The 1,100,944-nt window shown below is 49.0% G+C and overlaps 43 protein-coding genes and 2 long non-coding RNA genes across 117 annotated transcripts; 17 read left to right on the forward strand and 28 right to left on the reverse strand.

Moving 5' to 3' along the window:
* Positions 1 to 14,284: 14,284 nt before the first annotated feature.
* PLPP7 (phospholipid phosphatase 7 (inactive)) lies at positions 14,285 to 29,239 on the reverse strand. Its single transcript, XM_079324312.1, has 2 exons — positions 28,529 to 29,239; positions 14,285 to 15,144 (listed from the first exon to the last, which is right to left on the reverse strand). Exons 1-2 carry the CDS (start codon positions 28,977 to 28,979, stop codon positions 14,780 to 14,782), a joined length of 816 nt encoding a protein of 271 aa, XP_079180438.1. The 5' UTR covers positions 28,980 to 29,239; the 3' UTR covers positions 14,285 to 14,779.
* A 4,851-nt stretch (positions 29,240 to 34,090) lies between these two features.
* Positions 34,091 to 43,129, forward strand: FAM78A (family with sequence similarity 78 member A; the record flags this gene model as incomplete). The annotated part of the gene is made up of 2 exons (XM_079324212.1): positions 34,091 to 35,239; positions 42,601 to 43,129. The coding sequence occupies exons 1-2, from the start codon at positions 34,977 to 34,979 to the stop codon at positions 43,127 to 43,129; spliced, it is 792 nt and encodes a 263-aa protein (XP_079180338.1). The 5' UTR covers positions 34,091 to 34,976.
* A 9,712-nt stretch (positions 43,130 to 52,841) lies between these two features.
* NUP214 (nucleoporin 214) lies at positions 52,842 to 90,955 on the reverse strand. 2 transcript variants are annotated; one of them, XM_079324111.1, is made up of 36 exons: positions 90,851 to 90,955; positions 89,299 to 89,494; positions 88,474 to 88,625; positions 88,013 to 88,217; positions 87,471 to 87,541; positions 87,050 to 87,113; positions 86,695 to 86,798; positions 86,317 to 86,423; positions 86,108 to 86,174; positions 85,491 to 85,614; positions 83,509 to 83,670; positions 81,978 to 82,434; positions 80,523 to 80,698; positions 79,922 to 80,010; positions 79,525 to 79,614; positions 79,035 to 79,184; positions 78,649 to 78,807; positions 76,468 to 76,571; positions 75,816 to 75,995; positions 75,311 to 75,396; positions 75,126 to 75,209; positions 74,557 to 74,802; positions 73,739 to 73,903; positions 73,141 to 73,249; positions 69,841 to 69,916; positions 69,077 to 69,185; positions 68,021 to 68,123; positions 66,425 to 66,498; positions 62,955 to 64,703; positions 61,476 to 61,546; positions 60,820 to 60,973; positions 59,355 to 59,504; positions 57,940 to 58,111; positions 54,538 to 54,680; positions 53,695 to 53,719; positions 52,842 to 53,053 (listed from the first exon to the last, which is right to left on the reverse strand). In XM_079324111.1, the coding sequence occupies exons 1-36, from the start codon at positions 90,890 to 90,892 to the stop codon at positions 53,020 to 53,022; spliced, it is 6,249 nt and encodes a 2,082-aa protein (XP_079180237.1). In that variant the 5' UTR covers positions 90,893 to 90,955; the 3' UTR covers positions 52,842 to 53,019. The 2 variants fall into 2 exon arrangements, with proteins under 2 accessions (XP_079180237.1, XP_079180236.1); XM_079324110.1 differs by having other exon boundaries at positions 60,820 to 60,976.
* Positions 90,956 to 93,169: 2,214 nt separating this feature from the next.
* AIF1L (allograft inflammatory factor 1 like) lies at positions 93,170 to 105,134 on the reverse strand. The gene is made up of 5 exons (XM_079324026.1): positions 104,978 to 105,134; positions 100,488 to 100,554; positions 97,453 to 97,494; positions 96,184 to 96,346; positions 93,170 to 94,615 (listed from the first exon to the last, which is right to left on the reverse strand). Exons 1-5 carry the CDS (start codon positions 105,053 to 105,055, stop codon positions 94,528 to 94,530), a joined length of 438 nt encoding a protein of 145 aa, XP_079180152.1. The 5' UTR covers positions 105,056 to 105,134; the 3' UTR covers positions 93,170 to 94,527.
* Positions 105,135 to 105,685: 551 nt separating this feature from the next.
* Positions 105,686 to 124,556, reverse strand: LAMC3 (laminin subunit gamma 3). 5 transcript variants are annotated; one of them, XM_079324180.1, is made up of 28 exons: positions 123,793 to 124,556; positions 119,909 to 120,213; positions 119,607 to 119,737; positions 119,032 to 119,198; positions 118,036 to 118,224; positions 117,775 to 117,892; positions 117,596 to 117,694; positions 117,251 to 117,387; positions 115,750 to 115,866; positions 115,244 to 115,439; positions 114,920 to 115,032; positions 114,464 to 114,682; positions 112,898 to 113,086; positions 112,570 to 112,815; positions 112,089 to 112,242; positions 111,850 to 111,992; positions 111,590 to 111,768; positions 111,362 to 111,500; positions 110,771 to 110,976; positions 110,431 to 110,507; positions 110,182 to 110,316; positions 109,760 to 109,904; positions 109,483 to 109,641; positions 109,134 to 109,236; positions 108,834 to 109,033; positions 108,557 to 108,703; positions 108,260 to 108,359; positions 105,686 to 107,662 (listed from the first exon to the last, which is right to left on the reverse strand). In XM_079324180.1, the coding sequence occupies exons 1-28, from the start codon at positions 124,169 to 124,171 to the stop codon at positions 107,418 to 107,420; spliced, it is 4,737 nt and encodes a 1,578-aa protein (XP_079180306.1). In that variant the 5' UTR covers positions 124,172 to 124,556; the 3' UTR covers positions 105,686 to 107,417. The 5 variants fall into 5 exon arrangements, with proteins under 5 accessions (XP_079180306.1, XP_079180305.1, XP_079180304.1 ...); XM_079324179.1 differs by having other exon boundaries at positions 107,286 to 107,662; positions 109,483 to 109,644; positions 110,431 to 110,504; positions 123,793 to 124,555; XM_079324178.1 differs by having other exon boundaries at positions 107,286 to 107,662; positions 109,483 to 109,644; positions 123,793 to 124,555.
* Positions 124,557 to 136,503: 11,947 nt separating this feature from the next.
* On the forward strand, positions 136,504 to 152,341 carry FIBCD1 (fibrinogen C domain containing 1). 2 transcript variants are annotated; one of them, XM_079324157.1, is made up of 7 exons: positions 136,504 to 136,688; positions 141,451 to 141,927; positions 142,783 to 142,942; positions 143,638 to 143,774; positions 148,456 to 148,552; positions 148,738 to 148,917; positions 149,749 to 152,341. In XM_079324157.1, exons 1-7 carry the CDS (start codon positions 136,617 to 136,619, stop codon positions 150,006 to 150,008), a joined length of 1,383 nt encoding a protein of 460 aa, XP_079180283.1. In that variant the 5' UTR covers positions 136,504 to 136,616; the 3' UTR covers positions 150,009 to 152,341. The 2 variants fall into 2 exon arrangements, with proteins under 2 accessions (XP_079180283.1, XP_079180284.1); XM_079324158.1 differs by lacking the exon at positions 136,504 to 136,688 and adding an exon at positions 136,717 to 137,262.
* A 1,152-nt stretch (positions 152,342 to 153,493) lies between these two features.
* FNBP1 (formin binding protein 1) lies at positions 153,494 to 539,332 on the forward strand. Of its 25 annotated transcripts, none has more exons than XM_079323982.1 (19): positions 153,494 to 153,498; positions 472,265 to 472,367; positions 478,310 to 478,425; positions 483,064 to 483,120; positions 485,308 to 485,352; positions 485,704 to 485,851; positions 498,364 to 498,426; positions 499,210 to 499,314; positions 511,297 to 511,425; positions 513,061 to 513,207; positions 516,562 to 516,759; positions 518,135 to 518,317; positions 526,179 to 526,193; positions 530,089 to 530,198; positions 531,877 to 532,009; positions 532,981 to 533,102; positions 533,237 to 533,376; positions 533,700 to 533,858; positions 536,083 to 536,241. In XM_079323982.1, exons 2-19 carry the CDS (start codon positions 472,293 to 472,295, stop codon positions 536,115 to 536,117), a joined length of 1,980 nt encoding a protein of 659 aa, XP_079180108.1. In that variant the 5' UTR covers positions 153,494 to 153,498; positions 472,265 to 472,292; the 3' UTR covers positions 536,118 to 536,241. The 25 variants fall into 25 exon arrangements, with proteins under 25 accessions (XP_079180108.1, XP_079180118.1, XP_079180116.1 ...); XM_079323993.1 differs by lacking the exons at positions 153,494 to 153,498; positions 472,265 to 472,367; positions 485,308 to 485,352 and adding exons at positions 449,244 to 449,482; positions 517,719 to 517,745; positions 523,009 to 523,095 and having other exon boundaries at positions 518,222 to 518,317; XM_079323971.1 differs by lacking the exon at positions 153,494 to 153,498 and adding an exon at positions 523,009 to 523,095 and having other exon boundaries at positions 472,278 to 472,367.
* QRFP (pyroglutamylated RFamide peptide) lies at positions 154,304 to 154,669 on the forward strand (the record flags this gene model as incomplete). Its single annotated transcript, XM_079324283.1, has 1 exon — positions 154,304 to 154,669. One exon carries the CDS (start codon positions 154,304 to 154,306, stop codon positions 154,667 to 154,669), a length of 366 nt encoding a protein of 121 aa, XP_079180409.1.
* On the reverse strand, positions 159,445 to 234,220 carry ABL1 (ABL proto-oncogene 1, non-receptor tyrosine kinase). 2 transcript variants are annotated; one of them, XM_079323959.1, is made up of 11 exons: positions 233,776 to 234,220; positions 181,877 to 182,050; positions 180,848 to 181,143; positions 175,575 to 175,847; positions 171,719 to 171,803; positions 171,178 to 171,355; positions 168,830 to 169,014; positions 166,622 to 166,774; positions 165,903 to 165,992; positions 165,404 to 165,568; positions 159,445 to 163,081 (listed from the first exon to the last, which is right to left on the reverse strand). In XM_079323959.1, the coding sequence occupies exons 1-11, from the start codon at positions 233,909 to 233,911 to the stop codon at positions 161,382 to 161,384; spliced, it is 3,435 nt and encodes a 1,144-aa protein (XP_079180085.1). In that variant the 5' UTR covers positions 233,912 to 234,220; the 3' UTR covers positions 159,445 to 161,381. The 2 variants fall into 2 exon arrangements, with proteins under 2 accessions (XP_079180085.1, XP_079180086.1); XM_079323960.1 differs by lacking the exon at positions 233,776 to 234,220 and adding an exon at positions 190,731 to 191,323.
* Positions 240,011 to 244,240, reverse strand: EXOSC2 (exosome component 2). The gene is made up of 9 exons (XM_079324008.1): positions 243,983 to 244,240; positions 243,797 to 243,898; positions 243,658 to 243,703; positions 243,304 to 243,393; positions 243,127 to 243,192; positions 242,912 to 242,980; positions 241,918 to 242,094; positions 241,618 to 241,746; positions 240,011 to 240,808 (listed from the first exon to the last, which is right to left on the reverse strand). Exons 1-9 carry the CDS (start codon positions 244,222 to 244,224, stop codon positions 240,728 to 240,730), a joined length of 1,002 nt encoding a protein of 333 aa, XP_079180134.1. The 5' UTR covers positions 244,225 to 244,240; the 3' UTR covers positions 240,011 to 240,727.
* PRDM12 (PR/SET domain 12) lies at positions 245,037 to 253,598 on the reverse strand. Its single transcript, XM_079324005.1, has 5 exons — positions 253,208 to 253,598; positions 252,225 to 252,415; positions 251,050 to 251,205; positions 247,418 to 247,529; positions 245,037 to 246,553 (listed from the first exon to the last, which is right to left on the reverse strand). Exons 1-5 carry the CDS (start codon positions 253,419 to 253,421, stop codon positions 246,171 to 246,173), a joined length of 1,056 nt encoding a protein of 351 aa, XP_079180131.1. The 5' UTR covers positions 253,422 to 253,598; the 3' UTR covers positions 245,037 to 246,170.
* Positions 263,423 to 301,523, reverse strand: FUBP3 (far upstream element binding protein 3). Of its 3 annotated transcripts, none has more exons than XM_079324409.1 (19): positions 301,348 to 301,505; positions 294,442 to 294,547; positions 288,343 to 288,387; positions 287,844 to 287,874; positions 286,167 to 286,216; positions 284,574 to 284,645; positions 283,797 to 283,854; positions 281,047 to 281,209; positions 280,095 to 280,193; positions 278,075 to 278,179; positions 277,601 to 277,703; positions 276,861 to 276,961; positions 275,515 to 275,656; positions 270,919 to 271,079; positions 270,166 to 270,239; positions 269,583 to 269,659; positions 265,956 to 266,027; positions 265,139 to 265,266; positions 263,423 to 264,180 (listed from the first exon to the last, which is right to left on the reverse strand). In XM_079324409.1, exons 1-19 carry the CDS (start codon positions 301,438 to 301,440, stop codon positions 264,172 to 264,174), a joined length of 1,689 nt encoding a protein of 562 aa, XP_079180535.1. In that variant the 5' UTR covers positions 301,441 to 301,505; the 3' UTR covers positions 263,423 to 264,171. The 3 variants fall into 3 exon arrangements, with proteins under 3 accessions (XP_079180535.1, XP_079180534.1, XP_079180536.1); XM_079324408.1 differs by having other exon boundaries at positions 287,844 to 287,877; XM_079324410.1 differs by lacking the exon at positions 265,956 to 266,027 and having other exon boundaries at positions 287,844 to 287,877; positions 301,348 to 301,523.
* Positions 314,099 to 340,380, reverse strand: ASS1 (argininosuccinate synthase 1). 3 transcript variants are annotated; one of them, XM_079324545.1, is made up of 15 exons: positions 340,250 to 340,380; positions 337,828 to 337,939; positions 337,292 to 337,360; positions 336,864 to 337,052; positions 334,349 to 334,405; positions 333,878 to 333,952; positions 330,894 to 330,964; positions 330,482 to 330,512; positions 326,878 to 326,968; positions 324,903 to 324,987; positions 323,843 to 323,907; positions 320,015 to 320,146; positions 316,398 to 316,554; positions 314,758 to 314,823; positions 314,099 to 314,311 (listed from the first exon to the last, which is right to left on the reverse strand). In XM_079324545.1, the coding sequence occupies exons 2-15, from the start codon at positions 337,933 to 337,935 to the stop codon at positions 314,257 to 314,259; spliced, it is 1,251 nt and encodes a 416-aa protein (XP_079180671.1). In that variant the 5' UTR covers positions 337,936 to 337,939; positions 340,250 to 340,380; the 3' UTR covers positions 314,099 to 314,256. The 3 variants fall into 3 exon arrangements, with proteins under 3 accessions (XP_079180671.1, XP_079180670.1, XP_079180669.1); XM_079324544.1 differs by having other exon boundaries at positions 340,254 to 340,278; XM_079324543.1 differs by lacking the exon at positions 340,250 to 340,380 and adding an exon at positions 338,552 to 338,652.
* HMCN2 (hemicentin 2) lies at positions 341,233 to 373,501 on the reverse strand. Its single transcript, XM_079324319.1, has 79 exons — positions 373,171 to 373,501; positions 372,220 to 372,290; positions 371,193 to 371,351; positions 370,936 to 371,058; positions 370,674 to 370,845; positions 370,241 to 370,347; positions 369,932 to 370,052; positions 369,574 to 369,837; positions 369,328 to 369,472; positions 368,935 to 369,056; positions 368,573 to 368,845; positions 368,340 to 368,481; positions 367,682 to 367,809; positions 367,237 to 367,350; positions 367,018 to 367,167; positions 366,225 to 366,419; positions 365,939 to 366,034; positions 365,470 to 365,594; positions 365,065 to 365,209; positions 364,843 to 364,955; positions 364,457 to 364,613; positions 364,145 to 364,307; positions 362,759 to 362,886; positions 362,556 to 362,664; positions 362,131 to 362,300; positions 361,509 to 361,604; positions 361,224 to 361,400; positions 360,090 to 360,209; positions 359,766 to 359,927; positions 359,294 to 359,566; positions 358,575 to 358,742; positions 358,328 to 358,441; positions 358,066 to 358,152; positions 357,407 to 357,592; positions 356,862 to 357,029; positions 356,401 to 356,514; positions 356,157 to 356,299; positions 355,854 to 356,004; positions 355,414 to 355,632; positions 355,069 to 355,182; positions 354,817 to 355,004; positions 354,566 to 354,662; positions 354,144 to 354,308; positions 353,660 to 353,773; positions 353,423 to 353,554; positions 352,825 to 352,968; positions 352,566 to 352,725; positions 352,145 to 352,269; positions 351,877 to 352,060; positions 351,637 to 351,734; positions 351,116 to 351,388; positions 350,827 to 351,017; positions 350,669 to 350,750; positions 350,426 to 350,562; positions 350,172 to 350,313; positions 349,821 to 349,968; positions 349,477 to 349,604; positions 349,208 to 349,364; positions 348,969 to 349,090; positions 348,573 to 348,737; positions 348,379 to 348,486; positions 348,167 to 348,301; positions 347,736 to 347,870; positions 347,433 to 347,617; positions 346,939 to 347,152; positions 346,649 to 346,783; positions 346,388 to 346,578; positions 346,221 to 346,302; positions 345,828 to 346,097; positions 344,979 to 345,128; positions 344,645 to 344,782; positions 343,963 to 344,084; positions 343,630 to 343,867; positions 343,460 to 343,522; positions 343,238 to 343,366; positions 342,834 to 343,145; positions 342,509 to 342,628; positions 342,154 to 342,280; positions 341,233 to 342,034 (listed from the first exon to the last, which is right to left on the reverse strand). Exons 1-79 carry the CDS (start codon positions 373,397 to 373,399, stop codon positions 341,692 to 341,694), a joined length of 12,162 nt encoding a protein of 4,053 aa, XP_079180445.1. The 5' UTR covers positions 373,400 to 373,501; the 3' UTR covers positions 341,233 to 341,691.
* On the reverse strand, positions 375,521 to 396,703 carry NCS1 (neuronal calcium sensor 1). The gene is made up of 8 exons (XM_079324183.1): positions 396,373 to 396,703; positions 383,369 to 383,393; positions 381,838 to 381,976; positions 381,279 to 381,357; positions 381,091 to 381,179; positions 380,708 to 380,785; positions 380,275 to 380,391; positions 375,521 to 379,646 (listed from the first exon to the last, which is right to left on the reverse strand). The coding sequence occupies exons 1-7, from the start codon at positions 396,434 to 396,436 to the stop codon at positions 380,293 to 380,295; spliced, it is 573 nt and encodes a 190-aa protein (XP_079180309.1). The 5' UTR covers positions 396,437 to 396,703; the 3' UTR covers positions 375,521 to 379,646; positions 380,275 to 380,292.
* Positions 407,629 to 443,054, reverse strand: GPR107 (G protein-coupled receptor 107; the record flags this gene model as incomplete). Of its 3 annotated transcripts, XM_079324540.1 has the most annotated exons (19): positions 442,965 to 443,054; positions 442,034 to 442,230; positions 437,405 to 437,530; positions 436,614 to 436,664; positions 436,299 to 436,387; positions 435,514 to 435,680; positions 433,797 to 433,831; positions 433,535 to 433,591; positions 432,595 to 432,705; positions 431,118 to 431,251; positions 430,398 to 430,473; positions 429,357 to 429,430; positions 428,671 to 428,788; positions 427,616 to 427,746; positions 425,809 to 425,852; positions 418,750 to 418,799; positions 417,934 to 418,017; positions 417,027 to 417,151; positions 407,629 to 411,083 (listed from the first exon to the last, which is right to left on the reverse strand). In XM_079324540.1, exons 2-19 carry the CDS (start codon positions 442,127 to 442,129, stop codon positions 410,987 to 410,989), a joined length of 1,665 nt encoding a protein of 554 aa, XP_079180666.1. In that variant the 5' UTR covers positions 442,130 to 442,230; positions 442,965 to 443,054. The 3 variants fall into 3 exon arrangements, with proteins under 3 accessions (XP_079180666.1, XP_079180668.1, XP_079180667.1); XM_079324542.1 differs by lacking the exon at positions 442,965 to 443,054 and having other exon boundaries at positions 442,029 to 442,155; XM_079324541.1 differs by lacking the exons at positions 407,629 to 411,083; positions 442,965 to 443,054 and having other exon boundaries at positions 417,023 to 417,151; positions 442,034 to 442,180.
* Positions 539,333 to 540,737: 1,405 nt separating the features above from the next.
* Positions 540,738 to 562,569, reverse strand: USP20 (ubiquitin specific peptidase 20). The gene is made up of 25 exons (XM_079323963.1): positions 562,408 to 562,569; positions 559,413 to 559,523; positions 558,992 to 559,045; positions 558,276 to 558,338; positions 558,019 to 558,132; positions 557,300 to 557,396; positions 557,039 to 557,108; positions 556,297 to 556,410; positions 555,198 to 555,276; positions 553,442 to 553,883; positions 552,430 to 552,567; positions 551,141 to 551,253; positions 550,550 to 550,722; positions 549,975 to 550,069; positions 549,500 to 549,533; positions 549,246 to 549,291; positions 548,795 to 548,975; positions 548,244 to 548,370; positions 547,990 to 548,159; positions 547,316 to 547,397; positions 546,928 to 547,036; positions 546,547 to 546,649; positions 546,262 to 546,333; positions 545,429 to 545,623; positions 540,738 to 541,650 (listed from the first exon to the last, which is right to left on the reverse strand). Exons 2-24 carry the CDS (start codon positions 559,491 to 559,493, stop codon positions 545,463 to 545,465), a joined length of 2,718 nt encoding a protein of 905 aa, XP_079180089.1. The 5' UTR covers positions 559,494 to 559,523; positions 562,408 to 562,569; the 3' UTR covers positions 540,738 to 541,650; positions 545,429 to 545,462.
* Position 562,570: 1 nt separating this feature from the next.
* On the forward strand, positions 562,571 to 567,125 carry LOC306810917 (splicing factor C9orf78). Its single transcript, XM_079324013.1, has 9 exons — positions 562,571 to 563,126; positions 563,818 to 563,877; positions 564,134 to 564,185; positions 564,368 to 564,438; positions 564,669 to 564,746; positions 565,164 to 565,361; positions 565,801 to 565,937; positions 566,138 to 566,236; positions 566,593 to 567,125. The coding sequence occupies exons 1-9, from the start codon at positions 563,044 to 563,046 to the stop codon at positions 566,682 to 566,684; spliced, it is 870 nt and encodes a 289-aa protein (XP_079180139.1). The 5' UTR covers positions 562,571 to 563,043; the 3' UTR covers positions 566,685 to 567,125.
* Positions 567,126 to 567,775: 650 nt separating this feature from the next.
* On the forward strand, positions 567,776 to 572,506 carry LOC306810923 (torsin-1A-like). Its single transcript, XM_079324025.1, has 5 exons — positions 567,776 to 568,072; positions 568,227 to 568,492; positions 570,031 to 570,206; positions 570,316 to 570,443; positions 571,138 to 572,506. Exons 1-5 carry the CDS (start codon positions 567,862 to 567,864, stop codon positions 571,386 to 571,388), a joined length of 1,032 nt encoding a protein of 343 aa, XP_079180151.1. The 5' UTR covers positions 567,776 to 567,861; the 3' UTR covers positions 571,389 to 572,506.
* A 1,576-nt stretch (positions 572,507 to 574,082) lies between these two features.
* LOC306810912 (torsin-1B-like) lies at positions 574,083 to 580,508 on the reverse strand. Of its 2 annotated transcripts, none has more exons than XM_079324006.1 (5): positions 579,768 to 580,508; positions 578,388 to 578,653; positions 577,291 to 577,466; positions 576,287 to 576,414; positions 574,083 to 576,128 (listed from the first exon to the last, which is right to left on the reverse strand). In XM_079324006.1, the coding sequence occupies exons 1-5, from the start codon at positions 579,952 to 579,954 to the stop codon at positions 575,851 to 575,853; spliced, it is 1,035 nt and encodes a 344-aa protein (XP_079180132.1). In that variant the 5' UTR covers positions 579,955 to 580,508; the 3' UTR covers positions 574,083 to 575,850. The 2 variants fall into 2 exon arrangements, with proteins under 2 accessions (XP_079180132.1, XP_079180133.1); XM_079324007.1 differs by lacking the exon at positions 579,768 to 580,508 and adding an exon at positions 578,753 to 578,970.
* Positions 580,509 to 580,941: 433 nt separating this feature from the next.
* On the forward strand, positions 580,942 to 607,410 carry PTGES (prostaglandin E synthase). 7 transcript variants are annotated; one of them, XM_079324019.1, is made up of 5 exons: positions 580,942 to 581,418; positions 595,890 to 596,090; positions 597,450 to 597,532; positions 599,875 to 600,120; positions 600,823 to 601,332. In XM_079324019.1, exons 2-5 carry the CDS (start codon positions 595,983 to 595,985, stop codon positions 601,019 to 601,021), a joined length of 636 nt encoding a protein of 211 aa, XP_079180145.1. In that variant the 5' UTR covers positions 580,942 to 581,418; positions 595,890 to 595,982; the 3' UTR covers positions 601,022 to 601,332. The 7 variants fall into 7 exon arrangements, with proteins under 7 accessions (XP_079180145.1, XP_079180143.1, XP_079180144.1 ...); XM_079324017.1 differs by lacking the exon at positions 580,942 to 581,418 and adding an exon at positions 582,384 to 582,873; XM_079324018.1 differs by lacking the exon at positions 580,942 to 581,418 and adding an exon at positions 593,492 to 593,601.
* An 827-nt stretch (positions 607,411 to 608,237) lies between these two features.
* On the reverse strand, positions 608,238 to 629,866 carry PRRX2 (paired related homeobox 2). The gene is made up of 4 exons (XM_079324015.1): positions 629,580 to 629,866; positions 610,463 to 610,647; positions 610,111 to 610,289; positions 608,238 to 609,550 (listed from the first exon to the last, which is right to left on the reverse strand). The coding sequence occupies exons 1-4, from the start codon at positions 629,821 to 629,823 to the stop codon at positions 609,415 to 609,417; spliced, it is 744 nt and encodes a 247-aa protein (XP_079180141.1). The 5' UTR covers positions 629,824 to 629,866; the 3' UTR covers positions 608,238 to 609,414.
* A 7,274-nt stretch (positions 629,867 to 637,140) lies between these two features.
* On the forward strand, positions 637,141 to 641,432 carry ASB6 (ankyrin repeat and SOCS box containing 6). Its single transcript, XM_079324411.1, has 7 exons — positions 637,141 to 637,349; positions 637,387 to 637,520; positions 637,835 to 638,016; positions 638,336 to 638,442; positions 638,751 to 638,859; positions 639,300 to 639,386; positions 639,565 to 641,432. The coding sequence occupies exons 2-7, from the start codon at positions 637,408 to 637,410 to the stop codon at positions 640,242 to 640,244; spliced, it is 1,278 nt and encodes a 425-aa protein (XP_079180537.1). The 5' UTR covers positions 637,141 to 637,349; positions 637,387 to 637,407; the 3' UTR covers positions 640,245 to 641,432.
* Positions 641,433 to 642,063: 631 nt separating this feature from the next.
* On the reverse strand, positions 642,064 to 645,353 carry NTMT1 (N-terminal Xaa-Pro-Lys N-methyltransferase 1). 2 transcript variants are annotated; one of them, XM_079324412.1, is made up of 5 exons: positions 645,261 to 645,353; positions 644,289 to 644,348; positions 643,322 to 643,524; positions 642,851 to 643,103; positions 642,064 to 642,454 (listed from the first exon to the last, which is right to left on the reverse strand). In XM_079324412.1, the coding sequence occupies exons 3-5, from the start codon at positions 643,481 to 643,483 to the stop codon at positions 642,198 to 642,200; spliced, it is 672 nt and encodes a 223-aa protein (XP_079180538.1). In that variant the 5' UTR covers positions 643,484 to 643,524; positions 644,289 to 644,348; positions 645,261 to 645,353; the 3' UTR covers positions 642,064 to 642,197. The 2 variants fall into 2 exon arrangements, with proteins under 2 accessions (XP_079180538.1, XP_079180539.1); XM_079324413.1 differs by lacking the exon at positions 645,261 to 645,353 and adding an exon at positions 645,108 to 645,178.
* A 90,411-nt stretch (positions 645,354 to 735,764) lies between these two features.
* Positions 735,765 to 770,146, reverse strand: LOC306810925. 2 transcript variants are annotated; one of them, XR_013776570.1, is made up of 4 exons: positions 769,833 to 770,146; positions 764,809 to 764,882; positions 738,429 to 738,526; positions 735,765 to 737,836 (listed from the first exon to the last, which is right to left on the reverse strand). It is a non-coding gene; the product is annotated as an uncharacterized lncRNA (long non-coding RNA). The 2 variants fall into 2 exon arrangements; XR_013776571.1 differs by having other exon boundaries at positions 735,765 to 738,526.
* A 113-nt stretch (positions 770,147 to 770,259) lies between these two features.
* IER5L (immediate early response 5 like) lies at positions 770,260 to 772,857 on the forward strand. The gene has a single exon (XM_079323947.1). The coding sequence runs from the start codon at positions 770,565 to 770,567 to the stop codon at positions 771,552 to 771,554; it is 990 nt and encodes a 329-aa protein (XP_079180073.1). The 5' UTR covers positions 770,260 to 770,564; the 3' UTR covers positions 771,555 to 772,857.
* A 10,058-nt stretch (positions 772,858 to 782,915) lies between these two features.
* On the reverse strand, positions 782,916 to 807,187 carry PTPA (protein phosphatase 2 phosphatase activator). Its single transcript, XM_079324009.1, has 10 exons — positions 806,999 to 807,187; positions 804,943 to 805,043; positions 803,718 to 803,804; positions 798,913 to 799,038; positions 798,067 to 798,184; positions 796,505 to 796,604; positions 795,542 to 795,666; positions 794,971 to 795,071; positions 790,437 to 790,544; positions 782,916 to 785,528 (listed from the first exon to the last, which is right to left on the reverse strand). The coding sequence occupies exons 1-10, from the start codon at positions 807,021 to 807,023 to the stop codon at positions 785,454 to 785,456; spliced, it is 966 nt and encodes a 321-aa protein (XP_079180135.1). The 5' UTR covers positions 807,024 to 807,187; the 3' UTR covers positions 782,916 to 785,453.
* Positions 807,188 to 807,390: 203 nt separating this feature from the next.
* On the forward strand, positions 807,391 to 820,714 carry CRAT (carnitine O-acetyltransferase). Of its 3 annotated transcripts, none has more exons than XM_079323968.1 (15): positions 807,391 to 807,548; positions 809,340 to 809,442; positions 810,573 to 810,836; positions 811,269 to 811,387; positions 813,453 to 813,506; positions 814,379 to 814,544; positions 815,104 to 815,278; positions 815,722 to 815,900; positions 816,874 to 816,974; positions 817,162 to 817,281; positions 817,773 to 817,895; positions 818,025 to 818,160; positions 818,601 to 818,663; positions 819,148 to 819,285; positions 819,827 to 820,714. In XM_079323968.1, exons 1-15 carry the CDS (start codon positions 807,406 to 807,408, stop codon positions 820,040 to 820,042), a joined length of 2,100 nt encoding a protein of 699 aa, XP_079180094.1. In that variant the 5' UTR covers positions 807,391 to 807,405; the 3' UTR covers positions 820,043 to 820,714. The 3 variants fall into 3 exon arrangements, with proteins under 3 accessions (XP_079180094.1, XP_079180095.1, XP_079180096.1); XM_079323970.1 differs by having other exon boundaries at positions 807,420 to 807,548; positions 809,351 to 809,442; XM_079323969.1 differs by lacking the exon at positions 809,340 to 809,442 and having other exon boundaries at positions 807,414 to 807,548.
* Positions 820,715 to 820,737: 23 nt separating this feature from the next.
* Positions 820,738 to 839,656, reverse strand: DOLPP1 (dolichyldiphosphatase 1). The gene is made up of 8 exons (XM_079324016.1): positions 839,500 to 839,656; positions 831,424 to 831,524; positions 829,746 to 829,830; positions 829,408 to 829,507; positions 828,521 to 828,619; positions 827,099 to 827,227; positions 826,501 to 826,590; positions 820,738 to 826,050 (listed from the first exon to the last, which is right to left on the reverse strand). The coding sequence occupies exons 1-8, from the start codon at positions 839,573 to 839,575 to the stop codon at positions 826,014 to 826,016; spliced, it is 717 nt and encodes a 238-aa protein (XP_079180142.1). The 5' UTR covers positions 839,576 to 839,656; the 3' UTR covers positions 820,738 to 826,013.
* A 2,683-nt stretch (positions 839,657 to 842,339) lies between these two features.
* On the reverse strand, positions 842,340 to 858,671 carry MIGA2 (mitoguardin 2). 2 transcript variants are annotated; one of them, XM_079324415.1, is made up of 16 exons: positions 858,551 to 858,671; positions 857,249 to 857,491; positions 856,459 to 856,654; positions 855,534 to 855,646; positions 853,065 to 853,176; positions 852,450 to 852,589; positions 850,926 to 851,043; positions 850,687 to 850,787; positions 850,115 to 850,230; positions 849,622 to 849,694; positions 849,314 to 849,400; positions 849,027 to 849,125; positions 848,527 to 848,661; positions 847,755 to 847,808; positions 846,690 to 846,806; positions 842,340 to 846,559 (listed from the first exon to the last, which is right to left on the reverse strand). In XM_079324415.1, the coding sequence occupies exons 2-16, from the start codon at positions 857,342 to 857,344 to the stop codon at positions 846,356 to 846,358; spliced, it is 1,761 nt and encodes a 586-aa protein (XP_079180541.1). In that variant the 5' UTR covers positions 857,345 to 857,491; positions 858,551 to 858,671; the 3' UTR covers positions 842,340 to 846,355. The 2 variants fall into 2 exon arrangements, with proteins under 2 accessions (XP_079180541.1, XP_079180540.1); XM_079324414.1 differs by having other exon boundaries at positions 856,459 to 856,669.
* Positions 858,672 to 858,885: 214 nt separating this feature from the next.
* Positions 858,886 to 882,785, forward strand: SH3GLB2 (SH3 domain containing GRB2 like, endophilin B2). Of its 6 annotated transcripts, XM_079324421.1 has the most exons (12): positions 858,886 to 859,113; positions 866,832 to 866,973; positions 867,257 to 867,385; positions 868,047 to 868,180; positions 868,642 to 868,734; positions 872,413 to 872,475; positions 876,550 to 876,573; positions 878,993 to 879,082; positions 879,279 to 879,379; positions 879,864 to 879,878; positions 880,458 to 880,719; positions 881,367 to 882,785. In XM_079324421.1, exons 1-12 carry the CDS (start codon positions 859,051 to 859,053, stop codon positions 881,472 to 881,474), a joined length of 1,224 nt encoding a protein of 407 aa, XP_079180547.1. In that variant the 5' UTR covers positions 858,886 to 859,050; the 3' UTR covers positions 881,475 to 882,785. The 6 variants fall into 6 exon arrangements, with proteins under 6 accessions (XP_079180547.1, XP_079180542.1, XP_079180543.1 ...); XM_079324416.1 differs by lacking the exon at positions 879,864 to 879,878 and having other exon boundaries at positions 858,895 to 859,113; XM_079324417.1 differs by lacking the exon at positions 872,413 to 872,475 and having other exon boundaries at positions 858,895 to 859,113.
* A 2,046-nt stretch (positions 882,786 to 884,831) lies between these two features.
* On the reverse strand, positions 884,832 to 909,841 carry NUP188 (nucleoporin 188). Of its 3 annotated transcripts, none has more exons than XM_079323956.1 (44): positions 909,775 to 909,841; positions 907,924 to 907,978; positions 907,273 to 907,346; positions 906,965 to 907,049; positions 906,282 to 906,362; positions 905,838 to 905,882; positions 905,185 to 905,277; positions 904,969 to 905,088; positions 904,366 to 904,577; positions 903,790 to 903,904; positions 903,364 to 903,564; positions 902,582 to 902,671; positions 901,974 to 902,039; positions 901,309 to 901,428; positions 900,713 to 900,839; positions 900,450 to 900,605; positions 899,957 to 900,083; positions 899,271 to 899,358; positions 899,115 to 899,191; positions 898,846 to 898,960; positions 898,371 to 898,491; positions 898,112 to 898,178; positions 897,580 to 897,708; positions 897,295 to 897,428; positions 896,813 to 896,919; positions 895,800 to 896,006; positions 895,264 to 895,433; positions 894,891 to 894,960; positions 894,198 to 894,265; positions 893,398 to 893,593; positions 892,830 to 892,907; positions 892,419 to 892,504; positions 891,773 to 891,918; positions 890,472 to 890,653; positions 889,917 to 890,117; positions 889,184 to 889,276; positions 888,898 to 889,056; positions 888,569 to 888,706; positions 888,096 to 888,170; positions 887,204 to 887,413; positions 886,422 to 886,553; positions 886,215 to 886,285; positions 885,893 to 886,022; positions 884,832 to 885,718 (listed from the first exon to the last, which is right to left on the reverse strand). In XM_079323956.1, exons 1-44 carry the CDS (start codon positions 909,798 to 909,800, stop codon positions 885,548 to 885,550), a joined length of 5,214 nt encoding a protein of 1,737 aa, XP_079180082.1. In that variant the 5' UTR covers positions 909,801 to 909,841; the 3' UTR covers positions 884,832 to 885,547. The 3 variants fall into 3 exon arrangements, with proteins under 3 accessions (XP_079180082.1, XP_079180081.1, XP_079180083.1); XM_079323955.1 differs by having other exon boundaries at positions 897,295 to 897,431; XM_079323957.1 differs by having other exon boundaries at positions 891,773 to 891,875; positions 892,419 to 892,517; positions 897,295 to 897,431.
* A 61-nt stretch (positions 909,842 to 909,902) lies between these two features.
* Positions 909,903 to 1,023,290, forward strand: DOLK (dolichol kinase). 4 transcript variants are annotated; one of them, XR_013776568.1, is made up of 3 exons: positions 909,907 to 909,944; positions 911,237 to 911,382; positions 1,023,279 to 1,023,290. XR_013776568.1 is itself a non-coding variant. In XM_079324001.1 (3 exons), the coding sequence occupies exon 3, from the start codon at positions 911,836 to 911,838 to the stop codon at positions 913,402 to 913,404; it is 1,569 nt and encodes a 522-aa protein (XP_079180127.1). In that variant the 5' UTR covers positions 909,907 to 909,944; positions 911,237 to 911,366; positions 911,739 to 911,835; the 3' UTR covers positions 913,405 to 914,661. The 4 variants fall into 4 exon arrangements, 3 of the variants coding, with proteins under 3 accessions (XP_079180129.1, XP_079180127.1, XP_079180128.1); XM_079324001.1 differs by lacking the exon at positions 1,023,279 to 1,023,290 and adding an exon at positions 911,739 to 914,661 and having other exon boundaries at positions 911,237 to 911,366; XM_079324003.1 differs by lacking the exons at positions 911,237 to 911,382; positions 1,023,279 to 1,023,290 and adding an exon at positions 911,739 to 914,661 and having other exon boundaries at positions 909,903 to 909,944.
* Positions 915,586 to 921,381, reverse strand: PHYHD1 (phytanoyl-CoA dioxygenase domain containing 1). 2 transcript variants are annotated; one of them, XM_079324011.1, is made up of 11 exons: positions 921,284 to 921,381; positions 920,329 to 920,487; positions 919,783 to 919,858; positions 919,604 to 919,651; positions 918,211 to 918,266; positions 917,966 to 918,028; positions 917,847 to 917,868; positions 917,359 to 917,487; positions 916,721 to 916,837; positions 916,456 to 916,582; positions 915,586 to 916,275 (listed from the first exon to the last, which is right to left on the reverse strand). In XM_079324011.1, exons 1-11 carry the CDS (start codon positions 921,314 to 921,316, stop codon positions 916,230 to 916,232), a joined length of 876 nt encoding a protein of 291 aa, XP_079180137.1. In that variant the 5' UTR covers positions 921,317 to 921,381; the 3' UTR covers positions 915,586 to 916,229. The 2 variants fall into 2 exon arrangements, with proteins under 2 accessions (XP_079180137.1, XP_079180138.1); XM_079324012.1 differs by lacking the exon at positions 919,604 to 919,651.
* LRRC8A (leucine rich repeat containing 8 VRAC subunit A) lies at positions 924,384 to 944,886 on the reverse strand. Of its 3 annotated transcripts, XR_013776567.1 has the most exons (5): positions 944,785 to 944,874; positions 943,375 to 943,500; positions 932,602 to 934,765; positions 926,392 to 929,876; positions 924,384 to 926,147 (listed from the first exon to the last, which is right to left on the reverse strand). XR_013776567.1 is itself a non-coding variant. In XM_079323965.1 (4 exons), exons 3-4 carry the CDS (start codon positions 934,756 to 934,758, stop codon positions 929,601 to 929,603), a joined length of 2,433 nt encoding a protein of 810 aa, XP_079180091.1. In that variant the 5' UTR covers positions 934,759 to 934,765; positions 943,375 to 943,500; positions 944,824 to 944,886; the 3' UTR covers positions 924,384 to 929,600. The 3 variants fall into 3 exon arrangements, 2 of the variants coding, with proteins under 2 accessions (XP_079180091.1, XP_079180090.1); XM_079323965.1 differs by having other exon boundaries at positions 924,384 to 929,876; positions 944,824 to 944,886; XM_079323964.1 differs by having other exon boundaries at positions 924,384 to 929,876.
* Positions 946,672 to 962,218, forward strand: SPOUT1 (SPOUT domain containing methyltransferase 1). 2 transcript variants are annotated; one of them, XM_079323966.1, is made up of 24 exons: positions 946,672 to 946,815; positions 948,234 to 948,355; positions 950,908 to 950,966; positions 951,809 to 951,959; positions 952,309 to 952,458; positions 952,812 to 952,898; positions 953,004 to 953,132; positions 953,432 to 953,552; positions 954,158 to 954,234; positions 954,445 to 954,534; positions 954,838 to 955,024; positions 955,218 to 955,294; positions 955,455 to 955,541; positions 957,800 to 957,842; positions 957,931 to 958,050; positions 958,350 to 958,509; positions 959,353 to 959,442; positions 959,546 to 959,595; positions 959,754 to 959,884; positions 960,153 to 960,225; positions 960,464 to 960,562; positions 961,159 to 961,261; positions 961,531 to 961,678; positions 961,782 to 962,197. In XM_079323966.1, the coding sequence occupies exons 2-24, from the start codon at positions 948,272 to 948,274 to the stop codon at positions 961,854 to 961,856; spliced, it is 2,391 nt and encodes a 796-aa protein (XP_079180092.1). In that variant the 5' UTR covers positions 946,672 to 946,815; positions 948,234 to 948,271; the 3' UTR covers positions 961,857 to 962,197. The 2 variants fall into 2 exon arrangements, with proteins under 2 accessions (XP_079180092.1, XP_079180093.1); XM_079323967.1 differs by lacking the exons at positions 946,672 to 946,815; positions 948,234 to 948,355; positions 950,908 to 950,966; ... (8 more) ...; positions 955,218 to 955,294; positions 955,455 to 955,541 and adding an exon at positions 957,584 to 957,691 and having other exon boundaries at positions 961,782 to 962,218.
* Positions 962,475 to 965,001, reverse strand: ENDOG (endonuclease G). Its single transcript, XM_079324010.1, has 3 exons — positions 964,365 to 965,001; positions 963,797 to 963,906; positions 962,475 to 963,166 (listed from the first exon to the last, which is right to left on the reverse strand). The coding sequence occupies exons 1-3, from the start codon at positions 964,857 to 964,859 to the stop codon at positions 962,884 to 962,886; spliced, it is 888 nt and encodes a 295-aa protein (XP_079180136.1). The 5' UTR covers positions 964,860 to 965,001; the 3' UTR covers positions 962,475 to 962,883.
* Positions 966,192 to 975,985, reverse strand: TBC1D13 (TBC1 domain family member 13). 2 transcript variants are annotated; one of them, XR_013776569.1, is made up of 13 exons: positions 975,830 to 975,985; positions 975,589 to 975,662; positions 975,340 to 975,380; positions 974,863 to 974,924; positions 974,500 to 974,599; positions 973,347 to 973,429; positions 973,036 to 973,195; positions 972,059 to 972,266; positions 971,429 to 971,592; positions 969,809 to 969,969; positions 969,609 to 969,666; positions 966,469 to 968,884; positions 966,192 to 966,388 (listed from the first exon to the last, which is right to left on the reverse strand). XR_013776569.1 is itself a non-coding variant. In XM_079324004.1 (12 exons), exons 1-12 carry the CDS (start codon positions 975,850 to 975,852, stop codon positions 968,819 to 968,821), a joined length of 1,200 nt encoding a protein of 399 aa, XP_079180130.1. In that variant the 5' UTR covers positions 975,853 to 975,985; the 3' UTR covers positions 966,192 to 968,818. The 2 variants fall into 2 exon arrangements, 1 of the variants encoding a protein (XP_079180130.1); XM_079324004.1 differs by having other exon boundaries at positions 966,192 to 968,884.
* On the forward strand, positions 976,622 to 992,897 carry ZER1 (zyg-11 related cell cycle regulator). The gene is made up of 16 exons (XM_079323913.1): positions 976,622 to 976,763; positions 980,491 to 980,754; positions 981,595 to 981,745; positions 982,040 to 982,476; positions 983,373 to 983,549; positions 984,625 to 984,739; positions 985,233 to 985,379; positions 985,600 to 985,773; positions 986,331 to 986,546; positions 987,197 to 987,238; positions 987,567 to 987,686; positions 988,088 to 988,203; positions 988,317 to 988,505; positions 989,466 to 989,563; positions 989,843 to 989,945; positions 990,898 to 992,897. The coding sequence occupies exons 2-16, from the start codon at positions 980,597 to 980,599 to the stop codon at positions 990,953 to 990,955; spliced, it is 2,301 nt and encodes a 766-aa protein (XP_079180039.1). The 5' UTR covers positions 976,622 to 976,763; positions 980,491 to 980,596; the 3' UTR covers positions 990,956 to 992,897.
* On the forward strand, positions 997,824 to 1,001,872 carry ZDHHC12 (zDHHC palmitoyltransferase 12). The gene is made up of 5 exons (XM_079324014.1): positions 997,824 to 997,951; positions 998,249 to 998,385; positions 999,308 to 999,391; positions 1,000,516 to 1,000,682; positions 1,001,142 to 1,001,872. Exons 1-5 carry the CDS (start codon positions 997,867 to 997,869, stop codon positions 1,001,449 to 1,001,451), a joined length of 783 nt encoding a protein of 260 aa, XP_079180140.1. The 5' UTR covers positions 997,824 to 997,866; the 3' UTR covers positions 1,001,452 to 1,001,872.
* Positions 1,002,625 to 1,022,877, reverse strand: PKN3 (protein kinase N3). 3 transcript variants are annotated; one of them, XR_013776566.1, is made up of 23 exons: positions 1,022,476 to 1,022,877; positions 1,018,814 to 1,019,096; positions 1,018,123 to 1,018,271; positions 1,017,223 to 1,017,352; positions 1,016,968 to 1,017,119; positions 1,016,398 to 1,016,593; positions 1,015,917 to 1,016,105; positions 1,015,564 to 1,015,673; positions 1,014,949 to 1,015,092; positions 1,013,916 to 1,013,991; positions 1,012,318 to 1,012,504; positions 1,011,510 to 1,011,621; positions 1,010,609 to 1,010,685; positions 1,009,276 to 1,009,342; positions 1,008,628 to 1,008,719; positions 1,008,093 to 1,008,269; positions 1,007,943 to 1,008,005; positions 1,007,303 to 1,007,379; positions 1,006,670 to 1,006,812; positions 1,006,344 to 1,006,451; positions 1,005,710 to 1,005,790; positions 1,003,812 to 1,004,877; positions 1,002,625 to 1,003,588 (listed from the first exon to the last, which is right to left on the reverse strand). XR_013776566.1 is itself a non-coding variant. In XM_079323962.1 (22 exons), the coding sequence occupies exons 1-22, from the start codon at positions 1,022,497 to 1,022,499 to the stop codon at positions 1,004,665 to 1,004,667; spliced, it is 2,832 nt and encodes a 943-aa protein (XP_079180088.1). In that variant the 5' UTR covers positions 1,022,500 to 1,022,877; the 3' UTR covers positions 1,002,625 to 1,004,664. The 3 variants fall into 3 exon arrangements, 2 of the variants coding, with proteins under 2 accessions (XP_079180088.1, XP_079180087.1); XM_079323962.1 differs by having other exon boundaries at positions 1,002,625 to 1,004,877; positions 1,018,814 to 1,019,078; XM_079323961.1 differs by having other exon boundaries at positions 1,002,625 to 1,004,877.
* A 3,792-nt stretch (positions 1,023,291 to 1,027,082) lies between the features above and the next one.
* On the reverse strand, positions 1,027,083 to 1,034,289 carry SET (SET nuclear proto-oncogene). 2 transcript variants are annotated; one of them, XM_079324120.1, is made up of 8 exons: positions 1,033,931 to 1,034,289; positions 1,032,728 to 1,032,785; positions 1,031,600 to 1,031,742; positions 1,030,899 to 1,031,002; positions 1,030,618 to 1,030,731; positions 1,029,188 to 1,029,358; positions 1,028,936 to 1,029,082; positions 1,027,083 to 1,028,038 (listed from the first exon to the last, which is right to left on the reverse strand). In XM_079324120.1, the coding sequence occupies exons 1-8, from the start codon at positions 1,034,001 to 1,034,003 to the stop codon at positions 1,028,015 to 1,028,017; spliced, it is 834 nt and encodes a 277-aa protein (XP_079180246.1). In that variant the 5' UTR covers positions 1,034,004 to 1,034,289; the 3' UTR covers positions 1,027,083 to 1,028,014. The 2 variants fall into 2 exon arrangements, with proteins under 2 accessions (XP_079180246.1, XP_079180245.1); XM_079324119.1 differs by lacking the exon at positions 1,033,931 to 1,034,289 and adding an exon at positions 1,033,339 to 1,033,610 and having other exon boundaries at positions 1,027,819 to 1,028,038.
* Positions 1,034,290 to 1,034,693: 404 nt separating this feature from the next.
* On the forward strand, positions 1,034,694 to 1,035,628 carry LOC306811048. Its single transcript, XR_013776592.1, has 2 exons — positions 1,034,694 to 1,034,815; positions 1,034,854 to 1,035,628. It is a non-coding gene; the product is annotated as an uncharacterized lncRNA (long non-coding RNA).
* A 7,918-nt stretch (positions 1,035,629 to 1,043,546) lies between these two features.
* Positions 1,043,547 to 1,052,848, forward strand: DYNC2I2 (dynein 2 intermediate chain 2). 3 transcript variants are annotated; one of them, XM_079324309.1, is made up of 9 exons: positions 1,043,549 to 1,046,089; positions 1,046,672 to 1,046,926; positions 1,047,622 to 1,047,731; positions 1,048,758 to 1,048,915; positions 1,049,344 to 1,049,453; positions 1,050,342 to 1,050,509; positions 1,050,882 to 1,051,114; positions 1,051,920 to 1,051,995; positions 1,052,574 to 1,052,767. In XM_079324309.1, exons 1-9 carry the CDS (start codon positions 1,046,012 to 1,046,014, stop codon positions 1,052,628 to 1,052,630), a joined length of 1,245 nt encoding a protein of 414 aa, XP_079180435.1. In that variant the 5' UTR covers positions 1,043,549 to 1,046,011; the 3' UTR covers positions 1,052,631 to 1,052,767. The 3 variants fall into 3 exon arrangements, with proteins under 3 accessions (XP_079180434.1, XP_079180435.1, XP_079180433.1); XM_079324307.1 differs by having other exon boundaries at positions 1,043,554 to 1,046,089; positions 1,051,838 to 1,051,995; positions 1,052,574 to 1,052,848; XM_079324308.1 differs by lacking the exon at positions 1,052,574 to 1,052,767 and having other exon boundaries at positions 1,043,547 to 1,046,089; positions 1,051,920 to 1,052,557.
* Positions 1,052,849 to 1,052,985: 137 nt separating this feature from the next.
* SPTAN1 (spectrin alpha, non-erythrocytic 1) lies at positions 1,052,986 to 1,098,788 on the reverse strand. 4 transcript variants are annotated; one of them, XM_079324305.1, is made up of 58 exons: positions 1,098,637 to 1,098,788; positions 1,090,395 to 1,090,634; positions 1,089,639 to 1,089,764; positions 1,089,265 to 1,089,333; positions 1,088,205 to 1,088,345; positions 1,087,084 to 1,087,230; positions 1,086,365 to 1,086,498; positions 1,085,530 to 1,085,674; positions 1,085,282 to 1,085,436; positions 1,083,893 to 1,084,028; positions 1,083,369 to 1,083,470; positions 1,083,002 to 1,083,139; positions 1,082,465 to 1,082,575; positions 1,081,943 to 1,082,020; positions 1,081,614 to 1,081,769; positions 1,081,036 to 1,081,240; positions 1,080,726 to 1,080,907; positions 1,080,202 to 1,080,445; positions 1,079,750 to 1,079,872; positions 1,078,834 to 1,079,051; positions 1,078,011 to 1,078,103; positions 1,077,551 to 1,077,685; positions 1,076,985 to 1,077,133; positions 1,075,581 to 1,075,640; positions 1,073,313 to 1,073,511; positions 1,072,664 to 1,072,768; positions 1,072,106 to 1,072,129; positions 1,071,726 to 1,071,761; positions 1,070,699 to 1,070,746; positions 1,070,274 to 1,070,365; positions 1,069,973 to 1,070,117; positions 1,069,677 to 1,069,858; positions 1,069,417 to 1,069,516; positions 1,069,091 to 1,069,288; positions 1,068,827 to 1,068,973; positions 1,068,178 to 1,068,281; positions 1,067,888 to 1,068,050; positions 1,067,381 to 1,067,395; positions 1,065,595 to 1,065,726; positions 1,065,123 to 1,065,260; positions 1,064,654 to 1,064,758; positions 1,064,241 to 1,064,449; positions 1,063,498 to 1,063,618; positions 1,063,230 to 1,063,351; positions 1,062,626 to 1,062,758; positions 1,062,136 to 1,062,234; positions 1,061,706 to 1,061,865; positions 1,061,394 to 1,061,470; positions 1,061,043 to 1,061,252; positions 1,060,522 to 1,060,818; positions 1,059,939 to 1,060,051; positions 1,059,144 to 1,059,161; positions 1,056,073 to 1,056,127; positions 1,055,366 to 1,055,562; positions 1,054,936 to 1,054,989; positions 1,054,412 to 1,054,558; positions 1,053,988 to 1,054,135; positions 1,052,986 to 1,053,309 (listed from the first exon to the last, which is right to left on the reverse strand). In XM_079324305.1, the coding sequence occupies exons 2-58, from the start codon at positions 1,090,629 to 1,090,631 to the stop codon at positions 1,053,184 to 1,053,186; spliced, it is 7,503 nt and encodes a 2,500-aa protein (XP_079180431.1). In that variant the 5' UTR covers positions 1,090,632 to 1,090,634; positions 1,098,637 to 1,098,788; the 3' UTR covers positions 1,052,986 to 1,053,183. The 4 variants fall into 4 exon arrangements, with proteins under 4 accessions (XP_079180431.1, XP_079180429.1, XP_079180430.1 ...); XM_079324303.1 differs by lacking the exons at positions 1,089,265 to 1,089,333; positions 1,098,637 to 1,098,788 and adding exons at positions 1,057,374 to 1,057,436; positions 1,095,675 to 1,095,722; XM_079324304.1 differs by lacking the exons at positions 1,089,265 to 1,089,333; positions 1,098,637 to 1,098,788 and adding an exon at positions 1,095,675 to 1,095,722.
* Positions 1,098,789 to 1,100,944: the final 2,156 nt, after the last annotated feature.

Genomic DNA, 1,100,944 nt, shown 5'->3' on the forward strand with positions numbered 1-1,100,944 from the left:
GGGATCTCAGCAATCCGTGTAAATGTCTCCAAGGTGTCAGGTCAGTGCCAGACTCTCTTCGGTGGTGCCCAGTGACAGGATGAGGAGCAATGGCCATAAGCTAAATCTCAAAAAGTTTCCCCTCAATGTGAGGAAGAACTTCTTTACCCTGAGGGTGGCTGGAACAGGTGCCCAGGGAGGGTGTGCAGTCTCCCACTCTGGAGACATTCCAAACCCACCTGGGCACATTCCTGTGTCACCTGTCCCAGGTGACCTTACCTTGATCTTCAGTGGTCCCTTCCAACCTCAATCCATGATTTCTCTGAGCTCCCCTCTGAGCTGCTGGAGTGGGTCCAGGAGGAAGGAAACAAGGATTGGGAAACTGGAGCATCTCTTTTGAGGCAAGGGTTGTCACTGCGGGGTTCATTGCTACAGCCACCCCAGTTTCACCACCCTGTGCCAGGGATGATGTCTTGAGGGGGTACTGGAGATTTTCCCTGACATTTTTACCACCCCACAGCCATAGGGCAATGACAGGCCCGTGAGGATTCCTGTCCAGCCTGAGAGGGAGCAGAAAACACCACTGAAGGCTGCCTGCTGCTCCCCCATGGTTTCATGGACAGCTGGTTCAAAGGCAACCTGGAGGAGCTGCCCCTTGGAAGGACTTCAGTCCAGAAATATCTTTTCATTTGTTCTGTCATTAAGGATGAATGGAAATGAATGCAGTAGAGCAAGGCAGTCACTCCTCTTCTGAAAAAAAAACTACAGAGCCATAAAATACCAATAGCCTCACTGGCAAACACAGTCCCTGCTTCAGAGAAAAAGAACTTCAGGTCGACACAACCTGAGCAGCAGCACTGGCAAGAAATTGGCACTAAAGATAATGTTGTAAAAATTACTGCAAATTGCAGTTCCTCTGCCCAGTGGATCTTTTATAGCTTTGGAGGTGTGGTCTCCTTGCACCCAAGGACAGAGCAGCCTTTCTTTAACTCTCCTTCCCTGTCCTGTAAGACACACAGGTGTCTGTCAGTGTGACATTTGGTGACAGAAGGCCAGACTGCAGGTACACACATGCATTTATTTCTTAGAGACTGTTCAGCAGTTCAGAAAAACTGTGCACACACACACACACACACATATATATATATATTTATATATGGGTCAAGCACCTGGGCAATTGCTGGTCTCATGCAAACACACTCTTTAGCTTATTCATGGGTCACCAGTCACATGCTGCCACCCACACCCTGTGCCCATGAAGGGAAGGTGGCTTTAGAGGAATTTCCAGCACATTTCCCCAGTGCAGGCAATGCCTCAGGAGGAACAGTTCCCACCTTTCTCCACATTACAGGAACAGTGTAAGGCCAGGCACATAGATCACTGCTAATGAGGGATGTGCCTGGTCTCAAACAGTCATCAAGAGTAATGCAGAGGGAAGAAATGCATGAACAGCTTTCTGGACCATATGGGATGTTCCTACAGTTGATCTGCACTGCTATTGAAGTTGCCAGGCACTGAGCTACCAAGAGATGCACCAGCACTGCTGAAAACCATCATCTGGTTGTCAGATGTCTTTTTCTGCATATCAAAGTATTACACCACTCCTGCTCCTTTGGTGTCTCATCTCATCTTTCTAGAAGTGTTTTGCCTGTCCAGAGACAGGAGGCCAATGCCCTTCACTTCCCTCCTACTCCAGCCCACTCTCCTTCCTGACATTCCCAAACTTCTGCTCTCACCAACTCACTGGCAGCTGGAGCATTAGTCTGTTCCACTTAATACTTTCTTTCTCTGTTGGTCAGACAAGTACACACACAAGCAGCTCTTCTAACCTGCTTCCTGCCCATGCAAACCTCCACAGGAGCAGCTGCAGGTGCACAGTCACAGGGAGCCACCCAATGGAATTCACATTTCCCTTTGGGAGATCAGGAATGTGGGATCCCCTCACTTTCAGTGACTCATGCAGACACCTACAACCCCCACCATCTGCAGGTGACTCACACAGGTTTGTCCAGGTCAACACTATCAACACCTGCTGCTGTAATAAGCAGTTCTCTGAAGGTCTCCTGTGCATCTCCAAGGCAACGATCCAAGGCCAAGGGAATAGATGCAGCAATTAAAGGAAAAATTAATGCAAACTGTTGTGGTGATCAAAAGGCCAAAGTAAACAAATGAAAGACAATTGTACATTCATTACCAGCTGTGTACACTGCAGTGCCCACGAGCTCCTGGCTTTTCCACCTGTGGCCAGCAGTGTGCCAGAAGCAGCTCTGGAAACCTGCAAGTCTGCTTCAGGACTGCATTAGGGCTGGATTTTCCACCCCCTCACTGTTCAAAGCTGGGCACAATCTGGATAGTCAGAGGACACAGCTTGTCTCTACCACCACAGGGGAGTGTGTGGTCAACTGCAAGTGGTCCATGGGGACACCCACAGATCAGACCTTGGCATAAGGTGAGGAATTTCTTCTGGTGCTCTTTAAAATGCCTCCATCACCTCTCACCAGCCTGTGTATAAATCAAAATACTGGTGTAAAGTGAGAGCTGGTAGGATCAGACCCACAACAGACTGTGAGGGAGGAGTGTCAACAATGAAAAGTGGTTTGGGCAGACTGAAGAACAGGTTTCATCTGGATGAAATTCATTGCATAGCTCTATGCAGGATCTATTCTGGAAAAACAGCTCACCCACTCTGATTTTTCACCTGTTCCAGAGTCCTTACCAAATTATCCCCTGGACAAGAGAGCCAAGCTCAGGAGTGTTCTTCTTCTTTGCTGGACTAATTACTAGTGAGAGAAGAAATCCTGCTGTGTGCTTCATCCTTCCACTAGTGAGAAATCTGCCAAACACAAAATATCCATTACAAAGCACTTACAGCCCTAGTATAGGATATACATCTACAGAAATGCCTTCTGGTATAAGGCCTCCTGGAAACAATAGAATTTCTATTATATTCTACAGCTTCTACAAAAATTTGCTCTGAATCCATCAATCCCTGCCCCTGCCTTGCACCAAGCAGGGTGATTTACAGGCTCAGTGCTCTTGTGCCATTTTGCTATCACTTTGTTCAGCTGTAAATGGCAGTCTGCACCACAGGACAGGGCCTTACTGCCCTCACAGTCATTCACAAAACTCCACAACACACTTGGAAAAAGCAAAGTGATCCCTCTCTGTTCCTCATCCAGAGGTCATTTGGCACCACAGAGTACACATTTACCTTAGTGGGTCATGTCATGGTCCTTCCAGTTTTCCATCTGTCTCAGACAGCAGCCAACATCAGCTGCTGCAGGAGAAACACTCAATGGTCAGTTGTGCAATAACCTGTCCACGGGAGAATTTGCTTTATAATTCCATGAGGTAGGAGCTGTGCATGCCCTGAAGCGTGAAAATCATTTCAAATTCAGTTGCATCTAAATCAAGAATGCCTCATGCCTGCACTGACTTCATTAGCTCATCTGAGACAGCTACAGGGAAATTCAAGCCTGCAACTAAGTGAGCAGGGCCTTAGGACCCAAAACCCAGTCAGCAAGAACATCAATAGAGTTGAGCTGTCATATTTGAGAGGTGGGAGAGAAGACATGAGTAGCTCTGGCAGCTCTCTGTAATCCCACGTATGAGGCTGTGTAATCCAAATATAAGGAAATGTTTTGAAAGCCAGACCTCAAGTAGAACAAAGGGACATTAGGTCTCAGATATAAAAGATTTCTTCCCCCTCTTATTTAAGACCTAATATCAATAGAAATGCTTTTTAAGAAGAAAAAGATGTTCTGATAAGAGAGGAAGCTGGAGTGTCTTACCTGTCTAAGCTGAAATAGAGTTTGAAATACTGGGAATAGGAAAAGAGCATGAAAACCCAGGAATCTTGGCCTTTATTCCAAACTGAGTTACTTGTAATAATTGTGTTAATTATAAGCTGCTGGATCAGGTAGGGGCTGTTGATTTTTATTCCTTTGTAGCCCATGGGAGCTGCAGGCTCTGTATGAAAACAAGATGCCATGGAAGTATTTGTTTGCCAGGCTATTGTTTGTCCTTTTAAAGGCTGCAGACCCACTCCATTCTTCATGAGAAAATGCTGGCTGCCTGAAGGACAAACCAAAATGACTATTTAAGGCACTAAAAATGGAAATCATTTAAAACAGAGCTGATTAAAGGAAGAAACTATTCTTCCAATGAGAAGTGAATTGCTTTCAGCTGGCCTGAGCACGGAGTTTTGCTTGCAACAAAAACCAAATACCAGTTGTCTGATAGTGCAAGTATTTTGGAGGCACTTCATTGGCCATGACTTCAGATTTTCCTGGTGCATAACTGCAAAACAAGTCAACTACTTCTGCTCATCCCAGCTCAGTGATTTTTCCTTTGGCTGGGCTGTTCAAAAGACAGCAAGGCTGTTCTTTAGGCAGATTTTAAAGCCCAACCTTTCTTGCTACATCCACTTGGAAGTCCTCACAAAACCTTGGCTGCTTAAATAGCAAGAGGTTCAAGGAAAAAAAAAATCAAGAAACATCACACACCTTTCTTACAACATGACAACTTGTGTTCTTCAAAAGACTCCAAAGATTGTTGGTGACATGCTGAGTTTTCAGCACATTCAGAAAAGAGGGGGAAACAGGGAGATGGAGGTGCAAGTGCTAAAGTTTTGTCAGGCAAAGACTTGGGTGTTTTTTCAACACAACACTCACTTCCAAAACACACAAACACTTACAGAAGCACCTGGGGTTTTTCCAGTTAGCACCTCTGTTTCCTCTGCCAAAGTCCCCTTCTTCAAAGAGGCTGGGATAAAAAAATCCAAGACAAATAAGGGGATCCAGTTATTTAACATAGAGTCCTAAGAGGTGTATCTCAAAAGAGAAGGAATACTTTTCAGGAAAGCAAAACATTCCTGTGTTAGATCAACCTAACTCTTATGACAATTCATAATATAAATATATCAAACTTCTTTCACTCTAACTCTGAAGGTCAGTCCAGATTTAAACTACTAAATAACTTTCCTTCCTACCTTGAAACTCTCATAATGACTACAGTTGTGGTCAGGATGTGAGTTCAAGGACACATTTGAGTTCATGGTCCCAACCTTCCATCACAACAATCTGATTCCTCCCCTCCTTGTGTGGCGAGACAGCTGCTGTTTCTCAGTTCAAAAATATCTTGCTTCACCCTAACAAAGGGAACTATCAGCTGCTTCTGAATGTGCTGGAGCTGATGAGAATGGGTGGATTTTGGTAGAGCTTCAGCCCCTGCTGTAAACAAGCCAGCTCTCGCTGTCCCTGCCGAGCGTGGCTGTGATCAGCGAGGGGATGATCACAGCCCAGCCAGCGTGTGAATCCTGCACGCGTGCAGAGACACAAATGGTAGCTGCAATTGCCAGGCTGCAGGATGCACTTCCACAGCCCCGAAGCCAGTGCCGTTGTTTGGAACACCTCTGGAGCTGCAGCTTTTCCTTTTTCTTGTGGAATTCACAAAATAACTTTCTAGTGAGTGATTTATTTTCATGACTAGATTTGTCCATTCTGTCTCAGGAGATCACACGTGGTCAGCTTTGAGTGGTCAGTTTTGAGTTCAGCTTCTCCAATTTTTAACACAAATCCTAAATATTTCAGAGTGCTAACTACCTCTGCTCAGGGAAAATACAGCATCAGCCCTAAAAGCTCCATCCACCCCCTGCCTCTGTGTCGCCCTGCTTCCTTCGGGAACAGCCACATGGCTCGGGATGGAACTTCCCACTTTGGCTGCCGATGGGGGCACAAAGCGCAGCTCCCGGGACGCGGGGGGGTCTCGGGGCATCCCGGGGGCTGCGGTGACATCCCGCCGCGTCCCCGCTAGATGGAGCGACAAACCCAGCCTGGAGCCGCCGGCAGGCCGGCCCCGCTGTCCCCAGCGCCCCCAGTGTCCCCAGCCCCGGTGGCCGGGGGGCTCGGAGCGTGGCCAGCCCCGTTCCCGCACCTCCACGCTCTGTGTCGGGGGGACAGCCCCGGGTCCGGCGGTATGCTGGGCTCACACCCCCCGCTGGTGCTCTAAGAGGTGTCGAGTAGATGTTTTGCCACGTGGGAGTGGGTTTGTCTTGGTGCTGCGGGCACCTCCACTTTGCTATTTAGAACGCAGGGAGTGCTAATGAACCTGGCTAGTGAGCAGCAGCCCTGGCGAGCACAGCCGGACTCACTCTCACACCAAATCACCCCGCAGCTTTGCTGAGCCCCTGGGGCCAGGGCTGTTTGTGCTCTGTGGTGGGGATGGGGGTGTGCTACAGCCCACCCTGGGCACGAGGAAACCCGGGCAGCTGTGGTGTGTTCTGGCCAGGGACCACCAGGAGGGTGCCTGCAGCCCGGGCACTCCCCCTGGAACAGAGCAGAGTCCCATTGCATCATCACCACAGCTTGGGTGAAGGTGCCATTCTCATCTCCAAGGGGTCTGTGGCTCATCTGCTTTGCTCTCACAAGCCTGGGAAAAGGAGCATAGGCAAAGGCTGTGACCACAGGAAAGGTTCAGCAGAGACAGATGGAAACTCAGTGGCTGGCAGACTCTGTCCTGTCCAAATAGACACAGGGGACAAGTGCCAGCAGGGTTTGCAGCAGCCTGGGGGCACCCAGTGTGTCCCAGCCTGGGGAGGGGATGGGTGGCACTGCTGATGCCACACTCCAGGAGGCCAAACTCACCTGTCCTGCAGTCTGGGACTGATTTTAGACATAAAAACCAGAGGACGTGTGACAAGGATGCAGCGAGGCTGACTTCAGCAGGAGCCTGTCCTGTGCTGCAGGAGCTGCAGAGGCCTTGGGTCTCTCCAGACCCCTCCATGAAGCTCACACCATTCCTGGCCAGCCCTGTGGCTGAGTGTGGGGTGCAGGGGCTGGCAGGAAGGAGCTCCTGCCCTTGCCTGGGATGTGCAGGAGGAGAGGCAGGCGGTGCCAGGGCTGGCAGGCGCTTGGGCGGGAGCACAGCCAGGGGGTTATTAATAACCTGCTGAGTCAGGGGGGGCTCTTGGGTTTCAGGATCACAAGACAGGCGCCGAGCAGCTCAGATGGATCTCCCTCATTCCTACTTTTTACATTGACAGGGACAACTGCTGAGATGGCCTCGTTCTATCTGCAGGACAGCTCAGCCCCATCCTGACTGTCACTGCACCCAGCAGGGATGCAGGATGAGGACTGGAGCTGCAATGACCCCAAAAATACAAGTCCTGTCCTAAAGGAATGAAACAAAGAGGCCAGGGGCCGAGACACACAGGTTTGATCAGCTGTGTCAGGACATAGCAGCATAACAGCCCCATTCCTCATCAGTGTAATCAAATCACATCATGGAGAGAAAATGAGCCCTGCTTCCCTGCAGAATCCTCTCTGCACCCCCCAAAAAGGCTGTGATGGAGGCTGGCATCCTGCTCCTACCCAACAGGATGGAGCCAAGGACCTCATAAGATGCAAAAAGAATTTGGAGGATCTTGCAGACATGCACATTGCAGTGTCTAATTTCAAGAGTTTTGCAGGGGACGAAAATCCTCAGGGGATAGGGCAGCTCTAGCAAGCTTGGGATGGGATCAGACCTCCCAGAAAGCACATTCTCCCAGCCTGGCTGCCACAGGATCACCTGAGCTTCTACTGAAGCTCTTGGCTGAGACAGGCTGAGCTCTGCTCTGGGGTGATTCCTTATGCATTGCTATGGAAAAGTAGTCGGTGATGTGGAACAGATTAACTTTCAGATGCAGCAGCCCATGGTAGCATTGCAGCTGAGCAGTTTCTCTCACAAACAGTCCAGGAGCAGATGGAGTGGCAAGGAACCATCCCCAGGTCAGAGCCTGGCCCTCAGGGGTGCTGTCAGGGGGGGTGCAGGGCCCCCTTGCACACACACGAGCTCCCATCCCTCCTGCTCTGTGTGTGAGCTCTGGGCACTCCCAGAGCTCCTCAGGGCCACACAAACCACTGCTGTGAGGAACTGCTCCCCTTTCTCCATCCTACCCCATAGCTCTGCTGGAGCACAGTTGCCTATTAGGAAGGAGAGCACTCTGGCTCTTGCTGGCAGAGTGTTTCAGGCTGGCAACATCTCCAACAGCTATTTTTTCACCCAGATCAGGACCAAAATAAGCCTGTCTCACCCATCCCCAGCAGCTGTTACAGACATCACCCCAGCCATGCTGGTGTTCCCTGGCCCCTCTCCTGTCACAGCACTCAAATCCCAGCACCTGCAATTGCTGTTGCTGTAGCTGCCACTTGCAGTGGCTGAAATAAGTGAAGTGCTGAAGCCGTGCTTGACTCCTGTGTCCCTGGAGAGGTCTCATTTCATTGTACCAGCCTGTCTGAGCTGCTGAGCCCCGTTCATTTCAATTAGCCCGATAGCTCTCCAATCCTATTTACCTTTATGAATGTGTGAGCATCTTACTGCTTCCCACAGCAGCCAGATTAAAGGGTGAGTGAGGAATCACACGCTGCATCCCTTGCAGGGCAGACCCACAGCAGTGTGTTTCCTGCAGTGAGTAAACTGAGACACAGATAAAAACATATCCAAGGGACACAGCAAACCTCACTGAGAAGGGAGCAGCCTGCAGTGGTAACCTCCAGATCAGCCAGAAATCCAGTCTATACCTTTTAGTTTTAAATGAGAATTTTACATTTTAGATGATGCATCTTTTGGCAGATAAAAGATAGAAGAACCTGGAATGCCTCCTTTTTGACTAAGTGCTCCCTCCCAGCAGGACCTGTCCTTAGGTCCATGTTCCTCACTTGGATTTTAACAATCATTAACCATCTCAACACATTCCAGCACTTAAATAGGCTCCTTGAGAGGCAGAGATAAGGTATCAGCTTTCCGGTTCATCTTGCCAGCCTGTCTGCAGCAGATAAGCATGTTGGGCAGCAGGAAAAAGGTTATCTAGAAAGGAAGCTGAGCAACGGTTGCTGTTATTGCAGGAGGCTTTGAAAAAAAAAAGTCACCCCACCAGGAATCCCACAGGCCATACAAGCCCTTCCCGGAGGAAGGTGATTGATGGTTGGAGTCCAGCTGTGCCTTCCTCCCGGGGTGGGAGGCATCTTCCTGGGGAGGGCAGAGCTGCCGAGGTCATGCTCTCCCAGGGAAGGTCACATCACAGACAGGTGCCCAAAAACCTGTTGCTTTCCCTCTCTCCTGCCCTGCCCCTGCTCTGAGGAACACACAGGAGGGGATTGGATCAGGGTCCCTGCTGCTCCTCCAGCACGTCTTGAATGTTTCTGGGCTGAGGAGTCTGTAAGAGAGACCTTTTCTGCCCAAAACTGAGGAACTGCTGTTCTGGGCTGTGTATGAGGTCCCTGGAAACCAGCACTGATTTTTACTCATCACTGTAAGGGCAGAAAAGAGTTTCTGAGGATTCCCAGCCTTTCTTAACTCAAGATTCACCTTGCTTTTTGAGATGGGAGGGGAGAAACGAGCCATGATGTGAATGGAGGCTCGTTTACCCCACGTGAAAGATGTGCCTCTCCTCTGAGAGGCTTGTTCATTCATCTTCCTGCCTGTACTATGTTTGCTTTTTTTGCAGTTGCAGAAATGATGCATATCAGCTATGAAAAAAACAAAAAGGCAAAAAGCAGCTATTTCCACTCAAATTCCCCCATTCTGCCTTCTTGTTATCACCCAGGGACAAAAGACCCCTGATCACAGATGTGCTGGTTCAGGAAATGGCCTGAACTGGGGGCTGTAGAACAATTACTGGAGCAAATCCTGCCAGGAAGTGCTCTGAACCCACTCAGCCACCTTCTCTACCCTCTGGACCTGCTACCTCCCTCCTGCCTCCCCTTCCAAGGCATCCTCATGGCATCCCTCCACATGCTCCTGCATTTTGCTGATTCCCATTAATCTGTGTTTTATAAAACCCCTGGCTTTTGCTGGACACAAAAGCGACGCATTACTGTGCTATTAATACACAACTCAAGGTTTAGGATTTAAAGCAAATAAACCCCTCCACAACCAGGAGAAGCAATCCATGACAAACCAGTGCTGGCAGCTCCAAGGTGCAAATCCCAATGGAGAGAGGGCACCACACCCAGATACCAGAGGCTGATTCCTTAATCACCACTGCATTGAGTGTGTTTAGCTATTGCACAGCTCCTTGGCTGGAAGCAAACATCACCGAATGCCCAGAGCACTTTGGGCATCCATCACTTCAGCTCTCAGCTTCTGTTCCCATTGCTTTTCATTTAATTAATTTCTGCAGGTCTGGCTTACTAGCACTGATGGTCTTGCACAAAACTGCTGGTCCTGGGAGAAGAGAGGAAGTCAGAGAGAGTCCCAAGGGCTTGGGGATATTGGGGGTACTCAGGGCAGTTTCTGGGGGATGGAAACCAGCTGCACCTGTTTGAAATTTTTAGAAAAACTAGGATGGATCCCTGTGCAAAGCCCAAGTCCCATGCTCCAGAGAAGCTCAGAGGAACCACAGGACAAAGGGAAGAGCACTGGCATTTCCAATGTCCCTGAGCCCACAGCAGCATCTGCTGCAGGGTTCCCACATGTGGTCCTGCTCCCCCGAGCTCTGCAGCCTCCTGGGAGCTTCAGCCAATTTGTTCCAACACTGCAATTAGCACTTCATCATGTCCAGGCTGTGAACAAAGGCTGTAATACCACCCAGCCTGCTAAGAACCAGGTATTTTCCAGGGAAAGCTCTTCTTTGGCAGGGTTGGGCCCCCCCAGACTATTCAGCATCTCCTTCCTGCAGCAGGGCTTTGGCACGGATCAGCCTCGCTCAGGCTGTGTGAGGTTAATGGATTTCAAGCGACTCCTGTGATTAACTTTTCCTAAATCTCCAATTCTTTCGTGCCTTCTATTTTTATAAAAAGAAAAGGGAGGGAGGCGGTATTTACAAGGGATTTCACTCAAATAATGAAATAAATGTGATCAGCCGAGGGACCTTTAATCCGCTTTGACTCCCGTGTCCTGGGGAGTGAACGAGCACAGAGATCTTTGCTGCTCCGAGTCGCAGCGAGGCACGGAATGGAACAACTCCACCCCTGCCTGGCTGGGGGGCAGAGCCCCAGCATCAGCCCTGAATCAACACTGCATGCACACACAGGCACACCAGCCAGGCACTTGGGTCAGCATCAGAAAAACACCTTTTTGGTCACCTGCTCCACCCTGGAGCCTCCATGTCCATGTCTCTGCCTGAAGTCCAGTGTGCTGAGAAAAGAACTGGCCACATCTCTAATTCAGATGACCAAAAGCACATAAAAGGGACATCTGTGTTCATGTATCTTTTGCAGCAGCCTCTGGAATATATGTATGTGAAGTGGAGACACCATTCTGCTTCCTTAGGCTTTGCCCAATATATAAAACTTTTAGCCTGGAAATTACATGGTTAATTATCACTTTAATTAAAAATCTTAACTGAAACCCATGCAGGTGATTGCCCCTAATTGGAATGAAACCTTGGAGCTTCAAAAGTGACTTTGTGGCTGCCAGGGATGTACTGTGTGGCTTGGTGCTGAAGGGAGCAGTGTCAGGGCTGTGACACGAGCTGGGGCTGCTGCACTGAGCTCCTGGGAGCCAAATAAACCCATGTGTCTGTTCACCCCCTCAGAAACATCCTGAGTGAAGAAAAGGAGTGTGTGCCCAAGGAAACCCAGTCTGGGGTGAACACAGCCACACCTGTGCTACTGCTGGGAGACCTCATGTGACAGCCTTCCTAATTTTCAGTCCTCAAATCTGCCAACACACCCTCCAGCACCTCCTGCAGGTCCCTCCTTGCCAGCTGCCTCATCCTGGGAAGGACATGGACAAGGAGTGACCCCTTCCTGGGGGACAGAGGGGACCCTACCATGGCAGGGAGGGCAGCACAGCACTGATGTGGGAAAGGATTTATCCTGCCTTCATTTCAGCACAGCCCCAGCCACAAATGTACAAAACAGCTTGTCAGGGAAAAAAAACACCAGCTTAGGCTGAGGAGAGGAGAACTGAACACCCCAGGCGTGATTGCCACATATGCCCAAAGATATAATCCAGATTTGTTACTTGCCCTGGCCATGGCACCCTGGTTTTTGGTTTTTTTTTCCTTTTTTTTCCTTTTTTTTTAATAAATTAAAATCTCTTTTTGCTGCTGAGCATAATCAGCATTAGGGTGAGGGGAGGAGGGGCCTTTCACTGTCCCCTGCAGGATCAGACACGAAATCATCATTACAGCAGCCTGGGACTCTCCCAGTGGCACCATGGAGTGCTGATGGCAGCAGTCCCCAACCCACACACTGCACTTGTCTCCTGCTGGCCATTTTCTTAATTAATGAGTTAGATGAACTGAAAGGCAGAAGATGCCATGGTCAGGACTTCTTCATTCCTTCTGGTTGGACAGCTCTGGGCTTGGAAGGACCACTCCTCCTCCCAAGCCCTGTGTGGCTGAATTTGGGAGTCTGAAGGTTCAGGCAATCCTGAAGGAGCTCACACCATTTGGCCTTTGTGTCTCCACACTGCCACAGTGAGCATCTGCACAGAGCAGCCCCAGTGTCCTGCTCCAGGGACAGGGGACACTGCACCCACCATCCCCTGCTGTTGCTATAGAGACAGAAGCTGCTTTTCTCACAGCGATGCTGCTGTTTCTGAGTGGTACCCTCAGTGTGGCAGGCAGGGAGAGAGGCATCAGGGATGTCTTGGCTTGCTGAGAGGGCAGCCATGGCTGAGAAAAGGCTCTGCCAGGTCTTTCCTGGTGCCTTTGTGCCCAAATCCACACTCCTCTGGTGGGGGCTCCCAAAACCTTCCCTTCTGTTGCTTAGAGCACTGAAGTACTGTGGCAGAGAAGGGGCACAGGCTGCAGGGGGACTGAGGAGCAAGACTCCCTGGAGAAACTCCGTGTGGGAGAAAGCCCCAGCCTGTGAATCCAAATTTACCCCTGGGAATTGCCCCAGCTCACCTTCCCCTCCTCTCCTGCCTTGCTTTGCAACCATGTGCTGGGATGAGACCAGCTCAGCTGATCTAACTCACCCTGGCAGCTTCTCCAGGCCATGCTCTCCTGATTACACCAGCAAAGATCAGGAGCAACTCCTACAAAGCCATTCTGCCACCCTGGATATACCAAGAGGAGACAGCCCAAGTGCAAGGAAACCTGGAGCTGGTGACACAGCTGTGGAATCATCCCATCTATTTGCAAAGGTTCAGTAAATGCTGGAGCTACAAAGTGAGAGTTTCCCACAAAGCCAGGGGAGAAAAGGCATCCCCTGCTCACTGTCCCTTCAGGAACCTGTCACCTCCAGCTACACACTGGTGCATCACCCACAGTCAGAGCTCACAATGTGCTGCCATCCTTGCTAGGGATGAGGATAAACTCTGCCACGTGTAATAATGCCTGGAAGGAAGAAAAAGCACCACAGCTCACTTCTTCACAGAAATCCTTGCAGGAGAAGGAGGCTGGCAAAGGAAAACCCTGATGGGAGGGTAGCACATCCCTGCTCCCACACACAGCAGCAGGAGGGAAGCAGGACAGCACCCACCACCCCTGCTGCTGCTCCAGCCTCCAGGACAGCCCTGAGCCTGCCCTTCCCCAACAGGCTCAGTGACAGCCCTTCCCAGGGCACAGCTCCTAGCTGAGCTCCATGGGAGGCTGCTGTTGGAAGGACAGGGATGCCCTCCCCAGCAGGGCAGCTCCCAGGGCTCTGTGCTGACATCCCAGCTGTAGATGCACGCCAGGGATAGATTTTCTGTTCAGCTTCTTTTCATATTAATCATCAAAGAGCAACAAATGTCAGCAGCTTGCAAAAGTCATTAGCTGAATGTCTTCTTCTCACCAGCCCCTGTAGGAAGAGGCTTTCCAATGTGCAGGGAGAGATGACAGCACAGGATCCAGCTGACTCCTCCCTGAACCTGCAAGCCAGGTGTATTTTTCTCACTTGGGATCCAGAGGAGGACAGGGATGACAGGATCCTTCCATTCTGCAGGACTCATTCAGTCAGCTATAGTATCCATCACCTGCCAAACATCAAACTGTCTTCTAGAGACAACTGAATCACAGAGAACTGGCAAATTCTGTTCAAAACATGGGATTTTCTTATGGCAGTTGTGAGGGGAGATCCATTTCAGAGACAGCACGTTGAGCAAAGGATCCACCAGGATTCAAGGAGGTCACTTGTCAATAATGGGAAGAAACAGCACCATGTCTGGGCATTTTGTGTCCCTTACCAGACCAAAAACTCCTCACACACCTTCACAGAACAGATTTTCCTCCACTGTCCTGAGCACCCATCTAGGCCCAACCCACCCAAAACAAAAGTTTGCATCCCCTTGGGCAGCAAGGCTGCAGGACCTGCTCCATGCTGAATGTGCATCTCAATGCCACACTGGGCTCGTTTTCTCCCCTCCCTCATGATAAGAACCAAACAGGGCAGGATTTTTATGATTATTTATTATCTGTAAAGCACCAGCAGCATCCTGACTATGTACAAGACACAACTGCTGGGCTTACAAAAAGAAAAAAAAAAAAAAAAAAAGCACTGTGGCCAAAATAATTTATCCTCTAAAAAGTTCACGAATGTGTTCTCAGGAAGCTCTCAGGCACTGCCCATCCTGAGGACATATCAAGGTGAACCACCTAAAGAAGGCAGACATGGAGCTCATTTCTCTCTCCTGTAAAGCTTAATTAGGCTGCTGTCCAAACACAGCTTGAGAATACGGCCAAAACACAGGTATGGCCCTTGATTGCTAAAACCCAATCCATTACAAGAAACTTTTTTTTTTTTTTTTTTTTAAAAGGTGAGGAAGCGACATTAAAAACCACCACAACTCATGGAAGTTACAACAGCTTCCAACAACCAACACGTAGAAAACACCGCGAGAGGGAGAGCTGACTCAAAGTATCTCCTAGTTCCCAAATCCTCCACGCTCACCAGATGGATATCAACATCTGGCACGTGTTGGAAGACATCCATATCAACTCCACCAGCCTGAACTGCAGGTAGCCGAAGGCGAAGCCCGAGAGCACGTCGGTGATGTGGTGCCGGCCGATCATGACGCGCGAGAGCCCCACGCAGAGCGCCCAGAGCACCAGCAGCACGCGCAGGGGGATGGCCAGCACCAGGTGGTTGAGGAAGAACTTGGAGAGCATGGCCACCCTGCTGGCGTGGCCGGCGGGGAAGGCGTACGTGTCCATGGTCAGGTAGTCCAACAGGCCGGGGGTGATGTCGTAGGGACCCTTCCTCTTGGCCAGCTTCTGCAGCCCGGCCACAATCATGATGTCCAGGAGCAAGGCTGCAGAGAGGGAACAGTGACAGACAGAAGAGCTGAGGGCAATTTTCAAGGTGTAACATTGTCATTGTCTTTAAATATAAATTGGGGGTTGGTTCTGGACTGATGTCCACGGTGCGGCTGCACGCAAGTTTCCCATCCTCAGGTCTCCACCCAAATGTTGATTAATCCTCCCAGTTTGCCCACAGAGGAGGCAGATACCACTTTTGATTAGTACTTTTGTCACCATGTGACAGAGGAGAACCCCAAACCGCAGAGGCGAGGGACCCACCTGGGGAGGAAGAGAGCAACTGGCAAAGCTAAAATTGAAACTTTTGGCCCTCAAACCACCACTGTGGGTGTTCCTGTTGCTGCCTCCACCCTGTGCTTTAAAAACTTCACACAGCAATGTCCCTGCCTGGTGTCTGGGCCAGGGTGACCATGCTGCTGGAGGAAAGGTGCTCCTCAGCACTTTCTAGTGTTGTCCCTTGTTCTCTCCCAAGCCCACCACCTCCTCCTGCCCACAGCAGCCAGGGGATCACACACCATGCTGACAGATTTCACACCACGCTGACCAATTTCACTAAGAAAGGAGCATTAGGACCCAGTGAGCCAAGGGGAATGCCACACAAGAAAGAAAAATGTGCTCCTGTGTTAGAAACAGCACCATGGTGTGTTGGAGGGTGGGCAACATCCTTCTAGATATCCCCCACCCACCCTTCTTCCTTTGCCAAAGCATCAAACACCCACGAGCCATTTGTTCCTGCTCACCTCCTGCTCCCTGCCAGTCACCCCACACAGCCCCTTCCCTGTGCAATTGGGGGTGCCACACCTCCCAGCCCCAGCAATCCCAGCCTTGTGATGGCACAGGCACCTGCAGCTCTCACACCAAACCACCTTTCCTCCTTTACAGCTCCAGCAGTGAAACCCATCAGCACTCACCCACATCAGCCTCCTCTTCAGCCCACCAGCTTCGTCCCAGCCGACAGGTACTGTCATTTCTATTTCCTAGCATCAATTTTATTTCTCTCTAATCCCCTCATCTGCTTTTCCCCAACCCTCCTAATTAGTCAGAGTGCTGATTTCAGCTCCCTGCAGCAATGACAAGGACATATCTGCCATCACGAGCACAGCCTGCTCCCTTGGCAGGAATGCCAGGGGCCAGCTGTTTGGTTCCCAGGCCTGGTGCAGACCATTCCTTGAGAGCTGACAAGGCTTCAGGAGCATGGATGGGAGTGTGGTGGTGGTGGGGATGGGAAATGAGACAGCACACGGGAGGCAGCTCCACCTGCCTGCTCAGCACCTGCAGGAGCTGGGAAGTGAGGAGCTGTCACAGCAGCTCTGCTCGCCCACCTTCCCTGTGTGCCACCCCCAGCCCCCAGCACTGCTTTGGGAAAGGGCTGGGATTTATCCTGGACAAACCCTCTCCTTACAGGAGACTGCTTTTCTCCCACATCTACACAGCATCTTGCATGGGGAAGTGGGACAGCAGGACCTCCCTGGACCTTCTGCCCAAAGGTCTCAGAGCTGTGGAGGGCAGATGGAGCAGAGGAAAAGATCTGGGTACCAGCTCCTCCCTGGCATGGACAGAAGCAGGAATCCAGGGTAGACACAAAAAGCAGGAGATTGACACAGAGCAGAGGCTCATGAGTGGCACCTGAACAAAGGTGCAGGTGGCAAGGGGCTGCAAGGAGGCTGCTCACACCACTGGGTCTGGAGCAGTAGCAATGGGTTTAGGAGAACAAGGACAACCAGGGACTGCCCAGCTCCTGCTGGATGTGACTGGCAGCAGGGAGAGAACAGGGGGAGGTCTGCAGCCCACCAGGACGCCCACACTCAGCAGAATGGTTGTCTGGAATTTGCTGATTTTTTTTTTCTTCTTTTTTTTTTTTTTTTTTTTTTTTTTTTTTTTTTTTTTTTTTTTTGATGGGCCAGCCAGGGGGAGAAAGGGAGGGAGGGATTTCAGACACAGGCTGGGGAGCCCTGGAGCAGCCACTCACCCTGGCTCCAGTTAAGGTCAAATGCTGGCAGCCCAGGCCTGGCTGACCATTACAGGGCTGCCCTGCTATGCAGAGCTCTGCTCATCTGGGCTTCCTAAATCACCCCCAGCCCAATTCCTTACCCCACTTAGTGACCCCCCCCCCAGCAGCACTGATCCAGCAAAGTGCAGGAGATGATTTTCAGACTCATCAGCTGCATTTCCCACCAGCCCCATCTCACCCTGGATGAGAACTGTGTGAAACTCAAGCTCCACGATGCTCCCTCAGGAACCCAGACTCATCAAATTCTCGGGAACCCAGAGGCATCAGAGAGATGATGCACCAGAGCTGCCAAGAGAAAACTCTGGCCCAAGCTGCTCTGCTGAAGTCAGCACCTATTGCATTGCTGAGAAGCACAGCCAGAGCTCTGGAATGAGTCTGAGCACCCCAACTGATCCCAGTGTCTCCTCCACGGTGTTAAATAAATTCCCTAGAGATCATTCCCCCCAAACCTGCCCATAGATCAGTAGCACCAGTGCCATGTGCTTTAGCAATGAGTGGTGTTCACCATTGCTCATCAGGATTTGGCATTGGCAATATTTGTTTATGGTCAAAGGTGATGTCAGGGCAACTTGAGGGATGCAGGCATGTGTGCATGGAGGGCATGGAGAACAAGCCAAAGAGCAGTTTTAATAATCCTTTCATTCAGAAGATGAATAAAATGGGCCTTCAGTACTGCTAGCTTTGATTTTCATCAAATGATGCACAGAAAGCAAAAAGCCTCGTTTGCCCACATTTCAAGATCAGAAGGCATGACAGCATTAAAACCAGGGCTTAATTTACCGTTAAAAGGAAAAAACCACCAAAGATCCCCTGTCTGGTGCTTCTTCTTCCACTTTCCCTTGCACTTTCCCTTCCCTTCATGGAGATTTCTTCATGAAACAGCCCCAGCAGCCAGCCAAGGGGCGTGGGGGGGGTCCCACTGCCCTCTCCCATCTCTGGGTCTCTGCTGCTCCCCTTCCCTCTGCTGCTGCTGCTGGCTCTGGCAGGGTGAATCAGCAGCCAGCACTGCTGCTGGTGCTGCCACTGTCCATCCTCCAGGAACAGGCACAGACAGTGCCACAGGCCATCCTCAGTGCCACAGCCCATCCCTCAGTGCCACAGCCCATCCTCAGTGCCACAGCCCATCCCTCAGTGCCACAGCCCATCCTCAGTGCCATAACCCATCCCTCAGTGCCACAGCCCATCCCTCAGTGCCACAGCCCATCCTCAGTGCCATAACCCATCCCTCAGTGCCACAACCCATCCCTCAGTGCCACAGCCCATCCCTCAGTGCCATAACACATCCCTCAGTGCCATAACCCATCCCTCAGTGCCATAACCCATCCTCAGTGCCACAGCCCATCCCTCAGTGCCATAACCCATCCTCCAGTGCCACAGCCCATCCTCAGTGCCATAACCCATCCCTCAGTGCCACAGGCCATCCTCAGTGCCACAGCCCATCCCTCAGTGCCATAACACATCCCTCAGTGCCACAGCCCATCCTCAGTGCCACAGCCCATCCCTCAGTGCCATAACCCATCCCTCAGTGCCACAGCCCATCCCTCAGTGCCACAGCCCATCCCTCAGTGCCATAACCCATCCCTCAGTGCCACAGCCCATCCCTCAGTGCCACAGCCCATCCTGCAGTGCCACAGCCCATCCCTCAGTGCCATAACACATCCCTCAGTGCCACAGCCCATCCCTCAGTGCCATAACACATCCCTCAGTGCCATAACCCATCCTCCAGTGCCACAGCCCATCCCTCAGTGCCACAGCCCATCCTCAGTGCCACAGCCCATCCTCCAGTGTCACAGCCCATCCCTCAGTGCCACAGCCCATCCTCAGTGTCACAGCCCATCCCTCAGTGCCACAGCCCATCCTCCAGTGCCACAGCCCATCCCTCAGTGCCACAGCCCATCCTCAGTGCCACAGCCCATCCTCAGTGCCACAACCCATCCCTCAGTGCCACAACCCATCCCTCAGTGCCACAGCCCATCCTCAGTGCCACAACCCATCCCTCAGTGCCACAGCCCATCCTCAGTGCCACAGCCCATCCTCAGTGCCACAGCCCATCCTCCAGTGTCACAGCCCATCCCTCAGTGCCACAACCCATCCCTCAGTGCCACAGCCCATCCCTCAGTGCCACAGCCCATCCTCCAGTGTCACAGCCCATCCCTCAGTGCCACAGCCCATCCTCAGTGCCACAACCCATCCCTCAGTGCCATAACCCATCCTCCAGTGCCACAGCCCATCCCTCAGTGCCACAACCCATCCCTCAGTGCCACAGCCCATCCCTCAGTGCCATAACACATCCCTCAGTGTCACAGCCCATCCTCAGTGCCACAACCCATCCCTCAGTGCCACAGCCCATCCTCAGTGCCACAGCCTATCCTCAGTGCCACAGCCCATCCTCAGTGCCACAGCCCATCCTTCAGTGCCACCACAGCCCATCCTCAGTGCCACAGCCCATCCTCAGTGCCACAGCCCATCCCTCAGTGCCACAACCCATCCCTCAGTGCCACAGCCCACCCCTCAGTGCCACAGCCCATCCCTCAGTGCCACAGCCCATCCCTCAGTGCCATTGCCCATCCTCCAGGAACACATACAGAGAGTGCCACAGGCCATCCTTCAGGAACAGATACAGACAGTGCCACAGGCCATCCTTCAGGTACTGCCCAGCAGCCCCATCCCCAGCCCTATTCCTTTCAATGCCATGACTACATACCAGCTTGGACCTTGGCTCCCTTCCTTCCTGCCCCTAATGCACACCAATCCCTCCCTCCTTGCATGAGCACAGCACCAGGCAGGTAAGGGGTTAATTTTATCACAGTGTCCCAGCTGCAGGTGGGTGTCTGTGCACTGGGGACTGTCCCTGCTGTTGAACCCAAGCCCCTGAGCCTTGCACCTGCAATCCAGCAGCACCACCTTGGCTCTGACCTTCCCTGGTACAGAGCCCTGCAGATCCTGCAGGCTGACCTGGCTGGAGGCTGGAGCAAACAGCCCCAGGAGAGCCCAAGGAAAGGAGCCTGCAGCTGATGCACCAGCCTGCATCTCTGGGGACCCTCGGGGCTGTCAAAAGCACAGCAGGGATGGCAGAGTGCCATCTGACTGAGGCTGAGATGAGAGGATCAAGAAATTTTAATATGAAGCGTTTTTTCCATCATGCTTTTCCCCACAGAGCCAGACAGCACTGGGTTTAAAGCAGAGGCATCACTGGATGTAAAATCCAGGTAGTGTTGAGTTTAAGAGCAAAAGTAGGATTATCTCTTGCCCATTCTTCCTTCTTTCACATTTTTGTGAAAAATATCAGAATTTCCCTGTTGATCTGGTGTTAAGGGAAAAAAATCCTTCAGATTTCCAATGCAAAACCATCCAATCCCCAAATCCTACATTAACATCTAAAACTTCCTTAAAACACAAAACCAAAGAGCAAGTCTTGTCTTGCCTGTGACAATTTTAGCATCAGAGATCACCTTGGTATTGTAAAAAGCCAACATCTGGCATCAGATGCACAGTAAATGAGCTGAAAGTGAGCCCCCTGGGCAGGCATTTTTTATCTATTAATAAGGAAAGGAAAACAATTATCTGCCTTGCTCCTACCACCAAAATTTAGGAGCCCATTAGGAGCAGAGAGGTGAGCAGAGAGGAGCCCTGTGCAGGCAAGGCACAAGGATAAACCTGAACTGAATTGTCAGCAGAACCAAACCAAACCCCAAAGCTTGGATTTAAGATAATCAACACATTTGGATGTCCCCTGCCACCATAAGATCCTTCCTGTCCCCAGGGTGGTCCCTTATGGCTGGAAGAGGCAGAGGATGGTGAGAGCACCCTTGGGGACACGGTCTGCTCCAGGTTGGAGCCAGGCAGTGTCTCCAGGGATGGCAGCAGATTCCAGCTGGGATGTTTATATAAACATGATATCAAAACCAGCTGAAAAACAACCTGGGTGCAGTTCTAGAGGCAGGGGGGGGGAGGAAAAGAGGAGAAAGCCAAAAAAGCCCTTGGCCTGATCTGCTCCTGCAGATCCACGTGCCTTCACACACATGGGGCTGCTTGGATGAGACAAGGCTGCTCTCCAGAGCCCAGCCTGGAGCTTGGGACCTGAAACAGTCACAGGCTGCACTCAGCCCCCAGAACCACAGCTGAGCACACAGGGAGAGGAAAATGCCCAGGAATGAGGAGTGAGCCCATTCCATGAGCTCAGGAGGGTCCCAATGTTCCTCAGACAAGCTGTGCACAGAGCAGAGCCAAACTGGTGACACCTCACTGCCTGAGCTTCAAACCCACCTTGCTGGAGGTGCATGTGCTCCCCACTGCAGCTGTGAGGCTTTCAAGGTCTGTATTGCCCAGATTTCCTCACCCAGTAGTGAACTCTGGACAAACCAGTCCCAGGAAACAGCTTCTTTAGCTCTATAATTAGAATTCATAATTTTTTCCCCCATTTTTCTTTTTACTTGCGTGCCCCCTCCTGCTCCTTCTGAACTTCCCAAATCTCCTGCAGGCATTGGGCTCCCTGACCTGGAAAATGAGCTGTTTGCAGCCTTATCTCGTTGACATTAATGAAAGATGCAGGTTTCAAAAGAATCTTCACCCTCTCTCCAGTAGAGCCAGCAGCAGCTGGAAGAGGTCCACTCTGGAAATTAACCCCTCCATTCCATTCTGCTCCCCAAATGTGGCACTATTGGGTGGAAGAGCTGACAAAAAGCACAGATGGCATGACACATTGAAGAGCCAATGAATCAGGCACTCTGGTGTTTGGAGGGGGTGTATTTTTTGGCTGAACAAGCATCAGCATGGGGTAAGCGGTCATGGGGAGGTGATAAAATGGTGGAAAGAGGAATTGTGCAATTAATTAAAATAAAAACCCACAACAACTAAAAATAGCTTTGCTATATTCTAGATGATTAGAAGCAGCCCTGAGTGCAAACACAGGCTGCCTGGAGCTCTCCCCTTGGAAACACTGTGCCCTGGCAGCTGGGAAATTTGTACTCAGCATCAAATACTGAGCAGGGCTGCTTCACTGGGGGAGATGCAGGCAAGAGGGGGAGCAGAGTGAAAAGGGCTCGTGCTGCTGGGGAAAAGGGGCTGAGCAGCCCCAAGGATGGCTCATCTGCCTCCCAGATGGGTTCTGACAGCTTGAAATGCTCCTGTACCCCATGGCAGCAGCACAGGTACCATCAGCACACCCCAGAACCACACCAGCAGCACCAGCAGCACCAGCAGCACTGTATGGGATGAGCTGGAGGAAAACACGTGCCTTGGGCTGAGCACCAGCAGGTCCCCACAAAGGCTGGGCTCCTTGCTGCTTGGAGTTACACCCCACTGCTTTCAGAGAGGCAAACTGGAAAAGAACAAAAATAAAATTTTAAAAAGGGTCTGGTTCTGTGATACTCAGAGGGTCTCCAACCATCACACCTCACAGTGTGGACCCACATCACACCTGCCACATCCCTGTACAGATGGAAATGGTTCTGATGGTTCCCTGCTCCAGGTTAAATCATGGAGGTTTCCTCAAAGTGGAGGAAAAAAGGAGAATTCATCTGATCGCCCTTTCCCACCCCACCCTCCACCAATCCAGACCCGGAGCAGGAGCCCCTGTGGGTTCCCCCTGCCTGCTGCTCCTCCCAAAATCTCACCTCAGTCCGCACCTTCCTCCTCCAGCCACTGCTGCTGTCAGGGCGTGTTAGAGCCCAACAGTGTCCCGGGCTGTCCCTCCGGGCAGAGCCTGCCTGTCAAACACTCCTGTCCCCTCTCAGCTGCAGGCAGGGGCAATGGGAAGTTGTTCCCGGAGTGACAGACACACGGATGACTCATTTCCCATGTTTATTCCCCCTCTTCCCATTCAGCAGCCCTCGCACTTTTCTCTTTCGCTCTGCATTCAGGGGAACGTTCCGCTGTTTGCTGTGCGAGGGCTGGATTCCAGCTCGCTGCACATTCCCCAGGGGTTGCACGCTGATGGGCTCTCAGTATCCCCAGCACCCCCAGCACCCCCAGCATCCCCAGCACCCCCAGCATCCTGATCATCCTGATCATCCCGAGCACTCCCAGCACCCCCAGCACCCCCAGCATCCCGATCATCCTGATCATCCCCAGCATCCCCAGCACCCCCAGCATCCCGATCATCCTGATCATCCCCAGCACCTCCAGCACCCCCAGCATCCCCAGCATCCCCAGCACCCCCAGCACCCCCAGCACCCCCAGCATTCCCAGCACCCCCAGCACCCCCAGCACCCCCAGCATTCCCAGCACCCCCAGCATCCCCAGGAGCTGAGATTGGAGGGCACCGAGGGGCTGATCACACCAGGGGTCCCTGGAAATGCCCCGTGCCTGCCCCAGATGATCCCAGCCTGTCACCCCCTGCCCTTTATCCTTATCTGTGTCCTTTATCCGAGCAGGACACGCTCCTGTGCAGGAAGGGGGCAGGGAAGCAGGGGGAGCTGGGCAGTGCTGGCTGCTCAGAGATGCCTGAGCTCATCAGCTGTGAAGGGATGAAGGCTGAGCACGGCACCCACCAAAGCACCACGGACTTGAGCGGCTGTATCTGGGCAGAACAGAGGCAGATTAGCAGCCTGGAGTGATGAAGAGGAACGTTTAATGCCAGGCTGGACCAGGCTCCCCAAATGCTGGATGCAGGGGGTGGGCATCTGCATTGTTCCCTCTGCCTGGCACCTTCCATGGGTCACTCATGTTGGGTTATTTGGCATTTAAATGTTTCCACCTCACTGGGCAGATGTGCTGCTGGCTCAGTGAGACCTTGGTGGGCACTGGCAGGGCTGGGAGGAGGGTGGGACAGAGGCTGAGCCCCCTCCATGTGCCAGGCTGTCCAAGGAGGGATGGTTCCACAGGGCACCAGCTCCCAAACTGCTCTACCCATCCCTGATGGAATGTCCTCTGCCCTGCCTGGCCCAGAAAATCACAGCTCTCACAGTGGAAGAATGAAAGGGGAAAACACAGACACATCTGGCCCCAAACCATCTCTGGGGCTCTGTGCTGAGCAAGCTGTGCTGCATACAGACTGATCCATCTGCCATGCAGCTCCCCAGCCTCTGCTGGGTCTGGGCTGCCCTGAGGCTGACAGGATCACTGTCTGCACTGCCTGGGCATTTCATCTACCCCCTGACCTTTACCAGCAATGGGCTGTGCTGTCTGGATTTTCATCACACATCCTCCAAAGAGCAGCACGACAATACCTGAAGCACGTCTGTGTTGTTAGAACAGGGTCACTGAGGTCTCCAGGGGCTTGGTGAAGACATTTCTTCCTCTCTTTCCTTCCTAATCCACCAATTTCTTGCAAATCTGGTCTTGCTTAGAAGCTGCCAGGATGGGACCTGAGAGCTCTGACCATATATATGTATTTGTAATTTTCTTTCTTAAGGGCACTGCAGGGACTGTACTTCAGAATATCAAGGCTTGGTTCCTGGTCAGAGTGTCAGTATTCAGCAAGAAGGCTGGACAGAGCAAGAACTTCCTCCTTGCTGTCCTCCAGGAGTGGAGAAGCAGCCCTGGGCTCCCTCCTTCCCTCCTGTGGCAGTCACCCATCCCCAGCCTGACACTGCTGGATGATACATCCATGCCCTCAGGCAGTGCTGTACTTAATGGGATAAATGCTTAGTGACAGCACCACAGAGCCATCCTGCCCCTCCAAGGGATGCAGAGCCAGCTGGAGATGGCACTGGGAGCAGAGTCACAGCCAGCAAAGAGCACAGGGGCTTTCTCTCCTACCTGTTCCAGAGAGCCATGACCACAGCAGAACCAGTTACTGGCACTCCAAACTAAGCACAAACACAATTTGATGTGCAAGGATGACCCAAGCAGGCACCTCCCAAAGAAAATAACCAAACAGAGCCGTGGTTTGGCTGTAAACACAAAAGAGGGGCCTCACTTTGGGTGGGCAACCATATCCCATCCCCAGTGACCAAATTCCATCTCCACTGCAGTGAGAAGGTGCCTGGATCTGCAAAGACCATCAGTTTAACGAGATCAATCTGTTTAACTTAATAAATAGGAGGTGAGGAAATTACTTGAGCACTATCCAAAATACTGAATGGCTGAAAGAGCTGGAGAGAGAAGGGTATGGAGATGCAATGAAGGGAAGAGTCCAGCTAAAAGCACTTGTGAGAATCCCTACCACTGCAGTAATACAGAAATGGCTCTGACAAGTTCACCCTCACTTGTAACTGTACATCAGATTGAGTGTTTGGGTTTTTTCCCTCAACAAATTGAACAGGAATAAATTAAGGGATGTGCTACAGCCTGTATTTTGCCGTGGGTTAGATCAATGATCCAAATGTTCTTTGCTGGCTTTACAGTCAATGAATCACTAAATTTGGATCCACGTCCTCACCAGATGGATCAGAACCAGGAACTGAGGTGCTGCTGCCCCCAGGGTTTAATGGAATTTGTGTCTGGTTCTGAAGCAGATCTGGGTATTTTACTGAAAGTTTTATAACTGCTTTCTCCCTGAAAGCCCAATTGCAAAGTTTAAATTATTTTCTAAGCACCTCAGTTATCATGAAACCCTTGTGATTGCAGAGAAAAGCTTGCATGGTCCTAAAAGTCCCAACACTGGCAGACAAATAAAATCAACTTTATAATTGGGGGATTTCCTGAGCTATGATTTTCTCAATTTAGCCAAGGGGTTGTGGACCTTCTCCCTGACTTACTCAACCAGGGCTGGTGATGCTGAGACAATCTTCCTGAAAGCATGTCCTGGCAGAGGGATTTTTACAGTGGGCACAGATATCTGGTTTCTACAATCTTTTCAGTAAGAGCCTGTGTGTGCTTCTCTGGCTGTTTGGCATTTGCTGGGAAAGATTACTGTGAGAAGGGGAATCAATAAATTCCATCACAGATGACAAACACGGAGGGAAAACATTGCTTGGGGTTGCTAATCAGCATCTGCAGTGGGGATGGATGGAGCATCCCAGGGTCAGACCCCCTGACCCTAAATGCTCCCACATGTGTTGGCAAAGCCCCTGGAGCTCCTCCTGCATCTGCAGTGGTGCTCCTGCCAGGTTCCCAGTCCCATTTCAGCAGTCTCCTCGCCTTGGAAGCCTGATTGCAAATCCTAAACAAGTGCTCTGTGATGGGCTGGCTCCCTGCCCAGAGACTGCATCAGAAATTCTGCTTGATGTACCAAACCCTCAGCAAGCCAGGGGAAGGGAGCAGAGCCTGGGGAGGTATGGAAGGGGAGCCACACACACCCCAACTTCCCAACTTCCCTCTTCCAGCAGGGAAGTACCTGGAGATTCCCCTCTCATTGACCTGTGCCTATCCAGGAGGGTTTTTCACCACATCCTGGTGGATTTGACACACAGGAAAGCAGCAGCAAGAGGGATGCCCGATGCAGCAGTGCTGCCATGACCTTCCTGCCTACACAAGACCCCACTTTTCTTGGGACTTGTTGAGGTCCAGCAGCCCCAGGCTCCCTGCAGGCCCCTTCCCCACCAGCAGAGCAGATATCATGGCAGCAGCTGCCCAGATACTCACAGTTTCTGACTGCAATCTTAAATATCAGCCCAAGGCCACTCACAGCAGAGATCTGCTCTGTGGGGTGGCACAAGTCCTGCTGCAGAAGCTCTGAGGGCACCTTGGCCAGTGTCACCAGTCAGTGCTGCCTTTTCAGAGGCTGCCAGACCTATGGAACTGGTCCTTCACACCAATCAACCATTTCCTTTCTGGGCAGGGGGACAGGAGGGGTGGCAGTGTCTGTCTGGGCAGGGATGTAAGACCCCAGAGCCCACAGCTTGTCCCTGGGCACCACGTTGGAGCTCAGGAGACCTGGAGATGAGAGGAGTGAGGCAGGGATGAACTCTCCCCACCACCACTCCACAGAGTTAGAACATGACCCTGAGGTGGCTCTGCATTTGGCCTCCTCATATGGCAACAGAAGGGTGAGAATACCTTCCCTGTTTTTAAGCCAAAAGGGTAATTATCTCTTTGCAAGGACCTCAAATATTTCACAATCAAAGCGGTCGGTTTTCAAACTCCAACCCCAACAGAGGCTCTTGGCTCAAGAGACATCTGGAAACTCACTGTTGGTCACCTCCTATTTCATCCTCGTGCCCTTTTAAAGGGATCCTCTCTTCCCAGGAGGGGCTGACCCCCAGGAGCCCCTCAGGAACTCTGAGCTCTGCATCACGCTGCTGCTATTCTGGCTCCTTCCCCGTGAGATGGCACAGCACGAGGACAGTCTCCTCCAAAGGCACAGGGCAGAAAAGGCAGCTACCACTGTGCTTTTCAAACCAGTCCAGCTCAGTCTTCACCTTCTCTGAAGGATGGACTTGTGAAAAAAAAAAAAAATTCAACAAAACTGGGGCCACGTTGCTGAGCTGTATCACGTCACAGTCAGCCCATGCAGACAGGACGTCCCTTTCCTGTGGTGCCTGTGAAAAAAAGTGTCCCTACAGCCTTTCAAAATGCTCTCTGAGAAGAAAGTGTCTAAATCCAATGTTTTCAATTTCTCCTACCAATCAAAAGTGGAATTGTTGAGTTTTTAGGGAGGGTGAAACACCAGAGTGGGTCACAGCCAGAGGAGAGGGTAATTAGTCACAAGGAAAAATAGGATAACTGGCCCCTGTGCCAAAGGGAGAAGAGCAAGAAGAGCAAGGTCCTCAGGTATGCATGGCCTGGGCAAGCTGGGGCCAAGATCTAAGGCAAGTCACAGCTAGAGCTCATCCTGGCCCTGGTGGGACATCAGTGGAGAAGCCAAACCCTTCAACACATCCCAGTCTCCAGAAACAGGGACACTGACCACCACCATGCAAGGGAGGACTAGCAGAGAGCCAGAGGCATCCCAGCCTGTCTGCACAGCCTCTGGGTCAAATTAGCACATGGAAACGGGGACAGCAGCGAGGAAGGCACCCTAGGGAAGGAGGATGTGAGAGCAAACTGCAGCAGGGAAGGTGACAGGACTCCATCACATGGAGCCAGGGTCTGGTCAAGAGGGTGGCAAGGGGATACATCCTCAGGATGTAGCCAGTTATTAAAGACTAATACTTTTATGTTTTCCCCACCTATCAGACTCCAAAGCAGATGACCACAGGTTAAATAAAAGACATCAGTGCTGGCATCCACCCTCCCACCACAGACACTCCCCTGGTCTGACTGCCCCATGCAGGACCAGGGCCTGCCCCTGCTCCATGGCTGCCCCCAGCTCCATCCCTCTTAGACACCTTCTTGTGACCCCATCACCCACAGCATCTGGGACTAAGAGGGGGACTAAGAGGACCAACAAGTGCAGCATCCACCCTAAAGTGACCTAAAGGTCACTCCCTGCTTCCCAACCACTTCTGATGCTGGGAGCAGCCAGAGGAGGAGTCCCAGCTCTGCTGTCCCTTGTGACCAGGGCTGGGCTTTCCCAGCAGGGAGGGAGGTTTGGCACTCACCTAGCAGCAGGTTCATGAGGACCTCCTGTCCTGCCAGCGTGCTGCTCTTCACCAGGCAGATGAGCGTGCCCGCGATCCAGGGGATGCCGTGCCCCGTTATCCCCAGCAGGTTGATCATGGAGCGGGCGCCTCCCCAGGAGGAGGCTCTGCTGGCACACACCCCCAGCCTCTTGGACATGCAGATGTCGATGGCCAGCAGCGAGTTGAAGGCGATTCCCTTGAAGGAGGGGTTGAGCTGCATGCAATCCTCCTCGGGCAGCTGCTGCGACTGCCGCCGCTCCTTGGGGCCGCTGCCCTGGCCACCAGCTGCCCCAGCCTGGCCACTCTGCTTCCTGCTGGAGCTCCTGCCCTCCTGGCTCCCCTTCAGGGGCTGATTCAGGGAGAGGAACTCAGCCCTGTTGAGGACATTGTTCCTGTCTCTGGCCCTGGACCGTGGCTGGGATGCTGGCATTGCAGTCTCTCTTTAACGCAACCTGCTTTGCAAATACCGGCAAGGAGAGAAATCCCTCTTCTCCCTGCAGGAAGCTTCCCCCACTCCCACCCTCACAAGCTGTGAATTTGGGAAGCTACAAAGGTTCCCCTCTGTTGCAGTTGCCCCCAGCACAGACTGCAGCTGTTAAATATAGAGTAAGGAATGCACATGGCTGTTTACTTCATGGGCCTAGCAAGCTAGGAAGGAAAATTAATGCCAGGCTTGGCAGCCAGTCCAGTGCCAGGGAAAAAGGTTGGGCAGCCAATAGATACAAAGAAGAGGAGGGAAAAACATTGTGCCAAAGGTTGGTTGCTTCTGGCCTGGTCTATTTAAATCTTCCAATTGCTTATTCCTCTGGGCTGCAAGGGAGACTGGGAAGTGTAGTTCTTTTTCTGCTGCAATTCACATTTCAGTACTGGAGTCAGAGCTGGAGATGAGGCATCCCCCTGCTCAGGGCACCCCACGGGGGGCTGTGCTGCCTGGCTGTGCAGCACCAAGACCAGGTGTTGCTCAGGCACTTTCCCTCAAGGGGCTCTCCCCCAAATCTTCCTGACTAACCTGTTCTTCAACTTCTCTCCCCCTTTCTGGGCATCCCTTCCTCCCCTGGCACAGCTACCTTTCAATTCCCACTAACCCCATCCTCCCTGCCCACTCAGGATGTGCCCCTGGAGCTGCTTCCATCACTCACCCCATTCCTGGATGAAGGAGAAGCATCCCCAGCCTGCTGCTCACCCAGGCAGGATCTGCTGGTGAATCCCCATCCTGCTGCCCAGCGTGGCCTCCATAGCACACGTGCCACTGCTGCAGGGACAGCCACTGCCACGTCCCCCAGAAGCAGCACAGCCACTGCCCACAGCAGCATGGGCAGGAGGAAGCTGTGCCAGCCCTGAGGACAGGGAATTCCTGCTGTCCCTCCTGCCACACACCTGTGCTCCATCGCTGTCACCTCCCAGCTCCCCACCTGAGACATCTCCCTGGGAGCATCCATCAGAGCCTGCAGCTCCAGCTCCTTCTGAGGGATCATCACTGTCCCTGAGCAGCAGCTGGGTGGATCTGAGCCTCCAGCCCCTCTGGGAGACACCATCCATCTCAGCTGGTCCTGCTGCAGGGTGACAGCCCAGCTGCAGCACCCTGAGCCAGCTCACCTGCACTGCCATCCCTTCCCCACACACTGGGCTCTCCACACCACCCAGAGGCTCCAGGAACAGGGTTATTGTGCTTGGACAGGAAAATATCTGAGGTTCTGAGGAGCCCTCACTCCTGGGCTTTGTTCATATTTTCCTCCCTCAAGGGAAAATAATATACATCAATTTATTTCTGATTCATATCTCCCAGAACTTATCCCTGGTCAAGGGAGGTGGTTCTGCCCCTCTGCTCTGCTGTGCTCTGGTGAGATTCCATCTGGAGCACTGCATGCAGCTCTGTGCCCATCACAGGAAGGACATGGACCTTGGAGTGAGAACACAGAGGCCATGGAGATGCTCCAGGGGTGCAGAACTCTCTGCTCTGGGGCCAGGCTGGGAGAGCTGGGGGTGCTCACCTGGAGAAGCTCCAGAGACAGCTCAGAGCCCCTTCCAGTGCCTGAAGGGGCTCCAGGAGAGCTGGAAATGGAGTGACAGGACTGGCTTCACACTGACAGAGAGCAGGCTTAGATGGGATATTGGGAAGACATTTTGTACAGTGAGGGTGGGGAGGCCCTGACACAGGTTCCCAGAGAAGCTGTGGCTGCCCCATCCCTGGAATTTTTCAAGGACAAGGCTGGACAGGGCTTGGAGAAGCCTGGAATAGTGGAAGGTGTCCCTGCCAGTGGCTGGAGGGGGTTGGACAAAATGACCTTTAAAGGTCCCTTCCAACCCAAACCATGTGATTCTATGATCCCAGCTGGAGGAAGAGCTTGTTCCCTTCTCAGACACTCTTACCCAGCCCACAAACACAACCTCTCCTGGCTCAGGTACCACATGGGGCTGTGGCAGCCCTTAAATGGCACAGGAGCTGCCACACCACCAAGACCCACCAGCTCCTGCCTGATCCCTGGCTGTGCTGCCACTACCAGGGCAGTCAGCTCCCCATCCCTGCCTGCCTGCCCTCATCCCACTGCCCAGAGTGTGGAAAATCCCAGCCTAGCTGACACTGGCCAGGCAGAGAACCATCAGCACTGCTTCCACTTGGCTGGATTCTCCCACTCTGTGCAAGGCTGCTGCTCTGTGGGCTTCTGAAAATATCAGTGGGCAGAGGGATAAAGGGAGACTCCTGCCCAGTCTGGTGCTGGGCATGCTGAGCTACAACTTAACATGTTCCTGGGGAGCTGTCAGGGGTTAAAAAATACCTTGCAAGTCCTGGGAGTGAATTTAATCTGTTGCCTGTCTCTTCTGCTGACACTGATATGAGGGAGTTTCTCTGCCCCAGCCTCCCTGATCTGCTCCTCTGTCCTGAGCAGGAAGGGGTTGGAGGAGGAAGGGCAGCAGGGATGGATGCAGTGCCAGAAAACCCCTGTCAGTGGTGGAGTGGGAAAGAAAACTGCCTGATCTCTCCTGCAGCCAGGTGGGCTGTCACTGACAGTCCCAGCTGGAGAAACTGAGCTGAGGAAGGAAAAATCCCTGATCCCACTGAGGCCATGACAAGCCCCATCCTGCAAAACAGCCACTAACCCAGGGGTTTATAAATATCCCTGCAGACAGGCTCCCTGCTCCAGGGGCTATTCCAGTCCTGACACATGATCCACAGGGGTCATCCAGCACCTGGGAGAACACAGGCAGACAAATCCAGCATGCTCCCTGTGCCCTGTCTGCCCAGACCTGGCCTGGCCACCCCCCTGCAGGGCTGCTGGCCCCGGGGCTGTGCCACAATTCCCTGCAGCACACGTGGTGCCAGTGGCCAGCATGGCCAGGCAAACCACGCTGGAATGGGGGTGGGACAGGAGTGAGAGCCCCATCCCCTTTCTCTGCAATTCTCCTGGCAGTGTTGGTGCATCCCAATCTCTGGCCAAAGTGAGACCATCAAAATTCTTCTAGGGACAAACAAGAAAGCTGAGTGGGATGTGCCTTAATCACTCACAGCAGCGTGATGGAGACAGGCACGACCAAAACCCAAGGAAAACTCCAGCTGAAGATGAAAAGCTGATTTCATTAGAATGAGATAATGCAATTTTCTAGCTGACCAGAGCACCAGAAACAGCCAAGTTGAAGCAAGACCTGGCTGAAGCTCCAGTGAAGCTGGAGTCCCAGAATATGCAGTTTCACCAGACTCATGGTGCTCTGGGAAACTGTGACAAGCTTGTTTGAAAAGTGTGAAAGAGTCTTGGAAATGTCAAAGGATTTCAGCACCTTCTGGAGGCTGCTGGATATTTCATTCGGAAGATGCTAATTTCATTCTTCCTTGTACTATGTGATAGTAAGTGGCTTGTAACTCGAGTGAGTTCTTAGTGTTTCTGTCACAGGACTAGTGACTAAACTGTGCCTTTCACAGCAGCTGGAAAGTTTAAAATAAATACTTCTCAATGCTTCAAGAAACACGTGAGGAGGAAAAACATGACAATAAACTGTTTTTTCCACTTGCTGTGGGTGGAAAGGAGCAAATCTAGCTCCCCTCATCCAGTGACATTCACTTGTTAGGATCACCTGGTAGTGCTGGTCTCTCCTACCTGCTAGGGGCTAACCCAGCCTGCTGAGAGTGTGGGATGGGAAGGACTAGAACATTTACAGCAGCTCTGCACTGCTGTGCCACACCACAAGCAGCACCAGCAGAGACTTTTACCTCTCATTCCTCCGGGTTTCTTGTTTAGAAACGAGTGAGAGGACACACTCACCCAATGCCTGATGTCCATCAACTTTTGCTGAGAAGCCAGAGAATTTCACCTCCCCTGGCACTGAGATTCTCAGCCAGTGATGCCCAGCAGGACCAGCTGGCAGCATTACTCCCAGAACTGCCTGTAAATAGAAGTTTACAACTTTCCCACAGGCCACTGCTGCCTCAGACACTCCTCACACCCCGTTTCAGCTGCTCCCCAGTCCCACTGCTGCTATGGAGAGCTGTACATTATTCCTTGCTGGAATCACAGCCCATCCAACCTAGGGCTATGGCTTCTGCAAATAAGGAGACCATCCCCTCTGCTGCCCTTTGGTTGGCACCAAATCTACCCAGCAGGCTCCAGCCGGGAGAGGAAAATCTTAATCCGAGAAAAGAACATAACAGTGAAATTAAAAGATAATAATAATAAAGAGGTAAAAAAAATAGGCTTTTCTAAAATTAACAAAACCAAAAAACTACATTACCCACAATTCACGGACATGTGGGAGGAAATGCTGGGCTTTTTTTTTTTTTTTTGCAAAGGAGGTTTAGCCTCAACAGCTGCAGTTTAAAAGCGAAATACAGGGGGAGGGATGGGACTGGGCGAAGGAGGGCGGACAGGGCTGCGGGGGGAGCCCGGACCCGCAGCCGGTGCCGCCGGGGGCTGCGGGAAGCACGGGCATGCGGCGCTGCGTGCCCGGGCAGCGGCGGCAGCAGCGGGGAGCGCCCGGGGGCACCGAGGGGCTGCCAGCGAGTTTCGGCAAAGTTTGACCCCGTCGCCTTTCTGATGCTGCGGCGGCGAGCGCAGCCCGAGCCCCCCCGCGCCCCCGCGCTCCCCCGGCGGGGCTCCGCGCCGGCCGCGGGTGCGTGAATGTATTGCGGGAGAGGAAGCCTGCGGCAGCCGGGAGGCGGAGGCACCGATCCTGCTCCGCTCACCTCCCCGGGCAGCCAGCAGAGAGGCGAAGGGGATAAAAAAACCCAAAAAAAACCCAACAACAACAGAAAAAAAGAGAGAGAAAGAGAGCGAGCAGGAGGCTCCCCCCGCCCCGCGCCGCTCGCCCCCGCAGCGCGGAGCGGGGCTCGGCGGCGCGGCCGGGGCTCGGCGCGGCTCCCCGCGATGCTGTGACGCCCCGCGGGGCCCACGCGTGTGCGGGGCAGCCCCGCCGAGCCCGCCCATGAGCCCCGCGGGCTGAGCACAGCCGGCTCGCCCGGCAGCGGGAGGAGGAGGAGGAGGAAGGTCGGACACCCCTGCGGAGAGCCGCTCGCCGAGGAGCAGCAGCAGCAGCAGCAGCAGCAGCAGCAGCAGCAGCAGCAGCAGCAGGAAGGGGAGCGGCGCGGCCGGCGCCCCCCGGGCCGGTGCGTGGCCGGGGATGTCACGGGCGGCTCGGCGGCGCTGAGCGGGCGCGGAGCGCGGAGGCTCCATCGCCCCGCTGCGCTCCCGGAGCCGCCGGCACCGCGCTCGCTTCCCTCTGCGCCCGGCTATTTCTAAGGCAAAGAGAAGAAGAAGAAAAAAAAAAAAAAAAATTAATCCCCAAAGCGCAGACATCGCTGGCGGAGGAGCCTCCAGAATCGGAGATTTGGCGACTTTTTGCATTTTCCAGCCGTCGCTTCTTTCTGTTATTATTGTAATTTTGTGCGAAAGGAAGTTATGAACAACTGCAAGTCAGGAAGTGGAAATCCACACCGGTTGTGACAAGCTGGGGCTAAAAACTATTTCATTATTTATATAGATGTGTCTATCAACATTCTGCTTTTCATCCAAAGAATAAAGGGAAATACCGGCTAGTCCTATGTTTGATGGTGAATGACAGACTGCATCTGAGCAAAGGAAGGACTAAATATATCAACTAAGAACACCATCTTTATTTATTGAACTCAAGAGACTTTTTTTTAACCCAAAGACTGTTTGAGCAAGAGATTTAATGGGTCATTAAAAGGGGAAAAAAATTTTTTTAAGGCCCTTTTGCTTCTGAAACGCAGCTAACCTCAAAAATAGAAGCAGTACTTGTAAGAGAGATATTCGAATTAAGGCTTTACACGATGAATTTTCTATCCTATGGATATCAGTTTTGAAATTACAAACCAAGAAGATCTGTAATTGATCTAGCACCCGATAATTTCAATGCCTAATATTCCCCAGGATTGCTGGAGTACCCCAGGAGCTGCGTCGGACTGTACTCGGGGTATGCCATGGGCTGTATTCAGAGTATTAGCTGCAAATCCAAAGTTTTCCGGGAGAGTATTTCAGTGATTGAAGTCAAAGCCTCCATTGATCCCGTTCCCACCAGCATTGACGAGTCCTCCAGCGTGGTGCTGCGCTACCGCACCCCTCACTTCCGAGCCTCTGCCCAGGTCCTGGTGCCCCCTCTTCCCAAGAAGGAGACCTGGATCGTGGGCTGGATCCAGGCTTGCAGCCACATGGAATTTTACAATCACTACGGGGAACAGGGAATGTGAGTATTTCCAGGAGTGCATGCGGGTGCCGAATGGGAAATGGGAGCGGGAGGGCCGTGGCCTGGTTGGGAAATAGTGGATTGGACCAAAAATTATGATCCTTGTTTAAAAACCCAGCCACTCTGGAACTTAACATGGACTTTCCCATGTGTTTAAAATACAGGAGAGCTTGTCCCTGCCCTTTTAAAGCAGGGGGTGTTCTTATCTTTGAATGGGAATTTGGCCAAGCCCCAACCAAACCCTACTTGTTCTGGTAGGAACCCAAAAGCAGCATTATTTCACCACAGCTTTTGGGCTTCACAGGAGATCCTGAAACCTTGGGAGCAGCTGTGCCAGGACAGGCAGCCTTGCTCTGATCCACATTTGACACGGGTGGATCTCCTGACCTCCAGCTCCTCTTGCCTGCCTCCCTCCCCATCCCAAAACTGCGCATTGAGGAGCTCCAGGGAGGGCTGAGGGCTGACACTTGTGGCACAGAGCTGTCCCTGGTGTGCTCTGCTGCTGCTGCTGCTGCTGCAGTGAGCTGTGGCTCAGAGCTCAGTAGCCCACCAGCTTTGGGAGCACATTGAACGTCACAGGAGGAATCCTGCTTGCTTTGCCCACAGTAGCAGGCAGCCCACGGGAAAGCACAAGCTGGGTTTAACCCATTGGTAGTTAAACCATCTGCATCACCTTGGAGCAGGGTGAAAATTTCACGTTACACTCCTTTATGGTAATGTGAAAGAGAATATATAGGTATATATGTGAGGTGGGAGGAATCCAGGGGCTGTTTGCACACCAAGAATTCCTGTTACTGGTCAGACAATCATAGTGAGACAGGAATGAGTCAAATCAGAATGTCACTTCCCTGCTGAGAAAAGTCATCTCTCCCTAGTCCTCCACCAGCTTGTTCTCCAAACGTTGCAGGCTTTGGCCCACAGCTAAATCAGCCCCAGCACCTGATCCCCAAATGCCAGAACAGCAATTCTGCAACTCACGGTGCTGGGCAGCACCAGGTGCAGCCTCCTGGTGCAGCAGCAATGTGTCTGTGCAGCCACGGGGACAGAGCCAGGGCTGGCAGATGGGTCAGTGCCTGCAGGTGCTGGTGCTGCCCAGTCCCTGGGGGTGAGGAGGAAGGAGGGGAAGGTCAGGTCCCAGCAATCCTCTCCCTGCTCATCCCCCAGTGCCCAGAGTCAGGGAGATGCTGGATCAGCCCCTGAGGGTCAGTCTGGGCAGCTTAAGAAAAACCCTGAATGAGGAGTGAGGAGGGAGGAGGGGGACAGGGCTGGAGAGCAGGGCTGGCTTTATGCAGCCCTTGCTGCACATCTGCATGCACAGCCTCTCCTTCCCCCTGCTCCCCCCAGCCCTCTCCTTCCCCCCAGCCCTCTCCTTCCCCCCTGCTCCCCCCAGCCCTCTCCTTCCCCCCTGCTCCCCCCAGCCCTCTCCTTCCCCCTGCCCTCTCCTTCCCCCTGCTCCCCCCAGCCCTCTCCTTCCCCCTGCCCTCTCCTTCCCCCTGCTCCCCCCAGCCCTCTCCTTCCCCCCTGCCCTCTCCTTCCCCCTGCCCTCTCCTTCCCCCTGCTCTCCCCAGCCCGGGTTCAGCATCCCAGCTGGGCTGCAGGATGCCAAGGGCATGGCAGGAGCAGCCCGAGGCCACTCTGCCTGTCCCCTGTCCCCTTCCTGCTCAAGCACAAAGTTTCTTGAGCAGCAAACCCGCACCTGGCAGTGGAGACAGGCTGGTCTTGGTTTTTAAAGTGTTTACAGCAGGCCCGAAATCTGTAGGGTTTTTGGCTCCAACAGCATCTTTAGCAAGGACAATTTGTTGCTCAGATGTTCCTGATTCCAGGCCTTTGGGATTTGCATGTGTAATTCTCAGGCTTGTTTAGGAATCCTGTCTTTAGCTGCAAAGGAAAATAGGAAAGTCCACTTTATATAAATACAGCTCAGATGCACTGAAATAGAGAGGACTGGGCAGAGTGATGCTGCTGGTGCTGCAAACCTCAGAGTGGCCTTTTATTTCCCTGCACCTGAGTTGCCCTGTGTTTAAAATGAGGATTTGGTTCAGCCTGCCCTTGCTGGAATATTTTGGGACTAAAAAAAAAAAAAAAAAAAAAGAGTGAAAAGAGTAGTAGCTGCTGCTGTAAACAGGTAGAATTAAACACTGCAGCTGTGTATGAGAGCTTTTAGCTAGGAAATCATGGAAACAAAGATTTTTCCCTAGGAGGTTCATTGACATTTAACTGATAACAAAAAAAAAAAAAAAAAAGTTACCCGAACACGAACAGGAATTGCTGTGTTCCTGCACTCTCTTTCTATAGACTCATTGCCATCTGAAGGCTATAAATAAAAGCATTTAGGAGGAAAGGCCTCTTCAATGCCATTGAAATGTGAGTTTGGAAGACCTTAGCAGAGAGGGAGACACAGGACAGAAACCTAAGGGAAAGGATGGGCCAAAGCTTTAGCTGGTGTAACTCAGTGCAATCCCACTGACCTCCACAGAGCTGCATCCACTGATGCCAACAGAGACTCCCCACTTTCCATGATAGGGAGAGGATCCATGTTTTTAACTCCTGTGGCAAACAAAAAGCCCCAAACAGTCAAAAATCAGTCATCCAACTGAAGCACCAACACTTACAGCAGGCTTTGGATTAATTTTTCACTTCTCTGCTGGGAAGTTGTTAACTGTGCATAAGCTGGCCATTACATTGAGGATGGAAACAGCTGAGAAATACTGGAGCAGATGGAGCTGTGCATAATGCTGCTGTAGGGATGGCAGCTACAGAGGGGATAATTTAGACACGCACGTTTAAAGTGGCACTGACAATCTAGGGGCTAAATGCAGCATTTTTAAATTTAAAGGAAGAGAATTAAAGCTCAGCTAACACATGAGTGCTGGCATTACTTTACATGTGAGTCAGTAGATGCTGCAGGGAACATGAAAAGCCCCAGCATGAGGATGTGGATGTGCTCTCTGACCCCTCTCTGTGTGCAGGACTGGGGGCAAGCTCCTTGTTCTCCCCATGGCTGGTATTGCTGCTCTCCCATGCAGGATTTTACCCTTGTCCTTAGGGAAGGATGCTGCTGTGCAGAGTAGGCATCAGGGTCAGGCCAGAGCTGTGACCTGTGCAGGAGCAGCTGGACCAGGTCCCTGCTGGCATCTGCTGGGGTGGGTGATGGTTTCTGCACCTGGTAGAACCTGTGTCAGAGGCTGGGCCATGCTGGAATGGCATTATCCAGCCTCCTCCATCTCCATGGAGATATGCAAGAAGCTGTGCAGATGGAGATATGCAAAAGAGAGCGATAAATAAATTGGAGTTGGGATATGATCAGCCAAGAATCTGGATAAGTTTCATATGGATGTTTCTCCCCCTGGAAGACCCACTGGGGCTCTTGCATCCTTACATCATCACTTCATCTTCCAGGCGTCTCTCCCTGGTGAGATTAAATCTTCCATGCCCTGCAGCAGGGACATAATGAACTCAGCTTGTCAAGAGAATAAACCCCCAGTCTCCAGGAGGGAGGATACAATCAAAAAAACCACAAGGGTATCTTTTCCAAACAAGGTGAAGGGAGGTCAGTTCACTGTGGGAATTTACCCCTTCAGGGATTTAGAGGAAAAGGATTTGCTGCCCTGCAGTGGTCCCTGGATCCCACCTTAGCCCAGTTACATAGGTTGTCCAGCTGGACTTGAGTCTGCTCCCCCAAACCAGCAGAAATTGTTCCTGTTTTCCTAATGCCAGTTTTGTGCTGGTTTCACTGCCTGAGCCAGCCATCAAACTGCTGCTGGAGGCAGGAGCACACAGCTGGAGGGTGGGAGGAAGAGGGACCACAGCAGCACAGCTCTGTCAGCCAGGGAACAACATCTTAAATTTCCTTCCTGTTCTTCACTCTAACCCTGCCTTGACTTGCCTGACATGCTGGAGTAGGTGAGAGAGGCACTGTAAAGGAGAATTTAAAATTAAGCAGCTCTGGCTATCAGGTTTTCTTTCTCTCAGCAAGTCCCAAGTGCAGGCCAGTGGTGGAGGGAGGCAGGAGCAGGGATGTGAAATGCCAGAATTTCACTACACCCACACGTGGCTCTGGTCCCTGCACCAAGCAGGGGCTGTGCCCCAGAGGGGCTGCTTTTATTTAGGGAGCTTGGAGAGGAAGGTGTTGGAAAGCACAAGGTTGTGCAAGTCCATCTGGCCTGTGACTAATTAGGAGCTGGCTTTAAGCAATTAGAGCTGAGGATGCAATAGTGCCTGTCTGGAAAGGTTACCTGGATGTATCCACACTGGATGCCCAGGGCTGGAGGCTGCTGGGTTTGCTGTCACTGCCCTGGTGCCCTGGGACAGAGATCTGGGAGCTCAGGATGAGCTGGGGGATTCGTTCCCTGAGACAGAACAGGAAAAAAAGTGTCTGAATGATGACTGGGAAGATAAAACCTACATAAAGCTGCTTGGCTGTCAGCAGCAGAGCTCTGGTTGTACCACAAGAAATAGCTCCAAGTTCCTTCTGGTAGCAAGAAGACATTTGCTCAGAGAGGTTTCTTGGCAGCTCTGGTCTCTGGCGATGCCCACACTGACTCTGAAGGTTTCAGAAGAGGCAGAAACAGGCTTGTCAGTGATACAAGGCAGAACCCACTGATCTTGGAGCTGATCAGTGAGCCCACGAAACCAGATAGCTTCATTTCTTTTCATGCCTCCTTCCTGCTATTGTCAGCAAAGTGTTTACTGGGCACTTTCTGGTCTCTCCTTGGCTCGACACTACCAGAGAAAGATGCTGATGCAGCCAAAGATCATTCCACAGCATTCTTTCCAAAATCATCCAGTTGTTGGCATATTATTTGCCATGGACACGCTCTGCAAGCAGGGGCTGCCAGCCTGGCTGGCACAGAGGCTTTGCTGTAGCATCAGGCAAGGGGCAACCCCCAGCAGCAGCCACTGTGCAGCCTCTGCTCTGCTCCAGTCATGGGATCATCATGAGGCCTCGTTTTTCTGCTCATTCCAAGCTGTGCAGATGAAGCATGATGGTTTTGAAACCCTGGGGTTAACCACAGTGGCTAGAATTAGGCACAGCATGCTCTGTGAAGAAACACAGGCTGGTTTCTCCTTCCCCATTCCTGCCCACGCCTTTCCTCAAGCTGGGTGCCCTCCTGGGCCACCCTGAGCTCAGCTTTGTCCTGGGGTGCTGCAGGCTCTGCAGGCTCCATCCTGCTCAGTCCCTGACACAGCTCCACCTTTGTGCTCTTTTTCAAATCCTGGGCACATCCTGAGAAGCTGCTGCAATTCCATACTGATCTGGGGATGAAGATGGGGACAAGCAGATCTTGGAGGACCTGCATTTACTGAGCATACTCTGCCAGGTTCTCCTGCTATTCACCCAGTCTGAGCAGGCTGGAGCATCCCTAGGGGGCCATCACCCTCTGTGGCAGCTCAGCTCCTGGTTTGGCACCTCTGTACCTGCAGAGATGCTGTGGCTGCACCACGCCTGTCACCTCAGAGTCAGCCTCCAGGACTGTCACATCTCACCCTGGGTGACAGCCAAGCTGAGTAGCAGCCAGTCTGGATGGAAAGTAATCCTAAACCAGTGGCTGAAAGGGAGAAAAGAGCCCGCAGATGGGGTTTCAGAGCTGGGCTGTGCAGCAGGGAGGGGAGGGGGCTGCAGAGCACGACCTCCACTCATCCATCTGCAAGGGCTGGGTCACCCAGCATCCCTGGAGCCTTCCTAGAGCCTTCCCAGAGCCAATCCAGAGCCCTCCCAGAGCCATCCCAGAGCCTTCCCAGAGCCCTCCCAGAACCTTCCCCTGCTCAGCTCTGCTGAAGGGCGTGAGGGATGGTGAGCCAGGATGACTCTGGTTTGCAGGGCAGAGCATATAAACATCTCTGCAGTGCACAAGGGTCCTGGCAGGACTGCTCAGGGATCTCCTTTTGGCTGCTTTCAGTACAGATTTTCTTCCAGGGAAAGGACTCCCTCTGCCTGCTGGCGACGGGCTCAGGAGGAAGGGATTGCTGCAGCCGCGGTGCCGAGGCTGACAGCAGCCAGCAAATCTGTGCAGGGAGATGTTGTGCTTGCATAACCCCTGCAGCTCAGAGCATCCCTGCATGCCAGCCTGGTGCTCAGAGCATCCCCTGCCCTGCTGCTCCTGGCATCCCTGCAGCCCTGGGGCACACCACGTCCTGTCTTGCACTTTGTCTCCTGCTGGGGAGGTGTTTGCCAGGACCCCCTGCTTGCATGGAAAAAAAGATAAATGAGACCTTTAAATCCCCCGTGGTATCCTCTAGCCAGAGCCAGACACAGCTAAGTGCTGAACGATCCAGTGAGTGCAAACATGGAGGCACTTCACGGTCATTAACTAATTAACAGTCAAAACAGCCTTATGAGAAGGTCACATCAGGCCTGGCCAGAGCAGCTCATCCCAAAGCTGTGAAAGAGCCAGCCAGGCCCACGAGCACCCCCAGCCACAGCCTCCTCTGCAATCAAGGGGCTATTTAAAGCTGCAGCACCAGACTCATGAAAGGCTTGGACAGTCACCCTGACCCTGAGGAGCCTCAGGGCGTCCCCTCTGTGTCTCTCCAAGATAAATCATTTCTCATGTCCCAGCCTGCAGCAGGGAGCCACAAGGCTTGGGGGACTGGAGCACAGCCAGCCCTGTGGCAGGGTCAGGTACAAACCCCAGTGCTGCTGCCACCCAGTCCCTTCTGCCACCTCGATGGCTGGGACATCATCCCTGGGTGCTGGGGAGTGCTGATTCATAAGCAAGAGGGAGAGCAGCCTGGTTTTTAAAAGGCTGTCCTTAAAACAGCTGGTGTGCACTGAGCAAGTGATCTGTGGTTGTGCAGCCTCAGAGCAAACATCCAACCCTCCTTCTGAGACATTTACAGCTGTTTGCTTCTACTGGCAAATCTAATCTGAAAAATTAAATTGCAAGCTAATGAAAAAACCCACTCCAAGTTGTGAATCAGCAGTACAAGGTGACAGGGGACTGTTTTCACTAGAAACACTGACCTCTCTGTCCCTCTCACAGGTGAGCAGCACGGGCAGTTTTACAAGCAGCTCGACCTCTCTGATTACTGTAACACCATCCCCAGCCCAGAGCCTGGTGTGCAGCTGGGTCCTTCAAGGGCTGCAGGAGGATGGGTTACACTTCCAGCACCAGGCAGACAGCGGGGAGGGACAGTGGCTCATCCAGAGAGAAATTTAGGGGATGGACGGATTGAGAGCAAACCTGATGAGAAGGATGCTTTTAATGGCAGGGATGAGCTCTTTGAGCAAGATGGTACAAAGGGCAAAAATTCCAGTGAAAGCTGGAGAGGGAATGCATCCACAGCTCTTCCCTCTGCTTTCTAAAATCCAGTGTGTTTTTAAACTAATTAATTAATGCATTATCCATAATTTGCTATAGGTCAAGTTGGGAGCTTCCAGATCTACTGGACGGTAAAATCCAGGCCATCAGTGACTCAGACGGGGTGAACTACCCCTGGTATGGGAACACCACAGAAACCTGCACCATCGTGGGTCCCACCAAGAAGGAGTCCAAGTTCAACATCAGCATGAACGACAACTTCTACCCGAGCGTGACGTGGGCGGTGCCCGTCAGCGACAGCAACGTGGCCAAGCTGACCAGCATCCACCGGGATCAGAGCTTCACCACCTGGCTGGTGGCCACCAACACGGCCACCAACGAGATGGTGACCCTGCAGACCATCAAGTGGCGCATGAGGCTGGGCATCGAGGTGAACCCCAGCCGGCCCCTGGGCCAGCGTGCCAAGCTGCAGGAGCCCTCTGCTCAAGAGCAGCCCCAGGTCCTCAGCAAGAATGAGCCAATACCACCCAGTGCCCTTGTCAAACCCAATGCCAATGATGCTCAGGTACTCATGTGGAGGCCAAAGGATGGACCCCCGCTGGTGGTGATACCCCCAAAGCATCGGTAATGCACCGGGAGGGAGAGCGGAACCCGCAGCAGAACAATCACTTAGGTATTAGGATACACACCTATAATCTGAGCAAAATCAAAATGCACTTTTTATTCATTCAACAAATGCAACCATTCTACCTTCTCCCATTGGGACGGATTTCACTGTGCTAAAGCTAAAGAGGAGACCTTGGACTGGGTCTGTCTCATCACTGGATTCCTAAGGGAAGAAACTCACACTGATGTCTACCCTATAACTTTTTTTTTTCTTCCCTACTTTAGTTCCCGTTTGAACTTCAGCCTCATTAGCTTGCCCAGAACTGCCCAGAACAATAAGAACATTTTATTTGGGATTTTAAGAATTATTTTTTTTCTTTTTGGTTGAGAATGAAACAAGTTCCTGGAGCAAAAAGTTGATTATTTAAGATAAGGTATTTTTTTTTAAAGCTGTAAGGTTCTGAGTTGCAAATCCAAGTCATGCGGCCTTATGTAGACTTTGCTTTGCATTGCCAAACTTTTGCCTTAAAGCTATGTTTGAAAAAAAACAAAAAACCAACAAAAAACACCACCAGGCAGAATGTCCTTTCTACAGAATTCTGGAGAAAAAGTTTTGGAACAAGGAATAGATTGTCAGCGTGGCATGGGCTGATGGATAAAAAGGGCATGAAATTGGAAGAAGGAAGAAAATCTTCCTCTTTTTCAAACCTGGAACAAGGAAGCACGGAAATAATCTCAGTTTCAAAGCAATGCAAATAACAAACCTGCTGTTGGATGGCTCTGGAGGGGGAGCTCCCAGGCCACCTCCCTGCTTTGCAGGAGGGGTTGGAAGCTCCTTGTGCTGCTCACCCGTGGTGATCCCAGCCTCCTGTTAGCAGTTTAATATGGAATAACCTCACAGCTGGAATTGTGGCCCTGGGAGTCAACACCAATCAGGGGGGATAGTCCCACTGGGTTTGTCTTTAGGACACACAGATGTTTTCCCAGCTAGCCCATAGCCTCACCTTCCTGTGGATAAGAGCCAAGGGTTCCTGCGCCTGCTGTTGTTGGTGAAGCTCTGTTTGCCCCTGAAATCCCCGTGACAGTGCTGCACAAAGAGTGGGATATCAAAAGGATCCTGCTGAAGTCACTGGAGACCCACAAGTGTCAGCAAGGGCAGATCTGACCCACTCAGCCTACCCAGCCAGATCTGTAGTGCAGGAGCAGCCACGTCTGAAAATAACAGGGATCCACTCCTGGCAAACACAGCTGAGGAAAACTCTCCCTTCTGAAATGAATCACATTGGGATTAACAGATCATTTCCTTCCCAGTGACCTCATGATCTACCTGACTGTCAGCAACGAGGTGCAGACAGGACCATGACACTGTCCCTGTCTGCCATGGCAGGAACATCCACTGCAGCAAGGGGTAACACACGGGAAGGGGGAGGCAGGGCAACACCTGAGCCTGGGGTGTGGATCCTCAGGGAGGAAGGAGCATTTGGAGAAGGAGGTGAAACCTGTCAGTTTTAATAAGAACCAGATGGCTGCTGAGATAACCCAGCTCTTCTGCAGAGGAGGATGAGGCAGAGGAGCCTTTTGAATGGGAGGGATGGGTTTGAAGGCAGAGGAGGTTCTGTAGTACAGGTGGCATCTGGAGGCCAGGGCACAGGTTGGGGAGTGGAGGATCTGCCCTGCTCCAGCACATGGCCTGAGGCAGATCACATCCCTCTGCAGCTCCTTCCCCCTGAAAATATTTCTTCCTCCTATTAACAACTTGCCTCAAGAGCTGGGACTAAGGAGAGTTCTGCGTGCCAGGTACAAGCCTGGCCCTGCTGAGCTGGTCTGAACAGGTCTCACAACCCCACACATGCTGCTCAAAAGGCTCTCCCTCAGAGAGGCACCAGTTAGCTGCTATTCCTATCCTCATCTTCCACACAGGACGTTACCAGCAAGAAATTCTCCTTCCTCACTTCTGCACAGCCACACCACCTCCTTCAGCAGCAGGTTCAACATCACCCCCTGCCTGGGGAGTGCCCAGCAGTTGTGTCCCCCACCAAGACAGCCTCAAACCAGCAAACAAGGATCCTGGGGCCCTGCAGCCATTCCCCTGTCCCCAGGGGAGCCCACTCTCCTCCATCCACTGGATTTCAGAGATGCTCAGCCACGGAGCTGCTCCTTCCCACGGGCAGAGCTCTGCCGTGGGCAGTCTGGCTTGCAAACGACTGGACTGGATCAAACCCAAATCCACAAGCCAAAGGGTGCCTAAATCTCGGCTTTGGGACTATAAAGGATGAAGCTAGGGAGACTTGGACTTGCACAGTCATTCTCTGTATTAAACTCAGTTTTCTTACCTGGATTCAGATCCAACTATAGCTCCACTGGCACAGCCCTTTGGGACTTGTCTGTATTTTCTCCGAGGCAATACATGCAGAAGAGGACAAACTGTGGGCTGTGGGTGAATAGCTGATCGTGCTGTCACGCATCCTGGCTGCTGCTGAGTCCCATGGGTGGGAGCAGAAGGGGGATTTGTGTCTGGTATTCACTTTGTCTCCAGGTGCTGAGTACTTACAGTTCTCACTGATGTCAGCCTGGGTCAAAGGAATCGGACCCAGTTGTCTTAATTAGCTGCACGAAGGAATTCCAAGGAAAGATTTCTTCTCAGTCACCAAAAACCACATTCAGGGAACACCTACGTCCTTTTCCACTTAGCTTTGTGTTGGACTTAGTCTCCCAAGTAAATCTGGTTCCTCCTATTCCCTCTACCTGGTGGACTGGATACATCCATGCAATTTGATAGTAACCTCCTGGCTAATTTGTCCCGTTGCACTGAACGGACCCAGCTAAGCAGTAAACACAAAATTCAAATTTCATGTTGGGGTCGGCTTTGCATGGACTTCTCCCTTCCCAAAGAATGCCTTTATCCCGTGCCTAGGTCGAAATGTGCCCCTTCACCTCCATCTGCATCACAGACATGGCACAGAGAGTGATGCTGCCTCTTCTGAGATCTCATGCGTTGTGATTAAAAGTGATGTTTTTCCAATGCTGCTTCATTACCAAACTGATGGGGACAGAATGTCTATAACAGGAAGGATGGCTGGGAGTAACAGGGGCTCTAAGACACCACTGTTGCTATGGCTGGTTAATGGCCATGTGTTAGAACAGGGATTGATACAGGGTCCCAGTGGGGACTTAAATATCTGGGGAGTGGTAAATGAGCAGAGGTGAATCAAGCTCCTTCTCTGGCAGCTTTTTGCAGAACCAGGAATACACAAGGGACACACTGGGAAGGTGTTGGGGCACCGGCACGGGATGCACGGATGAACGTGAGCGTGTCTCTGCCTCACCCTTCCCACCAGTGATGCTCCCAGCTCTTTATAGACCCAAATCCCCGCAGGGGCCCAGGGTGCAGCTTGGCCATCCCTGTCCCAGCCCTGTCGTGGTCCAGGGTGGGGAGCAGCCCTGGCCCAGGGCTCACTGCACCCGGGCTGGGCAGGGGCTGCCGGGCACGGCCAAGGCACCGAGTGCGGCACGGAGCTCGTGGTTCTCCTTCCCTACCCTGGACACCGAGATGAGCGTGGGAAGAGAGGGGCAGCCCCTCGGGGAGTCAGAACAGACCCTCACAGCCTTGGGGAGGGCACAGACCGGCTGGGTCCGGCCGGGGGAAGGCGAAGGCACCGCTGTCCCTCCTGCCCCGGCTCCCGGCGCAGCAATAAGAATCGTCCTTGGTCTTGCAGAGATACTGTGAAAACAAAACCAAGATGTATCGAGTCTGGACACTTACAAAGATGTTAAAAAAAAAAAAAAAAAAAAAAAAAAAAAAAGCCCAAAAAAAAAACCAAAACCCTGCTTTTATAACAGACAGAGAAATAAAGTGAAGTTTTCAAACGCGTCTGCCTGGAGTCGTTTGGGCGGTGGCTGTTTTTAAACGAGTGGCTCTGCGCTCACGTTTCGAGGCAGCGATAAGCACCCAATTTACCAGCAGTTCTCTCTCCGTGTCAGCTCTTGGGCTGCAGCAGAGAGAGCCAGGAGGTTTCTGGTGAAAGCAGCAGCCAACATCCTGCATTTTTCATCACCAGGCTGCTGCGCATCGCGGGGCGGCCGGAGCCGGGCTGGGCGCTGAACTTCCGCACGCTTTGGTTTCCTGACACCGTTTGCTTGTTTAGCAAAAGCCGGGTCAGATGTTCGCTGAAAATACCACATCTGGAGAGAGGCAGCAGCGCAGAGCCCTGGGCAGTGCAGAGGGGCAAGGCTGCTGCAGTCCGTGTCTGGTTTTCAAACACCACCTGTATGCATTCCCTGCCCGCTCCCCAAAATTTTCACGTTCAGGTTTTGTTTGCTTTCCAGTAAAGGGAAGTGCTGAGATGAGTTCTGCAGAGCAGGGGGTGCCTGGGCAAGCACAGCTGATCCCTTAAATCCACAGGACCCCACTGCAGCTCCCATCCCACCGGCTCTGCCCGAGTGAGACACAGGTCTCTCTCTCTCTCTTTTTTACGTTTTTTTTGTCTTTGAGAAGTTTTGCTGGTTGTGATCCAGCCGGCAAAGCAGCACCAAAGCTTCTCCAAAAAAAGCACCAGAGCAAGGACCTGCTTTGTCTGCTGTGGTATCAGAGCTGTGGCAGTGACACAAACAAGTGCAGAGGGGAAGAGGAGGAAGGAAACTCCCAGCTCGAGAAGAGGAATGTGCAGGGATGGAGCTGGAGCAGGGGAGAGCACAGATTCTGAGTGGGATTCCTTTCCACAGTGGAAACACTCCAGCCTCATCTGTTGATAGCAGGTTAAATTTAGATGTCCCAGTTTTGGAGGGAGGGAGGGGTGGGGAGGGGACACCAGCCAACTCACAGCTGCTTTGGTGAGATACTGGAAAAGCCAAAAGCACCCGGGCACTTCTCCCAGCCCAGGGACACTGGAAAAGCCCCTGAGAGGGAAGAGGAGGCCAGAGGGAAGGTCATGAGTGCTGAACCCTGTTCTGCTGCTTCAGGTAACACCAATCCTTGACTGCAGCACATCTCAAACTTCACCTTTCTGCAAGTTTTGTCCCTTGGCTTTGTGATTTTCTAACTGATTTTTAAGCAGACAGAGGCAACACTTCCTTCACTTGAAGAAACTCTCTGACCTCTTGAAAGAGTTCCTTCTTGAAACTCTGCAGGGACTTTCCTCTGCTGATGCAAATCAGATTTTGTTCCCTATTTCTTGTCTCTCACATCTCCTGAAACTGTTCACGTGCAGCACCTGCAAATACCCCTTTCATTCCCTCATGTTTTTAGGCAAAACATTTTTACCAATGCCTTGAAGAACCTTGAAGCACCTATTAAAAATAATATAAAAATACAGTGCTGTGACTTTACACGTGGTTTTAACAGCTCCTGAAACAACCTGCACTGAGATTCTCAGTGGTAACTTTCATTAATTGGTCCCCACAAAGCTTTTGGTTGTAGAATCCTGGAAAAAAGGAGTTCTTGGTGAGGGTGGTGAGGCTCTGGCTCAGGTGCCCAGAGAAGCTGTGGCTGCCCCATCCCTGGAAGAGTCCAAGGCCAGGTTGGACAGGGATTGGAGCAACCTGGGATAGTGGGAGGTGTGGAAGGGGGTGGAAGGAGATGGGCTTTAGGGTCCCTTCCCCCCTAAACCATTCTGTGACTCTGTGAAGAACCCAAACATGGGAGAGCAGCACTGGAGAGTCAGATCTGACTCAACCTCAATTTATAACTTTGGGGTTGCCCCAAATACAGGAGAGCAGCACTGGAGAGTCAGGTGTGACTGAGCCATGATTCATGACTCGGGGGTTTGCCCACATTTCCCTTTCAGCTCTGCACCTGCAGAGAGGCTCTGTCTGTGAGGAGCCCTGAGTGGCAGTGACTGCTGCTCCCTGCTCTGAGAGGGGCTCACAGCTTCTGTCTGTGCTGGGATGGGGCTGAGGAGGCAGAACTGCAGCCCAGGCTGGAGCAGCAGCAGAGCCCCAGCACTGGAGCTTATCTGCTGTGCAGGGAACACACAAGTGCTGATAGAGGCACTGGCAGCACAGAGCCTGCATGAGATAAGGGCAGGCAGGAGAAGCCCTGGCTCTGCAGCAGGGCACAGACAGTGGCAGAGGAGGAGCTTTGTCACCTACTGGGAGCTGCAGGAAAGGAGGTGGGGATGGGGTGAGGAATATGCTGAGTGTGACCACAGAGCCCCTGCAGCATTGAGCCCATGGACACACACAGCTGGAGGATGTATTGACACATCCAAGCTCATCCCTGGGAGAGTCATGGAGTCCCAAAGGTTGGAAAACACCTCCAAGGGACAGTCATGGAGTCCTACATACAGCCAAACACCCCCATGTCATTCTAACCAGAGCACTGAGTGCCTGCTCTCCATGGCTGCAGGACCCCAGAGCCTCATGGCTGTGAGGGGGGCACAGGGATGGACTCACTGCTGACCCTGCTGCTCATCCCTGCCAGCCACAGCCCCTCTTCCCAGCCCCTGGGGCTCCACGTGACATTTATCTAGGAATAAAACCTTCCCTGGCACTCCCAGACTCACCCATGCCAAAGCCTCATGCAGGATTATTTTTCCTTGGATGCAATGCTGGAAGCAATGCAAGAGGGACAGATGAAAACTAAGAAGGGATAAATAAAATGTCCTTTCAGTCTCCCAGCCTGGACATGTACATGGCTGAGGGGAGAAGGGAGCTCTGCTCCAGAATTCTGGCAGGGACAGACCAGTGTCCTGATTCCTGGGCAAAGAGGTGGCAGGAGGGGCAGTGCCAGCACCTGCCTTCACCTTTCCCAAACTCACTCCCTGCTCCCAGCATCTGCAGCAAGGGAATGCTCTGCAGCACTTTCCCAGCCTCCAGCATCTCTCTGTGGGACTCACCCCAGGCCAGAGCAGTCCCTGCTGGGGCTGGGCAGGATCATGGTCTGGGGTCTCCCACAGAGCATTGCCAGGATTTTGGACAGGGACACATCAGCCCTGCCCTGGGCAGGAGGGTGGCTGGGAGGGACAGGCAAGCCAAGGGATAGAACCCAGCAGCACAGGATGAGCTCCAGCCCTGCCATCCCTTCCCAGCTGGGTGCCACTGGCACTTGTCCTCTGGTCACCTCCTCACTGTGGCACAGAAAGGAATGATGTCCTTCCCTTCCCAGGAGATAGAATCAGCCATTTTGAAATATCAAGAATTATGCAGCAAAAGCCTTTCAAACATGAGATTTAAGTGATTATTTTTCTACCTCTGTGACAAAGCTATGATTTCGCCTTATTTTTCCAGAAAAAAAAAAAAAAAAAAAAAAAGTCTTTGTTGCTCTTTTAGCCTTCAAGGAAGCAGAATCCCTGTTTTGGTCTCCCAAAGGGTTTGGGGAGACCTTTTTTGAGGTTCCCCTCTGCCCACCACAGTGACACTATCCCTGTGCTCTGTCACAGCAGAGCATTTCCAGCACTTGGCCTCCCCCTGCCTTGAGGCCACAGCATGGTCTCAGGGGAGGGGAAAATAAGTGTGTGCTTTCATTAGCAATAATTAAGACTTTGCCCTGGAAGATTTCTGCTCATACTGAGAGAGCAGGAAAAGGAGGCACAGAAGGCAAAGCTCCTCCAGAACAGAGGAGTGAGAGCTGCTGTTTAACCAGCATGGACAAACCACTGAATGAGACTCCAAGCCTGCTTAGCCCTTGAATTCTTCCCCCAAAACTACCAAGACTGGGATTTTCTGCATTAACAGCTTTACTCTGGTGGATGTCCACCCACAGAGCACTGGACAGAGGCCACTCAGCACAGGTGACACAGCCCCTGGCAGCCACTGCCACACACACTCCCCACTCCTTGAGTCATCTAATGAAAATGCAGATTTTCCAGAGCAGCCTCTGCTGGGTTTTGTGCATATTCCTGTGGGCTTGTGGTCACGATCAGCCTGAGCTGCTCAGCTCCTCCAGCAGCTACTATGGAAACAGGGAGCAGCACCTGTTTCTCAAGGGCAGATAGTTCAGGGGGTTGGGCTGTTCCAGATTTGGGAACAACTGCAAGAAAATGTATGTTCAGTCAGGGTCTGGGGTAATTCTAAATAATTCTAAATCTAAAGGCACTTCACTTGCCAGCAGTTAAAACAGGTAGCAAGCAGCAGAGCAGGGACACCCCCAACTGCTCCCATCCTTCCAAAAGACAAACTTTAAATGGCTCAGTGTGCCAACACCACATTCTTACCAAGCCAATCTTCTCCACAAGTATCTGGGGGAGCACAGCTGATATCCCCCCGAGGAGGTGTCACATGCCACACTGAGGGGAGATTAATGCAAAGAATTTAAGGTCAGTGGTTTGGGCCAGCTGCTATTTATAAAGAGGAAGGAAAGCACAACAGCAGTGTCACCTCTAGGCATCAAATGTTGTCTTGTCAAGGAGAACACAAGGAGGGGGATGTTTCAATCCAGCTGCAGCTTTTCTTCACCTCCAGACCAGCCAGTTTGGGAGCATTCTCTCTGTCCCAGTGCTGTGGTCACTGCATCAGCAGAACTCTCCCTCTTCCCCTGAAGGGACTGTGAGGTTGCACCCAAATCCCAAAAGTGCTAACGTGACCCATGGCCCAGCAGGGTGCAGAAAAACTCCTCCTTGTACACTGAATTTCTCCTGTCTAACATTGTTCCCAGGTGCACAGACACTTGGGTCTGCAAGGATAACAATTAGAAAAACATTTTTAGGCTGATTGGAAAAAACCAATTTCTTCAGGAACTGTTGACAAATATAAGTAGTTTATAAAAGATATGAAAACAAGAAGTTATAAATTATTTACAATTCCCAAAAATGATCACATGCCCACCAAATCAGAAAATGTTACCTGTCATATCTGACACATGTGATAGTAAAAAATAAAATTAAAAAAAAATAGAATGTTTCTGCTGAAAACAGAAAATGCAGAAGTTCTCAAAGCATCCTAATAGGAGCAAAAAGAAAATCCCACTCAATCTGCAAGTACTCAGCTAACACAGGAGCTGATAATCCAAATGTGTTATCCACAGAGCAACAAAACCTGATTGCATCATTTGGAGGTTTCCTGGAGGTCAGATGCATCAAACAGAAAAAAATGTTTGGCCAGAAGCCTTCAGGGCATTCTTTAAAACATTTGTTTAGTACGTTCAAGCAAAAACACATGAGAATTTCACAAATGATATTGACTAAAGTCAAAATCTAAGGGAAAAAAAGCAATCCCTGTTAGACAAAAAAAAAAAAAAAAAAAAAAGTATCCAACAGTAGAATCCAACAGCCAAAGCCAAAAAAAGCAAAATCACTAATGCCTCTGGATGGAGGTCACATGTCTGCTTCCAGGGCCAGAAGTTTTCCCCAGAACCTGAGCTCAATTTTTTTGAGTTCTGTAAGATTTACAGAAAGGTAAAAATAGGAGAGCTTTTACTTCCCACCTCTTTGCTGAATGTTACTGCCATGGGAACGTGCTCTGCACGCTGCCAGCTTCTTCCCAGATAATTTCCTATTTCTCCACTAAGCCTCTGGCTCACACATGACTCAGTTTCAGCACTTCACTGAGATAAGCATGTGCCCCATCCTAGACTTAAAATTAGCAGGGCAATCTCAGCCCCTTCTTCAGAGCCTGGGATAATCAGGCATGCTATTAATGAAAAATGTGCTGGTTTATGTCAGGAACCAACTGGAGCTACTCCCTTGTGAAGGCAAGGGATGGACAAGAGAAAGCTGAGCCCAGCACAGGGCTGGTAAACCCAGCACACATACATCTCCTCTTGATGCAGGGAGATCATAAACCCTTCCACCACCAAAACATCAAGCCAGATAAAATAGTTTAATATAGAGCGAGAACAAGTATTGCATAAAAATAAGCAAAATCTTTTTCTTAAAAAAAAAAGGTCTGAGAACTGGTATTTAGAAGAAAAGCTGGTTGGGTATTGATCATGTGGGTGACTCATGAATGCAGGAGCTACAGGAAGAGTTCAGGATGTTCCTAGCTTCTCCATCCACTAAATCCAGAGGAAGATCTGTGGAGCAAGATAAAAAGAAAACCACAGAAGTGAGTGCTAGAGCCTCCCTCAGGCAGCATTAATTCAGCAGATCTCTCAATCAAACCTCCAGTCTCCCTAGTACCAGGAGCTTTTTATGAGAACACAAGAGTATTTCCATCCTCTTTTACCTGAGCCTGCAGCAGCACACACTGACTAGATGTAATTTGGCTTATTCTAGAGCCTGCCATCTGCAGAGAACCCTGTTCTCTCTGACAGGGAAACAAAGTTTAAGGAACTTGCTGGAAAGGATCCAGCCAGGCAGAGGCAGAGCAGATGACAAAGCTACTCTTTAACTGTAAATCATCATCTCACTTCAGCCACAAAGGTACCAATTTATTTCATTCCTTTTTTCAACCTGATAAATGGAGCAGATTCCTGATTCACACACACAGCCTGAGCACACACATCATGTCCTTGAGAGGTGGAAAAGGAGCAGGATCCAAGTGGAAACTTTCTCTTAAGAGCCTGGACTTTGAGCTCTGCAGCACCACCAAAATGGAAATCAGAACTAGTATTTAAATGCTATTTTCAGAGTTTGCTCTTGTAAAGCATTCCACTCTTTATTCTGATTGGATTGGTACTTTTAAGGAAGAGTTAAGACACAAAATGGTACTTACGTGTTAGGTGATCCAAAACCAAAGCCTGAAAGAAAAGCAAGATAAGAAAAATAGTTGGTAAAAGGGAAAATGAATGTGTGGGATTTGTAGTAAATGTCCCCTCCCACACACAGATTGAAAAATATTTCTTTCCTGCCTTAGGCCAGGGAAAAAGGATGGGCAAACAATGAAAGTCAAATCTCCATCTACAAGAGAAGTGACTTGCCTGCTCCTAAGAGAGCTTGGCTTTCACTGCTCATCAGGCAGGTCATTCATTAGCAGCCCTGCAGACAATGTGCCTGGTTTGCTCCTCTCTCTCTCTCTGAGCTGTTTCTGGAGGTGGTTTGTGCTTAATGCAGGTCCCTGGTGTCAGGCAGCCACCAGAGAACGTGGCCTTGCACGGGCTCTGCTCTGAGCCCTGCCTAAATCACTGTGGCTTCACTGAACTGCAGCACTGAAACACTTGGCTGTTGGTGTTCCAGCTCAATTTTTCAGTGCATATTCCTCTGACACTAAGTACTTACAGCACAGATATACCCAAGCACGTGGTACTGAAGAAATATTCCTTATTTCTCAGTATTTTCCTTAGAGGAGGAAGAGCATCTCCACAAAAAGGGGTGCAAAGCAATGATCACCTGAGGTGTGCAGGGAAGTAATGATGTGCTGACATTGCACACAGCAGATCAGTGATGGAATCAGGAGCTGGAAGCTGCACCCCACCCTGCACCTCAGTTCTGGACATGGTGCCTTCCCTACAGCACCACCAGGACTAGGCAGAAATTTGGCAGGGAGCTGGATTCCCACCCAATTTCCAGGGACAACCAGACAGATGGGGGCTGTTAGGGTGATTTTAGCCTCTCCTACCTCCTCCACCTGTCCCAAAAGCTGAGAATCCACTGCTCTGTGTGCCAAAGCCTGTGCCCTGTTGGGACAGGGAGCCAAAGGTGGGAGTGTTTTGGTTTGCCAAGGTGCCAAACGATGCTGTGTTGTTACTGGTGCCACCAAACCTGCAGGTTTTAAAGAGAAAATCTGAGTTTGCAAACATCTTCTCACACTGGAAGTTTGTCCCATACCCATGATAACAGTGCATTCCTTAAATGAGGATACATCAAAAGGTGAGACAATTTATATCAATGAATAATTGTTCATTTTGGAAAGATTTCCTGGTTTGGGAGGGACTGTTGTACATAAAAAGGTCTGTTCAGCTCCCATTCTTGAAGGCAAATATGTTCATGCTTACACAGGGTATATTTTCAAGTGCTTGGAAATACCAACTCCAGCCATCAAATGGAATATTTTAGTTCATACTGTGTGTGATTTTCACCAGAAGTACAGCATTGTTTTGCTTCACAAACAGGGCAGCAAATGCAGACTTGAGAGCTGCTCAAAGCCAGAGCACAAACCAGATACAGAACCCAGATTCCCAAATTTCAGAGGGTACTTTCCCCATTGCCCAGAGAAATCTGCAGATCTCTGAATTCCTTTCTCTCTCCAGGTCACTTTGAACCACAGTGCTTCCCTGAAGATCTGTACCAACCTGGCATTTCTCCCCACCACCTCTAACTAATCATTTCCCTAATTGCTTTTAGGGACTGAAATGAGAAACACTTTTATATATGGAAATGTGTCTTTCTCCACCCACTCTGTCCAAGCAGGCAGCACAAAGCTCTCAGTATGACACACTAATGAGCCCATGACATGCAGCATGGTTCTCTGCCCTTCCTTCCATTCTGAATGTAAGAAACATTCTCAAAGAACAACCTGCAAGTTTAACTTAAACTGGGCAAAATGCAGACAAGAAGATTTCCAAATGACAAGCTCTGCAAGTGCACAACAATCCTAAATCCCAGCAGCAGCCTGAGCAGAGCTGGACATGTCACATTGTGCCAGCTCTGCAAGGCTGTGCCTCCACAAGCTCCTGTCACTTCTCACTTAGAACTCGACCTGACAGCATGTTAACCCACCTCTCCAGCCATCCACATCTAGGCTTGAAAACAGCCAAAACACAGAGTCACATCCAGAGCTATCTCTGCAGATAAAGGACAGCCCTTGCAGCAATGTGACAAGCAATTCACCTGGCAAAGGGCATCACCTCTCCTCTCCAGACACTGCCAAGTGTGCACACTGCTTCCAGACAGCAGCAGGCACCAGGGGCAGCTCAGACACTTTGCATCTCTGGCCCTGCTTTGGCTCCTCACCTCTGCACCTGCAGGCAGCACTCTGGAACACAGTGTGCTTTTCTCAGGAAAAGCAGAACAGATTTGTTTTTATTTTTTTTTTAAAAAAAAAGCAAGATTGGGTGATGTGTTTAGAACAAGAGGTTTTAGAGTGCTCCATCTACAACACACAAATTCTGTCTACTTGTGGAAGGAAGATGAGGTGAAAATAGTGACCAGAAAACTTGTGGTTCAAACTTCTACAGCCAGAAGAGGCCTGTTGGAAAGGATGCACACTGTATAAGTAAGAAATAGCTTAATATGGACAGATTTTTTTTCCAGACACATAAAAGACATAAAATGCAGTCATTGCCTGGTAATAATCCAACCTATCTTGCCCAGATTTTCAGATCTTTTGTAAAGCTGCTATGCAAAACACAACTTGAGGTTAGTTTATAAAAGCAAAGCATTATTTGCCCACCAACAGCCTCTGAAGAAGTGTAGTGGTTTCTATTTCTGACACCCCCATCGTTTATTGAGTGATGCAGTTTTCAGAATTGAAGCAGTATGAATCACATGTATTTAAGTCAGCAGAGTATTCTCAGGAACTTGGAGCTAATACAACACCATGTACTTGCAAGTAACTTCTTCAGAACTGGGATTTTTAAAGTTTCACTTCAAGAGAAAGCAAGTCCTGGACAGATGCTACATTATACTGCAGAATTAAACTATTGCTCAACATTTTGTGGTGAGATTTGGATTTTTGTAAAGCTGCCTGGGAATTTTGCACACTCTTTAAAAAAGTTTTAAAAAACAACATCCTCAGGGAACTCTGAAAATATCAGACTGAGTCTGTACCTTTCTAGTAGAGAAAAAATTGTCAAAACTTCCCACAAGTTAAGAATTATCTTTCTTGAGTCTGCAGACTGCTTATGCAAGACCTCTTTTTTTTTCCCATCAACATGCTGCTTATTCTGAATCCTATTTTATCTTTATCTTTAAGCTCTCCATGTTGTCACTGAGCACATCCAGTCTCAGCACAAAATCCTGCAGCACAATGGCTGATGTTGGAACTGAACAAACTACCAGTTGATTTAAGCTAAGTCATCCCTACAAACACATTCTTTGTGGAGATTCAAGTAAGCTGCCTGTATTTTCACCCTTTCCAAAGGGACTCCTCAATCTGCTGTACATTTTGGACAGCAGGAGCACCTGAAATCTTGAGGTTTCCTTCAGGAAACCTCCCCCAGCTCAGGGGTACCTGCCCACACCTCACAGGGAATCAACAAGCCACACTTCTGGATGTCCCCCTGTGCCTCATGTAAAGGCAGTTCCTCCTGAAACCAGACAAAGAGACAAACACTTGTGAAATATATAAACACTAAGACTGGGGAGACATCCTGTTTCCTCTCCTCACTGGAAGTTTTTCTCTTTTTAATTGGCTCTGTTCAGTCTGTAAATGCAGGACATGAAGGAGTGCTGCTGGCTGGTGGCACAATGCTGAAGAACTGCATTTGCTGCCTCCTGCAGCAGCTCCTTGACAAGGTTTGGAATTTTGTATTTGCTGAACAAAGCAAGGAATGATGTGCTGTCTGCTCTGGTGCCAAGCACAGGCTTAGGGGGTACAGGAACAGGTAAAAACAATCAGTGAGGGATAAATATAAAGCACTCTGGGAGCACAGACTGTTACAAGTGCTTCATCCCACAGGTGAGAGAACAGCCTGAATTCTCATTAGCATCTCTAGCCCAAATCTAACCAGAGGATAAAGTGTCTGGACAGAGTAACAGATAACAATAATTGTTATTTTCCTTGCTAAGCATAGTTTGTTGTCCTAGATTTGCACTCATTAAATGCCCACAGAGAAAATACCCTGACACAGCTGAAGTTTCAACACAGAACTTATCCCCACTAAAATAATCACACACACTCTTTCCTTTGGGCTGCGAGTTTAGTTTAGTTTTACACCTCAACTGATTTTTGTCTTTTAAACCAACAAACCAAAGACACTTTGAGCTTACCAATCAATGACAGAACATCTTCATGTAAAAGCAGAGGTAAACAAGCACAATCTTGTCATGCAAGAAGGTTTTTTTTCCCCCCCTGGCTTACCCAAATCCTCCAGCGCTGGCTGCTGCCGTCCCCTCGCCGAACACTTTGCCTCCCGTTGAGCCCAGAGGGCTTGAAAAGGTTGGGGCTGAACCGAATGCTGGCACCCCTCCAAACCCAGGGGATCCCCCAAAAGTGGGAGGGCTGCCAAACACTGGAGCAGCACCGAAGCCACCTGAGCAAAACAGAGGCAAAAAAAAAGGGCAAAAAAGAGTATCACGTAAAGGGTAATGAAGAGAGAAAACAAAGAGCAGCTTGCAGAGTAGATATGGGGGGGGTTTGTGCTGTCATGGGGACACCAAAGCTTTTACAGAACTCATTCCAGTCTGCAGGGTGTTTTGTTGTAAAAGATATGGGTAAAAAGTGCCTAAATGCATGAAAGAAAGCTGCAACTGGCAAGTTTCCCCCATCTCTTAAGATCAGAGAATAAATGCAAACTTGGGTTTTAGGGGCTTCAGTGGTGCTAAGATTCTGGAGGCAGGCTATGATCTAAGCCTGGTTTAAGTGGTGGAAACTAAAATGGAAGGATTAAATGCCAGGTCAGTGGAACTGCCTGCAGAGAATCAAGAACTTATCTCTGCTCTTGGCAATTTTTGTTCAGGGTTTAACTGCCTCCTGCAGCTCTGAATGGATTTTTACCCAGATTATTTCATTCTATGTTCATCTGCTGATATTACTGGCCTGTTTCACATGGAACATGAAGGACACCTGCTCTTTTATTTGACCAGGGATGAGGATGGGATGCACTGCACATTTTAATACCCAGGGTGAAATTCCAGTCCATGCCAAGGTAATGGATACTGTTTGGCTGTAAACACAAAAGGTCTGGAAAAAAAATAAATGCTAGGCCTGAATTATTTAAACACAGATCAGGTATTTTGTTACCTCTATCTCTAGAAAGTTAAGAGCATTTATCCCAGGGGCTGAAGCTTTGGTCAGCAAACACTCTCTTTAGCAATGCATATTAACATATTTCACTTTCCTTTTCCCAATATTTTAAGTAGTGAAACAGGGATAAAAGAGGTTACAAAACCCAGAGCAAAGTTTTTAGGATAATATTCCAAGGAAGTATCTAAAATGGGAAATATTTATTCAGTTCCATGTTCTGTACTCTTGACTATACAGAACATAAGACCAGAACTAAATTACACAGCCCTCAGCTCTTAAATTGCAACAGGAATTTTTGGAATGAACACCTGAGGATGTGGCTTAGTGGATGCTGCATAAGAGAGAGTAAAATTCTACCTTGGACCCACCAGTTAAAGCTCCACTCACTCAGCCATTAGTTATTTTTTTATTTTTGTTCAGAGACAATTCCTGTCCATGCACAGAGTCCAGGCTGTGGACAGCCAAGTGGCAGAACAGTAAATATCTCCCAGACAGTGAGGATTGTCCCAGTGGGTGCATTCCCAAAGTACCTGCTTTGTTAGGACTGGAGAACCCAAAGCCTTGGGAGGCCACACTTCCACCACCAGAGCTGAAAGTGCCTGTAGGCTTCTGCTCTCCAAAGGAGGAGCTGCCAAAGCCAAAAGTCTTTGCTCCACTGTTTCCAAATAAGCTCGAAGAATCTGGGGAGATGAAGAATATTTATAAACAGCCAATACTCACAGCAGACAATATTCTACACTGCACTTCATTAGCTGAAGCAGGAGAGAGGAAAATGACTTGTCTTTCCCCAACCCCAAGCACACAATGAACATCCCACTGAAAACAACACTGAAAACAAGTTTTTCTTATTCTTACAGGGCTCTGTAGCTGCACCAAGATCCATTGTGGATCTGATGGACCATTAACAACCCTTTATTGCTGAATCTAGTAAACCACCAGGAGGGATGATTTGTTTAGATGCATCCTGTGCCTCAGTCAGTAAATGACAATTACTCAAGTGAGAAATCCCAACAGCTACCATCAGTCTCTCCACACAACACAAATATCAGCAAACCACAAATTAAAGGTTCTCAGCTGCTTTGGCAATGCTCAGTATTTCTCCACAAGATTATCTAACAGGACCTTGAAGTAGGAGCCAAACTTTTCCAGCCTTACTGAGAAATTACTCATTTTTTATCCTTCATAACCCTACAGGGATTTTTTGCATCTAGAGGCAGGACACAGAATAAGCAAAGCTCTTCTCTGCTGAACCATCTGTTTTGTTTCATCACAAAACCCAGAACTGCATTAAATGATTAAATTAGCAAGGTTAGGAAACTGACCTCAACCATTAATCCCAATGGATCATTAAAGATGTAATAAAATAAATGGATTTTCTCTCTTAATGCTTGAAGTGCTACTTGTAACCACTTGCAGCACTAATTTTACAGTTTTCCTTTGTTTCCTAAATTTCATGTTCAGCCACTGCTTCCCCTTCTTTGTGTTTTCTACCTGCCTATCCATATGTCACAGCAAATTTTGATAAAGTACCTTGCATGTGCTGCATAAAAATATTAATTTTTAGGCAGAGGTTAATCAAAATTCTGTTCCTTCAGAACATTCATTTGATTCTTCACAATTTTTACAGTCTTAGGGCAATGAGAGATGATCAAAGCTTTCTAACTTCTACCCAAGTTGGAGGCAGAAATTTAGTGACAAGAATTTAGAGTATTTAATTTTAGGAAGGATTTGGCCAAGAATTCTTTACAGAATACAGATATTATTCACACTTCTTGCATCTGCTTGTTTGTTTCAATGGCTTCCCTACTTGTTTTCCGTAAACCTAGAAGAAAAATTCTGGATTACACATCACACATACTCCAGCTACTCCCTCAAAGCCTTTCATATTCACACAAAATTTACTCAAAAACAATTAGCAGCAGCAGAAGAGCAGATGGGATCACAAAAGCAGATGGAAATCACAGCACATTTTGCATTCTTGTTTTGTTCACTTACTCTGGGAAGCTGCAGATCCAAATCCTCCACTGGAGGAACTGAAGGGATTCTTATTGGCTGCATCCTGGCTTGGCTTTCCTCCCAAACCACTGAAGAAGCCTCCACCTCTCCCACCACTTCCAGCTCCAAACAAGCTTCCAGTGGAAGAAGATGGCTGCTAGAACACAAAGAGGACAAAAAGGGGATTTAAACAAAGTCAAAGCAGTGTCCCCCCCACAAGGCTGCTCTGCTGGGCCTTTTCTCTGGATGTCTGAAGGGGCTGACAAATCAACCAGCAATCAACTAACAAAATGGAATGCCATGAAATTTTATTTAAGTCTGTCTTAAATCTTGTCTTCAGCACAGAATAATGCCTTTGAGACTTGCCCTACACTTGCCCTACTTTCCACTTAGCACGGAAAAAAGGCAGGAGACTTACTGCACCTATCTTATCTTGCACATGATAAAATGTTTGTGTCTCCATACCCCCTGGAGTATTCATGCAGATGCTGCTTTGGTGCTTACTACAACAGCAAATATCTCCAGTACAGACTGGGACACATTGTATTAAACACATCAAACTGTATTTTTTAAAAATATATCAGAAATAGGGAGCCCTGACCAAGTCCCCCACATGTTACAGCCCTTTGTTTCTACAAAAAGCCATAAATACTTGCCTGGCCAAAAACAGTGCTTCCAGTATTTGCTGCTTGCCCAAACACAGAACCTGTGTTACTAGAACCAAAACCTAAGAGAAAAAAGAAAAATTAACCACCAGAACTATGACCAGAGTGTAAGACATTGAGGGGGGTGACACTGGACCAGGACAGGTCTTCTATGCCAAAACACAGGGACACAAATGATGTTACCAAACAAATACAAAGCATGTGCCAACACACAATAAATTACACTGGAAGTTTATATGAAATTCATTCTCATTCTCTCTCCCTGGCCAACTTAATAACAGACAACAGAAGGTCTTTTCACTTGTGGGATTGTTGCTAACACCAAGAGAATTGGATTTCTGTTAACATGGCTACAATAATGCTGCAAGTCGTGCACAAGCACTGGAGCATTCTGATTGCCCTTGTGTAAAGAGGATCTGAGCTTTGTTACTTGAAGACTCCTGTTAAAGATAATGAAATGTTTTGATTAAAAAAAGAACTCCCCTTTCCATTTCCCAGTTCACTTAAATGTGCCTTTTGTAATAAACCTTGCATTTCTATAATTAGGAACACCTTTCTTGAGCAGAGTTCACTTCCCACAATTTAACTATTCTCTGCTACTGTAGTTAAAATGAACAAGCAGTTGCCTGCAGTGCCATCATTTTTAATTAAATGAACCTAATTAGTTTTTCTTCCTTGCAAATACATGCTCTCTATTATTACTATGCACTTGCCCTTTTTTCCTGGGAGCTCTCTGAAGATTGTACAGGCAAACCTTTGGAAAAGCCCCAGCAATACACTGAGCATGTGAAGAAATAAAAGGGACTGACCAGGAACTTTGGTCTGTGCAAGAATCCCATTTAACTGTGTGGACAGGTAGCTGATGCTCATGTTACTGCTGTATTTAATTTTGAGATGAAAAGATTTAATAGATTTTTCCCTGCAAACCCATCACATTGAGGGCTTAAATTTCTTTTGGCCATCCTAGCTGATGACACAATATTACAGCTGGCTGTAAATCCACTGTTGCATGTGTTCAGTGCAGGCCACTGAAGGAAGTGCTGCATCTGTATTTATTCATTGCCTTGGTTATGGTCTCACAGCTGCTCTGCCCCTTTGGTGCAGCCATTTACAACACTGCCAGTTATTGTGCAACAAGCAGCACAGTATGTAATCCAAAATTAAATCAAGGTAGACTTGTAAGTATAAAATGAAGGCAGGATTGGATGACAAGGCTACCCTCAGAGGCCTGCTGATGAATAGTGAAGCACAGCAAAAGCTTCTTTTGTCTCCAGCATTAGTCTGCTTCTCACATACACTGCAGCTCCTGTTCTTACTAATCAAAACCAAACCAAAACAGAACAAAACCAAACCAAAAAAATGAAACCCATCAAGTGCCATAGGGGGAGAAAAGGCATGAATGCCATCCTGCTTTCCCCAGTGATACACTCCAAGGCAGACAGTGGCACTGGGACAAGGATCTGCTCTTACCTGAGGCCTGGCAAAAGCTGAAGCCAGCAGAGGACGTGGTGGTGGTGACAGCAGCAGTGCTACCAAACACAGATCCCCCTTGCACAAAGCCAGTGCTCTGCCCAAACACAGGAGGGCTGCTCTGCCCAAAGAGCACCCCACCCGTGCTGGCAGGCTGGCCAAAGGAGAAGGAGCTGCCACTGTTGGTGCTGGCTGGGGCTCCAAACACATTCCCACTGCTCGAGGCTGCTGTGGAAGCTGCTGGCTGGCCAAAGGCTGGCATTGTCCCAAACCCAGACTGGCTGAAGGTGAAGCCACTTGAAGAGCTGCTTGCAGGTTGTCCAAAGACTGGTGCTTGCCCAAAGGCTGGCTGGCCAAAGCCCCCCGTGGTGGTGGTGCCAAAAGCAGAAGTACCAAAGCCTGAGGTGGCAGCCTGGGTGGTGGCAGTGGCTGTGGACAGAGTGCTGGTGGTCAGCTGCCCAAATGGAGAGGATGCTGTGGTACCTGCTGGGAGCTGTCCAAAAACAGGTGGTGTGGAAGGAGTGGCAGCTGCTTCCCCAGCAGGCTGGGTGAATGCTGAGCCAGAAGAGCTGGAACTGGGTGGCTGAGAGAACACAGAGGAGCCTGCAGAGGTGGGGGCAAACACAGAGGCACCAACAGCTGGACTCTGCACACCTGTACTAACATCAGAGGTAGCAGCCAGAGCACCTGTGGCTTCTGCAGGAGAGGCAACACTTGCAGTGGAGGTTGTTGCTGAGACATTCTGATCTGGTGGGGCAGCTGCAGAGACAGCAGGAGGCACTGGGGCCTTCAGATCACTGGTGGAGGTGGCAGCAGCCACGGGGTCAGGGGGAGGTGGTGCCACCCCAGAGCCCTCAGGGACAGTGTCCCCAGCTGTGGCCTGGGGTAAGGTGGGTTCTTTCAGTGCCTCTGAGAGCTGTGCCTGGGGCTGTGGCACTGGAGGTGAAGACCCAGCTGCTACAGCTTCATTTTCAGATGGTTTCTCTGAGCCAGGTGGTGATTTGGCTTCCCCTGCAGACTTGCTGGGAGTTGCAGCAGGGACAGCAGTTTGTGATGAACTTGAGAAGCCTCCAAACGGGAGGGATGTTGGAGCAGGGAGAGTAGAAGGGGTGGAGGTGGATGTGCTCACACTGTTTGTCTGCTGAATACCAAATGAAAAGGTGGGTTTGCTGCCACCAGAGCCTCCAAGATTAAACACCCCAGAAGAACCTGTGCTGGTTAACTGAACATTGCCAAAGAGACTGCCTGTGGCACTAGTGCTGATGGACAGGGATGCTGTGCCAGCTGACGTGACTGATGTTGAAGCAGCTTCTCCAGCTTTTCCAAGTGCCAGGGGAGCAGCAAAATTAAACCCAGAAGGAATTGTAGACACTTTAGCTGACTGTGTTCCTGCAGCACTGGTAGTTGGTGCTTTACTGGTGGTCTTGGCATTATCATCTACTTGACCAACCCGTAGTCCTGAGAAGCTTCCAAGAGTTTCCCCAGCTAGATTGCCCTGAAACAAGTGATCTCCTGGTTTGGATGGAGCAATATCCAACTTGCCAGAGGTTGTGGGGGGAGCAGAAGATGATGTTGCAGCAGCTTTGTTTGACTGGGTGCCATCTGCTGAGGAGCTACCTCCCACCACACCTCCTGGAGCACTTGCTGGTTTGTGGGACCCAAAAGCAAAGGAGGCCTCAGGAATTGCTCCAAGTTTGGAACTGCCAGCAAACAAAAATGAATCTGGCTGGGCAGATTCTTTTGCAGGGGCTGTCAGGGAGAGAGACAGAGGCAACAAACTGAGTTAGGGTATGCAAAGCTCATTTATCATTCTTGCAATAATGGTTCATTTTAGTGATTGAGACTGTCAGTGCTCCTGCCTCAAAACCATAAAGCCTCTGTCCATCAGGTAACTGCAACCTTTATACTCATACAGGACACAGCAGTGACACCTGAAGCCTTTATGGCCAAGGTGACAGTAACAAACACTGTTACTGTCACATCATGGCCTCCACTTAACCATCCTTCTCTTTAAGTACAGACAACTCCAGCCTTTGGCTCCTATTTCTTTTTCAGCAGTTTGATAAAAACCATAAAAGACCTGGTTACTACAGATAATTTTCTACTGACACCACTGTCACCCCTTCTTACTTGGTTCAGGTAAAAAATTCCTGATATTTACTACAGCACTTTCTTTTTAAGCCAATGGCTCAGAAGAGTTAAGGTCATAAAAATACTTTCTGACACTTGAAGAGTCTCCTACAAAACTTTACAAATTCAGCTATTTATAGACCAACCAATTTCTATACAGCCTGTTTTCAGCTTTGAAAAACTAGTGACAAACTCTCAAATGTAACATAAACTGCTGTCCAACAGTGTGAAACTGTTGAAGTTGTTTAAGGGAGACTGGGCTAGTTTTATTTAATGTACTATCATTTCATTTCTGAGCACCAAACAAATTCTGACCTGAAAACACTGCATTGGTGTTTGGACAAAGTACAGGAAATCTGCATGGAGATCAAACAACAAAGAGCAAAAGCTTCTTAGCTGATCTGGTATTATCCTCGTGTTTTCCCCTCTATTAAGTGTATTTAAGTAACTGACACTCCATAATGTAGCTTTTTTTTTTTTCCTCCTGAGGCCCTGAAATTACATTCTGTAGTTCTTCCATTACCAATTACAGAGACAAAGGTGCTCCTAGCAGTTCACAGAACAAAGTACCTGTCCTCACACAATGCTGTGGCTTACAAGTCTGTCTCCTGCACCTCCCACTCCTGCCTTATCTCTGTTATTTACCTAAGCTTTTATGTTAATCTTCCAATTTTAAACCCAGTTCATTCTCTCTGCTTAACATCAAGAGTATCAGTAGCATTACTGCAGCTGTGATAATCTCAGGGTAGAAACAAGCCAAGATTTTTAAGAAGAGGTGATATATTTTCTCAGAGATGCCAATAACATTGGATGCAAATTTTTGAATGTGTGATCTCATCTGCAAGACTGAAATTAAAAGCAGAAAGCTTCAAAAAATATTACAAAACAGATTTTATCAGCTCCCTTTTATGAGACTGGGCAAGTAGGGTCTACCTACATGGAAAAGCAGCCTGTGTATTGTCACTTCAATTTTAGAAGCACCACAAAGCCATTCTAAGCACTTCCTTCTGATTATTAAATGCTCACTGGGTAACAGCTCTATGTCAGTTCACCTCAGCAACTTTAAATCTACATATCAAAGACAGCATAGGAAATGACCACAGGTGTTACCCTTTTCACCAACTAGTGCCTCTTAAATATTCTTGGCAACAAATATTTTGTTTAATAGATCTGGGTGGCCCAGATTTCTGTGTATTACAGGAAGAAACCAGAGCATGTATGAAATATTATTGCAATTTTAATAATAGAACTGCAACATAGAACAAGAACCACATGAATTAGGAAGAGGAAACACTCTGTTAAATGGAAGAGATGCTGTTTGCACACTCTCCCAAACCAACCTTGTGAGGGAGTGAGGCTGGGTGGTGTCTGTGATGAAGCAGCTGATGTGACACCACTGAAATTAAATACAGACCTAGGAGGAGAGAAGGAGAGAATGACTTAGCTCCAAGTGCTGATATTTCCAACCATATGATGAGCACAACTCTGAGACTCAGATTTCCAGTACAGACTTGCACAAAGCCAAGCACACAGGAGCAGTTTGTCCAAGGACTAAACAGGGAGAGAGAAGCACACACACACACACACACTCCATTTGCTTCCTCTCTAAAAGGCTTCTAGAGGGTTAAAGAGAGTCAGGGTTCAAAGCTCTTTTGACCACTTCTCATCTTCCCATGTTCTTCCCTTTCTGCTGTGTATTTCTTCCCCATGCACCAAAACCTGATGGATTTGGGGAGACTGGTGAGAGGAGAAACCACAAGGGCAACTAGAGTTTAGAAGAGTTAAAAGGGAAGAGTCAGTGCATGTGCAGAAGGGAATAACTGGATACAACCATCCATCAGAAAGCAGATCACTCATAGCAAGACAGAAATGAAAAGTTATCATGACTATTTTACACTGAAAATGTTTTGTCTTGCAAAAATACTGTGATCATTCATAATGAGTCTTGCAGAGATCTTCATTCCCTGAGGCTTTTTAAGCTTTCTCTGATTCTCAAAGACCAGCTGCTGATAGAGAAGTCAGGCCATGGGACTAAGACATCACTGACAACAGCACTGTATTTAGCACATGGTTTACACACTGAGGCACTGCACATGGGACAAAGGCAGGGCTGTTTGCTTTTTGAATCTGAATTTCCATCACTCAAAAGGACTCTTTTTGCCCTCTGAAGAGCCCAGCAAGACATTAGCATCCACTTAAAAAACATGCAGAGAGAAATGGGTAAGACTGAAAGAAACCAGCCATTTGAATTTGTGTTATTCTGAAATACTTAATGTTGTACCCTTAATAGAGAAATTCACTTGAGTGTTAGATGAGCAAACATGCAGAATTTCAAACAATCATTCCTAAGGAATTAGCCCTCTCTCCTAAATACAAGATATAACCAAATAAAGATTTTTGCCATCCCTGAAATAACATTCCATAAGAGATTTCAGAGTAACTGTATGTTCATAACATGTGCCTTGCTTTTTGTTGTTGTTATGTAACAGATATCACCAGATGGCTTGGGGCCCCTCTTGTCACCTTCATGAACTGATTGCTTTTCAAGCCAAAACACAAAATTTGTTCTGCTTTGTAAAGATAAATAAGCAATTCAGAGTGTGACCATCAGGACTGATTTCAAGTCCTAACTGGGAACTTGTTCAACAGTCCACTGTAGATAAACCCCAAAAAACAAGCCAGTCATCCTTTACTCTTGATCAGTTATACACTGAAAAATCCCAAAGCAACATGATATTGTGTCTCACAGACCTTCAGACCTCACTCAGCTTTCCACAAACAAGCTCTTCAAAGGACTCTGGTACAACCCCTGCCCTCCCAGTGTCACATTTGCAGGTGCCATTTTACAGCACTGCACAGCTTGTAGGTAACACCTGCTGTAACAGCCAATATTCTTATTTAATGTCACAACAAAGAAATGTAATGTTCATACAGACCCTGCAGAAGTAAAGGAGAAGGTTTTGTTAAGCTGTGAAGTTGCTGCTTGTACTGATGTCACAGTAGAAGAAACAGCTGTAACTGTTTTTACTGTCCCTTGTCCTGTAAGTTACAAGAACAACAAATAAATATATTTTTAAAATATATTTACAAATAAAAAAATAAACAAAGCACCCTGTCATCCATCTATCAGAAAAGGAGGGATTAGCTTGCACACATAGTCTTTAATTTAATAAATTTCAAATAAAAAAGAAGTACTATCATATTCAAGAGCTGACATTTTCAATAAACCAAAATTTAAGAAGCATATGATTCCAGCTATTTTTACTGCTTCTTACCCCTGGCAAAGAGGCAACCTACATCCACGGATTAAAGGCAAAAGACCAACAGAGATGGATTTCAGACATTTATGCAAGAGGCTTATAAAACCATGTCCAATGCAAGCATTATTGTCTAGCTCACATTAAAAATCAATTGCTTTCTTTCCCCTAATGTTTCCTCTTTCCCTGTTATGTTGTAAAGTGAGCATTCCTTTCTTTAGAAGCTTCCCAACTTTATGAGACTGATCCCTGTGTCTGAACTGGCTCTGAAGTTGGTCCTATAACTCAAAGCCCAATAGATCCTTCACTGGATTTAGAGCAAGCTTGTTCAGGTCCTTCTATAATGCTGTGTGTCTAAAAATCAAATCAGCACATTTAAAATGTTTAAAATCAGCAGGACTTTAATGTTTTAAGAACAAAAGATCTGCTTCCACAGTAGCCTTGTGTGCTTTCAGCATTTCCTGATAAGAGTTACAAGTCCTGGGTGCACTCTGAACAAGAAATTGTGTCACTGAATTCTAGATGCAGGAACAGACAAAACACAGGGAGTAGAGAAAACAACTCTCCTGCACTTCTGAACCTTTGCTTTACATTCTCCCCCTCAAGTTTGTCACAGCAACCTCTCAGTGGAGGCAAATCTTTTCTCCTCAGTGTCCTCATTCTCTGGACTGTGTACCCTGACATGCTGCAAGAGACATCCAGGCCTTATTTCCACTTCCACTAAAGACAACTTACCTGAGATCTTGTTGCCAGATGATGCTGGAGCAGCTGTGGATGCCATAGGAGAGGGGGCACACACAGAGGCAGGTGGAGTCTGGCCCTTCATTGAGCTTGCCAAAGGTGTCTGAAAACACAGCACCACTTCAGGTCAGTGCAGTCTGTCCATTAAAAAAGCTCCTTCTGACATTGGTTTGGCATTATCAAGTGTCATGCAGGGACTTAAGGATAAAATAGAGGTGGGTGGTTGAAGCACTTAGAAGAGCTCTGCAATCTTGGGCCTATTATGTCTTGACACTTAAACACAGGGTCAGTCCTCAACCTTTTCAACAATTCAGCAAGCCTCCATGGGCAACAGCTCAATGACTCCAGAGGACAAAGACTGCTGCACTGGGTTCTTTTGATGCATAGATATAAAACCCAGCAGCTTGTCAATCATTAAGCAATATTTTCAGTAGAATAACAGGGTAATAAAGACTCTGTCCCTTGATTGCATGTAACTTTCTTTTTTTGGGGTGAAATTTTGTTGTATCTACCTAACATAGCTTCCTTTGCTGTTAGCTGCAACCCTTACTGCAGCAAGGGTAGGGCCATTAGAAAGCTGCACATCTCCAGAAGAAAAGAGAAAAGGCAAGACATAACATAGATATGCACTGCTGAGGTCACAGATACAGAAATGGTTTGTCAAGAATGCAGAGCCAGCTATGAAAATTAAACCTCCTAACTCTGCTGAGCATGCCCAGGTAAGAATTCCACAGGGAAAGGGTTCTATATCAAAATACCTGTTTAGCTTGATTTGTAGCAACAGTTGCCAAAACTTGATGGACTGCCTGGGCTGCAGAGTGAGGTACAGATGATCTTAAAAAGAAAAATTAAACAATTATATGAATAACTGGTCTGAAAGAGGATTTCTTCTCCTCTCAAAAAGCACAGCTCCCAGAAGCCTTGAACAACAGCTGCTATTAAAGATTCCACACACAACTCCAAATGAACAAATCTGATTAGAGAATAAACCTCTTAAATGAATCAGCCACATTTAACAAAGGAAGTCTGTAAATGTGTTTAAACCTCAAGACTTAAATGATCAGGTCTTCTCCAGACACTCTTGTCTCTGAAGAGAGTCAGGGCTTTCTATTTCACAGGGAGTTGATGAAAAATCAGCAGGTAAGGGGATTACAATTTTATGCCTAGTGGATAACAAATTTAAGCAGCTTCCTTCACAATGTGGAGTCCAGACACGTACATGCAATGCTTAGAAATGCTGAGTAAGGAGACAAAGTTGGGAGGGGGTAGAGGGAGCATTTCCTGCCTTTGAAATGTATTATAAACATTGACAAAGACATGGCAAGCACTATGATAAAATTAACCTGTATTGTACATTGCAGATTTGGTGGTGTTGACTGTGAAATAAAAACCCCCAGGCAATTGCAGCATCTCATGGGGTGCAGGATTTTACCTTGGTCCTTGGGGGCACAAACATATCAAATCACTGTGACCTGGGAACAGCCAACCAGTTTTAGCACCTCAAGTCTGTGGCCCACCAGGTTCAGAAGTTTCACTGGCCAATACCAGAAGATTTCAGAAGCTTAAATTCAACCATGACTGCACTCTCCTGGTGGCAAAGCCCAGCTTTCTTACCAGACAGGTTCTCCCCATCTTGACTTCTTGACCAGAAGCTCCCTAAGGCAAAAACCAATCTCTGGCTGAGGCTGCAAATCCCAAATAGTGAGCAAATTTGGGCTTCCACATCATGAGGATTCCCAAACTGCATTTACTGTTTGGTCAGCAGCAGGCCAATCCACAGGAATTTTCTACCATATTCCAAAGGAAGAGGACATATACATACATACATTTGGTCTTGGATATGGTTTTGTGCCTTAAACAGCTTTGTTTTACTAGGAAGACTTTTCTTCCTTCTTTTCAGCAATGACTACTCCTTCTCTACATTGCATGGCCTGGATTTGCCCTCTGCCCAAAGCAGAAGTCCAGCAAACAATGAAAACTTCAAGATTAACACTGGAAAAAGTTGGTGTTGGGATGGTGCAGCTGTAGATTTCAAGCTTAATGCTGAACAAAGAAGAAAACAACATAAAGTCTGTGAAATTCAAGAGAGGGTGGGACTTGATCTCAAGATTTGACAATGCTGTGAAAATTCTGGGATTGATTTCAGTTGTGGAGAATGGATTTTTTTGTACTGAAAACTATGCATTAGTAACTGGACTGGGAGCACCAATACACTGAGTCACAGGCCACTGAACAACTGATAACAACTGAAAAATCATTTCTGCTTAACAACCAAAGAGTGTGTTGTGGCAGCAAAAGGAAGCCAGGATGTCTGAAGTAGCAAAAACTGGTAAATTAACTTTGCTGGGTGAATGCTCTTCATTTTAGTGCTGAATCTGACTGGCAAGCACAGTTCATTTGGGGAGAATTTTTAGAAAGTACATTTTTATGAGGTCAGCTATAAAGTAAGACTGTAGAAAGCCTCCAAGATACCAAGCTAGCTGGTGTTTTATAAATTAGAGAGATCAATCAATACTGCCAGTCTAAAACTACTTGAAAGTAAGACAGGTCTTTAACTACAGTTCAAGTGAAAACCAATCTCATTACAAATTGCTCACTCACAGCCTTTTCTATGCACAGCCAGTACTTTCTACCTTCTACATCACAGTTCTGATGAAACAGAGGTGGAAAACTTTTCATGGTCACAATACCTCTTTTAGCCAAAAAATTCCCAAGCAGAGCTGCCTGCAAATCTGACTTTCAAAAGATGTAGCAATTCCCTTCCTCATTCCAGTTTATCACTTTTAGGAAGAAATAAAATAGCAAAAAATGTGCCCAAGCTGTTTCTCAATTTAAATACAAAAGAAACCATGAAGTAAATGTCAAGGTCAGCAGTTGAGAACCAACCACTGTGAGACTGTTCCCTTTTTAAAAAGCTGAACCAAAGGAATTTCACCTTTTTTCTTTGACAGTGAAGAGTACACACAAATGTGTGAAAGCCAGTGGTGATGCAACAACAGCAATTGTTCCAGGAGCTGCACATGCAGCTCACAATTATAGGGATACAGCATTTGCAACTCCCTATGTGGTGAATTTATCTCTCCTCATGCAGTAAGCCAAACTTTGCACAGATTTTTCAGTAGTGCTCTTGCCTCCCCAGCTCAGAACTGGCCATGCACAGCCCTGGTCTTTAGCAACAGCAGGAACTTCAAAAAAAAGACAGTTTCAAGGTTATTACAATGACAGAGAAAAAGCCTAGTCCTAGGCTGGTGACAGAGCCTAGATAAGGCAGAAATCTCTGGAATGAGCTAAGCTGGCTGCTGTCTGCAGGAAGCAGGGTAGGGAAGCCAAGTGTTACAGCTAATTCACAAGAAATGGTAACAAATTCAAGGTTAAATACCAGAAGTCAAAGTTCATAGTTTAGTCAGGAGGAACAGCCTTGCAGCTTGGTGGTGTCCCAAAGTGACTGACCCCCAGTGACACCCAACCCTTCAGTCAAAATTCTGATGTCAAAACATTTGAAACAAGTTTCCAGAAAAACCAGAGCACAGTTCTGCTTCCCTTCAGGGGGTGAATCTGGGAATAGACAGAAGAGTAACTCCAGAGAAGGTTTTCTCTGCAAAGGATGACAAAGCAGAAGGAAAACATGGACAGCCTGCAGTCACAGACCACACTCAGTGACAGAGGGCTGCAATCCCCTCACTGAAAGGTACAACAGAGGTAGTGATTGGAGAGATACCAGGGCCAAATTTCATATTAGCAGTAAAACCACTGACTCCCAAAAGGAGAGGATGCACATAAAATGCATTTCACAGACAAATGGAGAAGGAGGTTAATACTGATCTTGTCATTTGTTCAGGACAAGCCATTAGCAAATCCTTGAATGACCTGGAAAGATCTGTCTTTCTTTCTTAATTCTTTCTTTCAATCCACAAACCCAATACTCCTGTCTAAACATATCCACTTTAGGTCTTACACAGCCAGACTCACTAGAACACTGCTACTGCTCCCCACTGGCAGATGTGCTCCAGTGCAAATGCTACCAAAGGCCACCAGAAAGAAGGGCAGCACTCACTCACCCTATTACTGCAGAGACTGCTGGAGTCAGTGCACCAGGCTTGAGCTCTCGAACATTCACCACCTGAGGAACATTCTTCAGAGTAGATTCAGTCAAGGAGGTGCTCACAGCTTTAAGGAACAGCAAAAAAAGGAGGGGGGAAAAAAATGTAAAGATAAACTCCATATTAAGCATTTAATTTCATTCAATATGGCATGAATAATTCCAGAAAGATCCATCCAAGATTCTGGAACATATATACTGTACCTGGCCTGAAACATTTGGAACTTCAGAATTCATTGAGGACAAGGACAAAAGAAGCTGCAGCAATCTGTATAGTTGGTACATTTTTTGTTGTTTGCAAATCTAATTATTATGAACTCTCTCTTACCAACATTGTAACACCTTCTATTAACTGAAATGGGAGTTTCTCAGCTATTTTACACTAGCAGCTTACAGGAAAAAGGAAGACAAAGGAACACTGGGTAGCTCAGAGGTGCAACAACCACAGATGTGCACCATATTTTGTTTGATGATCTCTTCCTCTGAGAGCACTAAATCCCTGTGAAAGCCCCATTCAGCTGCTCAGAGGTCACTTGTGCAATTAGCCATTCTTTTACCTGGGGACTGGTTAGCAGCCATCTGCCTCTGCAGAGCTGCAGCAGCAGCTGCTTGTGGTGCTGGAACAGTGACAGTGGGAGCAGGGGCCCCGTGTTTCACTGTCTTTGTTGCAAGCATTGTACTGTCTGCCCCTTGTGGGATGATTCTGTTTGAGGTTGTAGGCACTGAAAAAAAACAGATTAACAAAAGTATTAGTTAAATGTTTCTCTGTAATCAAGGAGTCTTTGAAAGTCTTTGCTGAACTGCAGTTCCTCTAAGTACACAGCTTCCTTCTGACAGGAGTGGTGTGCAGGCTATTCAAACAATCAACACAATCTGTCCCTGGCAGATTCTGGTGTTTCCCAGGGAATTTACTAAGTCTCAGTAGATTTTATTTCAGAGAATTAGAGGACTTTCAGTCTGCTGTAACAGACACTTCTGCTGACACCTTATTTTCCTCTCTGGCTGCAGAGATTAAAGAAACCTCTCTTGCAAAAGGAAAACTGAGTGCAAGACTTGCTAGGCTCAGAACTCCTAACCTTGGTCACATCAACCAAATGCAGTAGTACTCCAGTTTCTTAGTCTTTGGGTCACTGCAATCTGAAAGAACCAAGCTATCACAAAACCACAAATCAGTGAGTCAAAGTGCTTTAGTGCTTTTAGCTCAGGTTCATGAGGTTACAAAGCCACTCTGTTACTCCTCCTGGGAACCTGGCAATGTAAATCTGTACCCTGCAATCTCATTTCTCCAGGGCCTGAAGGACTGGCAGTGGATAAAACAGTAGTTAAAGCTACCCACAAGACCTCACTGAGAAGAGACAATGCAAACATAACTCACACAAAGTACCCAGAGAGAGGGGCTGCTTCCCAAAGGACGGAGACTGAGCCATCAAACCAGGCTGGATTGAGGGAGTTCGGACCACAGGAGCATGACGAGGGACTTGGACTGGGGCAGCCTCTTCTTCCTGGTCCACTGCTTGAGAATCATCATTCTCCAGTGACTGGGAAACTGAGGATGTTGAGCTGACTTCATCCAAATCTTCGTAATATCTCGTGGACAAGAAAGCAGATCGGGACAAACTTGCTGCAACATCAAAAACAAAATTCAGTATTAAGCTGAGGGAGCCATCCACTGTAACAGCCATGACAAATACACTCTATTTTAGGATGGTCTCCTATTGGCTTATTTTACTCTTGGATTGATAGGATTTGACTTCTGAACTGCCTGGAAAGGCAGCCTTCAACCAGACAGCAACTGTAAGCAAATTCTCCTGAGAGCACATGGGAGAACAGGACAAGAAAAATAGGGGTTAAGAAATCAAAAGTTAATTTCAGGTTTCAGTCCCACAGCAGGTAAGTCATCCTCCTGGAAAGCATTTCAGAATTCTATGGTAACTAAAGGTTTACCTGGAGCTGTAGACCTAATTGGTGGAGTTTTCCTCTTGGCTAGAAAATTCCTCAGCTGTGCCTGCTTCACTGGGGATAACTTAGCTGGAAAATGGAAGACAGTCATTAGTCTACAGTCAAACTGCAAGTCAAAAAGAAGCAATTCACATTTATGGTGTGAATGCCAGGAAGAAAGGATAAATTACCAGGTGCTTTGGGCAGAGGTTTGGCATGTGATTTCAAAGTAGTTTTCATCAAATCGTTGCGCAGGCTTTCAAGGTCACTGTCAAAACTGGGACAAGGCAGAGCAGTGAAAAAACAGCAGCAGCAAAAAGAAACCAACCAAAGCAGGAACAAAATCGGGCCAAAGTAGCCTCTAGAACCACTAGCATATCTGGAAGATACTCTGTGATGCATCTTTAACTATTTCAGAAACTTCAAGAGCCATTCACTCCTTCCCCTGAAGTCAGACACACAACCAGCAGTATCTCAGCCTGGAGGCTCTATAATCTAAAACTCCTTAAACTTTTAGGGGAAATTTCTGCTAAGCATTAAACAATACAATACAACCAATGAGTTTCTGTAATACCTGGGCATGGTTAACTATAATCTTTAGGAGATCCTGTCCTGCCATACCATGCCCACAAAACATCATTCTCTGGAGGATGCACCTGGGGGCAAGAGAGGAGGAGGAATTCACATTCCACCTACCTCTGAGCACTGTTTAGAGAGGTATCACTGGGAACACTCCACTGAGATGTCTGGTTGTAGAGGCGGAGCTGCTGCAGGCTGTTCACCAGGTGGTTCAGCCTCTTCCTCTGCTGGTTGATGATTTCCCGGTTGTTGGCCAGGGTGTTGAACAGAGTCTCTCGCTCAGGGACTATCAGACGCCTGCAGAGATCAGATCAAGAGCAGGGATAAGGACCATTCTGTGCATCTGGGTCACAGGCAGGCAAGCAACACCAATGGTTTAGTGCTTCTGGCTACTGAAGCTCAAGAAGGTCAATCACCAAAGCAGTTCAGTTCATCTCAAATACAGATTTCTCCTTGCATATGCTGCCAGTTTATTTATTTAGCTCATTTGCTTCAAGATGTTTTATCTATTAGAAAGGGTTTCATTAGCTGCTATCAATGAATTTCTACAAAGCTTTCAGTTTTCCATAAGCACTATTTGCACTGTACACACAGACACAAGCTTGAAGCCAGAGAGTCTGAACCTATGGCTCCCATTAGGTGTCTGAGTCAAGCTTTACACTCAAACTTAAAAAAAAATCAAACTGTTAAACAGAACAAGGTCTTTGTTGATTATAGACTACTTCCCAATTCACTGCTGCAGTTCTGTACTCCAGTTTCAATTACTTACTTCTGCTTTCTCTTCTGCTCCAGGTGCCAATCCCACTCCAAATCCAGAACGTCGTTCACATCCTGAACAGCAAATTTCACGTACTGGTGCAAGCGCCGGATTTCCTGCCAGGCAAAACAAAGTGAGCTGTAAATTCACTGCAGAAATCTCAGTTTCAGCTGAAGGAGATGAAGACTCTGGGCTCATTCAGTCTAAGCCATAGAGTACTTGGCCATATTTCTGTCTGGAACGTTTTAACAGCACAATAGAACACAAAAAATTGGTGAAAATTTACATAACAATCAATGGGGTACACACAGGGTTTGGCCTGGACATTTCACCTAAGCTCTCAACTAAGAGAAATACTGTCCATAATATTGCCAAAACACTGCCAGGTCTTTACCTGAAAAAAAAGATTTTACAAACACCAGGCATTATACAAAACAATCCTCATTTCAAATGCCACTTCTAGAACATGAGTCACTTGCTCCCATCTTATAATTGTTAAAAGTTTCAATGTTGTAAGTGATCAAAGCTTTGCAGGCTACTCACACAGCTCCAGAATATTAAATTCACAGACTATGATTCATAAAAGCACTCACAAATGCTCACACCCCCACATTAAGGCAAGGAACTAATTTAACTTCTATAGGTAAGAAAATAAAAATAAATAAAAAGCAAGGAGAGAGAGTAAAGTGACTTATCCATGGCTTGAATGAGCCGTAGCTTGACCTCCAACCTTGCAAAATGGAAATGGGAACTGCAGTTGGTTTCAGCTCATCTCAACAGAATATTCACCTTAATATAATGAAGCAGCCAAAGAACACAGCTTGGGAAGAATTCCACTGCAAATGCTTTCAAGATATAGCATGAAATTCTAATGGGACATCTCCAACCTGAAAGCAAATCCAGTCCTGCTGTGGGCTTAGTTTTAAATGCTGCCAAACCCAGGTTTCCTTTCTCCAGCATCTACATGGCAGCAACTCTCTGGACATCAAATTGACACACTGGACATATCAGAGAAGTCTCAGGGTATTGAAAACCTCATTGAAAACTAAGACACAATGCTGCCTAAGGGAGCTTTTCTCACCCAGGAGAATGGGGATGATGCAGACTGAGCAAAATTTCAGAGTCAGCACAGAGCTTCCTCAAAGCCAACTTCCACAAAGTTCACCCAAAAGCTCTCTCCTTCCATTCCAATCCACTTCCACTTCTCTCCCACTGTTATTCTTTCCTCATGGTCCTTCCTCTACACAGTGAAACACATATTTCAAGATTATCATCTCTCTGAAGTCACAAGCATAAGCTTTAAATGTCACAGAGATGTGCTAGACATCAAAGCAGGCATGCAATTAAGACTGTGAATCAATCAACAGAATGCAGGTGAAGATCAGAGATCAGATCTAAAAGAAATTACTTTGTGTCAGCTGATTTCTAATAACTGCATGCATGATCTTGATACCTACTGCCACAAAGATGACATTCAATTATACCTTCAACCTGCCAGTCAAACCTTTTGAGGGAACTTATCAGTGTATAAAAGACCAAGTATTATTTGTAGGGCACATTCACTCTATTTTGCTTAGGGTTAAATAGCCTTCATCACTAGAGCTGTAACAAAAAGTGCTTCACCCCTACTTTGTTCTTGTCTTTGAAAGCCTCTTTATGTACTGCTGGTTATTTTCCTTTGTGCCCCAGCTTTTAGAATATCATTAAGCTTTATGCTCCACCATCCATGAAATTAACCACACAATTCTGTAAGTCATAATAAATCATCAAATTGTTCCATAAGGCACTTGCTGAAGATAAAAATAATTCCAAGAACTCTTCTATAAAGTGTAGGAAAAAACCCAACATTCTTTTAACTGAAATCCTTGAGCAAACACTACAGGCTGAGAGGGAACAGGATGTCAAGAGTCACATTCTAAGATTAGAACAGACTTGGATCTCAGGTGAACTACATCCCTTCAGAAGGAGTTTTGAATCATCACTGCAAATGGCAACAACAGAGAGGAGCTTTAGGAGAGGATTTCCAGCATCTCTTGCAAACTCATGGAAACCAAAGCTCACCACACACTTACTAAACCATTTACTGAAACAGCAAATACTTTGGGCAGAACAACAACGTTGGGCACTTCAACACACACTAAGTTTTACTTTATTTAAAGCTCTCTATCAGAAGTTGGCTGACATGATTCATACCTGAAGCTGTGCTTCACTCTTGGGATCCAAAGGTTTCTTATAGAGCAAGTGTAAATACCCCGAGCTACGATTCTGTTCGTTCTGTTCTTTAGCCTCTTCTACCCCTGCAAATCCCTCCAGCAGGGTTGTCTTCAGAATACTGATATCCCCATGAAGTGACTGAAATAGAACAGATGGGACAAGGTTCAAAATAACATTTTCTATTGCCATTTCTAGCACAAGGGGTTCTGCAAGCATCTGGCTGAAAGCACAAGGCCAAATGCCACCCCCTCATTAACAGAGCAGAGTCAGATTTTCCATCTACAGCTCAGCTGTAGCAGGTTAAGGAGGAACATCAGGTGAGGAAGAGTCACTGCTGGTTCACAGCTTGAAGATACTCTGCTCACCTCAGTTGTCTCTTTAATTTCCAAGAGGAAGGTGTGAAGATCATCTGACTCAGTTCGCAACACTTTCATTTCCTCTGGAGTTCCAACTTGGAAACAGGCTTTGGATGTCCGAGCCTTCAGCTCCTCCATCTCCTTCTGAAAATGTGCAATCTGCAAAGCCAAGCAGAACAAATGGCAGCCACTGAAAACACAGCAGGGACTGGAACAAATGTCTCAGCTCTTGGATCATGCCTCAACTGCATCATAAACACTGGTCACTTTGCAGCCAAAGCAGGAAATTCTTCTTGAACATTAACAGGAAAGAATACTCCATCTTCTCAACACAGTGACTGAAGATGATTGAACAGGACACACAAATAACTACAAACCAGACTGATCATCTTATGAAAAATTTCCATTCTGATTCCTAAACTACTTACAGACACCATCAGAACACAGCTGAACTGAAGTGTTTGTGTCATTATGAAGAAAACTGCTTGAAAAATCTCACCTCCTCCCTGATTCCTGCTATAACAGGGTCTGACTCCTTCCATTGGTGGGTCTGTTTCTCTAAAGCTGTGCTGGGGAGTGCTGATTTGCCCTGGGGAAAAGAAAAAAAGATAAAACCAAAACCAGTATTAAGGATATATCCATTGCAGTGGGGAGCTTAGAATATCAAAGGCCTGGTGTGAGAAACTCCATTCAGACACCAGACACAGATCATAACATAGGTCAAAATACAGTTCTCTGAAGACATGCAGAGAACATTGTTTAGAAACACAGATTTGCTACTATTTCAAAATCAGAAGTTAGCTAATTCTTTGACCTAAGAACACTAGTTCAGTCCAAGGAATTCTAAGCCATGAAAAACATTCACCCTCCAAAGAACCCAGTCAAGTTGCTGTTACCTGAGCAGGGCTTGGCTTTGCTGCTGATGGGGTGATTTTGGGTGTTTTCTGCACCAAGGAAGCTGAAGTATTCTGAGCAGGACGTGCCACTGAAATTTAGTAGTAACAACAGTAATTGATGAACATATACAAAGGGCTGTGATCAGAAACAATCACCACTATCAAATCCAAAAGCAGTAGTGCTATGCCCCAGTGTAAGAACACACCTTCCTCAGGTGCCTTTTCACTTCTACCCAACTTCTCTGTGACTAATTTGAACTCTAGTCAATGCAGGTAGAAAGTAAAGCACTGGTTAGTGCATCTGCCCAGAAACATTCATAATCAGAACACTGAAAAGGCCAGAACTTCTGGGCAAACTTAAGCAGCTGAATATAATTATTTCACATATGGCACTCTGAGAAATAGAGCACAAATGGAAAAACCACTCAGTTTCAAGACAAAGTGATTCACATCATGATGATGTGCCAATCAGGAGAGCCTCTGGAGCAGGAAAAGCAGCAGGGAAAATAAGAAAGAAGCCAAATGAAGCTCCCTGTGTCCTAAAATTTTTAGAACTCTTTTTACCATGCATTATTCCCAACAAGAGGGATCAGACTCCTACCTGTGGCAGGCACAGGGGATGAAGTTTTCAGTGGTGTGGCAGGAGGGGCTGCAATGGGTGTGGACTGGCTCAGAGAACCTCCAGGAGCAGTTTTGGAGCTGGTTGAGAATGAAAACATTGTGGAAGTGCATTGACCACTGCTGCTTGTGGGAGAAGAGGTATCTACAGCACCAAACCTGCAACAGAAATGAATGAGTGAATGAATAAATGAAAAATGAATGAGCATCCCCTGGGATCAGTAACAACTCAAGCTCCTGATAGAAAATCATTACTGTAGCTTCTGGAGATAGCAGGAAGAAACCATTCAGGATAATTTCTGAATACATGGAACAAAAAAGACTTCTATCTTATATCCTCCCATCAGCAAAAGCTAAATCCCAGCAAAAGGTACTACCCTGCTCCAAATGCACCCCATCATTTTGTTCCAACTATTGGAAATCTGAGCTGCCCTTCAGTGTCATCCTCAGAGTAAGGCTCAAACAAAAAGTCTGCAAGAAAATATGAATTCCTATTAATTTGCAAACTCAGCTCCTGAAGGCAGTCAATTTAAATATTCAGCTAATTCACTGGTGTATCATTTGCTTTATACACAAAATATAAAAAACCCTAAGAGCTCCCATCAGATTCTGGTGTAGTAAAGATTTTTCTAATTCAAAAATAATCATTTGAACCAACAGAAATTTCTTATGATGCATCTACATGAAATTTCAGCTTCAATTAACATAGCTCTGTCTTTTAAACCACTTTTTCTAAAAATAAAGAGCAAGTCTCAGGAGTTGGAGGGAAGAGGGAGTATATGACATCTGAGAACACTCAGAACACTCAATCCATTTTGCATAGTTTCTAATCAATATTAGTTTTTTTTCAGTCAGTGTGAATAAGCTTTGAAGATTGCAGGTTCTGTGTTCAGTGAGCAAGTGTTCATTTAAGAACAGAACCAAAAGGTCTGGCACCTTTTCTGCTGAACAGAGTGGCAAAGCAATTCATCAACTGTGGCTTCCTCTCAGGCTGGGGGTAAGGAACCTTCAACAAACTGTCAGAGAAACTTGTGCTGTCACCACCCCACTAGACAGAAGGGATTTCCCAGCAGCCCTTAGCCATGATTTGCATCAAACCAAAGCATGGAATCACTGTTTGATGCCTATGAAACAAAGATATAAACCCCCCCCCAAGTCTCTGGCAATTTATCAGTTTAAATTTTTGGCATTGTGCCTTGACTAGCACCATGCCCATGAACATAACCTCTGGCATGGGAAGCACTGAAGGTTTCCACAGCCACAACACTCTTGGATAAAGAGGGGCTTCCTCAATGCTTTCTTGGCAATGTGGAGAACTCTTGCCAGGGCAAAAAGCCAAACACCATCTTCAGAACTACCATACACTATATCACATGTACAATGCCTGCAGCAATTTAACAAGCATCCAGCCCCTGCATTCACTGCTGAATCTATTTACTTCTCATTGAGGTTCACTTTGACTGAAGAAGCTGAAGGTGTAAAAGATGACTTCTGAGCAGCAGGGGCTGTGGAGAGTGATGGCCCAGATGAGCTCTCTGCAGCTGGTTTAAAGTTCATGGACCCAAAAGGAAAGGAGGTGGCAGGAGCTGCTGTAGTGCTGCCTACAGAAACAGGAGTTATGGATGCCTTGGAAGAAGGAGAGGAGAAGGAGAATGTTGCTGCTCCAGTCAGAGCAGGAGTCTGGGCTTGCTTGGAGGCATCTGTGGCAAAGGAGTATTGTGGAGGATCACTGCCTGTGGAGCCAGGAGTCTTCACAGCTGAAGGCATGAAGGAAAAAGCAGCTGCTCCACTCCCTGCTGGAGGCTGACCTGAGGTGGGCACAGTGGGAGCAACAGCTGGTGCTGTGTCAGGCTTTAGAGAAGATGGAGGAGTGGTTGGACTCGTGGCAGTACTCCCTGCAGAAAGACAAATGGGGAAACAGGAGGCTCATCTGGCTGCACTGACTAATGGCAGAAGGTATTGCAAGGCCAAATCTACTTGATAGGGACAGCTCAGCACTGCTTCTCTCACTGGACAGTGAGGAAGAGAGATGGCAGAGCTGGGCTTGCAATCCCCAATCCCAGCAAATGATACAGAAACTGTAAAAAGCCACGATCAGTACAACAATCTGTTCAGATTAATGTTGTCTGCAGTTTTCTGTGAAAAAGCTTCACCTTCCTCCATTGATTTTGATGAGGTTCCTGCCATCTCAAATAAAATAAGCAGTCAGCATACAAGTTAGCCAGCACTGCAGGAAGGCAGGCTGCCAAACAATAGCATTCTGGCTGGGGAAGGAGAAGTAAATTTGGGCACAGGGAAGAAAATGGTGCATTTGCAATTACTTCTCCATGAATGCAGACAAGAAAACAATCATCTTACCTGCCTACATCACACTACAGGACAACACATCTATAACTCAAAACAAAACTACTTGTCTTCACCTGCTGACACAATTTTCACAGTGCTGAGGAAAGCTTTAAATAGGATTTAAATAGAATTTTGTTTAAATAGGATTTTGCTGCAGTCAAACATCCTAGTTCATATCACGACCCCCTGTGGCAAAATTATGGAGGAAAATCATCTCCCCTCTGAAGTGTGGAGGCCATGCTCAAAGCTGGGCAAAGAGCCTCTCAAAACTGCTTTGGCCTTGTTCTCCAAAGGCTGATTGCACAGGAAAATCTAAATGCACAGTCTGCAGAGTGCTTGAGATCCCACAAACAAACAGGTTTGAAGGTTGGACTCAATGATCTTAGAGGTCTTTTCCAAACTAAATGACTCAGTGACTTGGTGAACAGAACTAGGTAATTTCACACTGATACACAAAAGACAGAGAACAGTCCTGGGAGCTCCAAACACCCGAGAACTGCTCCCCATTATCATTATAAAAAAAAAATATGCTTTCTGTGACCATATGTGTGTCTGACTACTGAACTGACAGTATGACAAAGATGCACAAATCCAGTGCTCCCCATAGCCCTTGGAGCACTTACCTGCTGACTTTGGAACTCTCTCTCCTGCCAGCTGCAGTGGCTCTGGGGTCACAATAAGTGACCTGACTCCTGGGTTTTGGTTGATCATGTAAAATGGGCAAAGCACACCATCCGTAGAGAGCAGGATCAGAAGTGGAGCTGGAGCAAGGATCTTCTCATCACCTGCCAGAGACCACACATACAAATCCTGCAGTCAAAGCTCCTGTTCTGTTCCTGCTGGAACTGCCACCTTCATGTGACTTTCTCCACACAGTATTTCTCACATTTCTCCCTTCTTGCTTTCATTTGCATCTTTTTTCCCTTGCTTCTCTGTCAGTGCTTAGCTCTCTTTCTTTATTCTTTTGTATTCCTTTCTGTTCCTGACTTCATGTTTCTTAAAAGGGTTATTTTGACAATTGAATGTCATGTCCTGAATGACAAAGCCCAACTTTCACCCATCAATTCCTGTGCCAAGCTTTTTCAGGATTTGAAGAAGTCATTTTTCCTCACTGATACTTTGCTTCCTCCTTCAATTCCTTTCAGCAATCCCCACATTCCATTGGGTCTTGTCATCTCATTAACATTCATATGCATAAACTACAACATGGAATTGCTACATAGGAAGCTTTTTAACTTTAAAGAAAGCCAACATGAAACAAATATCCTTGTGATCTGAACCACTGATATAAAATACTTGTGTTTTATGCAGCTGCTTTGTGAGTCTGCTTCAGTACAAAAATTCTTAGCACAGTTAAAGGCCCCAGAACACACTTTGTATTTCTAAAATTCTGTAATGGTTTAATTGTGCTTAATTAAACACAAAAACCCAAACCCAACACAACTAGAGTGCAGGAAAAATCTGCTATAATAATGATGCTTCATTTGCCAGGCAGTGCAGTGGATGGGCATTTTTCTTTACTATTGGTTCTTCAGGAAAAGCATGCTAGGGAAAAGCAGTTTCCAGTCAGGAACAAGCTCCAGGACAGATAAAGGAACCTAAACTTGCTGTGAACTGCAAAGCCAATTAATGTGCAACCAAACCCTCGTGTCAGAACACAGAGAATATGTCTTCTCCAAAATCCTTTCTAAAAACTCTGAGGCAGCACAACACAGGCTTTAAAAAATCTGTCTTGACAGATTTCTTAATCCAGTAAGTGTACAGATTAACAGAGAAAAGGCTTCAAATTCAATTTGGCATTCAAGTACAACACTTGACCTCAATTCCCTGTGTAGGTTTTCTTTCAGGTAAAGGTCTCAGTTAACTGGCACCCTCCTGTGCTCTTCAGGAGCTCCTGACTGCAGTACCTTCCACTCTGCCTCAAGGCATCTCTATTTCCATCTGTCTCTGGCCTTCCACACAGAATTCTCAGAATTCACTAAGATACAACACAATAGCTCAGATGTAGCTTCAGACTTTGACAAGGTACTTTGAAGTGCCTTCAGGCAGCACAGAAGGTACAGCAATAATGCAGCTGAGATGTAGAGCACAGCAGGGTTTCAGCAGTACAGACCCTGTGCTTTAATGCAGAATTAAAACCTACACATTCACCTCAGCAATCTTTGCTGTTTCTGGCTTTGAAACCAACCCACTTTTCCCTTAGATCTGTGAAAATGTACTTGATACAAAACAGTTCTGCTAAAGGACATAAGTGACAAGAATAAAGAATACCACACGGACAGCCTGAAATCCCTGGTGTTAGAACACAACTCCTTTAAACTCACTAAAATCCCAGTTCTGGGGAACACAGACATAACTCAAGAGCTTTGTTTGCCATGTCTGTTGGTGTTGTATCCCAGGATGCTGAAAGCTCCAGGAAAGAACTGTATTTAACACTTTGCCACTGAAACCTTACATAGAAGTAAAGCCACGTGCTGTGGACTTGGTATAAAAACAGCAGGAGTGTCAGTCTGCCTTTCAGAATGATCTCCCAGAACTCTGAGCACAAATACCAAATATATTGAGATTTTTGGACTACTGCACAAGAAAGAGAAACAAGACTTACTGATCACAATGGGCATGTTACTGGTGTAGTCTACAGCAACACCAACAGGCAGAGTGTCATCACTTTTATCTGTCACAGGAAGTTCTGCTCTGCTCGAGTCCTCCAAAACCCATGACTCCCAGTTCTGCAAAAAGTAAAATTGCTGTTCTATCAGCTACTGCTTTCCTGTGACCAGCCTTCAACAGCTGAAACACCAGCTAGAGAGTATCAGCTAAAATTTGTCAGATTAGCAAATGCCAGAAAGATCAGGGTCCTGCACAGACTTGTGTGTGACTTCTCATGTATCACTAGATGTCAGGGGTCAGACATTTTTAATGCTTAACTTCAACTGATGACCTCACATCAATCACTTTATTATATTATCAAATTTTGAGACTGCCAAGTGAATAATGAAAAACAGACATCTGGTACTTGGCTCACAACACACATCTCTTGTTCATTTAAGAGTTAAGATTCTGTAGAATTTAGATGCTTGTTTACTTTTGGGATGTCTTAAAAAAAAAAACCATCATCTCATTGTATTCCAGGTCTTATATAGGTTATATTTAGAGAAAGAAAATGTTCATTTGCACAGATACAACACAAAATACATTCTGCAAATGGAATAAAAATATTACCTGATCCCCCTGCCTGGCAAGAATGCCAACTTCAGTGGAAGCTGCTGAAGCTGCCAGAACTAGATCCCTGTAAGCATGGACACAAACAGGTTAAAATTAACACTCCACTGCAAAGTCTACAAAAAGGAAGAACACAATCTATGGAGAAGCACTGACCCCTCAGACATGCACACCAAGGGAAGGAGCTTGCCATGATTCCTGCCACTCACCAGTCCTCAACAAAACTGAGGAAGTAATGATGCTGCCTCTCAGTGCAGCTTGTGTAGCAAGGCTCCATGAAATTCACAAACTTCTCTGGTCTCTTCTCTTCCTTTTTCTGTAAGATCAACATGGGTAATTTATCTTTCAATGTACAAACCAAGTAATCTCCCTTAAATCTGACAGTATCAGGGCACACCAAAACCACCAGAATTGCATCTCAGCAGAGAACAGATTACTCATTGATTTTCAGGTGGATTCTACTTCCTCCACTTAATCCCCCCAACCTGAATCTATGATTCACAGCAGTACCAAACTCAAATTCTGTGTGGTGCCAATGTCCTGAACAAGCCACAGACACTTGTGTGGTTGTGACTGCTGGCACTTACAGGCAATATGGCTATGACCACTTGTGGAGACATTTCCAGTGTCCCATCAGCCTCTGCATACACGATGGCAAAGACATATGTACCAATCCAAAGCACGTCCAAAACTGAAAGAGAAAGAAAATTAACCTCAGTCAGTTTTATAACACTTTCTTGTTGATTTTAACTGTGCACAGCACACAAATAGAAATGACAAATGGCAACTAACTCCTAAACTCCCAAGCTTAAGAATCACAGAAAATCACACTGAAATTTCATAAACAGTGCTATACAGCTGCTAAAACTAAAGACAAAGGGGGAAGAATCATTAAAATGCTTTTAAAGAGAAAACAAGTTAAAAAGTAATAAAAATATGTACCTTTAACAGGATTGTCTGAGTCATAAAAGGGAGGACAAGGGATTACTTTCTTCTCCTGTAGATTCTACAAATAAAACAATTCTTAAATACACAGAAAAGGCAACAAACAAATCCAGTTGCAAGTGCAAGTTTTGCAAAAAGCCCAGAGCAACTCATTCATTCTTTAACACTCATCATGGGTCACAATAAAATTCAGTGACCAGTGCAAACCTTAAACTAAACCAAATATTGGCCTAAGACACTTGAATATTACTGAAGCACTTGGATAGCATTACATGGCTCACACCATGTGCCACCTAATCAGATTTTGTAGTTTGTGATACAAAGCCCAACCAACCAAAAAAAACCCAACCCAAGCCAACAAAATATCACATTTCAAACTCCTGAAAAGTCATAAGGCCTTAACAGCACCAATACTTACAGGCAGATATTGCACCACGGTGCCATTTTGCCTCCCTGCAGCCAGTTGTTTTCCCTTTGGGCTCCAACACACTAGGCAAAAAAAAAACAACAGATAATTTCATTAGCACTAAGGAACTGGAGAGCTACAAGGCCTCACAAAAAAAAGGACCAATAAATTAAAACTGTTGTTTTTTCCACTGAAAAAAAACAATAATGAATCTGAGTCAAACAAGGAGTCATCCAGTCACGGAGAAGGTCAAAACCCAACAGGTGATGATGCTTATTTGCATGTTTTCCTGGAAATCAGTCAAGCCTGAGACAGCACAATCCACAGGTGGGCATGTTTGATAAGTCATAAGACTCAGCTGCTGCAATCAACTGGGAAACAGTAATTCCATTGCAACACATTTTCTGAGTCTCACTGAGTTCAAACCCTTCCCTTTTGTGAAGAATTTTAATAAGCCTCCTCCTGAGACAAACAATTTGTGTTTATACACCTCTCAATCAGTGTCTGCTCTTCAGTGCCCAGCATTCTGAGTGCCCTTCAGGGCTGTCACTCACCAGATGTGACAGCAGCAGAGGATGGCAGTGTGGCATAGACCTTCACAGAGTCTGTGACCTGCAGGACAGAGATGCTGCCATCGGACAGACACACGGCCACCATGGTGGGACTGGCAGGGTTCCACTTCAGGTCATTCACCATGGCTGCACTTCCTGAGTCCTTGGCCAGTTTGTGACAAGCAAATGCCTGTTTCTGCTGTTTTGCCTTTTAGGAAAGACAAATACACAAGGCAGTCAAAGTGGAGCACAAACCAAACTTTCCTGAAGTCATAGCTCAAAGAAGTTTTGATCTGCCTATAAATTAATGACTGATAAAAAGCAGATTTTGAGTTTATTGTGCAACTTCTCAACAAGACAACCCTCACAGACAGAAAATCCCACCCCAGCTACACCTTTCCTCTGCTGTATTCTGAAAAAAAAAAGCCCAAACCCAAGCCAAACCCACTTGGCACATGCTGTACCTGATTCAGGAATGTGCGGACATCAAAAAAGCTGATGAAGGACCCGACCTCAGTGGACATCATACAGACAGACAGGGTGAGATTGTCACAGCTCAGAGCCAGGTGCTGCATAGGAAACTTCATGGGAACCACAGTACCTTGAATATTCTCCACTTGAAACACAAAAGGAAAGGAAGATGGAATGAAGGGGACAAAGTTAAATAACAAGAATTGTTGCTCTTGTAAAACAATACAACAGATTTATGCAATAATCCTCAGTCCCAGGAACAGCAGCTATCAAAGGTAGCACATAGAAAAACTGAATGAAAGCAAATCCCTTCTTCTCTATCAATATAATCTTGGGAGTTGCCAAATTTCTAAGAAAAGAAAATTCCACTTTCCTTCCTCAGTACCCCGAGTAATAACAAGTGGAAATGTTTTTGGCTTTATTTATGTATGTGTGCTTTTTTTACACAGAGTGTAATAGTTACTAAGGAGAATAAAAACCATTTTGCACCCAGGTGGTGAAGCAGGGGTTGCTTCCCCTCTCCAGGTCAGTCCTCTAGTCAGAGTGGGTAACTCAGTGTGAAAACTCCCTCAGTGTGTGCCTCCACTCACACACATCCCTGATACATGCACAGGCTCACAGCTCAAAGAATGGCTACCAACCCAGCAAAGAATGGCTACCAACCATTCTTCCTGCCTCCTCACATAAGAAAATGTGGCAATTCAAATGCCTGACAGAGAATGGCAAGAACTGCAATGCACCAGAAGCCAAGAGCTCCACGTTGTAAATCCCATATAAACATGTGTCTGCCAAACCCAAGAGATTTAAGTGTCCCTTACCAATTTTATTGGGATCTTCTCCCAGCTGTTTCTGCATGATAAGATCTCTGGTGTGGAAGATCTGCAGGCTGGTGCCTCCACCAGCAAAGACCAGCCCATATTTGTTGGACACAGCCAGGAGGCTGGAGCGCTCTTTGGGGAGATCATCAGGAGTATCAAAGATGCGAACCTTCTTCAGAGCTCTGAACTGAAAATCCTGTTTGAGAGAATTGGGAAGTAGCTCTTCACATTTTACTTTGGCTCCTCTAAGTGCAGGAGCCTGTCCATGAGAGCTGCAAATCCCTGCCACACACCCAGGCAGCCTCTGGCCACTCCATCACATTTTCTGTCTCATCCATGAAAGACTTGAGATCACACCACTTTTTTTTTTTTTTTTCCCATTGGTTTAATCTCACTTGTACCCAGTGCTTGTGTTCATAAAATCTGCCTGGGACATCTGACCTCCTCAGAAGCACACCAAAACCAGCCAAGTGATACAGAGGAAAAGGAATAAAGAAAAGATGGGACAGGACTGAACAAAACTTGCTGACCTACATGCCAGTAACTCCAGGCAAGCACCTGAGTTATTCCCAAAAACTGCCACTAAATAAGTACATTCTTGCAATCTGAGGAGAAGGTAGGAACTCAGAAACTTCTGCAAAACAATTACCCTGTTTCTGAGGGCAGAAGGCAGCTGTCCAAAGACCCATAACCACTCCAGGAATCAGTTCCCCCATGTCCCTTCTTACCCAGCCTGACAGTAACACTGGGTGGCACAGACAGGCTAGGCTGGCAGAACACAGCAAAACTCCAGCTCACACTGCCCCACAGCCACACATCTCCAAACCAGGAGATTGCCAGCACAAGGCATGCTAGCAGGATAATTTAGAAACATATCATTCTTCTTCCAAAACAAGGTTATTCCAACTCTCTTTCATCCCTGAAACTGCTCGAGACCAGGCTGGATGAGGCTTTGAGCAACCTGGTCTGGTGGAAGGTGTCTCTGCCTGTGGCAGGGGTAGGAACAAGATGAGCTTTATGGTTCTTTCCAACCCAAACCATTGTGTGATTCCCTCTCCAGGCATTAAACACCCCGCTACACCAAGGCCATGCCAGCTTCCCTTTTCCACCCCACAGGCTTGTACCATACTATGCTAGAAAGTCCTCAAGTACTTGAAAGTCCTCAAGATTGCCCAGAAAGGGTGTGGAGTGTCCCTCACTGGAGATTCCAGACCCGTTGGGACGCAATCCTGTGCCGTGTGCTCCGGGGCCAACCAGTCTGAGCAGGGAGGTTTGGCTGGATGATCCACCCTGGGATTCTGTTCCACAAACACTGCAAGGATGTCTCAAAAAGCCCCGCCATATCCCGAGCCGAGCCCCCCGGTTTGTCACCGCCACGGTCCCAACCAAGCCCCCCTCAGAACCCACCGCCTCTGCCAGCCCAGGCCGAGCCTCCTCCAAGCCCCGCTCCCCTCCGGCTCCAAGCCAAGGCCCCCCGGCCCGAGTCAAACAGCCCGTCAAGCCCTTCCCCGTGCCGCACTGCCCCTCACCCCCCGCTCTCCCCGTGCCTCACCTTCATCTCCCGCTCGGGGATCACGTCCATGTCGTCCCCCATGGCGGCCCCGCGGCCGCGGTCCCGCCGCCCGCGCCCCGCCGGGAGAGCCGCGCGCCGCTTCCGCTTCCGGCGGGGCCGCTCTGGCCGCCGCTCTCGCTGCCCCGGGTCCTCCCGCCGCGCCGGGTCCTCCCGCCGGGCCTGCCGCGAGCAGCTGTGCCTAATGAACCCCCTTTGCAGAGTCAGACTGGAAAAATCTCTGAAACCATCGAGCCCAACCTGTGGCTGCGCACCACCTGGTCACCCAGCCCTCAGCGCTGAGTGCCGTTCCTTGAACGCCTCCAGGTGCGGTGACTCCCCCTCCCTCTCCGGCAGCCCCATGTCTAATCACGCTTTCTGTGAAGAAATTGCTCGCAATGTCTAACCCGAATCTCCCCTGGCCATGGTCAAGGCTGTGTGTTCCTGCCCGGATTTTTCCACACGTTGTGAGGCGCTGGGAGCCGCAGAATGCCCGTGCTCTGCCCGAGCCCAGGGATGGACAGAGCCAGGGATGGACAGAGCCAGGGATGGACAGACCCAGGGATGGACAGACAGAGCCAGGGATGGACAGAGCCAGGGATGGACAGACAGACCCCAGGGATGGACAGAGCCAGGGATGGACAGACAGAGCCAGGGATGGACAGAGCCAGGGATGGACAGAGCCAGGGATGGACAGAGCCCAGGGATGGACAGAGCCCAGGGATGGACAGAGCCAGGGATGGACAGACAGAGCCAGGGATGGACAGACAGACCCCAGGAATGGACAGACAGAGCCAGGGATGGACAGAGCCCGGGATGGACAGACAGAGCCAGGGATGGACGGACAGAGCCAGGGATGGACAGACAGACCCCAGGGATGGACAGACAGACCCCAGGGATGGACAGACAGAGCCCAGGGATGGACAGACAGAACCAGGGATGGACAGACAGAGCCCAGGGATGGACAGACAGACCCAGGGATGGACAGAGCCAGGGATGGACAGACAGAGCCAGGGATGGACAGAGCCCAGGGCTGGGCTGACCCCAAGGATGGCTCTGTCCCTGCCAAGCCGTGGTCGATCTGGCAGGCAGCTGCTCCACCTTGGCCATGGCCTTTGCTGCTTTTCCCATGCCAGAGATCCAGTGTTGCTTCAGGTCTCAGGATCCACAGAAACTCCTGGGTTGCAGGGGATGCTAAAGGATCCTTAAATAGAACTCCTGACCCTGCCCAGGACAACCCAACAATCCCACCCTGTCCAAACACTCCTGGAGCTCTGGCAGCCTCGGGGCTGTGCCCATCACCTTCTGGGGAAAGAACCTTTTCCTAATTCCAACCTAAACCTCCCCTGACACAGTTTCATGCCTTTCCCTCAGGTACAATCCTGCTCCCTTGGGAGCACAGGGATGCTCTGGGTCAGCCCCTGTGCAGCTGCAGTGTGGGGTGGCTGAGCTGCAAATATAGAAGCTCTTTGAGCTAGAACAGCCTCATTGTGCTCCAGGATCACACAAAAGCAGAATGTGCAGGCTTGATCACACCAGGACCTCAATTTCTTTACTTGTCCAAGTTTTGAGGGGTTCAGCTCTCACTCAGACAGAATGCCATCACTCAGCCCTTTGGGGACACTTTGAGAAGGGCTGTTTCCATCTCTAGCAGGTCATTCTCTTTTTCCAGGACCAAAAAGGACAAGGATTTCCACAGAGACAAGAAATGATGGCTTTGGGCAGTGACCTGAGCTGTGGCAAACCACATCCAAGTCTCCCTTGTGTAATATGCCTCCTTTATTTTCTAACTGAACAACAGCTCCAACACACAGAAAGAAAAGCAGGTGCATTCCCAGAGGCTACCAGGCAGCAGAGAGCAGGCATGGGACTGTGATCTCAGGGAAATTCTGTCCTTTTGAGAAACACATGGAAAAAGTGCACCCAATCATTCCCCAGGAAACCTGGTCTCTCCTTTTGATAATTCACATCAGACAAGAAACTTGGGCAATTGCTTCAAGAGCAGAGAGAATAATTAAAAAAACCCTCCCTCAAGAGAAGCACTGCAAGTGTCTGCTCCCAATAAACAAGCACCTGCTCTTTTTCAGTAAGTCAGAAAAAAAGCACCAGCTTTCAGGAGGTGGCCTCTGCATTTCATCACACTAACTCCATGGCTTCCAGTCAGTTATTACAGATAAAGATCAGATCAAGACAGTCCAAACCTATCTCCAGGATCTGTTTAAGGGTTTATATTAACAGACTTGGAAACCAGCTTGCTTAATCTGCAACCAATCATACAGACCAAGCTTCAGAGGAGATAACAATAAACACTGATACACTGTGTAGCTTCAAAAGATTTATTTTCAGTCCTTGAAGTAGACTGGTGCTGCTTTTGCTCATAATTTTTGTCCGTTACAGTTTTGGTTTTAACACAAACAGTAGTGAGAATGTTTTTGTTGGTTTTTTTTTATTATTTAAAAGTGCAGCCTTTGGCAGGAACAATCAGCCTAGTAGAGTTAATCATCTGTATTTCCTTTAAAAAATGTACTTGCTAAACCATGATTTAAAAAAAGTTAAAAGCTGTCAAGAACATTTAAGAGAGGAGTAGGGAAAGGGCAAAGAGCAAACACCTGGATTCCAGAAATTGTGTATGGAACAAGAATAACCACAGTACCCAGAGCATGGATAGCACAGTCCCAGCTCATATTCCATACTTAAAGCCCTTGTTATTTTGCAGGTTTGAGAGCTTATCCATCAGGGAAATGGATAGTCCCAGGGGACCAGGCTGAAACACATGTAGAGAGGTCTGCAAAAATCAGAGGGACAGAGCAGCTGCCTGAGGACAGATCCTCATCTGCAACTGCTCTGGCCAGGCTCAGTTTGGTCACTCAGCTTCCTTTCAACTGGAGGTTTCACTTGCCCTGAGCATCCTGTGGGGCTGCAAAGGCATCACAGCTTGTTTCTGGACTCCATGGATGGGACAGACAGTCACCTGTCCTGAGATCACTCTTGGCCAGACCCAAGTTGTGATTTATCAGGAAGGGGGTCCCCAAGGTGGCTTTAACCATCCTGACTTGTGGCTGGTGTTGGACCCCGAGATCTGCCTGCAGCATGAGCCCCCAGAGCAGACAGGAGCTGTGCCCACTCCAATGGACTGTGCAGGCAGATCTGTGTCCAAGCACATTCCCCTCATAATCAGACAGATGTGGGAGTCCGATTTACATTTTGGGGAGGTCAGGAGGGGAAGAACTAAATCTAAAGTAGGAACAGGAGGATGGAGCAGAGAAGGCACTTATTTCTTTGCACCCATGAAGCCTTTCAGGGGCTTTGTCCACATCTGGCTGCAAGGACCATAAGGAACCTGTCGTGACAAGCACAGCTCTGAATCCATATGCTGGGAACAAAGTAGCTCCTCGTCTGAGAAATGCAGGAAGGGCAGAGGAAAGAGTAAAATCATAGGATATTTTTTGTTCTTTTTGGTCTCACATTACACTTGGTGCTGTGACTTCTGTCTAACAGATCAAGTTGGCTAAGGGATGCAGCAGAAAGACACGAGCTGGAGGTCTCCAGCTTCCCTTGCTGTTCCTCTAAGGCAGGTTAGTTGAAAACTAGGACTGTCCACAGTAAAGAGTAACAAAGCACAAATAACCTCTGTTACAGACCAGCAAAGCAAACAGTGCCCATTTTATAGGCTGTTCTCTTCAAGGGAGGCTGGCTATGTCTCTCTCTGGAGGTGGACCAGAAGGTTTTGGGTTGCTTTCATTGGCTTTTCCTTCAAACATCATGACCCTGCAAAACACAACAGATATTGGCAATTTTTAAAAAAGCAAATGCATATTTATCCATCATTGGGGGTGGCATTCTCTGCTGAAAAAGAGCATCTGGCTGCCCTACAAAGAGCACTCGATAATTAACAAAGCAGGGAAAGCCAACAGAGGGCAGTGCTGCCAGGCTGGCTTTTCCAGCAGCTACCAGGAGTGGGTTCCCAAAGTCTCTGCCAGTTTTCCTCTCAGAGCCCAGAGGATTAGCACATTTTATTTAGACAGCCACTTCCGAAATCCCCTGGGCACACACTGCATGCCAAGTGCTCCTGATGCATAAAAGCAAATACCACTCCTGGCCCACCTTTCACACAAGCACATAGCAGAACATTCAGAAGCCAACACCGAACAAGCAACAGCAATTACAGTCAGGGGAGAGAGCAAAAACAAGGAGCAAGGCACTGGCTGTAGGAATCTCAAGCATTTTGCAACCACTAGCACTGTCTTTCTCCCTGAGGGCTGCAGCTACGCTGGGAATGCCAGCTGCCTGGATGGATCAAAGGGCTGTACTGCTCTTAGGACGAGTTTTACATTTCTGCTCCTGCTCTACAGGGTCCAACAGACAAAGGGGTGCCTGTTCACAAGAGAAGGGACCTGTTTGTGAAAGCTGCTGCAGCTGGGAGGAGGGATGGAAGATACAGGACAGGCTGCAGGCTCAGTCTGGGTCTGTAGAGAAAAAGGAGGAGCAGGGATGGCAGAAGTCAGTGTCTGCTCTGAAGAGGAGCATCACAACAGAGACACAGCACACGGTGGGGAGAATCTGCCAGCAAGCATGGCCCAGCTTAGAGAAACCACATGAGAGGTGGGTGCAGGATCCTTCCTCCCAACCTGCCTGAAGCTGGCTGTGTTTCTAAAGCTGCCTTTGAAAAGGGGTAAGTGGGATGGAGAGGATCAGCTCCTATTCATGGTGGCTTCAGATATGAAAGCAGGGCCAGCCTCTGAGCTGTGAAAGGAAATGCCATGCTTCAATGGGATGGAGATGGAGCCAAGCAAGTGTTTAGAAGTCATTTGTTGGAGCAGCACTTTCAGAGGGCAGAGGGGGCCGTGGGAGGCTAGTGCTGGCAGCCTGTACCACAGAAAACCTCTCCCAGCACAAGCCAGCTGTTTAAAGCATGTGTCCCATCTTCATCTACTGCCTGTCCCTCCAAGATCAGGCAGGGATGGAACATCCTGTGGAAAACAGGAGCCAGCAGTACTGGTGCTGGCAGGACTATCCTTCACTCAAGTCCTGCCACCATCCACAGGGGAAGTTTGTGTCCCCAAAGCCAGCAGGATCCTCAGGGAAGAGACAGGAAGAAGTCCTGCAGTGCTGAATGCCTGCACACCCTCGGGAAAGGGAGGGGATGGCTCCCATGGAGCACAGGGGAGGAAGCCTGTGCTAACACACAGCAGGCTCAACATGGGCTTATACACCCTGCAGAGTGCCCTGCACCAGCATCCTCCTCTCCCTCCATGAACACTGGGTGTGCACAGCTCCAGCTCCACCAGACAGAAGAGCAGAGCAGCCTGGGTGCTGCTCCATCCCAGGACACTCACAGTTTCAGCACAGCTGAGCGTTTCCCAAGCATCACATTGACAAAGTCCTGGTACGAGATGGTGTCGCTGACCCCTCCAGTCACCTCAGAGATCATCCTCTTCAGTTCCAGGTGGGTCTTGGGAGCCCCCAGCTTCTCCATCATCCTTTTGACAGACATCAAATCTACAAGAGCAAGGCAATTGCTGCTGTCAAGGGGTGACCCCACTGAGCACAGACCAACCCCAGGGACAGAGCCATGAGTCCTCACCCGAGACCACAGACTCTGACAGCATTAAGCTGTTGCCAAAAGCCACAAGAAACTTTCCACTACAGCTCACTGCCACTCTGCCCTGTACAAAGCATCACTTCTGAGTAGTGCAGCTCAAGATAAAAGTACCACACACTCAGAGAAGAGGAACAAGTCTCCAAGTGCCCCAGAGACACGTGGGGACGGTGCTCTCTAGCTCGGATTGTGGTGCCAAGAATCACAAGGATGGGGAGGAGGGAAGCAAGGCCGGGGTTAAAGCTGGAGACAAACAAGCTGTGGGGAGCAGACACCCCTGCCCATGGCCACAGGCCATTTCCTCCCATTGCACTGCTGCCTGCTGAGAGCTGTGGCCCCTTCCCTCCGGAAGCCCTGAGCCAGGCCTCTTCCAGCTCCCCACAGGCTCCACTCCAGCTGCAGCTCTTATGGAGGAGGGGAAGGAGGCAGCTGCCTCCTGCAAGGGCACAGAGCACGAGTGATTGCACTTTTTACATAACTGCTGCTTTCTGGACCCAAAGCAGGGCTGCTCAGCTGAGGCAGACTCACACCCAAGTCCTCAGCTTCGCTCTGCTCCCCTCCTTGCAAAGAAAAGAGCTTCTCTGCACCACAAGTGCTCATGGGTTTATACAGCTCCTGTCTGAGGCCAGGTAAGCCCTAGGCTTGTCCAAGTCCTGCAGCTTCCCAGCTCTGAATTCCCAGCTTTGTAACAGAGGATTGAGAAGAAGCCCTCAGTGCAGAAAAAGAGAGAAGAGGAAAAAAAGTTTTTAGAGCAGAAAGAAGTGGAAGAGATAACTAGAACTTCAGGAGATCAGCACTGAGAAGAACTTAGATCTTGAAATAGTCAAGGAGATACTGAGAAAGCTGAGAGGTAGGGGCTGGAGAGCCAAGGAAGCCCCTGGCTGGCAATTAAGAACCAAGCAAGGCTGGACATAGGAAAAGCCCAAAAGTTTTATTCCTCAACACCATGAATGCAGAAGGAAACATCAGACAGGCTCTTCCAGCCCAGCATCCCTCAATCACTCACCTATCTCGCCTTGGTTGTTCAGGTCAAACTCCATGTATTTCTCTGGAAAAGACACAGAATTAGGTTAGCAGTGCACAGCACAGGGGTGTGCAGGGCTCTGGAGCACTGCCTGCTCACAGCTCTGAAATAAAAAGCATTTGGGGAAAAGATTGATATAGTGTTGAATGCAAGTTCAGAGGGGGAGACCATCTCAAGGCCTGGTTTTAGCACCCTTATCTCAACTCCAGGGCTCTAGAATTAAGTGCTCTGTAATTGTGGCTGCTTTTCATTTAAGCTGAAGGAAAACACTGGCATGAGAACAAGGTATCAGCTGGCTATGAACAGCGTTAAAAGGTTTCCAGCCAGAAAAACAAAGCTCTGGAACAGCCTCCCAGAAGGAGTAGCAAGGAAAACAAACCCCCAGCACTCCCGAGATGAAGCCTGATCGGATTAGGGGGGATTAAATGATGCAGTTGCCTGCAATAACGAGGGGCAGACTCCACAGTGCTTCCACCCAGCAGCACCTGCCAGGAGAGATGCTCAAGGACCACATCAAGAGGGCAAAGCCAAGAACATGCCTGGGCACAGGGATGCTGGAGCAGGTTGTTTGCCTTCCAGCCTGCTGTCAAACACTGCTGACTTGAGCAACTCCAGCATTGTCAGGGAGAGGCAGAGCCTGCTCCAGAAGATCTGGTTAGCTTTGCAGGACAAAAACCTCACATGCTGTAACAGGCAGAGCATTGATTTGAGTTAGAAAATTCAGGAGTTCAGTCCTGTGCAGTTTCCTGTGCTGCCCTTTGAAGCAGCACACCTGAGCTTCCTACACACCCCCCACCTCTTGCTAGCTGTTCCCCATTTAGACTTTAAGCTCTTCAGGCAAGGATTTGTCTGTCTTACAGACCATACAGCTCCCAGCACTGCAAGGGGCCCCCCATCACCTCAGCTCTACTAAATGGAAAGAGCAAGATGCCTGCTGGCACCATCCCTCCATGCTGAGCTGGAGAAATCACCCTGCAGTGAGCACTCACTCCCCACAACAGCTCTGGAGGACTCAAATTAACCAAACCCTTCCAGGCTGCTCCTTTGCCCCAGGAAGGAAGATGGAAAGGAGCTTTTGCCTCTGCTGCAGGGACACCAGCAAGTGTATGAGTATGAACAGAGAAGTGGCAGGCTAATTTCAGGAGCTGAAGGGAAGAGTGGTTATTTCACACATCAGAGTTTTCCCAGGACCTGTGCTTCCAAAGGAAATTGTTGGGTTAACTGGACTGATGGGCAGGAGGCAAAGGAGTGGCTTGGCATGTCTTCACCTGGGTCTCAGCCCATGGATTATTGCTGCCATGAGCTGACCAGGGCAGACCTGCAGAAACAGCATGTATAAACCCAAGCTGTTCGTGCTTCAGGCAGGAGTAAATGTCTCCCTTCAAGCATCAAGCAACCAATCCTAGAAGAAATCAGGGCTGTAACACACACATGTTTAGGGGCCAGAGTGATGCTTGATGTGGGACTGCCTCTCCCCACACCCTGCCTCACCAGAATGCCCTTGTGCATTTGAACTTACCAGGGTCAGGCACCCCTGCATATGCCTGGGGCACAAACCCTGCTCTGCCATGCCCATGCCCAGCACATGTTTTCTTTACTTCTGAGCTGACACTTAGCCAGCAGTGCAGAGAACAGAGGCAGCTTTACATCAGCCTCAGCTCACACATTCATGTTTTCCTCCCACCCCAGCAAGAGGGATGTAGTGGGGCAAAAACCATCCATGGTCCCTCCCTCCCAAATACATTTACACAAACACTGCATGGGGGCTCCATCTTTGCCTCCCCCAGGCTGGGAGGGGGGTGGGGATGTGGGAAGGACAGCAGAGAAGAAATATTCCCCCCATCATCACACAATGAGCTGATTGTTGGGGGAACTGGAGGAGGCCTTGGAGAGAGGGACAGGCCACGGAGACAAACTCACGAGGCAGCAGGAAGAGATGCCAAAGGCTCTCGTTACAGGGAATTCTGTGCCTGTGACCTACAGTTGCAATGTTTGAAGAGCCCCAATTGTGATGGGAAAAAATAATGTGGGGCTGCAGCCAAAAGCCAAAGCTACACAAAAGGCAACACAAAGAGATCGGAGAGCACAGGAGGCTCCTCTGTGCCCAGCAGTGTAAGGGATCACAAAACACCAGCCAGCTTCTTCCTTGCTGGATTGCAAAGCCAAAATTCAAAGGGAAATAGCAGACAATGTCTGAAATGGAAGCAAGGTCAGGTTCTATTTGGTTAGAGGCAGGCTGAGCACAAGCCTCGGGGCAGCGTGACTCAGGCTTGTTTTCTCAACTGCCTTCAGCCACTGCTTAGAAGGAAAGTGGGTACACCAGAATAACCCTGCCAGATCTTGTCCTGTAACCAGTCTGGGGACAAGCTCCAGAGGACTCCAAGCTTTTGAGCTGTTTCTCTATCCCCTGTCCCTGCAAAAGGCCCAAACCTAAGTCCTGGGTCTGCTGACCCACTGGAGTCAGGCTTTGGCCAGAACTAGATATATCAATGCTGTTCCCTCTGGAGTCAAGGGGCTGGGAAAGGACTAAAGAAACTTTTGGAGACAGAAAGTCCCTAACTCCTCCAGAAAGCAGCTGACACTTCTGCTTTGTGGAATGAAGTCCTCCTACTTATTGGAAAAAAAAAAAAATAAAAGAAAAAATAAAGAGTCCAGCTATTGCACAGTCCATAATGCCAGTTAGCTTGCTGGGTAACTAGTCAGAAACCATCCTCCTTTGCTGCTCCCCAGGGTTTTGCCCACACAGCAGGTTTTGCAGTAACAGCAGCTGCCAGGCAGGATGTCTGCAGGGTGACAAGTGCCTGCCCTGCAAGTGGGAGAAGCACAAAGGCTTGTGTGGAAAACACCTCTCCAGAGAGTTTCACCAAGTCCCACAAGCAAGGAGGAAGGCATCCATCCCAGCTCAGTCACTTGTATTTTGTAGAGACTCAGGCTGTGAGATCCAAGAGCTGAGGAAAATAATCTAGTTCAGAGCAAAGAGTAAGGCTCAAAGGACAGAAAAACCCTCCAGTTCTCACCTTTGAACACTGCCAGCTTCTCCTCCAGGTCTTTTTCATTGCTGAACTTTGGGTCACAGAGAAACTCCTAAAACAGAAAAAAAAAATATCCTCAAGGTTAAAGATGAGAAGGAAAACACCCTAAAGGGCACTTCCAAAGGCAGCATCAGCCAGAAGACTCACACAATTCCCAGAGAGTCACAGCTGAACAACTGCACCAAGAGACTTGAAAATGGGCTGAATCCCTCCACACCTTGTCATTAACATTCCAGTGCAAGGGGAATCCCTCTGATGTCTCAAATTTCCCACTGGCAGCTTGAGGGAGGACTGGACCCCACTTGCCTTTGGAATAACTGCATCAAAGCCCCTGTTCTTGCTCTCTCAAGGTTTCAGCTCCTCACATCTCTGCTTAAGCACACTTAGCATGTGGATTGGGCACTTATTTCCAGCAAGGGCTCCTAGTCCTTGCAAAAAGCACTCTTATCTCAGATTTCAAACTCTTAGATAAACTCAGAGGGCTTGCAAATAGAGCAGGCAAAGTTTGCAGAATGTCATATGCCCAAGAGGACAGGTATTTTGGGCTTGGGAACTCTCTCATACCAAGTATCCATTTTCTCCCTCTACTGCTCAGGCTGGAGAGAAAACCCAGGATCACTTGTGGTCACTTGTCCCTAACCCCATCTCAAAAACCTTCAGATACCCAAAAGATCAGACACAGCTTGCACAGCCAGCTCTTCTGCTGTGCCCTGCCAGCAGCACTCCCCACAGCTGTGAGCAGCAGGGTCCTGCTCCTGTCCCTGCCCTCCCACACCACCCAGCAACAGCCCAGCACAGCTTAATGACTCGAGCTGTGTTCAGCAACAACACCACATTCTTCAGTGTAGAAATCATTAACATCTGCACAGCTTATGCATGGCCTGTCCAGGACAAACCCCTCGAGGGGTTACTGCATGGAGGGCTGAGGCTGTTCCCTACTCTGGGATGTGTTCCTCACCACTGCTCCCCATGCTCATGGGTCACCAAGAGCTTTGTGTGCTGATCCTGCTCCTGTGCTCTGGGTCCCACACACCTGGAGCTGGTCCCTCCTTCCTCTCTGGGACAGTGGAGCTTGGACAGCTCAGGGAGTACTCAAAGTTTCACTGCCAGTTACCCACTGCTCTGGCAAGACTTTTACCTGCAGCTGATTTTAGGGTTTTGTAGGAAGCTCACTAGGACAGAAGTGACTGCTATCCCCCTCCTTCCACCCCAGAAACTCCAGATGGGACACCAGAGACCATGACCACCAAACCAATGTGACAGTGACTTAAGTCATCACCATGGTCACCAACTCAAATTGAAAGCTGTGGTGAAAAGCAACATTCCTAGTTCCTTCTTTTGCTCTCCTTTGCCAACTCGGTTTCATTTAGCTCAGTTTTTTCTACCCAGGGGTATCATTTCCCAGCCCAACACAAAGGGCCCAATTCAGCTTTGAGACCTGGGCTCAGGCAGCAGCAGGAGTCACCAGAGACCAGAGTAGTGTTACCTGCTGCCATCACCCCTGAATAGCCTCTGGAGAAGGCAAACATCACTGAAAACCAAAACAGAGCCAAAACACCTCCTGGCCACCAGGTCACAGCTTCATTCCTGCCCTGCAGGAGCAGAAAGCAGCTTCCACCTCCCAGCAGGGCAGGGGATGTGAGGGCAGGGCACAGCTTCTCTGAGGGAGCAAGAAGCAGCACAGAAATGGTGAAGCCTGAAGGAAATGCATCCATATGTGAAGGCTGAGGGGCACACGCCCAGGAACCCACCAGCCCCTGGCAGTGTGACACAAGAGCAGCACAGGTGACACTGCACACAGGATCAGGACTCAGTTCCCTTGTGTTTCAACTGGAGGGGGGCTGGAGAGCCCACCAGCACCACAGCCCTGCTCCAGGTGCAAGGAAGCAGCAAGGGGCTGCATTTGAAAGGCATTCCACTCTCCACATTGTGTGTGAGCTGGGCTGTGACTTTGATAAGGAAAACACTCACAATGGCACACAGGAATTCAGTCCCCAGGGCCTGTGACTCAAACTCAGAGTGGCTGAAGTTCCTCCTAGAGCCCTTTGCTAAAGTTCCCATTTTAAGGGTCATGTTCTATTAATAAGAACTGCTTTAAAAGCCTCTCCCCCCTCCTGCTCTGAACAGCCTTTCTTGAGCTGTTGAGAGACTTTTCTAAGCCAATAAACTCAGCCAGACAAGTCCCAGCTACCTGCAAGACAACCTGAGCAAAGCCAGACCCATCCTTGCTCCCCAAAAAGATGACTCCAACTGGCAGGCCAAGCTGTCACTGGGGTGTTTAAGTGCTGAATGCCAGCCACCCTGCCTGCAGGGGCTGGGAAGGGCTGAGGGATGCTCCTGCCTGCCCTGGATGGGAGCAGCAGGCACCTGCTCTCTAACAGGCTGAATTCCTTCCCTGCAGCCCAGAGCATTAGAGGGTAAAACAAGGTTGAAACTAATCTGTGCTGGATTAGACCTGCCACCTTGATGCACGAGGCTGGACAATGTGATTGCATTGCCTGGAAAGAGGGGAGCAAACAAGAGGGGAGCCCAGAAGAGTGTTTCAGGCTGGAGCAGAGAAGCCAGCACTAGGAGTCAGCTCTCCTTCAGCAGCACATGTGCACTCAGTGTACTGCCTGCCAGACCCTATCCCAGCAGAGCTCTGGGGTAGAAACCAGCCAGGAAAACAGGGCTGGAGGGAGCTAAGTGTTAGGATGAGACAATGAGATTAAGCCTGATAGGAATTTGGCCTGATAGGTTTTATTAGAAGCACTTGACTCTTTTACAGCCTTAGGGCTCTTAGTGCTGGGGAAACCCCCTCCTTGGCTCTAGCCACAGTATCAGCCCAAGTTTCTGTATCAGCTGCTTGTCAGGGAGGTGTGAGGCTGTTTGCTGCACTCCCCCATTGCCACATAGAGCTGGCAAAGCACAGCAGCGTGGGGGTTGCTGCCCTGAGCACGATGGCTTCTGAGGATCCATGGGCATCTGCCACCCGTGCTATCTGCAGCTCAAGCCCCATCTCCTAGTGCTGAGCCAGCATACAGGGCAGCGAGGATGCAAACAAGCAGCTCTGCCAGTGGGAAGTCACGTAGCTTGTTTCATTTTTGTCATCCAAACCTCAGCCAAAGGAAAGGACAGAAGTGACAGCAGCTTGTGGGAGAAAAAGGAACCTGTCCCCTGTGTGGGAACAGCCTCAAGCCCTGGGACACAGCAGTGGCACAGCAGCAGCATCCCAGAAGCACAGCTTCAGACTCAGTCCTACAGCTCCTACCAGCTTAAGGATCATGCATCCTTACAGGATCGTGCATCCTTAGAGGATTGTGCCTGTGTGATGCTGCAGAAGCAGAAACTACAGCAGTAGGTACAACACAGTCCCTTCATCCTCAGCCTAAGGGCCAGCACCACCTTGCCTAGGGGAGATATATTAGACCCAGCTACACACCTGGGTGCAGGGTATGCTGTATCTGCCTTCCAGCAGCAGCTTACAAAGGCTCCTTTACAACACCTTATGCCATGGCACCTCTTTTTCCACTCTTATTCCACAGCACATCCTAATTTATAGTTAATTAAATAATTTCTAATGACTTAATTCCCTCTCCAGTGACCTAAACTTCACCTCTACTGTCTCACTGGTGGAGCATATTGCCGCTTTTCATAGCTTGGTCATTGTGAGGGCAAGGTGAGCACATCTCCTCCGGGCTTTCATCTTGCACAGCAATTTGATTTCTGCACTTTTAACACCAAGGTGCCACTGACTAAAAGAGCATCTAGAGGTGCTAGAAATCCCAGCACAGTTTGCTTCAAGGTTAAAACCTTCTTTCCACCCTCAGAACCACTCTTAGCTGGGAGGGATGCCAGCAGAACTGCCCCCACAACCATGCCAAGCAAGGGACAGGGTAAGCCTGAAGCTCGGGGGAGAGGACCTTGCCTGACCCTGGCATGAAGGGCACGAAGCCCAGTGCACTTTGCACTAAACCAGGAGGTGCCATTCCCCCTGCCCAAGGCTTGCGGGACGTCCAACCATCCTGGGCAAACCATTTACCCGCTGTAATGAAAAGCTAGGAGGGCTGGAGTCAGCTCTGAGCCGCAGAAAGTTCTCATTCCGGGAAGAAAAAGTTGAAGTGCTCGATACAGCAGAGGGGAGGTTGAAGTGCTCCAGGAGAACAATAGCCCCCATTCTTGCTGGAGCACGTTCCCAAAGGGAATTCCATAGCAGCCAGCCCCCGGGCGCCCACCAGACCCGCTCGGAGCCGCCGATGTGCGATGCACGGGGTGGAAAGAGCCGCCTGAGAGGAGAGTACCAGGAGCGGAGGGCATGGAGAGCGAGCCCCGTACAAACCCCGCTTCCTCCTCCGGCAGGATCCCCTCTCCAAAGGGGTTTGGGCACAGGGGTCGGCAGCTCCTCCTGCACCCACCGCCCTCCTCCTCTCGCCCCGCCCGCTCCCGCCGCAGCCCCCTCCCCACTGGGGTCGGGTGGGAGGCGGCCCCAGCCCCACCTTGTTGATCTCGTCCAGCCGCCCGTCCTGCGGGGCTCTCCGCAGCCCCCCGCCGCTCGGCCGGCGCGGAGCCGCCATCGCACCGAGCCACCCCGCGCCCGCCGCCGCCTTAAATAGGGGCGGGCAGCGCCGGGCCGGGCCCTCCGCCCCCCGCCCTTAACCCATTCCCCGCCCGGCGCCGGCAGCGGGCGGGTGGCGGAGCCCGCATCCCTCCGTGCATCTTCCTCCGAGGGAGAGCAGCGAGTTCCGCGGAGGGTACCCGAGCACCGGGGCGCTTCCCGCAGGACAGAAGGGACCGGCTCCCTCTGCCCGCACCGCCCGCCGGGCGCGGCTCCGGGACAGCGGGGATCGCTCCGGAGCTGCCCCGGTACCGGGGACAGAGGGATGGGGGCGGGATGCTACAGCCACTTCCAGGCTGGATAAACCCTGGAGGGCGAGCAGCGGGAAAAGGGATGGCCCGAGAGACAGCCAGCCGAGGTGATGCGTGTCCCGGCCATTCCTGTCCCGACCAGGGTCACACACCCCCGCGGTGTCCGCCTGACACCTTATGTTAAAATTATGTACTAACGTGAAGTTCAGTGAGAATTTTCAGACATTTGCCCCCCACCACCCCAAATGCAGCCACATTTCAAGCCCTGCTCTTTAAAAGCAGCAAACTTGGGTACAGTGTGGTCTCCTGCTGCCACACAGGATGGACAGCTGTGTGTTATATTAAGAATTTTTAATGGATACAGCTCTAGGCAGGTGGCACCAGCTGAAAACACAGAGTTCCAGGGAGAGCAGGAGACAGCATGAACCACATCTTCAGCAGCAGGCACACAGCAGAGGCTTGACATTTCTGTAAGAGCAGCAAATTTGTGTGCTCACTGGAGAGGTATAATCGTCCTCCCAGAGAGACAGTAAGTGGCCATGGCTCCCTGCCTCTGGCCAAGCCGGATCACGCTGTGCTCTCACTGTTCCATGGTTTTGCTTTCCCAGAGCTGTCCTTGGGCAGCAGCAGGGGAGCTCCTGCCATCACACCCCCACAGCACTACAGCTCTGGCACCCCACTCCTTGGGCAGCTTTTGTGCAGAATTTGAAGGGCGATAGTTTTGTTCTCAGTAGGAAAAATCCCGTGTTCCTTCCAGGCCACTGGACCCACTAGAGATGTTGCTGGGGGAATTCAACATCAATGGCAGCAATTTTACATAAATTACACAAGATTTCAGCAAACCTGCTTTGCAGCACTGTGAGCAGAAAAACATAGATAAAACCAGTTAAAAAATGAAGCAAGCTCCAGCCTGGGGACTCGTTTCTGGTCTTATGGGAATGACTTCAGCTACCTGGAGTCATGACACAGCCAGCACAAGGTGGGCTGAACCAGGACCTGGCTTGTCCTGCAGCCCAGCCCACACGGGAGCACAGAGGAACATAAATGCCTTTCCTTTAAAGGCAATACAGCCACTGGGTTCTGCCACCCCGTGGGAGTGACACAGGCAGGAGCGGGTGTCCAGCTGCTCCCCATCCAGTCCACACTGGCTGCACAGCCTGCTGCCACCAGCCAGCTCCTCTGCAGTGGGGCACAGGGGCTGCTGTGGGGCTGTGGGTGCTGCTGCTCTGACACCTCCCTTGCCTGCATCTCTGGCACCCAGCCCCTGGGATTGGTGGCAATTGGCTGTTTATAGCCATGCCTGGTGTCATTCAGTGAGCCAAGCAGAGCTGGCTGTGGCCTTGTGTTACCCTGGAGTGAAAGAACTGCAAGACTTGAACTCCTCTCATACTGAAGCAGGCTGAGGATGTCCCACCTGCCATCTCGGAGCTGGGTGAGGATCCATCTTTGCCTCTGCTTTGTTTCTGCTCATTAATTTGGCCCTCCCTGCTGTGAGCTCCCTTCCCTTGGGAAGCAGGTGTGCTGTGTGCCCTCTGGCGAGCAGCTCTCTGCCTGGCTTCACCAGGATTCCTCTCTGCACCTCTGTGACCACAGCCCATGAGCATAACACTGCAGGGTTCTGAGCAGCAGGACCAGCTTCCAGCACGTGTGTGAGAGCCTCTCTCTTGTCCTGGGGCAGGAGGGAGTGCCAGGCAGTACAGCTTGGGTACATTACATACTTGGTAAGCTGTCCCTGCCCAGTGCTGCGATGGGAAAGGAGGGATGGAGGAGATCTGTGAGGATTCTTTGTTCACTCTACAGCGAGACCAACCCTGGAATGGCTCCATATCCTGCACAGAAACATCAGTGGTCCCTGTAGGTGGGTGTCCCCATCCCAAGGACAGAGGTGGTGGCTGGAGTCACGCTGCAGAGTGCTCGGGTGTGGAAAAGGACCTGGGGTGTGATACTGTACAGAGGGCAGTGTGAGGAGCAGGGGGAGGGATTTATGCTGGTGAATGCAGAGTGTCCTTCCCTCTGCCATTCCCTGTGCAGGGTGGGCACAGAGGGCATGTGGCAGCAGCCAGCAACCTGTCACTTGGAGCAGCTCTCAGGGAGGCTCCTCAAAATGTCCTCCAGGTTCTGCTTGTCAGCCCGGATCTCAGCCAAGTCGCTCTCAAATGCCTGGATCTTCTCCTGCTGCCGTGCTGCCTCCTGCTGCAGCTGGCTGAGCTGGCCAGCCAGGGCTCCTGGTGTGGCCAGCCTCAGCCACAGCTGATCCAGCTGCAGCCTCCCAGAACTCAGCACTGCGTCCACCTCCGTGTCCTGCTCCAGGTTACCTGGCCAAGGGGAGAGAGGACATGGCTGAGAGCAGAAAGCTGGACAGGAGATGTTCTGGATGTACTTCATGGCACCAGGCAAACTATAGGGAGTGGGTGCAGCAGGGCATGGAGGCTTTGCAGCTTCTCACTGATCACAGATAAGCAAACAGAACTGTGGCTCCAGGCAGGGCCTGGGCACTTCTCTATCTCTTACAAATGGGTCATGGTTTCCACTCTTATGCAAAATTTCTTGGATACAAAAGTCCTGGAATGCTCAGAAATATACCCATGTGATAAAAACGGGAGGAGCTGGAGCAAGACCAACCAGCAACAAAGAGCAACCCCAGTCTAGCACAGTCCTCAGTTCCAAAGGGGTTTTGCCAGCCTTGCTCCCCCTCCAAGGGAGATCAGTGCACCCAGGGCAGACATGAACACACACATTCAGCAATCCCCAATTCATGAGGGTTTTCCTCAAGACACGAGCCTTAAAGAAGCTTTGCTGAGACTGTGGATGATCTCAGCCATCAAGCAGGAGCAGCAGTGAGCAGGAGAGCCCTGGCCCCTGAGAGGCCAGCCCAGCCCTGGGAGCTGCAGCCCATTTCCCCCAGGCCTCACCTAGTCTGTTCAGCAGGTCGTTCAGGGTCTCGATGTCTGACATGAGCCAGCCCCGGGCTTCCTGGAGACTTTGTGCCATCTCACTCACCTCTGACCCCACCTTCCAACAGAGACAGACACCCAGGTCAGGGACACCATTGGCCCTTGGCTGGATGGTAGAGGAGATCCCAGGAGCATCCCAAGGCATTGTTGCTGCAGTGGAGCTCCCAGTTCAGGTTTTTCCCTGTGTTTTGGGCTGTGGGCAAAGCTGTTTCCATGCTCTGGAGGACACAACCTGCCCAAGGAGACCCAACTGACCTGCTGTGCTTCCTCCAGGTCTCCCCTGAGCTTCTCAGCCATGTGCTCCTGCCGGGAGAGCTCCTGCTGGGTCTTATTGGCACGTGTGGCGAGCTGGCTGGCGTGTTTGAGGGTCTGTTTGCTCCCCTGCAGCACAGCCCGAGCCCTCTGCAAAGGGACAGCAATGGGAACACTCACCTGGGGACACTCAGCCCTGCCTGCAGCAGCCTGGGCTCTGCAGGTGATGCTGCCAGCCTGGCCATGCCCAGCAGCTCCCTCCACATCCCTCAGCTCAGACCTTGGCACTCTCCTCAGAGACTTGCTCAGCCTCCCCAGCTCTCCTCTGGGCTGCAGTGGAGATGGACAGGGAGTTTCCCAGTGTCTTCTCTGCCTGTTTAATCTTCCTCTGAGCATCCACCATCACTCTGTCCCTCACAGTGGCCATCCTCCTCCTCAGGGCAGCCTGACTCTTCCGATGCCCCAGCACTTTCTTCATGCCTATGGGAGCAACCTGGTGTGACCACACTGTCCATTTCTCCCCTGATCACCTGGTGAGAGCCAAGTTGTGCCTGGAGATTCTCTGACTGGTGCCTTTTACCTTCCAAGCTGGCCAGGAGGGACTTGGCATTGGAAAGCACAGCTTTTCCTTGGGACACAGCCATGGTGGCCATGTCATGGGCAGAGCCAGCCTGGTCCTGCAGCTGGGAGAGGACAAGAGAGAGAAGGAATGAGGCTGGGGAGTGGGTGAAGGGCTGCACCTAGCTGGGGAATGTGAGATTCAGCCTGCTCCTGTCTGGCAGGCAAGCTCCTAGGGAAGCTCATCTGGGAGCCCAAGGGAAGATATCTCCCAAAACATCCTCTCCCAGCTCCCTGGCTGCAGCCATGACCCCCCTCCAGTTGCTGGGGCAGCAAGGATAGGGCTCCCCATTCACGTGAGCAGCAATTACCTGCTTGAAGGCATGAGACCTTTGCAGCTCCAGGCTCAATCCAGCTGCCAGTGTGTGAGATGCCTCCACAGCCTGCTGAGCCAGCAGCTCCTGGGCTGCTGCTGCCTGCTCCAGCACTGCCACATCCTGTGCCAGGTCTCCAGCCTGCATTGGCAGCACCTGCTGCAGGATCAGGAGTGCCAAAGGCTCCATGAGATCATCTCCCAGCCCAGGAGGCAGCACTGGTAAAGCAGGAGGTGGGGATGCCAGCAGGAGCTGGAGCTTTGGTGCTGCTCACCTGCCCCAGAGCAGCCACCTGCAAAAGTCTCTCAGCCAGGTCAGCATGTGCCTGCTCCACGGCTGTCAAAGCTCTCCTGGACTCCACTGCCACCTCTGCCACACCTGCACCCAGCTCCTCCTGTGCCTGCTGGATTTCCTCATACCTGCATGGACAGGACACTGCTGTCAGCCAGGGTGCTCTGTCCAATGAAGGATGAAGATGACAGCTTGAGACCTGGCCCTGGACATAGCAGGAAATTCTGGGGGCTTTTCCTGAACCTCCCAGCACACAGCAGCCTGCCCCTCTGCTTTACTGTGGTGCAGTGAGTTTGAAGGTGCTCAGCACGTGCCTGTTGGGCAGGTGCCAAATCACAGTGACCAAATCCTGTAACAGGGACCTGGCCAGAGGAAAGGGGCCATGGTGCCCTGCCAGCCCCTCACCCATTCTCCAGCTCTCTCTGCACATCCTGTGTCGTGTTCCCCTGCAGCAGGTTCTGCAGGACCTCAGAGCTGGCCTTGGAAGCACGCAGTGCTCTCCTGACCACTGCCTCCACCTGTGCCATGGACTCCTTGTGGCTGTAGGGACAAGGACACCCAGAGAGAGGACATCAGGATTGGCCTCCTGGCAAAGGACCGTCTCCCTGCATCCCCAGCTGGGCTGACAGCTTCCTCTGCCTGTTCAAATCTTACCTCTTGGACAGAGCCTGAGCCTCCAGTGCCCAGTGGCTCCAGTTTGTGGGCTGCTGTGGGATTTCCTGGGGAATCTCCTTGGAACGCAAACAGCAGCACTGAGACCCTGGCAGGGAGCAGGGACCCCTGGACCCTGCCAGCCCAGCACCACTAAGAACCTCCCAAAGGGAAGGTTTATCCCAAATATCCCCTCTTGACTCAGCTGCAAGTAGGGCTGTACCCACACGGACCCCAGACTTCCCTACTCACCCACTCTGCTGGTCACACCCCACCCCATCCCAGTGCCCCCCAGGACTGGCACCAGCCCCCTCAGGAGCCCAGGGCCACTGGGAGCCCCCACCATGGTAGCCAGGGTGTCTGCAGCGTGCAGCATCTCCTGCTGTGCCGAGCGCAGCACGGCCCCGATCTCCGACAGCAGGGTGCAGGTCTTGGGGGGTCCGTGGTCAGAGCAGCTGGTGGCCTGGCTGGCATTGCTGAGACGCCCTTGTGCAGAGTTCAGTGCCCCTGCCAGCTGCCCCACCTGTACCAAGAGGGTGGCCCAGGCACCTGTGGGCAGCACAAGCAGCTGGTTGCCCATTGGGGTTGCTCAGGGCTCCCTGCTTCCCTGAGGAGCTGCCCCATGTCCCAGCCCCTGCCTGACACCTACTAATGAAAGGGAAATGCAGTCCCTCTGGGTGCTCAGGAATTCAGAACCCAAAAGGTACCCATGTGTTGGTGCTCAGTCCCCAGTAATGCCTATCAGTGCCTGCTCCAAGACCTCAGGGGTGTGAGCATCCCTGCTGTGCTCTATCCTCCCAAAAAGAGATGTCCTCTCCACTGCCCTCCCCCGAGGTCACTGAGCCCAGCACTCACCTGAGACCTCCTTGCACCCACCCAGCACCCTGAGGAGGCAGAGGGTGAAATGGGTGGAAGGAAGGAGAGTGCCCTGTACCTCTCAGGAGGTGTGAGCTGGGCAGCCCATCTCCACGGGGTGCATCTCCCAGCATGGCAGAGTGGGCTGGGTGGGAGTCACAGCCTGGTTTCTGCAGCCATTCCTCCATCTCCTGCAGCCTGGCCTTCAACTGCTCAGCCTGTGGGCAACACACAGGGGGACAGGGGGGACAGTGAGGCAGTGCAGGTGTGGGGTGTTGTGCCTTTCTCAGCAGTGTACAGGCTGTACCTCATCCTTCACCAGCCCATAGCAGGCAGGACACTGCTGGCAGCGGGAGCTCAGGGGCTCAAGGAAGAAGTTGGCCTGGCACTGGTCACACTTGTAGCCCACAAAACCAGGGTGGCAGAGGCAGGTGCTGTTCTCGTGGCACTGGGGGGTGATGGAGCCCAGCGGGGAGCAGTTGCAGGCTGCAGTGGTGGCAGAAAGGCATCACACTGTGGCTGCCAGCCCTGCTTTAGGGACAAAGATGCAGCCCCCACTCCTGTTACCTCGGCAGCCCCTGGCAGAGAAGCCGAAGAAGCCGTGCTGGCACCGATCACATTTCTGCCCTGTGACGCCTGGCTGGCAGGAGCATTGCCCTGTCAGCACGTGGCACCCGCTCTCCCGTGACCCTGTGGGGTGGCACTCACAGCTGGCATGAGAAAAGGAGGGTCATGAGCAGGCAACCAGTGCAGAGAGCAGGGCTGGGAGGATGGAGCCATGGTGACCCTGTGCCTGCCCCACGTACCTCCTGCACCCCACGCTGGGCTCCAGGCCGTAGTAGCCAGGCTGGCACTGCCCACAGGCTCTGCCTGTCACGTGTGGGAGGCAGTGGCACTGGCCTGTGCCAGGATCACAGCCCTCCAGCCTCGGGTCTGAGCCCTTGGGGTTGCAATCACAAGCTATGGGAGACAAAATAACTCTTAAATCCCAGCATGGGGCTGGTGGGTAGGACTGCAGGAATGGGGCACTGCGGCTGAGCTCCTGGCAACATGGAGAGTCACATTCCCCATCAACCAGGGCTCCAAGAGAAAGAGCCCCTGCAGGCCAGAGTATCTCCAGGGAAGGATGGCAGTGGAGCAAGAGGGGAAAGGGCAGTCTGGAACATGTAGGGGTAACCTAGACCGTCCATCAGCCCCTAAACCTGCTGGGCATCCCCTTCCACCCTCTGCCTTCACTGCTGGGAGGATTTTGGCTGCAAGTGAGCCGTGCCCGGGGGCTGTACGTACGTGCACACTTCCCAGCAGGGCTGGGAGCCAGCGCATCCCCGTAGAAGCCCGGCCGGCACCGCTCGCAGTGCTCGCCCATGGTGTTGTACAGGCAGCGCAGGCACCGGCCAGACACGGGGTCGCAGTTCCCCACGGCGTTGAGATCCACGTTCCCATGGCACTGGCAGGGTTTGCAGGGCTGCACGGGACCTCTCTGCCCCAGCGGGTCCCCGAAAAACCCGTCATCACAGAGCTCACAGCGTTTTCCTGGGGAAGGTGGAAAGGTGGGGAGGACCCAGCGGTCCCCACGCTGCTCACAGCCCCTGTGCCCAGCCACCCCCAGGCTCACCTCTCTGCCCCGGGGGGCAGTGGGTGCAGACCACCTCCCCACTGCCGGGCACCTCGGTGCAGGGCGAGCGGCCGGGGCAGGGGCAGGGCTTGCAGTCATCAGGGCGCCCTGCGAAGGGGTTGCCGTAAAAGCCGGGGCTGCAGCGCTCGCAGGAGGGACCCTCGGTATTGTGCAAGCACTGGCAGTGCCCTGCGGGGAGGGAAATGCAGCTGAGGGTCTGCGGAATCCAACCCAGAATAACAAGAGGGGATGTGCGGCTCCAACCGAGGGGCTGCGCATCTCCAACTAGTACTCGGGACATTTCCCCTCCTTGCCCTGGCTTTGGTCAAGGGTGAAGGATTTGGAGAGGACGCGGAGGCCACAGCAGGGACTCAGGGAGGAGGCAGCTCTGGCACAAACAGCACCATCGATGTGTGCGGAGGCTGCCGGCGCCTGCTGTAATCCACAACACATTTCTCAGCGTCGAGGCGCGTCCTTTCCAGCCTGGCTTGGAAAACACAAGCAGCCGGGCCAGCACCCACCGGGGAGCATCTCCTCCAGAGCGAGCCGAGCCGGTGAGTCAGCCTTCCGAAATCGGCTGTGAGGAGGACAGGGAGGAAGAGGAGGAAGAGTGCTCAAGGAACCCCCCACCTCCAGGCAGATGCTGTGCTTCACTGGAGAGAGGAGCTGGGGGAGGATTTCCCCCTTGCTTTGTGAGGTCGGGTCATACCAGGAAGGCTGCGCAGGAGGGGGTGTTATTCCATTTTCCCCACATCCAGGCAGAGTCAGACGATGGAAAAGAAAGAAAAAGCGGGTGGCAGGAAGAAGTGGAAAAATAAACCAGAGGAAGTGCGCGGGCTGGCAGCGCCCAGGCCGGCACATCAAAAGCCTGGGGATTGTGCAGTCGGCGGCGCCAGCCCCGGCTCTGCGGGATGAGGGCGAGTTTGCAGAGATGCTGGCACGCTTTGGTGGGCTTTCCTGGCTGGGAAGGGGCATTCGCCGAGCACTCTGCCTCCTCCAGCCCTCTCCATCCCGGCTGTACATCACTGTGACTCCCCACTGAAGAGAACCTGTCACCGAGGGGTTGAGCTGGCAGAACAAGAACTGGCTCTTCTGGTGTCTTCTCTCAAGCCTGGCACCTCTGTGTTTTTCTGCTTTTTTCCTTATTTCTTTGCTCAGATTAACCTTCAGTTTTCAGATTCCAGAGCTGTGTCCAGTCCTGCTCCTCTCATCGGGCAGTGATGCTGCCTGTGAGACCCAGCCTAGCAAAACCCTCTCTGCTGTCCTGACCCCTGCTACCTCACTCCTCTGAGGATCAGCACCCTTCCCTTTTCCTCCTTAAAGGTCATAACGTATCATGAAAAATGCTCCTCTAATTATAAATTACCACCATTATTACACTTCATTAATTATCTCTATCTTTGCAGCTATAAACTCTGTCCCTAGAACTACCCAAGCAATTCAACTTGCTAATTTTGTCAACCACAACCTCACGGATGGTTTCCAGCTTCCCTCAGAACAAGCAAAGGCATGGATTTGTCACCCACACATGCAGACAGGTGAGTGGAGGAGCTGGGGGGTGCACACCTGTGAGGGGGTGGCAGTCCCCGTGCTGGTTGCAGGTGCAGGGCACACAGCTGACGAAGGGGCTGCCAAATGGGATCTCCCTCTTGAATCCAGGTGCGCAGGACTGGCAGAACTGCCCGGTGTATCCCATGGGACACGTGCACTCCTCCACCCAGCCCGCCCGTCTGCCTGGCCCGGGGCGAGCAGACGTGAGCTGGACCTGGCTCAGGGACAACCTGCCTGTGAGAGGGGAGAGAGAGTGGGGATGGGATCCCCTGCTCTGCTCTGAAATGCTCCAGACAGGCATAGGAGACCCCAAAATACCTCCTTGAGAATCTAGGGGTGCTCACAGAGAGGAGGCAGCCCGTACCCCTAAACACCCCCTACAATTCATCTCACCCTCTAGAGCCTGATGCTGCTGGGTGTCTCCAGTCCCACCCCAGTTTGGTCCCACGGATGTTTCCAGCAGGCACCCACCTCTCCCGGGGCCGGGGCTCACGCGGAGGCGCAGGGCGGTCAGGTTGGAGAGCAGGCGCTGGAAGCTGAAGGCCGACAGCAAAGGCTCTGCACCCTCCTCTGCCTCGTGCAGCCTGTTGGAGAGGGAGTGTGGGAGGCAGGACAGGGCCAGCCTGAGCCAGGTGCTGCAGGACAGCTTGGCTCCTGACTGGGACCCAGGCACAGCACAGTTAAGTCACTGAGGGGAGCAAAGAGTGGGGCTATACCTCCAGGTACAAGGCAGCTCAGACAAATCAAGCACTGAGCAGTAAACTCTACTGAGGCTCCCCAAAATGCCGTGGGTACCTGAAGGTGACAGCTTGCTTTCCATGCTGGGGCTGGCTCTTGCTGCTGGACATGGTGATCTCCATCCCCTCACCCTCCAGCAGCAGCTGGACCTGGAGCAGGGGCACCCTGGTTTCTGTTCTTGTCCCGTTCTCCACTCCCAGCAGCAGGGACAGGAGCTGCCCATAACTGAGGCGCTGGTTCTGCAGAAACTTCTCTGCGAGGGGAAAGAGCAGCAAAGTCTGTAAGACATGGAGGCACCAGCTCTGCCAGGACTGCCAGTGCAGTCCTACTCCCACCACCATCATCAGGAGCCACAGTCACCCTCCCAGAGTGGTGCCAGCTCCAGCCTGCCCTCCCGGGGTCCTGGTGCACTGTTCCAGTACCCCCCACTGTCTCCTGCTACAGAAACATGCTCAGCTCTGGAATGGAGCCCAGTGCCTCCTGCACCAGCATAGCAGTGGGATGAGAGCACCACGGGGTCCTCACAGCTGAGCAGCCCCCCAGGGGCACAGCACACACAATACCTGGTGCAAGAAAATCCACTGGCTGCTCTCCATTCCACTCGGTGATGATCTCCCGGCCAGCCCAGTGCAGAGGCAGGTGTGTGGTGCCTGCAGCTGTGGCAGTCCAGCCCTCCAGCCCTGTGTGACAGGACACAGTGACAGTGCACAGCTTAGGGAGCAGTGAGTCCCTGCCAGCACAGCACCAGTGGGATGCTGCTTTCAGGGGCTCTGTCCCTCCTCCCAACACTCTCTCAAGTCTTGGAAGGGGCCAGCACTTTGTAACACCCTGCTCCACTCTGGCTCTGTGCTCTCATACACTGGAGGGTAGCCTTAACCACCTCTCATCTATTTATTTTCTTAGATTTGGAGGAAATTATTATCTTTAAACTTTTGCCCCCCTGCCTGTGCTGCCATTCTAACATTACTGTGGGCTGGCCGGTACAGGAAGCCTGAGGATAAATGCTGGAGAAGCCCGGAAGAGATGGGGTGTAGTTGCATTAAGTGAGTTTCCTTAATAAACCAGTAAAACTCCCCCCTACTCCACAGGGTTAGTTGTTTCTTCCAGCCCTGTACGACAAACACTTGGAAATCTCTCAAGTGGGCTGTGTTCTGTTATCAAATCATCCCCAGTTTGGACTCTTTCACCCAGTATAAGAAAATTCCATCTGATCTCCCTCTGCTGTGGACTGGGGAGTGTTTTGGGGAGCGGGGCTTTAGGAGGGTGCTGTGGTTGCATCTCAACTCGGAGACTGCCAAACCAGCCCCCAAAGGAGCAGCCCCAAATTGGCTGTGTGAAGGATGGAAAAAAAGACTCGGTTTAAAGCCTGGCTCAGTTTCAAGGCCGCGGAAGACATTCCAGCAGCACAGCAATCGGCAGCGCGGTTTAAAGGCAATTAAGATCCGCCCGTGCCTGGCGCTCTCGCATCCATCTGGGAGCAGGCGAGGCGGAGCGGGGTGCCCGCCGTGGGTGCCCGTCCCCGCGGTGTCCCCGCAGCGGGGCTGCACACGCCGCGATGCGCGGCAGATGGCAGGGTTTCCCCGAGCATCCCGCCCGCATCCAGCCCTGCCAGCACAGCAGCCCTGCCAGCAGCCGGCCCAAAGCACCCCCTCCTGCCCGCCCGGCCGCATTGTATCTTTCCGAGCTGATTTTTAGTTCTCCCGCATTCCCCTGGTGTGGTGGAATGTCCATGCCTGGCCCCACAGCTCTCCCCGAGCCGGGCACAGCTCCAGGAGCAGTTTGGCATGGGGAGATGCCACGGGGAGTCACGGAGAACCTGTCTCCGTGGAGCTGGGGACAGAAACAGAGATTTGACAGTAAAACAGGGGCAAGCCAGAGAAAACCCTCTCCACCCTGATATCACCACCAGCTAGCTCCAAAGGGGGATGCTCAGCTCCAAAGGGGGATGCTCAGCCCCAAAGGGGGATGCTCAGCTCCAAAGAGGAACACTCATTCCCAAGTATTTTTGGCTGAAGCTGGCAGAACAGCGCCCTCCGTTTCACCCGGGGCTGGGAGGGTCGTTACCGTGGCTGAAGTCGGAGTGGATGTGAATCTCCTCGTAGCCATCTGCCGCCCTGCAGGCGCTGGAGTGGCCGTAACAGAAGCAGCTGGTGCAGCCGATGGGGTTGTGGGGCTGCAGGTTAAACCAGCCCGGCTGGCACCTGGACACGGGGAGCAAACGGGAGTGTGTGGCACAGGGCAGGCAGAGCTGCAGGGAAGCACAGCAGTGCCTGTGTGGGACACTGGTGACAGCTCCCTGTGAGTGCAGTCCCAGTGGTCCAGAGGAATGCAGCCCCGCAGCTTTGCCACCAAGTCCAAGACTGGAAAGTGACAATGTTCCTGTCCCCATGCCAAGGCCACGGTGCTTACCTGTTGCACAAGTGCCCCTCCACCCTCTCCTTGCAGGTGCAGTGCCCCGTGTTGGGGTCGCAGGTGCCCACGCTGCCCGCGGGGTCACAGGTGCAGGGTCTGGATGGGATGAGATAAAGGCAGGAGGTGAGCCCCGCTCCCATCCCGCTGCTCCTGCCCGGGGCCGGGTTCCCCCTCACCTGCAGCCCCCTTCGCTGAGGCTGTGGTAGCCGTCCTTGCAGCGCTCACACTTCCAGCCCGTCACGTTGGCTTTGCAGACGCAGGTCCCCGAGTTGTCACATTGGGGCTGCAGGGAGCCTGTGGGGACCCCGAGGCTCAACCCCAGCCGGGGAGATGGGGAAACCTCGAGCAAGAGAGAATCCACCAAAACCGTCCCTCCCAAACTCCAGCTGGGACAGTAACTGTGCAGCCGGAGCCCCGCTGGGCACAGCCGCACGCACCTGCGGGGTGGCAGTGGCAGGGCTGGCAGGCTCCCTGCGGCTCCCAGCGGTAATAGTTCTGCCTGCAGCTCTCGCAGTGCGGCCCCGCCGTGTTGTCGCGGCAGTTGCGGCAGTGTCCCCCGTGCCCGCTGCTCCGGAACAGCTCCCGGTCGTAGAAACACTCCTCGGAGCGGCCGCTGCAGTTACAAGCTGCGGGAGAGAAGGGAGGACGGGTGAGCACCTGGCGGGCACTGGAGGTTACGGCAACCTCCTGTGGGGTGGATGAGCCAGAGGGATCCCTCGGCTCAGCAGCGAGAGCTTTCGGTGGCCCCTCTGCCCTTGGAAACAAAGTGGGTGCAGTGCCATGCACAGAGCAGGTGGCTGAGCTGGCAGGGGAAAGAGAATGGGAATTCTGGGGTGCTGCTGTGAAGGGGAGCCCGGGGTACAAACCCCAAAATGGAGCAGGTGCAGGAGGGGCAGGAGGTGCCAGATGAGCTGGTGCAGCACCAGCCCAGCCCGGGGGATACTCAGAGAGGCACTCATACTCACAGAGACACTCATACTCACAGGGGCACTCATACTCACGGAGACACTCATACTCACAGGGGCACTCATACTCACGGGGGCACTCATACTCAAGGGGACACTCATACTCACAGGGGCACTCATACTCACAGGGGCACTCATACTCACGGGGGCACTCATACTCACAGAGACACTCATACTCACGGGGGCACTCATACTCACTCAAGCACTCATACTCACAGGGGCACTCATACTCACAGGGACACTCATACTCACAGAGACACTCATACTCACGGGGGCACTCATACTCACTCAAGCACTCATACTCACAGAGACACTCATACTCACAGGGGCACTCATACTCACAGAGACACTCATACTCACGGGGGCACTCATACTCACAGAGACACTCGTACTCACAGGGGCACTCATACTCACGGAGACACTAGTACTCACAGGGGCACTCATACTCACGGGGGCACTCATACTCACGGAGACACTCGTTGGCCGCCTCGGCCGTGCCGCGCGCCCAGGGCCGGTCCTGGTAGAAGGGCTGGCAGCGCTCGCAGTCGGGGCCGGCCGTGTGGTGCTGGCACACACACAGCAGCTGCCCGGCCTGGTCTGCAGCACACTCGCTGGCATGGCCATTGCATTTGCACCTGCAGAGAGACCCTGGCATGAGGGAGCCACTCTGAGCACTGGTGTGGGCAGCAGCAGTGGGACAGTGCCCAGTGTGTGACCCTGCTACTGGGATGAGAGCAGCTCAGGCTGTGCTGGCCTTGAGGCCACCCCTTGTGTCCCCGAGGCTCTCCCAGACCTCGGGAGGTCACACACTGAGGGTGGCCTGTGCTAACCACCTCCAGCTGCTGACCCAGAGATGGGACAGCAGCTACAGGTCTGCTGGTCGGCTGGGAGCTGTCCCAGCTCTGCTGCCTGTGCCTGCTCTCAGGGATGGGGAAATTTTCCACTTCTCCCTGCTGGGAAAGGGCATGTGCAGCACAGCAACAAGTGGGTGCCACCTGCACAGCCCCAGAAGGTCCCCATACTTCTGCCTGGCTGCCCCTCACCTGCCACCAACGGAGAAGTCAGATATGGCATAGTAGTACGACTGCAACACCTTGGGGTCCTTGAAGATGTCGTCCCCAAATGTGTTGAGTCGGTTCAAGGAGATGAGCAGGTCAGTGACTGTCACCCACTCCTGCAGGGGACATGGGGAAGGCACCTTGGTGGGGAGGTCTGGGCCACCAGCACCCACCCCAACCAGGACACATCCTGCAGCTTCCCAAGCATGGATGCAGCACATCCCCATCACTTTTACCCCAGGTGGATATAATACTGTACACCACACCCCCTCCCACCCTGGTGGCACCTGCAGCGCGGGGCTTCCATCGAAATTGTAGGCGCTGGGCCGTCCCTCCAGGGTGGAGAAGGCCACGTTGCCCCCGCTGAGCGGGGAGATGTCGCTGAACTCGTCGCTGCAGAAAGCCACCTGCTCGTCCTCGCCCGGCCGCAGGAACTGCCGCGGCCGCTTGCCGTAGGTCTTCTGGCAGGACGCGCTGTAGAACTGGAAGGGCACCCAGGGCCCCCCGGCTCGGCTGCGCTTGTAGATGGCGAAGCTCTCGGGCCGGCTGGTGTGAAACTTGAGCCGCACGTAGGTGATCTCGTAGGCTTTGCCTGGGGACAGAGCCGACGTGCTGCGACCCTCTGCTGGCCGCCCGATGGGCACTGCAGCCGGAGTTATCCCAACAGCGTCCTGCAGCACCCACCACTGCTAAAAACGGACAAATCACCACCCAGCTGCCCTTAAGCAGCTTCTCCTCGGTGCAGCCCAAGCCCTGTCCAGATCCAAGCTGGCTCTTGCCCCAGTGCACTGCCCTTGTGGGTTGTACGGGCAAAGAGCAGCTCCAAATCCAGGCTCTATCCAGGGAAGAGTTAGGCCCACAGCACTGAAAGCATCCCCAGGGCAGTGGAGCTTTAGGGATGGAGAATTGGAAAGGGTCAAGGCCAATCCCTTCCCAGGGAGCTGCATGCCAGGACCCGGCATCGCTTCCGTCTTTGCTGGGATGAAGACAAAGAGAGGCCACCAATCCCTGGGGCATCCGGCGAGCTCTGAAAGAGCTTGAAAGAATTAGCAGAAAGGAAAAGAGAAAACACCAAAGTGAACATCAGACCCACTTAATTGCCAGAGATGAAGGACCAGCTCAAAGCCCGGATTGCTCCACAACAGCACCACTCCTGACAGCACAAAACAATTAGCTGCGAGGTTTTGGCTTTATTTGAAAAGATAATGAGTTGGGAATGTTTGAGAGGTTATTCCGGGACTAGGAAAACAAGCCTTTAATTGGGCCCATATGAATACTGTCGCGTATGTGCAGCGACTTTGCTGCGGGGGAAGCCGAGGCAGCCGGCTACCAGCGCTGGGAAAAGCAGCTGCATCCCATCAGGGATGCGGGAAGCGCCCGGCAGAGCGCCTGGAGAGGGGGACAGACCCGCTCCCAGCCCACCCGGAGGTGATGAGGGCCAAGAAGGGGCTGCAGCTGGGCTGTCCCACCCTCGTTTCGTGCCCCTCCCTCCCTCGGGGACCGCTCCGGGCTGGTGGCAGCGGGGGTGCCGCTGTCCTGGGGGACGCCTGGCAGGCGCCGGTTCCCAGACAGCGCCGTCCCAAGGGGGCTGGCTACCAAAACAGCGAGGTCGGGGCCGTCAACTCCCGGAGCAGTTTCCTCTGGGAGAGGAAGGGAACGCAGTGCTGTGTCAATAAACCATCCCTGCCCCAAGTGGCCCCGTGGGAGGGGAGGGGATGGACACGCTGGGGGAGCCCCATTTCGGTGCCTCCAGCTGGGGTGGAGGAGATTCACTTTTCTGAGGAATTTTCATGAGAGAACATGTGCTTTTCCCAGACAGGCTTCTTAATCAGCCAATTTCTCCTTAAGAAAAAAAAAAAAGATCCAGAAAATAACCCAGGCTGGTTGTTTCCTCTTTGCTGCTCAGGTGTGACATGTCCCAAAGCCAGATGTGCTGCTGGACAATGATGCTGGGAAGGGTACACAGGCAGCACCAGGACCCCTGGGTGCTCTCCTAGCTGTGCTGTCACTTGAACAAAGTGTGCACCTGCCTCCCCCTGAGCACAAACTGCAGCTTGTGCTGCTCTGGGGCTCCAAGAAGAGAATTCTGGAGAGGAGAAAAGGAGTATGTGGGACAGTCATGTCACCTACATATCCTGCCACCTCTAGTCTCTGCCAAACCTCTGCTCTGGGCTCTCATCCCACAGGAAATTCAGAGTCAGAGTCCCAGACACAGATAGTGTCTGATCTAGACACTCCAAAATGAGCCATTGGCATTCAGATTGCTTCCTGAGGAGTCCTGGTGACTGTTGCCTTTGCAATCTGCGGATATTTTGGGTTCCTTCCTGACATCTGACAGGGCAAATGCAAGAGCTGTGCACACTTGGGATGATCGACCAGCTGCAAGTCCAATGCACCAAAACAGCATGGCTGGAACCTCACGGGGAGGAGAGATTTAAGGGAGCATAATCTAATTAATGCCAATCAACAACATGCAGGTAAACACGGGTCTTGTTCAAGTCATCCCATGTCTTGTTTAATAAGGTCCCCAGGTAACCAGGCTGGATAGCATACAAGAGGTGTGACTGAGCTAGACAGGCAGGCTGGGGGACACACTGCATGGGATGAAACACCCAATTACTCCTGGAGCTCAGGACTCAGCCCAGGCTGCATTCCAGGGAACTGCAAGGGCCAGTTGGGCTTTTCCTGCTTAACCCAAGTGAAAGCATTAAAGCAGTGATACAAACATCTATGACTGGGACAAGAGCAGGGCCTGGCAACTGTGGGAAAGGTCAATGATGTACCAAGCACCAATATTACTTTTTAGCATGGCAAGGTAGAGGAGCCATGCAGGAAGAGAGGTACAATTGCAGAGGATGCTCCAGCTCATGAAGAGCTGTAGGGACAGGCTGGAAGATGAGCTAGGTGCAACTATTTAGCCTTGGCTGTGTTAACACAGACAGACACAGCAGGGCAGCCACAGGGACTGCACTCCATAGGAAACCCTAGTGTGGGGTCCAAGAAGAACCACAGAGGAGGCAGGGAAGAGCTGGAAGAAGGACAGAGAACGGGAAGGAAGCCCCGGGGCTCACAGAGCCCGCACATGTTGCTGTGCCGAGCTGGGGCTGGTGGCCACAAAGTCGCCCGGCGGCACTGGCTCAGCCTCACAGGCTGCATTCGGGTGGTCTGTGCCCCGGGTCACCCAGGAAGAGGATGTGGGACAATCTGACAGCCTTCCTTAGGTGGACAAGAGGCTGGCAAATCCCCTCTGTCAGGGCTGGCAGGAGCCGGGGGTGAGGATGGCAGAGTTCTCTTCGTGCCCGGCAGGGAGCCCAGCCCCAGCCCGGGGACAGGACCAGATGTCTGCCCGCTCGCAGGGGGCTGGGAAAGCAGCGACCTCCACCCTGAGAGCTCCCGGACACTGCCGGGGCAGGCACGGACCCTCCACCGCCACCCCGAGCCCGCTGGGTCCCACCAGCACGGCTCAGTGCCACACCGGCACTCGGCTGTCCCCTCGCCATCTCCAGCCGCAGCCCCTCCACTACCCGCCTTCGGCATGCAGATGGCAGGAGACTGCAGAGAATGAAGATTTTACAGCGCTGGCCAACAGCCAGCAGAGTTTAGATGGCAGGAAAATGTTATAAAACCTTTTTAAAATGCCAGGCATGCCCCTTGGGTTTAAGTACCCTCCAAGTGGGCGGCTTGTACGGTATTTAAAACACAGAGGGTCGGATGCCAGCTGGGGAAACCTACTGGGGTTGCACGGTGTGTCTGGAGCTCGGCACCCTGAGACGCACCAGGCACCCTGAGCAACGCACGGGGGTGGAACGGGAGGGGCTTGGCACCCATGGTAGTCACCCTCCCCGGGCAAGGCTCTCCCAGGATAGGAACCATCTGCTGCTCCACAGGCTCCATAATCAGTAAAAAAGCAGCCTGGGGTGAAGGGGAGGGCAGGCTCTGGGAAGCAGCACAGACAGGAACAGCTTCTGGCATCCTGGGGCTGGGCTGATGGACAGGGCAGACCCTCCCGAGCCCTTTCAGCGCTTTGCAGAGGGCAGCTCCCTCCGTGCACCCCCTAAAAAGCCCTGGGGAGGATCCTGTCCTTAACCCAGCACCGCCAGAGTGCAGGAGCATCCACCCTCATTTCTGCACCCTGATGTCGCTGCCCTCCACCGGCACTGCTGGCACTTACCCAGGTGCAGGGTGATGTTGACGGAGTTGGGGTACTGGATGCCGAAGGCCATGGACTGGCTCTGCCACCAGGTGCTCTCCTCCTGGCTGTGGAAGTCGGTGAGCAGGGAGGCGTTGTGGTGGCGCCGGGGGTCGCTGGCGTCGCAGCGGTGGCACAGGGCGCTGGCGTGGTGGGCGCCCATGTGCAGGCAATAATCCTCCGGGGGGGACCCGCACGTGTTGCTGGCCCGCACGGCGCGGCCGAAGGCGGCGTTCTCGAAGTCGGGCATGCAGCGGCGGGGCTGCCCCCGAGGGTCCTGGCAGGCGGAGGAGCCCCCCGTCCCCAGCGCCAGCCCCAGCGCCAGCAGGGCCAGCAGGCAGAGCCCGGGAGGCTGTGCCATGCCGCGGCTCTCCTGCCGAACTCGGAGCCTCCTCTGGATGGCAGGGAGGCAGCAGGAGGGACGGGACGGGACGGGATGGGATGGGACGGGGTGGGATGGGACGGGACGGGTCCCCCTACCCGGCACCTCCTCTCGCTCCGAGGTCCATCTTGTGGAAGCTGCTGGGAATGTCGAAATATTCCTACGTGAGGCAGAGCTGTGGAATTTGGGATCTGCGCTGCACGTCCTCGTCCCCAGGCCGTGGGGATAGGATCATCGCCAAAAATGCTCCGTCCCCAAAACATCACCATTGCTTTGTGGGTTGGGGATTTGAATCTTCAGCTGAGCTCCTCCATTTCTCAGCCCTGGGAATGAGCTTGTGGTGGTACATACCTCACAGGAGGCTTTTTCCTTCACTTGGTGGAGGTCACCGCTTTTCCTGCAGCCCCAAAATCAAGATGGGATTAGGGAAAGGCTTTGAAACAGATTCAGCACCTTTTTCTCCTCACAATGATTTATGGGGGCACTGACTGCCCTCCCACTTACACCAGCCTGCCTGGGTTGTGGGTCTGTGACACCCCAATGCCTTCACACCAGCACCCTCGAGTGGGGGTCCCATTCCTGCCTGTGGCCATGAGCCAGCCCAGACCCCTGGACCCACGCGAGGGCACATTCCTGTGGAGGCATCTCCATGGGGTGGCAAAAACAGATCATCACCAGACCTCATTAGCAGCTCTCAGCTAATGCTAATTATAGTCTGTGCCAGGGGAATCCCTCTGGGGACCATGGCACCCTCCAGATTTAACCCATGGGGGCAGGAGGGGGACAGCAAATGGGGGAGAGGCAGCCTGGCACGGTGCCATGCTCCTGAGCAAACCCTGACCCACACCCCTTGGGGCTGTAATTGCAGAATTGGGATGCACAGGGGAGCTCTGCCTCTGACCCCCACACTGCTTCACTGAACTGCCCACAAAGGCTCTGGAAACTTAGTACTCATTTATAATTTAAGCTCCCTTCCTCCCCTGCCCTTCTACTCTTATTTATTTTATTCTCCCTCCCCGTGCACACTGCGGGAGAAAGCACCAGAGGGGAGCTGTGAATCAGAGTCCTGGGCAGCAGCTCCCGCAGCAGCGCCGTCTCAGAGCCCCATTATCATATATTGACCCAGGCTCTGACAGCCAGAGCCAGCTCCTCTGGGAAGGGTGAATTTCCCAGCACCGAGGAGCTGTGCAGCAGCTGCCTGGGAGTGGGCGGCCAGTGGAAACCCACTGTCAACCTCCAGGGAGAAAGAGAAGGGTTTGCAGCTCAATAATTGTCCCATGCATTTCCATGATCACTTTTAAGGGGATTTGCATCCTGCAGAGATTAGGTTTTCCAGGTGTTTTGCTTTTCCCATGGTACTGGGGCTGTGAGCTCCAGACTGGAGATAGAATCATAAAATACTCAGAGTTGGAAGGGACCCAAAAGGATCATTGAGTCCAACTCTTAAGTGAATGACCCATATGGGTGATTGAACCCATGACCTTGGCACTATTAACACCATGCTGTAACCAAATCTTCTGTGTCATGGATTTGCCTCCTCCTCCTCCTTGGGATGCAGCACACATCCATGAGAGGATTTCCCTGCCCCTGTTACAGAGGGGTCCAGGTTAGAGAGTGATGAGACCACACAGCCAGGGCTCAGGATGCAGAAGGATTTGGGCAAAGCTGGTGAGTATCCCAATCTCACCTCCTGCTCCAGCACAGCCCACTGGGCGTGGGGGATGTCTCACGGGCCAGGGCTTGATGGAAATTGGTGGTGACACTGTTATGCTCAGAGTGGGGATGCTGCAGCTGGAGTGGGAGCTGCACATTCCCAGGTGGTTTCACTGTGCCCCAGACTGGATGAGCCCCTCAGCAGGCTCCTGCTGAGTGGTGGGCACAAGTTTGCCCCTTGCCCAACAGATGGCCCATGCTTGTTGTGGTCCACTGACAACAAAGCCCAACCTCACCTGAAGTCTTCTGTACCTGGAGAGACTTCACCCACTGCTCCAGGACTTTGGTCCAAGCACTTCAGGGATGTGGTGACCAAGGTTGTGATGACACCAACCTGTCCAGGAGTTTTCTTCTGTCCCAACACAGACCTGGAACCCCGCAAGGGTTAAAAGCCGTGGAGGCGGAGAGAAGAAAATGTTCTTCTGATTTGCTTAATGAACGTTAATTAAGAAGACAGAAGATAGCTGATTCCTTCAGGGTAGAGATGAAAGGCCCGTTAATTAAATCTGGAGAGCAGGAACAGGGCCAACTGATCCTCCTCCTGATCAGACCTGACAAGGCAGCAGCGAGGTGTGCGGATCCCACAGCCCCTCATGCCCCACAGCCCAGCTCCAGGCTGGCAGCACTGCCAGGTTTTGACAGGGTGTGTGGCACTGGGTGCCACTTACCTGCCTCCAGCACCCACGAGGCTGAGGGTGGCCCCATCCATCCCCTGGAGCTGGGGTGAGAGCTGGGTCACTGCCCCTGGCTGCACTGCACTCCTGGTGCGGCCCTGAGAGATGGACACCCCTTAGTTTCCAGCAGGACCTTCTCCTGAAAGGATGAGCTGACCTTGCTGGAGGAAAGGGAAGACAGGATGGCCAGCTCCACCCTGAGGGAGAGGAGAAGGTTTGGTCACCCAGCTTGGTTTGCCCCAGGTCCCATCACCCACAGGAGGTGGCCACAGGTTAAATGGCAGAGGGTCAGAAAGGCAGTGACCAGCACCGTGTGCCATTCAGGGACAAGTCTCTGGGACACACACCTGCTGTGTTCCAGCACACACACTGCCTCACCTTCCTGGAACAGGCAGCTCCTACCATCAGTGATTTGCCAAAAATGGCTTTTCTGCCTGTAGCTGAGACCTGGAGGCCGTGGCACAGTAACAGGATTCTGCTGGCAGCCTGCTGCCTCCATGCTCTCCTCCAGCTTTCAGCATAGGCTTATTTCTAAAAGCAGAACAGAGCATCCCAAACCACAGCCCAAAACCACAGAAGCCCTACCTGTCCCTCCCTGACACAGTGTCCAGTTCCCTCTCACTCCATCCCTCGCCCCAGGACTGGAGCAGGGCTGGGGGGCAGGCTGAGCTGCAGGATGCCACGAGCATTTCAATGAGCACAGACAGCACTCTGCTGCTCTCCCAGCACACACAGCCCTGCCAGGGGGGACAGCTGGGGTGGGGGGTGCTCCTTGTCACAAACAGCAGCCCCTTGGGCACACAGCAGGAAAGGATATCTGCCAACACACCCCCTAACTCTGCTGACCCAAGGGGTGAAGACCCATCCTCAGCCTAGTGGGAAACGGAACACGCAGCGTAAATAATGGCTGGAGCATCTCTGGTGTGCACTGGCTTATTTTGTAAACCTGAACTTTGCAAAATGTCACAAAACGGAGAAACGAGAGGCCTGGGACGAGTAAATCTCTATTAGAAATTCCCAGGGATGGCAGCAGTCATGTTCTGGCTGGATGATGGCACACTGCAGCGGGGGGAGCGGGGTCACGCCTGGCGCTGATTGCGGGCAGTGTTTAATTAACGCCGCCGAAAATGCGGCGCTGGAGATGCCAGGCAGAGTGCAGCAGGGCATGCTGCTGCTGGCTGAGGGAAGTTTTGCCAAGGCAGACAGGAGACAGAAGATGAGGGAGGGCAGAGAAAATCCAGTAGATTTTGCTCCCTGCTCTGCCACAGCCTCAAGGGGACAGTGACACTGTCAGGATGTCCCCGGAGTGAAAAGGTGTCACCATCAGGGCCCAGAGCAGTGGGGAAACCCCATAATGGGGACAGGAGCTCTCTCCCAAAGCAGCTGTCAGGACACACATCTTCCCTGATGCACAAATGGTCTAAAGTCACCTTTTCAGAGATAATCATCCCCAAATTCTCTCAATACCTGGCAGACAGTGAAAATAGGAACATCTCAGCTTCACTCGTGCATGACCACAAGCTCATCATCTCACTGATGAGCTGAACTGCTCCAGATATGACCCTACTCAAGGACACAGGGTGACAGCCAAGCCACCACTGTCCCCAGGACACACATTTCACCCATTGCACTGGGCTCAGGAGCTCGGGGGCCACGGCAGGAGGAAGCACCAGGTCAGAGCAGGACCAGCCCGTTCCAGGCACAGCCAAAAAGGACCTTTTCTCGCCTGAGCTCATCAGCAGCTTAATGACACTGGCTAAAAAGCTTCAGAGTCCCTAATCACTCATCATATTACGGCTGCTCACAAGTGAGGCCAACCAGTACAAACCTCCTGAAAGCCTTTCTAATTAACGAGCAGAGGCTTAGGTTCTCCCAGCCCAAAAGCAGCATCTCAGATAAAACCAGCAGCCTCCTGCCAGCCCCAGTCCCCTTGATAAACCCCTTTAATGGGCTTGTCAGCATCACCTGAGGCCACCCCATTGGCTAACAAGACCTATCTGTTCCCCCCTGCTTCTGTGCTGTGGGTGGGGAGATGTCCATGTGCCCATCCATCCATCCATCCATCCATCCATCCATCCATCCATCCATCCATCCATCCATCCATCCATCCCCACCATGGCAGGACCCATGGGATGTTCCTGCCCCCAACCTTCTGCTGGATCCCTGGACATGTCCCCTGCCTACCCCATTCACAAGGTGCCTGGATTTCCCCTTCCCCAGCAGGGTGGGTGACAGCTGAGCAGCAGCAGATGCCACCAGATGGTCACCACAAGGAGAGACCCAGCTAAACCAGTAACTGGGAGGACACTGGAGCCCCTCATTAGCTAAGTGACCCCCTGTACTGGCCCCAAGGGAAGGGAGCTTGGGATGGTGGCACTGAGCTGCTGCCCACAAAGCTTCCAGGACCTCAGCAGCACTGCAACACCTGCACTGGCACTGCCACAAAGGTTTGTGGCCACACTCACAGCCTGAGCTGTCCCCTGAGAGTGGCTGAGCACTCACACTTCATCACAGAGATGGTTTCTCAGGGGGCTTTGGAAAATCTGCCTCGGAAAGCACTTAAGAACTTTCTGAGCCTGTTTTTCCACAGCCCCCCAGAGCCCATCGCTGTGATGAGTGGTGAGTGCTCAGCCCCTCTGCCGGGGGCTGCCTCCCCCTCCCTCCCACTCCCATCAATCACAGATGCCCCAATATGCTCTGTGACAAATATAAGTTGTTGCAATACCTTTGACTTTAAAGTAGGAGAAATAACTCCTCTGTAACGTGATCTACCGTGTCTTTATATTCCCAAGCGTGTCGCCCCGGATCGGGGCTGGGCTCTGATTTAATATTCTCATGGAAACCGGTGCCCTCATCCAATTACCACGGGGATTTCGGTGCAGGCAGCAGCTGAGCCGCCCATAGCCCCCGGCACGGGAATGAGCCCCAGGGGGGACCAGACCCACGGTGACCTGGCTGGGGTCACCCCAAAAGTGCTGCAGGGGGTCCCGAGTTAATTTGGCACTCCCAGATAGCGGCTGTGCAAGGACTGGGTTAGACTGGGATGCACTGGTGGGAACTGGGAGAGCAGAGGAAAGCGAAGCCTCGCTGCAGGCGGCGGCAGAGAGCGCCGTGGGAAACATCCCTGGAGATCTGCACTTGCCGCGGGAATAAAATCCTTCTGTTCCAAACGGGAGTGCCTGCTGCTCCGCACCCCCCTCCAGCCGCGGAGCCTGGATGCTCCCTGGTAATCCTGCACCATTTATTTTCATTGGCTGACAGAAAAAAGTGCCGTCAGAAAAGCGATGCTAGCTATGCTGGCTGGCATAGAAAATGTTGCTTTAATTGTATTTTATTTGGCAATAAGAAGAGAGAAGCAAGAACAAACCCTCGAGATATCCCCTCTCTCCCCCCATATAAAATTTCAATTTGGTAATTTTATGACAGTGTTTCAGATAAAACCCAACAAAGCACATTAAAGTGAGAGAAGTGATTTATCCTTTCCAATGGCACATGATCTTTGGACACATTTCCCAGTCTATACATATTAAGATAGTTTAAAAAACAAACAAACAAACTAACTTGTTTGGGTATTTTTTCCACCTCAGCTGTTATTTTTCAACAATAAAACCCCACTATTTTTTCCAACCCTGGTTTCCTGTTTTCTGATCTCTAAAGGCAAGATCAGGGAAGCATTGGACATCTCATCACGGAGCAGCCCCACTTCCATCATCCCAGGCCTGGCCATCACACCATGTCCTGCTGTGATTTTACACTTTCAAGGCCATTTTCCTTGAAAATTTCCCTTCCATCCTATCCTCAAAGGAACTGTATCATTGATTTACTGTTGAAACTGGAGGAAAGGGCTGCCTGGTGCTCAGCCTTTCCTGATGCCAATGCCAGCGGGGAGCTGCATGGGCTGGCCAAGATTTGGGGGTTCCCTGACCTTCCCCCAGCATCTCCACAATTCAGGAAGATAAAACCTTCAAAACTGATGTGACATTTAGGAACCAAACCACCAATACATAAACCTGAGGTTTTTCCCTGTGCCACCTGGAATCAAACACTCTGAGTCTTGGCTAACCAGCCCAGCTCAGTTCTCCCACCCAGCCGAGCATCCTGAGCTCCCTTCCAGCATCCTGCAGATTTATTTGCTGCACAAATCCCTGCTCCCACCCCGTGTGGGAGCTCCTTCAAAGCACCGGGTGTTCCACACAGCGTGGGGGGGCTTGGGAAGGGGTTAATGGGTGGGCACAGGCAGCACTGGGGAGTTGCTAGGAGACTTGGGGCTTTGGGATGCTGGATGTGATGCTCAGCCAATGGAGGAGTCCTCTGAGGAGTAAATCTGCTAATTTGGGCATGGTTGACTGCAGGGGCTAGGGGTGGATGTGGGTGCTGAGCAGAGCTGACCCTGACCCCCTCCTCCCAGCCCCACACTGCTGCTTTCCCATCCTGCTCCTGTGGTTTCAATTAAACCGCTGAATTAATCTCTCGCAATAAACTCAGCTGCTATTGTAGTTTGCTTTGGGATTCATCATCACTTTTGCAGCAAATACAGCAATTAAACAGAGAGGTCTTGGTAGCTCAGGAGGGAAAGCTGAGCTCCCCCAGGCTGATGTTTGGGATTGGGGTACCCAGGCCCCTCCCAGGGTTAGTTTTCACCAGCCCAAAACCCTTTCTGGAGGCTGCTGAGGGTGAGGGAGCTGGAGGAGGCACCACTGCCCCCCCCTCACCTGCATATGCTCCTCCAGATGGCCCAGGCTGCTGCTCTCCATGTGGGAAAAGGTTTTAAATTAAAATCTTCCCTGTGTTTTTTGGCGATTTTTGGCTGGGTTTCTTTCCCCTCACTTTCCAGCTCTCTGGCCTGTTTGCCATCATGGAGCGTAGATGGAGAGGCAGCACAGCAGAGCTGGGTGGGTGGGTGGGCGCAGGGGGGTCTCCAGCCAGGGCCAGACCCACAGCCAGCCCCTCTCAGGCTGGGGTCAGCCCTATCTCTCCACAGACCTCCTTGGCTGTGGGGAAACGGAATTGTTCCTTTCTGGAAATCCCTGCTGACCCCCCAACCAGCCCCTCTCACCAGCACCCCCTGTCACCATCCCCTGCCCTGCCAGAAGGGCAGAAGGGCTCCTTCAGAAGCCCATCACTCTGGATATCCATCCCAGTGGGATCTGACCTGGTTCTGAGCCAAACCAGAGCCTTTTCACACCCATCAGCTGCTCATGATAACCAAGTGTATATCCCCTGGATTTGCAGAGATGGGACAGGACAGGAGAGAGGGATGGGATGGGATGGGATGGGATGGGATGGGATGGGATGGGATGGGATGGGATGGGATGGGATGGGATGGGATGGGATGGGATGGGATGGGATGGGCATGGATGCAGCTTTCCTTCTATCCACAAGCCTGGCAGAAGAACAAGATTCACATCAGGGCAGGATCTGGCTCCTCCAGGGATTCTGAGATGCCAACTTTTCACAGAAACAGCGGATTACAGCACATCAGCTCCAATCAATACTCTGCCGTGGCAGAAAGCAAAGGGAAAAGAGGAACAAAAAGAGGTTTCTCATTTGCGGGGGATTTGGGGCTTTTATTGTGTTTGGAAAGAGGAGGAAAAAAAAGCTTGAGAAAGGGCTGAGAAGGAAGAGCTGAAGGGGACAGAGCAGCACCCACCCCTGTGGGGCACTGCTGCAGGGTGGGACCCTCTGAAACACTCGGGGTGCCAGGGAGAGCGTGTGGGCATGGGGTGGGGATGGGATGGGTGCAGGGTGGGTGTGGGGTGCTGGCAGAGAGGATTCTATTCTTTCCCCCCCAGGCCTTGGCATGTGCAGCAAATCCCTCCCAGCTCTGGCCCCTCAAGAGGGGCAAAAGTAAAGGAGAAGGTTTGGCAGAGGGGAGAGATGAGAAAAGATGCTCAGCCCCTGGTCTGGTCCTGCTGAGATCCTCACAAAGTACAACCAGGCTTGGGGATGTTCTAGATATGTTAAGGTCTTATAGGAGGGGTTTTGGAAAGCCAAATATCTTGCAGGGAGAAGAGCAGAAGCGATGCCACTGACCCCATGCAGGCTGCAGCCCAAGACCTCTTTGTGAGTGGTTTGTCTCATTGTCTGAGCCATTGATTCCTCCATGGAAGAAAAAGGCCCTGACACAGCGAGAGGTGTCCTGTCGTGTCACTCAGCCATGGGCAGAGCATTCAGCTCCTTCCCTGGCAGCCAAAGCAGCTTTTCCTGCTGACCAAGGGGGACAGGGCAGCCTGCACAGGGCATTGTTGGGGACAGGAGCTGGGGACAGGGCAGCCTGCACAGGGCATTGCTGGGGACAGGAGCTGGGGACAGGGCAGCCTGCACAGGGCATTGTTGGGGACAGGAGCTGGGGACAGGGCAGCCTGCACAGGACACTGCTGGGGACAGGAGATGGGGACAGGGCAGCCTGCACAGGACACTGCTGGGGACAGGAGCTGGGGACAGGGCAGCCTGCACAGGGAACTGCTGGGGACAGGAGATGGGGACAGGACAGCCTGCACAGGACACTGCTGGGGACAGGAGCTGGGGACAGGGCAGCCTGCACAGGACACTGCTGGGGACAGGACAGCCTGCACAGGACACTGCTGGGGACAGGAGATGGGGACAGGACAGCCTGCACAGGGCATTGTTGGGGACAGGAGCTGGGGACACGCTTGCTCTTGTGCAGGGACTCGCACAGCACCAAACTCCCAAGTGGGAGAGCACCCGGCTGGGACCCGGGCGGGCTTTTGTCACCGCGGGTCAGTGGCCTGGTGAAGGACCAGCAAGGACCATCCGGGCACCGCAGCGCTCTCCCCGGGCTGCTTGGGATGAGGCTCACGCAGCTCCTCTGCATTCTGCGCTCTCGCCGGCGCGGGGACGAAGAGCTTTGAAGGAGCTGCCCTTTCATTATTAATATGGTGATGATGTCTGACGCCGTGCGTGTGCAGCGACGGCGCTGCCTCCCGTGGCTCCCTGCCAAGGAAAGCACACGCTGTTCCTGGGGGAGGGCTCGGTGTCCCCCCCCGCCTTTCCCCAGCGTGTCTCGGACGGTCCTTCTGTTCCGCACAGCCCCTCTCTGGGCCGGACCCACGGGGCATCGAGGCTCTCAGCACCCTGAGGATGCACACCAGGCGTGGCTGAACGCACCAAGGAGGGTAAAGTGCCACCGAGTCCTGTCTTGCGGTGTCCCACTCTCTGGAGTGTCCTGTCATCATGGGGGCACAGAGCTGACCCCAGCCCAGCCGCTGCCCGACACCCCCAGTGCAACTCCACTCGCTCTCTTGGACCACAGTGAAGACAGAAGACAGAGTCTAAAATGTTTTTAAAAGACTCTGTTTAGAGCCTGGGTCTGATCCTGTGTTGCTTCCGTCGTTTTCTTCCCCCAGGCCAAGCCGGGACCCCGGGGCAGTGCGGGCAGCGCCGGCTTCGGGAGGGGAAACGCTGCCAGGAGCCGCAATTCCCAGCAGGACCCGCAGCCTCCCGGCATCTTCACATCAAACCTCTCCCCGCTTTTGCCCTCGGGCCACAGCCTGAGACATGAATCATCCTCTCCGATGCCTATCGATCGGGGCTGGGCTGCTGGCAGAGCCCCTCCGCACCCCCTCCCCTGTCAGCCCCAGGGAGGGTCCGTGCCCATCGGTGCCCAGGACAAGGCGCACCCGGAGCCCCCAGTCCCTCCCGGCACCGCCTGTGGGTCCAGGCCTGTGGGGCCGCGGGTCTCAGCTGGCCATGGACGCCCCACACATGTCCTCAATCCCACAGCAACAGCCGGACCCTAGGACAGGTAGCAGGAGGTGACAAGTGATGAGCCAGGCCAGTGTCCCCGCTGGCTCCTGGCAGGGCAGGGCTCACCCTGAGCATCACTCAAGCTCCCAAAAACACCAACCCCTCCGCCAGGGAGGCAACCTCCATCCCGCTCAGTGCATTGCTTGAAGATCAGCACTGGGATCAGCACTGGACCGGGATGAGCCAGACCCTGCACCGTGTGTCGGGGTGCCGTGGGGACACCCCACCCGGGGCAGGGCTGCCAGGGGCCATCCCTGCTGCACAGCCCGGCCAGCAGCCTGCCAGGCATCCCATCCTGCACCACCTCCGCCATTCGGCTGTGGGTTATGTCAAGGTATGTTGGATTGCAAATTAACCGTCAGCTCGCTGCACGGTCCCGGCTCCATCTGCAGAAAATGAGTTGCTGGACTTGGAGAGTGTCCAGTTGTGCAGCTCGGCGTGCCTAACGCCCAGGGCTGACAAGCCACTGAATCACTCCTCCCCGCGCTGCCAGGCCACATGAAGCCAAGATGCATTTCTTTTTAATGATAAGTTTTTATTGTTTAGAGTTCAGCTTAAACAGCTTCCCGGGGGCCAGCGCCTCCTGCTTCCAGCACGGGCGAGTGGAGCGGGGAGCCGAGCCCGGCTGGTGCGGGCACACCGAGCACCAGCGGCACGAGCTGCCCGGTCTCAGCTGTGAAGGGAAGTCCTTGAAAAGCGTCCATGGGGAAGGAGCTGGGCTGCCAGCCACGGGCATCGCCCGGTAAATCCACTCCAAACATCTCTGCAGCCAAAGGCAGGATTTGCACCTGGCTGGGAGACAATGCACACACCCCACACACACAAACACACACAAACACAGACACGGGTAGCCACGGCTTGAGGCAACGCCTGTGCTCCCCCCCCAGCTCCAGAGAGCTCTTTGGGAATATTTGCCAGCCCAGCACGCATCCAGCTCTTCCCGAAATAGAGTGTGTGCCCTGGAGAGAAGCTGCTTGAACCCCTCAACCTGCCACAACCTGCCACCCCTGTGCCACACCTGCCCCGCAGGGAGGCAGCTCCCACCCCAGTGAGGCCACATGGAGCTGCTGCGAGATCCCGACTGGGACCGAGCTCCAGGGACAGAGACCCAGGAGGGTTTGGAGGAGCCAGCATGCCCAGGGGACAGCCCATGCTGCAGGACAAGGGGCTTAAGGGCTGCCCATGAGGTTTCGCAGGGGATTGTCAGCCTGGAGAGGGAACTCAGCCTCCCCCCAGCCGGATTGAAGCAGCGCCGAGCCATCGCTGCTCTCACGATGTTCCTCTGAACCTCTCAGCAACGCTCCTGCCCGCAGGTCAGACAAGTGGCAAATAAAAGATTTACGGGAGGTGCGGCAAAGCTATGGGAAGGAAAACCACATCCACACGGGAGCGGCGGCACATCAGGCCGGGAGGGAGCCCAGGCACGCAGGGCCAGCACCCCGGTTTTGGGCTGGGAACGCTGGGCTTTGGGCATCGCTGTGACCCCGGAGGGGGTGGGGGCGGCTGCTGCCTCGCCCCGCCAGCACCAGCTTCCCACAGTGCGCTGGGATTTGCTCAGAGAGCCTCCCAGCACTTTGGCTACCCTTAGGCACAAAGGTTTTGGGGGGGTGGCGATGACAATGACACCCCCTCCGCCCCCCCCCCGCCCAGCAACCTGCCCATCCCTGCCCACCGGTGGGACTGAGCCCCACCAGCTTGGGGTGTTGCTCTGGAGGATGTAGGGGCGTTTCTTTGGGAAGGGGGTGAGCGGGTTCCGGGGGCATCTCCCTCTCTCCCGCCGCACCTGCAGCACCCCCGATCCCGCTGGTACCAGCCCCCGCCTTACCTGCTGCCGCTCCTGCAGCTGTGCTGCCACATCTGGGCAGCTGCGGAGCCCGGGGCTGGAGCGGGGGTTCGGTTCTGGGTTCGGAATGATTGGGGAGGCCGGGGGACTGCGGGCGGTGCTGGGGGGAGCGGGGACATCCCCCAGGGCATCACCGGGCGGGGTGCCCGGAGCGGGGCCGGGGGAGCCCCGGGGGGGATCGGGGCGGGCGGGGAGGGAAGATCCACCCCCGTGTCCGTGCCCGTGTCCTCCCTCCCTCCTCTTCCTCCCTCCCTCCTCCTCCTCCTCCTCCTCCTCCTCCGCCGCCGCCGCCGCCGCCGCCGCCGCCCGTCCTCCGCCGCGGCCAGCTGGGCAGCGCGGACGGGCCGGGGGCTGCGCCGCCGGGGAGGAGGTTTGGGGGGGTTTGGGGGGGTCCGGGCACTTACTTGGGCTGGAAGTTGGCGGCGCGATGGGGAACGAGCGTTGGAAAACCGTGGGAGGAGCCTCGCAACTTGAGGATGGGCAGCAGGAGAAATCACAGGTACGGGGCGGGGGGCGGCGGGGGGCGGGGGGGGGGGAGGGGGTTAGGCTACCCGGGGGTCCCAGCGAACCTCCAGTATCCCCAGCGAGCTTTTCTCCCGGCGCACCCCAGCGTGGAGAGCTGCCCCCCAGTGCCCCCCGTGCGAAGCCCCGCGGGCTGCACCCCCTCACCCTCCCCAAATCAATGCGTTTATGACCCTGCAGCCAGGGCTTCCACCCAGCCCCGGGGCTGCCCCGGCCGGGCAGCGAGCGGTGCTCGGGGGCTGCCACACGCCTCTGCCGAACGCTACACGCTCCAAACTGCTTAAATAACCCTTTAAAGGAGATTCGGCACCTCAGCTCCGCGCTGCAGCCGGAGTCATCCCTCCCGGTCCGGGGGCTCCCGGCCGCTCCACCCGCTGCGAAGCTCCGGGAGCCCCGCTGGTTTTTGGGGGGAGGCCGGCGCTGCGGCGGGGTGCGGTGGAGCGGCGGCGGAGCCTGCGGTGACACGCGGGGATCCGGCACGTGCCGGAGCCTGTTTGCACATCCCGCTGCACGTGTGCCAGCTCCGCCAGCCACCGAGCGCGGCCCGGCAGGTAGGGAGCCCAGAAACCCAGGGTGGTTCGGCTTGGAAGGGACATTAGAGATTACCCAGCTCCAACACCCCTGCCATGGGCAGGGACACCTTCCACTAGATCAGGTTGCTCAAATCCCCATCCAGCCTGGCCCTGGACACTTCTAGGAACAGGCACAGGCGTGGATGCACGCTGAGTGCAGGCAGGGTGGGAAGAAGGAGTGTGGAGTTATGGGCAAACGTCTCTGGGAAGAGCTGGAGGACACCAAATCTCCAGCGAGCCTGCGAGTGAAGGGAAGGAGCCAAGAGCTGGCAGTGCTGCCCTTCCTCGGCACCGAGGAGCTGGGCAAGGATGGGGGGAGCAGCCGTGAGACACGCTGGACCCCAGGTCCGCCGCTTCCCTGCCCCCTGACACCCGCAGCAAGGCAAGAGAGGGGTTTCTGCCCGACTTCGCCCTCCTGCGCATCCTCCCCCGCGTCCTCTTCTCCCCGGTCAGCCCCTCCATGCTGAGCAGCTTCACCGGAGAGGGGCTGAGCACCCCGGGACCCCCCTGACCCCCCGAGAGAGAAACCAGCCTGCCCTCCCCTCCCCGGCAGAGCTCCCTGTCTGTGCACAGCCCTGCACGCAGGGATTCGGGCAGTGCCACCCGTTTGGAGCTGCCAATTCCCCGCTTTGGTGCCCCCCGCGGCCCCGAGGGCGAGCTGGGCAGGATGGATCAGCCCCACCGCCCGTGGGGGGCTCGCAGCTCAGCGCGGGCTGGGTGGTTCACGGTGGGTTTCAAAGGGCGCACAGAGTTTGCCGTGCAGCCGGTGCTGCGATCCCAGCTCCCGCAAGCTCCGATGAAATCCCAGCCCAGCCCGCCTGCTGCTCACCCAGAGCCGCTCCGGTGCAATCCCATCCTTCCCGTCCTCTCTCCCCGATCCGCAGAGTGTGGCGTGCCGTGGGAGCGGTCGCAGGCAGGCTCTGGGTGGCTGAGGAGAGCAGGAAAACGGGAGAGGGATTCAATTCAGTTGCTGCGTGCCCGCGGGGCGCAGGGCTGGGCTCCGGGAGCGGCTGGAACACAGCCCCGGGCCGGGGCCAGGGCACCGGGAATGCAGCCCTGAGCCAGGCGGAGCAGCGGGGCAGGGTGGCGGAGAGGGACGGAGCAGAGGAGCAGAGCGAGGATGCAAACTGAGCTGCTCAGGCAGCTGTGAATGAGCGATGGGTTCGGGGCTGGGCACTGACCCTCGCTGCCCTGCAGGAAGGTGGGGGCACCTGGGCTAAAGTTTGCACCAGCAGCTGAGCCTGGGCGATGCAAACCACAGTGTCCACTTGTCTTGGAAGCAGAGCTCAGGGTCTGGTTCGTACCTGGCTGAGGGCACAGCCCGGGGGCAGAGCAGCAAGGCTGCAGGATCGCTGCCTGCCATCCCACAGCAGCGCTTGTCTGCTGAGCTGGAGAGGAACAGGGATTTGGGCAGGAGCAAAGGGCACCTCCTCATCTTAGAGCATCTCCCAGGGCAGCCTCTCCTGCCACCACTCTCCAGGGACTGGCCACCTCTGGGTGCCTTGGGGACTAGCTGGGTCGTGTCCTTCCCTTCCCACAGGCTGCAAGTGCTGGAGCTGCTTGTCTCCATCCCCAGCATAGCCAATCTGGCTGGATGAGTGGGCTGGGGGCTGTTTTGAGGGGCCTGTGGGGTTCAGAGCTGCTCGTGAAGTGTGGCTGGGTCACCAAGGACTCTGTCCCCATGGGTGACCAAGTGCAGACTTCCTGCCTGTGCCAGTGCAGGGCACAGAGAGCCCAGCTCAGCTTTGCACCAGGGACACAACCATCCTTTAGATCCTGCCTTGGGCTCCCTCCCAGGCTCCAGAGCACGTTTGCTCAACCCAAGCACCATTCAGTTTCACAGCTTCTGCTCTCCTTAGGAAGGAGTGATTTGAAGACACTGGGACCTCCAACCCAATTGATGTCCCCAAGGGATCATCAATAACTGTTCCCAGGGTAGGGGGATGTCCTACAGCTGTCCAAGAGTCTTGGCAAGCATTCCAGGAGCTTGAGGCCATGGAACAGGCAGCAGGAACCCCAGGGATCCTGAGAGCTGTGGTCATGGTGAGGCAGGAGTGTGTGGCAGGGGGTACCTGCAGGGTCCCATATCAGCAGCTGGGCATGCTACTGCAGTTTTGCTTTGCTGGAGGGGCTTGGGGGGACCCCCACCCATTTTGGAGTGCTGTTGGTGCCACTGGCTGAGTTTCCCTCCTCTCCCCACTGCAGGTTGCCAGGTAACACAACCTGCCAGCAAAATGCCGTGGGACTCGTGAAGCTGCCGCCACTCAGGATCTTGCAGTCACAAACAGAGGGGATCATTTTGGAAGGGGATTGGCCCCCAGTTCCTGTTGCCGGTGGGAGGGCAGTGATTCTGGGGATTGAAGGCTGGGAAACAGCTGGATACAGCTCCTGGTGTGCTGGTACAGCCAGGCAGAACTGTGGGATTTTGGTGTGTTACAGCCCAGTTGGGATTTGTGTGGCCATGGGAAGCAGAGATCATCTGCTCATGGCTCTGTTCTGGGAGCTCTCACTGCTCAGAGGGGATTCTTGGCCTTTGCAGCTCTTGCATGTGCCCCCATGTCAGCATTGTGGGGAGCAGCAGCAGCAGGGTGGGAGGGCACAAAGTCCTGGAGATGAGGGTGCTGTCACAGCCAGGACACCCATAGGGACAGGGGTCCCTGCTCACCCTCTAGATCCCAAAGCACCTGACATTGGCCTTTGGTCAGCAGCCACCCCCCCCATCACTTCTGTGCTTGTGGGGTGCTGAGGGCCCCAGCTGAGCCCAGGTCCTGGGTCCCCACATAAAGATCTGAGCAATGAGCGTCTGCCACCTCTGTCTGCCACCATCCTGCTGCTCCTGGGTGTCCCCTGTGCCCCCAAGCCAGGGCTCTGTGTCTGTACACACCAGGCCAACTCCTCAACACTCTGCTCACCCCTTATTGCCTTTGACATCTCCTTTTAACGTGCACTGAGGGGCTGAGCCTGGGGCTGCCTCCTCACAGAGGTCCCAGCAGGTGGCTTCCCATTCAGTTCAGTGCTGTTTGCACCTGCAGCCTCACTCCACAGAGAGAAACCAGAGCATGCCCTGGGGCTGGTGGGGCATCCTTGGCCCCCCAGCCAGCCCCGCTGCAGCTGGGGTCACCTTAATGCAAATGGTTGCGTGAGCGAGAATGAAATGAAGGGTGCTTGAAGGAAGGTGTCACTCCAGATAGATGCACACGGGAGGGGACAGGGCCTGGGAAATCTTTGCAGATGCAGCAATTTTCCCCTCGTTTCTGGGGAAAGTAGTCTTTGTCTCTCTGAATCTGCAGTTTGCTGCCAGCCCTGCAATTCCTTGTGACAGCCGCGGCCAGGGTCAGGGGAAAATCACAGCCTCTGTCCTGCAGGTGTAACGAGGAGGGGAGGTGGAGGGGGACCGGGAGCTGATGGGATCGGGTGGCAGCTCACTTGCTCTGCACTGCCTGTGCTGGCACTTTGGGCTCCGCAGGGAGAAAAGGCTCTTGGTGGGCACGGAGCAGGTCCCACGGACTGAGCTGATGGGTCTGAACAGCAGCGGAAATGCCAGAGGGGCTGGGGGGGATCAGAGACCATTCCCAGGACATCTCTCCCTTGCCGGGAGGCCCTGGGACTGATCCAAAGGCTTTGGGAGCAGCTCTGCCCCCTCCAGCAGGAAATGAGGTGACAAGGGAGATATGCTGCCACTCAGGGCAACGTGACCCCAGCACTGACCCACAGCTGCCCTTGCTGCTCTCCCTGCGGTCCCGGCTCTGAGGGACACGAGGAGCTCTCCCTTTTTCTCCTCACATTTGTGCCCAGGGCTGCAGGGAGCCCCACCAGCATCTCCAGGGGAGGCAGGGCTGCTCCAGCCGAGGATCACCGCCGTAAATAAAACATGCGGCGGGAGCCGCGGCTGCCGTGCCTTGGCTCTCGTTATTATTTCATACCCCGCTCCCAGGCGGGTTTGGCTGCTCTGCTCACTCCGTGTTCGCCCGTGGCCCTCACACCCCTGGCACAGCCGCAGGGCTCCCTGGGGTCCCCACCCTCCCTCCTGTGCCACCGGCACCCCCTTGGCCAATGTCACCGCCAGACCCCCAAAGCCCGTGCGCTCTGAGCTTACCTCTGGGATGGAGGGGCGGGGATGGGGCAGCCCGAGGGGCGCTGAAGGTGTGTCTGTGTCTGTGCCCGCAGAGGATGAGCTGTGGGTACATCCTGTGCACCGTGCTGCTCTCGGTGGCCGTCCTCCTGGCGGTGACAGTCACGGGCGCCATCCTCTTCATGAACCACTACCACACGCCCGTCACCGAGTCGCCGCCCGTCATCAGCACCAACCCCGAGGAAGCCAACGCGCTGGTGACCATCGAGAAAGCCGACAGCTCCCGCATCAACATCTTCATCGACCCCAACTGCCCCAGCGCCGCCGGCACCCTGGGGCGCGTGGAGGGGCTGCAGACCTCCCTGCTGCGCGCCGTCACCGACCACGACGCCGAGGCCAAGGCCACCAAGAGCCAGCAGAAGGCCCTGCTGGTCACAGTGGCGGACGAGGTGGCCAAGCTGCTGAGCCACGCCGTGCAGCTGCGCGCCGACTGCGACGGCCTCAAGAAGGGGCACAGCGCCATGGGGCAGGAGCTCAGCGCCCTGCAGGGAGAGCAGGGCAGGCTCATCCAGGTCAGCCGGGGCTGGCAGTGCCAGGCAGGGCTCCCTGGGCGTAGAAATCCCTGTCCTAATGTCCCTGTTTGCAGCCCCTGCCCACAGCACCCAGGGGAGTGCTCCAGGAGAAGGAGCTGAGGTTGAAGTGCTTGGGAATTGGGAGTTGGGAAGTGTCTCCCTCCCAAACTGTCCTGGTGCCAGCCTCCCACCTCATGGGTGTCCCAGCTCCAGGTCCAGTTTGGGAGCTCCAGTCAGAGCCAAGCACACACAGAGCCTTCTCAAGGGCAGTTCATGCAACAATCAGCTCCCCCTCCTTTACAATCCCCAAAATTTCCCAGCCACTCAGCTGTGCTGAAATGCTTACCTGGGTATGCCAGGTGTTGTAGCAAGATCCAGGGCATGGCTGGATGCTCCATGCCCGACCCTCCTGGTACCCAACTCCCTCTCCCCAGAGCTGCTTGTTTCCCACTGCTTCACTTCCCTGCCCATCCTGCTCTGTGCCACGGCCCCGTGTCACTGTCCCAGGCTGGGTCACCTCGGGGAACGGTGCAGAGCTGGCGGCTGCCTCAGGACACGGCTATTCCTGCCGCCTCCGTCATCCTGTCCTTGGCCCACAGACGCTCTTTATCCCGTGGGCTGGCAGCACCAAGGCACCCAGGTTTGGGGAATTCTCCTCCCAGTAGGTGCTCGTCTGGACCCTGACCCTGGCCAAAAAGCAACAGAGATGTTTCATGGGGTTTGTGTCCCCAGCAGCCCGTACCCTGCCATTGCAGAGCAGTGGGAGCAGGCAGAGTGTTCAGGGGACTGGGATGTGGGAGGGATTTAACCATTTAACCACAATTCTGTGTCCCTCCGTGTGTCCCCTGCCCGCAGCTGCTCTCGGAGAGCCAGACCAACATGGCTCGGCTGGTGAGCTCAGTCAGCGACGTGCTGGACACGCTGCAGAAGGAGCGCGGCGGGGCGCGGCCCCGGCTCAAGGCTGACCTGCAGCGAGCCCCGGCCAGGGGGGCGCGGCCCCGGGGCTGCTCCAACGGTGAGCCCGCAGCCCTGGGGACGGGGGTGTGCCTGCGGCTGCCCTGGGAGGGAGAAAACCACCCAGCACGGGGCAAACCATCCTGCAGAAGGGGTTTAATGCAGTGAAGGGGCTGGCAAGGAGGTGGAGAAGGAGGGGGATGAAAAAGTGGGTCCTGGAAGGGGGAGTTCTCACTGTGCAGCTCCCAGTTGTTCACAAACCAGCCCAAGAGTTCCTTCACACCCCTGCAAACCTATCTGCTCCCCACATAGCAGGGGCACAGGTAGAGCATTCACCTCCATCAGGTGTGGAGGGTGGCCCTGCAGGGGCACAGCACAGTCACATCCTCAGTGTTGGGTTAGGATGCAGCTGAGCATTCATGTCCTGGAGCTGGGAGCCCGTGCCCACAGCCTCTCTGGGCATCCATCAACTCTCCCTTGTCCCCATCTGGGGCCCAGCTTGCCCTTGCCATCACACAGGGACATGGGGTCAGTCCCTGCCAGCTGCTGGGGAGTTCCCATGGTGGTGGCATCCCCCTTGGCACTGCTTACCCTGAGCATCAGAGGAGAAAGGAGGGAAAGAGCAAAGCAGCACCAAGCTGGCAAGCAGAGCTGGAAGCAAGGTTGGGAGCCTGGAAGAAATGGCAATCCATTAAATTAGATCACTAATTAACCATCTTTCCCCTCGTCCCACCCCATCCCAATGCCACGCTGCAGGCTCCCGGCCCCGAGACTGCTTTGACATCTATGTGAGTGGACAGCAAGAGGATGGGATTTACTCCATCTTCCCCACACACTACCCTGATGGCTTCCAGGTCTACTGTGACATGACAACAGACGGGGGCGGCTGGACGGTGAGCTGCCACCATTCTGGGGACACTGGGTGATGGCACTGCTGGCCATGGGCTGTGCCGGGCTGCTGGGGGTGGGAAATGTCACTTTTGACACTTGCATGTGACATCAGCATGGGCCATAAATGTCAAGGGGGCCTGGCTGTGCACCCAGAGCTCCCCAGTGGTGGAGCTCAGTGCCTGCCCTGCTCTGGGGAGCTTGGCTGGAGCTGGAGGGGGGTTTCAGGCAGGGAATTGGATGCCACCACTGGAATTTGTCCTTCTCAGCAGGGCTGGGGTATTTTTGAGGCACAGTGTGGCTGTGCCATGGGGCATGTGGCTGTGCCTTGCCTCATGGACCCAGTGAGCTGCTGCTGGGGCTCAGGGCAGACCCCAAACCCGGGTGTTTGGCTTCATCCAAGGCAGGGGTGCCTGGGGCCCCTCGGATGCTGTGCTGATTCACTCCCTGTCCGATTCACTCAGCTGCAATGGCCCCGTAATCACAGCAATGGGGGCGGGGAGCAGGGGATGGGGGCACACAGCCCCCTGCCCCAGCCATCAGCTGGGTGTAAGCAGCTCCCCCTGCCCTGGAGGGCATCACCTGGGGTGCCAGTAGGACAGAGAGGGGGTCCCAGGAGGCGGTGGGGTCTGGGGTGAGCAGGCAGCCTCTGCCCTGAGGACACGCTGGGTGAGCCGAGCTGGCCAGCACCCCTCCAGCTGGGCGCTCTAGGAAACAAATCCCCACCATCTGATGATTCGCCTAAGCAGCTTTGAACAGGGTCAGGAGGGAGCTTAGCCCCCCTGCCCTCGGGGGCTGTTGAGCCTTCCACCTCTGAGAGCCCACCCTGGGCAGGAGGAACCCGGGCTGCCCGGTGTACCAGCAGCTCCAGGGGGGAAACTGAGGCACAGCACAGCCCGGAGAGCTCAGCTGTTAGGGGCTTGAGAGGGGAGAGGGGGACCCTTCTGGCTCCTCAGGGCGAGGAGGGTCCTTGCAAACCCCGTGCACAGACTGCACAGCCTCCAGCAGCCCCAGCCAAGCCTGAAGAGCAGCCCAAGGTGATTAGCGAGACACTCAGAGGCTTATTTAAATCTGCTGCAGGAGGGGGGGCTCAGGCTGGGCTGGGGAGGGGGCACAGAGAGTGATTCCAAGCAGCAGCGGGAGGGTCCGGGAGTGGAGTGGCACAGACACCTCGGCTCTGCCCTACCTTGGTGGGGAGAGGAACCAAACCAGGGGCTGGATCCCAGCGGTGCAGAGACAGCCAGAGCTGGGTGCCGTGGTGCAGAGCCTGGGAAATCCCTTCCCTTCCCTTCCCTTCCCTTCCCTTCCCTTCCCTTCCCTTCCCTTCCCTTCCCTTCCCTTCCCTTCCCTTCCCTTCCCTTCCCTTCCCTTCCCTTCCCTTCCCTTCCCTTCCCTTCCCTTCCCTTCCCTTCCCTTCCCTTCCCTTCCCTTCCCTTCCCTTCCCTTCCCTTCCCTCCTCCTCTCTGGATTACTCCTGACATTTGGGTTTATTTGCATGTGGGTGGGTGGGTGGAAGCGATGGCAGCAGCTGAATCAATTTTGACTCGGGAGCTTGGGAGCTGCTGAGCTCAGCTTTAGCCTGGACAGCTCAGAGAGCACGAGAAGAGCTCAGGACACCACTGTCCCCACAGCAGGACCCGCAGGGACAGGGTCCTGCCTGCTCTCTGTCCCTGTTCTGGGGCAGGCTGAGCAAGGCACGGCTGTTTCGTGCCCCTGGGTGCTGCCCAGCGGCAGCAGGGCCATGTTTGCTGCTGGTGGGGATGTGGGTCTGGGTCAGTGCCTGTCGGTGCTGATGGGAGCATCCAAATCCACAGCACTGGCTGTGATTGCAGTGAGTGTCCTGTGACAGCCCAGCCCTGTGACTGCCCCTTGGCATCCACCTCTGGCACTTTCTTAAAGTAATAACGGGTAAAAAAGAGAGGCTCAGCATCCCAGGAAGGTTCCAAAAGTTGCCTTTTCATTTGATGTTGTCTTCAGGATATCTTTGCAAATGCCCCGTGCTCCTTCCACTGCCCCTGAGCCTCCATAGCTCCTCGTCTGGGGCAGAATCCCCTGGGATCAGCATCTCAGCTCCATAAGCAACAGTGCTGTGTGTGCCTCAGCACCATCTCCATGTACAGCATTTATTGGGAAATGGTGGAAAAGACAAAGAATGCAGAAGAAAAGGCTGTGCCAGCAGGATGAGGGCTGTGGTAACATTAAGTGACAGCTTCCAGCTGCAGGGGTGCCTGCTGTGCTGGGACCCTGGTGGGGACAGCTCCAGCAGCCTGGTCATGCCCTGCCAGAGGGGCCCTGGGGAGGGATGGGGGCTGAGCAGACGCTGGTGCATTGACACTGGGCTGGGGTGAACCACAGGCAGGGGGTGAGAGGAGCCTGGAGGAACACGTGCAGTTTCCAAAGGATGTGGTTTATGTGCCACCAGGAACAGGGAGAAGACAATTCTGGTGTCAGGGCCAGCTGTGGTGCTCACAGGCTGTTCCATGGGACTGGCACTTCCTGCAGGCTGGCTCTGCACTGCTCTGAGCTCTCTCCCTGGATGAGCCCTGAGATGGTGTCCCTGCTGTGGCAGGGCTCAGAGGACACCTTGGGGACAGGGCTGTGGGGTCTGGGCCATGACAGCCAAAATAGGACCAGGAACCTGAGCACTGTGGTGCAGAAGGGATGGCTGAGCATGTCCAGACTGGGGAGTCTCAAGCCCACCAGGAGTTTGGTGGAGTTGAGGCAGAGGAAGCTGCCAGTGCCACAGCAGGCACAGGCTGGTGCTCCCACTTTTCTCTGCTTTTAACCCATTTTTCTGGGTTTGTGGCTTTGCAGGAGCCTGTCCCTGCCCCACAAGGGCGACTGGGGGAGGCAGAGAATGAGAGAGATAAATATTTCAACCTTGCCTTTAAAGAAGGGAGGGAATTCCTTTTTGCTTAAGAGGGGGTGATGCATATTTGATGAGGAGGAAAAGAGCAGCGAGGCAGGGCTGGGAGCACGATGAGCCTGCGGGTCACTGGTGCACCCAGCACTGCCACAACTCTCAGAGGGTGATCAGGGTGATCACAGCCCTGCCTGCACGTGGTGGGTGCACAGAAGAGGCACAGAAGGGGCTGTGCATGCGAGATGATGAGGATGGAGCCGGGGATGCAGAAGGCTGAGCCTGGTGGGCAGTGGGGCAATCCTGGGGTGATTCCTGAGCTGTGCCAAGGCTCAGGCAGTGGTGCTCTGTCCCACACGTTTCCCTGGGCAGCACCCAGGCAATTGGCCTATTTACAGCCGTGGCTCAAAGCCGATTAAGAGGCAGCACTGGCGCTGCATCCGCCGCCCTCCCCACACCAGCAACGAGCTGCTGCTGGCTGGGGAAAATCAGCTGCAGGCCCCTGCCCAGCCACGCTGTCCCCCTTTCCCAGCAAGCCTGAAGAAAGCCCCTTTAAGTGGGCTTAACCACAGCTTCTCAAGTGCTCAACGGAGGGATAAAAATTAAGGCTCTAATTCTAGAAGGTAAGTACAGCAGGATCAGGGCTGTGCCATGCCCAGCAGTGTGTGGGAGCCTCAGCCAGCACAGCCCCAAAAACACCCGTCTGGGGAAGGGCAAAGCAGGGAGAGGTTCACAAGGTGGTTCTGCCTCACATGCAGGGTGAAACCCTGTGCAGGAGGGCAGAAGCAGCCAGGGGGAGAAAAGAGTGGTGGCTTCCCAGCTGACTTCAGGCTCATCCACATTCCCCAATCCTGGGGTGCTGGAAGCTCAGCTTGGTAAAACAGCCCAGCTCTGAGGATGGAGTCCTCTGGTCCCTGGGCTGGCACAGCCTGGGAGGGCTCTGCCTAAACCACCAAGTGTCCCAGCTGTCCCCACCATCCCCACCACGGCCTCGGGAGCGTGGAGCTCGGTGGGAGCAGGGCAGGCTTGCTCAGCCAACTTTAATGCAATTAATCCAGGGCTGGAGGCTTAATTAAGTTCAAATGGTCGGGCATGAAGCAGCATTTTCTGGATCGCTGTCAATAAATCAAACCCAAAACTATGGATAAAAGGGGATGAAACACACAGGGCACACACGCCAATGAGCAGATGGGAGAAGAAAAGGGAAAGGCTCTGAGCAGAAAAGCTGCATTGAGCCCTGGGATCTGGCTGGGATCTGCAGAGGTCAGAGCACTCAGTGCCCCATAGTTAATTTCTCTGGGAAACTGATGAGGTTGTCACAGAGATGATGCTTTATGATGGGGTGCCTGCCCAGGAGAGCAAGGGGATCCAGGAGGAAGAAGTCAGCTGCTGGGTTTACACAGCTCTGAGCATCCACTGGTGGCAGGGGAGTCACAGTGGCCTGAGCTGCAGGACAGACCTGGGGTCATGCTGCCTGTGTCTCTGCTCCCACAGGCAGTAGCAGATCAGGCTGTTTGGCATCTGCAGGATTCCACTGCTCCAGGAACACCTGAAGGTTTCCTGAGCTCTGCTCACCTTTCCAGATGGGGGATCCTGTGAAGGGTTTTACCTGAACCCACTCACCCACCAGCAGGAGCCAGCAGCAACGATCCAGCATTTCCCCAGGGGCGTCTCCCCAGCATCCCTGTGTGATCACTGAGCCGACAGGGCTCAATTTGTGCCGGTGCCTAATTAGCAGGGCAGGGAGGGGTGGGCAGCAAGGGGGGAGCAGAGGAGCTCCTCTGCTGGGAGCAGCCCCACAGCTGATGCTCTTGGTGTCTCCCCAGGTGTTCCAGCGGAGGGAGGACGGCTCTGTGAACTTTTTCCGTGGCTGGGAAGCCTACAGGGATGGCTTTGGGAAGCTGACAGGAGAGCACTGGCTAGGTGTGTGGGGCTGGCACTGCTCGAAGCCTGCACTCCCTGGGGAGGTCTGGGGCTCCCTTTGGGATAGAGGGGACACTGAGACCCCCCTGGACAGCACCCATGTCCTGGGAGCGATGGGCTGGGCAGGCAGGGAGGAGCTGGACCCCTGGCCAGCCATCCCCACGCTCCCCACTTTGCCTGGGCAGGGCTGAAGAGGATCCACCTGCTGACGGTGCAGGGCAGCTACGAGCTGCGCATCGACCTGGAGGACTTTGACAACGGCACCGCCTTCGCCCACTACGGCAGCTTCGGGGTGGGGCTGTTCTCCGTGGACCCCGAGGAGGACGGGTACCCCATCAGCATCGCTGACTACTCGGGGACTGCAGGTAGGGCAGCAGGATGGGGGCAGCAGGGGGAGCCCACAGACCCCAGACCCCCTTGCTGGGCTGCTCCAGTGTCCCCGGCAGCAGCAGCTGCATCCCTGCAGCCTCGGGGATGGAGATGGAGTGAGGTTGGGCATCTGCTGGAGGAGCCCCACGGGGCAGGGACCATCAGGATTCCTTTCCCCTAAGACAGGTGTGGGGGAGCCTTGATGGTGGACGGTGGTCAGGACAAACTCAGGTGCTCTCTATATTCTGGTCTTGAAGTTTGCAGTTTATTGCATCGGGCGTGGGTGAGAAGGGCCCTGCTGGGAGCTGCCAGCTGCAGCTCTGGGCAGGACAGAAAGGGAGTGGGGGGTGGTAGGAGTTCTAAGAGACAAGAGAAGGAGGTAAGAGAACAAAGCAAGGGAGTGAAGTAAGAGATTTTCCTGATTTCCAGATTTCCAGATTTTCCTGTTTACAACACAATAAATCTTCTTCTATGTTGAATATTCTAATTTCCACTAACCAATCTAATACAAGATACAAATTCTCTAACATTTACGTACAACCTATAGGAATTGCTACATGACCATGTTTTACTGCTTTCTTACCTCTAAACCTTATTTGGGACCCTTCCTGCCATGCCTGGAGAGGATCTCTGCTGCTCTTTGGTATTTGCAGCAACTGGCATTACCTAAACAAAGGGAGATATTCAAGCATCCTCGTTTCTGCTCTCCAGCCTCTCAGTCAAAAACTGCTTTCATTTCAACCTCTTTTATAGTTTCCATATTCTCAAAACCTTTTGCTAGGCAATCACATTTATCAGGTTTTCCTGACTCACCCTTCCCAACACAGGCGACTCCTTCCTGAAGCACAACGGGATGAAATTCACCACCAAGGACCTGGACAACGACCACTCTGAGAACAACTGCGCGGCGTTCTACCACGGCGCCTGGTGGTACCGCAACTGCCACACGTCCAACCTCAACGGGCAGTACCTCAGGGGCCACCACAGCTCCTACGCCGATGGCATCGAGTGGTCCTCCTGGACCGGCTGGCAGTACTCGCTCAAGTTCTCCGAGATGAAGATCCGGCCCGTCCGGGAGGAGAATTAGCTGATGGCATGAGCCCCACCCACCCACAGCGTGTCCAGCCCCCCGCCCTTCCCCACCGCCCTGCAGACCCCTCCCGCAGCTGCCATCCTCCTCATCCTCTCTGAGGGGTCCCTGGGGAGCACCTGCTGCCAGTGAGGGTGATTTTGGATTATTGGCACCCACAGACTTTGCCAGACGTTTGGTTCCTGCTGTCGTGGCTCCCCAGCCCCCAGAAAAAGTGTCCAGAGTGTGACCCACAGCCTGTGCTCGTGGCTGGGGCAGAGAGGATGCAGGTATTTGGTCAGAGGTGTCCAGCAGGAAGGAAAGGAGCTGCCTGGAGGGAAGGAGGGAGAGATGCAGCAGCCCAGACAGGCTGAGCACCTCTGCTCACCTCTGCTCTGGGCACTGACACCTGGCAGTGGGCTTGCCAAGCTGGCAAGGGACTGGGGACACTTGAGATGAGGAACCCCCAGCGCCCCCCAAACCCCCAGGATTGGGGTGAGGCTGCTGCTCCACAGCTCCAGCTCCCCCCATGGTGCTACTGGTGATGGGGAGGGCTCAGCTGGGTCAGCCTGACCGTGCCAGCAATTCCTTCTCTGGACTGCAGAACACTCTCCTCTGCCTCTGCAAGAGCAACGCAGCTGGGGAGGGACCACCACCAGCTCCTTAGTCCCCATGGTCCCTGTCCTGGCTCCTGGAGCCTCCCAGCAGGTCAGGACAGCCCAAAGTGAGCCAGAGCAGTGCTGCAAGGACACACACCCAGACCCGAGCACGGCATGGAGCTGTTTGGGCAGTGCTGGCAAACAGGGAGCCCAACAAGGAAGAGGAGGAGGTGAGGAAGGCTCACTCCCCAACACAGCTCTGCCTGCATTTCACAGCCCCTCCCTCCCAACCAGACCAGGTGGATTCACATCCAAGAGCTGTGACCTTTCCCCAAACCCTTTGGGCAGCTCTCCCAGCCAGCCCCCCCTGCACCCGCATTCCTTTCACAGCTCAGCTGCGGCACTGGCTCGGCACCTGCAGATATCCAAAGCCTTTCATTTCCTCAAATCCCGTTAAGGTTTTGCAAAAAAGAAGCCCCGAGTGGGGCTTAGCATCTGCAGGGCCCTGATAACCAGGCAGCAGCAGCAGCACTGGCCCAAGCAGGAGCTGCCATGGGCTGTGGGACTGATGTCTCCTGCTGGCTCTCTGGAAGGACTCAAATGGGGGATTTTGTCCAAAAAAAACCAAGAACCAAAATATGAGCAGACTCTGGACCAGGAGGGGAGGGGACAGACAGAACCCTGTCATCCTTTACATCATTTACTGCCTGTGCTATAGCAGAGCCCTGGTCCCAGGAAACACCATCAGACAGACGGACAGACTGAGGAGGAGAGGGAAACTCCAGCAGTCTCCATGTCCAGGGCAGCTTAAAGCACTGGGAGATCAAAGACTCAGCTTCCCTACTGTGCCAGGTTTGTACTTCCCTCTGTGATTCTTCTTATTTTTAAGCCTTCCCCACCTCAGATCTTGTGCTGCTGGACAAGCTTTCTCACCTACTGGGTGAGTCCCTGTCTGTCTGCCCTGACAGACAAATGGACAAATGATGCATTGGGATCACCACAGCTTTTTACTCTGCCAGAGAGATTCTTCAGAGCCCTGAAGTGAGGATGAGCTCTGAGTGAAGGGCACTCATCTCCACACACTCCATCCATGCCCAGAGCTGCTAGCCAGGCTGCTTTCTGGAGCAATGGGAACTGGGGAACTCAGCAGTGGAATTTCTCAGCACAATTGCAGGAGCCCTGACAGCTTCCAAGGACCTCCCTGTATTCCACTGGACCTTTCTGGAAAGGGTGCTGCCTGCACCCATCTTTACTTTTCAGTCAGTTATTTTGGTGCAATAGTTGTAGCTGGGTTTTCTGATGCTTTGGGCAGGACTGCACATGGAACCATGTGCCATGTGGGAAGGCTCATCCCCCCCAGACCCCTCCACTGGCATTCTGCTGTACTGGGGAGGGAACATTGTATGTTGGTTTGTTGGTAGCACACCCTTGTGTCACCCAGGAATCCAGAGACTTTGTTGACTTGCACGAGGGGTATTTAATCCATGCCAAGACACAGGATTTCCCAGGATTATTCCCAAGAGCTCACGCATTGCTCCATGGCCCTGGATTAGGTTAAACCTCTCTGTGGTGACACCTCCCTGGGAGGGGTGGGCAGGGGTGACTGGGGGTCTGGGATGTGCCAGGAACCTTCCCAGAGAAGCCCTGGGCCTGGTGTGTAGCAGTGCTGTGAAGTCTAGGTCATGTGTGAGTGTGTCCAATGCTGTACATGTGGACTTTCTAAACTCCTTAATAAAAGGATCTCATCGTTACCCACCGTGTGACAGCTGTGACAGCTTGGGGACACGGCCAGAGGGACCTTCTGTGTGACAGCCAAGGGAGTGACACTGGATCCTGCAGCTCCTCGCTGTGCTGGGGCTCATGGTTCAGCATCCTTGGGAACTGGCTCACCACACTGAGACCACCCTGCAAAACAAGAGACCCAGGGTCTGAGGAGGATTCCCAGGGCTCCCTGCAGGACCTTGGGGTGGCCCTGGGGCTGGCAGGTGTCCATGCCAGGGGGACCTGCTGCCTGCTCTGGTGGACAGAGCACCGAGTGATGCCCTCAGTCCCTTCTGCTGCCCCCCTCCCATTCCACTGCCACAGCCCAGCACAGACCTGGAGGGGACAGCAGGGTGCCTTGGGGATATGTTCCAGCACTGGTGGCTGCGTGTGTTGACCAGGGAGGGTGGGAGCACCTGGGCATGCCCATGTGGGGCCAGGCTCTGGGTGGGTTTGGGGGTGCAGGGGGCTCCAGTGGTGTCTGTGCACACAAACGTTTGTGTGGGACCCTCAGCTGCACACAAGGACACACCAGCCAGATGAGGGGGACACACCTGGCCCCCAAATGAGACCCTCCATGCCAGCAGCATCCCTGACAACTGCCAGGGACACAAGGCCAGCTCCCAGCTGCTCCTCCAAATGAGGCAGCAAACGAAGGCAATGCATTAATGAGCGGTGTTGCTGTGCTCCCATTGTGGCAGCTCCACCAACCCCTGTCCCCTCCATCCCCCCTTCAGCTCCCTCCCCGAGGATCCCACCCTCTCTTCTCTGTGGCCACACGTCCAAGGGTGACATGGCAATCAGCACCAGTGGCTATTTAATGGCCCAGGACAGGCTGGCAGCTCATCTGGACACAGAGAGGAGCCAGGAGCAGCAGTGCTGGGCAGCACCGAGCTGCAGAGGTAAGTCACTGGTGGCCGTGTGTCTGTCTGTCTGTCTGTCCCTGCTTTACACCCCTGCCTGCATGGGCAGCACAGCCAGGGAGGAGTCAAAGGCTGGTGGGAAGCAGCTGGAGACCCACCAGCACCCTCAGACCCCAGGATGGGAATTTGGCAAACAGCAATTTGGCTCCATGATGGGCAATGGGGTGCAAAAAGAGAGAGAGCAGAACAGAGGCAAGGTGTGAGAAAGGTAGGGGTGAAGCCACAGTGAAGCCTCCGGGGTGTTGGGAAGGGCAGGCAGAGCTTGAGTGCACCTGGATCAGGTGCAGGAGTGAGAAAGAATCCCCTTAGGCAAGCATGGAGCAAACAGCCTGGCCCCAGCACCTGCTGCAGCTTTTAAGGCTATATCCCAGATGATAATACTAATACTAATACTAATACTAATACTAATACTAATACTAATACTAATACTAATACTACAACCCGTTTCCTCTTTCTGAGCCTTTATGGGAGGGGAAAGGGAGGCAGAGCAGCCCTACCCCTGCTGGAGGTCACCCCTGCACGACACTCAGGATTTCACTCCCTTCTCTCTGCTCAGACCCCTCTGCCAGGGCAGCCCCGAGCCCCACAAGGCAGAGGGATGCTCAGCACCTCCCTGTGCCCCTGTGTCACACAGGCATAGCGGCAGAACCCGCTCCTGGGGACGGTCAGGGTGATTGATGCTCCAAGAGGATCGGGCAGCTCCGGAGACCCCCGCCCTGCCCGGCTCTCCCCCCAGCCCAGAGCCCGGCTGTGGAGCAGCTGCAGGGCTGGAATTTGTGAGCCCTGCAAGGCTGGAATCTGTGAGCACAGAGCCGCTGCCGATGAAGGGCAGCAGCTCTCAGGAGGCAGGGAGGGAGCTCGGACCTCAGCTGGCGCTGGGTGCTGGTGTGGGGGCTGCAGAAGGAGCAGCGGGTCCCTGGGGGTTCCAGCAGGGGCGGCAGGGCTGCTTTGGGATGGGGAACTGCCTCAGCCGCTCCGAGGATGCTGGAGCTTCACTGACATTCCTCCCCCTTTCCCGTGCTTGCCCCAGATGAGAGCACCCTACTCGCTGTCCTGCCTCTTCCTGCTGAGCCTGGGAGCCTGCTTCCCTCCGGGCGAGCGCTGGGAGCCGCGCCCCGCGGGGGAAGGGGCTCTGCTCGGTGCCGGCTGGCAGACGGAGGGTCCCGGCTGGAGGGCAGCGGCCAAGCGGAGGAGAAGCGAGGAGCTGGACGCGCTGCTGAGCATCGCCCGGGAGCTGCGGGGACACGGCCCGGGGCAGCGGCCGGGCCGGCGGGGGGACACCGAGCTGCTGCCCAGCGCGGGGGAGAAGCGCAGCGGCGCCCTGGGCAACCTGGCCGAGGAGCTCAATGGCTACAACAGGAGAAAAGGGGGCTTCACCTTCCGCTTTGGGAGATGAGAGCCTGGACTTGATTCTCCACCTCCTGCGGGTCACCCCGTCCCGTCCTTCCCTTCCGTCTCACCTGGGTTTGCTCGGACTAAAGGGTATCGGGGGGTTTTGCTGCTGGGGTTGCCTTGGGGAGGGGGCACGCTGCGTTTACTCCACTCCCAGCTCTGCTCCAGATCTCCCAACCCTGCTCCCGACCAACGAAAGAAGAGGAGGGTGCCTTAAGGAGGAATCACCAAATGCCTTCCCTGATGGCACACAGCTTTTGCTGGGGCACAGGGAAAGGGCCTGGGGCTGGGTGTCCAGGGCTGGCAGAGAGCAGGGGTGGCACAGGGGCAGGGGTGGCACATCGGGCCAGGCAGTGCCAGCAGGGCCAGGCAGCAGGGCTGGAGGGTTACAGCAGGATAGTTCTGGTGCTGATAGCCCCCAGGGACTGCCTGTAGTCCAGGGCCTGCCCTCAGGGAGGAGAGGGTCCCTCCGAGCTCTCCACCGAGTTGCTGCTCTCCTGCCTGTTAAGGAAAAGTCCCTCCGGCAGCAAATTCTGCTTAGTGTCAAGATGCCTCTTACACGAGGCAGCTCCTGCCTGTAAAACCAGGGCAGAGCAGCGGGGTTCGAGAAAATCTTGTCCTTAGCAGCCCCAGGTGTGAGCACGGAAACCTGCCCAGGCAGCAGCATTCCTGCCACAGCCCCAGCGCCTGCTGATGCCCCCAGACTCCTCACCAGGGTGAGAGAGCAATGTCTGACCTTCAATGTCCTTGTCCCACTACCCCAGCTCCTCCCTGACAGCCTGGCCCTTCCAACACCTTCATGGCTTCATCACCACCTAATCCCAGCTGTAGCTACTGCAGGATTTTGGGTGCAGGGCTGAAACAAGAGCTTCTGCACTTTCCAGGACCATTGAGAGGTGCTCAGTGTCACTGGTGCTCCAGTCACTGGTGGTGCAGCTTTGAGACCCATTAGCCCCAAAACCAGCACAGAAAGAACCCCAGTGCCACCACCTGCCCCTCTTTTGGGCAGATTTAGCTCTGCCAGTCCCAGTGTTTTCCCTGTTCCTGCCAGAGGTACCAGCAATCAGAGCTCTAACTACCTGCTGCAGGCACTCACGGCAACTTGCACACTGAGCCACTGCTGATATTTCATTGCAGGCACAAAAATGAGCCGGGAGATGATTTGCAAGCGCTAAATTGCACCCTCAAAAATCAGAGACCGTGGCAGGACTTGGTTGGGGGAGTAAAAAGATTGAAAAAAACCCCTAAATCAGGCTGCAAGAGGTGCATTGTAATATCCATCAAGCAGACAGACCACTTAATGCAGTGCTGTGCGAGTCGTTCTGGCAGCAGCAGCAGTGACTGAGGCTGAAGGGAGGAGCTGGAAACAGTGATGGGGCAGCAGCAGGTGCAGGGAGCGATGGAGGAAAGGACCAGGAGAGACTCCAGGTTTGCAGGGACACAGTGCCAGGATTTGACCCTCAAGTGAGGAAACAATTGCTGTGAAGGTGAGGAAGGGCATTTCCTGGGAAATTTTCCCTGCAGCCCTGGGGATGGCACACCGGGAGCACAGCAGAGACCGGGGGCAGCACTCGGGGGGCTGAGCCCGGGCAGGTCCCCACCCCAGGCACCCCAAACCCCTCTCCAACCCTCCCAATTCCCTCTTTGGATCGGGGCACAGCAGAGACGGAGCTATATTGATGTTTCTATGGCAACGACTTCCCCCCACCCCTTTCTTTTGAGTGTTCAAACCATCAATAAACACGCACTGATCAATTTTACCCTGCGCTGGAGTCGGGGGGAGGGATGGAAGGGGGAAGAGTTTTGGAGTAACTCTGGGTCAGTGAGGGCTGGTAAATCCCTGGCTTTGCTGTGATGGATCATTGCAGGGGAAAGTGGCACTGACTGCTGCAGGAAGGGGAAGGAAACCTGCTGGGCAATGCTGTGACTGCGGGGATGCCTGGGCTCCTGCACTCAAGTCCCAGAGAGGAACAGGCTCAGAACAGCCTCATAAAAGCTCACACATAATGAGGCTTTGATTGATGTGCAATAACCTCTGTAGAACTCACTGAAAATTGGAGCACTTACCTGGCAGGTGGGACAGTTGGGCTCAGCCCCCACACCCCAGGGCTCCTTGATGTGCAGCTTGGTGCCACCAGGGCAATGGCATCACCCCCTCACCCTCTGAGGAAAGGGGCTCCTGCCAGGCTGTGACATGGGGCAGGTGAGGGGCCACAGCATCCCTGGACTCCCCATAGCACACCTGAGGGTGCCTGGGAAGGGGCAGCATTCCAGGCTCTTGATTACTGCTCCTTGATTATTGCTGGGGAGGGGAGGTAAAAGTGAATGGAAAATAACTGCCTGGAGCCTGGGGGTGTGGCTGGGAGGGAGAAAGGGGAACACAAGAACGACCCCTGAGGGGCTGGAAAGCCCAACCCTGAACACTGGACACTTTATCTCCCACCCAGCTCCCACAGGGAGCTACACCCCTTCCCAGTTCCTCTGCTCCTGATGGGGGGAGCAGCTCCCGAGGGGACACCCAGACCCCAAACATCTTGGAGAGGTGGAGAGCTCAGAACCCACCCACACATCAATCCATATGGATCAAACAGGCTCTGGATTCCTCCACACACGGCCAGTGGGGAGCAATGCAGGCATTGCCATCACTGCTGGCACTCTCCATCAAACACCCAATAACCTTCCCTGCCCAGGTACAACCCTTGGCTCTCCCCTGGTCTCTGCTCCACTCCCACAGGCTGCCCCACTCTGTTCCTCCAGCCCAGGCAGAACTGCAGCACGATAAACACTCACAACAGGAACAGCAAACCCCAGAAACCCCAAGGATCCTCTGCAGAGGAAGAGCCTGGTTTAATTGTGTCCCAGGGACCCATGAAGAGGCTCTGTGTATCATAACTGGGTCATGCAGGCTGCAGGAGCACAGGTGGGACCTTTACCAGCAGAATTGATGGCAGGACAAACACAGAACCCTCAACAGGGGGCTGATGGCTGGGAAAACGTCCAGCAAGGGCTGGTTTGCAGGTCAGCTTTCTGCTGAGCTGGATCTACCATGGAGCAGCACTGGCAGGGACAGCTCTGAGCCCAGCCTCACTGAAATGACTGAGGGCTGTCCCTCACCCACAGCTTTAGGGGCATTGGCATTGCCAAGGTGTCAGGAATTGATGCAGGAGCATCACTGTCAGCAGCCCACCCAGGCCTCACCTTGGACAAGGAGGGTCCCACTCTGCTGCCAGCCTGCTTTCAGATGCACAGGGGATGACAGGAACCCTCTCCTCACAGGTGTATTTTCCTCTCTTTTCAATGAATGTCAGCCAAGGCAGAGGCTGTGGGCTGTCCCTGACCATCCTGGCACCTCTGAAAACACCACTGGCCCAGTCAGCCTGACCATAAAAACATGGGGTTTGTAAGAAAAAGAGTGAGCATAAAACACTGACCACATTTTACATCTTGTGACAAGCAACTTCTCAATAAAAAGCAAGATGACATTAAAGGAAAACTTAAAAGAGTGAACATTGTAATTTCAAAGACAGGAAAACCAAAACAAAACCACAAACACAGCTATTTTTCCCCCAGAGCACTCTCACTTTCAAGCTCAATAGCCTTGAAAATTGGAGCAATCAAACTGTTAAATGCATCGATCTGTTAAATCAACTCCTACTGTACTCAGCTAAATTTAGCCTTTAATCCCCTCTCTCTCAGTCCCAACACTGCAGATCTGGGGGAGTTCCCCAGCCAGGTCAGTGCCCTCTGCCTTCCCACGACACCATGGACTGGTCCCTCAGGCCAGCAGAGATGGAAATCACCAGGAGTGATGGCATTTAGGGCCAGGTGAAGCTTCTCCACCTTCCCTCAGCCCACAGCTACTCACCACATTCAGGTTTGGACACTGATTTTGTCACAACTCCCAGAGTGCTGCTCACTGCAGCTCATCCCTTTGCTGTCCTGTGCCTTGCCAAATGCAGGCTTTTAATTTTGTTTATATTCACCAGTGCATCCTCCTGCTTTTCCTTCACCTTCTTCATCTTCACCATCAGCAGCCCAACACAGTTGCTGTCACAGCAAGGTTTCCCAAGAGCCTTGTTTCCCCTGCCCTGGAGTGAGCAGATCCTGGTGCCAGGACCTACAGATTCCACCAGGGACTTACAGAGGGGATCAGAAATGCAGAGAACTGGGTTACAACCCTAAAACATCACTGTGGAACTGTGGGACCTCGGGCACACCACACACTGTCACCTGCCCTTGTTTCTCTCTCATCATTTTTGAGTCTTTAGCATCTTCATTAATCAAAACAGTGGCTCATTTTAGAGGCTGCTCAGTACCTGGAAATGTCCCTCCCTTAAGGTTTACCTAAAAGGCTGAAGGGAAACAGAAAATAAGAATGGGAAACCAAAAGTGAAGGAGGGAACTGTATGAGGAGAGAAAGTCATGGGTCATTTCACAGCAGAGGAGGAAAACACAACAGCAGCTGAATTACAGACTACAAGCCATTAACAGAGGAAAAGTTTAGTCAAATCTCTGAAATAAATCTCCTTGAAGACAACAGCAAAGTCTTTGATTCAGTAGAGGTGATGACATAGTCTTACTCTGTGTATCTCTTTTTTTCTCCTGACTTTCCAGAACCAGATCAAAAGAACAGAGGAAAAGGAAAGGGCTGCTGCCCTGGCTCTGACCATCCCACTGTGCTGAAGGGTCACAGTGAACCCAAACAGGGAACTCCTGCTTTTGGATGAGGAGTCCAAGGGGAGTCAACTGGGTTGGAAAAGCCTCATCAACAGACAAAACCAAGTTTTCCTCACCATTGATTTATTTTTAAATATACTACGCAAGAGAGACTGGAATAAAAAAAAACAAATTAAAAAAAAATGGAAATAGAGAAAGAGAGAAGAATTGGAAGTCATGTACAGAAACAATCTGTACTGGACTAAATTAAAGGGGAAACGACCCCCTTAAGTATCACAGAGATGAAGGACAGAGCTATTTACACACTGTAAAAAAGACAAGTCTACAAAAGTGTGTAATAACGAGATACAAATGTATAATATAGTGGCACAATATGTTATCAAAGTAAAAACAGTACCTCCAGGAAAGAGACAATTCAAGGGTTGGGTTTTTTCTTACATTTTTAAAGGCAGCCTGTGGCAGAAATGTGTATTTTCTTTTGAACATTTGTCATGTGTTAAGTCATGGCTGTTTGTGAGGGTGAGAAGTGGCATGAACACACACGAGTGAACTACTAGAAATCAGATACAAAACAAACAGTTCCAAAGAGAACAGCATAAAATACAATTGAAGGCAATTAGTGTTTAAGATACACAAGAGGGGTCACGAGTTACAGGGGAACAGAAAACGGGAAATGTGTTTTTCTCATGTTTGGAACTGTTAAGAGGAGCTAAATTGCACCGTTAATAGCCCTAAACCTTGTTCTTTCACTATTGTCACGAGTCACAGTTAGTTCCCAGCATTAATTGGGAAGGTCACAGGACCTTGGCAAGGAAGGCCAGGAGTCTTGCTGTCAGCATGTTGTGGCAGTTTCCTGGGGAGATGCACCCCAGAGAAGTGCCTGCAGTCTCCACAGATCCTTGTTTGATGCTGGATGGAACCATGAAGGCAGGAATGTTTTTAACCCCAGGGAACTGGCACTGGAGCTCCTCCCAGGGGGTTCCAGTGGCACAGAAAGGCAGGCACCACAGCCCATCAAAGCACAGGGCTCTGCAGGAGGGCAGGAGCCAGGCTCCAGCTCCCCTCACAAAACAAAAAGCTGGAAATTCCACTGGAGACAGGGCAGCTCTCACCCACTGTGATGTGCAGGCTCAGCCCAGCAGTGCCTCAGAACTCACCCCGAGCTGTCTCTTCCCACTGCCACCCTCCCTGGGACACCCACCCCAAACACCAGCACAGTTAGTGTCAGACATCACCACAGCACATCCTCCCCCAGACCTTTCCAGGCCTGCTCTGCTGCCAGGGAGATCCACAAACAGGCTCCTGGGCTGTGACACCTGCAGGTGCTGCCTCCCACACTGCGAGCCCAAGCAATTCACTGGAGCTCAGCAGCACTAAGAAACTACTGAAAACACAGAAATGAAGAGTGGCAGGTGGGATCAGAGGAAGAGTTTGGGCAATCATCACTTGTAGCATTCTGTCATTAAAGAAAAATTACATTAATAGTTTTCCCCCTTCCCTTCCAAGCACCAAATCTGTTGCATTAGTGTCAGGTAAATGTCAGACTTGGGTCAGGGCCATGTGCTGGGCAAACTCTGCCAAGAAATGCAGGTGGGCATATTGCTATCCAGACACTCATCCTCATGTACAGAGGGGCAGAGGGAGGGACAAAAATGGCACAAACTCCTCCTGAGGAGAATGGCATCTCAGTGTCCACCAGTCTGGCCACAGTCTTACTGGTCTGTCCAGAACAATAAAATATTAATGAAAAGGCATGGTGTGACATCAGCATTTAGACTTGTAGTCCACAAGGCAAGAACTCCACAGATAAGACGATTACAAGAATATGAAACACAGGGAATGTGAGTTCAGAGGGTGGGGAGTGCCTCCTGAACACAGCCCTGCCCTTAGGGCTGGGGCGTCCGTGCACAGTCTGCGTCCTTGGCACGGCGCTGACCCCAACGCTCCCTGCTCAGTCCACACCTTACTCTCTCCACAGCTGGCTTTGGCCCATTGTGACTGATTGATTCACTTGCTTTGTTTCTCAGCCTGGTTTCTTGCTACCTCTGAACGATGTCGCTGATTTCTTTGAGGGAGCTGAGCAGTTTGCTGAAGTCCTGGGTGGCGGCAGGGCCGCTGCCGGCGCTGGCCGGGCAGATCTGCAGCTCCCGCAGGTTGTTCTCCAGCTTATTGATGGCCTCCCGAAAGGCAAACTTGTTCCTCATCTGCTGGATGGAGTCCACGTAGCTCACACAGAAGGTGTAGAGGTTCTTGCCAGCCTCCAGGACGGCGCTGTGGCTGGCCATTTGCTCAGAGTTCTTGCTGATGGCGAGCCGTAGAGCCTCGGTGCTTTCCAGCACCACCCCTTTGGTGATGGTGCCGCTGGCAATCCTCTCCGGGGGCTGCCGGGTCTTCCGCAGCGACACCCTGGTGGATATGAGGGGGATGAAGGCTGTGGATGACGTCTGCTCCCCTCCTGGGGCAGAGGGTACGGATGAGGAAGAGGCAGCTGGGGTTGCTGTGCTCAGCAGCAGCTTTGTAGAGGACTGTGGCTTTGGTACAGAGGGGATCCCCAGCTTTTTCACACCTTCCCCTGACTGGTTTGGCTTGACAGCATCACTGCCTGCAGCCTCTCCAACCTGAGTCAACTGTTTGGATTTCGGCCCAGACACCACATCTGCTGCTGCTTCATGGCTGGGGCTGTGAGAAACCTTCCCAGGCTTGGCAATGGAGGATGAAGACAGTGGGAGTGGAGGGGCTGGTTTCAGCTTTGATAACTTCCCTTTGTCCTTCCCTGCCGACTCTGAGGTCTGCTTGAGCCTCCTCAGGCGTGGCTCCTCAGAGGAAGCTTTGCTGACCCCCACGAACCCAGCAGGGTTGGGTTTGGCAGCAGAACCTTGGTCCATCATCACAGTGGTACCTAAGGCACTGGGTTTGACTCCATCATCCTTGTGGAGCCCGCTGGAGGAAGGAGGGGCAGCAGGTTGCCTACGGCCGAGTTTTGGTGTCAGGGTGGGAGGGCTGGAACCAGGGCTGGACTCTGCATCTTTGAACACATCATCAGCAGTCTCTTCATTCTTCTTAAGCAGCCGTGGAGGAGGGGTCACTGTTCCCCTGACAGACACGTCAGCCTTGGCCTCGTTCGCCCGTTTCCGAGGCAGCGCTGGCTTCTCGCTTTTGTGCCCCCCGAAAGTGGAGGAATCAAACTGGCGCCCCGTGGACTGCAGATCCCGGGGCAGAGTCACAGATTTCCACTCTGTGTCCTTGGCTCCATGGGGCACACAGGAGGCTGAGCAGGACCTCAAGAAACGCTTGCTGGAGTTGGAGCTGCTCTCCTCCTCACCAGCCACCCCTCGGCCGCTGCTCATCGTGCTGGATTTCTTCCGTAAGTGGGGAGACAAGAACCCAGAGTTGCCAGTCACGACCCCGTTGGTGACACCAGCCCCATTGCTTGGGCTCTGGAACTTGGAGGGGTCAGCTGTGTCTGCAGGGGGGGCAATGAAAGGCCCGTTGCCAGCATCCCTGCACTCCTCCTCCCCGCCCACCCTGCGCTCCGCGTGTCCGTCCATCTCCCTGAAGGAGCTGCTCCGTTTCGGAGGGGTAGGGGCAGTTTTCTTCTTCTTCTTGATCAGGGCACTGAAGAGGTTGTGCTTTTTGTCTTTTGGAAGCAGCCGCTCATCTTCATTCAAACTGCTCTCCAGGGCCACCCTCTCCTTCCGTGGGAGCAAGGGAGAAACAGCAGGTTCATGATCCAGGGCGTCTGCAAGGGAAAAGGAAAGTTTTCTGAGTAGTGCTCAGAGTCAGAATAACCCATTTTATTACAGGATCAAACCAGTGCAGCACCTCCAAAAGGTGCAGGTTCTCTAAACAGACACAACTTCAGAGCAGAAATAAAGTAAGTGCAGCCACACTCAAGCCTGGACTGAACGTGGTCCCTGATCCTGCATCCATTTATTCCTGAGGTGGCTGCCAGACTACTTTCCCTGTGGGTTTCTGAGTGGAAGAGTGACATACAAACACTACATGTTTGTGTTCTGATTCCCCTCCTCACATCTGGAGATTTGTCTAAACTTCACAGTGTGAAGAAGATAAATAAGAAGCAGCCTTTGCTTTAGTCCCTGAGCTATTGCTGTCTTTTGAATCGCTGACCCTCTGAATTAATAAGGCACCACTGAAACCCACCTCCATCCCCAGGCTCCTCGTTCATTTTCCTGATGTCATCCTTTGTGGGGAATGGAAGTAACTGTTTCATGAGCAGAAATCCAGATCTATATATGACACTGCAGGTCATATATAGAAGCTCAGTTTTGTACAATAACAGAGAAATGGGGCAGTGCCAGCCTCCTCCAGCAGCTCTACTGCAGAGGGAAGTGATGGGGTGACCCTCTCTCCACTTACAAGCAGCACTTAAAAATGAATAATGGTTTATAATAAATTCATACAGAGTCCTGAAGGTCTCTGTGTTTGACTGACAGAGGGGCTCGTTCCCAGGCCAGGCACTCCAGTGGCATTCTAATCCAAAGGAGGAATGCCTGCAGGGCAGCATATACATTTACAGCTTGACTAGGCAGCAAGAAGGGAGATGAAGCAGAGTCATAAGGAAGGATGCTTCTTAGTCACAAATTGGTGATCATCATGCTATGGGTAGGATTTTGGCTGAGGAATGGATTTTGGTTGAGGAGAGACAATTTGAAAAAAAATAAAAATGGTGTACTTTGAGAGGACAACATGTTTGCACAGGAACACTGCAGTTACACCATTCCCAAGGGACTCAGAGGGACCTGGACAGCCAGAAGAGCCAGACCATGGCCTTAATGACACAGGAGAGGTTTAGAAATCCAGAGAAAACTAGCAGCTAGCACTGAGGATCAGCTTCCAGCTGCTGGACTTGCCATGGAAACACTGACAATTGGAAGGAAAACTGCAATAAAACTTTATTGTGAAAAAATTTCTTCCACAGTAAAGAATGAAATGATTCCCAGCATAATGTTAAAATCATATTATGCCTGCTGTACTTGAATTTCTCAAAGCTCCCAAGTATTTAAATGAAATTATTTTAACTTCAAAAGCTTGTAATAATAGGCAATTATATTTCCTATATATTGTAAATAACCTTCCTTCCTAAGTCACTGATACTTTCTTGTCCTGACATTTTAAATCTCCTTTTTTCCCCCCCCCCTCTCTGCCCAGATGTAGATTGGGTATTGAAACATTACTACTGGGTGAATCTGACACTACACAAAAGAGGTCAGTCACATGAATGGTCAGCCTCCACAGGAGCTGGAAAAAACCCCACTGCATTTCATTTTACATTCTTGTATTTCAAACACAGAACTACATGCAAATCTCCTGTACTCATTCAGCCTTTTACCACTGCTTTTATTACCTCAGAATGGAAGGTAAGTGCCTGAAAAAACTGATTGGAAGTTTAATTTTATGGAAGAGTCTGTAAATACCTTTTTGTCCCTCACTGAAATGATATTTGGTGCCTGCCAAGAGCAATACTCTTCTGTGCTGCAAGCACAAATCTGGTAGGATGGAACAGTGAAGAAACCTCCCTTATGGGGCTTGCTAAACCTGAGCTATCACCCTGCTTTAAATTATGCAGTGTGGTAGTGTAAAGTGGCTTGAACACAGCAGATTACCCAGCACTCAGATGCAGTGGGAGATCCCACTGATAGCTCCTGCCAGGGAATGGGAAGAGGATATGATCAGAGAGCTCTGTGCTCAGGCTCTGGTCTTTAGGGAGCTGCAGGCAACAGCCATTAAGTTAAAAGAACTCCAAGGGCTTCTCTAAGCAACAGCAGGGAGATCACCAGTCCCTCAACCAGTTAAGGATTCACACTCCCAGCTGCTGTGTGTATCTGGCTCCAGAATTAACAACCTACCTTTGCAAAAACTAATAAAAGGAGTTCTGGACCCAGCAGACTCAGCAGCCTGTCACCCAGAAACACAGCGCTGGTACAGAGACATGGCACCTGTTATTAGGCACAGCTCTGCCTACGTGAGGGCCTGGAGCTAGATGTGCATTTTGTTTCCCCCTGTATTTCCTGCAGGAATAATGACTTTAATTAAAACCTACCACATTCCCCCTGGCCTCGAGCATGTGCAGTCTCCAAGCCCTCGTTGGCATCTTTGCTTTCGGCAGCTCTCCTCGATGTTCGCGTTTTGGTTGGCAACTCTGGGGCTTGCAGGAAATTGCTCACTACGCTCCTCATGCCCTTCTTTCCCAATTCCTTCTCCACCTCTGCAGTGCACAGAAGAAAGACAATCACTGCAATCAACTGAAGATAAAAATCTATTGCTCTGTCTGGAATTAGTAGCACAAAAGAAAAGCAAACAACACAAAAAGAGGGAGTTCCTTGGGGTTGTTCAGTCATTTGGCCCTTTAAAATGAGATGCTTACCTAGAAAAAGATACCCACATATAAACAAATAACTGCTTTCTACATCATTTACACCAGGTAGTATAACACAGGACTGAGTTTCACTGCCAAGCAGTCCATAACAGGCAGAGTTAAGGATGCAGTCAGCCCTTTCCTCACCCATGGAACTCCTGGTCTAACAGGGACCCAGACCTACCATCAGAGATGCTGGATTCCTGAAACATCGTTTCAAAGGCCTGATGGATCTCAGCAAAGGAGGGTCTATCAGAAGGACTCCACTGCCAGCCTGAAAAAAAGCACACCACCACTCAGAACTTCCCTCCAGCAGCAGACACTCAGTACTCTGCACCAGGAGGAGCCAGAAATCACAGTTCCCTTCCAATGCACTGAGACAAAATACTGACATGAAAATCTGATTTACGGGGTGCTGAGTGTCTGCAACCACTTTGATTCAGTGACAGCTGCAGACACCCAGCATTCCCTAAATCAGGTTTTGGTGTCAGTGTGTGACAGTAGGTGCTGAGCACTGCTGGGGAAAAGTACAGGGCACTGAGTCACGTTCCAAAAAGCCACAGTGAGAGACACAGTCAGTCCTGCAAGAAACCAAATGAAGCTCCTGCTTCATCCTTGCAGCACAAGCTTTTCTTCAAGTTGTCAGGAAAAAGGAGACAAAGGAAGCATTGAGACCCACAACAAATCTCCTCTCTGGGCCTGTGGGCTCCCAGTAGAGATGACCAGCTGGTTTCATAACATGTTCATCCTCTAGAGAAAGCAGTTTTACCCAAACACTTCCACAGAGCACTGCACCTTCCCTGCAACTGGCAGGGAACTCTCATGCCTTGTGGTACATAGCCAGACTCCTGCACTTTTATTGCACCCTTGCAGAGCTACAAAGCAGGGCTGAGAAACACTTACATGCTCTCATGAGCTCATAAACTTTCTCAGGACAGCCCTCAGGACGCTCCATACGATAGTCCTTCTCCAACAGCTCATAGACTTGAGACAGGTCAATCCCAGGGTAAGGGGACATACCATAGGTTGCAATTTCCCACAGCAGAACACCAAAGGCTGCAGCAGAGAACAAGAAGGACAAAGAAAAAAAATAAAAGGGAGGAAAAAAAATCAATAAGCTTTGTTTTCATCTTGAATTTGAGAGGCTGTTTAGTGGGAGCAGTCACTAAATAGTGCTGCACACTTAGACCAGCCCTGGGTGGCTCAGACCCCATGCTCAGCAGCAGCTGAAATGTTAAAGAAGCGTAACAAGGCTCTCCGTCAGCACAGACAAGTCTCCTGCGATATGACAGGGTAGAATTAGACTAATTTTCAATGTATCAGTTGTCTCAAACCCGAACGCCTTGAGATCCTTCAAGTCCTATTAGAGGCACAATTAAGAGACTTCACAGTGGATTAGCTGAAAATGCTTCACTGCTGCACTGCAGTCGCTCTCTCAGTGTGGCAGCTCCTCTCATTTGCAACCTCTCCCTGGAGGACTTGCACATTTTAATAGCTCAGTGTTTTTGGGGTGCCCTTGTTTAGCTGCAGTGTGGTCTGGAAAGGGAATCTGAGAGGCAGCAGTGAGAGGAAAGTTTCAGCAGTTGCTATCAACGAGATATGGTGAGGGTGAGACATTTTGGTTCCAGGGAAAGCTGAATAGGAAAAGGGAGAGCACAAAAAGGGTCTTGGAACAGGCATTCAAGTGGCAGCAGTCAGTGGGGATGCAGGTCAGCAGAGGGGTCAGGCAGCTAACCCAGGAGTCAGGCACACAGAATAAACCCACCACCAGTTCAACAACCTGCATGTAATTAGTTCAGTCACCCTATTCTGTTCTTAACCTGAAGAGAAAGCGATTACAATTCTGCATAAGTAAGGAAATCACATCACATTACATGGCAACGCCACCAAGGGCAATTTACATTAGACATTTCTGTGCACAATTTTCTTTGATTGCTGTCTTGAGGCAGTGAGGTGAAAACATCTAAACCCTGGCGTGCCCAGCAGCAGCCCTGGCCTGCGGGGACAGCTGATCTCAGCTGGGATCCCAAAGTCCACTGCCCCAACTCTGCTTCCTGAGGTTACATTAACCCTAATAAAGGGACCCCATATTCCTTTGGGATCCTGCACCCACCACAGCAGTACAGCAACATCCTCAGACTGTGGCAGATACTCAGCAGCCAACACCACATGGACACCCAAGGCAGCAGGAACACCTTGGTGAGCAATCACACACTCCTTGGGAGGCTGTTTTGGGTTTTTCTTTCTCCATCTACAAAACATTTTACATCAGCCATCTACCTAAAAGTTTCTGCAGCATAAAACCTTTCTCTGCACATTTTTCTCCCAAATTGCAGAAAACTTCATCTCTGTTCCACTACTGTCTGTTGGTTTATACATAGAAGATGCTCAGGATATCATTTTCCAAGTGCCTTTGGGACCACATTCCACAAACTTCTATCTCATACCACTGGGCACACTTGAGAATTTGACCAACAGCTATGGCAGAGATATAAAACCCAAAGAAAGGCTGATAAAAGTACAATGAGATTTTCTGTGGTCAGATTTGATACAATATAGCTTCATTCAGCTAAGTCTACTCTTATCACTAGCACTTCAGGGCTCTTCAATAACCATTTGTCATCAAATTTTCCCTCTGCTTCTCCTCATCTCATTCCAAAGATTATTCTCTTAAAATGCAGAAAGACAAGCTTGGAGCTATCACTAGACAGATACACACATAATTATTTTTTTAACGTGAAACGAACCAGATTCTTTACTCCTTGAAGTAGTTAGAAAGTTTTGGGCTATAAAATAATGTATCACTTCACAGCCCTGTGCCAGAATTCCATTCAAGGCAGTAGCACTGGTGCCCTTCAGCCCCATTTCATACATTTCTATAAACACCACAGTATCTTTTCATATTTGCCAACAACTCAAATATATAAAATCAGGTGGGCATTCTCTGTGCTCTGCCAAGCAGAGAATAATTCCTGCACTGACAAACTCACAGAACAACATGGCTCAAACCAGAGAACCTGCTGCTCCCTCCTGAAATATTCCACAGCAGCCTCATTTCCCAGCCCTGGAAAAGAAGACTATCATCTGCATTCATTCCATGCAAATTCTTACCCCAGACATCAGATTTAATGGAGAACTTGTTGTAGGCCAGGCTTTCTGGTGCAGTCCACTTGATGGGGAATTTTGCTCCAGCATGGGCTGTGTAGGTGTCACCAGTCATTAACCTGCTCAGGCCAAAGTCTGCCACCTTCACCAAGTGGTTCTCCCCTACAAGGCAGTTCCTGGCAGCAAGGTCCCTAAAAAAGGAGACCAAAAATAGGCAATGAGAAGTCCTTAGCATCTCACTTCTAGCAATAGCAAGGCAGCCTGCTGTTCCTGAAGAAACCTGGGCCTGTGTGATTATTTTGATCCAAATATTACACAGAAATTCTGGATTACACGCACACACACAAGAGGGAAAGTTATTTTCCATTCTGTCTTCGTAAGGCTGTCATCCCAACTCTTTTTTTTTTTTTATTCTAATTTGAAGTGAGAGCTTGAAGAAGCCCCCTCACTTTCAATAAAAGCTGCCACCCTCAGGATAAAAATATTTCAAAGAAATGTCAGCGCTCAAGTTATCAATAGCTGGGGATGAGCACTGAATAAACTGAGTTTCAATTCCTCACTTCTTGCCCACCTCTGTAGCACTTCAGCCACCCCAGCCAACACCAGTCACCCTCCAGAGCTCCTTTTCCAGCCCTTGCTTAAGCACCAGGATGAGCTCCCAGCCCTGCTCTTCCTCCCAGGTGTACCACCTCTTACAGCACAACTTACAGTTCACAACCAGCATTTGGCCTTTGCAAACCTGCTGGAGCCTCTGCTACCAGTGCTGGCATTTTCAAAGGACTGGGAAACAAGCACATTTAACTTTTTCTCTGCATTTTTTCCCACCACTGGCCCTACCCTGGCAGGTGAGAGATGTGCACATTGCATTTGTCACTGCCCTGGCTTGTACATGCTGTTTGCACCCTTGGAAATGCTTCAGGAGGACAAAAATGTAAAGCAGAGAAGTACATTTCTCCTAACATTAGGTTTTGTTAAAAACACTTTTCCAGATTATGTCACATTAAACTAAAAATTGATTGTACCAGGAAGCTCCTGCGAGATCTTTAGATATGAGGCAGACACTGCTGTTTTTGTTGCTTGTTCTGCTCAATCAGAATAAATTAAAAAACAGAAAAAGTACATCTTAGTAGATGCCCATTTAAATTTCACAGTGTTTTTGAATGTACCTTCTTATCAATGTTGATTACTACAATGTGTATCTAAATAAAAGCTCCTCTCCATAATCAAATTCCTCCTCCTTCCTGATTCATTAAATGAGGTCAGAACACTGCATTTGAATCCATGGAAGTGAATTGTGACAACACTCTTCAAATAATTGGGTAGGTGGTTATGGGGGTGGCTGATAAGGAAAAATGCTACTATTTATTTTAGATAAACGGGTCATCAGAAATAAGAGGAAATGAAATGAATGGCAGAGAAGACAAATGAGATTCGCACAAAGGAGTTTTTAAAGTTTACTTCCTGCAGGCTGAAGCGACAAAATCCTTTCAACAGAGCAAATCAAAGGCTGGAAATTTTAATTGGCAGCATCACTGTTCAATTTATTGACTGATAGCAGCATTTAACCAGGCCTTTCAAACAGCACAGGCAACTCATGGCTCAGAAGAGCACCTAGAACTTTACACACCGTCTTCATATTTGTCTCTATGAAAAAAACACGTGCTAATTCCATATTCCAGTTAATTGGGCAGGAAAGGTCACACTACAGCACTGAGAGCATCTTGTACAAAGCTCAGGCACTCTGGAGCCCTGGCAGAGGATGTGTCATTACATTGCCAGGAGCCCAATTCTGCAGACGAGGAATGTACAGCTTCAGCCATAATTGCAGCACACTTTAAAGGTCAGAGTCCCTGAGACTTTTAAGACAGCAGAGATGCTTATTAAAGTGAATACACAATCTGGACAATAGCATGGAACAATCCCTGCAGTGGAAAACAAAGTGAAGCAAACAAGAAAGAACAGGGGGTGAGGCGGCGCTCGGAGGGTGATTCTGCTGTGGGGGCCTGCACACATCCAGCATCACCAAGTGCAGCTGGTTTGAAAGGCTGTTAGAAACAAGGAAGTGCCTTATCTGGTCTGTGAAAAGTCCATTACTTTGAGCTTAAATTCACATTTAAGGCCTTGCCCAAAATATGTAGGTACTGATGTGTCTTTCACTTGCATCTACTTCAAAGTCAAGAGAAAAGGGCTGAGAGAAAAACCCATCCTTTGGACAGGTTAATAGACTGTGCCAGATTTGCACCAGTGTGTTAAATATATGACACCAATCAACGCTGTGATAGCCTGAAAGGGAGGAAAATCCATCACAGATTGTTCTGTGCTTGAGATTCAAGGGTGCTCACTGTCCTTCCTACCTGTGGATAAAGTTTTTCTTCTCCAGGTACTCCATGGCTGAGGAGATCTGAGTTGCCATGTACAGCAGCACCACAGCATTCACCTCCTGCCTGTTACACTCCCGCAGGTAATCCAGCAGGTTCCCATACGTCATGAACTCTGTGATGATGTAGAAAGGAGGTTCCCGTGTGCACACCCCTGGGGAACAACATAAAGTTGACAATGAATGTTGGAGATTATCAGTGAATCTTCAGGTTTCATCTTCAAAGGCAATTTGTACCTCCAGAAGGCAGAAAAATGGGGCTTGTGGAAGGAATGGATTCTGCTTGGAAGTGGTTAATAGAGGGGTTTAATTTTCTGCTTCAGGCTCTGGCAAATTAAACATTAAGGAGACGAGATCATTAAAAATCATGTATTAGTGGTACAAATTGTGAATTTTTCCAGACAATAAGTGTCTGTATTTAAAGCCTTGGTATGGTAAGCAGCTTATCTGCTCCTTAACATCCATATCACTGCACAAGGGTTTAGTTCAAATCCCTCTGCTTGGTATTTATCACTTACCTAATAATTGCACCAAGTTCGGATGCTTGATCTCCTTCATTACTGCAGCTTCTTTCAAGAACTCTTCCACCTCCATAGTATCCTCCTGCAGAACAATGGCAAAGCTTTGGCAAAGGCAGTGTACACAAAGCAGAAACAGATTTTTGTATTAGGACAAAAAAAGAACTGCAAACTGACAACATAAGCCACAGATCTCACACAGTAATTTTTCCCTGTAGCCACAACACAAAGCCAGGGAGTTGCAAACATTAATTTTTTGTATGATTTTAAAAATACATATTTTTGTCATTTTCATACTAGCTGAGCTTTCTGGGGCAAGAAAATCCATATCCCTTTTGTGAAGGGTCTCTCACAAAACGCTCAGGAGCTGAAAAGGAAAAACAATCTTGTTCCTAACACGAAATAAAAAGTACAGAAAAGGAACAAGAACGAACATAAAAGAAAGGATACACCACAATCACATGCTTGAGAGGCTGCTGAAAGGCAGGCCCTTGGGTTCAGTGGGCAGGAATAAGAAATCCCCTCTCCCAGTCAGGGAGGCACGACTGGATGGCAGCCTCTGTGTGACTGAAAGCCTAAGGTTTCAAAATTCATTTCTGCCATTCAGAGCCTGACCCATGACGTATCCATGCTGGGCAGACGTGTCACTACCAATTTGCTGGGTGCCATAAAGTTACTTGGCACAGCACAAAACCAAGGAAGATGCAATCTTGCTCAAAAGACATCTTTTTCTGAAGCAGATACGCCCCAAATGGCCGGAAGGTCATTTCAAAGTGGCACAAAAATAAGGATCCATTCCTAAAGCAATGTTTCTTTCTAGATCCATATTTTTTTTTCAATGATGGATTAATGTTGACAGGCTACATGGACAAAGTGTTTTAGGGAAGGATTGGAAAGGATTTACTGCTGCTGGTGAGAACGATAACAGTGGGCTGCCCCTGTGAGATCCAGCCAGCTCCCTGCTCTGCACTTAGCACTGAGAACATTTTTCCAACACTTCCATTCAATCATTTACTATTCATTGCCAATTAGCTTGATTGACAGCTGTGATTTGCTCAACACACTGTCAAAACTAATAGTGCAAAGGTCCTTGTGAGCAGAACCTTAAACTGTTCTCTTTGGCAAAGGAAACTGGGTTAATAATTCAGGTTGCAAAATTATCCTAAATATGCCTTTGTCTTATTCGTGCTACACAAACCTTGGAAGGTTTGTCCTTTGCATAGCTGCTCCACAGTTGGAAATTTCTTACCTCTCAGTGACCATATTAATAGGAAGGACACATACAGAGAACCACTGTAGCAATGACCTCTCTGAAAACCTGATCTTGTGAGGAAAGAACCAAGCTTTAACTGGCTTCTAGCTCCCACTATGCTAAACTATGGCAGAAATACAACAGTTCTGGCTGTCCAGCATTTTCCCAGCACAGCACAGGGCCATGCCATGGCATTAAGGGACACCAGGGTTACATGTTGCCTAATTTAAAACACAGGCTTCTCTGCTGGGGAAAAAATAAAGAAGAGAGAAAAAAAAAATCTCAAAGAAAAAAGCAAAGGCAGTCCTAGGGACAGCAGAGCCGAGGTGAGCAGTAAGAAATGTGCTGAGCTGACCAGCTCACAGCAGCTCAGCCATTAAATGGCTCTCAGGAGAACCAGATGTGGCCAGAGCAGGACTGGCTGCACTTGGTCCAGTGCAGGGCACAGAGCTCCCTGGCCACACAGCCACTGCCTTGTGCTCCTGTCCAATTTGGGGGTAAAAGCACAAATTCAGGGCGTGCCCTGTTATAACAGCCCTTTATAAATACTGTGTCCTGTGCCACTCAAAAAGAGCAGCCAGGGGTGGATTTTAAAAGGCAACATCTCATAACCAAAACACAGTCTTGCCCTCTTCAGTTAAACACTGAGGAACAGCATGTGCTGCTTCGATCACTTCTTCTCCAGCCATGAGCTATCTTTAGATACTTGATAGAAATCTGAACAACAAATGGGTGTTCATAAGCATCATTATTCAAAAAGATGCTGGAAGGACTTTTCTCCTCCTCTCTCTTTTAGTCTTTGCTCTCCTTTATCTTTCTTATAGAGATATCTGAGGTAGATGGGGAAGGAGCAAAAAGAATCATACAAAGTTTTGAAAAACATTCTCTCAAAGGAAAATAAAATGAGTCATCTGAAGATTTGGGCAGAAGCTGCAAAAGGCTTGTTTTTCCCAGCAGAACTAGGATATAAATGTGATTTTAAAATGTTTCCCAAAACTTTGAAGAAAGCTATAATCCCACCTGTCAGGCAGTAGACTAATGGATTTAAAGAAGGTGGATTATAAATTTGCTTTTAAGGATGGTTTTAGCATGCATAATTGCAGGTTGAAGTGTTTCTCAACTCTCTTCTTGGTTGTTCTTACACTCCCCATGGAACATGCTGCTCCATACCACATTATGAACCACTTTTAGTCGTGTTTCATTAAATATTTATTTATTTGAAACAGCCATGGTCTGTATTAAGGTTTCTCCTTTGCACAAACAGATTTGATGGGACAGCACGCAATTCATCTTTGTTGATGGGTTTCAGGGAGAAGAGAACGAAAGCAACAACTTCAGTTTGGAGCAAGATGGGAAGTCTGAAAGCATCAGGAATGCTGCCACTGCAGCCAGCAGCAGGAAGATGTTACTGCAGGGAAGAGCTGAGCTCTCCTCAGCACGAGCAGGTTCTGCTGAACCTGGGCACATCCCAGCCCTCGGAGCCATCCCGAGCAGGGACAGCACTGGATGTCACAACACTAGATGTCACTCGCTCCCTGTGCAAGCAGCACTTGAACTCCCCCGCTGGGAGCAGCAGCAGGAACCTCCAGAGTACAGAAAAGGCCAAAATGAAAATACTTTCTGCAGCCATGGCAACCCAGAAATACTGAGGCAGCCGCTGCTCCGAGAGCAAGGAAGAAATATTTTCCCCAAACCAAGAAAGGTTCTTCCCCTGACACTGAGGCATCTACACAGTTCTCTCCACTTCAAAATTTCCATTGCAAAAAACCCAAAACGAAACAAACTAAATCCTCGGTTCTGTTTGTTTCTGCAAGACCAAACCACGTCCCCATCTGAGGAGAGAGAACATGGTGTCAAGTTCACATAAACTCCTATTAAGCAATCAAATGCAATGTGTGCAGATGGTGCCAGAAGATCTCAAGACAGTTTTATAAACATAGATGAATTAAGCAATGACCTTATGAACTCACAGAGCACTATTTGCATTTCAAGAGACAAGGAAACCAAGATGCAGAAATCAGGGAGCAGAGCCAGAAACAGAACTGATTATCCAGTTCTTCATTAAAGCCACTTATGAATTTTAATATACCTTAGCTTGCATACCATTTTTCCTCCTCTTGTGTCTTTTGATAAGAAGCAGCTGTGAACAGTTGCTTAAGACTTCCAGGTACACAGGGAGTTTGTCTTTTGAGTAAGACGCCACATAAGACAGAAAATCAAAACAAGTAAAGCCTCCCTGAAGCACAGCCTTTGAATTTTATGTTGACTGACTCACAATCCACAATTTTCCTTAATACACCAGCTTGTGCTGGTGTGCTCATCCGTGAACAGCTCACCTTTACCACACCCTGAACGCGAGACACCGCGGCTCTATTTACTTTTCTAAGGTTTCATCCATTCTCCAGTAAAAACTGTGCTGTTAACATCCTCCTTTGTTTAGATACAAGTGTTACAGGTATCACACAAACCATAAGAGAATCAAGCTCTTTAAAAATACTCTATTTCCAGCCCACAGCACTCCAAGGGAGGGCTGCCATCACCGCGAATACCTAACTAGAACCGAGAGCAGGCAGACAGCTGAAAGGGAAGCGCTCTGAGTCCTACCTTGAGAGTTTTCACAGCCACTGTCAGGTTGTACTTCTTCCAGACTCCTTCATACACCTCTCCATACTGGCCTCCCCCCAGCTTGTGCTTCATGGTGATGTCGGTGCGCTCGATCTCCCACTTGTCATAGTTGGGGGACACGCCGTAGATGGTGGGCTTGTTGCGCTTGGGCGCCGGGTAGTGCAGCGTGGTGATGAGCCCATCTGCCACGGTGGAATGGTGATGCACCAGCTCTGCCAGGGTGTTGAAGCGGCTCTCTGAAGACACATAGAGCTGGGAAGCAAAGGGGAAGGGAAAAGCTCGTTCAGGTGGTGCCCCTCTGAGAGCTCGCACACAGGAATTGCACCATGAAATTGTGAAAGCAAAGGGCGGCGTTGTTTCTGCTCCAGCCGTGGAACTGTGAGCTCCACCAGCTCTGTAACCAGCTCCAGAGCCTGAAACAATCACTGCTTACATGGGAAAGGCATGGATTCAGGAGAAAATACATGCACTTTGCCAAAACAACAGGGCAGAAATGGCTGCAAATAGCACTAGGCTGGCATGCTGTTGCTTGAGATGTCTTTTTTCAAACAGGCTGGTCAGTGGGACATTTCCTGGAGAGTATGGGAGGGGTGTCAGCCTCAGTGTCTCATCCTCACTGCTACTATCTGGGTCATTTCTACCTGCCTGAATTCTCCTTGAAGCATCCCTGGCAAACCAGACTTTTCCCTGCTTTAGGCCTGAGCTTCTGCAGAGGTTTAGCATCATCAGGAGCTGGTCTGCTCCATCCCTGTGATGGGCACTGATCGATAGCACAGAAGGAAAATCATTACCACTGAATGAAAACCTGCTGCGAGGCATGATAACCCATATTTGTTACCTTCTTAACATTTATACAGAAGATCCATTTTAAGCCTAAAATCCTGCTAAAGATAATGGACAACTGCCTCCCTCCCACCAGAGCTGTGTGTTTCCAGTTTTCATCCTCAAGCCCAGTCTTCTGCCAGGCAAGGTGAAAAAAGCTTGAAATTTAATTATTGGAAAAGTGCTGGTTACACCTGAAGGACAGGGAGAAATCTTTCCATCAATGTTCATTTTGCATCACAGTCTAGCCTACAACATAGAAGATGGAAGAGCTCAATTTCTCACAAAGGACCAAGTCTGGCAAGGGATAAGCTTGAAGGAAGAACAGCACCATGTTTGGCCACCCAAATTCCTGTCCAGTCCACACATTAGTCCTACTGCTCACATCACATGCCAACAGCTATGATCAGACTTCCAAAATGCTTCTTAAATGCTGGGTGTACACTCAACAGTTTCTGCATATGCAGTGGCCATCTGTTTGGGATTTCAGGAGGCTGGGAAGTTGATGGAGCTGCCAGGCACCCAAAAATCCCAGATTTAGGGTAAAATTCTGCTTCTTCCACCTAGATAGAATTTTTGGATGGAAAAAGAAAATGTGCCTGTGAAGCTCCAGCAATAAGAGAGTATCATCAACAAAAAAGGATTTGCATGAGAAAAAAAGTGTTTGCAGGAAGGGACAAAACCACCCTCAAACTTCATTGAAGTCTTTTTAAAGAAGACTGAAAAATAATGGCAATCTCCTGGGGAACATGTTCACAACTCTTTACCAAAATGAAACAGATATTCTTTTTGTAAAGTAACTGGGCCAAATCTCATTTCAACACCATGGCTAAAAAAAAATCCTACAAAAACCTACAACACTTTTCATGATCAAACAGGTGAAATCACCTTAAAACCAGATGTTCTCAGAAGAGAAAAGTGACAACAGAAGAGGCTGTTACAACTGCTTGGTGTGGGTGACCAAGCATTAGCCAGTACAACCACAATTTAAAACAAGCCATGCTTGTTTGGGAATGACTTGAAGGACTTGCACTGGTATGAGCAGTTCCCATATTATACTGAGAATTAAAATCTAAAAATATAAATGTAGAAAAAGCTGAACTCCAGGATTACTTGGAAGTATTAGAGAGGCATGGAGAAGCTCCCCCATGGTTTTATGACAACTCATATCTCATGAAAACTAGAGATATCTGTATTTAGTGTGACAGACTGTATGATCCTGTTATAGGAGAAAGAAGCTAAATAAATGGCCAGAGATTTCAGAAGAAACCTGCAGCAGGATGAGGACAGAACAGGACTGCCCTATCCAGGCCACAAAAACAACATTCCATGTTTTAACACTCATGAAGTTTTCCATTTACATTAAGATAAACTTCCAGCAGTAAATATGTTTATTCTGGAGGCAGATTTTTTCTAATCTCTCATTCATGACACCCAACAAGAAAACCATGTGCTGACTTATACTCTCACAGAGGTGACAGACCCAGCACCTGAGTTTTGTAGGGACTCAAGTTTGCTTCCTGGCTATGCTGTTGAGACATTATTTGATCCATTTTTGTGTATCAAGCAAACCACAAACACCAGTCCTGTTCTAAGGGGCTCAGCTTGCACAAATGGGCTGCTCATCTACACTTCTGCCATCAGACTACATCTCTTTTTCCTGGCTGGGGTGTTTTATACAGCTGGTTAAACTGGCCCATGCTAACCTCAGCACATCCTGAATCTAATGGCACTCCCACTCTCCCACTCAGCAGACAAAACTGAATATCCACACCAAAAAAGTCCATGAAGGTTCATGTCTACATCCAATTCAGCCACTGGAGGATCCAAGAGACTCAAGAAGGACCCCAGTCCCACCTCCTTCCTGCTGAGGACAGCAGGATTTGAAGAACTGGCTGGACAAGGCTGTTTATTTAGTGGGTTACTCAATAGGAGGCTTTCCCTCAATTACTATCAAGTCAGGAAAACCAAGTCCTCTGTACCATGGAAGTGGTTTACCAGATGAGAGGCTGCACTGTGCCAGCCAAATCAAGAAAGGTCACTTTTAATACCTTCCTTTAAAAAACACCAACCAACAAAACAAAACATTAGAGGGTGGTCCAGAAAAACATGACCCATTAAAGTGGGAAATAAAGAAAAACTCCCAGAGGAATTTTTTCAAAGCTGTTGAATGCCAACGCATTCAATACAATTTGTACTAAAATTAAGAAGTACAAACCCCTGATCTCTCTGGTCCCTTCAATTTTCCCCCAGGAAAAAGTCTGGGTAAGGCTTTGCAATGGAGGACAGCACTGTGCTGAGCAGCAGCTGCTCCACATGTTCCTCTAATGCCTTCCTCCCGAAGCGTGTTCTGTCAGGCACAGGATATGATCCCACCAAAGCCATTCATCCTTACTGCAGCACTGGGAGATATTAAATTCCCTGGACAGGCTGATTAATGATACAGCAGGCTGGGAGGGCCCCAGGTGCTCATGGCAGTGAAGGTAAGACTCTCCTCCAGCACAGGCAGGATCTGCTGCGAAGCTGGCAATAGACAGAGTGCAACACGAGCAGCACAGAGCAGGACCTGCTCCAGCAGCCTCCATTCCACAGAGGGACAAACAGGGATAGATCCTGGCTGTTTCTCTTCCCAGCTCCCCAGCTGTGACAGCAGGGACAGGGTGCTGGAAGAGCTCAGTGTCCCCAGCCCAGCAGCACATCTGCTGCTAAGATGTTGCAATTCACCGCCCGGCTCGTTAACGCAAATTGAAACCGATGAGGTTCAACAGGCCAGGCTGAGAACTGCAGCACATGATGCATGGCCATGGCAAGATGCCCCTTCTGCAGGGATGCTGGAACCTGGCACAGCATCAGGAGGACTGTGGGTACCTCTTTGCTCGATCCTACAATGCCCAAAAGCCACAGGTCTCGGTCACTGCTGCTGCCGAATTTATTTCCAACTCCATGAGCTGCAGATCTGCTTTAGTGAATTGTTCCAACCTGGGCTTTTTCTCAGAAACACCAATGCAAGCAACTTTGTGGAAAAGAAACAGTTAACCTGGCTAACACAGGCCTGAATGGATTACTGGAGCTCTGCAGAACTGTTTTTCTGGGATAAAAACAGCTCTGCTGGGATGAAAACCTTCATATGCCAAACTCTATTACAGCTCAAATGGAGACCATGTGCTATCTCCTCATGGACACATGCTTATTTACACCAACCCAAGGAGCCTTCGGTTCAAAATGTTCACATGTGAGCACTGCTCATCTGCCAGCATCTATGGGAGTAGAAGGAATATCCACTACAGAGTCAGGAGGTGGAATAATATTCCAGATTGCCATGCAGTCCTTCAAGTATGCTGAATGTCAGCACTTCACAGAGCTGATGCTGACCACAGGGAGCGTCTACATGGGAGGGAGAAGGAAGAATCAAAATGTTTTAAGTTGGAAATATGTTGCCTTAAATAACATGGACAGAATTGTCTCAATTATAACCCCTTTGCTAAAGCAGACAAAAAGTATTTAATCACTGAATAAAATCTGGTTGTCTTACTGGAGGCTTTAGAGTGCTGAGTCTGATAAATAGGAAACACAGTGTACTGGTTCCCAGTATTTTCATACTAAAGATTTTGCTGTCAACATGGCTGTAAGAAGAGTAAAGCTCTCACAGGACAAAGGAAAATTGGGCACAGTGGGCTGCTACTATTCTTGATTACTTTCATTTTTTTCTTTAGAAGAAATTTAATGGCACAGAATCTGTCATCTATTAGATGCTGGCAAGAAGAGCCTCAGCAGCCATGCTCCAGACCCACACTTCAACTTCTGCACAGGATCTAAAGAGACACTGTTTAAAACAGATTTGTTAAAAAACAACATTTTCCGAAATCCAATGCCAGTAGAAATGTTTCCATGAAATTAAAACAATTTTCTGTGGAAAACTACACTTTTATGCTAACATTTATTTGCAGCATCCACAAAGCACAGCATTGCAACACTGCTACAGCACACAACAATCTAGGGAAAAAATGAAGGAACTGGGGACAAAGCCCATATAAAAGTGAAAGTGCCTACCCGTCTCCAATGATCACGCTGAAATACTGTAGAGAAATCAAAACAGTAGTTAAAAATACTGCAGAACACCTCAGAAAGCATCCTGTCCCTAATATTTATAGGATTATTAGCAACAAGCACTGCCTTTTCTGATTTGACAGTCAGAGATTATCTTTTGAACATAAGGGACAAGAATTCTCACAATCTCTTATTACAGATCAACTCCATTCTGCTCTATTTTCTCCCTTACAGCGTTTCACTGCTGATCTGCATTACACAACTTGCTGAAGCAATAAAAGAGTTTTATCCCAGCCAGGCCAGAATCTCATCTGAGATGAGACCTCACCCGAGCCGAGCTCAGAAGCTCTGAGCCCCGGGAGGCGTGCAGGGCCTGAACCCACCTTGCCATCAGAGGCAGTGTTGATCCTGTAGTGGTAGACCCTGCCCTCGTAGCGCAGGGAGATGGATCTCTGCCCGGGGCTGCTCTCGCTCTCGCGCACCAGGAAGCTGCCGTTGATGCCGCTGCTCAGCAGGTACTCGGCGGCGTTGCGCGACACCGGCCCGTGGTACCACGAGTGTTTCTCCAAGCTGTTCACGGGGGTGATGTAATTGCTGGGCACCCAGCCCTGCCCGTTCTTGGTCTGTGCCTCGCACCACTCCCCATTGTGGTTGTAGCCCAGCACACGGAGCTTTTCACCTTGGGGAAAAGAAAATGGGTTTAGAGACGGCGAGCCCGGCAGTTGAGGACAAAGATAAGTTCTTTCTTTATTATTAAATAATCTCTTATAAGAATAGGTATCTGACTCAGCAGGGAGCATGTGTTTCTTTTCAAGCTTGAGTGGACCTCTCCAAGCCAAATAAAGTCACATGCTTCAGATTTTTAGGCTCTCCTGCAGCTCTGCACCAGCTCCAACACTGCTCGAGTTTAAAAAATGAATCCAGCAAATTTTATTTGAACTGAGTTGGCTTGTTGGAGCTAGGAAAGAACTGAAGTGGATAAACAATAAAAAAATAATTTCAATTAGGAAGGAAAGTAGATGTGACTTGGAGTACGTACAGTATTTTCTTACTCAATCCTTCTGGTCCTTATATCTGTATAGTCATTTCTCATACAGGGACTGTGTTTTGAACTGTGAAAATAAGAGGCCAGCCTCCAAAATCAGCTTAGTTTAATTTCTCAGCTCAAATTCTTGCTCCTAATGGAGGCTTTAGTTTCGACAAACAATTTCTTGCCCAATGCAATAAAAAAAAGACAGTTATAACCTTTAGAAAGGTCATGACTTTGAGAAATATTTGTATTTGTTTAAGATGATTTCCCACACTAAAAAAAAATTCCACAGGGTTTGGTGTAAAACTTAATTAACTCAAAGTGACTTTCCTTCCTCCACCTTCTCCCATACTCCCAGTGGAATTCTGGCCAGTGACCTTACCTTTAGTTATGCTGAGAGTGTTGTCCCCACTTGCCACAAAATCATACAGTGCAACAAAGAGATGGGGGTCATTTTCACTGGGGATGGAGAGAAGGTTTTCCTTGGAGTTCCAGCGAGCTGCTTCACTCAGACCCTGCGGCTCAAAGTCTGACACTACCGGTCTCTGAAGGGCTTCTGGAGGAGAAAGAGGGAGAGAAAGGAAAAAACAGGTTCATTTAGGCTGATAAAAGCCATCTGGCCAACCCACACTCTGCCTTTCTAAGCTGCATTGTTTTGTGACACGTGTGCTCCTCGTGCAGAGGACAGATATGGACAGTGCCTCAATGCACATCTCCTGCCACACAGGCAGGACACTGCTGCTCCAGAGCTCTTCCAGAGCCCCCAGCTCCAGCCTCTCAGGAAATGCAGGAAAGGGAAAGCCCCTCTCCAAGCCTCCAATAAATGCAGCTCACGTAGGCTGTTTGCTGCCTGTAAATCCTTTGGCTCATACCTAACTGCTGGAATGGTTAGATTTGAAAACAAACCCAGGACCTTTAAAAGGTAAATCCCTTAATTATCTTGTAAATGAAATGGCCAGAATGTGCAGCAAATGGAGCCAAGCAGGGTGAGATTTATAAGACATGGTATTTAAGGAGTTAGGTCTTTCTGTTCTTCACAGTAGTTTTAATAATTTCTTATTTGAGGACAAGGCAGTGTCTTTTTTGTTCCCCACTTTTCTTCTCATCACTCTCAAACCAGAGCAGTGTTGAGTATACTTCTACATTTTTAGGAACGCTGAGACACCTCTGAAGACAGAGATTCTTGAAAACTGAGATTCACAGGTGAGTGAAAACCAAAATCCAAAGTTTTTTGTACACCACAGCACATTAGGCATATAATATTCAGTAAGTATCAGGCAAGTCCCAGTATATCCAGGAATTTTATTGCAATTTTTCCTGCAAGTCCTTCACTTTGGAGCAGAAATACTCCAGCTAATTGTGCCTCCTCACTCTTTAACATGCTACCCCTGAGTGTACTGGCACAGAGTAAGGACAGTAAGTTGTGAAACTCTCTATTTTGAAGGGTCATTCTCCATCTGGATGAGTTTGTTGAGCGAGGTCACAGCGCTGCACACAAAGCATTGCATCAGTGTGGCCCTGGGGACAGGAAACACAGCACTGTCACAGAGCCCCCTGCACCACGGAGCTGCCCTGCATCACACAGCATCAACCCCAACTCTGGACACACAAATCCCATGCCAAGGGTTTCCCAGACTGTCAGCCCACCTGGGAGCATAGTACTGTTTTTATACCTGCAATACTCAGTAGCATTGTGTTGTTACACAGACACAATTCCATCAAAACATGGTTTTAACAATAACATTTGTTTGGCCTGGAAATTCAGTGTAAGATGTGCCAGTAAACCAGTGAAGAACGGATGCAACTGATACCAGAAAATGGAAATTTAGTGTGGATTGGTATATGTCCAAAATGTTTTCCCAATGGGGAAATGCTAAAACAAAAATCCCCACCAACCCCTCAAAATGCAACCCCACGAATTCTAACAATACACATTATTTTCTAATATTATCTTTGATAGTGAAAGTGTGAGTAGTAGTGATGGCCACTACCCAAAGACAATCTGGCCTCCCTAATGGTAAAGGCTCTCTGGGTGGTTATTTATGTATATGAGTACTACTGTGTACATGAATACTACTGTATTTGTTGGAATATGTATATGATGTATGTGAGCAAAATAGCAAATACAGACACTGCTGGGGCTGCTTTCCTAGCCAAACTGTAACTGCAGGGAGATATATTTTCATAATGAATCAGAGCAGTTAAATAATTCCACTTTCTAAATGATTCCACAGTCAGAAAAAGTGTAGTGTGTTGTGTGGTTATTTTAAAGCACCTTGACATCCTGGCTTCTTCTTCCTGTGTCCTTCAGGAGAATGTATTTTAATAGCCTGGGTTTCCCTCAAGAGTGACAATGACAAAAGAAATAGAAAATCCACTTTCAGAAATTAAGCTAGAACCATTTTACCATGAAAACACTTTGATCCTGTCACACCCATTAAGCTCCCTTATCAGTGATGGGAAATACTCCAAGGAGTTAAACCATCAGTGAACACCTGGGACAGACAGACAGATAGCAGAGCTGCAAGTGGCAGACACACAACCTCAGCAAGCAGCAATGGGACAAACCAGCACTTGCTGCTGCTCCGTGGGATGGACCACAACCTCTGTTAGGAAGGAAAATGCCTCCCACACGGGGCACTGACTGGACAGGAAGGCAGGAAATCCAAGCAGGCTCCCCTCCAGCCCCAGCAGGATCGCAGCCCAGCGGAGGATGGCGCAGGCACAGCCAGGGATGGGATGTGGGAGCAAAGCCAAGTGCTCCACAAGAATCCCTCCCTGCCTCGTGCCCAGGCCGTGGCGAGGCTGGGACTGACTCATCTCACAGGGTGCCAAGGTATGTGCTCCAATTCAGCTGTGAGACAGCACCGTGCCAGCCGCCAGCAACACCCACGAGCTGCGGCACGGCAGGCTCGGTGACAGCCCCACAGACACTGACTCAGTGATAACGCCTGCAAAACCAAGAGCAGCAAGAGCAAGGGCTGCCAAACACACACAGGAGACTTTGCTAAGCTGGAAAACCACACTGGTCTCCCAGTGAAATCAGAGGATGCTCACACCCTCTGTCTCTCCCAGCCTGACGCTCCTGTGCAGCCACAGGCACCCCAATAGAGGTGCAGGCTGTGTGTGAACGTGCTGTGCAGGACAGCACCATGGGGAGATGCCTGACACAACTCTTGGGCTGAGTGGGGCTGGTTTTTCCAGAAGGCAAGAACCCCAAGTTAAGAAGTGGGGTGGGGAAGGTGGTGAATGAAGCTTGAAGAGTGTCCAGAAAGGGAGGATGAGGCCCTGAGTCAACACGGAGAAGAGCGAAAAGGAAAGAGCAGAATTGTGGTGACCCGAGTGTAGCAGAAGCTTGATGGACCGTGACAAAACACACTTTTAAAGGCCTGGGCCCCAAGAGGAGACTGTCAGCAGAGTGAGGGCACAAACCCATGAAGCGAGAGAAGCAGACAGGACATGTCCATCTGGGAGCCAGCAGCGCTCATCCCTCGGAGCGATTCCCAGTCATCCCAGTCATCCCAGTCCTTCAGAGCGGGAATTAGACACTGCTGCTCCTACGTATTGAGGGTCGTTTTCAACACACAGCTTCTCACCTCCTACTGCTGGTTTTAACTACAATTTTACAGCACTGCTGAGATGTTCAGTGGGCCAGACTCCTGCTAATAAATCAGCCTGGCTGCTGTGCCTACAGGAGGCCATCCTGGCACGGTGATGGGGCAGGAAGCGAGCGTAATTCAATCTGTGATGGCTGCGCTGTCGTTCCTTCCACACATCCACTTTGTCTTGTGCTGCATCCCAGCAAGGCTGCAATTTCTTACTCTGATCCATGCTCTGGATAACACCTGGGCTCCTGACAGCAGTCCTAAAGCAGCACTGCATTCAGCTCTCCACTAACATCAACTAAATGGTGACTCTTAATTAAAGTAGTGCAGACTTTGAAACAAGACAACAAGCATTTTGTATTTTGAGGCATCAGCCATAAGAATGTCATCATTTCCTCCCAAATTAAGTTTTTACCAGAAGGTATTTATGCTTGTAAACTAAAAGGTTTCATAAGTGTAACTATCTCCTGCTCATTGCTGCTCATACAAAGCCATGAATCATTGTTAGAGGCTGTGTGAGAACTTTTCAGATATGAGCAATTCTGGTCTAGATCAACGCAAGCAAATTTCCTTCACAGTGTAAGGGAAGGGTTGGAAAACAGGCAGGAGCACAGAATTCCACTTGGCTCCTCCATAGCTGACTGTGAGGCTGTCCCTGGGGAAGGAGGAGACCTCCTGTCTCCCTACAAAACAAACATCCTGTGGGCTTACAAACTGTGCTGGCATTTTTTCCACAAGGTTTGTAGAGCAAGGGAGTGCAGAACACATCTAGTAATTTCCTTGGAGGCACAGCACATGCCACCCAAGCCTTCTCCTTTTTCTACAATCTCTCTACTCTTCTTTTCCTCTGGAAGAAATTATGATAAATGGCAGAATAGCAATGCAGATTTAATACTTCCAAATGTTTCCAAAACTGAGCACACATGATGGAGCAGCTGCCTCTCTGTTTCAGCATTTTTCCTGAGTGCTCCTCACAGATTCTCTATGCCTGATGGAATATGGATTTAAACATAAAATTAGAGAAAGATCTTTCCAAAAAGAAGAAAGGATTCATGTTTTATTTCAGACTCATCCCTCTAGTGAGATCAGGCTCAGCCTCTCCCTCTATCCATTGCACAGCCCAGGCCACAGTGGCAATTGCTGGTTTGGCTGATATTGGGAAAGTTCACCTTCTTAGAGACAGCATGAAGATAAATACCACTTTTTAAACATTTACACACAAAGATGAAGCAGTGCAGAGACTGATCCAGCCCCACTCCCCTGAGCTGGGCAAATTTCCCCAGCTGAAGTATTGGATCTCCACTCCTCCAAAATATGATTCCATAATTTTGGGGCTTTTACTGTTTTGTTTTTTATTACTATTATTATTTGTTGGTTTGCTTGTGGGTTGTTTAGTTGGGTTTTTCTTCAAGTCCACTCTCACACAGACCTGTAGGTGCTACCTGAGCTCATTCAATGAGTTTATTGCATGTACAACCCCTTAGTGACATGACAAACATCATCTTTCTCCAGCCAGCTAATCACAGCTGTAGATGGATGGAGTGGAACAGTGGGTATGGCAGAAATTTGAACTTTACTCTCAAATCTGCCACTAAGTTCTACCTAAACTTAGACAATAACCTCTGGGAGAGGAAGGGGGAAGAATAACTAGATCCAAGTGAAATTCAATGACACTTCAGTATTTCTGACAACTTCACTTTTATAGCTTTTGGTTTTGTTTCCTTACTGAAGGAGCAGAATCAGGGAATCTGCCTGGTTCTGAGCCCTGGCAGGGAAAGCACCAAGCAACAATCATCAAGATTTATTGTTACATTATCCTGTTTTAATAAGTAGCCCCATAGACCTCTCAAGGAAGGACTGACATATCTGTGGATGATCTGTCTTAGTTCTGAACACAGTTACAACTTTTCCTGGGAAATGATAATCCTTTTCCTCACATCCTATGGGAAACTGCAACAAGCACCATCAACCAGATTTTTAAACAAATGGGACAAATGAGAACCACTGAAACAAGCACATAACAAAGAAACCACTACAAAGCCAGAAATGTGGATAACAGCAAGAACTCCACTGAATGGTGGCACATGAGAGGCCATGAGGTGAGGAGCAGAAAATAGCCAAAAAGAGAGGAAACAGAAGGCAGGCAACAACTCCAGGTTAATGCATTTGCTCTCTCTAACAGGGTGACCAAAGCCCTGCCTGCTGATCCCAGTGACACTGAGGCAAGTGAGAATCTGTGCTGCCAATTTAGGTCTGGCTTAATACGTGCCCAAATGCTTTACAAAAATCCTTTTCCAGGAACAGGGCAATGGGTACAGGCTGCCACTCCTCCCCAGGCTTGTCTACTCTAGCTGTAACAAGACACTAAAATAAATAAATTAGAAAAAAAAAGAAAAAAAGTCTGACAGCTGGCAGGGCAGGAGTCTTTTCAGTTAGAAAACAAAAGGACTCTACTAGCATCACCAAAATGTTTTTTTTTTTAAGCTTCACAGAGAACACTGACAGGTTTTAAACAAGGTTTTTGCCTTTCAGTGGTAGAGCCAAGCCCAAAAAGGCAGCAAGACTATTTCAGTCCCTATTTGGGACATGGACACGTTCTGTTTTCCTGATCAGATTGGCAGCAGTACTCACTGTGTCTCTTCCCTTCTACTCTTTACCCTTTCTTGGTGTGAAGTGGGTGAGGAATTACTCACTTTGGCAAAGACAGAAAGAGAAAGCAGATGACAGAAATTCAAATCTGTCACATTTTAAAATAATATTTACTAGTGGGAATAGAAATGAAGGCAAAGAAATGCCCAGCTGAAACATCAATATGAACACTCAGTCATTGTTAGAAGCAGTTTGAACTTATTTTTGATCAAGTTAAGAGAAAATTTTAGCTTTTTCAGGGAGCAGGACAGCAGCACATGGCCATGGGCCACAGCACCTGCCAGCCCTCCACACCACACACAGAGCATCCCCAAACAACCCTCATTCCTGCAAACTAACAGAGCATAAAAGCCTTTCAGAAAGGACCACCATGAAAAGAAAACCACATTTCTGATTACTTGGTCAAAGACACGTACACCTACACATGTACCTGACACCAAATCAGCCTTACACTAAATCCAGACTCAGCACAATATTCTCAAATAGTGTGTTTAAAGCTGCAACAAATAGACTTGATTTTGTTCCATCCCATGCTATTCATCAGGCAAGAACTGAATTACTTCTGTTAACATATGAACACAAAAACAAGGAATTAAGTAAAATTTCAACTATTCTCCTGGCTGCAACTGGTTTTCCAAGCACATAATGGACCTTTCAGCCTTTAAGCAATGATCTATTATGGTAAAGAAACTTTCAGCTTTCCATACAACTAAAATAACAGCAGCAGAGTTAAATATCACCATCATCTCATTAATTCTTTCAGAAGCTTCTCAGAGGCTGAGGGATGTGCATGGAAATGGACTGGTCATCCCAGGCTGTTCACAGGGATCCAGGAGCAATGATCCAGAGTTTCTGACCCTTGACACAACCCTGCTCCCTTCTCATGATCTGTCAAGCTTAAAATAACAAATCCATATGCAAAAACTTGTTACATTCTTAAGGGCAACACAAGCAAATGGATTTCACTTGTGCTTTTTGGAATTCAGGAGTTTGGACAAGCCACCATCATTCTTTTGGAGGAGTCCTCAACAATGATTTTCAACATCATAGCAATGTTTATAAGAGAGCTGCCCAAGAATATATTCAGCTTTAGAAAGGAGTAACAGAAAATCTTGCTTTTTTAAACTTCTTTTTCCTCAGATGAGTATCTCACCCTGCTCTCCAGGAGTTCCCCAATCAATTTAGGGGTTCTGGGCTGTCTATGACCCGAGTGCCACATTTGTACACCTTTAGCATCCACTCTGACACTGGCTTTCACTGCTGAGCTGAGAAGTAAGACTGAGATATCTTCAGAGACAAAGTAAAAGTCCTTTCAACGTGCATTTCCCATTCCACCATAAAAAAACAAATATGCAACCACAGTCTCAGGGAAACAGAAGGTGGAAATACTTCAATATTAATTGTGTCCAACAGTATGTGTTCTTAACTCATACTGCCTACACAGCCAAGTCAAACTATGCTCTAATCCTATTATGAAACTGCATTGCAAATTGGGGAGGGGGGAGTGGTTGTAAAGAACACAAAAGAGAAAACTTGCAAAAAGAGTGAGGGCAACACCCTTGTAACATCATCCTTCAGCATTCATTTCTGCAGAGGGAACGAGGCCCCAGATGCTCTGCCTGTTCTCCCAGGGCTGTGTTGAAAGATCCAGCAGCACAGACAGGAGGCCCAGCACAGCCTGGGGCTCCTTCTGCACACACACCCTGAGCAATACCAGAGGCAGGGGACACAGACAGAGGTTTTGTACACTTAAAAGATCGTAGAAGAATTCAGTCACATAAAAACATCTAAATTATTCATGCATCTGCCCACCATTTGGTTTCTGAAACTTTAAGTAAGCAGAAAAAGTCCTCTGGAAACTATTATTTGATTTTTAGAGAACAGAAAATTCCTCAGAGTCACCGAATGCATCCAATAAACACAGACTCTTGATCCAAAACTTCTTCAAGTGAGTTTGCCACGAGCAGCCATTTGTAAATTTTGAGATTCCTAACCTATGAATTTCCGAGGGCCATTTCTGCACTGAATATTTGAGAGTTGAGCAACAGCGACTTGCGATAGGCCCCTGGAAATCAGCTGCTGCCTTTCGTGCCTCTGATTTGATGAGTTAGCACGGTCCTCCTGGCAGGAGGATTATTTCTACTGAAACAACATCCAGCAACACAAAAGAAGTTGAAGGAGCCTGGACCTGTGGGATGGACACATCCCTGGGAGTGCAGTGAAGAGGCTGAATGGAGGGACCACAATGCTGTTCCAGGGTGTGAAGCCACGTCAGGGGGAAAATCTTGCTTGAGGTGACACCAAGCAAGACCTCAGCCCAAAATCCCCCCTGCCCAGACTGTGTCGCCCAAGCTTTCCATCCAAACCAGTTGAGTCCATATGTTTAACATCCCACTGTCTACAGCTAACCACGGGTGTGACTCAAAAATCATTTTTTAAAAGCAAACATGCAAGAGAATTGAGTTAAACGAATGCCTGTGGAAAGCACACTAAGAAGGGGGATAACCAAAATGTACCAACACATTACGTATTAAAGCACGCTGGAAATATTTTACTGATGGACTCATCTAAGTTTGCTTCTCGAGTATGGAGTTGGGTTTTTTCACATCCAAAATAAGGAAGATTTCCTCCCGCCCCCCCCCCCAAAGAAAAAAAAAAATAAATTAAGCGGAGGCCTGAAGATAGGGATTTGTTTATGGGCTCGGCAGTAAGATCACTTGACATTTTACAACCATAAATGGTAGAGCCGCGCTCCCTCTGTAACCGCATTAATGAAAGGCACCTGGGGCCGCACGCTGCCGGCACCGCTCGCTTCTTCACCCCCGCACGGGACAGCCCAGCCTGAGCCTGGCCGGCTCCGAACACCCCAAACCTGGCCCCAGCTGCAGCCCAGGGATAAACTCCTGTCCGGGATGGTGGCGATGGGATCGGGTTGTTCTCCCCCGGGATCCCATCTCCACCCCGGCCCCTGTGGGTACTCACCTTCCAGGTAGCAGCTGGAGGAGGAAGAAAGCCCCTTCTTCGATTTGCAACCCACCAATTTCAAGCAAATCTCCAACATTTTCATTTGTTAGAGTTTGGCTTCGGCTGTCTGTTTTCCCTTCCCCCCCCCTCCTTCAGCTTCTTCTATGTGGAATTATCCGTTAGAAGTCAAAGAAAAAAAAAGTCTAAAAAGATCCGGTAAAAGTTTTTTAAAAGTCCAGAAGTCTAAAACAACATATCCAGGAGAAGCCTAAACCAAAACATCCAGGAAAATTCGACGAAATCCAGCGCTCCGAAAAGCATTACAAGGGTGAGCCCGAGAGGCGGAAAATCCAGGGGCCCCGCACCTCCTCTCCCGGGGAGTTAACTCCAGCCATCTTCCCTCCTTCCCAACTCTTTTGGCGGGAGAGAGAGGGAGGGAGGAGGGGAGGGGAATAAAATAAAAAAAAAAAATAAAAGTAAGGAGAAGGTGGGGGTAAAAAGCGAAGCCGAGCAAGCGGGGCAGAGTGAGCGGAGCCGGCCGTGCGCGGCAGCCGCCGGGCGCTGCTGGGGCTCGGCTGCCAACAAAGGGCCCCCGGCTCGGCCGCCGTGACATCAGGCGGGAGCAACGCCCTCGCTCCTTAACCTCCTCCTGCCTGCGCCTCTCCTGCACCGCCGAGGGGAAACAACAGCTCGGGGAGAGCGCAGGAAGGCGGGATACAGGAGGAGTGCGGGAGGGATGCGGGCGGGACGATGGGCAGAGGCTGCAAAGCGCGCTCGTCTCACAGCCCATTGAGGGGCTGCTCAAACACCAGAGCAGAGGCAGCCCCAGAGCGATGCCCATTTGTAACCTGGCACCAAATCCTGCCCTGGGATCCTGTCTTAGCATCTCTTTGCAGGCACAGGGATTCAGGTTTTGGATATCTGTTACTGCTGCTCCTCTGGCACAAGGACACAAAAGTTTTCACTCTTCCACTACCCACAATTTTTTTTGCCTGCAAACTGTGAGCCCTTTCCCTGCATGTTTCTCAAGGCTACACACCAATTAACACGCTCTGCTTATGCATTTTTTATAGATTGTTTTCTGGCATTATTGTGTGTGTCCTAAGTAAACAAGCATTTTGTTATATATATATATTATCTATCTACCTACCTCTCTCTCTAAAGGTGATAGTATATTGGGTATGTATACAATTGCATCATTTCCACTCAAAAATCCCCTTTCACATCCCAAAGCTTGAGATGCTTTTGCTGCTTGGAGCAAGAGATGCTCAAGGATGCAGAGTTCATTAGGGGTGCAAAACACAGAGCTTGGGGAAAATGGCCTGGAAAGCTGATCCCAGCACAAACCACACCACAATGTGTGGAGCCCTTGCTGTGTCACACACAGAGTCAACAGAGCAGCAAATCTTCCTTTTTGTCCCTGAAAACTTGCCTGCACATCTGACAGTTTATTTTGGCAAGGTTTCTGACTAGTGCTTGTGCTCTTTTGCCCTTCAACATTTTCAAACATTGAATACTTCAGGGGAAACTGCATGCTTCCAGCATCTGAGGTCTGTGCCTCCGAAACAGCAAACATTGCTCAGACTCTTTAAACATTATTTTACAGCATCAGTCTTCTGATGCATGGGGTTAAAACATGAAAGACAGCTGGAAAAAAAAAAATCCTTGATCTCTCAACCCATACTGAACTGCAATAAGAGCATTTGCTTTTTCTTTTTAAAATACCAGAAGTCACATTTCTAGCAAAGAAATAACAGTAAGGACAGCATGATGTTCAAAGCACTTTCACCTTTTTCTCAGAAAACATTTAGATGGATATTCCCATTTAATACACCAGAAAGCAGGTAGAGAACTTCAACATTTCCTCAAATCAGACAGTTCAGGAAAGAGCTGAAGCTCCCATCCCCACTGCTGGCAGCCTGCATGGACATTAGGAAAACAACATTACAGTTCTCCCCACTCTATCCCATCTTCTCTCCACTTTTGAAGAATTTCTATTTCATGAAAGCACCAGAGTTTTAAGAGAAACCAACACCTATCTATTTGTTCCTTGCCTACCTAACAAGGAACTTGTGTGCAACTGCACTGGGGGAGAGAAATAAAAACAAAAAGACATAAAAGAGGAGTTAAAGAGAGATTTGGAGGAGAAAGGTGACATGAATCACAGGAGGGCTCAGTCCTCACATGTTTCAGCCCAGTGCCACGTTTAGGGAATGGGAAATGAGGTTTTAAGAACAGACCAAGCATCCTGCACACAACTTCTTTTCCATGAGATGAGCATCCCCATCCCTATCCTGCCTCTCCTGCAGCTGTAGGAACACAGAATCCCCAGAGCTTCCCCTGCAGTACAAAGGCTGCCCCCCATGAACACCACCCAGCCATCACAATTAAGGTTAATACAACGAGTGCCAGCAGAATTAATGCGGATTACACTTCTGATGAACTCCTGGGGTTCTTATTCCTGAAGAAGAATGCCTCATCTCAAATTAAATTAACCCACTTGCAGAAGAACCTCACTGGAGGAGAAACACATCCACTCAGGGAGTTAAACACAAAGAGCTACCCAGGATAACTTCCTCTGTAGATAAACAAATTAATTCCCTTTATGCTTCCAGGCAGACATGCTTGTGTGGTCCCTGTGCTACAAACATCATCCTTCAACATTTCCTCTTTTGTGTCATGGCAAACTGGGCTGTAAATACTTTGAGCAAATACCCTCTGCCTTTCATGAATGCCATGAAATTAACTGGTAATACAGAAAAAAAAAAGCCATACTGGTAGTGTCACAGAACCTCTGCTACTTTACTGCTGTGAGCTATTAATCCCTCTCACATTTGTTTGTCATATACACATCTTAGAACAAGATCAGTCATGTAATGTGTGCAGATTTCTGGACTACAGTGACTGATGCAACCTTCAACTCAGGCTGTCTGCTGCAGAATGGCAAAACAATTTGGTTGGGAGCAGGCTCAGATGATCTCCAGCTCCTGCTCAGAGGGAAGCTATCTCCCTACACCAGGATTTTCCAGGCTCTATGCAGCTAAACCTTAACCTTAAACACTTTTTATCTTCTCATACCAACCCAGCTTTGCCTTGTTGCATGTTTTAAGTGTTGCTTCTCCTCTTTTTGCTATGCACCTCTGAGAAGAGTCTTTCCAGCCCCCAGTTGAGTGGTTATGAAAGCTCTGGGACCCCTTCCCTTCCATCCCCTCCCTCCCTCAGCCCTGGGGGCAGTGCTGGCTCCAGCCCCCACCAGGCTCCCTCCAGGGCCTCGGCATCTGCTGCAGGGGAAGGAGCTCCAGATGTGGCTTCACAAGAGCCAAAAAGAGGGAAATAATCACTTCCCTCGACCTGCTGGCTCTGCTCTCATTAATGCAATCCAGTATCCATTAGCCTTTATTGTTCATGCTCCTGCAAGATCATAAAGCTATTTAGCCTTGGTGTTTGTGCTGCTTCTAGCAGATATTTGTTCTTTACGTTCTTAATGCTACTCAGAATTTGAGGACAGATTTTTATCCAAAAGAGAATGATCACACACACACACAGCAGCAGCAAAAGGAGTGGACCCCATGAACAGAAAGTGAGTTTTGGCATGATCTCACATGTTAGCAGCTGGAGTGAATTTTCTTGTGATACCGTTAAAAACAGCTTGAGTGTTTGTCACCCATTTAAAATCTGAGCTTAATTTTGTTTTAAAATCCTCTCCTGAAACATGGAAAGTTAACAGAAATTCAAGTCCCAAAGTCTGAGCATTTTTTGATAGGCACATTCAGCTGATTTGGGATGGAAAAAGTCACTTGAAATAGAGTATCATAAACTAGTGGTTAAAGGAGTAAAGAAATATGCCAGAAAAAGCAAATTCTTGCTTACATTTAAAGTTACCTGTGCCTTATCTTTCTCTTCTATAAATGCAGTTGAGAATTTCCCCACTGGTGATAAAGACTAAGTCAGTGCCAGTTGTAAAACATTTTTTTTGTCTCTGTTAGCAACAAAATGTAGAACCACATAATTTATGGGATGCATTTTTCTTAGTAAGTGGTAAAATAACATGGGATTTAGGGCATTTATAAGTCACTGTCTTTAGGATTAAAAATACATCCATACCACAGAACACTCCCATGCTACACAGCTCTCTTCTGATGGTATTTTTCACATAATGGAATAACACATCCTAACACCATTACCTGATAAAAATGTGTGTATGTGTATATGCAAATAATCAAAGAAGCCAATGTTGAAATCCATGAATGACCACAGCATGTGGTCAAAGTTAAACTTTGATCATACAGCAAATTCAGCATTGCCTATTTTCCTGGGGTTTAGTCCTTCTTTGTTTGACAGGTTCCAGTTTTCCTTTGGATTTTCAGATCCTCCACCTTTAAACAACTTCATCCACTCTTAGCCACAAAGTGCCAAACATTTGGGAAGATAGTGCTATCTATCAGATAGGGACTAGCAGCTTTCAAATCCTGGCTACTCAACTCTATCTTCTTGGCATGTGCAGCACAAAAACTCTGGTGGAGTCTTGTAGAGCTGTTTGCAATGAATGCAACAACTTCAGTGAGTTGAGCACGTTGAGTCAGGAGAGCTTTGTTAGAGTAGAGAAATTCCTTCTGCCAAAGAAAGCACAGCAGAAGGAAGCCCAAGGCTGGCAGGGTTAGAGGTGAGCTAAAAGCCACCTCAGATTTAAATAACTGTCTCATGAGTTGATCACCTCTGAGTCTCAAGTGATTGTTCAGACACCTTGTAGCTGCTCCAAAGGACAAGTGAAAACAAGTTTTCAGGATACTCCAAGGTTCTTCACTTCCTTGGCTATGACAGCACTACACAAAAAGGCAATGACATTTGGGGTTTATTTGTAATATCTGCCATGTAATGAGGAGAGGGTGAGAAAAGGAGAAAGCCCAAGGACACGGAGGGATTTACAATTACCACTTATTTGGTGAGCTCTAAGATTCCACAACACCACTGGCATCAGGAATGCACACCCAGATTAACAGGGCTCAGGTGGTTCTCCCACTCTGCCCAGATGAACCTTTGTGCCAGAGATGTGTGAATGCCAGCCTAACTCAGAACCACTCCACCACCACTGCCAGTGTCTCACCTTTTTATGTAGAAACCTGTTTCTCCTTTTCCAATTCACACACCAAACATTTTTAGAGAGCACTGAGCTCCTGTTTGAGCTCTTCTGAAGATCCAGCTGGTATGTTTACAACAGCTAGTTAAAAGAGCATGTTAAAAATAAAAGCTTCTTCCTACTACTCTGACCATTCTAAAATAGGTATTATTGTAAATAAGATTAAAAAAAAACCACAAACAAAGGGAAGTTAACACCTGAGGGGAAAGAGTGTTTTTCTTCCTTCAGTCACTATCCAGCACAGCTGGAATAGTCTTGCAAGAGCACACAGAGCTATGTGCATATACAGGGAGATATTAAACACTTCTGGTACTTGGACTTACTAATAAGTCCCACTCTCATCAGTAGAAACTTAAAAAAAAAAAAAAAAAAAAAAAAAAAAAGAAAAGCCAGGTTACAAAAACTCCACTGTACACATCAACAAAAAAGCCAAGGATTTTGCAATAAAGCATGTGCATTTGTTGGTTTTTCTCCTTGATTTAACAGATGTTTGTTATTTGCAATTTTCATGAGTGAAGGAGGTAGCTGGGAAGTGGTGGGATTTCAGACATGGAATGTTCAATTATTTGAAATTCCTTTCAAGCAACAGAGCAGAATCCTTATTTTTTTAAGGTAGTAACAAGGCAGAAGATACTACTAAATTCCTTCAATGGTGATATGTATTCACTGCACTCATGTAAAAACAAAGAAGGGTCATGAGCTCTGCAGGGAATTGCTTGGAGTATTAGCATTTGAAGCCTGCAAGGTTAAATTCAAGTCCAAAGGGGCTCATCACCCATCACTGAAAAAGTTTTGGGCCTCTTCCACTGAATGCTTTGTGAAACATCTGCAGGCAAAGAAAAAAAAAAAAAAAAAAGAAACTTCTTGCACTTTTCAGATCTGAAAAAAAAAAATAGCCTTGTACCTTAAAGACACAAAAATCACATAAATTCCTCCTGACTATTAATGACTGAAATTCCATTGTCCAGGCAGTTTATTAAAGTTGTGAAAGAGGGAGCAGGGACTAGAAGTTCCTGTGCATTAGGTAGAATTCCAACAGTTCAGGGATCCTGCTGAAGTTCACTGTTTTCTGCCAGCCCAGGGAAGGGAGGAATCACAGACACCCAGCACGCAACCAGAAAACATACATGCTTGGAAAGGATCAGCACACAAATTTTAGAGAAATATCTTTGCCAAATACTGACTCAGATGGTAGAGTGGGAGCATTTTCCTATTTCTTTTAAATGAAAAGTCAAGGAAATGCAGATGAAAAAGTTAAGGTAAGAGAAGAGGTTAAAACGGGGAGCTCAGAGCTGATGATTTGGGGTTTTTTCTTGTGTAAATCCGAGCAAGAGGCAGAGCAGTGAACGGGGGTTAGTCCTGGCAGTAACTAAATGGTTAATTTCTTCCATTCAAGAGCTGAAAAATCTGCCAAAGCAGAAGAGCAGGCCTCGGAGATCAAATTACACATGAGGAGGGGGTGGAAGGGGAGAAGAAGAAAAGAAAACAAGTATTACTGAAGCAGTGCTGCATGAGCCCCAGCGGGGATTAGCAGGAACACGGAGGAGGAGAGGTTTATCCAGGGCTGGCTGTAAACACACGGCTGATCCCATCCCACTGCGGGAACACCGACCTGTCCTGAGCCCCTGAGCCTTGGACAACGTGGAAAAAACCTCCTGTGCATCAGCTCTGGAATTCCAGCGATGGGACCAGCTGCAACTCCTGGCTCTCCCCACCCAGGCAAAGTGGTTGTGCTGATTTTTCTCTCCCGGATGGAGTTTGGGCTGGGGCACGGATCTATGGATGGGTCCTGCTGCTGCCACAGGTGTGGGAATCACCAAAGGACTTGAAAAGCAAATAATGGTGCACAAATAAACAAATATTCCATCAAACCGAGCAGCAATTCAGCTCCTTTGCCTTGTAGTTGATCACACCAAGGAGGTCTCACAGCAGTATTAACATTTTCACAGCCATTTCAGGGCAGGTGAAGGTTCCCTTCCCAGCCACACATCATTTCTGTACTCACTCACCTAAGCTTTTTCAGCACTGAATTCAGCAAAGATTATTCTAATTTATTGAAAGGTATAAAATTTCAAGTAACATGCACACAGCCACAAAAGAATAGGATAAATTCAACTGCAGAGATCATTTTTCTCTAGGGATCCAATCCTAGACTGTTGGTGCCTTTGAACACTATCAACATCAATGGGCAGAAACCTTTGTAACATACAGATATTTTGACACTGCAATGAGTGTGCTTTTCCCTCTTCTTTAAAATTAAAAAAAAAAACAAAAAAAACAAAAAACCACCAAGGGAAAAACCCCTCAAAAATCCAACCCAAAGCCCCAAACTCCAGTGCCTTCTGCTCAAGAATTCCAGACGTCACTAATTCATCCACAGGGGAATACACATTATTTTGAGAAAGTAGTAGAAGCCCTTTGTGACTATAGAAATAAAAAAGTCACCATATAAGCATAAAATCCCCTATATAAAGCCATCTACAGTCACTTGATTTGAATTACTCTACTTATCGACCCTCAGGATCTACTCTCAGCTTCAGATGTGCAGGTTAGTGCCTGGTGCTCCATAGCACTAATTGCTTATTATTCCCAGTGTAAGAAAGTAAATATATGCTCCCAGAAAAGAAAAGCTTCCCAGTTAATTAGAACTGCCTGCAGCAATGATTCCCTCCAAACAGTTCAGCATTTTATTTTGTTGTCAGGACACAATATAAGAAGTTTTAAGAGTCCTGCTGGGACTAGGATGTAAAGGCAGGATCAGTATTTTTTCCTGTGAAGGCTGGGGCAGACAGGAAGAAACTTCAGACAGACATAAGCTAATTCACCATGAGGAAAGGCAAAAGCAAAATGTATATATACACTTCTGTCCTGGTCCAACTGGAGCAGGGATGCAGGAAAAGAGTTTGTAATTTACTCATGCACTGCTGAGCATAGACGGATGCAGTTCAAGTGCTAAACTCTCACAAAGGTTGACCACTCTTTTCCACTTTCTAAACATAAAAACACATTGAAGGAAGCATTTTAACTTGGATTTTCTTGTTTTTAAAAGCTAGGGAACATTTTCCCTAGACTGCACCATTAAGACAAAGCAAAAGACTGATGCTGAATTCAAAAGGGGCAAAAGTTATGAAGCTAAGCTCTTTCAAGATGAGGTTTTTTTGTATGCTTGTCATATATGAATATAGATTTAGAAAATGGCACAAGACTGTGCAATACCATTGCATGTTTTCTTCCTTTCCAGGCAAAATTGGAAAGACAAAGGAAGGTGTGAAAAAGAAATCAGTGCTACTGATCTCCAGTAACCCAAAAGTTCCTTTCTATTCACTCCCTCTTTACCTGCCCACCATTAATCAGAGCCATTCCCAGAGCAGATATGTTACATGTGGTCTGAGGTTTCCAGCTGATCCTGTCTGCCCACAAACCAGACAGAAAATAGGGAGAAGTACCAAGTATCAAGGAATAATAACCACTGCACCCTCCAAGCCATCCCACCCTGCTCCAAAGGCTGAGCCAGACTCTTCTTTCATGTCAGGCTCAGCTGAGTCACTTCACTGTTCAGGGAGAGGAGAGGATCTTGATGATGTGCACAAATATTTAAACAAACAAACACAAAACTAAAATACCTGTGCCTGCTCTGAAAACTTGCACAATGGAGCAGCAGGGCAGGAAGCAGGAAGGTGCTACAGACAAACACTGAGATGAGCTGGGCAGAAATCCTGCAGACACAGAGTGAGGGTCTTGAGCCAGTTAACCCCCTGTAAGCACAGAGCCTCAGTCCCACCTTGCCATTTGCTCACACAGCCATGTGGTGACCCAGTTCAAGAATGTGAAGTCTCATCAGTGTAAGTTCACCCAAATAACAGTGCTGGCATCATGAGGGGGCCAGCAAAGCTGTTCCTTAATTCAAAATAACTGAGTAAATCATCTGTATTGACAGGTTGTGTAAACAGCTTAATCTTACCAACCTTTCCTACTGAGAGAGCTACAAGCAAATCTCAAAGAAATAAATGAGAATATAGAACTGGACCAGCTATAGAAGGACTCCATCAATCATTCAGAGACCCTCAAACACACCACAGTTATTCAGAGCTGGGAGATGTGCTTCCACCTGAAATGGAAGTACTTCATCCAGTCACTGGCTGCACTCCAGTCTGGACCTAGGGAATGCAAAGCCTCAAATTCCTAGAGAGCTGTCAGATACCCAGATATGCAGCAGTGCTGCAATACAGACAGCAGTCCCAGAAAACACAGCTTGGTGAGAAACCTTCTGGAGTAAGAAATTCCTCTGCAGCCCACTCTAAGCCTCTCCTGATTCTGGGGTTGTTCCATGAAGTTCCAGACAGAAGACACCACAACTCTGTCATTTAACTCACAGCTTTTCCTATTTCTCACTGATTGCCACTTCATACTGAGGTCTCATGCCAGTGATATAAAAGTTATTTTGCCTGCCCAGCCAAGTTAGGGATGTTATATTGAGTTACTACAAGAATAAAAACTAAAAAACAGTGAACTAACAAAAGCAGCCTGGAACACTGGAGAAGGAAAGCTCTGGGTTGAGCTGACATCAGGTGGGAATACCCAGAGCAAAAATCAGCAAACTGGTTTTTGTTAGGCTACACATCCTGATTTTCTCCCTTCCTTGGTTCAGCTCAGTCTCTGCAAGTTCAACGTGACCAGAGGATTTTCAGATGGTGAAAGAGCTGCTGTGTTCTCCTAATCCCTTCCTCCCACACATACAGCAGTCAGGGTGCCAGGAGAACCTATTTTAAAATTAATCTCAAAGTAGAGGAACATTCATAGAAAGAATCAGGACTAGAAATCATGAGCAGCTTTGGAGTCAAGGGGAATGAAGCAAGGGCACTACATGGACAATAGAGGATATTGAGGAGGTGACAAAAAGGATTTTAAGCCATGTAACACACCATTTATTAAATGCAAAAACCCCAGAGACCATGTGATATCTCCTTTTTTAATTCTACTTGAAGTGTTCATAAAGGACATCACAAGGTCACTGGGAGGATTAGCAGGTTATTGTTTTGGAAAGACCTGATGATAATTTGGGTCACTTTTGCTCACACTGTCAACCCCTCAAGAAGGACCTCGATTTTAAGAAAAATTAATTATAGGAAAAATAAAGAAATAAAATAAGGGAAAATTAACTATTCTGCTTCATCATATGAACAGACATGCCATAATTTTATTTCCAACTCTTCTTTAGATTTCTCCAATCACTGTGGATAAACAATTACCTAACTTGTCATCTCCATGGTGGGGTTTTTTTCCCATATATAACTACTACAAACCTTCAAACTACAAATCAGGTCCCAGCCTTGGGACCCACTCCTAGAAGGTCCTACACAAATGTGAAACATCCAGTAACACACCCAACACACCAACTTCCAGCTCAGAAACCACATTTCTCATGCACTCACATTCTTTCCATCAAGAAAGCCTCTCATGGCTGTGGCACAGGGCAGGATTTTAAGACTCTTGAATTTGAGGGAGGCTTTTCACAGCTCACTCAGGGTGTGTTCAGTATCACCAACACACCCTGCACCACCTGCAAAATGTCTGCACATGCAGAAATTCTAACAGACATGAAAAGGAGATAGTTCCAAGCACTACAGGCAATTTTTTCTCCCCTTATACAGGACCACTTTGTTTGCATCCAAGAGAAAGGAGGTTTTCATGTGTTGGAGCACCAAGAAGCCTATCCTGGGAGGAAAATCAGGTATCTCAGATGGAAAGTTGTGCCACAGAAATGTGCTGGGACTCCCTGACATCTCAGCACAGACAGGAATAACAGAAGCACAGGGAGCTCGACAGCCTGAGCACACAAGTGCTCCAAACCACTTCAGTCTTGAAAGCTTGAGGAGTCAACATCATATTAATTGGAAAATACAAAGGCTTCCACAAATGCCTGTGAACACTGATTAGTGCCCTTTTCTGAATCCACTCTCTTCAAGCTTCTTATAATATCATAAGAAAAAGCAAACATGAACAGCAATGAGGAACAGCCTATTCTGAAACCACTTCCAGGAACAGGGATTGTTTAAACAAAATACATTAAGTGAAACCATCTGTATTAAGGGTCAAACGCCATCTGAGGCTGAATGTGCAGAAATAGCCATTTTACAAAATTTGGGCAATTATCCCTTTGTTGTTTTTGTTTTTAACATGAATAATCAGTGTGTTGGAGGTGTTACCAAGGGGGCAAAGCTTGAGGAAGGAATTTAACTCTGCAGCTTCCAAGCTGATGGTGCCAAGAGGATATTCCTGTTAATCTTGGTGCTACCTTCTCCCAGAGGAAGGGAGGAAGGTTTGCTCAATCCCATGGACAGAGCATCCTCTCCCAAGCAGGGAGAGGTCCAGGGGGGGTTGGCCTTGGATTTGTCCCACAGGAGGGTCCTCTGCCAGACAGTCATTTGATCTGAATCACAAGGGATGCTGCTTTCACAAGACTTGCTGGCAAAACAGAGGTGACAGAAGAGACTCACAAAAAGAAAAAAAAAAAAAAAAAAAAAAAAAAAAAAGGCAATTTAAAGCTGCAGAGCTATGAAAGATGTGTTTTAAGTTATTTCAGCACAGAGCACTAGTGCTGGAACTCAGGGGGATTCAAAGACAGTTGACCAGGATAAATCTAAGCTAAAATATTCAGCATTTATGTGGAGTCTGTAAATGGGCATCTTGTATGAGACTCACACATTGTACTGTTTCAAATAGATGCTGATCCTTTCCCACCCTAAATCCATCCAACTTATCTGAAACTTTATTTTAATCAGAGCAGCAAGGGAACCTCAGTGCCTCATAGCAAAGGAAACAGCAGATCTTGGGCACTAAGCTCCTCCAAAATAAAGGGAATGGAGCAAATCTTGGACAGTAAGCTCCTCAAGTATTTATTTAATAGAAAGTGTGAACTGGTATCAGTATTTCCACAGAAGGAAACCTCCCCTTAAAGATCCTGCTCACTGCAACAACTACACCTGAGTATGATCTTAATCATCTGCTGTGGATTTGATACCATCCAATTAACTGCAGAAATATTTCCGTATTCATCACTAGTGAAGTCAGACTGCAATCAAATGTTGCAGCTGCAAAGGCTAAAGCTCATTAATCATTTTTTCTGGAAATCAAGAAGGATGACGATGGAAGGGAAAACTACAATTCATTTATTTTCAACAAAACTGCCAGCAAGAAGCACAAAAGAATACCAATTTCTAAAATTTTTTAAATTAATATTTACATGCTAACACGTTAATGTCTGCCAGCTCTTTAAGTGGACAAGTATTTAATGGATCCAACAAAAAATGTACATGCTAGTTATCAGAAGGCAAATTACACAGCTATGATGTAATGAAATAGCTTTGCTTTACAGGAATGAGGTCACAGGTATGAAATATGACCCTGGGTGTAAAAAATAAATAAAAAAAATTCACAGAAGCCACAAAACTGTAATGCAATTACTCGCCTAAGTCTAAAATTTTATAGAAATTTAAATTCAACTCTAAAGATATAAATGAGTCATCACTTTGCATTAGGATGGCTGGGGGCCATATCACTCTTTAATCAATATGAACTAATGAAGTTTTCCTGGTCTGAATAAAACAGCTAAACTGTAGTGCTGAGGTGCATACACCTCACAGTCACAAAATGCTTTTATGTTCTTACTAATAAAGTGTCAGAACAGCTCTGAGGGAGCCCAGGGACTGAGCTGCCCCTGCTCAAAAAAACCCCAAATGAATGGGGAAAAGCCAGGTTTTCTCATTTTCCTTCGTTCTCAGCTGTCCAGAAACTCATTATTCTATTTACAGAAAAGTCACTCTGGAGGTTCATCTCACCTGTAAAGGTCCAGCTTGCTTTGATATCTCTTACCCTGCCCTGCTCAGATAAACCAACAATGTTCAAGCAGCTCAAGTTACTCTGTCCCAGCAGAGAAAGAGCCTACTTGGAGGGGAATTTTTCAGGACTTTTTGCTGTTCTACAACCTCTCCTGGGAGGAACAGCCTCCTTCTGCTGGTCTGGTAAATGAGGAAAATGGGCTCTTGATTCTCAATTCCAATTTCCTACTGGAAGCAGAACCAATAGGAAATGTATAAGCAAAGTCACTGTTTTTGACTTCACTGCTAGGCCATTTTCCCTTTTTTTCTTTGTACTTTTTCCCTCCAGAAATAGACCATAAAGATGAATTCATCTGTGGGTTTGAGGCACCCAAACACTCCAAGTGCTTCACACCCCTGAAAGCTTTCAAATAAAGCAACCAACACGGACAACAGAATCATGACAGACCTTGGCTATTTCATCTGCAACAAGAACCAAAAGCATTTTAAGGAGAGTACATCTAATCTCTGAAATGTCCTGCTGTGGGTTTGGAGGAAGGAGGGATCCCATACCCACTTTGTGGGTGGACACAAAGAGAAAGAGCAGCGTGCACTGACAGCAAAACCTCCCCGTGGTGGTGACACAGCCCAGCAAGGACCTGGACACGTCCTTACAAACCACACTGGGCTCCTAACAGGACCTGGGGCATCTCCTGTCCAGATGAGCTGGGCCAAGAGCAACCCCAGCACAGCTGCACTGCAGCAACACACAGCTTGTAATGCTGTGGAAACCATCCCAAATCTGAAGGCGGTTGAAAATGTTATGGAAAAGGAGGAGTGGGGGCCAAACCAAGAGGCTGCCCCCACCTTCCTTCCTGTCCATCCCCATAAGTTATTCATTAACATACCAAAATACACATATCAATGAAGAATTCATGGAGATTCCCTGAATACCAAATCACTGAGTATAATGACAAGGAGAACTTGCTTAACACCCTCTTCCAGTTCCACACCCTGTCCCGGGTGGATCACTCATAAAGCTCCACTTGTATTTCACAGCAGCAAAATCCTCCCTGAACCCCTTCCTCACCAATGCCTCCAAGGAGTGCAGACCATCTCTAACCAGAGCAGCAGCCACAAATGCTGTATCTTTAAATCCATCCCCATTTCATTTTCCAAGTTTCTGTTTGAGCCGTTACAGCTCCCCCAGGACTCCACTGACTCACTGCATTTTCTGGATGACGCAAGCACGTTCTTCTGCACAGCTTCAAAACATGCTCCAAACATTTCCAGGCAGAAAGTGGCCACCAAAGAACCATGGAAATTAGGTGTTCTTCCTGAGCAGGCATCACCCCATGAAGAAGGGGGCAAACTTTAGTTCCTATCCTTATTGCAAACAGATTAATCACTGGCACTACTTCTCCTCAGGAATACTTCTAGGAAAGTTTAAGCTTCCACTCTGAATCCTGTGGAAAATATTTTGGTCCTGACAGAATACCTATGAGCACTGCTCTACCACTTCCTCTGACCCATCCAGCTCTGCCCCTACTCCCATGGGAGTGTAGCCCCAGCTCTATTACTGAGTGCAAGCCTCTGCTCTCAACTGCACCCTTTTCAAAGAACTCTGAAAATTCTAAATCACACTAAATTTTCCAAGCTGATTCCCATTTTCTCAGTTCTATCTTCACAGCAGATAAAAGAAGAGAAAATCTATTCCAGGAGGGAATGTTTAGGGACCACTCCAACAGGTTAAACATGTGCTCATGAGTGGACTCAGTAAAAAGACCTGAAACCATCATGAGATGTATGCAAAAAACCACTGGATTGGAAAAAATGTTTTCCATGACTGAAGACTGAACTCTGTTTCTCTTCCTTCTGAATCCCTTCACTCAGCTCTTTGTGTTCTCCCAATTACTGCAAGTCAGCAAACAGCCCTTTTATGTACATTTTTTTCATACAGGAATGGTAACAAAAGCAAAATAAACACTGGGCTTCTGACTGATGTTTGCAGCTTGATAGCAAAGGCAGCTGAAAAATTCTGGTTTCTGCTTGTAGCCTTCAGCTTTTATCCACTCTGAAAGATTTCCCCATGATAAGAGAACTGGAAGTGACATAAAAATGTAAAACTGAATAATGAAGTGGAGAACAAATTGCAAGAGAAAGATGAGTGTCTTGTTTGATCATCTCCACTAACACTGGTAACACACATCTTAGGGAAAAGGCCTCCTTGCTGGAGAGCCTGCCCATTCCATTCAAGGCAAGTTAAGGAAGATAAATGTCTAAGACAAACCTGTTCACACTTCACTCTCTAGAGCAGAAAGGCAAAAGCCTTTTGCTAGCAGAGGGCTCCTGATTCCTACCCCACACCCTAATATTCATTTCCTCACACTGCAGAGTAACACGTTATCACAAATACTGCAATATCTGAGACCAGGAACATGGAGCACATGAGGAGCTTGGAGCCACCAGGAGAAGAGCAGGACTGGAGCATGGAGGTTCTAAGAAGTGCAGGATGGCTTCACATGGGCCAAGAGTTCAGAAATCAGTGCTCTGGTTTCATTCCTACTGCAAAATGAGGAGTTGGAAGATAACTGCAAAACTTGCTTTAATATTTCATTTCAGTCATTCATTAAAAAAAAAGAAAAAAAAAAGAAAAAGGCACACAAAGCTTCACACACTTTGTACAGAATTGGGAGTTCTGTGTTGAACCATATGTGAGAAAGATATCTAGTGTTAATATATGCAAACAACTTTATTTAGATACAGATTTTTTAATTAGTATTTGCACTGTCTAGGAAAGACAGAGGATTGAGAATCTGCCAGTTCTTAACAAAAAGAGCAAATTTTCTAAACAGACAAACACACTCTGTTTTACAATGTGTGAACTGAAAACTGCATACAAGGAATGCTTTGCTCATAATCAAATTACTGGTCATTTATCACATTTCTACAGCTAACTAGATTTCTCTTTCTAATTTTTTTGTGTCTTCTGGATCACTCTTAAAGCAACAGAGAAAGAAATGAGCCATGGAGTCTTGACATGGGATTAATGCGTTGGTGTAAGAAACTGGCAAACTTTTAAACTGCTTGAAAGCTCCTTTCTTCCAATCAGACTGGCCTGGCAGCCCGTGCACCAAGGACGCAGTAAGGACAGCGCTCAGAAACGCGTCAGGAATTATGATTCAGAGAGGTGAATCACCAGCAGCTCCCCTGGGGGGGGTGGATTTGGGATAAGCATCCCCAAACTGCAGCCTTATGCCAGATTACACAACCCTGGGCAGCAAGCACAGGATCATTTTCTTGGAGACAGAGCTGGGGTCCTGGTTCCCAGTCCCTCCCGGCGGAGCAGCGCGAGGCGCCTGCTGCTCTCGCTGGGCTGTTTCCACTTGCAGCCTGAGCTTGCTCTGCCCAAAGCCCACACACCAGCACAGTCCTGCTGCCAAACACGCCATGGAGCCCTGGCATGGAAGTTGGATTTGATCTTCTCAAGAGCTGTTTGTTATTCAACAGATCAGCCAGCTTCACTCTGACTTCACACGGGCAGAGCAGCGGTGGTGCGCTTTAATCCTGGGGTGCTCTGCTCCACTCTTTCCATTCTACACATTACCTTTAGACAGCACAAGATTTGAGCTTGCCCAAATTTTTTACCTCTAGAAAAAGCACAGCCCAGGCTCAGAATTAGGCCAAATAATCCACAATGCTTTCAGAAAGTGAGTTTTGCTCCATGGGAAGCTCAAGATGGGTTTTTTACGAGGGTGCTTTGAATCACGGGTGTGCAAACAAAGAGAGAGATTCTGCAGCCCATATTTGAAGACAGGCAATGGCTTTTTTTGCTCAAGTAGGAGCAGTGGAATTTGGCCTGCAGTGCTTCATCCAAGCAGCCATCTGATCTCATGACTAAGTGCATGCAGAGCAATGGGGGTGGTGGGGAGGAAGAGATGCAGGAAGATGGAGCTCTTCTAGTAAACATCTGAGCTGTCTGGAATCAAGGCTATGCTATTAAAATGAAGCCACTGCTGCTTTTCCAGTATCTTTCCCTCTGTTTATCTCAGTTGCTATGGCTCTCACTTGAATCATCTGCACAAATTGCATACACATGTCCTGGGCCACATTATTTCCACTCACTGCACAGCTCCAGATCAACTTTCACTCACCTGGCAGCCGCTCGTGCCAAGCGGTGTCATCGTGGCCAGAGATGGAGCACTGCTCCACAGACACCCCTGCTGGAAAACCATGGCAGTCATCTCAAAAAGGCTGATTAATATTTCAGGAATTGCAGAAAGAACTCAGAAAAAAATGGCCTCATGCTATTCTTCATCACCTGGGTTCCAAGGGAGTTGAGTCTCCAGGGTTGACACAACCAAGAGCTCTTCTGGGGCAGATGGAACAGCCAGCTCTGAGCTGCTGAAGCTGCTCCCCTGTTCCTCCAGAGTGAGAGTGAAAGGAATGCAGTCAAAATTCAACCCCCTGGCACATCAAGCTATCTAAATAATCCAGTATATTGTCCTCTGGCTATGGTTCTGTGCCATGTATCCCAAACTAATTGCTTGCACAATCCAAAACTAGGTACCAGCCTACTGAAGGAGGGTCAGACCCTTGGTGCTGCTGATCCACAGTTCCCAGAAATACACTGTATTGTGCTGGAAACTCAGAGCTTAACAAGGAAACCCTAAAGCATCTCACACCTACAGTAAGAAAGATGTATTTTCTGAGGGTTTCTTTTTGCATCAGAGAATTTACAGAACAGAACCATCCCCTGCCTTAAACACAGAGCATAAAACCCAAGCTCTACCACTGCTGCCATGTCAAAATTGTTAATACAGAAGATTTCTGCCCCCCTCCTCCCACTTCCCTCCTCTCCAGACCATTAAGAAGCAGAAGGCAAGAGCTGATGCTGTCTGAAAGCAGCAGCTGAGGCAGCACTGCAGACAGGATCCTCTGCCCAGACAGGGATCCACTGCTGCTGGAGACAGAAAGACTGCTTGGAGAAACTGCTGTCCTGTGCCACACCACCCAGACACACTGCTGCAGCTCAGCTTGCACAAAAAACAAGCATCCCTCAGAGTTTGTCCTGGGAATGAATTTTTTTGTCTGCAACTGAGCAAGATGGAAACTTAAGGGGATTGCTGTTGTGGTTCCAAAAATTGGATTTCCCCTGCTCACCTGCCCTCAGCTAAGGGAAATCTCACTGACCCAGGCAGTGCAGCACAAGCACCTGCAGTCAGAAACAGCTCTGTGGTACCATGATGCTGAAAATGGAAAATCATTCTTTGTAACATTAATGTTCCCACCCTGGGATTTTAAGAAACAAGCAAAATACAACAAGAAAATTTCCACTGTAATGTTTTAGTCAAAGTTAGTTTGCCTTAGGTGAGGAGCAGGCCCAATGTCAAAAATCTCTCTGTTGCCTTCAGCAACTCCATTAAGCAGGTTTATTCTAGAAGAAATTGGTGTTTACCAGGTTTTTTTTTTCTGTTTTATAACCCTGGGATATAGCTGCAAATTAATAAAAGAACCACTAAAGGGACATGGTTTAGTTGTGGCCTTGGCAGTACAGCGTTAACAGTTGCACTGGATCTTGGAGGGCTTTTCCAATCTCAATTCCAGAATTCTGTGAAAAGCACTAGTGCTTTGACTTTACTGGGTACCTCCACAGTTCTGCACTGAATTGAACACAACACAAATTCTCACTTTGCAGCACACCAGATTGCAGAAGCCAAGAAAATTGATCCCAAATTCTTTAGATTACTGATTTGCTTCAGGACTGTAGCTACTAGAAATGTTCTCCTGGCACCAGCAGCATGAAATCCACTAAAAAAGCTTAATACTAGATGGGTTCATCAATGTTTCAACAGGCCAAGTGTTGTCACAGAGCAGCACAAAAAGAGCAAAATTAATTATTTTATTCTACTGTTCTGACTTTCTGGGAGAATTTTGCCAGATTTGAATGGAAAGACAAGATAAAGTGGAATGATTAAATTAATTCTGGTGGTTAGTCCATAAATGCTCATCTGACCAGCTTCTGCTGTGCAGGGAGATTGACAGATGAGCTTTCCCTGTTTCTCCCTCTATTTCTGGATTAAATTTGGCTGCAAGGTATTAGGTATGGACCAGCTACCACACAGACACTATGCAGGAAACCTGCCTGAAACATATTTTCTTCACTTGAAAAATGTTCAGCTAAGAGATTCACTGTCTAGAATAAATTAGCAAAAACCTCACCAGCACCAGGATTGTTCCTTTCCATGGAAAGATGAGCAGCATGGCCTGAACAGCCTTTAAGAGGCTGCTCACAAAGTGTGAACATGTGGATGTGTCACCCCTGGTGACAACCTGAGACACACTGCAGTGATGGAGACCTGCCATTTACTGTGTTTGACTGCTCCACAAAAAAGTCCTACCAGCACATGATATTCCAGGGAGTGATTTAATGAGGAGTGATAACCTGGCATTTAGAGCAAGCTGGAATTGAGGAGTTGAATCCCTGCACTCTACTTCACATGCAAATAAATCCCTGTAGCCCAGCCTTCTTTACTCTGAGAAACAACACACTGGTCAGCTGAGCTCAAACCTTGCTTTTAGTGGTGATGATTTTATTTTAAAATGCTGTCACCAAGTGGCAAAGCTCTGAATGGCTGCAGAGGTCAGCAGAGCTGCAAACACACCATCAGCTGGAGCAAGACAACCAAAAATCCACTGTCCCAAAACATCTCAGCACACTGAGGGAAATGTCAGGATAGATCATGCAACTAAACCAAAATAAGGCATGGGAAAAAAAAATTGTCTTGGAAGGAAACTTCAAATACTGCGAGGTTTGTTCTGTCAGTATAAAAAGTGGTAGATTCAGTTTCTGATCCTTTCCTTTGAAGCACAAAAATCACTGACAACAAAGCCTGGTGACAGTGTTTCATGTGAAACAGCCACCTTGGGGGCTGTAAAACAAAAAGAAGGAAAGACACAGCCTCCCACTTTAATCTGCAGTTTGAGTCAAAATGCAATGTTTTATACCTGACATGAAGTGATACAAGTTATTTTTAACTATTACACTTACTGTTTTCCCAATGCACTACAAAAAGGCAATTTTTAAGAGTACATACATCTACGCAAAGCAGGCATTAGAGGATTCATCTATTAATCAAGCTGGAGCCTGGCTGGTGAAGCTGTTAGCAAACTGCATTAGCATTGCACCCACAGGGATGGGAGACTCCTCAGCTGCATCAGGCACACCGTGATCCACAGGGGAAGTACAGCATCCTTTTGTTTCATTCCATATCTGTAAGTAGCCATCTGCACTACAACAGTAGCCAGGCTGTTCTTTTTGTTACTCCTCCAAGCAAAACGCCACAGTTTCTCCTTTAAATTGCTTGTAAGCTTAATTCATTTGGAGATGTTGATTTCTCTACATGTAACTGAAGGTGAATAAAGACAGAGAAGGGCATTGCCAGAAAGCACCAAGATTTACATCAACAACAACCAATATTTGTGGATTACTGCTTATATACAGACTATACCCAGAGAGCACAATGATGGAGCACGTGGTACCCAAGTAGTCTCTTGACAACTGCTGCCAGTGCTTTAGAAAGAGCTTTGATGCACCATCATTAAACCTATGTCAGCTCTCTGGGTCTAAACTGGCAGTAAATCACAGAATCACAGAATATTCTGAATTGGAAGGGACACATAAGGGTCATCAAGCCCTGAAGCTTGGAGATAATTTAGGCTACCTCTACCTGCTTTCCTGCTAGAAGCTTGCCTTCTAGTTTATTTGGTGAGTAAACCAAGTGAGTTTACATGGAATTTTCTTTGCACTCTATATTCATTACCCAGAAACCCAAAACAGTGTTAAAGATTTTCAAGAGTAAATTGGAGGTAGTGACTTTCTTGCAAGAATCCCAGCACACTGCTGATGTTTATTTAGGCCTGCTATAGGTTTTCTCTTCAATCAACAAAGTTTTCTCTCTCTCAGAAGTTAGAGAAGTTTGACAGATTTCCATCTTCTGTTCCAGGCTGCAGGTGGCACTTGTTACAGACAGCACACCTTCATGCCAGGGCTGAAAATAGGTTGATTTAGCTGTTTCCAGCAGCAGAGCTGGCTGGCACAGCCACAGGGAACCCACCAGACCCACACCCCAGGGCACTGACAGACAGGGATATCTGCAGATTCAGGAGGTTGGGAGCACCAAGGAACCTACAAAACAATGATTATGCTTTACTAATTGCTCTACTCTAGATCCCAAAAGTGATGCAAAAAGAAACAGCCGCCAGCCACTCCTTGAAATAACCCATCATTTCCTCCATTCTTCTTGTTCTCTCAAAAAAATAAATCCTTCTGCCATAGCAAACTGATCTGGAAGCTTTACAGCTCCTGGAGGAAATCTTGCCTCATGCCTAGAGACCTTTAGAAAAGCACTAGCAGCAGAATAAATTATTTACAGTACTATTTCTGACAATACCATCTCCATAAATGATACAAGATTGAAAGGTTTAAAAATGTGTGCATGTGGCAAAGGGCCCAAAGATGTGTCTAATAGAAATATTGATTAACTCCATTTCTACAGACTCTGTAAACAGTCTAATGAAAACAGAAACTGCAAGCAGTTTGGTTTTTTCCCCCCTTTACTGTAAAGTAGGACAAAGCAATCACTCCACCCATTCAAACTAAGCCAAATTAAAGTGGTTTTGGACATTTACAAAATTATTTTCTCTTTAAAGCAATCCAATCTACATGTTGTTTACCTGATTCTAATTCACAACTTATTCCATTTCCCCAGAATAACTCAGTCAGTTGAGGCTTCTGGCTTGAAGCAAAGTTCCTGCTGTTTACTTAGCTTTTCCAGCTGGGTTGAATGATATGCAAAGAGGTCTGAGGACTTGCTGGAGGTCACACAGAGAGGAAAGTCAGTTGGCTCTGCTGGCGTAATAGCCCTGCACTTTTACAGCTCCCAGGACTTTGCTCTAAGCACCAGGCTAACCTTCTCATCAAAAGATACTAAATCTGTTCTCAACATTTCAAACATCCCCTGGTTCTTAGGAAAAGGCACTTCCCTCCATAAAGAGTTTGAAGCAACCCTGCTAAAGGGCACAGTGAAAAAGCTGAAGGCACTGAGTGCACATGCTCACAATTAGAAAATTCAGTGGAAACTGCCAATGTGGAGTTTTCCATTTTCAACAGCAGAATTTCAAACTTACTTAAGCAAGCAATATAAAAGAAAGGAAACTGCAGGGGATGTTTAAATAGAGCCTGCCTAAATATTTTGTTTAAAGGAATTATTTTCATTTTGGCTAGAATTTATAGGGTGAAACATCCCAGGCAATCCATAATGATCATCAGCCTTCAATTCATCCCTGTCTGGACTCCCTGCACAGCCAAGGACAATCCAATGCATTCCCTGATGCCTCTGATCTTGCAGAGCCACAAGAAAGGTAAGGACTACACCCTGAGGTTTTCTCACCCTTACAATTCCAGCAGGATAAACTGCTCTGCTAAGCAGAGCTCTGGAGCATTGGATTAGCTGCAGAGCTTTTGATTTGTATTTGCTGGTGGTGTCCCAGAGCAGCACCAGGGCACCAAGCACTGGATGAGCAATTCACCTTTCCTGTGCCACTGCCAATGAGCTTGACACAAACAACCCCCTCTGAAACACTAACAAGACAAAAGCAAGGGCTGGAAACTCCTATTTAACACAGCACTGACACTAAGAGAGATTAACAATGATATTTAGAAGAAAAGGCATTTTGCTAGTAATTCAACACCCACTTTTATCCATTGGGGTAGAACCATTACAATCCATTCTCCAAGAACTGCAGGGCCCTGCAGCCAAAGACCTTCCACTTCATCATTTCACCCCAACAGGCCTCCTGCCCTTCAACATTCATACTTCTACCATCTACAACCCACTTATTTTCACTTCCAAGCTCCTCAAATTCATGCCCTGATGTTCCTCAGCTCCTCTCCTCTTCCATCCCAGAATAATTCAGGCAATTGTACTTCTGAGATCTGCTCTGCCTGCTTAGCTGTTCTAATGCCCTCTGGCTTCAGTGTGGCTTCTCAGCCCTTTCTTTTCTCCTCCATTGCACCAATATTGCATCAGCTCCCATTTCTCAGTTTAGTATTCTTTAAACTTTCTTCTTCTTTTCAACCTTCACAGTTTATTCTCTTTATTTTCTCCCAGTGTTCCTCACTCTATTCTCCTAATGGACATCTCCAATTAAACCTTAATTATATCTCATACCAGCAGCTGTTCTCAGGCTGATGAGCACACTCTAGAAGAAAACCCAAGGCAAAAGGTCTTGCCTGTTAGACACTTTGCTATAATCCAAAGGTGGCACACACAGACACATAACCCAGCAATTTACACTTACTCCAGCATTACAGATTTCTTTTTCTGTTTCAATTACTTTGGAAGAGGTTACCCTACCCTTAACAAGGTTAAGTATCTTTGCATGGTGAAGACTGCACATGTCTTGGCAAGCTGTGCTGCTGGTTTAGCACATGAGGCACAGGATGAGTCCTGTCCAGGTGCCATCCCCTCCTGTCAGCAGTGCTGGGCTCACACCCTGAGCTGCTCTCTGGGCTCCAGGCACACTGTAAAGGAGGCCTCAGGTCTGGCTTTGGGGTTACCAGGGTTCTCCAGCCCCATCATGAACCAGCCAGGACAGGGGGTGGGGATGGAGAAGCCAAGTTATGCCAGGAATGAGGCTGGGGAATGCAGCAGAGGTCACATTGCAGAGCGGGTACCACACACCCTGCTCCTTCCAGCCCTGGCTGGCTCAGACTCCTGGATGGAGCTCCCCAAAGCCTGGGAAACTGGCAGTGGGCGATGACCTGCACCCACTGGATCCTCATCCTGCTTAGCATATGCCAAATACAATAAGATGCATTAAGGCATCTACCCAGTGCATGATGTGATTGGCAGAATAACCTTTTTTCCCCCTCTAATTCTGCTGATAGTATGTAATTCTGTTCATCCCTTTAGCCTTAGCCAAATATTTATGTCAAGCTGGGAAAAAATGCCAGGCACAGAGCAGGGGGCGGAGGGAAAGCAATCTAGAAAAGGCTTATAAACCAATTTCAGTGCATAAAGAACTCACTTCTGCACAGTCATACTTGGATTAACAATCAGGTCCCTGTGCTGGCCATTCCTTTTTTAAATTAACCTTCAACTAGTAAAACAGCCCAAGACAACGCTATTAGATGATCAATAAACTAGGTGCTAATTCCATGCACACAACACAAATGTTTTCCTGGGTTGGGATAAAACCCCAGTTGCTTGTTTCATACAGCAACTCCTGCTAGTGGGGGGCAGATGGACCCTAAAGTACTAATGATCCCCCACACTCATGGATACCCCAGCCTGCCTCAACTGCTTTCAATTCTTCAGTCACACTGCTGCTCCCAGGCAGGGATCTAACACATACATCACTTCTAACACTTACCCCGTTCTGGATGAATGGGAAAATTCATTATTCATTTAATTCTAAGTAACAGCCAAATGGCCCAATCATCAGCAGAGTGCCCCAATGCTGTGCCAACACAGATGAGGAACAGCTTCTCTCTGATGCAAAGGACTCAGTGCTGTAGCTCTTGAGGTAAGAATATGCCATCATTTTCTTAGGAGATTCAAAAGCAAAAGCAAAGCCATAAATTATTTTCTAATTGTTTAGCAGTGAACAAAGGCAAAATGGGCCTGCTGTGTCGCAACTCTTCCAAAGGCACACGTGAATAAACAGGACTGCTGGAAGCCTAACAAAATGACAGCCCATCCCAGGGAACACAAAGAGGAATGTTTGCCTAAACACTGTCTTTCAGCAAGACTGTAATCAAAGGAAAAGAAAAACGTGTATGATAAGAAAGATTCCTGGTGGTTCTGGCACAGTGATTATTCTCTACGTAATTGGAAAAGTTTGGAAACACTTGACTACACTGTTCTGATGGCATGCTTTCAAAAAACACTAAAAACCCCAAATGGAGTTGTTCAAACAGCAAACAAGGCTCCAAACCAGTAACTAAAGCAAAGCAGTACAGATTGACAGGAAAAAATCCCAACACATTTCTTCACATTTTCTGCACTATGAATGAAGAGATAATGGAAGTCTGCACAGATACCTGGTGTTAGCCTGTCCACAGGACACGGGTATAACTATTACAGGTTGAAATAATCAACTTGCTTTTATGGAGGAGTCAAACAAAAGGGCAGAGAGGGGAGCTGCAGCTGCACATCTCAGCAGGGACAGGGCTGGGCAATGTGACACCACCAGGTATTGTGGCCTGAACATTGGCCCTCCTGTGAGGAGCCCCATTTGATGGCTTTGAAACTGATCCACAAGCTCTGCTAGGTTTGCAGGAAATCAAAGAGGCAGAAAGATCATGGAAACAGGAAAAAAAACCAGGAAGAGCAATAATACCAGTCAAAACAAGTGAGTAACAGAGAGAAGAGGATAAACTGGCTTTCTCCTTCCTAGAGAAGCAGGAAGATCTTGGTGAAAAGTTTCTTAGAACTATGGGAGCACCAGTTCAAAATCCTACCACAAGACAGCAGGTCTTGAGAAAATGATGTTCTCCTCCCAAGAAGATGAATCCAATCAAAATTGCTCCTAAAACCCCAGGGATCATGGGGCACTCCTGTGCTCCCCATCAGCTCTCCACAGGGACAGCTGCCTGCAGGGAAAGGATTTGCCTTGGTACAAATCACCTGTGCAAGGGAAAGGCAGCACAGCCTGTGCACACAGGGTTTGGGGTTAAATACAAGTTAATACTGTTTATCTGAACTAGGCCAGAGGCAGCTGTGGGATATAATAAGATTGTGATGGAAAGAAATGCACAGCCTGAACTTCTAAGCCACAAAATTTAGCTAAGCCAACAATTCATTAGTTACTTCTGTAAAACTCAGTGAGGGGGGGGATGAATATCTACTGAAATGTGAACTAGATCACTCAGCAGGTATTTCTCAGATGAATGGGAATAAAACATCCTGCAAGGTATTAATAATGTTTATTATGTAGATTCTGTTACAGCAGCATTTATCCTCAGCTATCTTCAACAGGCTCAACAATCCAGGCTGAATTAGCCTGGAGTTTACCAGAAAAAAAGCCATGTATGCACAGCCTGAAGGGGATCTCCCCAGGCAGGGCTGTGCCACTGCTCCAGCAGTGAACTGTGCAGGCTGGCACTCTGCAGATTGACACCCAAAAAAGACCCCAGAATGCCACCACGTGCAAGAGTACATCACTGAAAGGAAAAGAAATACATAAATCCTATCATCAGTCATGTTGACAAATCAGAAATATCTCAAGATGTCTTAATTAAAAAGCCCAAAATTCACTTTCGTGGCTCTCAGGGGAGTTGCTGGAAGGGAATCAATGCTTCAAGGGAAATAAATGAGCTGGTTTAGGTTCTTAGAGATGGTAAAGGGGCCACAAATGCTGACTTTAAGTAATTAAAAACATTTTAATTAATCACTCCTAAGAATAATTTTTTCTTTCTATGATGTTAAAGATTTTTGCTGTCCTGTAACAGCAAAGAAATAAGGAGATCACCCTGAATTTTCCCACTAGACCCACAAGCCCTCAGGTGGATACCCCAAAACATACACTCTGACTTATTAAACCAAGTCACAGCAATTTAAGAACTCCATGCATAAAAGCCCTGTTGGAGACATAGGAAACCCAGAGCAAAGAGAGATTCCACCAGACACCCAGGAAAGAGCCAATATGAGCTGTAAAACTAATTTCAGCTTCAAGCAGCGAGCGGCTCCTCTCTGTGTCTCTAATTGAGCAGGAGAACAAGCCATGAGGACAGCAGAGGAGAGCTGCTCTTGTCCTCTCACAGAGAAAGGTAATGACATGATGGCAGAGCGTTTCTATCAGATCCCCAGACTGCCAGAGCACCATTCATCAGCAGAATGGACCAGGAGAACAATCACAAATCCATTAGCAAGCTGCTGCTCTGCCTGAGCTCCTGATCAAATGTCACAGCTCTGAATGGCTTCTGTGGCTCCAGAGGATGGAAGGAGCAGGGAATTGTTACAGGGTGATAAAGATATTATTACAATTTTTAGCTTATTTTAGCATGAGGATAACCATTTGCAATCTATGTTGTACCTTTAAGCAAGTTTCTCAAAAGCTTCCAGGGTAATTAAAATGGAAAGAGTTCTCCTCCAGTTCCACCAAGCAGTGGAGCACAAGGAAAAGCTGGGGAGGGCAGGTTGTGATCAGATCTTTTACTGCCCCTATCCAGCAGCCAGGGCTCAGCTAGGAAATACTGCAAATGTGCAAGAAAATAGCAAGAATTACCAACGCTGCTATTTACTAGCAGGGGAGTGACCCCATAAGAATAAATCAGCTTCTCAGCAGCATTTCACCCTGCTCTTCTGCAGGTTCAGTCCTGCTCAAAGTAACTTCATTGTCCACCTATCACAGCACAAAACCAATCTGCTCAAAATCTATCCCACTCAGATGAAGGGTGATGGGGGCATTTAAAAAGCAATGCAAATAACCAGGTTCATAAATACCTTTATCCATTAAGGAGTCTGCACTATGTCTCTGCAATGTTATTTACGTGTCTGAAAGCTGTTATCCAAGCTATTATCCAGCACAGAGACTAGAAAAAGATATTCTGAGTGTATTAGCTGCATATTGAAATGATTTGTACAGATTCCTTCCATTCAGACACTGTTGATGCTTGAAATATAATGAGGGGTCTCAAACAGGATACTTGCATCTGTAGTATAAGCAGGGAAAAAGCAGTAATTAAAAAAAAATTTAGGAATTCTCCAGTGCAAATATTTCCAACTGCAAATTGATTTTCATTATCTTTCATCTGCCAGAAAACCAAATTAAAATATCAATCAAATGTAGTGATCCAGGTAAAAGTCTTAAACTGCATCTCTGGTTCAATAACAGCAATTATTCTGTCACTGTTCTCAACTCGTTGAGCTCCTCAAATGAGATCAGAAATGACTACAGAAAAAAAAACCCCAACAACACAAAACCTCAAAAAAAATCTGTCATCCACAAGACCTGAATTACATTTGAACAATGACATTTTTGTCTCCAAAACAGGTAACAGCAAAATGAAAATAAGGTTGTCAGCACTGCCATTATGAAATGTTAGCCATAAAAACTGCCTACTGTAGAGTTTTCATTTGCTTTATTTACTAGAATTTTTCTTTATTTTCTCAAGAGAGAATCAGTCTGAAGCTTTGAAGTGTGTGAAAACAACGTGTCACTATCTGATCCTGGAGGAGGAAAGGCTGCTGAGCATGGCTGAGAGACACTGTGACAGTGCAAGCCCACTGTGGGTACAGAGTTTGTTTTATATCAGAGTACAAAACTATCATGAGTTATACACAGGAGTACATATTAAAGCTCTGCTTATTTTCCACCAAGACAAGAGAAAATGCATATCCAGATCCACATGAGATCCAGCAACTTTCCTTCATCTGTGTGGATCATACCTTATACACATATAAAAGAAAATACTGTCAAATAATGGAAAGCACTAGAACTAGTGACAAAACTCTTCCTGTAAAGTGCAACTTCAGGTCTATCTGAAGTCCCAGTGCTTTGTAAGTTGACATTTAGTAGGAAATTCCCTACAGCAATGCCTCCAATTTTATTTTTATTCTGGAAAAGCCACTTAGGGGTGTTCAGACTCTGATCTCTCCTACACCAACCATCAGCTGAGTTTGAATCTTCTTTAAAACAATAGTTAAGAACCAATGGAGGAGAGGTAATTGCTTTACTGGTACCAGGTCTGTGTTTTCCCCATAGCCCATCCTGGCAGGGATCACAGGACTGTGGTGTGTCTGCTACCAGATGAGATGAGCCATTAGTTATGGCCCAGCTCCTACAGGACAGATGTCCATAAGCACAGCCATCAGCCTTGCTGACAGCATCAGCAGCTGGGGAAGTGAGCAGGACACACTAAAATCCCCTTTCTCTCCCTAAAATGCCCAGAGACCTTTCCCCAGCCACACTCTCACTGTCACTGCCTGTAAATCTTCAGGGACTCTTCTGCCAGGGGTTTCAAACTGACACCTTTGGAAGTGCTACGTTCATGTAAATAAGTAGTTTTTCTAAGAACAAATTAGTTGAGCATATTCTCTGAAGTTATTTCATTTGTTTTTGCTCCTGTTCATTTATTCCAATCTGCTGCACCTTCCCTTGGAGAGGTTATTAAACGCTCTGCTAATGGGCGCCAGCACTCGTTTAATTCTTCCTAATGAATGTATGAGTGAGTAGCGGAAGCTATTATGGAGGGCTTAATAAAGGGCGGGAAGGAATTTCCTAAAATTTATTGCCACAGGCTGCTGCTTGAAGATAAAATAAATGGTAATTGCTTGGAACAGGAAAGAGGAGGATGATAAAATGTCCCCAGACATGAGGTAAAAAAAATATCAAATGCTCCGAACCAAAATCTCAAAGCCTAAAGGATCATGAAGGCAAGATGGACTCCTCCAGCTTTAGCTTTTTGATAATCCTTAGGACTTTTCTTTTGAATATGGATGCTGAAGGATGAACTTGGTCTCAGCTGGAATGGTTATTTTATGACACAGAAAATGCATATATATATATATAAAAAAGGCATTAATTCAGTGTGCATCTTATGAAAATAATATTTGTAGGAAAGAGACAATGCAGAGGAAATGGAAGGACAATGTTTCTGGACTATTGAGTCCAGCAATACAATCTTCCCTAAAATACAGGCTTTGCAGAATGAAGGAGACACACATAACATTTTTCTACAATTATGTTCCTCCTTTCCCATCGCTGCATCGGTCAGGGTTCATGGAAGAAGAGAAATTGCCAAGACATGAACCTGTGCATTGTTTCTTCAATTTCTGTGACTGTTAAAAGAGATAAAAATCTGCAGGCTGGATAAGGAAAAGTGTCTGAACTGGAAATCCCAAGTGTCTGTCCTGCTCCAAAGTGCTGCAATCACACTGCCAACCTCCCAGCAAGCTCCAGGTCAGTGCTCAACAACTGGTGAGAACAAAGTGGAAATCTATGCCCCATCCCCTGGAACTGTAATGTAGGAAAAAAACCCACAGGTTTTCAAAACAAAGTTTCTTGTTATAACTCACAACAGCCTCCTGTCCACATAATCCTTCAGGCTTCGTTCACACAGCATGATCCAGTCATACAGATGAGTTTGGCTAAAAGCTTTGATCCATCTCATCAAGAAAGCTAAAAAGCAAGTTTCCCAAGAACAAATCTGATTTTCTGGTTCCACTGAGCTGTTGCAGGTGTATTTTGCACCTTAGAGACTGCAAAAGTGTTCTCTCCCATCAGGCTGTTCAGGAGTTACTCCAACATGCATGTTTAATTACAGAAGCAGTGATCAATAGCTCAAGGGTCACAGGCTGTGGTGGGAGAGGAGAAAGGGATGTCAGGGATGTCTGGAGGTCACTTTATCCAAATGCCACCAGCCTTTCATGTCCAGCTGTCCCAAAAAGGACACTGCCAATCTCTAAAGACCATCTTCCCAAAATGCAGCAAGAAGGAACAAGTATAGATAGATGCCAAAATATCAATTTGAGTTGGTAAAGAAGCCATCTCCCTTTACTTAATGGGGCAGAAAGAAATACTATTTTCAATAGCAAGCTAATATATCCAAGAACTTAAAAGGTGACCTGAGAAGAAAAATAAGATTAGGTTGGCCCTTTTTTACTGCTTTGGGCAGACAAAGCCCCTCTCTGAAAACCACCATTTTTCATGCCAGCTTTGACTATCTTAAAACCAGAGAAAAAGAGGATAAAATCCAATTTTTCTTTCTTAAATCCTTGGCAGGTCACCTGCAGGAGCAGGCCAACAGCTTTTCAAGCAGGCAGTAAGAAATTATTACTTCCTTTCTAAACAAGGATTTCAGTTGCTTCAGCTCAGCAGCAGGATTTCCATAGTCTTACACAATACAAAGCAATCACTCAACCTGCAAGAGCATCCAATTTGAAAATGGACAGTTGTTTCTCCAAGAGAAAAAAGCAACAATTTGATAGAGACAAAGAAAGCCAACAACAAATAACCCCAAAATAATCAAAACAAATAAAAATAAACAGCTTTAGCACACTGGAAGACAAAAGATGAGACAAGATGAGAGTGAACTATCAGGGATATACAACACAGATTTTCAAAGGATCAAAAAGGATCAAATTTGGGTGGCTATAAGACAGGCATCACTGGAGGCATCATCCAAGAGGAGTTCAATCTTCCCTCACTCCAATGAATAAATCAAAGTCAAATAAATGTGCATAGCATTCCATGTTGGCATCAACAGCTGTACAAAAGGCACAGCTTCCAATTTAAACCAGCAAACACAAACTATTCCATCTCTGAGGACCTTCAAGCACTTCCACAATTTCACCCTCTTCCCCTCCTATGAAGACATCTTATTACTGATTTATATGGGTTATAGAGCAAGAAGTTGCAGCTTTATGATGATAAAGAACATAAAGATAAAAGATCTGGTTTTGACTTAGGAACAATCCAAGCAGGTACCTGTTAACAATCTGTGATGCTGTTCCCTGCTACAAGGAATAACACAGGACTTCATCTGCCTCAGCACCTGTGCATCCCTGGAATCACTGCATACACAAACCTCAATTACCCAGCCTGAAAATATACATTTTACATATCCAAGGACAGCCTCAGCAAGAAGGAGAAATGATCGAAGAAAAAAAAAAAATCTCAATTATTCTTTGCAACACAACACTGATATCAGGCACAAATAAAAAGCTGCTTTTCTTTCTGTATTATTTGGTCTGCTTTTGGTAGCACATCGCTGCTGTGTGCAAGGGCCTGATGGGGGAGGAAAAGTGGAGGTGGCAGAAGGAAAAGCAGGATCCAGAGCCCTGTTGTGGTTTATCTGTGGTGCCACAGTAAAGGAGCTCTGTCACCCAGGCTGGCTCGCAGCCGCCCCCGCAGCAGGAAGCGGCGGGGAACATTTCCACGGCTCTCCTCCCCCTGTTAAATCATATAAATATAATAAAGCTGTTATCTGCTTTTACTGTGCACCTCATAAAGCACCCCCAGGCCAACCCCTGGCAAGGGCAGCCCCTCCAGCATCGCAGGCAGGGTGCCGGGCTCAGGGCGATCCCCGCAGCCCTCGGGCGCTCGGACTGGCACTGCCCCTGCACCGAGTCAGGGCTCGGTGCTGCAGAGCACTCGGAGGTGTGCACGGCACGGGGAGGTGAATTCAGCACAGGGAGGTGAATTCAGCACCTCTGGCTCCTCTGGGGCTCACAGACCTCCTCCTCCGCCCCCTTTCTGCCTGAAGTATTGCGCTCAGATTGGCTTTTTAAATAACTTTTTTGATCGGGACTCAGGCACAAGGAGAATTGTCCAACACGCTCTGATCCCTTTTGTTGTAGTCTAAAGGAATCCATTTGTTCAGCTCTGCATTCGGCATCCTTGAGATGATAATTTTTTAACAGCACTGCTTATTTGGATCCATTTTAAATAAATCAGAATTTGATTACAAGTCAGGAATACACCCTGCAATTATCTTTTGAGTGAGTCCTCTCAGGTAAGACCTTATTCTCCAGAGGAGGCTGCAGAGCTGCCCTGGACTCATCCCTATGGACACAAACAGAACACACTCAGCAAGATAAAGAGAACTCAAACCCAAGTGTGATGGTGCAAGACTGGAGTAAAGAGGTCTTGGAGTACAAGACAGCACCTTTACTTGCAAAGGGTTAGTTTTACTCCTAAAAGATTTAGGAGTTTGTACATTTTTAAAATTCAGCTGCTAGCAATTCCAATTTGAGAACCATAAAAAGTACCATATTAATAATTGAAATGTAAAATGCCTGTTTGATTCACTCCAGCCCTCAGTCCCCCTCCCCAAAGGGCTTGTTTGCCTTAGGGGAGCATTTCACAAGCAGCACATCAACTTTCTGAAACACATCATCAGCAGATGAGAGCCTCATAACCACAGAAGAGCCACCTTCCTTCTAAACCTGGAATTTAAAAAACTGAGACACCCATGGAGCAATTTAAAGGTAGAATTCTAGCCAACCCTTTGGCTAGCACACGGTGTGGTTATTTCAGACGTGGCTCATTGGTGGTGTCCCCACCTTTATCTCCCAGCAGACAAAGTTCTGTCACTGCTGTGACTCAGGGCACTGGGCTGTATCAATTCAATGGTGATTCAAAACTGTCCAAGGCCATGGAATGTTTCATTCCAAGGGTTCCACAGCATCCCCAGCCCTGCTAAAGCCCCACATTTCCTATTTGGGGAACACTGCAGATGACACAGATGTCTGAGCTGGAAAGCAACTGCTCCGTTGGTGTCTGTGATTTTCACCTCAATGATTTTAATGCCTCTGTAGTTAGGCAGGACTAAATGATGTGACAATGCAATACTCACTTTTCTGGGGAAAAGTAACCCAAGTTAACAAATTAAAGCAAAAACACCTCACTGGATTTGTGCTACTTATTCCTAAGAGTGGAATGCAAATATTTCAAGTTAACATTGCACGGTTCTTTGAATCCCTACCTGATAATAAATGCAGCACTGATCTATTTTCATTTAATGTTTTTCAAATCCTGTGTTTTTTAACCACAATTACAAAGCCAAGCTGCTGCTCAGTGAAGTTCATGATTCCTCTCAGGAGAGGTTGGCTTATCAACACTGCAGCAGGTCTTCAATGAAATGTCATGCACTGCCTTTGCTTTGCAGAGGCAAAACTGCACTCACCAAGATGATTATATTAGCATTTCAAGCAAGCATTTGCCTCCAAAAATCCAACCTTTATTATTTTAATTCTTCCTTTTGCTTGGTTGAAAATATTACCTACTTAAGAGGTAGCTCAGTACATTTTGCTAACCAGCCACAGCCTCCAGGATTTGGCCCTCTCCAGACCCACTGCAGCAGTAAATCCAGAATTAATCCCAGATTATGTCTCCAAGTTGTATTTCACAAGCACAGCAACCCACACCACATCTAGTGGTGTACCTGTGGTCATGAAAAGCTTTTTTTATCCTGCTTTTCAGCAAGAGCAAGGTAAAAACCACCCTCACAGCGAGGGCTAAATTAGACTGAAGTTTCCTCAACTCTTTTTTTTTTTTTTTTTTTCCTTAATCTAATGACATGGAATTTGAAAGGTTGAGCAACACTTACATTTATGTGATCACCTCATAACAATAATTACTACTTAATACCTGAAACATGATAGCACCTTGACATCCAAACCTCTGTGTGGGAGGCACTATTTAGACATAACAGACAATCTGCAGAGCCCAGGGAAATTACAGCTTCTATATGAACATCAACAGTATCAAATGATGGGAAGAGCTTTGTCTTCCCTCCAGCTCATTTCCTGTAAAGGACATCTATTTTCTATTTAATAGCTGCACATTGAGGAAAAAAAAAATAAATGTATATAGCAAACACATTTAGTGCAATCCATCAATAAATCTTGTAAGAAGTAACAGTTTGATTGCAGAGACTTTCAAATGCAGCTTCTTATCCATCCAGCTAAATATATTAAAGAAGAAATAACAGCTTGGCATTTATTCAAAACTTTTCATTTGAGCTTTCCTAAGTTATTTGCAAACATGAGGTGTAGCCAGACAACAATAGCTCTAATAGCTGTTCCAGTTATTCAGGCTAAAATGGGATGCAGTTTTTAAATTAACATTATGTGTTGTCAGACCTGTACCAGGAATGAAAAGAACTTAGAGCCAATAAAAAATAATAACAATAAAACCCCATTCACACATACATATTTATAGCTTAAACTATTTTGCTGGATACACTAAATCTTTCTTATTATAAAATTCTCCCACCCAACAGAGATTTGAGTAAAATAGAGTATTACTATAGATTACAGCTTTGCTTTTGTAAGCAGTGTTATGACTTCATAACAATTTAACTCCACAATTAGCTCTGTGAGAGTAATTTTGACACTCAGATTGTGTAAATAAGTGTCACAGGCTGAATTTGTTTCCAGATACACCCTGAGCATCCTTACCATAAAAACCTCATGTTCACAAATGTTGAACTCAGTGCTACAAGAGGATTTACCAAATCAGTTTCTCTACTGAGAATAATCTAATATTTAATATTAATATTAGGAAAGTATTTATATTTTTAAAAAGTCAGTGCAGCATAAAAAAAGAAGTAGAGGAATTAGAGCAAATGCAAAAGACATCAATAAGTGAAAAGGAATGCAGAACTGAAAACTGTTTCTTTTATTTTTTAAACAAAGAATGGGCTGAAATGGAGCTTGAGGAGATGAGGGAGCAAGATTTTCCCATTAACAGTGAAAGCAAACATCACCTACCAACCTTTTTTTCATCAGCAAGCAAGCACAGCAAGATTACAGGTTCTTATAGTATCTAAAAAGACCTGACAGCCACTATTTCTGAAATTCACAGTTGTCACTTCTGACCCTGGTTCTCACCATTAAACTTTTGCTTATTTCCAAAACTATTCTCACTGCAGGGATTGTTTTAATCAGAGCAAGTTAGTGAAGAGTCACAGAAGACATCTGGTGGCCAGTGCCCCAAATGACAATTTCACTTACTTTACACCTCTGTAATAAAGCTTAAATTTTAATTAAGTAAATAATTTTTAACACTTAAAATTAATTAAATAATTTTATTCCCGAAAACCCAAGTGAAAACAGTTGTGTTTCCTGCATAACAGCACTGTGACAACCCTCTGTGGTCAGGCCAGGAACTGAGAATTTGGGAACAGCCCTTCACCAGGTATGTTAAATGAGGCAGAACCTAAAAAGCAGCCTTGGAATTTGGGCAACTTGAACATGAATGACAGAGCAAACATTTCCTGAAAGCCCAAGGAATTTCCTATTTATAGTTTCCATGTCCTTATCCCACTACCATTCACACATTCAACCTCTGGAAAAAGAACCTTGTTAATTCTGGGACACACACACACAAAAAAGGCCATGAAATAGCCCCAGGTGTGGAGTGGCAGATCAGCTCACTGGGGTCACTACAAAACCTGACAGAGCTCATGTTGAGTGTGTTTTGGGAGATTCTGGATGTGCAGAGCAAGTAAAATTTCCTCCTCTAGAGAAAGACAGGGAGCATGGCCAGGGCACTGTGCAGATGGACATTGGACAGGGCAGAGAACAGGGAATCCTGTCCTCCAGCAAGCCCTGCATCCAAAACCCAGACATTTATCAGAGTATGTAATTCAATATAGCCTTCATCACACATTATTCCCAATTTCTGAGGCCATCACTCCCTCTTTGATGCAAATGTGGAGTGCAAACCACAGCAGAGGAAGGTTCAGCCTTTTATTATTTCATGAGCTCTAAGGAGAGACTGGACTCAACAGCCTTTGCTACTGCTCAGGCAGCATTTCAAAGGAGGAATCTACAGAGAGGCAGACTGGACACAGCTCAGGCCCTGGGAAGACGTGGCAGGAATAAGGCAGGAACTGAAGTCAGCCAAAATGATAAATGCTGCAGAATGCCTTAGAAAAGCAGCACTAATGGATAAGCAGCTTCTCAAGGCAGGCAACATGTAGCAATATTGATTCTTTAATACACACGCTGAAACCAAAGTCTTAATGATTAATAATGTGTTGTGAAACTCTATTCATTAGGTAAAAACAGTGCTCAGAGATGACACAACATAAATCAGGCAGTCTCCTCACTCATGAAAGAATGATGAGCTTGCTTGCATCCATGTAAATTAGCAGCAATCACTCTGCATAAAAGCAAGCTCCTGCTTTTCACAACCCAGCTGGTAACAGCCAGGAAAAAATGCTGGGGAAAAAGAAAACACACACACACAAAAAACCCTAAATCTAATTTCAACACTAATTTCAGAAAGTACTTAAGCAAAAGCTGAAGCAAGCTGGTATTCAAGGACACACTTGCCAAGGAGATGTGTAGAAAGGGACTCCTCCCAAAGCACAACACACCATTTTAGCAGAATTATATCAAATTTTGCCACAAGCATGATGAAACATCCAGCCATCTCACAAAAATTTATGCTTAATATCAAAGCATTAAACACAGAAGTTTAAAGAAAGACCAAATAACTAAGTAAGAACTAATTTAGTAAGAACTAAGGAAAGGCATTGCCTTGGGCAGCTTTACTCACTCAAATTGAATGTTCATTACCTTTTTGCCCAAGAATTCTCCTTAAACCAATTAAATGGACACTCAGGGAAGCAGATTAATAACCTCTACAAATTGTTTAGATTGATCTTCAATCAACATAAAGCAGAGGAAGAGCTGACTGATAAGAGAGTCATGGAAGCAAAGAAGCAAGAGTCCCTCTGGCTTCTGCTGGAACTGCTCTGGATGTTCCTACAAAGGACTTTGGGATTCACAACAGATCTTTTCCAAGGAGACAAGAGTGGCACAGCATGGCTGGACTGACAGAATGCTGCTGGGTGCAGACACTGCTGCTCCTCACACAGCCCTCTGCACACACTGCAGAGAGAAGGCAGCCAAAAGAAAAAGGAAAGCAAAGTCCATCTGCCAAAATACTCCAGAAGGTCACCAGTGTTTCCTTCAGTCTGTTTTATTCTGGAAACACATCCCTGTTGTTCCAAGGCACAACCCTAAAGTGACAGTCAACAGGAGAAGACTTTCCAAGGCCATTTTCACCTCTCTGACTTGCCACATGCCACAGAGCCTGACACTGAGAGCACCAGGGATGAAACTCAGCAACAGGACTGTGTCAGCTCCTCATTTTCAAGCTTAAGATTTAAACTCTCCAATGTAAAATACTGTGAGTTTGGTGGTAAATGTTGAAGTGTGCTGAAAGAGATCATCACCTACAAGGAAAGATTTCTATGCTAATACCCTGAAATTTTCTCATGCCTCCCTGTCCTGATTTCCTACCATAGCCTTCCTATTAAAATTTGTAAATAAGAATGCAGAACTAGCATAATCTGTTAATGAAAGTCTGGCATATGAGCAACCACTACCTATTTGTTGTGAAGCAGATCAACTGCTTAAATATGGCAAGTTATCAAAGATTAGTCAGGGCACAAAACAGAACTGCTTTTGCCCATCATCATCATCATCATCCACCTCAGCCTGTGGAAAAGCAGTTTAGAAAGTCTTAGGTCTCCTTCCAAACATATTCCAACCACAGATTAAGTTTTGTGGAAGAGCTTCTTAGCAAAACCTAGTGGTATTTGATAATTGGAGCAAGAAAAAATACAGCAAGTGATTTTTATGATGAAAAGGGGTAGAGGCAGTAAACAAATCTGCATTCAGCATGCAGCAGATGTCAGCATTAACCAAGCTAATACTGAGGCACAGTGAAGCTGGATACACAAGCAATGATCCCAAAAGCTGGGGATAAGTTTTTTTCCTAATAGAGATGGAAATTGAAATTTGGGAGCTGCCAAATCTCCAGCCTAACAACAAAGAAAATTTTGACAGTTCAGAATGAAAACCTGAAATACTGAAGGCAGAATCTAAAAAATGGCTTCCAATTAGGCCAGTGCTAATGATCCAATTTCAGGTGAATGGTCTAAAGTGGAGTCAAGAGTAGTAAAGCAGTTTCTTTGAAGTCTCAGATTTTGCAGTTGGTGAAGCAGAGACAGAATATAAAGATGCCCTGAGGTACAATGGAAAGAGATAAATGCAGGGGTTTTAAGTGCATGGGTTTGAAGAAACAGTTCTAATATGGAAGGAGTCTCATTTAAATCATTTCCATGTATGGGCAATTGACTGTCTAATAAATGTATATTGCATGTAAGGAAGACATATTGAGCTCACCTGCAGGATAAAGGATAATGAGTACAAAAATCAGACCTTGAAGATAATCTTGTTCCAAAACCCTGCCATGGGCAGGGACACCTCCCACTGTCCCAGGCTGCTCCCAGCCCCATCCAGCCTGGCCTTGGACAATTCCAGGGATCCAGGGGCAGCCACAGCTGCTCTGGGAACCTGTGCCAGGGCCTGCCACCCTCACAGGGAACAACCTCTTCTATATCTGATCTACCCTCAGGCAGTTTGAAGCCTGTGTCCTCTCACTCCACACCCTTGTCCAAATCTCTCCCCAGCTCTCTTGGAGCTCTTTTAGGCACTGAAAGGAGCTCTGAGCTCTCCTGGAGCTTCCCTGAGCTGAACATCCCAACTCTCCCCAGAGCAGAGGGCTCCAGCCTTGGAGCATCTCCATGGCCTTCTCTGGACTCTTTCAACAGCTCCATGTCCTTGCCATGCTGGAGGCAGCACTGCAGGTGGGGTCTCAGCACAGTGGAGGGAGAACCTCCCCCCTTGCCCTGCTGCCCACACTGTGGGATGAGCCCAGGATGTGCTCAGAACTAGATTATAATGCAATTTATTCATTTTCACAATTCAACTGCTTGAAACATGAGACTTAACATTATAAAATGAGATAGATTATTAAACACAAAGAGCCTTACATTTGTTTTTAATCAATAATGTAGGAAATGGTACTTTTAACTGTTGGGATTTTTCCTCACAGAGAACTGTACAGGGCACATCTCCAACTGGCAGCTGTGGCAAGCTGGTGCTATAGATCCATTTTGCACAATTGCTTCCTAATTAAAGCAGTAAAACTTTCAGCACCCTTGTAAGAAAAAGAATTCAGATCTAATATGACAGAGACTGTAGTTGGCTGACTTCAGCTATATTCAGCACTAAATGTATAAGAAATGGATGCAGTTCTGCAGTTTATCTCTCTTTACAGTGAGGTAAACAGCTCATTTAAGCTTCCCTATCACTCACCTGCTGCAAGAGAAACTAAGACCACATTTTATCACTATTAAAGACTATGAAAAGGCCATTTTTGTCTGAGTGCTTTATCCATCTCTTCCTCATCTCAGCATCATGTATACAATGATTAGAGATCATTTTTTCAGCCTTCAAGTGCTGCTTTTGCATGGAGATACTGTTCTATCAACATGCTTCAGGGGATTTGCTCATCATTCAGCACAGCAACACCTCCCTGAGACAGAGAAGGTCTGGTGCTTTCCAATCACTCCAGTCAGCTCCTGCCAACCCTGGGATCAGAGCTGACCCCTCTGAGAACACACCTTTCCTTCCAGAAGTTTGAATTTTGATGAAATTAACGTTCTGGAAATGCACAAGATACAGTACAGTGCAAATTTCAAGGTGCACTGACAGAGTCTTTCCCCTTGTCTACTGACCACATTTTTTGCTCAGCTGGATATCCCCAAAAATCAGTGCCTATAGACTCATTTCTCACCAAGAAAAGCAGAGAGAAAGAAGCAAACTTTGCCTTTATAATTCCTCTCAAGTTCAAGCTTGCAAGCAAACTGTGAGTAAATCTGCATCAGGGTGAAATTTGTAAAATCCCAGCAAGGGCCACTGTGCTGCCCAGGGTAACGACACGAGCATGAACTCCAGCTTGTCCAACACCCTCCGTGGGGAAAGCAGCAGCACAAAGAGAGAAGCCCAAAACTTGCCCATAGATTATTTCTTTCCCCTTAAGGCACTCCTCACTTGTCAGCTCATGACAAAATTTAGAGCCTTTCTGCATTATTCTCACAGAACATTTGAGCACCAGCAGAGCTGATTTCTGGCCAGTTGCCTCCTTGGCTTTTCAGAAGCCTCTTGATGTGTTGTTCTGGGTTCTACAGAGAGTGCAATGACTGAGAAATGGAATTACTTTCCTGAAAGTTATTTTGCCTTACACTGTTAGTATCTGGTAATATCCACTAACCCTTTCAGCCAAAATCTGAAGCAATGCAGATCTTCCATTAAATGCCTGCTGAATGAGCTTCAGCAGAACTTTGCAGGTAATGGTCCCACCAAAACAGGATCATGAATACCTTTATAAAAACACAACCCTAAATGGAGAGCCCTGCTACCAAAAGTTCCACTTCTTTGGTTTATCATATGTTTTAATACACAAGAACTTCAGACAAGTACATTTAAGAATTCACCTGTCTCTAGGGGGTTAAGTGGCCCACCATGGAATTTCTCCTTAAGCATTTCTTGGTTATGAAAAGCCAGAAACATGATTTTCCTGGGACAAACTAGTTCCCACAGTGTGACAGAGAAACCAGATACAGTGTTTGGTATTTAGAAGAAACTATGTAATAACAGTACTGAAAGGGAAACATGCAAATATTTAAGCCCTGAAAAAACACTAATCTTATTTTTATGAACTACAGCCCATGGCACAATAATTGAATAGGACTGAAGGCATTAAATACTGACCTGTTCATTAATTATTAATTATGTCAGTCTATGTATTTCTAAGGCAAATTACTGAAAGGAAGAACTTTCTAAATCGAACTTTGTTCCCTCTTAATTTGTCCAGATTGTTAACATGGCATTTTTCAGGACAGGAGCAGCCCAAACTCAGGAATAAACAATGGGGGTAGTGCCTTCTACTGCCAGGACTTGGAAGAACCTTTTCATCCACTCAAAGGAAGAAACTTTTCCTCATGTGTATAAGCCAGGCTGATCTTTTGCAGTTCTCTTAACAGATGTCCCAGCCCTGATGTCCTCTTTCAAGTTGATTCTTTTCTAAATCAAGGTCTCTTGTGGACATATGGCACAGGAACATTTGAGATGCCATTTTTCCTCGTGAATATGCTGGGATCTGCTGACCTCAGGTCACACTGGCAAGAAGTTACCATCTGCCTATTGCTGTTAGATGATCAAAAAAAGAACGTTTCTGGCTTTTCTGCTACAGCAAAACACCAAAGGGACTAAGAATATTGTATTGCTTGCAGCAAGTGCTCTGCCTGTATCTCATCTGACCTTGAAACTCTGTCCAAAGTAGTAAAAGCAGGAACCAAACTGGAGGTGGAGGAGTGGGTATATCACAGGACTGGAAGCAAGGGAAAAACCCAGCAGCAGGTTTAACATCAGAGGGCCAAGTTAGCCCTGATATTCTCTAAGCTTGCCTTAATTACCTCAGGTTTCTTCAGTGCACAAACATTGTTTGACAAAATAAAACACTGAAGTTACTCAAAACAGTATTTCAGCAGAGCAGTACAAACATGGGATCTCTGTTGAACACTGCAGAGAATTTCTTGGGCCATTCGAGAAACACGGAATGAGAAAAAAGTTGAATGCCCTTAAAAAGTAAGAATAAAACAAAACTTTTCTTCTAATTAGATTGCATTCTCAGACACAGCAAATATTTCAATTTTTAGTTATATGAAGATTACAGATGCAGTTTTGTTTTGTTCACAGATAAACCTCCTCTACAGGACAAAACTGTTGCAGAAGTTTTGTGAAAAATCACATTCTCCAGCCAGAGACAGCAGCCAGCAGCAGTCATCTCAAAGAACACCAGAATTTTAAAAGTGTTATGCAAAAAGCAAGGATTACTCCAAAGAGTTTAAGCAGAATAATGCATTTCTGCAGCTCACTTCTGTCGAGATGCCCTCAGTTAACAGTTTCTTTGGGTTTTTGGGGGTTTTTTGGTTGATTGGTTTTGGTTTTTTTTTGCTGTTTAACGAATAACTTGATGCAAGTCATCAAATCTGCCTCTGAGTTCTACTGAGTTTTTCATCTGGCTTCTTTCCTGAGATTCTGAACTCCACCCATACTTTGCAGAAGGCCAGCAAGGGACAGGGTTGCTCTACCCCAAACTTTTGGTCTCCACCACTTCAATCCATTGCAGCACAGGATGAAGGTTTAACCAGCTATGAGAAACTACTAAGCAAAGATGTTCCAAAGGCACCAAAAAAACTCTTCTCACAACACCAGTAAGTTTACAAACTTTTCAAAATAAGGGTTTTGTTTGCCTTCCAAGTAGCAAAGTCTCTTTGGTAAAGATAATTAAAGAACACCTGTGACTGACCACAGCATCACCACTGGCTGAGGGTGGTCTGCACTTTGACACAGACAACTCAAAAAGGATCAAACACTTTCCCAGACTGCAAACCAAAACATAACCAAGGCAGAAATGAGAAACTTCTACAATATTAAAAAGTTACTTTCTTGCATTAGCTGTGCAATAACCTCTCCCCAGGTTTCAAGCAATCTGACCCAAGTATTTTCTTAACAAACAATCACAGAAGATTTGCATTAAGCAGCGAGGGAAAGAAAACAAAACTTCCATAAAGCACGTGTCTGTATCTGCTCCATGGCCTTGAATAAATCCATATTGTACCAATCTCAGCAAACCAAAATTAAAGCAAATACCAATAGGAACTTCTCACCATGTTCCACGAAGACGTTGCAGTGTGGGCCCGCATGCCTTGATGACTCCTTCTTCCCTGCTCCTTTGATGAAGTGCAGGGCAGGCAGACTTGGCCTCCTTTGGTCCCCAAGAACTTTTCCAGGCTGCTGCCCCATAAAGTAACTATGGGCAGCCTTTCCCAGGACGAGAAGTTTTGGAAGAAGTCTGTGATCCCTGATCTTCCAGGCTGGGAAGGAGTTTTGAAGGAGAAGGTATTTGGGTGGGTGCACTGGGGGCACTCACAGTGGGATAAAGTCACTTGAGGTGAAGAATTAAGACAAATTCCTCCAATGCTCCTGAAAACAGCAACAAGGCTCCTTAGGTGACTTGATGAAGAAAAAAAAAAAAAAATTTAAAAAATCAAACGAGTAAAAGTTCCAACCGCTCAGCAATGACCAAGCATTACCAAAGTTTCAGGTTGCCATATGTAGGACAATTAGTTCATCTCACAAGCAAGAAACCACACATTGGCTCACCCAGGGCAGGAAACAGCCATTCCCACCACAACTAGTGTCAGCGTTTCTTTTTTTTTTCCTCCTTTTCTTTTGCATAGCATTGAGTTAGCAAAGGCCAAAAGAGCCACGGGTTTGGCTTCAAGTGTCGCTGGAGTGCGGCAGGGTCAGGTGCGCTGGAACCATGTCAGCTCTCCGGGCGAAGCAGCAGCAGCAGCAGCAGCAGCAGCAGCTCCGGGCGGGCTCGGCGGGGATGGCACCGGGGGCTCCTCGCACCGCCGCTACCTGGGGGCCGCGGGGCCCGGCGGGGCCATGGCGGAGTCGGAGCAGCGCTGCCGGCGCCCCGTGCCCGCTGCTGCCTCAGGCGGAGCCGGGCGCGGGGCTGCGAGGCCGGGCAGCTCCGGGAGGCCGGCTCCTGCCCGGGACAGGCGGGGGGCACCGCGCCGGCCGCATGCCCGGGAGGGCGGGAGCGGGGCCCGGCGGAGCGGGGCGAGGGGCCGCGGGTAGCCCGGCGCTGCGGGGCTGGCGGGGGGCGGCGGAGGCGGCGAGGGAGATCCCGGAACCCCCGGGCCGGCGGGCGGGCGGTCACATCCCCTTCCGGCCCCTCCTCCTCCGCCGCCCCCGCCTCCGCCCGGCGCTGCCCGATCCCGGCCCCGCTCCGGCTGCGGGTACCGGCCGGGCGGGACCGGGGAAAGGCTCTGAGGAGCGGCGTGAGGGCGAGGGAGGGAATCCTGCCTTTCCTCGGGCCTGGTGAGGCACATCTGGAGTGCTGTGCCCAGTGCTGGGCTCCTCAGGATGGGATGGGCGAGGAGCGGTGGAGAGGGTTCTGCGGAGGGCACCGAGAGATTGGGGGATGGAGAGGGACCTGAGGAGAGCACTGAGGGGATTCGGGGATGGAGAGGGGCATGAGGAAGCACTGAGGGGATTCGGGGATGGAGCATCTCTGTGATGAGGAGACACTGCGGGAGCTGGGCCGGGTTATTCCAGAGAAGGGAAGGCTCAGAGGGATCTCAGCAATCCGTGTAAATGTCTCCAAGGTGTCAGGTCAGTGCCAGACTCTCTTCGGTGGTGCCCAGTGACAGGATGAGGAGCAATGGCCATAAGCTAAATCTCAAAAAGTTTCCCCTCAATGTGAGGAAGAACTTCTTTACCCTGAGAGTGGCTGGAACAGGTGCCCAGGGAGGGTGTGCAGTCTCCCACTCTGGAGACATTCCAAACCCACCTGGGCACATTCCTGTGTCACCTGCCCCAGGTGACCCTGCCCTGACAGGGGGTTGGACAGGATGATCTCTAGAGATCCTTTCCAACACAAATTAATATGTGATTATGTGAAAAAAAAAAAAAAAAAAAAAAAAACCAACCCTGTGAAAAGACCCCAGAAAGCTCATGTGAAATGCTTTACCTCTTTAGAAGGGTCACCCAAGTTGTTTTCCCACAGATCTGACTCTGCAGGGGTCTCAGAGCCTCTGGCCAGCTCTGGACCCTGAATGCTTGTAAGGATGGAGAGGGAAGAAGAGATCTTTACTGGATCAGCTGTGTGCACAGCCAGGGATCTGTCACCCTGCTTGCACAAGGGACTTCACTTCTTTATGAATGCTCTCAGCAGAACTTGATACCCAAACCAGCCACAGAGGCCAGTGACAAGTGAAAAAAATATTTTATTGACCTAGTTTTGTGCACCATTTGGTACAAATTTGGAATTAACCCCCCAAATTCTTCAGCAGGCACTGAGAGTTCCCTGAGCTAAAGAGCAGACCATTGTGCTGAAGGTATTTAGTTTTTCATGCATTCTCCAGTTCACCTTGGGGATAGAAGAGGGTCAAGGCAGCAGCTTGAGGTCAGAGTGCTTTGGTCAAAGGTCTGTGGTTGCTCCCACTCAGCAACAGGAGAACACACAATTGCAATTCTGTGCTGTAGCCTCCTGCTCAGGGCAACCATCTGGACACAGAGCAGCTTGTTTGTACTGACTCCTCCCTTGTGACAAATCCAAACACTCTCCACGTCTCCTACGCCATATTCAAGGTCTCTGGCAGACCTGTATTTTTCATCTTCCAACAATAGAATCCAAAATGTAGCGCTTCATATAGCCCTGCAGGATCCTCCATCTCTGCTGTGCCAGGCTGCTCCTACATCACTAATTCTTAGTCAGGAGACTAAGCTCAAACAATTTCTATTGGATTTCTCCATCAATGGCTCAATTTGCAGGTACTGAGGGCTGGTTGTGCTGTACACACACCCACACAGGAGAGAGAAATTCTGGTACATTGTGCTGAGACAAATCCAGGGTCACATCTCTTGAACTCTGCAGAATTTCTCCAGGTTTATCTCAGTAATGGAGATCAGCTTCTCACTGAGGTGATATAACCCCAGCTTGGCTCCCATGGATTGAAGGAAAGTGAGGAAATGAAGCTGTCAGCACAGGGCAAGCAGCCCAAGAGAAATTTGTTACAAAACCCAGTACCAACCACTCTGCTCTAAAAAAGTTACTCTCTTCCAGGTCTGACTGGAGCATCCTGGATAATCTCTCCTACCATGGCAGGGCTGAAGCAAACTCCAGAAGACAACCATGGGTCCACAATGCTCAGAAAAACCTTCACCACATTAAGCAAAATAATTGCAAGGAGACCTCATAGAATCACTGAATTGTTTGGGTTGGAAAGGACCCTAAAGACCCTCATGTTCCACCCCCTTCCACAGGCAGGGACATCTTCCACCAGACCAGGTTGCTCCAAACCCCCATCCAGCCTGTCCTTCAACACTTCCAAGGATGTGCTGTGAACAGTAGAGGCTGTAAATATTCTCTTCCCTGGCTTACCTGAGATCTGTGCAGATGAATGCACCTACTTTTTATTTAACAGACCAGGTGAGTTTACCATTCAGGCCAGCAGTGATTCCTTCTGATGCTGTGCAAACACAGCAGCAAAGTGGGGCATGTTCTTTGCCAGCAGTTCCCAGCCTTTTTCCACTCAGCAGTTTCTCCAAAAGCATTTCCTGTTTCCCAGAGCACTGCTGTAGTTAATGTGGGACAATACAGAGGCAGATGAGTCAGCTGCTCACTCTGAAAGTCACAGCCAGATACCTGCCTTCTTCCCCTTCCTGAAGGGTATTATATTTTCTGTCCCCAACCCTGCTGCCCCTTTTCACAAACATGACTCTCATGTTAAACCTGGAAGTTACCCAGTAGATTCAGAAACTGTTAGAGAAGACAGAGAGAAAAGTTGTGTGAATACAAAGTTAAAAAAAAAAAAAAAAGCTACAGAGTGTTTTTTCAATCAAGCCCGTGTGCATCCTACCATTTATTTTTTTCCTAAGAGATACTTCAGTACTTTTTCTGTTTACCTCCCATTAAGTGTAGGTTCTCATGCAACAGCTGCAGTGATGTTTTCTCCATAACAATATCTTAAAAGCTTCAACCTCTTCACCAAATAGTAAAACTTAGCATGTTAATTAACAGTCCTCAGGAACCTGAGAGAAACATTTCAAGATGTCTCTAATCTCAGTGGGATTTCAGTCTCTTCTCAGGTCCACACAAAGCTTTTCATTTGTACCACTCTCAGCTGAACAGCAAAAGTAATGCAATAAGCAGCAGTAATTGGATTAATAACCCATTAGCACAAATTTTAAATCTCAGTGGTTATTCCTAGGAGTAAAGGAATTCTTCCTAATAGTACATGAACACTGGCACCAAGTAACAAGAAAATTCTTCCTGCAGATGAATGATGTTGTGTCCTCATTCCTACAGGCAACACACACCAGCAAGGGAACTAGTTGCCAACTGCACTTCTGAGCACAACTGCACCATGAATTAACCCTGGAGTAAGCAGCACAGAAGGTGCTACAGCTGCTTTACAAACAGTGTCAGACACTGGTGAACAAAGAAATCAGGTCAGTTTGAGCTGTTTTAATGCGTGCATGGGCCTTTTAGTTCCCCACATAAAAATGAACACTTACTAGGCTTTTCCCACCCTGCTTTCAACTACTTTTCTCTTTTTTTCTTAAACCATAGAAGCCATAGTTTCTTCCTTTTCACCTTTCCTGCTTAGAAGTTGCCCAGCAAAATCCCACAGACTATTTCAAGAATTTAAGGGGACACTGCTGCTGCTGGCTTGCAGAGCTGTGCTGGATGGGGTTGCAGGAGCTGCCAGCAATGACCTTGCTGAAGCCTTGTTACAGAATTTAGGTCTTGGCACCAACACTGGCTGAATGTGGAAAGATCAGTAATTACCCCTCATGGTCACAGGGGAAAATACTGAGACCTTTGGTTCCCTGCCATCAGGAAATGACCCCTGCACTGGCTGAATGTGGAAAGATCAGTAATTACCCCTCATGGTCATGGGGGAAAAATACTCAGACCTTTGGTTCCCTCCCATCAGGAAAGATCCACAACCAAACTTCACCAGCTGGTGTTCTTCTTGGGTTTAAAAACAAAAGTGCCAGGTATTAAGGAATAAGGGAACTGGATGAGTCACATGCTTCCCCCATTTAACATATCATTAATGCCAAAATATCAGGAATCCTGCAGCAAACAGGAGGAAGCAGATCTGAAGCAGTTCAACTTTTGAGTTGTTTTTTAGCAGAAATCCCTGAATCTCCCCCTGTGGTGATAAGACAAACAGCTGCTAAACTACAGCAGTTGGGTAAGGGGGGGCAAAACCTTTTTCTAAGAAAAGATGCAGACTGCTAAAGCTTTTTTAGCCTTTTTGAACTAGTCTTGTCCATGCAGGTGTGTTATGTGGCTACCAGCAGCCTCATGGAGACCTGAAAGTGTCACCATCAAGCCTTGGTTTTCAGATTTCCCCAGTCACCTTGAGGATGTGATTGTTGCAACACTTATTAAGGAATCCTCTTAAAAACTCAAAAATAACAATTCCCAGGTCTTGTGTGGAGCATTCCAGCAATACCCCCAAGTTCAGTACTATTTTCAGAGGCAGCACAGGCAGTTGTGCAGCAGCAGAATGGATTAGCCATGTCCTTGCTTGTCCTTAGCCCCATTATGCTTTAGGAATTGGGCAGCAGTGCTGCTGGCAGCTGTCCAGGCCCTGCTGTTTGCAGGGCAGCGAGGTGGAGCTGCTGGCCAAGGGAAGTGCCACAAACATGATCCAAAGGTGCCATCTAGTGCCTGCTTGGGACCACAGGGAAAGCAGCCCGAGCTGGAGGGACAGCAAGAAGGGAAGAGTTTTCTAGTTCCCAGGAAAACACTGAGCAAAGAATTTTCCCTTGTGCAAATTTGCCACGTGCAATTGGATTCAGGGACAATTGGGGCAGGTGTTTCATCATCCTTTTTAAGAATGACAGTGCTGTAGTGCAAGGATATGTTTGCAATACAAATCAATAGAATACATATATAATAAAACAGCTCTAATATAGCACCAGGAGCTGAGAGGATTGTCCAGGGAAAGCATCACATTCTGCAACGAGGATGTGACTGACTGCCAACACTTGGCTCAACATTTCCACCTCTATCCACTGGCCTGAGGATCTTCAGCAGTGTCATACTGAGCTCCCTGTCATCCCCTGCTTGATTCACCTCTCTGTGGGATCCTGCAGGGAGGCAATGCTTGGAAAGCCACTGTGAACACCAGGCAATGCTTGCAGAGGAACCCTGTAAGGGCTGAAGAGGAAGGTCAAGTCCTGCTGGGATGAAGGGCAGCAGCTGAAGGGGAGATAAGACAGTGTAACCATTCCAAGTGTCCTGGCACAAGGAACTTGAGCCAACCACAGCTCTCAAGCTACACTAAAGCCAATGCACACACTGCTAAGGACTGATTTGTTCCAAAAAATTTATTGAAATGTAAAATACTTAATACAAAACCATAATGGTGCCTCCTCAGAAGAGGAGCTCACATTTCAGGCATAAAAAAAGACCAGCAGGAGACACACAAGCCAGGACAGTGCTTGTTCACAGCTCCTGGCTCATATGGACAGTGACAGCCACATCCCATCTCATACCCCTGAGACATTCAAACCATGAACAGCCAGACCCAAACTGTGGTTAGCAAGGGTGTGGATACTCCTGTTCTCTAAACACATGTGCCTGGATTTATATTCTTAAAATCAAGGGCTCTCAGTCAGGGGACAAACTGGCAGATCCGTATCACAAGTAAATTCAAATCCAAATAATCTTCTGGGGAGAATAGAAATATCACAAAGCATATCCCTTCCTCTCTGTCATTCTGCACAAAGTTCTGGGGCACTAGACACAGCAACAGGTGCTAGGAGACATGTCCCAGTTGCACCTGCATCTTTATAAAGGTCAGATATCAATTTTTCAGGCCATTGCACTAAAAGGCTATTGCAGTTAAGTATTACTTTGTACTAAAAGGACACAGGAGATATCCTAGGAGTGAGGAATTTTGGTGGTTTCTGAAGGGTGGAATGAATGAATGTTGGGAGAGTAGAACACTGAAAAAAAACCCATATAATACTGAGAATGAAAGCTGCCATGCTGGGATTTCAAATGACTGCTTCTGGCCATGTGCCCTATCCCTCCAAATCCAGCAGCCTCTGTCGAGCTTCCAGAACGATCTCCTCTGTCACCTCAGGTTTGAGAATGTCCTTGATCTGCAGTGGAAAGAAGAGCACCAGCAATCAACTACTGCTTTTGCACTCTGTGGGGAGACAAAGGGCCCTGACACATGGCAGTGACCAGCAAGGGAGTTTAGAGGGTTGTGGTGAAAAAAGACCTGTGGCAGAGGGTCCAAAGCAAAATTAACTTTACCAGTTGGGAATTCTTACAGAGATCAAAGAATAGGCTACTAACCCTCCTCATGTTCCCTGAGGGACACACACTGTATTTGGGCAGGGCAGAGATGACTTAAACACAGTTATATTTCAGAGGAACACATCATTGGGAATGAAAGCAGAAGACAATTCAGATCTCATTTATTTATGGGAAGAGAATTGCCCATGATTGGCACGAATCACAGTGAAAAGCTGTACAGCAAGAGGTCAACTGGAGGCAGCCTTCCAGCAGTACAGGATGTGGATACAGACATGAGACTACTCTCTGTACAATACATGACATTTACTTTTTCATTTCTTCATAAAATGCACTGTACCCTCATACAATGCCAAATTTAACACTGTTTTCACAAGAATTAAAGGGTCCATAATCTCAGCGAGGGATACACAACATCTACCAAAAAAGGGACTGATCTCTCTTTAGTTAGACTTTGCCAGAGGCAGAACCTTTCAAACTATCCCTGAAACTGTGCAAGGCAACTTATGTAATGCAGAAGGGGAGAGTTCATACTGTCACTTCCTACAGGATGCTTTGGTAAGGTGAAAAGAAACTCTGACTTCAGCAGCAACTCATGCAACCTTTCTGTTCCCTCCCCTCAGTGTGGAATAAAGACTACTGGTTCCTGTACCTGATGAGGAAGGGAAGCTTCATAGCAATACAGGATGCTGGTGTCAAAGAGCATCATCTTGTGAGTGACCAGAGCCATGATGCAGTTTCGGAGCCGTGAGATCACCTCCCGGTCAGACAAGGGAACAGGCTGAGCAAGGACAGAGGAAAAGGGCTGAATGCACAGGGAAATAATGCAAGTAAAAAAGCCTTGCTGTGAACCTAGCACAAGATCCAGAAAGTCTCAGGTTACTCACGTGCCTCTGACTGTGTCAGACTAAACCCATCACTGGCAGAAGGCTCACCTTCCCTGAACACTCACCTCCAAGTTGGAGGTGTATCCTCCAGCCTCATCATCCTTCTGCTCTGGAGTTGGGTAGATCCAGATGAAGCCATTGTTGCCAAGGATCACGGATGCACCACAGGGCAGGTCATGGAAATGAGTCTTCTGGCGTTTCACCAGGGAGGGAGAGACCTGAACCAGCACACCCTGGGCAAGCTGGAGAGCAAACCATGAGGCTCAACGTGAGAGACATCATGAGCTACCACAGATAACACCAAGCCACTGACACACACCCCATTCCTGGCCTAGGAACAACTCTGTTCTAACACCTTTTCCTGTGAAACAGTGAATATAAAACCTGCCTGCCTCTGGGAGCACTGGGAGGATTAGCTAATGCCTGTGCAGCCCTTTGAAGATGAAGAATACTCTAAGTGCTTAGCACAAATGTTAATAATATCTTGATGGTAACTACACATCAGCCATCCCTGCAGAAAAATGAGGAGTCAGAGGCCCAATTTAGCAGAACACTTTCCCTCGTAATCCAATCACTGTCCTTCACCCTTTGTGCAATAAGCACACTTCCCTTTCATCTTTTAAGTGCTAATACCCTTGGTCTGGTAATCCCAAACTGCAGCCTACACTCCAAAGGCTCCTTGGCTTATTTCAATGCACAAAACCAGAGATAAATGCCAATTGCATAAAGCCTAAAATAGAGCCCTGGGGAGAGGAACAAGTCATGGGGGCAATGGCCAGCAGAAGAGGAGTGAGGAGATCTCTCCCCAGGATTTAATTCCCAAATGGCTAGTGGGGGGAACAGAACTAGGAGGCTGCAACTGCAGACAGGGAGAGCAGTGGATCAAAGGGCAACTCAAAGACACCTCCTCTGCTTCAGGGAAATTCTGTTTGGTGCTCCCTTGGAGGAGCTGAATCTTGTTGCCCTGCAAACTCTTTTCTTAAAAACCTCTCCAAAAGGCTTTATACAAGTCAGCTGGTGCAGAATTAATCCAGGATCAAGGGCTTTGCAATAACTCACCTTCCCGTACTTCAGGCTCCGGGTGTGCAGCGATACAGCCCCATCAGAAAATATAGATTGCACCTCTGCCTGTTGGTGCCACTTAAGGAAACAGGGTCCCTAAGGCTGCCCAGTGCCACCCCAGCACAGCTCTCACCCCCAGCCAGGCCAGCCAAGCTCTCCCTGTTCTTCCCATGCCCTTGGCTCTTCTGTCAGGGGGAGCAGCAGAAGGATACACTGATGAGATCCCCTTCCTGCAGGTAGTCCCTCATTGCAAGCTCATCTTCTGCTGATTTCCTTCTCTGAAACAAAACAAGAAAAGTTACATATAGCCCAGAATGAGAAAACATTCATCAGTAGCTCGTTGTGGGGGACTTTAAGATGCCATGCAAAACACAGCCAACTACACTCACCAGCTCCCCACCAGGTAAATTTATAGATGACAGCAACAGGACTGAATCCAGCCTGGAATTTGTTTCCACTTTCCATCGCTTCTGCTGAACCTAAGGGAGGAAAAAAGAACACCCAAACTTATGGGTACACACTCAAAAATGGAATGGGAGCTGCAGCTCACCAAGCTGCTGGAGGGGACAGCTCTGCTGGCTTCTTCCAGCCTCATCTCGGTTAAAATCCACATGTTCCCAGTACCCTGCGCAGGGACACTGATGTGTATCAGTGCTTTAGGATCCGGGAAGCGCTTAGAGTCAGACTGAGCCCCGACCACCCTCCTCCTCCTCCTCGGCACCGCGGCAAACACGGGGCTTTACCTCCGTAATCCTGCCGACCACGATGTCGCCGATCTCGCCGTTGTACCTGCACGGAGAGCGGCGGTCACACACCTCAGCTCCCCTCAGCTCCCGGCCGAGCGGGCCCGCCGCCGGCCCGCACCCGCCACGGCCGCCTCACCTGGCCTTCAGCGCCCTCACACACACCAGCTTGTTCACCCTCTCCACCACGCCGGCCACCGAGGCGATCAGCTTGTCGTCCTCCACATAAGTACCGTGGCCCCTGCGGAGACACAGCGGCTACCTAAGCACAGCCCGAAGCCGCGCCACCCTGCGGCCGCCGCCTCGCCTCCGCGGCTGCCCGCACCTCATGTATCCCGTGTCCGTGGTGATCGTGTCCCCCGGTGCCACCAGGTGCTTCTCGCCGCCCCGGCGCCGGCCGGTATCCAGGGGCGCGCGGACCGCCGGCAGCCTCATGGTGACCGCCGCCATCTTGGCCCCGCCACACGCGTCTTCCGCCCGCCATGTTGGCTGCTGGCGAGAGCGCGCCTGAGGGCGCGGGCGGCGCCATCTTGAGTGAGGGCAGGGAGGCGGTGACTGGGCAGCCATGTTTGTTCCTGGCAGCGAAGGGAACAGCGGAGCCCAAGGTGGGGGGGGCCGCGGCCATCTTTAGTGCGGGCAGAGTGCTGCACACTTCGGACAGCCCTCAGCAGTGACCCGCTCCCTCAGAACCCGCCCGGCAAACCGGGGGACGCTACGAGGGGACGCTGCCCCGGGGCTCAGCGGGCCCCACAGCCCGGGGCAGGCTGCAGCGCTGCGGGTCGAGGCGGGGAGCAGCACCCCCAGCTTGGGTGCCCCTCACACACGATGTCCCTCTGAGGGCAGTCCTCTGGTGTCCTCCCCAGCTTGGCTCAAACACCCCCCGGGACTCGGAACTGACCCTTCCCCGCGGCCGAGCTGTGCCCGCAGGAGCTGATCCGGCCCTGGAAAAGTTTCATCCATTCAAGCACCGGTCCGGCTCTCAGAGCTGCGGAGGAAACGCCACGGCAAAAGCAGCTCGGGATGACCCTCAGCAAATATGTGGCTTCCTTCCAGCGGGGTTTGCACCTGTATGCCGTCACAGCCAAAATGCGGGCACTAATTCATGGGATGGATCAAAGGATATCAGTAGCTGTGGCTTTAAAGAGGGACTGTACAAGGTGACAAGGATAGGGACTGGCTGAATCAGTAGATACAACCCGCTCCGGAGTGAGCCAGCACTCACCCCAGACTGAAAAAGGGCTTCTTTAGCCAAAACCTGGGTTTTTCCCCCTCCCAGATCACTTCTTGGTCCAAGAGCTGACACCACATCTCCCCACTCATACATTGTTGTGTTAGTTAATATCTTCACTCATCCTGATACCCACATCTTTCCCCTGACACATAAAATAAAGCTCTCCATGTTATCCCTCTTCTAAATGATAAATGTTCCAAGTACTTTTTATTTAGAATACAAGAGAGGTACAAATGTATTTACACTGTGTACATATACAATCAAATAATATATAATATCAAAGTCTTGTAAATAATGTTTACATAAATATTTACAAAGTTAAAGTGACAGTTGTTTAGGATTTTTTTTCTTTTGTTTTTATTTTCTTCTGGAAGTGAAACACGGTTTGTGAGAACTTTATACATCTTAGACTTATAATTAATATTAGAATACCTTCTTTTAGGATTTATGATACACAGCCCTCCTCCTCAGTGTGGGGACTCCAGAGGGCGCTTAGAGTTGTCCTTGGGGACAGAGCTGGTCCGGGGACAGGTTTTCTCTGTCCCCAGAGGGCAGTAGCAGTTCCAACCAAAATGTTCCTTCACAGGAAAGGGATGGGGAGATGAGCTGCCAGGGCTGGAGCAGGCACAGCGTGTGGATGGCATTCCCAGCTGGCACAGTGTCCCCGTGGCCTGTCCCCTCTGCCCACGGATCGCTTGGAGCAGTGACAAATCCCAGTACAGGGCTGGGGCAGGGCAGGCAGAGGGGGCTCAGGTGTGGGAAATGCAAATATTCACTGACCTGGGGCTCCCAAGGAGGGAAGGATGTCCCTTGGAAGGAGCCACTCCCAGGGGCAAACAGACATGACTGGGCTGTGCCAACCTTTCAATAGGGCAAGTGTCTGCTAGAGCAGAGGAGGATGGATATGGGGAATTTTTCTTTTTACCAAATAATCTGTAAAACCCAGGCATGACTCATCCAGGCCCAGCCTTTTGCCCCCACCCAGTCTTCCCCCAGTGCACTGCCAAACCCACACAGGACATCCCACTGCACCCCTTCTCCCCTGCCAACCCCAGAGGCCACCAGCCCACCCTGTGCCACATCTCTTTGGAGATGACCCCCCACAACTCAGCTGCAGAGCTGGGGGCTCCCCTCCTGTGAACCCCCACAACCAGCAACACCCAAAAACAAGCCAACACTCCTCCGAGACACAAAGCAGCTCAGCCAAGGGCCACCCCCCCAGTTCATGGCATGTCTCAGCACCAGTCTCTGCTGTCCCAGATCTCTCTGCTGCAGCGGGGCTTCACAGCACCATGGTGGGGATGTGATGTGCCAGCGAGGCGGGATGGGGCACGGGCAGGGCGGGCGAGTGAGCCTGCAGGGAGGCGTTGGGGGGCCGGTGGCGAGCGCTTTTCTGGTGCGCCCGCAGCCCCGCGAGCTGGGAATAGGCACTTTGGCAAACCTGGCACTTGTAGGGCCGCTCGCCCGTGTGCAAGCGCACGTGGTTGCGGAGCGTGGAGGACTGGCTGAAGCGGCGGTTGCAGAAGCGGCACACGAAGGGCTTGTCCAGCGTGTGGATGCGCATGTGGGAGCGCAGGTTGCTGCGCGAGTTGAAGCCGCGGTGGCAGATGACGCAGCGCATGCGGCCCGTCGTGCTGGCCCCCGTCTCCACCGCGTGGAAATCCTCTGGGGAGCGCAGCACATGGTCAGGCACTGCCCTCAGCACAGCTGCTCACCCCACCCCGAATCCCTGCGGTGCTGGGTGCCCTGGGAAGGGCCCTGTGCCCTCTGCTGGCATCCAGGCTGCCTCTTAGGATTTTGGGATGCAGACAGTGCTGGGGTGGGCTCAACCAGATTTAGGTAAGGGGAACATTTGAGCTGAGATGAATAAATCCCTTATAGATGGACACTAAACCAATTTTCTCCTCCCTGGGTTGCAGCAGAGCTGGAGGGTGTGGGTGCAGGAACTCTCAGGAACCCCCAATCTTGCTGTTCAGCCCAGATCCCAGCTTCTCCCCTTGCTGTGCTGGGCTCAGACATGGCTCTCTTAGAGTGGGGAGCAGAGTCAGGGAGCAAAGAAGTGGCTGCAAACACAGCCTGATCCCTGCTGTGCCACAGAGCAGCAACTCGGGGTGCCTCTGCTCAGAGAGCAAAAGCTCTAGGAGAGAAAAGCCTCCTGTGTCAGTGATAAAAATTCCTTAAATACAGAGAGGGCATGTAGAAGCATCCACCTGGTGTTTCATGGAGTGTTGGGGTTGCCTTGCACTCACACCCTGCATGGCTCCTCCCTGCCTGGCTGGGCTACCAGACACCCACCAGCAAGAGCCGAGGGCAAACTGTTCTGGAGGCATCACCCTGAATTACTGAGCTTGAATTACTGCTCAAACTCTAGGGATTATTTCACAGTGCCTGTGCTTCTCCACAGAGATCTGGGATATCTCACATACCCCTGGGATGTCCCTGCCTTGTGCCCACCCAATGGACTCAGAGATGGGCACAGGATGAACAGGCAGTGATGTTGCACCCTTGTCTCTTTCTGATGTTACCTACCATGTTTGTTCTTCTTCTGTTCCTCTTCCAGCCCTGGCACACCTGGGATGCCCAGGAAGGTGTTGTGGGAGTTCCCATACCAGACCAGCAGCTCTTGGTCTGGAGGAATCATCTAGAAAGAGGGATAAAGAAGGGGTTGGGAGGAGCAATGTACATCCATTCATGTGCTGTTCAATTCAGACCTGCCCTGGCTGTGCCCCATTTCTGTGAGACCCTGCTGCCACCTGGGACCTGCAGCAGTCCCCAACACCCACAGGCAGGCACAGAACAGCCCAGGATGCAGCACTGGAGGTGATGGCACAGCTCAGCACCACCCCAAACTCACTCCAGGCTCTCCCCCAAGCTGGGACACAAATGGGGTTATGGGCAAATCTGCAGCTACAGAGCACAGGGACAGATCTGGAGTCTCCAGAGTCCAGGACCTAGAGGTCCCAGCTCCCAGCAGGGAGACCAGGACAGAGTGGAAAACAGAGACATGGAGAAATAAACCATTGGTGGAGCCACAACCAGAACGAGTGACAAGAGACCAAAGCAGGGAGCTGGAACACAGAGCCCCAGCTCAGGGCTCCAGCAGAGCATTTTGTCTTTGGACAGAGCCACCAGCACTGTCCAGCTGCAGGGCACAGGCAGCATCTCCCACCCACCCCTTGTGGGGCCGGTTTTTGAAGGTGGAAATGCAGCTCCACCAGCAAAGGGCTCAGCAGCAGAGGAGAGCTCAGAGCTGCTGTCAGAGACCGTGGCTCAGGTGAGAAACGCTGCTTATATCCCCCAAAAAAGCTGCAGTGCCTGCAACAGCCCAAGGACAGCTGCAGGAGCAGGGCAGGGGTTTTGCATCATCCACATTCCCATTTCCCTGAAGCCATGGCACCTCTCCTGTCCCTGCTGTTCCTGTCCTGCTCCTGCACGGCTGGGGAAATGCTGCTCAAGGCTCCCCTGGCTGGGGAGATGGATCCTCTCAGACCAGTTCCAACAACACTAATAACAACATCACTTTATTAAAAAAAATGTATATTTTCCCTAACACTCCCTACTGTTAAAAACCTGGTTTAGAAATAGGAGCATCCTGCGTTTTGGAGGATGGTTTTCTGTTCACTCAGCATGTTAGATTCAAGTAAAGTATCATCCACATAAAACACAGATTCTAAGTTCAATCACCTCAACACTGAAAATATGTTGAATTTTAAGCATCTGAAATCAATAGGAATTTGACTTCATGTCGTTGTCCATCTGCAGAAGGACCTCACTGGGCTGCAGAAGAGGAATTTGGGAGGCAGAGGAAGCCGAAATCCTTTTGCATCCCCAAATTGATGACACTGTTTCTTGGCATTATTTACTCTTAACAGAAAATTAGTAATTTTTAATACAAGCAAATAAAATATTGCTAAAAGGATAAAACAATCTGCATAGATGTCTGTTTTATTCTGATGAAGCTGCTGCAGCCACCCAGCAGTAGATGAGCACCCATGTGCATACACCCCAAAACAAATTCAAATTGCCCCCCACGAATCTTGTGGCCTTTAGATCAAAGGCCAAAACTTTCTGCCCTCACTTTATTTTCCAGCAGCAACTTAGTATTGCTGAGAAAGAAGACAGGAAAAATAAATCAGCAAATAAGACCAGGAATGGGCAAAGTGCATAGGGAAAAAAAGCACAAAATAAATCTGATTTTTTGGCATGTAGGTAAAAAGAAAGGCATCCAAAGAGATGCTTTTGGAGCCCTGGTGCAGCAGAGGTGGGTGCAGAGCAAGAGGAACTGGGCAGATCACCATCCACTGCCACAGGGGCACAGCAGGCATGGGCAGGAGGATGTGCAGGGAAACAGGAGGTGGGGAAGCCACAGGGCTGGAGGGTGACAACAGCTACACATGGACACGTGTGGTGCTGGGCAGGGAGGGCTCAGGTTTGGGTCGGTGTGTGCGTGCCCTGCCAAGCCTGGGGAGCAGTGGGACAGTAGGGACCCTTCATATCCACCCTCTCCCACACAGCACTTGGGGTTCTGCGCTCTCAGCATCTCAAATTCACTGCTTGTGCCAAGGGAATTAAAGTCATCCTGCCCCACTGCTCACTGCTTCAGCCCCAGAAACAAGCCCACAGCTGGATCATGGCTGTACCCAAACATTCACTCACCCACTCCCTCATCTGTGCCTGCACAAGGTGCAAAAACCACAGCTGTGTTCCTAATTACACTACAGCTAGCTGGAATTATTTTACTTATTTGCATAATTTAGGTACAGTAGTTAAAAACATTTAAGATGCTGTCACAACAGGCACAGCTGTCCACAGGAATATCAGATGTTAAAACTAGAAACACCTGAAACCTGTGGAGGGGTGTCCAGCATGAGAACAGCAGGGAAGTACTTGGAGCTCTTGGGAAAGGAGGCAGAGCCCAGGGGCACACGGGACTCTCCTGCAGCACGACAGAATATCTGATCCTCTTCCTGCCCACCCATCCTCCTTTGCCACCCCACGGCAGCAATCCCTAACCCAGCCCTGCTGCTCAGCTCAGGGTTGGGCTGTGCTCCTGTGCCATGGAGCATTTGTGTCTGTGCTCCTCTGTGAGCCAGGAGCCTGGAGAGATCCAGAGAGCTGCCCATGTCCGTGGGACCAGCAGGCACTCGTGGACATTCCCACTGAGACCCTCTCCCAGCTGCAAACACTTATCAGGTGAGACTCTGGACCCAGTACTGGAGGGGGCAATCTGGGATTGGGACATGTCCCCTGTTGTGACTCTTTAAGCCAAAGTGCTGCACGGGGACATCTCCCCAAGCTGCCACCTTTCTCCAGCTGCAATAGCATTGGGTTATGGGGACACTGCCCATGAGTGTCCCCACCACCACCCTGCTCTGGAACTGTGATTTGTATGCACATGTCATCAATAATGTCAGGGAGCCAACACCCACCTCCTTTCCAGGGTGTCCTGTAGGGAGCTGTGGGCACCCTTCAGCCACCACCCCACTGCAGTGCAGCCTGTGCCACTCCTGGGACCCTGCTGCTGTGCCACACCAGCACAGACCAGCACTTCTCACAGGAGCACGGGGATGAGGGGCAGCAAGAGCCCCTTCCCTGCAGTGTAAAGCCCAAGGCACAGCTGCCCCAGCACCACTCCCTGCCCATTCCTGGCTCCCTGCTCCCTGCACAGCCAGAGGGTGATGCCCAGGCAAAGCAGTGCAGAGTGAGGCACAGTGTGCACTCAGCACCTGCATTCACAGAGCACCCAAAACTTTACCCTGCTATAAAAGAGCAGGTTCGCACAAAATCTCATTTTTTCAAAAGAGCATCCAAGCTGTGTCCTTGCCCAAAGCCCCATCTGGGCCAGAATTGCAGCTCTTTACATGTTTTACACCCCAAACAAGGATCTACTCTCCTGCTATTCAACACACATCACTCCATGAGCCCACAGAAAGGGGACAGAGAGGAGAAAGGGACCTTTACTACTCCCTGAAGCTCATACAATGACCCTTCCCTGTGGTTTCTATCTCTGCTGGTGGATCTGAGTGCCAAGGATGGAAAAGCTGCCGTGTCGTTCTACAGACACCCCACCAAGAACAAGGACGGGAGAGTCTGTAGGATGGGGGATCCCACCACTCTGCTCCTCTATTGCAGGTGCCCGATTGCCTTTCAGCCCTATTTACCTCAATGGCCTTGTAGAAGATGCTGTTCCCGATCTGGACCACCTCGAGGTTCTGCTCCTGCTCGTTCCGTGCACATTTGATGTAGGTCATCCAGCTGCGGTGATCCTCCTGGCTGGCGTCGATGAAGTACCGCACTGTGCCGTCCTCGTTAAAGACCTGCGAGGGGAGAGAGCACTTGGTAACAATGCTGCTCACAGTGGGATCAGCCCCTCCACCTCCTGCCTCTGGGATAAAGCACAGGGACAAGCTCAAAGCCACACAGCCTCGGGGCTGAGATCCCGACAAGCTCAAAGCCACACAGCCTCGGGGCTGAGATCCTGACAGCAGCCGGGAGATGCCAGACCCTTCCTGCTCGAACCCTTCCTGCTCGAACCCTTCCTGCTCGTGGTGCTGGACTGAAAAATGTGCCCTGCTCTCACTGGCGTGGCTGGTCCTGCCAGCCCCTATCTCCCTGGATAACCCAGCTCCCTTTCTCAATGTCCCTGCTCATCAAAGCCCCACCAGCAGCTCAGCCCCAGAGGAAGAGGCTGTTCAGCATCCTGCAGCTGTCGTGGGAGTGGGAGAATTCCTGGGTGGAGGGGGAAGGTGCATGCCAGGCCTGGGAAGATGCTTGGCAGGGTGCCAGGAAAGATGAGGCAAGTTTCTGCCAGGCATAAGATTATAATAATAATTAACAATAATTAAAAAGTGCAAGTCTGAGCCAAGCAAATAGAAAAATAGAAAACCCCTCTCTATTGGCTTGGGAAAGGTGGCATTAGTGCACAATGTCCTGGCATCTCAGATCCCCACCAAATTCATTCAGGATTAGCCTCACCAGGGCTGGGGCAAAGCAGGGAGCAGGGGACAGGGCAGAGCTGGTTTTGTCCACGGTGGCCAGTGCAGGCAGCAACCAGTCGGGTGTTCCCCACTGCCCTGGGCAGGGCAGGGTGTGATCCGGCTGCACGGGACACGAGCAACAGTATTTCGGGGCTCCTCTGTATTCTGGCTACACCCCGAGGGCTGAGGAAACCTCATCTTTCTCTTGCAAGGGGTTCCTAAACCCACCTGCCCAGATATTTGCATGAATGGGGAAACTGAGGCACAAGGATGGTGCCCAAGCACGGGACAGAGCCCCGGCACCCCGTCCCTGCTCCTCCCCCGACCAGTCCGGGTTCGGGGTTCAGGGGTGTCGTTACCTCCCACATGAGGTTGTTGTTCTTGCACAGGTCCACATGTTCGGGGGAGATGACCCTGCCCGTGAACGGCCCCATCTCGGTGCCAGCCTTGATCCAAGTCTTGGAGAAGATGCCGAGCCCTTCCCCGGGAATGGAGCTCTGTGCGATTATCACTTCCGACGGCAGCACCAGGCTGGAGAGCTTCTGCACCTCTGCGAGGGGGGAGATGGCTCAGAAAGGGACAGGAGCGGGGGAGAGGGGGGAGATCGGGGGCGGCGGGGACCCCGCCCAACCCCGGCCCCAGCCCAGACCCCGGGGCTGAGCCTTTTAAACGCCCAACCGGGCTCCCACAAAGCGGTACAAGGTTCCCCCGGGGCATTGAGGAGGTACCTGGGAAAAGCATCCCGGGCTGGGCGAGGGAGCGGGGCTGGGAAAGGAGGTTAAATGGTGTCTATTTCGGCCCATCCAGCAATTTGTCATGCTGTTAAAGTGATCTGCATTCATTAAACTCAACTAGAAAGAAATTGCTAATTCTAAATTCATTAGTCCTTTAGGAATGCTGTAGCGGTACATTGTGCCTGAATGGCGCGAGGGCTTGTTTAAAAGGGCCCAGGAATTCCTCTTACAAAATGGGGAGATGAGATGGTTGACATATCGTGAATGGAAATGGAATTAGCCTTCATGGTAAATTAAGAGAGGAACAGAAATCCGAGAGGGGGAAAAGGGAGCTGGGACGCCCCGGCGATGCCGGGGCGAGAGAAAAGATATTGTCCCGGGCGGCTGAATGCGGGACGGCCCCGGCCCCCCCAGCCCGCGGTTTAAGTGGGAACTTTCTCAGGTCAAGCCCAAGTTAACCAAATGAATTTAAAGCCCTTTTTTCCCCAGTCCCACGCCTGCGGAGAGCGGGGCGCCGGGACCGCATCCCGCCGCCGGGCACCGGGAGCCGGCCCGGGGCCGATGGGGGAAACCGGGGGCATCGGGGCCGGTCCGGGGGGGTCACTCACCTCCGGAGAAGGACTGAGCCAGGACTTCGGCCGTGAAGGCGGTCTTGGGGCTGCTCTTCTCCTCGAAGAGCTGCTCGCCCAGGACGTTTCTCCAGCGGCCGTAGAGGAAGCTGTGCAGGATGTCGGAGGTGATCACCTCGGCCAGCGAGAGCCCCTGCGGCTTCAGGCCAGGCTTGAGGACCAGGGCCTCGGCGGGCAGCACCGAGCCCATCATGGGGGCGAGGCGGCGGGGCCGAGCGCGACGGGGCCGGGCGCGGCGGGCGGCGGGCGGCGGGCTGGGCTCCGTTCGGCTCGGCGGCTCCCGCCCGGCTATATATGAGCTTCATTGACCCTCCTAATTGGTTATTAATGACCTCCCTGACGTTGGCGGAGAGACTGGGGCTGCCGGAGCGAGGCGAGCCGTCGGAGCCCCCCCCTCCCATCTCCTCCTTCCCTCCCCTCCCGGGGGTGGGGTGGCTGGAGGGAGGGAGGGACACGGCGAGCACACACACACACACACACACACACAAACACACACACAGGATGCACACACACACATACACACACACGGATACACACACGCGCTCGCTCGGCCCCCCGCACCTTCCGGCCCGGGCAAACCCAAACGCGGGCACCTGTCCCCGGGGCACGGCACAACAGCAGCCAAAAGAGCAGAAATGTCCCCGCCGGTGTCCCACGGACGGCCCGCACCTCGGACATGGTCCCGCTCCCCATCGGGCCCCTGCGCTCGTTTTGGGACTGAAACTCTGCGTTTTGGGGCCATTGAGCATCACAACGAAATCGGCGGCCCCGAGCCCGACAGCTCCCGGTGCTCGTGGCGTTTGGCCCTCGCAGCCCCGGGGGAACGAGCTGAGCTCCCGCAGCTGGCTCCGACCGTACTCTGCTCCCCGCTGTCCCCCGCATCCCCAGCTTCCCCGGCAGCTCCGGCGCTGCTCCCCCAAACGCCGGGAGAGGGTCCCCAAGCACGGGATGGGTGGGACGCGCTCCCGGGGCCGGTCCCCGCTTGACCCCGAGGCAGGGCTCACCCGACTGCCGCACCAGCCCGGCCGATCCCCAACCCCGCATCCCCGTGGGAATTGTGCCAGGTGTGGATCGGGATCCCCCGTCTCCCTGCTATGGTAACCACTCCCTGCCGTGTCCCCCCAGGGCCGGACCCCGACCCGGGGAGGCTGCAGCATCTCCGGGCTCTGCCGCCGCATCGGCCCCGTCCCCGCACTCGAAGGCATTTCCCCGGCAGCCACGGCGCCCATCCCCGCCCTGCCGAGCCCAGCAGCTCCGCAGCCACCTCTGCTCCCCAGCAAGGTGCCATCGGAGCGGTGCCCCCAAACCCAGCGCTCCCCTCCGGGCCCGAGCTTTGCCGGCGCAGCAAAGGGTTAATCTTTCCCGGATTTAAACCCAGTCCTGCTGTGTCGGAGCTTAGAGCCCTCTCCTTAGCCTTGTTCTTTTGATTTTCATGGGGACGAGGGGCTGCAAAGGGCTGCGGGAAGAAGGCTGGGCCCCAAGATCCTCAGGCGCTCAAAGGCCGGTTCCCGCAGCCCGCAGTCCCGGGGAGCCCCGCCGGCTCTCGCCGTGCCCGGAGCAGCCAAGCACATCCCAAACCCCCAGCCTGTCCCTGGGTGGTGTCTCATAGGGTGAAGCTGTGCTGTGTCTTCTGTCCTGGGTGAAATGATGCTGAAACCCATGTGCAATTATTTCTATTAATCCAATCAAGAAGCAACGCAGATGTCAGGAACCCACCCAAACCTGCGCTTACTTTCGGATTTTCGCCCGGCGAGAGGCAGCGCTGTCCTGGAAAGGGGAGGTTAACAACCTGCCAGGGATTGGTTTGGGGTTTAATAAGCGTAAAAATTAAATTTATTTTGTTTTTCTGGACTTTGGCTAGAGCAGAGAAGCCGTCAGAATATTTCAGCCTTGCTAAACATAACGCATCAGGTGGAAAGGTTCCCAACACCGGCTCCCTCCAGCCGCCGATGCAAGCCAGCCATCGGATTGCTTTTTTATTTTTTCCCCCTTTCCCCAGGAAAATCCTTCAGCCTCCAAGTTATCCCGGGACAAAAATATAATAGATGCTCTTGAACCCCCTGCGGCTCCGGTGCGGGCTGCGCTGAACCCCGCTCCCGGCTGCGGGGGCTCGGCGGTGCGGGAGGGAGTGATAGAAGAAGGTGGAAAAAAAAATTCTTCAATTTTCTGCGTGGCTTTAAATATCCCCAGCTGTTTCCCAAAGCTTCTTCCCGATCCTAGGAAGGTGCTTTGCTGTGCGTTCCCCCCCCCGCCCCCCACCATCCCCTACTCATTTCTCTTTTTTAATATCGCAGCTATCCCTCCTTTTTAACATTTAAGAGGAAACAAGTTTAATATTCATGGCTGTTAATAGAGAAGGGCCATTATCGCCGCCCCATTGTTCTGAGCCCCGCACAATGCTGCTTGTATTTTCATGTGTATATTCCCAAAGTTCCTTCTGAGCGTTTAGTGAGCACTTTAATATTCATGGGTGTTAATAGAGAAGCCCTCAGTATATTGGCATATTGTTGGGAGGTGTACATATTGGTCTGACTCTGAATAGCCACAGTCCTCTTTTCTTTTGCTCTGTTTTGCAGGGTTGATGGGCCAGGAGTAAATGGGCATTTTTCCCCCCCGTCTCCCCCTTACAGAGAGAACATCTTTATTCCAGTCCCAGACTTTCTGGTTTCCCATTCAGGACCCTCAGAAATAATGTCAGGCAGAAGAAAAGTGGAGCAAATCAATCTTTCATGGTCTTTTTGAGACCAATTTGACATCCATGGACTCTTCTTTTCTTTCACAGCCTACAAGGGGATGGTCAGGATCTGGACAAGGTTGGGGTCTGATGAGGGGAGACATGGGATCATAATGCAGCAAAGAGAGAAAAGAAAAGCAAAACAAGAAAAGATTGCAGGGATGGGGTGATGGAGGAAAAATGAGGGTGAATGACAGTGCAAGAAAGGAGATTAGAGCCCAGCAGCTGCTTTTTGGGGGGCGGGGGGGAGGGGGGAGCTCTCTCCCCTCTTCCAGCCCTTCGCATGAATAGGATTTGAACAGAGCGGAGATTGATTTATAGTTATTGCAGTTGAACATTTATTGCTCTTAAAGAGTGGCGGGGAGAAAAGAGAGAAAAGGGGTTTGAAAAGCTCCTTTCTGTATTAAAGAGGTATCAAATGAAGACTGCTGAGATAATATACAGTGGCCAATGGGAATTTGATTTGCTTTAAAATTTAACTCTTGTGGGGCCGCCGGGGATGGAGCCGGGATGCGGGGAAGGCGCGGCCGCTGCCCCGGGCCGGTGCAGCCGCGATTCTCTCCTCAAGCCCCGCATTCGCTGCCCGGCTTCACTGCAAAGATCTGCGCGGCTCCTGTGCGGCGGGGAAGGGCTGCAGCGCCCAGGGAGGATTAGTGCTTCGTTAGTACAATTTTGTATTTTTTAAAATTTATTTTTCCGTGGAAGGTGAACGCAGGAGGGATGCAGAGCTACGAAAATAACCGGCGCGGAGAAGAGTCCTTTTCGAAGCCGAGTTTTTCTTGCCCTAAAACCGGAGGTTTCTCCTCTCCGGCAGCAGAAACGCGATCGCAGTCGAGTCCCCTCGGGCGCAGAAAGGAGCCCATTGTTCAATGGGGAGAAATACATTTTTAGCGGTGATTGAAAGCTCCCCTCTCGTTTGAACTTTAGAAGAAAGTCCCTGGCAGGGAAGAGCATCCCCCTCCCTCTGCCCCAACATCTGTTTGGAGCAATCCAGGCTCTAGGGCAGAGCCGGGCTCTGCCCCCTCCCAAAGTCATTAAAAAGATATTAGTTGAGCTGAGAAAAGTCCAGCGCAGCCCCCGATCCGGGGTGGGGTGGGGGTGGTATGTGTCATTAAAAACGATTTTGGATTTGCCGGCGCTAATATGAGGCGAAGGGACCACGGGGTCTGAGTTCAGAAGCCCCTGGCCCCGGCTGCCCCTCGGCACCCTGCCCGGTGCCCTCTGCCCTGTGCTCCGGTACCCGCTGCCCGGTGTCCCCGTGTCCCGGTGCCCGGTGCCGGCGCAGGGCAGCTCTGCCGACCCCATCACCTGCTCCGAGCGCCCCCCGAGCTCCGGGAAAGGGGGACGGAGGGCGGAGAGCCGGGCCGGGAGCAGAGGCGGTCAGCTGCTCCGGCCGCAGCCTCTGCGCCTCCACCGGCTGCAAATGCCCCGGGAGCCGGAGGGAAAGGGGGGCAGGAGGGATCATCGCACCCCTGCGGGAGCCGGGGGAGCCGGGGCAGGAGGGATCATCGCACCCCTGCGGCTGCCGCAGGAGCCAGGCGCCTCCGAAGTTGCTAAATGTGTCATTTATTAAAGCATTCAGGGGGCTTTTCTTTGGCGTTTGCTTGCAAACTCACAAAGGCCGAGCTGCTGTTTGGGGGTCTTTTCTGATGGAAAAAGGGCTCGGAGACCCCCGGCACAAAAGAAATCCTGGCAGTGCTTTCAATGGCCAGGACTCAATGAGGGGGACCCTGCGCAGAGCGGGCGGGGGCGAGGGGCCGCCCGGTGCTGCCTGAAAGGCAGGCCTGAATGTAATGGGGAGATCTGCGTTTATTTGTTGGGATCACATTTAATTAGCTTAGTACAACCCTTGAAAGACAAAGGGACCTCAATCTGGATCCAATCTGAAGCTCGTTTGGAGAGCGAGGGCTCCTGGAAAAGTCAAAAGAGAGAAAGGAGAAAGAAAAGGGAGGCTGGGAGAGAAAGGGGCTGGGGGCCCAGCCAGGTGACTGGCACGCGTGAAACAAGGGGGCCTTTTGGGCACAAGGCAGGGCTCAAAAGGGAGGGAGGAAAATAGCCTCTTCCTCAGGTTTTACCTACTTAAACCCCCTGAAGGGGCTGGAGCTGAAAAGCCTCAATGGGGGCTAAGGAGGCTGCAAAGCAAACAGCAGCACTGGAGAGGGGCTGCGGCCCTGGCGCCGCAGCAGTTGGTGACACTCGGTTATGGGAATGTGCCCAAATGTTACCTGAGCCCGGGAACGCTCCCGCCGGCCGAGCAGGGGGTGCGGGAGGAGAAGGCGATGCCCAGGGCGAGCCTGGGCTGAGGGGGCCGCTGGATCCTCCGCACGTTCCCTCTGTAGGGTGGGACTTCCCACCTGCGCCTTCGCCCACCCCACGCAGCCCCCCTGAACCATCACTCGGGGAGTTCCAGCCAGAGGGGCCGTGGCTGGGCCGGGACACCGAGGAGGGGTCCCCATGAGTGCACCCCTTGCTTCAGAGCAGCCCCCGGCATCCCCCATCCCAGTGCCAGCACACGGCACACGCAGGTGCGCGGGGAGGAGGATGCGCTGTGAAAAGAGAGGTAAAAAGAGAGGTAAAAAGAGTGACCGTCCCCAGGGTGCCACATCCACGGGTGGAACTGCACGGATGACAGCCCGGCCGCTTGTCTCCCTGCAAACCGGGCCCTGCCAGCCTGTCCCTGCTGCCCTCCGAAGGGCTGGGGGCACGGGGGAGGCTCGGGCGCTCCCGGGCCCTGCTGCCCGTGCCCAGCGGCTCCGGACACGGAGGGTTCGGGGCTGTGAAGCCGCAAAAGCTCCGGCACAGGGTACGGCAGCCCCTCGGAGCCGCGGGCTGATTGCGCTGCTCGGGGAAGGAGCTTTAGGGCATTATTTGCCTCCATTTCACTCTGCGGGAGGCCGCGGAGCCGAGCAAAGATGCTGAGTGCTCTCCGCTTTCGCTCGCTTCCTTGCCTTTCTTTCCTCCCCTCCTTTATTTTAAGTATTATTTCCACGATTGTTTCGGCGAGGGTGTCACGGCATGCAAGAGCAAGAGGAAGAAAATCACCTTCAGCTGCGTCCGAGCTCAGGCGGCGTGGGAAGGGAACGCGGTGGTGGCGACTCCTCGGCCACCAGCGGGGCTCGGTGGCACGGAGTGGCCTGAGGGACAGAGCGGGGATGTGGATTGCGAAGTCAGGAAAATTTCTGCGCCTTTTCCTCCCTCTTAGCAGTGATCTGGGGATGGGACAGTCGCATCTCGCCGGTGTCTGTCCCACATCCCATCCCTCCTGCAGCACCAGCTCCAATCCAGCTGTGACCTGCGCTGGGTGACAGGGACGGGGCTCGGTGACAGGGACGGGGCTGGGTGACAGGGACGGGGATGGGTGACACGGACAAGGCTCGGTAACAGGGACGGGGCTGGGTGACAGGGACGGGGATGGGTGACACGGACAAGGCTGGGTGACAGGGACGGGGAGGGGTGACAGGGACGGGGAGGGGTGACAGGGACAGGGCTGCCCGGCAGGCAGGTGACACCGGGTGGGGCTGAGGACTCCTCTGGCAGCTCCTGCCCTTCACCAGCCCAATTTCCCCCCAAACAAACAGAGCAGCAGCTCCAGCCTCCCCGTGTAACCACTCAGGGCAGCAAAGTTTAAATATTCCCTGGCGCACGGTCCGGGCGAGGAGGCTGCGCTGAGTGACGGCTCCACAAAGGGCAGGGAGCATCTAATCCCCGGCACCGCGGCACCTGCACCCCGGCCCGGCCGGGATTAACGGGGAGCAAACCGGGCTCTGCCAAGATCAGAGGCTTCATTAGAGCGGCCTTGAAATAGGATTTCCTCAAATGATAAGGGGAAGGGTGAGAAGATAATCTGGGGGGTGTTGGCACCTGCCCCGCATTGCCCCCAGAGATGCTCCTTTGGGTCACCTGCCTTGAACGTGGTGCCCCAGGCCCGGAGGGATGTGGCAGAGCAGATCTGGGCACCCACTGCCCCAAATCCTTTATCCTCTGCCGTCTCTCTCCATCCCCAGCACCCTCTGAGGAGCTGCCCAGACACGGATGGGACTCGCTGCTCGCTGCCCTCCCACTGCCCTCAGCCCCTCCTGCCACAGACCCAGGAGCTTTGGCTCTTTCAGCTCATCTTCACGTCACATAACACCAATTTCTGCTCATTTGCACCATTAAAATTCTGGAAAGTTTATTTTGTGTCTTTTCCAGCCTTATGAGAGCAGAGAAACACTGCCTGCCATGGGCACCCTGCACTGCTGCTACCCACAGCAAATACAATGAGAAAACCTCCAAACCAAATAAAGCCAAATTGGTTTGGCCAAATAAAGGATAAGCTGCTCCCTGCACGGAGTAAACACCCACGTGCTGCTTTACAGGATGCACTGACACTGCAAAATCCCAATTCCTCACCCTGTGCCACCATCCTGCAAACACCAACAGCCCTGAAAATCCCCCTGAGAGTGGCAGGAACCAGGTGGGTTCAGGGGAGAAGCAGCAGTGCAGGTGGGACCTTGTGAACATCCACATCCTGTGGGGAGTTCCATGTTAAACACCAGGAGCTCTTGCTCTGACCATGCTGCCCATTACTGTAAATACAGCATTCCTTTAATGCAATTAAATATTTAATACTTGGAGAAGGGGGAGAAAAGGTCCCACATCTTGTCTCTTTCAACAGTCATTTCAGTCTAACTTGCAATGGCCTAAATGTTATTTGTTCTCAAATGATGCAAAATTAAATAAAGTATTTCAGACTATCTCAAAGTCTCCCACTCCTAAAAGAGCTGTTCCTGTTCAGGCTCACTGAATATCGAGCACAGGAGAGCATCAGGGTCATTTGGGCTCAGTAAGATGCTTTAGTGATAAGGTTTTTAGGGCTGCTAATAAGAAAGGGATTGCAGAAAGACCAGAATTAGTGTCTGCTCAGAATTTGGGCTTTGCCTGCAGAGTGGGGTGGGAACTGCCAGCTTGGGGGTCCTGGGGGACACAGTTCAGACACCCACACACACCCAGCAAAGCTGTGCTGCTGGGTAGAGTGAGATGGATTAATTCTGGGGGAGCAGAACCTTTGTGTGCCTGAGCCAAGAAAGGGATTGAGGGAAGGAGCATTTTTGTCAAAGGTAGGAAGGAACAGGGCCTGGGCACCTCCTGCCAGGGCCACTGACCCCAGTCCTGCTCTTCCCAAATTCCACACTCTGGAGGCCAAGCCTCCCCCAAACTGAAGGTCTCGTGGGATCACCTCACTGCCCCTCAGGATCCTGTCCTGGTGTGGTTCTGTGCTGGGATCTGGCTCCCAGGGAGGAGGAAAAGGCTGCACCATCCCCATCACCATTTGTGGACCCCAAAGTCCCAAATGTGTCCCATTTGCCATCTTAATCCACATTACTGGGGGTTAAATTTGCCCAGAGCTGAGCAGATTTGGTTCTTCCTGGACACCAAGACTTGGCTTTGAAGGCACCACAGCAACTTCTGGGCTGCACCACACCTGAGCCAGGGGACAGGAGGAGGTGCCTGTGGGACTGACCATCAGACCAGTCCCTGAACTCTGGATGGACAGAGATAGCAAAGCAGCCGGGCTGGGGAGGGCTTGGAGGAGCCCAGAGGCCACCAGCTCCTCATGAAGTGCTGAGGCATCTCTGCCTCAAACCCAGCCCCTCTCCAGCCCATCGTGGACTCACAACAGCTCCACATCCGTGGCAGAGCAGGCAGCAATAATGGAAAACAAATTGGTGAACTTGGGAACGTTTCAAGCACTCCATCCTTCCAGGACACCAGACTGCTGATGAAACCCCAGCTTTGCAGGCACCATCTTAATGACAGGCCAAATTTCAAAGGCTTGCAAACTATTTCTTGTGCTGCTGCCCCACCCCCTCAATAAAAGGTTGCATCAGAAAGAGATATTTCCATAATTTATAGTATGGGCATTTCACTGGGGAGACTCACTCATCTGTACTTACAGATACATTTAAGAAAATGCATCCTCCCACAATCCTGCACCATTTACGACTATTGGCACAATCTGTAATCCTCAGTCTTCAATTAAGGGACACCTTAGGGTTCATTATCACACAATTGCTCCCTGTGAACCATGCCAAATGCTGTTTTGGCACAGAGCTTGGAAGATGAATTAGAAGGAAGTCTTCTCGGTAATGCCCACTCCCAATTCCCATCAGCAGCCTTTATGCCCTCCTCTAGCCATTTTTTCCCCCCTCTCCCCTCTTTCCAAGTGGCTTTTACTATCCCATCTTTCAATGTCTCTCTTGATTCTCTGGAGGTATATTTAGAGATGCTGCATCTCCTTTTCTTCCGGCTCTCAGCGTGCCTGGCTCTGCAGATGGGATCCTTCCCTCCCTTCCCCCGTCACAAAGCTGCTGGGAGCAGGGCATGGAGCTGCCCGAGGCTGCAGCAGCTCAAAACTCACATTTTAAAAAACAGGGATCCCTGAAGGGGCTACAGTTATTGCCAAACTTGAGCTGGGCACAAGTGATGCCCTTAACAGCTGATAATGGCTGGAGCCACGTCCCTCCCATCCCTCTCCCCGGGATGGATCCTGCACCGATTCAGCCTCAAAAATGGGGAACAGCAACAAGTCCAGAGCATTAAAACCAGGGGCTGCCACTTGCTCAGCACTAAAACCCTGACAGGGCTGCAAAGGAAACCTCCTGTTGTTAACACAAACCCTTGTGGGATCCTTCTCACCCAAACAGTCACAAAGTTCCAAAAATCCCGAGTGTCACAGCACCAGGAGATGGGACAGTGACACGGTTTCTCCACAATTAACTCTGACTGCCCTCAGTGACCACCCCAAACTCCCCAGGACCTGCAGAGAGGGAACAACAGAGTCCAACAGACGGGAAATACTTCACCCACAAGACACCTTGTGGAAATTTTATTATATAGAGTGTAAAATGCAACTGTCAGTCAAATAAAAAGAACACTTTTTTTTTTTTTAAACACCATGCTCAACATTATCCAATTGCAGTTCTTTATAGTTAGACATTTCAAGCATAAGGAAAAATAAGGAAAGAACCCAAGAACAGTAAATTCAGTACATTTAAAAACGGAATGTCCCGCAGGGCAATTAAAAATGCAAGAAAAAATAGCTTCAATTCCGTTTTTCCTTTAAAAATACACTGTTATCTGTACAAGAAACACTACAGTAAACATCAGAAATCATATTATCCCTTTTATTAAATCAAAATTATTTAGCGCATACTGTGGTTAATACTAGATTCATTTATTTCTCTAGGTAATTTGACAAATATTAGATAAGAAAATATTTAAAAGAAACAAAAAAGCAGAAAACACCTTGGAATTAAAAAATAGTTACTACCTTTTATATGGTTTTATGTTCCACAGTGTTTGTTAAAGGTACTAATAGCAGATTCATTTTAATATTAAAAATAACAGTATTTATATTTCTGAGAGCATAGAAGAAGTTTTTTTCTTTTCTTTTTTTTTTTGTTTTTTCTTTTTTTTTTAACAAGCTTGGAGGTCTTAGATACATAAATGCAACTAGCAATGGAAACATGAAAACATGTATTGCTAAAAAAATTAACACGTTTTTATATTACCCCTTTAGACTCTAGAAATTATACAAACCCTACAAAATGCCCCCCCCCGAACTTGCAAACAGTAACTGTTTCAAATACAGAAATCATATCATTAATTACAATACATATCATAGCTCAGTTTTTTAAAAATGCAATAAAATCAAAGACAGCCAAGATACAAGAAATTAGAAGTAAAACATTTAATGAATTTACATATTTAAGAATATTTAAATACTGTTTAATTTTTTTTTCTTTTTAAGATTTGTTACATACCACCTAAGACTTCCAAGCCACTCTTTCTGTTCCAACAGAAAAGATCAAAAATTAAACGGAAAAAAAAAAAAAAAAACAACCACACAAAAAAACCCACATGTTGAAATGTCACAGCTCTGGGGTACGTTTTGGTGCCTGCAAATTCTCTGGCTTCTCTCCAAAAAGAATCCCGGAGGTTTGTTTTAATATAAATTTGGAAACAAAATTACCAGCATGTCCATACGTTTAGTACATTACTAATTGTTCCTGATTCTTAGAAAAGTTCAGTATAGATTATCCTACAGCTAGTGTTTCACAAACAGAAAAGTCTTCATCAAAATGTTGCAAATCTAGAAACCTCTGTTACAAAAAGGTTTTCTTCCACAACCATTCCAAGGGAAAAAAATTGCCACGAGGACCTTGTTCTACTGCTCCTGGAAAGAAAGAGAGAGGGGAAAAAAGGAAAAGTTACTGAGCAGCAGCAAATTATCAAAGAGCCGAGCTCTCCTCCCCCACCACAGGTCTGTCCCCGTGAGAACAGAGCTCAAAGGATGCTGCAGCAGAGCCCTCTGCCCCAGAGCTCGGCTGCCCCTCACCAAACAGGAGCTCTCAGTCTGGCAGGCCAGACTGGGCAGGGATGGAGAGCAGCTCTTTTGTCACCACAGCCAGGTCACAGTCGGGCAGCGCCCGCGGCAGCGCCGGCTCCACCTCAGCAGGGAGAGCAGCTGCTGGGACCAGCAGCCACAGCAGCCTCTGCTCCTGCAGCCAGAGCTGAGTGTGGAGCTTTGGGCATGAGTGTCAGACCACAGCAAGGTGCCCCCCGTGCTTTGCACAAACTTTTGCTGCTTTGTTTGCTCTGTGAAGCCCTGGAAAGCACAGAGTGTGATGTGGATAAATCACACACAATTCTCCAGTGGGCTGACAGCTGAGGGGAGATTTTACTTGGAAGCAGGTTAATAGAAATTGTTTTTTAACAGTTTTGGTCTCTTTTGGCACAGGGAGCTGGTGAGCACACAGCTCCTGTCCAGCACGACAAAAGGCAGCGCCTGCACTCAGTTCTGGATGTGTCAGGGCTGTGCTGCCTCACCAGCCTGGCTTCAACATCCTTTTATTTTAATTCCCCAAAGTCAAACAACTGCCTGGGACTATAAGGAAAGGCTCTCAGGAGAAACAAATAACGTTCCAGTCCTCTCCTAAAAAAACCCCTCACCCACCCTACAGGAAAATAAGACTTTTTATGTTGAGGCAACGCTTCTGTGATCACTTCCTCAGCCACAAAACATCACTGCTTCCCCACGTGAATCTGAAGGAGAGTCCCTACACTAGGACAAGCCCAATATACCCAGTTGCCCAAGGGAAAGAGCAGAGGGGTTTGGGAAGGTGAATACAGACCTGGCTGTGGGCCTGAGCCTGCCCTAGTGTCTGCCCATAGTAGGCAGCCTGCTGTCGGTAATACTCTGCCCAAGCCATCGTGTAGTCCGGCTGGGAACTTGCCTGAGAAGCAGCACTGGCAGCATGACCTGGAGAGAAAGAAAAAAAAAAAAAGCAGAGATAAGCAATTGCAGAAGTCCAAGCCCAGGTTTAGGATCTCCTTTTGCCAAGCTTAAAGAAGAGCCAGCCCCCTTCCAGCTGCTGCAGACACCAGACAGAGTGACACCGGCTCCGCTGCGTGGGGTGGCAGGATGGGCTCCAAGCTGGACTGAGAGGGACAAGCCAAGAGCAGGCAGAAAGCACCCAGAGCATTCCTGCAGCTGCAGGGACAGGCTGGCAGCCTGCACACCCTCATCCTCAAAGGCACAAAGCCTCCAGCAGCTCCATGTCAAAGCAAGTCCAGAGGTCGGGATCATGCACTCAGAACACGGTGGAGAGAGCCAGGCCTGTGACTTCCCACAAGCTCTCCTACCCTCTCACAGCTCCAGCTTTCTGGATTTTGTCAGCATCAGTTCCTGTGTGCTCTGTGTTTCTCCAGGCAGGCTGGCTGCAAGCATGGGCACGAGGGGGCCGGGGCTCAGGGGGAGCAGCTCCGAGAGCTTTCCTGGGAGCACTACAGGGGAGCACTACATGCACCATCACCAACAGGACAGCACCACAGGGCAGCTGCAAAGGACTGGAAGCTAAAAATGGCAGGGATGGAGATGCAAGTCATCAGATTAGAGTTAACTCCTTGTAACAAGAGCTGATTCATCTCCAGTAAGCCTGTTTCACTCACTCTGTTTTTTGAAATACTCCTCCCATGCTTTGCTGTAATCGGGATGGCTGTTCTGCTGCTGGCTCTGTTGGCCTGTGCAAAGATGACAACAAGGGGCATGTCAGTATGGAACAGGTGACAGTTTCCAGCCAGTGACATCCACCTCTCCATCAGACAGGCCCTGGGTCTACCTCAGTTGCCCAGACTTGACACTTCAGCTTCCACTTTTCTACAGGGTTGGGCATCTTCAGGGGAAGCTGAGGAAAAGCTTGAGTTCCTGATCTCACCTCATCTGCTGAAGGACATGAAGCCAATTGTCACCTGCTGGGACCTGCTCAAGCCAAAGCACCTGGCTGGGAGCTGCCCAGTCTGCAACCAGCCACCCCAGGCTCCCAGCCTGCTTGCACTCAGTACAGGAGAGCTGAGACACCTGACACAGCTGAGACCTGTCACCTCCACAGAGCTGCCACAGAGCTGGCTGTGTTTTGAGTCACCTCACTTTTTTCTCAGGGGCTGCATCCTTCACCCCTGCTTTTCTCAGTGGAGAAGAGCTGAGGGACCCCTGCACAGGGCACAGGCAGCTCCCCCTGCCCTGCCCTGGGCACAGCCCAGGCATCACTGGAGGTGCAGCCATGACATCCCTGAACAGCCACAGCTGGCTCATGGTGCCATCTCCAGGCTCCTACACTGCTCCAAGTGAACAGCTGCCACTGTTTCCTCACAGATCCCAAACCTTGGGCTCCACCCAGCTCAGACTCCCCATCTTTGAAGCATGAGACACCTTCAGCCCAGCACATCCAAGTGTTACAGCTGGGACCTGTAGGAAGGATACCTGCCCTTGCCACATTTCCCTGGATCCCAGTGGGAGCACAGAGCCCTCAGTGACACAGGGGACAAACAAGCAGCCAACAGGGAGCTGCAGAGAGGCACAGCAGGAGTGGGGAGCACGAGCACTGGGGACAAGGAGAGCAGGCAAGGACAGAGGACACGCGTGGAGCAGAGCTCTTCCCATCCCATCCCAGCTCCATGTGCAGCCCAGCCCTGACACCAGCCCAAGGGGGGCTTTGAAGTGGGGGGAAGGGGGAAAATAATACACTGCAAGTGTGAAGTGGGTGGAGGGAACAGGGCAGCAGTGTCCTGTCCAGGGGCATAAAAGCGGGTTAAAAGACTTGACCAACGCTACAAGTCAGGACCTTTTCTGGCAGAGGTCAAGGCTGCCTCAACTGTCCACCTGCTAATGCCAACAAAGGACCTCCTTCAATGCCTTTTCTTCTCAGAGAATTACAGTCCACAGCAGGCTGAAAGGACACACAGCTAAATGCATTTCACAGCAAAATGTTTCCCCAGCCAGTTAATTTATTTAAGATGGGGGAAGTAATTAAAATCTAAATACATGTGTAGGGGGTGGGGGTCTGCCCCTCCTCCCACAAGGGGGGCACTCGAGGCTGTCCCCAGGCTGTGACAGGGCTGACAGAGCTGTGACACACAGGCTGCAGCACTCAGGCAAGGAAGGGACCCTGCACAAGGCTGCTTGCAAATTAAAAAGTGTAAAAGCAGGTTTTACCTATTTCTTACAACAATTCTCCTATGCCTTGGGGAGCAACACCTGGGCACTGCTGCATCAGAGGAGTGGTGGAGGTTCTTAAAGCATTATGTGTGTGTTTCCTCTCTCCTCACCCAGCCTGCCTTCAGTGTGCCTGGCTACAAACAGGAACAGGGAGCAGCATCCTAAGCACACATGGAACTAGGGAGCCAACATTTTCCATCAGGCTCAACAGCAGAAATAAAACATCTGCCTCCAAAAGACAGCAGTGTGGGACTAAACCCACAGAGGGGAAGAGCAATGGCAAGGCAGGAAGCTGCAGGGGTTTTGGGAGGCACCTGATACCTGACAGGGTAAAACTGTCATCACTGTGATGACAATAATGAACTGCATTTTCAGTCATCAGAGGGCTCAAGGGGGCTGTGCTTTCTACACCAGGCTCCAAAGCCAGGAGGGGTGAGCCTGACACATAATTATCTGCTGCAGGAAGGGAGATTCTTCTTTCCCCAGGGACTGGTGGGCAGCATGGGGGGATGTTTCAGGAAGGTGAGGAAGAAGTTAACAGATCAAGATGAGTTTCTAAAGGCATCTTGCAAGGCAAAGAGCAATGCAGTTTTGTAAGCATTTATTCCAAGGCTCTATGGAAGATGAAAGTTAATTTTTTTTTGTGGAGCTTTCCCTGCTGCACTGACTGCTCTGCTTCCCAAAGCTCAGCAAAGTTCAGAGCCCTTGGGGATGCAAAGCAAAGGAGTAGAATAACAATTTTTCCTGTAAAACAAGTTAGTGAGAAAATACTCTTCTTCAGCACCATACTATTTCATTCCTGTACAGAAGAGAAGTCCACTGCAGCCCACCACTGCATTTTAATGTGCTGAAACCAGAACAACTGCTGACCTCCTCCAAGACCTAGAGCTCAAAGGGAAACTCATCATTTCTAGACTGTAATTGCTAAGAGGGAGACTCATACAGAGTTTAACACACACTTCCCATGCAGTGTTGCCATGTGCCACCACACATTTCAGAAGTGCACCAAGTTAACAAAAGAGCACTGAGATTTCCAAATTTCACATATTCACAATGTCATAAACACCCAAAGGTGATCAGTGTTACAAGGAATCAAAGCACAATTGCAGGCATTGTCCCTCCAATGGTTCCTCTACCTCAGGCACCTCAAAGGGTGGGAATTTATACCAGAATTCATAATCTACTTCATAGCTAAATCAGCCTTACCAGTGACAATCATCTACCATTAAACCCCATTAAAATTATTCCACCCCACACACCTTATAGTGCTTAGCTTTAGTTTAATGAAACCAGACCATTAAAAACTTGTATTTCTTTAAAAATGGTGACTGCAAGGGTCCTTTGGACACTACCACCATCACAGGAGCTCTGAGATTACCAAGCAGACATGAATCTGCTCTGTTCAGGGCAAACCATTCCTCTGGCTGTTGGAGACACAGATGATGCAGCTACAGCATCACCAACAGCATCTACTACTTGAATTATTCTGAAAAGGTGACTCTCCATTCCCAACTGCTCAATTTTGACTCAACAGGCTTTCAGGAAATAATGACCAGTACAGGAGCCCTGCCTGATCTTCCTTCCATTTCCTGCATCCCTCTTCCCTGTCACTCAATCAGTCTGGAATTCAAACAGTGAGAAAATCATATAAGGAATAATTAAATAAGAAAACAGCAAGAAATTTTAAGGTTCAAGAAGAAAGAGATGGGAAGGCTCAGCACCAACAGTGTGCCTGTTAAGAGGGAGTGTAGTTGGCAAGTGCATGCCTGGAGAATCCTGGGGGGAGAAAGCCAGAGGCAGGAATGTTTTTGTTAGAGAGGAACAGAGAGCAAGGACCAAGTTTCCACCCAAAGAGCAGAAAGAGGCAATAAGCAGTTAAGCACACAAAAAGCAAAATTTTCCACAGCCTTCAGCTTGTTCTGAGCTCAACCAGCACCACGTGCCTCCACACACCTCTTCTGCTCAGGAAATCATCCTGCTGTTTGCACACAGGTGGCCTCATGGGTGAACCCTTTGCAGTTTCTTTGTGCCTGCAAAGGCAGGAACACCAACCCTTCTCCAGCCCAGGTCCTGGCACTTACTTGGGACTTGCTGTCCAGGCTGCTGCCACGTCTGGTAGGTACTGCCCCAGCCCTGGGTCATGAACGCCTGAGGACCACTGCAGAGGACAAAAAGCCATGCTCAAGTAGACAATAAAATACTTACCAGGCCACAGACATGAAGCTGCCCACAGAAGAGAAGCTGTCACTTATAGCCAGCAGCTGCTGAACAAATAGGTCAACATGGGAGCAAAAGGAAAGCTGTGCAGGTGTGAACTGTGTCCTGCCTTGGTATCAGTCAGTTCATGAAGCCAAGGTGAAGATACATCACTCTGAACAGCACTCCTTGTGCTCTGTGCAGTTCAGGCTTCTTCCCATGCTCTCACTGCACTAGATAGGAATTTTGGAGATGCCAATACCTACCTGATATATCATTTAAGAGATGAAATCTTTCCTGCAGTCAAGATTAAAAGGATTGAGCTCACTTGCTTCTGCTTCTGAATGCTCAATCTTTAAAAGGCTCCACTCATACCCCACCCCTTCAGGGGGTTCCACCCTTCCCCAAGCACTTTCTAGCTCCCAGCCATTCCCCCCAGCCCATGGGTGAGGAGATGCAGCAGCTTACTTTTGATGAGGTGTAGCAGGTGCTTGGCTGAATGGATTTTGACCAAATCCTCCAGGTCCACCCATGCTGGTACCCTGTCACAGAATCCACAAATATTTAATGCCAGCTGCAAGTACAGGGTGGTACCATGAGTAGTAAGAAAGGAGAGAAGACAGCCAGGGACACATGGATCCTGAGGTTGGTTTCAAACCTTCTCCTCTCAAGCAATTCAGCATGAAGGCAGCTTTTCAGCTTTGCCATGACCCAGTTAAGTATTTTCCATACTTTTCTACCAAAGCCTCCCCATTCAGTAGTACTGCAGCCTGACTTTATTAAGCTTCAATACCACAGCACTGCATTCAACCTAAGAAAAGTCATCCTGAACTTACTGAGCAAGGAGTTGAGTGTTTTATTTTCAGGATGATGCTGCCAGGACTGTGTCATTCTCACACACTGACACTATTGTCTCCCTTTCAAAAATCTCCTTTGACAGCTTTTCGTACCTTATTATTGCTGTTCTTCCCTCTCATATAGCTGCATATACTACCCAGGATTATATTAACAGCCAAATCCTTCTGAGACCATAGCAAAAACTAACCAAATGGATGCTGGAGGGCCATCAGGTTCAAGCCAGCTGCTAAGAGGCAAATGGTTTTGAAGCTGAATAATGCAAGCATGTGCACTCCATGCCATCCTGTGAGTCCAGGCCTGTACCCGAGAGTGACAACAGCAAGTCTGAAAGGGACAGAGCAAGAGAGCAGAGATGGAACTTACACCAACTTTCTCATCTATGAGATGTCTAGCCAGCTCAATCTGCTGGGGGACCCCTCTGATTGTGAATATTCGTACACCAGGGTCTGTGTTTGGGGGAGGGTTTCTCTGCAGCTCCACGTGTGCTCCCGACTGCTGATTTATGCTCTTGATGTTCTCACCACCTGAAGAGAAGAAAGACAAGATGTAAGGAGGGATATTCAGCATCTTTCTCCATAAAATCATATCAAAGTCAGATCCTGGGAATGGATTACAGTTTCAGCCACCTTCTGTGTGATTCAGGAGAGGTGGGGTGAGGATGACAACAGCAAAAGAAACTGCAGTACCTGAGCTCATGCTGCTCCTCACAAACAACCTGAAGCCTTGAGCTACTGTAACAGCTTTTGGGTCATGGATGATGCTGCCTAAAGAACACACAAACCCTGCTAAATGCCCACTGCCAGGCTCCCCACAAGATGCAGCATGACTGGGATACACTTGGACAAAACAGATATAAACCTGCACTGACTGAATTCCATGGTTTTTGCACAGCTGTTCAAATCCTCTAGGAAATGAAGGTCACCTGCAATCTAAACATGCTGGTTTTTCTACTTTTTTTTTCCACCACTAAGCAAAAAAGCCACAAGCCACATAACAAAGCTTAAGCCTTCTCCCAAACATGAGCTGTTTGATAGGTTTTTGCCTTAAAGCAGCCTCTGCTGCTGAGGCTTCCTATTCACCCTGCAGGCACACATCCCTCCACAGCCATGGCAGCACACGATTCCAGGCTGTCTCCTGCTATTTCAGAGTTAGCTGTGCATGCAGTGACCATGTCTGGCTCGTTTGCCATCTGGATGCACAAGAGCACAGAGTGCTTCCAGCAGGATGCAGCAGGGCCAGTCAGAGTGGATCTGATTTCCTCAAGACCTGCTAGGTCCTGGTCTCTTCATGAAATTTGCTTAACAAAAGCCTCAGCCAATGTTACAATGCTTCAATTCTTCTTTTGGAAGCTCACACAACTTACAGACCAGCTCCACTCAACTGGAGAAATTAAAGGGTGTGGGGAAAGAAGGGGTTTTACAACTTTTAAATCACAAACCAAAAAATCACCAGCTCAAACAATAGACAGCAAGCAGAACAAAGAGTAAAGGAAACTAACTAGAGATTTTTGTTTGGTTTGCATTAAAAAGAATTGCCAAAAATGAACGCCTCAATTTTGGTCACATTTCCATCTCTATACATCCAGCACAACTTCAAAACAAACTGTGGATGTTGCAGACACTTGTTCATTTCATTGTAATAGACTCGTGACCTTTTTAACATTTTAAAGCCTTCTTGGGGAAGGGAGGAGGAAAAGTTGCCAAAGGGCAATTAACTCTTTCTAAATGAATTTTTGAAGATGCATTTAACAAAAGATAATCATGTCACATCCCTGGGCAGACAACAGGGATTGTACTGTGCAGCCAAAAGCCAACCCACTTACTTTCAGTCAAGCATGGGAAAGGAGTAAGATGAAGTTTCAAAACCAAGAAGGTTTTTTTTTTTTTCTGTCATGCTTTTGTCTGATGAAGATTTGTTTGAAGCTCTGGTTTTTACATATCGAGGTGAGATCTGAATCAAGAGCCATTTCATCTGCTTAGTGAAAACAGAGGACCCTTTCAGGCAACACAATTTGAAGGAGTGGCACAACTTCTTTACTGGGTGACAGAGGCACAACCAGAAGTTGCTAGTTGCACTGCAGACTAGTTTCTCCTTCCAAAAGGGGATTAAAAATCGAAGCATTCTCAAACTGGAAGCAAGGAGAATACAGATTTCAAATCATTGCCCCATTTAGCATTCAGCACCAAGCCTGTGGCTGCTGGGCCTGTTTCTACAGCAGCTCCCTCCTACACCACCCAGCAGAATTCTGTCAGCTGCCCCTCCAGGTTTGCAGAGAGGGAGCAGAGGGACCCTGTGTCCTTGTCCTCCTCACCCTGCAGTTGGTAGATGTCCAAGTGCTCCCCAGCCAGCAGCCTGCAGAGCGTGCAGGCGCCGTGCCGCAGGCGCCGTGCCGCAAGGGGCTCAGCTCCCCGGGGCGAGGTGACATGGGGGCTGTCCAGAGAGCATTCATCCCCCTCCATTCTTCCACCTGATGGGGATCCAGGAGCGGCCTCCCGGCTGGATGTGAAATCCTAAAGCAATTAATCAAACCTGCTCAAAGGCAGAGCTGACAAGAGCCGGGCCGGGCGCGGTATCTGTCAGCGTGGCCGTATTTATCATGGAAATCCAGGGGGGCCCAGGGAGGCACGGCTGTTTCCAAGCACCACCAAACACAGACAGACTTTGACATGTGTATGGTGCTCGCCTCCACCCTTCCTCAGAGCCTTTGGGAAAGAAAAGCTGCACCTACCCACCCTCCAGGGGAAAAAGCCACGTGTAACCCAGCCAGCTCCTTCAAGTTCACATTCCCAAGCTGAGATGTCCACAGGAAAAAGGCACCTCCTCTTCTGTCATGTGTGCTGCAGAAATTGAGATGAGAAACTTCCCAGGCTCCCTCTTTTTCCTGCTTCTGGAGTGGTCACATGGAGCAGTTAGAGGTCAGATCACACACAGCACACCTGGGTGCCCAGGGTGTGTGGGTGCAGCCTGTGCTTGGGTGCTGATCTCAAGATCAGGCCCAGAGTCCTCAGACAGATTCTACAGAGAAGGCCAACAGCCCCATCCTGTATCACAGCAAGGAAAAACACCAACAGCTGGAAATTGCTCAGAAACTGTCAGGGAGCACAAAGGTTTTGTAATTGGTCACTGTTAAGAAAACCCCACTAAATCCCCTCTGCCCTGTACTGCCCCACAGGGGGAGGAAATAACAAGAATTGCCTGTCTTGCATCAATGTGTGGAGAGTGTAGCACATCCATGCTGGTCCAGACCCCAAAAGGCAACGCCACAGCCATCACTCACTTGACAAAAGTGAAGGCTGCAACAGCCTAAGAGCACAGGCACTGTGAGAACACCGATTACAAGGTGGTATTACAATGCTACCAGCACTCAAATCACCATACAACTAGTAATTAGTCACTCCAGAAAGCTTCTGATCTGGCCAAGCAAGAATCCCTATTTTGCTGTTGTGGAAACAAAGGTAAAAAGCCACCCTTCACCCCCCAGTGAGGCTGTGCCAGGGCTTGCACTTGAATGCTGGGACATTCACTCCACTACCTGCATTTATCTTTTCAGCACACAGTGCTCTCTGTAGTCACAAATGCTCCACTTCAGTGCACTGCTGAACAACAAGTGACCTTTTCTGATCCTTTATTAAAGATGACTAATGGATACAGCAATAAAGTTTCATTATAATTTGATTTTTCTGTACATATAAGTCTCACTCATGGGCTTAAAATTTACTTTGCTTGGTCTTTTGGCCAACTGGACTGTTTAGTGAGGACAAGCATAATCACTGCAATTTCTGCATAATGGGGAAAGCAGGTGGTTTTTCATACTGAAAAAAGTTTTAAAGTTTCCTAACAGGCTCATGGCAAAAAACAACATCTGAAAACAACTGCAGCTACAGGGCTGACCTACCTATGTCCCTGGCCATACAACAGGGCAGGAGCTCAGGGTGCTGTGGGGACAGGCCCATGGCAGGGAACAGCAGGGATGTGCAGGAGGGAAAGAGGCCACAAGTCTCAACACAAGCTCCCTCCTGCCAGGAACACTCAAAGCCACTGAAACTTGGCCCAATGCCCTCAAGTCTCTGCCTCCTTTTCTACTGTAGCTTATCTACTCCTATCCTATTCTATTCTCTGTTGAGGCAGAAAACCAGCTGTGATTACTGAAATACTAGCTCAGGCATATATCATTCTTTCTGAAATAAGCAGACAGAAAAATGAAACACTGCCTTAGGTCAGTGCATGAGCTCAGACTCATTGCAGCAGCTCAGAGCCAGGGAACTTGTCTGCTCCTGGCTCCAAGTCCTGCCACTGCCTCACATGCAGCTCCTGCTCTGCTGTCCTGGTTGAGAGGATGACTCCTCACCCATGTCCTTGGCATGGAGAGATCCACTGGCCAAGCAGCCAAGGGGCCTCCAAGGCAGTGAACAGGCTCAGCCAAGTGGCACAAGTTGCACCAGGCTTCTGTGCCAGGTCAGGCACCACACAGAGGCAGAGAAATCCTCCTACTTCACTTCATTCCTCACACACTTCAGGTAGAGCGTTGGAAGCAGCTACTGTTATTACCACACTCAGAGCCCTTCCATTTCCTCACACAGCACTCACAGACATCCAGCATGATGAAATGACTGCTCTTGTCCCTGATAAACCATCCTTCAAACAAATTCCTTGTAAAAAGAATCCACAAATAAACCTGCCTTTTCTCAGCCAGCTGCTTGTTATATCAAGCTTATTTGACAGCTCTGCATTAAGAGCTTCTCTTACAGCTTGTGAACAAGGGCCTGGAGAACACAATTATGAGAGCACCACAAAGAAAATAACCACAAGTGCTTACAGCTTATTCCTATGCTGCATTCACTGGGCACTAAACACCTACAATCACAGAAACCCCCAAAGCTTCACTGTCAGGCAGCAAGAACACAACCATCCTGAGAGAGAAGGATTGCAAGCTGTGGTATTTGGAGTCACCAAACCCACCTTTGCCTATGACAAGGCCACATTTGTCAGCTGGAACAGTGTAGGTGATTTCCTGCATGCCCCCAGGTGTTCCAACACTCCAGTCCCCACGGCCACGACCTCTTCCTCGGGCAACAGCCAAGGTCCCAAAGCCATCTCGTTCCTTAGGAGGCAAAATATGTGTATCAGTGTTTTCATACTGGCCCCAATGCACATTAAAAACAAAATAAAGCCAGGTAAGTTAAATTGCCTCATAATCAAAGGCATTGAATTGAGATTTTCCTGGACCTCAGTTTCACATTCAAGGTTTGATGCACTCCAGAAAAATGCCAAATAATGTAGGTCACGGTTGCCTTCCTGATTGGGGAAGATATTTTTATTTTCAAATGCATGCCTTTACATCTGCTGAAATAAACCTATAAATAAGCATCAACTATTAAAGGACCTTCAGTTTGTGATGGGGGGGATCTCTTTAGAACAAACAATGGATCTTGGCACTGACACACACAAAAGTTGCTTTCAAACCCTTTCAAGTGTCACCTGCCAGAATTACTCAGCAGAAATACACATTTTCCAAAACTTCCAAAGGAAGCTTTTATGTTCAAAGACACTTAGGAGACATATCTATTATGGGTAAGTGATTTTTTCAAAAGCAAATGCCATGGGCAGTCAGAGGCTATCATGATAGACCTCAACATTTAAATCAACCATTATAGCAAATTATGAAATCGAGTATTCAAACCAGGTGTTGGGGCTAGAAGAGATACCAAGATGGACAAATTATGGACCTTCTTGGACAAATTATGTTCAGGATTCTGAAATTTTCTGTTCCTCATAATACAAAGGGAACACACAACCTCCTTCAAGAGTCTGCCCTAATACTTCACCCACCTTTGTACTTCTTGCTTCTGTGCAATGCAATGTATTGGTGTGTCTTAGAGCACAGTGACAAAGTACCTGAGCCTTCACCAGACCAAAGGGCTGAAGATGAGGCACCACTGGGCACTGGCAAGGCTCTGCTGTCTAAGCACAACCTCCAGTCACTGTCTGATGCTGATGGACTCCATTCCATCAGCTCATTGTTTCCAAACTTAACAACAACTTAACAGGAGATAGATGTGGAGCTATAATGATGCCTCATAGGCCTGGGAATGGAAGGCCTTCCCACAGCTCAGTTAGCCCACATTACATTAGAGGAACTTCCATCATAAACAAACAAACAAACCTCAAATCCAGCAGCTCTGGACAGCAGCACGTGTGGCCTACCAGGGGAAAATTGACCACTGCTGCTTTTCAGAAGATGGCCTGCATGCCTCCATCCAGCTGCCTGCATGCAGCCTACATTCCCAAAACATTGCAGAACCCACCTGTGCTGTGAGGATGAGCTCACTGATGATGTGTGCTGCGTGCTGACACCGATCCGGGAGCCCCATGACCTGCGCGACTCTTTCGGAGCTAATCCCGTCATCTGTGGAGAGAGGTGGCAAAGACTCCATTAAAAAGCAGAAAACATCCACTGGCCAACAAAAGCTTCCTTCCAGCACCACCATTGCTGGGAGCATTTTCACACCACAGAACTATCCCAGGAGCTACTGCTTCCCTCCACCTTCAGCCCCTCTTCCCTGGACTGAAAGAAGATAAAACCCAGCCCATACTGCAGAGGGAACAACACTCAAAAGAAAACACTTTCAAATGTCAAAAAGCCATGAAAGAGACTGATATAATTTTAAGAGGAAAAAGGCAGTTTTGATAGGTGATCAGACAGCCAAGGACCCAGAGAAAGTTACTCAGAATTAATCAACTCCTGATCCCCAAAGGCTTTAATGTCCTGAAGAATTCTTTAGCAGGAAATAAAGGATTTTTGTTATTTTATTTATCTGTATAATTGCCATTCAAGACATGACTGTTGTGATATCTGACGTTTGCAAATGAGCTGTATGCAATCTTACTCTCTGAAAACCAGGAAGTGCATGAGGAGGCAGCACATCATATTTAAATGGGTTTCAGAAAGAGACACAATGCACCTGTAAACGAGGAAAGCCTGGCTGCTGGAACCCAAAAGTGGAACACTGATCAGAAAACAACGGCTCTCCATCCTCACACAAACCTGGTTTAAATTGAATCCTAACTCCAGCATCATTCTGAATCTTTTTGATCATTTCTCCATTTCTTCCTATCACAATTCCAACAGCAAACCTGGGCACAGAGACCTGATGGGAAAGGCAAAGGAGTATGAAAGTGCAGAGAACTAGACTGAATGACTCTGATTTTACAAGGAGATGCTCTTAACTTTGAGGACGGGCCATGTTAGGCAGCTCCAGGCTACAGAAAAATAAACATGTGGCCACTAAATGAACTCTGCACTACAAGAATGCAGCTTAAAAAAAAAAAAAAAAAAAAAAAAAAAGACAATTATAAAGTGCCATCTGGGAGTCCACGAGAACTCCTCAGATTCAATTCTTCTGGCAAAAGAAGACAACACATTTTTAAAAAAAAGCTTACAGGTTACAAGAGCAGTTGGATGAGTCCCCCCATGCCCATCCCCCAGGGAGGTTAGCAGAGCACTGGGAAGCACACGTACCTCTATGCTGCCTCCTCCCATTCTAGCACTGAAATCACTGCGCACGCCTCGGAAGTCTGCCTGATCTTTCTCTCGGATGATCTCCAGTACCATTTCCCTCGCTTGCTACATGGGGAAAGAAGTTACAGTTAGCTTCAAATTATCCTGCTTGCCCTCCTGCTGTTAGGGCCTCAACAGTGGGTAATGGTCAGGCTTCAGGCAGAGGGATCTCCATCCCTGAATGGGAACAGCAGTCTGATTTAGGATTTCTTCTACCACAGTTTGTTCTTGATGGAATCTTCTATGTCTGACAAAACCTGCCAGCTGCACAAGGTGGCAGTTTCTTGGGTGTGATTGCTTCCTTCAGTCTTTCAAAAGGGCTCTTTAACTTTAAAAATAGATTTGATTTTTGTTTTTAAATTAAAGGATGTGAAGGCCTTTCCTACTGATAGGACTGAAACCAGTACAGTAAGGTAGAAGCTGTTGGTAGCATGGCAGAGATCATGCCCACTAAAAGCTACAGAGCACATACCAAGGAGCTGCTGGGCAGCACTGAGCTTACTGACTCTAAGAAGTTCAGGCCAAGTCTGCAGCAATCCAGCAAAACATTTTCTGGGACAAATGAGTATTTTTCCTACCTACTGGCAGCACTTAGGGCCATTCACAAGCCTGCATGTAGCCCAGCTAGTGAAAGTGTATCCTGGAAATTAGCCAACAGTAGTCACCAACAAAATAAAAAAATCCTGTATGTCAAACCCAAGCATTTGCTTCTCTCTACTACCAGTCAAGCTTTTGACATTTTGGTTGTATTTCCCAGCTTGAGGACAGTGGTGAATCTCTCTCCTTTCATTTTTACATATTTTCTATGTCCTCAAGGTATTTTTAACAGAAAGAAAACTCAAAGACATTTCAGAGATGCCATGATAGAAATATGGGTAATGGAGAGATTTCATAGGAATTTGAAGGAGTTAAACACTGCTGCAGCATCCACAGAATCCCACCAAACACAAGAATTCATCACACTTCTTAAACACTTCCTAAGTGTGCCCAGCTTTAAATGCCTCAAAGATCTTCCAGCCTGTGCAGCCTGCATGTTTCCTTGAATGGAAGATGTGACAACAGCAAATCTTGCAAAGGAGAAGCCACCTGGGAATTGGCAGCACTGAGAGCATGATTTGGTTAAAAGTAGCCAGACTGTCCTTAAACCTCTTTTGCACAGCTATATCTCCACAGTAAGAGTTTCAGGAGGAGAAAAAAATTAATTCTAAAACTTGCAATAAGAGCTTTGAAAAATATTACCCAAACACTATGCTTAAGAAACATAACTGTTGCACCAATTTATGATTAGGGAGATTTTATAAAACAGAACTACTTTTATTTGAGACAGGAATGCTAAGCTAGATTTAAATACTTAGCAAGGTATGAAAGGCACTTGCTGAGAAGTGGAACATGCTGTGGCTAAACTTCAATGCTCTAATTCAGGAGCTCCCATCATGCTGCAATCCCCAGTCTCCAGCTGATGGGGGTTTTTCCCTGAAATGCAGGTACATCCACATCTGCAGAACCCTGACACAAGGAGACTGAAGCACCAATATCAAGCAAACCCCTTGGTTTCAGGAGTTGTTGTGGGATTGTTTTTAATTGCCTGCGTCGATTGGCTGTCTGAGGTAGTTTTGAGAAAGGTTCTGTCTCAGGTGTGTGATTCAGTCACTAAGAACCCATTTGCTCAAGTGACACAGAGCTCTCCTTTTTTGTCACACAGACTGGAAAGCATTTAAAAAGTACTTTCTCCAAACCATCCCACTCACATCTACTCCTACCCATGTGCAGTATTCATGTAGAGTGACAGCTCCTAAGTTATGCTGTAAAACAAACTACTCTGGTGTTTTACCTGCTCTACTCAACCTTACAGAACAAACAAAACCAGGAAAGATTATTACATTTACAGCTGGATTTGACTCCATTAGCTGCTCACAAATATACTCAAGGTTTAAATTTCTTCTCAGTTCTCTTGGGCAACCAGTTTGCTTTTGTTACATACCTGCACTTTAAATGCATCTCCAGTAATACGGAGAGGTTTATCTGCTCCAGTTGGCAAAGGACCATCTTGGATCATAATCATTTTCACACCTGTTCGCTCCTGAAGAAAAAGCACAGAGCAATTTTCTAAGCACAGTCCCTAAAATAAGGGACTAGATTTTGGTTACTGAACGTTATGAAGGTGAAACCAGCACTGTTACAGAATGTACAAATACAGGAACAGTCCTAGAAACTGCCAGAAATTGTGCTGCTCCTGTGGTTCTCAAATAGCTGAAATCCTTGCAAGAAGCACCCCCTCTACCTTAACTACTGACTTTCCAGCCCTTTCCAAAACCTGTAGCTGTCTGCATGTAACAGTTATTAAGTGACCAGACTCTAAACTATATAACATAGGTCTAACTAATCAGGGCACTCAAAACCCCTCCATTTTTAACCCTAGGTGTTTTGCTATAACACTCTATTCTTTAAAAACTTGTACCAGATGGAGGAATAAAGAATGTCCAGGAACACAGTTTATACATAACACAACACTTAATTAGAAAGGGGTGGGATGAGAGAAAAAGATGACATATGGCAGCTTTACCACAGATCAGCAACAAAAGAGAAGCAGAGCACTCTACAAGAGCATGGCTGGCATTAAAAATACTGCAGAGCAGAGCAGACATGGCCCTTCCTTGGCTACAGGGATCCCCTCCTGAACAGCACACACCAAGTGTTATCTACAGCACACGGGTTTCTGTCACAGGCCTGGCAAAACTCCACTGTTTGTGTAGTTTGAGTCCACACTGATTTTGTAACACAAGATTGGATTTGGGTCCAATCTCTGAAGGCAGAAGAGTAGTCCCTGCTGGAGAAGGTTAGAGCATTCAAGGCTCTCCATTTCAGCCTGTTCCAGTGGATCTAGAGAAGCTGCAGTAGGGAAGAGAGCCCTAAAGGAAATGCATCTTGCGCACCTGCAACTGTTTTATTGTTTCACCTCCTTTGCCGATGACTAGACCCACTTTGGATGCCGGGATCAAAATCTCCTGAATGGTACTGTTGCCATCAACATCGTTGTGAAAACCAGGTCCGTTCCGACAGCGATCTACAATCTGCCCCAGTAGCCGCTTTGCTTGTCTTTGGAAAAGAATCGAGGGAAACAACCATTAGACAACATTGCTCCACGTGACCAAGAGACCAGGAACCATCGGAATGGAGAGCGATCGGGGAGAGGAGAAGTGGAAAGATGGAGGAAACCATAGTCAGCACAATGTTTGCCTTTTTTTTTTTTTTTTTTTTTTTTAAACTCTTTGATGTCTATCTTCCCCTATCGTGATTATTTATAAGCAGTTTGATTTTTGAAGGGGAAGAGGAAAGGAAGAGCAGCAGCATGCTCTGACCTCTTAGGAAGTTAATAGTTGAACTACACCATCTGGGGTGCTTATTTCAAATGAAGATGCTCCAGGTTTTAACTTTTCTAACACATATACAATAATAAAACTCAAGCTCTGTTCTCCTTCTCGATCAAGACAAAGACACACACTGCTCTGATACTACCACAGGCCATGGATTAACCATCCTCTGATCAGTCACAGGCAACTGCTTTGCTCTTCTCTACCTGCTCTTACCAGCAGCACCAGAACACTGTCCTAACACAGCCTCTGCTCCAAGCAGTAGGTGCTGAAGCTACACCACGAAGCGAGGCAGGGATACTGCAGCAGCCACCAGTGAAAGAATGGGTTCTTCTACTCCTGGTGAGAAGAGACACACAAAGAAGCATTTGGGAGATTAAAGATCCCTTCTCTAACATCTTTAGCATGTCAGAGGTAACTGACAGGGTTTCCCTTCATCTTGAAGACTCCTATACCAGCACATCCCATTCCTGCCCTTGTCCCACAACCCTTCTGAAAGCAGAAGAAATTCACTGGTTTCCTGTACAGCCTAATGCAGCAGCTTCCCCTCTCTGCACTTCACACCAAGCCACATCAGGCACCCTAAGGACGACTGACTTCTCTCTGGAGATTTGAAGAACAGTACAAAGTCATCCCTTCAAGCAGACATTGCCCCAAGGCAGCTCAGGAGGGGGTGCTCTGAGGCTGCACTCAGAGCACAGCACTGCTTGCCCTTGACTTTCTCACAACAAAAAGGAAAAGGTGGAATTTCTGGAAGCCCGTTTCAAATATTCTGGAAAAGTCTTAGGAGGTTTTATTCATCTGCCTTCATATCTTGTGCAAAGTTCTTTTAGTGACAATATAGAGATCACAACAGTTAATACACAATGTACTTCAGATGAGAAGGGGTTACTTGGAAATTAACCCCCTTAGTTTGTCACTGGATATAACTAATGAAAACATTCCTCACAAAACCCTTCTGAGAGAAGTCTGAAACCTAGAATGGTTTCCTTACTTCATTTTCTTTTTCTGCAAGTAACCTGAAAAAAACAGTTCAAACAACCAATTTGACAAGAATTTTACCAGAAAAGTAAATTAAATTTCACTTAATCTCATGTCCATGTTCTGTTTCACAAATTTAATAGTCTTCACTTTTAAAATTCTCATATTTTCTTTAAAGATGGCCTTGGACACAAGTACATTTAACTGCTTATTTCAGAACCATGAAGTCTTAACTACACCTCGTCCCCATTTTCCCCCAACTGCATCTCATGAAGCATCTCAGCTTTTTACTGTTTTGCTCCTGTTCTTAAATATCCTTTGCTAAAAGGGGAAAACCACTTCAATATCAGCAAGAATACACTGCCTGCCCTATAATATGAGTTTGCCAATTACATTTATTCTGGCTCACTGCTTGCAGTATTATGGTAGAATAAGGAGATTTAAGTGCCCTTAGATCTCTTTAGGAATGGAAGAATGATGAGTGTCTTCTCTTTAGAGAGACAGTCTTTGCACCAATGTATTTTCAAACGCAACTTAAAGATTTCCAGATGGATTTTAAAAAACCCACCTACCCAAAGGCTGGGGAGAGAAAGAGCAGCTCCATATGTTAAGTGTGTTCCTGTAAGCCTGAGGATCCTGGATCCAGTTCCAGCAGGAGGTCCTCAACTGGTTTGTGAGAGTCTCAAACTCAGCTCCTGGGAAGGGGGAGGGAGGAAACACTGTCCCTAAAGTTTCTATAGGTCTAAAGATAGAAATCCCTGCTGGCTGGCCACGTGTCTCTACCATGCAAGGAGCAGAATCAAGACTTGGGTTCAGTCCTTTGCTTCTGGTTGGCAGCAATGCAGAGACAAGCACCCAGTGGGCCTCATGCTGCTCTGCAACAACACCAACACCTCCAGGGTATGCTGGAGTGGCACCCACAGGCTCTAGAGGCCTCATGCAGCCCTTCTTCAGCTGGAAGGATGCTCATCTCAACAGGAGTGGGGAAGAGAAGGGGAGAAGAGAAGTGCCCTTCAAGAGCTTAGCTCAGTCTCCTGGAAAGCTGCAGTTACAGAACTGCATCCTAGGTGCCCTAAGAGCAACCTCACCCTGCGGAGGGGAATTCCAAGGAAATTTCTGCAGAGGATTCAAACTGCAAGTGGAAAAAAAAAAGCCTTTGAGGTGCACAGTTTAAAGCATCAGACCAAGAGGTTCTATGCTCCAGAGACCCTCAAGTTTCTCTAGGCCAACATTTGCTGGTGTAGCTAATAACCAAGTAGCACCACTGACAGAGCACAGCATTAGGGAGAAGAGAAAGAAAGAAAGAGGAGAGAAATGAAATCAGAACTCACTCAATGCTCTCTGGTGTCCCAGTGAGTACACAGGGCCTCTCGGGCATCCCACCACTGTCTGCAAAGGAAACAAGGAGAAAACTTGTGATACATGGAATTAAAAATGTGGCAGCTATTTCAGTGACAATGAAGACCCAAAGGAAGCACCACCCACCTGCACACACAGCATGCTAAAGAATTCAAAGGCATCCGGGATGAACATATTTTAAATGATTTACTGGATGTCTGCATTCTTTTAAAGCTTTCCCCACCAATTAAAGGGAGGGGTGAAAACTCAGATAACACTGATCAACAGTTCCCTGTACAGCACTGCAGCACAGTCTTTCCCAAAGCAAACTGGCACCAAATGATCCCATTTGGACAAATTGTCTCATTTCTGTGATGCCAAGCAAGCTGTATGGAGAGCTGCTACCAACCCTCCTCAAATGCCTTCTGCCAGGAGCTGGAGCTGACCAGACCAGTCAGAGGCAAACCACAGAGCTGAGCAAAATAACAAAACTCAACAACTTCAGCTCTAAGCACAACATGGATTGTTCATTTGCTCTGCAACCATCTGCTGGTTAAAGCCAGCTCCCTCCCTCACTGTTCCATTCCCCAAACCACCTGACAAACCTGTTTTCTACCCTGCTTGGGAGGTGTGTCCCACAGCTCTCCCTGGCTGGCTGTATCCATGTCAATGGTGATAAAACACTGTGAGCATGAGAAGTGTGTGATCTAATGGATACAACACCCTTTGACATGAAAACCTCTTCACCCACCACACAAAGAGGGGCTTACCTGGAGCAATTTGAATTTTGCAGCCAGACTCTATCTGAATCCGTGAGATCTGCTCTCCTCCCCTGCCGATTACTGAAATGAGTTCAACAAGCATCAGAACAAACTGTTTTTCCTGGAAAGTGCAGAGCACCTTCCCCCTTTTACACCACTGCAGCTGTCTATAAAGGAACAGTTTGACTCCAGGATTGCAGAAGAGGCATCCACAGCATGACCACATTTATCATAGCAGAAAAACATTAAAATACTGCTGAATGTTATTCTAATTGTTTGGAAAAACAAAACAAAAAGGCCTGTCTTGCACAGGAATGGAAAGAAATAAATATGAAAGAAATAAGGCACTAGTCTGGGTGATGCTAGGAGAGTAATTTAAGTAATTCTTGTTCAGCCTGAACCAATAAGCCAGTTATTTGGGGTACTAAAAAAAGCAAAGACTTGTTTCTTTCTAATTCTTTTTTACTGCCATTTTTGAATGGACATACTATCTGGCTGTCTTCACCCAGAGAGATTCACATCCTGAAATGCTCTATCAACCTCCAGGGAACACAAATATCCATCTCCCTTAACTCTGAGTTGACACATTGCTGTTTCACAATCAGACACCCAGAGCACAGACTGTGCCAATCACCAATCCTACCCTTCCCAGACTGCAAAAAAGCAGCAAAGCTCTCAAGTCAACCAGGTATTCCTGGCTCAGGATGCTCCCAAAGAAGCACCTCAGCTGTGGGGCTGCATCCCCCCATATCTGTCTAGCCCTGAACCAGGGTGAGACACTTTAAGCTCCCCTTTCCCAGGGCCAACATCCTCCACGTGCAGCACCAGGAGTGGTAAATGAAGAGATCTGGCAGGAGAGGAGGGAGCTTTTCCTTTGCAGGAATTTGAGTTACAGTCTTGGAGTGTCTTTAGAGTCGGGACAAAACTTGGCGCGCTATGGGGTAATTACCACGGGCTGTTATTTTCCTCTTTACTTGCCATATATCAAATTGGAAGGGGATACACAGAGAGCCAGCAGTGGAAGAGTCTATGCAATCACTGCAGTAACACATCAGCAGGAGGTGCCATTGAAAGCCAGAGTAATGATCATTAAGAGGAAGAGAGAAATTAGGATCAAGCTTGAAAGAGAACAGTATCAGGAATGCAAATCTAGGAAAAACTCTCATCTGGTTGTGTTTCCCTGCAGCAAATGTGTGAGAAATTTAAAATTCTATTTAACTTGCCATTAGTCAACTCATATTTTAACATTTAAATGTTGTTTTCCTTCCTCAACTCTCACAGTTTTGCATACTCAAAGTAAAATGTTGCAATGAAGGGAAATAAATTTGCTTTTGACTTGTTTATGTACTATGCTAATGGGAATTTAAAAGAGAAAAATCACTAAAATGCCCAATAATATCTACCAAACATTCTTGTTCTTATTACTGGGACACCAAGGTTTTCCATGAAGTTTGCATCTGGACTTAAAACACAAATCCCCTGTTCCCCATGAAGACAGCATTAAACAAGGCTCATCCAAAGCACAAAACCTTGTGTCAGAATCAACAGCATTCCTGCACAGGAAGCACATCAAGAAGCATCAAAAGCATCCAAGGTACTTACTAAATCCAACCATTTTATCAGGCACTTTGAACTCTTCTGTTATTACAGCCCTAAAAAAAAAAAAAAACCCAAAAAAAGGAAGAAAACTCCATCAAAGTCATTACAAGGAACAATTTGGAAGAGCAATTTGGAAGAAACTACAACCCTGCCATGGAGCCAGGGCTCAACACAGGGATTCTGCACACACAAGGAAAAGCACATCACTGTCAAAACCATTTGTTTTGGAAGGGATCTCTCATGGTCACACAATTTCCTCCCATGCTGGATCCATTTCCAGTCTGTCTCTAGTATCTTGAATGGAGCTGATGGAAGAAGCTCTTTTGGTCATTCTTGCTCCAGACAGATTTAATTTAAAAAGTGTAAAGAATCCTTATCATTGAAACTTATCATTAAGCCTGGACCTTCCAAGCAGCAGTGTCTGCCCAGTGCTTCTGGATATTCTCTTCCCAGGAGACACCAAGCAAAGCCAGTCCTGACATGAAATCCCCTTCTGATATTCATAGGTTTGGTGTTTTGGGACTTTTTGTTCACCTGCTTGTCCTTATAATTTTTTTCCTTGGAATTAATAAAAATTGTCTTCAATTATCCTCTGAATTCTTATTATCTCAAGACTTCCATACCTTCTGCTCTTTGGACATTTTCAATGTATTTGCTTCAAAACAAATAATTCAAAGCAGTTTCCTAAGACCTGACTATAGTCAAGTAGAAATGAATTAAAACCTGGATTGGTTTTTTCTTTAGCTGTTTTTGTCTTGCAGGAAGCACAACACTATGAATATGGAATTTGCAAATATGCATTATATACAATTTGTTGAACAATCTCAAAAGCAATAAAACACCTGCACAGTAAATTCAATGCAGGTTTTGTGGGGATGTATATTAAAATCTTCCCATTTTTTAGCTTTAGATCAGTTAGGAAAGGTGTAAAATACACACCAGACTTGATTAGCTAAGTTGCAAATAAAGTACTAACACTGTCTATCCCTTTCTATGATGCCCCAGTAGGAAATTAGCTTTAACTTAACCATTAAAAATTTAAGGTTCTACAGCCCTCATGCACATTGTCTGTCCCTTCTGCTGAGGCCCCAGACAGCTGGTTAGGATGGAAATGCACTACTATTCACCTTCAGGCTAATCCAGCTTTAGAAATGTTCTTCCCTTCAAAACAACACAGAAAACTCCTCAAGAGCAGGATTTGAGAAAAACTGAGACTTTTACATTTTTATTGGATGCTGAGACATGCTGGATGACAACTCATTCTTGCTTCATCAAACCATCTTTGACAAAGGAGTCATCCCAGGTCATATTACACCAAAAAAACCCCTAAATAATAACAACAAGAACAGTAATGTTTGATATTTCCACCTTTTGCCAAAATGTCAGACTTTTTTTCACTTTTTCTTTCCTGCCCCCTTCCAGGGCAGGGGAAGGGAAAGAAGTGAGAATTTATTTTTTTTTTCAGTCCTGCAGATTTGCAGAGACCAAATCCAAGTTTCACATCAACTCCTTTTTTTTTTTTTTTTTTTCCCATCAGAACAAACAACCCAGGCTGGAGAAAACCCAAGCTGACAGTTTTTCCACATTCTCAACCTCTGACTTCCTAACACTACTACAGATGGTGGATCAATAAACAATTAGAATTGATCAATAAATAATAAAACATAACCCACTGCTTACCTTTGATGTACCAGGGCCCCTAACTGGTTACCTACTGTGGCAGAGAGAGAAAAAAGGGAAAAAAATCAAAGCATTAGCACGGATAAACTAACTTCATCCCTATAGAAAAAGAGTTCTTACCGTTTCATCAAAAAAGAAAGAAAAGCAAAACAGTAATTTAGGTTCAGTGGCTGAAATGAATGCGTTATGTGGTACAAAACAGGAGGGGATTTCTTGATCAACACACACCATAGCCCAGTGTCCAGCTGAACACAGGATAGGGAATTGATCTGCATCTCCCCATGCTGAGAGTCATGGGAGAAAATCCTGCCTGCCCAAATCCAAATCCCTGTAACTAACCTCCCCTCTTCCCAAATTAAGCCCAACGTAGTAAAAAAAGAGAAAAAAGGGGGGAGGGAGGAAGAGAATGTGAAGGAGATCAGTGTGTATTAAAAAACAAGAATAAAAGGCAAGCAGCCTCAGAGATTCCCTCAGTCCATCAGGCAGCAGTGGCACATACTTCTCTCTGTGTCTCTGATCTGTGCTCCATGGAGCCCACGGAGACCTGTTAAAGGAATAGGGCTGTTAAGTAACCTCGTGGCACCCAAACACTGTTTCAACTCAGCAAAACACATGTTCTTGAACACATTCCAGGCATTTCTGCCACTTTAGCTGGTGGTCTATCTATGATTAGCAATTATCTCCCTACTGACAACCCCGAGACAGACTTCTCCCCCCAGCCCAAACAGATTAGATCTGTCTTCCAAATGTTAATAGGGAAAATATCATTAGACCAACTCATGCAAAGTGGGAACACCAGCCCTGCTGAGCTTCCTACTGGACTTTGCCTGCAGCAAACCAGCTAAAAACCAGACCATTTGGTGCTAACAACCAGTTGAAAGATTATATTGCATGCCTTGAGGGCACAGAACAAAACAAATGAAACTGGCTAACATGTGAGCTGTGATAATAAAGATGCTGTTTCAAACTACCTTGCAGCAAGCTGCACATTCTTTGACCTGAAATAAATTGGCAATCAGCTGGCAGGGATAGAAAGTGGATGCATCCCACACTCTGTAAATCTGGTAGAAAAATGCATCAAGTTTGTGGCCAAACACTTTACTCAAAGAAAATAGACAAAGAGAGTCAATTTCTTCTGCGTGTCAATACCTCCGTGATAGTTCAGGACCAAAATATCGACAGTGTTTCTATTTTATTACTCTCCCCAGCTCAGCAATAAGACAACTGCTGTGTTAATTGACTCCCTTAGATTTGTCTTTGCATATTCTCACCCTGAATATGAAAAGCTCTAATTTGATAACTATGAATATTGCAGTTGAAAAAGGTGGGTGATGTAATGGGGTATATTTGCTCTGGCTGATAAGCTTCTACCACAGAGCTGAGCAAATACAACTAAACTCAGAATCTTGCTCTGAACTGCACTCAGAATATTTCAACTCCACACAGTAGGTCTGGTGGATTGGTGTAGTGTGGGGTTGCCACTCATTATCAAGATGGCAGGAAGAGTGGTTTTAACTCTGTAAAAGTTGTATTTAAAACTCCACATTTCAATTCACCAGAACAGCTCTCTTAGCAATCTGCTCAGCTGCAGCTGCTGCCCACAAATTATGAGCCAGAGACACATCCTCACTGCCCAAGTTCATGCAAGGAAGGGAAGAGTCTTCATTTTGTAACACAATCCTACACTTGAAAAAGACAACTTCTGAGGAGAAACCTGTAAGAGCACAGGAAGTTAAATCAATCAGGGAATTAAAGCTTGAGATGTAGGTACCAATGTCTGTCCAACCCATTCTGAGCACTACCCAACACAGTAAACCACTCACCCCCACTGGGAGAGATCTGCCTTAATGCATGTGTCTTATACAAATTAGTATGGAAAAATTCTGCCACAATAACTTATGTGAGAGACCATTCCTTCCACAGTTCACAGATAACTTCTCAAAAAGCTGAGATTGAATGCGAATGAAGAGAAATGGAAATTATTTACTCCAAGTCAGTAATGATTTCTCTCTGGTTTTGGAGGGGAGGGGGGAAATGATGTGGCTCCCAGTTCCATCAACCTAAAGGTTCATTCCTGTTCCAACAAGCCCATTTTTCTCTTAAAAATAGGGGCTAATAGAGAGGCAGGGCTGGGGCAGCCTCAATACTGAGAGCTGATGCACCATTCCACTGCCTCCCTTCACACCAAGGAGGGGGCTGAACTCTGACAAGCCACATACACATTTCCCCCTTTTACATCTATTCAGTACAATTTAACTGTAACTGCAGTCATTTTACTGCAAATAAGGAAAAATACTGAATAAAATCAGCACAATTTCCTATTAATGACACCTGCTGGTTGCTAACTCTTCATTCTGCTTTACGCTTCACCTTAACTGAATTCTACCTAACAGACACTCAAAACAAATGTGGATTTTTCTTCCACCCCATAAAACAGAGCAGTGCCTCCCACTAAATTAATGTGCATGATGGGAATATACAATCTCCTCAGGAATATCTTCATGGCTAGAATAACATCAGAGCAACACATCTCTGTGAGAGCAGTGGAACAGGGCTGCTTTTCATACTTTGAGGCAAAATGGGATCATCATAAATTTTAGAAAGCTACAAAGATAGTTATCCTAATTCTCCATCATTAAATATTGATAGGTTTTTCTTAGATTAAATAGTCAAACTCTAATAATTTTTCTGTGTGACTTCACTGCAAATCTTTGGAGGTTTTTTTCCCCTCCCTTAAACTGCCTTATTTTAAAAAAATGCCCATTTGTAAAGTTACAATTTTGAAGAACAGTGGCATTTTGTGCATTAAACTAAATCTTTTGCCAAGAGAGCTGGACTTTTGCCCTGGTTCTACTGCTGCTGCAGATGTGTCAAAGAGCATCAGTACTGACTTTCATCACAGTAAGACAGGGATAAAATTCCCTTCAGCCCACTGCTATTTTCACTAAAAACACACTGGAGGAAAAGAATAAAGTACTCTGTACAGTAGGATCCTGTCACGTTTGAGCCCTTGGTTCTACTACAATCAAGTTTTATTACAGCAGAACAGGTCATCTTCATATCTGGAAGTACCACAGGAGCTTTGGGAGGAGAGAGGAGAGCAGTGGAGAGGGGAGGGGGTGTGAGGCTTCTCCAAGGTCTTTCACCTTTGTTTTCCCAGACTCAAAGGATGCCCCAGCCTTCAGCTGTAATGCTGCTGCTTAATCCTATGGATCTCACAGGACACTCCTTTAAAGCAGGGCAAACAAAGGGTAATGTTCTGTCCATCAGTCTCTCTTTGCAGCAGACTAGATCCCTGCTTCTTTTCAACAAAAGGAGGCTGCTTCTTTAAAGGTTACTTAGCATTAAACAAACTTATTAATCTGTGCTGATAATTAGAGGGACCCTTTAATTAGAATGGAGGGCAGGGGCAGCAGTTGGCCCTTTAGAGGAGGGCTGGGGTCTCTCCTCAGCAGCAGCCACCAGGTCTCTCTGCATTTCAGACTCACCTGTCCCAGTGCTCCCCTTCACTGAGAAACATTAACCCCTGCAAGTGGCCACAGAAATGCCAGCTGTAACTTCTCAGGAGCAGTACAAATAAACCTGATCTCTTCTCTGCACTACAGCTGTTTGCAGGATTACTTTCAAATTATTTCCAGAAAGAAAAAAAGCCAGTGAAAAGATAAATAATCAGTCTCAAGCTCCATCTAACACCAATGAGCCAGGTCACCAGGGTTGATCCTGCTGCTCCTCAGTTCAGATGAGGGTTACGTTAAGGGAAGTGCAAAAACCACTCACACATCCTGGTTTCCAAACTATGACAAATCTGTTTTTCCTGGAAATGCTTTAAAAGCAGCTGAATTTGTTTTGATCAATGTACTGACACCTGTCTTAAGACCACTTCCTCAGCTGGCACCAGCCAGCCACAGCAGCAGCTGTTTACAGAAGCAGATGGGAAGAATGAGATTGAGCCTGAAAGACAGACAGTTCTCCTGTCACCTTAAATACTTCCTCTGGAGAAATTCTTTCAGCAGTATTAGGAACAGTATTATTTCCCAAGAGCTGCATGGGGATAAGGATGCAGTGAGATCTGCATTCAGCTATGCATGTATACATTCAGAATGCAGTATATAGGGGGAAATTTCCCACCAGATTTGTTTCCAACCCATCCAGAGCAGCAGAATGTATCCATATCCACTATAAAATGCCCTGTAACATTTCTGGAGCATGTGTAACAACATAATCACTTCTTGACAACATCTTCAAACTGCAGTTCACAGACAAGCAGAAAACAGAGAAAAGTGTGGGCATGCAATCCCAACACCCTTTGTTTGCAGCTAACAGAGAACTAAAAAATCATCCAAATAGGAAGTGCTCTCCTACTTTAAGTGTCCTATTAAAAGCAACTTCCATCTTCCAGGTGTTTTAAAACTAAAGCTGCATTATAGACAATTAATTACATGGCAGCAAGAGCAGGTAACCCAAGACTAAGATATGGATCACAGCACAAAGAGATAAAGAGCAGGAAGCACCCAGAGGTTCAGGAGTTGATTTGCCAGGCTGCAGGTAAAGGACAGCACAGGAGAATCCCACATGTAGAGGGGAACTCATCACACAGCTGCACCTCAGTACACTAATACCATCAGAAATAAAAACCAACATGACCCAAGCTGAAAGAAGTGCTACAACCCATACCCCTACCCTAACAATTCCTGCTTCTTTGTCACATTTCAGCCCTTTAAAACATTACTTCTATCATTTTTCTTCTCCTCAAAGATGCCACAGACCAGATTTTTGGGATTATATACAGATGTATATGAACAATCCAAGGACAAATACAGCATTGGAGCTGCTTTAAACAGTTCCAGACAAGGTCCAGTTCTGAGGAGAACTGCTGATCCAGGAGTCAGGAACAGCCACTCTGGGTGGCTCTCCCAGGAACAACACCCACTCCATGGAGTTATCCACACAGCACAAGAAATCAGCAGTAATGCACTTTTATAACCCAGACTGCTACTGTATTGACATGGTCTGTGTCAACACAAACAAGGCTCACCAAGTTCTAGGGCTCGTCAGAACGAGTTTAAGTACAAAGTCCAACCTGTCACTGAAGCACTATGACCACTGCACGTGTTACAAGTTCCTAAAACCCATTTTGTCAAGAGGTCAGATCATGAGCACAGGCTGATGAATCAATGAAAAACACAAGCAGAGCAAATGTTGTCAATGACTGGTTCCCAGAAAGCTATTTTTATTCCTTTTCACACACAGCCACGTCCCTAAGCTACTCAGACCAAGCTCAGAGCTGTTCAGCATTCCCCAACACTGCCCAGCCTGTGACAGCCCAGCAGAAACCAGCACACACCAGCAATGCCAGACCTCTGGCTTCTCAACAGAAGGATGGGGGCTCACCCAGATAAATCCATTCTCTCCTGAAACCCCAAACCAAAGGAACAGCAGCAACCTGTTGCTCAAATAGAGCCAAGAGTAGAGAACAGAAGTGGGTGGTGGCATGTGTTCAGAAAACAGTAATGTTAGCAAGCCAGAGGCTCTACATGAAAGAAACTTTTCCCCATGCTCCAGCATGTTTTTTTCACACTGAGGAGCAGACGTGCAGTTATTTTCAGCCTTTGTATCAGACAGAAAAAAATTATTTTCAAAATGAAGTGCTAGGCTGCAGCTTGGCTTATCTCCTCAGTACTCCTGAACATATCCATGGGGGAGAGAATCACCCTGCAGGGCTAGTGTGTCAGGAAATATAGCAGAGAAAACAGAAAAAAGGAAGACATAGCCATGCTTTTTATTTCTTCACAAGAAAAGGTGAGCTCTTTGCATCTATACAGCAGCAGATAACACAGTTTAAACACTTGTAACAATACCTATCATTAGATTTATAAAACCTAAAAAAACCTCTTATTCTAATATTTTTGTTGTTCCCATCAAAGATAAGAAGCTAGTGACTTATTTTAAAATTTTAACAATTCATACAATATTATGACAGCTACCAGTTATGGTCCATGCAATAAACTATCCTTTGGCTGGGGCTAATTTTAACTTCTTCAGATATTTTAGAATTCTCAAATAATAATGGAGAAAGTTATGCTAATACAGGAGGTTTCATTCCAACTTGCACCATCTTACATAAATACCTTTTCTCCTTACAATTCATGTACAAAGCAACCAGCATTTGACAGCAACTCAGCTCCTGGGCTGTGACTATTGCCAGAGATGGAAAGGAACACATGTAATGCTGTCCCCACACATGGCCTCCTCTCAGAAAAGAGGGGCCATCAGGGAAAAACATGCACTGTGTACACCTGGTGCTCTATATGTGGGCTCCAGCACAGGCCCAATATGCAAATCCTCCTCCCTCAACTACCACAGACCAAGATTTCAATTACACAGTTTGTTTGCTAATTCCCAGAGGTCATGAACTAACAAAGAGTTGCAACACATTAATACTAATGCCTAACAATACTGGGCAGTCTAGCACAGTGCATCTTGTATAAAATGTCTAAACACAGAAAACTGCATTTTCCATCTTTCAAGCAGGCAACTGTATCCACAGATGAATTTCAGGAGCTGCATCCACAAGACTGACTAACCACAGCCAGCTTACCTCCATCATCCAGGGGCCGTTTCTGCACTCCATAACCATAGACTGATGGGTCCACAAGTGTTGTAGAATTATTCAAGTGAGGGATATCTCCAATTTTAGCAGCAATCTATAAAAAATGGGATAAAAGTGTTATCAGCACAGCTGAAGCTTCAGCCACCAGAACTAAACACTTCACACTCCCAATAAAGCATTGGCCCCAGGCCAATCTTCTCTCAGGTATTTACTATATAGGTGGATTTGTAACAAGGTGCTTCATTTGGAAAGCAAACAACTATCTGCTTGCTTTTAATATTTGCTTGATTAAGGTCATATTCACCCAGTTCCTCTTCCTGATCATAAGCAGACATTTACTCCCTGGAACATTATACTCAGGATTATTTGCTCAATGGATGGCTGACAGGCTAAATCTTGCTAAGAGGAGGGTCCAAGGTAACCCACCAACTTTGTTCTAGAGAAGCTGCCACCATCAGAGCTGTGTGGGAGGAATGTGCTTCCTCCTGCATCCCTGCAGACCCAGACACACAGAAATGCACACTCACACATCTGTGGGGGAGCAAGGGAGAGAGTGAAAACACAGCACAAGGACAGGTTTGGGAACTCCCTGTCAAAGATAACTCTTGTTTGGATCACTTTTGTTTGCTGTGTGAGGAATAAGCCAGTGAACAAACTATCAGTCCAGAACTAATTTCCATTTCCTGCAGTGGTCAGTACAGCACAAACACAACTAATGCTGCCTATGCCTCTGCTTCCAACCCTTCCAGAGTGGAAACTCCATTCCCTGCTGAGCCAGGACACAAGGAGTTTATTTACAGAAAAGAGAAGACAGTCAGGTATCACAGTAAGGGGACTAAGGTAACCAAATAAACTGAGCCACACACCTGAACATCACTAAAAACAAGTGAAAAGTTAAGCTGATCTCTATGTTTGGGCACAGCTGTACAGGTGGGTGCTGATAACACAAGCTCTTCCAGCTGCTCTCTAAGTTAACTGGTGGAAACCCACCCTAGAATCACCCAGGTGGGTGCTGCAAGCCAGTTAACACCCTCCCAGAGACAGGCAAGCTGCAGCCTCACAGCTGCCCTTGCCTACAGAAAGTATTTTGCTGTCATAAGCAAGCACAGAACAAATATAAAGTGTATGCTACAGCACTGCTGCCTTTTCCAGCAAAAAGAAAATCATTGAATCAAATCTTAACCAAGAGACTGATCTCACTCCATTATAACTGGATTTCACCAGAATAAGCAACAGGAGCAGATGAAAGAGCTTTTTACACAGATGTGTTTTCAATGACCAATATATCTAAAGATTTCTAAAACTTGTGTTTCACTGCAACAGAAAGACATCTACAACTCTGATTGTTGACACAATCTTCTGCTGCAGTGGAACAAACAACTGCCCAAGATGCAGAACCACAGGGTACTGGGAAAAAGCTATTTGAAATCATCTAGAAAGATTGAGGGCACTACTTTTAGAAAGAGAATAGGAAACATTCTGTTCAATGCCTTCCATGAAAAAGGCTCCAAGTTTGGACCATTTTCTTCTTATAGTCTATTCTGTCCTGTCTCCTTTTGGAAAGTCAGTAACTTTGTTGTGTCAGAAATATCTGAGCTGGGGAATAAAAACTTCCTCTGGGACCAGCTGCAATCCTGCAGTGAAGCTTTCATGACAAGCATTTTGTACATCAACATCTCCAATAAGTGCCCAGAAAGCAGGTTCTGAAAGCATTAACACACCTTGTCCTCTCCAGGTACTTTTTTGTTAAATGTTGTTCTGCATCAGCCCTTTGCCCTTTCCCCTCATGTTTGGGATGAAGAGAATTTAAATTAAATACAAAGAGCACAGATGTTTTCTCACTACTTCAATGCTGAAATATAAATTTTAGAGTGTATTGTACAGCAATGTATTAACAGCTTTCATATAGTATCTTACAACTGACCTAAAGGAACAGTGTCAGGTATAACATACCCTGATATATTTTGGGATATTTGATTTTAACACCCCCTTCAAGAACTCTCTTTCTGTCAGTAGTTATTTACCATGCCTTACAAGTTCTGGATGATCCTTTAGAGGTGAAATCACTCACCACAAACTCAAGAAAAAAACCAGTCTGTGGATAACAGAAGGTGGCCTGAAGTACAAAGGTGTTCAGGACCAACTTGCTGGCACCAAAGGGGAGTTTTACAGAATCCTTCAAGTGAAGGGCAAAGCAACAGTGTTAAAGCAATTTTTACATTATCAGCTTTTAGGATATTTTCCTTACCCCCCTTCCTCCTTTATTTAAACTTGTACCCTTATCTCTAAAGCCTCCCAGCTCCCACTGGATTACAGGCAGACTCACCCCAGCAGAAAAATACACCCTGCAAAATTCAGAGCTGAGCTTTTAAAGTACATGTAGAGGTTCAAATACATTTTAACATCTCATGTTCAACTTAAAATGGGAAGCTCAGTGTTTGTGACAGGTTCAGCAGGGAGGTAAGCACAAAAATTTGGGCATGGCAAAAGCAAGCAGACCTAGCCCTTATCTGCCTCAATGACCTTGAGAAATGTACTGCTGTTAGCCACTGCTTTTGTCCTGCTCTATGTCAGCCTTAGGTTTTTTGTCCCTTTCCTCCCCCTTAATCCAATGCATCCATTTTATTAAGCTCTGAAATACACTGGGGAAAAAGCATCACTGTTTCTGCACCTAAATTCCCAAAATGAAGCTCTCCAACAAAGACTTCAAAGGACACAACAGTTTCTTTGCTAGACACACTCAGTATCTGCAGAATTCAGCTTTCAAGAAAACAGGCCCAGCTTCTAGGAAAAACTTCTCCATGGTGCCCTGCAAAGAACAGCAACAGATAAAATCACCAATTCTAGGTATTAGCAGGGTAAAAAAAAAACCCAAAAAAGCACTATCATCTGACCCTTCAGACTATTCTGGTCCTTGTGCTGCTCCTCCCATTCTCTCAGCACAAAACTTGAGTTGGGGTGACAGACAGTTCTCCAGAGCTCTGCAGAAAGCAATGAAACCATCCACAGTCACTTAAGCTTCATGTCACAAGTGGTTTTCCTAAATACCAGAATAATTGGTAAAGCCTAAATTTATTTGAGGATGACCTGAAAAAGGACTCTGCAAGGGGGTAAAGAAAAGTTTGCCCAAGATGCCTCCATCACCACAGAAATTAGAAGTTAGAGCCTGATACAGAGAGGGATTTCAAGCACACAGCCTGCTGACTCAGGCAGTCTCAGGATATTCCCCATTTTTGAGGTACCAGCATGGCACATCACAGGCTCACCAAGCCTCAGCCTTTCCCCTCCAGAGCATTCCCAGAACACCCAGCAAGACACTGTTTGGTCAATAAGAACAAAGCTTAAGGATGGTCTGAGAAAAATTAATTTTAGTCCAAAGTACCAGCAGCTCTGCTTATTTTCTGACCCCACTATTTAAAAGGGGAGCAAACATCCTTTCTTTTTCTCTCTCTCATCCCAAAATGTCATAGAAAAGCCACCCTGCCTGACAGCAATTGGACAGATCAGTCCCCAACTAAGAGCCACCAATCCACTTGAGAAGATGCAGGACAGAGCATCTCAAAGTCCCAGCACTGCCTTGAAAATTTAATTATTCATAAATCCCAAATATTTCAGAGTCCACAAAAAATCCAGGCAAGCCCAGCACAAATTCTGAAAGCAATGTAAAGTAATTTCTTTCAAATATATTCCAGATTTCTATTTTATATTCCTATAACCATCTCACATGCCAGTGGCTCTGAGGAATGTGGCTACTTCCCTTTACTCAGGGAAGTCTTCCTTGTCCTGAAGTTATGTCCTTGTTTAGATACTCAGAACCAAGCACTGTATTCCACAGCCTGATTATAATGTTATGGCTTTCATGAGAACTGAATTTAGTAAATTTGATTACTGGTATTATATGTGACACAAAACCTTCAAAGATTAATATGTCAATCCAGGGATGACCAACCTATAAAGTAAGAATTATGGCAGAATTTTTTTTTTCTCTGCTCCCTCATTCCTTTAGAGCAAAAGGAATATTCCAAAAAGGCCAAAACCAGTACAAAAGCTGTACCAGATCAGCACAGCTCAGGCAAATACAACACCAAACACCCTTAGTGAAAGCTCTGCTATCACCTCTAGAGAAATATTAGGTGTAGCTGCCTTTTCATTTTCCCCTAATTCTCAGCCAGCAAGCTCCACCACAGATTGCTTGGGTGGTGAGGCAAATATCCATCACCTGAGCAATGAAGAGTATTTTCAGTGACATTTGGCAAGTCATTAGTGACAATTTAGTTCTGTGCAAGATAAGACCACCTGCTCTCTTACCTAGCCCCTACAGAACTCAATTAAATCAAGTACTTTCCCAAGGAAAGGGAATATTTTAGCCCTCCAACAGCTCTTTTCATCCCATAAACACCAATGAAAAAAAAAAATCATATTCAACAGGCAGCAACTCACTGCACAAAAATGTAGGACACTGCTCTCCCACAAACACGTGCAGAGCCCACATTTCCCAATGCACTTGTTTCCAGGGTGAGAGACAGCCAGAAGGCTGCTGCTGGAATCTTCCAGCTCAGAATAACTCAAGTTTTAGGCTCACAGAAACCCAGCACATACAGAATAATTGCAGCAAGTATAATGAACTTAAGAACAAGTGACAGCAGCCCAGATTTATGATTTATTTACTATTTATTATTCCATCTCCCTCATGCATGGGCTGGGGCCTCATAGATTCCTCCTCCAAACATGATGACAGCAGTCAGGCAGCTCCAGTTCAGATCCATTTGCAGCCTGTGCTGTGTTTGAGCCCAGGATCCTCTGAGGCATCACACTTTAACCTCTTACTGACCATGAGTGCTACACACAGCTGCACGTTCAACACAGAAGGGTTTGGGGTGGAAGGGACCTCAAAGATCATCCACTTCCACCCCCTCCAACTATCCCAGGTTGCTCCAAGCCTCATCCAACCTGGCCTTGGATACTTCCAGGGATGGGGCAGCCACAGCTTCTCTGAGCAACCTGAGCCAGGGCCTCACCAGCCTCACAGAGAAGAACTTTTTCCTAATATCTAACCTAAATGTCCCTTCTTTCAGTTTGAACCCATTCTGCCTTGTCCTGTTCCTGATGAAGAGTCCAGTCCCTCTCCAGCTTCCTGCAGACCCTTCAAATCCCAGAAGATGCTGTGATTCCATCTCCTCAGGCTGTAGCCCCAGCTCTCTGTCTGGCTCCACAGGGCAGCTGCTCCAGACCCCTGAACAACTTCATGATCTCTTCTGGAGTTGGAACACGCACAAAAAATTTCAACAAGCTGCACCTCAACAGCAAATAATTATTTTATTTTACATAAATGGGTTATTCAACTGCTAACAGGTGGTAGCATTATCAGATATTTAAATAGGATGTTTTTTGCAATGAGAGGCCTTCAGTAAGATACAACCATGTCAAGACAAACACAGCTGCAGCACTTCTCAATTTAACTGCACCAAGCACAGAAGCCTGTCTGGGTGCTCAGACATCACATTTACAAGGACACTGGAAAAGCAAGGCCTGGCTCACCCTGGGGCAGCTCACACCCCACCAACCTGTGCTGAGAAGGAAATCAATGGCTCCAGAGCAGCTCCTGCAGTCCTGGGAGGTGCAGGCTGTGGATCTACACAGGTCACTGCAGCCAGAACATGGACTGGCTGCCACACTGATACCCAGGTGAGAGCACCTCAGTTCCATCACAGAGAGCACCTGAAGGCTCTTAGGGTCCAGCTCAGCTTCCTCAGAAGTTTGTCAGTGAAATGACAAAGTCTGGGCAACAGAAGAGGAATTGTCCCACCTGGCCAGTAAAACTGAGAGAATAAAGTCAGGGTCCCTGAGCACCCTGGGCTCTGGTCCTGGCACTCAGGTGTGTTACAGCTCCTTAATGTGCAGTTACTAAGCACAAGTGCAACCTGTTCAGAGATGAAACACAAACATGGAACAGGAGATGTGAACAACAGCCACAGTGTCTGTGCTGTGAGCAGCAGCTTCTTGTTCTGCAGCCACTTTCCACAAGCTGAGCAGCACACAAACATCCTGCAGTGAAGGTGAGGGTGTTGATTCTGCATGTCTGCACTTTCACTGAAACATCCCATTTTAGCACTCTGTAAGTTCATTGATTCCTCTGGGGAGCACCTCCCTCCCCCTTCCTCTCTCCCTGGAGGGAATGCCAAGCTCTGCTCTGACAGGGCTTGTGCTCACATAATCGATCAGCTCAGAAAAGATCTCTGAGCTCATTGAGTCCAACCTGTGACTGATCACCACCTTGTCAATCAGAGGATGGCACTGAGTGCCACATTCAGTGTTCCCTTAAACACCTCCAGGGATGGAGACTCCACCACGTCCCTGGTCATTCCGATATCTAATCACACCTTCTGTGAAAAAATCACTCGCAATGTCCCACCTAAACCTCCACAGCTTAAGTCTGAGAGCTCTTGTCCTGTCGCGGGTTGCCCGGTAGATGAGTCCACTCTCCACCTCCTTTCAGGTAGCTGTACATTGTGATAAAGTCCCCCTGAGCCTCCCCTTCTCCCGGCTGAGTGCCCCAGCTCCTTCAGCCGCTCTCCACAGGACACACACACCAGACCCTTCCCCAGCTTCGCCGCCGATCTGTGGCCGATCTATCGCTCGGCCCGTCTGAAACACGAATTTGCCCCAGTTCGCACCCACCCAGCGCCCAGGGCCAGACGGCTGCGGGCCGCCCCTCCCGCCCAGCAGCGCTGCTGCCCTGTCAGCAGCCGCGGCCGCGGCTGTCAGAGCCCCGCCGCCCCCTCAGGGCACAGACCCGGGCTCCGCTCTCCGGCCCTGCCCCGCCTCCGCTCCGCGGCCTAGCGGCGCCCCGCCGCCTCCTCCCGCCCGCCCCCGGCCCGCCGGCCGCCCGCTCACCTGCCGGGCCCGGTGCAGAGCGTCCACGAAACCCTCGGGCTTGATTCCCACGGGCGCCGCGTTCTGGCTCTGCCCCTGCGCCAGCTCCGCCATGGCCCGCGCCCGTCCCGCCGCTCCGCCCGGGGCCCGCGCCCGGAAAGGGAAGGAGCCCCCCGCTTCCGCCGGAAGTGCCCCGGGGGGGCGGGGCTGGGGGCTCGCGCCGCGGGGCGGGGCTGCCGCGCGCTATGGGGTGGGGATGGGGGCGAGGGGCGGGGCCAGGACAGGCCACGCCCACAGGGACCCCGCGCCCGCCCCCGGGACGGGTTTGGGGACACGGCGGGGACCGGACCCTGCTCTGCCCCTGCCATCCCATCCTCACCTGTGACATCCCATTCCTGACCGTGCCATCCCATCCTCACCTGTTCCATCCCATTCCTGACCGTGCCATCCCATCCTCACCTGTGACATCCCATTCCTGACCGTGCCAACCCCTCCTCACCTGTTCCATCCCATTCCTGACCGTGCCATCCCATCCTCACCTGTTCCATCCCATTCCTGACCGTGCTATCCCATCCTCACCTGTGACATCCCATTCCTGACCGTGCCAACCCATCCTCACCTGTGACATCCCATTCCTGACCGTGCCATCCCATCCTCACCTGTGACATCCCATTCCTGACCGTGCTTTCCCATCCTCACCTGTTCCATCCCATTCCTGACCGTGCCATCCCATCCTCACCTGTTCCATCCCATTCCTGACCGTGCCAACCCATCCTCACCTGTGACATCCCATTCCTGACCGTGCTTTCCCATCCTCACCTGTTCCATCCCATTCCTGACCGTGCTATCCCATCCTTACCTGTTCCATCCCATTCCTGACCGTGCCATCCCATCCTCACCTGTTCCATCCCATTCCTGACCGTGCCAACCCATCCTCACCTGTGACATCCCATTCCTGACCGTGCTTTCCCATCCTCACCTGTTCCATCCCATTCCTGACCGTGCCATCCCACCTACACCTATTCCATCCCATCCCCTTTCTGCCTGTTCTGTCCCATCCCCACCTATTCCATCCCATTCCTGCCTATTCTGTCCCATCCCTGCCCATGCCATTCCATCCCTACCTGTGGCCATCCTACTCATGCAATCCTGTCCCTGCTATCCCATCCCTGCCTGTCCCATCCCATGCCAAGTTGTGCCATCCCCTCCATCCCCACTGTGATGTCCCTGCTTTTACCCCTCTTGCCTGTTTCCTGCCTGGTTTGCTCCCTGTGTTTGAGGATCATGTTCCTGACTCACGTGGCCATGGTTGGACATTGCCATGGTGTTGGTGACACTTTTCACAAAGCTTCTGGCTTGGAGTGCTCTGGGGAGCTCTGCCAACAACTGGAGCTCTGGAGGTGCCCCCAGGTCTGGTCCAGTTCCCATTCACATCACTCCTGGCCCAGTGGAGCAGCAGGAGCCTCTGGGATGATGCAAGGACCAGTTAGTCAAGGATTAATGCAAAGAATATGCAAACTTGTTCCTTTAGCAGGGCCCTGCACAGCCCTTCCTGCTGCTTTTTGTGAGTGTCATTTCTGGGTGATACCTCCCAAAATGCAGCCTGCATGCAGCTCCTGGCCTGGCTGGGTTTGCACACTGAGCCTGGAGTGGTCCAATGTTCATTGATCCCAAAGCCCTGAGCATGAAATTCAAAACCTGAGTGATGCCCCACGTAGCTCTGTGCTCCTCCTCAGCTGGTTCTTGTTCTTTCCAGTTCTGTGCATCTCATTTGTGCTTACATGAGTAGGCAGGAATTGCAGAGCTGATGGAATTATCCAGTGGCTTTCCAAGAGCAAGGAACACCCTCTTGACTGGGGTGCAGAGTCTGCTGCTGGTGACCAGTGGGCTGACTGATCCACAGCCTTTCCTCTTTTTAGAAGCTGGGATAATTTTCTTAAGCAAGAAGTCTATTTATTTTAGGAAAAGGGACACAGCCCATGGAGGAAGGATTTTAACTACAGAATCACAGACTGGTTTGGTTTGGGGGGACTTTAAGGCTTAGCTGGTTCCACCTCCCTGCCTTGGGCTGGGACACTTTCCATTAGACCAGGTAGTTCAGAGCTCCATCCAGCCTGAAACACCTCATCAGCTGAGATGGCCTGTGTCACCACAGCCATCCCATCATCTTCTGAACATGATGGAGGCAACATCTCCAGCCATGCCCAGGGCTTTGCTTCTCCTTCTCTTGGAAACACCCCAGAGACTTTGGATTCAGGGAATTTTCCCCTCCTAACTGTGGCTGGGAAGACCCAATATGCTCAGCACCGACCTCTCCCAGCTGCCCCTTTCTCCAGGTATATCCTGGGTGGGGGATCCCCCCAGCTGCCCCCCCTGGCTCTCAGGGGTGCCCTGTTCTCAGCAGGATCTGCCCTGTGACCCCCCAGCTAATGCCAATCTCAAAGTGGTTGCAAAGGTGACCAAACCTGAAGCGTAAAGCCACCAGCACTGGGACATGGGCAGGGAGAAGCTGGAACATTTCCTACCAGACCCAGTGCTGTCCTCAGGGCTGGGAGAGCTGAATTTTGGAAGCCTCAAGCCCTGGCAAGAGACAGAAAAGCCTCCTTGGCACTGGGACCAGCTGAGGGATCAACCTGCTGAGGGATCAGGCAGCCTCAGCACTGGAGCTGGCAAGAAGAAGACATCAGGCAGCGATTGAAAAGAGGGAAATTACAGGCCTTAAACACTTCCAGAAACAAATTTCTGATGTAAATCTTCCTTTTGAGGAATAAAAAAAAAAAAAAAAAAGCAAGCAAGGGAGCGATTCTATGCCTCCATCCCCTGGCTCCCCCTCCCGAGGCACACACACACCTTTGCACACACACGAGCTGAAATTAGTTGTGACAGCTGAAATTCTCCACTCATCGGATGCTGTTTGACAGGGTACTTAAAAAAGGAGGAGGGAAGGAGAAAAAAAAAAAAAAAAAAAAAAGGGAGAAGAAGAAGAAAAGGGAAAGTGGTTTGGTGTCGCATGGGGGAGGCAGAGGGGGGTGATGTGGTGGGGGGTTTCAAGTGATACAAGACACATAATTCAGGCTTCTTGGATTGCAAAAGCTCCTCTTACCTAAAGGGCCTGCTGCCTTTATTTTTATCCAAATGGCTCAATTACTGCAAAGCCCCACAGAGAAAATTATGGATGTTTGCCTCTATTTTTCTCCCCTTGTCTCGACAACTGTAGATATTTTGTTTTCCTTCTTTCCATCTCTTTTTTTCTCCCTTTTTTTTTTTTTTTTTTTTCCTCCCTTCTGGTGGTGGTGGTTGTGGGGGGTAGAAGGTGGCTGGGGATGAGGATGGGGAGATGTGGGGGACTCAGGGTGAGAGGTGGGTTGCTGACACATGGTGGCCCTGCCACCATCACACACTTTGGTCCTCTCTCCATCTCACCTGTGTCACCTCCCACCTTTGGCTCCTCGCATCCCCTTCTTCCCCCACAGCCCCCACTCTTCTCCCTTCCCTCTGTCCCTCTCTTCTCCCTCACTTCCCTCCTCTCCTTCCCCCTACTCTCCTCCCCACCACCCCCTCCCTGTGCCTCTCAAAGCCACCATAATAGCAGCTTGTTTGGCACTTCACTTGGTCTCAATGAGAAAATTCCCCTCTCTCCCTCTCTTTGCCTTCGTTATTTCCAAACCCTGCAATAGCTCCTTTGCTCAGGGCTGCGGGAAGTGCCCATTTTTCAACATTTTTCTTTGGCTTATGTTTGTCATCCTCTGAATTACCGCACCGGGGAGTCCAGTCAGCCCGACACCGGGCCCTGCTATTCACGCCTCTCCTGCTCCTTGAGATCATGTAGGGAGAAATTAGTTATTTATTTCGAGCACCACTGCAATGCACTTCCCCACACGAGTGTTTGTTTTGATCCCCTGCTGGAAAAGGAGGCTCCATAGGGAGGGACGGCGCCGCGGCAGAGCGGGTCCGGTGGGAGATGGGGTGAGGGCAGGGCAGGGTGTGGGAAGGGCCAGGGGTTCCCAGGAAAGCTGTGAGCACAGAGACCCCCAGTGTGCTCCCCCACCATGCTCAGCTGCCTCTCTGCAGGTCCTGAGAGTTTCCAGGTGATCTTGTGCCATCAGGAAATGTGTCTGACTGTGGGTTTGTCTCTGGGTCTGACATAGGGAATCATCCCACTCCAAGGTGGCCATGACTCTACCAGGCAGTGTCACCCAGGATTGTCTGTCAAACGCTGGAAGATTGGACAGATTCTGTGGCTGGTAGGAGAAACTCTGTTCTGACTCTGGATAAGGTTCCCAGCCCGCTCACCACCTGCTGTTCTGCCCACCCTGCCCCACTTTGCAGAGCAGGGCCAGCCCTGCATCAGCAGCCAGCCTTTTGCACAAGGGCAGCACAGTCTGGGAAGCATCCTCCAGCTCAGAGACAGCCCCAGATGACAGGATATGGGAAGGACACTGCCCATCCTTGGAGACTGTGACCCACCTCCTCTCCTCCCTGTGCCAAGGTCAGGAGCTGGTGAGTCCCACGGGAGCAGTGCCACTGCAGACCAGGCTGGCATTGCTGTGGCTCCACTCTGAGGGTGCTGCCAGTGCTCCTGAGCCCTTCTCCTTGTGGAGATGCCAGGCACAGGCAGCACTGGCACTGGCACTGGCACTGGCACTGGCACTGGCACTGGCACTGGCACCAGCAGGATGCAGGGAAGGGACCCAGGGAGCTGCAGCTTTAAAGAAAGAGGAGCAGCAGGACGAAGAAAATGCAAAATTGGCCCAGTGGGTAGACCTGCTATTTAAGTGCAGTTGAGAAAGGAACAGGAGGAATTACAGGGGAAATGATAGTGCCCTGACAGCTGCCATTTCCCACCACCAGTCTCCCCTAATGGAGTCCTAATGTAGTGGTGGGCTCTTCTCTGACAGCCCAGCCCGAGACAGGGCTCGTCTTTGTGCTGGTGACAGATGGGACAGTCCGGCAGCAAACCTGTAATCCTCTGATTCCTGCGGCCACTGGCTCCACTTAACCCCTTCCTGCCCCTGCTCCTGTGCTCTGCCAGGTGTGGGGCTGGTGTGGGGTCCAACCAGCCACAGGATCCCCCACGGCCCCGCAGAGCTGTCCGGGTCTGGCAGCAAAGAGAGGGAATGGGAATGGGAATGGGAATGGGAATGGGAATGGGAATGGGAATGGGAATGGGAATGGGAATGGGAATGGGAATGGGAATGGGAAGCAGCTGACTGCATCTCCCTCCTCACCCCTTGGCTGCTGCTAGGGCAGCGTTGCAGAGGCTCAGCCTGGTCACTCCCTGTGGATTGCTCGGACTCTGCCCTGTGCCAATGAACTGTGCGGGTGAACGTGGGCAGGTGAGCCCGGGCAGGTGTGCTCAGTGAGCAGGGAGGGCTCTGGGCTGCCTGCCCAACACTGCCCACAGGGAGCCTTCTGTGGCATCTGGCTCTGTTTCTGAACCTCCCTGCCTGTATCAAATTAGCCCCAAACCAGGGTGTGATTGGGTGGTTTTAAGATAAAAGGTGTGACAGGTTCCCCCGCCCCCAGACCGGGCAGCAGTGAATGCACACGGCTCCTGTCCTGCTCCCCACGATGCTGGGGGTGGCAGCAGGAGAAGCTGTCCAAGTTTTTCTGCAGAAAAATAAATGCAGCTGCTGCACATACTTGTCTCTCTGCTGGGGAGGAAGTCTGGGTCCCCTGGTTGCAGAGGAGATTAACCACCCTCTGATCTCTTTCCCATGTCCCAAAGGGCCCAAAGGATTCCTTGGGAGGGATTTTTGGATGTTTCTCCATTAGGCAGAGGTCCAAGCCTCTCTGTGTCCCTTCCAGCATTGAAGCATCTCTCACTTGCAGCCTGTCTGCATCTCCATCCCCTCCAGTGAACTGGCATCCCTCTAAGCTGGAATAAAGCTCTCTCCCATCAGCATGGGGCAGCCAGCTCTTCCAGCTATCAGCCCAAAACCACTGAGCTAAAAGCCATCAGTCTGGCAGGATGGCATCCATCTCATTCCCCCCAGAGCTCCCATTCTACTGCAGCTACCTGCTTTCGTTCCCAGTAGGGAATTAGCAGGTAGGACAGAGACCTGCTGGTGTCCATCTGCTCCTCCGTCCTGCTGCAGAGCTGAGCAGAGCCCCACTCCTGCCTCCGTGACCATCCTCATCCAGCCGATCCAGACCCATTAAAGGCTGTGGGGAATAGAAACATCCCAATCCCATATCCCTGCCCCACCACACCCTGCAGAGCAGGGCCAATCCTGGTGGGTGCTGAGGGTTCCCATCACCCCTGGGCTGTTGGGGAGCCGTGGCAGCACCGGACCCTGCGTGGCAGGAAAGCGCAATGCGGCGCGCGCGGGTGCTCGGCACAATTAGCCAACAAGTGGCTGTTTTGTGAGGGATTGTTGCTGATGTGTTTTAAGTGGCTTTCTGAGTGGAAAATGTGAGGCGCTGGAGAGGCCAGCAGACAAAGAGGGGGATGCATTAGGTTTTATTGGTCTGCTTCGCACACATCTGACATCACTCCACGGAGCAAGTTCTGCCTGGCTTTAGGGAAAATGAAAAATAAAGCAAGAAAAAGGGGCCGAGGGTACAGGGGAGGGGGGAGCGCCAGTGATTCAAGCAGGCAAGTGGGGGCTTAATAGCAAGAGACACTGGAGCAAACTGTGTCAACCAGATGGGACCCGGGTGCCGCGGGAGGAAAGGGGAATTAGCCAACCCGCGCTTTGTTCCTGCAGAAAGCGCGGCCCTCTCCCCCCAGGAGCTGCCTACATGTGATATAATACAGCCCCTTTCAGCCGCTAAGCTGGCCAAGGACAAAAGTCACCAATAAATAGCGAGAGGGCGAGGCTGAAAGCAAAAGGCAGAGCTGCCAAGAGCCCCCTGCTTTCTGCTCGGGCTGCCCAAGCTGCTGGGCATCTGCCCCGGCTGCGGGCACAGGCACCCGTGGGCATGGCCGTGGAGGTGCTGGGGGTGATTCTGTGGGACAGAAGAGGTTCTGGAGATGTGGTGCCTTCAGTAGGGGTGATGGAGCTTCTGGGGTGGTGTTGGAGTGTTGTCCATGTGATCTTTACCTTGATTCCCCAAGCCAAGCCAGAACAGCAAGAGTCCTCACGCCTTGGGCATCCCACAGTGAGCAGCAAGAAGAGCTGGAGGATGCTGTCCTTACGCTTATTAAGTTGATGTTTGTGCTTTGCATCACTTCCAGGCTCCTATAAAAACACCTCCAGCACCAAATAGAACAGTTCAAAAATCCCTCATCTGGGCCCAAACACCAGGAGCAAGAGGCAGATCCTTTAAAGCAGCCCCACACCTGCTGCTTGGGGGAATTGAAGGCTCAAGCCATCCCAGCTCCTCAGGTTTTGAACACAAAGATATCCCAACCACCATGCCCCAGTGCAGAGCATGAGATCCACAAACTGAAAGGAGGAGACCCCAAACATCTCTGGTCTGAGCTGGCACCCCTGACTTTTTCTCCCTTCCCAATCCCCAGAAATTACCCATCCCAGTTAAGCACTGAACCAGCCATGGGGCTGTGCAAACAAGCAGGATCCTCCCATCCCCTCCTCTCCCTGGAGTGATCTGCCTCGCTCTTGCAGAAATATTGATCCAGATAAACCAGGGAGATGCATGAGGTGCCCTGGGGAGGGTCAGGAGATCAGCAGCTCAGCTGTGCCCCTGCTGCCCACAGGGTCCAGCCATGCAGGGCCAGGATGGGCAAGGGGACAACTGAGGGTCTTGGGAAGCCCCTTACACCATGGAAGGGGCCAGGGCCAAAGTGCTTTAGCTAAGGGGAGGTAAAACAAATCGATGAGGGGCTGCTGTGACATGCTGACCCTGGCGCTGAGCCGTGGTTTTAACACATGACAGAAAATCTGGGTGGGGGGCTCAGAGGCAGATGGCTGCAGGGGGGAGGAGAGAGAGGGCTCTTACTGGTGGGACAAGGCAAGGACAAGAGCTCCCAAACTGAGCAAAGCCCCCAGGGAAGGAAGGGGAGGTGGGAGAGGGGAGCTTGGACCTGGCATGGGGATGGGTGATGCCTGTGCCATGATCAGGGTGCCAAGGATGGCTCCCAGTGGTTCCCTCACAGCCAAGGATGGCTCCCAGTGCTCCCTCACAGTCAGGGATGGCTCCCAGTGATCCCTCACAGCCAGGGATGGCTCCCAGTGATCCCTCACAGCCAAGGATGGCTCCCAGTGATCCCTCACAGTCAGGGATGGCTCCCAGTGATCCCTCACAGCCAGGGATGGCTCCCAGTGATCCCTCACAGCCAGGGATGGCTCCCAGTGATCCCTCACAGCCAAGGATGGCTCCCAGTGATCCCTCACAGTCAGGGATGGCTCCCAGTGCTCCTTCAGAACCAGGGATGACTCCCAGTGATCCCTCACAGCCAAGGATGGCTGCCAGCGCTCCCTCACAGCCAGGGATGGCTGCCAGTGCTCCCTCACAGCCAGGGATGGCTCCCAGTGGTCCCCCACAGCCAGAGATGGCTCCCAGTGATCCCCCACAGCCAGGGATGGCTCCCAGTGATCCCCCACAGCCAGGGATGGCTCCCAGTGATCCCTCACAGTCAGGGATGGCTCCCAGTGATCCCCCACAGCCAGGGATGGCTCCCAGTGATCCCCCACAGCCAGGGATGGCTCCCAGTGATCTCTCAGAGCCAAGGATGGCTCCCAGTGATCCCCCACAGCCAGGGATGGCTCCCAGTGGTCCCTTCCTGCTGCTGCACTGCCTGGTCCAGCCCAGAGAGCTGGGGGGGTGCTGGAGCCAAGACACCTCCAGTCCTGCTCCAAAGCCATTTCCAGCTGAGGGAATCATCCCTGCTGAACGGGGATCTCAGTTTGCAGCCCTCATCCCCTGACTCCCACCCCCACCTCTCACCCAGAGCAGAGGGCACCAAGGCCCCAACAGCTGCGGATCCTGTTACCTGCGGCCAACAAAACCTACCTGTCCCTTCCCAGCCTCTCCCCCTGCCCCCTCCCCGGGGGGACAGAGCAGAAGGACCCCCTGGCCCTCCCCGAGCACCGCTGGGTCACTGCCTGCCCCGATCGAGTGACCAGATGGACGCTGGGCTCACAGCACAGCCTCCTCTGAGGGTCCCTTGTCCCCCCCAGCCGGCTGAGCTTTGTGGCTCTGTCCCCCCGGGGCAGCCTTTGTCAGGGCCGTGCAGAAGGGCCCCTGTGTCCCTCTGATCCCCGTGTCCCCTGCTGCAGCATAAAGCTGGCTTTCAGGGACCCGGCGTTGGGAAACTCCCGGGGAAGGAGCAAGGGAGCTGCTTGTTAAACGGGGAGACAAAGCCACCTTGTTAAGGGCTTTACAAAGGGCAGCATCTCCCCCTGGCCTGGGAACGACTGCCAGCCTCACCGGGGGGATGCCTTTGCCTTGGGAAGATGGGAATGTGTCACACTGTGCTGTGCTGCAGCCCTGTGCCCTGTGTGCAGAGCTCAGGGTGCTTCAGTGCTCCCATGAGCTGCTCAAAACCACATCTCCAAAGGAAAACCAACCACCCATCGTGGGCAATCCCCAGAGTGCAGCCGTGTCCTTGCTGAGGGAATGCCATCTGCACAAAGTGATGTGATACTGGGGAGCACAAGAGGATTTTCTGTCCCTCCTTTGGGAGACCGGGTCCAGGATCCCCTCCTACCCCACAAATGGAGATGGAGCCTCAGGAAGAGATGGGATGTGGACACAGTCACACAGGGCACAACCACACAAGAGCTTCCCTCCTACAAAACACCATGTTTTTTCTTTGCATGTATCCAGCAGTGCATTTCTTTGCCAAAAAACAAAAAAAAAAAGTTTAAGCAAAAACCCAGCAGCCCACAGCTGCTCTATCTCTCCAGGAATTTTCACTTAAAATCCATCTATCTTCACCGTCTTTTGCAGGAAAAATCCCTGCCCCAGCAAAGTTAGTACCTTTGGCATGACTTTTGTAGAATCTGATGGTCACTCAGCCTCTGTTGGACCCCCACCAAGCCCTGGGGCTCCCCATTTTACAGCCCACATCTGGGGGCTCCACACACCATGGCCTTGCCTGAGCCCCTGGGATGTGCTGCCCACACCTGTGCATTGTTCTGAGCTGTTCTTGGCAGTTCATGCTAAAATCCACATGCACATTAAACCTTGCACCTGGTAATTACCTCTGCCTCCAGAGAAATGGGAAAATGGATTGTGCCACCAGAATGCAGCAGGATGTGGTAGCGAGGAATGGCTGGTCAGCTTAAAAAACCAGGATCCCCTGGGCCCGGAGCCCATCTGGGTGTGATGCACAGTGGGAAGGGAAGACCTGGCTCTGCAGCATCCTGAGGGATGGGCAAAACAGGACAAGTTCCAGGTGGGGAGTCCCACCAAGCAGCAAGTGTGATGCCAAAGATAAATTAACAGCAAGAAGCTGTCACCCTTGCTTTTCCCTGCCTCCCTCCCACGTGGGCAGGTTGAAGTTTGGGGGTCCACATCCCTTCTGGCATCATCCCCACATCCTTCTCCTCTTCTGCCTGGGGAAATCCCACCTCTGGAGAACACACCACATTGTCTTTCACCCAGCAAATGTGATCTGCTGTGGCTGCCTGAGCTGTGTGGTGACACCAGGGTGCCAGTTCTTCACTGGGAAGCCCCAGACACAGCTCTGTGCCCCATGGAGCCAGGCTGGAGGCAGCTCTCCCTCCCCAGGACAGCAGTAAATCAGAGTGCTACAGCTTTAAAGAAGTGTGTCTGCTCCTTGGCAGGGCTGGTGGCAGCGGGGAGAGCCTGAGGACACCTGCAGAGATCCTGTGCAGCTGGGGAAGATTAGCCTTTTCCACTAGACAAGACCCATTACCAGGTTCCAATATACCATCACTTCCGCTAGGAGAGCCTGCAGATGAGATATCGATTGCAGTGACCCTGGACAAGCCCTCACCAGAGCCTGGGAGGGTGGCAGAGCAGCCCCTGGTGCAAAGAGGGGGTGCAGCTTCCCAAAGGCATCCCCAGGGGCCTGAGGGTGGCAAGGGGCTGCCTCAGAGCTGGCTGGGATGGAGTGATGGTGTTGCTATGGGGGGATGCACAGAAGGGTTTCAAAGCCCAGCAGTGACCCAGGTCCTGCCCAGAGTCCCTCTGGGCTCTTTCCAGTGCAGCTCTGCCCTGGGAATGGGGAGTCCCCAGTCCATGTTCACTCAGCCAGGTGGGTGTTGCAGAAACAAGCTTTTCACCTTGAAAGGCCAAAATATTTCCCCCTAAACATCTCTGCTGGGAAGTTCCATGTTGACATTTCCCTCCTGGCAGTCCCAGCCTCTGAAATTCCTCCTTGAGACACAACGGGGTGGAAGGACACTGGGAAACCACCAGATCATGGGAACTGGAAGGGCTGATGACAATTAAGGTAGCAAACCAATTAAACACGTGGTGTCTGTCGCATAGCATCCTATCACTGCAGCCCCAACAGGAAGTGCAGGCACTTTGTTGGGTGTTCTCTATCCTTTAAACTCACAATTTCTGAGAGGTTTTTTCCTTCTCCAAGACTCACACTGGGTTTGACTTGGCTTTTTGAGTACACTGCGCTCTGCCTTACCAGCACAATCCACTTGCAGCCCAGTTGGAAGCAGCAGCAGCTGGAAGCTGACATGTGATGCTCCTCCAAGGCAGACGTGTGACACCCATCACTGCCTCTGAGAGCACCCCTGTGCTTCCTGAAGAGCTGGAGCTGCCATGGTAGAGCAACCTCTACCCTGAGCCAAATGCAGGACCCCACTGCAGCATGAACTTGCTGCTGAAAGCAGTGGGATTCAGGCAATGGGGTGGCCCTGCAGAACATCCCCATCTCCCCATAGCCCACAGATGCTGGACAGGCTCTACCAGCCCAGAAAACCATTTCTCTCCCCTCACCTGACAGCCCTTTGCTGCTTTTTCCTCTCAAGATGGTAGCTGCCAGTAATAGCAGGGAAATTCACATCCAAGCTGGGAAAATAACATGTTATTTTCCCAGTTGTGATGTCAGAGCTTGTCACACTTGCTGGCTTGGCAGCAGGGTGGGCAGGGCACTCCAAGCCCAAATGGCTACTTGGCCTGACTGTCCCATAGGGACTGATAAAATGAGCTCCTTTTTGGTGTCAGCTCTGTTTTTGCTCCCCAAACACGTTGGGAGCAGCCCATTCCTGCTGCTGGGATGGGGCTGCCCAGCTCCCTGCCATCACTCTGGGTACCACAGGAAACAGAATGGTTGGTGCAGCCCAGTTCCAGGGAGCATCTCCTCTTCTGTCCTGGGAACATCCCAAACCATGTCCTGCCCCACCTCTGCAGTGCACCAGCACACCATGAGTGTTAGCACAGTCAGGAAATCCAATCCTTTCCCTTTCCTTCCCTCTTCTCCCAGCACAGCTCCAGGTTTCTCTGGCTGAGCCATCCCTGCCTCCCAGCACAGGCACCTGCATCCCTCAGGCACTGCCCAGCACTCCTTTCCCCCTCACCTCCTGCAACACCAGCACAGTTTATTTCCTGCATTTTTGTCTTTCCCGAGCCTGTTCTTTAAAACACTCTAAACCGCAGCAGGAAGGATCAAACCCCGTTAACCCTTAAGCACCCGGCTCATCCCTGGATCCCACGTCCCTCGCTCCCCACCTTCCCCACCAGGTACCACCAACCCCCACGTCCTTCGCAGCCACTTAATCCATCACCAACTTCACAAAGCCGGGCTGGGCCAGAGGAGCGAACAAACGAGGCAGGAATAAAGCCCGGCTCTCAATGCCGGACCCGCGCGTGGCTGGGGGTTTATTTCTTTCCGCACTTCTCTTCCGATGGACAAAACTCTTTTTTTTCTTTGCCCTCCCCCGATTGCATTTCACTTGCAGCCCCGTAACAAAGCCGTCACCTCCGCCGCCACTCCGCTCCAGGGAGACGAGTTACAATTACAAATTGCCACCACAATTAGTGCTACTTCTTAGAGAAATTAGAAAGGGGAGCGGGAGGCTCGCGTGCGATTGATTGCTATTCATCCTGCTTTACGGTGACCTTGCTCTGGAGACGATGATATTCCTTCAGCCTGGAAACAGGGATTTAGAAAAAAAAAAAAAAATTAATTGTAAATTAACAGTAAGAACACACATTTCCTTTCAATTAATTTAAGCAGAATGAGGGGGCGTGAAGAGCAGGCGTTTGTTAAGGCCTGTACAGTTTAATTATTTTTTTTTTCCCCCCACGAGATAATGTAATTAATCTTAGAGGAGTCGGGGGGACATGGAAGATCGGGGAGAACAAAGCAGTTAACAGGCAACGGAAAAATTAAGAGCCCATTATGTAAATGCAGCGTGTTTTCCAGCACTGGAGTTGGGAGTGGTCTGAGAAATAAGTAAAATAACGAGGCTGGCTGTGCTGGGGAAGGCTGCAATTAAACAGGGCTGGTGGCACCCCAGTGTGGAGGGGGAGCTTGGTTCACCCCCAGAGCCCGAGGGAGGGAAGGGCAGAGCCCCGGGCTGTGGCGTTCCAGACCTGAGCGAGTTGATGTTGATGAAGCCGGTGGCGTCGGCGGGCTCGTAGTCCCCTTGCACGTTCATGCTGTGGAGAGAAAGGCACTGTCACTGCCACAGCATTCCCGGGGGATTTGGGGCTGCCCTTTGGGAAGGGAGAGGATGTGGAGCACCCCGTATCTGGCTGCTCTCAGCTGCTGCTGCCCCCTCATCTGCTGGTGGCTGCGGGGGCTCAGCTCAGGGTCCCTGCCCAGGGAAGGGCACATGGCTCAGGAACAGCCATGCCCAGGCCCTGCCACAGGCACAGCACAGATTTCCCTCCTTGGTCCCTCATTTGCATCATTATCACCCTTCCTCTCCATGCTCACCCTGTTCCAGAGCAATCCTACAGGTATGGCTGTCCCACAGCAGGCTCTGGGAAAGGGATGGGATGCTGGGCAGCTGACACTGCCCCTGCATGAACAGGGGGCAGGGACATCCCCACACTGGTGTGGGGGTTTTGGACCTGGCAGCCGATTCCTCGGTGCAACACTGAGCACATCCTCTTTCCCAAGGCAGCAGCCACCCACTGAATCCCAACAGTTTCCTACATCCCCAAAACACACAGCTCATTTCCCAGAAACCACAAACCTTAAAGGAGGAAGTGGAAGGAAATAAAGAAGAACAGAAAAAAAAAAAAAAAAGAGTTTACAACGATTTTACCTCCCCTGACGGGCTACAGAAAAACCTCTGTGCTTTTATTTTTGCTCATTCGAGTGGTTCTGACCTGCTCTATAATTACGTTACTTTCTACCTACTGTGCAGAGGCATTTCCACACAGCTCTGCCTCTCACAGCTTTCTCTCGGGTTCCTGTGACGCCGTCACTCAAAGGCTTTCAAACCAGCGATGTAGAAATCAAAAAGAAAAGGAAAATGGTTGGAGACGCAGGGAGAATAAGTGCTCCTGCTTTTCTCTCCCTCTCTCTTTTTCCTCCGTCCCACCCCCCTCCATCCTCCTTTTTTTTCTTCCCTCTTTTTTTTTTCTTTTTTTTTTTTTTTAATACTTTATTCATTTAATCTCTCCAAGTGAGAGTGCGAAGCATAATGAAGGGTTGGGACGGATTATTAGGAGCTGTTGATTTTGAGGGGGAGGGAAGAGAGGGAAAAAAAGCCAGAAAAGAGAAAGAGAGAAGATAATTTGACTCCGACTGATCTAAACTCATTCGGGTGTATTTATGGCTTATAAAGTGTTTACAGAGATTGAAAGGAGTTGAGGGAGGGCTGAGGGGGGAGCGAGCAAGCGAGAAAACAACACGAAGAAAAAGGGAAAAGTCAGAGGGGAAAAAACCAATATTGACTTGAAAACACAGCTCGTGCTTCAGCCGGGTGCTGGGCTGGGCCCATGGTGTCACTTGTGCCACTGGGGATGGGATGGGATGGGGATGGGGATGGCGATGGGGTGGGGATGGGGTGGGGATGGGGGTGGGGATGGGGATGGGGATGGGTATGGGGATGGGGACGGGGATGGGATGGGGATGGGGATGAGGATGGGGTGGGGATGGGGATGGGGACGGGGATGGGGACGGGGATGGGGATGGGGATGGGGTGGGAATGGGGTGGGGATGGGGATGGCGATGGGATGCTCACCACTCCTGGCCACCCTGGCTCCCAAGGCCCACTCACCTGACCAGCTCCTCGTTGTAGAGTGACCGTGGGGACTCCCTGCCCAGGATGTAGACGTGGCCCTTGAAGACAGAGAGGCGCACGGTGCCCAGCACCGGCTCCTGCGAGCGCCCGATGCACTCCCGCACAAACTCACACTCGGGGCTGTGCCAGAAGCCTGAGGACACGAGGTGGGGTCAGCAAGGGGCTTGGGGAAGGCCAGAGGGGCCTGGGCATCCTAGGGTGATCCTCAGGCTGAGTCTTACAAGGGTAATTTCCAGGAGAAGGGATGCAATTGCAGGACTGGGAGGGGAAGTGAGATGCTGGGACCATGCTGATGATGTGAGATGCTAAGCCATGAGGGCTGGAGATCTCAAGTGTTTCACTTCCCCTTGGTGGCACTCAGAATCCCAACTGGGAGATGAGGATGGAACAAACTAGAAATAGATCATGGGGCCATCCTTGTTCCAGCTCTGCTGGGCACGGGTGATGGTGCAAACAAAAAGATTTGTTAAGTAGGTGTGAAATTGCCACTCAAAACCCAGCATCTTGGGAGGGCCAGGTGGAGACAGATAGATGGACACAGAAATGGGGAGGGATCACCTCCCAGCCCCCCAAGAAGGGGATGAGCCATTCTCCCCTAGGAAAGGCAGAGTAAGGTCTGCCCCAGCCTGTGGACTGTGCTAGGGGGATGCAGCCCCACAGGAATACTTCAACCCAACAGCTCTGGGAGGGGAAACCCCCTCAGCAATGGGGGTCCCAGTGGGGCAGTCACCCCAGGAATTCCCATTCCCCATTTCAGAGGGATGCAGAGCAGAGTGCTCCCCCAGATCACACAGCTGGGCTGACTGGGGCTGCATTAGGCTGTGTTTTGGGGCACAGGTGTCTCAAGCAGCCCCAAGCAGCCCCCTCAGCAGCTCTTTACCTTCCCAGACCCTCCAAAGTCAGTGAGGCTCAGCTTGTCCCTGAGGAGCTGATGGGACATGAGGAACCAGTGCTGGCACCATGGAAATCCCCATCTAAAACTCCAGCCTACTCCTGCCCTGGCCCCAGTGGGGACAGCAGCCCCTGGCAGTCCAAATGCCCTGAGCTGGAGCCCAGGCTGGGTGCTGGGGTGATGTGCAGTCACACCACAGGCCCCCAAAACACATCCAGGGGGAGCAGCTGTTGGCACTGCAGGTGCATGGAGGGGCCATGGCCCTGTCTGCCCCCCCATGTCCCTCCTGTCCCTAAGTATGGTATTAGCCAGGCAGTCCTGGGAGACCTGGGATAAAGCCCAGGAGATGTAGAAGGAGATAGAGGTGGAGAAAGAAAGAGCCCATTCACTGACCTCCGTCATCCCCTGTTTTATCTCTCCCATCTCACACAGGTGCCCTCTCACCTTTCCCTTCCCAGCTGGGCTCTGGGGCCGAAGCCATTAAAGAAACAAACAATTTCTTTTGTTGTTTGGCCTCAGCAGCCCCTGAGCAGGGCCATATCCTGCAGCCTTGTCCCCAGGTTTGTGTGTAGCCCTGCCCCAAGGCACAGCACCATAGCCCTGCAGCCCCTCACACCAAACCCACCTCCACAAACTGACCCCCCTCAGGGGAGTATGGGGACCCCTTCCCTAAAATCAGCACTGCCACACCAGCAGGAACCCAGCTCCAGGCAAATACACTCATTTTTTTGATACCCACCCTCCAAGCACAACTCTTCAAATAGCAGGATTGATGTAAGAAATCCCTGCAAAAATAAACCCCAGCCACATTAAAATAATAACCAGCTGCTTAAATCCTGACTCTGACAGCTCCAGGTGGGAGGAAGCATCTCCCCCTCCCGACCCCCCACTGCAGACACTGGAAGCCATCCCCCTTAATGACCTCCCCACCCTCCTGCCCTAATCAGGGCACAGGCAGGGGGACAATGGCATTTCCGCACCTGGGGAGGAGGGAGCTGCCTTCAAAGCCACCCTCCACAATGGGATCAATAGGAACAGGGGGAAGATAAACACTAATTCTCCTTAAAACTGGACTGGCTGCAATAATGAGGTGTTAAAGGAAGGTGAGCTTGAAAGCCTGGCCTCTGGCACAGCACGGGGACCCACGGGTGCTCACTGCACCCTGTTGGGGTTGTTCCTTGGATTTTGGATTGGATGGCAGGCAAGTCTAGGACTAAGCTGGAAATCCCTGGTGATTCAACATGTGGAGTCAGGGAAACTGCAGCCTCTGCCTGGCAGAAGTGGGGAGGGAGAATTTAAATCATGGTTCCCTGAGTGGCTTTTTAACCTGGTGGCTGCACAACAAGACAGTGGTTAGGAATAAACACACAAACAGGTTTATGCCTGAACTAAAGAAAAAAAATAGTCCAAAGAAAGGCAGCCCAGGTCAAAGTCTAATAAAAATGGCCAGAGGCAAGAGTGGCACCAGAGAATGAATGAGGGCAGGGGCTGTGATCCAAGAGGAAGGTGAAAAAGGGTTCTGCAGCCCCTGTCAAGGCCCTAAAATATTATTTAAGCTGCAAAGGGGCTCAAACATTAAATGCCAGTCGCTGAGGAAGATGTAAGAGGGAATGTCCTTGGAGGGGAAGGTGACAAGCACTGGCACCAGAAACTGCAAGAGAGAAAAGTTGAGCCAGTCCTACTGGATTATAAATATAACCTTGATCAGGTTGTTTCCAGGATATCTTCCATAGGAGACCCCACAGGAATCATCCCAGCCCTTGTGGTCAGAAACACCTGAAAAGTGATGGGAGGAGGGGCTGGGAGCCTGAGAAATCAAGGCCTGTAAATGATAAATGTTTGGCCATGGGGCAGGAATCTCCCTGGTGTGGGGCCTCCAGGGATGACAGCTGTGGGCACTGGGGTTTTGAGCCCACTTAGGACATTTTGGGCTAATCCTACTTCCTTCAGCTTAGCACCAGAGGCTGGGCTGGGGTGGATCCACCCCAGGGCAGTGCTGGTGCTCCTGCCAGGGAGCTGCTCCCTGTGGCACAGGAGGAACACTGAGCTGTGACCCCTCCAACTCAGCCCTGGGTTTGGTGCTGTGGCTGCTCCACAGGGGTAAGGACACAGGGCTCCCCTGCTGTCCTTCCCTACTGGGATGAGTATCCCCTCATTCCTTACAGCTCCCAGCCCTCTCCAGGCAGTGCTGTCCTGTCCCAGACTGGGAGCCCCAACCCGCAGTGCCCCTGTGTGGGCTGTGCACCACATAGCACTGCCAGGACCCTCCATCCCTCAGGAGTGCCACACTGCCAGGGCACAGGGACAACTCTCCAGCTGCAAACGCCATGGCAGGGTATGAACTTTAAAATTTTGGTGCCCCATATCCCAGTGTGCATGAGGCAGAGGTGGAGGGGGATGGAGGGGGGAGCTGGGGAAAGGTGACATGAGAGGGGCAAAAGGATGGTGAATTACATCTGAATGTGCTGGTTGGGGTGAGGTGGTGGCACTGGGATGGGAGAGATGCCATAAGTAAGCCCTCATGGAATATGGCACTGCTCCCAAAGTAGGCAGGAACAGAAAAACAGGCTTAGTGTGGGGTTTTGTCAGCCCAAAATCCACACCTCGATTTTACAGCCAGAGGGACCTTCAGCCTCCAGCAGCAACGAGGGAGGTTGAGGAAGGGGAGGATGCTGCTGTGGCAGGAATGGACTGTACCTACCGTTGTACACCAGCTCTGAGAATTTCAGGGAGAGCCCCTGCTTGATTTTCCGCACTTCCCGGTCCATGGTGAAGGCCTCGATATCTAAATGCGCCTGGTGTAGGATCGTCCCTGCTGGGGTCTCATAGATACCTAGCCATTTTTCCAGGCAGGGGGAAAAGCAGAAAAAGAGAGAGAAACGAATGAGACCAAAACTGTCAGCAAATGACAAAAAATAATGACTTGGCTGACAGAAGGAGCCGTGGTCGAGCGCATTCAGTCTCAGCTCGCTGTAAAATGCATCTGTCATTATATTCATGCTGGGGCCGAGACAGTCCACTCCGCACCTTGCGGAGAAAATTTCTAGATTCCCCTCTTTGAAGAGGCACTCTGACGAGGCTAAATGACAGGGTTTGGGAACCGATCCCCCCACCCATCCGTGCCCAACGGTCTGCTGCTGAAAACCTGTAATTAGCAGAACGAGCGGGGCACAGGCGTGGGGCTGCAAACCCTCCTCTCCCCTCGCTGGTGAGAAAGGGCCCGTGCGTTTGCTGGGAAGCAATGAGGCTACCTGGGGGCTGGCAGGGCCCCCCAGTCCCTTCCTGCTGCCCCCCTCCCCATTGTACAAGGCCTGGGGATGGAGGATGTTTAATTGTTTTGGCAAGCTGCTCCTTTGTTCCAGTCGTTCAGGGCTTGTTTTGTGCGTGATGTGGTTGTTTGGTGTTTAAATACGGGTATGGCCATGCAGTTCTCCCATCCGTGTTGGAAATGCTGAGCTGGTCTGGCTGTGAGTGTGTGATGGGAAAGGCTGTAACCTGCCCACAGTCAGGGCTGCTCCACCAGCATGTCCCTGTCCCCTGCCTGCCTATGGGAATAGTCCCTTCCCAATGCTGGGCATCTGCTATGGTGCAGTCATGGGAATGGCAAAAGGTACAAAGGAGCCCTGTGGGAAATTGTCCCCACTGAAGGACGTGTCCCCAACCAGCCCCAGCCCCAAGAGAGGCTGAGGAGAGCCCACAGGACTTAGAACTTAACCAGGCTCTGCTCTCTCAGTGCCCTGGAGAGTGGCACAGGCTCGGCAGTGTGGCCACAGTCCCACAGGTACAACAGGACCCACGAGTGCAGCAGCCCAAGCCTCTTCCATCAGACCTCATCCCAAGCAGTGCCCATGACTTCAGCATCCTACAGGCACAGATCTGACTGTCCCAAAGGAGAGCCAGCCCCTCCTCTCCAGCCACCCCAGCTCAGGTGTTCACCAAACACCCATTCCCTCAGGACTGTGGGAGCAGACAGCCAGGTTAACACCAAGCCCCAGCTGTCCCCATGGGCACAGCAGTGACACAGGGAGCTGCTCTTTGGCCCCTCCAGCCCCTGACTGTGGAGCTGAGCTCCCCACTAACACAATTAATATTCCCTCTCCTTCCCCTTAGGAGATGTTAAAGCCAGTTTGGGCTAAAGATTTGGGTACATGCCTCAACCCCAGCTCCTGCCCCTCTGTGGGTGCTGGGAGGCAGGACCAGAGTGTGCCAGCTGGGGCAGAGGGGAGGGCAGCTGACAGCCACTCTCCAGCCTCACCACTGCCGAGGAGACAAGAGACACCTTCAAAGTGACACCCGCAGCATCTCCAAGTGTCTATTTTCATCTCCCCATGTTTACAGGAAAAAGACAGAGGTGTCAGCACTGCAGCCCAACGATGCTTCAATCACCCCATAATTACTGCTAAGGAAGGGGGGTCCGGAGCAGGGGGGACATGGAGGGAGGCAGCCGAGGAGACAGCTGCCGCTACTTAAAATTTTCTAATTTGTAACCTCGGCTGTCACTTCACCTCCATCCGAGCAATTTCTCTGTGCTGAGTGCGGGCTGTCACTCCCGACGTCATCCGCGGGACAGGAAGGGATGCGATGCCTTCCCGAGGGGAAGGGCAGGGAAATGGGAAAACGCTCCCAAATTTCTACCCCTGCTTCAGGGCTGAGGCTGAGCCTGGAGGCCGAGTTTGCCTTGGTGCAGGGAAGGATTTTTCCACTTCCCTCCTCCATCAGCTCAGCGCATCCAGAGGAGGAAAGGGAAAAAGGAAAGAGCCAAGGGGAGGAAAAGCCCCAGCCGACAGCGCCGCTCGGCTTTTGGCAGCGGCCGTCCCCCTCCTTCCCTCTTCCTCCCCACTGATTTCATTTACTTCACTTAATTAGCCCCCCTTCGGAGTTAAAAAGATAATTTGATAATGAGGATGTGGGAGGGAGGGAGGGCAGGGCCGTGCCCCGCTGCAGCCCCCGGCCCGGCCGTGCCCCCCGAGCACCCAGCCTGTCATCAGCCACCCTCCTCCCGCTAAAACAAATAAAAAACCGAGTTAATAGCGCTGAAAATGCTGCTGCGAGCGGACCGTGCGCCCCTCGCCCATTAAAGCCTTAACGAAGCCTAATTAGGAGCTTAGTAAAAATCAATGCAAATGAATTTTTCCTCTTCTCTGACTTCCCGGGACTGGGGGATGAGGAAGAAGAGGCACCTTCGCTGTCACCTCCACCACAGGGAATGCTCTGGCCATGCTGCTGCCCGTGCCTCAGTTTCCCCTGCACAACCCCAAATCTGCAGGGCAGCCACACACTGCTGGGGTTTAAAGGATTGTCTCCTCCAAGCCCAGCTCCCATCTCTTGCACCATTGATCCCAAATCAATTTTGGAGTCCAAAATGCTCCAGGCAGGGGTGGGGTCACCCTGAGCTGCTCTGCACCCCAAAACCCTGGGAGAGAACAGCTACCCACAGCACCCTCCTGTTCTTGCCTGCTCCCATCCCAGCTCTCCATCTCTCCCACACCTCACAAAGCAGATTTCTGGGAGGTTTCTCTTCATCCCAAGAAGCCAACCAGGGTCAGAATCCTGCTCAAAGCAAGGGGGGAGCCACCCCAAGGTCCCATCCCCACCCCAAGCTCTGCTCCCCCAGCGCTGTCCCCAGACCCCCCGGCACACAAACACAGCAGTGATTGCTCAGCGGTGTCACACAGGAGACAGACGTGACAGTTAAATGGGGTTTAGAGAAATTATTAAATGCTGGAAGGGTCACTAGAGCGTGTCAGTGCCTCTTAAAAAAATAAAATAGATTTTGACAAATTACTCAGCATCCTGCGTGCAAATGCGCAGGCTGGAGTGTGCGGGTCAGGGTTGGGGGTTTTTTCTTCCTTCTTTTGGTTTTTAATTTGATTATTCAAACAGATCAAATGATTTGGGGTTTTGTTTCCTTGCCTTGTGGTGGGGAGGAACACTGCAGGCTTAGTCTTACCAAAATATTTGCTGCTGTCCTGCGCAGAGGGCAAGTTTATAGAAGGGAAGCATCTAATTAACTATTAATGAGATTTAAAACAGAAGAGTTGGAGCAAGGAGTTGGGAAATGATGCTGAGCCACCTCCTTACTTAGTTTTGCACAGGGCAGCTTGTTGTCTCCAGAGGTTTCCAATGAAATTGATCCCAACAGAAGATCAATATTGGGAGACATGGATTCAAAAATGTGGAGATAAATCAAACATTTGCTTTTAAAAAAAAAATAAGCATAACAGTAACTTGCATCAACTTCCTGCAGTTTGTACAGGTATTGGAGAGTCTGGCACCATCCAGGAGCACAAGCCTGGTGTGTTTCTTGGGGACAGCTCTCACCTGGAGGCACTGGGACCCCTGGGCTGGTGCCAGCAGTGACAGTGGGTGGGCAGCTGCTGTCATGGGGAAATCTCTGCCAAAAGCTGATGGGGAGGGAAAAGCTGAGTGCTGCTGGTGTGACCTGAACCAAAGCACCCCAGGATTACTGAGCACCCATCATATCCCAGCATGGTTTTCCCATATTTTGGTCTTTCCAGGGCAGGCTCACCTCTGGACTTCATGCCAACGAAGCGATTCTCCACGATGTCAATGCGCCCGACCCCGTGCTTGCCCCTGTGGGGAGAAGGGAGGTTGCAGCAATCTCAGCCCCACAGGTGGCTGTGAAAGGTGGGTCAGAGGGGTGGACAATGGGGAAAAACCCTAAATGACAGCAGGCCAGCCTCTGAGCAGCACTGCTGACCATGAGCAGGGACCCCAGATAAAGCAGGTGACAAGAAATGGATTTTTATCTCCACCAGTCTCTCACTTGTCACTGAGGTCACCAGTGCTGCAGGCAGCCATGATACCTGGGCTGGAAAATAAACTGGGCAAGGAAACAGGACATGGAACAGCTGTATTCCCAAAGTAAGTTTAAAGCTACTTATTAACCATTTAATAAGTGAACTAAGTGGGAAAGTTCATTCTCATTCACCACCAGGAGAATAAAGGCAGAGGCACAGAGGAGAATGGCCAGGGACTGGGTGGCACTTGGGAGGAGTGGGTGCCCTCATGGGTGCTGCAGTATTTTTGGGAAAACTGAGAATAGTTCTGTGCCAGCAGCACCAGAAATGGAGCATGGGGTGGCACAGGAAAGAAAACCCCAAAGGAGCTGCTGCTGTGGAGACAGAAATAGAAAAGAGCAATGAACCTGGCCAGCTGGTCTCCATGCACCAAAAAAGTCAACTCTCCACACAAAAAGGACTCTGAGCCCTCTTGGGGAGACAAAGTGAGGCAAGATGTCAGAGCAGGGGGACAATGACACAACTGGGCTGGGACAAGGAGTAAAGGGTGCCCTGCAGTGGGCAGGGCAGCTGGGGCACATGGGCAGCCCAGTTCAGAGGATGTTTTAATCCTCCTCATGCACAGTGAGCAGAACCCTGGGTATTTACACCCTCGTGCTCCTGGCATTTATGGTACAACTGGGACCCAGCTGGGGCCATCCCATCACTGGCCACCATCCCTGGGCCCATCAGGACGTGTCTGCTGTGAGCACCCTGCTTCCACCCCGTGCTGGGTGCCCTGGGGATGCTGCCCTTGTCCCTGTGCCAGCCGGACAGGGTGGCACTCACGCGATGTCGTTGAGGTACACAAAGAGCTCCAGGGCTGAGGAACGAGTGGCTCCATCCCCAATGTTGGTGACCTTCACTGGGACACCTGCAGAGGCGGGGAGAGAGGATGGGCAGGATCAGCCAGTGTCAGGATCCCCCCGGAACATCATCCCGTGGGCGTTAAATAGATGTGACAGATATGAACTCTAAATAACTTCTTAAAAAGGCATATCCAAGCTGGTGCGAGGGGGAGGCGAGGGGAGGGGGACCCACCTCGGGAGAGGAGCGAAATAAATAAATAAAAAAGGCCATAAAAACGTCACCCCCCCCCTTTTCCTCTCTCTCCTCCCTCTCTTTTTTTTTAGGGCCTGTGAAATTGCAACCAGGCCCTTAACTAATTGAATTTCACGCTCCGCAATTGTCTTACAACGCCGCACCTTCTGTCCCACCAGCCCTTGCCGGGGAGGGGGGACAGAGTGACAAATGTGTGCCCCCCCTCCCCTCTCCAGCACGGGGGGTGTCTGGGGGGAGCCCCCACACCGGGGCTCGCCTGCTTGCACACGCACCCCGCGGCGGGGTGCTCCCCGCCATGAATTAATTATTGCACCTTCTCTTTCTTTTCCCCCCTTAATTTTTTTTTTTTTTTTTTTAAGGGCATCGGGCAGGAGCAAAGCAAAGAGGGGTGGTGGTGGTGGTGGTGGGGGGATGCTGAATAGAAAGAGGCATTTTTCTTTAGCGGTGTGAAATGAGCAATAAATGTATTAGGAAGCTGACAAGGGGGCTGCGGGGCCCACAAAGAAAAGCGGTGCGGAGTTGGAGGCTAATCCCCCCTCCATCTGCCCTCCTCATTACCATTTAACGCACTATCAGTTGCCAATCAGCCTCAATGCCTCCCTTTCTAGTCTTTATTATATAGGCGCCCGCAAGAGCCCTGTCTAGTGATGGGGGCTGTCAGCTCCCCCCCACTGCCCCCCCCTTAAACCCCCTATTTTCCAGGGGTTTATAAACTCAGTTGTAAATTGCTATTAAATGTAAACTCGCGGCAATAATGAACCTTAAGCTGCTTCTCGGCGTGGGCCCCCCCACCCCGCGCCCTCCCCTCGCCCCTGCTCTTTCTCTCCTCATCCTCCACCGGGATATTGGCCGGGCTCCTCTCGGCCAAGAGCCGACGTTGTCGGGGCTGTTGTTGCTGAAAGCTGCTTAGCCTTTGAAATAGTTAATAATTAGATTAAAACTTCAAATAAATTAACTAAGGGTTGAATGGGCTGTCGGGAGGGGGGCTGCTCCTTGCAGGGGGATCGTTATAATGGAGCAGGGAGGCTGGCGGTGGGGAGGGGGTGTCCCCTCCCAGCAGGGTCTCTCCACAGCCTGTGCTGGGCTCCTCACTGCTGCCAGGATGGAGGGTGGCACGGGGATGGCTTTGCCTGGCAGGGGTGGAGATGCTGCTCAGTGTCACCTCCTCAGTGCTGGCTCTGGGGCTGGGCCTTGCTGTGTGTCCCCAGGGATGTAAGGGAGCATCCCTGGCTCCTTCATGGTAGCATCACTAACCAAATCCTGCTGAGTGTCCTGTCTCCTTCGTGGTAACATCCCCAGCCAAATCCTGCTGAGTGTCCTGTCTCCCTCGTGGTAACATCCCCAGCCAAATCCTGCTGAGTGTCTCCCCAACTGTTACACTGGCCAGCATCACCTGTGTGTCCCCAGAGCCACCTGCAGGAGAGGGGCCCTTGTGCCCACTGCACCCTGATGGCTCACACTCCTTCACATTCTCATGGGTGTCCCAAAAAACCCCTGAGATCTAACCAGACCCCCTGTACACCTCAAACAGCCCTGGGGTGTTGCAAGCACCATCCTCAGCCCCAATGTCACAAGTCGGGGGTCACCCATCTGCTCCCACCCTGGGGATGATCTCAGCTGCCAGAGAACCCCAGTCTGGCTGGGAACTGGGGCTAGTCTTGGGGGTCCAGGGACAAGGGTCTGGCAGCAAGGAGGCTCTTACCCCGCTCAAACTGGATCTCCAGCACGTCCGGGGTGTCGGGAGATTTGGCTGGATCACAGGTCTTGGTGTAGAGCCCGGGAGGAGCCTGGTTCTGCAGGGAGAGGGAGAGAAGAGGGACAGTCAGTGGCATTGCCATGGCAAACACACAACCCCGGAGTGCATCCCCATCCTAAAACACATCCCCTTGCAAGGAGTGCATCCCTCATCCCAAAACACATCCCCTGCCAGGGGTGCATCCCCCATCCCAAAGTGCAGGACCAGCACAGCACCAACCCTTACCGGGGGCCCTGGGAACAAAGGGGTTGGCAGAATCAGCCAATTTTTCCCCTCAACTTGATCTCATCTTTTCCTCCAACGCCCCCACAGCTGGAGGCGGGATGGCTGCGGAGAAGCAAGTCAGGCAGGGAAAAGCAGGACGCTGGCAGCGAGCGGCGGGGCGGGCGGGTGCCCGCACATCCCGCACCGCGGCCGGGCTGATTCGGCACTGACCGAAAAAACTAATGAGGAAACCTGACCCCAGCAGGTGCTCCCGGCACACCGGCTCTTTCATGGTGTCCCCGGGGTTAATACACACGAGGGAAAATAGAGCAGCAAAGCAAAAACCCATTTCAGAGCACATCAACCTTTATGTATATATATATTTTTTTTTCTCTGAGATTTATAGGGAAGAGGCATCTTATCTCCATCAGAGCCAGGCCAGCAGAGGCTCGGGTGCCGATGGTGAATTGCTGCAATTGAAGTGCGTGCCAGAAGAAGCGGGGAGGGGAGAGAGGGGGGCGGGAAATGTAATATAAAAAAGCTTTCCGTCCCGGAGAGCAAATGCTTTGCAATTTCACATGGCCCCTCAGCACTCACCCATGATGCGACTGCACAGGCTGACCCCAAAATACTTTCGGAGCTGTGTTAGTAAACTCCTGCCTCCAGAGGGACTCCCCACCCAGCCGCAGCTCCAGGAGGTGGAGGGGGAATGGAGGCTCAGAGCACCCGGGGCATGTGCAGCACCGTGGAGAGTCGGGCAGACTTTTAAAAGGTGCCGAACTGGTATTTCCCCACTAAACCCAGCTGGACAGAGCTGGAGCTCTGGGTATCTCCGGGCAGGGGTCCCTGCCTGCACCCACCCACCCAATGCCTAGCACACGCTCTCCCTGTTCCTCTTTTCCCTTTTAAAGCACAGTTCTTCTGCTCACTCAATCAAATTATAGAATAGTTTAGGATGGAAGGGACTTTTAAATGTCCCTTTTCCTCCCTTCTCTTGCTTTCCAGCAAGGAAAACAATTATAAGGTATAAAGGAAGGTGGGGCGGGGGAGCCCTAAAATAATCCAACAAAAACTGAATGCTCTTAAAAAAAAAAAAAAAAAAAAAAAAAAAAAGGAAAATTAATTTCTCTACAGAATAAGTTTTCATCTAAAATTTTCCCAGACAGGCAATAAGAATTTTAGTGAAAACTTCCATTGATTTTTGTCCAAATGTCTGCCAGCACCTGAGGGAACCCCACACAGCTGCAAGCACCTCCATCCCACCCTCCACACTGGGGAGGACCCCTTGCCTCACCCCAAACCTTGGGGTGCACAAAGCCAAGCACAGCCAAATCCTGGGAATACAGACATAGCTTCCCAAGCACTCACTGCAGCAAACCCCTCCTCAATTCCCATTTTATGTCATTTTTGCCCCTTTCCCTCGTTTTAAGGGAGAGGCAGGCACATCTCCCCCGTGCCCCCACGCACGGATTACACGGGCTGTGGATTTCAATTTTACATCATCTGGCCTTTCCTAGCCCTGATCACACTTATTAACTAGATGAACCTGTGAGAGATGATGAAAAACTTTGAGTTCAAAAGGAAAAGGTGGAAGGTGGTGGGAGAAAAAATACCGGAAAGTATTAAAAACTCTTTACTAAACATTGGAAGTCAAAGTCAGGTAGTTTCCAATTTTCCGAGCCAACTATGAAAACCCCTATTAAATAAAATAACTAAATAGAAATAAAAGTGACATTTGGCTTGCATTCCATCATTACGGTGTGAGTCTGTCCTCTTTTTATTCTCTCTCCTAAAAGCACAGTTCAAATGACAAATAGTTTGTTGCAGTGTATCAATGCCTTCTATTTATCTCTCCCCGCAGGGGGGCTAGTCCTGCAATGTCATCTTTAAAGGGGAGAGAGGAAAAAAAAAAGGGGGGGGGGAGAAAAAGGGAAAAAAAAAAGGAAGAGTGTGTGGAAAGTGAGAGAGGGAGGGGGAAAGAAAGAAGCAAGAAAAACGGGGCAAGAAGAGAAGAAATTGGAAGCAAATGGTCCATGAAGTAAACCATGATGCAGAGCTATCGATGCCGCAAATGGTTTATTCATCCGGCTGATATTGTTGTGCCCGGGACTGAATGAACTCTTTCAGAGTGCCATATGAAGTTAAAGCAAGTAAATTTCTATCTTTCTCCACATTAGCTGCCTCATTGCCCTTCAATCGGGCCTCACAGAGGCAGAAAATAGCTCAACCATCTGCTTTCAAATCCCTGCGTTTGGCAGGTCCCGGGGGTTTGGGGAGGGGAGCCCGCCGTGCCTGGCACCCCGGATCCTGCCACGGCCACCTTGTGCCCAGCAGCGCTTCCCGGGCCGGGAGGGGACAGCAGCGACAGCGGGGACACCGCGCTCCGGGACTGTCACAGCGTGAGGTGCCGAGCAGAGGATGCTCGGGAATGGGGTCAGGGCACCGGACAGCCCCAATTTCAGGCTGGGTTTGGGAAGGGAACGGGCTGGCAGAGCCTGGGGTGAGGAGAGGAGAGGAGCTGGGTGGGCAGGCGGGGTCAGGATGGGCGCGGGTCAGTCCCGTGTTACCTGAAGAAATGAACACCCATCCCTGTGCCAACCACTCCCCGAGGGGAAGAGACCCCACGGGAACCCGGCTCTGATCCACAGCCCCCCCTCCGGAGGGCACCAAAGGAGCGGCGGGACCCCCTCTCCACCTTCCCCTTGCTCTCGCCCCGCCGCAGGCACGCGTCAGCCCCGCTGCGGGAGCGCTGCGGGCACGGAGCTCCGGCGGCCGCGCTGCCTCTCCGCCTGCCTTCCCCTCCTCTCCCTGGCTGTCTAATTAGTGCTGATGGATAGTTTGAATAGCGGTGACCCGCTGGAGCACGAACAGCGCAGGCAGGGCCAGCAGGAACGGGAGCACGGCTCGGAGCGGCCGGAGATGTGGCGCTGTCACCGGCAGCGCCCGGCCGCCAGCCCCTGTTGGTAGCCAGGATTGGTGGCCCCATGGGTGCCCACAGGGTCCCCAACACCACCCATCCAAAGCGAGGTTTAACCCCGCACCCCCAGGGATAGCGGGCTGGGAAAGCAAGGAGGGCTGGGGGAGCTGGACACCCCGAACCTCTGCCACCCGCCAGCAGCTCTGACTGTCCCACCAGCACCGCGAATGTCTAATTGCTCCATTATTGCTGCCCCGCGACATTGTCCCCTCCAGTGTCACCCTGGAACCGTCCCTTCCCCTGCTCAATTAACGCGCCGGGGCGGCGGCGGAGCCTCCCCGCACACACGGGCGGCCCCGCCGTGAAATTTCCAATTAGGCTGCAAAGACACGAGACGCCCCCAGCCCCGTGGCTGCCGTGATCGATTACCTTGGGGTTCTCCAGGATCCCGGCTTCGTAGCTGCGGCAGGCAGGGAAGGAGAGAGAAGTCACTGCAGCATCTGCAACTTGCAACCCCAAAACCCGCCGGGATGAGACCCCCGCTCCCACCCACCCCGTGAGGATGGACATAAGGACGTGTTATGGATTTCCAGAGCATTTTAACAGCAGCCCTGAAAGGAGAGCCAGGCTTAGGAGAGTGCAGGAGAGGAATGCTGCCCCTTAGAATGTGGATAGAAAGGGAGGATGGAGGATTTGGTGTCACCCATGATCAGCATGAGGTGGGCAACCTGGGATAATAGATGTCCAAAAGGGTGTTCTGGACATATAGGTTGGAGGGGACTGGGACTCCAGATCGCAGGTCCTCACCTCAAAGGAGCTCCCCACTTGTCCAGCTCCTCACCTGATGTGCATTAGGTTCTCATCCATGCTCCAGGGCGTCTGAGGTGTCACAGGCACTGGGATCCCGTGTTTCTGCCAGGAAAGGGAGTGAGGGTAAGTCTGCAGGGAAAGCCAGCCCTCACTGATGCTGGCTCCCAGCAGGATCAGCCCTAAAAACTCAAAGGCACCACCCATGGCCACCAGCGGGGCAGCTCAGGGCAAGGTGGATTCCCATGGCCCTGACCCTGAGCAGCACCAGCTCCCACCACAAGGGCCACCTCAACAGGGACATCAGGGTCACTGTGCCTGCAGGAAGAATGGCTGTCCCAGCCCTGTCACAGGCTGAGAAGGGGCCCCAGAGCACCCCCTGAACCCCAGAGATGGAGACACCAGCAGAGATGTTGTCTGCTTTTCCTCGGCCCAGGGCCAGGATAGTGCAATGCTCTCAGGTGTGTGATGGGGTTGGTGGGGTGCTCTTTGCAGGGCCAGGAGCTGAACTCGATGACCCTGTGGGTCCCTTCCAACTCAAGATGTCCCACAATTCTATAATTCCCCCAGCCAGGCTTCTGGGCAAGGGGAGGTGACACGAGTCCCCAAATTCACAGGATGCTCTACAACCTCAAGACCACTAATGCTCTGTCATGGGGGCACAGCAACACATCCTCACAGCCTCGTGCAAACACATGGTAAAGCAGATACACCCCAAGCAGGTGGCAGTGTCCCTCTGAGCCTGGGCAGCTCGAGCATGCCATGCCCAGGGATGTGTGGCCCCACACCAGCTGCCTCCCCAGCACAACGTGCAGCACCGAGCCCAGCTCCCTAACAAGGTCACCAGCGTGCTCATTTATCCACTGACATTTCAATGGGGGAAATTGCCTGTGAAGATGAGGTGAATACACTGGGGAATTAGCAGGAGAGGTGATGGCAGCAGGCTGAAAACTGCTGGAGCCAGTGGGGATCTCATCCACCCTGGCAGGACACAGAGCTACAATGTGCCAGCTGTGGGATGGCCATGGCAAGGCAGGGATGGGGACAGGGGCTCCCACTGAGCCTGGGTGTGTCTGTACAGCCCATGCACTGCTGGGCAGCTCTGGCATTTCAGTGTCACCACAGCAGGAGCATCAGTCAAGGGCTCAGCTGAGGACAGAGGAGCAGGGGCTGGGTGCATGTTTCTTGTTTGTCAGGAACAGGGCAAGGAAATGCTTGTGGCTGTTGCACCACAGCCCTCAAACCATTCCCTGAGATGGGAGCCAGGTTCTGAGATCTAATGCTGCAGAGGGACTGACTCAGCCCTGCTCCTGGGGGACATGGCCCCAGGCTCATGGGCTGTGATTTGCTGGCTCCCCACCATAATTCCAGCACAGGGCCTGCTGGGACCCCCATTATCCAGTCTAGACACCCTGGCACAACTTAAGGCCATTTCCTCTTGTCCTATCTTGCATTTGCAAGAGCCCCACCATTGGCACACCCATCTCACCTAGGGTGTACAAGTGCATCTTTCAGACCTGAATACTCAGTGATCTTGAGCTGACCTGTGCCTCAGCCAGCCCTCTCCTGCCTCTGCCTCCTCCTGCAGCTGGGGAAGCCAGTACTCCCCAACCCATCCCCACCCCATTTCAACAGGGATCCTCCAGACCCAATATCTACAGAGCCAGGCAGGATTTCCTGGAGCCAAAGGTGCCAGTGCCAAAGAGGGATTTTGTCCCTAGCTGGCTCTGCCTGTGGCAAGGCTGATCCTGGAGCAGCAGCCAGGAGATCTTGGCCATTCTCATTAAGGTGTGTGAGAAGGAAGCAGCCACTGGCACAGATTTGCTCCCATATTTCAGCCCCTGGGCAGCAAATCCATGGGCAGAGCTGTGCCACAGTGAAACAGATCCTCACTTTCCCTCGCACCAATAGAGTCCCAAACATTCAGGCATTTTCTAATTTCCCCAGCACCAAGGTGAGCACACATATGTGCTCAAGGGAGCTGGCCATGCCTCTCCCTCTCCTAAGGATGAAAAAGAAAGGAAACCATACTTCTTTTTTTTTTTTTTTGTACAGATAACCAAAGACTGAGAAGTACTTAAACCCTCACCCCACAACATTTTGCTCTGGGAATGGGGCCCCAATCCATTCCATTTCCTTTCTCCCCCCTCCCCCTTCCAAACAAACAAAACAATCCCTACAACCAAACAAAACCCCCAAACCCAAAACACATGTTCCATTTTCCATATAATAAAACCACGGTGCTCTTAATAACTCCCCTATTTGACAATTTGTTTGGCAACATATGGAAAGCTCTCATAAACTCTCCCCTTCATAATACAACGGCAGATGGCAAACACAATCCTCAACACGCCGCTCTCTCCCGGCGACCCTAATGGGCTCAGAGGGCTCCTCACCTCATGCCACATCCCTCCAGCTCCACATCTTGCCTTCCCAGAGATTACCCAGGCAGCTTCTGTGGCAGCTATTTAAAAACTGCAGCAATTTTCTGGTTTATGCACAGAGCTGACTTTTCCCTTTTGATTGATTGAGCCGAGTTGTCAAGCATTTCCATGAAGTCGCTAAGAAAGAAAGGTACCCTGGTGGGCACATAAAAACCTGATGCAAAACTTCTAACATGTTTTATTGTAACTTGTACTTCAAAAAGGAAAGGACAACAAAGGTGAATGTATTTTCTTTGTCTGTTACACGAGTCAGGGAGCTGGGACCTGTTTCCTTGGAAAGCGGGTTACAATTAATAGCCAGGTAATTATGGGGCTTTTAGAAAGGAAGGAGAAAAAGAAAAATAGAGGAAGGGGGTGGGGGGAAGCACTGACCAGGAGGCTCCTAAGTGGTGCTGCAGGGATGTTGTGCAGGGTGTGCTGCTGTCACCCACCAAGCCGTGGTAAGCATCCTGTGGTGACTCTGAGCATCCCACGCTCACTCCAAGAATCCCATGGCTACCCTGAGCTTTCACAGCCACTTAGAGCAACTTTTGCTGCCCTGGGCACCTTGTGGCTACCCCACAGCAGCTCCTACCTTGGCATAATCCATCAGCTCAGGGCGTCCAGGGAAGCGCTGGTAAAACTCGGGCAGTCTCCATGGTGCAATAACCTGGCAGGAGGGCAGGAGCAGGAGATGAGAAACCCCTGCCCTCTTGTAGCCCCTGGGAGCCAGGACTCACAGGGAATTGGGCCCCCAGCTGAAATTTAATCTCCCAGCACAAGGTGGGAGTAAACCAAACCCCGAGCCTAACCAGGCACTGGATGCAAAAGGGAAACAGGCAGCATCGATTACCCAGCAGCTGCCTTGGTACTGTCTCCTCTGTGGCCTCGTGGTGTTTGGGGTAAAAAACAGGTCAATTAAGGATCATTACAGTCCCCTGAAATGCCAAAACGTAGCTGTGTGCAGCTGGTGGCTTGTTAAAGTGAGGCAGGGCAGTTAAAACAGAATTCCCAGCAGCTGCAGAGGGCCAGGAGCCTGGCAGTGGGGAGGGTGTGGGTGCCTTACCTTGATCTTGGGACACAGGGCATAGCAGCTGAGCTCGAACCGAACCTGGTCATTGCCCTGAAACACGAATGGGAGGTGCTGAGGGGTCACCCCACCCCTCACCCCATGTGTGACAACACACACATGCAGCCCCTGAGGAGCTGCTTGGCTCCAGTCACAGCTCCCTGGTGATATTGCAAACCTTGGGCACAGAGAGCAAGGATCCTCTGTCCCATGGGATCATTCCTGGTCCCTCTCCATAGCTGATTTAGACCCCAATACACTTTTCTGTGCTCAAAACAGAGTTGGGTGTTTTTTTTCTCCCAAACACATTAAAGGACAAAGAAGGAAGAGAGCAAGGTGGGGGTAAGACCACAGTGAGCAGAGGGATGCAGCAGCTCATAATTAAACAGTTCAGAACCTCCTTTTACTTTAATTGGCCCTTGCTGATTAGGTCCCACTAAAGAGTCCAGGTAGCTGGGAAGGGGCAAGAAGCAGTGGGAAGGATGGGAATTATGAGCACTTCCAAGGGAATAGCACTCACTGAAACCTATTTTCCAACCTCACCAAGGGTCGTTAGGATCCCCACCTCCCTCCCATCGGCCCGGAGGATACATTTACACCCGGGCTGGGAATTCCCGAGGCACTATTACACACAGGCAAGTACATCCAGCAGAGCACTCATTTCCCTCGCAGGCCCGAAACTGCCCATCTGCTCCGGCAGCGGGGACACCCAGATGGTCCCATTAAAACTCCGCAGCCGGGTCGGGTTACCCGGGGCCAGCCCCTGCCTGTGCCCGCGGCGTAATGGCTTGGGGAGCGCAGGCACCGAGGGTGCCCAGCCAGCAGGGAGGGCTGGTGGCACCTGGGAGCACGGGGGACACCATCACATCGGGGCTGTGCGACTCCAGGGCACCCTTGTGCCGGAGCTTTCAAGAAAAGCACGCTGGGCATGGATGGGATGGACAGAAAGGGGTGCAGTGAGCTGAGAGCAGCAGGACAGAGTTATTTCGGTCATGTAGTCCCCTAGATGTCCCTCTGTGCCATCCTCTGGGCGCTGGCATGTCCCTCGGCAGTCTCCTGCTGCATTTAACATCCCCCTTCTAGCAGAGTCCCCGCCGTGGGGACCCCTAAACCCTTTGCCATCCCCCCAAGGAGTCACCTCACCTGAGCCCAAGGCACGGGCTGTGGGAAGAGGAGGAGGAGGAGGCACCCGGCAGGTCCTGGGGTGACCCACTGAGCCCTCACCTGCCCCAGGTGTCCCCGCCCCGGGCTGGAGGTGCCGGGGGTCGCCCACGGTCACGCCTCGCCGGTCCCACCGCGCTCCCCGAGGGAGATTCCCCCTCTCCAGCGAGGGGCTGGCCCCGAGCATCCCTTTTCCACGGTCTCTGGCTGCCTCTAGCGGCAACGTGTCCTCCCTGCGGCCAGCGGGAACGGGACCGGGACCAGGACAACCGGGATGGGGACAGAGACAGCCAGGATAGGGACAGGAATGGGGACAGGGACCAGAAGAGCCGGGATGGGGACAGGTGAGGGCTCAGTACAGGGACAGAGCCTGGGACAGTCGCACCTATTCCAGGACACCCCTAACCATGCTGGGCTGTGCTGGCTCAGTCTCAGCTGGCTCCCAGCTGGGAAACTTCAGGATTTTGAAATTGCTGCCAGTAACAGAGTGTTCAGCTGTGACCCCAGCCTTCCCAACAGCGAGACAGAACCGAAATTGGGCACAGAAATCCCAGAAGTGAGAAGGAAGTGTTGAAACACGGCTGAGTTTTGCACAGTCCCCACAAAGCACCCACAAACCACCCTGTGCACCCCTCCTGGCACCCACAGCTTGGCCTGCACACTGACCTGCTCCCTCACCCAAGCACCTTGAGCCATCCCTGCCCATGTCCCCCCTTGCAGGGGAGGAAGAAATAGGAATGTCCTATAGATATGATTGCCTAGCAAAAGATGCTAAGAATATAGAAACTGTAGGTGAGATTGAAATGAAAGCAGTGTTCAGCTGAGTGGCTGGAGAACAGCAATATGGATGCCTGAAGATCTTCTCCCTGTGTTAAGATAATGACAGTTGCTGCAAATGTACCAAAGAGCAGCAGAGATGCTCTCCTGACAGGAAGGATCCAAGAGAAGGTTTAGAGATAAGAAAGCAGTAAAACATGGTAATGTATAGTGATTCCTATAGGTTGTATGTAAATGTTAGAGAATTTGTATCTTGCATTAGATTGGTTAGTGGAAATTAGAATATTCAACATAGAAGGAGATTTAGGACTTTGTAAAAGGAGACCACGCTCTCTTGCTCTTACACCCTCGGACACCCTCTCACTCCCTTGCTCTTATCCCTGCACCCCTCACCCTTGCTTTACCCCCTTTGTTATCTCACTCCTCTGGTCCTGCTTTGAGCATCATCTGGCAGCTCCCAGCTCAGCCCTTTTCACCCACACCAAATGCAATAACCGCAAACTTCAAGACCAGAATACACACAGCACCTGAGTTTGTCCTGACCACCATCCACCACCAGCTCCTACCCCCTGACCTTGCCCGTGGCCCCGTGGGCGACGTGCTGGGCTCCCTCTCTCTGGGCGATCTCCACCAGCTTGTGGGCGATGCAGGGCCGGGCCAGGGCTGTGCCCAGCAGGTACCGATCCTCGTACAGAGCGTTGGCCTGGACTGCTGGCCAGATGAACCTCTCCACGAACTCCCTGCTCACGTCCTCGATGTAAACCTGCCAGCAGAGGGATGTTCCTGATGGAGGGGTTGCTGTGGGGGAGATGCACTCCTCTGGAGTTTTAAGGATAGGGCAGTGAAAGGTCTTTTTGCTTTCTTTTTCCTGAGTGATGATAAAAGGCTTTGGGGCAAAACCTTTGGAGAAGAGATTTCTCATAGGTACAGTCTCCTCTCTGGGGTGTGTGAGACCCCAGGGCTCATCCCCATGGTGAGGAGCAAGGGGAGTGACATCGTTACCTTCTTGGCCCCCAGTGCCAGAGCTTTCTTTCGTGCTGCCTCAAAATCTTCCTTCTGCCCAATGTTGGCCTAGAAAGCAGTAAAATAAATAAATAAATAAAAGACTCTGTGTGAAACCAGACCACAAAACCCAGTACAAGCCCAGTGTGGCGCAGGGTATCATGCAAGGTATGACAGAGCCTGTGGTGGCTGGGCTTGAGAACACCCAGGATGGGCAGGAGGGGAGTTCCATCCCCTGAGGTGGATATCCCAGAGCTATGCCCCCCTCTGTCAAGCCCCTGGTTCCCTGCCTTCATTAGCAGAGGATCATTATCTGGCAGGGACAGGCTGTGCCACACGGGGCTGGCAGCTCAGCAGAGCAGCAGTGAGTTGGGCCATGGTTAACCAGTGCCAGCATTGTCACCACCACAGCCACACACACACCAGGACCCCCAATGCTCACCCAAGCCCCCCAGACCATTGGCCCAGCACCCCCTCCCCCCCCCCCCAGCCCCTGGGGACGGGGTTCCTGGGACAGGGTTCAATGCAGAGCTCACCAGGTAGGCGACAACGTCGTAGCCCTGCTCCTTCAGCCACACCAGGATGCAGGAGGTGTCCAGCCCCCCGCTGTAGGCAAGGACCACTGTGCCCTTGGACTGAGCCATGGTGCTGCCAAAGCAGAGGAAAAGGGGGTCATGATGCCACCAGCCCCTGCCCTTTCTGCAGCCATCAGCCACAGCATCAGGAAGGGCTGGCTGAAGTAAGAGCCCCTCCGGGCTGCAGGGAGCCAGGCCAGGGCTGGGGAATGAGGAAAAGCCACAGCGCTGTGACCATGGCCAGGCTGTGGCTCTAAGCCAGGGAGGACACCCTGCCTGTCCACCAACCTGCACACCCAGAGATAACTGGACAACAGAGGAGCTAGTTTTGGAGAAAAGGCTGTTTTGTTCTTACCTGTTCTCGGTGCTGGCAGCCCCAGCACAGCCTGCCCCACGCTCTGCATGTGCCCTGCCCTGCTGGGGAGCCGGGGCTCAGGCGCAGGCACCCGGCTGTGCTGGAGGCACAGCTCAGTGCCCTGCTCTGGCACGACCCAGCACGTCCCAGCTGTCTGCAGAGCTGCCACGGGCTCAGCCCCCAGTGCCCAACAGGACAGCAATGGTTGCAGGGCTGGGGGGGCTTGGCAGCATCTCCTAGAGCCCAGCCCAGCCCCAAGTCTAATTAATGCTTGCGGGGCATTTGTTCTAATTGTGCTGCACGTGTTTTCTGCCAGCACACAACACCTACGTGGGGATTCAGCGCCCTCACCCTCCAGTCAAGGATATCCAGGACTTCAGCCAGCAGCAGGAGGAGGTGAAGGACGCAGCAGCCTGGATCTCAGGGGAGGGTTGGGCAGGAAGGGGCTGCGGACTGTCCCTGCTGTCCCTGGGCCAGGCTGTGAATCCCAGGGCCCCACGAGGAGGCGATGCCAGCTGACCCTTGGCCGGGGGAGGCGGATGGCAGAGCCGGCCAAACCCTGTGCTGAGCAGTTTCACACTGCTGCTGCCAAGTCAGCACAGCGCTGCTCCTGCGGGCCGGGAAGGCGCCGAGCCGGGCTGCCCACCCAGCACCCCTCCCAGCGGGATGTGGTTACACCGGGGTGTGCCCCAACATCCCAGCAGAGCCAGTACCCCACGGGGGAAGGATTGGAGCCAGCCAGGGCCAGGCTCTGCCCCCCTTCTGCCAGCTTCTTGCTGAGGAACAAAGGGGTCTGGCAGCCCCATGCCCTTCCCCGCGGCTCCCCGAGCCTGCCACGCAGGCAGCACCCGGTGCCCAGGCTTGTGCAAGCAGCATTTCCCTCGTGGGGCTGTGCCAAGCTGGGTCCCTGCCCAGCGAGGTCCAGCCGTCCCTTCCTCACCGGGGCATTTACAGGAAGGCAGCCGCAGTTCCAAAACGGCCCAGCCCAACCCCGACGCTGCTCCAGCGGCTCCTTTGGAGACAACTTCCCTCCTTTAGTCCCAAACCCATCCCCGCTGTGGCCACCAGCATCGCTGTAGCGGTTGCCAGCCTGAGTAAGCACCTCCGAGACCAGGCATACTCGCCCTGCAAGTGGCCCAGCAGCGCGATAGGGAAATGCCTCCAACTTTTGCCTGCTCAGACATGTCCCAGTGTCGCAATGCCCGAGGGGCCTGGGGGCACCTTGTCCTGGTTCGCATCCTGCATCCCAGCAAGGGGGTGGGGCCGTTCCCAGCTCTGGAACACACGGCTCGTGCCAAACCCGCCTGCTCAGGAAGGGAGAGCCCCGAAGTTTCAACGTTCGGTGGCAATAAATCAGAGCAAACAAAGCTCCGTGAAGGGGAACGCGGCGGGATTTTCTCAGCCCTTATTATTATTCCGTAGCAATTTCCGTGTGAGTTGGGGCAGGGATTTTACTGGAGAGACTGGGGCTGCCAAAGGGAAACGGCACTTTCGGTTTTAAACCTAAGAAATAAATACGAAGAGGGAGGAGAATAAAAAGCCTGAAACTTTGGTAAAGAGAGGAACTGTCTTTGCCAGCCGGGCTGGAAGAACAGCCGGGCTGCTGCCTGTGGGCTGGGATGGAGCAGGCAGGGGCAGGCAGCAGGGATAGATACAGCCTTTCCAGCAGCAGAGGCATGTGCTCACTAGTGATGAGGTTTTCTTCAGCATCACTCCTCCACCTCGTGGAGGTCTCATCCCGCCCCCCAAAAATCCCCAGAGCAGAGCGGAGCACCGGCTGAGATCTCAGTTCCTGTCCCCTCAGGGAAATGGGACTCACTTGGAAACCCCCAGCCCATCCCAAAGTGAGCTAGGAAAGACTTGGCTGCAATCTGCACAGCGCTGGGAGGGGGCTGGCACCCCACTGCCCTGCTTCAGCACCCAGGGGTGGGGGGCACCCGCGGCTGGGTGAGAACGGGACAGACACGATGAGGGGACATCCCCCAAGGTCCCCCTTTCCCCTCCCCCCCGTGCCATGCCCACACTCACCCACTCCCAGTGTCCGGCTGCCCTCGGTGCTCTGGTCCGGTGCCTGGAGCATCCTCCCCCTCCTCCTCCTCCTTTATAAGCCGGCGTGGGCAGGCGGAGCCGCCGCAGGACAGTCCCCCCTTGGGCACCGTCCCCGGGAGAGGCCCTGCGCTGCTCCTGCCCGGCACGACAGGGAGAAAAGCTGCCCCCGGGCCGGGGTGGAACCAGTGCCCAGCCCCATCTCCTGCATGGCCGCTCTCTGTCCCCCCTCAGCAACCTCCAGAGCACCCACTTTGGTGTCATCCCCCTGGGGGACTCCACAGGGGTGGGAAAATGGGGGCAGAGGAGAGATGGTGCTCTGCAGCACCTGACTTTCCTCCCTGGAGCAGCAAGAAGGGGGAGGTTGGATTTATTTGAACCTCCTCCATGCAGGAGCCAGGGTGGGCAGGAGGGGACAGGACAGAGGGCTGCCTTGGGGCCAAACTCACCTTTCCCCTTCACACATGCCCAGGGCACCCCAGACCTGCAGCAGACCTGGCTTGGGAGGACCCAAAAGCTCCATCCCAAAGGACAGAGGCTTTTAGGGGAATCTCAGGTGCAGCCAGAGCCAGCTCCAGTGACAGGATCTGACCACGGAAGGTGCATGGCCACCATCAGCCTCCATGGCCCAGCCCTGGTGACTGTGAGCTCGGGTCTCCTGGGGCCCTCACACCCCATCCCACACCATCAACTAGGACTTAAACTCTTTTGGGAACAGCCTCCATCTTCATCATGTGCAGAGATCACATCCTGCTCTTGCTGCTTGAGAGACTTGACACCTGGACCTGCAGGGCTGGACATTGGCCTTCTGGCATTGCTACATCCAGATAACCTCCCTGTTATGGTCCAAGGCCAGGCAGGGAGGTGACCAAAGCCCTGGGAATTCTCCCACACACTGAAGGAAGCTGCTTTCTTCAGGCACAGCTAATATTTAGCCACAAAACACCTCCATAAATCAGTAAGACTGCACAGAAACCAAGTGGATTTTTAAAAAAACAAACAAAAATACTATTTCAATTTAATACATGGTTAATGCTGGGGTGCCCCACACCCTCCCCAGCCCAGGGAATCCCTCCCTGCACCCTGGTGGGACCCTCCCTGGCCACTGTCACCCAGTTCATCTTCCCACCCCCCACATTTGGGGGCTGACAGTGGCCAAGGCCATCCAGAGCTGTGTTTGTTCTGGGATCTAAGACCTGATTGCAAGAGGTTGGTGGGACACCTTATCCCCCCGGGATCCTGACTCTCCTGCTGAGTCAGGGCCCAGCACTGTGTGAAAGGAACACAGCTGAGAGGCGAGGGGGTGTCTGGGAGGGACAGAAGAGGTACAAACTCAGCACTCCCTGAGCCACGTGCCCCACCGATGGGGTGGGGAGGGACAGGAGGAGAAATGACCCTGCGTCCCCTCCTGTCCCTGGGCTGTGTCAGTACGGGTAGGGGGAGACGGAGATGAGCAGGAGGAAGAGGCTGGGTGCTCGCTGCCCGCCCGGGAGCAGCGCCTGCACCTTGAGCCGGTGCGCGCCGGGCTCCCGCAGCGGCCGCACGGTGGAGACGATGCCCCGGCCCCGCTCGCTGCGCAGGGTGAACGGGCTGCCGGGGTCCTGCTCCAGCAGCCTGAAGACGGCCCGGGGGCGCAGGGAGGTGGCCGCGGTGAGGTGCACCACGTCCCGGCGGGCAGCCACGCCGAGGGGCAGGGGCAGCACCTGGTATTGCAGCGTGGGGGGGCCGGCCGGGCTGCAGAACGGGGGGCAGCGACCCACGCACAGCCTGCACGAGAGATGGGGAATGTGGGGTGTGGTGGGGGCCAGAGAGGGCACAGGACGCTCGGGGTCAGGGTGAGATGAGGAGAGCGGGATGGGCACTCCCAGCCCCACAGCAACACCCACCCTGGGCTGGAGCCTCGCCGGTACCCGGCTGGGCACGGCACATCCATGCACTGGGCACCTCCGCGGGTGTTGAAGCACATCTGGCTCGATCCACACTGCATTGTGCCCTCCACACACTCATCCACATCTGCAGGGAGAGTGGGGACACGTCTGAGGGCGTTGGGGTGAGATGGGGGTTCAATCCCCAGCTCCCCCACGCTTGCACATCTGCCTGGACACTGAGGCAGTGAGACAAGAGCACCCAGACTGGAGTGACGAGTCTGGGAACAACTGTCCCAAGAAAGGAGAAACACTTTCAGCCGCAAAAAGATGACACCATGGGGAGGAAGCACCCCCCAGGCACCCCTGCACTGACCGTGGCAGGTCTTTCCGTTGGACAGCAGCCGGTAGCCAGGGGGGCAGAGGCAGTGGTAGCTGCCCAGGCTGTTCCTGCACTCGTGCTGGCACTGGTTCAGTGTCTGACACTCGTCGAGATCTGTGGGACGAGAGGAGTGAAGGCAAGAGGGGATGGATCAGTCCCCTCTGGTGCCACTGCCTTGGGCCAGCCTGGCTCTCACCTCCCCAGCACTGCAAAGGCCACACAAAGTGGTGCACAGGGCAGCAAGGAGGACACGAGGTACTTTTTGGGGACAAAGTAGTCTTTGAACTCCCTTCAGCACTCTTCCCCAGTGGACACTCACCAGTGCAGGTGCCATTCCTCCTGACGTAGCCCGTGGGGCAGGGGGGGCCCCGGGCACCCACCCCTGCATCCTTGGCCACGCGGCGCAGGGCGAGCTGAGTGTAGAAGGATCGTCCCCGCGGGCGGCTGCTCGGCCCCTGCCAGCGCAGGGGAGTGTCCCGGGGCACGCTGCTCGCTGTGTCCCCTCCCTCCAGCCCACACTGCCCGCCCGGCAGCAGGGTCTTGCCAGCGGGGCACAGGCACTCGTAGGAGCCCCGCAGGTTGCGGCACTCAAAGGCACACGGTGGGGGAAAATGCAGGCACTCGTTGACATCTGGGGGAGGAAAGAGGTAGGGAGCTGCAGCTGGATGGGGGAAAATGAGACTGGAACAGGGCAGGGGGTGACTCTGAGAGCCTAGCTCGTACCCAAGCACGGCCAGCCCGTGCCGAGTGTGCGGTAGCCGTGGGGGCAGGAGCAGCGGTAGGACCCGGCAGCGTTCTGGCAAATCTGATTGTAGCGACAGGCATGGGACCCCTCAGTGCATTCATCAACATCTGGGGAGCAGGGAGAGGACAGGGTTGGGGGCACAGGGAAGTTGCACCAGTTGCCCCTTGCCATCCTCATGCCCCCTCAGGAAGGGTCCGTACCAATGCAGTACAGCTGCCCGGGGTCTGGGATGAATCCCAGTGGGCACTGGTCTCTATCAGCCCCTGTGGATTGAGCAGAGAGAGTAAGATGTGGCATGTCACTGCAGGGACCCTCACAGGCACTCAGAACTTCAGATCTTCATCCCCATCCTGGGAACTCCCCTGGTTACCTGCATCAAGCGAGGCACGGAGCTGGAACTGGAGCTGCTGTTTGGCTGGGTCATAGGAGGCTGTGATGGCTCTGGCCCTGAGATGCTGCACCCGGGGGGGCTGTGGCCCCATGGGGGGGTCAAAGACGATGGTGTGATTGCAGTGGGCACGGATGAGGTGTCCATCCCGCAGGAAACTCTGCACAGAGCTCCCGGAGAGCTGCCCCACGCCCGTCCGCACATAGCGCTCGCTGAAGTCCTGGGAGAAGGCAGGGAGGGGGGTCAGGACATGGAACCCCCATGCTCCCAGCACGGGAGCTGTGGTCCCTCAGGGGTAATGGGCAGTGCCAGCACCTTCAGCAGCACCGTGGCATCGCCAAAGCTCTCTGGCACCGAGCCGCTAATGACACTGTTCATCCGCAGAGCGCCAGCGCCATCCGCGCCCCGGGCGAGGTGCGTCACCCGCAGGAGCTCCCCTGCCAGGGGGAACGGTGAGCAGCACCCCACAGTACCCCCCACAGCCACGGGGGAACGGTGAGCAGCACCCCACAGCACCCTCACAGCTATGGGGGAACAGTGAGCAGCACCCCACAGTACCCCCCACAGCCACGGGGGAACGGTGAGCAGCACCCCACAGCACCCCCACAGCTATGGGGGAACGGTGAGCAGCACCCCACAGCACCCTCACAGCTATGGGGGAACAGTGAGCAGCATCCCACAGCACCCTCACAGCTATGGGGGAACAGTGAGCAGCACCCCACAGCACCCCCACAGCCACGGGGGAACGGTGAGCAGCATCCCACAGCACCCCCAGAGCTATGGGGGAACGGTGAGCAGCACCCCACAGCACCCCCAGAGCTATGGGGGAACGGTGAGCAGCACCCCACAGCACCCCCAGAGCTATGGGGGAACGGTGAGCAGCACCCCACAGCACCCCCACTCACAGCTCCATTCCCAGATCAGGGATGGTGCATGGGGGAGATGGAGCCTGAGCTTCCCCAGGAGCTGACCAGGCTCTCCATCACAGACCCCTCACCTGTGGCAAACTGCAGCAGTGACTCGTGCTGGAAGGTGCCCTGGGTGAGCAGGAAGCCACTCTGGGCTGCCCCGCTGGCGTGTGCCAATGACCAGTAAATGGGGGCGATGATGGTCACCAGCACCCGCATCAGCGGCCCTGGGAACAGGGAAGAAAAGGTGTCACCGTGGAGCCAGCATGGAAGGCACCTAAGGCTGTCCCATCCCTCCTTGCCCACAGTAGAAGGTTGGGGAGAAAAGGCTTGCTTGGGGGGAAAAAAGAAATAAAAGCCCAAGATTTCCATCTGACAGAGATCAAAACTCTCACAAGGGTGAGGGCAGAAATGCCCACCCACCTATGGCAGGTGGAATGCTCCCAATGCTGCTCTGGAGGGCGGCGGTGCTGGACTGGGGGTCACCCAGCACTCTGGCATCCAGCGAGGAGACACCGAGCTCGTGGCCATTGATGACACCGACCAGGCTGCCCCGCACCTGGTGCAGCTCCCCTGGGGCAAGTGGGATGGGGTCAGGCAGCAACACTGGGTCTGCACTCCCATGGGAGAGCAGGGTGCTTGCCTGATTCCCCTCTCACTAATTTGTACATCAAAAAAATCTTGTTTTCTGGAAGGGAAGGCAGGCAGTGTCCCTGCCTGGCTGCAGCACAGTCCCCAGAGACTCCATGGCTCCAGACACAGTGCTGTGTTGACAGGGGATGCTGTGAGTGTGGCCCTGTGCCTCATCACACCAACAGGCACTGACACCCCCAAACCCTGCTCTGTATCAGTCTCAAGGTCCTGGCATAGCCCCAAATTTTTATTTGCTTCTCCAGCATGCCTGGCAGCGAAATGCCACCAGCCACACAAGGGCACACAGGGCACCTGGCACTTCCTCCAGCCTGGCTCTCTGCTCCCGAGGGGCAGCAGGGAAGGATGTGTCTGTGCATTTAGCAGAGCCCCTGGGAGATAGGAATTTAATCATGGGGAGCTAAGGCAGGAAGGCTGAGGAGAGGCAAGTGCAGGCTGGCACGGAGAGGCTGTGTTTGGGTTCGGGCCCTCAGCTGAGCATGTAAGAGAGGACAGGACAAAGCAGGGTGTGAATCACAGGGGTTAGGACAAGCAAGGCAATGTCACTCCAAGCCACCATGCTGGAGGTCTTAGCCCACCCCCGAGGCAGGCAAAGCCCCCAGGGGCAGGGCACACACCCACCTTGGACATCCAGGGAGCTGTGGGCGACAGCAGAGCCCAGGGCGCTGCGGGCGAGGCAGGAGTAGCTGCCGGCGTCACGGTGGGTGACAGAGGGCAGGAACAGGGTGGCATTGGGCAGGACACGAGCGTGGGGACCCTCGGGCAGTGGCTCCCCATCCCGCTGCCACTCCACGGAGGGGGTGGGCTCCCCTGACACGACACAGTGCAGCAGCACCGGCTGCCCAGCAGGGACCCTCACCTCTGCTGGTGTCACTGTCACCACAGGCGCACCTGGGCGGGGAAAGGGATGCAGGGAGTGATGCAGCATTCCCCAGGGTCGGGGTAGTTGGAGGGGCTTACAGGTGATAGATTTGCAGTCCCTTAAAAGAAGGGTGCAGAGGGGCCAGCACTCACTCTGCAGAACCAGGGTGACAACTTTTGCTGCTGTGCCCGCATCGTTCTCTGCCACACACTGGTACTGCCCCACGTCGGTGCTCTAGCAGGACCAACAGCATCAGCACAGTGCTTTGCTCTGCCAGAAAAGCACCCGAAACGTGCCAGCCCCCCCCGGCCCTGCTCACCACCACAGCACGGATGGCCAGGGAGCCATTCTGCAGCTGCTGCAGGCGCCCGTGGGCCACCAGCGGCACCCCGTCCTTGCTCCAGCGGATGAGGGGCTCAGGGTGACCCTGGGCATGGCAGTCGAGAAGGGCATCACCTCCGGAGTGCTCCACCTGGTAGGTGCTGGTGTCCCCCTGTATGACGGGCGCCTCTGGGAAAGGGAAAGCAGTGGCAGAGGAGGGGGGCTGGCCGGGCACCCCGGTTTCTGTGCCAGCACCTACCTGTGACAGAGACCAAGACAGTGGCCCTGACGGCCCCGGCGCTGTTCTCGGCGTGGCACACGTAGGTCCCGCTGTCCGTGGGTGTGGCTGCCTCCCTCCGCAGGATGCTCCGCCCGCTGTGCCCCGACGCACCGTCTGCGGGTGCAAACCCCAAAACAGGGTGGTTGGCGATCAGCTGGGTACAACCCCGCACAGCCAGGCGTGCTGGCACCCCGGGAACCCTGAAAGGTGGGACAAGGGTGCCACAGGATCACATTCTCCCCCAAGTTCAGCATCCCCTGCCCGGGTACCAGTGACGAGCTGCCCGTTGGCCATCCAGGAGACGCGGGGCTGGGGGCTGCCCACCGCGGCACACAGCAGCTCCAGCCTCTCGCCCCGGCTCAGGGTGGTGTCTGGGGGCAGGTGGGTGAAGGTGGGCAGGGTGAGGATGGAGAGGGAGAGTCGGCGGACTGCCCTCCCAGCAGAGTTCACTGCGGTGCAGGAGTAGCTTCCAGCATCCCCTTCCTGTATGAGGATGAGAGATCATCAGTCTGGGCTCCGGCTCGCTGAGCTACAGCTCTGCTGGTTCTTATGCACCTAAAAAGTCACTGTTTGGACAGAACCACTTTTTCCAGCCCGCATTAGCAATCTCACACTGCCCCAACCCTCCAGCCTGCGGCACAGGACTGCACGGGGCTCTCCCTCTGCCAGATATCTTCACAATTAGCCAAAAGTTCTCCAGCAGCAGCAGACGCTTTTTCCTCAGCACTCCAACCTCCCAGCGGCCCTAGGGGACAGTGCTCACCTGCACATCCCGGAGCAGCAGCTCGCCGGAGGGCAGTACTGTGGCCCTCCCGCCGCGCAGCAGGGCTCCCTCCCGGCTCCAGGACACGCGGGGCTCGGGGACACCGCGGGCGGCACAGGGCAGCAGCACCTCCAGCCCCTCCAGCACCACCAGCTCCAGCGGGCCCGCAGCAATGATGGGGGGCACTGCGTGGGGCAGAAGGGCACGGACTTGCTCACAGCTTGGCAGCTGTGTTTTGCTGTGAGATGCTGGGGAGGGGGATGAGCAGAGGGGTGAGCACTGGGGCTCTGATCGCTGCTGTACCTTGCACAATGAGCCTGGTCCTCCCTGCAGCGGTGCCCGAGGGGTTACGAGCCATGCACAGGTAGGTGCCTGCATCCTCTGGGGCTGCTCGGAGGAGACGGAGCTGCCCGTTGGGGAGCACCTTCAGCCCAGACCCTGGCAGAAATGAAGGACAGGGTGGGGCAGCACAGCTGAGCCAAGGCACAAATGGATGATGTGCAAGGGCTGCTTCCCACACAGAATTGCCTCTTCCTGCTCTATGGAGACAAGGAGTCTCCATGGAACAGCTCCAGCAGCCACCACACCCACCCAGTGGGAAGCAGGACCACCCATGCACAGTGACACCCCACACCTGCCAGGATGCCTATAAACCCCTGGCACATAAATCTCCCCCTAGGTAAAGACTGGCAGGTAATGTGGGCTCTGCCAGCCCCCAGCACACTCCTGCTCACCTCCAGTGATGCCAACACCATCCTTTTGCCAGGTGACCTCCGGCCGGGGGACGCCCGTGGCCTCACAGGACAGCACTGCACTGGTGTTCACCATCACCATCACCATGCCAGGCAGGGGCTTCAAGGCAGGGGGCTCTGTGGAGAGCAGGGAAGTGCCACCATGAGAAGAGGGTGCAGGACCCGCAGCAGCAGGAGCCCGGGGCTGAGGGTACCATGCACTGTGAGCCAGGTGTGTTTCCGAGCCGTGCCCGCGGCGCTCCGAGCCGTGCAGGTGTAGCGGCCGCTGTGTGCGGGCAGCGCCTGCCTGATCTCCAGGGCTCCTGCCAACAGCAGGCAGAGGGCAGCTGCAGCAGGGGGGCTGGCAGGGACCCCTGTCCCCGCTGGGGCTGTGCTGCCCTGTCTGTACCTCTGGGCAGGACACGGTAGCCCCCTCCTCGGCTGCCCAGCTGAGCCCCCTCCTTGCTCCACGACACCGCAGGTGGGGGCACGCCCGAGGCGTAGCAGGTGAGGATGGCAGGGGACAGCCGGGTGACAACCACGTCTGTGAGGTCATCAGCGATGGTGGGGGGCACTGGAGAAAGGAGGGAGGGAGGTGAGCAGGGCTGCATAGTCAATGTTGAAGAGGATTCTGTCCCTGTTCATACAGGCATGAATATTTCTCTTCTCTTGTGCACCTCCAAGCCCAGCTCTTGAGTGGGGACCCAACCCTATGTGGGGCTGGAGCACGCCTACATCATACCCAAGATGCTGACAGATCCTGGGAAAGCCACTCTCAGCAAGACCCCCAGCTCCAGGAGCTCACCATGGACAGACACGAGGAAGAGCTTCCGTGCCTCTCCAGCAGCATTGGTGGCGATGCACTCAAACCTCCCCTCGTCCTGGGGCCCAGGGCTGGAGATGAGCAGTGACCCTAAGGACTGCAAACTGTGCAGGCAGAGCACACATCAGGATCACCCCTGTCCCACGGGGGGCAGCAGGAGAGGCAAACCCCACCCTACAGAGGAACCCTTTGGTGTACAAAGTTGTGGGTGCTGCAGGTACCTGTAGGTGCCAGGTGAGAGGTGCAGGTTCAGGGGACGACCATCCTTCTCCCACCTGATGTGGGGCTCAGGGGACCCCCAGGTGTCACAGCCCAGCGTGGCTGGCTGCTGAGCCAGCAGGGTGAGGTTGGAGGGCCCAGGTGTGATGGCAGGAGGGACTGTGGGAGGGTATGGCAGTGATGAGCAAAGGACAGTAGCACACCACTGCACTGGTGAGAGCAGCCCAGCAGTGGTGGGTTGCAGCAGGGATCCATCCAGTCTCCCACTTACCCAGCACATGGAGGTCCAGGCCTCGCCGGTCAGAGCCAGCAGGGCTGGAAGCCATGCAGAGGTAATGGCCCAAATCCTGGGCCTGGACAGGGTCAATCTGCAGGGAGCCTCCAGGCAGGAGCTGCAGCCTGAGGAGGGAGAGCAAGTGAACCCTTTGGGGCTCTGCATAGCCAGGCTGCATCACACAGGGAGCAGGGACACATGCAGCTCTTGCTCACTGAGATGGTGTGAGGACAGAGCACAGCTCTTCACAGGGTGACTGGCACACTAAATCACCTGCTGATGTGAAGGGTGACGTGATCTGAGTGCTACTTTTGGTGCCACCAACCTGCACAGCCTCATACCTGTCGCTCCCAGGCAGGGGCAGGAGCTGGCCATCCTTCCTCCACGTCACCCGGGGCACGGGCCACCCCTCTGCCCGGCACGGCAGCACGGCCGAGGCGTTCAGCAGCACCTCCACCTCCGGGGGGCCCGCCTGGATCTCCGGGGCCACTGCAGCACCCAGAGCCACACCGGGAGTGTGGAATAAAGCTCAGGGATGGAGGACGCCAGGGCAGAGCAGCATTGGGGCTGGGTGTAGTGCAGCCCTGCCATCCCATCACCCGACCAGAAGACACCCTACATATATCCCACACCCTGGAATTAACTGGGAAGGGGGCGGCACTCAGGGCGGGGCAAGGCAGGGCGGCACTCACCGTGAACCCGCACCCGGACGCGCGGGCCGGTGTCCCCGTCGGGGCTGGTGGCCCTGCAGCTGTACTCGCCACCATCCGCCGCTGTCACCGCCCGGAGCTGCAGGAAACGCCCCCGGGCCAGGACCTGCCTGCGGGCATCCTCCTGAAACCCCCGGGAGCCCATCAGCAGCCAGCCAGCACCACCCCCAGCACCGGCAGGATGGTGCTGGTGCATCCCAGCCCCTGAGCATCCCCCCCGGTTCCATCACAGGTACCTGCAGCAGGGAGCCCTCCCGGTACCACTCGACGATGGGGTGCAGCTCAGCAGCCTCTGGGCACTCCAGCAGCAGCTGCCCCCCTGCCACAGCTGTGATGATGGGGATGTCCCCGCTGCTGGCAATGCTGGGGGGAGCTGTGGGACATGGGCCAGGGGATCAGGGGTGTTCTGGCTCTCTGGGTCCCCAAGGCTTGGACCATCCTGCAGCCCCCTCCTTGCTGCACTGCTGAGGTCACTCTACCTTGGATGCTGACATGGAAGCTCCTGCTGTCATCCCCTGCAGGGCTAGTGGCCAGGCAGGTGTACAAGCCAGCATCAGCCACCTGCATAGCCAGGAGAGGGAAAAATTAAGGCACAAAAAGAAAACCCAGGTAGGGGAGAAAAAAGCAGAGCTCCTACCTCAGTGCTCTCAATGTGAAGAGTGCTCTCATTCCCTGACATGAGTGAGGGCCCTGCCAGCAGGTGTCCATCCTTCTCCCAGGTGACAGTGGGCATGGGGACACCCGTCACCACACAGGTCAGCTCCAGAGGGGTGCCCACAGTGATGGATATCTCGGTAGGATGGGATGCAGCCTCAACACTGGGTGGCTCTGCATGGCACACAGCAAAGCAGGAGGGCTCATCCCCTCGTTGCTCCCAAAAAATAGGCTAAGCTGCCCTTCCCAAATCCCAGAGGGATGACACGCACCCATCACCACCAGGTGGAAGGCTTTGCTGACCTCTCCCACCTCATTCACCACCAGGCACGAGTAAATGCCGGCATCAGCCGGCGCCACGGCCACCAGGCTCAGCTGGGGGCCAGCAGGCACCTGGTCACCCTGCTGCCCCAGGGGCTCTCCGTTCTTCAGCCAGGTCACTGACGGCGCTGGGGACCCGGTGGCTTCGCAGGTGAAAGTGACATCGGAGCCCTCGGCCACCATCTGCTCCTCATTGCCCTCGGGGCTCTCCAGGACAGGGGGCACTGGGGACAAAAGTCAGGTCCCCAGACAAGGGGTGGGTTTGGCCACTCGCTGGTGTCCTGTGAGCAGCCAGAGGTGGCTCAGCCCTCCTGCAGGATGCTCTAAGGCTGCTCCTGCTTCACTCCACCCCTTCCAAATCCACCCCAGCAGGCAAGGAACGGCTCAGGAATGGGCTGCAATGCACCGCATGTGCTCTGCCTACAAAACCAGTGTCCGGGTGCCCCCTGCTCTGCCCTCCCCAGCCCCCTACCCTGTATCTGCAGGACAAAGCTGCGGTCGGCCACTCCCGCCCGGCTGGAGACGATGCAGATGTAGCGCCCGGCGTCGGTGAGCTGTGCCTGCGAGATCCTGACCCATGGGATGGGACACGGGGACGGGGAGGAGACGTCAGCTCCGGGTCACACCCCAGGCTCCCCGAGGTGACACTGAGCCACGACAGGGCGCAGCCCCAAAGCCTTCGGCTGACCATCGCTGCAGGGTCGCTTCTCACCGGAGGATGTGCCCAGCCGAGAGCAGGGTGACACGAGGGGACAGGCGGAGGGGCAGCCCGTCCTTCAGCCAGCTGACGTGCAGGGGAGGGGACCCCCGTGCCCAGCACTCCAGTGTCACCAGGGCGGACAGGACACCACGGACCAGCTCCGAGTCACCGGCTCCTCTCTCGATGCTGGGAGGGACTGGGCGAGGGGACAGAGGCGCTGCTGGGGCTGTCGCGGGCGGGGTGGCCCCGGCGCTGCCCCGCGGGTCCCAGCCCTGCTCACCCAGCACGTTCAGCGAGTGCAGCCGCGTGTCCTCGCCCAGGCTGTTCCGGGCCAGGCACGTGTAAGCCCCGGAGTCGGCGGCTCGCAGCCCCTCGAGGAGCAGGGTGCTGCCATCTGGGGACACCCTGCGTGGGGGGCATGGGACAGTGAGCTGGCAGAAGTGCTCTGTGCTCAGGTGACAGCCAAGAATCAGGATTCTGGAGCACATTGCAAGGTCAGGGCATCAACTGGGACCCTGCCAGGGTGACAGTGACCATCCCAGACCCCAAGGTTTAACCCAGGGCGATATTCCCTCAATAAAGAGATGGGATGAGTGCACCCCAAACCAAGCAACAGGCAGAAGCAGCACAGCTCAACCTGTCTTGCCCAGGAATTCAGCTGTGGGGACACTGAGCCCCCGGGGTGTCCCCCTCAGACTCACCGGGCATGGGAGGGGGGCTGCAGCCCCAGGGGCTGCCCATCCTTCAGCCAGGAGATGTGGGGGGTGGGCTGCCCCTCTGCACGGCACTCCAGCCTCACCCTGCTGCCCTCCAGCATGCTGTGCTCACTGGGCTGCCCTGCACTGCTGATCTGGGGGGGCACTGCACCGAGGAGAGAGGGAGGCTGAGGAAGAGGAGGGGGAGGAAGGCTCACCTCTGGGGCAGGGCTCACGGGGACCAGGCTGCTCAGGGAGACCCTACCTCGCACCAGCACCATGAAGTCCCTGCGTGTCTCGGCCCCTGGGCCCTGGGCCAGGCAGGAGTATTGGCCCTGGTGGAAGGGCTGGAGGGGGCTGAGCTGGAGCTGGGCCCCCCCAGACACCAGACCCTGCTCTGGGCTCATCTCTGCAAGAGACAGAAGGGGGTTGAGTAGTGCTCCTCCACTGAGCTCATTGCTGTGCTTCTCCCTACCACCCCCCAGGACCCAGGTTTGGGGGCACTGATAAAGCAAAGTAGAGTTTTTGCAGAGTTCACTGCTGGAGCTTTACAGGAGAAAAAAGCCAATAGTTTGGGCTAGCAAGCACCCTAAGGACTGAACCCAGAGAGCTCACCCCCATATACCCCTCCATCACCTCTTGCACCCACATCCCACTTCTTCAAGCCTCAGGAATGAACCTGAGGTTTCCTAAAAGCACACAGGGGAAAGGCCAGCCCATTCGTGCTCTGTCCCCTCCTTGTGCTGCCCTGTGGGTCTCTTGCAGCAGGATTAGAAGTTGTGAAACTGAGGCAGGAGTGCTTGGAGGGGATCAGCAGCAAGGATGGGGTGGCAGCCTGGCACAGTGCTCCCCTGCACACACACCCAGTGGGAGCCCATCCTTCAGCCAGGTGACAGCAGGCACAGCCACACCAGGAACTGGGCAGGTCAGGACCAGGGCTGTCCCCACGTCAGCTTCAAGCGTCTCCTGCTGTGGGTCCTGGATGCCTGGGGGTTCTGAGGAAGATGAGCAGGGACAGGGGGTGTGAGACAGATTTTCACTGTCAGCTCCTCAGTGTGTGCTTGGCAGACAGAGCTCCAGGCTGAGCCCTCACCCCTCACCATGGACGGTGAGGATGAAGCTCTTCTCATCCTGGCTGGCCACGTTCAGTGCCATGCACGTGTATGTGCCTGAGCTGGAAAGCTGCAGGTGAGGGAGCTGCAGCACCCGAGAGCCTGGGGGGAGTGGAGAGCAGGGAATCAGGACAGCCTGGAGCAGGACCAGGTCTGAGCCACCAGGCCTGCTGACTGATCCCCCAGTACCCAGCCAAACTCCATGCAAAAGGAGTCTGGCCATGGAAGTCTCATCTTTGAGGTCCAAAGCCTTGCTGTGCCTCACAGGAAAGGAGACTGAGCTCCCAGGGAGCAGCAGCAGGGAGTTCTGCAGGATGCAGCCCTTGGTCCTCTCCAGAGGGGATCATTCAGCAGTGAGTCATTAGTGTGTCATACAACACAAAGGCTGAACTCCAGACCCACATGTGGCATCCAAAAAGGAGGATTAGGGGACCCGGGGCACAGGCAATCCTCCTGGCTCATCCCAACATACCTCGGGTGACCATCACCTCCTCACTGGGCCGCAGGACGAGGCCATCCTTGTACCAGGTGATGTCTGCAGCTGGGTGGGACTGGATGTCACACACCAGTGAGATGCTGCCATTGACAATGCCACTGACATTTTCAGGGTCTGTACCCACACTCCAGGGAGCTTCTGCTGTGGTGCACCCAAAAAACAGCACAAAGGGCAGCCATCAGTGTGGAGGTTGATGCCTCCCCAGGAGGAAACACACTGAAGCTGTCACCTGCTTGGAGCATGTGGCACCTCAGCCCCCTCACACAGGGGGACAGAGCTGTGACCAGCACAGGGGACAGAGGCAGCCATGCAGCTCCACAGCCACAGGGAACCTCCAGTTGGTGGAGGAAGAGGAGGAGGGTGGTAAATCAGTGACCAGGGAAGGGGAGATGCCTTACCCTGCACAGCAAGGGCAAAGTGCTTCTCAGCTGAGCCAGCCAGGTTCTCAGCCATGCATGTGTATCTCCCAGTGTCACCCACCTCCACCACTTCCACCTGCAGAGGGGAGCACCACTGAGGGCTGCCCCGAGCTGGGGAGATGCTGGGGCTCCCATGGGGACCTTGGTGAGACCAGGGCAGCCTCCTTTGGAGGGAAATAATGCCCCATCCCCTCCACCCACTGTCTCCTGTGTCTCTCCCCAACACCAACCTGCAGGACTGTGCCACCCTCCAGGATCTGGTGCCGTGGGCCAGCCTCTATGGGGAGATCATTCCAGAGCCAGGACACTGTGGGCTCTGGGTGCCCAGCAGCTTCACACTCAAAGCGGACAGTGCCATTGATGGTGGCCGTCACCTCCTCCACCAGCTCCTCTGTGCCACCACGGATGGCTGGGGCAGCTGGAAGCAGGTGGTTATGGGCTGCCACCATCACTCAGCCCAGTGTCCCTGTGCCTGTACTCACTCAGCACCTCCAGCTCGTAGTGCAGCCGGTCCCGTCCCGCAGCGTTGGCCGCCTCGCAGGTGTACCTGCCCCTGTCCCCCTCCTGCACCGCCTGCAGCTGCAGCACCCGGCCCCCTGTGACACGGGACATGGGGCAGGCCACAGGGACATCTGTGGGATGTCCCCCCAGCCCCGCCCTGCACAGAGCCCCGCACAGCCCCGGTGACTCAGAGGTCCCACAGGTGTTGTGGTGGCAGGAGGAAGGGGACAGCATCCAACCTCCTCCACGCTATGGGTGCTCCCAACAAGGCTGCTGCAGCACCACCCCCAGCCCCACAGTGGGGCTTCACACCCACTGCCCAGTACCTTGCAGCATCAGCACCCCCAGGCCAGGGGAGAGGGGCTCCCCATCCTTGTACCAACTGAGCTGGGGGGGCGGGATGGCACTGGTGTCACAGTAGAGGGCGGTGGGCTGGCCAAGGACAGCCTGTCGGTGCTCTGTCACCTCCCCATCCTGGTCTTCCTCCCTGTAGAAGATCTCAAGGGCTTCCTTGGGGCTTGTTTGCTCCTGGAAGATGGGGGGCACTGCGGGGACAGGCTGTGGTCAGCCATGGGGAGCAGGGACATTGACCCCCCAGCTGCACCCACAGCATCTGCTCTCACTGGAGATGAGGAGATGTTATTTTCCAGCAGGTTTAAACTTTTTTCCTGCTCACCCTTCTCTGCTCCTACAGGTGACCCCTGAGGAGCCCTGCTCTTGCTGAGCCCCCCCTGCTCTGGGTGCTGGCTCTCTGCCCAGGGCTCACCTTGGACATGCACAATGAAGTCCCTGTCATCTTCACCCACAGCATTGGTGGCCACGCAGGTGTAATGCCCTGAGTCTGAGACACCAGCTGGCTGGATCTGCAGCACCTGCCCCTCACTGAGGATCTGGAGGCGTTCAGAGCTTGCCAGAAGCTGAAGGGAAGAAAGAGAAGGGTGGGAGGAGAATTACACACCCAGCAGTGGGGCAAAGCCCAGCCAGCCATATAAAGGGTGTCTTCCCACTCCATCCAGCTGGGACAGCCCCAAACCCAGCAGCTCCTCCCTGGCCACAGCTGGGACCTCACCTGCTTGTCCTTGTACCAGCGGATGGTGGGCTCAGGCACAGCCCAGGTCTCACACTCCAGCACCACTGTGCTGTTGACCTTGGTTTTTACCTCTTTCACAGCAAATTCCCCCAAAGGATCCTCTCTGGCAATCCAAGGAGGAACTAGTGGGGAAAAGACAAAGGGAAGCCAAAGGAAGGAGCACTCCTGGTTACAGTGGTGGGGTCACTGCAGGAATCAGGAGGGGCACGGGGAGCTCCCTCACCCAGGACCTTCACAGCATAGTTCTTCACAGCCTCTCCATCCTCACTGGCCACAACACAGCTGTAAGTGCCCGTGTCCTCCTCCTGGGCATTCAGGATCTGCAGCCCATGGCCACCTGGGCAAAGGGGGTCTCCTGAGAGGGTCTCTGCTCACAGCAGAGCTCTGTCCCCCCATGTAGCACCTGAAGGATCTCAAGGGACCTGCTGAGCACCTGCAAGCCTGGCTGGAGGGTGCCTAATGCTCTTCTAGAGCCCAGTCCCAGGCTTATAAAAACCAGCACTGGGGAGGCTGTAGTTATTATCAGACCATGCAGCTGAGCCCTCAGGTCCTTCAGGATGATGACTTCTCACCATCCCACTGTGCTGCACCTCAGCCAGATCAAGAAAAGGCCCTGTTCCCCTCCCCAGGGCATACACAGCAAGGGGACACCAGAGACATGCAGAGCAGTGGACAGCACAGTACCAGGGAGCAGGAGGACATTCCTGGATGCTTTGAGAGGAACCTCATCCTTGAGCCAGGTGATGTTGGGAGCTGGGTATGGCAGAGCCTCACAGAGCAGGGAGATGGGGTTGTTGATGATCACTGTCACTTCTTCTGCAGCAGCATCATCTCGAGCAAAGGTGGGGCTGGCTGCAGAGACATGGTTTTGTGTTAGTTCAGCAGCAGCACACACTCAGGCTTCACCCCCCACCAGACAGCATGGTCCAAGTTCAGGGAGTTGGACTTGACACAGCATGTGCCAGCTTCAGACTCTGCCCTGTCCTGCTGCCCTCCAAAAACACAGAGATCCAGAAGACACATCCCCCTTCCCACCAGCCACCATCACAGATGGATCCTGCACTAAACAGGTGCTTTCTGCTCCTCCAAGAGGCCTCACAAGGGCTTTGGGACAGTCACTGCCATGCTTTGGCTGCAGGCTATGGGATCCTCCCCACCTACCTGGGGCAGGCCATTAAAACCCACTGAGTCAGCTCACACCTGAGCCTCCATCCAGAGGCATCTCATACCCAAAACATCCAGCAGGTAGTGCTTGGTCTGATTTGCCCCAGAGCTGGAGGCCACACAGGAGTAGCGACCAGCATGGGCCAGGGAGGCTTGGGGGATGTGGAACAAGGAGCCATCAGGGGAGATGGAGAAGGTGCCTGGGAGAGGCTGGTTGTCTTTCAGCCAGGTGATCTTGGGTTGTGGGTTGCCTGTGAGGGATGGAAAGCAGCTTTTAGGCTTTGTGTGAAGTTTTGCCATGTGTGAACACAGCCTGGCTGGGGTCACTGTCAGAGCTTTTCTGGAAAGCAGGGACATCATCCCAAATCAGAATTATCATGGTCTGGATCAGGATTTTAGAAGCTGATGGATGAGCCAGCAAGAAGAAAGAGAACTGTCCTGAGTGGGAGGTGATTAATTGTTCCCATCACTAAAGGAGAAATGAGATTAGTGGAATTTTAGCTCCTTTTGGGAAAGATTGGAGCTTACATAGTGGAACAGGCTCCCCATGTGGGCGTCCCCTCCCCAGCGCTTCCCGGACAGCACAACTGCAGATCCAGGAACCATCCCAAAAGATCTCTGCAGCCCATTTCAGCTGTTTCCATGCCTCTGACTGGAGCCATCCACTTGCTCCATATCCCAAAGTGAGACTCAGACCTGCCCCTGAGCCCCACCTGATGCTCACCTGAAGCCAGGCAGGACCAGGTGACAGGGTGACCCTCGGGCACTCTGAAGGTGTGTTCTTCACCCGCGTTCTCAATGTGGGGAGGAACTGGGAACACAAGCCCCCAGGGACTTCAGCAGCTGGCCAGTTTGGCCTCTGAGCTCACATCCTAAGGACTCCAGCACACCCAGCATGTCCAGTCTTAACTCATGTCTGTTCCTGCAAGGGTGGAGCTCTGAAACCCCACCAGTAATCCTGCAGCAGACAGAAGACCCCTCCTCACCTAGGACCTCCACGTAGAAATGCCTCCTGGCCTCCCCAGCTACATTGCTGGCCAGGCAGGAATAGTGACCACCATCCTGGGCTCGTGCACGGGTGAGCCTCAGCAGCCAGCCCCCTGGAATCACAGAGCAGAGAGGTCTCAGGGCCCTGATCCAGGTACCCCAACTGTGCTCCTGTGGGGCTGGAGCTCCACCATGAGTTTGAACTCAGTGTTGGGGCAAATCACATTCCCAAAGCACTCAGCTGACCTGAAAGTAGGTGTGTGTGCTCGCTAGGGATGACAGGAGAGCCATCCCAGAACCAGGTGATGGTGGGCTGGGGAATGCCAGTGGCCTCACAGGTCAGTGTCAGGGATCCTTGCAGGGAAACGCTGATGTTGGTTGTCAGTCCTGATCCTCGAATGAACTCAGGAGGAACTGGGGAGGCAGAAAAAGATGGACATCCATTTACAAAGCAGTCAAGACCTCAAAGGAGCAAAACAAAGAGGGGAAAACTGGGTGAGCCTGTTTTTTCCTACCTTGCTTTGCACAGCCTTAGGATATGAACCCATAAGGACCATTAGCATCATCTGGAGATGGTGACTTTAAAGGTGTTATGGGACAAGTGACCCCCAGCAAGGATGTGCCACTTACCTGCACACCTGAGGCTCACAGGGATGGCCACACAGCCTGAGCCACCTCAGATCTTTAATAACTCAAGTGACCTTGACCCATGAGGTTTCCCCAAGTCCTTTGGTGGTAGAGGAGTTTATATGAGATGATCTGCTGTGATGGCTCTGGAAAGAAACTCCTGCCTGATGGACACAGTTCTACAGCTATTCCTGAAGCATAACCCTGCTGACCTGAGACCTGCTACATGCTGGCTTATCCAACATCCACTCTATATCAAGTTACTCCACATCACCACCCTCCTCATCCTCCCTGCATCCACCCCACCCCCAGCCACCAGCCCCATCCCACGGCCTTACCATGCACTACAACATCAAACTCCCTCTGCTCCTGCCCCTCTGTGCTGGTAACCAGGCAAGTGTAGTGTCCTGCATGTGCCACCTCTGCCCTGGGGATGTGCAGCTGCCTCCCCTGCTCTGTGAGCAGGAGCCCATCCCCAGCAGCCACGGGCTGCCTGTCCTTCACCCAGGTCACTGCTGTCCCCACAGCCTCGCACTCCAGCACTGTCTGGCCACCCTCGATGACAGAAACCTTCCTCAGGGTGTGGCTGCTGCCCTGGACCCTTGGCAGTGCTGCAGGCAGAGGGACACAGGGGGATGGGATGGGCAGCAACTCCCTCAGCCTTGTGCATGTGGAGGGGCAAAACTGGCTCAGGTGCCAGCATCCCTTCCAAAATGTAAAAGGCACCAGACAATGGTTTTTGGGTACAGCTGGACCTTGCATGGAGAGAAGTCACAGCACCCCCACAGGACTCTGGTCCCCCATGCTCACCATGCACCTCCAGGTGATGCTCCTTGCTGCTGCTGCCAGCAGTGTTCCTGCACTCACACGTGTACGTCCCCTGGTCCAGCAGCTGAACCTTCTCCATGTACACCACGTTCCCTTCTGGGGACACCAGCTTTGGGCTCCCTGCCTGGGTGGAGAGGGGCTCACCTGCCCAGGGAAGGGGACAGCAGCTTTCCCTCAGGCTCTCAGCAGGACAAATTCCCACCCAGAGCTGGATGCTGCTCAACAAAAAGAGCTCCTGGCTCCAAGGAGACCAACAGCTGGGTCAGCCCATGTGGGGAGAGATGAGGCTGAGGAACAGGGCCCTACCATCCTTCCACCAGCTCAGGGAGGGCAGGGGGATCCCATGGCACTGGCAGGTCAGCTGGACAGACTGTCCCTCCAGCACGGACACGGCCTCGGGCTCTGGCGAGGAGAAGGATGGAGGCACTGCAGGGTGAGAGGAGCAGATCACTGAGGGCACTGGACAAGAGAAGGGCAGCTCCTCCATCCTGCTGGATACACTCCCCTGCCACCCTGCTGGGTGCCACAAAAAGCTCAGTGACATTCCCCTGCCCTGGCTTCATGAGGAAACAATAATCTTGTCTCTCCAGCCAAGTGAGGGATGCTTTTAATTGCATGTGGCCAACAACAGAGGATGACCAAGCATCCCACAAGCAGGCCAAGGTCAGCTTGGCCAGACACAGCCTTATTAGGCAGCCCTGCTCACTGAAGGTTACCCAACTCTTTCCATTATCAGATGATATTCTCAGCTGCTCACAAATACAGCTGGCTAGAAAATGGTAACTCCTTCCCATGAGGGATATCAGTTTGGAGAAGAAAAGCTCCAACACCCAGAAACCCTTGAAAAACAAAAACAGCAGAACCCAAACAATCCACCCGAGCCAGGACGGCAGACGTGCAAACATTTCCCTGGGAAGAGGCTGCAGGAACAAGCCCAGAGCAGGAGAACTGGATCTTCTCCACTGCCTGGCCACCTGCCTGCAGGACTTCCACCAACTGGCCTAGAGCATCCTGAGAAAAGCCAGAGGCTGGCTCAGCCCCCGGGGCTGGGGACAGGCTGAGTGGTCTGGGAAGCCGCAGGGATGCTTGGATCAAGTGAGGAAAAGCACCCAGTGCCTGTCTTGGCAGCAGCCCAGGAGTCACCACTGAGTCCAGGGGGACAAATGTCACCAGGACACAAGGTGCAAAAGGGACAGGGTGGGTAGGTGATCCTGTAATGCTGGCAACACCCATGGGGCCAATGCTTTCCAGGACATCATGTGGGATGAACACAGGGCATTGCATGACTTGGAATTGCAAATGAAGCAGGGGACAGGGCTCTGCCAGAGCCATCTTCCAGGGATGTATCCTGGGGGCTGGGGCAACCCCACTCATCCCACACTCACACCAGATATTCCAGGGGGAATCCCCCATCTCTGAGGGAACCAGGGCTGCACTCACCAGTGACCTGCAGGCTGTAGCGGAGCTCGGCCACGCCGGCCCCGTTGGAGGCCAGGCAGCGGTAGGTGCCGGCATCGGAGAGCCGGGCACGGGCGAGCCGCAGGCGCCTCCCATCCCCGGACAGCGCCAGCCCCGCTCCGGGCCAGAGCCGCTCCTGCCCCTTGTACCAGGTGATGGCTGCGGGGAGGCGGAGAGCCGAGCTGGGAGGAGCCATGCTGCTGCCCCCTCAGCCAGGGAAAACCCCGGGGATCCGGGAGGAAGGGCGGAGGGGCAGGATGGACTCACCGGGAGCAGGCAGCCCCGAGGCCAGGCACTCCAGCGATGCCGCGCTGTTCTCGGGGACGGCCAGATCCACCGCGCTGGGCTCGATGCTCGGAGGCACTGCAAGCCAGCATCCCCTGTCATGGGCTCGGTGGGACCCGGGCTGTCTGCAGCACAGGGCCCTGGGCACAGCCAGGCTCAGCCACGGCTCGGGGCACAGCAGCAGGGAGCCACAGCTCGGTCCCCACTCTAGGAGGGGACCACATCACCCCATGGTGCCACCACTGCTCCCCAAGGCACCATGCAGGTTTGGTCCCTGCTCCAATGAGATATTCATGCTTCCCAAGCAGAGATCTCCATTCCCTGCCTGGTTTCTCACCTGGTACCTTCAGAGTCACATCCTGCTGGTGGAGGGGGAATGGGGCTGGGGAGGAACTCCAGCAGGAAACACCAGTCAACAATTTACTGTGGTGCCAGTGGCCATTATCTCTCAGCTTCATTGACCAAGAGCAAGATCCCAAGGGATCAAGCCAGTGACCCTGCACCTACCAAAAATCTGGGCCAAGAGCTCCCACCCCTTTGGGCAGCCACGTTCTCCCTGACACATGGGATGGATAGCAGCTCTCACCCCAGATGCTGTGCTTACCATGCACTGAAACCTGCACCTCTGCCTGGGCCAGCCCTGCCCAGTTGCTGCCCTGGCAGACGTAGAGCCCTTGGTGACCAAGCCCCACTCTGGTGACCAGCAGAGTGCCACCATCCTCGGACAGCACCACGCCCTCCTGCCCATCCAGCGGGCGCCCATCCTTCAGCCACCTGCGAGGAAGGGGACAGGCAGCGAGTCCTTGGCCTGTCCTGCCACCACCCACACCCTGCTCTGCACACCAACAGGGTGAGCAGAGCACTGCTGGCAACAAGGATTGTCCCCTTGTCACCTGCAATGGGGCTGGCAGCTCCAGCAGGGGATTGTTGAGCAGAAGACTCCAGGGACAAGGAGAAGGAATGGATGCCTCCCCCCTAAGGGCCCTACCACCCATCCTGGGAACACAGGGAGCACCCTGCAGCACTCACTGGATCTGGGGTGGGGGGATGCCCATGGCATGGCACTGAATCCTCAGGGAGGTGTTGGCAACAGCTGCCAGGTGTCTTTCCCCATCACCAATCCACAGCTGAGGGGGAGCTGGAGGGAGAGGGGGTCTCAGCATGGGACCAGGCTCAGATCCTGGCACAGGGACAGGGTTTGGAGGGTGCAGAGCCCAGGGAGGTGTGTGAACCTTGGACGTGCAGGCTGTAGCTGAGCGAGGCACTCCCTGCAGCGTTGGTGGCCGTGCAGGTGTAGAGGCCAGTGTCTGTCACCTGGGGCTCAGCCAGGTGGAGGGACCCTGAAGGGAGGACTCTGTACCTTGGGGGAGGAGGGACAGAAAAGCTGGATGGGAGAAACAGCCATGTCATCCATCACCCAGCCCTGGGCAGGAGCTAAGGGCTGAGAGCTCACCATCACCTTGGGACAGACAAGAGAATGTCACCATGGCCACTCCTCATTCAAAGAGGGTGGCACAGCTGCCCATGGGGGCAAATCCCCTTTGCTCAGCCCCTGCACGAGCTCATGAGGCAGCACAGGAGCCCAGGGGGATGAAGGAGGACAAGGGTCCCCCCAGAGCACAGTCCCTGCAGCTGGAGCTGGCCATGCTCTCATTCCCAGCCTCATCTGTGCTCCACAGACATAACCTCATCTCAGCCCACGGCTGCAGATTCCTCCTCGTGTGCTCCTATAAATCACCAGCATGGACAAGCCAGCTGAGATGTGGGGGGCAGCATAGGTCAGCCAGGAACAACCATGGCAAATCAGACACAAACAACAAAGCAATACAACCCCAAGAGGAGCAAAACCAAGATGCCTTCCTGCTTGCCCAGGTCACAGCAATCCTCAGGTATGTGGAAAGAAGGGTTTAACCCCAAAACATGGGCCCATGACTTTAGGGGGTCCCTTCCAACATGGTGCTAACGTATGGAGAAAACATTGGAACACTGGTAACCTGGAGAATGGTTGGATATGTGTTTATCCTCACCCATCAAATCACATTAAATAACTGTCTTATGGCTGTCATCAGCTTCAACACCATCAACAAATTGATTTGTCCCTCCAGAAGTCACTGCACAAAACTGGCCTAAAACCCCACATCCCAGTGCAGACAAAGCTACTGCTGGGCTAAAAACTGTGTTTGTGCCAAACCTCATCCCAAGAGGCATCAAGCCCTGGTCCAACACTTCCCACAGGGATTCACCATCCCCAGGCACATCCTTGACCCTGTGACAGCAGGAGGCAGGAATGTGCAGGAAGGCAGACAGAGAGCAGGGTGAGAGGCTGCACTGGAGTTGCCTTTCCTTCCCTGTGTCCAGGGTAGGCACATGAACAACTGGAAGCAGCTGCTTGGTCCCAGCAGATATTTGGAAGATGGAAAGCAAGCCTGGTGCTGTCCAAGGAGAGCAGAGCTAATGCTCTGAGTACTGCTCAGCTGCCTCAGCTCCTGCATTGAGCATTGGCCACAGGATCCTCACACCTCCCTGCCAAGCAGCTGAGTGCCTTCATGGACCTGGCATCCCTCTGAAGAGACAAAATCCCAGGAGAGCATGGCCCCAGCACCCACAGCCCTCCTTACCTGGTGGTGGTGAGAGGCAGGGGCTGGGGCTCCCGGCTCCACAGCACCAGGGGAGGGGGATATCCCTGGACCTCACAGGGCAGGGTGGTCTCCTGCCCCAGCACAGCCAGGACAGGGACAGGGTCTGATGCCTGTGATCCATTCACGCTGATCCTGGGCTTTGCTGAATGGAGAGGGAGCACAGCTCTCATCACTTCTCTTCCCCTCCTGCAAACCCATCTGGCACCTGGATTGGGGCTCCAAGGAAGCCAGGAGTGTTCCCAGGTTATTGTCTCCCTGCCAGTCCCCTCTGGAGCTGTCCTGAGCACTCACTGCTGATGGAGAGCTGCATCTCCCTGCTGGAGAATCCTGCTGCATTGGTGGCTGTGCAGAAGTAGGTGCCAGCATCCCCAGGGGATGATGAAGGGATCAGGAGGGTCCCATCGGGGTCAAGTTGGTAGTGTGGGCTCAGTGAAATGGGCTCTGTGCCCTACATAGGAAAGGGAAGAGAGGAAAGCAGGGATTCTCTCAAGAGCTGAACATCCCAAAGGCAAGAAGAGAGCCCTGGACACATCAGAACAAGCCATGTCCTGGTCTCAGCTTCCCAGAGCACTTGGTGCCCTCTCCCAGCACTGGAGAGCCATACTCCCTTCAAACACTTGACCCTGAACCTGAGGGGGGCCCCAGCCTGGCAGGGGCACAGCAGCCCCTGTCCCTACCTTTGCCCAGGTGACAGCAGGGAGGGGCACGCCGGTGGCATTGCAGCGCAGGGTGACAGCCGCTCCCTCGGTGGCAGTGACCAGAACGGGGCCAGGCTCGATGCTGGGGGGAACTGGGGAGCAAGAGAAGCCCCTCATGCTGCATGGCCAGGCACGGGCAGAGCACAGACAGCACCTCCCGTGTCCCTGCAGGGCAGGGTCACCCAGCTCCCTGTCACTCACCGTGGATGACCAGGGACACGTCCTGCCTGTGCGAGCCCAGGGCATTGGTCACCTCACAGGTGAATGTCCCTGCATCCCCCTGTGATGCCTGGTCCATGTGCAGGCTCCCATCGGCCTGGATGGAATAGTGGTCACCTGGGACTACCTGGACCCGGGCAGAAAGCAGGACAGATGGCAGGGTCAAACACCAACAAGTCCCTGCAACTTCCAGAAATGAATCCTGGAGCAACATCCTGATGTGGAGATAAACCCACATAGCCTTCCCAACATGAATGCTCCATTGGATTCTTTCACCAGCAGCTTTCACCCCAAAGGTTGGGGCACCCATCTTGCAGGGAAGCCCCACCAGAGGGTAGGAGTCCATCCACCCACCCACCCACCATCCCAGCAGCATGGAAGTCTCACCATCTGCCCATCCTTCAGCCAGCGGCGTGCTGGGAACGGGCTCCCAGCCAGGATGACACAGGGCAGGGACACGGGCTGGCCTGGGAGCACACGGACCACGGGGGATGCAAGAGCTATTTCTGGGGCTGCTTGAAAGAGGGGACAGGCAACCAGTGTTGATCAGTGATAAACTGGCCAGGAACAGTCAGGAGAATGGATCTAGATCACCTTTCCTGCAGGGTCTGGACCCTGGCTCAGCATAAGCCAGCTCCGACTCCACTCCCCCAGGAATTTGAGGATATTTGCTGCAGTTAGGGTTCATGTCAGCATAGGAAGCCAAAGAGGGCTTGGAAGGGCATTGCCCAAATCCTGCCCTGGGGTTGCTGAGCACTCACAGTGGCCAGCTCAGGACCAGAGACTCTGCTCTGCCACTGACTCCCTGCCAGCAGAGCTGGGATCGATTCACCAACAAAAGCAGAGAAAAACAAACCCTGTCCAGTGACTGTGAGCTTGACCTCTGCCTGGATTTTCCCAAACTCATTCTGGGCTTCACAGATGTAGATGGCTTGGTCATCCAGTGAGGCACCTGGAGCAGAGTGGGGAGAAACCTCAGCCTGGTGGGGCTGGAGAGCCCTGGGCAAGCCACAGGGTGGGGATTACCCTCCCCTCACCACCATCTCCAGTGGGGACAGACCCCTCAGAGGTGGAAGCCTGCAGGCTGTTACTGCACTGCTAAGTTAAAAATACAAATAAAAGCGTGCACACTCAGCTCTTACTGTCAATGAGAAGCTGGGCAGCCTCCAGCTGGCTGGAAACACCCCGTGGTCCCTGCCAGCCCAGCACGGGCTTCCCGTCCTGCCGGGACCAGGTCACCTGTGGCAGGGGGGATCCCTCAACACGGCACAGCAGGCTCACACTGTCCCCAACCTTGACCTCCGCGTCATCCAGGGGCTCAGGAAAGTGAGGGGCAGCTGGAGGAGAAAGCAGCAGAGAAAGGGCTCAGGCAGGTCCAGTTTCCCACAGCTGAGCCTGGAGAAAGGGTGGGGCTGTAAAACCAATGAGCCAGGTGCCCTGATGAGCTACAAGACTGACTTAAAGCATTTGGTGATTTTCCAAAGCTGTCAGAGCTGCTGCAATTTCCATCTCTTCCAGTTACTCTCATCACTCCCAGGCTCAGCAAAATAACTTGCACTTTTCCATCTTTAACTGCTTTAGACCCTGCTCCCCTCAACACAGAGCCTTCCCTCCTCCTCATGCTCTTTCATCTCTTCTGCTTCCAGCAAAAGTTTTTCACCTGGATTTTCAGACACACAAAAGTCAGTTCCTACCTCTGCCTGATGCCCTTGAATGCACTTTGAATCCCCAGTTGCATCCCAAGCAACAACAACTGCCTTGTCTTTCCCCACTTGTTGAGCCTCCTGCACCTTCCCAAAGCTTGTAAATCCTGCCAGGCTTCCTCCTGTTTGTACCAAGCACCAACACCTCCCTGCCGGGAAGACTGGGAAAGCAGCAAAGGGGAGCTGAGCAGCAGAGGGTCAGGAAGGAGAGCAGTGGAACAGCAGCACTTACAGCCCACGTGCAGCACGGTGCTGTGGAAGGCAGTGCCAGCCTGGCCCAGGGCCTGGCAGCCGTAGAGCCCCGAGTCCTCGTCCTGTGCCGCCTGCAGCCGCAGCACCGCGCGCTGCGTGCCCGCCGGGAACCTGGCCACCGCCTGCTCCCCTGCACAGACCCCACGTCAGCACCCCACGGCCTCTGGGGGCCCCTGATGGTCCCACAGCCTGGTCTCACCTTTGTACCACACGATGTGGGGCGGGGGTGCCCCCGAAACCCAGCACTCCAGGGTCACATCCTCTCCCGCCAGCACCTTCAGGCTGGGCGTCACCGCCAGGATGGCAGGAGGTTCTGTGCCATGGGAGAGACACCTTTGGTCACTCTCTGCTGTGCTGGGTGTGCTGCCATCCAGCCTGAGAGGACCCAGAGCCCTGGGAGCAGTCCCCCAACCCTTTATCAAGGGGACCCAGAGCTCTGGGAGCTGTGCCCCAGCACTTTATCACACACAGCCCCATTCCCAGTGTGCTGACCCAGCACCCTCCATCACACACAGCCCCATTCCCAGTGTGCTACCCCAGCACCCTCCATCACACACAGCCCCATTCCCAGTGTGCTACCCCAGCACCCTCCATCACACACAGCCCCATTCCCAGTGTGCTGCCAGTGAGCACAGAGCAGGTACCAGTGAACTCCAAGGTGATCCCTTGCTCATCCCAACCCAGAGTGCTGCTGGCATAGCAGCTGTAATTCCCTGCATCCTCTGGGACAGCAGACCTGATGTGCAGGGTACCCTCAGCATCCCTGAAAACCCTGCAAATGGGAGAGAAAGGGAGAAATGAGCCTGCGCAAACAGGGATGATGGAAATGTTTGGATAACAATGAGGAGGTTTCAGGCCATGCTCGGCATGGGGTGGATGTGGGTCAGCACTTAGAGCCAGCTGCTGCAGGGAAGGACTTTACTTTGAACCAGGGAAAAGCAGTGAGAATTGGGCTTTTTCATCTCAAAAGTCAAAAAACATTCCCCAAAGTCAACTCTGGCACTCACAGCCTGACACAGGAAGGAGTTGAAAAGCAAAAAGCAGAAGAAATTAAGGGGAAGTACAAGGAGTATTTTGAGACTTGAGCTCACACCAGGTGTGCAAAGTGGGGATGGTGACCTGGATAAGGTAGGACAGCTTAAAAATAAATATAGGAAATTAAGGCCAGCAGCATGACAAGCACATCAGGAGCATGGGCTGGGATACTGCAATGCTTCCCTCCCTCAACTGGCACATCCCTGCAAGGGGAGCACCATCCCTGTGGGACAGGCAGGATGGAGCTCTGGGGTGCCCAGGGGTTACCTCTCATCCTGCTGCAGTGCCCATCCCCAGCGCCTCCAGGTGCTGTGGGGCTGGGGGTGGCCCCCAGCCGTGCAGTTCAGCATCAGCTCCTGGCCCCTGCTGAAACGCTGGGGACTGGGGTCCACCTTCACCCAGGGCGCCTCTGCACGGGGTTAGAACAGAGCTCAGCCCTTGGGTGCCATTCACCAGGCCAGCAAAACATCCCCCAGGGTCCCACACAGGGCAAAGCCTACCCTGGATGAAGAGCCAGAGGGAGGCAGTGGCAGTGCCGTGGGCGCTCTGTGCCGTGCACTGGTACAGCCCCCCGTCCCCTGGCTGCACGGGGCTGATCTCCAGAGAGTGGTTCTGCAGCAGCCGGGTCCGGCCATCCCCTGGCTGTGCTGCCTTCCCATCCCAGCTCCAGGTCAGGTTGTAGGGCTCATCCCCCAGAACCACGCAGGACATGACCACGTCCTGGCCTGGTGAAGCTGTGATGTTGCCCGGGGCGATGAGACGAGGTGGGGGCTCTACAAACACGGGATGCCAGGGTGAAAGGAGCCCGTGCCCAGCCACAGACATGGAAAGGGCTCTCAGGCTTGGCACGAGCAGCCCCCACCTGAGACAGAGACGTAGGCACGAGCCCGGCTCACTCCGACTTTGCTCGTGGCCGTGCACTCGTAAAACCCTTCGTCACTCTTGGACACTGCAGGGATCAACCAGCTGACATTCCCTGAAATCCTGCAAAAAGGGAGGGATGAAAATATGGATCATTCCCGCCTGGGTCTGCCATGCCACCATTCTAGTCCCATTCCCTGGGATTTTTTTTTTTGTCTGAGTCAGGCAAAGAGGTGCATTCTCAGTTACTGCAGACCTGTCTCTTGGAATTTTCCTCTCGGGATGCTCAGAACCTGAAGGCACCCACCCAGCACACAGCATTCCCTCAGCTGGCACAGCTCAGGGACCCACACAGGTCCCTCCTGGGGCTCACTGAGCCATACCAGAGGCTCACCTGAAGAGCTGCCCTTCCCTGAGCTTCACCCTGCCACGGCTGAGCTGCAGGTGGAAGGGGATCTCACTCCATGCAGAGCAGGAGATGAGCTGTGGCTCACGGTTGTAAGCCTGGATATTGCTGGAGATGTTCACTTTAGGTAGACCTAGAAGGGGTTGGGGACATGCAGGATGACCAAGGAGAAACCAAAGCAGAGGCACTGCTGGAACCTCTGGTTCCTGCTCAGCACCTGCAGGTTGCACTCACCGGGGACCACGCTGGTGTAGGTGACCCCAGAGAGGCGGTGCAGGGAATGGCCCTGGGCATCTTCACCCTTCACCTTCAGCAGAAAGTCACCTGGGGGGACCCAGAGTGGTGAAGCCACCCAGAGCTGAGCAGTGGAGCCGGAGGAGGAGTTGAAGAGGGGCAGTGAGAGGAGGACGTGGCCCGAGGTGTTGAAGAGCTCAATCTCCTGCAGGCGCCCAGGTGGCCTCAGACCAGAGCAGTTCACCAGCACAGAGATGGGCAGACCTGGAAAGCAGAGAGGGAAAAAACCCGCCAACCACTCTCCCAGGTGCAAAACACCCAGATAGAGCATCCAGCCCCTGGGCAGCACCACCCTCACCCTGCAGTGGCCGCTCTCCAGGCTGGCTGGTGTCAAACTCGGGCTGGCTGGAGAAACTGGCTTGGAAATTCACATTGCTGATGCCCGTGATCCTCAGAGAGTGGCGGCCACTGCTGCGGGTCTGGAAGCAGATTGAGAGCCCAGAGCTGAGGGCAGGGGAAGGCAAAGGAGATGGGAAGAGAGAGGTTGCAGCCAGCCCCTTTCAGCCTGCTCAGAGAGGGATAGACAAAATCCACCCCTGGAAAAGCCTGGCAAGCTAAATATCCATGAGGAAAAGGCAGATGATGTGCAGCTCTGCCAGCAGCCTACCGTGACCAGCCATGTCCCTGGCTCATGGGGCTCCAGGGCCACCACCATGGCTGAGTTGGGGATGCTGAGCAGTTCCTTCAGACCTCGGCCTTTCTCCAGGACCTTCCCTGTAACAGTAAGTGAATGTCTCAGATGGGCAGCTCAGGTCTATCCCCTAGCTCCTGCAGCAGCAAGGGGTCATTCCCTCAGGGCAGTGCAGAGCCCATCACAGCTCAGGGCAGGAGGGAAAACCCTCAAAGCCAGAGGTAAAACCAACCTGGGAGGGAAGCAAGGAGATGTGCTGGTGTTTACTGAGGGCTCTGTAGCTCATCACCTTTTTATTCAAGTTTCAGGGCAGGGTTTGGTGAACCCCTTCCTGCTTGTCCTCACCTGAGGTCTTTTTGGGGGGCAAAGTATCACCCTCCCTTATTGTCCCTGTCCCCTGGGGTCCTACCTGCTGGATCCTGGACCTTTATCCCTGGGGCAGGGCCACTCAGGGAGATGGTGACCTCCTTCAGGCTGGGGTCAAAGGGGATCTGCCATGTGTTCTCCCCACCCTCCTCGTGGTCCGTGGACAGCAGGTGGACCTTGGAAGCCTGGATGGCCTCTTCCACCCACTTCAGCACCTGGAGGCAGGCAGGGGAGGATCAAAGGAATCAACCTGGATCTCCCCTCACTGGGGGGCACTGCACAAGGGGCCAGGTGTCCCCACTCACCTCTGTCACCTGCTGCTTGTCCAGGTGGAAGATCTGCCCCGAGCTGGTGGCAGCGATGCGCTCGTACACGCGGTACCCGGGGTGGCTCCTGTCCCCGCAGTCCCCCGTCAGCACAAACACCACCTGCCACAGCACAGAACCCGTGACACCCCACCCAGCCACGGGAGGGGGGAGAACTGCCACCCACCAGCACCCCAGCATATCGAAAAATGTGCGAGAATCCCCCCAGCCCCGGGGTTTTCTCGGGCGCCGCTCACCTGGCTCTGCTTGCGCTGCAGCAGCCGCAGCAGCTCCTCCTGCTGCTCGTAGTCCTTGGCCCGAGCATCCGAGAAGACGTAAATGAAGGAGCCGGGGTTGGAGATCTCCACGGCCGCCCTGATGGCTCCCACGCTCATCTCCGGGCAGTCCCCCCCGCCCTGGGGACACGGCCGGGGAGGTGACACAGGCACCGAGCCGCCCAGGGCAGGATGCCACCCTGGGGATGCTCACGGTGCCTGTTTTTCTGGAGTCAGCGGGATGGAACTGTAGGGACACTCGGGATAGCACAGACCCAGCCCTGTCTCATTAATGATGATAATTAAAGCACCCATTTGGGGATCCATGCTCACAGAAGCCACTGATTTCCCACAGATACATTAGTGGGCAAATCTGTGCCCGCCCCTGTGGCATCCACCCCAGGGAAACCTCCTGGCACAGACAGGACCAGCTCCCACTTTCCCAGGGCTTGGCGCCCCAAAGGGCTGGGAAACCATTTGCATCCTCAGCGTTACACCTCCTGCCAAAACAGCTGCATCCAAAGGGAAACCCCACAGGGATTTAGTAATTCACGGGAGGCAGGGCGAGAGTGGGGATGGATAAAGCAGGATTAAGCTCCCAGGGAACATTTCAGCTGGCAGAGAACAGACAAAATAATTAAAAAAAAAAAAAAAAAAAAAAAAAAAAAGCCAGAAATTAAAAATTTAATTATCAAGCAGTGGTTCTAGAAGAGGAGATTTTTGGTTACATGGAGAGTCTGTGCAAACTCTCCTGGGCATCTCCATTAGGGTCAAGAGCTGTGGACTGGGAATTCTCTGCCCTGATGCAGGATTCTGGGGCACAGCACGAGCATTACCCATCCTCTGCACTCCCACCCCTGTGTGCAGCCCCCAGCCAGTCTGGCTCAGCCTGAGCCCCCATCACACTTGTGGGGAGACAGGGATTGCTCCCAGAACCCACCTCCCTGCAGTGCCAGGGGCCAGGCACCAAGGCAGGCCTGGCAGAGCAGCCTGGGCTGGGGATCCCTACCTGGACATGGAGCTCCCGCAGGCGCTGCTGGAAGAGCTGGGGGTCCGTGGTGAGGGTGACAGGTCCCACCTCTGCAAGCACAGGGACACCACCACCACCTCAGTCCCCTGACCCCAGCACCAGCTCTTTCCAACACCACCCACTCTGTCAGTGCTCCTGACACCTGCCCTGGCTCAAACACCTGTGGCACTCAGGGCTCAGCATCTACCCTGGCTTGGCACCAGGAGAAAAGTGGGTTTGGGCAGAGCAGCCCCTGTGCCCATACTGTGACCACTTCAGCAAACTATTCCCATGCCCAGGAATTTCTCCCAACACGCTGGGTGGTCCCAGCCAGGCTGAGCTGCAAACCCAGTGCCCTTTTCTACTGGGGGAGGCTCCTAGCAAAGCAATGCAGGAATCAATTCACTGCCCCTGCTTCCTTCCCTGTCTGGCTCCAATGGTTTTCACACAACTCAGTGTTTCTGCTGAAAATAAAGCTTGGGTCTCACTCTCCTTGTAGGAGGCCAGGGCTCTTTTGGGGAACAGCTGTTCTTTTATGGGTGTGCACAGAAAGAATACAAAGGGCAGAGATAAGTTATTCTGGTATCACAGCAAGTTACCAAAGCCTCAAAGCAAGTGTTTTTATTGAGGTGCCCTGGAAGCATGTTGCAGACTTGGAGATAAATACCCACCATGATTAGTCTGGGGAGTTTAGAGCAGGATGGATTTAGAGCCACCTATAACAAGTGTCAGCACCCCTGGGATTAACACGGTGGAAACAGCCCACACTGTGCCCCCAGGGTGGCTTGGGGACAGGAGCCCCAGCCCAACTCCCAGCTGTTGAGATGCCATCCCCACCAGGGCATTAAAACCAGGGAGAAGGGACAGTGAAGTGCCAGCTTCAGACCCAGACCCAGGCTCCCCACAGGCGCATCCCCGGCAGGACACACCCTCACCCTGTCCCTGCCATACCTGGGTCATGGAAGGGCACCAGGGCGTAGTTGCTGATGGGCTTGGTGCTCCTGCTGAGCGTCCGCTGCAGGATGCGCGAGGCGCCGTCCATCACCTGCACCAGGTCGTCGTACATGGAGCCGGTGACATCGAAGACAAAGGCAAGAGTGGCCCACCCCGGGGGGCTCTCGGCCAGGCTGAGGGCCAGCAGCATCCAGAGACCCACAAACACCCCTCCGTGGGGTGGCATGGCCGGGGAGACGCTCAGGTGTCAGCAGCACCCCTCGTGTCCTTGTGCTGGTCCCCAGCCGGGAGGGACGCGCTGTGCGAGGGGCCACACGCGGCGGGGACAGGGAAGGGACCCCGGGCGGGGAACGCCCAGCGCTCCGCAGCTGAGGACCTGCTCCTCCAGCGATCAACTTCTGGGAGGGAGGAGGCAGGGCGGGAGGAAAAAGCGGACTTTTGGAGCCAGCGACGCGGCGGGGAGGTGGGTGGGAGCTGGAGGAAATCGGGATGGAGATACTGGGATTGGGAAGCAGATCCTGCAGCCCACGGGATTGTCAGAAACGCTGCCCAGGCCCCCTCGCCAGCCCCGACCCCCTGGCTCGGAGAGACCCTGCTCTGCTGGGGGGAGTGGGGGTTAGGGGAGGACATGGGGGTCACAGCTGAGCACCTGTGAGGAAACCCTGCCAAACCCCAGCGGGGACAGACACAGCTGCGGGAGGAGTCCCAAGGAAGCAAACTCCCCCTCTGCTGGGCAAAGGGGCCTGGAATGGGGGTCTGCAATGGGGCTTGGAGCCCAGGGGGTCGGTGGGCTCAGAGCAGGGGCAAACAGGCGGCAGAGCACAGGCAAAGCCGGGGCCGGACACTGGCGGGGAGCGGCAGCGCTTGGCCGGGACAGGCAGCCCTTGGCCGGCAGCGCTGGCTGCGGCTGCGGAGGTTTCCTGGCTGCCCTCGGAGCCGAGTGCTGAGCTCATGGCTGCTCCACAGGGATGCTCTGCTCTTGCTCAACTCCCCCGCAGTGGGATCCAGGGCAGCGGCGGCCAAAAGCCGGGTCCAGGTGAAGCTGTGCACCTCCTGCACCCCCAGCAGCAGCCCTGCTCCTCCCAGACACAGGAGCTGGGGGCCCTTGGACATCACCCATCTCATGATCCATGCACAGGACAGTGGGACCATCCTGTACATTCCTTTATCCCTGCAAGGGTGGGCTCAGCCTAGCCCAGCCTCAGAGCAGGCAAGGACATCCCCCTGCAGCAGGGCAATGACACTTCTGCCCCTGGGGTTGTGCCAGTGGCCTGTCCCACAACCCACTCCTCCAGGCTTTGCACTCCCAGCCCCAGAGATTTGAGGGGAGTCCCCCACCCCACAGTGCCACAAAACCTACCTTAGAGCATCCCCAGCCACCAACCTGCATCCCATCTCCATCCTGCACCCTGGCAGGGAGCACCAGCACTGCTGGCACAAAGAAACCCCAATAGCTTCACCAAACTAACTCAAATAAGCCCCTCCCGCACTCACCAGTGCTCCCAGTCCCACGAGCACCTGTGCTAGCTGGGATTTAACCCCTTCCCTGCTGGGGGTTAAGGCACAACCTCTGGGTAACCAGAGCCTGTACCTGTCCATGCCCATTCCATGACACAGGGGAGAAATCCCTGGGAGCTCCCACCATGTGCTGGCACAAAGCCTCTCTGGACAAAACCCCCTGCACAAACACAGCCTCCTTGTTTGGACCATTAGGGCATCTCCTCTGGCCTCCTGAAAATAATTAGTCAGCCTCGTTAGGAGAGCAAGCACAAGGGCCATGGCTGGCAGGGAGGTCTCGCAGCATTTCCGGAAGAGTTGGCAGCACAGAATGGCCAAAGCGACCCTGCTGCACGTGAAAAGCTCAATCCAGAGCCCCCTGTGAGCCCTGCCAGGGGCTGGGGGGCTGCCAAGGGGCACCCCTTGTCTGGGCACAATTATGGAATATTCGTATCAAGATTCCTCTGCAGCCACTGTGTGCCAAAAGTGACCCAATGGCTCCCAGGCTGCTGCACTGATGAGGGGGCTCAGAGGGGATAGGGACGGTGCCCGTGGGCACATGGCTGTGTCTTCATTGTGTCAGGTTGGCAGCCAACAGGGGGAAGCTGTCTCTGGGAAAAAGGAGGTGGGGAGAGCAGTGTTAGAGGGTGAAGGGTGCCTGGAGCTGAGACCTGACAGCTCATCACAGGTGTGGGCACAGTACCTGCCTGCCCACAGAGCCCAGAGCACTCAAATTTACTCCTGTGGTTGGGGCACGGGACAGTGACACCCCCCAGCCGTGTGACAGGGCAGCTTTGGGGCCCCCCTGAACCCTAGAGCACATCACAGACCACTGCCACTCCATTTCTATCATTAAGCTTTTATTTCCACTGTCACAAAGTTCCTGGGTTTTGTTTTGTTCTGTTATTAAACTGTTTCATTTGCTTGGTTTGCTCTTGAATTCATCTCAAGACAAGGCAGCGGGGCATGCAAGCCGAGACACCGGCACGGACGCACACACAGGCTTCATCTCCACAAACAAGGCTCTGCTGGAGCTGCTGCTTCTCAGCCCAGAGCTTGGCCACCCCCTGGGACACAGGCCACACCTGTGGACAGGGCAGCCAGCCCGGGGCTGGTGGCCACAGGAGCAGAGAGAGAAGGGAAGGGTGACTTTGCAGCAGCGCTGCTGGAATAGGCAGGGCTGATGTGTGTAACTGAGACCCCACAAGTGCTGCACCCCAAAGTGTGCATTGAGACTGGGGCTTGCTCCTTTGCCCCCAGACCTCACTTCTGCTCCAGTCAGACCCTCCCCTCCAGTGCTCTTGGGAAGGGCAAGTGACAAGTGCCCTCAGTAAATGCCCCAAATCTCCTCCTTGGATGGGGGGCAGTGAGCTGGCTGCAGGTCACTCACCCGTCCCAAATGACCCCCAAACCCTCAATACATGGGAAGAGGGCAGCTCTGACAGTGATTTCAGCTGCCCCCATGCCATGCTTGGCCCTGCTTCAAAGCCAGCCCTGCTCCAAGTGGGGCTCAAACAGATCCCAAGACTCCAAGACAATTCCACCTCTGGGCAGCTGCATCCCTGCCCACTGAGGAGCAGCAACCTGGGCTGGGACTCCCACAACTTCCCATCCAACAGGAATGTGGTGTCCTGATGGCATGGGAAGAACCAACAGGCATCTATGAAGGAGGGTGAGATGCAGCTGGTACCTGGCACAAGCAGGGTCTGGGGTCCCCCATAAGAAAACACCCCCCTCCACCAACCCAATGGAGACAACTCCTGGGACCAGCCTGGTCTCATTACAAATTGCATTAATTAACAGCCTGCTCCAGAGGAAAAACCCTTCACTTCTCTCTCTTGGGTCCTGGTTTGTGCTGTGAGCAGAGGGCAGGGGGGAATCTGCCCCCAGAGCCCTCTCCTACATTCTTGCTCCCAGAGGAAACAGCTCAGCCCAGCCCGGCCCCAGAACTCAAGGAAAGACAGATACAAAGCAGCAACAGTCAGCACACAGACAGAAAAGTGAAAAGAAAGGAAAGTACAGACATGGCATTTAATGGGCAACACTGACAGGGACAAATGAGAGGGGGGCACATGCCACAGTCACTGGGGCTGGACCCTCACCTCTGCCTGGCTGTGCTTTGGGCCCCCTCCCCACAGCCAGGGCTCTATTTTGGACAGGCACCAGCAACCCCAGCATGAACAGAGACAAACCAGGGCCATTTCACCATGAGCAGGTGTAAAACAGAGGCTGGAATTAAGGACTGATGTAAATTCCACCCTGGTGTTTCACACACCATTCCTGGTGTTCTGCACCTGCCTGATGCCTGGTGGGTCCTGCCAAGCCCTGTGCCCACAGCCCTGAGCTGGGCACAGACACCAAACTGCTCTCCAGAGGGGGATGGCTCACCCCAGCCACTGCACTGATGGGGAAACTGAGGCACGAGGAGGTTAAGGCCAACATTTCCAAGCACGAGATGCTTCAAGCCTTATTTCCAATGATAGCAAGATGCTGCAGATCCTGGTGGTGCTCAGCAGAAATCAGGGGCCCTTTGTGCTCCCCAAAAGGGAGACTAGAAGCATCCAAGCCAGGGTCCCAAATCTACAGCCAGGGGGAACACTGGGGCCAAAACACTTTGCTCAGGGACACTCAGTGTGCCAGGAGCCCTGGCAGGGCTGAGTTCCTTGGGGAGACACCTGTGAGCATTGATGGGGCTCAACTCATGACAGGTCCTCCAAAAATTAAAAGCTGTCCAGGGGAAAAGTGTCAGATCAAATGAGGTTTGTCTTTGCCTGGGAACTATGTCAAATGTGGCAGGGCCCATCATTCATCAGCAGAGGTGATTACAGCAGTGTCACATTCATTGGGAACATTGATTGGCACCAGGAGGGGACCAGTCTGGCAGATGTGCATTCAACAAGTGGCAGGCACTGCAAAAACCTACCCCAGAGAGTTGCATTTTGGCCACAGAGCAATAAGGAAAAGGAGTTTTCCATGGGAGTGAGTGAGGGACACCCTCCAGAAGCATCCCCCCAATGAAACATGGGCATCTTCAGGGGCAGGAACTGCAGAAGAGGCAGAAATATTGCACGTGGACGTGAGGTCAGTCTCTTTGGGGATGGGGAAAGGTGGTTTTCATGGGCAACAAGAAGTACCACAAGCACAAAATCCCAAAATTGGGGAGAGGGGCTGCACGGTGAAGAACCAGCATCTCCTGGCTGGGGCATCTGTCACTGCCATGCTGGGAGGATTCAGGGAACACTGGGGCACCACCTTGTCTCCTGCATCATGAGAAACCAGTCAGACTGCCCTCCACATCCAGATGTCACCTCCCACTGCCATTGGGACAGTCCTTAGCCACAGAGACAGCTGGGTGGGATGATGCTGCTACCACCAGCTGGAGCAGAAGGGTGAGGCCCCAGGGTGGCTTTAGGGGTCCCAAAGGCTTCTTGCCCTCTGCTCCTGAGGGATGCACATCTCTCCTTTCCCAGAGCTGAGGCATCACCCAAGCACTGCTCACTCTCCAGCAGAGATGCCAACTGTGCCCCACGCTGTGGGTGCTGGTGGGGCTGAGCTGGGGGCACATCCCAGAGGGGTGCTGGGTGTTGATGGAGCTTGGAGAGGCCATGCAGGCCCTGCTCATGACAGGAGGGCAGCAGCCCAGTGTCCCAGGTGTGCATTCCCAGCCCTTTGCCTCCTCCAAGGTGGGCACAAGCAGCTCTGCACTGGGTTCACAGCAAAACCTCCCATGTCCTGTGGGAGTGGTGGGGTAAGGAGACCCCCTGAGCTGTGCACAGCCCAGCCTGGCACTCCTTGTCACCTTGTCCCAGCATGGATGGGGGGACAGAGCAAGGCAGAGCAAGGTTCCCCTTCAAGGATGATTCACAGCCACCACCAAACACCTTCCCACCACTTGCAAAGCAGAACGTAGCAAAGGAATCTGCTTGAAAGCAAAACCCAGCTCTGGGCTCCATTAATACTTTTTCATGCAGTGAGAAAATGAATAAAAGGAAGGAAATGGAGATGTGCTGGTGCCCAGCAGATTCCTCACTCTGCCAGACTGAGGGATGGAGCTTGGTCTGCTCAGAGTCTGGGCTCTCCACTGAGCTCCCAAAGGGAAGGGTGAACAGAAAAATGCAGGGAGCACGGGAACAGGAAGAGGAAAAGAAGCTACAGCATCCCCTCCAAACAGCAGCCAGCCCACAGAGCTTGGGATTCAGGGGGTGGAAGGAGAGGGGGGAAGGCAGATTTTTGGCTTCATTGTTATTGCAGGCTCCCGGGTCCCCGCAATAGTGTACGAGCATGTAAACCTTACAAATCCTCACCTGGGTGGGCAGACACACACACGAGAGACGAAACACAGCAGCAACATTTACAACAAATAAATAAGGATATCGACCGTCAAGATAGGCATATAAAAAAAAAAAAGCCTCACTTTTTTCCACCGAAGGAGAAAAAAAATATCAACCAAAACAAAACCAAACCAAAGGGCACAATACTGTCTCACAAAAAAAAAAAAAAAAAAAATTATATATGTCCCTAGTGAGCTGAGCCGGGCTGCCAGCGGCACTGTGGGTGACACCAGCACAATGTTCCCAATCGCCGCCGGTGCCTCGGCTCCGCGGCCACCCCGCATGGTGCAGCCCCCGGGACCCTGGGGCTCCGTCTGGGGCTGGCTCCCGCCGGCACATCCGCAGTCCCATCCGAAAACGTGGGGAAAGGGAGCAGAGGGGGCAGGAGGGGGGGTGCCTGCGGCGCTGCTCGGCCGCTGCCCCGCAGCCCCGGGCGCTCGCTGCCGCTCAGACGGGGCCTGGCGCGGGGCGCGGTGCAACAAGCAGAGTTGGCAATGGCAGCGGCTGGTTCAGAGTGCGGGCAGGGGCTGAGCTCGCGCTCCCAGGGCGGCCCTGGCTCCTGGAGCGGGAGGGGAGGCCGGCGGGGACAGGCAAGCTTCAGGCGGCGGTGGTCGGATGGCACGGAGAGCATCTTCCCCCAGGCATCTGCAGGGCACAAGGGAAAAGGGTGAGAGGATGGACAGAAATCCCTGTGGCCATCTCATGTGACACCAGCACGGCTGGGAGGGCAAAGGAAACGGAAGAGATATTGAAAATCTCAAAACTCCATTTGAGTTAAAAAACTCCCCGCCCCCAGGGCACTGCTGGGACTTTGTGATGACCAAAAACACTCCAAGGGACTCTGCACAGCTCCACAGGGCACAGCAAGGACCACGGGGTGCTCAGCCAGCACCTGTATGATGCTGTGAACCAGTGTCCCTGACAGTGCTTTGCCAAGCCCAGCTCCAGGGCATAACATAATAAGATATAAGATAAATAAAACATTTAATATAATCTGTCTCTGGAGCGTCCCCATGTCCCCAGCACGCCAGCTGCCTCCCTGCCTCCTCTGCAGCCACATTTGCTGGTGAGGGTGTGAGCTGTGCCCCAGGCAAACATTTCCATCTCCACGGGTGAGGTCTGAGGGGGCTCTGTGACACTGGGAGAAAACGATCAGAATGGGGGCACATTTGGGGGAGATATCCACGTTTTGGTGCCTCAGCAGAGGAGAATCAGCTGGCTGTGCCAGGGGGAGGTGGGAGATGGGCCCTGCAGCCCCGGGTGCTGCACTCACCGCCGCTCGGCCCCGGGACTATACGAGCCCATCGTAGAGGGAGAGCGCCTGCACAATGGAGGGGTCAGCCTTGGAGCCCTCCTGAAACTCCTGCAGAGTCAGCTTCCCATCAGCATTCTGCAAAAACACTCTGTCACTGCTCTGCTCCACCCCAGCACATCCACACCAGCCCACACACCCTCCCCACTCCACTGCCTCGGTTTCCCCACTGAGCCACCCTGCAGCCATGGAGGGGACAGTGCCACCTTGGGGACCCTGGAATGGATACAGGCATCCTAGAGGGATGTGGGGATCCCACAGCAATCTCAGCAGCAGCAGCTGAGACCTTGTGTTGGTGGGGTAAGGAGGCACCTGCAGGAGCCAAGTGCCAAAGGGAACCACAGCGCCTCCTAAATCCCTTGGCCACATGGAAAAAACCCTCAAGCATCCTCACCTTGTCCATCATGGCAAAAATCCGATCCACCCTCTTCTCTGGTGTGTTCTCCTCCTCAGGAAGCTCCACTGTGTTTCCCTGCAGAGCAGGACAGGACCAGTCACACACCCAACTGTGCCCTGCCTGGAGGTGTCCCCAGGCAAGGGTTGTCCCCCCTCACCCCACATCAGGACAGGGTGCAAGGGGACAGTGCTGGCACTAGACACCCTCAGCAACCAGATCCAGGCACTGTCCTGACCCTGACAGCCATGATGGCCACAACCCCCCACTGAAAAAGGCCAAAGAAGGAACTGGGGGTGTTTCAGCATTCCCACAGAGCTGAGCTCCAGCTCAGCAGGGACCCCCAGGGGCTGCTCTCCCTGAGCTCCCCCTGCCCCTCTTACCACCATCTGATAAATCGCATCCACAATGTCCAGCATCTCGTTCCTCGTGATGTATCCGTCGTTGTCCAAGTCGTAGAGCTTGAACGCCCCTGCAAGACACAGCAGCAGCAGGGGGCTGGGACTGTGATGGACACACCCCAGCACCCTGGTGGGGCTGAGCCCCCCAGCATCCCACAGGGAGCACTTACACCTCAGCTTCTCATCCAGCGTTCCCCGTGAAGTGACCGACAGTGCTTGGATGAACTCCGAAAACTCGATCCTCCCATCCTGGGGAGGAAAGGAGGGGTCAGGCTGCTGCCACCACTCCTGTCCAGCAAAGCCCTCCCTGTCCATGTATCCCCTCTGAGAAGGCACATCCAAAAAGACAGCAGGGAGGGAGGAGTGATGCACGTTTATGTCCAGCACAGTGATCCAGCTGCTGGTGCCCAGCTCAGCAGTGAACATCCCGGCAGGAGCGGCTCAGGAATGCAGGGGCAGCACATGGGCAGATTTGTCAGCTTTTGTCAGTGGCACCAAAGCACAGCAGGCACTCCTCCTTTCCTGCTTTGCCTCTTCATTGCCCTTCCCCACGTGACTCCTCAGCTGAAATAAGTGTGGGGGCTCTCTCCAGCTGCGCTGCTTCAATTTCACGCCCCAGGAAGCGCTGGAATATTTTGTTCCTCCAGTGCCAGGCAGCCACATCCCAAACCCATCCCACCATCACCAGCCCTGACCGCCCTGCACCACACCTCTGGGTCCCAGACTTACTTTGTTCTCATCAAAGACATTGAAAACAAAGGTGGCAAATTTGGTGGGGTCACCGAAGGGGAAGAACTGCTTGTAGATCTTCTGGAAGCCGGCGGCATCGAGCTGCCCGCTGGGACAGTCCTTGATAAAGCCCTTGTACCTGTGAATGGAGGGCAGAGCGTGGGCCCAGGAGGGTCTCCCACTGAGATGGGAGGCTCTCCCCAGTGCTGCAGTGGGCTGGAGCTGGGAAGGTCCCCAGGTGATCCCTGTATCACTCCCATTACCATCCCAGCCCTAAGGATGGGGTCGTCATGGGTGCCACAGTGAGGGTGGCAGTGGGGACAAGCAGCACCAGTGACACCGAGTGGTGCCCACAGGTGGCAACAGGCCCACAGCCAGGCTTGTGTTGAGCACTGTCTGGGAGATGGGAGGTGACAGGGACCCACTGCCCAGCCAGGACTGACAGCTATGCCATGCCCTGGCATAAAACAATGGGACGGTGACCACTGAGTTCTGTGAGGGTGGTTTGGCACTGGAACAGGCTCCCCAGGAAGTGCTGATGGCACCAAATCTGCCAGAGTGTTTGGACAACACTCACAGACACATGGGATTCTTGGGATGTGCAGGACCAGGAGTTGGACTTAAGATGATGCTTGTGGGTCCCTCCCAAGTCAGGATATTCCATGATAACTTTTGCACGATCCCAAATGAAAGCTGCTCAGAGGTGCTGGGGGGCACAGCAGCGTTCCTGTGTCCTCAGCTCATCTCCAAAACCCATCAATGCTTCAACAGCCCAAAAAGCAGCTGCAGGCTGCACCTGGGTGCTGCAAAGCTCAGGGTGCAGGGAAGGGGCTCCGTGGGTGTGGGCACCAGGCAGGGAGCACGAAGGGAGCATGTGGGACACACGGGGACCACGTGGGGTGCGTGGATATTATGCAACACTTCTCCCAAATCTGTCAGGCGCCCGCTGCAGCGGGCCCAGGGCTGGAGGAGGGGAAGGGGGTGGCGAGGTGGGAAACCGAAGTGCCGGTGACATCTTTTCACGATGCTGCAGCTATGACTCATCGGGTGGGGGGGAAGGATGAGAGAAAGAGATAAAGAAAGCAAACCTTGACTGGTGGGATCGGGAGATGAAAGGGGAGCAGTGGCTTTTCTAGGGCGCTGTGCTGGGTGGGGTGGAGGGGATGGAGTGAGAGCGTGCTGCTGGCAAGAAATCATGGATTCTACCCCTGGCAGCCTCTGCAGGCCCTGCTGCCAAAGGGAACGTGCTGGGACAGCAGCAGCCTCTTGGAACACATCACCAGCTGGACAGTCCCCATGTCCCCAAGAGCCACTAGAATCCAGCCCTTGGATAGAGTGTGGAAGGAAAACCTCTTCATTTTCTGGTCTCCCCTCTGTGAGGCAGCACCTGCACCCCAGTACAGGTGCACCTGCCACACCTCCTGCATGTCTCTGCTCTGCCTGGCCAGTGGGGTGGCTGAGTGCCACCAGCTCCTGTCCCCTGCCCACAGCCCCATGCCCCAGCCAGCTCACCACCATGGCAGGCACTCACCACTGCTGCACCTCCTTCTCCGTGACTGCAAGAGAAAACAGGAGAAAAGAGAAAAAAAGAGACAGAAATTTAGTGCTTTTGCAGTGACAGCTATTCCTCTGCACTGCACATCAGTGAATTCCCTAGGGAATACCCTGGGGTTCCCAGCAATGACTTCTCTGGGGGATGCCCCATGGCTCACTGAGCTGCCAAGTGCTCCCCACATGGCAGAAACTGCTTTTGAGGCACAGCCCAGGCCAGCCCAGGTGGTCCCATGGGGCCAGGGCTGCAGGTGCTGGGTACCCCTGAAACCAGGGAGACTCCCAAGATGTTTTGTGTTGTGCAGAACTACAATGGGCCATGAGGTTGGAGGATCTGGCCCTGCTGTCTCATCTTCCCAGAGCTAAAACAACCCTGAAAACATATGCCAGAACATCTGCCTGGAGGTGGCTCAGGGAAGGGACTGGCCCTGACATTGACACACTGAACATGGGCAAGGCACAGCCCCAGGGCTGGCATCCCCCCAGGTACCAACTGCCTTGGCAGAAACATCATCAAACCCTTCCCAGCATCCTGGGGATCCTCACCAGGCTCTGGAAAAACCCCCAAAACACAACAAACTAGAAAACAGACAGCACTGGCAACCCCAAGTGTCCCCAGCCAAGGGACAGCTGCAAGATGAAAAACATCCTCAGCAGAGGAAAGGCTCTGAGGGATGCAGGATGCTGGGCAGGGGGCTGGCACTTGTCACTGCATATCCCACTGCAGGAGCTGTGTCTGTGCCTCCCCACAGTGGGGAGCCAGGTGCCAGCAGGTGGGCACAGGGGGAACGGCCTCATTTGTCATTTCCTTTGCGTCGTGCATCTAAATAATGATAAAAAAGCCACAGGTCTGAAAGGCGCGGGGATAATGAGGCGAGCGGAGATGTCAATGTGCAAACGGCTGATAAAAATAGAGACCCAAGACACACCAACAGATGCCAATTACCAATGGCAAGAAAAAAAGAGAAAGCAGTTTTCCATCAGGAAGATTTGTAACGTGCTTGGCTGAAGGTGCAGAGCTCAGAGGTGAAGGTTGGGGTGGCAGCAGTGGGGCAGCCAGGAGGGGACACAACAGCCCCCACCTCATCACCAGCTGGATTCTGGCTCCAGCACCCCTGGAGCAGGAATTTCTGTGCCCAAGGATGTCCCCATGCATTGGAGGGTCCCTCCATCCCAGCACAGGGGTCACTGGAGAGACACAGCCTTCAATTCCCCCACTTCCCCCGGGATTCAGCAAAAGCAGCACTCACTGTAGCACCACAGGGTGTCCCACAGCAGCTCCCCAGGAAAGGGGATGAGGCACAGGGATGCTCAACATCTGGGATGAAGAACACTGAGGGCTTTGGCAGTATCACAGGAGGGATTTGGAGGGTTGTTTGTTTTGGGCAGGCAGTGGTCTCTTGGCAGAAGGGAGCAGGAAGGGCACACTGCATTTAGCAGCTGAGCTGGGGTGGGCTAAAACAGCAGTCAGAGCAATTCCAGGGGATTTCCCCATCCAAAAAAAAAAAAAAAAAAGTTGCACAGAAGCATCCTTCCAAAAGAGAGATGCTGAGTGACATCCCCATCAGGAACAGGCTCCCCTGCACACACCCGCACTGAGACACCAGCCTGACCTGCACCCCGAGGATGCCCCAGGCTCTGCAGGCCCAAGGAGCACCCAGGAGAGCAGGTGGAAGGAGGAGGATGAGGGGGAGCCCTCGGGGCAGCAAAATGGACGCGGCAGCAGCCGGGGCTGCAGTCAGAGCTCGGCTCAGCCCTCCAGGCAAATCGCCTTCTGCTCTCTCTTCGACTGCTTTTCCCCCAACGTGCTATTTTGGGCCCGGGAGCTGCCTTTCAACTCCAGCAGGAAACAATTAAGAAAATTGTGCTTTTTTTAGTGCGGGAGAAATGCTGGTAATGACACGCTCGGGCTGAGGCGGAGGGCGGGACGGAGCCAGCTCCCCTCGTGCCGCAGGGATGGGTGATGCTCCCAGGAGAGGCTGCTCCGACCGAGGGAACCACTCGGGTGCCAGCCTGGAAATCAGCACAGGGCTCCCAGTGAGGGATTTGTTAATGTGCATCCTGGCGTGGAGCCACACGGAGGGAGCCCCATCCTGCCTCCAGCACACCGGTGCCTGTCCTCCAGCCTTGGGTGCTGGAGAATCTGCAGGGTTTGTCCTGAGGTGGGAGCGTGGCCTCATCTCCCAGCCCTTGGAAAACCACCACCCCTCCACCAAATGTCCCCTCTGGCCAGGGGCAGAGTGTTCCCAGGGCAGAGAACAACCCCAGTGAGCAGTACCTGCCTCCTCTATCTGCTGTTCTGGATCCAGGACAGGTGATGACTTCATGGCTGCACCTTCCCAGCCGCTCCGACCCTGCTGGTTGACACTCCGAGTTCTCCAATTAGGAATGCTAATGTCCGACTTGCAGCCACAGAAGCCTTGGGGACACGCTACTGAGTGCTGAGCCACCTGTCCTGAGGCTGGGGACAGAGGACACAGGGCGGGGACAGGGCTGTCCCTGCTCTCTGCATGTCCCCAGCCGGGCTCACAAGACAGAACCTGTGCAGCGGCAGCTGCTGCATTCCCTCCCGCAGCATCGATTCCGGCGGGATGCTGAGCGGACACAGCGATTTGCAGCGATATAAACCTCGGCCAGGAGCGCCCCCGACACCCCAGAAGAAGGGGATGAGCCACAGCAGCCGCACTGAGCATCCCACCGGAGCAGGGCCGGGTCCCTGAGCATCCCACCGGAGCAGAGCCGGGTCCCTGAGCATCCCACCGGAGCAGGGCCGGGTCCCTGAGCATCCCACCGGAGCAGGGCCGGGTCCTTGAGCATCCCACCGGAGCAGGGCCGGGTCCCCGAGCCAGGCTCAGCTGCCGTGCCGAGCTCCAGGGACCGCCACTCCCGCAGCTATAAATAGTGCACGTAGCAGCTTCTTAGTAGCAGCGTGCCCCGGCTTCCTTGGGGATGAAAGGCGCTAAATAAAGGCAGAGTATTATCATTTGTTACGATCCGCAACGCTGGAAGAGGCACTGCCGAGCCGGGAGCCCCAGCGATGCCCGCAGGCGCCGGCAGCGCGCTCAGCCCGCACCGCGGCATCGTGCGGGGAACGGGGAATCGCCGGGCACGGGACTGCCAGCACGCCAGGACAGGCAGCGGGGACAGGGACAGGCACCCAGAGCACTCAGGTCCTGCCCCTCACGGCCAAACCCCATCCGAGGCCCCTCTCTCTCCGCTGCTCCGTCCCTGCCCGCTCGCACCCCAGCTGGGAGGAAGGTTTTGGCGTCTCTCACAGCGCAGAGGGGCAGAGCCTCCGAGCCCCCGATACCTAACTCCCCCCCAGCCCTCTCCCCCACCGCTCCATCAATCCCGGTGGCACAGGCGAGCACTGACAGCTCCGTCACCACCCGCCCTCCCCGTGCCCCCTCTCCTCCCACCACCCAGCTGCCACTGCAGCAAGAAATCAGCTCTGGTTAATCAGTGCTCAAGCCTGTTCATTTGTGTTTTCCAGGCAGAGAGGAGAGGAGAGGAGAGACCCGGGACTGCAAATCCCGATCGGTCCTGCCGCAGGGAGCTCGCTGGACGGCGGCGAGGTCGGGGGGAGGAAGGAGGGCGGGAGGTGCATTCGGATGGTTGAGGGACCCCTGGCCACGGTGGGATGCATGAGGTGACGTGATGCTTTAGCCCACAGGAGCTCGTTTTGTGCTGACACCCCCTCCCCAGTGTGCAAGGGGATTGGCCGCGGCCGCAGGGCAGGACTGTGCGCGCTCAGCTCAGATGCTGTGCGCCAAAACCAGCACGGCTCTGTCCTTATGCAGGTTTGGGTTCTTAAAGGCTTAGCAAGCGCTGTCCCCACGCAGCAGCAGTGAGGAGTCTCCACCGACCCCCCGCACGTCCCCCCTTGCCCCCGCACCTTGATCCTGTGGGCACCGCAGCCTTATCAGGGAAACCGGTTAATTATTTCCAGGCACAAAGTGGCTTCCCTCACCTCCACAGGCACTCCAGCTATGCCAGCTCATAGCCTGTGCCAACCTACGGGCAACTGGTCCAGCAGCACACACTGGGTCATGGCAGGAGCAGTCCTGCATTTATTTCCCTCAGAATTCTGCTGTGGCCCCTTCACAGGGTCCGTGGGCATCCCAGTTTGGGGGAATCACATCACCCATCGGGTTTGGGGCTGCCGAAACCTGCTGCGGGTTCTCAGAGCAGTGCCCAGACCCGGGGAAATTAGGCAGCCACAGTGGGTGCTCAGGCGTGAAGGAATGAGGCATTTATGCATTCACTAACTGGGCGCCCATACCTGAGCCAGAGGGACACTCATGCAAAAACACCCCGGGAGATCATGCGGGGACTAATCGCACACTCGTGCATAAATTACGTGGGTGCTTCTAGGTGAACTAATTGGGTGCTCATGCATGAGCTGCCCGGGTGCTGCGGCGGGAGTGAAAGGGCCGCTCATGCACGAACCAGCTGGGGGCTCTTGCATCCATTTTTTTTTTTTTTTTTTTTGTTATTCGTGGATTCACGGGGCGCTCATGCACGGATTAATTGAGCAATCACGCGCCCGTTCGCTGGGCACTCCTGCGTGAGCTAATTGGGCACTCATGTGTAAATTAGTGTAATTAGGAGATAACACACTTGTGCACGTACTAATTGGGCACTCAGGTGTGAATGCATCAGGTGCTCATGCATGAATTAATTGGACACTCAGGCATGAGCTAATTGCAGGCACGTGCGCCAATTAATTGGGCACCCATGCATCAACCACCAGGGCACTCATGCAGCAGCGTGCGATCCAGCGGGAATTCACTGGGCAGCCATGCATAAAAAATCCAGCTGGGTGCTCATATGTAAATTAACTGTGCGCTCATGTGTGTGTTAATTGGGTGCTCATGCGTGGACTAAATGGGCGCCGATGTGGAAGAGCCTGGGGTGCTCATGCGTGCTCCGGGGGCTCCTCATGCGTGAAACACGCGGGTGCTGCGGGAGAGCCCCGCACACCCTGCAATTTATGCCAAACACTCCGCCCCTCGCCTCGGCGAAACACATATTTAAGAATTTTCTGAGCGTAAATCCGATACAAACTCCGCTCTCAACATCATCACAATGTTAATATTGACCAATTAGCAGCTCCCCGCTCCCTCCCGCCCGGCTCGGCAGCGTGTGCCTGCTCGCTCCGGCTTCACCGCAGCCCCTGGGATCACAGCGTCAGCATCGCAGCCTGAGCAGCCCCTGCAGAATTCGCCTCTGGTCCCTCAGAGCCACCACCGGGCTCGGTACAGCAGGTACCCGGTGCAGAATTCACAGCTGCGAGCACGGGCACAGCGAGGTCACATCGGTTTGCCCGGGGGTCCCGGTGCCAGCCCTGGCTCTGCAGAGTGAGTTTAACACATCACAGCCTGAGTGGCCATTCCCAATTCCAGGCCTTGTCCTACAAAACACCCAGCCAAGAGCACGGCAGCAGCTGTTGCAGGTGGGTGCAGTAGCTGTGGACTTCATCCAGCCCCCAAAGATGTGCTGGAGCAGAATGGGCACCATCCTGCAGAGAGAGGAAGGTGCCCTGTATGCCAGGGCTAGCTGGGTCACCTCTGACCTCCTGGGCTCTCAGGTGGCTTTGTGCAATTTGGGGGATCTGGGGGAAACACTCCAGGGGCAGCTGGAGCATTGCACCAGGTTCTTCCCAGTGCACTGCCTCAGTTCCAGCACCAGCCCCCAGCACAGAGCCCAGTGCCCACGGGAGCTGCACGGTGATGGAGGGAAGGGCTGAACTCTTGCAGGCTGCCATGGGCTCAGTCTCCCCTGGGACTGTCCATCAGCCCATCCTGGGGCACACAGAGCTCACTCAGGTCCCTGTTTGATGAGGGAAACTTTCAGGACACACCACATGTCAGCACTTTGGAAAATTGGGTAGTTTGGTCCTGATAATGTGGTCTCACTACAATTCAGGTTGAATTTCTTAATGATGTCCCAGTCCCGTGCTCTCTGCCAGATCTGGGGCCACCAGACCATCCCTGGCTGGGCTTTGCTCCTGCTCCCAGGCACCACAGGGACAGCTCTGGGGAAGAGGCAGTAAAACACAGGGTGCCAAACCCTGTGGCACCAGGGTCAGCCCCCTGCAAACAACAGCTTCTGGAATATGACTGATGCCATTTTCTTTTGCTCTCAGCTTGCCCCATCCACTGTTCCCGCAGCTCAGCCCCATGCCCTTCCCTTCTCCCTACCACATCTCCCATACACCAGGGTGTCCCAGTGTGGGAGACCATCCCTGCAACATCCCCAAGGGATTTGAGAGCAGCCCCAGCTGTGCAGGCACCAACACAGCTGGAGCTGCCTGCCTGTCACAGTGGGACATCCCCATCCCAGCTTTCCCAGTTTGGCTGCTCTGCCCATCACACACAGGCATCAGCAGCACCACGGCAGGTCCGGGAGCCTCTGAGAGTTTGGAGCTCGAGCCTGAGAGTGTTGTTGGTGTCATTTGTTACTCTGAGACACGGGGCAATCCTTGGAGCAGTGCTGGGGTGCTTGGCACTCCCCTTGCTGGTTGCCATTAGGGGTCTGCCTTGCTCCCAGACTGGATAAAACAGTCCCTGAGCAGTTCTCATCTCCCCCGGGGCTGGCACCAACAGGAAAGCCAATATGCAGCTGAAATCCTTTTTAGGCTTTATTAAATATTTAAGGGCCCGACATTAGGCTTTGGAAATTGGGTTTAGGGAAAAAGCAGCAGTTGTTCTTTGAAGCAAAGGCAGGAGAGGAAGGGTAAAGGACAATGCCTTCAAATTACTGAATTAGGGTGAAGCATCCCCACAGCAGGAGCTGGTGCCTGCAGCAGCTCTATCCCAGATTGAATCCCAGCTTCTCAACGAGCCAGCACAGCAATGCCTGAAGGGGCAGAGGATTCCCAGTGCTGCTAGGGGCTGTATCCTGCCACATGCTTAAATTGATCCCTTGGCCACAGGGATCTCAGTGTGATCTGGCACTCCAAGGTGCCATCCCCAACCTGAGGAGCAATTCCTGCCCTGGGCAGAGGAGAAAACTCCCCTCTAGACCAGCGTGGGCAGCAGGAAAGGAAGTGCCTCTGTCTCAGCCATCACTCCCTGGAGCCATGGGAAAGTCAGGAGGATGCTCAAAGCCAAGTATTGCTGGCAGCAGGGCCACCTCTGCCACCCTCCCAGTCTCTCCTGCAGGGATCACTGTGCACTGAGGGGTGACACAGAGACCCAGAGCAGCTCCACCAGCTCCAGCCATCAACCAGAACATGCTGGAGAAACAGGTGGATGGAGCACAGGCTGCCCTCCTTCCACAGGAGGTGTGGGAAGGAGCCCTGTGCTTCCCACGGGGCTGGAGAACCCAGGGCAGTGACAGTGATGGAAGTGACACAGACCATGCCCCAGGGCTGAGCACCCATGGCCAGCCCTGCCCAGGGTGCCAACCCTGGCTTCCCTTGGCATCCAGCTCCCTGGAGGATCCAGGAGAACAAGGAGGGGGGAAGGAGGAACAAAGCGACCCCACGAATGTCACCCTGATAACAGAGCGAGCTGCCCCAGGCTCCTCCCTGAAGCAGCCGCTCCCTTTGATGCCTTCAGAGCTTCTTGTTTCACAACCTTAATTAGAGAGGCAGCAGCAAAGGTCAGGAGAGTGGTTAAGCAGATCCATTAACATGTCAGGGGATAAATGAAATGTGATTCTGGTGATGCTGGAGCAGCAGCGGCTCGAGCGTGGCTGGGGGGGGATGGCTGCTCTGCTCTGCCACAGGGGGAACCCTCAGTGTCAGCCATGTGTCCCCCTTCCCACCCTGACACTGCAAGAACCTCCCAGAGACTGCAGGGACTCCTCCAAACTTGCTTCTGAAACCCCAAAACTTGTTTTTGCTTGCATCTACCTATGGAGCCCTAGGTGTGTGGGATGCCCTGGGCTGGATTCACTGGGAGCAGGCTGGTGTGGCCCTGCAGAAGGATGGAGATGCCTCCAGACCACCACAGCACTCCAGAGGCAGCACAGCAGGTCCACACTGACCTTGCAGTGAACCTGCACCACAGCCACCCCCTTCACAGTTCTGGCTGCAGCAAAACAGGCCCCAAACAAACTCCAGCCCCTGGGCATCCCTCTGGCACCTCCTGCCATTGCCCTGCCCCAGAGCCTCAAACCAGCCTGGCCTTGAATACTTCCAGGGATGGGGCAGCCACAGCTCCTCTGGGCAAGCTGTGCCAGGGCCTCACCATCCTCACAGGGAAGAATTTCTTTCTGATATCCAGTATAACCCTGCTCTCTGTCACTTTGAAGCCATTCCCTCTCGTCCTGTCACTCCAAGCCCTGTTAAAAATCACCCACACTGACAATTTCACCCAGCACTTGCCACTGAGGGATAACAGGTCTGCAGCCACCCGGCCAGCTCACCCCAGGTTCTGCTGGATGAGCAACAGGAGGGATTTCAACACAAACCAACCTGGCAGAGAAACCCAGTGCCTGGGGCCAAACACTCTGGAGGCTAAAAATAAACCAGCAGCAGCGGGGGAGCTACCAAAGTCCCTCCTCTGCTCCTGCCCACTGCCCCAGCCAGCACATTGCTTCAGCACTGGGGTGCACGGTGGAGCAAAGCCCCAGCCTGGCTCAGCCAGCAAGGAACCAATCCATTTTCCTGGCTGAAAACTGCTGCAATCGTAGAATTTCCTTCCCTTTCCCACAGAGTTCCACCTGCCACCACGTACCCCTTAACTACAAATCAATATGTTTATAGTTTGCTCTTAAACTAATGCCCATTAATTCCCTGCATTACTGTCTAGCAACGGAGCCAATTTTGCAGCTTATTGTGAAAGAGCAGAAAATGATGATGCTGGAGTGAGTTTAAAATCCACAAAATAGATCACAGTGGGTGGGATGCGGTTCTCGGGAAAAGAGCATCTTCCTCTCACCCACTCTGCAGCCTGGGTGTCATTTTGACACCCTTGCTGTGGCTCCCACAGCTTCACCTGGGCCCCTCTGTGGCCCCAGGAGCAGCAGGACCACCATCCCCAACCCTCCTGACCCCAAGGTGGCCCAGAGCAAAGCTGCTGCACCGATAGAGCTCTGAGTATGCCTGATTGCTCAGCTATTGCAGCCTCAAAAATAACACTGTGCTACTTCTGGACACGGGCAAGCTGAGCAAAGGGAACCCTGAAAGACAATTCTCCCCAAAATCACCAGGAAAAAGTGCTAAAATGTGCTCTTCTGAAACAAGTGCACATTTTTGAAACTACTTCATGGTTTTAAGAGTTACTGGCCTGGGAGTGTTGCTGTGAGCAGGGACATTCAGAGCTGTATTTCTCTCCCAGGAATCCACACCAAGCAATTTCCACCCAGGACATGTGTTGTGCACCCACAATTGCAGGTCACACTCTTCATTCAGGCCACAGTCACATCTCAGGACCTTCATAAACCTACAGCTGAGCAGAACCCTCTGACTGTGGCCCCACAAGGTTCTTAAACACAATCCCAAACCCCACTGTGGCCCTAAGTCGTGAGCACCTGGTCCAAGTTAAGCTCAGGTTTAAATCCCCATGGAAGAGGACTTGATCCAGGGAGGATGGTGGTTCATTCAAGTTTCAGGAGTTACCATCTCCTAGGACACACCACCAAACTGCACCTCTGAGCTACCCCAATGAGGCATCAGAAGGATTAATAAATTAATTATTATAATTCACTTTGAGGGCTTTTCAATGAAAGGATCTATGAAAATACAAAGAATCACATAATTTATTATTCAGTATTAATATCTCCTGCACGTTCCTGTGTGGCACCAGCCAGGTTTCCAAGGAGGGTTAAACAGCCCTGCAGCCTGGTTGGCCCCACCAGCACTATTCCAGCACCTGGCAGACAGCAGAGCTTGGCATTCCTGGGCACTCAGGTGCCCAGAGACACAGAAAGGCACAGGGAGATGGGTCCAGACCAACAGGACTTGGGCAGACAGCACTTCAAAGAAGCCCTTCTGCGCCTTTAGGTGTCCAAGTGCCATTAAAATCTGGCCTCCAGCACTGTCAGTCAGGAGCAGAGTGGGGAGGGGAGCCAAGAGATGAGCTTTGCAGGATCCTGCCTTTCCATGTCCAGTTCCCAGCAGGGCCTGGGACAGTCTGCTCTGAATGCAGGCAGGAAAATATTTCTCACAGCTCAGGGAGAACATTGACAGCAGCCCTGCAGCATCCTCAGCTCACCCTCCCTGCCCACAGCTGCCCTGGCACCTGGGCCTTCCATGCTCCTCTCCTGGCTGCTCCCATCTCCTGCTTGTCCCAGGATTGCTGCAACTGAGGCATGGCCAGAGAAACACTACAAACAGGAGATGGAGAGCTCAGAGAGGACAAGGGACACAAGAAGCCACCAGAACTGAAGAGCACTGAAGGGAAACAGAGGTCCTCTGTCCCATGGAAGAGATAAATTAGCAGAAAAGCTACATGGGGCAAGGAGAGGGGGTGACATTTCCCTCTGATCCTGCAGAACTGAGAGGAGCCTTTTTGGTACTCACTTTGTTTTGTGTGGAAATTCATACAAACACAAAATGATGCAATGGAAGGAAATCCCAGTGTGGGAGAAGCTCTTCATGTACCACAGCCACGGCTCACACTGCCACAGGAACCTCCCTAGGATAAATGCAGGTTCCCATCTGTTTGGGCTGCTGGAGACATCTGTCCAGATGTGCTGTAGCAACAGCAGAAACAGCACCACACACAAGGCAGGGACAACGCTTGCTTGGTAACGTGGCAGCCAGGACATGGGATGGGCAGCACAGGCCAGGGATGCTCTTGTGTCTGCCAGAAACTTGCCTAAATATCAACATGATGTGGAAAAAAAAAACCAAACTTTTCCAAGCAGGCCCCCAGAAATTCTCAATCAGGCCATGGATTTGTGTGTATGACTGTCCCCAGCTGCTCCATCAGCCACAGCACAGGGGTCTGGATCAATTCCTCCCACAGTACTCAGCACAGCCCTGCCCCTCCTCTGCCTGGCTTCCCCAAAATTCAAAAGGAAATTGGTGTCTCTCCAATCTCCCATGGTCTGAAGATAAATCAGAGGCTCTCAGCCGTGCCTGGGAGGGCCCTGAGAAGTGCTTCACCAGACAAGGGAATGCACACTCGCCTTGACAGCTGCAGAAAAGGGGCAGAAGCACTCAGCAAAAGTAATTAATCCCAGAGATGAGAGGTGGAATGAGCAGAGCTCAACAAACAGACCCTGGAATTAGCGACAGCTCTCCCTGACAGGCACCACACCACCAGCCACATGCTGCTGGGGCACGTTGGGATGCTGCACCAGACTCCTGCCACGCAAAGGGCCACGTGCTGCTGGGGGCTGCTGCCTCACCTGCACAGGTCTTTAAAAAGAGGCAGTGAGACATCCAGGGCAAGCAGACAAACCTATAGACAGACTGGAAACTCATTGATGGAGAGATCAGAGGATCACAATCTTTCCTGGAAAGGGTGCGGTGGAAAGGGGAGGGCACCCAGAAGAGAGGAACAGAAAGTTGGGAACGAAGTAATTTTAAAAAGTAATGACCTGCTGGCCTTATCCAGCAAAGAGTGTGCCCAAAGACATTGGTTTCACCAATGCTGTGTTTGAGTGGCTTCAGCTGCAAGTAAGACATGGGGCACCACTGTCTGCGTGCCCCGTGTCGGCCCCACTGGTGTTGGCACCTTCCTGGGCAGAGGAGCCACCCCAGGCGTGCAGAAAGCCCAGCACACAGGAGATCACCAGCAGACAGGGCTGTGCTGGGGCTGGCAGTTCCCAGATTGGTCTCCATCACAGATCAGGTGGGCACAGTGGCTGCAAACCGAGCGGGCGATTGCAGCACAGCACGAACGGTGCCTGGCCCGGCGCGGCTGCACCCGCCGTGGGGACAGCTGCAGTGAGGACACCAAAACCCAGCTCAGCTCCAGCCGGGGCTGTGCCCAGCTGGCACTGCCACATTCTCACTACTTCCTGCCCCTGGGCACTCTGAGGAAGCCCAGCCAGGGTACCACAGGCTCTCCTGCCATCACAGCCGGCTGGTGATGCAGACATGCCCCCAGCACCTGCCCTCCTCCCCCTGCTGTGCCACGGCAGAGAGCAGCCCCGCGTGTAGGGTTGTGCAATGCACCACTATTGCCTCTTCTCCATATGGGAGAACTTGCTGCATCCTAATCTATTGCCTTTTTGGGTAAGCGCTGCCGTGGGACTGCAGCAATGACAGAGGGGAGAGCTCGCAGGTCTGCTGCACGTTTGGGGAATATCTGCGACCTGCAAGCGGGGAGGCAAACTTGAGCCACCAAAGCCTTTGTTTCCTTTGTGCATCCTTCAGGGAAAAAAAAAATGATTTTGCTAAAACTGGATGGCTGAGGCACCAGCCACGTTAATTAGATTATGGTGGAGGTCCAGACGGGAAAGCCACTCGCTCAGAAAATCAGGTTATTAAACCGATACTGAGATACTCAGAAAAATATCGAACTCGCCGGTGTCGGGCTCTTCTCTCCACTTCAGAGCGCAATAACAAAGGGAACCCCTCCAACTAACGCACCCAAACTTTGGAAGCCACCCAGACGCTCGGCACCCTGCTCCGGGAGCTGCTGCCGGGGAGGGCAATGCCCGCGGCGAGCCCTGGGTACCGGGCAGCCCGGGGGAAGGATGCTCGGGGCAGGGGCGGGGGGCGCCGAGGGAGGGCGCGATGCTCCGGTGGGCGCCGCGGGCGGGCAGGATGCGGCCCTGGCCCCGCCGTTCCCGGAGGCTCAGAAATAGGCCACGGAGGATGGTTTTTGTAAAAAACAGCGCGTTCCCCTGGCTCGCTGCCCCTCTCCGTATCTCTGCTGCCTTATGGGTTTTTTCCTCCTCCCAGGCCAATCCCTGAATTCTTCCAACAAAGCCCGGCCGAGCCTGCGCCCTCCCCGGGAGCGGCCCCGCAGGAGCCGCCGCTCGCCGCGGCACCGACCCGGGGGAGCGGCGGGGCCGGGCGGCAGCGCGGACCCCATCGCACCCCGGCATCCCCCCGGCAGCCCCCCGGACACTCACAGTACGTTTTCCTGGTCAGCTCTTCCACAACTTCAGGCTTCAACTTGCTGTTGGATTTGCCCATGGTGGCGGCAGCGCCGCTGAGCCCGCCGCCTCCCGGCCTCGCTGCGGGGCACGGAGCGGCGGGGCCGCTGCCTCGCTGGGGCTCCCGGCCCGGCTACATCCCGCGGGGGGCGGCGGCCAGCGGGGCGGAGGGGTCTTTGTTGGCGGGGTTTGGCCGCAGAGCCGCGCCGCGGGGCCGCGCTGCGTGTCCGTGTGCGTGTCCCCGGCTCCACGCGCCCTCCCCGCCCTGCGCCGCCGGGCGCGGAGCGGAGCGGAGCGGGGGCGCGGAGGGGCGGGGGGGCGGCGCGCCCCGCCCCGCGCTGCGGGATGGGGATGGGATGGGATGGGATGGGGATGGGATGGGGATGGGGATGGGGATGGGGATGGGGATGGGGATGGGGACGGGGACGGGGACGGGGACGGGGATGGGGATGGGGATGGGGACGGGGATGGGGATGGGGACGGGGCTCCGGCACGGCCCCGCCGCTCCCAATGGAGGGAGGACCCGGGAAGGAGGGGGATTCCAGAGCCGCTGGGAACCCCCCGAGCCGCCTCGCAGGGATCAGTGGGAATACTCGGAGGGAAATGTCGGGTATCGGGGTCTTCCTTGGGGAGGCTGATGGGCGGTGGGGGATGAGCAGAAGGGGAGCTGGAGCAAGGCTGGGCTCTGAGTCTGGGGGTGACCTTGGTGCGACATCAGCACCTCCAGTTGTAGAAGCATTTTCCAGCCCTGGGTTCCCCACATGAAGAGGGGTCTGTTCCCCGCGTAGAGGAATCGGATCCATCTGGGTCCCTTTCAACTCAGGATGTTCAGGTTGAGAAATGGGGTTGTTCAGCCTGGAGAAGAGAAGGAGCTGTGAATACTTTAGAAACTCCCCCCCCCCTTCCAGTGCCTCCAGGAGAGCTGGAGAGGGACTTTGGACAAGGTCATGAAGGGCCAGGATGAGGGGGAATGGCTTCACACTGAGAGAGGGCAGGGTTTAGATTAGATACTAGGAAGAAATTCTTCTCTGAGGGTGGTGAGGCCCTCACACAGGTTTCCCAAATAAACTGTTGCTGCCCCATCCCTAGAAGTGTCTAAGGCCAGGATGGATGAGGCTCTGAGCCATCTGGGTTAGTGGAAGGTGTCCCTGCCTGGAAAGAGGGTTGGACTAAATGATCTTTAAGGTCCCTTCCAACCCAAACCCGTCTGTGATTCTACCATTCTCTCACAGTACAGCTTCACTGAGCCTTCACTCACTCTCTGCAATGTTTACATTGAGAGATGAAGTTCAATCACTTCAAAAGCCCCACAGATTCAATCTACAGGTTTGTGATGCTGCCAGGAAACCATACAAGTGTTAGAAGCAGCAGCACCCAGCTTTTCCCCACCTCAAACCTATGCAGGGCTTTGTGCTCCACAACAGCTCGTGTCTGTGCAGTCATTAGCTGTACTGATGCACACGATAAATCCAGTTTTCCTCCCTCCTGTGTTGCAATGTGGGCCCTGCTGGAGCTGCCTAGGCATGCCTGGACTCCCGTGGTAGCAGCCAAAGGGGGGAAAATCTGTGCCTGGATACAGCAAAACCTGTCTGCGAGGCTATGGAGAGCCCAACACAACACACAAGGGGTGTTTGCAGAGGACACAGAGGAGCACAGCTGACACAGCACTGCTCTTTGCACCTTTATTGTTTTTAACCAGCCAAACGTGTCCTGACACTCACTTCTCCAGGGATACATTCCCCAAGTGGATGTTTCTAAAATGCCTCGTCCTCCATTACCCAGCCTCACACGAACAAGCTCATTAAGGCAGAAGAGGATAAAAACACCATCACCATGTCCCAGCAGCAGCACAGCCTGGGGGATGAGCTGGAGGGATGGCACTGAGTGACAGAGGATTGCACAGCACGTGGCAGAGAGAGCCCTGTGAGGCAGTGTCTCCCCTCCAGCATCCCTCCCAGTCACTTCCAGCATTTGCATGGTTTTTAGGGACAAAGGCCTGCCTACAACTCCAACACAGGCCTCAACAGATTCCAGTCTAGTCCCCAAATGTGCTGCAAAAATATCCTGTGCAATACCTTCCTTGCTGCCCATCAGCAAAACTCCAATTTTTGCAGTATTTCCCTTCATCTGTGGCTGTAACCACATTGCAGCAGGGGTGTCCTTTTGTGTGCAGAGCATGACCTGTCAGTGCCCAGCTGGGGGTCCAGCAAGGTCCCAAACCTTCCCTGCACAGCACAGGCATTCTAGCACATGCTCTGCTGCTGCAGAACTGATGTTGAAAGGAATAATTCTATTTAAAACTCTACCCTGCCTCCAGCACGTGAAACGCTGAGAACTCAAAACACACAAACGAGAGAAGAAAAGTAATTGGAAACTATGCAAGCCAGTCACTTTCACTGCCCAATTATTAGCTTTAACCCTATTACTGTTTAAATAACAACCCTAGTGACATTTTCTAGGATGAAGTGACATTTCTACAGGCAGAGAAACACGGCCAAAGCATGGAAAGACTCCTGGGGCCGACAGGATTGAAATCTGAACAGCGACTGGGACACAAAATAATCATGCCCAGCTGAATTTGGTCAGTGTGCCCAGAGAGGAACTGGGTTGTTTGCTCAGAGGAAAATCCACTGCAGGCCTGTCCTTCCTTGAGAGTAGTTTTGCTTTATAAATCAAAGCTTGGCTTTCTGTTCCAAGACAGACCTCAGGCATCGCTCACATCTCCCACCACCAGCAACTGCAGGACAAGCTCAGAGCCCTGACCAGGGCTGGCTTTTTGATTAAGCAGCGTGTGCCGCTTGCAGGGCTTCTGCTGTCTGATCCCCAGAGTGCAGCCATGGAAATGATCATTCCCTGGGCCATATTTGCTGTTGCTGCTGTGGTCACAGCAGGTTCCTGCTCAGAGGGAAGCTGTTACCCCTCCTGCCACGCCAGTGCTGGAGGCTGGGATGGAGCTGATGCTGCACGTTCTGACTGTAAGAGCTGGGAGCTGTGTGGGCTGCACAGCCGAGTGTGTGTCTGCAGAAAGCTTTTCCTTCCTCGGGTTTCTACTTGAAAGTGTTTAATAAAACCACGGAGTTTTTCTTCCCCAGGACACAGCAAGTCTGTCAGGCTCAGCCACGCAGCCTTTTGTTCCACGTGGGCTCACCAGGCTGTGCACATTTAATCAGCATCCTCAGACGCCATCACGGGGGTTTTCCCCAACGCATCCTTCCTGATTTAATTGCCAGGATTGCAGCTGCCTCGTGGGAATAGCACTGCATGCAAGCAGCGAGGTGCAGTCTGTCCCGATCGCGTGTGCTCACTCTGTGCATCATCACAATGATATTTTCTTTTCCCCTTCATCCTCCTCACTGATGTGCTCAGACTTAAAAAAAACCAGTGGTGTCATACAGCCCAAGCACAGCACTGACTGAATCCCACCTTGGGCACGGCTGGAGCTGTTTGTGGGGCGGGAAATTTGGGATGAGGTAGTGTCCAGTGTTGCACACTTAGATGTGCTTTTACGCAGGAGCTGCCCCAGGAAAAGGAGAAGAGAGGCAGGGGATGGACTCTGGTAAGCCCATCCCATCCCCTTCCTCGCTCCTCCCCTTCCCAGGGCTGGACGAGGCACCCCGCGGGGTCCGCTCAGGCTTCAGGCTTCTCCAAACCGCTTTTTCCTACTGCATCACGAAACCCACGCATCCACCCACCCACCATCCATCACAGTTGTCTTTGTGGCCAGTGTCACCCCCAGTTCTGTCAGTTCGTGAACATCCCCCTTCCACATCCACCCACCCAAAAGCAGATCGAGAAGATGCTCCAAAACCAACAGACCACATGAGCGAGGAATCTGTGACTGGAGACATCAGCCTGGCAGTGAACTCACGGAGCAGAGCACACACAGCCTGTAGTTGGTGGTTATTTTGTGGAAAAGCCAAGATTTGGTCAGAGTTTTCTCGTGCCAAAGCAGGAGTGGGTCAGCAGGGGAGTGGTGAAGCATCAGAGCCTGGAATAGGGAAGGAACATACACACAGAGGAGATTAATTATATCAACTACAGAAATAGTTGCTATTTTAAGGTTAATGCTTGACTGATCTGACTCAGTCAGAAAAAGAGCCAAAGGAATTATTGGCATCAGCGCTGGCTGCTCCCCCAGACAAGCCATGGTCACCGCTGGCACAGAGAGCCCCCAAAATAGCTGCTTTTCCAGAGGATTTGAAAAAAATGCCATTAGAGTGAGTTCAACATCCTGATGCAACAACCACAAGCACAGGAATGCATCAGCTCGTCCTGGGGACACCCTCGGCTTCGCAGGCATCACCCGCATCTCAGATTACAACCATTTTAATTCGTATGATCTCCAGACTGGGAGCAGCGTCCAATGGGACTCCACAGCTTCCAGCTCACCAGCCAGGATGTTCCTGAGGCTGTTTTATGCTTGACAAGATGCGAGCGAGCTGCTCTTGCTTCGCCCCCGGTATCACTGCAGGTCACAGCAACCACTCAGTACTGGCATTTACCAACTGCTTTGATAGCTGAGCTATATATGAGTAAATAAGAAAGCCCTCAAAAAAATCAAGATTTATAACCCAAAACACTCCAATACTCGGACTCCAGCAGCTCTAATGGCTATCACTGCCATAAATTAATTTCTATCGCACAGCATTTTAATGCCAATACATCACATGGCTGCAGAGAAGCGCAACAGACAGAAAACACTCCAGGTTTTTGGGGAAAGTGGCAGCAGGAATGGTGCCCTGCGGGCTCTTTCCCCAGGAAATGGAAGTGCAGATATTGAAATGATGGCCAAATGCAGTGGAAGGTCTGAAAATCAAACTGTGCCCAGGCTGCACGTACAGCTGTCGCTCGAGACTGACACGCAGCCGGCGCTCTGAGCGTTACAATTTGCTACGCTATTAATTTCTCTGTTAAATTCTAGTTTATTTTTTAAAGCCTGTATTCTCTTTACAGCCTCTGGGGCTGTAATTGTTATGCTAATGTCGGAACCCGGCAAGGGTGGCTGTGGTGAACTCATCAGCTGTTCGCCCGTTGCCTGCAGTTCGCAGGCAGCCCTGGGCAGAGACAAAGCCAAGCAGGAGGAGGTTTTGTGGATCTTCCTTCGTGGCACATCACAAATCCCGGCTGGCAAGTAGGAAATCACCCTTGTTCTGCTCCTGCTGTCCTCGTCCTGCAAAGCTCAGCCCAGCCACCTTGAGCCAAGGCTTGATTCCAGACAGACTGAAAAGAAAATGCTCCTCCTGAGGACAACCAAGGAGTGCTGTGCACTTTGTCTGGGTGAGATAAGATCACAGTCACAGAGGCAGCAGCAGCATTTTGCAGCAGAGACTCCTGGCAGCATCCACAGGCACGCTCAGGGCTGGAAAATGGGTTGGAGAAGCTGTTCACATTGCTCTCCACCCACTGCAGGTGACTTGAGCACTGCTCACCAGCTCTGCTGCCAAGCTTCAGCAGGGGGTTTCAATAACAAACCCCACATCTGTGAGAGAAGCGTCCTTAAATCTGAAAGACTGAGGTTTTGAGCTGAACAGAGCTTTTAAAAAATATACATATTTATAAGAACCTTCAAAATAAAGGGAAGTCATGTGGCTTCCAGCTCTTCTGTGATCCTGCCCAGATGTTTGCTCCAAAGGCAGCTCAGTGTCTGTTCTGTGCTGAGCTCAGAGCATGCAGAAGGCACAGGAATGGGTGTCATGGTGGGTTTCACACCACAAATCAGACAGAAATCAGCCTTTTGCTTACTCATGAATCCTACATTGGCTCATCAGCCCCTTGGTGCTTGGGGTCTGTCTGCTGAGAACACGTGGAGGCTGGGGCAGCTGGTGCTGACCTGTTCTGCTTTTAAGACAAGACACAAGTCTCTTGAGCAAGCTTTGTAAGCAAGCCATGCAGTCAGCAGTGATGTCTGCCCACCCAAATCCTACCCTGCAATCATTAAAAATCAAACAAAACCATGACAATCCCCAAAAACATTGAAACATACAAAATCGACCTGACTGACCTACACCTATTCTTCAAATTTTGTTGGTGTTTAAGAGTTTGAATTGTTGCCTCCCATAAGGCTGCTCTGATTCATGACAACACTCAGGCATTGTGTGCTTGGAAAATCCCAGCAGATATTTCCACTCAGATTTTGCAGCAACAGTTAAAACCCTGACTGACTCAGAATACAGATTAGGGCACACACCAACCAGCTTCATTTCAACGTGTTCCTCCTATGGAGCAGCCAGGCTCACTCAAGGCATCTGTGAGGTTTAAACTAAAACTAAAATGACCCCCCCCAAACCAGGAATTATGCACGCAATATATTTCCCACTGAGATAAGCAAATGGAAAATGGCTGAGCCAGGCATTTCATCCAGCTCACAGCCAACGAGGGGTCATTCCCTGCAGTGTATTTAGCAATGATTTGTCCAGCCTAGTGCTGATTATCTAAAACAACACAGAACTGCCTCCATTTCTCCAGGGAGATTGTTTGCAGCCAAACTCACTGGCAAAAGGTTTCTCCTAACATCTTGTTTTCTTCTGCTTTCCTTACATCTCACCTCTCCACGGCTCAGCCTTCAGCCACACTAATTCCAAACCCATTTCTGTGGGTTACCCCCATGCAGCCATTTTGTACTGAGCTACATCTTCTTGGCTTTCTTTAATCATCACTTAGTCAGGCTTACAGTTTTAGTTCTTGTAATCTTCTGCCATTGCCCAATTCCTTCATTTCAGTCACTGCAGATGTTCTTTGTAGCCCCTCCAATTTGGCTAATGCCTCCTGGTATGAGATCTCTCCAAAATGAACAAGTTTGGCTTCTCTGGGGAGAGGCAGATCAATACCTTCACAGCTGTGCTGGGTGGAGGATTCCTTCCAGCTTCACAGAGCTCCTGCAGAACAGAGATGCTGAGCAGTTCAGGGAAGAGGCAGCTGGAGCACTGACAGTGACTCTTCACACCCGCAGTAAGCAGTGGGTGCAGTCTCAGGGAGAAGCTGGTGCTGGGATATTGGGGGGATATTGTGACTCCTTACCCAAATGACTCAGGACTGAAGGTGTATAGAAGATCTGCACCCCAGATCAAGGTCCCCAGGGACAGCAATCCCCCAAACCTATTACTACACTTAGAGTGACCCATGCTTTAACTGCTCCTTTCATCAAGTGTGCTCTTGCCAAGCTCAGCACAATCATCCCATGAGGGAGCAGCAAAAGGAATTTCACGCTGCCTCTTCCATTTTAACTCTCACCTATTCCACCTGCCACCCCTGTAACAACTTCACCTCACGTGCCTGTTTATGTTTTTTTCAGGAATACAGGAGCCATCTCACGTATTGTGTCTCAGCCACCCCACAGAAAATATTTTAATGGGGGAGAAGAGCCACAACAAAGCAGTGTCACCCCCAATTACCATTCTCCATGGATGAAAGGGGAGAAAAGGAATGGATGACATGCACTTTTTACTAAAGACAGAAGAAAGCCCTTGTCTCTTAAGGAAGGCCCCCAATATCAGGATCAGCTGTGCCAATAACAAGCTGTGTTATTACCTCTGCTGTACAAAGCAATTTGGTTTTTATTGACCACTCGCTATACAGGGCACTACAACACTCTCCCCTCATTAGAGCCTGTCAGTCAGAAGGCAAAGGAAGGAAAAAGCAGATGTAAGGAGAAGGCAGCTCTTTGCAGTCTTGAAGATAACCTTGCAAAAGCATTGACAGCAGGCAGCCAGGACTGCAATGAGGAGCTGCAAATGATCAGACAGCTGGGAATTTCAGACACTGGAAGAAAAACCTCAGTGCAGGTAGAACAATTTACCTCCCCTGGGCAGGAAAACACCTACAAAATTACATCCAAGCACAGAACAATGAGGAAAGTTTTGTTAGCTGTGGGTTTGTTTCTTCTGCTCCATGTGTAAATCTGCCAGATGACCTCTGCTTGCAGTAGACCTCAAATAGTGGAAGCTCTTCTTTGTGTCTCCTTGGAAAAAATGGTCAGGAAGCAATTTTTCCACTGATAACTTCATTTGGTCTCCTTCTCAAGTGAGCGTTCCCAAAATTTAGTCCCACTTTACCCACTCCACCCTTAACATTTCACCTTTCCTTATGGCTGAGGGATGTTTGGCTCAGTGCAGGAAACTCTTGGGATCAGTCTCAGAGCTGCTGACAGAGAATGTGAAGGGGGAATGTTTTAAGGCCAAATACACAACAGACAATACACAGAGGATGTTCAGTTTGGAGAAACCTGCATTAAAGAGATTTAGGCCACTCCAGTGCAACAGTCAGCAACCACCTGCAGCAGGAAAAGTTTGTTCTAAACTACAGTGAGGTATTAGGAAAGCCAAATTCCAAGTACTTTTTATAGTTCAGGTTCCTGGTAAAACACCACCCACCAGAGGCTTGAGGCAGTGCAGAGCTGGCTGCTTGGGAGGTGCAGGGTAGAGAAGACAGGCTATTTCTGGCATTAGCCCTCAGTGGTAGGATGAGAACCACAGGCTGAACTGTAAGAAACATCTTGAAGACTGGAATTTCGTGCTGAAGGACATATGCTTTTGAGGGATGGGGGATTATCAGGAGGAACACTTCACAGAAATGCTGTGCCCTCCTCGTCCCTGCCAACCCAACCAGCTTGCAGAATTGAAATGCAATGTTAGATCCCAACACCTCAGCAAGAACACAACTACAGACACCCCAAATCACCATCAGTGTAACCCAAAATAGGTCAAGAACTTCCCCCTCTGAGACAGTGTGGCCAGCTCCACACAGAGGTTACTGTAGGAATAAGTTTCTATCCTTATTTGCATCTGGACACCAAGGCCCAGAGCATCAGCTCCTTGTCTACCCAGCTGACACCAGAGAACACACAGACCACAGGGCTGGAAAGCAGCAAAGCCCAGATGTTCCTGCATTCCTGCCTGCCTGAGACTGCAGGAGACACAGGGCTGGGAGAAACACTTTTGTTCAAGACTCAGTCCACAAACCACTGCCTAAATTCAGCTTACAAACCTAAAAGAGCAGCTCCAGTACCTGGAGCTCAGGAAGAGGCACCTCAGTGAACCCCACTGGGTCACTGACAGGAAAGCTTTTCCCTTCAAAAGAAGTTTTCCACACAAGTTTTGTGATTTGGCCCTGTATCCATGATGCAGAAGTTGATGGCTGGAAACAAGTTGAGCAGAGGGAAATGCAGACTTTGGGATCAATGGGTCAGGTTGGCTGCTGGCAGTTCAGAAGGAGAAAATGAGATGCATTAAAAACAACTTTCTGGTCAATCTTTATTTTACACATTTGCATCACAGCAGGGAAACCAAGTTACACAGACTGTCCTGACTTGTCTCTACCTTGCTTTTCTTCAAATACTGTTTGCTGTTCTTTTAATAAAGTTTAAAAAAATACTGAAAAAAATTTCATTTTTACATCTGAACAGGAACTGAGGAATAAGATATTTACAGGTCACCAAAACCCCAGGAACTGGACCCTGCTGTACACAGAAGAGTCTTTTTTAGTTCTTCTAGAGGTCATTTACTAAATGAATTCAAAGCTACATTGTACAAGGTGCCCTAAAGCTGCTTAATGACACAAGAGGATCTAGAATTAATTATTAATAGTTCCTAAAGGGCAAAGGAAGCTATTTAGACCCATACTCTGTTTTAACAGAACAGGTACCAGCTCCACTGGCTACAGGATGAAATGCTTCTGATGATGTGGAGGTCAGACTCTACTTTAGTTCACAGAGAGCAGAACACCGAGTGAAATCCCACAGGGAAATATTTATTAAGAATTGTCCTTTCTAGAGGATTGCTGCAGTCAAAACATAAATGGCTTCTTGAGCCAGTCAGCCTATATGTAGTGAGTCTTTTTCTCAGCCACTTTTTTCCTACACCACTCAAAATCTGAGTATCAGTATTTTCCTACATCCTGTTCCAGCCACTTGGGAGCACAGATCATGTGCAGCTCTCAGTGGATCACTGCTATATCCAGGCAAGAGACTACAAAGGAAAAATGCACAGCTTCCCAATATTGCTAAAGAAAAGTGATTAATTAGCCCAAAAGTGTTGTATCCAGCAGCTTAAAAAAAAAAAAAAGCCAAATTAATGCAATTTAGAACAAACGTTTAACAGCAAATCAACCCCAGGGAACACAAAGAAACATTGCTCAAGTGTATCTGGGCAGCACCACCTCAGCTTTCATGAAACATTGAGGCTACTGACACTACACACAAGGTCACAGTTTCAGTGGGAGTCCCACTATGTTCAAACCTCACTGCACCTCCCACTCCTGCAGACCACAGCTCCTCACTCTTTGCACACAGGTGAAAAATGGGGACATGCTCTATGAGTGAAGTAGAGATCATAATACAGGAGCTCTAAAACATCTTCTTTAAAGTGACAGCAATCTGTTAGCTGGCATGACAGGTCAAATTGAAGGAGACAAACCAAGGAGGCTAAAGGAAGAAAGATTTCCTGCCCTCTCCTTAATAGCTAGGGAACTCCAGTTCCCAGAGCTCAACAGAGCCTACAATACCCAGTATTTGTTTCAAATTGGGTAGTTTTCAAATAAAGAACAAAATCACCTCCCTTCTCATCCATTTGATTGTTACTGGCTCAACTGCTTTTTTCTAAGAGGAACATACAGTAAGGAAAAAAAGGCTTAACACTAAAAATCTTCTACAGGACTTGCACCAGATGTGCACACTGGAGTGATCAGGACATGCCCTTTCATGGCCAGAAGGAATGTTACAGTGCTCAAGGATACATGGTGGATGCACACTCATGCTAGAGTGAGTCCACTTAGCTTAGGAAAAAAAAAAAACCAAAAAAAAAACCCATCTTCCACACTACGAGCTCCAGACAAAATGCTGCAATGCAGCAAATTTTTACAACATGCTCTCCCAGTATGGAAATCCAGGAACAGGGCACTCAGCTGGAGGGAAACACTGAACAATGCACTGCACACAGCACGCCGAGCTCGAGGAGAGCGTGAAAGAGCATCTGAATAGGACAGCATGTGGCTGCAACTCCAACTGCTCCACCCTGAGCAGGCACAGCTCTGCTCCCGGTGACCCCATTATGTCTTGCTTTCTTTTTGTACGTCTCTTGATGAAGCATCAAGGAAAACATTTTCCAGCCCGAAGAACGCAAGGGTCTGGCAGTTGCACTGCAAGGAGGTTTCCTCTGGAAGAGAGCCTGCTGAGCAGCCAGGCAGGAAGGAGGAGTGCAGCAGTGGCATGTGCATTTCAGCATCCACAGGGACTCACTGGGGTACAACCTGCATTACAAGCAAGGGCTGAACCAATCTCGTTTTTGTCTGCAGAGGGGACCGAGTGCTCTGCTGCACAGCAGATGGGAAAGCATTTCAAACCATTTATTGCCATTGCACCAGACCTGCTGTTCCAGGACTGCTGTCACTGCTGCTGGGCACTGCCGGTGATTGCTTCAGCCCCTCAGGGAAGCAAAGCTGCACATCCCCAAACGATCTGTAACCCACAGCAGCTCCTCTAGCTCCCCTCCCCGAGGGGCAGGGCAGAACCCGATCAGCAGCCATCAGCACATGCAAGGCAAGCACTGATGATGCTGCCTGAAGCTCCAAGCTCTGCACTCCACTGGCCCTGGAGCCATGCAGGGCAGCCATGGGGGTTTCCCTGGGAAGGGGGAGGGAGCACTCCCTGTCTGATGCTTTGCAGTGCAGCACTCGCTGTGCTGGAGAGAAGCACAACTGCAGCCATCCCCTCCACCCTCCAACATCCCAGCTGCTACCCCATCCATCAGGACTTTTTGTCCCGATCCAAGGAATTGCAACAGAGAAAATTCATTTTGGAAATGGCCACAGTAAGAACCTTTTGGGTTTTGACTTGTCCATGACTTTGATTTTCCTTGCTAATGCTCAGGTCTGACCATTTCCTGCTGCTTGGCATCCCATGTGGATCACCAGCTGAAGCTGGTTGCAGAGCTGACTGCTGAAGCTCAGGGCTGGACTTGGAAAAAGCTCTTGTAAAAAACGGATTTCCAGAATACTGCTGTGGTGTTCCATGCCAAGACAAAAAGAAATGACCCATTTTTTTGGCCTTTGACTGGTGAGCCAGGGACTTGGCAGATAAACCTACACCATATGCAACTTCAGTAAAAAAAGTGCATATAAAAAAAAAAAAAAAAAAAGAAATCTGAGACTAAGGTAGCAGCACTTGCCAAATTGTCAGCTCCACTGATGCTGAGGTATGGAAAAGGCAGCTGTTTGGAACCAGCTCAGCATTCCCTGGGATCACAGCACAGCCCTCTGGTTCTGGGTGAAATGCCACACCTATGAGAGTTTCACATCTCACTCACAAAAGGACTAACAGGCTCTAGAATAGCATTGTACAGATGCAATTTGTTCCTGACAGCACATCTTTATCCCTTACATACCTCAGTGCCAACACACTTCAAGTCTTCAGTGGGCTTCTCTGAACAAACTTCACAGCCTGTTCAGACACAGAGTAACTGCAGAGGATGAATTGTCCAGATATTGAATTTAAGTGTATGATGAGCTGGGACTGCCTGTGTTTGTTTATGGTCCAATTTCTCATACTTCAGCTAAATATGCAGATTTCTTCCTCCAGAAGGCCTAAAAGGCCCATAGGTCACCAAACAGCCTTTCCAGTGGTACAGGATCTCTTCTCACTAAAACTGTCTCATTGCAAGGCAATGACAGCAAAGTCAAATTATTACAGCTGAGATTACTGTGAAGTTACAGCTCAGGAGGAAAACAGAAGAGAAATCTGTAGCCAGAGACATATGCTCTTCTTCTTGTGCTTTATCTGAAGAGAAAGCAGTTCCAGGTATCAAAGCAGGTAAGATTTGTTTCTACCATCTCCATGGTGCATAGAACCAGCACCTGGGAAAAGAAGTGGCAATGGGGGAAAGTGGTGCTGCTCCTCAAACTGCAAGTCTTGGTACAGACAGCTCACCAAGAGCTCCACAATCCCTGCTCAGGAGTGAGGAAGTGGTCCAAGATTCTTGAGGAAATCCTCTTTCTCAGCTTGAAGAATAAAATACACTGGTGGCTAACAGTCCTCTCATCAGCTGTGCCCCAGAAATGTAGTCCCTCAAAAAAAACCAATTTCTGAATAGGTCTGTAAGCAATGCTGGCACATCCAGAGCTCTGATGATGCCTCTCCCTGACATCCTGGCAGAGGCACCACACGTCAATGTCTCTGCATGAATATTAAGGCTTCAGTGGGTCAGTAACTTATAGCCAATTTATTTTTGTTAAAGCTAATCCTCATTCCACCAGTGAGCCACTTCCATCCTCCCCCAAATGAACACACATTTTCACTACTACAGCTCTGGACACCAACTGCCCTACACCAACCCCAGGGAGAAAACACACATGACATTTTGGAACATGTCTGTAAAGACTCCACTGCAAGTCTGCAGCTAACAGTCAAGGCTTCCATATTCCCCTGCATCAAGGTTCTGGTCATAATCTTCTCTCCTGACAAAAGAAAACCCCAACATTTAGGACTGGGAGTTACAGTTGCCTGTTTTTGGTGGCAATACCACTGTGACCAGTTCAGCTCATCTCAACAAGCAGTGTCATTAATCCTACACAGCCAGAGAGGTACAAGCAGCATCAGAGAGGCCCAGTAACTCAGAGGAACTGTGAACCAGAGATTTATGCTGCAGTAAAATGGCCAGACAGATTTCCACTGGAGAGTCTGGTACTGTGCCAGAAAGGAGTGACTTTTGAAAAACCTTGAAAATATTTTACAAAGCAAACCAAAGTGCTCTGGGTCACAGCTTGAAAGTAAACATTTAGGCAGACCCCTAAAAAGCAAGCATCAGTCTTACACCTCTTGTGTACTTCTTGTCAGGGGGGTGAGTCAAGAGCAACTCCAAGGACACTGGAGAATGTACATAAACGTTTACTGCACTATGGGCTTAGTGCTTTAATGGAGAACAGTCACTCATTTCCTGTATAGCAACACATCTGAAAACCTGACACATTCAGGTGGACACCTGCAGGGATAAGACAAGAAGATACTTATCACCTTTCACACTTGCATGAGCAGTGGCAGAAGTCATCTGATCCAACACCCCTTCAGTCTCTCAAATAACTGCAGTTGTTCCTATCCATTTGTTTTGCAATGTTTCGTCCAAGCCAAAAGGAGAGTTTATAAAAAGAAAAAAAAATACTTACATGTCTTTATCTTCTTTTCCCACCTTCTGACAGGCTTTGCAAGTCCCAGCATTCATGTTACATAGCAAGTGTGTGTGTGTAGATATATGAGCATTATATAAAATATATTCTTTACATACACACTGAAAACCCCTCTTCACATTAGTATTACACATTCTGAGGAACACAACAATTCAGAATAAAGAACCGATCCAGAAAAGGGGAGGAAAAAATAAAATCTACCCAAAATCCCTAGGAAAGCTCCACGCTCCTTGCAGGTACCAGGAGATCCCATTTTCTTATGATCAAAGGAATAGTTATATTTCTGCACTGCTTTGCTCTCCCTAGACACACCCCACTCTGCAGTTTCAGTGGTGGGGAGTGCAAGTTGCTCCCTTTCCACTGAGAGTAATATTAATAAATTAAAAAAGTTTCTCTGAAAGTGCTGCCTTAGTCCAGTCCATCATGCTGTGCTTTCCCATTCGCCCTGGGGCTCTGCTGAACCATTCACCACTTTCTTGACTTTCTTCATGCCCTCCATTACTCCTGAAGTTGTCACCCTAGAAGAGAAGGGAGAAGCATCAGACATCAGACCTTGAACTGTAAAATCCATTTCAGCAACAGCTCACACCCATCAAGCATTTCTCACATCTCTTTACCCAGGCTGCATTCAGAAAAGGTAACAGGGGTGGCAACACAGTTGAACCAAGTGTTTATTTGCTAAATTTCAGGAGGTCACTTAAAAAGCCCCTTTTACTATGCAGCTGACCACCCTAATTTCTGTGACTTTCTTCTGCATTTTAATAGGTACAACACATTTCACAAATACACACAAATACTGGACAGTGCCCCAGATGAACCTTATTAGCTTAATGCACATCAGCACCTTTTAACAGCAAATTGAACTGCAACAAAACAGAAGCAAGAAATTATCCTTGTTATACCCTCCAAGTCTGGATTTGCCATGGCAATCTGATCATTGAACTACAAAGCCTCACAATACCATTCAATATTAGACTGAACTGTTTATACAGGCAGAACATTCCTCTTAGAGCTGCCTTGGCTCTCCAACAGCTCTTCAGCTTTTCTCTGCTGCTACACCAAACAGGCAATTTGGATGCACAACACATTTCCTTTATTCTTTTGCACAGTGTGATTCTGATTCCATACAGGTGTTTTTTCCCCACAAACATGCTACAAAGGTTATTTTGGATGCTGAAGGTAAGAGTGCCAATAGCTCAATGCATTCCCAAGGGATGCCTGGAAGCACAGTCAGACCTGTCCTGTTCAAAGCTGCCCCTGTTGGTCTGTGAGTGCTTTCACCTGCTGTTTACCATGTCAGAGTGCTTTATTTGATCAGAGCTGCTAACAACATCTCCACAGCATCACCCCAAGAGGAGAAGTTATCTTCAGATAACATTCTTCTTCCCTTAGTTCCATGTTAGATCCCAGCTTCTGTTCATGTACTGTAAAAATAATTTACTCAGTCTGCTGTGTTCAGTGATATTCCAGCAGTGGCCATACTGGGATCATCACTGGTTCTCACTTTAGAGTGAGCCTAGATGAGCTTCAGCTTAATAGGAAAGGGTCACAAGAGTACAGACCAAATAATTTTTCTCTACTAAAATAAAAATTGTAGAGAGAAAAGTAAGCAGGTTCCTTAAAAGAGAAAGATGGAACTAATAAACAATAAACACTTCCTAAAAGAGATCAAACTAATCAGTACAGAGACACATAGATCTTTTAAGTTCTCCCTGTTGACAAAGGTTTCCCACTCAGATAGGAAAAAATCTGGGGAAACATAAGCTAGACAAAACCAAAGTAGATGGATAACTAATTGGAAAAGTATGCATTGAGATGTACTTAATGGTTTCCTGTCAAAAATGTAAGAACATTGAGTGTGGTTCCAGAGAGGCCTGTCCTGGGTTCACTTCTACTCAGTATTTTCAGTAATTGCCTGGCTAATGGAATAGAGAATTTGCTTATTAAATCTGCACAAGACACTAAGAGCTACACACTGGAGAACAAGACTGGAATGCAGAAAGATTCAGGCAAATCGAAGTAATAGTCTGAAAAGTACAAGAGGATGCAGCAAGACAGCTACCAAGTTTACTCTTCAGAAATAATCAACTTTGTAATTACAGAATGAGGAGCTAAGAACTCATTCCTCAGGGAGGAGCTGAAGATTGCACTGAACTACAAACCAGAAAGGAGCATCTCACACAGCAGAGACACTGGGCCAGATAAAGGGGTGTCTCACACATGCATGACACCAAGGCAGTCCCAACACTTGACTCCCAGCTGGGAGGATCCCCTGGCACACAGCCTGGATTCCAGAACTGCACTCCAATGCCACCAGAGAGCCACTGCACACCAAGGTGTGACAGAAGCAATGAGAGGTTACCACCAGGAGGGAATAATCCACTTCCCATGTTTATGGCACTGTTACACACTCAAAGTGCAGGCAGATCAAGTCACATCCTTTGCTAGCAAAGAAACCATTGACTGTGTCCCCCCTCAGTAACAGCAAATAACTGGGAGAGATTTCTGTGTGGATTCTCCAACAGTGAATGTTAAAGCCCATCTGAAGAGCTGAAGAGACTGTTCTTGTCTTGTGACAAGTGCATGAAGTAGCTCTCAAGTCCCTCCTTCTCTCAGATTGTTCAGGTACAACAGGCAATTCCTCTCACTCTCAAAATCAGTCAGCACATTTTAATGCCCAATAAAATAAGGGTAGCAGCACTAAGATCAAGCACACTGAAATCCTCATTGTCCTCAGAACACTTCAGCTCTGACCTGCAATACAGCAGGGAAATGTTCCTCACCTGCAGTCTGCTGAACTGCATTTCCAGCCCACAAATCAGCAGCAGTTAAAATGCAACAAATCCTTCTCACTAAACCATCCCCCTCCAGAGAGCATTTCTGTGCCTGCCAGAGGGATATCCATCACAAATGAGGCAGAGAAGGAGTTCCCCAAGCACTCCATCACAGTGCTATGTGCTGCAGAGATTTCATGGGGTTTATTTTTCTCCTGCATTGTATCCAAGGTATCAAAGAATGGCTAAACACTCAGAAGTATCTCCTGCTCTCCACACTGCTGGAGCTCAGCTGTCTTTTCTCCTGCTTATTTGTTTTTTAGTCCAACAAGAAACACTGCAATACTGGCAGCAGCCAGCCCTTACAAGCTATTGCAAACTGGAGTGAAAACTGATCAGCCATGGAACAAAAAAAGCTGATCTCTGCAAGCTAAAGATGTGTTAGGTGAAGAAAATCACTGCAAATGGAGAGCACCATGAATCATTCTGCCATGAAGCAACCTGAGAGAAAGCAGAGAAAAGCAACCAAGCAGGACATCAAACCTCAGCACAGAATAAGCTGCCTCATGACACAGAGAGAAACTCCAGATCCCAAGGCATAAGCAAAGATCAGTGTTACCACAACAGTTCCCTGTGTTGAGGCTGTTTTGGGTGTTAAGGAGAAGCAAAGTCTCCACACACTGAGTAAGATGGATTTACCAACTTGAGAACAAAACCATTAATGGTTTCTTCTCCTGCAATTCTTCCTCCAGTGGAAATATCTTAACCTCCCATGCATGCATGAACATCATTCTCAACCAAGACCTGTTAAAGAGCACTTTGATATCCAGCATCCAAAGCCAGCTTACTGAGTTAATGAAATTAAAAAAAAACAAAAACAAAAACAACCCAAAGCAAACAAAAATTCTTCTTTTCCCCTTCCTCACCCCCACCCCATCTACTGTACTGTTCATATTTTTGTGCTCATGCCCCAGAAATGGCATTAGGACTGGAAGCCTGACAGCTCTTTCTGCCAAGTGTGGCTGCACCTTTTCAAGCAGGGAACTTTAATCTAACAAACTGTCAGCAAGGAGCCCACGTCCTGACAGAACTCAAGAGGCTGCCCAGCACAGAATACACAGAAAACCACTTTGCTGATGATGAATGGCTATTGAACCTGCTTGAAAAAGGACAGACAGGTCCTTAGCTCAGCTTTAGTCACACTCTCCTCCCTGCCAGGACAACTTCTGTAGAGCCTGGAATAACTGAAGAGATTCCTGTAAAGTCTGTGGATCCTTTCTCCAAGCCAGAGTTACTTTTGCTATTTTTGATTTGTATTTTATTCCTGAGAGTTACAAGGACTTACAGAGAGAGGATCTGTGCCTTGTGTTGCTTCTGCACAGACATTTAATTTGAAGATATTTCTTGAAATTTTCCAGATTTCCAGTGTCCTTAACAATATTTGAATTTACTGCCAGACTGAGATTTGTATTATTTGCAATGCATGAAAACAGACCCAAATTAGTGAGCTGCACTTAAAATGTCCTTTTTTTTTTTCATGGAAGACAAGCAAGCCTGGAAAAGGTGTTTGATAACCTCACAGCTCTCCCCTCTACTGGCTCATAGACATGTTGAGTCTAAAGCAACTGAATGTTTCTGTTTTAGAGAATCTGATTTTAAACAAAAGCCCTCTGAGACACAAAAATAACAATAAAACTGACATAGCAGAACACCATGAAGTCTGCAGGTTTTTAGTTTCTGCCATAGCCTGTGAAGACAAATGGGTATTTATCACATGAAAGACAAAACACTCATGCAGTGGTTAGTCAGGACACTGTCAGACACTTAGTCATCTGCTCAAATAAACCCAGGTATTTCCCCCCCCCCCCCGATACACATTTAACATTTATAAAAACAAAAATAGGACCAGCAAGACCAAATCAATGAGAAATGTAACACACTTCCATTGCAGTGCTTCACCTGTCACAGAAGGTGTATAAACTCTGTTTTTCAAATATCTACAAACATAACCTTCCTGATGGAGCTGGGGAAGGGAGAACCAGACACAGATTATACCCTGCCAAGTGCCCAAATGGAATAAAACTTCTGGTGAATCAGATCAGAAAAATTCAAGCAAGGCTAAGGGGAACAACCCACAAGGTACAACAATGGAAACTCCCAAAGCAAAGTGCAAAATGCCTTACTAGGAAAAGATTCACAAGGAATTCTAACCCTTGAGTTTTAGCAACATCTATCTCATGATGAGGTGTAAATCACTGAATTACTTGATTAAACTTTCTCCAGCTCATTTCTGGCAGCTTCTCCTAATTTTAGCAACTTCTCAATTGACTAAAATCACTGTATTTGAAAGGTGCTCTATTATTAGTCCTAGCAAAACCCCCACAAGCAAAAATTCATTAAGCATGAAATGCAAAGTTGAAATCTGCTCTAACAGGCAAAAAGGAAAAAAATCTTGTTTTGGTACAAATCACAAATCCTGCCAGTTCAGACAGTGATTTCCTGATGTGAATGCTTTTTTACCAAACAGCTTCCAAACTGAGACCAGTTTCTTACATAAACCATTTAAACACATATAAGTGATAGTGATTTTAAGGTCACTACCCACTAGTTGGATTCTACTTGCAAAAAATGACAGATTTTCTAGACCCAAAGCAAAAATAGCTAAGCATTTAAAAAGATCTTTGTTACTAGCCATATTTCTGAGAAGTTCAACTCCTTACATGACATTTCAGTCTGGATTCTATGACTGAAACCTCCTTGCAGCAGTTTTCCTATAAGATTCATTTCTTTCTGAACTAACTATGACAGCAAACACATTTTAACTTTTTTTGCCTCTGTAATAAAAACAGTGTTGATTTATTTCACCCAGGTAAAGGAGATTTGGAAAAGAACTCTTAGGCTTCTGAGCCTGTACATAAACTCCAATTATGCATCAAACCTATAACTAGCAAAGGATTAGTTTAGCTCTGCTCCTATTAAGGCAGCAGACTCTGGAGCACATAAAAGCTGTATCCAACACCCCTGGCAAGCTCAATTTCTTAGGGTATTTTTAATTACACATTCAAAAATGCCATTCATTTTTTAAGTCCTCAGAAAATCACTGCAAAGAAAATGACAGGGACTTAGCCTGAGCCCTGCTATATAATTTTTCCAGACTCTAGCTCAGGTCCTGAAGCATTTGTGGTGCCTCATGGTTTCACAGCAGGCAATAAACCAGGGAAGAATATTGATAAAAATTCATCTCCTTGGCTCAGTGTTGCTTAAAATAAATTTTTGCAAAGCTATATGCTGAACACCAAGGCAGAAGGGACTTCACACCCTGATCATTTATTTGTTATTATTTATGTTCTGCAGATTGGTGGGTCATTTGTGTTGTTCACTTAATGATAAACTGTAAAAATCATTTCACGTTCCACGATCTAAATCAAAATTAGAAACTTTCTGACTTGATATTTTCATGGACATCTTTTTGCCCCTTGAAAGATTTACCAGCTTTTTCCACACCACTACAATATCCAGTTCAGAGGCTCCTATGCACACCACAGATCTCTTTACACACACCAAAACAGACACCTCATTTTTAAATGTGGGCAGATCCTCATCTTTGTCACAGAAGGATTTAGAGAGATTAAAGTAAACTCAAATCAAGTGAAGAGGTGAATAAAAAAAGGGGAGAGGGGTTCTTACACAGCTTCCATCTCCAAGTCATCCTCATCATCCTGAGAGAGCTGTAGGTAAGGGTTGTCTGATGCTGGACGGAATTTGTACCCAGTAAGGACAAAGAACACCAGTGTGGCCATTTCATCCAGCAGCTGCAAGAAAATATCAGATTGAAGTTCAGTCCTGCTATGCTCTGTGGTCATGAAACATTGCTCCTCATTCATAATGTCCAAGGTTTAATGGCCACGAGGCCTGGGCCACAGCAGAAATAAAATAATTCCTGTCTGGTTGTCATTAATCCCAGGCTAAAGGCTGTCAAACCCTTTGCTCTTTCAGTTTTTCCCTGTCACTTTAAATACAGTTACAGTTCTATCCATCTCTCCAGAGCTATGGCAAGACTTGGCTTTTAAATGGGGGGGGGAGTAATCACCCCTATGTTGCTTGGTCTTTTCAAGAATTAATGTATTCCAAGGACTCCCTGCACAGTTACTTGGATTATGTGTTAAGAAACCAAGTATTTAGAAGTCCATAGGCAAAAGAAGCCTGTAGATGGAAGAGCAAAAGTCTATTTCCCTGGCTCCCTCAGGTTTCAATTACATAGAGCAAACCTGACTAATCTTTTTCTCCTTTGTATGTTCTTGATTAATTTCCTTTAGACATTTTTAAATTGAAAGACTGAAAATCAATAATGCAATTACTTTCAGACATCTCATGTATAATCCAGCAGCCTTGCTGGACAAACACAAAACTAAAAATATATTCTTTCACCTTAGGCAGTGATAAAATCAAGAGGAGGCAGGGTGCAGCACTGTGCTTTGACATGTTTTACTATAGCATGAGGAACATTTCATGGAATTTTGTTGTGCAGTTATATTTAAAGAATAATACAGAAAAACATCAAAGAATTGATGCATTTTCCTTTGCTGGCAAATACCTGGTACAGCCATTTCCACTGGAATGGAACAGCAATCTTTATGAGAATTGCAATGATCCGTGTGAAGTAAATGTAACACACAATCTGGGAAGGAAAAGGAGAAAGCATGAGAACAATAGGACCATCCTCACAGAACCTTCTTACCCCACAGAAATAGTTCAAGCAATTCCCAGACAACTCATTATGTCAGACCAGCCTTATTATGCTCCTCAATGAACATGGATGATACAGGCTGAGGGCTCTCCTGCTTGTTGAACATCTAATAATTCAAGCTATTGGTAACATACTCAAGTTACAGCAGGAAATGCTTTAAGTATTACTATTTCACAGAATTTCAAGAATCACAATTGTAATTTATTACTCTTGCCACTTAGAAGAGCCTGAAATGAGGCCACTGGAAATCATTAAGAAGCCTGTGTTCTCCTGGGAAATGTACTCATGGCTCCCACTGACTTAATCAGGAACTGCACACATGCATCTCCAGGCACCATTTGGTCCCAAGTTTAATTTTTAGCAAGTTTACAGTACGTTATTCAAGCCCATCAATTCAACTGGCAGCTCAAGCTGTCTCCAGAGGAAATCAGGAAGCATTACAAATAGCTGGAATTTAAAGAGAGACAGAAGGATATAACCATTAGGAGCAAAAAGGAAGTTGCTTTTAGGATTGTAAGCCAGTTGACCAAGATGCCAAAGCATAGCAGTGCTAAGAGCCTCTACCACATCCACCAGCTGCAGTAATTTACAACAAGTATTCCAATAAAAGCATTGAACAGCTTCCATGCTCTCCACATGCTTGTGTGCAGGTGTTTTACTTACCATGACATAGTAATGTCTGAAGAGCTTCAGCTTTGCTAGGTTAATGGCAGCTATCAAGAGAAGACAAAAGTCCATCAGAAAACTGTTAACACAAGACAATTTCTTTTCATGCCTGTCTGCAGGGTAGGCAAGTGGTCACAACCAGGACTGGGGTAATCCCAGGCTGGAAGGATTTGTACTGAGGAGTGCCAGCCTGGCATGTCCACATACAGGGTAACTCCCAGGCTGGGGTGATTCACTCTTAAAAAGGGAACTGAGATTGCTTTTGCACTAAATTTTATATACACACACTCTGTATTACAGAACCTTCTTCTGCCTGTATCCAGCCAATGACATACAGTCACCTGTGTCCTGCCAGAAGGGCCACAACACCTGACACTGCCTTCCAGAAAATTCCTGTCTTTTCCAGAGCCCTCCCTGACCTGCTCCATGCCTGCAGCTGAACTCAGCAACTGGCAGGTAATCACAGCTCTGGGAACCAGTGCACCTTGCTGAACAGCAGCCCAACTCTTTAATACCCAGGCAGGGTCCTCTAACACTCATGGCTCAGCCACAGCTCACAAGTGAAACAGGAAATCATCCTGAGCTGCTCCCAAACACTGTCCTGAGCCCAGGCCCCAGGCAAACCTGCACACACTGCACAGATCACATCAGCTGGAGCAGCACAGAACACTCATGTCAACCAGCTGAGGTCAACAACAGATGGAGCAGCTGTCAGCTCTGGTCTGAGAGTCAGCTTTTATGTGTGCAGGATTATAAACACAGGCCACTGATGCTTTTGTGACAACACAAAAGGCACAAGAGGCAAAGAGTCCAGAATATGTTGACAGCATACAGAGATGCACTTCAGAGCCAATGGACACGAGCTGCCAGTTAAAAAATATTGCCACATATTTACTGGTATTCCCTCCAAGTCCTTATAATGTATTTATCAGATGTGGAAGTGCAATACATCGAGCTGAAGTTCACCTGCACCCCCTCAGAACTCACCCACTGTGATGATTTATAAAAGGCTGCATATATTTGCATGTAAGGTCTTCCAGGTTCACAAGACAGCAAAATACAGTATTTCACATGAGGGAGAGAAGAGAGCTAATAGCTCCCAAAGAAATGCTTCACCTCCTCTGACAAAAACAAAACAGCTTTTCTTATGCAAAGGAAATGTCAAATGCACCACTGCAAATAAATTCCTGTAGGTTCCTACTATGGAAAGTACAGTGAAGACACAGACAGCAGTCTGTTACAAAACTAGTTTTATAATCTAGAGATCAAGGGTCCCTTTCCTTTAGAGTTCCTGGGGTAGTACTGAAAGCTCAGACACCTCAGATGCAGACACACTCTAAAAGCAGCAACCTGACCAACACAAGGCATGAACTGACTGATGATCTCAAGTCAAAAGCTCTTCCTAACAGAGCTGTTGAAAGATTAAAGCATGTAAATATGTATGATAAGTGCACTGAATTGTGAATAAAAATTGAAGCAATACTGTCCTATTTAAAGAAGAGCTGCATTGTGTGACCATGAAGATCTTGTGATTTCCCACACACAGGTTTGCACACAGAAGGATCTATTTTGAACTCAACATGTCCAACTTCAAGAACTGCCACCAGTTGGTGCACTAACAGGCCAGGAGAATTACCAGGCTTTGTAGCTGAAGGAACACCAACTCAACAGCTGTGATTCAAACTGCCAGTCTATCAGTGCTTTACAGTCAACACCAGTGAGCTGGGAGTCATTTCTGGTGGATTCATGCATAGGATGAGAGGACAGCAGAGCCAAAGATCTGACTGCCAAAGGAAGTGTCATAATTCCACCTCTCCCAGCTGATGGAACACAGCTCAACATCTCAGCTATTCATCATGATAATCAATAACAAACAGTCATAAATTGGTATATTCACATATCCAGAATAAATGAGCATGGAAAGAAGGGCAAGGAGAGGAAAAAAACCACAACTACCACCAAGGAGAAAGACTAAGGAGTCACCTGTGGGAGCTGACTTGCTCTCTTCAACTGCAGCAATATTTCTCTCCACTATCAGATATGTAAGTCAGCATTAATACAAGTCTACAAAATTCTGCCATTTTTTTTTAAACAACTCCAAGTTACAGGACACAGTGTTCTAGAGAAAAATCTAAAATCATCATTGCTTGGCATCAGCAGCTTGTGAATTGCTTCTGCACAGGCTGAATGTGCTCCAAGCAGTATTATTTGAGTCTTGCTATCATGGACACTCCAAGATTTCTGTTCACCTCAGCCTGGCAGCCTGGACAGCAAGAGCAGCATTTACAAGGAGCAAGGCTCAGCCAGTAGCTGTCACTTACAACTTGAATCAGCTGCAACCCAAACCTGTAAGGCTGTGATAACACAGCAGCAATCACAGCATGCAGTAAAAGTTGGGTACATTTATATTTTGAGTATGATAACTGTTTTGTAAAGGACAGTACTTAACTGCAGAGAAAAAAAAAATTTAAAAAGAAACCTTCCACTAAAGGTTTTAGATATTAATTCATGTTCTTTCAGACAGTAATTAAAAAGATAAAAGCCATAATCCAAGAAAGACTTATAACATCTATCCTGTACTTCCCTCAGTTTTCTCTCTATCATCATTTACTTTAACAGCTTGTGCCTGCAATAGCCTGATCTGCATTGATCAAAACAGCACACCCCAATATTTTGATAAGCAGTCTCCTGTTGACATTGCCCCCATGCTAATTTCCAATGTTGAGGCTGTCTATAAGATGGAAAAAGAAGCTGGACCATTCACTTGCACACCACACAATAGCCTTTTGATGAATAAATCTGACCTTTTCAGTGTATGTATGTAATAACAATCACAGGATTGCAGCTGAGGGTGCAGGGAGCTCGAGCCCAGACATTACAATCCATAAAAAAACCCATAATGCAGCCAGTGAACGTGCTCAAGGTACAGCTGAGAGTATTTCTGCCATGCTTTGCTTGCCCTACTCATGCTGGTGCATTTGAGATGTGATCTGTGCCATTATCAAGCTGTAAATGGAAGCTTTCTGCTCTCCCCAATGCAGCACATGTAGATCTAACCCTTATAAAAGCAGCTCTGAGAAGTGTGGCTCTCTGCTTAAAAGCATTCCTGTACTAGAAAGAAGAGGTCAGACAGATACAGCAAGGCCCAGTGTCATGCAGAAGAAGGTGGCACAGACTCTTTACTCTTGAATGTCCTGAACCACATCAGCCATTTGGCACAAAAGTGCTCCACCAGGGTCAGATGGAAGTCCAAAGCACAGGATAAGCACTCTATCTCCAACACAGAGCTGCCACATCAACCCTGGACAGCTCTTTGGGACACCTGGAAGTGGTGCTGAGCCCATCCCAGCACAGGCTGCTCTGCACCACACAGGACCAGGCTCTTTGTGCACAGCATTTTCATGGCACAGCAGCAGGGAGACACTGAATACTGCAAATGGTTTTTCCTGACATGGGGGCAAGCACAAAAGCATTAATCATCATTTGCCCACTGCACAGAACACAGGGAATGAATGATTCCTGGGAGTGACAGGCTGCAATGAATTTCCCCTAATTCTGCTGCCAACTGGAACATGCTGCAGTGCTCAAGGAAAACAGCAAACCATGATCTGACTGTGCTGTGCCACATCTCTCATCACAAACACACAGCAGAACAAATTGCAGCAAACTGCAACCCCATCCCTCCTTCAAACAACAGAGGATGTGATCACAAGGGTGTGCTATGAGACTTGAGAGGTCCAGTGACCAAAAACTTAAGAGTTTTAAACAAAAATGATGCATAAATAATATATACACTCCATCTCTTTTCTCGAGATGCCTGTAAACAAGGTGGTGGCAGCTGAGCAGCTTTGCAGGCTGAACAGTTCTAGGTCAGTCTGCAAGGCTGATTTCCTTAAATCTGCAAGACATTTGCAATGCAGATCTACAAATGGACAGAGAGCAAAGGCTCCCACCTGAAGGAAGATATAGTGACAGATCAAAGAGGTGTAGCTAAGCACTTCCTTAAATCTGAAGGTGGCGATTTTAAAAGGGGAGGAAAAAAGATTCTAAAAATGGGATGTTTACACCCACTGCTGTGCAAGATAAGGAGCCTGTGCAGGTCAGATATACTGCTTTAAAGATCACCTTCAAGGGAAAAAAGCAAACAGCCAGGCAGCTCAAACTCAGCCACAGCACTGTGCCCTGCCTACTCTTCACTAGCAATCCACAGCATCTGGGTATGTAAGGTCTCCCTGGATAACTCTGGCTTTAGAACTATTTCTCCAGCTTTCCCATTTTACTTTTCTTGTATAATATCTAATCTAGTCTAAATTGCTATTAGCTAGTGACTCCAAATCAGTGCTACTTATAAGGGTTTTTTTTTTATTAATTGCACATTGCTAAAACAAAGGCCTATGACAAGTCCAGACTAAAGGTCTGGTAAATCCAAATCTGCTTCATTCCTACTCCAGTCACACTCCAGTCATGACTGTCCCTTGTCTCAGGGGACTGCTACCTAATAAATAGGTGGAGAAGCAGCTTGAAGAGAGCATGACAAGCAGTCAGGAAACACCACCAGGATACTGAGCCATAAAGTCCTAGAGCTGTTAGTCCTAACAGATGCAAGGAACCAAAACTAATTTTCCTTAGGTCTTTCTCACCAGGAAGGACATCACCAGAAGACTGAGTGCCAGGAGAAACAGCTATTGAATGTGTAATATGCAATTTCCCAAGCTACCTTTAACTGCAGGGGGAAAAAGTGCTCATGCTTTAACAGCAAGCACTGGTTCTATTTTGTATTCTCATGAGAAGCTGAGATATTGAGCAGCACAGGGCTGAAGAACAGGGCCTCCAAGGGAAGCTTACAGAATATGTGGCTCTAGTAAAGAAAATTCATTGATAAGCCTAACATGAATGATTTCACCTTTTTACAGTGCAGCCAAATCACTTTTGGTTTTCTCAACCAAACACCTAACAGCATGACAGCACTAGGGTAGCATTCTGCTTCTGCCATCACAGTGCCATTCACTTGCTCCCCGTGGGCTCCTATCAACAGCCTCTAAATAGTCCAAGCAGATTGTGTTTCACAAGTGAGTCCCAGCACTGCAGCCACAATCTGCTCTCAGCCTGTGCAATGTTTTCCCTGAAAATCTATTCTTTAGCTATTCTTTTATTATCAGTGCAGCATAACACAGTTGCTAAGTCCCCTTGAATACACAGTTACTGGACTTGTAGGATCTGCACAACCAGATGGGAACAGCAGTAGGAGATTCACAAGCAACATTCATGATAGAGCATCATCAGCCATGGAGAAGAGCACAAAACAGGACTAAACCAGACCTTAAGCACTACTGTGCATAGCACTGACTAGCTGTAAAGACACAGCCAGTTCCTCTCAAAATACCATTTTTTCCCCTCTACATTTTTTACACACCCCAGTGCATCCTACAGAACTGCCTGGATTTCCTCAGATCTGGATTTCATCCAGTATGAGAGACAGCAGATAGGCTGAGCCTATACACTGAACATCCCTCACATCCACCTCACTTCTCTCCTTCTCAGAATGTCTGAGGTTTATCAAACTCCACAGCACCATCTTGTGATAAGAACCAAAGTAGGTGGAGGGAGATCACCTGGGGCCACATGGATCTGAAGGGTGTCTTAATTACATGCATTAATTGCTGTGTGCTCAACCAGGACATCAGATTCACCCAGCTAAGAACCAAGCCTGACAGGTGTGAAGTCCTTGGTTCAGAAGAAAGACTGCTTTGAGGAAAACTGAACTTTAAAGGTAAAAGCATAAATACTCCAGAACATATACTCAGTGGATAAGGTAAAACAAATCCATCAGTAAATGCCACTGAATCCAAGTGAAGACACTGATAAGAAAGCTATCAATAACATTTATATTACACTAACTGACCTTTTTAACCTTTGCTTCTATTAGAAATTAATAATTTTCTACCATTAAGCTTGGGCTGGTTTGGTTTTTTTTTTTTTAAACTTGTAGGGTTGTTGTTTGGTGGCTTTTTTTAACAGCTTGGAACATCAAAAAAGATGCCAGGCTCATCATAAGTATTGTTTAAATGTAACAGACAGCAAAAAATGAACTTAGCTCTGTGGTCTGCTCAGAGCTAAGTTCAGTACCCAACCTTATATTTCACCTACAATCAGCAGTGAAATTCAGAAGTGTCTGTAAAAGCCAAGGAAAAGGCTGGAAGATGTACCCAGACCTGAGTACAGAATTCCAGAAAGGAGAGAGGAGTTGAAGGATGAGACTGAAGTTAAAAGGCTTTGCCAACAAATGAGCTTCTACAAATAAACCTTTGAAGAGCAAAGCACCGAATGACACAAGCCATGGAAAAAACAGAAGAGAAAAAGATGAAAAGACAGAAGATGGAAAAGGCTGCCTGCTTCCAAGGAAGTCAGTGCTGTGCTCTACAGCTTGTATCCAAGGAACTAATCCAGAAGAAATGAGCAGATAAGGCAGGAAAAACACAGACTGCAGCAGCCACATTTTGCCTTTCCATCCATCAGCTCCTTTTCAGTGCTACAATAAACATAACTCCACTTTCCACAGGCAGCCCTTGGAGCTGCTGCACAAACATGGACAAGTCAGGAGCTGTGCTATATTGAATGCCAAGTTATGCTTTGTTTCATAATGAGGTTTATTTCCCTCTATTCTGTCAGGAATACATTTCTGAAGAAATTGAAATAAGTGGGTCTATTTGGGCTAATAGTCAGCAATTCTGGAATTCATTTCTAGTTCTGTTTCTGAACACTCAAGTGAGGAAAAAATGGCAGATCTGTCAAGATGATTTGCTCTAGATGTCATGTCTAGCTCCAGCACTGAGAGCTGTGCAAGCAGCAGAGAATGGGTTATACACTGCAGTTCTGATAATTAAAGCAATACAAGAAAAAGGTAATTTTCCAAAAGTTATTCCCATGAGCCCACTGAGGAAAAGCAGAGTGGCACTAATACAGTCTCAGTTTGGTTTTTACATCAGCCTCATGTGTTTGCAATTCTGGCACTATAACACATAGCAGAAAAGAGGAGAAAGAATATAGATTACTTGCCTTTCCCATCTGTTGCTGATGCCTCTTGCAAATGTCTTATTGACCTGAAAAATAAAGATAAACAATAGATTAATGATAAGTTGTATACTCCCTTTCACAGTAGTCCTCTAGATCACTGAAAAGTTTTGTTAGCTCTTTATGACTGGAGCATACTCATAATTAACTGTGCTTAGCACTGCACACACTTCACCCTCATGCCCCAGCTCAGGCAGCCAGCTCAAGTATCTTTATTTCCTAGGGATTAAGAAAGCAGATTGCTAAAACCTACTTCAGCCTACAGAAGGCTCTGTGGGAGGGAGGGAGCAGAGTGAGAAACTGGGGCATTTTCCAGCATAATGCTTTCCACTTGCACAATTAAGCTGAGCTACTCTTTAAAGTACTGCCAAGCATTTAGCATCTTACTGCTCTTTTAAGCTCTTTTCATTTAAATAGTTGATTACAGCTTACATATCTACATAGGCAACTTATGTAACAGAAACTACCCTGCAGGAATGTAAATTCAGGGGCCAAGTCTTAGTCACCTTGCTCACATGAGTCATCCCACCAGCTGCAGTGACACTATCCAGAGGAAAAAGGGGCAAGGTTTTATGTCAGGGGCTTCACTGCCAGTTTATGTTGGCACCATGGCAATGCAGGAACAGTGCACATCATAAACAGTCACAAGACAGCTCACATTTCTTTTTCAGATACAATTCCTTTATGGAAAGGAACTTTTGTATCAACACCTCACTGGGTTGGACACAGAAATCCCAGCATTAGGTAGGAAGAACTGTGACTGCAGAAGTCACCTTTATCAGTCCCTCTGCAATTGAAATTAAGATTCCTGAGCTTTTATTTACCATTGCCAAATGCTCTCAACCTCAGAGCTGAAGTATTTTGACTGGAGCAAGGGGAAGGACAAGTGGGTAGTGCCAATTTCTTGGAAGACATCTCCCAGCCTTGGCAGAAGGCCAGCAGGAGTGTGTAGGGGAAGAGAAGGACAGTTGAAACCCCACCTCCACAAGTCAAACTGAAACTTATTTCCATCTACTGGGTGACACTTCTCTCTCAAACACTTCTAGAGTTACCTCTAGAGTGATGACATGCTACCAGACATTTATATAATCTGCATTTAAAAAAAATAAAAAAAGAAAAAATTAAGATACTGGAGAAAAAGAGGAATATTCTGTGTTTAATAACCAAGGAGCCAGAAGCTCCTTGATATCCTCCTTTAAACCCAGCTGTTTATCCAATTAAGACAAAACACATTTAGAAGATAAATGTTCTGGCAAACTGGCAAGCAGCAACAGTCATGTTTATCTGAATTATCTGTGTTTTGGTCGAGTTTTATATAACCAACATTATTCCCTGCCAAGTAGGGTGGAAGGAAGGGCGGGGAAATGCTCCCTGTGGGATTATTTCTTATAAACAGTCAAATAAACATGCAGCTACTCTGCTTGAAGGCAGCCCTGATCTCAGACAATACTACTGTTTTGAAATTTAGCAGTCAAGTATCTAATCTCAGCCAGTGAAGCCAAATCCCATTTTTCAATTTAGAAAGTCAAGACTTCTGGAAAATTTCAAGTTTCAAAAGCACCTACAGTCTGCACAGTGTTGGCCACATTTAAACTGCCACCCACCTTCCCTTATCCCCATTCTAACATTCCCCAAAATGAGCATCTTCCAGAGCACTAGACTGAAATGTTAAGGCTGATGGGGCCCTTAAAAGTTAACAGGATACTTGACTCCACAGGACCTCAGAACTCTTTTGCTTTGGCAGAGCTGTTGATGCCCATTAGTTCAGATGTTTTTCACATACAGAACTCACCATACCACTGGGAACAGGATGGCTCCACAGCACAGCAAGTCCACCAGGAAAAGGATTTCTTTCCACAGTCCATACTCAGTTGTTCCCTCTTCTGTTGACTCTATGATAATGTAGGCCACGTTTGCCAGTACCTACACAACAGGACATGGTTATGGTTTAGAAACTGCCCAAGGGGCCACTACAGATGGGCTGCCAATTCAGCAAATACCCAGCCACAAAAATCAGTATTTTTTCTGCAGCTCTACATTCAAAAGTCACACGTTCAGCAGCAGCTTCATAAGATTTCCAGAAATAAAACTGAAGAGAACTTACTCCTGCTGACATTCAGAATGTAGTTCTTTTGTTACATAGTGTGCTGAATCTACTGTATCAGTTGAGATAAACAGGAGCAAAATGTAGTTACTGAAACACACACAGGGGAATGTGTGGCACATACAGCCAATAATAAAAACATTCTAAATTAAGCCAGTAATTCAGACTGGTCATTGACCATTTTCTGTACTCCACACCTGAGCTCTGTAAGAGTCTCAAACACTAATTAAATATACTTCTGGTAAGGGCTCACATCTGGAAAGGAGGAAATATCTTCTACATACAACAAATAAAAGTGCTGCTCTCCAATGTACTTCAGTTCCTTAAGCAGACCAGCACTGACCACTCTGAACCACTGGGAATGTTTCCCTCAGACCCAACAGACTTACAAGTCTTGTTTTTCCCATTTTTTATTTCATTAAGACATTCAGCAAGCATTTTAGCAGTGACAACTTTAATTCAATTCCTCTACTTACTTGTTTGGCACTGTTTTCCAGCCCAAGTTTTTCATTCCAAGCCTTATTGCCAGTTTTTATTTGCTGAAACTGTTTGATCACTATTATCTCATGCTCAATATGAGAGAAAAATTGGGAGAACTACAGTAACTTCTGGACTAGGAAACAGCCAATAAGCTCATACTAGCAAGAACTATGTGGTAATGTTTGAAGCTCTCACAGCCTTTTCCAATTTGCACAAGCAGCTCTCCCACAAGAAAGAGATTATCAGCATAGCTCAGTCCTCACCTGAAGTGGGATGACAATCATGAAAATTTTTTTGTCTTTATCTGACAGGATGTGTTTAATGAAAGCCCAGCCTGTGCCAATGAGGGCGATGGTGATGAACAGAAGAGCTCCCTTCAGTCTGGAAGAGAAACAGACACTGCAGTGAGAGACTTCATTTTATTTTATCACACTTCCTCTTCTGCCCAGGTTTCTCCCACTGCCAATAAAGCCACAAACCCAAACAAATGCTTCCCTATCCATAATTTTGGCAAGCACTTATCCATCCCACAATAGTAAAGCAGATGCACTTGCTACAACTGTGTATCACAGAGCAATATTAGGCTTCATTCACAATATATGCAATCTTTTCCTGGGGGAATCATCCATTCACCATTGTGAACAGCAACAAATACTGGCAGCTGTACCCACTTACCATTCACACCAGGAGCAAATTAGATACTTGAATATTAGTGTGAACAAAGAAAAATAAAGCATGTGTTATCCTTTTACTCCTCCACCCACAGAAGTGCCAATTCTCTGCAGCTGCCCTCTGTCAGTGGAGCTCTCCCCTTCACACAGGGCTGATTGCTGAGTCTTTGATACTGTGGTCTGCATGAGAATACAACAATTTCCCACTTTGTTCAGGGGGGAGACAGCCCCAGTGGCATAGATTTGAATCTATCACATCAATCTTCTGACATACTTACAGGTGAGTGATGTAATAAACAACAGCCCAGCCCTCAATGGGGAATCCCTGAGAGGAGATGTAGTGATAGTCGATCTGGAAGCAGAAAATACAGCATTTTACAAACTGCTCTTTAACACCTCAACCTCTAAAAACAGGTCTGCTCCACATCCACTGCCAGTTTCACTTTCCAGTCAGTGTGTACAAACCCAGCTCTGTCACATTCAGAGAGCACTTCCTCCCAATACATTCTACTTTTGTTTAGCAACAATGAGATCATTTCCATTTGCTCTATTTCCTAAGTGCTAGTGGATGTATCTTGTACAATCTACATCCTTCCCACACAACTCCCCTGCTTAGTTACAGTGGAACAACTGCAGTTGGAACCTATTTATTCATTCATTTTTCAGCTTCAGTTGCATTAGATGACTGGAAGCTTGCTAAGTTTCATTTTCACTGGAAGGCAGATTCACTTCATTAGACTCCAAAAATATTTGTAGCAGGTATAACACCATGGGAATGAAGGTGAAGATTATGGTTGGCACAAACACTGAAGGATTAAATGCTTGCCATTACCTTTGTTAATGACATTTCCAGTGGAAAGGGAAAGTCAATACAACTCAACTGTGGAAAGCCTCAGAGCTGATAAGGTGAGGTCTGTTGCCACACACCATAACACTTCCTTGCCCTTGAATTTTACAAACATCAAGGTCTTAATTTATTAATATCTACTGCAAGTCCTGGAGCTGAAGCAGCAGGATGGCCCATGCTTTCAGGCCAACTGCAGATGGCCAAAACATTAAAATTTGTGGAACTCATTCACCCCCTCAACCCTTCCTGCTTCAACACTTCAGGCCACGATCTCAATTGGATTTAAGGTCAGCACTTGCTGATGAAAATAAACACTTCCAAAGAGCTGCAGTTCAGTTCTACTGCTTCAGTATTAAGAGCAGTTCTGCCTCCCACTGTCCTCTCTCCAAAGCAGATTTCCCTAACAGCATGTCCTGGGTTCCACATTTCTGCCTCCCAGCTGAACAGCTTCAGGCAGAGACGTTGTACGCACCGCGTGGAAGACTAAGGACAAGGATTTGGTGAAAGGAAGGGCTGCCATGAGCCAGTGGATCTTAAAGACATCATTTCTGGCAAGAAAAAAAAAAAAAGGAAAAGTATAACTTAAAAGCCAGCAGTAGAAATTTCAGTTTCCAAGGATATGTCTTTAAAACCTGTGTCAAGCAGTTGCTCCCAGGCTGAGCTGACCATGACTGTAAAAAGTTTCCCCTTAATGCTGCAGTCCAAGTTTCTGCAACATCCTGAGCAACATCTCAACTTCATGTTCTAAACCCTTGATATATATATTAACTGTTACAAAATTTGCTAAACATAATTCAAATCACAATCAAGATATTTATGGCTCTCTACTGTAATAAGTTGCCATTTCCCAAATAAAGAAAAGTGATCAATTTTTTCTTGCTATTTATTTTCAAAGTCATCTCCTTTTGACATCACTTACAGGAAGTTCCTGTCTATTTTTTGCCACAATATGTACACTACCTGAAGAACTTCCAACCTAAGATTTGGTAACTTCAGAATGACAGTCTGCAACAATACTGCCTGCAGCAGTTTTGAAATATAAACTGTGTGTATTAAGCATACAAATCTGAGCCAAATTTGGAGTTTTAAGAGATCAAATCTGACTGTGAATTGGGCATTAGAAGAAGAGGAGTGAAAAATAAAAAAAAACCAAACAAGGTAGGACCTTACTTGTCACACACACTGAACTTACCTGCGTTTACGAAGTATGTGGATCCATACAGTCCCAGAGAGGAAAAAGAAGAGAGCCATGGAAATGTAAAGTTTTGGCAGTGGGATTTCTCCTGCTGAGAGGTAGCTTTCAGGATTCTTTTCCGTAATATCTATCTGAATATTAAAGGTGTGTTACGTGTACAGTTAAAAAAACCCACATTTTGTTAAAGCATTGAGGTAATAACTACACTGCACAATCAAATTCATTCATTTAACATGAGTTTTTCTGAAGTGGTGGCTTTTAAATCTCAGAAAAAAACCCCAAAACCTACTCTTCATCCTCAAGAACCTCAAAACATTTTATAAAACTGTTCTCACAATAATAATCCCCTTGGAAAACAATGCTTCAGTTATGCAATGTAATTCAGAAAGGCAAAGTAATTTTCCCAAAGAATAGTTGTTCTCTCTACCAAACGTCACAATTTGCCCACCTTTGATTCAGAAACAATATGTACAATGGGCTGCCAGCCTATTTCCCTGTTACTGGGAAAACAGAAGCATTATTTAGCATCCTATTTATACCCCTAAGTGGCTTAGTCATATGTGCTAGGACTTCAATAAAATAATGCATCCAGTCTAGTTTGAAGTACTGAAGCTGTCCTTAGCTGGGCTAAGTACACCCCAGCAGATCAATCATCCAGGTTTTTTCTTCTCTCTCCAATTTCTTCAGCAGGTCAAGGTGACACAAAGCAATTCAGGAGAGCTGGTCCTCTAAACATACAACTTCAGAAGCAGATCTGAAGTAGTCTGAGTCAAGTTAGGGCTGCTAAGTTTTATCACCTCCATGTTCCCTTGCAGTAGCATTAACACAAATATGCAAAAAAGCAGTTCAGGGGCTTATGTGGCTGAGGTACCTCAATCAGTGAGAGAATTCATAGCAGACCAGCTCATTATACACCAGCATGAGCACAGAAAAGGGAAAAAAAAGGAAAGCCCAAGCTCTGATAACGACCAAAACCACACAGGACCAAACACTTGTACATCAAAAGAGATGAAACATTTGCTAGAACATATTGCCTTTAGGATGTGTATCTAACACCATAAAAACACATCTTTAATTAGGCCAGAATAAGCAAAAACACTGAATTGAAATACCAACGATTTACATTGCAACAACAGCCTTCATATCTGCAATCACATAAAGAGAAAAGTGACTTTTGAATGCAGCAAAATACAAGCAGCTGTTGTAGCTCCCATCTTGCTACAACATCAGGTCACAACTGTGTGGACTGAACCCAGCTCACATTCAGCCTTCAGATTTTCAGGCATTTCTGCAAAACCAGTACTTTAATTATTTTTACAGTAATCACTTTTTTCAGAAATGCCACTGCAGAGACTGGCACATAACTCTGAATCACTTCCCACCCCATATGTGCAGTGTGTGCTTGGCTACAAGCTGGAGCTGGATGTTGCAGTCCAAGCTAACCAGTTAATTATCCTTTAGAAGCCATACTCACATCAAGACTAAACAGCTGCTGATCATTAGCTGGTCCTTTCTTGGCAACACACTTATGGAAATACAGGCTGTAGAGACCTTCTTGTTTATCTGAGCTGATGTTAAAAGAGAACTGAAAATAAGGAATAGAAAAGTCAGCATTCCTCTCATTCACAACAGGGTTGCCCTGGTAGGAAATTATCTCTAGTGAAGCATGAAAAGTCAGTCATTTGAGGTCAGTTGGTTCCTTTCAGAAAAAAGACTGTTCTGAGGATAGCAGCACATCTGGAAGTTTCAACAGAATTCCTGATGCAAAATAATTGCACCTATCTAGGATTATGCACTCTGATAATCCAAGTCTGTTAAGTATCAATGCTTAACTGGGTTCACCACAGAGAAAAGGTAACCACAAATATCATATATTTGACATGGTGACACATCATTTGACATGCATCATATATTTGACATGGCAAAGCATAAATTTTTTGTTATACTAGCCCTGCAGCTTTTCTGTTTCTCTCCCAACTATGCACACTGTGATAGCTCTAGAAATGAGATCTGTATCAGATAATAGAATACAAAACATGTTTGTTTTATAGTAACCAACCATCACAAGTGAACCAGGGTGTTCAAACAAAGCATTAACCTGGTTTCATACAGAGGATCTGCCCTTGAGTCATCAGTCAGGTCACAGCTACTTGTTATGAGCAAGTTGCACTACTGGCATCACAGTAAACTTTAATATCCTGATGCTCATAGACTATGATAATTAGAACAACATTACAACAAAGTCAATTTAAAAGCAGCTCCCACTTATGAAGAAAGATTTTCATCACTGATGCTTAATTCAGTAAATTTTCAGGCAAACTCCTGCTATCAGAGAAATATCTATATTCCAGACTTTTACTTTTCCAAAGTAGGACAATGAAGGAACTGTGTTGAGACACTGACAGACACCCTACCTGAAATGAATAAGTTTCTCCATCTTTGTGAAAAGGATGTTTTTGTTCTACCATGCTCTGGGAAAAGAAAAAGAGACCTTTAGATTTTCTTAAGCAGGTAACTAAAACATTTGGCTACATCAACCAGACAAACAAATTTGCATTCTGTATATTTACAGTGAAGGCTGAAAGCAACAGCAAATACTCTCCATTTTTCTGCTATGATGATACTGGAATATCCCCCCAGGTTCTTTCTAAAAGAGAACTCCAGATAGTTCCTTACCTGGGAGGATGTTGTACTTGGTTTGGACTTGTCACCTAGAGATAAAAGTATTAATGGTACATTTAGTGTTTGCATTTAGACATCCTCAGAAACCACCACGTTGTCAATACCTTACTCACATCTTCCTACACTTGTCTGCATGGCAGTTTCCCAGCTAATCATTAACAAGGATTCTTTCCCAGTCTCTCCTTACTCTCAGAGGACTCTTCCCACAGCCACCATTCATTCTGAATGAATGCATGAATTCATTCTGAATGCATCCTCAAATGCAAATCTGATTCTCTACTTTTATACATCCTACAAAAGCCTATCCCAGAAATCTTTCCAGCCCTTCTGTGAGTGACCACAGGTAGGTGACCTAAAACAGATGCAAGCTAAAACTCTGATTTTTTTATGTTATGACTGAGTACTGTTAATCTCATTGATAAACCTCAGTCTGAGCATTAATATATGGCCTGACAAGCATGGAGATGCTAATGAGCCATGAGGAAGGAATAAATTCATAGCTTTCCACTAAGCTCCCAGTAAAAATACAAACAAATAAAACACAAAAGCAGGGGTGACCTGCCAAGTCAGCATTTCCTCTGAACTTGAGGTGACAGGAGCCTTCAGTAGAGCAGCATGTCAAGTTCACAGTTTGGCTCTACTCCTATAAGAAGCTTTTCAAACATAAGGTCATCCCTTCCTACCAGGAAGCAAAAATTTTCAAGACTTGAGCTTTGCTTTTGGCCCCCACACCTCAGTGCACTGTCCACACTCATGCTACACTTTTTACACCAGAGAAAGCAAAACTAGAGCTGTCAGTTCCATTATCTCCAGTGCCATCCATCCTTGATTCTTGACTCACTACAACAGCTGTTCAAGCTTTTGAATGGTATCAAAGCTTGTGAATGTGACAGGCCAAGACAGACCCAGACTACTCCAGATCAGACTGCTCAGCAGTCCAAGGAAGGGATAACATGAGTTAATCCCATTAGAGCTAAGATTATAAAATTGTTTTGTCTGCTGGTCTGGAAGCCAGACAAAGGTTTGTGCCTCCTAGAAAGATTACTGGTGCTGTTACTCCTCCCTCCCAATAGTTTCTAAGTGATAGGAGTTCAACTCTTTGGACACAGATTCATATAAATGTTGGCTGGAAAGGATTTGTGAAGACAAATCCAACTTCTGACTCAAAGCACACCTGGTGTCAACTGTTGGGCATTTAAAACCTCAAAATATGGAGACTGGATTGCACAAATGATCTGCTACAATACTGGAATATCTATTTAGGAAAGATATTTATTTATTTTCTGTCCTAACATCCCATCTGAGACATCCAAGACATAATAAAGGGAAACAGACATTGTGTGCCTACTAAAAACTGCTTGAAATCATTGTCCTCCTAACCTTTCCTTAACTAGCTGTTGGTGGCCATAAAACTCCCCCTTTAGCATTCTTTATGCCAGACAAAAAACAACCAAGTTGTTAACCCCTCCTCAGAGGCACTGAAGGTCTCCAACACTCATTATCTCTCTGATGGATGAACAGAACTAGTGAACACAAATCAGTGAGCAGGAGACTCCAGCTCCAAAGGCAGCTCTGTGCACATGTTTACACAGGATGTACATTAAGTTCTAGCCCCAGGGAACCCCAGAACGTGACCACAACTCAGTGCTGGATGGACAGCAATGAGAAATCAGCAGTGAGAGCACACACAGGTCAGGTTTAGCTGGCTTACCTTTGCCATCTGTATTTTCATTGGTCTTTGGAGAATTTTTACCAGAATCACTGCTTGGTTCAGAACTTTTTAGCAGCTTGGTATTTAAGGCAGTACCATTTTCCTCAGACACAAATAAAATTCTGGGTAACAAAGAAGCAGCTTCTGAAGAGAACCGTACTTTTACACTAAAGAAAGAAAGAGGTTTTATTACAAAATGAAATTAAACTAACATCTTTAAAGAGGCTGTCACAGCCATATACCCAATAAAGGAAAATCAACTTGTCCAGACTCCGTTTTTGCACCACAAAGAACAGGCAAGAACCAGATCATGACTTACAGCAGAACTCAACACTGAGTTACATTCTAAATTAAAAACAAGAGCAGATGAAGAAAATGAAGTTTCTTCTGCTTTGGTAAGCAGAGTCTCACTAGAAACTGTTACCACACATGAGCTCTTGCAGAAGAAAGCAAAGCAGACTTGAAGGTACTTCCCCAAAAAATAGGTAATTCAAGACAAACAATAAAATTGCATATTGAGTGCAAAAGTAACATCCAAGCTCATTAAGCACAATTAAGGTAGATTGCTTTTGCCTGCTGTCCCTTTGCCCCTACAATATGCAGGAAGAATTCTTAGAACTGTGTTTTACTTCTACACTCACCTCCCTTTAACTCTCATGTAACCCCTTAAAAAATATTCCACATGCACAGTGGCTTTCCAAGCCCTTAAAAAAAAACCCTCAAGTGTTACATTATCTTCAAACAAAAGAGGAAACTTTAAAATGTCTTGTACACTCTTTACTCACAGGTCAGTTCGGAAGTCCAGAAGTAAGATTACAACAGAAACATCTGGCTCTGGTGTCTTCTTCAAGATACAGTAATCCACTTCTTCATCCTGGTAACATGAACAAAACATCTCTGAAGTGCCCTCTGGACATGTTCACCTCCAGGTAGAAATTACCATTCTTAGTCCAGCAAGCTGTAAATCCAATTAACCTTCACATCCTTCCATGTCTCATGTCCCCCCACCTTTTTTTTTTTTTTTTATTATTTCTTCCAATCATTTCCAGAGTTAGGCAATGAGTTGTCCCATCTTAGAAAAGCAAGTTCACTTCTCTTACCAGGTAAGTGGAGAAACCATCATTCCTTGTTCGATCCAAACTGAATCCCACCTGTGAGACAATTGAGATGAATCTGTTAAATTGAAGCCAAACCACTGTTGAAAGAGTCAAAGATAGTGCTTTCTAAAGAAGTTAACTTACATTTAAGGCAGAATCCAGGTATTTTTTTCATCAAGTAATTTGGCAGAAAAATAGATTGTAATGAACTCATCCATATTCACCAATAAAAAAGCCATATGATTCAAACCCAAATTAAATCTGGAGTACCTTCTGTCTCTGAACATTTTAACTTATTTCAGTATTATTCCACATGTTTCTGCTTGACAAAAACATTTAATACTTTTGTAACAACGAAGAGGTGGAACTGTGCAGCAGAGTAAGAACTCAGGTCTGTTATCTAATCCAGCATCTTTATTAAAACCTCTAATATGATAAGTCATATAACATGTAATATTAGAGTTCTCTTAAAAGTAAGACTGTCACTGCTCTGGAAACCTATTGATATAATGATCCTAAGCTGAATTGCAATTCAACAGGATACAGTGTGAAAAAAAACCCAGTTTTTTTGTGTTTGTGAAAAAACATCAGAGGACTGCTAGGAAACTGAGGAGCCAATAAGTTAAAGGTTCATCCTTAAAGCAGAATAGAGTGCTCAGGGATAAATCTCAATACACAGATCCTCATAATTGGCTCATGCTGGGGAGCAAAGCCAACAGCATCACCAGTTTGGATCTGACACCTCAGATAAATGGAGGGCAACTTGACAGGAGGTTTCAGAGGAAGGAACTCACTGATACACGGTCCACGTCATCAGGGCTCACTGCTGGATTCAGGGCCAGGCTGCTGACATTGACTCTCATGAAACCATCCTTGAAGAAGCCAAAGGTGTTCAGGTGCACTTTCTGCCTCACATCATCCTGTCAGAGAGGAAAATAAGTTTACAAACACATTCAGAGTCATCTGCTGCAGCAAAGAGGAAGCAGGGTGAGTGATTGACACTTGAATATTCATGCAAAATAGATCAAATTATTCAAACATCATATTTCTTAAGGATACCTTCAGATGTAACTAACTGTTTCACTGGAATGGACCAGCTTTTCCAATAAACTGAACAGCAAGAACTTTAAACAGACATATTTCTGCAACTGCCTGGCCATGCTACTGGGAAATATGCAATCAAAATTCTGGAAGAAATTTCAACATCTGGCATCACTTACTAAACAACATTTAGCAAGATCCCCCAAAGTGACTGCAGACAGCTATTGTTTGAATGCTGGCTACTGTCATTGTCACAGACTGAAGAGGAAATAGACTTTGGGGATCTTACCTAACTGAGAGCTGGGGTTTGGTCAAGTGTTTAGCAAATGCACTGTCATCCCCTCAGATCATCTGTGTTAGGCAGGGTCAGTATTTGGACAGGCAAACATTAATACACTGGAGAACTATGTGTGAAAATAAAGTTTTGTATGTAGTCCATACCTCCAAATGACTTTTTGCATAAAATCAATAAAAAATAAAAGAATAAATATCAAAACCAGCATTACTTGGGTTAGTTTCTCCAGCAGGAAAATTCTAATTCCCTCCTCTACTCCCAGTTTAGCTGCAGAATAATTTCCTTCCTCTCAGTCTGACAAGGAAACCATAGCAATTGGTCTCTTCTCATGCCCTGCTCAGCTGACAAAGGTTTAAGTAGAGTGAGCTTTAATATTTTTTTTTTAAATAAGGAGGCCACGAAGGACCTCACATGACAAGTAGCTGATGTCACACACAGCTGCCACATCAGAAGACAAAAGGTCATCCCAAACGCCTGCAGCTGGTCCCTCAAACCTACTGGGTCATTAATTGGAAGAAAAGCAGAAACAAGGTAACAAAAGTCAAAAAGCAAACTTAAAATGGGATTTAGAACATTCAACAAGTAGGCATTAAAGGAAAAAAACTAAACTGTTTCTTCCTCCTGCTGTTTCTAGGAAAAGATAATCAGATTGCAGAATGCTCTAAAAAGAGAAGTCAGTTGCTCAAGGCAAACTGTTCTGAGACACTCCTGGAAGGCTGAGCTACAAATTGTACAAGTACAGAAAGTTCTCTCTCTCCCTCTAGCTCAGTATTGATTTTGACGTCTCTGCACAAAACATCCCTGACTCATAAATATAATCACTGTAATAGCAGGACACTAATCCTGACACAGCTAACCTGTAATCCAGCCATAATAAGATCACCCTAATAGAATCAAGTTAACCTGGCAAATAACCAGATGGTTCCCTTAATGCTCAGAAGGGGAAATAAAGATAAATGACACAGGGCTGCCAGCAGATGCTTTGTTTAACAGAGTATTAGAGCTCTGCTGTCTCTGGTTCTAGGGCATGGAACGTGCTTGAAACAAGAGCCCATCTGGCTCCTCTAACACTGCATTCCACGTCACTTCCCAGCCAGTACAGAGAATTCATCCTGCCTCTTTATGGGGCTCATCAGAGGCATTTAACCCCATCTGGGCAGAGAAGAATTTGGGTGAATCTGAGGGGGACACAGTGTCATCCAGCCACAAGGTTTTGTACCTTTCAAAGGTGACCAGAAGCAGCTGCTCAGTTCAGAGCACTTGCAAGAGCTGAAGTGATTTACTGCACATTTACTGACATGCTCCCCCACCACCAGCAGATAATTAATATACAACATGCCACTTTCCTCCTTGGTTTACCTCAGCTTTGAGTGCTTAGAGTTTACAGATTTAGTTCACAAATCCTTCAGCTTTACATGATCCCCCACACACACAGTCACCAGTTACCACCAAGCAACAGCAAGAGCATCTATTGCTCCACATACTGACAGCTTAGAGACACTGACTTACTCATGGGGTTGAAAGAACTCAGCTTTTATTTATAATCACTCAACTACTGACTTCAGAAATATTGAAGTTTACAACAAAGGTGTGAACCCATACAAGTGAATACTTCAGCATCCAAGTTGTTAACACACACATTAATTCAATTTGCATGGGATGCATTTAAAATGAAGCCTGCCCTACTAGAAGAGATGATCTAGAACTCATCACTAACAGCTTTCAGTCAAATCAACACCCAAAGTTCTCAAACTTGTTTCCATAAAAATCTTCCCCAGTTCTTCCACTACTGTAGGATAGAAAGTGAATCTGCAATATTTGAATAAGGTTACAGGGAGTGGAATCCATGATCCTGTAGCTCAGAATGAGCAGAAAAATATTCTCTACCTTTTTACCCTAAATCTAATTGGGATCACACTGTCAGTGCAGTGAAATTTCCACTAGGGTGTGCTTACCCTTACCTGGAAAGAATCTTATTATTTGTGTCAGACCAATATCAAGGCTTGTAATCTGTGTAAGACTAAGTGAATTATTGTGAAAGGTATTTTCAACCTGAGCTATTGAAGTCTGAAACCTACCAACTTAAAGGCCACAGGGATTTACAAGCAACCATTGAAAACCAGCATCTTCTCTATAATTCCATGTCTGACAAAGACCTTCCCTTTGGTCAAGAGAAACATTTCAACTAAAGCTACTTCTGGAATTCTCTGAAAATTATTTCTGCTTGTCTTTGATAATTCCAAGTTTTTTAGTGTTTCTTTTGTAGGGAGTAGGTTTTGTTAGTTGAGGTGCTTTGAGTTCTTTTACATATCTCATTAAACTAATGAGGCTGATAACAATTGCTACTAAGGAGGAGCTTCTTTGGCAAGGTCAGTGTAACAGCAAAATTCAAGCAAATTCTTTCTTGACTGAAAAAAAAAAAAAATGAACCATTTTATATACTTTTATAAAGATAAAACGTTATATTTAGACCTGGAAACTGCTCAGACTGTAGCTTATTTTTCTGACAACAAAAAAGCTTCACATTGTCACAGTAATTATTAAGATAAAAGAATGAAGCTATTCTGAACTAAGCAATAACAGCTTGTTTGAGGAAATTTAATATCAAACACACCCACGAATCTGTGGCCTTTAGCTTGGCTCAGTGACAAGGCACACTTGCAAGCAAAGCAGGAGCCACTGGCAAAAACACCAGAAAGGAGCTTTCATTGTGAAAGGACTCAGTTGTTGGAGCCTGGTGTTTACACAAAGGCTGTAAAGCAGGGGATGAAGGAGGAAGGGAGAGACTGCTCTAACAATAAAGCTCATATAAAGCAGGTGGGCAGAGGCATTAACTCACTCCTCGGTCAGCAAGTGCTGCAAAACACCTGCAAAACCAAACCTACATCCCACTCTGATGGGAAAAAACAGCAAACAGGATTTGGTAATTGATCCAGACAGTTCCCAACAGGGACTAAAAGACATGATGTTTGCTGCTGAGAACATTTGCTTGAAGCAAGGTGGAAAGATTTCTACTTAAGGGTAAAGAAACACCCCAGGAGAAATCCTTCAGCACTCACCTGTTTGTCACAAACTCCTCAAAACAATGATGTAACCAGCACAAGCCTCCTGATTTACAACAATATTAATGTAGTTGCATTTTAAACAACTACATAGTCTAGAGAATTCCCTACAAGTAAGACATGAACAGCTCCAGCAGTCACTGTATCCCCAAGCCTGAGGTGAAGTCCTGGACTCTCCCTAATCTGCTACAACAGCACAATAATGCAGGTCCCAGTCATTTACCACTTTATTATTTCTTCCAGTGTTTCTACTGGCAGAATATCGCACGTTGTTGACAAGCAAAACCAAATTTAAGTTCTGAAGACTTGCAGAGCTTTCAATGAACTACAGAGAAGCCTTTAAAAGGCATCACCCCCAGTGCAGGCTCCTCTGTCCCACACAGCCCTGCAGAGCACGACAGGCAGCAGCACACCCTCAATTCACCCTGACCTCCAGCACTTCCCAGCAGCGACCCCGAAAAACGAGTTTTTTCCCAAATACAGTCACAGGATGGCACGCCACTCCTCCAAAGCACGCCCAAAGTCTATGGAACCAAAACACAAAGCTGCCAGCATCAGTTTCCTCAGCCTACAGAAAATGCTTGGCGATTGCGAAGCAGCCAAACACCCTCCGGAGTGACCAGACCAGGACACTGCAGAACACAAAGGAAACTCAACCAAAATCCACCTTCAGAAACCTCTCCCTCAGCTCACGTTCAGCTCTCTTATCGCAACAGAAGGTGAAGCAGTGGCACCTCCAAGCACAGCAACTGTGCGGCCCCTCCGCACGCGTTACCCCGACCGACAACAGCGGGACGGGACCGGGGAGGCGGCACGAGAACGGCAAAAGCACAACAGGGCGGGGCCCGGGCGGGCTGAGGCGCGGCGGGAGAGCTGAGAGAGAAGCGAACAGAGAGAAGGGTCGGGGCGCGCAGCAGAAGGAAGAGAGGGACGTGGGGAGGCGCGCAGGGCCGGGACGGCCTCACCGCTCCCCTCAGGGCACCCGGGGGCCGAGCCAGCGGGGCCGGGGGCGGCGCAGACCTTACTTTGAGGGTGAGGTGATGGACGCGGGCGCGGGCCGGGCCCGCGCGGAGCAGCAGCAGCAGCAGCCCCAGCACGGCCCCAGCGCCGCGGGCCGCCATCTTTGTTCCAGCGTCAGCGTCCCCCGCGCGCCACTTCCGGGTCAGGCGAGTCACGTGTCGGGCGGGGCGCGTCACGTGACCGCGGTGGGCGGGGCCGGGTCCTGTCAGGGAGTCATGGAGGGGTTGGGGATGGGGGGAGCTCAGGGCGCATCCACTGCCACCCCCTGCCCGGGCAGGGACACTTCCCGCTGCACCAGGGTGCCCCAAAACCCGTCCAACCCGGCCGAAACGCTTCCCGGGGAGCAGCCACGCCTTCTCTGAGCGGTCTGTGCCACAGCCTCACCACCCTCCCACGGGAAGAATTTCCTCCCGATATCCAGCCTGAATTTTCCCTCTTTCAGTTTGAACCCACTGCTCCTTGTCCCGTCACTACAATTCCTGCCGAAGAGTCCCTCTTCAGCTCCTGTAGCCCCTCCATACCCTGGAAGGTGCTGTGAGGTCTCCACACAGCCTTTTCCAGGCTGAGCAGCCCCAGCTCCCTCAGCCTTTCCCCTTGGGGAAGGCGCTTCCCGCCCTTTTCTCTCCCCCTGAGGCCCTCCTGGGCTCTGCGGGGCTGCCCCTGCCCACAGGCTGCTCCCCACCATGCCCACAGGCTGGATGGGCCCCTCACCGAGAGCCATGGCAGCAGCCAGGCCCTGTGCTGAGTCCCTGCTCAGCCCTGGGACCCCTTTGCCTGTGGGGTCCCCCCCTGGGTGGTGGGTTCCCCCATGGCCGTGGGGCTCAGAGAGGGGACACTGACCAAAAGGACCCCCCTGAGCCTCCCCCAGAGCAGCCTCGGTGGGGTGACACCAAAAAAAAAAACCCAAAAAAAAAAAAGATTAAAGCTCTTCCCTACCTCAGCCCTGCAGCATCGTCCACAGGGAGATGTGGGATGGTTGTTTACAGGGAGGGGTGAAGTGGTTGTTTCCAGCTCAGCCGTGGATGTACCAGCAAGTTCCAGCTTCTTCCTGGGAGCTATGGCAACAGCAGACGTCTGAACATCAGGTAGTCCAAACAACAGGAAAATTGCTTTTCTATTTAAAGCCAGGGTTAAAGTGTTGGTTTTGAATATCGCCAGAAAAATATGTAAGAGACAAAGGGATTTCTGCTTCTTTATAGGTTTAGTTTCGCACCTATTTAAGCTATTTTGCAGCTGTTTAAACTGGTAGTTGTAGTCACATTTATAAGTAAAATTAAAAGCAGATTGGGCCTGGTTTCCATGACTTGTTGCTCAAAATGAGAGTAACCAAAGTGAACATGAATAGGGCAATTAAAATGGATTTTTGGTTGACACATTGCTAAAAAAGAAATAAATTTTGAAAGGCTATGCAATGGGAAGCCATCAACATCAATAAATCTAATTTTTCAGTGAGGAGCCTTCAGGGGCTTTAAGTTCCCAAACCTCAGATATTCTGATTTTTCATTTTAGTGTGTGGAGTAACAGCTGTGGAAGCTTTATTGTCTAGGGACAGATAAACAACTGGACTGGAGCATGCAAGTGTGGGTGAAAAGGGAGAGAGAAAAATCAATGGCCTTGACCTTTATTTTATCAAGATTGTGTAGTATGTCCCATCTTTCTTTAGAGAGATGATTCAGATCTTCCTTTACATTTTTTTCTCACAACTTCATTTCCTCCTTGTATATTCTTAGGTTAAAAAAAAACAAACAGAGAAATCTCACCGACAGCCAAAGAAACCTGGATTGGTACCAGGAAATATCTGGAAGCATGAAAAAAAAAAAAAAAAATATCTGTTTTTCTAGTAATATTCTTTTTCTGGGCAATACGTATGTGTGCCACTAGATGTCCTGGCAGCATCAGCCCTTGCACAGCACAGGTTGCAAAAAACCCCACGGACCGACAAACATCAGATGATTTATTCTGAAAAACTCCGGTTAGGTATTTTCTTGGAATTAAGCGAGGGCTGCGGATTTGGGGGTGGTTTTTTTTTAAGATTGTAATTATTATAATCTCTGTGCACGGACCACCTGGGAAAGCTGGGGGGTTTAGACTCCTGGGAAACAGCTGCTTGCAGCTCCAGATGTGGCACAGGCTGTGGTGCCTTGCTCCACTGATGGGTGTCAGGCACACTTCGCTTGAGTGGTCAAGAAATTCCCCTATAATTCTGGGATTTGCTTCAGCTGCAGAGCCTTTTTTAGTCTGAGGATGCTTTCTTCAGCAGCTCCCTTCCTTCAGAAGAATCATCCTTAGCCTGAGGATCATTCCTAGCAGTTGGGGATTTTTATGCAACAGCATGGAAATTTTCTGAAGATCTTCTTTTTTTTTTTTATTTTTTTTTTTTTTAGTGTTTCTACACCAACTATTAGGATATTGTAGTGACTGTAAGTTTCCCCATTACCTATACAAAATTAACAAAAAAAAAAAAATAGGATTTATAAGATGTTTATTTTCTTTGGCTATGCATTTTTCTAAGAATTTGTACGTTAGAAGATGTCTGTACTGAAATTTACACCTCTATCAGGACACAAAGCAGCTTCTGACTGTGTTAATAAGCTGTAACAATTACTTTCATTGTGACATCGATTTGTTTCATTGTAGCTTCCACACAAGATCACTTTGCTGTAAATCTGCTATTCCTAGTACATGCAGTTATTCTTAGCCTGGGTATTTTTTTACTTTACTCCTTAATTGTAATTAAACCTATAATTAGAGTTCTTCACAGACTGAATTTTTTTTTTTTTTAAGTGTATCATGGAGAGCTATCGAGGTTGGATGGAAGGTATCAGCAGTGTCAGAAAATCATGGTGGAGGAACAGTGTGCAGGTGCAGCTCAGCACAGAATGAACCATCTTTTATAAACATCTTTTGTGAGCCAGGGTACAGGTATGGAGTGGGAAGGTGAGCAAGACCCAGGGCAGGATCCAATCCCACAGTCTTTAGGAAAAGAGAGAAGAGCAGGCCCAGGGGGCAGAGCTGGAAGCAGCCAAAATCAAGGTGATGTGATGAGTTCACAGCAATGAGACTTAAGGCTGAGTTGGGAAGTTCACCTGCAGTTTTGTGATGGTACCAAGGTCAGTCATGGTCTGATGGTGGCTGGACAGGTCCAGAGGGACATGGCAGGTCTCAGATAAGGTCAGATGTAAACTGGGCTCGATATCAACAGGATCTACAGCCTGAGCTGGAACTGGGACCCCCAAAAACACGAGGCAAAGCAACTGGGCTTTGAGCCAGAGCTTAAATGAAACCCCTGGATCCGTGGGCAGAGGGTGTGGGCAGGTGAGGCTGGCCCGGGCCATTAGGGTTTATCAGATGTTTCTCAGGTTTTGATCTGGGCCTTGGTCGGCCATTAAAGAGCACCAGGTCCCCTGTTGTGTGTCTGAGTGATCTGTGATGTTGTAACAGCAGAGAGGAAACAGCTGTGATGATGATGATGGCCTCTAGGAAAGGTGTGTCCTCTTCCTTTCCCGGTGCTGTTTCAGTCCCAGTGTATGAGAGGTTACAAGCAATGTCCATGTTCCTTATCTTGGACGTGGATAATTTGGGTAGAGTTGTAAAATCAAAGGGAAGCAGCTGTAAGGGTGATAACTCAGGGGGAAAGGTACATTCTCTTCCTGCTACATCCTGGAAGCTGGAAGTGCTTGCCCAAGCTCTCAGAGTTGTGATTTTTCTTGCTTTGCATAAGTAAACAAACACAGAGTAAAAAGGTTTTGATTGAACTGTAGTTTAGGGTTTTATTTTATCTATTTTATACAGTTTTTCAATCATTTAGCAGTGAATCTGGCTGTTTTCAAGGGGAATTGGGGTTTCCTAAACAAAGTCCTGGCTTTCTAAAAATGGAATTGCTTCTAGCTGGGTATTGGAGCTGAATCTGGGAGTGTTCTGAATCATAACAACAGGGGAGATAAACAGAGAATTTACAGGAATAGGCCCATATCTGGATAATAGATCTGCATGGTCTTGTTCTGAGCTTGGCTGAGGGAAAATTCCTACCCAGCTTCTGTTGCTCAGATGTGGATTGTGCAAACTTAGTAGAGAAGTGCTAAATAATGTAACTTCTAAGTGTAATTTTGAGTGATTTTTTGAGACTGGAACCTACTAAGTTTTCCATCATCAGCTTTGGAATAAAGGGCTCTTAATGCTCCTGTCATTGCTAATTATATTAGTAATTAGTGACCAGCCAAGCTGCAGGCCCTGTTGTTTTGGGCACTGCACAACTGAAAGTAATAATGTGAGTGGCAGTCCCTGCCTTGGAGAGTCTCAGGCTAAAAAATGAAGGCAGTCAAAAATGGGGGGAAATTCTCCTCTTGAAACATCTAGGTTTAATTTTTCTTTTTAGTTTTTGTCTTGAGCCTCTGTCACAGAAATTTTGATAACTTATGATAGGTTTTTGCATGGTTTATTCTAATGTACCATCATAATACAAAACTTGTATTTCTGGCCTTTATCTCCCTGGAACTGGTGCAGCATTTCTATCTCTCAGTGTGGACAGGTTTCCCTGCCCATGCTGGTGTAACAGGTTTGCCCTGTTCCCCTCCCAGCTCTTTGTGCAAAAGGAAATTCCACACAAACTTAGCTCAGATGATACCAGTGCTGCTTTCTGTTTCTGTACATTCTTTCTCTACCAGTATTTATGGGTTCTGCTCTCAAAAAGTCCTGATGCAACTGTGCTGTCTGTCTGGTTTTGTGTCCTGGGTGGAGGTAGGGCTAAAGATGGTGGTCTGGGAGCCTGTGGAAGGGCAGGCCCTTGGAAGACTGTGGTTGTGCTTCAGGCAGCAGGGCAGGCTTGGATATTCAAATATGTTGGCAGTAGAAGGAAGAACTATTCTAAAATGAGCTGAACAGAGTGTCTCTTGGTTGTTGTGAAGCCAGCCCTTTCAAGTAATAACTTTTAATGATGTACAAAAGCACTGCCTGTTGTGTTTCTCTTCAAAGACAGCTGTGTGAGGAGCAGCACTCTGCTCTCATGTTCAAATCAATGGCACTTGGATAAAAATAAATGCAATTCTGTTATTAACATAACATTTGTCTTCATTGTTGTTCAAAATGTTGGAATTGCTTAATGTGTTTTTCTTACTCATGTAGGGTAAGAGCCAAGCATCAGTGGTAGAAGTGCATTAATCTAGGGGAGATAATGCTTGTTGTAGCAGCTGGTCAATTTTTATCTTCTCACATCAAAAGCATCCCCACCCTTTAAAAGCAGAAGCCTTTTACCTCAGGTGAATTAATATGCTTCCCTTTTTTATTCCCCCCCCCCCAAAATCTCTCATGAATAGACACAGCAATAAATATATCAGTCTAAAGCCTTTTTCCATTTGTTGTAGCTGAAAAGCAGAGATGCAAAATGAGATTAAGTGACACAGCTCAAATAAATGACACAGAGGAAGAGGATCACAAAAAATATTTTTCTGGCAAGAAAACAAGCCATTTTCTGCAAGGCCTGTGTAATTGCTACAATAACCCACATTTATGCAAAGGCAGATAATTTGGTTATTTTCCTGCTTGCTTGTTGAGCATTTTAGTGACAGATGGTGGATTTAATATTCTTGGATTTGGGTTATTTTGGGGGTGAGGGATGTATATACTGCTTAGCTGAGTTAGAAGTCAGGCCTTGCAGTGAGTTCACAGAATTAATTCAGTTGGAAGAAGTCCTCTGAGGTCATTGAGTCCAACCTGTGACCAATCCCCACCCTGTCAGCCAGACCGTGGCATTGAGTGCCACAGCCAGTTTTGTCCTGAACACCTCCAGGGAGGGTGACTCCACCACCTCCCTGGGCAGTCCCTGACAATATTTAATCATCCTTTCTATGAAGAAATTCCTTTCAATGTCCAACCCCAACCACATATGACACAGCTTCAAGGGTTCTAAGGTTGTGGGTTCTATTCCATTCTAACGCCCTCTTCTCCTTTACAAATGACCAAAACAGCAACATTTGCCTCAAAACCAGACTCACCTGGCTCGAGGGGAGGGTGGTAAGAGGCAGAGAAGGGCACCTGAGGGTGGCTGGGGCTGGGATCACCACCTCTATATTCAGCACAGGTGAGGTACCGCAAATACTGCATTCAATTTTGGGTCCCTCTCTTGAAAAAGGACACGGAGATCCTGGAGTGTATCCAGTGAAGTGACTTGTAAAATTTGTGTAAGGTTTAGAAAGCACAAAATCACACCATAGTTTGGGCTGGAGAGGACCTCTGAAGGCCATCCAGTCCAACCCTTGCAACGAGAAGGGACCTCTTCAACCATATCAAATTGTTCCTGCCCTTGATGCATGGAGCATCCACCACTTCTCCGGGCAGCTGTGCCAGTGCTGATGATTCTGTGACCAGGGCGGGGAGAGGCTCCTCCTGCCGTGTGACACCCATTGCTTGGCGACCTCCTCCTTCAACTGACCCGCGCTCCTCCATCGATACCCATTCCCCATTAACCCTGCTCCTCCACTGGTGCCCATTCCCCAGGGATCCACATTCCCCATTAACCCTGCTCCTCCACTGATGCCCATTCCCCAAAGATCCACATTCCCCATTAACCCTGCTCCTCCACTGATGCCCATTCCCCATTAACCCTGCTCCTCCACTGATGCCCATTTCCCATTGACTCCTGCTCCTCCACTGATGCCCATTCCCTAGTAATCCGCGTTCTTCATTGATTCCCGCTTCCCCACTGACCCCGTTTTCCAGCCACCGCCGCTCCCCAGCCATCCCCTCTCCCGCACTGCCGTCGTTCCTCACTGACCCCGCTCCCCGCTGCCCCCTTTTCCCGGCAGATCCCGGTTCTCCCCGCTGCCCCCTTTTCCCGGCAGATCCCGGTTCTCCCCGCTGTCCCCTTTTCCCGGCAGATCCCCGTTCTCCCCGCTGTCCCCTTTTCCCGGCAGATCCCCGTTCTCCCCGCTGTCCCCTTTTCCCGGCAGATCCCGGTTCTCCCCGCTGCCCCCTTTTCCCGGCAGATCCCGGTTCTCCCCGCTGCCCCCTTTTCCCGGCAGATCCCGGTTCTCCCCGCTGTCCCCTTTTCCCGGCAGATCCCCGTTCTCCCCGCTGCCCCCTTTTCCCGGCAGATCCCCGTTCTCCCCGCTGTCCCCTTTTCCCGGCAGATCCCGGTTCTCCCCGCTGCCCCCTTTTCCCCGCCGCTCCCCTCGCCGCCCGGGCCGCGCCTGCGCTCCGCCCCAGCGGCGGCGGCTCCGCGCGTGCGCAGCTCGGAGCTGTCAGTCGCCCCCCCCCCGCCCCTCGCCGCCCGGGCCATTTTGCGGCGCGATGAGGCGGGAGCGGCGGTGAGCAGCGCTTGTCCCGCCCGCTCCGCTCGCACCGCCGGGCACGGCCCTCCCGAGGGCGAGCAGGCACAGCCGGGGACAGCGGCACCCCCAGCGCCCCCCGCCCGCCCCCTGAACGCCGGCGGAGCCATGAGCTGGGGCACGGAGCTGTGGGTGAGTGGCAGCGCGGGGGCAGCGGGAGCCGCACCGGGGCATAACGGTCCGGGGCCGGTGAGGGGCGCCGGCTCCGCTCCGCACCCGCACCTCGGAGCGGCTCAGCCCAGCACGGGGGTCCTCCCTGCTCGGCAAACTTTCATGTGCAGCCTCTGCAGGGAAATCTCAGCGGAGGTTCAGGAGTTTGATTTAATTTGGCTGGAAGAATTAAATTAAACAGCAGCTCCATAGCACGAAAAAGCGGCGGCGGCTGGGGAGCGGAGGGAGGCTCGCAGCGGAGCGTGGGGTGGGTTTTGTGTGTGGCTGCTGCGGGAGGCTCCGAGGTGGCTCTATGGACAGGGGGTCCGGTTTCAGGAGAGGGAGCTGCAGGGAAGAAAAGCCAGATGATAAAATTTCCTATTGCTACTGTTAAGGGGCTTATCTCCACGCTGGATTTGAAGGACGGAGATTTTTACGAGAAGAGTTTTGTGTTGCGTGTAAATAAAGCAGGTTTTAATGATGCAGAGGGTTTCAGTGTATGAAAGTCCTTGATGCTTTTGAGGAGAACCTGGAAAGTATAAATGCGTTTGGTTTACGGTGGAACGTTAATGGAAAATATCGGACTGCTAAAAGGAATGAGAAGTGGGCAATAGCGATGTGAAATGGTCTCTCGCTAATGAGAGGAAACAAGGGACGGGAGATAAAAGAAGTCTGTGAAGGCAGAAGAGCTGTTCCACATATTGAGTCACAAAGAGGACACGGTGCAGCCATGTTTGATGGTGGAGCATGGAGCAAACCTGCTGGGTCTGGCAGGGCTGGTACCCGCGGCAGGAGGCTGCTCTGCCCCGACTGCTGGGACGGGAAACATCCTGCGACAAACCCGTGCTGGGGAACCGGGAAAAGAGGGCAACGGAAACGGTGTTTGAATGAAGAAGCCAAGAATAAGTGGCAGAGGGTCATCTGGATTGTGAAGCGCTGCAGGATTCTCTCCTGTAGTCATGTGTTGGTGGCTGGTAACCGGTGCGAGTTGTGATGAAAATATATCTGAGCTTTTGAGCTGCCCCTTGTAGGAATGGTTATTTCAGATGTGCTAATTGCTGTCCTTTCTGGGTGCATTCCTGGCCCGCTCTGGCAGGCAGTTCAGCATCCCGTTTTGCTGTGACATTGGAGTCATGTTGTAGCCAGATCTGGTTAGAACTATGCAGTAAATTAGGGAGCAACTGCTGGCTGGGAGAGGTTATTTTGGTGTGTTTTTATATGCCATATAAAGATAGGTGATAAATGCTGGTGAAATAGTGTAGTGATGCTATATTGATTCATCAGTACATAAACAGCTCTGCTGCATGGGAATGTTTCTGGGAGAACCTGCAGTTGCCTCCTTTTTCTGCATCTTGGATGCTTTGGGAGGAGACTGAATAGTTAGCATGGAATTCAAGCAAGAGGCAGTATAATTTGATAATTCTGTCACTGGAAAATAAATTCTGAATTCTCAAAAAAAAAAAGAGGTTTTTGGTTTTGGTTTTTTTTTTTTTTTTTTTCTTTTTCCACTCCTAGAACTGCAAGCAATTCTGAGGTTTTCCTGAACCAGAATGGTAGTAGAGAGTAGTGCCTATAAATAGTTCTTTTATGTAATATTTGTAGGGGTGTGTGCAGCCATGTAAGTCTTCTGCAACAATTACAAATTGCTTTTGTAGCATTTTTTTATCAGAAAATTTTGTTTCTGAAATTGTCTTCAGTAGCATCAAAGTATCATTTTTTCACCTCCTCAATGTAGTATTGTGAGAAATGTAGCCGGTTACTGAGAAAAAAGCGTTGGATCGAGAGAATAAATGAGTCTAGATACAAATTTGGCAGGAGTTGTTCCGGTTTGATTTGGGTAGAGCTCTGAAAACACGTCGGTTTCCAGTGCTCTGGGTATTTAGGCCAAAACAGTGTTTTCTCTCTCTATGTTCACCCTTTCACTGGAAAGAAAACCACACAACCAACCTGCATTTAATATATGCCAACTTGTTTTGTTGATCATGGCATTTCTTTTTTAAACAAAATTAAATTTCCATTTACCTTAGAACTTTTTTTTTTTCTTTAATGGGTTTTCAGGAGCAGGTGTGGTAAGCAGCAAATGCCTATTTTACATATGACTCATAAGTAGTTTGAAGGGCTGAAAGTTGAAGCAAAAGCAAGTGTTTTTAATTGTAGTTCAGAAATTTGTTTAAAAATCAGCAGTGTTTTATCAGACTTAACTTGCACCCTGTATCTCTGATCTACCAGGCTGCATGCATGTTCATGATTCACTCCTTTAAATATAGCAAAGAAGTAGAATCCAGCTTGCTTTTTAGAGCTCATAGAATGTTAATCTGCTTGAAGTTATGTAGAATTTCTCTTCATTCCTTGTGGGAGAAAAAGGCTGGTAGCAGAAAGCCTAATTCTTTAGAAGCAATAAAATCCCTTTGGCAACATGTGAGTTATTCCCTAAACAGGCTTTTAGCCACGTGCTGTGATGTGAGTATATCCTGTGCATTTAGGATGCAAATCTTACTGCCACTTTCCTGCTGACATTTCACTTGGTTCTGGACTTTGGTACCATCTCACGATTGTCCCCGTGGGTGTGAATGGACCCAGAACCAGCAGAATTATTCTGTGTCCTAATGCAGAGTTTATATCCCACATTAGGCAGAGTGCTGGGGGTATTGGGTTGTCTGGGGCCTCCCAGTAATCCAGTGTGGCAAAACAAAACCTGGAGGTCTCTGTAACCCTGTGTGCAGCTTCTGTCCACCCAAACCCTGCAGAATTCCTTCTGCCTGTTATATCTAAACTTTCAGGAGCTGAGGAGGAGGCAGCAGGTTAAGGACAAAGAGCAGGCACAGCACCAAAAACATTTTGTTTTTCACCCCAGTTCAAGAGTGCGTTAAGGGCTGACAGGCAGGAGGGTGTAGCACATATTTAATTCACGTCTGATTCTTGAAACTCGGAGTGTTTTCTAAATACTTAACAAGTGGAAGTGATAAGTGAAGGTTATGTAGGGGTGCAGACTTGTATAGTCAGTGCTACACTTTGGGGACAACTGTAAAAACACACTTGGATCTCCTTCACCTTTTTCCTCTTGGCTAATGGGAAAGCACATGGAGCATGGTACCCACAGCTCTTCTGAAGGGCACTTTAGTGGGTAGAATCCCAAGTGTGTGCCACAATTCCCACCAGTGTCCTTTTGTGTGGTATGAGGCCCTTGAAACAAGTGGGATTACATTGCAAACTGAGCTGGAACCTCGGTCTTCAGGGTAGAAAAGGCTGTGGCTGCTGTATTGAATGGAATAAACTTCCTTTTTGTCTGATTGTGGCGTTTGGTACTGGGTGTAGTTTGGGGGACTTACTGTGAATTTGTGGTTAGGTGGTCCAGGAAATATTCTGTCTTTTCAGAACAAGGTCACAGTGCATCAGGTGGCCAAGTGATTCAATGTGGAAAGTTTTGGTTTGGTTTTTTTTTTTTTTTAATGCATGTTTCAGAGGTGCAGACATTGTGGGTTTGCTGCTGCAGGTTTTTTTCCCCACATTCAGTGTAAAATTAAAAAAAAAACAAACCCGGGAGAGAGGTGATTTAATCAGTCTTTCTTTGACCTTTTGAGAGCTGGGTGGCTGCTAACAGCTGTCACTGTCCTTTCAGCCTGTGAGAAGGTGGATGGATATTCAGTATTTGCTCGGGTCTTAATTTGCTGCCCGGATGCAAGAGGCTCTGTGGGCCAACTCCTGACTGAAGCAATCCTTGGGGGACCACACCTTTTGTTTATAGGGTGTTCCAGCATGCTTCACTATGAAAACACATGGTTTGTGGATATGTTTGTTTGGGTTTTTTTTTTTTTTTTCCTTTTAAAGTTCATTCCGCATAGCTGCAACTCTGAGAACTGGAAGGCCCCCTTGCTATTTGTAACTGCTAAAACGTTTCCTCTTTCAGCCCTCACGCCTCTATTTCATCAGCAGAATTTGTGTTTAAACAGCTGTAATCTTGCATTTCTGCAATTTGCTTGAATGCAGCATTGTTCTTCAATAGTATTTGCAATGTATGGGTGTTGCATGTGGTGGTGACTCACATTTGGAAACCATCTGGAGTACCTGGGTGATTTTGACCTTGGTGCCATTGCACAGCAATCAAACGTGAACTCAAAGTAAAACCGTGTTTTCTTCTGATTGTGAGAGCATCTGCAGGGCTGGATTAGGTTTGATGTATTGATCATTGAGCCAACATCCAGTTTTAATGTATGCAGCACTGTAGCTGATTGCAGACAATTCTCACACCTCCTTACTGCCCCCCACCCACTAAGCTCTTTGGGGCTGGGTGTTAAATGTTCTTTTTCAAGACTTAAAAAGAAAGGAGGTGGTGTGTGATGGGAAAAGGACACAAGTAATTAGTCTTGCATTATAAGTCATGGGTTAACTCTGAGCTGAGAGTTTCCATTATGGGCCTAACCTTCACAGGTGGGTGGGTGAATTGTCGGTAGTTTAGACAATCTTCTCCTGTGGTGATGGCAAATGCTCTTCTGAAACGTGTATTTTATTCTAAATTTGCTGTGAAACTTACTTAATGTTATTCAGGCAACTCCCAGAGCCAGAGCTGGGTATTCCTGGCCCTTTTTTGTGTGTATGTTTCATAGAAACTTGGTTCTTGTTTAGTAACCTGTTAAAACTTTCTTATATTTCAAGGAGTCTGGAATCTCACCCAGAAAAATATAATATAAAAGCACCCTAAGAGCAAATACAGTGAAAGGCTAATGTCAATAATGTATGCATTATATTCATAAATTTTGCTTGGTTATTCTAAAGCTCTTAGTAAAAGTTGTATGCAGAGTGCTGGTGATGGGCACTTCAAAGCAAAACACACTTTTTAATAAGTAGCATTAGTTTAGTATTCTGCATATTTATTTGGACAGTTCTAAGGTAGCAAAATCGTCTGACATTAATACCCCTTTTTTCACTGGCTGTTTTAAGTGGTCAGCCCGTACATGCAGATTAGTGATGAGAAATAGTTCATAGAAGCTGAGTCATTACAGAGCATCTGCAGAGTGCAGCTCACACCTTGGTGTGCATGCCCAGCCTCTGTGCCATCAGACTCCTTTCAGCTTAAAATGAGACATTTTGAACCTTTAGGGTGATGTGTGGGGGCTGCCCTGCTGCTCGCAGGGAGAATGGGGTTATGTGAAAATCCCTGCTCACCCCTGCAGGCACCAGGAGCAGAGATTCCCTTTTGTACCTGAGTAATTCGGTTTACAACTCTGATTCTCTTTAAGAAAGAACATTTCTATAATATTGTCAAACTACCTATTCTCCTATTTTCTACCTCTTCATTAAAGAATGGGGGATTTACGGTGTTTCAGCGTGAGTCAGGACTCGCAGAATTCAGTGTTTTCCCTTCAGCCGTATTGTGGCTGCTCAGGATCCCCCGCTTCCTTGAGCCATATGGGGAAGGCAGTCAAACACGAGCCCGTGTTTTTCTGGACTCTTTGCAGCTCATTAGTGTTACTCATGTTGTGAAACATTCTTTTTACGGCAGGATTTCAAAAGCTGGTAAAACACTCTTTTAAAGCAGAATTTCAAAAGCTAAGTTTCACGTGAAGAGTGGGAGCCACTGTTGCACTGTGACACGGTAACTTAATAACCTGCTTTACATTATTGCCTTTGATTGCTGGACAGGTAACCCGCTAATGAATTTTTGGGAATTCACTTTCATCCTGTTTGAAATACTGCTGCTGAGATTGATTATACATTGAACCTAGTCCAGCTGTCAAAATCCAATGGTTTGTTGAGTTTCCTCAGTGTTCGTGTAAATATTTTAAAATAACTTCCCCCTTCAGTATAGTTGTATGCTTCAGTTGTAACTTCTTCCTTTCACCCTTAGAAATACTGCTTTTTTATTTTTTCTTTTTCTTTCTGAAAACAATACACTGGTTAAATTGGTGAAACACTGTTGTCTCTTGGCATATTGTAGTCTTTGCCATTCTTTTTAATCAAAGGCTTTAGCTCTAAAATACAAAACTGTGCAAAGTAGTGTGTATATATATTGTATGTATGTACAGGGTATGATGATTTTAGTCTTTCTTCTCAAGCAGGTGGGGTGTTTGGATCCCTTTGGAATTTAACATCAGAGTTTCCATGTTGTTTAGAGACAACCTTATTAACCTGCTCGATAATTACTTTTGGTCTCAGTTTATTGAGAATGGATTGTTGGCATAATTAAATAAGATGTTTCTTTTTGCATCTAAAACTGGAAAAAACTGTGGAAGGGCTTCTAGATTAACTCTTCTGTAAATAAAGTGCAAGAATGAAATATTGTTTGCCTGGTGTTCATTGCTGATCACTGAAGCAGATCGTGTAGTAAACCCTTTAAAGAAGCAGTTCTGTTGCAATGTTGTCCTTAATTTATTTGAGGAAGAGTCAGCCTAATTGGCAAAACAATCAAAAAGAACAACATCAATCCCCCAGATGCCCTCAGAAATCCTGTAAAGCAATAAAACTTGAAAAGGAGTCACTTGGGAATTAATGTCTGGTTTAGAAGGATGGTCCCCAATGAGCTACCAAGTCACCCAGAGAGTCCTTAATCCTGAGGAAATCCCAGAGTGGATTATTCTTGTAGCTGAAATAATAGAGACTTCTTCAATTATTGTGTCACTTGGCCCTTTTTTTTTTTTTTTAAGTATCTTTCAAGTGCTTCTATTTGGTACCTGAAGTGTTTTTATTAAGTAAAGCCTTCAGTTCTGCCCTTGCAGTGGTGCTGGTGTAAATGCTGCCAGTATCATTCATTCCCTGAAGGGGAAGGGTATTTGTACTGTTTAGATTTACTCCTCTGGGAATAGCAGGTACAATTTCTCTCATAAATCATTCATTTTATACTTGAGACATTTATTTTATTGCTCTGAGTCTGTGGATGTGCAGATAAAGGAGTGCTACCAATGTGACAGGAGTAGAATCATCTTGCAAGGATTCTGTGCATATTCTTTATTCCTAGCTGCACTCCTGGAGATTTTGCTCCAAGAAATTTCTTATTTGGTGCTTTGGACAGTTTCCTCTGTCTCAGACTCTATTCTAGACTGAGCTGGGAGCCCTTCTTATTGAGAATGTGTTTAACATTTTTTTCTTCAAATCATCTATTTTCTGCCGTTTAAAATTTTCCATGTTAGGGTGCTCAGGCTGCAATTTTCCTCTTTCCTGCCTTTTGCTTTTTGTGTTTCAGACCAGTCAGGATCATCCAGAGCCAGTGTATTGCACATGCTGAACACGGTGCCTCTGGTTTTGGAAAGCTGTAGTGCTCCCATTCATTGGAGCAAAGTTTTGAAATTTGGCAGACAGAAGCTGTTGAACAAGGATATTCTTGCTGCTGTTGAGAAAATATTCCTCAATTAGGCAAACCTGTAAGTCCTTGGAAAAATACCACTTTGCCTGTACTCAGTAAAGATGTTATTGACCAAATCTTCCTGGGTGCTGGCTACGTTTTGGCCTTGGAGGGATTTTTGTGGGGCAAGATGAGGTCACCCACAGAATAATTGACTTGAAGGAGGCTCAGTCTGGTCCTTGCAGGAGAGCAGGCAGGCTTGCCATGCCATGGCTGCTCAGGGCCAGGGTGGGGCTGGGCAGCCTCCTCTGCTCTCAGGCTCCTTTGTTGGCACCCAGGGGCACAGAGGGAGAAGCTGCCTGGAGGACAGCTCTGATGAGTGGGATCTGGGATGTGTTATGGAAGAGCAGGGGAGAGGGATGGGAAGCATGGCTGCTCCAAGTCAAGCTAAAGAACCCTCTGACCACTTTTATTCTTTAAGAGCAGCAAACTGGTTCTTCTGTTGTCATGGACTGGTTCTTGTTGCACTCACCTGAGGGTGAGGTGTGTGGTCAGAGAGGAACCCAGCTGGTTCAAGAGACTGAATGTGGAGAACTAGAGATCACACCAGGATCTGGTTACAGACAGTTGGGTCTGCTTGTCTAGGAACTGTTCCTGTGATGGAAGTGCCAGGGATGATGGAGAGGGTCATTTGAGGAGAGATAATTCAAACTGGCAGTTCTGACAGTGACTGAAGAAGGACTGGTAGGGTGAAGGAAGCAGCAGAAATGAGCTCAGGGAACTCAGGAGGAGAAAATTAATTTAAACAAAGAAAACAAGGAACCAGTCAGTAACAGGGAAACAGCTTGGATAAAAGCTCATAGAGAGAGCAGGGCTGGGCTCTGGGCAGGATGGGTGGGATTGTGACTTGCTGTCAGACTGGATGTGCAATGGGATTAGTGCATTAGGAACAGCAAGTCAAGAGTTTGATGGGATCAGGAGAAAGTACAGTGGGTGCACAGGGGGAAGGAATAAGCATGGAGCAAAGGATGAAGATTAGATAAGAAGTAAAGCAGAAAAATAGTGCAGGGACCTAGCAGCCCTCTTTTGGCTTTGTAGAATTTCTATTTTATGTGGCTTTTTCCATGTCATGTGTAAGTAGAGTTGACATACTGGTTAGAATGTATATACATTGATTTCTGTGGTTGCACTTTGCATCTTTACTCACTGTGGAAGGATATTTGACAACATCCCCAAAGAAAAGCTTTATCCAGAATTGTGTGCACTGCTGTTTTTCATTCACTTATTCTGTGCAGAAAGCCTGAAGGAATTTTATAGCAAATAAGTTCAAAATGTGTTTAGATAATATATTTCACTTTGAATTATACTCTCTTAGGCAGAGAGAAATGCTTTAGCACTTTTATCTTCTGTTTACAAAAAGGAAAAAAAAATGATAGGCATGGAGCAGGGAGTGAATCAAAGTGTGTTTTCTCAAACAAAAGTTAAATGGGGAAAAGAAATATTTCTTGCCCTCTTGAGGGCTGTTGATCTGTCAAATGTGGGTCTTACAGGAGTGGCATTCATTAGGAGTGTGTAACTCAGGTTTTGCTGTAGTAAAAGAAAAACTGGCATTGGATGAACAGGGAGAGCTGCAATAGACCAATACATAAATATTTTTTCACCCATCCTGGCTCTCTCTCCCAAGTATAACAGTCTGAGATCCTTTTGCTCGTGTGTAGTCACTGGAAAAGCCTAAAAATAAAGGGTGAGAGGAAAGGGTTCTATGTGCTGGTCAAGAGCCTTTATTTCCTTACAAGTCTTTGGAGCTGTGAAACATCTGGGTTTTGCACAGGATGCTTTTGGCACGTGTTTGTAAGTTAACATGCAAAAGCTGAAAAACTGCACAGCTTTGCTTTGGTTTTTGGTGTGCAAAACAACAAAGAAATTGGTGGAAATACTGGTTAGGGGTTTGCTCAAGGACTCCATCATCAGTGAGAGGCTCCATCCTCCCAAAGCACACTGCCTGACACCAGGATCAAGGCACCCATCCCAGATTATGGTTGCATGCTTTACCTGAAACCCAAAATTGCACCAGCCAACCCTTTAGGTAGTGAGAATGCTGCTCACATGACATGTGTGACTGGCTGCCTATTTAAATCAGTGCCCTGGGGATTTACAGCCTTATTTTTGGAAGGGGGGGCTAGCTAGGTTCCAGCTCTATTTAAAGAGAAAATCAAGTGTCTCTGGCTGTGTCCTTCTGAGATGCACTGGAGTAGCTCAGGAGAGCACCCTGCAAGGGGGTGGGAGCTTGCATCCATTCCTGGTATGTGTGAGCATCTCCCCACCACCTTTTCCTTTGGATTTTTCTGGGCTGGTTTTATTTTTGCATTGTGGTTCTTATTCTGATTCTTGCCTGCATCATCCTGATACCAGTATTAAGTATAAAATTGCTGAAAGCTCCTTTTCCAGAGTATGATTGACATGAAACCATCTTGAAATAGGAAAGCTGGAATTGTTGGAAAATGACAATTTTTGCTAGAAAATGTGCTGTTTTGAAACACATACACCTAATTTAGGCACTGTTGGAGACTGGGTCTGCATAGTTGTCACTCTTGGAAAATACTTAGTTTTGAACAGAAAGGTATCACAGTGCCAGCATTTAATGGTTGAGAGAGTGTGTTGAATTGTTCCACTTACTAAAACCTTGGCTGAGCTAAACAATACAAATATAAATATTTCACTTGGCTATTAGCAGTTGAGTTGAAATACTTGATGGTTGGGAACAGCATGGCAGAATGGTGTGCTTCATTCACACAGAGGTCAGAAGACATTTTACATGATATTTATGGGTTTCTTGCACACAATTATAGACATTTGTATTGATTTGAATCTGCTGTTGGCTTGGTGTAGTCTGCTGTGGTTTATTTGTGGGTTAATCTCTGGGAACAAAAATAAATGGAATAGTGACAGAGGAATCAAAACAAGAATCCACACTAGGAGAGTGGAACAAGTGAAAAACGTCAAACTAATGAAAATTCAGACCCTGTTCTAACATTTAGAATGTAAGAATGAAGTGTTTGGGGGTTTTATTCATGGTATATTGACACATGTGGTGTTTAGAAGGTGCTGGTCAGTGGAGCACTATTGATTTCTCTCTGGGGGCAAGGCATCCATCCAACCTTCCTGGCAGGGGGTGGGACTGATTCTTTAATCAGAACAGCAACAATCCATCCTGAAGCTTCCTCAAGGTATTAGGGCTAAATTAAACAGTCTGGGACTAGTGTGTAAGCCCTAATGCACTTCAAGAGGCTTTTGTGGATAGGAAAATTTTGAAAATAATCAGAAGATGAACCCAAAAGTAACAGGAAAAAGCCACAGGCACAAATCACCCTTAAAAAGGGGACCATAATACATTTTCTTTGTGTGGTGCAATGCTTAAGGCTCAGATTCTCTTAGGGAAGAAAAGATGCACGAACTATACAGCTCTATTCATGGCACTGCATTTAGAACTTGTGTTCTGTCCTTTGTGTATGTGTTCCATAGCTGTTCCAAAAATAGATATGGTCACAAAATACCAAATTAGTAGAAATAGGCATCCTAAAGCCAGGAAATGCACCATTTTTCAAGCAACAATCACTACAGAGGAAATGTGGGATCTTATGCATATTGTGCTATGTCTTTATTTTACAAGGTTGGTTGCTTGTGTGCATTTGCAGAATCCATAATCTGTGAGAATTTTGTAAGGGTAAAAATGTCCTGGTTGCATTCAGCTTTATTTGGACTTTTAATTCTCTTTAACTTGGAGGAGGAATGAAACATGATCACTGAGCTGAAATCTGTATAGTGAGAGCTAGCTACAAATTGTCAGTAGCCTTGTTAGATGTGCTTACTGATCATTATGGATGTCATTCATGTACAAAAATACTCAAAAAATAAAAGTGAGGAGCCCACATGACAGCTGTTCTGTCTCACTCTTAGTTCTCAGTCACTTTGTCTTGGTCCATCTCACTCTACAGACCAAAAGCCAGGTAAGCAGTAATTTTATTTTTCCATAATGTTGGAATCCTTTACAAGTATATCCATAAGGCCTGAGGACTTCATGAAAGCTGGAATGTTTTAGGGTGGCTTTATTAGTAATGTCTGTGAATTCTGAATGTCCCTCATGGAGACTGGCAGGTGTTGTCACTGAGCCTCTGGCTTCAGAGCTGCCCTGCCCAAATCTTCTCCCATAACATAAACTTCACTGGTCCTAGTGGTTCTTGGCCCACCAGTTTGGACCATGATTTAGCAGCCAAAATTTTTGAGTGATAGATTTCAGCTTCAGGATTTGTGAAAAACAAACCTTTTATTTTCCCTTCCTTGCCTGGGAGCAGTTTTGACTCAACCTTTGGACCAGAGTTGTAGCTTCCAAAAAACTATTTTAAGTGGAAGGTATTGTCATTGGAACAACTGTGGAGCACTGAGTGACCTCATTGTCCTTACTCTGTGGGAGGGGATGTTCTTGTCAATTTGTGAGAAATTTTCTTTCTTTCCCTGCCTTCTTTGTAGGTAGGTAAACACACATTTGTTTTCCTCTTCCTCTCTGAATCAGTCTGGTTCAGAGGCCAAACTTGCTTTCCCTGCTTGGCAGATAAAGCATCTTGTAGATTCAAGTCAATATCCTCTTTCATATTTTTTAAATGATTCAACTGCTCATCAAGCAACTGGTCTATCCCTGTGTTATAAAATAGTTGGGGAGTCATGGGACAGTCAGGGAACTGAGCCCAGAAGCTCCAGTTGCTGTGTGAGGATCAGTAGCTCAGGCCCATTGAAGTCAAAGGTTGGACAGGAGGTTCCTGTTTGTTCTTCAAACAAAAGCATTTCTTCTGTGTTTGTGAGCTCTTTAATCCAACAGGCAGAGCTGCAGCCTTTTAATGGATGGAAGCTGAAGTAAGCAAAGCATAGATATGAGGAAGAGGAAAGGAGAAGAGGAGGAAGGCTGACATGTTTACACCTTAGTCGTGACCTCTGCTGAAGACAAAATTTACTTTTCTAATGTTCCACAGCAGAGCAGGTTCTTCTTTTTAATATCCCATTATTTTCCCATGTCCACCCCCCATGCTTCTTCCTTCCCATGAATAGATTATTTATTCTCAAAACCAGTTTGTTTTGCCTTTCTTGCATTAGTCAGAAGATTTATCTTATCATCGTGTACTTTAAAATTTGCAACATTTGTTTTCAAAGATGTTGCCTAAAGTGCAGTGTGATAACCTCTCACAGACTTGAGCACTGTGTCAGAAATGTCACATTTAGCAAGGGTCCTGTAGGTCAGCTGAATGCACCAAGTGTGACAGGAAAAGCAAAAAACCTATTTTGGGAGACCCAGAGCAGCAGAGAGAGACTTGCTGATAGTGACATAATAAAACAGCAAGATACTTGAAAATTTAAGAAGTGTTTTGAGGTGATGAGTTTTCATTTGCTCCAATGAACTGCAATATCCAAAGCTCAGTGTCTCTTCCAAAAAAATAAGAACTTGCCTTTTAATACCTTCCACTTTTGAGTAAATGTCTAGTACAGTCTCATTTCAGTAATAAATTATTTGGAAATCCATCTAACAAGACTTGAGGAATGCCTTGGTGCCATTTTTAGGATGTCAATCCTTGTAATGCTTGGGCTTCTGTTTTTATTCAGTGCTTATTGTATTGTTCCACAAGTACCTTGTTTTTTGTTTTGGTTATTTTTTTTATTTTAATATGTATTTGTTTCTTAAACTTGGATTTGTTGGCAGCATTTTTTGCTGGAGATCTCACCCCTCTTGTGCTGGGCAGGCACTGGGCAATCCAGGCACTGATGGTCTCAGTCTTGCAAATCATATGACATTAATTAAAGACAAAGATTGGAAGGATGGAGCACAAGACACTCAATAATGTGGAAACCTTCAGCCTCTCCCATCTCTTCATGACTCTTCTGGTCTGGGGTAAAATATGGCAATTTCCCTTGTGCCCATGTTTATTATGAAAATTCTGTGCTGTGAAATTGTAACTACTGAATAATTACAGTAGTATGGGGCAAACCTAAAAAGTAAAATAGAGGGTATCTATTTTATTGTGTCTTCTGGTGTTGAAAAGCAATATGGCAAGCTGATAGTACAATTTATTTTGGGCATTTATTGCAGTATTCCCTGGATGTTATAAAAAGTGTGTATGTCTGACAGCCACATTTCAAAGAGTTTTTTCAATGCACTAATTAATTCTCTTCAAATAAATAGTCATGCAAAAAAAATGATATACAATATCAATATTTTATGGCATCTGCTTATAATCCTCCCAGTCTAGAATTCTGAAGTTGTGTGGGGGGTGGTATACACACATCCCAATAAAGGGAGGATGGAATGTGTGTGTTTTCTTTTCATTTGAGGAATGAATTACTCCTTAAAGATGTGACTGTGAGGTGCCCTACATGGTCCTGTGCATAAAGAATGTAGGAAACAGGTTCTCCTGTCTTTGGAGGCTGTTGCACTGTGAGTCCTGTGGATGTTGCCAGGAATGGAGATTCTGTTCCCTGAATGCAATGACCTGGTCTCCACCTTCCAGGTTTGTCCAGATGCAGCAAGTTTGCAGAAGTTACACTGGAAGTGGGGGCAGTTTTTCTCTTGCTGCAGGAAGCAGTGAGCCCAAGTGACCAAGATCTTACTGTGCACATCACATTGTTTCACTTGCCTCTGTTGAACAGCACAGCAATGAGCTGACCTAAATTCATGGTTCTCTGGTGAGATGTCAGTCTGCTCTTGAGCTGTTTGCAGTACTTTCATCTGTGAACTGCCTGTGTTTGATGTTAGTGCTGTGTTATCAGCCTCTGATTGTTAAATGGAGAATCATTTTTCTTGTGAAGAAGTGAATTTGTGACAGATTTGTGTGCAATTTGTGGGCACTGTTTGTGTCAGAGTTGGGGAATCCATTACTTTCTGGAAATGACAAGCATTTGTTAGACTTCCTCCCACAGCAGTGACAGAAAAGAGCAGTGCTGTGCTCACCATCCTCTTTTGATGCTTCATGGTTTGTTATTGCTGTGATAGGAAAACACAAGGAGCAGGTTGTAATGTAAGCATTCCCTGTGTTTATTTGTTGGTGGTGGTGTGGTAGCCTTCCACTTGATCTTCCAGGAATGTGAGAAGAGTGGAAATCAGGATGACACATCTGTAGTTTAGTCACAAAGTTCCACCCCTTGTGCTCTGTGAGCAGCATACTTTGCTATTACAAAGTCCTAAAAAACCAATTAATTAAGAAATATTCCTGTAACACACACTGTGCTGTCACACTGACCCAAACTTAACCAGCAGCTCCCAGTGATGAAGATTTTAATAACATTTAACCATGGTTTCTGTTAGTCCTTTGACTAAGCACATCATGATGTATGTGGTGTGGTGGTCTTGGTTTTGTTTGCCCTCAAAGACACAAGAATGCATTTTATTGCTGTCCCTGTAACCAGTCCAAAGTACAGCAAGCAGCTTTACACTTGAAAAACTGTAGCACCCTTTCAGGAAATATCTGTGGCCCCTCAGATTTTTTCAGCCTGCTCACACATTCAGAACCCTGGACAAGCAGCTTAAGATCTGAATGAGATTGTTCACCAAATGAGTTGGTGCAGCATATTAATTTGCTGGTGCTTCTAAATGCCTGCAGTGTTACAAGAGCCTGCAATGGCACTGAAATACCAGGAGCTTTGTTGGCTCTAAACTCCTTAAAAGAGAGTTTTAAATTCTTGTCTGCTTGCCGTGGCCTTACCAGCTTTATAAAGAATTTGGAGATCTGTATTTCAGAAAGGTTGTGTGTCCTGGGATTAGGAAAGTCAGTAAGAGCTTTTCCTTGTAATATGAATTGTTTTGGAGCTCAGTTGTGCTCTGGGTTTTACTGTACATCTGATTATATGAGCCTCCTATTACTGCCTTTATCTAGATGCTAATGGATGTGTTTATTGCATGGTTTTATGTATAGGATTTATGATGAAAAAATATTTGCCTTTGCAGTTAGGTAAACTAACATAGTGTGGTTATGAGGCTGGATGCAGCCTCAACCTGATTTTATGTATATTTTTGGTTTCATTTTAAGTTAATGTTTAAATACCAGAGTAGAACTGATATGACATTAAACCATTTTTCCTTTATTGTCTTCGTCTGGTGAGCCAACACACTCCTCCCTCAAAATCAATATTCTGCCTGGCAGCTGGAGAGGGATATGAAGTGTTGTCAAAAACTACAAAAAGTTTAAAACTTTAGAAGTCTGTTTTCAAGGTCTTGAAGTAGATGTTTTTATTTAGAGGCTGAACCCAAATATTTTAATGAAAGCTAAAAAATCCAGTGTTCCATGCTGTCCCTTGTTTCACTGTTCCTAGATTTAGGCAAATATGTAGTTCTAGATGGGGTGAGCAGAGGTTAGTGGTCAGACTGGTGTGACCCAAGTGTGGTTTTTAATCTTGGCTCAAATAAGCACTGCTTTAAATTGGGCAGTGATTTTCTTCACAACTTCGTCTGAAAACTGTATTAATAGGAGGCTATTTACTGATGTAATTTCCATTTGTATTATAAAGATATTTCTTCAAATGCTGTGAAGCTTGAAATCTATATCATGGTATCATCATTGTTATAACATGAGTTATAAAATATTCACATGTGGTTTTTGAACCTAAGGAAATGAGACTGTTGTCACAAGAAAACTGGATTACCTCTTTTGCTCAGCTAGACTTGCCTATCCAGCTTAGGAGCAGAATATCCTTACTGAGGGAAGCAGTCCTTACTTAAAGGATCAAAGGTTGTTGCTCTTCTAGTTCTGGATGGCAAAATGTCATTTATTCCTAATGCCCTGTTTCCAAGCCATATTGGTCAAAAGAAACTGCAATTGTTGATTTATTTCCATAAAATGTTCTGACTATTTTTCTTTGAGAGGCCGGAGGCTGTGTAGGGTGCCAGACCAAAAGGTTTGGGCAGTCTATAGCTGCCCTGCTTTCTAGAAACTGTAATTTTAGGTTGTGTTGGCTGGCTCAGTATGGTCAGCTCAGTGAACTTGGGTTTTGTGTGTGGCTGTGCTGCAGCATCCCTGTGGCACAGGCAGCAAACCACCGAGCCTGGCTCCCCACGCTGAGTGCCACACGTGGCTCTGATCCTGACACTTGTGGATCTGGGGGACTCAAGGCAGCACAAGGAGGTTGCTGTTGGACTGGGGAGTCTCTGCTGCTGCCACAGCTTGCTTTAAATGCTCTCTGATCAGGTGCTCAGGCATTTAGTGTGATATATGGTGGAGACAATTGAACTCTAGTTCTGCACGTTTCATACCTGTTGTTCATGGGGTGGGGCACTCTGATTTCTTACATTTTAGGAGGCTGGGTGACACGTGGTCTCTTTGTTCTGGTATGAATGTTTGTTTAGTGTGATGGAGTTAAATTTGCCTCTATCTCTTTAGATTGTTGCAGTTGTCATGTCCCATGCAGAATGTCGAGTGTCCCTGAGTGAGCAGCCCGGGTGACTCCATCTCAATCCTGGGTGCTTTGTGCTGCTCTATTGACTCTGCAAACCTGAAATGTGTGTGGGAGAACTTTCTCTGGTAGTCTAGCATGTAATTTAATTGATGTTTGTTTGGTAATTTGCCTCAAATTAAATTATTCATTGTCACCACTGAACAAATGCTTTGTATGCTTCTGGTGGGTCAGCATTTTGCACAATGTTTCTCCCTTCTCATTCCACCTACTTTGATGCATTCATTTTGTTTTGCTGCAGTCTTAGTTCTGAGAGAGGCTTCTGTTGGGAGAAGGGGGAGACCCAGTGGAGTTGGAGAGGCTTTGAACAGTGATTTGGTTAGGAGAAATGTGATTACTTTTCTTCAGATTTAACTTTGATGTAACACAAGTTCACACTATAGTTAATGGGAGTTGTTACCTGAGGGTGAACTTCATAGAAATGTTACAGATGTGAGCATGTGAGAATAGGAAGATATCTTCTCTTCCTCCAAAGGAGAAGAGACTGAAGTAATTGAAGAGTTATTATCAATAGCAGTTCATGCTTTGATGCACAGGGGGATGTTTCTGGTCCTTACCCAGGTGTGTCAGTGGTGGAGTTGCCACGTTAGTTTTGGTCTGACCATATTTTAGCTTGGTCATTCCATGGCTCTACAGGTGATGGTGTCTTTTGTAGAAGAGGAACACAGAAAAACACAGAAAGGATCATCTTAAAGTCTGAATATTTTATGCAAGTGGGATCAGACTGAAACAATGATTTTGTCAAAATTGGGATAAATGGCCTGACTCGAGCACAGATGCAGCTGGGGTTAAACACTTCCCTGAATGTTAATCAGTGAAAAACAGAGAGGAGAAAAGTATTGAGTTAAAGAAAAATATGATAGGATGTTAGGGACTGTCTTGATTGCTGTTTTTACAGCTACAGGAGGGGCCAGGTCTTATTGTAATAGAAAAGCTCTGTGAGAAACCCTAATAGATGGATTTAAGGCATAGAGTCTCCACAGCTTTCTTTTGACTCTTTGCCTTTATTTCTGGCCTAGTTCCAGGATTTATCCATTTTTTTGCCAGTGTAGCTTGACTCCACTGCACAGAGTGGACTGTATGAATAGATAAATCTGAATTATGAAATACACTTTGAACAGAGTTTGTTAACAGATTTGACGTGACCAACACTGTTGTTTGCAGACTTTTTAAATATTTTGCACTTTGACATTGTTCTATCCATTGCATTAGATTTCTGAGTTGCATATATCTCTGATAATCTTCCTGTTCTGGAAACTTCACTATTTGTTGGATCTGAGTGGAAGCACCTAATCTAATTTCTGGGTTAAAAATGGAATGCAATGGCAGATAGAAATACTTCAGGCACAGCAGTAATCTTATTTGTTCTTGAGTGTGAAGTAGCTCTTGAAAAATCTAGGATCGTATTTGTCATGTCATGGTATTTAAGGTATTAAATGCTTTTTGAAATCCATCTACAAAGAAGGTTTTCAGCAGTTTGTTCCATTTAATTTGGAAATGAGAGGAGGGAACAGTCAGTTCAGATCTTTACTTTTCTTTTGAACTTTAGGGAAGGGTTTGGAACACTCTGAAGTACAGGGGGCTTATTTTTTTAACCCTAGTTATTGCCATTGCTCCAGTGATTCCAGGAGTCAGCCTCAAGCTAAGCAGAATTAGTGATTTTTTACAACATTCTTCTTTTATGAGTGTCTGCATAAATATCCTGGAAGGACACGGTGCCTGCACTGGGGTTTGGTCAGTTCTGGCTTCACAGGGGAGGAGGTGAAAAGGAGAATCAGGAGTCAAGGCTGTTGTGTTTAGTGAATAAATACATCTTTGCATTATTAACGTGTGTAGAAAAGAGCTTTGCACACATGCTCAGTTCTACACCCACCAGGGGATTTATTTAGTGGAGATTAGAAGTTTTGCTGTTGAGAATACCAGGCATACCTGGTGAGACCTTTGCTGGTTTTAGCTGTTATCCTTTGGGCTAATTTTGATAGAAGAGACCAGGGACTCTTATTTGCAAAGTGTAGCAATGTCACTGATTGTTTTTAAGTGGTGATATTTAAAAAAAAAAATCAAATTAATCCTCCCAAACCCCTTTCCTAAACTCCAGCTGTGTTCTTAGAGCTGAATCATATTCAAAAAGGTTTGATACTAATGAAGAAATTTTGACTTTGAGGATGTGTAAAACAACTTGGGTATTCTACATGATGAAACCAGTATGCCATTGGTTTGTGATGAAGTTGGGTAAAAAGCTAATTTCCCCAAAATAACATTCCCACAGACTGCTGCAGTTGGAAGTATTGTTCTTGTGGATAAGATTCTGCTATTGTGATTTAGTATGGTTTTGGGTAAGAGGGCAGAATTTCCTTTTTAATGTGTATTCTTTTAAATGGACCAGCAGGCTTGTTTGGCTTTCTATTGTAGTTATCCATGCCATGCAATAAGCAGGAACACTCCATGGTTCATTTTTAATAATCAGTACACAGCTGCCCAAGGGGGAAATCGTGGGCAAGAGCTCTTGTTGATCTTTGTTTTAACAGCTGGTATTATTAAGGGAGAGCTTCACAGACTGGGAAAAAAAAAAAAAAGAGGATGAAAATCAGTCAACAGTTAATCCAAGATGTAGCCAGACAGCAAAAGATTGACTGGGAATTTGTTCTAAAATTGCATTTGTTCAAATAATTTCTAAAGAAACGAATGGGTGTGTATTAAATCAGGGAAGTGGGATGGTGCTGGGGAACAGTGAAAAGTTGCAACATTTGTCAACTGAAAAACCTTCCTGGAACAAGAGCAGTGTATATTTAGCATTGTTACCATGCTGCAACTCCTGGGGGAGGCAGCTCTGATCTGGAGCTCTGCAGCAGCTCATGATTTATACTGTCCTAGCAGCAGAGCCCCACCAACCAGGAGGATCTGCTCATTTTCAAAGCTCTTGTTTATAATGCACAGAGCAGTGAATCCCTGTGGGTCCTTGCAGCTTTCAGGCTGCAGCTCTGGATACTGTCAGCAAAAACCAAATCTTTATCCCATTCCTGTTCCCCCAGGAGGAGGAGGAGGTTAGCATTGCTTTGTTTTGTTTCTTTGGTTTTTGTTTCCTTTTTTTTTTTTCTCTTTAAATTAGTTTTGTGGGTATAATTAATGCTAATGGTAGAGATGCATCATCTCTCTGGCCCCAGTAGATTTTAGCAGTTATGAGCATTTGCTTAGCTAATGAGTCTGGATTTTAAAGTCTAGATTCTGCTGTTTATCCTCATACCTAGTACAAATAAATTCACTTAAATCAGCTCAATTGTTAGAATCACCAAAGAAGCAGAATGTGTATGTTTGTCTCCAATTTAAATAACTGAGCAAGTGCATGAAAAGCTTGAAATACACCCAGTTCTTCAATAAAAGTATTCTGACTTAACATCTGGCATTAGTTGAAGTTTCTTTCTTATTATCTTGTTCTTTAGGAGCATTCTTATATCCTGGGTTGTAATTTGCACATTATAATGTATTTTGAAACAAAACTGTGTCTTGTTCTGGGGTTTCTAGAGTGTGTTTTATAAGCAGAATTGTAGGTTTGAAAAGAAGTGTTCCTTTCTGAATGGGCTGTTCATGACAGATGTTTTTCATTGTGGCAAAGTGCCTCAAACCTCAAAGTGTACAAATGTATTTGAAGGAAATGAGTTGCTGCTGCATCATGACCATCTATGAAAAGTGTCCTTGGACACTGCAAATGGTGATTTTTGAACCTTGCCTTCTCCTTAACGGAAGAGAGCTATAAAATTCATTTTCAAGAGCATGAAACTGTGACACCTCTAAGAATCACATCTCCTCTTTCAAGAGATGCAGCACTATCTTTAGAAGGATTTCTCACTGATAACAGCAGGTGATGTCTCGGTATGGCCTTTTCAGGTACCTGTTTGAATAAAACCAAAATAGCACCATGTTCCATGCTGGATGTACTGCTGCCCAGGACATGTAACCTACATAATTTACCATCAAAAATTCCCTTGTTCCAAGAACAATAAGGATATTTATCCTTCATTATCCAGTACTTGGCTCAGTTGCTGTTTCTCTTCATCACCTGTTGCTCCTCAGCTCTGTCCTGCTGCAGCTGAGCTGATCACATCTCCTGCCTTCCCACTCCCCAGAAATAATCACTTCTCCCTTATCTTACGTCTTTCAGCATCTTTCTGAGCTGCTGCAGCACCAACAACCACATCCTCTGTGGGATGCAACATCCCCCCTCTCACCTTCCTTCCTGGCTGCTGTGTTAGCACAGTTGGTGCCCTGTTGCCATGGAGGGACTGTGAGTTCTGCTTCACCACATCCTTTACAGGATACACAGGCCTGGGGGGAGGAGGGGGCTTGGTTTGACACCAGGATGGCAGAGCTGGAGGGTTTGGGCTCTGGATAAGGGAGTTCTTTGCTGCAGTTTTAAGGCAGCCCTTGGGGGCAAGACCAGGAGGTTCCTTGTAGGATCACCTGCTCTGGAGCTCCACTGCTTCTGTGGCCTCTGACTCAGCCTTCTGGCTGCTGCAAAAGGAGCAGTTTGACTCCACAGCTGAAGCTGTCAGCAGAGAGGATGAGAAGCTGAGACACAGAGCTTTGTGTGTGTGTGTGTGAATGCCTTGGCAGTCGTGGCATGGTTGTACTCACACCAGGACTCCTCTCCCCCTGAGCCACATGCTGGGCTTTGCCAGCCTTCCAGAGTAGGTGTTAGAGTGGGTCAGCACGGTGGGAGCATGGCTGTACTCCCAGTGACCTCTCCAGCAGGCACAGGTGGCCTCTTGCTGACCTGGTGCTCTGTGCTGCTGCCCAGGGAGCCACTCTCCCTCCCAGCCCAGCTTTGGAGCTTGTGTTGGCTTTGCTGCTGTTCACTGCTCTGTGCTTTAATCTGGTGTTGGGCACCTTCTCTACAAGGAGGTTTAACCTTCACCAGCACAAAGCTCACCCCTTTCATTAGTGGGGGATGTTCCTGTGCAGCTCTGCTGTAGGTGGATATTTCAGTGAGATGTTGCAATCAAATTGGTTCCCTGTCAGCCCTGATGATCTGGTTGTACTCCCAGGGCTGCCCATGCCTCAGAGCAGCTGGAATATTCATGTTGCTCTCCAGGTGCTGGCCTTTGTGCCAGCTGCTCAGGGCTTTTCTCAGAAGTGCTTCTTGTTTGAATTAAATCAGGTTTTTATCCAGGTAGGGTTAAGTATGGCCAAAACCTGCCAGGTGGGACAGCACCTCGGATTAATTAGCAGAAGGGTCACTCTTGAGTTTGTGGAAGGTGGTTTTTGGGGTGGGGATGAGTGTGGTTGGTCTCTGAAGCAATTACAAGGCTGTGCAAAGGGCCTTGCTATTATACTAGGGCAATGTTGTTTTCTAGCCAAATTAAAACTGGCATAAATATTAGATCTTATTTTGCTTTCCAGCTTCAGCAAAATGCTGAAGAGGGTAAGCATTTCAAGGTTGAAATATGGCCCAGAAACTGCTTTGTTCATTATGTCTATTGAAATAGGACAAATAGAGGTGAGTTTATCTAGCAACATATAAGGTATTTTAACCTAAAACATAGTTTGTTTCCACTCTTGCTTTCTGTCAATTTCCCTTCACAAAGATTTGAAATACATTCAGTTTCCTAAAAATATAGCAAAGAATCTTATGTTTCTTTTTGTGATCTCCTAGCTAGATCAAGTTCCCAGGTGAATGGAAGAGATAGAATAATTAACCTTGAGGGCTTTATGGAAAAATGTGTTTAGGAGATGGCAATGAAAGGAAGATGGAGATGGGCAAGTAAGATGGCTTTTTTTCCTGTGGGCTATTTATTATTCAACTGAAGCTGAAACCATGCATATTTAGGCATCCTGGTGAAAGGTTTGGAGGAATTTATTTAATATTTGAAGGGTGAAATGAAATCAAGCATGTGTGGCTGAAGAGGTGATCTGCATGACAAATGCATTTGATCAGAAATAGTTCTGTTACCAAGAACCGGATGCGTGGGGGAATGGAAGGTTCACTCAGAAAACAAGCAGAGAAGCCACAGCACCAGCGTGCAGCAGGCAGAGATGGTGTCCCTGCCCCATCCCTCTGTGCTCCAGGGGGCTGTGAGTGCTCCTTGTCTCTGCTGCAGGAAGGGAAAGGTTGGTGGCCTGTGTTCCATCTGTAATCAGGGATGTTTGTTTAGTGTCATTAACTGAGGGTTTCACTGACTGTTGCTGACAAGTTTTGTGTGGGAAGTCGATTCTCATCACTAGTGGCTGAGTCAACAGATGCTGAATTGCTTTGGTATTTTCTACTCATCTATATTTTCTGGAAGGCTCTTGCAGTGGTAGCCTGTGTTTTATGCATTTTCTTTCATTATTAATTTGCCTGGAGACTGTTAACATTTGCATATAGCTTTATTGTAGGTCTCTGAGGATCTGTGATCTGAATTCCCGTGTATTCTGCCAGCACTCTAGTGCCATATGGGACTCAGCTGAGCCTGTGAAGGGCTCATCATCTCGTTAATTATTTTTATAATTTGAAGTTGTTAAACCATGGAACCTAAAAAAGTAATTTAGAAATTGAACACTGTAATGTATTCTCGATCTTCACTTTAATTCTTTTTTGCCTGTGAAAGTGAATGAGAGTGTTTTAAAAAAAAAGATATGGGAGGAGAAGGTATGATCAGAGGTAAAATTAGCTATTAATTCCCCTATTACTTTTTTTTTTTATTAATGGTAGTATGTAAACAAATAATCTTGTGAGGAAACAGAATCAAACTCACTGGGGGATGAAGTAGTAGAAAGTCTTCAAATATACTTAATATTCAAGAATCCTGGGTCTTTTATTGTATTGCTGCATTAGAATTACAGGAGGTGTATGCTAAATATAAAGGCTTTTCATTTGCTATTAGCATCTGAATTTTCAGCATAGTCTTTCTTCATTATTTGCCTCTGTATTAGCATTCTTAATTTCACACTTCTGCACTGTCACCTGTGAAAGCAGCAGAAAGGGTGACAGTGACAGTTTAGCCCAGATACTGGTACAGTAAATGCTGCCAGCTCAGTCTACTCTGGGCAGGTTTGGCAGGAAGATTTAAATTGCAGAATAAATTGGTAAAATCTCCTAGAATCTAACGTTTTGTTCACAGTTGAAACCAAGATTAAACCCCAGTCCTTCTGGCTTGGCTGTGTTGGAACTGGGCAGGGTGAGTCTGTCTGGCTGCAGATCAAGAGAGAAGTGAGGACATCCCCTTTATTTCAGTCAATGTTGAGGCTGAAGAAGCCTCTTGGTGGCAAGAGAAGCTCCATCATTGGATCTGAACACCATGTGTTGAACTATTTCACAATAGATGGAAGCCTTCTAGAAAGAGGAAGGAATATCTCACTGAGCTGATCTTCAAAGACCTCATGAATAACACTTTATTGCTCAATAATTGGTTGTACTCCATGTTATATGGCTGAGAAATAGGAAGAAGATTTTTCTTTGGGGATTTTGTTTTGGTTTCTTTTGGTTTTTTTTCCCCTAATGGCTAACTTTCCTTTTCCCAAAATACTTTGCATAGCTGAGGAATGTGACTTCAGGAGGGCAGTTGAGAAGTGAAGGGGATTTGACAGCTTAAAGGAACTGTTCAAATGGAGCAAAGCAAATGGGCAGCACTATTTCCATTTTAAGCATTGTCAGGGTAACAAGCATGCATCTGAATTTCAGAAAGAATGCATGCATGGGAGGTTATTTGGGCAGCAGTAAAAGCACTGGGAGAGAATTAATGGAAACAGAAATCAAGTTAGAAAATGAATTTAGAAGCACACTTTGCCTTAGGGTTAAAATATTCAAAGCATTCTGGGGACTTGGATGTCAAATTCCTGTTCAAGTTAATGAGTGAAGTTCTACTTTCCTCTTTTGAGCTTCAATTTTTTTGTGTGCTTGCTGAAGAACATGTTAAGGTCTGAACAGTTTGTTTCAAGCAGCAGGGGCTGTGTGAGTCAGGTGGGTCAGCTCCTCCATCACCTGGGGAAGGGTTTGTAGTGGCACAGGGTGCTGGCTTTGGCAAGTGGTGGAATCTGATGAAAGGGGGCTAAGTTACAGTTGCACAAGCAGTTTAATTACATGGACAGTCAATTAGAAGTTTATTCTTTTTTGTAAGCTGATACCACAATAAACATAGGCACTTGAAACTGGGAGAAAATGAGATTTGGCAGCTTGGAGGGTATAGTAACATGAAGGCTGTGGTGAGAGCCTGCTGTGACAGACAACTGACTGTCAGTGCAGAATTTCTGCTCAGAGAATGTTCTTAGGTGTGAACCAGTCTCTGAGCCAGAGGAAAGCAGCGAGTTCTTCTAGAAAATGTTTTGGTGTTTCTTTTTCAGAGAAAACAGGTGTGGTGTGACCTTTTGTTTCTCCCTCTCTGTGGTCAAGTGGGAGCATTCTTACTGAACATTGCATCATATTTCTTGCCTTGTTTTCTTGAATGCTAAAGCCCTGTGGAGTTTATTGTTTCCTAATGTTCTCCCTGACTGGAAGGGTGAGGATGCTGTAAAAATGAACAGAAGAGGGTCTGTGTATTGAAGCTGAAAGGTGAAACAGCAGCTCCTGGGGCACCTGAGCCTCTTGCAGCTGATGACTGATCCTGCAGAGCTGCAGTGACACAGCTCACCTGCTAAACCATCTCTGCCAGGCCTGGTGCACTTTGTGCTGAAAAAACGTGTTGTTCTCATTAGACTCCAGAATAACTGAGGGGTTTTTTGAACTCTGGATTCCTACTGATAATGTGTTTTTGTAATGAACTTTGAGAAAAGTAAATTCCTATAAAGTGTTTTCAATATTCACTATTTGAAGGCACGATATAGTTGTGAGCTGCTCTGAAAAATCTTTTTCAGAAGTCTTATTTTGCATTGATTATATGTATCCCTGGACTTTGGGAATCTGTGAATTGTATGATCAACACATTTTGTGTCCTGCCTTCCCTACAATTCATTAACTTAAACTCATCCTTTGCCTGCCTTCAGTGTCCTTCCAGATGCATGGAATGAGGACAATCTGTTGTGTCCCCCTGCTCTGCCCTTCCTTTGCAATCTCATGCTCAGCCAGTGATGCTGTTGCCAATTTTACTGCTTTTTTTTCATGCTGGAGGCACTCAGCAAAGGGAAGGGACAATGGAATGTGTGACCCCAGTGTAACACACTGTGTGGGGCGTTGGCTGCTCAGAGAAATGGCACTTGGGCCAACCCTGTTCCATGCCCAGAAAAGAACAGAAACTCTTCTCTTGAGCAAATCTGCAGAGTTAAACTTCCCCTTGCCTCTCTTCTCCATAGGGGAGGTCAGTGCTTTTACTTCTGAGGTGGCTCTTCCTAGAGCTTGGCACAGGGCAAGTGCCTCATCTCACTTTATAAATAGAAATTCAGCATCTTCCCCTGGTGCTCCTCTTACACTGCTCCTCAGGGAGTTTTATCTCACCAAACCTGCCCTGGTGAGGCCTTAGAAACACAGAAAAGTCCAGCAGGTCCCTCTGGGAGCTGCCAGCCCACACTCAGGCAGCTACCTGGAGCCATTTCTGGGTTTTTATTCAAACTCTGATCCAAATGATGCTCTGAGAATTGATTCAGGGTGGGATGATGGTGGGAGGTTTGGACAAGCCACCCAGAGTTGCCTTTTCAGGGTGAGCCTGCTCTATCTTGAAATCTGGATTACCTTGAAGGGCAGGATCTCCTTGAAAGGCATTTCTTCCTCTGGGAAACCTTGACCTTTCCTCTTTGGATGGGGTCACAATAGGATAATAAGCTAATTTCTTGCTACAAATATGATCCATCTGATAAAGGTGGTTGCATTTGCTTACAGGGATTAGAGAGTGAATTTCCCTGCCTGAGATTTTTCCTTCTCTCAATCAGGAGTGTGTGAATCCAAGTAAACTTGTGACTAATGGACTCCCCCATGGGGTATTTCTTTTATATGCATGTGTTTATGTTAAATAATGTAAATTGTGGAAGAGTAGGGTGTGGGAGAGCTACAAGACCTCTTTATCAGAAACCTTAAAAAGGCCATGTTTGCATGAGTCTCCTGACTCCAGCAGAATCCCAGAGATGGTGTATTTGAAGCAGAGCAGAAGGTGCTTCTTTGTGCTGGCATCAGACTCCAGGCTGAGCTGAGCCCTCTGACAGGAGGAGGATCATTGCTAGCCCTGATTTTGCTTTCTCCCCAGCTGTGAAACTGTCCAAAATTGAGATTTGTATATAGGCAAACATGTACATTTTTACTCTGTGTACTCCCTTTCTGCAGAACACACACATCCTCTTTCTGAGTGACTGATGCTGCCCTGGTTCAAGGGTGATCTATATTGCTGGAAGTAAAGCTTTTATTCTTTGTAGTTTGAATTTCTTTACTTCAGTTGCCCTTAAAACACTTTCTCGTAGTTTTTGGAGCACTTAGTGCTGGAGCACTAAAAAGTTCTTTGTAACTATTTTTGTAACTTCATACTATTAGCTTTTTTCTGTTCTGCCCCCAGTGCCTCCTTAATTGACTAAAACTGGTAGAACTGAAGTTGAAACCTAGTCTGGTTTGGCTGACTTGGTTTGAAATAAAAAGCAGAGCAAACATGCAATGCACAAACCCTGTGTCCTATTCCATGTCTCTTGCCTGCTGGTTTAACTTTCTTCTTGGTGATGTTTTGCAAATTTTGTCTTCTTAACACGGTTCCTATTTCTCCCCTTCAAATCAAAGTTAAGCAGTTTTATAACAGGTTTATTTTCTTTATTAGCAGCTGTGTGCATGACTGTATTCACTGCTGGCAGAGTCCCTCCTGCCACCACTGTAACTCCCTGTCTCAGCCAGATATGCTACAGAGCAGAAAGTGGTATTTGATAAAAGCAACATATTCACAAACCAGCCTTTGTTGTAGCTTCCAGTTATTTTTTCTGCTCTGTGTCTGAAGGGAGTGGGCTTGTCTGGCTTTTGTAACTCAGTGAAAGCTCTGCAAACTGAGCCACAGGGACAGTCTGGTGCAGAGAAGCATCACTTGTGTCAATCTTTGGTAGCAGCAGCTCAGCATCCCACCCAAATCTAGTGCTATGTGGATTTTTTTTTTGAAAACATGGTCAATCTAATTTGCAGGTTGTAGAAATTTACTCTGTTTTCCTTTTGAACCTGATGTCAAATAAGTTAGGCTGATATTAAAGCCCTTGTTTATTTTATACTGTATGTCTGTCAGAATAAGTATTCACTGTATTACAGTTTAAAAACTGTATTTCAAGCATTGTAGAAAGAGTAACTTCTGCAGAGCTGTGGGGAATGGATTGTGGAATTTGAGTGCTGCTGAAGTAACCAAATTTTGAAAAATAAAGTGATTATAATTGAAATCTGCAGATAATAATAAACTGGCTTGGATAATTAATTTGAATTTAGAGTTGCTTAATTTCTTTTGGCATTTGCAATTCCCAAACTGACTTGTGGAATGTTCTTGATTTTATTGAAAACATGTGTGACTGTTTTTGAGGGCAACAATATTTCAAGAACAAAGTAGTATCTGTATGTAAATGGAGGTGGACAAGAAAACTTTCAGAAAATATAGCTTATGTCAGTTTGGGGGGCATCCTGTCATCTAGTTTAGAACAGAACAGGCTACAGAGGAATTGAAGTTTGCTCTGTAAAAAGCTTGACTGTTCTGAATAATATTTTAATTCATTGCACTAAGCTGGAGTTTAAATCTACAGTTTTCATATCAGTATTATTAATTAGGAGTAGATCCCAAATTCATGGAACTTCTAGTAGTTCTTCAGAGTAGAACAAAATCCTGTCAAGAGTAGCTATTTCTTATCCTAGTTTTAAGTATGTTTTTATACTAGAAGATGGTATTTAGTAGAATTGCCAGTATTTCTGGAATGAAACTGATTCAGAAATGAGTAATGAAGAATGTTACTGAATTGGGCTCATGTTAAAATACAGATTTCTGTTGATTAAAAACCTGTCTTACTATGCAAGTATCTATCTGGTAATGGAAAATATTAACAACACTTTCTGTATGATAATACTCCCTTTATAAATTAATTTTAGTTATCTCTGTTCAATGAGACTAAACTATTTTTTTTTTTTTTATGATTCATTGCAGGACCAGTTTGACAACTTAGAGAAACACACGCAGTGGGGTATTGATGTTCTGGAAAAGTACATCAAGTTTGTAAAAGAGAGGACAGAGATTGAACTCAGCTATGCAAAGCAGCTTAGGTAAGTCAATATGTAGAATTTTGGACTTTGAATTGCATCTCTTCAGAGCCTGTAATCACCTTTAAGTTTGTTGTGTCAGTGGTGATTTTGTTTATAATAATGGCTTTTAGAAAACAGCTTTAATTTAGAGGATGATAAGTAAAAGTTAATTTAAGATCCTGTTGTGTTATATCTGCTAGTAATCATATATTTTGCAAAAAGAGATTATTGAGGTGGCTCAGCAGCACACTGGGGCTTACTCATGGTTTATGCATGATTAATGGCTCAGGCTTTCAGGACAGCACTGTAATGTTTTCCATGCAATTGGGGCTGCTGTGAGAAATGCTGAAGGGTTTAAGAATTCAACAGAATAATGATCATTTGTTAGGAGAAGTTTAGGTTTTCTTTTACTAAGACAGGCTCCTTTTGAACATGCATGGGGAAGAACTGCAGGTCAGAAAGTCACCCCAGCCCTTGGTAATTTTTCCTATGTAGTTAAGAAGGTTACAGCTTGAGATTTGAATTACAGTTTTATAATATTTTGAGGTGCCTCCTGATCAGAGCAGAGATCTTTGTGAATTAATCTCACATAATTCCTGCTGGATACTTTCTACATGTCCATGTCTGGTTTGCTTGTAGACAGAGATGAGTATGTGTGAACCAGACACAGAAAAAATTTTCCTTTAGGTCAGGTTCTGGGGAACAGGTGCTAAGAACACTCCCTCAGGAGTAGATATCACCTTGTTTTTGCCAATAAGGTAGAAAAAATGAGAAGTGATCAGGGTTTGAAGGGAGTAAAGCACACAGGGGTCCTGCTGCTACCTGTGGACAGCATTGCTGGCAGCCACTAGTGACCAGTTCTAAACTGGAAGTGCTGGAGTTCACTGGGTGGGGAGAGAGCAGGAATAATTATTCCTGACCCCTCCATTAACTCACCTTTTATTTGCATGGTGATAATAAATCTTGAACTCTTTCTATCTTCTGGGGTTTTAAAGAGAAGGGATCTGAGGTTTCAGTTGATCTGTGTATCTAACACAGTGCCTATTAAAAAAAAAAATCACCAGAATTTCTTGTGTTGGAGTGGGTTTGGGATGCACAATGGCCTGTGATTTATGAGGAGCTGGTTGTAGATAAAGCCCTGCCTTGATGGTTGTGTGCCCTCCCAGGGGAATGCCAGGAGGGTTCCCCAGGGTTTCTGCTTCAGACAGGCAGGAAATAGAAAATGACTCCTGCAGGAACAAATTGCTCACATCCTATGGAGAGGAGCAAAGATTGAATTACAGAGGCAAAATGAGCTGGAACAAAGAGAATGTGACTAAGACTGGGAAAGCCCAGCAGAGCATCTGGGTGAGCTGGCCTGTGTTAGCAACAATCCTGCACCAGACTCACTGGGGTATTCAGGATGACAAATTTCAGGTGTAAAGAGCTGAATTATTAAAATAAACACACAAACAACATGTAAAGGAAAGACTGTTTCACCTGTGACCATGTAGAAACTGTGAATTCCTGAGCTTTATTTCCTATTCTTTTAAAACAATATGGTCAATTTGTTTCTTGCCTCTCTGTATTTTTATGGTTTGAGGACAAATACTTCTGTCCCCAAAGAGCTCTTAAACTTGCTTGCAGACATCTAAGAAGTTAGGAGTATAAAGGAAAAAACCAAAAATGTAGACTTGTCAAGTATTGAGGGAAAACAGTGCTGGACATTAAAAATGAAAAATAAATCATGCATCTGCTTTTATTTAATGAGTGTCCTTAATCCTGGTGCAAACCTTTTTTGTGCTACATCCATTTGGTGTAAAAGGGCTGCATCACATCACTGCATGTCATAACATGCAGAAAATACTGTTAAAAGGAGACAGGTTAACTCCAGGTACTCCTGTGCATGTAACCCAATTTTTTTTTTTTTTTTTTTTTGTAGTGTAAGTAAAGCTGCTGAAATTTATTTCCTTCTGTGAAACTTGTATTTTCTGTTCCATCTCTGGGTTCCCTAACCAGCTATTTCTCCTTTATGTCTACATCTCAGCCTGGTCATGTGTTGAAGTTTAATTTTCTTCTATTTAAAAACATTTCTTCCTCTTTATTTATAATTCTGCAAATGTATGTTTAATATTTTTAGGTTAGAGCTGCATACCATTTACAATTAGCCTGGTTTGAGAGTGCACTTTGGAACTGACATGGTTATTTTCTTATTTGTTTTGCATTATATTTATTGAGTCATTAAGCTAGGCTGGGAGGGAAGGGATGTCAAAACTGTGGTAGAATGCTTATTTTTAAGTACTTTACCTTCCATGGGACACTGATGTGCTGGATACTGTGCTCCCAGTGCTGAGGTGATGTGTCCTTGTCACTTCCCTTGCACTCAGAGCATCACAAAGGGTGTCAAAACCTTCCTTAATGTGATGATGGATAGATAGCCTTGAGGAAAATGTGTTGGGAAAAAAAAGCTTCAGGTGTCAGGATAATCTGAGAATCAGAACCCCTGATGTCTGACATCTTTCTCTCACATTTGTCACCAAAGTTGAAATACAGGAGCAAAGAAACAAGCTGGAAAGGCAGAAAAAATGATGCAGAGTGAAAGGCAAATAATCATGGAGATGAGTGCTCAGAGTAGCACAGAATCTCTCCAGAGCTGGTGTTTCACTGCTGGTTTTTATTATGGGATAGCTCCCTCTCCAATCACTGCCAGCACTGAAGGTGTCACTGTCACAGCTTCCTGAGCTTGAGCCTGGGCAGTGCTGCTGGTGACACTGCACCAGGGCAGGCTGAACTCCAGCACCACTTCTGGATTCACTGTCACCTCTGGGGGTTTGTGTGTACCTGCTTAAACCCCTGCATCTGATTTTAGACAAGAGAAAAAAAAAATAGGGAACTTAAATATATAGACTCAATTTGTATGTTGTGTAAATTGCATAGAAGACAATGAAACATTTAACCCAGATGCTAATCCTTGGTAGGTGGTTTTTGTCTGTGAAAGAAGGCTGTGGGGTTTTTTTTTTTTTTTTTTTGGGTTTGGTTTTTTTTTTCCCCTCAGCTTTTTAGCATTTCTGCACCTTCAAAGATTCACAGGAAATCAGTTGCTGTGTGTGTCACAATTAATTGGGCAGTGTGACAGTGCTGAGAGAGAGTTTTGACTGTGTGAAAATGCCTTATTACTGTAGCCTTCTGTGCTTGTTTTCTTGTGGATTTTCCTTTTCCCTTCAAGGTGGAAGGAAGGTAGCATTTCCATGGCATGCAAAGGATGCTATAAGATTTATTTTCATCATGCAGAACAGTTTGCAGAACCCTTCCCATGCTGGTGTTTGCTGGAAGCTTACAGAACTAGAGAATTTAATTTTTTCACAACATATTCTTGGAGAGAAGGCACAGACTGAGAGGGAAATACTCATTTGGATCCCTTCCAGTCAAGATACTTAAATTTTAAGGAACACATGTTTGTCTGTGCAAATCTGCCAACGTTCTGGCTACTCCTGTGTTGGGGCAGATGCTCCTTAATTCCTCAAGGAGAACAAAAGGAATAAGAAATGTGAGATGGGAGGCTCTGCTGTCTCCAAGCCAGCAGTAAAACCAGCATCAGCAGGGAATGGGTTACACCTCTGAAAAAGCAGTTTCTTTGCAACTTGATGTATTCTGGGACTTGTCCAAAGATTTTGGCATGGATAAGTTGATAAAACTCAGTCCTCCTTTGGACAGTGATTCCATCAATACTCCTTGTGTGCTTTTCTTCATTGCTGAAACAACCTTGTAAAACTAAACCAAATGGCTTCCCTTTCACAACAGGGTGAGAGGCTGCCAGAGGGAGCAGTGACAGGGCCCAGTTTAGGACACAGGAGCAGAGAAAAGCCTTTAAAATTGCTGAGTGACATTGCTCAGCTCTGTGGTGTGCCCTGACTGAGGGGCAAGGTGCATCTTGGTGAGGGGCAGGTGGGCAGCACAACTTCACAAATCCCTGGATTTGCTGCTGCTGAGAGGCTGGTGGGACAATGAAAATCATACAATTACTGTCAGATGTGCTCACAGCAAGGTTCAGGTTTCTTATTTAAGATACAATCACGCCAAGAGCATATTGGTGTTTTAAAATTAAATCAGTAGTTGGCTGGGGGATAATGAGATGCAATCATCTGTGCTAATTAGGATAATCAAATGTCACACTTCCCCCAGCATTAGTTGATAATCACAAAATTATCCCCCTTTTGCTATCTCAGTGCAGCTTCCCACAGCTTTATGAAGGTTTTTTTTTGTCTTTAATCATCCTGCTAAAGGCAGGGAAACCTGCCTGGCCAAGAGTGTCATCTGCTGCTTCAGATCTCCCTTTGCTAGGATGACTCTTACTCTAAAACAACCTCTCCTAGATCAGGTGAAGGAGATCTGTGCATCAGCAGAACCACATCCCAGGTGTATTGACTTCATGACCTTCATTTAGCAGCTTCTTGTGTTCAGAATCTGCTCTTTTGTTGTAGTTACAGACTGAGCACTGTGCAGCCCATTGTTAGTGTTACTGCAGCACAGCCAAAGCCTGATTGTGCTTCAGGAAAGGTTTCTGCTCACTGCAGATAAAACCTCCAGCCTCACAGAGTGTGTCTGCATTTACAGATCATCAGTAAACTTCAAAGGGTATTTTAAAATTTTGTTTTTATCTATCTCTATTTTTAATTTTAGGAATCTTTCGAAGAAATACCAACCCAAGAAGAACTCCAAAGAGGAGGAGGAATACAGGTATGTTCATTATCCCATGATGGGTGAGTGAGCACACATTGATGGAGGAATGGTAAAATTTGGGTCATAAAATTTAGGATTTGACTTGTAAACCCATTATTTTAAAGTGAAGTGTAAGAATATAGATGTCACAGATGCAGAAATAGGCTTATTAAGGAGTAGATTTGTAACTGTGGATCTTTTAGTTAACTTTTAGTGTAACTTTTAGTAACTTTTAAGTGTAAAGGTGTGGGTTTGTGAAAGTGGATCTGTAACTACTCAATTCCCTTATGTTACAGTTTCTGGATGCCTGGGTTGAGGTTTTTGTTTCATTTATTTTTTAATGTGCCTTAAAACCTTCAAGCCAGGCTGATCCTGGCTCTTTGAAGTTAACAACCAAATTCATATCTGCTTTCAGCAGAAGCAGTGGTTAATTTTAGCATGAAACTCAAGCACTCTGTGTAAGTATTACATTACTCAACCAGGCTGACAACACAGATTAGTAACTTAGAGAAGGGGTGAAGTTCTAACACCAGAGTGGTTCCTGCAGAGGGTGGAGGATGTTGGTACTCCCAGTATCCTGGGGCTGCTGCTGCTGAAGGATGTGGCACAGCCTCACCTGTCTGTGTTTGATTCAGACCTGTGGCCCATGGCAGGGATTGATTTGTGCTTGCAGGCAGCACCAGAGCTCAGCTCCTCTGAGCAGCAAGGTCCTGGTGATCAACAGGACACTCCTGCCCTTGGGGAGAATCAAGATATTCTTTAAGGAGAACTTTCTAGAAGATGAGCTTCCCAACAGACTCTAAACCAGAGTGAGAACCTTTCCCTCAGAGCACTGGGGTTTCTCAACATCACTGTTTTGTAATGCAGCTCTGGAGGAGGACATGGCAGGGGCTGACCCTCAGCCTGCTGTTCCAGGAGCCTGCTCAGCCTCTGGAGAGCCCAGCAGCCTCAAACCCTTGACCTTAAAATTTGTCATGTTTCAAACAAGTTTGGATATGGGTCCAATTGGATGATTATATTAATACAGATTTTTGGGTCAGCCCCCCAAGCTGCTCTATACAGCTACTGCAGTGGCTTGTATAACAGACATAACTGTCTTCTTGCTTGCTTTTTAATTTATTTTTAGTAACATTGTTTGGGAATCAGTTATTTATGCTGTTGTTTCCTGAGATATTGGTATTTACACAAGGAAGATTATGTTACCAGCACAGTGGCTGTTTTGGTCTGTACCCAGGATTAGGAATAAATCTGCCTTTGGATAACTCTACCATAAATGGGTATTTTGAGTTTACTACAATGGGTTTTGACACATTTTTCATTGCTGGAAAAGGATATTGGAGTTAAATGATTCTATGTGATGTGGCACAGAAGATCCTGTGTATCCTCTGCCCTTTACAAATACAGTGTTCACCTCAGTGCAGTTCCTTCATGTCTCAAAACAATGTCTGGGGATTTGCCATGTGACCTTTGGGTGTCTCAGATGCTGCTTGGAGACAACCTGGCTAAAAATCAGCTTTTTCAAGCTCATTGTCAGTCTCTAGTTCTGTGCCTTTTATACCCTGGGGTTTTTTTGAAAATGGGATTTCTTACATTTCACATCCTGACTCTGGATGTTTTTGCTTGTAATGAATTATGGTTTTAGTCCCCTTTTTTAGATTCTCCTGCTTTTATTTTCATCTGATGCTTATACCCACTTGTACCACTCCCTTCTATTTCCTCTAAATATTTCCATCTTTGCTTTGAATTTTCACCTTTACATGATGTTACCAGTGCAGGCCACTACTATTTTAGAATGATACAATTCTAAATTATAAAATTTAGAATAATAATAATAATGACAACAACAGTAACTATAATAGCAATAGTTTTTCTAGTATGTAGTAGTGTCTTGCTGCTGGTTTCCAGCTGCCCAGCACAGCCAGCTGGATTATTTAAATGCAGCTCTGTTGGCACTGGGCTGAATATACCAGTGACATAATCTGCTGTTTTGAAATTGGTGTGCACAGATGTTTCTTCCTTTCAATAATACATAGAATGCTGTATGGGAGATTATTTCATATGAAAAATAAACCTTGTGATGGAAGACACTAAAAAATATGTGTTGACAATGAACACCTGGTTGGTAAGCTATATAGTTATTTGAAAATTTTATAAGCTATATCTGATTTAAATTGAATTTACACTATGAAAAACTTTCTTTTCTAGGCTATGCTGGCCAAAATTTTGCATGCTTAGACAGGATTTTGACAGGTAGGATATACTGATGCCTCTGTGCACTGAATTGTAGGACTTAAGAGAGTTTAACTAGAAATGTTTGGTGAATAGAGATTAGAAAACTGAAGCCCCAGAGCTATGCTGATAAAGAACCTGGCACTCTTAAGTGGTGATATTTTAAGAGCCAGTGTCAAACTGTCTAAACTGAGATAGATTTATCAGACAACTGTCAGTCTGTAGGACAGGCTTCCTTTGGAGGAATTCCTTCCATTGAATCTGTGCTAATTCATAGCACTGCTAAATTCTTAAGGAGGATCCCACCTCCCTTTGCAGTGTCTGCCTGAAAAGAAAGGGACTAAAATCAAAATGCATCTCTGTCCTTTGCAGGTACACATCAACTAGAGCCTTCCTAGCCACTTTAAATGAAATGAATGACTATGCTGGGCAGCACGAGGTGATTTCAGAGAACATGACCTCCCTGATCACTGCAGAGCTGACACGCTACGTGCAGGAGCTGAAACAGGAGAGGAAATCGGTAACTGATCCTTTTGTATTCATTATTCACAATGAATTGCTATTTGAGACAGCTAATTAGTGCTAGTGGAGTTCAATGGTAAGTGAGATTTATTTGTTGTTAATAAAGATGAGCTGTGCTAATGAACCAAGCTTTAAAGAAGTGGGTTATGTGCCCTGGCCAAGTTGCTGAACCGTTTGAATCAAATGTTATAAAATCAGACAGCAATGCCTGCAGGAGGATCCTGCTAAATAAGGTCAGAGATCCATCTGTGCTTAGGGCTCTGGTAGCCAAAAGCTTGCTTAGGGAAGAGTCAGAAGTAAAGCCTGAAATAATTCAATTGCAGTTCCTCTATTTATCTGGATTTTGATTCACGTTTTTATGTTTCTCAGCCAGATCTGATCAACAGGACTCTCTAAAAAAGTTACTCTAATAAGAAAGAGGGGGTTTGTCTTATTTGGTGAAGATGGGGAATGTGGTTTTCAACCTGTTGTCCTTCAAGACTGGTGGAATTAATACCCTGATGTTAGTGTTCTTTCAGCTGGTGCTTCAGGCACCTGTGTGCCTGTACAGTGAATATTCAAAGCTGATTAATTTGCACGTCCCCAGCTCTGAAAAATTGATAGTTGAGATGTGATTTCCTTCCTTGCCTTGAACCCTTTTATCTCCTGGATGTGTGAGCATAGAAGAAGGATTCTAAGCACTACAAATACTCACAGAACTGATCTAAAATGACTAAGCAAAGTGTAAAGGGAGCATCAGAGCATTATATTTCATTTCCAAACTGTTGGTCTATTTTGGAAAGTGTAAAAATACTCCTGCAGAATTTATACATTTATAAATAGTCCCACTAAACACTAAGCATGTGTTGAGGTGCTGTGTGGGATCAGAGCCCTGGAAATCACCACCTTTTCCTAAGTATAGCATTAGAATGATAATTCTGTCAACAGAGGAAAAAGAATATTTAGTCATACCTTTAATCAGCAGAGTGCTGTGTAGTCTTTCAGGGACAGCTTGGAAGGGTGTTTTACATATAGCTATGATGAGAATGTTTTCTCAGCTCCTCTGTGACCTTGCATCCAGCATGGATCTGTGCAAAAAGGAGAAAAAAGAAAAAAAAAAGCAGCTTTCTAGCATGGCTCTAATGTTTCTGCCTATTTTTTCAATTACACAGACATATAAGTTGATTGAAATATCTATTAAACATTTTAAGTACCATGGAAGAAAGCTTGCAAAATTCTTGTAAAGAATTTGAGCAGTAACTATTGGTTTCTTGTTTTGTTTGTAAACTTTTCCAGTAAGTATGGCTTATAAAAGTAATGGGGGAATGACAGGAAAATTAGTTTAATATCAGCCTGGTGTTAAGAGCAAGGGAACAGCAAAAAGCAACTGAATGTATTTACCTGCTGTTGCTGATAATTATTGGCCTTTAACAGAAAACAGTTGTCAGTCATGCTTGTTTTGTTCTTGCAACATAAATAGAAGCTTATATGAATTAGGAGCCCTTATCTGGTTCCTTTGGATTTCTCATTTATGAGAAAACAGTGTTGAAAAGGAAACTGTTCCTGCTCTCAGGCATTTTTCATGCACAGCCTCTTACTTCATCCTGTGAAAGCATTGATCCTGCTGAGATCTGCAGGAGGGGAGGGTGGTTGTTGTGTAAATATCACAGAGATCTGCAGCTTAGGCAAAACCTTTTATGATATCAATTAATGAATGACTTGGTGTCCTGGTTTAGGGCAAATTTGGGAGAAAACCTCCAAAGGCCCCCCCTGCCCTCAGGAAGCAAACCCAAAGAGCCCCTCCCCCATCCAGTTTGGGAAGAAATTTCCTCAGAGAGAAGTGGAAAAAACCTGTTTATTCAACAGGGGAAGCATGCCCAGCACAAAAAATGAACAATACCAAACAACAAAACCTCTTGCTGCTGTGAAGAAATGACAAATTCAGAAAGTCTCTCTCCTGTGGGTGGTGGCTTGGCTCAGGCTGTTCTCAGTCCCTGCAGTGCTGGAAAATGCCACTGCCCAGGCCAGGTCCTGGTGGCCACAGGTGGAAGCCCCTGGTCATCCCCCAGTCCAGAGCAGGTTCAAATAATTCCAGGAAAAACTTTTCAGGGAACTTGACTGCTTCAGTCAGTCAAAAACTAATTAAATGCAAAGGTGGGGCTCTCTCCCACTGTCCACCATGGTGACACTGTCCAGGAGATGAAGCAATGGAAATCTTGTCTCTGTTTTAAAAAACAGCCCCTCAGACATTCCACTGCTTTTCCTGCCCCTCTCTTCACTCTCAAATCCAAACTTAAAGGTACAACTTATTTCTGGGCTAAACAGACAAATGGAGGTACAATTCAACATGATTAAGTCACCCTAGGACACTTGGTATTTCCAGAAGTTTTGTTGGCAGAGCTCTTGCTGCTTGTTCTGCAATCATCTGCTGTGCTCCAGGTCCAAAGAATTCATTGGGATGAGCCACTCCTGGGGCTGGGTCCATGTGTAGGAGTTGGGAGTCACACATTCTTGTCCACTGAGCCTTAAATTAAGGCTCAGGTCAGAGTCAGGTGTCCAAAGACCTGTAAAATTTCTGGTGATTTCAGCATGGCTGTGGTAGATAAGTACCTTTGCTCTTTTGGTTGTACTTTCTCACCTGGAAGATGGAATTTATACACAGAGGTGTCATAATGTAAATGTGTGAAAGATGAACTCAAGTCCAGCAGACAGTGGTCAGGCAAATCAGAATGGGGTTGGAAGGGACCTCTGCTGGAGCCTCAGAACCCTCACAGGGAAGAATATTTTCAAATATGTCTAAATGCAGCTTCTGTTTCCAAAGGAAGCCCCTTTGATGCACCAGAGTGTTTGCTGGAGTCATGGGCAATGGCTGGTGATCTTTAAACATGTGTGGGCTGGTGTCTGCCTGCTCTGCTTTGTTTTCATGCTCATTTAGCTCTATTGATTCAACTGGAATTACACCAGCAGATGATTGGGGTCACAGAGTAATAAATCACTTGCTTGACAAGTGCAAGCCCCTGGCCTGTAAGCAGTGCAGAACTGATACTGTAATCATGCCTTACATTGGTTTTATGTTGGATAAAATTCATTTGGCTTGCAAATTGTACATATGTTGGGTTTGTTTGGCTCTCTGAAAGGTGTACTTGATGGCTGTCTATGTCATGTTTTTTCTATAAAAGATAGTTGCTAGTGGTGAAAATAAAAAAGCAACTAATCAAAACCAGGCAGGAGATGTGTGTAAGTTGGAAAAGTGGGATGATGTGCAAGGTCAGTGATTTGGTGCTGTTGTTCAAAAGACAGTTACCTCCTTTTTCCACTGATCTGATTCAAAGCTTGGGAGAGTTCTGGGTTACCTTTACATTTTTTTCAGATCCTTTGCTTTGTTGCATGATGGCTTTTGAGCATCAGAAAGTGGTTACAAAAAATCAGGCAAAGATTTCCTGTGTGAACCTCCAATATCTTTAGCAACAAAGTGAATCAATGACTTTACTAAACATCCCTCTTCCATAGGATTATTCTGAATGTTGTCACTGTACCAAAGGAGTTGCTTTGCCCTCACAGTCACTCAAGTCAGGTACACACCCTGCCTGCTTTTCACACAGTGAGAGGGAGAACTCCTTGTGCTGTTTCAGTTCTTACCAGGTGCCCAGTGAAGTGAAACTCTTTAAAGTGCAGTTCCTCACTTGAACTTCTTGTATTCTCTTGGTCTTACTGTGTCTGTGCTCTCCCAGGAGAAATTCTCATCCTCAGGGTCCTTGTTAGTGGCTCAAAAGCTCCAATTTCACTTCTGTGTTGTGTGAAGGGCATGCCCCATCCATCTTTTTCTTGAGGTTATTGAGGTTAGATGCCTGTGACTGAATTCCCCTTTGCTGTTGGAAGATGTCACCAAGTTACACAAACGAGGTGGGAATCATCTCTGAGTTCAGGGAAAGAACTTGCTCCTGCAGTCATGCAACATGTCACCCCAATGTCACCAAAGCCTCACTTTGGGGTAGCTCTCAAAGGTGTCAAGCTTGAGCTAGAGCACCTGCAGTATTATGAAACTGGGTTTTAATCTTGTCCATCTTTGACAAAAGAAAAGTGAAGATCCTGTCATGGCAAGAGGAGTGTTTGGACTTTGTTTCACAAGCACTGACATGTAATGCACTTCTAGGTTTGAAATGTACTGAGCCAATCATTGAGAATTTCTGTTTGTTGGCTTATTTTTTTTCCCTTAACACTTCAAAGGACATAGGTTGATTTATAAATTCAACTATGGCTGAGGAAACTCTTCAATTCTGCAATTTGGGTAGAAATTCAAGAATTATTTCCTGGGGCCATTCTGATTTAGATCTCTGGTCACAAACTAGGTTTGACTCACAGCCTCCTCTGGCAGCTGCTGCTCTGTGTAGCCATTGCTCTTAGCAGCTTTGCTAAAAATGTATTTGGGAGTCCTGAACTATCCCTCTGATTTCTACTGCTGCTCTCACCTCTGCCTCCACCTCCCCTTGGGGCTGCTCTGGCTCCATACAATCAAGCATGAAAGTCAAATAGAAGCCAAGGGCTTTGCTGCAGGCTGAACTGGTGCAGCACTGGGATTCTGTGGTTGGGAGAGAATTTACCTGATGTCAATACATTCCATTTTGTGTGGGGATAGAAGGGAATGAATGAATCCTTATGGGTACCATGGGGGCAAAACAGGTCTGGTTCTTTATGGTGGGCCATGTGCACCCTCCTTGTGTGCATTCATCCAGGGGGTGCCTGTCAGAGGAGTTTCTGTTTCTTGTAGGCTCTCAGGTGTTGATGAAAAGTAAATAATTGGGGGAATTCTGTCACGTTCACTCATTCTGAATGGTGCCCTGTTCTGCAAATAGTCCTGTGGTTTTCCAGAGGATTTCTCCTGGTGTGAGGCAGGATGGCAGCACACAGCCCTGTCAGGAGCACAATGGATTTTTCCATGTTGCATTTTGGATGTGCCTCAAGGTCTGTGTGTGTTTGGAGCACAGTTTTGTGCTGCAGGGACACTTTGCTGCCTTCCAGAAGTGACAAACCAGTGGCCAAGTGAGGGGTGGGAAAGGAAAAGAGTGACAGTGAAAGGAAATGATTTACCAAACTTCAGATTGATGCAATTTAAACCAAGCTTCCCCCAACTTTTGTTTTGTGACTAACCCACTTCCAGGCCTATGAATGAAGGTCTTAGTTTTAATCTCCCATAAATACCTTTATATTTAGATTATGTTGTGCTTGATAAATACACTGCAGAATAGTCCTACTCTAAATTTTCATCCTCTTTCTTGCAAGGTATTTCAGCTGTATTTCATTAAGTTTAATTGTACCAGTAGAGGGTTTAGAGGTAATTATTAAAAAAAATCTAAGAATGCATAAAATTATTTAGGAAAGATCATAGTAAATTCTATGTGTTCTTATGGAATATTTCTTGGATTTCACCAAATGATGGGTCATTAATGCAATGAAGCTGTGTTAAATATTGGTGTGTTATCATGGAATTGTGCTGTTAAGAGCTGTTCCATGAGGGGAAAAAGCAAGTGCTTATTATGGAAGTTTCCAAAGCATTTTAGTGTGGGGGAAAAGTGCTAATATCCCATCCAAGTGAAAGGTATAATGTGACCTTTGGATTTTGCAGGATTCAAAGTTGAGACCACTGCACTTCATATCCTGCTCTTTCCAGTTTTGAATGGGTACATTGAACTATGAAATGATAGTCCAAACAAATAAATTGACTTCTGTTTACCACATGAAGGAATCAGATTGGGAAAACTGAATCTATTTACTAACAAATGTAGTTCCATTTTCTGTGAATTAGCCTGAATATTGCTCTGCACAGCAAGAGCCCTTTAGAGGGACAAGATGAGAGATGCTTTCTATGAACATTTCCTGCTCAGTGCATGACTGAGAGATGCCTGAGGGTGAGGGGGTTGAGCATTGGCCATGGATGTATTTTTCCCTTTGTGTCTGCCTGTACAGCCACAGAGATTGGCCTGAAAAGAAAGAGCAACAAAAAAAAAAAAAATCAGATGAGTAGTGCATGTGTTAGCTGTGGAGAATGGTGTTCATCCAAGCCTGTGGCACATGTGGGCATGTTCAGCTGACATTTCATATTTTATATATCTGGTACAGGTCTTGATATCTCCATGTAGGTGAATGTGTGCATGAAGGGTGTATGGAAACAGCTGAAAGTATTTCTTTGCATATTGAGGCATTAACTGGGACATCTTCTAGTTTTTGTAGTGCAATTCCTACACAGGAATGTCACAGACCATTTCAAATGACATCTTTTAACTGTGGATCAGTAGAAGGAGAGCTTGGTGACAAGGCTGGGAATGAGAAGAGGTGGAAGCTAGAGCAGCACATTCCTCTGATTTAATTGAAGGATATAAAAGCACAAACAACTTCTCACACCATAGTTTTTAGTAGTAATGGTGGATTTCCATTTGAAAAGCCCTGGGTTTGCTTTTGTGGATTATTTGGGCACAGGTGAGCTTTTAATGACAAGATTAGTCCCTAGGGATGTGTTGGAGGAGGGTGCCTTATCTCCCAAGAGCCTGTCACAGCTGTGCTCCCTGATTCCCTGGAGGCAGATGGTTCAGCAGGACTCTCCAGGAGCTGCCAGTGTCCCTGAGGGTCCCTTAGCTCTGCTGCCATGCAGTTGTACTGGAGGCTGCAGGATTGTCTCCATACCTAAGAAGAAATTCTGAGTTCCAGTTCCCAGTATAAGGGCTTTATCTGTCATATGTAGCAGGGAAATGACAAGTTATCATAAATATTACTGCCACAGTGTCTTTAAGGTTTGTGCCAACCACCAGGGAGTCACAGAGGGGTTTGGTTTGGAGGGGACCGTAAAGATTCTCATTCCAACTTTTCACTGCTCCAGGTTGCTCCAAACCCCATCCATGATTCTATTGTTACAGCTCATTATCAACAGGGGCAGCTACTTCAGGTTGTCACGTGCAGCTGATCTGGAATTTGAAGTTGTGGATGCTTTGGGTCTATAGTGCTTAATAAATGGATTTTTTTTTGAATGCACCACTCCAGGAGCAGGTACTTCCATCAAATTAAGTTCAACCTTGAATAGATATTTGCATAACTTGTTCTAGGCTTGACCAAGTGGATAAGAACATGTTAATAATAATGTTCTTATGGATATTGCAAAGGAGAACAGATTTATGCACCAAAATTAGTAGCTGATGAATATGTGTTAAAATGGTGATGAATTTCATGTCAGTATTCACAGAACTGTCTTATGCTCCTCTTACTACAACTGAGAGAGATAAGACCTCAAGAATATGCTGCTATTTTTGGAAACAAAGTTTTCTTTGGAGAAGACTGTTTCCTGTCTTTGCAGCCAGGAAAAGAAAAACATTTGACAAGGCTTTTTGCAAATGTTGCTGAGAAAATCGAGGAAAAAATAGTGTTGTCTTATTTCCGTCTCTGGTGTGCTTTAATCACTACCCATTATTTTAGAAATCACTTGTAACAAAAATGGAGATAAGAGTTTGAATTGGAGGATGAAGTACTGTATTTATATTTATTGTCAGTGTGAGCTGGGAGTACTTGTTACAGAAGCCAAAGGTAACTTTTGTCAGTCTGTTATATTCTCATATGTAAATAGAAAACAGAATGGAGCACCCTTGCCTTAGATATCTTTTGAAAATTCTTGAAGAGGATGTTGTCAAATGAACCATATGCTATGCTTATAAATTAAGATGTTTTTATGATTATTTCTAATACAAACATGCTATAGATGTACAAGTCTTAAATGTAACCATGTAATCAACTCCTGTTTGTTTAATAAAAACAAGGCTGTCTTATTACAGCCTTTTAAGAAAAGGTTTCACAGGATCAGTTCAGACAGAGCCTAAGCAGCTCTGTTGTCATGCTGGTAATCTGCATGTTTCAAGCAATTCTTTCATTTAAAACTGCCCAGGAACTCCCCAGCAAAAACACTGGAATGTGTTGTCCTTCATTAGATGCTTTTAGCAACATCTTTTCTCTCTCTCCTCTCACAAGATCAGGAAAAAAAAAATAAATCTAAGATGCATCATCCAACAAGCTGTTGTTGTCTGCTGGGTGAGCTCTGGGGCTGTGTAAACCCTGGTGCATACCAAGGGAGTTTTACAGAAATATCCTGCTGCTCCCAATTGTGGCAGTGCTGGCAGGAACAGGCTCTGCATTGTGGGTCCCTTGCTCGCTGCTCCCGGCGTTTTGATCAACACGGCTGAAATCTGAGCCCAACAAAAGTCAATGAGAGGTTTGTCTTTGATTGCACAGCAGCCAGGATTGCTCCCCAGCTGTTCCACACACAGGCAGCATCCTAATGAGGACAGCACACCAATCCCAATGGTGATTTGCAAAGGGAAAAATTCATTCCTTGAGCTGCGAGCTGTTTGAATATAACAAAAGCTTTTTAAAATTTAAATTGATCCACAGTCCTCACATGAGCGACTTAATAATCTGATAAAAGCATCTCAGGTCTGAACAACTGAATTTTGGAATTCCAGCAAGAATTTCTTCATGGAAAGGATTGGATTGGGCTGCCCAGGGAGGTGATGGAGTTGCCATCCTTGGAAGTGTTCAAGGGAAAACTGCACGTGGCACTCAGGTCTGGTTGAAATGGTGATGGTTGGGCATGAGTTGAACTCAGTCTTGGAGATCTTTTCCAAACTGATTCTGTGAACTCTCATGAAATCACATAAACCTGCATTATTGTGTTATTCCTGTGAGCTGGAGTGGATGGAGTTGTCCAGTCAGAACATGGCCATTGTGGATTGTTCTGAGCAGCCTGGGACACAATGAGCTTTAAAACAGGAAAAAAGGACAGGGGTGATCATGTGTGGTTTGAGTTTGGGCAATGCTGTTATGGTTTACACCATTTAGTTGAATATTTCAATAAAATATTGGTCAGGGAAATCTCAAAGTTGGCACAGTGCTTGCCAGCCAAAGACTGCAAAGTACAGATTTCAAAGTGAGTTAGGGAGGTTGACTTAATGAGCAGAGATGACCCCAAACTTTTCACTTTACTGTGTTTCTAATGTGATTTTAGAGTTCTGTGGATGGGGAAAAGTGAGGAAATCATGGCATGTGAGCCACCAACACTGCTGCTAATATCTCACTGGCACACTTGAGGTGTAATTTATTAATTGTGTATCTTGCTCATATTCTGGTATTCCTAAAGAGCCTGATTGGAGACATTAGTATGGGCATTGAGTTTGGAGGGGGGAGAGCAATATTGTGTTAATTACTCTAAATTCATCATTGTGTGCTGCTGAAATGCATGTGACTAGGAGTGGTAGTTTTTCACAGGTTTTACTAAATAGTTTGTCATGTTTCCATTTGCTAAATGTTCAGCTGTAGAGTAACCAATTTTTTACTTAGTTCAAATAAATTTATTTAAATTAGAACTTGTATCTTGAAACCTTGTCAAGTGGAGCTCAGAGTTATTTTTGCTGGGGTTTTGGAGGGGGTGGAGGTGAAGGTAAAGGGCATTTGCTGTTTAAGAGGATTGTAAAGGAAATGAGTTTGCAGAAGTTGAAGATAGTGCATGGTTTGAGGAAACTGGAGGCTTCCTGTATGACTTTAGGCAGATCACTTGACCATAGTGCCTTGATTTTACTTACCCATGAAATTGGGCCAGTGAAGAAATATAGATAGTTGGAAGGTCCCACTTAGTTGTTGTATATAAAAATGAATTTTTGGAAGGCAGAAATTGCTATTTGAGGGCAAAAGATTTACAAAAGCAGAAGTGTCTTAGCTCACAACAAGGTTATATATGGGACAACACAACAAGAATTAGGGGTTATTAGTACATTTAGAAATTGGTTGAACTAAAAATAAAGGCAGTATTTCACTGAACTCTTCAAGATGTGATGCACCTGTATTTGTCACCATTTAATATTTAACTATTTCATAATCTTCACCACTGCCCAATTTGCATCTCAGTGTTCCATTTCTGCAGAAGAGTTTCTTAAAAAAAAAAAAAGTACCAAAAAGCAGCAAAATGTGAACTAGATGCACTCTCACTGCTCAGGTTCAGTGCTTCTTGTATGTACTTCCAGAAGCTTGTGCAGTTTGTTTTACAGACAAGGCAAATCTGGGAGGAATGACTCGTTAATATTACATTATTCAACTACAAAAGTTTAAAAATACACACTGAGGGCAGCCCTGTTATCTGATAGGCTTTTGTTTCCAAGTTCATCCTTCAGCTCCTCTCTGCAATTGTTTTCTGTTAAACAAACCTTGTTTTCCTGATGTTTATGGGTCATTGACAGTATTGGGTTTCACACAGGCCAGCTGCTCCCAAATCAGGTCCCTTCCTACCCCAGCCAAGGGCAAACAATCCAAGTGGGGAGCACACAAATGGGGGCTGCTGGAACCAGGGAAGGCAACACCAACTCATTGGAGTTATTTTATTTCCAGCTTCACTGTCAAGGCTTCCATGAATTTCATGCTCATTAGCAAAACATTGAAAAATGTAGTGTTGTATTACTGTTGTTCCTTGGGACTGTTTTCCTAAACTCTAATTACAAAAGCCTGGAAGGAGGAGCCCCTGGCAAGGAAGAGGCAGCATCTGTCACACGCAGAGTAAAGGACATGGGGATCTGCAAAAGGAACTGAAACCAACTTGGAGCCTTTCCCTGCCACCCAGCAGTGTTACAGTGATCTCAGGGGTTTTTTACTGTCACAGTGAGGTGAGGCAGTGTTGGAGAAGGTCTCTGCTGTCCCAGCAGTGCCAGGCTGTCACTGCTCCCCTTGGCCCAGTGGCCACACGTGCTGGGAGGGCAGGAGCAGAGCCAGGGCTGAGCCTGCCATGTGCCAGGATGGAAAGCCTGACACTGTGCCTCTCCTGTCTGCTTTAGGAATTTTCATGTGCAGATAAACACCATCCAGACACATGAAGCTGTAGAGTGTCCCTGTGCTCAGTTCTAGGTGAGCATCCCTCCTTAGCAGACAGTGTTTGGGACTACAGATAACAGCACTGACCACCCTGGTGTTGTTATCTTCTTGCAGACTTGCTGAACATTGCTGTGATTTTTAAGGCTAAATGAGCCTATTGGACATGGCATGATAGAGAATTGCAGTTTTGGGGCTTTTTGCTGTCATGTCTGATGGAGCAAGAATGGCAGCTCTGAAATGTCCCTCACTCCCCTGACACAGGAAAATACCAGCTGATGTAGTGGAAGATGCAGAAAACCAAGAAGCTGCCAATTGTAAAGTGCTTGCAGGCATATTTTTCTAAATGTGGCATTTTGTAGCAGGTTAATGATCTGGAGTGTGAGCTTTTTTTAACCTAGCAAACCATATGTATCATGTTCCTGAGGATTTATCTGAAATGTGATTGCACTTGGGCATGAAAGCACATGAATTCCAGTGGGATTATCTGGCAATATCTGACCTTTATTTTTCAAGTTTACTATTTGAGTAAAACTAATTGCCAGTAAATAATACAAAAGAAAGGCCTCTCTCTTCCTGTTGTAGTTTGCTTCATTATTTATTTTATAGGGTGGTTTCTGGAGGGAGTAACCTGTTGTAGCAGTCAGCTGGGTCTGCATTCACATTCCTGTCCTGAGCTGGGTCATTGCCTTATCCAATGATCAGGAAGGGATTGCTTATCTTGAGGGAATTCAGGAATATGGAAGAACAGCTGCTCCATCCCTGGGAGTGTCCAAGGCCAGGCTGGACAGGGCTGGGAGCAATCTGGGATAGTGGAAGGTGTCCCTGCCCGTGGCAGGGGATTGGAACAAAGTGTTCTTTGGTTCCTTCCCACCCAAACCATTCTGGGATTCCACAGAGGGACAAACTCCAATACAGATTAGATTCTTTTGATAAAGGACATTGTGTAAGGGCTGAGAACTGTTACTTAAACCAACTGCAATTAAGAGTCTTGATCCAAAAAGCATGTCAGGAGAGGAATTCCTTGTTGTTTAGCTGACATCTCAATTTAAAACTTGTTTTACACCCCACTCTGTCAACAGTCACCCCCAGTGAGTGGGAGAGGAGGGATTGTGGAGGGACCCACTGCACCAAAAACCTCTCAAGAGGCAGGAGCAGCTGGCCTTGCATACACAGCTAGTAACTAGGAAGAAAAGGGTTTTTTTTGTTGAGTCTGAATGAAAATCAGGACAAACATCAGTTGTTAGAATGTGCCAATCAAGTGCATCTTGGTAAATTCATGTAGAGAGAAATTTTAATTTAGAGCTAGTGTTCAGTCTGTCACCAAAGAAATACTCGCCAGATAAAAGTGCTTCAGATCTCATGATATGGGAAACCAATAATTATGAGATACAGTGAACAATACAAGGTAGAATTGCTAAAGGGATTAATTAGCCTTAGTGGAACTAACCACTATAATTGATGCAAATATCCATCTGCAGCCTGCTGAGACATTAGATAGTCATCACACACCTGCTCAATTCACCAGCCTTGCAGAACACAGCTGTCAGAATGATTTCTGCTTGGGCTTTTTCTTGAGCATACTTGACTGTTTGTTCTTTTGTTGTTCAAAATGTTTTCTTTCTCTTTCCTTTTTCTAAACAGCACTTCCATGATGGCAGAAAGGCACAACAACACATTGAAACTTGCTGGAAACAACTTGAAGCAGTAAGTGGCAAATTCCTCAGATGTGACATTTAAGTCGTTTATGTGTTGTTTTCAGAGATGTTTTATTTGGAAAAAGAAAGGTATATGGATAAAAGTTGTAGAATGGGATTTTTAAAATTCTGCTGTCTTAAATACACTTGCAGTTCTCAAAAAATCTGTTTTAACAGAACACTTGGCTTCTGTGGGCTCTTTGTCTATCACGAACAGGATTTCACTTGATATGACTTAAAAGATGTGCTAAGCATTGCTGAAACTGCAGAGTTCCTGAGGGTCCTGTTCAGATATTCCTCTGAAAGTTGAACAGCTTCATAATGTGTGCATAAATTGAACAGGAACATCTCTTGAGTCACATGCTGCTTTCCAAAAGTAAATACATTGGAATTGTCATTCATGTATGAATGAAAAGTGAGGCTGTAAGTACAGGGGAGGATAGAAAGGGACTATGAATGACCAAAAGTCCTACTTGCAAATTTATTAACCTTAGTAACTCCCTCATTCATTTACAAAAAGGAAGGGTTAAATGTTGGAAGAGAATGATTTCATCTGCAAGACTGGAAGTGATGCTAAAAGGGAAAAATGCTGAAATACAGAGCAGCCTGGATAATGGAATCAAAAATGTGCTTTTGGTAACTCCAGTTTTTGAAGTTTAATATGGAAATGTATTCCAGTATAAACAAGAAATCCCTAAAATCCTTACAACAGATTGTTTCAGTGGCAGGCATGAATTTTAGGCAGGCTTTTGGTACCTTTTGCTTCCCTTAATGAAGGTTTCTGTCTTTTCAGAGTAAAAGAAGGTTTGAACGGGATTGCAAAGAGGCTGATCGAGCACAGCAGTACTTTGAGAAAATGGATGCTGACATCAATGTGACAAAAGCAGATGTTGAAAAGGTGAGCTGGAGGGTGGGGACTGTTTGTAAACATGGATGTGATAGGTTTGCTTCCTAAATCTTGCTGGTAGGATAAACCCCCTGAGGCTTAGAGCCTTACTTGAGTCAGTCTGTAGGTTAATTAAAACCAGGGAGATGTCTGCAGAAACCTTTATTTATATAACAACTCTAAGCAGACACAATCAGGTTTTTTTAGTAGGTGATATCTGAGTTTAACAGAGCTGATATGGCTCTAAAGGAGTTTATGCAGACTTAATTTTGGTTCTGTGACAGCCAGGATTATTGTGGGAGCTCCCTGAGTTCTGCTTGCAGTTTCCACACATTTTTGTTCCTTCTCTGATCCAGGTAGAGCCAAACTTCCTGCCCTTTGAGCAGCACTTGAGAGATTTCCCAATGTCATTGGATGCAATGAAGAATTATCAGAATTGTTTTTCATAGTTGTACATTTAGAACAGGACAGCTTTCCACATGTGATGCAGAGTCCTGGAATCCATGCTTGTCACAGATGGCACAAGGCTTTTATTTTCATTTCTCAGTTGCTGGCTGGTTTTAGATTCATTTGTGGCTTTTTTACAATGATCCCCACTCAGTGAAGCTTTTGAACTAATGCTTAACTTTAAACTTCCAGTCCTGTTTCAGCACATCTGTCTGGAAATACCTTCTCTCTTTAGTCTGATTCAAAATTAGATGTGTGGAAGGATGCTTAAGGTTTAAATTTTACTGGTCCAAGTCCAATACCTGTAACTTAAGGAAGCTATGAAGAGGAAGAAAATATTTTAAATAGCTTCTGCTTTTGGAGTTACACATTTGCTCAGAAGATGCACTAATGTAGATCAGAAGCACCACATTACAATGTGTAAGGACAGTTTTGTCCTCCTTGAGTTTGAGTCAGACAGGCACAAAATAACCAGAACATTTGAAAATTATTGTTTCTAGAAGGAAAAAAAAAAAAAAAAAGGCAACCAAAAGAGAAAGGAAAAAGTAAAAGCTGAGGCTTAAAATATGCCAAATGTTTTGTTGCAGGGACAGGAAAGGAAAGTGAATTATAGGTAAGAAATCTTTCTAGTCTGAGGTCTCTTTGTAAAGTGCAGGTTTTGCTTCTCAAGAGGTCTGCTTTATTCTATTCTCAGCTACTTCAGTGCTGTGAAGATATGAAATATAAATTTCCCTTTACATCTGTGGGATCTGTGTTTCTGGCATGCTGAGCATCAGAATGTTGTGTGTGTGGCAGAGAGCATCAAGGATGCTCTTGGAAATGAGGACAGTAAATCATAAACAAGCTCAGAAAATTTCCCCCAAGTGCTATTGCATATCAAAGGACAAAATACCTCTGTGGTCTTGTAATTTGCTTGGCTCTTAGTTGCAAATTCACCATGTAGATTTGATCCTTTGTTGCCTTCTGGATTTGCCAGGGCACTTGACAGATGAATGCATGTACAGATTGTTAAAGATGTGGCACCACATGTGGGTTTTTCTAACAGAGAGGGATCATCTCTGCTTTATCTGTGTAAAGTGATTTCAGAATAATTTCATAGATAAAATTAGGGCTTGCCCTAGATTTTTTCCCAAAGCTGAGGTCATGTCAAAGGGAGACAAAGACATAACTTACTATTTGAAGTAGAGGACTGAAACTCCTTATTTCTACATCCTTTTCCAAGGTGATCTTTTCTGGTCAGAGTAAAAGGTGGCATCTTGGTGATACAGCAATCTAAGTGTGTTAAGTAAATTCTGGGAAGCAGTTTCTTATCTTGGTGCTCTTTTCTTGTCAAATGAAGCAGAGAGGCTTCCCTTTTAAATTCCTCCAGCTTTTTATTGTATGAATTTGTAAATTATTTATTGCAAAATGAGGCTCAGTAGTGTCTTGAAAGAAAAATCTCTTAGTTATGCATGTTGGCAGCTCTCAGGAGAAGGCATTACTCCACTTTCCAGGCAGTCAACAGAGTAGATGGGAGAAGGAAAAGGTTATCAAAATGAGTGGAATGTGAAATAATATTACTGAACAGAGAGAACAGTGTTTTCCAAGTGCATGTGTTAAACTGGGTTCATCCATGTCAGGCTGTGAATAATGGCCTTTCTTTGCTCCCCTCTGCCCGTGTGACTGGGAGGCTCTTGCATAACTCCAGTGCAGAATGGGATATTGTTTCACCAGCACTGCTGCTCTCCCTGCCAGGGGGATGCAGGGACTGCTCAGCTCCAAAGGAAGCAATAGGATGACTTCAACCTCCTGCTTCTGCTGCAGCAGCTCTGATTGCTTTTGCCTCTTATGGCTTGGCTGCTGTACCCCCAAAAAGCTCCCAGGAATCCACCTGGCCAGGAGATTGAGCAGTTTGGCTGTGTCAGAGCTCTTCTCTTTGGCAGAACAAGGTGCTCCTCAAGCAGTGGGGCTGGTTGCCCTCATTTCCTTGGCTTGGGATTGACACCTTGGCTGCTTCAGCTTGTACCTGCCAATATGAGCAGACACAGGAGCTATTTTTTGCATCACACAATGGAGTGGATGGCATTAATGCAATTAAAATTCTGCAGTGATCACAATGACACATACAGTCAGAAGAGAATGCAGCTGCAGTTTCCTAATGCTAAGCTGTGTGAGGTTCTGAAACACTCACATCTCTTCATCTTTCAAGTCTTTGTAGCCTTTGACAACTGCAGCAGGAAATTCTGTGCCAGAGCTGCCATCTACCAGCACTTATCCCTTGCCCAAGGTATTACAATTTAGAAGCATTAACTAACTGAAAAATAGCAGAGAAGCAGAATAAGTGTCACTTTGCTCCTTATTTCTCCAGGGCTGCTTGGCAGGGCTGGATGTGGTGCCTGGGCATCATGTACCAAGGTCCACATTCCTTCTGCAGCACCAGGTGTGTGGAGGGCACATCCCTTCTCTGTCCCTTCTGGGCAGGATGGGCTCCATCACCTTGCCAGGCAGCAGCCTGGTAGCTGATCTTGGAGGGAGGAGTGTTTGGCTTCCTTTCCTCTCAGCTCCTTTTTTGGTAGTAGGAGCAGAAGCTGTGCTGAGTGTCTGCAATGATCACAGTATGCAAGAATAGAGGGACAGTGGAGCAGGGCACCTGAGATCCCTTCCCTGTTTGCACTGAGCCTCTAAACCACCAGCAGCCAAAGCTTGCAGAAATGTTTGTGTCAACACAAAATGCAGTGTAGCAAAGTCAGGGCAGGAAGCTCACTGTCTGTGAAAATATCCTTATGAACCAAATAAATGCTGCAATATGTTGATGCTGCTTCCAGGAAGCTTTGTAGGTATCACTGAAAGTTGTATTTCATTTGGATCACAGTGGGTTGTGTGCTTTAAAGCACTTCTCTTTCAAAAACCACAGAGAGGCTGCTTCAATTTTTTGACCATTTGGGGAAATGGTCTCTGTCGCCAGCACGGAGCCACTGTACATATAAGGCAGAGCTCTATTGTTTCTGCCTTCTCCTCAGAGCTGCAATCACTAAAAAACTGACATCTTTATGGGATAATGTGGTATCCAGTGGTGCCTTTGCAGACTTCTTGTAATAAAATTAGAAAATCAACTGGCTTTTCTAAGGGTTGCTTTTCCAGGTAGGCATTTCAGAATCTGATTTTAAAGAGGAAGTGGCTGAGGCCAACCATGGGAAGGGTTTGCCTCTTGATTTGCTCAGCAGTTGTGGTGAGGAGAGTGGTTTGAAGTACTTGGTGTCAGGCAGGATCTGTCTCTTGGCTGAAGAGGAACATGGTCAAATGTTGACCTTAGGCAATAATCTGAGATACTTAGGAACTTGAGATGTATTTGCCTTTGGTTTTGAAGTGGAGAAACTGAGGGAAGGTGGAGTAACCTCCAGTTTACTGAAATCTCTAGGATCTTTCCCCTGTGCTCTGCAATTTTCAGGTTATGTCTGCAATATCCAAAATGTTTTGGAGACCCAGAATAGCTTGGAATTTGCATAAAGCTTTAAAATACAGTATCACCATAATAGTAGTTTTCTATTCCATAAATATAACTGTGAGGAGTTACTGAGGTTTCATTTTCTCTTTCTCCTGCCACATTACCTGAATTGATGCACAAAGCACAGAGTATGTCCCCCTCCTTACCCACAGGAAACACACTCAGCATGGCTTGGGGTAGCCATGAGCTGAATCACAGCAAAGTCTGACAGAATGCAGGTGTAGAAATCCTGCTAATTGGAACCTGGGATTAGCTGATCTTCCTGTGTGCTCAGCAGTGCTGTCAGGTGGTGGCTGCTGCTCCAGCCTCTGTGCTGTGGGACACAAATCCCTTCACTGGGAGCTTACACATCCTTACAGTGAGGGGTGTGAGAAGCTATTTTGGGCTCTGGAGACATCTCAGGTGAGTGTTTCAGCAGCTGAGTCACAGTGACAGTCGAGTCACTGACACCCCCCAGACTAACCTGGAGCAAATCTCCAGCTCAGAGCTCTGCTGCTGCCACATCCCTGAGGTTTAGTCATCAAAGTGTCAGCAGGAAAATTCACCATAACCCCAGGTTTGAGTGTCTGCCTTCTGCAGTCTGTAACTACTAAACAGGCCTGATTTTCCAGGAGATGCCAAGTCATCTGCTTTGTGATGGTGGGACTTGTATCCCTTCCCTCTCCTGCCACATCAAGGCACCCACTGGCACCATGAGTGTACCAGCACTGTAGAAAGTGTGCAAAGGTGGTTTTGCAAAGTGAAGAAGACTTACAGTGCTTGTGTTATTAATATTGCAGTGAGTGGGTCCAGAGGCTTTGCTTTTCCCATTCTTTGCTGGGAATTTATGGAGATACAGCAGCAGCAAGGTGAAATGTGCAGGTGAGGTGTGTCAGGCCCAGCCCTGAGCAGTGTGCAGGAGGGTCTGGTTTCTGCATTTCTTGTTGCAGATTTGACACTGCAGAAAATTTTCCCTGTGTGGTAGTGAGTTTTTTTTGTGTATTGAAGTAGGCAGCTGCTTCTCCTTTGCTCCACAAATGGAACTGGCTCAATTTCTGTGTCTTTGCTTGTGATGTGTGTCAGGCTTCTCATCAATTCAAATGCTGGGTAATGTGATTTAATGTTATTTCTCTGTTATTTAATGCAGACCCCAATCTCCTTCCTGAACTGCTTCCTTCCTAAAGGATGATGCAGTGTGTGAATGCAGGGAGTCCCTCAGGAGAGCAATTTGCATTTCTGGAAGAGTAAGCCTTGTTTACAGCCTGCCACCCCTGCCACTCCACACAGAGCAGCTGTTTCCCTTTTGGAATCATGACTAATTTAAGAGGGTCGATTTCTACTCAATAGAGAGTTAATGACTCCAGCAGGAGTGTCTGGGGAGCCTAATAAATCTCCATATGTACCCTATACATCCCCTGTGCTTGTGATAAGAGATCAAAGAGCAGATCATGAGCCAGGTTTAGTGAAAGGCAAGGAAATCCAACTGAACTTAAATTTCATTTTAGCAATGCTCCCCTGCAGCAGTGCTCTGTGGAAATTTGACTAAATTTTGTAACAATACAATTCTTTTGGGAGGTGATTGCTGAAGGGAGGGAAAGAAAGTGTGAAGGGGAGGATTAAGAATATCTCCTGAATTAACCAACTGCAGTTGGAATCACCAGTGCAATAGAACTGGTGTTCTAAACTAATGCAAAGCAATTATTTCATGCTGTAGAGTTGCAAAGCTTCTTTACAGTTATTATTTTTCTGTCAAAACATTAAAACAAATCTTTTCACCTGCTGAGAAGTAAGGCCTCAGAATTTAGCTAATTTAGTTTGTGATCTGTTCAGTTTCAGTGAATCATAGAATAGCAGGTTGGAAGGGAATTGAGGGATTGTCTGGCCCAGTACTCCTTGGCAAAAGCACAGTCTAGACAAGATGGCCCAGAACCCTTTCCAGCTGAATTGTGCCCCATGGTGGGGATTCCACCATTTCCCTGGGGAGATTATTCCAATGGCTCATTGTTCTCACTGTGAGCAATTGTCCCCTGGTGTCCAGTTGGGATCTCCCCAGAGGTAACTTGTACCAATTTCCCCTTGTCTTTTCCATGTGACTCCTTTTAGAATCTCCATCTTCTCTGTAGTGACCCTTCAAACCCTGGGGCACAGTGACAGGGCACCCCAAGCTTTTCTTCTCAAGGCTGACCTAACCCAGGTCACTCAGCCTTTCCTCACATGGCAGCTTCCCTGTGCTGGATCATCTCTGTTGCCTTTCTGGACTTTCTCCAGTCTGTCTAGGTATTCTTTTTGTGTAATGGAGACCACTGAACAATAGCCTGACAAATGGTGAGTAGAGGGGGATGATGACTTGGTCTCTGCTGGGAAACCCTTGTTGCTGCAGCTCAGCATCACCCTGATCACTCAGACTAATTCACTTCCCTGAGAGACAAATTGTGCATTTTACTCATAAAACTGGTCTTCAAGGCTACAGAATTTGTCCTGGTAACTTTTTCAACCCTGACTGCCCCTTCTTCCTTGGCAGTGTTTGTAAATTCTTTCTTGGAGGGAGAGCACTAAAACCGTGCCCAGTATTCCAAGTATGAGCTAAGCAATCTATTACCCAGTCCTGAAATTTCCATTATTTATATTCAAGAAATAATTTCCATTATTTATATTCAATACCCAGATTTATACATGGAAGAGTTTAATTGCTTATGTAGTACAAGTAAACTCCAGAAATCATTTAAACATTGTCAGCCAGTGCTCCAAATATATCTTTTCTAGTTACCTCCTCCATCAAATCCACATAACCTTTCATCCACAGAGATTATCCTTCTTTTATAATGAATTAGGCTTGCCAGATATCCTCATAGAACTGCATTTCTCTGAGCAGTGTGGAAAACTCCTGGGTGTTTGCAGGGATTTACAGTTCAGTCATCCAGAGAGTTTGGTTATTTAATATTCATGACATGAGAATGGCAGTGCAAGGAGACAAACTTTTGGGGCTGAGGCACAGTTATTCCCCAGTGTGCTGAGAGGGGCTGCTGTGCTGCTCTTCTTAATTAATTGAGTCCATCTCTGTTGTTAGAGTTTCAGCAGGACTGTGTTGTTTGGGGATATCTTTTGTTAGTGTGAGTTTCTGAGTTCTGGCAGGATTGTGTGCAGTGAGACTGCACTAGATAACAATTCCTGAGATGTGGTGAGGAAGATTTTCCATCCTCTGTCAGTGGTTTGCTCATTTGTATATTATATTCAGCCAAAGGATTTCAGGGACCCACAGAGTCTCAGATTTTTCCTCCACCTCTTCAAATGTTAAAAGAAAGGATTTTTTTTTTCTGTTTCTTTCTCTGCTGTTACTTTGCACCCCCCATTCTGCTTTTTTTTGCTTTCGGGAAAGCAAATTTCAAATCCTTTTTCTGCTTGCCAGTTCAGAGAGACCCAACTGGTTATTGTAAAACAGTAAAGAGGATATGTAAATCCAAGCCTGGAGCCCTGGCCCTGTTTTGAAGTCTGTGGCAGGATGCCCACTGTTATTAATGATCCTGCACACTCTGCCAGTGCTGCTGCTGCTCCTGGTGCCCAGTGGTCGCAGCACCAGAGCCTGGAGCTGAGAAATGTGAGCAATAGAAAGCATTCCTGACATTGGTAAAGTGTTTCTGAGTCTGCCTTTATCATTAAACTATTTTTGAAGGGATTGGGTAGTTGAGGGGAGGGGGCAGGGGTGATTTTTTGGTGTGTTTGCATTTTAGTCTGATCTTGGATTTGCCAAAGACAGATCTGTTTTGGCAGGCAGTGGCCTGGCAGTGATGCATCTCACATGCTGTCTGAGTTTGAAAGAGAAGAGGGGGTGCAGAATGGGAGGAAAGAAAGAAGAAACAAAGTGACACCAAAGTTTTGACTGGAAACTCTGCCATTCTGGACAAGAGCAACTGCTGAGGAGTTGAACTGTTCCACTTAGTGTGGACCAGCTGAATAACAGCCAAAGTTTTTTTCTGCCCTTTTCAGTTATTCATATCACTCCCACCATAACAGCCCTGAGGAGCTGCATTTTTTGTCTGTGTAAACCCAGAAGACAGTGTGTCTATTGACCCTTTTGCTGTTTCTGGAATGTGTCTCAGAAAATTATTCTCAGCAAAATATCCTCATTCTTTTCTTCCATTGGAGACCAAAATGGCAGAAAATGTACTTGGTTTTTAAAAATTTCTCCTACACTTCACCACAAGTTGCATTTCCTATCAAAGGAAGCTTGGGGGAGAAGGTAAATGGAACAATATAAATTAATGTATTTTGTTCTCTAAGAGCCTTCTTGTAAAGTGTAACAGATTTCAAAAGTTTTCTTACACTTTCAGGATTGACAGTGCCCATCATAAAGTGCCCATATTCCCTTTCTCTGTTCAATTTTCCTCTTCAAAAACAAAGTATTAAGACTGATTTAATTCAGATCAATGTATAAATGATTGCAAGGATTATAGATAAGTACCCTTGTCTGTAATTCTTTGGTCTCACTCTGCTCTGCACTGATTGCTGATCATATTGATAAACTGCAGGTGGTTTCAAGCAGGTGATAAGAAGTCTCCCACTAAATATATCTCTCTAACATGAGTTATTTCAAAGGTTTGCAGGTTAACTTTCTTCTAATTTCTTATTTTAAATGGGAAAGAAATACCCCCATGAATACTTCAGTGAAGTCAGATTTCAATGCATCAGTGTCCTCCCCTGGCATCTCCTTTCTGGCATCTCATGGAAGAGTCATTTATTTGAACTAACTTGTTATTTGAGAGTCTGTTTTTTTGCAACTCGGTTGTTAAGAAGCAAATCTGCAGGAAATGTAGTTAAAATCATCTTGAGAGAACAATGTTTGTGCTCTTCCTCTTACCTTAAGAGAGAGATGCCACAGTGTGTGTTGCCAGCTCATATGGCCATTGAATTTAGTGTTGTGTTTCACTTGAGGTGGGTGTGTTGCTGGGGCCTGATTTTTTTTTTTTTTTTTTAATATTTTTTTAAAGTACTCAAGACAGCCACAGGAATCAGCACATTGCAAGTTAATACTTGCTGCAATTAGCTACTGTCCACTGTGCACATTTATTTTGGGGCAAAAAAACTGTTACAAAGGTATGTTTGGGGTGGGAGGTGTGTGAAATCTGTGCATCTTTTGCAGTGCCAGGCATTTGGAAGCAAAATGCTGCTGCTCTCCCCACAAACCCCTCAGATGCTCATACTCTTTTTGCTTTTCTACAGTGCTGAAAGGTGACCTCATTCTCTCTTCCTTTGAAGAGGGGAGATTTTGCTGCTCTGAGTTCACCTCTCACAACTGAGCAATCTGTCAGCCTGTGGAGGTGGATTGTGTTTCACATATGGGGCTGGAAACTGAGCTGCTGCTCACTCATCCCTGCCCAGTTAAAGGAGAGAGTGTGTTGACTGAGAGTTGCATCCCAGTATTGTTCTCCTACATCTGAAGTCATCGTCTGGTTTTCCAGACCCAAATTTTTCCAAAGCCTTTCCTCCTGGAAATGCTGTTCAGAGCAAATCCTTTAAGAAGTCCCTTCTTAGAAAACCTTCTCTAAAGCTGTTTGCATGCACAAGTGAGCAGCAAAGAAGCAAAACTTCATTTTCTGTAAAGCCCAGCTATAAATTACTCCTGAAATAGCTTCTGGGACTCTCTGCAGTTCTGGGCTACTGCATATATTACTCTGAATGTGAAACTTAACATCATTGACTGGTTTTTATCATTCTGTGCCTCAACAGACTGCAGGAGTCTCACTATAAGGTACAATTCTGTTAATGCTAGAAGTGATGATGTTAGAGGAAGTGACATACTGAAATGAAGTAATAAAAAATTCTAGATTTAATTTTTTTTTTTTTTAATATCTAAATACCTCACTGGAAAGATATTTAAACAGTTTGAAGCTTGCCAAATGCATTAAGTGGCCAAGAGAAACATAGCATCACTAGGGTTCTTACATAAAAAGTTCTGGTTTTGGAGTGCACCCAATTTTGTTTACTCATCTGCTGCCCCCTCTTATTTGGGGCCAGCTAAGATCATTTTGGAAACTGAGTGTCTACCCTTGTTTACATTTAGGTCAGAGTTACTTTGTGATATCCAGCCAATGAGTTTGCCCGTGAAAATGAACTCTGAAGGCTTTAATGCTTGCTGGGTCAGTCTGGAAATATGTAATAATGGATTTCTTGTTTTTCTGCCTCAACAATAGAGTCAAGGGACAAATTCCTGAGTTGCATTATTTAAAATTATATTTTAAAAAAGAGCTGGATGAGTGAGAGAGGGGCTGGTGTAAAGTCAGCTCAGACAATGGGTTCCTCTTGGGTAGGTGGGGAGAATGGGCCTCACAAATGGATATTGATCTGCAGCAGCTGGGATGTGAGGCAGGGGTTTGGAGAGGAGTGTGAACCACTCTCACAGCTGCCTGTCTTCCCATGGCTGGCTTTGTTTTCCTGCTAAATTTGTGTTTATGGCACAAGGATATATTGTTTTCCACTGGTGTTTAATGTAGCTGTAGGTGAGTGTATGGATGGTAAAGTTTAATAAACTTTATAGCACTTGGGCAGGGAAATGATTGATGTGGCTCCTTGGAATTGGATTGCAGGAGATGAATTTTCTGGAATTAGGCACTCATCCCTTGCAGGAGTTAGTGGACAGTTAAAACTCCTGGGAACAAGCAAAGCTGAAAATGTCTTTTATTGGATGCTCTTATTTGGTTATAGTCACATTCTTCTCCATTTGATGTTACTGTTTCATCTCCTGTGATGCACTTAGTGCCCAGTATCTCCTCATTCAGCTTGAATTATTTCTGTAGAAAGAATGTGAAGGGGATCTGTGAAATTTCTGCAATCAGCTGCAGAAGTAATATCTGAATTGAAGTGAAATAAATTATTAGGTGAGATGTGCAAATTTGACAGATGCAGGGGAAGGATATTTCTTTACAAATTGAGATTTGAAACCTCCTGGCAGAATTTGTTACCTTCCAGTTATGATTACAAAAACGTTCCATGATTTAGTATTCCATGAGTTTATTGTCAGGAAACTATTGTCTGCTTGGAAAAGTTCAAATAACCCTGTTCTGAACTGGTTTTAATGGGACCCCACTTCAAATATGCTGAAATTCTTTGCTGTGTTGTGTCCCCTGAAACATGGTTTTTAAAGCAGCATTTTTCTGCCTTGTCTTAAGGAATAATTCAGAATTTCAGCAGCAGAGCTCCAGTCAGGGAGGGGGAGTTTCAATGAGGGGAAAGGCACAGGGAATGTTGGAAGGGAAGAGAGGGAAGAGTTGCTGTATGAAGGCCAAAGGCAAGGAAGGAAAAGGCATCTAAAGCAAACAGATGGGAGAGGCAGTAAGGGGAGAATATTGGGCAGTGAAACAGATAACAGAAGGCCTTGGGAACAGAACTGTAAGGGGAGGAATCTGAAAACATGAAAGGGTCACTTGGGGACAGATTATTGTAGGGAAAGAAGTGAGATTAATTGCCCAGTGCTCAGCTATGTTGGGTAGTAAAGCAAATCATTTCTGTGGGTAAAAATAGGCAGGGAGGCATCTCAGCTGCTGCTCAGGCTCCCCTTTCCTGTGTGCTTCATGCCAGGGCTGTGAGAGGAGTGAAAATGGGCTCTGCAGGGCACACAGAGTTAAGAGGTTGTATCATGATTGTGCTGGCTAAAATGAGAAAATTGTTGTGTTTTTTCCCTACTTCCCTTTCCCCAAAAAACACTGCTTGCCAAGAGGGAAGCAGCTCCTTAGAGGAAAGCAGGTGACATCCACCAGGGCATAGGGGGAGCAAGAATTGTGGCCATGAATGCACTGGGAAGGTGCCTGTCCTGTGAGCACCAACTTGTTTTGGTGTTTGGTGTGCAGTTCAAATTGAGGTTGCTCACAAAATGCAAAATTCTTCATGGAAATAGCACCCTGTAATCCCAGGAAGGAGCAGCAGCACTGTCCACACTGCAGCTTAAATGTTTTACAAAATAGGAGTAAACCAGAAGCTGGTGTTCAGTCTCACAATGTTCCTGGGTAGTAAGATGAGGAGTACCACAATGCAATTGCTTTCCATATAGCCTAAATTTATAATTTACCAAATTTCTTTTGGTGTTTCCTCAGGCAAGACAGCAAGCCCAGCTGAGACATCAGATGGCAGAAGACAGCAAAGCTGAATATTCTTCCACCCTACAGAAGTTCAACAGTGAGCAGCATGAACATTACTACACACACATACCAAACATCTTCCAGGTAAGGGTCACTGGCAGGGCTCTAGAATAGCCCATAATTCTGTGATAAGAACATTGCACATCACCTCAATTCTATGGCCATGACTTCTAATTTTTTGCTGATTTTTTTTGGACATTCTTAGCAAATTTTACATGCAATCCTCTACCCTGAGAGGTGGGAGGATAAATTATCCCTTTTTCTTAAATTGGATATAAAGGCATCAGTGATACACCAGGAAGGTGACGTTGAAGTGTCATGACAGATGAGGACAGCCTTTGGAATCCTCACAATCTTTCTCTGTTCAGCTCCTCTGTGCAGCTGGGGATCAGGGAGAGCATCACTGGCATTGTTGGGGCAGGATGCAGCTGGGCATTGTTGCATCTGTGAAGTCCAGCAGCTCTTTATGACCCTTGTTCCAATCAGTCTGCATGGGTGTTTCAATGTGAACCACAATAATTCTGCAGCAGTCAACCCAAAGGGTTTTAAGCAAGCTTCTGGTTGTGTCTGAGGGTGCCTAAGGACAGGCTGCAGAGGAAGAATAAAAAGCCATCAGAATTATTCTGAGTGAAGATCTGAGTTGGTGCTTGAATGGATGAATTGAGGTTAATGTAGTAGAACAGAACTTCTAAATGACTGTTCCATTGTAATGGGTCATGAGCATCAGAAATGGAAAATGCAACTTTTTCAGGGGAGGACATGTCACATGCTTGTCATCAGATGAGGAGTAGCTGATATTTGCGTGGCAAACACGCATTTTCTTACCCACTGCTGAAACTTGGGAGCTGAATGGGCTCCTCCTCTTTTGCCTCATGGCATTTCAAACCAATGCCTTGAGATAACCTGTTCCTGGAATCAAGCAAATCCTGGAGCTGATGAGCACTGATCTGTAGGTGAGTGCACCAATGAGCTCCAGGGCTTTATTTTTGATGTTGAAATAAGTTGTTTTGTGAAGAATTGATGTTGCTTGTGGATCAAGGCAAAGGAGATTTTAAGTTGACTGCTCCTGCAGTCCAGTGTGCCACAAGCTGTTCCTGTTCATTATATAATTGATCAGAATAAAATTGTGCCACATTCAGTTTCCCTCTGTGGTAAAGGAGAGGCCCTGGAAGTGATGCTGGAGATCCTGAACTGAATCCACTGAGCAATGAGGAGCTGTGGTGTGAACAACACATGATTTTATTGTACACAAACACATCAATACATGATGTATAAGACTCCCTAAACACCAGGAATTGCCTGCTAGGGAAAAGAAGGGGAGACATCAAGATCTGGGTTTCCTTGAATTCTACAGTGGAATGAAAATAAGATTGTTCCTAACATGCACAGAAAACGAAAGAATTTGTTGCAGAAATTATTTTAAAAGCCTTAGGAACTATCCTGACAAAAGCTGGGGTTTGACAAATCAGCATTTTTAACATAAAAAGTTAATTGAAAAATTTCCAGTAATAGTAAAAGAGATTACATTTAGAATGACATTTTGATGTTTGAGGGAACAGTACCACTTGGTGCCTGCCTGAGAACAACTGTCCTAGTTTATCCTTAAAAATACATTTAATCCCTAAGTTTTGAAGTAGTTGATGTAAGTTGGATAGGAAAACTAGGTGAAACTGTGAAGTTAACCTTGATGTTTGACCTGGATGAAATGTAATATTTTAGAAAATACAGGAGATGGAGGAAAGAAGAATTGTGAGGATAGGTGAGTCCATGAAAACCTTTGCAGACGTCGACCGCCAAGTGATCCCCATCATTGGGAAGTGTCTGGATGAGATCACAAAGGCTGCAGAGTCAGTGGATCACAAGAATGTAAGTGCTGCAGTGTTGGTTGTCATATTTAGCATTGGTCTGTAATTTTTGGAGGCTGAAATCCTGGGCCCAGGCTCAGCACAAGAGCTTTGCAGTCACGGTACTAAACCAAAGAACAGCTTCTTGTCCCAAGCTGCTTTGTCTGAGGCAGGATGTGCTCAGATTATTTCCCAAATCTACTTAACACCCAGAAATGCCTTTCCTGCAATGCTTTTTTGGTTTTTTATTAAGGAATACTCTCATTTTATTAGGATAATTATTTTTGGTAATATTGCAATTTAAAAGTAGGCATCAGCATGTGATGTTGGCCATGATTTCAGATACTTAATCACCAGTTCTTATAAAGGTGGTTTCTATAGTCAGAAAACAGAATGTTTCAGAAATTCTGATTAGTTTTATAATAATGAAAATATTTCAAATTAACTGTTGCAAAATCTCTCTGTAAAATATTTCTTTGGCAGCAAACCTCAAAGCTGCAATCTGCAAATGAGCAAATCTTGATTTCTGAACATCATTTTCCTTCACAGGATGCAAAGAAACCTCTCTGATAGAAAGACTGATAAAGGTTTCAGCTGAATTTCCTGATGTACAGTGACCACAAGGGCAAATGTGTTTTCTGTTTTGTTTGCAGAATGATCTGCTCCCTTCCTACATGAACCCTCTGTTCTTCCAGCCTTTCCCATGGATCACATTTTTGCTTCAAACACTGACAGCATGTGTCTTGCTGCCTGTTTGAATTTCCCATACATGTTTTTCACTGGAATCTTTTCAGAGCTGTTCATTGCCTGGAGCCATGAACTGGCAGCATGAGCCTGAGGCTGAAGTTTTGAAATTAATCCTCTTCTCTCTGTTCAGCAATTGCTCTCACAGAGAGCAGCATAGGAAACTCAGGGATGTGGAAACCACTCTCTGAGTGGGAAAAGGGGGAATTGGGGCAGCAATTCCCATGTTAGAACAGCATCCCCTGCTTGAGGTGCAGCTTTTGGTGCTGCATGGTGGAATCATGCTGGGGAGATTCATATCTCAGCCTATACTCTGCTCAAGTCTTCCCAGCAAAACACTCATGAAACTTAAGCTGGATGTTTGAATCAGGGTGAATTTTATGTTTTGTTGCTCACTAATAAGTCCATGATGGCTCATACACAAGTGTGGCATTGGAAAATGATGACTCTGAGCATTGATAACTGAATTTACTACACTCTCCTGTAAACACTGTGCTGACAAAAATGTAGTTAACTAGAATAGTTATATTTGAGCAACTACAAAGGGTTTAGTGTGTTCTATCTGGAAACAATTATGTTTGTAAAAAGTTCTTTTTCCTTAAATATGATCAAGGATTTTTTCATCTCAGGAGCAGTAATTTCTAACTGTGTTGATTATAGTGAAAGTGCTGGATTAGTTACTAAATGTACAACTGTGTAAATAGGATTGCTTTGTGCCCTCACTGCACTGCACAGAGTTCCTGTAATGCCAATAGAAGCTGCCAGCACTTAGCAGGGAATATTGGTTCACTGTTACTGTCTTTCTAAGGCAGTTTTAAAGATTTTTTTTTCCATTTCCTATTTCTAACCACTTGAACAACACAAAGTGTGAGCTGTGGTGACTGCCAGGTGAACCTGTGCAGAACTTGATTCAGAGGGCTCTAGCAGCAGATAAAATTAATTTGTTATGGGCTTGGAGTTCCTGTTATGACATTATCTCTGATATATGGAGCATGCTGGTTATTTTTAGCTCCATTGTAGTAGAATGATGCTTTGTACAAATGGAAGGAATACTAAAATTCAGGGGGGAAGAAGTATAAAGCTCCATGCATAGGATTAAATACCAGTGGAGTATTTAATATAACATAGTGTAATCTGTTAGAATCAGAGAATGGTTTGGGTGGGAAGTTCCAGTTGCACCTCCTGCCATGGCAGGGACACCTTCCACTGTCCCAGGCTGCTCCAGGCTCTTGTAAATATTGTCAATAGTCTCTGTCCATCTTTCCTGCAGGCTCCCCTTAAGTACTGGAAGGCAGCAGCTGAGTCACCCCAAAGCCTTCTCTTTCCCAAGCTGAACAATCCCAGTTCTCTCAGCTTTTCCCACTCTTTCCCCCTCTTCTCTAATCCTTCTCCATCTTGCTTTCATGTCTATCATTAAAAATATCTTCAAGTTTAGCTCTCAGGAAGTTTTCATGTCAAACAAGGATGGGATAATGGAAATTGTTGTTCCATCTCCCTAAAACTCATGTAGGAATTTCATGGTGCCACCTGATAGACTGAGGATCTTAAATCCTTGTGGATCTTCACAATCCCATCAAGACTTTTGCAAAGCTTTTCCTGTACCTGTTTTGCTCAATGGAGCCTGGCTTCTGGATGGGTTTATATCCCAGTAAATTTCTCCTGAGCAGTATTTTACCTACAGCCATTCACAGAAACTGTGAAATGCCTTCAAAGCAACAAGTTCTTTTTATGTAACAGGGCAGTGATGCTCTTCTCTAGAGAATTATAAGATATTTGTGTGCCAAGGCACAGTGTCTCTAGGGATCTTGGATCTTAGCTGTTAGTACAATATAATCTCTCTTCCCAAGAAAACAAGCAGATAAGAAGTCTATTAGGATATTTTTTTTCCAAGTCCATTAGGTCTAAGTGCATTTGGCAAGCTGAGGTCTGAATTTCATCTTATGTATAATTAATTTTGTTTGTAGACTTGAGTAGGAAAAATGCTATGGATTGGTTTGGCTTTGATTTGGTTGGTTGGGTTTTTTTTGGTTTTTTTTTGTTTTCCCTATGTCCAAAACAAAAAAGCAAAGCCATTGTGCACAGTCTACAGCCAGTTTGTGGCTGACTTAGATCCTTCCTAGCAGTGCCAAAAGGGAATGTGGCTCCAGTGGCTCCCTCAGCAGGGCATGGGGCTGCTGGTGTGACCTTGGACTGCCTGGATGTTGAATAAAGCTCATGAAACATTTACAGCCATTTACTGTCACTGAATTCACACCAACTTGCTGACTCGTGGCAGAGTGATCCCACAAGAGCTCAGTTTTATAGGAGTATTTACTGGGATTTTCCTCTGATTTATTAACAGCTGTATTCCCAACAAATCTGTACCTTAAACCTTGGTTATGAGTCACTTACTGGTGTGATTTGCTTTTCTAGTCAGTAAAGTCCATAAATTCTTACTCCTTTTCAGCAGGAGGTGGAGGGACTTGCACTGATCCTGGGCTCTGGAAGGGAGATCATTGCCAGGAATGAGCCTGGTCACTCTCAGGGTTGGCCCCACATACACAAACTTCCTTATTCTGCTTTAATGTGCCATCAATTTGATGTCAAGCCTCACCTGAGATCTTGACACTTTGTTGGATCTGTCCCATTCCAGGATTCCCAGATGGTAATAGAAGCCTTTAAATCAGGGTTTGAGCCTCCAGGAGATGTGGACTTTGAGGATTTCACACAGCCCATGAAGAGGACAGTGTCTGAAACCAGCCTTTCCAACTCCAGAGGGGATGGGAAGTCAGAGCCCAAGTTTGGTAGCAAATCCAAGGGCAAGTTATGGCCATTCATCAAGAAAAATAAGGTACTGGTTTACAAACTTGAGCTTGGTGCTAGTATGTGTTCTGTCAATAACAAGTATGTGTCTTGTCTAGTAATCTTGGCAAGTCTAGTTATTTAAAGAGAATTTTAGATTCAGAAAGTTAATAACTGATGTCTTAATATGCTGTTTTGTTGTAGTCTTTGGTTACTTAAATTTCTTTATAACTTTAATTTTGTTTTTCTTGTATAATTTCATTAATTATGTTGCAATTTTAAAATTAATTTAAATTAAGTTGTCACGTCTCTGCCATGGTCCATTTCTGTTCCTAACTCAGAGAAGGAGTTGTAAACCACTTACCTAGTGCCATGTGTGCCAACTAACATTGTTACCTGTGGGAAGCTTCAGTGTGGTGTTACTGTTTTGCCACTCCTCAGACTCTCCTTGCCTTTCCATTTGCGTTGTCTTTCCAGTCTGTGCACTGGGGTCAGCAGGTGGGTGGCTGGGAACAGGGAATTGCTGGGATTCACTCTGAATCACAACTAATGGAGCCTGACTAACTGAGCAGTTGACTGTTTAAAAGACCATATTAACTGATGTTCCCATTAAACCTTTTTCATTCCACTGTCATACTTTACACCATAATGCATGGCAGCATTTATCTGGGGTCAGCAGGACGTGGCAGGGGGACTGGACTCAATCAGGTTTCAGTAACACTGATGGAAGCCCAGAATAGCTTTGGTGTTTTTTTGACCTCACTCTTGCTCTGACCATTTATCCAACCACTTAAATCTGATTTATAAAAATCTCCCTGTTCACAAGGGGTCATTCCTGTAGTGCTGGTGTGAGAGAGGACTCGCTGTTGTCTGGTGCTTACATCAGTGTAGCCAGAATAAAAACACAAGCAGGATTAACTCCTGAGCAAATTCATAGAATGATCTGTACAAGTGTGATGCTGAGGTGTGATCTGGAAGCAGGAAGGAATGTGGTTTGTTGTTTTCCAGATAATAGAAACGCTACTGGGCACTAAGGTACCTTCCTTATCTGATCCATTTAAATTCAGGTATTTGAAAGCTCTATCCATATGCATTATTCCTAGCTGTCCACAGAGCAGAGCAGGGCAATTGATGGGGACAGTGCTGCATGGAAGAGTCTGCATGAGCTTCCCTCAAAATACTTTTGTGTTACTCTTCTGTTGCATCACTTACTAATACTTTCATTTATCACAACTCTTCATTTAACACGACTCTTAACCTCTGCTTTCTCCCCTCTTTTGAACCATGGCCTTTAATATTGAATTATTTAATTGGTTTTATTTTCTCTGGATTTCAAATATTGGTTTTGATGCTTATTTTCGTTTTGTGTTTTATCTTTTTATTTTTGGTTTTTATTCTGTCACTTCTCCATCTCTTATACGTAGCTTATGTCCCTTTTAACATCCCCCCATCAGCCCCCTCCTCCTCCCCCTGCCTCTGCCTCACCCTCTGCTGTTCCCAACGGCCCCCAGTCTCCCAAGCAGCAAAAGGAACCCCTCTCCCATCGCTTCAACGAGTTCATGACCTCCAAACCCAAAATCCACTGCTTCAGGAGCCTAAAACGTGGGGTAAGTTCTCCTCTGGATACCTCTCTCTCTCTCTCTTTTTCTCTCTCTCTTTCCTTTCTTGCGCTTTTATTGCACGTTCTGTTACGTACAAACTTTTCTTTTGTGAACGGTTCCGTTGTGTTTTATCATAACATGCAGACAAATCCAAGGGTTCCCAACCTCTAAAGGCATTTGTAGTCAAAACCCCCACAATGAAACCACAAAAAGTCCAGCTGCTGGTGGAAATCACCCATCTGGGTGTCTTGGGGGAGGAAGGGTTGGACAGAATGCAGAAGGAGGAGCTGAACATGGAGTAATGCAAGAAGTCAAAGTCTTCAGTTTTTCTCTCTGCAGGGTGGGTTCAGCTCAATGTCAGTGTCAGAAGGAGGATTAGGAGGGATTCTAGCAGACAGTAGTTGGTAGAAGTTCAGTCTGGAGTGATGTGACATTGGAACAGTGGGAGCTTCTCTTCCAGTCACTGGGGCCCAGCTGCTGGTGCAGTGTTAGTTTGTGTAGTGACTCTGAGTCTTGATAAGAAACAGGTGAGCTGACTCTGGGTGGTGACAAAGCCTTTCCATGGTCCTTGTGTGCTTTAAGCCAGGGGAGATTGGGACACAATTCTCAGTGCCATGAGTTTGTATTGTGTACAAAAGCTTTATTGGTGCAGTCTGCAAGCTCCAAAGGACAGAGGAGAGGTTCAGAGGGAGCAGGATTTGGGATTCCCCTGCCAGCAGCTGCAGTGCAGTGTGTTAGTGATGGTTTAAGCTTTGTATAGTGGAAAGATGCTGGAAGCCTCCATGGCTGATTTGGGGATTCACACTGGACCAGCACTTTGTGCCACTGATCAAGCTCAGGCTCCCTGTCTCCTTTGCTGCTGATGAAGAAAGAAATATGGCCTGAGCTTTTCCAGGTCAGCTGCTGTGGTTCTATTCAATGTTGAAGTGCTTGTGTGGAATTAAATCCTATTATTGGTGGTCTTCATAAGCAGTAAATGAAATGTTGGGTCTCTGAGATAAAATCTGCCATTTTTCAAACAAAATGAAGACTTTATCATCCCAGAAAATCACACATGACATGGTTCTACTGAAAATTTGCTGGCCCAGCATGGCTTTGCCTCCTAGGTGAAAATTCTTAGAATTATTTTCTCCTGTAAAAATTACAGGAAGGAGACAAAACTGTTCAGTATTTTAAAAGGTTTTTAATGCAAACAGTAACAGTGGGGAAATGACTACTTTAAAAAGCCCAGATTCTGCTCCAGGCACTCATTTAGGACAGAGGACTGGAGCTGTATAAAAGCAGAGATGTTTTCCATGGGGAACTTCAGTGGTTGGTTACAAAGAACTGAGAACTGAGCTGTAAACAATGCACTGTTTCGCCTGGATACAGACAGAACTGTTAAAAATAAAGATGTTTTAAACAGTTTCAGTTCTTTGCTAGGAAATTGCCATTTAATGGGAGACTCAGAACACAACAAATCCCATTTCTTCCATCCCTGTTTCACTGGGGAAGTGGGAAGTTTCTGAGCTGTCCAAAGGCAGGTTCTGTACATACCCCTCCTTTCCTCAGTTGCAATTTGGCTCAGAGCATCTTCTCTCAGTGGTTTTGCCAGGTGGAGACACTTTCAATTCTGCTTGTGCAGCAGCAGAGCTGAGGCTGTGCTGGGTGGTGGCAGCTGGAGCCCTCCTTGTCCTGGGCTGGGTCACTTTGGGGTGAAGGCCCTGCTGGAGGTCAGGGGTGTGCTGCAATCTAATGCACAGTGGCATTCAAAGAACAGAGTGTTGAAAATAGTGCTGAGTATTTCCTGAAAAATACTGGTTTGTAATTCCATGGGCACTTCACCAGTTTGTATTTCAAATGTACAGATCCCCATTGACTGATTGCTTGACCATATAAACAATTATAACTAATTGCTTTAAATAGTTCCTGAAGGAAGGCCATTATTTTATGTATTATCTAAGGAATCCAAGCACACCTTAAGAATTCTGCATGCCATATTATTTTAAGTGCTTTGTGTGAAAGGCAAAGTAATGAGAACAATGTCCTATGGTCTTCTCTGGAATCCCTCAAGTTTCTGCTGACACATTCATTGAGAATGTGCAAGGAAGGGCTATTGCTAAATCTTCATTTAAACCTTTCACTGTGTTCTTTTTGCTATTTCATTTCCTTCCCCTGTCAGCTACCAGGATGTTTGTATGTAAATACTTTTCCTGCCTGACTCATCCTGAGGATTTGGAGTCCAGTGTTCAGATCATCATCTCTTATCCCAGAGGGATGAATTCAGGCCCCTTGGATCACCCAGAGAGATGGAAGAGGAGGAGAGGCTGCAAACCTCTGGCAGCCTTTTCTGTCTCATTTGGAGACTTGTCAAATTCACAATTCATAAATCCTTGGTGATTTTTTACAAATGATCAGACTAAGGTATCATCAAAGTACCATACAACCTTCAAAGATAAAAGAAAATCAAGAGCCACCCACAAATCCTTTTAAATTTTCAGGTGAAAAATGAGTGTATAGCATTTCTTTCAGTTGATATGACCCCTGTTATATTAGGTACAGGTCGACAACACTGTTTATTCTGCTTTAATCTTATTAAGTTTAGTAAAATTTCTTTTATTCAATTATTTTCCATTCTCCTGTAAAATCCAAAAACATTTTAATTTTGCTCAGGACCATGAGCATGTCAGGAGCACTGGATTGTGATTTCCCAGAGGAATGAGGAGGATGTAGGGTGAAACTCTCCTCTGCACAGAAGGACATTTGATTTGTACATCAGGGACACTTTTGGGAAGGTCATGCAGGGACCAGCAGGGCAGCACAGTGTAACAGGAGTTTGGATCATTTCATTTGCTCTGAATTGTCTCTGCACTGCTGGGTTTGTTCCTTGGCAGAATTCCACTTCAGACACTTTCAGTGAAGGTGCTCACAAGGCTCTTCAAATCTTATTTTAGAGTATTCAGCCAAATTGCCAAGCAGGATTTCTTGATAACTTGAGTTTTCAAATCCTATAAAGCCAGGGAACAAAGTTTACTTCAGAAAAAATGGGGTCACACTCCATTTTTGCACTGTCTTAAGGATTAAGGAAAAGAAAAATAATTATTTGACACAAGCAAGTCCTGAGACCAGAGCAGGATAAATTCCAGCAGCAGGAATTGCAGGTTGTAATTGATCCTTGAAACATTGCACAGGAATGGATTCCCATACAGCTCCTCCATGAAATTTGTGAGACCAGAATGTGTCTGGAGAGGGAGTGTGTTTTAGCAATTTCCTTTGAAAATTTTGGTTTAGCATCTTAGGTTGCATTTGGCAAAATCACTGGTGACTGTTAAAACAAATTATATAATAAACTATGATATGTCCTGTGCCCAGTCTGGTTTTAATTTTGCTTCCAAACCAAAAATCTAATGAATCTTGTTTTTAATGGAAGGAAGCAGATGCCTGAATAATTCACAACAGATACAAGGCTAATGTGGAGGCACCAATACCAGTATCAGTGGTTACTGCCAATATGAAATCCTAGTCTGTTTAAAAAAAAAAAAAAAATATTTAGGTGCAGACTCTTGTCAGTGCCTATGGTTTTCTAATCACATTTTTTTTATTTTCCTCAAAGCTTTTTTTTCTTCTAACCCCAGCAGCAGAAATGTCCATTATAGAAATACCATAAAACTGTTAGAGCACTTATTATGGATCAGAACTAGGAGAAGGGGAAAAAACTGTCATACATTTTTTTGTGAGTGTTTTTTCTTATAGCTGCACCATAAAATTAGTGTAGCACTTCAAATCAGCTTCATCTCTGTAGGGAAGTTAAAGCCAGAAGAGCACAAACAATGAGGAACCAGTTACATAACTTATAATTTCATTTATGCTTGCTCTGCTTTTTCTAATTCCATTTTGAGGACAAAGGAAACTCGGTATTCTGCTGGTTGGTACTAATTTTGTGTTTTTTAGTTTTATTGCTGCAGTGACAGTAACATTAGCACATTTTTTTTTTTTTTTTAAGAGCAATCCTCCAAACTAACAACATCCAGGGGCAGAACTTACACCTTTGAATGACTCTGTGTGATCTGTGTGAACTTGGCTTTCCTCCCTCTCCCCAGAGCCTTGGGAAGTGACTGAGCAGGGAGGATGGTCTGGGAGCTGAGGCAGACATCACTGCCACTATCCAAGTTCCATAAAGCACACAGAGGAAATTTTGTGGTTTCCTTTCTAGTGGAAGTTGTTGACTTCATTACAGTGTGATTTTATTTCCACTGCACTGTTTGCTGTTGTCCCCTGCCCGTCTCCTCTGCCACTCTGTGCACTCCTGCCCCTGAGCTCTGAGCCTGCCCCACTGAGCAGCTCTTTGTTGTTGTGTGAGCATGCAGAGGCACCAAGCAAACCCCCCTCAGCCTGCTCTGCTCCCTGCCCTGGAACTCTTGCTGTTCCAACCCAGGTGTCTCCCTCTGTGCCAGGACATTTTGGTGGGTGGGTCATTAAATCCATGCTTTGTTCTAGCACTGAGAGAGATGTCTTCTGACCTTGCTATTCAAAAATGCCACATTTTCTGATCTCTCTGAGCATGCTGAACTTTTTAATATCCACCTGGTTCCCAGGAGGCTCCACTCTGCACTTTGAGGGGAGTTAAACCCCCACCTTTTGCTGTAGAAGCAGTGAACACGGATGCTGTGCTCATCCCCGGTGTAACCAATGTGTGTTTTCTCTTGCTGACTCACCAGCAGACACAGTCTTTGTATATTCACAAAGAACTCATGAAGAGGACTTTAGGGACACCCACGTGTGCCATTGAGGCTAGGGAATATGTTGTAAGTCTGAGTATGGTGTGATCAGCCCATACTGTTGCTACACAGTCGCTAACCCCACTTACAACCAGTGTGCTGTGGGAATGTGCTTTGTCAAAGAGCCAAGGGAAATTGGGTGGGAGGCAAGTGGCAGCTTATGGTGTGATGTGCAGGAAAGGTAATGTCTGCTAGTCTCCTGGAAATGCTGAAATTGGCACAATTGAAGTAGCTGGACCTGTGAAATTTTAAGTGTTGCAAACAGGTTCTGCACATTTATTTTAAATTATTTAATGAATGCAGTCTTGAGCATCACGAGCTCTGATGGACAGGAGTTCTGTGCCTTGGTTGTGGAGCATTTCCTTAGAGCCTTTGAAAACTTCTGTGAGCTATCTATAATGATGGTAGTTCATGGAATCCTGATATGTAACCTCTAAATCTGCTACTTGGACGAAGCAGAGTATGGGGAAATTGGTACAGGCCCACTAAAAAGAAAAAAAAAGAAAGAAAATTACCTCTTGATTGTATGGATGGAAGTCCAGTGGTTTATTTCAACCCTGTTTTCTGTAAGTGAGGTTAGTGGCCGTGACTGTCCAATAACACATGGACCTGCTGGCTTTCATGCTCCCTCATGTGTTATTGAAGCTTGTGGCTCTTAGAATCTTCATTTTTTCCCTGCAAAACTAAGCTAGGCTTGGTTTAAATTGACAGCTTGAAACACATTTGCTCATTTTAAGGAAATGTGAGTTATTTGATCATTGGGGGGAAAATGCCTTTGTTCTCCCAGGAGCTGTGAGCAAGTTTCTAGCTGTGAAAACCCAACAGAATGGGCAAAAGTAGTTATGTAGTGTTTAATGCAGATTTATTTTCAATCTGCTTATATTTGTTTCTAGAAACTGAATCACTGTCACATAAAATTACCAATAAATTTCAGAAATGGAAAACTGTGAACATGACTTATTTCAGCATTTCATTGTTTCCAGCCTATGAACTGCTTTATTTATACTGGTTATAACAATCCTTGATGTACTATTTGGAAATGCTATTAATAAGTTCTCTATTTTTGTCATACTTAACAGCAAAAGAATTGGGCATACAGTGTCTGTAATCCCTTTCAAATTTGCTGAATTTGCAGCAAAAGAATAGCCTTGATGCAGATGATTCTTGCAGTATTTAGTGCCTTTAGTGAGTAGTTTTTAGCCACTAGAGCATGTAGCATACATCTGTGCCTTTCTAGAGTGCTTCATAGGTAAATATTTATTCTGCACCATGAGTCTTGTCTGTATCTATGTACAAGAATCTCAATTTGTGCTGATCATGTCTATGCTAAAGTTCACAGGAGTGCTAAAGCAATGATGCAAACACAAGCTGCCTATGCTGAATTTCTTCAGACCATTCTTTCTCCTTCTATGATTACTCTCTCCAATGGATTGGTTTTGTTTGCTTTATTTTTTTAATGGCCTCTTTAGCTCAGAGGGTGAATTTCTTCATGACACTGTGATTATTATCATGTGTTTGTTCCCTAATGGACTGGACAGAGGGAAGTGTCACTGAATGATCAGTTCACATGCAGCATTTCACTATTATTTCAAGACCTTTTATTTTCCTTGAATGGCTGCCATGTGTTGCTTTACAAATCCTGGTAACTAATGTGAATTGGTTTTTTTTTTGGGAAAAAGTGTATTTCTTAAATCAGCTGCCCACAAGAGGTGTGGGCCCTTTATTTTAAATCCAAGCCTAATGAACTGTGTTTTTGCTAAAAATGGAGCCTCTGTTTGAGAACACCATTGCTGGGAGCTGTTGGTAGTGACAGAGAACTTGGAAGGGAAGAGGTTCCCAATTTTGGCAGCACAAATCCTTGCCTGGAGAGAGGCATTTTCCATCTTTTACCTTTCAGCAGTTGTCAACATGGAGCAGGTGCTTTTATGCACCTCAGGTTTGTTGGGGAGTTGGAGCATTTCACAACTGCTGTCCCTGAGAGCTGGCAGGGCAGCTCAGTGCCCTGGAGGAGGAGGAGGAGGCTGGGTGGAGTCTGAATTCTGCTTTTCTATCTGGCTTCAAATCTCCAGCAGCAGCAGCTCCCTTGTGCTTGGCACAGAACTGAGCCCTTTAGTTCCCCTATCTCTTGGAAACCCTTCTGAACTGCAGCTGTTTTCTCATTTTGCAGTGCTGGAAGAGGCTTTGGGAATTTGGGTGGTTGGGTGCCCAGGCACAGTTGCTCACCTGGGAGTTCTGGGGCACCTGCCCAGGGCTGTGTGTGCAGGTGAGGCAGGGCAGAGCTGCCCCATGGGCACACACTGCTTCCATTCTTGCTTTCCAAAGTAACTAAAGATAATGTTTGGGCTCTGTCCCAGGAAATGGGGTAATTTCTGAAGAATTAGATCATGTGTATCATTTAAGGAGGTTGAATAATGTCTTACCACACTGTCATAGAACCAATTTGGTGTCAAGGGAATAGATATTTGTTTCCTCCTCCTTGGGCCTGACCTTGTCTGACTATGGCCAAAGTACATTTGAGTCTGAGTATTTGTTTCTGAATTGTTCAAGAATGTGAAATTCCTTTCTGTGCCTGCCTGGGCAGCACTCTGCAGTCCACAGGGACAGTCCAGGGGTGTAGCCAGAGAACCAGCCATTCCCTGGAGGTCCCATGGGTGCTGCTGGAGCTGCTCCTCACCTCTCCACTGAGGTTTGGCTCAGTGTTATCCCCCAAAACCCTTCCATGGAGGGGCTGATGCATTCCAGCACATTTTTGATCTAAAGTGACACTCATACACTTGCAAGCTGTGAGATTTCCCCACCTCAGTGCTGTTGCTGTGATGAGAGCTCCAGTGCTGTTGTTGTGCTGCTGTCAGTCAGTGCAGGTCCAATTTCACCTGTGCCCAGGTCCAGCACTTCCCATTGCTGCTCCTGGCCAGGTCATGGCAGCTGCCCAAGCCCATCTTGTGAACTTTTGCACAGATCTGTTAGTGTGACCCATTTTGCCTTCCAACAGCAAGGGGGTTGTGTCATTTTATTGTAACATCAGCCTGAAAAAGTTCCTCTTCTACTGATGCACTGTTGTTTTTTCTCTCTCTCCCCCCAACCCTGTATCTCTCCAATTTTACATGAAGCTTTCTCTCAAGCTGGTAAGCACATTTACAGCATGCCTGTCCTGTGTTTTAATCACAATTTCCTGTGTGTGTTTTAATGTGCACTGTGCCACATGTGACATGACACTGAAATTAACTGTTAAATTTGTTTCTTCTTTGTGTTTGCTTTTTTTGACATTTATCAGATAAATCTGAATACACAGGTCTGGAGTCTAATAGAGGTGATCAGAATTCAGTCTTCTAATAAGCTGCTAAAAAAATTAACTCTACTATATAGTTTAGTTTTCACTTTTATAATCTAGGGCTATGAAAATGTAGAAAAACAATATTGAATAATGCTGCTACTGTGTAAGTATATATTAAAACATTAAAAGAAGGGAAAAAAATTAAAATAAAAGTCTCTGTGCTTGCTGGACTTTTTCCAGAGAGCCATGCATGTCTTTCTGTGTAAAGTAGCTGCAAAGTTTTCTTTCCATGTCCAGTATTTCTGGAAATCTGCATCATTACCACCTACATTTTACAGCCCTATGTAGTCCTTCAGAATAACCAATAATGACATTAATTAAAGTTCTGTAAACCTTAACCAACAAGGTTAACTCAATCTGATTTAAATTTGCAAATTGAGAGATATGCACCTGTGTGATTGCTAAATTCCACCTTGGATGCAGCTGGGAAGGTTGCTTGAACTATGGTAAGACAAAGATGTTACTGAGCTGGAAAGGGAAGGGGTGAAGAGACCTGGGAAAGCAAATTGCATTCTGAGCTCCATGCACAAGTAGTGTTTTGCTTGGGACACTCCACACCTTGCTGTGTCCCTGTCCACATTCCTTTGGCCCTGGAGAGCCCCTCAGCAGGAGCCTGTGCACTGTCTTTGGCTTCCAAATTCTCTTATTCCTCACCAGTTTGTGCCTTTGGGTGCTCTTTCCCTTCCCTGTGAGGGTGGGAGGCCCTGGCAGAGCTTTCCCAGAGAAGCTGTGGCTGCTCCTGGATCCCTGGCAGTGTCCAAGGCCAGGCTGGATGGGGCTTGGAGCAATCTGGGATGGTGGAAGGTGTCCCTGTCCATGGCAGGGAGTTGGAACAAGATGAGCTTCAAGATCCCCTCCAACACAACCTATTCTGTGATTCCACATAAATCTTGTGCTTGGGTACATCACTGTGGGTCTCTTCTGCTCATGGCAGCTCATCCAGAGAAATGAGTGGGTCACCAGAGGTGCCTGGAGCAGCTCTGGCAGTTTTGGGTCCTGCTGCTGCTCTGGCAGCACAGTGACTTCCCTGGGCTCCTTTAGCAAGGTTGGTTCTCTCTCAACACCTGTGGCAGGACTGAGGAATGGTGGGAGTGCCTGGAATATGTGCAAACCTTCCTTTGGCTGCTGCCAAGCCACTGTCCTGGGAGTCCAGTGCATTAATACCAGATTTCCACTCATTTTCTTGGTCACAGTGCTAGTGTGCTGTGGAGCTGAGTTAAACCTCTGTGTGTAGGAATAAATCTTCCAGAAATGGCTGATATGGCCTTTCCCTGGGAATTGCAGAAATTGCAAAAATATGCAGGGAGGGCTGAGACCCATTTCCACCTCAGATGGAGAAAAGCAGCTTTTTGTAATCTCATCTTGGATGCTCATTATGCAAAAGCCAAAACTGGGGCTGAAAAAGCTCATGCTCTCCTCACATGTACTTCCAGTCCAGAAACCAGTCCTAGCACAGCCTCTGCTTTCACAGCCCTTCATCTTTGGGACAATTTGAATCCTAAATCTCACTGTCTTTCTGCAAGGAGACCTTGTGAGCAGCACATCAGAAATTGCACAGCTTTCCTCTCTCCTCACTGCTGCAGCATTTCTAAAAACATAACCAATGTCCAGAACTTGAGAGATAGCCCAGGTGTGCTTGTGCTTGAGAGCATGAAGTGTGCCCAGCATGTGCAAAAACTGCTCCTTGACTCTCCTTTTGGAGCAGGGACTTCAGCTCCTGATAGGAAATTCCTGAGCCCAGACTAAAGTTGGGGTGAGGTCACCTGCCAGCCTTGGGTGTGCAGCTCCTGCTTTGGCCTGAAGCATTGTGAGCCAAACTCTGGATTTAGTCCAGCTTAGAGCTCTTGAATGAAACTGTAGAATCAAAAACAAGATTCCAAAAAGATGCTTTTCCAAATTTCACTATCTGTTGCATTCTATTTATGTGCAGCTGGGGATGTTTTCAAGCCTGTTTCTTCTGCTTAGAAGTGAGGAGGATTTGTCAGAATGTTATCTAGACTCTCCTGTAATTGCTTGTTTGTTTACAAAGCTGCCTCCAGATGCTTTGCCTTAAAAAGATGTGTGTGGTTTTAGTGTGGATAATCCATAAAATAGATGGAATCACTCTCATGTCTGTTGTGATGTGGGAGTTGCTGTCAAACAAAATCTAAACATTAAAGAATAAATTAAAATAGATCTCTCCTCTCCCAGGCACATCAAGGACTTAGTGTGGTAAAGTTTCAGAATCAGAATAAGTTTCTTAGTTATTTGCCTTAAATTTGCTTTCTCATTGTCTCACAAATGGAATTTTAAGTGTATCATTGCACAGATGATCAAGGCTTCACTAGGAGCACATGCCATCTTTGACTGACAATCAATACAGCTGCAGTTTCCTCAGCTCTGTGGCTTTGGAATGGCCAGTCCAGAGGAGAAGGTGACCTGTGTGTGCTTGTCCTCCAGCCCAGGCTGGTTCTGCACAGCTTGTTCTGCAGCTGCAGGAGAAAGTCACAGTGTCCCAGCACATTCAGTACAGAGCCACGGGTCTAATGAGCAGCTTTTGTGGCAGTGTCTCCTCTAAATCACTCTCCTCAGAGAGAAATTGGGTGTTTTAGCAGCACTGATGGCCCAGCCCTGCTCACAGGCTCTCAGTTAGCTGATGGAACACTGAGTTTGGTTACTCAGCTTTGTGCTTTTCCTCTTCTTTCTCCTGTGTTCCCCCTTAGAAAAGGGACAGGAAATGAGCAGAAGCCAAAACAAGCTAAACCTGCCCAAATTCAACTTATGCACAAGAATCTCACTCCCTTATGGTGCAACTAATCAGTATTGATATGTTCAGTATAGCACATGCAATCTGCCTCCATTGCCTTCTGGCAAGACAAAAATAGGTGTTACTGTGAAGAGAAGAGTGTGGATGTATTTTATGTGTCATCTATCTGCTATATCAAATTGAGGCAATCAAGAGGAGACATAGCAGAAGGCAGAAAAGGGGTTTTCAAGCAGAATCACACCAAGGTAACCACTGTGGTATTCACATTTTGTTTTTTCCTTTGGTTATCATTTCAAACTGACTGATTCCATGGCTTTGATATAACTTCTGGTTTTTATGTGAGTACAAGTGAGAGAGGAAAAACTGAGAGACTTTGGCATGGAATGTGCACCCTGGAAAGTAAGCAGCATGTTTTTTATAAATTGCAGAGTGCATTGGGGAATGCTTCTGTTAGCTTGGTGTATTTAGGAGAGCCCTGACATGAATTAACTGTGTTGGACCAGCAGTCAGTGCACAGGAGAAGTGCAACTGTGACATGGGAAAAGACAGAAACTGCTTTTGTGGGAATGCTGTTTGTAGCAGAGTGAAAAAGGCAGGAAGGATCAGCTCTCCATGAGAAGGGAGCTCTGTTAGGAAAAAAAAAGGTGATAAAACTATAGATAAAAATAATTTCTTATCTTTGCTGTTGGATTCTGGAATTCTTCAGCTGATCTTCCACTGTTAGGGAAGCAGGATGTGTTCTTGGGATCATTTTGAGGGCACCCAGATTCCTCACCATTTAGGGACATAACACTACAAATAATAACAGTGCTTCAGACCACTGTGATTTTGCACAGGTTTTTGTGAGCTGTTTTCAAAATACAATCCCAAAGCAATCTTTTGGACTCTGATTATTTATTTTTTTTCCTTATCCCCCCACCCTCCATTCCACTCTGTGCAGGGAGCAGGCCCAGAAGACTTCAGCAATCTCCCACCTGAGCAAAGAAGAAAGAAACTTCAGCAAAAGGTCGATGAACTGAACAGGGACATTCAGAAAGAGATGGATTCAAGGTGAGTCAAACCTCTCCAGTGAGAAGTGAAATTGCACTGGGCAGAGCCCCTGTGTGATGGACCTGGATAAACCCCAACAGGAGAGGCTTTTTGAGGTGATGCCATCATCCAAAGACTGATCTGTAGCTTAGATTTCCTGGAAGCAGGAAGATAATGACTCCTGTGCTTTTGTGGCTGCTTTTTCTACAAGGCTGCATTTATCATTCTGGTTGAGAATAAGGCTATTTTATCCACACACTTTTAATTGATTCTGGCAGCCTGTATTTGTGCTTTGTGTTTGTTCACATTCTGTAGTTGCATTAAAGATTCAGTGTGTTTTGTTTGTGAGACACAGAACTTTTCTACCCTGAAGGATTTCAAGACTGGTATCTCCCTAAAAATTGCTTTGCATTTGTACATGTGTGCCTACATTTTGTGTCAGCTTGCTTTCAAAATCCTGCTTCTTTTGCCTACTAACCCAGAATTTGTCCTTTATATTTTATACCATGGATAAGATAAGAAAATTGCATGTGGTTATATGACTTGTCATTGCTGTGTTTTATTCCTCTGTGGTAACTTAGGTTTGCCTCTATGCAGGTTTTTCTTTCTGTTCATATTGATTCTGAGGTAACCCAGCATTAAAATCAGATATGGAATTGCAGCAGAGAGAAGTTTAAATGAAGACAGTTTATGATGGGGAAAATATCACCAGCAGTTAAATAAGAGTTAAACAAACAGTAATAATTGTGACTCATATGTTTGCAACATTGTCCCTTAGGGTTTCAGGCACAGAGCAGTCCCACTTCCTTGCCACCCACACTTTTTCCCAGTTTCCATACACACAAGGCAAAGGCACAGGATTGCAATTGTCAAGAGTTTGGTGGGAAACTCTAAAGTATAAAGAGTGTTAACTAGAGTCGTGGGACTCTCATTAACCTCTCTCCCACCAGAGAAAATCTGAATAGTTGTGCCTAAAACCAGCCCATAATTCCATTTCCAGCTCTGCACTGTCCATCAGCAGCCCTGGGACTCAGCTGGACACAAGGTCACATTTTGTAACCTCAAGTCTGTCTGTCCCTGTGCTGTGACAAACACAAACCATCTGGAGCCTGCTTCCTTTTGAGCAGTGTGAAACAAATAAATATCTTTCAGATTATTTGTGTTGCTAAAGACAAGCTGCAACAGGCAGGGTGAGAATTTCTGGTTTGCCCTCCATTTCTGTTATTGATATATCTTTGTTCTTCTTTCTCAACTGGAGGTCAGCCCATGATGGATGAGGGTGATTCAATTGTTTGTCTATGCCCTGAAAACTGGAAAGATATTAGTCTAGAAAGTTGAGTTGTCATAGATTGCAATGGTTGTGAGATTTATTATTATTATTCTTTTCCCCAGGGCAGCAAGTAGGTACTATTGTACTACATAAAAAACCATGTCAGGCTGAAAATCAATACCAAGTATCTTCTCACGTTGTAGGTAACTCACTGTTTTTCATCTCTGACAGTGTAAATTCTCTTCTGGCAAATAATTTTACTGTTCTTTTTCAATGGCAGGTTCTATACAGGGCAAAAGCCCCATCTGGGTGTTCTCAGTTTCTTTTGTAACATCTTAGGTTGAACCTTAGAGTGAACAAGAAACAGTTTATTAAAGGCATTTACCCCCAGCTGCACTAAATGTGTTTTATTTTTGTTCTGCCCCTCAGAGATGCCTTAACAAAGATGAAAGATGTGTACATCAAGAACCCCCAGATGGGAGATGCAGCGAGTGTGGACCACAGACTGGCAGAGCTTGGGCAGAACATTGAAAAGCTGCGGTTAGAGGTTCAGAAATTCGAGGTAGGAGAAAAGACATTTCAGTAAAAAGCAGCTCAGCAAATGCTCAGCTCTGAGCAGGGCTTTTCTGACTTTTCCAGATGTATTGATGCACTTTGGGGGGGTGAGGGCAATGAGCACTTGCATTAATTGGGGTCTTTGAGCTGATTTGTGTAACATAAACATTTTCACCATCTCCTGTGGCTGTGAGCCCACTGCTAAATTTACCACAGAAAACAAATTGTGTTAAGTGGAGGTGAAAAGAAAATGTAGTTCTCTCTGGACTGCCCAGAGGGCTTCAGATGCTTATTTAATTAATTAAATAAATTGAAGCATCATGTTACAGACATCTGTGGAAAATCAGAGTGACATAAATGCAAAGCACCATTTAGAGACTAACAGCAAGACAGGAGCCATCAGATGAAATATGTTTTAAGGAATAGTCTGCCATGAACAGGAAGCTGCTTAGTGATATAAAATCTCCAGAACAGAAGGGGAGTGTTTGAAATATATGAAGCCCATTATAATTACATGAGAAGGATTAGACAGCTGAGAAAAGACTTCACTTTCTACATTATGCTTTGAACATAAACAGATACAGCCCATTAATTTCAGATGTGGTTTTGCTATCCATTGCTTTCCTACCCGTTTGAAATCAGTGGCTCTTTCATTCTCCCCAGCTTTTGTTCTTGTGCATTCAGCAGTTGCTGAGTTTCTGGTGTTACTCAGACCACTCTAAGCAGCCACACATCATTTTACTTGATTGTGACTAGAGCAGCATCATCTGCTGGCTGCTCACTGCTTCTCTGTCAGGGTGTTTTCAGTACCCAGCGCCAGAAAACGCTTGCATTTTCAATAAGTGCGCTTTTCAACCAGACAATGCAGAATCTGAACAACCGAAATGAAAACATGAGCACGTTTCCAAGCCAGCCTGCTCTGTGTGTGTCAGTGCAGAGGGTGAGCTGTGTCTGTCTGTCTGTCTGTGTGTGTGGCAGGGCTGGCTGGCAGAGGTGGAGGGGCGGCTGCCGGCGCGGACGGAGCAGCCGCGGCGCCAGAGCGGAGTGTACGAGGCACAGAACCCGTCAGGAGTCAACAGCTGTGCCCAGGACAGAGAGAGGTACAGTATCTGTGCAGCCTGCAGGCACACACCCTCACCTGCCGTGTCCTGAGCTGCTCCAGCTGCAGTGGCTCCCCTTGCCCCAGCCCTGCTGAGGTTGGTTGCTATAGTTGCTGTGTTTTTCCTCTCTTGAGCAGCCCCGATGGCAGTTACACAGAAGAGCAAAGCCAGGAGACTGAGATGAAAATACCTGCAACAGACTTTGATGATGAGTTTGATGATGAAGAACCACTACCCACCATAGGAACATGTAAAGCTCTCTATACATTTGAAGGTATCACTCAAACTTTACCCTCATTTCACTGACTGGGGTTTTTAAAAGTGTTTTAAGTGGGAAACATTCATTAAACCTTAAGTAGCCAAAGGGCAAGTGAGACTCTGGTATGATTCTGTAGAAAGGCATCAAGACAGGGATTTGCCAGGACCTCTACAAGAACCCAAACTCTGTCAGGGTCACATCTGTCTGGTTCTTTATGTCCACACTGCTGACTCCTGAATCACAAGCTCCTGTTCTTGCTTCCAGTGATGCACCAAAAGCTGTGTCCAGCCATGCTGTGAGTTACTGATTGCTGAAGTGCCTGTTGCTGTGTGTTTCAGGGCAGAATGAAGGAACAATCTCTGTAGCAGAGGGAGAGCTGCTGTATGTAATAGAAGAGGACAAGGGTGACGGGTGGACGCGAATCCGAAGGAACGAAGATGAGGAGGGCTATGTCCCCACCTCCTATGTTGAAGTCTATTTGGACAAAAATGCCAAAGGTGCTATGACCTATATTTAATGCTATTATTATTGTTTTATTTGCTTTCACAGAGATAATCCAACCTTGAAGCTGCTCTGTGCTGCAGATAGAGCCTTTTAAGAATCTGCACAATGCCACCAAGTGCATTATTCCCTACGTGGACTAATTATGGCTTGTTGTACTGCAAAATGTGCTTTTCTTGCTCAGAGAAGGGTAGTGTGGGAGACTGTGGAACCAGAGGGGAAATGCAGCCTTTCCTGGACAGTGTTTGCTCAACTGTCATTGCCATTGCACACCCAGCTTAGTGCAGGAAGCACAAAGCCCTTTGGGACCATTCAGGCTCTCCTCAGATACCCAGGTGGCATCTCAGACACACCCACAAGTCAACTCTTTGTCCCAGAGTCACTTGGTGGAACTTTAGAAGGAATATTTAGACTGCTGGGTTGTGTCTGTGTGGGAGCTTTTCAGAGCCTGTTGTGTTCTGGGGGCCTTTTGGATTGAAAACTGGTGGTAATTTACTTTAGTGTGTGTGGAAGGGGAAGGAGAGATCTTACCAAAACCCCTCCACACAGCACTCTGTGGTCCTTGATAAATGGGTAAAACATTAAGAAAGCTCCTCTGTTCTTTCCCACCTTGCTACATTTCAGATGTATTTGCTATTCCAGATGACCAGAACTAATGGTTTAATCTTTTGCTTACACGAGATCAATGGAGACATTCAGAGTTTGGGCTCCATAAGCTGCTGTTTGTTGCTTTTAATTCCTCCCAAATGTTTTGTATAAGGAAACAGTGCTGCAGGGCAGACCTGGCTGGAGTAATGCCAGTCTTAAACACCTGGTCATGGGATACACCAAGGAACCAAAAGATTTTAGCCCTGTTTCAAATCAGGACATACTAAAATTCCACTATTAAATAATATGTGTTTATTCAGTCACTTAATCCTTCAGATTATTGTGTTTCCTAGACTTGAGAGTTCTTGGTGTGAAACAAGCAGCCATATCCAAGTCAAAAGCAAACTGAACCATTTTCTTTGGGGTTTATAGGCAGCAGGAAGACAGGAGCAGGACTGTGCCCATAAACCAGCACTGAAACTTGAGCAGTTCAGTGCTAATCAGGGCAGTGCCTTGTCTGCTGCAGGTGAAAATCTGGGCCTTGTTTTATTTTGCTATAATACAGTAGTTGTATGTTCCTGTTGGCAAAGTTGAGATGCAAAAGAGTACAAAATATTTAGCCCCTTCTGTTGGTTTTTATTAACCTTTGAAAGAGGAACATGGATCATCCATTCCCCTTTATATCCAGAACAAGGCTGAAGGATTGCAAATCATGGAATCACAGACTGGTTTGGGTTGGAAGGGACCCTCTCATTCCAACCCTCTGCCAACCTTCCATCAGAGAAAAAATGCAAACTGTGCTAGGGGTGAAGGCTGCTACAGCTGCAGCCATTTCTGTAGCCACAATGGAGGTTTTTCAGATAATTTAAAGTCTTTCCATTAATTTTGTTGGATTTCAGGGGCAAAATCAAATGTATCTATGAATATCTTATGTACAGGAATGATAATGTTTACCTCTTTTATTTCTCAAGTCTCTGGTTTAAAAGAAAAGCTAAAAGAGAATTTTTCATAGAATGCAGCATAAAGGTTTAGAGGAAATGCTGCTGTGTTTAAAAGGTGAACTTTGTTGCAAGCTGCAAATTGATTTTCAAGGTATTGGTAGAAGTGACCTGATTCAATCCTTGAAATGGAAGCGATGACATTCCTGAAGATAATACTGTAAATACTAAAGCATTTCAATCTTTAGTAATCCTTTCCTCCTTTTGGAAAGGAGTTTGAGCAGCTGGCACCATGAAAGGCAGGAGGGCTGGAGCTCACAGCAGCCCCTGGGACTGTCCAGCCAGCAGAGCCAGTCCTGGCTCAGCTTTACCTGCCTGGCCAGGCTGTGACTGTGCCACGAGCCAGGGGCAGCTCAGTGCCCTGTGAGAAGCTGCTTTTGCACTCAGCTGGAGCCTGTGTTGGCAGGGCTCTGCTGCAGAACTGAGCTGAGCAGGACAGGTAAGTTGTGTGCTGCAGGTGCCTCTTGATCTTAGTCTTAGAGGAGCCAGGCTGGGTCTGTGCCCTGCCAGTCCCTGTGTGAGGGCTCCTGATGGCATTTACAGGGGTGCCTCTGCTCAGAGGCTGTTGGCAAACCCTGCCACAAAAAGAACAGTAATACCTATCTTGTTTTGCCTTTTTTTTTTTTTTTTCCAGATGTGCACAAACCACTTCAGAAAATCTCTGAGTAGGTTTGCATAGGCCTGTCCACCCTTTATTCTCCTGGTTTGCTGCTACGGTTGTTTTAAGAGCTCTATTTGAGAAGGTTTTCTTTAGAAGAGATGAATGTCCCATCTCCATCACTGAGAGACTTTGTTAGGCTCTGAAATGGCACTGCCCATGGAGGTGCTGCCTGTGTCCATGCAGTGCAAGCAGCTCTGCTGTCCTGAGCAGGACTGAGCTGCAGGCTCTGCTCCCACTGGGATCCCTGCAGGAAGCTGCTCTGTGCACAGCTGGGTCTAGCACCTTGCAGGGCTTCTCTCTCCCTGTGGGCTGTGGTGCTGAGAACTCTCACACACAGGAACTAGTTCTTTTCAGCTCGAGACTGACCAGCCTGTGTTACTGACTCTGGTACCTCATCATCTGCTTGGCAACAAAACTTTCACTGAGGGATGGTGTGAAATCGTGTGACACAAAAACCTGCGTGGAGTAACCAGCTCTGTACAAACCCTGCACTGCCCCCAGCAGAAATCCCACCTTCCCTTCCAGCAGAAACCTGGATGCTTGTTTGGGTGACATGCAGGAATAGAGGCTGGTTTGGGAGGTTAAACTTCTGGATTAAAACTATTTTGGAGCCTGGGCTGATGAGCATTTTGGCTCCTGTGGGTCTGTTCCCCCTCACCTCTGATGATATCAGTAATTCCTTCTGGGCAGCTCTGGCATCCCAGTGCTGCAGCTCTGCTCTTTGCTGTAACCATCCTGCAGAGCCTTGACTTATATAAATAAATAGGTAAAAGTTAACCATGCTGATGCACTTTTTATCTAGGATATATCTGATTATTTAATGCTTGCCAAATTATTTAGGAATTGGTAATTATAAACTGGACTGTGGCTTTTTAAAATCCTTTTGTTAAATACATGCCCTTAGTTCTCCCAGTATATAAAAAAAATTGTATATAACATAACTTAAAGACTAAAGTTACTTGAATTGTTTTTATCCTTTTATATGTGTATCAATATAAATGGTTTTATAGACTGTTCTGCTTAACCCAGCTGTTTTGGTAACTACTCAGTCCCTCTGATGTTGAGAAGTGTTTTTGGTTACTCAGCTGCCTGCACCTGGACATGCATAGGAACTGCTGTTGTGTGTTAAAGTTTGTTCAATCTGGCCAGTGTGGTTGTCTTGTTTCTATTCTTATTTTTTAAAGAATCATCATCTGTCAGGAATCTCTTTATAGCTTGATGTACCATGGTGTCTTCTTCTAATAAACATTATATTTTCTCATTCCTGTGAGGTTTTGGTTTTTGAGTTTTTTTTTTAATGACAGTAACTAGTAGATGGCAATAGTTAGTGGCAAAAAATGGTGGCATTTAACTTTCCTGAGGAACAGCAAATGGCTCAGAGCTGCTTCTCACTCTAAGCACAAATGCAATTCTTCTCAAGAAAAATATTTGGTTGTGGCTCTTTGAAAACTTCTTTGTGCTGTCATTTGGAAGGATTTGATGGAAGTGAGTGCAGAGGAGGTGAGAAAGTTCCCCTGGTCTCTCCAATGCAAAGGAAGTTTGGACTGATGCTGTATTCCCTTGGATACAGCAGTTTGGGCCAAATCATGTCCTGGATTGTAGCTTCACTTGGCCAAAGGAAAAACTTGTCCTGAGCCCCTAGTCTGTGGGAACAGGGATGGCCAGAGGAGGGGTTTGGAGCCTTGGGCTGGTTCACTGACCTGCACATTCCTGGCTTCCCCTGAGAAGGAAAGGCCTCTGCAGCCTGTGGTGGAAAGGAAAGCTCTGGATTCCTCTGCAAATTCTTTGATTTAATTTCCTGTTGTTGTTCAGTGTCACTGATGGTCTCTGGAGCTGTCACTGGAACAGATGCTGCTTTGCAGACAGAAAATGAAAAAGCTGTTTGTTTTCTCAGTGGCAGAAGCAGGTGCTGGCAGGGTCCTGCTCCTGTGCTTTGCTCCCAGAGCACAGCAGAGTCCCAGTGATGCTCATCCCAGGCTGGAGGGAAGGGCTGAGGGTGAAGGGCTGCTGTCTGAGTCAGGAGCTTTCCTAAGCCCTGTAACCCAGTAGATGCTTCATTGCTTTATTTCCTTTAACCTCCTGCAGGCAGAGCTGCTCTTAAGGGACCCCATTTCCCCCAGCCTCTTTCTAATCCAGTCTCTTTCTTTTTGTCTTTCTTATGTTTTAGATTCCTAAAGGTGTTTGTGCTGGTGCAAGAACCTCGGGGCGAGCTTGTCACAGAAGGAGAAACACAATGGTCTGTTTACCCTGCAGGCAGTTAAAATAACACACCCATGGAAAGCCAGACTCCCAGTCTTGTCTGGAGTTCCCACTTGAAAAATTCAGACCTAAATTCCATCCCAGTACCACTCAATGCTTGCTCTTTTCCATGGCATGCTACTTGTGGCTCAGATTTCCTTATCAGCCTCTCCCACTCTTCTGCCAGCCTGGCCCAGCCCCTCTGTCAAACATAACACACATTTTTCCCAGCCCAATCCCTCCCAGCTTCTGTCAGGGAGCTGCTGGCTGCCCTTGGATGCAGGAGGTAGCCAGAGAGTCCCAAGCATGTTCTGGTCTGTCTTCTGTCCCCTTGTCCCTCAGTCCATCTGGGTGCACACTCTGGTCCATCAGCATTTCACACGGTGCCTTTAGTGCTAAACCTGCAGCTCCTCTCAGCAGGGAATGGGGAAAGGAGGAGAAAACCTCCCCTGGGAACAGTGTCACAGCAGCTGGACTGGGCTCTCAGTTTGTCAATATTAAACCTGATCCACATGCATCATTCAACATTCTGCCTTCCCCAAAAGGTCACTAATACTTGTCAGCCTTTATTTCTCTTTTTTCAAATCCAGGCTGATTCCAGGTATTAAACCCCTCTGACCCTGCTGTTTCCTTCAAGCTCACGTATGTCCTTGTTTTCCTGCTTGTTCTCTCTGCCCCCTCCCGTGTCCCTGCTGTCCTCACACACACACAGACACACACAGACACAGACAGTGGCATTTTGGTTGGCAGCCCTTGCTGCTGCTCCCAGGCCTGTTTGGCTCTGGTTTCAGCCTGCATGCTCGCCCTGTTGCCTTGCCTGCGCCCACCTTCCTCAGGGTCACCTTATTTTGTGGCTCATGGTTTAATCTCTCTGCAGTTTTCTCTTTTGGTTGGTTTGTTTTTCAGCATTTCAGACCTGCCTTCTCTTTTTGCATGACCTCCTGTGCGTTCTCATCAGTTCATGTTGGAATAATGGAGTTTTTTTTAGATAAATAAAAGAGGAAAGAAAAAAAAAAAAAAAGAAACAGCACTGTTTCCTTCTTCCATCTTGTCGTGGACTGGACCTGGACCCAACAGCCAGACAGGAATTGTGACCACCCTGTTCTCACATGGTTGGTTTGAAGCAGAAGTAGGATAAGTGATTCTGCACTTTATCATGTCATACAGTGGTAAGAGAGCTACAATATCTTCAAAAATCACATGATCTGGACTTCAACTGCCTAATAAAGGGTCAATTTCCTCTCTAAACTTCTACAAACTTGTATATTCTCACTTGGTTTCCCTTTAATTGTTACCATTGTTTGGGTTTTACTGTCATGGTCATGTTTGAGCCCTGCAAGTTGCCACTTGATAGCTCCTGAGGGCCAAATCTCTTCATGGATCCACACCTCTTTTGTGGGAATCCACTGGCTCCAGTCCAACTCCAGCATGTTCTGTACAATCCCCACAAGTTGAGAAGTTTTTACATGGAAGCCACTATGGGCAGTGACCCCAAAATGAAACCTCAGGGTTTGTTTGCAGGCAGGTGAGTGTTGCTTTGCTGCCTGCTGGGCTGTCCTGCAGGGTCAGCATATCAAAACACATCCCAGAATCTCAGACTCTCCATGTTGGGGATGAAGTGATTTTTGTGCTGGGTTATGTGTGGTGTTCATAATTCTGTCCCTTTCTCTCCATTTAAGATGCCAACTTTTGTTTTTACAAATTCCCTTGGTGCTGCAGTTCATCCTGTAGCTGTTGTGTGATTGGTGCTTACGAGCTGCCAGCATGAACCAGCAGGAGGTTTGTGATTTAAACCCAACCCAAATGTGCTGAGCACAGGCAGCTCCAGTGCTGGGGCTGTTCTGTGCAGCACTGGAGGGTCAGAATCCATAAATCACTGCCTTAGCACTGCTGCTGCTGTGCTCACTGAGCTGTTCAGATCAAGAGCAGAGTGGGATCCCCATGCTTGGCACCTGTGGCTTTGTGGTCTCCACCTGCCAGGGGATCTAAAGGGTTGAACAATTAACAGGTGTGCAAAAATATCCTTACAATATTTTTAGCTGCAGTATTTTTATTCTCATGTTCAATGCACTGTTGAATCAGCAGCTAAGAATTCATTTTCACCTATTGTTGTGCCATCTATGTAAAAAATTAGATCAAAGTTTGCTTTTCTATATTTAATCTGGGTGGACAGTATATTATTGTCAGCCTCTGTGGAATATTGGAACAATTGCAATGTCTGTGTTTCTAAATTGTGCTGTAGAAGGAGCATTAGCTTTAGCTGACTGATTGATTGATTCCTGATTTAACAAGTTTTATTAAAAGACCATGTATGGAGTTTTTATAAACTTGGCAAGTAGTTCCCAAAAGTCTGGATCATAAAACTTATTTAAGAAATAGTGACAGTCATATCTCATAGTCTGCACACGTTTATTCTGCTGCCATTATTCAGGGTAATGAGTAATTTTTGTAGAATTTACCTTTGGCAAATGCTGAAGAACTAAATATGTGACTGGTTTATAAAAACTCTGCTTGGATTTACTAATCTTGCCCAGCAGCGTGGACTGTACATCCTATGAAATTTCATCATCCCCAGCAAAAGTCTCTAATGCCCTTTCTTAACACCTGTAAATAGAGAAAAAAAACATATTTACTGATACTCAAAGTTGTGTTTAATGCTGAGTATTTTTCAGAAGTTCATTTAGTTTGATGCATATTGTTCTTTGGGGTTTTTTTTTGTTTTGTTTTGTTTTCCTGCCTGAAATGTCAGAAGACCTAAAAGAAGCCAAATTCTATTTTAACATGATGATGTCGAGCACTTTTTTATTTGTATATGTGTGTGTATGTGTGTTTGAGCACTGATCTCGTGGCATCTCAGTGTTGTGATTTCATTGCCAATGTAAAAGGTTCTGGTGTTGCCCATTCATTTCTGGAGACAGAATTCAACCAAATAAAGTGCTTCCATTTGAAAGCGAATATTGACCTTGTAGCAATGAAACCAAGTCATCTGCATATTTAAATAAACATTTAATTCCAGAAATACTGTTTCACTGGGCCCTTTTGATCAGCAATTCAGGAAGAAAAATGGATTTTTTTTCTTTCCCCAACAGCAAAGTTGGTGCCTCTTTGCTGTGCTGAGCTGCAGCTCTCACTCTCCAGGAGCTGCTGCTTCCCACAGATGTGTCCAGTGGAGAGTGGGAATTTGAATTTGGCTGTGGCTGCTGCTTCAACCACAGAGAAATTCAGACTAAAACTCCCCAGAGCTGCTCTCTTACTCCTCATTATCATTCCTGACTCTGGGGTGGATTTGGGTTTTGCTTCCAACTGTAAAATGTACATGGAACAAGTGGATCAGCACATCCCAGTGTGGTGCTGTTCCTAGTTCTCTCTTCAGAAAAATGAGGACACATTTTCACTTGTGGTACCTGCTGGCTTTGGTTTTGGTTTTTATTTTATATTATTTCCTACTGGAATTTTCAGGAGTAATAATTTGGCTCTGTCCCACACAGCTGGGTCCCATCAGGTCACTTTGAGATTTGATTTTATCAAACTTTGACCTTTCCAGCTGGCTGGAGAATGAAGTGGTTTTGTTGTTTGTGGTTTTTTTTTTTTTTTAAATTTGGTCATGTGAGGAGAAAGAAAAAGGGGCTGTTGTGGCTGGAGTTGGTGCTGGGAAGGGCAGGTGCTTTGTGCTTTTTCAGTAGGAGCCTATGAGAACTGAAAACTGGGGAAAAGATTTAATCTCAAGAGAGAGTTGTACCATGGACTGCCTGGGGTGAGTGCTCTGGTTCAGCTGAAGTCTTGGCAGATGTTTTTGATGCTGACTGGTTTTATATCAAACTCAGGCTGTTGCAAGCCTGGTAAGGAATGGGTTTGGGCAGGGATGTGTCCAACACAGCCTTGCCTCCCTTCACCAAACAATCCAAAAACCAGGCACATCTCTGTAACTCTGGTGAGATGTGCAATTCCATTCTGGTGTGCAGGGTTGTGAATAATGTGTCTCCAGCTGAGGGAGAAGCCCCAGCTCTTGGTCCAGGTCACTGCAAAGAACCATCCAAGAGCCAAGATCTGCAGTTTTCCCACTAGTAGGTGACACCTAGTGGTCCTTTCATCTCACAAATAACCAAGAGAATATTTTTGTTTAATACAGTCAAGCTGCTGCATTTCTTCAACGGGGTTTCAGTTGTTCTTTGCCAGCACTAATTAACATCCCTGTCAGCTCAGGACAGAGCAGGGCTGTTTGTGACAGGCTGCTGGTCTTGGGCTTTGGGCAATGATGAATAGGAGGGGGTGTTCCTCTGGCTCTGACTTGGATTTATCTTTCACAGAATCAGCACTGCTGACTTGAAATAGAAACAGTGCAGCCAAAGGGGTGAGGGAGAGCTGGGGGTGTAGAGCTGAACAGAGAAAAGAAAATGAAATCAGGTTTTTGTCTGGAGTGTTTTTGTCACAGTTACAACAGAGCAATGGCACAGGAGCAGCACACAGGAACTCAACTGGAGAACTGAGGGGAGGGAGCAGAAATCTAATACTGAGCTTTGCTCCATCAGTCCCCACTGCATGCACAGCTCTTTCAGCTCCCCTTTTTTGCAATTGGCAAAGGGACCTGATAAAAAAGGGGGAAATGATTTGCAAAGAGCAAGAGATTAGAGTTCAGCACTGGCCCCCAGAGTGTCTGAGGAGTGCTCAGAAATGCCACAGGGCCTCCAGTGGAGCTGGAGGAAAGCAAGGCTGCAGCTGGATCTCAGATGAAATCAGGATGCTGAACTAACCCTTGAGTGCTTGGCCAGGCAGAGGGGAACCCAGAGCAGAGTCAGGCTTTGCCAGAGCAGCCCTGGAGCTGTTTGTCTGGACTCAGGTGAGAGATTTGTTATTAAGATCTGAGTTTGGACATTTGACTCCAAGCTGCTCAAGCATGTTCTGCATGTTCTTATTACCAAGCTCCAGCTGAGGTGAGGCTGCATCTCTCACTTGGGCAGGGAATTCCTGCTGCTCCAGCCCCTCAGGCTGCTTTAGAAGCTGAGTTAATTCCCAGTGGTGTTCCCTGGTGTGTTACCAAGGGAGGGCAATGCAGCAGCAGGGATATTTGGCCAAACAACAGGGACAGGAAACTCCTGTAGAATCCTGCAACAGCTCAATGAAACTGCAACTCCTTCCCTTGCAAGTTACCTCAGGATAATAATACTGTCAGTGAGTAGCACATCCAACCCCCCCAGGCTTTCTGAGGCACTCAGGTGAGATGGGGTTAATGAAAGGTGAAGGGAGGCCTGAGATCAGAGACTGAGGGCACAGGATGGTTTAGTGGCCTCAGGCTCCTCTTGCTGCTGCCCAGAAGGATCTGTCCCCACACAGCCTCTGAGCAGCAGGAAGTCTGGATTTTCTTCTATATTTAATTTTTTTTGTTTCCTTCCCCACCCTGTTCCCTGGAGCTGTCAGCCCCTCTCACCAGGCAAGACAGGCCTTGTTGAATGCACATGTATTTATTGTACCACTTTCAGCACAAGGTCTAACACTGAAGCACAGGAGTGTCATTACAGTCTGTACAGCACCCTCTGGAACACAGACAACACAAGGGGACAATGCAGCCCTGCAGCTCTGCAGCAGGTCCCAGGGCTGCTGCAGTGGGGGAGAAAGACAGCTTGGGACAATGAGAATCTCAACAGTGGCTCATTCTCTGACCTCCCCTAGGGGCTGGCTGGGTCTAAACAAGCATCCCATGAACAGGGTTGTAAAATTAACATGCTGAATCAATTATAGACAATTTTTAAAGTTGCTTTATGCAACAAACACTTGAACTACAAAAAAAAAAAAAAAAAAAAAAAAAAAAAAAGAAAAGAAAAAAAAGAGAAACATGAAGACCATCTTTTTCTCAAATTCTTCTATACCCCCTTCTATCTCTAAGTCAAGGAGCAGCCTTTCCCTCCTTCCCCCTTCTTCCCATTTTCTGGGAGGAGCTCAGGAGGTCCCAGCCCCATGCAGTGTCTGGCACTGTGGCATCACCCACACCATGAACACAGAGTTTGGCTCCTCAGGCCCTGGGAGGCAGCTCTGCCTCCATTCAACTGCACTCAGAGGCTTGCAAAGATTTCAACTCCTGCCTTGCTGCAAGATGAACAAAAAACAGAATAACCCTGCTGAGAAAAGTGGAGTTTGGCCTTTTTTGCTCTCATTCCTGTCTCTGCTGAATAGGTGGCAATAGATCTGGGAGCAAATTCATTAAATGAACCACTGTACACACAAAGGACATCTGGAATGACCTCAGCACACAGGTGGGGCTTGTTTGCAGAAAGAACTTGTTCCTAAAAAGCTGCTTCACTTCACCAGGCTGGGCCCTGCTCAGCCCCAGGTGCCCCCTCTGAAGGGGCTCTGTGGGAACAAAGGGGCCCCTCCTCAGCTTCAGCTCCTCACACAGGCTCATGGCAGGGTCAGTCTGAGGAAGACTTTGGGAAGGGAGACTTGCCTTCCAGCTTTGTCCAAAAATGTGCTGAACATAGGAGATCAGACAGAAGGAGAAAAGAAAATTGTGCAGGACCATGAAGAGGTGGGTTTGGGAGTGAAAGGAGAAGGGAATAGCTTCTTTCCAAATTTCTTAGTTGATTGCAACTGAATTTGCAAGAATTTTGAAAAGAGCAAAATTAGGAAGTTATGACAGCACCACCAGCACAAACCCACAGGGAGACCTTGTGGCTTTACTCAGACTCAAAAACAGGTTTCTCTGGTTGCAACACTGCCCTCTGGAAACATAAATAATCTCTCATTATCTTCACACATTTGAATTAAAAAGAGAAGTGCCAAAAGCAAAACCTGCAAAGGAGCAGAGCTCAGTGCACTGGGGACAAGCTGGGAGTGCTGGTTTGGTGTAAGCAAAGGGAGAGGGCTCAGTCAGGACAAGCCTGTGACTGTGGCTGCAGCCTCACAGCAGGTGAGGAGCAGAGCTCTGCCCAGTCTCTCCCAGCACCACCCCGTGCTCAGAGCCTCAGGAAAGGAGGAGGAGGGAGCCTGCCTGCCCCAGGAGTGCTGGGGGAGCTGCACACACCTGAGTCCCAGACAAGGGAGGTGCTGGACCCCTCAGGATTCCCAGCCTCCCTCCCCACAGAGGTACCTGTGCCAAGCCTGCCCTGCCCCAGCTGCACAGATCACACTGCACGTGTCTCTGCTTCAATCTTCTGCTCCCCATGAAGGTTTTCCAGCTCCTGCACCTGGGCCACGTTCTGTCTGATGGCAATCTCAGGGCCCCCTCCATACAGGGTGCTTAAATAAACCCAGGTCTCCTCAGAGATCTGCCCATAGTCAGCACCTGCAGGGACAACAGCAGGGAAAGGTCAGGGCACCACAGCACCAGGATTTCCCCTCCAAACACCTCCCCCCACAGGCCCATCCCAGGAGGAGACCCCAGTGGTCTCTCCCCAATCCCCTGCAGTGCCACCTCCTGCTGTCAGCACCAATGTCCACAAGCACCACCATCTACACACCTTTTAAACCTTTCCAGGAGTGGTGGCTCCACCACTGCCTGGGCAGCCTGTTCCAAACCCTGACAGCCCCTTCCACACAGAAATTTTTCCATATATCCAGTCTAAACCTTGCCAGGCACAACTTGGCTGTTTTAACTTTGGAAGCTGGACCACAACAGATGGTGAGTCAAGACCACATCAAAAGCAGCACAAGATCAAAGCTCCAGCACAAAGGGGAATGGTGGAAGGGGCCTGGGGAGCAGCAAGGCAGGAGCTGGGGCTCTGCACAACCAGTCACAGCAGCAATCTGGTGATGCAGGAGCTGCCTCTGGAGAACTGGCTCACTCAGGGCAGGGGCTGGGCAGAGATCTGCCATCCTCTGCAACACCATCTTGCTCTGTGACTTCATTGTGCACAGCCAGATCCTGTGGAACAGTCTCCTTTGCCTTTTAGGAGCACCACAGGCAGCAAGCACCAGCCTTACCCTGCTTGACTTGCACGTGGCCACCTGGTTTTGTGAGGGCAATCTTGGTGTTGTCAATTGGTCCAGGGGGTTCTGTAGGAGAACAAACATAAAAAAACCATCTGATGTCCTTGCTGCTTCCAGATTCAGATACTTTCCTAATTTCTTCTCAGGCAGTCCCATGGCTGGTGCTTGAACCCTGCCCAGCCTTGTCACCCCAGCCAGGGCAGGGCTCAGCCAGGACCCAGCACATGGACTCAGTTCCAGCCCTGCTGCCCCCCAGCAGACCCCCATGTCTGTCCTTACCGTTATCCTTGCCCTTGACAAAGGCCTCCCACTCCCGGAACCACTGCATGCTGATACAGTAGATGACACTTGGAGACTCCTCTGCCTGGAAAGCCTTGTTCAGCTGGGAGAGCAGCAACAGAGACACAGCCAGGACTTAGTCACTGCTGAGATCTTGGGGGGCTCCTTCCATTAACTGTAAGGCAGCCTTGCTATCTCCAGAAGAACCCCATGCAATTCCTTCCTCACAGCAGGCACAAGACAAGGACTTTGTGTCTGCACAGCATTGTCACACCCCAGCTGCCCCTGTGCACTGGGGATCCCCCAGGCCATGCAGATCACACTCTGGAAAGCAGGCAGGAGTTTTGGAGGTGCCCATCTCCCCCTGCTCCCCATGCCAACCTTGATGAAGGTGTCGATTTCGATCCTCCTGCGCTTGGCCAGCGCTTCGATCTCCACTTGGCAGATGGAGCACACGTACAGATGGTTCACAGCAGGGCCACCCCCAAACCTGCACAGGCAGAGGGGGGGCAATGGAGAACTGCACCAGACTGGAAATTCCCAGCCCTGCATCCCACAGACAGGGATTTTTATACTGCTCCAGACACTCCCAGGTGAGGGAGGTGCACAGATTTTTTTTTTTTTTGTGGCTACCTTTACTCAGCCACACTTTTGCTCTTCTGGCTCATCTCTGTCTGTCCTTTTGGGACAGGCACTGATACAGCTCATCCTGGCTTAGATCAGGACACTCTACAAATACTGGGAGAAAGAAAGGAATGGCCATATTCACCTGTTGTAGAGATATTCCCACACATTTTGGGGCAGAATCACAACCAGGTCATCAATGTAATGGTATTTATTAGGAGGGATCCCTGAGGAAGAAAGGCAAGTGGAAGAGTTAATCAGGGATCTCATTACTGCTATGTACAACAGATACAAATTAAAAGGCAGATTTTCCTTTCTGAGAACTCTGATCCCAGAATCTGCATCCTTTGCTAATGAAAGATGGTCATAAGTTAATCAATCCACAGCCCCAATTTCTAATCAAGTGCATCATTTCTTGTTTAGAAGAGGGATTTACAACTCTGAGTGCTCCCCAGCATGGCTGATGAAACAGCAGCAGAGTCAGATGTGGTACCAGCTCCCTTCTCCAAACAAACCCCAAGGGCCAGCCCTACTGACAGGGTAACATAGATAAACCCTGCCCTATCTGCTTTCTACAGGTTTGTTTCTAAACACAGAGAACTGAAAACTGTTGTTTCCCAGCACAAAACAACCCTCCAGGCCTCCAACCAGCAGCACAATGGGTAATTGTCTCATCCCTCCCTGAGCAGGCTGGAGTTTCTGCCAAAGAGGATCCCACTGTAGCTTTCCCATATCAGGACAGCAGCTGGAGCTTGTTCCTGCATTTGTTAATGCACCAGGAAGCATCAAAGGTGCTGCTCCCAGCTCCAGCAGCCTTACCTCCATGGGAGCACAGAAAGGTGTGGTTGGTGATGGGCCCAGGCTCAGCAAAGGTGTTGAATTTATTGAGCCACTCTCGAGAGATGTAGAACTGGAGCAAACTGTGCTCCTTCATGCTGGCCAGGGACACGACCTTCTGCCGCTCTCGCACAGCCTCCTCACTGCTCTTCCTGCAGCAGGCAAAGGAGAACTCCATCTGTGAAATGCATTTCCAGGTGCTCTGCAGCCAGGAAGGGGCTGAGGGCACAGCTCACCTGTAGAACAGCACATAGGCTTCTGCATTCTGCACCACAGTCTCGTGGACCTCGGTGACGTACTGGTCATCGAACTCGTACCACTGGCCATTGATCACGTTCTGGCAGTAGGCAATGTAGTGGCCACCTGGGACAGAAAGCACAGCACTGCTGGGATCTGCAGTGCAGACAGAAGGCAGGCCTGGGATAATGTCAGCAGCACAAACAGGATTAGCTGCTGGCACAGAACAGAGAGAGAGGCAAAAAAAAAAAAAAAAAAAGGATAATTCCTGTTCAGGCAAGCTTTGCTGGAGCAGCACAGCCTGGCACTGTCACCCTGATTTGCCTTCCTTGGAAAAGCCTCTCAGCAAGACTGAACAGTGGGAAAGGGTTTGAGCCAAGCCTGTGGGGAGGCTGAAAGAGCTGCAGGGGATCTGTCAGAAGCTGCTCAATTCATTTTCCAAAGGGCAGAGGCTGCTCAGGCTGAGAATGGAGGGGGTCTTATGCTGCCCTTCAGGCCAGCAGAGGGGCTGGCTGCTCCTGCCATGCTCCTCCTGCAGAGAAGGACTTACTGCCAGCAGTGCCATGGTGACAGATGACAGACAGGAGGTCGTAGGTGGTGATCTGGGACACACACTCCTTGGCCAGGAAAGGTCTCAGGTCCAGCCCCTCCAAGGGGAAGGAGACGTGGCTGTTGATCTTGAAGGAATACATCACCTCGTGCCGGAACCGCTTCAGGTGGATGCAAAGGATCTAAAAGATCAAGGACAGAGGACACCAAGAGGCAGTTTTGCCATGGGAGCTCTGGGAGCACAGCACATCTCTGTGTGTCTGATCTTTGCAGTTCTTTGCCTGTTTCTTGTGAATCCTGCTGGCTCATCAGCTTAGACTGAGAAAGTCTCTTCTGAGCTCAATACAAGACTTTGCCACCAAAAAACCTGCTGGTTTTATTCTACCTCTGGCCTCCTGATCTCCTCAGTGGCTGCTAGAAGAGAATTAGGAAACAATGGTGCTTTTACCCACCTCTGGGAGCCGGAGGACTTTGCAGTACTTTACTCCATTCCGTAGCCTGGGGGAGGAAAAGAAATGAGCTGTGAGGACTCTACAGCAAAGGCACAGCTGGGTCTTGCTCACTTTGGAATCCAAGACAAATCCTGAATTCCAGCAGAATTGTCCAGGCAGAGGACACAGCAAAATATCTGGCAGCAGTACACAGAAATAAAAATCCAGAAATAAAACTCCAGACATGCAGCACAATACAGATAATGCCAACTTACTTCTTACACCGCTCACAGCTGTACATGTTGTCCCCTGTAGAGAGAAGAGAGGCATTAGGCAGCTGCTCAGGGCACACAAGGCTGACACAGCTACCTCTGCAGACAGTGCAGAGAAAGCAGATTAAGAGCCTTTTGGGCAGGCCAGGGTAAGAGATCAAAACTCCTCTCAATAAGTATAGGCAAGAAATGGATGCAGCCAATTAGCAGGAATGATGAGAAAGTGAAAAAACTTTCACACAGCACTCAACCCAACCAACAGCTCTGCCTGCTCCTCTCTGAGGACACTCTCACCCAGATTTCCCACCCCTGAGCAGGTAGAAAAGTTCCCTCCTGTTCAGAGATGCTGAGCTGCCAACTTTTGGCACTGCCAGTCTCTAATGACACACCAAGGCAGGATTTCTAGGAGATTTAATCTGCCTTCAAAATGCATATGGGATGCTCCTCCATGCTGTCAGACACCACAGAAAAAACTCACCCTTTAACTCATCTGCTGCAAAAAAGGCAGCAAGGCAATCCTCCAGAGTCACCACGGGACCCCAAAACCAGCTAGGGATACAGGACACCACAAACCTGCAGAGGAGAAGGGATTAAGAGTTATAAATATAATAGCTGTGCACATAAAAATAAATAAATTACTCTGGCACACAAAAGCCCAAGTGGATGATAAATTTCCTTCTAGCTGTAGGTCCTAAGCTCATCCCACATTCCAGAGGAGCAGAGAAAGCACAATTGCTCTCAGTTGATGTTTCTACTCAAACTGGAAATTATTTGGAGAACTACATCAGGAATTAATTTGCTCTGGAAAGCAAGTCTGAGGCAGCAGTGAGGGGTGATCAGCTGCACAGGAGTTCTCAAGGTGTGTGAGAGATCTAGAGGAGCAGTAACAACTGGTCCACATGAAAAGGCTCAAAGCCCTGTGAGGAACCACATACTGTCCTCCAAGGAATGGCTCCAATTGACATCCCAATGCAAACACCACTGGTCAGGGACAGCTGCCTTGCAGCACTGCAGGGCTAATCCCAGAGAACAGGTCCTGCAAAGGGAACACACCTCCGGATATACTCCATGATGAAAGCAATCCAGCCTTGGGAGGCATAGTTGTCCCCACATGCCCCTGTCTTGGCTGGCACGTTTTGGTAGATGGCAGAGTGCAGCTTGGCCAAGTCCTCTTTCCCTGGGATTGGGAGTGACAGGTCCTGGAATGTCTCCACTGTTGTAGAAACCTGGAAATATCCAAGAGGAAGATGTGTGTGTAATGGAACTGGCACCTGACCTTCATCACCTTTTATCACTGCTTGGATTTAGCCTAGGCTAGAAACCTGAACTGGCAGCAGGAGCAACTCCCTGTGGATAATTATTCTCCCCTGCTGTCAGCACTGACTTCTGTCATGGGTTTTGTAGCACTGGACTCAGTTTTCTAATGTGAATGTGATACTGCTGGGTCACCCCAGTACCATGGATCAGCACACACAGAAACACATCTTGGCATGGCAGCTTCTCACACCTCCCCTGCCATCACCTATCGCCACATCAGCAGGTGCTGCATCCCACAGGGTTTGGGAAGGGCAGCACCATTCCCTAGGAGGAGATCTGCAAGCACAGAGCCTGTGCTGGGTGGCTGGGAGGGCCCAGGACACTCACTCTGTCACAGGTGAGGCACTGCACCAGGCTGAGGATGGAGCCGTCGAAGATGTCGGAAATCACGCTGCGGTAACGGAGCTCCTTCTTCTTCTTCCCAGAAGCCTGCATCTGGGCTGGAGAACAAGGGATGGCCTCTCAGTCTCACATCTCCACAGTCACACAGCCACATAAGAACACTGGACAAGCATTGTCCTGATGTTCAGACCCCATTCCAGGGACATGGTGAGGCAAGTTGTGAAGAGACATGGAGGGTTCTGCTGCTGTGTGTGGTACAAGGGAGAGGCAGCAACTGAACCAACACCAGCCAGCTCTCAGGAGGCAGAAACTGTTGTACTGGAACTCCTGCTTCCAGCCTTTTACATGTTTAGAAGTCCAGCCCTGCCACAGACAGTCCCTGGTTTTCTGAGGCCTTGTGACATTTTGCTTCAAGCTTTGCATTTCACTTCCTCTCACCTGCCTCTGTACTTTGTCCTTTTTTTTCTCCCCTCTGACATTTACCACGTGTTCCCCAAGTGTCTTGCACTGGAGAGGACTCTCCACAGCAGGGACTGGCCAAATGCAAGGTTTTGTTCAACAACAAACCCTGTCCCACACACACGTGCAGGCAGACAGAGTGGTTTTCATGCAGCCAGAACATCTGCAGCTGTGCTGACCTCAGCCAAGGGGCTGAAGAAAGAATGTCCTCATGGAGCAGCTGGAGGGACAGTGGCACAAGCACAAGCCATTGTGTTTGCAGACTATGAAGTGTTGAGGGATTTTCATTTGCAATTTGCTCTGGGATGAAGGGAGCAGTTTGATAACAACACAAGCCAGGCTCCATTCTGCAGCCTGACTGCAGGGACATCTGCAGCCCTAATTCCATTCCTGTGAGCCCAAGATGTCCAACAGGCAGGAAGCTCTGCCAGTAACAGCATCTTACAGTTCTCTGCCCACATGCCATGAAATTCAAGTCTGGCAGACAAATGTTTATGTATCCACACACCCCTAAAGGGACAGAGCTTGTGCCTAAGTTCCAGAACCATTTTATTAATGACAAACACAGCACATAGATGCAGACATGGATCATTTCAGGCTCCATTACAACAACACACTAGAACATTACTGTGCCCAGAGCTTGACTTTGTCTGCAAATTTACTGCATTTTTTGCCAGATACTATTTTAGAACACGCTGATGTCTAGGGGAACCAGCACATCTTACACCTGTTAATCAAGAATTGTGATAAGTTCCTTCTCTCCCCTCCTCTACATGCTCCCCCTTTTGCCCCTCAGCAATCCCCTTTTGCACTACCTTTCTTGAGTATGTAGGAAGGTCCAAGCCTGGCAGGACTGGAGCGGGGAGGGCTGCTGGAGAGCTTGGAGTGCATTTCATGGTGGACTGGGCTGCAAGGGCGCGAGGAGCAGCGCACATAGGCATCATTGTCAGGTTCTGGTTGGGAAAATGGGGAGGGAAAAGGGCACTGGTGAAAACCCTAGTTATGAAAGGCAGCTCCACTGCAATCTGTGTCAGCCTAGCTCTGTGCTCCAGCACAGAATCTTCCCCAAAGGTGCATTTCAGGGTCCATTAACTGTCCTGCCTGCACAGGCTGGCAGACACAGCTCCCTCAGTCATGGGTGAGAGTGCACAGGGAGCTGTATCTAACAGCTAATAATTACATACTAAAAAACACCAAAAAACAACCTGCCATTTTTTCACACTTATGACTAATTAGTTTTTGCAGCTTGCTCCTGTAGCCCTTAACCACACAGACAGCACTGCTGCCTTCAGTGCCAGCTGGCAGAGTAAGGCTCTTACATAAAGAAGCGTTGAAAGATCGGATATGTTCAGCTTGAGGTGACTCCACACTGCTGCTCTTTTCTTTTCCCTGAGACACAGAAGTGCTCAAACTGTGCCTCTCCCTTTTCTCTCCCCAAGTCCACAGTCCAACATTAGCAAATACCTTCTGCCATGTCTTTTGCACAGCTAACATTTCCTCAGGCCAGCGTATCAAATAAAGAGACATACACATACCAAACCTTTTTTCTTAAAAGGCATCAATACAGTGTTTGCAGGCTTGGCAGAGGCAGCTCTCACTGCTGTGCCTTTACTCAGCTCACAGCCTGGTTAAGCACCTCTCTGGCTCACCAAGTACACTTCTTTACAGAAGCAACTGTGCATAAAGGCAGAGACTGGGGAAAACCTCAGATGCAAAATCTTTTGAACCAAAAAGAAGGAACAATCACATTATGTGTCAGCCACTGCACTGCAGTGCACACACTGCACACATCCTTCTGGAAATATCCTGACTGGAGGAGGGGTATACCTGGTGTCCTACATGGGCTGGCAGGACAGGGAGCTGGCAGCATCTCAGGTGAGGCTCTGCCATCGACTGGCATCATTGTGGTGTCAACATCTGCATCCTCATCCACCTGCTCCGAGTTGCTGCGCCGATGGCCGCAGGAGAACTTTCTGTCCTTCATCCTCTCCTTCTCTGAGATCCCTCTCCCAGCTTCATCCTGGATCAGCAGCTCTGTCTCTGCCAGGGAGCTGCTGCCCATGCTCCCTGAGGTGCGACTCTGGCTCTCTCCTTCTCCCCTGTCACTGCTGGAGTCACAGGAGAGGAACTCGTCCTCGGAAGGGCTTCGGTCGCCCTCCCGCTTGTCCTCCTGGTCACTGGTGTCCACATCCCTCGACTCTGCAACAACTGGTTCCTTCAGCTCTTCATGGAGCTGATCCATCAGGCAGCGCAGGAACTCCTGGGTGTCCTGGAAACCAAGATTCCATGTCAGTATCCTGCCAGAAAAGGGGCAGTGAGAGGGGAAAAAGAGGAGGTGGCTCCACTCAAAGCTGATTCCAGGAGTGCCCACAAAGGTGAGCCTGCTCTGCAGCACACAGAGCCAGCTAAAACAGGCCATGCACCAAAGGCCTGTCTGTTACAGAAATGCTTCAACTCCTAAATAATTAAAGGCCCAATTTTTAAAAAATCTGAGTATCTTCAGCTGAAAGACTTTGAAAAGCCTGAGAACAGAGAACAGCTGCAGAAGGTAGGGGGCTTGCCACAGACAATAGGGAAAAAGCAAGGAGAAACCTGATGAAAACAGCAGGCCCTGGAGAACAGACTCCTACCCACAAACACATCTTAGGAACACTGACTTCTGCTCATGGCAAGCCACCTCTTAGAGAAGGCAGATTAAAATCTTTAATAAACAGGGAGAGGAACCAGAAACCCAAAGCTGTACAGTCTAGGTGCAAACTCTTAAATTCATAATACATGGTAAAAGAGTTGATACACTGGCTTCAAAGGAGCTGCTGGAAAGCAAGCTGGTATTTTGACAACTGCAGAAAGTTAATTACAACATTTCAGTTGTTTCATGAAGTTTGGCTTTTAGCCTGCCCTGCCTACCTTTCAAATTTATCTCTTCAGATCAGAGTTTTCCAATCCAACGTATTCACATCAAAGACAAATATAGAAGTTCTTTCATTAATCATTATTTTTATTCTTTGTTTTGATTTCTTGTCACTATCAGAGTTTTGATGCACTGTCACTTCTCTAGTAAATTTTCCAATCATAGTTCATTGCTTCCTTTTTTTTTTATAAAGAACAAACAGAAGAGCTACACTGATAAAGACTTCAAAGGGAAATAAAAGGAATACTACCTTTAAATAAGACTTATTTCTGCTGTAATTCCCCAGAAAAGATTATAGAACATTAATGACTTTTTAGTGCAGATTTATCCAGGTTCCTCAGCTCTGACATGAGCAAATAATACCAAACTCTTACAGAGCAGATATCAATAGATCTCAAAGCTGTTTATAAAGGATTTGACCACCATAATTTCAGAGGTGAGCACACTGACACAAGAAAATGAACTAATTTGGTACCAACAAGCCAGAGGCAAGCCTGGAAAAGACTCCAGGTCTCCCAGATCCCACCCAGGTGCTGCATCAGATCACTGATATTGATAGAGAAGGCCATGACCCCTGAGCTCTAGCTGTTCTTTCTGAACACAAGCACCATCACTGCCAGAATGAAATTCCCACATTTTTGGAACAATGGCATGGGTTTTTTCAGGCCCCACCTGCTGTGCATAGCCTCGGAACATGGGGTTGACAAGCTTGATTCCATGGGATAGACTGCTGGGAACTACATAACTCGGGCTGGTCAGACATGGAAAAAGAAAAAAGGAAAAAGAAAAAGTCAGTTTGCTTATCAGGCCTGGAGCCAGTTTGTCTAACAGGCCATAACAGAGGGTGTGGTGTGCAGTTAAGATAATTATGCATCTTCAAAGCCTGGGCAGAGATTTCTGCATGAGCTGGGTGACAAACACACCAGGAGATAGAAAACACCTTGCAGTCATTTCAGTCTGTCATTCCAGAGACCCTTCCCCAAAACACATTTCACTTACAGCTCTGTCACACTTTTGAGTGTGGAAAATGATTCTTTCCAGAGCAGAGTCTAGCAATTAGTTACTCTGTTTGATTTTCCAGCACCATGCCTGTCTCAAAATCTGGGCAGGCTGATCACTTAGTAAATGAGGTAAATCCAACCAATGGTAAAATGACATGATATTGCTTCAAAGCCTGCAGCCTACTCCTTCACAGTTCACCTTGCTCCATATCTTACTTATTCCTTGTTAATAATGAACTTGAGGCAAACATGCAATGCCATTCCTGTTTTAATGGGGTTTAATTTATTGCACAGAGCAAACATCTTCAGATTTAAACAGAACTACATAATTTTGCACTGGTCTAGAATTTGAACTAATAGCAAACATTTCCCAAAATGTTACCTGCATTTTTCACTCTATTCAATAAAAATCTCTGAATTACTTTTTCCATCCAAATCATCGATTTCTCAAAGTGCTGGCCACTGAAGTCTATGTAAAATACTTGGATATATTCCCAAGTATTCCCTTACTCCATAATTTTTTCTTCACTGCTAACAGGAGAACTGTATTTAATATCAAGAATGAATTCTTTTCACTGCCATCAATGTGCCAATTTCCTCACCAGCAGCAGGACATGGGATCTCCTGGATCCTCACATCCCCATCCATGCAGGGGGTGAAATCACTGCCTCAGACAATTGCCCCTGAGGTTCAGATTTCCTCTCTGCTGCTGCCAGACCTCAGAACTAGCACACCTCTGAAACCTGGTCACACCAGGGGTCACCACGCACCGTTTCTTGTGCCAAACCTCAGACACCAACTTCTGGTAACTCTTGCACAGGGCAGGTTTCTTATCTGTACGGACCAGACCACCACATTCCAGGAAAAACTGTGTGAGAGGTGGGCTGCAAGAGAAGGAAAAAGAATTCAGCCCACAGAAATTTCTCCTCTGCTCCTATTTATTTATCAAAACTTCATGCAGGCTTTACCAAAAACATGATTTGAAAGCAAGGGAAGAAGTGATTCCAGATGCAGATGAGACTCCTCACTTGGATCAAGTGAAAAAGACTGATCTGCACCTGCTCTCAGGACAGAAAAGATCCTGGAATTAGTTTTCAGCAGGATGACTAGAGAATATTTTAGGATATAGTTTATTATGGCATCAGTGAGGAGAAGACATAGACGTGACAGGGCTTTCTCTGGGATAAATAATTTCTGTTGCAACAGAAATGATTAAGTTTTATTTCAAGCATTTATTTAAACACAAGTCTTGTACATAGCCACGAGCTGGCTGGCCCCTTAATTTCCTGCTGCAACACTTCTGTTGCCCTTATAAAAAACCACCAATTTTCTGTCCCCAGTCTGGCTAATCTCCCTTTGCAAGACTCATGAAGGTTTCAGATCAAAGGTGATACTTTTGGTATTTAGTGAAGTCAGCTAAGACTCCCCACAGCAAGAGAAATAATATTGAAATTTACAGTATTTAATACTGAAATATATACAGCATTTAATACTGAAAGCCCTAATGCCTACCAGTTTGACAGAGCCTGAAGTGCTGCATTCATGTAGCAGGAGTTCCCAAGATTTTTCATTCCAGTAAGGCCTAAAGCACAAACAAGAGAGGGATGAATCACTTTCCAGATGTGCTGCTTTCTATATTCCTCCCCAAGGAGAGGGAATCCAGCCCTTTCTAGGCAGTTTCCACATTCTGCTGCCAGGAACCCTCTCAGTGCAGGTCCTACAGACTGCAGAGTTGGCTCTGCCAGCTCTTTTATCAACTCAATGCAAAGTTACCTCTTGGTTTCAGATCATCATCCTCTGATTCAGACTCGCCTTCATCAGCCACTGCAATTGGAACAGCTTTCAGAGGGTGAGCAGGCAAAGGAGAATCCTAGATGAAAGACAGAGAAATAAATATCAGTCACAGACCTGCTTTGAAAGATGAGCTGTGAGAGATATTATCTTGCATATAAATCAAGCCAGCCTTCAAGAAAAGCAGGAGAAGAAAGAACAGGTTGCACTGTCTATCCTTCTCACTGAGGGAGCAGGGAATGGAAATAGTTCCATCACTGCTTCCAGTACACATGATAAGAAATATCAGGAATGAGCAGCAGTGTCACAAGTACACGGTGTTTCTGGTCTGACAGCTGAAATTTCCATGGACCACGCATTGGAAATGAAAATGGGACAGACAGGTTCTTCTCACCTGCAGATATCCCATTGGAAAGGTTAAATTTTAATGTCAGAATGGATATTTAAATCACAGAATCACAGCATCATGGAATGGTTTGGGTTGGAAGGGACTGCAAAGGTCATCTAGTTCCCACCCCTAAGCCATCTGTCTTTTTGCTGGGAGATCAACAGGGCTAGAGGTCCTCTGGCTACAGGCAGCCACTTTCAGTAAAAGTCTCCCTGCCCCAGCAAACACTGCACCGTGGCAGAAATCACTTGGCAAAACTTGCAGCAGGCTAACAACACCTTTCCAAGCACTGGGGCCCGTGTGACAGACCCACCTGGGCGGGGAGGCTGGCGGGGGGCGGGCGCTGCTCCAGGAACACCTCCTTCTCACAGGCATAGCACCACACCCGCAGCGTCGTCAGGTTCACCGTCAGGTTGTGCTTCTTGGCCTGCAAATTCAAAATGAGACTGCACAGCTCCTCGGGCAGCTGGCTTGAGCAGGAGGACAGGACTGGCAGAATATGGAACAGGGACAATGCAGCTCTGTTTAAACTGTTCCAGTTTAAATGTGGGGGGGCAGAGAAAAGCTCACCTGTGCATGAAGTGTGCTGTGGTCAGCAAAGGATTCCCCACAACCAACATAAGGACAACCAATCTAGAGAGGAGAAAGAGCCAAAGAACAATGAGCACATCGAGTTAGATTCTAGAAAACAGTCTGTAACTCCAGTCCCAGCAGCAGCAGCAACAACTTCAGAATTATCTTGCCAGTTTTCTAACCTGTGTTTTATTCAGGGCCCAGAACAAGATGGGAATTTAGAATTTATGGAAATTTAGAAGTGATTTAAGAAAGAAAATACGGGACCAGGTTTACACCCAGGCAAAGTCTCTGTTCCAAGGCCATTGCTCCATCTGAGCAGTCCCAAGCCTGGGCATCCCAGTGTAAAAATAAACAGTCCCTGCCTGCCTGCATGTCCCATGGCATTCCCTCCTCACTCCCAGGGTGTCACCCTGCAGCCCCTCCACAGGTGCCAGCAGAGGCAACCCCCAGACAACAACCAACACCGGGGAATTTATTCATTTCCACTGGGAAAAGCAAGGACAACCCCCTACAAGGTGTGAACTGTTACACCTTGTCAGATTGTGACAGTGTTACCCTTTCACCTAGAGAGTCTCCCCCTTGGAATCTATTAAAAAGCAGGGTATAGTCCTACTGTGAACCCTTCTTTGCTCCCCACTATTTTTTTTCCAGTGTAAATGTTATTCAAGTGAAGTCCCATGACATCATGCACACAAATAAGCCATTTTTACCTGAAGACAAGCCCAGAGGTTTGGTCCCACAGCTCCACAAGACTGGCAAGTTCCCTGCACATTCATGATAAAAGAAGGTTTGTTTGCTTGGTTGGTTTTTAAGCAACCAAATCCTTGAAGAGTGAGAAACTTCTCCATAAAATAGCCCAACCATCAGCTCATAGTATTTCATTCCTTAACACCACACTTCCAATCAAACACACAATTGCACCACTTCAGCTAAGTGACACATTCAAGCAAGATAAAATGACAATGAGAAATTTGTGGGGTGACAAGGGGTGATTTTATGGGACATGTGGGTAGATCAATGGGGGAAGGAGGGTTTCTCTCTGGAGATAAGCAGCATTTTCTTCAAAAAGCAAACATGCAAATCCATGCACAACAGCTAAAAGGGAAAGGACCGAGAGCCACAACCCTGTACCTTGGATTTGAGCAGCAGATCATCCCTGGTCACTTCTCCTATGGAATCCAGGTGAGGACAGATGTCCCTTGTATCCCCCATTTTCACCAACACTCATGGGAGGAGGGTTTCCTAGGACAACAAAGGATGGTTCCTTTCACTACATGTCAGATTTGCTCTCGTGATTGTAAGAAGATACCTGGGCATGTTTTGTATATTAGAGTTCCATATCTATCTTTAAGGTTCAGAGACTGAAACAAATGTAAACCTGGAGCCCCACAGGCTGCCCCACTGCTGAGTGGCTGCATTGAATTATTGCAGAGAAGGAGCAAAGCCATGGGGAGGAGAGAGAAACTAATAAAGCTAATAATCCATATCATGGAATGTGCTGTCAGAAATGCTGGGCACACAGGCACAGCTTCAGCTGCAAAGATACAAATCTAATTAGCTCATTTGCAGGAAACTCTGATGAAAAGTGAAAGATGCTGCAGCCTATGACACCAGTACTTAGCCTGTGGTGTCTGTGAGCTTCATCCACCCAACTGTGCTGATCTGAATCTAACATTTCATTGTTACCTTACTTCACCAAACATTAAAAATATGATTAGTTCTAAATGAAGCTGGCCAAGAGGGAAATAGACTTAAATGAACTGTAACACTGATAAGCAGGCTTCATTCTCTGAGGAATTTACCATTTCATGGGTAGATTTTTAACAGTATGAGCCAAAGTATAACTCAAAGTCTGTAGAAAACATAACAACACACTGTCCCACCCAGCTTGTACATCCAAGCACCACAAGAACACAAGATGATTTCATAGCTTATGAACACAATAAACACTTTTATGTTGGTCCATAGATATGTAAAAACCTTTAAACATGTCTCAGTAATATGCAGCTATAAAAAAAAAAAAAAAAGAGTTTATGTCTCTTAAGCACAGTTTAAATAACCTTGCTCATGGCTGTTAAAAAAAAATAGAAAAGAAGATAAGTGGTATTAATAGCACAGACAAGGATTCAAAATAGCTGGCTGGAAATGAAGCAGATGTGAAGAGCCCACATCATTGCAACAAAGAAGTGGAAAAATCTGATGAACTTGATGTTAATGACTCCAGCAGCAGCATGGCTGCTACACTCTGCTTTTTTCACATTTTGAAGACATTTGAAACAATTCCCAGTGTTATCTGGTCTGAATCACTGACAGTAAGGAGAAAAGGAAAATAAAATATAAACTAGTAGGCCATATCAGCAACACTTATCTCGGGAGTGGAAAAGCTTGCCTAGCACCTTGTCTTGGCAGAAGATAAACCTCAAAGAGAATTTTATGTTTTCCCAGGACTCTTGAGAACTGAACAACTGATGGGAGGAGCAAAGGGAGAAGAAATCATATGTGCATGGTAGAAAACACCACAGGGATGCTGACCTGGATCTCAGTAACTTATGAAGAGATTTTCAGAGGTTACAGAGCAATTTCAAGCAGCTTCACAAGAAGGAACATGGCACCTTGTAACACATTGATTTAAAAGACAAATTACAAGAGCACAGTAGCTTTGACTAACACATAAAACTGGGACATTTCAGGCTCTGAGTTCCTTCACCAAAACAGATCTCTTTCCCCAAATGCATCAGCTGGTGCAATTAAAAAAAAGTATCAATGCTACATTTGCTATTTCACCATGATGGGTTTCTTATCTCTCTCTCCCAGATGTCCCCTAGAAAAATCTAATGAACAAATTACTGTTTTAAAATTAATTCCAGATTTTGAAGCACAATTTGTTAAACTGAGTCTTCTGGATGTGGATGGTTTCAATGCATTCTGTGGGACCACCCCTCTCCACAAAATTAAAACCATGTCTTTAGACTTTCCAGCACAGAGGTGCTGATCTTCCCTTTCAGAACAACACAGGGAAACCTCATTTTTGCCTCTCAGCCCTGACCACACACACCAGAAAAAGGCTCATGATTGTTCAGAAGGAAATATTCAACTTCTGCCTTCCCAAGATTCTGCCCTAAGAACTACAGATAGCACACACAGCTCTAACTCTGCTCAGAAAACCAGGAATTTCAGAAAAGCACTGCCAGAGAGCTGAACTGTGCTTGTAAAAATGTACTGTGTATGATGGGAAAAGAAATTACCCTAAAACAAGTCCTTCAGCTTGTCTTTGTCGAGCACCACCGAGGGAGACAGAACACGAGCATGTCAGAACAATTCCTCTGCAACTGCAACCTACTTTCAGTGGCTTCAGCTGCTGCCAAACCCAGCCACTCTGCCTTCTACAGGAACACATTTCTAGGTTTTCGTTGGTTGTTTTTCCTAAAACAACTGTGTGTTTTTGTATCAAAGCTAGAGCCAGCTGTCAAGAGTTTCACATCCAGGCAGGCTGAGATTCTTCAGTGCAACTGCACAAATAAAAGAAATCTTTGCACTTCTCATCCACAAAACAACTACCAGGTCGGGTCTTGCATAACCTACCAAGAGAAAGAAGTATCTGCAGTTGTGCTCCGAGACATTTTATACTTGAGATACTGAAGAAAGAAATATTTACTGAACGGCCCTACGGACACGGCAGAAGCAGAAAGCAGGTGTTCCCGGCAAGCAGCTGCATCAGTTATGGGAAAACCAGGAGGTTTATACGAAACACGCAAAGGAGAGCAGGTCGGAACGCTGATTTATTTATTCTGGGAGGTCACACAACGACTCACCGAGAGATTTAGCTTTCAGGCAAAAAACACCTGAGGGAAACCCCCCTTGCCTGCTATGTCGCTCCTCAAGCACAGCAGACCCCCAAAATACAAGTCCTCTCCTGAGAGGGGCTCCAGCTGCCGCACACGAGCGAGCCTGAATAGAAGCAGCCCAAAGCCGCAAGGTCCCGTACCGGGGTCGGCACCGGGTGCAGAGCCGTCCCAGTGCCGGGGCACGGCCGGAGCCCCGCGGCTGCTGCATCATCCCCGGCGCGGCCCGGCCGCCCTCCCTCCGCACGGCCCCGGCCCCGGCCCCGCCCGCGGCGCTCGCTCACCTGCGGGATGCCCGGGCCGCCGCCGCCGCCCCAGGCCGGGCCGCCGGGAAGGGCCGCGGGCCCGAGCAGCGCGGGGGAAGCGGCGGAGCAGCGGCCGGTGCCGCGCAGGCCGGGGAGGAGCGGCAGCGGCAGCGGGGGCCGGGCCCGGCGGGGCGGGGCGGGACCGAGCGGAGGAGGCGGTGGCGGCGCTGACCCCGCGGGGTCCCGGGCCCGAGGGCTCCCCGAGCACTCGGAGCTCAGCCCCCACAGCGGGTGCTGGAAGGGGAACGTTGGGCCGGGCACCCAGCAGTGCGGCTCGGGGAGCAGCCGGGTGAAGGAGCCACGTCCCGCTGCAAGGGCTGGGCTGTAATCCCGGCTGTGCGACCGACGCTCCCTCCCCACGGCGCCTTCTCTCCACGGCGTCCCTGACAGGCACCGGCACTGCCGGGATTGCGAGAGATGGAACGACCCTCGTAACTTACACGGGGTCTCAGCAATCCCAGGGAGGGGGCGGGCGGGGAGCGCTCCCGCCCCGCTCCCGGCAGCTGCGGGCAGAGGGGCGGGATCGCGCGGCTTCGTCGCGGGGCTGTGGCGTCATCGCCGCGCGCCGCAGCGGCGGGAGCGGAGCGGCGGAGCGGCGGAGCGGCGGTCGGAGCCATGCCGGGCCACAAGTCCTTCCGCCGGCGCAGGGAGGACGAGGAGGAGGACGAGGAGGACGAGCAGCTCGCCGAGGAGGTCAGGTGGGTGGGGTGCGGCGGGGAGCCCGGCCGGGCCTCGCTGGAAACCCAGCGGCGGTGTGGAGGGACGGGACCGCGGCCGTGCCTTGGTCCAGCAGTGCGGACCGGCGGGGCGACAGCGTGTCTGTCACATCGCCACGGTCTGTGCTGGGAGCGGTGGCGTCACGTCACATTGCCGTGTGGAGACACCGTGTTATGGCGTGACGTCACAGCGGTACATCACCCCAGAAATTACGGATTCCGCCCAATTTAGAGAGAAAAAAACTTGAGATTTCAGTGCACCATCAACTTTCTTTAGCGTCATGCGTGCCTGGATGTATTTTGGCTCGTCCTTTCCAAATTGGCTTCTTCTTCAAGCCTTTCAGTGTTTGGTGCTGCCTTCCTCAGCTGAGGGAAGGCATCAGAAAGGAACAAATCTTTTTCAGTTTTTTTGTTCTGCTTTTAGGTTTTTTTCTGATTGCTGTTTTTAAGTGTTCTGTTTTTATTATTTTTTTTTTCTGATTGCTTGAATGCATGGAATTGCTTAAATAAATAGAAAATACCTATCGAACTTGAAACCTGAAAAGTGGATGCTGATATGCAGAGGTTTAGGGCAGAGATGAATAGAAAATTCTGTGTTAACTGCAGAAAATAAAATGAATTATTTAAAACCAAAGCATTGAGTACTAAGCCTAATGCATTTTTTTTTCTTTAGGTTAAAACTTGAGGAAGCCAAAGAAGTTCAGAGCCTCAGAAAGCGGCCCAATGGGGTGAGGTAAGGGATGTGGCACTGGGGAGGGGAAATTGTGTTTTGGGGTGTGATGTTACAGTCAATTTCTCTCCTGCCATCTGCCTCCTTCCAGTACAAACTGTTGTCAGACACTACCAAAATTGTGTTGCTGATAGAGAAGTTTCTATGTTAAATCCTGAGGATGGAAAAGACAGGGAGACTTAGAGAAGGACAAAGCAGTGCAGTAGTGTTGGTACTGTGTAACCTTTTGCTAAATTTTATCTTTTATCTGCCTGACCAGTGCTGTAGCTCTGCTGGTGGGAGAGAAGTTGCAAGAAGAAGCCACACTTGTGGTAAGTGCTGGACAATTCCATCACCTTGGGGCTCAGATGTGATGGTGTGAGGACACTGCCTGGGGCAGGACTGATGTCACAGCTCAATTCCCAAATATTTCCTGTGGTTTTATCCAGATTTTGAAAGCTAGCATTAAACTTGAGGGAAGCTTCAGGGGTTTTTGTTATTTCTTGTTTTGCAGGATGACCCATTTAAGATAAAATCTGGAGGAATGGTGGACATGAAGAAGCTGAAAGAAAGAGGCAAGGACAGGTAAGTGCATGTGAGCTCTGAAAATCTCTCCCTGGACTATTTAATGGCAACTGGTAATTAATTAGCCAGAGTTTGTGTCACTTTGAGGAGTTTCATTTAATGCAGTCTGGCCAGTTACTTTAACTTGTTAAATTACTTTTAAAACCCCACCATACATTCCTCTCCCAAAAAACCCAAACAGCCAACAAAAAAACCCACCAAAACCTGTAAATACTGTGGTTTCCACTTAGGATTAATGAAGAGGAAGATCTGAACTTGGGAACTTCCTTCTCAGCAGAAACCAACAGGCGGGATGAAGATGCTGACATGTGAGTCGTGCTGTGTTGTGTCTCCAGAGCTGAATCAGGCTGGGTGGCCCTTCACCATTTATTATTTTATGTTGTGAATTCTGAGTAGTCCCAGGACATCTTCCCAGTTCTCACTGAAAGTTTCCCTTGCTCTTTCCCTTCCTGCCTGCTGGAATAGAGAAGCCTTTTTCATGGATAAAGCTAGGGGGTGCCAACCAGCCAGCTTGGCATTAAATCCCAGTGAGAGCCTTCCCTGCTGGCTGTTGGAGGATCTGATTGTTTCTTGGACAATTAATTCTTGCTACTAGTATTAGCTAGTGCTTTTGGAGAGATGATTCTTTCCTCTTTCCCATCTGTCATGCAGCTGTGCTCCAGCAGTGCTGCAGCATAATACAGGAACAGAATTAAATGCCCTGTACCTTGTGTGCTGCTGTTTAGGATGAAATACATTGAGACTGAGCTGAAGAAGAGAAAGGGAATTGTGGAGAACGAGGAGCAGAAGGTGAAGCTTAAGAATGCTGAGGACTCCCTGTACGAGCTGCCAGAGAACATCCGTGTCTCCTCTGCCAAGAAGACTGAGGAGATGTTGTCCAACCAGATGCTGAGTGGCATTCCTGAAGTGGACCTGGGAATCGAGTATGTGTTCACAGCTCTGTGGGTGCTGGCAGGATTGTCAGGATGAGAGCTGTTGGCTGGCAGAGCAGTGCAAACCCAGCTCCAGTTTGGGATGGGGTTGAGCCTTGTTCTGGATTGGTGTGGTAATTAGCACAGCACAACCTACACAGCCCCAGGGCTAGGTGCAGCTCCATCCTGTGACTTCTGGGAAAAGGCACTTGTGTGACCTGACCCAGCAGCTTTCTGCAGGACCCCTTTGTGTCCTGCACTGAAGTCATTCAGGATAGGAGCTTCTGTTTTGCCTTTAAAACAAGGCATCTGTTTCTATAGCACTGCCTGCTCTCTCAAAAACTGCATCAGATACCCCAGCAGTGCTATTACTGTCCTCCAAATCCATGCCCTTAGCACTTCTGTGCCTGCTACCCTTTCTATGATTGAGGTTTGGTTTTTTTCCTTCTAGTGCAAAAATAAAAAACATCATCTCAACTGAAGAGGCCAAGGCCAAGCTGCTGGCAGAACAGCAGAACAAGAAGAAAGACAGTGAAACTTCCTTTGTTCCCACCAACATGGCTGTTAATTATGTCCAGCACAACAGATGTAAGTCTTGAATGTCTCTCCTAACCCAGTTGCTCTGCCCCATCGTGCCTAATTAGCCAGAGAAACCAATTCAAAAAAGGGTGGTTCTGATGAGTTCTATTGTTTCTGATAAAGATCACTTATAACAAATGGCATAGAAATGTATCCATCTGGATAAGAGTGCTCCAGGTAACATTCCTTATGTCATGTTTTCCTTGCAGTTTATCACGAGGAGCTGAATGCACCAGTGAGAAGGAACAAGGAGGAGCCAAAGCCCCGTCCACTGCGAGTGGGGGACACGGAGAGACCAGAACCTGAGCGTGAGTTCCAAACCTGAATGCTTGTAAAGAGACACTGGAACTCCTCAGGGCTCTGGTACAGAGGAACAGTCTGGCTGTGCTTGCCTCCTCTGAGAGCTCTGAGGTGGTGGGAGTGGAGCAATCCAAGTTCAGAGGCTGTTGCACCACTAGATCACAGCTGAAACTCTGGGTGGAGGATGTCTGTGGAGATGCTCAGGGGTGGAGTGGTGATCTGACAAGGGCTTGGTGGAATAGCAAAGGGTGCAAAGAATAACCTCACATAATGAGGAGCTGTCTGAGGGAAGTGTCAGAGTTCAGGAAATATCTCCTGAAATGAAAGAATAGGGATATAAAATTTCCTTCTTTTTCTTTTGAAGGGTCTCCTCCAAATCGCAAACGTCCCCTCAATGAAAAGGCCACAGATGATTATCACTATGAGAAGTTCAAGAAGATGAACAGGCGATACTGATGGATGTGGACTGAAACCTTTGGAGTTGTATAAAGGATTTTGTGTCAGTGGCCTGCAGTGGATATTGGGAAGAGAAACTGATGTTACCTACGAAGCTTTTCCTGTGATCTTGTAGTGAATCAGTTTGCAGGTGATTGTGAACTTTTTGGTTGGTGTAACTTTGTATATAAATCTGTTCTTATAAATTAAGTTTTATAATGGAAAATGCGCTTTCATGGTTGGCATTTTTTAATGAGAAAACAAATTGGCTTTTATAGATTTTTCTTTTCTCCATCTTAATACTAAAAGAGATCCTTTAAAAGCAGCAATGCTGTTTTCTTTGTAAATTTAAAGCTCTTGGGAGCATGTCTTCTTGTCCATATATATTTCCCAGAAGTGCAGTGTGGGTACTTGTAGTGAAGATTTGTAATTTGAAAACAGTAAAAGTGTTTTTTAAGTTAACATAGCATTTTTTCTTCTGAAATTCACGCTGGTGGGTTTTTCCTGGTTTATGGGTTTTGGTGGTGCTGATGGCCAGGTTTTCGCATTGCTCAGAAGTGACAGCCCAAGGGTGGGGAGAGACAACCTCAAATTTCACTTTTTCTCAGCAAAGAGGAAGAATTTCCATGCCAGGCCAGGGGTGAGTTTGCCCCTGAGCTTGTGCCCTGTGCAGGTCAGCAGAGGATCCCTTGAACGGGTGGTGTTAAACTGAGACAGGGAGATTTAGATTACGTATTATAAACAAAATTTTTCACTGTTCAGGTGGTCGGGCTTTAGAATAGGCTACCCAGGGAGGTGGTGGGTACCATTCCTGGAGGTGTTAGAGGTTGTGTCAGGATGTGGCACTGGATGGTGTGGCTTTTGTGGTTATGAGGTTACAGTGGCAGTGCTGGATGAACAGTTGGACATGATGACGTTAAAGGTCTTTTCTAACCATGGTGATTCTTTGATTCCTCCATTCTAACACATGGTGATAGGGCCCCAGAATATTCAATAACTCCGCTCCCGACAGCGGCGGGTGACAGCGCCAACATGGCGGCGGCGGCTCAGCCCCTCAGCGCCGGCCCCGCCCGTTCCCGCCCAAACATGGCGGCCGCCCCTCAGCGCTGGCCCCGCCTCTCCCAGCGCCCGCCATGGCGGCGGCGGAAGCGGCGCCGAGGGGCGGAAGCGGCGGCCGGGCGGCCGGGCCGGGCGGGCGATGAGGCTGCGGCGGGGCGCGCTGCGGGCGGCCCTGGCGTTGGTGCTGCTGCCGCTCCTCACGCCGGCGGCCGCCGTGGAGCCCATCAGCCTGGGACTCGCCATCGCGGGCGCCGCTGCCTCGGCCCTCACGGGCATCATCTCCTACCCGCGGCTCTACTGCTACTTCAGGGAGTGCTGCCTGCACCGGCACGAGCAGCGCGCGGCCGCCGGTGCGGGCGGGATGGGCTGAGGGGAGGCGGCGGGAGCGGGCCGGGCCGCGGGGCCTTGCCGGGAGCCGCCGCTCCTGGCCGGCCCTTTGGCCCTGCCCGGTGGCGCCGCGCCCGGCCCGCTCCCCGCCGCTCACACTCTGCTCTCTCCGTGCAGCTCTGCGGGAGAATCTGGACAAGAAGCTGTTCGGACAGCACTTGGTGAGCAAGGTGGTTGTAAAAGCCGTGAGGGGCTTCTTGAACAATACCAACGCCAAAAAGCCTCTCGCGCTTTCCTTGCACGGCTGGACTGGAACGGGCAAAAACTTTGTCAGTAAGATCGTCGCCGAAAGCATTTATAAAAGAGGGCTGCAGAGTAAATATGTCCATCAGTTCGTGGCAACTTTACACTTTCCTCACGCTCACAGCATCAATCTCTACAAGGTAAGAACGAGCTGTGCTGCAATGAGTTATAAATGTCATGGCATGATCAACACATCAGACATAGGTGCTATTTAATTCAGTAACACGTATGCTGTCTTCTGTACAGAACTGTGTAGATCCTGACATCCATTGGGATTGGTTTTCCTGTGAATGTCAAGTTTTTTTCCATGTGTTTTCAGCTTGTCTTTAGGGAAGAGTGATATGGTTTTATTCTCATTCTGCACTTTGCTTAGAGATAGGATTGACTTAAGGATAAACGTGATTCCTGGTTAGGTGGTGTGTTGGTGGGAACTGCAAAAAACCAAATCGTTCATGAATCTGGGAAACAACCCAGTGACCCCCAGGTTTGTCTGGCACCATGGCAATCTCACACTGGCTCTCATCATTGCCTATTCTACTGCACACTGAGCAGCTTATTTAGTTTTTTATGGATCCATTTGCAAGATGTAAAACAAAATTGCAAAATACTTTGCTGTCAGAAAGGTATGGGTAACTGTGTTTGGAATTGTGTCAGTTCTGTAAGCAGGGAGATAGCATGGAGCAGTAGCTCACAGGTGTTTCATGGTTTTTTTATTCTAACTTTGTTCCCTGCACAAACTTTGTTTGTTCCCTGGTCTACAAACCTGATTTCTAAATGAAGGAAATAGACATTTCCTCTTTTACAACTTATTTTCTCCCTTCTTTTAACTGCTATTTTGAAATAAAATGATGCTTTTCTGCATTTGTTTTGAGGTGAGTGCACTTGGGAAGTTTGCTGCCCAGGGCAGTAGCAGGAAGTATTGCTGCTTGTCCCCAGTACACCTGCAGTTCAAGGACTGAGTAGAATAAATACTGAAGTGATGAATCACTGAAAACAGTCAGAACAGTTATTTCTCACTCATCTACCAGCACATCAACCCTTTTTTCCCCCCAGTTAATGTATTATTGATCTTGAATGTGATACTCAACATGAAAATGCAATGCTTAAGTGAGAGACTTTCAGTGCAATAAAGCCTTAGCATTTCTGGACAACTGTTTTAAGAGGGACTTGTAATTGTCTTCATTTAACTTCTGATTGATTAAAACACAGAGAGTTAAATTTTGTTTCTGCTTCTGCCAATGACTACAGGTGTAATTTCTCACTGCTGCTGCCAGGTAGCAAATTCAATATTGCTTATTTTAAGGTTGTTTAGACCAAAGTGCTGCCAGAAATCCTCATCTGGCTTGTCAGAGCTTGGCTTTGTGTGGCTGTTCCTTGGTGGGACCCATTTTTTGATTTACTGTGCACTTTCATTTTTGCTTTTTATAGAAATATCTAGGAGTATTTCTGCTTCTCCCATCCTATCTCTTGGTGTCTTAAAATTTTTCAGAACCAGCATGAAATTTTGTTGAGGTTTCATTTACAACTTGTAACTATGTTTTAGTCAAGAAGGCAAAGCTATTAAAATGACACCACTGAAACAACTCATTCAGAACAATGTTCCATAAACAAAAAGTGCTATTTTTTTTCTATCTTTTCAACACAAACTTTCAGCATCTTTCATTTTTGTGACACTCAGGACCAGTTGCAGTCGTGGATTCGGGGAAATGTGAGTGTCTGTCCCCGGTCCCTCTTTATATTTGATGAGATGGATAAAATGCATGCAGGGCTCATTGACTCAATCAAACCCTTCCTGGACTACTATGAGCTGCTGGATGGGGTGTCCTACAGACAAGCCATCTTCATCTTCCTCAGGTAAAGTGGCTTCTCAAGGTTGCTGTTCTGTACATTCCATGCTTTTTATTTCATAACTTCAATTTTTAAAACTACCTCCAGCTACAATTTCTGGTTTCTCTTTACTTAGCAATGCAGGTGCTGAAAAGATAACAGAAGTAGCACTAGATTTCTGGAGAAATGGGAGGACAAGGGAAGATATCCAGCTCACAGATATCCAAAATGCACTCTCTGTGTCTGTCTTCAACAACAAAAATAGTGAGTAAAGCTGGGATTGCTTTTGAGGTGGTAAAAGTTATACAAAATGGATGGGCTGCATTTAGCTGCATTTTTACATTATATGGTTTATTCTTGATGTGGCCTCCTTATTTGGCTTGTGAGTAGCAAAAATGCAGTTTTGGCTCCCAGGATGGGTGAAGATTAAGGAGCTCAATGTGCACCTTTCCCACCATTCTGTTTGCTGCCTGTTGGACTGCACGTTTTGGGGGAAGTGCTTCATAGGTTTCCTCACACAAGACTTCTGGTGAAAAGGAGTTTTAACATAATTATGCTCTACATTTAGCATTGGAAGCAAAGTCATTGTATTTCTTTAGATACAAGTTTAGATACAAGCTCCAAAAAAAAAACAAAACAATAAGAAAACTGGTCTGGAAGAGCTGATAGGAGAGAGAAAATGTCCCTCTGTAGCTGAGAGAGGGAAAGGTATGAGACCAGCACCTGGAGAGCAGGGCTCAAGCACAGTCAAAATTCATTCAGCCTAAAGCACCACATTTATGTGTTTATCCAAAATTTTATGCACAAAGTAACATGAGAAGGGGCTTGTATTCATTTGTGCATTATAGTTACCCTAAAATCCCAGGTGAATTCTTAACTGTGATCTGCCCCTTGCTCCCATTCAACTCCTGGTAGTGTTTAACTAGAGAAATACTGACAAACCTCTTTCCCTTCACAGGTGGATTTTGGCACAGCACCTTGATTGACAGAAACCTCATTGACTACTTTATTCCTTTCCTGCCCCTGGAATACAGACATGTGAAAATGTGTGTCAGGGTTGAGATTGAGGCACGTGGCTACACTGTGGATGAAGACATTGTGAGCAGGATAGCTGATGAGATGACCTACTTCCCCAGAGAGGAGAGAATCTATTCAGATAAAGGATGTAAAACTGTGGATGCAAAGCTGGATTATTATTATGACTTCTAATGCTTTGTTGCTACAACCTGCAAAGAAGCAAATTTAACTTAATTACAAAGTGGGGGACCTGAGACATTTCATTTTTAAGTACTTTTTAAAGAAAGGAACACTATTTTTTAACTGGTGTGTAAATAAGCAGCAGTGCCTCTGCATTTTTGTCACCAGTCACAGCTTCAGAGTGCTTCAGCCTTGTGCTGTGAAGGTAAGAAGGAACTGCTTTGGGAATTCCTGGATCTGGCAGGGTTCAAGACTCCTTGAATCATGTGTTGATCATCAGAACCCTCTGGCAGACTCTTGACAGGTATAGAAGGACTGAGACTATGACCTGATTTTAATCCAATTTTGCTCTGATGTCGATGATCTCTAGACAATATTGAGAATTTTAATCAAAGTTCCTGTGTTTCTGAAAGCCTTCATTGGTCCTGTGTGGGAATATTCATTAAAAATAGAATATGTGTCTTTTTTGCCTTCAACAGCTTGGGCCCAGTAAAGATAAGGGGGGATTCTGGAATTTAAAGATTTGGGCTCTTCTATCCAACATCACACAGTGCCATTGTTTTTTTCAACACCAAGGTATAATTTAATCTCCTATGTGTCAAACCAAGAATCTAAACCTCTTTGTTTTGATTAGTGTTCAGAGAGCAGACTTACTATTACAAGGAAGAGAGTTAAAATCCTTAAATGCCACACTGGTTAGTTTCTGTTCTAGATTAGTCTTTATGTATAAAGTTGCCCAGAGCAGGCTCTCCCAGGAGAGAACTGTGCTCTGGGAGTGCTGAGTCAGCTTGATGGAAAGGCTGCAACGTCATGGGAAATGTGTACAGGTTAAATTTTACACCATGGACATTGAAAAGAGGTTTCTCTTCTTCACTTACACGTTGAGTTCAGGGGTCAGCTTGCAGGGGTTTCCCTTTTTCATCTTCTCACCATATTGTGTGCCTTTGAGGCAGGGATGGAGGCAGATTTTTAAAAAGGCAGATTTGAAAAAAAGCCCATAAAATGTGTCCATTGAAGTTACTGTGAAAGGTGTCAGACTTGTTTCTGAATGTGAGCACTGCAGAGACTTTTTTCATTCCAGTTACTGTTCAAAATAAACTTTGCTCATCAGAAATTTCTTTCTTACCTACCTTCTGGTGTTCTTTACATTCAGTGATTTTTCTATTAATTTTGCACAAATTTACTCCATGTTGAGGAAGAGTACATTGCATTCCTGGCTGTTCAAGCTGTTCTTGAGTACAGGTTTGTCCCTTCTGCAGTTCAAAGGGCAGAGATAGGAGATGTGACTCTTGCTGTCTGGTGAAACAAAGCAAGCTTGGAGTGGGAACTGCACTTCTGGGCTGTTTGTACTAATTACTGTTTTTACTAATTACAGCTGTATGGTTTTTGTAGAGGCAGATGTGTGCTCAGTAAGGATGAACTTTTCTTGCAGAGACCAGTTAAACCCCTGCTGCTCATCCCCTCCTCCCACTGTGGTACCATTGCCTGAACACTGCAGGCTCTGTTTGAAGCCACCCACATTTTCAGTGGCAGCATCTTGGAGTTTTTTCATAAACAGGGAGAAAAAAGGGCCAGTGAGACTCCAAGTGTCCACTGGTTCTGAAGGTGTGTGATATGCAAATTATCAAGCCTACTATTTGTCAGCAAATTAGTGCTTTGAATGGAGGTATTTATGTGTTTCTTTGACTTCCTGATTATAGCAAATAACTGGATAATGGGAAAAAGCAGATTTTATGATAATAAACTTGTACTACAGTCTGGTACCAAGAGAATCAGTACAACCAAGCTGTCTTGTGGCTCTTCCAGAACTATCTTAGTTCTGCTTTGTGTGCCAGTACAGCATCAGGACAAGCATTTGATATATATTGGTAGCCAATATTTCATTGTATCACAGCCCTGAATGACCCAGGGTAGATGGAAGCTTCCTCTGGAGAGCAGGAATGATGTGGAAAGGGGGGACACTGCCTCTGTTTAATCTCCCTTCTGTTCTGCACACCTGGCCAGGTGCAGCTCCATCTGGGTAAAAGAGCTGTGCCTGAAATCACTCCCAGGTTTGATCCTTCTGATCCTTCCTCTGCTGTATGGTTTCAGAGCTAAGGTCCTCACTTCCTTGCTATGACTGGGTAACTTTGGCTATTATTCTATTTAATGGCCCATTTAATACTGGATGAGACAACTTAAAGGAAAATGTCATGGGGGAAAGATCTGTTACCCAGAGAAACAGTCCTTTGGCTAGGTGAGAGGAACTGAGAGTCCCAAGAGTGAATTCTGTTCTTACCAGAGCCCAGGACAATCAGCTGCTGCTTTAGTTCAGTTTTCTGCAGCAGGCAGTGTTCTGAGATCTCACACTGTGCTCATAAAAGCAGAGGCCATGGTTTAAATTCAGTGAAATAGGAAGTGCTGCTGTCCTGCCAGCCAGAGGCAGCCTGGCCCCAGTGCCCAGGGAGGGAGCAGCAGCTGAGCTGTGCCATGAGTGTGAAGTCCAAGTGAACAGCAGAGGTTGTGCTTCCCAGGCAGCTCCCTGACAGCTCCTGGTGCATCCTTAGAGCTCAGCAGTGGTTCAGAACTGACCCTGCAGTGAGGTGTGAGCTGCTGCCAACAGCTGCCCCACACTTACAAAGGAATTGTACCAGAAACGTTCAGTGCAGCTGGGTGCAAACTGCACAAATTAGTATTTCCTATATATGAAAATGATTAGCCAAGAGAGAAGAAGTAACTTAGGATTTATTCCAACTGCAGTATGGTAGTATTTAGTGTTTTGAAACAGCACGAATATTTTCTTTTTGGAGTAAGTGAAACTGGATGCAGCATATATAACTACAAACAAATCAGTTAGTAGGTAACACATCACACTGAAAAGTGACAGTCCAATGTCCCAAGGTTAACAGCTTGCTAGTGTTTGGCTCTGGAGGTTGCATCAGTGTCAACAGTTTGCCAACGTTTGACAAACTGCAGTGAGGCTGTAAAAGGCAATCAACACTTTTAATTTAGAGCTTAACATCAGTGCTAAACTCTGTTGTAATTTGAATTAGCATAATTGTAATGAGACCTATCATTTAGCATCACCTCTTAAAGGAAGTTTAAGAACAAGTGAGGGAACAGATGATGCAGCACAAAAACAGCCCCATCCCTTGCATCAATTTAAAACCACTGTACAATCAACAAAGTGAAAGGCACTTCTGTCTTGCATTACAACATTCGATACACAATGATGGGAGACTAAGAGTTAAAGCTTGCAACAGTGTTTAAAACCCAGTCTCCCTACTGGGTGAAGGTTAAATTGATCTTTCCCAGCTTCTTAACTCATAGCTCAACCTTTCACACATGCATTCTTTAATGTTAAAAGCTACTATGTAACATACCTAACTAGTGAGGTATAGGATTGTTGCTTACAATTCAGCATAAAAATATACTATTAAAAATAATTTCTTCCATTCAAGTGTCTTTCAGCAAGGTGAGAGTAGCATTATCCACACCTTGACTATTAGGAGCAGTGGGGAGAGAGTACTAAAGACCTTACAGACTTCAGGCCCAGAAGCCCACACACAGATTAACCTGACAAACTGCAACAGTCAAATTCTCATGAGATTCTTCTGCTTAAGTACAGAAGGCTGGCTTAGTATTTCTTAACAGATCTCTCAGATGGGTCCTTCAGTTTAGGAGGACCTGGAGTCACAAATTTACCTAGCCCCTTTAAAGAGCATTTAACAATTTCTCCCCAAAGAACATGGGGCAGCTCTTCTTCTTCCCCTGCTCACTCTCTATTATTTAGTAACAGATTTCTAAGAGCTCATAATGACTTCCCATATTACTGTACTAGGAGATGTAGGATGCTGCCCAGCTAAAGCACAGGAAGATGTCTACCATATCATCTTCTTACTGCAGTGCACCAAGGAGTTCACCCTTGCAGACATGATCATAGCTCAGAATACAGCACACATCTCTCCATTTCATTATGAATGTTTACATGCAAGGGAATATGACTATCTGGGAAAATTCCTCTGTTTTCCTTTGTTCCAACTTGGTTTATGTGGAAAGAGGAATTAAATACTTAATAATCCCAGCACTTGGAAGAATACTTTATTCTTCTCTTACAGGAGAGGCTGTATCCAGTGCTGTGTGGCACACTAGAAATTCTCTATAGAGTTTTCTAAAGAAAACTAAAGGGGGCAAACACTGGGATACCAGCCAGTTCAAAGATGAACAGCACTTAAAAGCCAGGCTAGATGACCTGATTAAAAGTGTCCCTGCCCATGGCAGAGGATGGCACTAGATGATCTCCAAGTCCCAATTCTATGTTAAGTTAAAAAAAAAACCAAAAACAAACCAACAAAAACAAACATACAAGCTACAAAGCCCATACAGCTCACTCTGGTATTTTCACCATACTCCCTGCAACAGTAAAAAAAGTGTAAGTGCAAATACACAGATTTCCAAAGCACTCTCAAAGTGCTTTGGAGACTCAAAGTAGAAATCAACCCCTGGCTTTCATCTCTCTCATCACAAGGTCTTCATGAATATCCAACTTGGCCTGTACAGTCTTGCAGCCTTTATCAGAGTAGATCTTCTGCTCCTTGGGGAAGTAAGTCATCTCATCAGCCACTGCCTGAACAATCTCCTCATCCACAGCATAGCCACGGGCTGTCATTTCAGCCCTGACACACATCTTCACATGCCTTTGCTCCAGGGGCAGGAAGGGGACAAAGTAGTCAATAAGGTTCCTGTCAATGATGCTGCTGTGCCACAGCCCACCTGGATAAATTGGGGAAAAAAAAAAAAAAATGTAAGGAGGAGTTTCTCTAAACTTGATCCTGCATATGACAGGATCCACATGCCAGGCTGAATTCATACAGCAGTTTGTCTCAGCCACTGAGGAATGAATGTCCCATTTTTGGGGTAAAGTGACTTACTATTCTTGTTGTTGAAGACTCCTACAGAGAGCAAGGGCTCCAGATCCTTCAGCTGAATATCTTCCCTGCGCTTTCCACTTGTCCAGAAGTCAAGAGCTGCTTTGTTAATTAAATCACCACCTGCATTGCTGATCATAAAAGAAAAATGGACAGTAGTGAAATACAGACACAAATGAGCCAGAATTTCTTCTGCAGCCAGTTACACATATTGCTAATCTCCCTGATATCAAACAAATCATCAAAAAGAATCCTATAAGACAACATTTAGGGAAATTCTCCAGTTCTTTAATTAGCCATCAGGGTGTGTTGGGTTGCCCCCAGCCACCAACCAAGCACCTACACAGCTACTTGTTTACTCCCTCCTGTGTCAGTGGGATGGAAGGAGAAAATAGGAAGAACAAAAGTCTGAAGACTTGTGGGTCAAGATAAAGATAGTTTAATAGGAGGAGAAAGAGCAAGAGGAAAAAACCCAAGGAGGACTAAAGAAATCACACAGCACCCCCACAGTCAGAACCAATGCCCAGGAAAATACTGAAGAACCATCACCTTAAAGCTAAAATCCCACATTTTTGTCCACCCCTGTTTTTATTGCTGAGCAGGCCATGCCACAGTATTAAATGTCCTCCTGGGCAGTTCAGGTCAGCTGTCCCAGCTGTGTCCCTCCCATCCTCCTGCTCATCCCAGCCTACTGTGGGAAAAGCCTTGAAGCTTTGCAAACATCATCCAGAAACTGGCAAAACATTGGTGTGTTATCAACACTCCCAGCCACAAATCCAAAGCAGCACCAAACTAGCTGCTCTGAAAATAGTCAGCTCCATGCACAGCATCAGACCTGCTCCACTACAGGCACAAGCTCAGAGTGCTCCCCACTGTCTTTGCACAGAGAATCTTCCCACCAGAGCATATTTTTTTCACTGTTATTTGAATGAGGTTCCCAAGAAGCATCATTATCATCATAAATAAATAATCAGTATCTCAAAATGACAGAAACTGGTGGCACAGACCTGAGGAAGATGAAGATGGCTTTCCTGTAGGACACCCCATCAACCTCCTCATAATAGTCTAAGAAGGGCTTGATAGCATCAATGACACCTGGATGCATTTTGTCCATCTCATCAAAAATGAAGACAGAGGAGGGACAGGCACTGACATTGCCTCGAATCCAGTTCTGCAGCTGTTCCTGGAAGAAGAGGTTGAAAGCCACTGAAAAACAAGGTCTTTTCTGGATGTACTGTAAGATTCTTGTATGTGACAGATTCTGGGGACACACTGTCAAATATCAGTATCCCACACTCACCGGCTGGTGAATGAAAGAGGAAAACAAACAAGAAAATGGAATCATCCAACACGTGCAGAACAATGTCCAGCCAGAGCTAGAGCAACCTTAGAAACCAATGCCCCCCCATTTTTTCCTTCTTCAACCCCTGTTTCTATAGCTGAGCATGACAGCATGTGGTGTGGAATATCCTTTTGGCCAACGGGGGTCAGATGTCCAGGCTGTGCCCCCTCCCCATCTCCTGCCCACCCCAGCCTGTTTAATCTGAGTGGGAAAAACCAGCAAGCTTTGAAGCTCTGCAAGCACTATTCTAACAGCTAAAACAGCACTGTGTTCTCAACATCATCAACACTGTTTCAGCCATAAACACAAAATACGGCCCCGCAGGGGCTGTGGAGAAGGTTCCTTCCATCCCGGACTGCCAGGATAATGCAGCTGGAATGACGAACTCTCCTTGCAGCGAGCAGGGGAATCAGCAGATGGCATCAATGAGAGGGCAGCTCTCGGAAATGGAAACTATTTTTGGTGCCTTTTACTTTACGCATGAACTTCCTCTTAGTCTCTCCTAAGCATCATCTTTGGAATACCCAGCTGCACTCCTCCAGCTGTCAGGAAAATGAATCAGAATACTCTGAGTTGAAAGGCACCCACAAGGATCATCGAGTCCAACTTTTAAATGAATGGCCCATGGAGCGATCGAACTCACAAGCCTTAGCATTATCAGCATCATCAACCGCGCTCATCCCAGTGGGAACCTGCGGGAGATGTGCAGGACACCCCAGCAGGGGATTTAGGGACCGAATGGAGGTAACCGGGCCTCCTCACCTTGTAGAGCTTGACCTGGTCGTGGTGGGGGAAGTGCAGGGTGGCCAGGAAGAGATGGACGAACTTGCTGCGCAGGCCGGCGGGGTGGACCTGCTCCGCCAGGATCTGGCTGAGGAAGTTCTTGCCGGTGCCGGCCCAGCCGTGCAGCGACAGCATCAGCGGCTTCTTGGGGCTGGGGTTGTTGCTGAAGCCCAGCACCGCCTTCAGCACCACGTCCTTGGCCAGGTGCTGCCCGAAGAGCCGATCGTCCAGCTGCGCCTTCAGCGCTGCGGGGAGAGGGACAGCTCAGCACCGCCGCTCACCGCGCCCGCCCCGTGACCGGCCGAGCTCGGGGGCAGCCCGGCCGCCCCCCGCCCCCGCCGTACCGCTGGCGTTGAGGCGCTGCCCGGCGCGGGGGCAGCACTCCACGTAGCTGCAGTAGAACCTGGGGTGGGACAGGTACCCGGTGAGCGCCGAGGCCACGCCGAGAGCCAGCCCCACGCTGAGCGGCTCCAGCGCCGCCAGCCCCGGCAGCAGCACCCACAGCAGCGGCACCGACCGCGCCATGGCGGCCCCGAGCGCGCGCCAAGCCCCGCGCGCCTGCGCGCCCCCGCGAGCCCCCGCCCCGTGAGGCGCCGCCGCCATCTTTGTGCCGGGCAGAGATCCCAAGGCCGGGATGGAAATGAGCGCCCCGCGTCACCTGCTGCCAAATCCGCCGGGAAATTAAACCCGCCAGCACCGCCTGTTTAGTGTTAGCCAGGAAGGCCTTACTTTATTCTGACCAAATTGCAGCCTCCACGCAGACAGAAAGTTTTTTCACTTATTTATACATTTATAACAAGCAAAGAGATTATTGCTCATCAGTTCCAAATTGCATTTTTATTAGTTAATGTTATACCCTCTATTCTTTATTAATTTCTCGCTTCTTATGCTAACTAGTTTATAATTTTAGTCTTTTTTTCCCCTCTAGTAGGGACTTCATAAAGCAGAAACTGAGTCTGTGCCAGTCTCCGACAAAATGCTTTCTACAAAATGTCCTTGTGGTTTATAATTTCTACATTCCAGGTGTTCAACCTCAACAATACTTATTTCTCTCTCAGGCTTTGATCATTGAGGCATATCAGAGTAAGTTTATAAAAATGTAAAGTTTCGGTAATTTCTGTTCCCTGCCTGTTAATTCGTGACCTTGACACCACCGGGAAAAGCCGCATCCACTGTAGTGGCAGCCCTGCTTTAAATATTTATACACACTGCCAATTTCTGCCAATATAAACCAAGAAATCAGCAAGGAAAGTGCTCCAGAAAAGCAGGGTACACAGTTTGTTGTGGGATTAGGAATATTAGGTTATTAATTCGCTGTTAACACCAGCTTGGCCCCACCTGCCCTCGCCACTGCCTTACCTGTGAAATTCAGAGTTCTGTTCTTCTCGCAGCACTCCTGGAAGCGGCACTTGAGCCAGGAGTTGGAGGAGATCAGGTGCCAAGCCATGACAGCGCTTCCTGCAACGAGAGAAACGCTGAGAGGGTCAAAAGCCGGGGTCAGAGTGGGCACGACAGCAAAGATTACAGCAGCATTCAGGAGCTGCATGGTGGGAGCTGACTGCCAGCCTAACTCAGCAGGAAAAGAAACCAAAACAGAAACTGCAGAAAAACTTCCTGGAGCGTGGAGCCTGGGGCTGGAAGCCAAAGCTCCTGTAAGCTGGAGGTGTTAATGAGTTAACAGATTTATCACTCTGCTCCAGGAGAACTGAAAGTGTTGGGAACAAAGCATCGCTTAGGCAGAGTGGGAGTTTCACTACAACAATCCCTAGGCCTGACAGGAGGAGGACTGGAACCTCTCAGCATCTTAACCAAGGTGCTAATTGGGCTGGTGATTAACGGAGGACACAGGGATGCTTGTTTTGGGCTTAATTGCGAGTGGTTGTGCACACAACATTACACAGCCCGAGGATTGCCGTAGCAGTGCCTGGAGCTCTGCAATTCGCAGCACTGAGAGTATCAGAAAGCTGCTGTATCATAACCAAATCCTCAGAGCAGATTTTTTTTTTTTTTTTTGTCCTGACAACTTCATCATCTCCCCACCACCACAAAAAAAGCGTGCTTGTAAAGGACAGACAGCGTGAAAGGGTTTGTTTTCTCAGCAGACACTTTTTTTTTTTTTCATGGGGAAAAAATTGAAAAATCGTGAAACGCATTTTTCAGTAATTCTCATTTTATTTTAAAAATCTTGTAGTAAAAGCACTGAGCAGCTTTATTTAGCATTCAAAGTACCTGCTCAAGGTTTGATGACTGTCTTGACGAGATGCCCAGGGCTGCCGAGCAGCCGGGAATGCCGCTATTCCCTGCCTGACACAGCCCAGGCTGTCAGCTGCCATCGACTCCTGGTTCCTCATTCCAAGGCTGAGATGGGTTTTTATTGCTGGGTTTGCACAGGTGTCCTCCAAGCCCGGGGTGAGCTGCCGAGTGGAGCTGGGTTTCCAGGGTATTTCAGCTGCTATCTCTGCTTGGACAGCCAGAGACTGCAGAGTCCAGAGGAAGGACCTGGCAGTGGGATGTGCAGAAATTCATGTCGCTGGGCTCTCTGAGCTGTCTTGGAGACGAATAAGTTTTATAAAGGTGGCTTAATACCGCTGAAAATGCTGTGAATTCTGCAGTCACCTCTTTCCTCTGCATCTGTCCGTGCTGAACGCTAGATGGGGCGTCAGACACAGGGTTTGCTCCAGGATTTACATGAGAGAACAGTTCTTGCAGAGAACTGAGTCATGCTTGAGAAAAACAGAGGAGTGTGGACTCCCATCTGCAGAGCTGACAGCTTGTGTTGTGAAACGTGAATTCTTGGGATACACAACAACCCGGCCCGTGGCTGCTGAGGGATCCCAGAGAGCCAGAGCTATGAGGACCATTTCAGCAAAACAGCCAAAATCATCCTACAAAGGAAGATGGAGAGTTTGGATAAAGAAATCAGGCTGTTCAGCTGGGATCTGCAGGTTCTCATCTGTCCATCTGGATTAGTGTGAGCAGGTTGATTTGTTCATCTCTCAGGCTTCAGCAGGTATTTCACCATTCCCCTGTAGAATCAGTGTGGTCCAACAAACACAGACATGGACTGTCACTCCTGAATCTCTCTGGGATTAATAGTGCCACGCTGTGTCTTGCAAAGGGTGGCAGTCTTTTCTGACTGATGTGTGGAGGGGGTGAGATGTCCTGAGCAAATTTTTCATTGTGTGTTTTGCTCTTGTGTGTTTTCACAAGGTCTCAACAGCTTGGAAGGGACTGCATCTCTCAAAACACAGATGGGAAATGCAAAGTGATGTGCTAGAAACAGCACAGAGAAGGAGAATTACCTCATCTGTGCAAAAAGAAGGGGTAGCATGAGATACATCTATAGATCTCCTTTCCATGTGGGAGGGAGGTGGCATATATTTCCTATACAACAATAGGACGTATGCTGCATAACAGGTACCAGATGGGTGTTTAAATAATCTTCAGCTGCTGCATGTCATGCTGTTATCTCATTATCCTTTACAAGTTAAATGGGTTCAAGCTGGGCCTGGACATGGATGAGATGTCTAATAGTGGTGGTGAGCCTGACATTGATGGCAATTTCCTTGAACAGCAGTCTGGAAGCTCCAAGTGGAGCACAGACCCTGCAACACACGGTCCACAGTGCAATGTTTTTGTGCCTCTTGTGTTGAACATGCTGCTCTTTCACCTCAACACCCTCCTGTGCCCTAAGCACAGAACTGGCATCCTGTCAGGCCTTGATGTTACCCTGCTGACCAGCACAGGGGTGGGGTGGTTGGCCAGCAGAGGGTCATCTTGAACCAGCTGCCACAAGCTGAAAGTACTGAAAGTCTGCAGCAGAGAAGAACTCTGGATGGGTGTTCAGTGTGCAATAGGTTTGGGGTGTCTGTGATTAAGGGTGTCTGTGATTTGGGATGTTGATCAGCAGTGAAAGTGGTGTGGTAAAAAGGAGAGGGTGTGGAAAAGGGAATAACATTACAGAGAGTACAGAAATAAGAACTTTAGAAATTTGGGGATCAGTGGTACGAGCTGGAGGGTATAGAGTGTTTGCAGTGGGTAATTTGGGGTGCTAAAGCTGTTGTGACAGAGGAGGCAGTGGGGATGGGGCATCTGTGTTGCAAAGTGACAGAGAAGGATTGCAGAGCTGGAGTACTCAAGGCCAAGGGTGAGGAGAGAGAAAAGTCTCAGATGAGATTTGTGCCTGGCCTGGCCCTGCTTCCGGCGTGATGGAATTTCCTGCCACCTGCAGTTTGATTGGTTTAGAGTCGGCATTTCAGGACTTTGGGCTGACTTGCTTTCAGCTCTGTGGCAAAGAGCTCAGAGAATCTGGGATCTGGCTGCTTAGCAGGGCTCTTCCATCACAAGGCAGCAGACTTCCCAGCTGGCTGGTGAGCCAAGGAAAATGTCTCCAGCCAGGGGACAGGGTGCTAGGAATCAGGGCTGCAGCAGCATCTTCCATTCATGGAGTGAAAGAATTTTCCAGGTAAGAATTGCAGGATCAATGCTTTCCCCAGAGGAAGTCTGTATTTGTGCTGGAGGATGTATAAGGTCCTCAATATTTTCAAATGCTTTATGAAAGAGATTTGGAAATATGCTGTTTTACATGAGGTGCTGAGCTGGCAAGAGGTTCCTGCTGAAAATTTCTAATTGGGACTGGGAGATTCACTTTTCCCTACGTTCATTTCTACATAATCTCTCCCTGCCTTCTGACTCTGGCTGGACCCTCTCTAATGGCCTGAGTTTTTCTGGGAAGATTTTCCTTTATTTTTACCCTTTTTCTACACCCCCCTCCCCCTTCCCTATACGTGTGGTTTGGCTTTGTTTTCTTTCCCTGCTTTAATTTCAGCATCATCTTCCAAGTGCTACTTATCCTAAACACAGAGATGAGGCAGTGACAGGAAAGGGCTGCCACTCTGACGTATGTTGGGATCTTTAAAGAGTGGTATTGTGGTGGGCTTTATCCAAATACAGAGCCTGGCTAAGCTCTGAGGACTACACTAATGCTGTGGAAATGCTCTGACTCATGGAATGTTCCTTGACCTTTCTGTAATGTGACAGGAGCAATAACACAAAATACCAAAATCTACATTAATGTAGATTGAGAAGACATTGCCTAATCCTAGAAATACCCAGGGAGTCAAGGGCCTGTCATCCTTCTCTTGCAGGTAGGAAAATTGAGGTTTGTGGATGATGAAAGTTTTGGGTTTTTTTTAACATGGTGGTTCATAGCAAAGGGTTTAATAATTCTGTTTTGTCACTGAAATATTTACTCAAGATCTTGAACCATGATTTAGCTTGGACAGGCTTCAAAATCCTTATCTGGGGTACAAAATCAGAGTCCCTGGGTCAGTGTGTGGTGCTGAGCTGTGTGAAGAGGGACAGTCCAACAGGGAAAGATATGGATGAGCTTGGGATCTGAGTGAAATAGAACATTATATACTTGTAAATCTGCCCTTAGGAAATAATTCCTTTGATCACATCTGAATCCTTGTGAAATTCTGAGGTGTCAGGAGGGTTGGATTTGGTTCTGGTTGCTGTCTCTGAAAAATTCCATTGAGAGGTTCTTCCCTACAACAAGAAAAAATGGTTTCCTGTCTGGATGCTCAATCTCAAAGCCCTTTTCCCTGAGCCTAGGCTACAGTCAGAGAGCCATGCTGTCCCAGGAGGGTGAACAACCAGCCCTGAGGACCAACCAGAGCTGGGATGTTGGGATGCTGAAGTGCTTCAAGCCAGAGCTGTCCCTGGTCTGCACCAGCACAGCTCCTTCCTAGAGCAGCTGGGACCAAGCAGGGGCTGTCAAAGCTGCCCTTTGGCTGTGGTGAACCTTGACAGCTCTACAGAGGGGAAAAAAATGTAATTTTTAATCTGATTCCGAGGGGTTTGCAACAGGTGGAGCTGCAGGTTTTGTTAGCTGGTAGGGATGGGAGTGAGAGGCAGGGCAGGGAACATGTTCAAGCTGTGCTCGACCTGTGGGTGAGGGAAGCTGCCCTCTCACATTTCATGCCTACCGTGGGAACCTGCTGGAAATGGAATGTTTTATAGATAAGCACAAGGTGACAATGCTGGCAGGACACTTCTCTGCTCTTTCTGGAGTGACTCCTGGTGCTGCAACCTGGTGCTTGATCTTTCACACATATCAACTCCATCAAGCAATGATGGATGAAGATGGTCTTTCTGAGAACAAGCACAAGGAATTATTTAAGTACCTGGCAGCCAAAATAGCTCTGCTCCCCCACAGGCCACTGTGTGTTCCAGAGGCAGAAGGGATGGAGGGTGGCAGACTTTGCTTTGGATAGAATGAGAAATTTACCTTCATATGAAAAGGAGTTGCCAGGGCTGCCACAGGTTTTGAAGAGAAGAGTTTTTAAATCTGTATTTGAGTGATCTTAACAGGTGTCCATTTCTCAAAAGGACTTTTACATCCTGGACACTCTCCAGTCTCATCTTTTTGGTGCCCAGAATAAAGAAGTTAAGAAATAGCTTGGAGAAAATTGCTGTTAAGGGTTTAACTAGTGTTTAACTACTGTTAACTAGCAGAGCTGTGACTCTGGGGCTCAGGTGGGTGTTTTATGGGCTGCTTTGGGTGTCTGCTATTGCAGGGCAGGAGGACACAGCAGCTCAGGGTCTGGTTCACCCTCCCTGGAATTGTTAAAAAGTAATGTGGTGAAACATGGGAGAAAGCAGTTTAGTGGTAAACACGGGTGGTTAAGGGTTGGATTTGATGATCCTAGAGGTTGTTTCCAACCTGAATGGTTCTATGATTCCACAATAATGACACCCAAAGCCAGGTGCAGATAAGCAGCAGTCTCCACTGGACTATGCAAATCCACCTGAGCTGGCAGCTGAGAGAGGCATCCTCAGGGCAGGAACTCAGGAAAGCAAAGCAGGGTGTGGACATTGCTTTACCATTCAGCAGCCTTGCCTTTTCACCCCTTCTGGCCTCTGGGCTCTGATTTCAAGGCCTGTGTCCTGCAAGATTGAGATGAATAATGTATTAAATGGTAGCAATAGACCCAGTGGATGGGCTATCCTGCTGACAGTTAGGCTCTGTTTTGACTTGTAAACTAAACATTCCTGGTGCAGACATCCTCTGTGGTTTAGTGATTAGATCTGGGAACTGCATTTGGGGTCAGGTCAAGGTGCTCTCACTCACTCCAGGAACACTGGCTTAGTCACATCATCTGTTCCTAATCCTCTGCTCCTCTCTCCATGACATGAACAAGAGAGGGAGAAGATCCCATAAGGATATGATGATAATGATGATCATAATCATCATTATTATCATCACCATCATCATCTCAACTCAGATTTTGTTCCACTTTGGAACTTCCTGTCCAAGGATGTAGTTTAGTTTGAATTGTGTGGATGGTGAACTTGGCATGTAGATATCGAATGTTTCCACCCTTTATGACAATATATCCAAAAGAAAGAGAATTAAACCTTGTCTTGTAGGTGCTCACTGGCAAGATGGGGATACTGTGAGAGTTAAACTTCACCTGCTTTGATCCTGCCTTTGGTTTTTAAACTTGTTTTTAAATTGAGCCCAGAATTTGAAATTGCAGAGTGTTCCTGTTTGGCTTGTCTCCAGGAATTCCTGGTTTTGTTCTCCAGGCTGGCTTGGAGCAATGTAGGTCTCATGTGAGCATGTTTGCCTGTGTAGCAATAGTTCTCACTGAAAGAACAAGAAATAATAGGGAAACTTTAGCCCATATTCTATCCTAAATAGAATTCTGTTGTAAGTAATAATTTAGGGATAAAAACGGTGTGAAAGAGATGAAATTTCAGCTGGATGAAATAAGAAGACATTGTACTCACATGGTGTGGGAGGATTCTACAGGAAGAGTAGGGCATGAGTAATGCTGTGTCCTCACTCCAGTCATGGGCTCTGATGAGTGGCTTGTATCTCATCCAAAGCACAAAGGTGCTGGTGTTATTAAGCAGACAGCCACATCCAATGGTTTTGGACCCTTAGGTGAAAGAGAATTTAAAAGGTTTTAGGTTGGACCAGAATCAGAGGCTGTGTTTGGCTTGGGGTTTAGCAAAGCTAACACCCTGCTCTTACACCCATCTCCTGTGGAAGAACCATAAACACAGGTCACTAAAATTAGTCTTGCAAGGCAGCTTTTCTGTCTGGCTTTTCTGCCTCTGCTTTTCCTGCTCTGTCTTCAGTTCATTTCTAAGTAAAGACCTCTGCCTGGTTTTAACCAGCTCTAGCAGTTGACACTGAGGATCAAGAAGGTTCATCAGGAGAAAGTGACTCTTTTTGTTGCTGTAATAGCTTCCCCATTTGTTCAGAGAGGCTGGGTCTGGACTCCTTGGAGTGCTGGGGAAGTTATGGAGCAAGGCTGGTACTTCCCAGCTGGTTTCAGGGCCAAGGAAGAGCAGCAGGCAGTGTGCCAGACAAAGCCAAGGGGCACCACAACCTGGAGAGCCTCAGTGGGGATCAGTAACCAGAGAACTGCAGGCACCAGCAGTCAGGTCTCCTGAACAAGAATGCATTTGGTGATTTCTGTGGAGACTAGTGAAGCTTCCTGGAAATTCCACCAGGTCTGTCCTTCTCTGTGGTTTGGACATCAGAATGTCATTGCAGGGAAGCCTGAGGACCTCTGAATGACCTGTAAAGTATCATCTCCATACAGATTCCTCCATGTTAAATAAAGGAAGGGATCTAAAACTGTTAGGTTCTTTTTCCAGGAGATATTTTATCTAACTGGAAGGAAAATGTACTCTGCTAAAATAAAAGATTCCCTGCCAGACTCCAGTTTCCACCAATTGTTAAAATGTGTTGTTGTGAGCTGGGAACCCTGTGGCCGACAGGGAGCTGGAATGAGTTGAAAAGAAGGGAATGTTTTCTGCAAAGAACAATGTTAGGTCCATGCTAACAGCACAGAAAAAGAGGAGATTGGCTGGAGGATACAGAGAGGCCCCAAGGAACAAGGATGAGCAGCCAGATCTAATGCTGGATAGCTATGAAGTGTCCCAGGGCTGTCTTCTATATAACATTGCTGGAATTCCTACAGTTTGGGAGTAGCCCCTCTAGAGCACTAAATAACTTGGCATGGAGTCATCTTAGACCCCTCAGTGAGGACTTGTGGCATTTAAAAGAAAAATGAGCTTTTGGGAGGTTGAAGGACTTTTGAAGTGCAAGGGGTGAAGGAGTTGGCAGTCATGTGCTGGTCATCTGCTTGCTTCAGCATAGAGGGAAATATGAAAGTATGACTGGGATAATCAAAAGCATGGAGAAATCTCCTTTGAAGAGAGATGAAAGCAAATGGGACTGTAGTAAAGCTGAGTAAGAGGTGCTTTCACAGACATGTTTCAAAGGAGGAGAATGCTAGGCAAAGCTGAGCAAGAACTGCTGCTCTTCTTAATTCCCCTGTGTGTCTGTCTGTGACATGAACAAGAGAGGAAGGAGATCCCATTAAAATATTATTATTATTTTTATTGTCATCATCATCTTAATTTAAATTGTGTATCATTATGGAACTTATTGTTTAAATTGTGTTTCATTGTGGAACTTAATTGTCTCAAGAAGTAATTTAATTTTAACAGTTTGGACGGTGACTTGACGCATGTAATTATCAAACATTACCTTCATGTATGACAACAAATTTACAAGAAAGAGAATTAAGCCTTGTGATTCAGAGCTTAAGTTAATCTCTGACTTCTGAAGATTGGATGAATCAGGAGAACAGGACCAGAGAGCCTCAATCCACTGCCACCTCCACAGGGGCACGTCCTGCCTTGGGAGCACAGCGAGTCCCACGGCTGATAACCCTGCAGGGGCCTCACTCATGGTGGAGAGCAGCAGCTCCTTCCACCACTGAGCATTCACACCAACTTCCCCCTCTGCAGAAATGGTGCAGCACAGCTCCCTGTCCCTTCCTGCTGTCCTTGTGGGACACCCCTAATCCCACTAATGTAGCATCCCACAGCCTGCTGTCCCTACAGCCTTTGCACAGCTGGGATCCATCTTCTCTCCTGCTAATGGGGGAACTTGTTCATTCTTGCCTGAGTCAGTGGCACTATTAACAAACGTGCTGTGCTAGAGAGATGCATTCTGCTGCTTTGTAAAACATTGCAAAAAGCACGTATTCCCCCATGGGGGGGTTCAGGGTTGCATAAACATAGGGTGGAGCAGGTTTTTGGGAACATCATGGACATGAGGATGTAGCCTGTAAGACACGGGACCTGGACAGGCTTCTGGAGTCCTGCTAATGGAGCATTCAGGCAGAGAAGAAAACTTGGGATGGTTAGCCCAAGCATCACTGCCTGCAGAGTAGAGTAGAGAGGTTTTTCTACTTCTTTGCATCATTCAATCCAAATTCTGCTCTGGATAAAGTCAGGGTCATGCAGCCTGGGTCATATTGTGTCAGTGCTCCCACTGCTGTGAGGAGGAGGCCAGCTGAGACAACAGCACAATAAAAAGCTTCCAGGCAAGGTGGCTGTAAATAACACAGCTAAATTGCTCCCTATTATCAAGGCTGATTGTAGGGAGGTTGTTTTAGCATTGCTAGTGAGGGGTGTTTATTAACAACATCAGAATTGAAACCCAGACCACCTTTTGGTCTAAAAGTAAGCCCAAAGAAATGTTCATGACTCAGTGCAGAAAAAAGGGAAAGTTTTAGGTTGTGTCTGGAGCAATGACACAATGACTTGACTCATAAAACCTCAAATTACCAAGCAGCTCTGCTTCTGCCTGAGTCAGGTCTTGCGGAAGGAGCTCCTGATCTGCTTTAGGAAGCCCAGTTGCTCCCAGGACATTGCAAAGTGATAGCACTTACAAGATCAGCATGTGTGCTAAAGAGATCTAGACAGCATGACCTGTACTGGAGGGTGGGAGGAAATGCTGCTGTTTGATTTGGGGGAGATGAAGGGCACACAAAGAACTCAGGGGTTTAAAAATAAGCTCTGTGTTTTGGAAAGCTTTGTGGTGGGTGAGCTCTATGGCAAAGCCATGGATGAAGGCTCTCCTTGGAGCTGGTCTCACTAGGATGGTGTAGCCACTGTCAGCTTGGGTCAGGGACAGGCAATGATGTGCTGACCTTTCCATTCCCTCTTGTCCTATGAGAACTTGAAAATTACTATCTGGTGAAAACAGGGCTTAAAAGACTTGAAAATTGACAAGCTCTGCAACCTGTTCTTGCTGGGTTACAAGGCAGGGTTAACAGCCCAGGAAATAAGAGGTTTCTTTTCTGCTTTTCACCTTGAAGCTGCTCATTGCTGTTGAATGTCAGGTCTCCATGAGGCTGGAATCAGGGTCCACAGTTGCTTCCTCTCCCAGCCCTGTTAGTGAGCCAGGGCTCTTAATGTTGTGATTCCCATGTCCTGATCCCCATCTCTCCATAACACAGCATGTGGAGGCTGGACCTTGCTGCATCCTTTACCTTTGCTCTTCTTTAAGAGCACCTCACCAGGGAATCTGCATCTACACTGTAGTTTTGCAACTGCTTGAGGTCTAGGAAACTTTCCCAAATTCTGAAATTTTTGGCAGTAATTTGTTCCTCTACTCTCCTAGTCTGGCAGGGAAACTCCATTTTTTTTAGGCAGTAACACAAATGTTTTCTGCCTGTTGTTTACAGCTGATGGGATCTGGTTCTTGGGAAGCAAAACATATCATGAGATGCTGAGGTGTGGCTGAGTGAGAGAGGGAGAGATGGCTTCCCCACACCCCAAATCCTGACCCCCATCTCCCCCCTTTACTTGGTGTCAGCAGTGGTAGGTGCAGCTCTGCCTAAAGCCAGCACTTAAACCAGCTGGGACAGAGGGAGAGAGCAGGAGAGAGGAGAAATAATTTCCCTCAGCCCCTGTCCCGGCAGGGGTTCATCCCTGAAGGCACAGAGCAGCCTAGCCAAGGAATTCTTTCCTCTAAGAGAAAGCCCAGGCATGAATCCATGTGAGTCTCAGAATAAGAGAAAATAATCTACTTCCCACACACCCACAGCCTGATGGCCTCTCTGCTAACATCTCTGAAGTGTCACAGCAGCAGAGAACAGTGACTGTCTGCAGCCAGGTATGACAATTTGGGGCAGGACAGAGGCTGGGAGCAGGCAGCAGCCCAGGAGCAGGCAGGGAAGGATGGTGGATGGAGCTGGAGGAAAAAGGCAGGAGGACGTGCCACTGCTTCTCACTTGGCTCTGGGCCTGGCTGAGGAACAGCAGCTTCCTCTGCTCTGCCTGAGACTCAGAGCCACCACACGCCTGCCCCTTCCCTGGGCCCCTCCTGATGGCTTTCTCCTGCTCCAGGCATCTGCTCTTCTGAGTGTGAAGGACGATTTGGGAGAGTCTGATCGTGCATTCCTCATGCCTGAGGCCTCTCAGATAGCTGCAGCCAGTACTGTCACTTTAAAATGCAAACCAGACAAAATCTGCCTGTATTTGCTAAAGGCTGAAGCATCCAGTTGCTTCCTGAGATGCTGTGTTGTTTTTCCTCTGCCTGGTTTTGGTAGAGGGGGGGTCACAGAGGTGCTTCTGTGAGAAGGTGTTAGAAGCTTCTCCTGATGGCTCTGACCCAATCCCTAATGGCTCTGAAGATGGACATGCTGCTGGCCAAGGCTGGGCCAATTAGAGATGATGGTAACACTGCTGTGATAACATATTTAAAGAAGAAAATCAAAGCAAAGTGAAGAACACAATATTTTTCTAGCCAGAGAAGAGGAGGAGGTGAGAACATGTGAGGGAAACAACGTGGAGACACCAAGGTCAGTGGAGAAGGAGGGGAGAGGAGGTGCTCCAGGTTCCAGAGCAGAGATTCCACTGCAGCCTGTGGTGAGGAGCATGGGGAAGCAGCTGTGCCCCTGCAGCCGTGGGGATGCACAGGGGATGCAGAGATCCACCCACAGCCCATGGGGGAGGTGCCATGCCAGAGCAGGTAGATGCCTGGAGGAGGCTGAGATGTTGCAGCAGTTTGGGGGAACTGCTGCTCATGAAAGTGGACCCACACTGGAGAAGTTCACAGAGAGCTGTGTCTCATGGGATGGACTCCATGGTCTCACAGTGGAACAACTTCTCTCCCTGAGCAGTGGAAGAAATTCTTGGATGACGAACTGACCAAAACTCCCATGCCCTGTCTCCTTGCACTGTTGGTGGGAAGGAGGGGTTGGGGAAAGAAAAAGTGGTTTTAAGGGCTTGTTTTACTTCTCATTATCCTCTTCTGATTTTGTTAAGAATAAATTCACTTTGTATCTCTAAGCTGAGCCTTAGAGTGTTTTCCCCCAGTCTATCTCAACTCATGAAGCCTTCATTTTCTCTCTCCTCTGCTCAGCTGTGGCAGGAGAGGGTGAGTGAGTGACTTTTGTGGGTGCCTGGCATTTGGCCAGTATCAAACCACAACAGATGCTAATGCTGGAGGCTGGACATGCTGGTGGTTCCACTGCTTACTGACTTTGCAGTATCTTCTGTGTGCTGCTCGCTGAAACAAGCATGAGGAGCCCAGGAGTCTGGGGACAGGGAGCTGCAGGTGAAGCAAGAGGATTTCACAGATCCATGGAAGGTGCGTCACGGTAGTGGGAGCTTTCGTGCAGACTGAGGAGGGAACGCAGGTGGAGCACCCTTCTCACTAATAAACACTGAAAACACTCATGCCTTTACTTGAAAAGTCATGGTGTTTGATGAGCCAGCACAGCACAGCCTCCTTTGGCAGCTGGGTTTCCCAGGATGGGTGCAGGTGATCACTGGAGTGTGCAGGTTCCAAGGCTTTGCGCTGGGAGCAGCAGGAAGAAATGGCAGGGAAGGAGGGCCCCAGTATTCCATGCTAGCATTGGAACAAGCTGAGAATGTAGCTCAGCTCCTGAGCTGAGCTGTGGACCCAGGGCAAGCAAAATCCCAGCTGGGCTCTGCACCTTCTCCACCAGCATGTGGAAGCATGCTGGAGAAGTGCCACCCACCTGCCTGTCTTCTCCAGCCTGGAGCAGGCTCTTTGCTTAGCCCCAGGTGTGGGATGTAATTGCTTGTTAGGGAAAATTCTGGAGAATCTGAGCTGTAATTGCTCAAAGTTTTGGCTTCCCTTTGGGATCAGGGTGGAGCCCAAGCTGTGCCATCCCAGCGGACGTGCCAGTGCTCCACTGAACCAACCCTGTCCTTTTGCTGCCACCAGGAAATTCCCCAGCATAGCAGGAGTGGAAAAATGTAGTCACAACACTGTAGTGTAATTCAGATGGTCAAATAACTAATCTGTGTGGGAATTAAGGGTGATTTTTATTCCATAATCTTGCCAAAGCAGAATTGCTTTTACAGGTTTCTATTTTTAAGTACTTTTCTTGAGCACCTCCCATGAATTTTTTATTCTTTCTGCCTCCTACACTTCACTTCCTTCTCCTGATTTTGAAAAATGCTGCATTTTTTCCCTTCACCTCCTGGGGTCAGGCTAACCTGACGACCTAGTCTTTTAAATCCTCATATGGATTTTTATTAATAATTTCTCAGAAAAAAAAAAAGCAGTGTTTTTGGCTAGCAGTATTTGGTTTAGGTAGATCTTGTCCTGGATTGAGACCTCTGATACTCAAGGTTTTATGGCTTGACTTGTAGTTTAAAGACATACTGCCATTAGGACCTGGCCTTCTTCAGGCAAGGGCTGTGTCCTGGCAGGATGTGATCTGTGGAGGAGGATCAAACATTAATATTAACAGCCTGCTTCCGCACGGGTTAATGGGATGGTTGAACACACTTCCAGCAGCTGCATTGCCTTGGGTCTCAAAAGTCAGGAAGGTGCAAGTGTGGGTGTGTTCTACCCAGCATGAGACCCTGAAACTGTAAACTGGAAAGGAGCTGGGATCCCAGGAGCATCACACCTGCCTCTGCAGTCATCTTCTGCTCCTCATCCCCATCTACAACCCTCCCCTCTGGGGTTCCACTCTGTGGAACAGTGAAAGGGGTTTGAAATCCATAAACACATAGAAAAAAATTTTAAAAGTTAACACATCTACAACTCAATTTGCTCTGAGGACTGATCCCTAAACAAGGTGTGCTTCCTGAGCTCTCCATTCAATGTAAATTTGTGCCAGCTGCTTGTGCAAATTGTCCAGGGCTCCTTGCCAGTGTTTGAACTATGCCAAGGAGGAGAAGTCTGGCTGGCTGGCAGGAGCAGTCCTGGCTTGTCTGCAGGTGCATATTCCTGCTGCTCAGCGAGGCGTTGGGTGCCTTGGGAGGGGAAGAAGGTGCATGAAGGAAAAAGATCCCACTGCTGAAAACCCCATTGACTGGATCATCAGCTGGTAAAAACTAGAGCTGCTGGATGGAGGGTGTGATGTGTTGGTGAAGGGTCTGGCTGCCTGCCCTCCCCCAGGCTGGAGAATGTCTATCCATGCTGTGGGGCTGCTCTGGCCCTGCACAACCCCAGTCCCTGGGCACTGAGGTCTTCTCTGCTATGGGTTGATCCCTATCATCAGCTGTGGAGAAGAGGGATGGGAGGGAGCAGTTTTTGGGATGTGGCTTTGCCACTGTCTACTTACACTTGGCATTATGGTGTTTATAACACCGTGCTGAGCTCCAGGGGTACGTGGGTGGGTAGTTTGCTGGTGAACACCCCAGCTCTTACCACAGAGTGAATCCACATGGCTGCTGCATGTGCTGGTGTCCCTGCTCCTACCCCAGGGAAGCAGCCTGCCAGAGGCCACACAGCTCCACACTGGGCTGTCCCAGGACTTGTTCTGCAGCCTCCCTGACGCCAGGGTGGTGGTGACCAGCTGCAAGTACCTCCCCCTTAAAAGTGCTTGGGCTCTCTGCACTGCTGAAAAAAACCAAACTATAGGACCCCATACCAGGTGCATGGCATGTGAACAATAGCCTGTGAACTATAGGTCTGGTCACATTCAAAAGAACCGGCTGGGTTCAGGAATAGCACAATTTATTGAATGTAACATAAATGGTTCTTTTGGATTGCCCATGATAAATGCCTGAACTGCAGAGTGGCTTTATAGAGCATTAACAATACAGTGGCAATCACAATTTTAATTTCTCAGATTAATATTCAGCATATCTGAGGACACAAGATTTACCAAAAGATGGCCCTTGTCAAGGGGTGAGAAGGAAAAATCTGTCAAACTGTTCCTGGAATTTCAAGTAAAATTCTTGTCTGCCAATTAGATATGAAACTGAGGGCCTTTTACACCTTATTACCCACTATGGTGCAAAGTGCTGCCAACTGTGATCAAATCTTCCATTATTTGTGAGCTGTTGTACAAAATATTTCTTGGTAGAAGGTTTTGGTTTGACAAAATTTTTCTGGGTAACAGGTAGAAAAACTAGACCCCTTTGTCCCCTTGCCATGGCAACACAAACCACAGGAGCTCCATCCAGCTTCTATGCTTGCACTGGGTCCCATTGCAAGTCTGCCTTTGTGCTTTCTTCAATGCTTTGTGCTTCCACCTGCACACTCAGATGTTGTGGGGCTGAGCCAGAGCATTGCATGGAGCAGTGGAGTGTCTGGGTTTGCAGCACCAGGGCAGAATGGCCATGAGGAAGGTTCAGAGGCAAATATAAAGAATTTTCTATTTTCATGAAATAAGTATTTAAGTGGGGTTTTTTTGTTGTTGTTGTTTTGTTTTGTTCTCTTTTTTTGGTTTTAAGGAAATGAACACCAAGTCCAGCCCTTCCATTCTAATAAACTTGGAGAGCTCCTGTCAGCTCCCATGCCTTCCTCTGGCTGCCTGAGGTTTGCTGCTCTGCTGCAGCCTGCAGAGGCTCTGACCCCACTCTTTACTCCACAATGTTTGATGGCTGAGGAAAAACCAGCTCCAAATTCATATGGCACTTTCTAAACCAAGGACAAAATTCCATCCAGCTGCCTTGGTTCATCCTCTTGGAGAAAACCAGGACGAGCTGACTTTGGGGCGGGCAGGCAGCTCTTCACTTCTCGCAGTTTTGGGGCTGTGCAGTCCAAGACACGCCTGGTTGGGTTCCAGGTTCCAGGCTGATCATTCCCGGGGCTCTCCCCCCCAGCCGGGGGTGCGGGGGCAGCCCAGGCTCCGGGTGGTGGGCGCTGATGGTTCAAGGAACAGCTCTGTCCCCTCCATCCCTCCGCAGGTGGATGTGTCGGAGAGGGCTGGCTGTCTTTGCCATGGGAGTGTATGCTCAGCCAGCACTGGGCGGGACTGGAAGCGCGGCCACGGAGGAGTGGGTTCCAGCAGAGGGCTGGAAGCGGCTGGGACAGGCGCTCACCTTGCTGCCGGCTGCTCCTGCGGCTTTGTGCGGGTGAGCAGTGCCGGGGGGCTCAGAGGGATGGGGGGCTCAGAGGGATGGGATGCTCCGTGCGCTCCGTGCGCTCCGCTCGGGGCACTCGGGGAGCCGGAACGGGGATCAGGCTGGGCTGGTTTGAGGAGGTCAGAGGTCAAGCTTGGAGCCAGGCTCCCCTCGAGGGCGATGTTTGCAGGGTGTGGGGAGCACTGGAAGCCTGTTCCGTGTGCTGGCTGGGGTTTCCTTACTGTCCCGCAGCCTGGCGGGGGGTACAGGCCAGCGGGCTTTCACTGGGAAATGAGAGGATTTGTGTTGTGTTTAAACGCAGCTCCTCCTGCCTCCCTCCTGCGGGGCTCTCTCGCAGCCCGAGATCTCCCCTGGCTTTGGGTGCTGAAGCGACTGAGCAGCACGTTCTGCCAAAATGATGGAAAATAAAGTGTTCCTGTCGTTCACGTTCTACAGCACAATTTTGATTTTGAAAATGTATGTTGTTGCCATCATTACCGGACAAGTGAGACTGAGAAAGAAGGTAAGATCCAGTTTCGTTTTACTTCTCCTCCCTTTCGGGCCCTTTGTTTGGATTTCTGTAGGGTTTTTTTCTTGTTTTATTCCTCTAAAGTTCAACAAAAGTTTCCTGAAGCAAGTAGAGTCTTCTTTGACTTCAGTTGAAAGCAAAACTTGTTTCATAGTTGCAGCAGATAAATATCTCACTTCTCTTTGACCCTTTTTGTTTGTTTCTACCATCGGTAGCTTGATGTTTATAATTTTGGAACCCTAATCTAAATAATAATCAGATCTAAAATGCCAAGCAGGTGAGATGCTTCTAGAAAGTATCTGTTTACAGTTAATTTGCAGGGTCTGGGGAAAAAAAAAGGAGAAGGGAAAAAAAGGTTTAAGAAGAAATCATTACAATGGTCTCTTTTCTTGCGATGTAGCAGAAAGCTTTTGAGCTTTTGGAAGCTTACTGGCTATAGGAATGTTCCAGGAGTGCAGCAAGTCCTGGGGAATCAAACAATAGCTGAAGGAAATGGTTCTTGATCAGGGGGGGAATTACAGGGAGGCCCAGCTGCCATCAGGAGTTGGGGCCAACTGGACTTTTATTACCCTCACCTCAATTCCTGGTAAAACCCAGCTTTCTGTAAAATCTGTTTTAAAGTATTTGAGGAGTTTCTGACTGTGTCAGTAGAGCAGGAAGGGACATTTCTGCTCTCAGATAGAATAAAATTCCCTGTGCTGTAGCATCATTGTAACTGACAAATTGACTTTTCCCCTTGTGATTCTAAATTATACTAAGCCCTGGGACAGTTTGGGCTTGTAAAATTAAAGGAAGCACCAGGCCCCTTTCCAGACTGCAAATTGAAGCTGTCAGATATAAGTAGGTCCCTGAGGAACAGCTTCTGAGCATAGGTGGGGAGCTCACACAAATAATTTTCATTTTTAACTTTATTAGTGTAGGATGCTATTTTCCCACGGGAAAACCACATGGGGCCACTGCCAAAAAAACCAGCCAGGGAATGTTCTCTAATCTGTCAGTCCTGGTTATCTTTTGTGTCTGCAAGCTCTCTGCCACCAGTGATCTCGTTGGCTGGCAAAGTCTCTTCTAAATGGCTTTCATGGGAAGAAGTGGGTGAGTTGGGAGCTCCCTTGAAACCCTTGATTTGGGACCTGCTCAACATTGGGGTTTTTGGAGGACAAGGAAAACTCCTGGGGAGGTGCAGGGTTTAACCCCCAGCACGGTGTGCACAGAAGTGCAGTGACTCTCGTTTCTATGAAGAATGCTAACAAACTGGAGCAGATAAAAATCCCCACAGGACTTCAATATTAAGGGCAAAGCTTCTACCTGTGAGGCTGCTGAGGACTGCAAGCAGGTGGGGACTCTCTCTTGCAGGCATTTGCAAACCCAGAGGACGCCCTGCGCAATGGGGGGCTGCAGTTCTGCCGCGAGGACCCTGACGTGCAGCGCTGCCTCAGGTGAGCCCTGCCAGCATTTCCTCTGCTGCCACCACTCCTGCTGCCACCATTCCTGCTGCCACCATTCCTGCTGCCACCACTCCTGCTGCCACCACTCCTGTCACCATTCCTGCTGTCACCACTCCTGCTGTCACCACTCCTGCTGCCACCATTCCTGCTGCCACCACTCCTGCTGCCACCACTCCTGCTGCCACCACTCCTGTCACCACTCCTGCTGCCACCATTCCTGGTGCCACCATTCCTGCTGCCACCATTCCTGGTGCCACCATTCCTACTGCCACTCTTCCTGCTGCCACCATTCCTACTGCCACCATTCCTGCTGCCACCATTCTGCTGGCTCCACTCCTGCTGCCACCATTCCTGCTGCCACCATTCCTGGTGCCACCATTCCTGGTGCCACCATTCCTGCTGCCACCATTCCTGCTGCCACCACTCCTGCTGCCACCACTCCTGTCACCACTCCTGCTGCCACCACTCCTGCTGCCACCATTCCTGCTGCCACCATTCCTGCTGCCGCCATTCCCTCTGCACCAGCTGCTGGTAAAGAATTGGGAAGCTGAAGGGCTCATTAATTAAGTAATATTCTGCTGTGGGACCCTAGAGCAATTTAATCTTTAACAGGAGCATAGTGTGCACTGGAGCAAGGGTGAGAGAAGGATCTGGGTTTGTGTTCAACATCCAACTCTGAATAATTCTTTTCTAGGTGCTTAAAGTCCCACAGGCTCCCAATGTTTCATCCCATACCCACATTCAAAGACTTTTTGTATCCTGCTCCAACAGGGCCCCAGATCCCTGCACAGCTTGGACAGGCAACAGAGTGACTGGTCCCAGGGCTGTAGACAGCTGCCCTTTTTGGGATTTGGGAAGAGACTGAACAGGATAGCAATAACTTTTGCCTCTCTGATTGGGCCAATGTTACCCCTCTTCTGTGAGAATCACAGTTTCTCAGAGGTAAAACATGGGGTTATTCAGCCCTGGGCTTGATTTGCTGTTCCCCTTACTGAAGGAGGTGCTCCAAGTGCTAGGCTGGATTGCTGGTGATGTACAGGAAGGGGACTGTGCTCTGCTGCCTTGAGCTCTGGGCTTCATGTGGGGATCTCATTGCTCATGTCCCACTGTCTCCAGCATTTGCTTTAGGAAACATCCAGTGCCACCTAATTGCTGGGCTGCCAGAGGGAGAAGGATGGAAAATAAACCATTTCCTTCCTAGTTAAAGGAAAATAATAGCAGAAATAATAATCATAATCTTCTTCTGATTATTCAGAATGAGGAAACTTCCACAAAAATAAATAACTGGAGCTGCAGTGAAAACCTGGGGCAGACTGGGATCTGACTTGGGCAGCTAAAGCTCTCAGTCTGCCCTTGCTGATCTATTTGCAGCCCTGGAGAAGACACATTCAGTCCAAGGTTTCTCCAGAGCAAGGGCGATGTCAGCTTTTCATTTTAGACTGCATTGGAGGGGAGCAGAGCCAGGGGTGTGTGCAGGGCAGGGACAGAGCAGGGCAGGACATTTACTCCCTGCCTCTTAAAAATCCTTGACTGCCTCTTAGCTCTCTCCTTTCTCTTCCTTCTTTTTCTATTTGTCCTTCCAGCCCTGCTGAACCCCCAAGTCCTTGGGGTTTGTTCAGAGGATGTGCCTGGGGGAGAAGTGACACAACCCATATCATGGCACAAGCAGATCCAGTTTTGGTAGTGCTGTGGGTGGTGGCAGAGGTGCTGTGACACCCAGGCAGGTGCATGTTCAACTGGAGCACAGGGTTGTCCCCATCAGTGCTGATGTGTCACCACATGGCCTCAGTGTCCCCTCCAGCCATGCTGTGGCACTGTTATCCAGGTGCTGCAGGCACAGTGTGGGGGTCATTGGGCCCCTCCTCCCCAGTCCCCTTATGGAGAGAGGTGAAACCACAAACCCTCTCACCCTGAGTTTCTCCACTGGAGAAGCTGTGGTCTGGAGCTGCCTTTTGTTGTGTAGCATGGCCACATCTGGCTCCAGGCCGTGCTGGCACCACACCAGTTTGGAGCTTTTCACAGCTTCACAGGGTCTGTGTTTTGCTCTGTTTATTTGAAAGCTCCAACCCTCAAGCTGTCATCTGCCGAGGCAAAGGCGTCCCAGTCACAGAGAGAAAGTTTCAGGAGCTCAGTGTCCCAAGGGAGAGACACAGGATGTGAAACTCTCCTCTGCTTCTGTGTGTAAGGGAGAATTGATGCATTTGGGGACTGTGTCTGCCCCATCCAATGGGGGGACACACCCAGCAGCACATAGGGATGGATACCCTGGCTAGAAGGAATAAGAGAAAACAAGGAATTCCAGTGGGAAGGAACAACTTTATCTCACTTTTCAGGGCCCACCGCAATGACATGGAGAACATCTTCCCCTTCCTCTTCCTCGGAGCCATCTACTCCCTGCTGGATCCCAGCCCCACAGTGGCCAGGATCCACTTCCTCCTCTTCTGTGTGGGAAGGATCATCCACACCTTTGCCTACCTGCTGTGCCTGAGGGCCCCCACACGCTCCGTGGCCTATGGGCTGGCCCAGCTGCCCTGCTTCTCCATGGCCCTGCAGATCCTCCTGGCCACCACCCCTTACTGGTAACAGCCAGGGACACTGACCACCCAAACCCCCCATCCTGACTCTGCTGGTCCCCCCTGCCAGTGGGAGTGTGTGTGTGAGTGTGTGTGTGAGATGTCACCGGGGAGGTCACCTGCACCCTGAGGATGTTCTGTGCAGCCTTGATGAAATTCCACTGCCATCAGAATTTGTCAGAGAAGTCACCAGAAGGAAGGGAATTGCAGGAAGGGGATGTGGAGGCAGGTTTCTCTCTTTCCTGCTGAGTGTGAGGAGTGGAAAGCATATGAACTAATCAAGGAAAGGGTCATTGAAGGAAAGGTTTTCTGTGTTTGGAACTGTGATGGGGAAGATGTGCCTTTTCCTTCTCATGAATATCCCATGAATCATGAAAATCATGAGGGTCCCACAGAGTCTTTTAGTCAGCAGATGTGGTTGGTAGCAGAGGTTATAAAGCAGCCACCTTCTCCTGCCCAGCCATGTGCATCTGTGAGAATGTGAGTCCCTTAGGTTCCCTCTCCTCCAAGGAGGACAGGGGGCAGGTCCTTCCAGGCAGCATAACAAGGAAGTCACAATCTCAGGGGTGATGTTGTGAAGCCATTGAAGAGCTCAGTGCCCCCAGTGCCACCTCATCTCACACCACAGGACACAGCTCCCTGCCAGGAGCCTCACTGCAGGCAGGACCCTGCTAGCTCCTGGCAGCTCCCATGGCTTTTCCATCTCAGCCTCACCACAGCAAGGTGCAGAGCCACATGCCTGAAGAAGCCAGCAGGAATCCTTTACCCTGCACACAGAGCCTGGATACATTTGCTGGACACACTTCTGGGACTTCTGGAAAGTCTAAAATGCTGGCACAAAACAGGGGGTTTGCAGACACAGTTTTCTCCCAAAGGGCAGTCTAGTCCATATGCCACTAATACCTGAAAATGCCCCCAGGGCATCAGAGTAAGTTTCTCCCCCTGTGTAGCCTTTCTCTGGCTGCAGGAAGGCCGTTGTTATTTGGGAAATGTGCTGTGATTGCCTTAGGGGTGTTTTCTTTCAGATGTTTCTGCTATCCACTGCTGCCCCACCATTCACAGCCTGGACCAGCTGGTGTTTGCAGAAAGCTCTGGAAATGAGCAGAGGAGCTTTGATGGGACTATTGCTGTTCTGCAGTGTCTCCCAAAAGTGTTTTTTTGGAGAGGAGAGGCTGGGACCAGGGTATTGCATGGTGACAAAGGCCCATGAGCTCCTCTGCCACAGGTGCCAGGGGCTCCTCCCAGCAGCAGCAGCAGTGGAGCATCCCTCTGGAGGAGAAGGCAGGAGGAAACCTCTGCTCTTCAGTGCCTCCTCTCTCCTCTGAGGGCAACACAGAATTTGAATAACATCACAGGGACAAGCCAGAATGAGTAGAAAATAAATTCCCTTTCCACCTGTCCTGTGCACTAGGGCTGTTCCCTTGACTCTGCTCTCCTCAGAGATGCTCTTGCTGAGACCTCACTGGGGACACACTAGCTCAGACTGATGTTCAGCTTTTGCTCAGCTCTGGTAGAAGTTTCTGTACCAGCAACACAATCCCAGTGCAGTTGTGACCTCGGGCTGAGCTGTGTGGTGAAGTTTGGAGTGGAATTCTTTGCTCTCCCACTTCAAGGAAGGTGGGCAGGATTGGAGGTTCAGCAGTTTACTCTTGGCCATTCTTCCCACAGATGCCTGGTAACACAGACCCCTCTTCACAAGTATTTTCTGCCTCACATGGTGCACAGGGTCTTGAACTCCTGTATGTTTCTCTGCTGCTGCACATGCATCCTGGTGGCAGGAAGCAAATATTCTCAATAAAAACAAATCATTGTACTCTGATACATTCTTCCTTCGGGAGCAGCAGATGCAGCTGGGCAGCAGCTGAGTTCAACCCCAGCAGGATGGATCCTCAGCGGGATGTTAAACCCCACTGTAGAGCCTGGAGTGCCCTGGAACTTCTAAAAAGAATCCCTCTCCTCTCTACACTCACCTGCCCTGCAGAGGAACCCCTTTTCCAGGTGGGCATTATTTGTGCTGATCCTTTAAATTCAGCAGAGCTGCGAAATATAAGCAGCTCTGCTCATTTTTCCTTTCCTGAGTAGCAAGCTGTTACAAAGCTTGGTGTTCACCCAAAAATTCTGGATGGCTGGAGAAGCTCAGGTAAGATGTGGCTGCTCTTCTTTCTGTTCTTAGGACTCTTAAAGGAGCTGTTTATATTTTCCAAGATAAGAGCCTCAATTTTTTTGCACTAGGTTGCTGGGCAACAAATGCTTCATTCCTCTGGTTTTCCCATATTTTCTTAAGTTGTTGGTGGTTGGGAGGTGCTGCTGCCCAGTCTCTGTGTGTGTTAGTTTCATAAAATGGCTCCAGTTGGTTGTTTTCTTTCCCTGTTTGTTTTCAAATGAGAAAGACAGTGGTTTTATAAAATGGACTCTCTCCAGTACATGTTGCTGTGATTGGAGATGTGGCTGGGATGGGAATTTTGGCATGGGAAGGATGAAGGGAGGCTACAGAACTCCCTTCCAACCCGCAGATCTGCCAGCTGCTTCAGCCTCTTCTCATCTGCCTGTCCAGTGCCTGAGGCTGATGCCCTGCTCAGGAAAGCTGAGGCTGCATGCAAAGCTATGCTTTCTTCTTTTTCATTAAAAAAAAAAGAAAATAAACTGCTAACTGGCTGCAGGGAAAAGCTTGGGAATGTGAACTCTCCTGGCTCAAAGGAAAAACAAACACAAAAAGCCTACAAGGCAAACTTGAGAGAGGCCCAAGCATTGCATTTATTTTGAAGTGTTTTGGGGAAGCAGAACCAAGCTGGGCTCAGTTGCTTGAGCAGCAGCAAGTCCCATCAGGGCTTTCCTGGGACTGGGTGATCAGAGCCACTGGCTCTCCCCTGGACACTGCCAGTGGTTGCTGCATGTGGGGGCCATCCCTGCCTTTTCCCCATTAATATCTAAAGCCCAGAGCTCCCAAATTCTTGCTCTGGCACCAGTGTAGGCAAAGGATATGCCCAGTGTCTCCTGCTGTTCCAGGAGAGCAAGGACAGTGGTTGCACCCACCAATCTCTGGGGTTTGGTGTGTGCTTTTTATGTCCAACAACGTATTTTTCACACCTGACTCAAACAGGAAATGGCAACACTCTGAAACCCACCTGGGACTGCAGAACAACAGTTTGGTGCTTAAATGGGTGCAAGTTGAAAGATGAGACATTTAGGTTCGACATTAGGAAGAGTTTTTTTTACTGTGAGGGTGGTGAAACACTGGTGCAGGGCTGCCCACGATGGCTGTGGATGCCCCAGCCCTGGCAGAGTTCAAAGCCAGGTTGGATGAGACCTTGAGCAACTCTGGCTAATTCAAGCTGTCCCTGCCTACAGTAGGGTGGGTTGGGAGGAGATGATCATTACGATCCATTCCGCCCCCTTCTGTGGTTAAATGTGTGAACGTGATTCACACAACCACTGCGTGTCTTCCCTCAAGGTGTCTGGAGCTGGGAGGAAAGCAAGTGGAGACCCAGCACAAGCCACTTTCCCTCCCACACTCTTTCAGGTGCTTCAAGCCCCAGGATCCCTGCTACCCTTGAGCACTGGATACACCTCTTCCTGCACCACTCCCTGGATCTCTCTTCATCCAGACCTTCCCCTGCTGGGATCTGGACCAAGATTCCTCCTTGGGCGGCTCTCCTTTAACACAAATGACTTTTCCATTTCTGCCCTCCCAAAATTCCCTCAAGCAGAGGGGACACAAATCCCTTTATTCCTCTTGAGGAATTGAGATTCCTGTGCCTTGTAGAGAGAACGAGAGGAGCCAGCTCTACAGGCATGGGCATTTAGAAGTGAGTCCCCTGGTGAATATAACCGTGTTTCCCTGCTGCTCTCTGGCACGAGGATGAAGCTGGCACCGGGAAAACTTTTTCCAGCGGGCGTTTTCTAACCCGGCAGTGGGGCTGGGCTGTGAGACATGCCCTGCTCGGCTCGTGGGGGCTCTGGAGCGGCCGGGAGCGGAGCGGAGCAGCGCCCTGGGGCTCCCCGGCCCGCCCGGTTCCGCGGGATGCGCTGCGCTGCGCGGGGCTGCAGCACCCTCGTGTGGCTGCGGGACCTGCGGGGACACGGGGACCCTGCCCGGGACCCGCACCCACGATTCCCTGACTCTCCTCTGCTGGCCGGAGAGCTGGGGGTGCGCAGGGAGCTGTTTGGGATGGAGGGAGGATGCCATTCTTTGGTTAAGGGGAAGGAGGCTGGTATCTGCTCCAGCACTCATCAGCCTCTCCAAAGCAGGAAGATGCGATGCCAGCTCCAGGGAGATCTTCCCATCAGCTCAGATTTGCTCCTTGGGAGTCACCTGGTTGAAAACAGACTGGTTTGAGGAAGGAAACAGTTTGCAAATGTCCTTGCAAACTTCCTCTGCTCCTGCAGTTGTGGTGTATGGATGCAATGGTGTGCATCTCTATGCAATAGTTCTTCCTTATACGTGATAACTCTTCCTGGGCTTTGTGACACCAGCTATAAAAGGAACCTTTTCTTCCTCCCTTCTTCCCAAGTATTTATAAAGCATTACATCCCCTGTGCATAGCTACCATCCAGCTTTCTCTGCTGCCTTAGGTTGCTTCTCTGTGGGATAGGAAAGAAGCAGCAGCGAGCAAAATATCTGCTGCAGGGAAGAGATGCTCCTTCCACATAGAATGTGGAATTTGGGATGAGCATCGCCGCAAAGGGCAGGAGAGGCTCAGCTGCTGGGAGGTGACACGTTGCTGTCACAGTAACTCGTGTTCCTGCAGTTTGTGGATGGTGCCAGCAGGATTCGGAGAATCTTCAGACCTTCCTGTTGCCACCAGAGGGAGAAGGGCTCGGCAGCACAAGGATAATGGGAAAGGAGGATACTGTAACCGCGATATGTCTGCAATTCATTCTGGATGGGGATAACCGGGCGGGTGTCCCTGTGAGCTGGAAAATGTGAGCTCTGTTTTGTCTTGCTGCTGTAGCAGCCAATGCTGATGACAACACAAAATTGTTCTCATTAAAATATTCTAGGGGCAAACTTCAACTTTTCATCAGTCAGCAAGTTATGCTCAAGTGTCAAGCTGTGGAGTCAGAAACAAGAAAAGGAGGTCTAGAAAGATCCTCCCATCACCTGAGATCCACCCTTTTGGAATCACCTGGTTGAAAACCAACTGCTTTGAGAAAGGAAGCAGTGTGCAAGTGTCTTTGCAATTTCCCCCCACTCCCGAAGTTGTAGTGAATAGATGGAGACCATCCCTCCTGCCAAAATTAGTACTGGTGATGGATGTGCCCTTCCTGGGAGGAAAAATGTCCCTGACCTGGGAGAGGAGAGGTTCCACAATGCCTTTGAGCTCCTCTTCATTGACAGCCTTCCCCCAGTATCTCCCTCCCCTGTGGAGTGCAGACCCTGCCAGGTGAGCTGCAGCTCTCCACTCTTGTCTGTCTCCTGCTCTGAGACCCCTCAGATGTCCATCAGCTCCTGGGAGCTGGCTGACCATGGGTTGAGACCTTCTGCTTTAGCTGAAGCTGGGACAGTCCAGGCAGGAAATAAGTGACATATTTCCAGCAGTCAACAGTAATGAGTCACTGGAGGAATCTGCCCTGGGATGTGTAAGTTCATCACTTCCAAGGGTCTTTTGACTCGGGCTGGATGTTCTCCAGAGGGATGCTCTGCACTGGCCACGTGCTGAGGACATGAGGATGCTGCTTGAGTAATATTCTTTATGCAGGAGGTTGGACAATTTGCCTTAATGATTTACAAGCCACTTACTGAATGAATAAATAAGTGGTTACAAAGCAGCAGCAGAGCAGTTTGGCAGGGAGGTCAAGCATGTGGGACTGTGGTGGACCTGAGGTGATATCCAATATGGGGATTTGCTCCTGCTGTGTGCTGCAGGGATGATATGGGATGAGCCTTGTTCCCTTCTAGAGAAAGCTGGAATGATATTTTAGGGGTCCTTCCTTCCTCAACCTTGCAATCCACAGGACACACGTGTCCCCAGGCAGCAGTGATGGGAGGGACAAAGGTTGCTGCTGGGAAGGAGCTGATCCTGTGGCTGAGCCTCTCTGGGTGCATGGCATAGTGTTGTGGTCTCTCTGGCTGTGTGGGGGATTGAGGGTGGTCTGGGGAGGAGGAGGAGGTGACAGAGACATCCTGTAAGTGACACGACGTAAGCTGGCCTGACATGAGGCTGCTGCAATTCACCAGGTGAAGGCAAGTAAAAGAAACAAGGGAAACCCAGGTGTCCCTTGTCCTCCCAGCCCTCCTGGCTCCTGGAAGTCTGCAGGGCAGCAGTTTTCTGCACAGGCAATTGAATCCCTGCCAGCTTGCACCAACACCCACCACTCACCATTAACTTTCTTACCCTCCCTGAACACACCATAGCATTGATCTCTACAATATCTCGGGACAGTGGCTTTCAGGCTTTATTTGTGCAGTGAGGACACTTTCTGCCTTGCTCTTGAATCCTTTCCTAGCAATTCCTGCCACTTTACTCACTGCCTTTCAGTCTGAGCATGTGCTGGGCAGTTTCCCCACAGCAATCTTCACACCTCTCCACATTGCATTAAATCTGCTGCTTGATAGCTCAGCATTGTGAGTTCCTGGAGCCTTGTTTAACTTCAGCTGCTTGAACTATATGGCATTAGCTTCACCTGACCAATTCCCTGTTTTGGGTGCTCAGTGCCTGCTCTGCACCTTTGGGTCTTTACTCCCTGGAAAGTGCTCTACAATCTGATGCTTTATTTCTACCCTTTAGTTTCTTTCAGCTCAATTTCTGTGCAGAACCTGACCCTCCTTTCTGCCTCTTAATTCAATTTCTGCCCAAGCTGCTTGTCCAGGGCAGGTGAGGAAACCACAGTGGCTGGTGATGGAAGACTCAGGTCCCTATCACATGCACTGACACGTCTCTACTCAGTAAAATATTTATTCCTCCATTATTTCACAAGAGTTGTTTTTACAAAAACCTTACAAAAATTTCCAAAACACAGACATGCAGAAGAAAAAAACAAATCCACCATGGATCTTGTTACAAGTAATTGAAATGTACAAATAGAAAGGGCAAGAGAGAGCTTAGATTACAATAATCCCTCGGTCCTGCTACCCCTCCATGGGTGCAATTTGTATCTCTTCTTGGTGAGTTCAGCATTAACTGACAAACTGTGATAAGCTGCCAAAAGCACAGCAAAGGAGGGGCCCTAAGATTAGGAGCAAATGTTTTCAAATATATATATACATATAGATATTTAGTGAAGAAATATTTATTCCCTGCTTTTTTTAGGTTTACAGAAACAGCATCTGCAAACTATTAAATGGGTTTATTTTCATTAATGTTCTCAAAGAGGCAGCGACATTTATATCCCTGTGGTTTCATCTTGTAGAACTGAAAAAAGAGCCCTGTGCTTTCCATGGGAATAGCACCCCCCAGCCCCTCCTCCTGCCCCAAGGGGCGTTTCTCAGGGAGGATGATTTGATCCACAGTGCACCCCTCTTTCCCCTGGCTTGTGCAGTGTGGGGAGCTGCATGCTCTTCTGGCATGGCAAATGGGAGGGATACCAGCCCTGGAAATATGGATGGGGCAGAGGGTGGGTATTTAGGGTGACACTGCTCCCTGGATGAGGTGGACAGTGTCAGTCAGGCTGTGCCCTCTCCCTGTCTGCCAAGCTTGAGGAGAAGGTAGCTGTTCCCAACTGGGGGCTGCACTGTAGAGCAGAGAAGGCAGGGGCTGGAGGCAGGATGGAGGGGCTGCTTCACCCCCAGGCAAAGGAGATGGTTCTCTGGGTGCTGGGCAAGTCCCCCCATGCTGGCATTGCCTGGTGTCACAGCCACCGGGTTCCCCATGCAGCTGCAGTGAGAGCCACAGTGGGAATGGGAGAGGATGCTCCTGGGGGCTGTGGAAACTCAGGTGGGAACTCTGTAGCTGTGGCACTTTCAGTCTCAGTGTCACCAACCAGAGGAAGTTTACCTGGAGGAGGCATCTCAGCAATTGCTCTATTTGTCTTCAGATCTATTGCTGCAGCCCCCAAACCAATCCCTTCTAGGGAAGCAGGACTGGTGTCTTCTCTGTCCAGGCCACCCCTCTGAGCTGGTGGTGTCCCCATGCTTGGCTGGTGGCTCTTTCCAGTGGGTGAGGAAAGGGCTTTGTCCCCAGGAACACCACGCCTCCACCACTCTGGCAGGGGAACGTGGGGGCTGCATGTCTCTGCAGCTCAGTCCCATGGATTAGGGCCAGGCTGCCCACCCCGTGTCCATCCCCCTGCACATCCCACCTTGGCACCTCATTAGGCTGCACAGCAGGGTGGGATGAGGGGGAAACCATTTCCTTTCTGCAAAACCAAAAAATCCTCTCCCCATGGAGCTGCCGGCCCCAGAGCCCCGAGCACATCTGTGGAGCTGCCGATGGGGAGGCTGTGCCTCCGGAAGGCAAAGCCTTCGTTGGCACGAAGCGCTGGGAGCCGCCTACTCAGCTGAAACCCAACAGCTTTTTCCAATTTTCTCATTCCCTGGGACTGTTCAATGACCTGGGGCTCTGCAGAATCGCTGGCAAATCCGCCGAGGCAGGGCAGCGGTGCCTGCTTGGAGATTGGAGATGCATCCCCACTCATGGGAGAGCTCACAGGCTCCAGCAGGGTCTGTTGAGATGCTGCAGCTCTGCTCGCCCCTCTGGGAAGGGACAAAGCCTGATGCCATCAGCATGGGCAGCTCCTAAATGCAGGCAGTGCGGAGGGCTGGCCAAAACTGGCCATGGCATGGGTGAGCCATCAGCTTCCCAAAGTCCCAAACTTTGGGAAGTCCCAAGCCCCACACTGTGGCTGGGGTTGCACAAAGAAACGAACACATGGATCAGCTTTGGCACACACAGTTGAGCGCCGCAAGTCACAGCCTGGTGGAAAGGGGGGCTCGTGATCCTCCCACACTGTCCCTGCGGGAGGAGAAGACCCAATAACTCTTTGGCTCTCTGGGCAAGATACCCAAATTGGTCAAATCCAATAGTCCAAGATCCTTCCATGTTTGGAAGCAAATTCTTGTTCCCTTGGCAAGTCTGTTTGTCCTCAAAGAGCGTGTGGGGGGTATGTGTGTATATATAGCCGTTATTATAAGGGTGTGCGGAAAAGCAAGTTTCTAACCGAGTTCGCTCCATATGTGGCTATAATTATGTGCCACTTCTGCCTGGGACTGACTCTACCTTCAGAAGGGAAGGGAAGAGGAGAGAAGATGCTGAGACATTGGATGAGTGGCATGTGCACTGGGCAGGCAGCGATTTGTCCTGGAGCAGCACAGGAGCTCCACGCTGCATCCTGGAGGAGGCCATGGGATGGGGCTTGTCCTGCTCAGTTCACGGTCGGCACCTGGTTCTGATGGAGGCTGAACTCTTTGGCTTTGAGGCGCAGGCTGGCGATGCTGTTGGCCATGTTCACCCCTTGGGTGGGCGTTGCGGTCCCGCTGGAGCTGTAGGAGGGCACAGTGCTGCGGGGAGGGAGAAGGGAGCAATGAGGCAATGGCCCATGGAGAAGTCCCCATGCCCTTTGTGGTCCTGCTGGCTTCCCAGGCCAGGCTGGCTGTTCCCTCTTAGAATCTCTCACAAGAACAGCCAAGGCTTCAGCATTTTTATGTGCTTGAATGGATGTGGGAACCCCTCAAACTATGCACCAGGAGGCCCAGCTTTGTGCTTTTGGATGTGATGGCTGAATATGAACAGCTGGGAACCAGAAGGGACCCATGCCACCTCCTGTGCCGAGATGTGGGAAGGGTCAGCACAAGGCCAAGCAAATCCCTTGCGAGGACCAGGGCGCCTGCTCCAGCCCCAAAATTCAAGGAGACAGAGAAGCCTGCTCCGCATTGGGCAGCAGATGCTCAGGCAGAGTTGAAATTATTCCCAAAGCCAAGTCAGATGAGCTCCTTTCGGCCTCACGAAGCTCCCCAAATCCCCAGCAGTGGCAGAGGGATTGCTGTGGCAGTGGAGTGGTCTCCAGGCAGCCCTGCCCTATGGCCACCTCCTCCCCAGCTCCTCCAGAGCCTCCACCTACCTGTACGGGGAGGTGCTGCTCCAGGACAGGTACTCCGGGGTCAGTGCGGTGGCTCGTGGTGCCATGGGCTGCTCAATGGCTGCTTCTTGGCTGTAGGATTTGAGCAGTGATGCTGATCTGTTGGCCAGCATCGCCCTCTCATTACGGCGGAACTTGGCCCTCCTGTTCTGAAACCACACCTGTGACAGGGGAAGGGTGGTCAGTGGGGACCCAGTGCGAGCAGGGACGTCCCAAGCATCTGTGCTATGGGTCATGGTGATGTGCAGGATGGAACAAGGGAGGGGACAGTCCCTGCTCCTGCCTGGGGGCAAGGCAGAGGGTGTTGTTTTGTCCCACACAAACCTGTGCTCACCTGGACTCTGGCCTCGCTGAGGTTGACCCTTCTGGCCAGCTCCTCGCGCACAAAGGCGTCGGGGTAGTGCGTCCTCTCAAAGACCCTCTCCAGAGCCTGCAGCTGGCTGCTGTTGAAGGTGGTGCGGTTCCTCCTCTGCTTCTTCTTCCTCTTGGCTGCCCCACAGCTTGGGCTCAGGCTCTCACCTGTGGGGAGAGAACAGAAGCCACATGAGGGCCAGACCCGTGTGAGAGCCCATGACCCAGCCAGGCTCAAGCCCTGCAGGGGGTTTGCAGTGTCCTTCTCTGTGCCAGCCATGCTCCCTCCAGGCACCTGGGACTTTGGGGAGCTGCATATGGGCAACCCTGTGATGTCCATGAGAATCAAAACCTATTTTGGGACCTGCTGGAGCTTAGGGTTTACCTCAAAATGTACCAAGGCCTGTGGTGGTTTCACATCTGGCTAAAACCATGTGGACCTGATTTTGAATACCAGTCTCAGTGTATTCTGGGGTTGCACTTGATCCAAACCGGGGCTCAGCTCTTGGTAAGACTTTAACTCAAGCTTTCGTGAATGCTGATGAAAATTCAGCACCAAAACACCAAGATGTGTCTCAGCTCCCACCCCCAGCACCCCCTGGGGCCCCAGCTGTGGCACATCCCCAAGGTGACACAGGACTGCAGCCAAGCATCTGCTCCTCCAGCCCCGTTCTTCAGAGCTCAGAGCGAGCGGCACCGCGTCTCGCAGGGCTCAGCCTCCACAGTGTTTATTTCTGGCTTTGCTGGCTCATGGAAACATGAAGCTGAGGGTGTAGCTTGGTTTCTCAGTATTGATCTTGGGCTGTCAGCCAGGCTGAGATTAATCTCCTCTTTGTCACTAATATCATAAGGCTTGGGCAAGTTTGTGAAGCCTTTTTCCGAGACACCCAGTCAGCTGCCTGCAAAGGCTTCGTGGGGAGCACGACTCGCTGTCGCTCTCCCTTGTGGAGGTACTGCTTAATGATTCTTTCCATTAATAAAGCATCTGGATCCAATCTGTACCTACTGGTGGGAAAGCACTTTGGAATTATTTGAAATGTTAATAATTTTATGACATTCTGATTCATGGCAGGGTTTCTGCTCTATATCATTGCAGAGGCCAGGGTGGTAGAACTCACCACTCCCTGAGTGTGCTCACAAATTAAATACTTGCTAATTATATTAATTGTGATACTTATTTAATAAGTGCAGCATTTTCAGACAATGCTTGAGCAACAAACAAAATCTACTGAAGGGATATTAACTCTGCTGTTTCAAGACAACATGAAGCTGGTTGAGCGGGAAGAAACTTCCAAGATCTTTAAGGCCAAAATATCTTCTTGCACCTTATCTCTGAATAATTCAAGCCATTAAATGCCCAACAGTAAGTTCTTCATCAGTCCCCAGGACCCCTGTGTGCCCAACTACACCATCCTCTCTCTGCAGCCACTGGCATTTCTCTGGGTCCTTTATTGTGCTGTAGGTGCACCTTGGCCTTGGTTGACCATCAGCAATCTGAGATCTTGTATTTTAGGCATGGCCTTCATGGCTGGGTGAAGACACAAGGGACAGTGCCTGAAATATGTGTGGGTTTAAGACCCTTTCCCCAGCCAGGAAACCACAGGCTGCCCTTCGCCACCAATCGTGTTTAAAGGCTCACAAATAAAATTCTCAGAATTCCCTCCAGCACTTGTCCCTGCAGCTTCAAATGTCCTGCCAGTCTCTGCTTTCCAGTTGCCCCTTTTAGTTAAACTCCTTTTTTGGTCCTGTTTTCCTTCAGCAAGCTAACAAGCTGCTGGATTAAAATACACGAAGTCCAGCCATGGCTGTCCCTGAGTTTTTTGGGAGCTTGGGACTGAAATGGGAACCATGAGGCTGGGAAAGAGCTACAGGATGTAACAGGGTGAGAGGTTTCCTTGTGGGTTTATGACCATGACACAAGGCTTCTGGAGAAATGGTGCATCAGGGTTTGGTTCAAAAGGTCTAGTCACAAAGGCACCCAATGCCCCTCACCAAACTAGCAGTGATTTCAACAGGATACTGGGAAATGTATAAATAAAATTTATAAACCCCCTTTGGCTTCCTCCTCAATTTAAACCTGACTATAAGACTTTTCCATAGTGATGATTTCTCTCACCCACTCTTATTTGGCTGAAAGAAAGAAAGAGGAAAGTTTTTAAAAATTAATTCTCAATCCAGTTCTGTAGGATCTGGCCACATTTCTGTCTGGTCTTTATCTCCCCAAACAGCCACAGGAAACAAGTGGTGCTGAGTTCTTCCCATACAGGGCTGGCAGTTGTGATGGGATTGAGGTTAAAGACCAGAGTTGGACCAGGATGTGTCTGAGCACAAGTGGTTCCTGAATTTTTGGAGACTTGCACACCCTGGGCCATGCTGGCTTTGGGGCATTCTGTTCAGCCCCTATTGCTGTTTTTAATGGAAGTACCTTCCACACCTTTTCCAGGCCATGGATCCTCTGCTCTGCTTAGGGATCAGCCTTGGTAATGCATCAACATCTTTTCCTCATTAGCTCAGGCACTGCAGGCTTGTGGGACCAGACAAATGCCACCCTCATTGCTGGTGGTGAGTGTCTGACAGGTTTACAGTCAGGATGGATCTCTTCTATCAGAGATGCTTTCACAATCCCAAATCAGCTTCCCAAAAATGAGCATGGCTAAGCCCTCTGAGGCATCAGGAAAGGAATGGGAAGAGGATGAGTTGAGTCCCCTGAAGATGCCCTGTCCTCTCACTGCCATCAGTGGGACGTGGATTTAACCAGACCTGCTGACACCTTGATGGAGGAATTGGAAACCAGTCTGACAGGCTTCCAGGAATAAGAGTTTGTAATTGCACAAAGTTAAAATCAGCTTCCCACCATCATTGTTCTGTCCCAAAGCAGTACTTGGAGAGTTTATGGAGAAAGCCAAATCCTTGCCTTTGTTAGCTATAATTTGGGGGTTCATTTGGGCTGGAGGGACCAGTTTGGTTGGCCAGCCCTGAGGTCAGAGGAGCTCCTGAGCCTTCCCCCCAGCCACCTTCCCTGTATTTATCTTCCACTGATTACAATTTCCGCTGAAAGGAAAAGAAATGCAGGGAAAGGGGGAAAACGGGGGATAACATTACTGAATAACGAAAGATGACATGAAGGGAAGGATGGGGAGAGGGAGGCAGAGGGGCTCTGCACAGAGCAGGATGGGCATCACAAAAAAAGCCTTAAATTGCTCCAGAGTGCTAGGAAAGACAGGAGACTTTTCACCCGTGATGTGGATGAGTTTTAGGGTGTTGGATGTGGCCTCCAGCCTCCTCTCTGAGCTGTCCTGCCCCAGGCAGTGCTGCCTGAGAGCTGCAGACAGTCTGGGAGCAGCACTGTGTCCTACAGATGCCACGGGGTGCTGGGACTCACCCCAAAACCCTTCTCCCTGTGGGAGCACCAAGCCTGGACTGTGCCACTCTGAGAACTTGGGAGTGACAGGTCCTGCCCCTTTGCAAAGGCAACTCCACCCCTGAGCTGTGCTGGCTCAGCTGGTTCATCCAAGCCCCTTTTCCAACTCTTGCCTCTTCCCTCTGTGCTCCCATTAGTTTTCCATAGGAAGGACTCAGTGGGTCTCAGCCTTGCTGCTGGGCTTGCCAAGGGGGGCCCTTACACTGGCAGGGCCCCCAGCCTCCCACAGCTGTGTTGAGCACTGTGAAGAGGTAATTTTCACTCCATTTCCACCAAGGCTTCCCTTCTGACTTACAAGCTCCATCAGTGCACATTAAATGGCCTCAGAGCAGCTGCAATCCAGATCAGCCAGCACTGACAATCCCAGCAGCTCACTCGCCTGAGCCCCACAAACACAGGCAGGGATCTTCCCTTGGGATGTCCTTCATTGCCAGCCATGCTCAGTCCCCCTCTGCACACTCAGTTTGGGGGGTTTCATTGCAAAATGCTCATCCAGAGCACGCTCATCCATTTGCCCAGCCATCCCTGCTACCCCAGATGGTCACTTCAGCCAACTGCCAGCCTGTCTCCCCCAGGTGATGCTGCAAACCCCTCTCCCTATGGGCACCACCACATCCTCAGACACGTTTTCCTGAGTCCAACTCTACCACTTGGCTTTGGGGTGCAAATATTCCCATTTTTCAGGTCAGAAAGCAGCAAGTTCAACCCTGTCATGCAAAGAGCCCAGGCTACATCTCCTCCAACGTGTTTCATTTTCCATTGCACCGCAGCCCCCACGGCCCTGCACAGTTTTCTGTCATTAAATTATTTCACACGTTCCATTTATTTGCGAGCAGTTTGCCAAAGACCCTTTAAGCTTTAAATTTTTCACACCCCCCCCAGCCAAAATGATCAAATCTGCTGTACCATTTACTTCCCTGCTACGCCTGGAATGGCATTTTTTTCCTCTTTTTTTCTTCTTGGGTATAATTTAAGGGCTGAAATAGCCTGGAGGGAATTAGCTGTAAATTCTTCCTAAGACAAATAAATTCAGCCCTCTAAGTTTCTACATTTTTCAAACTGTTGAGAGACATTTTGGGTTTGTTTTACTTGAAATAATGATCGTGGCATATCTGACCCTCAGGCTGCGGCCAGCTCTAGCCAAATAAATAGCTTTTATTAATTAAGGTTTATCCTTAACAAATAAAACCCCAATTTGATCTCGGCCGGCTGAATTAGCAAAAATAAACAACGGGTTCTCTGGGCACTTGATGTGGATTTAACAAATTAACGCTGGGCCTTCATCAGGGAAGCCGCAGGGTGGTGGAGGTCTTTTACAGCCAAGAAATCCTTTGGAAAAACAATGTCTTTAGTTTCTCCCATGGTCTCTCTCGGTAAACATGTGCACTCCCTTCATCCCTTTATACGCTGGGGGAAGCGAGGAGAGCTCCGGCCATGGCGTCTGCCAAAGTTTCATGTGCAATTGTTTAACTTGTTCCTCTAAATCATGCAATGGGGAGGAAGCGTTTCCCCTCGGACTGCAGCGAGCTGGAGGAAAGCTCTGGGGTTTGGGAACTGCCCCTCCATGGTGTGTGCCCATTCCAGCTCCCTTTTTATTCCACAACCTTCAGCTGAGACACCTGAAGCCAAGGTGTGATTTGGGGGTACAGGTGACCCCTCTTTCCAGCAGCTACTGCCAATACAGCCCTGCCTTGGGATGCAGTTGGGAACAGCCTGGGAGCCCAGGATGGGGGTTACTAGCCCCTACTGGGGCTTTGCAGGGAGGAGGGATAGCAGGAGGGAAGCTGGGCACTTGTCCCTGCTCACAGGCACAGGAAGAACAGGGTTTGTTGCAGTAGGGATGGTGGAAGATGCCTACACCACAATGGGTCTTTAATCTCTCCAAATCACCTTGGAAAGCCTGGGGGGCTGAGGAGCAGCAGGAACCTGCCCCTTCCCATGAGTGAGCCACCCAGGTGTGCTGCCTTACCTGCACCTACCTGCAGCCCAGCCTGGGTGCACAGGACCAACACAGCACCAGCTTGGGGGCAAACCCCTATCAGTGAAACTCCCATTTCTGCATTGTTTCACCCCAGTACCCAGGGGAGAAGCCTTTGGGGCTGCCAACCCCTGCCCACAGGCTGCCAGCCCCAGCTTTGCTTGGCACGATGCTGTGAGCTCCAAACCCACCCTGGAACAACCATGGATATGGGGGACAGGGTGTCCCTGGGGAACAGCCCCTCCCCAGGCTCCCACTGCTGGGACAAGGCTCCCACCTCCTCATCCCGAGCCACTGCCACTCCCTGTCCCCCCTCCAGCCCAGCCCAGCCCCACAAACCCAGGAATGCTGAAGGCTCTGGGGGGAGGTTGAAGCTGGGGGGGTCCAAATGTGCTGAGTTCGAAGGAAACTTTCTCGGCTCAAGTGGTGTACATGAAAAATTTAAGAGAGGGGCAAGTCCCGGCTACTGGAGAAACATTGCAGCGAAATGTTTCCGAGGATGTTTCACCTCATTAATTGTGAAAAAACTGAAACGCTGACACGTTTTTACAGGCTGCCAGTTTTGCTGGGGGAAAAGTGTCTCTGTTAAAAAGGAGCAGCAAAAGCCTGGACCAAGAAAGAGGCCAAAGCTGTCCCGGGGGGGCCTTAGCCTGTGCTCACTGACAGGCAGCAGCAGCCTGTTTTATGGTTATGGAGCTGCCTCTGCACCAGCCAGAAACCACCCAGCACCACAATTTGCTACCCCCAGCCACACAGACACCCAATTTTTGAGAAGATCCTGCCCAGCAGAGCTGCAGCCCCAGGGATGCTGCACGCACAGCCTGCACCCCAGAGCCCAGGAGGTTTCCCCTTGCACCCCTGGATGGTGTGTGTGGTGTCTGAGCAAGTCCAGCTGAAAGCCAGAACAAACCAGGAGGGTCCTGGCTGAGCCAGCAGCACCCCTGCATCCCAGTGGGGATGTGTCCAGCCTGTGCTGGTAACCCAGTGGTGACACTGAAGCTTTTTGTTTTTTAGCTCGTTATTAGTGCAGCAAATGCACTGGGAACATGATGCTTTAGATAGGTACTGGGAACAGAAAGAATGAGAAAAGGAAGGTCTCTGTCAGGAGACACTGCTTTCCTTAAGGATGGTTCCAGCCCAGAATTAGCCACCAAATTTACTGCTGAGAGCTGTGAGTGGATTCAGAGCTTGCTCTCCAGTTGGCTGCCCAGATGCACAAGAGGAAGAAAATCAGGAAGTCACAGTGAGGAAGGAGGAAGATAATGGAAAGAATGAAGAAGGGAAGCAATTCTGGAGATGCCAGGTGAGGAACCAGCCAGCCAGGTCTTGTGCTGTGATTTAGAGAGGATGCCCTGAAAGTTGAAAGCTGGGGAAATCCACAGGGCTGCAGGCAAAGCCCTGAGGCTGTGATGTGCTCAGGAGCCCCTGAACATTCCCAGCACTTCCCACCACGCCAGAGGTTACTGCCCAGGGCAGAGGCTCCTGCACAGCCCAGCACAGCACTCACCCAGCTGAGGCCAGGCCCCAGGAATGGTGTTTTGGCACAGCCAGCTCCTGCGTCAGCGGAAGCATTTAATGAATTAATTGCAGCCACATTCCCTGAAGGAGGAGGCAGGGTTGGTGGGATGCTGTCAAGCCTCAGGAAGGGGCTGGAGAACATCTTTGGCCACAAAGCTCTGATGGGAGTAAGGGGAATTGGCTGAGCAGCACAAGAAATTCCTGTCCACTCTGCCAGGGATCTGGGAGAGATGGTGCCATCACCCACCTTTACCTGGGGACAGACCTTTGGAGAAGGTGACAGACACACCCTGCTGCCAGGCTCACTGGCTCGGGATGCAGCCCAGCATCCTGGCGCCGGCCCCAGCCCTGGGTGAGGATCCAGAGCCCGGCACCCTCAGCACCCCTGGCAGGGCTGCTGCACAAACAGCGCGGGAAGCGGCGGCAGCGCTGGCGCCCAGGCTGCGGCTGTGCCGTCCCACCCGCACCCCGGGAGCCGGAGCCGGGGCCAGTGCGGGGCTCAGACTGCGACAGTGGCACCGGCCCAGGGCAGCCAGCCCGGCCCCTTGGGCTGGGGGCTGCGGGGAAATGTTCCGTGCCTCCGCCAGCGCGGGGTGAGCCCAGCCCGGCGCTCGGGAGCCGCCAGCAGCATCCCGGTGCTCACAGCTCACAATGGGCTGTCCCCGCTCCAGAGCCACCGCTGCTCCATTGGCAGCGCTCCTCGGGGACCGAGCTGGGGCAAAGCTGGGGGCTGATCCACAGCGAGTTCCCAATTTCCCCGCAAAGAATGGCACAGTGAGGAGAAAGGCTCCTGGGAAAATCCACTGTCTGCATGGATTTGCTGGGAACAGTGGCTTTGAGAGTCAGGATCTGACAAGGTCTGGCATCTTTCCCGCTCATGGCAGGGGAACGTGCAATTCAAAGGTGCTCACACCCCTCTGGGGTCCCTCTTTTCTTAATTGGGGCTGGGGTCACACAGAGCCTCCAAAATCTCATCCACAGTGATGCCAGTCTGGATGTCCTCTGCCAAAGAGAGAGAGGGGGAATCAGGACAGATGCTGGGATGGGCCCTCCTGGCTTCATGCAGGGTGCTCCAAGGGGCTGTGTCAGACCAAAGGGCTCCTCAGGAGGATGTTTGTGGCTGCAGGACTGGGGGTAGCAGGAGCTGAAGCCCTCCCAGCCCAGCCAAGTGCCTCAGGAACAGACGTGGTGGGTTTGACTGATCCAAGCCAAGTTCTGAGCAGCACCGACCAACGGGGGAGCAGGAATTTTCATTTTGTTCTCCTGTGAATTTGCCAACCCCCACGGTTGAGGCCCAGGGACCAACAAAAGGCTCTGGCTCTCCCCCAGCCACCACCAGCCAGGAGCCTTCCCGGCAAGGAGACATTCACTGCAGAGCTTGCTTTTATCTCCCAGCCAGGAGACCTTCCTGGGGTGGGATGGGAGCAGTGCTGGGGTTGTTCTGCACCTCACAGCACTGCAGCACCCCGGGATGCTCCTGGGGATGCAGCCTCCCCACTTTGGCAGCTCATTACAACAGCAGTGTGGCAGTGTGGTGGTGGCTCAGAGATGTGTGAACGGGCCTCTGTGGCTCAGGGGAACAGCCAGCCCAGACCCTGTGGCCAAAATGCTGGGATTTGGGTCAGCCCCAGGCACCACATTGAGGGGTCTGGGCAGAGGGAACAGCCACAGTGGCTCCCCACAGCCACTGGAGAGTGGGAGGGTGGGACAGATGATGGATGATGCCAGCACAGACCCTGCAGCCCTACATCAGGGCTGAGCACAGCCCATGCTGCTTCCCTTCCCATCCTGCACACCTTTTAGGCACCATTTGGTGCTTCCATGATGCAGTCACAGAGCTGCCAACATTGCTCACATGCTCACACCTGATGTAAGAGGTTACCTGTTTATCCAGCAAGGCACAGACGTGTAATTAATTAACACTAATGAGACTGGCCCAGGAGTAGCACCCCCTGTGCTTGCAAAGCACCACCAGAATCCTGGATTTAACTGCAAAGTTAGTTTTCCTGAAGGGTGAGAAGGGGATGGGGAGTGCCTCAGGCCATCACAGTGTTGAGAGCTCACTGGGACTTTTGCTCAGTGTTTGAAAAATAAAACTAAATCAGCCGGGGCTGCATAGCAGGAACGTTGTGTGGAGGGCTGGCTCCCAGCCAGGGACCCCTGGCATGGTGATCCCAGCCTTCCTCTCCATCCCAGCCCCCCCAAAAGGTGGTTTTTTGAAATTTAATAGGCAAAAGCCCAAGCAAGCTAGCCCCAGTGGCATCTGGCACTGAAACCCAACACCAGCCCCACGAGGTTCAAGCAGAGACCCCATTGCATCAGGGTCATTGCCAAGGGGGGAGGAAGCAGGCAAGGACAAGGGGGAATGAGGAGAATTCCCATGATGTCCCTTCCTGCTCCCACTGCCACTGCCCCAAGTCCCCTTCCATTTTTGAGTCCCAAAGGGTGTTTTTCACACCCAGGCCAGCAAATCACAGAGCACCCATCAGATCAGTGAGCACCAGCACCATCCCACAGCCACCAAGTGTGGACCCCAGCATGTCTGGGCAGGGTGTGGGCTGGGTGTGAGCCCCACTGGGACCCCCCAGCCCCTCCAAGCAGGGCCCTGTGCACGCACAGACATCCCAGGAGCCCCTGCCAGCAGCAGCATCCCTGTCCTCTGGTCTGCTTTTCATTTGAGGTCGGTGGCCTCTCGCCAAATTTATTGTAAAACATTCATTTTAATAAGTGGCTCATATTTTTTTTTTTCTTTTTTCTTTTTTTTTTTTTTAACCCAGCCTGGTTAACTGTTTGCAGGTTAAAGCAGAACCATGCAGGGTGGGGATGGTGGGGGCAGTGGGGACAGTGGGGACAGGATCCCAATCAGGTTGTCCAGCCATGGGCAGGACACCAGGGGATGACAGGATGGAGACAGGAACATCAGGGTCCTGCTTCTACAAAGGCCAGCAGAGCTGAGACCCTCACCCTCATCACTCCAAGCCTTCATCCCCTCCATGTCCCCAGGGTGACCAAGCACCCTCCCATCACACTGATACAAACACTGACACTCTCATACAGAATTCAAACTTACTGCTCAATGGGTAACTGGGTCAAGTCAAACATGCAGAGGGTTTCCCAAAGTGGACATTGCTTGGTAGTCTAATTTCAACATTTGTTTTAAGTTTAATAAACCTCTAATACTAATAGAAATACTGGAGTGTCTTAATTTAAATGAAAACATTTTTTTAAAATTTAAAAATTCCCCTGAGGTATTTACAAGCCCCAAATTACAGCCATGTGGCCAGCCCAGATGAGAAAGTGAAATTGGTGAGGAAGGAGCGTGGCAGCTGCCCCAAGCCCAGCCCAGCACAGCCCTGCAGTGCTGTCCCCATGTCACCTGTGTCCCCTGCACAGACTCTGCTTCACACCTTTGCTGGGAACATGGGATCCATGGGTTGACCAGCCCCTGGGGCTGCCAGCCACAGCTGTCCCCATCAGGATGGCATCTTTCTGTCTTTCCTGCCTTCCTTCTGTGCTAACATTTCTGTCTTCTCTCTGGAGCACAGTGGCTTTGGGGACAGGAGCTGCCCATGACCCATCCTGTGCCTTCCTCAGGTGTGCTGCTGCTAGACCAGGCTCTGTGTACCCCAGGCTGTGTCTGGGGTCCTCTAAGTGCTCCCCTACACCATCACTGCTACTGCCACCCCCAAGTCACCCCTGACAGCCCTGGCAGTGTCCTGAGCATCCTGGGGTGCAACACAACCCCCCCAACTCAGCAATGCCCTGCAGGACCTGGGGTTCCCCTGAATGGCTCAGTGCCCCCTGCTCCCCTCTGCAACACCCTGTACACCTTGGGGTGCTGTGTAACCCCACCACACACACCTTGGGGTGCTGTGTAACCCAAATACACACACACCCTGCATTGCCCTGTACATCTTGGGGTGCTGTGTACCCAAACACACACCTTGGGGTGCTGTGTAACCCAAATATACACACACCCTGCATTGCCCTGTACATCTTAGGGTGCTGTGTAACCCAAACACACACATCTTGGGGTGCTGTGTAACCCAAACACACACGCCTTGCACTGCCCTGTACATCTTGGGGTGCTGTGTAACCCAAATACACACACCTTGGGGTGCTGTGTAACCCAAATACACACACACACCTTGCACTGCCCTGTACATCTTGGGGTGCTGTGTAACCCAAACACACACACCTTGCACTGCCCTGTACATCTTGGGGTGCAGCACAATCCTCACCCCACCCCAGCAATGCCCTGCATGACCTGATACAGTACCGATCCTCTGTACATCTCGGGGAGCAAACTAGCCCCTCCAAACACACACTGCAGTGCCCAGAAGAGCCCAAAACTCAACACAGCCCCCCCGTCAGTGCCCTGCACGGCTCGGGGTGCAATCCCCAGGCTGAGCCCCCCGCTCCCAGCGCTGCCGGGCTGTGCCCCCTCCCCAGCACCCGCTGCCATGTGCTCCCCGCCGCTCCCCCGGCTCCCCTGCCATGTGCACTCCAGTTTCCTTGCGTGTGAAGCCTGCAGCCTCTCGGATTCAGTGGCTGGAAAGGATGGCGCCTCTCCACATCTGGTTCAATGCGCGAGCCTGGCGCCTGGCTTAGCCACAGTCTCCATTCAGAGACACACAGACTTTAATAGACTCATACAATTCTTCCTGATCTATCACTGCAGCCGCAGCTGAAAAGCTGCTTTATTATATGCACTCAAAGGGGGATGAGGAGGGAAGGGGAGGGGGCCGGCGGCTGGCGCTGCCGCTCTCTGAAGGCATCCCCGGGGACCTGAGCTGTCCCCCCGGCCCTGCCCAGCCTCCCAGGGGCTGTTTCCCCCCCAAACCCACAGAAAAGCGCAGCACCGCAGCCTCATTATCTCTCCTGCTCAATTAACACCCTCCAAGCTGCCGTTCGCACCCGCACCGCGCTCGCTGGGGCTGCAGGGGACGAGGCGGCAAAGGGGACCCCGCCTGTCCCCCAGAATGTCCCCAGGGTGGTTTCACTCCCGCACAAGCCGCAGCAATTCCCCCCAATAATTCCTGCGACATCAGCATCGCATTTACCCCGCGATTCCCCGAGGGAGGGAGGGCCCGCACCGGAGCTGTCGGGGTGAGGAGCTGCCCCGCACCCCGGTGCCAGCCCAGCCCAGCCCAGCCCAGCCCAGCCGGGCAGGTCCGAGCGCTCCCGGGGCAGGGCAGGGTCTGCCGAGGGATGCTGAGCACGGACAGAGCGTCCGCGCCGTGGGAAGGATGGAAAACATCGCCCGCGGTCATCTGTGTGTCCCTCGGGCAAAGGCAAACATCGGGAATGCCTCAAGGGCGAGGGTAGGAATTTTTGTGCTAATTCTCGGAAGTTTAGGGCTGTCCAGTGAAAAACAAGCAGTTTGGCAGTTTTGAGGCAGTCCTGGACAACAGGCACCGGAAAACCGCCTTGAAACCCCAAATCAGGCTTTTCTCCCCAAAAGCTTTGCTGTTCCCATCCTCCCTGACTCTTCTGGGCATCACCAAGACCAGGCAGGGGATGGCTGCCTCTGCCCACCACACTTCCACGCTGTTCCCAGTTGCTTTTTCCAGCCAGGAAAAACCTGATCTGCATTAACCCTGGTCTAAATCCTCACTCAGTCCCAGCTCAGCCCAGCCATAACCCACAGCCCCAGCATTTTAAAGGATGCTCTGACCCAGTTCCCTGGCTCAGGGATGCCATCCTGGAAGGATAACTCCCTCCAGCTTCTGCTCGTGCTGCAGGGAGGGAATGAGACGCCAGTGTGGGGACAGCAACCTTCTGTGAATCCCAAAGCACCCGGGTCCCATCCTGCTCCAAACCTCATCCCTTCAGCTCAATGATTTTATATCTCTAAGGAGATAATTCCCCGTGGCTGGAGGAAATCAGCCTTGGGTGAAGGGTGATCAGCCCCACTCCCTGGGAGAGAGGAGGGTTTCTAACGAGGCAGCCTCAAAGCCCCAAATCATTTCATCAGCCTCCCAGCTACAGACACACGCCCAGGCTCTCTTAAAATGCTGATTCGTTGAAATTCACCCATCTTGGCTGCACAGAGTCGAAATTTCATATTTTTCCTGTGAATCAGCCCCATTCCCTGAAATAACAGCCCAAAAAGAGAGGGGAAATAGTCTTGCACTGAGCTGTTCCTGGTCGAGAGAGACATAACAGCCTGGGGGGGACAGGCAAGGTGTCCCTGCACCCCAGCACCCCCTGGGCTGGGCACGGCTTTGTCAGGGGGTGCTGCTGGGGACTAAAGCACATCAGTGGGTGCTGCCAGGGCTCCCAGGGAAGTGGGGCAAAGCCTTGTGTCCCCACAACATGCAGGACCCCTCCACTGTCCCCTCTGGACACTGTCATGCCTTGATTCTCCCTGCTGGAACGTGGTTTCAGAAGGAGCATCCCCCACAGCAGCGCCTGCCAAAACCCTGCTCACTGGGGGTGCTGAGCACAGAAAAATCCCAGCAATGAGAAGTCAGGGAGAAAAGTGATTTTCCTGTCCTCCTGGCCCAGCCAAGGCTGCTCCAGCTCCTGGGCTCCCTCAGCCAGAGGGTCCCCATCTCCCCAGGCCCTGAGTTTGGGTTTTTTTCCCTTTACCCTCCCAGCACAGAAGTGAGCACGTGTGGGGACCCCGCAGAGCGCTGCAGGAACGTGATGGTATGTGTTTCCCTGTGCCCTGGGGAGGGCTCAGCGTGGGCAGGGCAACTTCCTGGGGCCCCTGCTCCAGCCCAGAGCCCCCCGAGCTGGGGTGGGGGAGCCTGGAGCCCAGCTGGGGGTGCTCAGCTCATCCAGGGGCAAATTCTCCCCAAATCAGAGCCCTGGAGTCACCAGTCAGTAAGAGGCTGACAGCAGCCCAGGGCACGGGGAGGAGAGGGATGGTGACCCAGGGTCAGCACGGGAGGAGCAGGAGGTGAGTGGATGTCCCTGGGGAGGAGTGGGATGTGAGTGTGTGGCACAGAGAGGTGGTACCAGGGTGAACCCCATGCCAGAAGCTCCACGAGACCCGGGGTCTCTTCCAGCTGTGCCCCCCATTCCTGCCTGTGCCTGGCAGGGATTTGTGCTGCTCTGGCTGGTTCTGCAGGGTGGTGACCTGATTCAGCCCCTTATCCTGCTTGTGCCATGGGAAAGAAGCACTCCCACCCCACAGCAGTTTTGGGATAGATGAGATCTGAGGAGCCACTTTCCTCTTGTCCAGAGCAGGGGACCATGTGCAGGACAGTGGTCCTGTGGCAGAGACACAGGATAAGAACCACAGGGGAGGCTGTCCCCAGTTAGGGAGGGGGAAGCCTGGCTGCAGGAACATGATCCTCTGTCCCCTGCATCAGCCTGGAGGTACAATTGGATCCCTCCCTTCCCACAGCCCCTTTTCCCTGACTGGGATATGCTGGGATCTCTGTGAGTGGCTGGAAACCTTCTGAGTGAGCTGGGAGCTGTCAGGCTCCCCATCCATCCATCCATCCATCCTTGCTTGTCACAAGCACAGACAGATGTAAAGGGCTGGGAGGTGATGGGGTGAGGAGCTCCCACGTGAATTAATTGACACTTACTGACTAATTGCTGATGGATGCTGCACTGGGGACCTGCAGCATCAGGCACTGGACAAACACCATCCCGTCCCCTGGGGACCATCCTGTTGAGCAGCCCCAAGGGCACATGGGGAAAACCCCTTGTGCTGAGGTCTGCAGCCCTCAGAGCCCTCCAGGCAGGGAGTGTCCCCAGGCAGGCTGGGGACAGGGACGGTCACTGAGAGCAAGGATGGCTCCTGTCCCAGTGCCACCCACCGGCTGGGCTGCCCTTACAAGGACAGACATGATTCACCTCCCCCTCTGCTTCAGATGCCACTGTTCTGCCAACAGGGACTGTCCCCACCGTGCCCTGCAGACCTGCCAGTCTGGGAGGGCAGCCAGGCACCCTCAGCTGCTGCTGTTTTGGGGAGCAGTGAGGGATTGGGTGAGCTGAAAACCCTGCTGCCCCACTTCAGTGTACCCCAACCTCACCCCACATGCCATGGCCAGCATGATGGTGCCACCCTGAGCAGCAGGGACCCCTCCTTTGGGGAAAAATCCTCTCCTTGGAGAGTTGAGCCACATCTATCAGACAATTCTCAAAGCCTCTTCCCCTCCACAGGGGCTGTGTCAGGTCTCTACACCACTGCCTGTCCCTGGTCAGGCATCCAGAAACCATGGAAAGCCTCCCAGCAGAGCAGCCTGGAGGATGCCCAGCAGCTTTGGGGCTGTAAAAAGCAGATGGGTGCTGGAGAGAGATCTGATGGGTCTGGGGTTCCAGGGCAGGGGTCCTCAGCTGGGTCCCTGTGCCCATGGCCCAGTCCCACTGAACCAGGCACAAGGGATCAGCCATGAGTTAATGACACTGGGTTTAATTGTGGCAGAGCCATCTACATACACAGATGTCCCAGGGAAGGCAGTTCTCCAAAGGCACATCCCAGCCTCAGAGCTGCCTCCTGCCAGGGCAGCCAGAGAGATCAAGGTGCCCCCATGCTGTGCCTGTGTCTGATGGGGATAACTGGTATTGGGGAAGGCAGAGCAGCAGAGCTGAACTCTGTTCTGTGAGCCAGGAGCAGCACAGTCCCTGGACTGGGACACCACAGGGACACCAGCTGGGATGGCTCTGCTCAAGGAAGGTACCTGAGCCCCAGGAGGAGTTTGGGGCTACCTGGGTCAATCAGCCACCAGCTCCAGGACCAAGGCCCTTTTACCCTCTGATACCAGGTCCTTATCCCTCCCTGCCTCACTTCTCCCTTTTCAGCTATTCTGGTTTATGTAATTAAAGCAAATTTGTTGTAACATCTTAATCCTCTCTGCCTTTGGGAACTGCTTCTTCTCTCCTCCTTCATCACTGCCCTGCTCAACATCCTCACAGAACAGGTCCCAGGGGATGAGGAACAGGCTTCAGGCACTGTTCTGAAAATGGGATGTCCAGGGACCACCACACATCCCCATCCCACTGCCAGGTCCCAGTGGCTATAGCCAAATAAATGGTCATTGCATGCCTGCCCCATACCAAAAAATCCCCCTGGAGGGGCCACAGCTCAGCTGTGACAAAAGTGACTCTCTCTGAGTTTTCAGCCCCTAAGTGGCTGCTGGAGCCCGTGCACGACTCCCTCTCCCATCCCCAGGCGGCACCAAAAGTAAGTTCATTGTTTGAAAAGCCATCAGTCAAGGCTTGCTGGCTAAAATTACCCTCCTGCTTTATCATCTTGAGAACATTAAGGGCTGTTGTTAACAGATGTTTCGCGTTACACATTATTTGTTAGTCTAATGAAAGGAGGTGAACAAGCTTTCAAGACCTCAGAAGTTGTGCGAAGGTTTTGGATGGGAGGCTGTTGCACCACTCCAGGGGAGAAGGAAGATGAAGATGAGGATGTGAATGAGCTCTCACCACCCTGTTGACTTGTCCTTGCTCTTGCCTGGCTTGTGGGATTTCTGATTTTTGGGTGTCATGAGAGCAATGTGTTACACAGATATTTGTATTCACCATCCCAGGAGGATGTGCTGGGGACACTCAGGGCCAGTTTGGGGCTGTGGCCAAGGCAGGGGCTGAGCAGCCCCTTGGCTGGAGAGGGAGCTGGACAGGGCTTTGGTCCTCAAAAGCCTCAGAAGTGCCAGCAGGAAGGGATGTGCCAGCCCTGCAAGGCACTCCTGGAGGAGAGGTGTGCCAAGAGCCCCAGACATGGGGCTGCCCCAGGCCCCTCTCCAGCAGGCAGGGCTGTGGGGTGGGGGGTGGCTGAGGTCAGAAGGGGGTTGAATCCCCTTCTGCAGGGAATAAATCCCTGCCCTGAGTTTCTGTGGCTGTGCCACCCTCTGGAATAGAAACCTCTCACTGCTGCTTCCCTGGGGAAGGGGAGGGGGTTTGTTGGGGTCTCAGCCTGCTGGGCACAGCCTGGGGCTGCCTAAAGCACCCTTGTGCCAGCTCTGCCAACTCAGCCCTCAGAGCAAGCCCTGCCTGCTGCAGGGGTAGCAGCAGCTTCACAGCAGCTTCAGGGATGCTCTCCCTCCAATCCACCAGCACAACGACCCCAAAGGCTCCTGGCTGGAGCTCAGAGCTACATCCTGCAGAGATGCTGGGGCACTGCATCCACTTGTGCTCATAACAAACCCACTGCCACCAACTGCAGGGCTCCAAACCTGCATCTGGCAGAAGAACCCCACCATAGTGAAGAGGAAGATGAGAGAAAAGGCTGAGAGGCTGTTTTATTTCAGGATGCAAATAAAAGATAAGGTTACCGGTAAAAGTTCCTCTGCTGTCATCACACCGATGCTGAAAGCATCACAGATCTGCAGCAAAAGGGTGATGCTCACAAAGGCAGGACATCTGCCTGGTATTTCAAGTATCCCCATCTCAATTTAGGAAACTGCATCCCAGTGGCAGCAGGTAAGGGTTTCTAAGGTCCAGTTTTGCCAGTGCACAGGTTCTTGTCTCTGTTTCCTTGTTCTCTTCTCACCCACTGCTCTCAATTCCCAGGTATTTTTCAACATCAGAAATGCTTCAACTGCTGGTCAGCTTGTCAGAGCATTCCAGATGCTGACGGTGTCTCCATCCATGCAAGCTTGCCAGAACAGGTGCTAATGGGGGAATATCTCACACGGCCAGCAGCGTTTGGATCTGCAGACCAAGTCCCTGCCCGGGAGGAATGGGCTTTTAGGGCGAAGAACAGGCTTGTGGTGCTCGTGCAACCTCTCACTCTGTTTTTTGCACCATGCTGGGTCCACACTGAGTTCTTTGGGTGCATTAGGAGCCCAGCAGGGCAGTAGTTTCTCTGCTGTTCTGCAAAGAGCCCTGTGAGACTGCTGAGGGCTGGGTTTCCAAAAGCTCTGCCGACCCCACACGGAATACTGTCCCCCTACAGACCCACAGGCAGGAGAAACCCTCCCCACAGCCCCGAAGCCACTGCCAAAAGTACAAACAAAACCCAGGGGAAAGGGAGGGAGGGTGGAAAACAACACTGTAAATACCAGATACCATCCCAAAAAGCAGCGCCCAGCCTCAGCCAGCCCTCAGCAGCACGGGCAGAGCCGGGGGCTCCGTGGGGCTGCTCCACGAAGGAAGGAGGCTGTGCAGGGAATGAATTGTCTGGAGACAGAACTGCCCGCAGTGTAGGAGCCACGGGAGGGGACAGAGAAAGCACCCGGGGGGATTGAAGGGACTGAGCCCCCTCCAGCAGCACAGATTCCCGGCTGGGTGTGCACCCTGGCCAGGGTCAGACCCTCGGCAGGGCTGTAGAAAACAAGCCTGGCATGGCAGAGCCCAGCCGGGAGACAAATTTGGGGAATGCCACCCCGGGGGAGGCACCCCACGCTCTGCATCCCCTGTGTCACCTCTGTCCCGAGGGGACACGCGGTTCCGAGGGGCTCTGGGCTGCCCCTGCACTGTGGCTTTGCCCCAAGAACGGGGCGAACCCTCCTCACCCGCGCCCCAGAACCGGAGCGGGGATGCGCGGGACCGGCGGAGGGAGAGATGCGAGCGGGATTGCCCCGTTAAAAATGCGCCTTCTGGCCAGGACCGAGCGCCATGGAGCCGCGTCCCAGGCCGGTCCCGTTCTCCTCTCCTCGCCCCGGTTCTGTCCCCGCTGATGCCGGGACAGGACCCGCTGGTCCCGGTACCCACGGCCCCGCCGGGCCGGTCCCGCTCCCCACGCCCGGAAACCGAGCCCGGGAGCCCCGGGGGAAATGGGGACCCCGCAGGCGGCGCAGCCCGGCACGGAGCGACTTCCCGGGAACGGCCCGGACCCGACACCTCCGGTGCCGGCGAGGAGGCGGCCGGTGCGGGGTCCCTGTGCTTTCTGTCCCGGGTGCGGGGTCCCGGTGCCCCTTGTCCCGGTGCCGGGATCCTCTACCCTTGTCCCCGTGCGGGGTCCCGGTGTCCGTTGTCCCGGTGCCCCTTGTCCCGGTGCCGGGATCCTCTACCCTTGTCCCCGTGCGGGGTCCCGGTGTCCGTTGTCCCGGTGCCCCTTGTCCCGGGGCCGGGCTCCTCTACCCCTGTCCCGGTGCGGGGTCCCGGTGCCCCAGCCGCCGGGGGCTCGGCACCCTCGCAGCGCTCCCCGACGGGGCTCCCCCTTCGCCTCCACCCGCTCCCCCAGCTGTCCCCACCCCGCCGCGGGGGGACACCGACCCCGTTTGTCCGGCGGGGACACCCCACCCCAAAGCTGTCCCGTCCCCGGGGACTCACCGTCCTGGGGCGCTGCCTCGCTGCCGCTGCTGCCTCCCGACGGCTCCGGAACGGCCTTGCCGCCACCGGCGGGCGGGGGACCGGCCGCGGGGGTCCCGTTCATCCCGGCCGCCACCTCCTCCAGGTCGAGGAGGTGGCTCACGCTGAAGTTTTTCCGGCTTTGAGCGTTTTCGGGCGGCTCCGGGCCGCGCACGGCGCCGGGGGCGAACGGCTTGTCCATGGCAAAGGCTGGCGCCGAGTCCATGGCTCCCACCCCCAGCCCGCAGCCCACCCCGAGGTGCCGGGCCGCTCCCCGGCCCCCTTCCCCTTCCCCACCCACCCCCCCCAAAAAAAGGAGAAAAAAATTAAAATAATTATAATTTTTTTTTTTTTAAATAGGTGGGGGGAAAATCACGACTGCCCTGAGTCCGGCTCCCTCCCCAGCCCCTGTTCCGCCTTGTGCTGACGTCTGGGGAAAAAACCACGCTCCCAGCCCAAACTTTCTTCCCCTGCTCTTTGCTCTGGAGCTGTTCAAACAAACGCCCCTGCTCAGCGCCGAGCGGGACGGCCCCTCGCCCCCCCGGCCCTGCGACCTGCCCCCCTGCCAGGGACCGAGCCGGGAAAGGGGGGGGGGGCACACCGGGGGGAGACCCGCTGGCCCCCCTCCTTCCCTCCCCCGTTATCCCATCCACACCACACCCCCACCCCAGCCCTGTTTTAAGTGCTTCTATCAACAAGTGTAAGTGGCTGCGCTCCGTGGGGAGGGATGGGGTGGGCTGGGAGAGGGGCTGGAGGGAGAGGTGACCCGCGGGTTAGCGGGGGACACGGCCCCCCTCCACCTCCACCCACCCCCCCCCCCCCGGTCCCCATCAACCCCGGAGCAAGGTCACCTCTCCTGGGAAAAGCCTGGCTCTCTCGCCTTAATGAGATAATTACGTCCTGCACCACAGTTAAAAACTCATAGGCTGCTTCCCTTGGGGTTAGAAAGAAACCTCCCTAATGAAAACCAGCCACCGGGAAAAAGGAGTTTTTCCTCTTTAAAATTATATATATTTATATATATATATACACATAGAGATATGCGGGGAGGAGGCAGTGGGAGGGACAGGGGCAGAGCCCGGCGCTGGTTGCTGCTGTCCGGACAGGGCTGGGCTCGGGGCGGTGAGCAGAAATCCAAGAGGTTAAACAATTATTCCTTCCCCTCGATTCCAGCCGCTATAGGGACAGGGTTCGAAACCTCCACGCGAGATCGGCCGGCTCTGGGCTCATAAACATCGCTGCTCCAGCACGGCCCAGGGAGGCAAACCCCTGGCTGAGTTATTTTAACATTTGTCGAAAGCTTTTCTTGCGCTCCCTTCCCCTCAAGTCGGAGGCGTGCAGATTTTTAAGCCAGCCAGTGCTGCCAAATCTGATCTTCCTGACGGGGAAGCAGCTTCCCAGAGCTCTCCAGCTTGGAAGGGGTGTAGCTGAAGGCAGATTTTGGCTCTCTCCAGCTCTGCAGGGGGCTCCTCCAGTGTGCAAACAAGCCAGCCCAACCTCCCTTCCCCCTCTTTTTTTTGGGGAGGTTGGTTTATAGGTTCAGTCGGTCCGATTCGCTGGCCCTAGGGGCGCTTTGGGAGCCGGCTCTGCTGCCAGCTGCTGTCCCCTCGGCGGTGTAAATCACGGGCTGGTGTCACACTGCTCTGCTCCTGCTTCCCTGGGGATGCTCCCAAAGGGGTTTTGGCCCTGCCCAGTGCCCAGCTGGACATGTCCCCTGTCCCCCCGTGCCGGGGCAGTGCTGAGCACGCAGTTATGCATTCTGTGCATTTTAGAATACAAATAAATTGCCACCAGCCCTCCTGGCTGCTCCAGACTCTCAGGGCTATGTCACCCCTGGAACCCCAGGCTCTGGGGGACCCAGCACAGCTTTGTGCCATCCTTCCTTGTCCAGATACCTGCTTGATCCTGATTTTTTCCACCATGACTGCAGGAACAGATCCTTCCCAGGAAGGGGGTGACCCCATGTCCAGGAAAAAGTGCTGTAGGATCAGCCCTGACTGTTCCATCAGCACTGGGCACTGGCTGCCCTGGGGGGCCCAGGGCAGTGGGACCCCCGTCCCTGCCCCAGCATCCCCCTCTTGCTCCAGGGCTGGGAACATCTTGCTGTGATTATTTTGGGGTGGCTGCTCTTGGCCCGTGGAGGGGCGAGGGCAGGAGTGGGGGATGGAGCAGCCCCATCCCTGTTTATAACCCTCTTCCTCCTCCTTGTTTAGGGCCAGACCTTATTCTTGGACTGTCTGGCTTTTCCAGGGCAGACGGCTTTCCCTCAGTCCGTGGCATTAAATAATTAAATGGAGGGAATAATCGTCGGTGAAACCCCCTTGGGTTCGCACTTCCTCGGGCCCTGTGATTGCTGATATTTTTTTGGTTGAAATATGACCTTTTTTATGATCAAAGGGGATCAGAGTTCCAAAGCAAAGTTTAAAAAAAAAAAAAAAAGAAAAAGAAAAAAAAGAAAAGAAAAAAAAGGAGGGCAAGCATTTTCTTTTTTCCCCAGTCCTAGTGGTCTGGTAAAGTTTCTTTAGACATGCAAAGATTTACACACCTTTCTGCAGGGTGCCTTAAATTACCCTCCAACTCTTTACACATTTCCATGAGCAGAGCAAGAACAGTAAGTCATTGAGAAATTAACTGGCCTTTCAGTAATATCCCCTGTCGGCCTTTCAGAAGGAGAATGTCTAATGACTTTTTTGAAGTAGAGGTCAGGGTTTGCTTTTTTTAAATAAAACAATCTGTATTAATGCAATTTCCTTTTTAGCTGTAGGATTTGCCCTTTTTTTTTTTCCTCAGCATCGTTTTTTTTTTTAACGCCACCATCCACACAAGGCATCTGAAGCAAGACCTGGTTGTTTGAAACACACACTCCTGGTGTTCCCTAACCCAATTGTGCAAGCTCTTCTCTTTTTTTTTTTTTTTTTTTTTTTTTTTTTTTTTTTTTGGTAAAAATTGGGTTTTAAAATGGACTTTGAAGCTGGCAAGGTGACTCTTGGCTTTGGGCAAAATGTGGGTGGTGCAGAGACAAAGCTGAGCAGGTTTGCTTCACCTGACACTGATCACTTGGGTTTTGCTCTGAGTCTGGCTTTGCTGGGCTGATGATCCAGAGGCACTGAGCTGGCAGAGCTGTGCTGGGTCAGGATCTCTCTGGCCAGAGCCTGCCAGGTTTGCAGCCTGTAGGATGAACATGTTTCTGTTTGTCAGTCCTTCATCTTCCTCTCAAAAAAAAAAAAAAAAAAAAAAAATTAAAATTGTATTTTTTGGTAATCTCACTTTGTGTTTTCCTGGGGGTTTCCTGACATTTCTCTCATGCTGTGCTAACACATTGTGCTCCCCTGGTGCTCAGCATGGCACGGATCTGGATGTGCTGTGCCAGCCCCAGCCCCCTCCTCACCCCAAATCCACAGCCTGGGGTGGAGCTGCTCCTTGTGGTACCCAGGTGTTCCTTCCTAACACTCCCCAAATCTCACCCTGTGGATGTTCTGGTGCAGAGAAGCTGGGCTGGCTCATCCATGGCTGATGGTTTTTTCTGATTATGGAGCTGCACCTTTGCTGCACTGTAGGGAGGATGTTCAGAGCAAGGAGGTGGGAAGGAGCAGAGTGTGGGGGATGGTAGGGGCTTGGCAGTGCCTGGCCAGGACCAGAAATGTGGGGTGGTGGGGTGGGTGGGTGCCCAGCCCCGTGTCCTGCCCAGGCTGGGGGTCAGAGCCCCCCTCCACCCCCAGGGCATCGGGCAGGGGCCAGGGCAGTGCCACCCACAGGGGTGACAGCCAGGGGTAGCTGCTGGAGGAGTCCTCCTGCCCAGCCCTGCCCTTCCCAGCAGGAATGGTATTTCTGTACTTACTGAGCGACTGCTCTTTCTCCCTCCATCCCCACCAGGCCCCAAAATTACAGCATGCCCCGTGCTGGATCCTCTCCTCCTCCTCCTCTCCCCTCCAGCCCTCACAACTCCCCCCATTGCCTCCTAGCTCCCTGTTTCTGTGGTTGGTGGCATTATAAAACACCCCAGCCAGCCCCTTGGTGAAACTTTTTCTCCCAGATTTCTCATTCCCTCTCTTTCTGCCTCTCTTTTGCTCTTTCTTTCTCTCGCTGCCAGGAATCCCAGTCAGTCCCAGATGAACCAATACTCTGTGGCTCTGCTATTTCCCTTTTATTCCCCCCTCTCCTTCAACAGCGAGATGGGAAAAGAGTGAACTGAAAAAAAAAAAAAAAAAAAAAAAAAAAAGAGAGAGAGAGAAAAAAAAAAAAAAAGAGAAAGAAAGAAAGAAAAAAATCAAAGCGGCACATATTGGATCCAGATGTGCTTACAGCCCTTTCCAGCAATTTAATTAAATTCCCCCAGACAGCCAGGAGGATTTCTTAATGATCAAATTTCCCTGGCTTTCCTCCTAAAATGCCCCTCTTTCTTCGGCTGGCTGTTGCTGTGTCTCCCTGATGGATGGCCAACTCGCATTCTTCCCAGTCCACCCGCCAGGGCCGTGGGGAGGAAGGGGCAGAGCTGTTATTCCACCCAGGCACTCAAACCCCATCCAGCCACCGGGCCAGAAACGGCCCTGTCTGCCAAATTTCTGCTCCCAGGAAATGTGGGGATGCAGAGTCATCTCCCTGGGGTGTGTGTGGTGTGCTCATGGCAGGGATACTCCAGGGATACTCCAGGGAGGAACTCCGGTGTGTGGACTCACTGTGCTGGTGGCAAGGGAGGGGCTCAGCCCAGGGGTCTCCTGGTTTGTCACCTCCCAGGGCTGGTTTGCAGCCAGGTTTGGTCCCACACTGTGTCCCCAAAGCCTCCTTTCAAACTGGGGGTTATCAGGGTGGGGGTAAAGCCTTTTGGGGCTCCTGAAAAGGCACTTTTGGGCTGGCACAGCCCTCATCCTCAGGGACAGCACAGCTGGGGTCAGAGGTGGCCGTGGGGTGACCCTGCCTTGCCAGCCCTCCTTTCCCAGCCACAGCAGGCATGGAGCAGTGATTTCTCCCCAGAATGGTGTTTGTGGAGGGCTGGACCCTGCACAGTCCCCACAGTGCCACACGGACAGGGATGGGGCTGTGTCTGGTGCTGCTGCTGTAATTGTGGAGGGTCTGGGGTTTTCTTGGACTGGGGAGGGTTTGGGTTTTACTGGGAATGCAGAGAGCCCAGGATCTGGTGTTACCTGGTGCCAGCAGGAGGCTCTGGGACTGGAATGAGGGTCTCAGCTGCCCATCCCACCCAAAGTGGGGTCCCCAGTTGCTCTGGTTTGAAGCCAGCTCAGCCCTCTGTGCAGAGGGACAAATCCCCACCGTCCCTCACTCTTCCTTGCCACTTTCCCCTCTGCTCCCTGCCCAGGCTTGGCTGGGGTTATTTCCACCCCTGCTCAGGCAAACAGGGGGATGACACCCCCAAACCCCACCCAGGGGGGCTGCAGGGGGGGTGCAGACCAGCTGCCCATCCAGGTGCCACTGCACAGCACCAAGTCCTGGTGCCACCAGGGCCACCAGCCACCCTGCCCTGCCCTGAAGGTGGGCTGGGGGTCCAGGGGCTGCAAGCATGGGGTCCCCCAGCCCGGCACCCCAGTCTGTGTTGGGGAGGGAAGGGTGGGACACAGGGGGGACCGTGACAGCACGTCAGAAAAATGCCCAGCCGGGCCAGCAGCCTCCTCGCCCCCTCTGCCCCGCGGCCACGGCCGCCTGCTGCAGTCTGGAAACGCTCCACCGGAATAAAATAAATACGTAAATAGGAAACCCAAGGCGGCTTCAGTTATTGCCGCTCTCCAGAGCTCCCCGCGCTGGCAGATTCCACCAGAATAATAATAAAAATAATGATGATTATGATAATAGTACCAATAAATCCTGGGGTAATGTTTCCCCTGGTAGCTCTTTCAGCAGGGGACGGTCTGTGGGCAGCAGCACCGGAGGCACCCCGAGCCCCGGGGAGGCAGCGGCCACTGGTGCCACCCCCAGCAAACCCTGCCCGGCCTGGGGGGGTCCTCCAGAAGGAGAGGGGACATCGGGGAAAAGGGGGACACCCGGGGCGGGGGACATCGGGGAAAAGGGGGACACCCGGAGTGAGGACAGCCGAGAAAAGGGGGACACCCGGGGCGGGGGACATCGGGGAAAAGGGGGGACACCCAGGGCGGGGGACATCGGGGAAAAGGGGGACACCCGGGGCGGGGGACGCTGGGGAAAAGGGGGACACCCGGGGCGGGGGACGTCGGGGAAAAGGGGGAACATCTGGGGTGGGGGACAGTCGGGAAAAAGGGGGAACATCTGGGGTGGGGGACAGTCGGGAAAAGGGGGACATCTGGGGTGGGGGACAGTCGGGAAAAGGGCCACACCCGGGGCGGGGGACACCCATGGAGGAGGAACCCATGGGGAGGGGGGATATTCGGAGAAGGGGAGGGACAGCTGGGGAAGGGGATACTCGGGGGGTGACACCGTGAGAGAGGGGACCCCCCGGGGGGGACAGAGGGGGGACACCGGGGGGAGCCGGGGACACCGGGAGTTACCGGGGGGTGCCAGGGGACAGAGGGGGGACACCGGGGGGGAGCCGGGGGACACCGGGAGTTACCGGGGGGTGCCAGGGGACAGAGGGGGGACACCGGGGGCCGTTCCCCGCTCCAGTGCGCGGCCGCGTGCTGCCCCCTGCCGGCCGCGCCCGCTACGGCCACGCCCATTGAGGCCACGCCCACACGATTACCGGCCCCTTAATGAGGCCGCACCTTCCGCTGGGACCACGCCCTCCTGTTTAGACCACGCCCCCAAATGAACCACACCCCGTTCCCGAGACCACACCCCCGTGAGGCCCCGCCCCCGGTGCAGCCCCGCTCCCGGCGGGTTCCGGTTCCCGTTCCGGTTCCCGTTCCCGTTCCCGTTCCGGTGGCGGTGCCCAGGCAGGTGAGGGGCGGCGGGGCGGGCGGTGAGCCGTGAGGGGAGGGCGGTGCCGGGGCTTCCCTTCCCTCCCCGCCTTGCTCGGCGGGGGCTGCATTGCAATTTGTGCGTCTTTATTTGTAAAAAGAACTGGTGTTTATGGGCTCGTTTGGGTTTTCTTTTTTCCTCCTCTATAGCCTAATTTGCCTCCCCAGAGAAAGAACTGATGAACGTGTTTAATGTATCCACAAATATCTTTTTGCAGCCCACTCAACCTGTCAGGAGTGGTGCATACCCTTATTTATTTATTTATTTATTTATTTACACGTACCTGCTGATAATAACAAACGTATTCCGACTTTAAAGCATTGTGAAACAAACAGAAAAAAAAAAATTAGTTTTGTTTTTTATTAGCTTATTTTGACTATTAGAATGATAAGGAGATGAAAGTGTACGTTTTACAGATCTTTTGTGCAGCGATCTCTAGGCAGACTCTTGTTCCTCCCCTGCAGGGTCTGGGGGCTCCTGGCCTTTCCTCCCCGGGGCTGCAGGGGGATTGAGGGGGTCCCTGGGGCTGTTACACGGAGGGAGTGGCTGCAGCCCCCTCTCCATAAAAACCAGGCAGGGCTTTGCTGGTTACAGACACTCAGAGCACCCCCAGCCTGCAGCAGCCCCCCTGCACAGGGGCTCTGTGCCCACCTGGGCTGTGCCTGGATGTTCCATGCTGTGCCCAGATAACTGCAGTGTGCAGCTCTGCGTGCAGGAGATAATTTGGGGACACCAAATTGGTGTGTGGGAGGAGATCCCTGCGCTGGGTTGGGCTGCCTTTATATAAGGAGGGGGGAGGCTGTGTTTTCTTCTGTGTTCAATGCTGCTGAAAGCCTTGTTTGTTTTGGAAAGGGAGAAGCCCTTTGGAGGAGGGAGGGCAGCAGTGCCGTGCTGGAGTGCCCCAGGCAGGTGTGCAGGGCAGAGCACGATGCCTTTCCTGCACGGCTTCCGCAGGATCGTGCTGGAGTACCAGCCCCTGGTGGATGAGCTCCTGGGGCTGCTGGCCACGCCTGACACAGAAAAACAGAGCTCCCTGGAGAGGTAACAGCAGGGGGCTGAACACCCTGGGGTGGTTTTGAGGGATGGTTGGAGCTCAGGGACCTGGCTGAGGTTTGGACAAGTTTGCCCTCAGTCCTGGGGAGCAGCTCATCCCTCGGCAACAAAGTCTAAACTGGGGCTCAGCTGAGGCCCTGAAGGTGCTGTGTAAGCCCACAGCTGGTACCCAGCTGGTTGGACACCCATTGGGTACAGGACCAGAGGGAAGACCAGGGATTTTCTTCTTCCCTGGTATCACTTTGACCCTCATACACCTGAGCTGTGTTCCCTGAGTAACTGCTGTATTTTTGTGTCTCAAGCCCTGCCTGCCTGGACAGTGACAGGAGCCAGCTCTCAGCTGTGAGAAGAGTCCTGGAGAGGGAGACCCACTCCCCTTTTTATCAGGAAGGTGTGAGCTATGCCCTGCTGAAGGTCACCGAGCTGGGGCTTGTCCCTGCTGCAGAAATCCTCCTGGAATTTGGTGCTGACCTGAGCTTTGAAGGTGAGGCTGGTGGGAAGGGGGCTGGGCGAGGAGGAACCAGCAGATGAGAAGCTGCCCTGGGAAGTAGGGATAGCTGGGGCAGAAAGAGGGGGTGCTACCAGCTCAGACCACTCCTGCTCCTTGCTGGAGTGTTGTGGACAGACTGAGGGACACCAGGGACTTGGGGGCTTTTGGCAGCATGGAGCCATTGGAACAGCAGGACCTGGGGAGCCTGTGACAGCCCTGTTTTCACAGGATCACTGTGCTCCCTGGTGTCTCCTTCCACTCTTGGCAGCATTTGGGGAAGCCCTTTGTTCTCTGTGACTGTTTCCATCCTCAGACCCAGTCACCTACTACACGCCCCTGCACATGGCGGTGCTGCGGAACCAGCCGGACGCGGTGGAGCTGCTGGTGCAGCACGGCGCCGACATCAACCGCAGAGACCGGGTACGGCTGAGCTGCTCTGCCTGTGGGGACAGCCCCCCTGCTTCCCTCCTCCTGGGCTTTACTGTGTACTGCTTCCCCTTGGCACATCCCTGTGCCCGCTGTCCCTTCCCCTTGGCTCATCCCTGTCCCCGCTGTCCATAGTGCTCTGATGCTGTGGCAGAAGGTCAAGTTGCCTTTGGCTGAGCCCCTGCCTTGGAGTGTGGGAGGAGGCTGGAGAGACTTACTGTGGCTAAGATAAAGCCCCCACAATAAGTGCCTGCAGGCACTCACAGTCTGCAGTACCTAGAGTGTTCTTTAATGCTTTGCAGATCCATGAGAGCAGTCCCCTGGACCTGGCCAGCGAGGAGCCCGAGCGGCTGCCGTGCCTGCGGCGGCTGCTGCAGCTGGGGGCCGATGTCAACGCTGCCGACAAGAACGGTCTGTGCGTCCTGCCCGGCTCCCCCAGCTGAGGGTGGGCTGGGCCAGGGCACAGGGATGGGGCCATTTGCTGCTGCAGCTGCTCCCTGCTTACAGACAGGTTTGGGAGTCGGGAGGAAGCTGGCAGAACCTCCCTGTGCTCAGTATTCTCTCCTGGTGTGCTGGCTGTGTGAGAAGGGCTGAACCTAGCTCTGTGCAACCCAGGGGAGGTGGGATGGGGCTGTGCTTCTGTTGGCCTGAGGCCACCACCAGCCATGCACTGTGGCCTGTGACTGTCCCCACAGCTGGGCACTGTCGTAGGGACAGTAGAAGCGTCTGCCAGAAGAAGGGTTGTCACTCCCTCTGTTTGGGCTGTCTGGTGGGTGGAGTGGTTTGTTTTCCTTCCTGTGTTTTGGGGTGTCACCCTGTTGTCCTGTGGCTGACTGATTACTCCATTGCAGGGAAGACTGCACTGCTGCATGCTCTGGCCAGCAGTGACAGTGGCCAGATCCACAACACTGACAGCATCCGTCTCCTGCTGGAAGGAGGTAAAGAAATCCTTCTCCCCTTTCTGGGCTGGCTGATTCTTTGTGCAGCACCAGGCACTGCCCTCCTGACTCCTTTATGTTCCCACTGGATCAGAGTAAAGCCCAGGGCTGCTGGAGTTGGCGCTGGCCTGGCCTCTCGCTCTGCAGTGTCAGTTACATTCTCTGTCCCTTTTTGCAGGTGCAGATGTCAGGGCTGCCACCAAAGATGGTGACACTGTCTTCACCTATGTCATCTACCTGCTGGGAGAGATGGCGTACAGCTACACCGAGGAGGAGGCCCAGGACATCGAGCGCTTCTGCTTCCGTGTCACGCAGCTGCTGCTGGCCCACGGTGCCAACCCCAGCGAGTGCCCAGCCTCAGAGTCCCTCACACACTTCTGCTTAAAAAGCTTCAAAGACTACTTCCCACTGCTGCGCTTCTTGCTGGAGTCAGGTGCTGCCTACAACTGCTCCCTCCATGGTCCCTCCTGCTGGTCCGGCTTCCACATCGCCTTTGAGCACCTCTGCTGGCACCTCAGTCGCTTCGACGATGAAACCTATTCCTCAGACCTCATGCAGAAAGGTCAGACTCTGCTGGAGCTCATGATGGCCAGTTCACAAACCATCCAGCTGCCCAGAAATTTTGAGGTCAACACCAGCAGCTGCAGGTTCCATGGGGAGAAGGTCCAGACTCTGTTCTGCTCTCTGAAGCAGCTGGAGCGCTCGCCGCAGGCACTGAAGCACCTCTGCAGGGTGTTCATCCGGCAGCGCCTGAAACCGTGGCCAGTGGGTGACAAAATCAAGGCTCTGCCTCTCCCAGACCGGCTGAAGTGGTACCTCCTCATCGACCACACTGCTGCTGGGCACGAGGACCTGTGAGCCTGACAGTGCCTCTGTCTGCTCCCTCCACAGCCCTGCTGTGCCTACTGCCACCATATCTCTGCTCTGAGACAGTTTTCTCTGCAGCAAGAGGTGCTGCCTGTGGAGTCCCTCTCTGTGGCATTCTGGGGGTGGTTTCTTGGGCACAACGTCACACGTGTGTTTGTGAAGGTCTCATGGCTCTGGGGCACGTCATGGGGAGGCAGGCAGAGCTCCTGGGCATGGGGGAGCTGGATACTGGGGCTGGTTTGGAGGGAGATTAAACAAAGGCCTGGGGACAGATCACTGGGTTGGGGGCTGTGATGGGACAAGGCAGCCTGTCCCCTCTCTCCCAGCCCTGCCATGGGTGGTGCAGTGCCTTAGGTGTCCAGTGGAGTTGAGAGATGCCTCGGGGTGCTGGGAGAAGGAAGAGGTGTTCTGGCTTTCCTGCTTCTGGTCCTGGTGGTGGAAGCAGATTTGGCATCATCCTGTGGCTGTGGATGCCTTCCTTGCTCAGTGTGGACTTCTGACACCAGGGAAGGGAGTGAAGGGAAACAGGGCTGGCAGCAGTACCTGACTGCTCTGTGCCCTCCCATCCTACCACAGAGGACCATCCACCAAGGACATCTCAAGAGTTACTGTGCTCCAAAACACAAAGGGATGTTTCCAAACTTCATGGTGCATTCCCTGTGCAAGGGTGAGGAATGGGCAGTCAGCAGCTGAGTGCCTTGTGCCTCCCTCCCCATTCCTTGGCTCTTTTCCTTGGTGACCACTCCCAGGATGTTATTCTCCAGTGCCTCCTTCCCAGGAACAAGAAATTGGTGGCCCTGGAGGGCTTGTGTTCCAGCCTTGCCACAGCTGCCTGGCTCCCCTTTCCAGACACCTGCTTCCTCATGATGTGCCAAAGACAGGCCACAGAACTGAGGCCACACAGTTTTGTTGGTTTGTATTTTCATGGGGAACAGATGCAGAAGATGAAGAGGAAAAATCTTTTCTTATTAAAGACTGTTTATCAGGTGGATCTGGGATTCACTGGCTGTTGGAACTGGAACTGTGTATCCTGATGAACTGGTGCTTTAAAAAAATCCAGTAATGTGATAAAATTCTGTCCTGGTGTCTGGAATGGGAACTGAACAATTAAATGAGGCCTTCTATAACAGGGGTTGCTTTTCCTTAGGAGAGGTGGGGTGAAGGACAGGAATGGGGGATGGCTGGAGGGTTGATCTGCACCTATTGGCATCCTTGAGTCAGTGCCCATGCTTGGGTAAATGAAGGGAATATGGCCAAAGAGGAGATGGGAGTTCCAAGTCAGGTGATGGTGTGGGGTGCTGGGGGAGCAGCTGCAGTGTCACAGTGATGGAGCTGGACGGGTCTGGGAGCAGCTCAGACCACACCAGTGCACTCCCAGGGTTGCAAGGCTTTGTCTGGAATATCCCTATCCCTGGAGGAGGATGTGAGGGGACTCAGTTACACACACCTCCCTTTTTGCTGCCCATGTAGACCTGCTCAGGGGTTTAAAGTTGAGGCCTCCTCAAATCCCCAGAACCTGGTGTTGCCTCCCCACACCACCATAGGGAGACAGCAGAGGTTTCTCCCCTTTGCCTTACCCAGCTCATTACTGAGCAGCAGGAAGGGGTCAAACACCCATCAAGGAATGGAGCCCATCCATCCCAAAGGTGCCCCAAGCTCCTGTTCATGAGCAGGAGCCCTGTGCACTGCAGTCAGCAACCTGCTGCTGCCCATGGATCACCTCATGCATGGGAGACCCTCTTGCTCCTGTCCAGAGCCCCCGAGGGTGGCACAGAGCCAACATGCATCTGACAAACCTCACGTGCAGAAGTGCAACAGCAGGAAAATGTATTTGGCAAACACTTCTTTTCACAAACAGCAGCAACTTGGAAGACAAAGTCCCGTCCTTGTCACCAGCCCCTGGAAGGGGTGTCACGACACGGGAGAGACCTTCTCCCACTGCCCTCATCTCATGGCAAAGGTGTAGACGTGGTAGATCTCATCAGGGAAGTTCTCCTGGCGCTCCTCAGCCAGCAGGTGCAGCCCAGCTCTGCGGATGATCTTGTGCACCACGTCCAGGTCCCGGCAGACGCTGCTGTCCACATCGTCCATGATCACCCCCTCCTGAGCCATGTTGTCCTTGATGACCACGATGCCGTTGGGCCGCAGGCCGGCACGGCAGCGCTTCAGGAAGTCGGAGAGGTGGTTGTCAGTGAGATGTCCTGCAGGGGCAGAGCAGGGGTTAGAGGGCAGAGGTGACCAAGGGGAGGGAAGCCAGAAGCTGCTTTTGGGATCCCTGCTGATCCAAGTGGCCAAATACTTGAGATATTTGAAGGGAAATTAGCTTGGGGGTGTCCAACTTGTGTCTTACAGCTCAACTCCATCCAACCCACACCTCTGTTCTGGCCTCTGAGAGCTTGAGGGAAAAGACATTTGGGGGAAAAAGTACAGGGACATTCCTCCATGGGATGGGGGGCAGCTGCCCACCCCAGGTCCCCACCCATGCTGTGATGCCCATTCTCCATGCAGACCTCAGGCTGCTCTGCCCAGTGCATAGGGCACCTGCCCCTCAAGGGAACGGGACAGGCTGGAAATACCCCACAAGCAGTGACCCTCACCGATGACCCACTGGATCCAGATGACATCATAGGAGTTTGGCTCAGGGCTGAAGTCTTGGAGGCCACAGCAGAAGTAGTTGCGCACACGCCTGCCCTCCTCGCCCAGGTAGCTCTTGGCCTTGGTGAGGAAGTCCTCTGTCACATCCACCATGTCCACTGTCTTGAAGAGGGGCAGCAGCAGGCGCTTGGTGATCCGGCCGATGCCAGCCCCGCAGTCCAGAGCGCGGGTCGTCCCCGTCCGGTTGGGGCCATCCTGCAACAACCACCGAGGGGTGAATCCACTGCCAGGCACCCTCAGAGGAGAGATGGGACAGCCACACAGGGCAGGACTGGGCTATAGGGAACCCATGGCAGGGCAAAGCTCTCCTGGCGTGCAACAGAAGATCCCGTGGAGCAGTGAAGAGGGAAGAGCCCAGCTCCACACTGGGAGAAGGATGGGGTTTTAGGAGCACGACAGACTGTGCCACCTACCCGCAGAAACCTCTGCAGGAACTTCCTGGAGCTGTTGATGTCGATGCTGGAGATGTGGCCGTAGCCCCCCAACATGCCATCCACTGTGGCGGGCACATCCTTCCAGTACTTCTCTGCCTTGGAGTAAAACTCAAACTCGTTCTCCACCACCTCGCTGGTCATGCTGGCCGAGGGCACGCGCCCGTGCGGGACTCACTGCTCCCCTGGGATGGCAGAACCCCAAACCAGTGAGGAATGGGTCAGCTCTGCCAGTACCCCACATCTGTTTATCGACCCTTCCCCCTCCCCAGGACTACTGCAGACTCAAACACCCTTCAGCTGAGAGCAGGAAGGAACAGAGATTGAAATCCTGGTGTTTTCTGGAGACCAACAAGCCCAAAACCCCTCCTGGGGCAGGTGCCTCAGCCAGAACAGGCATGGCAGAGCATTCTTAGCAATACACCCAATTATATCATTACTTTTTAAGGCTGACCCACCTTTTCACCTATTCTGCTTCTCTTTTCCCTGTCTTAACATTTTACAGATTACATGTTTATGTATGGCAACAACCCCATCAGTCACCTCCAATTACATCTGGAGTTGCTAAAAGTTATCCTGAGCACCTACCTGAGCATTGTAAATCTCAGCCGTGACCATAAGTTAGATATTTGCAATATAATAAAGTCAAGGTATAATCAGCAATACAAGCTATAAATCCCCCCCCAGGCATCTCATAATTCAAACCACTGTGGATTTGATTAACTGTGCTGGGGATTAGAAACTAGATTTAAGGTGGCCAAAGGGTAAATTCAAGGACTTCAAACACCTTCACAAATAAAGAAATATATAGAGTTCGTGGCTTGAATTTGCTGGCAAATACCCCATTAGACACAAAACCTTTTCTATGGCACCTCAGACAGGTTTGGTGGCCCCACATGGCCTCGCACAGCCTAGGGACAGGAAAGAGGGGCATGGCATCTCAACTTACAGGTCACCGGTGGAAATCCAGTTTGGCTCAGTGGTGCCAGGAGCCGGTCTGCACTGTGATCTAGGAGAACAGAAGATGAGATTTAAATCCCAAATTACCCCTCTATTCCTGTAAGTGTGGCTGTGGCCCCAGGAAACCACAGGTAAGAGACACGCCAGCCCCACAGCTGCTCCCAGGGAGGCTGGGGGACAGGAGCTGCTGCTGCCCCTTACACCAGAGGCTGAGCCACGAGTGTAACCAGCACATGGAGGGTTCTGATTCCACTTTCCTGTCTGATCTCACGGGCTCACCCTCCCCGCAGTGACCCCATTCCTTGGCCTGCATTTGGCTTGGTGCGTCCCTGGTGATTCATGTCTCAGGGTGTCACAGGCTACCAGCACAGGCAGAGAGCACTCAGCCCCCCTAACCCAAACCCAAACCCGAACCCGAACCCTCCCTGCTGCCGCAGGAGCCCCTGGTGCCCGCGGCAGTGCGGGCAGGCGAAGGCCAGGACTCGCCCCACAGAGGCCGCAGCCATGGGGAGAAGGTCACACGGCGTGGGGGGGTCACCGCAGAGTGGGGCCGTTCGCCCGAGCCCCGGGGCCGCCCGCGGGCCGGGGAGCGGCAGGGGAAGGGGCTCCGCAGGCCCGGGGGATGTGGCTGTGCCGCCACGGGGGCACGGGGGCCCATCCCGGGCCCGGCGGGGTTACAGCAGCGCCGTGCGGGGCGAGGCGGCGGTCCCCGCTGCAAGACCCGACCCGACCCTTCCGCCTCCCGCCCACCGGGGCTGAGCCCCCCCCGCGCTCCAGGACCCCGCGGGCCGCCGGGTGCAGCCCTACCCCGGATCCGGCCCGGGCAGCTCCGCCGGCTCCCCGCGGCCGCGGCCCGGGGACAGGCGTGCCGGGGTGCCCGGTGCCGGGGTGCCCGGTGCCGGGGTGCCCGGTGCCGCCGCTCCCTCAGGCCGCGGCCGCGACCCCCGGGCCCCCCCGTTACCTCCGGCGGCGGCCGCGCGCTGCCCCCCACGGGACGGGCGGCCGCGGGGACCAACCAGACGGCGGCGTGGCAGTGACGTCACGATGACGTCACGGATGTGCTCTACCCCGCTCTCCCACTGCTGCCCGCGCGGGGGCGCTGCGGGACGGGGACCGGGGGTGTCCGCGGTGGGACAGACTGGGATGGACGGGGGCGGACTGGGATGGACTGGAACAAGCAGGGGAGGACTGGGGCGAACCCGGCAGCCCAAGGGGAGCCCGCGGGTACCGCGCGGTTCTTGAGGGGCAGGCTGCCACGGGAGCACGGCCGGCTGGCGGGACCACGGTGGCCATAACGAGTAGCTACGGGGGTGTTCAGGCCGGGCTGCCCGTGTGTCCCCGTCTCGGCTCCTGCTCCTGCTCCGGCCCTGTCCCGCCGTTGTCCTTGTCCCGGTCCTTGTCCCGGTCCTTGTCCCGATACGTCCCGCCGTGCCCGTCCTGGCCGCCAGGGGGCGCTGTTGTCCCGCCGTTGCGCCGCCGCCGCCGCGGGAACTTCGGTGAGTCCTGAGGGGGAGTGTGCCCCGGTACCGGCAGAGCCCGGTACCGACAGAGCCGGTACCGGCACACCCGGTACAGACAGAGCCCGGTACCGACAGAGCCCGGTACCGACAGAGCCGGTACCGGCACACCCGGCACCGGCAGAGCCCGGTACCGACAGAGCCCGGCACCGGCACACCCGGCACAGACAGAGCCCGGCACAGACAGAGCCCGGTACCGACAGAGCCCAGTACCGACAGAGCCCAGTACCGGCACATCCGGCACCGGCAGAGCCCGACACCGGCACACCCGGCACCAGCAGAGCCCAGTACCGGCACACCCAGCACCGGCAGAGCCCGACACCGGCGCACCCGGTACCGACAGAGCCGGTACCGGCACACCCGGTACCGACTGACGTCCCCGAGCGCTGGCCCCTCATATGGCCCCTCCCGTACCTGTGCCCACCCTGTCCCCAGTGCGGGCGCTGGTCCCAGTGCTCCCAGTGTCCCCAGCTCTCCCAGTGCTGTGTAGGCACAGGGAGCAGGGCCCATTGCCAGCACTCACCTCTCCCAGAATGTCCCAATGGCCCAAAGAAGGTCTTGCTGTCCCCTAAACAGAGCTGCTGACCCCACAGCCATCCAGAAATCCATGGCAACACCAGGATGTGGGCTCAGGGCTATCCCTTGCCATCCTTCCATGGGACATAAGCAGAAAGGGAGTCCCCATCTCTGGGCAAGCAAACATCAGCCTGGGACAGCTTTTGTGTCCCCAGGTTCCCTGAGACCCTGTGAAAAGACCTGAGTGTGCTGGGGACAGCAGTGACCTGAGCTGGAGGCTGAGTGCTGAGACCCGGAGTGTGTGTTTAGTCAACTGCAGAGCAGGGGACACAGTAAGAGCATCTCTATGCACAAAAAGCACTGCTCGCACCCCACTTTGCTTTTCAGGCTTTAAAGAAACAAGGTTCTTCATCACCAGGGAGGGGACACTGAGCACAGGTGGTGGCACCTTGTTGCTCACAGGCAGGAGAGGTTTTTGGGAGGTGCATGGGGGTGAGTGTCCCCATGCACAGGCACATGAATGACCCAAACCCACCGGTTTTCCCCTCACTGGAGCTGCCAGCAGCCACTGCATCGCTCCTGTTGTCACCTGTGTTTTCAAGCAGGCAATGGGCACCTGCATCCCATCCATGCCACAAATCCTCCATGCTGCCTGCAGGATTTGCTGCCTCTGCTTCCCCAAAAAAGGGAAGCACTGAGCTGCACTGGGGCTCCTGAAGACTCTTTCCATTAAGCCCCAGCTGCCTCCTCCATCCTTCCCTACTGCCAAAACCTTTCATGATGGCTCCCATCCTCTCCAGGGGCTGGAGTGAAACCTGCAGCAGTTGCCTTAGCTTAGGCACAGACCTTGTTTGCAAATGTTTCCTTTGATTTTATATTATTATTGTTATTAATTTAATTACAGCAACAGAGTGTGGCTGAAAATTAAAAGGAAAACTAAACTGAGTGCGCCTGAGCTCGCCATGTTTCTGAGCCCAGCTGGGGATGAGGGTCCCAGCACTGAGGACTCCCTGCTGAGGCAGGTCCAAGCTTGGGGCCAGTTTGTGCAAAGCCAAACGTGCAAAACAGAGTGGCAGCAGCAGCCACAGCTCCAGCCCAGAGCTGCCCCTGCCTTCCTGGGCTCAGCTGCCTCCCCGTGGCCACTGCTGCTGGGAAATGCTTCTCCTCTGACGGGTTTCAATCTTGTCACTCAGTAATTCCTTGTGTGACGAGACAGAAAACACCCCCCAGACCCCTCTCTCCAGCCTGTTTGTTTCCCTGCACACCCTCCCTCCTGCTCCCACTCACTCACCACCTTCCAAGGCAATCATGGTGCTGCGATTGCTCTTCAGGAATAGTTTTTTTCTTTTCCCCAGGTGCCTAATCACCCTTATTACCCTGTTCTGATTAATTAATTCTAATTAATTTTGCACTATCATTTTTGAGAAGAGGTGACCAGGACAGCACATGTTGTTGCAGGTGATTTGCAAGGCAGGTCCTGCAGTGCAGCACAGCCCTTCCCTTGGTGCCGTTTAACCCGGGTCCAGGTGGGCACCTCCTGCCCCATTTGCTGCGATTAATGTCAATTAATAGAGCACTGAAACCTTCAAGGCCATGGGAAGAGCCCTGAGGTACTGGGAATCACATGGGATGTTCCCCTCTCCTCTGCTCTTCCTCAGCAGCAGGGTTCAACCATAGCAAACCTGCCCCATGTCCACGTTTGCCCAGCTCCTTCAGCCACCTCTGCTGTGCCATGGCCAAGGCTTGGGAAGTCAGAATAAATTAGGTCAGGGCTTCTTCATGCTCTGCCAAGAGCCACCAAGGCACTCAGAGACACAGCAGAGACACAGGTCCCTTTGTCACCTCTCATCTTCCAGCCCTGGTGCCAGTTCTTCCCCAGGTGCCAGCAGGGGCTTCACCTGTGCTGTCCAAGGGCCTTTGTAGCCAAAAGCTGACATGGTTTGGGTGGTTCTGCCTTTAAAAACAGACACCTTGGTGACAGAGGTCATTGTCCCTTTGGTGTTAGTTCCAGAAGCAGCTCCTGGTCTGCACCTCATCCCAAGTGCCCACCAAAGAGAGGGAACATGTGCTGGGAGGCTGCAGCCATACTCTTGCCCTTATCAGAGCTTCCCATGTCCCTGTCACCAGCCACTGGTCACTGTCCCCAAACAGGCTGGAGCTGGTCAGTCACTTCTGCTGGCCAGGTGTCCACCCAGCACAGCTCAGGGCTGGCACTGTCCATCCCACCTCACTCCCTCAGCTGCTGGCTCTTGTCAGGAGGCTGCAGCACCACCAGCACTGCTGAGCCCCCCAGCAGCCCAAAATGTAAAAAACTTATTTATTATATGTACTATAATAGATGTGATACACCATGAACTGCAGCTAATGGGTTTAGTGAATATGTATATAAATACTCTGTATATAAATAATATATATATAAAAATATTATGTGTGCATAATATTGTAAATATAACTGTGCACATTTGTGTATATATACTCATATATAGTGTAAATGGACCATTTCTTCCTACATATATTATATATTCAGGATTCTATATACACCATTCATATATACACATTTATTTGTATACCAGATAGGCAGATAGATATAGGTATATGCATACATACATAGGTACACAGATGTATAGATATAGATATAGATTTACATACATACACAATATTAAAAAAACATTTTTATGTGTTTGTGTGGTATACAGGTTTTGATGAGGGGAAAGAGGGAGAGAAAGGGAGTATGTATGTGTGTGTTCACATTTGTAGATCACACTCAAGCTGTCCTGGCTTCCTGGCCAGTGCTGGGCAGTGAAGAGGAAGAGGAAGAGGGGGGGGACACAGAGGAAAGGTACAGCAAGGGAGGAAAAGAAAGAATACAAACCGCTCCAAGTTACAAACGCTCCCCTCTTTGATTAATTGTACTTTCTGTTTGATAAATGTTACTCATGAGTATAAAATATGCAAAGCACTTAGCAAGTTCACACTGTTTAAAGAACTCAACTAACTAAATTAAAATTCGATGATGGAACAGAGCTGCTGAAGAGCAGCGTGGCAGCGCTGTCTGGGGAGCCAGCCCTGGGCACGGCCACGCAATCCTGCCCGTGCATCCCTCCCTGGAAAACACAGCCACGGCAACATCCAGCCCAAAGGGAGGTGGGTGAGCTTGTGAGGCCGTGGGTGGGCATTTCTTGTGTGGTCCCCAGTGCCCTGGTTGGGTCCCTGTGGGTGGGGAGGGGCTGTGAGGGGCCACTCCAGAGCATCCTCACCCCCAATCCCAGAGTGAGGCAGTTTGCTGGCTTGGATGAGGCAGGGCTAAATTGCTTTAATCTCTAAGCTCTAACCATTGCATCCAAGAAACCTGCTCCAGTGACCCAGTGGCTCCAGTCTACCACCCAAACCCCAGACCAGGGGTTTTCTGGCACTGCTGAGCCCCAGTGCAGCACCCCACAATTCCACCCTGTGCCCCCCTCACCCTGAACCACCTCATCACCCTGGTGACACCCCCCTGCACACTCTCAGTGCTGTATCTTTCCAGCCCATTGAAGAAAAACAACTCAGCCCCTCTTGGCTTTCCCAAAATGGCATCTAAGCCCTCTCAGTGATGGGGAGACCTCTGGCATGGGAAGGTTGGGGGATCCAGTCCCCCTATGGGAGTCCTGCCAGCTCCCATTTCTGCCCCAGCTCAGGGGCTGGGGGATACACTGAGCACTCTGGGGAGGATGAGGTGTGCCCTGTGAGGATGCAGTGCGGACACCGAGCAGTGTCCCTGGCTCCCAGTGCATGGCTTGCACTGGCCACACTCCATGGCCCCCAGCTCTCTGCAGCCCATCATCCCAGGTGAGCAGGGCTTGCTGGAGGCGGCTGGGCTTCGAAAGCAGCAGCAGCAGCTGTGTCAGGCAGGTAGCAGCTCCCTCCTGCCTGCAGCTGGGAGGAGAAAGAAGGAGGAAAACCTGGCCTGGATCTGGCCTGACCGAGCTCTTCCCTCTCTGATTCAAGAGCCCCACTGGAGAGGTTTAAGTTGCTGGGCGACCCCCAGGACCCCAAGCTACCATTACACAGCACGTCACTGGAAACCTACAAACATCCTAAAAACAGTCTCAATAGATATGGAGCTTCAAGTTCGTAATTTCTGTGATGCCAGCACAACCAACAGAATGCTGATGCTGGTGGGAAAAACTCTTCAAGTCTTACTGCCATGGGGTATTTCTTTCCTCCTCATTCTGCTGAGCCTCCTGCCAACCCTTCAGCCAAGCCCCGCTTTCAGGGCAAAAATATTTGGGCAGGGAATGAGCAGGACAGAGGGATTTGACCAGGGGAAAGAGAATATTTTTCTCCAAAGATTGAAATCTTCACTAGGTGAAAGAATCCCTTCTGCAAGGCATGACCCTCCACCCCCGACGGGCAGGCACTAAAATAATCCGCACTTTGCAAAACTTCCTGGGAGATTTCGGCAGGCAGGGATGAGCTGGCGTGGCACCACAAGGCGCTGCTGCGGAGCCAGTCCTGATCCCAGCCCCGATCCCAGCCCTGATCCCAGCCCCGATCCCAGTCCCGATCCCAGCCCCGATCTCAGCCCCGATCCCAGTCCAGCCCCGATCCCAGCCCCGATCCCAGTCCCGATCCCAGCCGTGATCCCAGCCCCGATCCCAGCCCCGATCCCAGCCCAGTCCCGATCTCAGTCCCGATCTCAGTCCCGATCTCAGTCCCGATCTCAGTCCCGATCCCAATCCCGATCCCAGCCCCGATCTCAGTCCCGATCCCAATCCCGATCCCAGCCCCGATCCCAATCCCGATCCCAGCCCCGATCTCAGTCCCGATCCCAGTCCCGAGCCCAGCCCCGATCCCAATCCCGATCCCAGCCCCGATCTCAGTCCCGATCCCAATCCCGATCCCAGCCCCGATCCCAGTCCCGATCCCAGCCCCTATCCCAGTCCCGATCCCAGCCCCGAGCCCAGCCCCGATCTCAGTCCCGATCCCAGTCCCGAGCCCAGCCCCGAGCCCAGCCCCGAGCCCAGTCCCGATCCCAGTCCCGAGCCCAGCCCCGATCTCAGTCCCGATCCCAGTCCCGATCCCAGCCCCTATCCCAGTCCCGATCCCAACCACGATCCCAGCCCAGCCCCGATCTCAGTCCCGATCCCAGCCCCGATCCCAGCCCTGATCCCAGCCCCGATCCCAGCCCCGATCCCAGTCCCGATCCCAGTCCCGATCCCAGCCCCGAGCCCAGCCCCGATCTCAGTCCCGATCCCAGCCCCGATCCCAGCCCCGATCCCAGTCCCGATCCCAGTCCCGAGCCCCCCGAATCCCCCGCACATCCCATTGCGGCGCGGCCGCTGCCGCTCTCGCCGGGAAGGAGCCGGCTCAGCTTATCCTTGCAGTTTGAGCAATGATTTCGCCCCTGTGAACCCACCCGGCTGTAAATCCTGGCACAGACAAGCCCCAAACATTCATTTCAGGCAACGCAGTTTGTGTCATCTCGGCATTAGCATTTGCACTCTTATTAATTAACACTTGTTAAACTAAGACTAAAAATAAAGCGTCTCAGCTAATGCCTCTTTGCCCTCGCCCGGCTGCACGGCTGGGCTGTGGCGGCCCAGCTGCTCCCTTCTCCAGAGCAGAACTGGGAGAAAAGGACTGTGTTGAGGCAGGAATCCTGCTGAAGGAAAAAATCACCCCTTTCTGCACTGCCTTGGTGGGACAAGCCAGCCTTCCCGACTATGGGCGTGGGGAGGGTGACAGGGGCAGCAGTGCACACAGCATTCAACTTTCCCCCCCCCCCCCCCGCTCAGTTTTTGAATTTGTTTTTGTTTTGCTGCCCTTTTTCTTCCTGGGCTGGGCCAGCTTGGTTGCACTTCCATTCTGAGTTGATTTCATTTCCCAGGCAGGACATCTCAGGAGGGCTGGTGTTCAGGAAGGAAATGGTTCATCGTGGTGGGCACAGGTGAGCCCAGTGCCTGCACACAGGCAGGTGCTGCCTTCAACAGCATCCAACAGGCAGCAGATGCTGCAAAAGTCCCTTTCTGCTGCCTGGGACTGGTACTGCCCATCGGCATCCCTTTGGATGCCAAGCAAGTGGCTGCACATGAGGGTTAGTGCTGCTGCTGGGGCACCTGTGGAGGAAAAAAGGGCCTGAAATGGGGGTCAGAAAAGCTTTTGGGGAACCTCAGGGGTGAAACCCAACTGGAATTGGACACAGGTCATGGTGCTCCCCACCACAATCCAGCCAGCCATTAAACCTACCAGGCTCCAGGTTTCCTCTGTTCCCAATTTCCCAAGCTCTTGGGCCCCCTTAAGACTTCAACTGAGCAAAGAAAGTTCCAAGACCAAGACCAAAACCTCAGACCAAACACCTTCCCATATAGATTCCATAGATTACACAGATCTTTGGAGCACTCAGAGCTAAGGCACGGGGCTGGATGGATGAGGCTGTGCCAACCACAGCTCCTCAGTGCTGCTGGTGAGCAAGGCAGCCTGGCCTGCAATATTTAACAACATTAATGATAACAACAGTAATAATAGTAATAATAACAACAGTAATTTGTTAGTTAACCCTTATTAATGAAAAACAAGCCTGCAAATTTATGGGACTCCAGAAAACCCCAGGACACCAATCTGCTTTACTTAAACCATCAAACCTTGTAACACTTGGTCATTCCTCTGCCTTGGGTGTTCTTCCCAGAGCCCCTTGGCTTTGGTTTGCTGGAGAAGCCCAGGCTGCAGCAGAGCAAAGCTGGAGTTCAGGATGCCATCCTGCTTTGCTCTGCTGGGGCAGCCAGGTGTGGATTTGGGGGATACCAGGTGTGGATTCAAGGGGTCTCTGGGAGGGGCTCTCCCAGCCCAGGCTGTTGGAAGGAGAAGCTGATGGCCAGGTTTCCCCTGAGCCTGCTTGGGTACCAGGGCTGGCAGCAGCAGCAGCACTTGGGGATGCAGCACAGCTCACACGCGTTGGGAGTGAATGTTAATGGTGCCGAGCTCCTGGGAGAAATGATCAAATTCCTTGAATAAAGCGGGTAGCAGGGGAAGGGGAGGGGGGAAGGGAAAATAACTCCACAGATTAATTCTGCTGATGAAAATTAAAATTGGGCATTGCTGAACCAACCCCAAAATGAGCAGCTTTGGAGCCACAGCTCAACCTCAGCCTGGGTCAGGTCTGCCTGAGCTCCTGCCTGTGCTCCCAGAGCCCCCAGTGGGTTCAGCCAGGGGCTCCCTCTGTGGTACTGGGACAAGATCAGGTCCCAAGGCTGTGAAAGGATGTGCTAATCCTGCTCTGAGCATCTACCCTCCAGCAGCATTTATCTTTATCCCTAGTGCCTTCTCTTCACCCAGCTTTACTTTCCCAGAGGGCAAGCTGGAGCACCCAGAATTGTGAGTTTAATTTCAACACCAAAAATTTTTAAAATGAAATTTTAAGAGCTTTCAATTAATTTGTATTAACTTTCTTGAGCATTTAAAGACTTGGTTTTGTCCACTGTGGTGTCTGGTGGGGTGGCTCCAAAGGCTAAAATGAAAGCAAAGACTCAGCAGTGATTACAGAACTCGGGGAGCTGCTGCTTTAAAAAGATAATAAGGTGGAAGGTTGGGAGTGGACCATGCCATGAGCTGCAGGATACAACCCTCCCAGCCAGCAGCTTCCTCCTGCTCTGCTCCTCTTGGAGCTGGAAAACCTCCTGTGGAGCCCGGGAAGTCCTGTGGGAGGGAAGTGACTCCAGCGTTCCCAGGGTGGCTCCAGGGGCACAAAGGGACTTTCCTTGGCTTGAATCACCCAAGGCCATTGGCTGGAGCTGCAGAGGGCACAAGGCTCTGAGCTGGGGGCACAGGGAAGCTCCAGAGCTCTGTGCTGGGGTTGGGGCTGCAGAGTCCCGGGGGACACCCTTGGGTGGAGTGCCCTGCCTGTCCTGCTCAGCTGCCCCCACCTTCCCTCCCTCCTGTGCTGTGCCACCAGCCAGCCCCTCTCCCTGGCTGTGATTTCATTTTGATCTCGGGCTGCTTCCCTCCCTCCCTCCCTCCGTCCCTCCTCCCTCTCTGGCTGCTGCCAAGTCCGCAGGTTCCCGCTGTGACCTTGAGCTGCTTTCTGGAGCCGGTTGTGGGTTTCTTAAAGGAGCCATGGGGTCTCCCACCACCTCCTTCCTGCTGTCCCAAACTCCAGCCCAGCCATGCACTGACCTCCCTTGGCTTGGGGTGAACAGGGAGTGAGAGCAAGGGCCCCCTAAGGATGCAAAAACTGGGAGAGGGTGGAAGTAGCCAATGCTGTGGGAGTCGTAGCTTGGCCACAATGACAACCAGCTCCTGTGCATTCTCTGAGGTCAAACAGCCACTGGGAAGGGGGTTCCTGACCACCAGCCCCAGTTCTGTGTGTGGGGTGGAGTGGGGGTGGTTGTGGTACCCAGAGAGGATGGTGGCACGGGGGGTGTGGGGAGTTTGGGCTGGAGGGTGCCCCCACCTCTCAGCACAAAGGAGGGTCCGTGGTCTTCCCTGGCTGTGCCTTGAAGCCCCACAGCCTCCAGCTGTAGCAGGGAGGGCTTGAAAGTGAGGGTGACACCAGCTCCTCTCCAAAGCCAAGCCATGGGGCAGATGGCAGCCATGGAGGGATGATCCTGCTTTCCTTGCTGGCCCACGTGTGTGTCTCTGCCAGCACAGAGTGACTCATGGGGAAGCTGTTTCTTGCACCCAGCAGTGGGTGCTCACAGAAACTCCAAATCCCAGGAGCATCTCTCTGCCCCAGTGAGCAGCCCTGGAGCCTCAGCAGGACAGAAACCCCTCAAAATGCCCTCACTCCAACTCCTAGAGCCACATCAAACCCACCCAGGAAAGTAATTCTGCAGGTTAAACCCCATGTAGGATGTGACATGGCCCCATAGAGAGTCTCAGCTCTTGGGTTGAAACTGAGAAGCCAAAAAGCACCTCAAAGTGCAAACAATTCTGGTGTGGATGTGCACATGGAGACTCTCCCAGGAGCAGAGGGTCCTGATGCTCATGCCACAGAGGTTTTAAGCAGTGATTTAGCTAAGCTGGACAGGCTGAGATTCCAGCCTTGCTTGCCCAGTCCAGGCCATACTAAAAGCTCCATCAGCCAGAGAGGATCCCAATCAATAAGAGCCTTCAAGGCAAGTCATAAAACTTTGAAATTATGCAGGCAGCTCTCAGTGCTCGGCAGCAAAGGCAGTCTTTAATTCAGGGGGATGCTCCTGGGGAGCCAGTGAGAGGACTCTTAAATATGGGGAAAGAAAAGGGGCTGCACTGCTCCACCTTTATGGGGTGTACAGAGCTTGGATGGGCTTGGGAAGGTGCTGCAGTGACAAACCCACAGCTGAGCCTTCCTCCCTGCCCCACCCAAGCACCTCATACACAACCCAGTGGAGGTGCTGAAGAGATCCAAAGGTGCCTCCAGACTCTGCCTCTCTCAATCCTAGGGAGATACTGAGCTCCCAGCACCCCTCTCTAACCCCTCACAGGTACAGGGGTTGTGGGACTCCATGGTGCTGGGGACCCCAAATCCAAGCTCCTTGTGAGCTGGGAGCCAGCAGCACCTTCTGCCTTGGACATGGAGCTCATGGTGGCTCATAAAGGCACAGGAAGGAGCAGGAAGAGATGTTCTCAGCTCTTTCTACTATAGAAACAAAGAGGGAAACTGAGGCACAGCAGGGCTGGAAAAGCAGAAGGGATAAAGGATAGGTACAGGTAAAACTCAGTAGGATCCTTGACCTGGAGCAGACCAATTGCTCAGGGAATGAAAACCCAGGAAAAAGAGGGCCAAAAAAATGTTTGGATCACACAAAGGCTACCAAAAGTCACAACGCAGTGGCCAAAGCACCCTTGGGAGCCCCTTATCCCACAAGGAGAGGAGAAATCCCAACTCTGCCACCTTCACCCACGCTGCTGGGATGGGGCTCTGCCAGGTGGCAGGGACCAAAGTGCTCGGGGCTGCTGAGGCAGCACAGGAGGCTCAGCCCTGGTCCCCAGCGGGGCCAGCCCACATCGCCCCGAGCGTGGGGACACAGCCCTCAGCCCAGGCAGCGCCACAGCAGGAGGAGGAGGGAATGCAGCGCCATAAGGAAGGAGAGAAGGAAGGAGAGGGAAGAAAAGGAGAAAAATGAGTTTTCCTGCTGCCCCAGCGGTGTGGCGATTGATCGGGTGCAGGCTGGTGTGGAGCGGTGCTGAGAGCCTCATTCCCCACCGCCGGCTCACAATTATTGGAAAAAACCCGGCGCTGCTGCTGCAGTGAAATTAGTTATTGATCTCTTGTCTGGGTGACAAGCGCGGTGCTGGGGCTGCTCTCCCACCGCCCGGCCCCGCAGCTCCTCCGCCCGCTCCCGGCTGGCCGGGAGGAGCCGGAGCCCTGCGCTCACCCACCCTCCAAAGCTGCTCCCCAGGGAGGGTTTGCCCACCCCACGGCACGAAAGGAAGATGTGAGTGGAGAAAAAGGGCTCTGCCCCGCAGGATGGGACCCCCGAGTGCTGACAGCCCCCCACCCGCCGCCACCTCCTGCTCCCCAGGGATTGGGGTCAGGCTGTCCTGAGCCCTTTTCCATTTCCCGATAACCTGGCTATCGCGGAGCGAGATAAGGCAGAGGGAAATCAGGCAGCCGGAGCGCTTTTGTTGTCTGGGAAGGCTCTGCACATCCCTGACTGCAGCTGGCCGGAGAGGCTGGACCAGCGTCCCGCAGGGACAGCGACACGAAGGGACCGGGCTGGGCCAAACGGTGCCTGCTCTTCCCAGGGGAGCTTTCAAAGTTTCAAAAACAAAAATCGGGTATTTATTTTCTTTTTTGTAATTCCTGGCGGGAGGCAGGAACAACAGGGGACATTTCAAACAATCCTGTTTTCTTCCAAACGTAGTCACCGGAGAAACACTTTGCCCCCGGGCAAAGATGGGGTTTGGTTTCCAGAGGGTTTGGCTGCAGAGGGTTTGTTTGGAGTCTCACCTTTGCTTAGAGTTCATCAAGGTGTTTCTTCTCACTGACAGGGACAGGCTTGAGGCTGACTCTTGAGTCTTCTCGGTCCCTTCAGGGTTGTTTGGCTGTTCATAGGATTTTTTTCCCATCGACATTTTGCCCCGAAAAGCAACTCCCTGAGTGATCCCTCCCTGAGGTGTAATTAAAGCGACTTTTGGGATGTAAATGAAAAGCCAGGTGATGGGTTCCTGAGGGCCAGAGGTCACTAAAACCCACATAATTTTTGCTTGGCCTTCTGTAGGCTCCTGTGATAGGGATGCAGCTGGCGACTCTCTGCCATGGGTTGTGGGTGTAAATTGGGATCCAGGGGTGTCCACAGGGAGGGCATGAGCCGGTGGCACTGGCCATGCACAGAGCCTGCAGGGATGACAAGAGGGGACACAGTGGGGGCAGGATGGACCAGGACCTGTCCCATGAGTCGCTCCCAGGGATGAGCAAAAAGTGCCAGTGATGTGACAGGCAAGGGGGACAAAGGCTGGAGGACACTGAGGGGCAGCAGGAAGGCTCATGGGATGTCCCCAAGCTCTGTGGCAGCGGGCACAGGCAGCTCCCACCTCCTGCCTCCCTCTCAACATCCCAAGCAGGCAAGACCCTGTCTGCATGTGTGTCCCTGGGGAGGCTGAGGGATCCTGGCCCCTTTCCCAGCCCAGACAAAAGCCTGGGAACAAAAGCCTGCGGGATGCGGGAGGCATCTCCCGGCCGGGGGGTATTTGTTTAGCCCGGGGGGAGGTGAAGAGGGGAGAGGAAACTGCATTTCAAAGCGTTTCACCCTTTGAAAACCCTTCACAGCCCCCCCAAGTGCCCTCTGCATGGCCCTGGTATCCCTGTGAGAGGACACCGAGTCCCCTCCGGCCACCTTCTCCTCTCTGCTGGGGAGGGAATAAGAAAGATGCGGAAAGTTTAAAAAAAAAAAAAAAGGAAATGCAGCCAGGAGGAGGGAGCAGATCGCTGCGGGAACGTTTCTCTGGCTCAGCCCCTCTGTGGGTGGGGAAGTTGGAGCCCCAGCTCCAGGGACTGACTGCTGGGCTGAGAGTGAGCTTGAGAATTCATGTGTTTCTCTCCAGTTGTCTTCATTTTCACAATTACACTGTCAAGATTTTGGGGTGGGGTTTATCCTGGGGATGGATCAAAGCCTGCACCTGGCCCCTTCCCAATCTGCCAACACCCAGAGCAGAGCCCCGGGCACACAGCTCTCCTTGGAGGTGCTGGAGGGGGTTGGCAGAAGCCACCAGTCCAAGCCCATCCCTTGCAGCCCTGCCCAGGCTTCTCCAACAAGGTGCCACCACTTGTCCTCAGGCTGCTTTTGCAGGTCCCCTCTCCATATCCATCACCCAAAGCTGGGCACATCCCTGCACATGCAAACGCTCAGCACCTCCAGCCTGTGCTGCAGAGACACTGAACACATCAGGTCTCAGCTTTCCTGGAGCTGTTTAGGTGTTCCACCACCCTAAAAACATCCATCTCCTCCAGGACCAGGAAGGGAGGTGCAGCAGAAACAGGCTCTGGCATCTTCTGAGAAGCAGCTTCCCAGTTTGCAGGGTCACTATACCAGTGAGCTCCCCTCACCCTGTCACCGCACAGGAAGGCAGAGGGGTGGTCCCAAACCTCACAAACCCCAGCAAAGGTGGGATGTGGATCCCAACCACTGCTGCCACCCTCCAGAGCTCAGCATTCCATAGAGATGAAGTGGGAGAGAGCTGCAGACACGGGCTGACCACCTCCACCTCCTCCAGGCTCCGCTCCCCTCCGGCGCCGGCGGGAGCCGAGCCCACGCCGGCAGCGGCGCTGGGCAGATGGAAAGACCAAATGATGGCTTTGCAGGGGGCCTGGGATTTGTTTGAGCCATGGCTGTCTCAGTGAGTGACTTCGAATAACGGATCCACTTGAGAAAATCGCCATCTGCTCCCGGACAATTCGCAACCAGAGGAAAAGGTGAAATAAATTCAGCGCTGTATTATCCGCCCGTCCGCAGCTCCGACAGCAGGGTCAGGCTTTGTGCGGCGTCCTGAAAGTGATTTGGGAATGAGAGGATGGTTTGGGATGAGCAAAGAGCAGACAACCAGAAAAGGATGGAAGAGTTGAAGCCCTGGGATGCTGCGCCCACAGCAGGGCTCTCCTGGCATCCTGGGTTTGGTGAGTTTGGCAGGAGGACAAAATCTCACCAGATCCTTTTTTTTTTTCCCTGTCTCTGAATTTCTAGTGCCTCCTGCTTCCAGCTGGGCTGGAAATACCACAAAAACAGATGCTACAATGCAGCACATTTCGTGTTTCAAACACTGGAAGAAATCACACATGAAAAATAAATGCAGGGGGTTGCAGTGGCTGGGCTGGCAATGAGGCTGAGGGCACTTGGAAGAGACACCCTGACCAACCCAGCCAGCCCCTCTTCCAGGGAGAGGCTCCTGGCCCTGCACATCCTGCACTGGACCCATGGTGCTGCCACAAGCCAGGGGAAATGAGGAGCAGAGGCTGCCAGTGCCAGTGTGGGTGTGCTGGTCTGTGGGTGCAGGGCAGAGCCCCCCAGATGTATCTGCTGCCCACACAAGAGATAAAACTCACATTTATTTGAGCAGGCAGGAGGTGGGCAAGGGTCTGCCTCAATGAGAGAGACCAATGATTGTCACAATGATGACACCACAGCCCTGGCTGGGGTGTCACAGGGAGCCCCAGGTTGGGTGGGTCACCGGGGGACCCTGTACAAGGTCCTGGGGAGAACTGCAGCCACACAGGGGTCCCCCCTCCAGCACAGCATCCCTGGGCACGGGGATTCTGCATCCCTGCAGTGTGTGCTTCACCTCAGCCTGCCTGCTGCTGCCACAGCCCCTCCCCTCCTCACGGGGGTACTGGGATGGCTCCACACCTGGATCCCAAAAGGTTTCGTGCCAAGAGGCACGGGGAGGGAAAGTGAGTGCTGGGAGCTGAGAAACTGGAAGATGAGGATGGGGAGGAAGAGGAGGATGTAGAAGAGGAGGATGAGGATGGACAGGAAGGAGAGGATGAGTAAGGGGAGGATGAGGAGGATGGAGATGGAAAGGAAGTGGAGGATGAAGATGGGGAGGAAGCGGAAGAGGAGGATGAGGATGGAGAGAAATCAGAGGATGAGGATGGAAAGGAAGCAGAGGATGAGGATGAGGATGAGATGAGGATGAGGACGGGGAGGAAGCGGAGGATGAGGATAGAGAGGAAGTGGAGGATGAGGATAGAGAGGAAGCGGAGGAGGAGGATGAGGAGGAGGATGAGGATAGGGACGGGGAGGAAGCGGAGGAGGAGGATGGGGACGGAGAGGAAGCAGAGCAGGAGGAGGATGAAGATGGGGAGGCAGGCGGGGGGCAGGGCAGACCGTGTAGCCGAGCGGCAGCGAGCGGGAGCGGGCAGGCGAGGCAGCGCGAAGGAGGGAGCGGGAGCAGCAGCGCGCAATGTGTTGCCCAGGCTGCGCGCTCCGCTGTCAGCCGGCGCTGATTAACGGGCTGCCTTCCAGCTCCGCGCCGGCTGCGCTCCTGGCAGCAGCGCAGCCCCCCGGCTTCCTGCCGGAGGAGTGGCTCGCTGAAAGGTTACATTTGCACAATGTGCCGCTGGAAAAGCGGTGCCAGAGGTTGCAGGCGGGGGAGCCGGGCGAGCGGGCGAGCAGGCGGCTCCGCTCCGCTCCGCTCTGCCTGTGTAATGGAAAAAACCCTCTGGGGACGCGCAGGAAAATATCAACTTACGCTCCCCCAGCGCAGAAAAGCTGGGCCCGGCCGGCCGAGGATGGAGGAACGAGAGCACGGGATGGGGCGGTGGGGATGAGCGCCCCGGAGCCCAGCGCTGCTCCGGATCGGCCCCAAGGGGGGCAGAGGGGCAGCGAACACCCCTCGGGATGCATCATCGGGATCTCTCCTCTCTGCTGCTCGCTGGGGAAAGCTGAGCCTGTTGAGGGGAAATGTTCGAGTCTGGAAGGAAGAATTTCCTGCGATGGAGGCTCAGGCCGCGCTGCTGTGATTTATGGGGCTTGGCACAGCCACGGCTACATCCACACACACGCACATGTCTCATCCCCAGCTTTCCCAGCCCTTCTACCCCATAACTTTTGGTCTGGGAATATTATTTTGGTCTCTGGGAAGTCCAGCTCAGATTGCTGAGCCCACCATAGCTGCTGCCTGCTCTACAGCACACCCTAAAAAACTCTGCTCACCTCCTCCATCATCTCCCTTGCACCAAAACAAGTTCTCCTGAGCAGCTCAGCACCCTCCAGGGCAAAGCCCTTCCGTCCCTCCCTGCACAAGACTTCCTTTCACATTCTCGTTTCTTCATTGTGTCTCAGCTTGGTCACTTTTCTGCCCTGCAGCCACGGAGGAGTGGTCAGGGCAGCAGGGGCAGCACCCACCCTCACCCCAGGGTGCTGGAACCAGCTCACTCTCTCTTGCAGGAGCCGATAATTTCCTATCTGTCTCCCTTGTTTCCTTGGTTTCAAGCTTTTTCTTCCTCATCGAGCCCCTAATTAAAACAAAGCAAAACAAACCAAGTCTGGAGGAATCCCAAATTCAGGGCGCTCAGAGCGGGGCTGCAGCTGCCCCTGCAGGCTCTCCCTCCTTGGCTGTGGCACCCACGGTGGTGCCCTGGCTCTTTGGGTTTTGTCCCAAAGCTTTTGCATCCCCAGACTCCAAGCCCCAGCAGGTGGCCCTGCTCAGCCCAGCCGGGTCCCCACCGAGCTGGGTGTGAGTCCTCCCCCTCCGCTGTCCCCGGCTTCCCTCTGTGTTTTCATTAGGATTTGGAGATAAGCTTCCAAATAAAGGCAGTGTTTTTAACCACTCTGCCTTATCAGCCGGCATCCAACAGCATTCCCCATCCACACAGTGAGGCTTGGAAGACTGTCTAGGGGAAAAGGGACCCCAAACACACAGACCTCTCCTTCTCCTAGCCCCACAGCCTGCACTGTGGCTCTCTGGAGGGCTTTGGGAAATTATTTCTAGCACAGACCTCTGTTCAGGAACAGCAGTGTTAATACAACCACGTGCATGAACACAACCTAAGGAACAATTCAGCACACCTGGATTTTATTCCTGGTTCTGCCACTGGCCTGGGGATGACCCTCACCAAATTCTTTCCTTTCCCTGTGCCTGTGTTTCTGCTTGTTCTCCCTCTCTCAGCCCTTCCTAAGCCCAGCAGTGTTCTGCCCCAGCCCAAGGAGACTCTGAATTGACAACATTCCCCAAAACAGGTGAGCAAATGGCAGCAGCTCTGAGCATCCCTGGGTCCTACATCCTCCAAGTGCTCACCAGAGACCCCCCTGACTGAGCCCCCTCCCCACTGGGCCATCCCCTGGCTCATTTTTCCAATGTGTGTGCAAAGGCCTGAATATAGGAGCCAGCTGACAGAGCTTCCAGCCCCCAAACACTGCACTGGGGAAAATCAGCACCTCACAGGAGACTTGCCCTGGGGTGTCCCCTGGGATAAGGCTGAAGATGGGTCTCACTCTCTTCTTCTCAGTATTGGGGACCATTGTGGGGGAAAAATCCTCCAAGGAGAAGCATAGGGGAGTTTCCCAGTGCTGGCAACAAACTCACTCCATTTTAGCACCCAGCTTCTGGAAGGCAGCAAACCAACCCCAACACCCCAGATAAGCTCTATTATGGTTGCCCAAAGAGCCACCACACCACAGAGGATCCCAATTAGAGCTCAGCCCAATTAGAGAACCATTACTGGGAGCAGGAGCACTTTTACCTGGTTGGCATGGAGGATCACAAATATGGGCCATTCTAGCCCTCACTGTCAGGATCTCAGTGGAGAGATCCTCAGTGGAGAGATCCTCAGTGCAGAGATCCTCCTCAGGGCAGGCAGAGGGTCCCATGGGACACAGGCAGGGAAGGCAGGAGGTGATGCATCAGATCCTGGGCACAGCATCCTGCTCACACCACAGCCCTGCTGGACTCCCTCCCTGCAGAGAGGGTGTTGGGGGTTGGCTGGGAGAGCAGCATGGGGGGCACACACCCCTCCCATCCTGGGGGCACCCATCTCCACAGCACATCCAGCCCTGGCAGCATGCAGGAACCTGGGACTGGGAATGGCAGGGGAAAATAAGTCCTGTGTAAATGCCTCCAGTGCAGAGGGGATCCCAGAAACATCTACTGCAGGCCCCCTTGCCAGAGCATGTGAAGAATCCCAATTCCAAAGCACAGCCAAGAGAATGAGTTCTTTGGGGAATTAATCTGGTTGCAGCACTCAGCATGGTGGCTTTTGGGGACAAGGGTGTCACCCTTGGAGCTGCTGAGTGCTCTCACCCCCATCCTGCACACGTTGCCTTTCATGAGTCAGAGCCCATCTCGAGGATGAGGTTGTCTCCTGCCCTTTTCCCAAAAAAGGTCCCCAACCATACCAAAAACCGTGGAGTCCACAGACCCCTCGCTTGTGGACAGCAGAGATCTGGAGGATTGCATGGGGCTGGTGCTCTTCCTCCTTTCCAGCTGTTAAATTGCATTATGGACAGTTAAAAATACATCACATACTTTCCTAATGTGACTTTTCCGTGGTAAGCAGCAGCATGGCTGGAGGTGAGATGCTGAAGGTCACAGAGAGCTGCTCACTGCTGTCCATGGATGGACAAATTTGGGTCCCCCACGAGGGGATTGTGTGGCCCTGCACAGATTTGACCTCAGCAGACTGACCCAGTTTGTTCACTGTCTCTTGCCTCAGTTTCCCCACTTATGGTCCATTCCCTGCAATAAGGTCTCACATGAACTAAAACTCAACAGGGTTTGTTTTGCTTTGTAGAAAACGGGTCTTTTGCACAGGGATCAGAGGTTAATAGAAGTGCAGAGCTGAGCTGGAAATGATCTGTTAATACATTGCAGCAGAAAACCCTAATTCCTGAGCATGACTGGAGCTGAGCACATGGAATCCCATGGGAATGTCAGAGGGATGTGGCTCGGCCGGAGCCCGTGGTGGGCACGGGGCAGCACCGGGGCAGCTGAGCTCAGCCTGAGGCAGGAGCATTGCTGCGAGCTGTGTGTGAGCTGGGATCATGCTCCCCTTCCAGCAGCACAGGCAGCTCTGCTGAGTCTGCATTGGTTGAAAAAACCCCTTTGGCTCGCTAGAGCACTTGAAGGAACAACCTGTGTCCCCAGGGATGTCCCCTTGCAGCCAGAGACACCTGTGATGTGGGGAAGGTGAAAAAAGAGCAAAGGTGATCCCTGGGATCCAGGTCCAGCCCCCTTTGCCCTGACCTGGCCTCATTTGATCCAGAGCAGCCCTGACAGCACCTCCTCAGCCCCTCGCAGGACCAATGGCACAGCCCCAGAGAGGAGCCAGCACCCCAAAAAACCAACAGGAACACCCCGGACCCCAGCAAGGGGCTGGGATGGGGAGGAGAACCTGCGAGAGGGTGAGGAAAGAGTTAAACCCCCGGCACTGCCAGCCCTCCCTCCTGCTTCTCTGCTAACTTTGGGAGGAAGGGAATAGCATAAAGGTAAGAGTGGAGGAAGGAGAGGAGACAGATGAGAGAAGGAGCGAGGGAGAGGGGGAGCGGGAGAGAGGAACAGACGGCAGAGAGGGAGAGCGTGGGGGGGAAGATGCTGACGCTTCTCCTGCATCTCGGCAAGGAGGCAGATAGAGGGGAACGAGGGGGGGAAAAAGAGAAGGCAAAGACCAAGGGAACATGGGAGAGGGAGAAGGAAGGAGCTGGAGCGAGGGAGCATGTGTGAAAGTCGCAGTGAGAGAAGGGGCCTCTTTGATTCCCCGTGCCTCATACCAGACAGTGTCTAGACTGCAGCAATTATTGTCAGCTCAGAACACCCAGGCATTGCCATTTCAGCTGAAAGGGAGCTTAACAAAGAGCGAGGGAGAAAAAAAATACCCTGCCGGCGGTTAGCTGGGCTCCCTCCAGCACGAGGGGCTCTTGGCAGGGTCCTGCACAGCCTGAGCCCCCAGCCCCAGGTGCCCTCCCAGCAGCCCAAGGGTGCAAACAGTTCCTGAGCCAGCCTTGTGTCTTTGGCTGCTTTTGGGGTGCAGCTGTTGGGTTCAAGTCTGCCTGCAAGCCCAGGTTATGGGGCTGGGGGCATGGCAGGCAGGGCTGGGGGGGTTGGGGGTCCCAGTGGAGGGGCAGTTCCCCAGCAGGCAGCATTTGGCTGTGAGTGCCCATGGAGCTGCTCCCCAGAGCAAGAGCAGACAGTCAGATGGGCACCTCGGCCTCACCCCAGTGTCCAGGGATGCACACACCTCCTCCAAGCACTGGGGATGTGCATCCTAGAGCTTGGCACCCCAGTGTGCACGGCTCCTGCAGCTCCTCAGCTCCCTTGGGTCTCAGAAAATCACAGGAGGTCACTCGTGCAAATTCACAGGAATAAAAATCATCCCTCCTCTCTTCCACCCTGCCTCCCCACCCACTGCTAGAGGAGTTACCCTTTCCCCTCTCAAGCCCTTTGACTTTGAGGCACTTTTGTGCTGTCTGCAGGTCTGGGATGTGGCTGAGACTCCCAGGAGGGAATTAACACCCAGAACTGGCTGTGAGTCAGGAATTCCTGCCTCCTGCTGGAAACACCCTCCAGTGCCCCCCCCAGCTCTGTGGTGACAGCCAGCTCTGAATACCTCAGAGGGGAAGAGGTGAGAAGGAGAATCTGAGTGCCCTGTCTCAATCACTTCCATGGGTTTGGGGGTGGTGATGATCCCACTCAGCTGTCCATGGGACTGCCTTGCAGATGAGCCCCTTTGGAAGCAACCCCAGCTCCAGGGTTGTGCCACCCATCTTCTAAATTTGGGTGCACTGAGCATCATGGCCAAGTGACCTCCACTGCAGGATGGCACCAGGGACTGTCCCTGCAGAGGCTCATGGCCCATCTGCTGGGAAAGGCAGCTGATCCCTCCAGATACTGGAGCACTGCTCTGGTTTAATTAGCACTTCTAATGCTTGGAAAGGAGGCGAGAGGGAATACCCAGCAGGTTGGACATGATTTCCTCACTTGAAGACCAGCCTGGCAACAGGGAAGCTCCCCAGCTTCAGCTTGCTCAGCTGGGATGGGGTAACTTTGCCCTGGGGTCTAAACATTGCAAATATCCTTGGTGAGCCCCACTTGGGCCCCTCAGTGCAGGGACACCTTTGTCAGAAGGCATTTTTGTAGCAAACCCCAGCAGTCAGCATGCTCTGCCAGTGTGGGTTATACTGTGAGCAATGCCTGACCCCAAACTGGCTCAACTCAGCTGTTTGTCCTTGTCCCTCTCTGCCTTTGAGGAACAACATCCATTTTCTGGCCAGGCCTGGTCATGTCTGCTAAATCAAGGACTTTTTCTCTCCTGGGTACATGGCGGTGATGTTGCTGTGGATAAAATCAGCCTCGTTCAGGATCTGGTGGCTGTGGCGGATCAGAGGAGATGACAGCACAAAGTTCCACAAAGGACCAGGGTGGCAAAGCCTGCCTGGGGAGGGACTCATACCCTCATTCCTTGGGATTCATCCCCTCGTTCCCTTGGGACTCATCCCCTCATTCCCTTGGGACTCATCCCCTCGTTCCCTTGGGACTCATCCCCTCATTCCCTGGGACTCATCCCCTCGATCCCTTGGGACTCATCCCCTTGTTCCCTTGGCTGGCCACGGTGTGTCTGTGGAGATGATGCCATTTCCCAGTGCAGGGATTCCCAGGGGAGGGTCAGAGGAGGGGAACACCAGCTCTGCCATTGCTTACGTGTCCCATGGTGCTGCCCTCAGCTCCCAAAACTGTGGTGCTCAGCTCCCCCATGGGCTTCTGCACCTCAGGGATGGGGTGTCCAGCCCCAGCAAAGCTCCCCAGCCAGGGCTGGCAATGCTCCAGTCGTGGAGGACAGTGAGCTTCATTGGTATTGGTATTGGTATTCATTGCTAGCCCACAAGCTGCTTGTGGGCTTGGGAGAGTGTTTTCCCCAAGACCTGAATGCTGCAGGGTTTCAGAAGTATTGCCCTGGGGATAGACACAGCCATGAAATACACCAGGCTGCCACTGAGGCCTCTCTGCCTCTGATGCCAGGCTTCCACTAGAGCCTAGGAAAGCAATGCAAGGAAAAAAGGTCTTTCCATCTCCTCCATGATACTTCCAGTGATCCTCCCTCAGGCAGCCAGAGTCTCCACAGCAGCTTGGAGAGCCCCAGCTCCACACAGAGCCCCTGCAAGACCCTATAGGGTCCCACCAGCAGCCCATGGAGCCACCATGTACCCACAGTCAGGACCCCACAGGGTCCCTGAGTGTCCCCAGCTCTCTTAAGTGGCCACAGGTCCTGGCAGCGGGGAGAAGAGAGATCTGGGAAGCCACAGCCACAGGTGTATGTGCTGTGCAGTGCTGTGCTGTGATGTGATGTGCAGTGCTGTGATGTGCAGTGCTGTGATGTGCTGGGCTGTGCAGTGATGGGCTGTGCTGTGCAGTGCAGTGCTGTGATGTGCAGTGCCGTGCTGTGCAGTGCTGTGCAGTGCTGGGCTGTGCTGGGCTGTGCTGTGTTGGGCTGTGTTGTGCTGTGCAGTGCTGTGCAGTGCTGTGATGTGCAGTGCTGTGCAGTGCCGTGCTGTGCAGTGCTGTGCAGTGCTGTGATGTGCTGTGTTGTGCTGTGCAGTGATGTGCTGTGCTGTGTTGTGCTGTGCAGTGCTGTGCAGTGCTGTGATGTGCTGTGCAGTGCTGTGCTGTGCATTGCTGGGCTGTGCTGTGCTGTGCAGTGCAGTGCTGTGCTGTGCAGTGCTGGGCTGTGCTGTGCTGTGCTGTGCTGTGCTGTGCAGTGCTGGGCTGTGCTGTGTTGTGCTGTGTTGTGCTGTGCTGTGCTATGCCGTGCTGTGCAGTACTGTGCCGTACTGTGCTGTGCTGTGCTGTGCTGTGCAGTGCTGGGCTGTGCTGTGCCGTGCTGTGCAGTGCAGTGCTGTGCTGGGTTGTGCCGTGTTGTGCTGTGCAGTGCTGTGCTGTGCAGTGCTGGGCTGTGCAGTGCTGGGCTGTGCTGTGCTGTGCTGTGCTGTGCTGTGCTGTGCTGTGCTGTGCAGTGCTGTGCTGTGCAGTGCCGTGCTGGGCTGTGCTGTGCTGGGCAGTGCTGTGTTGTGCTGTGCTGTGCTGTGCTATGCCGTGCTGTGCTGTGCTGTGCCGTGTTGTGCTGTGCTGTGCTGTGCTGCGCTGTGCAGTGCTGTGCTGTGCCGTGCTGTGCTGTGCAGTGCTGGGCTGTGCTGTGCTGTGCTGTGCAGTGCTGTGCTGTGCAGTGCTGTGCTGTGCCGTGCTGTGCTGTGCAGTGCCGTGCTGTGCTGTGCCGCTTCTGCTCCCCAGGAGGGCCCCAGGCACTGCCATAGCCAGCAGAGGCTGCAGGAAAAGGCACAGGACAGCCAGAGCCAGAGTTCTCTGACCACAATAGGGACACCAAGAGCCGGGCTTGGCACGGCTCAGCATCCTGTCTTGTCCTGTCCTGTCCATGCCAGGCCCGTGCGGGGAGGGCACACGGGCACCCCTGTGCCACACCACCACCCTCGCTCGCCTTCCCGCTCCTCATCCCTCCCCTCTGCAAAGCAGTCTGCAAATGCCAACTGCCTGTTTTCCAGTTCCTCCAGATTTACCCCCTCCTCCTCCTCCTCTCCCTCCACCCCCCCCCTTCCTTCCTTTCTTCTTCCTGGGTTAAAAATAATCAAGTTTCTGGGAAGCAGCAGCCCTGCTGCGCCTGCCTCCCTGCACTCGCGCCCCGGAGAATAGCTCGGCTCGGCTCGCTCCGGCCCCTCCTCGCTGCTCTCTCCTTCCTCCTCCCCACCCCCTACAGGGATCTGACTAATATGCTTGGGCTCTGCTTGCCAGCTCAGCTGGAAAGGAATTTAACCATTGCGTGGCCTGGAGGGAAGGAGTGGAGAGCCCAGACCCCTCTGCATTATCCGGACCCCTGGTCCGGGTCCCTGCCCGGCTGTGCTCCCTTGAGTGCTGCTGATGGAGGAGAAGGGATGCACGGTGCTGGCACCCCATGGTGAGTGGTGTTCTCAGCCCCAAACTTACACGGGTGCAATACCCCTCCTGGCATTCCTCGGAGCTGTCCTGCCTTCCTGTAGGGATATGTAGCACCCCAATGCCGTGGTCCCTGTGGCTTGGCCCGTGGGTGCTCCTGATTCAGCCACAGGTGCTCCCTGTGCACCCACATCCCTGCCTGCAGCCCAGTTCGGGCCTCAGCACCGGGTGAGGGTGGCAGCTGCTGGTCCCACATGAGCTGCTCAGGGGTCTCAGTGGGACCAGCAGCTGCAGCCCCCCAGTTGTGGGGTGTGCAGGGAGTGACCCCCGGGTTCAGGGATCCCTGGCTCAGCCCTGCTGCACTGCAGCTCTGGCAGGAACCACCTGCCAGGACAGCTTCTCCTTCAGCACAGGGAGCAGGAAGCAGGAGCAAAGGCAGGGTCACACCTCGATAAAAATCATGAAGGGGGAAAGCTCCTCCAAGGCTAAATCCAGGTGCTAAAAGGCCGGTGTTTGTGCAGAACCCCTCCACTCTCCCTCCTTGCCATCCAGGCTCTGAGCACAAGCAGATTTCCCAGCACAGGAGTGGGAGACTGGGCACTGCTTAACAGCAGGGCAAGCAAAGCACAAAGCCTTGACCAAGGTTATCCCGGAGCGTCGGTGGCAGAGCTAAGAACTGACCCCCCCCTCCCATCCCCGAGGCTCCAGCTTGCTGGTGTATTGCAGCATCTCCCTGCTCAGCCAAAAACTCCCCTTGAAATCTCCTGGCCAATGCAGAAGGGCTCCAAGGCCAGAAATCCTAAGCTCAGCACCCCAGGGCTGAGCGGAGCCAAGAGGCAGCGGCTCGGCCCCGCTCCCCCCGCGGGCTGGCTCGGCCCCGCCGCTCCAGTGCCAGGCACAAACTGTCCCGAGGGGACACTGCCCTCCCCTGAGCCGCTGCAGGCAGAGCTGCAAGCACAGCCCCTCCGGAGATGGGGCTGGGAGGGAGGAGAGGGCACTGGGCACACGGCAGGGACCTGGTGAGCACAGGAAAGCAGCTGCCCTCTGTAGAGCCAGGTCCAGCATTGCAAAAGGGGTCTGAGAGAAGATGTCTTCTCTCCAAATCCTCCCTTAAATGGCAGTTCTGCTGTAAAATAGGGTAGGATGGAGCTCAGTGTTTGTTTTCTCTGCAGGACCCAAGCGTGGCTCAGCCTGGGACTGTGAGCCAGGCTGGCTCCTCACCGACAGCCCCGCAGGAGCTGCAGCCCTGGCTCTGCTCTCCCAAACATCCCTGCAGAGCCACAGCTCGGTGCAGGGCTCAGGGCTGGCGGCAGGAGGGGAATAAGCATCCAGTTTACTCCTAACATAGCTGCCTGCCCTGGCAGCTGGGGCTGGAGGCACCAGGATGGGTGTGTGTGGGACCTGCGAGCCCTCTCTGTGCACCAGGAGATGTGTGGCCAGAGCCCCTGTGGCCCCACACAGCCTGCAGTCAGGGCATGAAAGAGGTGATGGCAGAACACAGCCAGGAGCCAGAGCAGGGCCAGCTTCTGACCATTCCTGGGTGAGCAAAAACACTCCCATTCCAAATTCCCTGGTGCCTTGGGAGCCCCCTCCAGCACTGCCTGCCCCACAAGCCCTGCAGCAACCTCAGCAGCCAGGAAATGCTGGCAGGAGTGAAAGGGATTGAGAAATTGCAGGCAGCAGGATGAGACATGAGCCAGCACAAGCAGGATGTGACTCGGGGTGACCGGGACTGCCGGAGGGGTGTCACCAGGAACCAGCACCTCGGGCCCATCCTGTACCCTCCCTCTCACACTCCTCACAGCTGAGCCCAAGCCCAACCTCTGTTCCCCACACAAGTCACCAGGTCCCATTTGTGTTTCACCACAATCACACTAAATCTCTGTTAACAGCAGGGTGATATCTTCTCCCTCTACCCACCCCAGGTTTTTGCACTCCCAGCCTGCCCGAGGCTGTTGCCCAGGGCTGTCCTCTACCTGGGGCTGTCCCTGTCACCACAGTGCCCCAGCCCCTCACCCCATCTGCAGGGCACACCTGATACTTCCCAAGGCTTTTTCAGCACAGACTGGATGGCAGCAGTGGGAGGTTCTGGCCAAAGGGGAGCTCAGACACTGGCTAGACCTTCCCCTTGTCCTGCCTCAAACCAGCTGTTGTAGCACTGCAGGAAAGGAGAAAGGAGAGAAGGAAGGAGGAGAAGCAGAGAAGAAAAACAACACGAGAAAAATCTTTCTTTCCCTTACTAAACACCCAAAGCTTTGTTTATCCACCAGCCCCTCAGGCTGAAGCTGGCTGATCCCAAGGTGCTCTTCCATGGGTGCTGCCTTCCCTGTAGCTCCCATCTCTAGTCCCTCACCCACCTATGTGTGCCACGATCCTGATGGGGTCTCCAGCTCATCCTCATATTTCACAGCTCCAGCACAGCTAAGGAAAGCCAACTCAGCTGGCATTCCTGCAAATTGACCTGCCCTTCCAGCCAAGGAGTTCAGCTCAATTCCCAACCCCTACCTGCATCCTGGCTCACCAGCCTTCCCTTCACATGGGAAATTATTTACCCCAGATAAGGAAAAACAGAGCAAAAGGGGAAGATCCAGCTGTTGGATCCAGTAAAGCCCAAAGCTTCTTCTGTTTCAGCTGCTTCCTTGCTATGGGGGAGGACAACAGGGAGATGTCAGGCTGCCATGGGGCATAGCCCAGGACACCCAAGCCCCTGGTAGATAAGGTCATCCCACAGTCTTACAGAAAAACACCATGGAAAAGCCCCTGCACAAACAGCTCCAACACTGGACAACAAAATCTCAAGTGGTCCAAGATGTTGGAACTATTCTTCCACCTAGGCAGGGCACAAGGACATGTTCCCAGGGGAGAGAAAATTCCAGAGTTTGGGATGGAGAAATGGCACTGCAGTTAATGGTGCAGTTAAGCCTGGAGGCCAGGATCCTCCTGGGACACATCTCTGGACTCAGGAGGATGCAGGAACAAACCAACACATAACAGCAACTCCCTGAAACACAGCTGGGTAACACAGTGCCCCAAGGTGGGGCAAAACCTTTATCCTCCATCCATGATCCAGTAGTGTCCCCATTGTCTTTCCATGGCCAGTTGCAACCCAGGGAGGCACCAGCTGGGAGGCTGTGATGGGACTTGCACTGTGCTCTCTTGGTCATTGTCATCCTTCTAGGAGCTGAGGGGGATTTTCTTTGTTTGGTTTTGAGTGAATAGCAAATTCACAAACAATTGGAAGATTCAAAAAGGCTGAATCATCCTGAAACTCAGGGTGAAATTGAAAAATTGTTTGGAATGAAAAAAAAGAAATACCAGTGTTGGGCAAAGGAGATATCTTTGAAGATGTAAAACCACCTTCTCCCATCGGTCACCTGATGATCTGTTGTATTTGGGCATTTTCTAAAAGAATTTTCTTGATTTCTTCATTTAAAAAAAAGCCTATTTTTTTCAATTAAAAAATTATCTCAATGTAAAATAAAATATCTAAGTAAATTAGGCAAACCCCAAACAAAACAGAACAAAACAAAAATGTTTCAGGCCAAAACATTCTGGCTTTACCTAGAACAATTGCTTGCACTGGGATGGGTACTCTGTGGTTTCTTTTCTTTCCCATTTTACCAGAAATTGCTCACTAAATCCTTCTTCTGGGTTGGCGTGGTCCAACTCCCACACTCAAGACATTCCATCTGGACACCAAGCAACACTTTCCATTCATTTTTTCAGCAACATGGTTCTCCATCAATGAACCAGACCCACTGCAGCACCTCCCTTGCCCAAGAAAGATGAACAGTTTGATTCTCCTCCCTCACAGACCTCAGAGCCTGCCCTGTGTGTCCTTCACAGGATCCTCACCCAGCCTGGAGTCCCTTTAAGCCTCCTTAACAATAACCCTCCACTCTTACACTGAAGGAAGCTCCTTTGGATGGGAACAGTCTCTTCTCAGGAGAACTGATTTCCATCCCATCCCAACCTGATCTAACTCATCCCAACCCATCCCTACCCATCCTTCTCATTGCCACCACCCATGCCCCCAACCTCCACAACTCTGCCACCCAGACCAGGTGGCATCATGTCTAACTCCAGGCTCACCATACAGCCACGGCCCCAAAAAGAGGGATTTACTACCCAAAACAAAACAAAAAAAAAAAAAAGCAAGCAGCATTTTTTCCCTACGGATGCAGTGGAGCAGGTTGGGAGGGGGGTGTTAGACAGAGGTGCCAGGATGCGTTTCCACCCTCACACCCGGCTGCAGAAGCAAGCGGCAGCAGGGCTGTGCATTCCAACCCCAGGCAGAGAAGTGAAACCCCAAGAAAGTAGCAAACAAGTCGAGGCGTAAATACAGCACGAATCCACGGCACTTCAGCGTGGTTCGTTATCTCCGCTTAGACTGGAGTCGGTGGAGCCGGGTTTGAGAAGAGCAGAAATATCAGCAATTAAAGATATGTCGTGTCAAAAAAACTCTAAACTGATTAAAGTTGAAGGCTCCGTTTTCTTCTTTTCATCAGAGAACGGAATCAAAACCTGCCTGGAAAGACGCGCTCCCCCCGTTCCCAGCGCTCCGAAGGCAGCGCCTGCATCCGTCCTGCTGTGTCCCTGCATTTTAATTACCACCTTATTAATATTCATGAGGCTAGGCACTCAAGGGGGATTGCAGTCTGTCATTCTCTCTCTCTTTCTCTCTCTTCCCCCCCCACCTCTCTCGGCTGAGTCGGTGGGGTTTTTTTTCCCTTCCCCTTCCCAACATTTGGCGTGCTGCGGATCCGCACCCGGGCGCGTGTGCGCGCAGCCCCGAAGGCGCTGGGCGGGCGAGGGGCCGCGGGTTGGGGAGCCTGTGCTGGCTGGTGGCAGGACCGGGAATGCGGGTGGCTGTGGGATTGCCCTTGCCACGCTCGGCAGCCCCGGCAGCCGCAGGCAGAACTGTCCCCACTGGGGGCACGACGCTGGCACCCCAGGGAGAGCTGGAGCACGGGGGAAGTGTGTTCACACACACACAGCTCCCGGTAGCAGCACCGCTTCTGAGTGCTGGGGTGATGCTGTAGGACCTCCAGGAGGAGGATGGGGCAGTGCAGAATGAACACAGCTGCCCTCAGCCCCCAGAGCACCACCTCTCCTTGGGGAGTGAGCACCCTGCACCCCAGCTCTCCATGCTCATGCAAAACCAGCCACTGCTGAAGCAGGTGAGAGCAGCACGGCACAGCCACGGGGCCACTGTGTCCTTGATGGAGCCACAGCCTTGGCCATCAAGGTGAAGTGGGACCTAAGGGGCCTTGCATGAATCCAGCAAGGAGCTGCTCCCCCAGCTGTGCCCCAGTTGCTGGTGCAGGTTGCTGGCTGAGCAAAATGGATCCCATTTGTTTTCTCAGGTCCAAGGAACTAGTGTGCCCTGGGGGAAGAGGGGCAGGAAGAGGGTTAAGGGCACACAGAGGGAATGGAGCTGGAGGTAAATCGATTTCTCATTCCTAAACTGAGCAACGTGGAGTTTGCCCTCTCCTTGTTGCCATGCAGCACTTATACCTTTCTACCTCCAGTACTGAAAGCAGAGGCCAGGTGGGTAGCAGAAAACTGTCCTGGCTTTGCAAACCCTGCTCCTCCCTGTTCCCTCTCAGGTCACTGCCCAGTCCCTCCCCAAGAGAAGATGCAGAGCCCAGCCACAGGCGATGGGCAGGTCCCCCATCACCTCACACTGTTCAAAGCCTTTGGCAAAGGGAAACACAAGGCTGCCCCATCCCAACAGCCACCAGTTGCAGGCTGGAGCTTACCTCCCTTTTTCAGGTATCAAACCCTAACCTTAACCCTAAGGACACTCAAAGCACTGTCAAGAACCTGAAGCTCTTTGGGGATGCATCCTGTATCCCAGAGTGCTGCCTCCCCATCACCAACCACCTGCAAGCAACCTGTCGAGAGACACTCCAACTCGGCGGCTCCCCAACGCCCCACTTGCTCAGCTCCACAAATATTTGAATTAAGGTCCCCTGGGGAGCCACAGTCACAGAGTAACTGATTTCTCCTCCTTCATTATATCTCTGTGTAATTTACCGAGGGACGGCAGCGTGTGCCTCCGTTCGAGCGAATTCCCAGCAGGACTCCCAGGAGCTCACAAATCAGGAAAAGGCAAGGCATTAGAATATGAAAGGTGAGGATGGTCTCCCCACCAAGACTCATCCTGCTCTTCCCCAGCTCCTCCAGCTCTGCCAGCCCTGAATTGTGGGGGTTGTTTTGCCTGCTGGCCCTTGTGCAAGTGGGGAGGTCATGGGTTGGGGATGGGCCACAGTGCCGTATTGTCAGCTCTGTCCCTGACTTCTGATCCTTTCTGGGCAAGAAGAAGGGAGAAAGGGTCTCCTCCCTCATGGAAACATCTCAAGAGATGCCAGGGAAGCTGATGCAGCAAAGGGTTCCAAGTGAGACTGTGTTCTTCGGCCCTAAAATCTGACTTCACCTGGACAAGTAGCCTATGCCCCAGTTTCCACATCTACAAAAGAAAGTAGTCACTCCCTCCTCTTACTGGTTTAAGGCTCCCAACACTCAGATGTTGAAGGTCTATAAAAGACAACAGGCATGAATCCATCTGTGTTGCATCTCTTGCAAGGAGGAGCTGGGGGACAATTTTGCCAGCATAGTTCTAAAGTTACCAGAAGGAGCTTGAAAAGTCACCAAGGAAAAAGAGAAAGGAAAAATGAGGAATTTGGACCAAGGATACACAACTGAGCTGCCTTGCATTGTTTTCTTGTGAAACACGATGTGTGAGGAGGTTGCTCTTGGTTGCCCCACCTCAGTTTGAAGACAACCCAGCTGAACCCATGGTCAACCCTCACATCTCAGCCCTGTGCGAGGTGCCAGGGCAGGAGCAGTTCACCCTGAGAGTGGGAGGCTGCCACTCCTGGTGGCTCAGGGAGGATAATGGGACCTTCTGCAGGTCTTTGCAGCATCTATGGGCTGGGTGGGAATTGTCTCTTTCCAAATCCCCTGCCCAGTGCCAGGGATGTGACACTGGGGTAAAGCGCTGGACGGGCTCGGGCGCAGCGAATTCTCTGTTCCAGCTATGCTGCAAACAGCGGAGGGCAACATTTTGCTTCCTGGAAACCCAGAGAAAGAAGTATTTTTTATGAAGAGCTGCAGCTCAGAGGCAACCTGTAATGGAGATTTCAGAAAACTGGGTGTTCCCCCTTCCACCTCCTCTGCAAAGACAAAGACTTGGCAGATGGTGGTGGTGCTTTGCAGGGCTTGTGCTGGGCTTTTTTTGGGAGCTGGGTATTCAAACCCTCACTCTCATTCTTCACTTTAGAGGTGTGAGTGATATAAAATCTGCCCATCCCAAAATCAGCCCGTCTCTGGGCTATCTCAACTTCTCAGAGCTCTTCCCACAAGCTGAGTTAAAGACCTGGGGCTGTTCAGCCTGTAACAAAGAGCTCTTTTCTCCCCAGCCTTCACCAGTTGTTGGAGTTAAATAGGCTGCGCTGAAACCAAACCAAACAAAGCCCCTGCAAAGCAGCTCCAAATCCCCGTCCCCTGGCCAGCACTCTGGATTTCCCCCGGAGCGCAGGCACGGCACTCCCTGGTGTGCCATGGCTCTCTCCCCACTCCAAAAGGTGGGCTGAAGCGTTCCCTCCCGTGCTTCTTGCTGCTGGACACCCACGGGAGGGGATGAGGGGGTCTCAGAGCGGAAAACACACCATGAAGCTGCTCCAGCCTCTGCCTGCCATCTCCCTGCTCCAGTGAATTTGCTCCAGACTCTGGCTGCGCTGCTGCCAGCGCTCTGACCCCCCCACACAGCACAGGAGGAGCCCTCATGGGCACCACATGGCTTTCCCAGGTGTGGGCACCCTGACGGCACCTTCCCACCCCTCCCCAGCCCCTACAGGACTCGCCCTCTCCCATTTTGCGGGACCAGCTCCCTGTGGCTGGGCACCGAGCCCTCCTCCCCCAGCACTGCAGCCACCAATTCCCTGCAGCAGCTGCCTTCCCTGAGCGAGGATGTGATGGCAGACGGGGGTCTCCATCGAGGCAGGGGGGGATTTTTGGCCATGCCAGCCCCTGGAGGGGCTGCTGGCGCCTGCGTCCCGGGGGTGCGGAGCGCGGGGGTTCGGGGCTCTCCGTGCGGGCAGCTCAGTGATCAAAGCGCCGAGCGCGGGCAGGGCGGGGGGAGGAGGCGACGAGAGATGAAACGGAGCAAAGTTCCCTGGGTTCGGACGCGGGAGTTGGAAAGGATTCGACGGCAGCTTGGAAAAGGAGGAGAAGAGGGCCGGGAGCAGCAGCGTTCAGCAGAAAGGAATGTCCTGATGGGACGGCAGCCTGAACGCCGGCCAGGACCCCCCCTCCTTCCCAAGGCTGTTTAAAAGCCCCGGACCTCTCCGAGCCCTTTAATTGGCGCTTTAAAAAACTTCCTTGTTCCTTGACGCGGCGAGGTTTGCGTTTCATGCCCAAAATGACTCAATTCCCCCTCTCCCCTCTATGAAAAAAAAAAAAAAAATTAAAAAAAAATTCGCCTTTGAAATATTTGCTCGAAGCCAGCTCCATCCCCTCCCTGCAAGCCCCGGTAGCCCCCAGCCCTCACCCCACCGGCCTCTTGTGTGTATTCTTGTTCTCCCCTAATAATCCACATCCCAGCTGCCTCCCTCTGCTTTCGCCCTCCTCCTCCCTGCCTCTCTCGCTCCCTCTTTCTCTCTCCTCCCCCCTTCCTCCCCCTTTCCATAACTCAAAAGCTTGTCAGGCTGGTTCCAGACTGCTGGCGCCAGGCTTCACTCCAGGAAAAAAATAAAGCAAAAGAGAAAGGCATGCAAGGCAAAACAGCCCCGCCACATGAACACACATCAAACCAGCCCTTTATCTCCCCGGAATGCTCTCCCCGCTGCAGAGCTCCCTACCCCGGCCCAACAGCCGCGCTCCCCATGCCCGTAACCCTAATGCAGCAGTGCCGGGCTGCGAGCGCACACGCCCTGCCTGAGACAGCGAAGGAGCAAATACAAGATCTATTATTTATCGGTGTTATCAATTATTTAGAACCTCGGTGCAGGGAAGGGGTGGGGAGAGGAGGCCGTGGAAGAGGCAGTTCTTACCCTGGTAGTTCGGGTGAGGGGGTTCTGCATGGTCCCACCTCCCCACTGGTGCTGGGATGGCTGCAAGACCATTCCTTGCATCCCACCCCGCTGACATAGGGTTGTTTCTATCCCTGACCCATCCTGCCTTCAGCAGAGCAAGCTGTGATACCCAGCTCCAAGAGCACCCCAGTTCCAGTTCCAGAGCCTGAGTGGAGGGCTGCACTGCCCCACAGGCAGAGTGGTCAGCCAGAGGGTGAGAGTTCACTCATGGGGACCCTGACTCATTATCCAAGACACCAGCCCAATAATGCAAATTTTAGCATCAATGTACATTTTCTCAGGCATTTCCAACAGCACTCTCCTGGTTTGCCAGTGCATGTCTCTTCTCCTGCAGTCTGGAGGATGCACCACTCTGCTCATCACCACTCCCAGACTGCAGAGGTGGCTGGTGCAGGGCTCTGGAGCCTCGAGTCATCCTCACATACAGCCAGCCCTGCTGGAGCTGCTTTGGCTCAGGACAGGAAGAGGAATGTGTCCAAGATTCTCCTCCTCATGGAGGTCTCAGGTCAGTCTTGACCCCGAAAGGTCAAAACCAACATTCCAAACCCAAAACCCAGCCCTTGCTGCAGAAGGAAGATTACACCGCTCCACGCAGCCCCTTCCAGCTCTGTTTTCTCTTGGATTTCGGTGGATTTTCCAGCCCACCATCTTTGTGACGATGCCTGTGAGGGGTCCCAGTCCCCAGGCAGGTGACACCCATGGTGCTGTGCCTTTGGGCACAGTTCACCCACGGGCTGTGCCGTGAGCTCGCAGATGGCCACCGCAGCTCCCGCCAGGCAGATCGCACCAAAGTAGCTACAGTGGGAACGTGTGATGAGGTGGGTGTGCTAAGAAGATTTTTTTTTGGCAGACTTCAGGATGACTTTATTGCTCACAAGTTCTCGAGTCATGGCTGAGTAACACACTCATTGCATGTCTGAAATGAAAAAAAAAGAAAAAAAAAGAAAAAAAACCACCTTACCCCAGCACAAAATAAATAGCCTGGACAAAGCGTGTTTGCTTTGCTCTCCTTCCCTGCTCCAGGGGTTCCAAGGCTCCCACATGGGCTGCAGCACGAGCCTGATATTCTCCCCTGAGTTTGAGAAATGAGGTTTCCTTGCACACAAGCACCAGCCCACTCCTGAGACCTCCTTGTCATGTCCCCCTCCAAGTGACGGGCTGTGCATTGACGGCAGAGGAGCATCATCCACTCTGACAGGATCTCTGCGACATGACTTTAATTTGGGTGGCTGAATTAGGCTTGCTGAGCCCAGACTTTTGCATTAGAAGGTGTGACCTCAGCCTGTTTTGGTCTCAAAGGTTTTCTTCTAACTCTGCTTCACATCCCCTCATCCCAGCCAAGCTGTGTGAAGGCTCCTGGGTTGGAGAGCAGAGACCCTCAGCTCACCAGGGAGATAAATTCCTGCAATGCGGATGCTGGTTTGGATGTTTCTGGGTGCCAAGAGGGTGCAGAGAGCTGTTCTGTCTAAGGATAGAAGCATCCCCACCTCCAGTGCCTTCAGCTCTGAGAAACCAGTAGCTACTCTTGAAAAGCAGCCAATGTACTTCCAGCCTGGAAGGAAAACTACTGTCCTCTGCTCCAACTGAGTCAATGGGGGCTGATCAAATTCCTGTGGCAACTCAGTGATCAAAAGGTATCAGATGCCTGCCTAAGCCCACAGGTGCAGAGAAAGTGCTCTCCTCTTCTCAAGGTAGGGGAATGAATGGGAGGAGTGACAAAGTGACTTCCCCAAGGTCACCTGGAAAATGCTGCTGGACAGCCCAGAACAGAACCCAGGACCTGAGGCTTCTGCTGTCCAGCTCCCAAGCCCTCACATCCACCCTGACCATCCCTGGGTCAGCCCCTTGGACAATCCCAGCCCTCCCACAGCCCCACAAAGCCTTCTGTACATCCCTCCACTGGAGGGAAAAGAAGGTCAGAAGCATGAACCTCTCCAGATGTTGGCTTTTGGGTTCCCTCCAGCCCCAAAGGAAGAGTTCAAATCTTCCCCTTGAGTAAAGAAAGAGTAGATTCTGCTTTCTGCCATTTATTATCCCACACTGAAGACTAAGAACAGATGAGAACGAGTTGGAAGAAGGGGGGAAAAAAGCAAAATTAATTTCATTCCATTATAACAGGTTCAAAAGGGATGTTTTAATAAATTTTCTACTATTTTGGGAAAAAAATCCAGAAAAAATAGTCTTTGTAGTTGCTGTGCCTTCTCCTGAAAGAGCATATCCTGAGGAGAAAAATGGGGGCTTGGGGAAAGGAGAAATTTCACTGAAGGTTGAGGGGGGAAGAACAGAAGGACGGGAGGAACCCTACATTTAGAAATGTCATAGTCAGTTTCGTGAAGAAGAAGAAGAAGAAGAAGAAGGAGAAGAAATACCCCATTATGTGGAGTATTTTTCACAAAAACTATGTGTGCGTTTGTTTTTTAAAGGCTGGGGTTTTTTCCCAGCTAAAAATAAAACTCCACATGTTTAAAAAAAAAAAAAAAAGTCATCCATCCCTGGGCAAAACCAAGAGACAGCAGCTACCCTGGGATGGCTTGTGCCACTTCTCGACAGTGGCCCTGATGGCGATGCCACCTCCCTGTGCTGGGGAAGGTTGGAAGGATGAGATCTGATCTGCCCCAGTCACCTCTGAGCACACCCAGGGAGCCAGGGCAGGTCCCAGCAAGGAGCTGACGGTCACCAGACCAGGGCTGTTCCCTGGCTGCCAGCTCCTGGGGATGCAGATGCCCAAGAGCATCCCTGGTGGCCGAGCTCCAGGAGCTGCCCCGGTGGGTTCATTGGAGGCAGCCCCCGAGGGATGCCTGCAGGAGCCCTGCTGCGCTGGGAGCCGGCCCTGCCCTGGCCCGTAGCCCCGGCCAGGGGCAGAGCTCTCGGCTGTCACTGCCGGTCCCAGCTGTATCCTTTTCCCGTTTCCCCTCCGTGCGTGCGGCCGCGCTCCCCTCCCTGCTGAGCTCAGCTCCGGCTATTCTCTGCCCTGTTTCCCCTGCTCTTGCCGTGCACTTCCCGTCTCCCTTTGAAATTTCACCTTGGCTGCGTCATTCCCCGTGGGCTGTTTTGGGGCGGGGGTTCACGTGGACGTGCTGTTCCCCGCTGTTGTTAAAGGGCCAAGGTGGGGCTGAGCCTCTCTCCTTGGGACCCCTTGTGCTGGAGAGCACACAGAATAACCCAGCTCACACAGATCCATGTTCAGCTGAACAAGCACGAGCCCAAATGCTGAGCTTGCACCGACAGCCTCGAGCAGCACAAGAGTCAGAAGGGAAAACGCCATGAAAAATAACGAGGAGCTGGGAGGAAACAAAGGCTGGGCAAAACAGGGAGTGTTTCCAGATGGAGATGGCCAAATCTGGCGGTCTGCTAGCTGTACTCAGCTTAACCAGAGCTGAGCAGGACCTGGCCCTGACCCAGGGCGGGCAAAGGAGCTGTGTCATGTCACGGCCACCCAGTGCCCCAGTGCCAGTGAATGGAGGGAAGATCGGGGCCGATCTCTCCTGGGTGTTACAGATGGGACACCCAAGCACCCACCCAGCTGACACGGGAGCAGCACTCTGCCACAGCGAGAGCGAAACCCCCAGCGGGGCTTGGGAGTGAGCAGCTTCCTCGTGCTCCCACAAAGCCCCCGGGAATTCCAGGCCGAGGAGAGAGCAGCTGGGCTCCTCCCCAGGCGCAGCGGCTCGCACGCGCCCCATTTTGGCCAACCGTCCTTTCCATGGAGGAGCCACAGCGCCGAACAAAAGCTGTCCCTGCTGGCCCCCAGCACTGCCTGCTGCGCTCCCCGCGTGGCACACGGCCAAACCCCTTAACAAAGGAGGGCTGGGAGCAGAGCACACATTAACTCCGTGCTGGATTTCCCCGGACAGACCCCAGCGAGGAGCATCGCCCACCCCCAGGCAGAGCCTGGGCTGGCAGCGCTGGTGGCACTCAGCCACCAGGGCAGCTGCAGGGACAGGGTCACTTGGAGCTGCCTGGACCCCTGGCATCCCCAGGACACCGCTCCAGCTATTTTCCAGGACACGGGCTACAGCCACGCCGTGTCAGCGAGATGAGACGGCACAGAGGGGCTGCTCCCTGCAGTCTGAGGGAGGAGGTGGAGACAATCTCATGACATGAGAGCCTGGAAGAAAGGCCTGACCCCAGCTTATAGATTTTTGCCTCCCTTGAAGGCAATCACTGACAAATGCTCACAAGTACGTTTCACTGGAGGGGCACACGCTCACAGAGACGGGAGGGCTGAGGGAAGGGCTGCACACCTTCTCCCCTGAGCTCCCCTTCCCAGCTGCTCCTGCCAGGACAGGCTCAGCCAGCCCAGCTCACATCCCACTCCGCTTCAGGGATTCTCTGCAGCCAGGGATCACATCCTGCTCTGCAGGTGGTTCCCAATGAAGGGCGGTGCTGCAGGGCTATGGGTGAAACTGCAAACACTTGCTTTGCCAAATGGCTTTAAAGCTTCCCCATCCCCTAGGATTGCATCACCTCTGTCACTACAATGTTCCCTCTTATACCCTTTCCATGCAGGAAGCTTTCATACAGTCATGGATGTGCTCCAAATCATCATAGACAGTGCTCATTACTTGAAGCCTTAACTGGATATCATCCATAAAGGGAAAAACCCTCAGTGCTTTCTCCACTCTTCTTCCAGCTCACGGCTGTTCAGGATAGGGTTGATGCCCTCAAACAGTGGCACAAACATTTCTAGCCTGGTTTTAAGGAAACAGGAGGGGTTTGAGACACAAAATCTGTAAAAGAAAATTTGAACCTGGCAGCCCTGCAGCCCAAACCATGTTCTGGATGGGGATGATCTCCTGGCCCATTGCAAGGGGCAGCAAGAAACAGGCACCATTTTGTGTTTTCAAGCTCAGAAATAGTGTTTGAGTGAGTCACGGGGATTTTTGGCCCTCTCCTGGAGGCTTCAGATTAATTCACTCATCCTTTCTTTTCTTATTTTCAATAATCTGAAATATTAGGGAGCTGGGCTGAATCTGTGGGGTTTATTCACCACCTCCAAAGGAAAAAAAAGGACTGAAAAATAGCAGAACTGCATGGCAAACCCCAGGCATTTAGAGCTCCTGAAGATTTCCAGACACTGAAAAAATCAGGGAAGAGCCCTTAAAATAATGAGATTTGCAAGGAAAAAAAAAAAAAAAAAAAGGAAAAAAACAAAGAGGAGCAGAGGACTGGTTGCCTTGCTTTTATTTCCCTGTTGGCTTTCCAGCCTGTAGGCCACTCTGACATCACTCTGCTAAGCTTGTCTCTGCAACCATGAGGTAAGAAACCCTTAAACCAGCAAGCTCCCCACCAGTGCTCTGCAATCATCCAGCTCCAAAAAATGGAGGAAAGAAGGAAATGCTGGGATCCAAGGGAAATCTCAAGAGGTTTGAAGGACCATTCATAGGAGCAAGAGGAGCATCAGTGGGCAGGGCAGAGTGAGAGGTGCCCTTGAAAGGCCCTGTCCACCCCCAGGGTGATGGAGAGCTGGGGACAGGGATCTGGAGCAGTGGCTGTGCAGTGTGGCTGGCTTGCTCTTGGCAATAAGGACAGTCCCAGGAAAGGGAAAACACTTCCAGCACATCTCAGCAATTTCTCTCCACTCCCAAAGGAAGCGTGTTTATTGGAAGCCATTTTCTGCATAAATAGCCCTTTCCTGCTGTTTCCCACAAAGTCAGACTAAAATAATTTCCTAGGCTTGAGGACGCCAGCCCACAGCTTTCTAGATGGTGCACAGAGCTCAACCTTGAGCAAGAGGCCAAAGACAGTCCCAAAATCCTGCCCAGAGTCCAAAGCAGAGATTTTACATCCCCTCCCCAGCAGCACTTGCACCAACTTCCAGCTGCCACATCCCATCACTCCACACCAGTATTTTCCTTTGGGTGTCTCAAAGCCCCCTGCAACCTCAAGCCCATTCACACTCTACACACATCCCAGATGGAAGCAAGACCCCAAATCACTGCTCAACACACAAAGAGCGAGGAGCAGCTTACTTAAACACCCAGGTATTGCACACTGGAAAGTAAACTGGTCTTCAGGGGCTGAAGGATGGTGTGCAAAGGGAATAGCAGGGATGGAGACAGTCCAGTGTCAAGGTTCTCTCACCCCACACAATTTAGAACTGATATTTTCTCCACAGCAGGGAGCTGGTGATGGGAACAGGTCCCTCTTCACACATGGAGGTCCCCTGAAGGGCCCAGCAGCAGCACTTTGGGGGAGAGCTGAGGTGCTGCAGTGCCAAGGGCAAGGACTGAGGTGGGGTCCCCTCTGTATCCCCCACAGTTCTGCAGCACAGCACAGGATCCCACCAGACATCTGGAGGGGTCTGTGCCTGTGCTGCCACTGGCTCTGCTGCTGACCCTCCTCAGCCCAACCATCCAGGCTGGGCTTGGCTGGGACAGGCTGAGGCAGCACTGCAGGGTCCCCAGCAAAACAGCACTGGGACATCATGACCACAGCCATGGAAACCACCCAGTGTCCCCAGAAGAGCCCTTGCTCTGTACTCCAAGGCCATGGATGCTGCATGCCTGCCTGCTGCCCTCAAGATTAGGGCAGGGAGAAAAGAGGAAAGATTTGAAAAGCCTCTGTCTGAAGCTGCTTGGGGACTGAAGGCAGAGGGACTGCAGCACTCTGAAACTGGAATTGGGCAGGACACAGTTAACGCCTGGTTCCTGCTGAAGGATCAGGAGGAACTTGGCTTCGTATTTCATGTGTGGGATGTTGCAAGAGGACGAGGAGCCCTGAACCCCAGCGGCTCGCGTTTCCCGCGAGGAACCCACGGCGTGTCCCTCTCTGTGACCGGGAGCACGACCCTCCCTCCCGGCCAGGGACGGAGCCAGCTCGCCGGGAGCCAGCTCAGGACAGCCCCGAGGCCGTGGCGATCCGCGGTGCCGGGGAGACGCTGCGGGAGCCCCACGCGTGGCGCGGAGCGGGCTCGGCTCCCGGCTCCGGGCACACACACACACAAAGGCTGCGCTCCCCCAGCCCGGCTGATGCTCGACCTCTCCGTTGTCCTCGCTGCACGCCTGTCCCAGTTCCAGCAGCCGGTTGCTACAGCAACTGAGCTCTGACTAATCATTTGCGCAATGACCTTTTTTCCCCCCAGAGAGAGGGAGGGAGGGAGATGGAGAGGAGGGAGGGAGGGGAGGAGAGGCAAAGCGAGCGGAGGTTAGCAAGAAAAAGCAGCCAGAGAGAATGTGGGGTTTTTGTAGATGATGCAAGATTTTTTTTTTTTTTTTGGGAGGGGGGGATTAGGGGGATGAGGGCGGCGGGAGGGGGAGAGGAAAGCAGGTGTTGAATGGATCCCGCACTCCCGGCTCTGTGCTTCAGACAGGGTGGATGGATGGGGGCAAAAAACCTCACTGGCATCTCTTCCGTGGGCGCGGGGGTGGGGGGACTCCAGCCGGGGCTGGCATTGCAGCCCTCCTCCTCTTCCTCCTCCTCCTTCTCCTCCTCCCCACCCCACACCGACCCTGGCCACTGCTGAAGGGCCAGAAGTCAAGAATTTGGCTCTGCCCCACCAAGTGCCTGCAAAGGGCTGGTTGGCCCCGGGTCAGTTGGGATGGAGCACCCCAAGCACAAAGCCTGGCTGGTGGGTGGTGGTTGGGAAAGCCACACCAGAGCTGAACTGAGCTAAAAACCCCCGTGTCAGCGTTACACCAGCAGGGAACAGGGCTGGACTCTGCTGAGCCAGGAGAACCAGCCAGGGAAGAAACCTGAGCCCAGCTCCAGTGGCTCTGATGGTGTTACTGGGAGGGCTTCACTCCCACCTCTATTGCCTTGAGCTGAACAAGCCCAGAGTCAGGTCTGGCTCCAGCTCCAAAACAGAGTAAATAATGCAAAAACCTCTTTCTGCAGAGCTCTGAGAAGAACATGTGAGGTCACATCTTCCTGAGCTGGTAGGAGAAAACTGTTTAGAGGTTGTACATTTTTCCTCATGCCAGAGGAAAATAGAAGTTGGTGAAACCATAAAAGCAGTGGTAAGGTCCTCCTCACCAAGGGGTGGATGGTTGTGCCCCAGGTTTTCACAACAAAAGGGTTTGGTCTTTATCCCAATGGGATCAGAAAACAGTCACATCTGACCCTGACCAGCTGCAAAGTCCTAAGCCAGCTGAGATGAACAACAGTGAACAAGAGCAGTGTCACAGGAAAATGGGTTAGGTATTGGAAAGAATGGGAAGTTTGAAGAAAAATTAGTTTTGTGGACAGAAATTCCACAACACATCCTGACAAACTGCAGTTCTGTTGAGTGAACTGGAGAAGGAGGACGTGGTATGAATAATGAGCAAACCAAAGAATGAGTTATATCCTGAATGGTGCTGAGAACACACTCTGCACACAAAACTTCTGCTGGCACAGGACAGGGAGCTCTCATTAAGCAAGAAAAAATCTCACTCAAAGAGGTTTTATGGTGGCTGGGGCTTCTACATCTTTGCCCTTTAAAGATGGGTCCTTTCCTTAAAGTAAATCAGACAAAATCCTTGCTGCAAACACCTCCAAAAGGTCTTGGAACCAGTCGTCCTCTTTCAGCTTACACTTCCCTCTGCCCATCAAAATAATGCAATGGACAAGACTGGCATTCCCCAGCTAGTTTGTACACTTAGAAAAGGAAAGCAAGATTTGCAAAATCACCTGTGGCTTAAGGTGTGTAAAGGAGAGGCCAGGCTGTGAGGAACACTCCACATTCAGTGAGCACCCAACATATTTATTTCCCTTATCAGCATGACTTGGCACCTACAGAAATTCCCAGTGTAGCATCTGATCCCAAACTTAGAGAAACCAACAGGAGGGTTGGTATTGAGCCCATTGCACTGCTTGCACTACATGGGGCATTGCAGCAGCCACAGCTTGAGGCTAAGAAGACCAAAACCATGTCAAGCTCAGTGTGAAAAGTGCTGCTGAATGGCAAAAGACATTAACTCAGATTTGGCACTACATGGCCACAGTCACAGGGCTTGCAGATCCAGCCTGAGCCCACGCCTGCCTCCAATCCCCCTTGCAGGTGAACCTGGGGCTGCACTGAGCCTCACACACCATGTGTAGAAATAAAACTCCTTTCCACCTCTTTTCAGTTAAATGGCTCTGCAGTTTGCAGAGCTCCACCAAGGACAATTATTTCCAGCATGTGCCGTGCATGAATGCAGTGAGCAAGGCAGAGCTGGAGTTTCATCATAGCCCAGCTTTGTGTGCAGAGCAAAGAAGGAGGGAAAAAACCAGAGGGGGAAAAAACCCTCAACAACAACAAAAAAAGGAACTTGGAACTGGAGGCCCCCCCGGCCTCACCCTGATCCCGAGGAGGCTCCGCTCTGCTCTTGCTCAACCCAGCAGCGAGAATGAGGAAGCGGAGCAGACAGGCGGGGGAGGCGCTCAGCCGGAGACAAGCAGCCTCGGAGCCGGGCAGCTCGGGAAGGGCACTGCAGCCAGCAGCAGCCTGTGTCCTGAGCCCTCCGCCTGCCCACAGGGGCTTCTGGGGCTCTCGCTCCAGGGGATGCTCCAGGTTTTTCTGAGTCGTAAGGAGATGTTCTCCAGCACGGAGCTGTGCCAAGCCCTGCCCTGCTGCCAGCCCGGGTCCTGCGTGCCCCAGCTGTGCCCAGTGACAGCCACAGCGCCCTGCCCGGGTGCTCTGTGCTGCACAGGGATGGCAGAGCCCAGCTGGGCTGTGCCATGCTGCTCACAGGCAGCCAGCTCTGCCCCTGCCCGGCCAGAGCCAGCTCAGCACAGCTCAGCAGCCCCCAGCCTCCGTGCTCTGCAGCACTCGCTGCAAACAGGATTTCACATAGAAAATTAAACCCCAGCCAAATGTGAGATGTTCCAGACGGCTCCACGCACCCAGGGCTGGTTCACAACATCCCAGCACCCTGCACCTCACTGCTCCAGGAACTTAGCTCCCCTCACCCCACGTGCCAATGGCCACTCTCCCCTGCCCTGTGAGCTTGGTCTCTCCTTCTCCTGGTGCTCTGGGGTAGGAAGAAACCCAGCTGAAGGGACCCCAGTGTCTGCACAGCTCTGCTGGTGGCAGACCAACTCCCCAACATGATGTTGTCCTGCTGATCTGTCCTGCTCCCTCAGTAAGCTGGAAAGGAGTTCTTTGATCTCACCCATCTTGGAGCAAAGGACAGTGTGGCAGAGATGCAAAGGGATGTGTCCAAGGCCAAGGAGGACAGAGGAACAGGCAGAGGAATCAGTTGGGTCCACCTCTTTAAATGTTTTTTATGAGAGGCAATATTAGCTGTACCCCAGAAATGTTGGGACTGACCAGCATGAGCCCACAGTTCCCAAACCTCTCTGGGTCTACAAGTAAATGAGAACCAAAACACCAAGATGCAGCACCTCGTTTGCTCAGTTCCTGGTTGCTCACAGGGGTGGAGCTCTTTTGGGGTCATCCCATCCCCCTGAGCATGTATTATCCCAGCTGTCCACATTCCCAGCATCCTGAGGTGAGGGGAGGCTACAGCAGCAGGGAAATGAGGTACCTTTCTCAGGATCAGAAGGGCCATTTCTGGGGTTCATGAAGCCCATCTCAAGGGAAAAGATATGCCATTTTCCAAAAGAAGTGTCAAATTCCACTGGTTCTCAGATGGAACAGCCCTTTAGGAGTGTCAGAGAAGTACCAAAACCTAGAGATGGACAGAGAAAGGAGGGAAAACCCAGCAAACTCTGGGAAAACTAAGGTGTTTTTTTCCCTTCCACAATGCTATCACAAGATGGGAGCCAGGGTGAGGAAATCTTTACCCCCTTCCCAGGCCAAGCAGCAGCAGAGCCTGCCAGAGAAGATGCTGGGGGAAGAAGGACAAGGGCCAGGCCCCACAGAATCACCTATAGTGAGTGAAAATTCTGTAAGTTTACTCCCAGCTTACCACCACTGAGTGGGACCTGTGGGTCCCAGCTGGGAGTGAACCCCTCAGAGCAGCACCAGGTTTAAATAAATAAATACAATTCTGCTGAAAGGAGAGAAGAGAAAAGAAAACAAGAGGAATAAAGGATGTGCCTCTCCAGCGCCTCCTCCCCTCCCATAAACCTGTGTGCTATGCAAATATATGCAAATGAGACATGGAAGCAGACATGAAATTGGCTCTCTAAACCAGCATGGTTTTAGAATGGGGTGTGTTGGAGGCAGCTTCCTGGGAAGTTGAGGCAGAAATAGCTGCACCACGAGGAGGACAAGCAATGACTACTGGAGGGGATGTGTCCCCAAATGCCTTTGGCCATGGGATCAGCTTCCACAAGTGCAGCACCAAACCTCCCTCTCAACACCCCACTTGAGCAGCTGGGGTGGGGAGGGGGGTGGAGGGAAATGAGAACTAGCTTTGCTCCTGTTTGTGATTCCACTCATGATTCCTGGGAAGGGATGGCAAAAAGCACTGCAGTGCATGGAAACCCAGGCAGCTCAGTCCAGATCAGGGGATGGCCAACACAGCAGCCCAGGGTGATGCTCCCCGGGTGGGCACTTCCCCCAGGGACTGCTTAAGGAGTGACATCTTTCTTACATGAAGAATGGGATCGTACAAATTCCAGCTCGTTTGTTCCAGGCAATTTATCCACCCAAGTATTGCCTTGTTCAGTAACATTTTCTCAAGGGGTTTCTGCAGGGAAGCAGGTAAAATCCAGAAAGTCTGAAGGCTTCAGGGTGTAAACACCATTTGCCTGAGCAATGCTGCTCACGTTGATAGTCAATGCCTGAGTGTTTTTTTGCTGAGAAACAGGAGGGATTTTTGTGTTAAACACTCTCTGCTTAAGAACAGACCTGGCTGCAGCAGAAGCCCCTTCCCTGCCTCCTGACCCAGCACAGGATTTTTACAGAAATAGCCCAGATGCTCTGAGCTCAATGGAAAGTTTAGTATGGACTGCCAACATCCCAGACAGCCCTGGACCACAGCAGCCCTGCTGCAGGGAGCCAGCAATCTCCATCAGCATCACTGGGATATGGCTGAGAAGTTGTTTTCTGCAACTGCAGGGCTTCCCAAACCTGCTCCAGCCACTGGAGATGGGGGAAGGACAGGGGAGCTGAGCCACCATTATTGGTGCACTTTGAGAACAAAGGTGAAACACAAGGGTCTGTTTCACACCTCCCAGTGGGTTCTGGAGAAGCAGAGGCAGGAAGGATTCAAAGACTCTCTAGTTTGAGCCCATCTAAGATGTCCATCTCCTACATTGGATCCTCCACCATCATTTGCAAGCCCAGCTTCCCCCCAGGAAAGTCACAGTGCTGTGTTCAAGACAGCTCCTACTGTCCTAATTTGCTTTTCATTGTGCTGTATCTGTCTCATTAAAGGCAGTCTCCGACGCCAGTCTCTGGCATGGTGGGTGCTTGTGTTCCACTCTTGGGTTGAGCAACTGTCAGCAGTGACAGCCCACGGGTGCCACACTGTCATTTAGTGGCACTGAGTGTGGAGCAGAGGCACCTTCCATCCCCTCACTGCTCTGCACTCACTGTGGGGTATTGAGGGGTGTTCCTGCACCCCAGAATCACCCCTGACAGATATTATGGCTTTAGCATCACACATTCTCTAGGCAGGGCTCATCACCTGTGTGGATGGGGACCCTGCATCATGCACCAGACATTGTCCATAAACCTTCCTATGTCACAAACCCAATTGCTTTACTTGACCTGGTCTATGACACAGGGACAAGCTCGAGCATCTTTCTCATTGGGGAGGAAATAACAGTGCATCTCAACTCTTCCTTGTGTTTTTCTCTCCTTTCATCTGCCCATTTTACCATATTTCCCTGACATGACAATGGTGAGCTGCCCTGGCACTGGGGCCCCAGAACATGTGGCTGTCAGTGCACACACTCTCTCCAACCATAGTGGTGTTACACAAACCCTCAGAGTACACAAGAATATGTACATACACCCCTGAGTATGGTGTTCTGTGACTGTTAAAAATACAGCCCTAACCCTCCTCCCTGAAGAGAGGGTTCCTAGGAAATCATCATGGGGTGGCAAGTCCCAAAGACACCTGGCAAAGGGAAAAGGGCTGCTGCTCACCCACCTCTTCCCAGTCCCTTCTGCAACTCCTGCTTCCATCTAAGGGCTGCTGCAAATTTCTCCCCCTGCCCACACGGCAAAACACTGTGAACCTGAAGAATAAAAGGTGCAGACTAGCTGGGATTTTGAATTCTGTGATTAAGGATGGAGGCAATTTCTCCCTCCCTGGGCTGATAGAGCAGGCAGCAGATGAAGACAGCTTTTCAGCGTGCTGCCAGCAGCTGTGATAGGCGCCTGTGCCGTCACCAGGCACTGAGATTATTCTCTGGATCTCCCGGGCTGTTTATCAGGAACACTCGCTGCTGCAGCCGCTAAACCAGCTTAAATACCAAAATTAAAAAATAATTAAAAATAAACCCAAAATCTTTCCTGTAACCTCAGAAGGAGAGGGATTGGGGAAGGGGAGGTAAAAGCACCTAGGAGACAAGTCAGGGTCTTAATAAAATAGCCATAGGCACAGGCAAAACAGGTTGTGTAGCTGGCACTGTGGGGATGGCCAACCTTGGCTGCAGGGATGGAGCAGCAAAACCCACTGGCAGGAGACTCCAGGACCTGCCTGGAGCAGGCAGCTGCCTCAGCCAGAGGGCACATCACTGGGAAGCCAGGATGAAGCTGGCAGTGCCAATGCCAGCTCATTTCCCTGTCCCTACCTTGAGTTTCATGGGATGGGGGGCACACAGGAGCAGCAGCAGGGCCAGGGTGGCTGGCTCTGGTACCCGAGGAAGGGTGGCAGAGTGATGCTCCCTCCCCATGCACAGCCAGGGAGGGAGTGGCACGTGTCAGGGATAATAAATTGCATGAGAGTCTGGATCTGGGAACTGCATGGGAAGAAAAGGCACGAGGTCTGATTTCCTTGGGCATTCAGAGCCTTTGAAGATCAGAAAGCAGCTAAGTGCAAGGCAGGCTTTCAAGCTGCCAGTGCAGGTTAGTGGTGGGCCTGGGACTCCCCAGGGAGCAAGAGCTGTAGAATCCCAGCTGCCAGGTCAGATCCTGCCTCCCAGCCACAAGAAAGTAAATGGCAACAGCTCTATCAACACCACATGAACATTTTCCTCAATGGGCCCTTCACTGGCACGTGGGTGTGAGCTGGGGAGCATCAAGCTGCTTGCTCAGGGCTGGCTGGGTGCTCACTGGTTTTGGATCAACCCAGCACATCCACCTGCTACAATCCCTTTCCTTGACTCCTGTTTAGACAACCCACTGTGCTGAGGATGGTCCCACTCCTGATACCAGAGGTATGATGCCCAGGAGAGTCCTCCTTGGGCAGAGGGGTCCCTACCTCACTTTGCAGGCAGAGTTGGATACTCCAAATCTCCCACTTGCCTGGAATTCAGGACAAGCAAGACCCTTCATGGAATTTCTGGCAGACAGGGAGTGTCCCAGCCACTTGCCTGAAAGGTTAAGACCACTTTCCAATTAGAGAGGCAGGAGCCATGGCAATAAAGCTCTTCTGAGGGGATATTAATCAGGGCATCTTCCTCTCGTGGAAATGCAAATCAGCAGAATGGAAACAGGAGTGATTAGAGCCAGAGAATAACACAGACACATTGATCCCAGCTCCAGGAGGAGCAAGGGCCAAGAGAACACAGGAGAGCTGCCCCAGGCTCCACACCAGAACTCAGTGGGGGAAGGGGGCACCCACAGGCTGCACCTGGGAATATTCAGCATCAGGTTTTTCGGGCATCACTGGTGCCAAGGCCACAGGGATGGCACCAGTCATAACAAACCATCCCCCAGACAGGCTGCAGGGCTTTGGTCCACCCTCATGCCCCCACCCAGGAGTGAGGATGGAGTGGGCACACGGGCTGGGGGCCCGGCAGGAGAAATGGAGAAGACACCAGCAAGGACAGCAGCACCAGCTAAAGGATGTAGAAAGGAAAGAGAGGGGATGAAGAGCAAAAGGTGATGCAGAAAAGGCCAAAGTGTTGGCCGAGGTGGTGGGGTGCACAGAGGAGCTCCCAGCCCTTGGCCAGGGACGCAGAGCACCGAGTCTGCTCCTCACGGCAGGAGGCATTAGATCCAGCTGAGCTGCTCCAACGCAGCCTGCATGCAAATCAGCTGGACAGGCAGAGAGGAGAAAAACAAGGGGATGAGATAAGAGGATAGAGAGAGAAGCAAGGGGAGGAGGAGGAGGAAGGAGAAAAGGGGAGGGAAGGAGAGGAGCAGGTGGAGAGAGAAAGAGAGGCAAAGAGAGGGTAAAGGAAGAAAAGGAGAGGGAGGAGGAGGGATGGGGAAGCAGGAGCAGCAGGAGGGCAGGGTACTGGGTGGGGGTCTGTTGGTAACTGGTCACACACTCAGGCCACAGGCAAGGGAGCACAGGATGAACAGGGTGGAGGTGTCAGCATGACCCAGTCTGGGCCAGGGCAACCCTGGAATTGAACACCCTGCTCCTGCCTTTTGGCTTCCAAACCCTGCAGCAAGCCTGGGACCCTGCTGGGGTCTGGGATAAAGCAGCACCATTCTGTTATTTTTCAGCCATGAGGGAGGTGCCTACACAATGGCCAGTCTGGCATCCTCTAATTCCTCACCTGCAAGCACAATGCCTTCAAATCACCTGTCCTGAAACCTGGTGCACATTTATGATTGAAGAATTGGTGGGTATCAATCTGGAGGTGACTGCATCTGGGGGATGAAAAGACATGAACATGTCACTCCTTTAAGTCTTGCAAAGCACAGTGAGTGATTCCTGATAAATAATACCTGGTCCTGCCTCTTTCAGACAGGGAACTCAAAGGCTAAATATCATTACAAAACCCTCAGGCTTTGGATCAGCTCTGAGAAGTTTTTGTGACTGGGCAGGACACAAGGATCCCCTGACATCAACATACACTAAGCAACCAAAGCTGATGCAAACACCATCTGCTATAATCATGACATCACCTTTAATTACACAACGGATGAGGACGTCGCCACGTACAGACTCCTGACATCACCAGCAGAGCTAGAAAAAGATCTGGAGCAGGATGATAAAAGAAAAAAATTAGTCCAAAGGAGGAAGATCTCAACCTGGAAAAGCAGCAGCCAGAGAGGCACACTTGTGGCCTCAAGAGGGTGAACCAAGATTGATTGCTTGCTGCGTCTCCCAATAAAAGAATTAGGAGATATCCAATAACATTAAGAGGCAGCAGGTTCAAAAGAAACAAGAGGAGACGGTTCCCCACACGGTGCATGGTTAAGCAGTGAAGTCCTTGCCACAGCTCTCTGGGGATGATTAAAACTTACGTGTTTACAAAAATCAACTAGACAAATTCATGGGAAATCCATTGAGAGGTATTAAAGATGAAATGCCACTTCAGCCAGGGGAGTCCCTGAGCTGCCACGTGCTCAGGGCTGGGAGATGCTCAAGAGATTCATAGGTGCTGGTCAATGAGGGGACGGGCAGGGGACAGCTGGCCCTGCACAGCTCCTTGTGCTGTGCTGGAGAGGGCAGGTGACATCTCCAAGCCAGCACACTGATGTCCCTAGGTTCTATGTCCCACTCTGGTGATCTCCAGGACCCACCAGGTGTATTTACAGCCCAGCCTTGGGGGTACTGAGCTGCCCCAAGGTACAAAGCCTGTAAGAGAGGGATCACATAGTACCACTATTACTGTCACTGGCTTAACACCACATGGAGCCACCCTTAACCTCACCCATCCAGCACTGGGCTGCACCCACATCTCCCCACTAAACACCCAGGATGCCACCGGGAGCCCTGCTGGGACAGGAGCCATCCTTTAGGATCCTGGCCACGCACTTCCCTGGGTGCAGCATCCCTTCCACGCACGCAGCCATCCCAATTAAACCAAACCGCGCACGGGGGCCCGGCAGCGCCGCGTTTATCAGCCTGCCTGCGAGGGGCTTGTGCAAGCTGTCCCCCGGCTGACGGATTAGACAGCAGACAATTAGGTTTCAGGCACACACACACGCACACGCCAGCCCAGCACACAGCGCACAAATCCTTTCTCTCCATCCATCTGCGGGGCCGGGCTGGCCGAGCCCAGCTGCGCGGCCGCTGCTCCCGGAGCTGCGTGCGGCTGAATGAGAACGAGCCCCCGTGCCTCGGCTTTCAGCGCCCGCTCGCGAAATGAGCGAGAGGTCCCCAAAGAGATGACACAATTGCAATGGAAATTATTAACCCTTGGCGGGCCGGTTCCGCCGCCTCCTCCCCGCTCCTCACAGCCGCAGCCAGCCCGGCGGCAAACTCCCACTCTTTGGGTTTCGAGGACAAAGCCGGAGCGAGTTGGTGGCCGGCTGATATCGCAGGGGACGAGCAGCCTCCTGCGCTTGTGCTCCGAGGTGAGCTGGGCTTTTTTGCAGTGCAGATTATTTCAGAGGCATCCCAGCTCCTGGAAGTGGGGATGTGTCTCAACACGAGCACCACTTCTGCAAACATCCCAGCCAAAGCATCCCCTCTTGACCAGGAGCTATGACTGCTATGGGCAGGTTCAAGGTGCAGCACAAGCCTGAGGTGTTCCTCAGATTGTTCTTTCCAAGGGCTACTGAGAACAATCATTCAATGTTTCAATATTAATTGAAACGTGAAATGGCTGAGATAGAAGTGGAACAAGCCCGGCTGGCTTCTAAAGGCAAAGCCTGCACATCTTCACAGGGAGAGGATTTCTGATGGAATCAACAATACAATGGATAAAGGGAAATCAGTGGATATAATTTATTGGGATTGTCCTAAAGCCTTTGAAAAGATCCCACATGAGACACTATTAAGAAAACCAAGCAATACTGGGTAAGATGTGAAATATTGCTGGGGAGCAGGAAGCAGTAGAGTGGCACAAACCAGTGCAGGAGGAGATGGGTAATGCCACCCCAGGATGGAGGAAGACAGAGCATGGCCATGCCCCGAGCCCAGCTCCTGCCAGCATCAGGAGCCAGGAACCAACAGCTCCAGGAAGGCAACACTGTGATGCTCAGGGCACTAAAACCCTCACAAAGCAGTCCTCAAAGTTCCTCTTTCATCACAGTCTGTCCCAGGCTCTTTGTCCTTCTGTGGGGCAGGGTATGGGAACATGAGCAGCCTCAGCCTCCATTCTCCCTCACACCTACTTGAGGGACAATATGTGGAACAGGACACCAAAAAGGACCATGCCAGCCCCTGGCCTCACTCCTCACACTCACAGCCCCTGATCTCCCCAGGTCCTTTCAGGACATCTTTCAACCATCCTTGTGGAGAGGAGAAAGTCCCAGGAGAGCAAACTCCCATCCTGTGCTAGGAGTGGGACATGCCAGGAGAAGGAGGATCCTCTGGAAACACCACACTCAGCTGTGCAAAGGCTTTTCTAGAAACAGCACCATGTTTTAGTTTTTCTTGTAGTTACTTTTTGAAGAAAGGAGATTGAATAAGAAGAGCCCTTTTTTGCCATTGGTACCCATCTCACCCTGGTGGAGGATGCAGCCATCTCCAAGACAACTGATGCTGAGGTAGAAACATTACAAAGGTAACTCAGCACATCCCTCAAACCAATTCCAGCACATTTTTTAGGTATGTTTTCACAACATACAGACATAAGCCCTTCGTGTTAGAAGATGCATCATCCTCTGAAGTTAGGAGAAGCCCTCCAGATACACTGGGGAATGTCTAGATGTTTGCCAAGGAAGATTGCTGCTCTCCCTGAGCTCTGATTATTATTGGCAGCATAACAGTGGAGACATTAGGATGGATCTGACCTCACAGAGTGCATCACACAGGAATTTAGGACAGCCTGGAGGCTGCCACGTTCTTCACTTGTGAGCAGCTGGGTCACTAAACCAGCTCTGCCCCACACATGAGCTGCTCCATCTCCAGACCCACCAGCTTTTTCACCTGCTCTAGCAGGGCTGGCCCAGAGTCTCACCCCCTCCTTCACCAGAAACCAGTTCCTCACTTTCAGCCTTAACTTATTGGTGGGCATTTTCCCATCATTTGGTCATGAGCCAACAATATCTGTCAGTGAAACAGCTCCTCTCCTGCCCTGGTGCTCTGTGGCCCCTCATCTACTAGATTTGCACAGCTGAGTTTGCAATGTCTCAGGAGATGGGCCATTCACTGCTTCTCCTTGGGGATTTTGCCATCATTTCATGTATCAATCCATAAATCATCCCTCCAGGTTTATCAAGGACCTACATCTTTCCCTCTGCAGCACTAAGCAGGGACCTGAGGAGAATTTTCTGACAACTGCACTGCATTTTGCTTTCCTCAAATTCATCCCATTACCCACAGTTATATCCCTTAGACCACTCTAAATAATTACTCAGCTGTGTGTTTATGACCTTCAGATATTTGTCCATCTCTGGTTTAAGTGAACTCTTAGTCAAGCTACGCTTAATATTTAGACTGCACAGAGAAAAGCACATGTTCAAGATACATCCAGGCTGTGGTGTGGAAGGCAACAGAAAAGGTTGATTATGCACCATGTGCCACAGTTTTAAGGCCATTTTTTAGTTCCAGGCAGTTTTCTGCTTCCTCAGAGTGATGTATTCCCACTAAAAACCCCAATACCTGGAAACCTCTCCATGCATGCTTCCTGCCCCTGTCCTTAGGGAAAAGGGAGTGCAGGGACAGTTTATAGGGGGTGGTTCACACAGAGGTGTGACATCCCCAGATAAAGCTGGAGTGTTCACACACCTCCTTTGGGAGGAAGAGCTGGGGTGTCTGCAGAACACCCCTGGGAATTACAGGGAAGGGAAAAACAAACCTTGCAAGAGAAGCCAGCCTCCAAAATAACAGTTGATGAGGCTAGGAGGATCCAACACTTTCCTTTGTGCCAGGAACATCACTGACATCAGGAGGAATTCCTGTTCCCCTCTGGCCTCCCAGGGATGAGAGCCCAGGCAAGGTGAGGGTCAGGGCCACAGTGAGGGATAGCAAAACTGGCCCCAGTAATGGAGATTTACTGCTCCATCCCCATTAGCTGGGCCATCTGCAGCCCAAGCATCAGCACAGGTTAGCAGAGACCACAGAGATCACAGAGTGATGTGGTGCAGGCACAAAGGCAGGGAGAAGTGGGAGAAACTGCAATGGTTTCTTCTCATGCAGGAAGAAGGTGGGAGGTCCAGGAAGGTTTCTGCTGCAGCAGAATCCCAGCAAGGGGAAGGAGAAAGAGAAAGGCTCACTGAGCTCAGGGACAGCCACACAAACACACCAGTGGTGCAGAGTGCACCTGCACTCACAGCTCTGTGCACAGGTGCCCACACCCAGGCAGAGCACTGCATCTGCTGCAGAGGCAAGGGGAGACAGAGGTGGAGGGAGGAGGAGGAAGAAGAAGCAGGATGAGTTCTTTATCTACAGCAGTGCCAGCTTCAGTATCCATCTGTCATTGCCAAGACACAAACAAAATTAGGAGGGGGGTCTATAAGAGTTTGTGTCTGAAGAGTGCTCAGTTGGGTGGTTATGGTGTATCTTCTGCTTTTGGATGCTTTATGAGGTCACATTTACCTTAATTGCTTTTTGCTGTGGCCCCAGAAGGTGGAAACACTACCTTTATTTTTTTACTGAAAAGTAAAATCTCCTCATGGCCACCAGACTCTGTCTTTAAAGTAAGTATTTGTGATAAAGCAAAGAGCCTGGGTTGGTGTCTCCATTTTGTGGGGTAAATCCCCCAGGGCTTGGCACAACGACACTTTCTTTTCTTCTAACCAGTCTGGGTTTCTGTTCCTTTTCAGTGAGCTTGGGTTCAATGATTACACCCAATACACACCATGCAAGAGGCCCCAGTGTGACTCAGAGAGAGGAAATGACTCGCTGTGGTTATGAAGCATCACTTTCCCAGAGAGGAAAACAATCCAGCACATGAAACAAAACTTCTGTCCATCCTTAAAACTGGGCAGCACCTGTCAGGAGACAAGAGATGACCCAGCCTGACCCACACACGATCTGAGAAACAAAACGTGGCTTGCATGGGTAGCAGTGAATCTCCACCAAACCTGTGCTAGTCCCTGGGTTCTCCAGGAGCATCCCAGATCCTGCACCAACAACTCAGCCCTAACCCTGGACCATCCCAGATCCTGCACCAACAACTCAACCCAAACCCTGGACCATCCCAGATCCTGCACCAACAACTCAACCCAAACCCTGGACCATCCCAGATCCTGCACCAACAACTCAGCCCAAACCCTGGACCATCCCAGATCCTGCACCAATAACTCAGCCCAAACCCTGGACCATCCCAGATCCTGCACCAACAACTCAGCCCAAACCCTGGACCATTTTGGCCCTCTGTGTTTGACTTGGCTGCCTCCAAACCTCCTGCCCCGAAGGGAATAGACCTGACCACATCCAGCCCTGCAGAGAAGGATCCTTCATGCTTTTCCCTTCAGCACTGTGAAGAAGGAGCCCTCCTGTCACCCTGTCACCCCCTGCCACCCCCTGTCACCCCCTGCCACCCCCTGCCACCCCCTGTCACCCTGCCACCCCTCGCTGGTTCCTTGCAGAGGGGCGTTTCTGCCCGGAGAGCATCACACAGTGCGAGGGGAGGAAAGCAAGAAGAGGAAGGAAGGAGGGCAGAAGGGGCCGTGCTGGAGGAGCTGCGGGCCGGGCTCCCGCCGCTCTCGGGATATTTTCTGCCTTTTCCTTCTCCTCACCATGCGTCGCCATGGAAACCCCATCAGCTGAGCGGCTCCGCTCCGACTCCGCTTCCCGCTCCTCGGGGATTTTGGGGTTTTTTTTCCAGCCCTTCTTCTCATCTTGATTCCCTGCTCGAGCCCCATCCCAGGGAGATTCTCAGCCGGTGGCGATCAGAGTTACCGGGGTGCTCGTGAGGTGTCCCTTGTACCTGTGCAGCCCCAGGGAGGGTTGGTGGTACCAGCACCGATGGCATCCACCCAGTGAGGCACAGAACTGGCTTTGGGAGCAGAGCCCTGTGCCAAGGGGGTCCCCCACACCTCTCACTTTTCCTATCTTGCCCTGGAAAACATTTTTCCCCTTAGCATTTCCAGCCCCAGTGCCTCCAAACAGCTCCCGCTGCAAGGAGCGGGTGTTGATGTTTTTGACAGCCATCCCATAGGAACAGTGCTGCCCTGGGACATGGACATCACCCAGGGAAACCTGGGAAGAAGCCCTGTGCAGGGTGGTGGACTCACTGCTGGGCAAAACTTAAACACTGTCAGGGTATAACTCCTGCCACGAGGATCTGCCAGTCTCCAGAGGTCACTTCCAGCCCTGTTTTCTAGGGCTCAAAATGGCAAAATGTCTCATTAAAAAAACCAGCTGAGCCAAAACTTTGGGTAACTCCTCTAGTTTAGAGTTAAACAGAGTGAGAGAAATGTAGCAAAGCCCAAATTGGTGACAGAAGATGCAGAGAAGTCGGAAGAGGAGGGAATAGGAGGAAGGAATAAAAAGCCTTTCCTGCTGTCCATTCAGTGTGTCCAGCTGTGACAGGAGCCCTCCACAAGGAAAAGGGGCTCTCAGAACATCCCCTGACATCAGATACCTTCTTGTAGTTACCAGCACTGCTCCCCTTCTGTCTTTAAAATCCCCAACCTTAATTACAAAGGAAAATCTCTGCCTCCTGCAAGGCTGAGTTTGGGGAGACCAGATCCATCTCCAAAGCACGCTCTACTCTTTCTTGCCTAGCATTTGGTCCCGCCGAGCGCTGGGCTGGCACATCCCCAGAGCACCATGAGCTCATCCTGCCTGGCCAGCTCCTCTGCAGCACAGAGGAGTCCCTTTGGGGTGTTTTGCATTGGTTTTGGTGCCTTCAGAATAGCTGTGGTTGGAAATCAGAGGCTCGGTTAATCTGACCCTGTCATACATATCAGATGTGCAGCAGAAACAGCCCTCCAGTGAGCATTATCATGACATTTGGGGAGGGTGGGGTTTCCCCCCTCCCTTCTCTTTTTTTATAGCAGACATCTGCAGCAGGAGAAGAGGGATAGAGGAGAGAGGAATGAGAAGAAACAGCAATTTTTCTAACAGCCAAATCCCCATGACTCAAAGCCTCCCATCACCCCCAAATCCCAACTTGTTCAGAGTGACACCAAAACCCCTCTGGAGAGGAGCAGCCCAGTGGGGCTCCAGAGAGCTCAGCACAGCCCCTGGCACCAACATCCCTGCACACATCCCTGCCAGACTCGGGATTCTTTAAATGCAGAATCACACTGACTTCACTGAAGGTGCAATTTTGCAGCCACTTGCTGGGGAAGCAGAGTTTCTTTCCATGTGGTTTAAGTCAATTAGGAGCAGGTTGAAGCTGAAGTGAATTAAGGCATTCAGCTCCAAACAGGAGTGTGTGCCTGGAGGAAAAGGGAGGGGAAGGCAGCTCTGCACACTTTTAGCTAATCCAGAGCAACTCAACCAGTATAAATCCAAGGACAAGGCAGCATCCTTCATCCCTCCTCCTCCTCTCTGTTCTCACTTCTTCTCCCCCCTCCTTTCTTTCCTCATCCTTCCCCCATCCCCTCACTTAAGAATTCTTCTCCTGCTGTTCATCTCTTCCCCACTTTCTCAGCTCCTCCCGGTGCCCACAGGCACGAGGGGGCTGGGAAGCAGTTGGAGATCAAACTCCTGGCCACGCCAAGAGCTCCAGAGCAAGGAGGCACAGGAGTGGGATGAGAAAAAAGTGGGTGGATTTGGGGATAAGCAGAGGAACTGCTTGCAGCCCAGGAAGTTCAGGGTATCAGGCAGAAGGGAAGAGTCTGATTTACAGCACCATGAGCAGCTGGAGTCAGCCAGAGGCTGCACACAGACCTGGATATATCCAGCCCCTTCCAGGACACAGGGCAGGGAGCCCAAGGGTGTGATAGCATGGGAACAGCTCAGCTGGCTCGAGGAGGAAAGTGCCCCATGGCAGATATCACCCTTTGAGTCTTTGTTGGCATCCACAAGAACATCAGCCCGCACTTTAGAGACCATTTCTTAGGGTGTTTGGAACTGTGCAAGGACACAATTAATGCAGGAAGATGCATTAACATGGGTGCCACAAGATGTTTTTAAAGTTTAAAAACTCCTAAAGTACTAACTTCCTCTATCCCCATCCCCACTCACCCCTCCTTAATCTCCCAGTTTAACATCCGGAAACAAAACCAGCAATGTTTAAATTCCTCTAGACCTCATCGAGCTACTCAGGTGTTACAGCCCCTGGAAGAAGGAAGAAAGAAACACATTCCTGGCCCCACACTGCAATGACAGAGGAGCTTGTGCACACCAGGAAACAGCTCCAGCTGCTGTTAGCAGCTCCCTCAGTGAGGAAGAGCCCAGAGAAGGTGAAGCAGCTCCCAACCTGAGCTGCTGTGTTGGGTTCTCAGTGATGTAGAGTACCTGCATCTGTGCCCTGCAGCCATCACTGGGGTTTCCCCTTGACAACCCAACCTCCCAGAGCTGCTCAGGGGCTGTTCTGGAGATGCCAAAGCTCTGTGCAAAGGTACCTGCCATGCTCTGGCTGCTCCCAAGGACACACATGGCACAAACAAAACATCACTGGAGCAAAGCCCCACACACCCTGCCCTGCACAGAGCTGCAAAACCCTCATGCCTGGGCCCTCCCTGCAAAAGGGCAAAGGCACCAGATATAATCCCTGCTGCAGGTTGAGCTGGCAGCACTGTGCAGTTTGTCTCTGTGGCTCATGGTATTGGCTGCTGCCAGCAAGACAGGGAGGAACTGGGGGGAGAACAGAGGAATCACAGTGGAGGAACAGTTAATTAGAAAAGCTGCCCAATTTGTGGACGTGCCAGACAAACTTTGGGATGTCCCTCCACACCTTATCAATGCAAATGAAGCAGGCAGACCCTGGGAGATACCCAAGGCTCCCCACTGGATTTGTCCCCAGATAACTGGATGACAAGGCCAGCCCCTGGTGCTCCTGGAACCCTCTGACCCATCACTGCAGCATTTTAGTCTCCACCAGCACTGTCTCAGACAAATATGTGGGAGCTGCCACATGCTGAACCTGCTGCACAAACAGTGCAACTCCAGGAGGAAATGTGGTGTGGGCAGACTCTTGTAAAGGAGCTGTGACCCATCACAAACATCTCTCTGCTTCCCTCCATGCACACTGAGCTCCTGGGGACACACAGCCCTGACCCACCTTGGGACCACTGGAGTGCTGCTGTGATCTCCTCAGGCATTAAAAGCCTTAAAAATACCAAATCACTATTTGCTACCTAAATACAGATTTCCCTCCACATTTCAGATGTACTGGGGTGGCAAAAAGATACTTCAAATTTGTGCAGCTCTTTAGGAGTTAAAAAATGTCCTGGGCATGTGGTGGTAAGGTGTCCAGGAAGAGAAAAAGCAATAAAGAAAACCCTTCCTAAAGAAACCTAACTAAAGTGTTGGGTGTTTGTATGAAGGCAGGATGGAGGGTGAATTCATGGGTCTTGTTCTCCTGGGGGAGATCAGACACACTAAGCAGAGTAAAAACCTTCCCTGTTGAAGCAAGTCCCTCACAAGGGACTTTGATTTCTCCCCAGTGCTCTGGGGTGCCAGAAGCCCAAAGCAGCCCCAAAAGGGGCAACATTTGTTCTGTTTGGAAAAAGGAAATTGGAAAAAGCAGCAGCAGACAGAGCACTAAACCTGCCAAACCCCAGCATGTGGATGTGGCTGGCCTTTGGTCTCTGTTTGTTGTCCCCAGTAGTGGTGTAGCTGTCACCCAGCACAGCTTTTGGGGGACCCTTTGGGGCAGGGCAGCAGGGGCGAGCCAGTCCCTAATCCTGCAGCATCAGCTCTGACCACTCCAGCTCTGACAGCAGCAGCAAAGAGGAATGGAAAAATACAGAAAGGAGCTGAAGAGAGCTGCCTTGTAGAGGGGCTCAAACCACACTTTGGACCCTGTTCCCCACCCTTGGTCCCTTGTCTTGACAGCTGCACAGGGTCTCCGTAGGGGGAGAGCAGATTCAAGCTCCAAACTTTAGGAAAAAAAAAAAGAAAAAAAAGGAAAAAGAGAAAAAAGGGAGAGAGGGAGCGAGCAAGCGAGAGAGTGTCTGACTACAGCCCTAAGGGCTGTCACAACAGATAAAACCTCAGCCAGGATTCGCAGTTTGAGCTCCTGCACGCTAATGCACAGCAGAGCTAAAAATACCGACGTGTGGAAAAGCAGAGGCTGCTGTTGCTGCCTCCCGAGCTGATGGCAGGCTCCAGCTTCCCAGGCACCCAGAGCAGCCAGATGCAGCCAGAGAGGGGGAACTGCACCCCCAGAGAGGGGCAGGGGCACCCGGGGGTCTCCCCCAGCCCCGGCTGCAGGGCAGCTCTGCTCAGGCTGAGCTGGCTCGGAGAAAGATCTGGGCTGGGTTTGTGCTGATGTGAAGTAAAATATCTGGGCCACGAGCTTTCTGCTCTGCAGGCAGAGGGATGGCAGTGGAGGGATGGAGCAGCCTTGGGGAGAGCAGCTGACGCCAGAGAGAGGGAAGGATGGAGCTGTGATGAGGAGGAGGATGCAGAGAGGCTGCAGGAGATGACAAGAGGCGGGACAGCTCCAGAGCCCCAGCTCTGGGGCTGCAAAATAAGCAGCCCAGTGCTAATCCCCAAAGTTGGCCTCTTGTGAGATGGGAAGGAGCTGGTGGCTGTGTTGTCACGCCATCTCCTGATTTATGCAGCCATCTTTGCCCTGACTGAGGCTCAGGAACAGGAACATGCTTTACCAGGCACTTCAATTCAAGCATGCACCTGAAGTCTCTTTCCTTCAATGGAGCTGAAGGACGAGCTCAAGGGTTTGCACCTCTTTAGCTGCCTTCACCAAGGTCAGGTCTCTGAGCTGGGGCTGCTCAGAGCCCCCACCCAAACCTGAGGAAGGCACCTGGGTGTCCCCAGGCTGTTACATCTCCTCCTGTAAATGCAAAGCCCACTGCTCCTGGGGAAAGCAATCCTCCAAAGTGCTGATTAACAGGTATGGAGCAGCCTTCATTCTCCCTGCACCAGGTTTGTGTGGTTCCCATCCCATCCAGTGGAGCAGCTGCCTGCCCAAAGGCCCCAGCACTGCAGCCCTGGAAGGGCTTGGTCAAATTTTGGAAACCATCAGGACAATGGGGACACAGATAGTCTCCCTCAGCTCAAGGACAGAATTCTCCTTTCATGTTCTGTGCATACTCTGCTCAGTCCAGGGAGTAGGACGGACATGACCATCTCAGGGTCACTTCACCCCAAACCCAGAGCCCAAACTTGACCTCAGAGCACCAGAAAGAGTCTCCAGAGCCCTGCTGCCCTGGCTAACACAGGCTGTGCTGATTTCCTCCTAGGAATCAAATCCTCTCCAGGATCAGGGGGGAGCATTGATCAGCACCCCTGTTCCAGCCCAGTGTTGTATCTCCTGCACTGCTGACACACCTGCAGAGTTCACAGCTCAATTACCCTACACAGCACCCAATTCCTTTTCTACTCACAGTCACATTCAGGACACCAGTGCAAAGTCTCTGTGGATCTGTTTCAAGTTGCATTATCAGCACATTTAGCGTTTTCATCGTGCTTAGGACATGGTCCCCTACAAAAGGCCAATTTATTTTGAAAACAAGCCCTGCCTTAGGGGCTGCCCTTTCCAGCAGGCAGCACCTTGGGCAGGGTAGAGAGTCCTGCTAAACCCAACAGCACTGACCATTCCCTGTACTGAGGCACAGAGAAAGAACTGCCCCAGTTCCAATAACTCAAATTTCTCATCACCTGCACAGGTTATTTTCACCACACCTCTGCAAGCCATGATAGCAAATTGGTTCTTGAATAATAACTATTATTTTGATTAATTAATTGATGTTTCCACAGTGTGTTGAGGAATTAAAAAGAGGGGGAGGTGAAGGAGGGAGCAAATCAACAAGAAAAAAGTGTTACCTAAGGCCAGGGAATGAATGCCATGCAGGCAGAGAAGAGCAGGTTGTTATAGTAATTATAATGTCAGTATTCATGGATGAGGCCAAGAGGGTCCCCCCAAGCACTGACTGCAGCTGGGTCTGTCTGCAACCAGCCCCACTCACACAGGATGGGGCAGGAAAACTCCTTTTCTGATCCCAGCACAGCCCATCCAAGCTGAGCATCAGCCACTCCTCTGTAAGACATTTTCCAACATGACAAACTCCTAAAACAAAAAAAAACTGTCTTTCCCCCCACCATCTCACTTCCAAATCAAGTAGACACTTGCCCACCAGCCCAGCCCCACACTTCTAGTATTTCAAGGGTGCTTCCAGCCCTCTTTTTTTGCTGCACACAAGCACATTCATATTATCTCTACATTATATATATAAACCTTACTCATCACCATCCAGCTATAACCCAGTGTTGGCAAATATCACAGCACCATCACAAGGTGTTGTACAACCTTTTGACTTCCAGAAAGCCCCTGCTCCCAGAGCCACGAGGTTATAGAAGAAAAATTTTAAAAAGGAAAAACCAAATCTCTTCTTTCATTAAACAGGAAAATCCTTAGTCCTCATGGTTAGAGGCAAAGACTTGAAAATATGAATTCTGAAAATACAGCTCTTCACCATACAGGAAATGGAAAGCATACAAAAATCAGAATTTTTCACACAAGTTTTATAGCAGATTTCTGATCTGGGGGCAACAACAAGCATTACAATCACGCTCCTTATTTGCTTACATTTGAGCATGTAAAGAGGGTAGTTCCCAACAGAACAGCACCTGGAGCACTTTTCCAAACAGAGTCAGCTCCAGCAAAAATCCAGATGTCCATGGAGATATCTATGAACCAGGCATGATCCCTCTAACAAGGAGCCCCATGGCCCAAGGATGTCAGACATGCAGACCCCTAACAAGGAGGGCAGCCCCACCCATGACTCTCAAAAAGCCCCAGTTCCTCATCTCTTTGGCCAAGAAGGTCACTGGTTCACACCAACCCTCCTGCTGACCCTTCAGGCAGCTTCATCATCAAACCCTCCAGAGGCAGCTGCACCAGCTGTGGTCACTTGAGATGGTCTCACACTTTCAGCCCTTTTGAGGAAGCTCTTTGCAAAACAGAGGTGAAGAGGTGTTGAAATTCCACCAGGAGACAGAGAGCTCAGGTGCTTCATATCCAGCCTCCTGCCTGAGGTGTGGAAATCCCAGAGCCATTTCAGATGTGCCTGCTGTCCCTGGGGTGAAGAAGAACCAGGCATTCCCACAATTCAGAAACCCCATACCCTGCCTTGGCCCAAACCCCTAAAGATGCTCCCCTTGAACATTTCTGTCCCGAATTTGTCAGGCCTCTTTGCCAGCTCTGGCCTTTTGAAATTCTGCACACTAATAAAATCCTAATTTACATCCAGGATGGGGAGTGAGTGGCAGCTGTTGCTATAGAAACCCTCTCCTGAGCCCTGGCTCCCGGCTGCTGCTCCAAGAGGAGAGGCTGGATCCAGCCTGGACCCCAGTCCCGGTGCCACTGCTGCATCCCACAGTGTCCAGCCAGTCCCACAGGGGCTGAACCTGCCCCACTGCAGCAGGGAGCACATGGTGGCCACCACAGCCACCAGCCAGCCCCTGGCATCCCCCAGGCTCTGCATTCCCACCCTCCATCACTGAAGGGTCTTCTTTGCCTGCCCACCCTTCCTGAAAGCCTTTAACCAGCTGCTCCTGGAGCCAGGGGATGTCTGACAAACCCCACTCTCGCTTGGAGAAATGAAGATAAAGAGGAAAACAAAGCAGAATTGCTCCCTGAGCTGCCAGACTTTGGAAAAATGGTGAAAAAACCCAAGATGAGGATCCCATCAACAGAAGGAAAACTTGTAATGTGTTTAACACTTAATGTAGGTCTGTTTTTTCTTAAGTTGGACTGCTAATTATTCAGTGCATGACCTCTGGAGGGGTTAATGCTTTGGATAGATAACAGCACCTTACACAAAACCCTCCCTCAGCTCTGAGCAGGCTGTTCCTCAGGTCTTTGCTTTACAGAGGGAGCTCAGCTTACAGCATGAAACCTGCAATGAGCACCAGGGCTGCACCAAGAGCTTTGCTGGCAATGGAGACTCCACATCTCCATGGTGAAGCACCCAGGAGTGAGCTTCTTCAGCAGGAAAGCAGTCAGAGGACATCATCTTCCTGAGGAAGGGAAGGAAGCAGCTCCCCTTTCAGCACAGCAGCTGAGGATCCAGAGTGACTGTCCCACCTCCTGCACACCAGAGCCAGGCAGTTGCACCATCCTGGGAGCTGCAGCCCGTGTGTCTGGTCCAAGGGGCTGGATCCTGCTCAGTCACCCCAAGTGCAGCTGCAGAGACTCAGTTCCTGAGCTGACACACCAGGGAGGGTCGAGCACACACATCATGGGCATGTGCTGTGGGGTCAACGTGTTCAACGTGCTTCATCCCCATGGATGGAGGGAAGGAAGGTCCTGGGTTCCTCAGGTATTCCTGGGGGTGGGATCCAGCCCACAACACAGATGCTCCTGGACCAACCCCTTTTTTCCCTTGGTTGAGATGTCAAGGATGACATCTCCCTTGTCCCCAGTGTATGTGCTGTGACACTCGGGTGCTGTGGCTCCAGGACTGGGGTGGTGGAAGCCTCCCAGCCCAGCACCCTGTCCTCAGGGACAGATGTCCCTGGCATACCTCAGGAGTTATTTATTCCTCCCTCCAGCCCTCAGCTGCCTGCTCTGTCACACAGGGAAAAACTGACTCAGACCTTCCCCAGATAAGGCGACCACATCTGCAGCCCAGCTCCCCAGGAATGCAATCAAAATAGCGACCGGCAGCCCGGGCGGGGGAAGGAGGGGGGGCAGCATTTTTTGCTGTCGACTCCGACCCCCTGATGGACGGTTGCCATGGAAAGCCGGCAGCCAGCAGCCCCAGCTGGGGTCTGCTGAAGGATTTTTCCTGCTTGGCCTGAGGCTAGGGCAAGGGGAAGGGGCGGAGACACCGGGGAAGAGCTCGCATCTGGCTGCGATAGCCCTGCCCTGCTAGCAGGTGTGGAACTCGCTTCCCTCTTGGCTGGAGCATCCCGAGATGGTTGGTGATCCAGCATGGCTCAGACGCTGCTGGGCAGTGTTTGAATCCTGCTGCAGGAGCACGGATAATGAACTGAATAAATCCAGCTCAGCATTAATGACAGAGGGACCAGGGAAGGGACAGAGGGATGGGAACCTCAGACAGGGCTGCCATCCTCTGAGCTGGTGAGGTCACTGGGGCACCCATCCAGCTCCTCTCCCCTTCAGCCTGTTTCCAATCCCTCATTTTTGCATGAAGAATTAGGACAGTAATTTCTCTCCTGCAGAGAGAAACAATACAGGAGCTGAAGCCGACCCCTTGCAGGCTGCCTGAGCAGGCTGACGTTTGGGGAAGATTTGTACAACTTTCTTACTGTGAAAAAACCCCCACGGCTGGAGGCTGCACGGAGCTGGGCACTGCACGATGGTTTTTTGCCCCGGTGCATTGAGATGAGGTGGAAAAGGCCACAGCCTGAAGCTGCTTTCTTACACCAGAGCCTGGATCAGGCACTGCAAAATCCGCTGCCAGCAGCAAGCACCCAGAGGAGCTGCCACCACCCCTCCCGCTGCCTCGCCGGGAGCTGGCAGGAAGGGACGGACAGCTGCTTCTCCATAATCATCTCTCCACCACTGACAACATGCTGGAGCTCATTTTCAGAAGACACCTTGGGAAGAAGAATGCATTTACAACAGCAGAAGCACCAGGAAGAGCATCTCCTTCCAGAAAGCCAAAGATGCAGCAAAATAAATTGTTGCTTCTTGTTAACTCTTGCCTGTACCTGAGCAAGCAGGACAAAATTTGCTGGTCAAATTCTACACATATTCACAGTCCTGGAGCTGAGCAAATTGGCTCAGCAAAGACACAATGGCTCTTTGGAGACCTCAGTGACTGAAAATCCTCCCTGAAGGAGGGACCATGCCCCGGGTTGAGCCAAGACTCACTTTCCCAGATACCTGCTGAGAACACGGTCCCAGCAATCACCATTCCTGGCACCTCTCAGCTGTCCAGCACATGTGGCATGCACGGCATCCAGGATGGGGGATGAGGTGCGAAAACCACCAGCTAGCAATCCCAGCCCAGCTCCAGATTTAAAAAGCTTCCCTGGCCCGGGAGGGGAAAGGAGAGCTGGAGAAGGTGAGGGAAAAGGAGGGGGAATGCCACCTGCTTATTGATCTGACTCCATAAAATGGGTTTTTCTTCTGGTTCCTGAGCTGGAGACAGGAACCTATTGAAAGCAAACCTCAGCTCTCCCGCTGCCCTGGTTTCAGCCACTCCAGGCTGCTGTTTAATTAGATGAGCATTAGCAGAGAGGCAGCTGGGCAGCTGGGAGGGGCCGGATTTCTGCACCCCACTGTCACCCACCCGATGTGAGCATGCTGCTGTCAGAGGCACCACTCAGCTCTACCTGCCTGGGCTCCTCTGTCAGCCAGGCTGAGCCAGCCAGGAACCTGCCCCAGACACACCAGGGAGCAGACCTGGCTGATCCTCAAGCCACTGGGACCCCAGCTGCCCCCAAACAATGCAATCATTAACCCTTTCCCCCTAAATTTCCAGCAGTTCTGCACAAAGCCCAGCGATGGGACAGGGTTTCCTCTTGCATCAGCCTCAGGTTCAGCTCAGTAATGACCTGGGAGCCAAGGAGGCTGGAGTGTGGAGCAGCCTGTATCCTATCTGGGAGAAATTACAACAAAGTCGTGAAGGATTTGCAGCTATTTTCACACTTCTTTTCCCAGATTAACACATGGATCCACTTTCTGTTCAGCAGTCTGAGAGAGTATTGTTTTGTCTCTGTCGCAACCTCACACTCCCACATCCCAGAGCTTTCCAGCGCCCCACTGATGGCTATGGGATATCAACAGGAATGGAGGAGCTCACTTTAATTAGCATGCACTTCTTAATTGGGCTGCAAGCTCCTCAGCAAGTCAGATTGTATTTCCTCTTCATTTTACAGACCTGGGAGCAAGGAGACAGCAGGAAGACCAAGGAATATGACCAAGGGTAGGCAGCAAGATGGTCAGCAGAGCAATGGAGAGATGCTGTGAGTTCTCCCATCCCCATTATCAGCACTGAACCCCGCAGTGACAGTACCTGGTAAAGCCAAAAAGCCTCAAAAAAAGCTCACCAAAGCCCTCTGTTTGCAAGGAAGATCCCATACCCACTTGCATTAATCAGACTCTCTCCCTTGTTATCAGTGGAGTGATGCAGATTCAAGAAAACTGGGTTAGATCCACATTTATATTAGGATGCAACACTCACAGGTTAAGGGAAGTTTCCCCTACTATCTGACTGATGCCAAATCCTACCAGGGAAAAGACCCTGATCAGATGGAGCTTTATGTCAAGGTTTTACCAGGAATATGGGACAAGCTCTTATTACCTGTTGTAAAATAAACTGTGCCACAAAGCCAGGATGCAGCTGTTTCAACTGCTTTCAGCAGAAGACATTATCTGTGGTGCAGATAAACCCAGTTCTGCCTTACCTACAGCCCCTCCACAGCAGTGTCAGCACTCAGCTCGCTGCTATCAGCACATCTGCAACACATCCATGTGGAGCAGCCTCATGCCTGCTGGTTTGGAGGGAGAAAGCCAAAGTTTTTGCATTGTCCTTCTCCAGGGGAGCTCTGGTCTGGCTGGTCAGAACTGGCTGTGGTGGGAGCAGGAGCTTTCAGCTTTGGTTTCTCACCCTGCTTTTCTGTCCTCATCTCTTTCCGTGCATACTCATTCCCAGACCAGCATGGAAACACAAGGAGAATTAAAAGGCTCTGAGCTCTCAGGTGAAAGTGCCACAACATGGGACAACAACCCCACGGTTAATGCATTTCCCCCTTGCTCTTCTACTGTCCCTCACCCTCAAGACAATTATTTCATGCTGCATCTGCCCAGTGAGAGATGGAGATGCACAACCCAGCACAGGAAGATGCTGTGTCCCAGCTCTAGTCCAGCAAACTCCACCCCTAGGTCTGAAACCCCTTCATCTAGCTCAGGAAATGTGTTGACCAACACCTATGGAAAATAAGGGGAAGTTGTGAGTGGAGAGCCTAAGGGTCTGTGGAGACAGGCAATGCTGAACCTATCAGTCCTGGGATGTGCTGGAATGTCTGGTGTTGGCTCTGGGATTGGTATCCCACCATGCTGACGGGAATGTGAGCTCAGGTGGTCTTTCCTTAGGACAAATCCAAAGGATAAATTTTCCCAGGCAACAGCCCCCATGCATGACATGCTCTGACTGCTGAACCCCACCAGTACACACATGAGCACAGGAAACCTCTCACAAGAAAAGCAGCGAGCACATCCCACCAAGCAGAGAAGGAGCTCCACAAGAGCTGCAGGAAGGCTGTGCCAACCCCTCCATGCAAGCAGGGAACAGTGCACAAGCAGAGAGAGGAGAGCTGCAGGCACCGACTCCGCTCCGCTCCCAGCGTGACTCACACCGGTTGCCATGAAGAAGTCAACATTTGCATGCAGCCACCCCACGGTGGAATGAAAAGCTCTCTCAGTTATTTGCTGGCTCTCTGGGGGAGGGCAGCAAGCAGTGGGACCTCAGGGGCCAGTGTGGTACCAGATGGCAAACTCTGGCATTTCCACAGGCATCTCCAGGCTGCTACCAACGCGGTCCGTATGTGCAGCATAGCCCAGACGATGCTCCGTGCAAATGAGATGTTCAAAACAGAGAAGGGAGTCAGGCAGGCGGTTCCTATCAGATTTAGTTCTCCTTCAGCTTCTCTAAACTCGCAGCCTCAGAGCTCCCCACCCTCACCAAGCTTGCACAGAATTAGCTCGACGCAGAGCGGTCGATTCCGGCTTGGGAGCAGCTCCCACTCGCACCCACTCGACACACCCTGCTCAGCACAGAGCGAGTGTGAGAGCACAGACCCGGCCAGCAGCCAGCTCTGACAGCCCCAAACCCGGCTCTGACAGCCCCAAACCCGGCTCTGAAAGCCCCAAATCCAGCTCTGACAGCCCCAAACCCGGCTCTGACAGCCCCAAACCCGGCTCTGGCAGCCCCAAACCCGGCTCTGAAAGCCCCAAACCCGGCTCTGGCAACCCCAAACCCAGCTCTGACAGCCCCAAACCCAGCTCTGGCAGCCCCAAACCTGGTTCTGGCAGCCCCAAACCCGGCTCTGACAGCCCCAAACCCGGCTCTGGCAGCCCCAAACCCAGCTCTGACAGCCCCAAACCCAGCTCTGACAGCCCCAAACCCAGCACATCCACTGGCACTTTGTCCCAGCATGGATGCACCCATGGAAGGGTTCTCCAGAGAGATGCTCTAGCCCCACAGTGGGGTGGCTGCTCCTGCAGGCGTGTGAAAAGCCCCAGCTTGGGAAAGAGGGGGTAATTATATGCCAGGGGAGCAGCTGATTCAAACCCTTCCTGACCCCAGGCTGAAGAGTTCTCCTGATCGATCAAGAAGATGCTCTTTCATTTTCCTCAAGCGTTTCACTGATGGATGGAAAAATCAATGGCCCACAGAGGAGTCTGGAGGGGGGTGGAGCAAGGGGAAGAAAGGGAGAGAAAGGGAATGAGGAATGGAAAGGAAGAGAAGGGAGAGGGGAGAGAGGAGGATGCTGTGAGAAGCAGGGGCTGCTGGAAGGGTGGTGGCAAGGCAGATGGGCTGGCAGCACCTATGGCTATCACCTGCACCTGAGGTTTGAGATCTGCTCCCCACATGGAGGACCATGGGCAATGCAAAGCTTCTCCCAGCTGCACACCATGGAGCCAGGGCACTGCTGTGCCAAGAGCCTGCATCAGGCTGGTGCCTCTCCATGCCAAGCACAGCTCCTGCAGCATTGATGGAGGGCCCAAATCTGGGCCATGGGGTCCCCCTGCATAACATTGCTGGTTTCCACAGGAACACCTCCCAGTCACCCATATGGAGTATTTGGTACCCACAGTCAGAAGAAACCCTTAAAGTCCACAAGCCTTTTGGATGAAAATACCCCATTACTTTGTTTTTTCCTTAAAATTGCCTGCTGAGATTCTCTAGCTCTGATTCACTATGTGGGTGCAGTTCAAGCACCATCTTTGGGTCCATCCTGCCCACACAGCTCTGCAGGGTGCCCCAGGCTGGGACAGGATCCCTGGTGCCCCTGTGCCAGCAGATCCTGCAATGCCAGCATCTTGCTGGGCAGAGATGCTGCCAAAAGGGACTTTATCATTTGGGGTGCAAATCTTTGCTAAATACCAAACTAAGACCCACTTAGCTCCTCAGTTTAGGAGTGCTGGGCTTTTCAGAGAGGTGGTCAAGCCCCTTCATTTGTACTTGCCAACACCAGTCACTGGAAATTACACCCATAAATGTCCCCTTTGGATCAGGGGAAAGCCAGGCCCACACCACTGAACACAGATGAGGTAGCAGCTTGCCTTAAACAGTTGGGGTTTTCCAGTGTTTTCTTCCCCATATTCTATTAATAATTAACACAACTGCAATGAGACCAGCTTTTAAGAGGCTTCACTGCCATGGGCTGTGTTACAGTCCCTCTTCCAGGAGCAAAGGTTTGTCTGTTACCAATGGAAACCAGGAAGGCTCCAGTGTCAGCCAGGGATGCTGTCCTCATGGGAACCTGATTCTGTGTCCCCACCAGGCTGAGCTGACCCACCACGCTGCCAGAGCCAGGGTGATGGAGCCCTGCCAAGGCAGCCCATCCTCTGCTCCTTCCCAAAATTCCAACCTCTGTTAGAGACAGCTCACTGGGCCATTTTGAACTCTCTACAATCTTTTCAAGGCTGACTTGGTGTCTGCTCAGGAGGACAAGCTAATACTCTCCCTCATTTGGAGGTCAAAGGACAGAGTTTGTGAGTCATGGGTGATCTCTGCCTGCTGATGAAGAGCCCCATCCCCTGGCACCTCCAAAACAACAAGTGAGCAAAGCCAGAGCTGTACATTTTAGGCCACTCTGTGGGTTTGCTCTCCAGGATCTCCCTTTCCAAAGAGCTCTTACAGATCACCCAGCTCCCAGCTGCCCCAGCTCACCATGCTGGGACAGGCTGGGGACAAAACCTGGGGCTATACAGGAAGGGAGGACAAGGTTTCAAGCTGTCCCCAAAACCTAGGATTTGGGTTTAGTGATCTCCATGCCTCCAAACACCCTGCTCAGGAGAGAAACAAACAGGAGAGAGGGAATGTGGTAAAAGCAAAGCCCCACCAGCCCTGTGTCCCACCCCCAGCCCCGCTGGCCCCACGCAGAGCAGCCGGGCTGGCTGGGGAGCAGAGCAGGGCCTGCAGCAGCCCTGGCAATAAACAGCTTCCACATGCTCCTGCAGTGCTGAGCCCCAGCCCGACATACCAGCACACTTATTCATCCCTGTGTGAGGGGCTGAGGCAGCACTGTGGGCTGCAGCCCCTCCTGGGACAGGCTCCTGAGACCCCCCTGCAGTCCCTGGGGCTGTGGGTGGCCCAAGGTATCCATCCCACAGCTGTGCCACAGCTCCAGTGGTGCTGCAGGACCCCAGACACACATTGTAAGGGTGGGTGCCAGTGCTGGCAAACCCCCTTGAATCTCACTTTAATTGATGCCCAGTTTTCCTCATCCCACACTGTCTGCATCCCTCCAAGCCATCATGCCATGCTTCTCCTTCACTGAGGACCACTTCAAACCCATACCAGCCTCTCCCCCCACAGCAACACTCTCCTGACCCTCCCTTGTCCTCTGTCCTCTCAAATTAGGGGCTGGGAAAGTGTTTCAGCCCCAGCCCTGAGCAGAGGGGGCTCAGTCCTCTGCAGGCCTGAGGCTGTGAGGATATCTGGGACACAGCACCCAGCCAGATGCCAGTGGGACTGTCCCACCCACGCCCCTGGGGATGAAAAACCCCCTTTAGAGGCAGAGAGCAGGCAGGGCTCCAGCTCACTGGCACCCTGGTGGGTTTATGAGGAGATTTTTAGCAGCACCAGGAACAGTCCCCGGATTAGAGCTCCAGGCTTCAAAAGGAGCTGCCGAGCGCGAGAGCCGAGGGCTGGAGCCGCTGCGGCTGAAAAGGGAATGCTGCACATTATAAATAGCTGCTCACTGGCAGCACATCTGTTTCAGACAGCGGCTCGGGAAGGCTGTGCGTGTTCTGGTTTGGCTATTTTGGGGGAAAGAGATTTGAAACTCACTCATTATTATTGTTCACCCAAGAGATGCGAATGATGCCTGTTTCTCCTTTGCCTTTTCAAAGTGGGAAGCAAAACGAGGTGAGTTTCAAAGCACGCAGTGGTGGAAGGTTCTCTGGGAACTGCAGCTCTCGCTGGGAGATGGTACAAGCACCCCAGTGACACCTGGATCAATGGGTAGTGCCATAAAACAAGGCTGGCATGGGACAAGGAGAGCACAGCTCTTGTTTCTGCTCAGCCATAAACCATTTCAGCCTTGGGAAGCTGCAGGGTGGGAGGGAGACAGGCAGCAATGAGCCCAAGGGCAGGTGTTGAAGTGAGGCTGTGAGTGACACTCCCCAAAATGGTGTGGGCTCACCTGCACCCACCAGATGGACTGCCTTGTGGCCCTGTTGATGCCACCCTGTACCCTCACAGCTCTGGTCCATCTCTGCACCAGAAGAGATGCTGAACCTGCTCTAGGATCAACAACAGGGCAGAGGAGCAAGGCCTGGTGTCAGGATGAAGGCCACAGCCCCTGCATGCTCTGGAACCCTCGGGGCAGGGGACAAGGGGACACCCAAGCCTGGTTGCCCCATCCCTCAGGGGCTGACATCCCACGAGAACCCACCCCAAGCAGATGTGGGGTTCTGCCGTGCCAGGCTTCCTGGGGGCGAGCAGAGGAGGATGAAGGAGTGTCTGATGTCCAGCCCCGGTGTGGCCATGCCCAGCCCCGGTGTGGCGGTGCCCAGCCCCGGTGGGGCGGTGCCCAGCCCCGGTGTGGCGGTGCCCAGCCCCGGTGTAGCCATGCCCAGCCCCGGTGTGGCGATGCCCAGCCCCGCTGCCCAGCCCCGGTGCCCAGCCCCGGTGTAGCCATGCCCAGCCCCGGTGTGGCGATGCCCAGCCCCGGTGTAGCCATGCCCAGCCCCGGTGTGGCGGTGCCCAGCCCCGGTGTAGCCATGCCCAGCCCCGGTGTGGCGATGCCCAGCCCCGCTGCCCAGCCCCGGTGCCCAGCCCCGGTGTAGCCATGCCCAGCCCCGGTGTGGCGATGCCCAGCCCCGGTGTGGCGGTGCCCAGCCCCGGTGTGGCGGTGCCCAGCCCCGGTGCCCAGGCGCTCGGCAGCCCGGCGATGGCTCATTAATCACCCGGCAGCACGGCGGGATGGAGCCCTGCCCGCCGCCAATCCCCGCGCCGTTACCACAGAAACAACCCTCACCCTGCGCAGCCTTCAAAGGGTTTTGTGCGTGTTCCTGTGTGTGCTGCTCCATCTCCCCCCTCCCCTTGTTGTTTTTTGTGTGCGTGTACGCAAGAAAGAGTTGGGTTTTTTCCTCTTTCCTGGGAAGCGTTTGGCACCAGGGCTCGGATAGTGTGAAAAGCAAGGGCAGGGTAGACGGACGGACGGTAGATGAACCAGGAGAACCAGCCACGATAGCCCAAAGGCTGGAGAGTCTTCTGAAAGGAGAAGGGGAAGGGTTGGGGGGCATGGAGGCAGCTGTGGTGCTAACGAGTCAAAAATAAATATTTATATGGGCAGAGTTTTAAAACCCTATTTTGCATCGTTATAATAAATTATTCATCTGCCTGTTTCTGCCTGCCCGCCTCTCATGGAAGGGAGCTGTGCAAGGGGATGATGTTGCAGGGTGAGTGAAGGGGGTCGTGGCTGACCAGGACCCTGGACCCCTCCAGCACCCCAGGGACAAGAGTCAGGGAGGTTTGGGGAGGGAAGCAGGGATGGCACAGATGTGGCTGGACCCTGACACAGCCACGGCAGTGCCAGATGGGGAAGGGTGAGGAGAGGTGAGTGTTGGGAGCAGGCAGCTGAAGGTACCCAGGGGATTCAGTGACCTCCAAGCCAGCAGTGTCAGAAACAGTGTGACTGCTCATGCACTTGTTTTGGATAGAGCCCTCTGTGAGTTTTGGGCTCCCTAATTTTTGTTTTGGCAAAGACAGCAGTTTGTTGTCCTGCAGTGTCCTGCTGAGGAGGTGGGGATGGGAAGCTCTGCAAGGAGTCCTGCTTCCCTGACTCCCCCAAATCCCTGACTTGCTGCATGTCCTGGTGTCCCACTGGCAGTGGCACAGCTCCCACCCCTCCTGGCCACACTGTCACAGTCAGCCCAAGAGCTGAGCCAAAGGAGGGGCCTTGAGCAGCACCTCTGATCCTGCCCCTTGGCTCTTCTGGTTGTACCAAATGGTTTTGATCACTTTTGCATCAGTCTCTGATGGCAGCTGCCATTGTCTCCACCAGTGTATGGGGTTTGAAAGAGCCACCAGGCATCAAGAAAAGGTTTGGGAAGGAGAGCCTTGCCCTGACTATTTCCAGGTTCACTGCAATTGCATTTGCCAGAACTGCTGCAACAGAGACAAAAAGCAAGGATAGAGAAAGGCATGAGCCTAGTTGAGCAAGCAACAGAAAGTCCCTTGCCTAGCTGGGGGCTTCCAGCACATGGAAGGGGAGGTAAGAAGGCTGAAGAGGATGAAAAATGATCTTCTGGGTCACTCCACTATCCCTTTACTCCCAGCCTCTCCTGGAGGCTGCTCATCTCACCTGCCCCTCCAGTGACTCCCCAGCAGCCTCCTCTGGTGCTACACCCCCAGGATATCTGAACATGGAACCTAAATCTCTCTTGTACTTTTGTTTAAGCCCATAATTTCTTGTCCTACCCACCACAGGACACGGAGAATCGTTTATTCCTATCCTGTTTGCAGCAACCACTGACATATTTTTGAAGGCTGTTATCACATTTCACCTTCAGTCTTAGACCTTTTCATGAAAGATGGAACAGAAACACAGGTTTGTGATGGAGAGGAAGGGCAGAATAACAAAGAGATTTTTCTGGATCACACATGGAAACCAGGAAAGGCAAAGAGCCAAGGAAGGAGCAAGCAGAAGCCTGTAACACCCTGAAGGATCCTCAGTGCCACCAGCCAAGCCCAGAACACAAAGGGAGATGCTGAAGACAGCAGGGAGGAAAAATGAGGACACACCTGGACAAAAAGGGCCTGGGATCCCCATGCAGGTGATGTGGCAGTACCCAAAAGGGCTGTTAGGACTTGGCTGCAAGCAGAAGAGGAGCCAGCTCCACTTACTTATGATGGCACCAGTATGAATGGCAGGTAATGTGCCAGCTTGGCCCTAAGAAGCAAAGAGGACAAGAGACATGAACAACAGACACACAACAGTGTGTTCCAATATGCTTATCGTGCCTCTGCACGGCTGCACGTGTCAAAAGTACTTAGGAGAAGGAGATAATCTAATTTGATAAGGGAGAGGGTAGAGGAATGACACTGTGGGCACAGATATCAGGAGCAGAAAACAAAGGAGAGACTTCAGCAGGCATCTGCTACAGACCCCCAGGACTGGAGGAGAGAAAGAAAGAACAAAAAGATTCCTGAACCAACTATCAAAGAGCTCACAAACACAGGATATTTGTACTCAGGGGGCACTTTAACCACCCAGACATCTGTTGGGCGACACACACATCAAAACATAGTCAGAATGGTTCCTTCGTTATGTAGAGGACAATTTGCAGATGAAGGAAGTAGAAAGGCTCCACGAATCTACTCACCAATAAAAAGGCACTGTTCAAAAAGCAACAGTAATAGGGGAAGTTTGGAGCCTGTGATCATAAGCACAAACCCACCAGAGTGAGCACACAGAGGCACAAGACACTTCACAGCAACCACTCTGGAAGAGGAACTGAGGGACAGCCAGGAGCAGCAGGGCAGGAGCTGCTCTTGTGCCCTACAAGAGCACAGCTGCTGATAAGGGACAGGATAAACTTCCCAAATGGGATGGAAAGAAAAGAAGCAGAAAGAGCAGCCCTTTGTGTCAGAGACAGCCCTGAATGAGGGCTGTGGACCCAGAGAGCAGGGGAAGGATCCCACCTGGGCTGGCAGCTATGGTGTGTCTCATCATTGTCAAAGGCAGGCTTTTCCCAGATTCTCCAGGAGGTAAGGGCAGGAGCAGGCAGCTTGTGGAGCTCATCTTTAAACAGCAAGAATTCCCATGCCTGCTGCAGGAAGAAAACCCACTCCTGCACACCAGCACAGGAGCTGAGCACCTCCAAACACCAGGATGCCTCTCAAATATTGGCCCTTGGTCCCCCTAACACTGTGCCAAAACAAAAGACAAGATCTGAGTTCCATGAGCCAAAGCTCAAGCACAAGGTCAGTACTCTGCTGTGGCTCCCCCACAGAGGGACTTTTCTGTGTAACTGCACGGGAAGAAGTTTCACAACATCGAGCACAGGAGACACTAAACACTCTTACACAACTTGGAGATGCAAAAGTCAACAGATCTGACAAGTCCTGTGGCAGCAGAGGGGCTTTCCCAGCACACAAAGCCATTTGGCTTCCAGAAACAAAAGTGACTTTGTCTATGAACTCCTGGAAGAGGTTGAGAAAAATCTGGCTTCAACCTAATTATCCATGGAGAGAGCCTGTGGAGGCTGCCCATGGCTACCCCTGCCCTGGGGTGGGTGACCCCCAGCCCTCCTGCTCCACACCCCCAACCAGCCATGGTGGCTGGTCAGGCTTTGGCACTCCATAATGGGCTTCAAATCTAACCAGGATTTAAAGGTGTTTTGTGTTTAAAGATTGAAACTACTTGAAATATCTAAAATACACCTGAAAATCTGGTCTTTGGCCAGATTTAAAGTTTCACCGCAGGAGGTGGGAAGCAGCATGAGCCTCCATTTCCCCTCCAGAGCCATCTGGGAAATGAAGGGATGTGTCATCCCCTGCTTCCCACAGCAAGAGCAAGGACCTCCTCAGCCTTCACAGTTACCTCCAAGCACATGCAAATCTGGAGATCTGCAACTTCAAACGGCCTAATTTTGAAAAAAAAAACCTATTATCACTGGGGACAGGAAAGCTCCCCACTTCTGGCCACGTTTCTAAAGTTGCTTCCCAGATTTTGGTCTTAGCTGGAGTGCAGTTTTCTGTTTCACTAATAAAAATGTAGCTCTTGGTGTACAAGTGTCCAAGATTCACAGGTGCTGGTTTTGAAGTGCTTTGGAAAAATACAGCTATTAAAATAGGAAGGAAAACAAAGTAGCAGCAGCCATACACTACTCTCCTTGTAGGCAACTACCCTGGACATCTTGCTCCTTATTTATTAAAATTTAAAAAAAAACAAACAACCCAACATTGCTTTCCAGGCCTGATTCAGTTATGGCATGTGTCTATTTATCAGGAGAAAAGCTGAATATTTCCACTATCACAAGATTATTGCCAGCGCTTAGATTTTTTTTCCCTAACCTCCAGCTAAAATCCTTTGAAAATGGAATGGCATACGAAATACACTCCCTGACTCTCAGAGTTGGAGCCCGCCTCCCCTTTCTCCCAATAAACAATTTTGCATATATTTAAACCTCCTTTCTCTGGTTGCCCAACTCCCCCACCCTCCCCAGCTAAGAAATTACAAAAATCCGTCATTTCTCTCTTTTCCCCTTGCACCTCCATCTATCAGCGTTTCAAAGGCAGTCTCCTCGAATGCCGAGCAGAGCAGGAGATGGGCAGCAGTAATGGGAATGTGCTCCTGACTGTGCAAACCCACACAGAGAGTGAGGACAGGAGAGACTGCATTTGCATACATATTAAACGAGAGCAGTAAAAAATGCAGACGTGCAAACCATTTGGACATGGCTCGGCTCGGCGATGCGCCCTGCAAGGGAATCAATCTTCTGCCTTCTTAAAGGGAAAAACCTGTTCTGGAGAGAAAGGCAAAGCCCAGAGATGGCTGCCCACAAACACTTGTCAGGGTGTGGGACAAGCTGACCTTCCCAGCCAGGCAAAGGCTGTTGTGAAGGAGGGTGAGATCCCAGAGGTGCCCAGCTGCTGCCCCTGCCATGGTTCCAGCCTGGCAGATTGGTGCCTTTGGTTCTCTTCCCATCATCACCAGTGGGAGGAGAGCTGGTGAGACCCCCATGCCAGCCATGCTTGTGTTTGAGCTGAAGTGAGATATTCTGACAGTAACCAAGCCCTCAGGTGAGGGCAGCACAGAAACATCCCTGAAACAGCCTGAGCTGGGCTCCATGGAAGAAATAAGCAGTGCCTGGATGTACTGAAGAAGTGCAACCTCTACATCCCAGCACCTTCTCTGACTGACCAGTGAGTGCTGACTGCACATCCCTCTTTGGCTCTGGGTGATCCCAGTTATGGGGAGGTCCAGGACAAGGCCAGCCTGGAGGGCACAACTCTGCAAAATGGCTCTGGACCAAAGTTTTTGAGTATCTCTTTGCTGGCTCCATGGATCTTCATGTGCACCCTGCCACTGCTGCTTGACTGACCCCCAGGAGCTGCAACAACAGCACTGCACACACGAGCTCCTCCCATGGTCAGGTTCTACCTTGCCCTGGAATGACCCAGCCTCACCTTCACTGTCCCAATGCCCTGGTTAAGGATGTTCCCAGGATGGGATGTTACACCCAAGAGAACAAGTAAGTACAGTGGAGCTTACATAGCAGATGATTCCAAAATGTCTGCAAGGATATGGATCTAACGAGGCAAATCACGCAGGCAAACCTACTGATTTCAAAGTCTGCAGGTTCAGATGCATAAAAAGTGCAAAATCAGTAACTTTTATATTGCCACTCAAGGAACCACAAAGATAAAAGCAATATTCTGGGAGTGAGGATGCCATGAATATTTCTCATCTGCACTTATAAGGGATATTTGGGACCAACGGCTTGATTCTGCATTAGCCTTGTTCAAATGAGATAATTTACATTCCCTGCCGGCTGAAAACAGGCTGTCAAGGTATTTACTTGTGTCAGGTTTCACTTCCCAGCCAGTACTAAAACCCACTAGGTGTATGTGGAGAGTGGAGGTGCAGAACCAGGAATGGCAAGGAGGGGTCCAGTGTGGACACCCCGGCATGGTGCAGGCTCACAAAGTGTAAATGTTCTGCAGGGAAGAATGCTATGGAGCATCAGCAACTGCTGCTTGCATCACATTCTCTCGGCTTCTCCCTGCAAGGGTCCCTGCTGGAAAACCAGGGGCTTGCAAAGTTTAGCTGTCCATCCCTGAAGATTCCAAGGCTGCAGACAGACAACTGGACACACCTGCCCACTGAGCCTCACTGTCCTGCAGGTTTTGGCCATTCTGCTTCTGTGGGAAATGCTGTCTGGAGCCTGTCTTCTCCTCCCCTGTCCAGCTATCCCCTGCTATGGCCAGATCTTATCTAACCACCTGCTTCTTTGGGGCTGACTCACCCTCATCTGCCTTTGCACCTACAGCCCAAATGACACACAGGGGAACATGCTGCCAGATCTTCCCCATCAACCTCCAGAAATATCCCTTTTGCCAGGTCCAGAGAGCCCAAGACAGCAAAACAGTGCTCAGCTGTCTTCTGCTTCCTACCACCCTCCAGCTCCTCTAACCCAGGCAGTTTTGGGGTGTGAAGGTAAATAAAAGATGTTTCTCAGTAGCCTGTCCAGTTTGGATTCTCAGTGTCTCATAAGGGGTGAGTTCCCATGCAGCTATCGAGCACTCGACTCTTTCCCACCCACCCATTTTCACAAGGCTTGTGGGAGCCACACAAGAGCTCTTTCCTTCAGCCAAATGTAATTGGAACTCGTCGCTGGGTAAAAAACAGGGGGAGGCGGGAACAAATGGAGAGAGAGAAAAGGAGAGGCACGTATGCACACATGCACAGGCTGGATCACAGAGGCCCTATTCCCTCAAAGAAAGGGGAAAAAAAGAAAAAAAAAACCCAACAAAGTAAGACTACAGTGGCAACGTGCACCAGCTGAGCTGTTGACTTGCTTGTGTGCTGCACAGTCCCTCCCCTCTGCCTCAGCTGCTGGGGATTTACAGGCACAAACAATCTGGGAAGTGTTGGTTCATCTGTACACGGGGTTTCTACAGCTCTCTGCACAAACACCAGCTCCCCTCCCAACAGCAAGTCGCAATTTGGAAACATTTTGGGTTGTTAATTATATCCGGATTGAACTTTTTTTGCAATAGCAATGCCCCTGTGAAAGAGCAGTGGGTGAGAATCTCACAGAGGGAACTCAGGGATTTCCACCCAGAAACTCTCCCCCTGCCTTGCCAGAGGAACATGAAGGCAAAAGAACGTGGTGCTTGACAAAACAACAGAAAAATAACTTATAGAACAGCTGTCACTGGACAAGTATAAATACATCAGTGATTGTGTCAATATTAAGTTCATATCAAAGGTGATTAATTTGATAATTGCCTGCACAGAGAAAGAAAATATCACAATCAAGTATATTGCCACTGGCATCTAAAACTCCTCCCTTGGTTAAATCAATTTCCTTTTTAACTTAATTTGAGTAAATAGGAAATTTATGGTGCAACCATAACCCAAAATCACACTCCCCATTTTATTCCTTTTTTGACTGATCTTATTTTGGCATTAGCCTGAGAGCCTGGAGGAACCAAGGGCTTTATCTGTCAGTTTGAAAAAGTTTAAGAGACAGTAGAGAAATGGAAATTGTTTTGCTGAAAAACTTGTCCACGAGCCTCCCCAGTGACACTGAGTGGCACCTCCCACGTGTGCCAGGTCCTCCCGCAGGACACGCAGCCCAGCACTAGTCAGCGATGTCAAACTCACCCCGCAAATGGCCCCAAATGACATTTTTAGAGAGGCTCTGTTATCTGAGACTACAAAATTAGCACCATATAACAGCCTTGGTCTGCAGGACTGCTCCTGCCAATGTCAATGGCGGTGCTGTGGAAGATCAAAGCCCAAGCACAGTCCTTCAGCAACAGCAAAGGTTTTGGCTGGTGGGAGAACATGGGGGGAGCACGGCAAAGCCAGCAGCAATCCCTTCCCTGGGCAGAAGAAACCCCAGAAAACCCCACTAAACACCACAGTAAAAAATCATTTGCTTAAATCAGGGAACTCATGCACAGTTCTTCTGGAATATTGAAGAGATTTCTCTAGAAAATCAGCACTCGAAGCATTGTCCTCCTGCCAAAGAGTTAACAGCCCTGAGAGCGGAGCCGAGGCCTCGCTCTTGCTGCGGGATTTCTCCCAGTGACACCACGTTCCCACTTGGAGACAAGTTTCTTTGTTTGCTTTTCCCCAGTTATATAAGGGACATAAATATTTCTTGCAGAGAGAACTCCAGGCAATCTGCATCTCCCTCAAAGTCTGCATCTCCCTCCAAGCTTCTCTCTGTGTTTCGGCTTGAATACTACTGCTGCTGCTGCAGTTTTCCAGCTCCTGCCTGTGTCTGCACCAAACCCTCTCCCCTGCCCCAGGAAGCAAGAGCCTGCTCGAAACTCAGCTCCCATCGGGTGGAATCCCACAGCATCAGCCAAAGCACTTTGCCACCCTCCCATTCCCTGCCTGTGGCATCGTGAAGGTGAAGACATGAGCACAGACAAGCTATGAAACCTTGAGCCAGCACAAAGATGTGTCCAGAGACTCTCCCCTGTGCAAGAGCATCTCGGTGGAGCCCAGGCTGCTTTGCAGCTCGACTCTTTTCCACTTGGAATCCTCCAAGCCCGGCTTTGCTCTCCCGGCAGGTCCCTGATCCCCAGCCCATCACTCGGCACCAGCGAGCCAGGGGAGGCTGTGCCGGGAATTTCGCAGCGCTGGGGCGAGGGCTGGGTGCTCTTGGCCGGCGAGCACCGCATTGCACGCATACCAGCAAACCTCAGCCCGGCAGCCCCGGAAGGGCAACAGGCAGCCAGCAGCAGCTCCCAGGACAGCCAGGAAACCTTAACCCCTTCCCTGCTGTGGCCGAGAGGCTTCTCAAGAGTCCAGAGGCAGTGGGAGAGAGGAATCCACCCTAAGACCAACCATCTAAATGCAGCACCAGTCCCTCTCTAAGAAAAACCTCAGCAAAATCCTAAAAAAAATCCCTGGGAATGCAGTCATCTTCTTCCCCTTCCCATGGCTTGGTGGAGAGGCAGGGGACCATCCTCAGCCCTGGCCAAAAGCCACCAGAGCTCCCAGCAGCCAGCACAGCCCAGGCACCACGCTGCTGGATGTCCCCTGCCATTCACAGCCCCATGTGGATGGTGGCTTCAGCAGGGTCCTTGGGGGACCTGGGGACAGCCACAGCCTGGCAAGGCTTATTGTGCACCCCAGAGAAGGGAAGTGTTGAGTCCTTCCATTCACACCTTTTAAAATCAGGGTGCTGAGGAGAAATCTCTCGGGTGAGGTCTGTCAGTGCAAGTTCCTCTTGACTCAGGGGCAGGATTTGGTACATGGGTGCCATCAGGAGCCAGTGACAACCTCGAGTGCCCAGAGCAAGCCCAGTGGTCCTGCCTCTCCCCAGCCCCTTTCTCAGCCTGGCTCCTCTTGATCTCCTGATCTCTTGATCTCCCAGAGAGATCTGGTCTCTGCTCTCCCACACAAGTCGGTCTCTGAGAGCCAGGGCAGGAGAAGGTGGTACAGCATTTCCAGAGCTGGTACCAGCACATCTCACCTCTGAAAAAACAGCAGCCAGGGTTACATCAACCCATGTGAATGGACTAAGAAATGCTTGTGCCACCCCACTTGGAAATCAGCTTGGTCTGAGCAGTCTCAAGACAGCTGCAACAGCTTAAAAGTCCCATTTATGGATCCAATGCAACAACAAACACTTTCTCCTTTTATTTTTTTTTTTTCTTTTTTGGACTAAGTGGAAAAGCCCGACAAAGCCCTTCCCAGTACAGGTAGGATCACTGAAACCCGGGGCTGAGCCCGTGGCTTTGGCAGGCAGAGAGAACAGAGGCTGAGGGGCAGGGGGTGTCAGGCAGCCCCAGTCCAGGCTGCCCTCCCAGGGGAGATCAGATCTCCCACACCGATACTCAGCTCTGCTCGGCTCCCTCCAGCACCAGCCCCATCAGATCAGGCTCAACAGGATTAACCACATATCACACAGCCAGCAAAAGGCACATTTACCTTGTAAAAAGAAACACACACACACACCAAAGTTCACGTTAAAGGAATTGCCTTGGTTCGAAAGCTGCTTCCAAATTTAGGTTTGCTAAAATTAAGATTTCATATTTTTTAATAAAATAGAATTAGATCCTTCATGATAGATTAATAATCAAAGGCCCACAGAATTGTTTCCATAAACGAAGTTTTCTAATTCCAAAGGAAACCATTTGTTTAAAAGAAGCAAGTGTTCCCCTGCAGAGCTGGAACTTCAGTAATTGCAGCATGATGATAGAAAATGGGGCTGGATAGCAAAAATAACTTAAAACTATTCTAAACAACCATGACGCTGAGTCATCTGTTTCAAAGTCCAAATGGAGCTATCCCAGTGACAGGGCCCACAGAAAATGCTAAGGTGCATAGTTAAAAGGGGAGGGGAGAAACAAAAACAAACAGTAAAAATAGTACAAATTCCTTCAGATACTGCTTGTGACAAAAGATGAAAGCTGGGATTTTCACCCTCTTTCCAGCACCTCAACTGCACTTAAGCTCAGGGTTTCATCACACCAGGCATCCCTAACACAACAGTACCATGGATGTACAACCAACACCAAATACTGGAGCTTAGTGTTCCTCTAAAACAAGTTAGGGGGGGAAAAAGTACTCTCTCCTCAGCTGGTGTCAGCCAGTGTAACCCCACAAAGAACAGGGGAAGGAAAGACCAAACCCTGATCTCTCAATGTTTTGTACTCCAGCCTCACTTGTATACACTGCTATCACATTACACAGTGTGTAAGTCACTGTATGAATGGCAAGGTGCCACTAGCATAAATACATTCATATCTGGACAAAGGATCAGTCTCCATGTCAGGATCTTCATTAAAAATGAGTTTGCAAGCACTTCCCTTCATTCTTTTGGTTCATTTCCACAAAAACAAAAATGGATTGTTGCGTCAAAGCTGCAAGGACGCCTGACACGAGACTGGACTGAGCCCTTGGTGCTTCAGACCAAGTCAGCTGTGCTTCCACTGCACTCCAGCTTTCCCAGACTCACCAAGGTGTGGGTTTACAGCACTGGTATTTGATCCTGGTGACTAGCTTGATCTAAGGGTGGGTACATCTAATGATGGGTAAGGCATGTACTCACTCTGAGAGACAGAGCTTGGTAGACCTGGTCTTATCTGACACACCAAGTCCTTTATGCCCTGCTACCAAGACTAATTTAAAGCTAGTTTCAAGTAGATATGGGCACACCAGACCACAGGGCTTGCCCACACCATGTTTACAGTGTGGCATTCAGATGGAATTTCCCTTAAACCAGCACACTGTGGAAAGTGGTGTTCCCAGAGCTGCTTCACGAGCAGGGCATCCCCCTGTGTGTGAGCAGCCACAGGCAGAGCAGAGCAGGAGCCTCCTCCACTGTCCCCCCATACCCTGGGGCACTGCCTTGTGGCTGGGGCTCCAAGGACAATTCAATCCCCTCAGGATTTCACAAACAATCGACAAAAGCAGGGACCCAGGAAGGAGGTGACAAAATGATGGTAAAGCCTGTGGGAACAAGCAGCCTGTTGTGACAGAGGGACAAGTGACAGGGACAAACCTTCCCTCATGCATGCTCTACAAAGACCTGCTGGAAAGCTGGAGGTCATCCCCACTGTCAGCACCTCCCTCTCCAACAACTGTTTCAGATTCCCTTCTCTTCCTGCAGATCCAACTGCCTTAAATTCTGCCTTGCACTGCTGTAACGAGGGAGGGCTCCTGCTTGCTGCTTACTGATGAGGAACCAACATCCAAAAAAAAAAGAGCATGGATCGAAGGCAGAGAGAGGGAGAAGGGAGAGGCCGTAGCTTTTATCAGGCCAGCTGACAAAGCTGGAAAAACAACAGCCTGAATTTTGGGCACAACTGGCTTTCTTTAAAGTCTGTCTATGTTGCAGGCAGGAGAAGCCTGTAGTTAAAACAGGGTGTTCCAGTTTTTTTTCCTAGGCTGCACTCTGAGTTAAAAACACCACTGGCTGAAGGGCTGGAAAAAAGCAATGAGTTCAAACAGAAAGGCATCCAGGAGGGGGATTTCCAAAAAGGTGGGGAAGAAACCATCAAAGCAAGATTTCCAAAGAGGTTGGTGCTCTTTGGGAAGGAAAAGTTTTCCAAGATCTGACTCCAGGACCACTTCAAGACAATGATATCCTTTTTGTGTGAAGCTGCCTCAGCCTCCACTCCTCAAATGTGGATCCAGGGAGGCAGGGTGGATTACAGAACTAAGCACAATAGGAGATCTGAACCTCATGTCCCTTTTACACCACACTCTCATTGTGAAGAAATCATAAAGCAAATCATCCCCTGAGCTAATGTATGGCTATTTTAACTCTTATTTTTTGTCAGTAAGAAAGGGACTCAACACACGGAGAGCCAAACTTTGCACCTTGATCACCCCAATTTGATCCTTCACCTCCCAACAGGCAGGAAAGCTTCATCCCAGGTCCTTGCAGGAGCATGGAAGCACCTTCCACATCTGATGGTACAGCATCCTCCAGGCTTTGTGCAGTCTCCAGCAGTGCTGTCTTTGGGAACCAGATACCTGCTGGGTCTAATGCCTGGCTGGGGAGATGAAGGTACCTTTGTTTGATGAAAGAGCAAAAGAGGATGAGTTGTTCCCAAATGATAAGCATGGTGTAGATTTGACCAGACTCTGCTCCCTCTCATGCCTAAAGTACATCCTAGGATGTCTCCAGTTCTCAGGTCTCACAGTCTCCAAGGTGCTTGTCCTCTGGCTGTCCCGAGAAATGAGGCAGCACTTATCTGTCCTCCACAGATGGGTCACTAGAGGCAGAGAGACAAAGCCTCAGCTTTCCTCTACATAAACTCCTCCAAGCACCAGGTTTGAGGATTTCATGGTGTTTGGGCACCTGAACCTGGGTCCAGTGTCACACAGAGCAAAGAGCCAACTTCAAAATCCCAGAATGTGGGTCAGAAGCCCTGACCACTATCCACCTTTGCCACATCCTGGCCAGCTGCAATTGCTCTCCTAGGTTTCATCCCAGCCTTCATGCTCTGGACTGCCTCAGAGGAGCCTCTGTGCTGCTGACAGAACAAAATTCAGCCTTTGATGCCATTGGCACTTCCTCCATTAGTTGCTTTGAAGATTAGGGCCAGAGCCTTAAATTGGATTCCAAAGCTGATGGGGAGCCAGTGGAGCAGCTTGAGCTCCCGGTGGCCCAGCCCTCTGGGGAGGTGAGTGGTCCTGCTCTGCACCACCTGGTCCCACCACACTGTTTCTACTTGCAGCTTCTGCTGCAGTGCACAGCCAGCTTGAGCCAAACCATGGCTTCAATACAGCAAACAAGATTGTCCCCATGCTGGAGGGAAGAAGGCAGTAATTTTGGAAACAAGCATTGCCTGGCCAACATGGCTAGCAAAGAAGCTGGAAAATTTTGGATTCTCTAAACCACACCCACAGTTCAAGGCAGCATGGTGACAACAGAAAGCAAAATGTCACTGCAGACTTCAAAGCCTCATGTTTTCCAGCCTGTTTGCCCTCCATCATCAGCTGAACTAAGCTGCTTGTACCTGCATCCCACAGCTCTAGTGGTTGTACCAGTTGGGAATGAGAAATGTGCCCATGGCATCTTCATCTTCCCTCCTGGTGGGGAGTCCCTCTCTTCCCATCACACAGTGCTGCCTGACTGGGGATGATGGGCAACACCAAGAGGGGGAAGCAGGCAACATGTAAGCCAAGAGCATCAGGAACATCAGCAGGAGCCCAGAGTGGGAGCATGCAGTTTTGTTTTGGCATGATTTTGTTCCTCTGTGTGTTTTTCACTGGAGCAGTTCTTAATGCACAAAGGAACCATCTTTACTGTAATCTGTTCAATTTCAGCCCTAAATAGTGCCTGCAGAGTTCTGCACACAGAGCTCAACAACAAATCCCTCAACCACATCGCAGCACACCTGGATTTCACCCACACCCACCACCCCAGGGTGCAGCATCCCCCTGGATGGGGGTTCCTTTGCCCAAATTCCTTCTATACCTTTGGAGACTGCCAACTCAAAGGATGCTAAGAAAGGAGGAACATGGACCACAAAAAGCCACAGCTCCTCTCCCCAGTCAGGCTGAATCCCCAAGCGAGGAAGGAGATCCACACACACCGAACTTGCTTCCAAAGCATCTCCCTCCTCCAGGAGCCAGGGCACAGGGGCAGCAAGACACTCTGTGCCGTGAAGTGACACACATCCAAGTAACATGTGGCTCAGTCACAGCAACTCTATTAATTTAAGTTAATTTCCTGCAGTTCTGTCTTAGTTTTCCAGCAGATTCAGGACTTAAAGGTTAAAGCGTAACCTTGTCTCAGTAGCTTGCTATTCGCTCCATGCAAATGTCTACCTACAGCCTGGTAATTACATGCATTTCCACAGAGCCAATCCGCCGTCAGCCTGACAGATACTGATCTTCCCGTTTTATTTTTAGCTCTGTGCTTCCCCCTCTAGATGCAAAAAAAAATTCTGTTTGTTCCATCTTTTACTGCAGCCTCTTTTTTCCCTGGCTCACCAGCCAGCTCCCGGCTCAGCCAGGCTGGAGCAGGGAGCAGCCCAGGACTGCGGGCTGGGCGGGCAGTGGGCTCCTGCTGGGTGTCCTGCACGGGTCCCCACCGTGGTGACAGTGCGCAGCCACCTCCTTTGGGGTCACCCAGGGAATTTGTCACCTCCAGCAGCAAGCAGTGTTTAAATAGGAAAATAAAGTGAGACATAAGCAGTCCTTTGCAGGGGAGCTGGACACTTTTTCTTGGGGACATCTCCAACTGAGAAAAAAGGGGTCAAATCTGGCAAAGTTCAGCCCCTGTGCCTGTGGCTCTGCAAGTGCAGGATTTATCACCTTGCAGAGGTGGGTGGCTTCCCTCATTAGCCACCCCCTTGGGGCTACCCAGAATGAGAAGGAAATGCCAGGAGGGCAGACACTGGAGGCAGGTCACCCACACAAAGACAAAGCTTGGCTGACATTTCCAGCCCCCAAAATGGGCACATGTGAGATTAAACGGATCTGGTGCCACTGAGGCCAGGGTGCTGCTCTTCATGAGTGGCTTCTGTAGCTCTGGAGAAGAGGCAAGGTGTGCAAACCACTAGAAATCAGTGTGCTCCAGAATTTTAACTCTATGGGGCAAAGGCTGATTGTAAATCATGAAACCTGGAAGAAAAGGGAATCAGGTCAGGGTTTTTTGCCTTTCCTTTCAGAAGGAGTCTGGGAATGGGGATGGACGGGGCTTTCAGGGTGAGGTCTGCATGCCTCTCTCCCACCCTCTCTCTCTTAAATACATAATATGGATTTAAACCAGAAGAGATTCATACAAACTTTAGCCATGTGAAGGGGGGAAAAGGCACTGAGCATCAGAAGTGACACAAGGAAAGCTCTGGCAGGTGGCACTCTAGCACACAGGGCAAATCCACCATGGCCAACCTCAACTGTGGGCCACAGGGTGCAGCTTGGGGACATCAAGGGGGTGAAAAGTGTCTGCACAGAGAAGAGAAAGAAAGCTTGCATGCAGGGAAGCCACATTAAAAATGTATTAGGGATTTTTCTAGATTAAATAACTGAAGTGAAAGAGAAAAGAGAAGCAGGAATGGGATTAAGTAGAAGGAAGTGCCAACCTGTATGAGACTCCAGTAAAAACCAGCAGAGTTGGAGCTGATGCATCTCCCCAACACTATGGACACTTGTCCAGTGCTCATCCCTGCACTGGCTGCCTCAGCCACATGGGAATCAGAATTGTGTCTCCTACCTGCAGAGAAAGGATTGCTTGTCTTATTCTTCCAAGGATCCTCCTAGTCCCAACATCATTAAAAAATAATAATCAAGAAATTATCCCTACATGGTTTTACATTTCCAAGGGAATCTCTTCAAACCTCATGAGCAGTTCCCCCTCCTTCAAATTTTGTAACAAATAAAGCTCACAATACTGGGAAGCTGCTTAACCAACATTCTTCAAGCATTTTCAACAGGCATTTTGGGGCAGTTAGTAGGAACAGGGTTTTTATAAAGATCTGGGCTACACTTGTCCCAGTTTTCCCCTCCCACAGCTCCAAACATGCAGGTCAATCTAACACACAACCAGGGGATCAGGAGCCATCCCAGCAAGTGACAGGGATGCCAAAGCAGGGAGTGGGGAGGGAAAGGTCCTTAGCCCCGTTACAGAACAACAGCCAAGGAACAGAGATCTTGTTATTCACTGAACAGCCCACAAGCTAGGAATCAAACTCAGATTCCAAAATCCTATCTTTCTGCACCAAAATAAACAAATAAACCAACCAGCCAACCTGCCTCCCATCGAGGAGGAGCTGGGGAACTCCAAGGGAGCTTTCCCACCCTCTGCACAGCTGCAAGCCCTGGCTGAGCTCTGCAAGAGCCAATTCCTCTAAAAACAACAAGTTTAGCCAAAGGAATTCAGGGCAAACAAAGAGAAAAAGGCTGAAGCAAACCTATCCCTTTACCATATCCCTGCAAAACACCTTTAAATCTGTGATCTTTGAATAATTGTGTTTAAAACAACTCAAACCTGGCACTGCCAGCCTGTCATTGGAGAGTCACTTTTGCTGCTGGCTCGTTTGCTGGGATTTTTAACTATTATTCTGTCTCCATTTTCCTTTGTGTGATTCAGTCCTACTGCTCCCACCTTCACTTGAAACTTTGAAGGCTGGGTACCTCCAAATCCCTTTCTTTGCATTTACACCCTCCTTTTCTAGAGAACAGTCTCTGCCCCACATCATTTCCCCAAGGACTGCACCCAGGGCTGCAGTTGGTCTCTCACATCCTGGACATGCCTGCAAAGTAACCAGCAGAATCCAAGGCCTTAACTCCTTTAACCTTTCCTCCTGCACTTACCCATCAGGCTCCATGTCATTGCAGTACTTTACTCCAAATCCCTTCCCTCTCTGACTGTCATTGCAGTGCCCAGACTTGAGCACTGGAAAAGTGCTGTGAGCACAAGCAAGAGAGAAGGAACCAGGGTAGTGTCTCCAGGGCTGTCTGACATGTGGCCTCAGCATCTGTTGCCCCAAAAATATCAAATGGCAGATCTTGCCCTTATACAAGATGCACACAACAGGAGGTTTTAGCCTTTCTGTGACCACAACTGGCTTAAGAGATGGGTCTCCAACACCATTTAGACCAGTGCTCTCCATTCCCTTGGTTACATGTATTCCAAGTCTTCCAGTTCTTCAGCTGTCCTGCAAGAAGCTTTATTCCTCTGGATCTCTGTTGCAATTACATCCATTTGGCATTTTCCTTGTGGCATGGTTATTTCTGCCCTCTTACAGCCAAATCTTCCCAGGTTTTCTCCGTAGTGCTTTCCTCTGACTTCACTGTCTTTGTGCATCTAATGAAAACATTCACAATGATGTGGGAGAGGGATGTAAACAGATACACTGATCATCCTGAGAAAAAGCCCATGATGGGGAATGTGACCCTTGGATGGGTGCTGGGTGCTCCCACTATTCTGCCTCCCCTGTTCACCTACATTTCATTTACAGGAACTCACAGCAGCTTTCATTCCATAGCCATGTATCTCCAGTGAGATGCCCAGAGGCACTGGGCAGAACTGGAATATTGTGCCCATTGGGTTTCCTTGGGCTGCTCTGACCTCCAAAAAGCACTTTCATGTGCCATGCCATCCTTCTTTCCACAGTCCTGCCCCCTCTAACAGCTCATACAACACAGGAGCAAATTTTTAACTTCAGGAGCACTGCTGGGAGTGTGAAACAGCACTTTTGCCCCATGCCAGCCCTGCTCTTTCTACCATGTGGACAAATGGAAATTGCCCAGCTCAGACTATTTTTCTACCTAAACTCCCCTTGCCCCAGGCTTTCCCACCCCATCCCACATTTCTCCTGTATCCCAGGTGAGACACAAGCACCCATCCCACAGCAGGGACATCTCTGTCCTGCCAGCACAACATCCCAGTGACAGCTACATGGATTCAACATGAGCTTTTCCTCTGACTTCAACAGCTGCTGGCTTCATTCCCCTATTCCTCATGGCCTCTCTATTTCCTCATGGGCTGTTCTTCTATTTGGGAGCCCATGATTGTATCTGACAAGGTCTCCTAATTGTCTCCACTGATTTTACCAGAGACTGATTTTAAAAGCAGCTCAGTAACTTAGTCACTTCAATATCATTGCTGGATTCTGCTCCCTCATTTATTAATGGGCCTACTTTTGCTCTTTCTCCCCTGATATGGTTGCAAAATCCCTTTTTATTTCTCTTAACCCCTTTGGCTAACATTAACAAGCAACAACTCAGTAATATTTGATATTATATGTGTATAAATAAAAGCAGGAAAAGATCTTATTCACTCCTGTTATAGCTACTAAAGCAGGCCTAGGGCTCTGGAATAGCAGCTTTACTGCATACATTAAATATCTCCATTACTCTATTAATGCACAGTGTTGGAATTTTATTGGGTGGTTTGGGTTATTTACCTTATAAAGTAACATGGGCATCACAAACCATGAAAAGAGGGGACTTAGTACCTTCTTCTTAAATCTGCATCTCCACAAGCCAAGCCAACAAGACCAAAAAGACAAAACCACATGTGCTACAAGTTCTTTTTTCATGAGAGGTGGGGAGGGAGGGGGAGAGGGGACACCAGCACCTACCCAGGCACCAACTCCATTGCTTGTCCTTCCTCAGGAGGAAGTTGGACAGGTGATTTGCAAACAGCAATCCCAGCCTGCTTTTCTGGCCATGGTGACATGGCCAGCAGGTGTGAAACACCCTTCATCCAGCTCAAAAGAGGTTTTGGGGTACCTCACCCTCACAGCCCAAATGCATGGGTGACACAAAAGAAGGGAAATAGAAAACCAAACAACTAATACCAAAAAGCACAAAAAAAAATTTCCAAGGGAAAATTTTAATACTTATTTTCTTCACTGACTTCCCAAACACAATTCAAATAATGCCTTAAACTGTCAGTAATATTGTTATAACCAGAATCACTTAGAAAAGTGCCCAAAACCCCACTTCCTAAAGTCTTTGAAAGAATTAAAATAGTCTGGATAAGTCAACTCAGCCCCAATGAGAGGCCACCTTCCCTATGCACTTTTATTTGCCTGCCTTTAAATTGCTGCTTCAAATTCCCCACAACTTGAACACTCAGAGACTGGCTGTAGAGAAATGACCAGTGAAACAGAGGAGATAACTCAAAAAAGCTGTCCCATGGTCCTGTCCCCAAATCTCAGTGTTGAAGTGAGGGGGGAAATGCCAAGAGCCAAAACCAGGCACACGTGGCTCAACATCTGCCTCAGTTTCCCCCTGCTCCAGCCAGTACTCATCCCCAGGGTGGCTGGTATGAAGTGTTTTCACCAGATAAAACCCTTCCTGGGGGTGAAAATCCAGTGTGGCAATGTGAGGGGAAAGGATGCTCAGATCCCACCTCTGCCAGGTGCACAGTGACAGGGAAGGATCCAGGTGACACAGCTACAGGATGAAATCCTGCCCAGCTCCACAACATTGGGTGACTGGGGGTAAGCTGAGGTCACTCCCAGCAGGGACGAAGTGATGGGTGACAATGACATCCCTGACTTCACCCCTGCAAACCATTCCCACCCACTTTTTTTGCACAAAACAGGGGAATTTCAGACTTTTCCCATCACCCTCTGCCTCCCTTAAGTGCAAAAACTCCCATCGCCGCCTCTATTTAAACCCAGCCTAGTCCACGCAGGGGCCGAGATCCTCGGGGGTGGGTTTTCTGTGGGAGGGCTGTGATTTGGGGAGCAGGAGCACCTGCTGCCAGCCAGCCCCGAGCCTGCCCGCAGAGCGCAGGCAGCGCAGAGCAGGGAGGGCGGGCGAGCAGCTCCCCTTGCAGAGTCTGTCCTGTGCTGTCTAATAACACAAGGTGTCATTGTATACCCAAATCAGTGCCTGGAGCTTTATTTATAACAACTGAAACACAAAACCCAGCAGGCCAGAAACGGCAAAGGGAGCGAGAGACCGGGGAGGGCAGGGACGCAGCCGGGCGAAATCTCCCAATTTAGCAGGATTTGCCTCGAGATTTTCAAGTGGGATTGAGGCTGGGGGGAACTCGGGAGGAGGAAAAAAGATGAAAGGGAGGGAAAAGGGAGCTGGCAGAGCAGCGATGCCTCGCTGGCTGCGGCGAGGCAGGGATCTCTGTCTGTGCACGGAGCGATGGGAATGCTTTGGGAATGCTGTGGGAATGCTTTGGGAGTGCTTTGCTCGCAGCCCCCCGCCAACCAGCAAAGGGAGGTGGGGAGGCTCCAGCTCCTCTGGGACTCTCTGGCTTCTATAGCAATTCTCTTTTAAAGGTTATTTGTGACTCTTCAGCCACTCCTCATCCCAGGAAGGGCTTTGCAGCTCAACAGCTGGCTCCAGTGGGCTCCCTCTTGCCCTGGGATAGGCTGTACCCGGGAATTTGGCAGGAGCCACCCCGAAGGGACCCGCCCAGCCCGGCGGGCAGCAGTCCCAGCGCTCCCCCAGGTGTGGCTCTATCAAACCCAGTGCCAGCAGCGTGCACGTCCCGCACCTGCGGGAGGCTGAGCGCCCCGAACTCTTGCTGAACCCGGTGGGAGCAGGGGCAGCTCAGCAGCCAAAGGTCCCGGCCCTGCTCTTACAGCCCCGGGAGATGCGCTCTCCTCGGGTGGGTGCAGATGTTGTCACCACCCCCGGCAGCTCGTTCATCCGCTCCCTTGTGCCGGAGGCTCCCGCTGCCGGCGCAGCGCCGCTGGAACAGCTCTCGCACTCCCGGGCTCCTGGGCAAAGCCTGGCAGCTCTGCCTAAACCCCCTTTCCCCAGCAGCTGCCAGACTTTGTGCTGAAACGGCTGAGGTGGGAGCATTCGTGTCCCATTCTTCTGACACGCCGTGGAGGTGGTGAGCAGCAGCAGCAGGAGGGAAATAATAAACAGCTGGAGGGGATGAAGGGGGAGGTAGCGTCTTAAGGAGTTGCAGCTAGGGATGCCGTTTGGTGTTCACCTCCCCTGCAGACAGATATTTAAATCTCCAGGTGCAAAAGCCACTGAAAGTTCAGCCTGAGTCAGAGCTCGGAAGTTTGACCCACTAACAAAAAACAGAACGATCCCCTTAAAAGATAAAGCCAAATTCTGAGACTCTCTTGCACTGAGGCCACTTTGGTCCAGTTTGCTGAAGACAGTAGGAGCCAAACCATGTTCCCTGCAAACAAACTAGAGCCAAGCTATGAAAGCAAATTCATAATCCATAAAGAAAACTGCTCCCATTATCTTGACCAGGACTTTAAAATCTTCCCTTCCTCCCACTCTGTCCTAGTATTGGTCTCAGATGTTTTCCAATTCTTCATTTGAAGAGGAAAAACAAAACAACACCAAACCCACAAGGCACAGGGGGAAGAGGGTTTCATGTTCCTTTGCTAGCGAGCGCTCGCCCAGCTGCACCCTCAGCCCCCAAAGCCTACCTGCAGAATTACATTTGCAAAACTGTTGCCCAGGAAATGTGCAACTAAAATCTGTGAAATAAGCATGCCTGGAATCAGACGTTCCCAGTGTAGTTAAACGACCGTGCCTTGAAATCTGCCTCCGCGTTTAGCCACGCTGCCATGTACAGAGCTGCAAAACAAAACGCTTGGCTTGTTTCACATCCCAGCCTCACCACCGGGACTCTTGTTCTCTGCAAATAGGGAGCCCAAACTCCTTCCCCCACGGGTTTTAGGAGAGTGGCAGCAAGACAAACTGGGAGATTGGGGCCCTACCCTCATGTACAAAATCAGTGCAAAGGCTCAAGCGCAGGGTACTGCCCGTGCAATGAACTGTAGCTGCTCAGGAAATAAAACCCAAGCAAACAGAGAACCAAGGCACTGGAGTTCCACCATGTGTGTCCCTTCACAGGGCAGATCTGGTGGGAGCACAACCCCAGATGCTTTGTTACAGCACAATGAAAACAAGAGCTTTTGTGGGGAGCAGCAGGACCCAAGGGAATATCCACCCAGGTCTGTCCTGGGGAGGATGGAGCCTTCAGGGCAAATAAACCATGCCAGATCTCCATGGAGCACCAAGGAAGAGGAACTCAGGTCACCCCAGCCCACACAAAAGCTACAGACACTGTCACTGGTTGTTCCAGAGAGCAGCTCAGAAAGCTGGAAATTTCTGACAAGGGTTTGTCCAATGCAGTAGGAGGGCAGGATTTTATTGTTTCAAGATTTTTGTAAATGGACAAACATCTCTCCTTCCCCTGTCTGGGCTCACCATTCCAGTCCCATATCCCAGCAAAGAACAGAAATGTCCTGCTTGCCTCTTTTCCCAGCAGCAAATAAGTTTTCAATCCATTTTTCTTTCCTAGGAAGACTGAGCTGCATAGGTAGCTGGGCAGCAGAAAAGCAAGTCTTCACACTAAGCCAGAGCTGCACTGCAGTTCCTAACCCCTCACTTGGGGCAGAACTCAGGGTCAGGAGACCCCTCTGGGCTCAGCTGCTTCCCAGGTTTCACACAGTGCCTGCACCTGAGAGGAGACACCATGTGATCCAGAGGGTGTTGCCTCCCCAAGACAATTAGGTTATGTTCGAACCACGACCTCGAGGAATCGGATTAATTACAGTGATGTCGAGCATGACTTTGTCTACAGGGACAAGTCATGTTTGACATTGCTGCCAGCTGGTTACAGGTCTGGAGGATGAGTGAAACTGGAACAGTCCCTCCCTGGGCTGGATCACTGCTCAGCAACAGGGCAGGTTTTGGGGAGAACAGCCTGTGTGAAAGCATCAGCAAGCAAAACCCCTCACCAGAGCATTCCCACACTGGGCTGAGAGAAGCCACATAGCACTGTAACACTGACACACACAATTGGAAGGGTTGGCCTGGTAGAAACCTGGGATCTTCCAGCAAGCAATGGCCACCAAAGGCCAAAATCCATGTTTTTATGGAGCATCTAAACTGCAAATTACTTAAATTGTTATTTTAACACACATATTTGTTCTCCTGGTGGAAAGACAACTGGTGTTGCACATGAAACAGCACGTTCCTCAGCCTGATCCACGGGCTTACCTTGCATGCAAATAGCTGATGTTATTTCTCACCTGATGATGTGTCCTGGCTATGGGACGATTTCACAGTCAGGCCAGAGTCACACATAGGCCCAAAGGCTGGAACAAGGTGTCCCCAGTGGGTCAGCATCTCCCCAGCCATCCTGCCTGTGCCACCCTCACTCTGGGCTGCCCATCTCCACCTTCCCCCCCCCCAACCCCAGGCAAGGCTCTGCCTTAAGAAGTCTAAAGCAGTACAAAAAAGAAAACCCAAACCCAAGCTGATCTTTGAGGCTAAAAAAATGCTAAAGCAAAGGGGAATGGGGGGAGGTGGGGAAGGAATCTGAGGTTGCATCATTTGGAAATACCCGAGTGCTTCGGAGATGTATGTACATGTTCAGCTTCCTACTGTTTCTCTAGGAACCTACTTGGGAACAGCAAAGTGACACCAAAAGGATCACAATGACATTTGCCTGAAGCAGATAAATGCAGCCTTGAATTTAACCCAAATGAGCCCATGTACAAAATACTGTCTTGGAGCTGGGCACTTTGAGGTTTGGAATTCCAGGCAGACAAGTGGGGTGAGAGAAGTTTGAAATATAAATCAATCAAGAACTTTTGCCCTTTGCCTGGGCTGAAAACCAATACAGAGACATTCATTCTCCATTGTATTTCAAACATTTCTCAGAACATGGAACTAAAACTGGGTTTCATTTCCTTCAACAGAAGTCACCATGCCTCTTTCATGACAAGGAAAGTAGACTGGAGGGAAAGTCTCACTTTCAGTAAAGCTTTTGTTCTTCCAGAAAACCAAGCTACTTTCTAGGCAGCTTTCTTGAAGATGGATACCTGCATCCAGTTCCAAGAGATTGCTCCCACTGCCACCCAGGCAGGTGCACTGAAACCCAAGGAAAGCACATGGACAGCACTGCAGGTGTAATCCCATTCAGGGAACACGATGCCCTCCAGGGAGTCCAGTTTCGACGTCAAGCCAGGACACACCTCTTACAGGGACCAGTCTGGGACCAGTCTGGCCCAGCTCAGCTGAGGAGACACGAGCCACCCAACGTGCTGGGCTAGGAGTGAACCTCACCCATCTCCCCCAGCTCTCACTGCCCAGCTCTGCCTTCTATCCCCTGCTCCCAGATGGACCTGGTTCTCCAGGGGATCCCTTCTGCAAGGAGCAAGGCAGGAGGAGGGAAAATATGAAAACTAAAGGCCTGATGTCCCATTTCCAGAGGCCACCATGAGCCACCCATCCAGACTGGGAGTGGCCCGACTCGACGCCTGCAGCAGAGGAAGAGGATCCTCAGCGGGGCCGTTCCCTCTCCCCAAGCATCCCCCAGCCCCTGCTCCCACGCATTCCCTGGCGAGCTGCCCAGCCCTCTGCAGCACTGCTCCTGCCTGCCTGCCTGCCTGCACAAAATGGTTAACACAGCAGGAGGGCCAGGTGGCTCAGGTGTGCGTGCCAAGCAGCTCCCAGCTCACCTGCAGCGACTTGTCGAGGGGGAGACGCATCTGCCCTTTCTTGTCTGGCTTCGGTCTGCCTGGGGAAAAGGGAGAAAAGGGGCTGAGGAAGGGTAAACACAGCTTAAGCAGCTGCAAGTCCCAGCAACCAAAGGGCTCAGCAGGTGATTCAGAGAGCTGGGGGCCTGCAGACACCCTGTTCTCTGCCTCCCACCGACGTCTCTGGTGGTGGCAGCAGCCTGGGAATTGCTGGTAGGAATGTGCTGGCTGCCAGGACTGCAGAGTCCATCCAGCAAAGTCAGGACAGGGAAGCTGAGCTACAGGATCTGGGGTAAATTGCTGCTACTTGCTCTGCTTCACCATCTCCCAAAGGACCCAAGAGAAGCAAGAGAGCACGGGCAGATCCTGTAACAGCAGAGTATCCAGTGCTGCTGCAGAGGCTGTGATGTCCCCTTGGGAACACCCGTGGTGTTGCCCCTATGGAAACACCCAAGCTGGAGCTGACCCCTTCTGCATCCAGCCCAGGCTTTGCACAGCCTCAGACAGAAAGGCTCAGGATATTGGGTACTGGTTCTCACCCAGGTACAGAGCAAGAGAGAAAGGAGCCTTTCCAACTGCAACCACACCACTGAAGAAGCATTCCCAACATTGCCTGAGACTTAGGAATCTGCCCAATCAGTCCAGAATATTCTGCCTGTGTGAATCAGTTGTCAGCCCAGCAAGGAGCCCCAGTGTAGGTCAGGAATGTGAGTGGTGATGTGAGTGCATGGAGCAGGTCAGGGTAAAGGGCTGGACAGTTTTGAGGGCAGTGGCTCCCTTAAAACTAGGCCACAGCTCAGAAGTCATGTAACATCTCCCTTGGCACTGCTGCCTCTTCCCTCTGCAAGGAGATGGGCTGGCTGAGTATGAGGAGGAGATTTGCCACCCCTGCAGTCCAAGGAGCCACTGGAGCCCACTCACAAGGTAGGCAGGGCCAGACAGTGTGATTTGGGCATAGGAGAAGTCCCCCATGCAAATCCAGCAGAGCCACTCAACTCCTATTCCATCCTTTCTCTACCCACGAGACACCCTGGTGCACAAGGCAGGATGCAGTTTCCTGGCATTACAGGAATTTTTTTTCAGCTTGCCAGACTTGGAAAGAGCCAGAACTCTGCAAATCCTTCCCTTGCCTGCCTGCCCTCTCCTCTGTGACTCAGGGACAGCCATAACCCATTGCACCCCTCGTCTGACAGAGCTGCAGTGCTCGGAGCTGCCCCGGGGAGATGGGAGAGCCAGTCTGACTGGCTCAGGGCTCACCGAGAGCTCCCTGGGCGAGCAGCCTTCCTCACCTGGGAAGCACAGGGAGACCTGTGCTCCCAGTTACCTCCCAAGCAGGTCAGGGCGAGAGCCCTTCATTGCCCAAGCCTTTGGTTTAATTATTTTCATTCCTGTCCCCACACCCTGCCCATAAGAGCAGGGATGGAGATGCCTATTACAGCTCGCGTGTTTCGGAGGCACTGCCCTGTCTGACGGCTGCTCCCAGGAGGCAAAGTGGCCAAGCCAGAAAGAAAAGGCTTTGCAAGTGCAGCCTATGAGGTTGAACCCAATTTGGTGAGCACAATGAGTATTTGGGGCAGATGAAATGATGGGGCAAGGGCAGTCCCTGATTGCAGATATAAACACACAACCGGGTTTGCATCCTTGCACACCAGTGCTCACATCCTTCAGCAGGACACCAGGGTGGCCACAGCAGCAAGGCTGCCAAAAAACTCCCAATTATTCCCAAGTGCCATCAACACCACATGTGGTGAGGGCTAAACATGCCTTGAACTTTTAGCCTAACCAACAGGAGAGGAATATATAGACACAGGGAGGAAACTCATGTGTGTAGGAAGGAAAATATCAAGATAAAAAACCCTTAGAGAATTAAATAAGAGGAAAGAAGGGCTGGGAGAAAACAAATATGGGTAGAATAGTCAGGCTCTGGCAGCAGTTAAAACTTCCATGTGTTTAGATTCCCGAATCGATGGTTAGAGATGCTACAACAAATGTCACCTTCATGTGAGCACCAGAACTGCAATTTTCTCATCATCCTTTTTATTTTTTTCCCTCCCCCTCTCTGTGTTGGAGCCTGTTCAGAGGACAGCCTGTTGGGGGCAACCCCTGTACCCAGCAGGCACAGGGTTTGTTCCTGGGTTCCCTCTCTCCTCCTCTTTGTCGCTCTTGCACACTCCCTGTCAAGTTTCTGGCTGATCCAGAGGGAGACGTGGGTCCTGCCAGCTCCAGCATCCAACTGCTCTTCCCGGGCCCGGGAGCTGCAGTAACCATAGAAACTGCATCCAACGCGCAGGCTCCGCTGGGGGGGCCGCTAGGATGCTCAGACACATGCACAGGTAGGGACCAGCCAAGGCTTCACCAAACCACCTCCAAACCATGCCCAGGTCAGGGAGAGGGGTGAGGAGCAGGGAGAGTGAGGCTTTTCCCCCTGAAGCCTTGCAGAGTGGCTGGGGGCAGTGTGGGGAGGTGTTTGGTTCGCGGGCTGAGCCGGCTGCAGAGCTGACGGTGCATTTTACGGCGCGCGGGGAGATCGGTGAGGTAATTGGGAGGATTCTGTTGCAAAGCTTTGTCTTGGTCTGCCCTGCATTTTATCTGCAGACTGGATGGGTACCCAGGGCTCCTGCTGGCCCAAGAAGTAATCAGTCATTAATCCTTTGGTCCTTTTTGCACCGTGAATATAAACAGGCCAAATCCTATCCCCGGCTGTGCTGCAGAGAGGCTTTATGTGATGGCTCTGGCAGCAACACACATGCCTCCAAGGGCAAGATTTGGACCAGCACAGTTAGTTAATGAGCTGATCCAAACATTGCATTAATTTTACACCCTTCCCAACGCAGATATAACCCCTGCTTTTAGCAGCAGAACTCAAAGTGGGCTCGAGCCACAGCCACCCCTTCAGACACCTCACGTCGAGTCCTTAAATCCATGCACGGCTACAAAGAGGCGCGATTTTCGGAGTCACTGGGCACAGCAGATGCTCAGTGTCTATCAGAGCCAGACAGAATCCATTTCAGTCTCACGAAAGCAGATGAGAGGGGGTCTGGTGAAGAAGGATGGGGAAGCAATGTGTGCAGACACCCACATGCACCCCATGGAGCCACACAGGAACCTGGGACTAGCAACCAGGATGGCAGATGGAGATGGCAAACACATGAAGTGGGGACAGGGCAGTGGCTTCACCAGGTGATGACATCTCATCCCTCTCACTGACCACAGTTAATGGGAAGCCCCTCTCACCACACAGCTTTTTCTTGTCTCTGCCCCTTGGCCCCAAAGCCCAGCCATCGTGTCAGCCATGACCATCTTGCTCTTGCACCAGGACAGAAGTTCCTGGCTTGCAAGGAAGCATGAGCACTTACGGGAAGATGTGGGGTGGGGACAAAAATACCATCAGTCCTGCCTTTTTCACACCAAAAAACAAACAAAAATAAGGTCACGCAACTGCCAGGCTCCCTCCTTCCTTCCCCCTCTCCCAGCCATAAATACTCCACAAAATCCTCACATGCAAACAAGCCGTGGCCTCCAGACAAAGAGGCCCAGCCTCTGAATGGCCACCAGGTGCCTATTTTGGGCTGTAGCTCGGCTGGGGTGGAACAAGCGGGCTCAGCTGTCCTCCCTGTCCGCAGCCCACAGCCAGCCAGGCCTCAGCCCCAGCTCCAGCCCCTCAATGGCCCCATTGTTCAGGGCTGGAGCTCAGCTGTGATGGCCAGGGCAGCCCGTCTGGCTCCTGACATCCGGCACAGGACACGGCCCATGGTGGGCCAGGGGCCTCCAGCATGGCTACGGGGGCTGAAGAGCCCCACAGCCCCCCAAAAAATGGAGGGAAAAGGGGTTGTGTCCTGGCAAGGCAGAGGTGAGATGAGTGTCTCTTCCCTCTCACAGGCTGTCATGGGGAGCTTACATGTCTCCCACTTCCTTGCACAGTTTTTGGGGGCTTTTTCTGGGAGAAGAAGAAGGAAATGTGATGCAATAAGACACATAGAAGTCAAATTTTCCTCTCCTACCCCAGAGGCATGGCTTGAAATCTTCAGCCAGCTCCCCTCATCTTATTCCCCCATGCCAAACTGGGGGTGAAAGCAATCCCACATCAGCTCCCATGTCCGAAACAGGCCGAGGGATCACGGGGCAGGCACACACACAAACCAGTGGAGCAGGGGCTGGCGTCGGGCAGACACACTTGAGCAGATCCCAGATCTGCAGGAGATAGCAGCACACACAGAGCCTCCCGCAGCTCGGCGCCCTGCCAGCCTGGCTCTGCCCAAAATCAGAGCCCTCGGGCTGCAGCGTGGAGTGGCTCCAGCACACTCCACCCACCCCTTCGAGGACTCTGCTCGACACACAGACACCTCCAACAGGAGCTGAAATATTCCAAAAGGAAGGATTGTGTCGATATTTCTCTTAAAACTCCCAGCAGTTTCCTCCTGAAAGATGCAAGCAAAGAGCTGAAATAAAACCTTCCTTGTGCAGCGTGAAGGCAGCGTCCTCAGCAAGGTTCAAACACCACAAAAGAAAAATGCTAAAGAGACTACAGCAGCCCAAAAAGCAGCCCAAGGCATTTCTACACCCATGTTCTTTCTGGGCCAGAAGGGGTGAAAACACCTTGGGAGCAGCAGTGGGACTGTGTCCTCCACTGTGTCACATCACAGTGTGTCACTCTGTCACTGTTGCAAGGAATCCCTGCAGAATCCCACCCAGGGCCAGCCTTACCAATTTAACCACAGAAGCCAGGATGATCCTTTAAGGATACCTGCACAGCCCAAAGGGTCTCCACATCCCCATCAAACCTGAGGCAGCTCCATGGAGCAGCACCATCACGTACTGGTTGAACTGGCAGGCGATGCCTATGGATACAAGACGTGCCTTCTCTTTGCACAGCTCATTTCTCTCTCCTGGATGAGAATAGCTTTCCTGGCAGCACCGGGAGCCCACGCACAGGAACAGCTTGCAGCCTGTGCTCAGAGCAGAGCAGCACTGACTGATTCAGACACCAGCCCTGGTGTTCAGAGAGCAGCTGGCCTGGTGCAAGGCTGACAGGGACTAGTTAAGCAAAGGGTAGTTGGGATTGTCCCTCACACACATGACCCCGTGGGGTCAGGGAGACCCAGCCTGTGCTGATTTATTGCAGGAGATATAATTTATACCCACTCCCTTCCCAGTAATTCTAGAACTTTTCAATTGAAGTATCTGTAACTCTCATGCTCTCCACATGGATTGTCTCAAAGGACCCCAGATGAAGAACATAGACAAGCAGTCTCCAAGATCTGCTACAGCTGACACCTGGCTCCCCAAAACAAGGGAGAAAGGCAGAAGGTAACTCTTGCTCACAGCATGTCCCCAGACCAGACTTGGAGAAGACAACCCATCTCCATGGCACCATGAAGACTGCACAGTCCTCTCCCTCCCACCATATTCTTCGTGCAACGTAAGACAGTCTTTTCACATCCAAACTCCCCTTTGTAAGAGTCAAAGCAAGGGGTTAAAAGAAAAAAAGCAAAGCAAAAATCTAACCATCTCTTTCACAAGCTTTCCTTGTACAATTTCTCTCACACTGGCCTGATACCTCCTTGTGCCACACAAGCCCTTCAGCATCTTTCATGAAGGTCATTTAGCAATTGCTTCTTTCCCCTGTATTGATCTCTCTGCCAGTAACCCACCTCTCAGCTCACAGGGGAAGACCTAGCAAAACAGCCAGAAGCTGCTGAAGATGTGGAAGAGCTCTTCAATGGGTCTTGCAAATTCCCGAGATGCTTCTGTTAAAGAAGTTTTATGGGCTGTCCTTCCTCAAGCCCTGCTGGAGACAAAGGCAGCAGAGCACATTCCTGCCAAAACTCCTCTGGTTGCCCCTTCCCCTGTAAATGCCCTCTAAGGCCACCCCACAAGGGTTTAGTTTGCTGTTGCTGAATCCAAGCGTTCAGGAAACAGAGCTGTAGTGGCAGAGAGCAGGATGATGCTATTTATGTGTCTTCTTCAAGTGGGATTGCCCAAATAGCCTGGAAACAACATCACCTCCAGCAGCCAGTCGGACCCAGCGATAACCCCATGCCAGATCTCTGCTCTGACAGCTCCAGAAGATGATTCACCAAAGAGAAATTCAACCCGGGATCTCCCCGTCCGGAGGGAATACCCAGTGATCTGATCTCTCACACACTACATTTTACTCAGCATTTAACACTGGCAAAACACTTGATAGGACCCAGAGGGATTTCTGCATCTGCTGATCCGCTGCCTCTTCCCTCTGTTCCTCTCCAAGTTTTCATTGTTGCCTTGAATTTGACTTCAAGCCTGTTTCTTTTATGGTGTGACGCTGATACCATCACAACATATCTTCCCAGAACTTTCAAACCTACTGACCCACTTCCAGCCAAGTCTATTAGGGCAGGTGCAGACCTCAGAGATAACATTCCTGCAGCCTCAGAGAGCAATCATGGGATGGGCTGAGGCTCAAACTCAGCTTAGACATCACATAACACACACACAGAGTGGGACAAAACAGGTTTTTTTCCTCAACCACAAGGAAAGAGAACAGGCTTCAGAATTAGACCTTGAGATTTAAAACCCAACTGCTAGACAAAGCCAGAGGGATTGGGCTTTGCAGACTCCAAAGCCTGTAAAGCAGCACATCCAAAGCCTTTCATCTACAAGGCCAGAAGTGAGGTGAGACCCCAGGCTTCAGGTGACAGCTGGGGGACTGTTTCTGAGCCAGCCACATGGCAGGAGCCACCCTCTCCCAGCAGAGCAGCTGTGCACTGGTAGCAGAGGTGATGCTGCAGTCACTGCAGACACATACCCCACACCCAGAGTACCTCATCCCTGTCCTGTTCCCACCACACAGCTCCCCAGCACCTACCAAAAGAAAAACAACCAAGAGCCCCAGTAAAGGAGCCATAGGTGTGGCACAGGAGAGATCAGGGACGTTGCAAACATCTCATGTTCCTGCAAGAGCAGGGCACAATTCCCTGGACATCCTGGGAAAGGGATCATGGCCCATGTTACAGAACAGGTTTTCTGCCAGCACAGGCAGGTTCAGCATGAAAAAGCTCAAGTCTGAGGACAACCACCCCACAAAGCAGCATCCTGGAGATTTAACATTCCTGAGGAGCACTGTATTGGGTTTGCATGGTGAGGGGTTGCTTCACTGAGAAGCTGCTGGAAGCTTCACCTGTCTCCAACAAAGCCAGCTCCAAGACAGGCCCACAAAGCAGAGCCTCTGGGATAACATAAAAACTGGGGGGAAAATCCAACAAAACACCCAGAGCAACTGCTGCCAAAGAAAATAATGAGAATCTGTGAGAGAAACAGCTCTGCAGACTCCAAGGTCAGGGAAGGAGCAGGAGGAGGTGCTCCAGACACCAGAGCTGAGATTGCCCTGCAGCCTGTGGCACAGACCATGGTGAAGCAGCTGTGCCTCTGCAACTCCTGGAATCCACAGGGGTTCAGAGATCCACCTGCAGCCCAAGGAGAGCCCCATGCCAGACAGGGGGATGCCTGAAGGAGGCTGAGACCCCATGGGAAGTCCATGCTGGAGCAGGCTCCTGGCAGGACCCATGGCTCCATGGAGAGAGGAGCTGATATGGGAACAGATTTGATGGCAGGATTGTGACCCCATGGAAGAGACTCACAATGCAGCAGTTCATGAAGAACTGCAGCCCCAGGGGGAGGACTTGCACTGGAGGAGTTCATGGAGAGCTGTCTCCTGTGGGAGGACCCCACACCTGAGCAGGGGAAGAGTGTAAGGAGTCCTCCCTGTGAGGAGGAAACAGGCAGAGACAGCCTGTGATGCACTGACTGCAGTCCCCTTTCCCTGGCCCCCTACAGTGATGGGGGGGAAGAGGTAAATAAATTGGGAGTGAAGTTAAGCCCAGGGGAAAGGGAGAGGTGGGGGAAAAGTGTTTTAAGATTTAGGTTTTATTTCTCATTATCCTGCTCTGATTTGACTAGTATATAATTAAACTAATTTCCCCAAATCAAGTTTGTTTTACCCATGACAGTAACTGGTGAGTGATCTCTCCTGCCCTTATCTCACCCCATGAGCTTTAAGTTGCATTTTCTCCACCCTGTCCAGCTGAGGATGGGAGTGACAGTGGCTTTGGTAGACACCTGGCAGCCAGACAGGTTCAACCCACCACAAGCATCAGCATCCTGTTACATCCCACCTCTTCCTGTGCCCAATCTCCACTTACAGCAGAAATGATTCCAGGTGCCCCCTTGATACACCAAGGACTGCAAAAAAAGGAATCCTTTCTTGCAGGAAGCATGCAGAAGCCTGGAAATGTGGGCTTAACAATACAAGATCACCTCAAATTTCTCTCCCTCTTTAGCTTCTGTAGCCATTATCCTGCATGCCAGGCCTGCATTAACTCCCACACAGGAGCAAGGTGGGAGGGGGGCACAGCTCTGTGCTGGATCTCTGGCCTGGAGGGATGATGCCTGACCCATATCCCATCCCAGGTACCAGTCCCTGTGCCACCAGTCCCATACTGGACATCCCATTCATTAGGGATGGACTGTCAGCCCACAGCTCACAGCCTTGTCCAGCTGGCTGCCCAATTTACTCTGCCTGCCCCAACTCAGACACAGGAATCTATGTCAGACAATCTGAAGTTATTATCTGATTAGCCTATTTGATATTGCAGTGCCTGATTCAATACCCATTGAAATCAAAGGCCCCTTGATCTCAACAGGCACTAAATCAAGCCCTGGCTCCCTCCAGCAGAGCACAACCATCCTGTCTTCCCCAGTTACTCCAGAAGCCCAGGCCACTGCTGCATAATTAGAGGGCACAATGCTGGGTTTAACCCAGTGCACCAACATGGCTTTTCTTATCAGCTGTGAATTTCCCCTTGCTTTGGACTTCGTTCCAGAGGAGTTAAGTGCTATTAAAAGCTTCTGTAACCATAGAATCATAGAATCGTTTAGGTTGGAAAAGACCTGTAAGATCATCAAGCCCAACCATTAACCACTCACATCTGAGGATCTCCAAGCACTGCAGAGACACCAGCAAGTTATGTTAGCAGCTCTCCTAGGAGAGTTTGAGCAGCTTTTAATACAAGGCAGAAATGGAAACACTGGGAGATTAAATTGGTTCTATCCCAAAATGTCCCTGGGCTCAGTTACCATCTTACTTTCACAGCAGAAGCAAGTCAGAAGTAACTACCCCAAGTCACAGGGCTGGAAAGAGAGCAGGAACCTGGCCCATTGCACACAAGCTGCAATTTGAGATGCTATTTATTTTCCTTTTGCTCATTCAGAAGCAGATCTGCCCGTGTTAGCAGCCACAGCAGTTCTTGGCTCCACAGGGCCCAGGCTAAAAGACAAAGCAGCAAAGGGAAGAGCAAAGTGGAAAGTGCTCCACACTGTGTAAACAAGTCAGGGATCATGTCTGGGAACCTGGCACCTGCCCCTGATGTATTATGGAGCAAAATGGGACACAAGGTCCCAGCCTTGGCACCCTCTGGAGACATGCTCCTCCAGCCTTTTGCAAAACAAATTTGATGCAGCAGGAAGACATCCACCTGTATCTGGCTACATGTCACTGGGCCTTGGAGTGTGCCTGATCTCAGAAACCCCAAAAGGTTACCACAGAGTAGAAAAGGGGGACTCAGAGCTCCCTTCCAACATTACCCTGTTCCAATCTTCTAAATTGTCCTAGAACAGGGGCTGGGAAACAGCTCAGGAAGGAGTGCTCCTGCCTGCAGCACAAGAGACTCACCTTGTGCTGCTCCAGCAACAGCCAAAACAGTAAAAATTGTTGCATGAACAAGGAGAGAGGGATGGGGCTAGGCAGCAAGCAGGATACAACTCCCTCATTAGAACAATCACTTCCTGTTCCACTCTGCCAAGGGCAGGAAAATCCCTTCCATAAATAAACAAACAAATAAAATAAAATCCTGGGTATGGGGGAAAGGAGAAAAATCCAGTGCTAAACCAAGACAGGACATTTCTGGGCCCTGCCAGTTGGCAGCAGGAGCAGCGAGCAGTGAGTTCACAGCAATGAGCACTGGGAGCTGTGGGGAGGGTGGTTTATAGGCCAAAAAGTGGCTTTATATAAATGGATCTTTAAATATTTGCTCAGACATGTCCTGAGTCCCATCTGCTGTGGTGGTTAATGCTCACAGACCTCACATGTGTCCAAGTCCTGCAGCAATTTGGGGAGAGGGACAGCACCAATTCCCAGCCCAGACCCAGGGCCTCCAAACACAACATTTCCATGCAAACCCAGCCCATTCCCACCTGAGCTGTAGAAGAAACAGATGTGCAAAACAGTTACTCTTTTCCCACCTCCCAAAGAGAAATTATAACATCAAGTTAGCCAAAATCCCCAGATCTACTAATTTTGGTGATGATGGAAACATCACCTTCTAAACCAGCTAGTTCAGAATAAAGAGTTGAGGGGTGGCAAATTGAGCAAGCATCCTCATAAGAGGCAACCCTATTGTCTGCCCTAGGGGTCTGCAGCCTGGACACAAAGACCCTCCAGGCCACCTCCAGCCACTCCTGGCCTGGGTGAGCCTGAACACCAAAGAGCAGCAGGGAAAAGTGGTTCCCACATGGCAGATCTGGCACAACCAGCTTCCCAACCGATTTTCTACATGGCCAAAAGAAATATGACTCCTTAACAAAAGCTTTTGGCCAGGTTTTCCAGCCTGGTCTCCATCCCCTTCTGTGTTCATGGACTCTTCTCCTCCCAGTGCTTTCAGAAAAGCACCAGCTGCCAGCATCAGACACTCCCAAGATGTCCTTTCTAACTCCTGCATGGGATTTTGGGGTGACCAAAGGCAGTCTCTCAGAGTCCCTCACAGGTCCTCCTGTCCAAGGACAGCATTCAGGGCTGGGAGCAGGTGCCTGATTAAGCTCTTGTGGGGTTTCAGCCTGGACAGAAATGTTGCCTCTGTGCCTGGAGCAGGCAGTGCAGGCAGGATATCACAGTCACCTCCCAGGAACAGCTCAGCACCACACAGGGAGCAAAGGAGCATGATTCAGGCATAATTTCTGGCTCAGAATTGGCCTGAGCCTGCCCACGTCCAGCCTCTTTTGCAAGCTGAAATCACAGGGTTTCTGAAGCTCCTTCACTCTAGGAGAGCAAACAGCTGCAGCAAGCTGGATTCCTGACCATGCTGCTGAAGGGCCTTCATTTCCCAACAACTGCCTGTCTCAGGCTGAGAAATGCTGGGTGACCTTCCCTGCACAGCACCCAACCCCACCTGCCCTGCCCTGCTTTCCCCCGGGACCCTTCTGCAATGCCCACCCCTCCTCCAGCCCCCCAGTGCCAAACACACTCCTTCGCTTTTGAAGAGCCTGAAGGTGCATCTGCAGCTCAGGGAAGCAGCATTCAGGCTGCTTCATTTTCTATTCTCCTCCTCTGGCTTTTCACTGAGGCACAGGAGCCTTTTCTGCACCCTGTGCTGCTGAGCAGCCTCCACCTCCCCAGCTCCTGAAGCCTTTCCTCTCCCTGCCTTTGCACTGCATCTGCTGAGCAGCTCAGAAGCAGCCTGCATGAAAGGTACTGACAAAATAAAGTTGGATTGTACTGCATTATTGAAAAAGTGACCTCCAGTGGTCAATAAAGCCTTTGCCCACCGTTTCCAGGCAGCGGTGCCTGTTGTCAGGCTCTGCCGCGGTTCAGCAGGACGGCGGCTCCTCTCCCCCAGTCCCAGCTCCCACGGGTGCCTCGTTAAAACTCAGACTCTGCACTTTGGTAACGAGGAGCTCAAAGTACTTTAATGCACGGATGCAATCATGAATGCAAACAGGCTGCAGGCAAGAGAGCAGCGTAAGAGCAGGCTGCTCCCCAGCCCCAGCCCTGCAGCAACTGGCTCTAGGCGAGCGCACGGGCTCTGATAAGAGAAGCTGGCAGAAGGTGCAGTTCTAGGACGAGGCATTTTTCGGTTTTGCTGCAAACCCTCAGCCACAGTGTGTGGGGAGAGGGAGAGGGTTTCAAGGGACACCATTCCCTGTGTCTCAGCAGTGCTGAGCTCAGCATCTGAACCAGGAGGAGGCTGATGGACCTCATGCAGGTGGCACACAGGTTCCCCTCCAAGATGCCCTCTGCTGTGCCGCAGCATTCCCACTCCTTTCACATTTGATTTCTATGAACAAATGCACAAACAACTTCCTCTCCTACCCCAGTTACAGAAGGCAGTAGGATCCTGGCACATTTATTTTAACCTTTTGGTGGAATGGCCACCTCCCTCCCTCATTGTGTGGTTCACAGACCCAGAATTGAGAGAGGGGAATTGCTGTTCCCCTTACTAGGCATCCCAGATCTCTCCTCTGGCTCTGCTCACATGGCTCTTGCAGCCAGCAACTGCTACATGGCATCCCTCCCATGAGGGTAGGAGCAATTACCTCCAGCTGAAACAGTGATTTCAGTGCTGTTCTCCAGACTTCAGCATCTGGCATGGCTGTGGTGCCAAGGGCAGGACACCTCCAGAGCAAGGCAGTTGTTCTGTTGTGCAGCAGGTTCTCCCTGAGGAGAAGCAGACCATTACACTTGGTGGGCTAAAATCTTCAGGCTAAACCCCACAGTCTGCAACAAGAGGGCACGGGCCAAGAAGAAGGGAAGAAGATGAGACCCAAGCTTTTGTACAGCCAAGTTTCAGTTGTCTCAAGACTACATCACACTTCTCCTGCCATGGATAGGTGGGCTCACCTCGTCAAGTAGAGACCTCATACAAAGCTTGGCATGGTCCTCACACCAATGTCATGGGCAACACCCCAGCTGTTTGTCCTTCTGAGGCATAGAATACATCAGCAGCTCCTTGCAGCTCTAGGAGCTGTGAGTATTTCCCATGAAACATCTCTGAGTTTAACATTATGGGGGAGTCAAAAAGGGTGGCTGTTCTGAGCTGCTGCAAGCTCCCATTGGGACATGTCACACAATCTGTCATAAACCCTCTCTTCCACTTGCTGCTGGCATGGGGTCATTTCTGGTGAAAGCAGCTCTGACAAGAGCACCTTCCACTCCCACACCACAAGATCAGGTAAAGGATGGTGTTGGGGACTGGAATTTCACTTTTCTCTTGACATGGTGCTGAAGTACAAGCTGGACTGACTGTCACTTTGCACAGGTGCAGGCATTGCTCAGGGCTCCAGTGGGGTCCAGCAGATCCTCTAGACCCATCTGGTCACACTCAGACTCACAAAACATCCATTTCTCTCCAGAAAGATGAGCACACATCATGTGAGTCAACCCTGGGTTTGGGGATACCAAAGCAGCCACATTCAACCTCCTAAAGCTTTGACTTCAAACCAAAAGCTGAGGCATACAGCTGGGTGGAGATGAGGGATGGGGTGGGATCCTGCTGCTGCTTTTGCAGGTCTCATCTGGAGCTGCACCAGCACAACCTTCCACAAACAGGCATCATAGCCAGCCTTTGTCCACAGCTCCATCCCGGGCAGATCGAGCCTATCAGGTGAATCTCTGCTCAAGTCGCAGCTCTGCAGCTTCAGGCTTTAGAAGTTTTAAATAATAATAAGTCGTAGCCTTGCATCTCAGATCAAGCTCCCTTTTGGATCACCCAAGCCCCAGCTGGGAGTGTTAAACCAGACAGGCAGGACCAGAAAACATTCCCATCCTACCTCTGCAAAGAGGAGTCTCCACTCCACACCCTTTCAGTCTGCCCCTGGGGTATCTGTCTGACAGGTGGAGCGAGGCCTTTATTGTTTAAGGCAACCCAATCCTGCAGCCCTTACATCAGTGGGGCCAGATCCCACTCTATTGATCCCCCAGAGTTGGATGGATCTTTCTTGATTCCTCCAAAGCTGGGATGCAGCTGGGATGGGGGGATGACTGCAAGGGCCAAGAGAGGGGACACAATTCAGGGCCATCACACACTGCCCAGGTGCAATAGCTCTTCCCTTTCTTCTGCTTCCCTCCTGCCTCTGCAAACCCTTCTCGGCATCACAGGGTGAGCGAGGCTCAGCCCAAAGCCCGGCTGCAGCAGGGCTGTACCTGCACATGTTGGTGAGTCAGAGCTGGCCACATAGACAGCACCAAGCCCTCCCCCACAGCCCCTTCAGCCTCCTTGACATGCCCTCACCAGCACTTTAAAGAGGGTTTCCCCCCTCCACCCCCTTTTTTCTTTTCTGCTCTTTTTTGTCTTCAGTCCTCCTGGTGGGTGGGGAAAATCCCGGGTGTCAAACTTCAAAAGGGAAGCCTGAGTTCACATCGCATTCAGGTCCAACGCGCTGCCTGAGCAGGGCTGCTGCCCGCACCCACCCCCGGGGCTCCGGGAGCCGGGGACTCCGGCACTCACGGGGATGCGACCACGCTGCCGCCTCCCCTCCCGAGCCCGCTGCACAGGACCCGTCTGTTCGGCTGTCCGTGCCTTGTGCACCAGCTAAGGCACAGATGAGAGAGGGTTTGGACGTGGAGCACTGCTCAGGGGAGTCTCAGGGCTGGGGCTCAGCCCCCTGCCAACAAGCCCACCCTGAAAGCAGCATTTCTGGAATTCATCTCTGTAGGAAGAACCCCTTACCTTCTCCCTGCTCAGCAGCTTTGTGGCCCTACCACACATCCCATGAGACATCTTGGTGGCACAGAACAGCCCTAGGGTTCCTCACAGCAAATATTTTGTTTTGTGCATTTGAATTTAGCTCTTGGTCTAGTTGACTTTTGCCAAAGGCTGTGCCCACCAACAGAGTAGCCAGACCAAGGAAGAAACAGATCACAGACCAGAAGCACAGGGCAGAAGATGTGCTCCATGTTGTACAGCCAAAAAGCAGGAGGCACAATGAGGCAGCTTGTCCTCTGCAAGGGCTTGGGCAGGGACAAAGGCTGGACAAAGCCCCCACACCAACCAAACCTGCTGTGCTGAGCAGAGCTCAGGTGCTTTTTGCACCCTGCAGAGCCAACGTGGGGCAACAGAGCCATCAGCCTCAGCCTTGTGTTGCTCCCACCCACAGAATCCCTGGTCCACACAAGGCAGCACCTCTACATCTGGTTTCCAGATTGCCAGAGCAGGGCAGTTCGGACCTGGTGCTTTCATAACAAACCTATTTTCTTTCCTTCAGTCACCTGCAACAAAGGAAACCAAGCACACAGACAGTCAAAGGACATGTAGCATCTCTTTGATTTTCTATTGTACTCCTGAATAGTAAGTTAAAGCCTATTCACACTGATTTGGTTCTGTTTTCGGTAGCATGAGACCCTCAGCTCATGGGAGATGAGCTCTCCCACAGAAGAGCTGGCAGGAGCCAGCCTTGCAGAGTTAGGAGCCAGGCTCTCAGGTCCTGAGAGGTGAGTCAGAAACCCAACAGAGAGCAGAAAAGGAGGGTGCTCAGAGCACAAGAGCCCAGACCTGTGTGCTTACACCAAGAGCCCCAGCCAGGGACTGGAAACAGCTTCACTCACTGCCAGAAGCAGAGAGAAACGTCAGAGCAACATTTTGTTGGAAGGGGATGAGCAGGAGCGTGGGAGGATGTGTTGATGCTCCCTTCCCAGAGAAAAGGACACAGTTTTCAGTGAGAAAAAGCTGTGCCATTGAGAATGGGAAGCACTGGACAGGGAGTGATGCAGCCTCTCCCAGTGACCAGGATATATCAGGGCAGCTCTGACACCCAGATTGACCTGCAGAATCCCTGGCAGCCACCTCTGCCAGCCATGACTTTACAGGTGTATACCATAATTTTAGCCCCACTGTCCTCAGCACTGTTTGGATGCAGTGTCCTTATCCATGGCAGCCAGCACTGCCTGGAGAGGGGCTCCTTCCTCACCTCCACTGCTGGGCACACAGGCTCTTGAGCACCTGTGGGGAACATAGGACCAAACACTGGAATAAACAGGACACCAGCCTACTAAAATAGTGATTTCTATACACAGTGCCAGCAGTGCAGTTGGGGACACACATCCACTGTGGATACCTGCTCTCAAAATGCCTCCTGCAGTCTCAGTTCCACCAAGATGTTCACCTCCAGCAAGGTGCTCAGCTCCATCAGCCTACAGAGACAGCTGGCACAGAGAAACAAGCAGCCTCACTTTCCCACACAGCCCATGGTGCCCAGCAAATATTCAACCTGTGTCTAAAATGTGAAAAACATTTATTTGATTGCATTTACCCTCTGTCCCCTTCCAGGTAAGCAGGGACTTCCAAAAATCTTACCATGCATATGTGGAGAGCATGCTTTGAGCAGCACTCTGTTGCAGTGGAATAAAACCCTGCTCCAGGATTGCTGGGACAAACCTTGATTTTAAGAAAATACTGAAGTTTCAGGGTAGCTTAAGAGAAGGAAAAGCCTTGCAAGTGAGGACTTCCCAAGGAGAGACAGGGCAGGAGGGTCCCAGCATCTCCCCAGGGCTGTCCCCAGAAAACCCTTCAGCCCCTGCAATGCCTTTCTAAAGGGGTTTTCTCTGCAGGACACTGGCAGGAGGCCAGGAGCTGAGGAAGGGGGGATGCTGTTCCTCCAGACTGTGAGCCAAGAGGGATGCACGTGACGAGGTGTTGGCTTGGATTTCCAAGCCCTGAGAGAGCACCAGCTGCTCCTGCCCATCCCTTTCCTCCCAAAGAGGCTCACAGATCAGGTTTCCTGGGCTGCCACATCCAGGTGAGTCCCCACAGACCTGGCCAATGTCCTCTTCTCTCAGCCATTCCACAGAGATGCCAGACAAGCCCTTCAGCAGGGACTGCTGGAGCATCCCTGCTGGCTCCAGCAGACATGTGGGCAAGGGAAGACTGCTCCTCACCTCCCACAAGCCCAGGGGATGCAAGAGGTGAGCTGGGCAGGGACTCACCCCAGAAGAAACCAGATCTGGGCCGCTCCAGAACCAAAAATAACCTGCCAGCTGCCCAGGAAGAGAGGAGAGCCAAGCGCTTACAGATCATGCACATGTCAGGAGGGGAGTCATCTGCATCCATCTTCAGGGATAACAGAGGGGAGCATGGGGTTTGGTGCAATTCAATGTGGAACAGCAGAACAGCAGCACTAAACAGCCTTCAGGCTTTTGGGGGCAGCAGACGGTCAATACCCCCAGGGTTCCATCCTCCATCTGGGGAAGAGCTGCCATGCCTGGTTCCTGGGAGCCACAGAGAGCCCCAGTGCAGCTGTGCCAAGGAGAAGAGACCCCTTGCTCAGACCCTCCTGTCCTCCCCAAGAGGCAGCAGCAGCAGCCAGAGCAGCTGGGAGCCCAGAGAACTTGGAAACTCGTGCTGGGTAGGAGGGTAGCCAGTACCTCCAATCACTCCAGCAGCAATCACCCAGAAATGCTCTCTCAGCCTGAGCAGGGGTGAGCAGTGCTTGGAGAGGGCTGGAGAAGCAGGAAAGAAAATCTGAATGTGCAAAACAGAGCTAGGAGGAATATCCCATGCCAACCTCCTGCCAGAGGCTCTTGGTGCAGACACACCTTGTGTTTTCCAGGAGCAGTCAGAGCCCTGATCCTCACAGCTGTCAGGGAAGAGAGGAAGACAGAGCCTTTTGTCCCTTGGCTTAGCTGTGATGGGACAGAGAATCCAGAGGTGCCTTTGAGATGAAGGAAGGCAATCAGGTTTTATAAACAACAGCCCTTTGAGCAGACCCAGTCTACATCAGAAATATACATTTTTCCTATTCCCATTACTACACACCAATCACTACCAGAACTGAAGAAAAGGGTTAGGCTGAAGCAGAAAAGCAGCAGGTAACATTTCTGCATCAACCTTCAAGGAATATTTTTTCCCTGGTGATTTCCAAATCTTCTACTTTTCTTACTTCTTCCTGCCACCAAGGCAGTCACAACTTGATGTTTCTGAACCTGTCATCTCTGAGTGGATCAACACCTACCTCCAAACCCAGCAAGGAGCAGACAGGAACAGAAACTCCAGGTGCAAATCACCCAGCACCTCAGCTTCCTCAGCCTCTTGAAGGCACTAGAACTGCTCATCTCCAAGCACTGTTACCACAGCCCAGGGGAGGGTATTCCCAGGGCATACCTCACAGAAAAGCTCTATAAAATGGGGCCAAGCCCTCAGCAGGTACAAGCTGACCTCAGCAGCAGAGCCACAGCAGAGCTGACCTCATGGGCAATGCAGGAATGTCTCCAACCAAATTTGGGAGGGAAGCTGGCATGAACAACACAAAGCTGCAGTGCTGCAGGATGCCAGCCTTTGCACTCACACCACCTCCCAAGGTTGTGCACAGCATCAGGGCTGCTCCCACTTTTTCTGAGCCAGCCCCTCTGGGCAGGAGGAGACAGGTATGAGCTCCATGCTCCTGAAGCTTCAGTCCTCCTTTCTTCAGTGGTAGGAGAAGAAAACAACATCAAACAAGTTTTGGGCTGTTGCTTCCTGGCACCCTCAGCAGTGCTGCCCATGCCAGCACAGCGTAGTTCCACCTCCTTCCCATTGCTGTGGCTGGAGAGAGAGAATGAGTGGCTCTGATTCCCAGCCTGGGGGAGGATGAAGCCAGTTCCTCTCCATTCCCCAGCTCTGGAGCACTGCACCAGCCAGCAGGGAGCATCTCCTTCCTGCTGTCCCAGCTCCTGGTGCAACAATGACCGGGTAAAACCCCTGCACAGGGCTGTCACTTCCATGGGAAAAGCTCATCTGGCCAGGGTGGAAGAGGAAGCCCTGGCATCTCACAGCTCCATTATCATCTCCCTGTAATTGTTTGTGCAGAGCTGCTCTGTCCAGATCTTCCTGCCTCTTGCCCGAAGGAGGAAGGCACCAGCCCATCTCCCACACCCAGACTTTGTTGGCTCTGCTTTCTCAAGAGAGCTTCCATCTAGCTTTGGACCAGACTCTCTGGTTGCCATCACTAAGTCTTCTGGGCCAGAGGGTTTGGCACTGGGCATTGCCCACTCTGCCCTACCTGCCTACTCTTCCTGCTGTGGGGAAAACCCTTTAACTCTGCTTTCCAGTCTGGGTCCCCAGAGCACTGACCAGGGATTAAGACCTTCCTGTCCTGACCCTCATCATCCTGAAGTGCTAACTCAGACACACAAAGAAAGCAGAAGCTCCACACTGGTGATCTGCACCATCTAAAAGCCTTTTATTTCATTTTGCTTGCTGTCTCATTTTAAGCTAGCCACCAATACCTTGGGAAACACAGGCTAGAGAGACTTAGGATTTATTTTTGAGAGCTTAACATCCATTATGCTCTTAAAAAATTTATGCCCTTAAGCATCTCCACAGTGGCTGCTGAACACCCATTAAAAAAATTTCATCCATTGCTTAAGCCTGACAAGTCTCACCTTCAAGAGATACCCGTAAAGACCTGACAAGACAACTCAGCTTGAGCCCTGGGCTCCTAAGACCTGACCATACCACAAACAGCCCTGGGAAAGACATTATCCCCCAAGAGAGCAAGACACCAGAGGTGAGGTTTATATCCCAGAGCAACCACGATGCGCTGACTTTGCCGCAGACGACGGTGGCAGGACAGCTTGATGTGTCAGTTGGAAATGCAATTAACTTCGATGTGCAAGGGGATAAGGGAAGAACTGAGGTTCCTATGGATGCAGTTGCTTGGTTCTTAATTCCTCTAGCAACGCTAGCCTAGTGATGTTATCCACGTTTCATTTCCACCCTTGCCAGAGTCAAAGTTCCCTTCAGCCTTGGGGATGCCTGTGCACATGGGAAAGTCACACAGATAAAAAGTAAAAAGTGCCACTGCACCCAGGAGCTGTTTGCAAACAGCTTCACCTCCAAGACCCCCAACCCACAGTTCCTGCCTCCTCCAGTAGATGCATTTCACCCTTTGGAATTTCTGCTCCAAAATCAGACAAGAAGGGTCCAGGCTCAGCCTTAGTCTGAGCAGGACTGTGTCAGAAGCAATTAACTCAGGGGGTGTGGAGGGGTGCACACCTCAGCAGCCTCAGTGCAAGACTCCTGATGCAATACAACCATCATAATGTGTTAGGCAGCTGTAAGGCTGCTGGTATGAGGCTCCCAAATGGCAGGCAAGGGATAAAAAGCAAAAAAGAATAAGCAATAGAGCTAAGACAGCTCTGTAGGAGAGCTTTCCTCTGCCCGTCTCCACTAGAGAGCTTCACCAGGTCTCTGTGGAATTCATCATTTCCCCCCAAATGCTGTATCAGGGTTCACACTGCCCTGTAGGCTGGTCCCTGCTGGGCCAGGCACAGCACACACACGTACAGGAGCTGTTTGCAAGACAGCAACTTGCCAGCATTGCAGCACCAAGGAACTCAGGGAGTGACTGGACCAAGGCTCAGCCCAGAATACAGCACCCACCACTTCACCTAGCCCTGAACAGTTTCTAGAGAGCAGCCAGGCACAGCACAAGGTGTTAGACTGAGCCTCTACCATCCTCCCTGCATTCCACAGGATCCCTGTTGTTCACAGTTCACTGTAAAGGTTGCACTGGTGCTTCCATCGATTGCTGTGAACTGGCAACAGCAAGAGCAGGACCCTTTAGGGTTCCACGTCTCAGCATCCCTGAGGCAGCAGGCTGGCTGCATCCACAGCACAGTAGCAGCATGGGCTCCCTGCAGCCCAGGTTCCTTGAGGGATGCAGCAGCCAGCAGCTCACCACAGGAAGCCTCTCCCACTCCCCTGTTTCTTTTTGCACAGAACCACACAAGTCCCTGCACACAGGGCAGCCAGGGCCAGCCACAGCAGGGTTCTCCAGATACAAACCCTGGTGGGCTTCAGCCCTTCTGCTCCCACATGTCACTTATGCACCAGGAGCTTTCTGCACCCCAGGGAAGAGCTCTGCTCTGGTCATGAATTTCACCCAGACAACTGCAAAACCAAGCAAGTCCAGCAGCTCTGCCCACTACCAGCCATGCTAAACCAGGCACCAGGCTGGAAGCATTTTGGGGAACTATCCTGAATTCATAGCATAGACCAGTTAGAGCCCAGTTCCAGGCAGGAGCATGTGAATCTTTCCAACACCCACACTCATGAGGGAAAAAGGATCAAGTATAGTTCCTCAGCAGGCAAACACCCAGGCTTTGAGGAGGCTGAGCTGCACCCAAAAGCCCAGCAGTGAAAGGCTCAGCCAAGAGCTCTGGGCTCATGTCTGCCACCCAAGCCTTCCCTTTGCTTTCATGCTGGTGACAACACACATGTGAACCACAGTGTGTGACCCTAGGAAATAAAGGCAGGCCTGGGGCCCCTGCCCCAGAGCATCACCCAGCATCAGCCAGCTCAGCTGCCAGCTCCCTGCAGCACCACAGCCCCCCCACACCAGTTGCCTTTGGGTGGTTATTCCTGCTTTTCCAGTCAGCAGGGTTCCCGTGCTGCGCTCCACCAGCCTCTCTCCAGCACATTCACCTGCCAGAGACATTTCACCCCCCTTTGCCGAGGCTCAGAGGGGCATAGAGGCAGTAACCACCAGCACAGGGAAGCAGGGACAAAGCAGATGAAAGCAGCCAGTGCCAGGCTGCAGCTGCCCAGCTTCACTGGGACAGATGTTTCACAGGCACCCCCACACAGTACAGGGTCACCCATCCAGCTGTGGCTCCCACCAGACACCCACGGCAGCCCCGGCTGCCCCACAGCAGGCGGGAGCCGCTGAGGGCTGGATGCTCCGCAGCCATCTCCCTCCAGGTTTGCACAAGCTGTCTAGAGGTAGCTGCTGGCGAGGGGCCAGGCGAGCCGCGGTGGCTTTGATGTGGGTGTCTGCTGGGCACATGCCAGGGCCGGGCCAGGGTGTTTAGCTGGAGGCACCGGGTGCTAGACTGAATTATGCCGGAGGGAGGAAGAAATCTCCAGGTCACGGCTGTGCCACAGTGGCATAAGAAATCTGTCGCGCTGCCCACGTCGTCGCTACTCCACACTTCTTTCCAGAGCCTTTTATCTGCGGCGACCATGAGCGGGGATCTCTCCCCTGCAAGAAAATAGATTTTCCGTGATATGAAGAGCGCTGGGGGGTTCGGCACTCGCACCCCGGCAGCTCCGGGCTCCCAGAGACACAACGCCGGGAGGAGGATGCTCTGGCGGGGATGCAGGACCAGAGCGGTCCAGCGCAGCGCAGCAGCCCCGCGGCGGCTGGCGATGCCCAGCGCCGAAGGAGTTACTGAGAGCGGGAGATGTCGTTAATAAGGGAGGCCACGCGAGTGATTTTTATCTTTAAAAAGCCCACAGCCCGGGTTGCGCGGCTCCGCTAGGGAGCTCGCTCGGGCACAGCCACTGCTCCTTTAAGGTATAGAACAACAAAGTGGGTGAACAGGCTGGCTCCTCCCCGAGCCGGCACATTCCCTCCGGGTCCCCCCGCCCCAGCCACGAGTGGCAGCGGGGACCCCCTCGCCCGGCCCCGGACTACCAGTCCCGGCACGCCCCGGGGGTTTGCTCCCTGCCGGGGATTGTAGTTCTGCCGCCGTCCGTCCGTCCGTCCGTCCGTCCGCGGGGCACCGCAAGGCCACGCTGCTCCCGGCCGGAGGGGCTCTGCTCGGGAAAGGCTGGAGGTTCCATGACAGACGAGCAGTCATTAACCCTTTCGGAGCCTTGCGCCCGCTGCCAGCGCTCCTGCAGTCACTTTCAGCGGGGAAGGGGATCCCTACCGGGACCCCACCGTGCCCGGGGCCAAACTCCCATTCAGCACCCCAGAGTTCATTCCCCAAGCGAGCCACAGCTCCGACTTTACAATAGATTTTACCCCAACTGCCCTCCCTACAGATTTGGCAGGAACAGAGGTTTTGGTTTGGTTGCCTTCAATGCCAAGCGTCACCTGGCACCCCCAGCCCTGGGCAGGTCGTGTGACTAGAAGTGAACAATGCCCATCACAGGAGCCACCCAAGAGTCCCCCGCACCAGGCACTGCCTGTGCGGTAAGACGGGCCCTGCCCTGCTCCGATGAATATCTAAAAACCACGGGACAGGGGAGATGGGCGGGACACAGGGGCAGGATTAGCCCTAGATCACAGGTGCCTGGTCTCCACCCCCCTGAGCCCTGTAGCAAGTGGTTCCTCCTCCGAGCCTGCTGCTCCCATCGCCAGCAGGGAGCACGATTACAAATCCCACTCAGTACCCAGCAAGTCCTATCCTGCTCCACCCAGGACAGACGGGAACAGGAATTGCAGGTAAGATCCCTCATTCATGCTGGTGTTGGAGACAGACTTCCCAGTTTGGGTAAGGACTGTGCTCCAGCACAGCCTCATTTACAGCTGTAACTCGGGGTCAGACCAAGTCCAGGGATCAACTCTTGGCTACACAGCAATAAAGACTGCAGGATATCTGACCTAGCAATTAAAATAAGGTCTCTATCTGATACCACAGCCCAGCAAACAGCACTGTTTGCCCAGGGCACCTCATGGCTCCTGGAAATGATGCTTTGGGGCAGCAGCAGCAAAACCCCACAGCAGCTTCCGAGAGCCACCACAAGGGAGTCCCACACGACCCCAGGAAAAGGGTGAGCACCATGTCTGTCAGGGAGGTTTAATGAGCTTCTTGGCTGGCAGGGCCCAGGGGAGCACCCAGCCCAAGGTGTGAAATGCTCACCAGAAGGAGTAGACCCAACTTCATCCCCTCTTCCCAAAAGGGCAGTTCCCAAGCTTGCCACACACCATTATCTGGCAGCTTTAGCATCCTGCAATGGTTTTGCAGGAAATCAATGGCCTCCAAATGCCAGAAACAAGGAAACAAGGTGCCAACAGCAACCAGCTCAGCTGGACAGGTTTGTTAGAGACATGAGGAAGTGCCTGTGCCAGGAGCTTTACAATGCTGCCCCTGTAGAGCATCACACAAGCAGCTCTGGGCATGAGATGAGCCACACAACTCACACCAAGACCAGCTGGGACACTGCAGCCTCTCCATGAACACCCACAGCTCTGCTTACACCATCAGCAGCTCATTCCCCTCCTCAGCTCTAGCAAGGAACAGATTTCTACTGCAAATTGACCTGTGGGCACAGCAAGCCATCAATGGGTTAAAATACATCAGCACAGACAAAAACCCCCTTCTCCTTTGGGTCACATCACCACCTGGCCAACAAAGCCAGCATTTTCCCCTTTGCAGCAGGATAAGCTGAGGCCATTCAGGAGAGGATCAATAGTAGGATCTTGGTAGCAATAAACTCCTCAATTCCACCCTTCCAGGATTAGTCAAAAGAAGAATCATACAATTCCCATCCAAGGGACCTCCCAACACTCCAGTAGGAGCATAGAAGGCACCAGGAGAGTTTGTAAGCACCATGTGGGGCACAAGTGCTTGGCCACACAGCAGAGAGAGGCCAAGAAGCAATGGCAGGGAAGCTTACAAAAGTACCCATACCCTGCACAGCAGTTCTCAGAAACACAGGAAATGAATTGGTGAATTTAGGTAGGAGCAGACCAAATGAAAATACTGAGCATGTCATCCATGCCCAGTGCCATGGTGGTGCTTGGGAGGCATTGTAAAGCTCCCCATCTAAAAGCATGGAGAATTAAATGGATGCTTTTTTAGTATGGTTTCAATCCCTTTTTCTCCAGGATTGTATACAAAGTATTTGACTGTGATGCCAAAGCTGTGAGAAAGAGCTAACAGCTACAACAGCGAGGTGACAGCCCTACCCACAGCCTGCCTGATCAATCCATGGATACACCTCTCCAAGGGCTGCTGCCTTTGGGAGCCAACGTGCCCCATTCCCACACCCTACAGCAGAACCTGTGAGTCTGCCCTACAAGTCCCCCAAGATGAGGAGCAGCCTGGGGAGCCAGGCAACATTAAGCTTGCCCAGCACAGAGGAGAAGGGGGCAGAAGCCAGCGCTGCTCCAAGAGCTCAGCCTGAAAACCTTGTTCTGGCTTGTTTTCCCACTAGCTTTGGGTGCCTGACTTGTAATAAGTAAGCCTGAAAAGCAGGCTCCTTTTCAGACATGCCAGGCACCCGCAGCTCCAGCTCATAGACGCATCTCCAGGGAGTCAAGTTCCAGGTGCACCCAAAAAACCTCGTGTTTCAGCCAATACCCAAAGGCCTCCGTTTCCTTGTCTGAGAAAAGCTGGGTAGTGCCCAGGCCCAGGACTCTGAGGCTCAAGGGGAAATTGCTTTATAGCAGCCAGTCTAATTGCACTGAAATTATGAGATCAAGCAGTAAATTCACGTCTGTGTTCGTTGCTCTGGGTGGCAAAGCTGCACTGGCAAGTGCTTGATCTCCAATCGCTGCAAATTCACATTTCATTGGAAAGGGAAGGAGGGGGTTAATGAAGGAGAGCATTGCCAGTTGGAAGTGCTACCTAAAAAGGGTTTCTCCTACTAGCTGAAGCAAAATGGTTTCTCTTGCCAGCTTGTTTACTCTGCAGCTGAGAGCAGCGGACCGCCAGGTTTTGCTGCTGGATCCTGCTGCAGGATCGACGGCTGCAAAACCAGCCCTGGCACCAGGACATGAGCAGGGCTGGACCAGATGTGGTACAGCTGCACCATCCCCAGCCCAGGAGCAGCCCCACAGTGCCCACATCACAGGCAGTCCCCAGGACCAGCATCATCTACACCAGAAAATGTGTAGCTCAGCACTCCAGAGAGCAAATCCTGGGCCCTTCTCTTCTCTTTTGGGGAAATAATGGTCCTCACCATATAAAGGCCAGGTAAAAGCTGGAATTATATTTAACCAAGATGGTTTTTACATGAACTGTCCACTACAACAGTAGGGTCCTTAGGGGTCTTGCCCATGGAAAGGGCACCCAAACCCCAACACCAGGGAACAGGGATGCTGGACAGGACACACTGGTTTTCCTGAGAAAGGCAAACACCAAACCCATCCTACCCCACCTTGCTGCTGCAGAGCCAGAAAATGGACAGCACTCATTATCCTCTTTAGAAAAGCAGAGCTTGCAATCATGTGCCAAGACAGGTATCAGCCAGATTCCTGTCTCTGGGAGATTTTGGAGTCCACAGGCCAAACTGAAGCAGCATGGCTCTCGCAGTGCACAGCCCATCCCAGCTTCAGGATTAAAGCCACCGTGTCTGCAAACAAAACATTGGCACCTGCCAGGAGAGCCAGCCAGGGAGGAGAAGGAGCCTGCAGCTGCTGCAGCCCTGCTGGCCACAGCACGGTGCCCAGCACTCAGCGCCAGGATCAGGCCCGCCTTTTATAGCCTTTATATTAATTACCCAGAGTCTAAATAAGATTAAAGTTTTAATTCAGTCTTCATCTCCTAGAGGCTCCTGCTGTGCTCTCGGGTTTTCCTGGTGCCACGAAGCTTCTCAGGCAGTTACAGCAGAGGGCACTTCTCTGGCAGCCAGAGACAGCAGCAGCTCCTGCATCCAGGGCTGCCCCGTGGTGCCCGACCAGCCCCGAGGATGCACCACCCTCTGCACCTCCATAAACCCAGCCCTGCTGCAAGCAGAGCTCTGCAAAACCTGACCCTTCACTGAAATCCACAACTCGAGGCCAGCTGGGCCACTGGATGATTAAAAAGCAGAGGGCCAGCACTGGGCAGTGTCCTGAGGCCATGCTTCAGTCATAGGTGGGAAGGTGAGCAGGAGAGGCAGAGCATGTCTGCCAGGGCAATGCTTTGTGCCTGGCCCCATCTGCACTGCCCAAGCACCCCATCACAGTCAGCCAATGGGCAATTCAAGCTCCTAGCCTGGACCACCTAGGCTGGAGTTTACAGCTGGAGATGGGCCAGAGAGCAGCAAATGCCAGCTGAGCAGAGAAGAAATCACTGCCTGCGCTGGCTGGGTGGAGGATATGGCACAGGTTGGCAGCAGGAGCACTTGCTGCCCTGGTTCCCCAGTGCCCATGAGGCCAGAGGAAATGCTGCAGAGCTGCAGCTGGGGCTCAGTCCACAAGCACCAGCCCCAACAGCCCATGATGGCAGAGTCTTTGATATTGCTGAGCAGCAGCAAGGCCTGTCTCAAGCCATCAGAGCACCCAGAGCTCAGCACTGACCTATGCAATGAGCCAAACCTAATCCTGCTGCACCCCATAGTATCTGCTCCAGTTATCACCTCCTGGACCTCCAGCTCCAGCCACAGCTCAGGAAGAGCCAACTTGCAGCCAGGGAGAGCTGCAAGGCAGAGATCCTGGTCGAGGAGAGGACAGACACAGCATAACTCCCATCTCCAATGCTGTCTGTACCCACTGAGCAACAAGCCACTCCGTTGGACGTGGTTGTGATCACTTTTTATGTTATGAACAGGAACAAGAGCATCCTACAAGAGCCTGGGAATGCACAATATTGTTCACCACAGTTTGCATGGTTGAAGGCAGATTGTGGAGAAGGCTGCTCCATGAGCATGTAGGACTTAACCAGCTGCCCCTCAGTGAGCAATAAGCTGCCCTAGCCCAGCTGCTGCCCCAACCACCCTCACACAGGAACAAAACCCTCTGTGGTGCTGGGTCTGCTGCCATTCCTTTCAGTGGAGGACATGGTCAAGCTAAGCCAGCAGAACACAGCCAAGCCAGGAAACAAGAAAAGCCTCCAAGCATCCTTCTCAAAAACCAGGTTTTGCACAATGAACTGATGAGCTCAGTGATCACCTTGTGTCACTGCCCCTGTGGTTTGGAGTTTGGGCTGCACAGCAGGAACAAGGGCTTCAGAGGTTTTCTTTCCAATGGGCTCCCACCACAAGCAGACATGAGGCTGCCCGTAGCAGCCAAGGTACGTATGCCAGGGTGACCCCAGGCACCCAGACTGGAGAACCTCTGCAGTCGGTGGGGAAACATCCTCCTCTCTCCCCTACCTTCTGCTTTCTACACAAGATGCTGCTTCAGAAGCAGCTCCCGTTGCTCTGGCACTGCAGCCCCTTCCTGGCTGCCCGTCTCACAGCCCTTTCTGCCCCCCAGACCCTGCAGGCTCCTGCCTGAGCCCCTCAGCTCTCACCAAGGGGACAAGGGCTGCTGCTCTGCGGTGCCACCAGCTCCGGTGGGCTCGACTGCTCCCCGGGCACGGTGGTTGACCCTCTCGGTGACCGGGGCTTTTAAGCAACAAACTTGGGAACCCTCCTGAGTCTCTACATCCCCTAACCCCATCCCTGAGCCCCTACGGTCCCTAACTCCCCAGGGACCAGCCCCAACCCTCACACCCTTCCATGAGGGAGAGCAGGGGCGCGCTGCCCTGCAGAGCTAACACTGCCGTGTGCCCTAAGGCGGGACGGAAGGCTTTAATTAGCCCATAATTAACCCGAGGGCGGTCCTGCTCTCACTTTGGGGGAAAACCAGGTGTGATTGGGGCACGTTGTGGGGAGTGATTGGGGCACGGTCCGGTCCCCACGCCGGGGGAAAGCCCTGCCTGCGCTCCAAACGCGGGGCGATGGCGGCAGCTCCACAGGCAGGACTGCAGGGGTCCCCGCCGGGGGCTGTCGGGGTGTGAGGGCACCCGGCAGTACCGGGGTGCGGCCAGCACTGAACCGGGAGCTCCCGCGGTTAGGACAGCCCAAAGCGGAGCGGATACATCCCACCGCACCCCCGGGGATGGGATTCACAGAGTGCCGGTAGCACCGAGGGTCCCGCTGAGGATCCGCGGTGCCTCAGGGGTGTCACCGGGCGGGACGGGGCGGGGCGTGCCGCGCCCCCGCGGCTGCTCGGGACCGCCCCCGGGACCGGCACCGCCCCCCGCTCACCTGTGCGAGGGGAGCGGCGCAGGGAGGCGGCGCCCCGGCTCCGCCGCCGCTCGGGCGGGGTCCCGGTGCCCGCAGTGCCCCTCGCCCGGCCCGGCCGAGCCCCCGCCGCCCTCACGGGCCGCGCCGCGCCTGACACCATTTGAACGGCGCGAGGCGCCCGCCTCACTCCTATTGGCCCCGCTGCCCGCCCGTTAAGCCGCCCGCCGCCTTTCCATTGGTACCGCCGGCGCCGGGGGGCGGGGCCCGGGGGCCGGCGTTGCGGTATAAAAGACGGGGGCCGGGCGGGCGGGCGTTCAGTGTCTCTGCGCGACAGGTACGGGGCGGGCGCGGGGGGGGCCGCGCGCGGGTGGGCGGGGCGGGCGGGAGCGCGCGGAGGGGCGGGGCGGGGGGCGGTTGCCGCGCGGGAGGGCGGGGCGGGGGCGCGCGCGGCGCTGGTGGCGCTGCCCGCCCGCGCCGTCCGTGCTCGGAGCGCGGCGGCGGCGGCGGCAGCAGCGGGAGCCCCCGGCGATGCCCGCGCTGCTCCCGCCGCTGGCCGCCCCCTGAAGACACCCCTCTCTATTTGCCCCCCTTCTCCAGCGACCTCAGGCTCTGTCCCCCCTTTTCCCCTTCCCCCCTCCCCTTTATTCCCTCCCCCCCCGCCTCTTTATCCTCCTTCCTTACGACCCTCCGCACCCGCCCGGCTGCCGTGTGGATGCGGGCCGGGGTGCCTGGCTGCGCGGGCGGCGAGAGCCGATGCTGAGGGGCCGGAGGAGGATGGAGTGCACCCTCGATGCGCAGAGTTTGATCAGTATTTCCCTGCGGAAGATCCACAGCTCCCGCACGCAGCGAGGCGGCATCAAGCTCCACAAGAACCTGCTCGTCTCCTATGTGCTCCGCAACGCCCGGCAGCTCTACCTGAGCGAGCGCTACGCCGAGCTCTACCGCCGCCAGCAGCACTACCCCGACGGCGCCCCGCTCCTCGCCATGCCCGCCTGCCCGCCGCCCGCCGCCGCCGCCCCGCCGGAGCTGGCGGCGCTCCCGCTGCCCGCCGACACGCAGGACCGCGAGGCGCGGAGCTGCGGGGCTGCGCGGGGCGGCGCGGAGCTGCTGGAGGTGCCGGTGTGCGCGGTGCCCCCGGAGCTGCAGCGAGCGCCCTGCAGAGACTCGTCCCCGGGCTTCTACCGGGCCGCCGGCAGCGCCGGTCCCGGTGGCGGCGGCAGCGCGGCCCCGGGGCTGCTCTACGCCGCCGGCTGTGACTTCGGGAGCGGCGGTGCCCCGCACTGTAGCAGCCGCACCACGGTGCTGGATTTGGACACTCACGTCGTGACCACGGTGGAGAACGGGTACTTGCACCAGGACTGCTGCTCGCAGTGCCCCTGCTGCTGCCAGCCGGCACCGGGGCTCGCCTCCCCGCCGCCCGCGCCCGGCACCAAGCGCAAGTATTACCCGGGGCAGGAGGAGGAAGAGGAGGGGGTGGAGGAAGGGGAGCCGGGGGGAGGCGGGGTGGCGGGCGGCCCCCCCTTCGCCCCGTGCACCAAACGCGCCCGCTTCGAGGAGTACAGCGCCGAGCACCCCCAGGACTCTTCCAACATCTCCAACTTGATCTCCATCTTCGGCTCCGGTTTCACGGGGCTGGTGAGCCGGCAGCAGGCGGACTCGGAGCAGCCCCTCAACGGGCAGCTGTGCAGCAAGCAGGCGCTGGCGAGCCTGGGAGCCTGGACTCGGGCCATCGTCGCGTTTTAGAGAGAAGTGGGGGAGCAGACGGGGTGTGGGGGGTGTTGACAAAACGGGGGTGCGATCCGAGGGACGGCGGCTCCGGAGGGGGGACCCTGAAACAAAGGCAGGGAGGGGGGTTGGGGCGAGGGGAGGGGGGGTGCCGAGGGGTGCGCAGGGGAGGCGGGAGGGCAGAGCCGCGCTAGTGTTTTATAAATTGTACAATAAAGAAAAAAAAATCTAAGATCTTGGGACTTTATTTTTGCAGAGATGAGAGAAAAAAAAAAAACAACAAAAACAAGCAAACAAATGAAAACAAAACAAACAACAACAACAACAAAAAAAAAAACAACAACGAAGCACCTATTTAAATAATCCTCTTTGTGTCCGCTCGGGTTCTCTTCGCGGCGGGCTTCCCGGGGCCGGTGCTGGCGGCCGGTAGCGCCACGTGAGAGCCGGGACCGGCCCCGGGACCCCGCGGCGGGAGCGCCCCCGGCCCCGCTCCCCGCCCCCGGCTCGCTGCGCTTCAGGGTGCGGACAGGGGAAAAGCCGCTGCTGCCCCATCGCTTTTGTGCGTTTCTTTATATATTGAAAAGAACAAAAAAAAAAAAAAAAAAGGTAGAAATGAAAACATTTCAACTTTCCTCCCAGAAGAAACGTGTGCGATGTGACTTCTTCCCACCGCTTGTGCCAGGGGAGCGCTGGAGGGTTCTGAGAGCTGAATGTGGGGAGGGTGGGAAGGGGAAAAACAGGGAGCGGGGGTCCCTCCGGGCTGCGCCCCGCCACGCAGGGGAGGGGGCGAGCCACCCCCGGCAGCCCGGAGCCTCCGCCTCGGTGTGTGCTTGCGATGCCGCAGGTAACCGTGTAACACGACTCACGTCTCCAATGTGTGTGTCGGGTCTGACCCTTTTTTTTTCTTTTCACCCCCTCTCTTTTTTTTTTTTCCTTAAGTTTAACTGTTCTGGTTTCAGCCTTCCAAATCATAAAACCAGCATTGTTTGGTCTTGTGAAGAGATTGTCTCCTGTAGAGTCTCTTGATTTTTTTTTTTTACATTATTTTTTTAAAGGAAAAAACCTTTTGTTGTAAAAAGGTGGGTTTTCTGGTCGTCGTCCCCTCCTCTTTCGTTTGCCCACTCCCAACTTCACGGTATCAGCACTGTGTGTAACTGAGGATGCTTTGCCAAACGGTCTGTTGGGGTCTTCTTTTTTTTCCTGCTCCTTTTTCTTTGTTTGTAAGCCTGTATTTTTGTGCATATGGAATTGTATATCACCGGGTAAAACTGTTCAGATTTGTTTAAATTTATAATCTTAATAAAAAGTCGATTATAAAGTTCCTGTGCCCTTCCTTTCCTTCACCCCGCAGCCCGCTGAAGCCCCTCTCCTGAGCCACTGCTTCCCCTCTGCACCGGGGAGCCTTTGCCGAAACTCCGACCCCCGCGCCCCCTCCCCGTGTACCCCCCGGACCTCGGAAAAACCCCTTTGTCTCCTCCTCAACACCATCCAGATTCACCCTCTCCCCATTAAAACACCCGCAGCAACACCCCCCCCTCCGCTGCCAGGATGCAACAAAAGCCCCTCCTTGGGTCCGGCTGTGCCGCGCAAAGCGAGTCCCAGGTGGGGAAGGGGCCGCAGCTCGGTCCCTCCCTGGGCCGGGGGAGCAGCCAGGACCCCCCGGCCCTGCCCCGACCCGCACCTGGGCAGCGCCGCCGCCTCCGCGCCCCCCGACGCGCTCGGGAAGTTTTTTTTAAGTTGGAGTTTGTTATCCCCGCGCGGGGCCGCTGGGTGGTGCGGGCGGGTTTTCCTTTTTTCCCCCTTTTTGTGCATGTACTTCTCTCCTCCCCTCCTTCACCCGACAGGAACAAGCCGGGGCCGCTCCGCACCCCTTCAACACCTCCCGGCCACCTCAGGAGAGGAGAATTATTAATCCTTTCACCCCTGTGCATAACGCGCAGTTTTTAGCACGCAGCGCAAATCCCGCAGATGGAGCCGTCCCTCTGCCCCCGCACCCCCAGCAGCCCCGGGACCCTCCCCCAAACCAACACATGGACAAAACCCCCGGTTCCATCCCCGTGGAGGTGCCACCCTCCCTTCTCCCGGGCAGAGAGACCGCGGCCGTGGGGTCGGGGAGCGGGGAGGGCTCGGGGGGCGCGGAGCCCCCGGCCCGGCGGCGCCCCCGCTCCGCGCCCGCAGCGCCCCCTGCCGCCCGCCGCGGGACCCGCAGCGCCGCGCGGGCCGGGGCAGCGCGGAGGGAGAGGAGGAGGAGGGGAGGGAGGAAGGGGGGAGAGAGGGGGCGGCCCCGAACCCCCGGGGGTAGAGGAAGGGGCAGGAGCGGCAACGTTGTCCCCAGCCGCAGGTGCTGCTGTCCCCGGGCAGCTCTGTCCCGCTCAGTACACCACAGGGCTGAGCGCCGCTACCCTCCCCTTCTAATCCTCCAAATTGCCTCCCCTAAAAAAAAAATTACAATTGAAAATACAAGCCCTCTAACCCCCTTCCCAGGCGCGGAGGAACTGCGGGAGCACTGCTGAGCGCACCAGCGAAACCAGAGCTGGATGCTTTGACCACAGAAAATTCACCCCTGGGGTCATGGAATGCCCCCTCCCTGCCCTGGCTCCTCGGGCCGGGACCCCCGGGGCCTCCCCCGACCCCATCCCGCTCCCTTATCCCGGGAGTCGAGGCTCCCCGGCACGGAGGCGGCTGGAGAGGGGCCCCGGCAGTGGGATTAGGAGAAGCAGCAGCTCCTGCACCCATAGCCTTGGCTACTGCCACACAGTATTTGGGGAAAGTTTTAAAACCCAGGTGCTTCTGCAGACGCCCACAGGTCAGCGCAGCCGGCTGCTGAATCTTAAACCCAAATCCTTTTCCTACAGCCCGTGCTCCAGGCAGCCCAGACAGACAGGGTCAGGGCTCACTTTAGCCCAGCAGCCACATACACACATCCATCACCCTCCCAAACCGCTCCCCATCTCCCACACTTCGAGGTTTCCAGTGATAAAGGGGCCATCAGCAGCAGAAGCACCCGTTCCTGCAGGAGTTCACCGCTTCAGGAGCACCTATCCCTCCTAATCTCCCCTCTCCCGGGGGCAGGCAGCTCTCGCCCGCCTTCGCAGTGGAAGTTTCTGGGGCTTCAGTCAAGGTTTCAAAGGCTGGAACTGGCAAAGACGCCTCCGCATCACCGGTACACACACGGGGAGGGGGAGTCGGGGTGCATATGCCACAGGGACACTCAAAAATCCCTGTCACTGACGAACGAGGAGATCCCACAGCTCCGCGGAGCCGCGAAGACTCACACGCTCTCGGTGGCGCAGTTATTTATTTATTTTAAACGCTGGTACATGACATTTTTCTTCTTACGAAGGCGGCAGCAGCAGAAAGCCCATCACAGCCTCTCCTGAAAGCAGAGCCTGGAAACCAGAGTCTCATCTGCATATTCATAAGTACCTGATAAATTAATCATGATGGCAGAAGCATTCAGGCTAGAAGGGAGGTGACAGGGGAAGGTTGCACCCCCCAACACAAGCCCATCCTCACTCTCGCACACGCTCCTCGTCTTCCAGGCACAAAATGTTTTGATCCCTTCACAAGTCGGCTGAACCCCCCGGGTGCTGCGGGGAGGGGGCTGTGCCCCCCAACACGCCCCCCACCCCTCCTGTCCCTGGCTCCGGTGAGAGATGCAGAACAGATGGGCTGGAGCTGGGTGGAGGACCCAAAATCTGAGGGAGCTCAGCTGCCACCCCAGCCCTGAGCTCTGCTCCCGTGTCACCACCTGTCCCCAACGCCAGCTCTGCCCCAGCACTGTCCGATCTTCAGCTGATGCTGAAGAGTTTGACCCTAAAAATCCTCCCATGTCCTCTCCCCCTTAATGCTTTCCCGGTTGAACAGAGATGAATGGGCATCGCCAGCATTCTCTGCCCGCAGCCCTGGAGCGGGAATAAGGCTCAGAGAGCTCCTCTGGAAGGGACAGGTGGAGTGTGGCTGGCACAGAACCGCAGGCGGTGGGAGATGGGGAGAGTGAGGGGAGCCAGGGGAGTCCCTCACCGTGCCAAGGCACAGGGAGCCGGCTCCCTGCACACACCGCTCGCTCTGCCAGCTGCGAGACAGCTGTGGCTTTCCCTTCCCGGTGCAAAATGCTCTCCACAGGCAGATCTGCTGCTGGTGGCGTCCTCAGTGCCACCCCACCGAAACCCCTCGGTCTGGGGAAAGAATCGCCTGCCCAGAGCAGAGACGCTGCCTCCGGTAACAGAGGCAGAAATTCAAGCCGAGCCTGGAGCAGCGCCTGAGCCCAGCCCGCCTGTCCCGCGAGCGGCAGGAAGGGCAGAAGGCACCTGGCAGCTTCCTGCAGAACCCAGCAGGGTCCAGATCTCCCTGGATTTCCCTGACCCAGAGGCAATTGCAGAGGTGGCTGCGGGGCTGGGCTGGGCTCACCAACAGCATGGGATCAGCACAAACCCAACACCCCCCGATCACAGGGCTCTGCCCTGCACCCCCAACACCCCACTGGTGTTTGGAGGGCTCAGATCTGCCATCAGGGAGTCACAGACCAAGGCCAGCATCAAAGCCACCGGTTCAGCCAAGTCCTCACAGCACTGAGGCAGCTCAGCCTGGAGGAGGATGTCACTGCACATCCAACAGGAGGGACAAGGATGGACACAGCGATGGAGAACTGACCCTCCCATCTCCCAGGCTGCCAGCCCAGCTCAGCCCAGCTCCCAGGAAAACCCACCCTCACACCATGAGCCAAGCACCAATTCCCAGGTGTTCCAGCACCAGCAGCCCATCCTCAGAAGAGCAATTTTGTGCTCTGCAGAACCCACTGCAGGATCTATCTGTCCTTCCTTCCTTCCATCTGTTGATTTTGAGTCAGATCCCTCCCATCTCATCTCCCCAGCTTAAACATGAATGAGCAGAAGAATATTTTGGGATCTGCACGTGCTAGCAGATGTTTGTAGGAGTCCCTTGCAGAGAGAGCAGTAGGATAGCAATGGGGGACCCAGCCAAAAGGCCACTTCTGTTAGAGTTCTGTTTAATATGTTGGGTTTGGTCTGGGCCTGGGTAATTAGCACCTGAGCAGTAATTATTCACACTTGGCCTTTCTATATCCTGCTTATAGATTCGATGATTAATGTTGCTCCTTGAGTTAAGCCTGCCCTGGATTTACCAGCACACAGTGGGAAAGTTAGGAGGAGGCTGTTGTGTGGCAGAAGCTGCTGTCCCTCACATCGAACAGCAAAAACAGCACAATAGAAAAACTGGAGTAAAAAGCACTTTTCACAGAAGCAGCAGCCTCTAAGCACAGAGCAGCCATCTCAGCAACACTCTGACACCACCATCGATGCACAAGGAGCTTGGTCATACAGCAGGAAAAGCAAAAATCCTCCCTCAGCATTCAGGAGACACTGATGCCAAATGATTCAGGGGTTTACTGGCACCCCAGGAACACGAGCTGGGCAGAGCTCTGCAGAAAAGTTGGGGTGCACAGACCCCCTCAGCCACCTTTCCATCAGAGAAACACAACGAGGGGTCTGCAAAGAAGGACCTGCTGCCCCCATAAGCTGGGAAATGGGGAAAAGCAGCTGCTAACTTCTCCCCATTGGGGCTTACACAGCTCAGCCAAACAAAATCCATAAGCCAGTGGTGGGCTTACCTGCTCCCCTAAGCACTGGCTCCTCTGGTGTCACTGCTGGTCCTGGTCTCCTGCAGAAGGACCTGGGGCTTTGCAGCACTGCTGACCCAGACCCTTGGAGGGGTCTCTGAGGGCTTCTCCAGCTGCTCCTCAGGGAAAAAGACATTTCCAGCAGAGTTGCTCTCTAGGATTTCTATGTCAGCCAAGCAGGAGCTTCATCCAAGATTTTGGCCAATGCCAAACAGCACAGGGAGGGTGGCATGGAGCACAGGAGACAGCCAAGCCCAGAGGCAGAGCTGCCCTGGCTCCTTTTCCTCAGGGAAAACACTGACTCCATGTCTCATAGCTACAGGAGCACAGAGGGGAGAAGCCCTCCCCCAAAGCCTGCTCTTACCCTCACTCCTGCCCCATGACTGGTCCAGCTGAGCAGATTCACCTGTCCCACACCTGCAGGGAATGAGACAGAGCATTCACCCCATCTGTGCTTCTGCCCAGAGGAGGGCAAAGGGTTTTCCTAGGGAAATCCCCACATGCATGATGCTGCTGTGGACTATTCCTGCTCCCTGCCATCCTCCTCCCTTTTCTGGGACTGAAGCTGTCCCTTCTTGCCTGTCTGGGAGGCCCCCCTGTGTTCTTCCCCCCACACACGTTGTCCTAAACTCATGAGGACTCCTGTGTGCCAGAGCACAGCATCTGCACTGTGCCTCTGCTCCCACCTTTCCCATGTGGGAAGCTCCAGCAGCCACTTCATGGCTCTGCTGGGCTCAGCCCCAACAGACAGGAGCAGCTTTGGGGCAACCCCACCTGCCTCAGGTCCCTGATTAATTCCACACTTCCATTCTGGGAGCTCCATTTCTAATAAAGAACCCCCAAAGCAGCACTTTCTCCCTCTTTTCCTCACCAAAATGAGACTTCTGCATTGAAATGTGTAAAGCTGCATTCTTTTTCCCTCCCTTTTTCCCCAGGTTTTGCAACATGAAAGTGGATGTTGATGTGAATGGAATTTTGAAATTGGAGACTGGGAAGTTCTGTGCTGGGAGGTGACTGTTTGCTCACAAAATTGCCCTTTTTCAAGCTCCCCGATGAAATTCTGAACAATAATTTTTGTCTCCTCCTCGCCCAGCCAGCCCGGTGCCCTGCACTGCTTCTGCTTTTGTTTCTCCTCTTCTCCCTGGTGAGGATGAACAAAACACCAACCATTGCCCATACCCACACCACCACCTCCTCCTCCTCCTCCTCCTCCTCCTCCTCCTCCTCCTCCTCCTCCTCCTCCTCCTCCTCCTCCTCCTCCTCCTCCTCCTCCTCTCCCGGCTGCCAGCACAGCCCGGTGCTGCTCAGGATCCCGAGATATTCCCATGAACTCCCCCTGAGCAGGGAGCCAGGGCTGCACAGCTCAGCCAAGGGCATTCCAGCAACTCAGCCTTCTGTTTGCTTTGGTGCTGGAGAGCAAACACTAGCCCCAAATACGTGTGAAGGGACAGGCTTCACCCTCACCAGCGCTGGTGTGAGACAAGGGAAAGCTCTGCAGACAGCTTGCAGCAGGACTGGGGCTGGGAGGGATTCCCTGCACACCCAGGTGTCTAGGGAATGCTCAGGGCCCCACACCCAGGCTCTGTGTCTGCTCTCTTCCATCACCCATCTCCCCACAGCTTGTTGTTCCCACAGCACCATGAGCATCCTGGTTCTTCCATATGACAGAAGGCCAGGCCATGGCTGGAGAGCCCCAGAACCAGGACATGCAAACCCCAGGCTCCGTGGTGCCTCTCACACAAGAGGTGAGGGGGAGGATTGAGCTCCCAGTTTCTCCCCCTGGGGTTACCACTGGATTAACTCAGCCCTAGGTTGTTTCTCCTGAGCTCCCTCAGCTCAGCCCACTGGTGCCTGCAGGGTCAGGCACTGCCTCCTGTTATTCCTGGGCTCAGGATCTGTTGACTTGGGAAAATCCTCAGGTTTTGGAGTACATCTACTCCAAAAGAGTAGGAGAGGACACAACAGGCAGCACTGTGGCCATTCAGGCTCTTCCCCTTCTGCCCATGGACCATGGAGACCTCGTGGTTCAATCTGGTGGGAGGAGAAGGGGAGCCAAGTGCCAGCCAGGGCAGATCAGTGATTCCCATGGGGTGTTCTGGACAGGGTGGGATCTCCTCTCTTTGTCCCATGGTCCTCACCACAACAGGCAGAGAACAGAGCACCCAGACACCTGTTTGGAATAGGCAGGATAAAGGGTGCAACCAAAGACTGACAGATGGAAACCCTGCAACAGGGAGGGAATCTGGTCCCTCTGACCCCAGTTTCAAATTTTCCTTGGTTCTGGTACCTCAGGCTGCAGTAAATAGGATCACAGCACCAGGCTGGGCAGAGAGGACACACAACAAGCTGCTGGAAGCCAGCTCATGGTTAGCTCCCTGGATTTCATCTTACTGATGTATTTATGTCACCCCATGCCCAGATTCACTGGGTTTGATGGTGTTTTCATCCTTGGTCTCCAGGTGGGAAAGGGAGGCAGTGTCCTCAGGGAAGGTTGCAGCAGGGCTCCAGGTAGAGCAGGCAACTGAACACACAGATCCTGAATCCATCCCAACCACTGGCAGCTTTCTCATGTATATGAAATTTATGTTTGACTCTCTCCCCAGGGATTCATCTCCCATCTTTCCCCTTTAATTATAAAAATTAGTAGGTTTGAGGTATATTTGAGGGTTTTTCTTTTCCTGTGTTGACAAAGTGCAATACTTGATGACTCTAACCCCAAATTCTCTGTGACACAGATACCCTACCAATTATAAAATACTTCCAAGCTCGCTCCATAAACCCCTTTGCTGTTGCTATTAGTATGCATTAACATTTTATTGGTGTTACAGGATGAAACATCCAGTCTTGCAGCTCCAGTGGGCTTGGGGATTTCCAGCATCCTGCAATATGTATCCGTGCAGAGGAAATTAAAATGTGGATGGATCAGCAAGATACAGTCAAATCCTCTACAGTAATTTGGAGAAGACTAAACTCTGGTGCTAGTGGAGCATATTCCAAGCTATCTAATAGAGAGTTGATGATCTCTGTAACAGCCTTTTTGTAAGTTTTATTCTCGCCTACAAGGGATTTTTTTTCAAAGGGGGTATGTAATACCTAAACTAGTAATTTTAAAGGTATATGCTGTAAACATGGAAAAGTGAGGCTCTTTGCAGAGCAGTCACTTCCAGTGATCAGCAAGTACTTGATAAAAGAATATACCCTCATATCTTACAATCTACCTGGAAATTTCAACCACACCTGTCATTTCTCTACAGTTTGTATCATCATAGGACACATAAACTCTTGGGAATATTGTCATGCTTTGCTCTTTTAGCCATAGAACAACACAGATATCCTTTAGCAGCATCAGCACTTGAAGCCCAAAGTGCTGTCCACACAACTGCTGTCAGAGCATGGTGCTGGTGTCCAGCATCACATACTTCACCATCTCAACCCCCCCCATTTTCACACATGAAACTGGGAGGAAGTCACATCCAAAAAGAAAATCTGGGTACCTTGACTTGTGTAGTGCAGTCTGCTTGGCTTTATCTCTCCCAGGTGCCTTAAAACACAGGAGATGCAATAAAGAACTGATCCTCTGCTTTCTCTCCTTCCTCCATTTACAGGGTCAGCAAAACCTTAATTTACTTTCTGAAAGGAAGGAAAGTGAGCTCAGGAGGACAAACCCCACACCTTGGTGCCTGTTGGGTGGGGGCTCTGCAGCACCACTCCCACAACCCCATCCTGGGGATTTTTTTGTTCCCATGGGTGTGACCGAACCGAGCATTGAGGAGCCCAAATTCTAATGCAGGATTTCGATGTTATTTATTATCTGTGTTACAGTTGCAACTAGGAACATGGGGAGGGACTCGTTCCAATTTTAGCGACAACTGCATTAATGCCCTGCCTAGAGCCGGCCCATGAAGACATTCCCAAGCCCAGGCTTTTTATAGCAAGCAGAAGCAACCACTCCACCCCCTGGAAGGCCTTTTCCAACCTCCAAAACCTGCTCACAGCCTTGTGCTCCTCAGAACAAGCCCATCTCCAAGCTCATGATCCCTGTCACGGTTCAGCCCTCGCTGAAACTGATGTGGAGACAGCCCTTTTTCAATTTGGCTCATCCTAGTTTGAAGTTTGGCACAATTTTACAAGACCCTGTGTGTCCCCAGGATGTTCAAGGAGTTTCTTCAATGTCAATGGCAAGAGTGCTCATCCACCGAAGGGGAAGCAAAGTTAAAGGATGAAGATATCTCCTCTTGGCTATTAGAGCATGAAATGACCTCCAAAAGCCCTGTTAAATTCTACATCTGAGCCAGGAGAGTCCTTGTTGAAGCAGCAAGAAGATTCTTGTGAGCTTCTCAATTGTACAAGGTTTCCACCAGCGCACTGGCAGTGGGAGAGTTCAGGTTACTTTAGCAGTTATCATTAACAACCAGTTTCACCTCCTCCAACCCATTTCTGCCTCCTTCCCTCTCTGAGGAAGCCAGTGCAGTTGCAGGGACACAGTGCAGAGTCCAGGGCTCTTGTGTGGTTCAGCACCAGGTCCTTGGGGTACAAAGTGCATCTTCATCTCAGCAAGTGCCCACTCAGATTTTGCAGGTCCTGCTGTGGGGGCTTTGTTCATCCACTCGCAGGATCCCAGCACTGCACGGTGGAACTGAGCCACACACCAGGGACAAGCTAATACAGCAACAATGACAGCAAGCAGTATTTTTTTATTCTGTTATTTCTGTCTCCACATGAGGCTGCTTCACTCAACTCTTACTTCATCATCACTGGCTGCCATGAGAGATCATTTATAAAGGAGGGCTGTGAAGGAATAGACAGGGCAAGGCTGGCGGCGATTCACTAAACACACCCAGTGCAAAGGCAACAACTGTTAAACAGCAACACGAACTGGCCTACCTATGGCAACCCCAAAGATCCACTCTGAAAACTGAATTTACAAAAAAATGGCTTGGTCAGTGGGCTGAGGGGAAAGATGGCCAGAAACCCCAAGCTACGTCTGCTTCCCCTTCACTGCCCATCACGTTCGCCATGCGACACACTCAAGACAAATTCAAGTGCCTTCAAAGAAAACATTTGTGATCCAAGATGACATTTCTGCTCACCCTCCACCCCTCCACGCTGCTGCTGCTTTTAGCAACACACGCTCACACAGTTGGCCTGTGTTGATGGAGAAGATGTAACCCAGAGACAAGAAAAGGAGCATTTGCTAAGCACAGCTACGCTACCTCCAACCACTCGTGAGAAGGTCCAGGTTTAATTTAATCCAAGTCTATTATAAGTCCAACAAAGCTGCTGAACTACACTGATGCTGGAAGTCCTGAGTCAGCTCCTACAGCAGGACAAGAAAAAGGTTCCAGTTCTCACCCTGCCTCAGAAACAAGGCTCAAACATCCTTTGGTTGTGAGAGTCTCTGATCTTCAAGAGGTATTTGCTGGCCTGGGATCAGCCTTTGCACATCACCTACCTGCCAAATGCCAGATGGGATGGGGGGTGGACACAGCAAAAAAGTTAATAAATAAACCATACAATACAACAGAAAGACACCTTGGAAGGACACAAAGACAGACCAGATGTACTTGATCATGCAGTTAAATAATGAATCAATTTTAGTGCAAGCACGAGGTCAACCACCGACATGGCAAGTGCATCCACAAGGCCTTTCCCTGTGCTGAAGGCTCCAGCCATTGGCTTTGATGGCTCTGCTCCCAAAGCAGGAGCAAACCCAGGCTGAGAGAGACCAACACAGTCACCAGTGCAAAACACAGAAAGTTTAATTAAACCTACAACACGGGGGGAGGTGGGAAGTGCTGCCTGGGACACAGAGGTGCTGCCACGCGCGTGGGCAGAGGAGCTGAGCCCACGGGGGATGGTGCTGGGAGCAGCAGGGAGCCAAAGCAAGGGGCTGCCACGTGATGGGGGCACATCCCAAGCAGGCTGATAAGACTCAAAGGAGAATTAGCTGCTTGATATCCCAAAATCCCCAGCAGGACAGATGTGCACTGGGGCAAGCCACAAACACAGGGCTGTGCGTGAGCCTCCTCCCTCCGCCTCCGCAGGTCCCGAGCCCAGGGACACGGTCCCAGGGAGCAATGCTGCAGCTGAAGGGGAAGGAAGCACCTCTCCACCCTTTCTTGGTGCTGTATTCCACATTCCTGGAGTCCCTCCCATGTATCAATGTCAAAATTTCCACCCATCCTTTTGCATGGAAGCCTCATTTCCACAAGATGACCTGGAGATGTTTTCCTGGCCCTTGGGCAGGTTTTTGCTCAGCCACTGCTGGCCAGATGCTGCACAGTCATTTAAAGTATGGGGACACCTGCCAAAAGACACAGCAATGTGACAGGACACAGGTGAGTCTCTGCTCCAGGCACAGCCTGCTCCACTGGAGATGGACTCATCAATTCCCAGCAAGCACACAGATCTCCAGCAACATTCCAGGAGTGGATCCATTTGGAAAGCCAAGACAAAACACATCCCATTTAGGAGTAAAACAAGACTTAACCCCAGTCTTTCATTTTCATTTAAAATACAAGTGTATAGAGTTGTTTCAGGCAGGTCAAAAGCTCCTTGCCCCCACCCCTTGCCCAGGGTCAAGCCAGGAGCAGACAGGACAGCAACACTGCCAGAAAGCTCTGCTTCAGCTCTGTGGACATTTCACCACCTCTTAACTTAGGTTATTCTTACTCTCCTTCCCGTGAGTGCCTGCAAGAACCTTCAAAAGAAGGAGTGAGTAGGTCTGTTAAAAATAATGAAAAAAAAAAAAGAAAAAAGAAAAAAATCACAACCAGGTTTCCTCCTCCCAGCCCAGCAGTAAAGCAGTGCAGCAGCAAAAGCTGAGCAGCCTGGCTGGGGGCAGCCCCTTCATGGTCTGCAGGAATGCCAGAGGAAGGACTCCTGCTGCTCCTGATACCCAGCAAACACCAGTCCAAACCTCTGTCCCTGCCACACCCAGCCCAGGAACCCCAAGAAGAAACAACCCCACTGCAGCTGCAAAGCTGTGAACAACGTTGGTCACAACCTGTGGACAGACAGCTCATCCCAAAAACAGCACCAGCCCTTTCTGCCCTCCAATGATGCTGCTGGTGTGATCCAGACCACCAGCCTTCAACACACTGCTGCTGGTGGCACTGCAAGTGTGGTCCCCCTGCCTGAGGTCCAGCACAGCAACACCAGCAGGGAAGGACATAGGGAAAGAGCTTCCTCCAGGTATAACCTGCTGATCCAGGCTATTTATGCTTTTTGTTTCCAGAGCAAGTATAGAAGTGCATGAGAAGCTGCATGCTGCCCCCTCATGCTGCCTGTGCCCCAGGGATGTCCCCCTTGAAGAGCTGGGGATAGTGCTGCTTTGTGGGGAAATCCCTTTGCTATGGGGGTGTCACTACAGTTTATGACCAAGCAGGAGCAACCACAGTCACCTTGTGCCATTGAGGCCAGCCCAGCCCCAGGGCAGCAAAGCACAGTGCAGAGGGCAGGTTGGACCCAGTTATGGATGTGTGTGAATGTGTCAGGGTTTGTGCCAGTTAAGAGGGTGCCTGAGCAATGTCTTTGCATAGCTGTTCCCACAGAGCTGGGTCCCTCCAGGGACCTTGTCTTCAGCTCCAGAGCCAGCTCAGACTCCCACAGCCCAGAAGGTTCCCAGCTTCACCCGAGAGAAGAGGAGCTAATGGGAAAGGAAGGCCCAGGAACCCTTGCAGAAGAGGTGGAGGGAGGGTGCTTTCCTTACCCAGAAAAAGGGAGAGACTGTATCCTGGGCTTCCACAACCCACAGAAATTCCCTACAACTCCCTTTTCCCATTTCAGACCTCCAGTGCAGGCAGAGCTGGCTGACACAGACAGGCGCAGGCTCACACCTCACCCCGCGCAGTGGCTTCCCAAAGCAAACAGCAACAGGAAACTCCAATGAAATTCAAAAGGGAAATTGCAGTTACCACTGCCCAACACATACACACGTGCCTTCCTCCCCTCCACACCCCCTTCTCTTGGGAAGTGAAGCAGAGGGCCTTTGCAGCAGGGCAGCCCCTGCCCAAGCCCATCCCCACTCCCGGCAGTGCGGGCGTGGCAGGCGGAGCAGCGCGGCCCCGCTCGCCGCTGGCGACACGTCCCCAGGGTGAGGACGTGCAGGAGGAGCTGCTCCAGGTGCCATCTCCAGTGCCAGGCCAGCCAGTGCTTTGCATGTGTGGTTGCCGATGAGGATGTGCAGGAACGGATGGGCTGGGTGGTGAGGAGGGGTGAGGGGAGGAGGAAGAGCGCTGTGCTGTGCCTCCGCTGCCTCAGCTCCTCCCACGGTCTCCTTAAGATGTCACAGGCTGGATGGGGAGCAGGCTGCCGAACTTAAAGTGTTGGATCACAGGAAACTTCTCCAGGCACTGCAGGAGGGGAGATAAAGAGAGGTGAATTCAGGAGACATTTCCACCTCTCACATACAGCCTGAGCCACATCCTGCCCGCAGGGTCAGGAGACAACAAGTTCGGGGCCACTCAGCTCAGACAAAGGCAGAGGATCACCCCCATGTTTCCCCCCCGACATTCCAATCAGGCTTCTCAGGCCAGTAGCACTTCATAACCCCATTCCCTTCCCTTCCCTGCAGCCAGAGTCTTTTTCTTACTGAAATTCAGTATGGGGAGGCCTGGAGCATGAGCAGGAGCAGCATGTCTATGTCAGCAGCTTTCCCCCTCACCACTCTCCTTGCTCGAGCTGATGTCTTTGAAGAGCTTCAACCTACCAACACTGAGAACTCCAGAGACTCTCCCTCCCTAGTCCAGTGCCCACACTCTGGGTTTGAGGCACCATTCTGCAGCTGCAAGGCACTGACCAAACTGCATTCCAGACTCTCAGGTCTTTGATGGACAAGCACCAGTGATTTTGCAGCCATAGTTTAAGATATTATCCTATTTCCAACAACCCCTCACCCCTGAAATTCCCACCTCCCACTGAAGAGTAATGGATGACAGGTCAGTCACACAGATCCAGTACAAAGCAGATTAGCTCAGAGCTACTTCCTGCACTAAACCCAGACTCTGCATAGGGTGAGCAGGGCTGCAAGGGCACAGCCCCTTCCACTCACCAGCCCAATGGTAGGAAGGTCAGGGACTCAGTCAATAACCACGTCAGAGTTTGCCAGCACTTGCCTGGCAGAGCCACTCAGAGCTCTGGTTTTTGAGTCACTGCAGACTCAGACTGCCCAAATGACATGGAGGTCACAGAGCAGGTTCAACTCCATCACACAGAGCTCAGCAGTGCATGTTCACCAGCCATGATGTGGTTACAATTCTCCGTAGGAAGGAGTTTTGTGCTCTCCATGGGGCCAAACTTGACTTGCTGCAGCAGGGCAGACTCTGGGGCTGGGGAGGAAGCTGTGTGCTGCAGACAGCTCTCACCCCAAGGCAGGACTGGGCACAGGCACCCTGCCCTCATGCTGTCATCGTGGGCAAGCAGGAGGATTTGTGCTCAGAAGCCCAGGACTACAGTAATCCCTTTGGAGCCAGAGGTCAGGCAACTGGTTCCAAGCACAAGAACACTGGAGCCAAACAAGTTTAGAGGTGGTTAAAGTACAGCATGGCTGTGTCCACTCCTGGGGAATAACAGCCAGGCAGAAAACCACAAATCTCAATGGCAAGGCACCAAGAAGAAGTAAGTCCTGTGAGCATCAGGGCATGTCACCTTCAAAGCTTCCTAATGCTCAGAGCTGCTGCTGTCTCTCCACACAACCACTTAGACAAAGTCTCAGAGGAAGCAGGGCCGGGTAACACAGACATTGGGGAGAGAAGAGAGAAATGAACATTGGAGATGCTGACAGCTAGAAATGTCAGCCCAATTAGCTCCAAGGAGTCCCATGGAAGACCAGACTGGTTTGGGATCCAGATGAAGAGACTTTACCACCAGAGGGAAGAACAGGTATCCATTCCATGGAACACATCACCAGCTCAAGAGGAGACAAGCAGAGAAACTTCTCCTCCTCCATCCAGAAGGACTAGCCCAAATTCACTGGATTATCAGATGTACCAAGCAACAGAGCCTTCCTTGCATCAGCTGTGGGTGAAACTGTACCCAACACTCGCTCAATTTCAGGCTTATTTCTTTTCACCACCATCTTGATCACACTGAAGGTCTGCTTGGAACTCAACTGGGGAGTAGATTCATGCACCAAGTCCAGCCTTTAAAGATGGAACTGGGACTAGATTAGTTACAATGGAAAGTATTTCCTGACTGACTGCAGAGAAGGAAAGGTCAGGAGACTCAAAAGCAGGCTCAGGGGAAAAACATCAAGGCTGCTGCTTTAACCACACTCTATTCTGTCGACTTCTTCACTCGCCTTTGATGGAGAGAATAAGAAAAGCCTGTGGACTTTCAAGTGAACACATCTTCACCCATTATATTATAAATAGACACATTTGGGATTTCATAAACACACAGAGTTGAAGACACATTGTCTTCAGTCTAGTGCTCATCCACCCTGGAGTGCCTGCATCCAGACCACAGCTCCTGGACACACAGACACACCTGAGCTTTCTGTCAGCTGTTTAAAGTCAGTCCATAGAGGAGACAGAAGAGATGAAGGTCTGGGGGCTGCCCCATGTGGGATTGGGAAATCCCAACTGGGATGTCTCCTGCTCTGTTTCCAGCAGTGACTCCATCCTCTGCTGCTGCCTCCAGTCAGTCCTGGTCCTGGTATACCAGGATACCCAGCACTTCCCAGGCACCCCAGGTGTGTTACAGAGCTGGAGCCTTCAGCTGAGTGTCTGATTTCACCTGATCTAATTGCAATGGGTGATCTGAGGGGCAGGGAGAAGGAGGGGAAAACAAATAAAACCTGAAATCTTGCTCTCACTTTGCCAGTTAGACAAAATGACACCACAATGCCATTTTTTCCCTCTCTTTGCCATCACATGTCCCAGGCTGTGCCACAGAAGCTGCCTGCCTTGAGGTGGACAAAGACCCATGTTAGCACTTGAGGGGTGTTGCTGACTTCTGTTAATGCTGGCAGTGGCTAATTGCAGAGAGTGCACTGGTGAAAGCTACACAGAGAGCAGAAATTCTCTGGGAGCCAGCAGAAAAGAGACAAGATCTCCAGCAGTGACTTTGTGCCTGGCCTGAGACATCCAGATGGATTCAGTTTGCAAAGGATGAAGGTTGAGTGGCTCCTAACCTTGTGTCATTGCCAGAAAATCAGTCTAAGAGATCCTCTAGCTGCAAATGTTGGTGGAAGCTGCAGGGCCAGGCACACCATAACTGAATCACCTGGATCATCTCCCAAGCCAGGCAGGAACTGGCATCAGGGTAGAAAACTCCCCAGAACAGATTATATCTAAAGAGATAATTTATCTATTGTAAAGAACCCTGAGGAGCCCTGAGCAGGAGTGCCCCTCTCCTCTGCCTATCCAGGTGAAGACAGCTTCCATGCCATGGCAAGAGAGGACAACATTGCACAAGAATCATATTTTTAGTCCTTTAAGACCTACAAATATTATTTGAAGAAAAAAACCTACATTTAAAGCTCTTTGGTTGACTCAATGATTTTTACACTTTAGCCTAGAGAAGTATCATTACCCTTCCTAGCAGTTTTTGCATTCTCCACTTGACACAACTACATCTGAGATATTTCTAGAAACCTACAGTACTGGATCCAGCATTTTCACACACAAAGTCACCTGCTACTCAAAACAGATTAAGGTCTTCAGAAAAGACCATGTCTTGGGTGCACATAGAAGATCCAAAGAATCTCCCAGCCTCTAGAGAATCCCTGAGCTGTGCTCTCTCAAGCCAGGGAACAGGTAGATCTGCCAGCACATGGTGGCCCCAAGACATCAGTGAATGTGTGCACTGCACAGTGGGATCATCACTGCCAAGCTCCCCCAGCCACAGGCATGTGGGGCACCAGGCAGGAGCACCTCAACATCCTGGGGAATTTGGGATGCCAGGGGAGCACCCAGCTTGTGAAGGAACTGATCCAAAGGAAAGGAAGGACCACAACACGGCTGTTGAGGCAGCAGCAGACCACACTGAAGCTCTAGGTTTTAGGAGACTCATGTTTCACTTTAAAGGCACTCACAGTGCTGTAGTCTTCCCTTCAGACCCCTCACCTCCCACAGCTTAGCCTCCAGCCCAGGATTTTCCAGCAGGCAGTGTCTCCAGCCCCTGTGACAAAGCTGCAGCCCAGGGACAGCCCCCTCCCCAAGGAGCAGCCCCGGGCACCCCTCCCAGGAGCAGCCAGGCCAGGGGGGCAGCCCCCAGCCCCACTTCTCCTCTCTGGAGGCTGAGAGGAAAACTGAGCTGGGGGCGGAAGGAGCCAGCGGGCCTGGGAGTGACACCTCACAGATTAGAGAGGTATGTGGCCTGGAACCTAAACACAGGATGTGCAGTGCAGAGGAAGGGCTGGGGGAGGGAGCGGCCGCTCACAGTTAACCCCTTGGTGCTGGGCCTGAGCAGAGCTGCCTGCAGAGCTGTGTACCAGCAGCAGGAGCTGTCCCAGCTCCCAGCAGGAACGTGGCTAACACCAGCAGCACTGCAGGGTGTGGGATTAACTCTTTCAGGCACCACTGGTCCCCACCCCCCGTGCCAGCAGGGAGTTGCACCATCCCTGCTCCTCCAGCGCTTTAGTGTGGCCAGTGTGTCCTGCAGAGCCAACACCATTCCCTCTGGAGGCCCAGATGTGGAAGTTCCTGTCCTGCTTCCTCAAGCCCAGGGTTAGTTTGAGCAGGAAGGAAGATAAGGGAGAGCCAAAACTGCCCAGTTCTCCAGGTCAGGGTTCACCAGGAAAGCCTGGGGCAATGCCAGCAGAGCTGGTGGGTGGAGGGTGGCCAAACCAGAGAGGTGGCTGTGGTCTCACTGGGCTGGCACGTGGCATGGATGGGGCTTGTAGAAAGGGTAAATCAGTAGGAAGCATTCAGCCTGCTCTGGACTCTTGAAATATGGGATGGTAATTTAAAATAAGTCTCCTCTAGCTGGTAAAATAGTGGTAGACCAGAAGAACAAACAGATCAAGACATTGGCCCTAATTTGGAGATCTTCACTTGCACTATGGTAAGACAAGACATGGCAAAAGTCATGTTTGCAAGGAATGGTCACTTTGGGATTGGTTTTGGGGCAAACATGAGGCAGGAGCTTCCTTCAGGCCAGCAGTACCTGAATGGCCAGGGGCTCCCAGGCCACAGCCAGCAAGGAGTAACAAATGGCTGTGATGGGGTCCCCACACTGGAGCAGCACAAGCTCCCTGTGGTGCTGTGGAAGAGAGCAGGAGTGTGGCTGAGCAGCCTCCCCCTGCCCACAGCACTCACCTCTGCCTTGTACATGCGGATGAGGCCCTGGTTGACCTTGGACCAGGAGGGCACGGCGCTGATGTTCCAGAGCTGGTTGGAGTGCTCAGCAAAGGGGCCTGTCTTCATCTGAAAGAGACCCAAGCACAGGGCTGAGGGAGCTGGGCCAGCCAGGAAGCTCGTGCACCAGCAGTGACTCATGCTCACACTCTCTCCAAGCAAACATTCCCACCAAGCCCAGTGACCCACGCACCAGCCACCTCACTGCGTCTTCCCTCCCTCCCTCCCTCCTCCCTCTGTGCTCCCTCCCGCTGTGGCCACATCACATGAAGCCATGGCAATCCAGCTCCCCTCCTCCCCTGATAAAATTAAGCCTTTTCCTGCCACGCTTTCCTAATCAGACCTCCCTCTGCACACCTCCCTTTTAATGACTATTAAAAAAGCCCCACATAAGTCCCGTTTTCCCCCCAACTAGAGCTTGGCTCAACGCTGTTCCTATTCTACCCAGAAACCTCCCAGTGCAGCACTGCTGGGCTTTCCAAGAAAATGACTCATTCCCCATTCAGATCAACAACAAGCAGCAGCGACAACCGTGCTGCCTTCCCTGAATACAGAGGGCAGTGCAGGTTGGCAGCAGCTCTGTGTCCACAGCCCACTCCACACCTGCCTCTAGCTGAGGAGGGCTCTAGGGGAAGCAGAGGGGACATGCTCTCCAAACTAGCTCCAGAGCTGCGAGCTGCTGGCTTGCAGCAGATGCTTTACATTTTTTTCCTTTTTTTTTTTTTATACTCCACTGTTTCTCCTCCCAGGGTGAGGGGTTTGGAGGAGGGAGGGCAGGAGGGAAGCTGCAATCAGGGGCAGTTGCATGTAGATTCCCCGGGCAGTTGTCTCTCCTTCTCCTCCATGAACAAAAACAGACCCTCAGGGAGAAAAAGAAATACAACACAGCCACTCTGACTGAGCGAAGTTCCCATGACATCAGAAACCACAAGGCCGGAGCTCACGCTAAAAAGGAGCGTGGGGAGACAGGAATCTCTTGGACTCTCATTCCCGACCTGGGGCTCCAACAACTAACCCCTTCCCTCTGTGCACGCACAGGCTGGAGAGAGGGTGGGAAAAGCACCTCCAAAACAACCTCTCTGCTCACTAAAAAAGCAAGCAAGGCCAATCAATGTGCTTTGGGAAAATGCTGCTGCCTTTCTGCAATGCCTGTGTGACACCAGCCTGCAGCAGAGAAAGAAAGGAAGAGAGGGAGAGGGTGGGAGGACCCAAATCACCCTCTGAGGAGTGGGGTTTGTGTTTTAAACCCGCTGCCCTTGGGGCTGGAGCAGCAGGGGAAGGGGGTTTGCAGCTCTGCTCGGTGCTGGGAGAGCACGGGTGCATCTGCACTTCCCCTCAGAGGCTCCTGTGAGCCGGGGGATGACAGATGAGCCTCTCCCTGTCCCCTCTGCCACACGCTTCCCTGGTGGGGACGAGAGGAAAGGCGCGCACACAAAGCGCGGCGCTCCCGGCGCGTTACCCAGCACCAGCATTTGGCACTGATGGGCACCCAGAGCAGCGGCTGCCAGGGAGCTCCGAGCCAGGCGGCCCCAGCAGAGCCTCCCCTCCCACACCACAGCGGAGTTTTGATGCCAAACCTTCCCCCACTGTCACTGCCCTGCACAGGGGCATCAGCGACCAGCACTGAGCTCTTCTCCCCTTCCCCAGTCAGAGAGGAGGCACAGCTGGCCAGTCCCACGCTCATGCCTCTGGCCCTCCTCACCCAGGACACCCAGTGAGGGATGACTTGGCCATGGTTTCAAGCTGGGGCAGGAAAAATAAGAGGGATGAGAAGGGGGACCAAAAAAAAAAAAAAAAAATCATCTCCTTCCAGCCACAAAGGGCAAAGAGGGAGAGCTGGGGGGGAGAGCGAGAAGCGGCGAGCGCGCTGCAGTCCCGCAGTGACCCCAGGGGAACAGAGTGAGTCAGAGCAGCCATATTGAGCAGGAAATTACTCACAGACGTGGCGTTCCTGCCTCTCGGTTCCCAAGAGAATCGGCCTTTTGTAAATGGTTCCTCTGTCAGTGCAGGGGGGAGGGGGACGGCTGAGGCCGTGCTTTCCTGTCAGCTCCTTCCCTTCCAGCAGAAACCCGAGCCCTCCCTTCCCAAATTTAGAAGCCAGATTGAAGCTGAAATTCCTGCTGCCTGCCCTGAGCTCTCAGAGGAGCATCTGGGCAAGTGCACTGATCCCCCACAACAGCTGGGGTGTACCCAGCTCCCCTCTTCTGCACACACACAGGCAGCCCTGCATCACTGTCCTCCACAGCCCCTGTGTGGGGGGCACTACAGGGATGCTCCCAGACCCTCCTCATCCTCACACCTTCAGGTACCACACACACCCCTTTGGCAGCAGCAGGGGAACAACTCGAGTCCCAGCCAGCTCTGCACATCTCACCCTGTTCCAGAACCACGTGTTCAGGTCCAAACCCACCCTGCAGATTTCCCAACATCAGGTCAGCTCATGCAAGATTCAGTGCCGAGCCTGGGTGTTCCTCTAAGGAGGATGCCATGACGGGTTCAGCCTGGACATCAACTTGCTGCTGCTTTAAAAGCCTGAGGCTTAAATAAACGCCTGGCAAACACCACAACAGCTTATATTTATATTCCTGAACATCACTTGGGAGCTGAGAACAGTATCTGCTCAAGAGAATATTCTCTCAGTTGACAGAAAACAACCTTCCTCAGTTGTAGTCCGAAACAAAACCTGCTCTCGTGTCAGCAAGATGTACCAGACCCACTATGAGAACTGTTGTGGTGTTTGTTACATGTTTAACACCTTTAAAGGAGAGCTGTTTCCAGATGACAAGCTCAGAAGAAAATAATACTGTTCATTTATTAAAGTCTTCAATCCCTTCTATCCTTTTTCCCTGCTATTTTGTTTTGTTGTTGATTTGGAGAGAAAGCATTTGGAGGGCACTGAGGCTGCCTCGCCCCCCCTAGCGGCAGTCACTGCCTTCCCGGGAGCTTGGGAGGGAAAAAACCCACATTTCAAAAGGAAAATCTTTATAAAAATGAAGCAGTACCCTCATGGAGATTCACTGAATACACCAAGGATTTGGTATTGCAGGTTGCTGCCGTCCCTTTCAGCTCACGGCAGGAGGGCCAAGAGGGCTCCTTGCCACCAGGTGGCACTGGGGAACTCGGAAGAAACACCCAATTCCACGATTCACAACAAATGTGAAGAAAAGGAACTCAAAGCACTCATTTAAAAGTCCACTAAAAAGCTGACTTTCTGCAGGCAGAAGCAGAGTAACCTGAAGCAGCAGGATGGTGCTGGGTATTTTAAATTTCACCTGTCAACTGGGTGCTGCAGAATCTTCTACACACATTTCAAGAGACGTATGTTTTTTAACAGCTCACTGCACTGTCTGGATATTACAGAGGCCTAAACTAAAATAAATCTTTGACCATCTTGGCTCCTGATTTCCTGTCCTCATCTTGATCTCTTCCACCAGCACCTCTTTATTACCCATGGTATGATTTATCTTGGCATTAAGGGTTAAACCCTGTGAGGTGCTGAGTACTAACAAACCCTACCAGATTTAGCAGGATTTGACACAGCACCTCCTGGGGTTTGGGCCAAAGGCTCCTATGAAGATTTCCTAGATGAAAGGCTAAGTTCAATAGTCTGTAACTTCCCTTCTCATCTAATCACTAAATTAGAGAGGCAAGGAAGGGGGAAAGTGAACAGAACAAAGGGGAAGAACTGAACTCTGTCCTTCAAAATTAATCCCATCAACTTTCTCTTGCCAGAGACAAGAAATCCCTCACCACAACAGAGCGGGTAGTTCTTGCTCTCCCTGTCCAGACTGCAGTGAGGGAACTGGGAGAAACCCAGCCAAATCCTCCACTGATGCTGCAGGCAGCAAGCCACGAGCTCCCTCACTGAGAAACAGCCCATGGCTGCCAACAAGCTGAGGATCACCCATCCCTCTCCAAAGGGTCCTGCAGTGCCTGAGCAGGAACAGTTCTGAGAGCGCTGCCAGCTGGGGGAATCTCAGCACCACCTCTGCTCTAGGTCAGCTGCATTTAATGGCAACTCTTTTGGTAGAATTTGGATAGACAGAGCAGCACAGAGGTTTGGGAACATGCCCTAAGCAAGGAGAGGCACAGGGCTGCCAGGCAGCACCCAAGGGCTGGAGGGAAGGGAGGTTGTCTTGGCAAGCCCAGTCATTTCACAGCTCCTACTTCATCTTCCTAGTGTATCTACAGGAACCAGTTTTCTCCATCCAAGCTGCCACTGACTGATCCAAGTGATGATCTAAAGTTATTTGTTAGCACTTGTTACAGCTCCCTTCAACTACAATCCACAGCCCATCCAGCTTAATTACACTTTCTTCTCAACATCCCTGTCTCAGCTCATTCAAGGAGAACACTTCAGCCATGCAACAATGGTTCATCTGCACAGTTCCACGAGAGCAAACAAACAGGCAAAGGAGGAAGAGAAAACCACTGCCAGAGCCAAGTATCTAATGTCAAGAGAATGTCCCTGTGGGACAAACCTTCCATTCCTCACCTCTGTAATGAAGAGGATGCACTCCAGGAACATGAAGTCCTTATGGTTTTCATTTACCACCTTCTCGTCAACAAAGTGCCGAGGCTCCAGACTTGGATGGTCTAAAAAAAGAGACAACAGGAAGTAACCTGCACAGCAATCCCCTCCTGAGACCAAGTTCAACCAGGTGGTGTACTGCCCCTCACTCAGAAGTACAACCCTCCCATCAGAGCTCTTTAAAAGGCAGCACAGTGCTGCTCCCTTCTATCTCATCTCCTTTTTAGTGCCTCTGCAGGGACAAAACTCCCCAGAGCAGAAACTGCATTCTTTAGCACCAAAACCAAGACTCTCCTTTTAAAAAGCTTCACTGCAGCCATAGCAATAAAGACAGAAGGAAGCCTTCCATCTCCCAATGAGCTTTATTTGGAAAGCTGAGGTGAAAAAAAATATCCAAGTCCCAAACTCTCCTGCTGCATTACACACAAATCTGACATACTTGAATTTAAAAGTCAGCCCCAAGCCCCATCATCTTTACAATCTAGACAAATGGGGCAGAGGGCAACCCAGGACACAAGAAGATTTTTATTAGTACCTATCAGCTGGGAACTGCCCCATATGAAAGGCAGGAATTGGAAGTCATCCAAGCCCCACACGCCCTGGCTGCCAGCAGGTTCCATCCTGTAGGTTTTCTGCAGTTTTCTCATCACTTCCAGATACCTGAGGCCAAAGGGAACAGGAAGGGTTAAGGCAAGGCCTTCTCCTGTCTTTAACTTTTGTGAGGATAAGAATTACCAGTCAGGGAAAGGCCACAATTTATCAGTTGTAAACAGGATCCCCACATACAGCACAGTTCACAGAATACAGATTCAGCTCCTTTGCCATAGAAAACAGCCTGATGGTACCTAACACCAAATGCACAGAGAAATCCAGTGGCAGGGGTTTGTTTTATCTGCAGTGCCTTATGATCCTGCAGATCTTTCCTCATCCCTACTGTTATTTGAAAACATTGACACTTCGCATCCCTTCACCAACTTCCAAAAGAGCACAGAGTTTTCTACCTTGCAGCAATCACTACTTCCACTTTTCAGGTGGAAAATTAAAGCTGGAAGTACTACTGAAGAAAATTGTTTCCATGCCAGCAAACAGTGATACAGCTGGGATTAGACCTCTGGACTCCAAGCACCCATTCCACCAGTTTCATCACCATCAACTCTACCTCCTGGGCTGGAAATACATCTAGAGGAGCAGTGGAGGCCTGCCAGTTGCATAGATTTTTTTTTTTATTTTTGATGCCTGAAGATATGTTAGATCCTCTGATCAGATTTTCTTGTCTATCACAAAGCACAGAGCCTCACCCACAGAGCTCAGGAAGGACACTGCCTCTGAAGACAAGGAGCCATCATCTCTTCTTGAGATAGTTATACCGGGTCAGAGTACAGTCCACTAAAAAGTACATCTGCTCCTAATTTTGCCTAAAATTGTCTTCAGCTTTCCCATTCTACCCTTCCCCCCAAACAGCCCAATTCTTCCAGCCCTTCTCCTCCCATTACCTCACCTGTTAAACACTTTGAAGACAATGGCCATCTGGTCATCCACTCTGAGCACACCAATTTTGCAGAGGCAGCAAAGAAAGGCTGCAAATGCAGCTTCATGCCCTGGAGTTAAAAGACATGAAGAGACATGACACAGGTGTCTCTAGCCCCCAGGACAACCTTTCTGTGGGCACCACAACAGCTCTTCAGAAATCACAGCAGTCATAGTCCCCTCCCAACACTGTTGTCACTGTTAATGCCATGAGCTGACAATATTTCATCCCCCTGCAGCACCCACCCAAATTATACCTTCTAGACATTCATAAGGTGATAAATAACTTAGAAATAAAAAGTCCTAAAGGAAAAACAGCTCCAACTGGGCATGCTGGGAGCAAGGCAGGGACTTTCCCAGGAGCTTGGCACAGCAAGGGAAGTGGAGTACTGCAGAGTCATCTGCTTGGGGGATGCAAGACAACCTCACATCTGCAAGCAAACAGATTTCCTCCTGCTACAAAAATATCTCCATGCTGGAAGGATGCAGATCCCATGACACTGCCAGGAACAGCCTGTCCCAGAGGGAACTGGGATCTCAGGCTAAGCCTCTGCTTGGCTAAGCCTCAGCTTGGTGCTCCAGCTAACAGCGAGGAAAAGAAGTGAGCAGCAAACCCAGAAATGTCTTTTAGTGGGAAGGAGCACAGAAGAAGGGAGAGTACAAGATCAGCAGCTCCACACCATGGACAGGTGCAGCTGCCAGTGTAGGAGCAAAGTGCACCCCTACTCTGGACACTGTGAGCTGGGACATGGGCCCCTGACCTGAGACACACGGGATGGGAGGAGAGGTTGAATTTCCTTCTCTGAGCTGACCAAACCCCATCCAGCCTTTCCAAGGACAACATCTCCCCCTGGTGCCAGTGAGCTGCAGCCAGCACTGCACAGCCTGCAATCCTTCAGCCTTTACCCACAGCCTCCTCTTCCTCTTCCCACCCAAGTCCAAAGTCACATTTCCTTGCACTCACAGCATCCTGCTCTACTGCCTCTTGGTGAGGACACAGCTATCCTCCAGAGAGGAGCAGAGCACGCAGGCAATTCTGTATTTAGCTCTCACTGAAACCTGTGTGGTTACTTCACCTGAAATTCAGTATCTCCTCAGATGCTTCTACCTTCAGATTTCAAAGTCCCTTTGTAACTAGTGACTCCCTTCTAGAGACCACCAGACCATTATGATGTCCCTCAAGGAACACCTCCCTCTGAACATGAACATGGCTCTCACTCCGGCTCCAGTTCAAGCCAGTGTATTTTATCCCTTTAAACTGCCTGCTGCAGGACTGCTGCATGCAGTGAAGCAGGTCCTACAGCTCATCCCACAATAGCTTGGTTCCCATTTCCTTGGGTGAGATGTGAAAGGGTGTCACAGCTCTAGCACAGCTCCCAGTCCCAGCTCTCAGTCACAACCCACACAGGGCAGAGGGGTGAGAGGGCCATAAAAGGAAGGTGTTCATTCCAAGCTGGCTCTAAAAATAGTGGCAATTATATATTTAAATAAATACAGCACCCAAATCCAAAGGGTCCCTTCCAGCCCAGGTACCTGTGCCATAGTCAATGCGGGTGGAGTTCCCCACGGATTCCTTCAGGTACACAGCCACTTCTGGGGCAGCATCAGCCAAATGCTTGGGAATCACTGCTGACACCAACTTTTCTGCCTCCTGAAAGACATGGAAGAATCCCCTGGGTGAGCACAGGTCTGTCACAGACCCTAGGGACAAGGCACCCTGTGCTCAGATGTTGTCACAGCTGCAATGGTGCTATGCAATGCCTGGAGGTAGAATGAGAGAGGAGCAAATTCTGCTGGAGAAGCCATCTCCAGAGATAGAACAAGTCAGGGAGAGCTTGTCCTGAGACCTGTTCAGGCCACACATATTCTGTAGGACAGAAAAGCTTCATCACCCATGAACCAGTTACCCACTGAGCCATCTCCAGGACAAAAGCATCACCAGAGCAGCAGAGCAGCTGCAAGGCCACTGCTGCTGGGACTGGGACTGTGCCACCTCCACAGCTTGGGGCAGGGCAAGTGCTCTGAGCTGAAGGAATTCAAGCCGTTTTCCCCAGTCTTCCTCTCATTTTGTGACAGAGTGGGCAGTTACAAAGCAAAAGAATTCCTTGAGCTTGGATAGCCCTTGTGACTCATCCAGAACTTGGAGACCCAGCCAAGAGCATTTACATGGCCCATATGCTCTCACAAGAGGAAAAGATAGCACCAAGTCAGGGATAAGGGACGCATATCAAGAGGTGGATCCTTCAAGGCTTATCTGAGCAACTCCTCTGCGAGCTGCTTGGCTGCCACACAGTGACAGAGCCACTCTCCCACCCCTGCTGGGCACACTGCCCTTCTGTGGGAGCTGCAGGTAACATTGCACAGCACAGACATGCTCACCTGGTCTAGTTTGGCATACCAGGTCCTGAAGGCTTTGTTCCCAAAGCGAGAAGGTTGATCCACTGGCGGGGTTTCATCGATCCATCTGTCGAGGGTGTTCAGCAGAGCCACCAGCTTTTCAATGGGCTACAGACAGCAAGAGGGTGAGGGGTCACAGTGGCATAAAACAGAGCAATCCCTCAGTCTCTGACATCTCTCCCCTTGATGGGAGTCATTAAAGCCCACACCATTCCTCCCAAGAGAGGCACGTGGAAATGGGCTGTGCCAATCCTCCTCAAAATGCAGAGGGGACAGAAAAAATATTCTTTCCCTGCAGGAAAGCAGTCCAGTACAAAGCCCAGCCTGAGGCAGACTCCCCAGTTGCCCACACAGTCTTTCATGAGCTGTAACAGCACTGTGCTCCAAAATCTCTTGGAGAAGAGCTATAGCAAGCTCCCAGCTGTAGAACAGCCCTCACAGGACTGAGAGGCAAGGAAGTGCTACACTATTCAGGGACCTCCAACACATAACTCAGGCTCAACATCTTAAGGGTCCTGCATTTCCCATAGGATAAAGAATAGCAGATATACAGTGCTATGCATCCTCACCAGTGGCTGATGATGTGATTTAAAGGCCCTTCTCAAGGCTCTAATAATTGTCCTGAAGTGTCTCTTAGGAGCCAGGATTAGCAGTTGATGCTGTTAAACCACAACACATTTGTACAGCAAGTCAACCTTCTCAGTATGATTCCTGTTGCTTCAAACTCCTACCAGCCAGACCACCAGGCAGCTCCAGCCCAGGGACACCCACTGCATGTGATAAAATACAACCTGTCCAGGGGAAGAGGCAGCCTGGTTAGCCCACCAGTGCTCTCACCAGAGCAGGAATGAGAAGCTCTCAGAGAAAAAATTAAAACACAAAGCTACAACAGCAAGACCACAGCCATGAGTGCTGGAAGTGAGGAACACGTGTAGAATATCTGAGAGTGGCCATGAAGGAAAAGAGGTGCTGTAGGTGACACAGCACAATGTCTCCAGCTGTGCTGGCAGACCAGAGCTGGCCAATGCACACCATCTCCCTGCCTGGCCCAAATGGCTGGAGAACAGCTACACTCCCCATAGCAAGAGGCAACACCACAAGCAGCACTTTTAGCAGCTCCAGACGGTTTCAGGAGGCTCTGCTGAAAACTGGTCAAGCCTGCCAGAGGCTCTGGGATTCTCCCTGCCTGACTCCAAGCAGCTGGAGAGCCATCAGCTGCCACAGCAGCTGGCCAGGCCCCAGGCAATGTAGGCTCCTCTGTCTCGAGAGGGGATTCCTCCTTCAAGGGGACAAAGAGGACAGCAGAGCGGCGGCTGGTTTGACTTTGCTGGAGGCATCGACCGTGTGAAGCCGGCTGGTCTCCTGGGCTGTGGTTCAATTCTTCACGCTGCTGTCAGGAGGACAAGGAAACAGCAGAGCCCAGCAAGATTCCAGTCCTTGAAGTGCCACTTGAAGGGGGTGGGCAGAGGCAGGCATGGCAGAGCTGTGCTGCCAGGGAACCAGCTGCAGGACGCTCCTGGGAGGAAGGGTCTTGTGGCAGAAGCAGTGACACACAGTGACTCCTGAGGTGCCACCCCAAGGACATGTATGTGTGCACCAAAGCAGCACAGCCTCTTCTGCTTCAGCTCCCTGCTCCCAAAACACTGTAGGAATCAAACACATTCCCATTGCACTGGGCCCACATTTGGACTCAGCCCTACTCCTTCCTGGCTATTGCATTCCCCTCCAATTAGGCAGCAGCATCCCCAGCACTGGATTGCATTAAATAATTAAATCGTGGTGGTGATTTATCCGCCGGCACCAGCAGCTCATTATGAAGAGCCGCCGTATTTCAAACCCTCTCCACGAGCACTCGCTGCTGCCTGGATAAACGGCTGGCATGGACCAGCTCCTTCCCTGGGGAGCAGAGAGCCCAACCTTCCCTTCCCCACTTGCTGGCTTTAAAGGGATTAAAAGCCCAGCCCCACTGAACACGGGAGAGCAGGACCCAGCTGCCGGCTCAGCCACATCAATAAATAATTAAAGAGCTGCGGCTCATTTTGGGCTCAAGGCCTTTGAAAAGGGGGTAACTAAAAGAAGCAGCTTCCCATTGTCCAGCAGAGGAAGCCTGTACATCCAGGGCTGACCCCTGTGGGGGAGAAAGGAGCTTATGGGAACACAGCCATCAGCACCACTGCAGCCTGTTTTGCCTGGCTGGGTTTTTAAGCTCTATTTTTGCTTTACCTTTCCAGTGATCAAAGCAAGGGCAGCCTCCCCCCTGCTCTCCTTGCTCTTCTCGTTGTGCTGATTTTGCATCTCCTTGACCCTGAGTCTGCCACCGGTCCCAAAGGCAAACCACAGGGCTTCCTACAGAGCACAGACCTGTCAGCAGCTCTCAAGAGCAGGGGCCAGGCAGACAGAGGTGCTGAGGAGGCATCACGGCAGCCAAAGCTGCCCGTGGAGACCAGCTCTCCCCCTCTGGGCTTCTCAGGCCCTGTCAGAATAGGGAGCTGCAAAAATCAGAGCATTTGCTGCTTCCCCCACTTCCCTCCTGGAAGCAGAGCAAGCCATAAGACCGACCAGTTTTCCCCAGTGCATTGGGCTGTTTGAAGGGAAGGTCTGCTCCTTGCATGGCAAAATTAACCTCGTCCTCCTCACTGCACTGCTCCTCTGATCCAAGTCACTGCTCCAGGCTGCAGCCCCAGCAAGTGGCTGATGGATCCCCACGTGGAAAGCACTCCCTCCAGGAGGGGAAGGCAGGTCACAGCCTATCACTCACACAACCTTGTGCCAGACACAGTGTCTGTGCCAGAATCTGCTATCAGTGCCTGTCAGATGCCTGCAGCAAACCCTGGACAGCTCCACACAACGTGTCAGGAGGAGCAGAGCAGGCTCAGCAAGTCTCCAAGGGGACTCAGCCCCCACAGGAACCTGCAGAAAGGTTGGTATCAACACACACTCTCTGGAAACCACTAAGCTGCCTCTTTCAAAGCAGAGCAGACCATGCTTCCATTTTTTATTCCATGGCAAAGCAATACCAGTAAGTCATAGAGAGGATATGCATTCAGCAGAAAAGATTTCAGGAGGTCATTTGCCAAAGGAAGGTGTCCCTGGCATTTGATCAGGGAGGAAGATGGGATGGCACAAAAGCACATTGGTAGCAGGTACAGCAAAAGAGAAGAAAGCTGAGCAGAGATGCAAGAAGAGGCCACGAGCGGCTGAGCCTTTAAAAGCACAGATAAGCAGTTTGATCTACAAAGGAGCCTGTGTGAACAAGCAACCTCATCAACAAGACAACCCTGGGGAGGCTCCACCTGTGCCTCCAGTCACAGGCTTCTGCTCTCCTCAGTGTGCAGGGAATGAGATTTTTTTCCTGCCACTTCCCAAGCAGTTGGGACTGTGTCTCATGTTTGTTACTTGGACTGGGACCGTGGATGGAAAGCATTCATTCCAAGAGGGCTCTTCTGCAGACACAGCCCTGGTACAGCTTTACCTGACAGCTCAAAGGGCTTGCTGAAGAGGGTTGGGTTTTTCCCCTCCTCTTTGTTTTGTTCATTTTTAATGCTTTGTTTCCCTAGAAGTGCTCTGTGAATGGCTGGGAACAAGCGAGATCATGACAAAGACAAAACTCAAAGGTGAAATGCAAACAGCAGAAAGCAAGAGCAGCATTTGACAGCAGTTTCTACTGAATTGAAGGAACAAAAGGGGTGCACAAAGCCTGTTAGGGAGAGACTCATTATCCCCATCCCCTCTATGAACTACAGGGGAGTTTCTCATTCACACACTGGCTCCTAGAAGGGAAGGCTGGACTCAACACAGTACTTCAAACATGAAGACTGGATTAAACACCATCATCAGCTGCCTTCCCACACCAGAATGAAGCTATAAACACAGGGTCCAGTCTGCTCACCATTTTATCTAAATCTTTATACATCACTCTCAGTTTTCTTGCAGGTAGCCAAGAAATTCCTCATTGCAGCACAGACCAAGGGAGGGGGATTCAGTGTGTAACAAGGAAGCAAAGCAGGTGGCCAAAGTGTGTTCTGTGGATTGGCAGCACCCAGAGAACCCTCAGGGCAGCAGTGACACCACTGAGGGTGCCTGCCCTTTCCCTCTGGCTCCCTATGCCCTGAGAAGGTGAACAACAGCCATTAAAATTGGCTATGGCAGCAGGCAGGGACAAGTGACAGCCACTTTCATGCAAGGGGAAAACCAGGTGCTTCCTGCTGAACACCTTGGGGGCAATCCCACCCCACAGGTTAAACCTCCCTGCCCAGCACCCCTGTGAGCTCTGCAGGCCCTGGGACTTTAGCACGACCCTGGGCAAGGCAGGTGCAGCCAGTGACACACCTTGAGGTCACAACTGTCAAACCAGAGCTTGCACAACTTAGCTACAGCCTGGGCTGAGGAGATTGGTGCAATTAACACTGTCTGAGCAATGAGAAGGGACAGGCAAAGAAGTGGTTGGCCAGCAGATTTTCCTACAGAAAAACCACCTGGGGAACAGGAATGGTACAGACATCCCAGCCTTTTGCCTGCAACCAGGAGGGAATATCACATCTTCAAAGCATCACTGGTTCCCCACCAACTTCTGCCCATCAAGCACATCCAGAGTCTCTGCATCCTGAGGGGAGGATGGCACCCTGGCATTTGCATCCCCAACCACACCCATTCTCCCTTGGCTCCTAAATAAGCTATCAATTCATTCCTCAGCCAGGAAATACTCACTGTAGAGTAAAAAAAATAAATGAATAAAATAAAAGAAAGGCAGGAAAGGAGTAACAAGAGGATGCAAACTCTTCTCCTACCTCTGAAACTTTGTATTCACAGGTCAGCTTCTTGCCCCTGACACCTTCATTCAGGGTAAGGATAAAGCCCATGTAGTCTGCATATGCCTGCAAACACAAGGAGGGCAGAGCTTTAGGGAGAGCCCAGGGTCTGTCTGAGCACAAAACACAGCACAGCAGCATCCTGTACCCCAAGGGAACCTTTCCCAACACACAACACCTCTTCCTTGGAGACACCCAGGCTGCAGGGCTTGCTGTGAAATTGCTGCTCTTTTTGGCAGCCCTGGCAGCAGAAAGAAGGTGGTGATTCGCTGCAAAAATTACAGAAATGAGAATCCTAAAAACGCTCACACTGACCCCAAAATCATTCCCTCAGCTCCTAGCAGGTCAAGTTTTAACTCCTCAGTTGTGCAGAGTCTCAGCTGTGCCCAGCCATCCTGCTCTGCACTGCTTCTCCCAGACCTGCGCTGTTACCTTCCCTTTTCCCCTTGGACTCTTCCCCCATGCTCACAACAGGGGAGACAGCCCAGGCTCCTCACTCCTCTCTTGAAATGTGCTGCTTTGGAAGCATCATCTCCAGTGCAGATCCACTGCAGCACACTGCCACTTCTCCCTCCCTCCATCGAAATCCTGACCAGGAGCAAGTCCTTAAACCCAGGAGATTTAAATTGGAAGCTGCACCCAGAGGTTTGCTTGACACCTGGCTATAACCTCAGCTTCTCTCAAGACACCTCATGTCAGTCATCAAGCAAGAATTTGCTCCTAAGAAGGAGACAAGTCTGGGCAAACACCCCAATCCCTCAAGGGCAGAGAGGGGAGAAGCTGCTTGTTCCACCAGCTCCACACAGGCTGTAAACAAAAAATTATCCAAGAAATTGAAGGGCTCAGCTCTAGAGTCCCAGAACAGCACAGTGGGAAGGAACCAACCCAGGCTGGTGCTACCAGGGCCAGGCAGAACCATATTAAACAGAGCTGGGTAAAAGTTTGGTTATAAAGTACAGGCCAGATAGGATGAAACAGTCACCAGCTTCTCACCCAGCTTGTTGGGAGGGAGCAATGATCATTACTGCCAAGTAATTTTCCTACAAAGAAGCACCAACTCTTCTGCTTTAAAACACAAATTTAATTATTTCCCCTTCTCTGCCCAAATCTTCTTTACTTCCTGGCTATTCCCAGATCAGACCTGACTGCCACCAAAAGATCAGCAGCATTTCCCAGTCCTCCCTGCCCCCAGAGCCATCCATACCTGAGATCGTTTCCACTTGGCCATGTCAGAAACCACATTTATCTCCTTTTTGGGGACCATGAAGCATTGTTGGACAGGAGGAGCCACCTCCTCAGAGGTGCCTGGGAGATGCAAAAAAAAAAAAAAAAAAAGAAAAAAAGGTAAACCAGAGGCACTGGAGAAGGAGAAATCCTCTATTTTTCCTTCTTAGAAATGAGCTTTATTTCTCAGAAGATAAAAAGCACACAAATCCATCCAGCTGGGCTGCAATTCCACCAAGCCCTTCTCACCAACATCCTCCTTAGAATACTGCAAGACTTCAGACAGAAGCATTGTCTGTCTTCATCATTAAAGATGCATTTCTCATTCAGACAGACAGACAGACTAGTGTAGTTTAATTGTTTCTGTCTAGTGCAGCCAAGCCTCAGGTCATGCTGAAGCACTGAGCTCTCCTACAAACCAACTCTGCCCTGTTTTAAGAGTTAATCCTGACCTTCATTCCTCCAGAAAGGATAACTCCTGCATGGACAAGCTGGAGCAGTGCAATAAATGCAGCCCAGAGCTATAGCTCTGATCCAGGCAGCACCAGAACTTGGGGGATGATGGGACACAGCCTCTTCCAGGTAAAAGCTGTAAAAATAATTTAATTTCAAAGCTCTCTCAGAGCCTTGGATGCAATATTTCATGCAAATGTGAGTTGCTAATGAATTCAAGGGGCTCTTTTCTCCAGCACCTGAACCCAGGGCCCAACCAGCAGAACCAGAAAAGTTCCAGGAGGTTTAAAGTGATTTGTATTATGCTCCTGTAAGTGCAACTTTTCATAGCAAGAGGCAGTGCAGAGAGCACTGTCAAGGAACCTGGCCACTAATGTCAATTTATTAATTCTGTCAGAGTCACTCAGTTCACCCTTTTCAATCCCAGAAAATGTGCAGGCACTTATGCAGCACCAGCTGCCCTGGCACACTCCAGCAACTGCTGTCCACAACCCAGACAATTCAGACACTGTCTCCCTAACAAATACCATCAAACTCCCAATTCCTTAAAGTATCACCAGCTGCATTTACATCCAGAAGCATCAGCAGCCTTTTCCACAGTGCTCTCTAGCAGAAAGATTAGATTAAAAGGAATCCAAAGTCCCAGGAACCACACAAAGTCTGCTATAGATTTGTCATGCAACCTTTGACAGTCATTTGACATCTCTGCCTTTCACATTCCCCATGCACAGAATAAATCCAACCTCATCTCCAGCCCTGAATGTTGCAATGTTTGGTTCTTTCCTGCAGAAGTTACTACAAAACTTCCAGGTATGTGGATGAGATGAACATGTGATGAATTTAAATTAAAGACACGTGTGTCTCTCTTCTGAAAATTCAGCACACAACTCACAGTGACTGGCACCGTACCAATGGAGCTGTGCTTTTAAGAATTTATAACATGAAAATAATGCAGCAAATAAAGCAGCAATGTGAAAAGGCAAACACTGATGTGTCCATCAGTACAGGTGACACAGGGCAGCGTCCTGGTCTGGGTGTTTGCCATTAACAGAACTCCTTTCATTTATTTGCGTTTGTTTATCTGCCCCACACTTTGGGCAATTCCTCTTGGTGTGGAGACCGGGAATGCTCAAGGAAGGGAACAGCGAGGGCTGCAGGTTTCAGCATTCTGGGATGAATAGACAGGAGTCCAAGCCTGCTGGTGTGACAGATGGGAGGGCGGTGGGTCAGCTTTACGACGAGCAGAGTTTGGACAGAGGAGGCACTTTCAGGCTCGTGTGAGGAGGGGGCGTCAAGGGCCCCCGGCTCAGCACGAGAACCAGTCACAAAAGCGGGCCCGACCCAGGGCTCACTCCCGCCCACCCATTTCGCCCTGGGCTGGTGTCAGGGCTCGGGGGCTCCAGGTCCTTCACACCCTCAGCAAATCCCCCCTCCCCGGGCCGGGTGCTGCTGCCACCGCCTCCCGCAACGCGGGCCCGGCGCCCTCGGTCCGGCACCCCCGGAGCGCAGGGCCCTGTACGGGCGCTCCCCGGCCCTAGCGCAGCCCCCAGCTCCGGTTCCCAGAGCCCCCGGCCGCTCCTCACCTGCCCGCCGCTCGCTCTCTGCCATCTTCCCGCAGGCCGGCCCGGCCGCTCCTCACCTCCCACCTCCGCGCACGCCGAAGCCGCCGGCGGCCATCTTTGAGCAGGGCACGCCGGCCGGCGCTCTCGTTCCCGAAGCTGTCACAGGGCGCAGTGGCCCCTGCCGGCCACCGTCGTGCTCACGCCGCCATGTTTGTGTAGGGCGCACCTTCCCTGTCCACAACGGGGAAGGACGGGTGTGTGCGAAGGGGAGCGGAGGCGTGAAGAGGCGCTGAGGCGTATAGAAAGCGAGAGAGGAGACCTTCTCACCATCTCCGAGGGGGAGGCAGCGGAGAAAAGGGCCGCAACACGGCTCCGACACCGGCCGCGGCGCCCCCTCCGCTCAAAGCATCACTCTGCCCTTCTCAAAGATGGCAACGCGGGCTTCGCCCCACTCCAAGATGGCGGCGAGGGAGCCCCGCCCCGGGGCGGCGGAGCGGCGGCCGGGGTGTCCTTGCGGCGGGCCCGGGGCTCGGGGCGCGGGATCATGCTCGCCTTGGTGGCCAGAGCTGCGGTAAGCGCGACAGCGGGAGCGGCAGCTCCGCCGGGACCGGCCGGGGACGGGGTGCGAGGTGGCGGCCGGACGGCTCGAGGGTCCCTGCAGCGGGCAGGGTGCGGGGTGGGCGGGCGGCGAGCCCGAGTCCGTGCGGGGCCTTTGGCGGCGGTGCCGCTGTCGGGTCCGGCCGGGCCCGGTGCCGCTTGTCCCGGGAGCGGGGCGCGGACCCTGCCGAAGTCAGTCCCCGTCACCCGCTGGCTCCTTCCCGTGCCCGGCGGCAGCGCACGGTGCAGCTGCCCGGGCTGGAGATCCCAGAACTGCACAATCCCAGAACTGTCAGGGATCTCTGGAGATCGCCCTGTCCAACCCCCCTGCCACGGCAGGGTCACCTGGGGCAAGTGACACAGGAACGTGTCCAGCTGGGTTTGGAATGTCTCCGGAGAGGGAGACATCCCTGGGCACTAGGGCACAGTGCTCTGCCATCCTCAGTGTAAAAAAGTTATTCCTCACGTTGAGGGCAGACTTCTTGTGTTTTAGTTTATGGCCATTGCTCCCTCTCCTGTCACTGCACACCCTGAAGAGAGTCTGGCACCACCCTCCTGACGCCCACCTCGATGATATTTATATAGATTGTCGAGATTCCCTGTCAGCCTCCTCTTCTTCAGATTAAACAGGACAAACTCCCACAGCCTCTCACTCTGCTCATACGAGAGATTCTCAAGTCCCTTAATTATCTTTGTCCTCCTGTGGACCCTCTCCAGCAGTGCCTTGTCTGTCTTGTACTGAGATGTCCAGCTGGGCCTGATTTAAAAATAAAAGACAAACCCCTGACATCCTGACACTCAATGCTGTGGCTGTGCTAAGAATCAGCTATGAAATTCCTCCTGACCCCAGCAGGTGGATTTCCTTTCCCACCAGCTTTGCAGGTTCTGGAAAAGGTTCTTTGCTGTGTTGGAACGTGGCTCGGCAGCAATGCCAGCCCACAGGCTGGCCCTGTCTGCACACCCTGCTCCACTGGTGTTCCTTGTGCTGCTTTGTGTGGAGCTTGTGGGGCTGTCCCCTCTATTTGCTGTCAGCTGCCTCCTCAGCTCTGAACACTGTTCCTCCTCCCACCAAATGCTTGAGTTTAACCCCAAACCAAACAAGCAGGGGACAGAAAAGAGGAAGATAAATGCATTCCACGTTTTTACATACAGTGGCTTCCAGGGGTTTGTTTTGGGATTTTCATTGTTACCACATGGAAAATCTGCAGCTGTTTGTTTGGAATCATCATACTGTATTCAAGCTGTGCAGACTGTGCTTGTCTGCCCCTCAATTCCTTAGACAGACACGAAGGAGGGGCTGATATTCCTTGTGACTGCATGGCACCCTCATTGTTCTGCTGTGGAGATACTTTTCGGCTGTTTATTTTTTTAAGACTGAGTTGACAACCCAGAACTGCCCAAAGTCTCATGGACGGGGAGTGAGGGCAGTTAAGGTACTGTCCATGGTGCCACCTCCAGGACACAAACTGGGGTCTCTCCTGCCTGATGTCCAGGTATCTCTCCCAACAGCCACAGTAGTTTCATGGTCCAGGCAAAGGCTGAAGGAACAACATCCCCACTTCTGCAGTAGCTGGAGCTCAGAGCTCGGCAGAGAGAGGCTCTAGCCAGGCATCGATCAGCTGCCCGGAGGGCACCTGCAGGGCAGTGTCGCAACCCGATGTTCTGATAATGCCTGTCCCGTGCCGGGGCTGTGCCAGCCCTCGAGCCCTCTGATGGGAGCAGTCATGTGGCAGTTGGCTAATGAGGTGACGCCCTGCACGGGCAGCACATTGTCAGGTGGAAGAGGAGACCCACACAGGCCGAGGGAGAGCTTTACGGGCTTTTCTGTCCTACCAGCCATGGATAGGAAGCAGAAGCAAGCAGAGAAGGTACAGTATGCCCAAGCTGCTGTGATCAACACTTTTCATTTCCTCCTAGTCCCACTCTTCTTCTATGCTTCAGTAATTCCTCCTCTTGTTGTTTTTCTGATTCCTTCTCCAAACCTCAATCTCACAGCTCTTCCCAGATCCCACAAAGACCAAACTGCCCAAAAACAGGGCAGTTTCTGGGGGGCTTTGTCATCTTGTAGATTTAGCTCTTTCTTCTCTGTGCTTAACTGCTGGAAGGAGGTGTGGGGACAGCTATTTTCTCGTTGCTGTGGAAGTCAAGGGAATGTTTTCCGTGGCTTTGCATTCTCAGTACACTGACAATGCAAAGTCCAGAGTCCTGCAGGAGTGTCTGATTCAGTAGATCCATGGGAGAGGGAGGTGCAGAGGGAACTGGAAACCTTGAGAGTACTATTGAAACATCTTCAAGCTGAAGAATGCCCAACCCTGTTCATCCAAAAGGATGTTGTTATTCTTTTTGGGGAAAACTGGTGAGTTGATTTCCTGGTGAATGCTTGGGTTTGCTGTCTTATGTTTCTCCAGACAGGGAAGTGGTTGGTGCTTTCTAAGGCTTTTGCTCCCACATGACCCAGTTGGATGTCAGGAGGCTTTTGGCATCACCCACAGTTTCCTGAATAGACAGAGAAGAGCCATTTTATTCTGCCCCAAACTTAGCTAAATTCTTTCTGCTGTAAGCCAAAAATGTAGTTTGGTTTGACACAAGGGTTCTGCTTCGTAGCCTTACACTTTTGTAAGAAATAATTAAAGTTTCTGATAGTACATAACTTGATTGCTTTTTTTCACAACTGTTTTCCCACTTACCATGGGATGGAAGGGTTTGACTTTGTCCATCACATGGAGACTCTCAGCTGGAAGGTGTCGAGAGAGTGGGGAGACGTGTCATCATCCCAGCAGCATTTTCTCTGAGGAGCTGAGAATAGATATCTTGGGAGATGGAGTTTCTCTTCCACAGCTTTCCTGGATGTCCTGCACCCTCTCCAGCACACAACATGCTCTGCTCCCAGGCTGGGACACCCATGTGCCCGCAGAGAGGCTGGGATGGAGAGCCCTAGATCCAGGTTCTTTGCTGCCTCAGGGGAGTTTTGTCTCGACACTTGCTCTGTGCTTTGCAGGCCAGGCCCCGTGGCCTGCTGAAGCAGGCAGCTCTGAGGAAGATCCCGGGCAGACTGCAGCTGCACCAGGAGGCGCTGCCCTGCCTGCCGGTGCCGCCGCTGCAGCAGACCCTGGAGCGGTACCTGCTGGCCCTGCAGCCCATCGTCAGCCCCGAGGAGCTGAGCCACACCCAGCAGCTGGTGGCTGAGTTCCGCAAGCCGGGCGGCGTCGGGGAGAGGCTGCAGAAAGGCCTGGAGAGAAGAGCCAAGAAAACAGAGAACTGGGTAGGTCAGGGCTCTGGCCCCAGCTCTGGGGGGGAGGGTGGAAGGCTGATGTGCATCTCTTCCCTGTGCTTTAATGGCATCACCTTCTTGACCAGTTTGCTGCTGGTCTCTCCAAGCTGTGCAAACTCCTCACCAGGGCTTGGGTGAGCAGAACAGGGAGTCTGGCCCTTCCTGTGGCTGCTGAAGGCTTGAATCTGTCAGCATCACACAGCTGTCCCAAAAAGCTGAAAGCAACCTTCTGCTCAAGCCCTGCACCAAAAGCCCTCTGTGCCTTGCTCAAATCCTCCTTTCCCCTTCTACCTGCATAGTACACACCCCAAACACTTTGTTTGCAAAGTGTGGGACAGAACTGGGGGCAGGATGCTGAGTGCCATCAGCCAGGCTTGGGTTGGACAGCAGCAACTCCCTGCATGTTTTCTTTCTTCATCCCAGCTCTCAGACTGGTGGCTGAAGACAGCTTACCTGGAATATCGCCTGCCAGTTGTGGTCCACTCCAGCCCAGGTGTGGTTTTACCTAAGCAGGATTTTCTGGATCGACAAGGGCAGCTCAGGTAAAATCCTTTTCTACCTTCCCTTAGGTTATAGGTGGGATGAGCTTTCTGTGCTCAACAGGGATGAGGGTATTAAAGCAGATTGGGAATGAGTAAATACAATGTGGTCCCCTGATCTGTGCTGTAAGGGCAAGGTTGCCAGGTGTAAAGAAACTCCTGGTTGCACCTGACTAAATATTTAATCATGGGACAAAACCAGAGAGTCTAGTGGTTCAGTTATTAAACAGGGACTGAGAAACTACATTTAGGTCTTTGCTCAAGCAGAGATCTTCACTGCAAAATAGTCCCATCGCTGGTTGGAGACATTGTGAGGATGTACTGGAGGCACTGTGATTGTGTGTGCAGTTATAAGAGGCATAGAAAGTAGCCCAGGCTATAAAGGAGATCACCCAGAAATGCCTCTGGAGTTTGCTTGTTTATAGGAATGGGAGAGCCTGACAGAGACTGTCCCCTATTGTCATTCATGGTTTGGGAAACTTCACAGTGACCAACCTTTCCACTCCAAGCTTTTGCTTGCAATCAGACCCTTCCATGCCTTCCCTTCCTCGTGGGCTCCTTTTAATTTTTAACCACCACTAGGAGAATGTTTTGAATCCACCTGCAAAACTTTAGCACCGACCTTTATGCAGTTACCTTTGCCACAGTTACCAGTCAGCACTACCCTGGCAGATCAAAAGCACCAGGGGATCAATGGGAGCAAATCCTCCCTCCCACCCCCCGATACACCTGAGCAGAGGATTAGCCTTACAACAGTGCAAGAGTACACAAATATCCTGAAAGCTCTCTGTCATATTATTCACTCTTAAGTTTCCAAATGATCTGGGGCACTGCAAGTGCCCAACCAGTGGAATTCAGCAGCTGTGTAAGAAGGTTGGCTTCTGTGTGAAATACAATCTAAATATGTGTTTGGGTAGTTTGTGGCTGCATAAAGAAGTTTGACACTGCAGCTTGAAACTAAAGCTTCTAAAAGCAGAAGGCAAATTTGGAAAGTGGTGGTTTTTTACTCCTTAACCTGGCAAAACTGCTGGCTGAAAACAAGTCAACCAACCTCTCCCATCTCCTCAAGCCCAAGCTCTGCTTCCAGGCTGTTCATTCTCTGGAAAGGAACACAGACTCTCTCACTGGTGTTTCCCTCATGTTTTGCAAAAAGGCTGTGAAATTTTCATTGAAAACTACTTTGTAGAATGTCTCATTTCACAGAACCCTTAGGTTCTTGGAGTTATGTGCTTTGATCTTTCCCAGGAATGGGCAGGCTGAGCCAATCTCAAGGATACTGCCTGCAAATGCCAAATGTTGGCACCACCTCACTCAGGCAACACAACCTCCTGTCCCAGTGACCTCCTGCCTCCTTTCTCCAGGGACAGGTGGGAGCTCCCATGTCAGAGAAGGCCAATCTGTCACTTACAGCTAAGCAGCTTGATGTGGCTTGTCACAGCCCTGCTGGGAGCTGGCTTTGGCAGTGTTTATGTTGATTCTGGTAAACACAATACCTCAGTGTCCACATGCAGTACAGCTGCTTTGTTTCCAAGACCTCAATACCAGAGGAAGGTTCTCTGGAGCTGTATTAGCAGCAGGATGTTCCCTGGGGTAGGAACTCAGTCAGCAGTGATATCTTGGATGCAAGGGAGAAACAGCTGCATCTTGGCATGACACTACAAGGTGGCCCCTAGCCAGGGAAAGGCAGAAATCCCCTTCTCTTGGTGCTGTTTTAATGCTGAGAATCAGAACTCAGATGTGATAAAATTGTAACACATCAGTAGCAAACACTGCTGTTAGAGGGTCATTAATGCATGACTGAATCCTGCTTTCTTGCAAGCTGTCCAGAGTTCCTTGGCTGTATAGTAACACACATAAAAAAAAGAAAGTGCCACATGGTACTTGGACTATCCAGCAATCTCAAATCACAGCTGAGAGTGGTGAATCAGAGATGGGCACAACAGGGGCTTGGCAGAAATGCTGAGCTTTCAAGGAGCAGAGAACAGCTCTGCTAATCCTCCTCAGCTCATCCCTCAGCCCCAGACAGTCTCTGCTTGATCTCAGCTTGTTACATTTGGTATTTTTCCAGGTTTGCAGCCAAGCTGATCGAGGGTATCCTGGATTTCAAGAGCATGATTGACAAGTGAGTTACTGACCCTCCTGAAAGCTCACACCTTCCTTAATGTCAGAGAGGCTGAGTCCATAAATCTCCCACAAAGAAAGGCAGGAGATGACAGTACATATTTGAAAAGACATACTGTAATCCCCAGCACTGCTCACTGCCACAGTCCCCTCCAGTGGAAAAAAGCAAACTTACTCTTCTGTCTTCACGTTCCTTGTTTACCTTAATGCTTTCATTGGCATGGGAACATGCTTGGAGGGAGAGAGCACGACTGACATCCCATGGAGCTTTGCACTTCTGTTTGCTCTCAGGGCCAAGCTACCGCTCAGGCAGCAGGAATTTGATTCTCCAGTTTTGGGTTCCTGGTGTTTCTCATCTGCCAGCTAGATGGGACAAGCTTTAGAGAAATTTGTTCCTCCCTTACCCTTTCTTTTTCAGTCATCAGCAAATCTCTGCTGGACATGCCTTATTTAAGGCCCAAAAATATGTTTACCAACATCAACAGTCAAAGTTCAGACTAGTTGGAATATGACTGCAAAAGGGAGTGATTGAGCCCTGCCTAGTTCATGAATCATATCAGCACATCAGACACTCATCACTCAGAACTACAGCCATGGAGTAGGTCCAGAGATCTGATTCTCTGATGTCACAGAAAGGACTGTTTTTTCCCCTTCCCAAATGAAAAGCCAGCAAACAGACATTTTTTGTAGCCTTACTAAGAAAGTTGATAGGAATGGGGAAGGACAGCCCCTTTTTTATGCCACCAACACCTTGAGGTTTTGAGTGAGTGAGTGAAGCTGCAGGGCTGAGCCTGTGACCTGTGTAGGGAGCACAGGCTTGCTCACACTGATTTGTTCTCTCTCTCCTTCCTCCTCACCTTGCTGTGTCTCCAGTGAGACCCTTCCAGTGGAGTACATGGGTGGGAAGCCCCTCTGTATGAACCAGTACTACCAGATCCTCTCATCCTGCCGCATTCCCGGGCCCAAGCGGGACTCCATTGTCAACTATGCCAAGGGCAAAAAGCAATCCAGACACATCACAGTCGTTCACAACTTCCAGGTAAGGCAACTGCTGGGCTTTCAGGGTTTGTTGAGGTGCAGGTGTCCCTTTTGCTAGCTGTTATCCAGAGGAAAGGGAATAACAAAGTCTCTGCCCACAAGGTTTGCCTCACTAGGGATTTGTTTCTGCTCCCTTTATCTTTGGCCAGCAGCAGAATTGCCATGTCTAAGCAACAGACTAGAGACAGGAAAATACTGTCTTCCTCTGTTTCTTGTCCCTGTAATTCCTTTCTCTCAAAGCCCAGAGACCATGTCTGCAACTAAAAACTGAAAGTGGAAATTGGATAACAAACCCTCCCACTGCAACTTAGTCTCAGAAACAGGAATTCTTCATTGGTCCTTGTTACCATGGCTTCATAAAATCAGGACTGTATTTATGCCCTGCAAGAGAAGCTGGACTTGGTTCTCTCAATTCTCAGCATCCTTCAAAGGTCTTGCAAGCTGAGTTCTTCAGCCAGGTCTTACCTTCTCAAAGTGGCTGTTCCCAGTTTCTGGAGCTGGACAATAATTACCTTCTTTCATGTTCTGTCTCTGTCCTTGTCCACTCTTCTCACCTTCAGTTCTTTGAGCTGGATGTTTACAACAGTGATGGATCTCCCCTTACTGCTGACCAGCTCTTCATTCAGCTGGAGAAGATTTGGAACACCTCCCTCCAAACAAACAAAGAACCTATTGGGATCCTCACCACCAACCACCGAAACAGCTGGGCAAAAGCCTACAACAACCTCCTGAAAGGTCTGTAGAGCCCCTAGCACACAAGTGCCAAGGAACACTGCACATCCTTGAGTAACAAACCTCCTCACTATGCTCTGCTCAATTCTTTATTTTGGAAGCTTGTTTTGGACAGATAAACATGAGCTTTCCACCTTAAAGATGTAATCATTGCCATCTATTGTAATTTTCGGGTTGGAAGGTACAGATTCAAAGTGTGAAGTTCAGTGAAATCCCAGAATTTGTTGCCTTGCAAATGGGTAGGATGTAAGAAAAGTGGAAAAAGGAAGGTGAATGCAGCATATTCACACGTAACAACCCAGCTGGCTGCAATTTTAACAGCTGTGTACACCCCCACTGAGGTACAGTGGGAACCCAACACTGCATCCTTCACACCCACTCTTTCAAACTTCCATCTCCTTCCAGCGACACAACTCCCTCTTACTCAGGGTTTATTTCTCTCCCAGACAAGACCAACAAGGAGTCGGTGCGAGCCATTGAGAGGAGCATCTGCACCGTGTGCCTGGACGGGGCCATGCCCCGGGTGTCTGAGGACATCTACAAGAGCCGCGTGGCCGCGCAGATGCTGCACGGCGGCGGCAGCCGCTTCAACAGCGGCAACCGCTGGTTCGACAAAACCCTGCAGGTAAGAACTGCTGCTGCAAAGGTGCCCAAGAGGTGCCTCTTGAGGTGCTTGCTGAGACTACAAAAGTCCAAAAAATCCCAGGAAACTTTTGCACTCTCATGTTAAGAGTGGAAAAACAAGGGAGACTAGGAGTAGTGTGAGATCTTGTGGTTCCCCCTGCAGTCACCAGCACTCGTTGCTGCCTCAGGGACTTGTTTCTTTTTCTGCCTCTGCCCACCTTTATTCAGTGCAGCAGGTCTTTGTGTTCCTTATCAATCAATTTTCTGCCTGCGGTGAAAAATGCTTTGTCTGCTCAGAGGCAGCCCAAATGATGGGAGGTCTGTTCCTTGGATCTCCTCCAGGCTAGTCACTTTTCCTGGTTCTGCCAGAAGCTGCCCAATGGCATTTTGTTTTTTGAAACATGCGCTGCCATCCCACAGCATCCCTCTGATCTTTCTCTATTCAGTCTTGTCAAGATCCTTCTACAGCAACTGCTGTTGGAGCTTTTCCTAGTTGGTATATCCTGGCTTGTGGATTGCAGTAATGGTGCTTTAGAGGACTCTTCTCACACCTGCTGAACTCTTCACATTGTTTCCAGGTGTTTTGTTCCCATTTGGAACTCTTCACCAAGGGGATAAAGTTTAGATGTTCCAGCTGATTGAAAAGTAAGGGTAAACCAGCATGTGGCAATGTTGTTCCTGTACTGTGGGTGCATCTCAGTAAATCAGAACCACTGAACCTCTGTATGGCCAAAGCACTGATCATAGCAATATGTCAGGCACACCCTTATCCAGGGAATTTTGCAGAACTGTAACAGTGCTCTCAGATCTTCTGCACCTGCTGAAAGGCTTCCACTGCTGTCCTTCTAAAGGAGACCTTTCAGTGTGCAAGGGCAGGCTCTGATACAGACAGGGAGACACTGAGGTCTCTCAGGGTATCTTCTGCCTCACACACTGCCTGTCTTCAACACTGTCCTCTCGTGCTTCTGTGCCAGTTCATCATTGCTGAAGATGGCTCCTGTGGTCTGGTATATGAGCATGCTCCCTCTGAAGGCCCACCCATCGTTGCTCTTCTGGATCACATTGTGGAGTTCACGTGAGTCCTGCCCCTGCTTTTCCTCAGCATTGGAGATCCCTTATGGCAGTGTGAGGGGTCTGTCAGGCTGTGAGCAGTGTCACAAGGTGTTAGGGAAGATCTCCTGTGCATTTCTATCCAGGCTCTGGCATTCCTAGCTGAGCCTCATGCCAAAGGTCTGGTCAAACAGAACCATTTCTCTGTGCAGGAAGAAACCCGAGGTGGGCAAATCACCCACAGTTCCTCTGCCAATGCCCAAAAAGCTGCGGTTTAACATCACCCCAGAAATCAAGAATGACATAGAGACGGCAAAGCAAAACCTCAACATGTGAGTATGAAGCAGTGGAGAAGTGGGTGGGTGACAGGGAGTAATTCATGTCCCCCTTTGGAGCCTGTCAGTGGTTTAAATGAGGCTTTCCCCACTGCAGTCAGGGAGTTTTCCCAGTGATTTCTGGGCTTAGCAGCATTGAGCTGAGCTGGAAAACACTGCCAGGAGTAAGGTCAGAGGTGCTGGAAAGGGGTTATTACTGATTCATCCTATTAGGTAAGAAAGAACAAGACTTTACTGGATCCAGCAAAGAGTACTGGAGCATAAACACACACGGCCATCTAACCTGGTGAAGATTTTCAGCAGTGGGCAAAAATCCTTACCTGTGTGGTGCTGCCCAAAGAGATCTATGTGTGCTGGAGCTCTCTATCCCTGCATAGGTCAGATCCAGATGGCCTGTTCCCTCTGAGCCTTGTGAAAGCAAATCCATTCCTCTGTGTTACAAGAATGAGCAACAAACAAAGCAACAGCTCCTCTTTCTTTTCTCGTAGAATGGTCGACGATCTGGATATCAAAGTCATGGTCTTTCATCAATTTGGGAAAGGTTTCCCCAAGTCAGAGAAGATAAGCCCTGATGCTTTTATCCAGATGGCCTTGCAGCTGGCATACTACAGGTAACACCTCCCAGAGGTCATTCCTCAACCTCCTCACTGACAGACTCAAACACGTGAGTTTGATGAAGGTGGCCCAGACAAGGCTGTCCCAGGGCAGCCCCACCTGAGCGGTTTCTCCTCCCTGTCCAGGATGTACGGCCACGCCTGTGCCACCTACGAGAGCGCGTCGCTGCGCATGTTCCGCCTGGGCCGCACCGACACCATCCGCTCCGCCTCCGTGGCCTCCCTCAAGTTTGTGCAATCCATGGACAGCCCTGACCGATCGGTGAGGGTCTCAAAGAAATGGAGTAAGAGGAATCCAGAAAAGAGAAAAGCTGCTTATTTGGCTAACCCTGGTTTCAGCTAAAGAGGGCTGCACTCCATATTGAGCTAAACCATAGCTTGCAGTATCTTTACACACCAGGGGTTTGATTTGTCTTTTCTATTACACGTACTGAAAGCCTGGGAAACATCATGTGGATGTTTCTGAGCCCACCAAAAAGTCCTTTGTAAGGCTGTTCAGCTACTCCAACTAAGTTGGAGTGGATTAATTCTATTCACAATTCAGTAATGCTGCCAAACAAAATGATGTAAAAATTAAGTCTATTAAATATAAATGAGTTTCATACAGACACACAAAGCAGAAATGTCCTTCATCCTAGAGAAACAGTCAAAATGAGGTTCTCTGTTCTGCAGAAAAACTGAAACAGATCTGTGTGTTCTCAGGACCAGGAGAAAGCAGACTTGCTGAGGAGAGCTACACAGGCCCACAGGGAATACACAGACATGGTGAGTGTCCTCTGTGCAGCCAGGCTTGGGCTTATCCAGCACATGAAAGAGTTCTGGGAAAACACATCAGTGTGGCTGTTAGTGTTGCAAAGGTCTGACTCTGATCTGACAGTGCTCTATGGCCATAGACTGAATCCTCTCTAGCTGGTGTCACAAGTCTCCCTTGTGCCTAAAGGAGGGAATCAAGTATTACAATAGCTTCATTTCTTACCATCGTTGTTGCTGATGAATGCCAAAGTTGCACAAGGAGCCCTTAAACCAGAGGGAGTCCATGGGCAGGAACTGTAAGGTTGTTTCCACAGGTGTGTTTAGTTTCACAGTCCTTACAGACAAGACTATTGATCTTAGAGGCAAGATCTAGTTTCCTTGTAACTCCAAACATTTAGAAACTTTTTAGAAGTGTTCTTTTCTTTAACCCAGATAAATAGTTTTGCTCACTTGCTGCTGGCCTGGCTTTCATCTGTCCATCCTTGCTCCCCTCCAGGCCATACGGGGCAATGCAATCGACCGGCACCTCCTGGGGCTGAAGCTCCAGGCAATCGAGGACCTGGTGAGCATTCCTGAGCTCTTCATGGACACAGCCTATGCTGTTGCAATGCACTTCAATCTCTCAACCAGCCAGGTACAACTCATCTGAGCCAGAAGCACTCTCTGTTCCTTTTTATGCTTTCCTTCTCCATGTTTCTCTTCAGTTCCTTTGTATTAGAAACTCATCTACATTGTGTCAGAAATTTCTAAGCTGGCTGCCAATCCCATAAAGCTACAGATCTGATCTTACACCTGCCACAATCCCTCACAGACATTTAAAACACTTACATAACCAAAGCCAGGATCACCAAGTGTTTGGTGTCTAAATCCAAGTGAGATCAATGAAGTCAGCAGCCAGAACAGCTTAGTGTTAAGTGCTGTGCACTGATTCTTACTTGTGACTTACTACAAGCTTACCCTGGGGGAAACAGTCCTGTGGAAATGCAGAGGAAAACACATTGCTGCTAAATGGTAGGATCCAGCATGTGTGTGGTGGGAGGTGAGCTTGACCAAAGACCCTTCAAGAGCAGTTTAATGAGATTTATTGAGTTTCTTCTGTTGACAGAGCTGTTTGCATTTGATGGTTTCATTTTTCTCTGACTGGTCAGAAGGTTTTAATCACATTGTCTCCACAGGTCCCAGCCAAGACAGATTGTGTGATGTGTTTTGGTCCCGTGGTTCCAGATGGCTATGGAGTCTGTTACAACCCTATGGAAGAGCACATCAACTTTGCAATTTCAGCCTTCAATAGCTGTGCTGACACAAACGCAGCCCGCATGGCACATTATCTGGAGAAAGCACTGCTAGACATGAGGGTCTTGCTCCAGGCTGCTCCCAAATCCAAACTGTAAGAGGGAAACCCCCCAGTTAAATGGGCTATCCCTGATGCACTGAAGCTCCCAGATCCTCAGAAAATGACTCGGAGAACAGCTTGCCCTGGAACCTATGAAGATATCTACCATTTGTTTTCAGCAAGATGTTATGGAGGGGCCACCTGCAGATATCAGATTCTGTAGTGAGAGGAAACACTGTCTCAAACCAAAGTACAACTGACAGGGCTTCTCCCATCAATGCAAAATGCACCTTCCTGTCCTCAAAGAGGACTCAAATATGATTTTTATGAAAAATACTGTAAGGAAATACAGAAAGCAGTCCTTACCAGTACCTAAATCCATTTGGTGATGAAGGTAGTTCTTGTCCATGAAAAGCAGGGAATGTTTCTTGTATGATAGAACTACTGTAAGACAAGTCTTTTTCCTGGTTTCATCTTCTGGAGAGCATCTTCCCATCCTGACAGAAGATTTTTCTACTGCTCCAGCAAAACTTCATCATCCAACTTCAGCAGGGGGGAGAAGGAAGTTAAGCCAGAGCAGATCCATTATGAGAACACTGCACTACTTAATCCCAGACACTCCAACCAGTACAGGCTTTACAGGAATGTTGCTTCCCCTTGTTCAGGACACTGGGATGGATCTCTTATTACACTGACCCTCTTAACAAGAGAACATGACTTGATAGAAACTAAGGTGATTTTTACTGTTTCAGGTTATTTTTGTTGTTGTTGCTCTGGGCTTTTTGTTAAGCTTCCTGCTATGGTCCTACCATTGATCTTCCAAGCTCAGCCTAAAGCTTTTTCCCCATAAAGCTTCTACAAAACTCTCCTCATAAGTTTTTCCAGCTTTGGCTTTATGTACCTGCACAGCTGCAGAGATGAGAAGGGATTTCCTATGCATTTAGCAGGACCCTTGCTCTATTGTACCTTTCTTTGGAGCTGAAGAAGAAAAAAAGATGCTGACTCTGTTTACTAACAAGCCACGTGCCTGATGTCCTTCAGGCACACACATTAACCCAATGTGGTTTTACACCTTGCTTTCAAAAACAGCATTTTTGTGCACAGTGTTATGCCTGAGCTATGGACAAATAAGGATGTTTCTCATCAGGAACTCTAGAACATACTTCCATTCCTGGCCCACAGAGTTGAAATCTGTTAAAGGCCAAAGGAAAAACAGCTGCAGAAACCCTTCTTTCACATCACTCTGCTGTAACAAGGCAGAAATTCTTGAAAAAACAGGAAGAAAGCAGGGTACACTTGGACCTGTAGGCTTTTCTGCACTGTTTGCCCCTGTTCCTGCAGTAAACAGCAGAGCACCTTTTCTGCCACTCTGGGGAGTTATTTCGTACTGAAATATTACTCCAATTTATGTCAGCTTTATTCTGTGAGAGAATGATATCATATGATATTGTTTTTATGTTCAGTTGACAAACCTGAGACAGTAGAAGTTTATATATAAACATTAACATACTATGATAGCATAGGAACTACTTCCAACCAATCTGTCAGAACCCAAGCTCCTGACTATGCTTTTATTTAGTAAAACCATATGGTAATAAAGAATTCTAGTGCTATTTCTGCAGTAGGAATTCTGTATTTCACTTGTACACCCTTCAAGATGTGTCTGCTGGGATGTCACCATAGACAAGAAACATTAGGACTGTGATGACCTGTTTTGTTAACAGGGTAATAATTGCAAAGGACATGATCCAAGTGCCTTGATGAACATGTATGAAGAAATTTGCACTAAAGCTTTTTAAAGTAAAAGAAGAAAAAATAATTCTAACTTGCTTCTGAAAAGATACAAGCCAATGCTTTGGCATTTTTTTCCTGAAAGGATGTTATTTCAAAGCTTTTATCTTATACCTAATAACAAACCTTAAAAGAGGAAAATTTAATTGAAACTCACCTGCACAGCCAGTGATTGTATTGAACTTGATTGAACTGCCACTTTCACATCATCTACATGGATTTAGTTGATCCTTTAGAAAATCCTGAATGGAGTGAGACAGCCTAAAAACATGAGTAGGAGCACTACAGACCTGCAAGCAGAAACCCCTTCTCTGGTAACTCCTCAGTATCAATCAGACTGAAAACTGCAAGAGGATACTCAGTATTATCAAACTCTAAGTGATTGTGTAAATACTACTGACAAGAACAAACCTTACTGGAATAACATCTGGATTTATGGAGCTTTTTACAGGGAAAAAAATATTCCTTTTGCCCAAATAATCCTCCCCCCATACTGATCAGCCTCTGTTGCCAGGGGATGAATTATTTTTCCATGGTTGCAATGCCTTCAAGCACAAGTAGTGCCACTGAAGTATTTGAGACTGGCCCTTTTCCACTTCTGTCTCAAAGGGGAAAGCTCTCAAAGCAAAGTGCCTATTAAAGACTAAGCATAAGCATGTGCTGCTGAAGACTGTACCTCAGAAGATGGGATTGATCTATTCTGGATCTAAATCTGGATATCCCACTAGCTTCAGCTGTGGGATACTGTACTAGAGTACAGCTGCAGGGAGCAGACAAAGAAATACAAGATTCATAAACCACCTAAGGCATCCTAACTGATACACAGAGCTGAAATTCAGATGAGGCTGATTTTTAAAGTGCTTGAAAGCATCATTACAAGATTTTTATTTTAAAAGTCTTTTCTTGTGGTACAAGTTTTAAAATGTGATGTCCTTCTGGTTCGTATCTTCTAGATGTTTTCAGTGTTGACTTACTAAATACTGTTCTCCCTGTTTCTGATTGTTTTATCAAGAGATGTCCATTGTCTCAAAGGCACGTTAAGTAGAAGTAGGCACAGTAAGAAGAAACTAAAGCTCCAGAAAAACAACTGATTTGGAACAAATTATTTCAGAAATTCATAGACTGAAATATTCAGATAACTCTTGGGCTACGAGTGCAATTTTTGACACAGCCTTGTAGTGTTGCATGTTTTGCTAGTTAGCTGTGTTAAATGTTCTTGGGTATTGGGATCCATGTCATGAAAACTTTGGAAATGTTTGTTGAATAAACTGGGACACAATAAATAGATAAATGCTACAAAAAAGACTTAAATCTCCTTAAATGCTGCAGAAGTTACATAACTGCCCTTAATGGGACATTGTTGTGTGGGGGTAGCAAGAACAGTGAACCACAGCATTCTGTCACCTTCCTTTTATTGTCATATCTCCATCCAGCCCCCTTGAGTACAGGGGAGGAAAAGAAAGCATCTGCTTGCAAAGCCACATATTCCAAAGAAAATATTCAATTTCAGAAAACTAGTGGCAGGAGACTGCATACAACTGTAGGGTAATAAGGCAGAGCTCAGATCTTTTTCCTGCACAGCACCATTTAGTTAATAAAATCCATGGAATCACTAAGGAATTTCTACTGTTTATCAAGTATTGCAAAAATTTCTGAAAAGGTACAGCAAAAGTAGGCAGAAGATGCAGATTACAAACAACTCACAGAGAACAGAGGAGAGTTTATTACAGTGTCTTACAAGAGCTCTTCTTCCTCTTCCTCACTCCTAAGAGTAACTATAGGAAGTTTGGGTTTGAAGGCAACTTGGAGCAGCTTTTTACATTGCACTGCTGTCCATGAGGAGATGAACCCTCTTCCCTATGCTCAATAGGTGTTTCCATGTTTATTTTTTCCAGCAGTCTGTCATAACAGCCCAAGAGGCTGGGGAAGTGCTAAGCCACTCCTGAAACAATCCACTCCTTCAGCAGCCTTGGGGAAGAGAGGTGTGATCTCTGTTCTGGCTTTGTAAGTTCACTTACAAGAGATACAAAGAGAAAATGAATTGTTTTGCAAGACACAAGTACCAGTTTTCCAACTGAAACATGGCACCACCATGTCATGGGACTTATCTGATGTCCTGTCTCATCCCAAGAGAGCTGGTCTAAGGCAGATCAAATGTCCTTGTGAAAGCTGCAAGATGCCTCTTTATTATGATGCACCTTCAAAGCAGATCCAGTGCTCCTTCAAATGTTACAGGATTGCTTATATTATGCAAGTACTAAACAGTTCTTTAAAAAAAATGTATGTATATACTTGCTGTACCAACTGAAAACAGTTCATTTACTACCCATAGCTATTTAAACACAGAAATTTAAACAGCCTTCATTCCTGATCTCCTGGATCAGGATCACTTTCTACAGTGGTGTCCAACAGCAGCTCCCACTCCACACAAACACACAAACTCCTAGAGCAACAGGCACAGATGAAAACTTAAAAAGAAAAAAAAATAACCAGGGTGAACATGAAAAAAAAAAAAATCTCACTTCAAGCAGCTTTATAATGCAGGAATCTGATTAAAGTGGAGATAGTAAAACAGGCAGCAAGACTGAGATGTGACAGTCATTTTACCTCTGCTCATGACTGCATCGAAGGCACACCGATGACCTTTGAGCCAGTTCAGAAGCTGTCCTTTATCTGTGAAAGTTCAAGTCAATTGTGCTTTGAATAAATACTTCTCTGTAGTTACACTTGAACTGCTGCATTATATATTAGAAATACAGAAAGTGTCCATGCACAGCCCTGAAGCACTTTGAGTATAGCCCTTGCCAGGTCACCCCATGGCTCACAGAGGTCGTAGGCATCACCAGCACACAGAGATGGCAGGCACACTCCCACAGAGACACAGCACCCAGAGCGCCACTGCCGCACGGGGAATCCCAGTGGAAGAAGGATGGAAAGCAAAACTTGCCTGTAGGAGTTCAGCACTCAAGGTTACAGCTGCAGAACCCCAACCAAGCTACTGTGACAACTGGCAGGAGCCTCTGCTAGGACAAGTTCCCTACTTGGAGTTCATGGATGGAGTCTTACAGGACTCTTCAAGGAATAATTCCGAGAGCAGCTGAGCTAGTTATTAGTCATTTGCCTTGTTGTTCATTTGTGGTTGTCACTGTGTTCATTTTTAAAAATCCCTCCCTTAAGCTTTTAACAGAAAAAAAAAATAAAAATAAAAATCCAGTGCTTAAGACAGAGACCAGCAACTGAATTTTGTAAGGCTTTGGGCTGACTCTTACTAGAGCACAGCACTGCTTATAACCAAGGGGCTTCCCAGTGCCCTCGGCAGACTCAGTACAACAAAAGCTGTACAGATCACAGCAACCCTGAGATAATAAAAGTATAAAGGAAGAGATGGAATAAATGTGAGATATGTACAATAATCTTGCCACCTAGAAGAGATTCTGAAAAGGACACTCTTGCTAATTACACAACAGGAGCAGCAGTGGAAAAAAAATAAGAGTCAGTGTATTTGTGTTTTTCCTTTGTTTTACACACACACTCCCCTTAATTGGTATCTGTGCAGGATTCCCTGCAGAACTGTCACTAGTGTTAAAAATGAGATCTTCATGGTCTGTCTTTCTGTCTGTACAAAGTACAGTTGGAATTGATTGCAATCTCCCAAACTGACTGCAGAAAGGAAAGTCTTCCTCTCCCTTCTGTCTAGGTCATCCCTCCTAGATCCCCTCCCTCTTAAGAAGCATGTAAGAATTAAAAGCCCTAATTAAACATGATCAACTTGAGATTAGTTTTGTCATCTTCTTCCAAAAAAAAAAAAAAAATTAAAAAAATAAAAAGCAAAACACACAATCAACGCCTCACCCACCCCATAAACAATAGTTCCATTTAAAAAAATAAATAAATAGTGTGTATATTTCATGCTGAAAAAAAAAGTCACAGAAAGGATTCATTTTTGGTTTTCCCTCCCCCGAACACGACACCAGGCATTTTCTCCCCCCTCCCCTGACGTAGACACGATGGTACATCCAACCATGTGCATCTGTGTTCAAAATGAGTTTCTACTCCTGCACGGTCCCACATGCATCAGGGAGCATCCAGCTTAGCTGCTAAAGCAGAGCAAAGGCTTTCAGGTTTTGGGTATGGTCCCTGCCTGTTCCTTTGGTCCGTCTGTTAAAAGGCTCCTTGCTGCCCCCAGGTCTGTGCTCTTGTCTGTCTCCGTTAAAGGCGCCCTGGTCCCCTTGCTGCCGTCACTGGAGCTTCGTACCCAGCTTGCGCTGTCTGTTCCTGCAAGGTGACACAGCCACAGGTGACACAGCTGGCACAGAGGAACCCAGCCCCAGCCCAGGGGGCTGCAACAAACCACAGGGAAAGGCAGGAAAATTGAAGTACAAAACAAAAGTGCCCCCACCACACCTGCCAGGCAGATCAGCCCTTCCCACTCTCCACGCTCCCAGAATAACCTCAGTGTACACAGGCTCACATGTCGATGCAAGATTATAAACAACTGCTTGCAAAAACCATGAGCCAGGGAGCTGAAATGTTACTTAAAGAGATTAAATTCTATAATCACACCCTCTCCAGACTCACCTTTCAGATGCAGTCATTAACCCACAACTTGATATTATTTATTTTGAGCTATCCTATCCACAGCAGCTGAAAATTATCAACTACAATTAATAACTGCATCTGAAACGCCAGAGCAGCAACAGCTCCTCCACTCCTAACAGAACTTACCTTGCTTCTGCTCTCGTGACTGTGTATTCAAACCACAGGATGTTAGGAATGAGGCTGGTATCTCGGATTAAAAAGAACTCTGAAATTGGCCTGAAAAAAGAAAGTGTGGTAGAAGATTAAGACTTTCTCCTGTACAATTTTGATTGAAAAAAAAACCAAAAAAACCCACAAAACCTGCTCTAGTTAACAGTACTATTCCATCACTTCAGGCTGTGAGAAGAATTCTTTGTTACATTTAAAACATTTTTTTCCTTCCTTATACAGTATTTCCAGACTATATTACACAAAAATAGCTCTGCAACTTGACTACGACATTAGACATTCATTAGGAAAGGTCTGCTGTTCCTCTTGCAAAGCTCCTCCAGCACTTTGCCACACCTCACAGCTTTATCAGGGCTTTACAAAATGTAGCAATTGATTGAATTCCCTCTTCCTCATCTTTATCAAGGACACACAATCCTTTGTATATAGGCATACACAAGAAAACATGGAGGAACAAAGTAGGTTACACAACAGCCAGCAGGCAAAACTGGGACAGAGCCCAGAAATTCTCATTTCTAACATCCATAACAAACCTCTACAGAATAAAGAGACTTACCACGCAGCTATCCTCGGGAAGAGGGGAGTTAGAATCTCCTGTGTGAAGGCAAACCAGGCTATGGCCATGATGCTTCCTGCCACACCTCCATATAGGACTTGGCTCCAGGTGTGGTAAAGCAAATAAACCCTGTGGTGGAAGACAAGAGTCACCAGACAAGCTTTAAAACAAAAGAAGCCAAGACTCAGGAGCTGAGGTGACACTGGACCTATAGATGTGGGTGCAAGTTATCCACCAGATGTTAAAAGTGGTGTCTTTTCTCAGTAAAAATCTGGCAAAAATTGTGGGGGGGAAAAGAACTGGGGAAAATTCTTCCCTGCTGCAGCAGTTCCAGCTTGGAGCACTTCTAGTTTGAGCTTAACTCAATAACCCTCCTAATAATGTCCAATAACATTCTTCTTCATCCATCTTTGGATCAGGTGAAGAACTAATACTGTTAGTTCCCACAAGAGACTTTTTCCAAAGGACAAGTCCCCTTCAGGACTTAAGCCCCAAAGCTAGGGCTCAAAGGCTTTTAAGAACATAAACAGCAATTTTTTTTGTGATTTTGCTGCTCTCCAGTGTGACAGACACAGAGGCTGCACGACCAATGTTCTCACTGTGACTGCAGCCACTCAGAGCTGCACTATTGGCCTGTTACAGGTGTGCACAAGCTACATTCAAAATTCTTTTTGCCTATATATCATTATGATCATCTTATCTGACCACTTGATTTCCTCTAATTTTGTTGTAATTAGACCATATATCCCTGGCAAATTTGTCCTCTCAGGATTTTAAAATAATTAGTACTAAGTAATTAGCTGTAGTGTATAGTCAATTGTGCCAACAGGTAATTACTTTCCTGTGGAAAACGTGACCCTATTTCTAGCTTGAATTTGTCTGGTTTTCCAATCACTGGAGCTCACTTTATATTTAATCTACTAAAGAGAAAAAAAATCACAATCACAGTTCCATTTTCTTAATCCACCTTAGTACAACTAAATCTTGCAAGCCAACAGCTGTAAGTGTTTTGATTAACCAATGTAAGTGTTTTGATTAACCAATGCTCAAGCAAAACAATGGGATTGATCAACTGTAGCGAGCCACATGCTGCAGCTGCTGCTGTGCCAAGGCATGGGGCAATGCTTCCACACTTACTGCTGGGAAGAGGGTGAGGCAGCAAGGCTGCATGGAGCATGGCACTGCAGCCCATGGGGAATTGGCACAAGCTCAGCTGATTTGGGGTTTTGTAAATGCTTCTGTGAAGCACCACACACATAGCACCTCTGTTTATTTGGTCTCATGGCAACACTTGTACAAAGCTCTGACTGTACAGCACAGTGGAGAAACAGGTGGGAAAGGCAGGGTAAGGAATGCCAGGGCTGCTGGCTGGGACAGGCCACGAGGCTGTAGGAGAGCAGAAGACAAACAGTTGCTCCATACCTACTATATGAGACTAGCAAAGCCACTGTGACGAGGCAGATGGACAGCACATGTCGCCATAGCAAATCCAGAAACCTCGCATTGTTTGTTTGGTGCATTCTGAAAGAGATAGAGAGCCATTAGCACAGGGCAGGGAGCTGAGCACTCCTGACCTCCCTGCCTCTGAAACCCTAGGAAAGCTTTACTCCATTGGGGTCATGGGCAGCTCAATCCCATCCCACTGGCAGCAGTTAAAGAGCAGCCAAGAAGCCACACATTTCTCTCCAGCTGTGAGCAGGCAATGCTGTGATGGAAGGCAGGATGCTCACATTGATGTGAGAGGCACATGCTGAGCATATGCAACAGGGAGCCAGGACACAGTTCCTCCATCACCCACAGAGCCACGAGGAACTGTGAGTTTTGTCTTCCTCCACACATAGAGCCACAAGACAGAACCATGCCCCAGCAAGAATTTTGTTAAAGCACAGGTAAACCCAGTAATCAGTAAGTGAAGTCAACTAAAAAGTCATGCCAGGGAGCAGCTGGTATTAACCCCACTAAAACTGAGACAAAAATGAGAAAGCAGCTCTTCATTTCTCCTCCCTATCCCCCGCCACTTCCCTCACACTGGGGCACCATCACATCTTAGAAAAAGAAAATTGGGAGACCTTTATCCTGACAGCTAAAAGGAGCTCACATCCCCCAGTTTTCAGCCCTACATCCTCCAGTAACTCCAGCCCTACATTCAGATTGGGACTGGCATGCTCCAATCCCACCTGAGCCACAATAAATTGTGCAGGTCCTCAGATTTAATTCCATTATCCCACTCAAATGGCACCCAGCAAAAGAAGCTACCCATTTCAGGTGTTTCAACATATTAATAGCCAAACCTAACCTGAAATGTTTACCTTAAATAAAGGAACAGGAAGGAGTAGACAGAGAAAAACCACATGAATTGGGAGTGGCTGGATGGCATCCCATATTTTGTGGTCACTGTTGAATGGGCTTCTGGGAAGAGAAGAAAAAAAAAAAGAGTATGGTCAAGGGATTGTCAGCAGCTGGAACACTCCAGATATGAAGCCAGACCATGCTGCTGGAACATGCACAAAGTTCCCTGCTCAGGTGGCTCTGTCAGCCTTTTTACACCCAAACATCCACAGCCAACATGAGGCAAAGGCCTCTAACCCCCCAGTCAGCATTCCACCCAAAACTCCCCTGGCACCACCACTCATGCTGCACACCCTACCTTGGCACGGCCGAGGCTCCCGGATTACATTTTTTATTAACCAGTTCACTCCCTCGTTGAACACCAGCCCTCCCAAGAAAGAGATCTGTGAAGGCAAGACAGCTGTGTCATCCCCTCTAAGAGAGCCTTCTACTTACCAGGCTCTCTCTGTCGACAAAACCTCAAACATTATGTTTCTAATTTTGTTTTTTGACTACTAGAGTTAAAATAAATGGCTTCCAAATTCTATACCTGAGGAAGAAAAGCATTTATTTTCAGCTCACTTTCTATTTGGCAACACATTGTGTACATGCAGCTTTTCAGCAGCTGATACACAGAAAGACAAAAATGACACAGTAGGACACTTCTTGCCAGCACCTTGCACCAGCAAGTGCAGAAAATGACCCTTTTAATAGGGCAGGTTTTTGGGAACTGGCTTTTCCCAATGACCAACAGGGGGAGTGCAGACACTGTTATTTGGGTAAATAGCTTAAAACTAAGGTGACTTTTCAGGCTTTCTGGCTTTTCCTTCTATGAATATTTTCATCCTGAAGCTGCTGTCTTCAGTCTAAGATGACTTCACATTCTGAGCTAAGCCAGACCTGGTAGCATTTATTTTTACTCTAACTTCACAGTTCATACACCTCCCCCAAATTAGTCCTGCTGCTGTGATCAAATTCCCAGCTGGTGATGACACTCTGCCTCCTTAGCACTCACTCCCATTCCACATGATGAAGCAATTTTTCACTCCACATCCTGAGCCACAGATCAGGCTGCTGCAAGTCAGCCAGTGTCTCTCTCCAGCCCAGTGGTGACTTTCCACGTGAAGAACTGAAAATCAACCTCAACACTTGTCTTGTTACCAACACCAAACAAATCCCTGTATTGAGAAACCTATAAATCTATGCAATAGTTACTCTGGCTTCTCTCTTTTGGGCCAACACAAAAACTTTGAGGTGCCAAAATTGAACAGCTGCCTTCCCTAGTTAAAAGTCCTATTCCCAGTTCCCTTGGGCCACTGGTTCCCATGACACTGTGGCCCTACATTCAAAATGTGCTGTCAAAATCCTTTCAGTGGCCCTTGTTTTATCTGTTTATTGAGCACAAATGTTACAAGAGGTTTATATGTCCTAGAGGGAGTTTATCCACAACACTGATTCCCAACTACCTGGCAGAGCAGATAGAAAGTATTGTAAGAATTTGGATTGAAAAAAGTCTCTTCTGCCCCTGGTATTCAGCTGACATCTGAAAAGCAGCCCTTACAGGTAAGTCCACTCCCTTGGAAAGCTGTAGGTTTTATTTTTATCCCGTTTTCTGCCTCAGTAGCTCAAAGAAAATGCATCCCCCTGAGTTATACACACCATTTCCTGCATATGCTGCCCAGTGCTATGATCCTACTGGATCTTGGGAGGGTTCCCACTCTGCAACAGCATTCTGTGCTTCCTCAGACATCTCCCTCGATGGTTCTGAACAGATAATGTCCAAAACACACCAGAGTAACAGAGAAGTCATAAAAGGCTGAGCAGCCTTTTAACCTGGCATGGGTGCTAAGTGTCTCCTGCTGTTCCCTGACAGGAAGATGGCTTTCCTCAGCTTGCTCCTTATAGAGAGAAAAAGAAGTGTGAATACAGGAGCCCCAGGTGACAAAGGAAAATACTTTAGTCATAAAGAGAGGCTGGGAAGGGAGAGAAGGACTCACCGTGTGAAGCTCTCTCTTGAATATGATGAGTGTTACAAAGCCAACAATAATGAATATTGGACCAAGACTCAAATAAGCTAAAAGCTGGCCAGAGAAATCACCTGGGGAAACAAACAAGAGAAACAAATCAGTTTGAACTTCACAGGTACTTGCCTGCCACCTCAGCATGGGTCAGTCAGAGCCCTGCACCACAGAGCAGAGGGGTAAACTCAGCAGTGCAGCAAGTCCCTGTGTTCCAGGATGACAGAGGAGCTGGGGCAGGGAGACAGCACTGCTTCCATGCAGGTTCAAAATCAGGGATGGAAGAAGCCTGGAATCATTCAGCAGAGATTACTGCCACCCAATTTACAACAATAACCATGGGTGTGGGCCCAAAACCACTTAAATCCAACATGAGCATAGGCTGCTGCAAAAGAGGCAGCATCTTTCCCTTCCCCTCATTCCTATTTCTTCTCTGTGTCAGCAAACAGTCCCCAAACAAATCCTTTCCTACTCCCTCACTAAAATGGGTTAGTTTTCAGCTGGATCAGCTTCCTAATCTGTCTTACCATGTGTCTGCACGAACACTAGCATTAGCAAAATGGGAAGGAAATAAATAGCTAAACATAGCTGGAGATGCCAGGGAAATAAAGGAGACACTGCCTTTTTAACCAGTAGCCCACTTGAACCACACAGAAAGGAATCTGGGCCTCCAACCCCAATAACTAACAGTCTAGCTATCCCCCAGGGAGAATCAAGGAGCAGCAATTGGAGCTCACAGAGGTCATATGGTCCCTCAAAACCTTTATTCTGAACTGCAACAGACACTAAAGTGGGCAGCAACAGTAAGGAGCAGCTGTGCATTTTGATACAAGTTTCTCTTGCCTCTCTTCCCCAAAAAGGGACACATATAGAAGTATTTGGAGAAAAGATGTCAGCACAAATTCCGAGGAAACAAAAAATGATCAAAGCAATTTTGCTCCAAGATCAGCAATTCTTATTAGAAGAGTGAGAACTGTCTGCCAGAGAATCAATCTTTAAATACAGAAGTCATCACAAACTCTCTGTATGAGCCCAGCAAACAACAGAAGAGATGGTACTTTGTGTATTGGCTTTCAGAGACCAGATTCTCTCCATCCCATCACTGAACACAAAAGGTTCAGCCCCCTCATAAATTTGTCCTTCTTCCCTCCTCTCAAAAGGAAACAGGATGCCTCTGTAAGGCTGAGCATTGGACTCATTCCTAGATCAATTCCACTGCAAGACACCGAGTCTCCCCAGCCCACACATCCACATTTCAAAGCAGCACTTGGTGAAAAGGACTTTAAACCCAGCCTCTGAGTGCTGGAACTGATAAAAAAAAAGTTATTGCTCCTTTACAACAAAGTTCATGCTGCTGATGTTATTGCCACATAGTTGTGGTCACAGGTATAGTGCATGGAAGCCTCTGGAATTCCCAATTCTGAGTTAAATCTAGGAACCAGCAGCAAGGATTATTAGTAGGAATTTGGTGAAAGGATTTGGAGGACAAACCCCCAAGTACACTGAGTTTCCACTGAAGTGAGGTTCTGCTTTGGTTTTAACCTGAAAAGCGTTGGAAGACACTGAATTTGAAACTTTTATTGCTCTATATGGCAGGTTTGTCTTGCATCAGGTGCATTCCAAAAGATCCCAAAGCAATGTATTATGGAAACACAAAGGGGATGTAAGTGACAGTACCAGTTACCTGGCAATAGAGAATCAAGCTCCTTATGGTTTTCCATAAATCACAAACTCTCAACAAAATCAGTCCTGTCATCACTGATGAGGGAATTCACGAGAGAAGACACCTTGTCAAGAGACAATTAAACTACCCTGAAAGCCTTAGGAATACTTTCCAACAGTCTCAATTCCAGCATTACCAAATAAAAACAGCTGATCATCAAGAGATCACTGGGTTTCAGATCACTCACTCTGTTAATCCATGGTACATAAAGGCTCAGCACTTCCACACTAAAAGCCACAATTCTGTCGAGTAGAAACCAAACCAGATTATTTATCTTCTCAGGAAGTTGTTTCTTGTGCAGATGGTGGAAAAAGTACTTAAGCAAGTAGTCTTTTCATTTAAATAGGATCAGCAGCAACAAACTCAAAATCTTCTGTTATGTTACATTATAACATTCCTAATAAATCAAATCACCAGACTTCACAGGCACAAAAACCACACCTGAGAGGGGAAACATCACTCCCCCAGACGTGCCTCAATCTGAACACAAAAGCTCCACAAACACTTCACCAGTCCATTTAAAACAGAGCAGACATCACTAATAATACTTCATGTTCCTGTGGCTAATGGCAATTAAACACAGTCACATTCTGAAGCCACTTTTTCTACGGAGGAGGCAAATAACTGGGCACTAACTGAAGGCAGCACTGGAGCAATCCCAGGAACACACTGATGCCATCACAAACTGGACCAGCAGCTCAAGGCAGAGCTTCAGTGACTAAAGCAGCTTGGAAAGGACTGGAAATCCCCAGTGGAGGAGGCAAAGTGAGCTGTGAGAGAGGCCAGTGCTGCTCAGTGCTCCAGGGGCCCTGGAGCGTGATCGCTCCTGTCACTGCTGCTCCTCTCACGCTCCAGTGCGCTCCCAGACTTATTCCCAGGGAAAGGAGACGTGCAGGAGAGCCACGGATTCAAGTCCACTCAGATTTAGCAAGCAGCACCCCTGCCTTTTTTTATGAAAATTAATTTTGGTTTAATTTACTAAACTTTGGAATTTTAAAGCAGTTCCTCCAACCGGCAGGAACAGAGACAAAATCTCAGGAAAACGTGAATCTACTTATTACAGTTTTAAATTCTGCTCTTTTGAAGTCCAGCTTTCCATGGACATTATTTGGAGCTCAAAAAGCAAAAATAAAGGATGCAACTGCCTCATTTTTGGGCAGCTAAGAGATAAGTACGTGCAGCACTATACATAGCTCAGACACACGCTATTTTTTTTTCCAGCTTTCATTCAGCATCTACTTCTGCTCCAATTCAACATTTTACCCAGCATCCTGTTGGTGGAAATATCTGAGCTTCACCACATCTACTTAACCTGTATAGGATGTAAAAATGTGAATCAACAGCCCCCAGCCACATCCTACCACAAAACTGAATTTTGCCACTGCCACTTCCTATTGAAGGATCTATTCGTGGCACTGCCACTGGTTGTGTGTTCTTGGCTGAGTGCATATGTGCAAGTTGCACATACAGACAACATGTAGTGTATGTGTGTCATGGGCATTTACATCACTAAATATTCATTATATAAAAGACTCATTTCCTCTGCTTGTGCATATCCCCATAATACGAGCTGTGGGACAGCAAAAATATCTGCAGGAGGCTTTAAACTATGGCATAAAGGCAGAAATCAGACATAACTTCTGCAGGGAGATTAAACATAAACCCTGCATTAAAGCAGCCAAACAAGAGTGGGAGCTGCCTCTTCCAAGAGACACAGCTTAGCTATGGAATGAGCCCTGACTTGTGAGCTCCCACCCAGCACAGAATCACAGGAGGGTTATCAGAACAAACATTCCTATAGGAGCTGCATGTGCTGGTACTGAACAGCAACAAGAACTGCTGAGCCAAAGCACAGACACAGCACCAGCACCTTTGAACCTTTTCACCCACTGACTGATTTGTCATACCTGCCCCTCCAACTCTGCCTGGCTGCAGGAAACATCCTGGAGAAACTGGGAAATGGGAATATTCTGCCACTCTCCAGAGAAAAGGTTTGGCACACCAGGTTTCTCTCCTTAAAGAATTTGTCCAGTGTGAGGAGGTCCAGAAAGTCCCAGAGCTCTAAGAATCCCAGCTGCAGTGAAGAGAGGAAGTTTTCTTTCTTTTCTCCAAATAATAATAAAAAACCCAAACAAACCAGGAACTCAATGTTTCTCCAGTGCAACTCACCCTACAGACAGGAAGTCCCTGAAGATGAGTTTTAAGTCTGCAGCACAAAGTCATCCCATGCAGAGCAATGCATACGGGAAAAAACAACCCTAATTATACCCATGACATGACAGGATTTAGTTCGGTTGTTATCAAACAAAAACCCTCAGACTCAGTGTGTGCCAATACCTTCAGAGCAGCATCCAGTGCTCTGCAGCAGCCAGAAAGGCAAGAAGAACATTTTTAAGAGCACAACAGAAGTTACTGTTACAGCACTACAAAAATTTATTATGCAATTCTGGTATCACCAGCTAAAAATGGAGAGTACACAGAGAAAAGGCAAATAGAATGGGGACAAAGATAAGTATGCGACAGCAGCCATTCAGAAAACATCATATAAATCAGATTTTCAGCTGAAAAAGGAAAACAGATGATACAACAGCTCTATAAAGTCATGAATTATATGGAGAAATTGACAGCAAACAATTGCTGCCTCTCACTGCACATGAGAGAGTGTTTGATGAAATTACTGAGCAGTGGACTTAGAAAAGAAACAACAACCACATTAAGCTACAAAGCTCAGTGCCAAAGATACTGTGAGATCCAAAGCGGAAATGGATTCAAAGAACAATTAGAGAAACAGCTTTTATACATCCATCAAAGGACTTAACAGTCCTGATGCAATCACCAGCTCATTACTGGAAGGACATAGGGAAGAAGGATTATTCCTGCCTACCTGCCAGCAACCTGACACTATGCCAGATCATCCCTTGGTCTCACCAAAGCAGAGCTGGTAATATGAAATGCTCTAGGATCAAAAAATTCGGGGAGCAGCATCAGGATGATATTTTTACAGGCTGTCCTCTGCAGCAGTGTGCTTCAGCACACCCAGGCAGCACTGCCATGGCTGATTTTTTTCTCTCTGTTTAATCCCAACATTCCCTATGGGCAGTATTTCAGTCAGGTCTCCAAGATTCCATTCCTCAGACCAGTCTGCAGTTGATTACCACAGCATTCATCTGCTGTTTCTCATTTATTTTGCTCAAAGTGGACATCACAGAAAGCCCTGGAGAGCTGTGCAGCCACACAAGCAGCTAAGGATGGATTTGATGTATCACTCTTGATAAGGAAACATGAGATCAGAACAGGGAGCACCTTTCTGGAGACACCTCTCCCCTTCTCAATTAGAAGCAGAAGCCCAAATCCAGGCTTCGTCTGCCAGGCAGAAATCAGCAGTGACAGCTTTTTACCCAGTCCCAAGCAGCAGGACCGTCACTCATGGCAGATGAAAGCTGGGCTTCTGCACTGGAAATCTTTAAAAATGTGAGATTCTCAGAAGTTCAGCAGCCTCTGGGATCAGCCAAGAGCTGAAGCTGTTTGCCACAGAGCAGTGCATGACATGGCAAGATAGTTTAATAATTGATGTTGGTAAAAGCAGGATCTATTTCTCGTTCCGACCCCTCTCAGCAGCACAAGGCTACATTAACTCCACTGTGCTGAGCAGGCTGCCAACAGCACTCCTTTAGAAATATACATGATCTAGATGCTTTATGGACCTGGACTTTAGATGTGCCCAGGCTGAACGTAAACAGCTTTCTAAATAAAGTTAAGAGCACTTTCCCGAAATTCAGGTAAAAGCATCAGACCTAACATTTATTGCAAGTCATTATTTTAGACCAAAATGTTGTCTGCCTTGAATTAGTAAAGCCTTTGACACTGCTTTCCACAGCATTCTCATGGAGAACATCCACAGCTTGGATGGGTGCTCTGTTTTCAGGTAAAAAACCTGTCCAGGCCCAGACTGCTGGGGAATTAAGGTAAATCCAACTGGGGCAGGGCTCAGTTCTCAGGCAGATTCTGTTTCATGTCTTTATTAATGATCTGGACAAGGAAATGGAGTGCACTCTCAGACAGGTCACTGATGGCACCAAGTCTCTCTGTGCTGGACATTGCTGGGGTCAGTTTTGTGCCCCTCACAAGAACAAAGACCTTGAGAGGCTGAAGCATGTCCAGGGAAGAGAACAGAGCTGGGGAAGGGTCTGGAGCAGCTGAGGGAGCTGGGGAGGCTCAGTCTGGAGAAAAGGAGGCTCAGGGGGAACCTTCTGGCTCTACACAACTCCCTGACAGGAGGGGCAGCTGGGGGTGTCAGGCTCTGCTCCCAGGGAACAGGGACAGGAGGAGAGCAAATGGCCAAAAGTTGCACCAGGGGAGGGCTAACTTGGATATTAGGAAAAGCTTCTACACAGAAAGTGCTGTCCAGCCCAGGGCAGTGGTGGGCTCCCCATGCCTGGAGGGATTTAAGAGCTGTGTAAATGTGGCACTTGAGGATGTGTTTTAGTGGTGGCCTTGGCAGTGCTGGGGGAACAGCTGAACTCAGTGGTCTCAGGGGCTTCTCCAACTTAAATGATTATACAAAAATAAATTAACAAACTTTTACACCTCCAGCTGTTTCATTGTTTTAGTCCTTTTTCTCCACTTCACAGGCTTTCACAAACAGAGTGCCCAACCTCTCCATACACAACCCTAAGCTATGTGGTGATTTACCCCTCCACACAATCATCTCCTCCCTTTGCCTGTTTAAGGGCTCTCAATGCAGAGAGAAAATAATCAGGTTATGTCACACTGTTCAAGATCTGACAGATAACCCTTGTGCAGTGATTTCCACCACCTTCATTTCCCAAACCAATCCAACAAATGGAGCACAGGATGCTCTGTGTATACTGCCAGGCTCAGATAAGAAGATAAGATACAAAGATGAATATATCACCACAACTGGCAAGATTATTTCCCATCTCTCCCAAACTGACACATTCATATATTTGAGAAGGGGGATGGCAGGGAAGCTTACAGTGCAGAGGAAAATGCAAGACAGAAAAGGAAATGCCAGTATTTCCCAAAAAGCATCACAGAAAACCATGAAACAGCCATAAGGGGGAGGGCCAAGAAATAATGTATCTCCAGTGCCAGATATTTTTTCAGTGTTGCCACATTTCAAGTCTCCTAGCTAAACGGGCACTTTAAATCCAGAAGATCCCTAAGCATTTTAAAAGCTTTAGGAATCGCACTATTGAGAGGAGCTTTCATTAGGAACTAAAATCTAACCATTGAAACAGGACATACAGCAACACTTCTCAGCAAGTTGGGGGCTCACTACAACTGGAGATACTGAGAACAGTGTATAGACAAGATGTGGATTTTGAGCAAATGGTTAATACTAACATACTAATGGCTAACTCTGACACTTCATTTTTCTATTAACTCTGATTATAACAATCATCCAAACCTAGTACAGCACAAAGCACCCACAGGAGTTCCAAAGGACTGATGGGGCACAGTTTATACATTTGCCAGCTGAACAGACTCACTGGGCACATCAGGAATTCATTCCACCTGGGTCGGGCTGCTGGTGTGCAGGACCTTTGTGGATCACACCTGTCCCAGCTGGAACAGCCCATCCTGCACTCAGGCACCTATTGCTGCTCAACCCTGCCAGGACCCAAACCCACCTTGCCAAGAGCTGAGCCACAAAACATCCCGTGCCTGAAGCCCTCGGAGCATTTCCCTCAGCGCTGACCAAAGTGCTCCCAGAAAAAAAACACCAGATCCACCTGGAACAGGGACACCCCGCCACATCCCCGCTCCCTGGGTGTCACGAGTCCGCTGGCACGGGGACACAGCGAGCCCGACCCGCAGCACACGGAGCAGGGAGGCGACACCGACACCAGCCCGCTGCTGGGGCGGCAGCGGGGAGCTGCACACCGTGGGTGGGACCCTCGCCTCGAAGCCGGAGACACCACACATGGCCAGAGGGCTGCAGGGGCGGCGCGGCTGCGGTGTGGAGCGGGCAGGGCGGCAGCGGAGGGCAGGGCGGCTCCGGGATCGCCGGGACGGAGCCGCCCCCACAGCCCATTCCCGGTCCCCTTCCCCGAACCCCCTCACAGCCCCCAGCCCGGAGCCCCACCGCGCATGCGCACCGCCGCTCCCGCCGCGGCTCCCAATCTGGCAGAGCGCCTCGCCGCCCCCAACGCGCACGCGCGCCCTGCCGCCTCAGCCCTGCTGCTCAATGGCTCACTATTTGGCAACCGCCAGCGCGGCCCTCGGCGGTGCCGCGGAGCGGCGGGAAGGGGCTCGCCGCGCCCGGAGACGCGGTGGAAGGGCCCGGCGGCGGCGAAACGGAGCGTTACCTGCGGGATACTCGACGTGAGTGAGGGAGACCGGCCGCCACGGCGCGGGCAGCGAGCACTCCCCGACTGCGGCCATCTTACCCGGATACCGGGCCGGGTCGCTACGGCCAATCGGGACGCTCTTGAGGGGCGGTGCGGCCAATGGGCGGGGGCGCGGGGAGCGGGGGGCCAATGGCGGCGCGCGGCAGGTGAGGCGCCGTGCAGCCCAACCCCGCCCAATTAAACATCCAGCCCCGGGGAGCGCCTCAGCCAATCGGCTGCCGGCACCGCGGCCCGGCAGGGGGCGGGCGCAGGGAGCGGCACAGCCATTCGGAGGAAAGGCGGGCGGCACAGCGTTTTGTCATTGGCCAGAGGTGCCGTGCGGATGGGCCAATCACCAGCTTGCCCTGGCGCCAGTTCTCAGCCAATCAGCGGAGGCGCGGGCGCGGGGCGTTGAGGCGGGGGCTCGGCGGGAAAATGGCCGGGCTGGGTCCCCTCAGAGCCCTGCGGGAGCGGCCGAGCTCCCCTCACAGCCCTGCGCCTGGGCGGGGCCGCGCCGGGCTCCCCTCACGCCTCGGGCACAGCCCGCGCTTCCCTCGCACTCACACCCCGCGGCTCTGGTGCCGCCCGGTCTGCCCTCACACCACTGCAGCCTCCACAGTTACTGTTCAAAACAAAACACACACACACACACACAAAAAAAAAAAAAAAAAAAAAAAAGACCGAAATACAAATATATATATGAATTTAAATGAGAATCGTTCATTTCAAAAGGGTATTACTTACATTCAGCTCTACATCACAGCATCACTGCCCTACCCCGGGCACGTTTCTCTTTGCCCTCACAAGAGTGACTCACTGATAATGTCCAAGCGCCGCTGAAAATGCACATTTGGATTTTTTTTTTAAATAACACGAAACACATCTAGCTCTGCACAGGGCGAGCAGCTCCCGTGTGGATGTGCACACGTGAAAACATAAAATCCTGGAATAAAGCTATCATATACCAGAATGGTTTATTTGAGAAGGCACCTTAAAGCCCCACGGCAGGGACACCTTCCACTGTCCAGGCTGCTCCAAGCCCTGTCCAGCCGGGCCTGGAACATTTCCAGGGATCCAGGGGCAGCCAAAGCTTCTCTGGGAACCTCTGCTGGGACCCCAACACCCTCATAGGGAACAATTTCTTCCTAAAGTCCTGGCAGAAAATCCTTTAAAGATTCTGCAAAGGCCAGGCAAACACCTGGCCCAGGTGATACTTTTTTTTCACCTCCAAAGACCTTTAACTACTGAAAAAAAAAACACTTTGAAGACCAAGCCAAAGGAATTTTCCCATACGTGACCCCAGAAATAAGACTTACCTGGGGGAGCCTGAGGAAAAGCAGAGCACGGAGCAGCATTGGACAGAAAAGCTTTCAGAAGGCAAAGCCACCTTCAAACGACCAAAGTTAATTCAATATAAAAAAATAAAACTTAGAGAAAAATAAATATGCAAGAGGCCTGCAAGAAGGGATCAACACAGGCATGAAATTGCCTTTGATTTGTGTCAGGGAAGCACACGGACCAGGATTTCTATCCCTTTAATAAGGATTTCAAACAGGGTAGAAAATTCATTTTTTCTGCAGTTGTAATATACCCACTTTAATTACAATTATGTCCCATTAATTTCAACAAGCTCTTCATAGCTGACATTCTACCTGGCATTTCAAGAAGTAAAATAGCATTGAAGTCTTATTATTTGGAAAGAAAGAGAAAATATTTACTGCAGGAGCTCAGTTCATTGCAGAAGACTGCTATGAGGGAGCATGAGTGATTTACTCCTTTCATTATTCAAGTTAAATACATCTCCTCCTTTCCAAGCTATTGAATGTAGACTTATGCTGGCAGAGTGGATTACATTTGATCTATGTACCATGACAAGTACTGAAAATTGTGGGCTTCATTGCTGTCTTCACCCACTCCTTCCTGAACAGGAGAAAAAAGTGTCAATACACGGAGCAGCCTTTGCTCTGTGCCTCAGCACAAGAAAGCACAAAGCTGCTCTGGAGCTGTAATGAGTGTGGAGTCTGACTCCATGGAAACTGAGATAAACTCCTTTTAACTCTCTCATCTAATGATCAGGGTGTGGCGTGAGACAAAAATTTTCCTATCTGTGAACATTTTATTTGCATATTTCCGAGTTCATGACAGGCTTGCATTAATGATAACAGAGGCTCATTTTTACTTTTTTAATTTTTAAGCATAGGGATGAAATTTTAATCAGTGTGTGGAAGAAACAGCTGATCTGATTCAGTCTGGTTTCTCTATTGTTTGAAAATGGAAGTATTTAAATCCACTGTAGTTGTTTCAGAAGAGCAAGAAGATGATTTTCTTGCCTTGCTCAGCAGATAGGCAGCTCTGATACCAACCCGCAGGCTTTAGTCTGGGTTTCACAGAGTTTGGGGAGCTGCTAAATGCTACAGGAACTTGGACAATGTTTAAGAGGTTCTGCTCCTCGCTGGGATTTCTGTTATCTCTTCATCACAGCGGGCTCACACCACACCCCAACACAGCCAAACCACGAGAGAAAAATCTGAAAAATGAAACCCCACAGCTTCCAACCACAGCTCAAAGTACAAGGAGTTGTTTTGTTTACTTTATAGCCCACTTCATCTGTGGACTCATCAGTAGACCCAGGAAGACTCCCCATGCAATTAAACCCATTAACTTTACATTTAAAACCTTCCAAGTTCCTTATTTTAGCCCTAGGAACAGCAAGCCTTGTTTGGTACCATCACTAGCAGCAGACAACTGTCACCTAAATTAGAAACCAAAGACTGAGTTGCTAGCATGTTTCACCAGGAAATTTAGAAAAAAAACCACAATCATGAAGGAAAGTTTTATTTTACTTGTAATGCCCACATCCTAAGATTAAAGATATCTTTTAAAAATTAGCTGCAAAGAAAAGGATAGAAGCAAAACAAGAACAGATTTTTACACCTTTAGGAAATCAAGAAAAAAATAGGCACAAGTTTACATTCAATAGTTTCAGATTAGGCAGAGGAATGTTCTACTGAAGAGGGATAAAAAAAAAAAAATCCTGCTTTCCCACCTTTCTGTATGAGACAACACAAGTCATGCTCTTCAAAGCCACACTGATCTTGTAGATACAAGGCAGATTTTTCCTGACAATTTTTTATTAATGTGCTTTAAAGATCATAAAGACCCTCCTAGAGCCATTTGGCATAGTCTCTACATACATACTAAAGTACCCAGGATGTACTTTAACCTCTGGTGAATCTTGTTACAACCTCCACATAAAAAATGAAAGGCATGCATATTTTAAAGTCTGTTTAAGCATCAGACACTATTGAGGGATTTTATTTCATAGCTGCTAAGCCACCTTAAATCCCCATCTGTGTTAAAATCTTGCAAGTGTCAGTCCAGGATGATTTAACCCCTTGAGAATAAGAGTTCATCATAATAAAAAAAATGGTGAATGCCTTATCTCAAGGGATTCTATCCAAATACACAGCTGCTACTAATACTGAAGAATTTCTGTTGCTAAACACAATATGCTGGGAAAGGGATTTTCTAGGGATGTCAGGAAGCCAGAGGGCAGGCAGGTGTTCCATCATACCCTTTAACCTGCAATACAGGTGAGTATGAAAGTCACTTTTTGGGCTGGGCCCTGCTCTGGGTGGGATCAGCAGAAGCAGCCTGAGGGCTGCATCCAAAGGACTTGAACACAGCAGGACTTGAACACTGCTCAGGACAGGGAAAGCTTCTTCCACAGGAACAGCTCCTGTCACCCTGCTGATCCTTGAAGTTCCCTTCAGAGGCTGCAGACACTTTTCTGCCTTTCCTCTTGAGCTACACTGGGATTGGGGAGGGACAAAAAGCAGCGATGAAGTGAGGGGGAGGTGAAGAGAACTTAAACATCCATCCCAGTAAAGCTAAAACCAGTTTGTCTTGGCAAACATCCTTGGCTGGTGCAGGACCAAGTCACTGCTGCTGGGAAAAGGTGGAGAACTCGACCTTCAGGAAGCTGTGGATGTTCCCAAGGCAAATTCCTCTCTACCTTCACTGGGAGGGCTGTCTAACCTACTTGAAATAAAGGTTAAGGAAAAGCATCAAGCTGTAATAAAACAATCTTTCTTCATTTGATTGATTAGGAATTTACAATTTCTCAGCTTAAAAAGCTGCAGTGCAAGTTAGTGTTTGCTTCAGGGGACCCTGTTTCAATATCCTCTCCTGCAAGGATGCAAAAGCCCAAAGTCAGCCACCAGTGTTCTTGTCTGTACACAAAACAGGCAGGCTGCCCAAGCACTGAGGCCAAAGACACTCAAAACAGTAAATAAATACACAGAAAACAACACTAAAAATGAGAATTTAACAGCACTAATTGTTTAGACTTACAGTCCATCTCATTATATTAATCTTCACATTTTAGCATCTTTTTAACCACTGTACAAAAGCTGCTGAAGTGACTTTCCTCTAAACCAGCCGTACAAGAGCACAAAGCACTATCAACATTATTTTTTTTTGGCAAAGTAACTTGCTTTCAGAATATACCATACTTTCAAATCACAGTTTCCACGTAGCAGGTGTGTCATGCTAATACAACATCCTCCATTTCTTCTCTTCCTGCACACTGCCAGGAGCAAGACATCTCAGAGACCTTTCCTAGTTTCAACTGCTGTCTTTTAAATCCTGCTCATAACAGTTTATTCCACGCAGCCTCACTTGGGGCAGCTGCTCCTAATTTCTGCCTCAGCATTGTCCTGTTTATTGCATTAATCTGGTTTCCAGGATAAGCCACATCAGTCTGATGTGCTTACAGAGCACCAGATGTTACTGTGCTCTACATGCACCCCCCTGCAAACATCAAAATGCTTCAAGGAATCACAGAACCACAGAATGGGTCAGGTTGGAAGGAACCACAGTGGGTCATCTGCTCCCACCTCCCTCCTCAGGGAGGGTGTCCCTAGAACACATGGCTCAGCACATTTCTCTGCTCCTTTTACATCCTCCTGTTTACTTTTTTTCTCTGTTTACTTCCTTCCTGCTTTTACCAGCAGAATCCACATTAGATATCTGAAGAGGAAGAAAGCATTTGTATTCTCCAAGCCCACACACTGACTTTCCACTCATATGGAAATTCCAGATTCTTACATATTTTTTCCACTTGCAAAAATAGTCCGGGTAAGCCTTGTGTCTTTCACCCAGAACAGGCACAAGGGGTAACTGATGAGTCTGGAACAAAAACAGTGAGGCTCATGTTTTTTTGGAAGTCCTGAAGACCTCCTCATTCCAAGGGTTGGACTTGGACCTATATGTGGACTGAAACAGAAGAAGGCATGGGCTGGATTCTCTACTTTTATCTGTGGTGTTGCACTCACAGAAGACTCAGCAAATCATTGCAAACCTCACACAAAAGCCAGGACTGCCTCAAGCCAATGGCATGAAGCTGAGAGAGTTTAGAACCTCAGGAGAGGTTAGGTGGTTTTCTACCCAGAGGGTAGTTGGACACTGAACAGGCTCCCCAGGGAAGTGGCCACAGCACCAAGCCTGACAGAGTTCAAGAAGTTTGCACAACTCCTTCAGCATGTGGTGGGAATGTTGGGGTGTCCTGTACAGAGACACAAGCTGGACTCAATCCTGATGTGTCCCTTCCAACTCAGCATATTCTGTTACTCTGTGATTTTTATGACTCACTAAGTACAGCACACTCCACTGCTGGTGTCCTACACGAGGATCCAGCTCAGCTCACATCCCAAGGCAGCCAGATTCCAGGTGCTGGCTGGTCAGTCAGGATCACAGCATTTGAGAAGCACAACCATACACACACACATTTGATCATTACCCAAAATTGTGCTGTATTTCTTAGAACTGACAGACTCTAAAGAGTCATTTCCTCTCCAGAAGCTTGATCCCAGCTCTCCAACTATCTGCACACATAACTCACATCCAGCATCTACACCTCTCACTACCCTGTGCACAACAGCAATAGGCACCTCATTATTACCCTTTCCCCCAGCTTCTACACACTCCACACCTCTTACCCAGCAAAAGCTGCTGCTGGCTCATTCTGAAATCCAGCAAGGCACTTTGATGCATGTCAAAGACTTTGTGCAAGCAGGGGCAGAATGCAAATCCCCTCCTCTCACACTAACCTGCCTTAGGGGCAAACATAGACCTCAGCTCCTAAGCAAGGACGACCAGAACACAGAGTTTGTCATCTGGTCTGCAAAGAGCAGCAATACCAAGGGAACAGACCCCTTTCCCTAGAGCTTCTTACAAAAGTCTGCATTTTACTTCAGTGCTTTACAGAACGATTTCTTCCACCCCAGGAAAGAAATCTTTGCTAGTCACATTGAGTATGTTATCACACTTAAGGTAAAAATCAGCAGTAATTTATGTCTGTTGGAACACAACAGAGAAGAACAGTAATAAAAATCCCAAAGCAAGCAAAGCCTCTTTGAGAAGCTAGTGGTCAAGTGGAGAATTTACCAACGATATTCCTGTTCCCACTCACAATCGTAAACGTCAGGGATTCACCTCCCAGAAAACACAAAGGCAAAAACAGGTACAAACATTGCCCTGTTCAAGAGAACTGGGCAAAAATCTGGGCCTGGGCAGTTCAGGACACAATGTATATAGGAAACACTGAAAGTAATAATAATGACAGGAAGGTGGAACAAAGAAGAAATTCAAACCATAAGTTGGCAAGTGGTCCTGGATCCATCCCAGCAAACACTACTGGCTACAAAAAGCAGAAGGTCCCGCCAGACTGCTGTGTGTTCACATAGTCTTGCTGCCACTGCTGCACTTTGCAGGTAGCTTCAACCATCTCTGGGAGGAAAAGGTCCTTGTACAAAAGTGCTTTCCTCCCCTGCCATCAGATGAGCTCCTCCTTCAGCAGCTCTGTCTCCCCAGGAAGGGTGCCGTTCATCTCCGGCGCAGTCTCGGTGCCCAGGTAGCCCAGGAGGATCTCGCTGCGCCGCCGCGACAGCTGCAGGATGTCCTCTGCCAGCAGCTGCACTGTGGTGTACCTCACGTTGTCAAAGTCAAACATGTCCTTCAGATACTGCACGATCTGGTGCTGCAAGACAAGGGAGGTTTGCAGTCAGACCTCCTCCACCTGCTGGGACCAGCCACCAAGGCACACATCAGCAGCTTTAAGGCAGCGGACAGGAGTCCCACACAGATGAGGTACAGAAAAATCAACTTACCTTGAAGAAACTGCAGACTTCAGATAGCTGCTGCTTGGGCCCCAGAAAACCAAAGGCTAGAACAGGACTGACGTGCTCCGATACGGAGTAGAAATGAGAGATAAAACCATCTGGTACCTGTCACAGGGAAGGACAGAATTAGTTGATCTTCATTCTCAGACAGAATTAGCACCTTATTCCATATTAGCCACCAACTTCCCTGCCAGAAAGCTTCAGTAAGTGAAGTTAAGAGCTATTTGGAACATCTCTTCCTGCAAAACTACATTTATCTTTCAGATCCCTTGAAGAATGACTAGAGCTCTTTATCTTCATGTTTCTAAACTGCTATTTCAAGAGGAAAATGAACAGAAGAAAATGAAAGCAATCATCAGCCAGCCTTTATAGCCTCTATTTATAATTTGCTGACCAAGCCAGGAAAGGACATGCAAATATCCAAGGCAGAGCTGCTGCATGACAGCACTAGTACAGTTTCCAGTGCTCTCATTTCTCTCTGTGCCATCTCAGGAGCCAAACCCTGTTGTACCAGCTGCTGTGGGATCGAGCTGAAAACTTGCCAGAGGCCACAGACCCTGTGGCAAAACCAGGGTTGTGAAGTTGTGGCTTCCTGTTCCCCTGCTCCATGAACTGGTTTGCTGTGATACTTTAGGAAGTCACAGATTTAAGTGAAACTCATCGAGTAATGGCTAATTAGCATCAGCACTGGGGAGCAGAGCAGTGCCTGAACCATCCTTTTGCTGCCAGCAAGGAAAGTACAACTCAGGAGCAGTCCTTTGCTGCTTGGGGTCTGTGGCCATTCCTACAGTATTGTGAGCAGGGAGAGGGAACACCAGACAAGCAACACTGTCACACACATTAAGAAAAAGGGAGAATAAACTCAGAGTGGTTAAAATACTGGCATAGCACTGGAGCAGTGACTGCAGGACCCCAGGGCTCTAAAGTATCACAAAGAACCTGACTCTGTTCAGTCTTCCACCACTTAAGATTTTGCACTTTGTCAAGATCTATGTGTTCTCTTTTCAGCCTCAAATACATTCGATTTTTTCCCTTTTGATTAATTTTGCTTACCATCAGAAGCCTCCTTTTTGCTTTCAGAACTGACCAGCAAGCAGTTGCTAGAGCCTACAATTAACAGAGAGAGTCCATTAGTTACTGGGATTATTTAAAAAAACCCAAAGTTTACCAACACATTGTCATCAAAGCAGTCACTCTTTTGTGCCAATAACTCTAAAATGACAAAACTGAAGCAAACTGGAAGCAGATTTAACACTTCAGATCCATTCCAGAGAAGCCAAAGGGTTTTTGAAGATTGTTAATATGATCTGACATAGATGCCCAACAGCCCAGGATTCCCTCCAAGCAGACAGCTGTTACAAAGTGCCATTTTACTCTCTATCTATCAAACCAATCAGTCTTAAAAATACAGCTGGGGGACAGGACTAAATGAAAGCTTTGCAATCTGAGCTTCAATGTCTGCTGAGGTACTGCCACAATGAATAGCCACATACTAAAACCCACACTTTTTTTTTCCCCCACTGCATTTTGGCCCTTTTATTCTCATTCATAAAAATAGGTGCTGTCATCTTTTAACATCTCCATGGCATCACTGATAAAGACCCCTAGAGCCATGAGTCTGGTTGCCAACCAGACGCTTCCAAAATGAGGAAAGCTTTCCTGTAAACAACTTCCATGCACAAGAAGACTGTTGTTTGGAGCTTCAGGAAAGCGTGGCATTTCTAAAGAGAGGATTCAGCTCAGCTGGGAAAGATGAGGTTATGCTCTTTTCTGGCCTTGGCACTGATGTCCCCCTCTCTTTCCCAGCCCTGGCTGGCTCACGCACCGTCTCCTTGAAGCTGTCCGACAGCCAGCGGTTACGCAGCACAGCCAGCACCGAGGAGGGAGGGTTCTCCAGATCCTCAAAGGCATCCATGAGGATGAAGTCCAGCACAATGTCAAAGAAGCTCATGCACACCACCTGTGAGAGAGCAGAACAGTCTGTGAAGGGAACAGGTTTTAAAGAGAGAGATGGGCTCTTGTTTTGAAGCAAGATGTAACAAGTTGAAGTCAATGTAATCGTATTTCAACAGCAAGTTTTCACTCCTGGCCATTCCTACATTTGCACTACAAATCAATCACAGTGGTTTGGCTTGTAGGGGACTTTGAAATCATCCAATTTCACCCCCTGCCATGGGCAGGGACACTTTCCACTAAACCAGGTTACTTCAAGCCCCATCCAGCCTGGGCTTCAGCACTTTCAGGGCTGGGAATTCCAAAACCTCTCTGGGCAAGGATTATCTTCCAACTCCTCTGCAACTCTGTAAAGATAATGTCTTTACCAACCCCTCTTCCCTCGAGCTCCTGCTGAGTGGTTGGCCAGGTCTCCTGCTTCAAGGCGTAACGCAGCATCTCCTCGTAGCTTTCCAAGAAAGCTTTGGGATTCTGGGAGAGCAGGCAAACAAAACAGAAATTAAATTACTTGGGTTTGAGTTGACATCAACACCACAGTAGTCACCAGCATACAGATGAAGTTTTCTTCTTCCAGCACACTGGACACACTCTGAGTTGGGATGGGAGAACAAGTATCCCTATGCTCAAGACACAGTTTAGTTGTTACGCAAACTTCCTACCTTTTCAGCTTTTGTCATCAGTCCTATCACCATCTGCTTGCCAACCTCCCCAAAAAACAGCTGATTGCTTTCATCCTCCAGCAGCTCCTGCAAAGGGAACACAGATGTCTCCTGTGAGCAACTACACACCCTCAAATTCTGAGCTGGGAGAAAGGAAAAAGGGCAGGACACGAAGTGGTACAATGCTGCACACACCAGTGTTGTGAGCCTTTAACATGCTGGAACCTAGGAAACAAAACTGCAGTCTCCAGGAGCATGCTGCTGGCAGCCATGTGCCATGGAAGCCCAGGAGCTGGAGCCATTCTCACCTGGAATGCCTGCCTGACACAGTGCAACTTTGCCAGGAAATCCTCGTCACTGTAGCAGCCAAGGAGCTCTGTCCTAGAAGGAAAGGGGAAGAACTGTCTAAATTCCAGTTCTGATGTTAGTGTTCCTACAACTGTGATCCCCTAAAAACAAAAAAACTAAATTCCCAGTCTGTGCATAGGAAAAAGCAAGTCACATTCCCTTTATCCAGCTCCCTGAGGGAACAGAGCACCCCTGCCAGGCTGGTACAGGACTGTGCCAGCCTCTCACAACAGTCACACTTCGTATCACTAATTTCTTAGGACAATTACTCTTTCTTAACAAGCAAGTCCCTAAAATCTAGGGTTAATTCCCTGGCAAGGCCAAACCAGCAGGAAGGATGCTGTGATTTTACAGCCCCAAAGGGTTATTCTGATTATGGGGCTGCTCAAAGGCAGATGTTGTGTTCACAGTGCCCAGGGACACAAGGTCCCACAGCTGCAGCTGGCACTTCACCTCAGCGTCCGGCACGCCACCTTCCCTTCTTTCACCAACTGCAGAGCTTCTTCATATGCTGCCACTGGCTTGGAGAGGTGGAATGGCATTTTCTCAAAGGGGAGAGAGTCAAAGAGCTGGAGAGGTAACAAGAGATGTGGGAAGAACAAAATTAAATATTTGCAAATACACAGGCGACTGCACACAAGCAAGGTGGGCCTTCTTCAGAGAATCTCCAGCTAGCAGAGTTTGTCAGTGCAATTGTTTCATGCAAAGATATTTCTTTTTTCACCAAAAGCTGTCTCAATAAAAAGCTCAATATTCCATAAAACTTGCACCACCAAGCCATCATGCATTAGATAACAGCATTTTCCTAGCTGTTATGACATGTTTTCTGTAGTAAGTAAGAAGTGCTGGTTGGAAAACCCTGTACCATCCCCCTCGTTAAAATCTTTTCCTAAGGTTCCATGAACCTCCCAGCCTGGGGCTGCTGCTCTGTGTTTGATCATCCTCCCTCCCAAGATGTGCTTGGCTCTGCTGCCTTTGTGCCTTCCCTCCAAGCCACTGTGACACAGAGCTGCCACTGCAGTCACCTCTGCTGCAGAGAAGAAGGAATCCTCTGAAGCTGAGCTGTCCTCATCATCCGTCCGCAGCCGCAGCGATCCATCCGCCAGCGGCAGCATCAAAGTCTTCTCTGGAGAGAGAAAAAAGCCAAATGTGCTGGAGTTCATGGACCAACATTCCTCTCCACTCCTTTGTCACTCCTTCTTTACCTGGCTTACAGAAAAGACATAAAACCAGGCAGGAAATTGGCATTTTACTGGTGCCCTACCCAGATCCAGCAGCACGCTGTCCGACGGGAGAGAGGAGCCAAACTCTTCCTGCAGGTGGTAGGCTCGGTGCAGCAGGGACTCCAGCTTCTCAGCAAACTCCCTTTTCTGGGACTCCTCCTGGAACACACATAAATGTCACCCTTAGTTGGCCAGCTGGGCACAGACAGATTGGACAGCACAAATACGGGAGGAAATTTTCAGTAAAAATGGGATTTGCAGTCTGCAGATTAAATGATTAAAAATAAAAAGAGAGAGGAGTCATTAATCCTACAATGCAGCTAATAATGCACGGGGCAGGAAGCTTCTACATAGCCTACTCAAACCCTCTGGCTTTTGAGCTTCACAATTTTGTTTTCCTGTTAAAAAAGGAAGAAAGAACTAAAGAACTTTAACCTGCTACCCAGAAAAACAGGTATTTTAATCACTTAAATCTCCTGCTTTTTGATTTTAGCCTAACTTCCAGGAGAAATCTCATCAGGAAACCTTTGTTGAATATAACAGGATATCCAGAACTGGGTAACAGAATATTTAGATTATGGTGCTGGGCTGTAAGCAACACAGGAGGATGAAAATAAAAAGGTGTGGAGAAAATAAAGACTTAAACAGCTTCATGGCTCTATGTTTGCATGAGTATCTCACCCAGAAGACAGAAGCATTAACAAGAAGTACAAAATCTATTTTCATAATGAATCAACTGGTTTTAAGGCAGTTTTAGAAACACTACAGGCCCCTTCAAGGAAAGCCAACAACAACAGAATCCAGATTTGACTTGGATAAATATTATCCAGCACAAAAGACAAATGTCCCACATACTTACTACACCAGACTCTGTTTACAAAAGGCTGGGAACACTTTTTTTTCCCAGTGAGAACTCCTGGAAAGTTGGGAGTTCAGCTCTTTTCACAGCCCTGAGTTACAGCAGGTTTTTTTAAGCTTTATGGCTGTCACTGAGCCACTCTAGGTTAGATCTCCTTTAACACAGGTCTTCCCTGCATAGTCCTCAAATCCCAGACAGCAAGGGGCTGTCCTAAAATCCTGATTTCTGCAGCTGCAGAGGCTGAGTGAGGTACACATCTCCTTGCAGGGAGCATGGCTATGCCCAGCTCCTACCAAATTACCACACACAGAGCTGGGCTCTGCTCCCCACCCAGCTCCCAGAGGTGGCAGTGACCATCCAGATCTCCTTTTAAAATGCATTAAAAAGTTACAGAGGCAACACTGCCAGCCACAGCAGTGCTGCATTCATCAGAGCCTCTCCTCAGCACAGGCTGTGCCACGGGAGGACACGTGTGACAGTGAGTGACACAAGGCTGGAAGGTGGATGGAAGCGCTGGGGAATGAGGGGGCGAGACGTATTAAAAAGAGAAAGAAATTAAAAACACCCACTCCCATTGCATAAGGAAGCTGCAGATACAGACAGTTCTTAAACAGAGTCTGGCCTGACTCTGCCCTTGATTTGCTCTCCTTTTAACCTCCCACTGTTTACTGCTTCCAGGCTGGCCTTGCAGCATGTGAGGACCTACCTCTGAAATGGTCTCAGACATGCTCTCCTGCTGTTTCCTGCTGTCCCAGGGCACAGGGGTGCTGGTACAAGCACTGTCCCTCTGCCTGATGCTCAGTGCCTGCTCCCATTTCTGCAGGGCCTCCTCAAACAGCTCCATGCCTGGAAACCCAACCAAACACTGGCTGTGAGAGTCCCAGGGCACTCAGGAACAAAGAGATACAGGATGAGTCTTTGCTCACTCAGACAAACCAGAAAAGAGGGAAATCCCTCCCCAACAGAAAGAATGAACATATTCTGCTTCTTTTCTGTTTAAATATGGTTTGGTTTGAATTAGAAGAACATCCCCAAACTGGTTAAAGCATCATCCCTGTTACTGCCAAAATATTATTCTGTGCACAAAATGGGCCTGTTGCTCAAGAACAGTATTTTGGAAGTAAATTATTCACTGACAAAAAAAGTTACTTTTTTTTTAGGATAAGATGGGATTTTTGTTTGAGTTTAAGCTGAGAATGGAAGGGAACTTTCTGCTAGAGCTCCACATTGAGCTGCTGATGCTCTGAGTCAATTCTCACCCCCTGCTTGCTCTCTCAGTGATAACACCCCCCAGAGGAATGTTAGCCTTATGCCTGCTTACCTTGAACATAGAGGCTTTCTGCACTGGAATCACCAATGGCTCCAGCATCTCCCATTGCCTGGGCCTCCCACATCCCTGGGGGTACTGGACTAGAGGAATTGACTGCTACCATCTGCAGAAAAGAGCAAATGCCTTTTGAATTCTCTTCAGGTTAGTGATGGTAAGATCAAACAAACACCACCAGCCTTCAGCAAAAAGGCATTTTCCTTCTCCATGTTTGCCCTTGTATTGATGAGCACTAAAAGGAAAGCACTGATGGAGGAAAGAGCCCAGGAAAGCTCCAAAGCAATCACTACAAAGGCACCAGGATTTTGATGGAAAGCTCATGTCAGCCCCAGCTGCCTGTAAAAAAAACACTGTAAAAAAACCACATGTAGCAAGCACAGTCCAAACAAAAGAAACAGTTTCCCAGAAAAAAAAATACAGCTGAGGGTTCCTCAGTGGGCAAGGGGAATCCTCATGCTTCCCTTTGTAACCAGACCCTCTCCTGGGAGGGCTGAGCTTGATAATCCACACAGCAATGTCACTTCAACTTTGTCCAGTTTCACACCATGGATGTCTTCTAAAGTCTGACCCAATAAAGTGCTGGATTCAACACTATCAGTGACCAGTGATTTCCTGTGGCTTACAGAAGGATGCCCAAACATGAGCCTGGTACTAAAAAAAAGCTACAATAATCAGCTGACAGATGAATTTCTGTCCTGCTTCCATTGATCAATCCCTGTGGAGTGTTAATAAATCACCTTGAGATCCTGAACTGCAAATCATCAGTTCACTGCTGCCAATTTACTGCATGGCAAAGAAGAGTCAGGAAGCAAATGAGAGCACAGGCAAAACCTGCAGCTGTGCAAAGGATGAGCTGCTTTTCCACCAATATAAAAACTGTAAGTACATGGTCAGCTCACCTGTACAGAAACAGATGCCCGTCTGGGGGGATACCCCCAACCAGGCACCAGCAGTGGAAAAAAGGTATTTATGGATTGTTTTTTATTTAAAGAGAAACAGAACTTGAGTGACACAAAACCTGGACAGCATCTGTGTGAACTGAGAAGCCATGGGGGAATTACAAAGATGTGAGTCCCTGTGGAGGGGAAAGAGGCCACAGCTGGGCACAGCTGGGTGCTCAGGGACACATCCCATCCCATCCCAGCTCCCAGGGATGCTGTGCCTGCCCAGCCACAGCTGGGCACAGCTGGGTGCTCAGGGACACATCCCATCCCAGCTCCCAGGGATGCTGTGCCTGCCCAGCCACAGCTGGGCACAGCTGGGTGCTCAGGGACACATCCCATCCCATCCCAGCTCCCAGGGATGCTGTGCCTGCCCAGCCACAGCTGGGCACAGCTGGGTGCTCAGGGACACATCCCATCCCATCCCAGCTCCCAGGGAAGCTGTGCCTGCCCAGCCACAGCTGGGCACAGCTGGGTGCTCAGGGACACATCCCATCCCATCCCAGCTCCCAGGGATGCTGTGCCTGCCCAGCCACAGCTGGGCACAGCTGGGTGCTCAGGGACACATCCCATCCCATCCCAGCTCCCAGGGATGCTGTGCCTGCCCAGCCACAGCTGGCACTGCCGCCTGCTGGAGACACCCTTCGGCCAGCACGGATCTTGGCAACTCCTGCTGCTTCAGCTGTACTAAAAACAGCAACACCAGACTGTGCTGAGCAGTGCTGGCACCCCACAGCTCCTTTCAAAGGGGTGGTTTTCCCTCTCCTTGCCCCAGCATTGCCAAGCAGCCTCTGAGGCTGGGTAATGATGAGGGAGAGCTTTGCAGCAATCACAGAGGTTCACCCCTGTCCCCCTGCTCCAGCAGAACGTTAGCTCTGAGCAATGGGAATGTGAAACAGGTCCTGAAGACACAAATGCTCCCAGTTTTGGTCTCACAAAAGGTGGATATAAGCACTGATGGCTTCTCTCACCTGGTTAAACCTGAATTACCTGTACTCATAGGCTGCTTTTTGTCTCTGGAGGAGGCAGAAGGACTAGCTGTGTTCTCACCCTGGGCTGTTTCCTGAACAGAGCTATCAGATTTTGGTAGTTAATTCGGTTTTAAGAAAAAAGCAAGCTGTGAGCAACCCCAGCACAGAATGAAGGGGCTGCCAGGCCACCCAAACCCCCACCACAGAGGGAAGCAAACAAGCTCATTGCTGTGAGACCCAGAAACAACCCAGCCTAACTCCTTGAGGGGGCCACAGAGACCTCTGAGGAATCTTGGCCATGTCCCACATGAAATCTCTCCTGTGACTCCTCCTTGGCCAAAAACTGGCCAAGGAACCCCAGAGCTCCTGCCCACAAAGAATTGCTGCTCACAGGGAACTCCAGACACTCAGTGCAAGGTTAACATCAGAACCCACCCTACAATTACACTGCAATCTGTTCTGCTCCATGGGCCAGCACAAGCCCAAGGACTCAGTGATCCTGTGCCAGGTCTGTGCACTGACACCTCCCAGCCCTGATGACAGGTCCTTACCGAGGCGAGGCTGTGGGAGGAACTGGAATGTTTGCTGGGCTCAATGGAGGAAATCCCACTGAGTGTGTCATTGCTCTTGCTGCCAGGGCTCTGGACTCTCCTGCTGGAGTATCCTGCAGTTGGGAAGGTCACACAAAAACAGGATTTTAGGCCCAGGTGGCTGCAGCAGGGAATGGAGAGGGAGAGAACATCACCTTGTCCAGTGTAACTGTGAATGGGCAAAGCAGTATCCAATACCTAGAAATAAGGCACAGATCTCCTGTCTGCTCTGCTTGCTCTGAGACTGGTGTCAGAGGGATCTGAGGCTGAGGAATGGATTCACTGCTTATGGACAGCAAGAGGCAAGTGAAAACAATCAAGCCAAAACTCCTCCACCTTCCCTCAGAACATGCAGAACACGGACACTGTTCCCTTCATTTTCATGTTTCACCAAACAAATGCTTAATCCCTGAAGTGCTTTGCTGAGGGCCTGGGTCAGTTTTACCCCTAAAATCAGTACAAGCAGGTGAGGAAGCTGTCCAAGGTCTGGGAGTCACCACAGAGCTGATGGACACTCCCAACTGCCCAGCCTGGCTCAGGCCACCCTCCCCTCCCCTGGGCTGAGCACTGACATCACGAGATCAATGCACAACCAGGTCACTGCGTGCCTCATTACCACTGGGGCAGCCTGGTAATGGTCCACAGGCTGCCTGCAGGAAAGGGGATGGCAACTGCAAACCTCAGGGAAAACATCAGGACACCTTTTGTTCCTGAGGACTGTGAGCTCAGTCTCTCCCTTTGCTCCCTAAACCCCGTGGGGAGCTCATGGCACTGCCCTTCAGAATTCCCATCGAAGCACTACACAAAGCTTTCCCTTCCTCTGCCCACACCTTCCCCACTCCCTGTACAACTTCTCTGGGGATTTCCCCCTTTTTGTGAGGCCAACCTTTCTTCACAGAGGAGACCCTCCTGGTTGGCAGGATGGGCACTGTGATCCCTCCTGGCTTGAAGCCACACTTGTCCGGGGCAATCTGCTTCTTTCGGCGGCGGCGCCGCTTCAGCTGGTGAGCAGCAAGAGCCAGGGCCACCGTGCCCAGAGCTGTGGCAAACAGCACCTTGCGCAGGCCTGGGGAGAGCCGCAGCTGCGAGAACACAGACTTTAAACACAGAACAAAGGGAAGAGCAACAATGAAAAAACAATTCACTGCCCAGCAGTGTAAAACACTAAACATCTCGGTTTTACCCTCCCACCCATAAAAAAACCCCCCCCTGGTACACAACTAAGACATCATCAAAGAGATTGTGGAGAATCATTTTGACAGGATCTGGAGAACTTGGTCTCGATCCTCATTGCCAAAACACACTGCAAAATCTGCACACAGCCTGGGACAGATGCAATCCAGGTTACCCAAATTCAGCTCTGAAACCCTGCTGTGAAGCTGAGCTTTTACTGCTCCAAGTGCTGCATCAACCACAAGTAGGGGAACATATTACTCTTCTTTAAAAGACAAGTCTTTTTTTAGCACCTTTGATGAAGAGAAAGATTGAACCTGGGTGTTCTCCCAAGGAGGGATGTGGGAAGCACTTTTCTCTCCTCTCTAAGCCTACTCAGAACAACTCTCTCCCACCACTCCAAACTCCCCCAGCACCACCCCATTGTGCCTCCATCTCACACAGACAACCCCGCAGAGCCAGCCCAAGGAATGTGACAGGAAAACCTTTCCCTCTCCTTGTACCTGCCCAAAGGTGGTGTAAACGAACACAGGGATCTCTGCCACGGTCATTGCCAAGGCCTGCATGATGGACATTCCCTCTGTCCTTCTAAATGCCATGTCTGCACCAGCACCTCGGCACCTCCAGGAGCTGCCACGGGGAAGGGCACTTGTGGATGCTGTGTGAGCTGCTCACAAAAGAATCCAGCTTTTCTCTGGCATCTGGCTCAGAGTCCTGGAGTTGGCCTTCATCCAACAATTCTCCTCCTGCGGGAAGAGGGGGAAAATCAGGTAAATGAGGGGAGCACACATCCTGCTCCTCCCTGCACTGCACTTCACAACATGTACACCAGGTCACTTGGAGCAGTGAATATAAAATATCTTCTCACCAGCAGCAGCCATTCCTTTGCTTGTCCTACCAACCACGGGGACAGATTCCCAAACTGCTCTACAGCAGCGGCACCCTGGGATTTGACAGCTCCCAGAGACTTCTACATGTACCAGACCCGGCTGCACGTGGTTGGAGGGATTTTGTTTCTAATCCCCATATAAAAAACCTCCCAATTATCCCAAATACGCACGTTTTCGTTGCCAAAACTCAGCTTTCACACAGCTTTCTGTGCATCACAGCGCTGCTCAAGAGGCGCCAGCCAAGGGGGGTTTGCCCAGGAGGTTTCACTGGGCTGGGCAGGGGGGATGTGCTCACGCCAAGGACAGAGCGACAGAAAGCGCTGCTGTGTGACCCTGCCGTGTGACCCCGCCGGGTGACACAGCCCTGCCCCGCACCCGCAGCCCCTCGCGGAATGTTCCCGGGCCGCCCGCAGGGACCGCACACCGGACACGGGCTCCCCCCACAAGGTTAAACACGACGGCCTGGCCGCGGCAGAGATGGGAACAGCAAAGTGCAAGGAATTTGGGGCACAGAAAGCAGCCTGGGGTTACCATGCCGGGATAGGGAGTACAGGTACCGAGGCAGCCGCTCTGCCCGGGATCTCCCCCCAGCCCTGCCCGCCGGGGGTTCGTCCCACCGGCAGCGTCCCACGGGATCCCCGCACCCGCACTGCAGCGCGCTGGGCCGTGCGGGATGCGCTCCCGCACCCCCGCAGCATCCCCGCAGCCCCCCTGCGCCTCGGGTGCCTTGCTGCATCCCCGGACCCCTGCCTTCATTCTCCCCCGGGGCATCCCGCCGCCCCCGCACCCTCCGCATCTCCCACCCTCATGACCGGCTTCAGCCGGGGGTCCCCGGCTCGGCGCTCCCCTCCCCACTAGCGATGGTGCGGCCCGGCGGGCCCGGCCCCGCGAGCGGGCGCGGGCGGCACCACTCACCGCGGCGGGGGGGGCGCGCGGCCCCGCTCGGCGCCCTCTCCCCGCGCCGCGCGCCATGGCCGCGGAAGGGCAGCGTCTCCTTCCCCCGCGCCGCAGCCCACCCCGCCGGAGGCGGGGCCACGCCAAGACCCCCGCCCCTCTCTCATTTCAACCAATCAGAACGGAGAGCCGCCCGCCGCCGCGCCAATCGGAACGCGCCCGGCTCGGGGATGCGGCGGCGAGCGCGGGGGAGCGGGAAGGGAAGGGGCGGGGAGCGCGGCGCGAGTTCCTATTGGCGGGCGCTGACAGCTCCCCCGCCGCCGCCGCCGCGCTTAAAGGGGCCGCGCCAGCCGCCGGCGCCCCGCCCGCCGAGGCGCTGCCGGGGCGCACGGGCCCTGTTGGAAGTGGCAGCCCCTTTAAGACGCGCGGCGCGGGCGTCACCCGGTGGTATAAAAGGCGGCGGCGCGGCGGGCGCGGTGACAGCGGGGGTGCGGTGCGGCCGGGAAGGCTCTGGGGCCGCCATGGAGTTCAACGTGAAGAAACTGGCGTCGGATGCGGGAGTCTTCTTCTCCCGCGCCATGCAGGTGAGGCGGGGGTGTCGCCACGGCAGCAGCAGCGCCCGGAGGCCGCGGGGCGGGAGGTGCGGGGGATCCGCGGGTCCAGGCCCGGCGGAGCCAGGGGGGGTTTGCTCGGACCCGCGGAGGCTGGAGAGGGAGATCGGAGCTGGGCGGGTCCGTCTGTGTGAGCCGCAGTGCCCGGAGCATCGCCCCGGCCGTGGCTCTGAGGGCAGAGCCCCGGGATGGTGCTCGGGATGCGGGGGACAGTGCGGAGGGAAATTCGTGCCTGGCGTTTGTTGTCCTTAAAGGAACAAAGCTGTGTGAGCTGGCACACGGCTGCTTTGTCCGTGCCCAGAGCCACCGGGAAGGGGTGCAGAGATGTGGAACAGCTGCCCAGGGAGGGCTCCCGCTCTGGAGACATTCCAAACCCACCTGGGCCTGTTCCTGTGTCACCTGCTCCAGGTGACCCTGCCCTGGCAGGGGGCTCGGACGGGACGATCTCCAGAGATCCCTTCCAGCCCCAATCCTTCTGGCGTCCTGTGGGATGGTCCCTGGGGACTGGTGATGGACGTGCCCTGCACCCGCTCTGCACTCCAGCCCCTGGGGAGGAGCAGGAGCTCCGGGGCTGGGGTGACACGGGGGCCATTTGGGGATGGGAAGGAGCCGCTGAGAGCGAGCGGCTCGGGCCTCACAGGGCAGCTGAGACATCAGCACCACGCCAGGAACGGGCAGCAGCCGAGTTGGGGTTTAGACTGGGAATAGGAAAAGGTTCTTCCCCAGAGGAGTGGGGCCCCGAGCGGGCTCCCCGTGGTCCCAAGGCCTGTAGAGCTCCAGGGGCGTTTGGATGATCTGAGGCACAGGGGGATTCTTGGGGCTGTTCCTGTGCACGGCCAGGAGTTGTACTGCGATGATCCTTGTGGGTCTTCCAACTCAAAATACTCTGATATTCACAAGCTGGAGGTCAGGAGCTTCTGGGGATGAAATAACCCGCCCTGGAGCTGTGAATAAATTTGGATACACATGAGAAGTAGAGATGCAGCAGGTGGTGAGATGGAGCTGCTGAGCGTATTTATTTATTGGGCATAATGTCTGAAAAAACTGCTCTTGTTTGGCCAGGAGAGGAGGGAGGCAGGTCAGAGCTGGTTGGGATCCTGCCTGGGAAGTGAGGTCCAGCTGGTGACTCTGGGTCTGGGCTTGTTGCTCTGCCTATTGCATGGGGGCTGGTAAACAAACAGCAGAGCTGCCTCGTTCCAGACCTTCTGTGCAGTGGAGTAAAATCCTGGCTCTCTTGAGCACTGGTCTCCTGAAAGCAGATATCACCTCCTGTAACTCTGCCAGTGAGTCATATGTTATGAAAAAGGGAAATATTAACTACAGGTGCAAAACAAGGAGCAGATGGAAAGCCCAAAGATGCCGTTCTCATGCAAATGACCTTGGATGCAGAAGTAATGCTGGAAAGAAATCTTATGTTTAGAAGCCTTATTGTAAGTCTCTGGTAAGTGTTTTTTAGCTCCAAGGCGTAGGAAGGAGACAGGCCTGGGAACAGTGTCTGCACACAGTGATTCCAGAGCAAGGAGGCGTTTATAAATCGTGGCTTTGCCTGCTACACCTACTCCACTGTCTCGTACATGAATATTCATATGCCTAATTGCAGTTGTAATTTATTGAAACCAAGTGGCACCAGCACTTGTGGACAGCAGCAGGAGTGTAAGCAGGGGGAATTGGAAGGAAAGACATCTGAGGCTGAAAACCACCTCATGAGGGGTCACAGCTGGGTGAATTCAGCCTTTTTGGGTGTCTGCAGAGCCCTGGTGTGGGTGAGCCCTGACCCATCTTCCCCAGAGCCACCACTGACAGCTGAGGTCTGCTGTGGGCAGTAAGGGCTGGGTTTGTAGCACTCTTGAGCACTGCAGAGGATCTAGGATGGGAAAAAATCTCTCTAGAAAAAGCTGTTTTCTGTAGCATTTGGAGATGTTTCCTCCAGCTCCAGGCATTTAACAAAGTGATGTTTTACTGGAACTGCAGCAACTGGGAGATAAATGGACTGGCCATTATGTGCTGTTCCACTCAGACAGCATCAGCTCCTGCTGTCTGGCAGAGCTGTCTGACCAACACACAGGAGCTTGACTTGAGCTGGAGTGAGGGCTCAGCCAGGGGCAAAGGAGACAGGCATGGTCAGCACAGCACCTCTGGGCTGGCTCAGGGCAGGAGTGGTTTGAAACCTGTCAAATACTACCCAGCATAGGTACTGGAAGAATGGCTTTGGACTAGCTCCTAATGACAAAAAAAAAAACCAATAAAAACAGCTCAAATCCACTGCTTCCTTTACATGGCTCTCCCTTGCTCAGGCTTCAGTCACAGGATCCCTCCAGAAAAGCAGAGCAGACAAAGTTGGGGTAGGAAAGCAGTGAACAGCTCTACTTCCCTGAGTGGGGAATGAGCTTCTGGGTTTGGGCACTGCAAGGGTGCAGAGCTTGTGCAGGATTCAGCACTCACCTGCACTGACACTTGCACTGCCATCAGATCAGTACTGAGGGTGCAGCACCTGCAGGCAGGCTCCTGACAGGACACTCTTCATCCTCACTTGAAGAAGAGCCCCTCCTTTGATCAGATGCACCTTCCAGTTATCAGTAAGTGTGTTTGATCCCAAACCTTGGCCAGTGGAAGCTGTGGCCACACCTTGGATGTCTCTGTTGTAGATAGGCTGCAAGCCAGGCTCTTTCAGGGATGTCTGGAAATAACTGTAGGTGTCTGTCTTTTGTCAGTTCTGATGTAAACAGGCTCTGGGTGAAAATGCCCAAGGGTGAATACAGCTTTTGGATGCTTATCCCCCCCTAATGTCATTACTAAAACAGCTAGGGGCTGACTTAGCCTGTCTTGAAGCCCCTGCAGACAGACAGACTCCCCCTGAACTCTGGTGATATAACAGACTTTTATCATTATTAGATGAAATTAACCCTCTGCTTGCTGACCTTAATAGTGTTCACACTTTAAAAGTTGAGAGAGCAGAAGCTGACCCAAGGAAAGGACAAAGTCTTGGTGGAGACCCAGCCAGGACAGGTGACCCAAGCTGCCCAGAGGATATTCCATACCATAGGACATTGCTCAGCAATAAAACCTAAGAGAGAGGAGAAGGTGGGACATTATTAGAGAGCACATTTGTCTTTTGGAGTAACCATGGCATGTACTGAGGCTCAGCTTCCCAGGAAGTAGTCCCACATCACTTGCAGATGGGAAGAAGACAGGAAAATCTTTTTGTTTCCTTTGCTTCCAGACACAACTTTTTCTTCATTAAACTGCCTTTATCTTGAGCTATGAGGTTTTTCCATCTTATTTTCAACCTCCCTGTTCTGCTGAGGAGGGAAATGATAGAGAGCCCTGGTGGCATCTCATGTCCAGCCAAGGTCAATCCACCACCACAATGTTTTTCCTCTCTTAAATGCCATGCTCATGAGTTAACCAAGCTGTCCCTGTAAATGGCTTCCTTCTGTCCTCTAGCACAGTTTCACTTGGCTCCCAGCCTGCCTTTCCTGATTCCTGGTGACCAAATACTTGGAGCAGACTCTATCTGGTCCAGAGCTGCTGAAAATCAGGTAGTTTTCAGATGCTGAGTGGCTTCTTTCCTACTGCAGCCCTGTGCAAAGAGGGAACCAGATTTGCTCAACTGATTGTGTTGTGTTTTTGATCACCAAAAGAGCAAATGTTACTGTGTTTTTTGGGCATTTTGAACTATTTGGAGGCTTTGAAAAACCCAACAGTCTAAATCTTCTGGCAGGTACAGGAGACTATTCCTGGTTTAAATCTCCTGGCCCTGGTTTGATCTTTGTAATTTAAAGTGGAAATTCAAAAGTAATGTCCAGTTGTATAAAATGAGGACCCTGCAAATGGCACAAGGGCCTGAACTGTGCCACTAGACAGTGGCTGCAGCCACCCTGACAGAGATCACAGCATACAGGCCTGGGCCTTTATTATACTGGGATTTTATTCCCCTGACTTATCAGGAGAGGAAGGTGCTGATGCTTTCAGCATGGGCTGTTTTAAAGCCTAACTCTGTCCTTTAGTCACAGGCCCAGCCTGTCTGATCTGTACCTGTGGTACAGAGGGGCCCCTCCAGCTCAGCACTGTTTACTGACCCTGCTGACATCCCATTCAAGTGTCTGCCAGCCTCTTGGGGAAAGGGGCTTTTCCCCAGCTGTGAGTGCTTGGGGCAGCTCCCCTGACTGCAGCCCAGCACTTCCATGCTCTTTTTGGGCCTGTGGCCCAAGTGCTGCTTTCCTGCTGGGTCACCCTGTTTGCCCACCTGGGCCCTGATAAAGCATCTCTTGTTCCTGCTGGCCAGCCAAGTGTCTCAGAGGAAACCCAACCTTTGGCTGAATTATTCATGTCCTGGAATGCAGCACAGCTCTGCTCTTCCTGGAGAGTGAGAGTGGCACTGACAAAAGGCTGCCCTGCATTATTAAGCACCTGCTGTGGGTCAGCTGCAAGGATGTTTCCTGCAGGGAACAACCTCTCAGCTCTGGCTCATGATCCCAGGAGGCAGATCTGGAAATTGGTTCAGGGCTGAGGTTCTAGAAAACAAATGGGCGTAGTTCTGCCACAGCAGGATGGAGGAGCTGGAGGTTCTTCTCAGCACTGCAATTGCTTGTGCTCTGCCAGCCCTGTCTGTCTCTCTGGGGATCTGCACCAAACCTGTAAATCAACTTGACAAAACCAAGTAACACTCCCATTTGTGGCAATCTGTTGTAAAACATAGCAATGCTTCTAGTCTGGGAGCAGGAAGACATAAAAATCTGTCTTTTTACAGTCAAGAGGCTTGAGGGTATGATCAGTTTGCTTGTCCTGCATCTCTTGGTGTCACCATGAAATCTTTTCAGTCAAATTTCTGTGTTATGAAAACAGATTCTCAGGAATAGAAATCCTTTACAGGGGAGTTCTGCCTGAAGTGCTTGAGTAGCCAAATTTCATCAACTGCTGTTCTTCTACCCTTCTTTTCACTGGGCAGCCAGGGAAGAAGGGACCAGCAGATGAGACCTGTTGCCACCTAAAATCTCAGATTTCCACTTGTACCAGGCAAAAACACAAGGCAGCTCATAGGTCAGTGTAAGTTACCTGTAATCTCCTGTGATGAATGTGCTTCCAGGAGAGCTTCATCTGATCTATGGTAGGCTGCTCCTGCTGCAGGTGATCCTGCTCTCCTTGCACTTCATGGCATCCCCACTAGTGCTGTGAAGTTGGGTGGGCTCTCTGATAGGTCTAAAAAGTCACATTAGAGGTCAAACAGCTGGATCAGCAGCTCTCTGTGCCCAGGGAGGAGGGGGCAGCACCCAGGGCAGCCCCTGCAGTGAGGCACCAAGCACCCAGGCTGGGTTCAGCACATCCAGCTCCTGGGCAGGGGTCAGGGGGACACTGAGGGGTTTCAGTGTCAGTGCAGTCACAGCCTCCCATGCCTTGCACTTGCTTCATGCCCTCCTTTCCATCCCTGAAAGAAAGCCTGAATAAGAGATTGTTTTCTGGCCTGACCCTTTGGAACCAGGGGCTGTGGCTGAGTTCCTGCCCATCCTCCCCTTCTGGCACAGCCCCCAGGCTTGCCCTGATCCTGCTGCTGCCCTCAGCAAGACAAACAGCTTTAGTGCCTGACTTGAGATAAGAATTGAGTTTCTGAGCTTTGACAAGTGCTGAGCTGTGACCCCTGCACTGAGTTACACAAAACAGCCACAGAGGACAGTGATGCCAAAGATGCCACTTGCTAATAAAGCAAAGGACCCCAGAGCTGCAATGGTTCAGGACAGTGGTACTGTGGAGATGCTGGAGGGCTTCAGCAGTGACCTGGCACTGCAGCAATGCTGTAAGAAGCTGACTCAATTCAGCTGATAAGAAACTGGGTTTAGGTTTGACAGCTCCCGGGCAGATGCTGGTGCAGGATAAACCTAAACTGCAGGAAAAAGAGCTGGACTTGAAAGTGAGCTGAGGTCTCAAAATGCTGTCTGGGAAAAGGGGGCGAGAGAGGCTTATCTTTACATCAAAGACTCTTGGCTTGTTAAGGAAAGATCTTAAACAGATGACTCAAGAATTGGTGCCAAATACCTGGGAAGTCCCAGTTTGCTGCATGGCAGTGACTCAGCCCAGCCTGGCAGAGTCTGAAAACAGCTCTGGGCTCCCAGCAGTGACAGAGGAAAGCAGCCCCAGCCACTTTGAGCCATGTGTGAGCCCCAGAGAAATCTCAGACCAAAACAATACAAACACCCTCTCACCTTGAATCTGCTTTTACCTGTGCCCAGCAATGGCCAGGGGACCATGGCAAGATTTTGGTAAAATTACATGGCAGTGACCAGGGGCTGCTGATGCAGAGGAGAGACCAGCAACAGGATCCCTGTCCCTGCAGCTGAGGATCTGTCACCACCCACATCTGGCACTCCAGTGGCTGAGCTCCGACCCTGCCAAGCAGGTCGCTGTGTAAACATACCTGCAGGGCCTGTATATCTCAGCATCTGTAACAGGACTCCAAGGGCTCTTTGCCCCTGCTCTGGGCTCTCCCCCTCTCTGTTCCCAGCATTGGGCTGGATGGGAGAGGAAGGAGCTGCCCAGGAGGGGCAGCAGGCACCAGGACCCTGGGAAGGGGCATCTTGGCCCAACTTGAGCTGAGCTCTGGTGTAGGGAAGCAGAGAGGAGAAAGTACCAGGGGTAGATCAGACAAGAGCAGCATTTCATCCAAGAGCTTTAGCCAGGATTTAATCTTTGGCATCTGACTGTGCCAGTATTTCTCAGTACCACATCCTGATGAGTCAGCAATGGCATCAGAGACCATTTACAAGGGTTAAGGGACAACTGGAGCCTCTGTAGGAACCCAGATGGCACCACTGTCCAAAGGGTCTTTTAGCATGATCCAACAAGATGCTGGTTCTGCCAAGAGCAGGGAATAAAAATACACTGAAATTGGCCAAATTCACTGAAAGGATCAAGTGGGAAATGGGGATGGGACAAGAGAGAATGGGCTCTTCTCTCAGAAATCCCTCAAGGAAACAATGAAGGGTGTCCAGACCACCTGAGGCTGCATCTCCAAACTGACCAACCTGGTCAGATGTCACTGCCCAGTATGAAAACTCTGGAGACACTTGTACAGCCTAATTGTGCCTGCTGCTAATTTTAAATTTAAAAGTAATTGCAGAGGGAGGGATTGTCCATTGCCAGTATGAAGCTGAGTGCTGAGAAGAGTTGAACAGTGTTATGTTTCCATTCCCTGCTTCAGAGTGTGTCCCAGAAGAAGTGTCACTTGCTGGGAGTGGTTTTATCTAAATCCTGAGTTTGAGTTTCAGGTGGTAGTGGCATTCCTGACCCCTTGGGTTTGCAAGACACAGAGCTGGTCAGCAGGAGATGAAGGGATTTAGCACCTTCCCTCATGTGAAGGCTGTCTGTTGCTCTCCTGCATGAAGCAGAGAAAGCCATGTGTATATTTAAATAGATCCCTCACAACTGCAATATTTTTGTACTAGACCTTATTAAAAGTTACTTATTTTGGAACACCTCTCAAACCTATTTTTAGCCCAATGCTTGTTCTACTCTTGGGCAAAAAATTTGCCCTCTTCACCTGAAGGTGCCTGGGAAAAAAAGAGGGACACCTTGGAGGGTTTTTAGCTCTATTCTGAGGTAAAAACACAAGACAAAAGCAGCTTCACTGTCCCTTATTAACTCTCTAACACTAAATTTGCTTTGGGAGAACAGACTTGATGACTGCCTTCTTCTTGCAGTTTACTGAAGAAAAGCTGGGCCAGGCTGAGAAGACTGAACTTGATGCCCACTTTGAAAACCTTCTGGCCAGGGCAGACTGCACAAAGAACTGGACAGAGAAGATCTTGCGTCAGACTGAAGTTCTGCTACAGCCAAACCCCAGTAAGTCCAGCTTCTCCTAAGGCTTGAAGGACAAATAGCACTTGGAGCTCAGTGCTGAAGGACATGGCCCCTGGCAGAGAGCCCTGCAGAGTTTGTGGGGTTTGGGAGAAATGGGCTTGTCCTTCCCTGTGCAGCTGAGAGCACCTCCCAGCCTGGGGCTGGGCCACCTGCTCCTGGCACTGGTGCCTGCTGTCCAGTGCATCACTGAGGACTGCATGGGGTGGGCTGTCATAAATCCCAGTTCAGGGACCCTCTTTCCACCTCCCTGGTGTTCCCATTCCAGGTGCCAGAGTAGAAGAATTCCTGTATGAGAAGCTTGACAGGAAGGTGCCTTCCCGGGTCACCAACGGGGAGCTGCTGGCACAGTACATGACAGAGGCAGCCAATGACTTTGGGCCAGGGACACCTTATGGTAAGTCAGCCAGGCTTATGGAGATGTCCTGGGAGTCCATCCCTCCCCAAGAGAATACCCTAATACAGACCATCTTTCTGCTCTTAAATCCTCACAGTTGTCCCATCCTGGGGGGATTTTGGGCTTCTTTAAGCAGCAGAGCTGCACAGAGACACAGCCTTCACTTCCAGCTGTCCTTGCCCCTGCCATGAGCTTTGTTCCTGCTCTCCAAATCAATAGCTGTTCAATAGTGAGTCCTGTTACAGCCAGAGCAGCTGTAACTGCATCTATAGCCAACACTGCCTCATCAATTCATGTTTTCTGCTCTGGTGCTTTTTAATTTGCTGCTCTGTTCCTGTGCCTTTGTTTTATGAGGCAAAGAAGGATCAGTCTGCGCAAGCAGGTAGAGCAGTAAAATATATCAGTGGCATAAACGCCTCAGCAGATAGATAAGATCAGAACTGCCCTGAGAGCAGTGAAAAGATGCCTCAGGCCACCAGCAGAGTGGGCAGGGCTGGAGCTGGTGTGGGACAGGCACAGTCACCTTGCCCAGGCAGGTACAGGTGTGCCCGTGCCCCCTGCATGGCACTGTGAAGCTCTGGGTGAGCTGCCAACTCTGGGTGAGCTGAAGCCAACACAAGTGAATGGGTTTCTCTGGAGCTGAAGGTTCCTGTTGTTGCAGGAAAGACTTTGATCAAAGTTGGAGAGACTCAGAGGCGCTTGGGTGCAGCAGAACGGGAATTCATCCGCTCTGCCTCCATCAACTTCCTGACCCCACTGCGCAACTTCCTGGAAGGGGACTGGAGAACCATCTCTGTAAGTGTGGAGCAGGGGAGGGGAGGGAGGCTTGTCATGTCCCTGGGGACAAGGAGGGCAGGGGGAGAGGGAAACAGTGCTAAGAGATCCCCTTCCTTTCCCTATGGTAATGGATAACTCCATAGCTCTCCCCTTGAAGAATGCAAGGATGAGGGAGTGCCAACCCTAGATCTGCTCAGGCTCCCCCTCTGATAGGGAAGGGTTGGCAGCTGATGTGCATGAGGAAAGTAACTCATTTCCCCACTCCTGCAGCTTGTGGGCACCACCCATCACAGGCTGCCCTGTTTCCAGGAGGTTATCCTGTATCCCTGGCAACCAGCCCCAAAACTCTTGCTAAGGGAGACGAGCATAGCAACTGGTTCCGTCTCCCTGGCATGTTTTAATAAAGAAATAAATTTGATTCCTAAGTGATACCACATCCCCTCCCCAACCCTGTTGAAGCTCTGTGCTGTGCCTTGCAGAAGGAGCGGCGGATCCTGCAGAACCGGCGCCTGGATCTGGACGCCTGCAAAGCCAGGCTGAAGAAGGCCAAGGCTGCCGAGGCAAAAGCAGCGGTAACTCCTCCCCTCACCTCCCTCCCTCCCTTCCCTCACAAGTCCTTCTGGCCCCAGGACTTGGCTCACGTGGTCAAAAATTAGGTTACCCTGCTGTGCCCTGTCTCTGGCAGGCATGGGTGGGGGAATTCCTCATCAATTCCTCATCCCTTCCCTCGTGGAAGGGAACCAGGAGCAGGAGCCCTGTGCCTGTTTCTGAGACATCCTCCCTTGGGGGAATGGTTGAAGCAAACAGTTTGAGCTTCTGGACTCTGGAAACTTGCACTTGGCCCAGGCTCCTGCCTGATCAGGGTTGCTGGATGAGTTGTGCTAGTCACTAAAATGCAGCATCTTCTGAGGATTTGCTAATTTTCACAGGGGATCTTGAACTAAGCCAAGAGAGAGCTGAGTTGAGAGGAGCACGAGGGAAAGGCTGGAGCTCTGCAGCAGTCCCAGCCTGTCAGACTAGTTAGGATTCTGCCAGCTCCCAGGCAGGAGTGCTGTGGGAGCCTGGAAGGGGTGGCCAGAATCAGACTGGCTACAAGGTCTGTCCCTGAGCCTCTCTGCTCACTTCATGGGGCTCTAGTTTACAGGCCTGTCTTGCTCTCTGGCTTTGGGGAATTTATCACACTGGGCATTGATGGGTTTCCTGGAGGGCCTGGTTGGAGCTGGTTGTCATCCTGTAGAGCTCTGGCTGTTGGCACAAGGACCTGCCAAGTTCTGCTTTTGCCTTGGGGCCAGGAGCTCAACTGGCAAATGTGTGCAAGTCAGAATCAGGCTGTCCTTGTCAGTCAGAATCTGGGATGCACTGGGATACCAACCCAGCAGCCCTGCTATGAGCCCATTTCTAACCATCTGCCAGCTGGGCCTCTGGCCTTGTCTCTCCCTGGGTAGCCAGTTCCCAGATGTTCTCCCTTTCCTCCAGCTCCAGTTACATCCATGGCAGATGGGGAAGCTGTGCTAAGCTCAGCAGCCTCCATTAGCAGGTCTGACAGAGTGCTCAGACCTACACAGGACAGCTGTGAACAGTAGTAGCTCCCCTTTTAAAAAAGCCTCCTCTAATCTGTCAGGTCCCCCAGATCCTCTGAAAATAACTTCAGGAATCCCCCATTCCCCTTCTGGAGGGGACAGTGCCCCCAGTGTCAGGGGGAACTGGTGGCCATTGCTTTAAGCTCAGATCAGAGCAGGAATTCAGATGCCCCCTGTGCTTCCTCCCTTTCCACCCTCCTTACCTTGCTTCCTACAGGAGGTGATCCCAAGGCCTCTCACCTGCACACACATCCCTGGTTTAGGGACTCCCCTGCAGCTGGAAAAGAAAAACTTTGTTTCCCACTGGAACTTTTGAGGTGCCCAGGCAGGTGCAGAGCCAATCCAGGCTTTCCAGGGTGTCCTCCCCAAGCCAAGCCTCAAAGTAGCAGAGTGGCTGAAACACTGAGCAGAGCAGCAGAGCAAATGCAGCTGCTGCTGTGGGGACCCATCTCTCACCCAGCTCAGCTGACAGGTGGGGTGCCTGGGCTCTGGGTGCCTCCCTGACTGCTGGATCACAAGGTGGAAGCTCCCAGCACTGGGGAGAGCTGGTTCTCTGCTCTAAGCACCTCATCTAGATCACAGCATTCTCTGTAACGTGCCTGGAGTCCTGTGTCACACCTCCCCATCCAAGCTGAAGTATCCCAGCTCTCCCAGCTCACCTCTCTCTTGCTGCTCTTCCCCTCTGTAGTGCAAATTTGTGTTCCCACAGCTTCTGTCTCCTGATGTCCCTGGAGTGCTGCTGCCCAGACCTGTGAGCTGCTGTGGAGCACCTGGGCTTGTGCATTTCCCACAGACTCTGTGCTTTGTCCTTCCTGTTGATGCTGTTTTGTTTACTAACCTTTTTGTTTTGTTTCTTTGTAATTTGCTCAGTGTGAGGGAGATGTGAGTATTGACTGTGCTAACAGTGCTGTGATTATTTTTTTTTTCCTTTAACACCTCTCATTGTCTCTTTCCCATTTTTAAAAAGAAAATTCATATCTCCTTTGTCCCATTGGGACAGGCCCTGCAGCATGTTCTGAGTGTGATCAGGGCTGTGGCTGCCTGGGGAAGGTGCTCCAGAAGGATGGGAGTGTCAGACCTGCCTGCAGCCCCTCTGGAGCATCCCTTGGGTCCATCCACATTGCCTGCAAGCAGTGCTCAAGAGAGGCAGGGGCTCCCCTGAAGACCCCCTCGGGCTCCTCCAGGTGGGCTTGGGTGCAGTCCCTCTCTGGAAGGGCAGCCCAGAGAAAATGACAGGCAGGATGATCTGGTTGTGCTGCTGTTCTGCCCCTTCTCCCCATTACCAGAGTGGAAGGGGGATAGAGGTCCCTTTTGACCACTGCTTGCAAATACAACTTCTTCATGCACAGAAGTACAAGAGAAGCTTGCCTCCTTCATCCCATGTGCTGTGACTAGTTTTGGGACTCCCTGGAGACCAGGGAATGGGAGGAGAAGTTTCTTCAGTTGCTCTTGATCATCAAAAACCAAAAAGCATAAGCATCTATTTCTGTGAGACATCCTTTTTCCCAACAGGGATGAGTCCAGCCTGCTTGCTATGCTGGTCTCAAACCTCCCTGGTGCATTTTTCTCCCTATATTCAGGTTTAACTTGCAATAGGAGTTGCTCCTCCTTATTCCTTCCTCCAGCCATCCCTAAAACTCCTAAATGGTATGAGAAAAAAAATGGTTGGGACTGCCTGACTGCTCTTCCACACACTGGTCACTCATTCCAGCCAGCTGCTTGGGGCCCAGCAAAGTGGGTCAGTGTGTATAAATGGATCTGGGTGACTGCAGAGATTAACCTGGGAGAGAGAACAAGGGGCCTGAGGGGATTAATGCCAGAGCTGGGACCCAGCAGGGCTGGCCAGGAGGATTCCTGATGTTGGCAGCTCATTGGTTTGTGTCTTTAGGTAGTGCTACAGCCAGAGGCCATGCCAGGAGGAGCCTGGTCTGGTCTGGACTGAATGAAAGCACCACATTGTGGTGGTTAATGAGCCCATAACTGTGTGGGGGTGGACTGGATTCATTGCACTTCCAATGAGGAAATCTCTGGAGTTCTTCATGCCCCAGGGCAGAAGTTTAGATGTGGAGAAGGTGGTTTGGAGGCTTCCTGACCTCTGGGATGAAAACTCCTATACTGCCTTTGGCTAGACCTGGCTTGGCTAAGCCATGTGCCTTCCTGAAAACAGCAGATCTGACTCTTAGGAGAAAATGTGAGTTGGGGAGAGTGAGAGCAGTAGAAGACACTGTGGGAAGGATGCTCCAGTCTGGTAAACACTCCTACTTTAAGGGCAAGGCCCTGCACAGTGACTGTTGGCAGGAGACAAGGGGAAGGGAGGAAGGGAAGTCCCACAGGGCTGAGCAAATGCAACAAGAGCAACCTGCTGGCTGCAAGGCAATGGGAATGCCTTTGGGATCATGCTGTAGGAGCTGATAGCTGGAAGTACAGAGTTCCTAACAGCAGGAGTGTCTGCTGCTCAAGCCCCAGGTGTGGCTGCACAAGCCAATCCACCTCCCACTGCACAAGCCTGGCTGAGATGTTGGGAGACCTCCCTCCTGCCTCTCCTCAGAGCCCCAGCAAAGCTCCCAGCACAGGCAGGAAACAAGCCACTGCTCTCTTGTTGCACCCACCACCCAGTGCCTGCTGTTGACTCCTCCAGTGCCTTGTACATGACACTCTATTCCCCCCCAGGCTGTGCCTGACTTTCAGGAAACCAGACCTCGTAATTACGTGCTCTCCGCCAGCGCCTCAGCGGTAAGATCACCTGCCCCTGGATCCTGCCTCCTCCTGGACTCTGCCTCTCCAACCTCCTCCTGCCCCTCTCTCTACCTGACTGAAACTCAGCCCTAGTGCTCTGCTGTTTTCAACATTTTAATGTGACATGGGCTGCCCAGGATTCCTCTGACTGGGCCTCGAGGGTTCCCATCACTCCTGCTCAGGCTCTGCCCTTTGCAGCTGGGTTTGCTTTCCACCAGCTTCCCTGCCAGCCCTCTTCCACATTTCTAGTGAGAATCTTCTGCTGGGTTTTTATTGCTAGGGGAGCAATTGGGAGGAACAACCTCCAAGGGTTTCTGGATGGTTCCAGCTGTACAGTGGCAGTATCAGCCACACATGTGACTGCCTGAGCTGCACCATGGTGTCACTGTCAGAGGTTTTGAAGCTGGTCAAGAAAACAAAGGTGGAAGAATCTCTCTGCCACCAGTGTCAATTACAGTGCAGGTTTGTCTGTTCTGCAAACAGAGGTCATTTTTTACTGTTTCATTGTGTTGGCAGCTGTTCCACAGCCAGATGTACCCAGGGTGGGTGAACAGCCTGCTGTGTCTCCACTCTGTTGCACTGAGTGGATGTGGCCAAGCAATTGACTTCCCATGCTGTGTTCATGGCTCCCCATTGCACAATGTCACATTTCTCGTTAAAATGTTGAAAACTGATCATCTTGCTTCCTAACTAGCATTCAGAACAACACTGATGCCTGCTAACAGAATAATCTGGAAGTGGCTTCCACAGATATGAAAAAGGACAGCCCAGCCTTCTCAGAAACAAAAAACACTGTGGAAACAAGCTGGATTTGGTTAATGGGAAACCCATCCCATTTGGAGACAGAGGTGTGCCTGAGCTGACAGCATCAGTGTTAGTTCCTATGGGAGTCTGTCCTGACCTTCTTGGAGAGAGATGCTGGGATCAGAAATAGCTTTGCACAATATCTAGAAAATTATTTCCATCTGTCCCAGGCTCAGTGATGAGAGTCCTGCAGAAGAAGCTGATCCTGCTGATGCTGCAGCAACTGCTCAGTTCTCCTGTCTCCTAAGCAGCTCAGAGCCAGCTTGTGGCTCTGGCTTTTCCCTTGGGAAGGTCTGTTCCCAGGGACTGCAGTTAAGCTCTAGGAGACCCAGAGGAGAGAAACTGGGATTTCCCTGCCTCTGAGCAGACCAGGGCTAAAGCACACCCAAGGACAAGCCTTTGTACAATGTGCATTGGCACCTCATGGAGTGCCCAGACACTCAGCTGGACATGCCCAGCCCTCACCAAAAAGAACCTTGATCTGCTTCTGCTCTATTGCAAACCTGTGGGGAGCAGGGGCCACATAGAGGAACAGAACAGGAGAAGAGATTTTTGTGAGGTTTTTAGCCAGCAAGTGTCTACCCTGGGTCATGTGTGCCTAGTTCAGTGCTCCCTCATCAGGCTCAGCTAGTGCTGGTGGCACTGGCAGTGAGCAGGGCTCTGGGAGAGCAGCAAGCACTGACCTGATCAGCTTGGATTGCTCAGCCAGGCCTCCTGCCAGGAGTGCCTGTGGGAGATGTGCTGGCCTCAGCAGTGTCTGGCCTTGTGGCTTCCAAACCTTTCAGAGGCTGCAGTTGGTGCTGAAGAGCCACCTGAAGTCCAGCTGCAGTGGCAGGGATGACCTGAATTACAGTTTGCATCTCTAATTAGCAAAACATCAGCCCATAACAACAGGCTGAGCCCAGGCTGCTCCCTGGCTCTGTACAGGCAGGGCTGCTTTGCTGCAAGCTCTCAAATCCCAGCATTCATCCCAAGGGGTCAGGCACTGCAGCAAGGTAGGAGCTCTTCATCCTGTTGCTCTGCTTTTCTTCCAGGCCAGAGTCCTTGTGCTACTTCTTAGTGTGCACTGACAGTGCAGAGCAGTGGCTGCTGCTCACCTGGCTCTTGAGCTTGGCTCCTTTCTGCAGGGAGGGGTTGCTTATGCCCAAGGTAACAGCTTTGTCTTACAGGTGAGCAAACAGGTCAGCTCTCTCCTGGACCACATGCCCTCAGCTGGGCTCTGATTTGAATTCTAAATTTATATTGTTGTTTTTTTGGAGAGGTGGATAACATGCTGCTTTTATTTTTTTTTTTTTCCCCTTCCATGACAGGAAGGCTCAGGTGGAATTAAATCCAAGAAAAAAAGCACCTCCCTTGTTTTCTATGAGTTGGAGGCTGAGGAGCTGTTTCTCCTCTCTCCCACACTGACCTTTTGTTTTTGTGTAAGAAGGTGTTCATGAGCTGTGCAAGCCTAAATATCCCTTTCAGACCCTGCCATGTGCTGTACTCCTAGGAATGATTCCAAGAAAAACATATTGAGTATCTTGAAGAGGATTCCTCTGGCTTGAGCTGGGGTGCAGGAAGACAATAGCAGATGATGGCCTTTTCTGCTCTCTGAGCTGTCCAAAAATGAGCCACACAGAGTCTTAGCCCGGGGATAGAGCTGGGCTGTCCCAGAACACCACAGGGTCAGACCTGGAGGTGGCACAGCAAAGGCAACAGAAGAAAAACAAATTTGGTGGGTGCTGCACTGATTAAATGGGGCTGCCATGGCTGAAGTACTGTGCACAGTGCCTGAGTGGGAAGGCCTGGGATCAGAGGGGAGCTTCCCCTTGCTCCTGTAGTAAACCTTGCTCCAGAACCACAGGGATGTGCTGGCAAAGGCCTTGTGCCAGTGAAGCAGTTCAGGGTCTGTTCCCCAGCTTCCTACAGCATGCTTCCACCACCCCCTTCCAAAACAGGGACTCTTAGAAGAGGAAGGAACCTGTGTCCCCACACATGGTTGAAATTGGCCTTACTCAAGCCACTTCCTGATTTGCAATAACAAAACATCCCCTTAAAAGTTAAAGAATGCACCCACCTCAGCACTTAGACCAGTACAATAATTCTATTGAAGTAAGAGATGCCAGTCAGGTTACATACCATAGAGAAGGAAGCAATCTCAGAAACCTGGCAAAACCTTCCTGCTCCAGCCCCTCCCCAGTACAGGCAGGTCCTAAAGGTGCTCCTTATATTGGCTGCTCAAGTCTTTCTGCACCTGGGGCTCCTCCAGCCCACCTGAGGACAGCTGGTGGGCAAAGCTCAGCTGGGAGAGCCTGGTCCAAGCAGAGCCTGTTCTCCCTCTGACACCCATGTCCAGCACAGCTGCCCTCAGTGCAAATTCAGCTGTGTCCTTCCCTGACCTGCAGAGGTGAAGCTGAGCTGCCCAGGGGTCATTCTCTGGCCCCCCTGGTGTGGGTGTTGCAGGCAGAGTGCTGTGCTCTGGGATCCAGGGGGATTTCACATCTCAGGACTGAGGCAGTAGTTGGCTGCTGAGGAAAGGCCAAGCCAAGGACCTCTGGGAAGGATCAATGTGTTTTTCTGCCTCCTCTCTCCCTTTGCCATTGCTGTGTGTGACTTCTGTTCACTGTTTCATGTCCTGAAGCCAGATCCCACAAGCAGCTGGAGGTATCCAGTGTTCTGCTGCCTCAGGTGTGCCCCTGTGGATGAGGAGAGTAGGAAGGAGAATAGGAAGGAGTAATGTGATGTTTTGCCTGGCTCAGAGGCAGCATCCAGCCCCTGCTTCCTCCTTGCTGTGGCTAAACAGGTCTGTTGGCAGTGCAGGCTGGGTGGATTATCCTATTTCTCTGGACTGTGGCTGAGGAACACTGGCCTCTGTGTGGCTGGAGCTCACAAAGCTCACTTGCCTCTCCACAATCCTAAAAGAAGGGCTGTCCTTCAAAACCAACCTCTGCACTTCAGCAAAGTGAGCCTTGCAGTGCAGAGGGTGCTGCTGTTAATCCTTTTTATCCTGGAGCCCATGGAGTGCAGTGGCTGTAGCAGCCCTGGCAGGGAGCAGAGCTGGCTCTGTGGCAGGGACTTGCTCTCCCATTGTGAAACTGAGCTCGAGGGTGCAGGAATGAGGGGAAGGGGCATGGACCTGGCAGCTGCTGCTGGGTGAAGGGCTGGCCTGTCCCTGGAGTTGGCCTGCTGTGTCCATGGAGGGCCCTGCCTGTTGGTGTTAATGCCAAGTGCCTCACGACGTCTCCAACACTGATCTCCTCTCCTGTTGCTCTGTGGCCCCTGCAGCTTTGGAGCGACGAGGTGGAAAAAGTAAGTACCCAGCTGGAATTGTGCTCACACCTTCTGGGGGTGTTCAGAGGATGGGGGTGCTGTGGAACCCTTCCTGCTCACAGGCAGGGAGGAGCAGGGGCTGCTGCTGTGTCCCAGCCCTGATCCCTCCATGGGGCTCAGTGCAATGGCAGCAGCTTGGGATGAGCCACGTCCCTGGTGGGAGACACAGAAGGCTCAGAACCCTGCACTGAGTGACAGGAGCAGAGGTGATGCTTGAGGTGTGACCCAGCTCTGCTCCTGTGGCCAAGGCTCTGAGCCTCCATGTGCCTCTGGTAGCCCCTGGCCTAATCCATGCAGCTGGTTCCACACAGAGCTGGAGCAAGGACAGAGCATTTCCTGTGCACAGCCCCAGCTGCTGCAGGGAACAGCTCGGTCAGGAGGGAGGTTTGAAGCTTCATGGGGTTGATTCTCTCTGGGTGAGCTGCACTTACCCTTCTGATCCATGGAGGCTCTGGAAGTGAAGTGTGGCTTGTCCATGAAGATGGATGGAGGGCTGAGACCAAGGTGAGCTCTGTGTGGAGCTCCAGCACTGCATGGAACTTCCAGAGACACTTTCTGGGATTCTGCTGCTTTCCCACCTCGAACACCCCCAGCAGGCAGTGCAGGGTGGCAGAAGTTCCTGTGTGCTGTGCATGTTAGCAGCCTGTTGCTGTTACTCCAAAGGCATCTGCAGAATGGACTGGCTGTTCCTGACCCAGCTCTTCCTGTTTAAATCCTTCAGTCCCTCACCAAACAAGCTGGCTACAGTCAGCTATGAGCATGCAAGGATCCCTTCCTCTATCCTGTCTCTTTGGGCTATTCTGCTTGGATAGACCAAAGTGTGTAAGTAAATGTTGAAGTTCTCCATGTTTTGGAGAAGCACAAGACTGGAAGGGGCCTCCCAGGTCACCATCCAGCTCTGGCTCTATAGGAAATTACATCCTGCAGCTGCTCAGAGTTGGCAGGGAGAGGCAAATCCCAGGCAGCACCAAATGAAGCTGGGTCTGCCTGGTACAAGTTTAAATAGCTCTGAATACTGGAGTCTCAGCTCACAGGAGCAAGAATCACTTGGTGTTTTGAAGGCATTGCACTGGTATTTCCTGTTACATTCCCCCTTCTCCTTTAAATAATCCCCTTGATACAGAGGATGCAAAGAAATAGATCAGTTGAGTTGCAGCTTAAAATAGACAAATCTGATTAAAAGACAGTCAAAGCATTTCTTTGTTGTAGCCTGGCTCTACACTGGTAATGCTGGTACCAGATGAGAGCTGTGCTGGCCCCAGCAGCACCTCCAGCTTGTCCTGCTGGGAATACTGGGTCTCCTCTGGGGTCACCCGTGATGTGGCCTCTACTCTGATTCTCTCAGCCTGGCAGGATCAGCCCTCTGGGCTCTATTCCAGACATGTCAGTCCTGTGCCAGAGTGGTCAGGGCATTTCCAAAGCAGCAAAAGGAACCAAGGCTGCTCTCTGATGGCTGCATGGTCCTGGAAAAGGGGAAAGGGTTCTCTTTCCAGTGACCTGGAGCTGAGTGGGTGTCACTCTTCTGTGATCAGTCACAGCACATCCCAAGAGGACACCAGCACTGGTGTAAGGAATACTGCATGCTGGAGAGAACAGGAGGGGATGCTTGTCACCCCTTTCTATCAGCAGGAGGGGAGAGCACGTGGCTGCTCCAGCACTTGTGCAGATCTCCTTGCCAGGATCTATCTGGGTATTCTGCCCCATTGTAAATGCAATGTTTGCTGGGGGGGAGAAGAGATTGATCTCCAGTGTGAGTCTGTCTCTGAATTCCCAAAGCCTGTTATGGAGCTTCCTGATATTCACCAGTGTTTAATTCCTCCTAGCTCAGAATCAGTAACTAAGTCCCAAAGGAGACCCTTGGATAGAAAGTTGAACTGGGATGTTCATCTCCACTGCAGATGCAGGAGCAGTTTGGTAAATGCTGCCTGGCCTCAGCCATTGTTATGTGGTGATAAAAATGAAACCACTGCACTTCCAGAGAGAAGCCTAGGGAGGCTGTGACATTCCTGTACCTGCAGGTGCAGAAAGAAGGGATTGAAGGGACCAGAGCTGGCATGGAACTGACTTCCCACATACCTCAGGACTAACAAAACCTCCCCATCTTCATGTTCTAGTCTTGTGGGAATAGAAGCTTCCCTGCTTGATGCATCAGTTTTGAACTGCCATTCCATCACCTGCAGTGATCCAATGCAGGATTGAGAAGGAATCAAGCTGAAATACAGCCAGAGGTCTCTGGGATCCCAACCCAGGGTCTCTTGTGCGTGCTGCTCAGTGTCCCAGCTGCAGATGGATCCTGCAGCCCCCGTGCCTTGCTGCCAAAGGGGGGGTGTGGAGGTCGGGGCTGCAGGGCAGCACGGGGCTCCTGCCGTGTGCTGCCTGAGCCCCATCCCGTTTGCAGGCGGAGCACGAGCTGAGGCTCGCACAGACCGAGTTCGACCGGCAGGCAGAGGTGACGCGGCTGCTGCTGGAGGGGATCAGCAGCACACACGTGAGTCCTGCTGGGCACCCGGGCGTGGCAGGGGCTGCACAGGCTCCTGCCGAGAGGATCGTGGAGTGCTGCATGTGCAATAGAGGTAGAAGAGGTGGTACCTCCCCAGGGGTACCTTAGGGGAGCAGTAGCTGCAGACAGAGTTTCTCTGCCTGGCAACCAAACTCAGTCAAGCTGATGCTCCTTTTCCCTCCAGGTGAATCATCTTCGCTGTCTCCATGAGTTTGTGGAGTCTCAGACCAACTACTATGCTCAGTGCTACCAGTTCATGCTGGATCTACAGAAGCAACTGGGCAGGTAAGACAAGAGACTGCTTCTACTTCTCTGAGGGTTATTGATGTCCTTACCCTCAGCTCAGGGGCTCTTTCCCCCTCCCACATCATGATGTTGGGCAGAAGTTATAAAGTGGCCTGAGAGCTTCTGATTTTAGAGTGGTGACCAGTCCTGATGGTGGTGGTGCATTTGGAGCAGGCTTTGCCACTGGATTTTTACATTCCTCTCAAAGCATGATGGCCATGGGAATTTGAACATTCTTCCTCTAAATTAGTTAAATCACACAGGACACAAATTCCTGTTGCCAAGCAATGAGCCTGAGCATGCTCTGCTGCAGCAGTAACAAATCCCAGATTCCATATTCCTTGCTGCTGGCTGTACATCCCCTGGGGTGGGCTGGGATGTTTTGTCTGGTACTGTCACACCAGCACAGGCCTGGCCCACGAGGGGCTGCTGCCTCTACATGCTCACTCACATTCCTGTCCCATTCTTTTTTCCATGCCTGCAGCTCCAAAGGAGAAATGTAAGTATGATATTGGCCAGGATGAGCTCTGGGGGCTCTCCTCCCCTCACTGACTCTGGGATTTCTGTGTGATCAATGCCAGGGCTAGGGCTACACCCCCTTAGATAACTGAGCCTGAGCTCCATTACCATCTCTCTCTAGAGAGCCTGCAAAGCCTGGGAGCCTCCAGATGTGGCATCCAGTTCAACAGCATCAATGCCCATCCCTTTCCAGAAGGATTAGCAGGCAGAACAGGTAACACAGACTGTGAGAGCAGGGCAAGGACACAGCACAGTGGACCAGTCAAACAGAGCTGAGAGCAGCACCTGCCCAGCCCCCTGTGCAGTGCCATGTGTCAGTCTGCTACTCTGCAAGCTGGTGAAACAGAGCACTGGAGTCAGAATAGGCAGACAAGTGGCACCTGCTGCAGTCTCAGCACCTGAGAACTGAGGGTGTTTCCCCACAGGAAGGGCAGTGTGGGTTACAGCTGGCTGTGTAGGCAGCAACTCTTGAGCATCACCTCTGCAGGCAGCTGCTGAGAGGAAGAGTCACTGTGGTTCCTCAGGCTGGAGCCTCACTGAGCTTTTTCTCCCATCTAAGATTTTCAGGCACATTCGTAGGCAACGCAGAATCCGCATCTCCCGCAGCCGCTACCTCTCCTCCAGCTGTTGCTGCTGCCACGCTCCCTGCTGTGCCTACAATTCCAGTGGTGCCCACAATTGTTGGGGTGCCCAACACCGTGGCAGAGGGGGTGCTGAACCCCAATGAAGTCAAGCCTCCTGCCAGTGGGACACGCAGGGCCAGAGTCCTCTATGACTACGAAGCAGCTGACAGCACCGAGCTGGCACTTCTTGCAGATGAGGTTGGTGGCTCTCCTGACTTGGATTTGGCTCTAACTGCCCAGCAGCCTGTGGTGTGCCCAACAAGGACTTTGGTTCCTTTTCCTACCCCAAAACTTGCTTTAGAAATACAGTCTTTACCTGGATACCCATATCTGCTGAGTTGCAGTGAGCTTGTGCTCACGGCTATTTACTATTTAGCATCACCCAAATAACTCCTCCTGTTGAAGCCCAACTTTATCCAAAATAAAATACTCCAATACTCACTGTATCTTCCCTGTGACCCTCAAATACAGCTGCCTTATCCAGAGCCACAGGATAAGCTGTTGGCTAGGTGCCTGCTCTAATAATGCTAAAAAAAAAAAAAAGATAAATCACCAAGTTGGAAACTTTTCTTTTCTCTAGACTGAACTTCTGTACTCAGAAGGGATGACATATCAACATACAAAAGTACCTTGAGTCACTCTGGAGAATGAAAAAGCAACAGGGACACTACTGGGCAGTTTTCCATAGATCTTGTGTCAAAGCTGCAGATAGCTCCAGGGGAAGGGCACAGATGGCTGCTAAATGAACTTCAGGAATTACTGTTCTTTCAGTCCCCATCTGACTGAACTTCCTGGCTCTGTCTGCAGAGTAAGGTCCTGTCTAATGTACTGTCTTCTCTCCCCAGATGATCACTGTGTACAGCCTGCCAGGCATGGATCCAGACTGGCTCATAGGGGAAAGAGGGAACCAGAAAGGGAAAGTTCCTGTCACTTACTTGGAACTGTTAAGTTAAATGTTAAGAAGAATGTACAAGCAGAATGCATCCCTCATCTGGCACTTCTAACACAGATTTCCTCATCCGAGACCATTGCTCTTCAGGGCCGACACTCCATTGCTAATGTGGGAATTGTGGGAAAGAAGTGGGGAAACTGTTATGGTGAGGTTTTGGGAAAGGGCTGATGGCACCCAAGACTGAATTTGTTACCTACCAGTGCAGCCTGCTTTGAGGTTAGTCCTGATGGTACAAGATTCCTTGGTTACTTTTTTCCCTTCCCTGCCCTGGTCTTGTTCCTTGCAGTGGCTTTCCCAGGGTGAGCTGTGTCCCTCAGCAGCTGCTCACCAGTTACACTTCCCTCCTGTCTGGTGTGGGTTAGTGCCTGTCTGCCCCTCCTCTCTTCTCCAGCAGTAGAATTGCCCAAGTCCAACCACTGAGCATTCCAGTAGGGAAGTGTCCCACACACCCCCTCTGACATGTCCCAGCACATAAGGCAAGGAGGCTGCAGTTAAAATTTAGGAGCCTGTTAAACCCACCCACCCTGCTCCCCCATGGGAGACCAGCAATGCACAGCTGGCCAAGAGCCACAGTCACTGTCCTGGGGCCTGGAGGCTCCCACCTACCCCTGTCCCCTGAAGCTGGAAGATTTCTTTGTGGAGACCAACCTGCTACCCCAGAGCCTAACCCCAAACCTCCGTGCAAGGGACCATGCATCTTGCTTGCATTTCCTCTGGGAAGTTGCTCTTGGACTGCAAAGTTTACAAGCCTTTTTACAAGCTTTGCTCCCTGTGTTATTGTCCTGGCTTTTCTTTCAGTGTGTCTGTCCAGGCATGTTTTAGCCTGATTTTATTTCCACCCTGAATCACTGATTTAATGAATGTTTCCCCTCCCATGTCAGCAGTGAACAGATTTGGTGCATCCCAGTGCAGAAAGGGACAGTCCCACCTGCTGTGACTCCCAACAAGGAGCTGTTCTTGGCCATACACAAACCATGACCCAAGCTGTCCTGGAGGGATGGGACAGTTTAGCTCAGGTGTGTGTGTCCCTGCTCCCTCTGGAATGAAGTCTTAGCTAGAGCTCACCTAAAGGACTTCCACTTGATGTGTCACAAGTTTTCCACTCGAGCTGGATGGAAGAGAAACTCACCTGCACCAAGCTCTGTTCACACCCTTCCCCTGGGTATGTCAGAACTAACTTTGCTTGTTTATTGATCTTTTGCACTTTCCCCAAAGGTATTGTGACCATTCTAATGTAACAGGGCACTGAGCACCTGTGTTTCTGGGGCTCATGGGTTTCAGCACTTATTTGCCAATAAACAAACTGCCTGACCTCCTGCCTCAGCATCTTCTGTGGGCTCAGGGCTGCCCTTGCTCCCCAGCCACAGGGCTGTGGGAACAAAGAGGGAGACAAAGGGAGCAGCTCAGGTGAAAGCAGTGCCCTCCTGCTACCCCAGCCTTGGAAGCTGGGGTTAAAAGCAAAACAAAGCTGCTCATCCCTCCTGTCCCACCTGACACTCCCACTGCACTGCCAGAGCCTTGTGGTTCCTTTCCCAGCTGACACATCTCAGTTGTACTACAGCTTCAGGGGCTCTGAGAAACAACAGCTCCTCCTGCACCTGAAGCAAAAATAGAGCAGCAGGATGACTTCAACTGCTGAGAGACACAAGTGCTATTCTAGATATAACAGACTCTTTTAGTTGTTATGGAAACTAGATCTGCTGCTAATCTAAAATCCTAAAGTCTTGTCCCTAACACCCAGCTTGGAAGGAACTCTTGGGAAAAGCAGCTGTTGAAATGCTCTGTAATGCAGCAATAATGCTTGGCTGTTCTAATTAAAGAGAAAAGGGAAATCAAATGATGTTGCTGTTCTAGTTAGTTTTAAAGCTGCCAGGACTACCACTCTCATAGTCCTGATCTATTAGAGATCTATCTCTGCCTATTTCCCTTCCAGCATGTGTATTTTCCCTCAGGCCAGTGACATCCCTGTTTCCCTGTTATTGTTCTCCTTGGTACATTAAAGCAGCAGCAGCTTAATGAAGCAGAAAATGCTCTTTCCCCTCAGAGCAGCCAAAAGGAATTCTCTTGTTGGCACCAGCACTGTGTTCCCTCTGCAGTAGAAAAAAAAACCCACATGGAACATCTATTGCTACTCCAGACTCTATACAGGAAGGTGACAACTGTGCTGCTTCTTTGCAGATGTCAGGTGTCCTAGGGTGACTGTCACCCTAGGGGAGCCCCCCTTGGCTGGATCCTCTCTGTGCTGAGGGACAGCACTGAAATGCTGCTGTAGCTCTAAAACACAAGTAACCAACAGCATCCACTGCTTTTGCTGTCTGGCACCAAGGGCTCCTGGCAAGCACCAACTCACTCTGGTGCTTGAATAAACATCTAGAAGAATCCATTCTTGTTGAACACCAATAGTGTGTGATGAGCACACAGCAACTTCTAAAGCCATAACAAAAAGGAAAGATCCTGACCACAGCTGTCAAGTAACAGCCTCTGCAATAACTGAACTTGCTTAGATGAACCAGATTTTTTCTTTGCTTCCCCTCCCCTTGGCAGCCCTCATCCATTTGCTTTCTCTGCACAGTTGTTCACCTTCAGCTCTCTAGGGTCACACCCAGTTCCCCATGACACAAAGTGTTTCTGGTTACAGGCTGCCCCATCAAAACACCATTGGGTTTAGGACTGTCACACCACCTCACAAGCCCCTCTCCCTTCTACTTTCACTCCATCCAGTTCAAATCTCTCCAAAGCCCTCAGGGCACATGACACTAGAGCAAACAAATGTGCCAGGATATTGCCAGCACTTAAGCTTACAAGGTAAAAAAGCCCAAACAACCTCAAAGCAAGATAATCTCATTTTCTAGCTCTAATCTCTTAAAAACTATTACTTTACCAGCCAGAACCTTTTTAATGTCAACGAAGTGTCTATTCAGGAAAAAAACTGGTAGGTTAATAGCTCACAGCTGCACTGAAATTTGGGTTCTTACCTAAGTCTATATTTCAGGCTGTATTTTAAGAAATAATCACAGACTTTCTCCTACAGTCCTTACTACATGCTGAGCCTCAGAACCTTAAAGAGTTTGTTGATCTAGAGCTACACCACATGATGCACCTTCACTGCAGACAGTGATTCCTGTGCAGGGCCCTCACCACCATGTGCAGGGGAACCATCCCTGAGGAGTATTTTATAGTGCTGCTCATTTCAAACCTCCTACGAGTTCCCCAACAGGATAGTAAGAGAAAGGGAGTGGGTGTTGGGGAACCCAGGGAATCAGCCTTTAATTACAGTCATTTCAGACAGTCTTTGGATTGTCACTCAGCATTAGCTGGGACTTCAGCTGAGCAGAACTACATCCAAACACTCCAAAACTGATGCTGCTGTGTCCAACACAAACCCATGAACACAGCTTCTGTCTATATAAAGGTTTTAATATCAGTATAAATAGGGCACAGTTACAAAAAACTGCAAGACTGGAGCAATGGAATTTTGACATAAAAACCTTAAGTGAGGCCTTGCTCTTCAGAAACACACACAACACACAGACTGCAGGGTGAAGGGAAGGCATGAGCACACATACACCATCGTGCCTTGAACCATTCAGTACAAAAATAGCAGTAGAAAGATGGTCTCTGAATTGCTGCTGGCTGATCCCTTGGGTGTGCCTTAGCTGGACTCCACACAGGAGACACAGACTGCACCTTGTGTTAGGAGCAGAGTTAATACCCAGCAGAAAGCATCTCCTCTCTCCTTCCAGCCACAGCTTCCCCAGCTGAGGTACAAGCTATAAAAATAAAGGTTTTGAGTGTTCAGTGCTTGTACTCAGGCAGGATGCTCTGGCAGACAGAGCGAGCAGACTGTGCACGTGGGCTGGTCAACAGAGAGCCAGCTGGGCTCTCCTTACATTCACTCTGCTCCTGGGTGGCAAGAGTTCCATGGGATCACTGCTCAGGTGACACCACTGCCCACACCTGGCCTCCCTCCCTTCCCAGACCTCATTACAGCTCTGCCAAAGGTGATGCCTTCTGTGGTGGACGTGAACTGTTCCGCTGCAAGTCCTGACAAGGGAGGCAGGGCCAGGACAGGATCTATCTCTGCACGTGCCGGACAAAGGCCTGCACGAGCTGGAACAAGGGCTCCTGCCCCTCTGGACCCAGCTTGGAGGCAGACTTTCCTTGGGGAGAGGGAAGGACCCCGCTGGCAGGTGAAGAGGGACCACCCCGGCGGAAGTAACGGGACAGGCTGGAGAGCAGCGTACTCTGAAATTAGAGCGTGTAACAAATCAGCTTCCTTCCACCACACACCCTCTCCCTTCCCCAATCAGCGCTGTGGCACAGCAATGTGCCAGCATGAGCAGCCCAAGGCTGTTCTGCCATGCTGGGAAATGGGCAGACAAGGCACTGAGCAGTGAGAGAACAGCACAGGGTGCTCACCAGCTCCGAGCTGAGCTCCTGCTTCATCCGCTGCTTGTCCCGGGGGTGCACGGCCGGGTCCCGCAGGTACCGCACGGCCTGCGAGATGAGCAGGTAGAAACAGTTCTCCATTGTAAACATCAGCAGAGACCTGTGCAAGGAAACACAAATCAGCAGGAGCCAAAAAGGTCAGCACACTCTGGTTTCCAGGCCAAATAGTTATTGGGATACTTTATGGACAAGGGATGTATAAAGATACACAAATGCCTCTAAATTTCAGTTCTGATCTGAGGAGCTCGGACTGCTGCTTGGCTGTAACTACATCAAGTAACTAGAAACTTACTTGAGGGTTTTGGTTCCCTCTTGCATATTCAGCCCTGCAGCCTGAGGGAAAGGTTCTTTCTTCTTATCCATCTTTGAGGGGAAAAAAAAGACAGGCATTATAGACAGGAGATAAAAAAGAATTACTCAAGCTCCTCAGAGTATGAGTTCAATGAGCACTCAGGGATCACTGCACTGCTGTGCTCCCAGACACACAAAGGGCCAGTACCTCTCCCAGCATGTTCAGGGCCACATTGACTGTGGCAAGGAGGGTCCCAAAGGAAGGTGCAACATCCGAATCAAAGGCTGGTGTGGTGAAACTCAAGACAAAGAGCACGTTGTACTCAGCAAGATCCAGCGACTATGGAGGAACAGAAAGAGGAGTGAAACCCTGGAGGCCATGGGTATGGTGTTGCCATAGGAACAGGAATATCCAGTCCCTTATCATGCTTTTTATATGGAGAAATAGAAGCACTGTGATAATTTCCCAAGTCTCAGGTGGACAGCTGGAGCAGTAAAGTGTCCTGTACAGCACTGTACAACCAGATCCATGGCTCTCCTCACACAGCTGCCATCACTGGCACACCAAGGTACTGGCTGCTCCCAGAGGCACAGGACATTCCCTACCTAACAGTTTGCAGCAGAATACTGACAGAATCAAGGAATAAACCTTCCTTTTCTGAACCTGGAGACCAGGCATTAGGTCACAGCACTATGGGAGGATGACAAGAGGATTTTTCCTGAAGAATGGTATACTGAAGGTACAAACCAGCTGGGTTATTGTCTGCTCCAGTAAGGTCACACATACACAGCCTTGTGGAGATCACACAAAAGCTCAGCCAAGTTTTCCCTTCACACTGTGCAGTGCCTGGATTGCCAAGGCAAATTCCTTGTCTCCTGCCTTCCTGCTCTGTGCAGAATAGCAGACAGTGGGGTCACTGTATCAAGCAGGACACCCAGACTCAGGATATCCCTGGAGATGCTGGAAACTGCCCCCTCTGGAGAGCCCACCTGGTCAAGGAGGATCTGGCAGACATCAGGGGTGAAATGGCGCAGGGCAGCAAGAGACTTGCTGAGGATTTTGAGGAGGCTGTACTGCACTGTCAGCAGGGCCTTCTGCTCTGCTGCCTCTGACTCAGGGCTGGGGTGTTTGGAGGAGGCCTGAGGATTCCGCTGCACCCGGGGAGTCACGCTGGATGGAAGGGAATCACCATTTTTTGCCTGTGGGGAAAGAGGAGAGAAAGTCTTGAATACAGGTATAATTATTTTGCACTAAGACAAATGCTTTGAGAAAAAAAATACATTGGGAACAAAGAGAATGAGGAAATAAGGCACCCAAAGTCTGTCACTTGCTGAGAATCTACAGTTGGTGTGGGCTGGGAAGACACTGCATTGCAGGGAGGCAGCTGCAGAGGCTGTTTAGATTCCACACTCAGGAAAAAGAATGATCAACACACCAAGCCTGAGCCATGCTGAAGGAACACTGCAGCAGCAATGCATCATCTCCACTTCGTGCATCTAAAGATGTCCCATGAACAAGAACTACCTCCCTTTAACAAATTAAATCAAATCAAGGACACCAGGACAACAGTGGCTTAATTAATGGCACTCCAGAGTCCTACAGCAATGCAGCCTCTTTATGACAAGAGACCATTCAGCACAGGCTGCTGGTTATCTAGGACTGGCTTTACACAGTCCAAAGGTTTTCAGAGTCCAAGACTACTCTCTGCAAATTTTGTTTTTGCTGTGAAGAAATGCAAATCCTAACTGTTGATGGGTGTCAATAATCACCATGAGGATTATCAATAATCCATTCAATATCCAAGACCCTTAATAATGAATAATGCTCCCTTCTAACAGGGTCATGCAACACTTAACCTGAAGTTTGGTGTAGGATCCTCACCTGCAGATAGTGCTGGAGCATTTTACGGCTGTGCAGGAGGGAGGTACAGGCCTGGCACAGGTAGCACAGATTCACCTGAAAGAAACAGAGTCAGGGAGAAATCTCATAAAAGCTCAAACCCTGTCTATTAGCTGCCACTGCTGCAAGTCAGAAAATTCAAACATAGTACTGTGATCATAAAGGATCCACACATTAATTTCCCAGTATTTTCTTGAAATCACCTGGCACTAAGAACTGAAAGTAAGTCAATGAATTCCCCAATTTACTTTTCCAAGCTACCACTTCTCTCTCCCAACAGTTATATCTCCTCACTCAAGACAAGGTATTGACAGAATAGGGAGTTAAATAACCTCAGCTGTAATTTCATTAAAGGAGTGGTAATAAGAAAGTGATATAGTGCCATTTTCTCTCAAAACAACCAAATCCCTGCACTCCAAGGCAATGTATTATCCACAGCAATATCTGATTCCTACCTGCATGTCCCTCATAAGCTGTGGCAGGTGGAAATGCCACTCCTTTGTGAAATTTGAGAGCTGCAGAATGAAGCCAACAGTGTGATCAGCCTCTTCCAGACAGGCCAAGCTCTGCACAGTCCGTACTGCATTCAGGCACTGGGAAGGAGAGAGAAGTAAATCAGAGCCATGACAGATAAGGGACAGATGGGACAACATCCCAAACTCCTCTCTGTTATTTCCACTGTAACCTTTCCCAAGGCAGGAGTGACTTTTCAGTGTTTCTGCCCTTTCTAACTCATTTGGAGTCAGAGGAACCAAGTGAAGCACAGAGGCAGTTTGTGGCACACCTGAAGGATCCTCTCCTGATGGACACCCACAAAGTCCAGTGCTTCTGTCAGGAAGTTGTATCTCAGTGTTTTGAGAAGCCTTTCCATCAGGGACATGGAGAGCCGATAGACGCCGGGCCAGGAGGGGGCATCCAGCGACTTCCGAGATGAAGCAGATGTCTGAACAAATCATAAACAAAAATAAGCCATTTTTTCCCTCATTCTGGCAGTCTCCAGCCACAACCTGTGAGGTCATGGGAAGCTCTCAGGGTGCATTCCCAGCTGGGATGAAGGAAGCAGCACCCACCTGAATGGCTCCATTTGTGCTGAGCTGGTACACGCTCAGGAGGGGCAGGCAGACACTCTGGGTGACACCAGCTCCAGCCATTGCTGCTGCTCCCTACAAGAACAGACAGCTGCTGGAATCTGTGCCTCTGCTCTCTGAGGCTGAAGACACTTGTGATGCAGTAGATATTTATGTCCTCTGCACCTACCACCACCCTTTTACAGAACTGTCATCTACACACACCTCTGTGTTGTTAGAAGTTCAACATCAAGAAAAGCAAAATCAAACCTGTATACCTATATTCAGAATTCTATTTATCACCTGCTCTGGAATGTACATAATCTTTACAAAGGGCTTTGGAACAACCTTGTTTTCACCTAAAGCCCCACACAAGTTGAATTTTTAATATATAAGTAACACTTTATTAAAACTAATAAAGAAGCAGGTTCCAACACTCAATGCTGGTTTAACAAGGGGGTATTTGCATTGCAGAATGCATTCAGGGAAAGTGCCTGCTCTAAATTATAGGTCTGCCTGGCTGGCTCAGCTTTTCCCACACATCCCACCATGGAACAAAGCACACTAAGCATGGGTACATACAGGACCTGCTGCTTGCCAGCCTCCAAAAAATACCCCTTTATCTACATCTCATCCTTCAGCTGCATCACAGACAGGATAATGAGATAAAAAATGAGACAGACTTTTCTTATTTAAAGTGTACAGCTATGTGCTCTCACTTGTCTGCATCTCTCACCTGCTGAGTCCTTGCTAAGGTCAGCAGCAAATGTAACGAGGCCTCTGTGAAGTGAAGGTTTTGTTTAACTCTTAGGCTGATCTCCAGTGCAGCAAAGATGGTAGGAAGCACAGGGACTTTCCTAGTAATCTGCAGCCAGTAGTCTCCATCTTCATCCACTTCACAGAGCTCCTTAGCCAGGTGCAGACCTAGAACACACACCTGCAATGACAAGGAAAGGTAGGTAGGTACAGGGCTGTACCAAGACAAATCTCAACTTAAAGTTCAATCATTCTCAGAATCACAAAAGAAGGCTCTTGGTATCCTTCACATTATTCTCTGTTCACCTCTTGGCTGCATTAGCACTCCTGACAATGTTTTTTAGGATATATCTGAAGAAGAGGCAGCAACAACCAACTTCCCAGAGTGATGTGAGCCACGAAAACATTGAGTAATTCTGGAACAGAAACTGCTGAAACTTCCTTTGAAGGCTACAAGGGAAAGTCCTTCCAAGCACCATGAAACTTTTGTCTAGAGAGAAGAGAAGACTGCAGAGCAGAGGAACAGCTCCTTTACCCCATCTCGCTGGTCCTTGTGCTTGGCTCGGGAGGCATCATCGGTCTCCATGCTGTCCTTGTCATCTGCAGCATCTCCCAGGGTCAGGCTGTGCCGAGTCTGGTCCAAAAGTGCAATCACCTCATCCTGGAGAGTCTCACACACACTGAGCACCAGCTGGGGGTACTGGGGGATGTCATTCACTGTGACACACACAACAGGCAGCAGTTAACACACAGTCCTTGTACTCAGCTTTCCAGTTTAACTGGTAACATCACTGAGCCACATTTCTTGGAATTAGCATTTATTCTCTTCTCATTTCAAAACCTACAAAACAGCATGAGGAGCTGTAACTATGATGCTTACGTCTAGGAGGATATATTAAGGGATTATATTCATCTTGATAACAAAAACATGTCATTTTTGTCATACAAAGTCATATAAACTCATGACATATTAAAACACAAATCAAGCACTACTATGGACAGATTATTCCACCACAGCAATTCCCATCCACTGCTCCAGGCTTCAGCAGGTATCAGCCTATGCAGATTGGGTGCAGTCTATCATCTGTGAATCCATATAAATACTACATTCTTATCAAAACCATTATAATAAATCACCCCACCTTTTACCAGCATGACTAGAAACTCAAATTCAACAGCAAAGAAAATAATTAAAATCAAACCAACCCTCCACTTTCTATTTATTTTTCAAAACATGCAGGTTTGCAGAACGAAAGCAATGGAACAAGGAACACAGAAAAATAACCTGACACACTTTTAATCACAGCTGCCTTTGTATGTGCTGCATGGAGAAATACTGCCCAGATTCCACTGAAGGTCTTCAAGTGCTACTGCAATGCCAGATGCCCCACAAGGGACAGGAGTAATGACCAGACTGGTTTCTGTGGTTTGTACCAAAATGTACCCTTTCTTGGGTCTTTTGTCACCTCTAACTAGAAATCCATGTCAGAATCTCAGTTCTACTGTCACTCACAGAGCCTGACTTACACATTCACTGAGCTGCTTCCAAGAACACATGGGAACCAAACTGATCAAACACAGGTTATTGTCAGGGGAAGACAAGAGAAAGGGAGACATGGACACAGAGTGAATGAATGATAAACCTCACCTCTTTCCAAAACTAGCTAAAGAAAGGAAAAAAAAAAAAAAAAAAAAAAAAAGGAGAGAAGTGCCACGGGCTGGTGACTACACTCAGCACCCTGCACTAATACCAGCACCATGTGCTCATCTTGCACTTGCTGGGTGTAAGGTATGTTCAGCCCTGGCACCTCAACACCTGCACATGCACCACCTCACCTTTCATCTCCTTCATTTGTAGAACAGTGATAAGAGCTGAGAACACTTTGGCTTTGGTTTTCTCCATCATCTGCTGATCTGCCTGTAGTACTCCCTCCAGAATCTGCGTCAAGGAGTTTATGATTTTATCCACAGAACTCAACTCGCTGACAACAAAAAGGGAGAGCTCTTCAGATTAGACAAGATCCCTCAAAAATATATTGGCTTGAATGAGCTGTGTGGATCATAGTTATATGACCCCCAAAAATAAAAGCAGTTCTTCAAAGTAAACTTTAAGTCACCACCTGGATCTCACTAAAGACATTCCAGAGAATGAGAGAATGCATTTTCCCTTCATTGTGAGAATCAGAGTGAGAAAGCAGGACTAACTATCACAAAGGCTCTTGTGCTACTTTTCACCAGCAAGCAGGAAACCAAATAAACTGTATTGCTACCAGAGATTTCTCACCATTTCAGCAACAGCCAAGAGACATTTGACATCCCAAAAGAGAATTCAATGATAAGGCTTCAGTTTTCTCCCCAAATCACTAAGGGATTCTCACTAGAGCAAAACACTTCAACATAATCTCCCAAATTTTTATTTAAAAATTATCTCCCAAGTTTTATTTCTAGGAGTGACTAATAATTATGCAAACAAAATACCTACCTTTTCCACTGCTTGAGCAGGATCAGAAGAAGGGTACACAGCATAGACCCCAGCTGCAGACAGGGCACTGACATGGAAACTTGGAGCTAAGGAGAAACACTGTAAGAGTTACAGCTGGAACAGTCACATGTAAAAACACTTCAGAAATGCTCAGCCCAAGCACCAATACCAAATGACCAAGTTTGTTCTTCAGCAGAGCTGAGGGACCAGAGCCAGGACCCTCACAGGGTCATTTAGTGACAAGAACGACAGATACAAAATAAAGATTTAAGCAGTTCATCAGTTCATGGTGAGAGACTGTTTCAGCCTATCTAAAAAACCCTATGATTACAAGCATCTGAAGAAATAATGCAAAGTGCAAAGAAGATAAGCAATTAGGAAAGGAAAGAACTGATAGGAAGCAACACCTACCAAAACTTTGGTGCCATTAAGCACATCCAGAAACAACTGCTGATGAACTGCAGGATCAGTCAGATGCATGATATCAGCCTAAAACAACAAAGATAAAGATCAGTCAGCACAACAAAAGGTCCCTCTTCTAAGCAGCCTAAAATCAGTTTACTATTTTAATTTGTTACTTTAAGTATCCATCAACATTATAGCTGCTGAGTTTTACAGAAATCCCTTTAGTTCTACATTAACATTGAACAGAAGCTGGCAATGACTAACTGCTTAACAGTGCATCTCTGCCTCACTTGACACAGGAAAAGCTTGTCAGGATTACAGAATTACTTAGAAACCCTCTAAAAAATATTTACTATCTCCCTCCTCTGCTAATTTTGATCAAACAGCAAAACATCACCCACTCTAACCTCTTGCACAATGCTCATGCCAACCTGTACTGTGTTCACACACACAACAAAATTGAAAGAAAAAAAAAAATCAGTGAATTCTGCTTAGCTAGCCCTAGGAAGCCACTGACATTGCATCATTCAAAATGTTCATTTCAGACTCGTGCAAGATAAGAGGCAGCCCTCACATGGCTCGTGGAGATGATGAGCAGCATCCTCCAGGCTGAGATGAGCATTTGGTACTCGGTGACAGAGGCACAGCTGGAGCCCTCAGTCTCTGCCACGTGCTGTGCCAGTGACTTCACGTACTCTGACCAGTAGGCAAAGCGCTTCTTGCTGGAGAAATTCTTCAGTGTGTCTTTCAGGGACTGATCCAGAGAGCCCCTGAGCAAAATCAAGAGGAGAAGTTATCTTCATTTATTCTTGGGTGAGAAAATGTACTTCTTCTGAGATTCAGGGAGGAAAGTCAAGGACACAGCTTAGTGAAGGTTATTCCACATATTTGATCTGTGCAGGGAATCCCACTTTTTGCATCATATATGAAGGAAAAACATGATCCCTGAAGAAAATCTATAACTTTTTTTTTTTTTAAACACAGATTTTAGTTGATCCTGACTTTTCAAAATATGAAACAGCTGTTATTTTCAGGAAAGCAAATCAAATGGGATAAAACTACTAAAAATTATTCAATCACTACAAGTTTACTTGGCTTAGTTGACAATTAGTTTTAATAAATACTGTATATTCTTATTGCAGGATACAAGGAAAATATTGATACATTCTCACCTAAAGAAGAATTTTAGTACTTTTCTGCAATTAGTGATGGCAAGAATCTCAAATCAATGTAATGCATTCATGAATCACTCCCAGATTTTCACAGGATTACATGTGCTTTGCCCATCAAAGCCCATATGGTGCATCAAGAGTTAACACACAGTTTAGATAACTAAAAAATACAGGGATGAAGGAAAGACTACCAAAGACTCACTTGACAACATAGTAGATCTCCAAGCAGATGATTTTCATTATTAAGGCACAGGTGTCCAAGACACTGAGCTATGAAGACAAAAAAGCCCAGGCAACCAAAAAAAAAAAAAAAATCAAAATCTGAGCTCCAACAAGGTAAGTGAAATTCTAATTTATCCCTACCCATGCACTTGGAATGGCTGATACTCCAATTCTGCAGGAGTGCAAGAGACTTATTTCTCCCACAGTAGCAATACTTATGTAATTTTGATCACAGACTGGTGACAATAAGGACAGAATACTGTGCTCAGAGTTCAAACTCTTGAGTGAGACCACAGAAGGGAGGGTCTCCTTCACAGAATTAAGGGAAAAACTTGCATAGAAAGGAAGAACAAGAACCTAAACAATTCCTCCATGATCTAGACAGCCTGAGCCCACAGTATGGATACATTTCAGAGAGCAGACCTTCTACAGTGTTATCAGAGCTGCCACACAGCTATTTTTGTTCTATATACGAATATGTAGCAGAGAATTTCATGGCTGCCCAGGCTCTGAAAACCCACACAGCATTCACTTCATCTCCTGCCTGTGCTTAACCCACTTGGTCACAGCTCCTTTAAGGAAGCTGCAAGCAGAAGGAACAGCCACACACATCACTTAAAAACCTTTCCTGAGAAGTCCATAAATCCCTGAATTTTGTTTGGATGTAACTCACCTCTGATGATTCGGAAGGCGGAGGAAGGGTCCCAAAGAGAGGATTAGTTAAATTTTCCCAAAACTTTGGCCTAAAAAACACAAACAGAAGTATTATCAGTTATTTCTCTCATGCCACGTGCCTAGCAGCATTTTGAGTGTTCCAAACTTTGTAGAATATATGCTTTGGTAAATACAAGTTTATTTAGCTTTGTATAAAAGAAACTGAACTGACGCACCAGGGCTTCTCATCTTTGACACTCAAAGCCCACAAGCTGCATACCCTCACCACACACTGACTAAGATACAAAAGTCCCTAAAAAGTCAGATAAACCACAGAAAGAGTGTTTTGGAGAAAAGGAAGGAAAATGCTTTGTGGAGGAACACCAACTCACTTTGTCCTCAGCACGAGCATGGCGCTGTCACGGCGGTCCTGCCACAGGGCGTGCAGGAAGGCGATGGCAGCGCGGTGCAGGAGGGGAGGGCACCAGTACCTCTCCTGCTGCTTGGAGTCAATCAGCTCTAACACCACTTGGAGGCAGCTCCACTCCCCCAAGCTGAATTCCTAAAGCAAAAAGAGACAAGAGGTTACAAGTGGTTGTAATGCTGGAGAATTATACTGTCCATTGTAGCCAAGTCTTTAGCTTTCTCACTGTCAGCGTATCATGGAGTGTTTTAAGGGCACTTAAAGAACAGCAGATGGAGTGAAGAGAGCAATTGACAAGCACCCTTGGCCTTTAATAGATGTTCTGTTGCTAACTCAGTATCTGCCTTGAAATATTGGGGAAATTTCTCTTTGGTTACAGGGAAAAGTGAAACTGGGATAGCACCACATCCATTAAATACAAGTACAACCTGCATTTATCTTTACATTAAGTACATCAGGTTACAAACAAGAACTGAGTTCTCAACAAAGTATCTGCTACTGTACCTTTGATCCATCACTGCCATCCTTCACTTCCAAGTTCAGGAAGAGCTCAATGAGCCCAGGCTGTGTCTCCACTGCAACTGTGAGGAACTCCAGGATCATGACCTTGATGCGCATGTCCTCGATCTTGCTCTGCAGGTGGGTGAGGAAGGCGTCGCGGATGGCAGCAGCATCGCTGCCCAGGCAGGCATAGACAGACATGGGAGCAACCTGCCCATGGAAACAAACACCAGAGGGAAAAAAAAACATGTACAGAATGCTTAATTCTACATAAAATGTGATTGTATTGAAACTCAGAAATATTTGATATTGAATCTGTGAACCTAAGAAAATAAGTTGTCATTAAGCAGGAAGAAGTGATCCAAATTTTCCTCTTGAGCAATTCTACTCTATCCTCATTTATTTCTCAAAGGTTACAAAAGAAATAGAAAAGAAAAAAAGCAGTTTTGTAATTATATTTCTTGACATAAATAAGCCCATCTCTGGATTTATATGCTTTAAGAAAGCTACAAATATTCAGACATTTAGCAAACAAAAAGAGTAAGTGTAAAAGGCTTCGTAAGTCTAAAGTCTAAATTTACTAAGTCCAGACGTCTAAAAGTTGAAAGGTCCCAATAAAAACTTAAATGGGATACTCTTCTCAGTAAGATGGTAAAATTCCAGGTAGGAAGGTCTAGGAATTGTATTTAACAGTGACTTGAGAAAGTTGCCCAGAAATTGGGAAGAGAACAACTGGAAGTGCAAATACTTTGCAGAGAAAACCTCACTCATGGGATGCCTCTCAGTAAGTGCTGAGTGACTTCTAGAACAGCAGAAGATCACAATCAAAAACTAAAGGGTCCTTTAGATGATTTTTCATGTGCCCTAACTTACAGCTGTCAGTCCACCCTGCTTTAACTGACTTGCACTAAGCTCCTTGATACAAAAAAGCCTGAGGAAATTATTTGAAAAAACTTCAGTAGTGGAATAGTCACAAGGAGAGAAGCAAAGGAGCACTGGTGTGTGTCTCATCTTACAGTGGCCAGTCGTTTGAGCAGCTGGATGGCCAGGCGTGGAAGTGCAGGGTCATGCTTGTGGTAGATGTATTTGGCCAGGACAGCAATAAGGTTGTTTCCATGAGCACCTGGAGAGAACACAAATATTATCAAAGAAAAGAAACAACAAGATGTAACTATTTATCAAATAATGATTGGCACAGCAGAAGATGAGAACTAAGTTGGTCTCCCAAAAGAACATGGTATGGGACCAGCCAGAGGTATTAACAGTATATTCTGTAATTACACTAATCTCATTACAAAGCAGCAAACAATAAGCCATGTTTGATTAATCCTTTAAAAGTGCTCCCAAGGGGAAGAATGCCTTAGAGGAGGGAGAAAAGGCCTTCTCCCATCAGTAGCAACCTGGAAACCTTAACCAGTGTTTGTGATGAGACACACAGAGCTATTTGCAGATGACCCAGAGGCAGAGCTGCCAGGCTGCCCCAGGGAGCAGCACCCACCATGCTGAGTGAGGGCCTGCTCCAGGGGAGACACCACACTGCTCGGGGGCTTCAGCCGGATGACGTTGTTGGTGACGGAGAACGCCAGCTTAACTGTCTGGATCAGCAGCTGCCCTTGGCCTTGGGACTCATCACTGCTTCCAGAGAGAAACCAAAGTAAGGAACTGTGCTCACAACCATTTATTATTTGCACTATGTTCAAAGAGGAAACTCCATCAGAGTTACAAGACATTTTCCCTCAGAACCAGCACACAGCAGCTGCCCAAACGGCCACACCCCACTCACCTGCTGCACTGGGAGGCCATCACCATGTCAATGGTGTCCACCCCAATTCCCATGATGTTAATGACAGCTTGCCCTGCCTCCGTGTTGGCCAGGCTGAAGATGCACAAGGACTGCAGGCTGGGGGCATTGCTGTGACAAACACAGGACAGTGTCACCAGGAACATCTGTGACACTTTGCCACACTGTACTTAGAAAACTACCACAAAGTAACCTCCTCATTTCAACACCCCCACTGACACTTTACTCTTCCTTCTACTTTCACCAGAGTACACCAAATGGGAAAGTGGATGGCAGTCTGTCCCAGATCTATGTACTCTTTTCTTTTTTTTTTTTTTTTTAACCCAAAGTTATAGAAACCAATGTGATTTGCTCTGTCCCTAATATTTTGCTACCCTTCCTGTACTCAGTAATGCAGCAGAGCTGAAACCAACACTACACAGCTATGCCAGCTCCCTCCTAGACATTTGAATTCAAAAACTGAAACAAAATGAAAGTGATTCCTGCACTGTAAACCACCTCTCACCTGTCTTACCTGCTGCGAGGATCCATTTCAGGGCATAAGTTCAGTATAGCATGGATCAGCTGCAGAATCAGGCACCCTAAAAGAGAGATGAAATGGACTACTTAGTTGTTGAAAACTTTTGCCTCATTCCTAATATTTTCCAACAAATCACAGCATCTAACAATATCAGGAGATGGACAGTGCAAATCCCAAATGGCTGCTAGAGAAAAGAAGGCAGGTGAACCTTTTTATTCTCTTCCCTTCATACTCCCCCTTTTAACATCCTTACCGATTTTCTCTCTCACTCCATGAGAGTTGTATCTCCATTTATGGTAATTTGGTAACATTTCCTTCAGAACAAACATGATGCAGGGCACCAGGCCTTGGCTCTGGGTGCTACCAAGTTGTCCCTAGGAGAAAGAGAAATGTTATTTAACCAGGAGGGGTAGAAGAAAACTTTTGGAGGAAAATATTCCTTATTGTTTTTGAAGTGTGAGAAAACTACGGAACATGGGGACACAGATTTACAAACAATTTCTAGTCTTTTGTGGTCATTTGAGACAAGTCAAAATGTTTTGGGTTTTTTTGTAAGACCAAGATCAGAGAAAGCACAAAGAGCAGTGCAGAAGGGAGAGTCAAGCAAAGATTACTAAAAGAGCCCTGCTGCACAGAGACTGATCTCAGACATGGCTGAGATCACTTTCACTTCTCAATCCTAACAGCTCAGAGCTGGTGTCACATCAGAGCACTCCAGAAGCACTCACCCGGACCAGAGTTGTTACCAGGTTCAGGAAGGAGATGGTAACACTGTACTCGCCTTGGGGCTGTTCCATGCTCATCAATAGGTTTCCATAGCCCCCAGCATTCATTCCCTCTGCACTGTGAAATGAGCAAGAGAGTTCATCACATGAATTCTGACATGAGTGAGAGATACCAGGTGCAGAGATTGCATACTGGCAAAAAGTTCTTATTGTATTTTTTGAACTGGTTAGGCAAAAAAAAAAAAAAAAAAAGGGGTGGGGAACATGGATACCTAATCATGTGATTCATACTGGACAGTGGATTGGCAACAAATGGCAAGAAGCCCGTGTGGTGAAGGTCAGTCCAAACCTGCAAGAGAACAGGTACAGATACTCCTTCTCATTTACATATAAATGTACTAGTTCTCACCAGCAGGTCCTTTCCTCACCTTGGCTGGCATCCGAGCAGCCAGGACTGTCAAGCAATTGACACAAGAAGCAATAACATCCACAGGGGGAGAGATTACAGTTGTTAGCCTACAAAAGAGAAACAGCATGCATGAAAAAAAGCACTGCCACCTGTGGTCTAGTCTGGCTTTTTAATCAAAAAGCTTCCTTCCCTCTCACTGAAGTACACATATATAAAATTTAAGCAGATAAATACAGACATCAGAGCCTGCACTTTCAGTCTAGACTTGCCACCTCCCCCTCACACTTGAGTCAGATCAATTTACTGCCAGAGCAAGGCTGGCAAGACAGCAAACAATAATTATACAGCTGAACATCAATTCCCAGGCAGTTAACTCTGGGAGGAGTTAATAAGTACAACTGTTTTAAGTGACTTACTGCTCTAATGCTGTTTTATCCCCCTTTTATGTAAATATAGCTACTAATCAAAGTTGCCTTTAAAGGGATAGAATTGCACACCTTTGGTGTAGTAGAAGAAAGAAGTAGAAGAGGTGCCATTCTACTGCATCAAAACATTAACCTCTGTGTAACCAGAACAATTTTGAGAGCTGAACACCAGTCTTGGGGAATTCAAGCACTGACACACATCTTGTAAAGCTCTTGGCAAAATAAGGAATCAGCTATCCTTGCAGGTACCTCATAGGTACCTCTGCTGTCAGTGACCCACCTCTGCAGGAGCATGTAGATTCGTGATGTGATTGGCAGAAGACAATCTGCTATTGATACATCTGTGCTGATGACTTTATGAACCAGATCAATTATGGGCTTGACCCTCTGGCAATGCTGAATCACATCTGGGTAAAGAAAATCAAACATTAGAATGCAAAATCATACTTCAGCAGTAATCAAGCCTGGAACAATGCACATTTATCTTACCACATATCTACATGATTCAAAACCATCCATCTCCCATTAAAAAAAGTCATTTGTTTATCTATCTCAACTTTTCCCTCATCTAAAGTGTATCTCATTTGACTACATGCTCTTAGCCTTTTGCAGTGAATTTCACAGAATAATAATAAATCATCACTAGCAGGTTTCTAAGAAAGCATCCCATGCTCTTTCAAAAAGTACTCAGAGCTGTTCAGTACTATTACTAACCTCAAACTGACACCAATTAATAATTATTTCTTCTCTTTTACACTCCCAGCCTGTCTCACCTGCTGTTGACACAACATGGAGCAGCATCTCAATCTCACAGGTGAACAGAGTCCAGCTGCTGTAGGAATACTCCCACCGTACCAAGTAAGCGCGATCATCCAGCATCACTTGGCCCACTGTTCCCTGAGGTATCCGTAGATTTGTTTGACCTAGTCCTGAAGATTGAAGAAGCAGGTGAAACAAAGTCACAAATTTACCCTTGAGTTAGAAGCCAGGTAAAGAAAGAGATGAATTCCCCAAAGCATTTCAGCAGTTTCCTTACCGAGAGGATAGAGAAGCTTTGGAGCCTGTCTTCGCCACAGTGTGCCATCCTCATGGGAGATCACATCTGGAGGTTTGTGCTTGTACAGCTCAATGTAGAAGGACATTTTATCCAGGAAACTGTATACCTGCATCAGAGAGAGCTTCAACAACACAGCCAAAAGAGCCAGAGCTTCTTAAACATTTATCAACCAGGTCATTTCCAGGAACAGGCAGGTTTACTTGCCTGTACAAGTAATACAGTATCAATACATCAACCTCCATACAAAACAGTATCTAATACATCAACCCTACTAAAACATTATTACACAGCTCTCATGTTCAGACAAGTCTCATCTAATTAATCAGGTAAGTACCACCTAAAAAATTAGCATCTTAATCTAACAACCATTAAAGTTGAAAAGTTTTCTAAAAGCCAGAAAACAGTATCCTGAAAGAGCAAATAACTCTGAAGGAGCCTTGTCCACTGTTCTTAGACAAAAACTTATGTCTGTTACAAAGACTGCAATAAGCACACGTAATGGAAAGGAAGAATCAGATCACATCTTCCCTGACTCGAAATAAATCATCTCCCAAACACCAAGAGAGATCCTGCACCTTTTTTGCAGTAGATTTATCAGACACAAGGGCTTGGAGCAGCTGAAGGAGAGGAGTGAGAAGATGGGGGAACATCCCACAAACACTGTCGAGGATAATACCCAGACCTGCAGTGGGTTCCTGGTGGTGGAAACAGAAAACAAATGTCTTATTACTAAAAAGAAGAGCTAAAAGGGTCTCAGTATAGCACAAGGTTACAGCTCCTTTTTAAGCTGTACATTTAACATTAATCATGCACAAAAGTATCACTCCAGTGACTGGAGATCACACTTGCACAGACTAAAGCATGAGGCAGTCTGCAAGTATAAGGCAAGAAGTAAGACTGTAAGGCATTACATATCATCCTAATTCTGTGACAACAAAAATAAGCACAATGCTTTTGCCAGCAGTTAGTTCAATCCTTGCAGCCCCAGCCCTGCTATCAACTATCACCTATATTAAAACTTGTTCCAGTATCCTTTTCAAGTGTAAAGCCAAGGCTGTACCTAAAAAGCAGGAAAGGGCAAAAGTAAATCAAAGATAGAGGTAAATAAACATTTGCTTCTCAAGCCCTCCTAGAAACCAACTCACTAAATAAAACTAGCCTATTCCTTTCCTAAAAGGGAATCTTTTATCAGGTCTTAGATATAAACAAGGTAGATCAAACAAGTTGCAAACACACTCACCGTCTTCCAGAAGAGCTGAGGAATGCTGGAAGCTGCCAGAACTTCACATGCAGCATCAATTATATCCTACAAAGGAAGATAGGATGGAAAAAAAATATCAAAGCTACTTTACACAGGAGGATTTTGTCCCAACCACATCATTGGAATTTAAGTTTCCATGTTTACCCACCAAGTTGTAACTACTTCCTGGAGCCAAAACACAGCCAACACACCCACCCCCAGACCACAACCTAAAGCCATGCTCATCATAATCAATGAACTGGCCAAAACAAACACATCTACAATATCTGCAGAGGGCTATAAAATGTAAAACTCAGAAACTGAGTTTGTATTACTTCCTTTGAGAATAACAGATCAACAATGAATTTCATATCCATAGGATTTCAAATGTATAATGTGCTCTTTCATTACTAATCTGCCAGTCTGTAGAAATGTTTGCTAGATTTGCATGGTGTAAATGCAGTAGGAAAACCAACAAATCGTTCATTTGGGTTTACCTAAGTCTCATAATGTCTGCAGTGTGAATTACAATTTAATAGGCAGTTAGCATCAGTTATGACAGGTTACTTCAAATTATGTAACAAATGCAAAGTGTCTTGGATGCTCACCTGCTGATTGCCCAAGGTATGTAATTCCAGTGATGTCAGGACAAAGGAAAGAAGTCCATAAATACACATACAAGCTGTGCTGGCAGTACACTGCAAAGAAAGAGTACACAAGGCTGTTATGGGAATGACTGTGAATTACAAACACATTTTAACTCTGCTCAGTCTGCTTTACACACCAAGTAACTGCCTGTTTTTATATACCAGTAAAACAGGGAGCAGTCATTAGTTAAGCTGCACATTAACATGAAATATTTCTGAAATATTTCTGAAAGGAGAAGTCTTGCCATTACCATTATCACTAGAAATGCCTTGCAGGCATCAAAATGGAAAAAAAAAAAAAAAAGAAGCACTCAACATTTCTAGGAATCAAAAGGATTTACTTACACTGGCTTCTATCTACAAAGACATTTACCCTAATAGAACATGTTGCCTAATGAAACCCTACACAGAGAACAGTGCAGACTTTAATCACCCAACACTCAAGATCCACAATGGAAATACACTTATAGAGGCAAACCAAAAATTTCAATTAACTGGAGTCTATTTTGCTCCAGAGAGCTGCAGTTCCTTGGTTTACAAAGCTTTTCTTAATTCTCTGAACATAACAAGTGTTTTGTTCTAACTTGATTTCTGATCCTCACTGAAAGAAGATTAAGATGACAGAACATGCTTTATTGCATCTTTGAAAAGAACATTGGTTCAGTCAACTGCTTCCCATCACAGCTGTACATCAGGAGCAGTTAGACCTTCAGAGGCTTGTAAGTACAACTGGAGACACTCACATTCTTGCCCCCACTGCTGAGGGATCGCAGCAGCTTTGTCAGATACTGGAAGACATTTAGCTGGATAGCAGTGCTGCCCATCCTCCTGATGATGTTTGTGGACTCCTCTGGGTTTATGGTGTGACGGAGCAGAGCCCATGCCAAAAGCACTGGAGCATGATGGGAGACATCCCCTAACTGCAGCAGCTGATTGTCCATCTCCTGCACAGACAAATCAAAAGCAAAATAACTGAGATCTGAAAGTAACTCATACTCAACAAGGACATAGCTGATTGTGTCCTTCTCATGGTATGTGGATGCCAGTTTCTACACTTGGCCAACAAGCCCAAGGATCAGAAGCTTACAGACACAGCAGTGCCTGGGTAATCACTGTAAGTTCTGTATTGTTAGGCTGGAGGAGGGGTTGGTTACTCTGCAGGGTTTTACCTGATGGATGTGCTGATTGTTGGCCAACTTGTGCTCCTCTGTCCTGTCATCCAAAGCACGCTCATGGAGAGAGTCAATTTCCATGCCTTCCACCAGAATAAGAGCACTAAAGTAGCTACAAGCAGTAGAAGAATAAAAACGAGTAGGTTAGAAACTTTATTTGAGAATTTAGGTGAGGTTTTTTTAAACTATAAGAGGTCAACAAGCAACCTTCAGTTTGCTTTATTCAGCTTTCTTTGAAGCAATAAGAAATTACAAGAAATGAACAGCACATAATCCAAATTTTGTCTTGAAATGCTGGTATGGGACAAATTACAACCTTCAGAACTACCTTTTGTGGTTGAACACACAAAAAAGTGCCACTGAAATTTGAAGACTACTTTTCCACCTTTGTAACTCTCTGCCACCAGGATGTATGGCAAGATTCTCATTCCCCCTTCAAGTCATGGCCCAAACAAAACAAGGAAGACATAATTATAGATGCCTTTTTTCCTGAGAAAAACAACTGTTTTGCTCTGTACCCAAAATTGTTTGCTCTGTGTACTCTGTTCACAAATAGACATAACTGAGACTTACCCAATACGATCCACGAGGTGATCCATGCTCTCATCTACCAAATGTCTGTTGGTTTGTCTCGTGCCAAATCCCTGCTCTTTGAACATCTTTGCAAATGCCAGGAGCTCCTCAGGTGCCATTTCAAAGTATGCATAGTAGAGGAAGATGACTTCCAGGAGCATGGACTGCTCCCGAAGGCACTGCACGAACCACCGGGAGACCTGACGTTCTGTCTGCACAAAGGAAAGTCCCACCATCACACATCAAAGCTCACAGGGCACCCAAAGCACTCAGAAGCTGAGAAATGTGGAGGCATTTCAACAGCTTGTGCAGCCAGCATATGTCAATGGCAAGGAAAGCCACTCTAAGTCCAGCAATATCATGAACAACTATACATAAATGGCTCTGCTGGCCCAGTGCTCTCCAAGATTTAGCACAAGAAACAAGAAGTTTCATGAAACTCTGTCTCTGAGCAAAAGTATGTTCTGTTAGAGAGAAAACAAATTTTATGTTTTTTGGACAGGAGAAATGTCCTGTTTAAGTGCATCTGTACAGATGTATTTTCCAATACACTACATACAATAAATTACTTTATGAGCTTGATAAATAATAGCAAGAAAATACCATGAGATTTCCATGTGTTTCCCATGTAGGAGCTTCTGCTTTGTACAGCGCTTCAAACTGTTTGCGGTAATTCGGAACGAGCTCCTTGTCCAACTTTTCAATGCACTGGAAGTACTGAGCCTGAAAAAAACCAACAAGTCCATGAACTTCTCAAAAGCACACAAGTAGGGAATTACCCCACAGCTTCCATGTTGAGCCTGCACGTCCTGTACTCACAGTGTAAGGGTGTCTCTCGTCCTGGAAGTAGGTGAGCAGGTGGAGGACGCAGCGCAGGATGCAGATCCTCTCCTCGTAGTAGTAATCAGCGAGCTGGGAATGTGAAGTGCCATCAATACCAACCTGGCACAGTGTCCAACTCCCAGCCACCTCCCTCTCCCAGCCACTGCCAAGGCCTTCACCACAGGAATACAGAGTTACTACAGACAGAATTTCAACTGAGCAGATCTGAACTTGGGGGAAAAAAAATAACATTTAATTAATGTTACAGAACCCAGTCTAGCAGTGCCATAATGACAGGTCTGTAATTACACTGTTCAGTGAGAAAACATGAAAAGGCAAAAAGGCATCCCTATTACTGTCTACCAGAAATTATCATCAATTTTGTCATGTCAGACAGTGACACACAAACCTACAAGCTTTGGAAAATAAGGCAGTGTACATCTGCCCAGCTAAATTCCCTAATATCAATGTTAAAATTTAATTTCTGTAGCAATTACTAACACTCTTCAAATCTACAGGCACATCCCTCAATTTAAGCCATCCTTTATATGAAGGAACACTTCAATTATTTCAAGATTTTCCACAGAAATAAAGTAGGTTTGCTGCCAACAGATCCTTTCCACAGAAAATACAAATGGAAAATTACCAACCTTCAGCATCAGAGCCTGACTCTGCCTTTCGTCCTGAAGAACTGTCTGTAAACAAAATACAACAAAATAAATAGCTACTGGAGAAATACCTACTGACAGGTTCACAAAATGAATGAACAAATAAAAGACAACTTTTCTGTCCAGTTCATTTGGAAAGATAAATTCCAAAAGCACAAAGCCAAAACACTCATTTTTAACAACATATTTATTTCTCAGATCAACTCTCATTCACAGATGTGTAGCTCTCCTGTATTCCTGTGACAGAGAGAGGAGCTGAGTTGCTGCAGAGATCCAAGAAGGAAGAAATAAGCCTGGAAGCAGCTCCAGAAAAGAAAACCTACAAAGCCATCTCCCAATCAAAACCAGGACTCACATTTGCATCAACACCCAAGTGTTATTAAGGAAAGATGTGGAATAAATAGAACATAAATGGGAGCTATGGACCTTCAGGGAGTCTCTTGTTCCTCTGTAATCCTCTTGAAGATAAGATTGTAACAACTGCACACTCTGCTCTTCATCCAGACCCTGAACAAAACAAAAAAAATTATCTGAAATTAATAAAAGTCAACTGAATTCATTAAAGAGTAAGATTCTCTTCAAATACTCAGGCAGCTCATATCTTCAAAACAAATAACATGCCAAAAGAATATTTTCACACCAGGCAGATGCTTTAGTCAGCACTTCTTTAAAGCCAAATAGACAAGTTTTAATGTCACTGAGTTGCAGTTTAACTTCAGCTAAAGGAGCATCAGCCATTTAAATAAAGGTACCACCAGTCACTGAACTCTAAACTTCTGGCTTAAAGAAACAGAACCTTGCTGGTAAACTGAGAGGATTGTCAAACAAGGCAACTGATTTAAGGGACATCAGCTTTTTAGCTGAGCAGTTGACCTGAAGCACCCAGTTCAGACCATTGGCAGGAAAGCCACAGCATCTCAAAGTTACTCATCACTTTGGAAGTTTAACCTAGAGCCTCAACATGCACTTCACCATCCTTTAGATTACTTTGAACTGAAAGGACATTTAAGTTTGTCACTACTCAACATCACAAAGGTTACTTCAGTGCCAGAATCCAATAACAATTAATTCCAGGGATTAAAAAATAATCCAAGAACAACTTCACTCACCAAAAACTTGCTGACCCTCAGACCCAACTCTTTTAGTGGAGCAGCTACATCTTTATCAGCTTTAATTTTTTCTGCTGAAGTCGTACTAAAGTGAAAAGAAATTTTAGTCATCAAAAATGCAGCAACCTCAAGGAAAGAATTAAATAGGCATAATTTCAAAGTTCTCAATTTTATCAGTTTAAACTGAACATATGCTTTTTCCTCAGTAACCTTTCAATATTTCATACAACAATATTCTGTAACCTTTCTTCACTTACTAGGAAATTCCTCATTAGAGATTCATTTCTAAAATCAGACAGTGACTGTACCTTGGTGGTTTGTAGTATGACAGTCCCTCCAACAGCCTCTGCCAGTGCTTGTTCAGCTCTGCAGCAATCTGGGCCTAAAACAGAACCAAACACCACTGAACAGACTTCTCAAAGTGCATTACCAAATATTAGACCTCTTAAACTTCAGCAAAGCAAAGAAATTCCATCACCACAAAGAGGCAGTAAGAACAGGAGGCTGTGGCTCAGGGTGATTCCAGATGCAGCACTGAACAGGGCAGTGAGCTGCACTGCCTGCTCCTAGGGAGGGTGGGGGAAAGGGAGGCAATGCCCTGGGTTTAGAAACATTTGGATTCCCAGCCTCTGGGCACATTCTTGAAAGCACAGGCTCCAGCCCTCAAAATAAGGCAGCAGTTGTACCACACATGAACACCCCAGGGCAATCCAGGCAGCAGCACTTGTGCCCACTCCAGAAATGGAATCACCTTTTCCACACACCCTTCCAGGCAGCTGTAAATAAGCAGTAGGAGAATAAAAAAGTAGCAGAGGTATTGGAACAAAAAACACGCTGAGAAAGAAGGAAGAGCAGCAAAAAATATTTTCACTAATATTCAAAGAAATGTACAAATTATGTATTTGGCCATGGAGCCAAATAAGTGATGGCCAAATCTGCTCACCAGGGCATGAACTTACTGGTTCTCTTAAAGCTGATCTGCCCAGCAGAATTGTCCATAATTCTCTGCTGCTCCTGCAAACACAAGGAAAAGGTGGAGAGTATTAATGATGAATGTTATTCCAGGCTTCCATTTCACTTACACGTTCCAAACCTGCAATTAACTTGCAGCAAATGACACTGCAATCTGAGCAAAATGATTTAAGGAACATTAGCTTTCAGCTAATGAGTTTTAGATGTTCTAAAAAAATCAAGGAAAAAGCCAGAGAGGGTGACAACTGACACAGCAAGATCTGTGAATTTATATCAAAGCTTCACATTGATATCAGGTTACCAGCTCAATTTGATTTTGCTATTTAAACATTTAAGGCTCCTACAAAGAAACTTAATGAAAGCATAGAGCAGTATTTTATTGTTACATTGAATGCTCTCCTTCAAACAAATTCTTCCATCATTTTCATTCTCCATTCTAAGCAGAGCATTAAACTGTATGAACTGCACCTTCTTTACAGACACCAGAACTTTTACACTCAGCTTCTCATTTCTGCTTGAGAAGTCTGTAGAAAAGCCAACCTGCACTATAAGGAATTACAGATCACATCCTGACCCTGGCACATGCACTCAAAACAAGTCTCCCTAAAATATCTCAGAGAAAAAACATTTCCCAGAATGAGTATTTAATTTAAACAAAGATGATTTGCTAGCAAAGTATTACAAATAAGGATTTAAACACCCCAACTCCCCACACAAAGACTGTCTACACAAGAACACTCATTGCCTTATTTTTAGCATAACATTATTAAAATAACTCACTGTGGCAGTGAAAGTCATCTGTGACTTCTGACATGTGGTGACACTTAATGAAAGACAACACCTGTTATTTCCAGCACACCCACCAACACAATTTCTCCCTGTTCATTCCTCACTATTTGGGTGCATTTCTCTGACATGAACCTCTCCAGCTCACAAAGAACACCCAAAGGCAAAGAATTTTACCAAGAATCGAACAGCAATGTAAAAGAAGTCATTCAAAAGTTTAGTGATCAGGTCACATCAGTGCTTTCATTTGTCTTGAGCACAGTTTCTTTCACTTATTGTCCAATCTGAGTTCCAGCCTAGCAAAGCCAACCCACCTACTTTTCTCTCCCTCACAACCTCATCCGCGAATAAAACAGACTGTGGTTTGCTGTCCTCTCATTAATAAGGCTCCAAGACAGCTAAGGAAGGTAATCTCCCTGTCATTAATTTAATAAAAATTAGACACTAGGGAAACTCCAGAACATAAAAGCGTTATATAATTAATGACAAAAAAAGTGCTCTGGAGAAACGAAACCACCGAACTAAGGCGATCACTGACCAAGAGATTCATTGAACCGCCTCCGTTACACATCTCCACGTGTTTATTGTGAGCTGCCCGTCTGCAGGAGCCGCGCGGGAGCGCAGCGGCCCCGGCGCGCCCGCCTCAGGGAAGCGCCGAGCGGGAACCCCCGCCAAGGCAGCGCGGATCGAGCCCCCGCCCCGCCAAAGCCGCGGCTGCCGGGGAGTCCTGCCGAGCCTCCGATCCCGTGCGGCAGAATCAAATAACCACAACACGCCCGAGGGTCGCTCCTCACTCCGGTCTCTGGGCCGGGGGTCCCTGAGCGTCCCTCAGCCGGGGGGGCGGGGCCTCACCGCGCGCGCGAGGCGGGGGCGGGGCCAGCCCGGCGCGCGCCGCGCCGCAGTTAAAACCTCCCGGCCCCGCGCTGCGCCCCCTCCCCGCCGGCCCCTCTCGGCCCCCGGTATCGCGAAGCGGGGTCCGCCCGCAGCGAGAGGCAGAGCATTTCTCACGCTGCCTCCGCGATCCCTCCACCCCAGCGGCCGCGGCCCCGCACCTCGCGCTCAGCCCGCCCGCCGCCATCTTCGCTCCGTTGTCACGTGACCCTGGGCCCGCCTACCTCCACCACGCCGGGATCACGTGGTGCAGGCTGAGCCACGCCCTCGGTCCGCCCTCACGGCTGGGTCATGTGACAGGGAGCACGGCAAGATGGCGGCGTCCTGCGAGGTGGGTGCGCCTCGGGCTCCCGGGGGCGGGGCCGCAGCTTCCCGCTAGAACCGGCAATCACCGGCAGCGCCTCCGACACCTCCCGCGGGTGATGTCGTTTCTAGGAGCGGAGGCTGGGTTGTGGGTGTTGCGGCTTAGGGGGACAGGAGGCGGCGGCAAGCAGCATGGAAGGACAGGGAGGGGGCAGCCCGCGGGTTGAGGGGAGCCCACAGCGCTGCAGGGGCGAGGGGAGGAGCGGGAGCACGCAGGAGCTGCAGCGAGGCGAGGGCTGCCGGATGTTTGGCAGCGTCAGTGGGAAGCTTCCCTGCCCTGAGAAGCGGGATGCGGATCACGAAGCGGGCAGACAATGCTCGGGCTGGCTTGGAGCGCAGGGTGACGGGTCCCGTTCGGTGCCGGGAGAGCCGCAGTGCCCAGAACTTCGCGTTACCTGAAAGAAGATGCAGAGGAGGGGATTGCGGCAGCCGCGAGAAAACGAAATAACTCAGCAGTGAAATAGATCGCGTTGCAGAGTGTGAGGTCTAAACCTTCAGAGCTGCTGCATCACAGACCTGAGCCAGGGCGAAATCCTGCCCGGGCTGGCGGGGAAACTGTCACGGGCCATCGATACAGGAGCTGGGGTGCAATCTAAAGATTGCCAGACTGAGTAGGAGGACTCTGTCTTTGGTTGGCAGGTGACATTTCTGCTTCTTCTCAAATAAGCCTTAGGCTTCCCTCTCCCCAGTGCTCACAAACAGCAGGGAGTGGGACCCCAAAACCATTATTGCTTGGAGGTAGATGTTGCCCAGACCAGTTCTGTTTTATTGACTGTATGATTAATTGTTCTCCTGTTTAAAAATTAATTGCAATGACAAAAGATTACACTTGGCTCGGTGGAGCTGTGTAGCAACAGTGCATGTAATGAAGCTGTTTGGCAATCAGGTATTTCAGGCTATATGAATAAGGATGCCAAAAAGCAATCTATCAATAATTAAGTTTTCAGTACAGAGTCATAAATATCTAAACACTGCAGTCTAAGGAAGTTTGACAGTACAAGCTGTAATAGTTCCTCAGTAATATTGCTATTACTTTGTCAGCTTTGTAATCTGGTGTCACCATTCAACTGGCTGAAAACCCAAATGAGAACCTTAAGTAAATTTCTGACCTTCCATGAGGGACCTGGTGTAGATATTGGCAATGAGACTTGGGGAGCAGAATTTAGTAAGACTTTGCTGCTAATCAGCTTAAGGCTGGGCCAGAAAATATAAAGTAATCCCCTTGTTTCACAACTGAATCAACCGTAATATTTCCAACAGAAATAAAGAACCTGAGACCTTCAAAGACCCCAGAACAGCCACCAGTGTAATGGCAGAGGTTTCCATATGGCTGATTATCAAATTGTGTACCCACAGAGAAATCAAGGTTGCCAAAAAGCAATAAATGCTGGTGAGAATTGCACAATGTGTCAATGCCCACAATTCTTTCAGAAAGATAAGATGAGATTTAACCTATCAGAGTAAATATGCCTGTTGCTGATTATCTCAACTGCTTATCATCCAGTCCAAAAGTTAAAAGGGAAGTTTGGTTTGCAGGGCAGCTGTCAGTGGGCTGTGAGCCTTCACTGACAGAAGGTGAAGTGCAGGATTGGCTCACCTCACTGGTTTTATTTTGTTTTTTTAATCATCTGTGTGTTGACATTAGCAATTGGCACATAACTATCAGTTTAAATTGAGTTTAAGAACAAAATAGCTGTGCAAACATTTTAGCTGTCCAAATAGTTGCTTTAATCGCTTGTTTGTTTGGCTTTTTTTTTAATAGGAATTGCAGTAGCACGGAAAGGAATTCTTCCCAATGGACAACTGAGCAGAGTGGGAGTGGTGAGATCCTGCAAGCTCGAGCAGGCTGTGCTGGAAGGATGAGCAGGGCAGTGCTGGTGGAGGCGCTGCTGGTGCTGTTGGTGGTGCTGTCGGTGCACGCCGTGGTGTGGGACAGGTTCTCCTGGTGCGCCCTGGCTTTGGCCCTCCAGGCTTTCTACGTGCAGTTCAAATGGGACCGGCTGCTGCGGCTGGGGGGGGCCGTGTTCCAGTTCCGGGGGGCTGCCAACAGCGGCCTCCTGCCTGCCAGCATGGTGATGCCCCTGCTGGGGGTGGTGATGAAGGAGAGGTGCAGGGCTGCTGGCATCGTGTACTTCGAGCGCTTCGGCGTCGTCGTGGCTTCCACGGGAATGCTGCTCGCTCTCTTCCTGTCCGTCTTAGCGGTTGGCATCACCAAACCTGTGCCAACCAACACCTGCATTCTGACTGGTATTGCTGGCAGCATCATTATCTACACCATGAAACATTCCTTGACTGTCTCAGAGGTGATAGAGGTTCTGGAAGTGCTGCTCATTTTTGTCTACCTCAGTATGATCTTGCTGTACTTGTTGCCTCGATGTTTCACTCCCGGAGAAGCGCTGCTGGTTCTTGGAGGTGTAAGTTTTGTTCTCAATCAGCTCATTAAACGCTCACTGAACGTAATCGAGGGCAGAGGGGATCCCATTGACTTCTTCCTTCTGGTAGCAGTTGTCGGAGTTGTTCTTCTTGGTCTTTTTTTCACTGTGCTCTTCATTTTCATGGATTCGGGCACGTGGATCTCCTCCATGTTTTTCCACATGATGACAGCAGTGTTAGGCTTAGGGGTCATCATGCCTTGGCTGTACCGACTGATCCAGAGGAACCCTTTGTTCTGGCTGCTCCAGTTTCTGTTTCAGACACAGACAAGACTTTACCTTCTTGTATATTGGACTTTCTTGGCTGCCTCAGCATGTGGTGTGGTTTTCTACCAGAACGCCAAGAGATCATCTGAATCTAAAAAACACCAGGCCTCGACTATAACCAGGAAATATTTCCATTTCATTGTTGTAGCTACTTATGTTCCTGGACTGATTTATGACCGCCAGCTCCTCTATGTTGCTGCAGTGCTGTGTCTGGCAGTGTTTATCTTCTTGGAGTACGTTCGGTACTTCAGGATCAAACCTTTTGGACAAACCCTGAGGCATCTGCTCTCTCTCTTCATAGATGAAAGAGACAGTGGACCTCTAATCTTGACTCATATTTATCTCCTCCTTGGCATGTCCCTCCCAGTGTGGTTGTTTCCCAGATCTTGTGCTCCTAAAGGCACCTTGTCAGGGGCAGGAGCACTGGTCCCCTACTCTGGGGTGTTGGCAGTAGGGGTAGGAGACACCATTGCCTCTGTTTTTGGCAGTACAATGGGGGAAATCAAATGGCCAGGAACAAAGAAGACCTTTGAAGGGACAATGACAGCTATTTTTGCACAGATCATTGCTGTGGCTCTCATTCTGATTTTTGACAGCAGTGTGAATCTGAACTCTGGCTATGCCTGGATTCTGGTATCTGTGAGTTTGGTTTCTCTTTTGGAAGCTTACACTACTCAAATTGATAATCTGCTGTTGCCTCTCTACCTCCAGATCATGTTCATGGCATAGAAGCACTTCCAGGAACAGAGTTTTGTCCCTCCCTAGAGAAAGGTACTAGAAATGCACTGTAGTGAAAGCTCAGAGCTCATCTTTTGGTACAGCAGAGAAAATTGTTGAGAACAGAAATGAAAAAGACTTATTTGAAGTAAAGGTTTTGATTTGGTCTTGTTTTTACCCCATCAAAAATAGCCAGATACATGTTCTAACAGCAACAAATATGACTGATAAAACAGCACTTGTGTTTAATAAACCAATTTAAGTTTCTTCTGGGTACCCAAGGGAAGCAGAAGAAGAAGAGGTAAGTCAATTAGAGAGGAAAAAATAAACAATCAAGTGTCTCAGATGTTGCTACCTCTGTATTGTACTTTGTTTTCTGTACCAAGTCCTGTGTCTTGTGTTTGATGTGTCAACTCTGATTTCTGTATTAGCATGATGTAAAAGCATGTTTGATAATGAGGGTGGGCACAGGAACCAGGTACAAGTGTCCAGCTATGTCCAGTCCTCATCAGCAAGAGCCAACACCACACCACAATGCACAAACACAACTCCAAAATCAATAGCTGCCACAGCTGAGTTATCCAGGGTGGGGTGTGAAGGTTTGGGAATGTCAGACACTGCTCATTTCTGACCATACTAATAAGAACAGTGAATATTTAGCCCTGAAGTTTGCTTCAGCAAGAAAAATGTTTTATCTTTCTCAATATTTAATCTCTAAATTAATTTGGAGTGAATATGTGGGGAAAATTAAGCAAAGTCACAGCTAAAACTAATTACACGTTAATAATGAAAAAATCTGTTGAAGTCAATAAAATTTTCTACTATTAACGCTTTCCTACTTTTCACATTTTTTCATCCAGATGTTTTATCAAATAATCTATAAAAATGCTTTTATCAACAAATTGACTAATGCTACTGAGTTCCATCCATTTAATTAAAATTACAGCTACCATTTTGTGGCCAAAAAAACCCACTTCATTTCTATATATGAAACACTTCTCTGTTACAGTCTCACTGGTTTGCCCAGTGTCCATTAGAATAAAACACAAATGTCCTTCCTGTCTCCAGGGATGTGCCCAAGCAGGAGACTGTTATTCCAAGATTCTAGTTTGCATCATGAAGTTCACTTCTGACCCTTTTTTAACTCACTCTTGGGAACAGGTTGGGGGAAGTCCAAGGTACCTTACACAACACTGTCCTGCAGGCCTGTAGCTCTGAGACCATGCCTTGGGAGGGAGCATTACACCAGGGGTGGAATGAAACCAGTCCCTGGGTCAGCAGAATTGGCTCCAGAATCCATTATTGCATGCCCATGAAACAAGCCTGGACTGGAAGAGCTGAGCAGCAGCATTGCCCAATTCATTCCCCTGCCTGGAAGGCTCCTGGGATTTGGTGCTGCTTTTCCTGAGGATGCCAGAGCTGGTTACTAACACAGTAAATTGTCAGACACTCTCTGTTGGAAACCAAACTCAGCAACTGCTGTTCCCTTCACATTTAACAGGAAATCTTCCCAAAAAATCCAGCTTTTTCTAAATTTATGTACCTGCAGTAGGTGGTTTTGCACACTGCAGGTAGTGGTGCAAGTCGGGACAAATTATCCCTCCTCAGCAGAATTCTCAATTATTACCTCCTCTCATGGAAAGACACAGACAAAATTTGAGTTGCTTCTGTCATAAGCCACAGCTTTCACCACTGATGTGATATATTGCACCAGAGAAATCTGCTTTCCTTCCACCCTGCTTCCAACTTTCAAACAAACTGGAGCAAAGGTAGTTTTTGAATGCAGAACTTGGCATACAATGTTCCTGCTGTTGCCATGATCCAGCTCTCCAACTTACTTTTGAAAGGGACAAGTCAAAAAAGATTTGGGTCCACTCTGCCATGGCCCTCAGCAGCCTTGGGGTTACTCTGACATAATTCCTGCATTGGTGACACTGGGCTCCTATCTTGGGGTTGCCACTGCACCAGTGCTGGTGAAATCACACCTACACAGCTTCTGTTCTGTTCAGGGTACAGACTGCAGCTTGCACTTGCAAACATTCCTTGCTATAAGGTTTGGGAATTTTTTGGGAACAATTTCTTGTGCATATTGAGAGTTCCAGCTGCTCACCAGACAATTCAGCACTTTCCCCATCTGTTGACAGAAGGTCACACTTGTGTCTTCCTCAAAGAAAAGATGATGGAGATGAAAAGGAGAATTTCTATCTTTTTATTTAAGTGTAAAGAGTTTGATTGAGGTTCTTTGTTTCCATCATTTCAACGTGAATCTTTAAAAACTGTTATTTTTAATCACATCCAGAGATAAAACACTCAACTACTGTCTGCCATGAGCATTTAGAAGACTGACTATAAAAAGCAGACCTCCTGCTTCATTTTACCCACAATAAGATTGTTTTAAATCACTGTTATTCCAACAATAAGACAGAAACCTAGGAGTGAAAAACTTCTCCCCACGATATGTTCACCTGCGTTGCTGGAGTCAAACAGCCAAGAAATACACTTAAGCTCTTAAACACAAGAAAACACAGAGTATCTGCAAGCAGAATGATTTGGTAAGTGGTCCCAGTCAAGGTGCAATGGTCTTCACTGGTTTGTTTTCAAGACTGAAGGTGTTTCCTTACCCAAAGGACTGGGTCTCTACTCTTATACTGGCAGGGCTCCTGCTGCAGAAGCTTCTGTCACCTGCAGGTTCTGGGCTGTGAAAGTGGTCCTGGTTTGAGGAGGAGGATAAATGAACATTGAGAGCTGATCTAGTGAAGGTTGTTTTTAGAGACCATGAATGAACAATCAGAAAGGAATACTGGTCAGCTATTGACTCCACTGGCCAATCACTAACTTCAAGTGTAGAGTGATGGAAAAGGCAGTTCAGGAGTTGGCTGGAGCCTAGGGAGTAAAGAAGAGATAAATGCAAAACTTCAGAGGCTACTCCACTGCAGCTGTGAAATCAACACCAACTGAGGCACTACCAACAAACTGTACAGTCAACACCCCCAACAGCTCTCATAACTATTGCATTGGAAAGGCTTCAATCTCCTCAGCCACTGGTGAGGATCACAACCTCACCAGTTCTCTTTGCTCCAGGTGGTGCCTTTGGCCTCCATCACGTGGAAGGTGAACGCGTGGCGAGAAGACTCTGAGCTGTTGAGTTCACTCTTGTGGACAACCTCACCATGGATGAGGATGAGTCCACCTGTGGGAAAGAATCACCTGGACTGCTGTTTGCCAAAAGATGAGCTCCAGTGGAAGGGAAGGTGCAGGGTTAGAATGCTATTTTAGCTCCCTTGTGTTTTCTTGAGCTGTGAAGTGCCACGCCCAGGGCTGTTTGTACCTTTACTTATAGGCAGAGGGATGAACTGCTTGTCATCATAGGCTGGCTCTGAGCCCACAAACTCCACACATGTTGAGGCACCTGAAGCTGCACGGACCATCCTCCGGGTTATTCCATCTGCAAATCCACAGAACAAGCCAACACACAAAAATTCAACACCTGGCTACATTCTGCACAGCAAAGGGACTGAATTAGTGATTTCTCTTGGCAATCATAGGAACTTTATTATTACTATAGTCACACTTTCCTTAATAATTTGGGTGGGGTTTTTTTCATTAAGTAGAGATTCAGGATTTTCCAGCTGTGGGAGAAACAGCTAAAACAGCTGCTTTTTGATTGCCTTTTTGGCTCCTTCTGTGCATTGCAACAGATTCTTAGGAACATAAATAATCACACACTTATGCAAAGGCAACCTTTGGTCCATTTGTGCTTTCTATAGGGGCATAAACCATGATATGAATACAGCTGGCTCCAGGATTTGAGGAATGACTGGCTTAAAACTTGAAGAGCACTATGATTACACTCACTGAGAGAATCTTTAGGTGAGCAGAAGTTTAAAGCTGCCCTGTGTGTGCTCTAGAGGTGGGGAAAAGCAGAACTGTGCTGGTGACCAGCAGTGGTCACACACAGGCTCTTACTGGTGTGAGAGCCAGGGATGAACCACAAACAGCCATTCTCCTGTGTGGCATCTTCCAGGGCAATCCAGAAGCCCAGGATCCTGCCCAGAGGCTCTGTGTGCAGGAAGGTGGCATCCTGGTGTGGTGTCACTGCAAGAGGAGACTGTCATTGGGATCTTCAATGGTTCCTCTAGAAGGACTTCAAGGTTGCATCTCCCTGAGTCAGAGCCCTCCCCTGCCCACCCACCCATCACACACATTAAATCTTATATAAAAATACCACCTTTTAGCCTGCTGCTAAAATGTAAAATGTAAGAACAGCTCTTTGTTCAAGCTGCATAGCATTAAAACTTCTCTGAAAAAAAATGTGGACTCCAAAGATTATTTTAAGAAAGTTTGGACCGCCAAGCTCACAGGTTTAAGTCTGATTCTGAGCCTTTTCTCTGGTAATATTCCTTTCCCAAAGGAGCATTATCTGCAGTGTGATATAGAGACAACACAAATCTCACCTTCACCACCAATGCCAGGTTGCTGCAAAGAAAAAAACAGTGATGTGTGAAGAGTTTCACAGCTTCTCACTTAACAGGGTCTTATTTCTTAAGTGACAAGACAACTTGAATCACTGTACCTTGAAGATATACATGCTCTGCACAACTACTGGTCTTTCAAGGCCTAATTTTCTTCCCAGTTCCTGCAAGAAAATTTTCCAAGATTTATGTTTTTTGCACACTATTTAGCATTATTGCTTGAAGATATTTAAATTTACTTTTATTGACAAAATAACTCCCCCTGGGATGTAGAAAACTAAAAATTAACTACTCTGCAATTTATTTTTTTTCCCCAAGACCATTCTAGGAAGCAATAAAAGCTCACCTGCACCTTGGGGGAGTGGGTGATTTGCTTGAAGACAGGATCATAAGCATGTAGAGCTAAGGGGAAAGAAAAGGCTCAGATAGAAGATTTCAAGAAGAGAAAGGAATGTGGCAGCTCTCAGTGATGAGCTGCAGACACCACAGCCAAGCAGGATAAATTGCAGCCAGAAACTTTCATCCCTCCCAAGATAAATAAATGTGACTTATCACACCTAAGGTGATAGGACACTTCCAGGTTGCACAATCATCATGAAAGAACTTAAATATAATCACTCCCTATGATTATATTGCATACACATAAAAGCCAGTGTACAACAGAGTGAACAAAATGGAATATTATGTGATTCAAAATTATATTGCACAAGTGGCAATCATTGCACATGACCCTGAGACATATGGGTGAATTTATGCTTTAAAAACACACCTCTTAAGACTTACAGGAAAAGTGAAATACTGCAAAAAGGAGCTAGAGTTCATCTTTAGTGTCCTTCAGAGAGCCCCAGCCAGCAGCTCAGAGTGTTTGTGTAGACTCTTGCTGCAACCCAGCTCTGACAAATCCACAAAGCAAAGATTCAGAGTTGTGACTCCAGCTCATCCTGACCAGATTTACCATGAGGACACATGCCCAAGTCCAGCAGGAGCTGCTCTCAAGCAAGGGATGAGACTTGACCAAAATGAGTAATTACCAAAAATAAGACTAGGAAAGGCTTTTGAATTGCTAAGTAGCTGGGTCAGCAGGAATCTACAGTTGTTTTCACTTCCCCTGAGAAAAAGCTGAAGTAAGACAGAATTGCAGCAGGCCTGGAAAGGGGAGAGTGTTGTTCTGAAAAAACCAAACAAGAACTCTTAGTACTGAATTCTCAACTGTAGTGGAGTTTAGTCTGAACAAAGTTCATGTTTGCAGGCACAGAGAATCCTGCTCTCATTTTTCATGTATTGTTTGAAAACAAAAAGGGTGAAAATGCAAGTCCAGAAACTGGAAGAGAAGTAATGAAAAGGTGTTGGTGACACTACAGGAGAGAGGGCTGCTTCAATATAAGCAACCCAGCAGGGCACAGCACACAGGAGAGAGTTTGGTCTGTACTGGATGTCACCAGTCTCAGGTGATATATTTTTAGAGCAAATCTCTTACATAAAAGAACCAAGGGCTGAAGTCCAAACTTTTGCATGTCAGTGACTCTGAGCTATTCATTGGTGAAAAACCTGAGAAAGGGTTTTTGGAAAGGATTGGAACAGAAGATACATTCCTCTGAGAGCAGAGAGTGAGGATGGAATGGATGGAATGAATGAGCATGGATGGAATTGCAGAGACAGTTATGTGTGGAGAAATCCTCATGTCTGAAAACCACATCTCTTTTGTCCACCTCTCTCCAAACCCCATCCTTTAAACATACCATGGCCAACCTTGCTGACAGACTTCTCCTTTGGAATTAGAAAGTTACCTACAAAACAAAACCATAATTGAACATTGTTTGAAAAGCAGAAACCATTCCTTGATCTGGAAACTGGCCCCTGATCCCTCACTCAGCCTTTTCCCATCCCTTCTGTGTGGCTAACTCAGGCCAGGCCTTACCTTTCTCATCCAAAACACCTTTCTCAAAGAAGAATCTAATCTTGTCTCCACTGGTTAGGAAATAATCCGAGCTACCCTGCCAGGGATAAGAGCCCAATAAAGATAGCATCCTTGTAAAAACATAAATGAGCCTTCAATCAAAGCATTAACACTCACCTGCATCTTTTTCCCACCAAGCCGCAGCATAAACAAAACACAGTGGAAAATCACTCATAAAAAGGCTTTCCACAACACTACATATCTTAGATCAGTGATTTACAAGAACCTCTCACATAGAGGTTATCCTTGCTTTCCTTTTGCTGGCTGCCTGGAAAATAACCAGTTTTCTGTCTGCTGAACAGCTACAAAGTGATCTGGGAGAGCTGCTTGTGGATACTGAGGGTTGAAAGCGCGGCAGAGCCACACTCGATAAGGACTCTTGATAACACCCCAGCAAACATTTGCAGAAAGCTGGAGAGCAAATTCCTCTGTTATGTTCAGTTAGAAGAAGGAAGAGTCTCCCAGGGTGAACCCTGATCAGCAATTTGCCTTTTCCCGTCTCGGTACCTGCGCCCGGAGCTGCTCCTCCTCCCTGGTGGAGAAGGCGGTGCGGCAGTGCGGCGGCACCTCCATCTCCGCCACGATCCTCCGCATCTGGCTCCTCATGCTGTCACACTCCTCTGCGCTGAAAAACCGCTCCAGGACAAGGAAGCCATCCTCGTGGAACTGGAAGAGATGTGGCGACTGCTCTTCCCCAGAGTGCTCGGGGGAAGCAGCACAAAGCAAGAGAAAACAGGGTGAAAAGCGTCCCAGCTCCAGCTCTGCAGCCAGGCAGCATGTTCTTAATTTTTAATTTCATGAGGGGCTTCTGTTGCAAAAGATTAATTAAGAGCTGAAATGCCAAATAGTTAAGAACAATCTATTTCAATCCCTCAGTCTACACAAAACAAAGATCTCATCACTAGAGCCGTTTGTGGTTCAAGGATATCTTATCTAACACCTATAACCAGCAGCTATTAATCAAGCTACCAAGCCCACTAACATAAACAGGGCAGCCATACCTGTGTGCCAAACCAGAATGAGATTCCTTTACGAGCTGGAAAGATTTGTTCTCTCTAAGGAAAAAATCCCCGGGTGATTTCTCACAGTTCACTACACAATCCTTTACAAAATGAACTCTGTTGGCAGCGAACTCAGTTTCTTTATATAGAATACCCTGGAGATTATCCTTTGCCAGGAAGATTTGGAGTTCAGGGATGAGAGCTGAGCAGCACAGACAGCAGGGCCAAAGGAGAAATCCCTCCAAGAGCTCTGTGGGACAAGCTACCCTGGGAAGAGTTTGTAGCCACGACACTCACACACTAAAATTCACACAACACAGGAAGCTGAGGAGAATATAAAATATTTGCAAAGCAGATCTTCGGTGGAGCTGCTGCCAGGTTAGGTGCAGTGAGTGTATCTCACTCACAGCAGCAGCTGCCTGCACTCTGGACACGCTCCCTCCCCGCAGAGCAGCTCTTACCTTCTGGATCTGGCGCTGGGTCACAGGTGCCATCGGGAGCAGCTCCCAGAGCCCACCAGCAGCAGCACGATGTGACCGGGCTGTGCAGGGCACTCCCCGCCTCTCCACGTCATCCCTGTCCCAGCCTGTGATAAAAGCAGCCCTGGGCAGTTGGACTCTTGCACAGCTCCAGAGATTTTTGTCCCCACCACCAGTTTTTTGTTCCTGGCAGGGACATTCAGGATTGAGCAGTATTGCTTTGGCTCTTGGTGGTAACAAAGCACACGAAATTTTTATATTCAACTGCAATTACAGACTTGATGAACATTTGAGCTCCAAGGAAGAATCACTTTTAATTAATAACACAGATTTAAAATTAGGGCAGTTAAACTGGTAATTGCAGGGGTAAGTATGATAAGGGGGAGTTAAAATAGGATTCAAGTGTGAAGAAAAGATCAAGATGTCTTGAGCAAATTTAAAGTACTGATTCAGGGTCTTAGAGAGCCCTTTTTGCTTAGTCAGTGTGTCCTGCCAGCATTTGAGCATATCCCCTGAAAGAGCTCCCCAGCCCAGGAGACAACAAACAGACTAAAGGTAAAAGAGCTTTCACTGAGGGATTAGTAAAACCCACAGAGAATACTTCTGCTATTTCATTCACAGCTGCTTTATGGTAATTTACACCTTCACTTGCTCTGTTCACCCCCCTGCAGGTCCAGAAGTCCATGTAATATTTACAAATAAGTAAAGCCAAATCCACCCAAAGTTTAAACCAGAGAGCAAAAATGCAGAAAGTTGGTCCAAAAGGCAGAGAGGAACAGCTGCCAGCCCAGCGGTGGCGCTCCCAGCCAATACATCCCTCCCATCGGGAATCCCTGGGGAAAGTTTTCCTCTCTAAAAGAAAATGTGTTTGGCTCCTACAGGAAACACTGAAAACACCCCTGCAGCAGAACTGCACAAAAATAACACCATGGGGGTGGGTTCTTGCATCACTCACCCAGCCAAAGGAAAACCCAGCAAAAGGAAGAAATGCAAAATGCTCACAGAACAGTGTTTACATCCTAGCAACTCAGAATCCATTCAAAGAGGTTGTTTTAAAAAATTAAGTTTTCTATTCTGTAAGGGAATTGTGGATAAAATCCCCCCACACCTTACTAAAACTCTTTTTTTTTAATAAAGAGGAAATTAGAGGTTTAATTTTTTTTTCAGATTTTTCCCTGTGCATAAGAAGATATAAATTCAATAGTTTAAAAAGCTAAATTCTGCCAGAAACTTTAATCACTGGGCTACAAACCTGGAGGGGGAGGAAAGAAAATCGGTTTCAAATGCTGTAAAGCTCAGACAAGCATTCAAGTAGTTCCTCCTTCCTCTTACCAACTGATGGAGTGGAAAAGTTTTTAAGGAAGATGTGTGACCAGTGGGGGAAAAATCCAGCTGTAGGCTGTTGCCTGTAAGTTGATTGTGTGACCCACCTCACCCCTCCCTGGGAGGCAGCAGCCCTGGAGAAACACTCCTGGAAAACACTCCTGGAAAACACTCCCGTGCCACTCCTCAGTCCCTCTGTGTCACTGGCGTGTCACGTCCTTCTCATGCCCACACACGGTGGTTTTTTCCAGCAATTTGTGATGTCACTGTCTCCACTCCCCACCTTACACACACACAATGACTCCAGAGGCTGTTTTGGTTCATGCCACAGCAGTAAACCACAGTTTTCCTGTTCCATGGAATGTTTTGAACAATACAAACAGCAGATCACAGCAAACAGTGCAGCAGTTACCAGGAGATAAAATCCATCCTGGTTCCAGGAGCTTTCCATGCTGTCCTTCAGAGTCCTCCTGTTCTTGGCCACTCCAGCCATGCCCATATTTTGAGGCTCAGAAAGATCTTTCCAGCAAGAGAAAAAACACTTTGGCCACACAATGCCCAAAAAAAGTCAAAGAGGATGCCACTGCTGTAAAGCCATCTGTCCCTTTAAGTTTACACAGAAAGGTTGACAGCACTTTAGACAAAACTGGGAAATTACTCATTTTCCTTCCCTTCCTCCCCCTCCAAGAGCTCTTTTTGCAGACTAAGTATTTTCTCCTGCCAGCTCTGCAAGAAAACTTCTGTCAAACTCCATTGGAGGCTGCCAAACCCCATCCCATGGCTGTAGGAAAGGTGCAGATCAAGTGTTTTAAATTAAATGGCACAATTAACTCAATAAGGGTTCCTATTTAATCCATTTGGAGCCAAGACAGCTCAAGCAGCTCAACACTCACACCAAAACTGCTGCTGTGGAGTTGCCAGGGTTATTAGAGAGGGAAAATTTCCACTGGAACACCTCACTTCTCCTGAAGTCTTTGATATGACCAGCAACAGGTGACAGAATGTTTAATAAGAAACAAGGAGCAAAGAACTGTGATTTCCTCAGCTCCTCAAACACCAGGTAAACTCTCCAAAATGTAAACCAGCCAAAAGGAGCTGAGGTCCAGGTGAGCCTTAGATGACAAGGGACATTTTGTTCTCTCCTTTTTTGGTTCAGTCCTGCATTTCATTAAACTCATCAATAAGCAGCATTACAAAATCCCACTCAGCTGTTTCAAAGCCTGCTTACATTCTCTGTCTGAAGTGGGGCCAGTGTCACTGTGGACAAAGGAAGTGAGGGAGGGCAAAACCACGAGAGAAGCACCTTTCTACATGATAAAACAGCTGCACAGAAACTCCAATTTCCTTTGCAAGTCACAGGCTGATTCTCCATAACACATCATGAATTGGGAAATACACTGCCTGCCAACATTTCCAGTTAGGGAGCCCATGGGGAAGGCAGGTACTGAAATAATTTACCAGTCTGAAGACAATTCCTATGGAAACAGCCTTAAATTCAGCAACAGAAACTGTTTTGGACACTTGTTGAAGTGACAGTGGAATCAGTTACACAGCTCCAGCTTATCACAGAGCAGCACCTCTTTCTCTGTACATCTACTTGATTCATGAAGGATTGTCATAATCCACAAGGACTTGAAATGAATAAAAGAACCCAATAATCCTACACAGTATCTGGAATTATTAACACCTGTCTTTTGAAAAGTGACATCACGGAAGGCTGAATACACAGGAAACACCAAAAAAAGAAGACAGAGAAAGAAAAAGGAAATTAAAACTTTTATTTCTGGTGAAGTGCCCAGTTGTACAAGTCTTTCAGAGCAAACAAGAGCAGCCTTCAGTGCTCACGGGGAAGGTGCTGTTGCTCAGCTGCCCAAACAATCCCATGTACATAGTGAATGTCACGACTCTGAAATGTTACACCAAGTTGCAGGTCCCAGATGCCAAACCACAGCCCTGTTGTGCATTTACACAATGGGAGTGAACCATGTTTAAGCCATGAGTAGTGACTTATTGAAATGGACACATTTGTCAGCTGTAAAGATGACTCAGGCTCAGTAGCCCCCTTCTCATTATGTCTCCTCCAGAAAAACTCTTCCATTGTCCAGTAAAATTCCTTTAAAGGAAACAGAGGGAGGAAGGGATGGAAAATTCCAGGAATCCTAAATTAAGCCTTTGTGTGAACACACATGGAGCTGACCTTTGCCACTGGGGTCCAGCAATTCAAGTGCTGCTACTTTAGAAACTGGATTTTGGAGATGAGATTTCTGGAGGATTTCATACTCCCAAAGCAGTTTAATATTAACCCACTGCCACTGCTGGAGGGAGAAGGGTCTGAATCAAACTTTAATAATCCTGCCCCATTGCAATTGTGCTTTGTACACTGTTAGAATGAGGTAGGACAGAAAACTCACTCAGTTTTGGCACGTGCTTGGGAAAATTACATTATCCACTGTGTCCAAACAGTAGGATTAAAATGGAGGAAAAATTTAAAAAGTGAAGTATCAGCAATAATTTTACTTATCAGCATCCCCCACAGCCTTACCTTAGGTGACTTTCAGAGCAGGTGACTCTACAGTATGCCAATATTGTCTGGCAGTGAGAAGTCACCCCAGAAGTTAGGAAATCTCTCCATGGTTGAAAGAAAAAGAATCCAAGGGATGAGTTGGCTTCAGGCAGGCACTGCTACAAATACACTCCAGGGAACAAATGCCTCTGGGGAGATGTTACATTAACAGATCACTAGAAAAGGCACAGCTATTGATGAGGGGGACAAAAACAGTTATCCCTTTCCCTGAAGGAGGTGAAAAAAAAATTTAAAAATCCAAAGAACTCAAACCATGTGAGTTCTATCCTAAAGCAGGAAAAGAGGTAAGGAAAGGAAACAATGTCACAGCCTAGGAATCAATACAATTTGAAACTTTTTTCCAGACAACTCATCCCTCTGTAAAGTATTTGTTATTGTTCTCAGAATTCCTAGAATCAATTGTTAAAGAGGGGGGGGAAAAAGAAGAGGATTTCATGTGGTTCAGCAACAGAAAGCCACTTAATACTATTTATGGTAATGAACATCAAGAACTTTAATTAAAATGGAGAGAGCTAAATGGAGTGTATAAATGGCAATAAGAAAAAAATGAAAAATGAGGTAGGATATTAAAAAGAAGTGACAATTAATATGAAAGAACAGCACATCATGAAAGATACCTGTAACAGCTATTTAACCACTTAGACTGACAGAGTAAATTACTTCCAGCTGCTGAATTAACTGGGGATCAAATAATAAAATTAGAAAATAATCTGAAACACAGAACAACTTCAGCTAACATTTCAGTGCATAGTGTCAGAGTACAGCACAATTTTACACATTTAATTGGTATTCCTTGCCTTTCATCTGGTTCAAAATAATTGCAACTTATCACTTTTTGGGGTATTTATCAGGAAAGGTAAAGTGCATATCACTAACCTTCAATCCTAACAAGGGATGAGCATCCTTGTGATCTCCAAGAACTTGTTCAGCTCAGAAGTGCTATTAAGGAAACAGGTGGGTTTAATTCAAGTTGCTGTATGGTTTAGCAGCTAATACATAATCTGGTTTGCTACTGTTTGGAAAAGCTTGTCAGGAGAACAAGACACTGACCAGGGCAGTGCCTGTCTGCTTAATCTGAATGTTTTTGTGAATGCATAGATCTGTGTCAGAAATAAACCCCCTAAGCTTCAGTCTGATGGAAACTTGAAGGAAAATACAGAATATTCATGGATTGAATACTTGCAATGAGGATGGATTGTTGATGTAAGGACATCCCCCACAGAATGAGCAATCCAGAAAAGTTTGGGAAGTGACTCGCTCTGCTGTGGGTTGAGTTTTGCAGCAGTCCTCAAACATGTTCAGGACTCATGGTCTAGAGATCCTATCCTTGGAAGTTCTAAAGCTTTTTCCATCTTGTCATACAAGACTGACACTCTGGAATCAAAAGGGAGACCAAGCAGCACATATCAGAAATAAATAATACATATTGCTCTCCTTCAGAGTGACAATGTATTTGTGTTTCCAGCACAAAATGTTATCAGACTGCTCATCCCTACTTTGCCTCATTGGAAGCTCTCAAGCCCCAGTAGCCATAACCAAGAGTTAAGCTTGGACTATTGCAGAAGCAGCACAAAACTGGCCTTTTCATGCATGATCAATACCAGCCTTACAATTGCTTTGCACACCTCAGGCCCAGGCCAGCCTCTACTCAGCAAGCAGCAGGAGCACAGCACTGTGACTTGGTCAGGAGCTGGAGGCAGTCCCTCCCTTCTGGCAGAACAGCCTGTTGTTCACCCATCCTGCTGGGACACAGAGCTGCTCAGGAGCTTGCAAGCTTCTAGAAGCATTGCAGCACACTTACAGGAGCTGCTCAGAGAAACTAAGCCAGCTGTGCAAAGTTTAGGTTGTATAACTAAGACCACACCTGGAAACAAGTGTCAAAGCACTCATCTCCAATCTAGAGATTAGAGATCTAGAGATTTCCTGGAGAAATCTCACTGTTCCTGTGAGCCAGGTGAAACTCCTAGGGGGTGCTTTGCCCTTTCAGCCCTGCCTGGTCTAAAATACATGTGTCATAAAACAGTCACCCAATGGCCTTGAATAGCAAACAGAGTCCATGTCTCCATTCAGAGGCCATTACTCTACAGGGCTATCTTTAAGCATAGACTAAAGAAAAAAAATTTCCTTCACCATCCAAACAGCCTCCACACCCACCACAGGGAACTGACTGGAAAACAGCTGTAGCTAAGCCTGAAGCCACTCATGCTTTAGTCAAGAAGCAAAGCCCACCTAGCAATTTCTGTCCTGCTGTGATCCAAAAGGCTCAGGCAAATACAAATACAATCCAATCAGCATCAATTCTTTCCCATCCTTTCAGCTGTGGCCCCAGCTCTAACACAATTTCAAGACACTAACCCTATTAGAAGCCAGAAAAGCTTTTACAGTACCTTGCCTCCCAGATGGAGATTTAATTATATTATCCCCAGGACTGTTTAGATGTTTCACAATGAATGGACTAAGGGAAGCAAGATTTACATTTTTCTTAAAAGCAGTTTTATAAACAGATCTCCTGATTTTAATGTAGCTTTATTTAAGCATCTGAACATCAATAAATCCAGAGTCCAGTCAACATTGTTCATGGTTTCAGCATATTTAGTATATATATATATGTTTCATATCTTACATCTGATGAAGAGAGCCACACTGTGCCTTATTGCCCCAACATCCACGGGATCACCACAAGCCAACTGATGAGCCAGGCACTTGCTGGCAGCTTATCAGGAATCCCTCTGGAGCTGGATGGAGCTTCCCCCTTTGTACACATAGGAGGCCTCCAAACTTCTCATGGCCCAGCTTGCAGCACTGCACCTTGGAGCTGACCTGTTGGTCTGATGCAGAATGTTACAACCAGGACCTGTGGGTCCAGGCACATCTTCTTCCTTCTGATGGAAAAATGAAGACCTTTGTGTCCTGGAGGCATCCTAACCACCCCACCTTAAGGACATGAAAATCAGTAACTGTTACATATTATCTACCTTGGCCAGCCCAGAAGGTTGTGGGGTTTTTTGTCAAATACCACCAAACAGGTCAAACTTGTTTCAGTAAAGGCTGCTCTGTTCCAGGAAATCAGAAGAGCTCAGTCCACTGAGGATTCTCATTCTCCTCCTTAACACTGAGGGAATGAAAAGGGAAGAAAGAAACAGGAGGACAAGTTTTCTTTTCCAGCACCAGGTTCAATCAGCATTAGCCTCTTATTTAGGTCAAGAGGTGTAACAGGAACTGACAGCAGTTAAAGTGAGGGGAACAACAGAAGAGAACAATCAAGCAGTTCTCTAGATTGCATCCATGAAAGACACTGGCAGAGCATTGAACAACTGAATTTAACAACTTAATTGTGGGGGAAGGCAGAATGGGGGACTAGAGGTGCAGAGGAGCCCAACATTTCCTCTCCAACCCCATGAGAGCCCCTGACACACTGGCCAGTTGTACATTTCTACTTGATATGCAACAAAATACCAGCAGTTAAAAAGTAACTTAGAACTAAAAGCCAGAAGCAACTCAATGCTTCTGAGAGAGTAGATTAGACAGTCCAACTGCTTTTTATCCAGATCTCCCACTTGCACTATAACCATCCATTTCTGAACAGGCTAAAGCTCTGGAATTGTCAGTTAGTGCCTCCAGGACATCAGCTGGAGAAGGATGCTCTGATCTACTCACCCGCACAAGTGACTTGAAACTGTTACAGTAGTGCAATCTTAAAGGAGCAGATAGTTTGGTTCCTTCTCCAGGGTCAAAGGAGAAGGTGAGGAGTGTGCAAAGGGGAAAGAAAATTAGTTGTAAAAAAAAAACAAAACAAAATCTGCCTTCAAGCAGCTGCAAGATATTTATCTCCCAAATCCTAATGCCAGCATCTAGATAAAATCAGCTGTCTGTGCTCTATCCCACCCCAATCTGGGGCCTCACTGACTGAATCTGAGTCAGAGGGGAGCAGTTCCAGCTGTCACAGAGATGGAGGTTCAAGAGGTTTCCTTGTCTCTTGATCTTTGCTTGCAGGACACTGGACTCCCTCAGTCCCTGACACATATAAGCCCTATTAGGAGCAATGCAGCAACCCCCACATTTATTTTCTCCTCCATTCAAAGGTCATTTCATCTCACCAGCACCATCCACCTCACCCCAATTCGTGTCCAGAAGAACAGCAACACCTCTAATTCCCCCTAGGGCCTGTTCAGAGGCCAATTAATCTGTCTGATCTTCATCCTGATCCCAAGCCTCCCCCATCCTGCATCTGAGGCAAGAAGCTGACTCATTCAGAGTCATGTTTGTCAAGGACTCCTTGGCCAGTTTGAGAGTGGTTGGAGTGGAAAAAGGGGAGCATCTGGGTGAAAGGGGACTGAAATGGCCTTTTGCTTCCTTCTAGTTGATGAGAGGCTTTTCCCTTTTCTCGGGGGTTCAAGCTTGCTCTTTGTCTGCCCTCCACAGGCGCTCTTTGACTTCCAGGGGCAGGGTGTTGAACAGGTCCTCCTCCACCACCAGCCCACTGCGTTTCAGCAGCGGGCACTCTCCCAGCTCCACAGGCAAGCACTCCAGGCGGTTCCCCCGCAGCTCGATCTGCGACAGGTTCGTCAGCTCTCCCACCCGCGAGGGCAGTGACTGCAGCACGTTGTTCCCCAGGTTCAAGGTTCTCAGCTTCCTGCACTGGAACAGCTCTGGTGGGAGACTCTCAATCTGAAAAAAAGAAACCAATCATAGGCAAAGTCACCAGCAGACATGGATATGCCTTGGCAAGTGACCAGCAAGCCAACATGAAGCTCCAGGGTTTATAGAGTCATTGTTTTCAATCATCCACCTCTCCTTTGAGTGAGTTCCTGCTTCCTGAGCTTCCTGCTTTGGGTGCTTCCAGGACTATGATTGTATGGATTCCTCTTTCAGACACTGCACTAGTTACAAGAGATCATCAACGATGGTGGCTAAAGCAGATATTGTCTCCAAGGCCAGGATTAAAGGACCATAAACCTGCTGACAGCTGGTCTATAGTGGCACATGCTTTCATCTGTATTGGCTTCTTTCCATCCCAAATCCTTTATTCTATCACTGGATCTTAGTTCCTTTGCTTTAAGAAGCCATTCAACAGTTGACATTACATTGTACAAAGATTTAATCAGAACTTCTGCTTGGTCTGTAAGGTGAGCAGAGGTTACATGAGTACAACCTCCTGGCCCTGAGAACTGGGAATCCTCTTCCTTCATTTCTGTAGGGCTGTGAAACATTGCAAAGACTTTCTAGGCTCCAAGTCACAGGGGCTTTTTACACTGCCAAAATACAACAACAGCAAAGCCACCAGCTGTTAGCTTTCTCAGCATCACCTTCAGGTAACCATGAATCACAAATTTAATAAGGCTTGTTTCTAGCAAATCCTTGCAATCATCCAGTCCTCTGAAAGAATTTCTTTCTATGGCTAAGATTTAGCAAATACTAGGCTAGAAACTAAATGCAGCAACTCAGGATTCCCTCCTTAATACAAAGTCTCAGCTTAGATATAATAATTTGCTTTAAAAGCAAACATGACTTGTTTAAGACTCAATTTATGTATCATGTAATTCATGGCAAAATTAGTCTGCAATCCATCTGAACAAGGAGTCGTCTAAGGAAAAGCTAAGATGAAACCAGACCAGAATTAAAAGACAATTCAATGCAGTCATTGTTACTGGTACTGGAGTGTTTTGCAAATAGCAACATATGATCACAGACTCTTGAAAATAATAGAGTTATTTGAGGGACAAGTATTGGTTTAGGAAGGAAGCAATGTGTTTTAACAGCCTGCTTTCCAGAACGGGACAGCAGTACCAGCCAACTCCACAAGTCTCTATTTACTGAGACTGCTAAGCTAGGAGAGGACATTTGAGATAATTCCTGGCCTTGGCAAGTCCAAGCCTGACTGTCCTTGTGTTTGTTTCCTGCTATCACCATTTACAGGGAGTGATCAGGCTGTCAGAGCCCCAGTAATTCTGGCTTGCCCAGGTACCTGGTACAGGTTGGCAGTTCCACAGGGTTCTCACCAGCTTTTGTTTCTGAATACACCAGAGCAAAGGCTGCTCCAGCCTTCCTTGCATGTTTTTTTCCCCAGAAAGAAACGGGTGGCACCACACTGCTGCAGGAAATGGAGCTGCCTCTAACCCCTCTCATCCAAGCTCCACCCCACAACTGCAGAGGATACATTACAGATTAACCCTTGGGAACCTGTGCTAGGAAGGCTGCTAGAAGGCAAATGGTGCAGAATTATCTGAGTTCTGAACAGTAACATACCACAAAGTTTACCAGAGCTTCAGCCACCCACACAAACAGATGCACAACCCTCCAGTGCCAGGAAACTCCAGTGAGCAGCTGGAATTGCTGATTGTCTGCCCCTACTCTGCAGAGGAACAAGATTTCAGACACTAATCTCAAAATATGGGTGGAGTTTTAGGAACCTAAATAATATTGAAATGCATTAGCCATTAAATACTTGATTTGAGAGCACTTCTGTGAAAAGTCAAGCCACACTCAAGCTGGCAGTATTCAGCTAGGAACAGATCTTGCCAATAGTAGAAAGGACCTTGATGCATGACAGTGAAAACAAGCACTGCTCCAGGACAATTCTTCTTGGTCCCAGAAGAAACCAGAAGCACCTAATTATGTCTGTCTGCAATTTGGATTTATGTTAGAAGCTCTTTCAACTTCAAGTGATAATAAACTCTAAGAGAAAAAGAAAGTCTCCCAGGAATTTGCAGACAGAATGAATGAAAGCTTCAGCTTTGTCAGACATGGCAAATGAAGTCTCCTTAGTCTTAAATAGACATGGATATAGTTTTGCTTTAAGCAAAGAAACATCCTCCAACACAAGCAAAAAAACAGCTTATGGTAATCAGGCAGCAGAGCACACTTGGTCATCCTCTGTAATCTGCCTTGCACTTAGACTGAAACAAAAAGCACATGTTTACAAGACCAAACTATGGAGTGCTCCCTGCAAATGTGAAGGACTCTAAGGAAAGTTGTAAGGCAGACATGCATTCCTTACATGGCTGCTCCCATAGTGCATGTACATGTCTGAAGTAGACAGGTTTAAGCACATAGTTTTAGATTAAGACTACAGTTTCTCAGATCTCCATTTTAAACCCAAAATCGATGTCAATCTAGAGGCTACATGCTTCCAACTGCAGGGAAACAACTGACTTGCAGGGTTTCTAATCGGCCTCCAACTGGCACTTGGAAGTACTCACTGTTAAGAGAGGAAATGCAACAGAACAAGGACTCTTGGAAGACAGGCTTGCCCTGGAGCTATCTGCAATGTTTGGCCTTAGATAAACCCCTCAGAGAGATACAAAAGCAGTGCCAGACCATTGTAGCATGTTTAATCACACAGATAACAGAAGTGCCAGCACTATTTCCTCACACAGCAAGTCAGCTCACTTACCCTGTTGGCTGTCACAGCCAGATTCTGCAGGTTTTGAAGAAGTCCAACATCTGGTGGTATGAAAGTTAAGTTGTTGTGGCTGAGATCCAAGTACCGAAGTTTTCGGCAATAGAAGAGCTGGGTAGGGATCTTCTCTATCTTGTTACGGTTCAGGTAAAGGCGTTCTAAGTTGGTCAGGTTGCCTATCTGCATGGGGATGTAGGCAATGTGGTTGTACCACAGTTTAAGGCAAGTGAGACGATGTAAGTGCTGGAAGCTGATGATTTCCTCGATGGTCTTTAGGTTGTTGTCCTTCAGGTCTATTTCTTGCAGATTGTGGAGGCTAAAGATGGAGTGAGGAATGCGTTCCAAGTCGCACCGGATCAGCTCGAGCTCTGTCAGGTTGACCATCTTCTTAAGGCTGTTGAGGACAATGAGCTTGGTGCCCTCATTGTTGATGGAAAGCTTCTGAAGATGCACACCAACATCTGTCACCACCTGTGGCAGCTTGGTGAGGTTACTCTTCATCCTCAACACCTTCAGCCTCTTCAGCTCCCTCAATCCATCTATCACAATGTACCGGTTGTTTTCAGCACTCAAATTACCTGTCAGGTGAAGCTCCTCTAGTGTCTTCAGGCTATAAATCCAAAGAGGAATCTCCTTAATGTCTGTGAACTTGATGTGGAGAGATTTCAAATTCTCCCTCAAGAAGGCAAGGGCTGGGGCCTCAATTTTGGCAGCTGTGTGGTAGAGCCACAGTTCCTTAAGGCTGGTGAGCTGAGCAATGCTGGGGGGAATAGTGACATCAGGGATAAGCTCCAGTTTCAAGACCTCCAACTCAATGAGGTCAAAGACTGTGTCAGGAATGCCACTCAACATGAAAAGATGCAATTCCAGCTTATCCTGAGAGTTTTTGGTGATCCTCTGGCGTAGCTTCTCCAAAGTCCACTCATTGTTGAGGTTCAGCTGCCGCAATTTGTTCTCACTCACCTCTGACAGAAAGACAGCAAAGCGCTTGGAGTAGAGGGGGTCGTACTGATCAATCAGATGGAGCATGAAAGCAAAGTCATTTTTCACATCAGGAATGTCACTGTAACTGCTCTCCTCCCGGATGGACTCAAAGGAGTATTTCTTGAGCGACCGCCTCAACATCCACCACAGCGTGTACATGCAGATCAAACCATAGAAAATCACCAGGCTGATGTAGAAAGACGCTAAGATTTTGAAGAGAGTGGCCAAAGGATGAGCACAGCGGTACATCCTATAGCCAGTCAAGCTCTCAATGTCCACTTTACAATCTACATCAAATGTTATGTTGTTGACATAGTATACAGTATAGCAAATTATCAGAATGAACTTGATTACTTTGATTATGGTCTGTCTCATGTACAGGCGATAAACTATGTCTCCCTCTTCCACATGAGTACGAAACTTTTTCACTTTCTCAAAGAGTGCTTTGGCTTGCTCACCTTCCTTTTTGTCTAAGACACCAGTCTCAGACCTGTCCACAATCCCTTGCTCAATTCGAGACTTTGTTCTCTGCAGCATGGGAACAGTGGCTTCCACATCCTCACTGACAGTGGAGGATTTCTTGTCCATGGAGCCATTCATTTTCCCAAATGCTGGTTTGGTATCACTCTCTTCCACCACTGTCTCAGACAATGCTCTCGTTGTCCATGGAGAGTCAAAACACTTAAGCAAAATAGACACAAAATGCTCCAGCTTGGAGCTGGTCCTTGGGAACTTGAACCAAAAGTTGCTACAAGCCAGAAAGATGAGGGTATGTAGCAGCACTAGGTAAGGAAAATACTTGGCAAACCAGTGGAGACGGTTCTCATAACACACAGCATCCACATAGTTGTACTGGTGCCGGTCCAGGTCGTATCTGATCCCTGTAGGCCCCGAATCAGCAGAGGGAACAAGACTAGTGTTGTAGTAGGTACGCTCTGGGGCTGCTGCTGTCCATCCCCTAACAGAGTCATTGCAAGAGTCTTTGGTAACCCATTTACAGGGTAAACAAATCATTTTGTCCTGGGTGACCTGGAGGGTCCCTCCGAACACGGCGATCATCAGCATCACTATGGAGATGTAGTCGGTGAAGACGTCCCACCACGGCTTCAGGATGCGGTAGGCTGGCTGAGTGTCAGCGAAGTAGCGCAGCTCGGTGACTGGAATCATGATTCACCTGGAAGCAAACCAGAAACAGCTTAAAGGGTTTTGTTCTGCTCTTCAAGAGGGCATGAGAAAACACATGTTAAGTGCTGGCATAGCAAAACTGGGATTAGCCAGATGCAATTTCAAGTAACTGTGAGACAAATGAATGAGGCTGCCTGTGAGTCATTCGCTACAGCCCAGGCAGTGAAGTTTGTTCAGCCTTCCCCGATAGACAAACTGTCACAAAACCTCAGAACTGGCACTTATTGTTAGCAGTCTGTGGAGTAAGATGCACTAAAAGAAAAGCTCACAAGGTAGACTTCATCTACATACAATACAGTTATGTTTCCTATAAACACTTAACTGATGCAACTCATTATGACATTCATAAAGCAAGCTGGAAAAGAGAACAAACATTGCTCAATATAATGACTTTTCCAAGTAAGTAATTTTGGCTTCCTTCCCTTGTGCTAATTCTCCAAGGAAAGATTAGCTACTTGCCCTCTGATAAATTCAGTACTGAAATGCCATAGGCAGCTGGGTTTTGCCTTACTTACTTCAGAAGCAGAGAAAGGGGGAAACATACTTAGAAAAATTTGCTTCTCTGACCAACCACTCCCACCTAGAGTTCATCTCAGCTGGGATTTAACTGTCACAAAGGAAACCAAAGTGTTCTGGGAAGCACAGATCTGATGGCAGTGCCTGTTCTCCGCAGATGAAACTTTGAGCATGCTCTTCAACAAGCCATAGAAAGCCCCAAAGATTGACTGATCCATGGATAATGGAGCTCACAAAATTCCCCCATTTGACAGGTTAACACAGATGAACATGAAAAAGCAGTAATACCACAGCATTCTTCTAGCAAAATACAGGAGCAAGACAACTCACACAATTCTAGTATAAAGGAGAAAATACAAATTCAGTTGTGTTACCCCAAGCCAAAACATTCATTTGTACTGACAGTCCAACAAGTCCTGGGGGGCTGAAAGCTCAAAAGCCTTCTGTGACAAGGGGGATGCAAACACCACCTGCTTTGGTAGAATACAAGTTTTTATTTAAAATTAACTCTCATCACTGAACTGCAAAGAAAGCCATTTCTAACATGAACTCAAAAAGCACCACATTCCCTAGAGACACTAAATACAGAACTCTGTTCTTTGGTTTGCTGTTTACAATAATAAATGGTCCAAAGACAGCTTTGGCTCAGTGCTGCTCAGGAAGGTTCCAAGGAACTACAGGTGGTAGATTGATAGATGAAAACCATTCCTGAAGTAATGTTTTTCCTTCTGCCCATCACAAAAGAGAGACTGGGGAAATGCCACTTTTTTTTTTTTTCCTGAGTAGGTTATTTTGAGAGAAGAAGTGGCATTATCTGTTCTAGAAATTCAGTAAAACAAGGAACAACAAATCTATTAATGATCAGCCTGTAAAGTCACAAACAAGGATGAAAACAACCATCTAGAGCACAGTCAGAGTAAAAAAAATGCCCTGTTGGATTGCAGAGCCCCTGAGAAGTGGCTGACACCTCTGCAGAAGCAAACTGCACTAAAGAGAGCAGCAGAATTGTGTATCTACAGAGGAAGCAGGCAAAGCTGAACTTCTTCTGGACAGTACCTGAGCAGCCAGAGAGGAGTGACAAGGTGTTTAAAGCCTCCCTCCCAGCCCTGTGACTACTGTGCTGCAAGCCCTGGCCAAGGCATTTCAGCTTCCTCCTCAGAATGCATCTGCCTCAGGGAGGGGAGAGCCCACGTGCAAGACAGATGTAAGAAAAGCTGTCTGTGCATACTACAGAAATAATAATTGCAGGATAAAGCAGGGTACAGAAGTTCACTCTACACACCAGAACACCTGAAATGAATCCAGCAGTTAAACAGCTATTCATGACTCCTACTCCATATCAAGGGGAAAAAAAATACATTTATCTTTCCTCTTGCCTTGATACCACTTCTCCTCAAAGATTCTTCCTGCTTTCTCCTTCATCCCTCTTAGCAGAGAAACTTGTAGGAAATATCAGACCCTTCATGGTAGGATTATAAAACTGAGATCTTTTTTCATAAACTGGGGTCTCATGACATTTGCAAACATGAGTTTTAGAGCTGGGCATACTCATTTTAATTTGCTCAATCCAGAAAATGCCTAATTCTCTCTCACAAGAGATGAACCTTCTACTCACTTTCATTTGTAGCTCAGAATAACATAGGAAGGAAACCAGAAAGAAATTAGCACAGCTGGCTCCCTAATTCTGCTTACCAGTTGCATGGGTAGGAAATCCCCCTTTACACTGTGCACTTACAAGACAGCTAAAAAAAACCATTAGTATCCCTTGAGAACCTTTTACAGCTCAGTGTCAGCAATTAACAGGGCGGAGCAGGAAATCTGCCTTCCAGGAACAATGACAGGGGCACTAGAGGAAGAAAGGAACATTGACAGCAAATTCCCACTTCTGGCAGCAGTGGAGACTCCATTCAGGTCCCAAGGAGGAACAATAAAACTAGGGGCCACCTTTTCAGGAGCTGGAATTTGCTGTGTCTTATCTAACCTTACTCCCAGCATCTGCAGTAAAAGGGAAAACTACCCGGCAAAGATTTGAAAAATTAGATAAGGAAAGTCACATCCCTCCTCACCCAGATTCCCTGTGCATGCAATCCAATTTTAATTCCTCATAGTTCTACATCAGGAGATGTATCTTGTCATCAAATGTCATCTTTATTTCATTAAATCTATCTTGCAATCATTGCAGAACACGATTCTTGTTCAACCTTCTCCATGCTGGATTAAAACAGTTTTGCTGCAGGGGTGGATGACAACAGCAGACTAAAAGTCAGATTCTCAGGGGTTATCTCTGTTATTTGATTCTGCCATGCACAGAAGGATTCTTCCCACAAGAACTGGGATTTCCACCAGTCTACAGGAAGAAAATATGCAGGTAGCTGGAACATCAACTCTCCCAACAGGGATTTACATAGAGGGTATTATTATTCTGGCATAGGACTGGGAGTAATCCCTGCATGAGGAGGGCTTGCCAGAAATCAAGTTACCAGCCTTGTGATCAAGAGCAGGCCAAGATCCCCAGGATCAGCACACCAGAGATTTCAAGCTTCTGCTCTTTTTAAGGGTTGGATTCCAGGACATTTTGTCAGCAGCAAAATATCACTGTGAAGAAACTCTATTTGCCAAGTCACTTATATCACAGAGTCTCACCAAGGGTTGAGCACAGAACACCTGAACTGACAGACCCTCAGCTGTCTGACAGGAACAGCTATGGAAAAGGAAGTTCAGTGTCAGAGCAGTGTTGGTGAAGAAGGATCCAAGCTCCTTTGTATATACTTCAAATAGCAGAACCTTCCAGTTGGAGCTCAGGAACAGGCAATGTATTTGCAGTGTAGTTACCTCTGCCACAGGGAAGTCATCAATATGGAGATTTTGAAAGAGTGCCTAAGTTTAAGGACATGTTGACTTCACTAAACTTGCACAAGCTGATACATCAAAACTCTGTCTAAACTCCTGTCAATTTATCAGACACAAAGTACATTTTCCAAGGGTACAATTAAATAGACTGGCTTTGGGAAGGGGTGAAATTTTACAATTGTGTGTCTCAAAGATGTTTCAAGTTTTGCAATCCACAGACCTTTCCTTGCTACCACACAGTCCCCAAGCAGTCCCTCATCCCCTGCCCTCAGAAATGACTCTACATTGGAGGGTTTCAGCTACATCAAGCAACACTGCTTTGAGCTTTTCTATCTCCAGTACAGAATCACCTCAGGACAGTTTAGAGCAGCAACATCTGAGATCGTTCAGAAAAATATCCATATGCTAAAGCCTCACTGTCATACAACAGGATCAATCCAATCATGATAAATATGTTCCTGAAATAATTACACATTCCATGTTTGGCTATTACATACCTCTTTCAGAGCCTGCAAATTCACCTGGATCCAGATTTGCATCCCACCAGGGACCATCCCTGCCTCAGCCTGCTGGGCACAAAACTACAGCCTCCCCACTAATGCTGAACAGGCTGATCCAAGTGAAGGAGCAGCAGTTCCAGACTTACATAACCAGCCTGCCAAACCTACCCAGCCTTCAGCCAACCATAAGCATCACCAACTACTAATCCTCTGTTTCACCAAACACACCTGGAAGAGAAAGATAATCACTGTTTGAATGATAGGGACATTCTGGACAAACCACACCTAGACAGTTAAACCAGTCAGAAACAAGATTAAATGTATCCAGCTCACAGACATCATAAAAGTAGCAAGTACCTTCTTAAAAGCTGACAGACCTGAGCCTGAATGCTTCCCACAAACCACAGGCATTAACAGAGTAACTATTATCTGATTTGGACAATTCTTCTATCCCAAACCATTTAATTCCAAGAACTGAAGACTGACCTACTGACAACAGATACCTAGCTGTACAGTGCTTCAAATTCCTGCCTGCAGCTGCTGCCCAGCACATCCAGCTCTGGACAGAGTGAACAGAAACAACATCACAGTTCTGTTTCACTGGCCAGTTTGTCAGCTTGACTCATCAATGCTGAATACTTTATCCAGCCTCCTCTTGCCTCCTGTTTTCTGTTGGCCATTCTGTTACTAACAAAGCTAGTGGCCAAAAAGCACTTACATGTTCCACCTCAGGACAAACAAGAATGCACCAACCTCCCTGATTCGAAGAAAATCCTCACTTTTAGTCACACACAGCTTTCAAGTGAATCAGTCACACAAAACACTTCTGGATAAGTAGATGTGGATGAGTTTTATGTCAAATCTTGCAACCCTTTAGTTTCATCTATGCGTATTTTTAATTACCAGTGGATTTCATTTTAAGATTGTGGACTGCAAAGCACAAGTCAAACCCTGCTGACAGAATTTCTTACCTCTCAGAAGCCCAGAGAAAGAGGGAATTGTTCAGGTGCTGACAGCATCAGAGGTGGATAAAGGAAATAAAAGCCTTGATGCTTTCAAGACTACAGCCCTGATTATTAACGAGCTACAACACGTTACAGTAAGTCTTCAACAGAGCAGAGCTTCCCTCCTCAGCAAGCCACCACCTGAAATCCTAAAGAACGGCATGACACAGAGCTCTTTGTTCAAAAATCAGGAAATGCAAGAGCTTACTGGGCAGAAATGGGGCTGGGAATTTATGTTTCTCCTCCCCCCTGTTTATTAGATCCAGAATTAAGAGGGGAAAAAAAAGGGAGGCTGAAAACAGAGCTGCTTTCAGGCACCCCTCAGAAAACCTACCGAGTTCAAGGACAGCCACGTGATCAACTGGAAAAGCCCAAGACATGAGATGGAACAACTCAAGTTGTTTTGTCTTTTGCTGCCTAGAACAAAACAGCAGTGAAGCCAGATGTCAAAGCCCTAAATAACCATTATCACTGTATCAGGCCCCTTCTGCTTTAAAAAGATAAACCCCTCCTGTGGGACAAAACATCTTCCAAGAAGAGAACATGATCACTAAGTGATCCTTTCCAACTCAAGCCACTCTATGATTCTATGGCAAGTTAAAAGGGTCATTTATCATTTAGACAAGGAGAATGGTGGAACAGCAGCTGCCAGAACTTATACTCCTCTCTCAGTGGAAAAGGCAGTGAACCCAACACTGAGAGCAGGGTAAGGTGGTTTTCACAATGTTCAGCCCCACCCAAGCCACAAGACATAGCAGCATGAAGTGAATCCACTGCGTCACAATGTCTTTCCTGAAGTTCATTAAAAAGAATAATCCACCTCCAACAGGGATAGTATTTTATCATCTTTACAGCTACCCATTAGTTGTCTCTGTCAGATGCAAGACTATCAGTCTTTTATCTAGTGCAACAGCTCCTGTTTACCATCACACCACCACACGTGTCCTGACACGTACAGGGAAGAACAGCTGCACCACCAGAACAATCCATGCTGGACTTGGCTTGGCCTGCAACATTTTCTGCCTCCTGACAGTGTTTTGCCCCACCTGCACAGAACTGAGCACAGCCTGCAGTTACCAGCATCACTGACACTTGGGCCAGGGATTGTGTGCTGGTGTTATAAATTTAAGGGCCATCAGATGACTTGCAACACTGATGTAAACCAGAGCAAAATGGCTGTGTCAGCTTATAAATTATGAATGTACATGGCCACAGGCTTCCTATCCAAAATTATTTTTCTCTTTGCCATAAAAAAAATGCTTCAAGGACAGGGCATTGAAGCTGTCTTGGGAAAGTACAACTGGCTTCTTCCAACAGGGCACAATGAAACAGTCCCTTCTGATGCCTAATACAGGTGACTGAATTCATTCTGTTAGTAACTACTTGAGAAAACCAGAAAAGTTCCAAGCACCTCACCAGATGCAGGAGAGGGCTCTTCAGCACTTAACTCCAGCACTGAGAGCTGGAGGAACCAGTTGCTCTCAGCTCTCTGTGGGAAAGGTAGACAGAGCAGAGCTTTGGCTAACTACAACAAATAAGAAATCAACACAAAATTCAAAGTGAGTAAAAGCAAGGATAACTTAATTCATTGTTGACATACTATCACAACATGCACAAATTCATGGGTGTTACCACAGCTATTTTCAGACTCCAACAAATGAGCCAGTCAGAATGAAAGATGACACACACAAGAGCAATGCAAGACAATTAAGACATCAACTATCAGCACACTAATATTTTGACCCAGTCTGAGCAAAGAGGAGCAAATACCTCTTCATATATTCCCTACAGGGCTTGCCCTCAGGACCACCAGCTCCAAAACTGACTAACTTCCAACTCAAACATTTTCTGACTGCATTAGTTAATAAAGAACAGACTACCTCAACCTGCATCATCAAGAACTGGTAAAACCACAACTCCAAAGGAGAACCTGTTAACTAGTTCAGCACACATCTTTACTGTGCACAGAAGTAGGCTGAAGATAGAGGCAGAGTCAGCAAAGGAGGTTTGTGAATTGCCAAGGTAATTTTATAGCAGATGTTAACAATGTTTGGTACACAAGGTGAGGGCAGCCATTGTTACTTCAGCACCAGGTCAGGACTGAATAGCTTTTAGTTTCAAAAGCTTTTTTCAAATAGCTTTTTAGTTTCAAAAGCAGTTTCACAGCAGCAGGAAGGGCAGATATAACCCAGCTATAGGAACTGGATTTCTAGTTGCAATACAGGGCAGATGCACCACATCAGCTGTTTAAGAAAAAAAGCTGCTTGGAAGCATTCAAGATACACTGTCCAAAGCATGTGGACTGCTGAATGCCTGTTCAGTATTAGTGTGCATATCCTAAACTGAGGCTGGGTTTGAAAACCCCTGTAAAAATGCATAAAGGAAGACTCACCACACTACAGCTGAGGACTGAATTTTAACCATTAACAAAAAAATAGCTGTGCTCACCCCTCCTCTCTTTAATGAGCCCCACACAAAAATCCTAATAACCCTTCTCCAGCACCACTCAGCTATCACCACTCACTATCTCAGAGTGAGATAGTGCTCCTTTATCTTCTGAGATACCAGTTAAGCTCAATTGAACACAAAAAGACTTGCTTCTGAAGTACTCTATGGAACAAAAATTTTCTTTAGTATGTGGAAGAAGCACATGAAGGATTCTAAAAAGCCTGCTGTAATCACTCAACAATAATTTGATACCTGTGACCTCCACTGCTTATTTAATGGTGGTTTTTTTGGTTGTTGTTCTTTTTGTTTTTTATTTTAATATCATCAGGAACCCCCAAAACCACAGACCATCTCTCTGCCTTCGGCAGTTACTACAATGTAACCAGCTTCAGAAAGCCACCACTGGAAGGCTTCAGGCACGCACATTTCAAGCATGGCAACATTAGCTTTTAACACACGGCTTCTGGCATGCTTTAAGGAAATATTTATTCATGTTGTCTTTGACCTACAATAATTAAGAGAGTTTTTAAATACCACGACAAGGAAAAAAAAACCAAAAAAAAACAAGTCAGTGAACTGGCAGAAAACCAGACAAGCCTAGAGGTTTCTTCTATTCTGGAATCAATACACTGCACATCCCTGCTCAGAACACAGCCAAAATGGACAGAATTTCCCATCTTGAAGATAGGCACAGAATTCTGCAATCCTTTTAATAATTGTCCCAGTGTAGAACCAAGGAAACTGGAAGATTCCTGCAACTAGTTTCTGCCATTGCCCAACTGCCACCCACACAGGTGACTGGGAAAAGCTGCCTGGAGACGCCTACACAGGAGGATAAACATCATCCCATGGGAAATTGAAGGACACCCACCAAAGCAAACAGCTCTCCCTATTTCTCAGTTGCATTCTTCTCAAGCAGCAGTCAGCAAAAATACTTACTGGGCAGCCTCTGTATTTACTGTTAAGTGCAGTGAGAAGTCAGGGTTTATGTGGCCAGGAATTAAGTTTTATGGATGTCTATAAACAGTTATATTCTATTTTGGACAAGGCTCAGTTCCTTTGTCACTTCAAAGCTGGCTAAAGGCTGCTAGAATTGATTTAACACTACCACAATTAAATGCCACCACTCTCCTCACCACTGTCTGACCAACCACCTTTCCTCCACATCGATTATTTCATGCACTGTGTTTTGCATCTATGTTCAAGCAGGTCCCTGGTTTTTGGGTTTTTTTTTTTCTTTTTTTTGGCTTGACCACTCAGAGCTGGCCCAGTGCCCTCACCTTGCAGCAGGGTTCTGCTATCTGCACGTCAGTTCTCTGTGCTGGAAGTGGCTGATATTCCTACGTGCTGGATCCCGAGCAAGTGCTGAAGCGCTGCACTCCCCACAAGCCATGGGAACAGTTTCCCTGAAATGAAACACAGATTATCAGCAAAAAAGAGGGGATCGAGTTCACAGAGGGACATGTAAAAGCTCAGCGAACAGTATCTCAGAAGCAACAAACAACTCAGAGGGTCACTGGGAGCCAGAAAGAGACTGGTTGGTACCTAGAAAAACAGCAAGAACACTAGGAGCCAAGAAAAACTCTTAGCAGGAAGGAATTTTCAGCATCTGTTATTCTATAAGAAGTTACCAAAAAGCAGGTGTCACAGACACAGCCAAAAAAGATGCTGAATATTAATATCACAACTAAGCCTACACAAGCAGAGACAGAACAACAAATTGTCAGATGGGGAAAGGGATTACTTTACTGCCTATTTTCTAGTCTGAAAAGTCTGATCCACTTTAAATCAGGAGTATCAGAAAGCAGAGATCACATCCTTAACCACTCCAGATTTAAGCAACTGCCCCCTTTCCTCACAACAGGCATCTTATTGAAGTGGAAGCAGTTTAGCACCATCAACAAAAACTACAAGGATGGGGGTTTTTTTCCCTCACTTCCTGCATGTCAGCACGGGGCATGAGAAAACAGGCAAGAGAGCAGATCCTTAGAGGGATCTCTCAAGCATCCAACCTCCCAGCCGTGTAGGAGAGGACTGCGGAACATCGGAGCATTGTGTCAACAACAGCGAGAAATGAAAAAGAACAGACATCAGTAGGAGAAAGTCCAACCCCGTAATGCTGGATATGTCCGAGGGTTCATTTCTCTTGATCCCACAGTTACCATTCGGGCTGACAGATTTTGAAGCAACACTCTGAAAACCAAAGCTATTACATTTTAGCCGTACCACAGTGCCGCAAAGGCAGCACTAGGAGCAGAGGACTCTCTGACCTTCTGCCGCTCCAGGCAGTGGGCACCAGCCCCTGCCACTCCACCGCGGCTCCCCGGACACAGAAGGAAACATCCTCAGGGAGATATAAATAAATCCCACCGCGCTTCCGCCCGCAGGTAAGCAACAGCGGCGTCCTCCCCTCGCAGGGGAGACACTGCGCACAGCCCGGCCCTGCCTCGCCCCACGGACGGGGCCAGGACCCCCCGCCCCGGGCGGTGTGAGAGCTGGGACGGCGGGAGACGGAGCAACCGAATCGCCGCCGAATTACTCAGCAAATCCTTCCTGCTCGCCGCTTCCGAGCCCCCTCAGCCGCGCCCCCCCGACCCGGCGTCCCACCCCATCCCCTCCGGGACACCGCCCCACAGGGGGACACGTCCCCACAGCCCGCCCGCGGCGTGAGGGGAGCGCGGCACACCCACCTGCCCGCCGTGGCCGTGAGGGGAACCCACCGCACCCACCTGCCCGCAGCGCCCACCCTCCCTCACGCCGCTCCGGCGCCTTTTGTCCGCCCTGCCCGCAGCAGCCCCGCCCCGGATCTGACCTCACCCGGCAGGCACTGCCACCACCGCCGCGTCCCTCCGCCATCTTTGGGGCGGGCACGGCGCCATCTTTGTGCAGGGCGAGTGCCATAGGGGGTGGGCGCCAAGAGGGGGGGGAGTGAGGGCGGCGGCGCCATCTTGGTGCCGGGCAGCGCCCAAAATGGCGCCAGCCTTAAAGGAGCCGCCTCAGCTCCAGCCGGCGCTGAGAGCATCCAGCTGCTGTGAAGTTTGTGGTGCCTGAAAAAAGTGATTCACTCGTAGTTATTTTTACTTGTCTGACGCAATGGAGGACGCTGTGCGGCATAATTTATTTTTAAATTCATAAAGGATGGTTCAAAGGCATTTGTTGGAATTTTATTCGTGTACAGCAGGCGGTTCTGAGGGGTAAGTGCAGCTAATTTTAACTTGTATACACCAGTGAGATCTGTAACAATAAAATAAGTTTATCTGTGGCTTTCTAGGGATATTATAAATCTTGGCGACTCCCTGTAGCCACAGGCACAGGACTTGTATCAGAAGAGTGGGATCCCAGTGCCAGGATATAGTGCTGTAGACTCTACTCAGCCCAGTGCAATAGCTTTTTTTTTAACTCAAAGCTAATTAAAAATTGTTCATATCCAGATGCATTTCTTAAATTAAAATTACCTGAAGAAAAGCAGGGCCATAACTTTCCTTGAGTTTTAGAGTAAAAGTAGAAGGTCAGATGTGTCCTTTACATCACTGACCTCATCCAGAAATTTCTGCTGAATTTCGAGAGGGCCTTAAGGTGAAGTTTCATGATACTCTTGGACAAATATAAAATGTAAATCCTGACAGGGAAGGTGAAGGTTTGTGTCCATCCCTTTTTTCTCCCTGCTCCTTCATGCCCACATCTGTTTTTCCTTTCAGGACCTTGTGCCCTCACATCCAACCTGACCCAGGTCCAACTCATGGATCGGACAGAAAATTGGCCACTTTTCCACCAAATTGGTTTTCTGCTAATATATCTAATCAAATGAGCTCAGTTCAGGGGCAAATAACAACCAGGGAAAGCACAAGGCTGGTGGAGGACAGGGCAAAGAAAGCACAGGAAGAAAGAAGGCCACAGAGCCATTTGATGACTCTGGGTGTGACGTGAATATTCTTACAGAACCAAGCTTTCCTTCCATCTGTTTGTTTCAGTGTTTAACAGAAATTGAGAAAACAGAGCTTTCCTCTCCCTGCAGACATTCTCTCCTGCTTAATCAACTCAGGGATGCCTGTGGGATGTCGGGCTGGGATTGGGAACCTTTGGCACAGCGGATGCAGCCGCTTCCTTTCCCCGTGGCTCACTTTTTCCTGCTGTGAAAGGGAGACAGAAATCATCCAGATGATCCTGACTCATCAGTGCAGCTCAAGCCTTGTCACAAAAGGAACAGGGAAGAGAGGGCAGTTTTCTCTCAACATCCCACTGCAGCACCTGTGAGCTTGCAAACACTGATGGAGAGTTCAGCTCCTGCATCCCTGAAATTGCTGCTATCCCTGCCTGGCCACAGCCCAGGATCTGTGTCCAGGGATTCCACAGCCAGGATGTGTGTCCAGGGATTCCACAGCCCAGGATCTGTGTCCAGGAAATTCTCTACCACCACCATGCTAAAGTAGTTACATCCAGACCACAAAAAAAAAAAAAAAAAGCCGCTATGGTAATACCAGCATGAGCTTCCAGCTGAACAACAAGCTGGGCTATTTCCCCTGACAGCCAAACCCCTCGGAGGCTTTTCCCGGTAGGATTTTCCAGGGCTGCAGCTCCGGCCCTGCCTTCCTGCGGCTCCTCCCAGGAAGTCGCAGCCGCCGATGAAGCTTCGGGGCCGGGCAGAAGCGGGGATGTGTGCCCGGGCAGCCTGGGCGGCTGTGCCAGCCTGTGCAGCCTAAAGCAGCTCAGCCCAGCTCCATGTAAGTTGGATTTGTCCCCGCTGTCCCTCCGGCAGCTGCTTTGTCCCCAGTGTCAGCTCCAGCTGTCCTCCCGGGGCAGATCCAGGGACAACCGTGTCCCCAAAGCTCCCCTGCTCCTGCTGTCCTCCCGGGGCACATCCAGGGACAGCCGTGTCCCCAAAGCCTCCCTGGTGCACCCCCGAGCTGCCCAGGGGGAATTTGAGGAGCCCCGGGATGCAGGGTAGCGACTCGCGGGCTGGAGCTGGTGAGTGACCAGTCCCCGAGGTGACCTTCGGGTTGTCACCTCCAAAATCCTCTGCTCCAGTGTCCAGTGTCCCTGCCAGAGTGAGCTGCTCCCTGGTGCTGCTCCCCAGCCCTGTGGTTTGCTGCCCTCTGATAAAACCTTTTTTGATTCTGTCCCCTGCAGGGTAGGTCCCCTCATTCCAGGACTCCTTTGCTTCGCACCCCAAAACAGTGTGCCCCCCACATCTCAGTGTCATGCAAGCACAAGGTGAGATTTCATAGCCATGGCTTCCCATTTTTCCATAAATTGTGCTATTTTTTCACACTTGGCAAACAGATGTGAAACCCCACTGGTCTCGGCTGGCAGCTGCTTTGCACTTTTTTTAGAAATAAAAAATGCAGAACACTGGGGATTCAGATCCTGCTATTGAGAGCTTACCTGTGGGCTGGTCAGCTTGAAACCTGTTTTAATTAATTTTTTGGCAGATGGCTAAATTAATGCATGGCTGGTTATAATAAAGGTGCATGTGTCCTCCAGCCTTGTTGCTTTTTTCTCAAGTACCTAAAAAAACATTATTTTAGTTTAAATACTGCATGTTTAAGTAATGCTGTTGAATAGTAGAAGGAACCTGAGGTGAAGGAACAAGCTGTGTTTTAGACACAGAAATCAATTTGTTTGGGGCCCTTGAAGGTAAGATAATCACCAAAATAATTTTAGAGATAGAAGGTGGCATCCTGTTAATTTGAATAAAACTTGTGACTAAATCAGAGCTCCAGCAGCTGAGAGGCCAAAGATTCTCTGTATGGGCCAGGAAGGTGAAGATGCTGCAGAGGAGGAAGGGCAGAGGCAAGAGTTACCTGGGCTCAGTGACACTGGGTGGGGGGCTGATGCTGAGTACCAAATTCCCAGAGGATGCTCTCCCTGGTGTCCATACCACTCCCATGGGTGCAAAGTGTGGGAAGCCTGGGTTGGGAGAGAGGGGGCAGAAGTCATGGTTGCCTTTGTGATCCTGATTCTGTGTGTCATGGGCACAAAGTACAGCCCCAGCACTGTGGGACATTGCAGTGACAACACACAAAGCAGCTTGTTTTGCCTTTTCCTCTCTGTGGCCTGTGCTTTGGGTCTGCCCCATCCCAGGTTTGCTTGAACCCTGTGGAGCAGCTCTGAGGCCCCTCCTTTGTCTGTGGAATTGCAGGTCTGTGCCTGGAGGAGTGAGGCAGCAGGAGCTGTGGCATGCTCAGGAGAGCGGGACCGTCCCTGCGTCACCTCTGGCTGGAGAGGAACAGCAGTGCTGGACATAGCTCCTGCCCCAGACAGGTATGGAATGCCCAGGGGGACTGTTCCTGGCTGGAGAGGAACAGCAGTGCTGGACATAGCTCCTGCCCCAGACAGGTATGGAATGCCCAGGGGGACTGTTCCTGGCTGGAGAGGAACAGCAGTGCTGGACATAGCTCCTGCCCCAGACAGGTATGGAATGCCCAGGGGGACTGTTCCTGGCTGGCAGCCTGCCCAGGGCAGCTCACCTTGGCAGCAGGAGCAGACATCATGTCAGGAACAGCCACTTTGGTGCAACTTCCTCTGTACCTGCTTATTTCCAGGGAGCTTTTTTAAAGATCTTCATAAAGGAAGGGAATATCCTTCATAGAGGAGGCTCCTTGTTTGTGGGGTTGCTTCATCTGATTGTCTCTACTTGAGCCTTTTGGCTTGTAAAGTACTTGGAAAATATCAGCATCCACTCAGAGATCCAAACATGCAGAGCAAGGCAGACACAGCAGAGTCAGTGGTGGAAGTTCATGAATGCCAGCTCTTCTGCATTGGCACTCAGCTCTCCTGTGTGGCACCCTGACAAACTGACCTTCTGTCTGGGGACCACAACAGGCTGAAACAGATTTGAGGGCTGCATGATCCTGAGCCTGTGTTGCTCTCCATGGCAGCATCACACACATCTGGGGATAGGATGGGGTGGAGGGGACATCTGACAAAAAAGTATTTGTTATTTCTTTTCCTGAAGCAGACAAGGCCTTTCCTCAGAACTGGGAATTTCAAGGCTTAAGGCACCTTCTTCCCACTGATCCCCATCATACTTGGTCATCTGTTAAATTCTCTGACCTGTAGTAGCCCCACCTTGCAAGAACAGCAGTGGAGCTGTTAATATTTTACATCCAGCTATCTTTTACTTCCCAAGCCATAAATCCTTCTGCTCCCACCCAAATCAGTTCAGGCACTGGGTCTTGTGACTATAACAGCCACGAGCTTGTGCAGAAAGAGCAAAGCTGAGGGAGAGGAGAGGAGAGGAGAGGAGAGGAGAGGAGAGGAGAGGAGAGGAGAGGAGAGGAGAGGAGAGGAGAGGAGAGGAGAGGAGAGGAGAGGAGAGGAGAGGAGAGGAGAGGAGAGGAGAGGAGAGGAGAGGAGAGGAGAGGAGAGGAGAGGAGAGGAGAGGAGAGGAGAGGAGAGGAGAGGAGAGGAGAGGAGAGGAGAGGAGAGGAGAGGAGGAGGAGAGGAGAGGAGAGGAGAGGAGAGGAGAGGGCTGCCCTGGAGCCAGTGACTTCTGCTTGCCATTGGCTGCTTGCCTGGCACCAGGGTGGAGCAGAGTCCACCTGGTGCCCTCTGAAACACAGGGCTCCTTGGCAGGGTGTTTGCAGAGACCTCTGGTAAGGGCTGAAGCTGTATAAAAATCTAAGGACCTCAGCACAAAATATCCTTGGAGCACTACCCAAATTCTGGTGCAGTGCTGTGGGAACAGCAGAGGGGAGTAGGTAAGTCCTGCTGCAGCTGAGTGCTGGGAGGGGGCTGACCTGGTATCCCCCCCCCACCATCCTGCCATGGAGAGCACAGACCCCTGCACATCCCAGCTCTGCATCTCACCTCAGCTGCTTTCACATGCCTTCCTTGTTCCAGTTCAAATATTTTCATTTGCTGTGGTGACAATGGTTTCCTTCACTCATTGCTTCAGGGCTGCCCTCCTCGTGCCCCCACACTGGCTCTTTCTGGTGCACTGAGCATCATTTGTCTTCAGTTTCCAGCCCCTTCCCTGTCTGGGTACCTTTTCCCTGCACTGCTGAGTTATTAAATTCTGTCTCTGATGCTTTTCATCATCCTTGTGATGAATTCCCCATAAAGCACATCCAACTTCCTCCCACTGTGCTTATCCAGCTGGAAGGAGGGTTTTGCTTTCAGTGTTTCCTGCTGTCTTTCTTTCCACTCCCCTGAACCATGATGTACATGGAAATTGCAAGCCAGTCACAGCATGGTACCTCAGTGTCTCTTACATCACACTGACCTCTGTGCTCTGCTCTCTCTTGCCTGTACCTAGTTACTGCTTGGGTTTGACATCATTAACTTTAAATAGAAAACTCTGCACATTTTTTATGGGATCTAGAGCAAGCCCCCTTACCAAGTACTTCATCAGGACAGAAGAGTATTTACTTCTGCTACTTCAGAGAGCAGCATGGAATAAAATAGTTTGCTCTTCTAGGAAAAGGGGGTATTTCATGGCTTGTAGAGTAAGATGGAGAGGTCATGGAAGGCAAAAGCCTGAGGTCCAGGGTCCTTGGCCTGGCTGTCACAGCCTGGCTGAGCTTGACCCCATGACTAATCCCAACAGGTAATGAGGTTTAAGGCATTGCCACTTCCCCAGTGAGTGTAGGAAAGCTTCTCTTGTTCATCTATTTTCCCAAATCTTGTTGAAACTTGTAAGTGAAAGCAGAAACCATTGCAACAGTATTACAGCTCCAAGGTCAGTCAGGGAGCCCATGAAGCAATACTAAAGGGCACACCTTCTGTTGGGAAAAAAACCTCTGGGGAGGCCATAGCCACTTTGTGGCTTCATTTAAAAGCTTCAAACTCACTTTCTTTCTCACTCTCTGCAGGCAAAAATGTCAAAGCAAGTGCAAGCTCGGAGGCTGGAGGGAATAGATAAAAATATCTGGTAAGTTAAAAGAATATCTGGTTTACCCAGGTGGTAAATGTGGTTTTAGGTATCCTAAAAACAGATTGAAACCACAGTATCCACACAACATGGAGCAGAAGTTTCCCTCAACTGCTTTGCATGTATTCAGGAAGCACATCAGAGCAAGTTTGTCCCAGAAGACTTTACTGTGAGTCAGTTGTGTACCTGCAGCTCTCACTTGATGATGTATCAAGTGTTTTGCACCACTGAGCAGGCAGAAGCATTGCCCTCCCTCTGACCCATGCACTCAAATGATCCCAGTGGCATCCAAATCTGAGCCAAGTGTTTGCTGCACACTGGCTGGGTGTGCAAGGTCAGAGGCAGGTGAAGGGCTGCTGCAAATGCCATTCCCATCCTGCCAGGCACAATATGACACTGGGAAATTGCATGCTGGAAGAAGAGATTTAAATGGTCTTTCCCCTGGGTTGAAGCTACAAACTGCCAGTGAGCTGACCTGTTTGATTGGAGATGAGCAGTGACCACCTTGCCTTCTGCAGAGGCCTTCACAGTGTCTAGTTTGCTAAATTTTGCAGAGCTGAAAACCTTCAAATTCCCTCTTGCTCAGTCCAGTGTGATCAGAAACACCACAGGCTTTCAGCTGTGACCACACACTGGCACAGGAGCTATTTCTTGGGAGAATAAATTAAAATCATTCCCCCAGTGCAATAGTTCATCATCCTTGGTTTAATTGCAACAGGTCTGAAATGACCTGTGCTTGGTCCTTGGTCCTGTTTGCAGCAGGGACACCAACCCCACTGCCTTCCAAAGGGATGCACACTGCTCAGACCCTCTGAAAGTGCTTTTGTTTCCCTTCTCTCCAGGGTGGAATTTGTAAAACTGGCTACTACCTACTCCAAGGTGAACCTGGGCCAGGGCTTCCCTGACTTCCCTGCACCAGACTTTCTGACAGAGGCACTGAGGAGAGCCCTCGGCGGGGGGAACCACATGCTGCACCAGTACACCCGTGCCTTCGTGCGTGGACAGACCTCCCTCCCCAGCACCACCCTTCCCTCCCTCCCTCCCTCCCTCCCTCCCTCCCTCCCTCCCTCCCTCCCTCCCTCCCTCCCTCCCTCCCTCCCTCCCTCCCTCCCCACCAGCCCTGGCTGCTTCAGAGCTCAGAAGAAACAGGAAAAAACATGAGGCAAATCACACATCCAGCCTCGACCACTGTTCCCAGTACCTCCCTGCTTTACTGGGATGTTGGAAGCAGCCAGGCTGGAAGATCTCACAGGGCTCTTGGCTTCCCAGTCCTCTTCCAAGGGTTCACCCTTGGTTTAGGAGTCTTCTGCAACCCAATTCCCACCCTTCTCTCACCCCACAGGGCCACCCACCTCTGGTGAAGGTCCTAGCCCAATTCTTCGAGAAGCTGCTTGGACGAGACCTGGATCCTATGACCAATGTGATGGTGACTGTGGGGGCATACCAGGCTCTGTTCTGCTGCTTCCAGGCTTTAGTGGATGAAGGTGATGAGGTAACCCAAGATTAGGGCTTGTTGCACTGGCAGCCTTCCCCCAGGGGGACCTGCAGGCTGATTTTCATTGTCCTTTTCCAAAGCAAAACCAGTTTTATCCCCATTCTGCAGTACTTGAGCTTTCAAAGGAAGAAATTATCTGCTGCAGGGCACTGCCTTATTTCTGCATAAAGCAAAATAACCTTTTTGTTTGTGAGTGGTGGTGTCCTTCCTGACATTCCCCACAGCCAGTGCAAGTTCTCCATTATAGTAATTAAGAGATTAAGATGTCCTGTCCCTCCCATTGCTCTCTGCACTCTGCAGGGAAGATCTGAGCAGGACCAGGAGGATGCTGACATGTCCTTTTCTTCCAGGTGATAATCATTGAACCCTTCTTCGACTGCTATGAGCCCATGGTGAAAATGGCTGGTGGGACACCTGTGTTTGTCCCTCTGAGACCGGTGAGTGGGTGGAGAAGGGAAGAGTCACAGCAGGCAGCAAAGAGGTGAGTGAGAAACAAAGTGCAGAGGTAGCAAAGCAAACCAAGGTTCCTGTGTTCTCTCTAGAATCCTCCAAAAGATGGAAAATTGATGTCTAGTGCAGACTGGCAGCTGGACCCAGCTGAACTGGCTTCTAAATTCAGTGAACGGACTAAAGCCATCGTCCTGAACTCACCCAACAACCCTCTGGGCAAGGTAACCCTGCTGGCCATGCTGGGCCCTGGAAGCTGCTGGTGCTGCAGCCACACTTGCAGTGCAGCAGTGACTCACCCTGCCTTGCACACAAGGGCAGTGGGTGTTGTGGGGGCACCACATGCTGTGCTCAGTCTCCTGGTGTTTTTGAGCCTTGTCTTTGGTGCCAGCAGTGCTTTTGCCCTGTTAGACTCTGCAGGCAGCTCCTGCCCCCCCCGGCATGGGAGATGGTGCCAGGAGGATACACAGAACCTTCAGAAATGCTCCTGCTGCATCTCTGCTGCACTCTGTGCCTGCTGCAGGTGTTCAGCCGGGAGGAGCTGGGGCTGATCGCAGAGCTGTGTGTGAAGCACGACGTGCTGTGCATCAGCGACGAGGTGTACGAGTGGCTGGTCTACGACGGGAAGCAGCACATCCGCATCGGTACGGGGCGGGGCGGGGCGGGGCGGGGCGGGGCGGGGCAGGGAACGGGCGTTGCACCGGCGGCCCCCGGAGCCCCAGAGCTGTACTAGGCTGAATTCCCCACTGGAGGTGTTTTGCTGCACTTCAGTCTCAGCCTCTAAACCAGGTGCTAAACAGAAGCTCTAACTTCAGAGCCAGTCAGAGGGGAGATCTAGAACAAAAAGCCCCTTGGCTCCAACAAAACTGGTTTTTGTCCCATACTGTGTAAAGCCACAGTTTTCTGAGTCTCTAGTTTCAGGAAATCCATTTCAACACGATTTCAGCCTGTTCTTCCAGCTGGAATAAAATGCCATCACCTTGATGCAGGGTGATGGTGCTTGGCATCTCCAAGAGCCCTGGGGCTGGGTCCATGCTTGTGAAAATGCTTAATTGAAAGGAGATGCTCTTGAGAAACCTGGCTGCCTGCTGGGGATGTGCTCTGAGGCTCACCCAGGTGAAAGATGTGCTGTGATCACACAAGTTCACCATGGATTATGGTGGACAGAGAGGTCCCAGGTGCCATTAATGCAGCCCAGAAAGGAGCATGCTGAGCTCTGCCATTGGGGTTTCTCTCCTTTCATTGCCAGCCAGCTTGCAGGGGATGTGGGACCGCACAGTGATCATCGGGAGTGCTGGGAAGACCTTCAGTGCCACTGGATGGAAGGTGAATATCCCATGTGGCACCTCATTGTGTCCCTGTCCCATTGCTGTAACACTGCACTGGGGATGCTGCAGCCACACTCAGCTTTGAGAGTCAGGGTCTGAAAGTAAAGTTCTGTCTAGAAAAAACAATGAAACCAGCACAGGCACAGAAAGGGGAGCCTGAGCAGGTACCCTGAGACTCACCATCTTCCCCCTCCTCTCCTGGCTGCAGGTGGGCTGGGTTGTGGGACCCGACAGGCTGCTGCAGCACCTCCGTACTGTGCACCAGAACTCAGTGTACCACTGTGCCACAGTTGCCCAGGTAAGGCAGCTCCCTGCAACTGGGTCTGCAATTCCCAAACCCTCAGAGCAGGGTAGATGGTCCTCTTGCCCACAGCTGACCTGAAAGGCATACACAGATGATTTGTAGTGCCCTGGAGATGCTCCTTCTCCCCCTCCAGCCTGCCTGGGGTGTATTCCATATCTTGCATTGACAAATCTAAGGGGCAGTTCAGAGGGGCTGGAAGCAGAGAGCTCCCTAATCACCTGTGAATTGCAGGAACTTCAGTTCCTAAGAAAGCCCTGACCATCTTCCCACTGGGCACTGGCTCCTCTCTCCTTACAGGAGGCCGTGGCTCAGGGTTTCCAGAGGGAGCTCACACTCTATGGAAAACCAGAGAGTTACTTCGTCCAGCTGCCCAAGGAGCTGCAGCAAAAGAGAGACTGGCTGGTTCAGAGCCTGGATGAGGTGGGGATGAAGCCCATCATCCCCGAGGGCACCTACTTCCTGGTGGCAGACATCTCCCAGTTCAGTGAGTCACCTGCAGTCCTGCCCAGGTGGGCTGGGTGTGGGGGGTGGTGCTGCTGGCAGGGACAGGAACCTGCATAAACCACCATCAAAGCAGGGAGACACTGCATGTTCCCCATCCAAGCTGCAAGGCTTGGGGCTCAGCTGAGGCACCTGGCAGCTGCCCCAGCCTCTGTCCTGCTGTGCTTCTCCTGCAGAATCTGATGTTCCTGATGTCCCCAACTCAGATGAGCCCTATGACTACAGATTTACAAAGTGGATGGTCAAGAACAAGGTAAATGAGTCTGGCCCTTTCTGCTGCCTTTGCTTTGGGTGGGTTTGTGCCCACCCAGGCTCATGGCTGGGAGGCCTGGCTTCCACCCACACTGGGGCACAGCAGGCTGCAGGCCAGCCCCAGAGCAGGAACCTCAACTCCACGTGCTTCCTCTTGCCAGGGGCTTGCTGCCATCCCACTCTCTGCTTTCTACAGCGAGGCCCACAAGAACAACTACACCAATTTCATCCGGTTCTGCTTTGCAAAGGTGAGATATGTGACAGCACTAAGGAAGGCAAGGTTGGGACTAATAATCAGGGCTGGTTTAATGAGAGAAATGCAGGATTGGAGCCCCACCATTGCATCCCAGCTGCAGCAACCACTTCTGCAGACACATGAGCTGAGCTGGGGACAGCAGATGTGCCAGGACCATCCTAAACCTTGTCCCATCAGCATCCTACATTTCTTGGCCAAGGAAGGGACTCTCTAGGTGCCCCTTTAGCTGCTCAATGACTGTGCCTGTCTCATACTGAACCTGCAATGCTCCAGAATGAGAACAGGATTTTTGTATCAACAATGGTTGCAGTGAAGGGGAATTGGATTTGCCTGGGAGCCACTGACCAAACCTGTGGTATTTTTTAGGAGGAAGCTACACTGAAGGCAGCAAATGAGATATTGAAAAAATGGAAACAGGAAAAAAAACAGCTCCTGAATACACTGAGAGAGAACCAGGCTCCCCTTGGTCCTCATCTGCCCTGACTGCTCTTCTTCACTTGTCTACAAACTTTGATATAATCTTACTTCAATGCTTTCAATAACATTTTCTGTCAGACAAATGGTTAAATTTTCCAGGCCCAGGACCTGGGGGACATTTTCAGTCACTGTGAAATGATTTCAAGAAGTGAGACTTTGTGTGCACTGACAGTATTTGACATTTTTTACATGTAAAAACTTTGCTAATTGCTTCTGGGATGCATCCAGCAGCACACAAGGTGAGGATGGCTCCTGGGATCTGTCTCACCACCAAATTCTGAGAAGGTCTTTCAGGACCTACCTTTAAGGCCATGTTGGGGGGGTTGATGTGGCTTATCTTGCTCCACATCCCCACTCAGGGCAGCATTCCCACAGGACTAGCCAGTATCACCAGCCATCAGTAAGGTGACTCCCATGATCCTGACAATGACAAAGTGAAATGACATTTCCCATCATAAACTGTTTTCCCAGTATTTTTTTTTTTCTGTGCATCTCTGGGGAAGATAACCACACAATTGGTTATTTGAGGGAAGGAGGCCTGTTCCTTAGGAAACAGGCTTTTACCAATAGCCTGGCTATTGTCAAACCTTCCAAATTACTCCTGGCACTTTTGTCAGGGCTTGGCAATATTGCCAGGCTGCAGAGCACAACCTTTTCTGGGCTTTGACAAGTGCATACAGTGGCAGGAGAGACTGGACATCATGGCCTTGGCTGCTCCTACTGCTGGTGGCCACCACAGTCTCCTACCCAGAGAGCTGGTGGGGTAACATGAGCAATTCTGGAGAGGTAATTCTTGCATCAGCATCGATTTCAGCCTGGGTGAGAGTGTAAAACCTCAACCACGCAGGAGATGTGTGCAACAGACTGTGCAATGAGTGTTTGTAGCAGTTAAATTATTAAAGTGGAATTACTGCAATCATGGAAGAGTAAATGTCTCTGTAATGACTGCAGGGCTGATGGAGCTGGCCTTGAGAGCTGTCGTTTGGCTGGTGGGGAGAGCTCAGTAGTTTTTCCAGATTGGGCTGCAGCTGTGATACCAATGGCGCTGGAGGCAGAGCTGGAAGGAGGGCGAGAGGGAAGGAGGCAAAAAGCCACCTGCCTCTCCTGGTGGCTCATCTCACCCTGCTCAGCTGGGTGGGTCAGGGCCTTTTGCATCCACGTATGTGCCAAACACGGTGAGAAAATCAGCAACCACCAAAACAGAGAAAGAACCGTGCAATTAGATTGTTAACATGAAGATTAATTGCAACACCCCCACATGCGTGGGCTCTTATCTAGGCCATGACACAGCCTGCAAAGGGCAGGGTGCATCTACCTATCGTCCAGAACGCATGCAGGGCTTGTGCAAACACGTGTACTCACGTTTTACACACGTACACTCTCCACACACACATAAATCCATACCCACCCCACATGGGAATTGTGATCTTCCTCGGCGCCCCGCAGTCCGCCCAGGTCACCCATCCTCCCGCGGAACGCGACCGACCCTGCTTAGCTCCGCTGCCGCGCGGGCCGGTTAAACACCGCCCACATGACCCTGGGCTCCTCCCCTCAGGGGCGGGGCCTGCGCAATCCGGCCAATCAGCAGCGCGGGGCGCGGCCGGCAGCGCGGGGAAGATGGCGGATACCGGCAGCAGCGTGGGGAAGCGGCCTAAGAGTTCGCAGGTGGGCTGGGGGCCCTGGGTTCAGCCCGCGACCCTGAGGGGAGCCCGGGCCGTGCCCCGGGCCCGGCGCTGAGGGGAGCCCCGCGGTAACGCGTGCTGTGCCCCGCAGGTTGAGGACAGGAAGGTGGACTGGCGGCGCTGGAAGGAGGAGAGTAAGGAAAGCCGGGCACACGCGGGGGCTGGGGCCGCTCGGAGCGGACACGGCGCGATGTTTAACATCAATGCTGTTCTCCGTCCCAGGGAAAGCCGAGAAGAAGAAATGGAAGGAACTGAAGCTGCTGAAGAAACTGGAGAAACAACGGATGCGAGAGCTGGAAGAACAACAAACCCAGACGCAGGAGGAACAGAGGGAAGACAGAGGTGATGCCGCTGTGACCCGGTGGGGAGACCTGGGTGGAAAGTGGGAGAAAAGCTGGCTGGTTTCGGCAGTCAGTGTTACCTATCGATAGCAAAGGTGTTACTTCATAGATCCCACGTGCATCAGTCCACGTGCCCAAACACGCACGAACACTGTGCAGCAACCACTGCACCAGAGATCTTTCTTAAGATAAAACCCGTGTTTAAATCTAAGAAACAGAGCAGCCCTTTCCCCCACAAGCGCAGCTGCAGCAGCAATGCGCTGCTGCCGCTGAGCTGCCCGGCCGTGTCTCTGCCCGCAGGCCGGCAGCACACGCTGAGCGTGGCCCTGCCCGGCTCCATCCTCAACAACGCGCAGTCGCTGGAGCTGCGCACGTACCTGGCGGGACAGATCGGCCGCGCCTGCGCCATCTTCTGCGTGGATGAGATCGTGGTGTTCGACGAGCAGGGGGAGGACGTGAGGTGAGGCAAAGGCTGAAGGAGAGCGTGCTTAGATTAGATTTTAGGATGGAATTCTTTTCCTGGGATGGTGGTGAGGCCCTGGCACAGCTTTCCCAGAGAAGTGTCCAAGGCCAGGTTGGACAGGGCTTGGAGCAACCTGGGATAGTGGAAAGATGTCCCTGTCCATGATAGGAGGTGGAACAAGATGATTGTTTAAACTCCCTTCCAATCCAGGCCATTCTGTGATTCTCTGAAGGAAGAGCCCTCTTGTTCTGCACAGTATTCCCTCTCAGCTTTCTCTTCCTTCACTCTTTGATTTAGCTAAGGCCAAGAAGGAACTGCATGTACCTCTCCCCAGTGCCAGGATTACAGGGACCACTACACCCCAGGGAAAAAGATGTTGGGTGAACTGCCCTGGCAGCTCAGATCATTTATCCCAGCATGGGGTTGACAAAGCAACAGGAGGCCAAGTTCTCCTGCACCCTTAAACCTTGCTGTGGAGGGACAGGACAGGACATGGCCTGTATCCTTAGAGAAGATGCTTTGCTATCCTTCAGTTTTTCACTTGGACCTGTACATGAGTTAACTGGCCAAGCCATGCAGTCCTGGAGCATCCAGCTTAGTAGCATCCAACTGCCATGTCATTAATACATAACAATCAAAAAACAAAACTGAGGAAGATACTTTGATTATTGAGAGAGTTCCAAGGATGATTTGTTAACAGACTGCCTCTGGAGAAGCTCTTTACAAAGGTTAGAAGGGAGGGAATGTGCTGCTACTGTCAGATTAAGAAGCAAGGCTTGGTCTTCTGGAGACCTGACCAATCTCATCCCAAGTTAACAAGCTGCTTGCTTTCACTTTCAGGACTGTGGAAGGGGATTTTGAAGGAATTGGGAGGAAAGGCAAGGCTTGTGTGCAGCTGGCTCGGATCCTGCAGTACTTGGAGTGCCCTCAGTAAGTTTGCTTTTCTCTATACTCAGCTCCTTTGAGTCAGAACAGGGCTAGAATTGAGATACAGATTCCATAAAAATTCCTTTTCACATTTCTCTGATGACAGGTACTTGAGGAAATCCTTTTTTCCAAAACACGAGGATCTGCAGTTTGCAGGTAAGATGGAGTTGTCTCCCTCCTTCCTGAGCTCTGGCTCATTGTGTGTGGGACAGCCAGAACATATCCCCACTTCAGTGCTGGACCTGAGAGGGGAGGAGCAGGGGAACACCTGCACCTACAGCTGTGTTTTCCTCCCTCTTTGCTCTGTGTTCTAGGGCTGCTCAACCCCCTGGACAGCCCCCACCACATGCGGGTGGATGAGGACTCGGAGTACCGGGAGGGAATCGTGCTGGACCGGCCAGCAAAGCCAGGCAAAGGCTCTTTAGTTAACTGTGGGATGAGGAAGGTGTGTCTCTTACCCACAGATGCCAAAGCAACTTCCCTGGTCTCTCTGGCAGATTTGAAGCAGGCAGGGTGGGCACTGCTGGGTTTGTGAAGGCTGTCAGGGGGTTTAAGGCTGTTGCTGATTGATGACCAAGCCCCTGAGCCACACACACAGCTCCTCCTTCCAGCTCCAGGCCAGAGCAGACCCCCACTTCCTCAAAGGATTCCCTTCCTTCCCCACCTTGCCCAGTCCTTCCCATGTCTGGTGCTGATGGTGGCTGTCACTGCAGGAGGTGAGGATTGACAAACAGCTGAACCCTGGTCTGCGAGTCACGGTGCGCCTGCAGAAGCCCCAGAACCCAGGTAATCCATGGCTCCAGTAGCATTTGTAAACTTACAGGAGCTGCTGCTTCCATTTGACAGGTTTGAAGGCACCCAAGAGTTCTGTGTGTTTCCTTCACTCCATACACAAATTTAATAACACCCTTACCATACCTTCCTGAATAACTGGAAAGAACTGTTTTCCAGGGAAAACTGCTGGCTGTGGCTGGCCAGATCTCACCAGATCACAGGGCTGTTAATCCTCTTTGCTCTCTTTCAGAAGGCAAAGTGAGGAAAGGCACCGTGGTGTCCTCGCAGCACCCCCGGGAAGTCTCAGGCTTGTACTGGGGTTACAGTGTCCGCCTGGCCTCCTGCTTGAGTGAGTGTGCAGATTCTCTGCCTCTGGGCTTCCACACTAGTCTCAGGACTACTGGCTGCACACATCTCTTTCCTAGAAATCTCCTTGTCTGAAGGCCAGCTGACACATGCAGCCAGTAGCCGTGTGGCAGGCAAATTTTAGGGCTGAAAAGAGGCATGAACCACTCCAGTTACCCTCCAAGACTCTGCCCTGTAACCTCCAAATGGCTGCAAAACAGCAAGAGATGAATTGGTGCCCTTTTCTATTTCCATGATAACTGCATCCCATTCATTTACATCAGAGCCAGCAGTGGAATTTGAGTTAAAGAGCCCTGGAAAATTCTTTTCATATCTTCTTGTTGATTTGACCTTTTAGGAAGGCTGTAAGCTGTTAGGGGTGGTTCCTGGCACCTGTCTTCAGCTTTGAGGAAAAGTATGGGGGAGACTCTTGCAGCAAGGAAAAATTACGTGGGAAAGAGGAGTCATTCTATCTCCAGATGCAGTTTTGGCACTGAAAGCAACTCTTGCTGCCACAACTCAACCAGGGAGTGTTTTAGCCTGTCCAGAAGGCACATGGGTGAGGACAGGGCAGCAGTAACCCCAAACTCTCTTTTCCAGGTGCTGTCTTTTCAGAGTGCCCATTCAAGGAAGGCTATGATCTCTCTATTGGGACCTCAGAGAGGGGCAGCTCTGTGGACGAGGTCACTCTGCCCTCCTTCAGGTTTGTGTCCTGCCTGCTTGGCCCCACTCAGAGCTCCCAGTGAGGCTGGTGCAGGCAACAGAGCAGGGGAAATACCCCAGAACAAGGCTAATCCTGTTTCTCTGGGTTGGTAGCAGGGACTGTCACATTGGCCAGGGGCTGTGGGGCTTTGGTGGGGAGGCAGCTGCAGTTGGTACCATCAGCAGCAGACACAGCTCCCTGCTTCAGCAGCACAGACAGACACACACCTAGACAGTCTGTCTCTCACCCTGACCTTGTGCTCTCCCCAGGCATGCCCTTGTGGTATTTGGAGGCCTTGAAGGCTTGGAAGCTGGGGTTGATGTGGACCCAAACCTGGAGGTCACCGACCCAAGTGTCTTGTTTAACTTCTACGTGAACACGTGTCCCAGCCAGGGCAGCAGAACCATCCGGACTGAGGTAGGGCTGCTGGCCCTGGCTGTGCCCAGAGCACTGCTGGCTCTGCCTGTGGCACTGACACACAGGGCCCAGCTGTGCTCTGACTGGCCTGGCTCTGCTGCAGGAAGCACTGCTGATCTCCCTGTCTGCGCTGAGACCACACCTTGAGGAGGCTGTGGAGACACCCAGAGACAGCTGAGGAAAGGAAACCACTGACCTTGCCCTTGGGGAGGCAGCTCTTCAAATGTGGGGTGCTGGGCAAGTCACTCCAGGAGCCTGGACCAAGGCACAGTGACTGGAGCTGGCAGCACCAGGCATTCACTGCTGCTGGGAGCAGCAAGTCTGTGCCCTCCTGCCTGCATGGTCCAGCCAAGGGCTGGTTGCTGCTTCCCAGCAGCTGGCACAAGCCTGGCAGCAGGCTTGGTCTCAGCAACTCAGACATCTAGGTGGGAATAAAGCAGTATGGAACCTCAGTTGCTGTGAAATCAGGTGTGTCTTGGTGTAGGCACACTCAGTGCCTCTGGAGTAATGTGGCCTTCAGACTGAAATGAAGTCAGAATTTGCCAAGAAGCTGTTCCTGCCTCAGCCTTCAAGGCTTCATCCTTCCCAACAGCAGGAAGGGCTGGAGCTTCAATTCAGCCCCAGCACTAAAACACATCATCATCATCATCTCCTTACAGTTGGCTCCATCTGTGATGCCTTTAGCTCTGCCTGGTGAGCTCAGACAGGAAAGCAGCTGGAAAAGTTGGCTCCATCCTCCCCTCCTGCTGAGATCTTCAGAGCTTTGGTGAGAGCAGATAAGAAACAACCAATACCATGGGTGTTCAAAGCTTTACTGCTAAAACCATCTTCTGAAAGAAAACAATTGTACAGTTCTTTAGCGAGAGGAAGGCAGGAACTTCTCCTTTCCTCTCTTACTCCGCTCCTTCCCTGCTAAACAGCAACAGTTTGTGACTTCCCTTCGTGCTTGAATGAGCCTCACAACTCCAAGGCAGCAGAGGATTAGGGACAAATTTCAGAGAGCTACTACAGTGTCAGGCCCTGAGCCTCCTGCAGGGCCACTCTGGAGCCCTGCTGTGTGTCTGTGTTTCAGTTAGACACAAGGGGAAGGGTAGAGAGAAGCACAGGTTTGAATTCCCACATTTGCAACTGCACAAGGAACTGTAATTCTGCAGGTGACTGGCAGTCCCTTGCCAAGGGTTACCTGGTTTTCTTCTAGTCAGGGCTCAGTGCTTTCCAGCTGTGATGGCTTTCAAGTTACTTGTTCTCCTGAGGATGTTTGGGACAAAGAGGAGCCCTGAGGCTCGTTCAATGCTCTCAATGGGAACCAGGAACCGTTCCAGGGGGATTTTATCATCCACAGGGCTGTTGGGCATCACGTAGGAGCGCAGCTCAATCTCCCCACTCTCCTTTTCCAAGATGAGCACTTTGAAGAAATGGGTGGGGACAGCCACATTGTTCTTCCCAATCACCTGGTACTTCACATACATCTTCCCATCGGCCTCCATCCTGCACCAACGGCAACAGCCCAGGTTATCTCCTAGTTTGATGTCATTTCACCCCCTCAGCCCTCCACCACCCACAGCAGGCAGCAGGGCTGTAAAACATGGCTGGGGCTGAGGCTACGTGACATGGTGAGGGTGAGCTGTGCATTGGGGCTGCTCCCACATCCCCTCCCTGCTGGCTCTCTTTAACAGACTTTGCAAGCTATTTCCTGCTGCTGAAGAGATCTCAACATGAGGCACCTGCTCTTTGGTGCTACATGGAGATCTTTGAAATTAAGTTGTGTCCTTAAGTGGAGAAGTAGTCCCTGACATTGAACCTGAAAGCTTTATTCTGCAGGGATGGGGTCTGCAGTCTAATCTGGTAATCAGCTAATCGACTAAATTGTTAAAGACTGCAAGCAAAAACCAGCTGGTTATACTGCAGCTCAGGAATCCCACTTGACTTTTGAAATAATCTAGATGGGAAATACATAAACTAATCCTCAGAAGGTACCTTTCCACAGAACCTCTGTGCACAGCTGGTCTTACCTACTGAGAGGGCCCTGAGTCCCTCCTGTCAGGTCCCTCAGCCTGTGTTCCTTTGCCAGCACAATACACCTTTTGGGTGCCAGTGCAGCTCAGCCCTCGCATTTACCTGGGCAGGAACAGGGGTCCTGTGCAGACGTAGACATTCCTGTTGTTTTTTGCCAAGCTTCTGCAGTACTTCTCAAGGTTATTCCAGGCATTTTGGTTTAAATGAGGATTCTAGAAACACAACCAATAGTCAGTTGCTGGGGTATTTCCTCACTGTCAGAGTAACAGCACCTGCCTTTTCTGTAATGCATCTCAAGAGCCCCAGGCATGTTCCATATGAGATATCCACTATCACCTCTGCTCTGGGAGCTCTGACAGCCTGGTTTGCACACCAAGGACAGAACCCATTGCCCAAGGCCACAGTTTTTTTGCAAGTGTTCGTCTACCTGTTTAATTCTGCTCCTGATAGGAGCCACACTGAACGGGGTCTGTCGTTCATGGCTTGAGAGGGACACACAGGCAGGTTCATTTGCAGGATCCCTGCTGCAAACTCAGCAGGAAATCCAGCACCTCCGAGTGCCATCGGTCCCTCTCTGCAGACACAGCGACGCTCCCGGGGCAATTCCCGCAGGAGCCGCGTCCGCCCTTGACGGCGGCAGCTCCGTTTCCCCCGCCGCCTCGGGCCGTACCTGCGGGGCGATGTTGCTCAGGTAGAACGTGTCCCTCATGGCCTTCTGGCTCCACCGGTGGTTGGCGGCGGCCGCCAGGTGCCCGCGGTCGAAGCCGCTGCCGCGGTAGTCGGCGTTGGTGGCGCGGTGATACTCGTGCACCGAGTCGTCCTCCTGGAAGTCGCAGGCGGCGCGGTCGGAAGCGCCGCTGAGCGTGTCGCGGTTGAGCTGCTCGATGACCCAGAGCGCGCTGCGGCTCCGCGGGTCGTAGCACAGCACGTAGGACTCGCGGCTCCGCAGCTGCGCCAGCCCGGGCAGCCCGTACTTGCTGAGCTCGGTGCGCCCCGAGCCCGGCGGCGCGGGCAGGCTGGCGGCTGCCACGGCGGGCAGCACGGGCAGGCGGGCCAGCAGCCCCTCGGCCGCATCGTGCCGGTGCTCGCGGCGCTCCCGGCGGGCGAGGGCCGCGCCCAGCCCCGCGCCCACCGCCAGCGGCAGCACCCACCGGGCCCGCAGCATGGCCGCTCCGCCGCGCGCCCGGCCCGCCCTTAAACGGGCCGCGGCTCGGCCCCGGGGGGCCGCGCTGCTGCGGCGGCATCGCCGCTTTAAGGGGAGCGCGCACAGAGCCGGGAGCGCGCCTCGGGACACGGGGCACAAGGACGCGGAGCGGGGCAATGCGCGCTCCCGCCGCGCAGGTGCCACCTGCGCCAGGTGTGACCCGGGAGCGCAAAGCGCCCCTGGAGCGGAGCCAGGCTGGCCGGCCAGGGCTCCCTGTGCTGCTCTCACACCGCAGGGGAACCCGCAGCAGCCCCAACCCCGACTCACACCAACAGCCGAGGTTTGCACAGACAGCCGTTTAGTTAAAGGAAACGTTATAAAAAAAGTGTTAGAAAAAAAGAAGCATAAAATAAGGAGGTTTAAAGTGATGAAATGTTCACTAAACCCTTTTCTGGCAGTTCTTCTCAAACCAAGTGGGGGAAAGGAAGTGTTATCTGTTCCTTTCTTTGGGGAAAGGGCGTTTTACAAGACTGGTCCAAACAGCTAAAACAAAGTCACTGACATTCCTTAAGGAAAAACAGCCTCTGATTCCCAAACACCCAGACTCCCCCAAAACAACTTCTGGCTTTCATTCTGCTCAATGCCAAAGTGTGAGTAATCCTAGGTCAGGTCACAAAATTCAAACTCAAATCAGTCTCCTGAGTGACCACCATGAGCAACTTGCTCCACCTCATTTGCAAAGCCACAAAGGTCTAAAAGGCTTAAATCCAACGAGGCTCAGGTAGAGCAGACCTCTCCTTCCCAGGGAAGGCTCATCCCACATCCAGCTGTGCCCTGTTTTCCCTCCCAGCTGAAGGTGATTTCCCTTTCCCCTGTCTGGCAGTAGCCCTACCTGTGAGGAACACATGGTAAGAGCTATTTAAACATCCTCTGTTCAAGTCCCTGTGAAATAATGGGTCCTCAAGGCACCCCAGATTAACACCTCCCACCCCAAAGATCAGCTCTTTCAGCAGGTCAGGATTGTAAGAAACCAGAAGCAGGAACATCTCAAGGCTGGAGCAGGTGTTACTTGGCCACACGAGCAAGGAAACACCAGTTAAGTATCATCTCACTTCAAGAACAACAAAAATAAATCACCAAAACGTTTGAGGAATGAAGCCAAGGGAAACATGAGGTTCAAAAGCTGGTAAAAGGTCAAGACTTTCTTTTGTCCCCTCAGAAAATCTGGTTTTGCTCTTAAAGAAAGGAGAAAGTCTTGGAATAGAGAAATAGATGTCCCAAGACAATGAAAAGTACCACTCCTTTCAACAGCAGGACAGAAGTTCTACCACACAGGAAGGAAATAAACAGGAATATAAACCAGCTTTTTATGTATGGAACAGCCTATCTGGATGTTTCAAAGTTGTTGCAAGATCTCCCCAAAGAACTCAATAGGTTTGGCAGCCATAGTTTGGATAAGGCTACAGAATTCACCCCAGAGATCCATTCCAGCAGCCAAATCTCTCATCACATCCCTGTAAACCACTGCAAACTCCTTTCACAAGCATTCACTGTCACCCCCTGAAGCAAGGTGACATGAGCCCTTGGACACCTGGGAAGGGAGAAGACAGCACAACACCTGTACTGCCACCTGCCAGGAGGGATGGTCACCCTCAGGGCCCAAAGCTAATGAAAACATCAGTAGTTCATCTCCAAGTAATGCTTTCATCCTGATTTGCCTGCTGCCTCCTCAGGTTGCTTTAAGGAGACTTCCAGCTGCTCAGAGCAGGAACACTTATGGATGGTCCTGCTGTCAGTGAGAAATTCCAGCATAAGGAAACCCTGCATGTGCCAGGGGAACCCAGAATGAACAGCCCAGCACAGGTATTCAGGGAGATGAGAGCAGAGTTTGTGCATGGAATGGGAAAGCTACAGCAGTATTTACAGCAGTGCTGAGGCAGAAGTGTTTGAAGCAGGTACAATTCTGCCTGAGAGTGGGACCCTCTGGTTCTACATTTGTAGAGAATCTCCCAAGTGGCTCTTTGACCACAGGAGCTCTGGCCAACAGCCTCCCCAATGCAGGTAGCCAAGAGCTGTGACATAAAACCACCTGCAACAGCTCAAAGAACATCCATCCAGGGGCTGGAGCAGCCAGGATGCTTCATCACACTGCTGTTCTGCTCTACCTGTTTCATTTTTCTTGGAGGAAAATTATACCCTCAAGAAAAGATTGCAGCAGAGAGGGATACTGTTGCCACAGGTATTAATTAGAGATTGCTTTAAACCTTAAATTGCTCTTGCAACACAGCAGCAACACTTGGCTGCACAAGTGGTACTCGAGCATCTTCTCAAGAGGCAGAGATTGCTTGGGATTGCCAATAAGAACATGGTTCATGCACCAACCTGTCCTGCACCTTGGTGAGAATTACAGCAGCCTGTGAAGGCCTTCAGTGAAGGAAATAACACCAGTAAAAAAAGCTGAAGGCTGCCAGCATCCCTCCTGCTAGGGCAAGTCTAGGCCAGCAGCAGCTTAAGCAAGTCTTACAAAGACTGACTGACCTTTAACAAATCAACACCCATAAATACCAAAAACTGCAGTGTCCAACAGCAGAGGTGAGCCAGCACAGCACAGAAAGGGAAAAAGCATGTTGGATTAGTGTTCACTCAAGAGCTTCTGCACCACACAAGCACCTGGGTGCTGGCAGTTCCTCTCTCTGAGGATCAGGGTTTCTGCTCAGCTCGACTGTGGCAGGTCAGCAGTTCTCCCTGTGGTTTGTCTCAGTCCCTGCTCACCTGAGCCCACTCAACCATGTCTGAAGTGCAGCAGTTTCCCTCTCAGGAGGAACAAGTGTCCAACACAGGACTGTGACTCCAACAGGACCAGGACAGAACAGTGCATCAGCCCCAGCAGGGAGCTCCTGACAGATGTGTGTATGCCTGCTGGATTGTGCTGGAGAAGGACTCTTAGTGCAGATCACAACTGTCTCTTCCTGGCAAGAAGTACTGTGAGACAATAGCAAGGTTACTGTGACCAGACCTTAATGCAAATAGTATTATTTAAGTCACTGAGGCAGAAGACTCCAGTTCTGTGCCTGTATAAGCCCCTAAACATATCTGTCTTCATTGCACATGATTAGGTGTCCATTTCTTGTGTTTCAGGATCCTGATTGTAGCTGGATATGCTCCAGTCAGAGCAGCATGAGGCCTCCCTGCAGCAACCATCCTGCTCTAAGGCTGTGTGTAGTAAGGCTTGACTTGGAACTGCACTTCACTGGGGGACTAAAACCACCACAGTCCTGCTTTCAAGGAGACCTCGTTGTAAGGCAGGTCTGGATTCAGGCAGTTTGAGTGCACAAAGCCACCAGCTGTCACCATGTCCTCCTACCTCAGCTTCCCAAATCTCTTTCCCAGTCAAAGGAGTGCAAACTGCCAGGTGACCTTCACCAGAAAGTGACACAATCTTCTTCTTCACACGCCTCAGGGATGGCCAAGTGCAGACACGAGGGAGGAGAATCCAGAATCTACTTAAATGGCAGAATGTGTGACTTCACTGGAATACATTCTATTCACAGGAGGAAGATCCTTCTATCCTCACCCACCAAAATTCACTGGACTTAAATCTGTCCTTTCCCCATCAGAAGTTACTCCATGTGTTACTTCCATGATACAGGAGTCCATCCCTTCAGGGATATGCAGACAGAAGGTTTCTTTCTCCCCAAACTCAGAATCATTAAAAAAAGATACAAAGAACTGCTTTTGGCAGCAAAGAGGCATTTGAGATGTGAAAAAATCTGGAGTGCAGGACCCAAGTAGATGGGGAAGTAATCAGTTCTTGACCTAATAAATAGAGTAGAAGGAAGTCTTCAAGGTGGCCAGTAGCCCTAACAAAACCTGAAGTCTTGCAGTGACCAGTAGGAGCTTTAGTGCACCACACTGCAAGGGGCCATCTTCCAGGACCCACTGCCACACAGTTCTCTGACACCTTTTGTTAGGCCCATGGACTACTTGGAATCTTGAAGTTCCTTTGCTTTCTTCAAAATCAGATGAACATCAGAGATAGGATAATCCTATGGCAAAGAAACAAAGGGATTTCAGTGACTTCCCAGCATTCTTGATACAGATTGTTTCGTTTAAGTGAGGCAAACCTTGATAACAAAGTTCTTGGCCTGTTATAACACACTGCCATGTTCAGTTACTCCTGTAACAGCTACAGTTTCCTGTTTTGTAACTGATCAAACCTCAATACCCTTCCAGAAGGTTTATTGTTTTGGTTTTTTTTTCACTTTGTCCTCCAAGGGCACAGTAACCTGCCCTGCTATAGGGCCCTTTTCTCATGCCAAAGAACCTTATCAAAGCCAGTATCTTGCACAGCCCAAAGCAGGAACTGGCAGAATGTGAGATATCCAACTGTGCAGGGCAGGCATTTCCAACCTAAGGCTCTCACAGATCTAAAATCCTCTGGCCAAAAAATTTAGCACTGTTACATAAGGTTTCACATCTTTGCTTGAAATTATTCAAATTTTTTTTGCAAACCAAGGGAACATTAAACCTCCAATCTATGACAATTTCTCTGTAGGACAGAAAGGGTGCATGTGCTAAAGACTCCCAGTTGCAGTAATCAGAATGTTGTTAAGATCCCTGCAGATTTTCCTGCATGCAGACATCACGAACGTGGCACTTGTCTTGAACCAGGCATACCCTCCCACCCTCTCACATACTGTCATCCTCTCTCACAGAACTATTTTAAGACTTTTCTAATTGCTCTCTGCACCCACTCTATTTGATTCCTACCTGTAGCAGCCTCATGTTCAGAGTGAAGTCTCCTTCCAGCAACTGATCCCGGATGAGTCTAAAAGACAGAAATTATTCCAGCTACTTCTCACTCTTCACAAAGAAACTTTCAAACCTATAACCTCTTCCCCAGATGCCCTAACACATGCCTAGAGAAGACTCCTGGGTCTGTGGAAGAGGAAGGCTGTGTGTGTACTTACGTCAGCATGGCACAGCAGACGAGCAGCAGGAAATCGAAGCGCTTGTCGTCAGCAAACAGGGAGTCCCAGATGCGGATGACATCTGGCAGCAGGAACTCTTGGGACAAGAGCAACGTCAGCCAGCGGAAGGCAAAGAACTGGGGTTTGATGTTCTGTTCTTGCTGTCAGACAGGCACCAGGCAAACAATGAGTACGTGCTCCTGGCCAGCCCCCTACAGGCAAGAGATCGCCCCATGTTTCCATCCCCGTCTCCTCCCCAACACTGCTCGGAGCTCCCAGCTCTTCCTGCAGCAGCAGGAAAACCTCTGCATCCTTTGGAGACTCTCCCATTCAACCTTGACTGAGAGATTTCAGTGCAGCCACACTCCACACCTACAGCCAAGTCAGAAAATGCTCCTCTGTCCACAACATGGAGTAAAGGAAGCTCTTCTCCCTCAAGACACTATTTATGTTCCGTTAAACCTGCCAAGTCATTTTAAAGTTCCCATTTCAACAGCATTTTATCTGCAAAGCTGCAGTTCTCCCCCACTAGCACAGGCACTGTTTGTCAGGATTTCCTCTCCTTTCCAGAACCCTTGTATTTATCAAAAGGTTTACTATTCACAAAGAGAAACAAAGATGGAACAGAGTTCACACTGACGGTCAGTAAAACATGCTGTAAGCACCTTTACCCTGAAGCCTTCCTGTTTTCTGATGCTAAATGCAAGGTAGCCTAAGTTTAATCAAGGTCAAACAAGTTCAGGATTCTGCTGATATTCTAAAGGACCAGCTGCTGCATGGCCAAGACCATTTCCTGCCAGCCAAACATTAAGCAGTTTTTCTCCCCACTGAATCAGCTACCAGCCAACACTGTGGACTGTTTCACTGTGCTGACAAACCATCTTCTGGATCATAAAACAAACATACCCTGACTTTTCTAGACAGAAAAAGATCTCAGTGTAATATGGTCAAGGTTGCAGTAACAAGAATAGCTTTCCCTTCCAAAGTCTCCTTGGAGTTTCACACCAAATTGACTGTAAGACTGCAGATGTTTGCAATGAAAGCTGCCTTCTACATGTTCTACAAAACTCACACAAACCTAATGCATTTGGAAACCTGTGGATAAAGGAGAACAGTAGAATTTTGCCAGATTTCACTTCTCCCTTGGAATGTGCTCCATGGAGTTTAAGTCAGTGCTGTCAGGGCAGCCAGTGGCAATAGAAGTGTGTGTGTGCAGTGTGGGGGGTGTTTTGTGTTTCACTCTTAAAAGCAGAAACAATTTCTGTAACCTGGAATGCTGAAAAGCTGGACAGCAAAACCCATGTTTTGACTGATCTCTACAACAGAATAAAGACTCCATCTCCAGCTATGCAAGTGACCAAGGATCATGGCCAAGTCCTTTCAGACTCCCAGCTGGCAGCTATGCAACAAGCACAGTTTGCTTTCAGAGGCAGGCAGGGGAGGAAGCCTCACTCCAAGGAAAGGCATTTCAGCTCACAGATAAGAGTCTCTGCCACACAGGCAAAGCCCTTCATACACTCTGCTCTACTCAACACAGTTTAACAGAACTGACATTCACATGCACTGTTAAGCCACTTCTTGCATCCCACCCAAAACCCAGAGAAACACCTGGCTCCTCACCAGTTTCAAATACAGCTCCACATCTTTTTCCTTCAGGGTGGAGTACACCTTCTCCATTTTGTAGGTAATTCCACACTGAGAATCATCCAGGCTCTTAATGAAGTTGTCCCGAATTTCGGACATTAGATTGGTAAAGCAGAAAAAAGTATCTGCTTCAGCATGTTCTGGGGAAAGAAAATAAGAACATGGAAGAATAGAGGAAGCCTCACTGAGAGAGGTACAGGGCTGTCTTTGCTCCATAATATGTTTCTGTATTAGATTTAAGGAGTAGATCCCACCATATCTTGGCTTGCTTGGTCTGGGTCAAGGTTAGACAACTTTTTTTTTTTTTTTTTTTTTTTTAACTAGAAATATCTAGAGCCACTGCAGATACTAACCCTGTGCCCAAAACAAGGTCTTCATGACATGAGGTCACAAAGCAATTATCTATGCCCAAGAACATAATCTGCTACCAGCACACACCCTCAGAGCTCCTGTGAAGCAGAAGCAACATAAGTCCTCCCTTTCCATTTTTTCCCTCACCATCTATATATAGTACAAGGAAACAAAAGCTTCTAAGGGCATTCTGAGTTTAGCAAACAAAAATTGCTCAAAAATCCTCACTGCTGAGCAGTCAAAAGGCTTCCTCACCTTTCCACTCACTGTTAGGGTCTGTAGCAAAGGTGTAGTAAAGAGGCCCCACGATTTCATTCATGCCCTGGACATAGGCTATGCCAGGGTTGAGCTTGGCATAGATGAACAGGATCCTCTCCACCACCTCCCAGTGAGCTTCGCAGCCGTTGGGCAGAACTTCGTACTCACTCAGAGAGCTGGGGGTGCTTTTCAGAGGGGAGCTCACCTGGAAAACAAGGCTGAATCAGGATAACCAACTGGCACAGATCCTCCAGCACCTGAGCCAAGCTTGGCTTTTAACACATATAGGCCCCCCAAGAGATGTGGACTGTTTATACTACACAAATCAAGACAAGCAACTCTGGGAGCACACAGGCAGAGAAGTCCTGGTGCTGGCTGGTCCCTAAAGAACAAAGTCTGTGCTGCAGCAATACACAGTTCCCCCTGAATCATAGTTCCCCCACACAGTAAAAACCACAGCAGTTCCACTTCTTTGTTAGCAGTATGAGGGAAGGGTATTGATGGTTGTGGGAGAAGCCACCTTCCCCAACAGCAAGTGTGCTGTAGCACTCATGGAAGGGGAAAGAGACTACACATTTTAACAGATACTCAGCTCTTCTCCTAATTCCAGATCTGAGATCCAGTTCAGGAGGACTATGGACATTTGTAATAAATTCATAGTAAATTAAGCCTTCAGTGTTTTGTTGCCATAAAGGAAGGCACATATCAGGCATAAAATAACTTGCGACTCCAAATTCTACCAGAAGTCAGGTAAAAACAATCCTTAAAATTAAATACACCTAATAATTCCCTACAGTCTGTCAGGCACTCCAATTGGTTCTACAATGTCCAACCCCAGAATGCTCAGTATCTGCTGAGGTGTTTCCTTAATTCCACTGCACAAGCAGAAAGAGAAACAGTGAACAGCCCAAGAATCCCCCTTCCCAATCCATGACCTTGCCCTGTGACAAGGACAGCCCCAGCCCAGAGCTCACGTTTGTCACCCCACTGCGGTTCCGAGCCACCGTCTGCGACTTGAGCGTGGTCTGCTCCACCCGCCTGCGCAGCGTCTCAAACTCGTTCTGGGGGTCCAGGATCAGCAGGCAGGGATAATCCGTGGGGCGCTGGAAAAACGCCATGTCGGGGTACAGCCTCCTAGGATGGACACAGAAGGAAATCAGGGACAAGAAGGAAGTGCCCCATGTTGAATGGGAGGCTCGGTTTAATATTCAACTTTGTTTTCAAAGTGCAATTTGTTGACCGAACCTCTCGGGTTCAGAAATCTGAGTGGTTGTATCTCACACACCTTACATCTTTGTCTATCTGGAGGAGCACTTCATTATCCTTGAAGTAAGTGTTCCATCGACTGTCTGGGTTTGGATTGAGGGGCTAAAGAGAGAAACAACAGAAACAGAACAAGTGTGTTTCACACATATCAAAATCCTCAACAAACATACAGTGATTTAACATTTCTGCTGTCACTTTGCCATCAGCACCATCTGAGCACATCAGGGTCGTTTTTTCTCTCACATTTTCAATCCCTTTTCACTCACCTCTTCAAGAGTTTGTTCCCAAATTAGTTTTGTTTTTTTTCCCCCTCTGTTAACCAGATTCCTGATTGCAGCTCCAAATCTGTTCCATGGAGATGATATTTGGACTTGGGGTAAGTTATCCACCCACCCAGTACTTTGATGTTGTGGTTCTTCTCCCCACACCAACATCCACACAAAGTTAACAACTAACCAAGAAAAAAACCAACCTACATTCCAAGGGATTCAAAGATCACTGTGACCTGCCTGTATGGTTTTACAGACACACCAGTTTTACACCACCAAGGCTCCAGAGATCACAGTGGGGCAGGTGACTGCAGGGGAGTGAACGCTCAGAACGGTCATGGGAGCAGCTGTATCATTTTACAGTCTCTTCTGATCAGTTACTTCACTCACTCCTCCCACACACACACTCCTAACAGCACTTTCAGAGAAAGAGACAGCCAAGGCATGCAGGAAATAGTCTGTTAAAAAAAACAACAGCCCAGCAGCTTTACTAGAACTAATCAACTCTCCTGCCTTCCACACCACGGTCCAGCCTGACTCTCCTGCTTCCCTTTTATTATCTGTTCTGAATCAACTCATGGGCCATCTTCCCAGGGGTGCATCTCATGGCCCCAGGATCCTCTTGTGTGCCTCTCCCCTTCCCTAGGAGACCTACAGCCTAGGCAGGCATCCCCAAAGGGCAGGAGGAGGGAAAAGCACAGCTGGAAACAGCTCTCTACAGAGCTACTGGTGCTGTGCTAACAATTCACACTCAAGGCTGCCATGACAAAAGTGCCAGGCTGTCACCTGGGAACCATCCCTCCCTCTGGCAGGGCAGAACAGGAAACAGATCCAGGAGCAGCCCAGGGGACCAGAAAAAGCCCCAAGGAATTTTCTGCAGCACAAAGGCTTAACAACACTTACATGATCTTCTAAGGTCACATCTTCCCGTGAAACACCCAGGTTGGCCTTGGCAATCCCAGGCTGGATAATCATTTCTTTTAGGAACTGGGAATACAGATCCCTTAAGGAAGAAAAGAGGAATTTGCAATCAGGAAGATAAGGGCAAGGTGAGCACACAGACAGAGTTCAAACACCCTGCTCAGCCAGAAGAGATCTGATTTTCTCTTCAGTGTAAATGAAGGGGTCAGTCCAGCAGGCAGCTGGGAGAACAGCACATCACACACAAGAACAATTTGTTTTATGAAAGTACTTAATTATTTAACAACTATTCTCCTTCTCTGAAGATCTCTTTGGAAATAAAGGGACAAGTACCAATATTCTCACCTCTGTTTCTTCAGCAAAGAGCTCCATAAGGCTTTCTCTAAAGGGAGGTAGTTGAGGAGTATCTGCACAGGAATCAGACAAACAGGAGTTAGTATCCCATGAGCTGCTACACCTGCAAGATGAGCAATTAAAACACAGTGGCTCGAACTGGCTCTTGGAAAACACTGGGAGTTCTCTCCAGAAAGCAGAGTACTTCGCCAAGCAACAGTCAGGAATATTTCAGGGACTGGCTTTCCACCCAGAACTATTTGTAGGATTGATCAATAGCTGACCGAAATGCACTGCTAGCTTAAAATTGAAGTTGTTCACATGCAAAGTGCTGATCTTCACAAATTACTGCTGACTTCTAGTGGCTTTTAAGCTCTGGATTTATTATTTGTTTGTTTACAACTTTAACCGCCAAAAAAAGTGCTACGTGTACTTAATCAACCCAAAGCATCGCTGGCAAGAAAGAAAAGCACCCGAAGCAAAACGCACCTTCCAGCACAGGCAGCGCAGCCCACCATCAAAGGGAATTCCTGTGGAACAGCAGGCAGAGAAATAACCACGTTAGCCCATCTCTCACCGCGGGTTGCTGATGTCACCTCACAAACAGGCCTGGCAACACTTTTCCTGCCCGAGGGGCACGAAGCTTCCCCAGGGACGCTGCTGGGGTTACCCACAGTGTGTCCCACGGGGACAGCCCGGAGCCCCTCCCCAGCCCGCGGCCGCTCCCGCCGCACTCACCGCTGAAGCACAGCTCGCGGAGCTTGGTCAGAGCCACCGTGGGCTCGCCGAGCACCTCCTGGAAGTCCGCGATCCTGAGGGGAGCGAAGCCATCAGGGCCGGTACAAGCAACCAGAGACCCTCCCCAGAGCCCCCAACCCCTCAGAGCCGCCGGTTCTTGAGAGTCCCCACCCCGCGCAGCGCAGCCCGGGCAGGGTGGGGAGGGGGAAGCCGCCCGTCCCTGCACAGACCCTGCACAGACCTGCTCTGGTGCAGCCGCGACATGGCGGCCCCGGCGCCCCTTCCCCGCGCGCCGCATAAACGCTCCGGCTGGAAACGCTGCCCGAGGAGGGGGATGCGGGACGGGCCCCGCCCCGGCCCCGCCCCCGAGGGCGTGGCGATCCCGCCGCTTCGCGCGGAGCCTTCCCTGCGCTAAGCCCCGCCCCCGCCCGCTCCAGGACGCCTGTCCGGTGCGTTTGGCCCCGCCCACTCCGTGGCAAAAGCCCCGCCCCAGCCCCTCGCGCTATGCCCCGCCCCGTTACAGTGAATGCTCGCTAAGCCCCGCCCTTGTCCGGTAAGCCCCGCCCCTTGCTCCCGGTGCCCCACGGGCCCGATCCCTGCCCCGTCCCGGCTCCCCGCGCCCCCGGCCTGCGGGACACGGCGTGGGGCCCCCCTCAGGCACTGAGCGCCAGGAGAGACTCCGTGGGTTGGAGCAGGCGGTCCCCCAAGCACTGAGGAGAATCCCGCTGTCCCGGGCGCGCGCCGGCGCATGCCAATGGCAACAGTGAGCGGGGCTCGCGGGAATGGCCGCCCGTAGTGAGGGGGCGCGGTGGGACCCCGGCTCTGCGGCGGCGGCAGCCGCGGCCCCTGAGCGAGGGATAGGTTCGGCCGCGCCGACCCGTCCCGGGCAGGCCCTGCCCCGCGCAGTGACGTCAGTGCCTCCGCCGCGTGGCGTCACGGCCGCGTGACGTCACTGAACGTCTCCGTCCCCGCCGGGTCCCCGCTGACCGAGCGTTCCGGCCGGGCCGGTGTTTCCGGGGGAGGACTCGGTGGAGCTTCCGGCGCGGGCGGAGGAAGTGACGGTCGGTTTGTTGACAGCGGCGGCTGCTGCGGGGGGAGCGGGCCCGAGCAGGACGCGGACCCCGGCCCGCCCCGGGGAGCCGGGAGCAGCCGGGACCAGTGCCCCATGGCGCCAGGTGAGTACCGGTGCTCCCCTGCCCAACCCGACCCGGGAGCACCGCGGCTGCCCGCCCGGGCGGGGGGAGGAACCGCTGCCCCCGGCGGTGCCGCACGGTGCCCCCGGCGCAGTCCCCATCCCTTCCCCGGGACTGCCGGGTGCAGCCGGGCCCCGCCGGGCAGGGCTCCGGCCCGCGGCAGCAGCTCCGGCGCTGCCCGGCGAGGTGACCTCTGAGTGCCTGCGGGACGAGCGAGGGCTCGGGTCCGGGCCAGCGCTGTCCGCGGGGCTGATGGAGCCCCAGCGCCCGGAGCCGTGACCAAAGACTCCAGGTAGTCTTCTTGGCCAGGGCACCTATGGAATGAAAATCTGTGATGTAATTCAGTGAGTTGAAGGAACATCTTTACTGCAGGCAGGTACAGAGATCCACACATTCCCAGGCGAGTGCAAATTGTTTCATTTGCAATGTCAGTCTGGCTGGCTGACAAGTTCGGGAGTTGCAGGCTTTGCTGGGGCAGAGGATAGGTGGATCTCCTCCTACTTCACTTTCCCTAGTGTAACAAGGGATGGTGTTTCCCCACAAAGGCAGCCATGACCCATCAATTAATAAAATCACAGTGATTTGCAGCTGCAAGATGCCAGCTAAAGTGACAGTGCAGTTTCCCTTCAGAGCACAACCTGTGCCAAATTTCGCATTTACATTACATTTATAATGCTGAAGTTGCTGTAATCAGCTTATGTCAGTGCACATTGTTTGCCCTCTCCTTGGATGAGTCCCTGATGTTGGAACAGTCAGCTTTGCCAATCATTTTTGTAGCAACAGAGTAAATGTTCTGTGCTTGGCTTGGAGCCACGGTGAGTCAGGCTTGGCTCTGGGCACTGCCTGGAGAGAGGCTGGGAGAGATGATGGGTCTAAGTCCAAGGGAGAGGATATTGGCACTGGCAGCCCCAGGAGAGCTCCCGAGCCTCGTGTGCAGTGCAGCCTGGAATGCTGGCACAATGCAGATGCAGCCTGGAAATAAACAATAATTGCAAAAAGGCTGGTGGCTCCTGGATGCTGGGGATGGGGTAAGTAGAGCTGCCTGTACTGCACCCAGTTTTGGGTCCCTGGGTGGCAGGAGGGTGCTGTTACTGCACAGAGAGGGCTGTGTGCCCATGGAAAGGGCTTTTGTGTGCCTGCTCCCGAGGCTCTGAGGAGCTCAGTTCCTTGGTGCACTAAGATGGAAGCAAATCTGTCAGAGAAATAAACTTGACAAAATACTGGCAGCTGGAGTTCTGGTCACTTTGCAGTTCTTGAATTTTCAGTATCTTTCATGCATCTGTCTTTAACTCTACCAAAACCCACATGGCACCAGGCAGCTCATTGCTGGAAAAGCACTGGTGGCAGTCACTAGGCAGTTTCATGCTGTGTGAAGCTTCCTGAGGAGAACAATTAGACAAATGTTAATGATTTTTCAGCCTCTCCAGTTCTTTTCTTTTTGTCACACACAGAGGTTATAATTTAGAGATAGTATTGATCAGGACAGCTGTTGACACTTCCCTCTCTGCTGATGAGGTGTCATGTCTGCGGTCTGAGGAGGGAGAGGCCAGCTTGTGTTGTGTCCTGGACAAAAGGTCACAGCAGCTGCTCAGATATCTGCAATAAATCAGGAGGATGAAAGCTTTTCTTTGGTCTCATTTCACTGGGACAGTTTAACCATTCTTGATTTTAACTTGTGCACGGGTTTGTGTTGGTGGATCACGGGGAGCTCAGAAGTTAAAGGGCAGCTGATTCCTTCAGGGCTGAGATCAACTGGCTGCATTGTGCTGGTCTCAGCAGAGAGGGAACAGAGGCTTGTCAGAGCCACAGGAAGGCAGTCCTTGCCCTCTGCTGCTCTGAGCTGCTTGGACAAGTCCCAAGCACTGGCTGTTTCCAGCTGCACGTGACAATAGATTGTCAATGGGAATTTGTTTTCGAGTTCTCTGGCCCTCGGTAGTAAACAGTGGAAGAACACTGACTGCAGGGACCTCCTGTCTGATGGCACAGGGGAACTGGGAGGGACAGCAGAACATGCTTCCCAGCTGCTTCAGATCTTCCTGTCGATCTTGCCTTTCTGGAAAGATTCTCTCCAGCAAGCTTCAGGCAAAATCTGCAAGAGGGACTTGTTCTGGAGGTGAGGCCGATTCATCTCCAAAGCAGACACAGGACAGCTTCCTCCCACCTGCATTCCCTTTGCCAGGACCTCCCAGCCAGGGAGACAATACTCTGCACTCAGTGGCCCATTTCAGCCTCGACTTCTCACCTTACTCAACTCCAAAGGTGGGAACTGTGGGTTGTGGAGCTCCTCCTTTATCAAAGTTGAAAACCCTCCATTTTTGTTGATTGTACCATGTGCACCTCAATGGAGCTATTGTGGCACTATTGAGAAGTCACAGCTCCATGTTCTTGTGACAAAGAAAGTAAGTTCTACCCTTAACTCCATGATTGGAGAGATTTTAAAGTATAATTTTTACGATTGCTGAGGTTTTGGGGGTTACCTTTTAGAGTGATTAAGCTCAGGAATGGGAGTTAAACTCTTCTGTCTTGTACTGATACTATAGAATGAAGAAAGAGAAAGCAGTAAAGGCTTTGGAGAAGCAGAGAACTGGTGACACACAAGTGTCCTGCTTTTTGCAGCTGCAGGATAAAGATCAGAACGGAATATGGTTAAGGACATTTTGCAACAACTTCTCCAGCAATGGCTGCTCAGCTGTGGTGCAGAGAATAACTACCTCCACAGCATCAGTGTTCTCAGGGCCAGCAGGGACAGACTTACCAATAAGACATAGGTTTTATATCAAAAATAAACATTTCAGTACAATTTTCTGCATCTGTGGAAATATTTAGATAAGTTTAGGTTTGCTTATAATGTGATTTGACCTCTTAAAAGTGAAATGTCACTGTTAGTCTTCAAGCTAACTTTTTGATAAGCCCCTCAAGGCCCCAGTGAGCCTTGTTTTTATATCAGTGCAGTCAAATGGTTTCAAATCAGAAAACAGACAGGGATGGCTTCACCCAGTTGTCTGCTTCACCCGTCCTTTATCCTGTTCCAGAAATGAAGAAGGGCAAAGCATCTTGCCTTTTTCCAGTTTAGTCACTCTTTGTGAAAGATTTGGGATGGTGAGGGTGAGCTGGATGTAGAGGTGTCAGGCACAATCACAATCCTTGCCTTTACACAGCACTCAGAGGGATCCCAGACCAGTCTGTTTTCTTCTGACTTCTGTTCCACTTCATGCTCAGGGACTTGCATGAAGCTTCTGGCTTGGCACTGCAGAGAAACACCGAGCTAGAAAATGAAACTTAACTTGGAATGTTGGCAAAGAGAATGACAGGCAGGAGACGTGAGGCCACAGATCCCATTGGTGCCATACAAAGGATTATGCTGACAGTAAATGTTCTGCTGGTTTATCCAACCCACCCTGAAGGAAACCAAGCAACGTGGCTTCTACCACTTCCCTTTCTGAGGGCCTTTGTCAGCCAGATAACCCTGCAATGAGGAAACATTTTGCTGTGTAGCCTCATTTCCAAGCACACAACACTAACTGGTCTCCACAGTATCCCCTTGGAGTGGAATACCAAGGAATTAAGGGCACACTACCAGAAAGGCCAAACTGCTGTGGGTCCTTTTGAGGTCAGCAAGTGATGGGCTGCAAATACAACAAGCATGCTGCTGGTGTGACAGCTCTGTGGGACACTTGCAGTTTCTCAATGCACCTTTCTCTGCTTACAGCTATCCTGATGGCCCCATAAATTCATCCCAGCACTTCATCTGAGGGAAGGATCTCCAGCATCAAAAGCTTCCTTCTGCTCTTCCCCTTCCCACAATTTCCCTCAAGATGGCATCTGACAGTCCAGAGTCTCTGATGACCTTGTGCACTGATTACTGCCTGCGCAACCTGGAGGGGACCCTGTGCTACCTGCTGGACAACGAGACGCTCCGGCTGCACCCCGACATCTTCCTGCCCAGCGAGATCTGTGACAAACTTGTCAACGAGTACGTTTCAGGCCTGCTTTGGGAAGGAGCTGGGAGTTCACAGAATGGAGAGGGTAGTTCTTCAAAAAGAATTGTGGGAAAGAATTCATAGGACTGTGTTTTTCCGATTGATCATATTGGCAAATGAGGGTTTGCATTAACTTCAGAAGGAAAGGTTCCTTTTTGTACTGCTATCATTCTAATTTCTGTGGTAATCATCCTTTCCAAGTTAGAGCTCAACAAGCTGTAAAAAGGGAAATGAAATGAGTAGACCCAGAGTGAAACAGGCACTGCTTCTTCCTAGAATGTCAGTGAGCAGCAAGGAAGCCTTCCCGTTTCCTATCACTGAACCATTACAACACTCTGTCCAAACAGAGAAATAAGAGTGCAAAGTGCTAACAGATGTTAAATTTTAAGGCTGCTGCTCCCATAGTTTTATAAAGCAACCTGTTTCCTGGGATTTATGTAATTTGGCTGCCACAGTCTCTCTTGGCTGAACTTGTGCCCACAAAGTCTGGCAGAGAATTTGGCCAGCTAATTTTATGAAAAATGAAAAAAAAAAAATCAAATTACTGAGTTTAAACAGCTAGGGAAAAAATTCCTGGAGTCTGTGCTTGCCAGACAGTTTGCTCACACACACACATAAAGTCTTGCACAAATCTTTACCCAAGATTTTCCATTGGTTCTGTGCCAGAAGAGATGGGTGAGCTCCTTTGTCCCACAGGCTGATCTGGGTGATATGGGGGGTGGGTGTGGAGGGGATTGTGTGTGCTCACAGCTCTGTCACACTTCCTTGCCACCAGTGCAGGTGCCAGAGCTGTGGCTGAGCCTGTGCTGTGCTAATACCATTGCCCCACACAGGTATGTGGAGCTGGTGAAGACAGACAGCATCTTTGAACCCCATGAAAGCTTCTTCACCCTCTTCTCAGACCCACGGAGCACCAGGCTAGCTCGGATCCACCTGCGGGAGCACATAGTGCAGGACCAGGACCTGGAGGCCATCAGGAAGCAGGTGGGGCTGCACTCACACCTGCCTCATCACATACCAGCACTGCAATACGAGCACCAGCTAGAATTCCAGACACCCAGAGATTCCTGAGGCTCCATCCTTTGCTGCCCAAGCTTTCTTTGGACTAGCTTCAGCTCCTTCCTTCTCAGCTCCCAAAGCCACTGCTGGGAATGGTATGGGACACTGGTCAGGTTAGGGGATAGATGGTTTCAGGCTGTCCCAGTGAGAGGTGTGGGTTAAACCAGGTGGGCACTTTACCTCAATAAATACCTCAAACCTTGATTTCCCTTTTTCCAGGATCTTATTGAGCTGTACCTGACTAACTGTGAGAAGCTGACAGCCAAGAGCCTGCAAACCTTGGTAAGCTTCAGCCACACACTGATCTCCCTGAGCCTCTTTGGCTGCTGCAATATCTTCTACGAGGAGGAGAACCCCGGGGGCTGTGAGGACGACTGCCTGGTGAACCCCACTCGCCAGGTCTTGGTCAAGGACTTCACTTTTGAAGGCTTCAGCCGCCTGCGCATCCTGAACCTGGGCCGCCTGATCGAGGGCGTGAACGTGGAGACGCTGCTGCGGCCCCTGGCCTCCCTTGCAGCTCTCGACCTTTCTGGGATCCAGCTGAATGATGTGGCATTCCTGACCCAGTGGAAGGACACTCTGGTTTCCTTAGTGCTTTACAACATGGACCTTTCAGAGGAGCACATCCAAGTGATTGCACAGCTTCGCAAGCTCAGGTCAGCAGATCTGTTCTTCCTTCTTTATCCAGCTGATAGGGAAAGGTCTTTCAGGAATGGTCTTCTTGCCTGCTATGAGAGGCACCCACTGCTGGCTTCAGCTTATAAACCTTCCTGTGAACAGGCTCACTCATTGTAGATATCTATCCATCACTGTACATACCTGACATGTCTAAAGCCAGCCTGAATTTTGCTTTTAAGAAGACACCACTTAGCAGAAACTTCCCATTGGAAAACAAAAAATAACACAAATGTGAACTCATCACCCTCACTTGGTGTGCTACAGGCAGAAGACACTTTTGTGAGTGGGATGTTGGCTCCAGTCTTAGGTAGGAGCCAGCAAAGTGTCTCTGTTCTGTAAGGAACCCCACCTGCACACAATGGCTGGTCAGTTTGTCTCACCACTCCTTTAGCAGCTAGATTTCCTCAAAGCTTAAGCATTTAAATACCTGAAAGAAATCAGGATAATGTAATAGCCTGGGGTGGAAAAATTTTAAGATTGGGGAAGCAGACAAAAACCTGTGTAACTTAATTTGTGGCATGAGGCAAGATACATCTGGGGATGCACAGATCCTCTGGTGCATCTTAATCTCCAGGTAGAAATGCTCAGGTGGCTGCTGTGATGGAGTCTGGAAAAGGCAGTTTCTGAGCCTGGAGCAATTTCCTTTGTGATGTGTGGGTAGATGATTCACTGTGGTCCATTCCAAGTAGCCCTCTACCAGATACCTGTGTGCTTTGGTTAGACACGGCCAGCTGCTGCTGCCAGAGCCTGCAGAACCACATTTCTTTATCTTGGGAAGGAAATAATGATAAATAATAATCACACTTGGCTCTGGTAAGGAGGCAGAAGCCCAGCTAATGCTTTCCAGGCTGAGGGATGCTCTCTTCACTTGCAGGCACCTGGATATCTCCCGAGACCATCTGTCCAGTTATTACAAGTTCAAGCTGACCCGGCGGGTTCTAAACTTGTTTGTGGAAAACCTGGTGAACCTCACTTCGCTCGACATCTCAGGGCACACCATGCTGGAGAACTGCACCATCCCCAGCATGGAGGAGAAGATGGGCCAGACAAGGTAAGGGAACAGCAGTTACTGAGGTCTGCTTGAATGGACAGGTCAGTCAAAGATGAATTAAGAACAGTTAACTCTTCTGAGTTCCCAAATTCTGTAGGTCTAGTCAGTACTAAAAATTCTTGCCAGGTTCCCCTGACAGTAGAGACTGGTGTGAGAATCAGCTGCAATTGTTGTATGCAACACATGTAAGGACTTGTAAGAGTAATAAAGAATTCATCCCATCTGCCTGCCATGTATATCTCAGGCATTTCAGTTCTTTTCCACATATATTTTCCCAGGCATCTCCTGCAGGATTTTTTTTCTGAAAGGACTCCAAGTCTTTTACACATTTCCTACACAAAATACTCTTACCCTTGTGAAAATCCAGGCTCTTCTGAAAGAACATTTATGCATTGAGTCAATACACCAGCATTCATAGGAGGGCTGAGTGTTTTAGAAGCTTGGAATCTAAAGGCCCATTTTAAGATTTGACCTGGATACTGGGCAGATCAACCCTTGGAAATCCTGGTGCCCCTCAACAGAGGTATTCTTACAGGTCTGGTTTTCCACACCAGCCAAGAGCTTTGCCCTCCTATTAAACACTTGCTGAACCAAAGCAAATAAGTGAGACTGACTCCTTTTCACCATAGCTGGTGAAAATGCTCTGGCTCTTGGTCAATAAGGAACATGGCAGCAAAAACAATCTTCTTGCATGCTCAAAGAAGCAGAGTTAGCATGTCTATCACATTACAAATACATTAGATGAGTGATATCCACAGCCCTTTAAGAGGAAGTTTTCACCCCAACTAGTGACTTTCCAGGACAAATTTTACCTGGGAAAGCTACATCCTGTCTACAGTAATTCTTACTGCTGGTTCTATTCAGCACATCCACCTTTCATTCAGGATCACCTGGGATGAATATTTAGTTATGTTCATAAGCAGCTGCCTTATATAAAATGAAATGCAGCTTTTCCCACTCTGGCTATGAAGCAGTACATTCAGAGTGAATGGAGGGCTGACAGCCATCTCTGTGGCAGGACACACCTGAAGAAACATGGTACCAACATGAGCAATCTTTTGTTTTTTCACCCCAGCATTGAGCCAGCAAAGAGCAGCATTGCTCCTTTCCGGGGTCTGAAACGACCACTGCAGTTCTTGGGACTTTTTGAAACATCCCTCTGTCGCCTGACCCATATTCCAGCCTACAAGGTAAGGAGGCTGCAGGAATATTGGCAGTAGGAACTTGTTAGGAGCTGAAAGAACATGAGAACACTGGCTGCCAGTAGAGTGGAGTTCTTTGGGTCTTGGGTGACAGTTGAGCTCTGACCTTCCAATAACAACTTCATAATGCAAGAAAACTGCCAGAAAGCAAGATCTGTACCCCACATAGTTGTTATAAGGGTTGAAAACATGCTCCTTGGAGAAAAGCATGGAGAAATCATCCTGCCTGAAGGTTGTCTGTGACTACAGAAAAAGATTTAAGACAGTAGGAGTCCTGCTTTTGAATAGCATCCTCCTGTCCCAAAGATGCCCTTTCTCAGCCTTCTGGACTGAAAAGTGACTCAACCTCTATCTCATCCTGGGCTGAATTTACTCCCAGAGCAGAGAGGAGGTATACCCTTTAACCTTTCACAGTTTCCTTCACATGTTGGTTTTCCTCCTTCATAAGTTCTCCCCTGACTCCTTTTGCTGTCCACGCCAGGTGAGTGGAGACAAGAATGAAGAGCAAGTCCTGAACGCTATTGAGGCTTACACCGAGCACCGGCCGGAAATCACCTCCCGGGCCATCAACCTGCTGTTCGACATTGCCCGCATCGAGCGCTGCAGCCAGCTGCTGAGAGCCCTCCAGGTAAGCCTTGCCCTCACCCTGACAAGGGGAATTTTGCACTCCCAGCCTTTTTTTTCACCCTGGGACACTGTATCAGGCCATGCCAGAAAACTGGGTACCTTCATTTCCTAAGCACATTCCTGCCGTGCCTGGGCCACGCATTCCTTGTGGGCTTCTAAGAGTCATTCCAAGAATTAGCAGCAAATCTGTGGCACTGAAAATCCTTGTTGCTTCTCTGTAGCTGGTGATCACAGCCCTCAAGTGCCACAAGGATGACAAAAACATCCAGGTGACGGGCAGCGCCGCGCTGTTCTACTTGACCAACTCCGAGTACCGCATGGAGCAGAGCGTGAAGCTGCGGCGCCAGGTCATCCAGGTGGTGCTGAACGGCATGGAGTCCTACCAGGAGGTCACTGTAAGAGCAGCCCAGGCACCTTGGACTCCCACAGTCCTCTTTCCCTGTATCAGTTCTTTAACTTGGTGTCAGCATTTGGGTTTCCTCTGCCTGCAGGAAATTAAAGAATGCAGAGAAGTTACTGCCAAGGTCTGCTCCTGGTCTCCACTCAGCAGTGGGGATTACATGTACAGTGTTCCTTTTTTATCCATGAACAATGGTTAAAGGGTGTATGTGACACACAGATACCCAGCACTGACTGTGGGGTGAAATGGATGTGGGTAAAGGCCATGTTGTATCAATGGAAAGGAACATCTCAGATCTCCATACTGGAAGTCAGCTGTATAGAGAGCCAATAGGCAGTGAGGAACTGGCTTGGAAAACAATGGGCCCTGGATGATTGGGTGGCCTTGTGAGACTGGAGTGACAGCATGGAGCCTCCATCAGAGGTTAACAGAAATCTCAGTAGTTGTAGTCAGTCAAGAAGATGTTTTCAGTACCAAGCAGCAAGGACCCATGAGATGGTGGGGTCTGTGTTTTGTAGCCACTTGGCCCAGTGTTTGCTTCCTTTTGACCAGGTGCAGCGGAACTGCTGCCTGACACTGTGTAACTTCAGCATTCCTGAGGAGCTGGAGTTCCAGTACCGCCGAGTGAACGAGCTGCTGCTGAACATTCTCAACCAGAGCCGGCAGGACGAGTCCATCCAGCGCATCGCTGTGCACCTCTGCAACGCCCTGGTCTGCCAGGTGGACAACGACCACAAAGAAGCTGTGGGCAAGATGGGGTTTGTCATGGTTGGTATGATCCCAAGGTGTCTCCTTACCCATAACCCAGGCTAGGACAGTTCCCTTACAGCTGTCCATCAAATGCCTCCAGCCATGATCCAACCTCTCAGTACCACAGGAGGGAATCAGCGTCCCAGCAATGCTGACCTCTCCTGGAACCCACCCCTTTACTTGCTTACCAGCACTGGAAGTTATGATCTCAGAGACCAGGCTGGTGTGAGGGCAGGAAGGCACTGTAACCTAACACCTGACCTCAGCACATTGGATTATTTCCAGATCTAGTACTACCTTGTGACTGTCTCCTTCTGCTTCTCCCCAAGTTTGCATCAATTTCCCAACTCAACCCATATCCCCCACCTTTTCCAAGAACTTCAAAGGCTGTTGCTTTGGCACAGTTATGCCACATCCCAGACCTTGTCATACAGCTCAAAACTGACCCAACTGCAAACTCAACAGCTCAGGGACTGGGGCATAGTTCAGCTCTGTGAATACTTGCAATTTGGAACATGACCCAGTCCCACTGGTTTAGAGAAAGATATATCAAGTAGGTTCTCTGCAAAAGATCAAAATTGGAACTGCTGTGATACTGCAAGGCTGATTAAGTTTTAACTCCATGATTTTTGAACTGTTTTTCACTCTTCCCCTTTCTTTACCCACAGACAATGTTAAAGTTGATTCAGAAGAAGCTGGCTGATAAAACGGTGAGTGTTTCCCAAAAAACCCACATACATATTTTCTCTTCAGTCTGACTTAGGCATGGAGATCAGCCTATAGTGCCAGCTCAGCTTCTCTAACAAATACAAGACATCTCAACTGACGCTGCAGAATTTCCTGTCCCAGGGTGAGGGCAGGGGAATCTGACAGGGAGACAAAAACATTAAACAAAAAACCTACTTACTGATAAGTTGAAAGTGAACAACAAGGTTTTCTTACCTCTGAAGTCATCTAGGGTGATGCCAGAGGGGAAACAGATGGTTTGCACCAGGCTCCTGCATTAGCAAAGCTCTGATTTTGTCCCTTTCCCTATAGTGTGATCAGGTGATGGAGTTCTCCTGGAGTGCCCTGTGGAATATCACTGATGAGACCCCAGATAACTGCGAGATGTTCCTTAACTACAGTGGCATGAAACTGTTCTTGGAGTGTTTGAAAGTAAGTGTCTGGTTGTCTGTGGAGAGATGCTGACAGGAGGAGTGGAGATGCAGCTGTCTGGGCAGGATCCCTGGCTCTGCTCCTCTCCAAGCATTACTTCCTACATTTCACAAAAGGAAAGTAAAAGTTTGTGTTAGTTCTTTTTTTCTCACATCATTCTACCCAGCCAGTAGAACAGTGAAACTTACAGTGAACACATCTTCCCCTTTACCCATCTTTGCTCTGACCCCTCAAGCAGAGCAGCAGTGAACAGCAGTGAACACCCTCCTTTTTCACACATTGCTGACTACTGAAAAACACTGAGCTTTTCTAGATGTGCTGTACAGCCTTTTCCCAGAGTTGCTTGTTCTCAGCATCTCCAGAGTCCCACCTGTACATAACCCTGTTCCTTGTCTGGCCAGGAGTTCCCAGAGAAACAGGAGCTGCACCGCAACATGCTGGGCCTCCTGGGCAATGTGGCAGAAGTGAAGGAGCTCCGCCCGCAGCTCATGACCTCCCAGTTCATCAGTGTGTTCAGGTGAGTGCATGGCTGGTGACCAGCTGGGCTCTGATCTCTTCTCCTGAACCACCTAGAGACTTGTGAACCTTTACTGCATCAGCAGCTCTAAGTGATCTCTGCTCTATTGACAGCAACCTGCTGGAGAGCAAAGCTGATGGGATTGAGGTGTCATACAATGCCTGTGGAGTGCTCTCCCATATCATGTTTGATGGTCCAGAGGCCTGGGGGATCTGTGAGCCTCACAGAGAGGAAGTTGTGAAGAGGATGTGGGCAGCTATCCAGAGCTGGGATATCAACTCGAGGAGAAATATCAATTATAGGTGAGGAATGGAAAAGATTGGCCCACTCACATGGGAGCCAGGATTGTCACAGGAAGGAAAGACCAACAGAGAGAAAGGAAGAGAGAGAGCCCAGCATGGAGGCTCTCTTCAGAGTGAAGGAGAAACATCCTCAGGGACATATTCTTTAGTGAGGGTTTTACATCTTCCTTTGAAACATGTTACATAAGATGCTGAAATTAGACACCTTACCTGACAATTCCTATGGGAGAAGTCTGGCAGCCCAGCAGAATCTCTCCTGCATATTTATTCTGAAATTGAGTAGTTCAGGAAAACCATGGTCTGTCTGGGACTGCCTAAGCATTTTCCTTTGATACTGCTGTCCTTTGCAGTCTGTCCTCTTAAGTCTGTTTGTTTCCCAAAGTCACATGCTTTCACTCTTCTCTAGGGCATATTTAGACACAATTACCAGAAATCCCTTCAAAGGTTAATACAAGTGCTGGAATCCTCTGAACCCCTTCCTGTAAGAGGGTATCAGGTACTCAGAATTCCCTTAGTGCTTGGCAGGGATCCAGAACTGGCATTCCAGTGCCTGTTTACAGTACAGACAGTACAGTATTGTCAGAAGAAACACACAACCCTTGCATGTGTGCAGCTAGCTTTGTCTGGGGATAGTTTGGCTTTGTCCCTCCTCAAACTGATCAGTGTCGCTGCATTTCAACTCTTGTGAGGAAATGCCTATGGAAGGATAGGAATCAGTTCCTGGGCTCAGTTGCCTTCATTGCAGCTATTTCTCTGGGCATTGTGTTTGTGCTGAAGTGGTGTGGCTATAATCCTGCCAGCACTGCCCTGGGACACTTAGCTTTGGTGCCACAATCTTTGACATGCCAATGAATTTACTGCTGTGATATCTATGAGCAGAGTTTGTATGCTGTGAGTGACAAAGATGCTGAAAGAAGCAGCTCTTGGATTTTTATCAACTTCTGTAATATTTCTGTGCAGGTCATTTGAACCAATCCTTCGACTTCTTCCACAAGGGATCTCTCCAGTCAGCCAGCACTGGGCCACCTGGGCACTCTATAACCTGGTCTCTGTCTACCGTAAGTTCTCTTTTTGAAATCATATTCCCTGCACTGTAGAAGTTGAGGGGGTGGACCTGAGCTGTCAGCAGGAAAAGTCTTCTGAGATAAACGATGTAGGTAGAGAAAACCTTTTTTGAGTGATGCAGCAGTGTCCAGGCAGCACAGCCAAATAAAGCTAATTAGACTTGGTGTGTAGGAAATGCCTTCACTGTTTTGATCCTCTCCTTCCCCTCCTGCCACCCTTTCTACCACTGCTGTGAGGGCTCACAAGGACCTGATTTATTCTTTTCTCTGCAGCTGACAAGTACTGCCCACTGCTGATCAAAGAAGGTGGGATTCCTCTCCTGAAGGACATGATTAAAATGGCCTCAGCACGACAAGAGACCAAGGAGATGGCCCGGTAGGACACCACTGCACCATCACAAACTCTCAGTTTAGCCTTAGCTTAGTTCTTCATTCTTCCACTTAAAGTGAGGCTACCAAAGCAAGGCCTGTAATAATGTGTATGAGAGGTATGAACTGAACTCAGGAGAAGCAGAGGAAAAAGAGAATGAAAACAGAGGACTAGAGAGAAGTACACACAGATCATTGCATCAGTACATTGGGTTGTAGATTGCCTTTTGAGCGAGGGAGCCACATGGCTAATTGCAGTTCTTAGGTCAGTAGTCTCCAGTTATCACTTTTCCCTGTAATTGGGTGGGCTACCTGTCTTCAGAATCATACTGGCTTGTCACTGAACTGCCAACTGCACAGTTGAAATAAGAGCATTTTTCAGAAGGTAGAGTCCATCACCTTTGCATAACACCTTTCTTTGGAGTCATCCTTTCAGGGCTGTAAAAGCCAGCTGCAGTTTCTGTTCATTGGCAGAGTGAGAGCTGTAATTCCATACCTGCAGAATGCAGAATGAATAGAAAGGTAGAGATCTGGGAATACATACCTGGTGAGTGGGCAGCAGGTATTCCTACAGCTGAATGCTGGAGGGGAATGAAGCTTGCAGAAGACAGTCAGTTACACACTGTGTAGGATGGGACAGGTGACAGCACAGTGAAGGACAAACATTTGTACTCATGTATTTCCTGGTGGGATTTAAAGGCATCTGAGGTTTTGGGTGTGGGGGTAATGAATGAATGGTCACAACTGGATCTGGATATCCACTACCATAACTTGAAATTCCAAGTTGGGAGCTGCTTTTGTGGAGTTTACTTGTTTTGACACAGTTTTTGTCTCAGATACAAACAGGACACAGTTACACAGAAATCAGTTCTGGGACAGTTCTTACCTTACTGTCCCACAGCTGAGGTGCAATAAGCTTTAAACTAAACCATCTTTCCTTGTCCTTGTTTTATCCATAGGAAAGTTATAGAGCACTGCAGTAACTTTAAGGAGGAGAACATGGACACTTCCAGATAGAGGCAATCACTCAATGCCTCTTGCCAGCACTGTATCCAGCTTCTCTCTAACTCACTGTACATAGGGAGGACTCTTTCTTACCAACTCGCCCGTTGGAAGGAAACTTTATGTGTGTGTGTGAGACCCTCAGTAGATGAAGGTGAATAGGGGAGGGGGGAGGGACTTTTTGCACAACAAAATGCTTTCCTTAACTTAGTGGACTGTTTTGTTATGAAGTTTCAGGTTGAAGTTCTGTGTGTATGATTTCTGTATAAAAAGAAAACAAAAAAACAAAGACAATTACATTATGTATCTTTTAACCTTTTTACTTTAGACCACACAGAGAGCCTCAAATGACCATGAGCTTGAAGACCTAGTTGTGTGATCACTAGTGACATGTTTATTTCCCACTTTTTAGACAATTCCCTTTGCTGTACTGCATGAGGTCCTGTGATGTCTGCAAGAACACCAGTTCTGAATCAGCACTGGCTGCTCAGTGGGGCAACAGGCAGTGATGAAGTATTTGTTTGGTTAGAGAGGTTGGGGCACACAATACCAGAGAGACAGATCAAAAGAACTGATGTTTTAGCGAGACTTACAAATGGACAAACTAGAGAAAACCTTTCAAGCTATTTCACTCCCTTAAGGGCTTTTTAATAGAAGACTCACATTAATGGAATCTAATTCTGTGTGGGTCATCTGGAAGTAAGACATTCCCAATAAAGTCAAGAGGTCTGTTTTGTCCCCATTGGCACTACAGTAGGATTTGCCAGCTCACTCAGCCTCATAAGGTCAGGGGTGACCAGTAGAACCAGTTATACATTCTTGGCTACACAGAACTGCTCTCTTGAAGGGAGCCTGTGCAACAAGGCACAAGGTTTGTTCACAAAGGGCTACACATCTTCATTCCAGTCCTTCACCACCCTTTTTAGTTGTATTCTGTTTTGTAGGGAAGGCTACAAAGCCAAACAGAGTATTTCCCTCTGCATCCTATACTCTGCTAGGCCCTAGTCCAGAGCACCTGTGTCCCCTTGTGCAAGTCCCAGGAATGGAGTGGGGCTGTTCTGCCCTCCCTCAGTCTGTGTCATCACAAGCTGTGCTCAGTAGCATCATAATCTCCCTTCACACTTCTCACTGCAGCACAACTGCTAGAATTGGAGGTGTGGAGTCTCCAGGCACCCTCTAAAGGGCAATCCCAGGAAAGAGCACCTTTTGTTCCACCCCAACATCTTCCCCCCTTTCTCAGAAGCAGAAGGCCCTATTCCTCCCTGACTCCCAGAAGCACTTACCAGTGCAGTCCCAGTCCCATCAGCAGCATTACTCCAGTCTGTGTGACATAGCTGAGAGGAGAGTCCCACTGAGCTGATCTTCACCTGTAACACTCCAGACCTGTAACAGCTCAAGAAGCTGAAGGCCAAATTTGTCTCACAGCCAGGCATTCAACAGCATAGTTGTCCATGTCATAGCCCACTGCTCATCACAGATCTTTGACAATTCACAAATCTTCCCTTAGAAGGCATTCAGAAAAGATGTTGTGCTTGGTAAAAGGGAGATGAGCCCATGGCCTCACAGGATGGGACATTTCAGGCCTCAGAGCACAGTAACTCGCTGCTCTCTTCCCTTGTACACTTTGCTCTTAGATTTGAGTCGCTGCTAAGAGGTTCTGCTAATGCTCAGAGTTCATGTTGTCCTTGTGAGCAGGTTAGAGACAGATCCTTGATCCACAAACTGACACTTTAACTGACAGAACACAACTGCCTGGAGAGGTTTACTTTTACTGCCAATACGGTGTTATTCAATGTCTTTTTTTTTTTTCTTTTTAACCATACGTCATTTGTTTTGGTATTGTGAGATCTGTACTTTTTTCTTTTAAGTATTTTTCAAACTTATATATATTTTTGTGTCACTTTTAAATTGTTTTCATAAGATTTGCAAAACTTGACAATTATACTTTTTTGCAGTAGTTTGAAATGTATTTTTCTCTTATTCCTGTTTCCCAAGAATTTGAGTCCCTATGAGCTTTGAGATGGGGAAACTTATTTTGATCTGTTTTCTGTGTAACATTTGCTAATCTTCTTTCTAGATGCAAAACTAAGAGGGGCTGCAAATACAGCCTTGGTTTTTAGGGGAGTCAGGCTTTGTTCTTTAATTCCCCATTTAGTGCTGCTGTCCTTGAGAAGCTGTTTCACATGGCAGTGCCACCCACCACATCTGCTTCCTTTCCAGTGCCCATGTAGTGGAAGCTCCTGCCACTAAAATCTTGAGCCAACTGACAAAAAGCACTCAAGATTCTGACTGTGTTGGCAAGGTGGGATTAGAGCAGAAGGGGACACATGACAGATGTGAGGTATCAGAAAGCCCTGTGCCCAGAAAGCAGCTGCCACACTGAGGAGACAGTGGAGCTGAGGAGCTCCCATCTCAACTGGAGCAGATCACAGCCTGTCACTGTAATCCAAGCCAAGCAGTTGGGCTCTACTCTGGGATTTTGGCACAACTACAGCAAGGCTAGTAACAACCAATGGCTTGGTTTTATTTGCCTTGAGACCCCAAAGGTTTGGGTTTTCCAAGCCAGTGCTTCCACAAGTTGAGCATTTACTGGAGTCTCACCTGCAGGATCCCAAACTAACAAGATCCACACTGCATCAAAGCTGTTTCACACTGTAGAGGTAACCTCTGTCCTTACTGCTCACAGACCCTCCACAAGCTGTGTCTAATCCTGGACCAAGATAAAAAAAATTCAATTCCCCAACAATAAGGAGATTAATGGAACCAGCCCAAGCTGTCAGGAAAGTGCAGCTTGCTGAAATCTGTCAGCAGTCCCAGGGAAAAGAGGGAACTCTAACTGGGCTGTTGCAGAAAGCCTCATGTAAGATTTTGAGTCAGCCCACTTGCAAGCTAAATGCCTAAGGCACCACATTAAAAGGAATAACACCTCTGTTAGGGTAGCATGAGCTTTGGCCACATGCTTTAGTGTTTTCAAGATTCTGTGAGCTGAAAAATAACATTTTTCCTTCAGTAAGGAGCAAATAAGAAAAAAGTATCCTCTGAGCACCAGAGCACAATCCAACAATTGCTGTAATTGGAAGTCTGAGACTAGTTTGGGTCTCAGTTTCCCTAACTGAAACAACAGGCATAATGCATGACCTGAAAACCTTTTTTGGTGGCAAGGTTTTAACTGGTGCCATAGATCCAGAGCTGAGGACAGAACAGGAGAGCCTGCAGACATCACATCAATGTTCTGCAAAGGAAGGAGGGCAAAGTGGCAGGATTTTTTATGAAGGTTTAATGTAAAAGGGGAAGTTGGATACCCTGAAATGCTTGACTGCTCCAGGGATGCCTCTCAGGTCTTCCAGCTTTGCTGGATCAAAGGAACAAGCCATGAAACTTAGCTTCACACAAAATTATACAGTCAGTGACCAGCCCTGCTCAGAAAACCAGAATGGGGCTCTATTCTTCAAAAGAAAATCCAGCTGGAGAGAAGTTCATAGCATAGAAGGATATTGGAGAGGGTCTCCTTGTGCTCAGTAGCTGTTGGCCCAGTAAGACTCTTCATGTTTTCATTACTAAATTTCCTTTAAGATTCCAAAGCTTGGCAAGCAGAGCGTGAACACGACTCAGTAGCTCCCTGCAGAGATTGTGCCAACAAAGGAACCCTCTACCTGAACTGGGTGTGGTTTTCATCCTGGCTGGAGGATGCCTTGTCCTCCAGTGGCCCTTGTCAGTGACCCAGCAGTGTCAGGTGTCCATATTCTCTGGAGCAGATAAGAGCAAATTGGTGAGCAACTTCCCACCAGTGCTTCCATTTTACAAGATCTGTGGGAGGAATTGCTCATAAGGATTGGCATCTAGTTGGATGATGATGTTTAACACCCAGAAGCACCAGACTTTCTCATCTAGACCAAGCCAAGAAAGTTTAGCACTGATATTTGTGGCAATCAGAACACTGCAGATAATTAATCTGCACCATGGCTGCTGTTTCCCTGCACCTTCCTACTGAAGTTATTCTCTTCAGCACTGAATCCTACCCAGCTTGTCACCTTGGCTGGGCTCCTGCTACTGTCACTCTGGTCTCTGCAAAAGATGAGTGGGAAGAAAAATCTTGGAGCTGTGAGTCAATTCCCTCTTGTAACCTGAAGAAGGCAATTAATTACCAGTAGGGCAAGAGCTAGAGGGCACTGCAGTCAGGCACTATCCATAGAAAAGACATTTCCTTGAGACTGTTTAGGGAGGAGTCTGCCACAGCTCAGGTGTTAGAGGACAGCTTGTGCTGGAAAAAGAGAATTAAAAGTAGGGAAACAGCTGGTCTCCACGACAACCATGTATGTGTATGAAGCACAGAGGGCAACAGTCATCAGGAATGGATGAAAAGCAACATGGGGGCTGAAGGAGAAGAGAGCACTTGAGGAACGAGGGAGATACTTTGCTGAACTGAAACACTTCTGCTTTAACAGACTGTTTTGATTTCATACAATTGTCACTGATTCTCTCTGTAACTCTTGTTTAAAAAAAAAAAAAAAAAAAGTTTTTAAGCTAACTAAATATGTATTTCCTTGTTTTGCAATGAAAATACCCTCAGTTATTATGAGCAAGCGTCTCCTTTTACTCTGTCCATGGACCTGCCTGATGCTGAGGCCTGGTTCAAATGTTTGTACCTGGTGAACCTGAGCAAAAAAATCAAAATGCACAACTGTTGCTTCCTTACAATTCTGAATGAATTAACTTTTCTGTTGTATCCGTTGGATACCCACTGTGTATTAAACCTAGTGCTCAAGAGTGTCTCCTTCCTTTGTTCTATGAATGTGGATTATTTAGGTACATTACTGGTCCATTGGCTGTCGTATATTTAATTAAAAATGAAAGGAACTGCCACGTATTGATGATGCCATTCAGTGCCTTTGCCTTTCATCACTGCAAAAGATAGAATACTTGTCAACAGACAAAAGCCATGGAGAACAAGAGCATTGTTAGGAAGTTTTGTGAGAGGAGAAAAAGAGCAGGACAATATTTAAGTGTCCAGATTGCTCTGAACTCTGTAATGTATCTGCAGCTCACACTGCACAGCCTGAGCGTTGTAAGGGGCAGGATCTGAGCATTAAAGAAAAGCCAATCTGCTTTAAGGTCAGCCTGACTTTCTTCTTAAGACCTGGTCCTGGAAGGGCTCAGTTAATTCAGTGGTCACTGTGGAGTCTGTAAATGAGCAAGGTGAACAGCATGGGAGGAGTTTTTGCATGAAACTGCACTGTCCCTGAAAACATTCCATGTTATAAGAGCATAGACAGATACCTTAGCCTTCCAGAAGTGTGGGATTCCAAGTTGGAATGCCACAGAAACCAAGATTCTCTACTCAGAAACTTACTAGTAGAAACTTTCTACTGAGCCTAATTTCAACTAATTTCTACTGAGACTGAAACCCTTGAGACAAGAGATAAGCTCTGTCCTCTGCAAGACAGGTTTCAAAGCTGAAAAAGAAGACAAAAATAGTAACGTACACCAAATTATTTTAATCACAAAGTGAGTGAGAATGCATTCCTTAGGACAGATTATTCTAGAATATCAAAATGTTTCTACTTTAAAATGGATAATATTATTACTGCTCAAATTACTTTCATTAAGTTTTAAAATTCATACCTCCCTGTGAAGAAGGAAAGACACTACTCACCTTTTTCTGAGCACCAGTATACAGCCTAAGGGACGAGAGCCATAAGCTTTGCATTTACCTAGAATTAAAAAAAAAAAAATTGTTTGAATGATTGCTGGAAAGGTAGTCCACAATTTTATTAACATTTCAACCTAGCTGTCTCAAGTAAACCATTTAAGTGGCCCACACAACCAGGTGCTTTCCTGGCATCTGCAGGTGGCCACTGACTCATGTGAAGAGACTAACATAATCAATTTGTGGGTAAACAATACCAAGGAATCCATTATTTGTCAGGTGCTGGAGGGTAAATTTATAAAGAATATGATATTTCTTTCCAAATATGTATTGGGAAAGAGGGTAACAAAAGCATCAAGGTATATCTATGTTAAAACTGAAAAGGAGTTTAAAGAGAAAGCACTGATTTTTGAACTTTTACAGATCTGTGATGACATTTATCTCCCTTAAACACCCAAAGTGTAAATATATATGTGCTATAGTCACCTCCGTGTTTCTTTATTATTAGCAAGAGACAAAAACGCATCTCAGGTGCAATTCAATTACTTTTAGGTGTCTGTTCCAGCCGAGAAGAGTCTATACACACCTGCTGCCCTCAGCAGAGTTCAGTGACCTCACCCAGCCAGGAGCCTCTTGACTGCAGACATCTCGCCCAGATCAAATCCCTGCTCGAGTTATGTCAGACATTCTGCAGGCTCTGTTCGGTTAATGGGGCCGTGTAGCTGCTTCCAGCCTCTCTGCGCTTCTTCCGACACGTGGAATGCCCAGGCTGGCCAGAGCAGGGTTAACGCGGCGCAGCACCGCGGGAACCTCGAGGAGCCTTTGAACGGCACCTGCAGCCCGACCCATCGCTGCCGGCCCCTTCCACAGCCGTAACAGCAAACGGCAGCTGTAACAGCAAACGGCAGCTGTAACAGCAAACGGCAGCTGTAACAGAGGTTCTGCACCGTCCGCACAGCCCTGCGCTCCAGAGCCAGCGGTGAGGGCGGCAGCACAGGGCTCAGGGAAAACATTCCTCGAGGAACGGCCCCGCAAGGCACAACAACGCTGGGGCGGTGCGGGGGATGAAAGGAGCCCGGTGTAACCCCGGCTCACGGTGGGCGCCGAGCCCGCGACAGCAGAGCCCTGCCCCGAGCTGGGGAGTGGAAGGAGCCCAAAGCCCAGCGGAGCCTCCCCCGCAGGGCTGGGCCGCCCTGGCCCCGCCTCGGGGCGCTGCCCGTGTCCCGCCCTGCGGCCTTGCGGGCCGGCGGAGGCCCGGAGCCGCTGCGGCCGGTGGGCCATGGGCCCGGGCGGGCGCTGGGTGCGGGCGGCACACACGGCCCTCAGCGCGGCCCTGGCGCTCGGGCTCCTCCGGCACCGCACGGGTGAGGCGGCGCCCGGCCGGGCCGCGGGGAGGGGGTGCCGGGGCCGGGCCGGGCCCGCTCCGCCCCCAGGGGCCGGCGGAGGGAGGACGGGGACCGTGGCCGGGCCGTGCGGCCCCTGCGGGACGCGGGCTGTGATCGCCCGGCCGCGGCCCGGGGGTGCCCTGAGGGAACGGGGGGCTTGGGGAGCCCCTTCTCAGCCCCTCCTCTCTCCCCGTTTCCTCTTTGCTGAGGTCACAGAGAAAAATCCCGGACGCTTCACAAGGAGCTGCTGCTCTGTTTTTTCTGGGTACCTTTCAGATCTGCAAAAGCAAGAGGAGCGCGGGGAGCTGCTTCAGCCGCTGATCTTCGTTTTGCTGGTGTTATGCTCGATCCTGCTGTACTTCAAGGTGTCTCTCATGGATCCGGGTTTTGTTAAGCCTGAAGAGGAAGTGAAGGTAAATCCCTTCATGAATAGAACAAAGTGGAGTAGCTGTGAAGTCTACAAGCTTTTCTACTTTTTCCACTCTGGTAGATAAAAACAATCTGAAACAGTTTCTGTCGTGCTGGCATGAACGACATGCACAGACAATTGGAGATGAGGACAAAAAGTCTCACTCTGGTATTCTGTGACACAGGTAGGGTTTACAGGCTTTAAAAGTGCCTTTCACACCACACTGCCTTGGTACATAACTGTGCCATTTGAGCCCAAGTCCTCTCCTACAGCAGAGGCTGCAATGCCCTCTGGAACGTATATATGACCTATTTTACAATAACCACTGCTAAGTGGTACAAGTGCAAAAAAAAGCCCCGAACTGAAAGGAGCTTTGGCAGACAGTGCTCTCTGCAGCTATATTTATTGAACTTTTTATGGATTTCTTGCCCTCTCAGAGGACACGTCCACAAACAAGTTACAGTGAAACAAATAAAGATGCAAAGTTTCAGTAACTGCTAGTCTGCTCAAGGTTCATTGCCTTATAGACTTATACTAGGATAAAAGCATTATCAGTCTTAGTCATCCATCATTAATGTCAGTGTTGGCTATGTATGACTAATTAGCACTGCTTATACTGAAAAGAGATTGTTATTGTATTTCAAAGTGAAGTCTAACCTTGTTTTTGTCCCAGAGTGTATCTTGTCCACAGTTATTTCTGCCTCTGTGCAAACATTCTTTGGAGGGTTACAGTAACCTGTTCTCTCTCACTGTACTATAACTGTCTGCAGCTTCTGTGGGAATTACAAGGAATTACTTTGCTCCTAATGGTAGAGGCAACAAGCACTGTATAACAGTTAAGCAAAAGGCTGCAGCAGGACAGCTCAGTCATGCCTAGACAGCAGTACAAGAACCTTCTTCAGTCCCTCCCTTTCTCTTTTTGGTAGGAAGGTGAAGATAAAGGACAAGGTGTGATCCCTCAGATTCCAGGTGATGTTAAGCTGCGGCGCTGTGGTTACTGCCTGGTGAAGGTGGGCATCATGACATGCTGGAAAAGGAAGAGATGAGAGATTTAAAAGCTTGTATTGTTCTTCAGCATCTGTTGGTGGTCTGTAATTGCTGCTCAGAGGAGGCTGGGCAGACTGTTAGCTACACAAGTAGTAGTGATGGACACTGGCACACAGGCCAGTTTTCCAAGGCTGAAACAAGTCCCTGTTGGTTTATAGAAAAAATAATCTTATTTTTTTGCCATGAGAAAATTGTATTCCACATTCTTACAGCCATGTCAGCCAGCCCTGCAGTCCTGTTAAAAAGGTTATTTTTAAAATACCTTGATACTCAGAAAGGCAGCTGAGTGTGATATGTGGGAACTGCTCATTGTTGTGAACTTGTTCAGAGGCCTTAATAAAACATTGGCCTGAATGGTAAAAGATAGCGTGAAGGAGAAATTACAGCAAAGAAATTAGCTCTTAAAACAGTTTGCCTAAAGCCTAGAAAGGCTTGTTTTCAGAGTGATCCTTATCAGTTTAATGAAATTAAGCATTACCCCAGCTCCCATAAATTCCTGAAGAGTATCAACCAGGAGGAATGAGCTTATTGTAAGAGGAAAAATGGCAAAGCATTTTTACATTGCAGGGGACAAATCCTAGGAAGCACTACTTTTGTCAGCCAAGTCTTTCACCTTCTCTGTGTCTGGTAATTGAGCTGCTTTCTGTGCAAGTGTCTTATACTCACATGGAGGCATGTGCATTCCCAAAAAGCACTGCATCCCTGCCCACTCTATTTGATAGTAGTGGTCCTAGTTTTTTGCTTCCACACCCTGGTTTATGCTTTCCTGACCATACTGATTGGCTTTGTCTCCCTCCTTGGCATGCTGGACTTCCTATCATAAGTAGATAACAATGAAAATGTGTAGACAGGAGGAGTGAGGGAGAATCACTTGATTTAAGTATCACCTATTTGGGACTTGACCAGGAGAATCACAATGCCTTTGATTTACCTTCGCAACCTTGATGTGCTGTCATCTCACAAGTTTTAGGGACAGTATTGTGGAGAAAGACAGATTTACATGATGTTCTCTTCTACCAAACAGGGCTGGGACTGCCATGAACTGTAGCCAGTGGGTTTTTTCCCTTTTTCTGGTTGTGTTTTGCAGCAACCCATGCGAGCCAGGCACTGCCAGCAGTGCCAGCACTGCGTGCGGCGCTACGACCATCACTGCCCCTGGCTTGAGAACTGTGTAGGAGAGAGGAATCACCCCCTCTTCATAGTCTACTTGAGTGTGCAGCTTGTGGTTCTGCTGTGGGGAGTCCATGTTGCTTGGTAAGGCTGGGAGATGGCATTTGGACCTCTGAGACTGCTGAAAGCTGTAGTGCTCCTCAGGTTGGCATAGAAGGTAGCAGTGGCTGGATTAGCTTTGGATCTTCACCCTCTTTTGCATCCTGGAGCAGAATCTGATAATTTAGGTTTCATTGTTAATTTTGCTTCAGTCACTGTAACACAGTCTTTCTTTACACATTCAAGTGCTGGAAACTCCAACAGAGTTCCACCTGTTCAGGAGAGGAGTTAACCCAGAGTGATTGTGTTTCACAGCTGTAAGGGGAAACAGCATCTTCTAAACTTATCCTTATGATGCAGTCTCTTCATAGTATATTAACTCTCTGTAGTCGAGGATTATCAGCATTAGATATGAATCAAACTTAAATGTGTCATCAGGTTTGCTTAATTTATGAAACTAGTTCTGCTTCTTTAACTGCAGATTTATTTCTGTTAAATTGAAAGGTCAGGCCTCTACTTTGAACAATCGTGGGAGTGGCTGCAACACAACATTTTCCTCCTTGTCTCCTTCCTCCTGATACTGATATTCACCATTGTGGTCCTGCTGCTGCTTGTTTCCCACCTGTACCTGATCTCATGCAACACCACGACCTGGGAGTTCATGTCACACCACCGCATCTCCTACCTGCAGCACTCCGAGCTGGAGAACCCCTTTGACCAAGGGATAATCCTCAATCTCTGGAGATTCTTCTGTTCACGCCACCTCACTGCATGGGAGAGCATCTATTTTCACAAGAACAGTGAGCCTGTCTAGAACCAGTGTGCCAACACACCTGGCAGGATGCTGGGTAAAGCTTTGCTAATGCAAGGGCTCCTGTTTCCTTGCACTGAACTTTAATGCATCAGGGACTATGCAACCTGCTTCAGAACCTTTCAATTGCAAATTCCATTTCAGGATAAGGTTATTTTTTATATATAAATAACACTATAAAGGCAAGAATCCATTTCTGGGAAGAGCAAGAATCCAGTTCTGGGGAGGGCAAAACCAGCAGAGCTGATTTCCAGACTGAGCAAAGTATTACTCTAAATTTATTTCCTTTTATTAAGTGCATCCACATCTCTCCAGAAGAAGTGCAAGATTAGTGTTACTATTCGTGTTTACTTCTCCAAGGTCTCCCTCCCTTTTGCTGCTAGGAAACAGCAGCAATTACAGATAAAACCAGCCAGGATCAGTGCAATTCCTGTGGCTTTTTTTCAGCCAAGTTCTGACTGTGAGAACTGCAGTGCCTTTTGGCAGTAGCATCAGGCATGTAAGAGAAATATTTGAGTAAATATTTAGACAGTCAAAAGCAAATTTTATTTTGTCCACATGATTCACCTTAATGCTTCCCACAAGGACTTAAGGCTTAATACTGTTAATGTGCATGAGAAAGAGCTGTAAGACATCCAATTAATCTTAGGAGATAATTAATCTGTACTTTGTGATGCCCAGAGCAGCTTCCTCGTGGCTTTTTAAGTTGATGATGATGCTGCTAACAATTCACTTTGAATCAAGTCAGTGAAGAATGATACCATCACTTTTCTTTGGACAAAAGAGTAATCCTTCACTACTGAGTTATTTCTGCAGGTAATGCCATGCTCAGGTCTTTGCTGTAGCTTGGGAGAGAAGCAGGAGCAGAGGTGGGCACCTCGTGCCTAACTCAAGTAACACTGTTGGTAAAACTACTACTACCTCAACTCATTAATGACATGTTAATAAAATACAATTTCAATGCAAGAGGAAAGCTGCCAGGTCCTGGTTGATCAACAGAGATGAGAGATGCTGACAGCTTTCAGGACAGCAGCAAGAGGATCTGTTTTGCATTGAAGAACAAGGTCATACTTCAGATTTCCATGGGGAACTAAAAGGAAGTTTGGGATGATCGATCTTAGCTTTAAAACAAAAAAGGCTGTGGTGTGAATTTTAGTTTTGACTCTTTTCTGTTAAAAGAAAAACAAAACAAGAACAACCACCACAACAAAACGTTAGTTAAAATTATCTTGTGCCTTAATTGTCTTGGCTCAGGAATTAACACCAACTCAGAGGCACTCAGGGTTTAAAGTTGATGAGCACTCGTGAAAAGACAGTGTAGTTACTAACATAGCATGACAGTCCAAAAGCAATTTAAATGCAGCAAAAGATTCCTTTATTGTCCAGCTCAAGAGTTTGTAATCTGTGCACAGTCTGGTTTGTTCAGGGTTGAAGCTTTATCAGAGGGATATCAGAACACTAAGAATTGTTTTTGAAAAGCTGCTACACCATTCAGGATTCTGCAGTTTTTGTTTGTGTTGCTGTGATACCTGCTAAAGTGTGGATCATGTGTCACATTGCAATTCCTGGTTCTTCAAGTATCAGTCAAGTGAAAGTTTATCAGCAGGTACAAGAGCTCAGTTTTGCTCTGTTTGCTATTTCTTTAAAATACACCTGGGTGTTAATTTACCTTATTTTTTTACTCAACCATAAATTATAAAATATTAAATATGCATTTTTAAATTCTCTATGACTCTCTCTTTGAACCCAAATTATAGGTTTCACCTGTGCTAACAATCCACTGCACAGTGGCCTTGAACTAAAGCCACAAAACACACCACAGAGGCCAACAGCAACTGCCACTCAGACAAGAGTGAGGAAAATGTGTACCCTGCTCTAAACAGGCCAGTGCACTGCCAGGCTGAGCGGGAGGTTGAAAGGATCTTTGTACACTGAATTTTCAGAAGCAGCTATACTTGGCTCTGAAAATAGGAAATCTGGGTTGAGTGTGAAATATCCTTGGTTTGTACAAAGAGAGCTCTTACCTCAGTGGATCCTGAAGCACTGGGACCTGCCTTGGCTTAACAATTCCCCAGATCCTTGTCTCCAGCTACAGCACAGCTGCCTTAGTCCCACTCCTGTCTCCATCTGCTGAAGAAAACTGAAAGAGCAATGATTGTGTCCTTGTTTGCATCAGATGCCTTATCTCTAAAAACTCTTCCATTTTTGTTCAATGAGTTAACATTATGAATTTAAGACATGAAAATGTATCTTATCAAGTATAATTACAAAATAGATTACGAGGCAATGAAACCATCTTTAACTCACTGATTTTTCAGTACTGACTGTAATTACCTAGCTGTTGCCAAAAATGATGTACACACTGATAAAATCTGTGCAGAGATAACCTGACTGCAGTCATTGGTATCTGACAGCTGATGACACCGTGCAATATCTACACAACCTGAGTGAGAAGGAAGAAAGAAAGAAAATATTACTACTGGCATTTATGGAGAAAACAAAAGTCCTGCCTGTTAAGCATTGTGGTTAGTCCTGATCTGAAACATTCAGCAGACACAAAGGAGATGAAAAGCTGAATATTTATTATATGGAAAGGTAACTTTATTTTCAAAACAGAAAAAAACATGTGCAAAGCTGTAGAGTTTGATATCATTAAAATCAATAGTTTAAGTAGAAAGATTCATCTTCCTTCTGATAAATCACTTGGATCATTATCAAACATCATTGTCTTGGTAATGTTAAAATCCATTCCTTGTCTGGCATACACATTTTTATGAATGGGAAGTGGCATAAAACCATTACCAGGAGGGAATGCTGCAGCTCTAGAAAATCAGTGAGAGTGGCCATTCCCCTGCTTTGCTACAACTTTAAAAAGGTCACACTACCTAGGTTTTTTGCAGAGAGTAACCTGGGTTGCAGAGATGATTGGATTTCATCAAGTCCCACTTAAATTCCAAATTTCATTTATGTTCAATGACAGAAGATATACCCAGTCAAATGTTAATTATTTCTTAAAGGTAATTGACATCCAGGATCCTTCCAACAAATGAGGCTGGAAAACCCACAGCAGGTTAATTCTGCTTGCAGGGCACCTCATCCTGAGGCCATCAGCACTACCTGTACTACAAATCCTGTTGGCTTTTCCACTGGCCATGCAAAGTCTTGTCTGTTCTCTCAAGGTGGTAACAATCTCTTTGTGTTTTTATAGCCCAGGAATCACCCAGCTAAAAGGTGTCTGGAAACAAAGTCAAAGTCCTTGAAGACAGTCTGCTCCTTACGGGTTAGGAGAGAAACCTCCTCAGGAGGAGTAAGGATTGGCTTTTGGGAAGTGAACTCTTCATCAAAGTTGCTGATGTCAGTTGGATCTCTTAATGTGGGCACAAAGGGGGGCTTCAGCCTCCTGGCAAACAAGGCATCCCAATCAATTCCCTGTAAGAAAAGGAAGGCAACAGGCCAGAGTGACACAAAGATTATTTATGAAATGTGGAAGTCAGAGGGAGAATTGCAGCCTCCCTTATGGATCATTTGCAACATGTTTTATTTTCACTAATTAAAAAAAAAAAAGAGGAACTGAAAAAAGGCCCCAAACAAACAGCACAGGAGATGGTGCAGAGATTCCCTGCAGTGTATTTTGCAGTTACAACTGTATATAGGAGAAACAAAACTATAGCTCAGCCGTGGCCAGGGGAATCTGTAGATCCCAGCAATTTCTGTTGACATCTCAGTTATTTTCTTTTCCAGTGCAAAGCCAGACAAGTGTTATAAGGCTAAATCCTTTTGGGCAGATAAGTAATAATGAGGAGGGATGGCAACACCTTTGCCTGGAACAGACACATACCTCTGACACAAAGCAATTTAACCTCCATTTCTCTTAAGAGTCATGTGTGCCCTGCAAATGCAGGTGATCAAATAGACTGACTGAAAATCACTATCATCACTAGCTAACATCTTTGATGCTGCAGTTTGATTTTAAAAGGAATATTTGTTCATGTCTCTAAAGTTAAGTATATTTATACAAAGAAGGAGCACAATCAGAAATAAATTGTCTCTGGAAGCATAAAGATCCCAGAAAACAGACTTGGGGGATGTCATTTCTTGCAAGACTTGAAATACATATTCCTGAATGGAGCAATGAGGTGCAACAGACACCATCACTAAGATCTCCCTGATAACAAAGGAAAATAAGCTTCAATACCAACAGATAGCAAATCACTCTGCTCAAACACAAGAAATAAGGCAGAGGTACAAACCAAGTTCCTACCTTAAAAAAGGGCTGAATTTTAATCTCTTCTGCATCTTTTTCCCCTGCTCCCAGTCTACGCTCTGGACATTTCCGAAGCAGCTGCAGAAATATCAGTTCAAAATTAAACAATGGGAACAAGCACAGACAGAAATAACATTCCAGAGAGAAAAACAAAAGAAAGGAGTTGGATTGATCCCTCGGTGTTTCCTCATTCTCACTTTTCACCAAGGTCATCATCTGCCAGAAATAACTCAGACCTCGTTCATTGTAAACAATTTGCAAACAGCGATAAAATACCTGCCATAAACTTCATGGAGCATCTCAGCTTAACTGTGACTATGGGGTCACATTCAAAAACTGAATCCATTCCACTGAATGGCTCTGACATTCCTGCCCTTGAATCAACACTTCTCAGTGCCAGACTTAGCAGGAACAGTAAGCAGCCTGCTTAGTCATCCTTACACAGAAGAATTGCATTTATGTAAAGAGAAGAAAGAGAAAATACGTGCAAATTTTAAATATTTCCTTAGCCTATGAAGGCAGCTCCAGATTACACACACAAATGCTACAGAATCCTAATCAAGTCCCTCTGGATCTACTTACACAGTAAATGCAAATTCCTCAGGCTCCCAGAGACCCACCAGCTCTTTACCTTACGGATTATGGAAAGTGCTTCAGTTGAAAGGAAACGTGGATACCGGACTTCATCATTGACAATGCTGTCAAAGACTTCCTCCTCATCATCTCCAGGGAATGGTGACTACAATTGAGACATTCTATTATTCAATCCACATAGCACCCATTCCTCACTATTAAATAAGCATGAGAATAGCAGGGAGTTGTATGGATTAATTACTGTTTGGCAAACACTATGAAGGGGAAAAAATGTAACTGAAGTGCTAATAAATAGTTTAGCAAATGTTTAGCAAAATTTTACTAAGCCTGGTTAGTGAGAGTCCCTGAGAGAAGCTGCCTTACCTCACCAACGAGCATCTCATAAATGAGCACACCCAGGCCCCACCAGTCCACTGCCCGTGTGTACGAAATGTCCGTCAGCACTTCTGGGGCCAGAAACTCAGGGGTGCCACAGAAGGTGTTTGTCCGGTCTCCAAAACCTATTCCTGTAGGAAAAGAACACTTTGGTAAAATCCAGCACAAGTTACTGAATGGATCTGATGCAGTCTCACCTCCTGAGAGCTGTAGTTTGTTACCTGGGCAAGGGGAATTACCAATGAGACGTGTAAAACCTTTGGCCCCCAACGACTCCAAATAACAAATATACAGACAATGCTTAAATAAACAGCAAACTAAAGGGAACTTCCTGCATGTTGCACTGCTCATTTACTCATCTACATGTTTTATATTGTCCTATATTCTGGCTCCTTTGAGCAAGCAAGTACATTTTAAATGCTTTCAAAAGCCTCTTGAAGATTATACAACATGGTATTCTTCCTAAATTCATCATGGACAGATAGGGGAGGGGTTTTATGTTGTTTGGCTTTTTTGATTTTAATATTTTTAATGGGGATTAATACAAGTTACAAACACATACAAAAGCCCAGATGCCTAACTGATCCTGATGGCTCAGATTCAGCTTCTCCAGTTACTCACCTTCCTTACACAATCCAAAATCTGCGATCTTCACAAATCCTTCAGCATCTAAAAGGAGATTATCCAATTTCAGGTCCCTGCAGGCAAAGGAGATGAAAGAAAACAGTGGATGAAGACTGAGGATTGCCACCCAATTTTTTTTTTTTTTTTTTTTTTGCAAGAGGCAGGAAGTTGATGTTAATAAAGAGAATAAAATCTAGATAAAGTATAGTCTAGATTAGTCTAGATTTGGTTTAATCATGCATTATTTGGAAGATTTCCCCTTAACTGATTGATATTTTCCCCTAAATGAAAGGCTCACAAAGCAGCTTGGAGCTGGGTGGGGCTTATTCATCTGGGAAAGAGCTCCCACAACAGCATGACAAATTACCTATCCCAGTGAAAGAGAAAGAAGTGACTTACAGGTGCCCCCCAGAATGTATTGATATGTCACAGAGGATTAATCACCTGCAACATGCCAGATGAATAGCTTCTAGGTGACTTTCTCTACGGTGAGCACGATGAACATGCTGATAGTGGCAGGGAAAATAAAGACAGGCAGAAAGATTAGAAACCCCAGCAAGAGAGTGAGCTCCAGACACAGCTACACGAAAAATCAACCTTCAAGTTGCTGAACTGTCTTGAGTCTCTGCTGCATTACCTATAAACAATTTTCTTCTCGTGCAAGAACTGGAGCCCCAAGACTACACAGGCTGTATAAAACCTAAAAGACAGAAATAGTTATCAGGCAATATATGAGATTCAAGTTAAAAATTTATAGTGCCTGGATACAAAACTAATTCTCACTCACTGTGCTGTATGCTCTGGAAAGACATCTTCGTGTATGCGCATCATCAGATCCCCCCCTGGAGTGTATTCCATCACAAAACAGGCATGATGAGGGGTCTGGAAACATGCAAACATGTTCACAAGGAATGGATGATCAGAAGAATTGACCACCTCAAAGATTCGCTTCTCACAGTTCAAGCTGCCAGGATTCAAAGAACAAAAATGTCAGTGTTAAACAGACTCAGCAGAAAAGCCTTTTCTATGAGAGGATGAAAAAGAAAATCTTTACATCTTAAGTCAGAGAAATAAAAAGTGAGGGCTAATTACAATATTTACCCTATATACTTCCAAACCTTGAGTTTTAGAGTGTTCTTCAGGTGTCATTCTTACAAAGTTAGACACCATTCTAAGTTTCCTTATTTCTGATTTTAGTTAGCCAACTCTTAAGGTCACATTTAACCTTCAGAGTACCACAGCCAGTACACACCACACCTGCTAACATTTGATTACAGATAATGCAGCCTCTGGCAAAAGAACCATCTCTAAACAAAGCTCACCTATCAATTTCATCTCTCCTAATAATGTCTTTTTTCTTCAAGGCTTTGATGGCATACAGCTTCCCAGTTGCCTTGTATTGGGCAAGCAGTACCTGAAAGACAACAGAAAAGCTGTACTTCAGTCTCATATTTCCTTATCAGATTATTTTAACTCAAATTGACACCAACTATTTCCATCCACTTCAGACAGTTATCCTCAAAACCAAACTCAAGGAACTCAAAAAACAGAGCACTTCTGTTTTGCTCCTTGTGCTGCAGCAGTCAAGAAGGATGTCAGCATCTTCTCCCAAACAGTACTATCACAGCTGGCCCAGTGCTGTAGGAACACCTCAGAGTTCTCATAGAGGGAGCTATGTAGAGTTTTGGGAATGGAACTCTTCCACTAGTGATCCTAGGAAAGGAATAGTAATGGTGTGCTTTGATTAAGTACTCTCAGCACTCTCAGAACAGCTTTCTCCAGGCTTTGAAGTCACAAATCCTCAGGAATTCTGACTGTTAAGAACAGTTACCAGCTGCTGAGCTGGATTTGTTGTTCCATATCTGCACTGCAACAGATCTCTCCTGTACTGCAGTGTTTCTATTCAGACCTCCAGGCAGAGCCCCACTGTCACAACCACTGCCCTCCTCCACTGTGTACTTCTCTACTACCTTCCCAAAGTGGCCACGGCCCAACATAGCGATGCAGTGAAAATCCTCGAGCTGCACTGTCCTTTTCCTGCAGGAAAACAGAGAAGAGACAGTACCCAAGAGATGCATGAGCAGATAACAAAGGATTGTGTGTTTATGTCTAGGGAAGAAGCTCTGTATTGCAAAAAGGAAAGCAAACAGCTGTGCCAACAACCCCTCACTTAATCCTGGCAACTAAAGCTTGTGCTGCTGTTCTGCCACTTAAGAAAGAAGGTAACCCTGATGTAAGGAAATTGGCAGCAGTCTGACTTCCACCTGCACTGGCAACAGGAGCAACAATTCTGACTCTTCTAGGCTTGTTCTCTCAGTTACTTTCGATATCAGGGTTAGTTCCTCTCCACCCCCATCCTTGGGGTAGTAAAACTCAGTTTCAGCTACACTCCTGTAAGCAGACTCAGCACCAATTGTAATCAGACATGAACATGTCTACAGCGCTAGGAGAACAAGGGTGTAAGAAGAATAGAAGTTCTCAAGCAGGAACTGGAAATTAAACACACTGGGACAACAACATATTGTTGGAAGAAAACAGCTGAATGTAATATCAGCCACAAGGTGTTATTAAGGAAACTCAGGCTAAAATATTGCTAGCAAGTAATTTTAAAAAACAAAACAACCTACACCCTAAATGCTTGAGTCTAGGATCATTTTTAAAAGGCAACAGACACACTCCATACTCCTCCAGTAAAGTGAAATGAAGAACTGAGTCTGTCCATGAAGATTTTGCTATTTCTGCTTGTTAAGTCAGTCTTTATTCAACAACAGTAAAAGGGATTTTTACTTGTCTTGGGTATATTTACTGCTGTGTGTCCCTGATATATACAAAATGTGTCTGTATAAGCCACAGACTATAATCAACTTCCTGTTTTATGCCTCCCATCATAATGAGAGACAATGTACTGCAAATCAATAGAAACAGAAGAGTGTGAGGGATGCCAAAAGTAGTTCTGGAATGTATTGCTTAACACAAACACACCTAAATATACCACACCACAGCACTTCAAACACAAGGAAGCCCTTGAAGACAATTAAATGACTTTATTTTCCACTAATTCACCTCTTGCACTGCAGTGCACAGTCTACCACAATAGGCTCACTATTTGGGTTAATGAACAGACACAGCAAACATTTAGACAAGTTCAGATTTTTCATTGTATTTTCCCCACTCAGCATTAAGAATTTGCTGCTGAGAAACCAAAGCACACCTTGAGCAGAATTTTAGACTTCATGCTCAAAAATTTGAGCCCAGTGACTCTTTAATCTGTGACCCGAGACAGCTCATGATATCCACAGTTACCTTGGAGACGCTAGGATTGGAATTCCTGTTACAGGAGAACTGCAAGACTTCTCCTCAACATGGAGCCTCTTCAGGCACTAGGAGGAGAAAGAAAAATACAGTGGGTCATTCTCTGAAATCACCAAGTCTAACCTGAACACCCATATCCAACTTTTCTCCTCTGTCAGGATCCAGCATGACCAGACACATGTTTTTGCAGATGGTCATTGTCTCTGCTTGGAGGTAAGTAGCATAAAAACAGATTATCTATGAGCACACATATTCCCATGTTAAATAATTTTATAGGGTCAAATATTTAATAAAAAAAAAAACACTTTTAAAAGTCTAGGATAGAACATTTACTTCCTAGAAAATGGCATCTCATGTCAAGAGTCAAAATGACCAAAGAATGCAGTTTCCCCTATCACAAAAGCCAAATGAGAAAGGGTAAAATGTGGTAGAACAGATCATTTTACTGCTGAAAGCAATTTTCCTGCTCCTTCCTGTCAGAAAAGCAAAGCTGCTCTTGGGTTTGCCCAGTTTCTTTAATGACAAAGAACCTCATTTTTTCCTGAAGCCTGCTGATCCTCCTTCCCTGCTTTCTCTGTGCAGTCTGTTCTGTACTCTTGCCCTGAACTCCCAATGCTGACCTCCCATTTTGCTTCTCCAAGAAAAGCAAGTTATGATTTTTAAAAAAGGCAAAGAATAAAAAAAAAAAAAAAAAAAGAAAAGAAAAAGCACAACTCTTTATGAAGACTTCATGCCAAATTAATTCACTGGATTCTGAATTCCAGGAGATCAGCCAGCTAATGAGGTACCTGCCTAAAGCATAGCAAATTTCTTCAGTAATAAACAAATAAGAACAAGGCCTTGAAATAACACCAAGCAACAAAGACAACATTCCCAATCAGCCCAGATTTACCGGAGAATCTGCAGGAGACGGTGTTGACTCCTTGGAATTGGCCACCAGAAAAAGGCATGGAGGCTTGGGTGGTGCTTCATCAGCAAATGCAAGCTTAGCCACAGGGAAGTCACTGTATTTGTAAGACAGAATTGAAGGAAATTTTGCCTTAGGGCAGAGCATTGTACACAGACACCTTTGTATCACCTCTGCTGTGCTAGTTCAGTCCAAATCACTGCACAACACAACACCCTGACTCACACCTGAGTCTGTGTAGTACCAACAAGATATATTCTCTTCTAAATTTACTAAAAGTTGGTTAGACTCATATTCTAACACTGGGTCTCTGATGCTATAAAAATAATGAAACACAGGTATGTAGAAATAAGTAAAGAATTTAAGAAATGCTGATTTTAATAGCAACACAGTAACTGAGTCAATTTTTTTTCTTTCCTAAGCATCAGTGTATCAATGGGAATACTGTTTAGAGAACATTAAAAAATTTATTTTGAGGGAAATTTTCTTCTATAACACATTGAACATCTCAACTATGTCCCTTCAGAGTGCTACATTACTGATCAAAGCAGAGCTCACTTTTATCACAACAATCACATGGTGGCCTTGCATGGATCAGTTACTGTACTGGTGAAGACATTTAATGAATGGAATTTTCTTTCCTTTTGAGCACAGAAACTGCACACCTTTTTTTTTTAGACAGACAAATTTTTCTCATTAGTGTCTTCTTTCACCTCAGTAAGGTGCAACAGAATTTTAAGATCTACTCCACACCCATTCCAGAGTGTTACACAACACTCAGGACATCACTTACCTACTCAATTTGGACATTGCATCACCATGACTTTGTGGGGAAACTGGAGGAAAATCTGTGTGATTGGGATCATGAAGTGGAGGACTCAGAGTGCTGATGGAACTACAGGGAGGGAGGAAACTCATCATCAGCCGACCCCAAGCTGCAACATTCATGTTCATTTGAGGAGCTCGGAGAAATTCCTTCCCTGGAGGAGTCAGAGTTAAACCACCAGTAAGATTACAACACACAAATTACAGTCTCATAGTGTTAAACTCTAGTTTTCAACCAAACACTTGTGGGTTACCCCCAAAGGGTAACTCACCCCTGAGAGAATGAGGTTTTCTTCAGGGAATAAAGATTAATGATGGTGATGAAACAGATCTGCTATTTCACCTAAGTTCAGCTGCATATAATACCATAACAATCTTCAGGTTGAAATTGAATAGAATATTAAAAACTGATTTTACTTCAAGTCAGGTTTTCTTCTCTTTCAACACTACATTTTAATTGTGCAGCCTATTAACAGGAAGTTTCTGAAAATGTGTTAAAAAGAGTAAAACATTTAGGATATTTTCATTATTTTTACTACTTCCTGAAGAGTATAAATATAAAATGTCATTTATCCTCACTGCCACAAAAGCTCAGTATGTAAAGTTTCACCTTATTCAGCTTCAAATGAAAGAATTTGTAGAGAAATAAGAAAGCATGCAAGCTATTCCAGTTCTCAAATCTCATAAATCTGAGATGCCAGCTCTAGAGACTTGATAGTCAGTAGCCTGTTCATGCTAGAGTTCTGTAATTCAGAGTTTTCCAGAAAACCTTTCAATATCTGTTCATCAGTAACAGCATGGCTGGTAAATTAGTACAATTTGAGTCCTGGATCTTGTCATAGAATCATGGAATGGTTTGGATTGGAAGAGACCTTAATGACCATCAAATTCAAACCCCCTGCCATAGGCAGGACACCTTCCACTATCCCAGCTTGCTCCAAGCCCCACCCAAGCTGGCCTTGGATATTTCCAGGGATGGCACAGCCACAGCTTCTCTGGGCACCCTGTGCCCCATCACCCTCACAGGAAACAATTTCTTCCCAATATGCCATCTAATCCTGCCCTATCAGTGGGAAGCCATTCTCCCTTTGTCCTGTCACTTCAGGCTCTTTCCCAGAGTCCCTCTCCAGCTTTCTTGGAGTCTCTTTAAGGCACTGGGAGGGGCTCCAAGGTCTCCCAAGAGCCTTCTCTGAGCTAAGCAGCCTCAGTTCCTTCAGTCTGTGTCCAGAGCAGAGAGGCTCCAGCCCTCTGAACATCTTCATGGCCCTCCCTGCTCCAAGAGGTCCATGTCCTTCTAATGCTGGAGTCCCCAGGGCTAAGCAGTCTGTTAAATAACTAGCAATTAAATCCTCCTAGCAATGTTAATTGTGAGTAACAGCACCACGACATTACCACATTACAGATGGTGCTGCAGCCAGACTGACTGCTCTTCATGTAACTGAACAAACTTTCACATACACAGTAATTAGCAAGAGTTTTAACATTTCTCAGATTGAGTAGGACAGCAGAACCTGCTTGTGCAAAACTCTGCCCTCACCCTGGACAGTCACTTCTCCAGCACCTCACCTTTCTGTTTGGGGAAAATGCGCTTCTGACGCTGCAGTTTTGGCTTCCTCTCAATGACAGGATTACAGAACATCACCTGTCAAAGAAGTAAAAGAGATTTGTCAGGATTCTCCATTTAAATTGCAAACCCAAATTTTCACACATGCCTGTCTTCTCATCAAAATCTCCCTTCCTGTCTGTTTAGCAAATTTCAAGTCACTCCCAGACTCCAATCTCAGTTATTTCAGATTCACCCCCAATCAGTTTCTACTTCAGTTGTGAGTTAAGAGATTGGAATTATCTGCTACCTGAAATTCAGAAAAGGCCCAGAATTAATATCAATTTGCATCTCCCAAAACCTTTATATCATTTGTGAGGTCGTGTATAAAGAACACGCCCATTTGTAGGGTAACAAACATAGTTCATGGCACAGAAGTAAAAAAAAAAAAATAACAAAACCAAATGCTACAAACCAACCACAAATAACATGAAGGCAAGGAGAGGCAGCAAATTTTGGTACATGAGGCTCACATCCTACTTTGGAATGATAACCACAGGAACGTTCATCACAACACAAAGGAGAAAATACTGAGGCTTTTAAGGGATTATCGAGATGATCTCTACATTGATGGTACTTCAAACTATTATTAGCCTCAGAAAGATGATAAAATAAGCATAGCCAGAGGGAGTTTGGATCTCTGATTCTACAGTCTCTGTGATTCAATCCTGACCATTAAGCCATATGTTTAATTAAAGTGCCACCAATGACTCATAATGAAAGCAAATAAAAACGAACGGATTTTCACAGCACACACATAATTACAGTGGAGCAGCTGAAAAGTCACTCTAGGCTATGGCATGTGCACATCTATTCTATCATGTTGTTCCTTATTCTTATATGGGCTATTGATGCAAGAGGGTTTCAGGTATCATTCCACCCTTCTAGATTATTGCTCTCTCCATTCCTTGTATTCTGGGTTGAACGACTGCTTTCAGGGCAGACACCCTAAATAGACAGAATTCCCTGAAAAAGAAACAAAGCTTACATTTATACCTCTGCAAAAAGCATTCCTTGGGGCTCCAGCGAGAGGCACATCCCATGACGTTCATTATCAAGAAAATCATCCAAACGTAAAAACTTCACTGCACAGAGTTCTCTCCAATCCCTCCAATAAATTGCAATTTCTAGCTCACGAGACTGGTGGGATGGGTGAGTGGTGGGGGAGAAAACAAAGGCAGAATAATTACATGCTCTGGAAATGGTACATGTATTTGTAAAAAAAAAAAAAAAATCAGTAAACTAAAGAGTATGCACAAAAAACTTCTTTAGTGCTTCTGTTCCCTGCTTTTGATGTTTTTAGATGTTCTTAGCTACAGACCCTCTTGGAGGTTGCTGTCTTGGCTCCCCATTTAGAAATCCCTAAGAGCGCTTTGCTGATAAGATGAAATAAAACTGCTCAGATAAGGAGAGAAGGACAGCAGATGCTGCTCAGTCTGAATCTCTGGCAGAGATGCTCTGCCTTCAGGGGAACTGGAGCTAGCTGGGAAATCAAAGGACATGGGGACAGCAGCAATACAGGGTTGAGCTAAGTGGAATGGCAGCTAAACAAGCAAATCAGGTAAAGTTAAAAGGAAAAGCAAACACCACATGAATCTGAGGCAGACTTACCCGGTCCAGCTCAATGGCAAAGCTCTGGTCCCATGCCTGGTTATTAACTGGTCCCCAGTTTGTTTGGCCAACCACTTTATTGTCCACTTTGAGCACAGCGAGAACCTCATCTGGACAAAGGAGGAAACATGGATTATAATGTTTTATCAAAGAAAATCTCTCATGCTAAAGGTGGACATCCCAACCAATTTCCAGGAGAGCCCTAGGAGGACTGGGCAAAATGCAATTCATTCTCCCTCTTAGTTTTGCAGAAATTTGGTTTTTTTTAACAACACTTGTGCCAGGCTGACCCAGTGAGAAGCCCCCTTGCTCTGATGTGCCACCAGCAGGTGAACAGGGAGCTCTGTACTCACTACATGGCTCCTCATTCCGGTATTTTCCTGCAACACCACGGCCATGGATGCCCAGGCCAACTCGTGTCCGGGAAAGGGACCTCAAATCGCTGGGGCTGCCACAGATGGGAGAAGAACTTGTCATTCGGGAACGTCCTGGAACATTTTCCAATAGATCCTGGCATCCCATCAGTCTCACTTCCAGTGTTCCTGAGGAATTTTAGGAGAATAAGGAATATTATTATGTAAAAGATAAAGTTATTCCAGTCAGCCTGACCTCAAAGAAGTGCCAGAATTTCTTAGATTCATGATTTCTTGGTCAACAGCTTAAATTGACTCCACATTAACAGACTGTAAATCTGTATGCTCAGAAAGCTCTGCCTGATCTAGAAGACAGAAGTCCAGCTCCTAGAAAATCCAATGTCCATAACAAAAAGAAGAAATAGAATTAATTTTTCTCTCTGTTCTCCTCACAACAACATGTCAGGCAGGATCCCTTTACCTGTAAGGGCTGTAGGTTTGATGACTAAAGTGGGTTGGATGCTGCCATGCCGGGCTCCCAGGGAGGAAGTGTTTACTAGCTCCTGTTTGATGAGTGCTCTTTTTGGGTGATCAGGAGAAAGCTCACTGAGCTGACGTTCCAGGGAGAAGCGCAGCAGATCAATCTTCTGAGAGGACTCTTGCAAACGGCCCTGAGCCTACCAGTGTGAAGAGAAAGATTGTCAACAGAAACCAAGCAGAAATTTTTCATAGAGAGTCTCAGACGGTGTATTATGAGCTACAGTAAGCTCAGAAAAAACTCAACAGGACAACATCTTGCTAATAAGGATAAAGATCAAATATTTTCCCATAAGGCTTGAACCCCCACCAGCGTCACTTCTGATGTTCCTGAGAAATTTCACCAAAGCAAAGAACGCTATCCCTAGAAGGAAAAGTGATCCCAGTCTGTCTCAACAGAGAGACAGGAAATTCCTAAATTAGAAACTTAGTTAACCCTGCTCATTCAAACTAAATCACTAATGTGGGGGCATGAAACCACCCTCTTAAGAAGGCCTGAGCAATGCTTGCTTACCTCAGCCAAAAATTTGCGATCCTGTACCCGACTGCCCCCCAGGATCTTCAGCACATTTTTTGCTCCCTCTGCTACAGCAGCTTCAATGCGCAGGTGATGCCTCAGCTCCTCGATCCGCAGCTCCAAAGCACTGATGGTGGTGCCCATCCTCACTGGCCATTTGGGAGGTAAAACACAGCAAGGATGAAAATCAGCCAAGTACTGCGGATCTTAGGGCTCTCTCTGCATCTGTATCAGTTCCTTAAAGCATGTTACCTGCTGGATCCACTGCATCTTCCATCCCTCCAGCTGACTGAGATACCTTCACAATGTGCATGCGGATTATTTCAATCTTTGTCTTGCTGTCCTGAAGCATCTGCTGAGCTGTAGCCAGCAGCTTCCGCTCCTGCCAAAAGGAATCAGAGAGAAAACCATGATCACCAAACATGGGTGATGATGATGTGCTCACATACAAGGTGAGGTGGTACTTGCACAAAGTCATAACTGACTCTGAAATGGAATACACGGGTGGTTATGTAAAGGAGGCACCACTGAGGATCAAGGACTCTGAGATCACCATCTCCGTTTGCAGAGGGAAAGGACAGGTCAAGGATGTGCTCAGTTAATATCAAATCCTGCAGTCACTGAGGCTTGTTGTTCCCTGGTTAACTGTGCTTACAGTGTTCTGTGAGCAGAGGTTTTGAACAAATAAAATTATCCCAGCCCTCTTACGCTGCTGGTCTTAATGAATTAAGCTTCATAATAAGCTTGGATTTGAAATGTTTTAAATCATCTTTTGACTTTTAAATACAATTATGCCAAACTCAAAAATGAGACAAATATGAATCCAGCAAACCTCTGAAAATTTTTCTCAGATAAAGATATACCACACACTGTGCTATATCCTAAGCAACTCAGTGATATCAAAACATCACCCCAAGTAACTCAGTTACAACACCAATGCTTTCTTAGCTTTCTTTCCTCATCCTTACCTCTTATATCACCCTTATGTGCTCTCATTATGCTGAGACTCAAAGAGATAGGATTTAGGCAAACGAGCTTTGCAAATTAATTTCTCTCCCACAATTATCAGAGAGAGAGATTTGTGTATAGACTTAAAACACAAATTTTGATCCAGTAATCCATGCTCCCAAATGGCTCTTTATTTCTGCTTACCTTGGATGTTGAATACATTTGGATCATGTTCTCAGCTCCTTGCTTCACTTTCATTTCAACGTGCAGCTGCTTTTTCAAAGCTTCAACCTTCCTTGCCATGGGGTCTGGGTTTCTTTCCCAGAGACAGGGATCAGGAGATACAGATCCATCTGCACAAACAACACAATCAATACCATTAGTCATCTTGTCTCGTTTCATTTCGCCGGGTTATAGATGGGTGACTCTGCAAAGGAAAGTTAGGCTATAAAATAAGGTATAAAAAGGTCTTATATACAAAACTGACTGGGAAACACCTCCAAATGAAGTTCAAGCTCATATCTGTAAATATTTCCTACTTTATCAATGAACCTGTCCTAACAAGCACTCATCCAATTTCATACTCATTCATCCTGTAAAATACTTGGATATTCAAATACCCAGAAATTCTATTCAAATCTCTTCATTTCCACCTACAACCTATTCCTGAATACTGCTCATGCCCACCATTCTCAGATGGTTTTCTTCCTACACTTCCTTCACCTTTATAGCATCATTCTGAACTTTTTATACCACATATAACTTCATCAGTTAAATACCAAGAATCTCCCACTACTCATGAGCCCTCAGTAAAAGACTGTATCAATTATATCAATACCCCTAGAGATTAAGCACTCTGACAGAATGTTCCAGTCAATCATGACCCAATACCTACCTGTGGTACTCTCCTCTTTGTCTGTTATCACAATCCTTGCATTGAGCTCCTGAAGTTCCCAGTGCAGCTGCTCCAGTTTTCGGTTGGAAGATTTCAGTACGTGTTCGATGTGAACGAGATTCTTCCTGTCTGTCGTGGCTTTGCGCAGGTTTTCTGCTCCCTCTTTGATTTTCAGTTCTTTCTGTATAGCCCTGCGAAGCAGCTCCTTCTCACCCTCCAGTTTCTGCTGGAAGCTTGGGTCCATTAAGTTCACACCATTGCCCAGCTGCAAGAGAGAGCTGCCCTGCAGCCCAAGAGCATTGAGCAAGAGGATTTCAGAGAGAACACTGTCCAACCATCCTTATTACACTGCAGCAATACCCTCATAAGATTTCACTCCTTCATTTCATTCAGAAATTCTGAAGTCAATCTTTTCACCAATTTTTCAAGAAGAAAAAGCTACATTTCAATTGCAGAGGACAGAAAACAACTTTGATCTCAACATGACCAAATTTAAACCACAGTGGAGAAAAACCTTCCTCTTACTTGCCCCCTTGTTATTTAATGTCTACACACATCTTTGTTCTTCAAGAATTAAAGCTCAGCCAATACTTGCTCTTATTCTGATCAACATTAACTTCTACCAGTATGATGTTTTAGATACAGATTTTTATCTGATTATGCCTTGATGCTGCTCAAAGACTCATCTCAGTTAATCTGTTAGAGCTTTTAGGAATGCCACAAGCATGTGTTAACTCTCAGCTGTTGTCCCTGAAGAAGAAAAACACAAGCCCTACAGCTGTTTCTACAAATGATCAAGCAAAAGAATAAGTTTGACTGTCTGCTGTGTCTGAAAAGGTGAGCAGATTGGTGTCTCAATCTCTGCTCTCTAAAGGCCATGTTAAACACTGATTATTTTGAGTAGCTTTAGTGGTATTCACACTCGTCCTGGGCTTTGTTTAACATCATTTCCAATACTACTCGTTCTAGTGATAAATGGCTCAGCAACAGCTCTGGACAGAGCTGCTCTGTCACAGACTCTGGACATGCCCAGTTTGGGAAGAGCAGAGGTTTAATCTCACTGCCCAAATAAACACTGGATTCAGACAGGAGCTGCAAAGCATCCCTAAGGGTGCTACCCAATACCAGAACACATCCAAACAAGAGCCTGTGCTTCTCTCTTCAACAGGAAGAGCAACTTTAATGCATCCAAAGCAATGAATGTATTCTAACCTCACATAATGACTCACACCATGGATTAAATGCAAAAGAAATGGTCAAGCACTGCTACAGTAAATGGTTTAACATCACAGAGCACATCAGGGACTAAAGACAGCACTCAGGAATCCCGACTTGTTTTCACACTCTGTCACTGGTTGACCACATTTCCAACAACAAACCATGTTGGTTTTGTTTTACTCATGTACATTAATAGACTTCCAGAGTGTGCTGTGCATCCAAAGCCTCCTCCAGAAACAATTACTTAATCAAAGACTTAACCAAACATCTTTGATTAGTTTTTTGCTATAATTTCAGTCCAATGGCACAAAGAAAAAGGGGGAAAAATCCATTTTAAAAGTTGGCCTAAATCCAAGATTTGGCCACAATAGCCAAAATAGGAGTTGTTCAGATTGGTAAGGAAACAAAAAGGTTCAGACTAACATCCTGATTCCAGGAAGTTCTCGCCCAATTAGTAAAGCCAGGAACTAAGCCAGAGCTTTGAAAGACATCCAAAGTTTTGTGAGGAAGAACTTGAATCATGGAGTTCCTGAGTCACAGGCAACCTTTACCAGCCCTAAATTGGAAAATCAAAAAGCTCTTTATCCAGTTTGCAGCGAATTACTAAAAGGAGCATGATGGTTACAATTCTCATTTAAATAATTAATAAAAGCACATAGATTCATCTTCTATCCAAACTATGCAAATGGGTGTAAGAATTTCCTCCCCTGGATGCACTCAGAGCAAAGAATGAGCAGTGGTACAACAGTAATACCAATAAAAGGTGCTGAATATGAAACTCTGGGTATTGATTCAGAGAACAGGTACAGTCTCTGCTGTTCTCAGGTCAATTTTCTTCCACATCACTCTCTGTCAAAAGCTAATCTGAATATTAGTTAACACACCAGGCTAAATTTCTTAATATATTTAGAATGCAACATGTTTCACTTCCCCATCTTCCCCTCTGTGGATCAGAAGGTGCCATAACATCAGCATTGTTTGAACCAGGAAGATAAAATACTCCATTTTCGAGAAGCACGGGAAAGACAAATTTGCATGTGGGTTGAGCCATTTTGCCTCCTGGCTCAGGAGTTTCAGTGGGGTGTCAGGACACTGCCACTGCCTGTGCTGCAGCTGTTCTTGGGTTCCCTGGGAGGGTCAGTCTCCAACACAATCCTGAAATGCATTTACAGCTTGCAGAGAAGTACCCAAAGTAGCTGAAATTGGCTTGCTTTTGGCACTTGTAGTAGGGATGCTGGAGCTCACCCAGGGCTTCTGCCAGGCTCGTGTCATACCCAGGTCCAACTAGCAAAAATTTCAGCAGTGTGAGTTACACTTAATCCTCTGGATTGCAGCCAGGGAGATCCCATCCCATCAAGCATGCCCAGCTCGGAAATGAGTTTCACCTGCACAAAGCTCAAAGCAAACCTGGCCTTTACACTTTCACCACTAACACAGAAATTGATTTACAATTGTATTTAATAAGCCAGCGGTGAGGCTCCCATCCTCCCTGCAGCCCAAACATTCCCAGGACATTTTAAATCCCATCTCTCACAGCTTCTTTGTGCCATAGGGATGAGGCCCAAGTCGGGGAGCCTCATGCCAGCCACATTCAAGTGTTACAAGAAAAAGTCACTAATTTAGTGGCTACCTTGGTCATGAAAGTCACTAAGTCAGTGGCTAACTTAGGGAAAAGGCACTTGTGGTCCTGCCTGGAGCCTTCCCTGCTCCAAGGCTGAGGGTGGGAAGCAGCGAGCCCAGGAAACGCCGGGATGGGAAGAACCCGGTCGGGCGGCAGCCAGCGCTCTTTGTGTCGGCCTCTCTGTGCCTTCTTTCCCAGATTAGGCTTGAAACTTTCGTCTCAAGGGAAGGAGAAAAGACATCTCCCCCTCTCCGGGGAGCTTGTTCCAGACACGAATGTTTTCCCAGCACGGAGCCTGGCTGCCCTCCCGGCCCCGCGCCAGCCCTGCCTCGCCTCCAACACCTCCTGGACGCCGAGAGATTTCCTCAGCTGGCACCAACTTGGCCCGAACCCCATTTCTCTGAGGCGAAGAGGGACATTTTTAGGGGATCCCACCAGCTCCCCACACCTTCTCCCACCTCCTTGGGCGCGGCCATGCGAGTGGAGGGGGAGCGGCGTGAAGCCCCTCACCACAGCCGCCTCTGCGGGGGCTCCCGGCGGGGCGGGACACGGGATTTTCCCTGCGGGGGGATGGATGGAGGGACCCCCAAAGGGCACAGAGACTCCCAGAGGGCGCAGGGCCGCAGTGTTTTCCCGGCGGGGACATGGATGGAGGGAGCTCCGAAGGGCGGAGCGGTGGTTTCCCCGCGAAGGACCCCCGAAGGGCGGGGCGGGGCACGGATGGAGGGACCCCCAAAGAGCACAGGGAACCCCAAAAGGCGCGGGGACAGCTTTCCCCCAAGGCGCCGCTCGCCCCGCTGCCACCCGAGCCCTCAGCGCTCACCTGCGGGGTCGCCATCGCCGCCATTGCTCCGCCCGGACCGGCACTTTTCAAACTCGGCGGTCCCGGGGCCGCCGCCAGCGCCCTCTCGCGGGGGCTGCCCGGGGGAGCCGCCGGCGGGCGGCCCTCGGGAGCCGGAGCGCGACAAGGAGCGGGAGCCGCCCTTCCCCACACGGCCCGGGGCGGCCGCCGCTCCGGCCCCCGGCGGAGGTGGTGCCGCCTCCGCCCGCCCCGAGGGGAAACGCGCGGGCGAGTCCCGTGAGGCGGCGGGAAGGAGCGAGGGCGCCGCGGGCGCGGAGATACCGGACAGCGCCCGCCGGGGAAGGAAAGGCTGGAGAGCGGCAGGAGGGGTCAGTGCCCGCCGTGGCACAGAGGCTGCGGCCCGTGCAGGAGGGAGGGGACGGGCGGCTCAGTGGCTCCGTCCCTCTGGAAGCCCTGAGCAGAAACGCCCGCGGGTGGCCCCGGCCGGGCCCGTTGTGCTCGGCCGTCGCTGGTTCCCGATTTCAGTTCTCCACATGGGCTCCCGATCGGCGCTTGTTCGTAGCGGAACCAGCGAAGTGCAGCTTTCCTTGCGACGGGATCCCCGGATCCCATCCCTGCAACGGGGCGATGCCTTCACAGTGCTGGGCGCCGGGTAAATTTTCCTCTGCAAAACTGCCTCTTCTCACGCAGAATCTGAGGTTTGTGCTGAATATTTGAGTGAAAATCATCCCACGTGCATTGGCGAGGCTGCAGCAATCCCCCAGCTATTGTAGTAAAAAAACACCGTGCTGCAGTGCTGCCACAGCATCACACAGAACCGACAGTGTGTCAGTGCCTAAAACAAATTAAAAAGATACTTGTTGCCTTCAGGTGTTCAAAGAGGCTCGTCATCAGTATTACATAATGTTACTATCCTACTAATACGCTTTTCAATCATGGAACCGTGCACAACTGTGAATCAGAAGGCATTTAGAGGTGATAGTATTCCCACATACAAATTTAGAAATATACTAATAAACAGATGTGTGTTCCTTTTACTTAATTAGAACAGTTTTTCTAGCCTAAATATTTTGTAAGTGATGTGCAACTGAGTAATTAATAAAAGGAACTCATCATAAAATTAAAAATTTGGATCTAGCTTAACTGACTTGAATTAATAAAGCCTTAAACTAATACAAAACCTTTGAATATGCCCCTGCTGTTAATAAAGCAAATGCATTTGATTAATATAATCCCTTCAGAAACCTGATGCTATTTAGAACACGGTCCAGGCTCTGTTTAGTGTTTAAGCAATTATTTTAATTTGACTGTTCATTCAGTGGAAATATTGGAGAGGGGAAAATCAAGCTAGTAAGCCTAGACCGAGTTCCCGAGGAGCAGGTCCGTCCCAGCAGTCGGGGTTGGGCTGAGTTTGGCTGACACTGGGTTTGTGCTTGGGGGGCTCTGGCTGGGATTCTTTGCCCACCACGCCCTCGGGGTTCATAGAGCAGCTTCCCCCTCTTCCCTGCAGGTCTCAGACACCGCAGGGCAGGCAGAGGAAGGGCAGGGGGCAGTTCAGGGCTGCCGGGGAGCTGGAATTCCCCAGCCTGGAGGGAAAGGGCTGCTCTCGGCTCCCGGGGGCTCCCCAGCCCTATTCCCCGGCGTGGTTCAGCTGTGTCCCACAAACCCGGCTCAGCCCCCGTCCCGCGGGAAAAGCGTCACAAGTGGGAGCAGGCCAGGCCCTCCAGGCCCCGGCAGGGCACCGTGCCCGGTGCCGGGGCTGACCCGGTCCGGTCCGGCCCCGCAGCTGCGCGGACTCTCTGGGGGCTCCCGCAGCAGGGCGGCGGCTAAAGGTGCGTCCCGACCTTGAACCGGCATCGCGTCCTCTGTTATACCCGAGAGCACATTCACGCGGGGGTGATGATCAAGAAAAAAACTTAAAAGTTTTAATTTTTAACCCAGGAGAGGGAGGAAGAATATTAAGTATAAATCTGTTTCCCGCAGGAAGAAAGTGTCATGTATCAGTCACTTGTGACCTCCCCTCACTCTTCCCCATAAAGGAGAAGCAAACACTGTCCACCTCACCCGTGGAAGATTGTGCAGTTCGGAACTAAAAACTGATTCTTGTGAAAAAGACTCTTAGAAATGGTAACATCAAGTAACAGTTAAATGTATTTTAATTCCTTCAAACAGAAGGATAGCTTGAAGGTACAGCAGAGAAATTATTTAATTGATTTCATTCTCTTTTAAAAACAAAAAAAAAAAAAACCCAAACCAAAACAAAAAACAACATGGCTTCAAAATTCAGGAACAGTATCCAATAAACAAAGTACTATCCTTATGCACCTGGTTTAGCGTGGTACAAAGAGCTTACAGATTCAAATGAGGATCATAAATGACTGAGAAATCGATTCAGATAATGCCTGTTTACAGGGACAGAAACTATGTTGACAAGCACACAGATAATCTCCTTTAAAACCCCAAACCTTTCTAACTGTATTTACACACTCAGATGTATTCGTTTCCTTTGGCACTAGAAATTACAGACAAAATATCCCATTTTACAGCAATTATACTTTAAACTTTAAAATAACCTTTGATATACTTCGGCCATGTAGCCCCAGCACAGCAGCTTCACCTTTATAAAATTGCTGCCAATTCTATATTCTAACCCTGGAAATTCAGGTCAAAAAACCTCAAATCAGCTACCACATGTGACAAATTTCACCAGGTGAGATTAACTGGATGTGAGGAGCTCAAGGAGTGGAGAATTAATGATAGATATTATAATAAGAATGAATCTCCCATTACTATCCAAGGTGGATCTTTTTCAAAGCTCTTTATACACATATAAAATAAATCCAGTAAAAAAAATGGACACCCATTACATATATTCAGCCAAATTAGACATTAAGTGAACAGTCAAAGCACACGATGGCCAGCTGTAGTATTTCTTCAGCATTGCAGAGAAATGTGTTAATCCCTAATCATTTCCATGCTAGAAAAAAAAAAAATTAAAATAACACTTAACTAATATGGTTTATTCTTTTACCATGTCAGTTTACTCTTTAACCATTGCCAGAAGGAAATCCTCAAGTTTCACAGCAAATTCAGTATTATCAGTACAGTAGCAAGAGTATTTTGGCACCCTGTAAAATCCTAAAGAATGCACAAGAAAAATCTCTTAAGTAGCATTTAATTATCCAGACTTCTCATTTCTTATTCCTGGTATTTGACTTTACAGAGCCTGAAGCTTTGATTACTTTCAAAACATTTTTTATAAGTTTTCTGCTAGTAACCAACAGGGATGGAACAACAATGGCACAATATTTTTCCTAAAGCATCCAAAACTAGCAAAAGATTATTTTCCTTGAGGAACTACAATTAGGACTACATAAAAATTAAGTAATGAGGCATCATGGCAAGTAACAGCGCATCGACCCTCTACCACAACAGGAAGCTATTTTCAATCTTACAACAAAAAGGAACCAAATTAAAAAAAACACTAGAATTTATAGGACCTCATGGGTTTTGTTCCTCCTCTCTCTAGATGGTAAGAAACCATTACTGATCAACGTTGCACTTGGCTCTGCAAAGCAGGATGAGGGCAGAAGCTTTTGTTGAGATGGAATAAAGTACATGGTTGTCTTATTTTTGCATTGATCACACAAGACTGGACGTTGCATTGTCTCTGATAACTGGAATGAATCCAAGCTGGACCACACACTCACAGAATGTTTTCCCTCACACGTTATTTGTGCACGTCTCAACCAGACATTGATCTTGTTCTGCCAAGTGTATTCTTAAGCATCAAAAAAAGCTGAATTTGACTACAGCAAATTCTGTGAGGAAAAGGAATCAGAGAATATAACAAGTCTTCCCAGAAGACAGTCTTTTCTACACATCCAAAGAGCTGTTTGAATTTCAGATGAGCTGATAGAACATTTTTTTTTAAATATTTCAAAAAGCAAAGCATGTTAAAACAACTTCCATTACATTTTGTGGAATACCAGTTCCAACACCCTTATGTGAAATTGTTACAAGTTTCTCAAATGCAGTCTCTTAAAATGAGAGTACAGTGTATCTAAAGCACATATACATGCTGCTACCAAGGAAAAAAAAAAGGAGTGAAGTAGCAACTTTTTATACATGAACTTTACTAAGAATCCTGCTCTTTGAAACAGCCCCCAAATCAGCCTGCAATTAAGATTTGTTTTCAACTGAAAAGACTTACAAAACCACCCAAATATTTTAAGACCACCCCTTGGTCTTTTTATTCTGAGCTTGCATGGTATTTTCATACAAGCTGATGTACTGGAGATACAGTACAGCCAATTACTGAAAATTCTACAAATCACAAATCAAGTGACTTTCCTTTTTGCTAACATGAGTATACACCTGTGTCTTCACACACAGCACAAGACCCTGCAGGGAACTCAAGAGTCAGTATGCAGCAGGAACTACCAAAGGAAACACTTTACAGGTACTGAAAGAGTGGAAATTACATGAACTGGTTCAGTCCACACAGCCATAAGGCTGCATTGCACGACAAAATAATGACTAAATGCCCCCAAAAATGCCAAGAAACTACAAGCAAGTTCTAAACAGGATATAAAAACTGTTTCTTTCAGTGAAGACCAACCAGTCCCTTTGTGTACACATTTAGTTTTATTGTAACAAAGCAACTTGTACACTTTAACGTTTAAAACTGAGCATCTTTCTTTCCTTTCCAGTGAAACAAAAAAAAAAAATCAAAAAAAGAAGAAAAAAAACACCAAAAAAAACAAACAAAAAAAAGAATTTAAAAATAAACAAGAACAAAATTACAATAGAGAATGTCAATTCCAAATAAGATCCTACAGGTTCTGCTGATTCTCCATCAAGTGGCAGGGCTCAAAGTCATCATTAGGAGAAGATTTTATTTTAAAAGTGTCATCTTAAACTGCAAGGATGTTTGTTAAACATCACAATTAAACATGCCAAAGGAGAAGAAGCCATGTTGTCAAAATGCCCACTTAACCCACCCAAACTTCTGAAACCCACCCCGGCTGACCTTCTATAACCCCATTTTTATTTTTATTTTTTTTTGTTGTTTTTTTCTTTTTTTTTAAACAAGAGAAAGTAGACAGATACATGTTGGTAAATGCTAACTGTCCATATTCACATAGAGACACAGTGTAATCTCTGAGCCCAATATACAGAGAAAGAAGGAAAAAAGCTAGATTCTATGCACTACTACACAGGGGCCTAGCACTCTTCAGCTTCCAGCAGAGTGAAGGGAGCAGAAGGTTTTCTTTTTTCCCACAGAACATGGTGTGTTTGATTCATAAACAGTTTTTGTTTTGAGAGAGAAAGGGATAAAAATGAACTTGAAACAGAAACTGGTAGATTCTTTTCCACTGTATTCTGCTCAAGGTATTTCCCCAAAATAAATCGTGAACCATGGTGTAGAGGAGAGAAAAAGAGACCTCAAGAGAACAAGGCGACTGAGCACAAGAAAAAAAAGACAGCAACTTGCTCCCAGGGACTGGAGAAAAAATTAAAAAGGTAAAAAGGGGGTTTGGAATCCATCAGTGTTCAATTAGTCATCTTCTCCTTCATCCTCCTGTTGAAAGATAAGCAACAATTAAATAAATCTAATCACTAAACTTCAGATAGCAAATGCAGTGACCAGAACTTTTTACAGTGCTACTCATGGTGCTGTATGATCACCTCTTCCCTCACTAAATGATGGTAACACTTGCCCTGGGTGCCCAGCTACTGACCACACAGAAATCACTCACTACCTGGGTGTCCCAAAGCAAACACATCAGAGGTTTGAGAAACCCTGACTTAGAATCACTGCAAGCACTGACATGAGTTTAACATGTGCAAAGTGAAGGAGTCACGTTTTTCCCCTCATTTAAAACTCCAAAGAACCAAATGCTTCACCTTTCACAAGCCAAGTTCTAGGTTATAAAACAGAGCCCAGAGCAGAATGCATGTAGTTTGTGCTGCTGGAAGTCAGACACACCATGCCCAGTTCTGAGAAACTAAGACATTCTAAACTAAGTTCCCAACACTCTGGATGCTGACCCTGGAATCCCACTTACTACTAAAGCAAATTTCTAACTCCTGAAGCCAACAGAAAGTCTTAGTTAGGTTGGTCATAAGCAGAAATAAACCAACAAGTGGGAAGGATGACTGCCTGCATCAACAAAAGCCATTTATATGTAAAACATTGCTAGAATGCTCAGTAATGAAGTAGGAATTTTGTCACATTCATATCCTAGTTCTCCCAGAGCACCTCCCTTACAAATTTACTGAAACTATGTACTTCCACTGTCTCTCATACACACAAACACACTTATTACTACCTGAAACCACTCAAGTTAATGTAGTCACAGTTCTCACACCTTGGGGTGCAGAAAGGAATCAGTTCACCTTTGCCACAAAGGCTTGGTATTCTTACAAGATCCCTCTCAAACACCACATGAATGGCATGAAGGGCAAGATTACTCACCTCTCCTTCCTCTCCCTCATCATCATCTTCATCTTCCTCTCCCTCATCTTCATCTCCTTCTTCATCAATATCCTCTAATCCTTCCTCCTCTTCATCATCATCATCATCCTCCTCTCCCTCCCCTTCTTCATCATCCATATCAGGAACCTTTTAAAGACACATTTGCAACATCAATTACAGTGATCAAATTCACTCTTTCACAGAGCTGTTGTGGGTGATGCTCTGCACATGCCCTGCTCAGGGTGTACCTACCAAGTAGTACTGTAGGGGATTTGGCCAGATGTCATCCTTGATGACTTCTCCTAATTCATCAGCCCCTGCATCAGAGTGATCAGTGAACCAGGTGAAGAAGCTTTCTGGCTCTTCATGCTGCCTCTTCCTACTGGCTTTGTTCTGTGTCTGGCTTGAACGTTTTGTCAGGTCCTAAAAACAAAGTTAAGAAGTTCCCTAATGTTGTTGTTCAATTATTTTTTTCCCTCTAAGCACCATTTCAAAATGCACTTGTCTGAACAACCCTAAGAAATCACTTTCCCCTCCCTCTTTGATGGTTAGTCTGTAAAACACATCTGAAACCCAAACAACTGACAGAAGATACTGCATTTCTCACAAACATGAGAGAACAGTAAACCCACTTCTTTCTTTCAAAAGCCTCCACTGGAACACTGAAAATTTACAGAGTGTCACATTTGATTTCTATTTCTCTATCTCGGGCAACACAAGTATGAGAAGTGTTTAATGACACACTGAACTTGGGTCTCACAATGCCTAACTGCCACCCAGAGAAGTTGCAAATGCAGCAACTGCTACATACAATCAATTTAAGAAAGTGTCCACAGCTCTAAGCTCTGTATCAATTTGGAGATAAAGACATGCCTAAGCTTTTTTGCCTAAGATTTTCCACTCTGAAGCCTTCTGGCCACTCTCTGCAGTAAGAGCAAAAAGAACCCACACAAACTGCTAAAACACATGCTGACAAGAACACATATAAGGTCTGTATCTATGACCTTACCCTAGAAAACAAGTATAGTAAGTTTGCAACAATATTTAAGTGTGAGATTATATAAATTATTTCTTTGACCATATGGTTACACCATACTTCAGTGTTTTCTTGACAGCATTTATAGGTTTAGATTGTTTAAGGAAGAATAGCAGAATTCACACTGATTATGTAGTGTACTGTAAAGATGACTTGAGTGGTCTGTACAGGAATGCAATTTCTGGTACAAGAGGAAAAGTTCTAGTTTATTATGAAAAACATTAGATTTTCTCCTTGGTCTGACAGTGATATAACAAGTGGAAATTTAACTGCAATCCTCAGCTCTTTTTTTAAAAATTCAGTTCAACATCTTCCAGATAACACTGAAGCACTTCTACAGAAATGAAATGCAGTGAATGAATGATGCCTGAACACTGACTGGGTGACAGGTATGCCAACATTACTGTGGCTGCAAACTCCACAAAAGATGTGGCATCAGGAAATGAAGTTGAGGAAAATACAAAACTAGACCATATACTTCTGTCTTATCCCCCTAAACCTGCTGTGCTTGGAATTCTTAATTTAATAGCTATTTTAAGTAAGCAACACAACATAGCCTAGATCCTGGCCAAGGAAAAGACAAACTAATGCACTTGGGAATGTTTTCACTTGGTCACACTTGTGCTCTCCCAGATGTAATACATACTTTTCCAGATTTCCATTTAATCTCAGTCGATTTTGAAGATGGGTCTCCACTTTCATTGAGGTGAAACTCTTTGGAGAGAACTTTATTTTCAAAGTAGGGATTCTCATCAAAATACTGCAGAATGGAAAGCAAAGATTTAGAACCCACAGAATGAAACACATGTCAAAACTGGCACTAAACAGGTAATTGCAGAGATTTGAGTTATAAACTACAACACAACTTGCAGTTTATTAAAAGAAGACAGCAAAATCACAAGTGAATGAATCATTTAAAGTACTTACAAAATCTATTCTGTAACCTGATTTGATGTCTTCAAATTCTGTCACCTCAACTCTGGTCAAGTAATGCAGTGCTTCCTCATCTTCTTCTCCCAGCAGTGCAGATACTGAGAGAGGAGGAATCCCACATTAGCAAAGCCATGAAACAGGCAGGCAAAACACACAACACTGATAGCCAGGAAGATCTAAAATGCAACACATCTGTCCAAGCCAACTTCTCATGGCTCTTTCAAGTTACCAGCCAACAGCCTACCCACACATACCTACCCTTCCTTCCCTCTGAAAGATTTTCATGCATGTAATTTGCTCAATCTAAGCAGTCTACAAACTTGTTTTGTAGAAAGCTTTTTGTCAAGAGTCCCAAGGAGCTCACTTCCAAATAAAAAACACCCAAACAACCTAGAATAATTTCTTTGTTTGCTTTTTTTGCTTTAAGCTCCCAGTGATCTAAATAAAGTGGGAAACTTGCAATTTAAAATGCAGAAATTAATTTTAGGATTGAAGTATTTTAGTAAACATGATGTTCCTTTGGCCAACAAGTACAAGAAAGAAAAAGCTTTAAAAATGCAATCTAGGACAGAAAGGAAGTGTTTTGCATGCTTAGTAACAACTCCACAAGACCCTCAGAGCTTTCAGACACTCACATAACAAGCAGCCAAACACTGAATTTATAAGGTAAAAAAAGAGAGCTGTTAAGAATGTACCTTGTGGGTGGTTGACAAATGTTGTTACCCAGAAATTCGGGATTTTGGCGATCAATTCTGACCTCTTCTGGAAGAATGGTTGGCGGAGTTTGTTGTATTTCTGTTCTACTTTCAAAATTTCCTCACTGGCTTGTTCATTCAGTCTGTAATAAAAAGAGCCATGTTAATCACAGGGAGAGAACTGGGATTTAAGGACACATCAGAGTAGTTAACTAAAAGCTGAAGGGTTTGATAAGACCAGTCTGCCATATTCTGCAGATGAAGCATCCCAAAAACTCCAAAAGCTCGGAGCTGTAACAGCTGTGAAAAAACACTCTGCCAGAAGCAATCTCACTGGTCTGATGGAACCTTCTGCACACCTTGAATGCTCTGCAGAGGTGGACTCCTATTTATGCAAAGCAAAGTTTCACCTCTTGAACATTTTGCCTGCATAAAACCTGCAGGTGGGTACACAGCCCTACCACCTGCCCCCTATGACTTTTAGGAAGCTACAGCAAAGCAATTCTGCAGCCTGTGCAAGTAAAATCTGAAGACTAAAAACTGAACTGTTGTAAAAAGGCAAAGCCCTGATTCTGCACAAGCTTCACACATTCACAACCCCAACAGACACCTGCAGTCCTTGCAGGACACTGGGCATGGAGAGAACATGCAAACAGGGACTGACACAGAACCCACAGCCCCCAGAGCTTTGGCATACAAAATTAACATCTCAGAGACATTTTCTGTGTATTATTGCACAAGCACATGAATATTATAATAAAAATGTGTAATAAAAGCTGACTTTTCAGCCAAGTGTTTGGTTCTGCTTGCTAAGAGGAAAACAGTTTAGCCAAATGGCTTACACATTAACTTGAAAAGCCAGAGTGAAATTCAATTCTATTATCAAATATAGCACAATTAATTTAAAATTTTAAACTCAAGTTCTACCTCTTTAATTATATACAATTATGCAAGAAACCAGGACACTTCTTTGTTATTTTAATGTTTCTAATCAAGTAAGAACACGGGTATATCTTGGTGGAGTTCAGATAGTGAGTACTTCTGAGTGTTCACTTTACTAAACACTTTCATTTTCGTCAGTTACATTTCAATTTATGCTAAAACATTTATAAGTTAGATAATGTTTACCTGTCTATTTCATTCTGTACTTCATCAATGTGTTCAATTGCTTCCTGCTGCTCTTTTTCTGAAAAACAAATTAAAACGTGTCAATATCCCTTCATTCACAAGCCTGACAAACCACCTGGGGTTTCTCTTTGAGACATTCTCTAGTGATCTACTGTAAAAGTTCTCAGGTATTTCTCTTAAATGTCACAAGAGTTAGGAGGCCTCAAAGCACCAGCTTTACAGGGTGTGCTGCAGCTGAAGTGCAACAAAGTTTGACAAAACAGCCCTTAAAGTGAGCTCACCCCCAGAAACCACAGCTCACATCCCGCTACGCTGTTTTATAAGCCAACTTAAATTAGAAGTCAATAATAATTTAATTTAAAACTTGTAAGCCACATTTGCTACGACCAACACGTTTAAAGAAACGTAAAGTAATTTACAGAACACAGGAATATCAATAGATATAGCTTATCTGGGCACATGCCACCTTCCAAAAACCGAAAAGAACGTTCGCAAAGACAGCTACAAATGAAAGAGACGCGAAAGCCGCCGTTCGGCAGATATTTTCTAATGGGCACTTCCCCTGGACCAAGTTTGGCCGAGGCCCGGCTGACGGAGCGCTGTTTACCCACCGCGCGGGAGATGAATGAGCGGCAGCGGGAAGCGGCAGGAGCGGAGCCGCGGCCGGAGCGCTGGGGGACAGCTCTGCCGCTCCCCTCGCGGGCGCGGGGGACGCACGTGGGGAAGGCGCTGCGGCCGGGGGCAACTCCGACCTTCAGAAGCCGAGATCGCACGTGGGGCCGGCGCGGGCGGCCCCAGCACCGCGTGTCTCCGCCGCTCCATCCCCGCGCGGCCCGGCAGCACCACGCGGCCGCGGCCGGCGCGGGAGGCGGCGGCGCATCATGGCGGCGGCGGCGGAGCACAATGAGGCTCCGCGGATGCTGCTCCGGGAGGGGCGGCGGGGGGGTCCCGCTCCTCCGCCGAGCCGCAGCGCCCCCCGCCCGGCCCCGCGGGGAGGGAAGCCGGGCCGGCAGCGCAGACAAAAGGGCGCTAACATGGCCTCCTCCCGCCGCCGGCGGGCCTGCACATCCGCCCGGCCGGGCCCGCGCTCCGCCCGCCCCCGGCGCGGCCGCGGCCCGTGCGGCGGGGGAAAATGGCGGTCGGCGCGAGGCGGAGGCCGCGCCGGCTGCCGCCATTCCCGTCCCGCCCCCGGCGCGGCCTCACCTGAGGTCTCGTCGGCCCCATCGTGGTTGGAGTTCAGCTCCTTCTTACTGACTTTGGCCGCCGGCGCCGACATGTTGGTGGCTGCGGAGCGCGGAGGGCGGGAGGGAGGGGGGGGCTGCAACGGGGCTGCGCGGGGGGGGGGCCGGGCACTGACTCCTCCTGCTGCTGCTGCTACTGCTGCTGCTGCCGCCGCCACTCAGGTCTCTCCGCCGCCGGGGCGCTCCCGCCTCCTCCGCGCGGTCCTGCCGGATACCGGGGCGGCAACGGCGCCTCTCACTCCCCTCGCGCTCCCTCGCCCAGAGCCGCCACCGCCGCCTCCTCCTCTGCTGCTGGCGAGGGGCGGGCACGCGGCGCGCATGCGCGGCCCCCCCCCGCCCGGCCGGGCCACGGCGGCCGCACCGCGCGTGCGCACGGAGCCCCCCGCCCCGGGCGCGCTGTGCCGCGGGCGGCGCGATGCGCAGGCGCACTGCACTCCGCACACACACACACGCCGGGAAGGCACCGCGTGCGCAGCCGCGGGGAGGCCGCGCCCCCCGACCGCGCTAAGCCGGGCGCTCATTGGTCGGGGAGCGCTGGGGGGCGTGGCCGCGGCGCGGAGACACAGAGGACGGCGCGCGCGGGACGGCGGGGGCGCGCGCGGGGTGTGTAGCGGAAAGGGCCGCGCATGCGCGCGCTGCACGTGCCCGCGCGCCCTCGCTGTGGCGGCGCGCCCGAGGTCCCGTGAGTTCCCCCTCCCCGTCTGCCCCGTCCCCTCACGGCCCGTGGGGGCACCGACCCCGTGCTGCGGCCGGGATGGGGCCCGTCCCCTCCCCGGACCGGGGAACATCTAGGGGCAGGAATGGATTTCTGGACCCTCGATTCCCAAACGGGGCTCAGAAGGATGCGGTTCTGCTGCCTGTGGCGTTGACCCGGACTGTGCTCAGCGCTTCCCTGCCGGGAGTGAAGTCGCGTTTCCAGGTTGCCGTGCTATGAGGATGTGGCACGCACGGCTCCCTGCCTTACCTCGGACATGGCACAAAGCAATCATGGAATCACCAAGGTTGGAAGAGACCTTTAAGAACATATGTCCAACACTGCCACTGTAAATCCCCAAACCATTAAAGCACATCACCCAGTGCCAGATCCAGACACCTCTTGAACACCTCCAGGGATGGTGACTCCAACTGTTCCAATGTTTGGCCACCTTAGCAGGGACAAATCTCTTTCAAATATCTTACTGGAATCTCCCATCTCAGCTTAAGGCCATTTCCTCTTCGGTCTCACTGCAGGCAAGGCAGAAGACACCAACCTCCACCCTTCTTTTCAGGTGGTTGTGAGAGCTATGAGATGCCCCTTCAGCCTCCTCGAGACTAAATAAACCCATATAAATAACTTGGGACATTCTGTGTTGAGGGCACAGAGCCCTGTCAGTCACATCCAGCTCGGTTACTGGGGAGCTCAACTGCAGAAGGTCACAGAGCTGCCTGCCAGCACACCTGCCACTGCACCGAGAGCAGGCAGACTTTAAATAACCCTTTTTGTCCCTTTCCTGTCCACCTGTCATGGAAGAGCTCAGTACAACTCCACAGCTACGGCTCGCTGTGTTTGCTCTTAAAGTAATAGCCAAGTCACTCTTTTCTATCAAAAGCAGCAGCAAATCATTCACAGATGAGTGTCAGGATACAGACTGGGCTAAGCAACAAGTACAGTTGTGATGAAGTAGGAATTTGCTGTCTGTATTTCCTTCCCCAGTCATACAACATTAGCATAGTCTTCCTGCTCATTTCCTGTTTTGCCTCTTTTTCTTTGCTTTTCTACTGGACCTACTCAATGAGGCCTGGGTTAGTTCCTGCCTCCCCAGAAGTCTTGACTAGATTTTTCTGAATGCTGCTCCCACCTGTTGCTTCCAAATCCCCATTGTTTTTTTTTCTTTTGTATTCCCAGCTGTCCCTTCCCACCCAGTCCTCGCTTTCACTGCCACCCTCAAGGGCTGTGGCATGTGCAGGGTTTGTATTGTGCTTCCCTGTGCAAACAGCAGCAGAGAGGAGCTGCCACCCCTTCCCTCTCTGGTTTCATGTACAGCAATTGTAACCGCTGGGCATAAATGGTAAGCAAAGCATCACAACTTTATAAATGCAAGATTATGAAATCCTTCCCAAGAGGCAGATGTCTCAAAGCCTTCCTGAAGCAATGATGACTCTTTCCTTATTCTGTTTGTATCTCATCTCCCAAGATTGATTAATATGGATATCTTCCAATTCAGACAAGGTAAACTCATGTGTGCAGCTTGGTTTTCTTCCTTCTGTTTCGTTTGTTCTTGATTATGCAGTTGTATCTGCTTGGGGTTTTTTTCCCTCTCTTCTCATCTGTAATTTACTATATTGTCTTTCTCTAGATTAGTCTTTGAAGGTTTGTAATTTGAAATACAGGTGGCAAGTTTGAAAGCTAGTTCCAAGCACTTCCCTACTAGAACCTCTTGTTTAGTCTATAAATTACCAGGTATTTCTGAAGTACATGATCATGGTGATACACTGATGTATCTAAACCCAAGTAATCATGAATTTCAACTGCTATACTGTTAAAAAAACATTTCCAAGATGTATTGTTACTAGCCTAAAAGTAGCTACTATCAACAAAAAAGTGGATATTAATTATATATATTAAAAATATTATAAATACGTGTAAATAGTAAAAGAATATAGTTTATCCCTGAAACAGTAACAAGAGAACCCCCAAAAATGTAGAGGGTTTATTGATAAACATTCTGTTACCTCCCTTCAAATCTTTCTAATGTCTTCACAACCTGTAACTAATCTTTATGGCACTTTTAGTCCTTGAATAGCTGTTGAGGGTTCAAATGTACAGTTATAACTGCACATTTTCCTCAAGATTAAACAGACTCAATTTTCTTTCTTTGTAAAGGAAATCTCATATTTGTTCCTTGAAGTTAAAGTTCAGATTTCCAGTATTTCTTTCCTTGGTTAACTATGTTACTACAAGACAGAGACATAATTGGTAACCATGCTTACTTTCTGGAATGTCAAGTCAGCAGTAAAGTTTAAACTTGAACCCCCAATTTGGAAAATGAAAATTAGAAAATGTGCTGAAATCCTCTCCAATACAATGCAATAATGCAATAAGTATTTCTGCAAGGCAAAATGGGCATATATACAATCATGCAAGTAAGTCAATGTAATTAATAGCAACTCATGATTTCACAGCCTTCTTCCCAAAGAATTGGAAATTATTGTAGAGAAATACAAAACAAGGATCATTTTACCATCACTGAAATGCAACCAACTGCTGAACAATTGCACATCTACACTGGGAGCCTGGTTTTCCATAAAGAACTTGCAGGCTTGGGCTCTCTATTAAGAACAAAGATTCCCCCTTGGAGTGCAAGACAAATTTTTAGAGTATATGAAAGCTTTCAAGTTCCTGAGTACACCTGTGAGTTGAAGGCACATTTCAAGAAGACACAAGCTTGTACTTGATAGCAAAGGCTGACTGGCACATCAGGGCTTGCTGGGAGCCACAGGCAGAGACACAGGGCAGGGTTTGCTGTGTGTGATCAGTCTGACAGCCCCAGGAACTGCTGAGCCTCCCAGCTACACACACAGCTTGGCACACACATTAACCAGTCAAATACCAGTTACAACTGTTTATTCATCTCCACTAGGCACAGACCTTCCCAGTCAAGCATTCATGTTAGAACTGAAGGGTGAGATAATGACAGAAGAATCTTCCACATGTCCTCACAGTTGTTGCAGTTTAAACCTTCAGATGAAAATATTTCAGGGCTGATAATTGCCTTGAAGCAGGACAGCAGTTCAGTAACACAGACAACAGGCAGTGGCTAACAATATGGCACTGCATAAGTCCAGTGAGCCTATTTGTATTGGTTTTTTATTATTTTTATGACATTTCCATTTCCTTTTATTTTTTTCTACCAACATCTCTAACTTACTAGAGCACCTGCTTGTAGTCCATGAAGAGATGTATGGTTACATAACACCTGTGCTTGTTCCCAGATACTAGAGGCAAAGAGGCAGTCAAAATACTTTTTAAAATATTAAATTGAAAGTCAATGAAACCTTAGACATTTCTGAACACGAGGCTTAAGCTTTTCACACATGTTGATATAACTCTACCTTGTGCTTCTGCAAGGAGACGTAGAGAAGATCCTCTCCATCTTCTCCACTCATAGGGAAATTAAAAAGGAGACAACATTTCTGCAGTCAGTTTATAAATGTTTGCTTTCCAGGATTTTAACTCTGGCCAATTCTTAAAACTCTTATTTATCTTCTTCAATCCTACAGCAGGAAAACTCTTGCTGAATCCTAAGTGAAGTTGACTATCACCTCTAGATTTGGTCCCTTGGGAATAGCATTAGAGGCAAAAATTTTACACTCTGTGTATTTCCATTGTCTGGTTACCAAGTGGCAGCAGGTTTTTGTGGGTGTCATTAAAAACTTCCTTTGTTATGTAGAGAACTATTGATATTTGAACTCTCAGGGGGAGTAACCTTTGTCTCTATCCAAAATGTAGCAGATAAAAATAAACACATACAACATTGCTCAGCAAAGAATGAGTACATTAATTACTATTCATTAGTTGGAAGTTGGCATTACTCAAACATTTATGGTGTGTATTGAGTCAGGTGTAGGTGTATGGTGACAGGAAAGGTGAGACAAAAGACATGAAAACATGTAGGAATCTGTCATATACAGGTTTTGCTATAATAATACATTGTGCACATTATTCTTGTCATCTCAGAATGTCAAAAGCTCATTTTAAAAATCTGGTTAAATGTAAAAAGTCCTGTGAGGAAGGTAATTCTTTTACTGGTAGGTGAACTGAATACCAGAGTTATTCAGAGTTATTGCTCATTAGAGCCAGAGATGGAACTCAGGAATAGAACTGGTTTCCAACTTCAGCTACATAAAATGCTGCACGAGTTGCCAACAATGATCTGTGAGTGGAATTTGGTTAATTGTGTCAGTCTGTAGGAACAGTTATTATTTTTTGGTATTACAATAGCTCTGAGAGTCCTGCAACTGTAATCCCTGCATGCAAGGTTCTACCTGCACACACAGCAAAGAGTGGCTCTGGCTTGGAAAAATGTAAATTCTTTCAGGACATGGTTTGACAAATTATTTTTTGGTAAAAGTTCCTACTTACGCATTCTCCACCACACATTCCTCCCCTCTTCCCCTTTACACTGTTCCTGCATTGTGCCAGTGATTTTTTTTGTGTGTGTGTTAAATTGAATCTGAATCTGATTTCAATTAGAAATAGTCCCCACAACCCCTTTTTTTTTAAATTCAGACTAGTACTCTGATCTGGTTCCCTGGTGCAGATGCAGGAACAATGTCACAAGTAAGAGAGTCCCATGAAGGCAGGAATGAAAGATGAGGAACACATTGCACAGGTTTCACTTAGCAGAGGTGTTTGTCAAACTGTGCCCTTAACTGAGCCCAACCATGACAAAGTTCTATCTGCAGCTAGTGTGAAAAACCAGCAATTTGGTTTTTGTAAGTTTTTTAAAATTAACACAAACAAGTGGAATATGTCAATAAATAAGAGATCAGCTCTGCCACCTCAGGTGATACTGTAAAAACTTTCAGAGTAGAAATTGAGGTCAATGACAAAATATCTTCCTTTCCCCTTTGGAGTCTAAACTAATGTCTCTCAGAAACACACAAAGGAAATAACCTTTAAACTCCATGTTTGTTTTTGCAGTGGTATGACTGGAAAATAATTTCATCTGCCTTTGTAAAGGGGGGGGTGGGGTGGTATAAAACAAAGTAGAGACCATTTCCCTCCCACCACAGCCGTACATCTATTATCTGACTCACCACTTCTGGGACTCCTTCTGGCAGCTCGGGTTTTATTGCACTGAAAATTCAAGCCTGTGAAAATATTCCCTATTTTCAGGTTTACTTTGTTCAGACCAGTATTCCTTCCTTTAGGGGTCTGGAACTCGACATTCAGCAAGGGTTGGATGTTGCTGCTCTTAAGCTTTGTGAGAAGGACCAGCTCTGTGGAAGGAAGGGGGGAGGGAAAGGAAGGGGGAGGAGAGTCCATATCTGAAGAGAGACTCCAGACTAGAGAAATTTTACTGACATGCATTCAGTTTCCAGCGGGGTCTCCTTCAAGGGCTTTTCCTGAGCTCCAAAGGCCCCTGCAATTCACAGAGGTATTTACATGCAACGCGTCCCTCTGGGAGCTAAGGTATAACTGTACTCCTGGATAATAATCACAAAGAACACCACCAGACTCCCATTGAAATGTCAACCAGCCACTACTGTTGTAGAGAGTAACAAAGAGATGCTAATATAATTAATTATGAAGCCTCAGTACCCTCATTAACACATCTTTAGTGCCTAGATCTTTGAAAATCAGCTGTATAAAGTGACTGTCAGAGTTAATTCCTTATAAATTGCCTCCTGTCACATGCCAGCACTGCAAGTTCTCTCAGGCCTTGATGCTAAGAAATCTGTGGGTTTTTTTAAGTTCTGATGCAGTTTTATTGGTGTTATTAAAGGTGCAAGCTGTTGCATAAGCAGTTTGTCAGGGTAGAGTAGGGAAAAATAAAAATGCCTTTAGGTAGCCCAGCTTACACAGTTGGTGGCATAAATAGGAAAAGTTTCAGTCAATTAAACGAAAAACTAAGGACAAAAGAAAAAACAGGAATGAAAGGTGTCACATAATTTGGCATTTAAATGTTTCCGGACCTTTTTTTAAATTTGAGGACTGCAGCCAGTTTATAGCTCTGCCTCCTACTGCTGCCTTTACGACAGCATTCCAGCTCCAGGCCTCATTCCAGAGCATCCTCCTTCCCCTCCACTCCCGCTCACAAATATATATTTCAATAGGCTTAGGCTACATGGAGTTCCAAAACCAGCATGTAATTGGTGCAATTGTCTTTTACACTTCTCCAGAGAGAGCCACATTCATGCTGCTTAAGCCTTGTTTTGTCATGTTTTCCCTTTTTTTTTTTTTTTTTTTTTCCAGCTGGACTGGGATCAGTACTTGTGTTGGGAACCCTACATATATACTGAAGAAAGAAGTTACAAAAACGGGCTTTATGGGTGGTTCATTCTGTTATTTCTCAGTACCAGACTGTCACTCTGCTACAAGATAAAGGGAGGTGATAAAAAGCAAGTGATCATTACAAATCACTTGGCATTTTCTGCCAGCAGTTAAAACACTCACACTGACACATCCAATTTGTCTATACAAGATACTCTGCTTCCCTTCATCTTCCATGTGCTTTTGAGAAGGTGATAATCTTTCTGCCGTGCAGAAGTTTGTAAAGTTATCTCTCTGTGCTTGTATAACACATTCCAGGATTCTCTGTAATCTCTGTTATACTTGGGTAAAAAGAAAAATGAAAAGAGATATTTTTATTTGCCATTTAAGAAGTGGCTTTCACAGTAAGTGCTTTTGCTGGTCTAGCTAACCTGGCAATATGCAAACTCTTTAAATGGAGGTAAAATTTATATCAGTAAAAGGAGTCTTTGCAAATCTGTCTTTCCTGCTGTATTAGCTAACACAGTAGGAACATTATTTTGTTCTCCATTCTTAAATTACATATCCATACTCCAATAAAACTAAGATGTATTTATTGAATATTTAGTGTTCATATAAATAATATATTGGAAATGAAAGTGGCATACTAGAAAATAAATACAGATTTCTGAAGAGAAATCCAGAACTATCATGTAAATTCTGCTTGCTTGTTTTGCACGAGCACATATCTGATGGTACCAGGTGGAATGTAACAACATATTTCTGAATGTCCTTTTATGAAACCACGTTTCTGCAAAGGAGAGACAGTTCTGTTTAGAGAATTAATATCTGTCCACATTGCTTTCTAATATAGCCACTGGCTTTAAACATAGTTAAAATTCCAACAACTGCTTGAGATACTACAGACACAATATGAGCTGATTAAGTGATGTACAGAACAGATAACTAATTTTTAGTCATGCATGGTTACTGAATATGGGATTAATTTAAGGGATCTCTGTTTTCTTTCATGCTGTCAGCACTGCAAAGGGTCAGGTACCTTTGAGGAGTGGCACAGCAGATTGTACCTTTATTTCTGAGATGAGATGCTTGGACATGCTGCTACAAACTCAGCAGGAACTAGAGGCTGCTGAGACCAAAAGGAGAGAGACACTGCCAGTCACCTCACTGACAGCAGCAATCCCTGCCCAAGGCAGAGACTCCCAGCTGCCACCGAGTTCAGAGCACCCTGGCAGCCAGGACTGAGGATCCTGAGCCTTTCACAGATGCCTCTTTGGACAATCCATGGCACTGGGCCCCGTGCCAGCTCTGCCATTCCAACCCTGCTGGCAGTGCCTTTGTGCCCCTGTGGCGGCAACTTGCTGCCACCTGCCACAGAGCTTCCCCTGCTCCTTCCTGCTCTGCTTCCACTTGACTAAAATCCTTGTCTTATCATTAATCATGAAAAAATGACTAGGGGATAAACAGGTACAGGACAAGAAACCACACCCATATTTATAAGGAGCCCCTGACTAATTCTGCAGAGCACAGTAGATCATGATTTTAATGGAGATGGATTCCTTTGATAATGTATCATGTCTTTTGGTGTAACAGGACTTCAGAAGCAAGCTGACGTTTTCTGCTAAGATGGAAAAATAGATTTTCAAAGCAAAAAGGGCACAGCATTTGCAGGGACATTTGGGAGTGGGGATGGGGAAAAGGAGGTCACAAATTAAAGAAAATGCAAGAGCTTGTTACAGATGGCACTGGAAAAGAAATAGCTGGGGATTCACACAGCTTGAGGTAACACAGAGTCCACAGGAGGACCTGAACCCTCATCAAGCTACCGAGCACCTGGTGGGGTACACAGACATGGGTTCAACACTGAAACTGTGGGGCCCTCACTTCCCTCGAGGTTTGGTGAATTTTAAAATCATTAATTTCTTACAAAAAAGAAACACGGGAGTAACTGATGAGATACGGTCCATACTCAAATAACAAGCACAAAATGTCAGCAAAAAGCAACTTCAAACCCCAGATCACATCCTTTGGTTAATGCAAAGGCAATAGTTCAGTACCCAGGCCTCAGCCAGACCACATCTGTCACCTTGGGCTGTTCAGCAGTGCACAGGTAAGATAAGAACAGTTAGGGAACAGCATTAGGTCTTGCTGGTTACAGAAACTGGAGAAACAAGTAGTTTCTGGAGTGGTAATTCTTTGAAACAAACCCTTGCTGTTGGTTGAAAAGTTTTGTTTATCGGCTGTGGTTTGCTTTGAATAAACGAGAATATGTATGAAGTTCTGTTCCTCTGAACAGCGTCATCAATTGCCAAAGGCAATACCTTCGATGCCCTGTCAAGCCACTCCCTGCGAGACTGAGTCCAAGAACTCTTTCTCATGGCGGGACTGATCGTGCGTGTTTTATTGTCTTTACGTGCATCTGTTGGGGGTGAAAGGAATGTTGGGGAAGGTATAAAACGAGAAGGTTCAGTTACATCTCTCCATTTTCGGGTACAATCTGCTGTTTCTCCCGTTTGGAGCCTCAACAGGACCGAATAGCGTTCATCACAAATCGAGGGCAGCGACTGCACCCACTAGTGGGGGAATTTTTGCTGAGATGCAGCTCTGAGTATTTCTTCTGCTCAGGTCACAGCGATCACTAGCTAGTGCAGCTTTTTGTTATAGCTTTTTTTTCTGATGCTTCCCCCCTCTCTTTTGTTTTTCTTTTCTCTTTACCTCAACCTTCTCTTGTTTTCTGATGCTGATTTGCTCCATTATGTGAAAGTGAAAACTTCCTACACTTTGTCTCTTGAACCGGGGAGGAAAAAGCACAGATCAGCCCTGTAAAAGCAGCCACTTAAGAGAGACTGGGTAGCCTCAGGCAAGTAACAGCCCTCCCCCACTCAGCCCCGATTTTGCCTTATTTCTGATGATGTGAAGACAAAACCATCCATATATCTGATACTGCCAGGCCAGGGGAAAAAAAAAAAAAAAAAAAAAGCAACGCAAGATTTCTTTAAATACCTTTGATATATTGAAACTACAGCAAATCAGAGAAATTGGAATAAAGGATCAAAGTGCAGTTACTTAGAAGAGTCCTTGTCTGGAGCTGTTTGCTCCTTTCTCATCCTCAGGGAAGAAGAAGCCCAGACTTGCACCAAGATAGAGGGAACATGTTCTGCATTTGCAGTAACTTTGCATACTACTGGCTTTAAAAAAAGGATTTATTTAGGTCTGTTTCACATACTTAAATTCCAGTTTTCCTATCTCTTTACCATCTCAAAATCCCACAAACTTTCCTCCTTAAGCTCCCCCTGACAAGTTATTTAAAATGCTTAAATTGCAGTTTGTGCTTAGCATTTTTATGATGAGGCAGCCTATACATTAATTCACACTCATAATATTTACTCCTCTACTAAAGACTAATATACCTTGGCAGTTCTGATCATACCAATTAAAGATAATTTAATGATGACTGAAGATGATCTATTTCTAGAGGATTAACCTTAAATGTGAAGACCCTCTTAAGAAAACCACGCTGCTATTGGGTTCAAATATTTAGTATCAGTTTTTCAACACATGAAAAGCTGCCCCATGCAGTGACCCAAAGGAGCCTGCCTGCAGAAGTGAGCTGGGAAAGTGCTCACAGTTACATCCAGCCTCTGGCTGCCATTGCTCGTGCTTCCACATGAACCAGCTTCTGCTGGAGATACCAAGCTTGAACTTTGGAAAATTCAGATTAACTCCTGTGGTAATCAGAGAGTGGTGACAGGGCTAAAAGGGCCATCAGTCCAGCCCAAGAGTGTTTATGCTTTTATGTTCTTGGCTCTTCTATAGGTTAACATGATGGTCCACAGCAGCCAGGGGAACAATCATAGCAGGTACCCAGCCAGGATTTGAAATTCTAAAGGATTCAGTCCCATTGAGACTTTTTGCTTTTGAGGCTTTTGCACTGAACCTCTTTCTGTTCCAGTTTCACTGTTTATAAAATGGCTATAAGAGTTCTTAACCCGGCATTTTAGGGACTCTTACTTCACTGTTAATTGTGTAGTACTTTAAATTCCTCAGAAGAACCACTGCACTCAGCTGTGATATAAATGGACTGACATGTGCTCAAGGGGTGGAAGCACTGGGACCGTTCTGCTGCGCTCCTGCTCTGTATCCTGCCATCGCCATGCCTACACACAGCAACAGCCGGAATAACTCCACTGAAGTTGGTGCATCTGTGCCTGCTTATGCCAGCACTAAATTTAGCCTGTGCGTTCATCATCAAGTTGCTCCAATGAGTTAGTTAGAAAAAATCTCCAAGCAGAGTCATACCTGTTAGGAATAATCACTTAAAGAAGCTACAGCACCAGTCACTGTCCGTGCGGACAGAAGGGCTCAGGTTATCGCGGTGCAGGGGCTGGAGCCCACGTACCGGGAGGGGTCCCGGGGAGCTGCCCGCGGGCGTGCAGCCAGCTCGGCCACACAGAAACTCACCCTCGGCACCAATTACCGTCACTCCCCCATCAAAGCCAACGACGGCAGGGAACAAAGAAGCGAGCCAGAGCACACCCCGGGCACTAAGTGTGCATTGAGCCGGGCCCATTCCCTGGCAAACACGCGGTCACAGCCAACAGCAGCTTCCCTCACGAGGCGGCCCGGTGCCCCTCTCCCCCGCGCTCGGCTTTGTCGCCCCCTCCCCGCCGCCATCTTGACTCCTGGCAGCCCCGCGCCCTCCGCCGGCGCTGCCGCTCGTGCCCCCGGCGGCGCGGCGGGACCAGCCGGGCCTCAGCGCAGCTGCGGCGGGAACGAGCGAAGGGAAGGAAGCAGCCTCCGCCGAAGCTACGGCTCTAACGAGGGTGCCGGGAGAGGCCGCACCCCTCTCCCGCGCGGAGCCACCGCCCCCGCGGCACCGCCGCTCCGCGCCCTTGCCCAACATGGCCCCGCCCGCTTCACTTTACCGCTCGCGGCCAGAGGGCTCGTCGCTCGGGTGACGTCACCGCGCGCCCGTTTCCATGGGAACCGGAGGCGCGGGCGGTGGGAGCGCCACGGGCCGCGACCGCCGGGAGCGACCCCCGACCCCCGGCCCTCTCCGGTGCCGGCATGTTCGCGGACAGGACAGCACCCGGTGTTGACGTGCAGTCGCTGTGGAGGAGCGCCCGGAGCGCGCGCTGCGAGGCGGTGAGAGACCCCCGGGGCGGCCCCGCTCCGCGCTCTTGCACCGCGGGGCCGGGCAGGGGCGGCTCTCAGGGCTGCGCCTTCCCCGGACCTTCTGGCATCGTGCCCGACTTTCCCCCTCCCTGTTGGTCCGTGAGGCCCCCGCAGGTCCCGCGGCTCCAGAGCTCCCGCTCGGGTTGTTGGCACCGTGCGGGGCCGGGGCGGCGGGGCTGTGTGTGCCCCGCTCTGTCCTGTCAGCGTTTTGCTGATTTGGCCCCTGCGTGCTGATAACGCTGCGCTGTCACCGTGTGCGCTGCTCGCTCCTTACTCCCGAGCTCGCTGCCTTCTTGTCCTTCCCATTCCATGCTTTAGAGCACTGCCTGAATCTGACTGGCATTCGGGCATCTCTGCCTCCAGTCAGATTATGGGAAGGTCACAAACGCATCTCCAGCACTGCGGAGGTACCCTGTGTTTAACCATGAACAGAGCTGTGCAGCGGGGCTGGAATGTCCCCGTGAAACGGCAGGAACGGGAAGGTGCTTTGAATGCAATGTGCAACACTTGTTTTGCTGCTTGGATTATAAACTGCCTGTCTTCTTTTACTAGAAAACTTGCCAGACTGGGAAAATTTCAACAGCAGAAGCTGCAGCACAGTCTCATACAGCGCAAGATGCTGCAGTGCAGACAGAACAGAGCAAAGATGCTGTCCAAGACTTCCAGCAAGAAGTCCAAGTAGATTATGCTGGGCTTCTGTCATTCCTTAAGAGAGTGGAGGATGCTGTTATCAAAGAGCTGAATAAAAACTGGAAAAGTCATGCCTTTGATGGTTTTGAAGTGAACTGGACAGATCAGGATGAAACAGTAAGTGACAAAATTCAGGTCATTGTCCAAGCAGAGTTGGTTGCAGTTACTCTAAGTTGTTACTTCTAGTCCTTATTCCTGTGACTGTTCTTGCCAGGTTTCTAATAATTAAACATTACCAGTTGGGTTGCCTTGTTTTGTTTTTTTTTTTCCAGCTTTCTCCTTGCTTGGTAAAACTATTCTTCCTGCTGATGACTGAGCTGTAGCAGCAGTGAGAGGAGGAAGCCTGCAGCTGGTGTAGGCTTTTCTTCAGCCCCTTCAGAGCACTCCAGCCTAGCAGGGGTCTAGGAACAGTTGCAGTGAATGAGTTGGCAGCTCTGCCTGCTTAGATTATGTTTATTTAGTGCACGGTGCTGAGGAATGGAAGCAATTTGTATCAGACAGTGCATGTTGGGACTGGCATTTTCAGACTGTTACTTGTGGAGCTCAGCAAGTGCCAAACTCACACCTGGTGGCTGCTGTAAATTCTTAGGCACAGCCTTCCAGAACTGTGCACTCTGAGAGGTGGTGTTTGAGTGACAGTTGTGTTGTGGATTTGTTTCTCAACAGGAATTCAACAACCTTTTCACATAAATTCGTGGACTGAGGAAAACCCACAGTGTAACCACACTGTAATCACATCAGGGGTGGGCACGGATCTTATTCCTCTCTGTTCAGAGATTGTTGCTTCAGTGCTTGGATTTGATCTCTTCCAGGTGTTGTGTTTGCATACACTGTCATACCCAGAGGCTCAGGATCAAAACCTGCAGGTCACCAGTGTTTCATGGAATGCCACAGGATCTGTCATTGCATGTTCCTATGGCCGGTGAGTATCCAGGTGGGTTTGGGAGTGCAGCTGAGGCTGATGTGATGTCTCAGGCTGACCTGAGCTCTAGATATGTTTGCTTTCTCTGCAGTAATAAAATTACATATATATATGTATATATATATATATATATATATATCTACATATACTCCTAATACAAGTTAAATAATTAATCTTCAAAGTAACAAAACCGCAGGCAAGTCCTGAATTACATATTTTATCTCTTTTACTTTTCCCCATGATCTTACAGATTTGTTTCTAGGTAGATTCTGTTTGAAAAATGTAAAGAGCAGATGCACTTGCAAATATCTGTAGGTGAGGTTTGGGAAGATGCACTTTATCTTCACTGAGATCATGATGTTTAATGTGGTCTCTGAGCACCCTGGATGAACCTGGCACCTGTTCACACATGTGCCTGATGCCACAGACATGTAACAACACATATTGAAGGATTTCTGAAATAAGGGTTTCACAAATCATTTGTCTAATCCATTAATGTCTGTAGCAGCCTCCTCTTTCTTGGCCCTGCTGCTGCCCTTATTTTTTTTCTGATGTACCCCTTTTCTTTAGGAAAGCCCCAGCAAAAAGGGTATCCATGAGAGAATGCATAGGGAAGAGCAAAACAAGGCAAACCTGCATGTTAGTTGCTCCTGCTCTCCCAGTCTACAACTGTTTGCAGATGAGGATGTGGTTTCTGTCTGTGGGTACCCTCAGAAGAGTTCCTTCCATGAATTTTCCATATGCACCCTTTTGATTGTTCCCATTATTTGAATAGGAGTAGGTGAGTAGGTCTTGGAATAGCGAAATTGTACCCAAAATTTACTGTCTGCCACTTTGTTGTAAGCACAGACATGTGCCCTTCACATCCTGTATAAACCAGCCCACAGAGAAGTTTCATCCCCTCATGATTCCTTCATGTCAGGACACAAAGCAGCACATTGAGGTGACCAGTGGGGAATCTCAGAGCTCTGCTGGACTGGAATCCTCTGGAACACACAAAGCAAGATGTAGCTTTTTGTTTTTCAGGTTGGACAATGGGGACTGGAGCACAGAAAAATCATATGTTTGTACCTGGAATCTGGATAGAAGAGGGTTGAATCCACAGCACCCTGACCTGGTGGTGGATGTTTCCAGTTCTGTCATGTGCCTGGCTTTCCATCCCTCCCAGCCATCACTGATAGCTGGTGGGTTGTTCTTACCCCAGACCATGCTTGAAACATACCCTTTTTTCCTGCAACTTGGACCCTTTGGTTTTTCTCTCTGAGTCCAGCCTCAGATTTCCTGTAAAAGGAACAGCATTGCAGCTTCTCAAACTGAGGAACTAATGCCCACCAACACAGATAAGTGCACTTTGCATCTGAATTGGGACTTGCTGCCTCTTCAGTGATACCTGCCTTCATATACCCCTTCTCAGAGAGAGGTGACAGAAGGAAATCCAGCCCTGACTGTAAGGGAATAAACTTATTTCAGCAGAGCAATATTCTCTTACACCAGAACTGGCTGTGCCCTGCATAGAACTGCCCAACCTTTGAAGCTAGTGGGTCTGTTTCCACCATTGCTCCATTTGTGCATTTGTCCTGAGCTGTCAGACTTTAGATATTTGTCCTTTCAGGTGGCCTGTTCAGTGGGGAGTTGGTGGTGTGGGACACCAGCAGGACAGAAGACCCTGTGATCTGGAGGACAGGGATGACAGATGACACCCACACTGACCCAGTCTATCAGGTAACAACAGAGAACATTAACAGCAGACAGGGCTGGGGCAGGTGAGATCTGCCACTGCTCTGTGTCATCCCTTTGGTTCCTATCCACAGCCAGGCAGGTCACAGATATTTCAGCAGTTATATTCTTTTTTGGTTGGCTATTTTCCCCCAAATGTAGCTGTTGAACAGACAGCTTGTAAAAAATAACTTCTCACTGTCCAGGAAAAGTGAAGAGCAGAGCCATTCCCAAACTGTAATTGTTTATTAAGGGATATGCAGCCAATGATACTTGGAGTGGTTTAAAAACAAATGGGAAAGTCACTGATCCTTGAAAGCTTAAACCACGTGTTTTAAGGGGATTTACAAGCATGCCATGCAGTCTGGCTTCCTAAGGATTTTGACCTTCTGGGGCCTTGTGACTCTGGACATTCTGTGTATTTTTCTCATCTGCTATTCAGGAAAATGCTTTTGTTTGGAGGTGGGTGAAAGTGCCATAAATGCCATCCCAAAACTGAGGGCAGCTGAAGCATAGAAACTGCAATGGAGATTCAGCCCTAAACACAGGTTGTGTTTCTCTCCTTGCATCTGTGTCTGTGCCAGCTCCTAGCAGAAGCTCCTTTGGTACCAGGCTGGTGCCTGGCTCTGCTCCTGTGTTGGGTAGATCCAGTCACTGCAGGCTGCATGGGCTGGGCAGTTGTGACAGTCCCCATTGTCCTGAGCTCATGGCATTTGGAACAGGTTAACTGGTCCCGTTGTCCTGAGCTCATGGCATTTGGAACAGGTTAACTGGTCCCGTTGTCCTGAGCTCATGGCATTTGGAACAGGTTAACTGGTCCTGTTGTCCTGAGCTCATGGCATTTGGAACAGGTTAACTGGTCCTGTTGTCCTGAGCTCATGGCATTTGGAACAGGTTAACTGGTTGGCCGACACCAAGCACAGAAACCACGCCCGGCTCCTGAGTGTGGCCACAGATGGGAAGATCCTCGTGTGGAGGGAGGAGCGGGATGGGCGGCTGGCCTTGGCTGAAGGATTTGCCATCATGGCTCAGCAGGTCCCTCGCAGCACTCGGCTGAAGAAGGTGAGTTCAGCAGCTCAAAGAGTGCTCTTTGCACAAAAAACACTCTGAACCCTGGAGCCCAAATGTCAGAGCTCCCCCTGCTCCAAGAAGGGTCTGGAAAAGCCCCTTCTGAACATACACACCCTCCATCCACAGCTCCTTTGCCATATGGAAATCATTCTTGGAAGACTGACAACAGCTGAGGTTTTGCTATGCTCTAAAGAGAAGTTGTCGGGATGGAGAACTTGTTAATTTATGTGAACCCCTTTGTTGGAAGGAGTTAGTGCTACAAACACGGAGCTGTCACAAGCTGTGCTGCTGGGTCCCAGCAGGCTCTGTCCGTGTGTGCCTCTCTGGAGCCCCAGCTCACACCAGCTGTCTCTCTTTCCCCAGGCGGCCTGGGGAGAGGCAGCCGTGGGGGTGACCTCGCTGTCCTTGTCGCACTTCGATGCCGATGTGTTCGTTGTGGGTGTGGAAGGCGGCTATTCCCTGCGCTGCTCCGCCCTGGCCCAGGCTGCGGCTCTCCCGCGGCCGGGCGGCTCCGTTCCCCTCAGGGCGCCGGCTGAACTCGCCTTCTCCCCTCACGCTGGGCCCGTGTACTCCGTGAGCTGCTCGCCCTTCCACAGGCAAGTGCTGCATGTGGGACACCATCACTGCCTGGCTCTAAGCACAGATTTTTCAAATAGCCCCTGGGGGTGTGTACGAGTTCCAAAAAAGGGTCACTTAGCATTAGGAACTTCTCGTTGTATGAGGAACATCCACTGGCTCTGGTGAAGCTGCCTGCTGGACTATGCTGCATGTGGGCACACCAGCAACATTAGCACCTTCCTTAGAGTATCCGGTTAGTTACAATTAAAACTCAGTATAAAGCCAAGGAGATTAAAATGTCCTTCACTTGGGCAGTTCACTAAGTATCTCACTGAAGATTTTTCTCTATCAGTAGCTGCCAGAATTTAAATGAGAAGCTCCCATCTTTGCCAGCAATTCACCCACCATCCGCGGAGGCCCCAAGCCCCGTCTCTGTGAAACATGCTGACAGCCCAGGTTTGCATTTAATTTGCATGAGACAAGCCCAGCTCGAACAATGCCCAGCTCTAGATCAGCAGTTCTCAGGCAGCCCTAGGCCACAACCCATCAGTGGTCAATACAAGCCCTCATTAAGCTTAATTGAGGACAGTAACAAAGCTGCATCTCTACAGCCCATAGCACAGCCCGGCAACTGCTGCTTTAGGAAACATCGACCTTTACAAAGCAGGAATATTGTCCTAGGTCATGCTCCTTGGCTGATTTTTGTTCTTTATAGTTAGCAATAAAACAAAAAGCTGTTTCTTGCTTCCTCCCTCCCCCAGGAACCTCTTTCTGAGCTGTGGGACCGACGGACAAGTTCACTTGCACTCCATGCTGCAGACACAGCCCCTCTTTGCTCTACAGTTATCAAAGAAATACCTGTTCTGTGTATGCTGGTCTCCAGTTCGACCATTGGTTTTTGCAGCTGCGTCTGGGGAAGGCAAGTAACTGCAGGTGCCTCCTCTTGAGCATAACATTGAGAGTTCTGGGTGTTCATTAGTCAAGTTGATTGCTCTGATTAGCAGATCCCACAAGCACAGAGCAGTGGCCGTTGTTTGCACTGTGTAATTAGCACAAAGGAGTAATTTCTAACTTGTGAAAGGTGAACCAGCAGTTATTTTTCACTTCTGATGGTACCTTTAAATCTGTTGCCACAGTCACTCACAGGAATACAGCACAGCAAGATCACTGTGGCTAAATCTATTTCCAGCTTGCTTTTAACATCTACTTCCAAAACTAATGGTTTAAAATGAAAAGTTTTTCCTTAGAAAATTGCCCAAACATTTTTGAGTTAAAGAATGGAGATTTCATAGAATTTGGCAAGCTGGTTTCAGGTTTCTGACAGCAGAACAAATCTGTGCTGCCAGCAGTAATGTCAGCTGTCTGTCACAGCCTAGACACCCATCAGTGGGGAAACAGGTTAAAAATAACTCTCAGTGCCAGACTAAGCAGATACTCACCTGCTGTTAGACACAATGTCTGTTGCCATGAAGGTGCAATGAATGTCTGTGTCTGCAGGAGAGGTGCACCTGTTGGACCTGGCAAGGAGCAAGCAGAAGCCCACAGTGTCCCTGAAGCAGTCCATGAGTGACTGCCCTGTGTACTGTTTGGAATTCAACACCAAGCACACGCGGCTCCTGGCAGCAGGGGATGCTGCTGGGACAGTCAAAGTCTGGCAGCTGAGCTCCGACTTCACTGAGCAGGGACCAAGGGAAATGAGTCACCTGGAGCAGCTGGCAAGTGAGATCATGGACTGAGGGAGCAGCACAACAGCTCTGTGAAGCTTGTAACTGCTCTGACTCTGGGAACAGTTCCACACTCACCTGTTCCAGTGTTGGCCTGGAAAACACAGGTAACCAACAGCTGGAGTTGTTAAACCAACAGCTTCCACGTAACAGTTAAATTAATTTAACCATTAAACACAAGGTGATGTGGTTCGACCAGTAACTTTTATTGAAGCACACTGCAACATGTTTCTTTTCCCTAAGAGTTTTAAGCTAAGCACTTTAAGGTTACATCATAAAGTAACATTGATTATTGTAGAGCACAAAGAGAGAGAGACACATGCAGAGCTACAGTCAGCAAACGTGAGCATGTCCTTTTCATCTTTTGGTACTAGTGTTTCAGATCAATTCACAAAGAGTGAACGTGTAAATTCTATGTAGTCATAGGCAGAAGGCAGTTCCCTGCCCTTGCCATCCATGTAGGGTTTCATGTGAGAGATGCAATAATCGGCCTGTTCCCGAGTCAGGTTCTGAAAGAGAGACAGCATGGGGGTGAGAGGGCTCTGGGGCTGCCAAAGGGCATTGACAGGCAGCCCTCCCATTCCCCAGGGCACAAACCAGAGCAGCACAACTACACCCAGCATGGAAATGCTCTGGCTGTTGGCATTATCTGGTTAAGGGCTGGAAGGCCTGACCAGAGTCTTCCCACCGAATAGAACACAGAACAGGTAACTGGGACAAGGAAGCACTGCAAACTCTTTATTTCCCTGCCAGCTGGTGGTATTCAGACAGGAAAAACTTGCTGTCTTGGCAGGGCAGTGAGGGGGAGGAGATGTTCATACTGTCTAAATTTAGGCTCAAGTTTTTCCTTTGAATTGCTGTCTGGAGAAACATTCCCCATCTAGTTTCCCAAATGATAGAAAGGAAGTTCTGAGGACAGTGCACTCTCTTCCAGTCCTTTGAGTAGCTCTTGTTTCATTCAACCTGAGCAGTTCTTTTGTACTAAAACTTTTCCTCTATAGAGCCAAGAAAGTAACTGAGTAGGACTTGCACAGCAATTTCTGTGTTTGCTGCAGGGGATCTCCTGGCAGGGTCAGAACTGACTCAGCCCCAGTGACATGAGCCTCCAAGCCATTAGTGCTGGGCTTTATCATCTATGAACAAAAGTCTTGTGTGTTCCTCCCTGGGGGTCAACAACCAGCACTTACCTGGTAGAGCTCCTCCTTGGTCACGTAGGGCTTCCCCTCGGAGCTGAGGGCACGGAAAGCGCTCTCGATCTCCTCGCTGGATTTCACGTTCTCCGTTTCCCGGCTGATCATGAAGGCCATGTACTCCTGCAGTGAGACGTGTCCATCCCTGCCAGCAAAACACAGAGTGAGCACCCAGAGCACAGCACTGCCAGGCTGGAACTGTTCTGGAAGGAGTGAAAGTCTTAATGCAGTAGACTCAACACCAGATCATTCTCTGAAAGTGATTTTCTTCTTTACATACGTCAGTCTTGCCTTCCTAAAGGCTTTCACATGAGTCACTGCAAAAACAACCACAGCTCTCAGCCTGTGAACGACTTTCCAGCCAACTCCCCAGCCAGTACCTCCATGTATTTTGCAGTACAGAAAGGTCTAACTCACGTACCTGTTGGGATCTACAGTGTCAAGAATAGACTCAAACTCAGGGTCTGGCTCTCCTTCCTCAACCATGGGCAGATCGTAGCCGAGAGAGCGCAAGCAAGACTTAAACTCCTGGTGATTAAGTCGTCCAGATTTGTCCTTGTCAAAGTGCCTAAAAACATAAAATCAGAACACACATGTGTCAGTTACTGTGTCCTGAGAGCTGTAAAGTGGGCTGAAAACTAGATCAAGGTTACCACCAGCTCCTATTCTGTACAAATGAGTGTGTATCAATAAAAAGTTCTATTTAGCATACATGAAAAATATGAACAAATTCTTAACTTTGCTTAAAAGTCACCCCTTCCCCACCAAGAAAACCCCAGTTGTATTCCCAGCAGCAGGGACTGGAAGCTGTTGGCTTCTGGCAGAGAATGGAGCAGCTCAGCACAAAGTAGGGCAGACAATAAAGGAGCCACAAATGGATCCTCAAACAGGAGCCAGTCAGAACTATCTCCCAAGCTTCCTCTGGCATGTGTTCTTGCAACTCACTTGAACATCATGCTGAACTCCTTCAGGGCCTCCTCGGTGACTCCAGTGGTGTTCCTGAAAGGGAAGCAGCAAAGCTGATTAGCAGTTCTGAGCTGTGGTACTCTGAGTCCAGTGGCTGTACCACATGGTGAGGACAAAGGAACAAACAACTATTCCATGTGGGAACACTTGTACACACTTATTCCACAGGATAAAACCATTCCACTAAGATCCCACTACTGCTCATGGCCAATGGGAGCTATTCCAAAACTGCTCACTTCATCCCTCTGAAGGGAACTGGGGATGTACAAGCTCACTGCATCCATTGGTCTGAGCACAGGAGACTCCTTAGCACAGGCCATGCAGGGCTGCAGGCATGGCCACCTGTGGCTCCTGTCTTTCCTCCCACCCTCAGTGGGCCAAACATGGCCACACGTGGGCCAGGCAGTACCGGGCCTGGATCTGCTGTTCCAGGTTGTGTTGCATCCTCATCCCCAGCTGGTCCAGCTGGTCCCACTGCTGTGCCAGCCCCACAGTGCTGTGTTCTGTGTATTTGTTGTCCAAGATAAGTGCTTCTTCCATAGCTGCTCCAAGGTCCTCAATCTTCTTCAGCTGGCTCCTCATAGCTCGGATCTCTTGGTGCTTGCGCTGTGAGAAGGGAGCAAAGAGGAGAGAAATTATGGAGCACCAAAAAAAAACCACCAAACTTTAAAAAGTTGGAACAGAGGCTGGCAGGGGAGGAAGGGTTATAGTCTTCTTTTTCTCCTGGGACTTTATGTCTATATACTGGGATTTATGAAATAAGATTCAGAGCAATGTTCATCTTAATGTTCACTATCAACCAGGGCTTGCAAACCAGTTCTGGAGACTAAAAACCCTCTTACTAGGAAATGTGCTGAAAAGATTGTATCCTCTCTGCCTACCCCACCTCCCTTAGGAAAAAGGAAAAAAAAGGAAAACCACATCAGTGTTGTTTCATGGCCTGCAATATAAGCAGACATCAGATATGTAAACAGATAATCTCAGAGGTCTCTTCAGTATTCCAAATGTTTAAAATCAATTAAGATTTTCCCACACAATTACATGCATTTCCCTTACTGCCCTGTGTTCCCAAGCCAGCTGGAAATGCTGTTTTAGCCATAGGTGCACATCACTTACTTTAGTAGCTTCCAGCTGTGACTCCAGTGTTCCTGATTCCTCCACCATACATGACCTAAACAGAGAACAACAGTGAGAGAAGGCACTTATCTCATTAAAAAATGGCATGTGGGGCTTGAAATTAACAGTCCTTCCTTGAAATGAAAAATCCTTTCAGATATTTAAACGCTGTTTTTGTGTTTTGTTTATTCTGACTCATCCTATTTCAGACTGACACAGTACATTTTGTCTGATTCTTATTTCTGTATATAGTTAATTTCTAGCCCCATTTGAAAGGCAACGTGATCAGCAGCCACACTTCATGCCAGACTCAAAGCACCCGCTTTACTGGACCTCATGGAATTAGAACTTAGTGCAGTCCCACCGCCTGCCCCGTGCCCAGCACACACCACACACACCAACTGCAGGTGAGGCACTGGGGTTGGGCTGTATTTGCAGTCAGGTACAGGAGCTCTACAAAGGTGTGTTACAAAGGGGAAAATGAGGGTAAAAAAAGATGGTGAGAACTACTGGTTTGGTTGAAAAGTAATCTTAATGTGGCATAATCCTTGCAGAGAGCTACAGACCTCTGCTGCTTAGAAGTGCCTGGTGGAAAGGTGCCTTTCCCACCCCACCTCTCCATGCTGCACCCAGAGCAGCTGAGGTTCAGCCACTCTGCCCAGTGATTTCCACCCTGAGCTTTACATGCAGGTCCCCACAGTGGCCAGGGGCTCCAATATCTCCTTAATACAGACTAGCTATGGACAGTCTCTGGATGCTGCTTTTCCCCCACCCCAAGATCCCAAGCAATCTCTAAGCAGCCGTGTTTGGGAATCTCTGTCCTTCCAACACGTACGGTGAGAGCTCGCTCTGGATGACCCACATGGACACTGAGCCTGGGCGCTGTGCAGGTGGTGTGTCCTCTGACTCTGGGGTATTAAAGTTCCTAAAACCTGAATCTCTGGTATTTCAATCACTAAAACCAGGTTTTCATCCCCACTGGACTGTCTTCCCATGTGCTTTTGAGCTTCTGGAGAATGGGGATTTCAAGTGTTGAATCACTCTGTAGCAATGAAAATGCACCAAACATCTGGGTGTTTCTCACCACAGGGTTAAGGCTCAGACTCAACGCCCGCCTAGAGATGAAGCGCACGCCCAGAGCCTTGAGCAGGAAGCTGGGAACCAACCGTGGAAAGAACCAACAGGAAAACAAACCTCCAAGCATCTCTAAGCCGTGAAAGTTAGTTGGAAGGAAAGCGAGCCTTGGAATTAACAAGTGCATTTGAAAACCAAAGTGAGGTAAGAAAATAAGAGGAAAAAACCTTCCAGATAGATCATCCCCAACTTCATACTGATAGACACGAATGACACGACGATATGCTATGCTAGTCAAAGGAAAGAAACCAAGTAAATTCCAAAAGGGAAGAAAGAAAGAACAGAGGAAAGAACACACCAAAACACAGCCACTGCAGTGGAGCCACACTCCAAGCCAGCACTGCCTTGCAGCAAACATAAGCAGGTACTTAATGAGAAAAAATTATTTAAATGCTGGTTGCACATACACAAAAATAAACCATTATTATTTTCATGTAAGTCACAACAGAGTGAGTCTTGCTAAGAGACAAACTAAAGTTTGGCAGTTAGCTCATCTACAGTTTGAAAGCATTTTTCTTCCTAAACTCCAAATTGTGTTACTCCCTTCCCCAAAAAACACCCCTCCCAGGCAGTGCTGGGCACACACAAGCTGCAAAGCAAGCAGTGTGCACAGCAGCTCTTCTCCTGACACTCTGCCTTCCCTCACACCAAGCCAAGCTAAGCACAGCCAGTGCCTCTTGGAACTAAGTCCACATTTTTAATCTATTCACAGAGAATTAGGGACAAATTCTGCCTGGCGTATCAGCAGCCCTCTGGTAATTTGTTCAACAAAAGAGCCTGGCATGAGGATCTCTAACTCTGACCCTGTGTCTTTCAGTGAATGGCTCCTTTCTGTTCACTCGTTCTTGGATACCAGAACTAATCTACAACACCACTTGACAAAGGAGCAGAGAATTCAGCATCCATTCCAGGAAAATCTGCTCAGTTCCATTGAACTGTACAACAAAACCAGGGCAAACTATTTTTATATAGCAGAACACAAGAGACTGTGATCATTACAGAGCAAATAAGCAGCAGAATTATCTGTGAAGATTGCAGTCTTTAGAAGCACAAGGCCCTGGCCTCCTCCAGCCCTGTGCACAGGCTGACACACAGCCTCTGCCCCAGCCCAGAGACTGCTGGCATTTGACATCACATCTTATCACAAAGCTTCCACTGTGCTGAGACTCATCCTGCTGAAGGAATTTAACTGGCCAGACAGACACATTTGCAGAGGCCTTGGTAGTCTGAAAACATTTAAAGATCTTATTTCCTTTCCACTTCTATACAAATGGCCAGCACACATCCTCATCAGGAATCATTGTTGTGGACACAGAGTGGGCTTAAAACTGCTGGCAAACTCCAACAGCTTCTTGGATTCATGTTGGAAGATTGGTTTTCTCCTGTCAAGGCTAAAATCTGTGTGGGCCATGGTTCTGCAGCAGATGAAAAATGGGCAGTTCATATTTGCAAACGATATAATTTCAGCAAAATGTTGTTTTAAGAATCTTCCCTTATCAAAACTAGTCAATACTTTGGAGATTTCATTGTTCTCAGAACAGTTATGGTCAAATGTTTTATTTCACTAAGTCTCTTAAGCTAAAACACTAGAAATGTCAGAATATCCTGTCTTTGGAAAGCAGCTACACTCTCACATATCTTCTCAAAATAAGGGCCTTTTCCTGTGCAAGCCCTCAGAGACAGCAAGAGCAAAATTCAGGAATTCCATGGTGTGCCTGTGGCTGCCTGCTTTTGTTTAGGAAATTGTTTTGTTTCTACTGGTTTATAGTTAACTATTCCAAAATCTTCTTTCCTGTGTCTGTGCACCTCAGCAAAAGGTTGCTCTTTTCAAATAAGAGGGGTTTGAGCACAACTTTCACAAGCGATGTAATGACAGGAGAAAACACACAGAGCAGAACACATCACAAAATTTGAAAGATATAAAAATCAATACTAACCCATCTAGCAGGTAAGTCCTGTAGAATGTGAAGATCCAAACATCAGGCAGCAGGACAGAGACAAGACAGTAAGAGAAGGATAGAGATTCGGGTGGGAAGCAAACATCAAAAAGTTAAAAATCATATTTATATTTCATTATTTCATGAAGACACATATAGAACTATTTGTAAACACACAGACAGAGAATCACAGGGTTACATGGAACAGAACTCACCTCCTCTGATCCCCAATCAGAACCTGTCAGAGCTGCTGACAGCACTGACTGAGTGCAGGCACCTGCTCAACCTTGAGACTTTTTATTTCTAACACAGTTGTTAAACCTTTACTCCCTCTCTTAGAGAACATTAGACAGTAGCCCAGGGAAACAATCTTGAAGTTTTAAGCTCTTTTCACATCTTTCTCTATTTGAACTCCAGTAAGATTCCCAATTCACTACTCAATACAAAACGTGCACTAACAGAAACACCCCTGGCACTTCAGAGTCTGTTTGGAGCTATTTGTCCTCCACCTCCCCAGCTGTGCTGCAGCCTAGTTCAGGAATAACTGGAGAAAAATGAAATCCTGGATAACTGGAATTACTGTAAGAAAATTAATTCAGAAATAGGAACATTTTTCAAGTCTGGTGTTTCAGGATTTTCCCCTGTAGCTACTGGGGCCTCTCTCAAATCCCAACTGCAGGGAATGGAGAGCTGTTGAGCTGTTTTTCAGGAAGATGACAGTCCAAAGAGATGGAGGATGCATACAAATACTACCTAAGGAATTCTCTAAGGGCAGGTCCTGGAAAGAGAAACTACCTGGTCTCCTGAATCCACTGATGGAAGGCATTGGCATGCTGAGCAAATTCCTGACGCAGTTTGTCATTTTCTTCCTGCCTTCGCTGTTCCTTCTGCAGCTCCAGTTCCCGTTCCTGAGAAATGAACAGTAATCTCAGAGAAATAAAGGGATTGATCTCATACTGTAGCATAAAGCAAAAACTAAAAGCTGCATCCCAGCACTCTTCTAAACCTCAAAACAAGATTGAGTTCTCAGGTATCTAGAGAAAAGCATTTCAGGTGATAATTGAGAAATGACATCCTGAGAACTGGAATGGAACCAGCAGTTGCTTCACTGCATAGCAGAGAAGTTAAACTTCTGTTGCAGTCAGGAAGTGAGACACATGTACTTTATCTCAGGGAGAGCCACAAATAGAAAACCATGAGAACAACTGACAATTTCACAAGTTTATAGTCAATGGCAATTTTTCTTTGCTCATGAATTTTGAGATATTTTGACTGTATTATGGTGACAAACTCTTGTACCCATTATCTCAGAGAACACCTTCCAAGGACCACTGAAAGGTTGTGAACTATGAAGAGAATCTTTCCCTCACTGACTTGCCTTGATAATTTTCTGCAGATTCCTCCAGGTTTCTTCAAGAGCCTCCATAGTGAACCAAGTGTAGGGGTTGGAGGCCACACGGAAGCTCTTGATCTGGCGATCAAGCTCTGCCAGCTGGTTGAAATCAGCTTGGGCAGAGCTTAGGGAGGAGCGGAAAGCGTCGTGAGCTTCTCTCAGGGCTTTGATTTCCTCCAGTGAGTTGCAGCGCACAGGATCTGTCAGGTCCTCCTCAGCATTCTCAAACCAGCTGTTGAAGGCAGAGGCCTTCTTTGCAAAAGTCAGGAAGAGATCTTCAACCTTGAAAAGAGAAAAAAATAAAGTTGTTCAGTAATGGAAATATTCTATGTGAGCTCATCTGGAATTAAGAATTTGCTTTGCAAGCATCTCAAAAATTCTTGTTAATTCTCCAGGACCTCCAAAATCATTAGTTGCAAAAGCCTTAACAGCTACAGAAGTTGCAAGTGTGTATTTTTTATCAAGTGCACAATTAGATTTTTGTAGCTCCATGGTTGGCCACTCACCTTTCTGAAGTGCTCCTGAGCCTCCAGGAGTTTCTTTTTCCTGGTAGCAGAGTTAGCCAGGAGCTGGTTCCAGCGTTTCATCAAGGAAGCGTGCCGGGCCTCGATGGCCTTGGACTGGATGTGCTTGGCTGCGAGCAGCTGGTCCTTCAGAGCAGTGATGTTTGCAATTCCCTCCTGCTGGAAAGCCTGCAGTCCAGCATCAAATGTTTCCTGAAACATTAAAAGAAGAAAAGGTATTTTAGATTTGTATTTTTATTTAGATGTATTTCAAACACAGATTCTTGTGTGTTCATAAGAGTTCAGCTGGTGCTTCCCTCATGGGGTGGCAGCAGCATCAGCACCAGCACTGACCTGTTTGGTGAGCAAGGTTTGCACTGAAGAGAGGTCACGTCCATAATCATCTGTCTTCAGACTGTTTTCTTTCTCCCCTGAAAAATGAAACAAATTTTGCAAAAATGCAAAAACTTCTCCATCTCAAGCATTCCCTCTGTTCCAGATCAGGTTACTACAAAAGCATAAAGCTTTTGTAATCAGCACTGCTGATTACTCTGGGCTTAGGTCTGCTTATTACAACAGCACATGAGGAGCTACTGGAGACCTTTGGAAATGAAGGAGTTTCAAGTTTGTTTGTGACCAAATACTGTACTCCAGTACAGAACATACCTATCCATGACTCCACCACATCTGCTTTCCAGTTGAACTGGAGGAAGGCTGAGTTCTCATCTAATTTGGCTTTTCTCTGAGCTGCTGCTTTCTCCAGATCTGACACCTTGCCTCTGAGCCCCTTCATCTTGGCAGTGATGTTTGCCTCATGGTGATTGTTCTGTGTGACAGGGAGGAAAAAAAAAAGTAGGTATCTTGTATGGTATTGGAAGCCATCTGAGGCATTCAGGATATTGGTTACAGAGCAAGGACTTCAGCTGAAAGATACTGTCTCAGAAACAGCTTTGAAAGCAAAACACCAACAGTTTATTCAGCCACAAGAAATGAGTGAGAACTCTTTTCAAAGACATGACAGAGAAGAGCAAGTCTACTGAACATGAAGATGTCCTGGGGAGCCTTTGAAGGTTTTTCTTTACCAGTTCATGCTCACCTTTTTAATGAGATCCTCTCCATTAGCACAGACATCGTTCACTCTGTCCTTGTGGACAGTAAAATCAGTCTCAAATGCCTCGTGCTTCTTCAGCAAGCCCTGCAAATACAAGACACAGGCACTTCTAAAAATTATTTCTCACCATTGATTAAAAAGTAATTAATTTTATAAATCAGTTGGCATAAAGTTTTTCTGTCAAAAATTAATCTTTGCTGGTTAGCACAACTTACTGGTTTTCTGTGGACAAAAGGAAACTGACTTCCAATCAGAGGTAAAGAGATGCAAAGCTACATCAAACTGCAAGTAATTTCTATGGGAAATAACATTATTGGGATGCTTTTACAAAGTGAATTTACATTTCTTACAATGTAGGCTTTCAAAATGAACCACCAGTGGCCTCTAAATTGAAAAGACAGTTAAAGAAAAGCTTTGTAATTATGCTCTAACCAACAATAATGCAATAATAAAGTGTTGACAACTTCCTCCATACCTGGATAGCAGCAAGTGTGTCCCCATAATCCTCACTGGCTACCAGTGTCATTTTCTCATTGATCCAGGCTTCTTCTTCCTCAACATTTGCTACAAACTGCTGATACTCCAGAGACTCCTCCAGACGCTGACCCCTGTGTGGGGAAGGTAAAACTAGTAAGTTTTGCTTTATGGCATTGAGATATAAAACATAAAAATGTGCAGAGCCTGAAGCCCTTCATTCACACTTCACTCCTTCAGCAGCAGCCATGGCTGGAGCTCTAGGAATTCCTCAGACTGAAAACCTGCAGCTGCCAAAGGACTGAAGCAAACTCTTTCTCAACAGTTTCTAATCAGGAAAAATCTCCTGGTAGTGAATTAAAGCCAGCTGATTGCAAGTTTGTGATTTCCAACTGGTGCAAGAAAAGGCTAAGCACAACATACACCTCAAAAAGAGGCTCATGTTTCCTCTGAGGAACATTGTCAATAGTCTTGCAGAGTCTATGATCAGTGATAGATGCTGTTACATCATATTCCTAATAACCCATACCCTGAAATTCTGTAAATCTGATCATTATGAGTCCATGTAACTTTGAATTAATACTGAATTTTACAGAAATTCATACCTAGCAGCTGCCAACTGTTTTAACTCTTTCCAGTGATCCACAAACTGAGCCAGTCTCTGCTGTATCTCCTCCTTTCCAATTGTGTTGTCATCTGAAAGCTTCTTACCCGTGTCCAGAACACCCTGCAGATAAACAGTTATTGGAACACCACCTGCCTTCCTCACATGCATTGTCTGGGGTCCAGCAAAACCCCTGCTGGCTTTCATCTCTTCCACAATTAAGAAGGGTGCTGCTTATAGAGAAATCTGCCACAGGGAGAGGCATTTACCTGGATAGCAGGTTCATGGGCAGCTAATTCTGCTTCTAAGCGCTTGTGTTTCTTCCTCAGATTCTGCACACCAGTCAGGTCTCTGCCATAGTCCTCTGAGCTAACCAACAGTTTCTTCTCTCTAAATTCAAGAGAGAAGAGAGAAGGATAAAATATTAAGAGATCTTGCATGTAAAAAGTTGTGTACAAGAGTTATTAGCAAACAGCAAGTGGCTCTTGGCAGCACATTATTGTGTGAGAAAAAGAAGGTGACAGAGGGCCCATCATTGATCTTTGAATAACAGATTCCTCTGTACTGTTTTCTTTTTTAAAGTATAGATGTCTTTTGTAAAGTTGTCCAATTTTTGTATTAAAAGCATGACAAAAGAAGTGCTCTAATGGGAATGATTCTATCAGCCTCACATCTTCCCCTCCTCCTGAGGTACTAACACCAATAAAGACCATTTGATTAATTACAACGACTGGCTAGAATCAAGAAGGTACTTGAAACTGAAAAAGGTTTGAATTTTTGGTAGAAGCTTTCCCCAAAAGACTAGAATTAAATGTCTGAGCCTAAACACTCTTTTTCTGCTTACTGGGATTTGACCAAAGAAAACCACAGATAAGAAACCAGACTCAAAACAGTTTTTCTGGAATGGCAGCAAAGGTGATCTCCTATAGACACACAGTTGTTGGAAGGCAGTTTTAAGCCACACTAAAGGATATGAGTGTCATTGGCAAGCCCAGAAGTTGCAGACACCCACTTGATCCAGGACTCCTCGTCGTCCATGTCACGGAAGAACTGGTGCAGGCGGTGGCTCTCGTTGAGCTTGGCGCGCCGGGCGCTGGCCATGCCCTTGATGCGCTGGAAGCGCCCGTTGATGGTCTCGCGTTTGTCCTTCACTTGGGACGTGTCAAAGGCACTGCTGGTCATCAGACTGTCAGCCTGGCTGTTCAGGTCCTTCAGGCGGTCCTGGACACGGGGGGGGACAGAGCAGAGATTGCTCAGAGCTCGTTTCTGTGCTCATTATGTCAGGATGAAAATCAGAATCTGACTCGCAGTCACAGTTTTGTTAAAATCCACATTTCAACAAGTCAGACTGCAGCAGGTATCCTGAGCTATAGAATTTGCTTATGACTATGATTTATTTTCCAAAACTAAAAGGGAAAGTAATACCTCATGAGCAGATATATCAGCTTCCAGTAACTGGTGCTTTTTCAGGAGGTTGTTAACAGATGCCAAGTCCTTCCCATAGTCTTCAGATGCCAACAAAGCCTCCACCTGGGGATGGAGAAAGAAACATGGAATGAAGAACAAATTATGTTTCACAAATTCCTTGAAACTATAATGGTCTAAAACTATGCAAATTACTTCTCAATTTTCTACTAAATCTTTACCTAGTCACCTGTTTAATACCTAGAAGGTTCCATGCAAATTTGCTTCTTCTCACCTTATTTTTGATAACTAGTAACATGAACACATAGACAAGAATTTTACTAGCAATAAAGTTGTTTTTTTTTTAAAATAAACCTAGACTGGCTCAAAGGCAAACAGTGATCCACAAAATCTAACATCAGCAAAGGTAATAAACTGAAAATAACAGAAGAAAAGATTCTTTGCAAGTAATTAATTCCCATCTTATTACCTCTGAAAGCCAAAAGTCGAAGTCCTTGATTCCAGTATTGAAATTCTGTTGCTTATTAGCTTCTTTCAGTTTCTGACTCTTCTCTGCTGATTTCTGTACCAGGAATTGCCACTGGTCAGCCAGGGCAGCCAGGCGTGCCTGTCAGAAAGCAGGAAAGATAAGTAAATATGACAAATAGAACATGAAAAAAGTTCTGATCAATGCAAAACCAGAACATGGCACAAGTTTGGCTGTTGATTCCAGATATGCAAGTTAGAGTTGCTATTTCATGTTGCCCAGCTATAATTTACACCTCAGAGGATCAGAAAATTTATTCTCGACACCACAGACAGAATGATTCACCTGATCTACACTGCGTAGACGAAATAGAAAAGCTTTTATAAAGCAAGATTTGTTCTAGAGGGAGACTGTCCTGCCTCAGTTACCCCAACAGTGCTCAAAGCAAAGCCAAGCAAGACTGGCAGGTGCCCACCTTGACGGCGTCCTCGCTGCCGGCGCACGCGCCCCTCTCGATCAGGGAGTTGCCCATGTCGATGACGCCGCGGATGCGGTCGGCGTTGGCGTGGAGCTCGGCTTCAAAGGCCTGGTGCTTCTGGTGTTTGCTCTGCAAGGACAAACACAACCATCAGGCACTGCACAAAGGGCTCCTCTGTTGTTCTCATGGGCTGGGGTGTCATCAGCTTTGTGCATGGGCTGAGATGAAGTTCTCTCTGGGTAGGGTATTCACTGCTCGCTCCAGGGGTTACTCTCATTACCTGAGAACCACCAAGTTTTGACCTGGCAAAATTGTGGGTGAGCTGATACACAACTCTGGCAGCATGTTCTGTGTTTCACAGGTGCCAATGCAAAATTCCCTGCACTGAGCTGAACTGTTAGTGCAGTAAAGATTCCTAGTTTTCAATGCACCCCTTTGAAAGGCAACAATTACACACAGCCTGAGTAGAGCAGATCATCCTTTCTACTCCTACAGTAATTGCACAAATTCCTACTTCCCTTCCTAATCTATAGATAATTAACAGAAATCACTGCTCCAGCTTATCTGCTTTCTGCACAGTTGTGATATTAGTCATACACAGCCCCATTATATATATAAGATAAATACTGAATTAACAGTCAGAAATTTCTATAAAAACGTAACTGAATTGTTTGGTAAGAATTTTTCTCTGCCAAGTTGAGAGCACCATGAGAACAAAAGGAGCCTTGGTGTGGGAAGGAGTGTGCAGCTCTCATGTATCCATGATCCATCCACCCACCAGAAATATGACAACAGCACAAAAGTGACAAGACAGAATTTGCAAGTATAAACTGGAAATGCTAGTGACATTGGACATGGGTAGAAAGTATCCTAGAGAATGGAATGAAAGGAAATGTTAGATCAAAAATAAAAAGGAAAAATACTATAGTGCTGGTATGAGAAATTCTGCATGAACTGCTTCACTTTGGGAACTCAAAGCCTGAGATCATAAAAGCCTATCCTTCAAAGCTACATCTACCAACTTGGAGAATTCAATTTAAAAGCTGCCAATTGCCTATCTCCATATAATTACCATGACAACAAATTTCAGACAAGCCTTTCTAGTTTAATATAATCTTTTTTTCTAACTAAAAAGTAGTAATTTAATGTACCACACTCTGAAGTGACAAACGATTCTTTCATTTCTTTCTTGTTAGCTCTTTGTTCTGTCTTCTCCCTCCACATATCCTCATTTTACACCACTTTTTGGATTCTACAAGTGCTGTCAGCTTTCCATCTGGTACATCTCTTTTTCTGGAGTGTTCTTTCTGTTTTATTCCCCTCTGTGCTATTGCAAGAACTTAGCAACTCAAGATCTATCCTTTACTGAATCCTCCATCTTCAGCATTTAATTCTATAAACAAACTCATGGATTTGGCATTATGCTCTGTGTTAAATCATCACAAGTGATGATCAAACAGCCAAATTTCTCAAAAGGGGGGACAGAACCCCATTTTCCTATGGGATAACTCCTAAAAAAGCCTAAACTAAATCATAAATTAAACAGGTCATGCAGAACACCTGCAAAACAAATACATAAATAAATGATGCTTAAAAGAAATTAACAAAAAAGCCACACCCATAGGACGAGGATCAACAGCTGTACCTGGATGGAGGTCAAGAACTAACAGAAAAAGAGATTGCATGAACTGATGGATGGAGCAGCAACCAGAGCTTGGGCTTACACAGAAGCTTATACAGAGAAAAATGAATTCACATACCAGGGCTAGTCCAAACTACTTACCAGCAGTTTGGAAAGCTATAAAACAGATTGAGAGAAGTAGTTCAGTGCATTCATACTACTTCATTAACCAGAATTAAAACATAAGAGGTAACTTTATTCCTTAATACTGAAAAATAAGTGAGATTTCACATTTCATAATGTAAAAGAGTTGAGACCCAAGAATTCAATTTCCTTATTTTATTATTGTCTAGATGCTGGGAGAGAGACAGAACAGCCACTTGGGTTTCTTTAGGAAACTTTCTGCTGCAGATACCACATATCTTATTAATTATAGGCATGAATAATTAATTATAGGCATGAATAATTACTAACCAAGTCCTATTTTGGGTCTCCTTTCATGCATAATGTAACTTCCATTTTCTCCTTGTTAAAAGGAGAACATGTCCAACTTGATGCACTATTCTGTCATCCCTGAACAAGAATTCCTGAGCATGGATTTTCAAACCAGAGGAGGACTTGCAAAGTTAACAATGATATTCTGATTTTTAAACCAAGAACCATATTCACCTGGATATTTGTGGGATCCTTATAGGACTCATCACTTGCAGTCTGAAGCTTTTCACTGATCCAGGCTTCTATTTCATCCACATCACGACTGAACTGCTGGAGAGTCTGAGACTCTCCCAGCTTCGATCTCTTCTCAATCATTTGAGCTTTCAGACGGAGCCACCTGCAGTAATTTGACACACCCAATGAACAAAACACTAGAGCCACATGAGACATCACCTTCAAAAGCTACAGAACATCCCTAAAGAGGATTTCCAGCCATCTCCTTCTCCTCCCAGGGCAGCACTGACCTGTCCAGAACCTCGTTGCGTCTGTTGGCGATGACTCCCTTGGCATAATGATCTGCAGCAATCAGCTGGTCAGCAAAGGACTGCAGGACAGCAATTTTCTCTTCCTATTCAAACCACAAACTATGAATTAGAACTGTGGTTCCCTAATGTCAAATGATGAGCAGTGTCTGGAACAGAATAGGCCTTTTTATCTTATTTAAATTTATATTACTAGGGCCCTATGAAGGAAGTTTCTCTCATAGGACTGCAGAGTTCAAATTAGAACACTTTTCACATGTGACATTTAGGAAAAAAGGATCTTTTGGGCTAAAAACTTCAGCTGTATGATCTCATAATAAACCTAGGCAGCTTTCTGCTACTGGAAATAGAGAGAAACTGGAAATATACCCTTTTCTGCCACAAATAAAGGGAAAAAATAATTTCAAATCAGTAAATTTACACAAATACTTGCCACTATTTCTACACTGTCTATAGGCAATGAAATACATCCTGATCTGCATAAGCTGCTTCTAAACTTCTGTGCAAACTCCACATGGCTGAATATTTGGAACTGAACTTTAGAAGCCATACATGGCAGGAATACCTTTTGCTAATAATTCACATGAGAAAATGGAAACTATTTTCCCCTTACTTCAGCTAAACTCCTCACCTGGACATTGATTGCTTTATCAAAATCTTCATGTTTCTTGATGAGTGCCTCCACACTGTCTAAGGAGTCTCCTTTATCCTCTGTATTTAGGAAAGCCTCCCGGGCAGCCATCCAGTTTTCAGCTTGTTCACAGTCCCGATGAAACAGCTGGGGAGAAAAAAATCCAAAGCATGAGCAAGACAGATCAAGAGCACTGTTATCACCATGAAATGATAAACTTTTTAATGAAAAGATGAATTATTTTTCCAAACTGCAGTAGAATACCTGTAGTTCCAGGCACTGGTCCAGCATCATTCTGCGCTGGACCCAGGCCTTCTCCAGGTCTGTCCGTTCTTGGTCCAGAATATCCAGTTTCTCCTTGATCTCTGGGCTGGCATAGTGTCCATGGGCTAGAAGTTGTTGTCCAAACTGCTCAAATGCCTGGAAAGTGCCAGCTCTTGCATCTATTTCTGTGCGGTGCTCCTGCAAGGGGCAGAGATGTGCTGCTCAATAACCAGAGCTGGAACTGACATATTTTTGGAACTCTAATTGGAAGAGTCAGAAAAAAGAAACATTTGTTGATGTTTATGATATACTTATCTTTCACATACCTGGTGCCTTTCCAATAAAGCTTCAGCTCCAGTCACATCCTTGGCGAGTTCATCTGAGGAGACCAGGCCCCGGATCCCATTGATCCAAGACATGAGGTCCCTGTGAACACAAAGTAACAGGGAATTTTTATCTCCCTCCACTGAAATAACTCACAAGAGGGAGAAGAGTAATTTCCTGAACCCTTCACTGAAATATCCCCATGGAACAAGCCATGTATACTTCACTAATAAACAAATTGAGAGGGGGAATCCATCACTACCTGAAGTCACTGAGGAAACGCTGCAGGTCATGGGAATCCCCAAGTTTCTCTTTGCGCTGGTCAGCGCGTTTCCCCAGACTGTTCCAAGCCTGATTCAACTCAGTGCATTTCTCCTGGAGATCTTCAGCAGATTCTGGATGTGACTGGATCAGACGCTGGGCAGTTTCACCAAGAGAATTCACCTAGGATTAGAGAAAGGGAAATGTACACAATGAAGACAGACAGAATTGTTACAGTTCAATCACTTCTGGTAGATAAAAATAAAGTTTTTGGGTTTTTCTTCCTCAGAATCTCACCTTGTCTCCCAGAGCTGCCAAGTCTCTCTCAAAGCCTTCATGTTTGCGCTGCAGAGCCTGAACACTGGCCAGGTCATGCCCATAGTTGTCTGTATTTAATGCCTGATTCTTCTCCTCTATCCATTCCTTGGTTTCATCAGCATCTCTGATTTGAAGGAAGGAAAGGCAAAAAGAGAATTAAAAGACCACCCTCCACTGAACAAGCTGGGGGTTGAATATTATTTTTTTAGAACAGATCTTGCTGTATTTCAGAATTCTTGAGAGACAAAGCATTTGAGTCAAGACCAAAGAAACCCCTCACCTGTGGAATCTCTGGACCTCGTGGGCACTGCCCAGTAACTGGCTCCTCTCCTCTGCCAGCTGCTGCAGGGATCTCCAGCGCTCATTCAGCTCCTGGGTGAGGGAAGTAAAAAGTCAAGACAGGCCTTTCACTACAGTTGAAGGTTACTAAATTCTGCTTAATTCCAGAAGAATGAACGAATTCAGATAGCTTAGTTAAATAAAATAATTTGAAGGGTTTCTCCTGAGCTGTTAAACCAAATTATTTTATGTATATAATAAGATAGTGATGTAACTTGAGAAGCAAATGCTGTACTTACTAATGCTTCTTCCAATAAATTGATTTTAAAGAGTTTATAAAGCTTAATGAAAGACAATGACTATGGAAAAGGAGGGTAAAAAATGCTCACAACTTCTAAATCAGGTGAGAGAAAGTTGAGGAATTACCTTGATTGAGTTGAAGGTTGCCACAGTGTGTACCATCAAACGTGCAGACTGTGTGAAGAAGCAGAAATAAAAAATACAGCATTGAAGTCAACTCTAACCAAAAGCAAAATCAGACTGAAAGAAAAGTCTTTAAAAAAATCAAATAGAAACCAGTAAGAAAGACAATGTAAGTAAATTACTAAGGCAATTAAGAGTAATTGGTTATAATACCTAAGATATTATGGAGCAGAGTAAGAATAGTCAGAATTCACAAAGTGAGCACTGTCATGTTAGTGTAAACTGAAGCAAACAAATCTTAAGGAGGAGAAAGAAAAGGAAATTTAAAGGCAACTTTCAATACATGAATTTAACCCCCCAAAATCTTAGTCATAGTTTGCTAAGTTACTGTAAGACTCTTAGAATTCAATGTACACGCTTGCAATTTGCAGAAAAGTACTTTAAAAAGTCACCAGTTCCAGGCAACATGGCTGCATTTTCTGTCAAAATGTTGCATACTAACCTGGGAAAATCTTAAAAGATGTACATGCAGCTTTAAGTCTAACAGGGTGGATACAAGACATAAAACACGGGAATGAAATGTTGGGGAAAACAACGTTGGAAAATTTAAAAAATATTTAAGATATTTTTCTACTTTAGCAGGTGACAGCTCTTCCATTGTAAGCCTCTAATCAATGTCTAACTACTGTAGTAAATGAGCTGGAGGTGACTAATGGGATACAGCATATTCCTTACTAAGGGGGTATTGACATAAATGGTTTTGACTTGGAGGAATAAAAACTTTTTTGTTGTAGTAAGCAGAAAGCAAAGAACTCATGCAAAGTGAACAAGGGATTATTCAACATCTATTGCCCAGAAACTGGCATCACCCTCATAGTACAGGCTCAAAACTAAACAGAGTTTTGTAGCAGAGAGGTAAAAACCAGGCTGTTGACAATTTCTGTGGCACAGGAGAAGCAAATGGTTTTTAAAAGATGATGTGCTGTAGTTTTTGTTTTCTTGTTGTGTGCTACTAAGCAATGACACCTACCTTCCAAGGAGAGGCTGTCTTAGAATCAGTTTCATCCTGTTTGAAAATGTGAAGAAACAGCTTTAAATACAAAGCAGAAACTAATACTATCAAAATACAGTAAAACAATCTTGAAAATATCTGTGTTTAGTCCTTAACAGTGTAAACACATTTTTTCATGCAAGCATTTGTATCAATTTGGGTTATACTGCTTGCATAGTGATATGGGGCAAGACTTTCAGGAAATAAAGGGATCATAGATAGATAACCTTGGAATGTCCATTCCAAGTCATTAGTGAGTTATATCAAGGAAATGAACTACAGTTATGGCTGAACTTCTCCTGCTACATCCCAAACCTGTTAAAACTGCCACTCCATCCACCTCAGAAATTAACACTTACCCTGGGCATCATCCCATAGACTTCCTGCAAAGGAGATAGGACAAACAATTTGTTATTTTCTAACAGAAAGAATGTTTTTCCCAACATGCTTCATACTTAGTTGGCACAGGATAAAACTATTTACAACACAAATACATAAAAAGCTGAGAAAAAAACCCCTAAAACACCCAAACCAAAACAGAAAACCCACAAACCTTCTCCAGTCTGAATTGTGCTCTATTTTATTTCTCTTTTTCCCTATGATTCCTCACCCATTTTCCTGCAAATAAATAAAGGCTAAATTTCAAATTTATATGAAGTAAAGTTAATGCATGGATTCTCCATGACTTTTATTATTACTGTAAAAGATTTTCCATTCCTAAAAAGAGAAAGGAAAAAGCTCTAGGTACTGCTGCAGTTTGCTCTAGCATTATTAAAAAATATAATTCTGAAGGTCTTTTAGGATGACCACACCAAGGAACAGCCTGAATCTTGCAAAGCTAGGCAAAGACAACAGACAAAAGAAAGGAGGAAAATCTTTTGCTTCTTGGATTAGATTAATGCAGAGAAAAAGAGCACCTGTTGCTGTACTGCTTGTACTTCATCTGCCATCAGCCCTTCTGACTCCAGGTCCTTGGCAACCTTGTTTATATCCTTCAGGCGTGACTCGTTGGCTTTGAGATCCTACACAGGACAGGGAAATGTCCCAGCATTAAAATTCACCCAAGCAAAAGATGTGGAACAAGGTGGCTCAGCAGGAGTGCCAGTGTGTGAGCAGCAGGAATTGAGCACAGTGACTCTGAGCTCTCAGAGAGCCTGTGCCAGGCAATCCCAGCTGCCAGACTTTTTTTTTCCCACCACATCTTGGGGAAATAACTCTACAGATGGAAGCAAAATGCATCTTCTTTCCTTTCAAAAGGAATAGCTTAACTGAAGGTTATGCTTTACACAAACTGAAATTCCTCCAAAGCTTGGCAGGTTCTACTGCAGTGTTGAAAGAGGGTTGATTGGGATCTGGGAAGCATGGAGCAACCTGGGGAATGTAATCAAACTGAAGACACTTGAATGTGGAATTTTCAAACAAAAAATTCATATATACCTTCTATTTTATGTCCAATCAAAGCCATGTTTCCTACTCAGCTATGAAGAATTGTCATGGATACATGATCGGAAAGCCTGAAGGGAAAGGCCAGAATTAACACACACATTATGCAGCATCACAACATACCTTCTGAAAATCATCAAATTTCTTCTGCAGCACCTCCACCTGCTCCAGATCAGCACCCACTTCCTCACTGGTGAGTGCTGCTTCCTTCTCATTGATCCACTGCTGGAGCTCGTTGGCTTCACGGAAAAGCATGAACTTCTTGCAGCTTTTTTCCAACATGCCTTTACGTTTTTCTCCCAGTTCCAGGAGAGAGTGATACCTGGGAGAAGCAGGAAAGGAAAGCAGGGAACAGTCAGATGGAACTGAGTCCAATTTCCCAAGTATTGGGGTCCCCAAAAACGGGGAATCCCTGAACTTAAGCCGTGTTGTGCTACAGGATGAGCTACTCGTGCAGCTGGGAATGAAGACTGTCCATGTCTCTCCTCCACATGGATTGCACACCAAAATGGGAACTCACATGCAACACCTCACTGGGCAAAGGCAAACCCAAATCACAGCCTAGACTGGGAGAGGCTCTTAAACCACAGCATCAGCAGGAGTGACTTCACAGGCTCATATGTGCCAAGAGATATTTTCCTGGAGTACATCAATTTGCTATCAGATGATGAAAATCCACCAAACTCCCAGCTTTAGGACATAAACATCTTCACTTGCCGTTTTCCAGTGCAAAGTCTGCTGAATGTTTAAGTAAGGTGTGTATCTTTGATAACATGCTTATATTCTACTGGAAAATCTATGAAAATCCACTTTTTTATCTGTGGAATTCTCAACATCAGTGATATTACCTCTTTACCTTAGAACAGACACAAAGTGAAACCTCAAAAGTGTTTAAATTGGTTTCTGCACAGGCAAATAAACTTCTTAATACCAGCCAGTTATTAAAACACCTAGTAATCAACTAGACACAGATGATCCTACAAGACCTTTCCCAATCTATTGCTAAAAAAATCCAAGAACAGTTTTGCAATCACTGATACTGAATTACAAATCTCTCTAGCAATGCATAATGCCTGTTTTTAAAAAACCTGCATTTAGAAAAACACCACTCTTAATATTCATTCCTACTTTATTTTAAGTCTTCCAGAAGATGAGATATTTTAGCTGCATCTGGAAGGTGTTTTTTATGTCCTGAATCAGTTTGGACATCAGTCTACCACAATGATCAACAGCAGCAATGGAATGTCATTATTAAGCATATTCCTTCTACTGTTATTAAATCAAATAATACCAGACACTGCTGAGTTACCTGCAGGGGCCTCACACAGGGATGTTTTCATTTCCCACCCCAAAGCACAAGGGCACCTACTGAGCTGCAGCATTTTCCTAACCAAGAGTTCAGAGATGACAAAGTCTCCTGAAAAAATCCTCAGTATCCTGGGCTGTAATGTCTATATACCAAACTGATAAATCAGCTCTCCTTCCGTGGAAGCAGTGGCTTTGTAGCTTCCTGTAGTTTAAGAGTGGGCAGAAAGGAACTAAGAATCTTTCATATTAGGTTTAAATAGAAACTCTCTACCCTGATTTGAAAACATTGCTTTGAAGCCTGCCCTAACTGCAGCTATTTGCCTCAGCAAACAACATTAGGTATTAAATACTGTAAAGCTCATAGAGAATCTGGGGCAAAACTCTTTCAAAAGCAGACCTAACCTCAGAGTTGCTTTGCAACATTTGAGAGATTGACATAAAAGCTTGATTTTTAATTTTCAAAAAATACATTTGCTATGAAAAGCCAGGCACAGCCAATGAACACTGTGACTTTGGATTTCCCAGCAACTTCCAACAGTATAATGCAAACTTGGTATCTTTTCCAGGAGATATGAACACAGGTTTTAAAATTTAGTTAATGTTAAAATTAAGAAATAATCACCCAATATAAATGTTTTTTGACAGCATGAATGTTACTTTATCAGATAAACCATGATAGCCCCACCCTTCCCAAACTCTTAAGACATTCAGATATGATGCAATACTTGGTAGATTTTTTTGTATATATTTATATAAATAAACTAATATTTCTACCTGCAATTCAGAAAATGCAGGAGATGCTTTTTAAGGAAAACAATCTAAAACCTCTCTGATAAGCTAAACCAGTGTGATGGAATAAACATGAACCAATTTAGCAGCACAGAGGTGCCCAGCAAGATAAGCAGCTGGTTGTGAGGAGCAGAGGAAACACAGATCACCACATTCATCTAAACTAATTCTCATTGCAGGAATGGCCACCTTCATGTCTCTTTGGAGCAGCCTTCCCAAAGAAAGAAACAAAGGGAGGATGAACAGTGACAGTGTGGAGACAGCAGGGTTTAGGAAAGGGCTAATCCTACTCACAGTTCTTCGACCTGTTTCATACGCAGAGATACACTGCCGACCTCCTTAGTAATGAGAGTCCTGCACAGACAGGGAGCACAGCAAATGCATGCGAAAAATTAGTCAGATTAACAAAAATAATGAAAGCAGCAGCTCCATCCGTGGCTGGTCTGTGGTAGGAGATGGGTAAGAGTTGACATTTAAATGGAGAAAATTAGGTGTTGTTCAGAAGCAAACAAAGCAAATCAGACCAGGAGTACAATTCATGTAAGGAAATTTCAGCAGTACAGTTGAGCTCTCTCTATAAGGTCTCCTCATTTCCTCGTTATTGTGCCATGGGATTGGAAACTAAAAGGTGGTCCCCTCTCCTTGGCTCAAAAATAAGGTGCCATGTTCTAGTTACTAAAAGTCACAAGCCAACCCATGGAGGGAATTATATTATTAAAATCCTGACCAGTGTGCCACAATTTTCCAGCATTTTTTTCTTTGTGTTGGCAAAAGGTTTTTTTTTATGGTTTGGTGGGGGTTTTTTGTGTGATTTTATTTCAATTTTTTAAATTCTAGAGCTAAGGCTAGTAATTATTGCATGGCACTGTAATAATTGATGACTCAACACAACTGAGTGGGAGGAAATTCTCACAGAGAACGACAGTGTAGCTGCACAAACAGATGGGAGTACACAGAAAACTTTCAGCTTTGGCTTTCAAGCAGCTTGATAAGATGAGCCAGCACTCACAGCTATCACCCACAGCCCTTGCTTGAATTAATCTCCAGCCACCATGTGCTTTAAGAAGGTCATTAGCAAGTGGCCTTGCAGTTTTCTGTTTGCAATGATACGCTGCTCTTTTAAAAAAGATGATAAAACTTGAAAAAAAAAATAAAGAAGGGGGGGACACATTTTAGCTCCTATAATGGCAAATATTGGCCACATTTCAGAAAAAAAAAAAAGTGATGAGCTAGCAGCAAAGTAGTCCCAGCTCATAAGGAGGGCACCTCCACAGGCAGCCCTGTATAGGGAGAGCACTGTACTTAATGGAATCAAATTTTAGAAAGCTTCTAAAAACAGATCACACATTAAAAAGTGACAACTACGTATAAAAGAGTTGCTTAGGACATATATAACTCACAAACAAGATTAAGTAGTTAGGTACAACAACAAAAAGAACATATAAAATACTCAAGTCAGACAGTAAGTTGAGCTCTAGTGTCATGAGTTTAACAGTTAAGAATGGGAAAAGCAACAAGAAAATCTAGAGTAGGAATAAAGCAACTGAATCTGGTGCCTCTGGCAAAGGAGGCCCTTGTTTTGCTCCAATTAATTCCTCCCTAGTGTAAGAAGCATTAAGCTAAGCTGGTGGCAATCTGTGAAGCAAAGGCCAATCCAGCTAATGCTGGCAGTGTCATATCTCATCAGTTAGATCTTACTGGTTGTCGATTTGCTCCTGCCGCAGGGCGATGCTGCCCTGCTCCTCCAGGAGGTTCTCTCGGGATGCAGACTGGGCAGGATCCAGTTTTTTCACATAGGCAGCTGGTACAAATCCCTGACGGTCATTGACTTCCACCTTCCACCAGTCCTGGAAGCAAAAAAACCACAAAGCAACCACTGTGAGGCCATCATCAAGTATAAAGGATGCTGGGCAACTGAATGCTGCAAATCAGAGATTTCTGATAACACAAGGAAACCAGTGATGCTCTCAGTGGTTTGTTTGTGTTATAGAGATCACTTCAAACAAACTGTTTTTTGAAAAAAGAGATCTTACTCCCATGTCTCCCCTTGAATTTGGCCAAAAATTCCTCCACATCAGGGAATTAAAGCTCTCACAGATATGTGCCCTGTCTTGGAAAAGCTGGCAGCTGTAGAGGAGTGATGGAAATTAAGAGGTTCAGCTGAAGTGCTAAATTGGGACATGGGCTAAATGTGCCAAAAGCAAACAAAACACACAGCACTGAGGGAGCCAAGCAGGGCAGCAAAGCAGGAGGCCAGAACCCACCTTGTTGGTGCTGTTGAGTAAGGTGAGGATATCTCCCTTCTTCATTGTCACCTCCCGGGGACTCTTCTCCTGGTAATCATAGAGTGCCAGAACGAGCTCCTTTCCAGTTTCATCATCAGTGGGAGCAACTTGTTGCTAAAAAAAAAAGAGCACAAGAAAAAGAGAGATGTTCTATATTTATTATAATCAGTATTGTTATCCTAGAATAGGTTTCAGCCTTAGTTAAAGCTACTGTAGTCAGTTTAGGTGCTGCCTGGGCTCAAACCCTGAAAACCACCACATTAAATTGTTTTATTTCGAAACAATACAGCTGTCTTATGATTATAAAAACAGACTATTTTTTTTAAGAAAATCAAGCATAGTCTGCATTAACTTCTCAAAACCAACAACTGTTATTGAGTTTTGTTTTTACCTTTGCTGACCCATGAATTTTAGGTACATGATTAGCATCTTTCCTTACCCTGCATGACTGGGCCTGTTCCCTCAATGCCTGGATGCTGCTGCCGTAAGCGGAGAGATCAGACATCAAAGCTTCATGTTTCTTCAGAAGAGCCTGAAAGTGGATGATAATACCAACATGCACACCTTGCCATTTTACAAATATGCCTCTGCTTAAAATACATACTTTGACTCCATACAAAGGGAATGTGGGTTTTTCCAAGCTGCCAGCCTTGTGACTCTCACAGGAATAATCACTTCTATTTATTCACAGACTAGATAGTGGTCCTAATGCTTCTGGTGTTTTGCCTCTACCTTATCTCAGCAACATTCTTTTGTTCTGACCAGAAATAACTATCTCCAGAGTGTTATGGGTAAGTTTAAAGTGTGTCTTTAAACTGCACTTCATGTTGATAAAATGTCAGTCAGCACTGCCTGGGACATGGTGTTGGACTGCAGAATGATATCAATAAAACAAAACCAGACAAAAAAAATTACTTCCAGACTAATGAACTGCTGAAAACTAGACTCACACTGAAATGCTCATCCCATGAGGAATTTGCTGATATTATTTTCATTATACTTAAAAAAAACAAAACTCTGTAAGAGAGTGAATACAGCTTCCTCTTAGCTGGTTTAATATACTGAGCAGCAGAATTTCATGTGCAATAGCAACTAAGGCACAGGAAAATATGTCATCTTTTGACTAAGAGCCGAAATCTTGCTTGATTCAAGAATTTGCCCTCTTTGTAAAGAACCCTGAAATTATCACAGCTCATTTTTTTACCACTGGACAAATCTGCACTATACTTATGCAAAACTGATTTAAAAAGAATCTCAGATACCTCAGCAGAGTCTTCATCTTTCCCATAGTCTGTACTGCCCACAATGGGCTCCTTTTCCCTCATCCAGGATTCAGCCTCATTAGCATCAGCAAAGTACTGCTGAGCCTGCAGGGAATCCTCCAGGTCCTGCCGACGCTGAGATGCTTTGGCTTTCAGAGAGTCCCACTTCTGGTTCAGCTCGTTCAGTTTGATTTTCACATCCTCAGCTGCAAAGTGTCCTATGGAACAGAAGGACTTCAGCGGACACAACTAATCGACGTTAAAAGATGACTTGTAACTCTTCAAAGTCACAAAAATTAGACCAGTTTAAAATCTATTTAGACTAGAATTATAAAACCATAACTCAGCTGGTCCTTTTGCCTAAGCCTGGAAAACACTGAACCTGTCAATCAAGCTGTACTAGCATATCTTAATCATTAGGAATAAAATGAGACACATCATAACATTTCAGTGATGAAACAGAAAAGGTCATCTCTTTGCAGAGCTCCGGCAGCAAACAAACATTATTTCAGACCTGCAGAATTTTTTTTTTTGTATTTTCATGTTAAAAAAACCCAATCAGAAATAAAGATGCCTATTTATTTAAAACCAAGAATTACTGTCTTTGTAGCAAATTCTCTCTCATGCCAAGATTATGTACCTCTGATAGAATTCTTTAACAGATTTAATTATAGAGACTAAATACAATAGGTACAAAATTGCTAAATAAGTGTTCATCAAGAGTAGACAGATCTGTCAAAATTATGACAGGGTCCCATTTGGAACCTATTTTTATTTTCAGGTGAAAGAATGACCAGGAGTTCATCCTGCTAGCAAGTACCTGCCTATTATCAGGATAAAACTAGGCAATAATTTTTAACTGTGCTGGGCCAGAGAACTAAAGACTGCGCCAGAGTTTAAAAATCTTGAGACATACCTTCTTCCACCATAGCATTTCCCTTCTGTGTGACTGCTTTAATACGAGGCTCATGGCCAGCAATTTCTGCCTGCAAAGCCTGGTGCTTCTTGAGCAGGTTCTGGACACCAATTAAATCCTTGCCTAAAAGACACAAAATAATTAATCAGCTAAATCAGTCATTAGATGAAACAAAAATTTCAAGGCAGCTGCAGCCAGCACTACACAAACTTGAACAGGGAGAACTCTAACAAGACAAGAGCACTATGGAAACGATATTTATATTATATATATAAACACTGGAATTATATAAACAACATAACAGAGACCTAGGGCTGATGACTGTATGTAACTCTGGGCAATGTTAAATACACCAAACAGCTCTGAAATTTTCAGGGAATGTTCTACAAAGATACAATTTATAACAGAGCAATTCTGACATCTAAATCCTAGAGATACCAGCATGGACCAACCTCGGTTTGTTGAAGCTGCAATAGGTTCCTTTTCCCTAATCCAGGTCTCTTCATCCTCAATGTCACGGAAAAGCTGCTGCAGGCGAAGAGAATCGGCAAGTTTCTGCTTGCGAGCCACCATGGGGTCCTTCAGAGCTTCATAACGAGCCACCAGAGCTTCTTGCTTCTTCTTGATATTGTCAGCATCAAAGTGCCCAGCCTCCTGGAACTGGCGTGCCTGGATGGTGATGCCATCTATCCGATCCTAAAATTGATCCAGCAACAGCAGTAGGTCAGAATTTCTGTGAGGTGGCTGCAGTGACTGAAAAGTTCAGTTCTATTAAAGTTATAAAGTTATTATTTTAGAGACATATGAGTTATGTTTCAATTCCAAATTATCTTTGATAAGCAAATCATAAAACCCAAAGCTAAAAAAAATTATTAAAAAACCAGACCCGGTAATGTGTCTAACAGAGCATATCTGAAAATAGCATCTTTTGAGTGAGTAGATCTGAAAAAGCGAGAATAAAAATTATTTCCCTTACCTGATGGGCAGCAACATCTGCCTCTAGCAGTGCATGTTTCTTCTGAAGATTCTGAACATTAGTAAGATCTTTTCCATAATCATCAGAAGCCAAGTGTCCTTCTACTTCATACAGCCAGAGCTCAATGTCCTCCACATTGCGATTGAACTGCTGCTGCTGATTGGCTTCTCGCAGTTTTATACCTGAGAGAGACGGGCAAGAGGAGAACAGGACAAGGTGAGTAAAGTGGAAACTGAACTTAACTCATTTCCTGTTTTCTCCCAGCTAAACTCTCTAGAAATTTGCCCATATTCTTTTGAGTAAGTCATACCTTTGAGCTCAGTGGCCTCCAGAAGTTTCTTCCACAAACTGATGACTTCATTCATGCGAGCTGCCACCTCATCGGACGCGTAGTGCTTGACATCAATCAGCTTCTGGCCAGCCTTCTCCAGGGCATCGATACGGCTCTGGTTAGCAGACAGCTCTGCTTCAAAAGCCTGGTGTTTCTGAACTTTACCTTGCAAGTTTGATGGATCCTATAGATAAGAAAGGATAAGATCCTAAGATAAGATCCTAAGAAAGGAATAGAACATTTCAATACAAAATCAGTACCCAAGTCTCTGAAGAACTTTTGAAATTGGACTACATTTATAGATATGCCATGGTGTCACCAGAGGATCTGGTGACAAAAATGTTCCTTAAATCAGAATTCTTAAGCTATTGGATAGGCACAATTACTGCACGATAGGAAAATGCCTCTTGAACTCAGGAAGAAATAACACAATTACTCCTGTTGTCATTAATACCACTGACTATCAGCAACATTTTGGCTGATGTTGCTTTGTGTCATCAGACTGATTAAGCCCTGTACTGCCTTAAAAGCATTCTACCATTCATCTTTGTGTTTACCTTGTAGGCCTCATCAGTTGCAGTTTTCATCTTTTCATTAACCCAACTCTTGAGCTCATCAGAATCTCGGAAAAACTGCTGCAGATGGAAAGAATCTGCCAGCTGAGCGCGACGGTACATGGCTCTTTCATGAAGGGCATTTCGGCGGCTCAGCAGCTGAAAAAAAAGAAAGTAAAAAGGTTTTCAATTCTTCAAGCTCCTAAGAGCCACCACTATACCCCTCTAGGGACAACTCCACTGACTTATCCTATATTGAAGTCAAGCCATGTAAAATAATGAAGCACAACAAGATTTAAAGTCTACAGTCCAAATGCATTTTGGATACTTACAGCATCTCTGCGTGTAGCAACATCGTCCATGGCATAGTGGTTATTCTGAATCAACTTAGTAGCAAACTCATCTAATGCCTAGAGGGAAAACAAGTTTCCATTTATTTGGTGTAATACAAATTGCTTATGCAACTTTGCTTAAAGTTTATCACAGTAAAACTGGGAGAAAGCCATTTGCAGATCTATCCTTACACCTTTTTCTCCCTGTACCCTCATCCTCTCCATGTGGAAGAGTGCAGGTATTTGACAAATATTCATCTACCTGTGTGCTGCTATGATGAGGAAGCACCAGGTTACCCGGCTCTGACACAGAAACTGAGCCCTATCCCACACCTTTTCCACTATTTTCCACTTTAGAGAAAACACCTGTTATTTAGAGTTAATACATCCCACATAACAGAATATCATTCTGCAAAGCAAACCCCATCCTTGACCACCTCTAGCACTGTCTCCTCCCCAGTCACTAAAGGCCCTTGTTTCACTTTTTGTCCATTTACTGATGACCTAGTGTCAATGTCTTACTGTGATTTTCTCCTCTTGGGCACTTAGGGATTTCTCAAAGTCTTCATGCTTCTTCAGAAGAGCCTCCACACTGTCCAGAGAATCACCAAGGTCTTCATTCAGCAGAAATGCCTGAAGTAAGGACACGTCACATTTTTATTTTCCATACTCAGCTGCTCTAAATGAGCTCAAACACAGCCAGGGATATTTCCTGCCATATATTACTGGAAGGCAAAGATAGAATACTAGCATGGTGTTTGCTTTATGCTTCTAACAAGCAATATATCCTTTTAGCTTCTTATTCAACCAGTATTTTACAAGAGTTAACACACACAAAAGCCACATCAAGCCCACTTGTTACAGCTCATAGTTTCAGGATTAGATGGAAAGAGCCATTGCACCATTTCAGGCAGTCAGACAAGTAACTCTGCACAGCACCCACTCACTAGTGGGTGTTCATGGCACTGCCAGCAGCCAATACCAATTGCTTAAGCTTACAGAGGACTACTCAGAAATTGAAGTTCACCATATCTGGAGAATTCAAAGACATGCACTCACTTCTTGTTTGCTCATCCAGTTGTCAACTTGTTCAGTGTCTCTATAGAAAAGCTGCAGGTCCATGCACTGCTCATACTGCTGCCTGCGGAGCTCCCACAGCTCCAGCAAGGCAGACCTTTCATCTGAGAGGATGGTCAGCTAATCAGTTGGGAAGAGGAATATATAAGAATTTTATTTAACACTCTAGTTCACTTCCATCTCATTGTAAAATCAAACTGTGACTCTAAAAAAGAGGTTAACACTGAATTGAAAATTACTTTCTGTGTAAACAATGAAATCTCCAGTTCCTGATGTGATCATCCTTTTAAATTAAGAGACACAGAAGAAAGAGACAAAATTCTTCTAGGAGCTGTTGCTCCCAACTTACCTTTTCTTTAACTTCATCTGAAGCATAGTGCCCAGCAGAGAGCAAAGCCTGGCCTGACTCATCAGCAGATTTGAAGCTGTCTTCATGGGCATCAATTTCTCCCTAGGGAAGGAGATGTGAAAAAACTGTTACCAAAATTTATCTTAGCACAGATTGTCAGAATTACCTTACAATGCACATAAGGCAGGTATAAATTTCTACATTAAAATGAAACTAGAAGATTATTTGAGCTGTATTCTTTCTGCTTAATTATAGGAATTCCTTATGATGGAGAACTAAAACAGTCTTTAGTCCAACTGGCTGCTATCAGGCCTATTGTTTAATAAAATAAGCATTTTTAAATACTAAGTAATTAGTATATATTTACCATCTAGAAACAATTTAAAAATATTTATCAGGACAGCAATCTAGTACTGAGTTAGTTGCACGATCAAAGCATTCCAGTGCTACAACACTGACTCAGAGACTGTTAGTCACACAAATCAGAGGGCTGCTGACTGGATTTGGCTGTACAATCACTCTACCTTATGTTCCTGATGTCTGTCTAGAAGGGCTTCTGCCCCAGCCACATCATTGGCAAGTTCATCAGCATTTATCAGAGCCTTCATCTCAGTCACCCAGCTGGTGAGGTCTCGGAAGTCTGCGAGAAAGCGCTGCAGCCTTGGTAAGTAAAGGGAAAGAATTACTTGGAATCATTAATTTGCAGAGTTTCTCTCCTATTTCCCCAAAGAAAAGCTTGCAAACATAAAAGCTATCCCTCAGATACAAATAAAACAACACAAAAATGTGCTCAGAATATTAAATTACTGAATATGCTTTCAATAAAAAAAAAGTCTATTGAAGTTATGAAAATGTTGGGTTCTAAATCAATGTCTCAAAGATATATTTTGAATAGAACTTATACAGTAAGCAAAATTAATATTCCTAACTACACACTGAGGACAACAGAAATCAAAACAAAATTCTCAAGATAATCCACAGGGCTGCTTCTGTCACAGATATAACAGTGGGGGTGGGGGGGGGTGGGGGGGAGAGAACTGACAGAAAATTTCAACTGCACATGCCTCAGACTTAAAACAAGCAAACAAATCTCAAATTCCTTCCAGAATGCCTTCAGCTGTTGCCTTTGGCATATGCTTAACACTTATCAGCAAAAGTGATCAGTTTCTGTTTCCTTTCTACATTTGCTGTTAATTGCTCTGAAGAAACTATGGCAGGGAAGGTAAAAGAAAAGATTATTTATGTGGGTCTCCACTGCCAAAAACTGCACATCGTGGGAAGGAACAAAGGGCAGGAAAACAAAACCAGAAAGGATATAAACTAACCACCATACCAGAATTAGAGCGTTTTTAGTATGGCTTCTCAACAGTGATCTAACAGGTTATGTTTCAGAGACCAAGTTAGTACAGAATCAAGACTGGATGAAGACAAATGCCACAGCAAAGAAAACCCACCACAGAAACAGGGAATTCATTTGGTCTGGGAAAATATAGCAAACAACATATCATACTTCAATTTTCATTGAGACTCTTAAAGACTAGTGACCAGATTTGTAATAAAAACATTTTTAAAAGCTTTTTCTTTACAGCAAAACTGAGACATAGTCAGATAATGTACTTCAAAATTAACGTATTAACTCGGAGAAAATAGCAGATGTCCTAAGACATCACTGTGTCTGTTTCCATAGTTGATCCACACCCAGAGAATGACAAAAAGCTGCAATCATTTTTCAAGCATATAAATATTTCTTTTACTACACGAAGTCAGTGTAAAATAGAATTTGGTGAACAAGATGCTCCAAAAACACCAGAATCATCTCAAAGTTTTGGAAATGGTGCCTCTTTCTCCTTCCAAGAGCCCTCTGCCAAAGTGAAGGAGGAGGGCAGCAGCACAGTCCTGCTGCAGTGACCCACCTGTAGGAGTCGTTGAGGCGAGCGTGCCTCTCTGCCGCCAGCGTGCGGATCTGCTCCCAGTTGGCAATGAGCTCCTCCCGCTTCACTTGGATTTGGGAAGCGTTTATTGGGTGAGACTGCTGCAGACGGTCAGCTTCTGCACACAGGGCCTTCACCTAAAGCCAGGCACAGACTGGGAGTGAGCTTCCAGCCCTTTCCAAGCTGGTTAGCTCATTTAAGCTGCAGGTAAATACATCTCACGGGGGTACCTTATCTTCCAGAGCTGCCAGGTCTCTTTCCAAGCCTTCGTGCTTGCGCAGCAATGCCTGCACACTGGCTAGGTCTCTGCCAAAATCATCTGAGGCCATCAACTGCCCTTTCTCCTTAATCCAGCTGATTGTTTCATCCACATCCCTTCAAAACAAAGCACATATTGAAAGCAGTTTGTCTTGTGTGGAAAAAGGAAGGAAGGAAGCAGGATGTGTTCCCATACAGAAGTACTGGCATACAAACCCACATATATAAACACTGCACCCAATTACAAATATCCTTTAGAACACAAATAAATAGACTTTCTTTGCATCTCAAGAAATTCTGAAGCATATTAACAGGCCACTGTCACCAGATGCAAACCAGGAATTACAGCACCACTGAGCACTGTCATGGAGTGGATCCATTTCCCATTGTGAACCCTTCTCCAACTTAATTACAGCAAATGTCAAAATGCTGTAGATGGAGATGAGAATAGAAAGACATTGCTCAAAGCCTCCAGAACAGTTTGGCTGGGCCAATAAAAAAAGCACACCCCATTTAAGGCTCATCTAAGGACAGAACTGGGGGAAAAAGCCCTTAGAAGAAAGAAGACCAACACTGTCAACTGGCAGGAATGAATAAAACTGCCAAGTTCTGAAAAGCTCCATCAGAGTGACCATTCTAAAGTAATTGTAGAACAACGAGGTCTTCATTCAGCAAGTCATGCAGAAGAGCAAGGCAATGCCATAGGAGACAGTAGCTCTTCTCACACTGCTGTGTGCAGCTGAATGCATCATTAAACACCCACACAAAGGTTATTACATCACTCAGCAGATCCAGCCAAGTTCATACCTGTTGAAACGCTGAACTTCAGCTGCCCCAAAGAGTTTCCCTTGCCTCTGAAGGGCAAGTCCCTTAAGACGCTGCCAGCTTGCATTTACTTCATCTTGTTTGGACTTTATCAGTTCCTCTTCAGGGTGTGTTTCCTGGCAATCAAAGGAAAAATGCTATTTTCATATGTTCTTCGGTTATACATCCATTGACAAAACGCTGCTGGTCTCCAAGAGATCAATTTATAATTACTGTCCTTTCCAGATGATCACCCAATTCAATAGTTTCCCTGAAATTTCACTGTGCAAACATTCAATACTCTTGTAGTGTTTTCCCTATATATTAATTAGCCCACAGGAAGAGGGCTGTAAATAGTATCTTCTTTTTCCCTGGAATAAAACATTTCCAGCCCTGCCTCCATCCTTGATCAGGCCCCAGATATCAAACTAGAAGAGTGTCCAAAGGAAATAAATTTAACCCCAATATGACAGTTTCTATTACTAATCACTACTCTCCACATTTTCAGGAACATTCCCAGATGGGCAGTTATTCAGGTTGTTCAGCAAAAGAACAAGTGAATTAAATTGTGACCATTTAAAGTGAAGATAGCCAAGTACCCATGCAAAGCAAAGCTTAAAGACCTGCCCCAAACCAGGGGAGAAAGAGGGGAAGTTACAGACAAATGTTTGCTGTGATAACTGACTTGCCAGAAAAGATTTTCAACACCCATAAATGCTTACCTGAATAAGTTTGCCAGCAAACTGGTTCACTTCATTTACTCTTTCTTCATGAGCTGCAAGGTCTGTCTGGAACTCTTCAAACTTCTTCTGCAAAACTTCAACATGCTCCAAGTCCTGTCCAAGCTCTTCTGATGTCACTATTGCTTCCTAGTACATTGAAAAAAAAAAAAAAAAGTTAATTTCAGTATATCCTGTGGGAAATCACTATTAAAAATTAGGAAGCAAACTGTCCTAATTTTCAATAGGTCAAAGACAATCAGAGTGTTTAAGGTCAGACTTAAAACTCTCAAGTTTATTCATTAAACTCCATTCCCTGCCCCAACACCTACCCATTATTGCAGAAAATACTCAAGATCACTAAGGGAATTTTTTTTGTCATCTTCCTTGGTCATATTAATTTTTCAAGTATAAATTCTTAGCACACAGAGTGACTAGAATTTGTTTCTTTTTATACTGTGTATGGGCATTTGCTGTAGACTTGTGATGCAAGATTTCTGCACAAAAAGCAAGTATCTGTTCAGTAACAGTTATATAGGGTTTACACTTTGAACCCACAGTGATACAAAATAGCAAACCACCATTTAAAGAAACCAGCGTGATTATTTTGTGGCTTTTTTTTCCCTTTTGATAGTGTGGTTTGTGGTCTGTGTTCAAAGAATCAACAGCCAACAGTGATCCTGCAGTTTGTATCCTTACAATGCATATCTATAGATATTCCAATCATTTAGTAACTACCTACACACTGCTTGCTGCTTGGGCTGACTCCTTTCTGAAACAAATAATTTAAAATATTTATTAAGAAAATATTTGCTTTTACACATTAAAGATGTCCCTTAGAGGAAACTTCAATTTTATTTGTCTTCTCAAAGCAAAGAATGAACTGATTATGCTAAAAGTACTCTCCAACACACAGGCTTCCTCTTAGACTAGTAACTTTTATTGTGGCTGCAAAAGAACAGCAGCAGTTTGCACACATTCTGCAGATGGAATGTGAATAATGAAACGTGCAGGTGCCTTTCTCAGACTACCTGACCTCCAGCAACTCTATGCTGACAGAAATTTTTCACACAAACACATTAAATTTCCCATCAAGGACACACTAAAGGGAGGTAATTAGACACCTTATCATTGATCCAGTCCAAGACATCTTCACATTCCCGTAAATACTGCACCAACTTCTGTGCCTGCAGTAATTTGACTCCCTTCTCTCTCATCTTTTCCATCAGCAATTCCCATAGTCGGTGCAGTTCCTGCAGCCGAGTCTGAAACAAAAGGATGTTGTTATTAAAATCCCCTGTCCAAGAAGATGAGATTTATTCCCTTCCTGTCCTTAACAGTCGATTTATTTTTTTTTTCTGAAGTTGTACATCCTAAATCTTACTTTAGGCAAAGGGTGAGGACAAACTGCAGTTTCACCTCCAGTAAATAGTTTTCAGATTATGTAAAGTGTTGTAACACAAAACTAGATTATACTGAAGTATTTAAACAGTTGTTATTAATTAATGAAGCTATCAAATAGTTATCTTGACATAACTATGAGCCAAACATCTTGAGATAAAATTTGATTTAAATTCTATGCTAATGTGAAGTCATAGCTAAAATTTGCTGCTCTCCCCTTCAAATGTTCAGTCCTTTATATGAAAGTCAACTCCCTAGAAGTGCCTTTGGGAATTTACTCTTACTTAAGAATATTTGTTTCAAGTCAAACTTATGCCATTTCCCTTCATTTTAACTACTTCTCAACACTAAGCAGTTAATATATTTAGCTAACATTGTGAAGTGACATGATATGGACATACTTGGAGCAATTACCAGTTTTAATACTGAGTCTCTCTGGCTGCACTTCAAAACTATTGAGAGCCACTATAAACTTTATAGACAACAAAAAGTAAAACCACACTCCCACACATGCACACAACTTGCAAAACAGGAAAGTAACTGCTCCACCCATTGTCTATAACACTTTGCTCATCAGACCTGAAACTTGAAAGTCATTCAAGAGAAGCTTTTGAACATCATGGGCGGATACCACTTAATCCACTCAGAAAGTTCAATTAAAGAGGTTTTAAGGGAGGAAAGAGCTCTGAGCACTGCCCAGAAGGATGGTGCAAACTGTCAACCAAGGAAGGAAGGAGAGATTGCAAAAACAAGTTGCACTGCAGAGCCACAAGCTTCACCTACTCGTATGTGGGACCCCACTTGGGTGGCCGTGACTATCGGGCGCTGGGCAGTCCGGTACGGCGTGAAGGACTGAACCAGTAAAGGCAAGTTAGAATGAAATGCTGAACTATTAATTAAAAACAAAAGGAAAAACTTCTCTTCTTTAAAAAGCTCTCCTCAGAAGCAGATCCAAAAGAAGCTAAGAGCTGGGTGCTCACGAAAGAGAAAACCACCTCTGAGCTTTACAAATACAAATTTACTCAGGATTTCACTAATCAAACACCTGTAGAATTTTCGAGAGAGGTTTCGAAACTAGAGTTAGCTGAGCAATCTGAACAAAGTGCTTAAGGAAAGGCCTGTAAGAGGGAGGGAAAGAAAAAAGCTTTAAAACTCACTCTGATGGTTTCAGATGCAAAATGACTTTCATTAATCATCTGATTTCCAGTCTCATCCAGTTTAATGATGGCTCCTGAATTGGCCTGCACCTCAGCTTCAAAGGCTTGGTGCTTCTGCAGCTTCCCCTGAGAGGAAAACATCAAAGAATGCAACTGAGATTTGGTGCAGGGAGACTCTTCCACATTCCAGCAGCAAGATTTTAAGTCTATTTTATGCATATTCAGGACTGGCAAATAAACAATAAAACTGCACAGTCGAAATCAGTTGTATCATGTGGTGGACCAACAGGTGGATTCAGTTTTTCAGATTTCAGTTTTAGTTATTTCTTTCTTGTGTTTGCTTTTGCACATAACATTGTTCAAACCCCTGAGAACCTGTCAGCTAGTTCTACCCACACAACCTTATTTTCTACAAATACCTTTTTTTTTTTTTTTGTGGAACAATATGATAATTCACATTTATTCAGAGTTAAGGCATCCAACAAATTCTAGGATTAAACAAAGTTGGTTTTACACTAGATTACACTGAGCAACATTTTCTATGCTGATGTAGCATCTAATCCATTATTAGAAATATTTCAATTACATCAGCAAAAAGCCAGGCTTTTGAAGAGCACTTTGCAAGATCATGAGTATTTGCATCCATCTTTCTTCACTCTCAGATCAAGTTTCATTTCTGTGTTTGTTCAATCCCAGCTGACTTTTAACGCCCTAAAATTAACAGTACAGGAAATAAAAAGTGGCAGGAGGACTTGCCTGCAAATTGCTTGGGTCTTTGTAATTTTCATCAGATGCAATCTGCAGTTTCTCTTGGATCCATTTTTCAAGCTCATCTGCATCACGCTGGAAGAACTGGAATCGATAGGAATCTTCAAGTTTTTGGCGCCTCAGAGAAGAGAGTTCCTTGAACCTGTGGTAACGGTCCAAAACCTGCTGACGCCTCTCTTGGATATCCTCTGCCGTTTCCAACACTTTTACACCACTTGGATCCATTTTCTGAAAGTTAAAATAAACCCCATTATGTTTGTCTTGTAAAACATTGGTAGATCAGGAAGAGATCCATGCAGGAATAAAGTTGTTTTTTAAAATCACACATGGCTTACTTACAGTCTTACTCTGTGTGTGCAGGTACGTGTAGAAAATAGAAGTATCTTACATATAAATAAAAGCACACTTCTAGCAGAAAGTGGTAAAGGAAAAATTACAAAAACATTTAACACCTATTTGGTTTGGATAAATATGGCTGCAGTCATATGAAGTCTGTGTCATCTCAAACTGTAGCATGCAAGTGTCCAATACAACAGCTAAAAATGTGTGTTTGTGCACAAATATGTGTAGATACAGACACAAAATATTCTTGTACAACATACAATATCTCAAAATATTGTATTTAAAATATTCAATACTAAAGAATATTACTCTTATTTGAGCAACAGTTAAGAGTTAATCTATCTATATACACTTACATACTTATATAGACTGACTTCTCTGATGTCTGATGTATCTCTTTTTTGTTCTCTCAATTAAAAAAAGTTACAAACCCATCCTGCCACTCTCTACATAACCTTTCAAGAGCCAATAAGAGGCTTCACAAATCTTGTCTTAGACAAGTAAGTCAAGGAGCATTTTGTTTAACCAATGATCTTGCTCTGACTGAAAATTCTTCCACATTGCTTTATGTACTAAAACCTAATATTGGTACCACAGGCAGCAAAGACCTGATTACTGATCTGCTTCTTCTCTTTTTTATTAAAATCACAATAACCTTAATTTTTGGTTCCTAAACTTTCAAAAAGCAATTTGATTTTCAGTAAAAGATCTGAGCATTAGAATAGAACCGTAACATAAATTTAAAAAAATGGAACTGTTATTATAATTGAAGTTTGAATATTTAACCACTTTTTTAACAACTAACTGCATGTCCAGAGGTTGCTGCAACCAACACTCTGTGCCTGAACAATTTTGCAATTGTCTTCGTGTACAAGTGTTAGCACAAGTCACTCTTTAATGCTTTTCTACCATTAATTTTGCACTCTCCAAACTAAAGGAATTTCTCCTCAATCCTATCAGACAGGGAAGAAACCCAGACTAGAACTGCAGACTAAAAGGCATGGGCAATCAGTAAAAACATGTCATTAAACATTAAATTGTTATTTAGTCATTAGTTAGCTGCATGCTTTCATTAGACACCCATCTTGAATAATTGTATGGAAAACTCCACAGGTTGGAAAGTGATCTACAGGGCCATGTTTTCCAAGCACTTGCAAAAGGACAATCTGATAGAAAGGAACACATGGGGATGAATACAGACATTCCTGAGCTACCCTTGCAAGGTCCCCACCCTGCAGAGCACAGTCGTGCCAGCAGCACTCTCTGCTCCCATGAACTCTGAGCCCCAACTGCACTGCGGCACTTGCAGGCAGGAATGAAAATTCAGCTTTGCTTTTTCTTCCACTCATTACTGTCAAAAGAGGGCAAGGAAAAAGAAGCCACACCGATGTGTGCACACTGTGTTACATAAATGAAACCCAGGTTTTGCCTGGCAGTGCTACCAAAATCTCCACTTGATTAGTGTATCTGAGTATTAAAAGCTCAAACCCCTGATCATAACTCAAGCTCAAGCACAGATATGATTCCCTGAGAAAGCAGCTGTTTTTTCCAGCACTCTTTCAGTCTTTTTACTCCAGGAAAGGAAGTTATTGCTAAAAATTTCCTTTCCTGCCCTGTCATGCTGTGTTTGAATCCCAACAACACTTCTTTTAAACTGCACTGTGCTCTGCAATAACCCAGTGGCAGCTGGTCCAATATACTGCATGGCTGGAGCCCCTCTGCTGGTTCTGGTTTTGGGCAGTGCTGGGAGAAAATTAAATCCTGGTCAGTCTCTGGAACACTGTACACTCACTTAATGTACAATACAGCTCAACTACTACATCAACATTGAAAATAACCTCTGCAAAGTAATCTGAAAACATTTTAAATTATTTAATTATTTACATTATTAATCTAGGGAAATATTTAAATTACTTAAATTATCCTTTCAAACATTGCTCCAATATTGAAAGCCAAATGGGAGACCTTCTGTAATTTACCCTGGGAGCTGGTTTGCCTCTCACCACACAAGCCAGGCAATCTGGCTCCTCTTTTTGCTGGAATTGGTTAAAAGAAAGGCTCCTTTTGTAACTACAGTGGAGCGAGTCAATTGTAAAAGAAGTGCTTTAGTGTAGCAATAATGGACTGTTCTTCCTGCAGCCCCAGCCGACGTCAGCAGTGTCTGTGCTGCCAGAGCCACCAGGGAGCTGGGAACTCAAAAATCATGGATGCTGCAGAACAATGCACCTCCCTCCATGGTATCACCTTCAACTGCAGCACTCCCTGGAGTACCAAGCACCCCTCCAAAGACATTCCCAAAACTTCTTGGTTTGAAGACACCTAGGATACACCTCTGCACTTCTACAAGTTGTGCTTTGTGTTTTGAAGGTGAAAAGCACTGGGATGTGACTGTGCCAGGGTGTCCCCAGATAAGCAGCGCCATCGCTGCAGCCCCGCCCGGCACAGCCGGTGCACGGAGATAAGGACGGGGCTGGGAGAACTTTCCAGGTTCCAGATCTGGAATGTCCTGGTGACATTTCATTCCTCCTTTCATGCTGTAAGACTGACATAAGGTCAGCTTATGTCTTAACTGAAAAAATCAGAAATGATTCTTCACACTGCACTGTTTTGGTGATGTTATTTAAAAAGGAAAAAAAAACCCCAAAACAAAACCAGCCAACAAAAAACAAGGAGGAAAATTAAGGGAAAAAACCACTAAACAACAAAACAAAGTTAATTACTGTCATCCTTCCATCTATGCCTTCTCCAGTCAATACAAATTATAAGTAACAGCACACTAAAATGTACAACTGCAGGTATTTACAGACACTGCAGTGCAACAACGATGATGTCAGCAACCCCATTCAAGTTTGGGAGCAGCAGAATTGAGGTGGGTTCAACAGGAATTACAGCAGTGCCACACAGCAGAGCTGTCAGCATTCCTCTTACCAAAACATGTTTTCAGGGATTTGAAGGCACAAATGTGGAATACAGTGCTAGGCAGAAGATTTCAGTGTGTTTTTAAAAGCAATCACATGAAGCTTAAAAAAAATTAAACTTCTTCGCCTGAAAAACAATCAGATATCAGTACATAAAGATCTTCAGAAGTAGTAAAATAATTTTCTCTTAAGACAAATTCTGATGTTTTACATATATTCAGCATACATGACCTCAGCTGCAATAGAAATACTTCCCCTACAAAAACATTCCTGCTTCCCAAGTGTGCACACATGAACAGCTCAATGTATTTTTATGTTCATCAACATCACACATCGTCAATCTTGTCTAAAGAAGATTTAACTGGTATCAGCTACTCCCTCCTAGGGAACAGGAACAGATTGCTGATCTTTCTTCTTTAAGCAAAAAAATGGGCGTGAAAATAACCTTCAAAAGGACAGAGAAAAAAAAAACAACACTACACATTTTTCCCAGCTTCCATTTCTCCCATTCACAGCTCCCTGGAGACACCAGGGAAGAACCAAACCACCATGACTGCCTGGTGTAGGGAAGTCCATAAATACTTGCACTGCTGGAAAATCATAGAGAATCCTTCTGAAACATGCACAGCACTGGCTCCCTGAGTATGTTGTGTTACAGAGAAGGAGCTAAAGGATGCCATATTCTATCCTAGAGATTTAAAACACTAATGGGACAAAATTAATGCCCAGCCTTTTGGTTTGTTGAATTTAACTGTACAAAATAAAGACATTTTAAGGCTAGACTATGTGCAGCAGAACACTGCTAATACTGCTCAACACTGTTCAAATATGCTATTAAGGAAGCCCCAGATTCCAAGCCAGAAAAAAATCAGTCAAGTACCAAAATTAAAAAATAAAATCCAAGATGTGCTGAAGTTGCTGCTTGATGCTGCAGACTCTTAGAGACTAACCACAGTGCAGATAAAATTCAAACAAACCCCAAAATTTACACAGGTATTGCAGGGAGACAGAAACTGTCGCATTAGAAGAAAAAAAGAAATGTAAATTGTTTAAAGCAAAGTCGTTGCAAAGCTGGTGATTTAGGCTGACAAGAGGGTTTGAGCACACCCTCAACTATACATTTTTTAATATGAAGACAAATAATGACTTGTTCATTTTTAGGCATTTAATCTTAAAATCTCAATCCCACCATTTAAACAAGACCAGTTGAATTGCCCATCTGAATTTGGTGTCTTTACATAGAAGGGTTTTTTTGAATTTGTTTTTGCTTTAACATCAGAGACCTTTGATAAAACTATGCAGGGCTGGCAAGGACTGCACTCTGCTGAGACTCCTGAGAAAGCAAATTACCTTGACTGCATTGCAGAAATGCAGAGTTTACAGGTAATGCAAGATTATATAATTAACCCCAGCGTTTTTCATCCTCTTTTGTTATCTTTTCATTATCATTTAAATTGCAGTATAAACATTTACATCACTACTATTTCCAAATAAAATCTAGTTGCTTGTGCTCCCCAGCTGAAGTCTGACCCATACATCCTATTTATTTTATCACCACTGAAACAGAAGCATCACTATGTAGAAACAGTTACACCACAACAACTCAAGAATTATAAATTTGTCCAAGTGGATGAATAGGAACCAAAGCCAACTTTGAATGCACAATGTTCTACACTGTAAATCTCCTCAAGGTTGATTTGCAGATGCTATAAAGAAAAAGATTCTGCTAAAATATGTTTCAAAATAAAAACCTCTTGGAAAATTAATCAGTATCAAGATCTGATTATATTGAACTCTAATTCCTGTAAAATGTTCACACATCATGCATCACAGACAGAAATTAGGCAACTCAAGTATTAAAGGAAAGGCAGATCAGACTCACACTAAGTGCAAATAAAGCATCTGCTGTACAGAATAAATTCAGACTAGTGGCTTTTATTACAAACAGGTCACTGCAATAAAGGCAGGCAAGTGTGGCAAGGGCACTTCATGCATTACAGAAAAATACCTGGACTTTGACTTTACGAAACGATGACAACATGATGGAAGAATGTAGAGTCTAAAAGGGAGGGGGAAATCAAGATAACATTCAACTAATGACCAGCATAAGGATATGGCTGAAATTTTTCTGTCACAGTACCTGTTAATCACTTTCCTTTTGCTCCCTTGTCACATAAAACAATTTGGTTTTAGTGTTATCCAAGCTATTGAAAATGACAGACCCACTCATGCAAAAAGGTTACAATATCAACAGGAAAACTTAGTTAATTTGGTATCTACTAATCTTTCCAGTTAGTTCAAAACAAACCAAAAAAAACCCTACCATAACCTGAAAGTCAAAACAGAAAGTAAAGCAAGTTATCTGGACTTGGCAAATGACCATTCTTGCTACAGCATAATCAAGCGTGACGGCTTAATTTGAAGACACAAATTCAACCAGAAGGTTTGGAATGTAAATTTCTACAAAAATGTTGACTTTCAACCGCTACAACAAAAAACGGGTAAGTAGCAGTTGCGACAGAAGGCATTTTTTGAGATGCAGCTATTAAGAGTGTCCAATCCATTGAATTTTCAGGTGAAAATTTCTTTGCCTTGCCCAAGCCCTCGGACACGCTGCAATGTCTGCATGCAGAGCTGCAGCAGGGTGTGTGCCATGGTGCCTGCTGGAGCTCAGGAGGTCTCTCTGCCATTTGCTTCACCTGCAGCAGGGAGCAGCACATTCCCCTGCAGCAGGGTGTGTGCCATGGTGCCTGCTGGAGCTCGGGAGGTCTCTCTGCCATTTGCTTCACCTGCAGCAGGGAGCAGCACATTCCCCTGGGCTGGATCCATGGGCAGCCCAGCCCGGGCCGTGGTCTCTATCCATGGCATCTGCAGTCTGCTCCACCCCATTCTTCTGCTGCCTACACTCACTCCAGGGACAAATGGAAAAAACAAACTCCCACACTACACTAACAGCAGAGGAGAAATTTATATTATTTCCTCCGATAAAGGGGAAGCGATCAGTTGTCTCCAAAAGGCAATGTATTTATGATCAAAGCAGTTAAAACCCCATAAATACATTAAATGGACCAAAAAAAGCAGTGAAGATACTAGGTAATTTGTGTTAAATTACTAAGGTTAGTTGCAAATGTCATAGTTGAGAAATAAAAATTTCTCATCAAGAGGTACCACTCTTCACCAAGAGAATTAAGGCCTCTCTTATCCTACTGCTGCGCAGGAGAAAAATATGCAAAAAATGCTTAAAATGTGTCAATGTAACCATCACTTTTGTTATTGTTGCTATCTTTGTTATTAAAAAGATCAATCAGAATTATGTTTAACTTCCTGAACTACAGATTTCATATAAGCATTACATCTAAATCTGTTTCTTTAAATAAAATTTTGATTTCAGTCTGACCAATATGGATATTGTGGCTTTTTATTTCAACAAGAAAAAAAAAAATACTTCTTGTGAACAACGTAGCCTGTTATCTTGGTTCAAGTATTTTACACAGCTTTACAATTCCATTATTACAGTTACAGATCCTACACACAAAGCAGCAGAAAGCCACTCATTTTCAACCTTTTGTCCATTATTTTCTCTGCACAATCCATAAATAAGGACAAAAGAAGATTTCAAGGAAGAACTCTCTGCTAGTTGTATATAAATGCAAGAAAATCCCACAATGGGATTGAAAATTTGTTTTGAACAAATCTGAATCCCTGACTAAGGCCTTTCAGTGAACACAGTCATTGGAATCTTCTGGCACTTTGCTGAAAACAAAAATGCCAAAAGAAAATGGATTATTTGTTTTTCAGAAAGATACAGCACCATTTCAGGCTGAGTTGGCTTTTTTGGGGGCTGGTTTTTATTTTTATCTCCCTGATATGTTCATTCGCCATCTCCAGACAACTGCTCCTCAAAACCTATTTAAATATGTATGAAAGACTGCTCAGGAGTCACGTACATTTTCGACTAGAACACGAACCTGGTTTATGAGAAAACAGCTACAAAAAAATCCTGAACAGCCAATACGAACCTGCTGAAAAAACATACAGTGATAATTGCTTGTTTTTCCTTCAATATCAGGGAAAATGGTTGCCCTATTGGCACATATTTATGACCCAGCAAAGCAGATTTATATTGTCATAACCAGGCAAGGTGTATGCGGGCAACAAATTGAGGAACACTTGACTTGGATTTATTTTAAATTAAAAAAAAAAAATCCAGGGCAGGAACAAATCCCGATTCTTTTACAAAGGAAGCAGTAGACCTTGCCCTACATACAAAGTAGCACATATATGAAAGGAACAGAGGTCGGGAGATTCCCTTGAAATGCCTCCCTGCTTGTCAGCGCTGCTGAGGCACCCCCGCGGCCGGAGACCCCCGGGCCCCGCGGAACGGCCCCTGCATCGCCCCTTCCTCCTCCTCGCCGCATCCCTGACCTTGGACAGGGCTGGGCAGCCGCGGGAGCCATTGCTGTGCAAGGATTCCCGGCGCCGCGGAGCGCCGGGGGCTCCATCCCCCGGGAATTGTCCCCAGGAAATGCTGGCTGGCAGCCCTGAAGGGACGGGCGGGCACGGCGGGGCTGTTACCGCCGGGGATGTCATTTTCTGCCCGTTTGTCCCTCCTTCGGGGCGCTGAATGGGATTCCAGCCGCGGGTCGCGCTGCTCAGGGCGGCTGCGGCCGCTCCCTGCCCGCCCGTCCTTCACCCGCGCCGCGCCCCCGCCCTTCGCTCCGCTCGGCTCGCCCGAGGGCCGCGGGGAGACCCCGGGCCCGGCTCTGCGGCACCCCGCGATAAAGAACCGCCCGGCGGAGCCGCGGAGGGCGAGAGCGAGCGGCGGCCCGAGGAGGCAGGGCCAGCCTCAGCCTCCCCCGGCTCACCCGCACACCTGTGCCCGGCTGTGCTTGCGGGGCTGGCTGAGCCCGATCGGGGCGCGGTGAAGGCCGCGCGGCGCTCCCCGCCCGCCCTTCGCCCCATCCCCTCACCGGGTCTGTGGGTGCGCAGCGACCTCCCGCCGGCTCCGCGCCCTCCGCCACGGACCCGCGCGCCGCCTGCGCCCTCCTTTTATAGCCTCGCTGCGGAGATGACGTCAGCGCTGCAGCGCTGCCCCGCCCTATCGGCGGGAAGAGCCGAAGAACTTCGGAAAGAATCGGGTAAAGCGTGTGGGAGGCCACGCCCACCGAGCTCTACCGATGAACGATGGGGCGCCGGAGAGAACCGAGTGAATCCGGAAAGAAACGAACAGTTCCGGAGAGACCGTGGTGTTCGGAAATAAACGAGGGATAGGGTCCGGAAGGAACCGAGTGGTTGCGGAAAGAGCCGAGTGGGGGAGCAGAATGCGGAGGCGTTTGTGCCCTGCAGGAGCCGGCCTGGGGCACCACAAAATTACAAGATTGGAGGGACAATCGGTTAAAATCTCCGCGCAGGGGTCGGCAGAGGGGTCTCTGCTCCCGAATCAGGTGAGTTTGGGTCGCAGAGAGTCGAGGTTCTGCAGTGCAGTGATGGGGACAGGTGCAGCATCGAGCCCCGGTCAAAGCTGAAGCTTCGTTAGTTTTACATTATATAGATACGCATTTATATATATGTATAATACACACACATATATATAAAATTTATATCCAGATGTATCGTAAGTGTCTGCTTGAAGCACCGTGCCGTGTCACCCAGAGCCTGGCAAGGACACAGCATCAAAAGACAAGTGCCTGTCAAGGGAAAGCTATTTCTGAAAAGCTGATGCATAAATTCAAAGGAAAATGAGCCTTTAGCATTAAATCAATGTTTAAAATAGACACATTCTACTCAAAAAAATAATTTAAAATTAGAGGTTAGAGAGCTGGAAGGCAGCAAGAATGTTATTGGCTCAAAGTAGTGAGTGGGTTTGATGGCTGTGTGAATTAATAACACTTTATTTGAGTGAAGTACTTAATTGGAAGCACAGGCACTTATGGTGACATTGCATCCCTGGGACTGCCTGGAACTCCTGTCTCCATGCAGGAATCTGACTCACACCAATTTTGATGCATTTTGTCCTGAAGCCACAGTATTTGCACAGCTGCAATGCTCTCCTTGGTCATATTTGATAAAATATACATGTAAAACCACCAGGGATATATGCATATGACCTTATTTGCACTGCATCTTCACAACACCAACTGGCTAACATCCAAACCTGCTAAAATGACAAAAACAAGTTAAGAATCAGCTCAAGCAGCAGATAAAACCTCAAGCTACATCTAAAAATAAATATTGATTCTCATGCAGCACACATTATTCATTTAGAAAATCTTATTAGTATTTTTAAAATAGTAGATATGTAGATGCTCTTTACTAAGGCAGAAAAGGATATCTTGTTTTTTTTATTAAAAAAATATACTTTTATTTACCCCACAAATGTTAGAAACCCCAAGTAGTTGTCAGCAAAAAAAAAAGAGGTATTGTATTTCACAAGTACATCAACAAATTCTTCCTTGGGTTTGGCACAGGCAGACAATTGTTTCTAACAGACAGGACCAAGTACTGTTTTGGCAAAGTGAATCTCCACCATAATTATGGATATGCAATATGTAATTAAAACATCTCCACTTAGTATTAAAAAACCCTGTACATTTTCAAGTATACTAATAAAAATTGCATTGCTTCAGTTATCTGGCAAAAAGGACACCAGGAGGATATTTCCAATTTCCCAGAACAATCACAAGGCAACAGTAGTCTGAAGTATTCCAGAGTCAGTTTACAACATACATAAATCAAATACAAATTTAACTTAGGTACTAGACTATTTTAAAGACAATGTTAAGGGTTTTACAGGCCTCAATTCCACATGTTACAACCTTTTCTCAGAAATCTCAAGAACTATGTAGCAAATCAAATTCACATTCTCATATGGCCTCAAATCCATATTTGAACCGTAGTGCCTCCAGGAAAAACAAACCCCAGTCTGGTAAAAATAACATTTTCAACTTGCAACAGTATATTGCCAGAATAATTAACTACCTTGTAGAATTCAGAAGTAAATTTTATCATCTTAGAAGCCACCAAAACAGTTAAAGGACAGCTCACTGTAAATCCAACAGATTTCCCATCTCCTGTATTCATCAAAGAGCTGTGGATTTTCTTGACTGTCCCTTCTTTAATAGAAAAAACCCACAGAATTTCAATTGTTACAGGAGCTTTTCTTTCCCCCACAAACCTTTTTGAGCACTGAGTCTATCTCCCTTTTGGAGTGAAGTTACATCCAAGGGAGACAAGTGTCAGCACTGCTCAACCTTTACCAGCCTCACCATAGATTTTAGA

The sequence above is a fragment of the Erithacus rubecula genome (genome assembly GCF_903797595.1).
Source record: "Erithacus rubecula genome assembly, chromosome: 21".
NCBI lineage: Eukaryota > Metazoa > Chordata > Aves > Passeriformes > Muscicapidae > Erithacus > Erithacus rubecula.

Bases quoted from the DNA above. Each gene is read 5' to 3' on its own strand.
- ZER1 (XM_079323913.1), top strand. From the start codon at position 980,597: ATGGCATCTGACAGTCCAGAGTCTCTGATGACCTTGTGCACTGATTAC. The intron at 987,239-987,566 runs GTGAGTGTTTCC...CTTTCCCTATAG, and splicing joins AGAAGCTGGCTGATAAAACG to TGTGATCAGGTGATGGAGTT. The intron at 989,564-989,842 runs GTAAGTTCTCTT...TTTTCTCTGCAG, and splicing joins TAACCTGGTCTCTGTCTACC to CTGACAAGTACTGCCCACTG.
- TBC1D13 (XM_079324004.1), bottom strand. From the start codon at position 975,852: ATGTCGCGGCTGCACCAGAGCAG. The intron at 972,267-973,035 runs GTGAGCTCTGGG...CTTGTTTTCCAG, and splicing joins ACCGCAGTGGGGTGACAAAC to GTGAGCTCCCCTCTGAAAAG. The intron at 971,593-972,058 runs GTGAGGAAGCCT...TTCTTTCCCCAG, and splicing joins CCCTAACAGTGAGTGGAAAG to AACATGCTGAAGCAGATACT.
- IER5L (XM_079323947.1), top strand. From the start codon at position 770,565: ATGCTGAGGGGCCGGAGGAGGATGGAGTGCACCCTCGATGCGCAGAGT.
- ENDOG (XM_079324010.1), bottom strand. From the start codon at position 964,859: ATGCTGCGGGCCCGGTGGGTGCTGCCGCTGGCGGTGGGCGCGGGGCTG. The intron at 963,907-964,364 runs GTACGGCCCGAG...TTGTGTTTCTAG, and splicing joins TGAGCAACATCGCCCCGCAG to AATCCTCATTTAAACCAAAA. The intron at 963,167-963,796 runs GTAAATGCGAGG...CCGTTGGTGCAG, and splicing joins GGACCCCTGTTCCTGCCCAG to GATGGAGGCCGATGGGAAGA.
- SPTAN1 (XM_079324303.1), bottom strand. From the start codon at position 1,095,707: ATGTTGTCATCGTTTCGTAAAGTCAAAGTCCAG. The intron at 1,070,747-1,071,725 runs GTAGGTGTCATT...TTCTTCACACAG, and splicing joins AGACAGCCTCTCCTTGGAAG to TCTGCACGTTTGATGGTACA. The intron at 1,061,471-1,061,705 runs GTATGTTCTGTA...TTCATTTTTCAG, and splicing joins TGTGGTGGAGTCATGGATAG to GGGAGAAAGAAAACAGTCTG.
- ABL1 (XM_079323959.1), bottom strand. From the start codon at position 233,911: ATGGGGCAGCAGCCTGGAAAAGTTCTTGGGGACCAAAGGAGGCCAAGT. The intron at 171,356-171,718 runs GTAAGTGATAAA...GTTGTTCCCCAG, and splicing joins GAACTTGGTGCAATTATTAG to GGGTGTGCACACGGGAACCT. The intron at 169,015-171,177 runs GTAGGAAGGACA...CTCCTTTTTTAG, and splicing joins AAGAAAAACTTTATCCACAG to GGACCTTGCTGCCAGGAACT.
- PTGES (XM_079324019.1), top strand. From the start codon at position 595,983: ATGATGGAAAATAAAGTGTTCCTGTCGTTCACGTTCTACAGCACAATT. The intron at 597,533-599,874 runs GTGAGCCCTGCC...CTCACTTTTCAG, and splicing joins GACGTGCAGCGCTGCCTCAG to GGCCCACCGCAATGACATGG. The intron at 600,121-600,822 runs GTAACAGCCAGG...TTTCCATCTCAG, and splicing joins CTGGCCACCACCCCTTACTG to CCTCACCACAGCAAGGTGCA.
- MIGA2 (XM_079324414.1), bottom strand. From the start codon at position 857,344: ATGGCATTTAGAAGGACAGAGGGAATGTCCATCATGCAGGCCTTGGCA. The intron at 846,807-847,754 runs GTAAGCAAAATT...TCCCTGTGACAG, and splicing joins CAAAAAGGAGGCTTCTGATG to GTACCAGATGGTTTTATCTC. The intron at 846,560-846,689 runs GTAAGTTGATTT...CTTGTCTTGCAG, and splicing joins AAGTCTGCAGTTTCTTCAAG to CACCAGATCGTGCAGTATCT.
- FIBCD1 (XM_079324157.1), top strand. From the start codon at position 136,617: ATGGGGAACGAGCGTTGGAAAACCGTGGGAGGAGCCTCGCAACTTGAG. The intron at 142,943-143,637 runs GTGAGCCCGCAG...GCCACGCTGCAG, and splicing joins GCCCCGGGGCTGCTCCAACG to GCTCCCGGCCCCGAGACTGC. The intron at 148,553-148,737 runs GTGTGTGGGGCT...TTGCCTGGGCAG, and splicing joins GACAGGAGAGCACTGGCTAG to GGCTGAAGAGGATCCACCTG.
- FUBP3 (XM_079324408.1), bottom strand. From the start codon at position 301,440: ATGGCGGAGCTGGCGCAGGGGCAGAGCCAGAACGCGGCGCCCGTGGGA. The intron at 280,194-281,046 runs GTGCGCAAGATG...CTTTTTCTTCAG, and splicing joins AAACAATAAAACAGTTGCAG to GAGCGAACAGGTGTGAAAAT. The intron at 271,080-275,514 runs GTGGGTTTGGTG...TCTTCTCTTCAG, and splicing joins TGGCCTTGTCATAGGCAAAG to GTGGTGAGAACATCAAGAGC.
- USP20 (XM_079323963.1), bottom strand. From the start codon at position 559,493: ATGGGGGATACAAGGGACATCTGTCCTCACCTGGATTCCATAGGAGAA. The intron at 550,070-550,549 runs GTGTGTTCCCTT...TCTCCTCTGCAG, and splicing joins ATCATGGAGTATATCCGGAG to GTTTGTGGTGTCCTGTATCC. The intron at 547,398-547,989 runs GTAAGGCTGCTG...TTTCTTCCTCAG, and splicing joins CTTTCTGTGCTCCCATGGAG to GGATCCCTCCTAATAAATAC.
- PHYHD1 (XM_079324011.1), bottom strand. From the start codon at position 921,316: ATGGCACCTGTGACCCAGCGCCAGATCCAGAAG. The intron at 918,267-919,603 runs GTATGTTTAAAG...CTTTCCCCTTAG, and splicing joins TGTCAGCAAGGTTGGCCATG to CTCTACATGCTTATGATCCT. The intron at 918,029-918,210 runs GTGAGCTTTTAT...ATTTTCTTGCAG, and splicing joins CCCACTCCCCCAAGGTGCAG to GAACTGGGAAGAAAATTAGG.
- DOLK (XM_079324003.1), top strand. From the start codon at position 911,836: ATGAGCAGGGCAGTGCTGGTGGAGGCGCTGCTGGTGCTGTTGGTGGTG.
- SPOUT1 (XM_079323966.1), top strand. From the start codon at position 948,272: ATGCTCAGGAGAGCGGGACCGTCCCTGCGTCACCTCTGGCTGGAGAGG. The intron at 950,967-951,808 runs GTAAGTTAAAAG...CCTTCTCTCCAG, and splicing joins GGAATAGATAAAAATATCTG to GGTGGAATTTGTAAAACTGG. The intron at 961,679-961,781 runs GTAGGGCTGCTG...GCTCTGCTGCAG, and splicing joins GCAGAACCATCCGGACTGAG to GAAGCACTGCTGATCTCCCT.
- PKN3 (XM_079323961.1), bottom strand. From the start codon at position 1,022,499: ATGGCGGCGATGGCGACCCCGCAG. The intron at 1,013,992-1,014,948 runs GTATAAATGTAA...CTTCTTTGACAG, and splicing joins AAGGAATGCTTTTTGCAGAG to GTGATGTTCTGTAATCCTGT. The intron at 1,006,813-1,007,302 runs GTGAGTAACTGG...CTTTTCCTACAG, and splicing joins TTTTGGATTGTGTAAGGAAG to GAATAGGTTTTGGAGACCGG.
- DOLPP1 (XM_079324016.1), bottom strand. From the start codon at position 839,575: ATGGCCGCAGTCGGGGAGTGCTCGCTGCCCGCGCCGTGGCGGCCGGTC. The intron at 831,525-839,499 runs GTAACGCTCCGT...TTGTTTCCCCAG, and splicing joins TCACGTCGAGTATCCCGCAG to GTGATTTCTCTGGCCAGCTT. The intron at 826,591-827,098 runs GTAAGTCTCTTT...TTCTTTTTTCAG, and splicing joins TTCCCGAGGATAGCTGCGTG to GCCAATTTCAGAGTTCTTTT.
- LOC306810917 (XM_079324013.1), top strand. From the start codon at position 563,044: ATGCCGGGCCACAAGTCCTTCCGCCGGCGCAGGGAGGACGAGGAGGAG. The intron at 564,186-564,367 runs GTAAGTGCTGGA...CTTGTTTTGCAG, and splicing joins AAGAAGAAGCCACACTTGTG to GATGACCCATTTAAGATAAA. The intron at 564,747-565,163 runs GTGAGTCGTGCT...GCTGCTGTTTAG, and splicing joins CGGGATGAAGATGCTGACAT to GATGAAATACATTGAGACTG.
- NTMT1 (XM_079324412.1), bottom strand. From the start codon at position 643,483: ATGACCAGCGAGGTGGTGGAGAACGAGTTTGAGTTTTACTCCAAGGCA. The intron at 643,104-643,321 runs GTAGGTGGCACA...TGGTTGTTGCAG, and splicing joins TCCTGCAGAGGTTTCTGCGG to GATGGCCCCAACCGGACGGG. The intron at 642,455-642,850 runs GTGAGGGTCACT...CTGCCCCTGCAG, and splicing joins CTGGATCCAGTGGGTCATCG to GACATCTCACTGACAACCAC.
- SET (XM_079324119.1), bottom strand. From the start codon at position 1,033,549: ATGGAGCGGCGGAGACACGCGGTGCTGGGGCCGCCCGCGCCGGCCCCA. The intron at 1,031,003-1,031,599 runs GTACATTCTTAA...CTCCTCTCTCAG, and splicing joins ATTTGTCAACCACCCACAAG to TATCTGCACTGCTGGGAGAA. The intron at 1,029,359-1,030,617 runs GTATGTATTACA...CTTTGTTTTTAG, and splicing joins TTAAATGGAAATCTGGAAAA to GACCTGACAAAACGTTCAAG.
- DYNC2I2 (XM_079324307.1), top strand. From the start codon at position 1,046,012: ATGTTCGCGGACAGGACAGCACCCGGTGTTGACGTGCAGTCGCTGTGG. The intron at 1,050,510-1,050,881 runs GTGAGTTCAGCA...CTCTTTCCCCAG, and splicing joins GCAGCACTCGGCTGAAGAAG to GCGGCCTGGGGAGAGGCAGC. The intron at 1,051,996-1,052,573 runs GCAAGTAACTGC...CTGTGTCTGCAG, and splicing joins TGCAGCTGCGTCTGGGGAAG to GAGAGGTGCACCTGTTGGAC.
- AIF1L (XM_079324026.1), bottom strand. From the start codon at position 105,055: ATGGCGGCTCCGCGCCGGCCGAGCGGCGGGGGGCTGCGGAGAGCCCCG. The intron at 100,555-104,977 runs GTGGGGCTGGGG...TTTCTGTTTTAG, and splicing joins GGCTGGACGAGATCAACAAG to GAGTTTCTCTGTGACCCAAA. The intron at 94,616-96,183 runs GTGAGTGTCCTG...TGTGTTTTGCAG, and splicing joins CGCTCAGCTGTGCTGAAACT to GGTCATGATGTTTGAAGGAA.
- PTPA (XM_079324009.1), bottom strand. From the start codon at position 807,023: ATGGCAGAGAGCGAGCGGCGGGCAG. The intron at 796,605-798,066 runs GTACCTGGGCTG...TTTTAACTCCAG, and splicing joins CCGCATTGACTATGGCACAG to GGCATGAAGCTGCATTTGCA. The intron at 785,529-790,436 runs GTGAGTGCTGTG...CCCCTCCTGCAG, and splicing joins TCCGCATGTACAAGGCAGAG to TGCCTGGAGAAGTTTCCTGT.
- LRRC8A (XM_079323965.1), bottom strand. From the start codon at position 934,758: ATGATTCCAGTCACCGAGCTGCGCTACTTCGCTGACACTCAGCCAGCC. The intron at 929,877-932,601 runs GTAAGTGAGCTG...TCTTTTTTTCAG, and splicing joins TGGCTGTGACAGCCAACAGG to ATTGAGAGTCTCCCACCAGA.
- PLPP7 (XM_079324312.1), bottom strand. From the start codon at position 28,979: ATGCCAGCATCCCAGCCACGGTCCAGGGCCAGAGACAGGAACAATGTC. The intron at 15,145-28,528 runs GTGAGTGCCAAA...CCCTCTCTGCAG, and splicing joins CCTCATGAACCTGCTGCTAG to CCTTGCTCCTGGACATCATG.
- NUP214 (XM_079324110.1), bottom strand. From the start codon at position 90,892: ATGGGGGACGACATGGACGTGATCCCCGAGCGGGAGATGAAG. The intron at 64,704-66,424 runs GTTGGTTTGGGA...TCTCCCTGACAG, and splicing joins CAGCCTCACTCCCTCACAAG to CCCCTGCAAAAGAATCTGCC. The intron at 54,681-57,939 runs GTAAGCCAGGGG...TAAAACCTGCAG, and splicing joins GCCAGCGCTGGAGGATTTGG to GTTTGGTGGCACCAGTAACA.
- PRRX2 (XM_079324015.1), bottom strand. From the start codon at position 629,823: ATGGACTCGGCGCCAGCCTTTGCCATGGACAAGCCGTTCGCCCCCGGC. The intron at 610,648-629,579 runs GTGAGTCCCCGG...CTCTCCCCACAG, and splicing joins CGAGGCAGCGCCCCAGGACG to GTGAGAGCCTGAGCCCAAGC. The intron at 609,551-610,110 runs GTAGGTGGAGGC...CCCTCCCCGCAG, and splicing joins AGCAGCACCTCCCCGTACAG to CACTGTGCCCTCCTACAGCT.
- SH3GLB2 (XM_079324421.1), top strand. From the start codon at position 859,051: ATGGAGTTCAACGTGAAGAAACTGGCGTCGGATGCGGGAGTCTTCTTC. The intron at 879,083-879,278 runs GTGAGTCCTGCT...TTTTCCCTCCAG, and splicing joins AGGGGATCAGCAGCACACAC to GTGAATCATCTTCGCTGTCT. The intron at 880,720-881,366 runs GTTGGTGGCTCT...TTCTCTCCCCAG, and splicing joins TGGCACTTCTTGCAGATGAG to ATGATCACTGTGTACAGCCT.
- CRAT (XM_079323968.1), top strand. From the start codon at position 807,406: ATGGCAACGCGGGCTTCGCCCCACTCCAAGATGGCGGCGAGGGAGCCC. The intron at 811,388-813,452 runs GTAAAATCCTTT...GTATTTTTCCAG, and splicing joins GATCGACAAGGGCAGCTCAG to GTTTGCAGCCAAGCTGATCG. The intron at 815,279-815,721 runs GTCTGTAGAGCC...TTTCTCTCCCAG, and splicing joins CTACAACAACCTCCTGAAAG to ACAAGACCAACAAGGAGTCG.
- ZDHHC12 (XM_079324014.1), top strand. From the start codon at position 997,867: ATGGGCCCGGGCGGGCGCTGGGTGCGGGCGGCACACACGGCCCTCAGC. The intron at 997,952-998,248 runs GTGAGGCGGCGC...GGTACCTTTCAG, and splicing joins GCTCCTCCGGCACCGCACGG to ATCTGCAAAAGCAAGAGGAG. The intron at 1,000,683-1,001,141 runs GTAAGGCTGGGA...TTAAATTGAAAG, and splicing joins TGGGGAGTCCATGTTGCTTG to GTCAGGCCTCTACTTTGAAC.
- ASS1 (XM_079324545.1), bottom strand. From the start codon at position 337,935: ATGGCTCAGTCCAAGGGCACAGTGGTCCTTGCCTACAGCGGGGGGCTG. The intron at 330,965-333,877 runs GTAGGAGCTGCT...CTTTCCTGGCAG, and splicing joins AGCTGATGGATTATGCCAAG to AAACACGGGATCCCAGTGCC. The intron at 320,147-323,842 runs GTGAGCCTGCCC...AAAAATGGCTAG, and splicing joins CGTTGGCATGAAGTCCAGAG to GTATCTATGAGACCCCAGCA.
- EXOSC2 (XM_079324008.1), bottom strand. From the start codon at position 244,224: ATGGCTGCCCAGTCACCGCCTCCCTGCCCTCACTCAAGATGGCGCCGC. The intron at 243,704-243,796 runs GTGAGGCGGCCG...CTCTCCGTGCAG, and splicing joins GTGAGGGCGCTGAAGGCCAG to GTACAACGGCGAGATCGGCG. The intron at 243,394-243,657 runs GTAAAGCCCCGT...TTCCTCCCTTAG, and splicing joins TGGTCGGCAGGATTACGGAG to GTTCAGCAGAAGCGATGGAA.
- LAMC3 (XM_079324178.1), bottom strand. From the start codon at position 124,171: ATGGCACAGCCTCCCGGGCTCTGCCTGCTGGCCCTGCTGGCGCTGGGG. The intron at 112,816-112,897 runs GTGAGCCTGGGG...CACCTTCCCCAG, and splicing joins CTGCCCCCCGGGGCAGAGAG to GAAAACGCTGTGAGCTCTGT. The intron at 110,508-110,770 runs GTGGGGGCTCCC...TTGCGTTCCAAG, and splicing joins CAGACACCCTGGCTACCATG to GAGATTCCCCAGGAAATCCC.
- LOC306810912 (XM_079324006.1), bottom strand. From the start codon at position 579,954: ATGCAGCTCCTGAATGCTGCTGTAATCTTTGCTGTCGTGCCCACTCTG. The intron at 578,654-579,767 runs GTAAGGCAGTGG...CTCTCCCCGCAG, and splicing joins CAGAACTCTGAATTTCACAG to CGCTGAAGGCGCAGCTGGAC. The intron at 577,467-578,387 runs GTGAGGAGGCCC...CTCTTCTTCCAG, and splicing joins ACCAGGTCAAGCTCTACAAG to GAACAGCTGCAGAACTGGAT.
- NUP188 (XM_079323955.1), bottom strand. From the start codon at position 909,800: ATGGCGGCGGGCGGGCTGAGCGCGAG. The intron at 902,672-903,363 runs GTGAGTGTCTCC...CTTTCTTTGCAG, and splicing joins TCAGCAGTGGGGGCAAGAAT to TGTACTGCCAGCACAGCTTG. The intron at 894,961-895,263 runs GTGAGTTGGTGT...TGTGTTTTTTAG, and splicing joins ATGCTCGTGCTGAGGACAAA to GCCAAAGTTTTGGGAAAATT.
- HMCN2 (XM_079324319.1), bottom strand. From the start codon at position 373,399: ATGCCACCCCACGGAGGGGTGTTTGTGGGTCTCTGGATGCTGCTGGCC. The intron at 362,665-362,758 runs GTTCACACACCT...CTCTCCCTCCAG, and splicing joins CTACAGCCTGCACGTCCAAG to CTCCCCCTCAGCTGTGGATT. The intron at 346,784-346,938 runs GTACCCGGGCAG...TTGCACCCGCAG, and splicing joins CAACGGGCAGCTCGTCACTG to ACGGTGCGTCGGGGCACAGC.
- FNBP1 (XM_079323971.1), top strand. From the start codon at position 472,293: ATGGTGTCCCTGCCCCATCCCTCTGTGCTCCAGGGGGCTGTGAGTGCT. The intron at 483,121-485,307 runs GTATGTTCATTA...TTTCTTTTCTAG, and splicing joins AAAGAGGAGGAGGAATACAG to GCTATGCTGGCCAAAATTTT. The intron at 511,426-513,060 runs GTAAGGGTCACT...GTAATATTTTAG, and splicing joins ACATACCAAACATCTTCCAG to AAAATACAGGAGATGGAGGA.
- ASB6 (XM_079324411.1), top strand. From the start codon at position 637,408: ATGCCTTTCCTGCACGGCTTCCGCAGGATCGTGCTGGAGTACCAGCCC. The intron at 637,521-637,834 runs GTAACAGCAGGG...TTGTGTCTCAAG, and splicing joins AAACAGAGCTCCCTGGAGAG to CCCTGCCTGCCTGGACAGTG. The intron at 638,443-638,750 runs GTACGGCTGAGC...AATGCTTTGCAG, and splicing joins ACATCAACCGCAGAGACCGG to ATCCATGAGAGCAGTCCCCT.
- NCS1 (XM_079324183.1), bottom strand. From the start codon at position 396,436: ATGGGCAAATCCAACAGCAAGTTGAAGCCTGAAGTTGTGGAAGAGCTG. The intron at 381,358-381,837 runs GTAAGTCTGGGA...TTTCCTCCCCAG, and splicing joins ATGTCTTTGATGAGAACAAA to GATGGGAGGATCGAGTTTTC. The intron at 380,786-381,090 runs GTAAGAGGGGCA...CCTGCTCTGCAG, and splicing joins ATGCGATTTATCAGATGGTG to GGAAACACAGTGGAGCTTCC.
- LOC306810923 (XM_079324025.1), top strand. From the start codon at position 567,862: ATGAGGCTGCGGCGGGGCGCGCTGCGGGCGGCCCTGGCGTTGGTGCTG. The intron at 568,073-568,226 runs GTGCGGGCGGGA...CTCTCCGTGCAG, and splicing joins CGAGCAGCGCGCGGCCGCCG to CTCTGCGGGAGAATCTGGAC. The intron at 568,493-570,030 runs GTAAGAACGAGC...TGTGACACTCAG, and splicing joins ACAGCATCAATCTCTACAAG to GACCAGTTGCAGTCGTGGAT.
- PRDM12 (XM_079324005.1), bottom strand. From the start codon at position 253,421: ATGATGGGCTCGGTGCTGCCCGCCGAGGCCCTGGTCCTCAAGCCTGGC. The intron at 252,416-253,207 runs GTGAGTGACCCC...CCCCCCTCGCAG, and splicing joins GGCTCAGTCCTTCTCCGGAG to AGGTGCAGAAGCTCTCCAGC. The intron at 246,554-247,417 runs GTAGGTAACATC...TGCGCTCCCCAG, and splicing joins ACAGAAGAAGAACAAACATG to AGGATTTCCACGCGGTGGAG.